This window comes from Aphelocoma coerulescens, chromosome 4, assembly GCF_041296385.1.
Source record: "Aphelocoma coerulescens isolate FSJ_1873_10779 chromosome 4, UR_Acoe_1.0, whole genome shotgun sequence".
NCBI classification, from domain to species: domain Eukaryota; kingdom Metazoa; phylum Chordata; class Aves; order Passeriformes; family Corvidae; genus Aphelocoma; species Aphelocoma coerulescens.
In genome coordinates, this window is record NC_091017.1 from 67,846,699 (window position 1) to 69,000,131 (window position 1,153,433).

A 1,153,433-nucleotide genomic window follows, 5' to 3' on the forward strand; every position below is an offset into this window, starting at 1 on the left:
TAGGTGACTTAGCTACAGGAGTTTGAATGCATTAATGGGAGTTATATAATGAAACTTCCTTTCCAGTTTTGTGAACCTTAGCACTCTCATCCAATCTGCTCAATACTCATATTTTGAAACTCTACTGTCATTAAGTGTGCACCACAGTGAAATAATGCCATATGGGTATTGTTTCTACAGCATTCCTAGTCTAGAGACACATTTTATTACTGTGAATTACTGATATATTAAATATGCATTATTTATTAGACTGTAATATTCAGTAAGTGAGTATTAATGTGGTTGATGTAAAACCAGCTTCAACAGCCATTGAAGAAATGTCCAAGCAAAAGCCTTTCACTAAGTGGGAGAGACAAGAAATGGTGCAAAGATTTTTATAGTGTTGTCCACACATCTGTCTTGGTTATGATAATCTCTAAAGAAGGGAAAATGGAGAAGTTGCTTTGGGTTCCATTATATCCTTGACCTCTTAAAAGCCTGATACTAAGGGATTCAATTAGTGACAAGTACAGTTGTAGGTTGAGTGATTCATCCCCATGTACTCAAGTCTCACAATTCATACATAAGAATTACATCAATTTCTGTCAGCTTTAGCATTCTTTAGGTGAAATGTTTCATTAACTTACCTAAGAATAAAAGGCCTGATTAGTCCTTGTCAGTGAGTGATTCATTGGGCTGTGTATCTGTCCATCCACCTTGGTCAGAGTCTTCTGTACAGAAAATGTCTGTAAGACAATTTCAACTAAATTGTCAAACTGGGGGTGATCACAAAAATAAATGGCAAGTTTTGTGATTGGACAGACAAGGAGAACTTTATTAGTGGGTTTGCTAGGGTCCTGTGAAAATAATGGAAAAGATATTCTGACAGTGGGGAAAGACTAGAGCAGACCTTGAGTGGACCATAAGGTGCAAAGCTGGAGGAAACCAGGCTTCATTACTTCTGCAGCAAATGCTTGGTTTTCTTTTCCTTTTTAAGTCATGTTATGGGAAATGTCAGCAACTGACAGATATAGAGAGCTTGACTCTTAGGAATGTGGATGTTACCATCTCTTTGCTGCTGCTTATGGGAGCCCAAGCTGTCAAACACAGTGGTGAATGCAAAATGGATGAGCATGACAAAGTCCAGCCGTATTTATACAGATGAAGTATTAGGTTTTGCATGCCAGTTTTAACATGTAGGTGCTTGGGCCCTTCCATCTCTTCTGAATACTTTTAGGTTATTCTACAAACTGTGGGTAATGATCACAATTACACAGGAGATAGGCCATGATGTAAGAATCAAAATTATTGTATTCCTAATAATGGGCAAATGACCCCTTCATGTCGGTTGATACAATTGTGGCTGGTCAGTGTTTTCTTAACAATTTGGCATTGTGCTTTCCTCTTGTTCCTCTTTGTGCAGAGGTGCAAAAGATGGAAGGTGACTCGCTTAGTATGAAACTGTTATTCTGACAGGAATGACTTTCTGCTTGTGTGTCTTCTGTGAACTGTTGAATCTCTGCCCAAACAGCAGTGATTCAAACAAGTGTTTGACCCCACTTGTCGTTGAGACCAGTTTACTAGAGTCAAGAGGGTTTGTCTGGAAAATTAACTTTCTGCTCACTTAAACCCAGGTCTTTTTTGCCTTACAAGGGTAATGTTTCAGAGAGATAAGACGCCATGAGAAAACTAAATGGATGCAAAGTCAGTCTCGTCTCACGCTCCTGTTTCATCTCCCTTAGACAATTCCTTATAGCTACTCCTAGGCTTGCTGAGCTTTTGGTACTGTCTCCAGAAATCAAGGTCTGAGACGAAAAATTAACTTGGTCTTTATACAAGATGTACTTCAGGAATGAATTTAATACATGGCCCCTTCAAGAGTCCCAGAGGCAACTACTGGTGACCTGGGTCATGCAGTGCTGCCTGCCTGAGTTTCTATCACTGCCTGGGCTCCTGTTGGCAGGGTGTTTGGGACAGAATCTCCATAACTGGCATCTGGAGACTCCTAGATAAGGGACAATATCTTCTTTTAGTTCAGACGCTGTACCAAAGGAACAAGGGGGAAGGCTGCACAGAGATTGTTTTGAGATTGTGGGGCTATGCTTAGAACTCTGAAAGAGGACTTTATTGGGAGCTGCAGAAAGAGTACATGTGATTTTTTAAAAGTAATATTTAAATTTTTATTCTGTATTTCTTTTGAAATTGAGAGTCATCCTGAATTTGAAACTGCCTTCTAATTTGAGCTATTACAGTAATGACAGGGCAGGTTACCATAGGTCTCCTAGCACTGAAGGTGTACAGCTAATATGTAATCATGTAAGTTGCTGAAAGTAATTTTTACATGAACTTGGTATAACCAGATCACTTTAGGTCACTGTGGTAGTCATCACAGGCCTGTAAATGGTACAGTAAAACCAGTGGATACTATTTTTTTCTATTAATCTTCCTAGAAAAGCTTTCGTAATCCGAATTTTCTAGGCCATTAGGGTAAAGGCAGATTACAACTAAAGCTGGTTTATTAACTTTACTCACCTTGTGTTTACCCAGCCCAGATCTCTTCTGTTAGGTGCCTATACTTGGAGTCATTACTTTCCTCAATGGTCTTTCAAACTTGTTTTCTTGCATTTAGGCCTGAGTATCCTGATCTTACTGTGAAGTTAGATTCAGCTTCAGAGTTGGCCCTGGGTTGAGCAGCAGGTTGAACCAGGAGTTCTCCAGAGGTCCCTGCCAACCTTAGTTATTCTGGGTTTCTAACTTGTGGCCTTTTCATAGCATTTGAGGCAAATTGCTTCCCAAGCTCCACAAAGCACACTGCAGTGAAGCAAGAAGAGCACCCAGTCTGTGGTGGCTGAATCTTCTTCCACCGCTTCACCTGTCAGTTGAGTGATGCCACCTTGCACAGCCCCAGTCATCGCCCCTGCTGGCTGTGATCACACCAGTAGAGCATTTCTTGGGGCTGCCATAGATCAATCCCAAATTACAAGCCACCCTTCTGCACAGTGGGCAACAATGGATTAGCAATTGGATCTGGACAATGCAGGTGACGAGCCTGGTGCCTCCTAGGAGCTGGGGGGCAGAAGAACGGACAGGGTCCCTTTCCCCACGGAAACACTTGTCTTAATGACAGAAATCGTATTTTTGCACCTGCTTCATTTGTTCTTCGGCTCTCAGCTGCTGACCACAGACCTCTTCTGACCGTTTCACTGCAGCCTCCTGGAACGGACGGCCAACCAAGGCCATCCCTCGTGTCCAAAGAGGCAGCGGTGGGTGCTCGCCCCCAGCGCCCCTCGGGCTGCAGCGCACACACCCCGAGAGGCTGCGTGAATCTTTCTCGGCCTCTCTCGGAGAGCCTCTCCCTGGAGCTCTGCGTGAAAGTTCACAAGCGGCGGGCTCTGCTGCCACCGAGAGACCCGTCCCCGCCGCGGCTCCCGCGGGGCGCGATGCCCGTGTCCGTGAGTGCCGGAGCCCGCCCGGCGTTTCGGCGCGGACCAGCAGATGGCGGCGCCGCCCCGGCTGGGCGCGCAGCCCCGCGCACGGCGCTGCCGCTGAGCCCCGCTCCGGTTACAGCCCTCCCCCGCCCCCGCCCTCCGCCGCGGTGTCTCCCTCCCTCCCCGCCACCTCCCCGCCTGTCACTACCACGCCGGAGAGCCACCATGGCGCACGGCGGGCCACGCGTGTCCGCCGCTGCCGCTCCGCGCGGGGCTGCCCGGCTGCCGCCGCCGCCGCTGCTGCTGCTGCTGCTTCTGCTGCCGCCGCTGCTGGGCACCGCCGCCGCGCCGCGCTGCGCGGAGCCCTGCGGCCGCCCGCGCCCGATAGCTCTGACCCGCGGGGCGCGCAGCCCCCCGGACCCGCGGCGCGGTGGCGGGGCGGCGGCGGGGAGCAGCCGCTCCAGGAGAGCATCCTTGGCGGCCGGCCGGGAGCAGGTCTCCCTCATCAGCACCTCCTTCGTGCTGAAAGGGGACGCGTCTCACAACCAGGCGATGGTGCACTGGACGGGCGAGAACAGCAGCGTGAGTGCGAGGGGCAGTGCGGGCGGGGTTTGGGGTCCCTGCCCTTGCCATTGCTTTGCTCTTCCAACTTGCGGGGCGGAACCTGCGCTCCGCCGGCCTCGGTGCGGCCGGAGCGCGCTGCTCCCGCCTCCCGCTGGCCGGCCCGGGGCGCGGGAGTCCCCGCGGGCAGCGCTCGGGGTGCTGCGGACGGTGAGGTGCCGCCGGGTGGCGAAGCTCCGCCGTGGTCGGGCCGGCCCCGCGTACCCCTCTCCACTTCCCCAGAAGTTTGGAAAGTTTGCGAGCGCGCATCTTGCAGAGGCGCCGGGTGCGCGGTGTGCGCCGCGCCGCGCTGCGAGGAGGAGGAGGAGGGCGGCTTGGCTCCGGACCGGCGAGGCGGCGTCCCTGTGCGGTCGGTGTGCCCCCGGGTCTGTGCCAGGGTATCCGGGTAAAGGAGAGGCAGGGACGAACTGCGGTGCGGGGATTATCTCCTCCAGCCCCGCATGAAGTCCCAGATTAAATTGTCGAGGCTTAATCGATTCACCGCGATTCAGTCATCCCCGTGTAATCCGCGCGGCGCTCTGCCTCCTCAAGCTCCAGGGAAAGAAAAACCCGAAAAAAACCCAGAAAATGAAATAAAACGCAGCTCTGGGCTTGAGGTGATGTGAGCAGCAGGGGTGAGAGAGCGGGACGGCCCCGCCGGGCGCCGCAGGAGCTTAAGGGCGTCCCGCAAAGGTCCGGAATAGCAGCAGCTCTCCGAGGGGGCTTTTACAGCCACATCGGGGGATAAAAATCGTACGCTGGGACCAGTGATACTTCATTAGAGCATCAGTGTTCACAACTTTACACAGTTAAAACAGTGTGGCTTGCCTTTATTGTTTATCTAGTTTAGGCAGCAACTCTCACGGTGAGTGCCCCTAATATTTTTTTAACTAATTTTCAATATCAGCTAGTCTTCACTTCTTTATGTATTGATCCATTAATGGCTGTGTATTCGCACGGGTGGTTTCAGAGATTTGCTGCTTCTAATTTATTCTTCACTGAAACATTATATCATAATAGTGGGCGTCATGGGTAAATATTACATAGCACCTTGCACTGTTTGTGTAACTTCATAGTCAGGAAAATATCGTTATGAAGGCTTAAGATGAACTTTCTCCTGGAGGATTTTAGTGTTTCTGGAAAACTGAGCATTTTTACAACAGTTCAGCTAAGCTCTGAGTCTGCTTGAACTTTGTGAATTTAGTATAAAGTTTACTTAAACTTGGCTCAGTTCAGAGTGTGCGTATATGTGTTATAATTCTCATAAGTATGTGAATTATCATCCTTTTTCTAGGACCTGAAGTCCTGAGTTTTTGCCTGTTTTGCTAGGGAGTCAGCCAGCATGTGGATCTGCTAAGGCTTCACTTATGAGGATGCAGTGATTCCCTGGAGCATGCTGAGCGCTTATGTTAATGCTCTTGTATAATCAGGTGTCAGAGTTGAAGTCAGCGTCATAAAGCTTGACACTTTCAAAGGCAGTTTTTGATTTGCTCAGGAAGGAAGTGTAAGATGATGGTCATTTTCTGTGAAAAGAAAGTGTTGCAAATCAGCAGCATCAGCTATTCTGATTCTGTCCTTCCTCCATTTCTCTGCTATTAGACTGCTGCCGTTTTTTTGTGGACAGTGCTCGCAGGCTGTTAGGACAGCTTCCTTGAAAAATTCAGTATTAAAAAGTTGGCATAAGTTCATTTTTTGACATAGAAGGCAAGTAACAGCTTTCATGCACAGCATTCTGCACTCTAAAACGAATACAGTAGAACCTTGCTAATCCACAGTTATGACTAGCGGTCTCGCCTTGCCTCTCTGCAAAGATTTAATAACAGATGCTGCAGTGAGGGCTTGTATTGCTAAAATGTTATTATTTTTTCACAGTATGCTACAGCTCACTTACTAGAATACTACCACGTAGTCTCTTCAAAAGCAAAGATAAATGGCAACTGTCAGAAGAAATGAAAGTGGTTATAGTCTTTGCTGCAACTTAGTTCTTTTTTTGTTTGCTTAGTTGCTATCTACTAATTCATTATTGCAGGATGACGCACTCTTCATGAATGCCTGCGGATGTTCTCTACATTATTTATACATTCAATAAAAAATACTTTTGCAGAGTTACTTATAAAGTATGATGCTCACTCTGCCTGCCATCGGGTGATTACTGTCAACTAAGACTGTATTTGAACAAGTGACCTGGTAATGAAGGACTCTTTGCTGCCTTAACGCAAATTAAAGCAGCCAGTCTTTGCACAGGATGTTTTACAGTATGACTGTCAGCATTTTTTTCAGCATCTTTTCTTTTTAGTTAGCTTTGTTTTATTGCATGGTTCCAGAAGAAGAGCTGATTTTAACAAAGGCTTCCAGAGAAAAATGATTTGTAAAGACAGTTTGTAGAATCTTTTTTTTTTTGTTTTCTTTTTCTTTCTTTTTTTAAGGCGTGGAAGAAATGCATTAAGCTTAAAGGAAACAGGATGGGCTCAAGGGGATTGGAGAGAATTTTTCTGCATGCTTGTATATTATATTAAAACAATTGAAAATGAGCACCTGATCCCAAACATATTTAAGGTACTTTTGAATGTCTATTTGTTTAAGTAGATATGTATGCATTTATTTATGTTACTCTGGGTTGTTTGGAGGTAGGAACGCTAACATCCACTGCTTCTCAAAACTGCCACCTTATTCTGTGTTCTTAAATCTATGGCAAGTTTTTCCTTGCCTTGGAAGTACAGGCTTGAGTCGTGAATCTCTGTTCTGTCCCAGGTGCATTGCAGCCAAGGGGAGGGCTGTCCTTCCTACAGTGGGGTTTTGCATCAGGCCCTGAGAACCTCAGGAGGCACTCAGCAATCTTAAAGTGTCACCACACACATTTGGCACCTCATTGGAGGTACTCAGCACTTTGTAAACCAAGGAGCTAAACTAGTTTCTTTACCCTTTACAGCTGTGTGGCTGAAAATCTGACAGTGATGAGCTCCAGATGACCACATATCCTCCTAAACACCTCACCTAGTAAAATAAATGAAGAAGAAATATGCAATAAGATTATTCCTTTGAGCTCCATGATGAAGAGACAACCAAAAAAGCGGAGGGGGCAGCTGCATCTCTCAGGGATGTTCACCTGCATGAATAGTTCATTGAAAGTGCTACCATGGAGTGTGGATCAAGGGCAAATACATCAATGTGAGAGGGGCAGAGGTTAGGTTGATATGCACATAGAGTTTTAAAAAAAATAATTTGCACCATGTAAATCATCCTGTGCTGCATTGCTAAGTGCATGAGATTTTTGGTTGCATGAGATGTCCTGAAAGAAACTAGGGAGGCTATAAATTAAACTGATCCTCTCTCCTCCCTCTTCTTTTCTGTACTGTAGATGTCTGATGTTTACTTATTATCCTCTTCTAATGCTGTTAGTTTTTTGAGTTAGAGAAATGGTGGCTTTGATGGCAAAGCAGAGGATGTGGTTGCATGGATTGTAAAGTGGCCTTGAATCACTGGGAAGATCAGGGTACAATTCCTTGCTTTGTCAAGAGAGAACTGTACCAGGAGGGATGCAAATTGCTTCCTGCTTTGTGTCCTCATTACTTTATTTTGTACTCTAATAATTATTTACAAATCCTATAAACGAGAAGCATGTCTCCAACCTTTCTTGGCAGTGGGATTTATAGTCAAAACTGTCACTGGTGATGCAGGTCTTGCAAAGCCAGTACTTGTCACAGCAAGAGTGTGGCTGGTTAGTGAATTCCTGCAATTAGTATTTCCGCTCTCCGTCCCCTCCGCCCACAGAAATCTGTTGTGAGGTCTTACTTTCAAACAAAGGCTCATGCAAGTGGAACTAATTTTCCTACCAGTCTTAAAATATCATAAACTGAAGGCATGACAGGTGGGTGGTGCAACACACCATTTACTGTGGGAAGGGCAAGTAATTGACATCCATGTAACTGATAAATAACATTGAGAATTGCCCTTAGTGTGTTAAGCTAAAATATGCATGTGCCCAGATGTACTAAAAATATGCTAGCCTTTCTGATTTGGGGGAAAAATAGTCAATTCATGACAGTTTTTAAAAATCCTACTTTTCCTTAGGAGAGACCTTAGTCATTCCAGGAGCATTTTTTTGGTGCTAGATAAACAACTTTGTTTACAAAACTATATTCTTTTTGACCCTCTTGAAGAATTCCCATTCTGCATTAATACTAGCCAATTAAAAAAAAAAAAAAAATCCAAGCCAAAGCAGAAATAGAGGGAGAATGACACTCGTATTCGCAATTGATTTTGATTCAGGGGCTGCTCTTCATGCTGTGTGCAGACTGCTAGAGTGTTGTGAGCAGGACTTTGGCCAGCTACTTCCAGGTCTGAAGTTTCGTGGCACCAGTATTTCCTTATTTTTTTTTGTTGTCAAAATATTAAATTCATGCAGGTGCTTATTTGTCCAGTAACTTGATGTCATGATCCCCCATAAACATGTAGCTCTTTGTTAAGGAAAATAAATGTAAATATACACACCATTTTTTTCCAAGTCTTAAATATTTAGCAGCAACTTACCAGAAAGGAAGATTTACTGCACGTCTACAGATATTGCTACACACAAAAACTTCAGCTGATCCAGACTTGTCTATATTTGATATACAGATACTTTGTTTAATTTAGAAACTATTACTCTTTTTGATACAGTTTCACCATATATGATTTGCAGAGCCTAGTGATCACTACATGTATTCTTTTGACAGATATTTTATTTAATTGGTTTTCTGTTTTGTTCAGTTTGCCATAAATTGTGAGGAAAACTATAAAAAACATTGACTTCAATATTACTGTAGCATTACCTGTAATGATAAATGTAGTTATCTATGCAAACTGGGCAAAAGTCCATTTGTGGTAAGGTTTGGGTGGTGTTTCTGCAGAGTAGTCAGACTATGTTTTATGAAACTAAAGGGAGCATGAGGTCAAAAATCCTGACAGCTCAGACCTTTGATAAATGGCATATATATCACAAAGTGAAAAGTAGATTTCCCATAGGGAGCGTTTTTCTTAAAATTCCTTGAGATGATAGTGTGATTATAAAAACATGGAAACCAAACCCAATAATCATATTTGAATGGAACAGCAGAATCCCACATGGAAAGCAGAATGATTTTAATCTGATTAAAGTAACTCAGGACTTTAACAATTGTTTTTCCTTTTTCTTTTTTAATGGTATAAAGTTTCTGGCTTATTTCATCTATTTGCTTCTACCACTGTTTCCCCTCTCTACCAGCCTTACATCTTGCTGTAAGTCATATTGCTGCCTGCAAGCTTTCTCCACATTTCGGCAAATTCCCACTGCTAAAGGAAAGAGAGAACCTCTTCTCATCCCCTAACCAGACATTTAAAATGGATACATTAATTAGTAAATGTGTACTTCAAACATGCTTCAAAGTCCTCCACCACGAACAGCCCTCCACACCTGCAGCCATACCTGGTTTTGCCTGGTTTGCTGGTTTAACTGGCATTACCCGGTTTGCTTAGGAGCAAGCTATTATAGCAATACTACTGTGCTAATGTTGGGACAAGCTCACTTTAAATCTAGGAGGGAAATTTAGCAATGTACACTCAAGAGAGACACCAGATTGAAATCCTTGCTGATGTATTACATGTGTGTGATAAACCAAACAATCATTAGGGATGTGTTTAGGCTGGGGATAGCAGTTCACATATGACAGTGGGAACAAAATGCATTCTTCCCAAGCTCGATGGTCTTAGAAATCTACTGATAAAGATCTTTGGAGAAAGAAATGAAGACATCCCTTTTGACTTTATTAAAATTCAATAGATTAGTAGATCCTTTTTGAAAGAACAGAAGGGGAAAATGATGAGCTTTTCATAAAATTAGTAATTGTTCCGCTAAAATGGGAAGCTCTGTAAGGTATGTACCACTTTATGAATTTAAAACATAAAACTGCCTAGATTACACAAGCTTTTATGCCAAGCCTTTTGCCTGTCCAAATATAATATTTTATGGTTGTGTCAGTTACGACCAAAGGTTGTTCCCATAAAGGAGAGAGAATCTGCAGTACAGTCAAGTGGGATCTTTCAATGTTCTGAAAACTCAACTTCATTTATGCAAATGTGGAAAGTATAGGTTGAAAGTATTCTGCAGTATACGATTCCTTGCTGTAGCTCAGAATTCAACTTGATGACCTGCAACATTCCTTCAGCATTTTTATTCTCAAAGTCTCACATTCCTTACCAAACATTCCCATCCCCAACCTCTGTCCAGGTAATAATCATTTAAAACTCTAACAAATCACCAATTACAAAACCACTTTTAAAGAAATAATGGATGGGATCCTTTGCCGTGCCTTACTTCTTTAGGAAGGAGAAAATTCTCCACTGCAAGGGTGGCAAGACACTTGAAAAAGTTGCCTGGAGAAGTTGTGGGTGCCCCATCCCTGGAGCTGGCAGGATGGGGCTTTGAGATACCTGGTCTAGTGGAAGGTTTCCTGCCTGTGGCAGGGAGGTTGGAACTAGATGAACTTTATGGTGCTTTCCAAACCAAACCATTCTGTGATTCTATTATTCAGCCATTAAGTCTAAGCTTGGACTTCTGCAGTAGGAAGGAGATAGGGATGGTCTCTGCCAATCTTAACAGGCATGCTTGACAAAGTTTGGCACATCTGCTGGACTTGCTGACTTTCGTGTGATGTGTAGAGAAGTGTTTTGCTTATGAATCCTATTGGATGTCGTCAGCCCTGGATGAGGCTGTTGTGGAAAGAGGAGAGATGCCGAGGTGCTGCTGTCTTGCAGGACTGAGAGCCCTCGGCAGAGCTGGTGATGCTCTGCGCAGCCCCGTCACCACGTCTGCGAGCTGTGAGCAGAGTTGAGGTGGTCATGGTGATGCCTGGGGGAAATTTAATGCTTGGCCAGAGACAGAGCATGAGGTTCCAAATGAACAGCTGCTGGATTAAATTGAAGCTGAATAGTAGTGCCAAAGAACTTTGCCTGTTATCTCACCAGTATCTTCTGAAATACCACTTGCCTTACATAGGTGATATTGCAGTTTGCCACCTGCAAGGTGAGAATAATAATACTTCTCTATCTTTTAGGATGGCTTTTGACTAAAAATTAGCTTTGCACTTTGATATTAAAGTAATGGTTATCACCATAACACCTAAAAGAGACAGGACTATAGAAAATCACATATGTGGTTTCTTTGTTCCTTTGACTGTTTCACAGTACAGCCCGGGAATGAGAGAAGAAAAGACTGTCACAGGTCATGCAAACTGGTCTGCTTGTTCTGATGTTTGTTTTGATCAGGGCTCCTTTTAATATGTAGTCCAGTTTAATTTAAATGCCTAGACTCTGGCACTTCAAGATCATTGAACGATCTTAAGATTATGTGACTAAAAACAGTATCAGTGAAATCTAACCTGTATTAAATATGATTTTTCTGTCTTTTTTTAGCAGTATAATGAAACAACTATGCTTCTTTCTCAGTGCTTTTACTTTTTCTACTCCTGTAGACTAATAACTATTTTGCTGAATAACGTTTATTTTGACCTTATAACTTTTCTTTTATAGCTCATTTTTGCTAGTTCTTTAATTGCACCACCTGGATAGGACAGTACCTAGATATAATAGTACCTGTCTATTGTGTATCTGACAGGCACATATTTAGAAATGTACTTACAGAGATTATTGTTCATTTCTCACATCCTTCTAATTGTTCTAATATCCTTGTGATTATCTGTTTTCCTGGAAAGAAAATCACAGCACAGTAAATAGGTTTGGTTTTTTTCTAAAGGGAAGTCATAAAACCAAATAATTTGGTCATTAGCAAAAAAGATATTTTTTGTGGTTTCTGTGCAGTAACATTGTTAAAAGGTTGTTCTAGTAGATGAAGTAGTGTATTTAATGTTTTTTTTCCCCCCATTCACTTTATGAACTTCGTTTCTTTATCACTGGAGGCACATTAAACTCCATGAGTGTTGCAGCAGCGTATCTGGAAGCACAAACCCCTGTGATGTGTCCTTACTCCTGTGGAACAGTAGGCCCATGTTTACTAGCCAGTGTGTTCAGTTTTAGCAGATGGCAAGCTACACTGTGAAAACACCTTTTTTTTTTAGTGTTACTGTTTCTTGTCTGGCCCCTGGGCTGAAAGTGCAACAGGGAAAGAGCAGTCTTCCCCTGCATGTGTATGAGCAAGATGTGTACTGGGGCTCAGCTCTGAGTTGGTAGCATTAAGGTGCTGTGTAATACCAATAAATAATGATGATGGTGATTGAGAATTGAGCTGTTCCACCTGTAAATTTTATCAGTGCTCAGCTTGGCCTTCCTAACTGAGCTGTGGTGGAGAAACATTGCTTTCCTCAGGTGTTGAAGAAGAGCCTGTTTACAATTAATGCATTCCCATGCTTCCCTCCACCAAAAATTGTCACTGCAAGACAGATGCCCAAGGGGATGGAGCTGCAGGGTGAGAGGAGTATGTTGGAATCACTCTTTGGGCTTTCAGCACTGTTTCACAGTGGTAAATGTGACTGATTCTGAAGAAATAGTTGTTTCTTCATTGAAAACACAATTGTATCGGGGTAGTAGGTTGCCATAAAATCCTCAAGGGGTACAATAAGATATTTTTCCTGTGTTTGCTAGCAGAAAGATACCTTGTAACTTGGTCTTTTCAGAGGATTGGAGCTGTCTGTGAGTCTTACACATCTAAATCTGCAGCAGCACTTGTTAAATCTTGCAATTTATGAAGAGCAGAATACACTTCTCTCAGCCCTTGTTTTATGCTCCCAGGTATTGTTTTGGGGGTTCAGCCTAAGTAGGCACCAGTGTTAACATAGGCAGAGATAAGAGTATAACCCTGAGGGATCTCATGAACCCCTTTAGTATGGGCTGCTCTATTTTATGCACTGTTTTTGAAGGGCTCCACAGATGAGATATAAAAACAGAAATAAACCAGACAAAAGCAGCATGTGCCAGGAACAGGTGGATTAGTGGATTACTTTCTGGGTGCACAGAGATCTTTACTGTCAATTACCACCACCAGTCAATGGGCATCCAAACAGCTGTAGTGCACATATGCCTGTTGCAGAGCTCATGAGGTGAATTCCAGGGAGATTTGTAGCAGCAAATGCCTGGAGATGTTCACGGAGATGGCTGGTGATGCTGAAGTGCATGCAGTTGGATGTCATAGAAACACTAGTGCTCTTTTGCCCACCTCACCTCAACCTGCAGTGATTTCCCTGGTGGAAAAGGAAGTCAAAATCGGATTATTAGGATCTGCTCTGCATTTGTCTTTGTAGTTACAGGCTCCAATCTTGATGATTCTTAACTAAAGAAACTCCAGTATCCTACTCCATGGCAGGTTGGAATCAGTAAACTTCTGCCTCTAACTTCCCAGCTGGTTTTGGGAGGGATCCCTCTGTGCTCTTTCTGAACTTTTTGGGGCCCTGTTGAGAGTAGTAAGCATTCACATTAGATGTGGCTGCACATGTGCTAAGTGAACTTCATTCCTTCTGGTGTCTCTCATTTTAGTCTTGTAACCTGCACTAGTTTAATTGCTGTGCATAGGGCTTTTGAATCATCACTATTGTAGTATTTCATGAGGTTAGAGCATAGAAAAATTTCTTCTCCCAAGCACAGATGCCTCCACACAGGCAGTAGGACTTCATCAAAGTTGCAGCTTTTGATGTAAAAGGCCATTTCTTTTTTTGCTAATTTGTTTGGCTTTTAATCAGTGGTTTCCTGTGTTTCCCTGCCTGTTACCCAACCACAAAATGGCAAACATGTTAAAAGGTCTCAGCTTTCTTGAGAGCAGTCTCGAAATATGCTCTTTGCCCTGAGTGAGAAGTACAAGCTGAACAGAAACAATGCAAAACATTTATGCTGGGAGTAGGGTGGCTTCAGAGTGAGAGCTGTGTCCTGAGCACCAGTGACAGACTACAGACTGAACTCTCTGGTTGCTCTTCACTGTACTGGTGCTCGGTGTAGAAAATTGGGAAGCCACCACTATTAGTGGTTCTGAGCTTTTCTTTCTCCCTGGATGAGGGAGGCCAATACTGGCAGAGTCATCTGAGCTCTGATCCTCTTCTTTTTGAAGTTTCCCGGCCTGATAGGAAAAACAAATATGAAAGAATACAGAGCTTCTTCTTTCCTCATTTGTATGTGACATCCACTGAGGTGCTACTGAGCACATGCAGGAGGGAAGAGGATATGTGGATAGAGCAAAAGTGTCCATATTTTTGGAGCAAGCAGCCCACTATCAATTTACTAAATTTCTCTTGGGTCACAGATACTATTGCTTAACACTGTCTAAAACCACTGTAAAGAAGAGAAGCAAAAAAATGTGTTGCACATCACTTGAACAGCATTTTTGTAGCTCTGTGAAACCCACTTTCTGATCCACTGATAAAGTTATTGGCTCCTATCAGCTTCTGTGAAGGAAGATGCAGAAGAAACATTCCCTGCATATAAGCTGAATCAGGCACCTTTGCTTAAAAATGGTAGGATGTAGCTCAGTGAACAATTTTCAGTTCATAATGAAATACATATGTTCATGCAGAATCTCTCAAGGGCCACTGGGCAGAGCTCTGAGGTCCACTAACAAGGTCTTCTTTTCCTTCCTTCCTTTCTTCCTCATCTTCCAACTGCTTTAAACCAGATGTTTTTTTATAAAGTGGGCTTCATTTAGAAGGCTTTGAACCTTTAATAATCCTGGAGAACCCTAAGAGAGAATTTTTAAATTTTATTATATAAGCACTTTGTGCTCTGTGTTCCATTTCTTGATTTAAAAACCCTTGGGAGGGAGATGACTGATATCAGACTACCACATATAATCCATGTGAGAACTGGGTTGTTAGCTGGTAAATTATCAATATAATTTTTTTTGGTGGTTTAGTCAACTGCAGAAAGGCACTTCTTAAACTGGCATGAACTACTACAACATAAGAATTGAATGAAAGACAAGCTTCTTCATCAGTGCGTGGACTTGGTTTAGTTTGATCAGTCTGCAAGCACACAGGAATGTTCAGGCTGCTTTTGTGTGTGTTTCTGAGGCTAGAAATGCTTTATGAACACTGGAGCTGCATGAAAAGAAGAGCCTCCACTTCCTGTTTGAATCACTGTCCATATTATTGTGAGGGATTACATCTTGGCTCTAATGTTCATGACTGTGAAGAGACTGTTCCTGAAGATGGGAATCTAAAGCTACAGAAGGATGTAATTTTTATCTTGTTTGCAGAAACTGCCAGCAAGTCTGGTTATTGCATTGCTGTACTTTGTGAAGTACATCAAGGCTTCCCTGAGGGAGCAGAGCTCAGCCCAGTGTGATGTTTCACAGGGATTGGTAGCTCAGGAGTTGAGCCCATTGAGCTGAGAGCACTGAAATTCACATTTAGGCATAGACTCTGTGCCAGGGAATAATATAAAGAGTTCATAGTCTTTGATCCACAGTCTGTTGTATGTGGATGGTTTGCACAAAATATGCATGCTTTTTATTTTTTGTAGCCCCTAAATAGACTTGTATTTATTAAGTGAACCTAATTGTCACAGTCCCTATCAGGCAGTCAGAAACTCTGCTGCCCTTTAGGCAAGTTCTGCAGCTGTCCTTTGTTTTTGTTACTTTCCCCGTCTGCTTTTTTGTATGTCTCATTCCTCCTTCCTCCTTCCTTTGTCTCTGTGTTTCTCCTTTGTTATTCTCCCTTCATTTCCTTCTCTGTATTGAATCACCTTTCTCACCCCTGAGGGCTTGAATAGCATCATCTTCCCCATTCCGTCTGAAAAAAAAGATCTTGAAAGACACTGTAATGACACTGACATGTCATCAGTTTGGGATTTGCCATTCCAGTGAAAATAGATGTTCACACTTGATCACATATTGTGTGTAGAATTGGACAGACTGCATGGCATTGCTTAAGGAAATCTTGTGTTCATGGCAGGATCTCTAGCTCTAGAGCATAGCAATAGCAGATGTTTAAAAAACAATTGTCCCCAAAATACATCATCTTAGTTGAAACTGGCCCAGGAGCAGTGTATTTCACCTAATGCCCCAAATCAACTGTTTGAAGAGATCTCTTAAACCTACCTAGGGTTCATTTTGGATTGGGCACATACTACAAAATACACTGCTTCCGTGTTAAGCTTCCAGGTGAGTTTAATAATCATAATTAGAAATGAAATACTCAAAATTCCATTTCCAGTTCTGTAATCTGCACATGACATCTAATAAGAATTTGAAATGACTTGGCTGCTCACCCAGGTTTAATTGAAAAATAATCATAATCTATTCAGTGTTAGATTTAGTGTATAGAAGAGGTACTGTGAGCAAAACAGAGCTTCTGAAATGTCTATTACTGTGGATTTTATTGTCTGGATTAAGTTCAGATATTAGTGCATGTCATTCTCATACTTGGGTGATGTCATTCTGAGGTGTGACTTTGCCAAGTATGCCTCATTATTACTTTTTGCAATGGATAGACAATGAATTCTTTTTCCTTTAAATGAAATTAAATATTTACAAGCTGTTACTTATTGCAGGAATTTAAATGAATGAAGCTTCTTTTGAAAACAAATGCAAGCTGAGGAAAGCAGAGACAGCAAATGAGTTTGAAGCTGTCACAGGAGGAAACTTTGCATCTCATGTATCCAAGCTCTGTGGCTTTATCAGAGCCCTGAAAACATGGAAGTCAAAAGCAGAAATGCGTAAGGTCTTGGTTTCTGGCATATCTTATTTCTCTAATGCAAGTGCACTTGCTGTGTAGTCACTGCAGTTCATGGACTGAAAGAAGATGAACAGATTTAGAGTGCTTTTATCTAACACGAAATTGATACTGTCTTATGGGAATGACTTCTAAGAAGAACACGAGAATGTCTGTACTAGACTAGACCTGTGGATATTTAGGGAAGAACATCAGACTCAGATGAAAATTTTGTGATCCTTCACCAGACAGCTTTTCTGGCCAACAGCAATTTGTGGCTCAGGGGTAACTGTAAAAGCTTCTCAGGTGCAGGAAACACCTTGTTTGTAAACATGAAATGAGAGGGAAGATGAGCTAATGTACTTGATAGTACTGGGTTTCTATTATCCTTTCCATAAAGCTAAATGAGTTCAAATTTTGGGGTATGTTCTCTAAGTGATTTAAATTTTGTGGCTTTGTCTCTACAATTTAGAATTTTAAAACCATTTATTGATTCTGTATTGATTTAAATAGTATTTAAATTCAGACAAATTATATAAAGTAAGAAGTAGATCTATCAACACAATTTACAAATTAGGGTTCTTTTTTCTATTGTAAGTTTCTCAACAATTTGGGTAGTTTAAAGAGTGTTATTCACTTGAGTGAATGTTGTTTCTGGAAAGAAAGATGCTTGGCAAAAGCGGTATTAGACGTCTTTTTGTTTCCATGGAATTTATTAAAGCATCTTTTTAGATGTGTGGATGATGGTGCTGTCATATGCAAAAAGTACAAAGTATCCTGAAAGTTTTCCTTGGTTATTTGAAGTTGAATAAATGTTCATTAAATGGACAATGTCATCTAAGCCAGGATTAATTTTAAATTCAAGACATTATTCTTTTGGTACATAACCAATACAGTGTATGTTCTTATCAACAAGTGAGTCTCATTTTTAATTTATGGCAGTTTACCTGAGAGTATTCAAGTGTCTCACCCTTTCCATGTATAAAAATATGCCTTTGATGTCTCAGCGTTTGACTTGAAAACAGCTGATCTTCTGATGTGCTGTATAATAAAGTTGTTTTGATACCTACAAGAAATTCTGTTTGTTTGTTCCAAATTTGCATGGCATAGTTAAGCTAGGTTTTTGTTCAGTAAAAAATGGTGATTCTTTTGAAAAGGAAATCCATAATTTTCTCTTAAATAGCTTAAAAGGCTTATTAAACAGGCATGATCAAATTTCCTAGATTTTAAGAAGTGCTAAAGGTGAGTTTTGAAAATCTTGCTCATTCTTATTTACAAATAGTTAATGATTTTTAAATGGAGATTTCTAGTGTTCTCTTTCCCTTTAAAATATTGTATTGAAGGACACCAGTAAAACATTAAATTATAGTGATCTATCTATAGACTCCCTGGGAACCCAAGCTATGATTGTATTTCTCAGCTAGAGTAAAGCAGCACCATTTCATTGACTTAAATTTTGTCCATTATGGTAGGATCCTTGGCTTTCATTTATCTCACAGGTAGCAGAATGTTAACAGTAATGGAAAGGAAGAGGTGCGAGAGCCTACAAAATGGAGAAAAGTAAACAGAAACAAGTAATAACCCAAGAACTGTATTTTAATTGTTGAATTCAATGCTGTTCTTTCTTACTGTTCTTCTTCTTCATTTTATTTTTTCTAAAATTCTATATTATTGCATTTATCTAGAAGAAACAAGCCTCTTAGCATGAGCAGAAGGTTGTTGGTTTTTGCCTTTGTTTTCTTACTCTCTCTTAGTCCTCTACCTTCCTTTCTATGGATTGGTTAATTTAATCTTTCTAGCTGCTGTGTTCAACACCACTAGGGTCAGCATATTATATATGGAAGGCACATCAGCTGAAGGAAACTAATATCCCAATCAACTTATCACCAGTGCAGATAGAGGGAAACCAGCTGGCATGAGTGAATTGATTTCTGCATCAGTCTCTTCACACAGGCAATCAGTTCAGCAGAGAGAAACGAGACCTGAGTCCTCATCACTTCCCTGTAGCAGAACCCTGTAGTGGAGTTTCAGCCTCCTGAGCTCACTGCTGCACTCATCAAGCTGTGAGAGTAGGGGTTCTCCATATGGTGTCACTGAGCCCAAAGCCTGTAAAAGGCCACAGCAGCTTCAGTGTATTTTGGGTCAGATCCTTGGGCTAATGCTGCAACCATACTAGTCACCATGTTAGTTAACAGGTATTTAAGCCCCAAAAGCATTAGGAGGCTCTCATCTCTCACTGGTAACAGCACGAGGCTCATCCGGATAACAAAAGCAGCACCAATCCTATTTGTAATTTTTGGTAGTTTCTGAATCACATGCATGCTAATAATTCTGAGGAATGACACACAAGTAGGCATCATTATTATATCTATATGGGGAAAACCCATGGTTTTCTTCCCTCACTTTTTTTGATGAAGTAACAGTGGTGCAGCAAACCAAGTCTGTTTAGTACTAAAAATTTTCAGGGCATTATACTGTGTAACTTAGGCAATTGCTTAAATAGTAAAGTTAAAGAGAAAATAATTAGAAGGCTAATTTGGATTCATCCTTCCCTATTACCACTTAAAGATGTTGACTGTAGAGTTCTGTTACTGCTTCATTTAGCTTGACTATTGCAATGACCTAACTCCTTGCATTTCAGACTGTCCTTGTTCATAGGTGAGGTAGGGGATTTGTGTTGCTGGATCAGAGCATGTAGCACTTGTGGCATTCTTAGTAACACAGAATTAGGAGCAAATAAGATGACATTGGCTTACACAAGGGAACAGACTTGCTCTGCTTTGGTCCCAAAGGTGTCATTGATTCTATTTGCAGTACATGGTCAAATCCTTGTCTATGGTATCAAAGAGTTTAACAAAAGGTTGTCATAGGGCAGTGTTTGTCACAAATAGTGACATTTACTTGTTGATAGGATAGTATAATGTCAGCATGTCGTGGTGCAAATGTCATCATTTTGTGATGTGACAAATTATCCCCAAGGACAGACTTTTTAAGAGATCCTAACAGATGTTGAAAAAATGAGTATGTTAGATTGATTATATTTGTGTCATATTCAGGAACAATCAGAAGTTTAGAAAGCAAAGCTTGCAGCAATTTGTATCACTTTTCATTCTTGAAGGGTCTTTGCTAATGTCACAAACTTCAGTCATTATATACGTGATGCTTCCTTAGCAGGCAAATTTGTTGATGCATCATGCTTCAAGGCAGCTCCAGAGATGACAATTTTTCAGTAATAAATGTGTTTAATTGGACTGTTCTCCATTTGCAGCAGACTGGATTTTCCTATTTTAACCACAAAATAGTAGGAGAATTTGGACAATTTCCAGTCTGTCAAAATTTAAGTGCAATAGGAAGTAAGATAATTTTGTTTGTATTTGTTCTGTCCTTCATTCAAACCTTGTTAGAGGCAACTGTGAAGCATACTAAGCAGTGCTGCTTATACTTTATCTACAAGGCAAATTCAGCTGGGATGGCTGTGCTGTGTTAACACACACCTAACCACACTTATGTTTGGTATTGCAATGTATTCCTGGGCCATTCCTGTGTATGCTTGATACATACTGTAAGAAATTGAAAGGGAGGATGTTCAGTAGTTTCCAGATGACATTTTAAATAAAATTAAGACATGCAACTTGCACTGAAATCAGGGCCTTCGAGAATGTTGATTTGTTTTCTTAAATATGAAGGAGATATTGTGGTGAGAATGGAAGGCCACAGCTTTTTCTGTGGAAATAGTAGATTTCCTATTCTGTAGAAATAGACTATGTGGAAAACTTGTCCAAGCACAGAATAATTGAATCATAGATTTCTGGATTCCATAGTGGAATATAGTCTTAGACAGGCCTAGTCATTCTTCAGGGTGGTGGCAGCATTCAAGGCGGATTCTGTCAAACATGGATCATAAAAGCAACATGAACAGTGTTAGCAGGCTGTCTCCTGGCCCCTCTTCCTGAAGAGTTTGTGCTCATTCTAAACTGGACTTCAGATAAGTGATCTTGTATGAAACTACTTTCCCGTACGTCCTGGTTCCAGCCAGGACAGGGTTAGACAGGAGGGGGCATGGCTAGGACACAGAAGTTATTCTGTACCACCTCACCTCATTGCCAGGGGTGGGGGAAAGGGAATCCTTTCTGGGGAGAAGGGGTTCCTTCTGGTCAAGAAAACATGGTGGAGGGATCAATCTGATATTGTCTATTATCGAGAGGTTTTCTGTGTGAATAATTTCTTTTCTTCTACCTTTTGTTGTTAATATTGTTGCTGTTAATATTAATTTTCTAATTTTTTTTCTCAATGTTATTTCCAGTAAATTGTTCTTACCTCAACTTGTGCCTCCAATTGGATGGGGGGGGGGGGGAGTGGCATGTGGTTTTAGAGGGAGTACTAAATTGGAGAATACCATTCCTAAACCCCAACAGCCTTATTTGGCACCAAAAAGGACTGTCATGGTTTCATGGGGCTGGCAACCAACCCCTACGCAACCCTCACTTACTCGCCCACAAGCAGGATCAGGGAGAGAACTGGAACGGTAAAAGCTAGAAAACTCGTGGGTTGAGATAAAGACAGTTTAATAGGAAAAGGAAAAGCTACACACACAAGCAAAGAAAAACAAAAAATTAATACCCTGCTTGCCATGTGCAGGCGGGTGTTCAGCCATCTCCAGGACAGCAGGACCCATCATGGTAATGGTGACTTGGGAAGACAAATGCCACCACTCCAAATGTCCCCCGCAGCCCCACTTCCTCCTTCTTCGCCTCACTTTATATTATGAGGATGATGTGACATGGTCTGGAATATCCCATTGGTCAGTTTGGGCCACTTGTCCTGGCTGTGTGTCCTCCCAGCCTCCCATTCACCTCTGAATTCCTTGCCAGCATGGCCGTATGGAAAGCAGGAAAGGCCCTGGCTCTGTGTAAGCCCTGCTCAGCAATAACAAAAGCATCTCTATACTATCAACCCCGTGTTCAGCACAATTCCAAAACACAACCCCATACCAGCCCCTGTGAAGAAAATTACCCTAGCCCAAACCAGCACACCGTAGATATGAAAGATCTGTTGAAATTTGTGCTTTCCAAGTCTGTATGTTCTCAACTTTCTTTTCACACAGAAATTCCGTTTTGTGTTAAGCACTTACTCTGCCTATATAGTTTGTAGATTTAAAGTTTTAGCTGTTGTTCTTTGAAAACACAGATTGATATAAATAAAGCATAGTATATTCTCTAAATGAGGCCAGGGTGGGCTGTCCTTGGACAACTCCCCAGGAGCTGGGGAAGCCTGTCCACTCATGTTGGCTTCACCTGTGACACTGCTGTCAAAGAGAACTGTGCTCCTATGAACTTTCCCTGCTGTACTTGGCCAATACTGAGCTAATTCTCTGTGATTACACCCACAGGAAGCTGTAACTTCCTGCTGAGGAAGAGAAATTGAATAAAAAAAACAACATAGTGTTTGATGCATATGAATAGTGTTGAACAAACTTTAAACAGCTTTCTAATCAAGATATTTGGGCATTGGGCTCTTTTTTCAAACTGCTTGGTCCAGATCTGACCCACAGCCAATCTTTCTCCTCAGTAACTTCCTGAAGTAGGAAATTGTTGCTCAGACTGCCAACAGTGTAAGCCTCCATTTCCATAGTTTCTGTCTCAAAAATAGACTTCAGGGGAGTTGTGATTTCTCTACAGAGGGCTGCCTGGTTGCACCTTGATGTGTTCCTGCAGAAATGGCAAACAAGGTGGGTCCAGTCATTTTTTAATCTCTTGGGCTTCAGGAACCACTTTTGATTTGCAGGGCTGCCAGAGGCTTTCTGTTCAACCTTCAGCAGGTAACTTGAATCTTTCTATATCTGAATGTCAAATATGGAAGTCTCGTTCCACCTCTTTGGTTATAAGGGCAACATCAAAGATCATCAAGTTGTTGGACTCTGGAAATTTATGTGATCACGTTACCATAGGTAAACAGAAGGGAAAGAGTGGCAATCTACACAGGAAAGTTATTTTTCTGATGTTAGTCTGATATAAGGGAATCTCATTTTACAGTCCCTTATCCAGAGCTTTCATGTGGCTTTACATCTTCTGTGGTATTGCTTTTTAAATGCTGTACTGTACAAACAGTAAAGCATTGTGGATGGTTTTTCATTTTCATGTATTTTTAATGTCTTATACTTGCATTAGGGAAAATTCCTTCTTATTAAGCCACTTTTAATTTTGATATATATTATTTTCTTTCATAATAGCATCTATTTTAAAAATCCTTGGGAAATTTTAACTTCCTTAAGGGATGTTTGGTATTTTTAAGATTATTTTTCTCAGCTATATGTTTTTTTAAATTTTAGTTTGGTAAGAGTTATAAATTTCTTAGAATCATAGCATACATAATAATTTGAAATGTGTCTGGCATTAGTTCTGTAAAAACAATCTGGATGTTCTCTGATCTGGATCTACAGAGTCATAAAATATATATGGCACTGTATTAAGTTTTATAATGCTCATTACTTCACTGTTGTACCTGTTGGGTAGAAAATCACTGAAGCGAATGAAGAGTATTTCTCTTTGGGCAGCAGAAATATTGGAAGTGCTTTTACATGGCCCCTTCTAGAGATGAGTTTCACTGCAGTGTTCAGCAAAGAAATAATTAGTATTTAAACAGTTTGCAAAGGAATATGACTTCTTCTCCTTACAAGAAGAATTACAAATCAGTGAAGCACTGCAGAAGTTTTATTTGGGCTAAAAAAATTGCCACATGAGGTCTTCGAGTTATAATGAGGGATATCTGTGGTCTAGGAGAGTGAGCTTATAACTCAATATAGTAGGACCTTGTTTTGATTCCTGAATCTTTCACCTGACTGTCATTGCAATTTGGGGCAACACTCTTTGTTTCCGCTTGTTAGACCTGTATTACCAATGTAATCTATGTGTCTTTAATATTGACTGGGCCTTCATATTTAGTTACTTTCAGGGTCAATTGCTAAGCTACTTAGACAACAAATTTAATCTACCTGCTTTGTAATCACTGTAACTGTGTTCTGGAAGGCCTGAGGGCCTACATGTGTTGTACAACATTGACCATTGTACTCTAGCGATGAGCTCTAAAAGGTTAAATATTTAGATAATGCTAGCCAACCTTCTGCTTATAACTATAGCCCTAATAAACCCCAATATTTGTCTTGATGTCTTTCTATTTTTGAAAGGGATTTTAATTTATGTTCTGTAGTAGATGTATTTATTTAATGTGGATTGTGTTAGCATTGCTAATGGTCATAATAGGTTTAGTTTCAAAAAATACTTGCTTTGAAATTTACTGCAAAATAGTGTAAGTGCAACCATTTACTTGGGAGTGTCTAGGAGAAAGTAATGTTTTTGTTTTAATTTTAGAATAGGTCATTGTAGCATTCCACTTTCATTACTGAAGAGCCAGTTAGTTGTTCTCAGGAGAGTTGTATAGGCCATGAAACAGTCCAGTAAGCACGGTGGTGCAAAGCCATAAGAAAACATGTGAGTTTGTGGTGAGTGTATAATCCCAGTGCAGTTTTATGTGATGAGAGCTTGTAGTCTAGATCTCATGTAAGCAGTTCCTGAGTGTCAAGTGGGGGCATGCAAGCCCCATTTATGTACGTGGCTGAGGTTCACCTGTCTATTGGTGGGTTTAGATGCTTTGCAGTATGTTGAGTTTGCATTCTCCCAGGTTTTAGCCCTCTTAAACTGTCCAAACCCAAGGTTGTTTTTAAGTGTACTGCTGCTTGGTGCAGCTCTGCAGCCACTGTGCTGATGCAACTGAGATAGATTGCACACAGGCAAGGGGCTGAGAAAAAGTGGCCAGAGCAGTACAGAAACATGAGCATTGGGAAGCAGCTTCACTGCTGAGCAGTGTTGTGAAACAGATTCCTTAATGTACAGTTTGCTACCTGTTTGTCTGGGTAGCAGTGCTGCTACAGAGTTTTTCCAGACTTCTACAAACACTCCCAGCTGGTTTCACTGTAGTTGTTTGTGGAGAACTGAACTGGAGAGGATTTATTGTGATAACAGGAGCCTGGACAGATGTGTTAGACTATTTTCTTCAATATTTGATTTAAATCTGTTTTCCTTCAGTTTACTTCTTTCCCTATCCACTCCATATGGAGAAAAGTTTATTTCCTGTCTGTTTTCATCAAGCTTTAATATCTCTGAAAGCCTTTATTAGACTTCTCCTATGTCTTTAGATTTAATAACCTTAACTTTGTCATCCTTTCCTTGTTGCTCTCTTGGTGCTGCTTTTCTAGACCACTCATCATTTTTATGGTGCTCTTCCAGGCTCTTTCCAATTAATCAGCATTAGTCCTGTGATGCTCTGGCAGGAACACACTTTTCCAACTGTGGTCTTCTAGGTACTTTTGTTCATTTTATTGGTAAACTCCATGAATTTAATTCTTTTTCTTGCTGACTAAAATAATGTATAAGGAGATTAATCTTTTAGAAAAATAGGAATTTTTGTATTTCTGTGTTTTTTGCTTCTCATGGCAAACTCTGCTTTGAATTAGTGTATCTACTTCAAGTCTTGCATAGTGGCATTGGGTTTTGCATGCCATTTTCTGGATATTCTTCCTTTCTGGCATATAGGCACACAGCATATGTCCTCCAACATCCCCTTTCACCTCCACTTCACTTTTACTGCTGGGCAGTCTCCTGGTCTCCTGTAATCTGTTTTTTTCTTTTTTTCTTCTATTTAATCTCCTGGCACTGTTGGAATTTTTTAATCTCCCTCTGCATCCTTATTTATTCAACCTATATGAGCTTCATTATACATTTCTGGATTATAGACATTTATAAAGTACACAAGTAAAAACAAGTTCTGTTAAAATTAGAAGCTCTTGTGTGTGTATATATACTCATTTATGCCTCACTTGAAACACTTTGTAGGTTAACCTCTCCTTTCTTTTCTCCACAGAATATCCTTGAAATGTTTACAAATAATGACCTCTGTGGCCTTGGTTGAATGTTTCCTTTTCTCTATTGCTTTTCCCATGTGGCCAGTGTGAAATCTGTGCTTCTGAAACAGTACCTTGTATGTCCCTTAGGTTTTGGTTTTGGAGCAGGGCATATAGGTGCTACGGTAAAGCAGGTAATAATATTCAGCAGATGTTAATGCATTAAACATAGGCTTCTCACTTTTATTATTATTACTGCACAGCTTTTAAGTGTCCCTGCATCTTCCTAGGCAGGTATCTGGAATTTATTGAGTGAAGTAAATTCCTTCTGGGTGTTTACAGGAAAAATGGACAAATGTGATTTGATAACACTGATGATTACACAATTCCCTTTCTGCTGATGAATTCAAAACATCTGAGAGCTATATGAAATTAAGTGTTATCAAGACCAAACACTGAATTAAGGTAAAAACCAAACATTGGTTTTCTCAGAACTGCAGAATTTTTTGCAGAGACACTCAGAGAACAGAAGAAAAAATAACAGAATATTAAGGAGCTTTATATCTATAAGAATTAAACTGATTTTTCAGATAAATAGAAGTGCATAGCTTGCTGAACAGAACAAAGAAGCATGGCTAGTGCTTCTAGCAAGCCGTTGCTACTGACAGTGCGAAGAAATTGTTGAAGAAAGGCTATTGAAGAATAACCAGTGAAACATGGGGCACCAGTGAGCAGAGTGTGTCTGCTCTGCAGACAGGAGTGCTGTGGTAACTTCACACAACATTAGGTGAAGTTTCTGGTGCAGTTCATGTGTAGCAAAATGCCTCACTGTCTTGCATGCTCTACATTGCAAGCTGAGTAGGTTTCACAGACTGCCACTGGTAGGAAAAGACTGAAAACTACAGGGCTTGCCGTGAATAATGAGAAAACTGAAATGCTGAAGGCATGGAACTGTGTATTTCCCAAGTATTTTTTCAGAGGTCAGTGAAGCTTTATCAGCAGTTGTGTATGCTGTCCTGGGGGACTTGTGTTGTAAAGAAGCACTCTGAGTTGTAATATGAGAATTACCACTGATAGGGTCCAAGACTTTGTTAGCTAAGGACAGTACAAAGCCAGAGTGCTAAAGGAAGGCTAAGCACTTTAGCACCAGAAGCAAGAGGTCTCGGATCTTCAAAAGACATCATAAAAGATTTGGCATTTAGGTAGTTTCACTGAATATTAAAGATTGCTCTGGATTTGACATTTTTACTGCTTGGACTGTTTTTAATGCAGTCAAGAAGTTTTTGGAGCTGATGGTGTTCTTGTTGTAGGAAGAAACAAAGGTGAAATTTATAAATATATAACAGAGACTCTGAAAATAATTTGGGACCTGGAAACAAATAGCAGAGGACTTTGGGCCAGTGGGAGCTGCTGCTGTGATTTAAAGTCTGCCACCTCTCTTGAGAGTCAGGAAGTTTAGCTCTGAGATAGTGTGGGGTCCTGTTGAATGTGGAGGTATATTTAGAGATGTGTGAGATTTTTGTGATGGGGAATAGTGATACTGTGGTCATCAGGCTCAGTTTCCCACTTTGGCTTTACTATGACCAGGTTGGATTTTTGAACAAGTTCTGAAAACAGTCTCTTCCTTGACTTGGATAACCTACATTTTATTTTCATTTTGATGCTTTTAATCTCTCCAGATAAAACTTCAGGGAAAAGACAGTTTCTTATCATGCATTTCTGTGGCACAAAGTGCAGAGGAATCCCAAATTTGAACAGTTTTGAAGTTCTATAATGTGGAAAGAGGAGTTCACCAAAAGCAGAGTTGATGCTTGTTATTTTGCCTGCAGGGCTGTAGCAGATCTTTACAAAAAGTTTACAGAGAGAGCATTGGCTCCACTTGTCTAATAATCTATGCTTCAGTAGTTTGTGATCCCGCATATGTTCTGCTTCAGGCTAGATAATTAGTGTTGCCAGTGGTTATCTCTTTCTGTGCAATAACTCATATCTGTCCTGGACTGGAGGATGATAAGCTTTTGTTGCATCTAAGGGGTTGCTGTGCATCCTCATGCCACTGTATATACAGTATTTAATCAGTAATAGTCTCTCTGGATTTTCTTGCTCTTGCTTTTTGTTCCAGTGAGCATCTTTCAGGGTTTGAGAGAGAGTGAGTGGGTGATAAGTTTCACTGGGGAATGAGAACTGTTAAGAGCAGGTCAGCTATGTCATGCTATGGTATTTTGTTAACTTGGGCAGACAAGACTTCCTTTCACCAGGGATCATATTTTAAACTCCCAGGGTGAGAAAAAATGCTTGTGACTTTGCTTCCTGAGTGAGAGACATGTCGTACAGGGCCATGCAGTGTGTAGAACTTAACAGGAATATTTAGCCATTGGTCTGTATCAGCACACAGGGGATCAGCCCGTAGAGTTTCTGGTAGTGATGGCAGCTTGCAGAGAGCTTGTGTGAAGATGGTGCTCTCTATGTCTGGACAGCACCAATGGCTTGGGGTGGGCACAGGTTTGAATCTATGTTCCCAGTTTTCTTGGGAGAAATGTCACAGCATCCAGTTGTGACTAGGGAGTAGAGAAAAGAAGCGGGGAGCAGGAGACCATTGCCACAATTTCTAATTGTAAATACTCCTTCAGTTTGTCTTTACTTTGTACTGAATCTAAGTCAATAAGGAATAAGCAATGAGGAATAGACAGAAGTTACAGTGAGATGTACAGTGTAACTGAGTCCAAAAATGTTTACAAGATCACACTTTGATTTTTAAACAATTGCTTAAACAGATAGTTTATTGATAGAAGGATATTTCTTGCATTTGAAAATGATTTATGGTTTATACAGTAATTGAAGTGGCAGTCACTTCATCACACTTAAGTTTATTGATTCCATTAGCACATTGACCTTCTTTCTGCTGAATCACCAGCTTGAATGTCTGTGCTGTGGGATAAATTAAAAGGAAAAGATGTCATTTTTCCTAACTATGCAGGATCCAGTTTTCTGCAATAAATAAAGACATGAAAACCAGGAAACTAGTGGAAAATTAAACATTGCAGGAGAAACAATGTTTTGAATCTCTCTAATATTTAATGGATATTTCAAAGTAACTTTGTGTCTATCACAGGATGTCTTTTCTGCAGATCAGTCGTGAGTGCTGAGTTATCTTGCTCTGTTACAGTGGCCAGCATCTGTATTCTGGCAGTTTGACTACACAGAATTCCAGAAGAATATGGAAACTATCATATGAATGGGACAACAAGGCCAGCTGGAAAATTATTTCTGTGTGATTCCACTTTGTATATTCTACATGTTAAATAACAGTTTCCACACTTTTATTTTTCTGCAGAAAGACTGCTCATAGTTGAGTGACGCTTAAAGCTGCAGAAATAAAAATGGAGAGCATGTGAGCTGAAAGACAGAAATCACAGAAAGATAGAAATTGCAGAAAGGCAGAAATCCCTCTTTGCTTGTGTTCTGCTGGGGCAGCAACTCCCTCCTCCTCTGGCCTCTTTATGAGTGAGCTGCCTTCTGCACTCTTACTCAATCTTATCTCTCCTTTGGGAAGATAGTGGTTTTCTGCACCAAACTGCCTGTAAGAGCAGGAACTGCTACCTTGCCAGAAGCAAGGGATTCTTTGTCTGCCCTCCCTGAGTTCCTGGCATCGTTCAGCTTGTGGCAGTTCCCTGGGACAGTGTGGTGTGAAAGCTGCTGGTGTGCCATGACACTGAGTGCTCATCCAGCCTGAGCACAGCACTAAGGAGTGAGCATTTTGGCTTGTGCTGTGTGTCCCTTAGATTTGATAGGTTTTCTCTTTCTCCTCTTAGTCACTGATGAAAGTCAGCCAGACTGAAAGGACATGTTTTGCTCTTTGTAGCTGGGAAACAGAACAAAACAAGGTAAAGATTTGGCCCTTGGGATAACTGAAATGAGAATAACCCATCATTCTGTGTCTGTTGGAAGGATAGGTAATATTTTTACCATTTATAGTATATGCTAGGCTAATGGATTTAAAGCTTCAAAAGCTCCTGTAGGATATTTGGGCCATTTAATAATGCAATTCTGAAAAATAAAAGACTTTGATTACAACCAAGGCTCCATATAACCCTATCAAGCTAACATTCAAGGTCTCTTAGTGGTACTTAGTTAGTGGTAGAAGAGGTATTTAGCAAAGTCATCTTAGGAGCACAGTATTTTTAAGAGCATGGTTTGTGTCTGGCTTACCACAAAGTGAGTTTTGACATGATTCCAGGAGCACCTTTTCATTGGATTTCACCCAGGCATTCTGTGCTTTCACTGGAATAAGCCTGGAAAAGCTAAAGGGGAGAAAAAGAAATTAGGAGTTGTCATGCTCTTTCCAAAAGTTTTTTTCAAGCAGATTTGTTTTCATCCTATTGTATCCTACTGCAAGAGGAAAACTTTTGGATGCAGAGTCTGATTCAAAGGGATCACATAGTCTTACCTTTATTAAATTGTGATGTGAGTTGGGCCATATGGCACAGAAGTGGAACAGGGAGACTATGAAGGGTTTTCTCCAGGGATCCAACTCTCTTTCTGTGACTACAGTAGAGTTATTGCTGTTCTATGGAACAGGCATGCTCAGGTGCTGTGCTGAGAAGTGCAGTACAGTAATCTGAACTGGACTGAATTAATTTCCTCTATATGACAACAAAGTCTCTGGCCATATTTTGAGGTTGTTTATATTGGTATTGCTGCTCAGAAGTTTAAAAGCTTTCTAACAGCCAAGTGGAAAGGGCATTTCTCATTACTGTACTGATGCATGAGACATTAAATACTTGATGTTGTGTTCACAAATGAGTGTACAGGTTTTTGGCAAAACCTAAGAGTCAGATTCAGTCATGCAGATTAAGGTCATATTACAGTATATCCAAAGGGGTTATATACACCCAAGCTGAACCACTGGGTCTTTCATGTGAAATAAGGAGTAGGTTTTTGCTAAATGATACAATTGGCATAATATTTTATCAGCCCATTCTCTTTTTTTTTTTTTTAATCCATTTCATTAAAGAAGAAAACAGGATCTAATTTAATTTCTCTTCCTGCTCCCTGTAAAAATCTGTTTTACTGGCAAATTAGAATTTCTGAAAATTTTATCAAGAAAATACTTTCCATCTGACAAGGCTGAAACGACAAAGTTGCCAGGAAACCAAAAATCTATGAGACGTTAATTAGAGAAGATGGTCTGGCTTTTGCTTTTGCCATCTAACTCCATTTTTCTACCCTTGCCTCATTTCACAAAGTCCAATAACTATTTTAGGTTCAGTAGCCAGCTGATTGTCTTTTCTTTAATATTTCATAGCATGAATGAAAAAAGAATTTATTTGTAGAAGTATCATGAAATATTTGTCTGTGCTACCTATGAAAATACAATGCATTTTTCAGATTTTATGTGGCCTGTATTTAAATGAGAAAAGGTGGAATGGTAGCCAAAAGTGTCTAAGCCTATAGGAATTTCAAGAAAAGCCTTCTACAAGCTCACTGTTTATTTTACTAGAATGATGATTAGGAACCAGTATGAATACTTTGAATACAGAAAGTTTGTGCTTCCCACCTCCTGATTTAAGGAGATGCATAAGAATGAAATTAAAGCAAATATGCCAGTAATTTACTGTGTTGTGTGCATTCAGCATACTTGCTCTTTGACAAGTATCCAGCTCCATTCAGTGCCAGCTATTTCCTCATCATGTAATAGATGAAGCTGGAAGGAGCTGCTCAGCATATTCTGGTTGAGTTTTGCTGCTAGGTAAAGAGGTTTGAGGGGGCCAGATGCAGAATAAGCAAGATGAGGCAGGATGCTATAGGAGCATGGATGCTGGTTCAGCTGCTTGTTGTAGGCTTTATTTGTACTTTTTTTTCTTGAAGGATCATTGGTTAAAGTGCATAATAGGTGATTAAAGCAGTGGATTTATTGTCTACAGTTGTTGTGTTGATACTTGTGTCAAATGAAGTGCTCCACTATCTCCCTGGCAGGACTTTCTAGAAGAGGTGATTTTGGATAGATCCATCTTGTCTTTGTTGTTAACCTGAATATTAGTTACCTTTTTTGACATTTAGCTTTCATTACATTGGCCTCTCACCTTGTGAAATTTATAAACACCTGCTGTCAAAAATCCCAAACAACAAATTAAGAAGTAAATACGAATTTAAGCTGAAGCTTCTTTAGTACTGGGATCACAGGGACTGAGCACATTAATTGATGCACAGTGTGGATGTATTAGGACTGCATCTTCTTCAAGGAGACTTAAACCACATATTAGGGATGAGTTTTTACCATCCTGTGGAAATACTGCAGAATAGTGTGAGCTTAGACTGTGCCATAAAGTGTGTCCATTTTTCCTGGAAGTATTTATATGTAATTTTTTGAGAATTTTGGTTAGAAGCTTGACTTGAATGGAATCCTTTAAGTCACAGTAATAGAGATTCCTTTGCATTTGATGCTGGATGTCATAGTCTCAGATCAACAGAAGCCAGATCAAAGTGGCCAGTCCCTGGGATCTTGAGCTTCTGCTTTGGATCTGTAAAGTGGGAACAGTGATGTTTCCTTATATACGTACAGTTACCCTGAAAATTAATTTATTAATATCCAGTTGCTGCTGGTGGTGGTGTTGGTATTGAGTATAGTTACATGCACACTATATCTGTGGAATTCACAGTAATATTTTTGAGGTTTTCTAAAGTTTGGTACATTGTAGTACACTGAGATGAGGTCAAAAGTGGAATCTGAAGTTCTTGTTTTTCTTGAAGACTACTCAGTTCATGTGACTCTTCCTTTGGAACCTGAGATTCTGTTCTTTCCAATCATGGTCCTAGCTAAAACAAAAGCAAAATAATGTTTTACATTGTCTTCCAATAGGCATTGGACATGCACTGGATATGTGCATGTGCCTCAATTATGTTATAAAATCATGTAACAACAATAGCTCTGGTTTGTGTTACAGAGCTCAGTTTTGCAGTGTGCTAGACACTCCTGCCAGTTCTCACTGCCCTTGCCTTGGAGTGTTCAACGTGCCCCTTAGGACTCTGTAACCAAGCAGAAACACACTGCATCCACAGTATTTATATTTTCATTCTACTGTTTTTCTTTCTCTTTTAACTGTTCTCTTTGTCAGGCTTTGGGCTCTGAATATTCTCAGTTCCATAGATTGTTAACAAAGTTTTCCACTACCTGTCTACTTCGTATTCCCTAATGGGAACCCTTCTATGTAAAAGTAGAAACCTTCAATCTGTGAAGATCTGGTAAGCCAAGAAGACGTTTTGGAGCCAAATTAATTTTTAACGGTGTATTGATTCAGTGTCTAGCAGCTTATGTGTCAGAGTGTATGAAAGTCACCCTTTGTCCCATCACTCATGCATTTCCTTTGAGCAGTCACTCTTTGCGCATCTTTTTGGTTTTCATTTTTTTAATTCACGACCCTGAAATGCTCTGGTGCTGCTTTGTTACCTTTTGTTTAGTAAGAGTGGGTTGTGTTGGGGATCAGCGAAGCTGGTGAGTGCTGACGCTTCAGTGAAGCTCCACACACCCCTGGTGTGCTGTCCCACGCACGATGCTGCTGCTCTCCCTGCTGACACACACCAAAGCAGAGGCAGTGTTAACACTGCACCATACCTAACTGAACTTTCACACTTAGTGTGGTATAACATAAAGCAGTCTATCATGGAGGAGGAGCTGGCACTCCTGGGTTTGGCAGATTGGTGAGAAGCTGGGAGTGCAGGCTTTGGGATGCTGGTTGTTCTGTTGACTTGTTATTGCTGTTCTGTACCAGAGTGTCTAAGCATCCCGGCCAGGGAGCTGAACATCTTTGTTCTATGTGTTCAGTTCACATAGCACAAAATGGGCTTTGGAGAACTATACAAATTTGTATGAATAAAATTAAATCTCTAAAATTTATGCTCCTAGTATGTAGATGAACTTGGCTGTTGGTTTGCTTCCAGAAGAGATATGCTGCTTTTTCACTCTTCCAAGGACCAAGGGCCTAGCTCTTCAAGTAACAAAAATACAATAGCAAAACCAAGTGTTTTAGAAGTGGATATAATGATATATTTACAGCTATTTGATTATTTCAAATATATAAGATATTTGGATACCCATTTTGAGTTTTTTTTTTTAAAAGGATCATTTGAAAGGACTGAGAGCACAATACTTTCTGAAAATCAGATCTAGTTAAGGTTGCTTAAAGTGGAGATGAGTGCGAGTCAGTTCACCAGTCATTTTTGAAAATCGACATCTATATAATGTTGAGGAGTCTAATTTAAGGTTCCTGTTTGGAAACAATGATGCCTTTTTTTTTCCTAGCTTCATTTAATCCCTCTGTGCAGGAGACTAAAGAGATGCACTTCATCATATTGTTGTCAGAATTAATACTTTTGAAAGACTCCGAATGCATCACAAATTACACCTCTTGAGTATTACTTTATATATTGTTGTGGCTCCTGGTGGACACATACTTTGCCTATCTTTATCTCCCTAAAATTATCACATTGGCATTATTTGGTATTAATATATTTTTCCTGTGGAGAACGGAAACCAGTTGAGGGAGATAGGGAATTTTCATGAGCTCCCCCTTTGCAGGTTTTGAAGTTTAAGGGTTCCCTGTGCCACACTGCTAGTCCCTTAAGCTGAAATTTTAAGCTATTTCCATATCTCGTTTTGATGCCTACTTTGTAAAATATTCCTATTAACATCGTATTTGTGTCCTGCATTGTATCTGGTGCTGCTGTGTAGCTGAGAGATGCAGACATTTCAACCCAGAGTGAGTTTGTGGCCTGTATTCATATTCAAATTTTGGTATCATCTATCTATGAAATTATTCATCAGATTTCTGTGTGAATGCTTTTAATGGTTTAATGTGTTCAGCTGATAACAAACTGCATGCTCAAACCTAATGTTGCTCTTTTTAGACTTGATTAGACTCTATCCTTGATTGTGATTTAATGGCTGTTCACAAGCTTGTTCGCTCTTGCTGTTGCATATTAAGTACCAAAGTATCCAGCCAGGTCTGCCAAAGTCTTTCAAGAGACCATGGTTTCTCAAGGAGATGAAAAGCCCTAAGTAGGCTAACGTTTTGATTCAGGATTTGGATTGTTCTTGATCACCAAAGATTTTGTCCATAAATCCCTCTGGAAATGTTTAAAATGTTCAAAGACCTGTCTCAGTGCTTAATTTTACTCTCCTAAAATGCTATTTCATAATCAAACAAAATCCTTTTAAAAGCAATTAGCACAAGCAATACCAGTCAAAGCAACCCCAAATATAAGTTTTATTTACCTCCTTTTCTTTTTCCAAATGCCTATCTGAGCTATTGTGCCAGAAAAAGCAGTGTATGATTAGAAGTCAGCTACTTCTCATATGCTTTGTGGATCATCTCTTAACATCTCATAGTTGTGTATCATGGGTACTTGCATGGCCCTGGTTACCAGAATCCTTGCTTTTTAGCAACTCAGGTGTTTAATGTACTGACCTGGTGCCACTTTGGCTGTCTAAAAGCACCACATCCTATTAATATTATAATGGTATTGGCCTAATACTGGACCTGGGGAAAAAATACATGCCTTTTTTAGATCAGCCAGGTGTGGTACACTAAGGCATCTGAAATTGCACTAAGTACTTATTTTAATTCCTGTTTAAATGCCTGGAACTCCACTGGCTCCACCTATGGACAGTTAGCTCACAGCTGGCTGCACACCTGTGCCTGGAAAAGATACCAAGCCACTAGTCTTTCATTAAGCAGAGGTATATACTTAGAAATTAAATGCAAAATGTTGTACATGAAGGAAGGATTTTGCAGTAATAAGTAATGTGGTAAATAGCAGTTATCTGGGAAAAGCCATAGGAAAGATGCAATTTCAACCCCTGGTGAGGTGCTATTGACTTTTGAGATTAATCTTACAAGGAGGCAAGTTCTTGTATCCTGCTTTAAAACATGTGCAAAGAGTAAATCCTTCAACATGCCTGTTCCCATCCAAGTGGTTCTTTTATGCTTGTATTCAATCCCATGCCTTCATCACTGCCTACTAAAAGTCCTTCATTTTTCTGTGGGGAAATAATCACCAGCTGAAGTGGATCAAGAATTACTTTTATGTGGATCACATTTAGCAACAAGTTTAATTACAGTTGAAGTGGAAGATATTCCCCTTGTGACGCATCCTCCCTTTACTGGCACCAGAAGAAACACTTAGCAGTGGAAGAATTTCTGACTTCCAGGAGATTATTGTGCATTTCTGCTGCTCAGACCAGGTAGCTCTTACATTAGCCCAGCTGCCCATTTCAACTTCCTTTCAGGAGAGAAGCAATATATATCTTGTGTTTTAATGTATACCCAGCACAAAGATAGGATATAGAATTTTAAAATCAGCAAAATATTCTTCATACTTAAATTGCATTATAGTATTTTATTAATGCAGCAACTCTGAATTTTGCTTAGATGTAGTGTAGACATTTGAATTTCATATTAACCAAATCCCAGATATGTCAGGAACATGATTTAGTTCCTACTTAATAATCCACTAAATGCAAATATTGGAACTCTTTAAAAAGTGAAATATTTTTTCACTTGAGCTTGATGAAGCTGATTAAGAAATACCTGCAATAGGTTGTTTTAGTTTTAGTGTAAACTATTGGTTTAATAAAATAAATTACCACCTCATAGGAGTGTAAAGAGAAACACTGGAACATACTAAGGGCAAGGTTTTCAGAAGGCACTTTGTAGTGGCTTAACTGCTCTGTGAATTTTATCCTTCACTTCAAGCAGAGGAAGGTGAGGGAAGTACCCAGTGTCCATCTTGCACAGAGTATGCATAAACATTTTTCCTCTGTGTTCTTTCTAAAATGTTTGTTCAGCATTGCTATGAAATTCTAGTTGTCTTGCTAAAATCAAAAGTCTTCTGCCAAAGGCAAGGACAGGTTAAACTAAGTGAGCTGAAAAACATCTGTTAAACACACTGGCAGTACTTTATTGTCTGTGTCTTGTTAGCTTTTTGTTGGATTTGGCTCAGTTCCTTGAGAAACAATCCCATCTCTTGAAGAAATAAACCTCATGTTACCACCTTAAAATAATACGAAAAGTACTTGATTCTTCTTGCTAAATGCCTCCCATCTTCTCTTTTTAAAGCTGTGTTGTTTGACCTTTTTAATGTCAGACCCTTTCAGTACTGAATCCGATACCTGTAGTATTTTACATTGCCCTATTCCCTAAAAACTCAAGCATATCAGAGAGCTTGCCAGAAGCCATTCAAGCAAAATATTACCTGATTATGAAATACTTTTAATTAACATGCACATACTTATGAGAAATAGGCAGTATTAAAGACTGTTCAGCCAAACTAAGCATTTTGCTGTTGTTTTAATCCACAGATCTTCCTTCCTTTCCCTGAATCTCTGTTGAATGATAGCATTAAACTGCAGGTCCTTCAGAGGTTGATGGATTTGGGTAGTTTGCCAGGGGGCTGGGCCCCACCCTCCACCCTACCTTCGGGAGCCTGGGAAATATTAGACCATGCTAGGGAAACAATGTGGATCCAATTCGAAGTCCGAGAAGTGAGGATGTTCTGTGGCATATCAGAAATGCATGGCTTTTAACCCACTTTCTCAGGCCTGCTCTTGCCAATGTCTTTGAGAGCACAGTGATCCAACATGACACACAACACACACTACCTCAGCTAAACACACTGGAGTGGGGACGGGCAGAGCTATGGCCGTAACTTTGAATTTTCCATGGTTTGGCAATAGATGGAGCATAGCTCAGTGTGGGTGCTGATTTGCACATGCATATTGTGCATTCCTAAAGGGAAGGCATCAGGGCTTCCCTGATACTTCAGGTGGCTCTGGCCTGCTGGAGAGCAGGACAGGGCCGTCAGGCAGCAGCACTTTAAAAACTTATGAACTAGCAGCTGTTCACAGCCACCTCTTCTGCAGAGCACCCAGATCGCAGGTTTATTAGTTGTTGTTAATTGTCCTTCTGGATGTTGATGAAATACAGAGTGAAAAATATACTAAGCAGTAACTGCAGTTTCTTTTCTCTTGGATGCTGGAGGTGGATGCATCTTATAATGTAAGTTGCATATTGTAGGAGTGTGTGGTGAGTAAAGTGTCCACTGAAAGTTCATTGCTGGAGAAACTGGATGTAATTGGCTTTGGGAAGTGGATGTATTCATTTCAGGACCCTGCTTGTTAAGCTTCCGTAGACAAGGAATGAGAGCTTTCTGTGCATGATTGTTTTCACACAGATTGTGAACACCTCTCTACAGCTGTTTGCCTTTTCTTTTAGTTCTGTGCTAGAAGCTCACAGATAACTGCATTTGCAGTCTGAGAAGGCTTTGGTTAGGCAGAGGCCTAAGTGAGGTCTTCTGGTTCCATGTCCAGTCCTTAAGCCTGACTGTCTTTGCAGCCTTAGATAAATCAGTTAGGCCAACATTTTTTGACATGTTGATGTCTGAAGTTAGACATCCAAATTTGTAGTTAAGCATGTAAGTAGGACTGCTCTGATTTTTATAGACGCTGACTCCCACTGTGTCTTTATGTGCTATATTGTGTGGGGGTTTGCAGCATTACTGAAAAACTAAATGAGAATTTAGGAGTATAACGCAAGTCAGCCAAGTTTGAGAATGTCAGCCTTGACTTACACACTGTAATTTTTTGCTCCTCTGTTCAGCTAACCCAGTAAGGCTTACCTTGCTGAAGAGGAATGCAGAAGGACTAACGGACAGTGTGTTTTGATCAATGAGAAATTGATATTTTCCAGTTTATGAATAAAGACAGTAATTATTAAAATATAAGGAGGGAGATTTCTTCAGACCCATTGCCCAAACATAATGCAGTTGTCATGTGCAAATGTAGCAATCTAATACATTTCTGAATAACAAGACTATGCTGTTAAACACAGCCTGGTTTGATCCACCCTCTACCAAAGCAGATGAACTGCTGTTTCTTAACGAGTGGTTAGACAGCTTCTTAGAGACATGTGCAATATCATACTGATGAGATAAAGGCTCCTTTGTGGTACTCTGGATTCATAAGCATGCTGGCTCGATGGGCTGGAGCAGAATGTTGGAGCATTTTATTACAAAAACATAATTTCCACTGTTTTGGTAAAGTTTTGGGGCCACATTCCAGTCTCGTTTTCATGACATAACTCTGGCACAGAGAGCAGAAGAGCTTACAGCGACACTGGGATCTAACTTCTTTTTCATCACGTGGGGACCAAAATGTAGAACTCTCCTTTTAAATTCCTCTGGTCAGGGTTTACAGTGGCAAAGCCACATTAATTTTGCTTCATAATATATAGGGAGTGAGTTCTGTGGCACACTTTAAAGGATTATGATGGTAGCAAGTACAGTTGCAGCTTTCAGCTTGTTACAGTTACGCTCCAGAGTGTGCATGTTAAAATAGAAGTTCCCAGTGAATATAGTATTGTTTGCAGGCAGAAGTGTCTTCAATTCTAGTATCCCTCTCCCTTCCGTTTTGTGAGGGCTGTCACAACTCTGCCCCTTTTGGGGACAGACCAAAGTCTGATGCCAGTTTGTGTGGAACGTGTATCAAAGCCTACTTTTGTCTTGCTGAATTCAATGGGAATTTTGTCTTTAAATGTAGTGTCAGCCTTGCTGGATTTCTTCTGTTATAATTTATTCTTTAGGGAGTTTATGTCCAAAAGTACTGACTGCCTCTTGCTTCCAGTGACTTAAACATGAGCTGACTGCTCACTATTCTTGGAAGGTGCGGTTCTTCACTGCAGAAGATTCCAGTTTAAACAAACAGACATAATTGCTCAGAAAGAAATTTTCCCTGGACTCCTGAGAAGACTGTGTTAAATCAGGCTTGCTTTGATTTGCTTTGATGCAGAGGTGTGACAGTGCTTTTCCCGTAGTGGGGTTAAACCTGAAAGTTTTGTCTATTTTAATTATCATGGTGCAGTTTTTCTTTTAACGGGTGAAGAACAAACACAGAGACAGTTTAATTTTGATTGCCAGAAAAATATTCTTCAAGTAAATGGTTTTATCACATACTTGATCAATCTTTCAAAATCCAGCTGTTGAGCAGAGTCAGCAGAGACAATTGTGTTTTCTGTGGTTTTAAATAATGTATCAAAAAGGACCTTGATTGTTTAGAAATGCACTGCCTATGTTGTTTTTTCATTCTGCAGCAATGAAGCTGCTTTGCTCCAATTTGGATTCAAGTGTCTTGTGCAGCACAGGGCTGTGTGCAGTACACAACTGCTGGAATTGTTTCTTTTTTTAACTAAGTGATTGGCAGCCACTTTGATGAGTCACAATCATGAGCCTAATTTTAGCTGGTGTGTATGTATTGGGAGAATCTACCAGAGACAGTTGCATTTGAAGGGTTGAGAGAGGTGAAGTCAATTAAGTTTTGGGGCTTCTTAGAAATCAGCTTTTGTGTCTGAATTCTGTTTCTTCTCTTTTGGTTTTGTACAGTCATATTATACGACCTCTCTGGTGGAATACACCTTATTCCTTCACCTTCAAAGAGTTTATCAGAAGGAGACAATCTAGAGTGACAACATCAATACTTTGATTGATGCTTGTTTGGTATGTGTTTGACTTGTGTTTGTGTTTTGAACATAATGAAGTGCAGGGTTTAAGCTGCCTGTAGTGTCCCATTTGTTACTTTGTCCATATGCAGCCTCTGCTGGTTTCCTCCAGCTGACCTGGGAAATAGCATCCAGGCAGGTGTGTTAGTATGGAGTTTGAGAGGAGTTTAGTATAGGCAGTCAGAGCCCTCCAGTCATGCAGGCTGCATAATCTGGCTGCCAGCACTAATACCACTGTTTAACAGCTGCTGCTATTAGTTTAAGGCAGTAGAGGTGTTCTGTTGAATTCTGCATTTTGCTCTTTTGGTCCACCTGTATCAAAGTAATGCAGCTTCTGGCAGGGGCTGGTTCCTATTGTGGCAGCTGGTCAGGAAAGCAATGTGCACATCGGTGCCTGCCTTTAAGTGCTGTGTATGTGAAAAAGGTGTGTGCTTTTCATGGCATCTTGCTGTTTCCTAATGCGTTATTCCTGTTTACTGTGAGGCAAAAGTGTCAGACTGGATTGTGCAAGGAGATGGAAGACAAGTTGTCATTTACTGCCTGCGTTCTGAAAGCAGCCATTAGTAGTACCTAAGTCCCTTTGTGTTGTGCTCAGCCTCTGTGTGTGTGTCTAGGTAGTAAACTACCGTATGTTGTTTATAGAGACTGCAGAGGCAGTGTATCGTTTTCCACTTAATCAGGGTGTTCCTAATCGGGAAATTGCCCAGAGAACTAATAAAGCCAAATACACTCAATAGCTACTGTTTAAGAGACACAGTAATTCTGCTTAGCAGGAACATCCTCAGGTGATTTACAGGTACCTGGGCCACGTCCCATTTTTAACCTGAACGTGACCTGATTTCTCCTAGGAGAGCTTTTAACGTTTGTCTGAGTTATGATGCAGGGAGTGTCTGTACAAACAACTTCTCTCACTGATCGGTGTTGAAACTTTATCTTTTCTAAACCCGGTAAGCAGTGTCCTCACAGTTGGTGCTGTGGCTGGGTGGCAAGCTGGGCTCTTGCTCTGGGCAGAGACACTTCTTCCATTGCTCTGAGGAGTCTCAGGCTGTGGGCTGGTGTTAGTGATGTGAAGGTCCTGCTTAAGCTTTGCTTATGCTGAGCATAAACATGTTCTTGCCCTGGACACGTGTTCCTGATTTGTGCTGCTTCTTGTGTGTAGTCGTGGCAAACTATTTGTTCAGCTGTGCAGCAGCTAAATCTGCAGCACAGCTAAATCTGCATACAGATCTGGCTGAAAAATAACTTACAGAAAAGGGGGAGGAAAGAAGAGAGGTGTCTCATCCAAATGGTTTTCTAGCCTGTTTCACGATGTGGCTACACAAACAGCTGTACAAGCACAAAGAAGGGAGTGGTGGGAATAAGTGGGTGAGGTCAGGGAGAAAGGAGGCTATTTAAGCCAGTACTGCTGCCAAAACATACTTGCCAAATTACTTTTCAGCTCCTCTGTTTTCTTGAACATTTCCTCACATCTGTTCTGTCATAGTAAACTCTTATGGATGTTACTGCTTCTGCATAATAACAGCTGTACTGGTTCAGACAAAGACTTCATCTAACCCAATATCCTGTCTCCAACAGTGGCCACAGTAAGCAGACCCAGGGGTAAGAAAGGGACAAGCCTGTCTGATGTTTCCATGTCTCAGCCTCAGACAATATTTAGCTCAGGGGATTTCGTGAACTTGATATGTTTCATTTACACAGTAACTGTCAACGGATCTCTTACGTACCTGTCCAATTCAAGTTGAACACCATGTAAAATCATGGTATTCATGACATCTTTTGGCAAGGAGTTCCACAGGTTTCGCACCTGGAAGTGTGATCATGAAGTCTATAGGCAGGACAGACCTATCATTTTTATTACTATGTCTTACAACTAATGTTGATTCACCTATACAACAGATAAAAATACTCAAGAAAACACTTCCCTGAAAAATTGGAAGAATCATGGAGTTAGCAACACCTGTTAAGTTCTGCTCAGTGATGGTGAAATATTTTGGTTGTCTCAGTCCAGTATGGGAAAGAAAGATGTGAAAGGGTGCTTTCCATAAGCCAGTGAAGGGTAATTAAGTTCTTGGTGTGCTAAGCCAAAACCAAAATGACTGGAAAGGAGTATCAAGATGTGCATTACTGCTCTCTTTTGCTCTGAGATGAATGAGCTGAGTTTATATCTAAAAACACACCAGTCAATGGAAAAACCTGTAGTCTGCATCAATTCTGTGGGCAAATGAAATTTTATAACATCCTGATGCTTGTCTAATTCCATTTAGATTCATGATAGATTATAAACTGGATAACTCTGAATGCCATCCTTCTCTGTGCACATCTGTGCTTTGTGACCAAGTCAGTGGATTACAGTGCTGCTTGAGAAGGGTGGAACCACTGAGAGAAGGCTGTGCTGATAAACTAGGGTAAATTTTATATGTTTGTTTGGTGATGTGTTTGCTGGAGATTATAATTGGTTCTAGATGTGCATACCCATTTACCAGGATGAGAGGGAAAATTATCCATCTCTTTTCCCTGATGTTCATCATGTTTCTCACAGTGACCAGGCCAGGGATGCAGTCCTGGTTGCTGCAGTGCTGCCTGAGCCACCTGAGTTGCTTTGTCAATGAGGAACACAGGGACAGAGAATGAAATTACCTGGTATCTACTTGCACAATAAAATCTTTTTATAAATGGAATGTACATTCCTTTCTCCTGCCCCCTTGGGATGTGGTTCCCCCTTTGTAAGGTGTTCACCATTTATGTAAATGACTGTGATTGCCAAACTAATCAAACCAAGGACAAAAGCTATCACAGGCACTCATCGAGCATCCAGCCTCCACATTAGCTCCTACTTCATTAAAATATATATGACCCAATTCAAGAGCTAATTTGGACGAAACCATTAGGATTCCGTCCTCATCACTGGTAGAAGTCTGATGTTCATTTTCACACATGAGTGAGCAGTTGCAGCTTTAAGATGCATGAAGGTTATTGCCGTGTATGTGATGCATATGAACGGGAAAGCAGCAGACAGGGGATGCACTCTATTTCTGTGACTGCATCATTTTATAAGGTCTTATTTGTGCTCCACCTGTGGAATGCTAGACAGGATATAAAAATATATGGGCAAGTTAAACACAGGAAAGGAAAACTGAGCTCTGAGAAGGGAGAGTGACAGGATGCTCATATTGCATTGTAACTCTTGGGTACCTGATACAAAAATTGGTTGTGATCTCAATGGAGTCCCTGGTGGATGATGTCTGGTTGAATCTCCAGAGGTGTTTGGACCAGGTACAGAGAATTTCTACACACTCTGCAAAGTTGTTTGGTTTGGTTTGGATTTTTCCAACGTTTTTTTTTTTTTTCTTTTTTTTTTTCATTAAGTAGGTGTTTTAAACGCCTTCACTTAAAAGAAGCCCTTAGCAGAGAGAGTTTGCAAAAATACTTTGAAAGTCCACAGATTCAGAATCTCATGATATTTTTAATCCAGCAAATCCAAGTAATTTATCCCCATAATATCCCAGTTTTGGGAAGGATGCCATGACTAGATTGCATCACTAATACCTTCCGGCATGTGTGGCTGGCAGGGGTTGCTTTCCTGGAGCCACTATCTGGGGTATCAAGTTACTCTCCAGACTGATGGATGAGTCACCAGAATCTCTGTTTTGTTTGTGGGTTTTATCAGAGCTCATCAGGTAGCCGTCAGTGTGATTGACTAACTCTGCGCCAAGTGTCAGGCAAAAGGAGCTGAAGTGAAGTAACACAAGTGACAGCTGAAGAATAAGCAACAATCTGTCTTTTCAAATGAGTTGTTCTGTTGGCAATTTGACAAATTGTACGGTGTAACTAAAAGTTCTAGCTAAGGTGTTGCATTACTTTATTTCAAAATATTCTGTTATGAATTGCTTACATTTAAATTCTGGCAGATAGAATGCTTAATGAAATCAGTACAAATACAGTAAAACTGACATAAAAATACTGAGAAAGTGCAAGTCTTCTGAGATTTATTCCTAAATATACTTGCAAAGTCCTGCTTCAGCATTTTTTAAAATAATTTGACATTTTTGTCTTCTACCAAATAAAATGTAATGGGAGAGTTCTCACTATAAATGGACAGGAGAGAGAAAGGGTGGGATTGGAAACAATATGTTTCCCTGTAGAAAACCTCCTGCAAACTTTTGCTCAGCAGATTTATTTGGGTGCCACACAACTGTTTGATCTAGTTTATCTGCCTTGCATGGGTAAGTCACGTTTTTCCCATTCTAAAAAACATTTGACTTCTTTTTTTTTTTTATAGTTTCATCAAAATTGCTCTGATTCCATGATATTGGATGGAATTTTAATGGGACATGTAAATAAGGAGCATCTTCATGAAATCAAATTTTGTCATACAAATATGCCAGGAATGTTAAAAGAATTTTCTCCCAAACCTTGTTTTTCCTGTCTGGTAATGCCTTGGGAAAGCTCACAGCTCTTGTGAATGTTGTTTACCCATGGTTTTTTTTTTAAATTACTCTCATTGTGTAAGCAAGTGTGAATCATGGTGGATTGAGCACTGGCTGCATTACGACCATGTTTCAAGGTCTTATAATTTGTTTCTCACAGGCTGTCCAGTCAGTGTTGTTTTTACATGGCCAGCTTGTAAAAAGCTTTACTGGAAAAATTTAAGTGTGATTTTAAACAATTCCAGATTTATTGGTATATGTCCCTATGGGGATATCTATAGTCTACAGTGATTTTTTTTTATTCCTTTTTTTTTTCCTAGACTGACAAACCAAATTTGTGACTAAATTGAAATATTCCCCTCTGATTCCAGAGGAAGCATCCCCACATGAAGAGCTGCTAGCAAGCAATCAAGTGGTCATATATTAAAAACTTGCTGTGAAGGTACTTTATGTCTTTATTTTGTATTGCAAAGGACTAGGAGTGTACATTGTCAGCTACCATGCTCGACTGAGAGTGCTGAATCAATCACTTGATCATTGAAAATGTCCATTAAATTGCTGATACTCTGTTTTGGGCTAAGATTGTTTGGAGGTTTGCAGCAGTTTGCAGTATCTGGGTGCTTTAGGTTTCCTGTCATGCTTGTTAGTCTGATACAATGTGAAAACACACTGCTTCTGTTGGCAGGTTGCAGCTTAAGCACCGTTTGTATGCAGCACATTTCTGGTTTGTCTTCCTCACTGCTACCTGCTTGTGCTGTGGTGAAGATTTACCCAGGAGTCTCCACAAGAACAAGAACAGACAGCAGGAAAGGGTTTTAGTAACTATCACTTCTTACAGAGACCTTGCAAACAGCAAAATTATTTTTTTGCACACAGCATTGCCCAAGTTTTAATCTCACCCCTCCTGATAACTGCATGGGAAGGAGCAGACTGCAGCTATCATCCATCATTATGTTGAGGCTTGGGGCTAACACAGAAGACAATGGAAAGCTATTTCCGAGTTCCTCTGCTGAAAGCAAGGCAGCATCTTCTCAGTGTCACTCTGGTGGGGCTGATATTCTCCCTGCTGATGCAAAGGCTCTCCCTAATGGTATGATTTAAGCACCATTGATATCATAATGTGTGACTCTCTTCTAGGGTAGCTAGATGACAAGTTTCTTCCTCAAAATGTGTGATACTGGAATTCAGATAGTGGCTAGGTGGTCATGGCCTAACATGGATGAGAAGGAGCAGAGACCTTTTAAGCAGATTACCAGCAAGTTATTCCAGAGAATATAACCACTACTTGCCCTGAAGATATTTATCTCCTCTCTAATAGCTGTATTTGCAATGACATTTTAGTGCCTGTGGCAGCTAGAGCCACAAGAACCTTTTCTTTCAGATACTGGCTTTGTATCTCAGCCTTTAAAGGCAGAAGCTGGTGCAGTGTGTGCTGGAAGCAGCCAGGCTGAGCTAACTTTGGCAGCCCCTGCTGCAGCTGCAGCCAGGCTGGTCAGTGCCTGCATGACCGGTGGCCCCTCACTGCCTCCTCTGCCTTGGGACTCCCTGCTCTGCATGTGGGGAGGTGATTTCAGAGAGGAGAGGAAGGGAAGGGAGAGCTCTAAAACTCTTCCCTCTCCCCTACCCTCCAGTCAGCCTGCTTCTGTGCAGAGTTCTCCACTGATGAAAGGATGGGGTTTTTTGGAGGGCATATTCCTTCTGGCATCATTCCAGAAAGTGTAAGACATAACAATGCTTTTGAAATCCATCATGGAGAGATGTAGGTGGAATCTCTTGGCAAGATTTTAAAAAAGTAAAAAAGACAATTGTACTAACCTTGCTTCTCTATCCCAGTTTAAAAGAACTTGGATGTTGGCATTTTCTCTTCCATTTTCACAAGGATGAACACTAACCCAGAGGTAATGATGGTAATGGTTGATGGGTTTACCTTTTATGTACTGAGTGTTGTATTATCCTTTTGTTCTGTGACTTATGATTAAAAGTAAAACTGCTGACAGTTCTGAGAGTGCAGGGGAGGTTTGGCTAACATACATATCAAACTTTAAAAACATTAGTCTGAAATAAAATTACTCTTTAATAAAATAATTATAATTATAAAAAAAAAAAAATAAAAATTATTCTTTAATAGTGAGAATATTTGTTTCAGCCTAGTTTTTCCAAGGCAGATAATAAAATTATGTTATCTAAATTAAAACAACTATATTTAAAATATTTTATTACTTTGTTGGCTACCTTTTTTATTCTATATCCCCAGACTTTTGAAACACAGAGGTCATCATCTTAAAGAATCCCACCATTGCCTTAGTTTGAAAATTAGCTCCTTGAAATATCAGCTCTACATATCTTGCATTTAATAAATTAATGTATTAAAGAAGCAAGAAATTGATTATTCAATTACTGTGAATCAGGCACCAAACATCCTAGTATGTTAGATGAAGCATCAATAAAAATCTATTTCATCAGCATTTCTTAGCAGTGAACTAGCTGCTTGGGAGCAAAGGAGAGCACACACATGCAAACCCCTCTCTCTAAATGCTTTCAAATGATATGACTGAAACACAAATGTCCTGTGCAGTAAGTCTGTGTATAATCATGGAATTTGTTGTGTGTGAAATGCAATTTGCATTTCATTCCTGGAAAAAAAAGTTATATACATTTGTTTGTATTATGTATGTCTGAGTGAGAGATATGGATCCCACAAGTAACGAACACATTGTAAAATCTACATGCAGAGAAAAAAAAGTGTATCTAAACATTAAAACTGTGCTGAGCACTGGCAACAGTCCAGAATCAAAACTGTCATGGTTTGTATCTGTCTGCCTGTTTCCTTCTTCTTAAAGATTCTTGAATCTTTGCTTGAGAGCAGGCTCTTCCAGATAGTTCATAGAGCGTGCTGCCAAACACTTCTCATACAGAAGCCACACAAAGCAAAACAAGTCTTTTCACTGGGAATTTATGTGCAGAGCGGTTGCTGAACACTTTGCCTACCTTTTCTGGGGGGGTGTGTGTTAAAAATATTCCTGTTGCAGTTGATGATCATGTCTTACTATGTCTTACTGCATGAGAATGACAATATATGTTTATTTTGAGATGTAGACAATAGAATATAATGAGCTTGTCACCTTTAGCTTTGTGTTGCTCCGTTGGATTTTAAGCATGCAAGCACCAGGCCATTTCTTACCATTGTAAATATCTACAAAATAATGATTCTGCTGGGCAGTAGTGTCATTATTGTACCTTTGTTGGCATATTTGTTTAATAATCTGCAATTTGAACTCTCCAGGCCAAGTTCTGCGTTCTTCTAGATAAGTTTCAGACCTCTGATCTTTGGCAAATGTTGACTGTGGTTTATGTAGAGTACTGAGATTAAGGTCGTGACAGTGCTCTTTTTCTAGTGGCTTCAGTAGAGTTCCTTTCCATTTACACTTCAGTAACTAAGATTAGAATCAGGTAATTGGTGTTTGGAGCCTTATTTTTATTTCTTTCTTTACTAAAATCCATCTAACGGTATTCATCTGCTTGACAAATTTTGAGGAAACCAAAGTAAATATTGCTTGGTGGTATGGGAGACTTTCCTATATTTGAGAAGTTTTATTTTGAAAATAAAACCATGCTAATATTAATTCATTTTGCAAAACTCTGTTTGTGATGTATGCTTTGTGTTACTGGTATACTCTCTTCTAGCCCGAGATCCCCCACATAGTCCTGGGAGATGTTATAAAAGTAGAAGAATCTCTATTCCTCTTTCTATGAATCTGTAAAAACTATTACCACCACCACAAATCTACACAGATGAAGGAAGCAAAGCAAGTTAAACTTAAGGCAGATTTATGTCCCTCTTCAGCCAAGTATTTCAGCACGCATTTGACTACAGACATGCTTTAATCCATTTTTAGTCAACAAGTCACTTTAGCACATGACTAAGTCCCACTGCATTGCCATGAGAGGTGAGCGTGGGTGTGCGTTCTTTGCTGGCTTGGAATCTATTCCAGTGTAACTGCAGGAGTCTGATGGTGTCGTGTGTGTGACGTTTGTGCCATGGTAGTTAGGTAGAAGGCCACAGACTAAGCGTGAATCATCAACATCACCACAGCAACAAATTTCTTAATACTCAAAACCTTTCTGTCTTGTGAGACACAATCTCTTGCTACACAACCTTGGTGGAGCAGTAAAGAGATTTTTATTTGAACAAACTTAGCAGGAGGATTGCATGTGTTGAAGTTCAATCACCAACCCTACTTTGCCTTCCACACGATGTCTCAGTAACTTCAAGTCCTGTAGTTGCCTTCTGGACATTGCCCCAGCACTCTCAAGCACTTGTGGACAGCTCGGGTCATCCCCATGCTGATGGATGTTCAAGGACGGGCACTGGAGACGCTGCTGCTCCCTGTACTGCTTCTGCCTGCAATCCAGAAAGGGTCAGACTTGGTTAAACTGACAAAGAGTTGTGTATCAGTGAAAAGTACATCTAACTGCACCATGTAGGGCCATCCATGAAACTGAATTATTTGATATACCAGATTCTCAACTGGTGAGATGCAGTGCCTGAATTAATTACAACAATGTAAACATGCCAAAGAGAGTACCCATGCTTCTTCCATTCAGAGAATTTGCTCACTGAAGCAGACATCTGAAGTGTTTGTTTGTTTTTTTAATAGAAGCATAAATTGATTATTTTGAGAGAATGCAAATGTTCAGAATGAACCATGTTTTACCTATTTTGGGATCTGAATGATTGTACCAGAAACTGAGGCTGGTATCTGTTCCAGTCTCCAGCAGGATGAGGAACTTTGTAGAATGAATTTGGTGTTCTGTTCTCACAAGCAGGGATACAAATGTTTCCATGAGGACTCAAAGAGAAAAGATACCTTTTCAATTTTTGCATCTGTTTTTCAACTTGATGCTTTAAAATGATTTAATAACCATGCATAGTCAAATGTTTTATAAGGGTTTTTGGCTTCAGCATGCTTTTCTTGATATGGATGAAGGCACTTGAAGCTGAACTCAGCACAAAAGTCAGAAGAATGTCTACAATGAGGTAACCATCATGGGAATCCTTTTTTGCCCCCATAGTATTTATTTTGGTAAAAAAGCTCTTGATGGTGGCAGAGATTTGTGTCTGCTTGTGAGCAGAAAGGCATTGCAGGTGTAGCGGTCTTGGGTACCCATTTGAAGAGCTGGCCAATGTTTCATTTGTTGTGATAGTTAGAGGTTTTTTGTCTTCCTGAAAAACAGCAGAAGGCAGAGAATACTACAAACTATACTGAAAAGACAGAATTATAGAACTATAGAATGGTTTGGGTTGGAAGGGATCTTAAAGACCATCTCTTGTTAACCCTCCTCCTATGGACAGGGACATCTTCCACGAGACCAGATTGCCCAAAGCACTATCCAGCCTGGCCTGGAACGCTTCCAGGGATCAGGCATCCATATCTTCTCTGGGCAACCTGTGCCTGAGCCTCACCACCCTCATGGTAAAGAATTTCTTTTCACTTTAAAGTAATTCTCCCTTGTCCTATCCCTCCATGCCCTTGTCAAAAGTCCCTCTGCAGCTCTTCTGCAGGCCTCCTTGAAGTACCACAGTGACTACTCCCCAGTTGCTGGCTCTTGCATCTGTGTGAGTTATACTGTTCTCTACCTCAAAAAGTTTATTTGGAAGTAGTAGAGACACCTAAATTAAAAAACACAACAAAATAAACCACCAGAAGAATTTGTTGTTCAATGTGGAAGAGAGAACAGAAATGTCTGGCCGGCTCATATCTGTCCTAATGACAATCCTTGTCCTGGAGGTTGTCTTGTAGATCTGACTATACTTGTTTCCCAAAATTTATATCCCTCTCTAACTGGAAGTTAATGTGGTAGAGTAATTCCAGTCCTGCTTCTGTGCTCTGTCTCTGAATTAAATTAATTGAGACAATTTGAGGTGAATAGGGAAAGTGCTATCCAGGAGTTGAAGCCTCCATCTTTCAGGAAATAAGAGCTATTTTGTGGGCATTCCCATCAAGAATAAGAAGTTTCCTTCCCAGATGAATATAGTTCAGTTTAATGATTTATGTTTACACCAGTATCTGTTAAACTAGGATTTTGTGCTAGATGAGTGTCAACTGGGGCTGAAAAGCCTTTTCAGATGCTCTGCCCATCTCGTCCAAACGTGGATTGTTTTTAATATGACACCATCTGTGGAGTTCACTGACTTAAAGGTGTCATCTGACTTTGGCCTGGCAGTACTTGTATAGTGTGTTAAGCACAGATCAGGTCTGAGTTTTAGTTCTGGGAATTCTTAAAGTTTGCTTACTGACTATATTTATAGTTGACGTTTTGAATTTCTAAATGCTACACTGGATGTGTTACACTGTGTCGTTGCTCACTATGACTTAATATTTGTAAAATTTGCTATCATACTTATTTTTTATCAGTTAAAAAAACCCCCACTTTCATTCCTGAGAACACTTTGTTCTGCATTAATGGATGTGATAAAAAGGGTAGAAAAGACTGTATGGTATGAATCTGTTAATACACAAATGCACAAGAGATTTAGAGAACATGTAAGAGGACATTTTCCCCAGGTAATATGTACCCTGTAATATGTACCTTTTTGCACTGCAAAGCAGGTGATGTGTTAAGTGTACAGCTCAAGAGACACATTTCCAGTGTAGTTTTTGATCATTTAAACTAGTCAAGACCCTTATGACTCATCAGTCTTGAAGGAATAGGTTACTTTTTTTGTCTTGAATTAACCATTACATTTGTAATTCAGCAATATTTAAATACTACATAAACTTTTAGAGCTTTCATTTCTCTTTTAATGTACAGATTATAGTCATTTTTGGAGACAGTAGTCCTTTCCAATCACAATATAAGAGTTGCTGATTAGTTCACATTAATTCCTGAAATGCTTACATTTCTAGGTATATTCCTGGAGAGGAGGCGAATGTATCATAACATTATGGTTTTCTTTTCAGTCCACATGATTAATTTTTTTCTCATGATATGGATACAACCTAAGATTTATCAGTTTCAATTTATCAGATCATAATGGCCTTCTTTCCAGATGTAATATATTGAGCTCAACAGACAGCAGCCTTTTAAAGTTTCTGTCTTTTAAATTGCTATTTATGTGGAGAAGATGAGTCAGTGGAATCAGCTGGATTCACATTTTCCCAAGTCTTCAGAATGGAAGACACTGGGGGAACATAAACTTCTGAGTGCTTCTGGGTCTAACTGGTAGAGGTTGGTTATTCTCTGCCTACACTAATATATCATGAGTTATTATTTGCTGTCCACAAGCTAATAAATTGTACTGTGTGCTAGCAGGCAGTGTAAAATATGAGCTCAAGAATTTGATATCCTTCTATATTGAGGGATAGATAAGACATGAATTCTTTATTTACCATGAAGATTCAGAAATAGTTTCATATTCAATGGCGGCTATTGATTTAGTAGGGTTTGGAAAGAGGAGTGCTTTTGCTCATGCATGAAGTCACAGCAAACAAAATTTTCATATCCCAGACACATCTAAAGGTAAATTGCTAAATCAGCATAAAATAATTGTTAGTCTTTGGATTACTTGTATTGCTCTCTTTCCCAGAGAGGAATTGGAGGAGATGGGGATTAGCTCCTGCTGTACATGGAAAGGCACTCAGATGTGTTACTCCTGCATCAGCCTGGCCCATGAAAAGCCTCCTGACCCTAAATCTGGGATGTGTAGCCTATCTCATATATGAGATTTTATCACTCCCTCTTAAATAACCAAGTGACCTGATCTATATCACTGCTAAGTACTCGTACCTTCTAATAACTTTAATAAGTTTCATGGTGTTCATCATTTGGAAACAAGTTACTTTGATAAATGTTTTCCAGCATTAGGGAGTAGTTTTCAGTATTTTAGCCTTTATTTTAATGATTTGATCATAGGCTTCAGTGCTGTTTTCTGGAATAGTCTTTTAGATGCATCATCTCTTTGGCTGCTCTTATCTTCCCTCCTTCCTTCTCCTATCCCTCTCATCTGCTATCCCCTGAGCAGTTACAGCTGCTGATCTTGCACTGCTCTGGGTCAGCTGTTGTGAATACTGCTGAGTAAACACATAACCATCATTCCATCCCACCATGATATTATCCATTCTCTCATTACCCATTCTCTCATCTACGGGCATCTCAGCTGCCTCAACGAGCAGGGACAATCTGAACAGCCACGTGTAGGTGCAGTTACAAGTGTCTGTCAGTGTTTTCCAAGTTCTGGCAGCTCCAGGCTGTTGTGGCTCTGCCTGTATCCAGAGGCTGAAGACATTATATTGCAGTAATGCTCATTTTGCAGCTTCACAATGCAGCCATGTCTTTGCTGGATGCTTCTGCTCATGACCATGTTGATTGCTTGTGTGACAACAGTACTTTGGATCCTCTGGAGATTTCTGCTTGCAAGGACACCTTTCCATAGACAACCTCACTTATTCAGTCCTAAAGCAGTGAGCACAGGCTTTTTATATGTAAATTTTCTAATGAGAAATATATATTGTACAAGTAATAGTGCAGTGATTCATTGAAGTAGGAGATTTTATGTGGTTTTTGTATGTGCTAATGTTATTTAATGTTTTCTTCCTTGTCTTTTTATACATCCATATTGAAGGTGAAAAATATGAATTGATATAAAATATTAAGTGTTTGAACAAGTAATTTAGAGGACTAACTCATTCCCAAGAAAGGAATATTTCAAATACATTAAAAAAATTCTGTGCAAACTTTGCAAAACAAATAGTTGAATTTCTTTCAGTGAGTGTTGCTGGTTTTCTCTAGCTTTGCTTAAGGCATTGAAAGGATCTGCTTGGTGATATACCTGAACTCTATAAACCTCACTGGGAATTTAGTCCTCTCATGAAAGACATTTGTATTTATTAGGTAGCCTCGTGTATTCTTAGAAAGAAAACCTCAAGATGTCTGTGAAGGATTTGGAATGTATTGAATGAATACATGATTTGTATACTGCAGAAGGGGAAGAACTGATTTGTCTTGTGATCTCTTGCACTATGTTAACAAATTTGGGATATTGTTGCTAGCACGTACTGGAGGAAAGCCAAGGTCTGCTCCTATTTGGCTTCAATTTTAGTAAGCAATTTTTGATGATTTCAATTAAAATTTCTGTTCATGTAATTCCATCATGCCTTGATAACACAGAGGCCTGCGCTGCACACCTGCAATGTCAACTTCACATAATAGCTACTATTTGGGAGGAACATAATAGAAAGTAGTAGAAAACAAAAAAGTATAAATTTGCTGGTTTCACCTGTTGGTTACTCCAGGAGTTTTACAGCATTGTTGTTCTCTAATACATTTCTCATGTATTATAACATTTTTGAAGAATAAATGCTCGATTTCTGCTAAAATAGCTCTTTGGGAAATCTTGTATTGTCTGGTTCCATACTGGGGTGCTGGCCAAACTTGATGCAAGGCTGTAGCTGTTTCCCACAGCATTTCTAGCTGTTCCCACAGCATTTCAGGTCCATGGTTTGTGGCATTTGGGATCTGGTACCTTCCAAATGCAAAGGCACATGGCTAATGATGAAACAATATTAGTAATACTAATTTCAGAGCATAAGCATGAGTTTTCTTTTTGTTTGGCAACATTGAGGTTTCTCAGTGGTGCCTGTTCATTCAGCACAGCCCTTTTCTTCAATGGACAGAATTCTGTAATTACCATAATGCCCCTGCTGGGTTTGCTGACAGGGCTGGTGTATCTGTAAGGGCTGTGGCTGGAATTGCAGCTGCTTGTCTTGGGCAAAGAAGAAAGAAAATGTACTTTTTAGTGGAGATACTGCATAGCTGTTCTTTAAAGGGGGAATTTCTTAGTGAGTGAGCCATAGATATTAATGTAGATACTGGGTTCTGATAGGGGGCTACACAACCAGACAACCAGGCTGTTGCTTTCTAAGCTTAAGATATGTGCATTGTTGGACTGTAAATATAAAGCTGTAATCAATAGGATGATCAGTTTTCTGCAAGCAAAGGAAGCAATAGCATATGCATATGCAATAATCACTTTTTGTATATGTACCCTGTTGAAGTGATTAGAAAAACGATGGCATCAGCCTTTTTATTACAGCAGTTGGATTAGTTAAGGCTTTGGTTTGTAGTATTATCTCAGAGATAGCAAGCAGATAAAGCAGCTGTTAGGGAAGCTTTGCTTGTTCCCATTTACAAGGAGCTTGCACCTGTACTTGTTTGTTTTCCAGTGTGTGGGAAAAAGTGCTGGGAGCATAAAGCCACTAAGTGGCCAGAAATGATACCAGTCCGTTACAATTTTCATGGTTCATATTTTTTACTGTGCTATATGTAATTAATCCAAGCCACTCATGGAAACACACATAAACCATGTGCCTCTCCTATAAAAGAGTATGGAAATACTACTGTTTGCCTTATTCTCTTGTGATATATTCATCCTGATTGTGTAGGCTTCTTCCATATTGAACAGTCCTTCCTTAATTGTAATCCCGGCTCAGCAGGACTCTCTCTGGAAGTACAGCTTTGTGTGTGGTAGAAGTTGCCAAGTCAGGCTGTGATTTCTGTTTTAACTTCCCAGGTGCATGGATTTCTACTTCTTATTGATCAAAGGCAGTAGAAATAAATATACATATGCCAGGATTAAGACATACAGACATCATGCAACCCTTCCTTTCTTTGGTCATATATGATTTGAAAGGTAGGTTTTCAAGTTTGTTTGGTTTTGAGGTGGGTGGGGTTTTTTCAAAATTACTGCTCAAATCCTCTCTGGGCTTTGAAGTACTCTGATTTTCAAAGCACTGAAAACTGAATCGCCTGACATCAGACACTAAGTACTTTCAAAGATTTATAGATGAAGATTTAGAAATCCAATTTAGCTTCCACTGAGGTATGAATCTCAATATGTTTATTAAGCTTTAATTTTTAAAAAATAAGACTATCAGAATGTATTCCCATTAAGACCGTTATTTCTCTGCATTCACAAGGATATTAATGAAACATGTTTTTTTCTCCTTGTGGTGATGATTTTTATCAATGCTGCACCTAGAAAAAGGTTTCTCCAAAATGTAGTTTGTTTGGAATTAAATATCAGTCTTTGGCAAATTTCTTTTGACAAGGACTTTAATATTTGGCATCCAGCCATTGAAAATACGTGGTCCTTGCTGCTTCACTCAAAGCTGCATTGTTTCTCGAGAGCAGAGCTATCCTGCAAGACCATGGAAAATGAGGGGATTGTAGAGGCAGCTTGGTTAAGGGATTTGCAAATTTAAGACAAGGCTTTAAAATATTTTTGAAATTAAATAGAAGCATTCATGTACTGCAGAGATGTGTTTGTGTAGGCTCCTGTTTGCCATGTGTGTCATCATAGTCACCTCCCTTGCACTAAACATAGACAGATAGAACTGTATCAGATCCATACAGAAACAATAGGCCACTGTTAAATTTGCTTCAATAAAAATGTCCTGCTGTTGACATTATTAATTAAAACTAGGAGGCTTTCTTTAACACAGCACTCTGAGGAAGAAAGGTGATCTTAAAAATAGCTTGGACCTATTTAACATAGCTCAGCATCAACATCCTGAGCTGTATTAGGCTTAACAGGGCAGACCTATGGTCTGAAAAATTGTGTTCCTTGCAGATAGCTGCTTTCTCCATTGCTTGCAACTCTTAAGCGATCCACAACTGCTCCATGTAAAAATCAATACAGTAATCCAGTCTGGAGGTCCCTAGGTGTAACAGCAGTGGCAATTATGTTTTGACAATAGACTCCTTGTGTGTGTGGTGGCTTCATTACAGTGAGTAACTTTAAATATACTGCCAGGTTTCTGATGCTACTCTGATCGGGGATGAACTGAAGGGGAGATCTTAAATCAAGACAGCTGCTCTATCTAAGCAGTCCAAGCAAAGGAGTATTAATGGTGGCAGCTAGTATGGTATTGAAAATCTGTTTGCTTGGTGTAGCACCTATTGCTTGGTGTAGCAGAGCTTTGGATACCACAAAAGTTTGTCTTCAGATGAGCGGGGGCATTACGATTTATTTAAGGCAGCCAGGACAGATGGTTAAAGAAAATTACCCACCCTGTATTTCAGGGGAACAGGAAGATTTCAGATTACTTTGTGCTGCCTTTGTTGCAGTTTTTTTATTGTAGACATTTACAAAGATTACTTTGAACATGTACATAACTATAAAGAAACTTGTAATTTATGCAAACTAGGAGTCTAACTTGCACATTTCTCTGAGAGACAGAAGATATTTAAAGTCATTAAGGAAATGAAAACTTAATGATAGAAATAAGCCCATATGGATATTAAATTATTGTATTTGGTCTTCTGCCATTTACAGCCTTTGAAATTGTAGTGTTTTGCTGTCTTTAATATAGAGATGTGGCCACTGACTCAGGTGGGCAGAGATGGAAGTTACTTAAATCAGAACTCAGTATTGCCTGTTGAGACTTGCAGTTGTAGGGAACTGTACTTTCATTGATCAGATCAAGATGGATGGCTGCAAAATTGGATCTCCAGCCTCACTGAACCACAGTGGAGTATGAAGGATGCAGGCAGAGGAATTATGCTCTGGCTTGGCCGTACAGCTCCAGCTGTAGCCTCAGGGCTGCTGCTGCCGCTGTTCCAGCAGTGTCTCTTTTGGCCAAATCCTAACTGCCCCAATCCTTGAGGAGTTTAAGATAAAGGAATGTGTGTTCTAGTATTAAGAAAAAAAAGTTGTTTCTCGCTGTCAGTACAGTGTGTTTAGCAGGCCTTTTCTGCTCTAACTTCAGGTTCATATGGGAATTAAAAAGGTCAATCTCCTGCAAAGTAACTGACAAGATGAGGTTAAGTTGCTCAAACAGATACCCCTCTGCTTCTCTGAAGTGCAATCTATCAATCATTTCTCAGCCTCTTTCTTTGCTGTCATGAGATGATTGCAAATTAATTGTGTCTGAACATCAAACTTTTAAGTGCATCTGTGTGCTCCTCTGCAAAAATATGTTTCAAATGGCTTGGCAATTATAATTCTAGTGAGCACTGTCCTTCACCTTTCACCCATAATGTTTTGAGTCTTTAGACAGTCATGAAGAAGAATTTAACCTGGTTTTAAAAATCAGTTTTTAAAAATTAATGATTATTAACAGAGAAGGATGGCTCCTAAGTGGTCTTATCTGCAAAAAATGCAACCATCTCCCTAAGAACCCAAATCTCTTTGTTCAGATTTCTCTAGCAAGCTGTCCTTATCAATGGCGGGGGGGGGGGGGGGGGGAATTTTCTATGGAATTGATTCCCTTAACAGTGTAGCAGGAGTGCTTAAAATAAGTCAAAATACAGTATTGCTCTCCATTTTTGAGAGGGCAGCAGTCTCCTGTGAGCTTGTGTGCCTCACTACAGCAAATGGGCATTTTGGCTGCCTGTGCATGTGCTGTAGGACTGACCTACAGAGCCACGTGAAAGGGTATGGCTGTAGTTTCATGGGAAAGTGAGCCTTTATTGCTTAAACTGATTAGAAAGACCAGCACCTTTTGCAGGGCTTTTTGTAAATCCTAGTTCTGTTAAGATAAATATCTAGGTCAGAAGCTAGAGGTGCCGTCACCTGTTTTTTCAAAGCCATGGCATGTTTGAAAACTCTTTAATAAAGTTGGATTGCTATAAGGAATCCAGTGGGTTTCTAAAGCATTCATTGAATTTAACCTGTAAAACTCGACTTCCAGCAGGTTAGCTGAGGATTGTCAGCTGGTGCTTTCATCTTGGCTTAGCCTGACATGAAAACTTTGAGGAAAAGCAAAGAAAAATTCAGTGTTCTCTTTATCCTATTCACATGCCTTTAGAGCTCTTCTCATTTACTTCACTTCCTTCATTATGTTGCAAAATCGAGCTTACCTGTCTGTCATGAAGCAGCACAGGGCACTTGGCCGTGTGGCCCCATTCTGCTGCTAATGAGGGTATCGAGTGAGCGCCGTGCTGACGAGGCTGTGGCTGCTGGGGCATTGCTGGCACTGGGGACAGCCAGCAGAGCAGGAGCTGCCAGCATGGCCAGAAGTTGTGTTAACTCCATGAAGCTGAGCCTGGATACAGCGGCTCTGCATGGGTTGTGCAGAAACAGGACACCCAGTGTGTGCTTGTTAGGGCAGAAGACCTGTCGTTCTGAAATGAGCACCTTTGTCCTCCAGGACTTTTTGGGACTGTATGTACTTTGCTGGTGAAAGTAGATTTTTTTTTTGCTATTATGAAGTGATACTTGTTACTTTGGAAGTCAATTTAGAGAATCAGCTGACTGTGACCTCTTCAGAAGATGCATCCTGCTGATATCCAAACACATGAATTCTTGTTTAGATGTTTTTTTCTCTGACTTCAAGAAAATAAGCTTTTTAAGAGCATGTAGTTACTTAAATATTCAGGCAGAGGCCTTATGAAATTTTAAAAACAAACCTGTTTTTAGCCTTCAGTTACTACAGGTGCTTAAATGCCTTCAAAATCTGCCCTGTGGCTTCTCTACTCTAGATATTCCTTCAGTAAAATGAAAATATAACCAGGATTAATTCACTAATGGAAAGTGTGTGGCAGCTGGACAGAGTGCTGAGGACAAAAAGTAATTCTAACAATCCAAGATATCCAAGAAATGTGAAATCCTCACAATGTCTTTATAAGACCAAAATGAAATAACAGGTCTGACATGGTGGAGGTAGTAAGGAAGAAGAGATTTTTTCACATACACTCTTAAGAAACAACACCCTTTAATGGCAGAACTCTGGGGTCCTTTTCAGAAAGCAGACTGACAGCATTTGTAGGTTAAATGAAATGAATTAGCAAACAAGTAATTATATTTGCAAATAACTTTGTTAGGATAATATCCTGTCCATCTTAAACCTGTCATATTAGACATATTTAATCTTTGTGATACATGGAGTAGTATATTGTGTTTGACACCTTCTAAAGGAAGAAGGACGAGAGCCTGTAATTGGAATGCTGCCATTGGATAATAATGATGAGCACTTCTCATCTTCAAAGGGCTTTCAGCCTCCCTAGCTAATCCACATATCTGCTGAGTTAGGAAGGTCCCTGTTTTACAGATGTGGAAGCTAAGATGGAAGGAGTCACTGCATTAGAACTTGAAGTGCTTAGGTGCTAGTCATCCTGTGTAAAATCAAAATTAATTTTATTTGTGAACTCAAATGAAGTAAATGCGTTGTTTAGATTTGGATTACATGGCTGACATTGATCATCCTGTCATTTGACCCTTCAAAAATAAAGTCAGTCTCGTGCTATGCCAATGTAACAAGTGTTCTCTAGTAATAATATTACTGTTGAATTCAAGAACCTTTACAAGTAAAATGTGCAGAGTTTCTGAATGTTTGCACTTGAAAGTGAAGATCTGATCCTGAAAGCTTTCTGGATATAAAATTTGTTTTTTAGTTCTGGAACTTCAGACTCTGAAAACTGTGAGAATATTACCCATTGCACTGGAAAAGCTCTCACTAGAGTGAAGAGCTTCCTGAGCAATTTTGGTTGTTGGATTGACATGTTAAGGCAATTTGAGTTTACCGGTTATTCAAACGGTAAAACTAACTCAGTTGCTGAAGTGGACATCTTCCTTTCCCAAAGTGATTGCTTTTGGTGTTAAACCACTAGTGGTTTAAAAGCAACATTTTCTTTTTAAGTCTTTAACTTACATGTAGAGTTACTTATGGTAACCTAAACTGGAAAATGTTTTAAATTAATTTTGCCTACTACTGTTCATGCTTTGTATTAGAATTTCTTTTATATAAAAAGAGGTAGGTCAATTATCACATATATTATTTGCCTCTGGCATGTTCAGTTGTCCCAACAGCTAGTGAGCTTGAAGTAAACATTAGAGATATTTACAGAAAGTCTTTCATGAAAAAATGAATACTAAACTATTTTCTCCTCATTTTCAATTTAATAAAGCTTCCCTAATTTTAAAGTACAGATGAGCCATAAACAAAACCATACTATTGTCCCTTATTGGAATGCAGTGAATGAACTTTATGCAGCTGGTGAACAGAAATGAAAATAGTCTGACTGATGACATTTGTAATTACTATCTATAATATATACAAAAACCACAAGCAAAATTTGCAACATTTAAAAAACTCATTAATAAAACCAGAAACACTGCCTTTTCCTTTTTCTGATCATCCCTCTTCATGCGGACATCCCTTTTATTTTCTTTCCCTTATTTCTGCAGAAATTCCTACAGGCACTTGTTAGTTCCCAAATAAAAGAAAACATTTTAGTCTTTACCTGAGTTCTATTGGCTGAAATGACAACGCTGTTAAAAATCAATGTGTAGAAAGCTGGATCATTACTGAGGTTTCCCCTTGAACACTTCATAGACACAGCAAACTCAGGAAAACAGCCTGAGTACACTGCATCGTGATTGATTTCAAGTACGTCTGATGGAGTATAATTGTCTACCCATTCATTTATCTTCATTCTCCTCTCTACATGCTTCCTCTTTTGGGATCAGATAATCAGTAGCAATAATAAAAAGCAGTAAGAATAAAACAAAAAAAGAAAATACATAGTAACGATCACCCCTAAGGTTTGGCTGCAAAACTAAATGGCAGTAGCTTTATATTTAATGTATTAATTCCCATATTCCACTATAATATCATCAGAATCTTTGGGAAAGCCCTGACTCCACTTTATGTTAACTTAATAAAAATACACACTTGGGTTTATATTAATGGTTATTCTGTTAATAGCATTGAGTCTAAATTTTCAAGCATGTCAACATCACCATCAACATCGTCTCCCTCTTCATTTCTTTTATAATGTGGCAAGAGAATCAATACTTGGAGGAGTTGGGTTCCTAACATTTCTTTGTGGTTTTTTTTGTTTGTTTGTTTTGTTTTCCTGTTTTTTTTTTCTTAATTTTATCATTTATGAAAACATTTATGGCCCTAAAAATGGAGACTCCAGTTCCAGTTCAGAATGTATGACTCTCAACTGGCCTATTTGGACAGAGTATTAATTGTGGAATATGCTCTGACACCTACTTGATATAAAACCAGATTATTGAAGTTATATTGAACTTCCTTCAATAGGAGTCCAATGAAAAGAATTTGAGATTTTTCTCATATTCTTAACCTTGTAAATTTACATCATCTCAAATTTTACTGGAAACTTCTTCATATGAGAAGAAATTTTTCTTCTATGATTATCTACCATGGGCCATAAATCTGTTTAAAAAAATCATACTCTGCTTAAAATATTATTCCAGAAATTATTTATAGATTGGTATTTTTGGTTTCAGGCACAAAAAAACACCTTAAGGCAAATTTTTGGTTTTCTAAAAATATATATAATAATACTGTCATTTTACTTATGTATAGGTATAACATACCTGAAAATTGCTGTTACTGCACTGAAAGGACCTGTTGTCATGAGTGCAGACCTTTTTGGTTCCTCATATACTCCTTGCTGTAACTGCTTTCATATCATTGAGGATATTGTATGAGCACTGTGATTTCTTGATGCTGTTTGCGCTAATGTTGTATGTTACTTTTGAGTTTGGTTTAGTTCTAAATTGCTCTCTCAAATAATGCCTTTGTTGGTTCTATAGTTGCAACTTGTCAATATTTAAAGTATCAAGTTTACCAGTGAAAAACTGCTTTTTTTTTTTTTTCTGCCAGACTTATCTCCAGTAAGAGATAAGCTGCTTGTGGCAGAAGGTTCATTGACTGTCATCAGACAAGAAATATCTGCTTTTTTTTAGATTATGTCTTCAGTGACCTCATTCACTGAAGGTGATGGAGCTGTGCAGTGAGAACAAGGTTATGAGGAATGAAAGTAATAATATTTTGTTCTGTTCAGGTATCTTACAAGGAGCAGATGCTGTGGAAAAGAAGGTGTCATTCTATTTTGAAGCTCTTCAGAACAGAACAATACTTTCAAGTATCTAAAGAGTCACGTCTGCTGTCATTTTTACAGGGAGATCATTATACACTTTCTAGCTATTCAAATGGTTTCTCCTTTTGCGCTAAATTTTGGGTGTACCTAAACCCTTTCCTCTTTACTTTTCACCTAGTTAATTCCATCTCTTTTCTGCAGCTCATAGGTTTTTCTTCCTTTGCTGTTTCATTGTAGGTGAGCCCCTCCAGCACTGAGGACATTTTGTTACCCTCTGTGAGAGCTCTTCAGTTTAAAACATCTTCCAAATATTACTATGCATAGGAGTGCTGGTTGGGCAACCAGAACTGTGTTAATACAGCCTGTTAAGAAGTGATTTAAATGTTTCCAGCTGTGTTAATATGTTGATACAGGTAAATTTAATCAGTACAATATTGGCAAATACAGTTCTGTATTACACAAACTTTTCTACATTCTCTTCCTATTTCATCTGTGATTTTAGGGAGTGCTATTTACTCCTGCCATATATCTGTTTATAAAAAGCATAAGATGACTTTATGGTAGAGAAGGCCCTATCCACACTAAGACCTTCACAGATAGTGACGTTTTAGAGAAAACAGCAATGACATATTTTCTGATGAGAATGAATATTGCATTAATTAATTAATTAATTGTATTAATTTTAGAATAAAAGCTGATATTGTGGGTCTTTTCATTGTCTCAAAATGTGTTTTCATTAATTAAGCAAGATAACATAAGGCATAACTCATCTCCAGTTTAAAATAAAGGAAAATATTTGAGTGTGATACATGTAGATTGTGTGAGTTTGATATCTGCCATCTTCTTGTATTCCCTTGCTTGTATTTCAGGGAAGTTCCTATGTTTTGGTATAGTCCATGAAAAATGTTCAGCAAGGAAAATCTGTGGAATTTGACTCTGAATTCATGATAAAATTCCACACACAATTCTATTCCTATATTTAGTGAGATTCCAGCCTATTTTTATTTTATTTTATTAGTTATTACTAAAGTATAGATGATTAATCTCCTTGTTTTAGCTTACTAAAAAAAAAAAAAAAAAAAAAAAAGGCCAAACCAAAAACCTCACCGTATGTCAGAAATAAACCTGGCATTGGAGAAGAGACTTTGAGGTGTGGTTCTCAAAGTCAAAATTTTGGGCCATGATAAACCCCTTTAGCTACATATCCATAATCAAACAGCCAGTTGAAATCTGGGGAGAAAGATTATTATAACAAATATAACAGCTGATGCTGCATTGTGTGTGACTAATACACTGGTCTGTTCCAATTGCATATTAAAGCACAGGAACACACACTTCTGATTTCATCTGTTTCCAAGCACAAAATTACACACTGTTCCTCATTAATAATATTCTTTTTAAAATAGTACAAGGATGAAGACAAAGCCTGCACTATCTCTAATAATGATATCCTGGAGCATTAGAGATTCTACAAACTTCTGATCTTGATGTGGAAATAGTGAGCAAATGAAAAATGTCTGTGTACCAAGAAGGCAGTGAAGTCTTCCTGAATACTCTCATGTACTTTTTCTTTATTTTAGTGGATTTGGATCTATACCACTGTGGTTTAACTCTTGTCCAACATAATACATTAGTTTGTAATTACATTGCTCTTCAAACCAATATAGTTCTTCAGGCTGTTTTTAGAGGTGATGGTTTAATATATTAAAACAGATTATGACTCACAATAGTTGTTACTGAAAATACAGAAGCTGTGCTGTTCATAGAGAGGGAAGACTGCCTATGAAACTTGAGAGACTGAGACAATTTCTTTATCTTTCACAGATTTCCTGTGCAATTATGGGCAAGCCTTTTAGCCTCATAAAAGGACTTGGGTCCTAGTATTTACTTTTTGTGCTGCTTATTTTCCCTCTTGCCATTATTTTTTTTTTTCTTTTTGAGTTGTAAATACCCAAATAAATAAATACCCAAATAGAAGTGTTGGAAAGTATCTCTGTTCCAATCTTTCTAACGGTCTGGTTCGCAGAAGACCTTCTATCAAAGCAAGAGATGCTTGTTTCACTGTAGGACCAGAATCTACTGGATAAGTGTTTCCCCCTTTGTATTAATAAATAGAATTGTGACTAACTGAGAGTTGTGAATGCAAGTAAAAACCTGTCAATAATGAATGCAAGTACGTGCATAACTGAATTCAGAATTAACTCCTTTGCCAGGAAGCTTTGCATTTTCCTTGTTGCTTTCAGTTATTTCAATTTCCCAGATAAAACTTGTTCTGTGCAACTTCTAGTGAAAAGAGGAAGAGGAACTGGTTTGAACAAAAGTCTGTGCCATTGGGATGAAGTGTTCTCAGAATCCTTGGGAAAAGAGCTTTGGTAAATCTACCTTTTGATAGAGCCAAAAGAAACCATAGAGGGGTCATACAAACAATGATAATACTGGAAGCAAACAGCAAGACATTTTTTGAAAGTAATGCAGGAGGACTGAAGAGTAAGATACTGGGACAACCTGATAGAAGAATCATTCTCTTGCTGCCATTATGATTGTGTGTACTAGACAGAGGTGAAAGAGTAAAACTGAGTCACCTGTGAGGAAGACAAAAAGGGGCAAATCTCTCTGGCAGGGACATCATCGTTGATATTTCTAAATTTATGCTTTCAGCTCTGAATACTGCAGAGCTTTCAGAGCAGTTGGCTAGGCTGGGACTAGCAAGATAGATCTTTGTATGAGAAATATGTGTGGTTCTTATAATTGGGAAACTGCTACTAAGAGAAATGCTTTCAAAAAAGAGGCATCCCTGCTGCAAAGCCACTATGCTTGTCACCAGTTTTAAAGACTGCTCAAAACTCCTGGATTTCCTCTTCAGCTCCTTTTTCAGTGCTTTGTTTTTTCCCCTCTCTCTACCAAGGTTGTTTACATTTCATTGCTGTGTCTGGCTTGTAGGCTATTTAGTCTCTATAAACGACCTGTACCAGAAAAAGGTCTAATAATGTGAAATGCTCAGTTCTTGTTAGTGCAGCTGCCAGTGGTGCTAAGGGAATTCTGCATGGGTGGCTGTAGGTGCGAATTGAAAAAAATGGGGAGGTGTTGAAGAAATCGAAGGTGTTGTGAATGTGAATGGAAAAATTGGATTGTTGAACATTTCTTGTCCTGCAGTAAAACCAATTATTGATGGAAGTTTTACTCTGAAAAAAATCTGTTTTGAGCTTTGTGTGCCTGAGTGTTTCTGTTTGGGGTGCAGATTTAAATGATGTGGAGAATGCCGTCTCTTTTAGAAAGTATCTGCTAATGATAAGGGCACTAACCCTTGTTAGAATTTGTTTCTATTTCCTGTGAGTTTGGCAGAACTGGCTAGAAAAGCACTGAGCATCCTTTGCTATTCTCACAAGGAAGAAGGCTGATCTTTTGCACTGTGCTTTGGGTTCCTCCGACTTCGCCGAATAGATTATCTGTTGCTTTTTCAGGAAGAAGTTACAATAATTGTATTGATTGTCTTTCATTTGACTCTTGACTGAGAGGAATAAAAAGCTTCACGATTATTGATTTACTTTGCACTCAAGTATGTTACTTTTGTTTTCACTTCCCATAGGACCTAATCCCAAGGCCATTTATGCAGTTGTGTAAGGCCTTAATGCAGTAGAGGTAATGCAGCCTGGCTGTACAGAAGCCTGAATCAGCAGACATCCCGTGTGCCTATCTCCTTGCTCAGACATTTATATCATCTCAAAATATACCTATAATAGATTAAGACAAGTTGAAACAAATGGATTTGTTTATTCTTTTTATGAACTAGTCTTTTCTCTTATGCACCCAAATGACTTCTAGGTAGATCTTTGTTGTATCTACCCGTCAGTACCAGAGGGGCAGGAACTCAGGGCTAAAGATTTTCAAGTGCCAACCACACCCTGATCTTGTTGCTTGTAAAATGCTGTATCTGTCATAGTAGAAATGGTCAGTGCATTGTGCTGTGGAACATGCACTATCAGGACTTGAGCAATGTTATCACAGTCAGCAATCGCATTTTAGTGTTTAAATATTATTTTCTTCTCCTTACACCCTATTCTGCATCCTCAAACAGAGAAGAGCTTAGAAAATACTGATCCCAATAATTCTGTAGGAAAGGCTGTTGAACTCCACGTGAGCTAGAGAGGTGATGCCCAGCTCAGAGGCTGGAACTAAGAATCCTTTTTTCAGTCTCTCAGTGCTTCAGTGTTTGTGTAAGATTGTCTCATGTAAATATGTTGAATTCTATGCTTAATGCCAATTTCTCCAATTCTTTTATTTGGAAAAATAAACCTATAAATATAAGCAAATTTTGGTTGGGCAGAAATATTTAGGCACAAAACACAGTAAAGCAAAAAAATAGTACAAGGTAAGCACAGAAATATGCCATTAAATACAAGTAAAATTCATCTCATGGGTTAGGGTCTGTTGAACTTAAAGGCCTTGTGATTAAAAGACCTCAGAGAGAATCAACACAACTTCTTTATCTGGCAGCTTATGCCCTATGCCTATATATGTAGTGCCAGTATGTGCATTATTGAAATCACACAATCCCTTAATGACTCAAGTTTGTCTTAGATTTCTTGGACGCCTTTTTTCCATCACTTTCAAACTTTTTCACAGGAGTTACATTGGTGCTATATCCCTCTGCCACCTCATTTTCTTGATGTTGCAAGTAAGGTATCTTAAACACTAGGAAATCCTTTGGGGCAAAAAGGTGTGTGTGTTTAAAATTGTTTTATTATATTAATTCAGCTTCCACTGCAATCTGAAATCCTGCCTTATGCACATCAGAATTTTAGTCCAAGTCAGGTATGGTCACAATTCACAGAAAGAACAAAGTTCTTTCTCCTAGGATGGTTGGTACCTAATAACAGAGTCAGGTTCTCTAGTCTTAGTTTTCACTCAGTGGATGGCCTTGGCAAATCTTTTCTGTCTTGTCCTCATTTGTAGATAAGGAGGCAGAGATCCATTGCACAATGCTTTGTCATCTCTTAATTTAAAAAGCCATTTCATTTCCAAGTTTTTGTTGTTTTTGTTATCATCCAAGTATAGTCGTTAGTATTGTGTTTCCTTGAGAAAATTAAGCCCTCTCCAACTTGCACAGTTTTTCTTCAAAAAAAATGGTGTATTATCTACTTTGTGTCCAGGAACCTCCTGGTATTTCAGAAAGATTGGGGGATAGAATTTTCTCTGTTTACAGGTATAACAGTGAGGAAGCTGTAAAGAACAAGATTCTTCTTGGATAATATACATCTTGCTCGGTGGTCCAGGTTCCTGTCTCCCAGCAGCTTTAATCGCTAGACAACTTTGCTACCCTTTGCAAGAGAGAGAGGGAGAGGAAAAAGCCCATCTGCTGCTCGTGGTTGCTAGGGAGTCACATGCTGCCCTCAGGTTAGACTGAGCCACTTTGTCTCGCATTTGTATTGGTTTGGGCCACTGCTCTCTACCAAGCTGAAGTTAATTTAGCTCTTGGTTTTTAACTCCCCTGCCCAGTAGTATGGCAGCTGGACAATTCAAGGTGGGCTGCATGAATTTAAACATATAAACTCTTAATACACTCATGCAGAAAGGGAAAGCAAATGTAGATTTTGTAGTGTTGCTCTTCTACTTGCTTGTTGTCTGAGATATGCAGCATGGATGAGGAAGCAAACTGCTTTTACTGAAGAATACTCTCACCCGAGACACTGGCAGAATACTGAGGTTTATAGAAATCTTTTCATTATGGCTCTGTGGGGAATTTCCAAATGTATTAGCATCTTTAGGACCTCTTATCAGCACTTCAAAGATAAAGTGGTGTGAGATGAACGCTTCTCCCTTTGCGTGCCAGGTTTTACATACACTGTGCACCCAAAATAGGTAGGAAAATCTAAAAGGGATTTATAAGCAGATGTTAAAAAATGTGGTGAATGATTTTTCGGATGGTTTTTAATTATGGTTTGTCAGATGGCTTCTCACAGGAGCATAATCACAAGGCACATATTCACTGATGATTTATTTAAAGAAAAAAGAAGAGAAGGAAAGGCAGGGTGGTTAGCGTTTTTGTGAGCTACTGCTGTTGGGGGCCCTGTGTCTCTCCGTAATGCTTATCTCCCTGCTCACTGTCGTCATGGAAGCTTGGAGCCAACTGGAAGATCCTGCCCTGCACGGGACTGGATTACTGACCCTAACACATGGAAAATTGAATGTATTAAGAAGCAGCCGCATTTTCAACCCTAAGGACTTCACAAGGAATTTGAAACAAAAGGCCAGAGACCTCTGAGGAGATTTTCATCCCAGGGGGGAGTCTCATTTTTAAAAAACAAATTAGCATCACCATAGAAAAGCAGCTTCCAATGATCAAAAATTAGAATACAAAATGGAAGATTTTTTCATTCTCCTCGGTGCTGTTTTCCATCTTTTTTTGCCAGCCGAAGGAGCTCTCTTGTCTTAAATGTAGCTGAGGTGAGCTAAGCTCTGACCTCAATGCAGTTAGTTGCACTCACATTGGAAGTGGGAAAACTAGTGACATCAGAATGTCTTTGCCAATCCATGGGTGAAAGATAAAAGAGACTCATTCTTTTATAGAGGGTTAACAATGGCGCTCTCTTTATTTATATGTATATAAACTCACTAAAGTCCATGAAAGAAGAAATATACAGGAATTAATCTAGCAGGGACAGATAGGTGGGTATTTTTCCTCCTTTTCCTCCTGTCGGCAAATATTACAGATGTCTAACAAAAGACAGAATTCTGAAAAGATCTGTGAAAGAGAGCTCATGAGCTGTAAAAGCTTGGCTTGCATGTACTAGCAAGAGGAAAATGTGGATATCCTTCAGAACAGGGATAGCCAGGAGCTTTGGGAAAAGGGCTTAAAGGTTTGCCTTTGGAAGTGCAAAGGATGGAATTGCCAGATGTAAGGCATAGCTGATGACCATGCATCTCCTTAACTCCAGTTTGCTGCTCTGTTGCACAGATTTGTGTTGCAAGAACTGGCTGTTGAGGTGCATGGAGAGGTTAATGGCAGATCTGTGTCTGTGCGTGTGAAATGGAGGGCACAGGACAAGCCTGCAAGGCTTGTTTTGCCATTTTGCCCCCTGGGATGGTGTCAGGATAGCTTCTGCCATGGAATTCTGTGGGGACTGTGTGCTGAATTAATGCACAATGTGTTTCACCTACCTTTTGCTATGACAGATGCTGTCCCCTGAGTTGACGGTATATGTTCTGAACTCCTCTAAGGAGCTGTTTTAGCCTTGTTGTAAATGGTAGGAGATTTATAAGCTAACAAGCTTATACTGATGAGTATTTTCACCTTAGGCCAGGCTATCCAAATGTAATAATACTCTGCAGATTTTTCCCTGAAGGGTGCCTGTGTAGCCTGTCACTTTAGAGGATATGCATTAAGCCTGAAACAACACAAAGAATAGGCAGATTTTAATGATAGCTGTTGTCATATGAGATTTTGCAAGTGAAGCATGAATTTTTGGTGCAACCAAACCAAGACCAGACCCAGCAGTAGTCACTGTTTTTTGATTCTTTTCTGTAAAAAAATACAAAAAATATCTACAGCTATTGGTTTTTATATGCAAAACACTTTATAATTATTAAACAACTAGTCCTCACAAAGTATATACTCAAAGCCAAATTTGTCAGAAGGCCTCTCCTCAACTTTCAGGTTGTTTCTCAGTTTCTGTCATCCTAGAGTTATACATGCAGTGGTCTGTGTTGATTTGGTTTTGACGGGATAGTACTGTAGTATAGTAATGAAATAGGTAACTACATAATTTACTTTAAAATATTTGTGTACAAGTCTATATGTGGGCATGTGTCTCCACACAATTAGCAATACTAAATCAGCAGTTTCACCACCAAAAGCTCTAGGTTCGGACACTCTGTAAGACATAAGAGAAATCTTTTTTTGTAAAGGTGGCAGCAAAATATCCTGTTTTGGCTCTGTACACTGAACACTTAAAGGTCACACTTGTCAGGAACAGCAACTTTATTTCGGCAACACAAGTGAAGAGTTTTGTCCTGGTTTATGCATTTTACTCTGAGGAGTGAGTTGTGGTGCTTGTAATGTGACTTTGCACTGTTCAAATTCAGTAAGCGTTCGGTGACACACACTACACCCAATGGGGGCTCAGACAGAGAAACACGAAACACTCTGGCGTGATTTTGATAAAGACAGATGCTGAATCATTGTCTACACTGAAGAAATGTCCTCCAGCAACACAGTTAAGATAAAAGGACAGTAACTTCTCAACTGGGACACTTTTCTTAGTATTTATCACTATAAGCATGCACTAATGGTGGGAAGTGGCATAACCAAAACATTACACAGGGTAAGAGAATAAAGGTAAATCATGATAGGGGAGAAAATGGAACAGAGATCTTTTCTCCACTGCCAAAGCTATATGGGAACATGGCAGGGGGGAGGGGGTGAGGAGGGACATCCCCCCAAAAAAACCCCAAAACCCCACGGTGTGATTACATGGAAAAAAGCAGAGATGCCTGTGTGTGAGTGAAGACAGTTGTGACAAATGGACACACGACAGCCCCCCCCAGACATTTGCAGCTGATTAGAAGCACGACAGACGAGCAGCTGTCATGCCAATGAAATACTACAGAATGGAAATGAACTTACAGCTGGTTGGGGTGACACCCCTGGTATACTTTACTTTTATCACTACAGCTCCAGACTCCTACCCTTTATCCAGTCAATGAGTCTCTCTACCTCCCTGCATGCATCCCATTTAATTAGGTTCACTTTAAATCAAAACGGGGATCAATTCCTTCAAATATGTATTTTATAAGGTGGTGAGGTGTGGAGTAGACTCAAATGGTTCTTCTCAAGCACAGCTGAGATTGGGTAGGTTATCACTGGTACAAGAGTGATGCTAATCAGCTAATAGCTGTGAAAGTTTGGAGACCACTAGCTTGTAAAAAAAGCTGGCATCACTCTGCTTTCTGCTCTTCATTTATCTTGCCCTTCTTTTCCATGTTTTTTTCCTCTAGCACTGTACAGAAAGCTTGTTAATATTTTGTTCAGCTACCAGCTAACAGAATGAGGCTGCAAGTAAGAGAAATACTTATGAAGTAGCTGTATCCTTAAAAGTACGTGCCTGTATGCTGAACTTTGGTATAACATGTGTAAAATATATTTGCAGATCATTTAGTTCAAACCACGGTGTGAAAGGTAATTCTAGTTGACTGCTGGGAAATAGGAAGTGTAGCCTCTCATTTTCTGCTTTCAGTGCTGAGCTATTCATGGAATCTGCAACATTTTTTTTATCTTTTCAGTATCTATTATTTTCCATTTTTCTCTAGATTTAGCAGCTTCTAAATCCAAAGGAATACTCTGGATTTTAAATATTGCCTCCAGGAACAGAAAGTCTGTTTTCCTGTAGGATGGATGTTTTGCTCTTGAGTCTATTAATTATGGCCTTTTCTTTCAACAGGAATAATTGTGTTATTAATAGTCTTTTCATGAACAGAAGAAAGGTCTCTTTGGAAGGAGAATGCTTTTGCTTCACAAAAGGTTTCTGATAGCCTTAAGGTGGATTTATCTGGTGGAGCCTTGGCTAACGTTCATATTAAACAGACAGAAACAGTTTAGGGAATTTGGGGATGTGAAGCAAATTAGAAAATAAATTAAAAGCATTATAGCTCAATAGTATAAATTAATGCACTGCTGTAAGCTTCATCCTGAGAGAGTTGTCAATATCTGCAAAGCTCCTGCTATGGGGGAGAAAATTAATGTGTATTTTAACATTTGTGTTTTGCCCCACAAGAACCAATTTGAAAGAGTCCCCTGTAGCTTTGATGGCTTTCCTTATCTTAACTCCTTCCACACCAGTGCCACCTGGGTATCCCAGGGGACTGCAGAGGGAAGGGACTAATACCCCATCCTAGGCAAAGCATGTTGCGAATAAAAGCTGTGCAAAACAGCTGCTGATGGCACCACTGATGCCCAGGCTTCCCTCTGCAGATGCTTCTCTGGGCTCCCGGCTGCGCAGGTTGTGGCAGGCTTGGTCCAGCAATTTCAATGTCTTGTAAATGAATATTTATTGAGTCTGATGATTCTGCAGAGTAAAAATCTCTTCTGCTAAGGTTTCATTAGTGTTGGGGGGAGAAGAACAATAACCTCCCTCCCCCCCCCGTATCCCAGCCCTCTGCAGTGCCATTCCCTCTGCAGTAACTCTTTGTGTCAGCTCTTCCCAATGGAGATTTTACTGTTGTCTCTTTCCTCCCCGACTCCTGAGGACACCTGGGTGGAGGTTCTACCAAGACATCAGGCAGGGCAGTGCTGTGCCTTTTTTTACTTATGGAACAGAATGATGAGTGCTGGTCATCCTAAGCCTACGTGAGACAAACCTCCCAAAGCAGAAAGGAGTAAGACAACAGGAATTCTGTTTTCAGCATGGATGGAGTCATTCAGGGTGGTTACATGAGAGCTGAGCAGAACAGAAAAAACATGCTCAATTGCTGATTATAAAGAAGACTTGTATGGCGTTTATTTTCTCTGGTACTCTTAATAGGAACAGGAACTGAAAACTGTTCCTCTGGTTGTATTTATATTCTAGCTGTACAGGGCACTCTTAGTCAGATCTGGTCCATGGTGCTCCAAGAACTATGCAGACACATAGTAGTAAATGAGAAATTATGTTTCAGGGAGCTTGTGATTTTTTCAAAATAAGATATTTCAAAACTCATGAAGGGATGAAAAGTTGTGATGACAACCATGACGTGGCCTGACGCTTGTGGCAGTGTTTAGCCCAGATAGTGTCTCTGCCACTGAGTCTTCCCCGAGTGTCCCTCCCCGTCAGGGACACCAGGGTGGTGCTGTGCACACCCACAGACAAGCACACCCACACTGCATGTGGTGGCAGCACACAGCCAAACACACACGCAGATAGGAGTCCAAAAGAGCAGACCAGGAACGAAGAGGCGGGAGGGGTCTTCTGTATGGAGTTCCAAAGGGTAGGTTTATTGGAGGGATCCAGGGACAAAAGACACAAGGAACTGAGGGTTCCAAGGTTATACAGGGGGAGGTACCATGGCTGGGCAAAGCATTCTTAACCAATAAGGTGAGGGCCAAGGGGAGGAGCGGACACAAACTGACAGGGTTGGAGCCAATAGGGAAGGAAAGGGGTGGGACTGGGGAACCAGAAACCAATAGGGCTTGGAATAACGTGGAAGGTTCTAGCAAACATGAATATTCAATAAAGAACATACGTAATGAAAGGAAAAGGAGAGGGTGGCCAATGGACCAACTGGCTGACATTACTCTACATAGCACAGCAAAGATCTATGGGATCTCACCATAGCCAAGGGGGAGATTCTAAACTTTGGTACCGGTCCACCAACGATCCTGGACTGACTCAGAGCTCTGCAACTCTCCAACAGGTCCCGTTGTGCCCTCAACTGCTGCAACAGTGGCCCATTGTTGGCTAGGTAAAAATCAGTCCCTAAGGGTAAACAGAAGGAGATAGTGTCTGGCTGCAATTAATTGCTAAGCTCTAAGAGAAATAGATTTGACAGAGGAACCTTTTCAGCTGGTCCTGAGGCAGCATTTCTGGGGCTGGATGTGTCAAGAGTTGTAGGTGACAGGACAGAAGGCTGAGGTTGCAGTTACTGGTGTGTTCAAGCATACTGGGGTGAGACATGCAGTGGAAACGTAGGCTGTGCAAAGGCTTGCTGCAGAGGCCAAGGGAGATGTCCTTGAGTGAAAGCCAGTGGAGGGAGTTCAGTGATAAGAGTGATGTGTCAGAGCTTTATGATGGTCCCTGTGGAGACGAGCTCAGTGCTTTGAAAATGGTGAGTATACATGCTGGGTGCATACTCCTCCTCTGTCATGAGGAGGAGGAGGACTGGATCTGTGGCAGAATATGTCAGCAGCAGATCTGGAGAAAATTAGTTAGATTTATCTAATTTGCTGATATCTATGAGGAGATATCCTAGAAAGACCACATTCCATGGTTGTAGATAACATAGAAGATGTTTTTCTGAATTTTAGCTTGCTGGCTCTTTTTAGGGGTTTTTGTGTCCCTTAATTTTTAATAAAAAGAATGCCTTGCTGTCTTTAATACATGCTATTACTCTTTAAATTCTAATCCTAGCACTGTGAAATAGATTATAGCATGCTTCTGGCAGAACATGACTTACTTCCAGAGCAAACAAGGAAACTCATAATCTTGAAAATCCAACCTTTGCTTAATTTTTTCTTACTTGTTCTCAGTATGTGTTTCTCCTGTAATTTTCACTTTATTTAAACTATGAGAAAGTAGGAATATTGGCTTTGTTTTCCTGCCTTCTTTAAGGTACTCAGTGAACTTTAGATGCCTTGTAATTATCTGTGTAAGGAGAAGGATGTGTGCAAGGAAGACAGGGGATTGCACATATGCAGAGAAAGATGGAACAGAGTATTTGGAACTAGGCTGGACTGAAAAATTCATATTAAATGAAAGCTCACCTAGGCATCTGGTATATAGCCTGAATTTCTCACAGCCTCTGCTGCAAAACTAGAGAAATGCTATCTGGGCGATCTGTGTGAGCTCCAAACAGTATGAATAGAGTAAGGAAGCCTCACACGTGATAGCAGGTGCTAATATCTTTATTCTGCTGCACCTGAGACCCTGACATCCCCCCTCTAATGCTTCTAAAAATGCAGGTCAATTAATAGGAGCATAGTTCTCATTTTTGATCCTGTATTTAATTCCCTGAAGCTATTACTGCCTTGAGGGAGTGGGGGAAAAGTGGAGAAGATAATTATACTTGACCTTGTGCTATGGACTTGTGCAAACTCTTGGATTAGCAATGAACACTGTCAAAGCTTGGTTAGGAAGCAGTGGGGGACACGACACTTTATAAAGCATGTTGCTGAATATGCAAGTGACCAAAATTGAAATGGAAAGGACAAGAGAGAAGCAGAAAACAAATATTAAGGCCAACTCTGTAAGTGCAATGCTGTCAGAGTTAATGCCTTTTTCTTTCTTGTTGTCAGAACATCAGTGATAATCAGAAAAAATGGTACTTACTGTAGAGAAACAATTAAGTTGGGCTTTCACATCCCAAATGATTTTAAAAAATAGGAATTACACTACAGGAATGTGTTAGAACAGAACTTGTGATGGCTAAGCAGCAGCCATACATCAAATAGATGGAGCAGAGAACTGATTCTGATCAGCTTTGCTTTTCTTTACCATTTCCCACTGCACTTTCTCTCACATTATCCTACTATTAGCATTACCAGCTTCCATTTTGGTAAGGATTGCAATGTCTTGAATAAGCCTTTTTTGGGAACCATCTGGCCTGTGATGTCAAAGAACAGCTGTAGATAGAACTGGCTTCTAATGTAGCTAAAGTTCTCATCGCTCTGTAAAATAAAACAGAGCAGTGCCCACATTGATGCTGACATAGCAACACTGAGCCTTTGGGGAGTTCACTTTCTCCTTTTGGTTTTCTTTGCCTTCAGCCTCTTCCCCCACCAGGGATTCTGAGTCAAATCCTGTTCACCTTGCTCGTATGAAAATAGTTTTTGTTATCAGTAGAATTATTCACTCTCATTTTTAGACCACACAGTCTGTGTCCTAAATGTAGACATTGTTTATCAAATAAGGATGAAAGGAAAAGGAGATGATATGAAACCCCACATAGATTTAGAAATTTTGCTACAATTTAAATTTTGCTAAATACTTTTTTTGGTTTGTGTGTGTCTTTGTGGTACTGGAAATCCAAAATCAAAAGCAGTCCAGCAAAACGTAACACACCAGAAAATACTTCAAAGAGTGAAACTATAGGGCTGGATTCTGCTCTCATTTCTGGTGGTGTAAATCTGGTGCAATGTGGACATCTTACAGATTTATGTAGCTGTCACAAACTGTACCCAACCTAGGAAATGAAAGTTTGTTTTTTTCACGACTGGACTGAGTGCAGGAGAGAGAATTTGAGAACTTGACATGATTTATGAAAATGTAGTAATTTTCTGAATTCCTAGGACTTAGTAATAGCATTACAGCTCACCTGGAGCTTAACGTGAAGTTAGAAAATTTCAAAGGCATCATTAACAGCCAGACTGCTTCCAAGAATGGGCACGTGGTTGTTGCATTCCCTGTGTGTGGGTCCACAGAATGGAGAGCAGTGCCATGACCCTTTCCTTTCTTTCCTGCCCTGGGGGCTTGGCACAGTGAGCGATGCTGATCTGACCCAACCCACTGTACAGAGGAGCAGAGCAGTACATAGAAAGATGTGTTGTCCTTGTACCCTCTTCTGGCTTTTGAGAATCCAAATAGAACCTGGGAATGACCTGGCTTGCTGATCATCCCTTTCTAGTTCCATTTCTGTAAGTGAAAGTACCTGTGACTCCTGTGTACTGTGGAACAAGCAGAATTGTATTTGTGTTATTGCTTTAATAATGGGATGTGCTGTCAAAACAGAGCAAATGGGGAATGAGCAATGAGAGAGGAAAGTAATCCCCTGTTTATACCAAATCATTTTCCATAGCCCTCTCTGAAAGGAACAAAGAGAAAGTAAAGTCAAAGGAAGAAGGTGCTGCAAAAACATGTTTTGATTGCTTTATGAAGAAGTATCTGTTAACATTTGTCTTTAAAATTGGCTAAGCTTCATTGATTAACACTACACTTAACATGGGCAGTGCAGCTACGTTACCTTAGACCTGACCTCTTTCCTTTGTTTGTTCTTTTATTTTTGGAGTGAATTTTTAGTAATGAATTGCAAAACAAAATGTGATTCACTGTTGTAAGTGTTCTCTTTACTTTTCTGTATTCTTTAGCCATTGAAGTAATTGCTTGTAGGAGACAAATATGTTCATGTTATGAAAACCACTCCCTGTAAGTATAGTGTATATCCAAACTCATGTCCTTATCCTGATCAGATTTATTTTTAAACTAAAATGCCCTTGCATATAGTCTCACATTTAACAAAGTGCCTTGACCTGTAAATATTCCAGTGAAAATTAAATTAAATAGGTATGGGGCAGGATGAGTTTTAATATTTTGTACTTCCTCCATGGGGTCCCTGAAATTTAATCCAAACCCTGCTTCCCTTGGGCTGTCAAGTAATGAGCAGAAAAAAATGGGGAAAAAAAGAAAAAAGTCTCCAGCAAACTGCAGGGTAAAAGGCTATTACAGGATGAATGGTATACTAAAAGAAGAGGTTAAAAATATCTGCCCAGCCACACTTCAGGTTTACACCAGGATTACCTAATGAAAGCACGAGAGGAGTATATATGATGCATGTGTGATGTAAATGTAAATTATATGATTATCATCCTACATCAAAGAATGTAACAGTGCTTTAGATTAAAGTTTATATACAATGTATATTTTGATTAAATACTGCATAAGTGAATTATCTGAATTGCAGGGGGCTTGGGTGATGTGCTGTAGCTACTGGGCCAGTTGCAGAGCTGAGATTAACTTTGAGTAACCTCAGAGCAAGGGACTGTGGTGTCTTGCAGATCCAAGAGCAGAGCTGGGATTGGAGTTTCCCTACATGAAATGTCCATCAGGATAAAACTGCAGATCACACATAATGTTCTGGTCAATTAAGGTTCAAAATAATCTTCAGCTGTTGAGGATTTTTTCACTCTTTTCTGTTTCAGTTGTTCTGGCATCTCTCCGAGGACTTTCTCTTGCTGTGAGATCTCTCTGCATGTCTGTGGCCCTGTGGTTAGACAGCAGTCAGTATTCAAGACAGCAGCCAGTATTTAAGATGTGTTCATGAGCTAACTTGATCCTGAGAAGCCAGGTTTCACACTTGTTCACCTCTTTCAAAAAGGAACAGGTTGTGATTCTGAATTACCTTCTGTAAGCTTTTCTCTTCTGGAGATTTTGTCATACATATATGTATTTAAAATAGATTTGTTTCCCCAGGCCATAGTTTGCTTTGTGAATATCTCTCCAGGAGCCCTGTGTCAAGACCAGGGAAGGATAGGTACTGCCTTAGCTATGTCTTGTTCTTTTGCTGGTATCTAACCAATGACTTTCTGGATTTGGGCTTTCTGGGAATTGAGTCTCATTTTTCTTTGCATCGTAGTTCTTCAGAGGACTCAAACTCACCACAGGTATTGTTGTTTAACCAGTTACTGTAAATCAGCTCAGCCAGGGTGACTTCCTGTGAGTGCTTGTTCATGAGGCTCATCCCTTAAGTGTGTCCTGATTGCTCACAGAGATCTCCAGTGAGATGTCAGTGATTTGGCTGGCTGTACTAGCTTGCTATCTGCTCTTCTTGTTTTTCAATGATGTATTAGTAATCCTAAATCAGAAAAGTGATTGAAGTTTCAGTTCAGTTGCTAGTACTTAAGAAAGCTTCTTTTTTATTCATCTTAAAATTTCGTTTACTGTCTTCTTTTTTTCTCCCTTCTTTTAAATCAGGATGTGTATTACTTGATAATTTGATCAACTCTGCAGCAACAAAGGCCAGCCAGTGCCTCATTGCCTGTTGTGCCCTCTGGTTTGAATAATAACAGCACATTTTCATGCTGAGTTTAGATGAATTGGCTCCTGCCTGTGTGTGCTGGGTAATGTCCTTTCATATTCTTGGCCTTGGTAATGAATAGGATTTTGAACACCGCTTGTAGATGTTAAGGCTTATTGTAGGAAAAATGCTCACAAAAGCTCTAAGCTTCTAATAAGTGCCTAAAAGCCAAAGAGAGTATCAGAATTAAGGTGCTAATTCAGTTGCTATTGGTTGCTTACTTGATGTCTAATTGCCTGTACCAGGACTTAAACTCATTTGCTCCTAGGTGACTTCACAGTTCTCAGAGTATTTTTCCTGTCCTTTTGCCCATGCATAAGAGAACTTTGCTGATCTGTTTTCTTTTAGGTCTGCATTCATCTTTTAAATCCCAAATATCTTCTTGAACATTAGTAGTAGTCTGCCATCTTAATTAAGATAAAAGTTTGACGTGTTTTTTCTGCCTGAAATAAAAAAAAAGAAGCTCTGTTACTGATACCATGTTTTGCAATAGGGTAAAAACCCCATCAACAACCCAAAACAAAACCTGAAAAAAACCCCAAGACCTACTAAAATGCCATTTGCCTGAAGATGGTCAGAGTATTTGCCACCTTGTGATTTATTGTTTGCAAAACCAGAAACTGTCAAAACTGTCCCCTTCTTATTTTAGCAGAGTGTATTTCTGAATAGCAACACAAATTATAGACGTCTTATGAATAAAAAAATCTTAATTTTTGAGGAATTACTCTGATTTGGAGATCCTATTTGATTTTACAGCAGAGTAGTGCTATTGAAAAGCTAGATTTAACACAGTAAAGAGGGATTCTGCATGTTGAGGAGTTTTTTTTATTTTGGGTTTGGTTTTTTTTTTTTTTCCAGGAGAGATGTTTATTTCAGCTGTGGATTTAATCCTTCCTTCAAAGAGAACTGGAGGATAAAGTGAGTGCCGGTGCAGCACTGTGGGTTGCTACTGTACTTTTGTTCTTTGCTACTGCAGTGCTAAACAAGTTTTTGTTAATGTGGTGGTGCAGGTGAAAATGCTGGAACTTCATTAACAGTCCTGCTGATGAAGTGTGAGCCAGAATAAAATCCAGTTCCTCCTCTGTTCACTGAGTTAGATTTGCAGGATGAGCAGAAGCAGAAGGCAGCATGCCCTGCTCATGTTATTCCACTGAACAGATTTCACTGAGACTCTATAGGAGCAGTAGAGTAAAAGAAAAATAGCAATAAAAATGTGAAATCTTTATGCAGTCACATTTCTGATTAAAACCAAACATCTGAGACCTTCCGAGTGAGACTTTGCAGGCAAATTACAATGGGTCATCTGTGCTGGAGCCAAAAGGTACTTAAAAAATAACTGGAGAATGACACATTAACAAGGAGAAGGTAAGGAAATGAACACATAGTTTTACCTTGAAGTCTGTGCAATTCAGCGCAGTGTCAGAGAAGGAGCTCAGGCTCTGACACAGGCATCTGTGGTTCTACTGGTGCCTGATTTGCTACCTCCTTAACTCCAGCATGCATAAAATGGATGGTCTTGTGGCCAAAAACCTCTCTAGGTCTTAGGAGTAAATCTGAATGAATAATAAGGATTTTTCCAGTTTCATAGTTAGAATTAATTTAAAAAATTGGAAACCAAATAAAATGTTTTAAACTAGTTTAAAACCACTGATTTTTTTTCCCTGCCAATTGTTCCCCAACTCTCATGTGAGAGTAAATTCACTGCTATGTAGGTACTGTTGCAATGGATGGTTTTAACATCTGGCAGTGACAAGGAAGTGCTGTCCAGTTAAAAAGGTAGCCAGCTCACTGATGAATTACAGTAGATGCTAAAGAAAAACTTGGTTTTGTTCTGCCTTTCCTAATCTCTGGAAGAGCCTTTTCTAAACAATGTTTTACATAAAACAATTTAACTCATGTTAAAGACTGCCTCAGCATGTTTTTAAGAGACATAAACAAATAAAACCTTTTTTAACAATGGGAGTGCATCTAACAATTCACTCTTCTTAAGTATCACAATACAGAGGAAAATGAAAAATAGAAAATCACAGTCAGGTAAAGATGGTAACAACAGAATTTCTTTAAAAACCAGTGCTTCTGGTCTCTTGGTAATGCAATCAATATATTCTCTAAAAGATTTAAGGCAGTAAGAGTTTCTTTAAATAGTAGAGTAGCTTTGAAATTCCCTTTTATACCTGGATAGAGGAACATTAAATCAAGAGGCAGTGATCTTGCTAGCTGCAAGTCATTTGTGACAAAAATCAGATTTTGCATCCCTATTACCTTCCTTGGGAGATCTTTGTATTTCTAACCAGTGCTTTGCCTTTCTCCCTACAAATCACCACAATCTTTACTGTTTTTCACTCAGCTGTGTATGCTGGAGACTTTGCTTATTTCCCAGGGCACACTTCAGATGATGCCTAAAACTTAGGTCATGAACGTTGCTGGTAAGTAAGATCCACGGTATGTATGTTCTAGGTTGTTAACTCTGATATCTGGGCAAAATTCCAGCTTGGGTAATTGTGTGCTGTCTCACTGACTTCTGTCATCAGCTGCCACTGAGTAAGGTATTGCATTCAAGTCCTGTCCTACATGAGTGTAATATTATTGTGTTGGTTGATAAGAACCTCAGCATAAGCCAGCCATGTGAACTCACAGCCCAGAAAGCCAAAGCTGTCCCGGGCCCTGGGCTGCATCCGAAGCAGTGTGGCCCCAGGACAAGGGAGGAGATTCTGCCCCTCTGCTCTTCTCTCCTGAGGCCCCACCTGCAGTGCTGCATCCAGCTCTGGGGCTTCCAGCACAGGAAGGACATGGACCTGCTGGAGCACGTCCAGAGGAGGCAACAAGGAGGCTGGAGCATCTCTGCTATGTAGACAGGCTGAAAGTTGGGGTTGTTCAGCCTGGAGAAGAGAAGGCTCCAGGAAGACCATCCAGCACCTTCCAGTACCTAAAGGGGGCTACAGGAGAGGTGTAGAAGGACTTTTGCCGTGGGCATGTAGAGACAGGACAAGGGGAAATGGCTTTTAACTGAAAGAGGGCAGGTTTAGGTTAGATATTAGGAAGAAATTCTTTGCAGTGAGGGTGATGAGACACTGGAGCAGGTTGCTCAGAGAAATTGTTGATGCCCCATCCCTGATAGTGTTCAGGACCAGGCTAGATGGGGCTTTGAGCAACCTGCTTTACTGGAAGGTGCCCCTGCCCATGATAGCGGAGTGGAACTAGATGATCTTGAAGGTCCCTTCCAGCCCAAACTATTCTATGATTTTGTGATTTTATTGGTTGCTCAGTCTTCTGGGCATGTGTTCTAGGAACAATTTTGCCCTTTGCAAAATCACTAGTGACTTTATGTGTCTATCTTTTTGCCTCATAAAAACATCCAGTTCTGAGAGACCACATTCTCAACACTTACTGGAAGTCAAGTCCTTTCAGTATTCCTTGTGAAATTAAGCATCACCAGTTATTTTGGAAAAAATAAGCTTTCATCAGAAATTCCACGATTTCTGAGCAGGTTTTGTTCACTTCTTTTTTTTTCCCCAAATATCCCCTCCTCTCTCCCCAGTAACATTGAATTTGACTGACAATACATGTATCTTTGTGCCAGAGAAGAGTAAAGGAGAACTGCAGTTCATGCTGTCTTTATCAAAAAGAAGTCAATTAGTAGAAGAGAATTCTTGTTGCTATTATCTTAATGTATTTGTGTATTTATAAATATTGACATTATGTTCCACTGTGTTGTTTGAATGTTAGTTGAAAGCTTTTGAATGTCTAAATCATTAATACTGTAACAGATTCTAGTTCAAGGGAAATTATGCCACTTTTTATTCCATCAAATGCTTTTTGAGAATTTTGTTTTGTCTTGTTCATGCTCTGCTGGCAATTACTGCTAAGTAGCAAATTCCTGAAGATATTGGAGGCGTAGTTCTAACAACATCTTATGCTGCTTAGAACAGAGGGCTAAATATAGCTCTGGTCATTTTTATTTTTAAAGTTGAGTTTTATCATAAGAATACACTTCAGTAAAGTATCCCAAAGGACTACTGTGATGAAGTTAATATAGCAGAGATTTTGTGTTTGATAGCATCACCTGCAGCAAACTGTGCTGTCACCAAAAACATTCTGCCATTATGGAAATAACCTCCTCAGGCATAAGTTCTGTGGTATTTTGAATAACAGGAATGGAACTCCAGAATGAAAATTTCCAAAAAAATCAAAGACTAGATATTAGTGGGATTTTATCTATATATCTATGTGTCTATATATATATCTATATATCTGTATATCTCATGCCTCAGAGAATATGATACCCACAGACAGTCTCACCATCTGTAAGTCTGATGCTGGGACTGTTGACTGCTTACACAGACTTTCCTTTCTGGTGTTGGGGAGAATCATAGCAGTTAGTGTCATGGATTCTGAGATGTCAAAAAAGCAGATTTTTTCCTTTTTTCTGCTGCATATTTTCCTCTTAAAGAGGAGATAAAAATGGAGAGAATACAATATGTCATCAGATGTGATCAGAAAGTCTCTTTCCTTTTGAGGTGGGACTAGCATCAGTTCAGGAAAATTTTTGATCCTTTGCTGCTATAAAGAACATAAAAATAAAAACCCTAGTAAAAACTTTTTCACCATGAAAGTCATTGGTGGTTAAGCATTACAGCAGGTGACCAGAAAAGTTGTGGTATCCTCACTGTTTGGCTTGGTACAACCGCCAACAGCCTGCTCTGACTTCAAAGTTGACCCTGAATTCATCAGGGCATTGGATTTTATGACCTCCAGAAGTACTTTCCCTTATATTTTATGATTCTAAATATGCATCTGGATATTTGGAAGTGAATTTATCACTTGTTTTTCCATTAGCTTCACTAAATTCTATCTAAAGGATCTGTCCATGTGCCATTACAGCTGGTGGAGATGTTAATTTTGACTTCAGTTGGAATTAATACATGTTCCAAATCTTGATAGTCTGGTTCTAGTGCCCATTAAATCAGACCTTATGACTCTTACTCATTTCTCTAATTTCTCTAATCCATTTATATATGTGACATGTTTAATAGTGTGTGGGAGGCAGTTCCACAGTATTACTGTATGAAAGAAGCACTATTTTGTAGCCTAAAAGTTTAGCAACAGTTTTATTTGCATTCTTTCCCATTGCCTTGCCTCTGCGACTTGATACGAGTTTGTCAGGCCATTTATATGAAGCAGAAACAGTAAGAAAAACATCTTGAATAAAAGAGTTTAGTACATAACACTGGATTGGAAACTGTCAACCATGACAGAAGATGAAAGTGTTGAAATTTAAATAAGCATTCTGGGCTGTGTATTTCTACCTCATCCTCAACACTAGTATGCTGTGGCTGTGATGGTGAGACATTCTGCCTGCAGAAGTTACAGCTTCTTCTCAGAGTAGGATTGGTGTGCAATGGATTATTTCTGAAAACTTGCTGACTAGCAGCGAGGGCTCGACTGGTTTAAGAGCATCCTTCCACACAGCTGAGGAGCAGCCTGGCAGTGTCGTTGCTTCTGAGAGGAGCCAGATTTGAGCTTGTGACCCAGAGGTGAAAAGCTCTGTATCCCATTAGCTTTTTTCTCTGGGAGATGTTCAGTCTTTCCATTTTTGAGTGTTTAAGGTTTGCTGGATTTTCTCAGATGGCTGCATTTGGCAGCAGTGAACCGTTGATAAGAAATGAGATCAGACCCGTTCCCCTGAGGTTTCCTCCCTCACCCTCTCCACTTGAAGCTCGACAGTTTGGATAGTGAAGAAATCAGTTATTTACCAACATTGTACAGTAGTGGAGCAGAAAAATGTCCCCACATCTCTCTAATAGAGTCTTTAGCTCCAAATCATGCAAGACACTGCTTGAAATGGCTGGAAATATGCATGACTGCAGCAAGAAAAAAATGGTAATGGCTTTGTATTCAAGACAAGCCAGGGATTGGAGCCTTCTCAAACTTGCCTGTAAGGCAATTTGCTGGTGGGAATGGGATCCATCATGTTTGTAGCTACTTCCCAGACTGCTCTTTAAAGCACCTAGCCAATGGCAGGACCTCCCTGGGAGATAGGACAATGTGGCATCTCTGTGTCTGTGCAGGAGACAATTTGTTTCAATAAAAATGTTGGCTGTAGTGAGCAAATATGGACTTTCCCATGAGCTTGTTTATTCCTGGAGGGTTTATAGTATAGGAAATTACTTTAATTTCAGACATTTCTGTCTTGAATGATGTGTGAAAATGGGTGATCCTAGTTGAAAGAACATAAGATAAAAATGAACAGTGAAATTGCTACTTTTTTAATAAACCAGCTGGGTTAAATTTTTCTCAGGTAGAGCTTCTCAGTACAGCCATATTCAGCAGTGTGTTATAAAGAAACTAGGGAAGACGTCTCTTGCTATGTATGGAAAATCGATTTAAGCAGGTAGCTTGGAATGTGGGAGTCTGCCACTACAGCCGATATGCCACCAGTGAAGCTGGATGACATTCCTTGTGGAGCCTGACAGGATGCCTCGGTGCAGTGTAGCTCTGCCAGCTGTCTCTCTTCCATGAAGCATAGCACAGTCCATTTAGATTCAATTTTGTTTTTATTCTTTGATGAGTGTTTAATAACCATTTCCAAATCTCTGCACAGCTGGGAAGTGACATTGTCAAGAACAGGTGCAGTCAGCTGAAATTATGTGGTAATGCTTGTTGTAACAGCCCTGGGAAGATGTAAAACGGAAAAGTTTTATTTCCATCAGGGCAGAGTTAGCTAAATGGAATTGAGTTATCCCAGGATAAAATAATTACCCTCTTGGTTTTGTTTCACTTTCCATCGTGAGAAGAATAGGATGGGATTTTTGGTTAGGGATAAGAAGTCATATATTCTCCTCCCAGCTTTGAGATCAACTTGCTGGATGACATTTGAAAAGGCACATGGACAAAATTTTGAGTTTATTTCTTCTACAACCAGGTGCTTGTATAAGCCACCTAGTTTCTTAATGTAAACCCACAACTCTGCTTTTCATTCTGGACACGCAACATTCCCAGTGCTTGCTATTTCTGTAATTAACTGTATATTCATACAGACTGAATGTTTCAGCGTTATGTTTGCTGTAGGAACTCTCTGGGTTGCCAGGAAAATTAGTAGAAGCTTCTTCGTAATAATTCTTTTACTTCTTAGTTTCTTTCTGGTTAAATTGGAGGCAATAATTCATATGTCATCACATTGTTTTGAGGCTTTTAATCAATTAGAGTTGGGTCCTGCAAGATTCTGAACATCGTTGGCTCTGATGGATATTAATAGCTGATCATGCAGAGCACCTGGTGCAAGAAGGAATCTTAATATTTGCAATTGCTCTGAGATCTTTGCTTTGAGATGCTTTTCAAGTGCTCAGGCTTATTCATCTCTATCTAATGGACCACACTGCTCTGTCAGTGGGGATGAGCTGGTTGTGGCAATGTTCTTTTATTCACTATATGTTTTACTGTTTTTTCTCTGATCTTTTCCACTGACTGCTTCATATAAATGTTTTGGCGAACTCTGTGAGTGCTTAAAAGCCTCCCTTCTTGCAACACTCCACTCTCCCTTTCTCTGTTTTCTTTTTCTGATACTCCACCTTTTTGCTTTGCTTCTTCAGTGTAGCAAAACAGCAGGCACAGAAATCTCTGTCCTTAAGAACGAAAGGATTACAGGGGTTAGATATTGCAAAAGTTTACATGGAATGAATAATTCCCATTAGAAAATCAGTTTGTTGACTAAGGGAAAGTAGCTGGGGAGGAAGAGAAGAGAAGAAAAAGATTTACTTAAAATTATAGTTCCCTGTTAAATCTTTGTTAGTGTGAACAGCTGATATCTGTGGGAATTCTCTAAACTCCTTGCCTTAACCATGAATCCCCTCTTCATTGCTTTAACTCCCTGTTTGCCAATAGATGGGTTGCCTCAGTAGATGGCAGTCTCTTTCCTCAGTCAGTGCAGAGGCTGTGAGCTGGAGCTGCAGGGTGGTCCTGCACTTGCCCTCTTTGGGAGAAGACACAAAGCCCACATCCTGGTGAACTGGGCTCAGTCAGGATTGTGCGCAGATTCCATGGAAGTACGTGTGTTCCACCCCAGTGGGCTATAGCTCTCATTAATTACATCTCATCTTTCCAAGTTAACAGCTGCTATTTTTTATTGTACCATAAAGTTTGGAAGCAACAGAGACATGAGATCCAAGCTCTGTCTCACTAACAGTAGCTTTACATGGCTTTTGAGCCTTGGAGCTGCTATTCATTCACGCAGTGGAAATGGAAGATCTGTCAATCCCAACATACTGTCTTTAGTAAGGTGTTTGTCCAAAAATATGGGAAAAAGCCCAAGGAGGTAAGTAATACGGGTGAAACCCTAAGGACAAATGATATATGAGGAGGTGTACTGCTCCCAAGCAAAGCTCCCACAGAGACAGATTTCCTCATGGAAGAGAAGCTCTTTTTTATTTCATTCACATTATGATAGCTGCAACAAAAAATGGTACTGTTTTTGGTATAACACAAGAAATAATTTACTATGTATTTTGTGACTAATAGTTAATTAAATGTTAATATTTTATTAAAATATTTTAGAAAGAAATGAAATCTGGTATGCATTTCTTGTTAAAATATTTTAAAACTTTCAGTCCTAAATTAATGAAGTAGTTTTAAAAAATCGTTCATGAGACTTGAAAAGAATACAAAATGTATTTTGAATACAAAATGTCTTTTTGGCTTCTGAGAGAGATTCTGCATGATTTTACTTAAATCCCGGAGAAGCTGGTGTGATTTTAAACAAAGCTTTTGGTTTTCTTCATTTTTGCTTGATGAGGCAAGTGAACTTCCAGTCCCAGACACCAAAATATGATGGCAGAAACTCAATCTCGGAGTGTCCAGTTGATGGTCAAATAGTAGGATAGATTTGAAGATAAAAACTCTGGTGATTTTTTTTTAACTTTACTCTCATCAGCAAGTACCGTGTCCAGAGCATCAATGTGTCTGTGAGACAGCAAACCCCTTGCTAATTGGGCAGCTGCCTGTTACACCAGCTGGAGTCTGTTAGACCTCTCCAGTTTTCAGTCCCATGCACTGTGTGCTGCAGCAGTCAGGCTTTGGGGGCACAAATATATGAATGATCCTTGTCTCTCTTCCATTAGTACAGAAGGACACACAGGCCTGAACGGATTACAGAGTTCACTCCAAAATGCCCTAGCTTATTATAATTTTTGCCCTTTGAGCTTGAAAAAGAATTTAAAAGCTTTAACTATTAATACTTCTAATTTTGGAGCCTCTGAATACATTTTAGTTAAGTATTTTGCACCCTGCATTTTGACATACTGTATTCTGTCATAGTGTTACTACAGCACCTGCTTCGAATTCTTCTCTCTCCTACCTGTCAGTGCATCATTTCATGCTCCACTAAGTGGTGCGAATAGCAAACCCATCTGTTCATTACTCATGTAGCCATTGTGAGAAATACGAATGAAACATCTCATGTCTGAAAGAGTCCCTGTCAGCTGAGTCCAACTAGTTTGCCTGTATTCTGCCCAAAATCCAGAGTCCAGTTGCTTCCTTCAGTTGTACTTAGTCTCAGCTCAGTACTATTCAAGCAAATGTCTAATCCGTTACTCAAAATCCTCAGTTCATTCACTTTCTCCCCCTTGAAATGAACTTTGGGGTTGAGATCCTTGCTAGGACATTAATTGCAGCATAAGGTCCTTCTTTGATTTTATCTTTGTAGGCGCAGATAAGTGAGTAAAATATGTGTGTATACTTACAAGTGAGGGAAAAAGATGAACTTGTTATGTACTACAGGAAGTTAATGAATGTTTTAAATAACCTGTTTTTCCTCCCACACTATCTTTACTGAAAAAACTTCCATTTCCATCAAAAGTTTTCTCGACCAGCTCTAGAGTTCCATTTCCATCAAAGTTATTTGTACCATTCAATGGTTCAGCAAGAAGAATTGTTCCTTGGGAAGCCATCATTGTCAGTACTACAGATCAGATGGCAATGGCTTCTAAAATAGCAGGTTAATATCCCTGTCTGACAGGATTAAATGCTTAACAGTGATTCTTGCTTTTACAGCTATCAGGGTAAGTGATGCCATATGCAATGATAAAGATGTGACATTGTTCAGCTTGTCTTTTGGAGAATGATTAAATGACATGCTTAAATCCTTTGTGGCCTCACAGTCTACAGTGGAACAGAACAGCTAAACTGTAAGTGAGGAACAATGGCTAAGTTACCTACCTAAAATTTATTTTGTACTTAAAAGTTGCAGGCAGAAAGAGCAGCACACACTATTTTCATTTATGGCTCAACTAACTGATCTGTTGTAAAATCTGTCTCTGGTGCAAAGTTCCCCACACTCCTCGAGAAGGCACTCCTTTCCTTGGGGTGGGAAAGTTTGGCTGACAATGCATTCAGTAAACCCTGACCCTGTATTATCCCTCTAGAACTTTGGGTAAGATTCTGTTTTTGAATTTAAATATCTGAATACATTTGTCTACACATGAAGGAAGCGGGAGGAAAAACTTTTTACCAAATCAGTAAAGATCTCATTGTAAGAATCTAAAGTTATCCAGCTTGTAAAGTAACACAGTCTAGGGCTGTTCAGCATTGTGTGCTGGTTGCTGACATCATATTTAAAAGCAGTGTTTGGAGTGGTAGTTTGGTCTGCTTCCATATTTTTTTGTTGCTGGCATAGAATTCAATAGTTGTCTTGTATGGTATTAGTCATTCATAATAGGATATTGCAGAAGATAGTGCTGGGAAAGAAAGGTCTCTAGTGCTAAAATGGTCATCAAAACTCCAAAGTCAGGATTAGCTGTACCAGTATATTTGGAGAAATCCTTGGAAGGGTAGACTACTGCTGGTAGATGCTTGGGAGCCTCATCCACCACTGACATGCTGATAATCCCATTGATCTGGATTCTGTTTCAGGTGTTTAAGGAGCTTCTCTTCATGTTAAAGTTTTTCTCCAGTATGGAAGTAGGAAAAAAGTACTTTAACTTTGGTGTCTTTTGGCTGTTAATCTGTAGTTCCTTAGAGTTCTTCTTTTGAGAATCACATATTATTTCACATATAGAAATGACATCATTAACAAAAAATATTAGGAATTTGAGAATTCTTTAACTAAATTTTAATATAAGATTATGTGTTCCTTTTAGAATGAGAAGTAGCTGTCTGGCATAAACCTTCTTTATCAAGAGCAAAATCTGTGATTCTTCAGTCTCTATTGTGTAGCTTTAAGAGATCTCCCTAATGGTGAATTAACCCTTATATAACCAGGCAGCTAATGATTTACGGTAGGATAAAATGTAACCTGCAGGGTTGCATTATGTGCAGTTTCCAGGCTTGTAGGACATGAGCAGTTTTGGGTCAGCCATAATGTTAAAAAATGACTCAAAGTTCAGAAAGCTGGAAAGGTGATGGTGTTTGCTTTGCTTAATAAAGCAAACTGTAAGTCAAACATTTAATCACAGCACTCTGTGATTAACAGGGTAACAGGGGGCCTGTTTTAATACAGCTCTTTTATTGGCCTCTTTGTACTTCAGAAATAATAAAGGCGAGCCTGACGGATAAGGTGTTTTCAATGCAAGTCTCACGTGGAACTTTTATTTTCAGACACAGGCCTTGTATAACAACATGAATCACCGATGTGAGAGCTGTTCTGATCTATGGTGGTTTTTCCAGTAGGGAAATAACCTGCTGAATTTATTAATGTTTGTCTAATTTACATCATTAGAGTCATTTTTTAAATAGCCCTGTCTGTTTGCTTTATTGCCAGCACGTGTATAGGGAGGAGGGATGCCAGAGTGTGAGGCTGCTCATTTCTGAGTGGGGCAGAAAGCTGAGCCTCACATCTTCCTGGGTGCTCCCTGAGCAGAGAAAGTCTTTGAGGGTTCAAGCTCTGAAGGCCTGCACACCCCCGCAGGTGTTCTTGTTTCAGTGTGGTTTTACTGATTCTTTAACAGACCTTTGTGGGAGCGGAGGAAGAGCAGGGGCAGGGGAGGCAGGAGAATGGGGCTTGTGTGCTCAGCAGGGAGACAGCACCTGTTTGAGTTTCAAGATTTTAAAGGGGAGTGGGTGACATTCCTCTCACCGATGTTGAACATATCAGCTGGCAAAGGGGGATTTTTGCTGCTTTTTGTGTGCTGGGCATTTGGCAGACCTCAGTGGGATTGTTCTTCACTGCTGGTGGTGGAGAGGGGGCTCAGCAGGAGCCCTGGGGAATGCTATGGTGTTTCTGAAAGGCTTGCCCAGCTCCCACCCTCTCCTCTTGGGTGGATTGCAGGAGACAGTACCATGTCTGTTACTAAAACTGTTAGCAGTAATGCAAGTGAAACTTTTTAGCTGAAAAGACTGATTTGCAGCTCAGACTGAAATTCTGTTGTTATTTTTTTTTCTCTCCTTGTTCATTCTCAAAGGAGAATAAAGGAAAGGAAGAGGTAATAGTACAGTTGGAATCTAGCAGACTGAGTTTTCATCTTTGTTATTCTTTATCAGTGAAAATCTGGAATCTCTCTTTGGTTTGCTGGGTTTACTACAATGAGAGCAGAATTTGATGAAGTTGCTGTAATTTTTGTGAACTGTTTGTAATTGGTATCTATCTGTCTGTCTACACATACATAGGCAATATGTGGACAGTTGTCTGTATTTCACTAAAATTGTACTTCATTGTTGTAGTGGCAGAACTAATTCAGTTCAAAGTTTCTGTGACTAAATCCTTTTTACCTGAGTGGGAAAACTTCCATGAATTCTCCAGTCTGAGCTGTAATGCCTGTCGAGTTTGCCCCCAAGAAACAGTGAGGGACTCCATCCCATAGTGCATCCAGCCAGGCAGGTGAAGCGGAAGCTGGGAGTCAGAAAAACCCTGATCATTTCTGTTTCTGATTTTATATTAAGTTTCTGAGTTAAATTTAACTCTCTCACTAACACAGTGTTAGACAGATTGCTTGAAGATTTGTGTTTGAATGACTGATTCTCTTTGTGTAAATACATGCAGAATTTAAGGTTTTGAGGTTATTTGGATTTTGGATAAAAAGGAACTCTGAAGGAGCTGTTTAGTCAGGTACAGTGGCTGTACTTAGTTCTGTATTTGTAGACTGCAGGGAAGAAGGTACAGGCAACATATTTTCTTCTTTTTCCTGGGTAGGAAATTTTTTTCTTTACTTTGTGTGGACAGCTGCTCAGCTGCAGGTAAAAAATGTTATAGTTTATGGGACTGCCAGCTGGAGCCAATTAAAATCTAATGGACCAGAGTTGGCACTAAAATATCTTATTCTGCCCTAGCAATGTAGAGGTTTGTTCTGCTGCTTATACGTGATTTAAAAGGTTTACAATGTTGTTAAGGAACAAATTTGCTTACCATTTTGCAAACAAAACTGTGTTTGAATTTAAAATCTGACACAGAAATATTGTCATTTCGGCTCCTTAATGAGGTCATGGTTCTACTGAACATGAAGAGTTGTGATGGAGGGACTGTCCTTGCCTGACGTCCTCTTCTAAATATACGAGATGGAAGCAGAGAGCTGAAAGACTTGCTTTGGTCACACCAAGGATCTGCTACATACCTATGAAAAAATGTGGTTCTTAAAATAATCTTTCTTAGTTCTGACTGCCTCAAGCAAAAGAAACCTAGGGAAAGATGAGGAGCTTGAGTTACAGTATTGGAGAGTGAAAATCATCATTACTGAGAGTAACATGGGCGAAGGGAGATGTGGACCAAGTGTGCCAGAGGGACAGAATAGAGAGTAAGAGCTCAGCAAAAAGAATTGAGTTTTTGAAAAAGAATTCAGTTCATTTGAACTGGAAGGAGCTGTTGTTTGTTCTTGAGAGGTATGATTCAGACTGGTTCTTTGTGCAAACCTAAAGGCTTAAAAGGCATTTTTTGCCTTTTCAAAATGAAGTATTTTCAAAGACTGAATTGAAACTTTTTCACTTATTTTTGAAGGTGGGGAAATTTTTTTTTTTCCCAAAACATACAAAATGTGTGAAAAATGGTTAATGTAGGCAATCTTTCTGTCTCAGAAACCTTTCCATTTCTTTACTTAGTGGTAGTTTACATTAATTTAATTTCATCTTTCAGTGAGAACATTTCATCCAAGGTTTGTGTGATAAGCAGGAACTCAACTGCATGTGATTGTTTCTTCATGTTCCAAAAGATTGTTCAGGGCACAAAAGATACCCTGATAACAAGAACATAAGTAATCCTGTAGATGCATGAAAAAGGAAAGAGATTATTCTTGAGGCCTAATCCTGGAGCATATTGTCATGGTGTCTACAAACAAACAGGCTGTGCATTTGAAAGAATGAGAAATGTGAATAGTGGGCATTTGAAAGTATCCAATTTCTCTGTTTTGCTATTCATGGGACAGATCTAAGCTGCTTTTAGGCATTTTGTCACTTATTCAAAGATTCATGTATTCAAAGATTGGTCAACCGTTGCCAGTTTTAATCCTGAACTAACCATTTTTAACCCAGAAATGGGTTATTCCATGCCTGCGTTCTTATGTGCCGCAGGTGGACAAGCTGCTCTAGAGGTCAAAGAGAAAAGAGGATTGGGAGGACAATAAAAGAGCATGAGAAAAAATTGAGTTTAGAGATAATTGTATGGAACAGATTATAAAATGCCTGAAAAACCTGTCTTTAGATGAAGTGCTCCAAAATGTCCAAGGAGAGTCACAAAACCTGGAGTGCATCTAGTATAAGTATCTACAAACAGTTGCTGTTTGTCTTGCTGAAACTTGTCACAGTGTTTCACTGCTTCCTGGGTGACCAGGCTGCATATTGATGAAATACTTTCTACTCCTGTTGGGATACAGGCAGTTACTTGATGTCTTGATGGAATGCCAGGCTTGGATGGGTTTGTGTTGAGGAGCATTTATTGTTAGACCACTCTGAGTTGAAGATGTGGAGCTCAGAGAAAACTGTCCTCAGAGGAATGAGACGGGGGCTAGGCCCAATTCAATCTTAATTTTCATTTTTTCCATAGTTTTCCTTTTTTTCTTTGAGAACCATTTCTATCTATTTTTGAGACAACAAGTTAATTAAAGCACAAGTAATTTCTTTGAGCTTTACACAGTTAAAACTAGGTAGTTCTCCTTTTGATACATTTGGCTCCCCTCAATACTGAAACCAAGGATTACAACAGAACTGGAGATCGCACAGTTACAGTTTGGTTCTCAGGGGCAGCACTGAGATGCTCTCATGAAACCACTGAAAATACTCCATAGTACTTGTCAAAGCCAGGGCACTTCTTTCTCTGAAATTGTCAATGTGTCACTTAAAATAGACATTAATTTTAATATTTGCACAGACATACAACTTCATAACATTAATAACAGCTTCAGAATGTTAAAGAGAAATATATAACCTAATTGGGAAAGGAATGTAGAATTTTTTGACTGCTCTTCAGGGATGAGATTTATTAGAAACACTGTAGTATTCTAATTCCTAACTTACCTTCCCTCAGTTTAAAGTAAGGTTCTCTGCCTCTCTCTCTTGAAATCGAATCTTTTTAGGTACCATTTTTTAGAGAATATTGTGGAGGAAAAGCAAAAGGAAACCAATCCAAACCAGAATATGGATGATTCATAGTAAGAACTATTAAGACTGTAAAAAACCCTGGTAGGAATTCTGACGAGTTGGCATATCTCCTTCCACACCGATAAATTTGTCACTGGTGAAACTGTTTATTCCTTCACAGTATGATTTATGCTGGACCTTTTGTACTGCTTATGTGGACCTATAGCTCATCCTCAAACAGCAGAAGATGAACTCTGACTAATAGATCCCAGTGACTGTCCTACAATTTATGCAGGATCAGTGTTTTAAAAGGGTAGTAGGCATGATTTAAGTAGGATTTTAGTATATAGCCATGGTTTGTCCTTTGCTGTCAGCAAAGCCATCCTAAGTTCATTTCTTTAAAGAAGCTCCAGGCCAAATGTCAGGAAAAATTAAGTCAAGCAGTGATGTAGTCCCATAGGGAAAATATATTTCAATTGTGAGGTATTCATGGGTATAATATGTCATCCTGTAGTCTGTGACTGTTGGGTGCACTTATAGGCAATGTGGCTTGGTAATTGCTATTTGTTAAGAAATTTGGGTATGAAAAAAAATGACCTGCCAGGGAGAGAGACAGTTTTGTTAATTTTATTTATGAGACTTTCATCAAAATTGGAATGATGTGTGTATGTAGCAGAAAATCCTTTTTGTAACAGCATCTTTTATTCAAGAACATAGTTTTTGTCTTCCACAAAGGAGATAATGTAATGTTTTAGAGCTTTGGTTTCTGCAGTCTGAGGAACAAGTTGGACATAAGCTCCTAATTTTGCTCAACCAACATTCTGATACATAATTTGTCCTTCCTGAGGGCAAGTGTAAGGAAATTTTCCATCTTCCCAACTGACGTGGGACACAGCTAGGCTTGTTGGATCAGCCTGAATCCAAACCTGGAAAGAATTAATTCTATCTTCTGTAGTTTTGTTTTTGTAGAGAGTTCCTTCTTTTACCTGGCATATTCTAAATAAACCAAAGCAGACCCTACAGTTCAGATTATTCTTTATGTGGATACCTGACCCAGGAGGAAGATGGAGGAGATCATAGTTGGAGGCCTGGTGAGCTGAGATGGAGCCACAAGCTTCCTGTCCATGAGACACTTCCCTGCCCATGCAGTTGTATTAGCTTATTCTCTCAGCTTCTCTGGGGGCGTAGGGGCTTGCAATGGTTTTCTTTAATTCAAATAGGTACCTCTGTGGTATCAGTAGCCATAACCACTCGTGTAGCATTGAAGCATCCGTGTCATTCTTAGCCCTGTTATTTGATTACTGTGAAGCATTGCACATGGAGCACACTTATAATTTAGGAAGAGGATCTTTTCAGATGCAAATGGACGTTTAAATCAGAAGAAGCTGATGCACATTTGATAGCAGCATCCTTCCAGAATGGAAAGTTTTATCACCTATTAGATCCTTACAGAACAATAGACCTGATCTCTCAGCTGGACAAAATCATCATATTGCTTTGGGCTTTAGCAACTCTCTGACATTAATGATCTAACTCAGTATTGCTCCTATATCTAAGGAAAAGGGTGATGAAGCCATATTTCATAGATTTATTTTAAGGCTGTGAGAAGTAGAAGAGACCAGATTTTGCTTCAGCTTGTGTTACCCTAAGTCCAGAAGAGGTGAATTAAAAACCCAAAGAGATTTTAAGCAGAGCACTCTTGTTATTCCACAGTAACACTTTCCTAGCCAGCAGCCTAAAACCAGTGACAGAAAACGAATGAATCACAAGAATTTCTGAATAGTTTCATTGTGCTCTAACACAGTGCACGAGATGTTCTGGGTAAGGAAATAGGTTGCATAGATTTTTGAATAGGAAAAAAACTCATGTACTTAACCCTTTAGAATCTGCTGCAGGCAGGGAAATTAAGGATGAGCTGTCATCACAGTTTCATCTGGCCCTCGCATGTCCTGCAAGTCAGTCCTTTTGGGGAACATTTTATTATTCATGACCTATTTTCACATCAGATTAGGCTTTATCACTTGTATTTTTGGTGTGGATTTGTTGAATTTAAAAACCCATCTAAAGGAAGACAAAGTTTTTGTTGCATTCTTTAGTATTCATTCTTCTGTGTTTTAGAAGAATCATGAATTACTCAAGTTATCTTAGAACTAAAGTACTTCAGGATACAGGTAACCAATGCCTCTTCACTGGAAAGGAACTTGGTTCATGGATCAAAGTGCATCTTTCCCATAATAGTGAGCAAAAGATTTTAATCAAGCTGCCCATATGACCATAAAGAGACCACCTCTTTTCCTGAGGAGTCAAGGCTGATTGTGATTTCATTGAATCTTTCCAAAGTGCATTTCATTACAGTGGCTTTCCTTTGTTGTATTGCTGGAATTTGTTGTATTGGTTGGATTTAGGACTTTTTCCCAGGTTGTTTCAGTGTCCAGCCTCAGTGATTCTGTGCCACCCACAGACATCTGTTTTAACTATTTAGATTTCTAATAAAGGGGTTACATAAACCATAGATTACTAACAGGATGGAAGCAGGATGTTTGTTGATTAATTTCTTATATAAATCCTTTACATATTTCTTATATAAATACTTTCCTAAACATTGGCACGGTCTGTATAGACCAATACCTACTGTTCACAGCTCTTGGGTTGAGTAAGCATTCATTCCCATCCTTTCTTCCCCAGGGTTTCCTTTGTTTGGTTTCAAAGCAGTTTTCCTGTCTTTGATATTGCTGCTTGCAGTATCTTTCTCCTTTGTTTTGTCACCTTTCCAGTTATTTCCCCCTTCCTTCACTTCCATATTACTAATTTTTTTTCTAGATAATTGATTTTCTCAACTTTTTTCCTAGTTCCCTCTTTTTACTTTTTTTAATATGTTCTCTCTGTTTTTGTTTATGGAGATGTTCTTGCCTCCATGTTAATTATATTTTATGCAGGTAGTTAAAAGATATTTCCCCCTTCTACTTTCATTATATTGGACATGAGATTGTGCTCATAGTAGCTGTTACCTCTTGCACAATTGATCAGCAATACCTGCAGATATTTCCTTCCTTTTCAGAGACTCCTTCATTGCCTACTGACCCTGGCTTAGGCTCCTGAGAGGTGGAAGCTCTCACTGAAGCGATGAGAAAAGGTTTGTTAAGAAGCAAAGACAGAATATTCTGTTATTGGTAAATGAAGCACTCTTTGCTGAAGAAGATTGAAGACAGTACAGTTGTTAGTAATTGTGATTCCTAACTGTTCTCCTTTAACAAAGCAATTTATGTAGATGTTACCAGATGATGTTCTAGTGAGGAGAGCACAGCCCAGAGCCCACCTGTGCTGCAGATGTCAGTGGGGACTTAACCAGCTCCTCTCATATCACAGAGACTGAGCTGTCCAGGCCTGCAGCTTTCTATTTTTTTGCATTTAGCCTCTGAAAAGTGTGGTTAAATTTTTCAGACTCATTGATGTAGTTTGGTGCATAATGATAGATGTGCTTTTTTACAGAAGCCATTTGTAACACAATGGTTGTGTTGCACTGTTACTTCTAAAGACTTCAGGGATTCTTTTCGGGCCATATGACTCACAACTTTGAAGTCACTGAGCAAAGGGTCAAGCCCTTCTTCACTCAATAGATGCTTTCAGCTCCAAGTGCTACTAGTACATTCAGGGCTAAAACTCTTGTTATTGAAACAGCTGTAGCTTCAAAATGTCGTGAAGCTGCACTAATGCTTCATTTCCTGCAGTGAATCATTTTACTTATGAAAGTATAAAAGCCAGGGACATTTAGGAAAAATAAAAGACAGAAATAGAAAGAAATAAACCTTCTGTGCTCTGAAATGGATCTTTTTTTTTCTCCCCATTGGATAAATTTATCCTATCACAGCAGTAAAATGCAATGATATGGAATAATTATGTACTCCTAAGCTTTTCCAATTGATCTACTGTTGTGAAAATATATTCAGTAAATTCACCTGAGTGACTTTGGGCAGCAAAACACAAGGACATTATGAATAAGAGAAACACTAATTTGGTTGTTACAATGGAGTATTGTGACCACAGGAACATCATTGTCAACCTCTATTCTAGATTAGAGTAGGTTTGTTGTCAGAAAAATCAGTGTGTTCAGAAGGTGACCTCAGCGATTATTTGTGGGCTTTCATATTTATTCCCTCCCTCTGCTTTCTGTTCTTAAAATTTTATTTTGGATTGGAAAACCAAGCTCACTTCTTCCTGTTACTGATAGCAGGAAAGTGATTTAATTAATTAATTAATTTATTTATTTATTTATTTATTTTTTTGGCAAATTTTCTCGGTGACAAAACAGGAGAAATAAAGCCTAGATTTCTTTTCCTGATTGGCTTTCTGATACTGCTCATATTTAAAGTATAATTTACTTTTAAAAATACTCAGATTTAACGGAGTAGATATTTGGAAAAAAAAAAGTTCCATTATTAGTGATTTGCATCTATCAGTAACTGCATTTTGAAGCAGCACTGTATTAGCACAGTGAACAATGAAAGCAGAAAAATGCAATGTCATAGATAAGAAGTATACTCATTACTATTCCCCTGTTTTCCTGGAAGTATTCATCTTCTGCATTTGTCAGCCATACTTTAAAATATGAGGTAAAAATTGTTTAAGTGTTTGTCAAATGGGGATGTAGGAGTTAGGAAATGCTGTAATGAGAAGTTATTTCAATACATGGGATAATATATATGCTTTGTAAGATACACAGAGTTTGATATTATTAAGACATTACTGCAGAATTAACAGATTTCAAAGGACACTATGTAACAGCCAATGAATATAATATATTGCAAATAAGGTCATCTTGTTATACAGCTAGAAGTAATAAATTTATAGTGCTCATGATTGTTTTTCTGTATACATTTATCCTTCAGTGGCATTTGAATGTTTTTCTTTGTGTCTTAAAACAGCAGAAGAACTTACAGTCAAAGATCAGAAACAATGAAAATAGAAGGAAAATTAAGAAAAGAAAGCTGGGAAAGTGCATTTCAGAGGCTGGGTAATAGAGGAGAATATGCCTTCAAAAATATATGTTTATGTATTTTAATTTCAAAAGTATAATTTAAATGAGGGACTGTAACTTGCCCAGTTACAGGGCTGCTTTAACAAAGAGAAAGGCAACCTTTTCATGCTTTGAGTTCTTGTACTATTAAAAGTTTGAAAATTTCAAGAGAAAGTTTTAAATTTTGTGGGTTTATGATTGTTTGAATTTTAAATGCCATTTTCATCTGTCTGCCTCCTGCTTTTTGATCTCACTACAAGAAATGAGAGGATGTGGGAAAAGAAGGAAAAAACTCAGCTACAGAAAAAAGAAAAAAAGGAGACCATAAGTTTTGTCAAAGAAATTAAACAAAATCTTCAAACCTCTCTTCCAAAATGTTGAGTGTTTTCCCCCCTGTTTTTAATATGGAGAAGCCAATTTTTATCTACAAACACCTACTCTGAAAAAGCAAAACCTGACTAGTTTTGTTTGTTAAATTATTATGGTAGAAGTGAGCATTTAGAAGGTTTTTGAATGGTGTGACAACTATAATTACCCACACAGGGAATAATTTTTGAGGGTAGAGGGATCTTCAATCCCATTGTCAAAAACATGGCAAGAACATTTGGCTGGAAACTGAAGCGAGACAAATTCAAGCAGAAGGTAAAAGCACAGGTTTTTAACTTTTGTGCGTGTGTGTGCGTCTTTGTATGAACTTTTGCAGAGCTAATATTTGGAGTGCCTGAAGAAGTAGGAGATGGCAGAAGAATTTTGCTTACTTTTTCTTGGTTCTATATCATTTTGCATGCAGTGACAAGAACCAGGGTAGTGTTACAGATTTGTAGACTAGTATATGTAGTTCCCATTCATTAAATAACACAGATCATGGTCATCCAGAGAATGAAGCAAAGTAATTTTAGCCTCACAGTGTAAAGGGGGGAGATTGAGACAACAATATTTGACCAAGACAGGAGCCTGTTTCATGCCAGGGTCAGCTGCAGTTGGCTCCAGCTCCTGGTTTGCCCAAACTTGTACCTGGGTGATGGAGCAGCTGGGGCAACATGCTGTCTGCTGGGTTCCAGGCCTTCCCAAAGACAGGGGAAGGGCTGTTGGGTAGAGCTGAGACTGTGACTGTGCCTGCTCAAGCCTTGCTCTTGGGAGGAGACAGGAGACTGTTTAGTCAATTTTTGCAATCCCAGTGGATTAGCAGAAAGTAGTATCAGGTTAACTTGCATGCTCCAAAAGAATTCATGAGTTGCATCTTGATAGATCAGAGGGTTTGTGCAGGATTAGTCATTTATAGTACTGGGGCAATAGGAGTTAAATTGTTTTCCCAGAGTCTCAGAAAGTAGTGGAATGGAAGCCAGCACTTGAAGCCAGGATTTGAAGCCAGGTCCTGTGAATGGACAATGAAGTTTGGCTCCCTTTTCATGGGGTACAGAGCAGCTGGGTAGAAACATTTGTAATACATGAATTCCAAATATCTGCTACAATTTAATTGTGCATCGATCCTTCAGCAGTTGCATTTAAGACCTCTGTGGACTAAGGGAGTCAGACTTTAGTAGATTTTATGTTTTCTAAATTGATATCGTAATCATGTTTTCACTATTTAAAATTTTTCCCCTGAAATACCAACATTTGATATTCTTCCTCCATCTGTCTCTGTCCAGATTTGAATGGTTTGTGAGGTAAATTTAATCTCTGTTGCATCATTAGATTCAACAGCTTCTCAGAATTTCCATGCTGAGCCGTTTTACGGAGGTCTTTGTAACTCATCCATGTACTAGTGAAATTTGGACTTAAATGACTAAGATGTGAGTGGTTTCCCCCCTTGTTGCTTATGGGTAATTAAAATAAATTGGTATGGAATGTATTTTTAAGTTTGAGGAAGACCTAATGTTTGGACAGGGAATTGCTTAGGAAGTTGTTATTTTGCTGCTTACACTTAGATAACGCCTGCCTCATTAGCGCAGATTGCAGTTACTGTTAATTAGTCCATGCAAAACAAACCAAGGAGATTGCCTAATTCTTTTCTAAATCTCACCTTTTTAAAACTGGTGTTATTCCAGCTTCTGTTATAGAATTACTGTAGATTTACACTTAATGAGGACCATGACATCCTGAATAATGCTCTCCAAGTGAAGTGTGTTTCTTGTTTGGTAAAACCTGAGCTCTCTGATCTTCAGCTGCACTGAGTAGTATCTCAGGTTAAACAAAGGTATAGCTCATTCCCCCTGTGTGCTTCGGGCACCTCTGTTTTACTCCAGGTATTTACTGCTGTAAGCACTCTATGCCCAGAGGGTGCAAATTTACACAGCTGTGTGCCCTCTTAGATGCAATTCATTTAAGCTATTTGCTGCACCGACACATGGAGAGGTAAAGTGTTGACCCAGGGCTTGTGGCAGCATGATGTTTGAACTCTGGCTGGCACCTAACTCAAGATAGCCGTACTTGGAATAATTTCCAACTATGATTGACTTTATTTGTTCCATCTCATCAGTCTTTTGAAATCTAGGTATGCACAGTGTGTACCTTAAGGGCATTAAATCAGCTTTTTAAGTCACAGCTTAGCAATCCTGCCTGTGTGTTCCGTGTGTTCCTTGGCATTATTAGCCCCATGCTCTAACCAGCTGAGCTAGTTCACCACAAATTAGTAGAACAGAGCTAAAGCATATGAAGACAAACAAGTATGATAATTTAAAATGTTTTGAAATAAATTGCTTCCTGCACTAGGTATGTCTGGGCGAGAACTGTGGTGTGCTGAGATGGGCAGAGCCTGGACACATGGATGCAGATTGCACAGTATCTTTTACTGTGCCTGACATCCAGGAGACAATGAAGGACCATTAGAAATTAAAATCAGAAATATAAAGTATAAGTCTTTTTCTGCTTCCATTCACAATGTAGAAGGAAGACACCTAAAGGGAAATCTACTTCTTTTTACCAGAATGATTTTAAATGAGAGTAGCAGTAATAAGGAATGAACCCCAAACATTTGTTGTGTTCAAGTGGGAGCCATCCTGTAGCATTGGTGCCATTCTGCTGCAGCCAGTGTCTCTATTTCTTACCACTCTGGAGGATCCTGCAGGCTCAGGAGGTCGATTGTCAGCAGTCATATTCTCAAGCTGCATTTCTTCAGTTGGTTTGTGCTAATTGATGTTTGCTTACAAAATAAATCTCCCACATTCAATGTTGGGTGAAGTGTTGGCTCATCTGAAATCATTGTAGCCAGCATTTGACACCAGGTCTTTCCAGTGCTCATGATTTCTTCTGCTCTGGGAAGGATTAGGGATACTTCCAAGCCTCTGTACAAGACCTGAAGATGAGCCCTTCCTTTCCACTCCAATTCCATGTGATGGTTATTCAGGAATAGTCCTGATATTGTCAGAAATATTTACTGTATATGATTTTGATCTTATGCAAGCATAAGTAATATTTTTTTTGTTTTTTCAGTTGTCAGTCAGTTGTGTGCACATAGTGTAATCCAATACACAGAGAAGTAGGAAATCTCCAAAGTGCTTTTGGGTTGTCAAGAATTTTAAGCTTTGCAAATAAAGTAACTTTTGGCAGATTTCTAGTATGAAGGGTCTGAGTAGAAAATAACAATCATTATTAATCTGCTGTCATAGTTTCTGTGTTTGTTCAGAGCTTGGCAGTAAGTAATGTTCTGGTTTGGTTTTTTGGGTGTATTTTTTTGTTTATTTTTTATGTTATAGTACAGGCAAGAGTTGCAAAAGCACAATTGTTTGTTTCAGGTTTCAGAGGAGAGGTAGGAAAGGATACTTGTTGAAATAAGAAATTAAACAAGTGTATAGGCTGGGACCACAAACCCAGTCCTCTTCTTCCTTAGACTGGTCCAGCCATTGCCTTGAGTGACTTGTAAGCACATGCACATCTATTGGATCCATGACATTGCACTTGTGTACAAAACTGGAAAAGAAAAAGGGCTGCTGCCTTTGGTGGTGGTCTTCTGGTTTGCTGAGGTATTGATAAGTTTGCTGAGGTATTGATGAGTTTGCTTGCCAGAGCCCTTTTATTGAACTCACTGAATTAACATGCAGAATGCAACGGGCTACATAGTTGCTTTGTGCTTGACTCGGTCTGTTTTGTGAGGGAATGAAAACTAGTGGCTGAATTAAAACAACCAAACCTCTGAAGAGGTATTCAGTATCTTCAGTTAAAATCAGTGATTTTGTAGTGCAGGCCTGCCTTATGCTGTATATATTTTCAGTCACATGAGTGGCATCTTTGCGCAATATTTAACAGGTAGAGTTGTGTGAAAGAAGATGCTTCATTAAAGCATGAAGCAGAAAAGTAGAAAACTGTATTGGTGGTGATGTATCAGTTCAGCTGTGGTCTCTCCCTACAGACAGAAATGTTCTTATGGGACCTCTTTGTGAAAGCAGTTATCATTAAAATAGTTAAATTCAATATGGCTCAAATCAAGATAGAGATTTTATGCAATAGACAGGGTCTTTGCTGCTGCTGTTGTTATAAATGTTAGTGACTAAATAGCTTTATATTTTAGATGAAAACAAATCCAACTGTTCAGATAAAAAAAAAAAGATAGAAACACAAAAACTATGGATATGATGTATTAAAAGTGACCAATGTCTTATATTTAAGAAACTCAAATACAGCTTGCATGTGTGTGGAACAGACTGGTGCCAAAGAATCCAAAGCTGCCCAAGTTTATCTTAGTTTCTTTCTTGAATTGTTTTCCCTGTTTATCTTGAAAGCTGACATATTTTTGTCATTGACATCTCTGTATTACCAAAATATTTTAGATAACAAGTTCTAACTTAATTTGTGGAACTTGACTGTATTTCTTGGTTTTGCCACTTTGTGTGAAGCTTAAATTGCAGACAGCTCAAAAATGAATGAAAGAGTATTAACTGTCCCTTAATATTAACCCTGCATATGGATATTACTCAGGAGTCCAGTGACAGCTGTGGCTCTGGGGATTTTTGGTGAAATAGGAAATTGAAACCAAGAGATTCTGTAATTTGGTTTAGCCTAAGGCAGAAAGCAGTAATATTTCTGAGGTCTGCTGGATTGCCACAGGAAATTGGAACTGGGCTCGGTGCAGCATTGAAGGTGACGGGTGTCATTGTCAAAATCTTTCTTGCACTCTTAGGAGAGGTTTGAAAGAACTCAGAGACTTGGTGAAGGACATGCCAATGGGGCAGTGATGGGAAGATGTTGCCTTCTTTGTACGCACTTTTAATTTGTCCTATGTCATTTGTTGGTATCACTATTTTGCATTTGATATGGTGGAGCAACTCTTTTCAGCTTTATTCAACTTTTTCCAGGCATCTTATTTCCAAACATGTGCTTTCTGTCTGTGACAAGTGCCACAAGTTGGCAGCCTAAAGGAAGAGGTAGCAGGAGGCAGGGGAGTTTGGTAAAGAAAATACAAGAATTTGACTGCAGTGTGGAAAGAAACACCCATAATATCTTGATAATTGCATTTTTGCAACTGATTTGACACAGATCATTGGTGACTAGAGCCTACTAAAGCAATGTGATCACTTCACACAGATGATCAATATATAATGCAAGACAGACAAGACAGGCATGGTTTTCTTGACTACTTGGCTATTTCTTGACAAGTGCAATGTATAGTGGTCTGTGAGTGCCCTCCTTGCCATTTTCTCAGTGTGTGTGTATGGGTGAATGATACTGAGAGGTGAAGACAAACTGTTTCATTCTCCTCCCTACACACTTTCTTCTTTCTCTCTTTCTTTCTCATCTATTTTTCTTTTATTAATTCTCCTTTCACTGTTATATAACATCAAGGAATGGCATGCATATTGAAGGATTTTGGGAATTTGGTTAAAAAGGTAGGGAGTTTGACAAGGGGACTATGCAGGCAGAAGATGTGTGTGGCAGATGTTTTCTTCTGCCGGTGAGCTTGGCTCCTGAACTTTTGTATATATCAGAAATATAAACTCAGATCTGACTGAGCCCCTAGCTCTTGAGCAGCTGACTTGAAACCTCAGGACAGAAATCTGCCCGGTTTCCTATCAGCTACAGCTTTGAAATGTAAATTAGTTCATATTGATTTTGTGTATTTGTGTGAATGTGTTCATACCTACATACTTCCTTCCACCCCTCACCCCTTGACCCCCTCCCCCCCAAATATTTTAGAATTCTCTTTTCTGTAATTTTCCTTTCTTTCTGCTTTGTCCAAAGCTTTACTGTCCTTCAGTATATACAGGATGTTATGGAATAAAAATCTATGTAGAGGTAACACCTTAAACCAGCAGTCAGCCCTTTGCTGGCTGTGTGCACAGACGTGCAGACCATTTGAAGGCCCTCTAGTTTGAAGAGAAAGCCACCTTCAGAGGAAAGATAATGTTTGAGAAATAAAACTCAACTTTCAAGGACACAGGTTAGATGCCATCTGGATTTTTCTTCATCTTATCCTTTCTAAAATTTTCCAGTTTTAGGTCAAAACCATGTTTCTTGCAGAAATCCAGCAACTTCAAAGTCATTCTGCTGACAAAAGTTTCACAGCTTGGGCTGAAGTTACTGATATGATGGAAACTGCTGTGGGCTTTGAGACCTCATGGGGTGTTCTAGCCAAAATGCTCTTGTTCATTAAAAATTGAAGTTAAGAGCTGAAAGCAAACCATAGGAAAGAATATGTAATGTTTTTAGAAGAAAAAAGTTTTAAAATTAATGTATTTTATTCTGTTTTCTCAATGTTAAAAAATGTCATGCAGCATTCAGAACAATCCATTTTATTATTTTTGTAATTATATTTTTTTATGCTGGTGACATCTACCTGTTCCACCATCAGTTAGTACCTTGTCTGTTACAGAAATGAACCAAGAAGCCATTGTGATTGAATGGATTTGCAGTCTAAATGTACAAGTATTAGCAGTAGATGAAAGAAACATCAGTATCTCCTTTTTGTAAATGAGGCATATGCAGAGGGAAATTCAGTAATCTGAGTTTACATAATCTGCATCTGCTCAAGATCTGGATCCCTAGGAACAGAGCCCACACTTTCCAAAATCTCTGAAAATATGAATCTGTTGTGTATGGCTGGGTGTGCCATTGAACAGGTCAGACTTATTTCAGAATCACATAGAAGGTGGCCTCCCCATGTAAGTCTCCTCACAATGTAATTTAACTGTTGGTATTCTAAGCCCCATTTCACTGAAAGAGAACTTATAGAGAAGTGGAGCAAGTTTTCTATGGCATCCCCAAGCCAGATATCCCAAAGAGGGGTTATAAGGCTAATGTAGGATTTCCCTTGTTTTCACAGTAGTTCACCCACTCGACTTTCACCACTGAGATATGAGCAGCATCACAGTCTTCATTACTAAATGCCACTGATTAGTGAAAAGGAAGGTATGTGAAAGAGTGGTACTATATGCTTATATGTGATCAAAGCAACTATAAAATTCCACCACTATGCTATAATAAAAAAAAAATTAAAAAGAGGTTGTATCTGTTACTACTGAGTTTGTCCAGGTCCAGGCTTTAAAAAAATTGAAGCTTGGGTCCTATCTAGCCTTGTAGTCCTATGTAGAACTAAACCATATAGCATTGTGATATGATAAATACAGCATTATTTTACCTTGTGATTTAATTTTTTAAAATTTTAATCTGCTTGCAAAAATCAATCCTTTTTTTATTGTGAGCTCTGTTAATTGATCTCAGATTTTTATACAATATCTTCTGCTTCCTAATATTTCACTGAGTTGGTTTTGAGACAAATTAAATTTACCTGTTTGAGAGCAGTTTTCCTTTTTAGTTAATCATCTTTGACTATATAGCAGGAATTGTCTGAATGCTGCTTTTTGCACTAAATGTTTAGTTCATTTAATTTTTTATTATAAAAGCACTTTCTGTAACAGGATTGGCATTTATTTCAACAGTACAAAAATGTTCTGTATGATTATCAAAGTAACCACCTGGAGTGCTGTAAGTAATGCACATACATGGAACAAAACTGCACTTTATTACAGATTTTCAAATGCAAAGTAGCTGCATGTCAACTTAAAATAACTTTTAACTTCAATAGAGTTTCTCAAGATTTATACATGTGTAATTGAGAACAAAATGCAGCTTCATGTATACACCTAATAATGCACCAGCATTGCAGGAGAGGTAAATCTAAACTTTATTGCTGTCTAATAAATTATCTGGTAAGCACTATAATTAAACTACAAACCAGTTCATTAGTTGCAGGCAGCATCACTAAATTGGGTCTAATAGAAGCTATGTAGTTGCAGAATGTGAGTGTCTGATTGTGAATATTATTGCTGTGACAGCAACAGTTAATTCAAATAATGATGGAACTTTAATGAATGAGGTTGTGTGACAGAATTAGCAAGAGCAGATTTGCTGAATAATTGGTTCTTTCTTGGTACAGTAAGTCATTGATTTCTATTCTCTTCCTTTTCCTCCTTCCTCTTACAGTTGTAATCATCAATCTGGTCATATGTGCACAATGTCCTGAGACCTCAGTTACAGCTGCTGTAGCAGTCTGGTGCCTATCAGAACAGAGCAGGCCTGGCAGAAGAAATGCCACACCAAATCCAGCACCAAGCCCACAGACATGTGGTCCCAGGGGCGCAGGTTGTGAAAGAAAGAGGGGGAAAGCTCTCAGTGGTGAGGAACAACCCCCCTCCGCTGTGCTGCAGCCAGAGCTGGGACAGCAGTTGGGGTTCTGCTGCAAAGCTCTTCCACCTGCTCCTCATTGTTTCCAGAAATGAAGTTGCAGCCTAATGTAGTGCTTTCCAAGTGTAAAGTGGTGTGTCTGCACTGCAGATCTGATGTATTTGTTTTCTTATTCACTTTTCCTTGATGTGATCTGTTGCTATTTTGCTCACAGATCAAACACATTGTCCTTTTCTCTTACAGTGTGAATACTCATCCATTTATATATACATGAGCCACGGCAGAGTGTGTGCTTGCATAGGAGCTCAGGAATGTATACATCTATATATAGCTCATGCTACAGTGTTTGCAAAGCTATAATATCACAGTTTCCCAGCAAATGCTTTCTGGGTGTGTAGCATCATCTAGTATGTAATCCTATTTAATATAATTTTATAATAGCACTGGAATATGGCTTGTACTGCCAGATTTAAATTGAAAGTAGTTATTGTAATAGCCACATTAAGGAGAAATGAAAAATATGAACTAAACCACTGGAGACAGTTGGTTAAGATGTGGCTTGATAGGCAGGTGTCCAAAGATCAGATGTAGCTCTAGACTCTGTATTAGGATAAGTCAATTTTCTTGCACATTTCATTTTATCTTAACATTTCTCAGAAAGTTTAGATTTGGAGCTATATTTAGTCCCTCAAGGGCCCTGCTTTGATTTTGTTTTCGCATGCTGAAAGCTTTGATTGGACCTGCATGTTAACTTGCCATCACTTCAAGGAAGTGTTACATAGATTCATCAGTACTCATTTTCCCGTGCCCTGACTCCCTGACGTGTTCTGCAGCAGGCGGGTGGAATGACAGCTCCCTGCTGCTGATGCCACTGCAGCCTGTGCACTCCTCTCACACACAGATTCTGGTTTTTAATGATACATAACTGCATTTAAATGTTCAGAAATTTGGGACATCTACTTTGCAATCTCTGACAGTGCCAAAACAAGGCTCCTGAATAATTTGTAAAAATAAAATTTTTCATAGGTCTCCATACACTGGAGTGACAGGTACAGGCTGTGCAGTCACAAAGAAAGCTGTTCCTTTTCTACGTGCTTTGTGTCATATCCTCACCAATATTATATGTTCTGGAATCACAGATGATTCCACATGGATTCTAGAATTTCTCTAATTTCAGGTTAACCTTTTGGGTTCTAATTTCATAGAATAATGAAATATTGACCCAAACAAGGGATGTAAGTGCCCACAGAGCTGGAGGAGAGATAGAAATGATTTAGGTAATACACACATTTTGTTTCCTCTTTTACTAGCATGCAAAATTTTTATTGGATTCTGGAGAGTTGAGAAAGTCAGGCTTTTTAATCTGCAGTCTGTAGGATTCTTGCAGATGCTTTGCAAATACTTTCGTACTCCAAGAACTCTGGACTGATCTTCTGCCAAAATCCAGGAGGTGTTCTCCTGCTTTTTCTGATAAAGCAGGCAGTCTTTGCTTGGTATCCTGTCAACCAGGATCTAGAGTAGCATAATAAAATATGTGCTGCTTTATTGTAATCTTAAGTGATTAGATAACACATAAAATAATTTCCAAATGGTAAACTTAGTTGTGGTTCCTCATTATAGCCCCTAAAGAAACAAGATTAGGTACAACAGATTAAAGGCTCAAAACCTTGTTTAAATATTATAAAATCTGAAGAATTTATCAATCTGTAACTTTATGTCTTGATTCTGAAAATAATTTGGCATATATTATTTATATTGTGTGCAGACTTCTGTCATTCTTTCTTTCCACCTGAGTACGGTTTTTTTAAATGACACTGATTTTTGTTTTGTAATAATTTGTAATATACTAAAGAAAACCTGACATTTACCCTTTGGCAGTATTTGGATGCTACTAGAGAGCTTCAGCTTTGACTCTGGACATTTGTGTTATTCAGTTGCTGTTTAAACAGGTGCTCAATAGAAAACAGTTTTCAACTACTTATGGACCTTTTCTTGCCAGTGCTCACTGCAGCATCCTGTTGAGGAGTGCTGCCAGGAACCACTGACTCTGTATTTTGATAGTTCTCATACAAGCATTAGACAGTTCTTCACACCAAATTCTCTTCATGTTTCTGGTGTTGCAGCTAATAAAAGCTGCAAATGAGCAGATGTTCCCATTTCTTTTGAAAGTCATGGATTTGCCTACATTTGCTTGAAGTTTAGTCTTCTAAGTTTAGTCTTCTGGAACAATGTAGATGTAAATTCACTAACAAGAAGATACCTGAAGGAGGTTTTAGCTAGGTGGGGATTGGTCCATTCTCCCAAATAACAAGTGAGATGATGAGAGGAAATGGCCTAAAGTTGCACAAGGGGAAGTTTAGGTTAGATACTAGGAAAAGCTTCTTTACAAAAGAGTTGTCAAGCATTGGGACAGGGAGCCCAAATAAGTGGTGAAATCACTATACCTGGAGGGATTTAAGAAACGTGCAGATGTGGTACTTTGGGACATAGTTTAGTGATTAGTTGGCACCTGGATTAATTGCTGGACTTGATAATACGAGAAGTCTTTTCTAATCTAAATGATTCTGTGATTCTATGAAATAATGGAATGGCATATTATATGCAAACCTTACAGCAAATCACTAAAAGGCAGTTCCTGAAGGATTTTTAAATATAATTCATCATTTCCTTGCTGGATTAGCTTTCATCTCCTAAATCAGTATAATGAAGGTTTACCTGTAAAGTTGTATATAAAATAATATCATATAAAGAATTATGTGTATAGTTGCTGTTTGACTCTTTGATAGTTATTATCAATGGTAATCCTTAAAGATCCAAAAAGCTTTGTGAAACAGGTATTTTAGAGCTCTGCTGTGTTTATCCAACATACTCTAAATATATTCTAAAATTTACTTTATTTAAGGATGAATAAAAAGACACAGATATGTTTAAATTGATTAATATTCTTCCATGCACAACCGTATATTTCTTAAAAGACATTGCATCAGTTTAATTTGCATTTGAATGTTTGCTTATGGAAATTAAGCCTATCTGAGTCAGATACATTTTTTAAGGGCAACTGTGTGGTGTTCAATGATGCAGTTTGAAATGCATTGTATATGGTACAAACACAACTGAGTGTGGAATGACTAACTGGAAGTTAAATTGATTTAAACCACCTCCAGGGATGCTTCATATAAGTATCCACACAGAATGGTTGGTAACTTCTTAAGTGATTGTAACTCCATGACTCTCAGTGAGTGCTGGTATCTTCAGGAGAAACTTAGGGCTCAGACTTGTAATCAGTTTATTAAAGCTTAATAACTGACCTTGCATCAGCTGAGGTACAATAGTGAAAGCCCAGCAACATAATCTACCTTAAATCTCAGTGTAAGAAGTTTGAGCTCCATGGGATTACCTGCCTGTGGGCTGAGAGTGTGCATAAGGATAACAAAGTTGTGGTAACGTGAATTTGAGATGATAATGAAGTGTGTTGGGATAAGTGTTTGTGTTTTTCCTGGTGCATTAAAAAACCTCAGTGGATTACAGCCACAAGTATGTAAAGGAAGCACCTGTAGTAAAATTCTTCCAGTGGTACTGCCCAAAGCCTGTAAATTAATTACATAGGTATTTATTAGAATTTTCTTTGCAAATTCCAGTAAGCTTGTGTTAAGATGTTTAAATTATATGCCTTATTGTTTTTAAAAAATGTTGAACTTTGAAATTATTGCAAGTTGCTAAAGGTTCAACACTTTTAAAAAACAAGCCACATGTTTAGGCTCTTAATAAAATAGGAGAGTCCGGTTTGAGCACCCTCAGGATATGATCCATAGTCTATTACATTAATAAGAAGCCTTCAATTTATCTTAAAGATATTAACTCAATCTGTAATCGATTCTGAGCTATTACTGCATATTTTAAAATAATTTATTTTAAAGAATACCTCACTCTGCAATGAATGGACTTCTGGAGAGGTATTCACGTGCAGTGATCACATCTGCGTAGCTGTGAAAAACAAACCAGTGACTCTGCTTAGAAAGAATTGTTCAGGGACTGAAGTCTGTACAATACAGGTCAGCAGGTGAAAATGCAGACTCTCTGTAATTGGTAGTGGTTTTGTTATTCACAGGTGTAATGTTTCCTCTGAACTGTTCTAGAAGATAAAAGATGTTGAAAACCAATATTTTGACTCGGGCTCCTCTCTGTGATGTGAAACAATGCTCCAAGCTCACCTGCTTCCCAGCAGTGTCAGCAAGTAGTCTAAAGTATGTTCCTTCACTAGTGCTTGATTTAAAAAAGGAAAATAAATCAGGATGTCAGGACTGTGGGCATTGTCCCATTGACTTGAATCCAGTCATTTCAGTAAATACAACCCAAGCTGGTGTAGAGTGCTGGTATTTCACCCATTGGATGGGTGGTAGGAAGTAAGCATTAAGACCTTAGTATAATCCTTGCACGGGCATTTATCTTTCCTTAAAAAGATGTGGCAATGATGCTGCACCAGCTGCAGGAGCTAAACCAAACTCTCTTCTGTTGAAGACCCTTCAGGTGAGTTCAGAGGGTTGTGGTTGTGGTTGGGCATGCTGGACCTCATGCTGGACCAGCTGTTTTGATAGCCTGAGGACGGCAGGCTGTCACTCTGTCATCTCTGTCCATCTGGATCTCTGGAGTACTGAGCACTGTCTGAGTGTTTGAGGAAGCAAGTAAGTAGAAATCTAAAGTACTTTTTTGAGGCTTCAGTAATTTAGGGCGACACTCAGGTTTTCTGTTTCTTTGATTAAACTTCTTTTCAAGTTTAAGAAATATGTGTTTTTAAAATTAAGATATATAAAATCAAGATGAAGTAGTAAGCTGGAATACTTTTTGAGAAAATTAAGTTAGAATCTTACTGTCATCTAGTACAATATTTTTTATTAATGCATTTAAAGTATCAAACTTGGATATGATCAATTAATGGGATTGCATTTGATGCAAATTTCAGTTCATTGTTACTGTCATCATGTTCATATACATTGTAATAACATCTGTGTACTGAGCTAGTTCAAAAGGATAGCTCTGCCATGGAATGCATTCATGAGCATGCACAGTTGGGAAGTTTTGGAATGAGTCAGAATTTTGTGTTTAATACTGAAAGATTTCTGTGGTACTGTAGTGAGCTGTAAACATTGAGTTTGAAACAGTAGCTCATTACTGCAAACCTCACTGACTTATGAGCAACAGTTTAGATAACAACCCCATACTGGATAAAGGATAGGTTTTGATTTCATTCTTTATTTCTTTCCAGATTTCCCTTTCTTCTTGTAATTATTGAACAGAAATATTAGACTGAGAAAACTTCATTGTACCTTTTCCAGAGGCAGATATAATCGCAGGAAAAGGAATACACATAAACAGTATAATACATTTCTTATTCTGTGGTTAAAAAATAAGGAAAAGATGACAGAATATTAAAGAACTAGTAGTTTCTTATCAATCCCTTACTCAGTTTTTTTTCTCTTTTCAGTTATACAAATAATTTTTACTTGAGGAGCCTCTATATGTAAAAATGGAGCCTCCATTTTTACCATGAGGAGCCTCCTCCCTTCTAGCTCATATCTTCTCTGGCCTTAATTTAGAAGACAAAAATGTGCTTGAATTTTCTTTCTGGTGTAACCAGTTTTTCTCCTCATTCAAGGGATATGTTTTATATTAGCATTACAGACTGTAGGAGAAAGGGTCCAAAACACTACCTGAAAGCACAGGTTAAAGTTTGTGCTGCAAATGTCATTATGTGACTCTGTTTGTTGATAGACAGTCTCTTTGTCATTCTTCCAAAAGGCTGATGGGCTTATTTGGATATTATTTGAAACTAAATTGAGGTAGGAGAAAACCCCATGGAAGTGCTTATATTGGAAATGTAAAGGAACCCTTTCAGGACACCATCTATGAATAAAGGTGTCAGCAATGGAAAGAGAAATAGGACTGCTCCCGATGTGTTTCCTTTCACCATTTATTGTCCCAGTTTTTCAGCAGCAAACTAGAGGCTGGAAGCTGTTCAGTGGTACCGTACAGTGCTGTGGCTCTCCTGATGAGCCTTTCCCAATGTTATCCAGGTATGAAAAAGCCTTTGAACCCTTTCATAGATGTGGCTGAATGTGACTTTTTCTGGTAACTCTTTTCCATGTTTTCTTACTCAGAAAGAGGGGCAACTGCCGCTTTTCTAGAAGCCAAGATCTGAAAGTGGGTAGCTTTAGTAGCTGTCTTTCATCATTGTGCTTGGAGGAAGAGGTCAGGCCACTTCACAACGATGAAGAGTGATGTATCACAGACAGGGTCAGAAGCAGAATTTGCTTTATTCTCCTAGAATTACATTAACTCTTAAAGAGCTGGATTTTGCTCCAATTTACATTCTGTAGGCAATATCTTCATTGACTTTTGTGGAAAAGTTTATTGATAAAGCACCTACTGTCAACCTGAAGAGATCATCTTAATCACTGCTTATATAAATCTGTTTTTTCCCATCTACCATCACTTTGTGAACAACTGTCTTTCATTTTCCTTCTTCAGAGCTTTAGTTGTCTCTTCAGTCTGCTTTAATCACCGAGTTGCATAAAATGTCCTTGTAGCCAAGGTAGGAATTATCATAAAATTCCAGTGCATAAACTTTCCTACATTGAATAATGTGTCCATTTATATTGGCAAATTCAGCTGTGTGAAATACATGGCATGGAGTCTGTTCTAAATCCTTCACTGGTGGGAGGTTTGTGAACAGGCCCTTCTTGAATCCTTGGTAGAGAGAAGGTCAGGATCACATAGTGACTGTGGTGGAACAAATGGTTGGCTGAGCCTGGATTTTGCTAGGAATTGTCAGAGTTTCAGAAGATTAGTGCCATAACTAAGCAGTGACCTATCTTACTGCTTAGTTTTTGCATGCCAAGTCCCTTTGCAGCCAGTGTCTTGAAGAGCTATAGCCTATAATGCCCCTATGCAAGACCAGGTTGAAACATATTGCTGCTCTAAATACAGAAAGGCTGGCATTGCTACAGCTTTCTCTAGCAGTGCCATGGCTGTTGAGACACTGTTGGTCTTTAATGTCATTAATGTGTCATGATTAATAAAAGTAACTCCTTCTGCTCTGATTTAATATCTTGACCCAGATCTGACAATCTGAGAATCATCTATCACACAGGAGTTTCCCCTCTCCTCCTCTTGACAGGTTATGTACTTTTGTTTCAGAGTTAATCTCTCCTCTGATGCAAATGTACAGCCACTTTCCAGACAGTATCTCTATCTCATGAAAAAGATTTATTAATTCCAGAAGTCCCTTTCCTTAGTGACTCTCTTAAACAATTTGTAATAGCACCATCTTTCTTATCCATTTCCTTCTGGAAAGGTTAATAACCTAGCAGTGTAGTTAACAGTGAATTGGCAATGAATGCATAGAAAGGTCAGTCCATGCAGGTCCAGAAGGTCCTAATAGTGGCACAATGTTCTTGTTGCAAAGATTTTGTTGTTGTTGAAATCCAGTAAATTGAAACTGGAGCTTTCAAACTGAATGTGGCTCTTATATAGAACAGTTTAATCCTTTGTTTCCTCTAATAGGATAACGAAAGAGTATTGAAAGTTCACTTGCCATGATCATACTCAGTTCATAATGAACCACAGTGCCGCAAAATTCGGAGGTCCATCTGAGGTGGTAATGTTCATGACTTCTGATCATGTTTTTATTGAAGATTCTCTCCCAGGGATTCAGAAGTTGTTCTTAATTCCTATATACGTAGGATTACATTTTCAAAACTGTCTAATATAGTCTGCTTCTGCTGGTTGCAGTCAAAGGCAGTTTTACTTCTGACTTCAGTGATAGAATTATGTGCCTACTCTACATGCTTTTAACAGTCAAGTTCCCTAGTTGTTTTAAATTGCCTGACAATTGTACTTTGCTTAATAAAATGCCTTATGGACTTGGTTCTTGACCATATCCCATGACCAGTATAACCTTTCTAATAAGGAATTATAAACTTGTAGGTGGTTTCATCTGACCTAACTTTCCATGGCAGTGCTTTTATACACTCACTTTTACTATTTGATAATCATTTTGTCTTCCTTGAGCAAAGACTTTGAAACATTTCAAGTCTTAAAGGAAATTCAGTGTCAAGGGATTTGAAAAAGGTTTCTTCTTGAACATCCCATTATCCAAAGAATACATGAAAGGAGTAGTTATGGTACCATGAGGCTTCATATAAGAGTAATTGATTGGAAGGTAGTATTTTAATCTTGAGATTAGTGCTCTATAAGAAACTTAACTGAGAATCGCCTTGTATTGAATACACCAGTAGGTGAGATCATCATTTAGGTGGTCAGAGAAATGACTGGGAGTATCTGTCTGTTTCCTTTTTATTCTGTCCTTCATTCTCTGCCATTCTTTTCCTCTAGGTCTTCCCATTCAAGTTCACCATGCAGAACAGCTGCCCTGGGCCAGCTCCTGCTGAGCCAGGCTGATGGGAGAGCACAGATTTGTGTTGCTCTTCTGTGCTAGGTTGTGGGTGGGTGTTGCACATAATGAACCCAGACAAAAAAAAAAAAAGAAAAAAGAAAAAAAAAAAAAAAGAAAAGCACTAAAACCAAAACAGAGCCTGAGCACTTTTGTGGAGGGTGGGATGATGTTCTGGGAAAATGCAATTGCTGTGTATTCCATCTGTGCCGGCATCTGAGAGGAACAGTTATTAGAGCAGGACCCAGAGCATCACACCTGCAGTCCAGTCTCTGTGGGATCAGTAATTACATGTTAATTAACAAGTCTGGAATGAGTGAGAGTTTGCATGTCAGCAGATAATCTGTATAGTGACTAATAAACTGCAGAATGTTTTCAATTAGCAGGCTTGAAAAGGAAATCCCAGTGAGTGTTTTGCTTGGTTGGGAAAGGATGGAATGAATGCACTCTGTTGTTAGTTACCCTCCAAATAGGAAAGTGGCAGATTTAAAAACTACATCGTAAAGATTAAGATCTGAAAACACATATGCTAAAGTTACTTGCTACTACTGTGCATTGATGAAATCATACAGAGTAAACTTCAGTTAAATGAAATTTTTCACTTGATTAAATAAGAGCAAACATGGTAAAAATCCATTCTTGCATAGATACTTTCAGGCTTTAAAGTCTAAAATGTATTTTTATTGCAAGTTTTTTAATAGACTGAAGTAGGGACAACTCCAGAACCTATTTGCCAGGGAAACAAATGTTGCATTCTTTCTTTGGCCCAAATTCTGGGAATCATTGACTATATTCCACCTCTCTGAGGCTTTTCACTGTGATCTTCAGGTGTTAGATTCCCTCCATTATATGTTTACATAGTAATGTAAGGAGAACTTATTTCTCAGTGATCTAACTTGTCTGTTTTAACTTGACTTTATTTCTGTTCTGTCCACGTTTGCACTCAGAGGCAGCTTTTGAATAGGTAGTTTCCAAAAGTATTGGAGCAATTTTATAATTTTAATTTTTTTTCCCCTTGGGATAATATTACAAGAGCAGGCAATCTGAGATCCTGCTTTTTAATTAGCTAAAAATAAGGAGAGCTTATACAGTGGAAGACTGCTGAAAAAATGTTTAGTATTTACAATTTATAGAAGTGAACTATAAAACTTTTGCATTAAGAGCTTCAAGACATGTAGTACATAATTTTGAACAACTTTCAAGCACTGCAGATGGATCAGAACCATTCAAATCAACCTGAAGTCATAGTTTTCAAGGTAATTCTTGAAAAGTGAGTTGTATTCAAAATTAGAGTCAGAAGATGTATATTGTGATGGCCATGAGGTATTTAGAATTACTGTTATGGAGACACACTCAAAATATGGATGATTTTCAGCCTGTAAATATCCAGAACTACCTGTTTCTGGCTCCATGTTGTGCAGCTGCTTTTAATGTTTTGTCCCAGAGAGGATGCTTTGGGAAAGGAAAACTGATACAGACCTGCTTTGTACACTCTTCATCTGCATGGCTCATCTTCAGCTCTTCTCAAGCAGTACTGGAGCTGTGTGGAGCCCTGGCTGGGCTGAGCTATGGAAGGAGGACTATAAACTCCCCTCCTGAGCTATTGACACATCATACAGGTCTGATAATGAACATTTTGCAGCAAGAGATTTTTTTTTTTAATCTTGGAACAAGTGCAGCTTGGATATCAATAATGTCAACAATTGTACCTTTTGTTGTTGATAATCATCAGTCTTCAGGCTGGCAGAGAGCTGTTGGCCTGTCTGAAGTACAGACTGTAGAATCCCCTGGGTGGTACATCTTAGGCCATTTAGCCACTGAACTAGTTGTGTTCAAGGCATGAGTTGCCCTCTTTGGACCTTCTGTCAACATCAATCTCTGTCCCTCACCCCCATCCCTCACATTGTTGCTGCCATGTCATAGGTTAGCATGGGAAGCTAGGCAAAGGCACATGGGAAGGTGCTAGATCATTCCCACATGGTGAGATGTAGCAGAGTTGGGCCAGTCACTTGAAAAGTCCAGATTCTGTGAGAAGTTTTCGCCGATTTCTCTTCTATGTTTTCCTGCAGATCCCTTCCTGGCTGCTACGCTGAACTGATATTGGATACAAGAGATCTTGATACAATATAAGGCATCATCTCCTTCATGGAGCTAAAATTTTTATTACCTTGTAATTAGTTTGTAAGGTTCTCTGTAGCACCTGTTAGGAAATTAAATTGGATGTACAGATTTGGCCAAGCCCCTTCTAGGGAAGGCAGGCAGATTTTCTGCCATTTCAGATAAACCATGATCCTTGACTTCAACACTTTTCAGTTCTTGTGGGGGTTTATCAGTGCTCACCTCCATCAAGCGCATGATGGTAGGTTATCCTTAATTAAATTAATCTAGTTCAAGATCTTCCCCTCCTCCCTTCCTCTTTCCCCCTCCTTCCCCTCCTATATTTCTGAAGGATACCTGACCTTGCATCTCACTTCACATCAGCTTGCAGATTTTTTTAGTCTTCTCTTGTCATGTTAAATCCAGGATTGGTGGGAGCCCAAGAAATGGGTTATGTTTTTCACTCTGAAGACAGCATGCATCTAGAATTATGTCCTCACAGGTAATTGAAGTTGCAGCTGTTGTACCAGCCACCTCTTTTCACACTGTCAGGGAAGGAGACACTGTGGAAGATGACTAGCACCTCAAATCAGCAGCTGGTGTTTCTAACACATGCAGACCTTCACATGTATTAATGTGAAGATTTATATTTACAAACACTGAGGTTAAAATTAGAGGTTTCTTTGGATAAAAAATGTTATTGTGGTCATCTTGTGTTGATCCTTCGGGTTTTCCACCAGTCTGACAGCTGTCCATAACTTACTGCTCAGAATGTTTGTCAAGGAATAGCAAGTTATATTTTTCCTCCCTTACATGACTTGTTCCAGATCTAATTGATCTAATTTAATTATTTTTAAAGTAATTTCTCTCCTAATTTTGGTTACACGTAGAAATGATCTAATTACTTGTGACTCCTCTTAGAAATTTGCAATTCGACAGGTTATGCTATACAAAATGCTAAAATAAAAATATCAGTGGAACATAACATCAGGACAGGACTTTTAAACTGCTATGAAATAAAACAACGTGGAAATGGAGTGTTTTCAGATGTTCAGCCAACCTCATGGAAGTCATTTAACTCATCTGTACCTGTTTGTCTTGTTTGCCATCCCCCATGTGATTTACAGTTTCTAGAAATTCCTCTCACAAGTGTCTCTAAAATGCTCTGAGACATCTGGATGACAAAGAACTATAAATATTAGGAAATAATCTTCCGTTCATATTGCTGTCTGAGCTGGGGTCACCACCATAGCTTTAAAAACAGGCTTTCAAACCATGCAGTCTCAAATTAGAAGTAGTTTCAAAAAGCTGATGCTTTTCCCAAGGTCTATAAAATCAGCTAATCCCAAAGAAAAGCTGATGTCCTTAATTCATCTTGCTTTAATTTCTGCAATGTTAATGCCTCTTGTCCAGGCTGTCAGTGTGGCTCTGCAGTGAATCCCTCTGTATCCTGTTTGCAGGGGCTGCTTGAAATGATGTGGGATTCCTGAGCTGAGGTGCCTGGCCAAAATCCTGTCCTACTGTCTGCTGTGTGAGAGTGCCTTACCCCACCAGGCAGGGGGCCATGCTGAACCTGCTGGGTTTTTAACTAGGCATCATGAGTCAGACACTTTACTGTTAAAAGTGCAGGGTTTGGGCTATTTAATTATTTGTTAGCTGTAAGAATCTGAGGACTCACGAACTGTCTCTTTTGAGGAATGCAATGATTTCATCAGATAAATGTTTAAAGCAGGGCTAAGATAGCAGCCAACCACAGCAGAAAAATATTTTTTCCTTTGAGATAACCTCTTAAATATATACATATTTAAAACCATTTTATCTTTTCTGTCTGATTTTAAGCACCCCTTCTGTCAGCAGCAGACAGAATTAAAAAGAGAGAACCCTCAGTGGATGCCTTTCCTTTTTTTTTGTGAAATGTGTCAGATGATAAGCAAAACGTAACTGGGTATTTATTCTACTTTTCATGTGCCCTGCAAACTATGGAAGGCAGCAAGAGATAGATAGAGCAGCAACAGCCTGATAAGCCTGGCTTTTCCCTTTTTGCTGGCTTTCTGTTTACTTCCTTTGAGGGAACACTGGGCTAGGGACCAAATGTCTTTACTCACCTGGGAGATTTTAGAGCTGCTGGGAATAGACTGGTGCGAAAAGCAACTCCTTGATTACAAGATTTGTAGGTAAATGTTACCCTTGCAATAATCACCATTTCCCCTCCATCTCCTCCACAGCACATTCTGTTCCAACAGTCCTTAACAAACAATAATAGCAAAAATAAGGCGTATTTTTTTTACACTGGTTATTTTCTCTCTCCTTGCTGAAAAGGACACATAATGGAATGAATCTGGCTTCCCATCTGTTGCTAGGTGCAATTCAAAGTGGCAGTTTTGACCTATAAAGATTTGGCTGTTTTGCGTCATGCTTACCCTAGAGACAGCCTCTCCCCTTTAATTTCTTTGTGTCTCCATTTTCCATCTGTGAAAAATCATGATAACACTACTTTTCTACTTCACAGGGATTTTACAAGGACACATTTATTAACAGGCACAAAGCACAGGCTCTGCATTAGACATCACACAAATATATATGTCTAAAAACTTGCTGCCACCCTCAGTCCCACAGAGTCCGAGTTGATTGACCTTCATTATGTGACAGGAGGTGATTTGTTGTCCTAGGCTGTATTAGGGATGTCCAGCTCTGAATCTTGCCATTTTAAAACACATTCATAATAGGATACTTGCAAGTCATCCAGCTGAATTTGGTGTTTCCTATTAAATAGTTTGGGACATCCCAGGGGTATGAAATTGACCTATCATTAGGTGTGTTTACATGTTGCACTCGTGGGGGCCAGTGGGAACCACAAACTATTGGACTGGAGGAGGTGTGTGTGAGATACCTATTTGGGAATGGTTTCCTCAGAGCATGTATCTCCAGAGTTGTGGTTGCCTGTTGTATTAGAAGGGAAGTAGTTCTTTAGTTAGCTCCATAAATCAGTAGTTCTCAGGTGCATTTTTGCAGTCACATGCAGGTCAGGTTTAAGCAGTTCAACATGCCTGTTTGAGAGAAGACATCTCCGGGGCATGTTGGTTGATCAAAGTGATATTTTAGACTTGTACTAAATTATGGACTTAGTCCTGCAAGAGTTCAGGGGATGGGCAGGGGTGTTTTGAAGAGCTGTGGCTGTACAGCAGCAATCCTTCAGTGCAGACTCAGGGTATTTCATACCTCTCCTATTTCCGATGAGATTGTTGGAATGACAAAATTCAAGCTCAGCAGTGATAGTAGTTCTGTGACTGAACAGGGCACAGCAGCATTCCTTGTGGATGATTGCAAGACATGGTCCATCAGCTAGATGGATTGACTTGCTCATTGATGTGGGCTCTGTGCCTACCAGCTCTTTATAACCCTTAGTAAAATCTTTGGAGTCTTATTTCCAGGCTGTGCTAAGCATGGCTGGCGCATATGATGTTAGACCCCAGTGGGGATATTGGTAGCTATTCCCAGTCTCACAGAGACAGAAAAGATGCAGGCTGTGCCAAAGTAGCACATGGGAAACTGTTATAAGGTCTATTAAAGATCATTGCAGTGTTTTAGGTTTTTCACCATATTACTTCCAAATATTCTATTTTTTTCATAATATTATCTTTGTAACTGTAATGAAAATTGACCTTGTTTAACAAGAAACTGTTCTATTAAAACTCCATTGCATTATGTGAGTATGCATACACAGGCTTTGCAGAAGATGCAAAGTTTTCTGCTGAGAGCTCTACCAGCTTAAAAATGGGTAAATTGGAGCTGCCACTTTGCCTCTCTAACTCCCCCTTAATTCTACTCTTTGTGGTTGTAATAAATGTAGGATTTTATCCCTTTTCAGGTTTAGCTATCTTTTAAGAATCTGGTGGAAAGAAATTAGAATAGATAAAAGGAACTGCAGCAGAGCTTTCTTCAACCCGTGTTTAGGAACATGTTACCGTAACTGCAAATAAGTGGTTAATTAAAATTTAGCTTCAGATGTATTCACTTTAGTTAACTAAACAAAACAGAAGCCCCTTCATTTGAGCATCAATGATATGGAAGCTGAAGTTTTGAGGTTTGGCTTTTGAGAACTGGAATGGAGTATCAGAGAAAGACAGAGACAGGGCCTCATCCTGCAAAGCTTTACTGATTTGATAGATCTTCTTATTTCCTTAGGGCATGTTTGCCTGTAGCACTGCATTCCAGTGCAAAGACTCTTAATTTTGCTCAAAGGATGGGGTCGGGAGGAGGTGACATCTCCCTGCCTGTGAGGGAGCGGGCAGGTCGAGCTGCGCTGAGCCTCCTCCCGCTCCTCCTGCTGAGGCGAGGGGCAGCACTTCGGCAGGACCATGTGAGCTATCTCACAGCACCTCGTTAGCATGGGATGATGGCTTTATTGGAGGAGCGAGTCATAAAAAAGCTTCCTTTGGTTAAAAATGAGCAGTTTTATTTTAGTGTGATGACAGCCTGATACTGAGAATTGAATTTTTGTGTTGCAGCTAGTTTTGTGTGTATGCAGGCAAGGGAAGGGAGCTGTGGACATACAAAGCTAGAAAGCAGCTGCTGCAGGGGATGAAATCCAAAGAAGGAAAACCTGCTGTGATTTTTTTACTTTTATTTTTTAAACTTCTGAGGTTTTCATGGTCCTGTCAGCTGAATGAATGCCTCTTTGAGTAGCAAACTGCTTCTGTGGAAGTCCTGGCTCTGAATCTCACTTAAAAGTTATCATATGCAACTATGGGTGAGCTAACTACCAAGGATGAAGGTTTCAGATGGAGTTTTTTTACTGCTAGTCGTAAAGCAAACATTTAATTAAGGTATTGCACAGTTCTGTATCTTGTCATCATGGAAACACAGACTACAGAAAGATTCAGTGTTACCTGTTCCAGGGAAAAAAGCAACTGTAGAAAAATGTGTCAAAAAACCTCCCACATAATGTAGTACCAGTGTTTAAAAATCCATGCTCACCTTTCATGTGAACATCCCAAAGTGTTTTTCAGATGGAGGAACTGGAACCCAGATTAATGACACAGTACTTCTGGCACCCTATTACAAAATATTTATCTCATCTTTCTTTTGTACGTCATTACCTAGGAAGGCCAAGCCTGGTTTTTGTTAACGGTTCACACCAGAGAAGTGTCTCCACCCTGCCCTGCTCTGGAGGTCTCCAGGTGCTACTGCAGTGTAAATAATGCACGTCAGCAGTCACCTGCATGGGGCAGGGGCACAGCCAACAGAACCCAGGCTCCAGGGCAAGTTTACCTGGCCGCTAGACCAGACTGCCTCCCTAGTGTTGGTTTTCATCACTAATATTATACTGAAGTCCAAGAAAAATGCGACAGAGAAGGAGCCATGTATTTGCTGAAAACAGGGTCAGCACGATTGTTAAACTTAGAAGCGTAGTACATGCACAGCTCACCCCAAAATACACCTGAATATCTGCTGTCTGTCCCAAGCTAACATACCTGTCACTGGATAACCTCAGGTGTGCAACTTGACGATTATCGCAGCTCTTCAATGAGAAGAGGACCGGCCTCTCCACCTGCCAGGGCGGCGCGGAGCTGGGCAGGGAGCTGGGCCGGGAGCTGAGCCGGGAGCTGGGCCGGGAGCTGGGCCGGGAGCTGGGCCGGGAGCTGAGCCGGGAGCTGGGCCGGGAGCTGGGCCGGGAGCTGGGCCGGCCTCCAGCAGCGCCTCGTTGTTCGCGCGCGGCGCCAGCAGAGGGCGCCGGGAGATGCGGCCGGGTTCGGCGCTTTCCCAGAGCCCCAAGGACCCCGCGCCCATCCCAAAGGAACCCGCGCCCATCCCAAAGGAACCCGCGCCCAATCCCAAAGGAACCCGCGCCCATCCCAAAGGAACCCCCGAGTCCCGATCGCGGGACTCGACGCCAGCAGTGTGCTGCTTTTCCTGCCACAGTGCTTCACCCACCAAGCGCTTAGGGCTGCTTGAGCTACTAGCAGGCAGATTCAGTTCTTCAGCACGTACTGGAGACCTCGTGCTCCAGGTCAGGAGGTCTTCATCTAACTCCATTGGCAAGCAGAGCGATAGAGGATTTTCTGCTGAAATAGCAAATAACATATCCAGATAATGAGTTGGGATGTGCATGCATCTGTAATTCGGGTATCAATATGTAATATCCATATTTAGAGAGTAGGTGGGGAAGGGGAAAGAGTGTTACAGATCTTGTATTGTTCAGCCACCTTGACTGGAGATGAACCTAACTGGAAATACTCTACTTCTGTCATCATTGATTAAGGTTTTAGGTGCAGCTCTGTGACATCCCTACTTGCCTGGATGGTGTGATGTACAGCTAACGTACAGATCTACTACCTGCAAAGGAGGAACTAATTTAAAAAGGAACTTATTTAAAAGAGGTGTTTAGTGTTCTGGGCAGATCAGTAAATAAATTGATCAACTGTATGGACTCAAATTCTCATGTGAGATGCTGTGACCCTGGGGTTCTGGCCCATTCTGTATCTATATCTACCTATATATTTAACATATTTTTCCATGTGATGGCTCCATTTAGCTCCCATTCTTTGTAAAATAATTAACACAGTAGTGCCCAGGTTATTATCATGTCATACTATACCCAGAGGCCCTGGGTATTATCATGTCATAAATAACAGTAATGTCATTTCCACCTTGAAAGCCTGGCCTGACCGCATCATGTCCTTCTATAAATATTGATCTTTTAAATGGTGTTCATTGTCACTCTTCATAAAAACTGCACGAGGACCATCAGTTTGCCATGAAGAATATTGAATCCTAGAGCAAACAGATCAGTTATGACCATTTTGGGGTGTTTTGGTGCCTTTGTATTCTTCAGGTTAAAGTGCTATTTATTCTTAGTGCTGTTGACCTGATTTTAATCCTAGCTAATGTCTTGCAGCCATTGAATGGAATATATTGAGTAGAATAATAAATTCAGTCTTACAGAATGATGCTATAAGAGCAGTTTAAAAAAGGTCAGAGATGGAATTTATTTTCTCTGTGTTGTTGGAACTCCTGTGTTTGAGTGTTTAGAAACTTGATATGCCTTTCTAGCAAGTGAATAAATCAGAGAGAAGCAAGAACCTTTTATTGGCAGTCCCTGGGTAGCTTCTCTTTGGAGGTAAATCAGTGAGAGGTAAAAGGTGTTGAATGTCTTCAGCTATTTGTGGATATAGAACAGCTCAGAGTAGGATAGAATAGAATCCATCCATGAATTAAGCCACCACAAATGATTTTCAGTCAACACACAGTTTTTGCACATACTAGAGTAATAAAGAACAGGGGGTGGCTGTATCAGAGGTCATAAGGAAAAGCTGAAGTGTGTTAAATGTTCACATCTGTCAATCCTGTTCTTTTTAGGAGGGATGGAAAATAGCTGAAGAAATCATGATGACTGTCTCAAATTACTCTATACATGCTATGGGAAATCTCTAGGGATGGTATTTGATTCTGAACACACTATCTTTTCTCATCAGTTATCAAACTGGCATTGCAGGCTGTTATCAACCTATTACCCAGGTTTTTGTGAAACACACAGAATCTTCTCAACAATATAAAACTCTGGGTGCAAATCTCTGCAGCTCACAACAAACACTTCTTGAACAAAGCAAAATTCATACTCTGTTTTTTTTCTGATGATCTGAGCCCTATACATTTAATACACAAACATATCAGCAGCTGTAATCAAAATGAGAGTAAAATAGAGAGCCTAAAGACATGAAAATACTTCATGAAACCTACTCATGAAAGTGAGGATTTTGTAGATTGCTCCCTGGAACAGTAAGATCCACTTACATGTAAGCACTTAAATGTGATTCCTGTAACTTGACAGGGCATGTGAAGCTGCTCTTACAGAAGGGAAAAGGCTTTCTAGCTGATACAGTATAATTTCTTAAAAGGATAATTGGTGATTATAATAGTTTTTTGACAAGTGCTTTTGACTGTACAAAAGTACTTAATTATTTGTGGATTTAAACAAAATGCTGATGACTGAAGATAAGTATTTTTATTATCTTGCAGACTGTAAAGACTATAAGCTTAGTACTACTGGACAGATTTCCATTGACTATGCTGGTATAGGACCAGAAAATGTTTCTCTGTTTAAAGGGGAAACCACTTTGGCTTTTTCTCTAGTGCTTATGATATTTAACTTACTAGACATACATTTGTTTTTTTTGGTTTGTAGAGGTATATTGTTTATCTTGTGCTGTTTTTAGATCAAACTAAATAGACTTTTAGTTTTATCTGCTCTTCTCTTGAAGTGAAAGAGAAAACTTATTTTAAATACGGTATTTTTAATGGAATCTTAAAAAAAAAGCATCAAAAAAGAAGTATCAGAAATACTTAACTTACATTTTTAGAAAACATTTGTTCTTTATTTTTAAAATACTATGTATGCATTTCAAAATTATGGCACTCATCCCTTTTGAATATAGACATAGACAACATAGACACAGGGAAACACAGACAAGGAAGACAGAGAAATGATTCCATGTATTCATTTAATTTTTACACTGAAATATGTGATTCTTCTGGTGTTCAGTTTTCTACAGATGGTTTAGAGCATATATTAATGTACAGTGGAGGCACATGTATGTAAACCCTCAACATTTGGAAACAAACTTTCTTATAATCTGTACAGAGTTTTTAAAAAAAGACCAAATTCTCTTCCTTGCTGTTCAGCAGAAGGGGCTGTTTGCAGCAGGACAACAGCATTTCTAGCAGAACTTTGCCAGATGTGTAGTAATGCCTTTGTTTCAATTTGGGAAGGTTTTAAAAGTGGCTTTTCTAATTCAAGATATTTTGATATTCAGTAAATAATTTAAAAGATTCTGGATTAGGATGAATGCCTTTCATAAATGTATTTTAAATTAAATAGGATTAATTTTTTTTTTTTTCCCTAGCTCCAAGTTGCTGATCAAGTCATATTTTTGGTTAGCCCCAGATTCTTCCTTATGTAAAGTCACAGGGGTCAGCAGAGTTAATATAGGCAAACGTTTTTCCCAATGTCATTTTTGGTAGAGTACATAACTTACTTTGGTACACTGTACGTAACTTAATTTATGCTTAATTGCTCCAGATGATTACAAAGAGTACTTTAGTGGTAGTTTATGAGAAATAATCTCAATGAACCATTGCTAACACCATGGCTCCACAAATGAAACATCTCATCACAGTCTGCTAGTTCTGGTACCAGTTTCTGTGTTAAATAAATGAAAGGTGATAGGAATAGCTCAGTCTGTGAAAAAGAATAGTTTCCCCCATACCACATGAAGATTTCTTGCTCCTTATATAATTTCCCTGCCCTGAGTGTAATGGGATTCTGTATAAGCCATCTCTACAGCTGAAGAGTACCTTGTCAATTAGGCTGGTGTATTTCTGCTTGGTATCTCTGGGTTATGGATGGGTTATAATAATGACACAGTGCTGGGTTCAGGTATACAATTGTACTGGAGAGTCTGCAGCTTACAGGTAGCATTTGTCCAGTGCTTGTGTCCCAGGGGGCTGTGTGTTTTAACTTCGGAAACAGCATCTATTACAAAAGATTAGGTTGACTTAAATTGATACTGCAATTGAGAACACTAAGGAGAATGACACCTCCAGCAGCTGTGGAGTAACTCACACCTATTTTATAGTTATCTATAAATATGTCTGTCTATTAGTATATAAACTTGCAGTAGATTTGTATTCCATTTTCTTCATCTAGTCACAATATTTTCCTTTTTTTTTTCTGTATTGCATGAAGATTTCCAAGGTTTCTTTCAAGCTATTTCCTTAAATACTTGATTTCATTAGTTTTGTGTAAATACTAGCAATCTAGGGCAAGATTCTGGTCTGCTTTCATTTGCCAAGGTGTGGAGTAACTGCTCTGCTGAACTATTCTAGACTTGTGTGGCAAGGGAGGTCACCGTCTGGTCCCTACCAGAAAACGTGAATTGTAGTCTCCCACTTGATTCGTGTGCATTGTTCCCATTATCCTTAATGGATGTTGCAGACACGTTAGGAGAGTAGGCCCTATTAGGAACTGTCTAAGGAGTGGAATGAAAATGATAATCACTTTGTCTTGGATGAGGTATTGTATTTATTCTATGGGATTTTAAAGGCTTATTTTAGTGTTTAAATTATCTGGTGCATTAGAGAATGGTTTAGATAGACTTTGGTTGATTGACAGTGGTGGGTATGTTTTAGAAAATTATTATACACATTGGGACTTCAATTTTGCTGTGAATTATATTATTTTTGGAGAAGTAAATTGCACTCCTCCCAGGAGACAGAAATAATGTGCTGCTTATTTGATTTTTAGCAATAATTAAAGTGATGTGTTAAATTAGGCCCAGGCATTGTTATGAAACAGGACAAACCTACTTGTGTGGGGGAGTTCAGAATCCTTGACAAAGCCATGACTTTTTTGTAGTAAAATAAACTGTGTACCTTGTGGTTTGTGTCCTAGAAATCATCCTTCTCCATGTATATCATCACGTAAGAAGGCCAAGTAGTCTGGCAGAGAGACAAGGCAACAGAGCTGTTCACTGAGATGGAGGGTGGATGCACTCCAAATGGGAATTAAACTAATTGAAGTGGACTGGAGCTATTGCTTTGCCTTACACTTAGCTGACACAGAAGACTGTAATTTTGAATGCTGTTGATCCTTTAATTTACATCCCTTGCCATTCAGATCAGATGAGGCTGTGACTGAAGCAGTAAGTACCTACATAAGGGCTTCAAGGGAGGATTCACTGCCAGCTGCATGGTGCAGAAATTTGCAGGTTACATCTCACTTCTCAGATCACCAGGCTTTGTGGTAGGGCTGTAGGGGGGAACAAGGTTAAAAGAAAAGTAATTTGGTGTGTTTGTTATTTGGAGTTCATGGCTTCCTACCTGTAGCCCCAATTTAGTTAAGGTTGTTTTTTCTCCCCTAGAGTAGAGGAATAAGTAACATTTGTTACAGCTGATGGGAAGCAAATTGAGTGCAGTGGAGTGGGTGATCTTTATTGAGAACTAGGTGGCAATGTCACATATCACCCTGTGTGCAGAACCTGCAAGCGTAAAGATCCTCTTCCCTTCCTAACCAGAGCTGGGGCCTCATGCTACGTGGATGGAGCGAAAGTGTGAGGACTTGGAGAGTTCTTTTTTGCTGTAATTGGGAAGAATCTTAGATAAAGTGGTAATCTCCAAGGGACAGCAAAGAAAGTTTTATCAGCCAGTTGACAGCTTTGTTAAGAAAAAGAAAAAGACTTAGTGTGAGTACTATCAATGCAGAGTAAGTTGTTTCTAAATAGGGCTGTGTTTGTGTGCACCTCCTGAAATGCTCTAAGCACAAGGTGTTTGTCTGAAGCACAGGTGTGGGATTTGGAATAACATTCACATAATTTCCTAAATTTCAGCAAAGACAAACCTACCATATCAGGGATCTATGGAGTTAAGACTTAAATTACTTTCTGTTGTACAGCACTGTCTGCAGATGCTCTATGTATAGTGAAATGCTTTGCAGTTTAACCATGCCACTTCTTAATGAAGTCATCCAGTGCTTTGAGACCACTTACTACTAAGATACTGGAAGGAGCACCAAGAATGCTTCTGATTTTTTTTCCATCTTTGTCCTGGACCTTAGCACAGAAGGCTTTTATTTAACTTTAATTGCAAATCACTTATGTATTCTTTAAATCTGTAAGTGACAGTGTGTACTTATAATTTAAGATGTTAAAATTCAGCTGTGGTAGGAACCTACAGTCTCTGGAGTCTCACATTATATTTCTCAGTATTTGTGAAGTGTAAGTAAAAGTTAGTAATGTGGTGTTCAAATTCTGTGGAATTAAGGACCATCAAGTTAGGCATCCCTCTAGGCAAATTCTGAATGTAACTGTCAACCAAACACAGGGAGAATGCAAAACACGCAGTGTTGCATCAAAAGAACTGTGTGACTCCTATAGTCTCTACTGCTAGGAAGTACTTGATTTTTCCAAAGACAGGGATAGAAAATGGCCAGTAATATGTAACTGCCAAATAGATATAAATTTCAGCATTACTGAGGCTTGCCATATGCAAACTGAAAAAAAAATTAGCATTATGTCCAAAATATTATTTATAACATTAGTTTGTGTATTGATTGGATATTCTCTCAACCATTGTTTTTATTGACTTTATGTTCATAGCTGTTCATCATAGTACTTATTCCTTCCCTCGTTCCTTTCCTTTTTCATACTTAAAGGCAAAAATGTCATTTCATCTCAATAACAATAGGACTTGATGGTTTTCACATTCAAAAAAATAAAAAAGCTGGAGAGGTTCCCCAAATCTTCCACATTCTCAGTTCGTATTTTTCTCTATCACTTTTCCCAGCTTCCTGTGCTCTCATCTTGATGACCACTTCCTTGGAAAATCAAAAAGTCTTCTTGCTGTCAGAGAACTCGTTATTTCTTCTATTCTTTGGAAGAGTTTTTTCATATCTCTCCAGCTCATCAATTCATGTTATTGACGATCCTGTGTGCTTCACATTTTGTCTAAGAGTATATCTTTCTCCCTTGTCTCTGTATCTTCATTTCTGTGTCATTCTGCTCTGTCCTGGTATTGCAGTCACTAATATATATTTTCAAGGTTAAAAAAAAAGAAAAAAAGGGTACATTTATTTGAAAAACTCAAAGTAAGATGAAATCGTATAATATTTGCTCTTTTCTGTTAATTCCCGAGACTGCTCTCTCCCTGCAAAAATGTTCTGGAAATGTTCCCTTTCAGTTTCCAGCTCTGTCATGCAAAGTTGCATCTTGACATTGGTTTATCTGTGTTGTTTATGGCTGTGTAGAAAAGGACGAGCAGCATTATTTTTCTACTGTTTCTGCTAGACCTAATGAGAATCATTCCTTCTCAAAACCACAGGCAAAGATTATGCAGCCATTTGCCGTGTAGCACATGTAAGGAAAAGCCATCAGAGGAAAATACCTTGATGATGAAATATTGATACTGTTTTTCTAGAGCTGAAACTGTAAGACAGAATCACAGAATCATTTAGTTTGGAATAAACCTCTGAGATCATAGAGTCCAACCTTTGACTGATCACCACCTTGCCACGTGTGTGTCACATCTGGTTGTTTCTTGAACACCCCCAGGGATAGTGACTCCACCACCTCCCTGGACAGTCCATTCCAATATTTAGCAACCCTTTCCATGAAGAAATTCCTTCTGATATCCAGTCTGAACCTCTCCTGGCACAGCTTGAGGCTATGCCCTCTTGTCCTGTAAGTAGTTGCCTGGGAGAGGAGACCAATCCTCACCTGGCAACAGCCTCCTTTCAGGTAGCTGTAAAGAGCAATAAGGTCTCCCCTGAGCCTCTTTTTCTCCAGACTAAACACCCCCAGCTCACTCAGCACTCCTTGTAGGACCTGTGTTTCAGACCCTTCACCAGCTCCGTTGCCCTTCTCTGGACTCACTCCAGCACCTCAGTGTCTTTCTGGTAGTGAGAGGCCCAGAACTGACACACCATTTGAGATGTGGCCTCACCACTGCAGAGTACAAGGGTAGAATGACTTCCCTGGTCCTGCTGGACACACTATTCCAGATCCAAGCCAGAATGTTGCTGGCCTTCTTGGCCACCTGGGCACACACTGGCTCATGTTCAGCTGCTGTCAACCAGCACACCCAGGTCCTTTTCCACCAGGCAGCTTTCCAGCCACTCTGCCCCAGCCTGTAGCGCTGCCTGGGGTTGTTGTGACCCAAGGGCAGGACCTGACACTGGGCCTTGTTGAACCTCCTGCCATTGGCCCCAGCCCATCAATCCAGCCTGTCCAGATCCCCCTGCAGAGCCTTCCTACACTCCAGCAGATCAACACTTCCTGCCCAACTTGGTACAGTCCACGAATTTGCTAAGGGTACACTCGATCCCCTCAACCAGTTAATCAGTAAAGACATTGAACAGGACTGGCCTGACACTGATCCCTGGGGAACACAACTAGTGATAGGATGCTCACTGGATGTTTTGTGGAAAGAGCAAATATAGAGCTGAAGGGGAATGTGAGCTGGAATAAACTCTGTGGACGAAAACATGTTTTTACCATGTTGAGAAATGTTTTGTACAGTACAACAGTAACAGCCAAAGTGGCCAAAGTGGCCAAAGAGACCAGGGTCTGCCTCAACCACACCTGAGCCTGCTTTGTCTGTTAGCACCCTCATCTGTCCTAACTGCTCTGTAAACAAGAGCATTACTCATTTGTCACCTCAAATGGCTTTGTGTTAAGGAGCTGTGCCGTCCAGGGCAGGCTGCATTTCAGACAGTCTTGGCACACAGGAGCTGTCTGGTCTTGGGGAGTGATGTTTTCCTCTGCTTTTGAGTGTATCATATGTTTTTCACAAATGAATTTTTCAGTCTGAATATGATGCCATGGCACGTGGATCAATAGTGTTCCTCTGTGGCAAGGTGTACTGAATGCCAAACATCTTTGGCCGTCTGTTATTCTAAGACAACTTAGCAGAGCCAAGAAGCCTGCACCACCACTTTCATTAGGGGTAATTATCCTTGAGCAGCTGGGATAGGAGCCGGAGCCTGAATGGTAATTAGCTGCCATTGCTAGGAGATGCATTTTCAGGTTTCTGTACCATTTTACCCTCTGTTTAAAGAACAGACAGGGAATTGTGATAAATCCTCAGTCCTTGCTGTTGGAGAAGAGCTGCCTGCCTACAGATCAGCTTAAATTAGGATGTTCTTTGCATGTCCATCCACGTGGTCTTACTGCAGTGAGAAATCATCCTGCACTTGGATGGTTTGGGTCTTTGCAGCAGCATGAACATTTTCCTGTATGTTTTCTCAACAGATGTGTTGCTTTATTGTCTTTTTTTATGTTGCAATAAAGTAACAACTACTGCAAACCTGTTTCAGTTTTGTTATAGAGGCAGAGATACGTCTGCATGTCACCCGTGAACAGAATTAACACACTGGTAGAACCAAACACAAACCTCAGTCCAATATATGATTGATGTGTTTCTATCCATCAGTATTTTCAAAACATACACTTTCAGTAGAAATTTTGTGCTGGACTTAAATAGAAGAAAAACTTTTTATTTTTAAAACATTTTCTTCCCCACAACCATATTTGGTATTATGTTTTGGTACCAGTAAATGGCATTGAGCTTGACAAATAGTATATCCTTCCTGCAACATCTTTTCATGATTTGGGAGAATTTTTAGAGAGATGGGAAAAAATTTGTAAAGTTTTTATCATGCAGAATAAATCTACGCAGCACTTGGTGACCCCTGCTTTTTTCTTGGATAGTAACAGTCATCACTATCTACTAATGTTCATCTTCAAAACTTTTTACAAGTATTAGTTAATGAACTTTTGGAGCACTATTTAACAAATAAAAAGAGGTGCACGATGGAAAACTGAAGTAAAGATATTAGGCAACATATACTTGTCCTGTATCGTATTTCTGTGTAGGCCACACTTCTTGTTAGATTGGAAGGAAAGAAAGCAATCGAAGGATTGCTTCTGTGCTTCGCTAAGGACCCCAGAAGAATTGTGTCAGTGAGAACAAAGGCATTCAGCATGACACTGCTAGATGCTGGGTCTGGTAGGATTTGTCCTGAATGTACAGTTGCATTTTCTGGTTGCCAAATTAAATTTCCCATGGCTGGCATTTTTAGTGTACTTTGTAATTATTGATTTCTGCCCACATTGCATATGAGAATAAACAATAACAATCTCTATTACAGATTTGTCCATATACCCTTGGAAATACCTTTTATCCTGCAACTTCAAACATTTGAATTATGGTTTTCCTTCTCTCTGTGGGAAAACTAAGGCAAGGTTCATTTCCTCCTCCAGTTATAGCAGAATTTCAATATATGGTATTTATGTACGGTATTGAGAATCATTGATGCATTGCATTGGTGGGAGTGGAGAGGACTTCATCAGAGCCTGAAGTGTTTGAGGGGATAGAGACAGGTTTGATTTTTGCTCTATGCCTTGAGGTGTGTTTTTCAACTTTCTGAAAGCCTTTGTGGAAGTCTGCTGATTTCTGGAAGGGAGGCTGCACTTGTCTATAAGTTAATCAGTAGTTAATCAGCAGTTTTGATTGCCAGGTACATTTCTTCCTTTGGTATTTTTGCTCTGCAAACCACAATGTCCAGCAGTTCACGTTCTGCTGTAAATGTGCATTGTTAGTGCTGGTATTGCTTTGGCTGCTGCCTTTTTGTATAGAAAAGAATGTGGTGTGAAGGCTTGGTTATAGTAAAGCCTAAGAGAGAAGAGTTCAGAGGATGGAGTAGAGATGTCCTGATTTTAAAATTATGATCCGTTTATGAATAACAAAATCTCTCCAAATCCCTTCCCTTGCAGCAAATCTCCCTTCCTTCTTCCCTTTTTGGCTCATCTTTGTGTCCAGCAGCTTATTGCTTGTAGGTTGTGTGAAGTTACAACTTAATAATTGAATTTTCCTATTTGTCGGCTATATATAGGCCCCCTGGTGCCTTGTTAAGTGCTCTGTTACCAGTGAATGTTCTTAATTATGTTCAGGAAGATGTTGTTCAAGTCACAAGTCATTTACTCAAGGTTTGGGCTCAGCAGGTTATACATTTTCAAATTAATGTAGGTTGCTAAACAGAAACAACTTAGATCTCCTGAATGCTGATAACTTGCACTTTCTACTGAATTCTGTGGCAGAAGAGATTATTTTCTGCATTTTAAAATCAGGCTAATTGATGGTTAAATGACAGGATAGGCTGGTTCTAGTCTCCCACGTTAGAATATGCTGAATATGATTTTGATAGAGAGAGGTGTCTATAAAGTCTCTGATTTACATATTTAGAAGGGACATTAATTATGTGCTAATGAAAACAGTCACCTCTAACGTTCTAGGAACAACTTCTGATCATAGATGACTAAACATGAAGACTTGTTGTTCCCTATCTTACTAGTTTTACTTAAAGTAAAACAGTAAAGCTGTCTTAACAATCTCTGTCATTCCTTTGTGCATGCAGATATGTACTATAGCAAATGCTCTAAGCATTGTAGATACTGAAGGTGTTTCTAGGTAAATTTTTTTTTAGATCATTATGTCTAAGAACATATCTGTTTTTATGGATCTTCACTTATATGTAATTTTTTCCCCTTTCATTGGAAGTCATAGACTCTTTCTAATTTCTTTGATGTCATTAGCATCATCAGCTTTGTCCTCTGCCCTTATTAATCAATTAATGACAGCCACCTGAAACCAATACTCAGAAAAATTGATACAGGACTGTGTGTAGCAAGAAGGGCAGGGCTGCACTGCTGATAGACAAGGAGCTTTGCAACAGCAGACTTGTATCTGGCTAAAACTAGATGCTGACAAATAACAGGGGAAAATGTTCCCCCGCCTCCTATATCCAGTTGTAAATAAATCAATAAATAATGCTAGCAAACAAGTAAAAGAAAAGCCTCTGAACAGATATAGATCTCCTTTAGCCAAGCTTAAATAATTTAATGAATTTTTAGTGAGGAGAGCATGACCGTGTCCTGCTGACCCAAAAGGAAATGTAAGGTTGGGAGTTTTGTCATGAGCATGGGCTCAGTTTATGATGAAGACATGCATCAATTATGATTATGCCTGAATTTCCATAATCATAATTTCAACAGGTTTTGTTAGCAGAAGCACAGTTTGTAGTAAATGTTGTCATGGGTTTATGTAGCAAACTTCAGGCTGGGCATGCTATTTTTGTACCTGGGACTGGGGATTCCTGTTACTGTATCTTGAAGTACATGCAGTTTTGTTTTTTATTCAGTCTTGCTGTTGATAACCTATCCACCTTTGGGAGAACATGTTAGCTGTTTTAATCTGAGCTAGTAATGGTGTATATCAATACTTTTCAGTGCTATACTTCAGTTTCCATCTGTGACTTTGTTAGTATAGAACTTCTGACTTCCAGCAAAGTGATCTTAATCATAGGAAGCATTGAGCTTGCAGAAAAACTGTCAGCCATAGAATTTAATTTTATGAAGAGCTGTAATGCTATACTTGTTAAGCTTACTTTGGGAAAATATCACTTCAACACACATCCTCATCCCCCCACAGTAAAAAAGATTATGGTTTTTTTTAGCTAGGTAAAGCCAAAAAATTACTGTCAAATACTATTCAGGTTGTTCTGTCTGGGTTTATGAAGTAAAATCTATCTATATGTAAGTGAATTTATAATAAAAATTTGGATTTTCATCAGTGAATCTTGCTCAAAATATTGTACATGTAGGGAAGGGATGGGAGACATCAGACCCTGCGAAGTGTACAAGAGATACAGCCCCTGACTGACCTCTCCTGCAAACAAGTGGGAGAGCTTAGAGGCATCTGACAGGAAAGCTGTATGTGGATGGGGTACTTAGTCACCGGGATGTGGGTGGCACTAAAAATGGGTTTGTGAGACTGAATGTGTGCATTGAGATCATACAGGTTGTGTGGGTATTTGACAGCTGGGCGTTGGTGGAAACACAGGGGCTCCAATTGGAAGAAAAATAATGGGGATTTGGGCTACTTTGGACCAAAAATAAGTGCTTAGATAAAAGGGGTACTGGGTGCTTGAGGAGTGTATGGTACAGATGGACTTGGAAGAACATGAGACTACCAAGTCAGCAGTAGGCCCTTGACATGATGGTTGTTCTGCCACATCCCTGTGGTCTGCTAATAAGTACAAGGCAGCTGGAGGGGAGGTCTCTGACTGCCCTTTCTCTGGAGAAAGGCTTGAAGCTCTGGCTGTGCAATTGCTGTGTTCAGCAGGACTTGAGCTATGGGTCAGAATTGGTCTGAGGTGTGGTGAGGACCTCTCTTCTGGTGAGTGGGCAGCCCACCACATTTCCCAAAGTAAGTGAGCCAGAAATACAGTGGTCCTGCTTCAGTACCTATAGGCACTTGGATACATGGTTAAAATGAAAAAATACCTCAGTAGAGCTGGCAGGAAAGGCAAAAGCTGCAGACATTGTGGATGTAGAGGTTAAAACAGTTATCAAGGTGGCAACTGATTGCTTGATCCTTGTAATAGGGACTTCAGCCTCTTAATTTTTACATATGGGACACTCTCTTTAGTTCCCTGAGAACAGAGAGATAATGTACCTCAGTCAGGTTCTTCTGCCCTGCCTTCCTCCCAGGTCAATATAGATAAGAACTTCTTTCCCAGTCACTGCTGAAATCTGTGTTATAAATGGTTCCCAAAATTTTTCCTTCCACCTGAAGTTCTGTTTGCTTCTGAGCACCCTCCCATAATGTAGCTATCCCTGTGTGCCAGATGCCTTCCTCAGTTGTTTTGTCCCCCATGAATTGCCACTCTTCTCTGTTGCTGGGGATGTGAGGTTGTGCCTCTGCCTTTCCTAAGTGACCTAGATGAAAAGGGACAGAGTTAACAAGAGTTATGGTAGCTCCCTCTGCAGTGTATTTGTCCTATTTGCCTGCTGATCTACACATGGTTTCCTCTTTTGCCAGTCTTTTTCGTCACTTCAGTGGGACAGTGTCTCCTATAATATTCATACATTGATATCCAAGGGTTTATTGGAATTCAAGAAGCAGCAGTTGCTGCTATGTATGAGCAGTAATTAACACTCTTTAACTCCTCATACATAACAATACAACATCGAAGACCTTGAAGATAAAGGAGCAGTAGCATCTAATGGTGCAGAGACTTTTCACCAGTTCATATATCTGCATTTTTAAGTTAGCATTTGAAAGCAAAATGAGAAGTTCTATTATTTTTATTACTTAGAGGGATCCAACTACTTTAGCCCATCACACCTGCAGAAGGTGTGTATATCTGCCCACCTGTATGAGGAAGAGCAAAGAGATCATGGTTAGATTGCAAAAAACTTCTTGAAGACTTCCACAAGTTGAGGCTCTGGGTTTATGCTGCCAGTTCTTCACATCTGATACCTCACTGCTGTGAATGAAACATGCTGGGGAGTTACCATACTTTCCTCCCTGTGTCTCTGTATGATGGTTCATCTTCCTTTCAGAGAATCCAGAGATGGTTTTTGATGTATGAAGTCCTCCATGTTTTTAATCACTAAGAATAATCTAACTACCTTTACAGAACAATAACACACGCTTGGTAACCATTACCTGAATAACTGGAGATACTGAGATCTGCACTGTATCTGCATGGTGTGCTCCCCCAAAAAACGCTCTACCGTGTTGTGGAAACTTCCCTGGACTGGGGTGACCTTACTGAGAACGCAGTCCAGCAAAACCTGCAAACAGAAACAAAATTGTTAACTAGATCAGTAGGCTGAACTGCCATTGAAATACTCCAGGCTCAGCAGCATTACTTTCCTTTGGTAGATATATTGATGAGCCAACACTATTTCCTCAGGCTGTTTATGCTTCATGTTGTCAGAAGACCATCTAATGCTTTTCACTCCCTTCTGGAGGCTGAGAGAATACTAAACTGCACTTTTCTTTCCAAGTTAGTATTACACTGAAAGACAAGTATTCAGCTGGTTTCAGCTGCTCTCCTTATGTTGCAATCTCCCCAGCTGTCCTTACTGATCACTTGCACTAGTTTCCCTTACTCAGCCTTTATCTTTGTCCACCTGGCATAAAAAGTTTATAGAAAGAGCAGTGTCAGCTGGAGCATTTTAGCTTAAAATTGTGCTTCTGGGTTTATTGCAATAATATACTGAGGAACACGACTTGATTAGGCTACATGGAGCTTGTGTGAACCACCAAAGAAAGCAACTGATCACTTAGTAAGTAAGCTAAAAAGCCTGAGAATGAAAGGTGACTCCTTTGGAGGGACATCTGGTGGGACCACCTTCAACATCACCCAACAGTAAGTTTGCTCTGTTAATATGCTATGGAGTCTTATGATGTTGTCATCAAGGGGTGCACCTTGTTTTTAGTACAGCAATATTGGAAATACTGCTCTTTCTTCACTGTGAAGGCTGGTGACGAATTATGACTATTCTTTAATTTTTGGATAAGTTAAAGGAAAAAAATCTTCACTCATAGTTCAGGAGTTTTACCTCCAGCATAGATTTGCTTCAGGGCCTTGTATCAGACCACACTGTGGTTCTACAGCATCTCAGAATGCTCAGCATCTCCCTGTGTCTATATACCAGATACCAACAGGTATCAGGGCAGCATCTTGTAGGCTGCTGTACTAATTGCTGCTGGTTACTCTTCTGTATCAGCCCCTTCGCAGTTCCCTGGCACAACTTGATTCTGCAGTTCAATTTCTGGTGTTCTTTGACTTCATATTATTGTTACATGTCAGTTGGTTGGGGACTTGCCTTGTAAATGATCTTTCTCATCTGATCCTTGTGATACCAGTAACTAACTTGCATATGTACCTTTTCAATTTTTTTTATCTGGTTCCCTAGCAGTTGTTCCTTGAATTTTTACATCTGGTGTGAAGTAGTTGCCCTAAGGCTAGGAATTAGAGCTGGTGTCTTTAGGAAAACCCTAGATTTGGCATCTACTTTATAGGTCTGCACATGACGTGGTCTGTAGGTTTGTGCAGTGTTTGCATTGCTCACCAGTGCATTTGGAAGCTCCATTAGGAATTGTTCGCAAACTGACTTTCCACAGATGATGTCTTATGTTTTACATCTGGGCACAGAACTCTGGCTGGGATGCCCTTGCCAGGCTTGGCACAGCTGGCTTCACTTCATTTGAGCTGTCTCTTAAGACACTGGCACGAGGAAAAGTGCACGAACGTATTTGCAGTGCATACAAATAGGCATTCAGAATTACTCCTTCCGTCTGCCTTCTGGCTTGCCATCCCTTTCAGTGTTTCAGAAAGCCAGTGTTTAATGCCTTCTCTCCTGCCTGGAAGAGCTGCAAGCTTGCACTGCTATCTCTAAGAGCCACTGAGAAACCACAAGCAAGAGGTTTTGGTATTGCTATTGAAAATTCTGCTAGACACAGCGCAGCTTTTTCTTCAGCATTTTTGTATGCAGAAAGCAACAACTCCAAAATTCAAGCACAGAGATGCTTGCTTTGATCAATATGATCAGTAAGTTTACTCTCACATGAAAATGCTTTTACCATCTAAATCTGTTGGCAGCAGTTATGATTATTTTGAAAGATCAGAATTTTGGAACACAAAAATCTACAATTTCAGCAGACATACTTATCATGCAAGTATTTGCCATCTACTGTAATAGATAAGCACTGTCTTGTTATCCAGCTTTAATGCTAAGATGCAGATCTGGAAGGTTTTTTGGCTGGGTAGGTATGGTTTTACTTGGCAAATGCAGCTGGCTTGGCTTGCTGTTCTAGTTCACCCAGAAGTGATGCAGCAGATGATACTGGTTGTCACAGCCAATACAACAGGGAAAAGGTAAAGAATTTCAGAATCTAAAAGGAGTAAGAGGGAAGAAGAGTAATTTTTAAAAAATGTTGCTGTTTACTTAAAAATGTGATCTGTATGTATTACAAGGGTGAAAAGGCAAAGGGCCAAATCATCCTGGTGCTCGTGGTAGTACAATTCTGTGATAGAATGAGTATTTCCTTATTATATGAGGAGGTCACAACCCAGTTGCATCCTTGTTATACTATTTATAACCATATAGAATTGCACTTTAGGTTCAGCAATAAGCAAAATAAATAAGCCAGGAAAGGCAACAACAGAAATCTGTGTGTTGGTGGTAACTGTATCATTAGCAGTAATCCCAATTGCCCAGGCCAGTTCTCATGTCAGGCAGATGAGATGCATAAAGCAGTTTTGTAACAAGAGACACATCACCTTTTACACTCCTAAAAACAAACTAGCCATGGATGGAGTGTTGCAGGGTAAAATTGCACCATATGCTCGTGGGTTGTACTGAACCCCAGTGCAGGAAACTAGAAAATCAGAAGTGTTTCTGCACCTCAGCTAAGGCAAAGTAGGTGTTTGGAGAGAAGGCTGATGCAGGTAACAAAATCACTGCAGTATTCTGTCAGGTGCCATCCTAATGCAGCTTGATGCCAAGCTTGAACGAGCTTCCTGGCCCCATGTCCCCATGCATAACTGTGGCTCCTGCTGCTTAAGGACCCAGCTTGTCTGCACAGCCTGCCAGCATCTCCTCAGTGCAGCAGTGGGCAGAGGCTGGCAGACAGAGGCTTCCCACAAAACAATTTAGCCTTGAAAAGCTTCATCCTGCCTGCAGTAATTCAGCTTTGGAGAGCAGAAGGTCTCACTGGTTCAGGATGCATTGCCAGTGCACATGGCCTTGGACTTAGCTTAACTTTCCTGTTTGTGAGGAAAGCATCCTGCAAACCTCATATATTCAGAGAAAATAAAAACCCAAATATGAGCATGGTTTCAACAGTGCACATCTTGATGCAATCCATCTTCTAAGCTCAGAAGCTGGTCCCACTTTGTGGGGTTAGCACTGGGGGAAATGTGGGCAGTAGGAATTAGCAGAGGCACAAACCACACCAATGGCATAAAAACTCTCTCTTGACGTAGTTTGCCAAAATCTTCCCAAGGGGACCTGGCTCATATGTTGAGAAAAAACGCATTGTTGTCCATACCCAGTGATTAACAGTCTCTTGAAATGTTCTCCTTGAACAAATTTTTCATGCATACAGAGGCCAGTGACTTGAAGCTGTCACAAGGTATGGGAGCATGGGACAGGGGTCCAGAGAGCCTGCTTGTTTACAGACACAAAGGAGCTGTTCAGGATTTTTTATTTTTGGCTGGTTGTTTTTGTTATTTTTAAACTCATCACATGCTATAGGTCCTAAATATATTTTTATTCCTTAGAACAATAGACTTAAACACATTTCTTAGTAATGCATTGCCTGGAGCTCTTAGATACTCTTACAGTGTAATTAGGTAGTTAAGACACTTAAAGGATGTGTAGAATTGAAAGAAGTTTTTTTTTTCTTTTTACTTGTAAGGCTTTATATATATGTGTGTGTATGTATATACACACACAGAGGAACAATCACTTAAAATTTCTGATTGCATTTTGTTGATATGGAACTGTAATATTTGCAAGAACTTAGATGAAATGGGAAGTAGAGATGAGAGCTTTGAGGGCGTTTTTTGAAGTCTAAAGAGAGCTGCTGTTCTTTCTCACTGGTTGGCTGAACAGTGTTTTCTTCAGATGCTATGAGACCTCCTCCTACTGTTGATTTTATTTTAGGCACCGAGTGCTCTCAGCATCTACACAGGGGATGGAGATCTTGACCCCTTTGAATGAGAAGTATTGAAAACATACAAACAGATTGTACACATTGATCACTCCTATCATCCCAATTGACCATGATCAAATCTTTTTCCCAGGGAGACAGCTTTTCCTGCTGGCCTTCAGTGCTTCTCATTTCAGCTGTGAATTAAGATGCTCTGATGGGAATATCTCTAATGCAAGTTCCTCTCAAGTCCTTATCAACAGGAATCAAGGTTATTGGCATCCACTGCCTTTGAGGTAGAAAACAAATCTCATGATCTAGAACTCAAAGGAAATGTTTCTTGGTTTTCTCTTGAGAGCACTAGTCCATATGTTTAATTGGGAGGCAAAACTTTAACAGGAGGATTTTATTAGGCATCATGTTCCATGAAGTAAGAGCAATTTGCACAGCAATAGCTTTTGTTTGAAATGGGCATAAAGGTTGAATAGAGATCCATTTCAAGTGTATTAAACATCTTTTATGAAAATGTTGCTGTGATGCTGTGTTGTTGGTTTTGTGGTTTTTTTGTGGTTTTTTTTTTGTGTTTGTTTGGGGGTTTTTTTGTGTGTGTGGTTTTTTTGTTGTTGTTGGAGGGTTTTGGTGTTTTTGTTTTGTTTTTAATGCACCTATTCTTGAAAGAAAAAAAAGAAATATACCTGATATAGTATGTATTAGGGTTATTTATTCCCTTTTTCTGTCTTTTTCACATTTTTATTTAAATCCATAGAGCTTTCATATTCAGAGTGTTTCTGGAGAAATTGCCATGCAGAATTTTTTCTTATATGGAGGACCCACAGCTCTTGAGGATTTTCATGGGCAAAGAAGTTCAGTTGCTGGAAATGAAAGATAGCCATTACAAGGACAAACCAGAGTAACTTCGTCATCTTACAGCAGAGGTGAACACTCTATTTTGGTTTGGGTTATTCTTGATCTGCAGGCTGGAAGAGTTGACATGAACTTCTCAGAGTCCATGATGTCAATAAGTATCCTGCTAATGCTGGCCTTGTTTTCCCCAGTTCCCTTCTAAATGCAGTTGTAGTGGATTCTTAGCTTTAGAGCTTGCAGTCTTTCTGCCAAAATTGTTGCATAGGTGGTGAGCTTCCAGCTGTGAAATTCTGAATGGGGGGTATTGCAGAGACACAAAACCCTAAGTTAATTGCCCCTCACTTTTTTTCTCCTCATGAAAAAAAGGGATGAAAATCTTATCTCATATTTCTAATGAGTTGTCCAGATTCTGCATCTCGCACTACACCTTGCAATACAGAGTAAGCAGCTGGGACTGATTTTACTGTAATAGGGCATATCTGTGTTTCCAGGGGAAAGGAGAAGCTTGAATTTACCTAAATTCCTTAGGAGCTCTAGTCAAGTAATTTGAGACCTAGCATGAGCCGTGTCGATCTGATGGCTGAACCATGTATCAGAGAAACACAATTAAATGTAATAAAATGTAGATTTGAATCACAGTTTGGCCTGAATGTAACCCTGAAGTAAGTGCCTTATATTAATATTTACAGTAGATATCAATCATTGCAATTAGTAATAAAACTAACGAGACAGAAGCAAAATAGTGACCTTACTAAAATTCTCATTTCAGTAATGAAATGTGACCAGACATTTGAAGTGAAAATGGATGCACACTGATAACATTCTTATTGCTTGATTGGCCACTAAGGTTTGGGGTTGCCTATAATGAAAATGCAGAGTTCTCTTAAAGAAAATGGAAGTCATCCCTGGAAATGTTCAAGGTCAGTCTGGATGGGGCTCTGGCCAACCTGGTGTAGTGGAAGGGGAGTTGGAATGAGATGATCTTTAAGCCTTCCAGCCCAAACCAGTCTGTGATTCTGTGATCAGGAGAAAGAATAGCTTGAAGGTCTAGTCTTGCAGCAGGTTCCTGCTGGAACAGCTTTGATTATCATTTATCTCTGGGGTTATGTGTCTTGCAAGTTAAATACCATTTTGCATAACCTAAAGTTCTTAGGGATTAGCAATATTTATGGGAACCATAAAACATGTGATCATGCTACCAGATGTATTCATAGCATCAGATGTGGTAAATACGTAGTGATCAAAATACGGAGTTTTCAGTTACTTATCTTGTTTTTATAATCAAAACAGCACTATAATATTGAAACAATTTCTTACTTCTCTTATGAATTTTCTTCTAACACAGACAGTAAAAGGACAAATCCTTCTCACCACATATTAGCCAAGAAATGTGTATTTTAAAATGGATTCTGGGTATTTTCTGCAGCTTTCTGTGTTCTCCTGCCAGGAGTCCTGGGTTCTGATACTGATTATTATCAAGTGCAGTCATGTTAGTTGTAAGGATAACAAAAGATACTCGGTGCTCTAAGAAAACACCATAAGTAAGATAGTAGAAAATTATTTCAGTGCTGTGTTGTGCTTTGCAAGCTTAACAGTGTGACCTGTCTCATAGCTGCATTTTTTGCAAAAACACTTTTTATCACAGATTCTTTCCCAGCTTTTGATCTTAGAGAGTCTCTCCATCTTCTTTTTGTCTCTTCATTTCAGGCTTTCTTAATTGCTACAGAACCTAGCTCACAAAAGTCTCATCTGAATGCATCATGCAGAATCTTCTTGGCTGTAGCTAAAATGTCTGTCCTGGTTTTGGGGGTTTTGTTTGTTTGTTTATTTTTAAACTCCTACTACAGTAATTAAAGGCTTCCTTCTGCTAGTATTATAAGGGTTGCATACAAAGAAATTAATCAGCTTCTGTCTGTCAGTTGTAAACCTGTCTTTTCTCTTATTAAAAACATTTTCTGTAGCAGGAAATGATGCTGCTGCCTGATCCTGTCAGCTTTCTATATTTGGTAAGCATGGAGAAGTATGGTTGGCAAAATTCTAGGTAAACTGGAATTTTTGAATCACTTCCTTTTGGTCTTTACTATGAAGAATCTCCATTATTCCTTGATTTTGGTGAGATTCTCCCTCCACCTTCCCATTCTGGTGTTTAGAGTCATAGAGAATTACTTTTTTTTCTTCAGTTCTGTGCTTTTCTTGGCTGGTCAAAATTCTGAGAAGGTCTGGTGAATGCTGCTTTTTCATGACACATCTGGGCACAATATTTGATTCTGAGATTAGTCTTCTCAAAGGGTGTTTTGTTTTGTTCAGACCATTAGCATGCTGGAAAATTGCTTATGGAATGAGGAAGAAGCCTGTCATCAATCTTTGGGCTCTCCTGTCTCATTTTGCCAACTGGATCCATGGATGTTCCCTATTCTCCATGTGGATATACAGGTGGTGGCTTCCCTGGGCCCATGAATGCAGTGAGCAAGATCTGCTGTGCCTTTGGTGCTTTTTTCATAGCCAGTATGGAAAGACTGGCTTGGCATTTCAGCAGAAGTTGCTGTGTCTGATAAAGGGCATTATTTTGACTAAGCAAAGACTGAGTAATCCAAAGTTATTTCTGTATATGTGAAATGAATTTCCTTTCCATGCCGCCTCAGTTCATGGGTTAGGCCCTCTGGCTCTAGGATCCTCTAGTATTGTTAAATCTGCTGTATTTACACTTTATATGGTCTTATTTAGACTTTTAAGTTCTTTGGGGTGGGGCTCTCTTGGGCTTGGTGTTTGTGCAGCATCTAGCACTCTGGGTTTAATAAGAGACCTATTGTGTAGTATCCTCATGAAAGCTAATGGTCTGATGAAGCTCAGGGGACAACTTAAACCAAGTTTGTACCACACTTTAGTAGGTTCACTCTCTTCTTGGGAAATCTTTGCCTTTCAATAGTTTCAGATAAATCAAAAGCAGAATATACAGAACAACTACAGAGGAGACACAGGTGTCCATACTACTCACCAGACTAACCTTGCTGACTGTCTTCCCTGGCATTCCTATTTATTTTTGCATGCTCTCAGAATGCTTTCATCCTTTCCCAAAAATTTGAAAAACAGTTATTTCCCTTTATTTTGTCACAACACTTCTGAACTCCGAGCATATTGTTAGAAGCTTGTCATTGTTTTCTTGGGTTCAGGGCCATTTTCCTTAAAGTTAATGGGACTTCCATTGCTAACTGGGAATTTGGCTGACAGGAGAAATTGCAATCATTTTCTTGCCTCTCTTGCCAGTGGTTTGGAAGAGAAATTCCCAATACATTGCGCAAGGCTCATGTATATGCCTCTGACACATGCAAAGGGGTGTTTTCCTTGATCCTTAGTGTGGGGAGATTTCTTCAGTTCTTAGTGTTTGATTTGTCAGTGCCCCAGGAAAGCCAAGACCCTTATGCCTGACCAGTCTGTTGGCATCCCATTATGGAGCCCTTTCACTGAGCAGTGCTGCTGGATCAGAGGGGGGTTTGACTGACTTGGGGACACTCCAACAGTGTAAGGGAGACCCCTTGGTGGGTCTGACAACTTATTTGACTGTTATGCACTGCTGGCGACTACTGGTGCCCAGGAAGGACTCACACCAACGGTTTACGGAATAACACTTTATAAATATAAAATTGTGACAGGTTAAGTTTCAAGGATTGATGGTGATAATACCTGACTGCAAAAACTTATTCAAAGCAATACACAGACAAACTCTAATCGCCAGTAAAAGTATTCAGTGTGCACATAATAGATGTCCCTAGAAGGGAGAAGGGATTCAGCCCTTCAGCTGATCCCAGAGTTATGAAAGAGTCTTCCCTGACTTTTCCCCATTCTTGACTTAGTTTTATACTATTTCTTTGTTTAGGTGGAGCTTGAGTGACTCTTGTCATACATACCTTTGTTACTGATTGGTATAAAGTTCTCTCACTTTGCTTCTGCTGTCAATAGTCAGTAAAATAGAGTGCGTGCTTAGTGAGAGGTGGTTTTTACCTTGGAGGTGGGTAACTTAGGGGTGTAACAGTATTACAATTAGGTTTTAATAAACCAAGTTCATCTGAGGAAAGCAATTTCACCACAGTTGCTAGCTCAGCAGCAGGACGTCTTCCCTCATCTCCCCTGGCTATGTGGTTTATCTGCTGCAAAGTGCCATTGAGTTCCCCTCCCTGTGAGGATTTCAACAGAGCCTGGCAGTGGTGCTTCGGCTCTACTCCACCCTCCACTCCTCCCCCTTAGGAGGTGCTATGGTTGCAGGTTCTGTGTATGGGGAAGCATCATGGCAGAGGTTTCAAGCTGCCAACTCCATTCCATCCAGGGAGCAGCAGCTGCATTTTATCCTGTAATTTCCATAGTGTTGTAACTTTTGTGAGCATGTGAATATAACTTCCCAGTTTCCTCTGATTTTACCCCAAGCCATCTTTCCACGCTCTCCTACTGGAGTTCCATATAAATTTGGTGTGATTACTGCAAGTTTTTGTTTCTTGATAGCTCCTGCAAGTCATTCCCTCCTGGGAGATATTCTGGCACTTTAAATTTTATTTACATCTGGATGTTGTGCCTGCAGACCTACCAAAGTAAGATGCTGACTGATTAGAAGTGGTCTTTTTGTATTCATGTTAAAGAATTCACCATCTGTGATCTGTAATCAGACTTCTTGCTAATTAGATGTAAAAAAACTGCATAATGCCAAGTTGGAGGAAAAATTTATTAGAAATACAATGTAACATATGACTGGGGTTTTTTTAAGTGCTTAACTGTAAATAAAATATTCCTCTAATGTCCCAAACATCCATAGTTTCCCAACTCTCTAGCCTTAAAAAATTCCTTTCAGCCATTCATGATACTATGTTGGTTGTTATAGTGATACCAATTTCCTGTCTCAAATTATTGTACTTCAGAGGTACATGAGGCCTTTTAATCTTCTTTCCACATTTCACTCTTTGATTTTACAGATGCTCTTACTCAAGGACTGGAATTCCTATACTGTTGGTCTGTTTTTTCCACTACATGATGGAAACCAGAATAAAAGTGTGCCTTTCCCCCACAGGACTAATGAAGATTCCTGCTGCCTTATTGGTACCCTCACTGAATACTACTCTAAATCAAAGCCTTACAAAATTTATATTTTGGTTTTTTATGGGTCACTAAGCTAGAGAAGCACAGGCTGTTCACCTTGACCAAATCAAGAACAGTTGCACCCAATCAAATGAAATGTAAACACATTCAGGAAAAGCAGTTTGTCAGCCACAATACTACTGAAAACTTGTTTGGGAAGTCCAGTTGGGCCAAGCCTCCATATTGTGATTTAATGGGGACTGAACCCTGACTGAGACAGTTTGCTGTTTCTGTGATACATGTAATAGAAAGAAATCATAAAACAATATTAGCTGATTAATATTCCCTTTATCTACCTATGACAAAGTTTGTGTGATGGTTGAATTTTATGTAAAGTGTAAGGTCTCTTTGAGGGGTTGTCACTGTGCTGCTCTATATTGCTTCCACTTCTTACTGTACGTCCCTGTGAGCTCTGCTCAGATCAGAGATGGGTGTGCATTTGGCCTGTTAGTCTTTTGATGTAACATTCTTGTTGATTAGGTCTAAGTCCCTCTGAATTTTGTTCTTCCCACAGTATGCCATGGCCACTGTAACCTTGATCATCAGCATATGTAGAATTTGGTATGTTTTGTGAGATGTGTAGCCCCAAGTAGCCTCAGTTCAAAGGTCTGTATTGCTAAATTCCTTTCTGTTCAGGAATCACTTGTACAGATGAAGGATGCTGTCTCTGATATAAATCACATCCTGAAAAATCTGTGGGATCAGGTAGACTGCTAGAGCTTCCAAGCAGCAGGAAAAAAAATCATTATTGAATAGATTCCAAGTGGGATTACTGGATATCCAAATGGACAAAAACTGTGTGGGGAAGGTGTGCATAGAAAGCATTCAGGGAAGTCAGGAAGAGATCTATGTGGCTGGGAAGTAAGTGATGTGTTTGTATTTTAGGAGGTAATACATGCTAAAACTGAAGGAGAAAGAGGAAGTGAAGAAGATGGATGTGTGTGGATCCTAGGATGAATTACAATCGCACAGAATTATACATGAATTAGGATGGTTGGCAATGGTGATTCTATAACTGAGAAAGAATGTATAATATGCTCTTTATGAATGTCTTTCTCATTTATATATATGCTATTCTAGCCCATTTTCTTTCTAATTTAGGCTCTCTTCTGATTTTTGTCCCTTGAGTGGCTCTCTAGTATGGTGGATTTATGCTGTTTGTTCAGCAACATTCCTACTCTTCTGAATTCTGTCCCATGTGCATTTAACATAATCTTCGTTTGCATTTCCACTTGCCTGCTTGTTTAGCTTTTTCTCTCAGGCCATTAGTTCAGTTTTATTTTCTTGTGGGGAAAAAATTTTCTTTCTGTGGTAGAAGTATTTAAGTCTCATATGCTAAAACCATCTTCTCCAGGATACTCCAGATTTACTCTATTATCTTTCCCTTGAAATCCATATATAATGTTTTGGACTGGTGGTAGAAAAGCTTGGCTTCTCCTGCTCATTTTCCTTATGATGGAAGTTTCTGTGGCTGAGCTGGTTGGCAGCAGGGGGGTCCCAAAGCAATACCATTAACAGCTACTTGCTGTGGCTCCAGAAGCTTAGCCTGTGGTGTTGTCTTCTTATTTGTGCTGCAGTTCTTGGTTAGCAGCTGCTCGCATCACTCTCTGTTTTCAGCTGCCTGGGTGTGGGAATAAACCCATACAAGGATCACTGTCCTGTGGTTGTAATAGCAGAAAATAGATGTATTTTCATCTCTCAAAAGATCTTTAGATCTTTTCAAAGAGAAGTGAACTGTGATTGTGCAGGGTGAAAAGGGTCTTGTGCTTTTTAACTTCTATATGATGACACAAGGGACAACTGCATTTCTTTCTTCTTTTTCTGTTCTTTTTATTGATGCTGGGAATTCAAGGTTTGTTTGGCTCAGGGGAATCCACAGGATTTATCTTTTCTCTCTCTTTTGTACTTACTTGACTTTTTGCCAATGATTGGTTTAAAAGTATTTCTATTAGCTTTTTAACATTAATTGAATGATCATGCTATCTCTCCACCTCAGCTGCCAGTATGGGCTATAACCACCTCTCTGAAACTGGAAGAATATTGTAAAACAAGGTATAAAGAGCAGGTCAACCAGGGTCTGAAAATTTGTAAACTTTTATTTTTTTCTTGCTTTTTAAGTTTGATCTGTGAATAGCAAAACTGGATTAAAAATTATGTAGAACGAGCATATCCCTACTTGCAGGAAATGTATCAAGTCAGGTCCAATGTCAAGCCAGGAGATCCAAGTAATGGTTCAGGAACACCAGGGCCTGAGATGGGGGACAGGCACACCTGTGACATAGCTCAGGCCTGGACCCTGTGGCAGAGCTGAAATAAAGACAGCGGGCTCTGCTCAAGGGAGTGCATGGGTTGGGGTCTGAGGTGAGACCGACCAGGGCAAATAAAGCCTATTGGTGCTTTCAAGACTGACAAATGTAACTTGCTAAAAGCATTTACTGGGAGAATCTTATGGCCAAAGTCACTGTGACAAATTTAAAGTGCCCAGTAGAGCTGAAGGGTGGATGATGCTGACTGTGTTGAGAATGAGCATGAGAATCTCATGATGAGTGAATGCTGGCTTTCAAATGGAGAAATTATGAGGAAAGATGTGGAGGAGATAATATCATTGCAACATCAGGCTGGATGAAGCCCCCAGAGACCTGTGATTCCAGTCCATGCTCTTTTGTAACAAGACCTCTTCTACAGTAGAGGAAGAGGGAAGAGGACAATTATATTTCTTAGAACAGATTAAAAAGATTATAATTATAACTGATTTACTCTGAAAATAATCAATGGACTTAGATGACATACTGCAAAAGCCTATCTTTCAAAAATCTTTTTGTGCTTTTGATCTGTGAAAGGATCTGCAGGGGATACTCAGGTCATGTTCATATCAAAATACCTGGTTTCAGACAAAAATCAAATACTTAAAATAATAAATTATTCAGGTTGTGGTAGTATCATTTCCATAAAAGATATGGATGCAAAATAGATGACAGTGGAGAACCAAGGTCAAAAATCAGACTCTTAATATTATCTGACTAATATTTGGTTTCCCAAGGCATTTGTCTTTTAAACAGAAGACTCTTGTGGTAGGGGTATTTTCTACACAATGCACTTGGCCTTCTGCCAACAGATGAGTGCTCCAGATTGATACTAATGAAAGAAATATTAATGCACCGTAGCATGTCAATTATCTTGAAAAGGTCTCCAGCAACCATTTATCACTTAAATTTCACATCTTATAGCTTGGGACCAAATTGTGTTACATGTTAGAATAGTTCTGCCAAATTTGATCCATCATTAACTTTCATTTGTTGATAATTCGAACATGAATTTTTATTTAAGTTATGCATCTTTGTCAACTTGATGGAAACATCCAGAGTTATCATGTTGTCATAGATGAGTGATGCTGTTTCTCAGTTGAGATTTGGCTGTATTCTGAAAGGACTTCAAGGGTTTAACCCCCTGGCAAAAATCCTGAGGCCAGGGACTTTTTGTGGTATCTGAGGGAGAGGGGGTAGAGAGGGAAGGAAAAAGAAAAGCAAGAAAAAAGGGGAAAAATAATTTTAAGACCTAAGTTGGATTCTCAGTTGCTGAATCATGCCCTGAGTTTTTGGTTTGTTTTTTTTTTTTAACTTATCAGAATGGTGGCTTTCATTGCTAGGGTTACCAAGCTTCCAAGCAAAACAGAGTAGTTATAAAGCAGAAAGATAACACCAGGGTAAACATTATTTTTCTAGGTGGGTTTCAGTGGATTGGGTGATGTATCTCAGGTGCAAGAAAGCAAATGAACCCATTGTAGAAGATGTGATGCAGTCATGAGTTTAAGCAATAAGGACTATAAACATCACTAGTCTCTGACTTAAAATGAAGGCAGCAACCCAGAGGGTCAACACAGAAGCATCTCTCCCCATTACATGGGGGAAAATCCTTTGGCTGAAGGAGAATGTTGGACCTGTGCAGTATGAGATGACTACTCCTACTTTCTAGTATGGGATAGCACGTGGTAGGCTGTGGACGTTTGTTTATTTCTGTGCAATATAGAGCACTGCAAAACTCATCAACTTCTTTTGCCTGGACCAGGCACTCTTCATCTGCTTGCCTTTTAAAAAGCAAACACTGAACAGGTTAGATTTGTGCTGTTTTATTAAAGCTCTCAAAATTATTGGTGGCATGCTGAATTCTGGCCAGAGAAATCTTGGGGAAGGTTACATAGCAGTTTTTAATTACTGTTTAGTAATACTTCTGTAATGTGCTCAGATACTGTTTTCAGGAGTGTGGCCTCTGTTGAATAAATAGAATGGAAATCAAAGAAAAAGTGCTTAATCAGCCAGTAAATAATTTAACAAGCTCAGGTGACACCATCAGATGATGTAAATTAAAATCAGCAAGAAAGGGATGACAGAGGGTTAAACCCAGACTGTAGCTGTATGCAGCACCTTGGAAAAGGAAGCAAAGCATTGGCTTTGGGAATAAACATGTTTTTATTTATCGAATTGCTGTGTCTGATCATGAATGTTGCCTGTGTCTGAATGGATAATAGAAATGAATACTTTGTGCAAACCTCAAGATTGCTGCATGTGTTGTATTTGGCCTGTGTTTAATCTAATTTTCTCTTCTGAGAATCTGTAGCAGTGTAAAGGCCTCAGGTGGCCTCTCTCATCACTTGGTGTAGTGATTAGATCCTTGCGTTGTAAGTCAAGAGATCATAGTTGTAGTCATTTCTCTATTATCCAGGGTATCGGGAGGTTGGTGTAGGCTTTGGATAATATGTGTCATCCAGAATATGCTTGGACTGCAATTTAAAGACCCTTGAATCACTGTTCTGAGCCCCTAGGGTTTTGGAAAGGCTAATTAGCTCAAGTTGTGAACATGAAATACCTCTGCTCTGCTTCTAGACAAAACCTGGGCAAGAAGTCGCAAAAATGAGTTGTTGCTGCACCTGAGCTAATAAACCTTAATGTGCTCTGTGTGGAGCTGCATCCATAACCCTGGACAGTTAATTGGCATCTTAAATAATCTGACCATGTCTGGGCACAAGTGACAGTTGCCAGCATTTTGCACCTTTGTCACGTTGACCCAACTTTACAGTGACCAGCAGCTAGTTGTCACTGTATGAATTGTTCTGCGTTCTCTGCAGCAGCCCTTGTGAGTAGGGTTGGGTTTTGCTTCAGTGTGTAAAGTCCTGGTGTCTATCAAAAGCCATTGTGCTGGGTAGAGAGTAGAGAAGTTATATTTCTCAGGCACCAGACTGAATGAAAATCTGTTTTTGTGAGGGTTATGGTGATGTCTCTTTAGGGAATTGTGGTACTTCATGGGGGAGTTCTTCTCTGCTTCCCTTAACTTCTAAAGCAGAAGGCAGTGTTGTTAGGGCAGTCTGGGTTCAGAGGGAGCACTGCTGAGACACAGGGTCAGTTATGTGTCTGTCACAAATGCACCAGTGTCAGGTCCCCTGCATCACCTGGTGCTAACATCCCTAAACACTTAATACATCTGTTTTTAATTTTATATTGCTTTAAAAGCACCATGATTCCTTAGTGGTACATGAAGAAAATCACCCCAATTTGCTTGTTTTGCAGCAAGTTGAATAGTGCTCTGACAGTGAGAACACTTTGTCTAACAGTAAGTCAAAGATATGATACATGTCTTTCTTAGTATAAGAAAAGCTTTCAAATTTTCTTAATAGTTTGTTATTTTCTGGTTAGTGTCTACATTATTCTAGAACTTGTCTTATGATTTTTTAATGTATTTTGCACATATTTGGTACATCTTTTTGGGTCTCTTGATATTTATAGTTTATTACTTCTTAGCGTTAGTATCTCATCTACTTAATCACTTAATCTTATCTACATAGTAGCATTTAGAGTTGTGCTTCTTGTTTAGGCCTGTTGGGAAAAAAACCTCAGCATCAGCCATCAGAAGAATAGCAACACACCACCCCCGGTAAAAAGATTTCTCCCCGCTCATTGAAAGAATTAAAAAGAAAAAAAAAAAAGCATCAGACTGTGTATTAGAGGGCTCTGCAACCGTGCATATTGTATAAAGAATGGAGATGCTCCTTTTGTTCATGTATGTCTCTGAAACAGGGAGGATTTGAGTCTGGCAGTCACAAGAAACAGCTTGAGGATTTTTTCTCTTGGTGATGCATATATTTCATTTCAAGTAAGTAGGGAAGATTTTGGTGAAGCTTATTTACTTGCTAGCAAAAAACTGTCAAGTCCTAACGTGGAAAACTCCAAAGTAGGAGTAAGACTGTCTTTATATTAACAAGCTGCTTAGCTCATCACTGCATTAAGTGATGTGACTCGGTCACCCTCATTCTTGCTGTACCATGGAAACCAGGTGGATGCAGAAAGTTGTTGTTGGATGACAAGTCATGGGCAGTCACCTTAGCAGTGAGACATAGGGGAATTGTTGTGGAATTGATTTTATGCAAAATACTCTGTAAAAAGAAATAACTTAAATTTCAGTTGTTATAAACTTTCTGCTTGTTGCTAATGTCAATAAATTTTGCATTGGAATTGGTCATCAGGGAAAGCAAGAGTGACAACAATCATCATTACACCAAACTTTTGCTTCCTATATGCCCCATGGAGGTTCTTTTCTCTCCCATTACATGCATTCATGGTTCACATAAGTTTGTTATTGACTCAGCATTGCTTTTCTTGCCTACGAGACTTTTAGAAAAAAGAAATTTAAATGTTGGGGATCTTTGTTATCAGCTTGTAATACTATTAAATTGGATTCAGTAATGAGGTCCCAGACTTGACAGTGTCTCGATGTTTTCCACTGAATGGCAAATAACCTGGATGGCTTCTGAAACACGTCTGCCTCTTGTAGCACTGTGGGGTCCAGACTGCTCTGATCAGAAATACACCTGTACACCTCTGCTCAGCCAAGGATGGCAGGGGAGCGAATTCACCCACGTATGGGGCTCTGGGTTGTGGATCAGTTGCTGTGAGGCTCTTTCTCTGCCCCCGTGTCCACTTCAGGTAAGAGAAATCTGACTGCTGGAGCAGCACAGCAGCGAATGGGCTCTGACAGCCTTCGGATCCTTGTGACTGAGGTTGTGTTGGTGCACGGTTGTGGGGGAAGGTTTTCCTGCGTGCTCTGGGCATGGCTGTGTGTGTTCTCTTCCCTTTGGTCCCTGGGCTGTGCAATCCCACAGGCAGGAAGGTGCTGGCTCTATTGCTGTTCCTCTGTCCTCCCCAGGAGACTCTTGCTTTTCCCAGGCTGGTGTGAATCAAAAATAAGAGTCCAGCTCTGTGATTGTTAATCCCAGACCAGGCGCTCCTTTATCATCCAGCAGACCAAGTGTGATCTGGAGCACTGCTGTCAAATTAGCCAGGCAGCACAGCGTGAAATCCGTGCTGGCTCTGTGCCTGATGCTGGGAGACAGATGTTACCTGATCCATAGGGGTGATTGGAGTGGTGCAGGCGGATAATACCTGAGCCAACATAAAGCTTGACAATAGCAAATTAACTTTTCAGCATTTGCTTGTCAGATTTGAACTGTCAGGCTGAGTTAATACTGAAGCACTGCTTTGGTGTTTTTTTAGGAGCCCGAGGGGTAGCTCTGCCATAGTGTCAAACAACAGCCTAACTCCAATTGAACAGCTATTTATGTAAAGCCGCTGGTGAAATGTTGAGAGAAAATGAGTGGTTGTATGTCTTTAACTGCTTTGGAAAACTTACTGTGAGAGAGGTTTGAACGCAGTGAGTGCCACAGCTCTTCCTAACCACCAATCAGATTCTGCTCATCTTAATTTAGATGTAAAATAAGCAGTCTGAGCCTGGCTACCCATGTGCTGCCTGCATGCAATGGCACTAAATGAAACCAACTGCAGATGAAGCACAACTTAGGCATAGTGCTGAATACTTTTTCGTTCTTAGCGCTAACATTTTAAGGAACTTTTACTATTATTTTGGATTCTACCTATATTTTTTTTTCCACAGCAGGAGAAGGGGATTACAGCAAAATGAGCTTTTCCTTCACAAAATCAGCAACATGGTTTGCTGTTTTAAAGGCGATTTTGTAGTCTAGCAGTGTGTTAGATATATTATATAGGTTTTTATATGTTTCTGTGAAAGAAAGGAATGCTTTGAAATAAGTCTTTCCACCAAAAGAAAAAAGTATCAGAAGTGCATAATATACTGATTTATGAGGAAAATCTGGCTGTAAATTCATGCAACTTATTTGTGCAATTTTAGGAGCTGTTTAATAGTTTACAGCTAGTTAATACTCTCACTTTAAAATCCTGATCAGCTGCAATGAACCATCATTTCAACAGATGATAATTTTGGATTCTGAAGAAGTTGCTGAAAAGTCTCTGTGAGGTAGTGTTGCTGTGACCCAGCCCACTGCAGGGCTGGGGCAGCGAGATGCCAGTCAATCCCAGCCCATCCCCTGGATGGAGTTTCCCGAAGAGTCAGACTCAGGGGGCGGCTCACAAGCCTAAGCTGCACCCCCTGGGCAGTGCCCGGGTCCAAGCCGCCTCCCCCGGTTCGGGAAAATTCCCGGTTACTCGGTTGTTCATTGGTTCTCTGTTATAACTTCTGCCTCTGGGTTTTCCCAGTGGTTCTTGTTAAATTGTATCCTCCCCCTGGCTTGTAACTCATTGGTTGCTTTCCCCTTTCACCGGGGTTTTCAAATTCCCTATAAAACTGAGGACAAGGCTCTGGCGAGCCATCCCATTATCATCCCATCGCATCCCATCATTCCCGTGACATCAGATTCCAGCTTGTTTGGGTTGTGAAACTTCTAACAATAAACCTGTCAGGAGTCAGACCAGAACAGCCTCTCTCTTCCTGTGTCTCCGAGCTAACATGAGCCATCCCATCGGCTCCTGCCTTGTTCCCTCTGCCAAGAAGCCAGCCAGCCAGCCCAGCCAGCAGCTCTTTTCCTGATGCCGAAGTCGCTTCAGCGACGCGCAGAAGTAACACAGCTGGACTCTGTCTGACCTGGGGCACGCCAGAGCTCGTGCCTCGAGCACCAAGAACTGCAGTAAGATAGATGTTCTAAGCAGGATCTTACTGGTGCAGATAATTTGTGTAAATTTGAAGACTTATTCTTTGCAAAATTAGTTCATTTTCCAGGATGAAGGTACTCCAACTATAAGAGCATTGTCTTAAGGAAATAAATTGGTCTTAAAGGATGAGTAGAGGAAGGCTTCCTTTTCATGGTGCTGTGTACTATTGCGAAGTTATCTTAAAGGAAATGCATCTTTAACGAGGTAGATGGTTTTTTATATATTCATGTAGGATCTACTGGTCCTTACTCCAGTGTATCACAATGGACTGTATAAGTGATCACATTCACGTAACAGGGGATATTCATATAACATTGACTGAATCTGTAGAGAATGGTAAAAATAAGAATCGGACCAGACAAGTTTGATTTTGTGGGAAGAATTTTTTCCTAACTGCAAGTCTTATCTTTCCCACTGACACATTCTTAAAAGCAGAAATTCATTGGTTGTGAACATACAGTCATCCTTGTGGCATGAGAATTAGAAGCTGAAATTAAGTGTTTGGTTTTATTGTTGTTTTTTTATTTGATTTTTTAAAAATACAAGTCCATGACACCACTGATGTTTACAGAACAATATCACAGCTTATCCAATTACATGTTTGTACTATAAATAGATTTGAAATATTAGAGACTTCCAAGGTGCTACAAGTACATAGGAGATGATAATAAAAATTCTTGTGTGTTGTACGAAACAAATCTTACTCCAGCATCAATAGAATGGCACTATTCTTTACTACAGTAAAATTCAGTCACATTCAAAGAATTGAGTCTTACAGGAGAAATATCAGAATTAAATTAAACTAATAAAACCCCCACTTCTTGCAATGCATTTTTTCTTTAATTCTAAACTGCAGCTGATCAATGACATTCTCTGTCCCGTTGTATGAATGGAATAAAAGTTGGTTTGGGACAAATTGCTGCTTTCTAGGCCAGCAACACAGTTGTCCTTTAGAAAATGAGCATTAGGAGTTGAGGCCTAATTCAATGAACACTTGGTATGTGCCTGGGTGCATTGCTGAATCATGGTTTCTGTGCTGGAAGTACAGGCTTGGCTCCTCCTAATTGAGTCCCCTTTGGGCTGTCTCAGAGTGGTGGCTGGCAGGGATTCAGGTTCTGGGAATCCTGCACACTTGGAGCTTTTTTAGTTGAGGGAACATCTTGTGCAGCAGAGAGCTATGTGAACTTGTCTCTTCTGTGGGACAACTAATATATTAAACTCCTCTTGTTAAATAGAAGTCTGTGTTTCTGTGCTTCCTAAGGTCATGATTTCTGTCCCTTTCGAGCACCCTGCACAGGGTGGTGGGGAAGGGTAATTTTAAGTTTATGATGAGTATTTGAGAAAGTCACCATTCAGGCTTGGAAAATGTTGCTCACACAACTGAACAAGTCCATGCTTGTTGCAGTGAGCTGTGGCCACTTTCTGCAGCTGCACTGCTCTTAATTTTTTTTCCTTAAGCTATGGGTCTTTTTGCTCTGAAAGGTTCTGAGTTCTTTTCTGTGTGTTTGTGTGCAGTTTAACAAGAAAAAATACTTTTGCGATGGCTTTTAATTTTTTTTTTTTTATTGGCAGCGTTGATTAAGACAGCAATTCATGACAATTTGGCCATCAGCCTCCATTGTGGTTTTCACAATACACCACTATTTTCTTTCTCCTTCGTAGTGGGCTACTAGCCCAGAATCCTTCCACTTCTACTGCAGTAACAGGATGGGTCTAATAGAAATCTATGGGCTCAAGAAAAAAAAGAGACTTGTCTCCCCTTGCTCATCTGCTCATGTACATCTTTTTAAAAAGAAGTTTGTGTAATCATTTTGTTACTAAAGTCAGGTAGAGATTCAGTCTTGTCTTCACAGTCTCTTAAATTTTTCACTGAAACAAACATGTTCAAAAGAGTTAAATGTTATCTTAGAGGCAAGTGAGTGCTCAGGGCAGATCCTGCTCACTCAGAGCAGCCCTGCTGCCTGTTCCAGCTGCTGCACCTCATTGCAGGAGGAGATGTGAAAGACATGCTTTGCAGCTACAGCCCTGGTCGCTCTGGGAAACCAGGCACCCTAGCTAAAAATAGGCTCCTCTAAGTTAGCAGCTTTGCTTGTGAATGCACAGCCTTGAGAAGCTGATTCGGGTAATAAGTGATTTCCTTGGACTGGGAACCAGGGCTAGCTGGGAAGAGACAAGCAGGAGAAAGAGTTGACAAAATGTAGTAGTTTTAATCCTAGCTTTGGCTATCTACAGAGTACTTGACGTTTCACCTTTTAATTTTGCTAACCACTGTGTATTTCCCTAAGATCTCAGTCAACATCAGAGTTTCATCCTGCTGAATGCTTTACTCATATGAGAGAAAGTGTTTGTCTTGGAGACTGACAAGTTTTAGCAAATCAAGGACTGTGTGAGGCAAACAAAGAATTATTGTATCCATTCTCTGGTCATGGGGAGTTAAAGTGAAGGAGACTTCCTTGAGGCTGAAAATTCACCATTGGAGGAACTTGATCTGAATTGTCTGTGTTCAGGATGTGAGCCACCAGACTAGTTTCTCTCTTCACCATATTCGTGTTTGGCTTGGCTTCACCCCTCCCTCTGCAAAGCTGTCTGTAATCCCACTTCTTTTCAGTTGTGCAGCTGAACTGAACTTGTCCTGCTGCCAGGGGTGATTCCTCTGCTGCGGGGTGAAGCTGTACACTTCAGTGTTTCATTTGCTGGTGTAAAGGGCTCGTTTTATCAGCTAGGGAAGATTTTCAACTAGCTAGTTTGTGGTACAAGGATGAAAGTTAAAATGGGGGTTGGGAAATGCAATAGATAAATTCTTAAGTGGTCACAATTTAAATCTTAAATTGTCAATTGCATGACTGGCTAGGAAAGGAAATGTGAACAGAGAAAGAAGGCAGTAAACATGATGATTAAGTGGATCTTACTCAGAGTAAATTATAGCATTCCCAAATGAAAGTCTTCTCCTTTACAGAGAAATCATTAAATGTTAAACTCACACTATTATTTGCATTTCATTGGGTAGACTTGCATGTGCAGAAATATCCGTTTTAATTAGTGTTGGAAAGAAGTCTGGTGTACAGAGCACTGCCTGGTAGGTATTTTTATACTCTCTCTCAGTGAACTCATTTTATATGATGATGATTTCTTCTAATTTTTAATTAACATGTCTAAGTTAGAGTTGGGGAAAATGATCAGTGTTTCATTAACTGCCTCACACTTGGAGATCTATGCAAACCTAATTTGATGTGGTTGCTACAGGGTACTTTGTCAAAATGAGCCACCCTGCCACTACATTTCTCCCCTTGCTTTTCAGTTCTGTGAATTTGAGTGAAAGGCATACACCATATAGTTTTACCTCCAAACTGACAGCATATGATGTGGTGTTGTATTTCAGTGCAGTGTTTCACCAAGAATATATTGAAACATTTTATAGAATGTGTATTGGAAGATCTTTTGTGTATCACTGGTATATAGTGCCCCCCCTTTGCAAAGAGTGTACATAGCAGTGTTTTGGAAAAGCAGTGAGAGTTTTTCTTGTTCCTTCTTAGGGGAAATTATTGGCTCAACTCTGAGCATTGCAATTTAAAATATACTTGCTAGTGTATAACAAATACCCCATAATTCATAATGTTTATTATCACAAAATATTAAAGCTTATTTTTGCTATTTATTGATTTATTTAGCCATATAGACAAATGAGTTATAGTACCTCACTGGAAAAAAACTTCGAGATGTGTGAAGGCTGCATGGTCTAGTGGTAAAGGGGGTGTCCTTGGCTCTGGTCCCAGCTCTGCCACCAACCTGTCCAATGACTGGCACCAAATCACAGAATCTCAGAAGGGGTAAGGTTGGAAGGGATCCCGGTGGGATCATCTGATCCAACCTCAGCTGAGTACAGCTATTGGCATACTGGAGAAAAGAATTTTTTTGGAGGCAGAGACTGTTATTAATCATACTCGTTAGGATGCGTGTATATTTGTACTAAGTGTTATTCAATGGGTTTAGGTTATTGTAACTGTAGTGTTTCTGTTGCCGTACTGTGATAATGAGAAAGGATAGGAAAACAGCAAAGGTAAAGAAGAGCTGAAGCTCAGTAATGTACTCTGTACTCTGACCACAAATTATGTCTTGAAACAGAGTTAGAGATTGTAAAGTCTAAGTAGCAATGCTATGCCTGAACTTGCTTTATCGAAGAAAACCAATACTTTTTACTGTGGGCTTATCATAGTGATAACAGCTAGCCACAACAGCAGGGAGAGAGTTGGTAAGTTATAAATTATTCAGATTTTTTTTTAATGAAGCCATTATTAGAAGGATAGAAAAAATTGTTTTCGTTATAAAGTGGTGAAAATGGTTACGATATTAAAATATACTTGGTTTCCTATAAAGTTTTGGACTTAGAAATTTGATCATCTGATCTTTTGTTTTAAAATACGATATTCACATACGATATTAAGGCACATGAGGTTAATTTAAGCCATCCATGTGACATGAAATTGCAGAGTAATTGAGGTTGGAAGAAACATCTGGAGGTCATCTGGCCCACCTCCCTGCTCAAAGTAGGGCTCATATCAAAAGTGAAATGAAGATGTTAAGGGTCTGTCTGGTTCAGGTATAATTTGAGAACATCAAGGTTAGATTCCTCAGCCTCACTGGGTGACCTGTCCTAGTACCTAACTACTCTCAGGATGAAATTACTTCTCTTTTTATATCCCACTGGAATTTACCCTCTAGCTTGTGCCTTTATTTCTCTTGTCCTCAGTCCCTGGGAAGAGTTTGCCTCTCTCTTCTCTTTAGATAGTGGAAGGTGCTGCCTCAGTCTTCTTTTCACTGGACAAATGGAGCCACCTTACTTTTCCTTATCTGACACATGCTTCAGTTCACTAACCATGATCCTCTCCTGGAGTCGCTCCAGGCTGTCAGTCTTTGTTGCAGCAGGATCCCAAAGATGGACACAGTATTCTAGATGGTGTATGTTGCTGTTGTAGGGAATTGCTGAATGATAAATATCAGTGAGAGGATCCCCACACCTACCTGGATGTAAGGGGACATAGTTAATATGCTAAACCAGTCATGAGAAGCTGAATGCAACCAGGAAACGTGAGTTACATAGATTTTTCTCTTTGCACATTGTATTCCAATTCTAAAGCTTCATTTTCCTGGAGAGGTGACAAGAAGCAAGCTGTGGAGAGATGAGTGAGAGTGTCTTTTGGTACATTGCTCACTGAAACACTGGAGCCACTTTAGTGCTAAGCATGATGTAATGCAGGGAACAGTTTCCGTTTTTAACTGTTTCCAGTTCTGCAATTAGGAATGTAACCCACTGCCTTTATGAGAATAAAATTTATTTTTCCTGGTAGGCTTTTTAGTGTTGGGTAAATATGACAGTTGAAACACATGGTGTTTCCTTAAAAGCTGTGAATTCAAATGATGGCTTAGTGTTGAAAAAAGGATATTGGGTGTTTACGATCCAAGGCAGGTCTGTCAGCTACAGAAGTCAGAGCATGTTTTCCACAAGCTGGAATAGTCCATTTGGGGCAAGTGCCAGGAAAAAGGAAAAATCTCCCTTGGGGAAGCAGTGGGGTCGTACTTAATGATTTTGTGAAAACTCATTAACTTAGTTTCTAGGCATTAATTCTGAATCCAGTGCTAGTCAGTATTTTCATATTTTCAATCACCAATATGTTTACTGACATGAATTTGCTGATAAGTTTGTAGATAGCACAAAAATTGCTAAAATAATGTTGTTGTAAGCGTAATCTGAGATTGTTGATTAGATGAAAATTCAAAAATTCACTTTTATACAGACAGCTGGAGAGCTGTACATACAAAGATATAAGGCTTTCAGGATGGGAGGATGGAAGGTTGCTTTGGGAATTAGCAACCCTGAAGTCAATGTAAGGTTTTTGGGGGGTAGCTTCCTCAACGAGTCAACTGAATTGGGATGGGAAAGAGCTCAAGAGGTTTGTTCTTGATGCTGGTATTCTCCTATATATCTATTTGTGAACTGAACCTTGCTTTCATTTTTTTTTCTCCTTGTCTCCAGCTGCAGACTTTTTCTTGACAAAGTTGCTTGCTCTTCTGCAGAAAATTAGTTGAATTCTGCTGGCAATTAGCCCAGGGAAGCAGAGACTAGTTAGAATAATTATTGCTGGAGGTGTAGGTGTAGGTCTACAAAGCCTAAGGCTAAACAAGAGGAGACAGATTAAAACCAGCTCTTTGGAGTCTGAAAGATGAATGATGTCTGGGCTTAGAAAGTTCTGAAATTCTTGGGGAGAACCTGGTGGAGTGGCTGAAAAAATGCTGATTATTTTTATATGTATATGCATTCATTTAGTCCCTCCTCTGCATGGCCTGATTTTATTAGGCATACTTGCCAAGTGATCTTTCAGTTTTAGGGAAAGAAGAACAAAATGTTTTAACTTAGTTTTCCAATAGCAGCACTGTGCTGGCTTATCCCAGAATCTCTATTCCTGGAAACCTGTGGTGAGGTTCCTGTAAGCTGTTTGTGGGCTGCCCATAAAGGGTATATCAAGAACAAGTTAGAAAATTAACTTGGCTTTGCCTTTGGTAGCTGCTGCTTCTCAAATCTGGTGTCCTCACCTCAGAAATGTCCTAAATTCTGGAGAATATATTCTGAAGAAAAGGGGTGAGGGGTAGGGAGAGGACCCAAAAAAATGATCCAGATGCTGAAAAATCAGCTTTATGAGGCGAATTGTAGGGAGGCCACTCATCAAACTTATCAAAGCGAAAAGGTCAAAACCCAATGGGATTACTGTGTATAAGTACTTATTTATGGAGAATATATTTGTCAGCAGAGGTCTTTTAATCTTCTGTAGAAGCACATGACAAGATCCCATAGCTAAAGATTGAAGGTAGATAAATTTACTCAAGAATTAAGTCATCATTACTTGCTTGGCTGCATAAATAAATACTGGAACTCTTTGCTAGAGGAAGAGGTAGGAGCAGTATATTGTTTTGAAGTGTAGATAGCTGCGTTTTGAGCAATGTGCTTTAAGTATGTTTCTGAGTTACATGGATTTGAGTCTGGGAGTGTAGAGGAGAGGAAAGTGGACAGAGAGGACTAGGTGATCCTTTCTAGCTTTGAATTTAGTATCTGAGATGCCTTCAGTTTACTTTTTTCACTGGAGGGTCATTTGTGTCTATAATGGCTGCAAATCTAAAGCAACATGATAATTATCTGACACCACAGAATACCAGTCAACAGGAGGTCACGAAAGATCCCTTTTTCTCCTGGACATGTTCTTGGCTCCAGTTGCAGTCCCACCTGCCCACATGCACCCCTCAACAAACTCACATTCCTTCAGGAAACTGAGGACAGCCACAGCCTGGGACCAGACAGTGCCTGAGGAAATGCACACAAAGATTTAGATCTTTGGCTTACCACCTCTTTATAAAGGGAGCCTTTTTAGAAAATGTGATAGTGTTTTGTGCTTTATGAGGGCCATTTCCACTCTTCAGAATTGTTCCTGCCTCATTGCTTTATTGAGAGACCATCTTCTCTTTATGCCTGTGTCACGGCAATTTTGTCCCTGTCTTCCCATCCCAATATAAGAGAAAAATATCAAATGAATCAGTTAGAATAAATCAGAATGTTTCTGACACATAAACGTTCAGGAACAATCACAGGATCTTACACAAAATACAAACAATATTAGGGTGAGTTAGACTACAGGACATCTTAGGAGCTAGAACTTACAGTTTAGAGAATCTAAAAGCTAGACTAAAAAATGCCTTACAAGCTGTCTGAAATGCCTAAGTACAGAAATAATTCACTTTACAGTAAAAAGGAACCACTGCCAGGAAGCAAAAATACTTTTTTAGTTCAGGAAAGAATTACTTTGTCTGCCACCCTAATAAACACTTACTTTGTAGCCTTTATCATCTTGGATTCATTATGAATTTAGCCAGAAAACATTTGGCTTTGTGATCATTATCTGCCATTACCTGCTATGAGGACTGTTACATTTCACTGTATTGAACACTATGGGAATTAAGGTTGTAGTTGCAATTTCTTTAAGAAATATCTGTTTCCATAGATTTGCAGCTCAATTCTAAGCATTCTGAGTAGGAAACATTTGGCTCCAGGCAGTTATTTAATTTTTTATTTGCGTCATTTTCCTTTGGTGTTGAAAATAAAATTTTCATAATCTTTGAAACTAAAATGAATGAACTGTAATGGAAGCTTGCTGATTCCCACCTTTCCCCCCACACCTTTTACTTTTGTCCATCCTCCTACCTCTCTTCTATTTGCAGTGGGATGGACCCTTTTCTCTGGTCTATCAGTGTGAAATACCCATGAGAGTCACTACAGAGCTGAATGGTAATTAATTAAAGACAAATCCAGAGAAATGTGTCTATAATGCATTGATTTATGGGGGGAGGAGTATGCAAGTTGCTTTTTCTTCTTTTAAGGAAAAGAAAGAATTAGCAACTAGTCTTGGTTTTGGACACAAATCCATTTTACCAGTCATGCACAGTCACAGACTTAGTATTCTTTGCTCTGAGGAAATAAAAAAAAAGGAAGGGAAGGAGGGACAACCCTATGTACCAGGATGCTAAAACCAAAACAAAGACTCGCCTGAGCTGTCTTTGAGACCCTGAGTATTTCTCTAAGCTATTTTTCTTAAGACACCAATGAGTAAAAATTTCTTAGGGACTGACAGATCTCCAAATAGCTTATCCCACTGAGAAAATAGACACTGCTCTGGTTAAGATAGAAACCAAGAAACTGAGCTGATGTGTTTGAGTATCTGTTGCCCCCTTCCTGGCTGATGCATTTCTCTGGTAGCACATTTACTGCCTTTTTATTTTATTCATGGAGAACTTGCATTATTTCCAGGTATTGGATAATTTCTACTTCTTCACTATAGTCCCCTGACCTTTATATCCATACTCTGGATCTTTCCTTTATTTTCTTCAAGAATTATTTGATTTTCATCTGTTGGTACCTTAGTTAATAAGCAAAATTGATTAAGAGCTGTATGTGATATGTCTCTTTCCTGAAAAATGCATTTCAGGCTGCTTATGTTGTGATTTGGGGAAGGGATAGAGAAGCTACAAAAAATACCATTTCAGGTATTTGCTGTCAGTTTGTTCTCACAGAGATTAAAGAATGCTTTCTCCTTCTCTGGACCAGGGAATATGGAGGGGACTTGACTTCTTCCTCTGCTGATATAGAATCAATGCCCCTGAAACTGCTTAGGTTTCTGTGGGTAGTGCTCTGAGCTGGGCAGTTTGTGAACACAGGTAGAAAGTCCCTGGACTGAGTTAAAATCTCCAGCACTGAACTTCAGCATTTATAATTTCTTTCTTCACATAGCAGTAATAAGGACGCTGTATTAATTAACTAATGTGGTGATGTGTTATCCTTGCTCATTTTAAGTCTCAGAAAGAAAGCCTGAGCCATTTTGCTCTGTATTCTTCCTATATCACACACAAACATTTTCATTCGGTTACCATTCATACAACTGACTACTAAAAGTCAAATTTTAGTTGAAATAAAGTTTAGTTTCCTTATTTTTTAAAACTGTGTTTCTTGAAGAAATGTCATTGGTCTTCTATTGGGAAAAAGTTCATTGAAGAATTGGCAGGGAGGATAGAAGTTTTTTATTTATTTACTTATTTTTTTTCCTAAAACTTGGCCAGTTTTGACATGCTTCTGTCTTCAGGAGGTGGCTGAGTAGACCTGAATGGATATTTTATTCATTTTACTGTGTCTACAAAATAATCTTTTACAGCTATTTATTGGGTTGCACTGAAAGCTTCTTTTTCCTTCTACTTGTTTTTGAAAAATAACGGCCTACTGCCCTATCTAAGAAGATGATGGGCTTGGGAAAGGTTGGAATATTATTTCTGTGCTGATGAAAAGACATATCTTGTTCCGAAGTGGGGAAATTAAAGGAACTGAATGTTGTTTTAAACATATGGGTGATGCATTTTTCCTGTGGCCTCTAATCTTGTAAAATTCTTGCAAAAATACAATATTTAAAAAAACAAAAAACGTATGTAGTTGATCAGGGACTGACATAATAGGTCTGAGGTAACTACCAGTAGTTACATCTGCTTACCTTCTCTTGTACATTGTAAATGAACTTTACTTAAGAAATGTCTATTTAGAGATACCTTCAGCAGTGTAAGTTCATGCTGTATGATGAAAAAGCTTGCATCATTAAGGTTAACTCTAGCTATTCTCTTTCAGTAGTCTCATGTCCATTATAACTTGACATTTAAAGTTACAAGTTTGTAAAATTACATGCATTTTGTGGAAAATACAACATGGTTGTTTTCCTGTGCACAGAATTTGTGAGACTTGCAAATACTGATTTAATCAAAATTGGATCCTTCTCTTCATGTAGCAAATTTTGAGATCTGATTTACTTTTTCTGTGTTTAGAATGGGCTTGATCCAGATTCCCATTGATTTAGACTTTGGATCAGACTCCAAGTGAATGCATGGGTATGGAAGGGTGAAGAGGGAGCAACGAAAACATCAGTTTGCTAGACAGCATTGAGCTGAAAAGCTGCCATTGGGCTTGGGCTGTGGCTTCTGTGCTCTGCATATTACTGTCTTTCTGTCATGGCATCAGTTAAGCCCCTAACTTGAGAAAAACAATTTGCAAGAATTAAAAGGTTCAGATTTTTTTCTTTGTTTTGGGATAAGTTAATTTCCGTAAGCAAAAGACTGTTGACTGGTAAACAGAGAAGACTATTCTCTAAGTTTCAGAAATAAAATATAAATAGAGAGAGGCATTTACAATTCAAATATAGAACAAACTCATTAGGAAAAAGATTGGAAAATAAATAGCAGTTCCAGAGAGATGCTTAATATAATGGAGGACAACAGTAAATGTCATGTACACTGTACAGAAGTTGTAAGTGTCTGATAGTATAAAGTTCTGTTGTAAAGCACCTTGGTATGAAGCATATCATAGTCATACCTACCATTTTGAAGAAATGAAATGTGGGTTTTTTTTAGTTGTTACAAAATTTAGTCCGCTCAACCTTCTGAGATGATATATATCATTGTACAATTTTCTTCAACTCTTTCCTTACTTTTTCATTTATTCCTTGGTGGAAAGGGAGGTAAGGAAAAAAATAAATTTTTCCCCTACTGAAGATGTTGCCTCTTTGGCACAGTTTCTGTTACATGTCAGGACATTGGTGGTACACAAGCACATAACTACTGCAGACTTCCTGGCTCCACAGTGTGAGTGTGTTGCTGTATGTTGTGGGTAGCAGTGATAGGGAAAGGGTCTTGGGACCCTGAAAGGTCTTGGGAGGGTGTGGGATTTGGGTCTGGGGGCATCATGGATTGGAAAATAAGATCCTTGGGGTTGGCATATGGAATTTAGACATGTCTGTTGATCCTGCTCCTCAGTTTGTTCCCACTTTATATGTTGTTATCTGCTCTGCCTGGACTTCTGCAGCTCTTTTAGATAGGGATTCATCCAGTCTTTCTGGGAGGGTCAAGCTGGAAGTGTAGGTCCTCAGTATGATAAATCAGTAGGAAACAAAGTACTTCCAAAGGACTGTTCACATCTGGATGGGCAAAACTGATCTCTAGAGATATCTCTCTCTTTTCCTATCCTAAAGTTGGGATAAACTACAGTGATACGTCTCTGCCTCCATTTCTTAACTGTAAAATAGACATTACGGTAAGGGGCTGCAAGAAGACTGAAATTACTGCATTTCTACAGAAAAGAGCCATGAGAAGGTGTAAGTGTAGAGAGAACAGTTCAGAAGAGTTCTAGGCATGAATTAAAAATAGTTTTCTTCCACTTCTTATGCTGCTTAACTGTTGCACCTATCCTTAAATCCATGAAGACAGAAAAGAGTAGTGCTCATGACATGAAGAAAGAAGTACTTATCATATTTCTAAAACAATCTGTGATCACAGGAGAGAGACCAACCATTAAAAACATCAGCCTTAAGGGGGAGAATTTCACATTAAGAGTTTGTTACTGAAACTGCTTTGCAGCTCTAGCTACAGCTGATTAAATGCTGACATGCAAAAACTGTTGCCAAAGAAACTGTTGAATACTTAAGTCTTTACTGGAGTAAAATAAAGGAATATAGATCTCATGTATCAGGGCCTACAATCTTTTCCTGCTTGTACCTACTTGATCTGAGGGTCATTTAAAATGTATTAGAGGTTTAAGATTGGAATGCGAGGCTAATTTGAAACCTGGCTCTAAGATGATGGATTATGTTATTATACTTCATACTGGTTAAACGAAAGCATAGTGTCTGTATGACAACAGGGATCCGAAATGACGTGGCATTGCCTGGTGAAATAGCTGCTCCTTTTCACAGATAACGCTATATAATTCCGCTTAGCTTTTTTATGTCCTCATGGCTCTTAAAGTAATGGAGACCTAGGGCAGAGGCTGGGTGAGGAAACACAAAAAGCTGGCAAAAACTCAGTGCTCACAGATTGGAAATCTCCTGGTTTGGCTTCAGACTGAATGTGGAGAACTTTCCAGCGCTCCCTCAGTTGCTTCCAATGTTTTCTTTGACGTATTTGGCCCCTGACCAATTTTCCCAACTGCTCCCAAGCCCTTTCTAATAGTCTCCTAACCCACTTGGATGTTCCCTCAGCTCCTTTACGCCTTTTCCATTGGCATGGATGTGAAGTTCTGCTGCTTCAGGAATAATGCTGAAGATAAATGTGCTTTCATCCTTCTTCTCAAAGGGGTTCATTCCCAGTATTTTACAGTAGCTGAATTCTGTTAATGTCATTTGAGATGTTCCAAATTTATTCTGAATGGGGCCATGGGGAGTGGGCAGGCTTGGCATTCGAGTGGGAATGGTTCCCTCTCACATCACGCTAGCGGCAGTGTGATGGTACTTCTGAAATTAATTATTTTAGCAAGATGAGTAGAGATGAAACAGTTAAAATGAAAGGCAGTCATAGAGAGACCAACTCCCACGCAGGAGAAGTGGGTGGTGTTGAGCCTTGTCTGTCCCTGTGCGAAACTGCAGAGAGAATGGTCCTTGTTTGGAGAGGCATCCGGGCACCCCTCACTGGGAGGGTGATCGAGCTGGGGGACTAAAGGACTTTTTCTAGACAGCACCTGGAGTATCAGCCCCACAACTGTTTTGGGTTATTCCTGTTGTACTAGGCAACCTGACTTTTTTTTTTTTTTTTTGACTTTTTTTGGTCTTTTTTTTTTTTTTTTTTTTTCCGGTAATCCCCTTCACTCTCTTTTTGTGTCATTGTCCAGGCCTGCTTTTGACTTTGGAACAAGCAAAGTTAAAGTATCCCTGACCACTTAAATGCTGATTAGTGCAACACACATTCCATATCACAAAAGATGTGAAACGAGTGTTGCATCTGCCTCTGTTTTGTCTCTGGTCTTGTGACTGAAATATTAATCAGCATCACTCTGTCACTGTAATAGAACTGCTTCGGTCTTTAGTGCGTTTGTCCTGGCAGAACTCCCTTCAGGTAGGAGTGTGCCCATGTGCCACTCTGTACACCATGTTCCCATGTTTATCTTTCTCATTCATAGAGAACAACTTCAGGCACCTACAATATTCAGGTAATATAAATTTCAGTGCTAATTAATGATAAAGAAGGATAGTAAACAGTGTGGCTCTTTAACTGGTCTTGATGAAGCATTAAAGTCCTTGCTTACATGTGCAGTCTTTATAAAGACAGGCAATTAGGTCTCACTTGAACACCATTAGCCATTTCAGAGATAATTACATGTTATTTTGAGGTCACTGTAGGTTGATGAAACCTCTGATAAATATGATGTTATTTGGTACAATGATATTTAATCCTGTGGTTCTGGTGAAGACAGAGCAGCTGTGAGGGAGAGTAACCAATGTCAACATGTCTGCCAACAGCCCTGCGTCAAAGGAATGCTCTGCCCAGCTTTTGGTATCCTCCTCTATAGCTATTTCCATATGTCTTGCATAATAATTTCATTTTTGAAATAAAAGACATAGAAGCATAGTTATTTTTATATGTAAATGTTTTTATTTTTTTAAAAAAGCTCTGGCCCTGAGAAAGGATTTAGTGATGCGGATTAGAAGCTCACTTTCAAGTTTTATATTTTACTATTGGGCAGTAACACTCCATAAGAGACCAGGAATATTTCACAAACTGCACTTAAAATCTGAATTTTTTTTTCTGGTAGTGAATAGCTATATAATAGTGATGACCAAAGTAAACAGCTTATCCATAATATTGGATTCCTGAAATATTTGGAAGAGACTAAAGGTGTTTTACATATGCCATCCTTCAATGTTAGCTCTGCTTCCTCTTGAATTTTCATGGGAATGAAAAAGAATATTCACATAATAAGTTTGGTTCTGCAGGAAGGATTGTTAATTCAATTTAGAATACATTACTAGGGAAGATAAGTAAAGCTAGTCTGTATTTAAAAAAAATACAATTAGGAGACTAGAGAGAATAAGGAAAAAAATATTCTTGCTTCATGATTTAGAAATTTATTCTCTTGGCATGTTTGCAAATGTGGTTTTAAGAACTTATCAAATGCTATGTTAAATATTTAACCTAAAAACTGCTCTGGTTGTGTAGTAAAAGGCAATGACAGAAAACTGGAGATTTTTGTGTCAGAACTGACATTGTTTTGGGCTGTTTGAAAAAGAATGGGAACTTTAATTGAATAAGTAGTTAAAATGTTAGACAGTTTCCAAAACTGCAGGTTTAAGTCTAGTAATTCTGTGGCCTTCAAACTGAGATCCTCTTTGCTTGAGCGAACTCTGCATCTGCAGCATGCCCAGAAATCTTGGACCTGCATCTAATGGTTCTAGAAAGGAGCAGCAACATGAATATGTTCAAGTAGCAGCAGTCCATGTTGGCTGACCAGTTCTACATATGCTTTGATTTTTGGGGGCTGACCATTTACAGTTACATAACAATAGTCTCTGTTCTGGTGAGGATGGGTCAGGCAGTACCACATAGAAGCCTGTGCTTATCCAAGTAGCCAACTGCTAAAAACTGCAGTGGCAGCCCAGCTGCCTGAGTTGCAAATTACTGAAGATAGGAAAGTATATTTGGGAGGAATCTTTATTTATATGCCTTCCCCATTCTTATAATTTTTGTACTTATTTGTTTATTGCTGTTATAGATGGGTCTGTACCATGGACTTGTGGTACCATGGTCTGTACCATGGACTGATATGGCTCCTTCAGCCATATGGCTATCTACTTCCTTGTTAAATACAATTGAAATCAGTTAGTGGATTTAGAATTAAAAGGTAGAGATGAGGAGCCAAAACCGTATATATACAGCCTCATATATATGGAGTGTCATCACGTAAACATAATTTTCTTAGGAGCTTGCGTTGAAAATCTGGCATGAGTTGGTGATGGTATTGAAGACTTCTTGTGTTCCGAACTTGAACTGTAGGCTCCTGAAGGCAGTAGGTTGTCTACTTGTTTTGTGTTTGTACAGAGCTAACAGAATATAATCCTGGTCTGTGCTAGATAGTGGATTAAATGTATTTGATATCCTAAAGTTACTCTTCTGTATGAATGTTTTCAGGGTCAATGTGTGAAGTACTGGGTTTAAAATGGTTTTGAATCTGGAAGCAATCACAACCTGCTTTCAAGACTATGCACTTATCCAGCTCTTGGGGATGGAAATACCTCTTAGAGAATAGGATTTGAGCCATTACTGTGTCTTACTTTGAATTTTGAATTAATTCACTGTACGGAATTATTACTAATGTTGAAGATAAGTGCACTGGTATAGTCAGTGACTTCATACACTGTAAGTCTTCTTGTCTCCCAATTCAATTCAGTTGGAAGAAATAGAAATCTAATTATTTAAGTATTTTATATTAAATCATGTATTGCTTTTGTGAACTTTATTACCAGAGAGGAGAAGAAGCTTACACTGTGAATTCTTAATACCTTAAATAATGGTTCAAATGTTTGCTTTTTCACCTTTCCTCATAATGCTGCGTCAGAATAAACCTAAATGCTCTTTTTCTGTGTAGTTTTCCCAGCATAATCAAATTATGATGTAGTTATTAATAGTAGTATGGTAGTTTATCCATATAATAGCCTTGTAGTAATGTACCTTCATATTAATAATCTCCTGAATTTTATTTTTCTCATAAGAGTCTTTGTTTTAAATAAGAAATGTGAAAATTAACATTGCCCTTAGCATGATGATTGAAGAGCCTGCTGCTGCAAAAATGGAAATGGCTTGAGGGATTGGAGCAGTAGGTGGTTGCCTATAATTTGTTAGGGAGCTTTTTGATTATTAGTTGTCAGAAAAGGTCTGGAGTTACAGGGGGTGGTGATGACAAATTAATAGGCTGTGCCTAGAACATCTGCATCTCCCCAGAATAGTTGTGGTGTACAGTGGAAGAGTTAAATAGCTGAAAAGGTAAGTGAGGCTGTGTTCTTGAGCAAAACAGCAGGTTATGTTCCAGTCATACAGAGTATTAAGTGCTGGTTCAAGTGACTCTCATAAACACTTCTTTGGATTTCAGTGGGTTCATTCACATGAATTAAATTAACCAGATGCTAAAAAGTTTGCAGAAACTTGAATCTGTCTGAGGAGTTTATTTTCCTGGTAGCCCTGGCTGCCCAGAAGTATTTACAGCATTCTCTCACTTTCTAAAATGTTGAGAAAAAACAAAAACTGAAAAGTATGAGATTTTCGCTATTAAATTTCTGAATAGATGCAAAAAAAACCCCAAAACAACCAAAAACTTAAAATCACAATTGCAGGGGTGAAATAAAACTTTTTCTATCTACATGCAGATTCTTACAGATAAAGAGAGATCTTTATTAAGAAAGGTCCATGTAAAAAAGAATCATGGAGGGAGCATGGGGAATAAATAAAATAGTTTTCCAAAAGTTGATGTTTATTAAAAAGAGAAGGATCTTAGCAAATACTCCACAGAAAGATAAAATATAAACACCAGGAAAAGTGATTGATCTAGAATTCATTCCTTTTTCCTTTCTTAGCCCTCTTAGCTGACATGGTAATGAAAAGAGAGGATTAAAACAGGCATCTTAAAGCCAAAATTTTATTAGGAAATTATTAAAAGCACATTGTGTCTTGTAAAGTGAAGTTGTGTTTTTTTCAGTCCAGCTTTGCTGCAAAGCATTTTCAGAGGAGAGCAACAGAAAAGGAGAGGGGATAAACATAGATCATTCAAACTTTCATTATTCACAGGTAATAATATCTGTGGAATTTTCCATTTGTTTTCCTGGTCTGTCATTCACTGAAAACCCAGTGCACTCCTGAAGACAGGTCTATATCCAGAAAGGATTTGGGATCCAAACTGCTTCAACTCCTTTGTTTGGAGAAGAGTTTTGACCTGTGACTACTGTAACAGTGAAAATCCACACAGGCAGGAACTGAGTTATGGAAGCAGAGGACTGACATGGGGGAATCAGAATTCTACTTGTGCCTCCCCCCCAAAAAAAAAAAAAAAATAGGGAAGGGAAGAGAATGAGGTAGAGAAATTTATAGGGAGGGGAAGAGAATGAGGTAGAGAAATTTATAGGGAGGGGAAGAGAATGAGGTAGAGAAATTTGACTGGAGCTAGTTATTTCTTCCATGGAAAACTTCTAATGTACATTGCATTTGATTTTTAGAATCCTAGGGGATTTATCTTCCATACTGTGGCGCATAGGGAGAAACACTGGCTTTATGGAGAAGCCTTTACCAAAGGCTTTGGTAAAGAAGCAGGTAATAGAGTACCAATTTTGTGATAAAAGCTGAAAGTTTTCACTTTCTTTTTTCTTTTTCAGTATTTTTGTCCAGAAGCACCATCAGGTGTTCATATGTCCCTAGCACACAACAGTAGTCACTGTTGTCACCTCCATTGTCATACTCTGGGAGAGAACTCAAAGAATTGTGGGTGAATTTAAGATAAAATGATTTTAAATGATTTCACAAGTCTCTGGAAGTCTGGATGGAGATTTCTATATAATCCTGTAAATACATCTTTAAGTAAAAAATCTGGTAAATCTAATTCTCCATCATTGCCTAAATTTATTTTAGCTGTAAAATAATAACAGAAAAAGGTTAAGTTTATTTTAGCTGTCCATGACTGATGGTAGTATGAGCTGGTTAAGAATCATAGCCTTGATCATTGCTCACTTGCTGCTGTGCCTCTCCCCAGCCACAGGCCACCCAGACACTTTAACTAGGAGAACCATGTGTATGAACCAGTGGCTTCAATCCAGCCTGTAAAATGCTCGTAATTAGAGTCTCATTAAAATGAAATCAGTGAAACAGGCTTCTGCTCTTAAAAATGATGGGTAGAATCCAGAGATCCTGAAGACCTTTATGCTTTCATTGTGAAATAATTCCTTCTGTTCTTTGGATCTATCTATTAATTTAGAAAAAGTACCATTATGGTTAGCAGGATTGCCTGAAAAGGTGCCCACAATCTAGAGGATGATGCTGTAAAATCTGTTAAATAGCTGACCTCCATTTTTCAGATACTGGGATGAAATCCAGTGGCATAGTTGAAAGGATGGTCAGCCCCTCAGCAGCTTCATACTTCTTTAGTTGTGACAGGACTCTGCTGCTAATGGTGTTCAGGAATTCAAAGATGGCTCATTATGGCTTTGTTTTTCCTACTGAGTCATTCTCTGTACTCCAAAGTGCAAAATAAGGTATTTTAATTTTTACATGAATTTACCAGTCAAATTGGAAAGTACTGACATCTATTTTTCAGAGCTCTGCCTCAGTTTAAATCACCAATCCTGCAGTGTCAAGTTTTACTGCTTATGGCTGCAGTTTGCAGTTACCTGAAAGCTATTCAGTTGAAGTGTGTGGAACAGCAGTGGCTTTCTGGTTTGGTGTGTGCATCCCCAGATGAACTGCTGCTAGCCAGCAGTACTGTGAGCCTGAAAGTCTTTAACACTTCCAGCAGGTGCTGAGTTACAGCAATGGCTTATCTGGAAGGTTCTTTGTTGATGCATCCATACAGGTTATGCTCAAAGCAGGTGGTCTGAGGGTGACCCAAGAGGATTTTCTCTGTGTGATTTTAATCAGTTTAATTCAGGAATGAAACAGCAGGCTTAGCCTGTGGCAGGATGGTTCCAGCACACTTTCCAAAAATTACCTGAATTTGCAAAGTTGTAATTGTAAGATGTACAGAGATGAAAAAAGTTGGCTCACTAAGTTCAGGATTCAGTCTTCATTTCTGCATAAATGGGAGGAAACAAAGTATAATCTCTTGTATTTTTAGGTATTTTTTCTTTTATTTTCATGTACCAAATATGCACTCTTGTATTTCTTAAAAAAAAAATTCCAGATTAGATTTTGTGATTTAAGAGGAATTACACTTGTTTGGAAAAGCACAGCCTGAAACTTTTTCCTTAATAATTGGAGCCAATAGGTGCTCCCAGTAGGGAAGTTTCTTTCTTTTTCTTCTTAATTGCAAGCACTAGAAAAAGCTGTAGTTAAGACACTGACAATACAATGAATAGCTGACCTGGTGGAATGTGCTTGGGCTGTAGCCAGGAATCTCATCCACAGATACACTCTCCTCTGGGAAATGGTTTCTTTCTCTTTGCTTTGTAAGTCCTGTAGTAACCTATTAATTTTTTTTTTTTTTCTTTCTTTTAAGACAAACCTTTATTTTTATAAATAATCAAATTCCAAAAACGTCGTCTGGTAGATTGTGACTTTTTTGAGAATAGGAGGGAATAATACTACTTATGAATTATGTATTGTTTCCGCTTTTGCTTATATCAATATACATCCAGGAATATGTGTTGCAAATTTATGAGGTTTGGCTAACCCTGAGTGAGACTGGTATTATACCCCGGTTCTGTAAAACACTGCATTATTTCCAAAGTACCATGTAATAACACACGGTCTGGAATTCTGTTCTCTCACAAGTTCCAGCATACAAGGAGTACAGGATAAATGTATCATTGGCATATTAATTATCTGTATAATTGAAGTGAATGCCTACAGTTGCTGTTTGCTGGAGATTTCATCTGGTGGGCAGGAACAGAGCAGTGCCAGTTAAATAATAGCTTGCTCCAAACTGTTGGAGACGTGTTCACCCCACATTAAAGAAAGCCTCCAGCTGAGCAGGGAACCAGCCTGTTCCACCTCTCTGGGGTTGCCATGGGCACATGGCTCTAAGAGTCACTAATATGGACTGACAGCAAGTGAAAGAAATCTGTAAAATATCTAAACATAAACCATAGCATTCAGCTTGATACAGTGGTTGTGGACTAGTGCTTTGCATTATTTGACCAGTGAATTTGTCACGTGTTGAGCAGATGGAAAGCATTTCTTGCTGACCCTTTTCATAGGGTGAAGATGTTTTGTGGATGAAATTTGCTTGTGTATTTTCTTGGCTGTTGGTGATGTAGATGAATAATTTACTGAGCACGGAGCTGGGTTGTGAAGGGGAAAAAGTGATACTTCAAGAAATGAGAAGTGATAGCCATGGAAGTTGCATTGCTGATCTTGTAAGGAAGATCAGAGCTCATTTTTTTCCTGATTTTTTAATATAGATAATCAAAGTTAATCACCATTGTTTAACACTTAGGATTAAAAAAATAATTGTGTCTGTAGAGCTGCCTGCTAAATTTAAACTAGCAATCAGATTGGTTTTTCCTAATCAGAAAGTCATAAAGATTGCTTAGGGGATGTCATGTGGTGGTGGTATTTATGTGACAATTCCAACTCCACTGCTTATGTGAAATAGGCAGTCTTTCACAGTCATCAGGTTTGCAGAAAACTTCAAGTGCTGAAATCACTCTTCCCAGAAAGAGAAATGAAAAAGCCAGGCTAAAAAGCAAAACTATTAAGAGTTAAAAATGAGGTGAAGTGCTGTTCAGATTTTCATAAGCCTCACTTTTGTATTTTCCAAAATAATGCTGCTCATGATCTGTTTCTATTTGTTACATCAGTTTACATATTTATATCTATTTATGTTCATTTTCTTTTAGGTGATCCTGATCCTTACCAAGTATTATCATACTGACATGGGGAAGGTTCTGGAGAGCTCTTTGTGGAGGTAAGTTCTCCGCTTTTTCTGTAACCTTCCCCCCTGCTGTTCTTGGAATAGATCCATCACTTCCCTTTCCAGACTGCTGCTGAGTTGAGTTGGTAGCTGATGCTATTGTACTAAGATTATCCAGATTGTCATCAGCTTTTACTCCCTCTTTCTTGAATGCAGTTCCTGTAGTTGAATTAGAGTTTGTAAGGAGTTTTAACAGTAGAGACAAAGAATGATAGAGAATGTAAGGTACTTCCTTGATGCCACTTTGCAAGTTGCCATGCTTTTCCTTTTCCTAGAAATTTTGCATCAAATTTACTTTAAAAGTTTGAAAGTCTTACTGTGTTGGGATGTGTCTTTTGGGATTTCTTGCTGCTTGAGTAGTGTACTGAGGTTAGTAAATAATCCTGCTCTGAAAGTAGTTATGATTGTCTGGATGAAATATACCAGCAGTGTAGGTTATATTGTGTTTTACGACATCTGGGAATAAACAGTAATCCAAATAAATTTCTAAACTGATTCTTATTCTCATAATATTTGTGAATTAAGATACCAATATGCTTGTTGCCTGTGTGTGCAAAGATTGCATACTCAGGTGTACATCAGCACAAAAGCAGGGCTAAGGTAAGTCTATGTTATACTAGTCACACTGGTTATTTTTTCAGGTCTTGCTTGTGTTTTGCTAAGGGGACTTGTTGTGCTCTAATACTTTTTTGTGTGTGTGTGTGTGTCTCTGTATAAATTTTCCACAACAAATTCTTTCTAGACCCATCATGTACATTTGAAAAGTGAAAGTATGTCACTGTTATCGATAAATATGATACTGTGCCAGTATTTGCTCTGCTAGTTTTGCTGGTTATCTCTAGCAGTAGAAATAAATGACAGGAGATTTAAGCAGTCATATGTCAAAGTCAAATGTAGCTCATAAGCTTCAGGTCTAGAAACAAAGAGTTTATCTAAAACTTTGTGGCTTAGGTAGTTGTAAACTTCATGCTGTCCCAAGAGCATGTATGGAGACTCGACCTTCAGCTGTGTGTGCAAGGACCTTTGCAGAGACAATCCAAGAAAAGGACTGGGTAAGGAAATAGGGAGTGGGAAAAGTCTGTGTCCAGGACATGCTGCAAAACAGCCTTGTTACTTATTTTGAAAGAGGTGGCATTGCTTTAACCTTGTGGGGTTTCTCAGTGACAATGCTTCTGCAATACCTTGTTGTCATACCAGTGTCTGAATAGTGATCAGTCTGCCCGGGGGCAGTGGTCCATGCAGAATAAGGGTATTTTCGGGTAAAAATCAAACTTCTAGTCTTAAAAAGGAGGTATTCAGGAAAGAGAGTAAGATCAAATGGAGACTGCTTAGCATTGACTCAAGACTGGCCTTTTTAGGGCTATGGTATTTCATTTGTAACTATGCTCTCAACTTACAAGATACAAAATTATTTGCACATTTGTTTCTGTTTTAATTTTTGTCCAACATCTTGTGCAAATAAGACAGCCAAATGACAGTTTGGATACTCCCAACTGCGTAAGCACACACTGCTTGCCTATTATTTGCCAGTGGCCCCTACAACATGTGCAATGCATTTCAAGTTTTGCAATCCATACTTCAGGGTATCTATCATAGTCTTTTAAACATTTTCAGTTGGACTCTTCAAAATAAACTCTTTGCTCTTTTAAAATAAACATAAACCAGGCTTCAGATAATGTTTCTTTCTTTTGAGAACATAAACACTTAAAACAAGGTCATTCAGACCTTGCTGACAGCTGGTGTAAAGAACCGGTGTGAACTGCATTCAAATAAAATTGATACTAACGTGCATCATCTGGAAATCGTGCCTTTTACTTACAAGTAACAGATGTACCAGATGCTTTGGTACTGGCACAGGTCATGGTACTGCCGCAAGGGCTGGGCATAGATGTCCTCAGGTCTCTCAGTGGTGTCAGGCTTTGGGGATGTGCCAGGTGCCCATGGCTCCATGGGACACTTCAGTGGGGCACAGATTGGGCCTTGGGGAACTCTCCTTGGGTATATCCTGCAATTTCACAGGGCACAGCCCAGCCAGGGTCTGGACATCAGGATGCCTTGGGCTGCCCACTTTGTCAAAAGAGCCCCTGGGAGCTCACTTCTTGATGTGATGATACCCAGAAGCTCCTGGCTGGGGGTGGGGATGAAGGCTGGGGCTTGTTGACCAGACAGGATGGATGGGTTCTGAGTCACCTGGTCCAGTGGAAGGTTCCCTGCCCATGGCAGTGGGGTTGGAACTAGACGGTCCCTTCCAACCCACCCCAACCCATTCTATGATTCTATGGTTTCCAAACCCAGGATGGAAAAGCTGAAAGGAAGAGAGTGAATAAGATTAGCCCTTGGGCCAGGGGCTGCTACCTAGCTGATCCATGCTTGGATATGTTCTGGGCTCACCTCCTTCCTTCACCTCTGCCCACTGTGATGTACAAGAGAGGTATACAGCTGTCAGCCTGGAAGAGTTACAAAGTGCTTGGATCTGGAAAAGTGCAAATCAGACCAACTACTACAAAAGTATAGAATAGTGTCCTCTCTGTTGAGATGTAGCTCACTATTTGTACTGAACAAAGCTGCCTTTGTGGTCAGGGGACTTCTGTGTTTTTCCCTGGGTAGAATGGTTGGGGCTTCACCAGTTTTCACCCACGTTTGCTGATGGAACTGGGGTGTTGTATTCACATTGGCAGCCTGCCCCGAATGCATATACATTTTTGAACTTTTTTGTTTGATTCTCTTTTGCATTCTTCTCATTTGTATCATACAAATATGCAGTAAAACAGGTGTGAAAAAGATACAAGATTTTTTTTGTCAGTAGAGAAATGCCATTCATTTGTTTCTGTGCCCTAGTGGAAATAGACACTCTCCAGTTATTTCCTGAATTGGTCCAATGTTTTTGTTCCTATCTTGCCTGGCTAGATAATACCAGACATGATATTTTCTAAGTCGCTAAGTGACTTAGTCATTAAGTGAAAGTAAGCTAGTTTTATAAACAGATCAATTCTGACCAGGGTAGCTTTTTAATGTTAATATCGCAATTTCTCTTTCTGGTCAGTAAATATTAACCTACCTTGGTGTTTATCAGTTATTTTGTTCCTTGAAACTGTGTCTTTCATCTTCTAAAACTTACTTCCACCTCATCTCTTTCCTTTTCTCCCATCACTCAGAAGAACTTTTTTCTCCTTGTTTAGTGGAACAAAGAATGAGAAAGGATGGTCTAGTGATACTTGTTTGTTCCTAGTTACCTGGAGCTGCAGTCAGACTTTTAAGAGTAATGCAAATGGTGGTGAAAAACACCAGTCAGAGGTACATGCCTGGGCGGGGGGCGAAGATGATTTGTGGGTGGGTCTTAGTGACACATTTTTGTGCCTTTGCAGAGCATTGTCAGTTTGTGTAGGTAACTTATGTCTGCCCACGCAAGTCAGGTTACAGGCTTGGGAGGCCTAAATTTGAATTACCTTGCAATTTTTCATTGTTGAATAAATAGGGAAAATAGTGCTGTGTAACAGAAGTTGTAACAAGTTTTTTACTAGTAACAGCCATGTCTGGTTACACTGAAGAGGTGAAGACAAAATCTTGTTAAAAAATACAAGTTAAATTAAAAAATACCAGACTGGCTTTTTTAGTCAGCTAACTTTCCTAAGTTGCTTATTAAGTAGTTGTCAAGGTGTAAATTGTTTAATTATTTGACTCAAAATAAGGTAGGGAAATAAATAGAGATGACGTTGGTTGACTCTTGAATATAACTAACATAACTTTTGGAGAAGGAACAGAAGATTGTTTTCAGGTCTACTTTTAGAGTTTCTAAACTGTGGTACATATTGGGAATACAGGTTGGTTGTCATGTAAGAGCTCATTAGCATAATGAAAAAACTGAGAATTCAAGTACTAAAGTTATTATCACAAGTTGTGCATACATAGAAGTTACTTTACATACTACAGCTGTTCCTGTCAGAGCTCACACACATATTTATCCAGCACATTTACAGTAGGAAGGAGCTCCATCCAACTGACCATTTAGGTTGAGTATGTTTTCATACACTTTTTGGACCCATTTGTGCACAAATATATAGGTGCACATATTTTATAACCTCAGGTACCTGCTTGCATATGTTGAATGCCTGCAACCTTAGATGTAAGTATTTGAATTTTATAATCAAATAGTTTAACTTTGAATTAGCGATCACTAAGAAATTATTCTAACTTATCTGAGTTAATTATTCCTAATAATGTCTATTGGAAATATAGATTATTATTATTCCATTTTATACATGGGACAACTGAGATGGTGCTATTACTGAAGGCTATGCAGTGGTGACTCAGGACTGTATGGCCATGGAATTACCTTCCAACCCTGTGCTTAGACTGGCTCAGAGTCCTGTTACTGGTAGGCATGCAGCCTTCCCTTTCTTAGCTTGATCTAAGCAATGAATAATAGATGTTGCTGCTGATTGCTAATAAAGTTTTGATTGCAAATTATCAAGCTGTAATGATACAGTAGTGCTAAAGTGGCTTGCTGTGTAATTGCCATTGTTCCCAATGGCATCACCATGTTGTTATTGCCTCACCACAGCAAAACAAACGGCATTACTTGATGTTAACTGCACTGTTGGATCCTCTTAGCATTGCCTGCTGAATGCTAGGTAGGCCTAAGTTCAGAGATGTTGGGTTGTTTTGCCCCACGTTATCAGTAAAGAAATGCTAAATGAAGAAACAGACTTCCCCACCTCCTTAAATATTTTTGGATATCCCAGCTGAACTTTCTGGGACTCCTTACTCTAGATGCAGCCGGAGGGGGGAGCAAAGTTGGAGCGCTGTCGGAGGAGGTTGTAAGGCCAGATCAGTGGCTGGGCAGGTGGACGTGAGAGCAGTTGGGAGAGCCTCACAGACAGCATCATGCCTGCCAAATCTCAAGGAGTCAGGAATATCCTGTCTTTGGTGGTCCAGCTCTTTCTATCTGCACCCACAACAAGCCACCTGTTCAAGGACAAGACTCACTTGTGCAAGCCCACTGGCCATCAGGAGCGATCAGGGCACAGCGACTGCAGGGGGCTTTGGGCATTTACAGAGTGCAGACCTACACTAAGGCTAAAATCCAGACTACAAAGAGCTGGAGATTCTTTTAAGATGGATACAGTGGACAACATATGACTCAGGAAAGTAAAATTTCCAGGTGGCTCACAGAATGTGTGAAAATGAATATGGACATTTGTTTTAAAAATCTTTGGACTTTTAGTTGAAACTCATTTCACCTGTTTCCTGAAATTAATTTAAAGAGGAAAACAAAAACCCTCAATGTACAGTTCAGTGCCCCAGTGAAATTTTTCATATGAAGTACCGCTTAATAAATGAGCAACTGTATTCTGCAACAATGTGCACTTCCAGATGGCCTTACATTGTGGCTCTGCTTTGAAAAGTGACTTTGTAGAAATGGCCCCAAGGGATGGACTTATTGAGCCTATGATTTTCATATCAAATTTTCTCTTTCCAAGTTAGAAAAGAAAAAGAAATGGCTTTCTAATTATTAGCCCAGTGAACTCAGCTTGGGATCTAATGTCTAGCTGTGCTTTCTCTAGCTAATGCATCATCCTGAGTAATGCAAGTTCTGCAATCAAAACAGGCTGTCCTCAATTATGATGTGCAGCTCTTTTGTGCTCCTATAATATCCTTATTTACACCAGTTCCACTGAGCAAAGGTTTTGGGCTGTAGTGTTGAAAAAGCAGTCCCACAATTAGAATTTTATTTCTGTTACTGGACAACAGATTTTTTATGCTCTCTTTGATCATATTTCCATATTCTAATAGTATTGCAAAGACTTTCATTGTCTTGCTAAAACTCAAAAGTGCACCATTATGAGTTGAATTGTGCAGGAAAGTCTTTTTTTTAAATTTATTTTGGACATTTAAAATGAGCTGTAAAACAGTAGTTAAAATGTGGATGTAGTGGGTTGCAGCATGTCAGCAATGTTTTATTATGGATTTCAGGTAGAAAAAATATGTAGAAGATAAAGGAAAGTAAATAAACATATCTTGTCAAACCTTGGAATGTGCGAGGTATTGAAGAGGTGGTTATTGATATTTTTAATGGGTAGTGGAATTGATTCAGGAGCACAGAGGGTGCTGATGTTGCAGCGTGTGCTCTAATGGACACACGACCTACCATCGACTTTCTGAGACCAAGGCCCAGCACACTGGCTTGGCAGTAACCTTGCTCTTACCTTGCTGTTGCACTCATCCTGCCACATGTTTTGGCTGTAGCTTTTGGCTTTTAAACAGAGGAATGAAATTTGGCCATGGATACCTGGGACTATTCTCTGAGTTGTGACCTGTAGACTCCTCTGAAAGAGATGTCTTTTAAAAGGCTCTCCAGTGCATGGGATTTAGCTTAAGCAGGTACTTTTATGTCTGTGTTGCCATAATAACATTTAAAGATTATTTGGATGTCTTAGTATGTATGAAGGTCTGAACTGAAAAAAAAAAAAAAAAATCCTGCAAGCAAGTAAAAGCTACCAAAAAAGTCTATCCAAATTTCTTTACTGAATATCTGTTGGTCATAGATGAGAGTGCTGTGTCATAACTTCTTTTCCATGTCTTCAACAACTTGGAATAGTGATGATGATTTTGAATGTTAACATGTTTCTACACTAGCTTATGATCACATAAAGAATATATGACATGAGGATTAAGATCCAGTTAGAAAGCTGTGATTTATGTAGTTAGGAAAGGGCTCTTGCTGTACATTTGTGTTTATTAAAGCTGATTGCAGCATGGCTGCTGAACATGTTAAATACATCTTGGAGCTTGGGAATTTTGCTGCTTTACAGGTTATTTTTTTTTCCCCTTAATCCTCCTTCTGGAAAATGAATTAAGTCATTGCAAGATATAACTCATAATGAGTGAGCCAATTTATTGAGAAAGAATAACCATTTATTTTAAATGGCTTAAGGATCCTTTCCTATTGTTTGAGTAACTTGAGCCTAAGTAATAGAAATTCTGATTGCTGTAACTAGTGCTGCAGACTTAGTGGGAATTATACCACAGGTTCTTGTCTTTTAAGTAGACTCTGTTTGGCCTGGACTGATGGTAACAGAATTGATCTTTCCTTCCCAACACCCATGCAGGCTGGTAGCAGTAGGATGTTTAGGAAAGTTGCTTCACTGGTGTTTCCTCAGGTTTGTCATGGTATCTTATTGAATAAGCCTCCCTACAAGAAATGATCCTCTTTCTTGCCATCCTCAGCAGTCAAGTTTAAGGTGAGAAACAGGAAATGCTGTCTTTCTATGCATTAGTCATCCATGGGGCTTGTGATTTGCTTTTCCCCTCCATACCCTGCATAAAAGAGGGAAATTTTGCCTATGAACCACTTCTGTGTGAGCAAACTGAGAACTGCAATGTTGGAGCTTTTATTGTAGCATGATTCCTCTGTACTAAATTCATATGAAAACAGTTGAGCCATCAGTTTTTTTTGGTAATTGGAGGTACTTTGCTGCATTGTTATCCATTAACTCCCACTGTCAGCAGGCTGGCACAGCAGGGAGGTGCAGGGCCCAGAACCTGGGGCAGATGGACTGACACCATATATATATATATATAACAATGTTTCCTTTGCCACTCTGTGAAATGAAATAAATAAGCAACCATAATCAAAGCAGCTAGTTTCATTGCTCATCACATTTTCATGATGATGAATGAGGTATAAAAACTGGGATAGGATATTTAGTGATGCTGCTGGTTCCACCTTCAGCATACTATGTGGCCTTTTTTGAGAACCTGCCATTACTGTGCTTTCCTCACTTGGTCTTTGACCTGTTAGTTTCTTTGGAATTTGGAGAACTGGTTGTGGGATCCCCCATCAGTGCTGGGGCTGTAATACTGCATTAATACAAATAATAGGAGGGAGCTGTAATGTTTATGGATGTTTAATGTTTGTGTCCCTAAAGTATTTCTCAGGCTTGAGCCTGAGAAGGACAGGAGTCCGTCAGAGAGCACTGACACACCATAAGACTCACCTGAAAACACCCATATTTTTCCTACAAGGCAGCTGATGGCGCAGTGCATTTTTGTAGCTGATGTTTTAAAAATGCCATTTTGCAACCCCCTGTTGCATCTCTTAGAGTTGAGCACCTTGTGCACTGATGTGGTGTGTGGAACGTGAGCAGCTTCACTTGCTTCTGCAGTACGTGCAGTCTGCTCCAGAGCATCCACTGTGAACTGATTGCAAATTAATTTGGTTGTTGGGACTGAATGAATGAACAGCTGCATGGTTAATTATGCAGAATGGTATAGAAAAATGTAGTGTTAATGTTTTATACCCTCATTATCCCTGCAGTATGGAATATATTTTTCAGTGTGAAGATAACAAAGGCAATATTTCCCACATAACTTATTTATTAAGATCGTCGTATTGTTAGGCTGCTTTCTCTGCTTTAATTTGGTAAGAATTGGGACAGTTAAAAACTCCATACAGGCCAGTTTTTAAAATGTAAATAGTCTTATATGCTGAAGAATTTAGGGGTGTGGGCAGCTGACAAAAAATGAAATGCATTTTACAGTAAGATTTAAATGTCTTGGGGTTTTTTTTTTGCCTTCTGAAATACAGAATGTTAGTTGAGGGCTTTTCCTCCCTCTCCCTGCAGCCTCTCATTGAAAAGATGACTGATAATATGTCAGTCAACTGAGTCTCTGTTTCAGCTAATTTTTTAAAAATTATTTTGGGGGGGTTAATGTTGAGTTGTTAATAATGAGTAAAGTTGAGTTTGTCCCTTCCTGCTTCTGCTCTACCTGTTTCTCCTTTGGTGTATTTTCCTTCTATTGCACATAGTACAGGGTTATTTTGTTTCAACAAATACCTATTCTTAATCTAACTTTCAAAAAGGATATTTTACTTTCTCACTGATTTTCTCTCCTAGTGGCCTTTTTTTGCTAGCTGTTACCCTCCCTCTTTCATAGGACAGGTTTGTCTCCTCCGGGCCTGACTGCTTCAGTCCAGACTGGAAAAGCTGCTTTTCAGATGAGGTGTTAAGTGTCTAAGTTTTTGTATTTTGGCTTAACATATCAGCTCCAAACCTGATTTTTGAAGCTGTTCCAGAGCTGATGTCCTTCTGATGGCAGACCTTTCTCCTCATAGTTGCTTTGACAGACTGTAGATATTTTAATGACCTGTGAATTTTATCCCAACTTTCTATCATAGGATCTGAAATTGTCATTTTGAACAAGAGTGGGGCAATACTTGTTATCACGTATTTGTTGAAAAGCATCTGTGTCAGTTAATTTGATTTTTTTTTTTAAATCTAGTATGTACTTTCTTTACCAAATGGATATAATTCTTCTTGAAGAGTGTGCATGCAGTTCAAATTACACCCCTTGATAAAAAGACATCCCAGTATCAGTGAAATACAACCACGCCTGGGCAAAAGCCAGGGAAACAAGTAAAGAGACACGTGGTAAAATGTGCTTTCTTAATATCAAAATCTTAACAATTGAGTTCAAAAGCATCTACATCATTCCACCTTTTGATAGCCTGGCTTTCAAGATTTCCTTTCTGGCAGGAAGGGGATGTATGGTTCTGCTTTCTGTATGATTTAGAATAGTTTTCTGTAATGCTGATCCTTCCTTAGGATTGTTGGCTGTTCTGAAGACTTCAACGTAAAATTATTTAAAATTTTACTCTCCTCCAAGAATTTGGAAACTTATCATTGTTTTATCTTAATTCTTACCATATGCTGTACAGTCCTTAATTTGGCAATGTCTCTTTGGGATAGAATGTAAAAATCAAGTTGTGCTGTTCTGAAGTACACTGACTACAGTCTGAGATTTCTCTCCCTTTACCATACCCCTATGCAGTTTCTATGCTAAATACTGGTCTCTCAGGTTGCAGTAACTTTTAAATTGCTTTTTCTTCAGCCTGACATGTAAAATTAGAAAAATAATAGTATTTTACTTTTTTATCCTCATTTAAAAATATTTGGAAGCAAAATATACATGTGATGGAGTTTTGTACGTATGATGATTTCAGGTGCATAATACTTAAGCTTTTGATGCTGTTTTGGTGCAGTTTTCAGCATAGTTCAGAGTGCTCAGTATTAATGGGTAGGATGCTCCAGTAAAAGATGAAGCCTCTGCACTGTGAATGTACAGCACATTCTGGCAAAGTGTGGAAGCCTAGAGTGAAAACTCCCATGCCTCAGCTTTCCATGTGGCCTCAGGTGAATATATGAATCTGTCAGTATTCCAGAGTGAAAAGCATCTAAGAATCACCTTTAAATAAAATTAAAAAAGGAAAGAAAGTTAATTACTTAAAGACCAGAAAAATATGTTACAAATATGCTTCATAAAACACCGTGACCTATCCCAGCATTACCTTAACAGGTCACAGTTAGAGGAAATCTCTTAACGTACCCTGGTATGTGAAAAGCAGGGTTGGAGTTCCAAGATCTTCAAAGTGATAATAGGACTTAGCTTCTAAAAAGACCTGTAAACATTTCTAAAGTACATCAGTAAGTAAATATGAGTGAATAATTCAGTATCGAATTCTATTTGATTTCCATGCTAACTGGAAACATGCTAACTTGGTACATCCAAATGCTTGAATTCTTACAAATTTTTTTTTTTTTATTTCTGGTTGGGAATAGATACACAATGCTATTATTATAATAAACATTATTATTTATTTTTTCTTTAGCATGTTTTTTAGGGCTGGAAATAGGACAAGTTCTCTGACACCCAGTTGGTCACTTATGTCACTGCTTTACTGGCAGTTTTCTACTATATTGCATCCATGCAGAGAATGATTTTGGTTGCATGTGAGCACAATGGACATCAAGTACAACCCGTGCTCAAAGCAGGAGTTGCTGCAGAGGTTAATCAGGTCACTCATGGCCTCATCCTGCCTAGTTCTGAAAAACTTCCAGGTCGGAGATCTCACAGATTTGCTGGCAATGCTTTCCAGCTGTCGTTGCGAGGGGTTAGATCAGCTGGCATCTTGCAGCTTGTGCTTGCCATCTATTGCCTTTTCACTGCCTACCCTGACCCTGTCTTATTTAAAACTTATCTTTAGATGCTGAAAGAGTGAAATGAGATTTTCCAGTAGCCTCATTTCCTAGAATGACCTAAATCAGCTCCCCCAGCCATTCCTTGTACATCGTGTGCTCCGGTTCCCAGCATCTTAGTGACCCTCCACTGGACTGGCTTCACATTGCTGATCTCTTTCCTCTGTGAAGTGACACAGATTTTTTTTTTTTTTTTTTATATTTGACTTGTAGAACTGGGGTTATCTGTTTTCTGGAGGTTCCTCTCTGCTGCTCTCCCAGTATAAAATAGACTGTTATATGCTGAATTGTTTAGAATAGTTACATTATTTATCTGAATGCAAAAATAAGTGTGAAATACTGAAATCATTAACATGGGAAATTCAGTTCTTTAGAAATTGCTTAGACACCCAAGTCACTTCATTACCTGTACAGAAAGATAACATTGGTCTTGTTTTCACTGAACTGCTCAGTGTAAGAACAGTGGGGATGCCAGCATTAACTTTTTGTCCTCACTTTTGTTATGCAGTATGAATTCTTGATAGGTTTTGATTTAGTTGCTGGTACATTATTTATGACATCTCTTGGCTGTAGCTGCTGTAATCCACAAACCAAAGCCAAGCCTATTATTTCTAGTAATAGAATTGTATTTTGTTGTAGAGCAACTCCCAGGTAATTAGGCAGGATGTGTTGTAATTGGTTGTAACATAGGCTCTTCTAAATAAGGCATTAGTCAGACTGAATGGCAGATGAAAGTATAGTTTTTTTCTTTTGAAGATTTGTCTACCACAGGTAAACATTAGTGTGACCACAAACATTAGGAAGATTAATTTTGCTAGGAAAGAAAGGAGAATTTTTGTTTTAATGATCCTTCACTTAGAAGAGTGCTCTTTTAAGTGAGAATACTGAAGTGTGCAAAGCAGAGTTTTTTGAGGGCAAGAATTCGCATACTAATCCTGGGAGTGGGTACAGCTAAAGTCTTATTCAAAGAGTGGACTTCATACAGCAGGTTTTTTTACTACTGAATTTGGGTTTTGGACAATTTTGAATCATCTTTAGCTTGACCTATACTTTTGTATATGTATACTATTAATTGACAGGGTTTTGAGGGTCAGTGTAGACACCTGAAATCTCCAGAGTAGAATCTGCTGATTGCTTTAAAAAGTGATTATAAACTGAGAAAGAATTAAGAGGTGCAGTTTGGTGGATTTCTTGTCTCTTGGCATCTTCCCATCAAAGCTGGATTCTTTTGTGGATTATGTGATGAATACAAGTTAATTGGAAATAATTCAAAGGAAATGGAGTGAAATTCAATATTAACTTTAAAGTCCAAGTATACAGTAGCCACCTCAGAACCTTTGAGAAGCTGATGGATTTGCTTCAAATCATGCAGCAAAACAGTGAAACAGTCTTTGTCATGAAAAAAATTCAGAACAGGGGATGGGAAACAAAGGGGGGTCAGGTTGCACTTGTTCTGTAGAAAGTTGTTCCCTTGAACATGTTGTTTTGCCATAGTGTTTTGTTAGGAGAGAAATAAAAGGGCAAAGGGTCAAAACTTTTATGTGTTACGATGTTGCTATGACCCAGCCCACTGCGGGGCTGGGGCAGCGAGATGCCAGTCAGTCCCAGCCCATCCCCTGGATGGAGTTTCCCGAGGAGGCAGACTCAGAGGGTGGGTCGATGGGCGGCTCAGAAGCCTAAGCTGCACCCCCTGGGCAGTGCCCGGGTCCAAGCCGCCTCCCCCGGTTCGGGAAAATTCCCGGTTCCTCGATTGTTCATGGGTTTTCTGTTATAACTCCCGCCTCCCAGTTTCCCCCGTTGGTTCTTGTTGAATTGTATCCTCCCCCTGGCTTGTAACTCATTGGTTGTTTTCCCCTTTCACCGTGGTTTTCAAACCCCCTATAAAACTGAGGACAAGTCTCGGGGGAGGAGCCCATTGCATTCCATCCCTTCCGAGCTTGTTCGGGTTGCGAAACTTCTAACAATAAACCTGTCAGGAGTCAGACCAGAACAGCCTCTCTCTTCCTGTGTCTCCGAGCTAACATGAGCCATCCCATCGGCTCCTGCCGTGTTCCCTCTGCCAAGAAGCCAGCCAGCCAGCCCAGCCAGCAGCTCTTTTCCTGATGCCGAAGTTGCTTCTGTGACGTGCAGAAGTAACACAGCTGGACTCTCTCTGACCTGGGGCACGCCAGAGCTCGTGCCTCGAGCACAAGAACTGTGTTATTATGATTCTGTCTTTTTTTCAATCTGTATGTTTCATTTGGCTGGCTAATGGGAAATGGTGTTTATGGAAAGGTTCTAGTCTGTTCTCTTGCGGGTAGTGAAGCAAAGTGAATTACTGTGTAACGCATTACAAAGAAAATGTTGGGATGACACTGAGGCAGAGTCTAGACCACACAAGGTTTGTTCCAGTTTTTATTTTGGAACTCTACAGAGTGTTACATATTCACAGTTTAATTTTCCTTTGCTCCCTCTCTGTAAAATTCCCATGAGAAATAGCAGCTGTTGGTGCTGCTGTGCACAGAGTGAGCAGGATTTCCCCTTCAGCAAGTCACAGGTTGATTACCAGGAAACAGCCACTCCAGAAGAAGTGAACTTTGTGGTCTTACCCTTGGGGCCAAGCTAACCTGCGTGGCCCTGCATCTTCTCTCCTGGGAAACAAACTGTATTTTAGGGCACAAATGCATGGGGGACATGAGAATAAAGTGCCTGAATTGGCCTAAAGCACTCCAGCACCTTTGGAAGCACTGGGGCTCTAATGATTTGTATGGGTTACAAGTCAGGTCCTAAAATTAACGATAGATTTCAACTAAAGTTTGTACCAATTGTGGATTCTTTAGACTGAACGTTTATGCAGCACACTTCTTATGTTATTTCTTATGAAAATATAAGGATCACCTGTTCCCATTCCTTTTCCCCTCTGCTTGTTGGCCTCTGAGGAGGCATTTGTTAGATCACTGGAGTATGTGTTCCACAGATGAAGTCCTGCAGCAGAAAAGGGGTTAAACTCAAGCCTAACAGAAGGAATTTTCTCATCTTGACTGTTTGTTCAGCAATTTTGGTCTTTTGCATCGTAAAGAATTTTCAACTAGGCAGAAATTGGGTGATTTTCCTTGGGGTGGGAGGAAGGCAATATTGAATATGTATAGGTTAGATTAATCTGAGTAAAAACTGTAGACTTTAAAGGCCTTGGGCTTCCTCTATGCATCTGACAATGATTGTGTTTGTTTGGACATTAAAATGGAGAGAAATAGTGTGTTAGAACTGAGTCTGCCGATCCACTTATTCTCATCTCCCTTATCTGTTCTTTGCTCTGTCACATGCAAAGATCTTTGTGGAGCCTTATCCCTTATTACTCATTTTGTCACTTGGTGTAATGGGCAGAAGGTTTCAAGGAGGCACACTGGAGGCCAAGTGGCTTGAGTAGATTCTTGGCTCCTGGTTTCCTTTTGCATTTGATAGCAAATGGCAAGAGTCCCAGTGTTGAACTGAGTCCCTCTCCCCCATTAAGTTAACCAGGCTTAACTCAGTCCTACCTGGACAGCTGAATGGCAGTGAGACAGCTGGCTGCAGAAAGGCAATAATTTCTTTCACAGCTTGCTCACAACACCTGGCTTAGCTCCATATTGAAAACAAGCAAATGGATCAGTCCCACCTCTGCAGAAAGATGTGAATATCAAAATGTAAATGTAAGAAAACTGGTTGCCTCCAGCTGTGTGGGGCCACTGCTCAGAATTGGGTCAGTGGTAGGGTGCCCATGAGGTGTGGCTTCTGGTGCTCTCATTTTATTTTCGAATCAGCTTGTGCCTCACCCAGAGTATTGTAAGACTCACCAAAGCTGTTAGCGTGTGCATTCAATTGGTCACTGTTCAAATAAATAAATTAGCTAAATATTTCCATAAATGACAAGTACATCAGAGGCTCTTGTCCATACATTCAGATGCATGTAGAAAAGGGGGATAGAGTCATGGCAGCATTTAGAAGCTGGAGAAAATGGCCTGCTGTGAGAGATGCACAGCCTTCAAACATTCAGCTTATCAAAGGGAAGTAAAGGGCTGTTTAAATCTAGGGTTCAGTTTACAAAAGGGCTTGATGTTTGCTCTGCTCAACTCTGGGTGACCCTTGCTGTAGCCAGTAGGCTTCAGCAAAGCGATGGATGTGTCTATTCATTTGTTTTCTCTTTCTGATATTCCCCATCTTACCTGGTTTGACCAAAAATACCTTTCTGACTTCTTACTCCTTAGCCAGATTTCTCTGTAAATTATTTTTTGGTGAGTTTCTTTAAAAAAGAAAGGGAGGAAGTAAGTGCTCAGTTGGATGGGCATGTTCGTTCCCCAGTTGTTTTTCTACCGGTCAGGTAGAGGGAAGGTTGGTAAAATAGTAAAGCAAGTAAGAAAATAAGTACATGGAAGAAGTTATCACAGTTCTTTATAAAAAGCTTTAGGTTATAAATTTCATCCCACTTATAAATTAACAGAACATAGCACCAACTGTGCATTGGGAGAGTTGGTAATCTCCATCTGATTGCTTACAGCCAAGTTCTTAAAGTCGTTAGGAACCCCAAGAAAGTCAATGATGATTTATGTTCATGTAGGCAGCTGCAGCAGAAGGACCAGGAAACTGAAAGAAATGCAGCTGTGAAATATGCTCTTCTCTTGGGATGTGGATGATTCAGGCTGGAGCTTTGGCCGTCAGTACAATGTTCGGTTTTATCTTAAATGTTTAGTGTCATTAAGTTTTGAAACTGTGAAATATTGTTAGTCAATTCTTTTAAAGACTGTGTGAAGTCAGAAGGTACCCCTACCTTTGTGCAATGGGGAGTGAGGAAGGCATCCGGACTCATGCCTGGCTGTTCACTCAGAGCCTGATTAACTCAGGTGTCTTAGCAAAGTACAGTGTGTACAGACCAGGGCTTTGTGCCTTTGGGTGCCTATGCACTCTCAGGCTTTGGCATTTCCTTCTGAGAGCAGAGGCAAGGATATTACTCCTCTTTTTTTTGCTTCTCATCCACGTATTCTGTCACTTTGAATGGGAATGTTTTCCCCAGCGAGCATTAATTAAAAGGAAACAAGGTAGTTCAGATTGAAAGGTTATCAGCAAATGCTGCATGAATGAAATCGTTCAATGAGTGAATCTTTTGCATGTCTTCTGTGTCAGTTCTGCTTAGAGGAACAATTCTGAAAAAGAGACAGAATACCCAATGTCTTAGATTGGTGGCATTTAACAATTTGAAATACTCAAATTACCCATGTACTCATTAGGAAGAAGGGTCAGTACTCAGAGGGAGAATGGATGACTTACTAATTTATAGTGCTACTGAATCGTGTAAATGAGGGTTTTGTTTAGCTTTAAATGGGGATGTTATGCAATGATGTTAGACAGCTTGGGTGTGGGGCATTTCTCTCAGCGAAGATTGTATGGTTTTGGTAGATTTTAAGGGTCAATTTGCGTAGCATCCGTGCTGGGTAAGCAGTCTTATATAATGTGAAAAATCATTCAAGTTTTGTTCTGAATTGCTCTGTTAAATTTAGATGGATGGAATATTATTATAATTTAAAGTAAATGGGTTGGAAGGGGAAAAATACATCAAGATGAAATCTCAGTTGGAGAATATGGTTTTGAAAACCCCTACTATAAATACCTTGTACATGCAGAGGAAGCTATTTAGGAGATTATTGTCTTAGGAACTTCTTTTACATATTCCCTTCCTTGCCATTAATTTTTTTCCTCCTTTTTTTTCCTATCAGATGAGAAGTGGGGGAAAGTGACAATAAACTCATTGAGTATGGTAAGAGTCAGAATGATGTAGTGCAGAGCAATATTAAAGTTCTCAGCTGCCCATTCATCATTTTCTGCCCTGTATTCTTTGGTTTGGGATAAGAAGCCATTGGGTTCTTTTGAGTCAGTTCCAAGCACCTTCTCCTTTAGAAGGAAGATTAGGAGTAAAAATAGATTCTTCAAACAACATAACCTCCATTTATATCCTGTGGAAGTTATATTAAAAGGAGAATCTCTCTCTGGAAAGCTTTTGCAATGTGAGAATTGAATTTAACAGGCTAAGCTTTCCGTGATAATAATTGCACAGCTAAGGATGATGCAAATTTAATGGCTCTAATCAGATGAGGTGAAAGAAAGCAAATATTAGGTTTATGCTTTAATTTGTGATTTGCTCTACTGTTGATTCTTCCATGCAAGAAAAAAGTTGTGTGTGCTGTTCTTTTTTTTTTTCCTTTTTTTTCTTTATTTTTTCTCTTTTCTCTCTTTTCTCTTTTTTTTTTTTTTCTTTTAACCTTTGGAAAATATTAGTCACATTGAGTACTCTTCATGAACATAAATTTATTCCATCTTAAAATGATACATTTTACGTATTTTAAACAAAAACAGTTTACTGAAAATTATCATCCAGAAAATGGGAATGACCATAGGTCACAACAGAGTACTGAGCTGGGCAGTCCTTTGTCTCTGCCAGTTGCTCGTAGCAAATTGAACTGACAGAAAAGGACAGAAGTCTGTAGTGGAGTTTCACAGAATCACATAATGATTGAGAGTGGAGGGAACCTCTCAAGATGATCTAGTCCAAGGCCCTTGCTCAAAGCACTGTCAACCCAGGACCATGCTCAGCTGAGTTTTTAATAATTTCAAGGTTGGATAGTCTAAACCTCTCTGTGCAGCCTGTGCCTGTGTTTGAACCTCTTCACATTCAAAGGTCATTTTTAAGATATGTACATGGCATTTCCTGTGTTTCGCTACCCTTTAACTGTTGTCCCATCATTGGGCACCACAGAAAAAAGTCTGTCTCAGTTTCCTTAAACTCCCCCATCACATATTTTTGCACATGAATAAGGGGCCCCTAGTATTTTCTTCATCATGGATGAACACTCACAGCTCTCTGTGTCTCAGTCAGGGGTAAAGGTGAGGTAGAGATGCTCATAGCTCCCCTGTTCTTGCTTTTAGCCTTCCTTGAAGATGGGGGGACATTCCGTCTTGCATGAACACTCTCCCTACCTCCCTGGGAATTCTGAAAAATGTTCGGGCACATTTTTCAGATTTTTTCCCCCCACAACTATGGGTTATGAGGAAACATCTCCTCCACTTTATCTTGTAACCTTTAGATTTTGTGGACACTACAGTTTCTGATCCTTGAAGAGTAGTAGTTTCATTTCTTTGCTTGCCCTTGTTTGTCTTAGGTGTATTTCCTATGCTTTCCTTGTGTCCTTGTTTGAAGTAAATACAGCAGTGTTAAAGGTAAGGGCACAGTGAAGGGGCTAATACAGTGCTATAGTGGCATTTTCTGTTTTATTCTGTTACTATTCTAAAAATTTCTGAGTTTGTGTTTTTTGAATCACTGCTGAATGGCCCCCTGGTGTCTTCATGGTACCCTGTATAATATCACTCGAGTATCTTTATGGTTTGTTCAAAATCCTTAATTTTGTATGTAATGTCAGAGCTTCCCTTTTGACTTATGTACTGTGAATGTATTTTGCCATTTTAATGACCAGTCACTCAGCATCATGCAATTCATCCACAAACTTTCATATTTACTATCTTGATATTTACTTGTCTTCGTTTTACTCCTTTGAAAGACATACTGTTATCAGCATACTTTTGTCCCCATCTGCCCCATTTCTATAATTATGATGCATTAAATAGAACTGATGAAGAACCTTTTGGGACTCCTTTGAAGACTTTTCTCAATATCAAAAATTAATCAAACCTAATGTTTCCTGATTTTAGAATAATTATTCCTCTAAATAAAGGCCTGTCCTCCTATCCTCTAGCAATACAGCTTCTTGAGCACATTTTGTGGGGGATCTTTTTGAAAGACTTTTAGAAAGTAAAATTTAACCAAATAGTCTTCTCTATATGTTCATTGATTCTGTCAAAAAATGAGGACATTAATGAGTCATGTATCCTTTCCCATATTCGTGTGGACTCTTACTCAGTACCTTTTATTTCTCTGTGTGTCAAATTACAGAGCTGGAAAAATGTCTACTGTTTTGCCTACTGCTGACATCAAACTCTAGTGCCCTGAAGTGCCTCTCTGAATTGCTCTTGGAGACCTTTAAAAAACTAGAATCCATATTTGCAACGTTCATTTCTCTAATGCAAACATTATTTTAAATGAGAAGATACTGTCTGCAATTAATGGCTTAGTGATTTCATCCTTGAGTTCCTTGGGAACATTTGGATGAATACCATCTGGTCTGGGCAGATGAGTAGCATTGATTTGTGTAACATTTCTTGCACTGACACTTTAATATAAGACATTTCTTATTACAATGACAGTGAAGAAGAGCTCTGACATGGAACCTTTCAAAGCAACTTTGGGATGAACAGAGACACAAAGCATTAGTTTGCTTTCTCTGCTGTGGCTTTGTCTCTGGATGCTCTTTTCTCACCTTGCTCATGTATTGGTTCCACAGATTGCTGTGGCAGACTTTGCATCTTTTGGGAGTTTGACAGAATATTTATTATTACAGTGTAAACTTTCTTGAGTTGTGTTTCAAAGGCTTTTATTTTGGCCTATTGTATTATAGTGTTATCCTTCCGAGGATGTTTTTGTCCCTGTTATCTTCAGCAGGTCAAAATTCAGCTTGTTATAGCTGTGTGTCTTTCTTTGAGTCATGTTTCTTTTCAATCTTGCCTTTTTTTCCTTTGGTCCACTTTAGGTAGTATACACTTGCACTGAAATTCAATCTCATGCCTTTAAAAAGACATTTCCAATATTTTACCTATTGCATTCCTTCTTTTAGGGTTTTTTTCTTTTTTTTTTTAACCAAGCTTCCTCTTTTTTGCACAAGAATCCTGCTGAACCCACTCCCCTTGTGGATATTTTGGCTTCCTTACTTCTGCACAGATGTTGAATCTACGTCCATGCTGCCCACAGTTGCAGAGTGACTCACTGACAGCCCTGCTGAGACCCAGTGAAGAGTTGCTTCCCCTCAGAGTTTCCTGGATAGCTGCTCATGAAGCAGGCTCTGAAAATTTGCTCTTGGCGCTGTGCCCCGATATAACATTCAAGCAATCTACATGGGGTCGTTGAAATCTCCCATTACTTCTGTGTTTCCTGATCCTGGGTTCGTTGAGCTTGTGAAGCAAATCTCACTGCTCCCATCCAGGCCAGCCCAGTGGGGATATGTTAAATGCTGCATGCTGTGCTCCCAGCCCTCCGTGGGATGAACTTCTAGTCCATGGGGGTTCCATGTTACTTCCTACACTTATTTATTAGATTTAGCTTTCAGATTTTTCTGATGGATAGTACCCTACTAGCTCTTCAGGTTGATTTCTTTTCTGTATTTCCCCTAACATTTACATATAGTAGGACATTGACTTTATTTATCCTTTGGTATGCTTTTCTACCTTTTTTCAAGCTTGTTTAAATGAGACTTTTTTATCTGTCTGCTTACAATGATCTGTAGTTTCAGATTTACCAATCTCTCTCCTGTTTGCTTAACAGTACAGTTTGCCTCCCTTCTCCAAAAGTTGCATTGTACCAAAATGTCAGTCCTTCTGTGCCTTTGAATGTTCTTTTTCTATACATCCTAATTTGCTGTCTCATTATGTGGCTATCAATGTTTTTGACTTCAAATGTAAGAAAGTAAGTAGAAAGATGAGAGGAAAAAAGTCAGCATTATTTTTTCTGTTAAAAAACAAAGAAAGCAAGTGATGCTAAATACTATCACACATATACAATGTTTTTGCAATCAATATATTTTTAGGCAGTTCTTTTATTTTCTTCTTTTCCTGTGACTGTGAGTTTACACACTGGAGATGCCAAAAATGAGGCAGGCCTATGTTTCTTTTTAGGGAAGAGGGTCATTAACTCAAAAGAATTCCTGCTTTTCTCCCTCACTCCAGTGTCTTCCCTGGGAAAACTCACTCTAAAGAGTGAGGAAGCCTTTGTAAAATCCTTGGCCATGTGTTTTGTGTATATTTGTCATCTGGCCTTTTTTTTTTTTTTTTTTAAGTTATACATATTTGTATAAAACCAAGTTGAAACTAACCAGCATGCAGAAGCTTTGACTTTTCTGGTGAATCAAAACAGAGATAATACACGTGAATACAACAAACTTTGCATGTCTGCAGCAGCTTCCCACACTGTTCCATCAGCAGCCAACATTTTCCACTGGCTTTACAATTAAAGATTTATGTATTGGCCACCATTTGCGTCATTTAAAATAAAACTGCTGTTTAATGCTTCATGGACATTACCTCCAGAACATCATTATTTGTTAATTTTAGTGGCTAGAAACAGTTTAGTCATCTGGATTGTAGTTTCTCTCACTATTGCTTGTGCCTGTAGTTGATCCTGCCTGTCAGGGATTTGAGCAGTGATGTTTGGGAGTCCCTTCTTTGCTGTCTGTGCCTCTTGCTTCTGCCTCCCCCTTTACAGAGAGACATCTTTTATGTTCTTTCACCTGAGAAGATATCTTTCTTCATCCTCTGCCACCCATTTTTTATAGTGTTTTAAAATATAAGCAGAAAATTTATAACAGGAGATCAGCATTTCTAAGAAAAATGATCAAGAATTGTATTTATTAAGAAGGTAATTGTGGATCATATTTCCTAGGAATTTTGTAAGGTTTCCAAGCCCTGCCAAATATGATTTCATATATTTTTAAGATAAAGGCTTTTGTTTGTTTTTACAGTAGTAAGACTGACTATGACCTTCCTGTACAACAGGGTCCTTTTCTTGCTAAATAGCCTGTTGCAAGAACAAGTCTTTGTATCAGAGCTGTCAAGAAAAGAAAAGAAAAGGAGAAAGCCTTGTCCTCTTGTCCCTGCATTTCTTTCATGTGGTCTATTCTGTGTCTGAGGAAGAGGAGAGGATAGTAGGAGGGGAAAACATAAGAAAAAGATGTGGGAGAAACTCCTAGGAGACTATTTCATACTTTCTCTCTTTCTTTGCAGAAAATACTAATGTGCAAATAAATGCCATCTAAAACTATTAATGCTTCTGTCATCATTAGTTTGTCAGCCTGTGTATATCAACTTGACTGTGTGTATTTAGGAGTATATCATTGCAGTGGAGGCTTAATCCTGGCACAGTCAAAACTGTAGCTAAGTGGAGTAGGGAGAAGGAAGTGGGCATCGAGTAACTCATACTGCTTGAAAGATGAAAATTTAGGCCAGTGCTATTTCTTTGATAAGGTGCTAAATAAAATCATTAACTTTTGTTATTAGCAAACCAGTCTTTATAAAAAGAGAGGACTTAACTCTGTTATCCTGGACACATTTCAACTGCTACGTGCACATTTTTAGACTTTGTAGAGGTGTTGATCTCAGGAAATGGGGATGTGATACTCTGTATTTGTGTTTCTGTATGCAGATATATAGCTCATTTAGAAGAAATCCAGTGTCTTCTCATGCAGAGGAAATGGCAAGTACTGGAGAGCTCTAAACTCTGACAAGAAAAAGGCACAAATAAAAGCAATGGCTGGGAATTGAAGCAAGACAAATTCAAATTAGAAATCAGGCACACATTTTTAATTAGAAGCATAATTGTATACTGAAACGAATCAGAATAAGTGATAGATTCTTCTAGGACAGGGTGGCTTTCAGAAAGATGTGCGTTGATCAGAGGAGTTGCTGTCCTCTCACATAGCGGTACTTGAGCAAAATGTTCTGTCCAGTTTTGTGCAGCAGGTCAGGTTCTAATGCTTCTTTCCAGATTAAAACCAAGTGAATCTAAATACTTGCAGTATTTCTTTGAGGCAAATGCATTTAAAACTGGAAAACAGCAAACTTAGTAAAATATAGAGGGGAACATGTTTAAGGAAGGCACATGCTAAATTCCTAGTTTAAATTTCTAATTTCTAGATCTGTATTATGATTTTTTTTCCCTTCTCATGGTCATGTTCTTTACATCTATTGACAAAAAACTGAATGTAGAAAAGCTTTACAAGTTAGGATTGAACTGGATTTCTCGATGCACTTTTGTCATTGGTTTGATTGGGGGATACTAAGATGCTTTCATTTTCCAGTGAAGAGGAAAGAGCAGCAATTTAAAGTAGAATTTTCATTCCTGTTTTTGGCACAATTAACCCTTTTTAACATGTAAAAATAATTTTCTCAGTGCTTTTGCTGTGTGACTTTATTCTTCTATTTATTCTTAATTTGTGGCTTCTATGTCAATTAGAAATGTGGAGTGAAAAATTGGACATTGTATATGAGAAAGTTCCAGTGGTCTTGCACTGGAGAAGGCAGTTTATCCCTTTCCTACATGGGCTGCTCCATCAGCCTGAATGTCAGAAGGAAGGAGGAGGTGCTAGAAAAGCTGTGTCAGGGAATGCTGGAAGAACTGAACTATACCAGCCTTTGAGGAAATTGATTGTCCTTGCATTCTGTCAAACTCTGACTCTGTGTGTTTGGGGGGTATGAAGAGAAGTAGGGTTGAAGCAGGCATTTTAAACTGTTTTTCTGCTCCTTCTTGTACCACTCACTTGTGTGCCTGACAGTATATTGGCAGCCACTGGAATGCCCTGGAGAAGGAGGAGAAATCCTGCCTTGATGTTAGGTGGATATGATCAACTTTGAGCAGTTGCAGGATCTCAGCCACCCAAAGCTGCTGTTGCCGTCCATCTTCTTAGTTTCAAAGATTTTCTTTTGAGTGCATTTCTTTAAAGCTATAGGAAGACATTATATAGCTCTTACAATAGTTTGCAAGAATTATAGATGTGGTCCTCTAGGAGACTAAGAAATGTATAGGATCTCTTGGGAAGCAATTGTCTGTTTTTGTCTCTTTTTTCATTTTCTTCTTCTTTTAAAAGTTTTTTTCCTGTGGTGTGCAAATTAAACAGGAAGTAAAAACACTCATCCAGCTGTTTTCCCAAGTTTTAAATAGGTTTGGATCTTCCTATGAAGTCATCAGTCACCTAGTTACTACACGTAAATGTGTTCCTAAATGTAACAGGTTTCAGATTTCTGGCTGAATTCCTCTTTGCCTGTGTCAGAAAAGCCCCACAAACTACAGACAGCTGAAGCTAAATAGAAATAATCATTCCATGGAAGTTCCTTTACTGTGTTTGGCAAGCAGACCACAGTTACTTAAATGCTTTTTAGGTTTGTCTGTGTGTTTTTGTCAAGACTATACACAATATTAAGGAGGTTATAAATTTTAAATTGCTCTTTTTGCTACTTTTCTTACAGTCATGAGTAATTTGGAGTTGAGGAACTTATTAGTAAGGGCTTGAATCCATTTCTCCTGCCAAGCAGAAACTATCTAAAATTTTCAGCAGTGCTACCAGAAACAAAGGAAAACAAGGAAAATAAAGATACTTAAGTTTTAATGAGCAGAATTGTAACTAACTCCATTTCCCTCTTTTCCTTGTAAGTTCTATTTTTTAAAGGAAGAGCTCTTCTAAATTCATCAAGTGACTGTGGGCCCCAGATATTCCTATTAACTTAAATGCCTAAATTAAGTAGGTAGTTGCCTGAGGACATATGTGTAGCTAATGGAGATGAGTACAGGGCCCCGGAGGGTGATTGGGAAGATAGGGGTGGTGACCTGACCATGGCAGTTGCCTTTCTCTGTCCACTGATTTCTGTAAGGTGAATGTTAAGTGGGATGAATCTGTATCATGAGAGTCCCTCTGAGAAAGGAGGAGGAGTCCGTTGGTACCAGCTCTCTCCAGTTCTCTTGTTTTGGATCTAAGATACATTTAGGGGAAAAGAGGCAACAAAAATACCACACAAACAGTTCTGGGTAAGTGGGATTGGTGAAGTTCAACTTGGTGCCTTGTTAAGCAGGAGACAGTAATGAAGGTGGGAGGAATACAGTAGGAGAATGACTGAGTCACAGAGTGTGGAAAACACGAGCAGATTGAAATTGATCTTTTCCAAACACCGTTCAGATGATGCTTGTGTCTGGTTCACTCCCATCACTTGGTCCATTCAGGACACTTCTGGAGCAGTGAAAGATTTGCTGATTGCATGTTGTATACTCAGAGTTCTTCCTAGGTAGGTGATGATAACCATAATTTTAGTTTTTTTGATGGAATAGGGACGTTGCTGCCATCGCTTCCTGACTTGTTCAGTGAGTTGCTAGACTTTTCCTTCTGAGAAGAAATATCCAAAAGAAATGAACACTACAGTCCTCCTCAACTAATTCCTGGCTGGCTTGGGAGGGAGATGGGCCAGGAGACTTTCTTTTCTTATGTAAATAAACAGCTTAGTGTGGCCCCTTCATCTGCTGGTTGAACAGATTGGCAGCAGGGGTATCAGAATTGATTTCAGAAAAAAGAATTAACACACTGGAAAATATAAGTAGGAAGGTAGTGTAACATACACTTTAACCCTTCCTGGAAAATGAAATTTAATCAGCAAGAGATGAAAAATTACAGCCATCCCTTGGATGATTTAAATAATCTTTTATATTTTCATGGCAGGGATATAATTACATTGATTAATTGCATAAGATATTACTGTGGAATATAACTTGGCTGTTACAGGCATATCATTATATTTATACTACTGAAAATATGATTAAATACACATCTTTACTTGGAGAAAGCATCATTATTTGTTCTAAAATTCAACCTTGTGTAAATCAATTAATTATATAAACTGTATATTTTACAAACCTTGTGTTTAGTTTCTGACAAGGTGGTTGATAATTTCCTTGTTATCCTTAGGGTGTAAAATGACTGAATTGCTAATTAAAATGTTAATTCCACCTGAAAAAATCTATTACCTAAGTAGCTCTAGTAAATGTGTTCTATACAGAGCAGAAGGAAGTTTTCATTTTTAAACTGTTGGTTGTTTAAGTACTCCCTTACTGTTGCTAAACTTCATCATTTGGATTATGCATGGAAGAGGAACTTAGGAAATGTATTTTCCTTTTGAGACTTTACTAGATAAAATGAGTAGCATGCTGAGAACCTTCAGGGCGAAGGGATTTCTTCTGTGTCCTAATAATGGAGGTGCACATTCAAGTCTTTCCTGAGGCAAATTAGAAACCTTAAGAAGGGTAAAGGTGAGCTCTATCAGCTGACGAGTTTTCTTGGCAGGTTGACTTAAATAGTGTCTTAATGAAGTCCTGATCTGTAACTTTGAAATTCGATCATTAAAAGGTGCATATTTACATATTTTTAATTCATGTGTGTATATTGCAACTATGTTTCTGAAGTTTAACATTTGGACTTTCAGCATAATATTGTAGTCTTGTTGTTTCTGTGCTGTTGTTTTCATGTATAGGGAAAGCAAAAAAAAAAAAAAAAATCCCAAAACCAAAAAAACCCAACCAGCCAACCAAAAAACTTCTTCTATCTTTCCTTATTTCCTGGGAATATGATTACCTTTATATACCTTGATATTGATATATCTCTTTATTTAAATATGTTGTTTTGGATGTGTGCGTGTGCATGTGATTACAAAGAGAGGCTGAGAGAGGCATGAATTTCTGAGCTGTGCATTTCAATAGAAAGAAAACCAAAGTGATACAAGAGCAATTACTGTCAACGTCTCATGTCTCTATTTAGAGTCATAGTTTTGCATCTGGATATCATAGTGACTTTTTGATGGGAAAACCAGTGTGACTTAATCTTTTCTGAATTCCTTGATTTGAAAGCACTGAGATTCCTGTGGGTTTCAAATGCAAGCAACATATATTAACCACAGAGCTGAGGACAGAATAGAATTAATTTTCGTTTTTTTACTAGAGAGCTAAATTAAAAAATAAGTCAGAACAATACTGTGTGAGTATTTTAGCATTTTGGAAAACACTTGAGGTAGAGGCCACGCTTGCTAACTAAGTAATAAGCAAATAAAAAATTAATTCTGGTAGGTATAAATTCAAAATAAACCTTGTGTTTTGCTTTATGTTCCTCCTCTTCTAGAGTGGCAGACAATATCCTTAGCATTATATAATTGCAGCATGCAACATTAATAGTTTGGCATTACATTTCCTTATTACATGAAAATTTTGCAAAGTGTTCGGATTTGAAATCACTGATGCTTAGTTTTCAATGTATTGCCCTTGAGTAGATCTTCCAAAAGCAGCAGGATATGGGAAGGAATTGGTGTAAACCCGATCAGCTACTCATTTCTTAAGAGTTGTTTATCATTAAAGTTCCTTTCTCCAATCTTTGCTAGTCTGTAAAGTGTGACTGGCAAAAATATAAATTTAGTATCAGAAGGAATTGCACTTCTCATGAAGTCTCCTACAGATTATTGTCTGATATGCATCCTGTTACTCCACTTGAGTTTCTTTCCTGTGAGAGCAGATAGTTTTGCTGCCATGACTATTATTTTCTCTCAGCAAACACAATTAAGAACATTTCTGTCTTTAAAAAAATCAGCCCAAATAGAGTTTGAATAACCATTAGGAGCTGTGAAACATTTCCATTTTGTCCTATTAGAATATGCAGTACATAGTCTGACACTGCAGGCAGGAGAGTATAATAATACATAAATGCACTTTGAAGAGTAATACCAGTCAAAGTCAAACTTCTCTTTTCAAAGAGAAGTTGATTGTATATTCCCTGATAACATACCACGATGAAGAACTTCAAAACCTGTTATTTGTTGCTGCCTGGATTGGTGAGATATATTTTCGGAATGGTAAAGTCCATGAATGTTAGGTCAATGGGCCTATTAGTGGGGTTTTGTACTAGTTCCCGCTTCAGAGACACTCACTGGTATTCCTTCTTCAGCCTTGCTTACAGGAAACTTAATTTAAAAATGAGAGCTTGTTGTATTGCTTCAAGATTTCAAATCCAAAGAGCAGAAAATATACTCGAAGGGATCTGAAAGGATATGCTGATATGTCTCCCACAGAAATGTCTGGGTTTGATGTCTTCCCTGAAAAGTAAAATTCATTCTTGCAATACCCCTCAGGCTTTTGAACTCTTAAGCCATTCTTCAAGATGAGATTATTCGAACAAATGACCCATATCTCTCTAGGTCCTTCCTATAAGGGTGATAACACTGGAGATTTTTATTGCTTTGTCTTGGATTTGTTTCAAGTTAAGATATAGAGCTCTGGTGGTCTAAAATAGATTCACTGTATTTCATGTACGATATACTGGGTGCTTTTTGTGAACCCTTCTGAAAGGGAAGACCTAGCCCAAATCAGGATTGCAGCTGGAATTGCCCACTTGCATAGAATCTGATGTCACCTTGGCTGAGCAGGCCAGAGGTAGGATTCCCAGCTTTGGGAACAGTGTTTAGAATGAATCCTGAGCTCTGAGAATGAGAAGTCACCAGAGGATAACTGTGTTGCGGAGCTGATGTATATAGAGGAGTGAAATTTCTGAATTTCTTTCTCTGTTCAATACCATAACTGTATGGACAATTCTCAAATTTCTCTTCTTATTGCTGCCTTTCCTTGGAAAGACTTGTCCTTGAAGAAGCATGTTTGAAACTCTTGGTGTTACATTTTTAGCCTGGGCATCTTGGGGACCTGGACCACCTACCAGATGAGAGAGTGACTTCTCTGTCCACATGCCAAGGAGTACAGTGGAGGCAGCAGGGGCCAGGATGAAGCTGAGTCAAAGGCCCAGTGTAGGTGGTTTATGGGTAGATGACATGGCACAGAAGTTTGACATCAGATGAATGTGAATTCCCTTTGTAAGCAGTAGAAACAGGTTTTTTTGTTTGTGGTCTAGTCTCTGAGGCTTGTTTACCCACAGTTTAAAGCTCATAGGAAGAGGGTAAGTGAGCTCTAGAAACAGGATCATAGAATCACAAGAGTGTTGGCTGGAAGTGACTATTGGAGATTGTGTGCTGCAGCCTCCTGTGATCTTTGCATTGGGCAATTTCACCATCAGCAACTGTGCAAACTCAAGTGAGGGATTATTGCTGATGCATCTGTGGGGCTGGGTAGTTACTGTACACGTATACATATGTAGTAACAATTACTTATTTTGGTACTGTTTCTTCTCTTTGTAATAAAGGTAACCCTTATAAAGTGCTTATGAGAGGGATCAAACAACTGAAGTGTACTCATATAACTTAAGAACTATTGGGTGTTTGCATCCTTCCACTTTAGTTGCTTACAATAGTGCCCTAAACTGGAATTTCAGAACTTGGATCTAAACATTTGATGGATTAATCTGGATTTTGGGAGAGGTTTGTTTTTGGACATTGGCAAAATTTCATTAACATGTTAGGTGAAGACAGGCTGGTTTCAGTTTGGCCATAGAAGTGCATATATGAAGTGATAAGGGAAACAATATTGAAGTGCAAATCAGATTTGCATATTCATTGGGCACTCCAGAATTTATTAATTTCTTACACATATATCCCTTACTGTTATTTTTAAGATTATAGCTGAGAACTCTATCTTACCATGTTTCAGAAATATCTTCTGGTATCTAAAGGATAAATAAGAAACACCTTATGCTTTTGAAATATGAATCAGAGTGTTGGGAAGTAAAGGCCACCTTCTATCTTCAGAACGGGTTCAGTGAAGGTGATGGTAGGAGCGGTTTCTCAGCTCAATGCTGTGGGAAGGTCCATCTCTAGCAGAGGCAGCAGCCTCCATGGCTCTTGCCAGTTGAACCACCTAGTGTGTGATTGACAATTAGTGCTAATTTGCTAATTGTGTCTGTAGCTTTTGTGAGTCTAACTAACTTTTTCAAGCCGTTCGTATTGCTTTCCTGGATCTTGCTGGATTATTTAATGTTACCCACAGTCTGTGAGGAGACTTGTTGCATTGGTGCCGAATTGGATGGTTCAGTATTTCTACCTTGTTCAAAAGTAATGTGACTTAGGAATACCTGGGTGAAAATAAACACTGACAGCATCAAGGAATAATTTTTCTTCAAGGAATAAGTTTTCTCATTTTCAGTTGTGGGCTTTTGCACACAGATGAGACACACAGATATTAATAAGCCCATCTGCTTTTCCAGCATTTGCCCACTAACTCAAATAACCCAATGCTATAAGCCAGTTGAGTCCATGTATTTGAAGATGTGTCTGCCACCATCAGCTCTGATAAGTTTTACTTTAATTTCTGTTTTCTAAGGGTTCGTCTGGGCATGGTGTAAGGGAGGTGTCTGATTTTTTGTACTTACTTAGGGACTAGGGCTGAGAAGTTAAAGGATATAAAACTGAGATCCCAGGGTAGAGGGTGCCAGCTGTTAGTCTTCTGCTTCTTAACATAGTTCAAGATTTTTCCTGAGTATTGGAGGGACCCCCACACTGACAGGACCACTCAGCTGAGTGCTCTGGCATGTTGCCATTTGCTGACTTTCATGTTAGTCTTATCTGCAAAGTATTTCTCAAGTCAATGTTTTAAAGCTACAGGATGTTCTCACACTGAAAGAAACCCCAGGGAATCATCCATTTCCTCTTTCCTGCTATAGCAGAGGAGATTATTTCTGCCTCTTTCTTTCCATAGTATTTTTTCCAACAGTACCTCTTGTCCCAAGCCAGGCAGTAACCTCGGTATCTGGCACTGCCAGTCAAAAGTGACCCAGGAACTCAGTGTGCAAGTTGTAAGCAGAATGACATATTTCCTACCCTTTATTTAGCTATACAGTAGTGGATGGAAAGAAAAATGCTTTGCTTTAGGAAGCTGAATTTTTATGCTCCATAGATTAACTTGCTGTGTATTCAGAAATTGATATATTCTGGCTTTATGTCCTTTACAGAATGAAGTGTAAAATTCTTGTTCCATAAAAAGTTGTTACATTAAGGAGTGAATAGCCTGTTTAGTTGATCATTGAGAAAAGATATCATAGAAATATACTTACCCGTTGGTGTTTTACATATGTACAATTTAAAAATTAATTAAGGAACTAGAAAGCCTATGAAGTTTTTTGTTAGAACATGTTTTTAATAGAAGTTCCTGTAGTGCTTGTTTTTTCTGAGTAGTGATCTATCCAAGATGAAGAATTAATCCAGGTTTCAAATGCAATTTATGAGCATCCTTTCTTACTCCTAAAAGTCAGTGACCTGATATCATGACCTTAAAAACGTGGTGTTTAAGAACTGAGGAATGTTCAGAACATGAGCTTGAACCCAGAGAAGTACTCTTCTATTGTCAGATTTGAAAACCTCTAAAAATTCTGGGGTTTTGCCTTGGTCAAGTCTTCTGTTTCTTTGACTTGAATACTGCTTTTGTGTCAGGGCAAAAGAGAGTTAAAGGAAATTTATTGCTGAAATAAGGGAAGAAAATGAAATTCTGCTGGCTGCCACTAAAAAGTTAAAGATGGAGAACACACAGACAATAATTACTTTTAAAGCCTCTCTGGAAAATATTAAATCTCTTGCTATTAGCTAAACTGCCTTTAAAACTAAAGAAGTCATATGCAGGGCCTGTGCAATTTCTTTGTGTGTGTCCATGTGTGATTCTTTGAAGATTTTTCATTTCAAGTCTGCATTTGCAATATTCTCCACTTCTTTCCTTTTATTCCATTAAAGAACTCCTAATGCCTGTTTTGACACAGAGAACCCAGAATTCCACTATCTAGTTTGTTTATTATTTGCCTGACTATTATGTTTTATTATGGAATTGCATGGGCATCTTGGTTAGCTAAATATATGTCTTAACTGATAAATTTACAGCTGGAGCATGTGTCCTAATACAGGCAGATCTTCCTTTGCAGAGACTTTTCTGGTCACTTGCAGTCTATTTGTACTTTCCTTGGTTATATTTCCCAGAGATGGGATTTGAGGAAGGAAATGGAGCAAATCTAGATTCAGACTTTACTTTTGGATCTCCTCTCTCTAGAGGATCAGAACAAATCAGTTAATTTAATCATGCACTCAAATGTGACGAAAATTTGGATATTAGTCATCAGTGGGAACCAGTGTTCCATGCTCATGAAATAGCAAATTTTGGTGAGTGCTTCCCATTCCCTTATGAGTTACCAGAACTGCAGGTATACACCAAGTAATGTCAGGTCATAATGCAAATTTTCTTGGAAGCAGAGCACTGCATATTGTATTAGTTATCAATGAAACCTCAGATTCCACTTTTACTCATGTAACTTTAACATCATAAATATGTAAAATTGCTTTATCATATGCAGTACAGGATTCTCTTAACTTTTGGAAGTCTGGACTGTTTAGAAAGACCAGTTGTTAGAGTCAACATGAGAATTAGATTGAGAATCACATTTCAAGAGTGGAGAATAATAATTCAAGTGGCATTAGAAATAAAGAAATCTTCTGACTCACTAGCGAAGTATATATTTTTTAAATTAATTATAGTTGCATAAAATAATAGAACACGACCTAAATATTTGGGGTCATAGAGGACTTTAGGCAATGTCAATCTTGTACATTCAGAATTCAGAAACAGGCTTGAGTTAATAAATTTTGAATTATTTTTGCTTGTCTTCTGGTGTTTTTTGCCTTTAGGCCTGGTATTTTTGAGGGTTTTTTTCTACTTTCACAATTAACACATATTTTCTTTTGCAATGCTTTAAAGTAAAGGAAAAAAAACCTGGGATTTTTCGGTGATTATCTATCTGAAAAGAAAGGCCATTTAAAGGAAAAAAATTTTCTTAAGTCTCAGGATGATACTCAGATTTGTCATAAGATTTCACAGTATGAAAAAACAGGAAATTCCCATGGCTAGACCTGTATCTTGCCTGTTCCTAGAACAGCGTCCCCTCCTCTCTGTAATGCCTCACAGCTGGGGCAGCCAAGGTATATTGAGTTCTGGTGTAGGTATTTCCAATTCTGATGGGTTCTTTTGCAGCAGGGCTGTAGGGAGACACCTGCAATCCAGCTACAGCTCATGCTCCAGGTTGCTTTACCTGCTGCCATCCTACTTCCTGACCCCAAACAGGCCTTGCACCATGTGCTGGTACGGGGCTGTCACACAGATGGAGACAGCACTTGCAAGTTTTAAACCACGAGGGCTCCCATGGGTCGTGTCACTGAGTGGTTCTGTGGTAATGCAGTGTCGATGTGAGGCCTCTTCCACCATGCAGGATGTCAGAGCTTCTCATACGCTGCAGGGGCATGTGCAGTTCCCCTGCAGTTAATGTTTGGTTCACACTATAGGAAGCAAATGCCTGCTTGAAAAATGCTTCAAGATCCCTGTGTAGCATCAGAAGGAAATAAACCAAACAACAAAAGAAAAACCTGAGGGGTTTTAGGGCAATCGATGTAGAGCACTTAGGAGCAAAGCAAATCCTAAAGTGAGTTTAAATTGTCTTTTCTCAAACCACTTTAAATATGGAAAAGGAGCATCCATACAAACCCATAAGAATGAAACTGTGTAACACCTGAAAGGATTGCGTGCCAGAGGTAAAGCTGCATTTTTAGAATAGAAGTATGAATTCACAAATACGAATGTTTTAAAACATGAAAAAATCCCTAAACTGAGAAGCAGTTGAATTCATGCTGCTGGATTCCCTGAAAACTTTAAGTATCCCATGGGTAGGGGTTTGCTCAAGCCAGTCTGGGGCAGAATCTTGTTTTTCTTCATCTGCCTGGCAAGTCTGATGTTCTAGGCTCATAACAGTGCACTTCCCTGTGACAGCTGGTGAGTTGCACACAGCTACCACCTGCAGTCCCAAATCCAAAAAAATTATAAAACCCATTTTTTTCAGACATATTCCCATTTACAGTGTAAGTCCATGTTTATAAAGGTGAATTGTTCCAAATGTTGAAAAAAGTCAAGTTAATACAGCATATGCCAGTTTTAGTACTTATTCTTTACCAGCTAATATTACTTCAAAACAGATTTTATATGTGTATGTTATATGTAAGTTCTTTTTCTGTTCATAGAACAAAAATTAAGTTTAATATTAATTATTTATTTAAAGAAAAAATACCATGTTTGTACTTAATTGTGTATTAGAACATCATGTATTAATACAATGTATGTTATTAATTAAAAATGATGCCTCAGAAGCGATTTTAACTTCTCATTTGTTACTGATCTTATGCAGTGGTGCTTGAATATTCTTACTTCCCAATCCTGAATGGGAAGAGGAGGAATGGAATAGCTTTAATTCACTAGCGTCACTTTCTAATTGTTTGCATCTTTTGGCTCTTTTGATTTAAAAAAGCAATGCATGTGGTGGAAATATTCGATATATTTTTATGTTTGTCATGGGTGATGAGCAGCTCTCCTTCCAAGACTGGTCCAGGCTTGCAAAACTGTCTATACATTCTTGTATTAATTAATGTAATATTAGATTTTATGCAGTCTGCTTAACAAAATCCAAATGGGAGTAGGCTATTCAAGATATCCTTCTAAATCCTGTTCTCTTGTGCAGTTTCCTACTGATCTATGTAATTATTAAATGCAATCACTTGCTCAGTTTGCATTCTCCCTAAATGCCATCTTTCTGTTTGCTTGGGTGGTAGGCAGGGGAGGGCTTGGGGAGACTGTGGCCTTATATATTCTAACCCTATAATAACACATTTTAGTTTGCCTGTGTACATCAGCAAATGTATGCTCCACCCTTAAAAGGAAGATATGAAACCTCTTTTTCTAGTGGAGTTGTTTTAGTTGAGTCTAGATTTAAAAACTGAGATCATCTGCCCTGTAAACCCATTTGTCTGTAATTTACTCACTACAAAAGACTATTATTTTCTTGTCCTTCCTGTCCTGACTGACTGGCTTGAATTTCAAGAGTAAATTTGTGAGCAATGGTTTGTACCATTCTGGCTTTAAGGCTTAATGAGACTGTAATGCATCCAGGCTGAGGTTTCTGTTTGATCTCATAATAGTAGGAAATGGACAAGTAGATTGCACTAATCATTAGAGATTGCCCATGCATTTGTTTCTCCCTGTTCTGACAGAATGGCCATCGAAGGCATGGGTTGGAGTTGGGCACATGGAAAAACCAGAAGGGTTCCATTGTCTATCTTAGGTAATGTCACTGGCAAAAAATACACAGCTGGTTACAGAGAAGGCTGGGCATCTTCCATGTCTCCTGTAGGAGCTGAAGATGGAAGAGTCAGTGCTGTTTGAAGGAGCAGGATGATATTATTGGGAACTTCCTTCTCCTGTGACCTGCTCTGCTGGTGTGACAGCTGATCCTAATGCCAGTCAGGAAGTTGGACACTTGCAATCATGCCCCCATGGGAATTAATAGTCCAGAGCATGGTGGTGGAACTGGTGGCAAAATTGTGTTGCAAAAGAGTTCACCTTTAGTGTAGTGGCTCTGGTGCTCTCTGAATTCATTCCTGAGACTCAGGCCTTTTGTTCTCTCACAGGTGTTGGAGTGAATTAGCTGTCCTGAAAGAAAAGCCTGAAAGGAACTTCCTTTAGGAAAATTGCAAAATTAAATTAAACTTTAAGGAAACCACAGAATGCCTTTTGAATATTTAACTTAAACCTTGACCTTTTTTTTTCCTTCCTCTCACTTGGTCTACCTTGGGATAGAATCAGAAATGAGGGCTGGAAATGCAGGGTGGGAGAGCAGCCCTGAGGTAGAAGTTGGGTTTTTGGATGGTGGCCCATCTTTGGAGAAAGCCAAACTGGAAAAATTGCAGAGGTGCTAAAGGCTCTGAACCCACTAAGCTTGAAAAAACTGCTGACCTGAAAAGGTAATGCAAAATGTGTTGTAAAACTTCTGGATGATGAAATAACATATGCTGTGAAATGGGTAACAATGTTGGACTTTTCAGAAACATCTGGATAGTCTGAGGGTTTTTTGTTGGTTTATTTTCTTTTTTCCCTTAGTGTTAAATAGGACTTAAAGAATCTGCAATGTATGGGAGCTGCAAATTCTCACCATGTGTTGCTGCTAAGTATAAGGATATATGGTATGTGCAAAAAATTCTGTTTATTTATTTATTTAGCGAAGTATTTGTGTGAATTGGCTGCTTGCTTTGATTTTCCTTCTACTTCAGTGAGTGAAGACTGTCAGTTTGTGGCAGGAGAGCAATTAAAGCCATTGCAGATGGCATGATGATCTGGAGATGGACCCAGAACCTGCCTGAAACAGACCCCAGGAGCCTAAAGTTTCCAGCCTAATTTTCCTGACCAGTTTACTTTCAACAGCCCCTGTCAGCAACACTTAACTGTGGTGCTGATAAGTACTGTAAAATGTCAGGGATGTTGCCTAAACCCAAATCCACATGGTGTTACATCAGATTTGATCTTGGGAATATACATTCTCTTAGAAACCGTTCTGGTATTAAAAATAATCTTTCTTGCACCAACAATTGGTTGGCAGCTCTATAGACGCTTTCCAGTAACAGCACAGATGACTTTATTTGCTTTTGGAAGGTTTTGCTGCCTGAGTTCATGCTCCTTCCCTGCCTTTCCCCACTTGATTTTTTTCCTAAAACAACTGGATCGAGGCCCAATGACTTTTGCAAGAAACCTTATGTTTTTTGGTGACAAAACAGATAAGGAAGTCAAGTGTCTTTTCCTGCCATACAAACATTTATTGACTGAAAGAAACTGTGTGTGAGGCATATTCAAACACTAGGAGAGAGAAGAATGGCCGTGGCAGCTGGGTTGTGTTTTCTTACTGTGATAAAGACAAAATCATTCTGGTGCTTTTTTGAACCTAAGAAAATTATTTACTTGAGGAAAAGAAAGACATATTCCAGTGTAAACGAAGGAAGCCACATGCATGCTACACTTAAATTCTAGTGCAATGATTTCAGCAAGTTGAGGAGCTGGGACTGTTTTCCTTGCTACACGATGTTTCCCAGGGACACGTGGAGCAGGGCCTCGCAGCCCAGGGAGGCTGTAGGAGGCTCTTGGGGATCCTTATGCCTTGTGATGCCCTTTTTTAAAGGGCACTCAAGCTTACGTGGTCTGCTTTTCAGGAGTAAGTACTCAGCAATAGGCTACCATCTTTCTTTGAAGCTTTTTGGTGTTTGAAACACTGGGATTACTTCATAGTTCAGACTGTGTTATGCACATCTTGGTGGCATGGTGAAAATATTAGAAGATGCCAGATGGGTGATATGATACTGTGAGCAGATGACAGACTAAGACTTGTGGACATCCAGTCATAATGGAGACCATCAATAACAGATGCTGTATGATGTTTTGTTTTTTTTATTAGAGTATGTAATGTATAATGTGCAATTGCAATGAAAAGTATCTCCCTGTAATTCAGAGCATTAGCATCCTGTTGAGTAAGCAGATGGTTGTGGAAGCCATCAAATAAAGATACTAGCTACCTGTTGTATATGTGACTCTTGCTCATAATAATGGTTTGTTAATCTTAGAAACAAGGCACAAATTTTCTTTGTTGTTTCTTTTGAAAGATTTCTCTGCATGTGATAACTAAGATTTTCTTTGCCTGGAATTTTCATTGAGGTTTTGTTTCGTGGTTTTTTTTGTTTGTTTGTTTTGATTTTTTCTTTCTTTTCCTTTGATTCTCTTTGCTAGTGTTTTGTTTTTTTTTGTTTTTTTTCCCCTACTGTTTTAAAAGAGACTAAAGATTGGTAAATAGCTTGCAAAAATAGTCTGCTAAGTTAAGAGGTGTATCACGGGATTGTGCCGAGCCCTGAATAGCGAAGACTAATTAGGTAAGAACAAAATACAGTCTTTGTGCCATGCATTCTGGAACACAGAAGAGATGGACAATCTAGCAGAGGCATAAATCCTGGGTTTAGCTCTGCTATAAGGCTCATGTATGATGCTCTCAGAGATTTTTCTGGGAGCTTTTTCAAGGCATCTACAGAGAATCTTGGTGACAGGTTTTGTGCATTTAGGAAACATGAGACTTCAGGGTCAGTTGTGGCCCTGGGAATGTGATTCCCTGGTTTGAGTACTCAGCTTGTTTCATTAACAGACACAGATACTGTGTTTCTCAAATCCCATGCAAAGTGCTCACTGCAATCCTATCTTTCTGGATGTTGATTCTCTGTTTATAATTGTTATGATCTCCACCAGGGCTACTCATTACCTATTTTCACCTTATATCTTGGCATGCTGACAATCACTATGGAATCACTGTGGAAGGTGCAGGCTGTACTTCACAGGGCTTCAGGCCCAAAGGAACCACTAGAGAATTTAGCTCTTATTTTCTTTAGAGAAAATAATAGAATTTGTTTTTTTGAACTCAAATACCCCTTTATTCAGATTAAAGCACTTTTGTCTTCTGGAGACTATTCCAGGGAGCAGGAGAGATAACAAAACCTCTGAATATGTGATACTCTTGGAATGACAGGGAATTTATTAGGTATGATTACATGAGTTCATCAGAAAAGCTCATAGCACCATTTTTCTAGTTTTAGGTTTTGATTGCATTTAATCTATAATAAAGTAGAATAAGCTAAATAGAGATTTTTTTTTCTTCTGCCTTTGGAGTAAGTCTAGTTAGCTGCATGAAAGGGAGAAGGTGGTGTTTCTGACCTCAGTGGGTGATTTTGGAAGCCCTAGAATATGGGATTTCAGTAAAATTATCTTCTTAATGGAGAAGATATCTGACTCTTAGGGGAGAAAGGAAACTCTATGAATGAAGGCAAGAACTTGTGAATGAAGAGAAATGAACAGGCAGAGGGTTTGGAGTCTTATTTTTATAGTCTTTCTGCCCCTGAAAGTCAAAGCATGATCTTCCTTGTTCAGTCCAAAGCATGCTAACTGCAGATAATTTTTTCAGGGGAAAAAAAAAAAAGAAAAAGGAGAGAAATATATTCTAAAAGGATGGCATAATTTTTTTTTAAAGACTTCAAGCAATGCAGAATCCCCTGGTAAAATATTTCAATTTGATTTTCCCAGCTGTGAAAGTAATCAAAAGCTTCTTTCAAGGTTTAACTTGCTAATGAGATCCAGTGGCTGGAAGTTAGTTATGCCATTGTCTGCATGATTAACTATTTCCATCCTGTTATCAGATAGCTTTTATGTGTGAAAATACCTGTGTGTGGTGATGAAGTCAGCTTATAACCTTCTCTTTGATGATCTGAGTATGTTGCACTTCTTAAGTCTCAGATCATAAATCATGTTTTCTAGACTGGAGTAATTTTTGTGGCCCTCCTTTTAATGTTTTCCAGTATTTCCACATGTTTCTTAAATTTTGGATGTTTTGCTGGTATTCTGTCAGAGGGTTCACGAATTATATAAAATGGGGATGATTTCTGTTAGTCTAAGCTTTATATAATTATTTTTTCCCCTCAAGAATGTAATAGATGATTTTCACTAAGAAAGTATTCCAAGAGCTTTTTCCTGAAGTTTGCATTCTCCTTTTTCCTTCGGCTTCAATATTTTTTTCAATCTCACTTCCACTGAAGCTGTTCTCCAAGTTCCCAAAGTGGGAGGCTCTCATGGCAGTGACCACCTGGTAACCTTCAGCCATGCAATTCTGGAAGTGTCTATTTATTTTCTGTAATTCTGTAGGAAACATAGGCTCTTTTTTTAAAAACTTTGACAAACATCCAAACTAAATTCCTTAAGTAGGCAAGACAAGTACACTTCTGGACTTCCCATTCAGCACATAAAAACTCTAGTGTGAATTCCCCTTGTGCTGCCTTGCATTTGTTTCCATTAAAATAAATTTTGTTAGCTTGTCCTCATAGACAGGAACTCAGTTTATTTCTCAGGTACCCCATTTTCTTCCCTAACCCTAAGAAGCTGTCTCACCTACCACTGTGACCACAACAGATTTTACAGTTTTTTATAAAAATAGCTTCAGATGAAGAATGAATTCCTTGTCGTTCCACTAAACGAGGAGTTGTCAGTATCAAGAATATTTTGAGACCTGTGAGTATACTACAATTGAATCCAGCAGAAGTACATTCTGTTAATTCCACATCATCATTTTTTAATTGAGTTGTCATGTTGTACTAAGTCAAATGCCATGGAGAAATCAAGTGCACTATAGCATACAATTGCCTTTGTCAAGCAGACCTGTTATCTCTTCACAAAAAGACAATAGGTTTGTTTTACAAGACCAGCCTTCCATTAAACTAACTGATTGACATTAATTAGATTTTTAGCCTCTAATTCTTTGTTGATGAAATTTCAAATTAATCACTCCTTTTACTGAATGCTAAATAACTATTCTAGAGGTCTGTGGCCCATCTCTTTTATCCTTGTTCAAATATTAGATCTCCTTTGGCAGTTCTTTTTCTTTGGAATTTCTCCATTTTTCAAAGGTTTGTGAAAAAATAGTATTAGCAATTCTGGGAAGCTCCTCAGCAGGCCCTTTTAGCACTCAGGGGTATGTGTTATCCAGGCTTCTGATTTGAACATTGTTTAATTTTAGCAGATATTGCTTAACATCCTTCTTTATTGCATATGGCAGACTTCCTAGTCCATCCACAACTTTGCATGAAGTGAATACATCCTCCTGCTTCATTCTGAATACAGAAAAGGAAAAAAATATGGAGCATTTCTGTGTACTTTATGTACTTTACATAATCCTTTGCAGTTTTGCCACTCACCTCTCGCAGATCTGCTGTACCTTTCTTGCCAGTATTATCTTCTATGCTGTCTTTCACTTACCTTTCTTCAGCCTTATACATCGACAAGCTCACTTCTATTCTCATATGTATTTTATATGTTCTAGTTTCTCTGCTGTTTTCATTGCTAATTCCACGTCTCATTTTAAGCATGATACCTTCATGGCCTGTTTTTTGTCCATCTGAGTAATGGCGATTTCTTGGGAATTTAGAAGCTTTTACTTGTAAAGAGACCCTCATATTTTCTTAGAACTTACAACTTAATATTTTTGTTTGTTTGTTTTCAGTTTTAATGCCAACTATTGTTTTAAATTTTGGAGAAATGATTCTTCAGAATTTCCAAATTTCCTGTATCATATGTGCTTGAGATTTTAAATAGAATTTTGTTTTATGAAGATGTTTTGCTCAAGGTAAGCACAATGAAGTCATTATCATGAATATTGCTTTCTGATGCTGAGCATATTTTTTTGAACAGTGTTTCTCATTCAGATATGTGAAACAGATTGTGGGTGATGAACCTGAAGGTTTTGAGGTTCTGATGTGTTGATTTTGTGAATGTATGAAGTCCAATATTTGTCTTTGCTAGAATTTTCTTTACTTTTCTCAGTGGAGCTGAACAACTCGGCTGGTGCAGAGCCCATGGAAAGCTGTGCTGCTGTGCCAGCACGGAGACTCAGTGCCATCAGCAAATTCCAGCAGCCAGTATCTGCAAATATGACATACTTTTAACAATACTCAGTGGTATTTGCACAGTAATACAGTGAAAACTGTTCATTCGGGCCCTCTGGTGTGTGAGCCACGTGCTACATGTCCTGCTCTGTGCTGCAACTGCCGTGGTATTATTATGACTCCCTACTCTCCCAGTGTTTGAGGAGGTGTGGTTTTGGGTTTTATTAAACTGTATTGGCTACCTATTGCATCTTCCATGTGCTGCTCTGGCACCCTCTCCTCCCTGAACAGTGTTTGGTGTTTTGGCAGCAAAGAGCTCTGTATCCCCAACGATTTAGACTTACATTCAGGAAATTCTGCAGAGGGAAAGCAACCACCCAGAAGTGGTTGATGCCTGCTGTGAACCCCAGACAGATGGCGGGACTTGTTCATGATGGGTCTTCTTTCCATCGCCTCTATTGTTCAGTGAGCTCAGGGAGGCTCAGGATGCTGCTGTGGTACAAAGGGTTGTGGGCAGGAGGTTTTGTGAGGCTGATGAGGAAATCTCCTCAGATGAAGGACATCTGTTGAGATTTTTTTAAGAAGCAGAGAGGAGTGTAAGAACAGGGGCTGATAGTTGAAGGTAGAGGGCACAGGGTAGCTCATGTGCACATGACAGCTCATCTTGCAAATACTCCTGTAACTCCAACAAGGTTGTTTCCAGTATCTAAGTACATATCTTTAATACCTATTTCAAGTAGAAGTGTCTCACATAGCTGTATGTTGCTCTTAGCCCCAAGAGAGGGATTGGGGATAAAATCTGGAATTTGAAACACAGAAACTTAAGACATTGCAGGCTTGATGTCCTGACCATAATTGCATCCTTCAAAATCTGACGTGTTTACCACAGTACTTTCTATACATCTCATGCACCTCTTCAGATTTTGACTCTGAGTCCTGTGCTTTGTTCCCTTGCTCATTAGTACTCTGCAGATCTCGGAGCATCCTCAGCTGCTGCAGTAAAGATAACTTTATTATGAATATAATTAAGAATGTTCTTTATGGTTTATTTGACCCTGTTTAATCACTTTAATCACTTTGCTGGCTGCTTTGTTTTGTAGCTGCCACTGAATGTGTGAAGACTAAATAACCTTGTACTTCAATCACATCTTCAATGTTTGTGTCTTTAATAGAAAAGTGATCAACTAATTGATTAAACTGGGCTAGGAATTCCCTAAACTGCTTGTTGGCACCAAAGAGGCGAGGAAAAAAAATGGAAAACCTATTTATTCTTATAAACTCAGTAAAAAACAATTTTAGGAAACAATGCCTGCCTCAGCAGTGTGGAAACCTACAGATATAGGCAAAACAGCTCTGTATAGTGTTTCTCACTTTATTAAGAGTGAGTTTATGATTTGCCAGAGAGGGTCAATTTGTAGCATTTTTGCTATACAAGTAAGGCAGAAGAAAAAAATTAAAACTAGGTTCCTGGAAGCTTGAATGTAAAATTTACTCACCAGTGGTCTTTGTTCTTGCAGCCCCAAGCACAGAATATCTCCTGTGCTGTTTCGTTTCTTTCCTCAATGCATATATTTGAAGTAAGTCTGAGACTCAAAGTCAGTGATAAAATTCAGCACCTGAGACATGGGAATAAAATGGATAGGAGCTGCAAGACATCAGCTGCATGATTCTAAATCTCATTGATTTTTATCTCCTTCCTTGTATGTTAGAGTTCAGGAGAAGCTTTTGCCCCTGCCTCCTGCATTCTCCATGAAAATGACAAAAGGGTTGTGTTGGCCTGTAAGTGCTTTGGTATTGGAGTGCACGTGCATGGACAGATAATTGAGTCACTTTCTGCAACTCCTTGTGCAACTCTTAATTTGCTGCATTTTATTCCTTGGGTTAAATCTAGTCCTGTGGCTAAGCTTTTCTAAAGAAAAGCTCAAAACAAAGCACTACCACTATCACCAAGGAACACAAACCCCCCTAAATCTAACAACAGCAACAAAGAAACCTGAAACAAATCAAGCTCCTCTTTCTTCAGTAATTTCTTTTAGTTGTTAGAAGTGCAAACCAGCAACTCTTTGCTTGTCTGGTTTTAAAAGCCTGACTGCAAGAATAGTCATTAAGGGATGTAAATATTTATTTCACTGAGATGCCAAAATTTGAAAAAAATCAAATTATACCGGTGTGGATACCAGCTCTTTGAAGTTTAGTTAATTGTTTCATTGCCTAGATTAGGCAGTGGAATAATTAACTAAATAATATGCTTGATTTTCAAACTCAGATGGCTTCCTCATGTACTTAAACCTTGCAGTATTTCCTCTCCATCTGTCACATTTTTTGCTTTCCCTATAGCCTTTCCTGACAGGATTCATAATGTCCTCCTCCATTTTTAGTGCAAAACTTTATCCATGCTGCTATTCACATCTTCAAAGCCATCCAAGTTAATAAAATATATTATAAAACAAAATATGGAAGTAAATGCAGACCAAATAATTTTAGTTCGCTGTAAATTTTTATTTTTCTTTGTGCTACAAGACTTCTCATAAATTGCAGTAAATGCCTGACTCTTATCTTTGAATTGAGGCCTTTCTCCCACAGCAGGTGGTGCTTGCATGGAGGAAGGTTCTTCCCCATGTGCAGGGCAGGAGTGGGCAGCAATGGACACTCACAAACTTGAGTTGCCATTCTGTTCTACCCTAAACAAGACTTTTATCTCACTGTGGCTTCTTTAGCAGATGTACTTTATAGATCAGATTTAAAAGATATAACTTTGAGGGGAGTGTGGGACATCTTCTTCCCAAAAATCTCTGATTCCTCCTCTCCTTTATGAACAGTAGCTGCTGCTGTTACTGCCAGTGCTGCATTGAGTGGCAAAGAAGGTCATTCAATACAGCTGCTGCCCATCTGAAAATGCTTTCATGGCTCTCTGGGCTGCTTTGGAAATGCCTAGCTATTGGAAAACCAGGAGTGATGTACTGCTTTGATGGATCTTTATTTAAGAAAAGAGGAAATTTTTTTTTTAAATTCAAAAGAAAATTATTTTTACTAAACTGCTTTGAATTTTCTACAAGATGCGTTACTATATTTTATACCTATATTAAAAGTATGAAAAAAGATTAGATTTAGTACAAAAAGACTGTGATCTCTTCAAAGAGTTTGCCTCATTATGCTTCTGTGTACCATGAGTTATATATTGTCAAGTGAGTATATTGTGTTAGGGGAGTTACAAGTTCAGTTCAGGATGCCTTAGCTCAAATTGCTGCAAACTGGATAGTTCTGGTTCAAGGATCTAATAAGCTCCTCAAGTCTGAATGTTCTAGCTCAAGATATTTATATCCCCTGCCTGTATGAAGGCCAGGGTGGTTTGTTTGTTCTGCAAAAAGAACAGCTTGAGAGAGCTTTTATCCTTTTCTATTTACTCCATAATGTGCTAGTGGTTTTTGGTTTTTTTAAATTGTAATTATTTCTCTAGGTTTTTCTTACTTTAAGCACTCAAAATACTGTTAAATAAGCAAGTCACACACTCGTGACTTCAGTTCAGTATGGGTGGAAAAAATATACACAAACATCAAGAAGCTTAAACTAATTGAATATCCAACTCTAATTTGACCCAAGTTGTCTCTGCAGTAAGATAATGTGTTGCTTTGTAGCATTGACTGCTTAGCATATAATTAAATCCATAGTAATTCTAAATTAATTCTAAATCGATAGCTGTAGGTAGTTAAGATTGTCAGATACATCATACATTTGTCACAGGCTTTGAGAGCAATATAAATACTAGTCAGTTTGTGAAATGTTTATATTCTTTAAAGTTACATACTGCAGCCTTTTAAAATAGCATTCATTTCTTACAACTGAAAACCTGACCGATATGAATATTTAATGTAGGAAATTATATTTGATGTTTGGAATACATTATGAAATACTGATTATTTTAAGAAGAAAATTTCAAGCGATGTTCAGGTTAACCTTGGAGAGTTGGTGTGATGTGTGGACAGTCAAGTGAAAGCCAGTACTCTGTGGGATGTGAGATGGGAGCTCCTGCCCTGAGTTCAGAGTGTTGGCAGCTCAGAGACCTTTAACTCCTGGTGCAGAAACCTTTGTCCAAATACAGCACCCAAAGAAAATGTCCTTTTCTTGGAAAGACCTTTGTAAGGCAGCAGTAATGGTGAAAGAGGGAAATGCTCTTCTGTATGAACACTTTTGCCTCGAGGAAATCCTTGTCAAAAGTATGTCTTCTACAGCTCAGCATTTTCTACCTTATTTGGGCATTTTGTGGAGCATTATTTATATGTGTTCATGTAATTAAGTTTACTGAATAAAGCTGACACATTTTCTTTCTTATTAGCTTTCTGATACTGCTTTCCCTTCTTCCTCCCTATTCCATTAATAAAAATAAATAAATTTTCTTGAGATTCAGACCCTAAAGGATGAAGTCAGTGTCATATCCTTTCACATTATCATTATGTATGCCCATATATAGATATAGATTTTTATTATGACTCAATCTTTCTGATGTTCCAGAATTGTCACTGAAAGATTTTGCTTAAAAAGGAAAGAAAAGTAAAGGTGAAAATAGAAAGACAAAAGTTAGGCTTTGTCCTTTGATGTCTTACAAATAGGAAGAATGTATCTGGAAAATGACTGCCTTCTGAGACCTCCCTCTGATACAACTAATCTTTTAAAATTGATGCTGATACTCACTTTTGTTCAAACCTGAGAATAAAGCCTGTTCAAACAATGACCTATGATCTGCTTCTGTTTTTCTCTGCTCTTTTCTCTGCCTCCTCCCCTTCACATAAAGCCTGCTTGTAGTGAAAAAAAGGTCAATATGCTACACACAGCTAGTTTTGAAAAAAAAGTAGCCGTGTAAAAATGAGTTCACTTTGAGCAAACCTGCTCAAGTTTCTCTATTTCTCCATTAATGCCATGCCAACAACTTAGTTGCAAGTCCCTGTGTCGCTGAGGGTCATACATTACTTTTTATCTTAGGTTTATGGGTTGGAAGCATATGTGTGATCTAGTGAATTCACACATATTATCTGTAACAAAATATGAATTGGACACAGATTAAGTGGAAGCTTGTGTATCTGAATTCTAGACAGAATTCTGCAGTGTACACAATTGTGTGTGAAAATGAGCTCCAAGTGGTGTGCTATGTATTTTGATTTTTTTGAGGTTTGGCTACATGGTTTTACAACATTTCAGGTGACAAAGTTAGTTGGTGTTTAATCTAGTTGATGAAGGGATCAGCATTATTCCTTCAGTATGTGTCTTCATCATGGCAAATAGACCAAGAACTAAATAATACAAGGCAACATGGCAACATACAAGGACTAAATATACCCTTCAGTATATTCCACAACCTGCATGTGTGTGCTGGTGAATAATTTCCTTCTACTGGATTAAGTGTAAACAATCTTCTATAAGTAAGCCAAGCATTTGATGGAAAATGTTGCATTTTAATGTACAGACAAGGCAGAAATGATGTTTTGCATTTAACAGAATTTAACACCACCTATTCTCCAAACATTCTGCTCATTTAACTCTTAGTATGTCAACCCTGTTTCTATTTGAGCAGGGAGTCCTGAAGGAGGCCCATGAGTAGTGTGAGCATGGTGGCCTTGCACAGCAAATGTGCTGGAGCTTGTGGAGCTGTTTTCCTTTCCACCACTTACAGTTATGAGTACAGTGGCTACTTGAGCAACGCAGACAGACTGTGCAATTCCTTAATGGATCAGTCTAGGAGACAATACTGAGCTAACTCATGGTCTGTGAAATTGCTTTCTATGAAGGCAGAGCACGAACGTTGAGGTGGCTGGGTGTTGGTGGCGGGGTGCATCCCTGGGAGTGGAAGATGAAATTCTGTAGCGCACTTCACAGTGCGGTAGGCTCCCACTCGTAGCCTTCCACCAAAACAAATCAATCAAACAAACAAACAAAAAACCAACAAAAAACCCCCCAAAAACCAAAAAATGTGTACTTTGCATAGCTTAGACATAGCTGCCATAGCTGTTGAAGCAAGCAGAGCATGAGGGAGATGGGAAGGTGGTGGTGATGAATTCCAGGCGGGGATTGCCTACGAGTGGAGCTGGGCATGTGAGAGCACAGGATCAGCTGTGTTGGGAATAGACACTTTTACGTCTCCTAGCTTTGCATAAATGGTTTTGTTTCAGAGGTACCCATGCATGCTGTCAGCTCTGCAGGGAGGCAGAGTTCAGTTAGTAAATTCAGCCAGATGTTAAGTTGAACAAAGTCAGATGATGACATTGAAAACTTGTTTTTTTGGATATTTTGGCTTATTATTTAGTGTCTTTGTACAAACACACAGCACTTAGCATCATAACATCTTCATTTCCCAACAGTTAAGACTTATATGCCACAGTCCTCATGCAGATAATGATAACCATGGAACAAATACTTTCTGTGCTCCAGAAATTGCTGTTGACTCTCAAGGTAACCTTTTCCTAGGAAAAAGGAATTTCAAAATCAGGGCATGTGTCTCTCAGAGTCATTTACCATAGTTACACTTGCAGAAGGTAATACTGAATAATTTTGATCTGAAAAGGTGTCTTAAAGTTATTCTCAGCATTCTTCTGGATCATATTCTTGTTCCTCATAACAGAATTTTTGTCCTCATGATACTGTCCCTAGCTGGTCATAATACCTAAATGGGATTATATAGCAGAAATTGAGATGGGTGAAGTTTTGTGCCAGCAGTGTACAAGAGAATTACAATCTTTGTTTGAATCATGCCTATTTTCGTAGGAAGATTATTTTTACCAAACTAAGGCACAACAATTATAAGTGATTGAAGAAACCTAAATCCTTGTCAAAACTGGAAAATGTTCAGCACATGGTTTTTTTGAAGCCTGATGTCTTCTCTTAGCCAGGACATAGGATGCTTAGGACAGAGTATGAAAACACACACAGATTAGAGATTCAGAGATGCCTCCTGCCTCTGCTAGCAAAGTTTCAGATTTATGGAACCACAGGCTGCATCAGGATTACTGCAGCCATTCATGAATTCTCCTCTGCTGATGAAATACTGAGGAAGATGACCTGCAAAGAACCAGTAAGGTCTGTTCTATGCACATCCAGGATTACTCACTGGCAAGGGAATCTGCTGCCCCTGCTATGAGTATATCTTTTGGAAAACTGTCCACCTTTTCTTTGTAACCTACTTTGTTATCATCCTCTTCTCTGCATATGAATTCTGCTATACTACCTTGGTGAAACCTCATCTTCCAAATCACGTTTTTCAAGAGGATTTGTCTTTTCTTTAAAGACAAAGGCTTGGCTCATACAGTTGTGTCCCAAGTACTTCATTCCCAACTATGCCAATTATTTGCTTTGATTTAAGGCAAGACTCTTTATCCATTTTGTGGAAGCAGAGGTAATATTTTTCTCTAGAGAGGAGTTTAAAGTTTTTTAATATTTAAAGGTACTGCACTACTAGGTCCACACTATATCATAATATTTTATTCATGAACTAGACAAGTGAATGCAGCCTATAGTACAGTGAGATCATGAGATATTGCTTGGGAGACAGCTTAAATTTACCTAGTGCTGAAAATTTGGTGTACAGCTGAATATCTCTGTCTGGCCTTTCAGAAATATACATCTGAAATACACTGAGCTTCTTCCTTAAACAACACTTCATCAAAGACTTTTTTTAGTAGAAATAAGGACAAGTTCTTTACATTCTATCGGTACATGCAATGACCTTGATTCCTATGGAATAGTGGTTAAATATTCTCTGAAATTTCCTTTGAGATGTCAACCCCCTTTTTCCAGTCTCACATTCTTAAAATGTAAAAAGACCTTTGGTTCCACCAGCCTTCATGGTCCATATTTGGCTGCTTACCCAACCTGGCACGCCAAAGCCATTTTGCTGATTCCAGCTCTTCTAGAAATTGGTGAAAGAGCCAAGCTGTATTTTTTGCCTTAGAACATGTCTGGGAAATAGTGATTTATTGCCTTTATTTGTAAGTTGAAGTACAGTGCAACAGGCTTGTTTTCATCATGTTTTCTTCTGGTCTAAAGCACACACTAAAATGGGTGTGTGCTTGCACTGCAGAGAGAAAATTATTCCCATTAAGTGGCGTGAGTGGCTGCTTGCTTGTGGGTGACGCTGAGCAAATGCTCCTGAAATTAACTGCTGAAATGTAACAAGGAAAACCACTGTCGTGCCATAAGGTTCCTGTAGGAATCCATTCTCCCTGATCTGAATTGTGGAAAGAATGTTATCGCTCTATAGCCATTGCTGCTTCTACCTCATGGAGTGTTTCTCTTTTTTGATGAAAGCATTTTTTGAAGATTGTGAAAATATAGGATCAGAAAGGAAGGTCACTTGCTTGTCTGGATATTTTTAAAGGGATATTTATCCTCTGTTGTGGTGTAAATTAACTGAAAAACAACTGTGCTATAAATAAGTAGACTGCTGTGGTGAATTAGTCAAGAAATATGTTGTTCTCTAGGCATTACTCTAAATGATGTGTTCTATCCAATCCTATCCTGTCCTATTCTATTCCATTTTCTTTTTTTTTTTTTTTAAATAATACTACATTCCTTAAATGATAATAGTGAGTTTAAATGCAGCAAACAATGCAGTCAGGAATAGTGCAAAGCTGCTGCTGGGCCAGTTTCTCTGTGCCAACTCAGGGCTGAACTACTCTGAACTGAACACCCTCTGTTTTCAAGTTCTCCATGAACAAAACTGAGAAATGTTTTATTGTTGACCCTCAGAGTGAAAAAGCTGGTCCATTAATGTATAATGTCTCCTGCTATACTGTGATTATTGATTCATGGGGCTAGAAGTGCGGATAATAACGAACTGATGTGCTTTAACGGCAAATTACTATAATAATCATGATTGTTCGATGGCATCCCTTCCCCTTTTCATTCTCTTCTGCAGCACTGTCTTATCTTCTGTACTACTGCCGGATTGTTGATCATCTGTCCTCCTTTCTGGTGCATAATGCCAAGTTTTAATTCCTCATTAAACAATCAAAGAATTTTGTGTGCACCAGGACAAACCAGGTTTTCATAGCGGTGTATTTGCAGTTCTCCTCTGGGTCAAGTTCAATAGAAAAACAAAATACCTCCTGGATGCCTCATTTTAGAAGTTTTGTATCTTCAAAGTAGTGCAAATACTGTTGGTCTAAGAAATGAAGAGCTGGTGTAGACTGACTTGTATGTATGTTAAACTGCCTCTCTTTTATTTGCATCTTTGCTCCTGATTTTGGTCTTGGCAGGTTCAGAGCTCTGCAGGGACAACTTCATAAATGTTCTACAAATCTTTAGTAAATTAGGCTGTAAGGAACATCAAAGTAGCATTCGATCTCATTATCTAGAAAAGGCATGGCTTGCTGCAGAATTTAATGGTGATTGTTGAATTAGATAATGGGTTTTATGCTGGCAACTATAATCTCTGGTGATGTAGATGGATAAGACATTCAACATGCAGTTTATAGAAATAGAGAGTAGATAGCTCAAACTTGGATAGGAAGTGCTGAGATATTTGAGAGGGAGAGGGGAAAGAAGCTATTGATCAGTGAATACTTCTGTTTGATGCATTTAATCCTTCTCATAATTTACATGGTATTAAATAGATCTTGCAGGTTCTATTTTTTAGGTAAAATGTTTGAACAGGAGAATGCCTAGTTCATTTGAGAATGAGTGGTCTAAACTCCAGCTAACAGGATGTACAAATGCAAATGAACTAAAACCTTGAAAACAAACACATTGTGACAGGGAGTGACTGCAGCTGCTGGAGGTGACTTAAGCTACAATAGAAAGCTGCTGTCATTGTTTGTATTGATAATTTCTATTAGTTTTTGACTTTTTACAACTGCTGATCAAACTAAGTTTTAAGGGTAGTTTTTTCCCACTGTGGACAAATTCTTTGTCTGGATTTGAAGCCAAGGTACTGGAGTGTCCTCTTTATCAATAATATGAAAAAACCACAAATTAGTCCCTTCATTCCCTGCCCTCTACAAAAAAAGATGAGGCAAAAACCTTCTGCAGGTATGATAAGTTAGAGTAGACCTGTAAAGTAACTGAAAAGGTGATTTACTTCCAGTTTCAAAGAAAACATGACTTTCTATATATGTGGCTTTTAGGCAAAATTTGATGTGCGATTTTGAAAACAGAACGTATCATGGTAGGCTAAAGAAGAATTTAATTCAGACAGTAAGGAATGAATCTGACTTTGAATTATCAAATTTCTGGCTGATTATTCCAGCATTATACACTAGGTTTCTCTGAAGCTCTGCAGTGCAGAGAATGAAACCAGCATGTCTTGTTCAAGTATGACCATTCATTACTTCTGGTGCACGTGGTTGAGGTCAGGCTCTGGAACACATAGATGCTGTCGTGTGCCCATGGAGATGGATAATAAAGCTATCCAGAGGTGAAATGTGTTCTATCACCTGCTGGGCTCTAGTGAAATCTCATTAGCACAATATGGATTATATTTCTAGCGCTGTGTGTAGCATGATTATGAATTGATTTATCATGCACCTGTGTCACTTCTTGGTTTCAATATATCACTCCAGATACAAAGATGGTCTGATATGGCTTCTGGATCTTTTTTTTTGCAATTATTTTATTGGCTTTTGAGTTATGCCGTGCCTTGGAGATGATCTTCATTTTCCATGCATTACTGCAAAAGAAGATAATATTTTAGGACAACTGAACTACCTGTAAAATTCCTTGACTGAAGATGTAAAGTAGTTATGCAGTCAGCAGAGAAGAAAGTTCTACTTATGGTTGCAAAGTATTTATGTTCCAATTCCTCCTTTTAAAGGCTTACTCGACTAAGGCTGTAATTGTCTGTGCTTGGTCTCTGCCCAAAAGAGTGAGGGTTTTGTTGGTGTGAGGGAGATTTTTATCTACTTTTCTTTTTAAACACAAGCCAAAATGGTTTAGTCATTATACAGAAACATGAGAAAATTTAACAATTCAATTGACCCTGCTGGCATTACGCAGAATTAAAAAAAAATTGAAAAGGCTAAATAAAAAATGAGTGAAATCTAGAATTTAGGGTTGAAAAATCCTTCCCTTGGAAGAATAGTGGTGTTTTTAATTATGTTCAGCAGTGGGAAAATGCACATTTTTGTGTTGACTGATACAACTGGTTTTAACCTCATATGTCAATGTTCCTCATGAAATCTGGCATGTACGCGTGCTTGACTTGCATTCTCTGTGAGATGTTGTGGATGTTTGATGATGTATTTACTCCTGGTCATATTTTTTTTGTGCATATAGAGGGTGTTTTTCTGAGACCAGGGGGAAGAAAAATTAAAATGAAAACCTTTGCTTGGCTGTTTGCCTGAGTATAGGGCAATCACCAACAGTGTGTCATGTTTTCCATGTCTTTTGTTCAGGGTTGTGCTCAGGTGAACTTAGAAATATTCTTCTTCGTGGTCCTGTGGCAACAGGATTTCATCAGCATAAGGGTGGTCCTTGAAGATCAGGGTAGAAGTGGGCTCTGAAACATCTCCTCTTCTGTAGAGTCTAAAGAAGGGACTATCCAGGGAGATTTAAATAACCTCTTAAGGACTTTAAGACATTGTCTGAAGACTGCCTCTAGTGTGACAGGCTTCTGGAGCTTTTCAGAATATCCAAAACGTAGCGGGATTTTACAGTTAGTTCACTAAGGGCAACCATCTTCTGATTTCCTCACTGATTTGCCTAGTGCACAAAATTGATACTGAAAAATATTCAGAAGAACATCAAAACCAACAAATGCTTTGCATTAGCCCAGTATGTCTTTTTCTAATACGAAGTTTTGATTTTCATGGAGGTCTGGGACGTTGTTTCCTCCAATTCCCCAATTTCAGCTTAGTTTGAGGTCAGTTATTGACTTAATGTTTGAGAGAATTTAAACTTGGAGCAACTTAGAAAGCCAACTGATCATAAATGATAGTTACCTAGTTTCTTCAAGCTATTCACAAAACTCTTTTAAAGATGTAATTGAAATCTTCATGATATTATCCTTGTTCTCAAAATAATAATAACTTCCATTTATAGTGCTAGCATGCAATTGTTACACTATAACACTACACTCCAGGTAGTATTTATTAAATGTTTTTAATTGGAAGAACTCAGAGCATTTCACAAAGCATTAATAATCCCTGTAATTGCCCTCCTAAAAGAAGTATTCATAGCCCCAGTTTTCATATAAAAGAAGATGGAGACGTTGAGTCATTTGCCCTAGGTTACAGACAAGCCAGTGGCAGAGTGAAAGTGTAACCTGTGGGTCCTGACCTCTGAGAACTGAAATCAATGTAACGCAGGCAAATGTTTTTCACTTCATGGGAATTCCTTTATATGAGCAAGGGGAATAGGATAGATGGGTGGTTTTTATGAGTGAGTGCTTGTGGAATTATGTACTAATTTTCTTTGACTTTTTCTCATAACTTTTTTTTGTGTTTCTTTTTGGAAGAATAGAAGTCATAGTTGCAACAGTGCTAAGTAAGAATGCTTGTCTTCAGTATGGTATTTTTCATTATGGTATTACAAAAAATAAAAGTACATGCAGTGCTTTTGTGAGCATTTGAGTTGTAGATTAGTTTTTAGCTGTTCAGTTGCAATGGTATCAAGCACTACCAAACAGGGCTGACACAAGTGATATGGAAATAGAGAATGAAATTTTTGCACCTCTGAGGAGATTCAAATCATTAGACTGTGTAGAAGAAAGCATATTTGAGCAGATATCAGCCATATGAGAATAGACACTTTTAATTGAGTCAAGCTTATTCCTTGAATATAAAAATTCTTTGTTTACACAACCAAAATTATGCTACTATAGCCTTTTTTCTATGAGAAATTATCTGTATTTAGAGCTATAAAAATATGAAAGTTTAAATTACTGTTATGATTTAAGTAATTAGCATTTTGTTGTAAATCAAGTGTATAGCTTAGTTTGATGTCTTTATATCAGTTTCTTAAGAAATAACAGCTTATACATTAAGCATCATATCAGAAGAGTCTGTATTAAAAGGAAATAGCTATAATTAAGAGTTTATGTGTCTGAAGTTTCCTTTTTCATTTAGTACAGGCCATCTTCTTCTCAGTTTTTACTCAGATAAGGAGATACAATCCTTCCCATGGTCTGTGCTATATTAAAATAATATTGATGGCTTTTTGCATTTTGGAAGGTAACCTCACTGGTTGTAGGATCTTCTGCCTTGGCTGTTGTAGGAAGGGAGTCTGATGTTGTTTTGGTTTCTAACATAAATCCTTCACAAGTTCATTGCATTACATTTTATAGTGTTATAGCAGGAAACAAAGACTATTTTATAGCCCCTGTAGAGAAAATAGCCTACTCTGGTCTTCAGGTCCTCAGACCTGTGCTAGCACTAGTCTTTTTTCTGCTGTTAGTGATTTTGGAAAAATTCTATTACTTTGCACTACTGTGATGCTTTGTAAAAGCAAAAATACTGAATTTTAAAACTAAATGCAATAATAAAAATATACTCAGTGATGACTTTGGTCTTTTAATGTGGGGTTGGGCACCTTACTGAAAAGAATCTATTAAACATACTGTAAGTGGTTTTGAGCTGACTTGATCTGGTGAGAAATGAGTTGTTGGTATTAGGATTTTCAAAATCAGTATTCCATCTGCAGTGCTGCATGAAATTTTATAGATTGAATGTATTCAGAGTAAAGCTGTCAGATCTACTTCAGGAGAAGTAATTAATGCTAGTTGCAAGGCATGCTGTTGTCATGACAAAATCCAAACATCCAGTTGAACATACCTGTCCTCCTGACCGCTGATCTTTGCATCTCATTTGGAGACTGTTGTACGTTTGTGGCCCACGTCTGAATAGCAGCTGTTCTTTAATGGGAAAAAGAACAAAACATTAAAAAAAAGAAAAAAAAAAAAATCACTTTTAGACATATACCTGGGAAGTAAAGTCAAATATTTAAGAGCATCAGATAAAGCCTGTGGATAAGCAGAAGAAGAGAATGTAAAAGGGCAAATTTTTCAACAGTGCAGTTATACTGTCAGGTAACCAAATTACTTTGTCTTGCTGATATAAGAGAATCTGTATGTTGATCTTCAAGCAGCACATAGTTACTAGGGGACCAATGATGCAGTTAGTCCAGTGTATAACATCTGAGTACCAAATGCTTAAAGGAAAGTGCAGAACAGGTCAAGAGGTTTCTTTGGTATCTGAACTGGTTGAGACACTGAAGAATTGGGTTCAATAAGGTTTTCAAAATGTGATGGAAAACTTGCCAGCAACTCTAGAAATTCCTATTTCTCTAAATATCATTCCATGAGCTAAATATCATTCTTCTCTACTTGATTTCTTTACGATGTGACAGGGAAGTCCATGCATCGGTTGCTCAAGAAAGATTGTTTTGCTTGATCAGGTTTGATTTGATACATTCTTTGTTTCATTCAGAATACCTTTGTCATGGTACTGCATTAAATAAAAAAGTGTTACATCAGCCCTCTGTAGCATGTGCTTTTGTTATACAGCATGCTGGTCATTTTTCCTCAAATTTTGTCTTTGTAAAGTAAGCTTGCAGCCTCTTAAATCACTCTCTTTGAGGGAATACTGGTATTGCTCTATACTTCCCTCCCTGAACCCCTTTTAGCTCTTTAATAAATGGATTTAGCCCTTTGGATTAAGCATAAAGCAGACTAATTCAGCTAGAAATGGAGTTAAACTTGCACTTTTATGTTTTGCTGAACCTTGGCCTAAAAGAATACATTGTTTAATTCAGAAGTCTTTGTTAAGTAGGATGAAGACACTGGTGAATGAATATTAATTTCTTATTAGAAATTAATATTATCTTATTAGCTATTTTTAGATTAGGTTAATAAAATTACTGAGCATTTAATGAAGGACACTGTTTTTAATATTTTTATTTTTGTGCACTGCTATATAAGTGTGTGAAGATTTGTTTGGATCCTAAGTTTTCCTTTGCTCTATACTGGATCTACACCACATTTCAGAATACACTTGCATATACTGTAGGACCCAAATAATACAGTGCTAAATTTTGGCATGTAAAGGGTTCACCAAAATAAATCCTCCACTTAACAAAGCCTAGAAAATAAACCTTGATTGACCGTTACCTTTAATGTCATAATCGTGACTATATAGCATAGAACACCATATAGGATTTCAGGTGTAATCACTGAATTTATTTTAAAACAGTTATAGGACATTGGAACAAATCTGTTCCCTTTGATTCCAACAAGCCACATGCTGTAGCAGCTTTGTTAATCTTCCAATATATGTAAGGCACACCACAGTTTAAATCTTTGTGAGGGATAGGTACACATACACAAACAATAAAATGATTGTATGAATTAGGTGAAAAAATTTTATAACGTGGATTTGTTAGGATTAACTTCTTTCAAGGCCTGAGCTGTGGGAGTGCAGTTGGAAACGTAATACGGTTTTGCTGATGAGTCTCCTTCTCTCCCCCACCCCCTGCCCTTTTTCTTCAGTTTCCAGCCCGAAACCTGAAGCTTTCCCAAATCCACGTCCAATCCACAGGGATAAGTTGCTGGAAGTCGGTTAGCCTTCCAGTGAAATGTGGCTGGTCTGGGGCACTGACATCTGCGGCCGTGACCTTCCCCTGAACCCTCCAGCGAGTCCATTGCTGTTTTTCTGCATTTCATTCAATGCACAGGGCAAAGATTCGCTAATTGCATTTACTGGGCTATGCACCTTTAAAACATTGCTTTTACAATGTCCTTTTCCCTCAGTCACTGGGGTTTTTTTCCACTTTTCTGCAGTATCTGGAGAATATCAAACTGATAGTTGCAAACAGAATATGAGCTTTTGAAGTCCAGATATTTGGAATATTTCTCAGCTTTAATGGTGAGAATAAGTATATTACTGAGAAATATTAAAGACAACTGGAGTCCTAATGATGACAAGCCTGAAAAAAAAGATTATTCTATCAGTAGAACATTTAATTTCCAAAAATTAAATTATGCATAATTTCCAGATTTGTAATAAAATAATTAATGCCTGCATTTTCTCATTATTGACTGATTGCTCCAATTTCTTTGTATGAAAGGGGCTTTGTCATTGAGTGAGGAGTCATAATATAGTCAAGTTTTACACATTTTATGGTCTTGACTTCAGCTCCAAGAATTACATGTGTACTTGGGAAATGAATTCACAGTACCACAGAGGCTGGCAAGCTGCCACATTTTAATTGCTTACCAGTGAGGCTCAGGGCAGACTGTTCTTCCTTGGCTGGGAAAATGAAAAATAAACAAACCTCAGTTGTGCTAAAGAAAATGAGAATTACCTTCTTGAGAAGACTACTCACTGATATGTAAAAAAAGAACTGCATTGTAGTTATCATTGCATATTGGGCTCTGTGGCTGAATTAACAGAATTGGAAAACTAGGGAAAGTTGGAGCTGTCATGGTATTTAGCCAAGTCCTACTTTTTTTTGTAACTAACATCCTTCAAGCAGACTGACGTAGCTGACAGGAAAAAGAGACTTTAGATCAAAATGCATGGGAAATGTTGACAGGAAGGATGGGCTGAAAAGCTCAGTTTTAGCAAAGCAAAGAAATACCCTGAGCATGTCAGCTGCTATGTAAAGGTACTGCACGAGGAGGTCAAGTGATGAGATCCTGTTACTGAAAACCAACAAATCTGGATTTTGGTCTCTGGCTCCACAAGAGGCTCCACTCAAGACCTTGTTTCTGGTGTGCTCTGTTTGCAAGAGGGTATAGTTTTTCACCTTTTGCCTAAAGATCTCTTCCTCTCTCTTTTTCAAAGAAGCATTTTCCATTGCATAACTTCATGTCGTTGCTCTCATATCTCCATCTTGTAAGTGCAACCATCATGATGCCAAAAAACTACTGAGAATAACACAGTGAAGGAGTGATGAAGGGTAAATATCTGAAGTCAAATAGTAACTATAAGTGTAATAAGATCTTTGCAATTTATTGCCGTCAAGCTGTCTAGATATTATCTATAGATGTTATCTGCTTAATACAGCTTCAAAAGGAGCTTTGAGAAGGAGAAGGGTGTGTTTCACTTGCTGGCATTAGAGCAGCACCTATGTAAGACTGCAAAAGGGAAAAAAGAAGAAAAGATGACACTGTTGGATAGGCTCAAGCCTGGGCTCTTCTAGGACTGATTCTGATGTGAAGTGAGTTTTGTGTTTGCTCCAAAAGTGGGTAGAGAACTAGTGGAACTCTACTAGGAAGAATCTTTATTGCACTGTGCATGAATAGATGAAAAATAACATGCTTGAATTTGGATATGAGAAGCTTGGGATACTGTAGAGGAGGTGATGTGGTAATCAACAGCTGTGGGCGAGCCTGGTGGTTGGCTTGGTGTGGCTGTGCGGGTGCATGTCTTTGTTCCAGTATTGTTTACTTGGGGCATGGACAGCCTGACCTTCGATTGTCTTCTAATGGGCCTTTGAGTCTCAGCTTCATTGCTTCTCCTAAGCTTTCCTTTCCTAACTACTAAAATTTGAGCATCCCCTGTATTTTTCATTGTTCTTTCTGTTGCCAGGCTGGTAAATGACAGGAATGAGATCAGTTCAGTTTAGCTGCAGGAAAACCATTTCCATGCATTACAACATGGACTCTAAAATATATTCACCAAGCAAGAAGAAACTGCTTAAATGAGTTAAGATCTCTTTATCTGTCAACAATTACATGCTCCAATAGATCTTGTTTAATCTCAAGATACTAATAATATGCATGCTAGAAAGAGTTTTAGTTAAATTTGTCAGATCTGAAACTTTATAAGCCTTGCTATTCATTCACTAATGTTCACGTTCACCAATGTTCATGCTCGTTAAATGTAACACTCATTAAAAATATATAATCCATATTCATCATTTTAGTTATCCATCACTAAATCAGATTAATAGATCACCATGCAATTTTACATTCCTTTTACAACTTAATGGAAATGATCCGTTATTCAAATATTGAGCATTGCCCATCTGCGCTCTTTGTATTTCTTTCCTCCAGTTGAGTCTCCCATTAATGAGTGAGAAAAAGCAAAAGGTTGACAAGTGAGTTTGGATATCTTCAAGTTGTTGTTGCCAAGACCCCTTGTAGGGTTTGGTCAGTCTTCTGAGTCATTACTCTCTGCTTCTGGCTTTTTGTGCATCCTCCTGTGGGGCACTCCTGTTTTGGCAATGCCTCTCTGAAAGATGGCATCTCTGATTGGATTAATGGGTTTGCTTATTATGTTTGATGACTTTTCATATTTCTCATTTTAACCCATTTTTTTAAAAAATGGACTCATGTCTTGGTAGTTTCTTTACCACAACAGGAGGTCTGTTTTAATCAGAACACTTATATAAAAGGGATTTTTCTGGTAAATGTTGCATTTGTTTTGTCAATACTGCCATCTAAACATATGGCAGCTGGTGAGGGGTCAGAGGTTCTGACCGAGGAAGCTGTGACTGGTCTGGAGAGATGGTCCCAAAAGGAATTGTCTTCCCGAGGCCCGGTGTCTTCCCTCAGCTGCTGGCTGGAGGGACCGTGCAGGAGCTGTCAGCTCTTTAGTGATTGTCAGCTCGTGATTCCAGCTCAGCTCTGCAGGGCAGCCTCCAGGCCAGACCAGAGAGAGACGAGAGGCTCGTGTAGCTGTTCTGCACGAGGCAGCTTTATTGGCAGCTTTATTGGTCCGTGCTCCGGCGAAGGGGAGCCAGGGACGAGCTCTCTCTGCCCTCGCAGGGGCAGGGGGCTTTATAGGGATACAGGGGTGGGTGCCAGAGGGTAAAGGCCAATGGGTTACAAAGGATCTGCATAGGGTCTCCCAGAGGATTCTGGCTCTGTCTTCTTGCCATAACTGCAAAGTGGTTGCCTTTCCAGGGGAGTTCTGCTGGGAGATTGAGCAATCTCCTTATCTCAGCAGACATCCCTCCAGGGCAGTGGCTGGGCATACCCTACATAAACACATGTATCATTGTCATGCATTTTAAAATTCTGTGTGTCTGGGATAGTCAGGACATTTTGTATCTTTCTATTCCAGTCTGTGGTTCCTAAGTACACTAAGGAGGCAAAAGATAATGACATCATACTTAACTTCAATATTAATCATGACAATACTAATTACAAGCACATCCCTCACTGACATGTTTCATCTGGATTTAGCTCAAGCAAGGCCTCCACTTTAAGATATTTCTCCTTCAGGATTTCCCTACCTGTCTCTGTTATTAATTCTAATCGGGTTTGTCTTGAGCACCACCTCCAGAGGAGGTGGTTTCTGAAAACCAGTGTGTAGCAGTTGGTCCTGAGACAGCAGCCTCTGTGTCTCAGACCACTCACCATGAGGCTTGTGAATAGGGGTTGAAAGCTTCTGAAAGTGTAAGCAGCTTCTTGGCCTCTGTCAGTGCTAAATGATGCAATTGTAGGAGAAACCCTTGGCAATATGTTCTCCTATTCAAAGCCAACAGTCAGCTAGCAGATATACATTGTGCCTCAGTTTCTGGACAGTTCATGTCACTCAGTACACAGAGATGAGTGCTACTAACCAGGCTTAAGAGTTTCATGAGAATTGCTAAGGGAGAGGAGTGAAAAAGGGGTAGAGGAGAGGTAAAGCTGTTTCTGGTCATTGCAGAAAAAAATTATTTTCCAGCAGCTGTGGAAGCTTGTACAGTTCATGAGTTTCTCTCTGTAATATTTTTTATGTGCGTATGTAATTTCTTTGGACAGGGACTGAGAGTTAGAACACATGATATATTCTTTTAAAAAATAAAGTTTAGTAAATCCAGCACATTACCTTTTGTCTTCCTTTCTCCTTAATTTTGCCTCTGTAATTCATTCTGTTTGAGCTTACCAAAGAGCTGCTAGTTGAGGCTGCAGCTGGTAGGAATGCTGAGCAGGTTATATACTGGGGGAACAGTGGGAACACCTTTTGTTTCTGGCCTTCCCTGACTCAGCCAGTGCCCAGGAGCACTCCCAGAAGCAGTGTGGTGCTTTCTTGAACCTGTTTCCCACTGGGCTGGTGGCCTTGAAAGGCTGTGTACCGAGCCAGGTCTTTTCTGAACCTGCTCTTTTCCTCCCTGTTTTCCTTTTTCTTTCTTACCTTGTTTTCCATGTCTGCTCTCTGCCTTTTCTCCCAAGCTGCCTCCTGAGGTCTGCTGTTAAGGGGTGTGGGTATAAGCTGGGCTTACTCTCTGTGAAGTGTTTTCAGAGAGGAACCTTGTAAGAGGCTAAAAAGTGAGAATTGTTTTCTTTTTCCTCCATAAACACTTGAAAAAGGCAGCTTTGGCAATGAAATAAACCTTCAGAAGTGATGCTAGAAGTAAAAGTGAAATTTTTTCACAGTGTAGAAAACATACTGTGCAATGTGTGTTTTAATTACAGGAAAACAATCAAAGAAACCTGTGAAGTCTGCAGTTTTTGTGATTTGATAATAGCAGCTTTGTGAATTGCTGAGAGAGAAGTGTTGCAATGCTGTGAAATCATCAGATTCCCCCATGCTTGCCCTCTATCTGTAAGGCAAAACAAACTCCACTTTATGTGTTTATCTAAAGCTTACTTGCTGCTGCTATAAGCTTCTTCACAAACCAAGACTGGATCTGAGTTGCTAATCACTGAAGAGATGGGTACTTTAATAAAATAAAAATAAAGAAAACAATGGTAGATCCTATATCAATATTTTAAACAGTAAGCAAATGTGCTCCATACACATCATTTCCTAGTCATGCATTTCACAGAAAAGGGTTCTGCATATAGGTCCACTGATGCAGTTTGTTCACATGTTGTACAACAGCATTTGATTTCACCTGTGCGTTTCCAGCTCAGGAAAAGTGACCAGATAACCTGAACAGATAGGATGTGAGCTTTGTCCTACAGCTAAAACCTGATGAACCAATTTGTACTGACCTTTCGAAGTATTTGGATAGACTCTTGGATTATGAACATTTTCTTCTAACGTTCAGTGGTTTGCTAAGATTACTGTTTTCATTTCTTGTTCTCATCTCTCCACCTGCTCTTTGTATTTCCTACCCAAATACACTTTTTCTGTATGTCCTTGTGTCTTTTTCTGTATTTTTTTCTTGTCCTTTCTAACTTGAATTCCTTAACTTTATGCTTCTCTAAAGCATTTCAGGGGCAGTCCTCCTCCAAGATCCCCTAAAGTTAGAAATGAAACAAAACAACAGAAAAAAGAGCCCAACTTAATGCATGTTCCTACATTTCAGTATTTAGCCCATGTGTTTTGTTGAGGCTGTGTGCTTTGTTCATACAGTAGAGAAGCTTACTTAGAGAACTTAAAGGCTGAAAAGTACCACTGGAGAAAGCAGTTGGTTAAAGGGTTTGCTATCACATGCAAGCACAATATGTTGGGCAAAAAGAAAAAAAACTACTAGAAAAGAAAGTTGATTTGTTTGGGGGTTTTTAAAATATAGTGTAAATGCCAGTAGGGGGTCTTCAGGAGGCATGTGAGCAATGAGAAATCTGTAGATGAATCATTTGCTCTCATGTGTAAAAGGGGCACTGGAAGGAGGAGCGGGAAGTCACACTGTTGGTGGAGGAAGGAGGCAGGGGAGCAACTTTATGAGAGATCAGGACAGTTTTGTGGACTGTGTGCTTCAAGTTCAATGGAGCTTCAAACTGGAACAAAGAGTTTTGGATGACAATCTGGCCTTTTCAAAAGATGAAGGGGTTGTATCCTCCTTAAATATTTAAAGAACACTGCGAGCACTTTGAAAAGACTAAAGCGTCAAACTAGGCAATTAAAAGAGAGAAGACTGCTGAGACCTTGTTTCTGAAGATGTGCTGAAGAGGTACAAAAGCAGTCCAAATGCTTAGTACACAAAAGACAGCAGGCAGTAATTGCTTAAGCGAATGTGTGCTGAAAAAATAAAAAAGTGTGCAATGCAAAGAAGGTCAGTGTTCCCAACATGCTGATGAGAACCTGAGCACGACTGTGCATGTTTGCAGTAGAAATCCATGCACTTGCATGGCAGTGTTAAATACCCCTCTGTGCTGCTGAAATTAGGAGCCTTCCAGCATTACCCATCCCCAGAAGATTTCAAGGCTAGGCTGGCTGGGGCTTTGAGCAGCCTGGTGGAATGGAAGGTGTCCCTTCCCAGGGCAGGGGGTTTGGAACTGGATGTTCCTTAAGGACCCTTTCAACCAATACCATTCTATCACTCTATGATCCTGCTACTTGGATAGTTCTTTTGTTCAGCCTCTGCCCGTCCTGTCATTGAGAACAGATACAGATCGTTTTGTATGTATTTGAAAAATCATGGATTTTTCATGGCTGAAAATCTCTCCAAATAATTTAATTGTAAGGTTTATCAATTAGCAAGAACCTCACCACCCCCAATCCCTGCTGCCACAAGGAATTTACTCCTGAATTAGAGGAATCTTTGATATTACTAGTAGCACCTGTAATGTGCTTTAGAGAAGCATAAATGGGAAAGGCATAGGTCATTCCATAGTGGGTATTCAAAATTGAAAGAATCCTAGGAAAATAATTGGCTTCAGAAGACTTTTGATTTGTGATTAATTATTCAAAGCATAATTTCTCTAGCCTGTCTTAATCTTATACTTTAATCTCTTCAATTTGTCTGGCTTTCATTGGTTTTATTTGTAAGTTCATTAAAATTAATATTTGTGAAAAAGAAGTCTGACTTTGAATATAATGTTGCTTGTGCAATTCATGTGGGCATTTTGCTTTGTTATATGCACATGTACTTTATGGAGCGGCATATGAAAGGGTGGTCATGTGGGTTAGATGAATGTGCAATCAGTTGTCTCTGAGCATAATATGTCACACAGCTTCTATTCTAGAGGACAGAGCATCTGTGTGGACATGTGCCACACAGCAGCACTGCCTTCACACTGCTGTATGTTTTTTGAAAAAGATAAAAAACCACCACTATGAATGGCTTGAAATTTTTTGTAAGTGGACAGCAAGTGCAAACTTTGGGGTATTGTGGTTGTTGCTGGATTGGGTTTCTTAGTCCTCATTATGTCCAACATGTATCTTAAGGCTGGAGTTGCACAGGCAATTTAATGATCAGAAATTGCTCTGGTATAGAAAGGGGCAGCTCCTTTCCCCCTCCTCCCCCAGGTACAGGCCACCCGTCCCCGTGTCATCCCCCATGCAGGGGACGATGTTTGTGTGGCTGCAGAGAGAGCGGGCAGGGCATGGGCTGGCTGACAGCCTTGGGCACAGCAGCAGGTGCCAGCCAGGTGTTTTTGCAGCAGTTTCTCCCTCTAACTCACTCCTCTTGCCTGGGGTTTTGGTATGAATGTGGGAGCTGTGGCCTGTGGCAGGGGAGAAAGGCTAGGGACAGCCTGTGAGCCTACTGAAGGCATCAGCAAGCTGTGTTATAGAGAAGTAGGACAGCACTGCAGTTTATCAAAGGCAGATGTAAGGGTGGAGAAACAACTGTGTTTGGGACAGCATTTGTGCTGATCAAGTTAGGTACTCATTAAGATTGGTGTGTGATTTGCTAGAGCCTGATCAAGTTAGGTACTCATTAAGATTGGTGTGTGATTTGCTAGAGCCTGATCAAGTTAGGTACTCATTAAGATTGGTGTGTGATTTGCTAGAGCAGTATTTTAATATATGGGTTGACAGAAAAAAAGTGAAATAATGCTTTGCCAAATTTGATAATCTTGTTCCTACATCATCTCTGGTGTATTTGACTGTAAAGTGGCATAGGATCCCCTCTTATTTGGGTCTCTGTTATATAGCTATTTGTTTGAATTTCATGTGCCTTCTTTTGATCTCTTTAGAAGTATTCTGTACCCCTCAGCAGATACCTTCTTGATCAGGTAGTAGTGTTTCATCTGAGCTTTTTTCAAATTTATAATGATGCTCTGCTAGTTCATATTCCAGAAGGAGTAAGTATCACTTTGCTTTAGTTATGAAATTATTACTTGGATTTTGTCCTCTGTATAGGTTTTAAACATGCTTTATGGCTCAGCTGAATATAGTTGAATTTGCTTAGCCCTCTTTTGTGAAAAAATAATAAGCCTGAATTAATATTTCTTAATTAGCAGTGCCTAGTCTTTGCTGATAAAAGTCACTTTGAAAATGAATCCAACCCAGGTTGCTATAGTGCTGGAGATACTCATTAGGTATTTCTGCCCATAAGACTGTTCCAGATGTTCCCCTGGATTTTACTGCTGCTATTTGGAATGATTGGTAGCGGATGGGAGGAGTTTGGGGAGTAAGTCCTCAAAATAGCAGATCTCCAATTTTGCAGTTGGCCAGTTTGGACCAGAAGATAGTGAAAATAGAGTTTAAGTGCCATTTAAATCTGAGCTGAGGTTTGAGACTTTTTCCCAGAAGGGCTGTTCATTAATTTTTGCTGATAAATAGCACTTGGAGCTTTACATGCAGAAAGTAGCACATACTTTCCTCTTCTTCCTGAAGTTAGTGTCAAAGTTTGTAGCACTGAGAGGCTAGGGAGGAAACCCAAGCCTTAAACCCTCTAGAATTAGCCTAGTATCTAACTCAATATTAATTCTTTGTAATTGCAAATACCACCACAATCATATGGGACTACAGGTTAATCCTAACATCTTTTTAATTTTAGATTTTGATTTGATTGCTTAAATACTGACTGTATTGGGAACACTGGCAGATTATTCCTAGTATTTTGCTCTAGCAAGAGTAGAGTTATTAGCTTTTTTCAGAGGTTTGGCTTAAGTCTTAGCTTTTTAGCTCCCAAAAGCTTTGCTGAGTTTAAGGTTCAGAAAAGAGATGCTGCTATCAGGCAGTGAATTGGTTTGTTAAAAAATATAGTTATCAGTTCAGCAATTTACATATTATAAATGTAGTGTTAAGTAAATATTTAACTTCAGTCATACTTGCTTTGACAACTTCCTAAATGGACAAAATTTTAAGCTGGTATATGCAGAATTTCACAAATTTAAGGGGTTTTAATTTTTGTGGGTTTTTTGTGGATATATGTCAGACTGGAGATTGCTTTAGAAGACCACAGTAGCATGGGTCTAGACAGCTAAACCTGCTTTGTGTGTGAATATGTTTGCAGCATTTCCTTACAATGGCATGTTTGAAAAAAGCTAGATACTGGAAATTCTTGACTGTGCATACATTAATTTTGCTGTCACTTTGGCCTTTAGGTAGTGGGTGGTAGAAGAATGATAGCTGTTACTTTTCTGGTTGATGGCTTTGTCTCCACAAACACATTGCATGTGAATTGCTTCTCACCATGTGTCCCAACCAATCCAGCCAGTATCATCTCCTTCCAAATGGGCTGAAATTGGGCAGTCAAATGGAAACTCCTATTCACTGTTTGTGATGGAAAAACTAATGAAATGCTCCATTAATCATTTACTTTGCCCTTCCTTCCCACTGCAATGAAGACTGAGAGGTAACATTAGCCCATCTGAAAGGCTTAAGCATTTAAGATTGATCTTGAATGGGATAAGACCATCAGTGATATGATACAGGATTACTAAAGGCTTAAATAAATAACTCATGTCTTATAGTTGTGTTAACGTAGCAATCAGTCATACATAGTACTTCTAGGTATTGTATTTAAATTTTTTTATTGAAATGCCTCACTGCTGGGAGTTTTGTGTGCTTGCTGAGAAACTCAGTAAGGCTGCTTATTTTGGCTATTCAGGATTTTATTTCATTTCTTATAATGCTGTGAACGTTAATAGTGCTAAGTGAGGCAGGAATTATTTTTTAATACCTGTAAAATAAAAATGCTGCTGCTTTGTGCAGAGATTCCTCAGTGTTAGAAGCAGTCTCCTCCTTATGCCAGATGATCCCAGATGGAAATCCCACTTAGATGCATGGAGATCAATTGTCTCAACATCTTTACATGGGGTCTGGTGTTTTGTGTGAGATGTTGAGCCATATCCATGCTTGAAGTGCAAATTCTGAAATTACAGGCATGATATATGGAAACTGTAGAGGAATTTAGAATACAGTGTAATTTTTTTTTTTTTTCTTTTGTAATACTTTTTTTACAACCCTTAAAATTAGAAGAGAGCACCTATAGAAACAAGTGCTGGTATTCAAAGGAGTTTCCATTATAAGTGTCTCCATTAAGTCAATAAATGTAGGAGTCATAGCAAAGCAATTTGTTGTTTAGCTGTATAAAGCACCAGTGATTTGTGCTTATTGAATTTTAAAACAGTGCAAAAAAGTTAGAGCGAAATTTAGGAAATAGCTATGCAGTTCTTGTTCACAAGAAGTTCTTGTTACAAAAAGTTGAGTGATGCATACAAATAGCACTAATTAATTTTTCAGTAGGGATCCAGCACTTTGTGCATACTGATTTTTCCAACACTGGCATGAAATTGGTTACTCTACTGCTGTACTGGGAACAAGTGGCGCTGCTGCCGGGGATTATATTGTGTGTAGAAAGGTGTTATCCAATCGGCACTGCTTGGATCCATGGTCTCATTGACTGAAAGCATTACAACTGGAAAAATGTATCATTCTGGTTTTACCAGTTACTTACTTTGAAAATGGATGAAATTGAAAAGCAATTTTCTGATTTTTTACTTTAGGTAAATTAGGCTATGATCAGTCTGTAACAAATGGAAGGATTACCGTGGTGCTTGAGTCAGGGTTGATGGCAAGCTCTAGGCAACACTAGTCTTTAAATGAGCTGAACGTGTTCCTTGTCAAGAAATATTTGTCAGTAGAGCAGGTTTAATGTGAGACTTTTAATAACAATAAGACTTTGTGGATTTGTGGAACGCTGTTTAAAGATCTGTGGAGTTTCTTTTGTTTTATTAATGAACAAGGCCAAATATATTTTTTTCTTTTATCAGGTTGCAATATTCAAGGTAATAAGCCTCTAAAAAATCTGAAAGGCTGCAGATGTTAGTGCTACTTCTTTGCGTTCAACTTTTGCATGTGCAGTGAAAAGAAACATTTGTGAAATTTCTGTACAGTGGGAAGCTGAATGGGGAGAGTAGGAATAGGGAGAGTAAATTCTCTGGAATGTTTTTAAAACAGAAAAATGTGTTAGAATAATAAATGAGTCATGATAGCTGAAACTTCAGGTCATTGAGGCAATGACCTGAAGTCATTGCATATCCATACAGTCTTAGCCCATTTTCAGTTTTGGATGAAGAAGCACAAGAAGGTGGAAACACACTGTTAGTGTCAGAGCACAGAGAATAAACTGTTGGTGCAGGGCTTCTCATCGCCACAGTTACTTTGCACTTCCCTTTGATACGGCTCTGCATGCCTTTCCTGGGGCAAAAGTACAGAACGGCAGATGCTGTTCCTGCCTTGCACCAAAGAAAATATTTCAGTAGCTCTTGTATTGAAAAACTGAACCAGTTTAGAGTGGGCATGTTTGTGGCTTTATGAATTGACCATATCATGCTTAAGTCTTTGCAAAATGTCTAAATTGTAGTCCATGGCTTGGCTGCAGTCTCTGGGATGACCAGTCCAGACCTCAAACAACTAGAAAGCTGGATTTTTTCCCCTGCCTGTGTCAGAGTCCTTTACTCTCAAAATGTAACTCATGTTTCATGGAACGGGGTGACTTGCTGTTGGTCTATACCACAGCAATTTGGCTCAAAGACTTGAAGCTATTGAACAGTTCAATCACAGAATGCAACAGCAGCGCTGTAAAATTTTGGGTATGGGATAATTTTTATGAATTTCACTGAACACAAGCAATATTAGAAATTTAGACCACGATACAAATGCCAATGTTAACATTTTTACCAGTCTCTAGAAAAATAGTGATTTCTAGCTCCCAGCCTTTCTCTATGTCTTCTTTAGAAAGTTCCCTTAACCAGCTGATACAGAATGGTTTGGAATATTTTGAAAATTTCTTTTGTAATTGTCTCTGGCAATAGCGATTCATCCTGCCAGGCAAAGGGCTTGAACATTGTCACCAGGCTGATATATTTGGAACATTTGTAAGTACAATGCTTCTGTGAAGCTCTGGAAGCCTCAGGGTATTTCATTTCACAGCTCTGGTGCTCTAATGCGTATCTGGGGCCATTTTAATAGGGAAAGACCTTTCTCCAACTGGAAAATTTGAGCCAATCTGAGGGTTATCTAAGTGTTTCTAATGATTTTTCAGCCCTACTTCCTTTGTAAAAAAACACCCAACTAAATGACTTACTGTATAATATTACATTTCTTGTTCTGCTCTAGGAGATTTTGAGTGCATTACATGACTAAATGACTCATTCATTCTTTACACTATTCAGAGTGCAAACTGTAAACTTCTTTGTGCTGGTGAGGCAGTTTCTCCTGATGTAAATAAAGGTTGGGGGAAGAGCAAGATTCTAGTCCCACCTTGAAGAGACAACAAAACATTATCATTGCTTTTTGATTGGACTGTTTTATTATTAGAATGATACAAACTCAGTGTAGCACAATTTTTACCTGAAAGAGGAAAGGGAAAGCACTCCAGACAACCCAAATAAAAATTCATTGTCAGATGATAAGGATGGGATAAGGTAATACTGTTGAAAGTGATATTTTATTGTTAATGCTAGAGCTTTAATAGAAGTATTGAACTTAAAGTAATCTCAAGAATTCATATATGTTTTATAAATACAATTTTATTTTCTCCCAGAGCTTTTGCTGAAAATAATTATTATAGTCAGATAAAGGGAGGTACCATTTAGGAGAGAGAGGCAGGTTTTGTCATTTCTCACTAGAACAGCCATGAAAGTGTGCAGAACAAAAGATTCATTACAAAAGAAGTGAATTTGTGGCCTGGTGGTTTCCCCGCTTCCTGTGCCTCCCTGATTGAGCTGTATTGGTATTTTTATGCCCCAGTACATTTTCCTATACTATGTTTTACACCTCCCCCATCCATGAAATCCTGCTGCTACCTGACGGTGTGTTCTACATGCTGCACAGACGAGTCTTTGTGTAGGATGAATCCCTCTAATGCCTTTTGTGGCCAGCTTTTCCCCTCCCTTCACAACATGTCTCCTTTTATTGAGGATGGCACTGACTCAGACTGTCTGATCTGTTCCTTTCAGACTTTTGTCACTTAGATTCTTCTCCCCAGTGTCTTGTGGCAGATGATTACTAAGGTTATTCTTACTTTTTTTTTTTTTCTTTTTAATTGTAACATAGGCTTTGTAGCTTGAATTTCTCTGTGGAGTGCAGTAGAATATCTGAAATACGTTTCTCACAATATCTGTGTATTTCTAAGTCATTAACAATTTTATTATTGCTTCTGTTTCTCTTAACTTTAGGTTATATTATATATTATCAGTAATTTTTAAAAAATCTTTAGCTTTCTTCTGAGGCTTTAATATTGACCATTTTTAGTTTCAAGCTACCACTCCTTTTAGGTGTCTCTTCCCCATTGCAAATAATCCCTTGCCAGAAAGAATTATTCTTGAAAAGTGTATTCTCACCTTTCCTGCCAGGTATAAACTAAGCATTCTCACTCCTTCTCCTCTGGGCTTTATCTTTACAACACATTCATTGTTTTCCTTGCCTACTTCAGATTTTCTCTAATTTATTAATGCCCTTTTTGTAATAAGTGCCCAAACTGGCATGCAGTACTTTAAAGCACAGATGTTAAATAATTTATTTTCTATTAATAATTCAGTCTGTACTGTGTTAATGAACGATCCTGCCTCCACAGAAGCATCCATTGTTCATAAGTATGTGCCAAATTGTTTGTGCAAACAAATGTCAGGTGATGTGATCTTGAATAGTTCAGCTATTTGGTTTTGGTGGTATAAGACTGTTAACATAAGGTCTTGACTTAGCACAGTCTTCCTTAATTAAATGGGCGCAAAGGGCATAAATCTTAAGAAGATTTTAACCTACTCCCTCTCATCAGCTCATTTCATCAATGGAATCTATGCTCTTAGTCCGTCACAAATGTGAGATGAGATTTTTGTCTCCCTTTTAGATAAGTTTTTGCCAAGGCCCTGAGTACAGCTGTTAGTGCTCACAAGTTTGCAGCACATATATCTGCATTCTTGCTTGCGTGTCTAAACTTAATTTACCTTCAGTGTGTTCCTACGCAGCTTCAGCTAAATTGAAATAAATACATGGCTTAAGCAGAAATGAGAGCAGATACAAACACCTTGCAGAATTGCAATGCAATTCTGCAATCCAGTCCTGTCCATGTGCCTGGATTCCAAGGGTGAAATTTGTCAGCGTAAGAAAATATAATTATAGAGTGCCATTCAGTTCAAAGAAACCAAGTTAGGCCTGCTAAAACAGGCAAATACAGGTTAATACCAGCATCCTTCATCTCTTCCAATACTCGAGCACAAGTAACATGTAACAACATAAACACAGTCTTTCACAGAATGTCAAAAGTAAAATTTGGAGTGGTTTCATTCATGATTTTATCATTTTTTTAATACAAGATTTAAAAAAATTATGTATCTGAGACCTCATCATTTGTCAGTGAAGGATAACAATGAAGGATAACAGTGCATTACGCTTTCAGTTATTAATCTGCTTGCCACAGTCTGTAGGACTGGAGACATGGAATTTTGACAGGGGCATTGAATCTTGTTACAAGAATATTCTAGGAAAGTATCACTTAAAATGATTTAATGAGCAATATGTTATTTTGACTTCATGTTCAATAGCATAGTTGCCTACACTGTAAGGCATTGTGTCAAGACCTTCATCCTCTTCTCTGCTCTGCTATCTGCCTCAGGTTGGGGGACACAGATAATGTAGTGATACAGATGCACAGTCATATTGACATTCCATATTAGTTTAGCTCTATGTTTGTATTTTTTAAATTCAGCCACTCTTTACAGATTTAAACATTAACCTAAACACTTAAAACAGGCTCACAGCTTGTAACATATCTGACTTTAGAGATAAAGTATCTCTACTACTATATTCTGATGGGAAAAGGCAGTGGACTTTGGTCCTGAATGTTAGATTAATCTAGGCAAACCACTTGTAATTCTTCTATCTGCAAATTGAAGCGTCATTCTGGTCTTGGTTGCTACCTCTGATTTTAGGGTTTCTCAACTAAGGAGCCTATCTCATAATGGATTTCAAAAGTAGCAGAAAAATTCTACCCCGTCCCTCATGAACTGTTATAGGAAATGGTATTTCTTTGACTGATGGGCTGATTTTGACTTCTAATAAAAAAAATGGACTGCAGCCATAACTATGAACTCTCTATTTCGAATTCCCATAAGTGCTCTTCATTGTATATTAAGGACATGAAATCTGAAAGAAGATTTAGGAAGGAGGGCTATAATTCAGAATTACCAGAATATCTGGAGTTATATCAAGGTATTTGATTGGCTAGTGTACAACATTACTTCTTAAGAGTTCATTTAAAACACATTGCTTCAAATACCATATGTCCATCACATTTAATTTTTTTTATGACAGCAATAAAGTGAGTACAAATAATTTTTGTGGAATCAATTGTCAGCAAAGGTTAAACATCTCAACAAGTACCTTGTGTCTCAATTATTGTGCCTGAAAGAGGTGTGGATAGCTTAAAACTTTTAAAAAGTGTTGACAAGTACACAAAAGTCTGCTCTCAGCCATAAAGAAGTGGGATGGAGTATAAAAAGCTATTCACATTTGGAACAAGGAATAACAGAGCTGTTCTACAAATAGTTCCTGGGAAACTTTAGGTGGATGTAATGAAGAGCGAGCACGTCAACACTGAATTTTAGCACAAAAATGTATCTTGGCTTTATGATGATTTGGCAAGTAGAGAAAAGCACAGAAAGCTGCACAAGAAAAAAGGTGAAGCTTTAAAAGATTCAGAGATGTCAGAAGTAAAACAGAGAGCAACATAAAAAACCCCCAAAAGAACACTTCAAAGATTTGCTTTAGCATATATGTGGTGGCATGCAGGTCCCAGCACACCAGAATTCAGCTCTTTTTCTGTTAATTCTTTTTGTTTGGTGATGATAAAAATAGTTACTGTTAATGCATTGATTTGTGAAGAGGATTATTTGGCAAACTGATACAAGTAGGTGACAGCAAACTGGCTGATGTAGTGAAATTATTTTCTACTTTTCTGCCATTCTGTAGTCCCTGTGGAGTGTGGTTCAGTGTCATTTGGAGAATCTTTCAAGGGCAGTTGAACATGGACTTTCAAATGTGAAATGGCATTAATGCAAGATTTTTCCTCTGATTAAAGAAAGTATTTACCTAATACCCCATGATTATCTTTTAAAGGCCTATGGACATGAGGGTTATTTTCAGAACAAAGTCTTTGAAATTTGTACCGATTATGTTAAGTAATAATGAATTGACAATAACAAATAGTAGTATATTCTGTAGGAAAACACATATATCCTTTTTTTTCCCCTGAAAAATAATATATTCTAAAAGCAAAATGAATCCTCCAGCTTAGATGGATTTTAAGAAAACAGCTCAGGAAAGCATTCAGAAGAGTTTAAGCATGATCTCCTTAGTTTTCGGTGTTTTTAAAGTCAAACTAACAACAAAACCCATTCAATCCTCGTAGAATTGTGTGCCCTGAAGGCACCAACAGGCTTTGTTGGCCATGACCAAGCTCTTTGGGGATCGTCATGGCCTGAGCCATACCATGGGGGTCTGTCTCCAGCTCTGCCACCACACCACGTGCGCCTGTCCGATCATGTGCTCGATGGTCTGCACTCCGACACGAGCCGGACTTGTTGGCTGGAGCTCAGACCCGGCTCATCACCAGGACATTGCCTTATCCTCTGGACTCATGGCTGGACCAGGCCACCATCTCCAGCCTGCCCAGCTCACTTCACTTGATATGCTGTAGCTGAACACTAGTCAGTGAGGTTCTTGTCCTGCTGAGAGACCCTTGGCCTTTAGAGACCAGTCACCCCTTGTTGCACCTTGACAAATTAGGGATAATTCAATCTGTTTTACAACAGGAAAAATTACCTCTGCATGAATTCAAACACCACAACCCAGTGTTTCAGTAGTTGCTTTAGGTTCATTCCATTATAAATCCTGGTGAGGGAGGAAAAGAGAAAAAATACACAAACCATATGCTCTGTTACCTGCTTCTGAAAAACAATTTAAAGGGAATGTCCTGTCTGACAAGCCACTTTTCCTTATACTGGTAATTAACTTCCTGCTGGGAAAAGTGGTGTGTGTCCTGTTGATTTTTGGAACACAAATGTGAGACCAAGGAGAGATCAGCCTATCCAGGGAGAGAGACAACACTGGGTTGAAGACTTTCAGAAGATCATAGGCACAGACTTATTTTCCAATATTGAAACTGCAGTAAGTACAAAATTGTATCTGTTATGGATACACACTGCCATCAATAGTTGAACTTTTCTCTTTACAGGGTATTTTGCCTCTAAAAACTATCTGCATGGATGAAGGGAGAGGAGTGGATAATGTGTACCTTGACTTCAATAAGGCTTTTGACACTGTCTCTTGTGAAGTCCTTATAAGCAAACTAAGGAAGTATGGGTTTGGTGGCTGGACAGTGGGATGGATTGAAAACTGTCTGAATGGCAAATCCCAAAGGGTTGTGATCAGTGGCACAGGGTCTAGATGTCCTCCATGGTTCTATACTGGGCCCGGTATTTTTAACTTGTTTGTCAATGACTTGGCTGAAGGCGCAGATGCTTCCTCAGCAAGTTTGCTGATGACACAAGGCTGGAAGGAGTGGCCAGTACCCCAGAGAGCTGTGCAGCCCTTCAGAGGGACCTTGACAGGTTGGAGAGATGGGCAGAGAAGAACCTTCTGGAATTCAGATCCTGCACCTGGGGAGGAATAACCCAGGCACCAGCACAGACTGGAGGCTGACCTGCTGGAAAGCAGCTCTGCCAAGAAGGACCTGGGGTTCATGGTGCACAACAAGTTGTTCATGAATCAGAAGTGCCCTTGTGTCCAAGAAGACCAATGGAATCCTTGTTTTTACTCTTAATTTTTATATTCATGTTAAAAAAAAAAAAAGGGATATTGGGCACCCAGGACACTGGCACAAGATGTGGTAGAGCTTTTTAGGGAGATGTGGCAACTCTTCCTGGATGGATGTAGCTGCTGAACAACCTTGTGGTAGCAGCATAACTTAGTGTCTTCTCTCAGCTGTCTCCTTGATTCTCAGTGTGTGCTGCCACAGCCCTAGTAATAACAATCACTGTTATTTTTCTAACAGAATTGTTTTACACTTAGACCAGTTTTCCTTTTTTTAGTCATGAGATGGGCACGCAAACACCTTCTCAAGCACAGTACTGCCTGCCATGCAAGGGCAGGAATAAGTGGCTGGGACTGAGGAAGATTAGTTAAGCTGCTGTAGTTAGTACTGCTGGTGAGTGTGTAATTGCAGGCTAGCTTCCATTGACTTTCAGCACCTGTCAGTTGTGCTTATAGAAATCTGAATCACTGTGTACAGCTCAGGAATAATTCCTATTGTAGACTTCCAGAATATTTGATCTGACTACTTGGCATTTTAAACTGAAGTTCCTGACCTCTTTTTGGTTTATCTGTTTTTAAGTGACCCCCTGAGTCGACAATGACTTATTTCCTCTACAATGTGAGGACTGAGATGCATCTGTAATTACTGGCTCACACAAACATTTTGGAGGATCTGAGCTGTTGTAAACAATTGCAATAGATGAGCACTTTCCCTGCATGTGAAACCATGTGCAGTCACTTATCACAGCCTGCTCTCATTTCTCCACCGTGGAAGAACTGAGTTCTTACAGATTACTGCTGCCTAACAATTCTCAGTCTTCTTTTAGCCCCTTTGTCCCTGCTCCAGAGGGGCCATGATCCATAGTGTAAGATTACATTCACATTCATGAACTGAATGTATGAAGTGTGTAACTCAAAGTGAAATTGAAAAGAGGAATATGAATTTTGGAAAAGGGGGAAAAAGCCTTTCACAGTCATTTAATCTCTTTTTGAACTTCACCATTATAAGAGAATACCTAGAAGAATACGTTTCTTTTATTAACCTGAAAGCTATGTTACTTGAACCTTATATTAAAGGTCATCTTCTTGCTTTCACTGGGGCTATTTAAGGGATTATTTAAGAGAGTAACACGAGTCAGTATAATGTTGTTCATATATTGCTGTATGTAATATTTTAAATTGTATTTCCAAGGTGTTTTCTTTTGCATCTGACTTGGACTGCCTTATTAACATACTCTTATTTTTTTTAATGATAAATAAACATTTAATGTGGTTTTCTGAAGCAGCTATGGAAGCTTGTCATGTGTCTATGACTGACCCATAAGCAGGCTCAAGACCACAGTCTGAAAGCCTATGAGAGTATGTAAATAACTTTCCGTGTTTTGTTCGGAAACTCAAGGTGGGGTTGCTTATAGTAAATATCCGAGATTGTTGTTCTGTGGTTTGCTTTATGATCTGAGAAAGTTAAGAAGCGATAGCTCAGATATCTTCACCAAAGAAAAAATGCATTTATAGTCTTAAGTGAGTTCAGAGTTTGTTTGTTAATACGGAGGGAGTTTTTCCCTCACTTGCTCTCTGCCTAGTGTGGGCAGAGGCTCTATCATCCAGTAAGAATTAGCTCTTGACTTTGCTAATTCAGTGTATTTGTATTTCGAGCTGGATAATGCTTTTCTCCTTTTGCAATTTCTTTTAATTGTAAAAATCAGATGGAATAAACTTGTTCAAGAGATGTCTGGGCTTTAAGGGATCCAGCCAGTTCTTCATTATTACATGCTCTTACATTACACTTTTTGCCAAAGAAATACATCTGTCAAGGCTTATCTTTCATTCTCTTTTAAATATACAGTTACACTTTGAAACACAGAGAGTTTCTCATGAGTCTGATCAGAGTGTGATGGCTCCCTGTTGACTCATGCAGGAGATGGTAATGGAAATCTTCACACTTTCGTCTTGAGCTTGGGCCAGGGCATTCAGCCATAGCAGCCATGGACTGAGGCAGTGCATACTGCCCAGTGGGTTAAACAAGCACTTTAAAACTAAATAAGACTCTTTCCAAGACTTAATAAAGTCTGGACTCGATCCTAAATAAACATTAAAAATTTTGAAAGGGATATAGTCCCAGGATGTACTTCATGTTTATGAGCCACAGATTTTCATATGGGCCAGAAATAGATTTTGATTAAAGAAATGACAGTAGTTCAGCTGGTGGTGCTAAGAAATACATTGGTGGCATGTAAGCAAATAAATATGATTACTATGTGGTTTAGTTGCTACAGTGCCCTTCAAGGCTTTACATCAGTTATTGACAGAAATTTTTCATGCCTCCAGTGTATTTTATCCTTCAGTTGGAAATATATTTATTTGCCATCTAGTAATTAGGTATGCTGAAGTTGTCACATATATTTTGTCATTTTGAGAGGACATAATGTATGTGTGAAGGAAACCACTTGTTATGTTGTAGTAGAGAAGTAGATGAGTTCTTTAACTCTTATTTCTATAAAAATATTTTATGGGCCTTACAGCTGAAAGCCAGTCTCCACTGCTACTATGGAGTGATAGTTGCTCTGTAATAAACTTATGATGCTGTCACAGGATGAAATAGATGTGGGCACACTACTTGTGTTATAGATATTTGATTTGTGTTTTTTCAAAGACTCACAGCTTGAATTGCAGGCTTTGTTGAATTTCTTTGCAGATTGTATGAGAGTAAGTTGATTCCACATTGTACAAAAAAAATACCTTTGGAGGAGAAAAGAGAGAGACTGAATATCAAGCACAGAAAGGTTTATAGCAAACAGTAAAAGGAAGACAAGCAAGAAAAGAAAAAAATTAAGATAGGGAGCTTGTAAGAGTCACTCCATCAAACACTAAACCAGACTTGTTCTTCTCCAGCATGCCCTCTCAGTCTATGCTGTTTCAGGCTGCTGAATCCTGTACTCTGTCAAACTCCCGAGGTCTTTGGTTTGTCTGTTCGTTATTTTTGTTGCCATTCACAGCAAAGAAATCTTCTCCAGAGGGCCAGTGTGATAAATGAATAAAAACAAGGGCATCCATCTTAGTTATAATTATGACCTTGCAACTTTTAAGGAGTATTGGAGGGATTCCTTGCCCTCAAAATTCCACAGGTACTGCTTGTTCATAGTAACAGTGTTACAAATGAAAGTGGCAATGAACTGTTTATAACAGAAAGTCAGAGAATCATCTAATGATAATTAGGTTGTGGAAAACAGTATTCTCTAATATAGATGATGTTAGCATCTTATTAGCTTGTATTTGGAAACATGGCAATGAATGCCCAACATCTTCTGTGGATTATCATTTAACTTCAATACATGGGGAAAAAAAGTCTCTCATATTTCTGTGTTTGTATTAGTCATGGTTAATAGTGTCACCCAACACTGGAAGGTTGATTAGGCCTGTGCAATATTGAAAGACACTGCGTCCCTTTATAGTGCCTGGGGGTGCAGAAAATCTTGCTTTAGAATTGTGTGGTACCATGTCTACAGCAGGAAGCATTTGTACAGGCACGTTACATCCTTCTTGCTGTGCAGGAGCAGCCTTGAGGCCAGACTTGAGGCCAGCTTCATCACCAGTACACTTCAGTTTGCCCAGTGCCTTCAGGGTTGCCTCTGATGCAACCCAGCAGTGTTTCTGGGAACTCCCATTTCAGTGCACACTCTAGTGTGTGTTTATTCGTGTGCAGCCTGGCAGTCTCCTGTGGCTCTGGCACACATGCAACAGACATTCCTGCAGTACTGCTTAAATGACCACCAGGTTTATTTGCCAAAGATGTAGATGGTTTTCAATGGTAGCAGGGATTCGGGATGTCCATATAGAAAATGTGGGTGGATGATGCAAGCCTAACAACAGGAATGGCCAGAGCACCTCTAGTGGGGCCAGAGGCTTTGATGAAATAGGATCAACAATAATAAAGAAGGAATTGGTCCAGGCCTTGGAATATAGAGGAAATACAAAAAGGTTCAAGCTAGGCTATTGATTCTCATTCCTCTTTTTTCTTTTTTTTTTTTTTTTTTAATTTTCAACATGACTCCTGTGGATTTCCACATCTACCATCTCTCTGCCTTTGTAGAGTCTCCCCAGGTGTATTGTCTCCAGTAGTTTTGCTCTGTATGCTTTAGTGTAGTTTTCCTTGCTACCTCTATTATTTGAACTAGTTCTGATCAAATACATTCGTCCAGATAAGGTAATTACTTCATGCCTCAAACCCTAAAGTAGTAATAAAAAAGGAGTACTGGAGAGGGAAATCAATCTTTTCCCTTACTCATCATATCTGCTAATGCTTTTCTGAGCCATCTTTTCTTTGTAGGCATAGCCCTACATTGGAGTGACTGCCAGCAAGAAAGAGAAAGGAAAGCAATGAATTAAAAAATCCAAACAACCCACAAAACCTTCTTGTTACTGATAAAATTGTCTCCAACTATATGGCATGTGTCTGCCTAAACAATATCAATATAGGTAGTAGCACAAGAGTGAGAAAGCAAAATGTGGCAGCAGCTGTATCTTGCACTGAAACAACCAGGGGTCACATCACCTACCTTCCCTACAATCATTCCAATAGCAGTAGGGCTGGCTTGGCTAGTCTGGCAGCTGTCCTTAAGCGTGCAAGGATACAAGGACAGAGAGGAGAAACTTGCTAAGGAAACACATCTCTTAATTGAGCTGGGACTGAAAGTAAAGGAGTTCTTATGAAAAAACCTTTTGTTATCTCTCTGCATCAGGTACAAGAAGTGACCTGGAGCGCTATGTGTTAGAAATATTTTCCACTGTTAGCATAAGCAAAGCAAGCAACAGCACAGAAGTCAGGATGCAAATGTGCATTGGCAGTATATGTAAATGCTCTAAAAAGAGGTTTCCATGTATTTATATACACTGCCATCAGTGTGGTGGAAATTGAAACTAATAACGTCTCAGTTGTTTAGCTGTTTTCTGGATAAATGAAAAACATCACATGTAGGAACTTGATAATATATTTATTAGATTTTTAGATGGGGCAGTTTAAAATTAGTTTTAGGTCTTCTATTCTAGAAAGTGCTTTGCCGCTGAGGACACTTGCTCTGTTCTCTGAAGAATTGCCACGCTAAACGAGGCTCTGTTTATTGAGATGTTATCATTTTTCTGCTGGAATATGGGGCGTTCCTTTTCCAGGTACTTGAAAGCTTTTTCTCTAAGGAAGGGTGTCCATTACTCAGGCTAGTTGTCCCATTTCCAGCATCGTTTTCTTAATCCGAGAACAAGTCTTGAATTTTTAGGACAGAAAAAAAGAAGGATTGATGCAGCTCAAGCAAGACAAGAAGGAATTAAAGGTTGGCTGCTTTGAAAGATGGATGCCTCACAGCCGGAGCTCAGAGAAGAACTGCCTGTAAGAATAGAAAGTGGGGACAGGTTGCTGGGAAACGGATTAATGAGCTGGAAGATAAATTGAGAGGAGAAATTAAACAGCAGATAGACCCTGCTTTTGGTGTCACAAAGACTGATGTCCAGTTCCATGTAAGAGAAGAAGCTGTGAGTAAAACTGCCATGTTAAGCCCTCATGCTCTGGTTTCCAGACCAAAATGTTTCTGTAATCCCCTCTGTGGTGAGGCAAGCTGGGGTCTGTTGCCCTGCATGTGTGTACTGTTGGCTGCTCACAGTGCAGTGCCTTCAAGACCTGCTGTATTGCCTGGGCAATGATTCTGATAATGTTACATGGGAGAAAGGCCAAATTTGGCCCTAAAATGAGAAGAGTTGCCAAGTGTGCTCTGTTAAATCACATCTACGTGCATGGACCTTACTTCTCTTGAGCAGAGGAGAAACTGTAATGTTTTCTGATATGTTTTTGAGGAGGGAAAAATGCTTTCTTACTTGATTTAATAGTTTGTCTTTAAAAATGAACAGAATACCAAAGTGATTGTCTTTAAAAACAGATTATTAAGGTGCATTATGTACATTCATTGGTACAGAATCAATTTATCATCATTTTACAGTCTACACATTTGCATCTAAGGCTGAGTCAGCCTTTGATCACTAGGGACACCTTTGACTGTCACAAAAATCCTTTGTATTTGGTAGAATAATGGTGCTGGTATGTCATTATGAGTGAGCCAGTGATGGAACTTGTAAGCCAGAAGGAACATTTTGGATATGCATGAGAGACCTGCTGGAGATTCTCAGAGAAAAGAAGACCGTATCCCATTTGGAGAGACAACAGTGGAAAGAGCAGATTATGGAAATGGGTCATGCTCTGCAACAATATGTAATGCCTGAGGGAGTGTCCAAGAAGCGTCCAAGAGCTGGAAATATAATGACATGGTTATGGATGAAGCAGCTCTGCTCATCCATTGGGGCAGAAAGCAAATGCATCACTTTTCCAGAACAAGCGAAGACAGATGCAACAAGAACTGAAAGGAATTACAAGTTACACACTGTGCAAGGCTCTCTCTTCTGTGCTAAGACCTTAGAGTTGAGTCAATTTCCCAAAATATAAATTGAATGGATTTTTTGGGTAAAATCTTAAATGTCTGGATTATGCTTTCGGTTAACCTGATGCAAATTTAGCCTCATCCTGTTTAGTTTAGTCGAGTAACTTGCCGTTTCTAATAAGGCAACTGAAGCAAAGTCTGGCCTCGGTGGATTTTACACATTTGAACGCAGGAGAGAGCAGTGGTGTTAAATGATGCTCTTGTCAGAGCATGAGAAGAATGTTAACAGGAAGGAGGTTGTCCTTCTAAGTTTATAAAATTGCATTAGATTACATTTTCTAAAATTTTGGCCTTTAAACCAAAGACTAGCACAGGACTGAATTTTACAGGCAACCCATCTGAAAACAGGCTGAGATGACTGCGTACAGAATACTCTTACTGGGTTTTGACCTAAACTGGATCACGTTGATCTCACTGTTTCAGTGTTTAGGCTACAGGAGGCTAGAGGTAGAAATATTTTGAAAAGTTTGAGCAACAGCTAAGTTACCAAGTATTTAGGCCATATGGATCTAGTAGGCAAAGTAAAAATCAACGGAGGGAAGCAACAACTGAAGTATAGCATTTTTAGACAACATGGAATATTTTACTGCTCTATTTGCACATCTTCTAGGTGAGAGAAGGAGGGAAAATATGGGGTGTTTTTTTTATTTAATGATCCTACACATATAAAAAGTAATTTTAGGTTTTTGTGCTGCTTTGCCACTTGTCAAGATCTGTAGATGAGTCCTACTTGTTCTCCTTGTCCTGATGGTTCATTTACTACAGCAACTGCAACCAGAGGTGGGTGGTGCAAAAAAGATTGGCTTTGAAATTATAAAGGCAAAAACATCTTTGGTTTCAGCTCCTGCAGCCTCTTTCTGGAGTCCAGCAAAAGACCGGAGACAGCATCAACTTTTACAGGGTGCTCTCAGATTTTTACTTTCTCATAATGTCAGCTAAGTTATGACAGTCATATGCCTGGCAAAGCATCTGGTTAATCTTTAATTCTGTAGTGAATAAATTCTCCTGCCTTTAGCACTGATGTGAAATAATGGATCTGACCTTTAATTTCAGACCCTGGTCTTGTGGGATAAAGTGAAGCATAAAGCTTTTTTCACAGCTCCAGGAGGTTCCCAGTTTAATATTGGCAGATGTACAATAGGATCTCATGTCTCCTTATCACTGGCCAGTTTTAGGGATTTTAGTAGAAGTATTTAGAACAATAACAGGAGATGCCCTTTGCAGAAAGTTGTGTGTAAAATCCTGATTAAACTTTTCAACAGAGACTTCCTATAAAGTGTCTCAAGGCCTGTTATTAGGAAGGTACCTGTCTCAAGTCTGGTAACTGCACCACTTTTTCTTCACTATATCATATGTAAAAGTCCAAAGAACCCATCTTTCTCTTCAACTGTTTCTGGGGTTTTTTTGGTTGTTTTTTTTCACTATGGTCCTATGATGAATAAAATATTCACCTTGAATCAGACGTAAAAAATGAAGTTAAAATAAATGTAAATTTACAGACATAATTCAGAGTTCTGAATTCTCAGATCTTTTATTATGAAGATGAAATTCCCCCAGTTCAGACTTAGGAAGTGTGGTACTAGGAATAACTTGAAGAATATGAGAGAAATGCTCAAAGGAGTATCGCTTTATTTGGATAGTAAGAGGAAACACTATCAAAGGATAAGAAACACAGCCTATAAACTTGCTTTTGAACCTGTAATTATCCTAACAAGCATCAAAAATGTGAGGTGTTTGGAAATTTTTTCAAAAATTTCAAACCGCAGAAAACTTAAATATAAACTCCTTGTGTCTCCATTGTACTGTCAGGCAAGAAAGCTTCCAGTCCTACTAATCTGTATAGGTAGAATTTTTTTTTTATTTTCTCTTCACACGATTCACATTTTCACATTCACTGTTTCACATTTTTACTATTGTGTAGGTTATTACCTTTTAAAAAACACAGTCATTTTCAGTAATGCCAATACTGGTAATGTAAATCTCAAGTGTAACCTAATGTACTGATAAAATATCTTCATCTCTACATCTCTGCTGTTAAGAAGTCACATTGCAATTATGTCTGTACCTTCTAGTGTTTGCGGAGGTTTCTTTTGTTTTCTGAAATACACTACTAGGCATGAAATTAAAGAAGAAATAGCACTACCCAACTCTGATGGCTCTGTCCTCTGCATTACAAACACGGTTATGTGAAAAGACCACTTTCTTTCATTTGTATTTTTTAGAGATTACTTCACTTATTTTCATGTCATATGTTACAAAATATACCCTTCAATTAATTTTACTTAGTTTTATTCAGTTTGATAGATATATGAAAAATACAACTAAGTTTTATCTATCTGTCTGTCTATCTATCTATCTATCTATCTATCTATCTATCTATCTATCTATCTATCTATCTTTTCCTATTCTACTTGGAGTTTGCTGTAGAAGGTGATGGTAATTGCAAAAGTCCCATTGCTTTCAAGGAGGCCAAAATTTCATGTTTGTGGAAGTATATGGAAGCCAACAGAGAAAGTTGTCTCAAAATATTTTGTTTCCTTTTCTTGTTTTAAATGTCTGTTAAATAGAATTTTGAGTTTCCACTTTAAGAAAATGTGGGAGAAGGGGAAATTTGTGAAGAAAAAAAAACCTTAGAGGATTTCTTCCCTGAAAACCAGTTTTAGTATCTGTAATCCAAGAGCATGGATAGAGGTGTATGGCCCCCCTTCATAATCCCCCAAATGTTCATTATGAACAGAAGTTTAAAGACCATGCCTATAATAATTTAGTAAGAAACACTGATATTTCCCATTAATCTGAATGTAATTTCAAAAGAGTTTCTATTAGTTGGTGCAATACTAAGGCTTTTATAATTGATAATTTGTTTTCAGTTAGACTTATTCTCATTTCTGGACGTTCCCATTTGTTTGACTGCCAAAACTGTGGGACATGCAGTTCTTAAAATGCCTTGAAGTCCATAATATATCTGTCATTTTTAGAAGCCTAAATGAGATTCCTCATTAGTTTCAATAGGAATCAGGTTGATGCAAAAATTAGTTTGCTTTAAGGCTAATTTCTACTTTCTTTTAAGCAGCACATATCATGATCTGTACATTTTCATATTTCTCTCTCATTAAAAACCCCACACTGTTTGGAGAGAGAAGCTCTAATCACTGTGCGGCTAGAAGACAGGAATTCTGCTTTTCAGCTCTTAGTCAGAAAAATTTCTGTCTGAAGAGACTAATTTGTCACCTATGATGACATTTCAACTTTGTCACATTCAACAATTTCAGTTAATATTGTTCATTCTATTGAATTTGTATTTCTTTTCAAGAAAGGAAGGATAACCATGGGATGCATAAAATTACGAGCTGAGAAGACAGCTGTAGAGTGTTAGGGGAGGACTGGGGTGGACATGTAGAATTTTGGGTCCTTTTTAAAATATATAAACACATTACTGATTTCTGACTTTATAGTTCTGAATGGAAAAACAATTGTTCTCCACAGGAGTCTGCTTGCCCTAATCTAATCTGCATGAGTTTAGAGTCACAACACCCGAGTTTCAAATGAATACATAAATTGATTTAAAATCATATCTGTCTTTTAAACAATGAAAGTATAAATCACATTCATTCTGCCTTGGAGAGAAGGGAAAAGTCAATGAAATGTGGGTGGTCAAAAGTCTGTGCAACAGACAAGAGCTCTAATTTATACAGGGGTCATGATTTTAAGGGATAAATGTTTATAATCTAGATGGGAAAAGGTCTTAGAAAATAATTTTACAGTCAGGGGATTGCCACTCAGAGAAGAATTACTTTCTTATGGACATATCTTCAGTTATAATTCAGTTAAATATGTGTATGTACACTAGTAATAATTTAACAAATTCCTTCTGTTATGTCTCACTATGATGAAGAAAGGCTTTAATTCATCAGTGAACTCTCTGTCTGTCTGTTTTCCCACCTCCATTGGTTCTTCCAGATGTCTGCTGTAGATGCCATAAAATGATAAAAGGATTAAGGTTTTAAGCCATCTGTTGATGTAAGTCTTGCTAGAATTAGAAGCTGTAATTACACATCTCAGTGTAATACACATTTTCAAGGCTCTCTTTATTCCATTGTCAATGTCCTCCTTGTATGATCTTTTAAGACATAGTTTTACTATTTTATCCATTTGAGAGATCAAGAAAGAATTCAGTACCTTGGTTATTTGTCAACCAAATATATAGTGTTTTCACTGACATTTCCTTAAAAATAGTGGAATATTTCTCCTATCTTTTCAATTTTAGTTGCAAAGCATATTTATTTAAGTTTATTTCATATTTTGGATTCATTAACACCATTTTAGGTAATCTGCCTTTTTACTAAAACATCTAAGGTTCTGAATTTTTAACTGCATGCCTTTGAGGATCTCAGCATGATTCACTGCAATGTCCATAGAGCTTGTGGAATACAGTGTGATGGAAATGAAATGAGAGTTAAGCTTCTTACACTGCACTTTGTACAGTTGCTTTAATAAGCCAAATGCTCTCAGCGTAACTGAAGCAGGCAGCTCACAAGTGGCTGAGAATTGTAATTGTAAAATTATCCAGTCCTTCAACATGGATCTTCAATGCAACAGCTTCTGAGAGAAAAAGTGCCTGTGGATGGACCCTGGAGAGCTTGTGAACGTGTACCGTGTTCCTATGGCTCACTGTCAACACCAGGCAACAGCTCCCACGTGACGTTCAGAATGGTAAAATATCTCATGGATTGTGGTGGTGTAGAAAGACATTGCAAGCACAGGAAGTTTCTAAACATGAAATGTTCGAAGTTATTCAAGGCCATGTTTTCATATTTTTTACTCCAGCTAATTAATTTAAATAAGTAGGAATTAGCTGACAATATTGGCCAAAAGCTGCTTTTTGGCAGAGTAGTATTGCCCTACGATACTTCATGATCGAATCTAAATGTCAGTTATGTAGATGTCCATGTTCTTGGTCTGGATTTCTGTTCATTTGTGTCTGTATAAAGATTGTCTGTCATTAGCATCCTAAAGCAGCTTTCCAAACCAAAGCCATTGTACACCTGTTTGCCCTCATTGGTGGCAATGCCAGCCCAGGTCACTTTCTCAGATGGTGTCAGTCACATTGTAGAGGTGTAATGTTTGGCAAGGTAAGCCCCACCATAGGCATGGCAAAGTCAGGAACCCCAAAACCTTACTTGATTGCTGATTTCAGTATGCAAGCTCACTTCTCAGCTCAGAAGGCCAAACAATATAATTGTGAAGTAATTTATTACAGTGATACATGAACTTTCTTTGAAATTAGCTGTATCTCATAATGTGTTTTAAGAAGAGAAACTTTGAATTCAGTTATTAAGGCTGGTTCCAGCAGGAAGCTAGGGCTGTGCAGGAATTCATCAAAGCACCTACACTCTGAGAATCTCTGACCATAGTGCAACACAAGCAAGAGCCTCTTACACTCATTTCCACAAGGACCATTACCTGTAGCAAATCAAGGAAAGCTGTCAAAACTCTAAGTAAAAGGAAAACATGAACAGTTAAACTCTCCTTTTGGAAATGCTGGTCATACCCATTCATAACAGAAATGGGATTGACCTGCATGAAATTCAACTGCAGCTGGAATTTCTAAAGTTAAGAACAATGTTGTGGGTAAAATCCAGATGCAGAGGAGCTTCCGGAGGACCTTTATAAAAGAAATTACTGATAGGTTTTCCTTGCTCTACTACAGCCAGTGCATCATGTAATGTCAACTGCTTTATTCTACACCTCAGCTTCATCTGACTTTTTCTTAAAACTGATAAAGTCCTAACCTGAGGCATCTGAAGTCAGCCAACAGTGAATTTTTCATCCTTTCTTTTTAAATTCAAGTGAAATCATTATCCTGTTAGACACATGAAATTCTTTCCACCTGTATTAATGAACTTCAGCCATATTTTTGTTTTTGGAAACCTGGCTTTTTCTCACCTAGTTGTTCTCGTCTGTTCAATATCTTTTTCTACCATTGGGATTTTAATCAGAAGCCTCTATTTTAATTTTTGCCTTTAGAATATAATTAATTCCAAAAGACACAGGATATCTCATTGCTGTAATTAGGAAAACTGGGTTTGGGGCTCGGATTTACATGCATCCCCACGTGACTGTCAAAAACAATCCATAGCTTTTGTAATCGCTTTCCTTTGGGAAGGGGAGAAAAGTTTAAAGCACCCCTGCTCAACTCTTCAAGAGTAAGACTTCAGGAGTTTCTCTAGATTTAACAGCAGTGATCCCAAAATGGAAGGGATGGACCTGCATAGGGTCTGTTAATAGTATGAGCTTAATATAGCACTAAAGTATTGGAAAACGCATTTCAGAAAGCCATATTGGAAATGTGAATGACCTTTTAATTTGTGTATCTTTTCATTTTCTAGCTCAGCTGATTCTGTGCCCTCTACTGTTTGTTTCTCAAGCTCCCTTTTATAGCTGGAGAATTTGTGTCCATTCATTAGCAGTAAACTGGGATAGGATTTGGTGTCTATTTTCTTGGCCTCAAGTTTGCTTTTCTTTTGAATAACTCTATTTTTTAAAGATTTGCACATGATCTGATCCATTTCAGTAAATTGCAAGAACACTGGCAAGGGCATTGGCCACATCCTCTGTCTCCTCCTAGTAAATCTGGAGTTTAACAAACTCTAAGCAGCCTTTCTCTTCAAAATGTGTCTTCTTTTTCCTTTTCTCAGGATGTCCTGATTTTGCCCAAGGAAGAACAGAACAACTGCTGCTGTGATCAGGGCAAGGGTCTTGACAGGCCAGTTTCTTTTCTTCAGGAAAGATCAGTACCTTATGGACAAATAGAAAAGATGTGACATTGAAAAAATCTTTAGAATAGATTAATTTGTTGAATTTATTCTGGCCATTGATCCAACCAATATAATTCTCCCTTAGCAAATAGTACTCTCATATACCAAATAGACTTTTCCACGGTTTTAGCAGCCTTACACAGTCAGTAACTGTTTTATGTTCAACCATAATAGGTACTTCCTAATAATTTTCTCTCTAGACGTATATGAATTTCTGTATGAGATAGAAAATTTTCATAAAAATGCAAATATAGTACCTACACACTCCTCTGTTCATGGTTTTTAATTTATTATGCCCATGTACAATAAATCTTAATCTACTCTGTGTGCTACATACAGAAAATATTCTCCAGCTGTTGAAAACAAGTGTAAATAATGTCAGAGAAAGCAGAAGCTGACATGGATTAAGTGACCTTTCTAATAAAAGGAGCAATAATTGTAAATTAAAGTTTCAGTTACCCAGCATACCTATGGATCAATATTTACAGATGTGTCTCATGTTGAGGCAATAAATACTGAGGGAAAGGACCTGTATACAAAAAGAGTTTCTTTTTAAGTAACTTCCTTCAGCCTCTGGGATTTTTTTAAACTGTAATTTCTTGTATAAAATTGTCTTTCTGTCCCCCAGACTAGAACTCCTTTTCCTTATTTTCATTTCTGTGAATGCACCCTTGGCCTCTCTGGTTTTTTATCCCTCCTCCTGCCCTCCCCACTGCTCACTTTCTTTTTCCCTGGATCTCTTTGCAGGCAAAACTAATGTAATCCATTTATATGCTGCTCTCTGATGCTGTTTACATTTTTTATTTTCTCGCCTTCTATTTCCTTAGCATCCTCTTCATTCAATCATTTATTTTTTGTTTGGTTTGGTTTTTTTTCCAGTCTGAACTTTGATCTCTTATTTACACTTGGAAGATTTTCTCCATTCAATGGGGAAATAAGCTCTCTTCCTTACATACCCTTTTCTGAGAATTCATCTCCTATGTGTGATTGATACTGATAGGTCATGCAGATGATTTTAGGTCTCTTAAAATGATTTACAGTTTAAGATAAAGTTGTCTTCAGCTCTGCAATGTCTTATGTGTCTGTCTTGTGTGCGATTATAGCTGCCTTGAGGCAGGATTCCTGTCTTCTTTCTTTTGCATGCAGCTCTGAGCATACTCCTGTCACTAAACGACTCCTGTTATTATTGACTAATAAATGGGGTGTTTCACTTCTCTGTTTTCTTAATTTGAACCTGCGTGAAACATTATCCCCCCTTTTTAACCATTTAAAACCTACCTTACAGCTACTTTTATTCTCAGCCCTATTGAAACAAACAAGGTATTTTCTCAGCAGAAGCATTTAAGGTAAAATATACTGTTGGGACAACTCCTAAATCTTCATTTAGAAGATTTTAGAACATACATTTTGAATGATTTATAAATGAAATGCAGGACTGATGTGTTGTGTTTGCTTCAGAGATTGACTGACATGTAATCTAAAATTTCTTCACAGTTGTCTAGTTACTACTTTTGACTTTAATGGGAAGTTCAAGTCTCCACTATCAATTTGATTAATGGGGTAATACAACTTGTGGCATTAAAAAAAGTTAAATGTTGATAAAGATAGTAGTTTCCTAGGAAGTTGAAAATATATTCCAGTTGTTGCTGAAGAGTACAACATCTGGTCACTTGAAAATATTATCATGATTTTAAATGTTATAACTTTAAATAATACTTGTCCTGTGAATATTTGTGCAGTTCTCCATTCCATTAAGACTTTATGTGGAAATATTAATCTCTGCAGGGATGAAAAACTTTGTTACATAAACTAATTGGTTTTGAAAAAAGGAAAAGAGCATAAACTGACACATGAATAAGGAGGAATGCCACTCTTTGTAATCCACTAAGTAGAACAATTCTCAAAAAATTATATCTGCAACAAGAATATGCAAAAAAGCATGCTGGCCTTTTTAATAGTTCATTTTCTTTTTGTGTAATATTTCAATATGTAATATTTTTATTATATTTAACTAGTGTGGTAACACAAAATACTGTCCATTTATAATCAAGCACACAATTTTCTGTACAGGTAAAGTAAGAGAATGCAATTACAGAGGGAGAGAGTAGTGGCCCTATGTAATTAATTAATTTAATATTCTTTTGGTTTTGTAATAGAGTACAACTATAACCTGAGAAAAATAGTTTTGTTAGCTGTGAAAAAAATGTTGATTCCCACGTGCCAAGTCAATGCCTGTTAGTTAAAATTTTCTTGGTGTACATTGACCTGAAGTGCTTGTCCGTGGGAGATGGAGTCCTCTCTGCCACTGTCTGTAGGTGTGTGCAAGTATTGTGTTTGTGTCTGTGTGCAACTCTGATTTTGTGTTCTCATCTGGCAAGAGGAGTTTTGTTTTGTTTAGGAAAAAACAAAATTTTGCCCCCATTTACAGCTGAAAAGCTGGAGAATGGAGAAATTAAGCAATTTGGACACAGAACTATGCTCTAGTGACAGAACTAGGACCTTCTGAGCCCATAACTTTCCTCCATAGCAGGAGTGTTATTGATGTCATTCTTCCAGCTCTCCACTTGTAGACGACTAATCTTGTCCATGAGACACACTACAGGATTAAGATTCATATCACAAAATACTTTAGCTTTTAGGAAACACCATTGTCCTCAGTGCTACCATCTTGCCTCCCATCTCTTCAAGGACTTGATTAATCTAAGCTTGTCTTTAAGATTGGTATTCCTTACAGATTTTGTGTTTTTAATTACCCTTGGTTTAGGGAAGATTGGCTTGTTCAGTAATCATGTAAATTCTTAATGGAAAATAAGGAGCCTCAAATGGCATAGATTAAATGTTTTATCATCAGCTTTCTTCAAATAAATTGACAGTTTTTACAGCCCTAGTCTCAGTTAAGACTATGAGCAGGCCCAAAGGGATTCATGACTATTTTTGAATAATAAGATACTGCACAGAGTGAATGAAAACAGCAAATGTAAGCCCTACACTCTTATTAAAATACTGAGGCACCAGAGACATACAAAGTTCTGGCTAAAAAAGGGCTTCGAGAGAAAAGGAGGATTGGAACAACTGTGAACGAAGCTTTAAAAGGAGAAAAAGGGTAACCTGAAATGAGAGTAAATTTCATCCTTCCTCTTCTCCCCACTGGTATTCTGCTCACATGCTTTTAGAAATAAGCAGTAGCAACTTATCGCTTTACACTAATTAATATTTTCTCTGTAGAAGACTTTAAAGTTTCTGCATTCTTGAAGAAATCTAATTTGCATGGTAAAATATTAAAATGGTGTTTTTAAATTCTGTCATCATCTTATGACAAATGAGAACCCATTTCCTTCTGTATTTTCACTCATTTCAGTGGTTGCCACAATATTGACTCTCAGTTCTCAGGCCTGGTAAACTTAGAGGGCTTTCATGTGATGTTTTGAATATGGACTAGTTATATCAGGCCCTAAATCCAAAATATTTTCCAAGGTTGAAGCAAAGATGTTGCATTCATTTCATTGTTTTGGTTTTTTTTTCTGTCTGTACAACCACAATTCATGAGGTGGATTCCCATCTTCTCCGTCCTGTATAAGAATTTCTCTGAGACCACTGAGTCTACTATCTGTCCCCAGACAAAATCCAGTTTTCAGAGAAGCTGTGAGTGAGCTGATGCCTTGTGTATGTTCATTTGCACATGCTCTATGTACTTATTCCCTGAAATACAAAAGTTTTCTTTATTATACAGATAAAATCAGGAGCAGAGATATGTGGAAGTATATTGCTTTTCTTGGTGTATATTATTCTAGTATAATTAATCTTTATTTTTGAGTTCATTTTACTAGCAGCTAGTGATTAAAAAGCAAAAAATAAGTTGAGCACAAGTACATTTTAATGCAGCAGTGAATCAGGTTTTACTACTGTATCTTTGTATCTAAATGATTTCTTCTTCCTATTTCTGTTTTTGATGTTCTGCATTTTAATGTCCAGATGAACCAGCTTTATGGTTGAGAGGTTATTTTCTAAAGCAAATGATGAATGTGGCTTTACACAAGAATTTTAATGCAACAGATGCATTCACTTATAGAAGAACCTCAAAGACTCTTTGACAGCAAATGAAAATATATTAGTTTGTCATTAAAGGAATTTTGAATTTCTTACTAACTTAGATAAATGCAGCAGAATATATTTTTGACATCTCATTAGTTAAGTTGATTCCAATGGAGTCGTACATTGTTAAACATGATAAAACATAACATTAAGACCCTTGACTGGAAAATACCTTACAGAACAAACAGGAATTGATTTAATTTTTGTTTTTTTCTACACCTTCATTTTACATATGGTCTCCAAGAACCAGGGAATTTGAGTGTTGATTTTAAAGAGGTGGTCTGTTAACAAGGATGGTAATACCAAATCTTTGTCTGAAAGACAAGAAATAATAAGATAAGCACTTTTAGCAGGAACAAAAGACCAGTGGGAATGACTAGCCTGTCCCAGAACCCCATTTATTCACATACTGCATTTTTGAACTAATGAATTAGAACATTTATTTTACCTTCATCTATTACTGTGTTCTTGAAACAATTTTACATCTGTGCATGTGATTTGGACTTGCACCCTTCTGTAACTGTCTCCAGTCAGTCCTCTGTCTAATCAGTAGTTTCATCAGAAGGATCAAAGAAGAATTAGGGTTTCTTGGGGTCTCCTTGCAAAAGATGTGGAGGGTTTATTCTGAGACTGGTACATCCATATATTTCATGCCAATTTCTGTTCATAAATATAGAGGTCCACAGTTTGAACTGATCTATGTGAATGTATGAACACACTGACAATATGTGGCTTTTAATATCTTACATCTTAGCCTTTTGCCAAAAGCAAAATGAGAATAGGTCCAGCTCCAGCTCCAGACAACACTGCTTGTACTTCTAAAAATATTCTGTTGTTCATCTGATGATTAGATATCCCTATGTTCTTTTTTGTTTTAAATCACAAGACACCCAATATTTATTATTCCTCTGTCACCCTTAATAATTGCTGGTAATGTCGTCCCCTGAACATCTTTTCCTTTATTCATTAAAAATAGTTAGGGAAGAGGTTGGCACATTATCTCTTTCCTAGGTTGCCCATGCCACTGGGGATGATTGCTTGAATATACAGTGTCCTTAAGAGCTGGCAGGCACCCAGTGATGGGTGTTATCTCCTGGGAACTAGATTTCTTCAGGGACTGCTCAGGACAATCAAAGTTTAGGACTTCAGGAACACATTGCACAAATATATCTATTGCATCTATACTTTTTGTGTTTTTGGAGAGGGGGATCACTACAGGACATGATAAATGGTCATGACACCTGACGTCAAACTGATGCTGTGCAGTCTGTCACCAGCTTGGTCAAAGATGGATTGGAAACTCCACCTCAGTCCTGATCATACTGACCAGAAGAATCCCTTGTGTCTGCCCCACATCCCTGACCTGGAGCCTTTGAAAGGGCTTCTTCCTGCATTTTATAAGCCCTTCCTTTGTGATGCATGAGCCAAATGTCATGAAGCTGATACTTATCCAGGTCCTTTGTGAGTGTTTCTGCATTCATCCCTGTGCTCCCATTTCTGGGAGGATTTTCATTTGCTCACTGTTATGATACTGTGCCTATGCTAATGTAATGCAAACACCTGAGCCACCTGAGCTGGCTTCCTACAGACAGGTGCATTTATTACAGGAACAAATCAAACCTCCCAAAGTGTCTGATTATTTGGGGCCTTGCCCTTTTGGTGAGTGTGCCAGCCCCCTTCTTTGCCTTAGATGATAATTGACTCATTGAAAGGATCTACTATCATGATAGACTAGGGACTCTTTCAGAGGTGATAAAAGCAATTACTGATGCTGGCATTGAATTTTTTTTCATATTTTCCATTACAACCTTGAGAGATGTGGAATGTGGCTAAGGAACAGTTTTGTGTGTGTATTTACATTTTCCTTTCATTAAGAATGTATGGGGGACAAATTACAAAAGATGGTGTTGAAATGTTATTTGATAGGCTTCAGTCTTTCCAATGCAGTCAAGACTGTATGCTGCTCCAAGTATGTTGTTGAATCTTCCCAAGATGACATACATAATGTTCAAGTAGTCTTACTCATTATGTGTAAAATCAGAAAATGTGCAGAATTACTGAAATGTCCACTGCTGAATTATAAAGCCTAATTCAGGGACATGATTAAAATGCAGATCAGTCCAAACTATGTAAAAGTACTAAATTTATTTTTATTCCTATACAGTGAACCCTCAGTATAGTTAACAGTGTGTGCAGGAGCATGGATGCAATTCCCTATAATACAATTCAATAATTGTATAGCTGATGTTATCCTTTTAAATATATATATAAATGTTTCTAGAAGGAAGAAAAATGAAGAAATTTAAAATGGCTTGGTCAACAAATTGGCCAAAAGAAAGAAATCAAGCAAAGTAGAGATACATAAGGCTGCAGAAAGGATGGACACCACTAGAGCAGTGACAAGTTTATGGCAAGAGAGATAATGAGGCAGCTAAATGGATAAGGTGGGGAAAAGTAGATGTGGAAAGACTGATGCAAAAAAAGTATGGTGTTTGGTAAGAGAGGAATTACATGATGGTCTGTGAAATTAGAGAGTAAAGAAAGATAAGATGAAGTGAAATTGGATTTAATGAGGTAGAAGAAAGGTGATTAGGGACAGAAGAAAAATAGAATTTAGTGATGAGAAAATCCTATTAAATTATCCAATAAATCTTCTTTCCACTCAAGGATTTCCCTTTCTCCTCCTTCTCTCCAGAATAATTTCCAGGATGGTTGTATCAATATCTAACCATAGAGTAAATGCCCTTTTCACCATTTCTCCACAGAACCAGGGAAATTATATAAGTGTACTCCTGGCATGTAGTCATAGCACCCAGGCTTGTAGTCTACATAGTGTGTTAGCTCTTTTCCAAGACTATGTTTAAGAAACTGGTATCACTTTTTCAAGGGCTCTTTTGTTTAGGGTGTTTTATGTTGGGCATTATATCCATTCATTGTATGGGATACTATGTATGAAATAACCATCTTTCCCTTTTTGTCAGAATCTCTACTGCATTGTTAAATCTCTGGAATTTGTGCCATTTGCTTATTTTTAATATTGTTTAGTTCTCTTTCACAGCTTGTTTAAATCCAAGTAAAGTAGATAGGAACAATGATACGCAGTGCTCATGTGTCACGGTTTAACCCAGGCAGCAGCCAAGTACCACACTGCTGATTCCTCAGACATTCCACCTTTCCCTCCCATGGAAGGATGGCCCCTACAGGTTGGGTGTTCTGGCTATGCTCCCTGCTGGCTTCTGGTGCAGCTCCTCACTGGCAGACCACGAGCTACTGGAAAGTCCTTGACTTAGGTTTGCAGGGGGGGTCCCAAGTGCAGAAGAGCCGGCCAGAGTAACAACACGAACACTGATACGATTTGAGCATCCTTCTCCTTTATTGCTTACTTACACCAACTTATATCTACTTTACAAAGCTTCACACCCTATTCCCACGAGACAGCCTCCAAGGAGCGGGGGAGCTGACCAGTGTGTAACTTTGCCAAGGATTTTCAAGGCTGCCTGCTGCCAGGGGTCTTCCAGGCCTGCCTGCAGCCTGGGGCCAGTTCAGGGGTTCTTCCTCAGCAACCCCGGGTTGGCCAGTCTTTCCTGGGGTATCATATGCCCCTGTTCCACAAGGAATCCCTCTACAACTTAGGGTGGGAACTTCTGAGCAACAGCCAAAACATCAGCATGTTATCAACATTATTCTCATCCTGAATCCAAAACACAGTGCTGTGCCAGCTTCTAAGGAGAAAATTGACACAACCCCAGCCAAAACCAGGACAATACAGCAGATAGTTTTCCATTAATTTATCTGAATTGTGCTCAGAAGGTAAAGTTCACAGATTTTGGGCAGTTTCCTTGGTGTTTTTTTTTGGTGTTTTTTTTTGGTGTTTTTTTTTTTTGTTTTTTTTTTTTTTTTTTTTTAAGGATAAAGAGGAAAATTCAACACTTCATGAGACAATCCATCAGAACAACAATTGCCACTATTGCATTCTTAATGTGTCACCTTTCTGCCTTGATGTCATGTCACTGGGACCTTGTTTGGGAAGGATTTGCCTATAGGTTATGATTCGGTCTCTTAGGACAGTAGGATGGAAATGACAGCAAAATTACTTATTTTCCACAAAGTGGTTTTAACAAAGCAACCTTGGATGATTCACACTTCACTGTTCTGAAAAGAGGCTCTTTTCAAGTCAGTGAACTAGTAGAGATGGAGGACTGCTCTGAAATAGCAGAACAACAAAACTGCAAAGTAATTAAAAAGTAGTTTAACTTGCACATAGAAAGCCTTCCTGTGCAGTTACGGTAGATCTGATGCACCACCTAAGCTTCAGTCTTTAAATGGTGTGTTTTACAGAGTGGAAGGCAACCAAATTGACCACGACTTTTGGAGATCTAATATTTTAGTGATGACTAGTCACCTGTTCTTAAGGTTTTTGCTTTTTCCTTATTTTTGAAGACTATTTTACAGAAAAAAGAAATCCAGGATCTAAAGTTAATGTGGCTGTCATAAAAAACCCAAAATTAGTTTAGTCAAATCATAAAACTACGGGAAGTGCACTGTTATACTTTTCCTACAAACTGGGAATACTGAATAGAAATAAATGTGTACTAACCAAGTCTTCCACCTCTGTGTCCTTCATGGGGGAACATTTTGAGTGCTTCAGTTTCACAAGTCTATTTGTTCAGCTTGATGTACATTTCAAAACTGTTCTGGTCAATTAGATAAGCCTGATGTTGCTCAGCAAAGTTCTTAATTTTTAGTGCTGTAAAGGAAGTTCCCTTAAGTGGTAGTCCCCTTGACATGGAAGGTGCTGAAATCCAACCTGAGCAAGCTGATTTCCTTTCCTGTAGTCTCTGGCAGATCACCCTGTCTCCAGGAATTTGTGTTACTCACCCGTTGTCAGCTGAAGGTGCAATTGGCAGTATTTTAGTGAAATAGAATTCTTAACCTCTTTTAAGAGGAGAAGCAATATCCAAACAAAGCCTGTGTACCAGGATTTTGGAAATCTGTGTAAATATGAAAGAAAGAGCATTCCTAATGACTGTGAAAAATAGAATGCTGAATCACAAAATTTAAGGAGAGAAGTAAGTGTATACTTTTAGCTCTGTGCTGTATCTATTTCTTAAATACTTGTTATTAACAGTAAGGACTCTTCATATTAATCCTAAAACCTCTCTTCCCGGGGGGGATGATTCACACAGCTGTTTTTCCAGCCATATCAGTACAGTCTGTGTTTTAGTGATGGACCAAACACCCATTCTTTTACTGGTGATTCTTGCATCAGGCTCTGAGCAGGTTCCTGCTGTGTGCACCAGAGTCAAATTGTTTGTGAAGTGAAATTTGAAAGGAAGACAGCACGAAGGAATTTCATAAGGAATATAAAATAAAACAAGATAGCTGTTGAAAGCTACAGGAAGCTTGAACTGGCAAGAAGTGAGGAAGTATTCTAAATTTATAATGAAAATTAATTATGCATTCATTGCATTTGAAGAGGTCAGACATGATGAATTTAAATAGTACATGAGAATGAAGACCGTCTTTTATATTAAAGGCATTACAACAGGGTGATGTGAGGAGAGGCAAAGAAATAAAAGAAGCAAATGGGAAAAATTGCAAGACTGAGACAGTAAGGAACAAGAACATTTAATCAAACAGATCTGCTTTGTGACTAAATTGATTCATGATTTTCAGACAATTCAAAATAATGATAATTTATTAGCCATAAAATTGTACTTAAAAAATGCTTAAAGCTGCTGAGAAAGTTAATAAAATAAGACATTTCAAAGTGGGTTGCCACCAGCTTGCAACAACCTTTAAAACTTACACAGAGTGGAGTAATTTTTTCTTAAAATTTTATTCCTTTCTTGCATATAGTTGCTATATATGCTTCTTGGTCTTATGGGGGGAATACTAATTTTTTTTCTGTTTTTTGCTATCTCCTGTCACATCTGTCGTGTTTTCACTACCCCATTTCATTTGGGAATGTAGTATCCAAGCAAAGGGATTGAACACACGCCTGAGTAAATGCCGTATGGGATAACTAGCTGTAGGGCCAAAGCAGAGTATGTTGCTCCACTTTCTGGGTTACTGGAGCAGAGAGTTACTCTTAGCAGGGATAGACTATACTGAATAACACTGGAAGAAATACAGCAGTTTCTGCTTAACACTGTTTAATATATGTGTTCTGGCACGTATGAAGAAACCACATTGCTTGGCCACCTTTCTGTTAGAGCTGGGGACCCTATAATCTTCATGTGAACTTGGACAATATTTATATTGATAGCTAAACACTGCCATCAGACCCAATAGTTTAGTTCGAGCAAGGTATTGCTATGGAGCTTGAGCATACATAAATAGTTTGTGTTTTGGAGTGTGACTGGGAAGTCAGAAACTTGCTCGTATTTTCCCAGCAAAGGCATACCTTTAATCATGGAAATTCCATGTGAAATTAGTCCTTCAAGAGTTTAATTTCTATAGCCCTGAGCTAAGCATCATTAATGGCAAATGAAATCAGACAGGCTTAGTGGCTAAGAAGGGTGAAAAAAAAATTGGAACAGAAAATAGTAAATCGTCATCTCAGTCTTTTGCATAACAATATATTAGAGAAATAAAGAGTTTTTTCCAGAGGGTGGTTTCATGTACCTTGTCCATGGGGTGCCAGGTTACCAGAGCAGGAAAGTGTTCTGGATAATTCCCTTATGGCAGTTGTTATGATTCACTGGTTTTAATAGTATCCCCAGCTTCACTTGAGGGAATTCTCCAGGCAAGCTTCTAAAGCATCATGTGGAACCTAATAGCATTATTGTTTTTATTTTTTTATCACAGACCTATTCTTCATTTACTTATTGTCTGCACTGAAAATGGCACCATAATTCCTCTAGCCACAAGTAGATAACCACAGTTAGGTTTAATCAATACTAATTCTTCCTAAGAATATTATACTGATTCGATGGAGTATATCTCTGTCCTGACAAATACAATTGCCCCAGGAACAGCAGCCTAAAGTCCCCCTAATTAATGTAATTGGTTATTTCCAATTAAATATTTAACATATATGTGCTCTCCTCATAATTTAGAGTCCTAGGAGTTCAGCATGATTATCTATTAATGACTAGTTATTGCACTGTGTTTGGTGAAAATCCTAACAAGTTTAACAGCCAAGAGAGTTGGTGGTGGGCTTTTAGTGCATGGGATTTTTGACACCTTTTAAGGAGTCCGGTTTTTCATGTTGTATTTCCTTTTCCCTTGTGTTTTCCTTATTCTTCACCCTAGAAATGAGTGTAGTTGTATGATACTTTTATGATATTTCTTCTTATCCCCACCAAAGTACTTGAGGTTACTGTGTACTTGCCCCATGAACAAAGTCCAGGGCACTGTGTAACCAAATGGAGATAATTCTCTATCTTCTCCATGGAACTCAAAAGTATTAGATAATTCTGGGAAAAGCAGTTGTAGATGTCCATGAAAAAGACATACTAACAAGACTATGGTGTGCTGTCAGCAGAACAAATCAAGCAGAGATTTGTTTCTTGGAGGAGCAATAGATAAAATAGGACAATCATCTCCTGTTTTCAAATTGCCATTTTAATGATCTCCAAGGGCTTAATTCAGTTCCAATAATGACTTAAAATTTGCTTTAAATTTTCATTTAAAATTAAAATTTTATCATTTTAAAACTTCTTTGGAATATTAAAGTGTTTCAGTATAATTTATCTCATTTCAATACCTCTGTCCTGAACCAGATTTTTTTCTTTTAAAAGAGGCACAGCAGGGAAAAATCCTTCCCTGTAGGATCCAGTCAAATTTTCCTCATCAGTTAGGTTGACAGCAGGTTTAGTGCATTTATTAATTATGATTGCAATTTGTTAGAACAAACAAGATTCCAACCCTTTAGGAGGCCTACCTAGATTATAAATAAATAAAAACCTTTGAAAAATTCTTCAAGGCAAGAGCTAAGCAAAGAAGGGATTCTACGTTGACACAAGGCCAGTTAAGTCAAGAGTACTTTCTTTTGAAAAATTATTCCAGGTAAGTTAGCAATATGTTAATGGTCTACAAGTGTGTATATATATATTTTGGCTTTCTAGAGATTCATCAAAACAAAACATGTCATGAACTTGTATAGGAATCTCCTTGTGGAAATCTGTCTTCAGGACTGGCAGTTGTTCTCTCCTCTTTCTTGTGAGTCTGATTGTATTTCTGGCTTTGGGGCACCTGGTTTTAGCTGCTACTCAGCAGATAAAATTCTGCAAGAACAATGATTACTGTGCATTGTGGGTTGGCACATGCTCCTCTTCTTTTTCAAGAGAATGGATGCTTGCTAGGTCCTTAAAGGGATCTCTGGAGGTCATCAGTCTAGAAAAACTCCCTACTCAAGAAATGGAACCACCATCTTCAAAATTACCGTCCAACAAAATCAGCCAAAAGGGAAGGTTAATTTTCAGACACCATTTTCCATATGGTCTTTGTTACCTAGCGGACTACTTCTTGAGCAGAACCCAAATACTAATCGTGGGGGCATAGTTGTCATAAATTACTACAGAGCTGCTCTTTGTGTGACAACAGATACAAGAGATTCAGATGATTATCAGCTGTCATGGTCAACTACCATATTTAGAAAATTGAAACTGTTTTGTGTTAAAGGCAGGCAGTGTGTCAATTTAGTTGGGTAGCACTAAGATTATTGATTTCAGATTTTGAGAGGCTTGTTAAATATATAATGGAGGGATTTTGAGAGGCTTGTTAAATATATAATGGAGGCCAGTATTCATTCATTTATTTTTTTGAATGGCCATCAGCACTGCAAACTTGAAAGTTGAGTGAACAGTAGTGATATGAATAAACCTCATGTTAATGTCTTCAAAAGAAGCAAATAGCTGTTTATAACAAGCAAAGTCATATTTCCTGTGCTGACCTGGCTTGTGTCTCCCTATTTATCAACACTTATGATTTTCATGATTTCCAATTTTCTATACCTCATCCTGTGAACAGGGCTGTAGCCACTCCATTCCTTGGTACAGAACCAGTACAAGTAGTTGTGTCTTGTCTCACAGTCTTGGGATTAATATTTCTGAATTTTCTTCTATGGAAGGCATTTGATCCAATAGTTTAAATGCCTCTATCCCTTGTTGTACATTCTTCTATGAGAAGCAGAAAATAATGTAATGCAATCATATAATCTGCTCATCCCTGGCACTAGAACTTCAGACATGAAAAAATGTTTTTTCATAACTAACCTGGATGACCCTTTCACAAGGAAGTGTAAGAGCTCTTGTGCTGTGAACTGGACTCACCTCTTTGTTACACTGATGATAAAAAGGATTTTGTGGTTGCATTTCTGGGGCAGTTCCAATGAAAATCAGGGATCTAGTCCAGCTACACAAATTGTAAAACAGAGCTGAATTTGAGTAATTAACATGTTTTTCTTCAGATGTAAGATTTGGTTTCACCTATGTGCTGCTGTACTGGGTTGCTTTTTGTCAGTACATTCATCTTTTGAAGTTGCAAATATGACAAAGACGTGCTGTCAGGTAGGTCAGATGAACAGAGGTGTATGAGACAGGAGAAGGATATTGTGGGCTGTGAGAGTGTCTGTGACCCAGAAAGTAGCACAGAAGTGCATTTACTCTGTGTGCTGATGACATACTCACTGTTTTTTCAAGATCTCAGTTACTCATTTTTCTACTCTATTATGTTTATTGGACAAGTTCCACATAGTTCATGATGAGCAGAAAATTGAGGTCACACCATTAACATTTTTTGGCATTCATAGCTAGACATTTTTCCCCATTTAGCAGAACACAACTTTGAAATAAATAAACTTTAAAACCTGCAAGCTAATTGTACCTCGTACCTTGCAGGTCAACAAGCTGGTTTTCCAAAAACTGGTGCTGCCTGACAATACCTGTTGGCAAATTCTCAGTCATTCTGAAAATAAAAGCATTTGCATAGGTACATGAATGTAAATGCCACTGTCTGACTTAAGTATTCTGTGTTACTTGGCTGGATTTTTTTCCACAATTTTTAAGTGGCTTGTAGTGCCTTTTCCTTGACAAAGAAGTTAACAGCCAAAGAAAACAGAATTGAAAGAGGCTCAGATTGCGGATGTTTAATATCTGAGCTGTTCATCTTTGTACATCTGTGAAGTTGGTGCTTTGATCCAAAGGTCTGTGGGATCAGCTGAAAGGCTGAAACTTATGTCACTGTTTTAAGAAAGCCCTAAACGCTTTGTGCAGCCACTCCTGATTTTTCAGTAAGATGTATTCTCTTTCTGAATATTTCTATCAAAATTCCTGAGGGACCAGATAGTACAGAATTCGCTTCATGATTGACTTTTAGGCTGAGCCTGGACTTTATAATTTGGGATTTCAATTCTAGATTAGCTGTGACTGTGTATGGCTTTATCCCACCCTCGGTTTCTCCCATGACCTCTTCTTGCTTTCCCAGTGACTTGTAATGACTTGAATTGGGAAGGAGGTTGTTCCAGAGTTGGGTGATTGCAGCGTTTATTTTGGGTGTGCAGGCGAGGTGTGACCCCTTCCAGCTACAAATGATTGTTCCCTTCTGTCACCAACCCCACATGTGGGCTGTGCTTTGAGACGTGCCTCAGTCTGTACCAGGAGCTGCTTGCTTTCACTACCTTTTCACTCATTATGCCTCAAAACAGAAAAGCATCATTTCAGCTGCTGTCTGCTCCTGGGCTTCAGACACTATGGAACAATGAAGATTTTGCAGTATTTGTCTGTGGACAGCTGTATTTAATGAAGATCTCCTGAGGATTTTTGAACAACACTGTATTTAAAATTACCAAAATTCAGTCTTTACAAATGCTTTTGTGAACATTTCATAGCCATGCCCAAACTGTTCTCCATGTTTTGTGCAGACAAGGAGAAATTATTTCAAAGGAAACATTGTATGCCTTTCTGGATGACATCCTGCTGCTTCCCAACCATTTTTTTGTTTGCCTTTTTTTTCTTCCTGCTCCATCATATATTAATTCCGTCTCTTCCTCCTTCAGAGACAGATGGTGAGCTGGTGGTACTAATGAGATCCCTGCTGCCCAGGGAAGGCAGATTGAAATGCTTTGTGTTCTCAGAACTAACAGGCTGAGCACCCTCACTGAGGATGTAACACATGTGATGAAAGTTTTGATGCACAAATACTGTAGCAGACTTTTTTTCACAGGCACCTATGAACCGTGTTTCCCCAAGAGAAAAACTTCCCAAAACAGCCTTCCTAATAGTCCGATCCTTACTGTGTTTATTGGAGTATGGCTCTGATTGGTACAATAATCTCTCTCTTTTATGGAGATGGAGAGAGCATTAGGTTGTGGACACATGGCAATTGAATGCCCTGCTTCTCTGGCATGAGCACACTGAGAAATAAAAACAAAGAGCACCTGCTGTTCCTCGGAATGAGTCTTTGAACATTTAAAAAACTTTCTTGGCAGAAAGCCATTCTCTTCTGGGCTGACTTTAAAAGGCATGCAATTAATTATAGGAGCCACAGACCTCTAAGGTAACAAAGTGTAATTATCCAGGGATTCATGATGGATTTTCTTACGTCTTGTTTAAAATGTAACAGAATTGTCAAAAGTGACTTGTAGTGCGGATGCAATTAAAGACAGATCCACTTGGCTGGGAAGTCTAATGGCTGCAGTCGTGTGACCAATTCAAGGCTGCCTACAAATTTCGGAGTGGTAGTTATGTGGATTCAGCATGTTCATGACGAGTGTTTAAAAACCGAATGCACTGATTAAGATTCTGAGAACTTTTGTAATGGATTCATTAAATGTGCTCTCTCCAGCAGAGTCCACAAAGATGTATCCCTTTCTCCGTACTCAGCAGAAAGACTTCAGTGAGACAGGATTTCTAATTGAGTGAATGTGAAACATTCCGGTTTTTGTGTTTACAAGCAAATAAATACTTATATCAGAATATCTGTCTTTTAGTATGAGATGTCTTCTTAAGAGAGACTATTTTGCCACTAAAATGGAGAACATTAAAAAAATCAAGGCTTTGTTTTAAATTACTACATAAAGATATATCACATACCTTTAGGGGATGGATAGTAAATCTAGCTCTAACTGGAGCAACTATTATAGCTGATAAAGAGGTGTGCGACTCTTATCAAAGCAGGTGCTTTGATATCTGTTGATTCAGGATAGTACCCAGTCCACATTTAAGTTAATTACTGTATACTAGCAAGTAACAGATGTGCTACAGATGGCTAGGGTGATTAAAATAAAAAAGCTCATAAATAAAGATTTTACAGGTTTGGAAGCTAACAATAAATATATGAATTAAAAAGGAGTATATTAAAACTCAAATGTTTTAGTAATTGAACTAAAAAGATATTTATTTATTTATTATCAGTCAGTTGCTGTGAATAGGATTAAAACAGAGTATTGAGTCACACTCTCATTCCCATTTGACTTTATTTCTACTCTGCCAACAGTCACTGTGGGATAACGTGTGAGTACTCTCTTCTTGGTTCTGTGCTTTCACCAGCTTTCATTAAGAGCATAAAATGAGGGTCAGTCTGAAAGTGGCTGGTGGTCTTTTATTTTTTTAGTATGTACATTTACATTTATGGAAATAAAGCTTTTTACAGAACTGTACTTGTTCCTAAAGAATCCTTTAACCACCATTTCTAGTTTTTGACTGGAAATTCTGTGCTGAAGGGAGAGGGAGCCACACAGACAAACACACACCTATCTCAGAAAAAACAATGTGGTCCTGTACGCAATGCAGGATCAAGAAGTTGAACCAGGGGTTCCCACAGGCCCAGTGGATATCTTGATAAAAGGCTTTTGTTTGGTTGTTCTTTTACCCTTATTTTCATCCTAAGTCAAACCATACCAATACGGAGTCTCAAAAATTTTATATGACAAAGAAATGGTTTCTTGCCCAGCTGTGAAGGGCATCGTTGTAAGGTGAGAAAGATTATGGAATGCTAGTAAATGAAATGATACAATCTCAGTAATATAAGTGTGTAGGGATAGGCTTACCCAAATTCTCAATTAATAATAAAAATTTAGATGACCACATGCATGTTTATGTGTGTTTAGATATATATATGATATTTTATTTGCCAAAAAGTCTTGATCTGAGCATTGTTGTGTCATGTGAGAAGATCAGCACAAGATGCACTGCCTTTCTCTCATGTATTAAATTTGGTTCGTATTAATGTTTTCTATTAGTTTGGATTTTTGGATATGGTGGAATATTATCAAGTATAATGCAATACTGTTCAGACATGTTTTAGGTTTGCTTTTTCACAGACACACCCTTAAAGAATTAGACAGGAAGAAAAAATGTTGCCTTTACCTGGATTTGCACCTGGATGAAGCACCTTCTTAGAAATCACTTTAAAATTTCTATCATGTCATATGAAAAAGTCCTTTATTTCCCTTTGGTTGTGAGACAAATACCCCACTCCTCACCCAGATCTACAGATGTTAGTTGAAGAAGTATGTAGCATTGATTAAACTTTCTCATTTCAGCGTATGCTGCTGGCACTGGGAAGACCTGGGAAATCCTCTCGCAGTAAAGGGAGAGGAGATGCCTTTTCAGTGCTGAATAAACCACATGTGCTTTAAGCATGGAGAAGTGTGTTTATTTTGCATTAATGAAACCTAAACATGTCAATATTGGAGGCTGTTTCCTTTTGATAAACAGTTGTCATATTATACTGGCTGTCGTTGTATTTGCTCTGCCAAAATCCTCTGCAACTCATTGTTTCCCAAGCTATATGGGGATTCAGCTTTTCAGGTCTGTCTTCATATTAGGTTTAGGATAAACTATATCTGCTCTCTTTTATTTTTTAAAAATGTCTTGCTATTTCTTCTTTTACCCATCCTACAGGCATTGATATAGACAAAGAATTGTGAATAATTATTTTGAATAAAGTCAGCACAAGAAAAGTGATATATTGTGAGTAGTGAGCAGTGGAAGTTTAGCACAAGTAGATACTCTACTGCATCCAGATCATATTCAAAAGTGGCTTCTGCATGTCCAACACTACAATTCTTTTGGCTGGGGCACAGGGCTGTCATGCATATGGAACTGGATTTCTCTGCAGTCCCGAACCTGAAATCTCCTGAGTTTGCACTATAAGGGATTATACTTGTTACAAATGACAACTCTATAATCTGCTATCAGATTTCTCCACCAAACATAGTTCTAGTCACAAGGCCTACTCAAGTTAGTGTCTAGAAAACATATTTTCTCCACAGCTGCTGTAGTTTTTAATTTTTCTTTCTGTGGGCAGCATGCAAGGACTACAGTAAATTATCTTCTTTGTGTTGTATACCACATCTCACTTGTAAGTATAGTGCCAGAATTATGATGTGAATTGTTAATGTTCCAATGCTGAGTACTAAAGTTGATGAAAATCTGGCATGTAGGACGATGGGATTATCAGTATGAGTTCAGTAAAAGGCATATATATGTTATTGCTTTAATCAGTTGTTTTCTGTGAAGTAATTTTAGAGTATCCAGTTCTTCATCTTTGTCCAAAGATTTTGATGGCCTCATGAAAAGCAAACCAGCATCTAGAGGTGAATAATTGAGTGAAGCTGCTATAGAGAAGGTGGAGAGCTAGTTTAAAGACTTTCTTGCAGTCAGATTCACTGGAAAAACAGAACGGTGAGATGAATGAGATTCTCTAGAAAACTCTGCATTTGGGGTCAATCAATTTTTATTAGTGATCTGGTTGATGGACTAGACTGTATATATATCTTAAATTTGTATATATGTTGGAATCTGAAAGGTTTCTAAGCATTGTTGGAAGACAAAACTGGAATTCAAAATTATTTTGGCAAACTGAGGAAATTACGGGAAAACCAAAGGAGATTAATTAATAGGTCTAAGGTCAAACTCTTGCACTTCTGCAGGAATTGACAGCTTCACAGCTACTGATTAAGTGGAAATTTTACAGAAATAAAACTTTGAGTTTTAAAATTAACCATAAACTGAACTTCAGTCCTGTCTTTGTGATGCAGAAAAGTCAAACCTCAAACTGGAATTTATGTATATCTGAATTTATGTGTAAAAGATACAGATTAGTCCTTCTGGTCAATTTGGCTTTGTACGGCATCAGATGGGAGTGAGCCTAAAGAGCATCAGGGGTGAAGAGGGTCTAACATGTGACTGGTGACAAAGACCAGAAAAATGTGGGGATTTTATTTTAGAGAATAGCAGTCAGTGGGCAATGTGTTAAGAGTCATCAAATATAATAAAAAATACCAGCAAAGAAGGTACAGACTCTAAATGCATAATGCTAGATGCTGAATAGCAGGCTTATATGTCAGCAAACAAAACACAAGTTAGAAAACAGGGAAAACTTTATAGCAATACACTATTTGGATTATTTGCCTGAGCAAGTTTTAAAATCTTCATTACTGGAGGTTAATAAATGTATAAACAAACATCTGTTATGAATAAGATTTAATTTACCTGCCTTGGCAGTGATGGAAATGAAGTAGGCGTCTTTTGAAGAAACTTGCAGCCCTGATGTCTGGATTTCTGTGTGGGTTTGTTCATTTGTTTGTTATGATTCTAATGGAAAATTGATATTATCAGAAAAGAAATTTTGGGCTTTAGGACTACTTATTGCTTTGTGTACTTAAAGCCTGAAAAAATTTACACCTACAGGTAATATTGCTTAAATTTATGTGATAAGAGTTTCTTAAGTTAGGCAGATCAATACTGCTATGTTGATCGATAATTATTTAATGTATCTGTGGTAGGGTAAATCAGATGTTCTTATCCTTTCAGTATGTGGTAAATTGTGTCTTCCTTCTGAAAAGCTTCTTTTATGACCGTGCCTAAACTGAAAATTTTCATCTGCTCTGACGTCTTGGTGGTAAATAAAACATATTGTTAGTATTTTCGCTTTTTTAAAAAGTATCAGAGTTATTCTGATAACTCTTGTGACCTTCTAAAAGTGGTAATTTGGAAAGCAATTTAAGAAAGTTAATAGTCTCCACTGGCACATAGGCCTGTGTGGTGTTAGAGTTTGTTACCCGCTTCCACAGTAATTTGTGCAATAATGCAATATTTGTCTCCATGCCTTCAATCTCATTGCTACTGATGTTCTGTTCCATGGGGCATGATGCTGTCATGTAAAGTGGCATAAACTCAGATTGAAAAGTAGTGTGACATTTTTATCACAGAGAGGAATAACTTACAGCAGTAGCTGATGGGAATTGGAGAGAGGCAAAGGATTCAGTTTCTTGTATCCCTGTAACTGCCTTTGCTGGGCTGGAGATGGGCATGGCAGAGCAGGCAGGGTGCTCTGGGTGTTTGAGGTGGATGGGACACCTGAAGAAATCCTCTCTAGAGATGAGTGGTTCACCAGTAATCCAACAGTAAGCATCTATTCTGCCTGCCCCCAGGATGTTTCATTTTTCATAGAGAAAACATATTTTTTCATCCTGAGACGTGCTTCGTGCTATGGATTACAGGTATGCTGGAAATATGTATTTAGATCCACTGTTCAGTAATGGAAGGATAGAGGACTGAAACACTTTTGCAGTAGTTGTATAGAAAAATACATTATTGTATAGAAAAATTTAATTCTTTAGGCACTGGGACAGGAAATTGGAATCTTGACTGCTAATTATGATTTATGCTCAAAACAAGAAGGTTACTTTAGATTTTTCATGCTTTGCATATGTTCACCCTAATGCATTTTCAGTTCTCTTTGTTACATGAAATATCTTTCAGATCTGGAAGGAGGAACAATTTCTACCAGGCTTGTTTGTTCCAAGTTGCAGCATTACCTCATGGGTTTATGCTATCAAATACAGAAAACATTTAGCTCTGTTAGCTCTCATGGATCCTCATGAAAACTTCATAGAATCATAGAATGGCTTGGGTTAGAAGGGATCTTAAAAGTCATCTAGTTCCCATCCCTCTGCCATGGGCCAAGTTGTAAATGAATTTGATATTGTACACAGATGTCAGCTCCATTATAAAGGCAGAACACTGATATCAGATCCTGTTATTGTTGAGCTCAACATCCATTTTTAAAGAAAGAAAACCCATTGATGTCTTTGCTATTTACAGTAGCTATTTACAGGTTACTGGAGGATGTGGGCATCATGCATGGCAATACCTGGAGGGCCTTAGCAGGGGGTTTATATGACTGTTAAGTGGTACTGCCTTTTCCACCTGAAAATATTTTCAGACAAATATGAACACTCATCAAATGTATGTGAAGAAGAAGAAGAGGTAAGAAATGTTTGTGGAATTGACTGATGGCATTTCTAATTTTCCACAGTGAAATCAAATCTTTATGAAAGCTGAAGTATTCCAAAATGCCTTAGACCAAGTAATTCCAAGGTTAATATTGAAAGTGGGATGTTTTCTAGTGCCAAAACATTGTAAAAAAGGCGTAAGTGCAGACCAGCTAAAGAAGCACTTGTTCTCTGAATAGGTTTGTGGGATAGGTCTAGTGACAGTTCTGCATCTCCATGCAGCAGACATCACTTTTGTTTTACAGTTCTGTTCAGTCAAATTACCTCTTATACTTCTGTTCCATCACTATTAGTTCCTAAGAGAGGAGCAGTGTGTTTGGGGAGAGCTTAGGCAAGAGAGTATGCATTATTGAAGGCATATACAGTACACAAAGATTAATTGAGAGACTTGTTAAAGGGTAGAATGTTCTGTTAAAAGTGGTTCATGAAGTGAACTAAAAAAACTCTTGAACTGCTTCCCCTGCACACTTCTGTTGAGATGGACTCAAGTTGGGGAGGAGAAGCAGTGATTTTTGATTATGTAAATAACTTTTTGCTGTGGATGGGAACATGTTCTCATTTGAAATTATTTTTAACCACTTGGATAAGAAGATTTCAGGATGAAATTGTGTATTTATAAATGCTTGTCAGTAGTGAATGACAGTAGGAAATTAACATTTACATTATGAAGGATTCTTTAGAGAATGAATTGTTAGGTTAGAAAGTATTGTTTTGCATCAGCAGGGATAGTGGCAGAGAAGTGGAAGGATAACGCTGGAATATTTACTCGTCTCTGGATGAGCAAGTGGTTTTCCTCTGGAGCACAAAGCTCTGGCTCCTGTGATAAACCTCCATGACTGAGGAGGGCTGCTCTCATTAGATCTTGTCTTCTGCAAGTTCTGCCAAGCTCCTAGGTTTATTTGGGAGTCTCAGTGTGGCATATAAACAGAATCAGCCCTGATAGTAATTGTTACCATGTACTTTATGGCATGTAGACCCAATTCCATTTTTCACATAACTCTTTTTTTAAGCCAGCTGTTGTCTAGGAGCAGCCTGGACTCTGTTGGTCCTCTGCTTCTGTCTGCAGGTGCTTATTCTGAGGTTAGGAGCTGGCATTGTTTTGTTCTATGGGGGGTGTAATTTGATGGACAGTATGGTAACATTACTCCCACAGTGAGGATTAACTGAAAAGCCAAATGATACCATCATGGAATCAGTGAAGGTGCAACCCAGGGATGATTGTGGCAATTCATTTTCCCTCAGAAGTCTTCTCTGTATTTGAGTGTGTTTGAGATTGCAGTTGAGTTTGGTTTCAAACAGGAAGCATATGGCAGTAAGCTGGGGAGCCAAGTCTTATGCTGGGACACAGGACATCAAAGAAGCCACATGCATGATTGGATCTCTTGTTCTGCTTGAGTCAAGCAACAGAATGTTTTTCTGTGAATATTAGCTCATATTTGAGAATTAATTTATTTCAGTCCTGTCTAGACATGTCTTTTGTTCATCTTCCACAAATAGACTTCAGCAAATGGCAAAAGGATTTTCCAAATCAATAGATTTTAACTATGCATTACAGAACTCTTGAGGATGGCAGTTGGAATTTATAATCACAAACACCTAGGACAGACGTCTGATTCTCCAAGTCACAAGTTGATCGGGCAAAACTAAACTTACCTGAGCTCTGACACGGCATAAGGGAATATCTCATTTTATACCAAACAAGATACAGGTCATGAATTACTTTAAAAATATTATGAGGCAACTATTGTGGATACTTTGCAAACAGTAGAGTAATTTGTCTGAATAACATAATACAGTGTTCTGTGATATACTGTATTGAGATGAATTTAGTGTTAATATACATGGAAATCACAGAGCTTGATTCCAAGTGATTAAGTTAGGTAGGTGCCTTTTTATTGGGGGTCTTAAAAGATGGACTGTTTTCTGGCTCTTAGCATCTCTTCCCTTACTGTATACATCTTTGCAGAATATTTACTATTTTCAGGAAATGCAATGTGTCTCACCATTCTCAGTCTCACCTTTTCCTAATTATAATGGAAACTAGGGTGAGGGTGGTAAGTGAGGTCTGCAAGCCCATGGGCCAGTGCTTCACAGCTGAGCTGTGGAACTGCATTGCAGGTGTGTTGTTTTCAATTGGCAGTATATAGTGATATTTGAAATATTCTGACAGAGATCCCCTTATTTAACATTTTTGGAACCAGTTTCCTGCAGACAGCATACCTGATATTTAAGGAATTTTTCTTCTCTTTTCTGAGACAGGACAGTAAATTGTCACCAAGTGCTCTCATGCTAAAAGAGAAGATAATAGAAAATTCCAAAGCAAATGCAAATAGGCCTTCTCGACTGTGTCCAAGGATGCCTGACATTGCTATCAGTACTGTGAGTGATGCTGTATTGGCAATTTAGATTAAATCTGTGCCTAGCATGTCCAGTTTTCAAAGTAAGGACTAATGCATTTCTCTCTCCTTGCTGTGCTACACACAGAGTCTTGTGTAATCACTACCAAAAGATAAGAATGAAATGGGAAGAAAAAACAGCAAAAAACAATGCTGTTCTGATGGGAAAAGCAAAGAAAAGCTAGGTAGAAAAGAACGATTGTATGTGCAATTGGTGCTGCGATAATAATTGGAAATGCAGTTACTAAAGGTCAGCCATCTCCAAAGGCAAATTTTGCTTTCCTGCTCATAGACTTTGAAGTGGTGGGGGAGAAGCTTGGGGGAAGTAACAAGTAGGGATAGGGTGGGCAGCAGAGGATAACAGATCATGTTTCCCTCCTCAGGACCTTAGGTCTTCTAATGTTGAAGTCACATACATCTCTAGTGATTGTATGCCTTCCAGTATTGCCTATTCACTACAAGGCATGGAAGATGCTGCTCTCATCCTATTTAATTATACCCTGCCTTTGTGTATCTGCTGCTCAAGGGATTGAAGAAAAGCAGAACTAATTCTCTCCCCCATTTTTCCCTGCCATTTGACACATTTACTAAAAAAGACAAGGTATTTTTCCCCCAAAATCTGTACCTAAGGGTTTGAAGAGACAACTGTAAAGCATAAAACTAAAGCCTGGAAAATCTACCTGCTATATGCATAACCCAAGCTGCATTTTCTTGAAGACATCTCATTGAAAATATGACATAAATGTTCTTCTTTTATTTCCTTTTATACTTGACAGTATGTGTGTAAAGATGTGAGAGCCTGAACATGGTGTTACTTATTGTTGTTGTTATTTAGTAAAGCCACAGAGCTGAAATGATAAGTAATTCAAACCTCATAATAATAAGTAGGCATGACTCACGGATTACTCCTAAAGTATTTGTTCCATTAATCCAACTCTACTGTGTGGTTTGAAAGTAATTACATTTTGAATATCAGTGTGAATAACTTAAAGGTTTGGGATCACTTGAAGTTTCTTATCAATCATCAGCTAATATCCCTTATAATTTGCATTCTTAACAGAATAAGTGACTGAAAGCTACTTCTTATTTTGCTTCTTTTTATAATTATTTACATCTTCCTTTGATTGTATGGTAATACCCTTCACATTTACATCCTTTAGTGTCTTAGAGGCTACATGTATCAAATTCGTTCTGACGCCTTTTCCTGGTCTTAAAATCAAGAGTCAAACACAGTTAGAAGGGAAAAAGGGATTTTGCCTTGGTATTTATTTTAAGGATCTTAAGGTGCACATGTCCAGGTCGAATGCACCGAAATGCACACCACAATGCACCCCAAAAGATCTGGTATAACATTATAGGTCTTACTAAGTAGCATACCTATCAAAGATTCCCTAATGAGAGGCTTAAATGAGCCCCTCTCCCCAAGGAACCTTCCCCTGGATGGTTCTATCTTATTTTACAGAATGTGTTCTGGAGAGGACCTTGGGCTCTGGGGCACACTGACCCTTACCTACGAAACCTCTAAAATGTTTAATCCTCTAGCTGAACAAACAAGTCCAAGAATGTAGGCAAAAAGCACTAAGTCTACAGAAGTTGTAAAAAGGTATAACAGGGGTATAAAAGAAAAGGCAAAAAATCTTCATGGCATCAGTCCTATTTTAATGCTTTATGGAGACAAATCCAGAAGTTTCTCTGACCTTTTGCAATATTTGGGGGAATATGAAGCATCTGAAGCTCAGTTGTGTTGAATGCATATTTATTTATCTGTGTAAAATATGCAAAATATTAGGAGAATCTGAGACAGATCCAAAAGCTATGACAAAGAAAATAATTACAAACTTTAAGTGCTAATCAAAATGCTATCCACACTTAGCTGCTGAATAGCCCATATGTGGCCAATGCAAATAGGGATGTGATGTGACTGTTCCTTGTTATGCTAGATTAGTCAGTTCCTGAAGACACAGACTGATACGGAGGACAATTTCTATGGGATTTGATGGGTCATCTGATTATCATATTTCGCATTATTCTCACTAATCTCATGCAGTAGAATAGATGGATCTGTGAGCAGGTAAATAAAGAGAGTGCAACTATATTCACATCCAGAACATTCTCATTCGGAAGGGGGCCTAAAGGATCATCGAGTTCAACGCTTAAGTGAATGGTCCATACATGGGGTCAAAGCCACAACCTTGGCATCATTAGCACTCTGTCCTAACTTGGAACAAAACATCACTTTTTCTTCTGAGACAGTTATGCAGCAATGCAAATGTTTAGCAAACACAAAAGAAAATTAGTGCCATATGTAATTTTTTAATAATGCTAATGAAGGAAGGAAAGTATTACCACTGGAAAATACTTCCATCCTCCATCACACTCCTTAAGTCTAGCTGTCTCATTCTTGTGAATCTGAAGTGCAGGAATGCAGGCTCCATGTTAATGACAGAGAGAAAAAATTCAGTTCTATACATAGTACATCATGATGAAAGAGCAAACGAGCTTTGAGGCTGCTTCTGAAACTTGCCCAGAGCTTGCTCAGTAAAAGGTAAGAAAAGCTTTTTAGATTCTGTAACTGTTTCTGGAAAGTGTTTTGCATCTGTCAAGTCCTTTATTTGTCAGTATAACTCTTTTCTTGATCTCCTGTAATGTGGTCTGTCTGGGTCTCAAAAACTAATGTTCCTCAGTCAAAAAAAAAAAGAAAGAAAGAAAGAAATGTGGTTTAAGAATTGTTTTACTTGTCTTTAACTATAAAGCGGAAGAATGAAATTTGTCTCTCTTTCTTAAAGTACGTTACAGATGATCCTACTGTCCAAACTCATTTACTATTATTAGATCTTTTTGAACCTGAGATGTGCTGACATCCTGTCTTTAATGCTCTTGTAAATTTTGAAGTAAATAGATTTCAAAGACACTTGACTGTTAGTGTGAAGACAAGGTCAAAGAGTTGAATGACACATCTTCCTTGTACAGTAAGACTACCTATCAATCAGTTTTACTAGCAAATTCTTAATGAAGGACAGAGATCGGAACATGACAAATATATATCTTGGAAAATACATGTGCAGGATGTCCATTCTGGTATCCTTGGACTAGTAGTTAATGATGAACAACCATTACATATGACCTGGAAATATGGTTGTCTCCTGTAGGAGAACCTCTTTTAAACTTCTGAAAATTAGAAACAGAAAAAATCTATTATGTCAAAGTGTTCTGAACAACATACATTTAAGTAACTAAAATAAGCAAGATGGTTAAATTAAATTTAAGTATGGTATTGATAATTCAAGGATGGTCATTTAAAGTCATAAAAAAGATTATTTCAGTTATTTCAAACTTCACTCACAATGCATTTGGCAAATATATGCTCAGAAGTTAGGTCATTTTCCTCCTTCAATATGCTGAAAGATTTTGGCATTTTTTAGCATGCCCTGTGGTGTCACTATGTTTTATTTCCTTAGATTTTCTGTAGCATTTTTTCTGCAGGGTTAGATGTTACAGACAGGTTAATAAATTGTAATGTTAAATACAGCCAGTCTCCCACTTTAATAGTAGGACACAGTCTGAATGGCTCTGGAAGAAGGAATTCCTGTTACCTACTAAGTAAATATATAGAAACAACAAAATTTGACTTGACTATCTCATTGGTATTAGCAAAGATATTAAAAAAATCAGAGAAAATATAAAATGCCTGCATGATAAAGGACTTCTGGTGCATTCAACAATCAAGGAACAATATGTATCTTTAAGATACATGCTGAAGGTTTTCATTTAGTCATTATCTCATGATTAAAATGAGAGTTTGTCTCGGTAAAAAGAAAAAAAATCAGTTCATACCTGGTGATCCAGTCTGATCAAGTCTGCACACAATATACATTTACATATAAATTTACACATATTTATATTGCATATAAATGTATACATATTTATATATGTAAATATCCCTTGTGTGGTGAATTTGGCAGTGCTTGGTTAATGGTTAAACTTGATAATCTTAGAGGTCTTTTCCAACCTAATTGATTCTATGATTTTACGAGGAGAGCAGATTGCAGTCTGTGGTTTTCCATGGGATTTTCCACAAATGTAAGACAATAGGCATTGAGTGACACTCCCGACCACCTTACTATTGCTTTCCCCAGTGATAGCTGGAGTCTGGATTTCACAGAAAAAACTGCCCTGGAGTGGATGTGACTTGGAAGTAAGAACAGCAAATGTACCTTGGTCTTTTCCCAAATGCTGGCATGTTGGGCTTCAATTTATTGGTGTAAGATCAAGCTGGATTCCAAGTCACGTATAAAAGGTACTTAATAAAACATGTCTGGTGGGACTAGTGGCTAGAATTTGGGATCTGTGCATTTATTTGCAGAGTGGTGGTGTCATGCTGAACTTTCTCTGTGAACTGGAGGCTTGACCGCATATACCAAAATATTTGCCAAAGCTTTCATAGTTAAATTCTCCAAAGTGGAGGTCTAGAGTGGAAACAACAACAGCAGAAAAGGAAAAAAAGCTTTCCTTGGGCAAATCCTTTTTTTTTTTTTTTTCTTTTCATTTAAGCTTGACTGCTTTGAGCCGTTGAATAAGCCTGAGCTATGGCTGCAAAATGACATTTAGATAAAATGCTTTTGTGCCACTTTTCAGACTGCAAATGTAGAGTTTGGGATACAACTATAATTTCAGACTTCACATCCAAAGATTGTGCAGGCTCTATGTTAAGCACTTTTCTTATCAGTAAATGTGAAGGTTTCTTTTGTTGCCTTAACCAACAGTGCTGCCAGTTAGGAACTTCTTTGGAACAAGCGAACTCCAAGCAGAGTTCAATTCTGCTGAACTTAAAGACAAAGCAAAATAACAAAGCTTTTGGTTTTAGTTTGTGAAGTTGTGGATTTCTGAGCAAATACGCAATGAAGTTCCTTTTATGACTTGGTGATGCTTTAACTGTGTTGGCTGTCTACAGAAAATTAATTTTGGTGCACAGTATCTTCCACAAAGTCAAATTATGTAATGTAATTTTCAGTAACTGCAGAATCACAAGTGGAGTGAGGTTGGAAGGGAAATCTTTGACATAATTTAATCCAGCCCCCTTGATCAAAGGGGATGATCAAAGCATGGTGATATAGATCTTGTCCATTTGACATTTGAGTATCTCCAAGGATGGAGATACCACAAGTAACCTGGACAACCTGTTCCACTGTTCAGCCACCCTCATGGTAAAAAAAAAAATTTCTTATGTTTAAATGGAGTTCAATATATTAACAATTAGTTGTTTAATGTATTTGTGCCCATTGCCTCTTGGCTTCTGAGCACTGCCAAGAAAAGTCTGGCTCCATCTTCACTCACTCACATAAATTATTTATATACATTGATAATATCTACCCTGAGCCTTCTCATTTCTGGGCTGACCTGTCCCAGCTCTCTGAGCCTTGCCCTCTGTTACAGATGCTCCAGTCTCTAATCATCTTTGTGGCTCTTTGCTGGGTGTACTCCATTATGTCCATGCCTCTCATTCTGAGGGGCCACATTGCTGCAGTTGTATCTCAGCAGTGCTGAGTGGGAAGGATTCACCTCCCTCGCCCTGCTGGAAATGCTCTTCCTGATCCAGCTCGAGACACCGTTGGCTGCCTTTGCTATGAGGACACTTTGTTAGCTTAGGTTTGATTTGCTGCCCACCAGGACCCCCACAGACTTTTCTGCCAAGCTGATTTCCAGCCTGCTGGCCTCCAGTATGTACTGGTGCATGGGGTTATTTCTTCCCAGGTGCAGGACTTTTTACCTTGCTTTGTTGAGCTTTATGAGATTCCCGTTTACCTGTATCTCCATATGATGTGTTACTGATACATCAGCCCCTCCTCACAGTTTTATATAATCTATAAACTTACTGCCATCATCCCATGGATCTCTCCCATCCTCTTGGCTGCTGTGAAATTTGATGATGTCCATCTGCAGCTGTTCTCATGGTGACCTTCAACCACCACAAGGCTCTTGCAAGGAAGGAGTGCATCTCCTGTTTTCCCAGCCTCAATGAGAGAGCCCAGACACCCCAATAGCCTCAGAGCTACATCCTGTACAGGCAGCTCTATCCCAGCTTCAGTAGTGGATGATAGGGGAAGCAGAAGAACAGGTAATAACCTTCATTTCTACAAAAGAACTCCTTTTTAGACACTGAGTCACTTTTTTCTCTTCCTAGTCTCCTTTAATGTCAGACAAGAATGTGATTGAAGTTTTCAGCTCCTTCAGTGCTTTGAGTTATTTCGAATGCAGAGAACTATTTTTGTTCTGTGGGGGTTGTTTTAACTTGCATTTAAAATTACATGCCAATAATTTATAGTGGACCAAGCTTCTGTTAGGGGCAGTTAGTCATCATCAAGTGAATGGATGTATCAGCATGTCACTGTGGTATATATCAACCTCCTCTTCCATAAAGCACAGTGGCAGCTGTGAATACACTCTTAGTACAGCTTTCTTTTAAGAAAATAGATCCAGCAAGGCATGTATTCAGAAGATCCCTTCTTCCAAGGATCATTGCCTTACTGCTTTATTTTTGGAATGTTCATTAACATGGCGTGGAGGCACCACAGACCCATGTGGAGGTGTTAACGGCCATAAAATTGGCTGCTTCCTGTACTTGTTGCTATGAAGCATGATCTTAGTTTGGAAACTCCTGTGTAAATGCTTGTATTTGTCTTAGGATTCTGTTTCCTAGCAAACCGTGACACAGTGCAAAATGTGCTGCATTTGCTGTGGCTGGCCCTCTTAACCTGTCAGCATAATTTATGGGAACACTTCGCAACACCTTCTGCTGCTAATGGTCTCTCAGAGTCCTGCAGAAAAGGCTAGTTCTGCCTCCTAATTTTAAGAGCCATGATGGTGGCACTGTTTGTCTCTTTTCTGGATCTATTTTGGATTTATGTCTGGCCAAGGATTTGAAAGAGCTGCTATTAAAGCAGAAACATCTGCTGGGGCTTTATGTGCTGCTAGCTTGCCAAGTTCAACAGCACGCTAAACTACAGCTGATGGGCTCAGCCCTCCACAGGTGTCACTGCAGTTACAGGAGAATGACTGTAAGGGAAATTGGGCTCCTGAAAGCTCTAAACAAAATAAATAAATAAGTAAATAAAACCCCTTCAGCAACTGTAGGAGGCTATTAGGAGATTATGGCTGGGGTCATTAGCAAATAACAGAAACAAATCCTGCTGAAGTGGTTATGAGTATCTGAATTCCCCCTTGTCCCTGGTTGCTGCAGCATCCTGAGATGTGCCTCCTCCTATTCCTACCTGCAGGCTTCCCATTGTGTTCTGCGTGCTGCCAGCTCAGGCAGCACCGACACTCAGTGATTTTAAATGCTGTTAGGAAAACTTGATTTTGTTTAACCATCTGAATTTTTCATGATTCAGACACATCATGGCAACCTCGTTTGTGGGCAGACATGGGTGAGGCAGATGATGGTTTTGACATGGACTGTGAACTTTTTTTGAAGGAGAGGAATTCAAGATAATGCTTTAAAATTCCTTGTAAAGGTTTTGTTCCTGAGGCAATTGTAGTAACTTGAAATAATCACTCCTTTGATACTGGGGACATGGGAACTGATATCTTGGATGAACTTGAACGGCATCTAAGCACTGCCCAGCCTCCATCCTGGATGTGTACTTGCAGTTTCAGAGAAGCATGCCAAAAAACTCACAACAGACAGCAGTGGGTCTCTAATACATTTCCAGAGTCTATATTTCTGTATAAACTTATTGTTCAGGATTTTTTTCTTTTTAAAAATGTCCAGTTACTCTCTTAGTTTTGCCAAGCATTTGGCTTCAGGTGCAGAATACCACAGTCAAATTACTGACGAAACATTGACTTCATTTACCTTTTTATAAAGTGCTACAACCTGGCCATATAGTTCATTTTCCTTCTCACCTCCCCCACAGCAATCATAAAATGGAGGTCAGCACTTCAGCAGCAAAAGCTAGAACTGCTCCAATTGGAGTAAAAGAAGAGTTCTGCTTACAGAAGAGTGAGTAGAAGACTGTTATAGTTGGCAGAGCCCATTGCTAGAGGAATAGATAATTGCATGTGAATGTGCATATTCAATTTATTAAATTATTATCAGTTCTTTTTAAATTTTGTAAATGTTCCCATTCCAACCAGTTTTATCCAGTGATTACAAGAAATTTGCTGTTCTGGTCAGAAAGCACAAGGCCAAATTCTCTCATATATCCCAACATGTTTCTTGCCTTCCAAGAAGCTGCCTGACTGAGAATAAAGTTGTTTCAGAAATATTTCAGCTGTGTTTAGTGGTTTAAATAAAAAGCCTGGGCTATGGGAAATGCCTAGCATTTTTCCATGGTGGAAAATTTTAATGTTCCTTTCAAACCTCAAGAAAATATTCTTGAACCATCTCCTTTCCCCAAAGAACAGAAGTATGTGAGATAAGAAATAATTCCTTTGTAATTACTCATTTCCCCTCAGAACACTCATAAAAGAGAAATCATACTGGAAGTGATATATGTATGTTTCCACTTCTGGCAATATAGTTAGTAAGCATAGTTTTGGAAAATTGCATTTTAGCAACAGACTTCTTTTTCCTAAGCTAAAAAAAAGCCCAAACAAAAACAACTCCACCAAAACTAAACCCAACCTTTTTTTCCAAAGGTGGTTGTCTAAATAGGTGAAAGGAAGTTAGTATTACATAGGAGGTATTAATTTGTTTTGTAGGTAGTAATTGAATAGTTAATTAAATAGTTAAGTCTCTCAATGGCAAACCTCCCAAATACTCCACGATACACTCCATTCCTTGCTGAGAGCTACTAATGCAGTGCTGCATTTGCAGCTGCTGAAACTAAATCTACACAGGGCTGTTTCTTGGGATAAATGCTTGCATACTAACTGTTAGTTACAAAATACGTTGAATTCAATGAAGAAAGCGTGGTAAGAAATTGATCTTTCCCTGTTTCCCACAATTTCATTCTTGTTTTTTTCTCCCTCATGTAGGTCACCAGAACTGTTTGTGGGAAGGGATTGTAAACAGCATTAGTGAAATGATCCGAAAGCAAGACTTCTAAATCTTTAATTTGACTGTGAATAATTTAAAGAATTTTGTTTTTAACAGGAAAAAATGGCTGGGTTGAATGATTGTGGGAAATTTTTAATTTGCCCTCAGGCACCTTAAGGTGCCCCTGTGTCCTTTGAGGGCAGCATGATCCAGTGTATGCCCCAGCTCTTCCATGGCTGTAAAGCTAAGAAGGAAGAAATTACCCAGCACTTTTACTTTCTTGCAAAAGTAAGACATAACCCTGTGTTCCTGGTGGTGTCTTGTCTGCCTTGTCACTGTGACACTGCTTGTTTCATGGTTGAGTGGATTCATCACTAGTATCCGTGTACTGCAAGTGTGGCTACAGGCTGTACCTTCCAAGACGTTCTGTCAGCAAGTGCTGTGTGTTGGTGATGGAATTAATGCACCAAGGCAGTAGTTTCAGAATAGGTGTCTAACCTAAACTAACAGTTTCTGAGAGGAAAGGAAATGGCTGCAGCTAATAGAAGCTAATGTGATGTTTTGTCAGCCTGTAGAATATAAAGGCTGATTGTTGGAGCTGTGCAGCAAAGTAATGAGGAGCTTGAAAATGCAACTGATAAGCAGAGTGATTATAGGCTAATGAGCAGGATGTTTATGGTATATTGAAGGACTAATGAAGGGCTGCAAAAGATAACTGTGATGGTATACAGCAAGATTATGCAGACTAGGCATATTTAAATACAGCACAGAAAGATATATAGTAAATACTAAAGACATAGTGCTGCTAACTGTTGGAGTTTGAGCATGTGTGTGTGTTCATTGTGCAGACTAAGTAATTAACCAAAGCCAGTACTCAATAAATGCATGACAGAACATACTAATAAGGGAAAAAATGATACAGTGCATAAGTATGTATTATATAATTCACGTATCTCCATCAAGTAACACCCCCATCTGTACAAACAGCTCTGTTTATCACCTTACATGTTCTCTCATAAGAAAACGTGAATGGTTGCTGTACTGTGCAAAGCATTGGGCCCAGACAGCTCTCAGACAGGACAGTTCCTGGAAAACGTGGACTTCGAAACACTTTCTTCAAAGGGAATTGCAACATCAGGGTAGAAGATTGTATGCCAGTCTGGGTCCCTGTCTGGCTTGGTAGTGTCAGGGGACCCGGCTGTGTGCATTGCAACATAAGGTCATGTCTTCATCACTGTGACATTAGCAGCCGTAGCTCCTGAGGAGAGATCTGACTCCTTGAAGTCACCTGGCATGGTAATCCTGGCTTTTATTATTGGCTACAGAGGACTGGTTTTCTCTCTCACTGTGGCCAGTTGAATTGGATATGTTTAATGCTTTGAATAAAAGCCCAGTTCTAGAATATGTGGCTTATGAACCTCCGTGCGTCTTCACTAAATACAAATGCAGGTTTTTGGTTTCATTTTATTTTTTTCCTGTGGACTTTTTTAGGTCAGCAATTTCAATCAAATATATATAGACATTAATACCTGTAAATGTTGGAAGGAGTCTCTATAACTGTATGAAAACAAAGTTGCACCATGTCCTGTTCAGAGCAGAGCATTACAGAACAGGTCACTTCAGCTAAAAAGGCAGTTGGGATTACCAAGAGCTCTTAAAAATATCCATGCTATCAGATATGTGGTCAATATATGATATCAATAACAGATTGATAAGTGAAAATGGGACATGTTCATCTCTATAGTGTTTTTGGGAAAAGAAGGTAAACTCTCTGTCGGAGTTTGACACTGGCTAATTGCCAGGCACCCATGAAAATCTATCCACTTGTTTTCCTCTGCTATAGCTGAGCGGAGGAGGGGAAATTAACACAAAAACTACATGAGTTGAGATAAGGATTAGGGGAAAAACATTTCAAGGCAAAACAGGTTCAAAACTTAAACAGTATAAAGAAAATTTATTATTAATAGAATTAAAAATAAAAAGGGCAATGAGAACTAAAATAAACCTTTAGAACACCTTTCTTTCCAGTCCCTCCCTCTTTCCACCAACCACACAAGGAGACAAAAACATGGGGTTTTGGTTAGTGTTTCACTTACTAAAATCTTTCTTCAGTACACTTAAGGAAAAAAAAGTTTCTTTTTTCTGCTGTGCTGTGGGATCCTTCCCGTGGCAGATAGTTCTCTGCGGACTTTTCCACCATGGTTTCAACTTTCACATATAGCAGTCCTGCCCAAACTTGCTGTAACATGAGTCCCTTCCACAGGCCAAGCAGTCTTCCCACAACTGCCCAGAGTGGGTCATTTTAGTTAGTGGGGTTTAGTCTTTTAAGGATAAGCTGTTCTCGTCTGGAAGCAAGGGTTCTCTATCTCTGGGAGCAAGGGTCCTCTCTCTCTGCTCGAGTTTCTCACCAGATCACAGCTTTTTAGCATCCACGCGATCCAGCATGAGCACTGTTCCTCATGGGCTGCTCATGGATCTCCACATCCCCCCATGCACTTATGAATTACAGGGAAACAGTCTGTTGTATCATAGTCCTCACCACAGCTTGCAAAAGAATCTCATCTCCAGTGCTTGGAGCACTTCTTCCCTCTCCTTTTCACTGACCTTGGTGCTGCTGTGTTGGTTCTCTTCACATGTCCTCACTTTTCCCTTTTCTCTGACTCAGAAGAAAGTGTCTGTAGGTTCATTTGTTCTCAAGTTCCATTGATTGAAAGTTCTTCTAGAGCTTCACTGCATTGAAAAGGTTGATGTTGTCTGGGCTCCATATTGGGGAATTGTTTGCCGTGCTTTCATCACTGGCCACATGGTCTCTGCTGGCACCGCACAGGCGGCCCCGGACGCATGGTTCAGGCCTTGGCAAGGCCCCGGCCACACGGTCCCGGCCTTGGGAAGGCCCCGGCCACATGGTCCCGGCCTTGGGAAGGTCCCGGCCTTGGGAAGGCCCCGGCCACATGGTCCCGGCCTTGGGAAGGCCCCGGCCACACGATCCCGGCCTTGGGAAGGCCCCGGCCACACGGTCCCGGCCTTGGGAAGGCCGCAGCTGCGCAGTCCCCAGCAGCCCCTGCCGGGATGGGTCCCAGTGGCTGCCTCACCACCCCTCTGGAGAAGAAAAGAGAGCTTCCCACGGTTTTTCCTTTCTTAAATATGTCATCACAGAGGCGTTAGCAACTTCTCTATATGGGCTAGTAACCTGCCCATTGTCAGAGCCTTCAGCAATTGGCTTTGTGCCAGTCATAGTAGAAACTTCAAGCAGGTTTCTCCTGCCCACCAAAAACTAGACTGTTTTTGAACTAGCACACCCTCTATTGCCTAATTATGAAGTTGCTAAAATATTTATATGCTACCTCTTGCCTACACCATCACTTCTTTAGTGTAAAACTGGATTAAGGAAGAAGCATTTCTATATTTTTGATTTTGGGAGGAAAAATGTGTAATTTCTAAAAGGTTCAATTTTCTGGAAAGCAGAGAGAAAGATGTTTCTAGAAAGTTCTCCATCAAAGCTGATAGCCGATTAGTGATCTGTTAATTGGATTCCTGGATGTTAATTGGATTGCTAGGAGTCCTACTCTTTTACAGCCTTTGAAGACACTTTAATCTGCATAAATTCCTCAATATATGAGTTGGGTGTTGGAATCCAATGTTACAATGTGTTTGTACTCTGAAGAAAGGCTTTGGGGTTTTGGAGGTTTTTGGTTCTGTTTGAAAGGATTTTATGAGGTTAACCAAAATCTCTGCAATTTCCCTATTGGACACGTAAAAGCCCTTCAAGTCTTCTGTGCTGTTTAAGTGAAGAAGTTAGTTTTCCACTTCTTTAATGATGTTCCGCTGGTTTCTTCCCTTATAGTGGGTTTGTCCTGGCATTTATTGTTGGAACTTCTGGTGTATCTGTTTTAGATACTCCACCAGCCAGTTCTTCAATACTCTGCTGTAGATATCTATTTTCCTTACAGACATTTGAGGTATGGTTGACAGTGTTGTCTCTATTATTCAGGTGAGGGACCAGAGTACAAGGGAAATCCTCCTGTTAGGTGTAAGTCTGAGATAGAGCAAGAACCTAAAATTAAATTTCTCCTGAATTTTAAAGTTCATGCGGTCAATCTTAGACTGTTCTGCTGACTGAAAGAAGGCGAAGGTGTGAAAACACTTGCAATACAGTCTGGAGAAAATGAAGTGGGAAGCAGTTGAGTGAGTTTTATGTACAGATCCACTCTTCCTTGATTCGCTAACGTGCATATCAGTTAAATCTTTTTTCCCAACAACTTACCAATGATCTAAACCAGCAGATCTTTTGTATTTTTCCTTTCAAAGACTTTATTTTTTGTTTCACCAGTTAAGTAATCCATGAGTCATTTGAAATCGCTTCATTGTTGTCTTCCAGGATTTTAAGTTAATGGAGCTTGTACAATATGGCTCATTTGACTAGAATGGAGCTTGAGTTAGTCTTCAAGAAGAAACAGTAGAGGAAATCTGATGAACATGTGTGTAAAGTGTTCTGACCATTCTCTTTCTAGTGTGTCTCTTCAATTCATTTCAAAGAAAAAGGAAAGGAAGCATTTTTTTTGCAGTTCATGTGTTCTTTGAGTATTACAGTCGACTTAGGAATGCAATTTTCATCTCTAAGACTCTTCATTAACATTTTACTATATTCATTTTAATATTTCTTATATATTTTAAAATATCTACTTTTAAATATAACCTGGAAAAACAACTAACAATGAGCAATGTTGGATCATAGGTGTGAGTCACCAGGGAGAGCTGTATAATGATAGTGAAGTTCAGACAGGCAAACATTTGGTTAATGTTTCTTTTGGTATCTCCTAAATTTCTTCTCATTTCTCAAGATTTCTGTTGGAACATGTCCACATCCAGTGTTTAGGTACAGTTCCAAATTTTGTTAGACATAGATTTATTTTAGGTCAAATATGAAAAAGTTACATTTTTGGGGGTGACACCCAAATTTACACAGAGCTTAGGGGCTTTGGGAGTTTTATTTCATCAGGGTACATTTCTCTACCACTTGGAAGTTTTCCCAACTATTTTTTTGGGCTCACAATATTAAGCTAAAAACTCCTGATTATGTCTGTGCTGTAATACCATTGTATGATTTTGAGGACTGTTATCTGAACATGCTGTTCTTACAGTGACAATTGGTTTTTCCATGAAAACACACACACACACACACACACACACAAAAAAAAAAAAAAAAAGAAGACTAGCACATATTTCACATATTTCAGCAGAAGTACACACTTCCAAAGAAGCTCTTACCCAGGCCCAAGCTCTGTCAGACTCACATTGTGTGATGTCTGCATCACTACGTGAATAATCATGTTGTTCCACCATCCAGTGATTCTAGCACCTGAGTACTGGAAGATGTGTTTCCTGTGAACCCTCCATTGAGTTTTGTGCTATGAAGAAACATCCTTGTAATCTGTAGCCTGTAGCACACAGGTGGGTACACTGCAGCAGGAAGCAGCCTGTTTATAGCTTGCTGTATGCCCTGCAATGTCTCACAAAAAGCCAAAATTCTAATTAACTGTATCCAGATCACTTAGAACTGCAGGTCAGGCCCATCTTTACAAAGGCAGTCTGTACGCTTCTTGCACTGCTTTATGGAGTTCTGCTGTTGTGCTGCCACTGCAAATAAACCATGCTACAGGAGGAAGTTTTCTTATTAGGTATATGTGTATCCTCTTTCTATTATAATTTGAAATATCTTTTCATGATTTTTTAGGGAGGAAAGAGGATATGTTTCTCCTGGTAAAAACAGGTGACTCGTGGGGTTTTTCCATCTTCTTAACACTCTTGACACAGCATGAGTTTGGTTCCTAACCAAAAAAAAAAAAAAAAAAAAAAAAATCTCACTAAGACTGGAAAATCATAAAGGGCTACTCCTCTCCTTAATTTGGTACGAAGTACATTTGGTAATATATTGAAATAGGCATGCACTGGGATCCTAGAATTCATCCTCCCCAACCCTGTCTGTAGCTCAGTAGTGCAACTACAGAGTTTTCTGTTCTAGCTGCATGCTACAAAATGTTAGTTCTTTATGTATGCAGAGTCAGGAACTTGGAAGTTGTATCTTAAGTGAAAAAGTCAGGGTGACCTGTTTTCTCTGGATTATAGTAGATTTGGAAAACCAATTATTTTGTACAGTGCTCCCCTTGAATGATGTCATTGAACTATGTCCTCTTGTGAGTGAATGTCTCAAAGAATAGCTGACATTCCTGGTCTCTCTCAAGTGTGGGCTGTAGTAAAAAAGATTTGGAAGTCTGAATAGATTTCTCCATAGATCCACAGAACTTCATCCAATCATGGTCTTCCTGCTTAGGCATGGTGTACTTTTCGGGAGATACAGTAGCCTATTTTCTCAGGCTGGAATTGGATTTTTTTTCTCTTGAGATTGCTAATTTGTACCAGAAAAAAAAAAAAGAAAAATTTTTGACTGCATAGTTTTATTACATTTGTCTGAAAATACCGTAGTTAATGCACTCTTTATCTTAAAACCTCATTCTTTTTTTGCAGTACTTTCTATAAGTCATGAGAATTAGAAGGGAAAGTTTTGGACTGGAACTTTCTATCTTGGAACTTACTTATCTTTTTTGGGCTTCCTGCCTGTACTCTCTACACACCTTGACAGAGTTGCCACAGTGTCCCGTACACAGTGTCACCCTCCAGTGGTCCTATTGTATTAATCCTGGAACTGCCTCTTCAAAGTAAATTGAATCATCTTTAAGGTTCAGGGAATTATTTCAGGATGTTATTACTGGGCTAGCAACTGACCTGATATTCTTCCCTCAAAGAGAATAGACTGGGTTATGTTTCCATCATACATACTTGATCTGCATGATTTCACTACATCTGGCTGAAGTTGGTATTTTAAGTCTTTGCTTTAATTTCTTTTCTGTCAAGTACCGCTGGCAAATTAGGTTTAGCACTGTCCATACTATACCCCTTGGAATTTTAATTGGCTCTGTGCTGAACACCCAGTACACTGCAGTTGTATGTGTTTGATATCTACATTTTTATTTGTCAAAATTGTATTGCTATAATTCTGTTTATTCTCTAACGCATTGCTGTATATCTGCAGGCAAAGCAATATTGTGGGAGGAAAAACCCAGATCAAATCTATTCAGATAACACTATAAAATGGTTAAACTCTCAACTTTAGGCTGTGAGCATGATCTATATGTCACAGTCTTATGACCAGTTGGGTTTTTTAACTGGTGGAGAAGGAAGAACAAGGTAAACATGAACCTTTCTTTACTTGGTATACCTTAGGACCTGTACCAGGCATATCATTGTCTGCCCACTCTGCTTGGTGATGCCAAAGACATAGAAAGCTGCTCCATGACAGAAGCTGAAAGTTCCTGTATTGTGGAAATCTGGATTGGTGAAGGCACAGGTGATTCATAGGGAGGCACCTCGGGATTCATACAACATGCCCTCCAACTTCAGTGACATTCTGGGTGGCACTGGGACATAGGTGGGATGCTCATGGCAGCCTCCTGTGGGCACCAGCCCCTCAGGGACTAACCTGCCTCACATGGCTTGGAGGAGACCTCAGGCAGTGACTACCTCTCAACATATACACACTCCACCAGGGATTTGGTTTTTCACTTTTCTCTCCCATTGTACTCAGTCATGCTCCTACAAACTTCAGCAGTGACTGCTGTGGGTGAGGAGCGTGAGGTAGCAGAGCCTGCTGGGGAGCAGTAAACATAGTAGAAAGGGGCTGTAGGGTGGAAATCACTGCACAGGCTGTGCAGTGTTACACTGGGAGGGACAGGGTCTTGTCTTGGTTCTCTTGGACATGGGAGCTTTTGAATGCTCCCAGTTGTTTGAATGATGAAGAGTTCCTGGGCAGGGTACCTTCAGCCACGTTTGTTATTCCATGGAGAGAAAAGGATGTATTGAGTGGAAGTCCTCACACCAACTCTCTGTCCTAGGGAGTGCTTCTTGGTGTGAAGAAGGGGCAAGTGCCTTAGATGTGTCTGAGTCCCTTTTCAAATGCAAAATGAATAACTGTAAATATAAAGAGAGCGTAAGGTACAATTTGATCCTAAGTAGAACAAGCAAGGTTTCATCTAAAGAGATTTAAATTTGGATGTCACTTGTTTTGAATTTCACTAACTAACTTCATCTTAACATTTTACTTGTCTGTTCTTTTTATAATTGACATTGGCAGTACAACTGCAAAGCACAGATGCCATTTTTCACTGCTGGCTTTTCAGAAATATGGAACAAGTTGTGCAGAGTGCCCACATTTGAAATACTCGTGGAGATGTGTGTGTGATATGCTGATGGCCAAGTACTGACTTTTGTTTTATTCATTCAAAATTTAGTGATCCTCTGAAAAAGAGATGGAGGAGTGGATGGGATAAGTTTATCAAGTACTAATTCTGCTAGAGGTCTAATGCAAGTCTTCCAGATCTCAGGCCAAATTCTTTTATGCAACAGTAAGCTCTGAAGTGAACTCTTCTTTTTCTGCTTAGCTGAGGAGGTGCTGTTAGTACTTGCCAATGAGCCCGTGCTCTTCATAGCTCTTTTTTTCCACCTTGTGGGTGGTGATGGAAAGGTGTACATGTCAGGCTTCTGTCACTGCACAGAAAAAATAAACTAGCACTGCAGAGAACTGCAAAGTACAGACAGAAGTATCCAGGTCTTTTTCAAAACCTAGAATAGTTTTCTTAATAGTGGTGGGTTTCTTGTAGTAGCTAATGAGCACTGAAAAGAACAAAAGGATGGCAGAGAAGCATTGGAAATGGACAGCTGGTGCACAGAATGGGGTTTCTTTGCAGAGTTTCAATGCTGAAGCCTTTAGAAGAGAGCACTTACAGATGTTTGATTTCTTTCAGGTCTTCAGATTTTGGGACATTATACACAAAGTTGAATCTACAGCCTGGGATTGCCACTGTTATTGACAATTTCTACATTTGTTCCACCAACAAAAAGAAGGTATGTGGCAAAAAACCATTTTTGTAGTGCAGGTGAGATTTTGCAACTATGTGAAGTGTGTTTTACAGGTTTTCAAAATATAGGGAACTGGTTTTCATAATGGTGAAGATCACCTTTGGTGCATTTGTGACATACAGAAGTGGGATATTTACTGTTCCTGAGTAATACCAAGAGAAAAAAATACCTTGATGGACACCGAAAGCTTCTGAGGTTACTGACTCCTGGAAATCAGGGTTTCATAGTGTTTCCCATGCAAATGAAAAAGGAAATTCTGTAGGTTTTCACATATCCCAACAGAGTCTGGGACTAACATTCAACCTCTTCATCCTTTATGCACAAGGTTCTTTGCATGTTCCTTAATGCAAAGTATAGGGATTGGGCAGGCTGTCATTGATAATCATGTTTATCCTGTGTAAAACCTTAATTAAATAAATTTAAAACTCCTTTTCTTGAAGCTTTCTTAAGAAATGTTCCTGCATCATTACCAAAACAAAATGCTTTTCCTGGAACCTGCGAAGATTAAGTGGACTTTATAAGTGGAGCAAAATGACCCACTGAGTGTATTTACAATGGATGTTATATTAGAAGCAACAGGAAGAATGATTATGAGAAAAAACCACAGTAACAGCCTTTCTATGTCTTCAAAGTGCCTGTGATTTAAATGGCAAGAATTGTGAAGTACAATGTGAAACACAAGCACAGTAGGTCTTTCATGAAATATGAATTTTCTCTTGATAAGGGCCTTTTAACTCCAGTGTAATACAGAAACACTGATTTCAGGTAGAGGCCACTGATGGGAAAAGCAATGTTTGTTGTGTTTGTCTGTTTTGCTTAATCAAAAATCAGTGGAACCAGTGAGGCTGCCTCAATGATTAAGTACATATTGTGTTTCTCTTGAAATTGTCCCTGGAGTTTTTGTTCCCAAGCCATGCTGTGTTTGAGTCTGGTAATTTGCAGCAAATTAAAAATATTTTTAATTTGCTGCAAAACCAGAAATTATATTTTTGTTTCTTGAAGTGGAGCTGCCAACAAGAACGAAGTTTCTTCAGATTGTGTATCTCAGATATATGATCTACTGGTGGTCTCAAGTCCAAAAGAATAAAACTAAAAATCTTTACCCATCTCAGTTTCTGGAATAGAAGTTAGAAGGGTGAGGTGGATGAGAACCCCATGGAGGATCTTTCCCAGCTCAATCAGCTACAGTATCAAAGCATGCCCAAGCACAGAGGTTCAATGATAAGTGGTTGTACCAGTTGTGTGACAAAATAAACAGCAGTAATATCACTGCTAAATTTCAAGCCTGAACAACACACTAGTGTTCACAAGAATCCTCATGTTATCCTGTCGTAGAAAAACCTATATTCTGCTGAATTTCACAAGTTGAAGTTGTTAGAGATGCAAACCCTGCTTAGTAAACTAATATCATATTAAAATCCATAATACAGAAAGTCCCTTTGAGTCAATATAAATATGCTGTTTTCATGTGGATATTGCTTCTATATAGATGTTTTTTATTAGTATACAAGCAACAGAAAGGATTTCTAGGGCCTGTAAATGATGCCAAAGGGAGATATATTAATACAGGCAAATATACATACATGCATATGTGGTACAAAAATGAGAAAACAGTGGGGTTGCATGCTTTAGCCAACGGCTTCAGACTCATCTTGGAAGTTTTGCAGTTACATGTGGAAGGTAGGAGGGCAGTCTTCATGTTGTAAGAACTTTGTCTGTTGGAATGGGAAATTTTAGGTGCTGGACCTTTGATTAGGGCACTAAGACTAAGACAAAGTTGATCTCACACAGGTTGTTTAGGATGATGGAGGGACTCGACTCCCTGTCTGTCTATTTCAGCACGGTTGCACTAGGGTGGAATAGAATATTTAGAACTCTGACTCCTTTTTCTGAGCTGAACAGCAGTCTGAGGGTTTCACTTGATGTTACCAGACTTCAGATCATTACAGTGTGGGTTTTCTTCATCCACTTCACATCTTTTAAAATGTGCTGAAAATGGAAACTGGAGTGCTGACTGTGTGTACTGGAACTGAGCATGCACTTTAAATTTAAAGCATAAGTAGTTCTATGCTACCACTTAGCATTTAGTGACTGGGAAAATACATGAAAGCAAAGATAAAAGACATTTATGGGGATTTTTAATACTTTGCATATTAAAAAGTGTTCTATGCTTACATTTCATTTAGCCATTGTAGTCCTTATCTGTGGAAAAACAGATACTGCACATTTAAAGCTCATCATTCCCACCTCAGTGTCATCAGAGCATAAACTACACCTGATTTAAGTTCTGTAGAATTTAGGTATCTGGTCAAGCTCTCTCCCTCTACAATGTGGGTATCTCCAGGCAGCTCATACTGTTAAAATCATAGTTCTTTGTTCGTATGAGAATAAGGGTGAATAATCTTGTGGAGGTCTCTGTAACTGACTTAGTGACTATTGTGGGTCTGAACAGAATCAAACTATGGCTTCCTACAGAGACATAAAAAGAGATGGGTCATGGTTTAACCCCAGCTGGCAATTAAGTACCACGCTGCCATTGGCTCACTTCCTCTGCCAGTTCACTCAGGGCCTGTGGATTCCTCTCAGCAAGTCCCATGGACTTGTGCACCTTCAGGTTCCTTAGAGGGTCTCAAACCTGTTCTCCTCCTACCATGGCAAGTTCTTCAGTCTCCCAGTCCCAACCTTTGCCTTCTTTGATTTGGGTGGTGTGACTAGAGCTCTCGCAGGTCAAGAAACACACATGAAGTGGGTGATTATTTGTTTGTTGTTTTGAAATGCAATTAAATGAAGTATCTGCTAGAAGGCTCCAGTCTAGTTCTTAGGCTCACATAATTTTTATGGTTCATAGCTTCTGGTATACCAGCTCCTGGAGTGGCTTAGACTTCCACTCAACTTGTCTCCACTCTGTGAGCTGCAATTATATCAGACAGACCAATGGACTTCTAAGTGAGCTTTATACAGTAAATGTGAAATTGTACTAGAAATTTTCAGTGAATTATTCTAGTTTGCATTTTTTTAAGATGTATTGAAAATAATGTAGTTGATTGGAACTGCATTAGCAGATGCAGAGAGTACAACAGCATTCTTTTCACATAGTGCTATATGGAAAACGGATTACATAAAACCCCCACAAAATTATAAGATAAAATATAGGAATGTTGGGGACTGAATTAGCTGGAGGGAGTATAGAAATAATTTAGAAAACACACTACATTAATTTAAAAAGTGGCACATTCCATTTCTCTCTTAGCTTTCTATGAACAAGTTGTGATGAGTACTGTTCGTAGGCCTAAGATAAGAATTGGGAAGGAGTTGTATCAAGGTCATGTCCACACAATCTTTTGACAGTTGAGGTAAATTCACTCACTCTGTGTCTTTTTCTGGCTGAAGGCAGCAGAACTCTAATGCAGAAATTGTGTTGTTGCAGTTACCGCAGGACTCAAGCTATGAAACCCAGTTTTGACAAGAAATGATGGCAAATCTCTGAGGGTAGAGCTTTGGAGGGCTTTGTTGGTTGCTCTGAATAAACCTTTCTGATGAAGTCATGGGATGGAGGTGTGAACTATGGCTGTATTGTTTGTGAATCAGAGCTGAATTGCAGTCAGCCAGCTGAGCAAGCAGGAAACATTTTCACCTACCTGCAAATGACCACATAGGATCGTAGATCATCACCCTAAATGCTATGAAACAGCAGAGTAATAGGCAAGGTCACACTCTAATTGAGAGTTCACGCTTCCTAAGGATGCAGTCATATCTGCTTTGTGTTCTGTCTGGTTTTAGTGTAGTATAAACCAGCAACTAAAGACACTGATATGGTTTTGGAAATCTGCAGAATAGTGAAGGGGGTCCTGCTATGTAAGCTCTCTGATGCTAACTTCTCCATTTGAAGCACTTTTTCATTGATCTGTGTCATAAAGTAGCCTTTCCCTATGCAGCCTTGAAGTGTTGTGCAGTGATAAGGGATGTCCTGCACTTTAAACAACAGAATTTTTGTAATTATCTCCTTTTCAGTAATTAACACATGCTGATAGCATCAAATTTAGTAGGAAACCAATCACATACCATGTGCAGGAAATAATTTGCTTTGAGTTCCCTGTTTTCCAAACCAGCATTGTAATTGTGACTTGGAAGTGTGATGTGCATGTTTTATAGAGTATGGGATTAGGGTTTCCATAGCGTCAATCTGGACACTGGTGAACAAAGTAAATTCTTTCTATAGAAGAAAAAAGTTAGCAGGACTCAGTTTCACTAAGCTAAGTTATCAATAAAATATTTAACATTTTTTAGGGCATATATGCTGTTGGATATAGAAATCACATATTTGATTGTATGTCGTGTTGCTGGGGAGGAGTTGAATGAACACAGTGATTTTTTCTCTGACCTTCAGTGCATATTTTAATTTTAATTCATACTAATGCAATTGGTGCATTCATCCTTCTGTTTATATGCTTTTGGAAAACAGGCAGCTAAGCAGTTTATATTCAGGCTTTTGATATTAAGAGAAAATAAATGTTGGTTGTGTATACATGAACTTATTAGTTAAATTGGTTGAACACTTACATTTCCCAGCTGTCACAATAACCAATAGCAGCATGTTTTTTCCAAACTAAAAGGCAAGGTGACAAACATGTATCCTTGCTTGTCAAACAAGGCAGTCCACTTAAGATAGTAATAAGGATATAGGCTTTCTTATACACTATTTTAACTCCTGATAATTTAAAGAGTATGAATTACACTTTGCAAAAGAGTATTTTCCAGAGCTATAAAGCATTTCCCAAGATGCAAATTGGCTTGAGCAATGTTTGTAAGCAATTACAGGTAAATACAGTCCTACATCATTTTGACATTTGTCTTTCAGAGCAGAACAATTGATTGTGGAATTTGTCAAAATGCAGTATGACTACATTTACTTGTAAGGAATAATTCTACTCCAGTACCAGTTTCCTTAGAGGCCATGCCAGAACATCTGCAAATAAAGAGAGCAGAATTATCTTATACTTTTACTGGTAGTCAGCTAAGGAATATTCCTTTAAATAAGGTGAGTAGTTGCTTCAGGAAATGTTTCACTGTGAAATTACAGGATATGAGTCTGTATGTTGAGATCTCTACCATGATGTGTTCTTTCCTTATAAGCAGTGTCACCATTCAGTTTTATTCCAGTGATGCACCATCAGAGCACTAATGTGACCTGACTGCATCATTTTGCTTAAGACTTCTGTCCAGGGCTGTTCAGTTTGTCTTCAGATTTTCCAAATACTACCAGAAATATGTCCAATAATTGACCCTTTTTTTTTTCCCCCTGCCCATACTCTGCTTGTTGGTAGATTGCTGTGAGAGGCAGTCCTGGGCAGAAATCCCAGATTTTGTTCACACACAACTGATGAGCAGTGGCTTCATTGACAACCAGGAAGCTCCTCAATGCAAGTAGAACTCAATAGGTTAAAACATGCAGAGCTTTCATTGAGCTGTTTGCTGGAGTCACAGTCCACAGCAGAGGTTCATCCAGCACCACCAAACCTATGACATACATGGGGAGGATCTGATGATGCTATTTGATGGGGTGTTACTACATATATGTGGAAAAAAATAGCTAAAGCTTTGAGAAACAGAGTGGAACTGTTGAAAATTAAAGCTGTGGATGAAAAAATGGCTTGAGATCTGGCTATTAGAGAAGTATTTGAGTTATTTACTGGCTAAATGGAGGTTAGGAACCACAGCTTTCCAGCTGGACTGATTTCTGCTACAGTTGAGAAACCACGGCTATTTCACACTTTGTATGTAAACAGGACTCCACAAAAAATGTTTAACTCCTATGTCATTGTCATATTCTAACTCCTTGTCACCCTTTCAATAAGTGGAAGGTAGGAGAATGTTACTGTTCTATTTGAGAATACCCTGTCTCCTAACCACTAGATTATGAATGTGTTTTCCTACGTAGTGTGACAGAGAAAGGTTTGGTTTGGTTTTGTTTCCATCAAAACACTTCCTGTGCATCCCATTCTTGTATGTGCAGAGCTAAAAAGGAATCCCCAGCTCTCATTGATCATGACAGGTTTGTCTTTGAATACCTTTTTGAATGCATGTCTGACACTGTACCGTGCCATAAATCAAGTCCCTCCGGATGGGAGAGAATTTACTGAAAGTCCTTGCAAGGAGTTTCAAAGATAAACCGAGACTTTTCCTTGAGTTTCAATGCTTCCAGATAGTTGTTTATTAAGTCTTGTCAGAGGAACAGAGCCACTAGTATGACCCAGGTACAGCATAGAGCACAGAAAAGCAGGAGTGAGTGCTAATTATCAAGATTTACACAGCCTTTTAAAGATATTTTAACCAATAGTTACTAAAAATGTACATTATTTTCACTTTCCTACCAATTATTCAGTAACACGACTAGGAACTGCGGAGTTTTCTATCCAATCATTCCAAACTACTTTTACTGCAGAATATGGAGTAGTAGAAGGAGAAGAAGGTTTGTTTAGAGAACAACAACAATCCTCCATTTTGATATTTTTTACTCTTATTTCTTTACTACAAAGAGAAGCCCAAAACCTCTAAATTTTCACCCTGTGACAATCTTACATAGTAGTCTATAACCTAATTCACACCACTGTATTTTCTAGTTCTTGTCTGACTGTTGGTAATTTTTTCCAAGGTTTGAAGCTAAAACAGTGTTGTTCAGGGGGGTAAGAACCCTTAAAAACAGGCAGAGAAATATTCTTGGCACTCTGGGTTCCTACACATGTCTACTAAAACATTGAACCATTAAAGCTGAAGCTGCCTCTGAAACTTTTTGTGTCAATTCTTCTCTCTTGGAACCAGTAAGTATTCTATAGTCCAGCACCTGAAGTACACTGTCATTAAAAGCTGCACTTCATATTAAAAAAAAAGAAAGAAAAGTACCCAGATACAAAAACCAGCCAAGCCAACAAACCTGACTAACAATACAAGTGCACAGTCGAATGCCATGACCAGCATGTAAGTTTCCCATAGTATGTAGGATAATTGCTCATCAAGGTAGAAGGTGTATGAGCTAGATGGCTGCATGCTTGAACAGACATTCTGTGTTATTATTCCATCCTAGAATTCATTTGGTGCTTAGAGATCTCAATTGAAGTTTTTGAGACTGACCTTCCACTGTGATTTTGTAGCCTAATGTGCAACTTTTGCATTCTTTTGTGCTCAGGCATACAATTATTCTTAGGAAAAATAGGACTGTCTTTACTGTATGCTCATTATAGATGCTTTTGTTCAGTTTTTATGAATGTCCTGTCTAAAACTCATTAGTCATAAAAGCAGACCAACAACTACCAAAAAGATGTAATGTTAAATTAAGTTTACGGTAGTGAAGCCAAAAATAAAATGACTAGTTGTGGGAGTACAACATAAAAAAGATTTATGTGAAAATGGAAAAGACCTCCAAGCAACTGTTAAGAGACCATTGTGCATATGATTCTGCACTTGAGAGACATCTATTTCCCCCCCAGTAATTCTGGGAAGAGAGTGAATCCAAGCATCGTATTTTCAGCAAGGTTTTATTTCCTATTATGATGAGCAGGGGTCATTGCTTGGAGAAATAGGAGTAGTCAATCAAGAGCATGCAGCAGAAAGCAGGTCTGAAGCTGCCCTCAGCACCTGGGGGAGGGTGTGCTGCTAAGGGGGTGGCTGGTCAGAGGGAATGGGAATGCCCAGTGTTCCACACCAGGAGGGGTTTAAGATCTGGGATTTTGATTTTCTGTGTCTGAAAATAAGGGTAATTTTGCAAAATTTAGACCAGGTTGTCATTTCAAAGCTCATTATTTTAAAATATAGATTCTTGTACTTAGGCCCAATTCTAGATTTGAGCCATATGCCAGAGAAGAATATAGAGGGGGTGGGAGTATGTGCTGTGCAGGACACCAGGCAAATCATGTGTTTCCCTTGTCCAGTCTGCCCATGTGCTCATTGACCTGAAAGTGCTTCTGAAATCCTTCTCTGCATGAGATAACAACTAAGGGGGAAAAAAAGCTCAATTAATCAACCACAATTGCCTGCAGTAGGTCTCTAGACCTGAATGAGACCTGGATGAGGCTTTTCTCCAGCATGGCAGAGAATTTCTTGTGTCCTAGCAAAAGCTACAACTGTCTTCTAATCAATAGTTATGAGGATCATGCACATCTTTTTTTTAAGGCTATACAGTTCCAGGTGAATATCATCCTGGAAGATTTTCTGATGCAATATGGAACTTGCAGAATTAAATATAATAGGGAGGCAAATCATAATGTATGGGATAGTGTCCAAAGGAGAAGGTGTCCATATGAAGAGTGAATAGTATATGAGTATATGAATACTCAATCTGCATGAATTCTGTCACAGATAAAACCAGAAAGGAAGATGTGGTTGCATTAGTGGTGCTGAATCTTTTTAAAGGAAACAGGATAAAAGAGAGAAAAGATAATTGAAAAGAGGAAATAGTAAAGGATTGGTAACAAGCCTCTTACTGTACTCAATAAGTATTTAATTGGTTGCCAAGTCTGCTCGGTTGAAATGGGTGCAGGTAAGTATAGAACAGAGTCAGGTTTCTGTTGAACTGGCATAGGCAAGATGAAGAGTTTTTGTGATTAATTTAGGTTATTTATATCAATTTCAATTATCCTGTATGTTGAGATTACATTTGTCTAATTATTTACTGAACATCACAGCATGCCAAGAGACTGTATCAAGGTTCCTCATGTTGCAGAAGGGAGGAAACGGGGAACTCTTTTATCTTAGCTCAGAGTCTAATGGCAGGAGCAACTAACCAGTAGGTCCATGTTAAGGAGATTATAGGAAAACTTCTAAACTGTATTTGACAAGAGATGAGTACTGTTCAGGAGGTCTGCAAGGACGGTGTACAGTAGGTGTACTCCTCGGACAGCCCCAAGAAAATAATGGAGTAGTGTGTTTGAAACGTATTCATCATGCCTGCTGATGGATCCTCTGCATCTCCTGAGACCTGTGTGTTTCCTTCTCATTTCCCCAATGATGGAATGGTGGAGGAATACCAGCTTCCACACTTCACACTATGCTAGCATTTTGCAATCTACTGATGTGTCAAATTCTGCTTTTCTTCACTGCAGCTGTTCAACTTCACTCGTGCTGACCACACAGGCTTCTCTGGCTCTCTCAGTAGGAGACATGCAGCAGGACTTGTTTCCCCAGAGCTGGCATGGAAGCACAGTGGAAATGAGCAGGGTTTAACTGGTTGCTGTGGCCATTTTGCAGGGCTGGCAGTGTGCTCACCCCCCTGAGAATCCCTGGGGCTGCTGCCCCCGTGCTCAAGAGTAACACTGATGTTAAACCAGTCAACTTCTGCCTGTCATGGCACAAGCATTTATATAGGACTCCTAAATTATTGCGGCAATTAGGTATTCCAGTGACTTTTATTCCGCTCTCTTTGTGGCATTTGCTACAAGGGATGAATGTAACTGTTGCTTACCTGTTTGTAATTCTGAACTGAGCCCTGATTCCCAGTAGCACCAGTATCCTGCAGCAGCAGCAATCTTCTACTAAAAAAGCAGGACCTGTGTGGCAAATATTTTCTAACACAGTCTTCACCCATGTGTTTGAATACAGTCAGCAAAAATTCAAGCAAAGATAAAACAGGATTTTAATTTTGGTGGGTTTTTTTCACACTCTGTGTTTCTGTCAGAGAAAGATTCTTCCTCCTGGAAACTGGAATCTCTTATGTTCAACCAAGCCACCTCTGAAGCCTTCTTGATGTGGTCTCTTTGGGGCTTGAGCTAGAGACAGATTTTTTCCATCTGTGGGAGTAATGAACTAGGTTGCTGCCATCCCTTCATAGCAGAAGATTGCTATGAAATGAATGGTGAATTCTCCTTAATATTGCTGGTTTGGTTTTGAGGAGAGATCTTCTGCAAGCCTGTTTAAGTTTGTGTCTTCACTTGTTTTTTTCATTCTTTTTTGAAACCTTTCATCACCTCTTTCTGCCCTTCCATCTCCTAATGTCTTTCCAACACTGTATTTCTGCTTTTCTTTCCTGCATTTTTGAGAATTTCTTCCTCCTTCACCTTACAAGTAGATTCTGGACCAAATCAGAACTTTTTCTTTCATGGTTACAATTACTAAAGAATTACTAAATATTATTTAGAAGAATGTAGCTAATGGTCTGTGTTTCCATTAAAAAAACCACAATATTCTTGAGATAATAATAAATCTGCTGACACATCCTTAACTATCTATCATTCATAAAACAAATCTCTTCAGCAATGGTGGTAGGATGATTCAATCAGGAAGCTGTTAGCCAGGAGACTTGACATCAGTTTCTATAACCTTGAGCAAGCCTGAGCCTCCCTGGAGCCTGACTTCCTATTGCCTCATACCTTGTAATATCATTTGCTTGGTGCAAAAACACTGTGACGTGACAGGATTTGACAGCCTACCTTGAGATCAGATTGCAAAAAGTACAGTATTAGTCTGGCTTAGTTTCCTTGTTTATAGACTTAAGACCATAATACTGAAGTCTCTAGATCACCTCTGATCCCTAAATAGGTGCTAAGTATTTTTATGAACCCATTTCAAGACAAATGCACATTTATTGGGTATTTTTTTGTGTCGCACACCTGCAATATTTAACAGCATTTTAAGATTTCCAGCATGCTGAAAATAATTGTTATAAATGTGTTCCTGTATTTTTAAAGATTGTTTAGCATTTATCATTCATGGCTGGTTCAGTACATAGGTAATAATTTGAATATGATGGTAACACTTGTATTCTCACTTTAATGAGGGAAGTCAGCTATTTGCCCCAAACAGAACAGGATTGATTTTTGCTGCAATTGGTGAATCTACAATTTACAGATACGTGACTTTATTCTCAGTCCTCTAAACAAAATTAGCAGTCTGGCCCTTGAAATGGCTTTCAGGTGTGACTAAGATACTCTCACTCTTTTCTAGAAGGCACAAGTCTGTGGAAGGAGATGTGGTGGAAAGGTCTGGGATGGAGGTGCATCAGGTGGCACTAAGGGGTTGCAGGTGTTTATCTTGTAAAACTTGGTGCCAAAAATGGACGACTGCAAGTTGCATAAAAGCTGTGCTTTCAGTGTAACTATGACTACAGGAATCAGCCTGGGATCCATGGGAATAATCAAACATCTCTTATCAATTTATTATATGCACTAGAGTAGTTTTTTGTGCTAATATATGTCCTGGTTTTTTCCTTCAGCCATTCCCGTGAACTAATTTTTTTACAGATTGCATCACTTTATGTTTAAATGCTTTTACATTTTGTTTGGGATGCAGTGCTGGCAAGCATAAATTAGTGGGGTTTCACTAAATGTTCCAGTCTGTCCATGAGAATAATAGTGTTTCACAGTTCTTCCTGTGGGCTCCAGCAAAGACAATGGTTCTCTTACCTGCTGCTACTGAGGATATCAGAAATGCTTCTCTGCTCTGCAAAGTGCTGTAGAACAGGAGCAGGAGGTCTTGGCTTCTTCCTTTTACATATTCACTATGTAAGTCTCAGGGATACAGGGTTTCTGCTGTGCTTTGGGATTGCAAAGCAAAGGCTCCTCAGAAACTCTCACATGCTGTATATTATTGCAAGGTCCAGCTGTAACTTTTCACTTGACTTAGGCTGACAAAGTCTATAAAACTGTCCTTTCTGGACTAAAATTCCATTCAGGAGGTACTAAAGTATTGCTTGGTATATTGCAAGACCATATTAAAACCACTTGTGGGCTGTACTCTGTCATGAGATTTTAGAATTTTATGTGCATATGGATGACTTGGCGTCTCCAGTTAATAACTTTGGGGATTCTGGAGAGGTTATAAGATTTCCCTTTCACAGATGTGGAAACAGAAAGATGTAAATTACTTGCATGGGAAAGAAATTAGAGAAATTTAACAATATGCCACACATCTAAGCCAGTCTCTGAGCTTGAAGACTATTCTTGCAAACTAGTCTTTTCCATCACAACAAAATATTAGATGAATTAAATAGAATGCATTACCACCAGTTTACAGGGGAGTTTGGGCTTGTGGAAGATCTATCAATACCTTAAATATCAGTAGTCAAATATATGAAAGTATATTTTGATGAAAAAAAAATCAGAATGGTTATTATTTCCAGAATCAAAGACTAAAATTTAGGACATATTTTCAATGGTAAGATCATAATTAGCTTTAAGGGAGATGAAGTAGATTTTTACACTTTGTGTTGGCTTTTTTTAAGATTAAACAGGTGAATACACATAATTTGATAAAATAGTGATCTAAGATGTTATCTAAGATAAAATATCTCTAAGACTAAAGATGTGACTCCTGAGCCAAATTTCTTAAATTTGTAGAAAGCTAATCTGTGAAGATAATGAAAGTTTAAAAGCTTTTCTAAAGTGTTTGAGGCAATTTGAACTACATCTTTAAAAATTATACTCAGAAATGAAGAAGAGAGTTGAATTCACACCTAGGACCTTAATTTTAGATACTTGGTTAGAAAACATTGCCCCTATGTTTCTGGACAATTCACAGAATTCACTTTTTATTAACACTTATCTACTATAAACCATTTATCATGTAAAGTACCACTACCACATGGCTGTGTTAGGATAAGATCAGAAATTTTTACCAACACTCTGAAAAATTCTGACGAAAAAATATATCCTAACTTCCAAATTAAAATAAAAAGGCTTGGAAAAGTGTTGGTGGAACTAAGATAAGGAAAACGAGTGAGATAAAGTGGAATATTTTGTTTAGGTTGTCACTCTTTTAAATGTAGTGCTTTAAAATTATGTCAAGGTTTACTTAAAAAAATAATAAATACTCCTAATTAAAATTAATATTTGGCTTGGGAGACTTATCACAATTCAAGTGTGCATTGAAAACATTGCCACTTCAGCATTATCTGGCCAAAATTTATTTTTTCTGAAAGTACCCTGACATTTTAATAGCCTGGTAAGTGCCAGAACCTTATATTTTTTTACTCTGATAGCTGGTAAATTTTTGACTTACATAATATTTATGACTCTGAGTTTATCTCCAAGCTATAAGGATACTTCTTTACTTACGTATTTTTCAAATTTTTTGATTCATTAGTAAGGGCATTATCCTATTCCCCCCATTTTTTTTAACTAAGATCTTAAGAGGCAAATTCATTAGGCTGATGCTCGCAGTCTACAGGTGGCACTGCTCTGTTTTTCTATCTTCTTGAGTTCAGTGGTCCATGATTTAGGCAATTGCCATATATTTATCTTTTAAACATTTTGATAGCACTCTGTGTTTTGTGATGGTTTTTTTTACCACCTCTCTTGTCTGCTCTCTGGCTAAAGAAACTACTGCAACTTGTCAGTGTTTGAGCTTGGGCACTTAGCTGTTCCTTAACACCACTGTGTCACCTGCCACACCATTTAAGCCATGTTCAGGAATGTAAGCTAAATATCACCCAGGAAGAAACAGAGAAAGTCTAAGTCTCTAAGTGTTTATGATAGAAAATAATTTTATTTAAAAGTCAGCAAATGATATAATGGCAGAATGCAAGATTCCTTCTTTCTGCCTTCCTGCAGCTTCAGCTAACGAAATTACTCCAGAGAACACTGCAGCTGTAATCTGGCAGTGACCTCTACTGTGGCTTTTACCAGAAATCTCAAAAAAAGGTCTATTCTCAAGGCTGTAGGCATTTTTAGTATCTCTTAGAAAAATTAAGAATAATGTAGGAATGCACAGTAAATTTTCCATTTACTTTTTAGTCCAGTAAATATATGTTGATTGCTGCACACTAAGATGCTATTGTACTTCCCCCTTGAAGAGTCTGAGTTTCCATCTTATTATCATTTCTTAAGGAACCATAAATACGAGGAGGAAACCTCCAATTTAGGCTTGCCCAGCTCTGTTGTGATATATTATATGGTAATCAGAGGTACTCCAGTTTGATGACCTTTCATCTAGGGTTGTTGTTTAGTAGTGCACAGTGCTACAATCTGGCCTTTCATGTGTTTTAAGTATTGATTTTTCAGATAGCAAGAACTGGAATAGTAACTTGGGGAGGTCTGGCATCGCTGTGACCTGGTTTGCTTTTATTCCTTGTGACTCTAGTCAGCTTCTGGGAGTGGTGGGCTGATGGAAATGGCTTGTCTCTCCCCACTTTGCTTTTGTGAAAGCTCAAAAAAATAGTGTAGTGTTTCCCCAGTATCTCTTCCTCTAGCTTTCCATTCCAGTTTATTTCCCTTCCACTTCTCTTTTTGTCCTCCCACCCTTCCAGTTGCTGGTCGACCTGGAGGGGGCTTTTCCCAACACCCTCAGCCAGGAGCAGCAGCAGCATTCAGCTCAGCCTGTATGGCTGGGCAGCCTTGCATGGTCACTGCTAATGACTGCAGAACTGGAAGCTGAGGGAGTTGTACTTTGGATGAAAAATTGCACATCCAATGCAGTTTTGGTCAAGAATCACCTCAAACTAATGCTCTTCTTTCATAGTATATTATCTCTTTCCTTTGGACAAAGAAATGTCCTGGCATTACTTTGTTCAAACCTCTATGTAAACCCCTTCTTTTTCTGAAGCTCCAGGGTATGAATCCCCAGGTCACACTGGGGTACCATAAAATCACAGAACTGTTTATGTTGGAAAAGACTTTTAAGATTATCAAGACCGACTATAAGCCTAACACTGCCAGTGCCACCACTAACCCATATCCCTAAGTGCCGGGGACACATCCTACATGCAGGGGTCATGAGGGCAGGACCTGACACTTTTGCCTTGTTGAACCTCATAGCATTGACCTTGGCCCATTGATCCAGCCTGTCCAGATCCCTCTGCAGAGCCTTCCAGCCCTCCAGCAGATCAACATTCCTGCCGAGCTTGGTGTCATCTGTGAACTTACTAAAAGTGCACTCTGCCAAGACTTATTGGGCCAGATGATTCTAGAGATCCCTTCCAACCTGGTATTCTATGATTCTAAGACCCCCTCATGCAGATCATTGATAAAGATGTTAATAATCTGGTTGAGGGGATTGAGTGCATCATGCTGATGGGTGGCTTCCAAATACAGTAAGTGTGATGATGGTGGCTCTGAGACTTGTTCTGTGTGAAGAACTCATAATCTGGATGAAATGCTCTTCATGCCTAGGGAGCGAGAGTACGAGCAGTAGTGCCACATGGTGTTGAGCTGGTGGCTGATGCCAGTACTCCAAGTTTCTAAAACAATGTCACCAGACATCTTTGTAATTTTGGATGTACTTACTCAATCTAAAAATCTCTTCCTAAATGGAGATCTCTCATGGGAATGAGCTTATTTACTGACTAATTCAGAATATAGTCTATTGTCAATGCTTGTCCATCACATATAATGGTGGCTATGCAATATTTATAGTCTTTCCATAAGGTTTGCTGTTGGGAATAGCAGAGTCACAACTGATTACCTCTGCTGCTTACAAAAGCCATCTGAATTATCATACCTTGGTTGGAATAATCTAGCCCCATGTTAGAAGTATATTACCCAGTAAACACGATGCAGTTGATGTCTGTTTGCAGAGACCTCACTCATTTCAAAAGTCTCAGGAGACAAAATAATTTATTTCTGTGGCTGAATCACTGAACAAAAGAGAAGCCGTTTGTTATCTGAAGTAACAGGACAGCATATGTTTCACTGCAGTGCGGCTGGCAGCCTGGAGCCTTGAAAAATATGTTCCTGTCTTCAGGGGAGCATAGACATCAACTCTGTGCATCTCAAGAGGTGTTAAAACAACGTCTGATGAGTCAAGTTGCAATCAAATGAGCCTTGCTGGGGAAGAGCAAGCAATGTAGTCAAGGTTTTGGCAACTGCCATTTTACCGTTGCCTTTTATAATCAGAGAAAATCTACTGTGATTTCTTACAAATTTTCTTGAGCTTTACAATAAAGAAAGATGTCCTGAGCTATTATCTGTCTCACGCAACTATTTTGAAACTTTAACCTCAGAAGTGAAAACAGAGTAGAGTTTGCATTTTAGCTTCTATTCCCTTACCTATTAAAAATTACTGAATCTGTCATCTAAGACTTCCTGTGTTAGTCACCTGTGGAAACTGTCTTTATTCTGGAAGCATAAATTGTGAATTTTCATTTTTATCATTTTTGAGAACACTTTGATTGCCAAACAAATATCTTGAAGTGTACCATTTTGCAGATTTATGTAGTACTAAATTTTTTATGTGTGTGTTCAGATATGTCATTCCATCTGTCTTCATGATAAGGTAGATGACCATTTGGGCACTTTAAAGTTTGTATTTTCTGGTAGAAGACATCAATGATGCCCACAGTTTTAGCACCCTCACACTAGTAAACAAGGAAAAGATGGTAATCATTAAAGGCTTTTTACACCCAACAGCTTGCAAAGCCTTTGAAAAATAGTCCTTGTACAAGATAAAGATGAAAGGTGTGTGAAAAGTTTTTCAAAGTCGGTATGTTTCTAGAAGGTCAAGCAATTTCATCACCAGTCCTAGGCAAAGATGAGGGACTTCATTTGCTGCTGATGAAAACAGCCCCAACAAAAGAGGTAACAGTCAAGTTTGTGGAGGAGTTATGTGCTTTGGTTGTATCTGTAATTCCATTATACTGAATAAAAGGTATGTGGCAAAGGAGTCTCACAGAAGAGGTTGAAGCACTGATACTTCTCTGAAAGAACAGGAAAAGAGAAACCATGTTCTGCCCAAATTTGCCTGGCTGAAGTTGGAAGCAAAGGGTGGTTCCACAACATGTAACTATGGATGATTGACTCAAAGACCCTCAGCTGGGACCATGACATATAAATCAGAGAAATCCATGACCATATCAGAAGTCATGGTACCAACCAATCCTTACCATGGTGCCATGCAGTATTCTTGGACATCCACATAGAAACAATTGCAGCAAAAGGGTAGATAACTTGGAGACCTAATATTTTCATTTTGCTTGTTCTCAGTCAAAACTGTTGCGCTTAGTTTCCTACCCTATCCTTTGCATTAATTTAGAATTATTGGTTCTATTTGCTGAACAGGCTGTAGGCAAATGAAAGATGCCATGGGTGTAAGGTCTCTCATTTCTGTTTATTTTTTATCTCAGAATTCTTCTTTACTCACAGAAATCATGTTTATAATGGAAATTAGAAAGGATCTAAGGAAATCCTTTCATCATCTCTCTGCTTGCTGTGTTGAGGAATTATCACCAAAAGTAGAAACACTGACCTTCTCCTCATTCAGAAATAATAGAGAAAATCAACTCAACCAGTAAAGATTATTTCAGTACATGTAGGACAAAACTACTTAGTTGTGGCATTCCTATTACATCCTAGGGAAATTGTCACATTAGAATGGCTATTAATTGCCTTGCTGAATGATCGTCTATTTTGTTGGCAAACCTCATGCTGTTGCATGTTTATTGCAAGGGAACAGAGAGGTTAATTCACATGACATTGAATTCTTTTGCCATCTTTATATTAATACCTGATCATGTTCTCAGGAGCAGTGGTTTGACTGGTTCATGGGTGACAGTGAGTAGGTAAAACAGCATAAGCAAATCTTTTGAATATTTTTATTTATTTTTTTTTATTTCTCCATGGCTTTGAGCAACACGAAAGAGCATCACAGGCAGTGTGTTGCTCCCAGTGCTGCTACAGGATCTAACCTAAGTTTGATAAGATATAAATTAGCTGAGTTTACTCTTGAGTATGTAAGCAAAGGGGTATTTATCAAAACAGTGTACAAAACTTCTGCTATGTTTGCTTGTGCCACTTCATTTTTCATCAACCTTCTTGAAGCATCAACCTTTAGTCTGGCATTAGAACTGGAGTGTTGAAAATAGTTTCTTAATTGTTCTATGCACTATGAGTTGCTTTATTACCAGATTATATCCTTATGATTCAGATTATAGTTGGAGGTATATGATATACAATAAAAATATGATAAGAAGTGTCACTACAGCTCATCATTGATTAAGATTTTATTTTACTCTCCTCTTAACTAGGATTGACTAGATCACAGGCCATTTCATTTAAGAGGCTGTATGTGAGAGCTTTGTTGATTTTTAATTTTCCTCCATTGATTTTCAGCATCCAGAGAGCACTTGTTCTCTAATGGCTCTCTGTGTTGGTGTTTGCTTGCAAACTGAAGTAAAAGATAAATGGCTTTCAGGGTAATACCTCTCCAAGGGCTTCTGCTTGAGGGTTGGTGGCTGTTAGCAGTGCTGCATTATGTTTAGAAAAGTTCTGTGCTCAAACAAAAGCATTCTTGAGCCTCTTAAGTGTGGTAAAATTGTTTTAGGTGTGGTGTGATAACAGTCTCTAGCTGATATATAAATCTTTGCAAAGAATAGCCCATTTGTCCACAATTTTCTATGAAAGTAAAATTCTGTGCACTTTTTTGTAGGAATTTAAATGTATTCCTTGCTCATGTTTTTTTCCACAGCAAACAATTGATTTTTCACTTAAAAAAAAAATAAGATTTGCTGGTATTCAGTTAGTTTTTAACAAGTATTTGTGCTAAAATGCAGTGCTAAATTGAAAGTTTTGGCCTGTGTATAGGAAAACAATATTTTTGAAATAGCTATAAATTCAATTTTCAAAATCTTTGCTTGCTTAGGAATGTTAACCTCATCTATAGTGTAAGCTTCTTTATATTTGTATATTTCAAGCCTTCTTGTTCACTGTTGCTCTGGTGTACCATTGCAAAGAGTAATAATGTTCTGTCTTATAACCACTGCTAATGAAAGGGTCCTACTTAACACCCCTTGCTCATTGCTTACTCAGACCAGGCTTTATTATTTAGAAAAGACATATCCTTATTCTAGGGTTGAGAAAGCCATGGAAAAAGAAGTGTGAGGCTCTAGGAGCTCCAGAGAGATGATCCAATGGCAGCATTTCCTCCCATCATCTTCACTGGAAATGCTATTCATTGCCTCAGAAGGTCCTATTTTGGTGTCAGGTAGCTTAATACAGCTTGTACATAGAGTCTGCAGTATGTATTGTCATTCAAATTTAAAAATTGGGGTAATAAAAAATTTTAAGAGAGTTCAGTTGTTAAACATACACTGCTTATGTATGCATCCATGTATGCATGCATGTATGTATGCTTATGTATGTATCCATGCATGTCTTTTTTTAATTAGGGTTTCAGCTCTTCAAGTGTCCTGTAAAATCAGTAAAAACTTGGCTTAAGGGACCAGTGATACATTTTTGTTACTCCATGTTTTTCATGCTACTTGTCAAGCTTAATTCAAGCAGCTTCAGCAAAGATCTAAAGATTCGTATTCAAATGTCTTGATCAGGTGTGAAACAGCTTACAAACTACCCCATTAGCATATATGTCTGAGAAATTAAAGACTCAGTCTGAAATGAAGAGAAGCTAAAAATCCTGGGCTCCTTTCTCTGCTCTGCTGCTGTGACATTTTGTACCTCCAAGATGAGCATTGGAACAGCCTCAACAGTCCTTGTCCCCTCACCCTGCAGAGTGCAGCTCTGCAGAGTTTCATCAAATCTGAAAATTAAACCCTGGATTTCAGATTGGTTTCTGTGTTCTGCGCCAGTAGTTTAAACTGGTCATGTTGGCACTAAGCAAGTGGATGATGCTATTGACTTCAGTTCAGTGCTTAAGGTTAAGCATTTGCACAATTGCATTTGAGAACTGGGGAATAAAATGAAAGGTACAAAAATTAGTCTTTAGCAGAGGACTGGGACAGGAACCTCTCCATATCTTAATTTACAAATGAGAAGAGTAGCTTTTTCTTTTTTTCCCAAGCAAATCCTGTCACTGTCTTATAATGCAATATATCTGAAATGCAATATATCTGAAGCCTTCCCTTAGCTCTTTTTAAAAAGTTATGCATGGCTGATGGCTGTGTGTGTCACAGGGCACATGGAAATCTTTTGCTGGAGGCTTTGTTTCAAGCTTGTGGGGCTTTTCCTTCTCAGTGGTCAGGCATATTACATCAGATGGGCTTTTGTTTTGTTTCTTCAATGCAACTTTCAGGGTGACCTCTGCTGAGATAAAAGGACTAAAGCCACTGTGATTTTTCCTGAAGCAACATCTCCAGCAGAAATGGGCAGTTCATTGCTCTGACAGCAATTGCACACTTCCAAAAAGAAACCAAACCAGACCAGAGCAGACCTGGCAGAGCCATTGCCTTTCTGTTCCCTCTTTTAATTGCTTGTGAATCGGAGCTATGTTAGGTCTTGACATACAGTAGTATATGCAATAACCATAGTAATGATTGAGAAAAAGCACTGTATTTTTTTCCTCTCGGAATTAAAGGAGTATCATAATGTTACATTCCTGGTTGGCTGTTCATTGAAGGCTCTTCTGGAAGAGCTTGAAATTTAGGCTATAACTTCACTGCATGGTTCAGTGCTGTTTAAACTCAGGCAAATGTAGTGTGAAGGGGTTTGAAATTCTGCCAATAGTAAGAGTTGGATTTAAGCTACTGTTATGGAAAGCACCACCAAAATAGGGAAGATGTCCAGGTTTAGACCACACAGAGGTGACACCGCAGCTGGTCTGTATTGGAGGGATATGTTTGTGCTGGGGATATGTCCCAGAGCCTCATTTTCCAGTAAGTAAGTTTAAATATGATTTTAGGCCAGCACAGAGCTCCAGAGAAGGATCTTCTCCCTCTCCCTCCCTCCTAAAAAGGGAGTGCAGCAGGTTGGCCTTGAAGGAGCTCTTCTTGCAAAGATATAATCCTCAAATGATTGAAGGGGAAAGACAACCAAGGAGTTTAAGTGAAATGAGTCCTGATGTTTTTTCTGGCTGGCTTTCAAACAGAGTCTGGTGCAGCAGCCTCCCTGCAGGAGAGGCTTGTCACCCAGGATGCTGTGGAGAAGGCTGGCTGCTCTGCTTATGCTCTAGGTGCTCTGTAGGGATGCAGCAGTTTTTGGTGAGAGTGTAGTGTTTACCTTTGTGTAGCTGTGAATGGCTAATTTGAAAGTCAGGGAGAGGAGATATGAAACCTCCATCTCTTGTGGAAGTGGCAAATAATAGTCTTTGTTGTGGAGGTGACTCCGTTTCCTCTCACTGCAATAGAAGGTAGGAGATTTTATCATGTAAGTGATATTAGACCATATCACAATCCATAAATCAACCATGTTCTTTGAAATGGAATGTGGGATGTGAGGTGTGTGTGTGTTTATCAGCAATGGATGCCCTAGAGCATTTCATGGGAAACAGCTAAGGATGATATCAGAGAATAGTCCTGGAATAAGATTCAAATGAATAAAATTGTGTATATTTTTCATAATACTTGTTTTTAATCAGATGCCTAGCAAGGGAGTTGTAGGAGGGCACTTGAGTGGTTTGAAGCTGAAAATCAAGCATTTTTATGGAAATAGATTCATTAAAACTGCCTGTTATAGAAGGGCAACTGTTTTTCTGTGAACATGATATTTGTTCAATAATTGAAATATGTTTCTTAAAAAGAACTATACTTTTCAGTTTTCTTTTTTTTCTTTTTTTTTAGTTATGCAGTTCATGAATGCTATTTATAAGTAGACTAGATACCTTGCCCCAGAATACCTGGAACATATCTACCTGCTTTTTACTGATCTGGTAATGTAACCAACCTGCAAAATAGTTTTATTTCATTACCTACAGGTAAATTAGTAATTTGGATCAGTAAGTAGAGAAGTGGTTCTGCATCTTGGCATGCATTGTCTGATGTTGATGAAGCAAACTCTAGTCGCTTGAAGTTACTTGTATTATTTAAAATACTTTATATGATCTAGTACCTTTTTTTGCAATATGTTTTAAAAATATTTTTAAAGCAGTTCTTGCACTTTGAATCCTGTCTTAGACTTGAAACAATAGACCTTGTTATTGCCTTTGCACACAGGTTTGGGGAAGCCACTTGATTACTTATCATAGTTATGCTGTCATCTTTTTAACCTTCCTATTAATTCTTAAATTCTACAGAGTGCTGTTTAGTTTTTATTTTCAGCACAGAGAGTGACAGCTTTGGCTTAAAGAAATCTATTCAATTTATTCCAGCTTCAGTATTTGATGTCAGAGGGTGCAATGTGGGGCAGCTGCTCCCTGTGGGATGGGGAGCTCAGAGCCAAGGTGAACCCTGTGGCAAGTGAGGCAGGGATTGCCAGGTGCATGACAGTGATGAGGCTGCAGCTGGGGAGAGGGGTGAGCCTTGACTGTGGTTTCCTCACAGTGTATCTATGAGCATCTTCTTCCTTCCCACCCCAAAATTTTTCACAAGTATTTTCAACCCAAGTTAGCTGTTCTGCTAATCTCGTAATTCAGCCCCTGGGCTGGTCAGCTTGAGCGGGGGGCCGGAGTGGAGACATCCTGAGGTCTGCTGGGCTTCTGGGGTGACTGCATGCCCCACACATTCAGAATTCAGCTTCATGGGTCTTCCAGACAGGGAGTATGATTTACTTAATGTGTGTTTGTTTTACATATCCAGTTGTTTAACTTAAATTCAAAACTGCATAAGACTCTTTTTCATATAAGGTGAGTGGTGTGAGTCAGCCCATTTATGTATATAATCTGATTTTATATTGCAGAGTCAAAGGCACCACGAGGAAGGAAAATGCTGTGAAACCTGCAGTATAAATCCTTAAAATAGATCCTCTGAGTCTTGAAGTCACCAATTTCACACTGCTCACTGTACAAAAATGTGTTGGTTCAATCCTCCAGTTGGCCAGAGTCCCTGTTTTAAACATTTATTTGTAATTTCTTTGGCATTCTTTCCCTTTTGTAAGTATCTGAACTAGACCTTTCAAGGCTAGCATTTCCTCCACTCTCCTTCTCTGATGGGACAAAAAGATTGCTCCTGTCGTGCCCCTGGAGCCTGAGTGAGACAAGAACTGGTGCCTTGTTAGCCTGAGAGCATCCTGATTTCTCCAGGGATGGAAAGCGATGCTGTTGTAAGCAAGATGACCCAAGTTCACTTGGTTTGGTTGCATTATGTATATTGATATTGGTTCTTTTGTCACTTGGCTGACTTGTCACTTAACAACCCTCCTGTTTTGAAGTCTAGCAGCATGCTGGACACCAGCTAAACCTGAGAGGCACTGGTGATCTATTGTGTGGGAGTTAAGGGTGTCTGAAGTTGTGGTTTGCAATTCAGTGAATGCACATCGGTTCCTGTGGCAGATGCCATTAGTTATGGTTTCCCTTTAGGCAAAAGGTTTGCAAGCTCCTTTTGTAGGAAGTTCACTGGTAAAAGAGAAAGGCGTAGTGTGCACATGGAGTATTCTCCCCGCTCCAGAGCCACCCACTCTTCTGCAGTTTTTTTTCTTTTTCTATACATTGCATAATTTGCTGTTTATTGATGGGAGGGTATTTTCACCTTTTCCATCTAATTTTGTTTACAGTATGACTGTGTGGGTAAACTGGTTTATACTTTTCAGCTGAAGTTAGACAAATTTGTGTAACTCATGGCAAAACTGAGCGTGACGTGCTGGAATGAAACTTCATGGAAAAAGAGACAGAGAGAGGTAGACACCATCAAGGTGGGTCACACTTTCTGTGTGACAGCATCAGGGATTGCTTGCAGAGCGCTGCTTGCAAGCTAATTAACAGACACTCTTCTCAACACGTAGTTTCTTATATGCTTATAGAGCATATATCCTCACTGTTAGTACATGAGCTGCTGGATGTTTGGCTGTGTACGCAGGGTGTTGATGGTAGAATTTTATAGGACTTTTTTTTTCATAGTCTTTTTAAAACAGACAAGCTGTGAGAATCAGCACCATACCATGGTGACAAAGTACATTCTGTACAGAACATCTGGTGACCCCTTTCAGCTTTCCCCATAAACCATAGAGCACCTATTGATGACCTTTGTGTCGGCATTTTCATCAGGTTGCTGAAGAGGCAACATTGCTGGTTTGATCAATACAACTCAGTTAGATTTACTGATTCCCGAGATAAACAGCAAGTTTGTAATTACTCAGTGTACTTTATTTTCTAGCAGCTATGTCCAACCACACCTGTCAGTTTGCACATGTCACAGGATTCAGATCATTTCAGATCTCTTTTGTTTCCCACAGTGTTGTGAGCTGGTGGACTTTCTCCAGCAGAAAAGGAAAAACATGATTTTTAGGATTTGAGCCCGTCACTGCAGTCTTCAGAGCAGTGACCATAATGTGAAACAAATATTCTGAGATTTTAAGAGGGCACATTCTTAAAGCAGAGTGTGCTACTTGAAAAAAGAGATAGACTGTCTCAACGTACCATACTAAACCTACAAATCAATAACAAATGAAATTATCATAGTGTGTCTAACTGACCGACTATCACTGATTTTAGTTTTATTTCTGAATACAAATATAATTTTTGTTGTTTCCAAGACTATGCTTGGAACTGGGAGTTCTATTATGTGTTATTACCTCTATATCTGTGTACCTGCTCTTTTCTTGTACATTGACAGACACGTCAGTCTCAAGTTTCAGGAGTTTTAAGTCTCCAGTGCATGTTAAAACTCTAGGCTCAATGTGAGTGTTGGGTCTCTTGAGCAAACTATATGCCAGTCAATAAGAAGCAGTAGTTAATCAAGCCTATCTGGATATCTGCAAACCTCTGTGCTCCATGTTAATGGACAAGTCTCTCAAAATGCCTTTTTCTCCCTGGGGTTGGTAAAGCAGTTATTTTTCTCTTTGAAAATGCAGGTCTTCTACTTCTTGGAAAATATGTGCTAAATAACACAAAATAGTTAGATGAGACCTACCATTCCTATAATCACATTTTCCCCAGAATTGCTCTTGCTTTTTAGTAATCTATTTACTGTTGTAAGAATGCTGCAATTACTGGACCCAGGCATACTTAGTGAAGGACTTGCTAAGTGGCTCTGTTAGAGATATGTTATTCTTCAATTTGGCTGCCTGTTAAGGAATTACAGCCATTCCCTCCCTGTTTCTTTTCTTCTGGTACACAGATTCTCTACTGATATGAACAGGCAAAGTTTCATTGATAACAACACTTGATTTTGAGCCCTCTTTTCTCTATGCCCTCTCCCATACTTTAGGTGGTATTGCTGCAAGGAACTCTTCTTATCAGCTTGCATAATTTATTTTAGTAAATATAATGGTTTGATCATCCCTTTTGCTGGGGGTACAAGCCTGATATCAATGGACAATCCATGCAAAAAGAAGAGAAGGATTCAGTGAGGCCCAACAGATGGAACTGACTTCTATTTTTTTTTCTAAATAATTTTGATACTCAGGGGTTTGAGTGTCTGTTGTCCTGAAACCCATTTACTGACTTCTGAAACTGTGAGAAGAAGCTGCAAGCACACAACTACTGTGGCCATGTAAAATGGAGGCAGCAAGGAAACAGGGCTGGATTTACACAGCAAGCAGAAAGGATTTGAGGAACTTAATACAAGGGTTAATAAGTGCTCTCAAAGGTAGGAGCAGCCTGAGTTTCCTAACGAGTATTTTATTGTATTTCAGGCAACTGTTTCTCCAAAAATTATCATCTTTGTTTTCTTTGAAACAAGACTGATCCGCAGTTGAACTGTGCTGAGACACAGCTTTAACAGAATTATACGAGCTGTTAATAGTTAGAAAAACCCTGTGCTAGACTCACAGCTTGTATAAACTGTTGCAATTACATTGTGTTCAGGGGAGTTCTGCTTGTCACATCAGCCTGAGGGTCTGGTGCTCGGGCACCAGGCTGAGGCTGATGGGCAGCATGTGACTGCTGTTTTCCCTACCTGCTGTGCCGTTTTGCTTACTGTGGGGTAGGGAAAATATCTAGGTTTAGAGATTCCTTGCTTGGACTTTGAAGAGATCTTTTGCCACCTCTAATGCTTCAAAGTTCTCAAAGGGTGCAGCATGCCAAGGTTTTCCTAGCTGGGATCAGCCTTCTCTGCTATAGAACCTCCCTAATGGAGGCAGAAATAAGTGTGAGACTTCATTTCACAGCATAGTGCAAAAGTGCTTTAAAGGAGGTCCAACTTTCAAGGAGAAACTGTATTGTTGAAGGTATTCTCATGCAAGCAGTATCTGCGTTGCGGTCTTTGCACTGGTTTGCAAAGAGGTGGATGGGAAAGAAACTGGTGGGCTCATCCTTTCCTCGTTGTCTGCTCCTTAGGAAAACTGTAACTAAGGACAACTATAATTAAAGTTTTCTACTTTATACAGATTCATCTCCTCTAGAAGTTGATTGGTTGTTTTTAATATAGGATAAAAGTTTAAATTGATAGCCTAATCTCTTAATCTCTTCCTGTAGCTCTCTTGTAGTGCTCTTAAATTATAAAATTCCTATAAGACTGGTGCTATTTAAGTCCAGAGGAACCTGAAAAATGCTAAGCTGGTTTTGTGCAGAGCTGCATTTTTTGGTAATTGTCTACAGTAATGCAATGTCTGTGATAAGATGAGGTTTTTCCCTTGTAATTTTGACACCATGATGTAATAGCTCTACGATATACATGCTGTTTAGTAGTCCTTGCTTACTCCTATGTCTTCAAAACAAGTAAAGGTAAATAAATATATGGTGAAGACATTTTTAAAATCTTTACTTTTTTGGATGTCTAAACAGAGACTTTTTTCCAGATGATTACTGCTTGCCATTTTCCAAAGCAAGGGATTGTCTCCAAGTAAGTGTGCTGGAATGCGATATCAAATCCACTGTGTCTTTGCTCCCTAGGTAGCCTGTTATAGCTAGAGGGAAGGGCAGCCAAGTGTTAAATTACATGTCTCAGGCCACAGATACTAATTTCAGAGATGGCATTGAAATAGTGAAAACAATTAGCACCCTTCCTTGGACTGATATCTTTCAGTGGGGAAAATAACCACACCCCAAAAAACCCCAATAATTCTCCCCCATTGTAAATCTTCTATTTTCTTTTTCCTTGTTCCACCTTTAAATCCATAATGGCCTAAGTTAATTCTCTCTCCCTCTATAAAGTACCTCTTATGACCAAAGAGAGCTATTCCTTATGTGTAAGATAGGTGGGTATGAATTTCTAGTCTATTTTAATATGGTTTAGCAGGTGGAAGAGGGAGTAGAATTACTTTCAGGTGGCCAGGTACTCCTTGGTGTAGCAGCAGCAGGTGAACTGCTGGCCCCTAGTGGTAAATGGGAAATAATTGGACAGTCTGAGTATCCCTTGCTCAGAGATGATGTTTTCTGATGTTATGTCATGTTAGTTACACCAAGATTCGATGTATAACTGAGACCATGGCTGTGATTTAGTTTCAGTTACATGAATTATTCATTATGATTCAGATAATCTTGAAATTAAATACTCTTCGTTTTAACTAAATGAAAGAAAGCTCAAGCTGTGTGTGAGCACTGGGAGAATAAAATTTGTGCATTAAGGGCTAAGGGTAGAGTAATTTTAAGGGAACAAGCAGCAGTATTTTATAATTTCTGTAAAGAGGAAAAGCTTCTGTCAGGCTGGTTGTGAGAGACAGATGTCATTATAAAACATGTAATCCTCTGAAGGTACTTATTTCTTTTCCAAGTGAATCCATAAAGAGCTACAGCTCTGGGATATATGGGCAGTTAATGAGGGAAATAATACAAGGGCCAGTTTGGTGTCCCACAGGTAAGTGCTGTGTTTCAGGGCTCGCTTGGGACAGCAGAATCCAAAGAGGAGACAAGCTGCAACATTCTCATTTTTAATGCATCACCAAACTGTGCTCCAGCCCAGCAAGCATTGCAGTGGTGCTGTCTTGGGGTGACCTTATGATGTGTATCCCATATCGCTGCCTATGCCCAGAAATTAATTCCTGTGCCTTTCTATGCCTCTAATCTGAGCCTGAGAGGGGGAAGGAAAAAACTGAGCAAAACTTTTTCAAAGCGTTTGCAGCTTGTTCAAGGTCACACACAGATAGCAATTGGTTTTCCCCACTGCAGCAGGGGAGGGAGGAAGCACCCGGCTTGCTGCGCCCAGAACAGTTTTTTGGCCAGTGGTTCAGCTGCTTTGTTCTCCGGAGAGAGACTGAGAGTTGAACTTTTCCTTCTCTGGAATTTCGGATTTTCTCCCTTTTCTACTGGACTGCTTGATTGCTGTAACATCAGAGCACATCGGGAGGACTTTCCACCGGGCACAGAGGGCCTGGCCCTGGGCCAAGCCCCAGCTCCGAGGAGACCAAAGGGAGGACTCGAACGCCTCCCCATGTTTTTCCTCTACAGCGAAAGATTTTACCATTTAACATTATTTTCCTTTCCCGTGTGTTTGTTAAATAAATCTTCTTCACTTTCCTTCAAGGAAAATTTATTTTTTCCTGAACCTGGTGGGGGAGGGATGGTTGTGCCTTCTCTCAGAGGATGTATTTCTAAATTTGGCCAAACCGGTACATGTGATGAAATTCAGTAGTTGTCATATGGAAATCGTAGCCAAAACATGTTGAATCTATCCAGAAGTTTCCAGGAGAAATGTTCATTATAGCAGTACCTTGGAGGAATTCAAAGAAGGGAGGAAAATGCAAACCTTTCAGGACAGTTGAGAGGAGAAAAGCCTCCTTTATCAAGCCAAGAAACAATTACTGTGAGAAGTGAGACATTTAATCTTACTAATTTGTGTGTTGCCAGATGCTTTTACATTGCTTTGTTTTCTTTGATTAATGTGTCTGAATTAAAACTTACCCATTGCTCAACTTGTATTTATACTAGACATAGTTACTCTCAGCTTAGTGCAGTCCTTTTTTTAAAGGCCAAAAATAATGGCCCTGAGTCCTAATCACAGAAGCTGGTGTAATTCAGAGGTTGAAGCAAAAGATCTGTGCCAAGATAAAACGAGAATGGAATTTGATTTCCTTGCTCTGAATGGGGAGGGACTTTGGCATTGTGGTTGAGCTACTGTTTTCTGGTTAGCTCAGACTAACAGCCGTTTCTGCACAGATATTCCCTTCTGTAAGATCTCCTTCATCCTCACCCCTTTTTCCTCTGAAGTGACAGAAAGGATCTGCTTACGCTTATGTGCACCTCAATAACAGTATTTCCCAAATGTTCTCTGGCAGGAATTTTTTAGTGACTAATAGCTTCTCTTTGTGTATCCATTTGCTCCCTTTACACCCCCATCCCCCTGTCCCTCCCCAAGACCAAGGGCTGTAGAGAGCAGCTTCTTCTTGCCTGCCTGACTTCGGGCTGGCTGGTGGTATGGGGGTTGTTAGGACCTGAATGAAGGAAGTGGCAAAAGCAAATTTAAAAAGCCATAAATTGCAAGAAGCAGAACAGCCAGCTGTTGTTTCAGTATAGCCTCCATGAAGTTCTTAGTACTGTAGAGATTTTCATGTTTAAGATTTGTCTCTGAAAGTGTCAATATTTCAGCAGTTCCAGAGTCTTTTGGAACTTTTCCCTGGTTGTCCCCGCCTTGGAAGAATGTATGGCTTTACTGTAACTGCTGGAAATCAGGCTTTGTGTTTGGTTCTTAGTGCTGTTCCCCTTATTCACAGGGAGCAGTGGCTTGGAAAAAAAGACTGATGCCCCTTCTGGCATTCATGATAGGATTTCATTCCATTTACAGGGCCTTAACATTACTTACTCAGCTGTGCAGGGGTTGATGTCAGTGAATAGCTGCCTGAGTCATTTTTGAGTTATTTAACATGTTGAAAATAAGCCTGAGGCTGTCAGACAAGTAACATCTACATAGGCTTTTTCTAGCTGCAGCCACTCTCAATTTCTGTGCTATATTAAAGCTAAGCTAATAATAGTACTTTGGGTGATACTTTGATGGGAAGCTTTGTTAATGCACTTGTGAGGACTAAAGAGACCAGTTAAGTCAGTGCCAGAAGTGTGAGAGAGGCAATGATGCTAGACTAGAGATTGAGTGAATAGATGGAGCAGCTAGTTGTTTTGCTAAAGCAGACAAAATATGTGTGTAGGTCTTCGCAGCACATTAACTACAGAGTAGGAACAATAGCTACATTATCATAGCTGGAGCTTCTTTCCTTCTTTAAGATGAAATTGTTTGTTAAAAGTAAGGCTAATTTTATAAATATGAGTACAGGTATTCAGATCCTTGATACATATTGGTAGTCATTCCCACACTGAATCATTTTTTCTGCAGTAGCCTACAATTTAGCCCGAGTTAATTAGGAAGAAGGTGAATGTTACATCTTTGCTGAGCTGTCAGCAGATGACGTACAGAAGGCAACCATGTCTGCAGTACTGTGCAGCAAAGTGGGGCCATCTGCAAGATCATTTGGTGACTTGAAGGTCAAGAGAAGGGTGGTGGCAATGAGAACTGCATCTGAGAAGAGCAGGGGATGCTGGTGAGTTGTACTGGAGAGCTTAATAAAGCCACTGTTGTGGCAGAGTTTTGTGTCAAACACATCTGTGTCTGGCGGGCCAGACCACTTTTTGGTAGCATTGGTGGAATCAGTGGAGCTTGCTGACTTGCTGCCTTTGAGATTTTTGTCTCAAGTGACACTTCTATGGGCTTAGAGGTGTGGATTAGCTGACATCCAACACTGCCTATTCTGAGTAAGACATCCTTGTTAGGGAATTAAGATTAGGATATCTAATAATAAACACAATGGTCACTGCAAGACTAACCCTATAGAAATAATTGATTTTTTTCTATTTAAATTAAGTTCAGAAAAACTTACGCCGTCTTAAAATTAATAGTTTTATAATTTTTTCAATAAGCTGGTGATAAATACTGTATAATATATGTTTACTTTGCTGGCTGTGTGTTTCCTTCTGTGTGGGAGGAGCTGTAGGGTGAGATCTAAGCATATCCTGACAGAGTTATTTTGTTTACTTTCTTGGTTTGCCTTACCGTTTTGTCTCTATGGAATAACTATAATGTATTAGATAAATTCTGCTCATTCTATAAAATTGTATAGGTAAGATTGAAAACTATTTTGAAAAAAAAATACAGATTCTGTGTATTGGGTTTTATTTCCTTGTTCATATTGAATAAGGCTCTAGAGGAAGAATTATATGGCATATGGTATTGTTTGGTGTTAGTAATAGTGGCAGAAGACAGCTTTATACATTTGAGTACTATTTCCTTATCTAAATCTGTGAAAGCATTAAGGGCAGCACAAAGAAACAGGACAGGGTAAGAGTAGGAAACAAATATGCTGGAAAAGGTGGTGAAACATGCAAATACGTTAGTGTAAAGACACTAAGCTTGGGACAGCCTTTGGCTGCTTTCTCCGTAGATGCTCACCTTTAAGAGGTAAGCCAGCATGTGAAGTCCTGTGGCAGGAAAACCATTGCACATGTACTTGTTGCTGATTGCCACTGTCAGCTTAGCTTTGTTACTTCCCAGCAGAGAATTTTGGTACAATTTTCAAACATTATATAGAGAAACTGCCAGCCAGCCAGGTTCACAGGCTCATCTGGGGCTGTCCAGGGATGGAAGGAGGATGCAGAACACAGCTTGCGGGAGGCTTTCTTCTGTCTTCCCCTGCATAGCTCAACGTGGCAGCTCTGTGGTGGAAACTACAGCACCTTTGCCTTTCAGTTGAATATGTTCTTTTGATTGCAGAAAACTGGTCAGTGTAGGGTCACAAAAAGTCCTGTAAATTACCTCCATGGAGAGTTGTGGAGGCTGCTGGTGCATGTTACCCTGTGGGAGATAGAGTCTGTCATCTATATGCAATATACAAAGGAAGAAGGGCCAGATCTTCCCACCTAGGAATGACAGTTTTCTGTCCAGATTGACCCCTGTTCTGGATGTGAGGAAGATGATGGGGTCAATGCTCCATATTTCATTTATCCCCCTTCTCTCCAAGCATACGTAAGCAGATATGCTCCTCTCTTGTATTCCCTTTGTGATTTCCTGGCGTGCTTTTTTCCCCTGCTTCTTCGTACATGGACCAAGTGATAAACCTTGAAAGCAAATGTGCAAGAATAAGGAGATTGTCCACTCTCTGTACCCCTTACAGGCAGACTTTGGAATGCTTTTTGTTTCAGCTAGAAATGTCAAAATAATCAAAGGCTGCAAAGCTACTGCTTTGCATTAAGGGAAAATGTTGACACCGTTTTCACTTGCATCAAGGCCCTTAATGAGCAACTGTTAAGGAGGAGAGGACCAGCACAAGTAACTGTATTTCTCTTTGGGATTACCCTGTCAGCTGCAGTTCTCCTTTTCAGAAAAGCAGAATAGTATTCTTATGCTAATTAGAAATGTAATATATATTGAGGACTGAGACTCTCTTTTTACACCTGGAATATGAAGCTTCCAATCATCCTAAAAAATTGAATAACCATTTCTGCCACTGTGTGTTGAGAGCAGGCTTGCAGATGGAATGTGGGGCCGTTAATGAGTCAATGGTAGATCATTGTCCTAACCTTGTCTTGGCCTCTGTATCATTCATGGATAAAGTGTGAATATCTTTGGATGGTGTAATTGATAGGAGGCCTCTTCATGAGATTTCTAAAACTCACTTAGTCTCTTGCCTGGTACAGATATGCTTGCACAGACAATGGAACAGGGACATTTTTAGCAGTTAAAGCACTGAGAAATGGAAACTAAGGGAAGTAGTCCCGCTTTGTGGGATTTAAGCATGCAAAATCTATTAATACTTTTAAATTCTGCTAGTATTCAAATGTAAAAAAATATGCAAGTTAATGTAAAATATGCATCTTTTTTAGGCAGGATTGTCTGAAAACTGACATATTGATGTTCTAGACTTTACTGAAATGGCTTTTGTTTTTATGAAGAAATAGAGCAATCACAAGCTTTACTAAGTGGATGTCATCACTCACTGATTTCTGTACTGTGCAGCTGTGATGCTTTTTGATTTCTCTGGTGATTCCATTGTCACTGTTCCAGGCACAAAGGCTGTTCATGTGGGATCTGTACACAATATGAGGTATTTATTTTAATACTCAGACCTTTATAAGACAGCTCTGTGCAAGGATTGGTTTAATACTGGGCCAAAGACAAGATAACGCCAAAGTCCAAATTCAGGTTCCTAAAGACTGCAAAATTCGCAGGAGAACTAGCTTAAAGATCTCTTTATTCCCCTGACAAAAAAAAAAAAAAAAAATTGTGTCCTAAGTATTTAGAAGTAACATTTGTTGTTGTTATGATGGGGGTTTTTTTTGTCATTGTTAGTATAGAAGCAGATTTTTGTGTTCAACCGGTGCTGATCTTTTAAGCAACAAAAGGAAGGGGCTGGATTAAAACCCCCAAATATTACTTTCTCTGTACTCTCTTGTTACTCTTCATCTGCTTCCTAAATGATACTTCCAACTTATATGATGATTTTAAAGAACTGGCAACTTGGCAAAGTGTGAAAATTTCATTTGCTTATACACATCTGGAATATTTACTTTTTTTATTGTTCAGGATTTTGGATTTATTTTGCTTTTTGATTATAATGTTGCTGAAGGCCTAATTCTAATAGCTATCATTTTAACGGGGTTTATATTTTCATTGGAGCCTCACCTCTAAAAATTTGATTTAGACCTCGTATTAGATTTAAACCTCATGCTGGCAATAAGGACTGGTTTGTTTGCTCCTTAATGCTTTGATTTTATGTCCTCATCTCTAGAAGGTTACAAGTTCTGGCTGTCCCTCAGTTTTCAAACAAAATGAGATCCATTAGATGCATTTTGTGCTTCAGCCTAACAATATTTGGTTATGTACTTAATGAAAAAGATTGCTGGTGGATGCTCTTCTGCTGCTTTGAGTTGTTATCTGTGCTCATTGATCCATGACAGCAGTTTAATTACATGAAAAATGAATGTCGATGGATGTGGAAAGAAATAAATCTTTTCAATCTGTGCAGCATAGTTCACTGAAATTACTGAGTTTACTACACTTTCTCACTACCTTTAAGAAAGGTTAAAATGGAGCTATAATGTACTGTGTGTCTGCATCCTTCAGCACTGTGTCTCACTGCTTTTAAAAAGAAGACCTGGAACAATAAGCTGATTTATAGAAGAGAGCTTTGTAGACTCCAGGTGATCTGTCTTTATGTGATATCTCATGTTTATATTGGGTTGATTTGCTGTGGATTTATTTTAGCCACAGTTAGAATGGCAAGAATCAACTATGAAAGGGTAGGAAGCAGGCTTAACTCTTACCCGAATAACATATCAAAAAGAGTTATTGACTAAGCTTAGCTTTGTCTCTTAGCTGTCAAAGTGGCAACATTTTGGTTGAATGGAAAATATAGACTTCATTCTGTTTTGCTGCAAGGAAGTGCATTCTGGAGAATTTCTTTGAATATAACATATTGTTCAGCCATCACCAGCTGTGTTTTCCATATTGTGGGATTCAAGATCCTCGTATATCTGTGAGGCAGAAGAGTGATTGGCCTTTAGGTCAGTATGTTTTAATGCTCTCTGAAAATAACACAGTAGTTGTGTGAACTGGTTGGTGCTAATCTCTGTTCCCAGTCTAAAAATTGTTTTAGATTTTTGGCTGCATTTTCTAGAAGTCTGCTGAATTGCTAGGTGAAAATACAGTAATTTAGAACTACTCACGTCTTTAACTCTTTTTTGTAAGTGAATTTCCCAAAGGGTTTGATAAAGCCTTTAATTACAGAGTAGCCATGGAATAAATATCCATAGGACAATGCAGGTACCGTTTAAAGCTCAGCTATATCGCCTTTATGGCAATCATGCTTAATGTCAACTAATGAGCGTGGAGCTCATGAGAGAGTAGATATTGGCAGGGTAACACACACGTTGCTGCAACTACAAAAGGTCATTGGATTTTTAAGCTTTCAGCTAGCAAACAGCTACTTCAATGGGCAGGAAGCAGGACTGATATTTCAGCCATAGTCACAGTAAAGTCACTTAAATACATAAGTACAAGCAGTGAAAATCTGACAGCTTCTACCTCCATGGCAGTAGGGAGAAAGGAAACCTGACCTTGGTGGCTCTTACCTTCCCTGCATTGAGTGCAAGGCAAGCACCAATCCAAGTGGTTCATGTTCGTCCCCCACCCATGCACTCACCAACTTCAGACATTGACTCACAGGTTCAACTGTCCCTTCACTTCAAACAAAACCCCAAACCTTTCTATTAAGTATTAGTCAAACCATTTTAGAGACTTTTTTTTTTTGCCTCCCTCTCTTAATGTTATGGTATTCACTTTTGAAACTGAGACTGACTGAAGTGATTTCCCTGAAATCAGGCAGAGGCTAGGATGTGGAAAAAGAAATTATAATTTGGGTCTCCTGGCACTGGTTTGATATTTTGTCTCTTGGGACGTGCATTCTATACCGGCTGTTCATGGCCGGTGTTTCCAGCTTGCTTCTGTATTTGATTTTATAGTCACAGTAACGAGTGTTGTGCATCTTGTTTCCTGCTAGGCCACTTATTGTATTAAAATCTGTGTGCTGCGTTATCCTCAAGTTGAACCCAAGGGTTGGTATATAATAACCCAGTGTTTATGGTTCATTTCATATTGCAGTTTTTAAACATTTTTTCATATTCTTTTGTGCTTTATTCAGAATTGCTGCAAGGACTGAGTGGTCCTGACTGAGTGGGTCTATTGCACAAAGAAGTAGCTTGCAAAATATTAAGGGAAAAATGTATGTGGAAAAGGGAAAAGTTGTTAAACTGTGCTTCTAATTCCCCATTTAGGAAAAGGAGACATTCTTCAGATGCATATAATTTCTTTTTTAAAGAATGGCATTTTCCCTCTTATAATTTTTCAGTCCTGTGGCTTGTAAAAAAGAAAACATAAAAGTACTGCTGCTGTAGTTCTATAGTCTTGCACAGTGTAGGCCAGATCTGGAAGTGATACAAATGTCAATATTAATTACTAGTAGTCTAGTAGGGAGGAGGGTCTTGCTTCCTTTCACTGTAGTAATCTAAAAACTTAGGCATTTAGTACATTTTAGTTGTCAAAATTAATGAAAAGCCATGACATCTCACTGTGAGAAATCAGAATTGGAGTGATACATGAAACATATCGTTGATATGAGTATGACCAGCTTTGTCTAGAGACTGAGGGGATCTACAGTGAGAGGCACGTTTTTATAAATAACCAGCGAAGAAGATTTAGAATTTTGCCTTTCATTGTCATTATTGACTTGCTCTTTGCATGTGTTTGCTGTTAAAACCTTAAGCATCTAATCCTGCCTTAAGTTTACATTTCTAAATTAATAATAGTAAAGGAAACTTTTGCTTGCAGAGTTTTTTCTATTTCTGACATGACAAATGAAAACTATTAATGAGGAATTCCTAATTTCTGTCTGCATTTCTACCATGCATTATAAAATTACTTGAAACAATAGATAGATGTTATTGGTTGCTCAGTTGTTCATGTCTTCTGGTATGAATTGCTGTTATTTTCAACTCTTAAGAATATGGTAGGTCGGTGACTGGGTGTCTGTTGCTGTTGCTGCCCCTCTTTGCACAAAGGAGATTGGTGAGCACCTCCCAAAGCAATAAAATGTGACTTCTGAACCTGGGGAGCTGTGATGCAGACTGTGAATTGGTGTTATGGGAGTGCAGCAGTACAGAAAAAATAGGTGAACTAGAGGAGTACTTTCTGCAAGATCACAGGAGATGAACATAGTGAGCAATCTGTTCTAACTGAGTTTGTTAATAGCTGATCTCCTCACAATCAAGGTCTTTTGTCTTTGGAAAAACTATGTTCTTTCTGAATTGTGTGTGCATTGTTAACCTTCAGGAAGAAATTACCTGAAAAAAATTCAGAATAATATGCACACATGACAGATTTGAGCTCCATCTCTGCTGAAGTGTCTTTTCACTCCTACTAATAATAAGATGGTTGGGGTTATTTTGGAAAATGTAATAGAAAATATGCAACTAGATATGTGACACCATTTTAAATGCTCTTCAATGTCCGTGGCCATTTCCTGTTGGTTACTTGGGCATAAAAGTGTTTGCTGTGTTTCCCCAGATGGTCTCTACTGAAGTACAATAGGTATCTTTTTCAAGGCAACAGATGTTTTAATATTAAGCAGGTTTTCCTGCAGACATGGGAAATACGGGACAGTACCAGTTTTGTGTCTAATGTTGCTCAAATAGAGGTGCTAAAAATGAGCAGGCAGGGGTCTCTCCTGAAATAGGTGACACTGTATCTGTAGATCAAAACTACTTGCAGGTCATTTTGAGCTAGGTAACAATTTGCAGTGGGCATTGTTTTAGTAGGGTATAATGAGCAAGGTGGTAGTTCTGACAGGAAACTACGATCAATAAGGTATGATTGAAATAATTAAATTCTTTTAGAATTAACCTTGAATGAAAGTCTCAGTGTGATTAATGAAGAAAGGAAATATTTGTAAAGTTTTTATGTTAATATTATTAATGCTTAGGATGTATTGAAAATTACTTGTGTATTTGTAGAACTTGAGTGTCTTCCTCAGTAGCATGCCAATACATGCTTTCTGAACTATATAATCAGTGGACTATTTCAGTGTGGTACCAGTCAGATTTGGCAGCAGGTGTGACTATCATGTCCCTTCTGAAGCCAGTTAATTGTCATTCATTCAATTTAACACAGGTATTTTCTGCTGAAGGGGAAATATCAGTGCCTGCTTGATGAGGATATTTAGATTCCATGGCTCTTTTACTAAAGGTGGAATTTTTTTGGTATTCATTGAGAATGTGACCTGCTGAAATCTGTAATTGTTAGGCACATTCTTTAGTTGTCAGCTGTCACCCTGTTGCAGAAGCTTCACTGGCACTGTATGTGACTCAGAAGCCTTCTGGGGTGAGTGGAAGTGCTGTGTTAAAGTATTACTAATAAAAATATAAATACCAAAAGACACATTATCCAGGGAAATTCAGATCTGCAGAATGTGCAGATCTACATGGTCAACCTTTGTGAGGAGCAGTGGCAATAGAAATTTGGGTATCGAGACAAGCAATGGTGGCTTTTGACTCTTCAAAGTGTCACAGATGGCAGGGAGGCAAATTAACAATTCTTTGAGAAAACATTTGTGTGTGTTACCAGGCTTTTGACAGATGGGTTTCTGCAGTAAGACCTGCAAGCTATAGTTTCCACTGCTGCTGTTGACTTATGAATTCAGGGGAGTTAGCTTTGGATCAACAGGGATTTCAGAAGCCTTCAAGGCTTATACTGGGAGGTGAGTGAGTGATATCCTTGGATATTCAAGACATTACTTGGTAATGTCAGGCAAAGGTATGAATTTCTACAACAACAGTGATATGAAAGAATGAACTTTTTAACTTGAAAGATATTAATTTTACTCTCTTCAAGAAATGTGCATATGACTGAAATTCAAGTTTGTTAAGTTTGGTAGCTGGCTCAGCAATTTCCATGGTAGAGCCTGACCACTGGACATGCTGATTATAAAAGCATAGTTCTGTTATTCCTCCTGACAGCCTCAAATGAAATCCTTTTGTTGCAGTTTTCTTTGAGGTGGCTGAGCCTATCAGTGATGCCCATCTGGGGCTGTGGGAGCAGCACCTCATGGATCTGCCCTGTATCCATCCTGTGACACAAATTTTGAACCACCTGAGCTCCTTGAGTGGGGAAGGAGTAAAGGCCTTGAAAAGTAGACACAAATTGCTGTTGACTGTTTACAAAAGAAATCAGAAGGGATCCAAATCTAAATAGTTGATAAAAACTAGTCAGACCAGGGCAGGGTCTTTGCTATATGCATGGTTGCAAACCAGCTCCTCTTACAGGAAGAGAAGATAGGTGTATACGGATATTGTAATGTCTTAAGTTTCTTTTCTCAGATATGTTCAAGCATCTTCTAAAAGGAAAAAAAAAAAGGGCTGGATTAAACTGACCTCAGATCTGGTACACAAAGTCATATTTAACATAGAGGGAAAGCAGCTCTTAAAGAGAATGAAGAGTGTTTATGGTTGTACAAATTCTTGTCATTTTGGATAAGAGCCAACATGCAGAAATGAAGAATTAGGAAGCAAGGAAAAGGCCTAGTGTAAATAAGCTTCACCCAGAGGGTGGCTGGGCACTGGAACAGGCTCCTCAGGGTGGTGGTCGCAGCACCAAGGATGACAGAGTTCAGTAAGTGTTTGGACAATACTTTTGGGCACATGGAGTGACTCTTGGGGATGGTGCTGTGCAGAGCCAGGACTCAATGATCCTTGTGAGTCTCTTCCTACTCAGGATATTCTATCAGTCTATGAGAAAAAACACTAGGATTTATTGGCATCAGAGATTTCAGTAAAAGGCATGTGTCACTTCAGGAGGCATGGAGGGAATTCCATGATGGTTTTAGGTGTTTCCTCTTGGATTAAAAGTTGTAGAAAAAATACAAGCCAACCTATAGAAGTTCCATGCGAAGAAAAAAAAAATTAAAATCCTTTTGCTGAGGTAACAAGAGCAAATGAGGGGCACAGCAAAGCTGTGGGGTCAGTGTACCAGCATAGCTGTCCATGGTCTGTGGCAAGTACCACAATATCCCTTTCCTAGATCCCCTGTAAGTGGCCAGAATCTCCCACTTCTCAAATTAGTAGCCCAACATTACCCTTTGAAAAATCTTCCTCAAAGTCTCAGTAGCACAAGATGGGAAGGCAGATCTATTGGAAAGCAGTGATTTTGCATATTAGTGCATGACTGTGTTGAATTTGGGAGTCCCCAATGTCAAATTTTAACTGAACCCTAATTGCATCTGCACCACTATATAAATCTGCTTCAAAATACAAATTCATTAATTCTACTCTCAATAAAAGCAGCAGCTGCAGATGGCATTAAGATCTTTAGGAAAAAAAGGCTTAAATAATCACTGAAGGTGAATTTTCATATTTTAAAATTATTGAATTTTTAAGTAAGTTTCCAAAGATTTGTAATTCTTCTTATTGCACTGGATCATTCAGCAGAATGTTTAATGCCAGGGAAGGAATGCTTCACACTGACAGGCTAAAGGAGTGAGGAGAAACTTAAAATTCCTTCAGACTAAGAAGAAAGACAATTCATTGCTGATGGTACTTTAGGAAATGTTAGGAAGAGCCTGTCAGGTGCATGGGTGAAAGCATTTTCTTGGCATACTCATAGACAAGGCTAATAAAGCCAGGGCTCAAGAACATGAAAGAGAGTGTTTGGCAGCAAGCAATAAGCAAAATATTAATCTCTGTATTTAAAAATGAGTAGAATTACAATTGAAAGGAGGTGGAAAAAAGCAAGGCTAGATGTGTAAGGAGCAGAACCAAAGTACTGATGCTATTGGCACAGGAAACTGAGGCTGGTGAGCTGGGGTAAGATTCTGTCCCAGTCCTAAATCTCATGTGAACATGGATGAGACAAAACCATGAACTTAAAACATGGTTTATTTTCACTGTCACAATATCAGGTCTTTTTATTTCTGCTTTCAGCTGTCATATCCTAACATACATACTGCATTGAAATTGAGCATGTCTCTTTCATTGAATCTTTTCCTTGTTTAAGTATGAACATTTTGCTCTTGCTGAACAGATTGAGCTTGGAGACCTTACATGGTAAAACTGGCTTTTCATTTCTTAGAAAAACTGGCTTTTCATTTCTTAGAGCATTTCTATGGCTTTATTTTTTTCCATACAGCTTTGTGGCGTTATAAAATTTTACATTTGAGCAAATTTATTTGCTAACTATACCCTACCCTACCTGCCTAATATTCTGTATTGGCTTTTTGTCGCCTAAAATCTGTATGATCCTTGATGGTGACAAATTTCTGGGAGATAAAGAACCCTGAATTCCGCTTCACTTATTATATAAGCTCTAACTGGAGCACCTGGCTATTTCTTGAGTCCCTTACAAAATATGTAATTGTAATTGTGGGTGAGGTTGGCTATTCGAAGACTGTTTTGCTGGCCTCCTGCTGGAGGTCACAGCATACTTCACTTCTTAGCCTGTGGGAGCAAAGTTAGGCAATGAGAGCTTTAGAAAATCCCTCCCTATGATTACAACCAAAAATAATTTTCTAGCAAGTGGTTGTCACTGCTTGCTTATTTTAAAAGCTGAGCCACCTGCTGGGTGTTTGATTCTCTAGGACTCCGATGATGATTTGAGGGCGGGCAGAATTCAACCTAAAAATTATTTAGAGGAGCTCTTTGATGCCTCAACAAAGATACAGTTGTAGTCCTGTCATTTCTGGACCTCCAGGACTAAGAAATAAGTGTTGGATACTTTGGAAATTGAGTATTTGTGTCTTAGCATGTGCCTGTATACTCTGCCTGTGTTCAAGGAAAATCAGAAACTTTGTCAATTTTTGCCCTTCTCAGGTTGATTTAGAAATGTGTATTGAAGAATCTGGATTACTCTCTTTTCAACATCCTTACTACCTTATTTTTAAAGATGTAGTACACACAGGACTACAGTTCTTTAAGACTATTGTTAGCTAAGTTGTTGAAAATCTTTGTTACAATTTATAAAATAGTGAGACTATTGGCATTAGCAAATGAATCGCTTTCAGCAGAACTGCAGAAAAGCTGGATTTTCAGAAGGACTCTGAGGTGCTGCTTTGTAAATAGAGCAGTAGGCATGGGACCCTGTTGTGCTCAGCACTTACACCAGAGTCAATCCTGACCAACTCCTCTAAAGTAACCAAATCCATGCTAACTTCATGGTGAGAGCAGAATGTAAACTATAGTGTCCCCTGGTTTGCTTTACTCCTGGGTGGATTACCAAGGTTCAGCACTCAGGCTGTTGCTGTCTTGCGACTCCCAGCAGTGCATCTCACTGGCTGGAGCATTGCAGGAAGCTGATGAAAATGTCACTTGGGAAGCAGGTACCCAAGTTCCTGTGATGTAAAGATTTTTTTCCTCCCAGGAGACTGTGTCATTTGCTGGTTGCTTTCCATTTTCAGAGTCTATCTGAAAGTGTGCAGAAAAGGTTTTTTTTATGTATTTGATGTAAAGGATTTGGGAATACAGTCTTTTGGCTTTTCAGGGTGGGTGTTTGTTGGTCCTGCAGTGAAAATGCATGGGGATGTCTGCAATGCTCTGCTGCTGTTTTGCTGGAAAAGTAAATTGAAAACCAGAAACATTGCTGATCCTTTTTAAGTTCTTCCACAATGAGTTAATATTCCCTCATTTGTTCTGAAGTGTGATTTTACATTTATTTTACTTTGAGCCTTCAGTGACACCCATCAAGTCCAATTATACAAAAGGTTTGCAGTCAGGCACTGCTCAAGAAGAAGGAGGGATATAAACACTGCTGCTTGCTTCATAAAGAAACATATTAATCTCACTCTGCCAGGCCCTTGTAAACCTTTGCAGTGGATAAATGATACTATAATTCTTCAAGCATGTAGGGAAGGGAAAGCTAGTTACTTGTGCTGTCAGCTATCATTGGAAACATAAAGTCTGTGTTTCTACAACTGCTGTCAGTTTGTAGAAGTAGTGAACAAAAATATGCAGTTTTAGTCAAATTGTGCTGCCTAACCACAATATGGTGTTAGCCTGGTATCCTATTTTTGGGTGAAATATAATATATTTGATTGAATAATTCTATTGTGAGTATAATACTTCATATTTCTGTCTGTATCTTCAAGGCTATAAATAAATTCATGAGATCATTTAGACACTGTCTTAAAAAAATATCTATGGTAATTCCTGGATAAGAGATAAGAATTGATTTGTTGTTTTGATCAATCTATACTTACATGTATTCATTGTTACTGCAATATAATATTTTAGTCACCTTATAAAAAACTTATAATTGTGCTTTAACACTATAATTCCAAGACATGTCCTTTGTGGTAGTCAGTGCTGACTGGTGCTTTGAAAGGTAGATTTAGAAAGGATTCTATTATAAATAGAATCATAAATATACCATAATAATGCAAACTCTAATTCATATTTCTGTGTAATTATAGAAAACAGAGGTGATTATTTGTCCTCTGTAATTTTCTGGCTGTATTTCTTGTAAATGCCAGCTCCACCATTTTTCTATATATTTTCATTTTGTTAGCTGAAGGAAAATGTCATTTCCCAGTAGACAGAATCAGAATCCTCTGTAAATAAAGTAAAATCAGAAATGTAAAATGTCAGCAACTCTTTTCTTTTAAAGAGGCCATTTTTTTCTGTGTGTTTGCATGCAGTGAATAGGGAAAAGAAGTTGCTGTTTTTTTCCCCCAGTATTGCCAGTAAAGATGATATTTCAAGCAGCATTTTTAATTTGTCCTTCTCCAGGGGCTGACAATGAATTATTAACAGTTTTTAACAGTGATGCCACCAGTTCACAGTGTGTCTGTAATCCAAGGTTGAGTCCTATCCTCCTTGAAGGAATAATACATTGTTCTGTGAATTCAATGCAATTTCAGCTGGGGTCAGATGGCCTTCAAGTAGTGGGCTGAGATGGTATCACCCATGAATTGTTGGACCCTTGCATTGGAGGTTTTGCTGGAAGACCTCTGAGGTAGCAGAACAAATCATCCAAGTGCTTTTCAGCATCTTTTGTGCAAAATAACTATGTTTGTTTAATCACAGCTCACTAGCTACCCAAGTCAAGCCATCCAAGTCTGTGCTGAAGAAGAGGAGGGTTCCTTATACAATTCCTCAGTCAACAGCAGGAGGGGTGAATTCAGCCAAAGAATTAGCCAAGAGCTTATATGTGGAAAAGGCTTACACCTGTAGAAACATTGAGCCATTGGAACTGCCAGCTTTCAGATTTTTTCGGTTTATTTTAATCATGGAGAAAAAAGTTGGGGAGGGTGAGATTAGTACATTGGGATCCATCTTAATTCCAAAACCTGCATAGTTATCTTTGATTTACCTTCCTAACCTCCATCTTAGTCTTGCCCTTTGGAGGGTGCATTTTCCTTCCATCTAGGATGTGAATAGCACTGTGTGAGTATGAGTCTTTTCACTCATTGTAGAAGGACCACAAACCACAAGGTTGAATATTACCCTTGGATGTCTACGGCTGGAAGGGATGAATTTGATGTTAAAGCCTCAAACGCACAATCACATATTGCCTCTGACAAAGTCACGTAAGTTATCTTTAACAACCCCTCACTGATTATCAAGCTGTAGTGCATTCATTTGTGTTTATTGTGGTCTAAGACTGCATACACTGATGGGCCAGGTAATATTTGTTAGCTGAATAAACTATAACAACTGGATTTGGAATATAATCCCTGGCTGAATGTATGCATGAACTATTTTATTACTGAACTTCTTTATTATAGTATTCGTGTGCCAAGAAGCCAACATTAATAGATGGGAATCTAAGGTAGATAGATATGATCTGCTTAGTTTAATATCCTGTCTCAAAGAGAAATTTGTTTAGAATAAAAATATCTCATAACAAGGAGTAAAGAGGAAAGAGTTAATGTTTCCTTTTTTTTTTAAAGTATACCACTAGTCACTTTTGTGGAATGACTTTACTGTCATAAGGCAGAGAGCTAAAGTTCCCTCTCAATATAACTCATTATTTTTGATACATTAATTATGAACCTTCTTCTTTATTTCCCTTCTGGGATAAACGCTATCAATGTTTTCAAATCCAGCTTCAAAGGAAGAAGCTCTGTTTACAAAAATAAAAATATGGCTAATCTTAAAAGTATGTTCCAAATACAAACTCTTTGTTATCATAGTAATGTTACATTTATTAAAGCAGCCTAAAGAAGGATGGAATCAGAAAATAATGCCCTCTTCTGTCCACTGACCTGGCACTATTGCCTTTACCCTGAAGATAGCTGGAGCTACTAAGAGAAAATCTGTCTTGTTATGTTTTGGAGGATGGGGACAATACAACATATTTCTTATAAAATCTGCAAGTTGTGTATTTGAGGTTTTGAATGAAAGTGCTGCCAAATTCCACAGCAGTGCCTTTGAAATGGGTAACAAGGGAAGCATGAACCGGGCAGTGCAGTCACGAGAGGAACAAAGATAATCTACATATTTATGTGAATAAATAAGAGCCACTACTTCTTTTTGCTGTCTCAGTTGCTTCTTCCAATTATAGCATCCCTTTTTATCCATCTTAGTCTTTTTCTTAATTAATACTGGTAAAGTCATACTCATCTATGTTGTCCAGACGTTTTTTATATGTAAACATATTAATTATTAAAAAAAATTATGTTTCTTATGACCCTGGCACACTCTGAGATGGCCTGAATACCCCTAGTAAAGTTTGGCTGAGGCTGTATTTTGCAAACTGAAGACCTGTAAAGGTAGGTATAAGTTCAAGCATTGGAATGAACCACTCAGGGTACAGGTGACGTTTAGGAAACTTTCCTATCCAACCATCCAGGAGCCACTCTGGCAGTCACACCTGCACCACCTGAGCTGAGGCCACTTCACAGCTACACTCCCCACACTCACACAGCCAGACCAGGATTCCTATTGCACAGTCTCAGATGTCTCAATTGTTAAAATAATTTAATCTTGGTGCAATAACAAAATAATAGCTCAAGATGGTGCCTCCAAGGAGGGACCTCAAACAAAGACCCCTCACAGTCTAAGCACAAAATGTTTGTGAGTCTTTGGCTCTCGCCCTAGGTGTCCAGTCCCCTGGGTGGTGCCACAGGTCCCCAGGCCTTTTGTTTTGCAGACAGTGGCATTTCATGGCCTCTTGCCTGGGGCTTCACCTGCAGCTCCCATGGTAGCTGCTCACCAAGCTACCTGCACTGAATGTGTTCCTCAGCAGTGGAATCACCATCCCTGGAGGGGTTCAAGAAAGGACTGGATGTGACACGTAGGGCCATGGTCTTGTTGACGAGGTGGTGATCAGTCAAAAGTTCTACTCAATGGTTTTGGAGGTCTTTTCCAACCTTAATTATTCTGTGATACTATGAATTGGAGGACTGGAGTTAGAACCCAAGTCTTCTACATAATGAGCAGTGAGAGTTATGTGACCTTGACTGTAGATGAGGGGGAGTTGTGTGTCTACATATATAATTAAAACACAAAAGTGTTTCCTCTGTAAAAACCTCAGACTTTTTCACATCTCAAAGCTTTAACATTTCAATTGGAACTCTCTTATGCCAATGGCAGCCTTTCAGATAAGTTTTTTATTTACTTGAGCACTGACTCTCAATTTATTATTTCAGATGACAAAGAATATTCAGGAGCATTAAAATGCATGTCAGGATGTTCTTTAAACCATAAGATTTGTTTAATTTGCTGTTGCACAGGCACAATGATATTCTGAATGGACCAAGACATTAGAGTAATTTTAAATTAGGTTTTACAGCTTCAAATATTTCTTGCGTAGTGATAGATAACTTTTTTTACAATACAAATAAAGTATTTTGAATTAGTTGAGTGGTATAAAGTTAAATATAAACTTGCTGATTCCTTGCAGAATTTTAGCCTAACAATTATTACATCCTGGAAAATTATTAGACGTAAGTACATTTCAAAACTTGTTTTTCAGTTTGGGAGATAGATCTGAGCTGTCTAAGTACTTGATGAAGCATATTTTACATAAAAATTGAAAAAACAGGTTTGATGGGATCAGGTTTTTTCCATGTATCAGCTTTCATTAAGAAAAAATAAAAAAGGCCTTTTGATTGTCAAATTCTGTGCAATGAAATCTTAGTCAAAATGTGGTAGCTATTACAAAAAGGTCAGAAAGAGGCAACTCAGGCCTAGCCCAGGGGCAAGTCAAAAGTTATTAGTACATCTGCCTATATACGGCTTAACTGTTGTTTTTCAAGGAGTCAGAAGATGTTACAAGGGGGATATCTTCCATAGCTGATGTTTCTGCTGCCACACCATAACTGCATGCAGCAGCATACCTTGTCTGAGGAGTCTTTACATAGTAAAGAGAGCAAAGGACTCAATCTTTACCGTGTCTTTGAGTATAAACTCCCACCTTAATGAGCAATGGTTTGCTTTTGCTGCTGTAGAGTAACAGTAGAGGTTGCTTGAATTTTTTATTAGGTCAGGGAAATTCAGGTTAAATGGGTGCAAATTAGACCGTGTTCAAACTTATGTTCTGTAAATATAATTCAACTTTTAATATGCATTTTGCAGCCTTTTCATCATGGTTATATTTATTAGTATTATCTTGCTGGAAGAAAATAATTCTTGAAGGATTACTACAGGGCTTTCTCTTCTGGCAGTGAAAATAAAAACATATTCAAAATAAGTTTGATGTGAAAACACAAAATATGTGTCCTTCATTTTATATATAAAGGCTGAATAAATGCCAATTTTGCATGTTCCCTAATTAACTTCAATTTAAAAAATATTCATTTACAAAATCATGCACTTCCTTCCTTATTGATATTGTTAATAGGTGTGTGAAATATGTATTTTATTCAGTACACACCGTTGTACAGTTAATTTAGTCCATAGTCATTATGCAGTGGTCCATTTTTTGGGAAAGAAGCCATGGCAGTCTGCATCCATATGAGTTCCCATGTTTGGGCCCAGGACTTGGGCATAGGTGATGTCTGGCTACCATTTAAATTGAAGGATCAGTGTTCCATTTCTGCCACTTAAATATGAGCAACAATTGCTATGAAAATCCCAAGGATAACAAAAGAGCTTTTCAAGGGTAGTATCTCCTGTTAGTGTTGGAGAAATCATTGCAACTTCAAAGGTTTCCCAAGATTGTCTGAGATTTTGTAACAGTTCTTCTCACAATTTCTCATTTACTTAGTGTTTTTAAAGATACTAAAGCTGTATGGAAATGCTTATTAAATTAAGTAACACTGATAGACTAATAGTAGGAGATTTTAGTTTTAAGTTTTTTAATAAAGAAGAATGTATTTGACATACTTCAGCATGATAGCAGTTAAGATATCTAAGGATGTAATTCTCAATTATATATTTTCTTTTAAATTATTTTTTCCCTAAGACTTCTCCACTGTTAACCAGCAACTACAAGAATTGAAATCTCGGTATATAATTTTGCAATTTTCATAGAGGGAGGAAACAATTTTTTGTTTTGGTTTGGGGTTTTTGGGTTTTGTTTTTGTTTTTGGGGGTTTTTTGTGGTTTTTTTTGGTTGTTTTTTTTTTTGTTTATTTGTTTGTTGTTGGGGTTTTTTTGTGTGTGTGTGCGTGTGGTTTTTGGTTTTTTTTTAAGAAAAAGAAGAAAGTCAACAGCAATTAGTTTAGCTTGGAGCACTCTCCTCCATGGCTAGTCAGTTTTAAAGTGGCTGAATCAGTTTCTTTTGCAGAGGCGAGATGAAGAGAGACCAGATCAACAGCGCAATTTGAGTATGAAAAGCCTAAACCTCGTTTAAGCAGACCATACTTGGTAACCCCACAACAGGTTGCTGTTTTCTGTTACTCTACTCACGTATCTCGTGTGTATATGAAGTATTGATTCCTTCATCAAAATTCTCTGTAAGAAGAGCAAACACCCTTAAATCTTGATAATATTTGGCTACTGGTGTTTCTCCTTTCTGTATTTTTACATTTCCATTTTCGTTGCATTAGCTTATACTTGCGATGATGAGCTGATGCACTTGAAGGCCTTCCTTCTGCTGAACTTGGTCAAAAAGATATTTGAGATTGCAGTAGATGTTGTATTTGAGTGCTGAGGGAGTAAGAAGCGATGCAGAGTCCCCAGGTGGGTGAAAAAGGAAGCCCTTTTTTGCCAAAAATCAGGCCTTTGAAAGTAATTAGGCCTTTATCAGTTGCATATTTTCACAGGACAACAAATATAATTCAACCAGCCACCATAAACCACGATGTGAGCATGTGATGGTTATATAACTTGTTTTCCACAGTTATGTAACTTGTTTTCTACCTCTAGTCCAGCTCAGTCATTCCCAGAATCCTTTTCTACTTAGCTGAAGTACAGGGAGTCAGCCACGATTTTGCAAAGGCAACAAGGCCCTTATCCTGTAAGGCTTTGCCTCTCTGTAACAGGAATGCATTTTGCTGACCATTCTACTCTAGAAGTAAATGCAGGCATGGTTCCCTGAAAACACTATTTGGCAGCAAGGGCTAATGACAGGACCAACCTCCCAACCAAATCTTCTAAGCATCTCCTTGCTGATGGCTGATGCAGACCTGTGAGTTAGAAAAGAGCTGTGTCTGTTGTGAGAAGTGTTTGACTGAAGGTTGGCTTTTAGAACTGGGAGTGTGCTGCCTTCTGCTTTCACATATCCAAAGGTGTTACATCACAGACCATAAATGTGACCATTGACTGTACATCATGATTATGTCATATAAGTGCAGCTGGAAGAACATTTGTCTGGCATTAAACCAAACAGCTCAACTCTTTCAGACAGCAGCACACACATAACAGTTTCAGATCGTTCATCCGTCTAGTTTTTGATATACTGTGAAAAGAAATGCCAGAATTTATGCACATGGCCATGCTCCTGACAGATTCCTCAGGATACTTTGAAGAAATCTGACAGCTCCAATTTAAGTTTACTAATGTGATAAAGTGTTTTTTAAAGGGTATAAACATTTTATATGGGAAGCTGCAGTCTTGCCAGTGAAAGTGTTAGGCTTTACAAAAACATAAAGAAAACAAGCGCCCCTCCATAAAATAACATGGCTTTACAGTAATATTGTTAGAGAAATTTATATAGTTAAATCTGCTGAAGGAAGTAAAGGATTCCATAGGCCATTGGATTTCTGGGGCAAAATCTTGAAAGTCCAGAAATGTTTTAATAGAAGTAAAGCTAAATTGTGAGATTAAAAACCCCAAACAAATAACTTCCAGTTTTGTTTTTTTTTTTTTTTTTTTTTTTTTAATTTGATCCTCTAATTAGACTTCATTCTTTATGGAAACACCTTTACAAAAGTCAAATCCAGTTGTTTAATCTTTTTTAATAGTACTCCTTGGTTGATATGAAAGTTTGTTTTCCATCCCTCAAAGCTAGCAAAGTGTCCAGATGAAGCCACTTGTTTCAGGATTGTCTCCAGTTTTAAATCTGAGTAACAGGTTTAAAGATTTTCTTCAATCCTCTTGAATATATAGAACAAAACTAAGAGCAGTTAGTGTAATGGGTTTATCCAAACATATGGAGGAAGTAGCAGTTCAGGAGAGAAAGCTGCTATGTATCTCTGGTTGTTGTAGTGTCCCCTATATGCCTCAGCAGCATGAAATAGGAAATTGATCTCCTTTACCATTCAGATTAGACCAATTTCCTTAATGCTTTTAACCTAGCGTGGATGAAATAGATTTTTTACTTGAGCTTGTGAAAAACTTAATGGCTGTTCAGGATAATTGCTTGTTTTCTGCTGTACTGTACTGCATAATGTCCTTTTTGCAGTAAAATCACATCTTAGAGTGAGAACACTTAAATAACAATTACTCTGACTTTATAACCATCAAAGGAAGGTAAGCATCTTGTTGTTCTCCACTTCAGAGATGCCCAGTGAAGATAATCAATTGGTTTGATTGTGTCAGGCATAAATTTGAAACAGACAATGGAATAGACTTCTACTGTCTGCACTGAGTCAAGGGGTCCTCCTCCTACCATCATTCTTGTTCACAGGGAACATCTGAAGTGACAATAGAGGAGATATTAAAATAAATTTCAAGAAGGTGATGGTAATTACTCAGGAGGGGAAAGGAATTTAAGGATGAAATAGCGCTGCCTTGTACCAGCTGCTGAAATCTGATGTGCCACCAGAGTACTAGAAAATGTGCAATATACCTCAAAGTGGAGGGGAAGGCAAGGGAAGACATGTGATTTGTTAAACTACGCAGTAAGCCCAAGATTCACCACTAAGTATTAGAAACAACTTTAAACAATAAAAATATTAAATAAAATTTATATTGAAGGATTCTGAATATTGGAAGTATGTCAGAGGTTTTTGAGGAACCAGCTAATACTGGAAAGAGAAGGATTTCTTTGATAATCTATCTGGATTTTCTGGTGGTCCTCCTTTCCTTCTTCTACAGCTGCTTTGTGTGTTTCACTGTTGGCACAAGAGTGTGGATGCCAAACATTTGCAATGGTTTAAAAATGGATTAAGACATTCATGAAAGAAAAGTGCACTTATGCTCTTAAACACAAAGCTGCCTTTTGTTTTGAAAACTGCCTCTTGTTTTGAAAACTACTGAACTGTGAATTGGTGGAAAATGGCAGTGTAGAAAAACTGTAGGGCAAAAAGTGTGGAGCAGAGATTTACTTTTCTATTGTAGTTTTTCTCAGAATTTATTCCTCTCCTGTCATGGAGAAAAGACATTGATGTAATCCCTCTGTCATCACCAGTGTGGTTAATCTCATGAATATCTGAAGATCATAAAATTGCAGAAGCCCTCCTAGGCATCAGCATCTTTCTCTGGCCAGTGCTTCCTGTGACTATATTATTTTTTTTAATATTAAATGATAACTTCATCCAATGTATTTTGAAGTTTAATGTTGTTCTCTGAATAGATTATTATTGAATGTTTGTTCTTCTATAACTGAATATTCTTAATTAAAAACTGCTTCAGTAGTATGATAGATGTATCACACAGTAAACGATCCTGTTCAGAAGGAGATGTACAAGAATACATCTGGATGCTCCTAGAATGATTCAACATACTCTTTCTCAGCCTTTGAATGGAATTCCCTTATAGCTTTTTCATGGGATGTTTGCTATATATTGTCTTTGTTAAGTGATGGATTCAATGGATGAACATGATACTGCGTGCTAAACTTTCTCATCACTTTCTAAATCTTCCCATTTCTTTCAGCAGATAGGTATGGATACACTCTTTGCAAATGTGACTCCCATCTCTCGCCAGTTACTCATTTCTTTGTTGCCTCTCACAGCACACTCCTCATTTTCACTTAAGCCTAGCTCAAAATTTAGTGTCTAAATACAATTTTGATGGAATCGAAGTGCAGGAGAATAATCCTGAGCATCTCACTGAGTGAGTTGCAAACCCTGGAAGTCCATCTCTTTTCACTAGTGGAGTTACTGCCATGAAAGCCCAGGGTGGCTCAGTCTCAGCTGAGCTGAGTGTCTTGGCTCCTGCCTGGTGCTGAGGCTGTGTGCGGATCACGCAGCTGCGTCTCGCTGCTCACCCCCACAAGCAAATACTGCAGCAGGTGTCTAACGTGTCCTGACAGTGCTGCAAAGCTGGGGCTGCTGTGGCTGCTACAAATGGGGGCTATTCCTGTATACCCGTGGGTGAGTCATAAGTGTCCAGGCAATGTAAAACCAGGATCATAGAACTGCTTTAGCTAGAGGGAATCCAAGCCACAGCTTGTGATTTTCAGAGAAATCTCCATTCTCCTAGGAGGGTTTCTAGTTTATACTCAGTGATCAGTGGATATAAAGGTACTTTTGAAAGGCTGGACCAAATCCAGGACTTTGCCTTCCCAGATGATTCATGAAAGAGGGGACCTAGAGACAGGTCCTGCCGCTGCCCCTTCTTGCCTCTCTAAATCTCTTCTTGTTGACTCAGTGGACAAGCATTAGTGCATGTCCTTGTCCAGTCTGGCTTTAAGCTGGTAGATGTCATGCTCTTTAACCTAGTGTATAGCTGATCATATAGTGCAGTAAATAACAATTCCTACACTCCTTCCTCCAACTTAAAAAAACCCTAAAACAACATATGTCCCTTATGTCCATACAAAGGGAAATACTTAATTTGAGGGGAAGCTGACAATCCCAGCCTTCTTTCAGTATCAAGATGGAGGCTTTTGCTCAGTGTACAATCTCTAGGAGGAGGTGGTATTTTCTACCATTTTCTGTCACTTACATTAGGTGCACTCCTGATCCTCTGCCCTTTTCAGCTTACCAAAAGGAGCTGAATGCCACTCTATATGCCTCAATTTTTACTTTCAAAATAGGGAGTGGATTAAAAGAAGAAATAATAATAACAATAATTAAAAAGTACAAAAAATTTAACACAGACCCAAGAGAAACAAAATATATGCAAGTTTGCCTTTTTTGCCCCTGCAATGTGGCATGTCTGTGCTGGCATGATTGGTAAGAGTGTCTTTTCATCATGCTTCTGCTTACAGGCATGGCTCAGGAAGCCCTGTCAGGGCAGTTGGTTAGACAAACTTTTATGCTTCTAGAAAGTGAGGTTGTTTATTCTGCTTTGGCAAGTAGGTGTCTTGACTTCCCTTTTGGATGTGACTAAAGGAGCGTGTTGATAATCATGCTGAAATTCAATACAGGTTTTCATCCCCTTCTGCATTTCTAGTGTATTCCTGAGCCTTTTCTATAAGGAAACTAAATTCAGCTGTGGAAGTTTTAGAAGTAATTACATTGAAAATGCCATATAGTGGGAAGAAGATTTGAAAACATGGTTCAATATTTTGTTTTAAATGGATTTGTAATTACATATGGGAATTCTTTGCTTCCACAGTCCTGAATGGGACAGGAGGAGAAGAATGACAGCATGCGTGGGAGTATTGATTTTAAATAACTAGACTATTAAATGATAGCAAAAAATGTATCACTCGGTAGATACCTCTAAGGATGATATCACTTTCATCTGTCACTGTGGAATGGAAATAAGTTTTAGACTTCAGCTTTTGATATAGATTTTATGGACTTTTTTTGCCTTTATAATTGGATTAGAATTGCTGCACTTGTAACCTTTTTAGTGACTCTCATTCAAGTATTGACACACGTTGTGTGTTTTATCAGTATCACCCTTGTGGCTCAAAGGCTTGGTCTACAAAAAAAGGAGTATCTGGCTTTCCAGACATGTCTCTCAATTACTGCAAACTTCTAGAAAACATGTAATTTATAATAATATTGATTTTCACTTTTTTCCCCTAACTTGAATTTAGCAACATCTCTTCAGGCTGACAGTGCTGGCTATAAAAACCCTCTGTTCGAGTTCAGATAGAACCATAGTTCAAAGAGTCTTCCTGGATGATACTTAAATCATGTTAGTCTCTCTGCAAAGTATTTTATGATGTTATTAGAGTTGGGAGGCATTAAGTTGCCTGTAATGGTTGTAGCCAGTGAAGAATGCAGAAATTTGCTTAATAAAGCTACTTTTAAATTTATGTTGAATTAATATTATTACATAAGAGGTTGAAAAAAATGGTTATGATATTGTGAGGTATTGGCTTTTTAAATTTAATTTTATTTTTAATGAGAAAGAGGGAAGATGCATTGGGGAAGTGATTTTATTAAGGACAGTTTATAATCCTTTTTTTTTACTTTAAATATTTGAAAATAAAGGAAACTTGTTCTTAGAACCTTTTTGTTCACCAGCTTCTAAATCTCTCTAATTTAGAGATTCAGTAATTCATGGTTAGGAATAGCATCACAAAGATACAAAGCACATTGGAACTGGAGAGCAGACATATTTCATCTGGAAATATGATGACAGTCTGAATTTTCATGTGGATACAGTACATATTTGAGTTGGTAAAGAGGCAAAAACGTTCTCAAAAGCAAAAGCAAACCTTTTATCCAAAATGCTTAACTGATATGAGAGTAATGTTGATCCAAAGGTGGCCTTCATGATCTTGGAGTAATTTCTTTTAGTATCTCTGCACAAAATATAATAATCTGATTTTTTTTTCTTTGATGTGCAGAAAACCATATAGCTGTCCTGTATTATAACATCAGGATTTAGATTGTGCACAATGCCACCAATATGGAAGTGTTAGCTTAAAGAATGACTTATATTTTAATTTAAAATAAAACCTGCTTCCCAGCAACAGTTTGTTCTTTATGTTTTGCTGAAAATACCTGAGCTCAGCTGGGAAAACCCTATGTGTTCTTAAGCAGTCCTGTTAACATCAATGTTTGGGGCTAATTGTGCTACAGAATAACTGAACAGTGGTGCAGGCTCGTTCTCAGGGGTTTTTTAGGGGTGGGAAGCACTTTTTGGTTTTCCCCTCTTCACTCCATCCTCTGCCATTTCCAGTGGCTTTTGTTGGTTGTTTGGTTTGGGGTGGGAAGAGACAGTTGTCAGCCTTCCTTTAAGCTCTAAATATGTTTCCTTTTACATAAATGGAACTTTACACACATGAATAATCTTTTTTAATTCAGTGGGGACTACCTGTGATTTTAAACTGCAGATCACCCTCATTCTCTGGGGCAGGGATTACTTCTTATGAAGTGCAGAGCATATTGTCAACACTCTAAACAAGTAAACTACAGATAAAATATGAGGCTTAGATTGATGAGTGTGCAGAAAAGTACAGTTTTTTTTTTTTTTTTTTAATGAAAGAAACCCCTGCTTTCTCCCTTATACTTGAATACTCAAAACAGGCTAAGTAAACTTGTCTTAAACTTTCCAAAGTATTCTCTTTTTCTTTTTGGAGGGAAGACCAGGCAGGCTAAAGATCACACCACATTTATGCTTTGAGGAGGTATACATGATGGAAAAGACACAGTTAGAAGTAAAAGAAATGCTATTCCAACTTGACCTTTAATATCCATCTCCAGATGCTGCTCTGTGAACAGCTCTAGTGGTTTTCCCTTTGAAAATCTTGGTTTTCCCTTGTTCCTGGCATGCTGAGGCTCTCTGCCTCCTTCTCCTTCTGGCTGATACATTTCTGATAAAACAGGCTTTGGATAGATGTATGCTGGTAGAAATTCTGGTGGTGGTGGTAGTGATCTGTATTTGCAGTGGGGAGAGTCAGGTTGTGCTTGTTTAGTGGAGAGAGTGGAGGTCATTCACCTGGGAAACGTGGATGAAATGGGACTGCATTTTTCCTTTTGTCTGTTTGTGTTCCTGATGTACTGCAAGTGTCTTTCCATCAGCATTTCTAAGGTGTGCATCTCTCTCACAGGACTCTATCCATGCTCCACACAAACCAGAAATGAACTCTCACTGAATCAAAGGCAGGCTATCTCCAGAATAATCACAATCTTTATACCCTAAAAATGCTTTTTTGAAACAAGTCAGGTAGGCAATAAACAGATGTTTTCTGGATCCTGATGTGTTGTCATTCCTGCCCTCCTCTCCGTGAGGTGCTGGGTGTAATCAGGTGGAGGTTTAGTGTCATCACCTTTCAGCTGCTGCTTTGGGGCTGTGCAGATACCAAGTTGGATTTCTTAGAGTGTGTGGTCATGGTGGGAACAAGCACCACCAACCTCTCTTTCCCTCTCCTTCCTGCTAGCATTACTATATTATATACAACTGCAAACTTGGCAGCATTGGCTGAAGAAACTCAGGCTTAATCATTTAGGACATTCATGGGATTTTTTTTTTAACCTTTCTGTAAGGTTTGTTTTCAGGTTACAGAATTTTGCAGCAAGAGGCAGATTGGGAGTTCAGTAGCAGATGATGCCTGCTGCAACAGGGCTGAGGACATTAAATGGGGATAAAGAAAAAAATAAGCTGCAAGTCCCTTTTGAAAACTTTTCAAGCCATAATCCATCTGTACTGTAGGTTTTTGTGGTGTTTAGAAACCCATGTCAAGGCAGCTTTTTCAGGTTTGGATACTGGTGATGGCATAAGGCTAAATAAAAAAAAAAAACCTGTGATGTTGTAGTAACTCTAGTAGCAGAAAAGAAACCACAGGGATGAACAACAGCTAACATATCAAAGTGTAAAGTATGTTTTATCTCAGTTCTTGGTCCTTGTGTAAGTTATTAATGGTTTATTTGAAATGCAAATGAGAAAGAATGAAATTTTATTGCAAAACTGTATTCCACATCAAACTTTGATGTCTGATTATACAGAAAGAGCTTCTAAATTTTTTTGTAGTTTTTAAAATCAGCTCAACTAATTCTTAAAGGGCCTGTATTTAAGATAAAAGACTTGGTAAGCAAACAGCCATTGCTGTTTTAAGTGCACATTCCTATTCTCCAAAGCATCAAGCAGTGGAATCATTAAGTCTCCTTTGTTTAAATGGAGTTGAAGGAGAGGGCGGAAGGTGAGTAAAGACATTGTGGTTATTTTCTCAGAGACTATTTTATACAGCCCTTTTGTACCACCTGACTGGGAATCAATAGTACTTTACTGGAAAACAAGCAAGCAAAATGAAAACCCAGGACAGCACCTGAGCACAGCTGCTGTCATTGCCATTAGGAAACAAAATCTTCCTCTATATTTCAACATTTACACAAAAGGACAATGATGCAGTTGGAGTTTTACTTTAAATTTGACTTTTTTTCAGGACTTTTCTAAGATGTTGTTTTGGTTTTATTTTTTTTTACAGTAAGCATTGCCTGCTGATTTTGTGGAATATTAATCCCATATTCTTGTATGTGCTGTACCAGTAGAGTAACTTCTACTGGGAAAGAATTAACTTCTCTTTTCTTTTTTTTTCTTTTTGTCTTTAAGTCAGCTCTGTGTTCTTGCTTCCTTCCCTCTTTTCTTCCTCTGCTTCCATCCCCAACTTCAGTTCTTTACAATGACATAAATAACAATGAAATTTCAAAGAAGTGGAGAAAGGAATTCTTAACTGATGTTGTCTCAGAGAAACTCTTGATCAATTTGGTTTGCACATTGAGTGTCTTATTTGTGTGCCCTCCTGAAATCTGACCATGGAACCAACTCAACAAAGTAGCAGAGAATTCAAAGCTGTAATTCAAGCTGGAAGTTGTCAGAAGAAATGGAAGCTTTGTTCCTAAGAAAAAAAAAAAATGTTTGACAATTCTTCAGAAAAATGTGATAAAGCTGTGAGAATTGTGAATGGAACAACATTGATTTTGAAATATTGTCATCAAGATAAACATTGTTGACCCATTCTGGTAATCCTCTTTTTCTTTGGTTTGGTAATGATCACTTTACAAAACTGACTTCAAGCCTGGGAGGAAAATCTCCTAAAATTATTATTGTTCTTTTTTTCTTTCTCATGCTTTTTTATTACTTTTTTTTCTTTATATATTCAGAAATATGGATGGATGGATGGATTGTAAAAATTAATTGAATAGGATTCCTCAGACCTAAGGTGTAGGTGTAAATATCTCTGTTAATGTAATTGGTGGAAGAAACTGCATTTTTAGGATGCAATTCAATTAATAGAATGCATGTCTGTATTTGTGCCTTAAAGTGCCTATTCCTCTTCATTACATAGAGAAGCTTGGGTAACTATTTCAGGTCTAGATATTCATGCAGATGTTTAAATTTAGAAATTAATTTTATGCTCTAACTTGACAGCATGCAGTCAAAAATAGACCTTGGCATCAGTGTAGACAGCCAAATTCAGGGCTCTGTGTACTGTGCAACAGCTGCCAAGGAATAAATGAATGTTCAAAAGTTATAAGAATGAGGGAGTGAAAAATGCTGAGATGGCTATGATTTTATTAAAAACCCAAGAAAAATCAGTGCTTTGTCCTCACCTGAGATTCTGTGTTTGGTTCCAATGGCTGCATCAGAAAGACACTGGAGAGAGACTGAGAGGGAGAGAGACAGGGAGGGCTTGAGAAGGAAGACGAGAATGAGATGTTTATGGAGAAGATATATCATATGAAGAGCCTGAAACACCTTGGACTATTTAAGGAGAGATGAATAAGAGGGAAACAGTAAAATTAGCCAAAGTACTGATTACAGTGAAGAAAAGCAGGATGTGAATTTGTATTTTATTTTTAGAGCTTGAATAGAAGAACAAGGAAACACTGATTGAAACTGGAAGGGGGAAATAAAAAACTGGTGGAAGAAAAGACTTTATTCATACATTGATTGCATAATTAACCCATGTAGTCATTTCCCTAAGATGGTATTGAGGCTAGTGTTTCACCAGCCTTGGAAAAAGGGACTGGAAATATATATATATGGGAACAAGTGAAGCATCAACAGCTATGATAATGTGCAACATCCCCCCTCAAAAACAAGGGAGTAGCTTTGAGTGTTTTCAAAGTAATTTCAGAACTCCTGGAATAGCCTGACTTTGGGATGATTTCAGATCTCACCACTTTTGAACCAAGTATAAAGTAAATGGTTTTGAGGAATTTTTTTTCAAAAGTTAATTTATTTATGCAAAATAGATGTACTGTTTGAAACCATGAGGTTGGATATTGCTTGGTTATCATCTGCTCTCATTTATTCAACTTTATGCAAAATCCATTGTGGCCCTCTGTCAGAATGAAGGCATATTTTTGTTTGTGATATATTAAGAGCGAAATAGCAGTGATATTTCAAAAAGAGTGGGGTAAATCAGTTTTAGTATATTGTCTGCCTGGGAGATGAGCTCAAAGGAATCTCAAAGCAATTCAAGCAGGTTGTAGCCTTTAAATGCTAATTGGGTTTGTCTGCAATGTTATTGATAGAGCCTCTAAGGAAGAGAATGAGAATTCATTATTCTTTTACGAATAACCAAAGGAAGAGGAAGTGAATTAAAGGGAGATGTACTTTTTCTTCCTAAATTCCAGATCTGTCAAACCTATTTCACTCACTTCAATCTTGTGTCTAGTGGCCAATGTAATGCTTTAGATTTAGTTCTGTTTATAGGCCATTAAATATCTGTTGCAAATATCAGCAACTGTTTTTACTTAAGCAGCTAGCAAATATGTGAGCTCCTGCTATTGCTCCAGTTGTGGGATGAAATGTAGCAATGCAATCTTCTTCTATGTCCTCTTTGGTCTGTTACACAGGGTTTAGAATAGGTATTAAGGGGAAAAATCATGGAAAGGTTTGTAAAGCATTGGAACTGACTGCCATGGGGGAGTGGTGGAGTCACTGTTCCTGAAAGTGCTAATAAAGCATGTGGATATGCCATCTGAGAACTCTGTTTAAGGGTGAATGGTGGTGTTGCTACATTGATGCCTGGACTTGATGATCTGAAAGGTCTTTTCTAACCATAACAATTCTGTGATTCTATGATTGTAAGAAGTTCTGTTTCTCTGAGTTAAAAACTAAGTTTTCTGAAAGCCCAAGGATCGTTTCAACGAGGACGTGCAATTGAGGGGCTCCTTGAACCCTCTCAAGTGCCTCCATGTTTTTTTTTTACCAAGGATATCTGGAATTCTTGTCCCTGCCTCATTGCCCCTTCCTCTTGGTGGCATTGCATTCTGCTGTGTGATTCCCTAATTCTCACTTAAGCTAGGATTGGATTTGGACTGTAGATGATTGGTGTGAGAAGGCAACAGAGCAGCTTTCTTACATTCATTTTGTGGTTCATGGGGAAAAAGGATGCAGAGACCATTTCCAGATGGGTCTGACAAATATGTGTGAGGTAGAACTCTGATTGGAGGTGGTGGGAAGCAGAAAGAAAGGAACTGCCTGGAATTAAACCATGAGGTTTTTGCTTCCTAATCAGGAGTGACATTCTGACTGTGTGCACGTCTCTCCCCTTTCTCAGTACAGTTTACTGTGGTCCAACCCTTAACATTGTTACCAACTGGAAATTTCCAAGAAGCTGCTGCTGCTGTGAGTGTCAAATTGGGTTAGAATGGGGCTTAGAATGAGCAAGAGAGAGTTTAAAACTGGGAGCCATGGGCTTTATTCATTGATGCATACTAATGAATGCATTTGCCGTGAAGGGTATAAAAACACCATCAAATCAGGAGATTAAACTGTTTATGGCTGCTTTCTCTTACTTTCAAAGAGACTGCCATACTGGTGAATCCCTGTAATTTTGAGACTGGATTGAAAAAAGGCCATTCATCTTTTAGATTTATTTTGTTAAACCCTGGGAAAATGGATGTCCTTGAGGGGACTGTTATTTTTCACAGACTTTCAGTAAAATCTGGAGAACACCTGTAAAATCTGTGTTAGATACTGCATATACATACTGTGCCCCAAGCATCTTAGGAACCATTTGCTGAAATTAATTTTGTCCCCCCTCCCCCTAATTTAAGTAAAGATCTTTCTATTCACTTATTTTTTTTCATAAAACAGATTTAAAGCAGAGACTGCAAATTATCAGATACTCACTGATGAAGTGTGCTAATTTTTTTAGCATTCTTTTTTTTACTGAGGGATTGGAATAAGAAATATCACTGTGCTCTCCTAAACCAACCCGAAGAGGATCTTCTTGTGGCTGGGCAAAATTTAGTGACCTTCTCCACGGCACTGCAGACCAGAGCCCATATGTATTTCTTGGCACACTCTCTTCATCTTAAATTTAAAGCAGAAGAAGAACAGAAAAAATTGTAGTAGTACAGATTTGTTTTCCTGAGTGATTCTGGTTTCCTGCTTGTCACAGCCCCCCCCCAGCTGCTTTTCTGGGGTCTCTCCAGCCGTTCTGGCCATATTTCTTGCTTGTATATTTTCATACTATTGATAAAAGGCATAATGATGCCTGCCATTGAAAAACTATCCAGCACAATAGCTCTTTATCTCTGCGCATTACAAACCTGTCATTTGGGGCCTTGTGCTAAATTCCTTAAATTCTTTTGTGGGGTGGACACACAGCAAATAAAGCCTGGATTTGCAAGGGTCCTGAAGAGGTCTTGTTTCTTAAGACTTGCATGGGATGTAATGCTGGTTATCTCCCCTGAAAATCAGTCCTTGTCTTTCCAGGCCATAATGCATATGCGTTAAACTTAGTGGGAACTTCTGCACTTCTGCATGAAGTTTTTAAACCTTCTTTCCACCAGATGCATAATTTCTAAGGTAATAATAATAATAATAATAATAATAATAATAATAATATAATAATAATAACAACAATAATAATAATAATTTTCTCTTACCTTATCCATTCTCACAGGAATATGTATTTAATGTACTTTTGTCTCTTATGCTCCATTATTAAGTACTAAACCTATGTCATTATTAAGTGAAGAATGATAATGTAAGTTAACAAAATGCAAAAAATTGTAAGTATTGTAAGCATTCACATCCCAAGTGATGGATATTTAAATATAATTGCTGTGTAAGATGTTATATTTATTTGGTAGCTGACAAGTGAAAGAAGAGTGGACACATGTTTAAACTGTGCTTGGTTTGAATTCTGCAAGCATGAGCACAAACAGCCAGATTCGTTGCAGCTCTTCGTGTTACAGTTTCTGAGGAGAAAGTGTGCTTAGATGAAGGAGGAGAGAAAAAGGGTTATAGGGTAGGGTTACAACTCTGTATGGAACCAAACTCTGTAACTAATGAGGATACTTGACCAGGTTTTTCCTGTACTAAAGTATATGCATGTATTAATCATAGTAGATCAATTCTGTCTAACAGGTGATGGTAAGTCATCTATAATCAGTGTGTGAGTGTGTTTGTATGTATATAAATCAACGAAAGATTTAAAATTTACATCTGTACCAGAAGAAATGTTTCAAAATGAAGAATTAGGGCACATATCTTTAAAAACAAAAGTTGTGTTAAAGTGGACTAAAAGAATGACCCCATGTAATAACCTGTGCTTTGCTGTAGGTGTGCTGCAAGTGTGCTGTGGCAAATGTTAAGGATTAGGAGATGATGAGTATCCTGGTGATCTTAAATTGTTAGTGCTCCTCTTTGTATCGTAGTGACCAGCAGGCCCCAGAGCATGGCTGCTTGGTCTTTACAGCCAGCAAAACATCTGCTTCTCTTTTTTCAAATTCTTGTTACCAATTGCTGCTGAACTGAACCCTGGCATAGAATTTTTCAGGATTTTTTTTTGGCCCACTTAATATTGAAGCTTTTGGATACTATCTATGTGCCTGCTTCATGGATATGTTTTAGTGTTCCTTTGGTCCTGTTCACCAGCCAGTGGACTTATGGAGCAGACAAAGTGCATTTCTTTTTTTTTTTTTTTTTTGACACTATTTTAAAATGTAAATGGTATTAATGAAAATTCAATGAGAAAGCAGAATATTACTGTATCTGTGTGTGCCCAGTGTGCCAAGTGGGGCAAACTGAATGCAAGTCTCCTTTAAAGTGAACCTAAAGTAAAATGAAGCATATTTCACCAGTGGAGTACTAGTGATTATAGCTCTAAACGTGTATTAATTTCCTTTTAAAAATAATAACAGGAACAACAATATATATTTTTTAAAATAATTCATCTTGGGAATGAAAATATCATAAAACCCCTTTGCTTTCTTTAATGGTTAAGTCTCAAGAATCAGCAGAAATAATTACAGATGTGTTCATGGTGGCATTCATGAAAATTTCAAAATTGTTTACTCTCTTTGAAATAAATGACCAAAGCTTTCCTTTACCACCTTTGGTTTTATCTGCAAGGGAGATAATTTTTTTTTCATTTTTTTCCAAAGGGAGACATTAAAAACTGGCAACATTAGGAGAGAGGTTCATTAAATGAGAATATGATGGTGTTTCAAGGCATTCAGAATTAGCTGTACACGCATAAAGTGACTATCTGCTCTCCGTTATAAACCATATACTGCAATTGATTGTGTGGCCTTTGAGGATATTTTCAGCCATCTGGATGTCTACAAAATGGTGGAAGAGCTTTATATCTTCAGGTTAAAAAAATAAAAGGTAAACTTGATCTTAATATCAATTAGGACTTTAACATCTGTTTCTAGAACTAATAGTCCATAAACATCGGAATTCTCAATATCAGATGTTAAAGGCTGGAACATTTCTGGCTTGCTGTTGGCAGTATAAATGTTATGCATCCTGTCCTAAAATAATTGTCTAAGATGACTGGTAAAAGTTGCCCTTTCAAAGTGTCTGCCTCTGTGCCACAACATTAGAGAGAAACGAGAGTTTTTTGTCTTTTTAGATTGCCTGGGTGAAATCAGATTAGTTCCAATGTAACTACCAAATTGCCGTTTATTAAAAAAAAAAAAAAAAGGCAAAGAAATAAAAGGTAGTGTGAAGTGACAATAGATATCTCATAGCAGGTATAAGTCAAGCAGAAATCTTTTAAATCACCCTGGCTGTGGAATTAGTGCTGCACAGGGAAGGGGCAGAGGAAAAGGTGTTTGGAAGTAGTTAAATCAGACAAATTGTTATAATTGGAATGCTACATTCTTAGGTATGTTTGGTTTCTTTCACTGGTTCCATTTAGGTCTGGACCCCAGTGAGCCATGCAGTAGGGACTGTCTTGGCTGTTTAAGTTGAACCAGTTTTTAGACTGATTTTTTTACAGCTCCTCAAGTGTAGATGCTGATGATTCTATGCTGCAAAGATAATTACCACTTTCTCACCTTAAGAGAACTTTCTCTAAATAAATTAGAACAATTCTATATCCATGCTTCTTTCTCAGTGATTTACCATATCCCCAGTGTATTTGAATTGTTTATTAACCAGATGCTACCTAGATTAGAAAGGAAAAGGTAATCTACCATGCAACATGACCCAATACTACCTTAAAAATGAACTAAATTCATTCCAAACCGTGGCAAACAAAATACGCTTGTCCCTTGGGCTTTGCACAGAAAGTTTCACACAGAGTTTATAAATGTCCATTGCTGTGTCTCTTTGTACACATGCTGTTTCGTATAATGAGGTGTCTTGTCAATCTTGGACAGAGTTGAGATAATGTTGTAGGGACAAATCACAACAATTTCCTTCCTTTTTTTTCTTTTTTTTGTTGTTTTCATGGCATTCATGGGGAATCAAATAAATAGTTCAATAGAAATTCTGCAAAAAGATCTGGCTCCCTTCTGCATAGATCTCTTATGTGTTTAAGATTTCACGAAGCTTTAAGGTCATGTGAATAAAACTGAAGACCCTGATTAAGGTTCATAAAGAAATTAAGGGACCAGAGGAAGCAGGCAGACTTCTTGTAGAATTTGCGTAAATGTTTAAACAACTCGGTGATTAAAACTGTAGTTTAGCTAAACCATTTTGGGCACTGCTGGAGCTCATTCTGAGCACATATTTGTATTTGAGTGCTTTCAGTATCTTCATAAATCTGACTACAAGAGCTAAAACCTGCAATAAATGTATAATTTTTGGGATTTTTATATTAAATTATTTTCCTTTACAGTCCATAGGTTCATGCAGACAACTGGAAATGCTTAGGAAAGATTGATTGCTAGGTCAGCAGCCATGGCTCACATGTTCACTTGTGTTAGAATTTAAAATTCCTATGGTACCGTACAAAGTATTTCAACTTTATGCCATAGAAGCTATAGGAAAAAACCCAGTCCCCACCTGATTAATGTGCAACACATCAAAAAAAAATGCAAATGAAATATAACTACTATAGGTTTTGTGTGATGACGGTACTGGTAGTTACATGGTAGTAACATAATTCAGACTCAAGACACCCTCTTGGCATTTGTGTGCTATTAAAAAAAAAATGTTTGTATCCTCTCTGCCTATATTGTTTTAAACCTTGCTACAAGAAATGAACTTAATTTTTATTCTTATTGCCCAGTGTTACTTCTAATGTTTCAGATATTCCTTTTGATCATTCCTCTCTTACAAAGCATGTATAGTGTTGCAATGTTCAAGATCAAACTAACACGATGGAGAGGGTTCAGATTTCATGAGGAGCATTCACTTGTTTTCAACAAAGATAGAAAATCTGATCATAATCATTAATTTTGAAACTGCTGTATATATATCAGAAAGGCTGAATTGTTCTGTGATTTTATGAATATTAAGTATTATAAAGCAATGCTTTTCTTCCTGGTGAAGTTCTAATGTCAGCATGCTTTTGTGATGTTATATGCTTGTGTTTTTTCTGTGGAAGGACTAACAGATGGGTTTATTTTCAATTTTTTTATTCACAAAAGTGTTCAATTATTTATATGCTACTTTGTTTCCCATCATAAAGCTGCTCAATGAACAGATTATGAAGGCTGTTGAGTTTGTGGAATTCTGTTCAGTTTTTCTGTTCTTTTATGTCAAGCCTTTCTCGTTTCATCTATCCTTACTACTGCTGCTTCTTCTATGTGGTGCTCATACATTTCTGGCCATCATCTTCTGTTCTCTGCTATTTCTTCTCTATTCTGTCTGTAGAAGTTCTCCTAACCTTCCATTGCCTAATCATAGTTTTCACATTTTATTTTGATTCGTGAATTTACAGAAAAATGGCAAATTTTCACCCACAAAAATGGAGGCAGGTAAAAGTAAAATTCTTGTTCTCCACTTAAAACATTTATGAATATTCATTCCCTCTTGACCCATCTGTTGAGCAGCTGGATATTCAGTTGTATTTTCTCTTTAGAACTGGTGTTTCTTTGCTGCTTGTAGCTTTAAGCAAAGTTTCTTTATCTTGTTAGCAGAATTGTCCAGCATGAAATAATGCCATTAGAGACAAAAAAGTAAACGATTCATATATTTCTGTATTATTTATTTTCTTTCTGCAGTTTGACAAACTAGCTCTCAAGAATTTCCAATGAAGAAATTAAATGTCTTTGAAGGCTCTGCTGACCTCAGAATTAATGAAGTAAAACCATTGATTTTACTGGGGATAGTGCCATGCCAATTAACAAACAAATTACTTTGTTATATAGATAATCTGAGGACAGTGAGAAGAGCTGAAAAAACTCCTCAAGTTGGTGATTTCTTTCTCAAGTCAGGGTGTATAGCAGTACCCACTAATAAGCACAAGAAATTTTTCTCCTACTGCAGTGCATTGATGCAGACACTGTTGAAATATTTATAAATGTGACTTAATTTTTGGTAAAATACAAAAATCAGGAAGGTTCTATTTGTGGCTATCTAGAATCTATGTGATATTGATATTTAGAATCTATTTGACTCTAAAGTGTATGCACTCACTAATGAAAATTCCCTTTTAAATGTGTTCAGCACACGAGGCCCTCTATCTAAGAGTGTGAGAGATAATTTCAATACAGTGCCATTAATATTCTGTTGGCTTTTACTAGTAATCCATAGAAAAGGTTGGCAGCAACATCACATAGTAGCATATGGCTTTACTTTGGTTTTTCTTGCATTGAGAAAACCAGTAGTTCACATTTTGATCTAAAACCCATAAATTGTTGACAAGTTTTCCCTGTTCTTATGGCAGAAAATTAATCAAGACAACTCTTGTCAGACCAGTGTTACCAGTTAGGATATCTTCTGGGTGTGATGGTTTGTTGGGCTTTTTCCCCAAAGACGTTTGCAAAAGAAGATTGACTAGCTGGAACTGGGAGCAGATTTCTCAGCAGTCACAGAATGGTGAAAGTTGAGCTAAAGGTAGGAAAAAGGAATCTACAATAATAGTTTAACAATATATTGAGCAGAATTGAATAATATGAGAGTTATATCTTAGATTTGACACACAGTGCCTGCAAAATGCAGATGCAGGATAGAAAGGTGCCTTCGAGGAAAGCTGGGTCTGAACCAGGATAAACCAGTGCCATCTTCTCCTAATGCAGAAGCTCTAAATCTGCTGAATTTGGAATTTTATTTAATAAAAAAGATATTTTACTAAATAAACCTCTTACTTAAGTGAGAGTTTAGTTGGGTTTAGCATGTATACAGTTGAGATTTAGAACAAATTAATGAGAACAATTTAAAATTGATTCAAGTTAAACCGGTTCAATTTCTCATGAAGACTGAATTTCAGATGGGTCAACTACTGGAACAAGAGATTAGGACAAGGTTTTTACACAAAGAGAATTTCCAGATAGTTGGCAGTTAGGAAAATTAAGCTTCATATTGGTGGTTAAACCAGAGGTACAAACTTTGTTCTCTTTTTCTCTCTTCATCTTAGTGACTTGCCCAGGGTCATTCTGTGAGTCAGTGTCTGAGTTGGAAATAAAACTGAAGAATTATTACTCCCAGTCACAGGCACTAACCACAAGACAATCTTTCTCCTCATTTCCCTTTTAATGGACTACACTTGCATTGAGCATTCCACACCAGTCAACAGGGGAAAATTATTGGCTACAGTTAGACAAGCGTACTAAAGAGTACCTTGGAGTTTATGGATGAAAACAGCTATAAAAATGCTCAGTTTTATTATTATTATTTATTGTTTGCAAACATGGAGATTCAATAAAAGTTTACAGATAAAGGAGGCCCAGTGCAGGACTTAAGTTTTCCATTATTTCTCTTTTGTTCCAAAAGCAATATGCATTAAAATATTTAGGAGAAAGACATTGTTGCCAACATTTTTTTTTTACAATTATTCTTGGAAAAATATATTAAATGTGGAAGAACTCATTATGAAAAATTGTCTTAAATTATCCTGTTTCCATTCTTAGCTTCTCTTCTTCACCTAGTAATTGTTACATGGTTCTCTGCTAAGAATATAAAACAGGACCTATTAGTGAAATTAAGAGTACTTTTAGTCCTGAGTCATCTGTGAAGGGTTTTCTTTCATTTCCAGATAATTTTCTTTTGTCTGAATGCCAGATCAGTTCCCCACACTGAGGTCAGTTCTCCAGTTTTGTAGTTGATTTGCCTTTCTGTTGTTGCCAGTCAGTAGGAGTGAATGGTGCAAATGAGCTGTATTATCAAGTACCACTCAACATGGGCAACCCATAAAAAGTAATAGCCATGTGTTTCTTTTGGGGATTCCATTAATTTAAATGTGAATCATATTTGACAGCAAACATTTACACTTGAGTTGAAATTATTGGGAATGGAGGTGAAAAGCTAAGGTTAGTAGATTATGAAACCTCAGACAGTCTTACTGCACAAGTTTAGCAAGGCTATCACAACATGGCCAGCACACTGGGCACACACACAATGGGCAAGGCAGGAGAGAACTGTCTACTTGAAGACATAGTCACAAAATAAAAGAAATGGATCTGCATACCTGGCAGAACCTGGCAGAGGTTTGTAGGGCTGCAGCAAAAGCAGATGAACACCAGTCAGCAAAGCAGTGTTTGGTTTGCATATCAACTGCCAGTCCTGCAAAGGAGCTGCAGGGGTGTGCCATGCAGCTCACCATGAGGAGAGGAGAGGAGAGGAGAGGAGAGGAGAGGAGAGGAGAGGAGAGGAGAGGAGAGGAGAGGAGAGGAGAGGAGAGGAGAGGAGAGGAGAGGAGAGGAGAGGAGAGGAGAGGAGAGGAGAGGAGAGGAGAGGAGAGGAGAGGAGAGGAGAGGAGAGGAGAGGAGAGGAGAGGAGAGGAGAGGAGAGGAGAGGAGAGGAGGAGAGGAGAGGAGAGGAGAGGAGAGGAGGTGTTTGATGATGAGGCTTGAGGACAGCCCTTCATCCTTCATCATGCTCAGGATATACAAATGACTTCCATGAGGAGGGGCCGTACCCCCATGCATTCAGGGTGCTAGAAGAGCACAGAAGTGATTAGAGAAGTGTCAGAGAACATCTATTTAGTTGCAAAACAAGGTGGCAGTGGTATAAAATACTAATTGATTCTTTCAAGGGCCACATGCCCTGCAGAAGCCAGTGTGTATCTTTTAATTCAGAATTTCAGTACCTTTTGTGGAAGCATCTATGAATGAGCCCAGGGTGGTGAAAAGAGGCATTGGTGCAGATAATAGATAAGAAGCTAATGTTGCTAAGGTAAATAAATTTGCAGGAGCAAGCAGTCCAGCAGTGGCACTGCAAAAATGAGACAGGTACTGTTGAAAGCTCTGCTATGCTATTCCTGCAAAATGGGGCCAAAATTGCAGTTTTGTGAGGAACTGTACACAAGTGCTGTGCCTGGAACTATGTGGAACTTCTTGTCATCTGTCATGTCCACCCTCTGTTTTTTCAACTTAAAGGACTGTCTTCTCTTTCTGTTTATTTATTTATTACAAAAGGATTGAGAGTATAATTGACCTCAGTTGGCCAAGAAACAGCAATTTTAAAGCCTTTTACTCCTGGGTCATTAATGTGACTCATACACTTAAGTTTTGTTTATTCTTAAATGCTAAATCCCAGTGGAATGAGGAAAAAAGCAAGCAAGCCTAAGAACCTAACACAAACTAAAGACAACAAGTAGCAGAACCCAGTAGCAAATTTCAGGCTTCACTTGAGTACAAATTAATTCTGCATTCTAACTCTGCTCTCTGGTTCATTAACATTCCAGTTTCTTTTGTGTTTTCTGAGCATTGCATTTAACTCTAACACATCCCTGTTTCTTTCTGCATAACCTCATTCCACCACAACATTCCAGTAACAGGCACCAGGCTTAGAAAAATGCAGCTTTTTTCTCCCTTTTATTGCCTCCCCTCCAATATTTTTCTCATCAAAGGAGCAAAGGAGTTTTGCCATCAGCTTCCATAAGGTAGTATTTCACCAAGCATGCATTAAAAATAATGATAAAGAGTGTAAGTACATCAGTAAAAAATAGCTTTTTCCCCCCCTTCCCCCCATTTTTAAAAATTTAATTTAATTTTATTTGCAAGCCATTTGATTCTTTCTCTTAAAAGTCATTAGTATTGTTGTGGTACGCTCTAGTCTCAGTAAAGAGATAACCTATTAAATCGACATGAGGGATGGGGGGAATCCTTCAGGATAGAAGCAAAACCAAGCTTGTTTTGCAAGATTCACCCTTTCTACCCCTTAGAAGGGTGTAATTTGTAATAAGTAATCTGAAAATAACATGAAGAATATTTTTAATGTGAAAATGAGTATAATGAAATTTATTGAATGTGAGATTATCATGCACACTTTAGAGTAAAATTATGTAAAATGTTGAGCTTTGGGTTTGCAAGCTGCTCAACTGGAGTTACAGAAATCTCCTAATCTCCAGGTGCATGAGGCTTTATGCATCCCTCTAAAGATCACAGCTGGAAACAGATGAGGATGATCTGTGGCACTTTGTGTAACAATTCCCAAAAAAAATGCATTTAACATTTGCAGCTATGAGATGAGTGCATTTATTTAATAGATTTCTGCTTTTTCCTTGGACACATGGTGTTCCACAAATGAAATGTTTGTCAGATTGCAATACAAAGTGTGAGCCAGGTTTTGTGTGTGGAAAAGGTTTTTTGGTTATCCTTTAATAAAAGGTAAGGGCTGCAGTGGAATTCTTTCTCTGTTCTGCTTCATGCATCTCAGTCACAAATGTGTAATGGGAGCGTGGTGTGACTTGAGTCTCCTTTGCAAGCTGCTCCATAGCCAAATGCCAGGGGACTCAGACCTGACTCCAGACTCTGCTCTGGAGATTTTCTGTTTTTCATTGGGTAATGTACAATGCATAAACTAAGCAGGGTGCATAACCTGGTTTCTCCCTTTTCCCACTGAGTACTCTGAGTATGAGGCCACAGAAACTGCTCACTCTGCCTGCAAATACTCTGTCCTCTAATGTGCAGCCATGAAATGCATTTTTGCCAGACTCTCCTGTAGGCTGTGGACAGGCACTCTGACTTGTACTCTGCCCACTAAATTCTGCATACTTAATTGAAATGCCCTAAGGTGCTCAGGATCTTACCTTAATAATGAATGGAAAGAGAGAAGCAGTCGTTTGTCAAACATATTTACAGATAATTTGCCCGTGGGATGTACATACACATGTATTCTCTCTCAACCTGGAGAGATATGCAGCAAATTTTCTCCAAGTTTAGGAAACCACCTGGAATTCAATGGAAGAAGACTTGCCTTTCTGAGGTGCCTGACAGGTGGATTGAATTTTCTTCTACCCAAAGGAAAATCCTGACCCCACTTCCACTCTTGGCTATATATGTTAACCTACAGGGCACAGTGTAAGTGGTTCTTGTCACCCACAGCTGGACGTGACTTTTAGATGCAAGTCTTGTCTGTGGCATCAGGATCTCAAGTGGAGGGAGCCACAAAGCCCTTACTCAGATGCCTTTGCCTCAGAACATGGCAGGAATTTATAGACAACCCTCTTGTCCAGCTGTAAGTTTCTCCTTGTTAACTTTGGAGCTTCCTAGGTAGTTCTTTGGAAGAATTTGATGCTGGTATTTTTAACTATTTATTTTTATGTGGGGATACAGGGTTCTTGGTTAACAGAAAACAGGTGTATGTTACTGCCTCTGTCTCTGAACTGCTTTATGTCACAGCCTTTGCTGGACTAGGCAGGTTTCTGACACATCCCAGACTCTTTCAGGTCTTTGGCTCTCTCCAGCTGTGCTCTCTCCTACTCTGCAGGATAAGGGGTAATACTCTTCACTCCTCCTTCCTGTTTTGGATGAAGGGAGTGTGAGCAGGGCTGACTGCACCCACAAGAGATTACTAAGCACTTCTGGCAGCTTGGTATTAATATACCCATCACAGCATCAAATCCTCGTGCTGTGAAAAGGAAATGCATCTTAAAGTGCTTAGCCTGGAAAACACAATTTAGTTGCGAATAGGGATATTTCTGCTAAAAATATAATCTCCTTTGCCCGGTTTTACACTGAAGATAGTCACCTATCAGCTTTTATTTACAGTTGTAAGTCTGTAGTAAGCTGTGTGACTTAAGCATGTTATGTATCAATTCAATACATAAATCATGGTCAACAGAAAATTAGCCACATCTTTGCATATATAAAAATGTTACTCAAGTGAACAGAAAAGTCATGTATGCTTGATCTTTTTGTCTCACAGTGTTGGGATTGAAGACTAAGTGAAATGCCAGTTCTGGATAAAGAATTATGCCGTTTAACAGTGTTAAAATTTACAGGGTCAGTCTAATTGAGCAAGTTCTCCAGAATTATTTTTTTCTTCACCCTGAAGATGTGATAGTATTGTAACATGAAAAGAAGTTGCAGCAGGATTTTGGTCAATGTAGTATGAGATGCCTTGCAGTAAATCGCAGTAGAGTGTGTGTTAAATACTCTCTGTGAAGCAGGCAAGGAGATTTTAAGGTAGGAAATTGGAAACTGTCTGTTCCCTCTCGTGATGTCCCTAGTTTTGTTTCTTAAACATGTAAGGAATGGGTGGTTTGGGTGTTTTGCTTTGTTTTTAAGTAATGTGGAAGAAGTGAACTGCCTCACCATACTCTGTAGTAACAAATTTCTGCTGACATTTGTTTTGTACAGCCTATTTGCAGATCTTGTAAGTAAAGCAAGGTGAGCATTGTCTCTCTCTTAAGGGGTTACAGCTGATGCAAAACATCACCTGAGCTGCTTCTTACCTCTATTCAAAGCCATGGTGTGAAAACAGCCATGTTTTCTGCTGGGGTCTGCTGTAGGGCAGAAAATACATGTGATCTCCCTTGTCCTTTGTATTAGTGCTTCAAAGACTGTCCTGAGTTTTGTAAAAATTGCAATAATATAAAACTCAGGAAAATCAATCCATTAATAAATTCAAAAATTATCAGCTACAGAATTCTAATACCTGTGTCACTGAGCATTGGGTAGGTTTTTGAGTGTTATGTTTTTATTATGCTTAAATAAGTGAAATATTTGAATAAGGTCATTTTCTCCCAACTCTTGAAATGTCACAATGGTATTTCTAAGAAGAAAATGTTCTGGTATTGAAAAGTCTAAGTATTTTAGGTTGGATGAAATTTGAATCAACTAAGCTTTTAAAAGTGTTACTTATTTTAAATTAATAGCTGTTCTACACAGGACTTCAGCAATTCAGTGAGATTTTTAACATACTTTACTTCAATTACTGGAAAAATACTGAAGAAGTCATTCAAAGTACCTGTAAGCACCTATAAAAATAAAGGAGATAAGGGATGATAAACATACATTTACCAAGAACAAAATGTGTCAAACCAATTTAATGTTCATCTCATGTAGAATAACAGGCCTTGTGGGTAAAGAACAGGCAGTAGGTGTCATATTTTGACTTCAGCAGAAAAAATTATTGTAGTTGGATAAAAAACTGTTGAAAAAGCTATAATAGGGGAATGTTATTAATATTTCACTGTCAAAAAAGAAGGCCTTTGTGGCAAGAATGTGCTTATTAAATCCGTAGATGACACCAACCTGAAGAGTACTGTAAGCACTTGAAAAATAGTGAAGCAGAAGATCAGGAAAAAAGCTTATAATGTGATTACATGGGGAGAGGTACCTGGAAAATATAATGATGTTGCAATGAGTGGGGAATGCCTCAGTTTTGCTGAAGTTTAAAAGAAATTGTGTCTGAATGCAAACCATGGCATTTGCTGTTTTTCTTGATGATTGCACTGGAAAAAGATTTTATTTTCAGGGTCCATTTTATCCCCTGAGGTGTGATATTTCTGTCTAATGTGTTGGGTGAAAAAGTCCATGCAAATGAAAAGGCAAATAATATCTGTTTCAGAAAATTGCAAATATTTTATATTAAACTTTAAAGTTTTTTCATATCACAGCTGCCTAAAACTTATATTTCAGCATTGCAGCTGCTCTACCCAACTAAAAGCTTTTTCTTATATTAAGTTATGTTTTATCATTTAAGTGGGAAAACTATAATTTATTTGATCATTTGAAAATATCAGAATAGAAATTCTGTCATGAGGCAATTTTTACCTCTGTGTAGCAATCAGAAAACAAATATTCTTGGTAGAATTAGTTTAGCATCTTATTTGAACATTGTTGTTAAAAGGATGTTGTCCCTCTTGTTCCTTTGTTTTTATTATATTGCTTCTGATAGAAGTATTTAACATCTGTATGTGCATTCTAATGCACTACCTTGACATACATCCTATGTGCATGTTAATTTTACTTGAGAGCCCTACATATTACAAAATCTTTTCCTTAAACCCTCTTATAGGAAACTACTATTAGTTTAAGAAAATAATTTACTTACATTCACGAAAGAAATATGGGACTGGCACTCGAATCCCAGTTCCCTTAATAGCATAGTGTTAACTTCATTAAAGAAATTGTATTTAGTGTAGGAGCACTGTGGAGTTAAGCAAAGGATTGCCAAACAATTTCTTTATGTCATATCAAAATTACTGGTCTTAAGTTATCAAGTGTCAGAAAAATAAATGCTTTCAAAATTAGTTTAACTTGAAAATAGCTATGGAGGATATTTTTTAATCGTTTAGTTATCATGTGAGCATTTAATTTGTGGTGTTTCTACACAATATGTTTTTAAGATTATTCCATTATTATGTTTTAATATCTATTTCTTATTTTATCTTCACTGAAATCATTATATTTTCTATAATAAGATGAACATTTGATGTGCTCTTGGCATGAATTAATTTTTAACAAACCATTAATAAGTCAGATCTGTATGGATTTCTTTCCCTTGAAAGTCAAGTCTCTTCTAGCAACAAGTTTTTAATAGATCCTGACATTTGAATTTATTGTAGTTTTTTAAACATTATTCATAATAAGAAAAAGGGAAAAATTCTGGTCAGTCAGACTGTAGATAATACGTTTTTTCCCCATTTGATGCACTTATGAGACAGTGTAAAATTTCTGTTACTAGAGAAGCTGGGATATTATACTATGTGTTCTAATTTCCCAGCAGAAATTAGTAAAATGGGACATTTCATCTGTTTATCTACCTGTCAAAATGTTTGTGTTATACTCAAGCACAGATTCACTCTTTAACTGGTTGATGAGTTACAGTGATAGTTTTTGCATTGATGTTTCAAAGATCTGAGTTGCAGAACTGACATGGTCCATGTATGGAAACAGGAATTCTACTTAAAACTTGAAAACCTACCTTGGTAAACCACAGCCTTAGGCTTCTGTCTGTGCTGTCCAAGACTTAAAAAGGAGGCAAATGTATTGGCAATTGATCAATATTTTGTTGCACTGACCATAAAGCTGGGAAAAGGCAGGCAAGCTTTTGGGCTGTTCAGTTCCAAACAGAACTGGTAAACTTGAAAAAGCATGTTTTGTTAATGTTTAGTTGTATTGATACTGGTTATACCATTTGGGAGAAGGTAGTCTGGTGCTTGTGAATGGAATGGAAAAGGCTGAGAGGTTCTCTCCAAGTAGAAAGAGGTTGAAACTGTAGGAATGTAAAACCTTTCAAAAGAAAGGTAATTCTATGCTAATTTCAGGAAATCTGACAGTGAGTTTTATCTGCTCACAAGTACTCAACACTTGTACCAGAGACATTTAGTTGTTCTCCAGGGGGTTACTGCCTTTAACTGAAGTCAGTGACTTTCCACATTCAGTGGGAGTTGTAGCTCTGTAACCTCTTGCACATAATCTGTTGTATCTCCTCCTTTCTGAGAGGAGAACATAAAGTCCTTGACTGGAAGGCTTCTTTTGGATCATTTTGTGCAGCTGGAGTTCTGTTTCAATACGAAGTTGGTGCACAACTTGTAGGTGTTTGCTTAAAACTTTTGGAAGAATCTGTTTGCTTTGAATTTTAGACTCTGATGAGTTTTATACTGGAAGGAGACAAGTGGGTATAAAACCATTGAGTCAAGATCTACCTAAGAGAAGAGCTACCATTGGTTCTGCTTGTACATAATTAATTTGAATGACATTTGAGAGGCACTAAGGCTTCCCTCTGGCATAGCATTGAGTCATCAGCTCGACTCCAGCTGTGCCCCCAGTTCCTGTGAGTTAAATGGGGCCACTGCCAGCCTTCTACCTGGAGCCCTGAGCATGCCCCACAGCATCAGCCTATCCATAAACAAGGGTTTATCTACTTTTCTATTCCCAAGATCTCATTTTCCCCACAAATAGCTGTGTATTATTAATGAAATGATGGTGAACCTGACATAACTTCAGCATTTTAAACAAACTTCAGCATTTTAGGGGAACTGCAGTGTAGGCATTTCTGTTTTCTGAAAAACAGATGTAATAATTTCTTCTTTATTCAATTATGGAGACAATGTTTTTCTTAGGTTTAGGCCTTTTTCTGTGATCAGAGGGGTTGCTCTGTGCCTGAGTTTCAGAACAAGACATGTTCCTATGTAACTGTTCACTTTGGTTATGTGTTGGAGGTGTTGTCAGCCTAAGACATTAATTTAAGAGGAAAATTTATTTTTGTTAAATTGGAGCCAGAAGTTTTTTAGAGTAGACTTCCAAGAGGAATGGATAAAACAGCCTGAAGACCGTATAATTGTCCTGGGTTTATAGACTGTGTAGCTATTTCTATATTGTGGTGGCTTCCAAAAAACTTGTCAGCTTTTTGCTTCAATAGTTGACAGTTTTTACTGTGATACTGCTTAAATAAGCCTGCAAACATGCATATGCAATCCAAGATAACCTCTTGCTGACACTAAAAAACAATTGATCAGTTGGAATGACAAAGGAGGCCATGCATAGCTAAACCAAAGTCTGGAGAGGATTCTTATTGCTTCATTTTCTTTGCTACTAAATCCCACAGGTATAAAGGCATTCTCATGTCATAAGGTTCTGTAATAATAATAATAGTAATAATAGTAATAGTAATAATAATAATAATAATGTCTTTTGTAAGCATCTTTTCTAAACATTTGCTGATGCTTTGTACCTTATAATAAAGTAGTTTCTATTATTTTTTAACTTAGCTACAGTACATTTCTGTGTTTATGTTGCCTACGTTCCTTGCTTTACCTGTACTGTTTATCTCCATCCTAAAGTAAGGAATAATGAGTAGCTTCCCTAGACTTTTGTTTTGGTATGTATAATCTTCTAAGTTTGGTTGTGGTGCTGTTTTGTTTGGTTGGTGGGGTTTTTTTGGTTCTTTTTGTTTGGTTGGTTGGGTTTTTTTTCTTTTAGCATTTCAAGCAATCCGGCATAGAGGATGATTATGGTAATCAGAAATTTGTGATATGTTAAATGTAATTAAATGTGTTATGTAAATGTGTTTTTGTCACTGTTATGAAGCAAAATAAAAGTATGATCAAAAAATACCATTAAAAGATATTTATGCTGGGGGGAGGGATTGTATGCTTTTTTTGACATTTAACTACTTCTCAGGCTATGCTTTCTGAATGTGATCACTGCTTTGTATGTATGGGTGCATTGAGATAGGTATTTTTATGTATTAGTAAATTAATATAGTATTTTTCTTATAGTAAATCTAAGGAGTGAGTAAGCATTCCTGCAGTGATGTTTTCAGGCACACAGACTGTCAGTACTTCTAAGTGCATGGCCTCAATCAGTGTTTTTCTAGCAAGGTGATTTCAGTTTTGCTGATGTAAATGAATTCAATACACTGGGGTGAAACAGAAAATACTGTTTTAAAGGGATTAGCTAAGTATTAGCATTGACTTTTAGAATATCTATGTCTAATGATTGATACACTTAAATATTGTCAATTATAGTAATTCAGAACCTTATTAGATACCCACACTATAGGAAGATGGCAGTAGTTTTAAATATAGTTTGGTGGGGATTTATAAAGCTATTAATGTCCTATGTTTGTGGAACATTTACTTAGCAGGTGAAAGAGACCTGTTCTGTGCTGTCATCAGCATGATGGGCTCTGACTGTCCTGTGCTGCTGAAACTGTTCCCTTGTGCCCTGTAAGGCACAAGAAGTGAGAGAGGAAGACTACAGAGGGGTGATATGAATCCTTGTGACTCAGCTTCTGTAATAAGCAAAGACTGTCTGCTTTAAAGTGCAAGAACGGTGTTTTAAGAAGGGCTGCAAGGCTCCATAATCCCTGTTCCTCCCTGCTGCATCCTCTGAGAGGTAATTTCATACCTAGAGCTGCTTTCATAGGAAACATGTATCTGAAACCTTCCAGGTAGAGGAAAACATTGAACTTCAAACTTCTACTCTGTCACTGCTGCATTTTGTGCAGGTCTTTATGGTGGTGGTAAATGTTACTTGTACTTTGAGAACCCCTACCAGACTGAGGCTCCATAGGCATATAGGCAAGAAATACTCTGGGTTTTTTTGATAGTATTCAAGCAAAACCTGAGTGAAAAGGTCAAACATAATGCCATCTGTAAAAGAAGGGAAGGAGGAAGAATCTTGGCATTACAAGGTTGTCAATTTAACTAATATTTTTAGAAAACCATTGGAACAAATAAATAATTTTTTTGTAAGCAACTAGAAGATTATAATTATATGTAATAACTGTAATCAAGAAACCAAGGTAAATCAAGAAAAAAAAAGTGTCATAAATTCATTTCTCTATTGTGACAGCTTAACGGTTCAGGTAGATAGAAGAGAAGCTGTAGATGTCTATATACTTATACATTAGAAAATCTATCAGAACGGACAGATACATCAAATGGGACTTTTCAGGAGCCCAATTGCTATTCTATATTTTCATTAGATACTTTGAATGAAGGACAGAGACTGCTTATTCAGTCTTCAGGTCACGACAAAAACATAAAACATACAAGGATGTTTAGAAGACAAAGTCTGAATTCTGTGAATATAAAATCATTCTAGCCATTCTGTTGCTGAAACACTATGGGAAAAATAAAATAAGTTTAACTGGGTTGCTATGTAGAAAGGACAGATTTAAGCTTCTATATTTAGATCAAAATAATTAACTGTACAAGCAGAGGATGGGTAATGACTCCTTAGACATCAGTCATACAAGAAAAAGTGTACCCTAATAGTCAATTTTAACTTGAACTTAGGTAAACAATCTCTTGTCAGTGGTGTCAAACACCATCTGGAGTGTCTGACAGGAACACAGGAATATTGTGTTAAACATCAGAAGGAATTCTTTAGCCCTCCTTGATTCTCCTATGGTCAAAAAGGATATGGACCAATTTAGGAGAGCTCAGCAAAAAACCAAGAGTCCTCAGAAATCTGTTAAAAAAAAAAAGAAACCAAAAAACCAAATAAGAAAGGGTTGAAGGAACTGAATTTTTAATATTTTTTTTTTAATACAGAGAAGGTAGGACTAAGGTGTCATGAAAACAGCTTTCAAATATATAAAAGGCTGTTGCAAAGAGGTGATGAATGCATTCATGGTCTTTTACAGGTGGATCAGTGAGAAACAGGCTTGAATTGCAGCGAGGATGATTTAGGTTACACATCAGAAAAAAACTTCTGACAATAAGGAGTGTGAAGCCTTGAAACAGGTAGCCTAGAGATAATGTGAGGCTTCCACTCTTTGAGGTTTCAAGAACAAGTATCTGTACTTGGTACAGGGGAAATACAGCAGGAGCAGGGAGAGCTCCTAGGGTAATAGATGCTTATGATGCATTTATTAATGTCTATTATCTTTATGTTGGATTCTTGGAAACAACATGTTTTTAATTGAATATTTGTTGTATGTTACTGGTACATGAAAGTGCTAGGATGTAACGTAGTTAAATAGGCATTGAACTTGGAAGAGGGGCAAACAGTCCCTGGCTCTCTCTCTTATGAGCAAAAGCATTTCTACCTTCTAGTCTTTCAAAGGTGAAATAGAGAACAAATTTTCTTCCAGATTATTTTCCTCCTAAAATGCTGTTTCAGCTCTCAGCAGCTCAGAGCACAACACTTCCACTGGGGAGTTGTAGTTCAGTCCTAATGCCGTCTTAATGGCCCCGCTGGGCCCCTGCTTCTTGGCCAGGGCTTGTTACTGACTTGAATTTTGCAGACCTGACAGCAAAGGTCCTGCAAATTTCAGCCTTATTGCCTTGTTTTTATTTCTCATAATTTCTTCAGTGTTCTTCAGCTTCCTTTTTTATTTTAATTTTTTGTATTTCTTTACCCGCTCTTGCTAATGTAAGCCTGGTTGGGATGGTATCAAATGCTGGTCTTAAACATCAGGTCCAAAGCCATCTCTGCTTTGTCCTGCTGTTGTTGGGAAAACAGATGTTTTCTGGCTTTGTTTTTAAACAGCAAAGTGCTTTTCTTCAGGTCAGACTGTTTATCTGAAAGGCACTTCACAGATAAAAAGAAGAATTGCTGTATTTATCTTGCAGTAACAGCTGCCGTCTCCCTTGGCTCCGGTGCCTGGGACACAGACAAACCCACTATAGAAAGCAGTCCGTGTTGCTACAGACTCTCAATTTAAGCACTGTCTATTAAAGAACATCTACATGGCCAAGTTCTTCTGGTTTTCTTCCCTTAGGAGGAAAAAAGGCTGGTTTTCAGTGACAAAGGTTCTCAGTCCCAACAGATGGAAGAGCTGTCATCTTTCTTCTCCTGAAGTGGAAAAAGGACATTCATCAGCTCTTGGAACTGGGTGCAATAATCAATAGCTCCTATGTTGTTAAGGCCATTCAAAGATGTAGTTTCAGCATATTTGTAAAACAGCTTAAAGCAGTGAATAAAAAAGAAAAAGGCATCACGGTAGGAAAATCTCACTAATTTCAGTATTAGTGAGAATATTTGGTATTAGCCTACTTAAATATTAGTATAGAACCAGACTCAGGTTTTTTTCTTCTAATCCAAAACAGACTTAATTTTAAAATCCAGAAAGAACTTCTCACATTTCTTATCTTCTAAATACATACTTACTTCAAAATTCAATTTGTCACTAGCTTTAGCTAGTGCTGTGTGCATTGTAAGCTGTGAGGGAATTGCTGGTACAGCCTGGGTTGTTTAGAAGTGACTTGAAGGCAAGAAAGAGCTGAATGGGGGCTGCTTCACTGACTTTCTGATTTTGAACAGATTTATAGTATTTCATTGAGTCTATACTGCAGTATCCTCCAGTGGTGACATTTCAAGGTACTGGAATTAGTCCAGGATAAATACACCAAGACTTTGGCAAATACAAACTTTGTTTGCTCAGGCAAGGTGAGAGCACTTGGTCACACTCAGCAAGAAGGTCTGTCCTGATGTTCAGAGGAAACCTCCCGTGTCTCAGTGTGTGCTCACTGCCCCTGGTTATGTCACTGGGCACCACTGTAAATATCCTGGCTCATCTTCTTTGCACCATCCATTGATAAGGTCTCCCTGAGCCTTCTCACCTCCAGGCTAAACTGCCCCATTTATAACATCACTTTATCATACTAAATTTTACCATATTTATGAAAACTCGTTAATGTTTCTATGTCAGATTATTCACTAACCTGAAAGCAGTTGCTTTTTATAAAAATCCTTTGAAAGCAGTTGTTTTGTCATCTTAGTAAAGTCAGGGTTGAGTCCTATGTGTTTGAATAAATATAAAATTATTTAATATGGGAAGCTGTATTTCTGGTTAAGACAAACTTCTAAGTAGTTCAGCTTGACTTTGCTATCCCATATTGAGTTTGGAGTGAAGGACCAGTAAACAGCTCTGAAAAATCTCTGAAGGAGAATGTCTTCTACTATGAAATTTTGCAGTCATATTTATAATGCAAATTTCACTAAATTTGTGTACTTCAGGATGAGCAGGGATGATCTTCGTTCAGAGAGGTTTATCCTATGCTACAGGGAAATCCCTTTATCTTATCACAGGTTTTCTTTGCGGTAACAAGGTATTATCACTCTCATTACAGTGACATCTGATTTTGTTTTCTACTGGAGAACAAATGCAGTTGCAGTAGCAGATCTCATTCAGTGCATTGTTTCAAAGCAAAGCCTTGAGGTATCCTTCTTGTAATGAGAAACCTGGAATCCTTAGATCTCATTATCGCTTAGGTTTAGGGGAAGTTGTGTTAAGATTCAATTGTGTTAATAAAAATGGTCAATTGGTTAAAGAATTCACTCTTGTGGCTATAACATCTCTAAAATGGCACCATTTTGCTTGTGACTTTAAAGGTGACTTATGGGGTTGTTAGAAATGGATTTCCCAGAAAGCTTTGAAGAAAATCCTGTTCCACTATTCAAAGACACAAAGATGTCATTCTTTTTTTGATGAAGTCCATCACTGTGAGATTTGACACGCAAGTCCCTGTTGTATTCTGTACATGCATGATGGATTTCTGATAGTATGTGCTGCTTTCTCATCTGACTCTATGTGTGTTTACCTGTGCATATTTTAGAGGATATTATGACATCTCTATCCATTCTTGCTGTCAGTGTTCTCAGGATAAATAATAGAAGGTCTCCTAAAAGTTTTATTGTATAAATTAAATTCTAGATAAAGATGATTTTGGTGGCTTTTTACTTGAGAAAAATGTATGTTTTTTAATTGACTGTAGTATTTAGAAATATCTATCCATAGTCTTTTCAGAATTTTATGAATTTAGATTTTCCTCTCTTCTTTAACACGTTTTAGTAAACATGCAGAATTCAGTTTTGAGTACTTGATATGTGGCAGTTAAACATAAAAATTACGTAAATGTAGCTTAGTTAGATTCCTCATAAGATCATTAAGAATTTTTTTCTGCAGAGTGGACAAAATCTGATAATGCTTATCGTGACTTTGCCTTACGTTAGCAGTGCTGCTGGTGGGAAGATGCAATCTCTTCAGCTGAGGAATTTTTTACTGAGACTCCTGCATCTTGTTCCTTTTAAAAAATGAAAAAGTAAGTTTAAAAAGGCAGTTCTCTGAGACCAGTGTAGGTTAAATGATCCTTTTGTGGCATGTACTTAACAAAAATGCTGGAGTGTGGTCTTGCGCTTATGGCTTATATTAATGTTTTCTTCTTTCAGACATATTGACAGGTATTTTATTTCCTCTTCTCTCTTAGCAACTCTTTCCTACTGGCAGAAGGTACAGCTTCAATTAAAAGGAGTGTGCTGGAGAGAAATCAAAGGAGTTACAATTCCTTATGTGTGTGGAATATCACAGCTTGTATGACGTCACATCTGCAAAAGATATGCAGGAATTTGGATGTTATGTGATTTGATTTCTTGGAGCCTGGATCCATGACGATAGGTTAATATATCAGGTTAATATCTTGATATTAACCCTTTTATCTTCAGCTGGGTTCAAGGCATATCACACTGAACACTGACTGTTTATACAGATGGATTAGAAGAATGGAAAAATGTATCACTATGCTAGAGGGATATTTTTACACTTGGCTGTTGATAGATTTTCTGTGGGGCATTTGTTAAGGGAAGAGGGGTGAGAGAGAAGACAGATGGGAACAGCAGGAAGAATCAGAACCTGAGTGTAGCCAAATCATTTATCAAGAAAATAAGAACTGATTAGGCAACTGGGCCGTCGGTATGTGACAGCTGCAGCTCTGAGGCTGTGGGAGCTGCGGAGAGGAGGAAAGGTGCTAGAGAGGTGCCACATGTATGCTTGGAACCTCCAATGCCAGTTAAGAAGGTGGTTGAGGAGGAAGGCTTCAGTCCTGTCAGCTTAACACTTTCCAGTGTATTTTCAAGTGGATTCTGTGAGTTGTTATTGGGATTTCTAAGCATATGCTCTCATTCACAGATGCGGTTATCCATCCTGGTGATGGCTTTTCAGCAAATACCAGTGCTCTAAAACCTTATCAGCTTTTAATGCCAGCAATTGAAGGTTGTACCCAATATGCCCTTCTGCTCAAATCAAATCAATTCCTTTTTTTTTTTCTTTGGCATCCAGGAGAGATTTTCACATCTTTGTTTCATTTGACTAAGAAAGTGAGATAAGAGAGGTACCTAGATTGAACGACAGCATTTTTTTATTTTTTAACTGTAGAGGTCATCCTCTCAAATGAGTAAAAATCACTAGTAATGTCCAGGAATATTTAATAGATTTGTCATTTAGATGACAGTTTTCAGTTACCTGTGGTTCACCTTACAGCTCATGAGTTCATGCAGGGCTGGATCCTTTTGCAGCATAGTAAAGAAATCCAAATTGTTACAAATTAGGTGACTCTTTTACTGAAAGCTGCATATTTGGGGGAGTTTCACATATATATTTTTAAAAGAATTTTAAGTAGTGCAGTCTCATTAGTTTTCAAAAGAAATACTAAGATATCATATGACTGTGGTATGACTACAGCTTATGAATATGGTAAGAGGAGGTAGTTTTTCAGAAATGCTAAAGACAGGCAATTTAAACTTCATACTGCATGCAAATTTTAATGGGCTGTGACTTTCACCTCTTGAAGTTCCTGTCTTGAAACTATTGATTTATCTCTAATGTAAAAAATACTATATACAAATACTAGCTAAACTTGTGAACACTAAGTGGTATTGCATAGTTTTTACTGTGCTGATTCCAGGCTAGGAGTTGTGATTATCCTTTCCATTAGAAGCCTGTGAGTCAGTGACTCCCCCAGTAATAAAAAAAGCTCTGGGAAAACTAAGTTAATGTTGATGTCTCAAACTCCTATTAAAATTAAATTGGCAAAGTTAGACCAAAAAATGACAGTAAACTTTGTTAGCAGAATGAAAACCTTGTTCAGTAGATGTGGAAAAATAGAGAACTTGAAAATCGTAAACTTTTCTTGATATCTTGGCAGTTACATCTGGCTTGTCCTATGTTTTGCATCTGAAACTGAATAAGCAGTTGGAACATGATCTTTGTTCCAGTCATTTGAAGATGTCTGTGTCATCATTATTGGACTTTTCCCCAACTTTGTGTCAAGTTCTTTAGAACTGACTGAACGTTGTGTTTTCAGTTTCAGTTTTCTAGTTCTAACAGTGGATTCTCTCTTACTCTTCGTTTTCTCTCAATTTTTACCAACTCTGAATTAAATGGATAGCTGAGAATTTGTCTGAATTACTGCGTTTAGAAAGTATCTTCTTCTGGATCTTTTCTGAGCTAACGATAATGTTAAGACTTGATTGTGTAGTAGCATGGCTGTCACTCTTACCCCTAGATGTTGGACCTGATCTCTTCCTCTGGGTTTAACTTTCTTTTTTCTTTCCTTATTCTAGAATAGGCCTGTCATTCCATCAAGTCTTGGTCATTTTCTGCCATTCATTGGTGTTTCTTCATATTGATCACCCAAAGCAGGGATATTTCTCCTGCATACTATTGTATTACTATTGTGATTTATTAGTTGCCTGCTAATTTGTGAATAGTATTGAACACGTCTTTACTGTCATCCCAATCTAATGCCTTTCACACCATGGGGAAGATTTTTTTCATTTGTAAAGGTTAAGAAAAGTGATATTAAGTTAGTGGTAAGAGCAGACATCCCAGGAGAAAACAGACATAAAGGAAATTTCATAAGAAAATGCTTATGTCCAACAGAAAAAGCAATCCAAGGAATGAAATTAAGTAACATCCACTCAATAAAGACTTCAAGAGAAAGGAAGGAGGGTTGCCTACCATTTTCATGCTGTGTATTAAAAAAAAAAAAAAAGAATATACTTATAAAGTGGGACAGAGCTGTCTCTTCTTTTTTTGGAGGAAGACAGATCTTGACCACTAGAATTCACCAAGTTGTCAAGTCAAACTCAAACCATTTTGGGGTAGAGGGAGTTATTTATGATTAGTGAAGAGCATGAGACCTAGAATCATAGGATTATAGAATCATTAGAGTTGGAAAAGACCTCTAAGATCATCTGTAAACCATCCATAAACCTACCTTTATCCAGCCATAAACCTACCACTGCCAGGTTCAGCACTAAACCGTGTCCATCAGCATCACATCTACACACTGTTTGAGTGCTTCCAGAGACAGTGATTCCCCCACTTCCCTGGGCAACCTGTTCCAATACTAGATAACCTTTACAGTGACGAAAATTTTCCTAATATCCAATCTAAACCTTCCCTTGTAGGAACCCAGAGTGCCGAGAATATTTCTCTGCCTGTTTTTAAGGGTTCTTACCCCCCTGAACAACACTATTTTAGCCTCAAACCTTGGAAAAAATTACCAACAGTCAGACAAGAACTAGAAAATATAGTGGTGTGAATTAGGTGATAGACTATTATGTAAGATTGTCATATAGTGAAAAATTTAGAGGTTTTAGGCTTCTCTTTATAGTAAATAGATAAGAAATATCAAAATGGAGGATTGTTGTTGTTCTCTAGACCTTCTTCTCCTTCTCTTACCACTCCATATTTTGCAGTAAAAGTAGTTTGGATTGATTGGATAGAAAATTCCGCAGTTCCTAGTCATGTTACTGAATAATTGGTAAGAAAGTAAAAATAATGTACGTTTTTAGTAACTATTGGTTAAAATATCTTTAAAAGGCTGTGTAAATCTTGATAATGAGGCTTTCTTGCTCTCACTCCTACTTTCCCTCTTTCCATGCTGTACCTGGCTCACGCTATTGGATCAGTTTCTCTGATTAGACTTAATAAACAACTATCTGGAAGCATTGAAACTACAGAAGACGTCTCGCTTTATCTTTTAAACTCCTTGCAAGGGCTTTCAACAAATCCTCTCCCATGAGGAGACACTCAGTTTATGGCACAATAAAGTGTCATTCCCTGGTGCATCTTGAGGTGGTTGCCTCTTGTCCTGTCCCTTGTTACCTGGGGGAAGAGACTGATGATCACTGCCGTGGTCTTGCTGGCCACACTATTTCTGATCCAGCCAGGTGCCATTGGCCTTCTCGGTGAGCTGGGCACACCTGGCTCATGTTCAGCTGCTGTCAACCAGCACGCCCAGGTCCTTTTCTGCTGGGTCACTTTCCAGCCACTCTGCTCACAGCCTGTAACTCTGCCTGGGGTGGTTGTGACCCAAAGGCGGGACCCAACATTTGGCCTTGTTGAACCTCATAAAATTGGCCTTGGCCCATCGGTCCAGATCTCTCAAACTTGAATCAGTTTGTGAGTGAGATGCAACTGCTGTTCTGCTGCTTTGTAAGGGAAGTGCATAAATTAATAAATATTGGGCCTGAAGGCCTTGAACTTCTTTGTAGAATACAGATCACAGAATGTCATCAGTGTGATGAGCTGAAGAGAGCTTGTCTGAAGTCTATAAGGAAAGCAGTTTTTTTGCAAGATGCTTTGCGTGTTACTAAAATTTTAGATTATTAAATCAGAAATTTTTTACTAAAATATTCTGATTTATGAGGCATATAACATCTAAAATGTAGAAGTACTTTGGATAGTATATATAAGGATTATATGACATCTGCTATAGCATGAAACAATAATAATAGTTATTCTTCAGTAAGGGACATTTCCTGCTCATTGCAGGCATTTTGTTTAGATTTTAAAATAACTTACTTTAATGTTTAATTTTATTATAGAGATTTCTGTAACTCAGCATATCTATAATTTTAATGGAAAAAAATAAGTCCGTGATAACCAAACAAGAAAGTACTTATTAAAGTGATTTCCTGGTACTGCTAGGCTATTCTGTCTGGAAATTGCCTATTTTGGGACAAAATCAAGTACCAACTATACATCTGTACCAAAATCTTTTGTGTTTTGTTTGTTTGCTTTTTTAAATTCAAATTGAATCAGTGCTGCTCCCTCTCAGTGCCTGACAACTTCTCATTTTTTGTTTTTTTTCCCCTCATCATTGCAGTGCACAGCACTGAGACTTCTTTAAAGGAGTGCAGCCTGTGACTTTATCCAAAAGCTTTCTATCTACCTGCTTGTCACTGTTGACAAGGCTGAGGAGTCTTTTCTAGCTAATTGCGGTTGGTTTTAGGAATAATCTCTGTCTTTTTTACACAACAGTAGAACCTAAAATATCTTCATGTTGTGAATTATCTTGGTAAATTAAGACAAACGGATGAATTGTGAAGGTGTGTTGCTGTGTACTTGCCAGTGAGATATTCTAAAATACAACTCAGAAATAGTCCCTTTGCAACTCTGTTGTGCTTTAAGGGGAAATATTTCTATGGGAAACACTGTCAATATGTTTGCTAAACTATATCATTCCTGATTCCTAAGTTCCTATTTTCAGCTGGGCTCATGTTTTTATTCATCATAACTCACTTGGTAGGTTTAAATAATCATAGGCTCATCTCCCTTTCCTCCCACCCGTCCCGTCTGGCCCTTTTCTCCGACTAATCAGTGACTGAGATGTTTTTATTTCCTTGAATTTTGTCATCATGGTGACTCCTCTGGAGAGTGTGCTGAGTTCAGATAATCCATTTCAATTCTGAGCTCCAGACAAGTGCAGAGGAAGACAGCAGGGAGTGATAGAAAATGGCATTTGGAGGAATAGAAAATAAGCAATAAATTTTTAAAACCCAATTGATGTAGAAGTGGGGAACACACAGGAAAAGAAATAACAGCAAAAATATTTCCAGAAATAGGACACCTTTTCAAGTCCTGGACTGAGAAATAGTGGGTCATATTATGATGTCCTAAATTCTTGCTGCACCTTTTAAAGACACATTGCACACATGGCTTCAAAAAAGGCACTGCAGTGTTAGGTGGGTAATTTCTTAATTAGATTGATTTATTTTTGATAAGCAAAAACCACTGCTACCATATTAGTCATGTTTCACTGGCAAGCTCATGAATTCATTATAATCAAAGCTGCAAACTAGGATATTTTCCTGTACCCAACTTTTTAGTACACCATAGTTTACACTAATTGAAATTTTCACAGCGATTTTTAAGTTCAGAATGTAAGTTTAAAGAAATATAGTGATTTAGACAGTTGGCATTTCTGATTTCCCAGGATTGCACTTGTATCTTCTAGCAGTGTACAGCACACATAATTTATAAAACCAAAATTTCAGGAACGTGCTCAGCCCCGTGGTAGGATGGTTTTGCAAGGTAAGCTCAGATGACGTCACCACCAATTTTCTGCAAGATCTGAGATTTTTTACACAGTTCAGGGTGGGGGTTTTTTGTGGTTGTTTTTTTTTGTTCGGGTTTTTTTCTTGGTCTTTGTTGTGTTTTGGTTTATTTTTTTGAGTCTGGGTTTTCTTGGGGGGGGGGAATAAGGTTTGGTGGTTTTGTTTTATTTTTATTTCCCCAGATTAATTGGATGAATCACAAGGAAAAGTTGTCTAAGGTCACCCAACAAAGTTCATAGCTCAGTGTCTAATTTTCCCTAGGCTTTTTATCCTCTGCTTTAAGTATCTGATTGCATGGTGGTAAGAACATATAGAAATCCCATATGAAAAAGCTGCTGCAATTTGGAAAGTTACACTGGCCAAATGGTAACTTTTAACAATAAACAGAGGTTCAGGGGCTTTCCAACACTTTTATTTCAGGAGGATGTAACTGGTAATCCAGAAAAGATTGCTCAGTACTCAAAGTGATAAAAGCAGTTGTAAGATATAGCTAAGTGCCTTTCAAGCAGTGACATAGTGAGGATCTGTGAAATACAGCCTCTGCCTCCCCACTTGGATTATCATTACAGGGCCTCGAAGAAAGGAAAAATTGATTATCATGTTTTGATTTTAAACTGAAGAAGTTACTTAGTGGTAGGTACATTAACAGTGCTTAATACATAAACACAGTGGACGTATATAAATATTTCCAACCGTAAAAACTCAACTATGACAGCCTTTGTACTGAAGCCTTCAGAAAGCATGAAAATAATTAAAAGTAAAGGATATCTTCTGGTAATTGAGGTGGTGGGACGGCTTTATTACCTTCTCTGTAGTAAATCAAGCATGAAGAGTGGCAGTGCTGGGAAAGGCAAAAAGCCCTGCAAAGCTTTCAGTTTGAACCAGGCACTCAGTGAGCAGAGTGGATTTCCAAAAGCCTAGAGAGGGGTGGATTGTTGCATATTTGCTTCTCATGAGTCAATAATCCAGATTATCAGACAGTAAATTCTGCTAATATGCAAATGAATTATGTTCTTATCAGTTTCTTCTTCTGAGATTTCAGAACAATTCCATAATCCCATGGTTTTGGGTGTTTTATGTACTTGTGAAATAACATGGAAATAGCCTATGCTTCCTTCCAGTTTCTTTTTTGGCACAGAGACTTTACTCTTTGCTGTAGCTGTTTTTTCTTTGTACTGGGAGGGGCAACAAATGTGTTTGTTTGAGGGAGGCCTGATCCACCACTGTTGAGGTCAACAGCAAATAGCCTGCTCAAAGAAACTCTTGTCATTACAGTTCCTCCTACTGGCTGCTGTGAATTTTGGACCAGCCCAGTGAAAATGGGAGCAGGTCCCCAGCAGAAGAAAAGCAAAAAGAGCAGAAAAGCTATTTTCATTTTAACTTAAACAAGTTTGAATCCCCTAAAGGGACAGTGAGGCATCCTCACCTTGATTCTCTCAAAGCCTATTGTATCACCCAGCACGTCTGAAGGTGACCTGGGAGAGGACTTGCAACACTGCTGAACATCATCTCAGCTGTTGAATATCCAGCTCCAGGAATGGAGCCCACAGTCCCACCTTCCAGCATGTGCTCTTTATGAAACGGATGGGGGCAGTCAGGTGTGCAAGATGTGAACTGTGCTGGACTGTCTGGGCCAGCTCAAAGCAGGAGCCAGTTGCCTGGGGCTGCAGGAGGTAATGCAGAGGTGTAGCAGCAACTGCAGACTGTCAGCAGTGTCATGAGGAAATAAGGGGAGAGAGTGAGATGCCAGAAGGAATATGGTTTGGGGGAAGAGAAAGAAAGATATCTTCATCCATCTGCAGCTTAAATAGCTATGATCCCTGGTCCCTCAAAGCCAGTTCCTCCAAGTCAGGCAGATCCCAGTACCCCCATCCTGCTGTTAGCCTTTTACAGACAAGCCCCTCCAGCCACTGTTGCCCTTGAAATGCTGATAACCTGCTCCTGCCCCTTTTGCAGTTCCCAACCCTTGGTGCTGCTGCTACAAATCTGAATTGTGCTTAATGCTATTGAAGCCTGTAATTGCCTTTGAGCCATTTGTCAGGAAAATGTGAACAAAGACAGCGTGCAAAAATGTGTCTGTGGCCTGGCTGGAGTGTTGCTGGGGTAGCCATTTGTCTGTCAGGAGAGAGCGCAGCTCAGAAATCATGCTGCAGCTTCTGTCTGACTCTGCTTTATGCTTTTTATGTTCTTATTCTTCTACAATAATAAATAAATAGTTTTCAGGTGAAGATGTAGAATCAGGTCTTGCACTTCCCAGGCAGAGTGCCCCACCATCTCATGCTATTAGGAAAATGTGAGCAGTGCTGCTGTCTGCTCTCAGTTTTCCTTCTTTTTGAGCTTCTTTTTGTCCATGCTTGTGGGCATGGGCTAAGTACATCTTCCAGATTAGTAGAAACAAATTTTAGACCCATAGATGCCTGAATTTGTGAGCCTTAGCTGGAGCTGGCATGCATTTATAGACAACTGAGGTAAGTCAGCAAATGTACAACAGCAAACTCAAAACATGACAGGATTTTTTTTTTCCAGGAGAAAACAGAAGTTCTCAAGGATCATTAGACATGGGAGGTGTTACAGGGAAAATTATTTAGTAGAAGCCATGTGTGGACTCTGCTTAATTTTGCCTAATTTGAATTTTGGATGCCTGAGTGCTTTTTTACCTCCCTAAATATGGACAGATGAAGTATATCTGTGGAAAATTGAGGAACACATCATTAGTACTTTTTTTCATTGCAATAGAATATTTTATATTAGAAATTCCTTCTCATATCTACAAGGGGATTGGGTTTTTTACTTTCCTTTTCATTAATAGTGTATTAGGATCCAAAGGACTTAATGATCTAAAGGTGTAATGGGCACTGAATTTTGAAAATTAGTGACTATACAAATTCAATTTTTTAAGAAAGAAAAGATAATGCAACTCAAAATGTGTTTTAGTTCTTTATTTGACAAATGTAGATTAATTTTGAATTAAAGGCTTCCTGGACTGCTAATAAATATTATTTGATAAATTTAAATAATGCTTGAGACTCATACGGTAGTGTAAAATTACAAATACAATAAATTGTAAATCTCATTATGTTGGTCTTTAGAAATCCTTTCTGAGAAAAAAGTAGGTGATGATTATAATGCAAATTGTGGAATGCAAACTAAATATTATCTAGTAAGGTGCTATTCTGTTTAGATTTTATGATTCTTGTTTTCTCAGATAGATAGGTCTACTGCATTCATTTTAAAAATAAATAGTGTTATTGAGTTTCGTGCCTATTGTACATTAGGTTAAAAAGCTAATTCTTTTGCTTGCTTGTTTGTTTTTAATTTGTTGTTTAATATGTTACCATTTATATGTGGAAATGCAAGAGAGTGCTATCCTGCACTCTTTCCTCCTGCTTTGTAATTTTTATTTTCTGCAGTGGTTGCTTACTCTGGAGAAGTGGAAGGAAGGGTGATTGGAACTGGTGTGACGTGGCTTTCTGGGTTCCCTGGCACCTCTTGTGGCCTTAATTTCTTTAGATTGGTCATGACTTTCCTCTTGAGCTGTCATCCCATCTCTCACCAAGATGCTGATGCTCACAACTGCTTTGACACCCTTTCGTGACAGCACAGTCATATGCTCCTTGGCATATGCAGCACATAATGAAACTGTCTTCATGTCCAGGGTGGATTCCCATGGCAACAGCAATGCATTCATGGGAAGGTTAATCACAGTCACATTGGTAAATGAAGAGCTCCAGGAGCTGTGTGGTGACTAATCCCATCTACCTGTGCCTGTCAATGAGGCGGTGCTTGGTTTAGGAGAGTATATAATTCCCTATGTTTTTGAATTATGCAGCCCATGAAACAACACTTTTTACAACAATCAGGGCAGAGGAAATTTTATTAGTGTTATTTCAGTCAGATTCAGACTAAGGACACAGTACAGGGTGCTGCCCCACTGCCTCTGGTCTACAGGTCAGGGGGCAGCAACGCCCTTGAAGCACCTCATGGGGTATTTTCCTTGGCCAGCTTGGGAACATGACAGCAAAAGTTTTTCAGTTCTCACTTGATATTTATTGTGAAGGTTTTCTCTGATTTCATTAGTGCAACAATTTAATGTCAAAATTCATACCTGTTCTTGAAAATGGATAAACAGGGAGGTAACAGCCTGAGGTTTATGAACAACTGATAGCATTATCCCTTTCTCCCTGCTTGACCCCATCACCAAGAGGCTGTAAGGAACTGGTACACAGAGTGAAAAGTTTCAGACCAAATCCTTACAGACTTACTAGCATCCATTTTATTGGTATCTGACAACAGATATGACAAAGTGTAATCTTTGTATCAGCCCTGCAAAGGTATCAGTGCATGATGAATATGTTGAGAGAAAACTCTGAAAGCACTTGGAGGGAAATCTACAGCTGTCATCTTCAAGTTGTAACTAAACTTTTCAAGGACAAAAGGGATTGAATTGTCAGGTGAAGTTTAATAAATGCACCTTTCAGTTAGTTACTTTTCCCATTTTCACTTGTCGAGTCTCTTGGAATGTCTGGAGTTGAAATGGATCCATGAGGATTGTCGAATCCAACTCCTTGCTCCTTGCACTGCCTGTATCCAAAGACTTTGTTACATTGTTCATCATAGTGAATGTCTACAATTCTTTCTTGGGAGCAAAAACTGATTCAGTGATTTTTTTTTTTTGCTTTTATTGTGTAAAATGTAGGTAAAATCCTTAGTCAGAACAGAAGGGTTTTTGAGGCAAGAGGCAGCCTGGGAATGTATTCAGGTAAGGCACTGGGATACTATTGCACCATTTAGTCTCAGCATGGATGATACCAGACAGGAGTGTATATTGCTGGGTTTGTACACAATGTTGCCCACCTTTTATCAGGCTGTGACTTTATTTAGAAAGAAATGTGGAAGGAAAAGCAAATACAGTTGAGACAACAAAGTGTGTACTGAGCTTGGGAATGCTTTTCTCTCTTTTTATTTCTTTACCTACTTTGATTTTATGCCTTTCAGAATACCATCTATCTGTCTGTAGGAAGTGCATTGCTGTTTCTTTCTGACACTGTGCAAGTGATAAATACTAATAATATTTCCCCTGATCTGCAGTGAGAGTCAGGAACATTTAGAGAAATTTACTCAGCAAAGCAGAAGAGGCCTCATATGATGATTGAAATTTTAGGCTTTGGACGACTGTAATCACAATTTGCAAATGCATTTGCAAACTTCCTTGTGAAATAATTGAAAAGATGCAGAATGTTAAAATGGATGTACAGAAATGTTTGATTTTCTTTTTTGGTTTCTGCATTTTGTTTTGGTTTGGTATTTTTACAAGGAAATTTGTTTTACAGAGATCTTCTTTTAAATATATTTATTATTAAATGGGATGTTGTGGTGGTTATTTCTTAGTCCAAGCTTAGATTGATGCCATGAAGATTTTTGCCCTTTCCTTTATACCCCTGTTATACCTTTTTACAACTTCTGTATTCCTAGTGCTTTTTTGCCTACATTCTTGGACTTGTTTGTTAAGCTAAGAGACAAAACATTTTAGAAGCTTCGTAGCCAGAGATCAGTGTGCCCCAGACCCCAAGGTCCTCTCCAGAACACATTCTGTAAACCAAGATAGAACCATCCAGGGGAGAGTTCCTTGGGGAAGGGGGCTCACTTGAGCCTCTTATTGGGGAATCTTTGATAGATATGCTAATTAGTAAAACCTATAATGCTATACCCAATGTTGGGGGGGGGGGAGAGGTGTGGAGACAGAAGACGAAGACAGAGATAGACTCGGTGGGGTACATCTCGATGTATATGACCTGGACGTGTACACCTAAGGATCCTTAAAATAAATCCCAAGGTAAAATCCCTTTTCCCCTTCTAACCGTGTGTGACTCCTGATTTTAAGACCAGGAAAAGGCATCAAGATCATTCCAGGGATGGTTGCAGAATTGTTAGATATCCTGTTTCTAGTGTGATGGAGCCTTGTGAGATGTGATAGCTGTTCATCAGCAGGGATAGCCTGCAAAGTGTTTGAAGGACATGACAGAGGTCACTTTCTAAAAAATCTGTCTACATTTTGTCAACATTTTTGTGTATCCACTTAGTTTATACTGCAGCATTTGACTTTGCTTAGTCTAAAAAAATATCTTGAAATAAAAAAAGGGAAAAAAGGCATAGAATTAATAAGAGGTAGATGCAGGGATTTTTTCCTAATTTTATTTTATTTTCCCGATAGTATATTCCCTCGCACAGAACAGAACAAGTTCAGACAGAAGAGTAGAAGATCACAGAAATATCCAGGAACTGGATGGGCAGTTACTATCATCAGTAATTGTCACTGCAATAATCTGCATCGGTCTCATTGTTGATAAGCGTCTTGGCAGGTTGCTCTCATCTCTTGTGAATGGAGTCAGTCAGATCTTTGAGGGGACAAGGAGGTGAACAGTATAAATACAGCTTCTGCATGTTAATAAAATGTATCAATGCAATAGTACCATTCCCCAGCTTAAGTTTGGTATCTGGAGAACAAATGTAAATGCTGTGTTGAAACAGTCTGGGCAGGGCATGCCATGCGTTACTGCTTTGTGTGGATAACATAGATGCAGTGTTGAAGTAATGCTTTTGGACAGCTAAACCAGTATGTAAAAAAATTGTGTATGGTCTGTCTAACAATAATTTTATTTCCAAAAGCCTTGAAAGTTTGCTTGGGGGGACAGGAGATGCCCAGTGGGGAAAAAAGCACTATAGCTGTATGCTGTTATGATAATAGGGAATGACTTCAAAGGCAGGGACCCTCGTCAGTAGGTTTTGGCCGAAAGCTCCACTTGCCCTTCGTAAGGTTTAGTCTCCAGACTTACATGTAAAGGCTAGAAAAGCACATATGTTTATGCAAAAGATGTGAACATTGGCTGCTAAGTGTCTGGCCTGCTGCCATCTTTGGGAAATCTACTACAATAGCGTATGGTGGTGAGAAAACATGTTTATGTAAATGACCAATTTGTCGACAAGGAATGCTGAGTGGGATTTGTCTCATCTGAGCATGCCTGAGGTTAGAAGACTGGAGGATTAGCCTCGTCAATAGTAATTACTCTGTCCTCTTCCAGCCCTTGCAGGGAAAGAATGATACCCTGAGCTCTTTGCTGCTCACTACCTGCTGCCATGTGATAATTGCTTTGGCTCAATCAAACCTTAATTAAAATGTTATTGATAATTTGTCTGGAAAAGCAACACTTGCTCACATTTCCTAATGGGAGGTCAAATCATGTCATCCCTTACCTTAATCAGTTAAAACTTCATTAGAAATAAATTAAAATTTATTGTGGTCTTTTTGCTTTCCTGTGGAAGTGTTGGTCAGTAACAAGGGGTACAGGATGATATGCAAGGACACGCAGGGATGGCATGGAAAGAAGACAGGTATGTATACAGATAACACTTTACTAGTAGGATAGCATAACAATTGCTTAGCAACTATAGCTGAGCTGAGCCAGCTCAGTGATTTCAGTTCTTCTACATCACTTTAATGAATTCCTCTTAGTTTTTGGTTCTGAAGTGTAAAAATAAACAATTTTCATGTAGTGTTCCAGTAGGAAAAGAAGCCTCATAGATCCATATAGTAAAACTCAAAACTGCTCAACTTAGGTAAGTTTGCATGAAATGCATATTTCAAGGGATTTTAAAGAAAAATCACTGAGGTTGACTTCATTAAGGTCACTTCATGAGCAAAGATTTTCTAAATCCTAGCATGTTTCTAATGTATCATCCTCTATTTGGAACTTAAAACACATACAGTTAATTAAATAATATGTTTCAGGTTCATTTGATTTGCTGAAAATTATAGATAGATTTTGTGTTTGCAAAGCAGATAAATTTTATATGATTTCAAATTTGGTTGCCATGTTAGACCTTAACAACTATTTGCATGTTTTTAAATCAGTAGTAGATGCATGCAGATGTTATAGATTCAAGTATTAGTAGAAATCCTGCTGCTTTCCTCTCTGGCAACTCAGAGTCCCATGTCAGAGAACATCACCATTTGAGCCAGGTCTGTACCTGAATGGAATATACCTTGGCAAAAAGATCAGTGTGTGCAATGGTGCCAGTGTAAAACAAGGTTTTTGTAATAGCTATTGTTATTTTATGTATTTTTTTTTGATTTCTGGTTGAAAAAACCCATTGTAGAAAATGTCATTGGCAAGCTCAGTCTGGCTTTTGTGCAATCTTTCCACAAAAGGGTCATCAACTGTCTTTGCTGGGTATGTTTTGGTAAACTGTGACTAGTTTTTGTCCAGCATGTGTGGGTCTTTCTTTGAATAAGCATCCTGCAAGTGTATAGGATGTCTGCACCTGCTTTTTCTGTGGGTTTTCTCATTACCTCGTAGGTAATTTGTGTATTTCTGTATTGTGCTATTTTTGTTCTGAAGCTAAAAAGAAACGTCTTTTTTTAAGTAGCCAAGAAAGAGCAGTAGCTTGACTATGACCTTGATGGAACTGGTGGGTTTGATTCTGTAAAAAGTGATAAAGTAATATCTGACTAGGAAAAGTATTGATGCTGCAAGAAAATATTATATAGCACACTCTTAAATTTCTTCCAGTACTCGTACATGAAGGACTGATTCAGTTAACCACAGTTGTTCACAGGTATATCCTTATGTATATAATTTCTTTTGGAAAAAAAAGGGCAAACTAGTACATTAACTTCAAATTAAGTTTATTCAGAGCATATAAGCACTTTCAAAGGCTAAACGATTGTGCACAGGAAAAGGGTTCTAGGTTTTGGTCTGAGATACCATTATCAATCATTCATACTGTATTGATTTTAGAAACTTTTCCAGCTGTTATTTTAGAAGGCACAGTTTTTAATTCGTGGAGTGATTTTCCTCTTAAGCCTCCATCTTCACATCAAAGTCTTAACATTCTCCTTGATTTTATGATTGAGGCAAATCTCTCTGGGAAATTTATCCCAGTATATATCTATCAGATAGGGTGGGGATTTTCTTTGCTCTCATAAGTAGATTATATAAAAGGCCTAAATTGAGTCTCATTAGTGGTGGGTATTGGAAGGCCAGTTTCCTCATTCTCTCTCCACCAATAATTAGCAAAAAATGTTACTGCAATCTCCACTATGCTTTTGTGATCTATTTTTTGTAGCTGACATAACTGAAATACACTTTACACTTAAATGTTGCTCCCCATTATCAGCATGTCGTACAAATCATTAACATCCCTTGTAATTTCCCTTTATTTTTGTGATTAGAAAGGTGGTATTATCATCATCATCATCATCATCATCATCATCATCATCATCATCATCATCATCATCTTTACAGAAAAGTGTAATAGGGAAATGAAGAGGCTTCTTCATTGTGATTCACTGGCAGAGAGTCAGCCCCAGATAATGACAGTGCCCAGAGTAGGATGGGTGGTCACTGGGGTACAGTTTGTATGGCTGAAATGTGCTGCCTTGTTGGGAAGAGAGGGAAGAAAGGGTTCAATAAGAATTGCTCAGTGGTCAGAGGCAGCTGCTTTAGGAAATGAGGCAGTATTTATTGTGAGGTAGCTGTTGTAGCATGTAGCTGTTTTGCTTTCTTGCCAAGGAAGTGAAAGCATAAACATTCAGCCAAATATCTATTTATTTGTATGCACTTAAGGGGGAGTATCCAAACTGTTTGGGGCTAAGTCTGTGAGAACAGAATGGCCATTTTTGGTTGCAAGATGACTTCCTTCTCCTATTCTGTAGTCCTATGCAGGGTATGTGTCAAGCATAGCTATCATAGTTCTGTAATTCCTCATTGCCTAGGCCTGATTTTCCTGCTTTGAATCCGCCTAGTAGGTGACCAGTTTCCAGACAGATTTTTTTGGACGTGGTTTTCTTTCTATAGTGAGACCCCCTTTTTAAGTAGGAAATCTGTTTACATGTCAAACGTATTTTGTGATCCCAGTGAAGTCCTGCTTCAGCATTTCTTCCAGTATACGCTTCAGTATTATTACTGATATTTGAAGAAATAAAGAACTGAAGACCAATGATATCTCAAAATCAAGCACTAGAAGTTGGGTTAAAGATTAAACATTTGTTTTTTGCTCTTCCTGTAATCTGCATTTTGGATATAGTGCATTTTGCTTTTTAGTGAGTAACTTTTATTGTCTCACTAATATATAACAATTACTCCTCTTTGAAAGCAGCGCCATTCCATCTTCTCCTTAACTCTTCTGAGGACTGCAGCCTTAGTAGCTCATGTTCATTTGCTCTCGTCTATTTTCTTGTTTGTTTTCAGACTTAAGCCCACTTAAGCCCACCTAGCCAGTTTGCAAAAGTTTTTCCTCATTAGTTTTATGATCTAAATGCTTTAACATTTGAAATGTGAAGCACATGTAGTGCGCCTTGGGCTCATCTGGTGTAATTTGTGTTTCTTTGTGATTTTCTTTTTCCAGCTAAAACCAGATGAGGAAAAACCTCAATGACGTGTATGTCATTGAACAGGAAAGTGAAGATGGAATCCAGAACTGATGTCCTTTTTTTAATTTAAGCACAAATCAAGCTCAGGCTAAGATAAAAATGACCAACTCTGAAGGGTTGGGGTTTTGCCATTAATATAGTATCCTATTTTGTATCGACTACAGTAGTTATAAAGAAAAAATATATTACTTAAATAATAGCTTAGCATAAATGCTTTCCATTTAGCCTGTTACTTTGAGATTCTGTATTATTAGTCTGACATGTTTGTGTCTCATCATAGTTTGACCAATGTGACATAAAAGTTTTAGCAAATTTCTTGAAGCTGCATAATGTATTTTTCTGTAAAAGATAAGCCTTTCAAGCATATACCAAAGTAATAGAGAAGATCAGAAGGAGAATATAAAGTTGTGCATGGTATTTTGGATTCTAGTAGATGAAAAATCCTAAGGACTTTGTATAGTGAAATTTTATACTCAAAAAAATTATCCAGCTGAAATTCTTCGCAATGCCACATGCACCATGTGGGAGCAGTTGTCAGATAATACAGAAACCACCTAGTTCACTCCTTGACAAGCTTGGATGCATGTGAAAAGTCAAAATAAAGGAAATGAGATCAAGTAGAACCTCCTACCCTGTGGGGTTCCATAATTCTGTAGTCTGAAGTCAAAACTCTTGCTTAAAAGAGTTTGTGCCAGGACAGCATCTCACACTGTGAGTCAAGGTCATTCTATCTGCCAAGGTTTTTTTATAGTCAAATTAACAATTTTCTTCATGACATTTTGTGAGAATAAAATCTTTAACCAGGATTTGCAGGGGGTCACAAATATATTTATTCAAGTACTAATCATATTGTTTTTACCAGCTGCTCAGGATTGGAAGTTGCCTTTATTCATATTTGTGATTCAGTGTTTAGCTTGCAGATGATGTATATAAGTTTTTCAATAACTCCTATTATACTTTAAAGTCAGCTTTTTGTGCTACTTCTAATAGGCATGTTCTTTCCAATGAGTCAGAAATACAGATCTTCCAATAGAAGGATTTTTACAGCAGTGTTCTCCTGCTTAAGCCCCTTACCTGTTGTACAACTGACTACAGAAGAAATTTCAAAATTTCCCAAAACAGTCATCACTGAAAGAGAAGGGAATTAAATATTGTTGAAATAAAAGAGAATAGTAGAAAGAGTGTGCAGAAACAGACAAGTTTTTATTTTGCTGCTCTTGTAAAGGTGTTTTATGTTCCTCCAAATACTTGTTTCTTTTTCAAACCTGGCCTCTAGTTGAAAATTTGTTTTACATAATTGATTTTTTGGCAGGGAAACCCAAGATAACATGGCTTATGTTTACTGGAGAACCCTGTTTGATAGTAAGTCCTGCTAGAACATTTTAAAGCATTTTGACTACCAGGTGGGTGGAAGAGTTTTCAAGAGAACCTTTTTTTTTGAACCTGGACTCAGGTTCTCTCAGTCTTATTGTTCTGCTTCATGAATTCTAAAAAAAGCTTTGGGAAGGGTACACAAGGACAATACTACTTTAATGCAAATACTAATTGAAGTTTTCCTTTTTATATTTACTAATATTTAAAGGAAAGAGTCACAGTGGTCCACTTCATGATTTTTGATGTTTTGGGAAATTAATGCTGAATTTTCAAACTGATCCTGAAGAATTTAACTATACTTGGCATGAAGTGATGTGCCTTAGCAAGCAGAATTAATGTATCTCTTTGTGCCCTTTAAGTAAAGGCTGTGGTTTAACTGGGTTTTTAAGTTTTCTTTCTATGTTAAGGATTTCTGCCATTGGTTGTTTGCAAAAAACCACAAATCCAAACCCAAAATATCAACACCAAATATCTCAGTAATATAAGAAGTTTTCTGAAAGTTTGATCTTAGAATTATAGAATGATTTGGGTTAGAAGGGACTTTTCAGATCATCTAATTTCAACCCCTCTATCATAGGCAGGGACACCTTCCAGTAGACCAGGTGGCTCAAAGACCCATTCAACCTCACCTTGAACACTTCCAGATATGTTATGCCTTTTATAAGTAATTAACTTATCATAGCTTTAAAGAAAAATGTCTTTATATTAAGACTTAATTGATTTAATATTAGGTTCTTTTTGGGTTTTAAAAACTTCATTAAGTAATCACAGTAGAAATAACACTGAGTCACACTGTTTGATTTTCTATTGCTCATCTTAATTAACCATAAGTAGGAGAATTTTTAAGGTGACTAAATGACTTGCAAGAATATGTAGCAGTGGAAAAAGTATGCTTAGATACCTTAGAAGAATATTATGTTCTGTGTTTACTGTAATCTGTGACAAAAACAAACTTTAGAAATGCATAGGGTAAAACATGCTGCAATCAAACCAAGCATTCTGGTCCATTCAGTAATGATTTAGATAAAATCATTTTTCAAGCATAAGCATTGCTTTAAAAATATTAAAAATGGTCAGATGAAACCGCAAGGAGTCTTGAACATTTTGTCCTCTCTCTGAGATTTGCTGTAACACCCTGTCTGTTGTAAGCAGAACCAGAAGTAACAGGAATGTTTTAAACAGCCAGAGAAGTTGGAACATCCGTAAACAATTGAGAGGACGAAACTGACCTTGACTGAAGTTTGGGCTGTTGTGTGGTCTTAAGTTAAACAGAATCCTATGTTTTGCTTTATTTATATGTGAGCCTGATTCAAAGCTGAATCTTCCCATGTCCTCCACTGGAATTCGAACAGGTTTCAGATGAATCTCCCATGGCTATTATGAAGGTTAATAAGTTAATGTTTGTGCAGTGCATAGAAAATTTGAGGTAATCCCTACTTGGTGAATATTTTGAATTTAGAAGGAGCTGTAGTCCAAGTATAGATGGTCAGAAGGGAGCGAGAAAGGTTGAGGCAAGTTACATATCTACACAATGATGACCCTTTCTGACAGTGATTGAAACACACGGACCAGGCATGGATGATGCAAAGATGTTTATTGAAAAGAGGCACAGATATTTCCACTGTTTAAGCTTCTGCATAAAAATTTCTATTTGTTCTATGTGTTAGCTAATGCATAGCAAGCTATAATGTTACTTTTGCTGACTTGCTTATCTTGCTGCAGGATGTTCTGCAATCTTCACCAGTGTGTCCTGTTCTATGCAAAAGGATGTGATTTTTGCAGGTTCTTCTATCTGCATCTTTCTCATAGCTCCTGCTGTACAATTTTTAACAAGTTAGCCATGCTGTTCATGTTTAACCCATTCTGTTCTGCAACACCTGTCATATGAAGCACAAATATATACTACTGTATCTAGTGATAATTGAGAAGCAATAGCCTCTTTAATCTTCCTTATCCAACAAATCTATCTTGTCTGAAATAACCCTTCCAGAAAATTTAATGAGCAGTAGCCTCTAAGTAGACAATTGTTTCATGCTCCTTGTACCTCATGAGTATGGTCTTTTGTTCCTTAATAAGAATGAACTGTATCTTTGGTAAAGAAGTTGCTCTCTTTGAAAAAATATATAGGTAAGATATTGTTGGATTATGCCAAATATTAAGGATTCGAGGTGAATGCATCCATTTTGGGGCTTTTTTACCTGCATCTAAGCTTACTAATGATGCTACCATGTGGATTTTGTCTTACCTAAGCTATTCTAGACTTGCAAAAAATTGATTATTTGTCAAAAGACCAGCTGTAAGAATAAGGGCACATCATGGAATAGGAGAGATACTTTTGGGTTAGTTATTGTAAAAGGCAGTTTATTCACCAAGTGAAATAAATGCAACCCCATTGCATTTGGGTTCCCAGTCATAATACACCAGCTTTGAATCTAAAGGATTCCCTTTGGGGGAGGAAGCCAAGAAGGAAGGATAATGAAGATGGGAGAGAGCTGGACTTAGAGAATATTCAGAGGAAACATGTTCTTTCCCATGGTGATTTTGTGTTTAAAATAGCGAATCCTGTTAGTATTCTTGGCTGATAGAACAGCCCTCTTGGGTATGTTAAAAGAGGAAAAAAGCTTTGCATTAATTTTCACTTAGTGAATACCTTTAAAGATGTTTGGCTTCTTGCTTTCTCTGACCCTTCCATGTAGAGAGTACCTTAAGAACCTGTATCATCAGAAAAATTCATTGTTTAAATAAATTATTAGTATGCTTTTGCCTGGAAGCAGATGTACTGTTAAATTTTGCACTAAGCCCCCAAGTCCTTCCTTTTTGTTGTGGATTTTTTTTTTTAAAGAGAATATTGTTTCCAAAAGGTTGTTACCTTGTTTTATTACCTGACATTTCTTGGCCTCAGTTTTTCAGCGAAGTTACAATTGAGATCAAGGAGGGTAGTGAACTTTAGAAGTAAAAATCAGGGACAGCTGCAAGGCATGCTTTACAGCCAAAGAGGATCACTCATCATCTCTGCTTCTAAAAGCCATGGGGTAGCTCCTGTCCTATACATGTCTTTGAAGAAAAATTTAAAGATAGACAAAGATGCTGGGAAGCATTCTTTTAGTCCTGCCTCTTCTACCAGCGATTGAACAGAAGAGCTTAGGGAATGTACTTAAGTGCTGTAATAAATAAACATATTTGGCAGTGGATAAAGTCGACTGGACACATCTCTCATCAGAGATTAATAATACAGCCCTGTGTGGCAGCCAAAGGGGCCAGTTAAGAGTGATCTGAGCGGTTTGGAGCCCCCAGAAGATATTAACAATTGCATTTAATGCTTATATAGCAATTTCCCAATGTCTAACTGGATTAGTGAAGGCTAATAGTGACCAGGAGGCTTCTGGTGACTTAAAACACAAGAATAGCTGAGATCCATTAAAATAAAAAATGCCCACGAAGCAGCACAGTGTTCCCTGCCTAAGCCTCCAGCTCTGCATCAAGAACATGACAAAGAGCAAATATAACCAGAAGGCAGAAACCTCTTCCTCCCTTTGTACACATCTTAGGGCAAGAGGACTCAAACGGGAGCAAAAGAAGAAATAGGTCTTCTCAAACTTCAGCTTCACCAAATGTGAATCTTATTGTGTACAGAGTGTCCAACAGGTCATATACTAAGCAATAAAAAAACCCCCAGAGATGACATCATATTGACAGCAATGGTAGTTAAAGGACTTTTTAAACATGATAATACATTAAACTCCAATTATTTTTATTCAAAATGCAATCTGACTCTAACATGTTTGTTAAAAGGGCCAATAGGGAAGACATAAAATAAGGCTGAAAGAAAGCCAGTCTATGTTAAAGGAGAAATAGGTCATAGTCTGTAAAGTTGGAAGAGCAGCCAAAAATTTACTTTTCTGTTAAGTGGAAGGGAAGAAGTTGGTAAAGGATTTTGGTGGTACAAAGTAAGAATCCTCTGCCTGGGTTCTCTGCAGGCTTATGGAGCTAAGAATTGTCTAGTACAAAACACTGAGCTACAGATCCTAAATAAACCTCCTGCTAATATGAGGTACGGACAAGATAGCAGGGTTTTGAAGTAAATCATATCAGACATCTTTCGTTACACATTAATGGCAGTGCATTATTGCCAGCAGATACCATGGCAATAGAAAATAAAATGCATAGATAGCAAAACTATGAGATTGTGCTGTGTGTGTTGTCAAAGGGATGATCCAAGTATTTGTGATTGTCATTAAAGTTCCCTAGTATTTCCTAATGTGGGACTTTTTAGTTGCTTATAGTTCTGTCTGGCTTTAGGTAAAATTTAGACTGAATTTTTATGTTCTGTATCTGATACTTGATTGTTTTAATGTTAGGCAGTAAATGGTCTTTAAAGATTAAGTATGGATCTTTTGCCAGGGAATGAAGGAGGTATGTGGGACTGTATGCAAGAAGGAAGGGAACACATGCTCAAACGGTAATTTGTAATGAATACTTGAGATGCTGAGCCAAGATTGCACAAGCAACTTCACTGTAAGTTTTGGCAATTACAGCTCCAGCATTTCTGGTCTGTATCTCTGGGCAGGAGTGCTGGATTATTAGGAGCTGAATAAACACATCTGTGAAAACGAGTGTGGTTTTATTGTGAACAAATGACATGTTGGAACCCCGTTTCAGTGTCTTGTCGTGTACATCAGAATTTAGCTCCAGGAGTAAACCCACTGGATTTATTGGATCTGCTCATAGAGCAAGAGGTCTCTCACTGTGAGTAAATGTAGAAAAGTGGTTCTTAGCACTAGACCAGACAGAAGATCTGGCAATAAGAAAAATTAATATTTTCATGATTTCTTTCCAAATTTGGCTTCCAGCAAGTTCTGCTGTCGACAGTAGGAATTCATAGAAATATGGAGGGAATAAATACTGAGGTAGCATCTCAAGATTTGGTTTCTTTTGGTAACGTGATGTATTGTTATGCTGAGAGCACACTGCAAATACAGCAACACACAAACCATGTGAGCAGGTGTGTGCATGGCTGACCAAACAAATAGAATTGTGCTCGGTCAACCTGATTAAATGGTGACACATTCTGCATTTCTTTCCAGTGTGTCATGATGTATAGTTTCATCATACCATATTACATGGGCTGGTAATCAACCTAGAAGTGCTTTAGGTAGAGGAAATCAAGAGGTTCTGTTGTAAAAACTAAGGAAAAATATGGTACCTGTATTTCTTCTTGATATTTGTACATCTATTTTTCTGTCAGGTGAAATATGCTACATTTATAAACATCAACTCAGTATCCAATCAAATGTGCGTTGAAATTTCATCTTAATCATAGCCTATTCTATGCTATGTGACTTGATGTTTTAGCTTTTCTTCCAAACATGAAACCAGACAACTCTACTTTGTTTTCAGCAACAGTCTTCAGTGACTTTATTCGTGTATTTGGAATGTGTATGTATAAAAGTGTATAGATCTCTGTGAGCACAGAACTCTAGCCTACGTCCATAGTGATGATGAAAATTCAGTGGTTGATTCAGTAGACATGTACAGGAGATGCTGTTCCATATCTGTGTCTACTTGCAAGTGTAATTATGCATGCAACTTTTTAAAAATTAAGTCATTCATTATGGTTGCTCTGTCACTGACAAAATGGTCATTCATCTTAATGTTTCAAGAGCCTGCTTGACAGTATGTCCATTAGCATAATGGAGTTAACAATTTTATGATTACAAAAATTCTTTATTCCCCAGGTAGTTGGGAGAGCTGATAAATTGTAGATAGTGCAGGCAATACTTCGGAAGCATGAGCACCTGAGTCTTTCCGGGCTGAAATCAGCTGTTGGAAGCTTATCTGTCCTTTGGAGAACTGTCATTTGCTTAGTTTTGGGGTTTGGAGGGTCTTTTACGTGAAAAAAGTCCAGGAAAATAACATTTCCATGCCACAGACCATAATCAAACTGAGAAAAAAGGCAAGAATACTCTTGTTTTTTCTTTATTAGAGGAATTTTATTAAAAGGCTTAAGATGACCAATATTTTCTAAGAGTCTTTTTTTACTGAAAAACTTTCCTATGCTATAAATCAGCAATCTCCAAAACTTGCATTTTCCTAATTTTCTAAGCAGACTAATTTGGCTCAAACATCATACGGAGATATTTTCACACTGCTAAGAGAAACTCATAATGTAATTTTTGTGATTTGAATCATACTATCCCTCCAAGCTGCAAATATTCTTCTTTTTTTCTAATGTATATAGGGTACTGAGTTCAATGTTGAAGTTCCTCATATTGAAAATATTCATAATAGTGTTATGATTAAGTTCCTTACAATCAGGTAAGGATTAGTTGCTTCTCTGTATTGCTGCTGTGTATCAGAATAATAGGCTGCAGATTTATTTTTTCAGTGATTTTTCAGTCTGTTTATGGATATGCTGAAGCATTTTACATGCTATGCAGTCAAATTGCTTACTATTTATTATACAAATCCAATGTGAAGTTCACTCTATGCAAGATTTTTGAATTGATGCTATTTCGCAGCTTGTTCGGTGTCAGATACTTTACTGAGTGTGGTCTTTGCAGAAAACTATTTTACAACATAATTAGAAATTAAAAAGAGAAACAAAAATTGTACAAATGCCCAGTAACTTAGTTGAGGGTGTGCCAAAGTTATACTTTCCTATTAAAAGTTTCTATTCAATGGTGGAACCTCATAGCAGATCTCACTGAGAAGTGGTTGGTGTCTTAATTTTCATCATCCACACAAGTCTTTCATATTGTACTGTGAGTCTGAGAGGTATCTTGCCCACTGCAAATTCCTTTTTCTCTTGCTACTATAAAATGGTGTTAAAGTGAAGGATGTTCTCAGTAGACTGCAGGTTGATCTCATACCCTACATGGAGCTTATCAAATGATGATTTTTACTCTGGAATTTTGATGGAAAAAAATTCGGTTTAAAAGTTTTAAATCTATTTCTCAAACAGGCTTCAGGGAAACTTCATGCTACTCTTCCATCCTCTTAATACTGCTTAATGCTGAGATGGAACTTTATTTTTATTTCTTCAGTGAGTTTTTTCCTGCAACCTTGATTAAAACTGTGAAATAGCAATGAATTCTCCCAGAATGTATCTGCACAATGTTTGGTAGTAATGATGTAATCTGTCTGATTCCACAGGCTGATTACAAAAGCAGGTGTTCAGACTGATTACATGAAACAGCTTCCCTTCTGCAAATAACTGTCATTAAGGAGCAAATTGTGCAAACTGTGCTCCATGCTAGTTTAATTCCAAAGTCATTCCATTAAAATTAATGGAAACTCTTTGGATTTCAACCAAGATAAGTTGTTTAGTGAACAGTTCAGATAGAAAACTGACAGCCATACGTATCTGTGATCTTACTGTAATTTTTTTTCCCCAGCTGTTCTCCTAAAGCCAGAGAGAATGTTTCGGGTGTGTAGAATTCATTTTCTGAGATACAAACTAAAGAGAGGAGCCATGTAAAGTGGAATTTTTGTTTGTTTATTTTAAAGAGTGGGTATTTCAAGTCTGGTATAAACAAAGCATTTCACTTTGTTGATGTAATTGATGGCACTGAAGAACTGCTTGAAAATAGGCTTTGGGCAAAAATTACAGCGTATTTCTGAGCCCCATTTATTTGCCACTGCTGCCTCTGCAATTCCTAATATGGTTAATGCTCTTCCATGACAGTTGATGACCTTTCTTCAGCTGAAATATGATTCCATTAATGTAGAGATAAATGGAGGCTATTTGGATATTAATGGTGTCCCAATATCTTCTAAGACCTGAAGTATTCATACTTCAGGATTTGTTTGCTATGATGTTGAGTAGGGTGGTGTTAGTATGACTCTTACCAGCCCCTCTTGATCTTTGGATTGTTCTCCTTTTTGAGATGAACTACATTTTACAGCAAAAGAGGACATGTGTAGTGAACCCTACTGAGGAAATAAACTTGCCCCATTTTAAAGGTTTAGATCACAGTGGTTTTTATATGACAGGTATAGGCAGCATAATATTAAAGAGGTAATTAGCAATGATCTGGGGAAAAATCAGCAACCCAGCAAAATTATGCCAGTGTGAAAATGATGTTAGAAATTTACAGTAGTATCACATGCAGTTTCAGCAGTGTTGCTCTCATGAGAGACTCTTGTAGTGGCTTTTTCTAGACTTAAAAGGTATGAAACTGTGAGGCTTTTATAGGTAGGAAAAATGCAGCAATTGCTCTGCATTTTTATGATAAATGAGTGCTTCTTAAAATTGTTTGGTGTCAATAGTTTAATGCATAACTGACTGAGCTGTTTACATATGTGCTGCAGGTTGCCTTCTAGATCAATTCCTCCAACAAATGAAAGCCTCATAATTGATATATGTGGGGACTGTCAGGTGCTCAGAGTTAATATTAAGATGCACAGCAAAACATTTCATAATTTTTTTAATAGGGTTTCATTGTATTTTTTTATGTCACAGAGAGATAAAAGGTTTTTCAGTTACCTGGCCTTCTGAAGCATGCCCTGCATTTGAACAGGAGTACAGCTTAATGCTATCACATTGCAACCCCAGTTCACTGCACTGAGACCAACACTGTCATGCTTTGAGCACAGCTGAGTGGGCTCTGTTGTCTAATCTGTAAGTTCACAACCTGCTGTACAAGTGATGGCTTATCAAAACTTGATTAAGAGGTAGAAGCTGGGGAGGCAGGATAGGAATCTCAAATGTTACAGCTTTTGCACTCTCGCTTGAAACCCCTGGTAGCAAATATCTGATAGCAGAGGGTCGCTGTCACAAAGCCTTGGACAGGCCCAGTAAAGGGCAGTGGTGCACACTGTCAGCTGTGTATCAGTAGTGATACCTGCCTCTCAATTAAACTTATCTCTGAAGTTTCATAAGTACACACCACCTTCATAAAGCTCACTAAGCTAGAACATGCCATGCATGGAGCTCAGTAAAAAGTTGACTGTCTTGTGTGATGCTGTGTTGGAAAGTTACTGATGGAGGATCTGTAAAGGGGGGGGGGGGTGAAGAAGGGAAGAGAAAAACACTTTAATAAATCTGCTTGACTCTAATGAATGTTGATTGACTGTGTAACTTTTAGGTAGGTTTGAGTTGGAGTAAATGTCAAATATAATTCAGTTCACACAGCAATGTGAAAAGAACTGTTACTTTCCTTGGAGAAAACCTGACAGCCCAACTTTTTTAAAGGGCTTTTCTGTCTTACTCATTTGTTCTCTGTTTTTAATGAAGCCTTTCACAGTTGACACTTCCCTAACAAAAGGTAACACAGGTCGTTCTATTAAACAGAATATTCTTCCATCAGCGACATCACAGCTGTAATCTGAGATCAGAAACTATTATTTCTTTTTCGTCTGATGGAAAGGATGAGCTGTTACTCATAAGAATAGTGTGGTGTTCTGAAGTAATGTCTCTATACTGTAAGTGCTTGGTATTAATGGCATATGTTGAGAACAGGCATTTAGCTGCCATAAAATATATACATATAAGAAACTAAGAAATATGTGGTATTAAGTTCTTGAGTGAAACAGAAAATGCACTGCAACCAATACCCAGCTCTGCAACAGTTATAGAATCCTTTTGGGAACAGATTTGGGGGATGGTAAGTGAGGAGAGAAAGGATCAAAATTGCTTAGTGCCTAAGATTAAGACCAGATTTTCAAGGGCTTAGAGTAACAAGTTTTGATATAATTGGAAAATTCATGGTGTCAAAAAAAGGAATTGCTTTATTGTCAATGTTTTTCAAAGCCATGTCTTTGTTTACATGCTCTAGTAGAAGGTAAGAGGTTTTTTTAAAGCTGATCTTTGTTTTTCTCCATCAGTTCATAAAAAGGAGAGCAATGGTAGTACTTTTCCTTTGTCCTTCAGTCTATTTGCTTTTTTACATTAGAAATTACAGTCAGAATCTCTTTCCTTCTCTGTGTTCCCATTTCTAAGCTGGTGTGGTTTGTAAAGAGTTACAGAAGTATTCAGAAGTCCTTCAGGTACATCTGTTGTATTTTAGCCTTCTGGGAAAGGATCACAGAAACATATATGAGTGAGATTGGAAGGCACCACTATGGGGTATGACCACAGTGGGTCATCTGGTCCAACCTCCCTGCTCAGGCAGGGTCATCCTACAGCACATGGCACAGGTTTGTGTCCAGGCAGTTATTACATATCTCCAGTGAGGGAGATTTCATGCCCTCTCTGGACAACCTGTTCCAGTATTTGGTCACCCACAAAGTAAAGAAGTTCTTCCTGTTATTCAGGTGGAATTTCTTATGCATCAGTTTCTCCCATTGCCTCTTGACCTAGTGGTTGGCACCACTGAGCAGAGCCTGGCTCCATCCTCCTGACACCTTCCCTTTAGATACTTATATACAGGATCACACTGCTTTTAATTGTGGATATTTCTGAGCAGACAGCAGATATGTGTGCCAGTCAAAGTTAGAAGGAGCAGGAGTGTTAGGTTTGTTCTTAACAGAGGAAGGACCAAGACAAGCGGGACTGAAAAAAGATGAGTATCCCTCCAGGGCAAATCAAGACTGATACAAGAGCAGGGAGAGAAAGGAAGAGCAGCAGCAGAAAGTTATAGGAGCTGGAAATTGCTTTTGACAAGGAAGACTTTTTGATTCCGGAAGCAATGTCATGTCAATAGTTTAGTCGTGTTGGATCAAGGCACCTAAAGTGCTGTTCCTTGTTGAATGTTGGGAAATGTGTTAATTCAGCACTGTAATGAGAATAAAAAAATAAATGTGTCCAGATAGCAGGGAGCTAGGTTGAATTGCTAAAAGCCACTATTGAAATGTAAAATGGTTTGTCCCTGTAAAATGTAGCAAGTTCTGCTGCAGATGTAATTAAATATAGCAAGACTGAGAGTAAAGAGATGATGAACAAGGAAAAATGTACCTGTATTATTCTCATGTAAGTATACATGACTGTATCTATAATTATTACTGAAAGCAAGGCAAATATAAGTCCAGTTTGGTGAAAATGCAGTTATTTGTATCTAGAGTATGAACTGGGAAGAAACATTTTGTCTGTTACTGGCACAGTCTTTTTTTATGCATCTCTTGAGGTGATAAAAAAATAATTTTGGTAGCCCAGTACGAAGATACATTTTGACATTTTCCAGTCCTTCCTTAATTACAGCTGTTTGTGACTTGGGAGTAGCTAGTGATGTGGTGTGAGTAATGCTGGTATTTCCTGTGATTATTCAGAAGGCAGCATGACTTTTAAGATTTCCTGCAGTTTTTGTCTACATGAATTGTACAAATGCCACATTTTAATGGCTTTTTAATATTTTCAAGCAGCCAGATACTGTTCTTCAAAGGTTTGTAAAATTACTCTAGTAAATACATTTGCTATGTAGATGGAAAGAAAGTAATTTAAATCATAGAATTATTTTACATGTTTCTCTGCAATGATGTGTATTGGAACACACTAGAACTGCTTTGATGCAAGACTCCTACTTGATTTTCCTTCATTTTATCCATTTGTCTTTTTAGAAGATGAAAATTTCAGGTGGGAATCTATGGTACATACTTATTGTTTTCCAGATTGCTATTCAGAATTTAAAGGATATTGGGAAGAAAAATATCCTGATAATTCAGCAATATTTGTAAATTACATATTTATTTATTTTATTTTTTTGCAGTGAGGCTCCATGAATATTGAAGTTCTGCTTTGTCCTTTTAACCCCTAACTCAGTGAGGAAGCCTGTCCTTGCAGAATAAAAATCTTTCTTGGGATGTGGTCGAAGGCAATGCTAACAACTGCCAGCAACCTCTAAGTCTTCTCTTCCATCTGCAAGGGGTACTCACGGTCTTGTATTCTCCAGACTACAGAAGTCTGTATATTTAATAAAACATCAGATCAAGACTGTGCACAAATGTTTCCTTGAAAAATATTTTTACAAATCTTTCTGTGATCAGACTGTATCGAGTCTGTATTCTGTTAATTCCAATAAACTGACACAGAACTCAGCATCCAGAAGTACTGGTAGCTCTCAGTGCTGATGGAGTGACCTTTTTCCTGAGCCAAAGAAAGGTTTATACCAACTTATAGTCAGCATGATTTGACATAACTTTTGTTTCCTTTTTATTGAGTATTTCAAGTCAAGTTCGTTCATATTTTTTACTATAATGGTGAGTGCTATGATTCAGGTCTTTCTTCAGAGTGATGAGACTGCAGGTGATAATTACTAGATCCAAAAATAGGTATATTGGCTAACTTTTGGATCAGAACAGGTAGGATGGGGGGAAATGGAGTGCTAGTACAAGTGTTAACTTCTTGCACTGAATTGAGTACTCGATAATATGAAAGTCACAGACTACTGGTGTTCTGTGGAAGATAAACCAGCTCCAAGGCCTGAACTCTTACACCTCTGAAAAGCAAGACACTCTGTGTCTTGTAAAAAATTTTGTTGTAAAACAAAATTGTTTTACTTAAACAGATGGTCACGGAAAACCTGATTCTGCAGCCTCCTTGTACATAAGGAGTGATTCATTATTTCACTAAAGCACCTCCTATTTTAAAATGTAGAAGGACTGTATAGACCTCCAACTCTGTTTTTTTGTAAGGTCAGAATACATCTGGACTTCATTGTTTTAGCCACAATTTTTACACTGGCAAATGTGATTAAAACAGATATTATAGCAAGAGATTTTATTTCTCAGGGTAAAGATTTGCATCTGTTAGACTGAGCTTCAGCGGATTTAATGGTCTTCATATTTGGCTCTGTCATTTCTACAGGGAGCTATGAATTTGAATGAGTAGAAGATTCACTTACTTTATGGAAAATCTGCTTTTGAGACTCCTTTGGACAGTACAGATGGGTTTTTTTTATTCACAGTACTTTTTGTTTTCTTGTTCAGTGGTTACTATTTTGATCTACACTATGCCCATTGCAACAACAGTCTTACATTAAATGGTCAACATGCCAGCAGAGAAAAAGAGGATGAAACCTGTGTGGTTGTTTTTTTTTTGAGAAGGGTAGGTAGGGATGTTCTGGAGTACTTACAGCAAAGGACAGTTTAATATTAAGGCATATTTTTATTCCATCACATTAATCCTGCAATGCACATAAGCATTTACCTACATTATGTTGATGGGTATTATAAGGCACAGAGCGGTGAGGTAAACGCTCCCCCAAGTCCTATAGTGAATTGCTGAGAGAATATCAAATACTGCCTGGGATCTCAAATGCCTGGTTTTGCTGCCTGTCCATCACAGCACATCTTTGTTGGGCTCCAAGAATCATATCCTGGTGAATTGTGTTTAAACTACCAATAAAGCAGTTTCTCATAATGTTCTGGTCTATGACCAGAGCAGTCCTTCTTGCTGGTCCTTTTCTAGATTGTAGCCTTCAGCAGAGAGGTTGCAGGGACTTATCTCAACAGTTGGCATAGCTTTAGGGTCTTGTGTTGAGAGGGAAGGCTTTGTGAGCATGTAATTTTATTACAAATCTTCTGTTGAGGAAAAGCTGTGTGTTTTTTGCAGCCATGATCTGTGTTTGCAGAGTGCCGTGTGCTTTAGGAAACAGTTATTGTACCTTGTCAGTTCGCATTATGTTACAGCATCCACAGCAAATTGTTTTTTTACCATCACTACATTGAAAAAAGTACCCTGCATCAAACTTTTGAAGGTGTTTTTTCCCCTTAGGTTTAGCATAGTGAGTATGGATTAATAAAGGTCACAGTTGACTGTTTTGACTAAAAATAGCAGTGGATTTGGGAATAGATTAAAGGAAATTAGTAAGTCCTTCCTTAATTCTGAAGGCAGGTGTAGACAGAATATTGACAGAAAGCCAAACCATTTTTATGGGAAGTTACAATATCACAGGATCACCCACTGCTATCGAGCTACATAATGGGAACTATAGACCATCAAATACTTCCCTGGGAGGCCCAGATGTGCTAAAGATACAGAGCAGCAAGAAATCACTGTAACTGCAACTTTTGATGGAGATGTATATTTAAATTACCTGTAACCCACACTGCTCCTCCTCCTTCTTCTCCTTCTCCTTCAGTGATAGTTTGTAAACTTGCATTTCCACTTAGACCTGAATAATAGAGAGAAGTCAAAAGATGTACCTGGGGGTTGGAGGAAGAAGATATATAAATTCCCAGCCTGAGCACAATAAATCTTGGACACTAGTGACAACACAAACTTGAAATGCATGTTGTAACATGATCTGTATCTCATGAATGTTTCAAAGCCTTGCAGACAGGTAAAGTTCATTTTACTGGTAGAAGCCACAAATAACCAACCTCTGGTTAATTAGTTATAATGGGGACATGGGGGTAGATTGCAAATTTTAGCTTTTGCCTGTTTCTGTAAAATGTCTCAATATAAGGCAGACTTTTTCAGTAGGATTGCTTTATTGTAGAACAAGTTTTAGTTGGAACACAAATATGGCCTATGTTGAACCTTTATGGTCCCAGTTCCCTGCAAAGTGTTTATCTGCAGTAGATGTAGGTTCCATACTCTGTAAGAAGCTGTGGCCTAAATCTGAATTCACAAACTCAAAACTGAAAGGCTAATTGTACTCCCTCACATTAAATTTGAATGTGGATAAGAAGGAAGTCAACAATTATTTTGTACTAGAAAAATATTGGCATTATGCTGTAGCTGCCCCACCTGGTTGGATTTTTGTAGAACCCTGTGCCCTTTTCAGCAGGGGGACCTGACAGTCCCTCGCTGTCACTGGGAGAGAGAGAGATGGGAACCAGAAGAACACGTCTTACCTGAGGTTTGACAGGTTGGGCGTGTTGTTGTTGAGAGTTTGCAAGGATTTAACATTCCTCAGAAATTATATAGGCCATTCCACAAACATAACTTCAACATCTTGTTTCATCCTGTTTCAACTAGCTGTTGGCAATCTGATATTTCTCAGTCACATCATGTTTTCCAGGAGAACAGTTCAGCTTCCCAATTGCTTGCAGTGTTTATTGTCTGTTAGCATGGTACCACTTCAGGTTGTCGGGGCATGAACCTGTGTTGCACTTTTTTACTCTCTTTCCCCTTGTCTGCAGCTGCTCTAACAGCCCAAATCACAGCCAGCCTTTCATTAATACCCACGGCCATGGTTATTTGTAAAGTCACATTCATAGCTCCAGGATACTGAAAACTCTTCCTAGAGATAAACCTTGGAAAAGATACTCAGAATAGGAGGCTAAGCAGACCCAGGCTTCTCTGTAGATTGACATTCTCTAAAAACTGTGGAAAGCATTAAAAGATGCTGCAGTTGGGAATTTCTGATGCTGAGCAGTTTGCAAATCACGCCACTAATGTATCAGCAGTAGCACAGTGAAGGAAATTAGTGGAGGTGCTTTCTGAATATCACAGCAGAAATGAGGGCAGTGTGTAGCTCATTTGAATTAATTTGCCATAAATAATTGTTGTGTCTTTAAAAATCACCAAGTTCTCATTTGGGGTTAAAAAGAAAAAAAAATAGTTCAAAAAACACTCAGCTGCTCTTAGTGCTGGGTGTGACCAGCCTGGTTTTTGCAGCTGTATTTATTTACTTTTGTCGTTATTTCACCTACAGGCAAAGGTATGATTGAGCTCGGCACTGTCCAGATGGGAAGCAGGGAGAGAGTCTTGCCCTGGGCAACTTGTAATCAGGCTGACAGAGAAATGGATGTGCTGAAGCCCTTTGAAAATCCAGCTAGGACTACAGGCATGCTGAGCACATTTTAGATGGTGGGATCTTCTTGCTGCTTTGTTTATGAATCCTAACATCAGTATTATTTCTGGTCTTATACAGCTAAAACTCAGAGAAATTTTTGTTATTCTTCCTGAAACATTTTTATTTAGGGTCCTTTGTATAAATATACAATATATTGTTTAGTTATCAAAGGCAAACTATTTCACAGACCATGAAGGTCTGTTTGGAGGCAATTTGGGAAAACTAGCCAGCCACCTGGGCAATCTTTCTTCTTGAATGAGGGTTATCTTTTCCCTTGGTTTTTGGGGGAGGTTGGTTGGGTGGGTGGGTTTTTTTTGTTTCATTTTTTTGGGGGGCTTTTTTGGTTCTTTTCTGTGTGTTTTTTTTTTTTTTTTTTAATATGTGTTCTTTGATACCTTTTGAGTTCTATTAGCCCTTTTGTTTTCAACAACAATAAATAAGTTATAGTCTATTTCTCTACAAACTTTTTATTGTCTGCTTATTAATTCTCTCAAAGAAATGCCTAGGAGCAAGCTGATGAAGCGAGGTAGATTTGAGTGTGAGACACGGTCAGGCAAGAGAATAAGTAAGGGGGTTTTTTTGCCTTTTTTTTCCCTGCCTGTCACTGAACTGTTTAACTTGCAATAAATTATCAAGAACTCTTAGTAAATTAGTATGCCTTAGGGACAGGCTGTTGATTATTGTGTGATTTCTATTTACTTTTCTGGAATGGGCTGCAGTCTCAGATGAGTGCTTCTTTCAGGGAACTCACTTGAAGAAATGACAAAAGGCCATTTTTTTCTGGATATAGATTATAGTGAGAGTTTTTAATTAACTTTTAATTATGTGAAAGAGGCTCTTTATATATCCCAGTGTTTCATTTTTTTTGTCTCATCCTTTATGGCTAGCTCACGCTGGCCTCCACCCAATTAGTTGTGTTGTGTTATGGTGGTTTGATGGTGCTTGCAAGTTTTTAGGAGCATTATCTCAAATACAATCAATAAAAAGTCCATAAGTATTCTTACATTTTTTATCAGTGGCTAGCTGTGGTCCAAGGCTGCAGTGGATTAAAGCATAAGAGGTGAAGAACAAGATGTCCTGGACAGCTATACTGGAAAGGATTTTACAAACGTAAGAAAGTACAGTATCATTTACAGGGCTAATGCCAACAGGAAAAAAACCAACAACCACAACAAAAAGGCCCCAAACAAAACAAAAAAAACCCTCAACCCAAAACACATATAAAAAGGCACCAAAACCAAACAATCATATTTTTTGTCTTTTATGGCATTAGCCAGATTAAGTTCTAGCTGAACTTTGGCCCTTCTGATTTTTCTCCCTGCATAGTTTCATGACGTCCTTGTTGTCTTCCTGAGTTGACTGCCCCTTCTTCCAAGGGACGACCCTCTTCCAAATGCCATAAATGCGTCTCCAAGAACAGCAAACTTACTATGTTGTAATCACAGCAGTCTTTCTCTGTTCCTAAAGAAGGAGGTCCAGCAGGGCACCTTCCCTAGTTGTCTCCCTCACCAGCTGTGTTGGGAAGCTATTTTCCACACCCTGCAGGAACCTGCCTTTTAACACACTCAAAGGACACATATTTTTATTGCCATCTTGTTGGTATTGATGGGAAATGTAGAGAAACTGTGATAAATGTAAAGTCTCATAAGACATTCATGTTACAGCCTCAAGAACCACTGCAAAATCTTGTAAGTGCCAAAGCAGTGATAAGGCTGATGTTTTGTTCAGATTCTGCTTTAGATGGCATCAGTCCCACAGTCTACAAAATGGTCAGTTTGCAGAGCTCCCTCTGACCGGGATCAGAACTGGAACTCCAAGACTAACCTTGGTCTCATGTACATCTCTGTGTAGTTGCTTGTCTTAGAAAGTAAAATAACAATATTGCCTGGATTTTCTTTTTCTGTATTGGCTGTAATTTGTAGCTGAATCTCTAGCAATGTTCTTGGCAAGAGAGGAAGCTCCTGAAATCTTCCTAGCTTCTTTCTGTCTCTAAATACACTGCCAGGAACCAAGCTCCTCAACTTCCCGTTTACAGTAAAATATTATGTTAAAAACAAAAATAAAAAAAAAAACCAAATGCCTGGTGTAACTACAAACTTTTAAGGAGGATTAAATGTTAGTAAAAGAGAGAAAAGGGTATTAGTAGAAACATTTGTATTCACTTTTCAACTATTCATTAAGAAGTACTGGAAAAGAGTCAAAATAGCATTCTCAAGAATAAATATAGAAACAATAACACTTGTCCCTAAATTTTCCAATGTAGCAAATGAGCAAGAGCACGTTATTTCTATTTCTGAGCTGGTTTGGGTGATGTGCAGCCTTTTCTCTCTCATATATGTGAGAATATGTACAGATTTGCCTAAGGTTTAGTAATAACAGGATTCAACTGGGAAGAGACCAGGACTTTTTCCTGCAATGATGTGTATGAGTGCTCTAACAACTAATGAACAAAGACAGTATCTCTGCCCCAACAAATGTTTTTTATCTATGTGCATAAGAAGGAGCATCCTCAGAGGGAACTCACCTCTCCCCCTAGCTCCTTCATGGGCCCTCGGAATCATGCTGGTAAATCTGATGTAAGTTTTCAGCAACACATTTCAGTTATGGAAAAAATTATCCTTTTAAATAGAAAAAATATTTTAGACATCCTCTTCCAAAAGCAGCAATCAACACCACTCCCAAGTACACCCAGAGAAAACTAGGACAATGACTACCAGCTATGTGTATTTACTGAAACCCTACCTCAATATCAAATGGGTACTTTACAACTGCAAAAATCTAAGCCCCAATGGAGAAAGGTTTATTATCTGCAGTGCTGCTAAAATGAGGCACAAGAGTACTGTATGCTTCTGAATATAAAAGCTCTATTCTTCAGTGAAGTCCTTTTTCTATTAATGAGATTCACCCTAATGGGACCAAAAATTACTTTAAAAGACATTTTCTTTCTGCTTTTCAAGGTTTTTTTTTTCCACTCCATTTGAACTGGATATCAAAGATAAGGGGAAATATTTCAATAGCAAGAACTTTTATAATTAAGCTTTGTAGCCTACATAATGGAGATATGGCCAAATTCAAGTGAAAAATAATTACTGTTTTTCCAGCACTTGCCTCTGCTGCTTTGTCTTCCTTTTTTCTCTGTCTTCCATTTTCTCCTTCAAAACCACACAATCTGTTGTGACTTAAGTATGAAAGACTTGCTCAGTACAGCTCTCAGATTTGTGTTTTCTCCTGTGGTCTAGGAGAGAAGACCTGCTCAATCTTTAACTATACCCAGACCTCCTTTCAGGAGTGTGCCTACACTTCTCAAAAGGAGTCAGGGGCTTCCTGAAGGATAAGGACTTTAACAGCTGGTAGTGCCAGCTACCCCTTTAGATATGGAAATGGACAAAAGCAAAATACATGTGAGACGCGAGACACATCTGAAACACTTTGTAGATGATGCTAAGGTAGGCATGATATTTATTGTTTTTCAGTATTCAGGAACTTCTCCCAATCACTGAGCCTCTCAAAGCTCTCACTGATTAGAGTCAGCAGCTTCAGCAACTTTGGAGGTCACCCATCTGATTGCTTGACCTTATATGTATTTGCAAATGTGTATATACACACATATACACACACACTTCCCACCTACAAGTTTGGAAAAATGCTACTTATACTTCATAACTTGTAACAGTCATTAAATACATTAATCTGTATAAGAAGTGCTCTATAAAATGGGGAGAGAGAGGAATAGATGTGCTTGAAGTTGATGCCTCAACCAGTGTTAGACGTATCTTGGGAACATAATGGGAAGGCCTTTGCCTGTGAAAACACCTGATGTGCATTTGGGATTGGGGGGTAAAAATTTTGCAAAGTGAGATTCCCCAGAGTAATGTTTTGAGAGCTTGTTTTTGTAGTCTTCCCAGAAAATTCTTATAAAGCCGTATAACAGAACAGAGATTTGTAATAAAGGACCAAAAGGCATACCTTTAATATTTTTAAGACAGAAGATTACACAAGATGATGTGTTACAGTGGGGATACTGCAACATGTGTATCAGACAATGAGGCCCATGGAAAAGAAATATATATGGTCTGATTCTTGATAGACATTTCAGAGATGTTTATTTCTCCAGCCGCGTGGCCGGGGCTCTGCCGAGGAACTGCTGCAATCACGGGACCTGAGGGTCCTTCTCCACACAGGGGAACACAAACCAACCAACGGGGAACGAGGCTGACCAGGGGCAGGGAAACCCCGTGCCTCCCCTCAGGGCCCCTCTCCCAGGGCTACATGGCGGGGGGGAAGGGACCCCGACATTTCACCTGTTTATTTTTAACAAAAAGAGATTTAAAACTTAACATTGGAAACAACTGGATAAACATGAGATAACAAGGACAGTTTCAAAACAAAACAACCCACCCTCCTGAGTCTTTAAATGTCCAAACAGATTCTCTGGAACATCTTAAGGCTGACAGAAGGGAGACAGGACTCTCTGAGCATGCTTTGTGGGAAAACTGAGGCAGGAGAGGGTTTCTTCCATTTGTACCTGTTGGAACTCTAAACAACAATAGTTAAATTCTTCCCTCCCCCTCTTCATCCCCCAGTCGGCATCGGAAAGGGGTTTTTTGGGGAAACAATTGGGAAAGGTATGGTTTTGTGAGGGAAACCATGGGTGCAAAAACAGATTGGGAATACACTGGGGGTAATAGGATATAGGGTAAAAGGGAAAGGAGGGATTAGGAAAGGGAAACTGTAGGGACTATTTATAATGTGGATATTGTCTAACATGACTATGATTTTTAGCATATATACTGCCTTTCACAAAAACAGCATGAAGCCCAGTGACCTCTGCTGCTTGTAACCCTTTTCTACCTTGCACAATTTTGAACTCTACCACCTCTCCATCTCCCAAACTTGGGATGTATTTTTCAGGGTTATTCTTTTTTATAGCAATTCTATGAATGAGTATGTCTTTTTGCTGGTTGTCACATCTTGTTATAAAACCATAATTTTGTTTAACATTATACCATTTTACTATTCCTAAAACCTTAGCTACGGTGAATTTTTTCCTTTTTTTGAGTGGCTGCTGTTTTCTTTCTCGCTGTGTTTTTGCTTTCTCTTTCGCTTTCACTCTCTCCCACGTTGGAGCTGTCAGGGCTGCTGGGGCCGTCAGGGCTGCTGGGGCCTGCCGGCTCTTAACAAGGCATCCCTGCCCAGGAGTGCCTTCAGCTCCACAGCTACTGGGGCCAAGGAGAGCTTGTCAGGCATGGGGACACCATCCAGGTGACCCAGGTGACTCATGAGAACCACAGACTTGGCCCCATGGTCCAAGCAGTGCTTGATGGTAGGAACAGCTGCCTTGATCTTCACACTCTCAGGGCCGCAGTAACTTCACAAGGACACAGCTGACATTGTTCAACAGTCTCAGTAATTAAATAATATTAACGAAAATATTCTTCCATCGGCATATATTTTGACTCAGAAATTAACTGTGTCTAAACGGTCTTCCAAAAGTCTTTGCTAAGAATCAAATCCCAAGAAACGTAGAAAAAGTTCTTAAACAACCATGCCAGGAAGTGTTTCAGTTCTTTTTGAGCTTGAATTAAGCCTAAAATTTACAAATTGTTGTTCAAGAATCTTTTCAAGTTTAAGATAAATGTCCATATGCGGCTCAGAGAGCAAAGAGTCTTTCCACAGTTCCTCCATAATTTAGAGATGGAACAGCAAAACAAAGCAAGAAGAGAAATCCAGAGTTTACTCACAAACCAGTCGCTGTCCTTAGGGATCGGGGATCATTCTGCCCGCATTACCCACCATTTGTTACAGTGGGGATACTGCAACACGTGTATCAATCAACGAGGCCCGTGGAAAAGAAATAGATATGGACTGATTCTTGGTAGATGTTTCAGAGATCTTTATTTCTCCAGCCGCATGGCCGGGATCTGCCGAGGAACTGCTCAATCACGGGACCTGAGGGTCCTTGCCCACGCAGGGGAACACAAAACAACCAATGGGGAACGAGGCTGACCAGGGGCAGGGAAACACCGTGCCTCCCCCCCAGGGCCCCTCTCCCAGGGCCACATGGCAGGGGGGGAAGGGACCCCGACAATGATGAGGTTGTGATCAATCCTATATGAGTGATAATTTTAGCCACCACAACTGTTCGTCTTTCCTTCATGTTTTCTCCCTGTCACTAATTGCCATCCATGTAATTTCTCTTTGAGCTTAGCACAGATTTTGCTGTTGACAAATTAATGGCTGGTGGCTAGGAACTGTTTGAGCTGTTTCTTCATTAATTTAGATCAAATCACATATGCAGTCATTTTTTGTGCATTCATTATCCTGTTTGGAAAGCATTGTTTTGTATTTTTGCTCTGTGATGTCTTCAGGCAGAAAATATTTGCCATTTAGTTGGAGGTCTACAAAATAACTTCTTGAATTAGATTTGTCTGTGAATGTCTAAACTAAAAAGATCAGTGTGTGCCTGTTTTGTCCAGTAAATACAAATGCTTGTGGAAATATTGGTGGGAAAGGGTGAAATTTGGCCATTTCTGCTTTTAATACAACTCCTTTTTTTTTTTTTTCTCTGAAACACAGAAAATGTTCTTATTTTATGGGCAATATAAAACCAGGTCAGGGAACGTTCCCCTGCCGTGACAAAATTTGGCGCTATGCCTTCCCCAGTGCTATTCCCCACTCAAACTGCTGATTTAGAGCATACTGGAAAATACCATTTGATTTAGTTCTTGGTATACTGGAGTGCATAGATTTAAACCAAAACATTTGAATATATGAACAAACCAATACGAGACCACACCTCAAATCATCTCAACATTAAATTTCGCTCACTTTGGATGTAGGACTATACAAAGGATACATTAAATGATCACTTTTGTGGAAGAATTAGCAGTAGCCAGGCTAACATTGGATCTTGCAAGAAGATCAAAGGACTCTTCTGTTTTTACTGTGACCTTTGGCATTTTCATGCCTTGCTCAGTAATCCCTAATTTGCAGGAATTCCTAATTTGCTTAAAGCATGCCAGTTTTTTAGAATTCTCAGGCTGGCAGCATGAGTTACTGCTCTGAAATGTTTTTGAAGAAAGCATTTCTCATGAAAATTTGCCCTGTCATGGTAGTCAAGTGGCAATTATGTTTTGATTCTAGCAGGTTATAGATGCATGAAGTTTGTTCCTGTGGAGGAATTTGTAAATGATCAGCTTGTGTATCCTACCCATCTGATGAACTGAGGTGCAACTGGTATCCCCCTAGAGACTTGGCATCATCAGCCCCTTTGAGGTGTTCAGTTCAAAAAGATCTGGCTGATTTAGCTAGATACAGGTTGCCAACAGGGCAGAATTTTCAGTCTGTTCGTCACCATCAGTCAGAACATCCATAGCTGTTTCTCTGTGGGCATTCATTATGATGATAATAATAATAAAAACTTGATTTCACTATAGTGAATGCCCTAAAGGAAAGCAAACTATTTCAAAACTACTTACTTTTATGATCTGATTATATTATTTCAGGCTTGCCTAGGTGCAGTGTAAGCCAACTGTGCTCTGTCCAGTTGCTCTGAACACATTTTGCTGTTAAGGTGCTAACTCTGAAGTTCAGTATGTCTTATGTGTTGCTGACTACCAGTTGCTAACCAGCTTATTTTAAGATCCTGACCTCTAAATATTCATTCCACATCCCAAAGTGCCTAATATGTTGCTGGTACTAGATAAAAAAAATTGCACCTTCAGTTGTGATATTCCAGATGATTAATGAGCTGACCACAACACAGGAGAGAAGAAACGGTGATACACGCTTTCCATTAGCTCCACCAGGATTGCTTCAGATGGCCTTTGATTGTGTCCTGGGATTATGTGATCAGTGTAGTAAATAATTCTCAGGAATCATCCTTAGTATTCCCATTTCCCCTTCCCTTACAGTGGTTCTCCTAGAGACTAGTTTCTATTTTGAAATGCTTCTATGTGACAGCTTAAAAGGGACTCTTCAAGAGAAAGTAAGAATTCTAGAGGAAACTGTGAATGCTTAACATAAAAAGTAACATACTGTTCTGGGGTGCATGTAAATTCCTTTCTGTATGTATTCCACGCAATTCAGTTGGACACAGAAGCTGACTTATTAGATCTACTTATAACTTAAAATTTGTGAGGAGTGATTTTGTAATGCAACTTCCAGGGAAAATCTACAAGATTAAACTGCTATCTGGGAGACATTTTATTTTACTCTCTGCTTGGAATTACCTTGGGTTGATTCTTTAGATATTGTTTTTCATCACTCTGAGAGTAAAGGGACTATATTTCACTCTCACTTAGCTGCTCTTGAGTTATCAGGTCTCTCATACCATCCAAGATAAAAATCATAACCCTTTGCAGTCCAGTTTGTGTGTTTTATGAATGCTGCCTGAGGAGCAGCATCTCATTTACAAGTGGGACCAGGAGCTTTAGTAATCTCTGTGTCAGACAAGTGTATCTAATAACACATGAATAACATAAATTGTAAACCCAAGAAAAATAGGTGAGTTACTTAGTCTGAAAAATGTTGAGGGTGTGACTGCAGTGCTGTGAAGCTCTGTGAATACTGCCCTGAGGTTGGCAGTACTGGCACAAAGACCATTTCCCTTCAGAAATGGGTAGGCACAGAGGTTTCTGTGATGGTATCACCAGGTGATGCCCTGCGCCCAGCATCCTTGTCTCCAGTTTAGCTAAGAACCTTCACCTAGGCATTAGCACTTCCTCTTCTTAATGGCTTTAAGGTGAAGGAGGGTAGATTTAGATTGGATATTAGGAAGAAATTCTTTACTGTGAGGGTGGTGAGATGCTGGAAAGATTGTTACTCAGAGAAGTTGTTGATGAGCCCTCCTTGGAAGTGTTCTATGAAATTATTTGACCTCAGTGGGGATGGGTCATAAGTTCACATCGTTAAGGTTTTTTCCCTGGAGTGAGTCCAGAATGTTTTAGGATTATATCCCCAGAGCTGAATCCTCTATGTCCAGTGTGAGTTCAGCCTACTGGAGGTGGCTGAGGAAGTATAGGTTCTTCCTGGCCATGCTTGACTTCTCAGTGCATGTCTGCTGTGTGCCTAAATGAAGAGTTTCTATATTATTTTCATTTTTTTCTCTGCCCAAAGAAGGTTTCTTCCTTCAGGGCCAGTATAGAGTGCTGAGGAGTGTGTTGATTTCTGACCTTATGGAGGATTATAGAATTAAAAAATAGTGTGTCTCATCTCTCTCACCACTTACTGCAGAAATCTCCTTTAGCAAGTCAGATGCTGTGAGTGTAAAAATTTATTCATCATGGACATTTTTACTTTTTTATTTTCTCCTTTTTAATACTAGGGAAATAGAAAGGAAAATAAAAGCTACAATTAAAATTAAGATCAGTTGCTGAAGCTGAAAGAGACAGCACAATTGTAATATGTTAGAAAATTGCCTTGTTTTAGAGAAAGTGCTGATTAGGATCAAATTTGTCTTGAGTTTAAATTTTGATTGGACCTAAACTGAGGGGAAGGGGGTTATATTTCAGACACAGTGCAAATGATGCATGTTAATATCCTCTGTTTATTGCCACTTGAAATTGCAGCATAGCTTTGAATTGCTGCCAAATCTACAGTTAAGACTCCCGAGTAATCACTATGATTAGTCCAAATCTTCATGGTAACAGTGGAAGAAAAAGTCTGATACGCAGAGTACTGTAGCCTAAGCCATCAGAGTCTTTTCATCCTTTGAGGCTCAGATTGTGATTCCACTCATAGCAGGAATGGTTAGACATGCATATTGGCCAATCAGTCTTGAAAGAGAGATTAAACAAATGGATTTAATTATGTTATTTTCAGATTTATTTGGTTTTTCTATTAACTCCTGCCTCACTAACTTTTCCTGAAATGAGGCAAAGCATGGCTTTTCTTTAGTTTTGGAATGGTTTAATTCATATATTAGCATGGTGTAGTATTTTTCAATTTTATCAGTTTGTTGTTTTTTTTTTTCCTTTTGTTCATCTATAACAGATACTATTTGTATTCTTTTTCTTTCCAATCCATTGCATTGTTTATCTCCTTGAAATATTTTTTTTTTACCTCTGTGTAGCTACTGGAAGTTGTAGACTTATATTTGATCTGAATGTATACATGTTATTGTGGTTTATTTAGCTAGATGGAAATTAAGTAGTGAGATCTGAGATAGACAGCATAATATAAAGTTACAATTTGCTTAAAAAATATTAGAAGAATCTCACAGGAGTGAGAAATTATATGTAAAATGTTTAAAAGGAGCTCAAATTTATCTGTGTTTAAGATCTGTTCTGGTTTTTTAATACATAGTTATTCAAGGAAGTAGTCTATTTTGAGTTAAATCCCTCAGCCATCACTGCTAGGTTGCTCTCCAGATAGTATATCCCAGTTGCATCTCTTCATCAGTTGCTTGCAGGAGGGTTTTGCTACTTGTTCCGCTTACAAAGTAAATAAAACTTGTTATGGAAAGCATTTAATATGGGTACAATATTTACTCTGGAGCATTTTCCTAAATAACTAGTGTTAGCCAGCAGGCAAGTCTGAGCGCCCGGTGTATTAGCTGTGGGAAGGAAATCTGTATGTCTGGCACATAATGATCAGTTTAAACTATTGAAATAAAAATCACAACACTGACTGAAATTCAAAAATATTTATTTAAATTAATTGTGATGTGTGTGTGAATAAAAGAATAGTTAGGGACCCTGCCATATGTACTTAGAAGTCTACAGTCTTTAGGCTATTTTTCTTTATAGATTTAACACTAAAAGATACATAATATTTTTGAAGGACAGCATTTGCAAATATCACAGTGTGTTTGCATTTCATTATAACAAGCATTTTTCTTATGATTTCAGTGCTGTTGAGTCCACATTATGAAACTTGGACATGACTATATTTAAGCCTCATTAACAGTGAAAACCACTCCCTATTTTATAAATCTCATTCCTTTATTAATTTGAAGCCATAATTTTGATATTTTTGGAAGTGTAATATTTATAGGATCGGGGAAAAAAGACAATATTGCTGTAGTCCAGGCATTACTGTTCTGTACAAGTGCATTCGTGCCTTTTCTGGGGATGAGGGCCTTCTCTCTGTGTTCTGGTCACGAACCAACAGGAATGAGCACTATATACCTCTCTCAGCAGGAAAATAGTTTGAATTTATTTATTTCCAAGAGAAAATAGATTTTTTAAGCCTAAGTTGCAGATGGGGGTCTGGCAAGGAAAGTACCAATCTCTGTGATAGGCATAAGCACTTTTTCACTCCCCCTTGTGATGCAGGCACAGGGACAGGGCAGCACATGACAGCCACATTCAGTTTTAGGCTCAAGCCATGCCAGCTGCAGAAAACCTAATAAATGAGTCTGTTACAAGAATCTTTGAATGCTGTATCTAGGCCACCAGCAGCTACTGGTGGAGTGTAGATAGTAATAAATTAAACAGACACTATTTGAAGCACTTCCCAAGAGGCAGAAAGCCATTGGATACAGTAGAAATAGGAGAAGGCATTTGTGAAGGTGTCATTTATTGACGCTTTTAAATAAAAATGTCAGTTTCCTGCTCTTGGGTAAATTATATCATTAAAAAATACCAGATTATAGCAACGTAATGGGTTATTATTTTGCTCTTTCTACTGAACTAGTCACACAGCTAATGGAAGTAGATTTGCCTTAATATATGCTTTAGTGTGGGATTTCAGCGCTGGACCATGAACCCTGAAGTATCTGCAATTCTCTCTCTTGTTCAACAATGTACTTCAATAAGTGCACCATTTGAGGCCTATGAAAGCCCTTGAAATTAGTGCAACTCTGTATGTGCTTCAAGGACAAGTGCACATGCTTAAGTTACTTGTCACATTGGAGCATCTATAAATGTTGAATTTATAGTTTTTCCCCCAAGACCAATTGCAGTAAAAGCTCAGTCCAGCTGTCATATTTGTATAATTCATCAGAAGTTTCAAACTTTAACTTCAGCTCTACTCTAAAATAGTGACTACATAAAAAATTATACTATGTTTGTTAATCTCTTTCCTTCTCTGTGTTCACATTATTGTAGTTGTTTGCATAACTCATTGCTATTTATCTCTGTAAGCAATTTACAATCACTTTATCACAGTGATCAGTATTCTGTGGTGTTTTCTGCACCATTTGCTGAATATTTTAAATACATTTTGAATTCAGGAGTTTTGAGTTTTTTTAATTGTTTTTGAAGTGTGAGCTAGAGAGCCCAGCTGGACTTTGAAAATCCAGTTTGTTTGCAGGCTATCAGTTGATAAAGGCAGCTTTTTGAATGCCAACTGGACCCTTTTGATCTGGAAAGACAATCAAAATGGATCCTCACACTGGCAGTTTTAGAACCGTGCTATAACATCCTAACCAACTGCAAAAGGTGAAGGAGTTGAAAAGAGAGAAATTCTGACTAAATTTTGTGGGGAGAATTTCTTTGTTACTGAAAGCTTGACATAAAGGTCACATAAGCAGACAGCTCAAGATATTATCTCGAGTCAAGGCATTGTTTGGACCTGAGAAGGAAATGCAAATAATTTACTGGCATATTTTTCTGCATCAAAGTGAATTGCCTCATTATTCAAAATAAAGGAAGAGGAGAATGGTGAAACAATGGAGAGATATAAAGTTCTTTCTCCCAGGTCATTCTTCTGCTATGGCAGTGATTCTTTTTACATTTAGTAGCCTCACTAGATAAAGAGATGTATTTATATGGACATGTTAAAATAAATCATTACTAGTATTAATTTTTTTGTTGTTAGTCTGGAGATTTTATCATGTGGCCTCATGAAACTTGTACAAGCACCAAAACCCAAGGCAGCCATTCTGAGCAGAGATGAGGAGCATGATCAGTTTGGTGTGGATTGTAAGAGAAGTTATAAAATGTAATATTCACAGATTGGGTCAGGGAAGATTAATAAGATTTTGCAATCCTTATCTCTTAGATGATTTGAGTTTCTTGTCCGCAGAATTTTGATACATAAGATAAGGTGTGTACAAAACGTGACATTTGCACGAAGAAAATAAGGTTGTGTTGTCTGTTATAGAGAAAACAGCCTTCTGAAGATATGTTATTGTTTTTGTCTTTTAGATAATTCTTGTAAGTTCTTCCCATAATGACCGTGACCAAAGCCTTTTCATAAGCACAGATGAAGGAGCCACTTTCCAGAAACAACCCATTGCTTTCTTTGTGGAAACTCTCCTTTTTCACCCAAAAGAAGAAGATAAAGTACTTGCTTACACCAAGGAGGGCAAGGTAAGTCTTGAAGATACTGAATTTCTTTGAAATTTAGGAATTACTTTTTTAAGAAGATATAGAGCAATTCTGATATGCTGATTAGTGCTGGTTTTTGTGAAATACCAATTGCCCAGAAGGGAATCATATAGTGGTTTTGAGATTTATTTAAATATTCATTTTATTAATGTCCAAATCTTTGTGTTTATGGTAATTTGAATCCTGGCATTTCAGTTGGTATGGATACTGGGAATATTTATTCTTCTGCATAATACAGTTAAATAATACTGAAACATGCTCCTCCCTAGAAAGTGACCATAGACAATTTATAGTACAGTAGAAAGTCAAGGAAGTTGAAATATTGCCTCCAGAGGCTGTTCACAGGATGTAAAATAAACTCATACAAAACAAACTGCACACTCGTACAGCAGAATAGGATTTGTGGAATCAGTGACTCTGTGGAAATGTAGAATAATTATCTCCCTTATGAAGGATTTATACCACTTTCAGAAGTTGCTCATGTTTGTACACTTTTACCCTCTTTCATATTTCTTCAGGTTAAGCTGTAAAGTCATTTTGCTGGCTAGATTGGGCTAAGCACTGATGAGTGTGCACACCATCTTTGAGTGTGTAGCTCATCTCTTTTTCACAGTGCCAAAACTGAAGCTGCAAACTCACTGTCATTCTGGTCTCGGTAGCAGCCTTGACTCATCCCTACTATTACTCCTGTTTTAAACTCCTGTAAACTCCTGTCCATATTAATCCCATCAAACTTCACAGAAAGTGTATATTTAGATGGTGAGATAGGTCAGAGAAGTTGCACATACTGCAGCCAAATACTGCTCTGATTTCAGTGATGTTATATCAAGTCACACTTTGGGATATGTTTTTGGATATATAAGTTAACAGCTGATCCCAAACCAATTCGTGTTTACAGGCATTTGCAAATAAGGATAGAACTAGAATAAAAAACATAGCAAGCCAACTAAGTCACAAATTACACTAAATATTTTATTTAGCTTTGATTTGAAATCATAACACAATTACAAATAATTTGAATGTATGTTATGGAAATAAAATACTTCAGGGAAGCCTGAAGTAATGAAAAGCCTTTGTTATGAAAATATCTTTTTTGGTTTGATTTTGTTTCTGACAGTAGATATAATTACTGAATTCTTTATAGTTACAGAGTGGCAGGTTCTTGAGGTGTAAGAGGGTAAAGTATACTGAACAAGTTGTCCAGCCCACAACAAGTGGGTAGACGTATTTGTCAGGAGAGAGCAGGAGGTATAAGTACAAAGTCAAGCATGTGGTTTGTGTTTTGATGAATTAAGCATGCTAGGAAGATTGTCAGGCATTTTATACTTGGATAATCTCCCAAAAGGAGTGATGCTACTATTTCCCATGCTTAAAATGTGACTGGACAAACAAAACTATAAAAAAATATTCAGTAAGGAATAGTTCTGTAGGAGGAACAGGAGGGGTTAGGCAATATGATGGAGTTTTCTCAGGCTTTCAATGACACTAAAAAGAGTCAACCATAAAGACTTGACAAGTCCTACATCTTTGCCTACGACGTGTAGGAATGAAGGATGCCTTTGACTACAACTGGGTCAGTAACCTGCTTATGTTTTGTATGAAATCTGATATATTTGGCCAAGAAGGGAGAGGCAGATAAATTGATGTTGGCAGAGAAGGAGTTAAAAATCAAAATTGCAACTTGACACAAGAAAAGGTCACTGTACTAAAATCAATGATCTTGAGAGATAATGTTGAACTGAAATTGCCCTGAGGAAACAGTACACTCTAGGTTTTTGGGTTAAGTAACTTCAGCTTCCCTAAAAGTAGTATCAGAATGTAACACAATATAAAACTCAGGAGAAACCATTAGTTCCTTTTAATCAAATGATTTCTTAAAAAGGCACTTTGGAGACTGCAAGGAATACAGGATCAGGTCCATCATAAATAGCAGCCAGCAAGGCTTCTTTGTCTACTGGAGCATCATGGCCTTTTTCACAACTTTGGATTCGATTTAGGGCTTATTTCATATTGCAAAATATGCACTGTTCTTTCATTCAGAACCCTAGATTCTGTTTAAATAAAGCTCTAGCCTCTAGCTGACACGATAAATGAATGCAAATCCAGTCAATGTGGTTGGATTAATCCATTTACTGTATCAAATCTATATGCTCTTTTTCTGGCTACCCCTCAGTTATAATGAATAACAATTCGCTGAGCCTACATAAATGCTTCAAAATTTTTTTTAAAAATTGGCAAGGATGCAATAGGTTTTAATTGTTCCTTTGGAAGCAGAAAGGATGAAATAATGGCAAAACAGAAAAGTATTTTCAATATATTTTTAAAAAGTTTTTCCACACATTTATTGCACAAGTGAGAATGAATAAAATTATAAGACCTATTAGATATGTTTGCTGCAGCCAGAGATTTTACCTGTCCACTAAAATAACTGTTTTCACTTCATATCTAATCTCATTGAATAGTTTTATCATATGTACCTGTTTAAAAACAGAATACATGTGGGTCGCTTGGGTTTTTTATTACAGGAAGTTCAATGTGTGTGTAAGTTAGTTACATGCTATTTTTTATTTATTTCAAATAATGTGTCAGTTAAAATTTCATTTCAGTTTGAATGTGCTTTATTAGTCCTACTTCACTTTCCCTTACAGTAAGATTGCAAGGGCTTCCCCCTGCAGAAAGTCAAACTGTTCACTCATTATTTCAGCTGGAGGGGGGGTCCGTGGCTCTGACCCAGGAAGAGGTGACTGGTCCGGGGAGATGGTCCCGAAAGGGATCGCCTTCCCGAGGCCCAGTGTCTTCCTCTCAGCTGCTGGCAAAGGAGGGCCCTTGCAGAGGCTATCAGCTCTTTAGTGATTGTCAGCTCATGATTCCAGCTCAGCTCTGCAGGGCATCCTCCAGGCCAAACCAGACCAGAGAGAGACGAGAAGGCCCGTGTGGCTGGTTCCGCACAGAGGTAGCTTTATTGTTGGTTCCCTCCGGCGAAGGGGAAATCCAGGGACGAGCTCTCTCCCCCGCACAGAGCTAGGTGGCTTTCTTTTATAGGGATACAGGGGATCAGCGGGGGACCAATGGGTTACAGAGGGTCTGGGACAGACCAATGGGTTACAGAGGGTCTGGGACGGACCAATGGGTTACAGAAAGATCTGCATAGTGTCTCTCAAAGGATTGTGGGTCCACTTTTCCTCGCCATGACCCAAGAAGCGGCTGCCCCTTTCAGGGAGTCCTGCTGGGCGATTGCAAAATCTCTTGTCTCAGCAGAGATCCCTCCAGGGCAAGGGCTGGGCATATCCCACAACTCATAAGCTCCCAGACTTTGATTTTAAATGTGTGTGCAAGGAGGTAGTTTGGGTTTGGGGGAGAAGGGGTGGATTTGGTTTGGCCTTTGGCTTCTCCTGTAAAGGCATCACTGTTCAAAGGGTGAGAATCTTTCATTGTCTTCTGAAATTCATTGATGACAAAAATGTATCCCTTTGTTTATGTGCCAGTGTTGTCCTTATCCTAAATAGTTCTCTTCCCTCTTGCCAGGAGCTTCTGAATGCTTGGCTTTCTTTTCAGCTTAGACAACAAACAGGGTTAGGATAGTGCATTAAATGATCATCTCTCCCAGATTTAAGCAGTCTGCTGAGGGAAGTAACTCAGTGAGCAGGGACTTTTTAGAAAAGTGGTAAACCCAATAGCTATCTTTTCTGTAATGCCTGTGATGACAAGTGTTTGAAGAAGTAAGCAGCTTAGGTTCTTCCCCTGCACAGTTCAGTCCATTTACAGACACATCCATCCCCCCCAGGAGGTTGCTCAGAGCAGGATGTTACAAAATACCCTGGTTGCAGCAAATCCTAAGCCACAAAAAATTAATATCAGAAATGTAGCAGGCAAATCAGGAGCCTGGCTCTTCAGCCCCATCATTTAGCTCTGAGGATGAAGAATTTTTGGTCCCTGATCATTTCTGTCTGTGCATTGACTGGGTCAGTACTTCTTACCTTGTGGCCTATTTACTTTAATCAAGTGTGTGATGGAAGAAAGCCATTGTGAAGTGCAGAGTAACTGGGAAATTCTCCTCTGCCTCTAATTCAAACTTCAGTAGATTTACTTGTAGAGTTTATGCTATGTTATCTCAACCTTTATCTCTACATATGAATATTGTTATTTTTCTGTAGTAGAACATAATACATAATTGTGGGGTTTTTTTATCTTCTGTCATTGTATCTGTCATTTTACAACAAAAACATTCCTTACTACTCCTTATAAGATACTTTCCCTCAGAACAATCAGTTAGTGAATTGGTGACTTCTACATCAGAGAAGAACAGTTTTACTTGCCTTTTTCCCCCTTATTAGAGATATCAAGAGACAACCCATCTTATGTAAATTGGATGAAATAAGAAATTCATGCAGACAGCAGGGGGCTTTAAATCTGTCATCTTAGAAGTCTGATATAAACTTCCTATTTTAACTAGAGGGAACAGATTTGGAAGGCAAATACTAAAGGGAAGAGATTTTTTAATAGTTATTTTAGATCCCACATTATTCTGGGGGAAAACATCTTTCATCTGCATCCTTGATATCCATCCATATCATTAGCATTTGTTTTTTTACCAGAGGGGAACTGTTCATGGAGAAGGTGGAGCTGGAATCCTTCTCCTCCAGTCCACCTTCTGCCTCTCTGCTGAGGGACCAGTTCTCATGGGTCACAAATCAGTGTCTGTGGAGCAAGCCCATAAGTGCATCTCTCATCAAATCTCTTAAGCATTTCTGTAATACATTTGGTCCTATTTTATCAGTTTTAAATACATTGACTTACTGGTTTAAGTATTTTTGATGGCATGAAGGCTTGAAGCATAAAGGATACGTTTTTGCTTGTTTGGTTAATGAATGGGAAGGAGAAGAGAATTGCCATTTTACCATCCCTCTTGTGTAACCATGCTGAAATAAAAAAGAATGTGACCCCAAATGAACTGTGGGTTGTTTTCATGGTAAAAAGAAGCTATTGTTGCAGAATTTTCTTTATTATAGATGTTAAAGAATTTCTCTATGAAAGGCTGTTACTCTGAAAGAAAAGGTACTGAGCTCCTAGTAATGTGATTTTGGGTTTGTCTGGTTTTTTTCTTTTAATTTGTGTTCAGTCTGTCTTTCTAATAGTGATATGGGGTCTGCCTTTGAAGATGTACAGTATTATCAGTTTCCTATCATCTAATTTTTCACCTTTTTTCCCATTTTCTAGATTTATGTATCTACTGACTTGGGGAAAAAATGGAACCTTCTTCAGGAAAGAGTTTCTAAAGATCATTTTTTTTGGTAAGAAGTCTGTTATTTTCCAAATAATAAAATGAGCAGTGAAAGTATTTAATTCTAATCAAGGAACACGTTTGCAGAGGTACGGAGAGGGACTGCATGAGCCTTGGCATCTTTTGCAGGTGATGGCAGTGTTTCTGTGTCCTCTATTGCAAAGACATACTCATGCCAGTGATCATACTGAGTATCAGCACATGGAAGGCTTATAGGTCTGGATCTATGGAGCCCAAGACTTAAAGAAAGCTGCAATGTTGAATGAAATTACTCTCCATTTTACTGGTGAAATTGATCTTTAGAAAGGAGAGGAGTCTTTTTGCAGAGAAAGATCTATAAAAATTTTTTAAGATAGGCTGGATTATACCTACTAACAGGAGTCATATATACATTTGAACTACTAAGGAAACTGGTGAAAAATATTACTTTATTGAGGACACATATAAAATTATTTTATTTTCAGCTCAAGTATTGTGCAGGTATCTCACATTGTGTATGTGTCTCACAAAGTATTTAAGAAGTGATTTAAACAGGTTGACAAAATGTTTGAAAAGTAAGTTAATGCCCTTATTTTAACAAATAAAATTATTTTGAAAAATTTTTAGCTTCTTTAATAACAAAATTAAACTTTTGATAGTATTTTAATTAATTTTATTTTTTTAATTGGTCAGTTTCAAACTCACTTGTGCCTTTCACATTTAATTTCAACGTGTAAGTATGTATTTTTTATTACAGGTTTAAGTCATACTACACTAGATGCTTGTGTTCCCTAAATGGCTTTTAACTTCTATATGGACTCTGATCCTTGTCAGTTGAGCAAAGTATAATTTTCCATATGTCTATGGAGCCATATCTGGCTTTCAGTGATACTTTGTGGTTTACTGGGGGTGGTGCCAGTATTGAAATAGATACTTGGTCTTGGTTGCAAGATTGTATTTGGCTTTCATGCTGTGATCCTCCTACTTCTTCAGACAGTTGTTTCACTCTGTGTTGAAATAGATACTCATCCTGCCCATACTTGGGTTAAACAAAGCAACAAAACAAAACCTGCCAAAACTTCTGGTTACTAAGCACACAGAGGTGTTATGGTATCTACAGATACATTGGCCACAGCCCAAAGCATTATTTGGTGAGTCCAAGGGCGTGCTGGCACCTCTGCTGCTGCTGCTGCTGCTGAAGCTGGGCAGGGGGAAGCCTGTGATCCGGGCCAGAGACACACGGACAATTCAAACCGTGTTTGAAAGAGCTGGGAGCACAAGACCTACTCTGCCCTGCTGCCGTGTTGGTCTAATTAACCTTGGGCACAACAGAAAAGCTTTTTCACACTTCCAAGTGCCTCATTTTCAATCTGCAACCTACTTACTGCCCATAATTTTAGAAAACCATCTTCTGGTTAGCTTGTAGAACACTCATCTGATTTACTCCAGTTTGCCTCAACTTTTTCTGCTGAAATAGTTGAGCAGAGACTTTCTGCTTACTTGCTCCTGGAAAGTATAGTTTTGAACAGCTATTGAACAGCTTATTTCTGCACAGAAGGTGGAGTTTCATAGGCCATGCACTTTGCAGATACCCTGTGGAAAGGTATAATTGTTTAGAAGTAGCGCTGTGTGTCAGATATGTCATGTCTGTCTTATAACCAATTCTTCCCTAGCAACATTATATGGGATGTAAATCATGAGGGCATGTGGTTATCTGTCTTCAATAACTATATTTTAAAATGTGTTAAGTCTGAAAACCATCCAAGTCACTACCAGGTAAGAAATAAGAGTGGCAGCTTCTCTCTCAGACTTTTGTATTGGATTTTTTTCTCATCTGACACTCAGCACACTTAAATAATGAAAAATACGGAAAACCACAGAAATGTGTGTCAGTTTTGCTCCAAGCCAAATAATCTGTCACTGTTTTCTGTATGTAAGGATTAAAGCCAACAAGGGCATGTTTAATATTTAAACTCTGTATTTTGTTGTGTTTCAGAATCCTTATGTTTCCTCATATCACTTGATAGGAATAACTCCAATGTAGTACTTCAAAGTCATGGTTGTTCATAAATGTCACATTCCTCACAAATAAGAATTATAAATTTCAAGAGTCTGTACATTTATAACCAGTAGAAATATTTTCTAGGGGGTTGTTTTCCTCTTTTCTATGCATAGACCTGAGTGATTTCTCTCAAAAACTGTATCAGCCAGAAACAGCAAGGGTTTGGAAGCAGATGTTTACTGCATCACTACCAAATATTCTTTCTCATAAACTTACATAGACTGAAGATATATATTTTAGTTTATCTCATTTGGAAATTTGCAATATGTAAAGCTTCTGCTGTGAGTGGAGGCTTGGACATGATGGGTTTCAGTGAGAGTTTGTCAATCATGTGAGACTTTCCAGTATTTTACGGCCTTTGTCACCCAAATTATCTGAGTGCTAGATAGAAACAAGTGTTTGTGTTGTTTTCAACAGATGTAAGAATTGGGCTTTGTCATAGTTTGACTGTAAGGACACCAAGTCTAGTATTGTTTTCCTGACAGTGTACATCTGATGTGTTAAAAATATTGTGTCAAACTAATTGTACATCTCATGATAAGTGAGGGCATGCCTCTTGCTGATCGTGGCTGGTTGTGCCAAGAACATTTCACTGGGCAGATCTTTAGCAGATGTTTCCTCTTTGATTTCAGTTTGAGCTTTGCCACTGAGGTTAATAATATAGCCTAAGATTTTTATTTCAGTCTGGTAACTACAAATATTATCACTCATAATATTTTCGTGTGCTTTGTAAAAACAATATTTTCCTGTGCCTCCAGAAGCAGCCAGATCTTCATGCATTTCCTGAAGAAGCATTTTTTTGTTTTGCACAATGAAAATCTAAATACAATTAATTTAATGGAATGTGTTAGGTATTTATATTAAGGGAAGGTCAGCAGACACTGAGTATTTTAAATATTTATGTTCAGATATGTATTATAGATTTATAAGCAATACATTAATATAATCTTCTAGGGTTTATTTGTTTTTCAAGTGTTCTTGATCCTTCCTTAAATATCTTTTTAGATTTAATGTGTGGAATTTGATCTTTCATGATAGTGGAACTAATGAAAATATTATTGGCATCAGTGGAAAGTGTATACAACCATCTCTAATTTAGGAGCACAGAGTATTTTCTTTCTTCTGTGATAGTGTGCTCTTTTCTTACACCACTCTGGCTGATTTTCCTCTGTTTCATTTATTCTTTTGGAAAAGAAAGCTGACTAAGCCCTCATAAGAGTTTGTCTTCTCTTAACATTTTAGGAGGCAAATCAGGCTTCCCAGAGAGATGGTTGATGCCCCAGGCCTGTCACTGTTTAAGAGGCATTTGGGCAATGCCATCAACACTTGCTTCAGCTTTTGGTCAGGGATAAGTAGGTCAGGCTGTGGGACTGGAAGGTTGCTGGTGGTGCCTTCCAACTGAAATAGTTTATCCTATCCTATCCTATTCTAAAACCAAAAGAGCATAAAGCAAAATCATGAAAGGTAGATTTTAAACTAACAATAAAATAAAATACTAAGTCACACTGTAATGAAAAAAAATTTAGTGTAAACATTTAGAAAATAAATATTTTCTTTTCAGTGTAAATACTAATTAACCTTTTTTATTTTTTTTTTTTTTATTTTGAGCAACTTCTTATTCTGTAAAATTCAGAAACTTCATTTGTTGTGACCAGTTTTACTTCTGACTACAAACTGTGTTGGCCCCAGTGTGATGATTTCTGTTTAAGATATGTTATAGCACCTCTCCTTTATAAGTGCTTTTTTCAGTTCTTGGCGTATTTGTAGCATGGAATGCAAAGATATATGAGTTATACCATATATATATATATATATATATATATATATATATATATATACACACCAATAAACACCCACCCATTGCATATATATAGCAGATATATATCTGCTTTTGTGTATGAAGCCCATTTTAAAAAGTGCTGTATTATGACATAATTCTTGAGAAGAAGAAAGAGTAGTGGAGTTTGGGATTCCTCTAGGTCTGCTGCTGTTCTTCTCAGTCCCCAAGGCTTATGCAGCATTGAGAAATCTTTTTGATTTCTCAAAATAGGTCTTAATAATACATAAGCAAAGAATAGATTGTGAATCAGCTGTCTACACCAGCACAAATATACCCTGGGACAGTAAGAAATGAATTGATAATTACCAGAGAACTAGGCCCAACACATTTATTTTATGACTATCTAGAGCCTTAGGAATTCTTTATCCTTGACTCACTTGGATACGTGGATCCTATGCTATGGGTATCTGTTGCTCTTATTTTTAGCTACAGGTTTTCCATTTTCATGAGAGGTAAGAACATAAAAATAAAAAATGATGAGTTTATTTTGGTAAATCAGTTGTTCTCAGGGGAAAAGTTCTGTTCTTATCATGAAATTCCATACAGATACTCAATCACAGCTGTACTCATTTACATCAAGTGTAGTGGATGCCTGGCTATTCAAGTGTCAGGTGAAAGAGAGGATTTCAGCAATGTTATGTTCTGAAGGAGAAAAATGCAGAGAGGATTTCATTGAACCTTTGTCATTGAATTTTTTATTTGTGTGGAAAGCCAAGAGTCTGTATGGGCAGTTATTCTTATGTTTGACTTAATCACTTGGAAAAAGTTTTGTTTCCATTTCTGTGTGATGATGTGTGTGACTGTATTTGGTTTATGTGGCAAGGTTTGGTAGCAGGAGCATTCAGGGTTTCTGTGGGATGAGACCAGGAGCTGCCCCCATGTCGGACAGAGCCAGTTCTAGCCAGCTCCAAGGCAAGCCCTCTACTGGCCAAACTGAGCCTATGAGTGATGCTGGTGATGCCTCTGTGGTAACAGATTAAAGAAAGGGTAAAAAGTGCACAACAGGTGTGGGAGAAAGGGGTGAGAAGATGTGAGAGGAATAGCCCTGCAGACACTAAGGTCAGTGCATAGGGAGCGGGAAGAGGTGCTCCACATGCCAGGGCAGAGACGTCCCTGCAGCCCGTGGTGAAGGCCATGGTGAGGCATTATCCTACTCTGTTATTTATTAGCAATAAATTAAATTACTCTTCCCCAAGTCAAGTCTGTTTCACCTGTATCAGTAATTCGTGAGTGATCTCCCTGTCTTTATCTCCACTCTTGGACTTTTCATTTTATTTTCTCCCGCTGTCCTGCTAAGATGGGGCAGTGAGAGAGCAGCTTGTGAGCACCCGGTGGCCAGCTAAGGTGAACCCAAGGGAGGGAAAAACCAGTAGAGCTCTTCTGTTTGGACAAACATGGCAGGAAAAACGTTTTTGTTAAAAAAGCATTTGGGCATAGGGAGTAAACAGATAACAGCACACATTGGCTGTGTAAGGCATTGACTGAATCATTCAACGTGCATCTTTTGAAGTGGATGTGAAGACAGCAGGACCTGAAACACAGATCAGTCATAATGAGATGTATTTTTATGTTGTATGAATCAAATCATAGTTTTGTCTTCCTGAGTAACCAGTTTGCCAAGAGTCAATGCCATTTTAAACTACTCATTGAAAACATTTGCAAGCTTTTGACCTGTTTCCTAAGCAAGGCAGTGCCCTTAAGCCAATTGCTAGAAAACAGTCAGTATAAATGGGGAAGATGTTACTTTTTGGACAAACTTCATATTCCAAGATTATGAGGGGGGCAGATTGAGGAACCTGGCAAGTTTTCAGATTGGCTTTGATTGGAGGCTCCTGCACATCAGCAAGCAGGCTTGTCTTGATTTTTTTTTTGTTTTCAGATGTCCTGTTTGAAGTTGTCTTTTAATTAATATGCACTCAAATGAACTGCATCAAATGTTTAACAATGAAGGGACCCACTGGAGGTAGGGAAGACATGTCCATAGCAGACTGTACATGATTAGTGTTTACAGACAACTGCTCCTGTACAAAATAAGCCTGGACTACTGGAAACAAAAAAGGGTTTCCTGCTGGGAGTAAAATTGAATTGTAGTTATCATAGAAGGGACTGATGCTTATGATTCACATTTTGAGATGTGTACTGTTACATGTCAGTGGTAATTAATTGAGTCGTGGTATTCATGGTAATAATCATGAATATTACATAACTGTGACATTTCAGGTGAGTGACGGTGTTTTTCTAATGCTGCACTCAATTAGAGGAAGAAAATATTGAGGCATTAAGGCAAAAAGAGAGGTAGCTGTAGAAAAGAAAAATTTTTATTAAAATAATACCAAGGGTCTCCCATAAAAATTTTTGCAGAAAATTCTGAATTCTTAGAATTTCAGTATGGTTACATTCAAAACTACAAAATATCTAATGGTTATATCATGAAATATACATTTATACACCTACAAAGACAAATGAAAAGGGCTTTTCAATCACCTCTGTTGCACTATTTTCATGCTGATGTAATGCTGTTAAGGTCAGTGAAACTACCTGGTGAAGTACTAATACAAAAATCATGAAGAATTAGGTCATACAGCAGCTAATCTTTCAGGAGAATTTCTGTAAAATGTAAGAACTCATATGCATAAGAAAACTAATCCCTCAAAATATTCCAAAATTATGTTCTGCAGAGCTGTTTTTCCCTCACTATGGTGTCAGACAAGCACAAGGGAGATAATGGCAACTTGTGTTCAGAGGAAAGGCAAGAAGCATATTGAGGCTGCTTGTATTTATGCCACCCCCCAGTCAAACTGGACTATTATAGTTCTGAAGTGTTGTAACCACCCTGTTATGTGACCTGAAGTGTTGGTGTGTTGCACTTGCTTTATCCAGCACAGTACACTTGGTCAAGAAATATTTTTTTTCCTAGAGGAAGACATGTCTGATCTGAAAGTTAGTCTGAATTTCATTGGAAAACTCAGTGGCTGAATGTAAAACATTAAAAAGTCAACCAGAAAACCCTGAATTCACCTAAGTAAAACATAAACAAATGGTCCCAGATTGCTGAGGTGTGAACATTTTAATTGCAAAGTACTCTGAGAAAAGTGGTGGAATTTTAATCAAAGCAAAAAACAACCACTACTGAAATTGAGACAAATAGATAGTTCCTAAGAAAGTGGTTGTTCTATTGGGGGGAATAATATTAAAATTTATTCCAAAATGTTAACCAAAAAGGAAGAAGCTGTCAGACTATCAGGGTCCATTGCATCTGTGCTTTATAAGACAGAAGAAGTTCTATCCTAAAGCCAGCTGGGGACCAGTAAACTGTCTTTGTGAATGGATGTGTGGATGCAATGCTCACACTGGTATAATGCACTTATGTTGTGGTAGTAAAAAGTTTTTAAATGAAAATGCAAAAAAAAAAAAAACAAACATAGTCTTGCCATTCTCCCTCAATATTAAAAAGTATGCAACTGAGCTTTCCTTTTCAGAGGACCACATACCATTTGTGTTCCTGTATGCACCTTGTTTGTCTGTTATTTTAAGAAGCTGGACAGAGGGCCCTGGTCTGTGTTCAGCCTGCAGTATCACATGACTTTTCCTCTGGTTCATGATTTAAGCACAAGTGAAATAACAGTATTATCTTTTAAGTACTGTTGGCAGAGGAGTCCACTGAAATGAGATTAGTTTATTCTTCAGGGAATAGCTTCAACTTCTCTGTATTATTTATGCTCTCTTCTGGAGATTTTCTTAGCAGCTGCAAGAGAGTTGGTCTTTTTTCAACAAAAGAAGAAAGGATTATTCCTAAGTGTGTGTAAAGCTGGGTAAAGGGACTTTGGAGTTCAGAAACTCTTCTCTGTAGCTGGCATTTAAAAGTAGACTTTGAGGATGCAACATCTTCATAGAGTAAATAGTGTCTGCTGTTAGAGTTCATCTGCACAATTAGAGTAATGAAAAACACAAATCACATTTTTGAAATATTCTGCTTAATTCATAATTAATTAAATAATTATAATTAATAAAAGTATAAAGAAGAAAATTAAGCTGGGTAAGAAAGTTTCATTCTTCAGTGTTCATTAAAACAGATCAGTTACATCTTCTTGCACTAAAAAATTACACTGGAAACAAGATTAGAGTCTACATGTGTCAGCTGCCACTGTTAGGAGGAGCATGGTAGAAATGAGATCATGGTAATTCTGAGCTGTTGAAAGAAAGATGAGAAAGGTAAAGATATTGACAAATACCTCAAACTCTGCTTATGAAATCATGTGTGATAAATTATAGAAGTACCCAAAAACTTTCTTTGCATTATTGATGCTTATTAGCATGACAGGTTCAGCCTCAGAAAATTCAACCCAAAAGTTTCTTGGGTTCATCTGCCTGAGGTCTAACACTAAAAGTAAAATATTCAACAAACATTTTCTTCCCTCAAATTGCTGACTACAGAGTTATAGCAGGTTTGATTTTGTATTGTGGCTATCTCGAAACATAGATAACAGCACACACAGCAAAAAATTTCACAGATCCCTTCCCTCTGCTCATATATATATTCTTGTCAGAGCTCAGTGGATCTAAAATCTTCTCCAACCTAATGTGTACCCTCCAAAATGCTAAAATAGTTTGTGTTTGAGAGACCAAATTCTTAATAAATACAAGATTTTTCCACGCATTTGCTAAAACAATAAAAAGTTCCCACTATAAGTTTCTCTGACATCTTATGGCTTGGAGGGGACTCATCCCTCCCCCTCCCCTTCCTCCTTTGGACTGATCATTTATCTTATTAGGGAAAAACAGCATATGTGATTATTTCTGTTTGTTATGTAGCAGTGGAAATCATCCAGTTTGTTCCCCCTGGCCTGTGTTCCCGAGGAGGCACCAATTACTGAGTCTGAGTTTTAACCGCTCCTCATAAATCACTGCGACTAAAATCATTAAACAATGATGTAATTTCAATCCAAAGTATAGTTTTATTGCATTTGATTGTTAATAATTGTATTAAAATTATCATTTTCTCTTAAGTACCTCTAAATGGACCTTTTTAATATCTGCATCCAGCTGCACTTTATCACTCAATGTATCTCCTTTGCGTGTCTTCAGCTCACATTTGCTGACTCGATGGACTCTTGCCCTGCCAGTGAAGGGCCTTGAGAAAAGTGATGTGTCTGTGGGAGTGGGGCCAGATTCGGCTTCACTTTGTGACAGCACAACTGTCAGCTCAAAGCTTTCCCTGCAGAATCTGCCTGACTAATGACAATAGAAGGGCCAGAAAAAAACACAACTGAGCCTGCCATTCCCAGGCTGGGATGGAAGCCCTGAGGGTAGAAAACTCATCTTTTTGCTGAGCATATTTGACATGAGAGATATTAGGAGAAAATCATCCTGTATTCCCATTACACCTTTACAAAGTTAAACTGTACCCTGATCAACTCTGACTGAATTTCCTTCTCAGGATATTTTTCTCAAAATTATTCTTCACTTTCTTTGTCAAAGCAGAACCTACTCTTCTCTTGAATATGCTAACCAAAGATATATCAATTTGTTATGGAAACCATGTGTCAAGTTTAAGATATTTCTAATAAGAAAGGAATCTAACCCTTTTTTAGCATTAAATCTGCCTTGAAGTCTGAAATGTTAAACGTAATTGTAAAAAGATGCTATAGCGCTTGCCAGTGCATGTGTGTGTGCATATCTCTGTGTGTATATATATCAATTTATGATTATGAAGGGTTTTTTTCCAATTTCATGCTTATTTCTATTCTTTTTTTTTCAATTTATTCTGTTTGTATGCATATTTTAGTAGAAGAGATATTAAAGAAATTTAAGAAAAACATAATGTAAAGTAGAGAGAAAATAATTTCCTTATAGATGTAAGTAATAGGACATTATAAATGGGGTTTCTTTTATTCCCAGATAGAATTCTAAAGCTGGTTAATATGAAATCCTCTCTTTTCTTCCATCCACATAATTACTATTCTGTAGCTGGCTCTACATAACTTGATTATATTATGTTCTCAGGGCTGTTGCTGGAGTTGACGGAGACCTTGATTTAGTTCATATGGAAATCCAGGACCCCAGTGGAGGTATGCAAATGAAAATGTTATCAATTGATACCCTAGTATATAGTCATTTCTCTTTGGTTTAGAGGTACTTTTTGGATTGTTTTTAAAACTAGTCAGAAGAGAAAGTGTGCAAGTCAGATTCTTTCTCTGTTTATTTGTAGTCAGCAAAACTGTCCTGTTATATAAAAATATAGTGTAATTTAAAATCTACTTGTTTTTCACTTTAGGACAATATGACGTCAAGATGCTATGCTCTGTTGATAATGTCCATTAATAGTGCAATTTTTCCTGGCATTTAAACATTGAACAGTTTTTCCTGATTTGCAAATAAAACTGGTAATGCAGTGTTAGTGCTGGCTGAGTGTTAAAGTGAATCATTGCATGTGTCAGGTCTAGTGCACCAACCACCATCTCAGAATTTCCTCATGTTACAGTATCCACTATACTTTGAAACTTCGAAAGGAAAATAAATGGAAGGGCAGACTAGTAGTCAGAATGTGCTTAATGAGTCATCATGATTCCAAAAGCTTGTATAGTTTCTTGTTACCAATCATACTCTTGAAAGATAATTTGATTCCTTGAATCAGATCATCTAAGTTCCTGTGCATCTTAAAAGTGAGTCATTAAGAATGTACAGTTTGACTTGCCCTGTTCCCATAGCTTTTCTTCATTTCAGCCCTATTAGAAAATCAAAGTTACCATATTGAAAGCTGGATAAAAAAAAGTCTAAATCTTTTAGCAGTGAGATTTATGAGACATGGTAACAGCTCCATCAGCTGCTTTGTTAGAGACAAAGTAAGAAGATTCAGGACCTGAATGCAAAGGGGGTTTTTTGTTGGTGGCAGATTTTGGGGTTTTTTTTTGGTTCATTTTGGTTTGGGGTGTGTTTTTGGAGGGGGGTGTGGTTGGTTGGTTGGTTGGTTGGTTGGTTGGGTTTTTTGGTTTGTTTTGGTTTTGGTGGGTTTTTTGTTTTCTTTTTTAGAATTTTTTTTTGTGGTGTGGGTTTTTTTTTATTTTATTTTTAGTATTTAACAGAAACAGCAGACAAAGAAAAACTCTCATGAAGTATCTCCTGACTAGATTTTCAACAAACTGATTTTATGCAATTATGGTCAGTACAAGGATAACCATTGATTTAGCGGAAACAACATCTTTGCTCTACCCACTACGAAGAACTGTAATTTTTTTGATGTGAATTGTGAACACCTGCAGGACTTTAGATGGTCCATTGCTGCACCAAATGTCCTTGTGGTGATGACTTGGACATAAGCAGGAGAAGTTGGATTGACTGTAACTGCCTCTTAAACAGATCCAGATTTTAAAACAAATGATTGTATCCAGTACACTGGTTTGTCCTTCTCTAATTAAAAGTCATAAAATGTGGGATGCATTTCCCATCATACTGCAAAAGTAATGAAGGACATGGGGGTCATTATTTGCTCTCTCATGCTGTACCTGAAGCGTGAGTAGCATCAGTGATCTAGGCACAAGTTTGTGTAAATAACGTTTTCCTCACTGTGCTTGGGAAAGTCACTCAAGTACTTTGTGCTCAGAAGCTTGTGATGAAGGGTGAGCTGTACAAAAGCTTGGGGAAGGTCTTTAAGAGTCTCAGGGAAGGTCTTTGAGCCACAGCTGGTATAAGATAATGATAGTTGGCTCTGCTCTCTCTGATAAGAGCAGATTGTATCAAAGATGCAGTGGTGCTGTTCTAAGAACCCAGGGAGAGAGGATAGACCTTGCTAACTGGAAAGGAAGACAAAGGCCATAGCTTCCTCTGGTTATAAATCAGTCCAGGCTTTTTCAGCAAGGTATTAACTCTGAATATAGAAATCCTGCCCCAACAGACCAGTTCCAATAGTGTGCTAATAGTGTGTCTGAACATTCTTACAGAGCTTTGAAAATAGGCTTTAAAATTCTGCACGCTGTCTACTAAATGGGGTCTGATTCTTTTCTCATTCATCACAATTTTATACTGGGGTTGATCTATTGATTTCAGTTATGTTGTGTCAGGCTGCCATTTCTCCAAGTGAATAATTCAGCTCTGTGCATAGGTTAAGTGAGAAAAGAGGCTCCTTCTATTATCCCCACCCATGAATGGCTCATTCATCTAACCCCTAATCTCTCTGGACCAGCAAAATTTGGATGATAACAGGCTGCCTCCAGGGAATGATCTGAACTGTAAGCAGTTAATATATTCTCAGTATATTGGAGATTGAAAAAGTCTGGTATGAGACTTTAATATAATAATTCTACAACTAACTCACCTGGCAAAGGCAGCATTTTTCCTACATGAATAGCATTTAATACTGCTTGCTTCTTTTTCCCTTGATAGCCCTGTCATATGTTTCTGTCTCTCTTCCCTCAGGTTATCGCTACATCACTTGCCAGATTCAAAATTGTTCTGATAAGACAATGACAGTCCCATTTGCTGGCAGCACTGATCGGGATTCCCTGACTGTGCAGGATGACTACATATTTCTTCAGGTACTGCCATTTTTGGGAGACACAGCTCATTTTCAAATTCAAAAATAAAGTTCTAAACAGCAACACTGTAAGGAGCAGGGAGGAATTCATGAATGATGATTTATGAATTTTTACATGGAAAAAAGCATTCCTTTATCATCCAAACAAAAAGGAAATAAAAAAGGCGTCTTTAGTTTGTGCAACCAGTTGCCCTTTAACTATATGAAAATTTTCAAGTGGATTGTGTTACTTTTTATAAATACTCTTGTGTGTTAGGTGAAATGCAAACCTTGTGTTCTTGTGATTACAAACTCTTATGAGTCCTTTCCAGAGAAAGGTTCCCTGAGAAAAGCATCCAAGGACAACCACTGACAGAGTAGTTGCACAGCTTCTTCATATGGATTCTCCTCTGAAGAGCTTTTGCCAGGAAAGAACTACTAATATGGCTGTGCTTAGGAAGCAAAAGGGTGAAATGGCCATAGCTGGGGAGCTTGGAGCAAATTAGTATGGAATCATAGAATGACTTAAGTTGGAAAAGACCCTTAAAATTGAGTCCAGCCCTAAACCTAACACTGCCAAGTCCATCACTAAACCATGTCCCCAGGCGCCACATCTACAACTCATGGTGGTCCGATTTACATTGGGTTATTTCCCTAACTACAAGACCTGCCTGCAGAAATATGGGCTGGAACTTATCAGCCATATTGCACCAGTACAGCTCAGGCACACTTGTAAGTATTGCTTTGTGTGCTTGGCACTGGTTGTGGTTTGAATCTATCAGAGCTGCAAAATTCTCAAGGAGTGGTTATGTCCTCTTTGTTTTATTAGATTTTACTAGGGAAGTTGCTTGTGCTTTCCTTAGTGCTTGGCTATCATTTTTCCCTTACTTTGATGGGATTTGTTTGCAGCAAGACTTATCTATTTATTGAGTTTTACAGGAAAGCTAAATCATGGCAATGGATATGCCTCCCCACCACTGCCTCAGTGTGCATCAGATTGGCTCCTTTCCAGCTTTCCCCCCTTGGGCTTGTTTCTTCTGCAAGGACCTATAAATTAGTAGGGACACAAAGGATCTGTTCTCCTCTTGTTTGGTATAGGGGTTTCAAGGACCCACATGGCTTAGAAGAATTAACACTAAAAACAACAAAAAAAAAGGAAAAAACTCCAACCAAAAAAATAAAAAAATAACCAAAAAAACCACACACCAACCAAAAAAAAAAAAAAAGTAGGCATTTTTCAGATCAGATATGGCACTCATGGCACTCATTTTGCTCAAATCTATTATCATCTCTGGCTCCCCCCAGGCACAGTTTAAAATCCATTTCATGGTGTGTAGATGCTGAGAACTGCTTCTCACCATGCGAACTTCCAGACTGCTGTGCTCAGTAAAACACTGGCTGCTTCCTCATCAAGCATTTTTCTTTGTTGGATGTCTTGTACAACTGCATCCTGAGCTGTTATTCCATTTTGTGACAGACATGAGCAGATGCAAAATGGAAGTATAAGGTGGAAATGTACACCTAAGTAATAGACAGTTGCTACCCAATGATGCCTTTGGTAATTTGGTCTCTGTAGGTCTGAGACATGGCAGTGCCAGTAGTTGAGATGTTCATGTGTTCCACATAAAGGGGAAACATCTCTAGTCTTTTTGTTTTGGACTTTTCTGCAGTAAACCACAGTATATAATGTATATCTTATTGCTAAATTGGTTTGCAGTTAGCCATATCTGTGTTACTGGAGGATAGAAGATGCCTCTGGAATCCTATAGTCACATCTGAAGCACAGCCACCCCAGAGGTGTGAGGCAAGACAGCATTTACGTGTTCCAGTGAAACCACACAGCAGCTGCACATCTGAGAAACAGCATACTTTCAAAACCACCTGGAAATTATTTTATCAATACACTACAGTATTGCTGTATAATTTATAATCATATCAGGGACTCCTCATGATATCACAGCAATGCCTGTCAGAAAGAGGATGGAACAGAATCCTCTGTGCAAAAAGAGAGGAGAGTTTGAGGCTGTCTTCCTGCCCCTGGCATTGCTCATATTTCCTGAGCTGTGCAGATGTGAATCAGAGTATTGCAGGTCTGCACTGCTAATCCTGGCCCAAATCTATTTTGGAGATTTTTACCATCTTAGAGGAAGATCTCAACCACAATTCTTTAGTGTGTATATAGACACAAAGATCAGAAACTTTCTAATACTAATTTTTTTCCCAGTTTGCACTGACAGTCAGTTTCAGAGGTGATTTTAGTAGGATGATTAAAGTTTCAAGACTGTTCTTAAGCACAGACCAGCCTTTAATGCCAGTGAGGCTTGACACAACTAGGTGCTTAAACTCCAATTCTCCTCTGCCTTGCATCATCTCCAGTTATTTGAAATGAATGATGTTAAAACTTGCATTTAAACAAAACCTGTGAGCAGATGGGTAAGACTGCCATTTAGCACTAGTTAAAAAATTGTGAGGTTTTTGGTTTATCTGTCATTTAATAAATCACATTCCTAAAGGCATCACATTCTTTATACCACAAAAAATGCATACAGTATTAAATACTTTGTTATCTTTAAAATATTCAGGCAGGTGGACCTGCTGTCATACATCAACTTTATTTTTACCAAGCCAAATCAAGTTTTTGGGCTTCAAGAAAGGCTGTCTTTCAAATCAGGTTCCCTTTTAAAAGACAAAAATTTAGGAGAAAAATAGTGGGATTGGGGTGGGATTTTAAATGGATTTCTCAAGTCAGAGAAAGAAGATGAGTCTGAATGTTAAAAAAAAGTCAAATATTATTTACCAAAGGCTATTTTTTATTTACAGATATCATCTGGTGGTGCTTAAAGGCTTTGTTGGAATTATGCCAATTTATATGCGGGCATATTGGTGTTACATTTCTGATTAGAAAATCCAGGGGAGGTTTTGAGTTGAGTATTTTCACTGGTGTTTATTTGGAATATTCCTTTCAGTGCTTTGGAACATTGCATTAAAAGTAATGACTACGTATTTCAGTTACAGGTTAAAAGCAAAACAGTCTTCCATCTCGGGTTATTTGGATTTAACATAAGCTGTCACAGGGTTCTGTTTTTCCTTTGTATAGAGCACATCAGCAAATCGGACCAAGTATTACGTGTCCTACCGTCGAAATGGCTTTGTACAGATGAAGTTGCCAAAATATGCACTGCCAAAAGTAAGTGTACATGCTTTTCTTTCTCTTTTTGCATTTGTCATCTTCTCTTTCTACCTAAACTAGTTTTGTTCTGCTCTTTTTCAAACTTCCTTATCCTGAGTTCACAATTTCTCCTTGTAAGGATTTTTGAATCCCATTTGTGGTATATTCTTACCCTACTATTTTTATTTGTACTCTATTAATGTAGTACTCATAAACCATAGGGGGGGAATAACATACAACAGCTTATTTGACGTCAGTTACTGCAATGGTTTTTGAGCTTTGCTTCCATGAGGCAGTGCTACACACCCAATGGCAATGGAATGATACAGAGCAAGTGTTCTTTCAGTAATCAGTTACATTTTAATTCCACATGGCGTTTTCTGCTATAAGCATGAACACTAATATAAGAGAATTTTGCTACTTGATGGTGCTCTATTTCATTAAAGAATCCCAGGATGGACTTTGATTGCTCAATGAAATTGTAAGACTTGGTAAGAGGTTTCTTCAGTCTACCCCATCTTCCCAGTGATAGGGTTTCTATATTTGCCCAGTAAGTCAGCAATTCAGCACAGATATTTAAATATGGTCTAACTGATGCAGTTGAATTTTTTTGTGCTGCACACAGTATATTTCCTAAATTTACAGTTAGAAGGCTTCTGCAGTCCTGAAGAAAAATAACTTGGAGGTTTGAAAGGCCCAGCTGGATAAAACCCTCAGTAACCAGCTCTGGCCTTACAGCTTACCCTGCTCCCAGCAGGAGGCTGATCTGGAGGTTCTCATGAGGTTCCTGCTTTTTCATGTGATTCTCTGTGATTCTATCACTTACTTAGCAGACAACTTGTTTTCTTTGCATGCCTTGAATTGCACTGGTTTAATTCATTGCTCATCTAATGAAGGACATTAGAGTACAATTTATTTCCTTTTGCTGTTATTGTTATAAAGCAAACATGCTAATATCAGGATTTTTTCATCTTAGATTTTTTTCTTTTTTTATGTCAGTATAAATGGTTGTCTGAAGACTTCTTGTTTTAAATGTACAACATATTAAAAGAATCTCACATCAAATCCTCAGGTATTAGTTGAACAAGAATTTGAAAGTTTGATATGCTTCTAGTAGCACTACAGAAATAGCTATCTATCTATCTATCTATCTATCTATCTATCTATCTAATCTATCTTTGTCAAGAAATGTGTAGTCAAAGACAGGTATATAAAATTTATTCCACAAAATTATTTCCATATTTTTCAGGCCTTCAAGGTAGCCTTTATGCTTTCTTGGGGGAAATTGTAGTCAGGAAAACAGGAGAATTTCCAGTTTTGAATGTTAAAATATGTCAAATATGGACACCTCAAGGGACTGCAGCCCATTGAGCCTTGCACTGGCCCACAAGAAAGCAATTAAGGAGCAAGGCAAGGAAGCAGAGTGTAAACAAGGAGTTTCTGACAAATTCAGAAAGTGTTAGTCACAATTCCCTGGTATTTCTCTCATGTGGAGTCTGGATTGTTTGAAATAGTACTGCATGCATGCTCAATTTTTGCCTTGGAAAATATGGGTTTTGTTTATTTTTCTTTTTTTTTTTTCTTGCTAAGTGGATTACTCCAGGCTTGACTGAAGAAATAAATTAGAAGTTAGTGGTTTCAGTTTGGGTAGAGTCAATAGCTACCTAGGAACAGGGTGACTATGTCTTTTTGACAGGGATGTTTTTGTGCTCTTCCTCGTTCAGGCAATATCTAATGAGTGGAATGAAGGAAATTTTATCTCTTCTGCATTTTGACAATGCTTCCAGGAGAAGTTTCCTTGGTATCAGCACAAAACAAAGTTCAGAATTTCACTAAGATGGCCTGAAAGCCAGACATAGCTTCAGAACATTAGAATAGTGGTGAATATGAATGATTATAACCTTTTCTGAGAAAGATACTTTTTTTTTTTTTTAAGTGATTTGGTACCTTCACATTACAACAAAAACTTTAGATGCTGAAGTAAATACGAACACAGCTCTGAAATTTTTCACAGTGCTGTATTTCAGTGAGAATCATCCAAGTGCAGTGGAAATGGATTGTCCAGTCCAATTTGAACAGAAGGGAAAAGACTCATATGAGCAAATTACTGATAGACCTTAGCAAAGAAGCAGGATATCAGCAAAGACACTGGCACATTAAAAGTATATCTAGAACATATGACTGTGGAGTTTCTTCTTTTATGGCAGTAGGAGATAAACAGAATGGATGAATTTACAAAGGATGTTTTTTTAAGATTGATTAAAACCAATAGCTTTTGAAAAATCTGAGTTTCAGAGGGTTTTAAGTATTAGATTCTGCCTAACCAGGAGATGAAGCATGACTGTAATAGGCTATATTTAATTTTTCTCAAAAGCATGAAATGAGATGTCAAAAAAAATCTCTTTCCAGGTGATCTCTGGACAGAATTTTTGATCAGTGATTGCATACAGGGAAGTAAAACTGTAGCCAAGTCAGAAGACCCTATGGACTGGTCAAGGATGTGTCTAAAAACTTTAAGAGAGCTGTGCCAAAATGCAGCCTCTAGCCTAAGGGAACAGGGCTGGGCTCTTCAGATGTTATTCTTTTGCTGCATAGATGCCTTTCATGATGATTTTGCATATGGAGACAGAATGAGCAGTTTCAGACTGAATAATTAGAAAATGTTTTTGATGTCTCATTTTACTTTCAATATGAAAAGGTTGGAAATCTACAAAAAAGTTATTCAGTGTTTTATATTGATGTCATTTGCATTTGTGTTTGTATTTGTCTCCAAATACAAACTAGGTATTCCAAGAGAAACCTAGAAAAGAATATTGTGTCTCTGGGCATATCTAGAGTCCTCCTTACTTGCGAATGAAAGGCTGCTAAAGGCAGCTTCCAGCCAAGTTTTACCTCTGTTAAGTGTCTGGGCTCCAGCTCCACAGTGCCATTGAGGTCACCTTTTTGTAACACATCATAGCTCTGTGTGTACAGACAGCAGAGCCATTGGGGGCCATCAGGATTCAGGTAATTTTTTAAAACTTTTTTCTGTGCTATTAAGAATTTTTTTTTTCTTTTTTCTCTTTTCTTTTCTTTTTTTTTTCTTTTTCTTTTTTCTTTTTTCTTTTTTCTTTTTTCTTTTTTCTTTTTTCTTTTTTCTTTTTTCTTTTTTCTTTTTTCTTTTTTCTTTTTTCTTTTTTCTTTTTTCTTTTTTCTTTTTTTCCTTTTTCCTTTTTTCTTTTTTCTTTTTTCTCCTTTTTCCTTTTTTACTTTTTTCTTTTTCCTTTTTTTCTTTTTTCTTTTTTCTTTTTTCTTTTTTCTTTTTTCTTTTTTCTTTTTTCATTGCATGGAATCACACAGCTGTCTCCTGCATTTGACAAGTGCTGGCTTCTGCCAGAAGGGGTGGTAGCAAAGGCTGGTGAGACCATATCAAAGGTTGCCTGTATGCTCCCCAAAACATGAAGAGGAATTTCCAAACTGTTGTTTTAAAAATGAACTGGTTTTTATACTGTATTCCACTTTATCAAGATTGCTTGCTCTGTGCTGCTAAAACTAGATCAGAAGTTAGGAGCTTGTAGGAAGGGAATACCAAAATCAAGCCAAGAGCAGCAGGATTGTGTTTGTTGACTTGGCTGGTTAGGCATTCAGGAGTGTTCCAGGGGGATCCAGCAATCCCCCTCGGGCTATTTTCAGCCTTGAGCAGAGGTTCAGCTGCCACTGCTGGGAGGGTAAGTCTGCCCAGGGGGCACAGGCTAAAGCCCCGTCCAGACTGCCAGCACATTTGTATTGCACAAACATTCCTGCAGCTCTCATTGCCCTTGCCTTGAGAAGTGCAGTATGGAGAGGGAGAGAGGGAGGAGTACATTGGCTCTGGTCCTTAATCAGTTATTTAAGTCATGCTCTAATGTGGTTAACAATAAAACTGGGAACTAGTTCCTTCTGAGAGCTTAAGCAAAAGAAATTAACAAAATTGTTGACCAAGCTAACAAAAATGCTACAAATTATGACAATTTTACTATTGAAATTTGGAATAATTTAGTTATTCAGAGTCCTCTTCCCATCTCTCTTAAATAAACTCCATTGATAATGATCTCCTTTTAAGAACTGATACAAGGCAGGCATTGATTGATCCTGAATTCATTCATGCCACCTACAAAATCTTAATGATGCAAGAGCTCTGTTGTCTGTTGTATCCTACTGCAATTCAGAATGTTGAGTTCTGGAAAGGTATGGTGTGGAAAAAGCTTCTTTCATCTTTTTCAATCTCTGTATGTATTTTCAATTTTATGAAATAGGCAATAATGTAAAATTTTTCAGGTAACCAGCTTAAATGGAAGTGTAGGGGAAGAGTGAACAAAACCAAAAGAAGAAAAAATCCTATTGCCTTAGAAATAGGTTGAAGTCTCTAGTTTATTCATGGTAATATGAATCTCCTGTCGATACCTTTTATCAGATCTATCTCTTCTTTTTATTTGATTATCACCTAGTCACCTCAAAGCAGGCCCACTTCTTCCTTGCCTCAGTCTGAATACACATCACTGTTTTAACCATAAACTTACTCTGAAATTGTCTGTATCATTCAGTAATAGATGCAAGACTCTCCTTGAATGAGCCTATCCATTAACAGCAGAAATGGTAGAAGATTCCTGGAGCCCTTTGGTCAGTGATGTTCTCTTAGAGGATTTGGCTGCCTGATGGTTGGACTACAGACTACGGAGTCTATGACAGCTCATTTAGTGAGGCTCTTAGTCTCCTGGTAATTTTTGTTCCGCTTGGGAAGCCCCTTCACCCTCACCACCCTGGGAGGCTTTGGCTAAGGTTACCCTGTGCCAGGCAGAAGAGCAGTTTGCAGCTGCAACTCCATTCTTCTGAAAGTCCACTGGAATGGCTGTTGAGCAAAGAAAAAAGGGAACAAAGTAGAAATGCAGGTAGCAGTATCATTTGATGCAGGGGAAGTGTTCCTTTCCCAGGCAGTGTCAGCGCAGTAGCCAGTGAACCTGAGCTACAGCAGCTGTCTGACTTGCTGGTTGTACAAATCCATCTGAGGAGGATTCAAGGAACTGTTCTTTTCTTCAAAGTGCAACTTGTCATTGATTTCTCTCCCTGAACTTTTTTACTTGGTCAGGCAAGGAAGATTAGGAGGATTATCTCTGGGATATGTGCCATCCAGTTACCTTGATTGTGCTTGAGAGATTACAGGGGTATAAATGTGGTACATCTGAAGGTCAAGACTGAGACTACAGAGCCTTGAGTGCTTACATCTGTTCCACTACTGATACATTTGCTTCTCACCATTCTCTGTTTCATACATTGCTTATCATGTTAACATTTTGCTCTACCACAGCATTAAAAGATTGCAAAGGGGCAGAATTCTGACATCTGACCAAAAATTATAAGATTTAAAACCCGAGAGTTTTGAGGTTTCTCTTTTTTTTGTCTTATTGACTGAAGCACCACAGTCCTGCCTGTGTAGCATTATACTGGCCTACAGTATTTTCACTTAATGATATTTTCTATGTCACCAGCATATTGTAGACAAAGGAGCACTGTCTGGCTGTACAATTTTTGTCATCTTTTATATCCTTCTGTCTTCAGGCAGTAATTGTACTTATTTGTGTTGTAGAGTTTCTTATCACAGTGAGTAATATGGTAAACCGTACTGAGCATTTCTTGAATATAAAATTCTATAAAGTATTTACAGACTTATAGGCTGGTCAGTTACTGAAAGTAGATGGTATGTGACTGTATACAATGAAAACAATGCATTTCTCTTCCCTTCCTCCTTTAAACCTCTTTCCTTCTTTCCTGCTATCCACGACTCCCCCATATCCCAACTCTGTTTAATAACTTTGGGCTTTTTGGACCGACTTTTCATTGGGTGTTCATTCAGCTTTATGTGATAACAGACTTGACTACATTAAAAGCAGGTAATTGTGGAAAGACTGATCATGTTGTTACCTCTGTGTTAGAAGTAAAAAAATAATTCTTAAGCAGTGAGTGTTTTCAAGAAGAAATATTTGATTGTGTCACTGTACTTGCTGGAGGAGTTCTTGGATGCCTGTGCACCAGGTCATGGCTGAACATGCTCAGTTCTTTCAGTGCCTTGTGTACACCCTCAGACTCATTTATTTGGCAGACCATGTCTATCCATTTGATATGAAAATTCTTTGAAGTGGTGCTTATCTTTTGGTATGAGTTGGCCTTCTGTACATGCCTAATTATTTTCAGTATCACTTTGACACTGCCTTTGTGTTATTTGTTAATTATGTTTTCTGCTGCTGATGTAGTACAAACATAGCAGCTTACAAGTCCCTGAGAGGGCAGAGTGACATGACCTGTCACTGGATGCCTAAATTAATCGTGCCAAATTTTAATATGAAGTCTTTGATCAGGATTCATTTAGCATTTTTTATAGAAAAGTAATTCTGATTCAACAGATCTCCAGCTGTCCTTAATTCTAATTCCATGGGCTGGTTCACTGCCTTGCACCTATGAGTAGTTTCGCAGATTTTTAGTGATAAATATGCAGATTTCTGTGCTTAGTGTGGTGTAACATCTCCCAGTGAAGAGGGAAAGATGAAGGAAACATTGTAACAAAGGAGTTTGCAAAATGCAGTGCACAAGAAGCACCTTAAACAAAACAGAGAAATCTCATGGGAGCTTAGAGGTTCAAAAAAAGGTTTTTGGATAATGCAACTTGTAGAACCTCACAACTGTGCAAAACTTACAACATAAGAAGAGGAGATAAAGGGAGAATACTGGTATTTGGGAATCACAGTCTATGGCTGATACCAACTGACATCAGTGAGATTTGCAAAAACAGAGAAAGAGAGAAGTGAAAATGGCAAGAGCATGGATGCGTGGGTCAGCCAGACATAGAGCAGAGCAGGCATGGCAGACTTGAGAGGGCAAAAGTAAAGTAGTAGAGATGAGAGAAGGGCTGTCCATGGAGAAATGAGCATGCCACAGAGGAAACAGCGTGGTTGCCACGGCAGATTGGGAAAACGATTCTGCCTTGGGACATCTGGAAGGGCATGGACTCTCATTACAGCATGGAAGTGAAAGAAAACCACAAGATTGTAAGTACTGAATGTATATGAGAATGCAGCCTGGAGATACCAAAAATCTGAAGAGAGACAATAAGAAATGTTCCAAACCCCGAAGACCTCTAACATCAGTAAAGAAGGTCTTTATAAGTGAATTTCAATAGATTGTGTGTGAATAGCATAATTACAGAAAAATGAGATGATCAGTGACACTTTGAGTAGCTTGCAGAATGTGGAGAGAGAGAAAGCAAGAAGGCAATTGCAGAAGTCCAAGCATGAAATCATAAAAGAATAAACACTTTCCTTATAGGATCTGCTGAGGTTACAGCCTAAGGTTGTATCTGTGTCCATGAATTAAATAAAGCAATAAAAACTTGCATTCCCTCTATCAATTTTTTTTTTTTTCTCAGACATCCTTTCTAGTTAACTCTTAGGTGACAGTAGGTTCTGTCTAGCAATATTTGGTGATGTCCCCTTTCCATGTGCTTCTCACCTCTTGAGGTGTGGGTAGCTTGGATGAAGGGATGGACTTGGCACACTGACAACCCATCCTCTGTATTTTTCAAACAATTTCTTCTTTTTAAATTCACCTTTCAGTATAGGAATAGTACAAGAGTAGCATGACAATTTACCTTTATTTTAACTAGATTTTCAGCAGTTTGTGTCATCCAGGATTTTGAAAGATGAGTTGAAGAATTGGGTATGAAATTTGCAGTTTTCCTCACATTGTCAATTACTTTTCCCAGAGGATTATAACAGAAAGCAGGGAAAGCAGCCACAGACTGATTCCTGGGCAGGAAGTGCTGCACAGGACTGTTGCAAGGTAGTATAACTGAAGGACTGCTTTGTTTCTTGAAGGAAAAGAAATCACTGTGAAAGGAAAATAGCTGTAAGGCTGAACTGGAAATCGGAAAGCATAAATTTTGAAAGGAAGGAACAAAGTTCAAGGCAGTACAAGGGTAATTTCACTTGCTAAGACCAGGATCTGTTAAGCTCTTACCTCAGCAAAGTTGGCAACCAGCGATCTGAGCAGACAAACATCTTTATTAGTAACAGTTACTGCCAAGAGAAAAGTGAACTCTCCTTTGCTGAGTAAACTTTTGCTGTCCAACTGCTCTTTCCTTCACCTGACCCCTACAGTCTGCCCAAAATTAATCCCCCGTCCTTGTGCACTGCACGCTTTGGCTCTTTGCATGTTGCTTCTTATGGCTCAGCTGGTCCTACCCCACCCTGGGATGGGAGACCCAGAGGTGAGCCTGTCCCCCAGCTCTCACCTCTGCCACCAAGGGCCACACATGCAACCACTGCCACCTCACAATGGAGAGCATGGAGTGGGAAAGAACTGAGGCACGGAAAGTGCCTTGCCTACATTCTCTGGAGTTTTGCATTTGTCTATGGCACTGTATAAATGTTTTACTGTAATAATGTAGATGATAATTTTGCAGAAAGCTCCTGGCTTTACAGGAGATTAAGGGTTTTCTAGAAGTTTTCACATTAAAGAATTCTTTCTTTATTCCTTTTGACTCTGCTTCACTTCCATCCTTATTATCAGATAGGCATGCGAACTTTCCATGTGGCATAATGTGGGCTACCAAGCCTCATGTTGCCCTGATTTAAGGCAGGAGGTGAAACATTCTGTACATTAAAGAGGCTTTTAAAAGAACCTATTGTGATCGGTTGCTGTGTTTTGCTGGCAATTCTGCCAGCCTCTCTGCTTTGGAGTAATTTTTCAGTACCAAAAAAAAAAAAAAGAGAACTATTCATGGGATGCTAAACAAAAATCTACTTTACTACATAGTTTAAATGAAAGTCTTGGAAAACAGCATTGAGCTGTCATGGATAGGGAGCTTCACTTGGATTCTTTTGTGTTGAGATGTGTCACATGTACAAAAATACTTTAAATTTAACTAAACTATTACTATTTAATAACCCTCCTCTGTTCATATTAAAAATCTTTCCATTGCATTATCTTACTTCTATTCATGCATTTTTTTAATCTAAGTGCCACAGTCACGTTGTGCATATTACCTAAAATGTGACTGCCATGATGAGTACTGAGTCTTGCTTTGTTACTGACACTTTCTTCAGTCTTTACTGGATTCTTATGAATTTGGTTTATTTGACTCCTTGAGTTCTACAAAGTTGTTTTCTTGATTTTCTTTTTTTTCTTTTTTAAGACAATTCACCCCAAATTCATATTTTCTTGACATTTTGGTAGCTTTATTTTATATTCACTGTAATACCTTAGTATTTTTCCAGTAATAAGGTGACCAGAACTGGATACAGTATCCCAGTTAAGTACCAAGGTCATGAAGAGTTTACAAGCTTTCAGTCTCCGTGACTTGATGTCATTTCTTACATAGCCCCAACATGTCTTTGTGCTGCCATATCTTATTACAAACTCATGTCCCTTTATTCTCTTTCCTAAGCTTAGTTCAGTGTTGCTACTTCCTGATTTATTTCTTCGGTTTAGTATTAGTGTTAAATTATTTTCCCCAGCTGTGCATTTTTTTTTTTTCTGAGACATTTGGAGTGAAGAAGCTGGGAAAACTGAAAGCAAGCTGTAGCAATATCCATGCCTGAAATTCTTGGGAAATGAATGCAGAATGTTGATTCTCATGTTATTACTGTTGAATATTTAAGTGGTTCTGTAGGCATGGATAGACAAATTAATATAATCTACTATAATACACATGAGCTGTGTGCATGATAGGCACTAATTCCTATGTGAAATGCTGTAAATTATATCTGATCCTCTTTGTGTTAAGCTATTTTTTACCTAATTTTCATTTCTCTATTACTTGTAGATTATTTTTTAGATTAGCTTTGTTAATGTTGTTTCTGTCTTCCTTTGACTCTTATCCAGATCTTGGAAAATCAGTCACTTCTTTTTTTTTCCTTTCCCTTTTTTTCCTTTCAAGAAGTCATTTCCTGATAAAGTCAAAGCAGATTCCAGCTATTGCACATTCAGGATTTTTTTCTCCACTAAGCTGGTTTGCACTGCAGTCAGAAGGCAGTGAGAAACCCACCTTGGAGCAGTGGGATACAGCATGCTGATTAGTATTACGTTGGGAGATTATTGCTATTAAACATTCAGATGTTCCCCTCCCCCCAGTATTAAACTATCCTGAATAACTTATTGTTTGTAAAATAGAAATTATGTAAAAAATTAATCATTGTGTATCTTATTTTCATACAGGATTTACAGATAATCAGTACAGATGAAAACCAGGTGTTTGTGGCTGTCCAGGAGTGGTACCAGACAGACACATACAACCTGTACCAGTCTGACCCACAAGGTGTTTACTACTCCATCTTGCTGGAGAATGTCCGGAGCACAAAGCAGCCAGAAGAGAATGTCCTGATAGATATTCTGGAGGTAGATCTTTACCTTTGCCTTTGTGTGGAGGGTTTTTATGATTATGGGTATAATTCATTTTAAACAAATTTATTTTCACAGTTATATTTAATGTAAAAAATCTAGGATTTCTGTCTTATTTATAGCACATTGTTCCTACTTACATGTTTCCCTCTTGCCCTACTAATGTGCTGTGTACTCTAACTAGATTCTTGGGATGGGGTTCTATGGATGTGCAAATCCAAAACTTGCTAAGGTTTTTTTTAAGATGTTGAAAAGTGAAGCTGGCAGCACAATTTATTATTGAAGTAAGAAGTTATGCAGCTGTCTATGCACAGCTTTTTTCTTCTAGGTGACTCAGTGGTGCATTTCCTGACTTAGAGCAGGACATCTTTTAGCCAGTAGGGTTTTAAATATAATCCTGCAAGCCTTGTGCTAGGTTGTGTCAGCTCTGAAAGGCAAAGAGCCAACAAAATTAGATATTGGACAGCAAATCCACTTGCTTTCAATATGGGTCTTGTGCCAGCAGCATTTTTTGTGAGACAAACTCTCCTGTAAACAAATCTGTCTTGTATTTTAACATCAGTGCACTTGGCAAAATAAAAGGCTATAGTGTTTTGGAAGAGTATCACAGACTGTTATCAATTCCATTCCTGTTTAGGGAATGGCATTTCAATATAATGAATTTCAATGTAATAAGGTGTACATTTGCTCTGGTCCTGCTCTTTCTGGCCATTATCACAACATTAAACTGACAGAGCTTTGGTCTGACTCAGTTTGTCCCATTACACTGTAATTTGCTTGGTGTTAATTTAAAAAAAAACCTAAAACTTTAAAGGTGCACCAGACTTCTTTGGCAAAGGTAATTCTGGATACAAGGCACACAGTGACAGAGCTCTTAAATGGCTGTAATTAGACTTTTCTTGGTGGGGGAAAATGATAGTGTTTTCTTCCTCCTTATCTCCTCCATCTTTCTTTCGCTTTTTCTTTCTAAATGGCTCTAGTAAAACAGAAAGGTCTCTCATTACCAGTGATTATTTTCTAGACTCTACCTTTTTAGAAATGAGGCTTCCTAATGAGTGAAGCTACACATTGTGTGTAGACACGTTCCCACAGGGTGATTTAGTGACAGCATTAGTTTGCAGCGTTTTACTCTTGGTCACCCCTGTGGGATGCAAAGCTAAAAGGCAGTCAGGTGCAATCTCTACTCCTTGCATCACCTGTAGCATGTAAATTCAGGTAAGTTGTACAGAGATGCTACCCCTGGCTGTCCTTTTGTCTACAAGAATTATTAACTTTATTCAGTTACACTGATTGTTTCATAATTTCCCAATGTTACTGAGGGCATATTAGATAATGCAATCCTAGTTTATTGTGTGCTAGATCAATTTGTAGGGTTACATTAAAAAGGAAATGTAGGCATGATAAGGACAATACACATGGAGCCATACAATTCAATTTTTTCAGCTATTTTTGAAATTGAGTTGCTTTATAGGAGAGCACTGACAGCTTCCAGATAGCTTGCACCATAAATAGTGTTCATCTTGTTTACTAGAATGGGACCAAGTGCTCATAATGTGTGGGTTGTTTACTCAGTATAAAATTGCTAATAAATAAAACACATATTCCAGGCCTCAAGGATGGGATTTTTTTTGGTCTAATCTGGGGGGTTTTTTTGGGGCATTTTAATGCAAGTATCCCATCTTGGGAAGGGGAACCTTCAGTGCAGCACATAGACAGTCCTCAGTAGTGGAAAATTTTTCTTTCCCCCAGTGTATCATTCTGCTTAAAATTTGTACTGTTCATCTTCATTATCTTCTGCTGACTCCACTTCATCTTTTACTTGTACTTCTGCTATAAATTCTTTAAAAGGTGTCTGCCTGTCTGTATTCATTTTATTTTATATGCTTTATCTTTTTCTGTATTTCTTCTCATGTTGCACATGTAAAAGGGAATAATTTCCAAATACTTGTTTAAAGAAGGGAAGAAAAAAAAAATAAAAAAGGTTAAGTACTAAATGGCTGTCCAAAAGGAGCATGCCCTTGAATTATGTGACAAGGAGCATGTCCCTGAAATTGTATCAAGTGCTGCCAGTGTGAAGGAGTCACAAATTTGACATAGGTGTATTTGCAGAATAGGCATACTAATGTAATCCTTCTACATTGGTTCCTGCTGTGACTCCTTATGTAGATAATAGCTACACAAGTTGCAATACACTTTCTTCATGCCTTTTTTCCCCAAACAAAAAATTATAGATATTTAAATTTCAGTCACAAACATGTATTACACAGCAGTAATTTCTGCATTTCAATGACTGCTGCTAATAAACACTGTGGGACCATCTGAACTGTGCTTCTTGCTACCAGCTAAACAGAATATTGTTGGGATGGAAAATCAGAAATGTAACAATTAGCAATTAATATGTCACAGCAGAAAATCTCAGAAAATAAGTTTATAAGGTACAAAGTGCTTTTCTAAGAGTACTGGGGAACAACCATCCCCTGAACTGTCTAAGAAAATAGGTACTCTGAGAACTAAGCTAGAAGTTCAAAGAAAATCAACAGAAAGGTTCTTTGAATTTACTCATGTTCAGCTGTCTTGAGTGGCTGCTGGACTGTTCATCAGAGTAACTGAGCACTGCACAATGCTGAAAAGTCTTCTTTTCCATAGCAACTTATTGTTAATGTGAATCTTTTCCCTTCTTGATAGAAAGATACTTACCTCGCAATTTTAGATTGGGGAACTAAGTTAAGGAGTAGAATGTGCAGAAGAATTTGGGGTGCCTTGGCATCACAGTCTAATCCAGAAGGTAGATTTGACACACTTCATTTCCAGTATTTACAGAGTCAGGTGTGTGTAGGCTATGGGAAAATGAAATGGAAAATGCTACAGCGGGGGTGGGATGTTTTATAGATGCCATTTTTTGCACACCATAATTTTGTATTAGTTACTGGGTTTTAGGCTAATGCACCACTCAAAACACGATATTTCTGAACTTGCTCTGAAGATAGATGCCTGAAACCTATTTATTATTTCAAGCAGGGTTTATGCCTTTCATTCAAAATACAACTGCTGTGAAGTGCTGGTCGGCTTTTATCTTTTAAAGCAGCAGTGAGAGAAGTTAACTGAAACACTGGAAGAAATGTTTTCATAACCTTTCAATGTTTGATAGATTCAAACACTTATGTCCCATATTCTAGAGAGGAGAAGTGACCCTAGAGCTTGGTTAGATTAGAGATGGGAATGGAAAAAAGTTTTATCTTGACTCCCATTTGATGATTATATATGGAATGATTAAATATTCATTAAAAGAGGAGGTGGGGAGGAAAAAGAGAGGAGAAACAAAAATATTCATGATGCAGCACTGGTTTTGCCATCTGCAAATGAAGAGGGAAACCTCAGTTGCAGTCCCTGATCTAATTATTGTTTAAATATTTAATATTGTGTTCACTGGAAGAAAGACATGCACACAAATTTTACCCCAAGTCTGCCTTCCCACGTAAATATTTGAAGTGCCAGACTTTTCATGGCTGAGCTGTCTCTCGAAGGTAGAATATGTAAAAAAGCCCCAGCAATATTAAAATGCTTTGAAAGTGAAGAAAGCAGGCTCATCATTTCTTCCTGTCCTTTCCTTTTCTCACCTGCACTGCAAAGTAGTTGACTTTTATGGTATCTTTGACTTGGAGGTTGTTCTGAGCTTTCAGCATCCTGGATAAGTAACCCAACCACATACACATAGGATTTAAGAAGAAAGGAGCTTGTGAGAGAGCAGGGCATTTAAATGTCCACACGGAATTTTTTTATATAAACTTAAATATATTTTGAAGTTCTAGGCTGTTACCATAACCAGAAGAACATTCTTATTCTCTGTAGATTTGGATCAGTTCCTTCCCATAATTATAAACAGTGAGTATCCAACCTGTAGCCTGATGGTAGGGATGCTTTCTTTTTACCTTCAATGCAGATTTTGCTAAATGAATGTTAAATGGAGTTAATAACTGGCAGTTGGAAAAAGAAGGGAACAGTAAATATTTCGAATGAAAAATAAAAGTTCAGAAATGCATCATGTTATCAGGAGGCAAATCTTCCTGATCGTTCAAAGAGCTGGCTGTCTTGTGCATTTATTTGTAATGCACGGTTCAGTTTAGTTAAGTGTCAGGACCCAAGGAGATGTGCAAGCTATACTGTGCTGGAAATGTGTATCCGTTTATATATATTGTCCAGAATTTTTCAAAAATTCAGGGAGTCTCATAAATGATGGAAGGGAAACAACAGCACTCTTAAGGAAACCTTTGCTTTTAACAGAAGATCTTTTCTCATGCCCTTGGGTGGAATATATGTTAATATGTTAATAACATAAATGTTAGGGCTAGAACTAAACATATTAAGGTATAATTACTGTCAGCTTGCTTCTAAAATTATACCCATTAGCACTTTGAGTTGTAATAATTTTCTAATACGGATTTTTTTGAAAAAAATAACAGCCCAAGAGAAGAGGATCTTTTTCTTATTATTTTTTTCTCCAGAGTTCAAACAGATGAAGGGTGGCTAACTGGAGTGTGGAAGCATTTCAGATGCTTCAGAGGGTCATTCAGCCCTCAATGTTTCTTCCTCAGATGATCTGCCTGTATTTATTTCCTGCAAAGGAAAACTGTGCTTCCCAATTCAGTGTTATTTTAAAGGACATGATACTGTGTTGTGTTATTGTAACCTGTTTGTGTGATATTTATATGATATTGGCACAGAACTTCAGTGTAAAAGTTAGATGGTTGTTAAAAATTGCTTACAGCATTTGTAGAATAGCATCTTAAAGATGTCCATATTTAAAGAAAATGCAGAGCTGTAATTTTAATGGTGAGGCCATGCTAGCATAATTTTACATTTTTCTATAAAAACTATTGTGTTTTGCTATATTAAACATGTAATTTGATTAGCCTTCTGACATGGAGAAAGCTGTATGTCCTTTTTAAATACATTTAGTAATAAAAATCAGTTTTTAATTGTCCTCGCCTTCCCCCTTTCTCCCTTTCCTCTTACCTTTTTGCCTTTGTCATATTTTTTTTAAGGTATCATTCACTTACCTTTCAGTTTCCAGGAGAAAATACCTGAGATACACAGTTCAGAGCCACAGAAGAGCAGCTAATCAGGGATAATCCTTGGTGAAAAAAATGTGTATGTGCTGGATATTAACTTTTCTTCTCTATGCTTCAGGTCAGAGGTGTAAAAGGAGTCTTTTTGGCCAACCAGAAAATTGATGGGAAAGTTACGACCCTGATAACCTACAACAAAGGCCGTGACTGGGATTTTCTAAACCCTCCAGACTTCGATATGAATGGAAAACCGACCAACTGCAAACCTGTAAGTGGCTCTTTTTGGTGCCTCCTCACCCTAAAGTGTACAAACATTATCTGTATGGTGGGATGTGCAGTACTTCCAACGGCCTGGGAGCTTTGTGCTGAGTTTGCCAGCCAAACTAGCAGGCAAATCTAGCATTGCATGAGCTGTGGTTTCACAGGCTGTTAGTCCAGTCATCATGTAGAGTGAGTAGTCAGGGCTTTCTGTTGCACTGCATTTCATATTTGAGATCACTTTGACACAAAGAGGACACATTTCTTGTGTGTCAACCACAATACCCAGTTCAGAATAATCATGACAACAGTTATTTGTGTCTGGATATATGGGGCACATTGTGAGTCAAATAGAGATTAACAATAATTTTTCTCTTTCCATCTTTCATATTTTTATTTCATATTAAACCAAGTTAACCCTCTGTTCCCTGTTAAAGGGAACCTGACAGTTACTTGAGAATAAATACCACAGTAATTTGCATAAAAAATTCCTTTCTTTTCGTAAGGTGATGTCATTTCTGTTTGTTTAGATGTTCCAAGTGCCCATAGTATTTTGTTTGCAAGGCTGTACTGAAAACTGTGCGTTTTTCTCAGTGGCTGTCTGCTCCTGGGGACTCAGAGCTCTGCGTTGGTGGGCAGAATAAATGCTTGTAGTTCTGCCACTGCCAGAGCTTTACTCCCTCTTCACACAGCAGAAGTGGAGGGCTGGAGCTGCTGGTTCCCTTTTGCAGCGTTCAAGACTGTGCAGCAAGGCTCCAGCCTGCAGGGGCTGGTGCAGATCAATCTGAGATGAGTGGAACGATTGCAGTGGCAGCAGCTGCTGGGGGTGCTGGCAGCTCCTGGTAAAGCTCCTGGTCACATTGCTGTGAGCAATATGACCTTTGAGTGCCGCTGCACAAAGGGCAAGAAGCAGTAAGTTGTTTAGCAAGGAGACCTGATGTGTCCAAAAGTCATTATGCTATTTTTCATACCACATTTTTACTAAAAAAGACATTTAAGTCCAAACAGGTTTTTTTAATCATAATTTTACCGTTTACTGGGACAAACAAACGTGCAATACTTGTTGCTGTTAGTTAACATTTTTAAGCAATTATTCTGTCAGAAGTGGGGTTTATATAATAATGATGACTTCTTTGAGTCTGGAAATCTTTTTCTTGAGACAGTGGCACACTATGCAGTCATCACCAGAGGTTTAGTTCCATGGGAAACAGCCATTTTTTTTCTTTATGAAGACATACATTGCTTTAGCTGCTCCCTGTCTGGGCTTTCAATTATTGTAGGAGCATAACTGGTAGCAGTGATTTTTAAAATCTGTTCTCTTCTCCTTCCCCCACAAGCCTGATTGTTACCTTCACCTCCATCTCCGGTGGGCAGACAATCCCTATGTGTCAGGCACAGTGCACACCAAGGACACTGCACCAGGGCTCATAATGGGGGCAGGTAAGCACATGACATTATTTTTTAAGACCTGAAATGTGGCAGGTGTTCTTTGTAGATCTAGTATTTGGATTTGTAAGAACACCATGCTACCAACATGGCCAAAATAAGGCTTTCCTGCAGAATAATCCTTTATGGAACCTTTTGATCAAACAATTCAATATAAGTTAATTGAAGGCCCAGGGTTGTGTCTTCTCAGGCAGATCTATATCTGTCACCTGGATCCATCATGGTTTTCTGTGTTGTGCATTAGTGTTCCCCATTAGTGTGGTGTGGAGGTCTGCTGGTGACTGAAGAACGTGTCCTGCATCCTTTTTCTCTGCAAGTGATGTATAGGCCTCCCAGCATCATGAATAACTCAGAAAAACTGGTGGAAACTCAGCAAAACTGGTGGAAACAGTGGTCTTTAAGCCTGGATACAGATAATTAGTCTTGTAATTTTTATTAATTCCTTTCTGCCTAAAGAGATGAATTGAAAGAGGCAAATGTGTCTCTGTGTTGGGAACAATGCTGGTTGTGGCTTCTCCATTGTAACACACATATGGAGTCATGTCACTATGAAGTGGAATTTAATAAAGGAAATTCCATTGCAGTGTTGAGCACTCATCAAGAAAAATATTCACATAACTCAATTTTGCTTTGTAACTTTGCAATCCATCTATTAATTTAATTTAATCTTCTGTTTCTTTCAAATTTGTCTGAATGTAAACTATTCTAAGAGCTTTTTAAAATTGTATTGTTTTATTCTTATGGATAATGTTTAGGTGAAATGCACACATGTATGCTTCTCTTTTCATAAAAGTGTATCTCTTTTTAATGAATAATGGCTTCTACTTTATCTTACACTAGTCTCTGACAAACAGCTTATTAAGTTGGAATTTTTTCTCTTATTTCCTGAGAATGTCAAGGGGAGAATTATTGGTGTTTAAAGAGAATGACAGCTGCCAGTACTGGCAATCTTCAATATAACTGAAGACTTCAAGTTTCTCCGTAGTGCAAAGGGAATTTAAAGCATTTTACTGGAGACAAACCTACTTGGTGAAGTGCTGCTATGTTTTTATTGATACAAATGAGACTTAGAATTTATGCAGTGCCCTTGTAGATAGATTTCTAATATGTGTTCAGGTCAAACTTTATGAATTCAAATGTTTCAAAAAATATCTTCCATTTCAGATGTCTTTTTTTTACATAAAAGCATTCCAAATGTAGGTTCTTAATTTTAGCTTTGTCATATCATGCCTGAATGGCTTCCAGTAACAAATTAAGCAGTGAGATTTAATTAGTCCATTATTCCTATTTCATTTTTCTTTATCTTTGCACTATAATCTGATATGTTGAACAGATATTTGTTCAGATGTTGGGTTCTTTTCTTTTGATTGGCGTTTGTAGATGTTTTTTCAATGCACTATTCTCTGAGATGACATTAGAGAGGGCAGGTTGTAGAAGAGTATTTTGCTTTTAATTCCTTTCTAGAATGGGGTGGCATTTTATAACCATGACACTGTCTTACTCTGCCAGGTAGAGAACCTGTCAGCAGCTTTCCTCAGCATGGTCAGGAGGGGGTGGTTTTGATAACATCCAGACATCAAGAAGAGCTGAACTGATATGTTAAATTTGACTTGCTTGTGGAGCAACCAATAATGTAACAGGAGTGGTAGAAGGCACCCTTGCTCAGTCACAAGCCACTTTGCTTTTAGCTGCCTAAAGAGCTGGGAGGGATGGTGTGAAAGTGAGAGAAATTTTCCCACGAGTATTGCAGTGTGTCCTTTTTCTGGTAGAAGGTCATGTAGCTGAAAACAGGGCAAAGGGATCTGGTTTGGAGCCTGAAAAATCTTATAGAGCAACTGCATCCCCTTGCCAACAGATGACCTGAATCAACTCTGACTTTGACTTGCATTTACATTATTTGGAAGCCCAGGTCATCTGGATTCAGTGCATGTTGAGTCTTCTCTGGCAAACCTGATACCCTCGTAAACTTACATTTCTTATCAGAAATACTTTACATAGAATGAGCTTGAGTTTCCTTTGGCCTGATCCTTGAAACTGATAATCCTATACAAATCAACATAAGTAGTACATACAGGAATCAGATTATTTGGGCCACATCACACAGTATTGGAATTTTACTGTTAGATTTAGGGAGAGCACATCTTCTGGAAATGACTGAAGGTGATAAAGATCCGTGAATGTCATTTGATCACAGCATGTCTAGGAACCATCAGTGCCTTGTGCTGTAAAAAGCAAAATCCTTCTGAGGGTGAAATAGGTAAATAATTGCCAACAGAGAAAGGGAAATATTAATACTCTGGCAAAATGATGAACAGTGACATTAATAATAAGACTGTGTACAATTCTGATAATCAATTTTCAGGACCAGTGAGCATGTGCTAAGAAGGCCTCCTTGGCAGTTGATGGAAAGAGAGAATATTTACAAGAAAATCCCCATTAGCTAAAAAAAATAAAGGACAGTAAAGAATATGATTTTTTTTCCTGCAAGTGTAACCACGGGGTGGAAACAAGTGATGCAAACAAGTGGATAAGGACTGGAAATATGATTTTTAAGAATAAGAACCCTATTGATCAAAAAGCAAAACCCAATCCCTTTAATGTGGATTTTGGCTTCTTTCTAGGAAGTTTGTACAACACAGCTGCTTGTGGTAATGGAAAAGCTATTCTGTGACTTAAGTACAGTTTTGATATGGAAAATGCTGGAAAAATCAGAGATCAGACACTACTTAATACTGTTTTAATTTTAAAAAAAGGAATCATTAAATGGTGAACAGCATTGACACTTAGAAAACTGGGAAAATACAGTAATAGGATGCTAAAATTGCATCTTTTTAAACTCATATTTACAAATAAAAATTCCACTCTGTTGAAGTTGCATAAATTGATCTCAGGAATGCATATTTTTAGCTTATGTCTATATATAAATTGTTCAGACAGAATATTAAATTTTATAGCTGCATACAAAAATGGTATTTTAAATAACTGCTTTGCTCTCTTTAAGAAATGCAGTAGGACTTTACATTTACATTTGATTTTTGTGCATTTTAATCTTGGCAACAACTTCTATTTCTCACAACATCAGCTATGAAATGTGTGTCAATTGATGTGTAAATTTTTACTATAAACTTGCTAAGGACTTTTCTATGAAAAATGTTTAGAGATGTGTAGCTTTTTCAGGTGCTAGTTTACAATAATTGCCTGCTTAGCTTCCAATCCAGGTGGCAAATCAAGCAAGCAGTAAATTCTGCACATTCACACAAATTGAGGAAGCACTGGAAAAGTTCTGTTTACTTTTCTTCATATCAGGGCCAAATATAATTGCATACATTGTGATGAATTTCTGTCATTTTTCACAGAAGTAGCATGCTAGGATGCCTCTATAAAAAAGGATAAGGGAATGGGGAGATGGTTGAGCATTTCCCAGTACATTTTGGAGTGAACATCCTGAAATTCCTTTAAATTTTTCTCATGTTCCTCAATTCTGATTCCCCATTCCCTCATCTGAACACATCTTCAGCTTGCCAGTCAAAAACTGTGTGTCAGGGAGATTTAAATACAAATTTAAATATGTAAGTTTGATCTACGTTGTGACTACAAGCTTACAAACCATGACATTTTAACTTATTGTGCATGGCCTGAAACCATGTTACAGCTGTATTAATTACCAGTAATCCAGGCAAGGCACTTCTCTCTTTTTGGAATAGATAAAATGCCTGTATGGTAAATTTAAGTGACTGAAAAAGATTTTCCGTATTAGAAGGATTATCTAAGTGTTGCACATGGGGCTTATTTCTTCTTACTGTAAACATGTCCAAAGCCACATACAAAAATATGGCTTAACACAGCAATAAGTAGCACTTAGAACACGTAAATTGACAGTAAATTTTAAATGAAGTAATCTTTCATACTTGTTGTGACCCAGTAAGAACCTACCAAAATGCCTGACTCTTGAGATCTGTATTGAGAGCTGTGTTTTTCATAGCTTTACCACCTTTCACGAGAACTTGGCTGGCCACCAGACATCACTGAAATACGTTGCTTTCTTTCACATCCCTGGGCTACCAGCTGCTAAACTGTCATGTGCAGAGGTACAGAAAGCTTGGAGAACTATGCTGAACAGTATAGTGCCTCTGTATTCTAGTTTTTGGTACTGCCACCCCTGCAAGGAACATGTGATTTTATGCAGTTACTTAAAATCAGCCTTTACTCAGGACAAGTGAAAAGGCAAAAGAGGATTTAGTGTATCCCAAAATACGGTTTGAAAAGGTTTCTAAGAATGCAAGTTACAGAAATGAAAAATGACTGTCCTTAATCAAAAACTCAAAAATGCAGGCCAAAAGGTTTCCTTTTGCTTCCTGAATAGAAGCAGTGTGAAAACCTGACAGCAGAGTCATACTGACTCAGGCTGACAGTCCATCTAGCACAATATCCTGTCTATATTGGTGACAAAAAGCTTTGGGGGAGTGCTTAAGGACAATTCAGGTGTATATGGTCCCCCAGGCATTGGTTTGGAGAAGACACACACATGAGAGTCATTTAGGTACCAAAAGAATATAAAATATTGCTAATTTTTTCCAACAAAATATTGTAAGACAAACTTGAGAAGCTTTTGTATTACAAACAAAACTTCATGAAACTGGGTGGCAAACAGTCATGTGTCAGAGGAGTTTTCGATCAAAAGTCATGTTAGGCTTGTATAAATGGTACAAGTCATGTACCATTTATAGCTCTGGCAAATATAGCCTTGGCATGGTTTAAGTCGAGCCATCACCTAAGCAGTACACAGCTGCTTGCTCACTTCCCATCCAGGAGGATGAGGGGAAGGGAATTGGGAGGGTCAAGGTGAAGAAACTCATGGATTGAGGTAAGAGCAGCTTAATAATGGAAATAAAAAAATAATAATAAATAGTAATTAAAAGGAAAAGGACAAAGAGAGAGAAATCCCAAGAAAGAGAAGTGATGCAAATGAAAACAGTTGCTCAACTCCAATCACCTGGTGCCCAGCCTGTCCCTGAGCAGTGGCCCTGTACCAACGTCTCCCCCAGTTTATTGCTGAGCATGGTGACATATGGCCTGGAATATCTCCACATCAGCTGGGGTCAGCTGTCTCAGCTGTGCCCATTTCCACTTCCTTGTGGACCCCCAGCCTCCTCTCTGGTGGTGAGGGGTGAGGAGCAGAAAAGGCCTTGACTCTGTGTAAGCACTGCCCAGCAGTAATCAAAACATCCTTGCATTATCATCGACACCCTTTTCAGTACAAGTGCAGAACACAGCCCTGTACCAGGTGCTGTGAAGAAAATTAACTCTGCCACAGCCCAAACCAGCACATGCCTGCAGCTGATTACCCATTCCAGCTGCAGTAACTTTTTCAGTATGAACCCTTCAGTATGAGCTGCCTTCAGTGTACTGCATTACATTTACTTGTTCCCCCAGATGGATCTAACACAGAGCCACTAAAATGGTAGAAAAGTTTCTGTGCTGTAGTGGCACACCTGAGGAGTTACTGCAGATATTTACAGCTGTAATAAGAAGCACAGATTTTGGTGTGGCCCACCAGGCAAAGAGCACACTGCTATTTGGGGGCTGTGGTCCAGTCCAAACACTTCAGGATGTGGTGGGAATGGTACTTAAATATTTTTGGCTTCCAGTCTTGGGCTGAGCATAATTGTTTATTTCTCACCTTCTTGTGTCACTTGATCACAGTGCCAGCTGTGCTCATATGTGATTGGCTGCCACACTTACCACAAATATGTTTTATAATTCTCCTCAGATATGTCATCGAAAGGTTCAGGACATCTCAGTTCTACTTTGAGTGCTGCTGTGGCTTTGCAGTTGTTTGTTTGCAGTGTTATTAATGTCAGGATTTTTTGCATTTGATGTGATGCAAATGGGAGCTGTTGTAAAGGGGGTTGTGGGGTGCCGTTACATGCATGTGTTTAGTTATCTGGCTTATCCAGTAACACAACACACTGCAAGGTAGCTAGAGCCTAAAATTATGCAATTTATTTTAAATCTCAAAAAGAACAAAATGCTCCAAATTTTTGAAGTTATTTTTTTATTAACCTATTGAAAATCAAAATTAAAACAATGTAACTTTTTAACTAAAGAAAACATGACTCTTGCATGACACGTGTTAAATAGAAAGGTTTGCTAATAAAAGTGTGGGGAGTTGTGGGTGTTGTTCACTTAGATCTTTGAAGGACTTGGTTTTATTCCAGTTCTACTTTTTTCAAGCTAACAGCTTTCAGAGTGGCTTATCTGTGACTTATGAAACTCATCATGCATCTCTATGTGTTCCTGTGGAAATTTCCATCTGCCTGTCGCCTCTCAGATTTGGCTGCACGGGTACTTCCCACTGCACTTTGCAGGAGCCTGCCTGTCTCCCCTTTCCTTCTTTTGGCCTCACCTCCTTTTCCTTCTGAATCCACCTAAGCTGTTTTTCAGCCAGCCATGGTCTGCAGTACCCACAGAGCAAACTCCAACTGCACTGAAAAGTTTTATCCTTCCTTACAGAAAGGTGTTTACTTTTTTTGTCTGCTTGAAGACTTGATTTTACAAAGTTTGTGAATTTATGTCATATAATTGTGTGTTACATAAAATCTGGAAGTAATGAAAATTACAGCCTTCATTAATGACACAATTAAACATTGTGTCAGCCATCAGCAGGTCCTGCATGCACCACTTCTGGGCTTCCACCCTTGGCCCATGGACGGACAATTTTCAAAGGTCAAACATCACTGAAGTCCTTTTTCCAAAGCAGTGTCCCAGATTCTGTTCCTGTTGGCATCAGTTGTGGTTTAGGCAGAATGACAAGTCTCTGGAATTTTAACTGAGCCCATCAACTCCTTTTTCTCTTTTATGAAGAAAAGACAGTAAAGGTAAAATCAAAAGTAGGAGGTCATGTCTTTCTTTTAACAGAGCTGCAATTACAATACTGTTGCTAATATCGTTACCATATCAGCTGGATAGAAAAGGTCTTTTAATGAAGCACAAGTAGATGCTGTTTAGTTCACAGACTAATTTTCCATTAGCAAGGCAATTTACCACTGAATTCTTTAAAGGGCAGATCCCTAGCAATGCTCAAAATAAAGACCTACTTATGCAAGCAGATTTCAGTAAGTGGTGAAAAGAGGTAGAATAAACAGCATTTATCCAGCAGCAAAACTAACACTGCATTTGTTAAAGTTATCTGCGTAAAGAAGGGTGTAGACTGACAGCAGTATGTTAGATTCTAGCAAGCAAATAAATATTTCTGTTCTCAGCTGTCCCATAGAAAACTTTCTGTGATTAACTGCAGAAGCACAAGAATATGCCCATTTGCAGATGATATACCAGTGAAAACTATAACAGACGAAAGTAGGGATAGCAAAATAAATGTAATTTGTATAATCACTGAATCAAATCTTCCTTGCCTTCCTTCAGCCTTGAGGGGGTGATTTCTCATTCATATCTCTTTCTAGTGATCAGATTACTTTTAAACCTGTATTTGGGGAGAAAATATAACTGAATTAATGTGTTAAGCTTTCCTTTTGGAACTATCTCATTGGATAATATTCACTGAAGGTGTAGGTTATATTTCAGGAAAAGGTTTTTCAGCCAGAGGGTGATTGAGCTTTGGAACAGGCTCCCCAAGGAAGGGGTCACAGCACCAAGCCTGTCTGAGTTCAGGAAGTATTTGGAAAATGCTCTCAGACACCTGGTGTGGTCCTTGGGGTGTCCTGTGCAGGGCCAGGAGTTGGACTCAATGATCCTGATGGATGCCTTCCAACTCGACATATTCTGTGATTCTACGACCAGCTAAATCTGTGCTGAATTATCTGATAAATGAGAGAGTGTGCAGTGAGTTGTAAAGATGAAAACCGAAGAAAAGGCCAAGAATGGGAAGTGGCATCTTCTGAAATGTTAGTTGCAATTGAAAGGAATTAACTGACTCCTATAAATTCCCTGATTCAATATAAATATCCCAATCCTGTCCAGGATGAAGTTAGGTTTAAATGATATAGAGTTATTATCCTATTAGAGTGGAGCACATGCAACCTTGGTGGTCTAAATGGAGTGGGTGCTTTGGGCAGTGGGCCCTGTCATTCCTCTTGGGAGCCTTTCAGCACTAGTAAGCACACTCTGCATAAGCAGATCTGGTTTAGTGGTTAAAAACCAGCTATTTATATAACACACAAGTGAAATTTTATAGTGCCATCCTAATCTCAAGTGTTTTTTTCATTGTCGCTTCTGTTTAAGAGGATCTGATAATTTTCATCTTATTTCTACTGTAAAAACATGCAAAGCATACATTTGAGTCAAAATCCCCTGGAGGATATAATTTAGACAGAATATTGTGCCATGATTGATTCTCCCCTAGAACGCTGTAATCTGCCTGGTGGTTTAATAGTTTGCTGTTTGAAATACTGCATGTTAAAAGATGGAGATCTCTGTATTTGGGACTGCATCTGCTGTCATCTTCCCCAAGTTTAACACTTCTGTTAGTTTTGCAGGAATCTGAATTCTCCTCAGTACTTTTTGTCAAAATATTCAGGGGCTTCCTTGTCAATATTTAGGTAAATCAAGTAATTCTCCTTTCAATTCTTTTGCATTTTTCAGAAGCCCTGCCCCCTTTCTTCATGTTGCATATTTCACCAGAACCTAGATCTAGCTACCACTTCATCAAGTCTTAAAGATAAAATATTTCATTTAACAGTTTCGGTTCAATGTGAATAACTTTACAGAATGTGATTAAGGTTAAGGTTAAAGTTTCTGAGTTTATGGATGTTTCATACTTACATCTTAAATACATGTTGTTTTATAATAATTTTTCAGCATGCAGCAACAAAACTAAAATGTTGGTCTGACTTCTGCATTTCAGTATTAGAATCAAGCCTCATTGCTTCCACTTATGGACAATATAGCAGTGGAAAGGAAGACTTTGAAATTGTACAAATGTGCAAATATATGTTTTTAAAGGATTTTGCTGGTTCTACCAGAAATGAAGTAAGCCTGTTCATCTGAGTTTAGTTCTTGCTCTGACCTGGAAACTTCTTACTCAGACTGGCATCAGGATTAGATCCAATCTCTCTTGCTCATGTGGATGCAACCCTTGTTTTCTCCTCTTTTGTGACAGGTAACCTGGGGTCCCAGCTGGTTGAGTATAAAGAAGAGATGTACATAACATCTGACTGTGGGAACACGTGGCGTCAGGTAGGAAGCATAAATCATCAAAGGAACCTGGAAATAATTTTGATGTACCAAATGTGATGAATTATGTAATGCCTAACTAATCTTTAGATACTCACTCTTTTGAAGGAGATGGTATTATCATCTCCAGTTTGCTTAGAAACTAAGAGATTAAGAAGGTGATTTGCAAAGACTCAAATTGATCAGGCTGTCAGGTTCTGCTGAAGTTAAAATATTTTGGTCTCTTTAAAGATCTATAAGTATCTTATGCAAAAAACATAATGTCTGTTTAGGTTTTTAATAATTTAAGTAATCTTCCTATGCTAATGATGAAGTGGACTTGGGCTAGATCTTGCAGTACAAACATGCCAAGCTAAAAGACATGGCTTAGGTACAAAGGCAAAAATTCTCTGCTTCATAGTCTGAAAGCTGTTACTTAGCATAAACTTTTTTCTTCGCTGAAACTGAGAAAGTGAAAAAAGATTTTAAAAAAAATAAACTTTTTAAAGTCTTTTAGCATGATTTAATAAATTCAGGGTCTAGAAATACCAAAATATTAAAAAGAGAACAATGATGTAGTAATGCTATTTGAATTTTGGATGTCTTTTTCTTCCACTGACTAGTGTCAGTTAAAGCATATCACCTTTATGATGTATTGTTTCCTAACTTGCTCTGTCTCAGTGGGGTGGGTTTGCCCTGGCTTGACGCCAGGTGCCCACCGATCTCTCTCTTCCCTCCTCAGCTGGACAGGGGAGAGAGAATATAACAAAGAGCTCATGGGTTGAGATAAGGACAGGGGGAAATTGATCACCAGCTACCATCACAGGCAAAACAGACCTGACTTGGGGGAGATTAATTTGAATAACAGACTAGGATAGTGAGAAATAAACCCAAATCTTAGAACATGTTCCCCCTACCTCACCCTTCATCCTGGGCTTAACTTTACTCACTAATTCTCTACCTCCTCACCCTGAGTCACACAGGGGAATGTGGAATGGGGTCTGCAGTCGGTTCACCACATGTTGTCTCTGCTGCTCTTTCCTCCTCAAGGGGAGGACTCTTCACACTCTTTCCCTGCCTCAGTGTGGTGTCCCTCCCAAAGAAGACAGCTTTCAATCAACTTCTCCAACATGAGTCCTTTCCATGGGCTCTAGTTCTCCATGAGTTCTGCAGAGTGAGTTCTTCCCCTGGGCTGCAGCCCATCAGGATCAGTGTGCTCCAGCATGGGTCCCCTGTGGGGTTGCAGCCTCCTTCAGACATCCATCTGCTCTGTGTGGGGTCCTCCAGGGGCTGCAGGTGGGTCTCTGCTCCAGCATGGACCTCCATGGGCTGCAGGGCACAGCTGTGTCACCATGGGCTGCACTGGGGGCTGCAGGGGAATCTGTGCTCTGGCACTGGAAGCACCTCCCACCCCTCCTTCTGCACTGACCTTGGTGTCTGCAGGGCTGTTTCTCTCTCATATTCTCAGCTCTTCACTCCTGCTGCAGTTGCTGTTGTTCACTTCTTGAATACATAATCCCAAATGTGCTGCTGCTGTCACTGATTGACTCTACCTTGAGCAGTGGTGTGTCCACCTTGAAGCTGGCTGGTGTTGGCTGTCCAATGTGGGAAAGCTTCTCCAGAAAAGTCTCAAAGAAGCCACCTCTGTAGACTAACCTGCTACCCAAACCTTGTCGTGCAAACCCAATACACTCAGCAAAGGGATATTTTCTTTCTCTATATATGTATATATCAACAATTCACAGTATCATATAGATTCTACTTATAATATATATCCAGGATAAAAAAAAGCACCCTCAATTTTTTTTTTTCAAAAAAATAATACAATTTCAGTTAAAATGGTGTTGTAGTGTTCAGCTGAAATAAATTTTTTTTATTTTCTGAGAACCATTAAATGTGAAAATGTTCTCAGTAGTGTTACTGAGCTTGGGGAATTTGAGATTAAAAGAGAAAAATACAGACAGTTTCTTATATTGCTATGGTAGGGTGCCATTAGTAGTCCACAGAGTACTTTAAAAAGAAATGGATTATTTTTGTAATGAAAATGTCCTTTGATTTTTAAAAGATAAAATTTTATACCAAATACCTTCTTGAAACCTAGCATACAATAAATAGGTGTTTAAATGCAAGAGCCTTCCAGGATTTACAGTGGGTACTGTGTTGTTTAATACTTGTTTAATACTTCTTAGAGGCCTCTCATAATTTGTTGTCGGCATTTGCCAAAGTTTTATAGTTTTTCTGGGGTGAAAAATAAGAAGAAATGAGTGAATGAGATCAAATTAATATTTTCAATGGTTTTTATTTGTAGAGACACTCAGGTAAATGATATGTGTTGAAACTTGACCCTAAGGTGCCTAATTATGCTGTAAAATCAACCACAAACTGATCCCTCATTGTGACAGTCAAAATGGCAAACAACATCACTAGTTTTATTTTAATTAAAACTGCTCTGAAGCCTTGGAAAGAGCTTACTCAATTCTAATATTTGTGATCAGAATGAAACTGTAGATTATTTTTTGTATTTTATGGCCTCACTCTTCACGATCATTTCTTCCAGAGGACAGCAGCACATTTCCTTCGTCTGCTGGAATTCATACAACAAAAGAAAAGGCTTCAGTCAGGTGATAAAGGAATTTAGATAATTCAGTAAATTGCAGGTCTTGTGAACTGGTGAAATCCCATGCTTTGGCACAACTCTTTGTCTGAGTTTAAGTTTCTGCCTTGGAGACTTTGTGGTTGTCATTAACGAGGGCCTGGCACCTTTCTCACACACTCACATGATATTGCAGAGCTCTTTACAGAGGAGAAAAGGAGCAGTGTGTGCTTGTGTATAGAGACAGAGAATGCAGAAAAGCAAATGTAAGAGACTTAGGAGAAAATGTACTGCAAGAAATTAAATAAACCTTTCTTGAAATAATAGCAGTGTTGGTTCAAAGGATTATAGGACTGTGGGGAAGGTCAAAGATCCTGTAATTCAACGGTGTGCTCTGAGGCAGCATCAAACATACAAGGAACATCTCTACAGGAGGTTTCCCAGAACTATTTGTTAATCCTTCCCTGTAGGAGATTCTGGCTTCATGGTGCTTCACCATTCTTCATAGATTTTTCTGAATATTTGACATAAGCTGACTGTTCCTTTTGCTCCTGTTCTTGAAGTTTCACAAATTCTACAAGTTTTCCTCTTTCCTTTTGAGAGGAGTGGTTTCCTGTCACCTTTGAATAACTATTTAGATGTTGAAAGGTGATTATCAAGTCTACACTGAATATAGGGATTTTCCCCTTGGAAACAGCAAACTCAAATCCACTGATTTTCCTAATGAACCAAATTTCTGAAGTGTTTTTTTTTTTTTTTTTTTGCTCATTGATTGGACTGTCTAATATGGCATTCTTCTCCTGATGCATGATAAGACTGAATGCAAAATTACAAACTTTATCAGTACTTAAAATAATGAAATAACTGTCCTTTATGTCTTGACATTACTGGCACCCCATTTGGGAAGATTTCTTTACATTAGCATGACGTGATTGACAGTTTCTGATTCTTAACTGGGACCTGAGTCTGCAATCCATTCTCACTTTAACAACAATCTGCTGATCATTTTTTTCCCATAATTTTTGACCATCTGTATATACTTAAATAATTTTAAGGCTTGTGAGGGTCCTTATTGCTCTTTACAATTGCCTGAAAGGAGGTCAGGGGATAGATAGGTGGGGTTTGGTCTCATATCCCAGGTAACGAGTGACAGGACAAGAGGAAATGGACTTGAGTTGCAGAAGGGAAGGTTTAGATTGGATATTAGGAAAAATGCTGAAAATATGGTCAGGCATTGGAACAGGCTGCCCAGGGAAGTGGTTGAGTTGCCATCTCTAGAAATGTTCAGATAATGTGTTAATATGGCACTTGGGAACATGGTTAAGTGACAGACTTGGCAGTGCTCAGGGTTCATGGCTGGACTCGATGGTCCTAGAAGTCTTTTCCAAATTTACTGATGCTATGATTGATTTCAACTGAACCCCTATTTCCATAGCTTGCATTTGATGTGGTCATATAAGGGTTCAGGAAGACTTACCTATAAACAGAGGCCGTGTTCATAGGTAGAAACGAATGCCTAAATGAGAGTTTTGTGAAATTAAGTAAATTCTGGTGATAAATGGAAATGTTTGAGAAAATAACAGAAGTTTACCAGCAGAAGGTTGGTAAGGAAGATTGAAAACACAGCCAAGTGACATGCAGCTCAGGTGTCAAAACCCACATATATCACACTAGTAGATATTTGGCCTTCTGTGTTGGACAAGTCAAACATCTGTGTTTAGATAACATAGGGCTGTGATAGAGGCACAGTATCAAACATGCTTGAGATCCCTGCCCTGCTTCAGCAAAGACCAAAGCAGAGTGGTAAATTACACCTGTGCAAACCCCTGAAATACAGCTGAAAGCAGCAGGCTGGGGGATCCTCCAGCATGGACTGAGCTCTGCAGTGTCTTCATCCCCACTTGTGTGTCTGCCCAGGTGCTGCTTCAGAGCTCTCCTGGTTGGCCAGGTAATGAGAATAAATTTATTATTGAATTTCATCTGTGGTTTTGTGGTTGTTCCTGTGTCCTGCCTGTGCCAGCTCACACAAAAAATAAAAACAAGGTTTGTGGTTATAAGTAACCACAATACCACTTGGGTTGGTTCCAGTTGTTCTTCTGCCTTTCATGGCTGAGCTGATTGTTGATATATCTTGAAACCACCACTCTTTTCTTAAGAAAAAAAATTAAATTTGGAGCTATGTACTCTACAATATTGCACTGTAAATAGCAGTAGTTTAGGAGGTGATTGGCAAGTAACTTAAACATCCATGCCGTGAACTGACTGTAGAAGAAGGAGATCTCACCTTGGCATCATCATGAACTATGCAGGCTTAGAATCATAGAATCATTTAGGTTGGAAAAGACCCTTAAGATCATTAGGTCCAACTGTTAACTTAAGTGCCAGGTGGACCATGAAGATGTAGCTTAAGGTGAGCTCACGTTTATTTGAAAGATTTCTCTATTACACCAGGAAAACAATATCAAAAAATGTGTTAATGAGCATGAACTCTTAGGATACTCTGTTAAGTGCTAAGGATTACCTTGTGTATACACGTGAGGTTTTTTATTATTTTTTTAATACTGATTTCTGTTCACAGTTGTGGTTGCCTCTGCTATTTCAACAGCATCTGTTACAACACTGTACTTGAAATACAGCAAAGAGAGCAAAAGAAAAGTCTGGCTTTCAAAAGAAATGGCATAAATAAAAGGAAAAAGTCAGCAACAATAAACCTTTCACATTTGATCTGCTACCAAAGTAGCTCTTGCAGCAACAAAATGCTCAGTTAAGCTAATGAGGTTACACAGAAAGCCTTTTGGATGCCTAAGAACTAAATCTAGATCTCTGGAGCTTTAGTCTGATGCTTTTTTTTTGTTGGAATATTATTTATCTGTGTCAAATCCTTGTGTATCAAAGCAACTTGGAAAACCTTTGGTTAAGTGAGAATACATGTTTTCCTGCAGGCATCTTAGGAGATAGATGGTAACACTTCTAAGCACAACATAAAAGGATGTAATTACAGCCTTTCAACCCTGAGAAGGTCCAACTGGCTCATTCTGTGTAGAAAAGCTTCTGTTTCCAGATTTGAATTTAGTAATGGATATCACTTGATGAAAGAAAAAAGTAATCTCAGGAAATTCTGTTTATTTTTTTGAACTTCTGTATTGCAAAGCAAATTGTATGGCATATATTTCTCTAGGATCACTTAAACATACTCTCATTGATTTCATGGAGCTGTCCCAATTTCTTCCAATGGATATTCTGACCTGGAATAGCTGCTGAAGTTGTTGGGACAGACATAGAAAAAAAAGCATTTAGACCAGAAGGAAGAGGACAGAATAGAAGCCGACATTGTGATTATAAAGCACAGAACGTGCACAAAAAATTACAGAAATAGGTTCTAAAAATCTTGTTCAGTAGTGACTGGCTACTAGTAAGGATCTGAATAGATTTACTGCCTGCTTTAGTTAGTGAGAGATGTATATCAGAATTCGTGGCCTGTTGTGAACTCACATATCTCATCTTCTTGGGTCTGAACTTCATCTCTCACGGGACCACCTTTCCCTTGATCCTTTGCAAACTGTTTGTCTTGGTTTTGTTTCCAAAAGTAGAGATAAATATTTACTTTTGTGATGAACTGGCATGAAACTGCTAATTCTTTTCAATGTATTGAAGATGAAGAATTGTTTTCATATGGCTTTCATACATTTTGTTTATAAAAAGTTTGAAGTGTGTGCAAGAAGAGCATGCTATAACAATGTCATTAATATGCCCATAATGTGTCCTCTGTGCTTTATAGTGCACTAAAGCAGGGTGTTAAAATGGTACATGAGGAATTGCCATGGTGCTTTTCTGGGAAGGGCTAATTTGTATAAAGTGGTGCAGATATCAGCTTCCTTTTTCTTCACCATGATGGTGAAGCTTTGGGAGACTTGGTGTCCCAGCACATACTGTTGCAGTTTGGTTTGAGGGAAAGTTCAAACCAAGTTTAGAGGAGGATCGAAACTCTGCTTGCTTATCTGTCTCCAGCTCATCTCATCCTTTTGAAGTGCATCTAAAATTAATGTCTGTCCTTTACTGAATTCTCTCCTAAAATGCACAGCTGGGTGAATAAGTAGATAGGACTATAAATGCCTCATGTCAGGGTTTTGCCTGTAAATTGGCAACATTGAAAAACCGATCAGACGCTTGAAGCCCTAGGATTCCCATAAAATATATTCTTAACAGATGAGAGGAAGACTGAGTTCTCAACCCAAATTAAATGCTTCCTATTTTTGAAATAATGGTGAGTGTGCTGTAAGATATTTTCACCCCAGCTCTGGTTCAGTCTTGCTGAGAAATCCTCTAAATGTAGCATTTAGTTTTGCCAAAAAAAGAAAATGTGGTATTGTCAGTATTTTTTCATTCACAAAGCAAAGTAAAGCTAACCTTTATGGTTTTCACCTTTGCTTTGTCAAGGCACATAGAAGACTGCATGCTTGTCTATAAATGCTAAGTGTGTGTGATAATTCTCATGTATCACTTGCTTCTTTGTTAAATGAACTTTCACAGGTTAATAAAATGAGTAAATTCTGTCTTAAAACAGATTTGAGATGTAAAACAGGAGACCTGTGCTTTTATTTTAGTACTGCTGATGACCTCTAGAAAAGGAATTGAAATAATTTAGGAATTTTTTAATCCTTTATACCATTAAATCAATAGTACATGTATTTTGGTCCAAATTCAGAATGGCCTCCATGGTACATCACATAATATTTTAACTTAAACTCACTGACACTGGAAATGAGGAAAACATCCTTGCACCACTTATTTCACATTCTGTAGGTTCTCGAGAGTATGTGAGAAAGTCACAGACAGCAGTTCTTCTCCTTTTTTTCTTAGAATTAAACTACAAAGCATTTTATTCTTCAGGATACACAGAATATGGCAAACACCAAAGAAAGGTGATGGGTCACTTGGTGATATATAACGGGAAGGAATGCAGAATGCATACTATGAGAAATATAAGCTTGGGCTAAAATCACTTTAGGCAGTTTAATCTGACTGTGATTTGAACCTGAACATTTTCTGATTCACCTGCTTAACTTTCTTTTCTTTTACAGCTGGGAGAAATATAAGAGTTAACCTGACTTTTATGTCCTTTTCAGTTTGAAGTGTGGATGTTATAAAACATAAGTCTCTTAATTCTTTTTTGCTTGTTCATTTTATTTCAGCTGTTTTGTACATTTGCTTAGCTGGCCTTTCTTTGTCTGACTTGTAGGTCTTTGAAGAAGAGCACCACATCTTGTACTTGGACCATGGTGGAGTTATTGTGGCTATCAAAGACACCTCCATCCCTCTGAAAATACTCAAGTAATCCTACAGTCAATTAGAGTAGAGCTGTTGTGTATTCAAGACCTCAGGCAAAGTTCAGAGTTTAAGATAAGCATTTCAATGTGATCATGTATGAATCACAGGTGGGGTCATCTTAATTTAACATTCATTAAGTCAACAAAATGCAGTTGGATGTTTACTTAAGATTGCTTCATGGTGCTGTAGGTACCATGGCATAATGCATTAATCATAAGAAAATTTTCTTGCATCAGTGTAGGCATTTTTTGCCTTCTGGAACTCTACAGTACAAGCTGTGTTCAGCATGATTGTTAACTGCTCCTGGGTGGCACCAGCAGTACATGTCAATGATGCTCAGCCTGTGCATATGTGGCTTACTTGTGCAGTCAGGAGAATTCATTGATACTGTAATAAGTCTCTGTCCTCTCCAAGGGCCACGGGGAAATTGGAGAATAGCCCTGAGTTTCTCTGGCAAGAGCAATATAATGTAGAGCTTGGGAGCCAACAGGCAAAGGACTTTTTTGCACTTATGTACCACGTAATTTGGTGTGCCAGTATCACAGCTCATCTGAGATATTCATGCACAAATTAACTGCAGTCTGCATAGATCCTGTCATATGGTGGACAATGCAGCAACTGGCCTTCTTAGCTCTTTTGGCAGGAGAAGCTTGTTGCAAAGCATTTTGTTATAAAATACCGAGTTTTAGACTGCACAATAGTGCAGCAAAACATGGTAACCTTGTGTAATGGCACACAGAACTATAATCTTCAGCATAAAAAACTGTAAGACATCTTCATCACTTGTGAATTGTTTGTTTTCGCAGAATTGTGTTATATACACGAGTAGGAACTAAGCTCTGTACCTGGTTTTCTGGAATGAAAGCCATTGTTAGCCTACTATCCAAAACACCTGGAGGAAATGTACAGGAGAAAGAGACTTTGACTCATAAATTTTGGATGCACATTTGAAATACGTTTTGAAATATGTTTTGCTGATTCATCAGTATGTTTTGCAAATGTTTAAGTGGATGGTAGCAGCCGAGAGGGGCCCTCATCATCTTGGTGCCTGGAGTTACTGCACCTCCCATGTTTTCTCAGTTGGCCTCTCGTGTTTCACTGGCCTCTGCTGAACAGGTCTATAGCTTAGAGACTACTAGAAAGAATGAAATGTGAATTAACTTGCTTTTGAATACTCAAGGTAGCAAGATAGTTTGTTGACAGAGCTCAGTTTTTAATCGGGCTGAGAAATTTTATTGTTGTGGAGCATTTATTAAACCTTCTCATAAAAATGGGAATCCCTGGATAAGTTGCTGAGAAGAAGATCACATTAATGTCATGCACTGTCTAGGCATACTGTATTTTTTGATCAAAAATCCTAAGCTTTAGTAGTGAGGGGATTTTTTAAAGTGCATTCTGTTTGTATAGCAATAGTTGTAAATGAAAGCCATTTCTGCTTTTTTACAGGTTCAGCATAGATGAAGGCCAGACCTGGAGCACACATAATTTTACCAGCACTTCTGTCTTTGTAGATGGATTACTTAGTGAACCTGGAGATGAGACACTGGTCATGACGTAAGGTTTTAGTTTCACCTCTGTTTTCAGGGCTCTCTCTATGCACTTGCACAGATTTTCAGCTGCACATGTATGAGATAGTCCTTGAGTCGGTGGCTTTTGCTTCTCGCAGTCACATGGACATTTACACTAATGTCTGATCCTCCCTGGTATGTAACCTGTCTTTGAAATTATCTGACTGCAATATTTCGGATTGTAAAGAGGTATTATGCTCATATGAAATCTTGCAAAGTTACCACCAGGGTAATAGGACTGTAATAATAGGACAGTAATAATAGGACTGCAATACAAATCTGAAAGATGTAAGGAAAAAAAATAACTATTTCCTCTTGGGGGTATTTTGTTTTCTACAGATTTTTAGACAGACATCAGAAGTGTTAAACATCTATTGTCTTCGCAGCGCAAATAACTATAGTGTTGTCTTAGTAAATAGTACTGCAGTACTTGGTGTAACCAAGCACTGTGCTAACAAATATTTGTTTTTATTCTGTGCAGTGACAGAGGCAGATGCTGTGAATAGAGCTAAAAATAACCAAATTCTGCAACTCAAGCTCCTGTTTATCTGTCTTTTTCCAAAGGAGCAGGGACATCTGGATCTGAGCTGCACATTTTGCTCCATCTCTGGGACAAATTCTAGTATTTTAGAAGTGTCTGAGAGTAAAAAACACCTGTCCAGTCAGGGAGAAAGGCACGTGCTGTCTGCAGCTGGAAAGGGAAATGCACTCAGGGCAGAGCATGCAGGTTGTTGTGTGTGCTCCTATTGCAACAGTTTGTGTGATCCTTTATATTGGAGCTTAGTGTGCTTGTGACAAGCTTTTTCTCCCAGGAGTTACAAATCGAGCTGCTTTTGACATGTACCAGTAGCATTTTCCCCAGGGAAAAATAAATTAATAGCCCAATATATAAAGGACCCTCAGCAAAACAGAAATCCTACCCAATGTACTTAAAAGTGTTGTGCCAAGTTCATAACACTATGCTGTGCAGAGGTGGATTTGGTCTGTTGGTTATTTTTCTCTGCTGCCCCATTTATCCTCCATTATACATCTATGACCTGAGAAGAACAGTATTACCCCATCATCTTCCACTTCCCTCAAATACAGGTTTATTTATGATATAATATATGCCACATGAAGACACTTATGCCTCTGAATGAGGGATTTCCATTGATTTCAGTAAAAGCAGACAGATCAAAAGCTTACCCCAAGATGTACTTACTGGCAGATAAAATGATGTGTGATGACTATATGCACTGGGCTTGGGTTTTTTCTTAGTAAGTATCAGTAAAAACCATGATTCTGTGAAGATGTGTTTAAATATCTGCCTGAATGGGCTAAAGAGCTCTTGTAAAACATGATGCCTTTTTAAAATCATCTATCTGAAATATATAGAACTGTAGCTAGATTTGGTACATGAGCCCAAATTGGCAACAAAAGCATCATGTGACTTGTGTATATCTAAAGGCACAGCAAGAGTCTGACCCCAATACGTAATGCCAGGCTTGCAGGATCTTACTTTTTAGCTAGTTTTACTGATCATGGAGGACATAATATCACAGATTGGACCTGAAGACACGTGCAAATTTCCTACTGGATTCTAAAGATAATGAGAAGAAGAAACCTGCAGTGTGTGATTCGTTGTTGCCGTTGTATCAGCTTCCTTGTTTCTCCTGCTGCTTTTGACTTCAGGGTGATGCTGCCAGCCCAGTGATGCTCTGTCTGACTTTATGTCAAGACCTTTTGTTGTTCTCTCTGGCTTAATTCATTTTTTCTGGAAACTTATTCTCCTACTAAGTTGTGTTTGACTTAATCTACAGTGATTTGTTTCTTTTGAGTAAGACACAGTCCCTGGAAAAAAACAGAAGTCAACTATGCCATCTTTTCCATTTTATTAGATAAAATTTTCTTTCAAGTAGAACATAGTCAGATGAGTTTGTGTATGGTAGTGGAAATAAATTACTAGTGTCTTTCACCTTAAGGAATCCCCAAATCCATTGACAAGGACCTAGTCTGATATTTTTACTAGTACAGGAACTGAACTAGTACAGTATTTTTACTAGTACAAGAACTTGATTTTCTTCCTTTGGTATGGAGTGTGTTTGAATAAAGACTTTGAATAAAGAGTACAATGTCAAAATCCACATAAAATAGGAGAGAGAGCATAATTCTGAAGTGGGAAGGTGATAAAAAATGTGTAGCAAAATTGAGGAACAGACAGTATTTCATTTAAAGCTTCTAGAATAAACTCACGAAAGAGTCAGAGAATATTTTACTTGTACTGAAAGTGACTGCTACAGCAAAATCCTGGTTCCACTGAAGTCAGTCTGTCTGTAAGAGAGATTTCTCATTCTCCAGCATGGTGTCTGGGATATTGACCTGACTTGTAAGTGATTTGCATTTGAATTCCAGTTCTGTCATAATTTATCCAAAATCACAGAATGGTTTGGTTGGAAGGGATCTTAAAGACCATCTGGTTCAAACCCCCCTTTCATAGGCAGGGACACCTTCTACTAGACCAAGTTGCTCAAAGCCCCATCCAACCTGACCTTGAACACTTCCAGGGATGAGACATCCACAGATTCTCTGGGCAACTTGTGCCAGTGTCTCACCACCCTCACAGTAAAGAATTTTTTCTGTAAATCTAATCTAAACCTAGCTTGCTTCAACTTAAGGCCATTCCCCCTTGTCCTATCACTGCATGCTCTTGTAAAAAAATCTCTCCTCATGTCTCTTGTAGGTCCCTTTCAGGTACTGGAAGGTGCTGTAAGGTCTCCCTGGAGTCCTCTCCAGGCTGAACAACCTCTCTTCTCTCAGCCTGTCTTCATAGCAGAGGTACTCCAGCCCTCTCACTGCACTCCTCTGGACTTGCTCCAACACCTCCACATCCTTCTTATGTTGGGGACCCCAGAGCTGGATGCAGCACTGTGGGTGAGGTCTCATGAGAGCGGACAGAGGGGCAGAATCCTCTCCCTTGTCCTGCTGCCTACTGTGCTTTGGATGCAGCCCAGGACAGATTTGGCTTTCTGGGCTGTGAGCACGCACTACTGGCTCGTGTTGGATTTCTTGTCAACCAACACCCCCCAGTCCTTCTCCTCAGGGCTGTTTTTAACTCATTCTTCCACCCAGCCTGTATTTGTGCTTGGGATTGACCCAAACCAGGTTCAGGACCTTGCACTTGGCCTTATTGAACTTCATGAAGTTCACACAGGCCCACCTCTCAAGCCTGTCGAGGTCCCTCTGGATGGTATCCCTTCCCTCTGGTTGTCAACCACACCACAGAGTTTGGAGTCATTGGCAGATTTTCTGAGGGAGCACTTGATCCCACCATCCATGTCACTGACAAAGGTGTTAAACAGTGCTAGTCCCAATGCTGACCCCTGAGGAATGTCACTCAGGACTGTTTTCCATTCCCAGATGAAGTGGTCTAGTAAGCTTTACTGAAGAAACAGAAAAATGTGAACCTGGTTGCCTCAAATCTTCATTTTAGAAGTTTTGTGTTTTCCCCAAAGCAGAGGAAAACTAAATGTTGACTTGTCAAAAGTTGTCATAGAACTCAGTTGTCATCTGTCAGTCAGCATTAATGTAAATCATTCATTGAAGTCCCCTGCAGTATTCAAGATATGTACACACAAATGCCAAGGAAAATATATTGTATTCCATTGTGCTCTGCAAAAGACCTAATTAAGATTTTTAGGAGTTTTAGTGGTAAAGTATTCAAAAACTTTAGGAAACTCATTCTGTATAAAAATCCATTTCTAAAGAGTCCTAGTTAGGAGTTTAGGAAAGATAAGCAATAAAATATTCATAAATTTTAGGAAACTTGATCTGTGTAAAAATCTACTTCTAAATGAGGAGCTCAAATCCAGTATTTATTGCTAAATGAATAAGTAAGGTTTGCTAAGAAATTTTCTCAAGTAATATATTTTTCATCAAAATAATGCATGGACTAGTAGGTTTTATTTTGTTCTAAATTCTGTAAGAACAAAAGTTACTGCAACCCAGTGTTATACTTAACAATATTTGGGAAAATTCACTTGCTAATGCTGGATTGAATAATGGCCTAACTCAGTGCAAAAAGAAGAATTTTTGTGTGTCTGAAATATTGGTGTTCCTCTTCAGAGGAAATACTTAATGTAGTGTAAGTTTCAAACCTGTTAAAATTGCTTGTAAATCACATTTCAGCTTCTGAGAGTGTTTCCCAAACCAGGTTATTTAGATTACAGTGTAAACCCAGTAGGCACAATAACCATGGTACCACAGACCTTAGCCCCTTTTAAAAGGCCAATAAGTGGTTACATAAAAGCACTGCTTTTATTTATGTCAGGTAGAATCAAAATCTTCCTTGTGGGTAATTGTATTTTTTCCAAAGGGCTATTTTTTTGTAATGTCTTATAGAATAACAACTTTGGATGCTGCTGGGAACTTTATGACATCTCCAAACTGCAGAACTCCTGCATACATGTTTTGCTGTCTTGAATGCCCATTGTTGTGTTCCTTTTGGCTTCCTGGGTGATGATGGAAACAGGAAGATAGTCTAATTTAAGCTTACTCGAAACCAGGTGAATATTAACAGGTGTTAGATATTAGGTAGAGCCATCTGGATTTTTGTAACTGTTGATTCTGCTAGGAATGTCAACCTCACCTTTAACAACATCAGTAACAGTCAACATTACGTGTACTTTGTGGAGCTTGTTGTGTCACACACAGCAGCACACTCCTGTTCCTGTTCTCTTTGAGTATCTTATTGGGTGGAGGTACTTCTCTGTGCTTTGAATTCTTATCTACTGACTTTCTCTTACTACAACACTTATAAAAGGTAGGTAAAACGTCTTTATGTAGGAGAATAGCTGATTTCTGAAGGCAAATTCTACGTTTTCTTTTTTTGGTTGTTCTGCTCTCTGCCTGAGAAAGAAAATGCCTGAGATTAAATGGAGGAAACATGGTGATAAAGCATTGGAAAAGCAAACTCCTTCTATTCCAATCTAATTTAGATATCAGCTAATCTAGATGTACACATTACAGTAGCAGATGTAGCTTTTGCTGTCATCTCTGTGGACACAGATGTTAGCAGAGCAAGTCAAAGCATTGCAGTGTCACTGCTAACCTGTGACCTTGGAGTCAAGACCTGGTACTGCCCTGATCTCTCCCTCTGAAGTTTAGTGGGTGAAGTTTGTTTTTTAAATTTCTTTTCTTACAGTTTCCTATTGTAGTCCAAAGCACAGGAACAGGATGCTTTCAGTGTCACTCTAAAGCCCATATTTAATACATTTTTAGGACAGATCTATTAATATAATTGGATAAGAGGAGCTGAAGGGTTAGGAATCCATGTTTTGTAAGAATCTGTTATCACCTTGTCCATATTTACAGGAGGAGAAGACAGAAAAAGGTTGATGTGACTTTTTCATTCAGAATAGACTTTGTGTCATTTTGAGCCCTTGTCACAGAGTGAGTGCCTGAAGCTTTGGTACTCTAACTATGCTTCCATTTCAGTTTCTATTTCAAATAAATAAGCATTACAAACTTAGCCAACAACTGAGATTTTTAAACACTTTATTTAATTTTGGTTGGAGCCTTGAACTGTATTTTGCTATATAATTCTCTCAAAATGTGGGAGCCACAGTTAAGGTAGCATAGGCTATTAACTTTAGCTCTGCTAAGTGAAGTCTGAATGAAGAATTTCTAATTGTGACAAGAGAGACCTGCTTTTTAAATATGTGAGTAGGAAAGAGAGTATTAGCTAAAGAATTATAAAATTTTGCAAGTATCCCAGATTAATTTGACCTTTAATTAAGATGACAATAAAGAGTTGAATGATGTAAAAGCTATCCTCTACAGTGTCATATGTTTTTCTTTAAACAATTCTGTTCACTGTCCACTGTCCTTGTATTTGCTTCTGCATAAGACATCAGGCTAGGCACTAAATTTGCAATGTTTTCCAAACAGCATGCATGTTAAAAGATTGTTCTTAGACAGGAATTTATCAAATAGATGGGAAAAAATGTTGGATGTAATTCACAAATATCATGGAGCCACTGAACTTCAGGATAAAGAGGAAACACCCTCATTCTGCTCCTCCCTAGCACTTCTCAGAACCTAAGCATTCATTTCCATTCTTGTTCCCCAAAAGAGCTAAAACCAAGATGTTTTGGCATTAAAGAATGAATGGCAAATATTAGCTTATGGGAGCAGGAAACAATGAAAAAATATATTTTGGTTCAATTTCAACTAAATTGTTTCCTCCCTTCATTTTTCACTTTGGCAGCCAAAAAAAGAAAAACCAAAAAAACCCAAAACCAAAAAACCCAGCCCAACCAAGAAACCCTACTCTTCTCTTTAGTGCATTAAGTATATGCATGTGTTTGCAGTTTAAGGCACTTAAATCATAAATGTCTCAGCGTATTTGCACATGATCTCCTGTACACACAAGCATTTTTTATGTGCAGTTGCTTTATGTAGGCAGGTGTCTACTTCTGCACATGGAAACATTCATCATTTCTGTAGTTGCAATTTAGGAAGGCCACTGAAATGTGACCTCTGTTATGTTCTTTCGGGGAATTAGAAAAATATGCTGAATTATAATCTTGATGTGTAACAGACTGCAACTTGAATCTCACATTACTTTCATCCATTTTACCAGAAGGAACCCTCTGACTAATCTAGATTTTTGTTGATTTTACAGTGGTATAAAGGGAACAAAGACAACTATTGGAAGGAAAGTGCATCTAATAATGATTCACTTGTCATTTTCTCTTTTGAAAATAGTAAACTTTAAATATCACTGTAGTACATAGTCATGGCTAACTGTCTTTGCCAACCCATATCCCCTAGGAAAATCTTTCATTAATAACATTATTCCTGTGAGTTAAGGAGAGCACTTCCTGTTGGCAGTGGCTGCAGTAAAGTACATCCTTCCATGCCACGATCTCATCATTTTGCTCCTCAGCTAAGTAATTTCTGCACAGATTTTGGCATGTGTCTTGCTGTATGTTCAAAGACACTGTAATGATATCAACTACAACAGGCAGAACAAAAATAAGATTGTCACATTTATTTGGTTTTCAGGGATATTGTCATTTGTAGTGAAGGTCTAGGTGAAGCAAAGGACTCACCTCTTCAAACTCACCATAAATTGACAAGAGACTTCTAACTAATCCTGTTATGTAGAAGACAACAGATAAAGATGATGGTTTTTTAATGTAAATGGCCTTTGATATCTAGTGAACTGTAAGGTAGATTAAATATTTAATCTGAAATTGCAATTGTATTATAAAAATTAGCAGAGAGGTCTGAGAGTTAAAAAATATTTTAACAATACAGTAAGTTCACTGATCATTGTATTTCCTTCTAATATGATTTACTAATGGAAAGGAGGCCTCATATGGAACAAGGTATAAATATCATTTTTTGACAAAGCTCTGTGACTGCTTCCATTTAAAAGAATAGGAGACAGAAAGAATTGTTAAAATAATTAAGTAGCATCTCTGATAGTGTGGTTTCCTTTCCCAGCTTGATCATATACTCACTGTTAGCTATTGAGGCTTAGATCTGTAAAGAATTTCAGGTACATGCTTGAACAGCTTTGCTTAGGTGCTATCCAGAGGAATTTGGACATATTAGCTGAGACAGAGCCCTTGAGATTGCCCATAGCACCTGTATGTGGGGCCCTCAATTGACCCTGATTCAAATCCTAGGTTCTACTGTCGGTAGCTCTATACTTTTGAAGTCACTTTCAAAAAATCTAGAGGCTCTGCTCCACCCCAAAGTGGTGTATGAAGTTAGCAGAATGTGCCAACAGGGCAGTACAGCACTGTGCAGACAGTCTGCTACAGTGTCCTGTTTTGAACATCACAGTTGATGGCAAACTCATATAGAGGAGAGCAAAAGCCAGTGCAGCACATTGAAGGCTAGGGCAGTGAGTCTAGAATGAAAGAGGCTTCTGATTTCAAACAAAAGTAACTTTGCATCACACCATTGTCATCGCTAGTCCTCAGCACAACGGCAAAACTTGCACAGTTTTAGTTGCTACATTAAACATCTGAATAAATTCCTCGTGTGACCTTTGTGACCTTGGTGGGAAAATACTGTAGGATCACTCCTACCACTCTCAGGTCTTTGAGTGTTCTCAGGTATTCATGAGTAAAGCCAAACACACAGACAGGAGATGACACAGCTACTACTGCTCATCTGAGCAAGGAGAATCTATTGAATAGGTGCTCTTGTCTATTGAACAGAATTTACTGGAAAAGATTATCATTGCATATAATTTCTGTTAAATTAACTCTGCCTGATTATGAGCTTTATCAGGAACAGAAATAACCAGAAATCCTCTAGCAAATAGTTTAAATGAGTTAGCTTTAAAATGGCATTAAACTGTCTTATCTATCAAATGATGCAATCAAATTAAAAAATTATGTGCTCATAAATGATCTAGGAACAAATGTAGAAAGTTGTTATGGCAACTGAAACACTGAAGTTAAAATTATGGATCCTAAATTCTTGCAAATAAAAGTAAATTAATTTCCAAGGTAATTGGAATTTCTTCCAAAAATTATTTATCACAGCATCATCTTTTATAGTTTCAACTGAATTGATTTGATGGCTTTCTAATGAAATATAGTTAATCAAGAGGAAGATTTTAGTAGCTTATGAATTTCTATCATCTTGATATATAACTTCTAGTCATCAGTTACACTGGCTGCACCATTCCAGTTTTTTCATTCATATGATTTTATTCATCGTATATATTATATATTTTGCACCTGAGCAATTATATTGTGATTGCTGTTATGCATTGCTTTATTGTAGCCCATATTTTTGTCTAATCCATTGAATCCTACTTAATACATGCCTTTGTTACTTTGAAAAAATACTTCTTTTTTATTCTAGTGATTTTTAGCAGTACATTTAAATGTGCTCATCCAAGGTGTCTGAAACACGTGCTACTGCAGCAACAGCATTAATAATCATTAAGCCTTTTTTTCAAACAGTTTGCTAAAGTGGATGCATGCAGGTGCTGGATTCCTAGGGAAATTTACCCTAGGAATTAAAAAGCTTTATGGCTGCATTTTTAATGGGGTTTGTGACTGTACTGGAACATTTTCTTGAATCTTTGGGATTTTAGTTAAACCAGAGAATGTTGGGATCACTGGTGTCATTACTGTGCTCTGTGAGAACATGGTCTTCCGTCTGTAGAATCAGAACAGCCATAATGGAAATGAGATTTTTGGGGTTTTTTGTTGGTTTCTTTATTTATTTTTTCCAAGAGGCTGGACCAACATGCAGAAAAGTTATTTTGGTCTTCTGCTGAAATCCACTGAAGAGAATGTTACAGTTCACCCCTTGAAGCAGTGATTTTTCTGTATGCACATATGGTTTGTACCTAGCTTCCATATTATCCTACTAGATTTTGCATGATTTCTAGAGTAATTTCTATACTTTTTCTGTCATTATAGGGTGTGGAACTGGGCAATATTTATCTAATCTCTATCTATAATCCTGATATTTTCTAATTTCTCACTCTAGTGAAGGAGAATAAACAACTTCAATATCTTTTGTCATTATTTTTATAGAATTCTAGAATGATAAAATTTTTGAGGTCAGAAGTGACCTCTGTAGGGGATCTGGTCAAACCCCTTTGCTCATACAGACCCACCCAGAGCCAACTACACAGAGCTGTTCCCAGATGGCTTTTGAATATAGCCAAGGGTAGAGACTCACAACCTCTCTGGGCACCTGTATGAGTGCACCCTCACAGCAGAAATGTTGATTCCTGATGTTCAGAGAAAACTTCCTGTGTTTCATATTGAGTCTGTTGCCTCTGCTCCTGTCCTGGGCACCACTGAAGACCTGTCTCCAATCCTAGCAAAGAATCTTCTTTGTACCTTCCCTTCAGGTATTTATAGAAATCGAAAGTTCCCCCTGAGCCTTCTCTTCTCCAGACAGAACAGTCCCACTTCTCTCAAACACTCCTCTTATGAGAGGAGCCCTTTCATCACCTTCACAGCCTTTTGCTGGACTCCCTCCAGTCTTTCCATCTCTCTTGTATTGGGGAGCCCAGAACTGGATCCACTACTTCACATGTAGACTCGCCAGTACTGAGGAGAAGGAATTAGAGAATAGTGTGGCTGTATCTTTTAAGTTTATCCTGGTTCTTCCTCTTTCTTGCCCTTCCTCCAGGTCTCTTTGAAGACAGCTCTTTACAAGACTCTAAAAACATTTTTTTTGTGCTTCTCAGCTTTATCTTTTCCAGCAAAAAACCCAATTCTTTCAATCTTTCTTCATTGGTTACATTTTCTAAGCAGCTTATGAGTCATTTTGCCCTTCTTCAAATTAATTTTTAGTGGGTCTGTAAATATGCATATAACATCCAAAATTAGACACAATATTCTTCCAGAGGCTTCACCAGTGTCAAGTTTATCAAAATTATTACCTCTGTGTCTTCTGTTTTCCAGTTCTAAATACAACCTAGAATGTCTTTCTTATTTTGCAGCAGCACTGCATTCTTTTTCTAATTCCACAGAATGCCCTGTCTTTTATTTGATATCTGAAAGTTATCTTCCATTTTGGTTTTCCACCTTTGTTGTGGGTTTGGTTTGTTTGTTTGTTTTTTTTTCCCAAGGGGTACTTTTTGCACTTGGTTCTGGAGTATTTTGTCATATTGATTTCTGAACCTTGCTTCCACCAGTCAATGTCCACTACCTCCCTGATGTGTTATCTGCAAATTTTTTTGTCATTCTTATTTGAGCATGAGTGTTAATGAAAATATTGACTGTGGAGCCATCATATCTCAAAATAATCTTTATTTGATAACTACCTTTTGAAAATGGATTCTTCTAATTCAATATGTATTCACATTCCTCTTCACAGTAATTTTATCGGTACTGATATTTTCTTTTTTACTTTGAGACAATGTCAGCTAGAAATGTGTAACAGTTTTAACAAAGGTCAAAATATGCTAGATTTTTCCTTTCCTTTATCCACTAAGCCAGTTACCCTGTAAAAGCAGAAAATTACATTAGTTTGGCATGATTTGGTTTTGATAAATCTGTAGTAGCTGTTTGTTATCATTTTAATTATCTCCAAGGTGCTTAGAAGTGGATAGCTCAATAATTTGTTTGGTATCTTTGTGGATATCAAAATTAATTCTCTAACTCTCTGAGCTCTGTTTTGCTGTTTTATATCTCTGGTTATATATACACACATAAATGTGTATGTGTGGTTGTGTGTGCATATTTATATATATAAGCAACATGTTTCCCTTGCCATAGTTATTTGGAATCACCCTCATGAGGTTTCAAAGATCATTAATAATAGTTCAGAGATTATGTTTTCAGGAGAATGTCATCATTCTGTTCTACCTTGAACTCAAAACACCATCTCCTTTCTTCCTCTTTCCTTGACTGAGATAGCTAACATGAATGGAGAAATTTTCATTTGTTCTGTAGAAAATACTTTTCTTGAGGCAGGAGTGAAGCTTTAACAGGACTTGGCTACTTGCACTTGAATATATTTTTTTATAAAGGAGTTAATAAAAGCAATGTAGTAAATTTGTAAAGTTTTGTGATGTCCAGAGAAGCATTCACTGAGGTAGGTAGTTGCATAAACACATGGTGAAGTCTGCCTTATGTTAGTGCCTTGTATGGAGAAACAAAGACTTTAGAAAAGAGGTACAGGTATTTCGCATGTAAAAGACACTTCATGTCTGTCAGCAAACCCAGTCATACTGAAACAGGCATTGTGGAAAAAGCAAGAGACCACCTAAGCAGTCACTTTATTGAGTATGTAACTACCAGTGAATAAGATTATATGGTGACAGCAGCTCTCAGGATCCAGCTGAACCAGAAAAAGGAACCAAACCCTGAGGCTCAATGAGAGAAGTGGGACCACACACCTATATGCACATACAGCCAGTGGATTGAGCCACATTTTTTAGTTTGTGTGTGTTGCTTCTACTTCTGAGCCGTGGGTACATTTAGAAGCAAAGGAATTAGATGATCCAAGTCCTTTAATCTCGGAGCCTTACAAGAAAACAATAAGACATAAAAAATAAATGCATGTGTTTCTGTTTAATTAAGTACACTGCTGCTGGTGTGGTTTCCTGTGAGCATGGGTTGTTCAGTCCTTATAATGTGAGCAGTGTGGGCAATAACCTCTTGATAACTAAATCTCTCTGTTGTGGAGAGAAGCAAAGACACCAGAAAGGAAAGGGGGAAATCACTGTACATCTTTAGTCCCTGTGAACTATTTTTCAGCCTCTTTGGTAGATTTTAGAGCACTAAGCCATTTTCCAGTGAAGATGCTTAGTGTGATGGTGTTGCCTCTGTGCTGTAGAGAATCAACCACTTCTGGTCTACCCCACTTCCATGCTGAACCTGGTATTCAGGACAAGAGAAATGACGGGGAACAGCAGAATGCTTTTAGTAAAACTGTGCCATTCCTGCTGTGTCTGGATTTGAACAAAAACTGAGGGCAAAACAAAAGGAACAAATTTGGAGAATGATACTAAAGCTTGGAATATGACCTCTGTGCAGTATGAACTGCACAGAAATTGTTGGCTTCAGAATTAACCTTAAATTCTTTGGCAAGTAAGTCACATGAGTGTGATACAAACCACAAATACATTTTACTTTTGCCCAAATAGAGTCTTTATCCTTTCTAATTTGTTGCTGGATGTCATACTCACCCATTTTGTTTTGGAAATAAAGATTCTGACTTAGAAAATGTTGGCTGCTTTGAAACTGCAGCCTGGTTTTTAAAGCAATGAGATTTCCTTTTTTTTTTTTCTCCCTCTACAAAAACTGTATGGTTTGTGACTGGTTTCTGTTATACACTGAACTATCTGAAATGAAGAAGAGACTCTGAGTTCTCCAGCACAATGTGTAGATGTAGTGTATTCCTTAGAAATTAATGCAGTATCATGATAATGCGGTGAGTTTAACAATAGCACATTGCTATCTGAAGACTGTAGAAATTAACACAAAGTCCCACAACAAAAACAACTGAAGAAATTGCAAGTCTTAAGGAATGAGTGACAGAGCTGGAAACTGACTCTGGTGGTCCTGGATTCTGCTCCCTGATCCTAACTTCCTGTCAAAATCTGAGGGCTCTGTCTGTTTCACATAGCAAGATAATAGACAAAAAATTTTGATTCCAAATTAGAAAATATTATTTCCAGTAACATTTCTGGATAGTTTTCTAGAAAAAAAAAAATCTTTAATATATGAGTTATATCTCTTCATTGTACAGTTTCATGCAATTGACAAATGTTTCCTAACTTGACTCGTTGTACATAAAAGAGCAATAAAAGTGAAAGAAAAATTGACCTGGGACCTTTTAGCAGAGAACTATGACTGTAGATAGGAAAAGATAGGACTGAAATTTTGAATCTCAGATGTATGGTATTTCTTTGCAGTAAGAGTTTACTTTGGCCTTTTGTTCAGAGTCTTTGGACATATCAGCTACCGTTCGGACTGGGAACTGGTGAAGGTGGACTTCAGACCATCCTTCCCTAGGGAGTGCACTGATGAAGACTATGAGTCTTGGGAGCTCACAAATCTACAGGTATTCATGGTTTTATGCTAATTGACAAATCTTTTCCATAGCTTTCAGATTCATATGGAGCTGTGTACTGAGAAAATATTTCCAAATTGAATTTGGATGCTACATCCCCAGCTTAGTCTCCTTATGCTGTTTTCACAAGAATTTAAAGTGAGAGAGGATTTTGTGTTCCCTTTGGTTGTGTGATCTGTGTCCCAAAAAGGCAGAAGTATATCTGGGGGTCTGCCATAATAATAGGTGGTCCTGCTGGATTGGGAAGCATGTTCCATAAACTGAAGTGTGTAATATTGATTGAAACAATTTCAACATGCAATCGTGTTCTGCCAACTTCCTGACCACATACCATACTCATATATAAATTGTCATAAGTAAAGTCCATTCCAGAAGTAATTTAGGATCTCAGTGGACCAATCACATAATGGAGTCCAGTTGTTTTGGGTAATACCCTTTCTGCAGTAATGTACTAAGGCTGTCTAATCCTGATGCTCTATCCAAATCCACTTTTGGGAAGCTAAATTCTCTGTACAATGTACTGATTAAAGAGACCAATATGAGGTGGTTTTTTTATTAAATGGAATGCGTCATATTTATTCATAATCATTCTGATTATTATGTTCTGCTTCTTCCAGCAGGGTTGGTTTATTTTTTGCATATGACTCAATGTTACTCCAGCCTTCATTTGCTAGTTCTCATGCCTAATTTTACACCTCTTGTCTGGGACTGCTGTGTGCTTACAAAGAATGTTATGCATATCTGAGCCTAAAGAGTAATAGTATCTTGGGATATTGGCATTGAAATGTCTTTCAGAAATTAGAAACTACTAAAGTGACTTTGACAGAGTACTTGCAGCTGCCCAATTACCAGTGGAGTGTGTATGGAGAGAGTTCATTCTGTGTCTGCATGGTGCTTCAGGTGGACAGCTGACACGAGATATGATAATTTAGAGAAATTCCACTATCTGCAGCCAGATGAAATTTTTAAATGGCCATTTGGAATTTTGTACACAGGTTGGGCACACAGGAAACATAAATTGCACTTGAATTTTCATGTGCATCTTCAGATTGGTGTCCTGGAAATATAGCCTATGTTACAACTCTGTAATGACCTGTTAGTGGACAGCAGTGGATATGAGGGCTTTCTATACCTATATATCTGAGTATCAGAGAATTGATAAAGTTTGTAGTCTTGGCAGTAAGAGAAGCTGTTCTTGGGACAACACAAGGCCTGTGTGGTGGAGGTTCTGTTGCAATAAGTCCAGTGCTTTGATATTCAGGGTGATCGTTGCATCATGGGCCAGCAGAGAAGCTTTCGAAAGAGGAAGATCTCATCATGGTGCATTAAAGGGAAAAGTTTCACATCAGCTCTCACATCCAAAGTTTGTGAATGTGTGAACACTGATTTCTTATGGTGAGTCTGTTTGTGGGCCTTTTGACTTATTGCTAATAAATGGTTACTTAGAGTTTGAGATGGATTTATTTTCTGCCTTTTGCCCCTTTTCCTACATAGCCTTATGAGCAAATAGGCAATCTGTTATTGAATAGCAGGTTTCTCTTGCATTTGCATTTGTTTAAAAACGTTGCCATGTTTAAGTATTTGTTTCACTTGACTGAACAAATCCTGGTGTTTTTCTCTATTGATCAAGACTTGAAAAATGACCATTGAATTAATTTTAAAGGCAAGCAAACCCTTTCTACTAAAAAAAAAAAAAAAAAAAAAAAAAAAGAAAGAAAAGAAATGTTTGGTCTGAGTGCCAAAGGAAACCTTTAAAAAATCTAAGTTACCAAGGGAGATAATTTTGCAGAATTGACAAAGTAATTGCAACCAGTTTTCCCTCCAAGTATACAGAACTCCCGTTGAAATTAGAACAGAATTGGCTTCGTCAACTTGTATGTTCATCTGGTAGAATAACACTGAAAAAATATATTGACTTTCAAAAATGTAGTCTCATTCACCCCAAATTGGACTGCAGAGTGAAGTGGCAATAGTAACACATTTGGTGTTGATGTTTTTCAGTGATTATGGGTTTGAGCGCTCTGCACCTCTGAAGTCAGAGTCGAGCAAATGCTTTGCTGACTTTTGGTTTAACCCAGAAGCACCTCCTGAAGACTGTGTGTTGGGGCAGGCATACACCAGCAGCACTGGGTAAGCTCATTTTGCATTTCAGTGGCTTGATGAGGTTTCCAGAGAGGGGGAGAATATTTCAACCAGCAGCCTCAAAAGTGGTTTGAAAGAAATTCACATTTGAGCACTTAAATGAAGTCTACAAGAGAGCTGGAGAGGAACTTTTCACAAGGGAACATAGTGATAGGACAAGAGGGAATGTCCTTAAACTGAAGGAGGGAAGGTTTAGATTAGATATTAGGAAAAAATTCTTTGCTGTGACAGTGGTGAGACACTGGCACAGGTTGCCCAGAGAAGCCATGGATTCCCCATCTCTGGGAGTGCTCAAGGCCAGGTTGGATGGGGCTTTGAGAAACCTGGTTTAGTGGAAGGTGTCCCTGTCCATGACAGGGGGATTGGAAACAGATGATTTTTAAGGTCCCTTCCAACCCAAACCAGTCTATGATTCCATGAAACGTAAATAAGACAAACTGTAACAACTGGGAAATGGAAAAGTTCTGATTCTGACTTAGAGCATGAGCAGAAGCTTCCTACAGACTAATGAAAGAAAAATATTACTTTGCGTGTTCACAGTGATTCAAAACCTAATCCATTTGAGAAGAGGGGGAGCTGTCTTTTCAGAATTTTAATTTTTTTTGTAATATTTTGTATCTATTATTACACTTCTGATAGGAATGTTCATTCAGAGCCTTTTCTTTTAGCTCATTGCTTGAGTTCAGAGTAATTTTCAGTTTGGATCCAATGAATTAATCTGAGGAACTGGCAGCATCTCACAGAATTTCCAAGTTTCTCACTTCCATAAGGGTAAGGAGTTCTGTGGAGAATAGATTCTTTTCCTGACCATATGGGACACTAAGAATCAAAGGAAAGCTTTAGTAACTATAAACAATACTGCATAGAATATGCACTACAATGTAGTCTGATGTCTGTGCTGAGAATAACTTGCAGCTGGCATCTATTCTGGCTTATCATAACACCATCACAGTCAGTTGTGGATATGAGAACCAAATGCTGAAACGTCCAATCTGGCAGTAGAATCACAGTCTCTGTGTATATTTAGCTAACTGAGGAAAATGCTGCCTTTTAGGTTTTGGCTGACAGCTGTGGTATAAGTAATATATATAGGTACTTATAAGATATACAGAATGGGAATTCAAAAGACTGAAATATGACTCTGATATTAAAGGATGTTTAAAAAGAACATACCTGTGTGAAAGTGATCTGTAAACAATTACTGTACACATCCAACTATTTCATTATTAGCACTGTAAAAGTGTTAGTCCTGTCACTCTTTTATATTGTTATATTAAACAAATGCTTTAAGTGTTTTAAGAAATGAACAGATTTGAAAGCAGCAGTTAAGCAATTGGTTGTGGGTTAATGCAGAAAATGTTTGGTCTAATTTCTTCCTGATCTTTGGGGTTTGAACCAAGATTTCTAGAGCATTGAAGACTCGAATGCTAGAAAAGGGGATGGCAGAGAAGACAGCAGACTGTCTAGCTCCTGGAGGGCTATTCAGGCATGTTTCTAAGTTGGAAAACACAGACTTCAAGGGCATGCAAGTGAAATTCTCATCATGCTCCACACCCTTTCTTCAGCAGGTTTCCCCTAGTAAAGGCAAAGTTCCCAGTCAAAGTACTTGCATTGTGAGTTGGCCTTGATCATTTGCAATCTTCTCTGTTTGTGAACCCAAGGAAAATGCAGTAGCTGCAATCAGACATGCATTTGGTGCCTTTGCTGCAATTCACTGTGTCCACTGCTTACTGTTTTTGCAGGTACAGGAAAGTTGTTTCTAATGTGTGTGAAGGTGGAGTAGACCTGCAGCAGAACTTAGCACACCATATGTGTCCATTGATTGCTCCCAAGGGACTTCAGATCAGCATCAGAGAAGAAAGTCTGGCTGTTAGGCCTGGGGAAGACATCACCTTCATTGTCCGACAAGAGCAGGTAGTAATGAACGTTGGCTACATGGAAGTTGAATCACTGATTTTAGGGTTAGTTTCATTCCTACCTGCTTTGCTGCTGAATGAAGATTAATTTGTGCTTAAGACAAAGATTAATAGCTTTCTAAATACTGCAACTTGCTTTCACGTGAATAAGATAAACCAGGAAACTCAGTGAACCTCCAAATTCTACCTGCAGAACAGGATTTGTCTCCTCAGCAGAAAAAGCACTGGCTGCTTGGAAAGTCAGAGTAACTGGATTACCAAAGTCCTCTTGGACTGAAAATTTCAACTGCTGTATCAGAGAAGAACAGAAATGCAGAGAACATTTAATATTCAGGTTTAAGTGTTTTTGAAAATCAGCCTTTCAGAAAGGAATGAGGAAAAGCCTTACAGAAATCAGCAAATAGCACAGCATAAGAATATTTATCATATATTAGTTGTGTTGCCAAAGACATGAGTTTTTTTCTGTTTATGAGAGACAATGCCCTAAGGCCCTGACCAACAGCAGTGAGTAACTTTTGGAGGAATTGTTTGCCTTGGGTTTGCTTTTTAGCATTAGGCTGTAACTGCTCTGCTCAGGTTACTGGAGTATCGTTCATCCTGACTAACCCCGCTGGTTTGCAAGAACTAGAAGAAAGTTCACACATTTTGGCAAACCTGTGCTATATAAATTGAGCACTTGGGATTTATTTCTGTAATAGAAACAAGAAGGTTACATGCAGAAGACTGGGCTGCTTAATACTTCACAGGCTCTGTGTCCCAGTGCATGTAGTGCCCCAACATTTGTGTGGCAAGTTCTACTGCCTTCCCTTTTTAGAGTTTGTTTGGAAATGTTTACTGTAAGCCTAGAGCATTTGGTTACAATTTGGACTCTAATGATTTTGATTGGCAGTTTGACTTTTTTCCTACTGAAGCATTCATGTATCTCTGTGGCAATATGAAAAACATTTTAAATTATTCACAAATTTTCAGAAGTAAGGGATCTTGAAGAGAATCCTGTGCTGTGTTTTTTGGTGAAGTCTTTGCTCCATACATCAAAGAGGAAGACAGATTTAGAAGAAATGTAGCAGTTTGGTGCCCTCTATGGCTAAGAATAATATTTAAACTCAAATGTCCTGAGCATTGCTTAGGACTTAATCTGTAGGACAAAATCTATTGAGAATTCATAACAGTTACTGAGTTTAAGAAACAGCTCTACTACAACAAACCAAAACATACCACTTTCTTTGGTGAACAGAATTAATTTACTAGTTTCTGTGAACACATGTTATTAGGTGCAGGAATACCAGACATTAGGGAGTAAAGGAAGCAGGCTTCTGATATGTTTGGGCAGTTTTCAGCTGTCCTTAGAAAGAATAATAAATAAATACATCATCATGATCATCATTTTCCCCAAATTCTGTTGACTGAATATATGAATAAATAATGTCATTGCAATCTCCTATTTTTTATGGAAGTGGAAGCCCCAATTCCTTATAGATTTAGCTGCCTTTTCCCTTTGTCACTGTTTCACTATCATTCCATTCTCTCTGTTGTTACTGGTCAGGAACTAGAAATACCTTGGTGTTTTGAAGACAGCACTCTCATCTTTACAGTGGGGAAGCTATTAGAATAAAACATTAAGAGAACCTTCCCCTACAGTCTTTCAATGTTAGTTTCTGTCTCACCTGGAAAAAAATATGCATGTATATTTGTTAGCATAAGAAAGTGTGTACAAGAACTGTATGCAAGCTAATGTCGTCTAAAGAGATTCCACTTACTAACACATTGCTGGCAAGGAGATATCTCTTTTGCTTAAAACTTTAATAACATGTTATCTCCTCTGCTAAATTCTACTCTTCTGTTGTCAAAAGAAAGGTGTTATTTAAAAAAAAAAAAGCTATTCACAGTGAAGAGGCTTTCACAGTCCTTTATGTGTCTTGAAATATAGTGCTTAGGTATTTGATAATCCTACAGGTCCCTTATTATGGGTATTTTTTACATTATAAGCAATGTTCTTTCATATGATAAAAAGTGGAAGAAAATCATCCACACTGCAAAATGGTAAAAGGAGGGAATAATAGTATGTTTTCCTTCCTTTTGTAATGGCAGGATACATAAATTCTAGGCATTATACCTACTGTGATTTTCAAATAATCATAGAAATGTAGACTGACATGTTGGAAGGGACCTCAAGGATCATCTGGTCCAACATGTCTTGGCAAAAGCACAGGCTAGATAAGATGCCCAGCACCTGTCCTGCTGAATCTTAGAAGTGTCCAGCTCTGGGTCATTTGCCAGTTTCCTGGGGAGATTATTGCAATCACTGATTGTTGGCATTGTGAAAAGAATTACATTAGTGCTGCCTTTTAGAATTAAATTTTGAAATAAAGCAATTTCTGAGTGGCTTTTGGAGAAATTGAGTGGCTTTTGAATACTTTAGTGTCAATCCTTTTCTGCTTTGATGGTCTTTCATGTCGCTTGACCAGTATATGGGTGTATGCATTCCTTTCCTAGAGGCAAGGAAGTTTTTAAAATCAATACCTGTGTTTTCACAACAAAGACGTTTTTCTACAAAGCCTGGCCCTGTGGCCTGTCTGAATTGCATGGCTGTGATGGCCATGTGCTCTGGCAAGCAAGCAGGAACATCCACACTACTGGAGACCAAAGAAGAAGGGCCTCTCACTCAGGCAGTGCTGCCAGTAGTACTGAGAAAGTGTTGCTGCTCGCAGCTAAAACGCATTTTCCTTTGACTGCATCCAAGTCACTAGTCCATGTGGCACAGGCCTGATTGGTCTCTAGAGCAGCCACACCATGACAACACCAGCAATGGGCATGTTTGTCCTCTGACAGTGGTATCGGTCTTGTGGTACTTTAGGCCTGAATTTAGGAACACTGTCATTTAAAGGAGCACTTAGCAGAAGTGTGATGAATTATAAATTCCATGAGATGTTTGACATGGCAGAATTATTTGGCTGGACTTTTAAACCATTTCCCAAACTCATCTCACTGATCTGCTTCATTAAGCATGCATCTAATTTTGCTTTAGAGCATGTTAGTTCTTGGCATGCTGGTAGCTCAGTGTAACACTCTACAACTCTGTGTGAGGATCCTAGCTTGGGTCTTAAAGGCCATATGGTCGACACTCAGGAGGTGTGGCTGGAAGGTGCTGGGAAGAATGTCTAAGCCAATTAATTTTATTTTAGAATTGCAAAGGCTAGAAGCGTGTGGGATGAGTAGTAAACGCTAAAATAGCAATCTTCAGTTGCTTATAATCACAGGAGCATCACCTTTGAACCTGGGGCTGCCCAGTAACATTATGTTACATAATGTCCAACGGCATTAAGGGAAGAGTGATGGTTTCTGTGCCATATGACTTGGTTAGTGGTCTGGGGTATCTAATTTTAGGGTAGAATCTTGTTGTGTAAACTTGATATTATCTCTATTAGTGCACACAGCATCTGTTGCACTAACATCTTTGCCATGGCTGTAGTGGTTTTACTGCAGCTGTTGTGACTGGGTCAAGATGTCTGGCTGGGGCTGAAAATGCTGTTGTGATTCTATAAAAGGTTATAAACATGTGTCCTGTCTATTTTGGTTCTGGCCATTTAAAATATTTTTGATGTGTTTTCCTTTTAGGGTGATGTATTGAGTACCAAATACCAGGTAGATCTTGGAGATGGCTTTAAGGCGATATATGTGAACCTTACAATGACTGGAGAGCCCATCCGTCACCGCTATGAGAATCCTGGGATTTACCGCGTGTCAGTGAAGGCTGAAAATGTGGCTGGGCATGACGAGGCTGTGGTGTTCATCCAAGTCAACTGTAAATCAGCTCTTTGGTTTTCTTACTTTTGCCGCTGTGTAAAAACCTCATGTCAGCTATGAAGTAGGAAAGAAAATTACTAGTCGCAATTAGGAAAAAAATTTTTAGGATATTTTTCAATATCCTCATGCACCCTTGGAGTGTTGTGTGTTGTTAATGCAGAGGCTTGTAAACCAAATGCAGTAGGAGGTCAGAATTAGTTTTGTTTGGATTTGGCAGGAGGATGGTTTATTAATCTTTTAAATAACAAGCATGCCTCAGTACAAATTTCAGATTTGATCTATCTTCCTGATTCAACACCTGTTGTCAGCCTTAGCAGCTAAAGTTTAATACTTTAAGTTATGTCTTTTTAAAGCTTCTAGGTGCAGTGTAAAGTAAGTTAACAAATGTGTTGGGAAACATATGAGCACTTGGATAATTTTAAAAAATAGTCAAAATCTCAGTGGTTCTAAATCTAAATTTTAGGGAGTTAATTCTCACAGAGTTTTAAATGGTGCTTGGATATAACTTCATGCTTGCAGGCAATATGACTTGACTTATAATTCTCTTCCTCTCCTTAATTAAGACCAAAAAACCTCAATACAACAGATATAAAATAAAGAATAGCATGGCCCTGGGAATATCATGCACCATTGCAAGCTTAATGTACCTCAGGCATCTCATAACTGAAATGAAGAGGAAAACTCAAAAGTGAAACTGATTTTTCCTCTTCGAGATTCAAGACAGCTATTGCCTGTTTTCAAATGTGTCAAAAATTCAGAAACGAGTAACATCAAAGGAAAAGATACTCATCTTGTGTTCTCCAGGTGTCTGTTTCCCTCTGTTGTGAGTGGTGTGTCTTCCATGTTAATCCCAAAGCAATGGAAATCACTGGAGCCATATACCAGGCTGTGCACAGATCCATGCACTTTATGTCAGCTTGTCTAGTGGCTGCTGCTATTTATGTATTTTGCTAGTCAGCATCCTTGAGTTCAGAGTTTCCAGTTCTACTTTGATTAGCAGATGAAGCCAAACACATTCATACTAAAGACTAATCTCCTGTAAGTATCAAGCAGAGAGAATCAGAATCAAATTTTACACCTCTGTTTCATTATCTGTTTCTTTGTTGTGTTTGTTTTTTAAATCATTTGACAGCTCTAGAGAGCTCAGATAAATTACTTAGGGCTTCACTATTATTTTTTAGAAGCTTCTAGTTGCTGAGAAGTAGAGTAGGCAGAGAAATAGTAGATCTGTACAAGGCAATGAACAGGAAAACCTCTGTGTGACATTCTTCTCTCCAAGAATAACTTCTAACCCCTCAGAGAATGACAAGCAGTAGCAAGCCCTGATGGAAAGCAGAAGACTTTCTCAAATTGTGCTTTTAATATGGCCTATGTTAGGATAAACAGTAAAACTAAAAGATGTTGATTTTCTTATATGCAGCAGATTATAAAATTGCAGAAATCAGAGTTATTTTACACAAGTAAATGACTGGTGCATTAAAGGGCCTTTGGTGCCGAAGTACAGAGGCAGCAGGGCACTGAGGCAGATGTGATCCCTTCCTGGGCCTGCCCCCAGATGCTGCATGGGGACTAGAAGACTCATGGAACTGTGTTACACAGCCTGCTTGAGTAAATGCTTTCCATGTGATTTGTTCTCTTTAATTTTTTAGGTAAATTACAAGATTTGAGGAAATTAGTTGACACTAATTAAACTGCAATTTCTACATTTTAGTGAAACACTAATAGCTATTAAGGGACATTTTTCACTGTGGAATACCATGAAAGCAGGAATCTCTGTAGAATCCTGCTTTCAGGAGTCAGCAGTCTCCAACTGATGTATTATGCCTGGGGAATTTTTTCAGAGACCAATGGTAGAGGAAATATTTTTCACTTCTGCCAGCTTACTATGGGATACTCTGTAATGCAGGACAATTACAAGAATTTTGGCCTGTCATCCATATCATGCTTTCTGATCCAGATTAAACAATCTACAACTTTTTAATGAACTACAAGAGAAATTAGAGCAATCTGATAGCATAAATGTGAGTAGGCAACTGTAGAGGCCCAAGAATTCAGAATAAAAAAAAAAAACTGAAGAAGAGCTACATACATTAATATATAGGCTGCGTACATTTTATTTTTCATGGAACTATGACCTTTGTAGTGTGGAACTTCAGAAGATACTGAAATTTTAACTTAAATAGAAATCATGTAAGCCAAATTCAATCTTAATTGTGCACACTTAAGGGTGCTATGAAGCTTGTTCAAATGCATTATGGAATTATATGACACAGGCAAGCAGAAGAATTTGCAGTAATTATTCTCAGCTCTTTAATATATAGAAACAGCAAACTTGAAATAACAGTTGTCATTCAAGTACTAAACAACTTGTCCTCTAAAACTTTTGGAAAAGAAATTAATCTTCTTCAGGAACAAAACCATATCTCAAAGTGATCAGTTTCCTCTGTGAAAACACAAATTTATGGCAAAAGCAAAAAAGTTTCGCAGCTCCCTCCAGAAGGAAAATCTGTTTCTAAGAGGAACAAATTTAATTAATTTCTGACTTTTCTTCAAGACACCGGCAACAGGAGAAGCATTTTTACTCCCCTGGAAGCTAAAGAAGGAATTTTTTAAAGCATGCAACATGTCTTGAATTCATATAGGTGGTTAAAGAGTTATTGGGGAAAATGCAGAGTGAAAGTAGAGCCTTACGTACAGATGAAGCAGCACACAGACCAGGTGAAGTGAGGTGGAAAAGGAGGTTGGACAACTTGTTCTCAGAAGTTCAGTCAGTTTAGTCAAAGTGAATTAGAAGTGAACAGGCAATGACTCAATTCCTGATACAGAATAAGAGAAATACTTTAGAACAGTGTTAATTACCTTTAAGTTTGCACTGAGATGAAAAGCCTTTGAATGAGTTAAAAGATATTTAGAATGGACCAAAAATGGGTGGGTTAGTATTCATTCTGTGCAATGAATGAATGTTGGGCTATATGGTGGTTTCGTATCCTGGGTAGTTGGTGCAGGTGAAGAAGTTAAGAAATTCTAGTTATCACATTGTACTGTTGAAAAGCTTTTACCTTCAGACATTCTGATAAAGATATACTGGGAAACCTCTGAGGGAAAGGTTTTCTTTCAACATAGTTATTGTGCTGTGAAACAGCACAACACTAATAAACACAACACTTACAAGCAGATAAAACTGTTGTAATGATGCATTTCTTTTAAACAAATAATAACATTTATGGCTTTGGTAGTTCAGAAAGGAATAAACTTACTCTAAGGCACATTTTGGAGTACAGAGGTTATCTATTTTGATTTGCAAATAAATGCTCCCCTGATGTACACATCTATTTTAAAGCATGCATTAATGAGATTTTTTGTGTGGTGTGAGCCTAACAGCTGATATTTTATAATGAAAATGAGTAGTCAGCAGCATTCTTTTTCAGTTTTCTGCTTTTCCCATAGCAATTTGAGATGTTAGATTTCTATTCATTTGATCTTTTGTTACTAAGTTAAAAAAAAAAAGCTGAGATTGCCATTTCCACTTTTTAACTGGAATATTTGCTTATGTGTTCTAGAATTGGACAGGAATGAAAAGAATGGGCATGAGAGAAGTGCATTTTGTTGATCTGTCTTATTGCTTTAAGATTTTGTTTGAGGGGTTTTGCGCTGATCTGGGGGATGTTTTTTGCTTGAAATGAGGCCTTTCCAATTATGTCCATAGCTTTTAACATGGATGAAAAAGAGGGAGAAAGGGAGGGAAAAATAAATTCAGGACGTTATGGTGAACAGATGAGAGGCTTTTGGGGAGAGAGGTGTTATTGAATTGATGGATTCTTATTCAGTGATATTTTTGGAACTTTGTCCAGCTCCACTCCAGGCTTTAAATTTAGAAGTGGTTCCAGTCATTGGGAGAAACCAGGAGGTGAACCTGACAGCCATCATACTGCCTAAGAACCCTAATTTGACAGTTTTCTACTGGTGGATAGGAAACAATCTTCAGGTACACAAATGATTTTGACTGAGATTATTTTAAATCTTTTTCCAATAAGGGTTGTCCCTTTCTTTCAATTTCTAAACTATTTTCTTTGTGTGGGGGGGGAACAACAATTTATTCTACTTCATTACCTGTGGAAAAAAAACAACTTGTAGAGGGGGATGGATTTGGGATCATAACTTGTAAATGATGCAACTTGGATCTATGCACTTCCAAGCTAATAAAGAGTGATATAAATTATAGTGCTGTACAGATATATATATATGTGTGTGTGTGTGTGTATTTTTTTTTCATTGTATAGATAAGTATTTTCTGGGAGTCAAAAATAACATCATATCAAAAATTAATAGGATATCTTAAAGGATATCAAAACATTGCGAGCGCTCAAACAATCTAGTGTTTTTCATTTGGGGATCAAAGTCTATATAAACAGGTCCTAGAGCATTAAATATCCGAGTATTTCTATTGGGAATATTTATTGTGTAGCTGGGTTAATATCTTTTAAGGCAATTCTTTCAATAATAGATAAGTAAAATATTTTCTTTATGAGGCAGACTGAGTGTGACAGAGGAATGCTTCAAATAAGTGCAGTGAACTTTCTTCTTGTGAATGTGCTGTCTCCCATAATCCCAGCCTGTATCTGTTCATCATTTTTGACTTTGCCATTGCTGGTACAGGCATTGCAGGTCTTGTGAAGGGTTTTATAATTCATAAGGAAATGGTCAGGGAACAGAGTATCTCAGCTCCACCTTAGAGGTTACTGTTGGCTGGTGCTCTAAGTTGACAGCATTAATCCTTTTGACCCTGACATACCCTCCATTCTTTGAGGCAAATGACTTGCTTTATATAATCTTGTAGAGATTGTTGAGTCTCCCTCAGACTCCATTAACTTCAGTGGAATCTGACTGAAAACCTAATATGCAACCGATTACTCTAAAAGAAATATTTTCCTCATCTGGCTGCTATTCTGTTTATAAAGGATCCTTTTAGGGAAAGAAAATTATATACTGAAAATTGTAATTGATCAATTTGATGAAGCATTGGTACATTTAAAATTGATGTGAAAATTTTTTGGTGATATTTTTCACAACAGGTTCTTCAGGCACTGTTCTCATGGTTCTTGTTGAAATTCTGTTTTTAACTGTTCTTTGTTTTTTTAAAGCCACTGCTTACATTGGAGAGTTTTCTGGTGACAAAGTTTGCCGAGACAGGCGATGTCAGAGTTACGGTGCAAGTCTCCTGTGGGAGCTCTATGCTTCAGGACTCAAAAGTTGTCCATGTTTTTGGTGAGACCTTAGTCTTTTTCATTTTTTTGTTTAATATGTATTAATTATTGGACATCTAAAACCAGCCCTGGTGCAGCTGAACCTACTGTAAAATTATATCTAATGCCAGACTTAATTCTTAAAATTAGAGGCATGAACTGTCACTAAATAACCACAAAGCTGAAAAGTGGGATTGTATGGGAGGCTTAATCTCAAACACTTTGTTTCCTTTGCTTATTTTAAATGTTACTGTCGTTTCCAAATGCTATATATAAAATGTTTCAGTAGTATTTTCGCCTCTGACTAGAAAGTTTCCCAGAATTTCTAAGTAGTCTAAATACCTCTGGAAAAAAAAGAACATTTAGTTGTGTGTATGCTGTCTGCATTGAAAACAATGTCAAATAATTGCCTTTAATCACAATATGTCACTGTTACCTTGATGTTTATCTGAGATTTTGGATCAAATATAGTTCTGCTGTAATTATGAAATAACCCTTCAGCTCTTGTTCCGCACTGTGCCCTGGTGTGGCTTTTTTGTGTTTTATAATGTGGTGACAAGGCATAATATACTGTGGAAATGTAGTGCTGGCAAATTATTTGCATTTGTATTTGTGCTGTCACATGTGGGAATTGTGATAAGTATAAAAGCTTTTATTTCAATGCAGAGCTAAAAGCCTTTGGATATCATGCAATACAAGATGTGATACATCTCTATTGTCTGAAGAAGATTCTGTTATTTTTGCTTTTAGTATACTAATTAATTTAAAATAATGGTAAAAGCACCACTTATGCTAAATGGAGCTTTTATGAACCTTCTCCTTTTCTGAGATAAATGGGTATAACATTTATGCTACCACTTATAAATGCATCAGCTTTTTTAGAAGTATTCAGAAGTATAACACTCCTAGTGTGACTACATCAATGGCTTTATCATTCCAGTGCTCCTTTTGCCAATCCTAATATCAAGATCATGAAAGTACTGGCCATCAGGAACATAAAGAAACTTTTGAAAAAGCAAGCCACATTAAAATATAATTCTGTTGGAAATACTGGGGGGAGGCAGGTTTGTCTCGTGTGTTCCAGAGGTTCTCTACCTCTGCTTTGCATTAAGTTCCCCAGGTTTTCGTCAAAGGAGCCTGTAGGTAGAAAGGGAAGATGTTAGAGACTACTTTCTGAGGTTCAACCCATTTCTAGTATTTCAGATATTTTTGACAAATCCAGAGAAATATTGTGGGTGTACCTTTGTTTTATTTTTTTTTTCAAAGAGGGCAGTAGTTAGCCTTTGTAATATCATTTCTGTTCTTATTTCATATCTAATTTATGAAGTAAAGTATTCATTTTATATGGAAAACAGAAACGTGCAGTGGACAAACCCCCACATGCTTATAGTAAAATCCTTTGGTACATTCTCATTTCAAATAAAAGAAACCAATGACTTCTGTGTAATACTCCCTTATTGACCTAAGGGAAAATTATTGGGAACATTATGACCCCAAAGCATGTATGTAGATCTGCTTTGTTTATTTCTTTTTCTTCCTCCTTTTTTAGTCTTTAAGCACAAATTTGATGATGTTGATGAAAATACAGAAATTGAATGCCTGGCAACAGAGAGCAGTGGGGGTCCTAGATACTGCAGTGCTGCACAGCAAAAAGTGCTAAATATAGAATTTTAGCTTTTAATTCTACCAAACCCCTTTTGCAATCTAGTTTATTTCTTGCTGTTTCTTTTTGTTTTTCCAGATCATTTTCATGTTCTTCCTCTGAAGTTTACTAAGCACCTGGACATGTACAACCCCGACATACCGGAGTGGAGGGAAGACATAGGGCGGGTAGTGACGCGACTCCTTGCAAAGGTGCTCTTTCAGATGGGTCGTAAAATGTTCCCTTGCCAGTCATAAAGCTTGAAGGTTAAGGTAATACCTTCTCATTTAGAAGGTATTTAGAAATGGAGGCAGAGCAAAATAATAAAATGAACCTCATGAGCCACATTTCAAGCAAGTTTGTGCCTAGTGTCACTTTTAAGTGCAAGCTGTAGACAGTGATATTGTAACTTAGACAGTTTAGGTCTAACACGGTCTAATTGGCAATTATGCTAAATATTGCTCTCTGGGATTAGGGATAGACATATTAGCAAATACTACTGACTGCAAAGCAGGAAGAGTTAAGTAGCTTAAATGTGATAGATTTAGAAGCTAAGGAATGTGTAATATAAAAGACATCATCTTTGTGTAAAAACAAAGCAAAAAGAAGGAATTAACTATGATAGCTCTGTACCTTTGAAAATTATATATAACCTATAGGCACACAGTTTGTACCACTGGTTTTTAGAGCACGTTCACAAAAGAAACGTGGTTTGGGAACAGCTGAATCCTATAGGTTAAATCAAATTTAAAACTATGCTGTAGTACTGTGGAATTAGATCACCTCACAGAAACTTTGAGCTCGAGAGCTGTGCTCTTCAGGTACACACCCTGCCAGCAACCGAGGGTGCACACACTGGTGCACACACTTTTGTGAGAGCAGTAGCACTGAGGAAAATGTTGATATTGTTTATAAAATATTTGCATTTTAAATCCATTTACTTTTCCTGGATTTATAATTGTGCAAATCAGGTTCTAAACTTTTTGACTTCATATAGTTTCCTACCTTTTTTTTTTTTTGTTTGAGATTCTTATCAAATGTTAAATGAATTGCTTTTATCAACTTAAACTCATTCTATAAGCAGTGTCAGTCAAAAAACATTTTATTCCCTTATAAAATAGTTCTTGCATTTTAATAATTACTAAAACATTTGCCAAAGTATATGAACAATTTAATGGAGTTTCAGAATCTGTTTGAGGAAGGCTAAGGAAAGTGCCCAGGGTATGGTCATTAGAATTGTGTGGCTGCATTATACAAAACATGGAGAAATTTGGGACTAAAAGCCAAATTTGCACAAACTATTTTACAAAAGGATGTATTTGACTTTCAACAGGGGAATGAAGGTATTTATTACAATTTCAGGAACTGAACCCCTCAATGTTCTTAGTCTCACATTGGATGATTTCCCTCTGTCCATTAAGCACCTTCCAAAGTAACCTACTGAAGCTAAAGTTAGCTGTAATGACTATGCACTTCTAAGTGTACACTGTGTCTGAATGGCTCACAAAAGATCCTAAATCCCTTGGTTTTTTTTTTTATGTTACCTTTGAAAATCTCAGCCATTGCAGAGTTTTGACAAAACCTGAAAACCTCTTCATTTTGCTTCTTTTCTTGATGCCACTGAATTACTTTAATGTGATAACAACACTTAGCTCTTCCAATCTTCAAAGAGCAACTCACATTTCCATTTATTTATGTTTGACTTTGTTCATGTTTCACCTTCTAGTGGAATCCTCTTTAAATATTAAGGATCTGAACACTGAAGACTAGAAACTGTATGTGGAGTTACTTGAGTATTTTATATAAAACACAAAGTGTGTTTTCCTGTGATTTGCCAGATGCCTTTGTTGTCTTCACAGGAGACCAGTATACCTGAAGAAACTCTCATGACAGTTGTGAAGCCTGGTCTGCCCACAGCTGCTGACTTGCATGTGCTACTACCAGCAAATCAACCAAAAAAGAAGAGAAGCATAACTAGTGATAAGGTAACCAGAACAATGCACATCTGCCTAGGACAGTCTTCATCCTGTTTTGCAATAAGTGGCTGTACTCTCATTGTCTTTATATGAAATTAAGAGATGATCCCTACCTATATAAAGATCTCACTCCCACCTGACAAGATACACATGAATGCTACAGCAGGTATATTTGCTGTGTTTGACAGTGCACAGACCAGCAGCTGCCTACATTTCTGTTTATATTATTGCTAATGGACATTGCTTTAGATATTGATATGTGCATATAAATTTGTTGATTTAGACTTGAATGGCACAAATTCCTATAAAGTGTGTTCTATCAGAATTGATTGTGACTCAAGAAATATCCTGAAAATATACCCTATGTAAATGACCTTAGAAGCAATAGCAATAGGAAAATACTCATGTTGTCATATGTTTAAAGATTCCTTGCATTCTCTTCTGTTACTAGGAGAAAATCTTGAAGGTTTTTATTATGAGTCAGTGGAAGGATGTGCTTTGTCACACTGCTCGTGCCAGTTCTCAAAATCAGTGTTGTGACACTTTTGTGAGGACTCAGCAATGCAGAATGTTTTCTGCACATTGGGAGGAGGCGTCCCAGAAACCCTTAACATAGACATAGTTAAAAAAATTCTTCCCTTAAAGAGAACCTCTTTGTTCTCAGTTGAAAACCATTTAGATTTGGGAATATTACATTATTTCAGAAAGATTAAAGGCAATAATTTCTCGTTCAGGCAGAGAACACCTGCTTGCTGGAGTTTTTATTGGTGCCTTACATTAAGTGTTGGGATGTAGTACTGTTTATTAAGTTAGCCATATAGAGTAGGAATCATTACTGATAGAAGTAGCCATCAATAACAAAGATGGTAAGTAAGTTGTCAGTGTAGTAGGAGGAGCCCTTTGGAAAATTCTGAAATTTGGTCCCACTCTGACAAGAGCCCTTTTTGTTTCAAATACATGCATGAAGAAATAAGAGCTGACTATGATTTAACCTGCTTTAAGAACACAGAAATTTCAAAAGTATTCCATTCTAATTATTGACTCCAGAGAAGACTTGGTTGCTTAATTTATGCACATCTATTACATTTCTAATGTCAGGTGGGATGAGTCCAGGTGAAAGAGTCAATTAAAGTACAATTAAACTAAAATCTGGAAAACAGGGGCTCTGAGGAAGATTTCCATCCAGACAAAATAATTTTCATAAAAATTCCCAGTGGGTTGCTTTGGCAAAAAGGGAAAGTGAGAACCCAAGATGTATAAGTGGGTAAGAGTTTGAATGGTGTCATTATTTTTCATTCTTTTACATTCTTATAATGCAGGAGCCATTGTGTTCACATGTTCAAATATTGTCATTGTAAATAACGTTGAAAAAGAAGATGGAAAATTCAAATGCTGGTATAAGAACCTTAACTTAGGAAGTCTATAGAGGAGCTCCAAAGACTGCATTTGTTTTTTAAGATGTTGGAGAGGTGGCACCACCATGCTCAGTAAATACCTTGGAGCAGAAAAATAAAAACCCACAAGCACTGAAGAAAACATCAGTCTACCAGTGAAATAACTAAGCCAGAACCTTTGGATGGATTCACATGAGATTCAAATTTTTGACCTGAGGACATGTTGTTCATATAGATTTGGGTGGGAACCCAGCAGTGGGGAGTTAAATAACGAACAAGTCTTAATCAGTTAAGCAAAAACCACGGCAAATGTTGGGTTCCTTAGGAACCTGCCAGGAAAATATGAGGAGTCAAAAGTTATGGAGCTCAGAAATTTCGTTTACTGGCTGTAAGTCGGATTGACCTAAAGTAGTTGTCCCTCTTGCACTATATGCCATGAACACATGAATGAACCTGGATTGATATGAAGAAACTTTATTTCATTGGTAGCAGCATCACTTTAAAGCTTCCTAGTCAGTAGAGTTGTCATATCCGTTATCTTTTCAGGCTTTGGGCAACAAGATAAATACTTAGGAACAATCTGCTGTAATTGTCTTGTCAAATAACTGAAGCCATGCTCACTTCACCCTTATGTTGAGTCATTCCCACATAAAAGAATGTAATAAAGTCAGTGGAATGGCTTCAGAAGTTAGATATTTCTCAAAAAGAATTATGATATTTGAACTTTGGTATAGTGTCTGTCCTTAATATGAGAGGGACTACAGGGATTTTTATCCGTTATACTTCAAAAGCTTGTCAAAGATGAGCATAATTGATAATATCATACAAGAAGTTACTTGTGAATGTTTCATGGATATAAAGCAAATTTCTAATTTGGCATCCTCTGGGAGGTTGTGTCCCAAATTATAAGGCATAGAGTATGAAGCTAGATTTGATCTTTTAGAAGATTGACCATGTTGAAGACACAAGCAAGTAGAAGATAAAATTCAGACAATTTGTCATCTGGGGTTAGGATCTGATGGTATATTTAATGGTTCTGCTCCATAAAAATGTGAGAGACCATAAGTCACTATACTCTGTCCACTGGGGCAAATGGGAGGAATACCGATTTTTTTTCCCACATGGATGAATGTATATATTTCTGTGGGATATTGTTAAAAATTAGCTATAAATGGAATTCATTCCATTACAGGTAAGGCGATAAGGTAAATTATGGCATGCATTTCATTATTAAATAGTAGTTACTTTTTATAGCAACAAATCCAAAGTGACATCACAGGTTTTCTTCTGATAAGTTAGAAGAATGGGGAGTTTTTAATATGGATTATGCATTGTGTGAGTTATGACCCAGGTAAACCCAATAGCGGGTGCAAATTACTTGCTGTCTGTCACATACTGGGTAAACATAAAGACTTGGGTAATCAAAAAGGTTTGGCTATAAAATTTTGACATTTTCAGCTTTTATGTCTTCTGGAGTTTTGCTTAATTTTTAAATATTGAATTTCTTGTAGATTTCAGCTCATCAGTGACAAGTGCTTTCACCATTTAAAGAACCAGAGGTTTTCCTTTTTAAAACATTGAGTGCCTCAAAGTGGAACAGAGCACAAGACATCTGACATTCTCTCTATTGTATTTTCAGAGAATAGCAGCTATAAAGCAGGCCCTGAATGCACACAACATCAGTTTCTTTCTGAGGGGAGGATACTGGGTCTTAGTGACTTTAGCTGACTCCGGTTCAGGTAAATATTTAAAAGAAGCTATCAACAGACCAACCTTTGGATGCCTGTTTGAGTTCTAATAATTTAAGGAGAAAATCTTCATGTCAATATATATGTGTATGTATAACACATGTATATACTTACTTGGTACTTGTTACGTATAAATAAACACACATATATATGAGAGTGTGTGTGTGTATATATGTTAATGTATATACATACACGTATATATGTATACATTTTCATTTGGTCATTGTTAACGACCAAATTTTTTTTATGTTTCCGTTTTTTCATACCTCGTGATTTGTATCACAAGCTTTTTTCCTTTTTCTGTGTAACCACAACAAAAAGTAAATACTGATATTGTACAAAATAGTGCCCTGAAGGAAGAGCCAACCAGGCTTCAAAAAACTCATCTGGTGATCTAAAGGCCTTTTAGGCTGCACTGGCTGCTAAGAAAGCAGAGCTTCTTTGCCCTTATATCAACCATTAACTCTGCTCCTGTAACTACACGGGTCTAACACAGGCTTGCTGCATCTCTGCCATGTATCTCTGATCTTTGAATCAACTAATGGGAAGATTGCTGTAAGGGCTCCACATTGCTAATTCTGTCCTGAGATAAATTATGTTTTTTCTCTGTTTAAAACAAATGGAAATGGGGCAGAGGCAGGAGGAGTTGTGTGCCTTTCCTGCCTTCCTGGATTCACTCTTGATGGAAACTGGCTGAAGAGAGTATGTGTGCATACATGTTTGTATTTTGAACAGAGAGATGTTAAAATGATGTTTTAACCAGAAAGTTCAGCTTTGACTTGAATCTTTTATTAGAATGTCCTATAATTTTTGCTTGTGTATTATCTTCCATAATATATCCTTCTTTATTAATTTCAGTGTGTTTTGGGAGAACAGATTTAGCCAGTCACAATCAATTTATGTAAATGCTGGTGTGATGTTTTTTCTGTCAGCTCTCTGTAGAAGACAAAGCTCTTTTATCTAGTTGCTAATGTAGAATTGTGCTACAGTCTCACTGTGGTACCTTGTCTTGTGTAAAGGGCTGACATTCGTTTGCCAGCACAAAAGGGATTGAAAGAAGCCCATGTTCATTCCAGCCGTTACCAATATATGACCTTGATGAGTTTATTTGTTGTTCAGAGCCTTAGTTTCTCCATCTGTGAAATTAATGCAGCTCTGCTTTTGCAAAGCTTGTACTTAGGGTGTGTGATAATTTACTATGATAACTTCAGATTCCCATTAAAAAAACCCAAACAACCACTGAGTATGCAAATAATTGAATCATCAGAATCTTGGGTTTTCCTGTTTGTTGCTTTCTTTTTTTAAAATGGGTCCTCTGTCCTTCAGAAACAAGTAACCAATTAATTCTGTGGTTTTGTCTTTCTGAAGAAGCCACAGATATAGTGAAAAGAAGAGGTTGCAAAAATAACAACCAATGTTTTTGACCTGACAGTTAAATAGAAAAGAAGGCTCAAGAATATGAATGATGTGGAAGGCAACATGCAAAACTGTTCTTTTATTTTGTGTTTCAGACTCTCAGAGGATTGGAGGAGGCAGTGGCTACTGGGCAATTGTGGTTCTCTTTGTTATTTGTCTAGTCGCAGTCGGGGCTTTCATCCTCTACAAGTTCAAAAGGCAAGTGAACTTTAACCAATATATGCATTTTAAGAATTAGATTTATCCATAGATTAGCAAGACAGAGTATGTTATTTGAAAAGAAGATTTCGTGAAGTATTGCAAGAAGTATGCCACTTTGAAAATCATGTTTTTCTGAACTTTACAGACATCAAGGTACTACACTGATGCTTGTTTCACTTGCCGTGTTCCAAGATAAATATCAACAATATGGAAACTATGGAGAGTTTGTTCATTTTGTCTAAATAATACCATCAAGAATCAACTGAACTAAAATATTTTTTCCTGATTAATTCCCTTCTCATTACTTGTAACAGCTATGAATAAGCTAAAACGATTGGGACAGGGAGTGCATCTGCAATGCTGATTTGCTTAAAATGTAGTTTTATCAAAGCACGTAATGCTCTGGGGCTTCTCTTTGCACACATTACATTTTAATTGCTGAGGCAATGCTATGGAGAATGACTGACAGAAAGAGACTGGCGTTAATTTGGCACTAGAGTGTGTGGAGGGAAAAAATATTTCTGCAAGCAGCCTTTATGTGGAGCATATTCTCAAAACTGAGCCATGCCAGCCTTGGACAGTCCAATATATCTTTAATCTGTAATTGGTTTTAATCCGAGCTGCTGTGCAATTTAAATAATTTGTTCTTGTTCATGGGACAGTATCACTGTCTATCCTACTGGTATTCTGTATCTCTGGGGCATTCAGAAGTTGTTGGGTTTCAGTATACTGGAAACAGGCCTTCATCATCATCATCAGCTCCTGTTGTCCTTCCTCAGAGAGGATTCATACTGATTTGCCTCATTTTTTAATGGGTGATTTTTATTTAAAATAAATATAAATTTATAGAACTAGGAGCAACCTTAAGTTTGTGGCAGCAGTAAATGTAGCTAGCATTAAGTAAGGGTTTGTTTAGCTAAAGTATTTTTATGTCAATAGAGAAAAGCCCCTTTTTTCTCAAGCATCTAAATTTTTTAGAGTTCGTAGTGACTGATTGCTTTAAAGGACAAAGCCCAGATTACTGTATCAGACTGTCTACAATGGAATAAAAATCCATTTTTCTATTTTAGGTGCCTGAAGAGAGGAAAGACATAAAAATGGTTGATGTGATGTAATTATATTATTTTAATAGCAATACAATGGAGGATTTTCTGTTTGTGTTTGGATCATAGAACCTCCTTGTGATATCTTTTAAAAGCTATCTGATTTATATCTTTTATTAGCTCTTAAATGAGAGCAATTAAATAACAGACACAATTACTGCATGGTAGAAGAAGTATAAAATATTCAGGAAAGGAATAAAAACAGTTCCTTGAGTTCTTTCTAAAATGCCCAATGAACCATCACTTTTATTAAGGAGGAAAATATAGTACAATTTCCAAATTGTGAGCTTTAATGTCTCTCACACTTCGGTATGTAATTTGTGAAAATCATTTGCATTTACATTTTTGGGGGGTAATTTAGATGCAAGTGAGGACTATTGTTAGATATATTCAAAAGTTTGTCGGTAGCCTAAAAACTGCTGTTGGCATTGATGAATGAACATGCAGTAGTATTCAATTTTAGTCTGTATCTTATCTGTTTCTGAGATATTTGAAAGAATTATTTTTAAATATTCCTGCTAAGCTTTTCAAAAATGACAATTTTTTTTGGTTGCATCCTTCATTTGAAATTTCTTCTTCAAAGAATATTGAGCACCTAATCAGTGACTGCTACGTTTCAAAAATCACTTTTTCCCCATGGGCTCCCTGTGAACTCCTGTCCCACCCGAATCTTTAATCCCTTTTGAAAAGTCTTTCCTTTGTTTATGGAGATGGTTGGTGCATTGCTGGATCCTCATGGAGTACTTTTTGGGAGTACAGCCCCTTTAAAGTCAGTACAGTGAGTACATAAGTTTACAAACTGGTCCACAGGGACTGAGGCTATGAAATGAGTGTGCTTTATAGATATAAAAGTTGCAAGTTATAATGCACAAAGGCAGCTTCTCAATATTATATGGCTGGGTATTAAAAATTAATTTGCTGAAAGAATGCCATAGGCAACAAAAAATGTTCAATTCTAGGTGATAATTTCAGAGTTACTGTGGCCTACGGTAACTCAGATAACTTGGGGAAATAAAAATATTATTTAATTCCACAGAGAAATTACAGATTTGTAAAGTGTTGAAATGATAATACTGTCCATAATTATGATGTATGATTTAAAAAACTATGGAGGAGATGGAAGACATTTGGTGGTGCTTTCCCTTCATTCATGTAGATTAATAGAAGGGCTAAAACTCCTTTTTCCCTACATCAGTGAAATTTTTATTGATCCTAGTTTTATCACTAGACTGGTTGGGTCTACAGGACCTGCAGCTGGCATTGGAGCACATGCAAAGCAGGTGGTTTGCAAGAGACTGTATGACCATGTCTTGGGCTGCTGTCTCTCTCTCTCTTCACTGGCTCAAAGTTAAGTTTGATACCTGCAAAGATGCAAGATAGAAAAACTGGCTTGCAAAATAAGAGTGTGACTGGTTTGGCAGGGAGGTTGCAGCTTCATATGATGGAGCATGTCTATCTATTTGCAATGACAGAGATCATGACTTGTGATGAAAAAGGGAGAGAAAATAGCAGGCTTTTGTGTAGACCTACAGCTTTGATAGAAAATGCGAAATATGCCCAAACTGCCCCAAGGTTTCTAAATGCTGAGGCTCCTTGTCCCCAAGCATGATCACCTGCCCAAATTATTCCTGAAGTTCATGTCATAAGAACTTGGGTCTTAATTTACACTAATTCTGAGCTGGGAAATGAAAGATGGTGTTGACAAGACATCAGAGACCAATCCAACACCTCTTTTTTTACTAATCTTTTGTAAGTAATGAAACTTGCTGCTCCTGTTTAAAAAAAAAATTATCATTTTTTGAAAACTGCAATATTCAGTACTAAAAATTGGTGTCCCTGACAAGAAGTAAATCTAACAAAATTAGTTTGGGTGAGAGCAGTGATCTAAAAATAACAATCCTGCATAAGTCTGACGCTTCATATGCAGAAAAAGGAAAGAGTGTTTCTTCTAATTAGGTAGGGGGGTAGGGGAAAAGCAGAGGCAGATTCATATAGAGGTAGTGGGATTTTGGCTGATTAGTTACATGCATAGTACAAACCAATGCCTCCTCCTCGTTCCTCAAGGGATGCCCATTAAATAGAAAAGATGTAAATTTTATAATTTCCCACTGCTCTAATCAAGTCTAAAATTTTATGATCTGCTGGATAACCAGAGCTGTCATGGCTGTCTAGGTAATGATTAGGTGACTGTAGGTCACATCTGTTCTGAGATGCCCTAATCCCAAATACTTAAGCATTGACTAGGAAGACTGCTTCCCTCTGTTTTTACATGCTGTAAAATTGCAAGCATTTATCATTTCATGTCCTCATTCATGGACCTCACCCACCCCCCCTTTATCTGATGGTTGTTTTGTGCAAAACAGGTGCTGGAGTCCCCAGAGCTCATGAAGTGACTCCTGGCAATCCCAAGCGTAGTTTGTTGCTTTAGATAAAGGAAAAAAATAAAAAACACCAAAATGTTTTGAGAAACACAGGGGTTCGATCCTTTGTTATCAGAGTAGATAAGGACTTCTGATGAGGGCTACTTTTACTCTGTAAATGGCAAGTAAATTTTAAATGATAAATGTGATTGATTTTTAAAAACTAATTGTAATGGTGTCTGACAAATGAGCTGTTTGATTTATCTGAGCTATTGGTTTAGATAGTTTAGGGGAGGAATTTTGAGCATGGCAGCAAGGAGCAAGGGCTCATTCCTCACTGGTGAACCAGTCATGGCTGTGCAGGATGGGGCAGTGCTGTCAGCAGACGGGGGTGGTGGGCAAGCCACGAGGAAAGCGCCTTTGCTCTGCTCTGCTCTCACTTCCCGAGTATGGAAATCACCGAGTGGATGCCTTGAGCAAACAACATGTTGCAATACTCACTAGTATGCTCCAGTTGTTTAAGCATCCAGGTAAAATGGACTGCAGCTGCTTCTTTTGCCCACAACAATATGAAGCAGCTGGAAAATATTTTTGAAAAATCCAGGGCTATTTCTTAATGCGAGTCTGGGATCTGCGTGTATTTTTTCTATACCATACCATCTTTACTTTGGTTCAGTACAAACACACTTCTTCCATTGCCTTTGAAACAGTGTTTGTATTTTTTTGTGGTTTTCAAGCTTCCATCCAGAAAAGATTTCTTCATCCTCTCAAAAGAAGCTTTGTGGTGTGGGGTCCTGGGCAACAGTATAGAGAAGGGAAATAGACTGTCTGCACCAGGCAAAGTGGAGGAAAGGAAAATTATATTTTAGCCACATCAAAGCTGCTATGTAATCATCATGTTACTAGCGGAAGATCTGAAATCATCCTTTTCTTATTTTTCATTTCTGCATAACAGCAGGATATTAGAGTAGCCAAACTAGAGCAAATAGTTGTCTTTTGTACTTATGTATTTTACCTGGTTAATTGCAGCAAATTCTATTCTCTGAAAGAGTATGAAAATCTTCATCTTTTAATTTGTATGAAAACTACTACTGATGTACTGAAAGCTGCATACATTGTTTTCACAAATCAGTGTGAATCCTCTTCATCCAGATTTATACAATTTTGTATGTATTCCTTTTCTGCCTGCTACTATCAAGTACCAATTTTGGTAAATGAACCCCCTCCTGGGTCATTTCCACAATCTGGAGAAGAACTGTGTTATCTTTCTGCCTCATTGACTTACTATCTCATTTTTGGTCTCTGAAGAAAAGCTATCTCTTTTCCCCACCTTGCTTATACTGCTTTTATGTTCCATGAGAGCAAGCTTAGTCCCAATCCATGCCTTTTAGTGATAAAAAAACAACCACTAATTTATTGTTCCATAATATTTTATAAAAACTTCCTCAGAAATCAAAGTAATAACATGCAGAAAAGATTTCTGAAATGAAAGAGGCAAGTATATCAGGAGTGCCTTAAAGCACAAAGTCAGTCATCTGAACATTAATCCAAATACAATAAAGTCAACACCACAATAAAGTATTCTATTTAATGGATTATTATTGTTGTTATTTTTATTTAAGTTCCAAGACAGTGCTACATTATTCCATATTCTTTGCCATGTAAATATGTTCTTTTTTTTATACTGAACAGAATTTTAATCAAGCCTCTGGAAAATGAATGAAGTTGCATAAAGGAGAATAAATACTTTTTTCCATAAAGAAGGAATTGAAAGCCAAATAAACTAGAGATTAAATGAGTAGGAATCAATATGTCATCCCCCTCCTGCTGTTCCTTCCTGCTGAACATTTTTAAGTGCAAACAGTTTGGGGTATGAACTGATTAGAATTTGTGAATATAAGAAGGGAAAAATAAGTACTTTCTGGAATATCTTCTAAAAGGTGTGGCGCCTGTAGAGCTTGGTGAAAACCATGTGCTGTGATGTTCTTTAGTAGTGCTGTGCAGAATTACGTCTCTAGCTCCTATTTTTATGGTCCTCAAAGCAGGCATAATATTTCTTCTTTTTCGTGATTGAAATAAAATGCTACAGGGAAAACAAAAGAAACTAAAAATATAAACCATGGAGTGCTGCTCAGCAGAGGTAATTGTCTCCAGTGATGGATGTGAAGCACATGCATTTTGCAGATGAAGAGTAAACCCCCCAAAGAAACTATTGCATAATCTTCTTGTCTGTTTTCTAAATGTGCTTTCAATTTTCATATTGCTGATACAAATCTCTTGGGTCAAATTTTGTGTCTTGTCATGTTTTCACAGTAGTCTTTTATGTAGACCCAAGCATTTCAGCTCTGCCTGCTTCAAACAGTTACATTGGACCCAACATTAACTCCTTCTTGAAGAAGAGCAAAGCACATCAGGGTACACAAGAGTTTTTTTATGTATAAGTAGGGGTAGCAGCCTCCTTTCTGCATTTTACAGCAGTGAGAAGCACTGGAAAATTGTCAGAATCAGGCCCATCTTTAGTGAGGATCCAGTATCCACATCCTATGTCATCCCACAATGTGGCTGAGTCTTGTAAACAGAACATCCGGCACATGTGTTAAAAATGCCTCTTGAAAAGGCTTGGACTGTCCTTTTCTTCAGGGTGGTTGAGGGAGTTCCTTGTAAAACGGAACCAATATGAAACACAGAGAGATCTCTGTAGTGTGTAAAAGGTCTAATGCCTACAGTACGTCTCCTCAAGACTTGTGATATTCTCCTTCCTCCAGTCCACATTCAATGTTACAGGCTTTCCCATGTAAGTGTGAGGAGCAAAGGAAAGCATGGAAGTATGAGTACCTCTGCTTTATACCTTCCCCAAAGGATCTGTACTTAGTAGGATTGGGGCCAATAAGCCAAGTGAGAAATAACAGCTCATACCTTTTCTCATTTTATTCTCAAACCATAAGGAAATGCTCCTAGCCACGATACATTTAATGATTATTTGTGAACTTGAGAGGTTTCCTCATTCTTCCTGAATATGTTTACTAGTATGTGTTGTGCTCATGGTTATCTCTAACTAGTAAGCTGTGCAGGGGCCATGAGTTGAAGCCTCAGGATTTACACCAAAGGACACACTTTGTTGACCTGGTTTCATACAGGTCCCAGGCAGCAGTCACACTAGCAGCTCTTCTCCTTTTACTTAACTGCAGAGGTCTGATGTGCCATATGGGTTTGAGATGTTTAACATTTTTTATTATGTCAAAATTGTTTTGATAATGCCATTGATACTACTACAGTCTGTCAGAAATAAGGGAACCTTCTGAGAAGGTTATTATAATTATTGTAGAAACATATGTGCTAATTCTGTAGATGTGTTACAAAGACATTCTTCTGGGTTTTGTCTCCCTTAGGCATTTGATGGTGGGCTGAAAGTGAGCAGTTTGACAGGTTTGATGCAGGTCTGATTAAGAGAATACTGTTTTCCACATGACCAGTTTCATTACCAGACACATTAGAAGCAGTTATGGGCCCTAGAGAAAAAAAAGCAAAATTAATTACCTAATGTATTTGTTTTGGTAATGAGGAATGTCCTTTCCTCTTTCAAAATGGCTTTTTTAATCCATGTAATGAAAGGAGAGTGATGCAGGGCTTGGCTTTATGTGTATGTTTTTGTTGGAAGAGCGCTCAGACCTGTTAAAGTGATCATAATAGCACAGCATTGTGTCATCAGACCTTCTTTCCATCCTTGTCCTTTCCATTTGGTTTTGTACTGCTTATAAATAATGGGATAAAATACCTAACTTTTAGAGATATAAGTTAGTGTGTGCGTGTATACATATGCCTATACAGATATGTGTGTTTGTGTAGATATATAGGACTCAATTTATCTTTTGGATAGTTCAGATTAAAGGGAGATTATCTTCAGTCATCTTTCATTTCTTAGTAACTTCCATTTATTCTTATTACTTTGATGCAGTGAATTTGCTTTTCAGAATAGTTTGCTACAGTAACTTTTTATCTCAAACCAAAATGGTGCCCCTTGCTAAAGATACCTTCTTGTGAGATGACATTTAAAACAGATCTTCAAAAGCCTTGAGAAAACAGAGTAATCTGTGTATTTATCCAGCTTTCAAACTGCTGCTGTAATGTGGAGCAGCTTTGTGGTTGCTTTTAGAGAGATGCCTAATAATTAGTGTCACTTTTTCTATTTTCTCACTGTCTAAAGGGGCTCAGCAGAAACCACAGCTGTTCAACCCTGTTTTCTCTTTTCTTCTTGTTGTCTGCCCATTGCAATAATCTGGGTTTAAGCACAGCCTCTGACAGCCATGATCTGCTGTCATGCTGATCAAGCTGTCAAGCAGCTTCTGGCACTGTAGGAAATGGAGCCTAGAGCCTGCAGCTCCCTAATCTGAAGTGTCTGCTTGGTGCTTGGGAAAGGATGTCCTTATGTGCCTAGGCAGACTGCAGGTGAACACAGCTACAGTGCAAAGGGTATGGCTCTTGAGAAATGTTTAAACCATAAAATCTGCTGCAAAGCTACAAGTCCCTGATTTTTCCCTTTCAGTTTACAAAGCCTAATTTAAATTAATCTAGTTAAGAACCCTGTATCAATATTAAGTGTCAAGCCTCCCAGTCTCAGCCATGGTGCTAATTGTTTATTGAGGCATTTAATAAGGTGCTTTTTGTTTCTCTAGATTCCAGTCAGAGTGAGTGAATTATTGTCTCTTGTAGAGAGGTCTTCTAATTCATCTGTTCCCAGTGCAGACTTTATACTCTGTCTCCTTCAGTGCTGCCTGCTTAACTTAACCAACCTCCCCAGTCTTGTGCCCTTATGAATGCCTGTTTACCTTCTTACTCCTTACCCCTTGGTCCTGGCCTCTTGGCTCTGCTCCTTTCCATTCCCTGTCTCCTGGACTTCTGACTTTTTCTCCTTGACTCTGATTGACTATGAGTGCCATCTGATGCCATCACACTTCAATGTCAGCCCGTCTCCTCAGGGAGACATGATGGTGATTGCAACCCTTCATGTATGTGAAAACACCTGGGACCAAGAATGAACACCCACTGTGCCCTTTTATTGCTCGAATTCTTAAAATAGTTTTTCTATGGCTCTAGTAATTTTTTTCAACATTGTCCATTGTCTGTCAATCCTAGAAACTGATGCTTAAATATTATCTTAGTATGAACATCATGATAAGGCAGTTACATAAAACTGAGAACAAAGAGTTGGTAAATTTAGGTTGTGATCACAAAATTAAGGAAGAGTGGCATTGGTGATGATTTTTTATTCTGGAATGACTTTGCTCTGCTGGAGCTCTGCTCTGATGCCAGTGTGTGTGTGACACAAAAGAACTCCATCCCAAAATTTTTTCTTTTCTTTAGGAAACTGCCAGGCAGAAATGTCTACGCCCAGATGCACAATGAAAAAGAGCAGGAGATGACAAGCCCTGTTAATCACAGTGAGGACACCCAGAACATCATCCAGGGTGAGGAGTTTATTGATGATGATCTGGACTCTCAAACACTAGGTAACGCAAGAGGTAACTTTGCTTTTAGTTTATAAATTTTCATAAGAAGTTGATTTTTAATTGATGTTTGTTTTCATTTTAGTTCTTTTTCTGTTCAGTCTTGAAAAGATGTTACAAATGGTAACACCAGTAACAAGGGGTTACCTCAATCACCTTCTTTTGGCTTGCTTGAGCTACAGCCTAATGTATGGATGATGTGCTATATAGAGCATGAGTACAGAGATGGTAGTTTAATGTCAGGAGACTGACTTGGACAATTTTAGAGATAAATTATATTTGGTAGAATGGGATATAATCTGCAACAGTCGAATTCACTCAATAATCCCCTCAATTAGTGGAAAATTGAGTTTAGGCCGGAAGGATTTGTGGAGTCAATGCTTCTGTGATTTCAGATGGATTGTATGGAGATCCATTGCTTTATTTGCCTTCATATTCCAATGGCATTTAAAGTTTTTGTGATCAGAAACATTAAATTTATTCATGTATAAAAAGTATCATAAGTCTTCCTTAATTTAGATGTTGATTTTCTAGTATTCATAAGGTAGTTATAAAGAACCCATGAGGGAAATTTCTGTGAGTATCTCTCAGTGCAAATTATTTCAGTGTCAGGTGGACGTGTGTGTCCTAGCACCCTGTGGTTAGTTTTAATGCAACATGGAGTGCTGATCTTTAATACATTGTCTTCAGGCTGCTTTCAGGTCACAGTCTGAAAAGTGTAGGACAATGTAAGAAACACCCAGTTCCATTTTGGCTCATTTTGTGAAAATAAATCAGATGATCCAAAGCCTTTGGGATTTGTAGCAGTAGATTGATGGTGTGAAAGGCAACTGTAATGTCTTCATGAACCCCAAGGAAGAAGATGTGTCTTAGCTGCACTCAAGGTACCGTGGGGAAGACAGAACCTGGTCAGAGGAGAGATTTCTTTTTCTTGGGCTTCTTTCACCCTTTTGTTTGTTGTCAATGTCTTTATTTCCATTTGCTGAACTGTGTGCTGCTTCTAGGTTCTTGGAGGTGTTAGCTTTGAACACAAGGGAAGAATCCAGCCTCTTGCTTTGCTTTGTGTATTTCTATCTCTTCTTTGACAACTTTGTGTATGAGTATCACTGTGTTTTCATTCTGATTTTGCAAGACAACTGTAACTGCCCTCCTGACTTTACCGGAGTTAGTTCCAAAAAAAAACCTGGAAAAACAAAATCTGTGTTAAAATTGTTTGGTCAGCTCATCTCCAGGGTCTTTAGAGGAGAAGCTGAATGCTAACAAAGTCCTTGCAGACATGCCTATTAAAGTGGAGCATTCAAACACCTCTAGTAAGGTACAAAGGCATAACTTCTTTTAATGGTAGAAAATCCCTTATGGTTTATTTAAAAGAAGGCAGCTTGGGATGCTCTAATAAAGAAATGCTGCCCTGATTTGTAACATATTTAGAATTAATCTCTGCTTGCCCTGCACTCTTTACTCAGAGAAAAAAAAATCTTCCATATGAGCAGAGAATTATTTTAGGGTTAAAGGGTGCAAGATCATGATGTTTTGATGACACAAGACACAAATGTGATCTCAAGGTTATTTGTCCTTCTGCCAGCTTGTCTGCAGCAGCAGACTTTCCAGGAGAGCGTAAAAAGCTCGAATTTGTGGATCATAATCATCCATATTTGTCAGCTACAGTACAGCTTTTAGACAGAAGATGTTATTTAATACATAAAACTATACTCCTGCTCACTCTACTGTTTTGTTATTTGCAATACTTTCCACTAGCTCCAGTATTGCTCAGTACTGCCAAGAAAATATTCCTGTTAATGATACTCTATTTTATCTGGCTTAGACTATAAAACATGTTATAATCCCTGCTTTATATTAAATTCTGGTTTACGACATTATTTGCAGAAGGTTCCTATGCTATGGAGTTCCCTTCTAGTTCTGGTGAGCTTTCTCCCTCCTTCTTGGGAGATGTCAGTAGCCGCCTCCACTCCATGCACAGCAGGGAGTTACAGGCCTGGGTTTCTGTTGTTCTCTCTTCTCATAACTTTTGAATTTCCACAGTACAGTATTTCCAGACTCACCCATCCACTTTTTTTGTTTTCTATATATTTTATGTTGCCTACTTTATCGCAACCCCCACCTTGGGACTCCTCAACACCATTACCTTGCAGTGACTCCTTCTGGGAGAAGTGGCAACTTGAACAGCTACAGAGTTCCCTTATTGCTGATGCCGGTCAGTGTCCAGTCCCAGGTCAGTGGCATGTCGAATGGACGCCTCAGGTTCCATTCTCCTCCCTCACCTGCACCCCTCAAGACAACTACACCTTTATAAGCCACAAAGAGAACCAACTTATGCTGTCACTGGGATAGAAACCCTAGGAATTCACCACAAATCCACCACCATGAGCAAAAGCATTGTGCAAAAGTGTGCTGTAGGTACATGGAGCTGTTGCACCAACCTTCACCTGACCTGTTGTTTGATAAAGCCACTCTCTTATGCAATTGACTTGTCCCTGCAATAAAAGGGGGATTTATTGTGGAGTACCTGAAATACACTAATGTTGGCCTTTTGTTTCTATGTTTTCCTAGGCAATCACTCAGGCGTGGTTTTGAGCATCAACTCCAGAGAGATGCACAGTTACCTGGTTAGCTGATATTTGCAGCTGAACACAAAACCCAAAAGACTCTTCTCTGTACCGTTTTATTTTTCCCTAGAGATGTCCCAAAATTGCAGATATGGCTGTAAATGCTGATGGAGAGGAAGTTTCTTATTGGTCCTGTGGAAAAAAGCGTCCATCATCAGTTACCAAGGGCGAAGGACAATATGTCTTGTGTTCACTCTGTGGCCTGGGAACTCATTACAATTGAAACTCAAACTATGGTAGCAAATTTGTAGCCCTAGGCACCTTCAATGCCACCTTATTTCTTTTCTGTATATGCTCTATTTCTTTATGTTTATTTTTAGAATGATTGACTGTAACTTTTTAATTATATTTTTAGTTGAGGTATTCAGCGGAAGGCTGGGAGTCTTCAGCCCAAAAAAGGTGATTTTTACACTAGTGACTAGACCAGAACAGATGGTTGTTTGATCACAATGACAAGTTTTTTAGGAGGCCAAGTGTTTCTGTATGGGAAAGGACTGAGGGAGAGAAAAATGCACTCCTAGTTGAGACAAGCTCTTAACTTAAACATACGTGAGACAATCTAACAAGTTTAGGCTTAGGTCCTTCTGAGGATTAAAGGAAGTAAAATGTTAATTAGTATATCTCATAATATACAATAATGCTCTTGTAAGTGTAGCAAGTCCTGACAAGCTATCAGCACCAGTATCTCCCCCCAGTCCCATCACATGTGAAAGAAAAACACCAGCTTGATGCTATTTCCAGACCAGGTGCCTTCACTTGCGGACAGTCATTTTAGTTGCTCTTTTCTCCTGAGTGAGCCCCCCTAGGGTGATGGCAGCTGCCAGATGAGTTGTCCTGTTAAACCCTAGGCAGGTGGCCTGTCTCTTCTTAAATTTCCAGAGAGTGTAAATACCTCTTTTACGTAGCTTTCTTTTTATTGTTATTTTTTAAAAACTTCCTCTAAGGGCAGCTGTGCGGGGTGGGTCAGAGCTCTCCTCTGGGAAGGGCTGGGTAGCACCACCATCCCCTTCCCATGCCATCCCTGTTTGGAATTTCCTCTGGCTCTTTTCCCTTGCTGGTGGGAGTGGGCAAACCCTAGCCTGACCTTTTCCTCTTGGGTAGGTTTGACAATCCAAAGGGTCACGGGGATGATGGGAAGGGATTTAGAGCTTCCTGTTTCCTTCCCATCTCCACAGGGTGTCTCAGTCCACTGCCCCCTTTTTCTGCAGGGAGGGCAGGGGAAGGGCTTCTGGAGGAGCTGCCTGCAGAATGGCTTGTGAGCTGGGCCCTTGTTTCCTAATTCCAGTTTTGTAAGTTGAGTCAGAGTTTTCTAGTCTTGACCTCTGTATCCCCAGGGAATGGCAACGCAGTGAATCCACACTCCTCTTGTCTTTTCTCTTTGGTTTATTTTAGCCATGTAGAAAAACAAGTGTGGTGTGGTGAGTTCAAATGTCTGGCATCCTGTGTGTCACAGCTGCCTGGGATTAGGATGCTTCTCTCAGAAACCTATATAATCCCTTCACTTTTTGCCTTTGATAGAGAATAAATAACTTGTACTCACTGAATGTTATACTGATGGTAGTGACAAGCTCGCACACACCTTGTTTAAGAAGGATACAGATAGCATATCATCCAGAATATGCAAACAGAAAAGAATGAGTGCTAGTCAAATAGAAAAGAACTGTCTTAAAATCGGTGTATGCATTGGAATCATTCTTCCATGTAGCTGTGAATATATTATCATCAAATGCAACAGTTTGAAATACAGTAATTCAGTGTAGTACTGTAGGCTCTCACAAACCCCATATGATGTATGTAAAGCACAAGAAAATCTAGATTATAAACTTACTGTAAGGAATTAGGTGGAAAAGTTAGAGTGAAGATTCTGAAACGCACTTGCAAACTGCTCAGGAAAATAATCACAAAAATTCTAAAATTTCTGCCTATTTAGTTGTATAGTGCCATGTAAACTTATTAACAGAGAAGCAATGCCCTAGCTGACTGTTGTATGCCAGACTGTGGAAATCCAAGGTCTTAAATGTATCTATCTGAGTCTGGGTTTCTTGAAGAGAAGTGCATATACAAAATGTGCTGTGAATTGGAAACTCTTGGGATCATTGCACCAGTGGCTTTCCCTCCTCACCAGCTCCTCTTGCTTTTTCTAGTGGAAATAAGCTGGAGCAGAGAATAAAATAGCATTGCAAACATCTTACTTGTTCCTGTGAAATAAATCTGAAATAAGTTGTTTGTATAGGACAGGTGAGTGGCAAACCAGCTTCATGGACAAGGAATGGGATGGAAGCTCCAGCTTGGAGTTGTTCTCGCATGGTTAGTCTGATTGGCAAAGGGCTCTGTTGGAACTGGGTCACACATCTAACTTATGCTTTAACAGCTACTTTTATACATTTAATTCAGGGTGATTTGTGTCTCTGATCACAGAAGTCTTTTGGAACACGGTAGAATATTTAACTGCTTGGTACTCTAATTAACACTTAGCACAATTTAGTGCCTGGAACAATTTTTTCTGATGCTTACTAATTTGATTCATGCAGCACTCATGTGAGGTTGGTTTGTCATATCTTAAAAACACAGTTTTCTAAAGACATGTTGGTATTGCCATAACTGTATTAATAATACCCAGCAGATAATAAAGGAAGCCTTTGATTTCCTCACAAGAATAACTTTAAAATGAATTATTTTAAAACTGAGAAAGTACTGTTACCATTTTTTCATTCATGGTGTCTTGGTTTATCTGTAAACGAAAAGACTCACTAGTGCTAGTTCTCAAATTTCTTGAACTACATCCATGATATCTTAACTTTTTATCCTTTATATGTATCTAAAATCCTGATACATCAGTATTCAGAAACACAGAGTTTCTTCTATGCACAAGTGCTAGTCACACACGTGTGCACACACACATGCAGTATTTGTACATATTTTAGTTATTTTTTTCGTGGGGAAGGGTAATGTGGTGGCCAAGAAGCAGAAGATGACTGTCAGATACCTGGATTCTGTACCCAGACATTGAGCAAGTTACTTGCCCCAGTTTCCCCACCTATAAGATAGGGCTGATAGTAATTACCTACCTCACACAGGTATTGTGAGGCTAAGTTAATTACTGTTTGTTCAGGATCATCAGAGTGAAAGACTTTTGTGAGCATAAATTATTAATGGTTTATTTTTCTTTGTTTTACTTGTAATTATCACTGTTCTTAAAAGTACTCTACTGAAACCAGCTGCAATTATGTATAAATGTAAAAAATGCATAATCCAAAAAAGGTGCATCACTGGTAAAAAAAGAAAAAAAGGTAATTTTATTTAAACACTGCTATTGGAACATACTGTTATGTGGTAGCACTGCAACATTGGCTGCGATTTTGCTGTTCCACACTAGTATTGTCAACTCCTCTGCATTGTTATTTGATCAAAAACCTTATAAAAATGGGTACAGTGATATTTATCAGCACTGATATCGAACTGGCAGTGTATTGGCCTCATTGGCCTCTTTTGGCCTTCTTAAAATCTGGTGTATTTGCAATTTCAAAAACACCCTGTACTTTTCAGAGTGCTCCAAGCAGTATGATCTGAAGCATTCTAACAGACCCATCAAGATTTACAGCTGTTATCTTTGCTTTCTCTTTCAACATTGAATGTTTTATATGTCTTTGGATAAGCCTGTCCATATAAAGTACTCAGAAATGCTCAGAGGACATTTAGGGAAAATGCACACAGTGTTAATTAATTTTTCAATAATATAAGCAATATAAACCAGTGCATATTTTTATACTCTGTAGAAGACAGTGGTGGAAATGGCTGTGAAGAAAAAGAAGGTACCAGCCTGAGGCGAGATGTTGTTATCTATAATTCACGTCCAATTTCTTGGAACTCTTTTAAGATATTCTCATTGAATTATATCCTTCTTGATGAGTTTTTTTCTTTCAATGACCAGTGTAATGAGGAGTTAGCTGTTTACTTATATAAAGTAGATGATTTGTTAGCTAACTGTCCTACAGAAAAAGACAAATCAGTGCTTTGCCATTAGTAGTTCCTAGTGCAAAGAAAGTTTCAGCTGACATGATTATCTGTGTTTTCAGACCAATGAGACATCCCTTTAGTGGGGAGACTCTACTGCTGTCTGCTGTATCTTCAATAGAGGTCAATAGAATGAAACTGCAGTAGTTTCCATCCTCCTTACACAAAGACATGCTCAAAGAAATGTGTGGGAAAAAGAAAATCTTTATAATAAATTAAATACATGCATTTGGTTGCAGTAGCTTTTTGATGATGAACCAGAGGTTCTGATAAGTTTTGAATTTCTAGTGTTATTTCAAGTCAATGTTTCTAAGTAGATAGAATCGATGACAATTTCAGTCATAGATTTTTCCTATGTTTCCTATTAAAAAGTTGGTAATTTTTCATTAATGAGACTTCAGGGGAAAAGAGAGACTAAAAATTTTATTTCGTTTCACAGCCCCTGCCAGCTGGAGTTATTATAGTTGTTTTATTGTATATTGATTGATACCACTGTATTGTTTCCATCTTCATTTTTATTTCAGCATTTTAGATGCAAGTAAGTGTCCATTTATCTCAAAATATTGGCTTTCCACCAGGAAGAAATTTATAAGCATTTACCTTTATAAATCTTGATTTTTGAGATGCAAAATTCTGTTTTGTCTTTTAAGTCCATCCAAAAAGCTGCTCCCTGGCTCATTTTCTCTGTTTTAGTTCCAGTTGCATATTGCTTCTACAACTTTCTTGGAGACTGGCCCGTAGCCACTACTAGTCTGAGAAAATCTAAAACTTTCGTTAGAATGGGATTTAATTGACTATAAGTAAGGTCTGCTCAGATCATTTTCTTAATGTTAAGTTTGAATTTTCATGTTCCATATTTCCTTTCAGTATCTTAGCATTTGCCCTCTCTTTGATATTTAAATGTATTTTTATTCCTGTGATGTTTTTGACTTATTTTTTGACTATAATCATCAAAGTGACAAATAACTCAGACCCCCAGTTAGCTTTTGCAATTAATAGCCTAACCCTGCAGTCTCTGGGAAATGTCAAGCTGTGCCCTCTCAATTTTTTAATCTTCTATCCCAAGCTGTCCCTTCTACCCGACCGATCACCTCAGCTGCATTGGCTCCAGTTTTCTGTGCACCCTCGGACTGGACAGGGTGCAGAAGGGTTGCTCCATGTTGAGATGGCCCAGAGCTGCCCATTTTCCAAATCTGGATGGGAATGTCATGGAGACAAAGTTTTTATTTGTTCTTGCTTTTCAAGTGTGTTGCATAAGCAGAGAGGATCCATCATCGTGGAAAGAAGAACCTGTAATGATACTTCAGGCTGCTCTGGAGGCTAAAGAATGCAGCCTCTTGGAATATTTTTCTATTGAAATTGATACGTACAGCAAGTTAGTTTCATGATTTTAATATGTGAGGTCTCATTTCTGTAAGTCTTCAGTCCCAGCTTTTTTCCTCCTGTTAAATGGAGTAGCAAATTACTTAAGCTATGAATTGTGGAGCCATGTATGACTTCCATTCTTTTCATCCCTTTCTTTTCCTTATGTGAAGCTTGTCAGCATTACTGTTTCCAGCTAATTTACATGCTGGTAGCTGAGATGATCTGTAAGACAGTATCTAACATAAGAAATACTGGAAGGCTTAGAAATATGTACTCTGAAATGCAACGACAGAGCTGTGGGAAAAAATCCTTATCAGAGAGCTGTTATGGTTTGCATTAAATACTTTTTAATAGCATCTCTAGAAATACATATTCTTAATTGCCAACTCTTTGCCTTTCTCTCCTTCCAGATTGATTTTCTTTCAGAAGCGACATTTACTAGCCCTGAAAGGAAGTGCATTCTTTCCCTTACACGAGTAATTTTGCTCGATATTATTTCCTTGCAACACTTGCATTTCGCACAAAATTCACCTGTATTGATCAGCCTTGATTTCTGTGTTTCTGTAGAATTTGCATCTTTACACTGATTACTTGCAATACAGTGGACATAAAGCCCGGTTGAGCAGCAATAATACAAGCAGCAGTACGTGGTACTGCTTAAATAATATGCCTTTTTTGCACGTATTTTTAATGGTATCATGAGTGTGTTAATCACCAGGAAGGCCAGGTGTTCAAAATAACTTCCTTAGCATGTTTTATAATTCTATGTTACTTGTTGCTAATTTTAGCCATATTTGGATACTTATATTTAGTTCTTACTGACAGTGTCTGCTCTTGCAGATCAAAGCAAAAGAATTGGCTTATTCACTTTTTAAAAGAAGTATTAATTCACACTGCTTATTGATTAAAACAGTTTAAAACGGAAATCTTTCTGAAATGGTGGAAGTGATACTTTTTAATGAGGACAGCTCTAATAGGAAAACAGCAGGTTTATATCCATGTGTCTTTTGAGATATTCTTGTTATGGATTCTGAATAGAAAGGACTGTGCAGAAAAAGCGTAACCCCAAACATCAGTAATATGCACTGTTTGCAAATGGTAAAACTAGTCCAAAGGAGAATATTTTAATACACCACCTCCATGTCTCATATTCACATCAGGACCTTTAAATGGTTAAAATGACAGAATATCTTCACAAACAAGATGCCCAGGGAATTGCCAAATTCACTGGCTTCATTTACTTGTGAATACACTCCTCTCTTTGAGGATAATCTTTTGAGATACTGAAGTAGCAAAGTAATTGTTCAGGAAGTCAACTGCATTTTTTAGCACTTCCAAATAGTTAGTGAAACTTTACAGAAAAAGAGCACCCGAATTTCCACTCTTTTCTGTATTTTCTTCTTCCCTGCCCTCCCCCCCCCCCCCCTGCTTTTTTTTTGTTATCTTTTTGTTCTCTTTCACTATTGCTGCTGTTTGTGGCTCTGCTTTGCCTGGCTTCTCCATATATATGTTCTCTGCAGTCCACTTTTTCTCCCTTGCTTTTTGTTTTATGTTCCTGTCTGTGTTTTTATTTGGATATGCACCCTACCATGTCCTGACCGATAGCAAGAAGAATCACAATCTCTTCCCCATTCCTGCCTCTCCACTAAGCTCTGCTGTACTATCTTGGTCTATGATGTTCCCTGTGCTTTGTGCCACTGCAGTCCTTACTTCCTGTTTCTTTCCCACTTTAGTATCTTTTAATCCTTTCAGCTTTAATTTTGGCTCTCATTTCCTCTAAATCTTCCTGGAACTCTTACCTTTTGCCTTTCAAGAACTTCCCTCAGATGTTCATCCCAGAGAACACATGCTCCTAGTTTGAGATGTGGATGAGTACTGTACTCCCTGAAAGAATGAAAACCAGCATTTCCTCTCTCACCAGTGTATATATTGATTTTGCCATTGGTCTGTAGTGAAATTATATATCTAATTGGCAGAGCTCAATCTGTTATCTCCCAAATATCTTCCTTTGCCTCCTTTTGGGTTACAGTCTGGGACAAGGTGCTCCCATGAGTTTTCTGGAGCACAGCAAGGGCTGGCTTGCTTTGCCAGCCTTGCAGTCTGGAAGGTACAGAATTGCAGCAAAGTTGGATAGAGACACTTTGCCAGACCATTGGGCTGCATTTTTATTTCAGTATGGGAAATGCTGAGACCCAACCTCAGACACAGCCTTTTAGAGAAATTGTTACAAACTAAAGCTGAAGAATAGGTGAAGTAAAGAGAATCCTTTGTTAATAGAGGGTTGGGAGCAATTGAAGTTGACAGGTTTATGGAATGGGTCTGTATGAAACCTTTTCTAGAGGCCAGGGAAAATGGCTTGGATTCAAGTTCCATAAAACACAAACTTAAGCAAAGTCACCAGATAGATTTGGCAGAATCGTCATGCTGGAGGAGCTTGGAGGATTTCGTGGGAATAAGATCACTGAAAAGCTCAGCGGTATCTTTGAAGGGATGCCTGTGTTAGGGAGTGTATGTGAGAGAGATGTGGGAGGGAGGGGACAACAAGACTAAACAGGACAAGGAAAAGCAGGGAGAAAGTCAGTGTTACCAGTGTGTATGATTTTACCACACATTGTTGATTTTATTTTGCTTAAGCCTTGAAGCTTACTTTAATTTGTAATGGCAACTATTTTTAATTTAGTTGGTTGCACAGAGACTTTAAACCATGAGTCTAAATTGATGCAGCATGAGGAACATGCAAAATTATCCCCATCTCTACCCATAATTTAAGACAGATCTGACTCACAGCAGCATTCCACCTGAGGTGCGTGGAAAAGATGTTGCTTTTAGAGCCAAGATGCCTATATGTGTGCTCCAGGTGACTGTGGGTCATTTGCTAATGGTGTTCCTACCTAGCACAGCACTGAGCTAGGAGACAAGGGAGAAGAATTATTTTATAGTCTGTGTCTTGCATTTATACTGTTTAAATGTAATTTGCTAGAATGCCTCTATGAACTGTAGTTTTATAATGTTTAAAGAAGATGAATGGAGTTGGTGTAGCATTCCTGAGGGTAAACACCAGTGACTGGAGTTTACTGAACATGTGACTAGAAATTTTAATTTTAGGAACAGAGAGTTCCTCCATTTCATATACACACCAGGCCTTTGAGTACAGATCCTTTTTTTCATTTGTCACTGACAGGCTGTGATTGATTTCCTCATGGGTGTAAAGTCATGGTTTGCACTTGCTGCAGTGCAGAAGGCCCTGGAAGGAAAACAATCAAATGGAGAAGTATACTTGAATTCTCCTCTCTTGATCCCAGTCTTGTCTAAGTTGCTTTTCTCTGATTGTCATTCTGCCAATAAACTGGGCTGATGTCAAAAGGTGATTAACTAATTTTCATCCTCTTCCGTGTGGTTGAGAAAAAATAAATACAAGAAGTTTGCAGAGGAATAGTGGATTGGAAGAGGGTGGGGAACTTAATAATCTGTCAGAGTACTTTGGGAAACTTCCACTTTTTATGTTTTACTTGCCACTTATTTTTACAACTATGTACAGCTCCTGTGATTTACCCTTCTGTTAAACTTTGATAGGTTTCTTTGCAGAAGGTACTTTTAAAGAATACCACCCTAGTGCATTGCAACTGTGGGTTTAGGAGGCATCAGATGTTGCCCTTCCTCACCTAAATTAAATTAACCTAGTATAATTGCTCTGTACTTATGAAGCAGCACTAGGAATATTGCTTCATCCTAGACTGGAAGAATATTTGGAGAGATGAGAATTGGAATGAGAGAATTTTCCTTTTTAAGAGTAAAGGATGGAATTACAGTGCATCCGTGGCTGCGCCAGCACAGGTGGTTGCAAAATCTCTCAGTCCAGATTCAGACAGCTAAATATAGATTGTGCTGGCATTACTCATGAAAACAAAAGGAGAAAAACATGGTAATTTAACCAAGCCTAAATCATATTTAGTGGCTAATTAGAGCTGCAGCTCTTGGTAGGTATATGAAAGCCAATAAAATATAAACTAGACTTGACATATGTCTTCTGAAGATTCACAAAGCATTTCTCGCTACCCTGTTGTTTATGTGGAACATCATTTATTTGGCATTGCAGGGCCAAATTCTACCCTAGTAGAATTTATTTGGCCATGCAGTTCCACAGATACTATCGGCTCAGCTTTGTGTTACAGAAGAATTTCATCCACAATGAATTTGAAAAGCAACTGCAAGTTAAAATCAGTCTTCTCAACTGCACCTGTTCTTACACAGGTTACTGACTGATTTCCATGGTAATTTTTATTCCCATGGTTAGCTTGAGAGTTCTTTGGACTTGTAAGCTAATTACAACCAAGGTAGAACTGAATTTTTTAACTACTTGTGACCGCTTTGTCAGCAAATGCTTAGCACTGTATCCAACCAGATTTTTCACCCAGGGGTTATTCCACTCCATGGGAAGGCTCTTAGCAGTCATCAGTATGCTATAACCCCTGCCTTTAACATACATGACTACACAGTCCTCTCCTTCTGCCTTTGCACACTGTAGTAGTTTTGAAAACAGAACATGCCTTCTCCTAATTTTGTTTCAGGTGACCTTGGCTTTAAGCAGGTTTCTTTGTATACAGTAACAGGGCTCAAGTGAAGAATGAAATAAATCCATAACTGGTGCATTGTCATAAATGGGGAAAAGTGTTATTTGTATATTTTTGTAAATATGTAACATTTAATGGCAGTTTTGTAGTGACGTGCTGTTTTTGAGAAAAAGAAACAAATATATGTTTGAATATGCTTGACGTAACACTTAACTGTGATTCAATTGCACAAGTAATAGCTTAATCAAAAAGTCTTGTGCAATATGTAGTGCACACACATAACCAAGTATCTGTTAGTGATCCACAAGCAAGTTTTTGGCAACTTTTAACAATGGTGATGAACTGTGCAGTACAGATTATCACGGTCTCTTTCAGCTTCCAAACATGTAGCAGGCAAACTACTGTATACGTACCTGTGTACTCCACTGCATCCAAAGGTATGCATTTGTCCTGAGAACCTGCACTCCAGGTTTTTCTTTAATAAAATTTGGTTCTAAACTATCGATTGCTTTGTTTTTCTTTTGAAGCCTTTCATGGGGTTTGTGGAGGGGAAATAGTTTAACCAGTCCCCAAGAGTTTGTGTGTGTTCTGTCAGTAGTTAGCAGCAAACTACTCAACTCAGCAACACTGAGCTCAAAGGCTGCAGCAAACCTTCCTCCTCCTCCTCTTTAGCCACTCCACTTCATCCTCCTACACTGCAGCTCGACTCCATTCCTGGGGAAAAAGGGAAAAGTCCTTTCTCTTTTTCGCTGGGAGTGGAGTTGCTCCACTAGTGGAGGGTGACACCCTGTGGTGAGACTGAAGCCATGCAACTGCTCTTCTAGAAGTCACTGAATCACAGGCTGAATATTTTTGTCTAGCTAATGAATTCGTAGATTTCAGCCTTGATCTCCCTGTAATAGAGCGCCATCAACAGAAAAAAGCTATATGTGTTTTGCCCTTAACATGCCTTTATTCCAGTCTCTTCCATTTACATTGGCTTCACACAGTACTTACTCCTTGTTTAGATTTTTTTTTTTAATTAATTGTCCTTCCTTTATCCCACTTTCTTCCTAAGGAGTTGCCTGTGCTGTAGAAGCTGCATTATTTTTGAAAAATTGAGGGGTCTGCAAGTCAAAATTAGCCCTTAAGTTGGCTGTAGCTGTGTGCAAGGATCAGGCCCTGACTCAGAATAAAACTGAGCTACGAAATATATTTAATCATACACAAAGCCAGCAAAACAAAAATCTTCAGAATTATGCCCACTAGACATGCCCAGCTAATACACACAATATTTGTTTCACTCTGCCTACAGTCTTTGGAAATGAAATGCAAAATTATGTAGTGTATTTCTAAAAAGTCTTGGCCCTAATGTCCTAAGGATTTTCTCCTGTTGGTCCTGCCATTCTGTCTTTGCAAAGGTCACTGAATTGCTAGTCAGAATATGCCTTGCATCCCTACAGACTGGGCATTCCTTTCCTGCTTCAAAATTTTGAGATGAGCTGCTACTGGTGTAGCTTATATTTTGGGTTGGAATAGAGTTTATGGTCTGCTGAGAGGTGGTGGCTGCTGTGTAGCTTGGTACCTTCCCATGGAAAGCCTGACACTGGAAGAATAAAAACTTGATGGTTTTTTTCACTGTCTGTTGCCCTCAACAGGGAAGAACAGAGGTGTTGCTAATTGTTGTGGTTGTGGATGTGCAATGTGAAGTCTTATTAGACCTCATACCAGGACAAAGCAGCAGCATGAATTATTATCTACCAATTTTTTAAAATGCCTATAGAAATTTTATAGACTACAATGAAGTTTTAATAGGATAAAAAATGGATTATTTATTCACAGAGTGGCTGTATTTTGAGGATCTGAAGATGGATAATTAAAAGGAAAAAGAATTCAAACAAGATTAAACTGAATTTTCTCAGCCTGCCCCAGTTCAGCACTTTCTCATAGTGCCTGCTGAAGGACCTGGCAGCTGGAGGAACACTGTGGTGTGGGCTGTCTGACCCTACCCTGTGGCTCACCAGGATAAATGTGAGGCTGGGTTCAGGAATGAAGCTTGAGGCTTCCCCTCCTCGTGTAGCTCAGCTAGGAAACATTGCAATTTGTTTGTCATTTTAGGTTCTCTAATCCTGTATTGGGGCTAGCTGAGACTTTAAACTGCAATTTATCTCTAGAAAAGCAGACGAATCTCAAGTGACATCTCATTTTCCAAATTTAGTCTCTGATATAAATAAAAGCAAAACTCAAAGAAATTTTAGTCTCCTATTTTTAATGATGCTCCAATAGTTCTTACCAAGGAAAGCTCCTGATTTGGAAGGTCAGGAGTGAGAACAGACACAGCCAAGCTGTTCCCATAAATGAGATGCCAAATAAAATTTGCTAATACTTAACCTACTGTACTTAAGGGCTACTGTACTTCAGAAACTGATTTCCATGGGAAAAAAAAATAATTTCTTCACTTCTGTTTCCTTTGCTGTCCTCATCAAAGTCATATTCATTCCTATACTATTTTGAAGCTTAACTGGTACCAACATCATATAAGTCATGTCTCTATAATGGAACTTCTGAGGCATAAACAGCAGCCAATGTTTTTTCCTGTTTTCCATTAAGACACTGATTTCTTTTCAATGTTTTTGTGTTTTATGCTTTAAAAGATGTTTTGCTTTCTTACGGATTCAGCTGCTGGAGAAAATATTGCTGTACTGTGACCCTCTTGGTTTTCAAAAGCTGAAGCAGAGTACTGCAAATGCTGCTCATGTATTTTGAAAGTGATAAAAGGATCCACTCTTGCCATTAAAGCATCATACCAAAAGCTGATCTCAAAAAAATTCAAAATCATCAGTTACATGCTAAAAAGCTAAAAAAGTAAAAGTTCTAAGGAATAATTCAGTGACAGCAATTAACACTCTATTAAAAAATTTAGCAATTAAGCCAGGAATTAAGCTTATGTTCAACTCAGGACCATGGAGCTGTAACTTTACTGGTTCTACAAAATCTCACAGGAAAATTATTCCTTTGTAATCAGATTACTGAAAAGGAATATCCTTGATATTTTTTGCAGATATCTAATTAATTGAAAAGGAATAATTTTGCATTGCCTTGATCTTAAGACAGATGCTTGCTTTAGAAGTCAAATCGAAAAGAATGTGATACATTATAGAAGGGAATGTTTTTGTAACTGCTGGGGTGAAAAAAAATACTTTTCTGTGAAAGAAAACAGCTTCATTTATCAGTAGCAATATGTCAAGGGAGCAGGGGGAAGCACACAAAACACTTAGAGCACATTTCTAGCCTCCCTGGAGCTGGACTTCATTGCTTTGAAGCAGGGAGCTTTGTGTTCGATAGCTTTAATTACTTTTTGCCACAAATTTTGTTTATTGTTTATGGACCCATATAAGCCTTTAGCATCAATAAAATTCTGTGACAAGTTTTGTAGCTGAATTGGGCAGTGAGTGCAAGCACCTGTGAGCAGTTGTTTTGCACCTGCTCATTAATTTTGATACCCTCAGTATTTGTACTGTTAGTGGCAGGGACTATTTGTTTCCCCATTTTTATAACCCGTTAATACAGTTCCCTCCTCAAGATTATATTTTTTTTCACACTGGAATGACCTTATCTTTGTTTTTCCCTTGAACTTCACTGTAATATGAATAGTATTTTTCCTTGTCTGAAGGGGTTGCTGTACCATAACCCAGCGAGTTTATCTATTTATGGCAGTCAGTGGCCAGACTTCAGAAAATGTTGTATAGGTACAAAAGCAGATGATTGAGGTACCAGCAATGCAGGAGGTCGTCTTTTTTTTTGCCATTTGCTTTTGCAAGTTGTGTGAATCAGACAGAGCCTAGAGATAGTTGCTGCATTTTAGACCACAGGATTATTGCATGGTTATTTTTTTATTTTTCCTGTTGTGTTTTTATTTTAATTTTTGTTTATTTTTTGTCTTGAATTGTTGTTACTATGCACACATGGACCTGTTATAACTCCACTACAGAAAGGAAACCAATTAACTACTTTAGAATATTGCTTCCCTCAGTTTGGGAAAATGAAATGTATATTCTGTTTTAGCTTTCTACTTCTTAAATTTGGTAATAATTATGGTGTAATAGGAGCAAGAGCAAAATCTAAGAAAAGCAGCAAGGAGTAATTACAGCTTAACACTTCTCAATCTCATCTGTCAGTCATCTATAAGGAATTGCTACATTCATCTTTAAGTAGCCTGATAATCAGCTCAGTTTAATTTTAATCCACTTTCAATTCTTAGAGGTAATTTGTAATGTTTTACGTATTGCATAATTTATTAGTGGAGTTGACATCAAAGCAAACTGGTGCAGATGCAACAGGCAAGCAGGAAGTGCTGCTATGAGCTCTAAATACATTGAATTCCATATTCCATTGCCAGGAGAGTCCTTAGGCTGTATTTAAGTTGCAGAAGGTCATCACTTAGTTAAATGGGGATACAACCAAAAAATACTCATGATAATGTCCAAGCATTTTTCAACTGGCTGGCACAGGAGAATGGCTCTCAGCTGAGGCTGACTATTGCCAGAGGCCTGCTAAGGGGCCACCAACTTCTTGAACTGACAAACACCAAGAAACAACAATGCAAAGCCTTTTTTTGACAGGTAACTTTATTAATAATGGTCTTGGATCTGTCGCACCTACCAGGTGCCAGTCTTTTTTCACACTTTGCAAGACTTTCTGAAGAATAAACTAGAAAGGCAGAAAGTTAGTTGAAGCTACTAAGACACACATTTGAAAGTGGGTCTATTTTGGACTTTTTTTTTTTTTTTTAACAGAAGTTTCAATGAATGTGTGTCAAAAAAACTTAAATACACTGAGAAATACAGTAGAAAGGCTATATTTACAGTCAATTATAATGGGCACTGCCAACATATCCAATAACAAAAATAAAACAAAACCTTTTTTTCATGTTTCTATCATGCTTTTTTTCACAGAGATTTTTTTTTAAATATGATTTTGTTTTTTAAAAAATACAATAAGGAAATAATTACATTCTTAATATGAGAACATTATCATACAACATACACCCTGGGCCAATTAATTTGAAAGTGTCTAACAAAACTTGATACTAAATTAATATTCTCCATTTGAAAAATCAAATTGCCACAATCATCTCATTTAAAAAAAACCACCGTTGATCCCCCAAAGTTATGATCTGGGGTTTTTTTTATTAAAAAAGCATCACCCATTAAAAAGAAGAAAACCAAACAAACAATTTTTAAAAAGCACCTGGTACAGTAACAGGCATTTGGTGAGGAAGAACAAGTGTAACATTTTCTTAAAAGACATAGAAATGGTTCAAAATATGAGAGTTTTCCTTTAAAACAAAAGTCATGTTGCTCTATGGCTGAGTTTGCCTGGTGATCCTGAAATCTAAAAACAGTGAAAATAGAAGCTCTGTCGCTCTTTATAAAAAATTGTGCAGCAATAGCGCTATTCAAGGCAACAGAGCACATTTCACAGCACCAGCTGTGGTGTACAGAGAGGTTATTTCCCAAGCTTTTTGGTTTTCCCCCTTTCAAAACCTTGGCCATTATGTAGAATAGACTGATGGTGGTGGCTCTGTGGAGCCTTTGCTGGAGGAAGAGTGAAAGATGTTTAGTTTATGGGGCAGCCCCTGTGCAGCAGGCACTACAGGGGCTCAGGGTGCTACAGGTGCTGAGGGAGATCTGCACCTACAGCAGAGCTCAAGGAAGGCTGCACCACCAGGGCTGGGGCTCCGTGCACAACCCCAGCACCACACAGTTTCTGTTTGCCTGGGCACAAATGTGCACACATCTACCTCAGGCATAGATTAAAACCTGTCCTTGCCAAGGAATTTTTCTTTTTTTTTTTTTTTTTTTTTTTTTTTTTTTTTTTTACCATGGGATAAGGGGGTGGAAAGAGACAATGGACAATGCCAATATTGGGTAAACACCACAAGTGATTTGGCTTTTGACTACTCTGCATTACTTGATGTGGGACCACTTCTTAATGGCAACTGTTACATCATTGCAAATGTTGACTAGAAGCCTAATTTGCATTATAAATATGTACAGATATAAATTAAATATTTATTGAAATATACAAATAAATAACTTAATTTGAAATAAAAAGCCTAAATGAACTTACTTTTGCTTCAAATTTGTTTCTGCTATTATTTATGGGAATTTGATGCTGTGTAGTCCATAGTCATACAGTATAGATTGTGCCCTCTAGTTAGAGAGTTAATAAGTAAGTAGATGACCTAAACTAACATTTAAAAAGTGTGTTTTCAATGAAAACCACACTGACACTTGCTTTCCTATTATATCTGCATTCCTGTGGCACTTTGTACCAAGTACAGTCACAAGAAGCAAAGAGCCTTTTCTCATGCTGGGCCCCATTTCTACACTGCTAAGGTCAGAGGGATCCCTGGCCCTAAATGCATTTGGAAACAGGACACAGCCCTGTCTCCTGTCAGCTATCAGGTTTTTGATAGCTCTGTGCCTTCAAATCCCACAAGCTCCTGCAGGAAGCTCTCTGGCATCCAGCTCAGCTGAGAATCCCAGTGTACCCTCCAGGAGTTGCACACACCCATTCCTAAAGGTAAGAGATAATCAGAGATAATCTACAGGCTTGGCCATAAAGGGATGTGATCCTTGATAACTGCTGTCTTGCCAATTCCTGTGATTTTAATTGCAGTCTTAACTAATTATCAAGGCTCCAGCCCTAACATCTGTGATTATCTCAAAATATGTGTAGTATTTTTTTTTAATTAATTTTCTACTCCTCACAGTTGAGGAGGAAAAAAATCTTGAGAGTATGATTGAAAGCTCTCCAAATGCTTAAAAAAAATACCGAGAAAAACTTAAAAGAAGCCATCTTATTATACGTCCCCCCCCATCCCCTCCTGATTTTTTAAAACCAATCTTGATATTTTGAAGGGCTTCAGTGGCAATTTACTGCATATAATTTCTCATGAGTGACATGAATGGAGACAAAGAAAAAGAGATTTTTATAATTTTACAGACTAAAATGCAAGATGCTGTTTCCTAGTAAACAGAAATGGACTCCTGTTTGAGAAAATCTCCAATTATTTGTTAAACTGTTTATAAAAGAGTCTGAAAATTATCACGTTTTCAGTCCATCTTCCTCAAAAATAATAGCTGAGGTCTGAAAAGACAAAGGAAACAAAGTACAGCAGTGTTCTATACCTCAAGTTTAACAATACTATATTATAAAAAACAAAACAAGACTGACTGCATAAGTTATTCTGAGTTGCCATTATCTGTTGACGACTAATTTCAGGTATGTTTTCTTTTTCTTCTTCAAAATGTATAGAAAAGAAGCAGTATCTAAAAATAACCTGTTTGCCTTTTAAAAAAATCAGGAACAAGTCATAGTTCAAGAACATGACCTTTGAAAATGACTGGTGCTTCAGAACAGCAATAAAGAGAACATACAAAAACGCATTTGTCTCGAAGTTTGGCAGCTTTTTATCTCCCAATGACAAAAGCATCTGTCTAAAAAGTATCCAAAAAACGCTTCACCTATGAGTCGTTGTCGTCCCACGGAGGGCGGCGGCACTGCAGAGCTCCTGGGCTGAGCAGGCCTTGCTGCTTCTGTGAGCACATTTCTTCAGTTTTCTTCTGCCATGTGAGCAGCTACCAGCCAAGCCTCTGCTCATGAGTTAGCCCTGCTCTGTGGCAGAGCTCAGAAGGCAGTTTTACCCTCTAAGAGTCAAGGTTTCACACCAGTCTTCAGCAGTGTTCAGGCCATCTGATGCACTATAGTTAACGTGCTGGTTCTGTGCTATTTCAGCAAAGTAAACTTTCAACTGTGACTTTATGCTCCTTTTTAATTCCTATGGTTGGGTTTTTTTGGTTTTCATTTTCTTTACCAGTGAAGTTGGAAACAAGGAGTTACAGCTAATAAAAAGGGGCACACGTAGTTACACAGCAATACAGTAGAGGGAATACACAGGCAAATTAGCGCCAAGCTACCATTAACTTAACAGAGTTATAAAAACTTCTTATGTTTTATCACTTGATGTGACCTTTCAGGTGAGTCCTTTGCAGCCTATGTCTTGGTCTGTCGTAGGTAAGGCCTTCATGGAAAGTGAGTGGTTTTGGTATGTTTATGTTCCATTTTTCATCTCCCATTCCTGGAAAAGGGGGGGGGGGGAGGGTGGGCAGGAAACAGATAAAGAAACTGTTAAAGAAATCAGGATATTTCACTGATGTCATCGTATCTGCTAAGCCACAGCTGGGGTCAATAACAGTTTTTCCATTAACTTTGCTGGATTCAGCCCACAAATTAGTTAGGGAATACTAACAAGTGTGTTCTGATAGTCTGTCAGCATCCACCCCTCCAAAACTATATACAGCAACTTATTTTCTAGCGCAGTGCAAGTAACCCATGTTTGTTTTCTGCAAAGGGGACTTCTGAAGCAATTCACTCCCCACAGCTGGTGTAAAGCACTCAGCTCTCCCTGAGTAAGGGAGAGGCTGATTTAAGCACACTCTCTAAATGACTTGTGTGAGACAGCAGGAAGCCCTCAATATCTCTCAGAGCTGACAAGTGATTGCTTTACTGCTCTTCAATTTTTTTTTTATTATAAGACTCATGGCAGACACATAACTTGATGGCTAAAAAGAGCAACTTAGCAGAGAGACTAACATGCAGGGTTAAGAAAAACAAGTCAATTTGCATTGCATTTGTTTCCCTTATATATAATCCAAATTAAGCTGTTGCTTGGCAAGTTAAAGAATTGCTTTGCCTTTCTGTGCCTTAGTTTCCCCACCTGTTAGATGAGGACAAGGACACCATGCACACCAAAACATGTAATCGATAATGCTTTTGTTCATATGTCTCAGACAAGGTATTGCCATTTCTTGTGCCACATAGGTGAAAATCATGAGATTGCTACAGCTGAACACCCAGTTCAATAAAACTTGCAGCTATTGAATGACACCTACAGCATTTCCTAACAGTACAGAGGAGCAGAAAAGCTGAAGCAAGATGGGCTCACCTTAGGACATCCACACTATACTACTCCCTGAATCACACCCTTACAGCCATCAGGAACTACTGAACATCCACAGAAGATGGCTTCTGGCTCCAGCAATCCCCTTGGAGGAACCTCCCAGCTGTTCTTCGCCAGGCACTGGGGGCTGCAGATTCCTCTCTGACCCATCTAGTCTGCAGGCAGCCTCCTGACTTGGCTCCCAACCTGAATTCCTGAATTTAACACTCATTCCACAACATTTAAGAGCTCTGACTGAAAAACCATTACTTATGCACGTAAATAGCTGGTTTTTTATGCATGTAAATAGCTGTTTCTGCTGCTGAAAGCAGCAAGAGCATTAGTTTGGCTGGACAGCTGTATGGCCATGACACCTCTTCAACTGCTGTAAAACAACAGTAAAGGTCACAATTGGTGGCTGCTTTAGTAATATAAGGAAGAAAAACCCTTGGGTTTAAAGGTAGACAATAACTTACTTTGTTTCTAAACTGGTTAGGGTTTTTTATTTGTTTTTGGGAGGGTTTTTTTTTGTTTTTTGTTTCTTTCATTTAAATGGTGCTTTTATTAAAACTAAGTGTATTTTAAATATTCCATTTTACTCTTCAAATTATGGTAACTATAAACTTAAAACACAGTACTGGTAAAAATTAGATTACTTTAAAAACTTTCTTAAGTGTATATTCTCTATGTATATGCTACCAAAGTCTAAAAGAAGTCCTTGACTAAGCAACTGGGAGGAGAATTTTTGAAGTGTTAAATAAGCCTTGAAAGAATAAACTTCTTTTGCAGGTGCAAAAGGAACTTTTTCTTTGCTTCCATTGCTCCAGCAGGTTAACACCAAGGAAAGAACGTTTAAGTCAATACTGACAGCTTGACTGGGAGCTGGGAAACCAGGACAGCTCCTTTTCTTCTCCAGTCTTTGAACACAAGGAAAATATAAGCTGCTGACATTCACCAGCCCACTAGTTTTAAAAAAAAAAATCAGAAATAATAATTTCAGTTTCCTTGCTGCACATAACAATTTGGTTTTAGAAACTAATTTGATATTTAAATGAGTATGTGAAATGTTTAAATAATACAGCAAGGATATTTGAATCTTTTTACTTCTCGAGGACTACTAACGCAGAATATTGTTTTCCATATTTTAATTACAGTCTCCATTTCTAGCCAAGTACAGATTAGACAAAATTGCAATTAAAATGCCTTCTGGCTTCTTAAAAGTACGCATAATTACCTTCTAAAAAAAAAAGTAAAGATACTTGCAAACAGAAAAGTTTAAAGATTCAAATATATGTGTGCATATATGTATGTATGTACAGTGTATGTCCTGAACAGCCAATCCCCAAATTGCTGTTCGTTAACACTAGATCTGTCTTACTGCTTCTCTCTGTACTTCCTTCTAATGTTAGTGTATCTGAGAGGAGAAAGCTTTTGGCAGCCCAGCTTCCCAAACTGCCGTCCCAGGTGCCTGACGTCCCCTCCCAGGCTGGGCTGTGCAGGGCACAGAGGCACAGAGCAGCAGCAGCTGCCCCAGCACACGCACAGTGCTGCTGGCTGGTGAGCACGGCCGTGACACGAGGGTGGCTGCAAACACAAGGCTGGCAGGTGACAGGCTCAGCATCCTCCGTGCAGGGAAAGGGAAAGAAGGGAGGTATTCAGTGCATTCAAATACATACCAGGGGGAAAAAAAATGTATTCTGACATTTTGAATGTTTCTACAACTCCCTCATAGCATCGGGAGATCTGCCAGCTGCTGGAGATGCAAGCGCAAGCACAGGCGTGGAATCTGTTTCACTCCCACAAACTGCACTGACATCCATGCGTGGAGAGCCAAGTTCTGCTCTGGGATACTCACGTGTGACGCCCTTTCCTGAGCCACATCTACAAGGCCTGGGCTCACTCGCAACTGCAAAAGGCCAAAAGAATTGAGAGCCAAATTCCACCCCCGCACATGTACAGCAACCCCCGAGCGTGGGGCGTGCTGCAGATGTGCACCTGATGGCAGCTGTGGCTGCCAATGGGCTGAGAACAGATTGGGTTGCACTATCTAATTCAGCAAAATTTCACTCTTAATATTTAGTGCATGAGGTTTTAGGAAAAAGCTGTTAAAGCTGAATTGGATACTTTGAGTTATTTTTCTCAGCATGGGAAAAACAGGCTTAGTTGCTCCATATCCTTTTTGATTAGCCTAATCCTATGTCCAAGATTCCTCTGCTAAAAAGCTTGACCAGCTTATTGTGCCATCCAAAACACACCGACACCAAAAAACACAGCTGGGTTTTTCCTGTATGGTATATGCTGGGCATAAGAATGTCCTATAGCTGGAAGGTATTCTTTACACCAAAAATGTTTATGTTTTTACAGTGCCCTGGTTTCTCCAGCTGTAACAATTAGACAGCTGGATTTAATGTGCCTGTCCAGCACAAATCCATTTGCAAGGACTGTCCTCTGCTATTCCCTGAGTATTGCTGAGCTAACATCCACATCTCAGACAAAGAGTACAGTTAGAGATGATATCATTATGGGACAAATTAGGGTATAATTGGAATACGCAGATAAGCTTTAGAGCACATAAATCCTTCTTCAGGTTTGCAACATAAGCTGCAAACATCAAAGTTGATTAGAACTGAAACCTATTAGGCCGAGTGTAATTATTCTTAGTTGGATTTAAAAGAATCAGGCTAACTGGCAAGAAAAAGCAGTTGATGTCCACAGAAAGGGGGTAGAAGAAGGGTGAGAAAGCTCTCACAAAAGGTATAGCAAGAGAAAAAATTCCATTATGATAATTTAATAATAAAATAATTTTTTGAGATGCTGATTTTTCAGTACTACATTTAGGCTCCAAGCTCATGCTCAGACACTGGAAATGCATATAATCACTGAATACATGTAACAAAAGTTACTTGAAGAAATCCTGATACAGAAGACATCAATGAAAAAAGGAAATCGCCTGCATGAAAGACAAGTGTTTATGATTATTACCATTTATAATTACAACTAGCAGTGAACTACTAAATAAACAAAAGCTTGAGCCCAACACTAATACTGTCACCCTTGCTTATGTGTTGCCCACATGCTTATGCTGCCAGCAAATTTAGCCCAGAAGAATGGTCATACAAATCCCGTTTAAACTAAACCACAAAAATCAGAAAACTGTAACAATACAAGAGGATGGCAAACTTCAGCCTGGTACTTGCAAGACTAAATTAAAATAATTCAACTTTTACTTTTAATGTACATTGAGTGGATACTTGCACAACACATTGTTATTTATTATAATGTACATCTATTCCATCCTTGCACTGGCTGGAAAAGATCAGACCCAATCTTGTGCCATTTCTAATCACTTACTATAACAGTGCTCTTTTAACCATTTCTCTGCTACACAGAGTAGTGGACACATGGACTGTCTACACCACAGACCACTTACCTTGCAAATTAAATCTATAAAGCAACAAAGAAAAACATGGAATGAGAGTCAAATCTGTCTCCCAAACTACTTACCAATTCTTCTGCAAAAGGTTCCCCAAACCAGCAGTATTTATGTAGTAATACAAATAATTTAGTTATTCTCTCCTTAAGGCTAAATAAGACTTTGTAAGAAAGTATGAAAAAGCACAGAAAAAGAAAATTAGATATCAGTTCTCTCACCTTTGCCTTTCGAAGGACATGGCCTCGACATGGAGAATTGTTTGATGAAGGAGGTCGCTTCAGAGCTGCTGCACTGTTCACAGGGATGGAGCATTCAGTATCACTGGTATCACAGCTGGAGATTGGAGAGTTTTCCAAAGTTCGGTGCTTGAAAATTGGAGACTAATGAAGAGTGAAAAGCCTGTGTTGAGTTTCCTCCAAGTAGTCACACGTGCAGTACTTTCTAGTTTAGATTCAGAACTACAGATCTTTTTTTAAACGAAACTATATTCACAATAATGATGGATAAATGAAAAACTGATTAGGACAAAAGAAAAAAACCAATGTGCATGACTGCTATGTGATGAAAATGGAAGTTTCTTTTCTGTTAAACAGCAGTGGGTCTGATTAAACGACTATGGATAATCCAGAGGAACTGATGTATCCCTCTCTTATGTGATGGCTGCTTCACACACAGATCTATAGCACAAGCTGGGACTGCCAAGCTCCACCGTGAATGTGGGAGATGTAGCCCTGGCAAAGTGTGACAGCAGCTGATAAGGGACCAGCACAAGCAGGTCTCCATCACTGCATGATGACTTGGTGCATTTAAATCTCCCTGGGCTGGAGCAGTAGCTCGGTTCCTGCACTTCTATAACCACCAAGGACAACAAGATGTTGGCTTTTGCATGTTATCCCAACACTTACTGCCTGTGATTCCCATGTCTACCTGATCCCTGCTGTTGTAGAAAATGTAAATAACACAGAAAGGCATTTAATACTGCTCTTATTTCTTGGGTGTAATAAACCATTATAAAACTCTCATTCCTATTCATTTTTGCTGGAGCTGAGAAGGCTGAGCACTCCATGAGCACAGCCCATGGTACTGGGATTTGCAAGTTTAATGGCTTTGCCTACCTGTGGACTTGATGTTCCTGATTTGGGTTCAATGGCCAAGCCCAGTGTGATGCCACCAGCCAAGGCTTTCTTAAGGCTCTCCTTCACCTCAGTCAGTTCTAGCTCCAGGTTTACACGCTCAGCCTCCTTCTGCTTACATTCTTCTTCCAACTTCTTTAACTTGTCTTCAAGAATCACTTGGGTCTTCCTGCCTGTCATTCAGAGCAATTTTATTATTTCAATAAAAAGGTTAAATTGACACTTAAAGAAATTATTTTCTTTCTAAAAAGTAAGGAAACAAGGCCTCTAAATATCAGTGACATGAAACAAAAATTAGGTACTTTACACAGAACACTTTTTTCATGTAAAAAAGCTTAGCAACATAAATCAAATGCCTTCTATCAAGTGTCATTCCTAGATAACTAATCTGGTTTCAAATCAGTGTTGTTTTTTTTATTTTTCTGTATCATAAAAATATAATTAGCTAGTCACAAAAAAATTATTCCCATGTTCTGCTTATCTGAAATTCTCATCAGTGTAATTCCTTACATGTGTATACATACATGCACATATATAAAATAAGTATACACACTGACACAATATGTATTTTTATCTTACACATTTTGTGTCTATATAGAAAGCAAATTCAGACATTACACAGTATTGCTCAGCATCAAAACCACACCTTGTTTAGGGTGACATGTCTTCAGCACAGAATACAAAGCTGTTTGGATAATTAAGCCTAATTCTCAGGTGAGAATTCAGCACAAAAAAGCACCTCATACCAGCATTGACTTCAATGGCAGCACGCAGATCTTTTCTCTCTTTCCGGAGCTGGGCCAGCCTATTCCGAAGGGCTTCTTTTTTCTTTAGCAGCTCCTCCTCTTTGCTTTGTAATCTCTTTGCATCTGCCTCCACACGATTCTTGCCGTATTTGTACTGCTCTGCATCTGCATGTGTTAGATTGTTTCTTAAATTAGGGTTTAAACTAACAGTACAATGCTGAACTATTCCCTGAAAATAAACATGACATGAAGCATGTTATGGTTCCCCATGGCAGGGTTGTTGGAACTAGATGATCTTCAAGGCTCCCTTCCAACCCAAACCATTCTATAGTTCTATGGTTTGAGAAAAAGGTTTGCCATTCCTCTTCCACTGGCTCTTTCTCAAGGTCCATGATTTCTGCCAAGTTCAGCAGTGTTGCTGCACAGCTACAACAATGATATGGGAGAGAGTTTGTTCTCTATATTTACATGAGGAAGATGAGAAATACCAGTTACCTTACAGAACACTGGTTCTGAAAAATAGCCTTGCCTTTCTCTGTAGTTCAGACGATGGAAAAGAGGCTCCTCTCCGGCTACAAACCCTTCATTTTTAATTGGAAGGGTCAGAGGAAAAACTACCTGCTTGGCCTTTTGGCTGGCTTTCATTCCTACTTCAAGTGCACATCTTTTCTGACCTAAGAGATACAAAGATGTTCACACTTCTTTGATTCTTGACAGCTTTCTTTTTCTTTTTTAATTTCCCGTACAAATGCTTTCATTTCATGGCTTACATTTGTGGTCTATTTCATATCACAGTGCCCTCTATACCTTTGCTCCAGTTGCAGGCTCAAAGAAGATAGGTCAGCTAAGTGATCTCACTTTGTCTGTTGCATATCTAAAGGCAAACTCTATGATATGAAATCATTCCTGACAAAGAGTTGTTAAGCCAGTTTTAGTCAGTTAGAAGCTACTTTTATCCTAAAGTCTAGCACAAATTTTTCTTATTACCATTAAATCCACAACCTCTTAAGTAAGACTTCATTAGTAAGTCCACTTTTGAATAACACAGTGTTCTTATGTCTACACCGGCTTCTCATCCTCATTTTCCAACAGGAAGACACAATTCCTCTCTGCCCCAAATGTGAAGTCAGTATTCCCTTTTGTTCCCTGCTGTCCTCATGACTTTGCAGCCATGAGTCCACATTTCATATTTATCATTCTCCCATATGACACCCTTTTCTTGTGTGGTGTGGCTGGAGTTAAGCGACCAATCTATCTCCTATTCAAAGTCTTGGTGGCATCTCCTCCTCAGCCTCTCAGCCCCACAAGAACCACAGGGGTTCTTTACCTTGTCTACTAAGACAAGAGGTCTTTTGGCTACCCTCCTGACTCCACTCCCAAGTGAGGCAGCAGTGAGGACAGATACTTACTGGATGCAGTGCGTTTCACACAGGAAACTGTTTCAGGTTTCTTCGGCTGGCTATTTAAAGTTCTTGCTTTTCCGGCGATCCCATTAGTAGTCACAGGAGGCTTCTTGCCTTTAAACTGTTTGAAAACAAAAGTACAAATGGGCTCCAGCTATTCCTGTGCCACTGGCATTACTTTCACCCTTTCATCAAGGGCAGATCTTGACAGAAAGCCGCTTGCTCCGAGAGTCTTAATAGAGCACATTGATTGAGCTGGAGACGGCGCTTCCTCCAGAGGTGCCTCTGGGAGCTGCCTGCTCAGTGGGAGCCGTGCCAGCAATCACAGGATAACAGGGGGATGAACTCCCCGTCTCTGGCAGCATCATGGTTTCCAAGGTGTTTGGATCTCAATATTAAGAAAGCTATTGCAAGGCAGAAAAAAATGTACCTTTGAAAAATTTTTTCAGTTAGGATTCTTGACAAGTTTGTCAGAGATAATTTCATACAGAAAATCCACCAGGGTTTGCCAAACAAAAATTCAACACTTTCCTATTTACTATATGTCCTTGCCATCCTTGTGGTGGATTTATTTTTTTTTTTTAAACAATATAATTATGACATGTTTTTAAGTGCTAGGGGTTAACATATTGTTTACCCCTTATACAATTTCTAGCTACTAATTAAAAGCTTTTCTTACTTAAAAAACCCTCTCATAATGGCCAGACAGTCTCACAAGTTTACCAGGAACAGAACATTTCATGTTCAAGGGGTTTCCATTTAGATGGCTCACTGCAATGAATTGAACCCAGGGAAGACAACCCTGTCCTGACTAATCATGGTGTTTCCATGGAGTATGCTCCAGCCAAGCACAGGGCATATGTGTGCCATGCTCTGTTCTCCTGCTTCCAAAAGTTTGTGAGGACTGAATTGAGAGTGCACTGAGAAGCTTGCTGCTGCAGTAATTTATTGCTCATGTCCACCTCCAATTCTGCAACTTCACTGAATTCTAATATTCCAATATGAGGTTTCTGTAAGGGTTAAGTGAGTTAATGCACAGTATGACAGGTACCTTATACAAGGGAAACACTTATCTAACTGTTCCTTGTCAGATTAGATTGAAAACCACCCATCACTGTGATATATTCACAGGTTTATGTCAATGACCAGCTTTCAGAGACCAGCTAAAGGCTCTGAGAGGTTCCTGGCATAGCTGTGAGCAAGACTTGCTTTGCTCCCCTGCTGGGTTGTGCCCATCTGCTACAAGGCTGAGCACACAGGACTTTGTAGGTTCATGTTCAAGCTAAGGTACTAAAGCCTGAAGCCACCCTCAGAAAGCAGCAGACAGAGGCTTATTTTTTTTTTTATGGGGAAGAAAATAACAGGCAGTAATATAAAGATAGTATATATGAATATAAACAACATAATTTACTAAATATATAACATCAAGTTATTATATATATGCATACTCACAAAATATATAACCATAATATATAGGATATATAGATTAGTATAATTCTAAAGAGCCAAATTTGCTGTCACAGTCAGGTCATATTTCACCTATCTTTTTTTTGAAGACATCTCTGCCTGAGGAGCCAGAAGGTAGCTAGACATTCATTCAGGTTAAGTGCGGAAGGTCTCATTTATTTTTTTCTTATTATTCACAATTGATAAATCATCAAGAACATGTGGGGAAAGCCTTTCCCAAGTACCACTACTTCCACACTGGAATTTACAATTTTGCAAACCTCCTTCATTTGCAGTGGGCTCATAACTAAACTCCAGGCACTTCAGTGCTAACACTAAGGGAATTTAATAGTCCCTTCAGATAACAACCAGACAAACAGAACAGCCAACAAATAAAAAGCTTTGTTAAGTATTAAATAGTACAGTACCTGCGAGCCAGATCCCCTCCCCACAGCAGAGGTATTAGTGACAGACTGAGCAGAAGACAGATTGGATGAGACAGGGTATTTGTAATGGTTAGAGGAGAGTTTGTCAGTAGATAACCTATTGGGTTTCCTGTCAGCTGGCGGATAGCGCGCAAAGATTTTTGGAGACGGCAAATTATCGTACAGGCCTGCGTTATCATAAAGCATTTCTTCTCCAATGTTCCTGCTACGAGAAGAAGGAAAGCCATCTTCTGGTTCCCACTGCAACACACACACCTCAGCAGTTAGTGAACAATACGCCATGCAGAACCTCCTAAGTGAAATTAAAACATTAGTGATGCTTTGGACTGTAGCAAGCCCCTAGTGCTTAGCAAGCATACAATTACTACCTGCACTTAAATTATTTAGGAAGTGGGGGTATTTATTTCCAGTGTGGAAAGCAAGCATTGCATTCCATGGCTCACAGCCTCAGCCCTGAGCATGTTCCATAGTATAAGCACACCTACTACCCTCGCTGTTCCATGGACTGCACCTTCAGCTGGTAGCTCTAGCACCAAGGGGGCACAGGCAGACTGTGTTAACAGGGATACTCACAGTTTACACAGATGAATCCATGGGATTATATCTGGTACATGAGTTGTTAAAAGTAATATGGCCTACCAGCTATCAGAAACCAAGAGGGTTTTTTCTAGTTTGTTTTTCTAATTTCTTCAGGCTGCATGTCTTTCCCATGAATATCAGCTGCTGGTATGCTAGCACTACATTTTATTTGATGGAGATTTATTATTCTGAGCTACAAGAACTAAAATAGCTCTTTTTTTTTTTTTTTTTTTTTTTTTTTTTTAGAAAAATGCAAAGTTCAACAATAGTACTCCAGTGATTCAGCTGATTAACCTTAAAAAAAAACCAACCTGGGTTGCTAAATATCCTTCCTTAACCCATCCTGGCCATGGCAGTACACTGGTGAGCACATCCAAGAAGTACACAGAGACTGCTCTCCACACGAGTGATCATGCACTGTTCCCAAGAGGGGATTTCTAACTTCTAACTTCTTTCTGACATTACTGACATATTGGAGGACTGAATGTCCAGTCCATTTCACACTTTGAAACTCTTAATTTCTCTTGAGTTTGCCCTTAGTGAGGCCTTTATGCAACAGCACGAATTAAGAGCTGACATGGGCTTAACTCCCCTGTAAATGTTCCTGAGGACCATATATTGCTATTGGGTAGCATCCACTAAATGTTAAATCCTATTACACATCTGCCTATGATCAGCTCTGCAATTTATGAAGATGGAAATGACCACCGTGGTTCTTCTTTGGGACAAGCAGCACCTGCAGTCCTCAGGAACACAGCCACAGGGACTGAGAAGTTTTTTCAACAGACATCAAAAATTAACTGAGTCCCTAATTTTGCCCGTTCCAGTGTGATGTAAAAAATACCTCCTTGAGAGAGTATTATATTCAAGGACTTGGCAACAAATCATCAATAGGTAACTGCTTTCCAAATGCACATTGGCTCACATGCAGGTTAATGTAAACAATATGTCCCATGCCCATATATTCTATAGGTGTGAGAGGAGTTTGCAACCCCCAATCAAAAACATATGAGTTCATCTGGAAACTGCCCAGTGAGGATCTTTAGATAATACAATTTTCAGATGTCCACGCATTCAACACATGCAAACCATTTGTTCTGTGCACATTCAATTCTTACCGATCCATTTATGCAGGGAACATCATCATAATGAAGTGCCATTCCACTTGGACAGGCGTAGCCGTTGGCAGTGCTTCCCCGGTACGGATTTGTAGATATAACTCGCCTGTTCATGAAACTGAAAAATGCAAAGTAAAAATAATAAAAACCAGCACTTACACTTAGGCCTAAATGGTGATTCAGTGGTATATTCCCCATGCCTGATTATGTAGCCTGGAAGCACAGAGCTTCTCACTTTCTTCAGGGCAGTTTTTCTTTGCTACTCACACATTGCTGGTACAGCCAATAACACAACATATGTTCCTGTTCTCCATTCTTACAGTGGGGATACGACTGCCTGAAGGCCAGGAGGGCAACAGCTGTAACTGCTCAGTGGCATGTTTACATGGGAACCTGCTGATCTCTGTTATACACCAGCCTGCCAGGGTCCCAGAAACATTCCCTTGTCTGCACTGAGGAGAAGCAGGTGTTTCTGTGTGCATGTATGCTCAGGAGGATGCAAACTTAGGAAATGAGATAACCAAGAATCAAATCCAGCAAAAATTTGAAAAAAACCCACGGAATTTCAATGAAATCTAACTTATATCTATCAAAATTTCCTGAATAATTACTTCCTCAAAACCTGGGAATTTTTCTTTTCTATATCAGATATTTTGGCTGGCTATGGCACTATGCTTCCCAACTCTCCCTGGGTAACTGTGCATGCAAATACTCTATATGCTCATTCTTGCTCTGTAACACATGGTGGACCTGAGTCCTCTGGAAATTTCAAAAGGGATATACATATATATATAATATATTTTAATTTCTTTCCCTTTATCATGTCCCAATCAAGACTGTTGCTTATTTTACTGGAATTCTGCACAGCACATGAGATATCAAGAACTAAATCAGGTTTGCAAGGATCTAACAATGCAGAAAAAAGCAGAGTCATGCCTGACAGCAATAATGACCCCAAGGGTGAGTTTTCCTTTGTAGCAACTGCTGGAATTGAATAAGGTATAGAGTGAGATCCCAAATAATTCCTTTCCTGTAGTTTCAGGTGTACGTGAATGGGAAAACAATGTTTTCCATCCCAAACAATGGCACTATTCAGAGTCTGTGCTGACATTCATAAAATATGATAAAGCACTGCTAAAGCAGAGAGGGTCTTCTGTAGCACTGGCAGCAGCTCAGGAATGCTGTGGTTTTAACAGTTGCTTTCTTTTGGCTTTGGAATAACATGGAGTCCATTGAATTTCTCATTCAAGAGGGAGAACTGAGGCTCACCTGAGCCACGGGAGACCTGGGCTCACAGGAGGGACGAACCTGCCCAGCTCTGTGTGAACCTTTCAGGGCAGTGTGAGGGGTGGAAAAATCATTAGAGAGAAGCTTTTCTTACTTCAAACAAACTAACCTCAAAAAGCCCAAGGAAAATTCCATGATAAAAATGTTTTCAACTTTACCGTAACTTATACCTTACTAGACATTATTAAAGGTCTGCATTTGTTTACTGTTCTTAAGGAAGAGCATTGCTCAAGTGTTTCTGGTTGGCCTGAAGAACTGTGTTTGGAGTTGTTGCTGTATTTTTTTCTAGCTAAGAGGCTCCAATTACAGTGATACACAATAACCATGTCTGAAAGCTGGGATATTCATTAGTGGCATCTCATGCACCTGTAGTAACTATTTCCACCACCAAAGGAAGGTAAGATTTATCTAAGTAGCTAGAAACAATTCATGATCATTATTTCAGTAATCCTCATTAATCATGTTTTTGGATGCATCCACACAAGTTAATTGTATTTGGAAATTTCCAGAAGGAAAATGGAGAAACTTGCCTGGAAGCACTTCAGCTTTTCCTAGATATCTAATGATTTAGACGAAGGAAATTGATGGGGCTATTAATGAGGAGCAGATAGTTTTGAAAAGCATCAATCTTAGGAAGTGAATAACCAATAATCTAAAGTGACTTACAAACTAAGCTTTAATGATAACTGCATCTAATTTGGAATAGTGATATTCATTCTATAAAGGGCAAATGTAGTATTTCATTAACATTTAAGTATCACTGTAATTTCTCCTCATTTTCTAGCAGTAGCTGAAAATCAGCAGACAGCTACTCTGTTGCTTATCAGCAAGCCCTTACAGGCTCTTAAAGACACCCAATGAATTTTAACTATTTCTTAACAGGGAAATTCTGCTATTTTGCAAGTTGTTTGATGTTCCTTTCTAACATGTGGTCTAGTTGCATATGTTTTTTCACTTGGCTCCAATTAGTACCACATTTGTGCAGAAAAGGAAAGCCATGCAGAATTCAGGGGGAAAAGGTTACCACTCTACTCTTAAATGTGGTTATTGCTAGATACTGACTGAAGCAAAAATATATGTCAACACAGGATAAACCTTTTGAGCCCTATTAACTTTTAAACAAATATTAACGTAAGTCTGCATGCTAAGTGCATTTTAATTCTACCAAAATTTGGTTTTCACAAAACTGGGCTTGTGGTAACACTGAACCACTTTGATTTCTATCAGAAGACATTCAGACCAGACTCTGATTGAAGCTGGGCATTTTCCCGTGTTAACTTCTCTTGGCACCTAGCTAATGGCCCTAGGAACTTCTTCTGGAAAACTCCAAAACTTTTTTCTTTTTTTTTTTTCTTCATTTTCTATTTGTTTAAAGTCATGACGGGCAGATGGAGTGTGATTCTCTAATGTATTAAGTCACACAAATTCCAAATTAGTCTGGGGAGTGTCATCTTGCAGCAGGATGAGGGATGATGCCTTTGCCAGCTGTCTTCTTAGGCCACCCACTTTCTGACCACAGGGAACAACTGCAGCAGGGCAACCCCCCTGTCCCAACTGTTTCTTCACTCCCATTTCTAAAAATTCATCTAACCAAGGAAAAATGATGGTCTTTTCCAAACAAAGACTTATTTAATGCCTAAAATGATTTGAACATGTAAATCACTGTTTATGCTAAGTATGCATTACTCCTTTTAGCACAGGATCAGTAATGGGGAATTCACTGTACTGATTTGCAATTTAAGCAGCTTCCATGCTGCACCCTTGAGACACCTTTCCCAATTTCCACCTCCTGTATTAAACACCAGAAATTACCTGGACTGAGGTGAGCTTGATAAAATTTTTAATTAATCAGAACTTGAGAAGGAAACACTGATTATGTGTCTATGCAAGATTCATATTTGCTATACACTGTGAGTGTGCAGCATATATTGATCAATAATATGCTGTATATTTCCCTATATGTACAGCAAATGCAGCCAATAAATGTGAATTACATAGCTGCATATTTCAGAATATTTGTTGTCTTCCAGGGATGGTTCTAAGATTTTAAGCAAAATAAAATATTATAATACAGCATTTGGTAATGGCACTTACTGAAAAAATTGGTAAAGATTTGAGTAAAGTTGCATAGTGCCTTGCATCTTTTACAGAACTTAGCAGGATTCCAGCACAATAATCATGAACACATCTAACATGCTGCAATGCTGAAACACTTCAGGAGTTCAATATCTGGCAAAGGGGGAGGCGGATTTTGATAAGCTGTGCTGGCAGTGGAGCTAATATATGGATAGAAATTGTCAGAGCACTGGAAACAGCCGGGGAGCTGAACACCTCTCACCAGAAGGTCTGTTTCGCAGCCTGGATGACGCTCGCCGTCATTTCCACGTCGATGTAGTCGTAGTGCAGAGCTCCAGGATCTGTTGAAGACCCCGTTTCTGCCAGTAAAATTCCTATCCATCTGCCCATGTCTTCAGAGGAGGAGGCCTGCGAGGAGAGGGTAAGAACATGGGTCAGGTCTTTGCTCTGCCACTGGGCTGAGCATTATTGCAAAAACATGCATTCTTCTTGGTTGACAAATTGCTACCACATTGTACAAGAGGCTCTGGTTTCACTCTGCTGAACTCCTAAAAACCCCAGGATTTCATATTAAATCTGCTTTGCTAGAAGGAGGGCACTTTAAGTAAGCTATGTGTTCATCAGTTATGATGTAACACAAAGTGGGCAATCCACAAAAAAGAAGAAAAAAATAATCGTTTAAGGCTAGTGGATTTAGGTTCAAGTAATGCTTGTTTTAGACTTCAGAATATTGAAAGCTTTAACATAATTATTTTCCTATGTTAGGCTGGGGGATTTTTAGATAGCATGACTCCCGAGAAGAAAGTGTTACTGCTAAACAGGAATAAGAGGGAAGAGGGAATGAAATAGTGAGGAGATTTTAACATTACTTTTTGAAAAATTTTACTACATTTGTCTAGATGATGGTATTCATTTTCCTGATGACACAAGTAAAAGCATTAATAACATTAAAATAATTATTAATTGCTTCAAGTCACCAATTCAAAAGTGACAAGTAGCAAAACAAATAATGGATAAAAGTAGCAGGGGAAAGACAACAATTTGTCAGTTCTTTGATATTTTTTCTGGATTTTCAAGTTCTTTGAACTGCTATCATATAACAGGTATGGTTACAAGGACAGGAGATACAACCTGTAGTCAGAAACCCAAAGCAGTCAAAGTGCCTGTCCTACCACTGAAAGCAAAAGGTTGCCTCCTGCTATATCCTCATTATAGTTGGCTTTAAGTGTCTTCTCATTTCAGGTTTTAAAATATGATGAATAAATAAATATGATGAATATCCTGACCCACTTAACACAGAGGAAGATGTGTGCCTGTGAGGAGCGTCAAGAGAACACCAGGCTGCTGGCACACTGCATTTTCTTAACTGCACACTTGTATTAATACAGACACAGACTGAGCAAAGGGAGTTCACATAAAGAGCAGACAAATGAAAGTTAAGAGTTTTAGAACTCCCATCTACAGTAATCCATTATTTAATTATTGCAAAGTTATTTACCCAAAGTACTTATATCCCTGATAAAAAAGTGTGCCTAGAGAAGGAGCAGGGATATTTTAATACCAAGGCAACACGAACATCAGTGCAGAGAAAAGTATTTTACTGAGAAGATTTCTGAACTACATTTAATCTCAGTTCTTTCTTTGTCTACAACATTTTTCTTTTCTCCTTCCAATATTTTTCAGCTCTAAAGATTTTTCCAAAGATTTTTTTTTTTTTGAATGGACAGACACAGGTTGTATGCAAGTGCTTCTCTAAGTCAGCTTGTGGGAGTTCCTACAAGTCACAGCTATTGTACCTCAAGCACAGCGACCTCCTGCCCATTCCGGAGCAGGCGGAAGGTCAGGGGATGCTTCGAATCCAGTCCCAAGATGACTTCGCAGCCACGGAGAGGGATAGAAACAATGTGTGTCTTCAGATCTGTCCTGTCCTTGTGGAAAATGAGTTTATTGTCTTTCACTCTGCACCAGCGCTCACGCCAGCGGTTATTAGAGAGCACGTTGAGATATCCTGCAATAAAATGAAATGTGAGATATTTTACTCCTGACTTCTTCTGAAAATGAAAAAAAAAAAGAAATTTACTGCTCAGTGTAATGCTAGCCTTTACATAACTTGTTCCTCTTCTAATAGAAAGTCCAGATGGATTTTAGGAAGAGAAGTAAATGACCCTGTCCCACTTCTTCTAATGAAAACTTTCACCATGCCAATAACCTAGAAAAAGTATATAAATATGTGATCCAGTTTATGTGCAAATGGCTGTTCTGTGTCAGTCCCTGCAGCAGCTGGATGTGCAGGAGCACACAGGGCCCCAGGACTTCAGTAAGAATGGGAGAGGGACACTGAAAACAACCAGTACATACACAGCTAATGTGCTCACTCTGCCTCTCTGTGGGTAATGACTGACAACTGTGGCTGACCAAATTTTTCCGGGAAAATCGCAGCTCAATATTAATATAATTAGGCATTGAAATATCTTCTGTAACATCCAAAAGCAGTGTTTAAAAGACCTACTAAGTTTTGATGCTCTATGTTATAATCTCACTTAGAAAGAAGAATGGTTTGCAACACTTGTAAACCAGAACTGAAAAGAAGGCAACCTTTGTTACCTATCCAACTAAAACCAAAAATTTTTAAAATCCAAGAAGTAAATACGATACAGTACCCTACATATTAAAAAGCCATTAACAGATTGTCTTTTAAAACCACCCACTTTTCTTACCATGCTCTATATCGATATAGTGTCTAGGCATATGACATGATTAACCACACAGTGTTTTGTGGTTTTCCTTCTCTGTGCCAGAGGAACAATCATTCCAGACTCAAACCTTACAATCAAAGCAACGCCCATTTTTCCTCCCTCAGTACAGTTTGGGAATTGAAAAAAAAAACAACCCAAAACCCTTTACTTTTTGCTTCCATGTTACAAATGGTACATGAATTCAGCATGTTGCTGCTTCCAAACAGGCTATGAGGAGGGAAAGAAATGATATCTTGCAAAAGCCAGAAGTGAGGTTAAAAAATCGTCTTCTATCTCAGACATGATTTTCATTTAATCCTGTTGGAGAGATCTGTCTTTGGTTTTCATTAAAACTATGACTTATTATTCATTTTTCTGGGTTTTCCTTCCAACATTATGGTTCCAATGTCAGAGTGTGATCCAACAGGATGTAGCAGATCAGAATTGTGCACATCTTGGAAGGTGCTATAAAAAATGAGGATGTGCTTAATCCTCTGGTTTTGGCTCCTTGTGATAATCACACTCTTCAGCTCTTCTCCCTCCTCCTGTAACAAAACCCTGTTATCACTGTGCATTACATTACAATCCCTAGAAATGAAAAAAAAACTTCCCATGCAAGCCAGATATGGCTTGTTTTGGAGTGAGAGTCCTTTACTTCAGACAGTTTTTCCCCTCTGCTCCCAGTGCACCTCTCAGAAAAGTTCTTCCAGAATTTTCTGCTTCAGAGTCGAACTACACAGGATCCCACTTCTCCCTCCACATATCTCTACTTAAACCTTCACAACCTGACATGACCAAAATGCCTCGAGTGAGTCCCCTGCTAATGCAGGGCATTAGCACTGCACCTCAGTCCAGGCAGTTTAGGACCAGTGATGTTGTAGGGAAGAGCTTTGCCATGACTCCAAGCACAGGTGGGTTTTAGTTTCCACTCTAGCTGGGTGACACCTGCAGCCCTGCTGGTATTTTCTCTTTGTACATGGGAGGTAGAGGCTTCTAAAGTGTAAAAACCTTCAACTATGGAGCAGCCTCCCAGAGGGCACTGAACTGAGCCAAATTTCTGGTGGTGAGAAACTGCTTCTGCAAAGATTTCCTGCAATGACCAAAGCCTAGACATTATATTTTCCTTTAAAATCTGCAAGTGGTGTTGAGTAGAGCCAAATGCAGGCAAATAGTAATGGCTGTCTCTGTATTTATGTCCATATCCAAACTAATGCTAGAAATATGAGGAATTAGATTGTACAGCTGTGGTTGACTTCCCATATTATATGGAGTAATCAGTGGAGTATGAGAGCCCGGAAGTTTGAGCCCTTATGGAGGCCAGATGCTTCAGACAATGCTAGCTGGACACAGCTTTTCCCAGCTGTTCTTTTGGTCAATAAATCACATCTGTACTTAGCTGATGTATAGACACATATACATACACTTATTTAATCAAAGTTTGCTTATGTGAACGATTCCTAAAGTGTGGCTTGAAAGCCACCTGTGATCTATGAAATTCTCTCTGGTGGTCCATGGATCTGCTTCCATCACCTCAGGCAGGCATCTATCACACTTCATGGTCCTATGAGTTCTGTCAAGTGCTCCCTAATCACAGACTTCTGGGTTTCCCTAAGTTTTCCTAGTCAATTAAAAAGTCAAATCCAAACTCGGAATCTGGTGCAACTGCTTCAAAGCTTTCTAAGGAACTGGTTTCTTTTTAAGGGATTGGGTGAAGAGTGGGTTCAATCTTATTCGCGTATGGAAGTGTTACTTAATACTGAAGCACCAAAAGACAAGTTGGAGATGTAACTATATTGCATTGTTTTAAAATAGCAGAGCTGTGAGGACATCAGCTAAGTGCATTGCACAAAGTCTCAAACTGTGAGCAAATCCTAAGAGCTAAGATACAAAACCCAAATATTTAATGCATGCCTTTTTATACACTTCCTTGGTGCAGCCAAGCACTATAGCCATCATATGGAATGATCAAAATTAAGAGTTAAAACAGCTTACTAGAGATTTGTTACTTCATTTTGTCCAATATGTATCCCTTTAGGAACCCATAATTAAACTCAAATCACTTTTGTTGAGGCCAGTTGACTGCTGTCTGCTATTCCATGAAACCTTAACCACAATCTACTACAAAAGACCTGATCACGTTCCAAGAACCTTCTTCTACTTTGTAGCCTGAAATTATTTCATAGTTCAGCCTATATTCATTTTATAACCATTTGTTTGAGAACAGCTCATTTCTTTATGCATCTTTTTCACACTTCTCTTCCTCCTCACTTCTGCATAGAGCAGTGATACCTGAGCCTGTGTTACCATTTTATTTAAAAAGTCAAATTATTTTAGTCTATTTGCAAATGACAAGCTCTTGAATACCCCTCTTGCAATCTGGATCCATCCTTCTGATATTGGGGGAGGAATTATTGCAGTAAAAGCAATTTTAGACAAATTCCTAGGCTAGAATGCTATAAAGTTTTAATAGCAATCCAGATGTAAGACTCAAGGAGAAAAGTCACTTACCACATGTTGGAACATCTTCTTCAGCTGATGAGGTCTGTTCATCTGTTGATGGCTTTTTCTTTCCTAAACCAATGATCTTCGTTATTTTTTTCCCTGTTACTTTAGTCACAGTGCCCTTGGCTTCCGTTTTTGAACTTTTTTTCCTCTTCACTATTAAGAAAGCAGAAGTGTGTATTTAGTAGTGTGTGCACACCAACCAATAGAGAGAACCTGAATAAAAACAGAAGTTCAGACAAAAATATACTGTGCAAGACAAACATTTGTACAAAAGTTGCAGAGTTCAATGAGGCAAATATCATATGTCCTCTCTAATAACCTCTGTGTTATAAAAATCATGGCATTTTGAAAATGATTTCTTTTTGAATAAAAATCAAGCTTGCAAATTTATTTAATCTAATCAAGCTTCAAGTCTCTTTCCACAGCAGTCATCACCTAATTTATCAGTCTGACTGAAGTACCTGCATATAAATTTAGCTCATATACACAATAAAAATCCAGTCAGACATTTCTTCACTGTTTTCTTCAACGTTCCTGAACACTTCTCTCAAAATACTTCAATAATTAAGTACACAAAAGAGACAGAATATGCTTGCTTAGCAAAAATACTTCTGCTATGTGCAATTAGGTTAAGAGATCTTATCACAATGGATATTTTAGACAAGACTTATGAATTAACTACTAAGAAATCAGTGGTATCAGTATGAATATTTGATGGCTGTAAGTTGGCCATTTCTGTGACCATTGGAAAGAAAAAGCTGCTGAAAAGAGGTATTTTGCTAAAATCCAGACTGTGCTTCCACTAACTTCATTTGATACTAGTAGTATTACAGCCCTGAGAACTGAGGCATGTTCAGCTGTTGAATGAAATATGACAAGGACTATGAATATAGTTTTTTAAAGTGCCTACCTGATTAAAATCCTAACACATTTTTTTTTGAAAAAAGAGTTTCTAAGATTAAACAGATTCAGAAAAAAACAGGCCTTTTATTTGCAAAACAGAACAAACAACATAAACTTCAGAAATTGCATTCAGTGCCCTAAACTGGATTCTGGCAACAGAGGAAAAATTCTTTGCCAACTGACAGGGCAGTGAAAATGTCCATCAACTGGCCCTGATATTTGATTTTGATGAACAATACATTTAAAATAGTTACTAACTGAGCTGCTCTATCTTTATCCCTGACGTATCAATTCCTTTTGCAACAGGGAACACTTAGTGGTTATGGACTTGCACAAACTGAGGGAAAAAATGGACAAAACATTCATATGAGAAATGACTGTATGAACTGATGAGCTGGGAAGAAGAATGCACGGAAAATAGAGAAGCAGTTTGGGACTCACCATGGGATAATTTATCATATTTAGCTTAATTGTTAGCAATCATGGAACATTATTTAGAAATTGTATCTGTAGCCAAGACTGTACAAATCTGCCAGTGCTGAGGGCAGCTCTGCAAGTGCCAATAGCTGCCCCCAAGCCAACTCCAACACATCCAGGTCTAATTATCTTTTTCAAGGGAAGGATGTCCACAACTTATACTGTGCTCTCCAAACATGCAACAGACTTCCTCGCTGGAGGGAGGAAGGCCACCCATCCAATCTGCTCAGAGACCCCTGCCTGGGGGGCACAGCACCTGCACTCAAATGGGTTTCTATCCCACACAGAAGAAGCCAAAGGCCAACTGTAGCTCTTGAGGGGCAGAAGATGAAAAACACTAAAAAAGCCAGAGACTGAGAAAATCTTATTTCTGTGAGACAGAAGCCCAGAGAAATCATTCCCATGAGCAGGAACAGAAAGTGGAATAAGCCCATTTTAGTGTTTGTTGTCCTGTCTTCCCACTACATAGCTGTTTTTTTTCCTGCAGAACTGAGAGGCAGCAGAAATAAGGTCTTCATCACTTATCTTTCTGAATCTAAAGAATATACTGATTGCCCAATTGCCAGTGATTTTTTTCACAAAAGCCTTTTATTCTCATTTCCCTCCCCATAGCAAAGCAAGCAGCTGGTAAGAGCAGAGCAGAGGCTGGCAGTCGGTGCCAGCTGGAGATGATCATTCTCTGAAGCCTCCCTTCCCATGTACTCTCTTAAATGCTTCCTATCCATTATTTTAAAAATGCATAGCATAACTTCATCAAGGACATTTCAGTCTTCTTGCAGTCATTAACACCTATTATTTTTACTACTATGTACCAAAGGTCAATTTTCAAAAGCCACTGGTATTTGAAATGACCGTCCTTGAGGCACCTAAGCTGGGCTGCTTTTCCAGCTGCATCATCACACCTTCTGCAGGGTACCTGAGCCACCAGGTACTTCTGGATATCGTGATCAACACAGGTTTTGGGTCACAGATGATTCTCCACAGGTTTCAGTTTATGAAATCTTAATAGAAGATTTTAAAATGTGAAATCTAAAAATGTACCACAGCTTTCCGAAAACCACAAACCCCGATATTGTCCCACACCATTGGGTATGTCAGAGATCTGTATAGCCAGGAAATGCTGGAAAATGAACCAGAGAGAAGATAAGGGAAATGAGTCAGTCAAAAGGAGAGACAGCACTGGCACCAAGGCCAGTATTGACATTGTGCTCACTGCAGCTCACGTTACCCTTCACTTAACAGCAGCAGAAAAATGTCTTATCTAAGCCACACCACTGCTACATGGCAAGTTAAGGAAGCCACAGAATTTCTTCTGCTTTGTGGAAGAAGGCAGGGGATGGGAAAGAGAGCATAAGTGTTGAGTGTATTAGATATAACTCAGCCAGAACTCCCTCTGGATTTCAGATTTACCTTTGTTGGAGAATAAGGACTACAGAATGTGCATGGCTCCAAAATAACATATGCAAAATAATACACATATGTACTCAAAAACTCACTGATATTGCATGACTATATATATTTTATTATGTTAGTATAAATAATCATATGTAATATGATAGTTTATGTATGAAGGTATCTGTGCATACACATACATATAAAAAAATATATATATATAAATAAGCATGATTCTTTCCTTCTAGTATTTAATGATAGATTTGAAGCTTTACACCACTCTTTATATTGCACTAGAGAGTTACGAAAAAGCCTGTTACTTGCCTGTAGTGGTCGCCAAAGTTCTGAAAAACTGTACTTTTGAACACAGAAAAGGCCAAATCAAAATTTCTATATTCTGTTTGGTTATACTAATTATACAGATTTTACCTGCACAATAACATCAAATGCCAAAATTTAAGGAATCCTTCTTGATATAGTTCAGTTTTCAAGTTAAATTGAATCTAATAAAACCATCCAAAAATTTAGTGCCTTTTTTGAAAAGATAAAAGTGAGGTATTTCCTTTCTCTATGCACACATTCCTTTCACCAGACATACCTTGTTCTTTACCATTGCACACAGTAGTGATGCCATTTTCCACAGTACCTTCCCCATCTGAGCTCGGCCTCTCGAACGACAGCTTCTGCAGGGTCAAAGAGATTAGCTGACATACAGTGTTTGCACCTTCATCAAATAAGTGTCATTAGTCCCTTTAAAAATATGCTTTCTATGAAATAAAACACCCTTTCAAGCTCTCATCCACTTGAAGAGAATTAGGAGATAGTAAAAACTTCCATTTTAGACACTTTAGAAAATCGCAGAAACAACAAAATAGTATATATTTGAATGTGTATTAAAAACAGTGAAATATTCATAATTCACAATATTTTAAATCTATTTCTAGACACTAAATGTTGCAATAAGGAATTAGATTGATAAGATACGAATAAGGTAAAAGCTGTATCTTTAAAGAATACTTCATATATGCATATGCAATTACAACTTATCAGAAAATAATGCATTTCTATGAGGTGCTTCAGTACTTTCAATATGTGCAAAAAAATAAGACTTTTGAAATAAATTTTTAGCACTGATTATTCTGTAATGGTTGTGCATGAGGTCTGGGATGAAGCAGATAGAGCTTATGACAGCACAGCTTTGGTGACCACATTACTCAGAAGTGGCAAAGCCATGAAGATTTGCAGATCATCATAAAAAGGAATGAATGACAAGATAAATTACACCTTTTCATGGCATGTATTTCCGAAAAAACCTTTTTTACAACTCTGTAAGCTACTTGGTCAATACTGTGTAGGTGTGTGCAAACATACAAACACAACAGCTTTTGCCCATGAAACCAGGAAGTCTGGGCTGTCCTGGAACAGTTCCCAGGATAAAGCAATGTAACCCTGCTGGCAGTGGTGCACTTCCACCAGAGGGGTGACACTTGCCATTTGGAGTCGGTTGATGAAACCTCTGTCAGTGGGATTTTTAAGCAGGGGCTGCAGAGAGATTTGCTCACATGGATGCCTTAACAGAGCAGGGGCTTAAACTGGTGCTGGTAATGCACCAATCATTCACTGCAAAGCTGCTCACTTTCCCAATTCGTGCTCTCACATCCTGCTGAGTCAAGGCAGTGAAGACAACCACATGTGAGTAGCCAAGTTTCTCTATTGAGACACGAGTGCTTGAAAGGGTCTGCCAAAACAGTGACCTCAGCATGCCCAGGGAGGTCCTCAAGGACTAAATTCCCCAAAATAAGAGACTTTCCCTTAAAATCTTGGTATAATCTTCATCTATTCTTCCCCAAGAGTGATACCCCTGCTTGCTCTTTGCATTTGTTGGAGACCATCTCTGCATCTCAGCACAAGTATCAGACCCATTAATCTGCACCCTTCTATGGCTGAAGAGAAGCTGGACCCGAGCCAGCTTGCTGGTTGGTCGTGGCCAAACTGACATGGCAGAAGCCTCAACTCTGCAGGATGTGTGCACATATCCAAACAAACCAACACAATACAGGGACTGTGTGCTTGGAACAGTAACACAAGGCAGCAAGGATTTACATCCAGTGCCTACCAGTGTCTATTTGAGTAATCATAAGGAATTTTGCATTCATCATTTTGATGATTTTACCTTTTCCAGCTCCACTTTATGTACTGGAGAACTAGACAATGGCCCATCAGAGTCTACAGCTCCTGTACAGTTGCTGCACACATCTTTTATAACCTTAGAAGACAAGGCAAAACTTATTAATTATTCATAAAATACAAATCAGAGAAATTATATATGGCTGTGAAAGCAGGTGGGAAGGAGAATCACACATTTGCTAGGTTGGCAGGTGTCAGGCAGGCTGACACTACAACAACTTTTCCATGCCCCTTCCCTAAGTCATTTCATGTATGACCTGAAGGAGACATAATGTCTAGAGGTGGAAGGTTTCAGTTTCTAGACAAACTAAGCTCTAAGGCTCTCCTCAGTGAAGAAACCAGTATCACTGCTGATTTCCATGTGCTAATTTTGCAATATGAACTTAGCAGACACCACCAAACTGATTTCATTACAACGATGAAAAAATGGATTAAATCCAAGGTCCCTCAAGACAATGGACAAGAGCTTTGTATAATACACCACACAGATGCTCTTTTTTTCCTATCAGAGAACTAATGAAGTGCTGATCGATTCAGAGTTAATACTGCATAGGGGTGTTTCATGGCATTTTTGTATTATAATTGCACGTTAACTTAAAGGTCAAACTAATTGTAAATATGTTTGTAGAAAATGGAAATGGCACTTTCTGTTCCTAAAAAGTTAAAGAAAAATCTTCAACCAGGAATTTACTGATATTTTGATGGAATTTGAAGAACTTAAAAATCTGAAACTATATAAATGTCAAAATACACAGTGAGCAAAGATGTTTGATGATTCCCCATGGCCATAGCTAAGGTCTTTATCTCTTGTGAGGTTACCACCAGCCCATTATTAGCCTGAAATTGCTTGTGCTGATGAGAATAGGCTCTCGATCCAAACTCATGCTGAGTTTCAAACAGAACAATTTTGATGTGGAAATATTAAAAAGCAAAGGATGGCACCAAACAGTCCTTTCTCAGCAGTTAAGTTCCCTTTAAGGGTGAAGCTAAAACAAATCAAATGTTTATGGGCTTACAAAGACCCTTCTGCTACTCAGGAGCACATCATAAATTACAGGCATTATGGGCTGTAAAGAAAGGAAGAGCACCAGCCCCATTTTACAGAGGGAGAACCCAGGAACAAAAGAATGATGAAATCACTCATTCAATGACACATAAAAAAATCTAACCAAAGCTGGGGAATGAACCTACACTTTTATTTCTGAGCTAGAATCTCAAAACACTTCAGCGTTCTTTCCTGACTGTCTAGCCTTCCCTATATTTTGTTCCAGAAAAAAAGACCAGCATTTCATGGCACTTGATGTCCTTTGTAACAGAAAATGTAGATATATCTGTGACAGAGCATTTGCACCTCAGAGTTAAACAAAGCCCTGAATTTCCCAAAATCATAAGAAGTTTTTTAATGTGTCTTGTTTTTTTTTTAATCGTTGGTCCTCTGTATGGTGTAAATACACTGCTGTTTTCTTCCTGTGAAATGTGACTGTAAAGTTTCTGGAAACATTCATTTCTGTCTCCTGCATGACCCTGATTCAATGGCTTATGTTTTCAGCATCTGCTCACACCACACAGTTAGTTAATTTTGGCAAAGGAAGATTGTAATGGGAGTTACAGACAGAACAGAGGGAAATGATTTGGCAGCACTAACTCAATAGCATGTGCAAAGTCATGCACTCAAGTGAATCCAGTTCTTATCGTACCCCACATATTTAATGAGAAGCTGAAGTGTTTAATTGGGTTGCAATTAAATTTTCATTTAAAAAATGACACATTGTCAAAAGGGAGTTAGTGGCAGGATCTGAAGTAAATGCATATTCAAGGATCCAACACCTCGTGGGTTCAAAAGGTTCACTGGCAAAGACTTGCTCATCACCTTCTATGTGCAATATAATTGTGCTCAATGCACAGCATAAAACTCACTCTTCTCCAGCTCACCAGGATAAAATGTCTTTAATATATAATGGTTGCCTGGATGCACTCTCTATAATTACGTTTGCAGACAGCCGCCATTATAAATCTGGTTTTTACATGCATATAGCTTTAGCTCAAAATTTTAAGGATAAAACATTCCACCAGTATTGCCAACTTGCATAATTTCAATCACAAGACTCAAAAGTTCTTGTCATTTTTTTTCTATGTTCCATCTTCTGGAGCCATATGAAAACAAAAGATCACTATTTTCATTAAAAAGTGTGTGAGAGTGAGGAATGGAGTTCAGCAAACTTTTATCCATTGCAATGAAATGTGTAAAAATATGAATAAATGTATCTCAATAGCTGCAAAACTAGAAAGGAAAAAAAAAAGGAATCCCCAAATGAGTTATTTTTAATAAAATGGCATCATGTAGAAGACTGCACTGAGAATACCTTGTGATGGCAAATATTCCATTAATAGCTTAATCAATTATCTCACACATTAGAGAAAGGAAATAATTCTCTTTTTCTCACCACAAATGCCTTTGTACATTACATATACGCACACACAGGGTGATCTGCCAGGAAAATCAAACTGAGACCATAAATAGACTATCTATTCCAATATTTAAAGTGTATGAGCAAATGTAATCAGAGAACTGAAGACCTTGTACTTCTTTGGATAGCCTCAAAACTATATATGTTTAAAATATGTTTAAAATAATCTTTTATTATTCCATTGCAAGAACCTTAAGTACCACAATTACCATTACAATGTTACAATTAGCAGACTTCAGAACCGCCACTTTCAAATGCAGAAAATGCAGTAAATGCAGACCTGGAAAAAGCTTCTGCAACCTGAACTGTATTATTATTCCTTATTCATAGTCTTGTAGAATCATTTAGTTGGAAAAGACCCCAAAGATTGAGTCCAACTGTTGACCCAGCACTGCCAAGTCACCACTAAACCATGTCTCTAAGTGCCACATCTACACAGTCTTTTAAATATCTCCAGGGACTGACTCCACCACTTTCCTTGGCAGCCTCTTCCTTTCAGTGAAGAAATTTTTTTCTAATATCCAATCTAAACCTCCCCTGGTGAAGCTTGAGACTGTCTTCTCTTGTCCTGTTACATGTAACCTGCAAGAAGAGACCGACCTCCACCTGGCTACGACCTCCTTTCAGGGAGTTGTAGAGAGTGATAAGGTCCCCCTTGAACCTCCTTTTGTCCAGGCTAAACACCCCCAGCTCCCTCAGCCACTTCTCATCAGACCTGGCTTTAGATCTTGAATCCCCAGGTGGATCAGGATATATATCAGAGTATGGCATGGTGACATAAAGTACAGAGGGGAAATATTTGCAGGTAGAAGCTGGAAAGATTCCCTGCCCCGAGCCATGGCTGAAGTCACTGGAATGTCTGCCACATGGTGTGTCTGGAATATTTCTCTCTTTAAAACTATCTTACTACAGAGGCACTAACATTTACTATAAAAACTTCCTACCTGCATTCACCCACAAATTTCTTTAATTCTTGTATCTTATTTTAAAAGACACACCAAGACTGGAGGCAAAATGCTTGCCCTACATTTATTCTTTATAAATGCAAAGTCAGAAAAAGTAAATTAGATTCTTCTGGCTACTTTAAAGTTCCAAGCTCCAGATAAAAAGCACGGGCTCTGTAGTAAAACCAGAAAGCCAGCTGCTTGCCAGCCAGCCCCTGCTGAAAAGAAACCAAACAAATCCTGAGTAAAAGTATATTTATAGATAGTTCTTTGTGGCTGACCTCTTTGGAACCTGATAAGGAGTAGGACTAAAAGTTGTCCTGTGCTCAAGGAGCTTGCAGACCTCTCCCCTGGTGGATACCATGGATGAGCTCAAGCTACAGATTGTCCCTAAAACAGGGATGTGATTACAGCATTTTGTTTTGTCTTGCATTCTCGTGGAACTCACATGAGAAGCTCACACTTTTAATATGATCGAGTTTAAGACAGAAAGCTGACAGCCTGACTGCACATTTGCTTTACTTTACATAACCAGGCCAGAAATCCATCCAGCCACCCACCCACTTGTTCTGCTCTGTTCAAATGTTTTACAAATACTGGAATTGCTAGAAATGGGATGGGCTGTATCCTTTGGCTCTGCCACTTAACTCTGGAAATAGGAATATGGCAAAGCTGAAATCTGCTTAAGTACAACACAGCAGAGGGAAAAGGGTTTGGCTCCACACGTAAGTCAGTATTTCTCATGCCTGAAACACTGCTTTTTCACCGCTGGAAGAATACTGACTTTTTGGGACTCTCTGTCATTTTGGCATGACTAAATCCTCCTTTTCTCTCTCTTGTGGACTTTTTCATACAACATATGTTAGTGTCAATACCCTCCTCCTTAGGAAAGCAGCAAAACTCTCTCAGTGTTTTGCAGAGAAGAAATGCCCCAAGGAGTATACATAGAGGAAAATTTAGGCAGCAAAGGCAGAAATTATTCCCATCATAGCCTATGCTTCAATTCTCAAAAAGAAACCCCCTGTACCTTCTGTACTGGAAAACATTATTCTCAAGCATCCCTTAGCCTGAAAAGATTAATCTTTCTGCCTTACTGCCATTTGTATGAGCAAAGCGAGGACGAGATTCTGGCAGACTAGCAGACAGCGAGCCTGTCTTTAGTGCCTGTACATCCTCTTAAAAATACTTTTCTGACTTACTCAACCAAGACAACCCCTGTATATCAATTCTCCAGCATTATTTCCATGAAGTCCATTGCCATATATGGCCACTGAATCCGACAGAGCCCAGGAAGGAGGCTGAGGAGGGTGGCAGGAGGCACTGCTGCCCCAAGGGCAGAGGTTCCCTGTGCCAAGGGAGCTGCATCCCCAGCCTGGGAGGTGGGGAGATGCACATCTCACTTTGGGCTTAAGTCTGAGCTAGGTGTGATTTAAATAATTTTCCACCCAAAGATGCAAGTAGGAGAGAAGAGGAATAGTATCTAGTGGTGAAAATCCCAGCCTTCCTGTGTTCTGCTCTGACTGCTACAGCTTGGATTTGTGATTTTAGCCAGGAAACCCAAAGAAAAATTATCATTGAGAAAACAAGTAAATAGGATGTTTGTGGTTCTGTATTCATGGGTGGTTTGGTTGGGTTTTTTTAATTTACATATACATCTGGTTTTTTTAAGTAATGTATTTTCCATGGTACCGGACACACACACACACACACAAACACACACACCCACACCCACACCCACACCCACACCCACACCACACACTTTGGTTCACAGCCAAGCTGGGATCCTCTGGCTCTGCCCACTGGCAGAGTCCTGCAGACTAGTCAAAACTCCCACATGCAGCTTGGTTCATCCCCTCTGCAGGTGAGGCCCTAAATAGCTCTTATGCAAACTCATTGACCTTGCTATTACTTGAACTGAGGTATTTCAAACCATCTGTTGGAGACAACAGAGGCATAATTCCTGGGAGGTTTCATTTAGTTTGCACAGCCTTTGTTGCTGGTGATGATGGGCAGTGGAGAAAGAACCTGGACTGACTATCTTGGGTCATAGTATATTCTTTAAGTTTCTTATAAATTAACAAACACTGCATGGAAATCACTGGTACTGAGTATGCATCCCCAAACACACTTTTTCTAGTTAGTTTTAAGGCTTGACCATTCATCACTTGACTCTACTCATCTACAAAATGGAGATAATAACCTCTTTGGGGAGCATTACACAAGCCAAGAAAGCAATGTTTGAAGTGTTGTAGATCTCTAGCTGGAAATTCCCATAGAAAGCAAAAGCAGCCACACAATGTTTACAGTTACAAGCTCAATTTTATGCCGATGTAAACTGGCTACAGAAAGTTCTGTCAGTAGTTTACTCTTCAGTGAAACTGTCCACATTAAGATTGGAGATCAGAAGTTACTTGACTCCCCTCACTAAGCTCAGGGCAATGAAAAAAAGAGATGTTTTCAAAGACTTTTATGAGAGACAACATGCAGTTAATCAGAGAGAAAAACTGGGTAGGCCGACCAGGTAAACAGCCCTATGAGGAATGCTGCAGGGTCTTTGCATGACTGCATACAGCCCCAACCATGATTTTATTCTCTCTTTAGGGCAAAACATCCCCTTATTACAACAAGTTCAGAACTGACTGAGCACTGTCAAAATGATAGATGAAGAAATATCTTCTTACAGCTGGAAGATTCGCTGCTCAATTACAGACCCTCAGCTGAAGAGATTGCTGCACAGTGGTGGAGCACCATAAAATGAAGTTAACAAAGGGTGCCTAACATCAGGGAAAAGTGAAAATCAAGGCCAGTACTCCAGAATGATAGATTACCTCTCATGCAGGAGAAATCTGAAATACATTTTTGCAGGAGAAATGTTAGGAGGAAGAGAAGGCCTTGGGACCAGTCACCATGACCCTTTCCTTCTTCTACCAGTCTTCTACAACAAGTTACTTCAGAAATTAATTTCTTTGGCATCCATGCATTTTTAATATTGAGTGCAGTTTTCTGTGGCCTAGTCTGAGGGTTCTGCACACAGAGCACATTCATTGGTACAAGCGAAGCCACCGATCAAGCATCTTCTTGTAAGGCCATGTTCTTACTAGTCCATTTATTTTTAATGCAGCATTTCCCAGGGATGCTGACAAATAAGCAAAGTTTCACCAGTCTGTTGGATGTGCTGAGACAAACAGGAAAATGTCAGAACTTACTTGACCACAAAAGCACACACAGATGCACATATACTCAAGCACACAAGGAAAAAGATCATTCTTGGGTCCGAGTGTGTAACTGCACACATTTTTTTATGTACATTTTTGTGGGAACATTATAGGACTCACGTCTGGAAAATTCCACCACTTTTTGTTGCCCACCATATTACCAAGATGATCTCAGCTCTAGCCTGAATATGTACTAGCTTTGCTCCTTCCTCTGAAATCTTGACAGGCTCTTTGGTGACATCAGCTATCTTTTTTCATCAAGCATTTGTTAGCTGGTAAATCTGAAACTCCCTTTGTGGTTTCCAGTCTAGACTTCAATTTGCACTAGGTTTATCAGCTGGGGCTTTTTTGGCGTCATCTTTACAAAAAAAAAGTTTAAAGTATTCTGCATTGATTTAGAATTTGTCTTCCAATAGATTTAGAATTTGTCTTCCAATAGATATTTTAAAATTATTTAGTTAATAAACATATTCCATACTGATTACATAATATGAATTGAAAAAAAAATAATTTGCTTTAGCTTTCAAAGGACAATCTGGCCTCAAAAGCCATTTTGAGCTTTTTAATATCAAGAGTAAAGCCTTAATGTGACACTAAACACTTATATTCATGAGAACCCCTTGCTCTTGGGTGATCACCTGCCTCAAGGGGCACATACTGGTGTAGTACCTTTGACCAAGAAGACATCTTATGCTTTAAAAATGTGGTTGCAGAGTCCTTTCTCTATGGCAGTCTCTGGATCTGCCTGTTTTATTAACTACAGAATCACATGTAAGAGACAGAGCACTGGGAAGGACCCTGACCCTCTGAGGGCAGGCAGGGAATGCCAAAATCTCCCAAGATGAAGCCGTGACCTCTTTCTCAGTATAAGAATGTCCTACACAAAGCCACACATGATTTACAGAAGCTAATGTTGAGTAGGGTTTGATGACCAAAGCACAATTACTTAAAATAATAACTTAAAAATCCTTAAATTTTGGTGTGTTTTTAAAAATACAGAAAGCAATGTTTATTTTACTTCTCCAAAGGCCATACTTCTTCTGGAAAACATTGAAGCTGCTGCAAGAGCTGCACAGATCGTTTCTGGTTAGCTGTGGGACGGGCAACTTGTACTGCAGAAGCAAAGGGCTGAAGCAGCACTGAAGACTTGGAAGTCGAGTGCAGTAACACTGCCATGTACTTGAAAGATTTTATTAATAGAGAGCTTTGCAGCATGAAGGAGCTAAAGAAAGTGCTGTCAGACTGTCTCCAAATGCTTTGCAGACACACAGAATACACAACTGTGTGAACATGCAACTGCACAAGATCTCTCTTTTTTTTCCATTTTGAAGTAGCAGGAATGCATCTGGGATATGGAAAAATCTAGTACTGCTCTGTCTGCCTGTGTGGGGATGCTTTATATACAACTTAAAAAAATAAAACGATTTTTATGAAAGAGCGTCTGATAGATGCCAATGAATTCAGTATTACTAACCCCGAATTTAGAACAACACAGGAAATAAGAGTGCAGTTACTATGATCTAATTACAGCGGAATTCCCTTGGAAGGCAATATGACTTATGAACTTCTTTTCATTCCAATCAGTGGTTTTGAAATGCTAGCTGAACTAGTGGGACACTTGTATGCTGCTTGACTTTAAAACTTAGACCAAGATACTGCTGTTAGAAGAAGCCTAACAAATACATGGCTGTGATTAGTTGCTATTAAACTGACAATAGAGAGAGCATTTTCTAAGCTAGGATACAAAGTCACAGTCAAAATCAACCACACATAAACCACAAACCCCCAAAAGGTATATTCAAATATTGCAAAATAGGAAATTACGGATTAATTTTCCATTTAGTACATTAACCCACAGCAGAATTTATACCTCTTAAGCTGCATTTTATGTCTCCCTCTTCTGCAGAAAAACTATCTGCCTTCAGGAAATTCCTATGTGTTTAATTCAATTGTATTTGGAAAAATACAATTTATTCTTAGAGAAATAAGTACCATATAAGGTTAGATCAGAGCACAGCATGGAGAATGCCTGATGAGTCTGATGCATTCAGACTCATACATGTATTTAAAAGGCTGGATTTCAAGGTCTTAAAACAGTTGCTACTGCAACTGCAGTGATAGTTTCCCACACTACTTCACTGACCTCCACCTCTGAGACTGGCAAAGTCCAACATAAATACTAGTAATCTGGTTAGGATCTGAAACTGCAGCCCTTGCCTTGGGATTTTCCATGTTTGCAGACATTGAACAGAGAGGAGTGGAAGATGACAAAATCCCATTTTCTCAGAAGTCTGCATTCCCAGGACAAACGATAACAGATGGTATGTTGCTGAACCAGAATTAGTAACTTGAATGGCCTTCAGGACGCTGAAGGATTTGTCTCCATCCAGATCAATTCAAAAACATATCTCCTCAGAGAACCTTCTTTTTAAAAAGTTGACACTGTGCCAAAAATAATATGGGTGCCAGCTGCCTTCACCTGAGGGAATTTAAACCTTCCACTCACTACCAAGGTGCCCTAACCACCAAATCTTTATGGAAAATAAGCTGGAGAAGAAGATGGAAGGGAATTTGCCACCTGTCCTCTCTGTGCCAGATTATTGTGTCATTGGCAGTGCAAACCATCACAGCAGCAGCACTGGGGTAACCCTGAGGAATTGCTTCACGGCCTGAACTTAAAATCTGTATTTCTCCTGTCCCAAATTAGATGGGATTTAACTGGTCTGGATTTGCATGGAAGTTGCTGTCTGTGTCTCAATTTTTAACAGCAACTGAGCAATGTGAGTACTTCGTGGGTAGGAAAACTGTTGGTCAGAAATCCCCCCCTTACCTTTAGCCACTGTTCTGCCTGCTCTTTGCTCTGCACTGCCAGAACCAGGGCATCTGCTCCTTGATGAGAGATTTTCAGCTCATGCTTCTTCTTTTTGCTGTCTTTGGGAATATAGGTGATACTGCAGTCATTCAGGAGCAGCTCCATCTGGGGCTGCTGGTCCTTGGAGCTTTTGTAACACTAAATAAACATAAGGAAAGTTCCAGAGTTAGATATTACCTTTCTGAACCTTGGGGGAAAGCTCTTATTATGTAGAAATGCTGTATTTTTAATTTTTAAAATTTTGAATATATTTTACACATCCCTTTGCCACATGCCACAGAGTTCAGCCAGAGCCAACTCATCCACTCTGTAAAGCAAAATTACTTCCAGACTAATAATAATAGACATCTCTTATTGGTCAGGACAGGTACAACACATGGAGAGCATTAAGTGTCTCTGCATTATCCTTATGATTCAACCTTGACCTTGATCAGGTAGGAAGAGGGTGATTTAGGATATCTGTTCACATGTAGCAGCAGAATAAACTTGTAACCTTAACAACCTTAAAGCCCAGATGTTTACCTTGCCCTCCAGCGACAGACCAGATATGCAGGCAAATCTACATCAGCGCCTACACACTGCAGTTTCAAAGACACTGGCACATAACATACTTATCTGTTCTTTTTCTTGAGATAAGTAAAACAAAATTCATGGAAAGTGGGTAAAATCACACTTTTTCAGTTAATACAGTCTAATAGTCCCTGCACAAAACTGCATAAAATTCCATGTTACCTTATTTTGTAATCTCCTGGCTACAACTTAAGTTGAAACTGAGGTAACTTATGTTTTTTCCCCCATAAGTAAATGCTGTCAAGGAACGGCCATTTCATGCTGGATCACTGATGAGCTGCTCTGTGTTGGAACTGGTGATCTGAAGACAAAGGGTTCCTCTTTACATCACCTGTCCTACAGACCCAGTCTCTATTCCCACCTTCCAGCACATTGGTACAGCTGAGGCTCCCAAAGCTGTTGCAGTGCCAGATTGCAGAACAATGTTTAACTCCCTATATGAATGTTCAGCTATTTTACATACTTATGTAAATCATGCTTCCACTCATACAAATAAGCACTAAGGCTAAAAAGATATCTGATAATAAAGGGGTCTCTGACAATCAATAAGGCTAACTAGTATCTGCATACAAAGAATAGCTGAGCATTTATGTGAATAGAGAAAAACACATGAACTTTTGCACGTCTGCAGCAATATTCATGCCATGATGCAACTGTCAGGAAGACAGTAGCTGACAGAAGTATCTTATAAACACTACAAGTTAGGCTGAGCAAATACAGCCAACTCTAAATCAGCCTCTGCAGATCACTGACAATCCTTCCCTCTCCAAAGCCCATTATACCACAGTTTCTCCAATTTGGTCACAGATTTTAGGTTTGCAACATGTAAAAACCACTAAGTTTTCAAGCTATGAAATCTTGAAGATATACAATATTAGTCACTTTAAGAACCTATAAACAGCATATAATTCCTTTTATATTAATCTAAATATTTTATTTATAAGTATAAATTGCTAAAACTGAAGTATGTATATATTGAAAGACTGTAAGTGAAAAATGATTCCCTAAAGGACTTTATGTGAAAAACAATTCCATACTAAAAGTTATTTCTAATGTCTAATTCTAATTAAAATATTTTTGGTTTATGATGACAGCTGCATTTATGACACAAGCAATTACTAATCCCTTAGAACATGTATTTGTTTTACTTGCATATCTCATAAGTTAACTGTCCAAGTCCTCCTTCAAACAATAAACCAATCTTGTGTAACTTGGTCATTAGAGTCCTATTGTAATTTTTATTTTCTTAATCCCCATTATAGAATTACTGAAAGATGACCACTGTAAGGGGAAAAAAAAGCTTTTCTGGACCACACATGTGGCTAAAGGAAATGAAAATATAAAAAATAACATATTTTTATATGGAACAATAAATGTAACTGTAGAAGAAATGCTGTGTGACTTCAGGGAAAAATCTGTTTCTCTGTCTCTTGCCTTCTTTTCTTCAAGCTGTTATCAGATGGTCCTGAAATCTGATATGATACTGATACATGGTGATAAAAATGTGCACTAAGGATAACGGCATTATAAGAATATAATAAAAGCTGAATCAGAATGAACATTTTTTTTCAACATTTAAATACAGGAGGATAAAAAAAATTAAAGCTACTGCAAACTAGCAAATTTATTTCAATTATATTTTCAGAAACCTCTTACCTCCATTTCATAACCACCTATGTTCCATACTGCCATAAGCACAAATGTACTTGGAAAGTCAACGAGCTTAAGCTACATTGTACCACCACAGATGGAGAGGTGCTACAGAAAATGTTCCATCACCTGTTAATCAGCTTTTAACATTTGGGATATTGCAGTAACTGTTAGTTACATAATTAGGTACAATAGCTGGCAGCACCGTATCGGAAGGCAGGAGAGCCTAAGACCCCAACTTATTGATTAATATAAGCATTAGTTTGCTCATAATGACACACAGTAAGTGTTTCCCCCAATTAAGCTCTCTTTTCAGAAAACAAAAAGACATATATGAGCAGATAATGCATGGAATCTTTCACTGGTGCCTCCCACCAGAAAGAAGCATAACAGATTTGCTTAAGGAATAAATACATCCACTTGTTTCTATCCTTTCTATAATGCAGCTGTGCATCACGTGAATACTGCATCTGTAATTACTGCAGAACAGCTGGCAAAGGTTTAGTTTAAAGTGTATACATTACCACAGCATATGCTGCCAAGTGAATTCTCAGTCCAACAAGGGACTTTTCTCTCCAGCAGTCTGATCCAACAGTTCACACACAAAGCTCCCTATGAGATTTTTTGTCCACAGGGAATGAAAGATTGGATTTACAGTTTCAGCAACTTTTTTTTTCCCAAATTAAATATTTTATAAGATAACGGGCCAGAGATTTTTTCCAGTATCAGAGAACTGCTGGGATTCAAGCTTGAGTGAAATAAAAATCAAAGTTTTAAGTGGCTAAATGATACACTTGTAATTTCAGTGCTTTTCCGCTTCTTGGGTAAATCATGACTGAATTCTTTGGTAAGGTTACTGCAGACTTGGCCACGGTTTGCAGAACATATTCCAAAAATTAGATTCCTGTAAAAATAAATACATCATCTAAAAGGTACAAAGAAAATATAGCTAGCTAAAAATAAAAATTACCAGTAGTTTGTTTTCTTTGATAACACACAGTAGTTTGGTCCATTGCCCAAAACGTTTCTTTCTAAGAAGGAAGGCACAGATTTTGGCATCCTTCACCAGATCCATAGAGGCTTCCTCAGAAGGCCACTGATGTCTCATTTTCTTCCCCTTTCCATCCTCCTCCTCTTCATCATAGGATTCGTAAGAGCTGCTCATAGCATCTGAGTCATAATCTTTAATAAAAGTGTAAAAGTGTTAGGTTAAAACACTTAGCCATGAAGCACATTGAAATAATTGAAAACCTCAAGAAGGCTCATTTCAAGTTAAAGCTTTTGAAAGTCAGCCATGAACAGGTTACTATTTCTGTTTCAGTGCTTAGTAGTATCAATACCTTACGTTAATTAGAAAAGAGCTGCTTTGCTGTTATGAAACTCCACAGAAAACCCATAGGGACACCTTGTGAATTTTAATGAAAGAATAAACTGGGAATGCATAGCTAGAATTTCATGTAGTGTTTCATTATCTTCAAAATATTATATGACAGGTATCCTCATTTTTTGTAATTCTTTCACAGAGAAACATCTTCATCTTGTCTTAGTACATCACATCAAGAAACACCACTCCATATGGCAAAGGTCGTAAGAATACATTATGGGGCAGTATCTACCCATCATAACATTTCATATAATTCCCAAATACATGGTAATTATATACCCATGTATGGCTACAATTAGCACTCAGTAGACAATGCTGTCCCTTGAACTACAGATTCTGATGGAGGCAAAAGCATTGTGCAAAAAATATTTTGTTCTGTGCTTAGCCTAAGATACTTAATGCTGCTTAATACTGATGGTGATACTTAATACTCAATCACCAAGTTTGGGGATGGAATGGCAAGCTTCCATTTGAATCAAACACTCTTCCTTCAGGCCTTTCATTTTCAACAATGCAGATAGATCTAGCAGTACTCCTCAACTACCAAACTATTTTTCTATTATCAAAGAACCCTCTCTTCTGCCATCCATACTAATTTGTTTATGTGGGTATATGTATGTAAAGCCCTTCAGATAATAACACCTGAAGGCTTGTTATCCACTGCCACATGTTCACATGGAACAAAACTGACTGGAATATTTTTAAGAGCTGAAATTTCATCTAAATATTTCAGGTAGACTTTGATATATTTTTAGGCCAGCAGGTGGAAGAAAACCTCTCATTTGCTTTAGCTAGGTAATTAGGACACAGCTGGGATGTAGGAAGGAGAATTGGAAAGACTGGGAAGAGGACAAGAGAGTGGATTGCTGGAAAGCTCATTCTGCATCAGTTCCTCCCTATGTGCACAGTCAGAATGGGACATACTCAGATATCACATTTCTTAAAATTAGATATTCTGATCCAATTTGTGTTTTCATAAAAGTCTATGAAACAGTATTTCTTCATCCCAAAGCAAAACAAAAATAAATATTAAAGCCCTGAAAGCTTTTCTTTTTCTTTTTTTCGATTGAATTGCCATCTTCTGGTCCATTCTGCTGCAAAGTGTTTGGTTTGGGGCAGCTCCATATGAGCAAGTGGTAAATGCCTGAGATGATTATCAGTGGGAAAACTGCAATTTTTCACTTGTTTTAGAAAAATCAAGAGGAGGATGGAAAAATTTAGGGCAAATATTTAAACTGACAGATTTGGAAACATTTATTCCAGAATATTTATTTTTGCATATTTATTTAAAAGAATATATAAGATCTAGTAAACTTGCTGCTTCACCCTTCCTCCCCTTGAAGAAAGAAAAAAGCCTAAACAAAACACCCCCAAAACCAGAACCAAAACATTCTCACTGCTCCAACTTCTTTCAGAGCAGTCTTCCACAAACTTTCACACAGAAACATCAGGAAATGCTTGAGAGATCAGTGACCAGTCACAATCATGCAGCAGCATGCCAGCCTGCTGGGTGCAGAGACTGAATGATTCACGTGGAGCTACCAAATACAAAGATGCAAGCTCTAATCAATAAACAGCTTCTTCAAGAAGATCTTCTCCCAAAGGCACAAGCTGTGGGACAAGCTGCCATAAACTAAAGTTGCCATCTCTCTGGGAACTTCTTCTTCAGCTCCTGGCTTCCCCTTTTCAAAAAAGTAATTAGTGCCTATAACCTCCTCATTCTTTCTTCATATTTAGTCGTGATCTTTGTTGCAGCTATGCCACTGTCCCAGTGCTCACGTTTGGCCCCTTTCTACAATACTGTTTTACTTCATTTGTGATTTTGCTTTGGTTTTGGCAAAAATATTATTCTGAAATCTTTTTTTTTTTTTTTTTTTTTAGGTAAGAAGCAGAAGTAAGAATTCACTGCTCATATGTTGAGATATGGATACACTATTACACTATTCTGGTGGAACTTTTCTGTATCATTACTAGCAAGACTTTTCCATTAAAAAACTAGCTTTTGAATTTTAAGAGTGTCTGGAGCTTAAATTTTACCAGATGAACTTAAAACTTAGCTGTACAGAAGGGACAATCTTCAAGTATATTCTTCCCAAGAGAGTGGAGCTGGGTCATTTTTCTACACTCTGAAGATGAGAAGTTTGCATGACAAAGACTCTTCTATCAGAGGACTGCATTTTTAAGTGCCTCAATTAAAAGGATGAAGAAATGGAATCTCTTTTAGCACATTGTTTTTCCTTCTTTGTAAGAACATGATTTAACTTTTTCATATTGCAGAAAAGAATGTTTCACCTTGGATAAAATTACAGGTCATCCCTTTGCCCTATATCAAAAAGTTGATTTTCTTCTGACTATAAGTCCCATGCAACAATCTTGCCTTACTACTAGCATTGTTTACTGGGTTAAATCATTGCTTTTTCCTCACAACATTGAAGCCTATGATTTATTTTCTTACAGCAAGTTCCACCAGTTTCAAGAAAAAAATAATTGTAGAAAGTGCTGATTGGGACTTCACAGTAGAAACAGAAATTCTGCATGTTTAATACCCTACAGGTATTTCCTGTGTGGCTCACAAGCATTCCAAGTGCAGATTTCCTGTTAGCCATAACCTGTATGCTCAGCACAGGGACTCTGCTGGCACTGCAGTTGCAGGTTCATCCAAATCTCTGTTTCTAGGAGGATGAAAGCCAACAGGAGCTTCTGAGACTCCCATCCTGACCCAGGCTAATGGGATCTCTGGGCGCCTGTTGCCATATCCTGCCCATTAAATACTCCTCATGTCTCTCTTCTTGGTTTGTGGGACTGCTGGCCAGACAAAGAGCTTGTTGTGTGACTCACACCAGGAAGGATGCCCACCCTGGAGTGCTTGTATCATCCCTATGAAACTTGGCTCCCCTTTACGGCATCCTGCTTCTACTGCTTGTTCTCCAAACTGCTCTATCACATCCAAAACAAGGTTTCCAGGCTCTGAGGTACAAACTAGCATGTGTAGAAAAATATCTCTCCATAACTAAGTGCATTTATTAAGTCTACTATAATCTCAGAAGGTAAGGATGCACTGATACATGTCCCAGTGCTGCTAATCTACTGGTGTTTGCACCTTTTGCACTTTCTGATTAATCTGGCTTCTTTTGACATTGGCTTTTCACCTTCATCTTCACAAAAATTTTCCACTGTTACGGGGTGAAAATCAAAGTAGAGGTTCATGTTATTTGCAATAGTGTATTCCTAAAACTAGTCTGTATTAATTTAGGCATATTGTACAGATCAGCAGCTTTTAATACAGAGGCAGTTATCAGACAAGTCATACAAACTCTTGCTTTCATCTACATGCAAGCATTTATTTACAAACCAATTAGAGGGACTTGGGGAAGTTATGGATATTTCATTTTCATGACCATATTCTGCAATTTTCTTCAGTGCTTGTTTACTTTCACAGGTGAGACACATGGCATGTAAGTCTCCTCGCTATTAATGGCATTACAAAAATATTCCATAGGAACGTTTACTTAAAATAATTATATCTATCCCAACAGCTGCATTCTTGCACTTCTAGTACTTTTTTTCTATTGTCTTCTCCATCTCACATAGTCTGAACAGCTAAGGTTGTATCTTTTAATACACTTTGGTAGCTGATTTTAATTACCACACAACTGGATTTAGTGGAAGTTTTGCATGAGCGAATACATATTACTAACTGCACATTGAATTTAAAAGCAACTACTTCATTACCAGTGAAGAGAGGAATTCTTTTAACACAAACTTAAAGATATGATAAAGTTCAGAACATAAGAAAAGATAACAAAATCTCAGCACGTGAGATACTAAGTCACACTAACAGAGCTTTAAATGTCTGGAGATAGATATATATATATATGTGTGTGTGTGTGAGTGTACACTTAAATGATAGAATTATTAATTCACTTTTAAGGCCGATATCCTAATTTTTTTAATGCATTTGAATGGTTAAGTACAATAAGAAATCAGCTCCATACTTTGTCCTGTTTTTCCCTAGGCGATCCTTTAGCAGTGCTATTAATAATTGCACTATTAATACTGCCTGAGCATGGCTTTTGTTTAATGACAAAATCCAAATCAGAAGGTCACTGGGTTACAAAGTGTAGCAGGACCACCCTGCAGCATTTCAAGGGAGAAAATGGAGAGAAGAGTGATCCTGATGCTCTTCTAAGTTCTTATGTTCTTTCATTTGCTTTCCAGTACATGAAACCCTTTATTACCTTGAATTTCTTGGGTTAATTAAAAGCTGCTAGATAACATCAGTTTGTTCAGTGAACAGATGAATAGTATTCTAGTTTTAAGGTGACTCCTATTCATGTTTTAAGAACAGAGGGATAGTTTTAAATAATTAAAATGGTTATAAAATATGAGAAGATATGCCTTTAATCTTCGGATCATAGAAAATAATGATTAGTGATAAATCAGCCCTACACAAATAATAAATTACCCCAGCCAATAAAAAAGCAGCAAAAAGATGGTACATAACATGCTGTTGACTGACCCTGTGTAAAGGTCACAGCAGCCATTTCAGTATTTCGTCAGGGTGCTCTCAGCACAGCTCCACTGAAGTGCACAAGTCTTGGGGTAAGTATTTGGATGTGAAAAAGTGCATTTGGGTGTTGCAGAGCAATGTTCTGGTGAACAGCTGGCAGCAGCCCTCTGCCTGCTGCCCTGAACGAGTCACAAATGTACTGCAATGTGCACCACATTTGGCTTGTGGGAGATGCTGGGACCAATTCATCCCTTTCCACAGTGTGTCATCAGAAATGCTGCAAATCACATCTTCCTAATAATTCCTTTTTTCTTTTTATTTGTCTATTTCAGCAAGCAATTCAGTGCAATAGAGGCACAGCAGGTAGATGTGCAGATCAGTACCAGTTTCTGAGACCTCTACATTCACAGTATGATCAGTTTAGAGGGGTTTACTCTGGACAATATTTAACTCTGGACTCCTGGTCCAATGCCCCCATCTTTTGTGTTTCAAAGCAGTCCAAAAGCTTAATGGCTAATTTGGACCCTCTGTCTCCAATAGCTGCTGAAATCTGTTTACGTGCACTGCACCTGAGCTCCAGGTTTTTTTTGTCTAAAAGGAGCCAGGTTTGAGCACACCAAAACAGTTCTGCAAACCAAACCAATGAATGGCCAGCAAGGATAACCAGAACTGGCCCCAAACAGTCAAAGCAACACTTATGACACATCACCACAGCACCAATAGAGATGGAGTTCTCAAATACTAAAAAAGTCAAAGGACACTGGAATTACCAATTGCTCAGAAACTGCTCTGGAAATATCTTACTCACTGGAAGTGATGTACTCAGGAGCCTTCCCAGGACTGAGTGGCACTGCCTCCTCATAATAGCCTTCAGGAAGGGAAGATGTTGGCAGTGGTGGAGGCCCATTATCTGGTGGCTAAATGAACAAAAAAAGAAAAAGTGATTACAGACCAACAAGATGTTAAATTAAACATGGGCAGAACATCTCCTCATGACCAGTGCCAATGCAACCAGCTTCATAAACCCTGCTCTTGTGGCTATTTCTTATGTTAACTGTCTCTAAAGGCAAGGCTCTGGAGGGCTAAATTAGATGTTCTGCAAGGTAGCATCTTCTAGATGAGAAGCAAACCTAATTCTCAAGCTCCTCATATGTTGTTGTAATTAAACAATAATAAGTCCAGGTTGAGACTTGAAACAATAAAGTTACTTAACTATGTTTGTAACATGCTGATACATTTTTAAATGCATCATTATCATCCAGACCTGTACCTCTACTCATGGTAAGGAAACAGAACCTTCTTGTATGTCCTGCAACTTAGTCCTTTGGAGATAATAAACACTGTAGAATCCTACTTGGCATTGCTAAGGATGGCATTGCTAAGGAGCTACATTAGAAGAATTTTTCTCTATAACAATATTAAGTGGTAAAAATGCTGAAAAGATACAGTTCTTTATTTAGGAACTGGAAATCTAATGGGTCTATGTAGGAAAGAGATTTCTATCCACAGACCACTTTACAGTGTTAAGGCTTATTTATTAGTATTTTACACTTAAAATAATTCACATTACAGCAGCAAACAAAAGTTTGGTTGGATAGTTTACAAAAGTTAAATAGCCTGGGCTGGCAGAGACTAAGAACAGAAAATTTAACAATATTTTCATAGTAAGTGTTTTTTCAATGGCAAATCAATTATATATATATATATAAATAAATGTCTAAAATGCTATTGCTACATAGTCAAAACTGAGCTACAAACAAGGAAAAGATTGAAACATCAAGAAATTATTACATGATAAAATAAATATGTCCAATAACAGGTCAAATTCTAAAATGCTTCTTTTCGAAATATAAACCTGTTTTAAATTTAAAACTGACCAACTGCTGGTATGTTGATACAGTAACAAAGTAAATTTAGTACTCTGTGACTTCTTCCATATGACTTTACTGTTCTATTTCCTTAACAAGTACCAAAGCAACTGTATTTTACAGAACCCATTCATATTTACCACAGATTTTTAGTTTCATATTTATGTGTTAGAGAAAATACTGGAGCCTTTTTTCAGCACCAATGGTTTATTGCATGATTACAAAAATTTAACTTGCAAGCAGAGTCTCATTTCTGCAGCAACACTTTTTCAATACATCTTTCTCTTTTTTTTTTTCTCTTTTCATGTAATGACAGAGATGCAACGGTGTTTGTCTGCACTGGACTAATCCAGTCTAGACTAAGGGAAAGAACAGCAATACTGAAGTGAGAAGCTGGTTAGATACAGACACTTTTGGAGTGTACCTCAGGTGGGCTGACCAGTCTAGCAGAGCCTTCTTCCACATCACACAGATGAGGCCACAGGGACTATGCTCCTCTTTTGCTACAGACCTGAAGTTACCTGGGAGGAACCTGAGCTTTAATAACATGTGCCATTAACTGTACTGAAATTACTTCTGTGGGTACTTTCAGGGCTGGATTCATCTTTGAATATTTCAAAGGTAGACATCTCCAAATCTCATTGCTGATTACACACCTACGCCACACACCTAATTCTTAACACCATCGCTAAGACAAGTCCCACCCTTAGTGTGCTCTGTAGTTAAATTCATATCAGGTAGGTTATTCCACCTTGCAGGTCAGTGCTTGTGTATTCCCAGTGTGCAGGAAGGCAAGGAGCTAGTGACTAACCCTGCCCTTCAGCTCATCCAGCATGGACTTACCTTTGCATACCAAGTAAAATCAGAAACTTTTTCATGAACAATGAACTGATTCATGACTGAACACAGAAATTCCTGGTCAGATTGAAATTTACACTAATACTACTTCTATATCAAATGATACAGCCAACTTGTTATGTCACAATCAATTACAAATTACAGTTGGCAATTACTGTTACCTACAATGTGAACTAAATGAGATTTCCTCACAGACCAGCTTTGCTAGAGAAATTATCTGTCAAAGAAGCAAAATAAAGAAAAAATATGACTTTTAGTGTAGTGACCATGTAATTTTGCTGAAAAAAATCAAATTGACAACCTGCACATCATGACAAAATAAATGAGTCTTTCAAGGTTAGCTGCTGCTGCACAACAGGCATACAGGACATTAAAAATTATTACATGTTCATTACTGTTGGAAAATTGACAGCAGTTATGAATTGCTCTACACATATCACCTCTGTGTGGCCTGAAGTGCTAGACACAAGGAGGGGGAACTGCCTCCAAAGAGTTCATTTTCTCCCTTCACGCAAGTGGGTAGAACCTTGTTCTTGTGAGTTGGTGTCACAGTTTGCTCCTGGAGCATTATAAATTCATACCACCTTTCTCATTAGACAAATTAATTTCTCAGTCTAGCCTTAAACCTTTTCCCCATCAGGTGTACATACAAGATATGAAATTCCTATCAGTATTAAACCTCATTCACCCAGGAAATACCTGCCCTGAGTCATTCCAATTTTGACTCGACACAGCACCAAGGTTTCAAAGCTGTATTTTATCCAGGAACAAATGAGAGGTTCCAATAAAGATCAGGGGGGAAAAAAAATCCTTGTTTTTAGACAAAATGTTATTCAGAATGAAAGAAAAAAGGAAATGAAACACAAATGGTGCTTGTCTGAATTCGACCCTGCTGGAGCACCAGTTACTTCATACAGCTGGGGCGGGCTGGGCTGTGCAGCCAACATCAACACAGATGGAATCCATTGCTGAATTAACTGGGCCCTCCTCTCTGCAATGCATTTTGCAGTGCTTGCCATAACAAAGTTGAAAACAATTATAAAAAAGATTTTTCTTTTTTTAAGAAGGGAGAAACAGAAACATCCAACATTAAGTACTTTCTGATAAAAGCAGGGCTGTTTTAATATCAAAAAACCCTGACTGGTTAAAAAAAAATAAAAATGCCTCACTCAGATCTGTACAATAAACAGCTACATCTTTTGGGAGCTACAGAGTACACAAGTTTGAGCACCAAGATACATAAAACGTACACGTGTGCATTCTGGTATTAGTTACTAATATTTATAGTGCTTTAAAGTTTTTATTATTGCTAGTTGTATTGTTTAATTCTTTCCACTCGGCATTTTTAGTGGAAGAATTTTGATGAAGTTATGAATTATGATCTAAGTCTTTATTCAATAACTTTTCAATAATTTACTTAAAAAAATAAAAAGGCCATAAAACCCACAAAACTATTCACATATTCTGTAAAAGGATTAAATCTTAAAAAACACTAGAACATGTGTCACTTAAGTGGTATCAGGATGAGAGACCTGGCAACCTGCAAGGAAGGCATTAGCATGAATTTCTACTTTTTTTTTTTTTTTTTTTCTTTTTAATGGCAGGCAGCAGAGAAGAAACCTAGAGAAAGAATGCTGCCTCTCAAGATAAACCACCTCTCTCAGCCACAGAAATAAGAACTGGGAAAATAAATGGACATTACTTTTATCTCCTTGGAGGGAAAGGGACAAAGATGAGTATTATGTTGTTGTCCAGAATAATAACAGTAATAATGAAACAGTACTGATGATGTTTGTCAAGTCCTGGGTTTGAGACCAACCGAGAGATGCTTTAATTGAAACCAAGAAGCAGATGAAGTGATCATTACACTACAGAGTTGAGATCTCTGATGAATTAGAAACTGGATTGTGCATGTGCCAATTCCAACTTACAGAATGGATTGTTGAAAGAAAGAAACAAAATTGTAACATTCATTACCCTACTGAAACAGATTTATATGGACACATTAATTTAATGGTATTTTAAGGTCTTCCCCACCACCTGCCCATCTGTATTCTACAGACCACTAATAAACTCTTTCTTCCTTTATCCTAAGAGATACACTACTTTATTTCTCCCCTTCTGTCAAGGGTACTGAGCAAGATAGACAGTAACTTTTATTTTAGGGATAGTCTATCTGATAACCTGGTGAAAATATGGAAAGCAGTCTGAAAGACAAAGAAAAATAAATGCCAATGTATAGAGGCCGGAGGATGTAAAATCACTTTATATCCCAATGAACTTCCCACTCTGTAGGAAAGAGAAAGAAATACCTTCCTTTATGCAATGATTTAGGGTGTGGAGATTTCCAGTGCAAAGCAGTGAGTTTAGCAGAGCCTATCCGTAACCTGTGCTGCAGGCAAAGGCTGCCAGCAACTCAAGTGCCACATTCACATGTGTTATTAGATCGACCACCAGTTTGGATCCAGCTGGACTGTGGAGATGGCTGATACATAACCCCTCAATGCTGAAGGCAGCAACACGAAAATGGAAAAGTGGTCACACACTGGTGATGTCTAAGAAAGCTTTTTGGGAGCCAGCAGGCAAATGGGGGCTGTCAAGAAGAAACTTTGACACGGGCACGTCATTTGCTCTGGAGCAAGCTTAGACCAGACCTCTGCTCAACCCCACTGCATCTTCAGCCTGGAAGGGGAAGAGTACACACATATTTGTGATCCCTAACTCCACATGTGAAAAAATGGATGTCCCAAAAGCAAGATGAAACCACAAACTGAGTAAAATACAATTCACAAAATTACTGAGCATATATTTCAATCAGGCTTTTTTTGTAACACTGTAAGGGTTGGAAACTGGGCATTAGTACTTGCCACTTGGTATGACAATCCTTAAATAAATTCAAAATTGTGCTAAAGAGAAATCACTATTTATTGCCAGCAGCTGAGAACCTGGATGGATCTTGAATTTATTCAGGACAAAAGTGCTGACTTTGTGGGATACTAAGACCATATTGAGCTGTGCTATATTATCCTGAGTGTACACAAGGAGAAGCTGAGAAATAGTCTTCATTTGACCTCAGCTTCATATTCTAAGGTTATTATTTCTGAGCTTGTCAGCTAGAGCCCACAAAACCAGGAGCCAAATAATGTGAAGGAAGTCTAACAACTTATCTTCCCAGCTTCTGAGTGCAAAAGACAGCAAAACCATCCAGACAGCCACAGAGCTCAACTTTTTGGAATGGAGCATACCTGTCAGTCCCACCAGAAGGAAGGTAACAGGGCCACATGATTGGCTGGTGTAGTCCCACCTGACTGTCTCTGAGTGTACATGCAATTACAGCACACACCTCTACCGTGCCAGTGCTGCCAGGAAAAAATCAAAAGGAATTCCCTGAGGAATGAACAACCAGAGTTTGACATGATGGGAGGCCCAGCAATATGAATCTCATGAATAGCAGAACTGGTCACCCACTGGCTCCTGCAGTGCTAACAGATGAGGGCAAGGGGGAAAGTAGTGGAAGTGATTACCAGGTGGAGGGAGGATGAGTGTAAGCACAAATGGAGCTTTTTCTTAGGGGGTGATCCTGAACAGGGACTTGAGCAGGTTTAAGGTTAAGAACAGAAGGCACACACTTGGCACACTGCTCTCCAGGGAGTGGAGGAACATCTGACGCAGTCTGCGAGCGTGTCTGCTGACTCAGGGGTGAATGCCTAATTAAAGGTATCACTGGAAAAGTGATTAGTATGTACAGTGACTACAAACAGATCACAGCCTCAGAAAGCACAGCCTAATGATGGGAAAGAGATCTGAACACGCTTGCATTAAAGAATGAATCAGGGCATCCTATGGCTCCACAGTTTGATATGAAGATTGTCTGGAGAGCATTTACACAGGAACCTCACCAGGAGCTGAGTTACTTTTTCACAAGACACAACACATCTGCTCATATACCTGAACAACCCCTTTACCTAAGAAACAGGAAGGCAAAGATGGCAATGAAGAGGGCCAGATAGAAACAGTAACAGAACAACATAGTATATTGACCAAGTAGAAAATGCAGTTGGTTCTTGCATCTCTGATGGCACTGTCAGTCTGTGTCCAGACATAAATGGTCTCAGTTCTTTCTACTGTATGTAATTACATTTGAGATATTAAATAAAACCAAAAAGACTGGAGCATGGAATGCACCACTGAAAGGACAGGTAGCTGGAAGGAGTTACACCCAAACTCTGTGGAAGACTGGAGTGAAAATAAACTCCAGACTCAGTGGAAGGAACAGAAGATCTAACAAAATAATTAAAAGTGAAAGAGAATGAGCCAGAAAAAAAACAAGGCATTTCTGTATCATTCAGAATTTATAATAAAAGATTATTACATAGCCAGTTGGAAGCATCACTCAAACAAAACAATAGACCTGAGTCATGTCAAGCAAAGGGTCTGTGTGTACCAAGAAATGAAATGGGCTTTAATTAATGCTAGGGAACACTTTCATACATATTACATGAGAAAGATTAATCTGAATTTTAAGCAGCATGGGGCTCTCAGTCAGAGTTGTTTACTGTGACTGTGCTCAAAGAAGTGTCTGTATTCCCCAGCAAAAACAAAATCACCTTTCTCTTACAGGAGTTAATAAACTCATCCAAATATGTGACATGGCAGTGAGGACATGACAGTACAGTGAGAGAGGTGTAGGCAACGCCATTTCTACTGGAACAATATTGTCTAAGGGCCTGAGCACTGCATCAAATTAAAACAAGAGGAGACTTGGTACTTACTAGCCTAATTCCTTCTCCATGTATTTGTGCACAGAACATTAATGAGCATGATCATAAAAGCAAAAAATCTGGTCACTAACTATCAACACAGGGAGGGTGCTCTATGGACAGGTATAGCACAGAAACAAGAAATTAAAAACCTGAGGTCAGGAGTGTGAGCATGCTAAGAAAAATGGTGGGACAATATCCTATAAAATCTGTGGCATTAGTAATTTAATAATTTTCTAGTACCAGTATCTAGTTAAAAAAAGACAAAAGGGCAAACAGCTTCACAATGATCATAAAAAGAATTTGGTAAAGAAGTTCAGTTCTACTCTAACTCATTCAGTTTAAGTGTAAATTCCAGTTAAAGGCAGCTGAGAACAGCTCATTCTGGCAGCTTAGACATGAGGAAAGTTTTGAAATATGATGATGTGTATTGCTATAAAGCGATACTATAAATTAATTGAGAAGGTAATTGCTTTCACTAAAACTTTTCTGTGGTACCATTTTTAAATGTGAAATAAATCATCAACAATAATTCACCAACCTCAGCCATGGAAAACAGGAATGACAACTAGTGTCCTGCAAGACATGGCTAACACAAAAAAGAGGTGGTATACATTTCTTTATCCTTATTCCTTATTCAATCACATATTATGGGCAAAACTATTCCACAATCACAGGAATTAACCTGTGCCCAGGTGGCCAAGAAGGCCAATGGCACTGGCCTGGATCAGCAGTGGTGTGGCCAACAGGACCAGGGCAGTGATTGTACCCCTGTACTCAGCACTGGTGAGGTCACACCTCAAATACTTTGTCCAGTTTTGGGTCCCCCACACCCAGAAAGACACTGAAGTGCTGAAGTGAGTCCAGAGAAGGGCAACAGAGCTGGGTCTGGAAAGGGTCTGGAGTGCAAGTCTTATAAAGGGAGGCTGAGGGAGCTGGGGATGTTTAGCCTGGAGAAAAGGAGTCTCAGGAGGGACACTATTGCTCACCTGAAAGCAGGTTGCAGCCAGGTGGGGTCAGTCTCTTCTCCCAATTAACAAGCAACAGGACAAATGTAACAGTCTCAAGTCATGCCAGGGGAGGTTTAGATATTAGGAGAAGTGTATTAACCAGAAGGGTTGTCAAGCACTGAAAGAGGCTACCCAGGGAAGTGGTGAAGTCACCACCACTGGAGCTATATAGAGACATGTAGATGTGGCACCTGGGGGCACAGCTTCGTGGTATCTTTAGGCAAACAGTTGGACTCAATGATCTTAAGGGTCTTTTCCAACCTAAATGATTCTGATTCTATGTCCAGAAGACTGCTGTTCTGGTCACTTATGATCAAAGTACATGATCCTTACAGCAGATGCTCAGGAGAGATACTGATATTGTTCATTAGCAGTAACCCATAGCTCAAAAGGAAACTGATAGAGCCTTTCTTATACACAGCAGAATGAAATGAAACCTGAGAGGAATATGATCGGGATTACAAAGGATATCTGAAGCACAGGTACCATGGTGAGGGGAAAATAACCTACTTAAACACAATGACAAAGACTGGCAATGAACACTGGGATGGTGGAACTACTTTCAAATTGAAATAGTGGGCTAAACAAACCTAAATGCTAGTAAATAGATTTTGGTAGGTTTCTGAAAGGGTTAATATTTTATCATTGCCTGCAATAAGAGTAACTGCACTGATAAATCAAAAAGGTCTCTTTACTTGTTCCTTCATTATGTAAGAACTTGTGCAGACCTGTTCAAGATGAAGGTATAGCCAGCTCTGAACGAAACAAATGAATATTTGTTGAATTCATTTTTGTGGCTTTTGAAACTTCTTTAAGAAAACAACTTGAAAATTAATACTGTCTTAAGATCATCTTTAAAGAGGAATAGAGAATAAAAACTGCTTTTCAGTGTTAGAAGAAAAAGGTAGATGAAACAGAGATTCCCAATTACCCACCTGGCACATGGACCCCTTGCTTTTGTTATGGTACTTTTCTCATTGTACACTTTAGAGAACGATCTAAAGCTGGCACTTTTTTGGTTGCTGTGAAAAGAATGATTGGTGATATATCACCTCAAGTATCCTTTTGATTTCCAGGTGATTTTTCTTCTTCTTCTCCAAGGACACTGTCTCCTTTCAACATTTTCTAATAAATATCTAAGAGTTTACCTGACAGGCAGCCAGATAAAGAGAGGTGGTCAAATCATTTCTCCACAGTAGGAAACCCATTTATATGAAGCACTCCTACAGAGACTGTATTGTGCAGGAAGGGATTGGAGGAAGATGACCCATCCTTTTGATTCATATCTGCAGGGTTCTGGAATTCTGATCAACATTTGTTGCAATTAAATAATTATTAAATTGTCAATATTCCAAGAAAAACAAAACATACACTCGATTTTACTGTGAAAATCATGCAGAATAGCTAAGTGTGCTGTTTGTGTTTGATTTTGTTGGACAGCACAGTGCAATGAAATCACCAACTGTCAGATGTAATATGACAACCAAATGCTTGGAAGCTAGAAGTATTCTGTCACTGTCATGCTGTGGATAGTTTATGCCAGTAATCCCTCAGGCATATCGGAGCAGCAGGACACACCAGATATTATCCTACTGCTTCAGTGGAAAATGTACTTCAAGGCAACTTGGTGATAGTGCAACAACGGGATCCCAGGTGTTAAACCCCTGGCAGCACTTTGAAGCATTCTCAGAGCTCTGTTATTCCTCCAAACCCATCATCTAGCACTGCTTTGTGCCTGTCAAGAGCAGGGGAAAGCCATAAAAGTAGCTGCTGATGTAGAGGTGGATGAGGCAGGCTGAAGACAAGCCCCAGCAGTAAGCAGGTCCAGGAGGGGAGAACAGACAGGACTCTTTTCAAACACAGTGATCTCTAGCTCTGCTGCTGACCCAAACAAAGCTTCAGAGCTGCTGGCACGGTATCCCTGCCAGCAACCTCATAGTAATGCACCCAGACAAGTGTTGTGTCAGCTTTGTAAAGGGACTCAGCATTGCCCTTAGGCTTCACATCCTTTATCTGCAGCATTTACTTTGCCAGCCACCTCAAAGAGCTGCTTGCTAAAGCAAGAGGGGATTTGGGCTTTCTATGCTTGACAGAAAGTCTGCTAGACCAGATGTAGCCAAGGAAATGTATACAAAAGAGAACTGCTAAGAGACTGTGTGCTTAGTGATTTTCTTGATTCAAGTATACCTAAAGGCCCAACTTTGTCCCTCAATTTTAAGACCTGATTCAAAGTCCACTGAGTCTAGGAAAACTCTCAAGGCTCTAATATGTTTTAATAACTGAAGACTTCCTTGACACTATTAACAGTATGTCTCTTAATAAAATGAATTTTATACTCTTTGTTCGTGGGCTGATGAAAAACAAAACTGATACAAGATTCGACCTGAGCAAATATGCAGGTCTATTTACAGATTTACAAAGGAAACCTTGCACAGCACCTGCCCACACATAATTCTGGCTCCTGGCACTACTTTAAGGAGTATTTAATTCCTTCCCACCCACACATCTTTACATAAGTTGAAGCTTAAACACCAATTCAGACTAAACATTTTTGAATGCAGAAATCCTTGAGTGACATAAAGAGAAACAGTGGTGTGAATGAACCTTTAATTTTCATCACTTTCAATAACTGATGGACTAAACCCAGAGATTTAAACCGGTGTATAGTTTATTTGAAGTTATTGATTCCCACTTCCAGTAAATTCCTATGCTCCATTAGCACACTGTGTTTTCATTGGAGGCTAAGACCATCACAAAATGTTACTTAGCAAGTGGAAAAAGCTTTCTGTCCTGAATAGCTGCCAAAAAGTAGTGCCATACAGAACGACTTCCAACTTGCCATGTGAAGAAGGGCAATCTGGAGCAGGATATCCCAGCCTCTGGTGGGCCCAGGAAATTTTTTCCACTCAGCTTTTAAGACAGTCTAGGAAAAATGGCTAGGAAAGGTAGCTCAGTATTTGTGTCAGTGCAGATATATACAGTTTTCATAGAGATTGGCATCAGCTACAAATTTTTAGGACTCTATTGATTCAAGGTGTCTTGAAATTCACCATGCAGGAGCAGCAATGGAAGGGAGAATTAGATCTTGGCCACTGTCACTAATGTCCTGTGATGAAAAGAAAGATAACATGATGGTCTCTGAATATATCGAACAATAATGAGGGTTTAACAAAGAGACATCCAATAGAGAAAGGTTTCCAAAAAACAGTTAAGGATCAATTCCTATAATGAATTCAATGTGACTTCAGGAGAAGAATTCACAGAGTCAGAATGGGGTTTGAGCTTGCCTTCAAAGGACAAAAAGCTGATGGTTTTGTCTTTCCCTTCTGATTCCACCTGGTCTTTTGCAGGTCAGCAGCAGTCTGCCATCTTTCTCACAAATCACAATGTGCTACCATCTTAAATATCACCACTTGTAACCTGTATTTGGATGCTGCAAAACAATGAGAGGCTTGGGACATCTCCTGGCTCATCTCATCGTGGCAGCAACACCAGAAAGGGAGGTGAAATCCACCACTGCCTGACAGCAACAACAGAATTGCAGAAAAACGGGCAAAAATCAGCTTCTAACACTATGGAAAAACTTGATGAATTTGCTGAGGTGAAAACATCCTCAGTGCTACAGGCAGATCACAAGGGAGGACCATGTTCAAACTCCACTTTGCCAGGCTCAACATGGGAACACCACACTGCAGACCAGCCAGCTCTGTGTCAACTTCCACAGTAATTCCCACAGTATCTCAGAGAAATATTTTTGTTACTAAAAAATCCAAAATGAACTACGGCAAAAACCAGTGTTGACCTCCTGGACCCAGTTCATACTTCACACCATTTCACTTGCTGCAGCTGTACCAACTTTAGGGGAATTTACACATTAGTGTATGAGAAAGGAAAAGGAGATGGATCTTACTAAGAAAAACAACTTGAACCTTCAGAGCCAAACTGAACGTACACAAATATGAAAGAATGAGGATCTCAGTTGGTTTCAGTTTATGAAGGTGGTACCTGTCTACATTTCAAAGGCATGTGCACTTTGCATAATTCCTGCCTGTCCTGAACCCTTTCCCTTGTAATTTATGCTGTATGTATTTTGAATTAAAGAAAAATAATCAGTTTCTGGCACTGTTAACCATGAAATGGATTCTCTAAGTTACACTGCATATTAATAAGACTACTTTTGCATCCAGTAAACATATGCATAATTAATTTACAGTCACAAACTTAAAGCTGGCATTGCTTAGGGAGAAACTAAGATTAAGGTATTCCATACAATACATGTTTGTAGTGGTTTTTTTACTTTTTTCTGCAGTACATAGCATTTTACAAAAGGCTGGCCAGGAGTTCGAGCTGACAAATTACTGATAGATTTGCTCTTATATTCATAAGATGCTACTGGCTTATATACCTCTTAGGACCAGGGACAAATGTGAAAACAAAATAGGACACTAAAATGAGGCAGAACATCAGCCATCCAGTTATTCTGGCCCTGTAAGAATCTGTTCTTCCTGATTCAATGAATGTGGGTCTCCATGGATTGCCCTTATCATTGTGCACAAAATTTTTCACACAAGAATAAAGAGAAAGAGATGGATACTTTATCAGTATCAGCTCAACTTTCAACAGGCTAAACCATGATATGCTTATGCTTCTCTAAAAAAAATGTTGAAAATGTTTTCTTCCTCATATCTACTGTAAAGTCAGTAAGAGAGAAGCATTGAAACTTGTTTACAGTTTTTTCTGTAACAAGACAGCTGCTCCCAACTGGAGGACTGAATTACAGACCTCAATGAGTATCTTTGCTATAAACACCTCTAAGAATCAGTGCATCTACTTGATCTGAAGGGAATTTCCTATCCAGAGACCGAGCAGGAAAGCCACTAAAGACTTTATTCAAAAAAAGAAAGTATTCTTCCTTCATTTTAAAACACTGCCCCTTCATTTCTCAGCTATCAAAAGGAGACTTCTCATGAGGCTTGCTCCAGGAAATGTTACCAATAAAAGTGTTAGAAACTGTCTGAGACCTGTGGGCTTGGCCAGGCCAACCTCCAATATAGGACAGGCCAAACTTTGAAATTAAGGCTATGCTGCTCAGACTTTTGTCATGTGAATTTTGAAAATATCCAAGGATTACCATTCCACAGCCTTTGCAGTGACCTATTCCCAGACTTATTTTACCACACGGAATTTTTTGACATCCCTCCTGCAGACTGAACCGAATTCCCTCAACCAAAGCAGGGGTGAGAGGAATAAATACTTCCCTGGACCTGCAGGCTCTTTTCCCATGTAACCATTTCTGCTAGGACTTACCACAAATACATTCTCTCTTGTATATATTTATATAATTAAATATAACACTCACCAGCCACTGCTGAGGTATTTCTGGCAGAGGCATTTGAGGAGGCGCCGGCAAACTGTTGGCAACTTCTTGCTTCTGGACATGTTCTTTTATTTCTAAACCTGTGGAAGAGCAACAAACATCACTTAATACCCTGGTGGATGCAAATGAGATATTTTTTCCACAGGTGGATCCCATGTCTGACTGTCACACACTGAAATCTGGCATGCAGTTCTGATCACAGCCCACCTCCCAAGTGCAGTTACTGAGGCAGGCCTGGAAGAATGCTGGGAATTCAGGAATTTAATCAAGCAGAACAAACACATACTTACTCTATATGATAATGACATATATGCTGTTTGGATCAACAAATACCAGACATTGAAAAAAATTACAGGAAATCATTCTGAACTGCCCATCCATCTCAAACTGAAAGACTTAAACAACATTCAAACACTCTGCCAGGTGCCTGCCATATAGATAAAAACATTTATTGGGTGAATATACCACAGTTAAAAACATCCCAGTGGCAGCATACAGTGAATAAAACACAGTCACCCTGTGGGCAGTACATGATCAGCTATCTTTTTTCAATGGAGATGAACAACAGCTGCTCCCATGGCACATTTTGTTTGGGCAAGGCTATCACGCAGAAACAAGCCCCAAACCATCTTTCATGACAAAAGAATGTGAAGAGGGTAGAAGAAGAGCCCCCACCTGCCTGCTCTCCTGGTAGTGATGGTGACAGCTCTTAGGCCAAGACCACAGTGCCCACATTCCGTGGGCCCCCTGTTACCACCACCATCTCTGATCATGGAGCTGCGGTGTGAGTCTGCCCAAGTCCCACTGGATGCAGGATGCTGTGCCACCCCAGCCTGGAGCACTGCTGAGAGACACTGCCCTAACCAATTCACCATTAAACAGAACTGCACACTGAGCATATTTTCCCACCATTTCCTTCTTATGAATTTTTTATTTTAATAACCCCCTCGTTTTCCAGGTGAATTTGAAAAAGAAAAAGTATCTGAATGTAAAAGCTGCTTTGAGGGTCCTTTGTGTCATTGTTGCATGTCTCTCACAGGACAAAAGAGGAATGGACAGCTCATTCTGTGTTTTTGGCACAATAATTTAAATCACAGTTGAATTCACTTCATAGAAACAGGATATTGTTTATTTTTCTAAATATCAAAGGAAGATTAGGGTGCATCTCCTCAATGTTCTGGCAAAAATTCAGTCCATGGACTGTACCCTGCTTAACCCTACACTGAATTTAGTTCCTAGTGTTTAGTTGCATTTTTAAAGTATGTATTTATATAGTCAAATGGATGCCTTTTGGTCAAAATCATATAATTCTCAAGGATGTAATTGATGAAACATTTCTTGTCCTAATATCCCAATCCCACTTGCTGTGAAGTCATGGGTTGAAAAACAACACTGATAAATTAAATTACCTCTAAAGATTACAGATTCTTCTTTCTTCCTACAAATCAAGAGAGTGATTAATCTTGGGAAACATTCCTTTTTTTCTTTTTCTTCCAGTATAAATTTCACTCGTTGCTCTTTACATAGGATGAGTCCATATCATGACTGCTATCCATATTCAAGTCTCCCATGGTTTCCATAACAACCAGAAGTCATATGTAAAGTTTTTTACTGAAAAAAACCCAAACTATTCCAAGTGAATATATTGACTCTGTGAAACTATTTTCCCCCAGTTTTCATCTATGTGTGTTTTAAGCAAGAACCTGCTCTAACATTTAATTCCTTCTACCAACTTACACTGCAGAAGGAGTACTACAGGTTTAGGACATCAGGTCCCTTTAAGGAAAACAGGCAATGTTGACAGTCATATTAAATGACTAAATCCAGCAACAGTTCTTACTCCAAAATAAACTCTTTGTGTTTTTGTTTTTTAGAAGAAAGTCTGAGTTTTAGAAGGAAATGCCAAGTGTTTTTTCACCTACAATCCATTGGGCATGCCAAGGCTCAGGAAGAAAAATAAGGTTTATAGTTTTGCCAGCTCTTCAGAGTAACCACTGGTTTGGATGCAGGGCAGGTTGAGGCCAGGCAGCTATGACCTGAAGAATACATCTGCCTGGCCCAGTTCTCTCTGCTTGATAGATATTAGTTGAAGAAAACAGTGTGCATTTGGGGGAGATGGAACAAAACAAGGTAGAAGATTTCTAAAGAATTCCCCAAGTAAGAACTCACTCAGTTTGAAGTGTTTTACTAAAACTCAACCAGCCCATCACAATAATTTCCACACCTTTACAAAGAAAAACATAACTTTTCATTTACAGATGTTCTAAAGAAGCCAGCCAGTTCCCAGTTCCCCAGATCCTTCATTACCATTCCCCATTGATCTTACATGGTTTTCTACAGCAATCAAAAAGTTCTTTTGGATTCACCCTGTTAATTTTTGCAAATGCAACTAAAGAGCTTGAACTCAGCATAGTCCTCAAGCCTCTTAAACTGTACTAGCAACCCAAGAGCTCTCGTGGAGTTGTGTGGGTGGAGTAAAACAACAATTTGAAAAACAGGCTCCAAATGATAGTTCGTCTTAGTTACAGAGTACTGTGGGTTTATGCATCTTTTATTGCTTTTAATCTTAATGAAGAGATGAATAGTTTCAAAGGGATGGGAGTACTGAATGTTATAACTGATTAAAAAAGCAGCAGGGTCAGCTCCAGTAAAGTACATGACTCCCTGGGTAGTTTCACACATGCTCAAAGCCAGGACATGATGGCAGAGCTCCCAAGGAGGCAGTTCCTCTCCTTCCCTGCCTTGTTCCTGTCCCTGCACCAACCTTTTCTTTGAGCCAGCATAAGCATGTGTGTGGCCTTCGGTTGAACCAGACCAGGGAAGTGACACTGGTTAGGACTAAACCAGCAAAAAAAAACCCCAAATAATGTTTGTGCTAGCAGAAAGGAAGAAGCAATACATGAGTACCCTGGGGAGAGAAACTGGATGCTTTTTTAGAGGACATGCTGGCTTAAATTCTATTCTATTTAATTCCATAAACTAGTGTTTATAGACATATAAAGCATAGTCCTATGATCTCTTATTTAACTGAACTATGGGGTTTCCTCAATTCTAGTTTAAACTGGAGCATATCTTTTGGAAAAATATTCCATCTTGATAAGATGCCAGCAATGGCATGCAGAACTTGCTAAGTTCTTCCATTAGTTCATAACTTCAGTGCTCAAAACATGCTTTATTTCCATTTTGAAATAAACATTCAGTCATTGCATTTACTGTTGTGTAAGTCTAGGAGCTTGTTCTCATTCATTCCTTTTCTACATAAAGATTAATTATGACACCCCATTTTGCATAATTTGAAGGCATATTTCTGGATCCTTTAATCACTTTTACAACCTTCCTTTGAAATGTCTACATTTTATTTCCTTGAATGAAGGCACTAGAGGTGAGTAAAATGTTCCAGTAACAACTGCACTGAGCAAAGCCCTACCACTTAATACAGGGATCTCGTATGGATTTTGGTGATTGATGGATCCTGTAATTGAATGAAATGGATCTTGTTACAGAGCCTGCAATAGGCTTTAAAACTTAACTGGTAGGTGCTGAATAGTGGAAAGCTATGGCTCTGGGGTCTTTTTGTCTGTCACCACATGTAGAGACATAAACTGAACACACCTAAGAAGGTGTGCTGGCACAGAGAAATTGATATTCACACAGTTAAGACCTCTCACCCTCAAACTGATTTTGAACTGTCTATAGGGAGCAAATCTTTACCCGAGATAACTCCCACATACATCATGCCTAGGAACTGATGGAGGAGACAAGTCAGCTCAGGCCAAACCAATGCAAGGATCACTCCACAATTTAACAGCACAAATAGTTGAGCTCTAGAGTCCAGAAACATACTCAGCGCTGTGAGGTGGAGGGTTTTTCATCCTGGAGCACCATCCAGAATCCCAAAAGAAAGAATATGACAACGTTTCCCTGTGTTTTCAAAGCTGGCAACAGAATGACACCTGACTTCTTGAAAAAGTCAGATTTTTTTTTTAATAAATCTAGTCATAAAGATTGAAGGAAGAACATGCAGTGTCAGCTCAGCATTGCTGAGGTTATTTTAAACCTCACTAAAATACAGCTGTTTATAAACACATCAAATTGCAGGTTCACACCTGTAGATTTTGGTTTTGGGGAGTTTGGTTTGGTGTATTTTGATGAGCTTTTGAAGCATGAAGACTCCTTCCACAATATGAGAAATTGGTGTCTGCCTCTATCTCTCAGTATGAAGTAGAAATAGCAGTGGGTCTTTAAGAATGTCAAAATGGAAAAGAGGACAATCATTACTTTATAGTTGATCTCCTTGGACTTGAATCCCGTGACAAAAACTATTTCTTTAGTAAATGGGGGGAAACACTGCATCAAACAAGACCATATTTTTCTAGCACCAGAGAAGAAACAAATCAGAAATACAGCTGCTCACAATGTGGCATTTTTCTTCAACAAACTCTGGTATTTATCAAAAATCTAAACTGGAGGTTTACACTGGCAGTATTTCTGTCAAATGTAGTGGAGACAGAGGTCTTATAGCCCAGAGGTCATTTCATACAGAAAGGTGAGGTAAATATAAGAGTACTGTTAGAAAAAACAGTGAGGAATGTTCTTCACACAAGCTCTGTGGAAAGGTTCCTGTACACAGTGAATCACTTATGCTGCACTCAGTTCCATAATCTTGATGGAGACAAGCAATTGTGCAATAAAAATCATTTTAGATAGGAAAAAAATGAGAAAGTGAGTCTAATTGCAAAATGCAAGCCAAACATTGTGACAGCCATTTCCTATCTCTGGCTTGACACTCCTGTATCAGCTATGCACCAGACTCCACCTCAGTATCGAGCCTTTTGATGGATTTGGGTCATTTGACACAGATGAAACGGTGCTGTGGCCAGCACTCCCTGACATCAAAACTCACAAACAGCATTACTGGCACAAATAAAATGAAGTAATCACTCTGCCAGCAGAAATGAAAACATTCTACCTAGGAAACAATTCCGTGGCTGGATTCACCCATGTGCACCCAAGATACTTCTAAGTGGGCCTTTTGCTATATTTTACTGCTGGACATAAAGGAAAACATTCAGGTAAATTACACTTTGGCTTCACCCCGTCTTTCTGTCTTGCTTCAATTTAGGGATTGTCTTCAGCTCTTAAAGTTATTTCACTGAGCACAGACTTATTCTGTGCATTCTGCAAGCGAGAAAACACACCCCAGCACTGACCTTTTGATGACTGTATCCTCAGGAGAATGTTAGTTATTACTGCCTTCTTCTCCCTGACAGTGGAAGTTAGATATTCATGGTCCAGAAGTTCAAGAAACAGGCGCAGCTCAACTATTAACTCTTCCATGGCTGAAAGACAAAAAAATAGAATTACTTTTTCTGAAAAGTCCCATCGGGAAAAAAGATAAGAGTTAATTCTCATTTATCCAAATTCATAGTTATTTTCTAGTATTTCTTAAAAATGTATGGTACTCCCTGATGGAAAGAGACTTTAACATTATTAAATATTAGTAGATCTAACAGAATAATCCATCAGTGAGTTTTGCTGGCATTTATAACATTTATTTCCAAACTGAAAGATGTATCTTTTCACATGCCACATGATGAAACCAGCACCAGACAAGTTACATGTAGGAATGGTGGCCCCTGGCTTTTCTACCACTGCCACCCTGGTTCCCCTCCCACTAACAAAGTGCAAAATTTCTAACTGCACAACAAATTTAAGACTTGGTAAAGCTTCTAGACACCACTGATATCTTAATGAATCTTTCTCTTTCCTTCATATTTTTTCTTCTGTTTGCTGTGGTAAGAATGAGCAGTTATTCTTTTTCTTCACAGTGATTTTTCTTTTTTATGATCTCCAAAGACAAGGTCCCAAACTCTCACATATTTTCTTATCACTCCTCAGATGTATAATACTTCCAGGTGATATATTTCACATTTCATCCTATTCTATTATTCCAGATCTCAAAGCTCTTCAACTTTCTCTAGAAGAAATTACATTCCTTTTCTCTATTCTCAGTGCTTCTCAATTTTTTATCAATGAACTTTATACACGCAGTTCTACTTTTTTCCTTTCAAATTATCCCTAAAGTCCCATTGTCCTAATTACTGCAGTAGCTCAGACCATACAAACACCTTTGTTACAGCCTGATCATATGATATCTCTTCAGCAGGTTCATGAGGAAACCCATGGTATTGAACCATATTTTCGTGCTTCAGCTCTCTCACAATTCTGAGATTCTCTGGTCCCTTCGCTTAAGGGGATGTACTATTTATAGTTTCGTATCCTCATTCCAAAATGCCTCCACTTAAATTTTTCTCTACTTAATCACATTTATTTTTATAGTCTTTTCAAGGCCTAACTGGGCAACTGCTGCTAAGCCTCTTCAGACCTCTAAAAGGTACATTCTTTGCTGCTTACTCCCTTACCAGCTCTTCCCTACTCCTAAAACCTTTCTGATACAATTGTTTACCCAAGTGAACCTGGAATTCTTTCTTCCATCTCTGAGAATGTGTCTGGATGTTTAAACAACCCTTGACAACACCACAGTGCAGGGAAGCCTGCAGATGTCAGCTACACTCCTGCAAGGGGCTGTTGGCCTATTCTTGTCTCCAAGAAATGCAGATTCTCCCATGCATTTGGAGACTACCTGAGCTCTGACTGCTCTGGCAAACCCAACAAACTACTAGCAGGCACAGAAGATGTACCAGGGCATGAAAACATCTTAACAAAGAAATCTCTGAAGAAGTACGCGTGGGCAAGTATTTTCATAGAATCATTTTGGTTGTAAAAGACTTTTAAGATCATCAAGTCCAATGACAGCACTGTCAAGTCCACCACTAAACCATGTCCCTAAGCACCACATCCATGTGTTTATCAAGGACAGTGGCTTCACCACTTTCCTGTGCAGCCTGGTCCAATGCTTGACCATCCTTTCACAGAAGAAATTTTTCATAATATCCAATCTAAACGTCCCCTGGTGCTAATTGAATCCATTTCCTTTCATCCTGTTACTTGTTACTTGGGGGAAAACACTGACACCCACCTCCCTACAACCTCCTTTCAGGTAGTTGTAGAAAGTGTCCACCCTGATTCCCATTTTCTCTAGTCTAAACAATCCCAGCTCCCTTCAATACTCCTCATTAAGACTTTTGCTCCAGACCCTTAAATCTTAATTTTCTCAAATACACTATTAATTTGTACAGATAATTCCAGCCTGCCCAAGTTTTTCTTGGTGACTACGTCCTTCTATTCAACTAAGCAGTATAAACTGTCCACATTTTCAGGAACTATGTTTCTCAAAGATTTTCACAATATATTGGCAGAAAGAAGGTATTTAAAATGACAAGAAAACTGTCTGCTCACTTCACGATGTAACTTATGAAAAATATCCCATGGCTACAATGGTAATTTATTTTGCCTTTACATTTGTAGCTAAGTTCTCTAGAAGCCTGTCAGAAATCCAAAGTATTTCACAACAACTCTATTATTTCCAGAGTCGTTCAAATAATGAGACAACAACATATCTACGGCATACAGCTTTCTGAAGCACAAAGGCAGAAGCTCAGATTTGCAAAGTGGAAAGTGATCATGAGACTCGAGGAGAAATAAAAAGGCCCTGTAACCAAAAAAAGTAATACCCAAGCAATCAGCTCTTATTTTTTTTTCAAATTACACAGTTTAGAGATAAGATGTATATTCCATTCTGTATAGTGGTCTCTTGCTTTTAAGTATGCTTTGAATATAAAATGCACTCATATTGTTCATTTTAATTACAGAATATATAAATATTTTAATAGTTACTTGTTACAGTACATGCCTTTCAAAAGCTATCATTACCATAGAATCTAGGCAATCATTGTGAAACCTAATCAGTATGCAGTACAAGGAATGTATATTTTTCATGTAGTTCTACAGCCATATAAATTACTGTTAGTAATTGCATATATTAGTGCACTAGAAGTTCTTTGCAATGCCATGTGGCCTAATTTCTTTAAGGCAAGGGATTGTAAATACGCTGAAAGGGAGCTCTCCCTTCTCCTCTTCACTAAAAAATACCATATGCCACAGTCACCTCATTTCTTTGCTGAGATCCTTCACTTCTAGGAAGGGAAAAAAGGATGAAAGGATCAGATACCTTTGATATGCAAAGTGTACATAACTGTGTTCAGTTATTAAAAATTATCAGATCCTTGTTCTCAGGATCTTCTTATATAAACAGATGGATTGCACAATGAGAAATTAGAGCAAGAGGGAGTTACAAGGCAAGGAGACAAGGAAGCAAGAGGAGAGGAGATAGGGAACCGTTGCTGGAGAGACTTCTGGCAGGTGGCACCAGCCCAAATCTCTTCTGATTGTACCATAAATGTGTGGCCTTCCTCTATGTCTTTGGATGAAATCTGCATTGCAGTCCCTGGTGACCCCTTCCCATTGACCTACAATGACCAGCCCACCTAAGGTACTGGAAGCAATTTAACTGCCCCAGCAGAGGATTTCAAAATCCTAAGCTTTGGCTAGGACAGATAAGAGGATGGTAAGATGGACCCGATACCAGTGAGGCAATGCTTAAAACATGCCAAAACCGCTGCCTTAGCAACACATTCACACTCACTGCATGTGCCCTTGGCCTGGTGTGCAGCACTGTGGTTCAAAGGTTGAGTAGAGCATCACCAAGGAATACAGAGCATGACAAGACTTGCTCCTCCAGCCTTTGTAAGCTCACAGGTGTGTGACATTGACTTCAAGCAAGCAGCCATAAATGCTAATTCCCAATTTTAGTGCAACAACAGAATGAAATTGTTAGCAGCTGTTAAAAAATGCTAGACATGAACACTTGGACATTGTTTCTACCAGGACTGAATTAGGGATGCATTTTCTTTTGCGGGAGTTAATAGCATCAGAAATATCAAAGTGTGAAGAAAGGAAGTTCTGAATTTCACTTTATATATGCATTGATGTCAAACATCCAAAAAGAAAGAAGGGAAACGCTGTTCCCAGCTAGCAAGAAACACCCTTTCCACATATCTTAAAAGCATACTTTCCTTTGTTAGTACTTTTGCTGCTTAAGGAAAGAGTAGAAATACTGCCATGAAGTGTATTGAAATAAAGTATTGAAAACTTTTTTCCAAGATGGCAACAAATAAATTTATATGTTCTGGGGAAAAAACAAGTTTCCCTGTTGTCAATCCTTGGCTGATTTTCTGGATTGAAGAACCTTATTTTTTCCTTCCTAGAAATGTGATGATGTGCTCACAAAAAAGGTAACGGAACTGAATAACAGAAAATCTACATATTTTCAGTAAGCAATCATTGTTTCTTAAACGGAGACTCAAAAGGAGCGGGTGGTGCAAGTCCCAAAGAAAAACATATTCCTACAGTGAGAGATTACCCTTGGAAATCTGACATCACCACAAAGAAAGAATAATAATCAGAAGAAGGCTCTCAAAAAGGGGCCAATTTATTTGACAGCTTTGGCTGTATTCTCATTGCCAAAGGAATTACTTGTAAGTGGCAGGTGGTGAAAGGCAGGGTGGAGCTCAGGGATGGTAATCACACAGTAAGCTGATTTTAGCTTGACTGAGGAACAAAATCACATTCCATATTAAATGATGAGAAGTCCATTCTATGCTCAATAGGAATTATAGGCCCCTAATGGACTGCTGTAATTGCCATGCACAAATAAAAAAACAGTGATAAATCCAGAAGGGTTTCCAAGACCGGCTCTCAGGAGCTTTAAAGTTTTTCAAATGGCAGCACATAAAAACTATATACACAAGCCAGCAACAGAATACACCAAGGTAAAAATAATAAGAGGAAGGCAATTACATCACACTGCAGATTTTGTTCCAAACCAGAACTAAAACCAACTGGGGCTGAAAAAGCATGATGATGCAATTATTCCAAATCTATGTTTACGGGTACTAGCCTACAACCGTTTCTTAAAAGAATGTATTTTTCACTTCCAGTTGATTAGAAAAAAATGGTAGGAGCAGAACTATATCCCACACATGATTTCAAGGTTGCTTTAACCAGAGGAAACTACAAGGATGAGCTCATTAGAAAAATGGTCAGATTGTTTTTTGTCAGTCCTAGCAGTTACAGTATTTCTTAACCTTTCCATAGAGCAAATGACCTGAAAGTGTTTTTCAGCTGACTAACACACACTGATGAACTTTTAAAGAAAAAGAAATGCAAGTCCAGGAAGGAGGACAGGAAGTATGTTTATTAATTGTTGTCTGGTCCATACAGCACAAACCTTCCACACAAAGTAACTTCACTTCCATGCTTGCATGTCTATTATAAATGCATGTATGAAAATACATGAATATACAAATCTACCACAGAAATATGATTTTAAATTGAGCTTCAATTTTTTAGAACATGCTATTGATCAGTTCCTTGAACATTGCTGAATCAAATCTCTCTGTGCTTACGTTTTCTGTTCTCTGTTTAGTTTGTCATTTGCAGATGTTGAAGGCTAGAACAGAGACCCACTACAAGAAATCACCAAATCTGACTTTCTATACAATACAGGCCAGAGACTCTCACCTTGCTACCCCTCTGTTTGTAGAGAGATGTGCATTTACCTGAAGGACTTCTACCAGGAAAGTCAAAAATCTATGTCAGCATTTTGAGCCCTAGTTTCATGGTGGGGGTGATCCCACTTGACTTCCCCAAACAAATTTGTATTGAGGCTAATCTTCTATATATATATTATATATAATCTTATATATATATATGTTATATATATATATAAGCTTCTTGAAACATAGAGACCCTTACAATCTTTAAAAAAACCCTCATTGGTATTTAGGCACGCAAGCAACACTGCAGAAACCAGACATATGATCTCATTTAAAATAAAAAGCAGAATATGAACTTCATGTTTATACCCATTTCTCTTAAAATAGTGTCACCATCCTTAGTTTTGGATGCCTAATCTGAATATTTTATTAAAAAGCTCATAACAGACTACTGCTGAGGAAACCATGGCTGTATTTTATAAAGCTATAAATATCAGGGACACTACAATGAATGTAGAGGCACAAGACAAAAATCTTTATGAAGAAAAACACAAAATCACTTTGACTCACTTCCACTCAATCCTATAATGCAGTTACAAATATCCTGAAACCAGCAATTAATAAAAAAGTACCTTTCATGACTATTTTATCATTATCCAAGAAAAGAATTCACATAGAAGCACAAAAAATCTGAAAGCAGGCAGTGAGAGCATATTTAGCAGTAGGAAAAATTTTTAATTTTTTCAATAATGCTACCAGAAACTATTTGACATACTTGAAAACTGTATTGAAATCCTCTCCCCCAAGAAATGACAAGGCTTGCTGCTTGAGGAACACCCTGTGAGGAGACAAGACTTCTCACTTGGAGAGTTTTCTCTTGGTTGCACTGGTCCTTCTCTGCTGCCCTGATAACCACAGTGTAGCAGGTGTGATGGATTCTACCTGATAAATATGCTAAATCCTGCTTCAGAAAGTGAAGATGATCAATTTGGGGATACATGGCATTAGAGGAAAGAATAGTAGTGTGTTAAAAAGGGGTGAACCCTAAATAGTAAGTGAAGCCCTGTGGATGAAGAACTAGTATGAAGCAAGTAAAACATATACAAGGATTTCCATTAGAGTGTTTTAGCACAAAAATAATTACACTTCTCTAAAAACTGTCAACAATCATCTTTTGTTTAAAATTTGGAGCTGCTCGGCCTTTCACAAAGTCTCTTTCCAGACAGTTTGGGGCAAGAGCGGCAAAACACATCTACTAAAAACTTTCCTGTTTCATGCATATTTATGATCAACTTCAATGACTGTCAAGGGATCACTTCAGCCACAACCCACATATATTCCTCTTTTTCTTCTTCCTTCGGCTTCAGTTTCGCAGGAATTGGCTTTTACAAAACCAGCTGTCCAAAACAGCTATCAGAGCTCCAAATGCTACTGTTACAATACCTGGGTGATAAAACAAGAGGTGGGAGGGCATTAAGGAATGTTTGGACAAGAAACAAGTTGCCAAAAATCCTACTCCACCAGTGAATCCTACAGCCATGCCAAAAATCCTACAGCCATGCAATGAGTGACAGCAGTGCTGGGGTGTAATCCATTAGCATGGATAAAACGTTTATTTCTTAAAGTACAGACCAGTGTTTAAGCAATGCCACAGAGTTTGGAGAGGAATGTCTGGTTTTAAGCAAGTTCACAGACTCATAGGAAAAAAAATAAAGAAAAAAAAACAAAGAAGGAAAATAAGAAAGAAGGAGAAATTAAAAAGAAAAAAAGAAAGAAGAAACAGAAGAAGAACCAAAAAAGAAGAAAATATAATTAGTGTTAAAGGCATTTAATTTTATTTAAGTACCAATTATCTACATGGAACTCATAATATGCCAGCCAAAAAGAAAAAAAAGTGCTGATAACTAACTAAAGAAACTTACAGTGGACTTTATAAAGTTGTTCAAAGTTTTATCTAAAGTATGTTTTCCATATGAGATTTCTTTTGTTCCCAAAATAAATGTAACATACATTGTAAAGCACATGAACACGGATTTCATCCTCACTGGATTCCCAGCAGGCTAAGTCTCACCCTCCTGCCTCTCGGTACTGTTGGCCTTCAGGCTGAGTTTCTCTTTGGACTCCTATTACCCTTCTACAGCAGAAAATTGAAATTTCTTGCATTTAACCATCTCCAAATGTATCAGCTGACATCATTCCACCAGGACAAGATATTCCAGGTCCTGTCTCCTGGCTCCTGCATTAGCTCACCTCCTCTCTTCCTCCAAACCACAGAAGATAAGTGGTCACTACAGAATTAATGAACAGACTCCAATTCCACAAAAGAAAAGCAGTTCCCTCTGATGATGCAAGAAGAAGAAAGATAATCTGTGGTAGGAGGTGAAAGTCTGTGCCTGTCTCCAAATCCCAGGGGAAATGGGGATCAGAAAAGGCTGAGACACACAGAAACAAGTGCCCCTTGGCAGTAAAAACAAAGAGAAGCACTGCAGTGCCCCTTGGGAGTTCTTCACTCGGGTCCTCAGCTGAACACCCTTTTTAGGGTAGAATGTCTTTAAAAGTTATGAATAATGACATATCCAGCAGAAGTGTGAGACAGTAAATTAAGGAAGTTAATGGAATGGAGAAACAGAATAGCAGAACAATGAGAAAGAAATACAAATATGGCAACAGCAGGAACTGCACATTATATTTTGGTGGTTTTGTATTGAGCAACACAATTTTATTATCCACGTCAAATAGCAAACTTGAAAACTGTTCAAGTCCAGAGTCTGATCATGTCATCCATATGAGCAGTACAATTGAAGAATAGTTTTCATTTTGTGGATCTGGAGCTCCAGGCTTCCAGTGTGCAGCTATTTTAGAGCCAGAAATGAGATAATATTGCTTTTTATAAGCATAGATCCAGAAGACCTCACATTTGTATGTGAAGATGGAAAAAATCCCTTTTTTTTCTGTCCTACAACACTCTTTTATACTACAGTTCTCACTGCTGAGTTCATTATGCAATGAGTAACTTCTGCCATACATTGATTATTGTCTGATGCTTTCCCCAAGGAGAGAAGCATGTTCTGCTTTTTCTGTCAGGCTTTTGAAATATTCTATTAATAGATACAGATGACATGCATGATCCATAAATGTATGAAATATAATCTCTATTGAAAACAGCAATATATGCCTTTCAACAGTGGATTCAGCTAGCTGTGATGAAGTAGGAAAGCTGTAATTCTAAAATGGGGATTTTCAATTCCCTCTTCCTCTCAAGTTAATTCTCTAAAATATATCAATGTCTCTCTGATTTCTCCTCCTTCTGGTTCTCCTTCATGATTACTATGAAGAAAGGAAAATTAAATAAACTTTTAATTTTATAATTTCTGAAAATAAATTTAAAAAACAAAAAATTGAGCTCAGCCAGCCTGAGGCAAATTATTCCTTTCGGCTCCTTCACTCAGCACATCTCTGCAGTATGCCAAACGAGACAGACCAAGGGTCCCTATGTAACCCTCCCATGGCACGCAAAGAGAGTGCTGGAAGCCTGGATTTGATGCAGGTGCCTCTGGGCTTGGACAGAGGCTGCTACAAAGGAGGGCAGCAGCAAACACCCTGACCGCAGGGAAGAGATCAGCCAAGAGTGGGATCCACACTTGCTAAAGGAGCTCCACATAGCAAACTTCTCCATGTGTTAATAAGTGATCAAAGGTTACACTTTCTCTCTAAAAGAAGATAAAGTCAGAAACTACATTTCAGAAAACAATGAAAACCTAGGCCTCTGAAACTAAGTTATATTTTCTTACAATAGGAGAATTAGAAGTCAAACAAGTTCACTTTCATATATTTTTTTAGAAAAGAAGCGGCGCTAAAGATTATACTAATAAATTGGTCCAGTAAGTCAACTGAAATTTTGCCACTTGAGCTATGGACTGAACTGGAATTCAAAATGCTATTTTGTCACAGAATCTTATTTTCCCACCTTTAAAAATATACAGAAACCTCATCATTTAAATATTCTAGCATGGAATGCTGGAATTAATGGTGAGAGTTTTAAAGAATGGCTACAGTATGCATGAGAGGCTCACTGCCCTGGCAGGACCTGGGCAATACTACCATGATGGGACCTGAAACTGAGCATGCTGAAGAGAGGAGCACAAAAGCTCTGGCACAATTTTCGTGACGGGATTTAGACCCCACAAATCTCATGTAAGAAGCTGGCACCATGTCACCAACGTAACATCTGAAATACGATAATTGTAAAGCTGAATTATTTTCAATATCCATAGTATTGATGGATGGTGATTTTCATCTGCAGTACTGATCAGCCAGAAAACAAGACATCTTCAGAAGACACAAAATAAATAAAAATTATTTCCCCTCATGACATAAAAAGAAAATACTTATTCAAAATTTTGGGTCTTTATCTGGCGTACTTTGCAGTTTCACTGATGCCCAACTAATTCACTGCAACCTTGGACATGCAGCACATACTTGTATGGTACAGAGATTTCATTTTAATTACGGATGTGCCCTGAATTTATCATGAAAGCAGAAAACATATGTTTAAGATACAGTAATAAACTGCTGTCAACATCTTTCTCTCAGGCTGCTCCAGCCACCTTTCCTCCTCTATCCAATCAGCCTCGCACCTCTTTGGAATACAGACTGTGCTAGACAGACTTACCTAAAAGATCGCAGAGAAAATCTCCCTCCATGGCTTGCACTCCCCTTGCATCATTTTCTGTTTTCTGGACATTATCTAGATTTTTTACATCTGGTCACCTTGCCCCATATGTTTGGAACAGCCTCCCTTTTCCCTGCCAAGCAGCCTCCCTCTCTTCCATGAAATCCCTCTTTCTTTCAGCCTTCCCTTCAGCAATAACCCTCACATTCCCCCTTGACCAACAATTGCGCCATGTCTTGTCATGCAGCTGGTTTTTTTATCTACTTTCAGTTCAGATCCTGCAAATGTTTTCCCATGGTAAAAAAACCCTTCCAATCCTTCCGATCAGTTTCACTAACCACAGCAGCAGGATGAGCTCAGAGAGAGAAAAAAGATGTGTTTTAGTTATTAACATCTAAAAGGCACTAACTTCATTCCTATGCAAAAGGAGCAGAGCAGACAAACAGACGGATGTCTGTTCCTCCTGCCAGCAGTGGGAGAATGCAGCTCTGAGGATGGGAGACCAGGGCAGCTGCCAGAACATATCCTGGCACCAGCTCGGGCACTGCCTGGCCAGCTGTGCCAGCTCTGTCCTCCCCCTCACACCTGGCCCTTTCCAACAGAGAGGTGGTATTTAAAAAAAAAAAAAATTATTCCATATTCCAAGAATATTTCTAAGCTCTGAGGACATATGTCCAAAATGTTACCATTACCAGTAGCTCTCACTCACCCTGAGCCTGGCTGCATTTCTTCAGGTCAAGGACATAATTTATTGTTTGTAAAAAGTGCTGCCATGGGACTGAACAGCACAAGCAACACCAGCTCCCCACTGTTACAGCATCTAAAAACTTCCTATCAGGCCACAGGAGAGAAAAAGGAAAGCACTTTACCTACATCCTCAGCATATTCTCTCCATGACTGCCCACTTGTGTCAACTGATGGATACCACAAAGATACAAATGGACCATTGGGTTCAGAACAAAACCCTATATTCAAATTACACAGTGAGCACAAATTACCTCTGAGCACACTTCAGCAGTATCACCTGGGGAGGGAAGCCACATTTTATGACTAAGAGGATCACTGCATGTCCATTTGTCCTCACCAAACTTCTGTCACAGCTGAGGGAATGCCCTGACCAACATGAGCTTCACCAGGGGTTGGGTGTGCCATCAATCCAATGCTCTGCATGGCTGGATGAGATCCTGGATGGTTTGTTTAACCACATTTGCCAAAATGTGTTCCCCAGTTTTTCCCATATTCCTGAGTAACAAAGAATAGTCACTGCCAAATATCCTCCCACTGAGATCACAAAGGCAAAAACCCAGCATCCTCCCTCAAGAAAAAAGCAGAACAGCAACAATTAGAGTTTATAGCAAGTTTGCACATTTTCCTGAGTTTATGCGCTTTGTTTTTCACAGACTCATAACCTAACTAGGAAACCACAGACTGATGCATCTGTTGGTCTCAGTTATTATCAAAAATGTGCTGACTCTCTATAAAAGTTATCCCATTGCATCATAGCACAAACACCCCGTGTCAGGCCGTGTCTGGCAGCTGAGCCCGGTGAGGATCCCTCGAAGCCGGGCTGGGACAGAGCAGCTGGGGCTGTGGCGGGGCCCTGCCAGCTCCGCCCAGCACCAGCCACAGCCACCTCACAAAGATAAAAGCTGTCCATGGCAAACATTTGCATCCTTGCCTCATCTCACCATCTGCTGCTGCTGCTGCTCACTTGAAAATTAATACAGTGGCTGCTTGAACCAGAAGCTAATGCTACATCTGTCCTCCTTAGATCATTATTAGGCTACACATGCAACCCTTTTTGCAACTCATATGGGGCAACAGTGGCCTCTAATCTGACAGCATCTGTCCTCCATCAAGAGGGACCAAATTGTAGACCCTGAAACAAATTGGACTGAATCTTCCTCCTAGTCTGTGCTCCCTTACTTTCCCCTTCTTCTTCCCCCATAAACTTTCATTAGAGTTAAAAGGTAAATTAATAAAGCGTACATCTCTTTCAAAGAACATAAAAAGGTCTTTCACAAGCAAAAAGGTACAGAAAACTCAGGACTGGTCTTGCTTGTATAAATTACATCTCCCAGTCCAGTTTCTAGGGGCTGTTCATGGCTGTTAAGGAAACAAGTGAAATTGCTTTTTATCATCTTGATAATTTATTCCTAATAGTTTCCTGTTTGCATCTGATTTGCACGGCATGAAAAAAAGCAAAAATGTGAGAATAATCAAGCACATATATTGAGGTTACATATCTCATACAAATCTTAATTCTGTGGCCTTTAATCCAGAGAAAGTCTCAAAAAGGCATTCCCTATACATAGATTGCAACATACTGATTTTAGAGAAGGACTAATTTCACAGGCTTCAGGGGAAATAATCTGAGATAGAAACCGATTCTCTTCTTTTTCATGGAAGACACACTAGAAACTTCTTGTAGGAACATCATCAAATTGAGCATTTTTAAAAGCCTCTTAGTAAAATATATTTTACCCTACATGTATTTTTCATCATTCAACTTAGAAATTATTTACAATAAGAAACTGAGCAGTCAAATCCACTTAGGGGAATTCTAGCAAAATGTATGTATCTACAAAAAACCAAAGCCCAAACCATTTTCCTCCTGTTCAAAGCACTTTGAAATGAAGTGAAAAAACTGCTAAGACAAATGTTTGCAACATTTTTTTTCTTAAGCTACAGTTTGAGAACCATGGCTATAGCTAATAAAACTTCTAAAACTAAAAAGAAAAAGTAAAAGGAAAAACAAAACCAAAAAAAACCACCAACCAAACCCAAAGAACATTAGAACAGATAAAATACTCAGTCATGTCCTAGTCCTTTCTAGATCTGTCCCCATAGTTGTAGGGGATCAGGACAGATACATGTACTAGCAATAAAATAATGCTAGGTGACCTCCTTCACCTCCTAGAAGCAAGAAATGGAAAGACAATTGGCAAAAGGCAGAAAATACCAGTAGAGAAATAGGAACTATTTAAATTAGCCCTTGTTTTGGAGCATTTGAGAATGGCAGAAAGGTGCTTCAAAAAGGCCAGGTGGTCCTGATGAAAAGGAAAGAACATGAGAAGATAAACAAGAGAAAGATCGGTCATTCACAGTCCATGAACCTTAACAGCATTCCTTGGAGAAAAACAGAAAGATTTATCTCAGTTAAATAGCTTGTTTATAGGAAAGATGCAAATGTGTTCTTGGGGTAAGGCTTTTTGTCTTCTTCGCCTCTTTAATCTGTTTTCTCATGATTACACTTTTTTTTACCCACAATTTTCCTTAAGAGAAATACAAAGAAAGGCAAAATCAGCTTACACATTCTTTTCATTCCAGATGGCAAAGTGACGAAAACTGACTAAAGCTAAATCAAGAAATTTTTATGATGAAGGCATGCATTCTAAAAAAAGCTTTTGCAATTTTTCAAGTGACAGAATCAGGAGAGCAATGATCTCCTAACTTTTAGAAAGCAGTGCTCATTCTCAGGCACTGGAGACTACTCCATTTTCTTACCATCCTTTTGGGTTACAAAGCAGCACTCTGTGGTTTACAGATGGGAAACTGAGGCAGGCTTAGTACCACAGAGACTGTCATGGATCATAACTTGGCACTGCCACCAAAAGAAGCAGCCATGGGCACCTTTCCCAAACCTCAGCCTTTCCCAAACCCAGGCTGGCTGTCCTTTCTGCCTCTTCTCTGGGCTGGAATGTGTGCCTGTGCACCCACAGGATGGACTGAAGCAGGGGACAGATACCCACTCATGCTGGAGTAACTTTATGGTAGAACATGACCATAGACATACTTGTACCTAAATTAATACTCTGTGAAGCTCGTGGGGCAGCAGTCACAAACTCAGGCTGGTTTGAATTTCCTTTTATGCTAGGATCAGGCAATACTGGGATAAAGAAAGAATCATGTGGTCCTCTGTGTCCTATTTCCTGACATTTCACAAGGAGTGACAGGACACATCGAGGGCTGGAGTCCCAACCACACTGCATGCTGGGGCAGTTCTATGCACATCCTGGGATTTCCCTCACAGGGACACCAGTGAAAAATGGGAAAAGTTTCCTGTTCTGCAACTCTCTAAGTCCACAAATTTGGTGTCAATTTAATTCCTGTGCTGTAACACCAAATTAGCCCTACAGACCAAATATACACATGTTGAATTCTAACACTGAATGTTTGAGACGAAATCTCAGATGCAAAAACCATCTGTCTAATGATTTCCATTAATGGTAAAGTTCTCCCAGTGTCGATGCCTGCTGAGTTATCTAACTCTTAGCACATCTGAAAATCCAAATCAAGCTGTGGCCCTCTCAAGATAAAGTGACTAATTTTAACCTTTTATGACAGTGTTGTCTATTTTTGTCTTTGGCTTTGTAATGAAAACGTGGATCTAAATCATGTTACCTGAAAGCAGTGGAAAGTTCTTATTGAGCTGTTGAAGAAGAGAAATGTTTTGTTAATCTTAAAAAAACCCCAAATACCTATATAGCAAATTACTAGATATTTGCATTAGAAAATTATTAAAAAAACATTGTTCAAACCATGTAGAGCTTACCATTATGCTATTAATAACTTTAATAACATTAAATTCTATTAAGAAGTTTCTACACAACTGTTCAGGTTTCCCTGACTTTGCAGGACTGTCCCAGTCCTGTGAATGGAGGCAGATCCCACCAGCAGGAGCTGCCTCCACACAAGCCACAGCATGGCCTGACCAGATGTGCAGATGTTAATAAATAATAATGACGATGATGATGATGGCAGAACCATGTAAGCATTCATGATTTTCTAGTTTCCAGCCTCTCCTCGATCTACAATGCCAAACTTCCTCAGATGGCTGGCGAGAAGTCAGGGGCTGACAGCCATCCTGGCAGAGCTCTTGGCCCCTGGGGCCCCTCACCTAATTATCCTGACATGGAGCAGAAGGATGCTGAGCTGCTGCCAAGCAGGAGGTGTGGGCTCAGAGGGAACCCAATCTCCCCGACCCAAGGAGTCTGGCCTGGAAGGACAATCACAGGTCACCGTGGGCCCCCAGGCCTACATTCCTGGCTTGCACTAGCCTGCAGGGAAATGGATTACCTAGGTCCAGGAGTAGGGAGGAAGAAGACTGGATTGCAAGCCAAACTAGAGATTATTTGCAGCATGGATTAATTAAAACTAGTCACATTTCATGTTTTAACCTCTCATACTGAGAAAGAATAAATGCTTCAGAATAAAAATACTCAACCAAGCCAACACATCACCCCCACCGGTCTGGTGGCCGCACGTGCCAGGGCACAGCCTGGCCATATGTGGCTGGTGTCACCCTCTGACATGATGACACCAGCAAAAAACTACATCACAGGCTACAGTGAAACTGTATCCACTGTAACAGCTCATTCTAAAAGCCTGAAACAAGAAGAACATGGAGAAATAAAACGAGAGGTAAAAATTATCATCATATTCAAGCAAACTGCATGCACAACTCTGAAATGTTCATTATAAAATTCCAGTAGTCTCAGTTCCACAGCATTGAGACTTTATATTGAAATAATAGAAGAGCAAGGGTGGAAGGGGGCTTGGAATAAAAGTCAGCAAGTGTAATTATTATTTGGAAAATTCTTAGGTACTTACTCTTCAGAGCACTGCATGAATATTCATTAAGCCTCCTAGCTTAGGAGGCTTCAGGTTTGAGTGTTGGTATCTTCCCTTTATGGATTAGAAAAACAAGGTGTAAAAGCCCAGTTTCAGGCATCTAAGTGGAACTTGAGGGTTGCTCTTTCTCCATAGTCTCATCAAGTCTCTCACCAATTGTCTTTCTCTAAGGTAAAAAGAACAACAGCTAAGTGACTGTGGAGAAAAGCAATGGCCCAAGACCACTACAAAAATAAATGGCAAAAACAGAGATGAATTCAGAACTCTGAAAACTCAGACCAGTACCCTGCTCCTTTGGGAGCACTACTTAAGTGTAGCAAATCGTGAGCTAATAATATCACTCTTTGGAGCTCTGGTAACAGTTTCCCAAAGCTTGCTCTGTGAGGCCACAGTTCAGTGATCCATGTAGCCGATCAATGGAGCAGTGCTGTCAGCAGAGCTTCAAATTAAAAGCTAAAAGAAAAGGGTTCATTGAGCTCTTGACATAAATTTTAGGTTCAGCAACAGTGCCTTAAAAACATTGCTCTTTGGCAATCACCACAGTCAGATGGCATTTTTCAGAATATATCTCAACTTTGGAAAATTATATTTTGTCAGGGAGTGTCTTGCAAGCCCAATATGTTCTGATTTGCAGCTGAGGACCACCACAGCAAACACCTCCCAGCATGTAAGTTAGACATGGGCACCTATTCAAGTGCAAGCTAGAGAAGCCTTAGCCACACTCCAGGGCAACAGTTTTGCCTCAAGAAGCTTCAATACCATCTCAGAAACCTATTTGGAGAATAAACAATCTACAAAGTCTGTATGGAAACCCTAGGAAGCAGACATATAACACGCTGTGCCCTAACACCTTTGCTCCTCCAAAATTAGAAGACTAAAAGAGAGATACCAGAGGACAAAGCAGACATCTTTCTGGCTCTTCATGGACCCATGAGATGCACTGAAGGAAATGATATCTTCTCTGGGGCTTTTTATCTCCTTGTCATTGGAGATAAAAATAATAGTTTTTATGTTTCTTAAAATACATATATGAAAGCAACATAAGAATTCTTGTGTATGCCATCCAACTGTTTAATGGTCTTGCAGCTATAGAAATCTGAAAGCATGACAAGAAGTAAAAGTGCTGCAAATGTAGCTAAGCAGAGTATGATCCCAAAGGTCTGCCAGCAAGCAATCCAACCTGTCTTATTTGCTCTTATTTGTTTCCCTGCATAAGACAAAAAAGGAATTGTTATTCATCCTAATTTACAGTACATTCCTTTCAGCAAAGGACACAAGACAGGTCACTGGTACCTTGGCAGGGTTTAATCTTCTAGGTGGTCTAAGTAATGGCATAATTTTCCAAATGAACAAATAAATATGCATCCTCTAGCCTTCCCCATTTAGCTAAGGGGCATAAGAACTTTAAAGAGAGTAAACACAATTCAAAGAAAACAACTAAGGTGATATGAATGGTAGAAACTTGAAAAATGCAAGTGAAAGGTATAAATGTAAAATATCAGCAAGGATACAAAGAATGTATCTTTTGCCAATAATTCTGGACCACTGGGTAGGACAAAGACCAGACAGGGTTTTGTTTCTCAGAGTTTAAATAAGAAACTTCCCAGAAGTCTGGTTATGTCAAGGTGACCAAAACGATGGGATAAGGCATCCTCTTTTTGTGCATTTGTTAGAAAGCTGCATCTCTGGCAACAGTGCACCCAGACATGGGAAGACAGGAGAAAAGGGTTGCATCTGCTTTGGCAGGATCTTAGCAATATTTGAATCCATCATCACAAATTATCACTGTTTCTGCCCCTACACTGGAGAATGTCTTGGTGCCAGTGAATCAGCAGAAAAGACAAGGGTAAAGCTGAGTTTAAGGAAGAGTCTGGGTCATAGTTTATTTGCTTATTATTTTGGGTTTCACTTAATTCTATGAAATTCTTTTCTGATTCACATGTTTTCCAAGGGCATTGCCTCTTCATGTTTTCTTATAGGTTCAGCACCTCATAGTAAGCCTCTCTGCAGCCTTTTGGCTTTGGACAGGCTGAAGCCTTACCTCTCTTCTCAAAATTTTATTTATTCTCTTTGCAAAACCTTATTTATTGTTAGACACTGGTGGTGAGATCAGCCTCCTTAGAACACAAGTGTGTATATACAGTCCAAACCCCTGTAGAGTTTACAATCCAAACATTCACAGCAGAAAATCCTCATTAGCTCTGTTTCATCCCTGTCTCCTAGCCCCTATTTATTTTGGCATTGTCTAAGAATATGCTGTATTCCTGAAAACAGAAGTCTCCTTTAGAGTAGGATTTAGGTACATTAAAGCAGGCAAAGTATAATTTTGATGAACATTAACGTAGTAGTCTGGTGGGAGTACAGCTGTTCAGCTGTGCTTTTCACAAAAAGATGCTGAACTGTGTGCCAGAGCCACCAGCTTCACCATGGCAGCAAGAGGGGTGGAAACAAAAGAGTTCCCATCCCTGAAATGTGACATTTCCCTGTTTGTAACACCACATTCCTGTTAACTGAGCAGTTGTGAGAGCCTCCAGTGAAAGGCAGTTTATAAGAATACACATATCAGATCACTGCCAAGGGTCAGCTCTGATGGAGTTATGTCTTGGTGTACTCCTGCTAGAAGGAGGACATTGTGAAGGGTTAAGTGGCCATTTCCTCAGCAAGAATCAAATGCTATGATGAAGAGCCAGTGCTCTTCTGCACCTCCTCAACCATTCTTCTCTCTTCTCCTCGAGACCATGAGAAACTGCCACACCAAGAGGTGAGATCTGCAATATGCCAAGCACAAATATCATGTGGGGTGGCAAGAGACCCCCTCTGAGAACCAAGGACCTGGTCAGAAGTCTTCTGTCAAGTGAAAATATGAGTGTCCCACCAAGCTGAGGTACTGAGATGGAATCAGAAGGTCCTCTCATTTATAGCCAATGCTTCATAGCCATTTTTTTAATGCTTTGAAAGCACAAGAACATTTTATTGCACCTCAGAATAACACAGTTATATGTTAGAAAATGATGCTCTGGAAACTTACCATGAAAATTACCGGCAAATATCCACTTCTTGGCAGCCTTGTGTATTTGGAGAGGTCTTTTATTTAGTTAAAAAAAAAATAAATTACTAAATAAACATACACGTTATTACTCACATCCAGGAGGAAGTGTGACTTTTCAGGAAAAATGAACTTTCTGCTCAGGCAGTTTCCAATAAGAGCTCAGAACAATGAGTATACTACAAGTCAGATTTATTAGAAATAAATTAAAATCATCTGTCATAGAAAACATCTTTTTTTCTTCTCTAAACTTTTGTTCTGAAGAAGAAATAAATTCCAATTGTATTCAAAACAAAGTAGATAAAAGCTTTTGTAACTTGTGCTATCTCCTCAATTGTATTATTTATGATGAACACAAGCTATTTATTTTTGGAGGGTAACAAATGAACATTTTGCTATTATTTTAGGCTGTTTGGTGCCTTTTTAACACCCATGCATTTCATTCTTTTCAAATGCCTATTCATTTTTGGCATTAGAATTCCCTAAAGTAATTTTGTAAAGAGATAGACACTAAGTCTGTGTCTTTACATCATTATTTTACATATGTTTCTAAACATGAATTCTATTGATTCATTTTGAAACTCCCCAAAAGTTCAAAGTTTTCAGCACTTTTGAGAACTGGCCCCTATTATCAGTTAAAATATCATTATATATTAACCTGCGTGGAAACCAGAGCCTCTCCACTTAATCGTAAACACTACAGCTACAATCTGACCTAAGTAACCTGCCAAATGCTGTGCAGGAGCTGGTGCCAGTTAGGAAGATAATCTAATTTTCTCTGTTTCCAGAGCTGGAAAAAATTGTCCCCTGGATTTTATCCAGGGGACAACTTTTTGTTGGGTTATATTTTTTCTAAACTAATTTAGGGCATTTTGCCTTTGGCTTGGAACATTTTCTAAATAATACAAAAACATCAGTTTGGACACAGTGTCAATGCCATAAGACACTACTTTTATATGGTTTCACATGAAAAAAAAAAATCCCCGTTACATCAGAGACAATTGTAATAAAAGAAACAGCCCTAAAACGCCTTCTTGCTTTCAGGCATGTGGGAAATGTCATTGAACAGACCTGCAGAACCTATACCAAGCCCAAAAGTTAACTTGAACCCTTTTCCTATGGCACCTCTGACTAGAAATGCAATTCCTTGTTCCTACCCCAGTGTGATTGCAGGTTGTTGGGAAAGGATGGAGCTGCTCTATCCCCCCTTTCTGCTGTGGGTTTCTGGCTTTTCCCTCTGTCAAAGACTAGACTCAGCAGTTGCAGTGCACCTCGACTGAGTGCAAAGGAAGGATTCCTTTTCCTTGAATAAGAGCCATCTCACCCTATAGCTGCACAACTGTTAGTTCTGGTGCACTCATCATGAATCCAACCAAATCCCTGGTAAAGCAATCTGGTCAGGTGCTGTAATCTTCAGGGCTGCTGACTTTAATTTTAAAATTACTCTGGAGCTACTCAATTTCCAACTGCTTTTTGTTCTTCTTGCTAATGTCTTACTGTGAGGTCGAAAATGCAATCTTTTGATAGTCGGTTTAATCACAAAATCTATTTATATTTAAAAGCACACTCCTCCAATATTTATTCAGTTGCACTGTCCTGAGTTTTGTTGGATAATTTATGATAGAGAACAGTTAAATTTTGTGCCAGAAGCAGTTAAACAAGTCACTCTTATTTTAAGAGAATGCTTTGCTAACATTAAGATATAGAAAATTAAGAGCTATCTTCATGGAAATGACTTCTAGATTTTCATTAAATACCTCCTGCTAGTGGTTTTATATCAGGCCACTGTCTCTTGGAACTAAAGACCTGATGCTGGTGCAGGTTGCATTTCCTGAAGTACAAAACAACTCTGCTGGAAGCTCTCTCCTACAGACCCTTCTGAGCACTTCATGCACAAAGACAGAGCCATGCCTTGGAACCACCCTGGTGCTGCAGGGCCAGTGCTCACTTTTTTTTTTTAAGTGATGAAGTTGCTAAGGAAAATAAAGAAAAAAGATTTCTCAAACTGAAAAGCATAGTTTCAAAGTAGTAATAGAATTAGACCTGAGATGTTTTGGGAGAGACTCACTGGAAGGTAGATGACAGCTGGGGAACCTTCCTTAGCAGCTGTTAAGGTTTGCTCCTACAAGCTATTAAGCAAAATACACCAGTCACAGCCAAAATTATATGAAATCATGTGACTAGTCACTTTTTTCAGAACATATTCCTTCTGGACTCAGCTACTCAGAGATTCAGCCCTTCTTCTGGGTCCTCAGAAGGCTGGTACATGCTCTGGCACAAAGGCATTCTTTCATCCAAGAGAAGCAGGACATACAGATTCACTCCCATTCTTTTTTGTAATCACCCTGTCTGCTCCTTCTCAGTCAAGGAGGCAGAGCTTGATGTTCTGCATGAAGGTTTTCCCCATCTCCTCTAGTCTTAGTGGCTGAAAAGTGACGTGAAACTCTCACGTCCTTCTGTCACAGGATCACGGGATGGTTGGAATTGGAAGGGACCTCTGGAGATCACCTAGTCCAACTCCCCTGCTCAAGCAGCTTCACCTAAGAGCAGGTTGCACAGGATTGCATCCAGGCAGGTTGTGCATATCTCCAGAGAAGGAGACCTGAGCCTGTTCCAGTCCTCTGTCAACCTCAGTGTAAAGAAGATTTTCCTCATATTTAGATGGAACTTCCTGTGTTTCAGTTTGTGCCTGTTGCCCCTACCCTGTCTCTGGGCACCACTGAAAAGAGCCTGACCCCATCACAATGACACCTGCCTGTAAGGTATTTGTATGCACCTCTAAGATGTCTCACACCTCTAAGTGTCCTCAAGGCTGAACAGGCCCAGATCCCTCAGCCTTTCCTCAAAGCAGAGATGCTCCATGCTCCAGGGAGATGCTCTATGGCTGTAAAAGGTCCCACCCTGTTAACCAGCTTAAATTTCTAAAGACATTTAATTCTACCTTTTTTTTTTTGCGAATGCAATGGCAAATGTGTGGAGCGTTTTTAAGTTTAATACATTTAACTGAATTTTAAACAGAGATCTTTCTGCAGAAGGCCCATGTCTGCAGAACAAGCTTTTTGATGACAGCTATAACATATTGACAACACTTTTACTATTTTCATTATACTGGTACCCAGAAGATTGCAAAAGAGTGTGGAATGAACTGAGGTTTTACTATAGCTACAAAGACAGTGCCACTGCTTGCAGAACTAGATGCTCAGGTTGGTTTTTCCACGTATAATCTCATCTGCCTCTAGCATTTATCTTAATGTTAGGAGAGACTCACTTCTTACATCCCTTCCATTCTGGATCAAGGCTACATTCATCTCAAGGTTTCATCCACACACAGACATTGTAATTACACTGAAGGTTATTCTACCATGTCTGAAATACATGTTAGCCATAAAAACTGAAGTCTTATTTCTAAAAGCCCAGCAGGCATAGCACAATAATGCAAGGGAAAACTCCAAAAGATACTCCATGAGCAGATCTCAAACATGATACAGAGAAAAAATTTTCAAGGTGAAAAACTTTTTATATCCTAGGAAGTTACATTATTTGTTATTTATATACTTAATTATGCCCACTACAGATATATTTTCTGCACCAGTTATAGCAAAAGCATTTTACTATAGATGACTATCAATAACTGGATGAGACTTCCAGCTCATTTCACACTAGCTAAAAATGGCCTCAGCCATGGTAATGATTTTGAGTTTGGCTGGATTTCAACTAATAACCTAAAGATGAATAGACCTATGTATCCAGTTACTGAGTCCCTTCAAATGTACACTAACAGAATACTTATCTTTGTCTTCAGAGAGGAAAAGGAAAAAAAAATTAGCCAGATTAGCAGAAACCATTTTTTCGGCAATTGTCTGAACTAAATGGATTTATTAGTTTAAAGAATACTCTAAAAATTAGAATTGCCATGACATCAAACACACATAAAATTGTAATCCAATTCCAAATTTCTACTATAATCTTTGAAATTAGATGCTTGACTCAACTGTCAAATTTTAGAAGTCCAGGAAAGGTTTGGTGGCCAATCAAAAAGATATTTAGTAAAAGCAAGCTGTTATACAGGATAATAATCCTAACAGATGCCAGTGGTGACTGTGTGGTCCAACTTCCCTTTCTTTTTCTTCAGCATCTACTGAAACAGTACACAGACTATCTCACATTCTGTTTTGAAACAAGTAAACCATTTGTGAGCAAACGGCTTTAAAAGAAAAAAAAGTATTTGATAACTATGAACTGCAACAATGAAAAACCTGCAAAGGTTGTTAATGATGTGGCTGCCAGTTAAAATAACTGCAGATTTTATGGCACCAAAAGTGGAGAAATCAAACCTAAATATACAACAAAAAAGAAGAGATTACTAATCTACTAATATATATTTTAAATTACAAATTTTGAAGTAAATACAGCTTTCTTTAAACACTAACAGATAGTCTAACATTGCTTGCTCTTCTGTTTTCCCTAACTTGTTCCAACTATATGGAAGTCTTGCTATTACCAGACCTATTCCCTTCTCAATGCTCCAGTGAGAAACATGCTTCCTATCCTACGTGAAGATACAGAAGAGTACAAAATGGTGAATAATTAATAATTTATCATCATAACTGGATTAAAGGAATTAACAATTTATGACAAAATATGATTAACCTGTGCTAACACTTTTCCCTAGAGTTCTGTTAATTTTAAAAAACACAAATGAGGAACCAGTTCTCTGTATTGCATAGTTGTACCCATGCACATTCACTGCTCATGAAACCCAAGTCCCTGCTGTCTCTGCTGTCCCTGGCAGATGGGACAGCTGCTCTGCAGACCAGTGTAACGAGTGTATTTTAATCACAGTAGCACACAGGAAGGTATATTAAACCCCAAAGGAATCCTATATGTGTCCCAGTGGCACACATATCAGGCAGATAACATTTAACAAGAAAATCAAAATCTCAAGGTTTTTGTTCAATCTCAAGGACTAACAGAGCCAAAGAAGGATCATTTCTCTTGTGGTAGCCAAGGAGTGACCCTCAGTGACAAGGACTCAGTGTAACTCCAGCTCTGTAAGCTGATCTAAAGATGGGATAATCCTGTTGTGTTCCTGGTGGTTTCCAAGCTTCATTCCTCTGTAAATCAGAAACCAGTGGCTTCAGTGATCAGATAGAGGAGGCTGGAAATTTAGATTGCAACATTTTAGTCTCAGGTTCTTCACGTTCTTCCAGTACAGCCTATGTTGACTTTATTTAAGGTCTCTGACAACTGTAACACATTGACACCTTCTTTTCACAAGTGTTGCAATACGCTGAAGTCCTCTGATTAGTGATGGAAGCGGTCAGACTGCCAATGTGCCTCTTCCAACCATCAAATCAAACACTTTACACAGCCTGCTTCTCAGGAGAAACACCAGAGCCAAACCACTAACAATGTAACTTCTGCACAAACAAAATGATCCAACAATTCCTGTACAAATAGGCCCTCGTGTGCCACGTTAGCTGACATAATGGACTAAACACACCAACACTTTTAAGACACTGATTTTAACCACGTAGTATCCTGTTAACTTTCATGCATTTACTCCTTACTTTAGTCTCATTTACAAAAAGATCCTAAAAGAAGATTCCTAAAATACTTAGCACAATACTGTGGCAGCAAGAAACCAGTTCCTTATCCCTTTGCAGTTGTGTGATCTTTCATTCCTCGTCTCTGTGCTTCTGGAAAAGTGCAGCACCAGTGACAAGACTCTGTTTGTCAGGAATTGTTAATGTTTACTGCCAAAACACACACACATATTTTGCTAGGCAGCAAACTTAATAGAAAAAACATCATGTCATTTATGCCAGAATCATGTAGGCCCCATTAAACACTTTGACATGGTGGTTCACATTGACATTTAAATATTTAAGAAAGAGGGGTGAGATTTTTTTGATGTTATTAGACTCTCATACTTTCCAGGGAACACTAGGTACCTTCTTTACCCTTATGTTAAAAATAAAACCTCTATCCTACATTGTCTTCTGTTACTTCCCTGAAAAACTCAGCTTGATACTAGAAAAGCAATATGTAATTATAACTGTTTTTTGTAATTTTATAAGTAAAGAGACCACAAATTTTTGCAATTATTTCTGAACAAGTTTATCTAAACAAAGCTATAACAAAACAGGGCAGTCAGTCCATCTCTTCATATCAAATCAAAATATCCATCTCCATGTAAATATAGGAAAAAGTCAGAAGGTTCCCCATGGACTCCTCTTTCCTTACAGAGCATCTATCATTTGAAAGGCAAAAACTACAGAAATCTCCTAGAGAGTGAGTATCCTCTAACTATTCAAATAAAAATTAGAATCCTACTTTTTGCAACAAAGAAAAATTTATTACTCTTACCTCATTATTACTAAGACATTAGTATGGCTTTTTCAAAACATTCCAGTGGCCTTCCAAACTGCAAAACCTGCCAAATTCTTTGACTCAGTTGCCATAAGACATTTCTAAATTGCTGGAACCAGATCCAAATTTTGTTTTATAAAAGTATAAAAAGGATATGAATAAAACCATGGGTTGATTCATTGAGAATGTAACATATGTTAAAGGGTTTCCGGGTCCTGTTACTCATTATGAGAAAATAGCGATCCAGATACGCAGATATATTATGGTGGCTCCACAGATTTAGTCTCATCCTATTGTTTTTGGTGGCTTTCCCTTTCATCTAATCATCTGCATCTGGATTTTCCCTAAGTAAAGCCACGTATTCCAAAACCAAGTAAATGAAAGCAGTGCCATCAATAAAAGTGTGTACTTTCTCTAGTAATATTAACCACACACTTTTCTCTTTGTCAACAGAGCAAATTGGACCACAGAGAAAACAAACTTTTGGGATTCTCACCAATTCTGCTGTATTACTATGAAATTTAGAGTATTTTTATTATTTGAGAAGACAATAATGTAATTTACAATTGACTTTACACCCAGGTTGTACAAAGAGCTGGAAAATATCCTCAATTTTTTTTTTTTATCTTATTCAGAATGTTTCAGTTTTCTGTGAGTTTTACAGTTTAGCAAATCTTTACAGGCTGTTCAGTAGTTAATACCTTCCATATAATCAACCAAGCAATCATGATACTCATACTCAAATATCTGATAAAACATGTCTTTTGCTGCAGGAACATCTGCAACACCACTCAGCGGACTAACCCAGCTCAGGTGTGGGATTTCTATCATGTACACATAAGATAACTCCTGCCTTTCCAGATGGGCTTTGCAAGCGCTTCTGGGAGCATAGGTTCACTGTCAGCCTTCAGGCACATGTGGGAAATTCTGGGAATGCACAGGTAGAGTAACAACTCCTCTGTAGCTCAGCCCCATCCTTGACAGGAATCAGCAAGAGCAGCAGCCTTCATCAATGACCCCACTCATCTCTTCCCTTATCTGCTCATGTTGAGATGCTTGTCTACCCTGAAAGTAGCTCTAAGCCCTGTTCAGAGGGTTTTGGGAAGTGTGTTTGGGAAGTGAACTAGACAACATCTGGGCAAGTGTAGGAGTGAAGCCTGCAAAAGAATCAGCAGCTAACTCATGTTCATCTGCCCTTCCTGGAGTCTCAGCAGACCCAGAGCTGAAGCTTAATGGAAAGTAACATAAGGCTTAATATTTCTGTTTGGCTCAGTTTTGGGTTTTTTTGTTTAAACTAAAGGCTAGAATTACAGACGAGTATAAAACAAGTTGAATTCTTATTACTTGTGATGCTCATGCAAAGTACAACTGCATTTTCTGAATTTCAGGAAGAGTCTTTCAGAGAGTTCAAGTTTGGGTAGTGCTGGGGGAGGGAGAGCTATTTTGACCCCATTTGTAAGGAAAAGCATTTCCATGCTTTTAGTGACAGGTTTCAAAAAAGCACAGGGTGGACTTTTTTTGTTGTTGTTAGTATTTTTAAATTTCAAACAAAGCCAAAAATGATCCATTGCTTTGGAGGACTGTGTGGGAGGGAGGTGTTGTTAAAAATATCCCAAAATCCTCTTCAAAATAAACCCTGCAATCTCTTCTGCCCCACCACTTGTGGCTTTGTTCTTGCAAGCACACTGATTTTTTTTAATGATTTTTAGTCTCTTTTTTTCTATTTGACTGTAATGTAGAACAAATATTTACTCTCAAACAGCAACACAAAACCAATGCATTCTCTGAATTGTTTTGCTGACTCTGTTTCTTCCACAACATATTTTGGATTTTAATGCTCACCACCCATATCAAGCTGCTTTTAGGCAGCAGCACAAGGAACTTCAGGATTTCACTTAATATTCAGTATTCCTCTCCCAAAGGAATGGTGGTGTCATATTTCAGCTTTTGCTTTGTATTTCCCACTGCCATGTGTCTCTGTGTGTTTTTTAAGACACAATTTAGGCAGAATATATTTCTGTGAGGCTCAGAGCGGGAAAAATGTGTTTTTAGCAAAGAGAAGGAGGATGACAATAGGGAAAAATGAATGAAAGAACCAAAAAGAGAAAAATACTAGCAAGCAGGGTGTGATTGTCACTCCAAACCCTCATTTTCAGTCTAAAATGTCTATAAAAAGTGGAATCTTAGTAATTATATCTGGGTGTTTTTGTTTTTGTAGCTAAGTGATTATATTTGACACAGCTTGAAGGCAGTTATGTTTATACAAGTGCGTGGGTTCAAGATGGAGAATCGAAGTTTGCCAAAAGCAATTGAACCGTAAAAGTCACTGTAAGTTTTTGTATTACACCAGAAGAGGAGAAACACAGATACTGGTGCTGTGTTCTAACCAGACAGCTGAAAAAGAAAGCTAGGATCTTGCTTGTCATATTTTCTTAGAAATGGTATTTCCACAATACTTCAAAGAAAACCGTTTTTGTACTAAAGCCACTTCTAAAGCAGCTGCCATCAGAGGAAGCAGGATGAGACAACAGAAGCAGGGGGCAGGAAGGACAGACCACAACGCCAGAAGGAGATGTCTGCTCAGTCCGAGCCTCTCCAACATTCCCTTCTTTAAACACTGAGTTGGATATGTTCCTCCTAAAGATTTAGGCTTTAATAAGCACAGACCTCTACACCAGTCTGAGTGGACTGAGTCTTGCAAGTTGTGTCTCTCACAGGCTGGGTCTCGGGAGGCTGTGTGTGGAGCTGACTCAGGACAGTGATGTGCTCTCATCAGGGAGCTAAAAGTCCCAGCAACTGAAAACTGAAAGAGAACAGTAAGCACGTCCCAGCCTGACAGCAGATGGTTTTCAAATTCTGGACATTTGAGAGGCAAAGGGGAGGGAGAGAAAGGGAAGGTATTGCTGTTGTGAAGAGGTGACAAAGCAACCAATCCTGCAGCTGCTTTCAAAGGTGAATAGGTGAAGTACATGTCAATTTTGCTAAGACTGTGGGATTGAATTTCAACACAATAAAAGAAGAAAAGAAAAAAAAAAAACCAAAAAAAAACCAGAATAATTCCAAAGATAAATGTCTATGGAAAAGCAGCTTTGGATGAACGTGAAACTGTGATCTGAGAACTATGAGTATGGTAAGTGAAGCAATGGTATTTAGCACTTAAAGCTTCTTCCAAGATGTCAAAACTATTTTTCATTAGGTAGTTACTGTGTGACCATCATACTTTACTTAAGTTGGGGAAACAGAAGCTGTCAGGTCACTGAAGAGAGCGGCCAGGAAATCAAAGCTACCCTCATGAAAAACATCCTTTATTATGTTTATTTTGTTTAGACATCATTAAGCATTAGCATGAGGAAAGATCAATCTTTTGCATGGGAAAGGGTTAGAAAAATATGAGAATGCACACAACGTAAATACTTCATGTTCAATAAAAGAATATGGCTATCAAAGAAATCAAAGAAAGTAACACTGAGGAAGTGATGCTGTTCATCATTCTCATCCTAAGTGACACCATCTCATTCCTCATGGAAATCAGTCCAACCTTCACCTCCACTGGCAATCAAACCCAACCTTCAAACTGTTAACCTAAGAAAGAGTGTTCCTAACGTGAATTACCAATCTTCTTTGCTGAGTCTTAAGCCTGTTTTCTCTGGTTCTGTCCACAGAAGATATGGGGAACACACATTGCCCTTCTCTTCATAGCAGCCTTAACGTATCTGAAGATTATTATGATGCCTCTCCTCATTTTTCTCTCTGCTAAACAACTGAAATCCAATCCCCAATCTCTCACAGGCTGCATCTTCAGAACTTCTAAATATTCCTTTTGCTTTTTTCTGAAATCTCTTCTATGGTCCATATTGTGTCTCAAGTACAGGGCCCCACATGAGACACTGCTCTAGATGAGGCCCTCTCAAGGTTATTTGGGGCCTGGGGATTATTTGACATCTATTCCACACAACACTCCCAGTAATGTGTTTGCCTGTTTTCCTGGCAAAGATTTGCCATCAGTCCTTCAGCCTTGGCCAAGATGTGGCTGCCACATCTCATACCTTAGAGTGTATACAGTTGTTTCATTCTTGCTGTAGGTAATGCAACAGCATGAAAAGTAACACCTTACCTTAAATTGTTTCTATTACTTAAACACAGGGAAGGGAAGGCAGGGATGAGGTTTTAGAATGTTACTGGCCTTCAGCCTCTGCATAAGCAAAAAATAACCATAAAAAACTCTTCAGGGCTTCATCACCAAATTTATCATACCAAAGATGAAAAACAAGAGGGGAACATTCACCCTAATTGCCTAGAATAATAAACCTTTTTGTCATCTGGGCATGAGACACGATGACAAAAAAGCTGCAAACATCCCAGCTGGTAGCACTCTGAAGAAACCACTTTGCTCCAGGTTGAGAGACCCCTTCCCACATGCCAAGATTTTGAAGAAAGCTTGCCAACTCCTCCCCCATGTTCTAAAAGTCAGTTTTATGAGAAGCAGAATGATGGAAAGAGGAAAGATTTGCAAGTGGATGATACAAATGATGTGCTTGGGAGTCCAGGAACAACCTTCAGCCTGGACTTGCTATACTTCTGCTCAAGCACTGTTTGAGTAACAGTGTCAGCACAGGCAGAAAGAACATGACATAATCCAACACCTCCTGATATTATTGCACATCATTGTAATCAGAGAAATAGCTCTATGTCTGCCTGAAGTATTAGCGGTGACAATATGCATAGAGTTCAGCTGACCTTATCCTTTCATGATAAAAAAAGTTGTGATGAGGAAACACTGCTTCACTAATATGACAAATTAGGTGAAGAAGTGGACACATGACAAAACCTAATTATGGAGCAGAAATAATGGGTTATTGCCTCATTTCTGTCAGTCCTGAATTGTTACACAAGTTCAGGCAAGAGAAAAAAAGACAGAAGGAAGAGACACTATACAGAGCCTTCACAATCAGCTCATCTCAACAGAATAATGTGGATCTCTTAGGGTTTGGACATACCTTGGCAGAGTTGCCAAGGATATCCCTCTCCCTCCTCCCCATGCATGGAAGCTGAACCAGTCTTATTTCATACACTGAGGCATTGTGGCTGGAAGAGTCAGGTTAACGCAAAAGATCCCTATTTCTTGTTAGTATTTAAATGCCAAGAAGTTCAGCAGTTGAATCATAAGCAGTTCAGCCAGGCATGGGTAGAATTAACTTCAGCTGGCCAAGATGGGTACAGCAGAGCTCTTAACCAGGCAAGGCTTGACAGGCTCAGCAGTAAAGAAGCCTGTGCAGAGCTAGTCCTGTCCTAAGATCCTCCTTTTCTTCTTAGCTTATCACAATCTATTTAAGTGAGAAGAAATCAAATTCTTAAAGAATCTGTTTGATGCTTGTCAAAGAGCAGCAGTTTAACTTAGAGAGTAGCTGTAAATATCATCCAAATAATAAAAAACCTGGAAAAGTCAGGACAAAAAGCAATTCTTGCATTGTTAAGATTAAATTTAAATTCCAAAGGTATTCCTCTACTTCTTTTTAGGCTGAGAGGCATGAGATAAATCATATACTCTCTGAGAGGACAAGATGTACAGTTGAACATAAATAAAAAACTCCTGTTGATGCTCTCTCTACTTCCTCCCTTCCCTTCCAAGATGCTCACAGGGTGCTTTCATCTTAACTATTTCCTGATTAGAGAACTTGCAATCCCCTAGGCCAGGCTGGATGTTCTCCTTTAAATGAGTCACCAACACTCTGAGAAAACAATAACTGGACAGTCACTTTCTGAGATACTGAGATGACTTTCAGCACAGTCTGTACAAGTGAAAGAAGCACATACAAGTGTGCATCTAATTTCAAATTAGATGGTTATTTCTGAATATTTTTCATCCCTGCCTTTGCTGAGAGCTGTGGTTTTACAAAAAGTTAAAGCTAACCCAGACTGCTGCTGAGAGGGACTGATGTCATCCCTGATTTCTTATTTCCATGCCTTCCTTTGGGCCAAGATTAGCATTCCTGGGCCATGGGTGAGCCAGAGGAGGGCATGGAGCCAGCTCACCACGTGCCAGTGAGAGCTTCTGTTGGTGTCTCTGCAGGGCAAGAGCAAGGAAGGGAGGATGAGCTGGATCGTATCTTGTAGTAGCAGCCTACATTTAGATTTAAAGTCAGTGTGAAACAGCAGTCTCTGGTGCAGATACCACACAATGGTTAACATTGGAAGGGACCTCTGCACACGGTCCGGTCCTACACCTGTGTGTGTATAAAGATGTCCATACATATGTATTTCCACACAGCTATACATGTACATATGTGACTATCCTCGTGTTGCTGCAGGTGGAAGCACAACAGTTATCAGGAGACATGTGGTGGGAGAGAACATCTCCATCTCCTGGATCAGGCACTCAGGGTATGGGAGGAAGGCTGCAGCTCACCCCCAGTTCCTCAGAGAACAGCCCCTATTCCTGTGGGCTTTTTATCTGCAGGACTCAGTAGCTATGTGGGAGCAAACACAAGGCTGTTTTTATGATGCAGTATGCTCAGCTTCTTGGAGGATGCATGATTCGGACAGAGAAATTTGGGGCTGCATAGAACATATTGTAATAAAACACCTGAAGGAAAAAATGATAATTATTAAAAACACATGCAAGATACTTCTGGGTATTCCATGTGAAACACACTCAGATGCTCTAACCTGCTGGAATTACCAGAGGCAATTTCACCAACAGCCTAAATGTTATAATTATTTTCAAATGAAAGCAAAAGCTGCAAGTAGGCTCACCTTTAGCTTTTTCCTCCCTGGGGCAGTGCATTCCTGGCAGGGGTGTTATCCTGCATGCCTGTGGAAAGCATTATCTTCTCTGATAACAATGGAGCACTCTGCTTTTAAAGACTACAAGGCAACCATGCAAAGAGTGGGAAAGTTCATTGGGAATAATTCTGTGAGAATTAAACAGTCCTGTAGTCTTCCATGTTTTACATTAAGGACATTGTTTATTTTGCCTTCTGAAATTTGGTTTAAGGTCAAGAAATACAACATCAGTAGTGAGTATATTTTTTTACATAAATAATGAACTAGTGGGCTATCATAACTACCCTTTGTTTTTTATATTTTTTGATTTGTGCTCCTACCTGATAATTAAATAGAAGAGAGTGCAACTGGATAAGCAAAAGTTGTAACAGAAGAATGCACACAGTTATCCACATCTCACATTTCAAGGGGACTTATTTAATTTTTTGATGTATTTTAACCCCCAAGACATTGTTCCCCAGGTGAAATTGAATACATTACAGTTCCTACTACAGTTTGATTTCCTAGAAATAAGATTCAAGCATATTATTCAACCCTTACAGAAGCAGGCTACATATATACCCTTACACCGTAAGATGAATTTAATAAAGCTGTTTATTGGAAAAATTGTTGACAAGGATTTTGATTTGTGCTGACATGCAACAAGCAAGAGGAGAGACCAATCTTAAAAATACCTTCTGGCAAGGTTTTTAAATCCACAAGCACCAAGGCAAATGAAAGCATTAAATGAAAAAAAAACCCAAAACAAAACAAAACCAAAACCCCACCATCACCAAAAAGAAAAAAACCCAAAACAATAAACCCAAAGACTCAAAGAGAAGGAACCCATACCCTTTAAGGATGGAGTATGGAAGGGCAGAAAGTTTTGTTGTTTCCAGTATATGAGAAAAATGGAAACGCATCTGGAGTGATAGGAAAAAATCTCTCCTGGAGGCTTTTAGAATTCCCCTGCAATGGGTTACACATATTGTATTTCTAGCTGCTTATCTATGGGCATCCAAAATGCAGTAAAAATACATGCAGCAGTGTCAATACAAGAGGCTACACACACAAGTGCATCCATATTGAAGACCTGCTGTCTGTGACACTGTTTAAGTACCTGTGTCTTTTCTACCCCACAACTCACGCTCAGCTAAACCAATTTGGCAGCTGGAAGCACTACTTAGTTTACCTAGTGCTTCTGTTCCTATATCAAAATCCAACAGCTCAGGAAAAGCTGAAAATCCTCACCAGGACTCAGGAAAATTGGGCAAGCTTCCCTAAATTAAGCAGAGAAGCATCCCAGGGGTGTATGTCACCCAGGAGTCCCAGTGCCAGGGATGAGGCAATACAGGCAGACATAGATTTGAGTGTCCTTTCACAGCATGGCTTCTCTCAGATATCCTCCACTGACCCAAGAAGAACACCTGGTGTACACTTTTATATATATATATATACATAGCCAGATAGCGAGATAGATAAATACAAGCACATTCTGTAGAATATCAGAATAGCAACAGAAGGGCTAGGAGCGATGGGCATCAGCTAGTCATCTTTAAAGAGGCTGGGGCCAATTCTCCCCAGATATATTTGTGGTCAGCAAATGAGGTTTCTTGAAGTAAAAATTTAAGAAGTTTGCACCATTTTGCAACTGAGAGCTTCTCACAATGTAGGCTTGTTGAATAGGAGGAGGTTTTATTCCAGAACTACACCTCTAGTGCATTTTACCTCCCTACTTTGCAGGGGAGAAGACTAGTTACAAATTAGTTTTAAGTCAAGAAATGCTATCCAATGTTTTATTTATTAATATCCTTGTGAAGTGAAGAGGTATAAGCACCAATGTGCTACATGGTTGCAAGTACAAACCAATTTCTTCTAAATCAAGGTCAAGAGTGACAGGGAGGCATCTCCAGAGGGTTGGTTGTTCCTTGCACTTAAAATCCTTAATACCTGCCCAGTCCTTTACATTTTGTTGCATTTAAGGTCTTTATCTGCCAGAAAGATCAGCAGTTCTCTGGACAGAAAGGTAAGGAGAGGTGTGTAAATAGATCTACAACAGATGTCTTCCTACCAACACCTGCAGCACCTTGTGGTATTTTGCTGGGGATCTCAAATACAGTTTTGAGGAAAGCACAGAAATATTACTAAGGCCTAATGCTCTCATTTAGCTCTATCTTGCCTTTCTAGTTAATATAGAAAGTTAACATAAACTCCAGCTGCTCAGTGTATCACAAGCCCTTGTAAAGAACACATAAATGGACACATGCCTAAATTAAACAGCAACCACGTGGTGGTCTGCACTGAGTGCATGTGATGTGTTTATGAACAACACTTTCTAAAGTACACTGTACCCCTCCAACTTTTAATAATATTTAACTTACCTCATTCTTTCAACAAAAACTATTTAGGTAAAACAATACAGGAATAATCATCACATTCCAAACACTAATGAATCTTTCTGGGAGGTCACCTGCTATACAAGCAACATGTAGCCACAGAGCAATTATACAGCCTGCAGCAGTGATAAAGAACTACATTCCTTACAAAAATAGTTTAAGCTATTATTAAGTCTTGGAACTATTTTTAAGACTTAAACAGCAACAAGAAGTCAGACAAAGGCTGATACCAGTAAACAATAACAAGAAAGAAATAGTGAACACGGGGACACTGTCTTCCTTCGGGGCGAATGAAGGAGCTTCACAAGGTTCTCTGCATCTTCAGAGGACTGCAGTTTCACTGGGACTTTTGGCATGGTAATAGACATATTTAAGTCTCTGAACTTTTCCATTGGATTCAATGCAAACACACATGTGTGACGAACTTTGCTTGATTGCATCTCATGGGTAAACTAATTTTTATAGGTGTTCACTTCCCACTGGAGTCATTTGAGTGCTGTTGCATTTAGAGTTTCCAGCCATCTCTATAAAATCTCTATATTCCATGCAAATTATTGCTCTATTAAACTACCTCAGAATGATAAATATATAAATGTATTCAATATGTAATATGATATAGCATATAATAACAAAACAAGTGAGTTTGATTGAAAAGCAGCCTTTAAGAGACCACCTTACAATACAATATTTCACATATGGATTTCAGCTGAAGACAGGCATATTTCTCAATTATCTGTATCTATACTTCCTGTCCAAATCTGAAGTATACTTATAAAAGAATCAGGTTTTGGAAATAAATCCAAGCCACTGGTCCTCCCTGGTCTTCCTATCAAAATCCCAAATCCCTGATATTGCTCAAATGTAGGATTCGTCTTTAAATGTATCAGCAAATTATTGGTTAAACCCAGATACTTCAAATTCCCAGAAATTACAATTTCTAGTGTGCACCTTTTTAAAGGACACATGCAAAAAAATTTTCCCAAATTCTATCTGTTGTTTCCCATGTGATGGTTTCCAAGTCACTACACAATCAGTTTCTTTTTCAGCTTTCCTGTCTTCAGAACATGTAGTTTTGTATTTTGATGGGACTGTTTTTGTTGTTTTTAAATTTTAAACAGTGGCAATAAAACTAATTATTTTTTGTTTATTGACGATTAAGAACCTCAGTTACCCAAATGCAAGACATCTTAATTAGTTAGGCGCTGAGAGCAGCAGCCTAAGAAAAAATCTCACAGCTGAATGAACTCACATTTGGTATGCAAATAATTTTATATGAGACCAATATAGCAAACTACTCATAAATCACAAAACTAAAATTATACAGCAATACCCAGAAGTACACCACTAAGAATTTTGTATCATAAACCTCATTTACTGAGAATCTCTGTCATCCTTCCTGCATTTCCAGTCTCTTTCCAAAGACATTTTCACTGAATACCATAAACCATAAAGCCCTGAAATAGCCATGCAAAGATGTTGTGACAGACCTTTTTGTAAGCACTGAGTAAACCCAAAGTAGGAGTACACATATATGCAAATGCAAAGAATGATCATCTTGTTTTAAGCCTCCTGAATAAATTCCTTTAATTCAGAAGAATTACTCATTTTATGGGGTTGAAAGCTGAGGCAGGCCATTTGAGCTTTAGCAGTGACATTGCTCTGACTAAATGGCAGCGCTCACAATGCACTCATCTGTATCTCAGCTAGTTGCCCTAGGCTCAATGCACAGTCAATGGAGAAATTTAGGCTTCCTAAAATAGATGTCTCGAACAGATCAGATTAATTACATCCTAGAGAAGCCAATTTGTATCCCCTGATTGTACTGAAGGTCTGCTGGGAAGGAGCTCAGCTGTAGACCTGCTCTCCCATGTGTGGCTCAAGTCAGGCAGAATGAATCCCACTCTTAAGTGCCTATCAGCTTTCACATGCCTTTCATTTGGAAATCTGATCCCATGTTTAGTAAAATGAAAGTGAAAAAGAGCTTTCTTGTTACGGTAAGATATTTAAATATAGTTAGAAAGTTGTTTAGTGACATGTTATATTCACATATATTTAATTGTGCTATTATTATTTATCATTTTCATGTCATCTTTTAACTGTGCTTAACCAGTTCTGCTGAGAACAGAAGTAAGAGAAATATCTAGATTTGCATTTTCTGAAGAACTTATTAACTGGCACCACAGAGAGCCACAGTGGAGATCCCATGGAGCCTCCTCAGTTTCAGATTCCCTCAGCATTCACATGAGGCTGCTGCTACAAGCACCAGGGACAGGCAGGACTTGGGAACATATGATGGCACTTAGTTTCATATTCCCATTTTTTCAACAGATGGTCTGAGTGCTTTCCTTAGTGCCTTGCAAGTACCAATAGTTGAGTCCTATTTTAGATGTGAATAGATTAAAACAAACTGTTTACCCTCAGTTAAGAAGCACATTTCCAAATGCTAAGCTTCAAAATTGGTAAATGTAACAGAACTTCATAAAAATACATTCTCATTTCACTTTGGCTTCCTTCTGTCACAGACTCACCACGGTCTTTATCTCCATGCCTTAAAACTGGTGTGAAAAACATAACAGATGTGATGGATAAATGAAAGATTTCATCCCACTGTCCTAAGAAAAGGGAGGAGGGAAAGAAAGCGCTTTTGGCTGGTAGCTGACACCCATCTATCAAGAACAGTGAACGTGACAGGCCACCACATACAGAATTAAATGGTTTTAACAAACAGCACACTTGTTCCCTCAAGTCCCACACATAAGCAGGGCTTGCACTGCACTCAGTACCTTTGCTTTTCCTAACCTACCAACACCAGTTCAGCCATGGCAATTTAGTTACAGCCCCAGAGTACACTGAATAATGCAGTTAAATAGCCCATTACTACCCCTCTGGATCTCACTACTGCTCTTTTACACCTGATTTAGATAAGCACCAATGCACTTATTTCACGAATCTTATTACAATTTGCAATCATTCTTATCTTTAATCAATGTCCAAGCTGGTTGCCTTCTGCTTCGCTTTGCCTTTGGCTGCACATCAGGTTTCATTCTGTCGCTGAAGGACAGTAATTGAAAGTAATCTGAAATGAAATCCCCTACAGAATTTCTATCCATGGTCTTCTGATAAGAAAGCAGACCCAAACAAGTTCCCATCAGCAAGCTTCTTTATTGAAGGACTGAAACTCTCCATGATGGAGCACCTTGGTCTCATTTCTTACAATGGAGACACTTGCTCACCATTTGTCTTCTAAAGCAATTTGTCAGGACAGTGACCCTATCCTAAACTCATCACACATGAAAATTAACAACAGACATGGATACTCAATCAAACACAGAGTAAGGCAAGGCTGAAAAAAAAAGGAGTGGCAAAAATTCATACATAGAGGATAGGGTACCATTCAGATGTGAATGGATGCCAAATCCAAAAGACCTCCAGTGGGGGGCAGAAGGTTGCTTAAGAACAAGCATAAGCATAAACAATAACTAATATTGTTGTTTTGGGATAGGATATTTACAAGTGAAGTGTACAACAAACCAGTTTAATGTTTTTCAAGTCCAGCAGATATATTGTCATGTTTCGACTTTCAGCTAGATTGAGGTCATCCTATGTTGCTGAGTGTCCTGTATGAGCAGATGCTGACAGATGATCATTTGGAAAAGCAGCTGTCAGTCACAATCAGTACACCACTCTCAATTTTCTCTTCAGAAGGTACTATTTGTAATCTGGAAACTGACAGCAATCTGACCTAGCAAGTAAAAATCCTACAATAACTACACAGCAAAAGAGTGATGACCCATTATTTATCCAGAATACACAGTTCTTGCTTTGAGAGATTCTGAAAATGGTTGCATGTATGAAAAATGTAGGAAAAAAAAACCTCTCAGAAGAAAAAGAAGCTAGAGTAATAGGAAACTACCCAAATTAATCCACTTGCTAGTCTTAATACATATTTTACAGTTGTTTTGCTGGCTTAATAATCTATTTCTTAGCCCTCACACTTCAAGCAGATGGGATGCAGCCCTCTGATCCTTAAATTAAAAACCATGCAACTTTATGATGACAAAATCTTTAATCATCCAGGACACAAAGTCTACCACTGTCAGAATTTGAATTCAGTGACATAATTCCATAGTGTGATCAGATAAAGAAAGGAAAATAATGGGATTTTCAAGAGCCCAGATTCTAGTAATCTTTTTTACTAGTAACAAGCTGGCAGACAAGCAGAATGTAAAACAAGACAACGGCGGCAGCAGACAATGAAAATTCTCAATTCTCTCCACTCAAAGGGCTCTCTGCTGGTGCTCAGTGATTTCCCAGCAGTCCTATTATTAGGGTCTCAAGTCCCTGATCTTTCTGGTATTAGTCAATGATAAAAATTCACTTGCTGACAGGCAGAGAAAGAGTTATTGTAGGCAAGAACGCTATTTCTTAAGCACAGGAAGGAAGAGGCATCACCTGGTTATAATGCCAGATTAAAAACTGAATAAAATTATTTAATTCTGTATTTGGTTTACTACAGTATAAATAATAATTCCATAAGAAAATGCACTTTACATGCGAAATCAGCAACCAATAAACATTTCTTTTTCCAGGTGGCTTTTATTAATTCTGTTCCTTACAGTTTGAAATGGCATTTTCCCCTCCTGCTTTGGACAGCTTCCACTGGTGTATGTGAAGTTTTCTCCTTACAAAAATCTCACCAGGAAGAAATTCTCACTTTAATAAAGAAACAACGGCAAAAGGAATTAAATATTTTCCTAGGCTTAGTTCAGATGGTCCAAAAACTACCATTTTGGAGAATGATGCCACTAATAATGAATTCTCCAATCCAAGCAAAATACTTCTTGCCATGCCCTTTGTCTGCTTTCATGTAGTTACACCCTGGCAACTCTCATCACACTGTACAGTTGCTCAATATTACTTTTATATTACTGAACTATACAAAAATGTTCTTTACTACTGATTGTAACAAAACAACCCTGTGAAGCACTATGGTACACACAGAGCCATGCCTCACCCCTCCTAGAGCTGGTAAGAGCCTTCTGGAATTATACACATACTTTTTGTTGCTTCATTGCACTGGGTACAGCTGAAATGAAGAGGAAAAGGATTATTTTGGCACGAAGTGAACTGATCCAGGATGGTCAGCACTTACAGCTGACCCTGGGTGAAGGCAATCAAAGAAAAGTGCACGTTACATGTGGAGGGTCTCAGCACGTCCCACATCAGTGAGAAAACCTGCACAGGGAGAAGGGCACAGTCTAATTTCAATAGCAAATAGTAGAGCACTGAGTGGCACCACTCATGTGAGGAGGGCAGGGCTGTAAAACAGCAGGTGAGATGTTTGCTCCAGACTGCTCGGCACAAGGGGCAGGTGAGGTAATCCCTGCAAACCGCAGTTCAAACGTGCTGCGGCAAAAGGTCTTGGCATTACATCAAAAAGGTTTCCAGGTGAAGCAGATAAAAGCTTGTTTATCCCAGAGTTTAGGAGTGTTCCTAAACTCACTAGCATTGCAGGAGTTAAGATGAAAGTTTAAAAAGCAGGGGTGGCAACATGAATAAATGGAAAAGATGCTAAAGGATTCTTACATGCTTCTCTCCCTTCTTTGCACTTCGTTAAAGAGAAGATTGTGGGTTTTTACTGAAATCTCAGGAGTGCTGAGGCACCAGCAGGGCTGATGAGAGAGGTGAGCAGTGTACCAAAATCCTTAAAACTTTATTATGCATTTCTTTCAAGCATTCAGGCAGCCTGTCAGCTCCCTCCTTCCCTCTGCACCCTGAACATCTGCCATTTCCAGTTCCTACTGCTTGTCCCATGTCATGAAGTCATTTGATTTTTATGAGTTACTAACATATAGAGAGCTGCTCTAAGGTACCAAGTGCTTTATAAGTCGCTGCTGACAACTTGCTAGAGGGGCCATGCTACTTTTGCTCTCTATACCTAGCTCAAACTATAGCTTGAGCAAGGGCACATTGCTGCTGTGTTGTGTCCGGGCACATTTGGTCCTGGCTCAGGATGGGCCATCCAGCTGATGCCTCCTAGCCAAGAACTACTCCACAATCACACCTTGGAAAGCTGCATAGCTTCACTTCATGTATCTTTACTCTCACATTATTGACACGCAGCTCTTGCTCCGGGTTGTTCAGATCCTGTCTCCCAGAGGGAAGCACTTAGCAAGAAACAGCCCTTCCCTACAGCAATGTGTAGGGAAAGGGCTGGACTCCTTCACAAACACTGCTTCCAAGTTACCTCCCTGAAGCAAAAGAAGAACTTAACCAGTGTAAATGCAAAGACTGAAACTACTTAAAGCACACTCAAACCAAACTAAGGTTTGATCCCTATTTAGTAGAGTACTTTCTTTTTTATTTGGATGTTTTTCTTTAAAGCTAGCAGAAAACCCCAGAACAGCTGGGTTTTTTGTAAGAGCTGGTATGTCAGGAAACCTAGCCCAAATGACCCCAAGTCTCAAAGATGGATTTCACCCTTTGCTCCCATAAAGTACAATAAACTTCAGGGCAATCTGAGTTTGCATTTATATCCTGGAGCCTGTAGATGTGCTGACCATAAACCAGACAGGAATCCCAAGTGCAAGAACAGCAGAGCTCATCCCATAATGCTTTAAAAGATGTTACTGTGGTAGAAAAAAAAAGAAATTGACGGATTTAAAAAGGGTTGAAGAACTCCATAAATCCCCAAACATCATACCTCTTCAAGACAACTTCTGCTTTCCTTGGAATCTAAAATCAGTATTCTAGTTGTTTCTTTGGGACAGTCAGTCATATGGGCCTTCTACACATACATCTGCTTGCCCTTGGGTTGTAGAGAGAGCTACTGTTTACAGACAAGACTGCACTACAACTTATTTTTCACACTCAGACCACTTTTAAAAGTTACATAGTCGAACTATAACAAGAGGACAGAAAAATGAGAGATCTGAAAAAAATGAGGTCAAAGTGGGGGACAGCTCTCAGCAAGATTTTCCACATATGCAAAATCTAAACTCAGTGTTTTGCAAACAACAACAAAGAGGAAGATCCAAAGGGATGTGAAGGAAATTGCAGTGTTCAGGGGCTGTGAGGCTCAGTCATTGCAGACAGACAGAAAGGAACAGGAGTCAATGGGAGACTAATGGAAACTTGAGTCAGATTAAAATTAGCTGTTGCATATTTGGGGCTTGTTGAATACAGTTTGCTCCAGATTAGCTCTGGAATAATGCTCAGGATGTGGCTGTCACAAGCAGGAAGGTGTCTTGATGGCCACAAGCTGCAGGAGTAGAGGCTGGTGGGTGCTGAGTTGCACTCAATCCAACTGTCCATGTCACTGGCAAAAATGTTAAACAAGACTGGTCCCAAAACCAACCTCTGAGGAACAGTACTCGTCATTCATTTACTTAAAGTTTAGTGCTTGCATAAACACTTTTCTGGGCGCCAGGGAAAGAAGACCAAGAAGCTGAAACAAGCAAACCAAGGACAGCAGAAAGTCCCAGAGAAGATGAAAAGTTCACAAGCCACAGGAACAGACAAATTTTCCCAGAGAGAGAATAACTCTTCCTTTCCCCAGAAAGTGTCCCCAGAGGACACTTGTTTTGTTTATCTGAGGTTTTTGGTGTGTGCTTTCAGCTGTCTGCATGTTTGGGGGTTTGTTTTCACTAATTTCTGAAGTGAGAGACTTTTAGATTTTTTGATTTGGGTTTGTTTTTTTAAGGTCTCCAACTGGGTTTTTTTTCCCTTTTAAATGAAACCTTACTTGTTAAATATCCCTTTTTTTCAGTAGAAACAGCTAACCTTGGAAATAGGATTGTTTTTGTAACCAGGTGGGGTCCCACCCATCTGCACTCAGCATTATTCATACTGGCCCTCATCCAGAATTTTCCCCAAGACTCTTCAGGGTGGATTTCATTCCTGTTAAGCTCAAAACAAAATGCTGTGGCCTGACCTAGCCTCTTGTCTACTCTCAGCTCTCCTGGTTCTTCCTGAAGGACCCACCATGCACCCATCATTCTCTCTCTAAGGAGACTCACAGCTTTTCCTGGTCCTAATGACAAACATATGATGCAGACAGAGGGCTCAGGCGAGGAGAAGAGTTCTGTATATTCTTAGAAGACCTTCAGCTGGAATACTTTTTCCCCCTTCCAAGAATCAGATCTTTTCATTTTCCAAAGGGTATTCTTTTTATAATGCTATGTATTAACAGAGCTGAAAATCACTGAGCTTCTTAGCATTTTCAGGTATTTACTTTCTTCAGCCTGGTCTCTTATGAACAGTGACAAATCTGATACTTCACTCAATTCCCTAGAAGGACTTCATTACATGAATAAATCCACTCTTCACAGGGGCAATTCCTTTCTGTTTGATCTATGCAGCAGCAGAACAGCATCAGAGTGGCCCCTCCACAGCTCAGCTCCCAGCCACCACTGCCCTCGTGTCACTCGGCAGCCCTGCTCCTGAACTCATCCCTCTGCCTTTTTCATTATCTCTCCTGTTTTCAACTCCTGCCATTTTATTATTTCCTCATTAGAGCCCACCTTGTTTTCAGGGCTGAAACCACATCTTTTTGTTTGGTCTGACTCGCAGCAGGCAGCCAGGTGGTTTGCTGCACCCTCATGAAGCAGGAGCCCCCAGACCATGATGCAGGACTCAGCTCCTCAGACCAACTCCTACTGGCAGCTTTCCCTCTCCTCCTCATCCTGCTGCTCCAATGGGACTGCTTATGGCTTTGGCCTCTTATAAGGCCAAAGGTTGTTGACCAAACAACCTCTACCAAGTGTTTGTGCAGTCATGGGTGCCTGGCTGCTGGAACCAGAAGAAGATGGACAGCAGGCAGTGCAGTTTTGAGCAGGCTTCTTGTCGCTCAGGTTTGCTGGTCTGTGGGGCAGGGACTGAGCACTGCAACCACTGCCCTGCCTAGTGCCAGTGCAGCAGATGGGACTATAAAACCTGTCAAACTCACACAGCACACACTGAGGGAAACCACAAAAATAATTATTTCCATCATCAGCTAGCCAGTTCACATGATTTTTTTTTTTTCCTGACAGAGCAGATAACCTTTTGCTAAATGTATTTCACATTGTATGCACGTTTTCATTGCACCTGCTATTGCTCATTTCATGTGGCATTTCAGACTTCCTTGCTCAGATCTGGTACCAAGATGGCTTCTGCCAAGAATTGGCTGGTTAAAAACCACAGAAATTACAGATCACACCCTGCAGTTGGCCATCAATATTAACAGTTTGATGGTCAAGGCCTTAATTTTTTACTTGAAAGTATGATGGTACATTTATTTTTTTATTAGCAATTAGCCATTGTTCTCAGAAAACCTGTGTGACAAAGGCAGCTCTTACATATCACCTACACATATACACACTCTTTATTCATCTATCTATATCTACATATTCATTTGTATCCATCATACATAGACACAAACATATCACCATGATGGCAGACAGAATTACGCAGTAGCAATTCTGCCTGTCCCCATTGCTTCTTGCTCTCCCATCTACCTGTCAGCAAGGACTGTGCCTGCAAGGAAGTCAGGCACGAAGTGGCAAGCTGTCAAACTGTCACTGTACTGAGCCCAGGAAAGGAAAGCAAGAAAGCTTTATCTATTGTAGATGGAAAAAAAAGAAGAGCAAAGGAATTTGAAAATGACAGTGAACTTGGTGTAACAATGAAAAATGTAAGAACACAAAATGTTTTAAATTTTAGTAAAACTCCACAACCAGACCAAAGTCAATAGGGAAAACCAACCAACCAAACAGAAAACAAACCCACAACTTACAGGGTGTTAATAATGTTTTGCGTGCTGAAAAGGGAGATGTTGCAGCTGATCAGCTGATCTTGGCTGCTACAGTATGAACTTTCCTCTGGAAGAGACCTGGAGTAGCCTGCAAAGGCACACGTGTTCCCAGAAAAAAAAAAAAAAAAACAACAAAAAACCAGCAAACTACTTCATCTGAGAAAGCTATGTTATTTCATACAAGATTCAGAGCAATCTGAAAACACTCATTTATTCCCTAACATTTAATTGTGTAGAAAACACCTGACTTATTCTAACTGCATAAATTCCTTAGTAAAAATAATGCTGAGGATTAGAATGGGACTGGAGAGCATCGCCTGAGAAAGGCTGAAGTTGCAAGGCTTGTGAATGAGTTGCCAGTGCCATTGAGATGTAGTGAAAGTCTCTTCCACTGCTTTACAATCATCATCTTTTATTAATCAGCCCAACAGCACACGGCAAAAATAGAAATCTGCCTACAAAGCTGGCACATATGGGAAAAGCTCACTCCTGGTTGTTTTATTTTAAACAAACCCTACAGTAGCTCCCATTGTTTGTTTGTTTTTCCCCCCAGACTAGACAGCATGTGGCTTATGAGCCACACTGATAGATGTGATAAAGCTCCTGCCAGATCTGATTGATGACGGCACGAGGAAGTGCTGTGAAGGTCACAGTGTAATTCTCTTTGCAGCTGCTCCCGGCAAAAAATGGTACAGGAAAATAAAATCTGGATCTGCTAATTGCTAATAACAGAGAAATTCTGTCCTTACCTTGCCTTCTCCTCTCTTCCAATTTCCAACAGGAATGCCATAAGCATGTGTAACTGATGAGAGACCAGATAAGTTTCAAAGGAATACTCAAACATCCTTTAATGGATAAAAAAAAAAATCCATCCACAGCAACTGGTCAAATATTGAGCCTTCATACTTTGAAGACAGCACAGAGTAGTTTAGCCTGAAAGCTGCATATGAAAGAGCTTTTACTATTTGCTCTTCTGTAAAACTGAGATAACATACCACTGCATATTCCCTGTGAAGGAGTGATATCTCTGATAATGCGAACACATGAACTAAGCTCCTTTCCCAAAGTCTATTCATTTTAAATGAACAAGGCAAGCATGCTTACTAGAAGTGGCTACTAGCAAGCCAGAGCATCAGTCAGTTAAGTAGGACACCAAAATCCTCTTTTCCATAAATGTTGAAATGTGATGAGGACACTGATAAGAGACTTTGGGGAATTCACAAACATGATATAATGACAGTCCCCTAATGAATAATATATATTCAGTGCAACTCATAGCAATTACCTCACATACACAGTGTTATATTTCTTGGGGGTAAGATGTTATTATCTTTGAGACATCAGCTACATTACAGATTAAATTTGAAACCATTTGTGTACTCTTTTCTGGCACTCACTATTAATGGATGGAAATATTTTTATTCAGCATTTTGTACTCATAAAGATTTTGGCACAATAAGGCCATTACCAACATCTGTCTTAGAGAAAGATAGCCTTTATCACTCAGCTCAAAACTACATAATGGCAGAGAGATGCTGGCAGCAGAAATCCCCCACATAGTCAAAAAATCCACCATTATGTCACCATAAAAGGAATAATACACTGATTTTTTTTTCCCTTTTTTCAGGTTATGAAAGAGATTTAGAGAAGACAGACCTATCAGTTTGGTCCTTTTACGGCCATACACCATCAATTTTAAAAATACCAATACATGTATAGAGCAGTAACTATATAAGATCCAACTGATAAAAAAATCATCTTAGGAGTTTCTTTCCTACATTTCTTGATGAACACTGGCAAAATATACAACAGAGATTGATTCATCCTTTTCACAGCCTCCTGTATTCTCCAGAGGACACTCTAAGAGAGGTAACCACCATCAGCTCATTTGGACATTGCTGTGTTAAGGGCGCTCAGCACCTTTAGCAGTCAAACCTTGCTTTAGTCATGACTAAACCTAAGTCATAACTGACTTTTTGCTAAGGTGGCAAAGGGGTAACTGATGGCAGTTCTCCCATTCAGGTTTTAATTTCTTGCCATATCTCTGGAAAATAGAGATTATGTCCCAAAAGACTGTTACCTGTAAAGAGATATCCCCCGCTGCACAAACTCAAGTTATGTTCCTGCAATACTATTCATTAGCATTACTCACATCAGCATGTCTTTCATGACCCAGAGTCAGGAGTTAACTTCTGATCATAAAGTATCATAGAATGGTTTGGGTTGGGAGGGACCTTAAAGATCATCTAGTAGAGTAAGAGCAATTTAATCTACACAGAGTGTTTTAGAGCACATACACTATAAATGGCAGATCTTCATGTGTGCATGGGTGGGCTGGTGCAGTGAGACAGTCATGCTGGTGTAACCCCTGCAGTCTCAGCTCAGGGTCACCCCTGTGCCACTGCAGCTACGTGTTTTCCTACCTGCTCATACCGTGTTGACAGACTGTTCTCAGTATTGCTTCATGCAGACACTCCCCAAAAAGACATCTGGTATGGTCTTGAAAACTCAAATCGCTCTAAAGTTGGCTTAGGATGCTTCATAGTAGGAAAACTAATTCCTCCTAGACAGCCTTTATAGATGTAGGAGTACATTCCAGACCTGGCTTTTCCAGTCCTTCACTAAAAGCTCAGAGTTCACAGTACCTGCAGTCCTCTGGTTGACTTCCACATTTCTATTACTCTTGTTGGGTTTGACTGCTAAGAGTTCAACTGTGAGCCTGAGGGCACTTTACATTAGAAGTATATTAATCTGGGATAATACCTACTGAGTGAGTAACACACTCACCTGCCCAGCCCAGACAGACAGTTTTTGTGTCAGATGAAACACTATTTGTCAATGAACTGATGAATCAGGGAAGTCAGAACCATACCAGTAGCTAGGTGTCATTCACATCTAAAACCAGTTGAACTGCATAGCTGGAAGGGATGCATAAATTTTTTGAAAAATTGCCACAGTAGGCTTTACTGTGACTAACCCATAATAGCATTGACTGAAATAAACTGTATGGGAGTTTGAAGGTGCAAGTCCTTGCATCCCACCCTTCCACTTCAGCAGGAGATCTCTTGCAAATGAATATAAAGTACATCCCTTCCTCCTCCTCGACCCTCCTCACGAAACAAAGAGCACAGCTTTGAACAAAGCAGTAAACCAGGCAGGCTCCTGGATACCACATTCCCACTGACTGACCTATCAGACACAAAACTTTGGAAAATGGATGGAAATTAAATCGGTCCACTCCAGATTGCATCAACCAGCCCAGAACTGCTGGCTCTTTGTCCTGAGGCAATGTCACAAGGGAGATGGAAGCAAGCAGCAGGGAAAGACAATTCCTGATCTTACAGCAAGTTGTCTTTGCACCACTGAACGGAATAGCACAATTAGTCATATGTGAACCAAATGCAGCCTGTCCCCATTGAGACTTCAATATTTGATTTTGGGCTTTATGTCTCAGACAGTACCCCTTCAACTCTGAGCTTTAGGAGAGGAAAAGAAAAACCTCTTTCACTAATACTGTACGATTTTAAAATAGTGTGAGTGGTTGATCTATTGAAGTGTTACATTTTACCCCCTCCTTGTTAGCACTGTTTCAATACTGCAGTTTCAACCCCACAGACCTTCCAAATCCATTCATCTAAAAATCTACCCAAGACCCAGGAACACAACACAACACTTTGACTTTTGCTGACAAATTTCCTAGGAAACGTCGAACAGTGCCACATATCACCAAAGACAGTGAGTATCTGGTCATTGTTCTGTTTGCAGGCTTGTCACTGCAATCACTGGCTGACACACAAAGAAAACTGTAGATGCTTCTTTTTCTAATTCATTTCAAATTCATCTTAAACTCATCTAGTGCCCTATAGCCCCAGAAAGACAGGATGCTCTCCCTCTGCCTCTAATGTAGCATTTGCTCTCCTTCCACACCAGTTCCAAAAGGAAAAATGGTTTGTTTAAAAGAAGAAAGTAATTGTGCAGTTCTTCCCATGGAAACCACCAGGAGGCATAAGGGATGACGGAAGAGCACCAAGTGCCCATCCAGGACAGCACTGATGGATAGATCCATCTGGCTGCCAAGCTGTTCCCTTGTGCCCCTGCACTGACCATTCTCAGAAAGGCAGACAAAAAAAGCTTCATAATACTGTTATTTTCATGAATGAAAAGAGTGGCCCTGTAACACTTGGAGCAAACAGTGGCAGAGCACCTGCAAGGGTGAGACACTATTTATGGAATAATCACTAATTGTTATGGATACCTCTGAGAACTGAACCAAGATGTGTCGTGACATTGTTTCCCCATGGAACAAAACAAAGAACTGCACAAAGAACAGCAGAATCTGTCATCTTAGGAAGACCTGGACTGAAGTACATTATTTAATTGTATCTCTCTGGCTTTGAGATTTATCATTTCATAGTTGGATCTCAGCCACAAAGTTCAGTCATATGATAAACAGAACAGGCACAGGCACACCAAGTGCTTGCATCAAACTGATCATATAGGATACAGAGGGGGGATAAGCTAAATACTTCTCTGTTCCTGACATGTGCCTTGTCTTGCCTTTCAGAGTGTGCATTTACTCATTTGCACTGTGCTTTAGGGCAGGTGAATGCCTGGGTTGCCGAGGGATGCTTGCCTGAATCCACTCACCTCCTGCCACTCCAGAGCTTTCAGGTTATAAAGCGACCCCTGCTTATGGCCATTTATCTGGCTCTTTTGCCGCCCATTATTTTTCTACCGCCTAAATCTTTGGCAAGTTTCCTCTACCCACCCCCCCACTCCCCCCCCCAAGACACATACCGCCCGTAGAACGGACAAACTTGAGTTTCCAAAAAACCTCTCAGTGGAACAAATCGAACCACGTCGCTGTGACCTGTCCCCCCCAGCCTCCAATGGCAGGCTGCTCCTCAGCTCGAACCTCCGTTCAACAGGAAATCAAGAAGGGGGTCGGCCCGGGAAGCCAACGGGATGGATCTGGAAAGATGGTTCTGTTCGCCTTTGCCCTGACTGACTCCGGGACTGTAACATGATGCAATCTCTCGGCTATGATGAAACAGGATCAAATAGCCAAGCCTGTACGGAGACCACCTCTGCCCACCCCAAAAGGGAGAAAATAAGGAAGCTCGCCGCGGTACGAAGCAGCAGCGCGGCCGCCTGGCCGGTGCCTTTCCCGGGAAGGGATGCGAATTTCGGGATGGCGGACAGAGCGCTTCGTTCAGGAGGATCTCGGCCGGGTTTCTGCTCTTTCAAAGCCCGGGCAGGGGCCGCCCCGCGCGGGCTGCCGGGGAAGCCGCCGCCGCCCGATAACCGGGCTCCCTCCCAGCTTTTTCCATGGGCTGCTCCTGGCCAAGAAAACGTGTGAGACTTTTTTTTTTTTTTTTTTTTTTTTTTCATTTTTTAGGCTTTTTTTTTTTCCCCCCCCCAGTAGGCTCACAGCTTTCCTAGCACGGGGCTGCCTGGAGCAGCAGAGGAGCAGCGGCTGAAAAAGCCCATTTCTGAATCCAGCCCTTCCCCTCCCTCTTTTTCTCTCCTGTGCTCCCTCTCCGGCCGCGGAGCTCGGCAGGGATGCTGCCCAGGGCGGGCGGGGAGCGAGCGGGGCCGGAGCCCTCCTACCTTTGCGGCCGTCCTGCGGCGGCTGCCGGCACAAAGCGGCCGAGCGCGGCTCCTCCCGCGGCTCCTCCCGCAGCCCCGCTCTGCCGCGGAGCGCAGCCAGCGCCGCGCCGGGAGGGGACAGCGGGGAGGGGACAGCGGGGAGGGGACAGCGGGGAGGGGACAGCGGGGAGGGGACAGCGGGGCGGGAGCAGCGCCCGCTCCCACCGCCCCCGGGCCCGGGCCCGCCCCGCGGGGAGGGGACGGCGCCGGGGCGGAGCCAGCGGAACAAAGGCCGGGGGGCCCCCGCAGCACCCCCTGGGTGCAGGGCAGGATGGGGCAGGTGTGCGCAGCAGCTCCCGGGCAGGGCCAGGTGAGCCGAAGTGCTCCTCGCGAGGCAGGTGCTGGCAGATCAAACCTGGGCTTCTTTCCCCGGAGTAAAGCCTCCCTGGAGTCGGAGTTGTTCCCTGAGTCAATGCTGGAATACTGCGATATCGCAGCGGGAGCCTCAGTGCAGCCCGTGCCCTCCCTATTCCTGCGCAGGAGTGACCTGGGCACTGAACAGTGGAGAAGTAACGTGGATTTGGGGATAATAAGCATGTCGGCATTTATCTAAAATTTAAGCTCTTTTGTTAAAATGGTGTGAAAGCATGCACAGACTCGACACCAGGTTCAATCATCTTAGTTTAGCTTGATACAAGCCATATTTAAATCAAGGTGAGATTAAGGTTTATATTGATTAAACTTGCAGGCTTCAGTTTGTAACAAAATTGCTGAACCAGGGCAAGCTTGTATATGAGCAACCTGGGTAAACATCTTCCAACTTCAATTCATTTATTTTCCTCCCTGTCCATATAGAAACTGGAAAGCTGAGGTCAAAGAAGAATGTCACTAAAGGAAGAACATTAGTTAAGACAACAATATTTAGTCCAGCTGGGTGTCAGAACTCCTATTCTTGTTACTTCAACTCCAATAGTTGGATGCACAAGTGTGCTCTTGTGCAGAATATTTGGGGAACATGGTACATGCAAGTACATAATTCTGTACAAGCTTGTAGCTTATTTTGTACCTTAGAGTATGCAACTTCTTAAGCACCTTAAATTTTGATGAATAAAATTTAGGTTCTTCTGGCCAGATGTGCTCTTCTGTCCTGTTTCATCATCCTCAGTCATTCCAACATGGTGATACCCAAAGTAACAGGTTTAACCAGGGAAAATTCTATTTAGTCAGCGTGTCAGTGGCCACTTAGGATATGCATGAGATCTCTGTACCCTAAAACAAGAGAGCTGAATTCACAGCCCAACCTTTTCAACAAATATTACTTCGCCTAAAATCTCACTTTCAGCTGTTCTCTTTCTTGTATGCCTTTGGGTATGGGCAGGGAAGGACTTGCCTACTGGATGAGCTATTACAGCAGCAGCCTGCTCCTACCTGCCCTTTTGTATTCTGCATGTTGGGAGTTGGCTTTGGAGTACTGGTTTTTTTTTAGTGGTTTTTCAGGCAATAATAAAGTGCTTAGCCGGTCTTGAAAAAATTAAGCTGTAGCACCTCTTCTCCACAGCTCAACTGCTTGCAGCTATTGCTCTCTTTGAGCTACTTAACTTGCATCATGACCTGTAAAATATGATCTCTAGGGAGAACAATCCAGAACTTAGGTGTTAAAGCACAGCCCTTGGCTGCTGCGCTGCATGCAGTGCAATGTGCACAGTACCACTGATTTGTGTGCTTGCAGTGAGCACTTCCAGGATTTGCTGCCTTGACTGCCGCTAGCTTTTCGGGTTTTTTTTTAATTTTAATGCACACATCACATTATGTAACACTTCAGCCTCTGCCTGCCCCAAGATGTGCTGTGGTCTGTAAACAGGGTGCTTGGTTCTAGCAACACTTCAGAGTATTTCTTCCACAGAAATGTCATGAAGAAGTTAGGAAGCTGATCAGCAAAGAAACACAGATGAGAGAGAGTCATCACAAGACCAGCAAGGAAATAAGCACTTTATGCCCTCTGTCAGATATGAAAGTGAGATAACTAAAGGGTTTGTCCTTAGGCTGTTGGAGAGATTGGTAAAGACTTCATGTCTTGTGGTGGTAACTCCATAGGGACTAAATAATGGGCATCTATCATGGAGATGATCATCAGACAGCACAAGCTGTTCCTCATGGACAAGCTCTCTCATAAGTTGAAGGGCTCAAAAGGACTTTTTTCTTATTTGAATTCCTAGTTTCCACAATGCTACACTTTAAAATGGCATTACTCCCCCACTTTTTAGTTTGGCCATATGCATTCCATAAGCTACTTCAGCTGCAAAATACAACTTAGTGATTCATTGGATTTCTTTCCCATGAGTCTTTAATGACACTACTTAAATACAAATTCTATTTTACAGAATTAAAAAGAGCAGCATATAACTCACCTAGAACACAATATCATCAAAATAAATCAAGTGATTCCTAAGGAATTTCTTGCATGGAAACTGAAGTCACATCATTAATAGGAAATCTGTGGTCCACAGTAACTGTACGTCATACTTTGCACCCAATAAACTTCTTAAACTAATCATCTTTTAACACAAAGTAGCAGAAAGCAAATCTGTGTAAATGTCCCTATTTGAAATACATGTCCTTCAGCTTGAAAAAGCACTTTTTAGCTGTAAGACCAAATTTTCATGCAGTGCTCCAAACTGTCTTTATTCTCAATAGTTCACTATAGAGTTCCACTCTATGAAGGGTAATTTTATTACTGTAGAAATAGTCTTCACAAGCTTTAGGTAGGACTTGGTGAAGCTTAGTCATAGGGATCACTTATCTTCCTGTAATCTTCTTAGCACTGGTTATCACAAAAAGAAAAGAAAATAATCAGAGCAAAGAAAAATAAAATAATCAAGGAGTCCCAGCAGTAAGGTATCTAAATATAGTTGTTTACAAGACTGGGACTTTAACCATCAGATAATCTGTAGTGTGTTGAAATAGAAAAGTCATGACAATGACAGACCATGTTTATTATGTTTAGAATGTGCTTAAAAGAGTTTATTATGCATATTTTAAGATATTTCTTCCCTTGGAAAATCAACATTGGATGAAATCTGAGAAACACAGGCATGAGAAAAAAAAATCTCCACCCATTTGTTGTGATTTATGTCTTGTAAGGTACTCCAAGCAATTTGGATTTGGCTCACTTAACTAATGTAAAAAGGCAGGAAAACAGTACTTTAGGCATTTAGAAGTATGGGTCAGTTTTTAAAGATACACTCAATTCCACTTCAAATCTGCCTTGGACTGAGTCCATAACCTGACAACTCACTAGTTTAAGAGGCCCCAAAACCTCAGCAACATCCTGTTGAGGAAACAAGTGTAAGAAAACCTATTGGATGCTGTATGTGATGACTGGTATTCCCTGAAAGTCTTCTCAATACTTTTCAGAAAGACCTTTCAAGATGCCTATACAAAAGTATGTTCTTTTTTTTCAGTAACTAGAAGGGAAATCATAGCCGTAAGAAAAAGCCTGTATGTTCTTGTTATTTGGTATCAGAAAGACTGTAAAACAATTTGCCTATTTGGGTTGTTTTTGGGTTTTTTACTTTGTAAGGGGGGTTGAGCAGAAAAAAAAAGCCTACAATTCACAAAATGTTGACTTAATGTGAGCTTCCACAGAGCCCTGTGACACTGGTGTCAGTGTGAGGCTCCCTGAAGCAAGCCTTGCTGCAGCTGCCTCCTGACGTGTCCCACCTCCTGCCCTCACATTGTCTTGCCATGGGGGAATGGATGGTCTCAGGGAAGAGTGAAAAGCAGGAAAAATTCTGTGCAATCTGTCAGGAGATGGGCTGACATTACAGCAATTGCCACTCTCTTCAGTAAAACATACTGATGATTGGATTTCAAAAGCAGCAGGCAAGTTATGGCTTTTTAGAACAGAAATCTTCTGTTACTTTGAAACAATAATTTTTCAGTAAGGAAAACATCAGTGTTTCTGCAGTTGTCTCAGGCACTCAAGGAATTTACAGACTAGGAATAAATGTATTTTACAAACAGAAAAAAGCTCTTGATATTGATGGGGTCTTTTTCCCTTTCTTCTCATATATTGTGATCCTGTTACAGCAGAATCTATTGTTATTAAGAACCTAATACTCAGCATCTTTTTGATTTTTTTTTTAAAGAGTATCTTGTTGAAGTATCTTTTCAATGAATTATTTCTTCTTGGGTCCCACATAATTTCCAGGTCCACTGGGGAAAGAAGTAATTATATTTTAGATACACTTGTAAAATTTGTTTCATGAACCTTACAGTGCTGAGTACATACATGTCCCAAAAGGACTTCTTATACAGCAGAAATGCCTTTCTGCAGAAAGCAAATTTGAAAAAGTGTGCATTGTAGAAACTTCAAGAGGAGGGATTATGCTGCTTCTCAACAATGCACAGGCCTCTCCTTACTCTCCACACAGATAGGTCTCCTGTGTAACAAAACTATCTGCAACTAAATTCACAGAGATATAAGTACCTTGAATTAGGTTCTTGATTTTGAATCAGGGCAAAGGAGGGAATATATCCCAGAGGACAATATACATTTTATAGAATCTTAATGTGCAGGTAAAAATAGTTACTTCCCACTTATATACTTCTGTTTGAACTAAACATAAGCAAACAGTCCTTCCTTCTGATTCCAGTTTTGGAAGAAATTCTGTATAACCTGACCTTTGTGCTTTAGTGCACGTACAAATGCCAGCGATTTCAGTGGGATTAGCATTTAGTTACTGACATTTTCAAAATACTATGCTAACATCCTTTTATTAAATGCATATCAAACCCTCAGAATCATTGAAAAGTAGCTCTGCCTTTGGGTATTACTAATTTGAAAAAAAATCCTATTCTTGTAAATTTAATTCTTGTAAATTTAAATTTTGTATTAAATTTGAAATCAATGGGGGAAGATTTCCTCTAAGTCTTGCCTCCTTGTCCCTGCTTTCTTTGAATTCAAACAAGATTGGGCCAAAAATGGAAGCTTATTGAAAGATAAATTTAAGCTTCTATTCTGTATTTATATTGTCTCCTGTGCCATTTAAGTCATTTAATGAGTAAATTATTTTAGTACTTTGGCTATGATATTATTTTTATTGCACTATAAAAATAATCAGTTATCATACTGAAAAAAAGGGATTAAGACAAAAAAATGAAATTTGAAGAATTTGATGCTTATACAGCAACTCATACAGTCCTCCAGGCACTTCCATTTGTCAAAAACTAATTGTTAGATGAAAAAATATAAAATTGGGAAAAAATGGGGAGCTCAAAGTGTTTATGCTCCACCTCTGTAACTTGAGAGAATTCATTTTTTAAAGTCTGACTAGCAAAATGTCAAGTGACATGAAGAGTTTTAACCCTGTTTCTCAAGTGAATTATTCCAGGTCAGAGAACTGAAAGGAAATTCAGACAGACCATTAACAACCTCACTTGTTTAATTTGCTATCAATCATGAAGGCTTCTTAATTATCAGTTAATCGAAAAAAATATTATAGTAGTAGTGTGAGAAATAATAATGACTCTTATGTCAGAGTTCAGAATCATGTCCACTTGGATGGAAAAAAACCCCAGCACTTTGCAAGAGTGAGGTTAGGTTAAGCAAGGCATCAGCATAATGTAGATTTGTAATAAAAAAGTCAAAGACATTCTTAGCTTTCTTCTTCCCCACTCCCCCCCCCCAAAAAAAAAAAAAAAGAAAAAAAGTTATAGTTCTTGACATAACATGGCCAAAGGAAGCCTTTATTCTGTCAGACCAGTCCTGAACATAAGGTACAATGGGCTGAGAGAAATTTGCAATAGAGTTATCAAGGGCAAAGAAAGGTTTTAATCTTGAAAGAGATAAAAACCATTGCAATTTTTAGTGGAGAGACGAGGTAGAGGATGTAATAAAAGAATGTATCTTAGCAAATGGAGAAAACAGGTCAACTGCAAATCATCCATGACACAAATGTAACAAGATTTAAAAACACAAACCAATGGTACCCGGACTTGTAACAAAAGGCAAATATGTAATAGCTGGGACAGTAATGCCCAAATTATGATACATTTACCTGTGTGGGACACATTGCTTTTGCCTGGTTTTGGTTTCCTCCCCATTGCTCTGGAGCTGCTGCTTGTCCAGCCCGGCAGGGAAGGACTGGCTGGTCCCCCCTGCTTGGGTGCTGCAGATGTGTGTCCAACCATTACAAACACATGGAACCTACCTACTTAAAAACACTTGTGTGCCCAGATGTCAAACACCAAGGGGAAGGAAGAAAATGTCCTAAATAATGAAAAGTAGCAGCATTTAGAACTCACTTCTCTGAGCTGTAAGTCACAGAGATGGTGGTTGTGGGGGGGGAGTAACAACCTGCTGCAATAACCCAACAAACTGCAGTTTGCTGTGGGTGCTTCATTTCCTGGGAAGTAAACTACTGAGATCTTGCATTTCAAGGCCATGAACTTTTACTGAGTACCACCTTTTCTAACATGGCTTTTCACATACTAGAAACAGTGAGAAGGGATTCAAAGACTCAAAAAGCCTGAGCCAGCATCTCCTATGAGCCTTTAAGGATTTACCCATACCTCAGAAGCAGCTTGGATATGAAGAAGGGATGCAAGCCTTCAGTATAAAATTACATGTACAAGAGAGTTGCATCTGTCATTGCAATATTAAAAGCAGTCACCTTTTTTTCAGATACTCAAGATATCTGAAAACTGGTAGCTACAACCATGACCCATCAAGGATTCACACTGATCAAAGGTCAGGTGAGGTCTTAGGAAGCTTATAAAATGACCCTGTCCTTTTCCTCAAACACAAATCAAAGGGGCAAGAGAATATGAATGTAAGGACATGCTGAAGTTCCTGCACCAGACAGACAGAAGTGCCTGGGATCTCATCCAGCTCATCTGAAAATAGTAAAACAGCGTTTTCATACATATATGTGAAAAGGTTAGTAAAATTAATGGTCTGTTTTGGTCACACTTGGGAAATGTTAAATAGATGGCTCCTCGAAATCAAAATGTGGAATGTAAGAGCAGGCATCTCTGTCTGAATATATCTTTTTTGCCCATGTAAATTTAGCCTTGTCTCAGAGGGTTATTAGATTCCAGGTACTGTCTCACAACTATGTATTTTCTTGTTTCTGCAATTACAGGTTTCAGAGTTCTCCCCTGAACCACAAAGAAAAGAAATAGAAGAAGGTCAGACAAAAATGTTCAGCCTTCTCAGACAGCTGTAATGGTAACCTGGCATGCCTGGCTTCCTATCTGGAATTGTTGGTCAGATATTCCTTCAGCAACCACAAAAAACCATGTATTCCTTTGTCTCAAAGACTATGATGATGAAATGCTGGCTCTTTCATTGCTGAGTTTGAGACATGTCTTCTTTAAAATACATGAGGTGAGAATTAGGTCATACATAGGTCATACAAGCAGCTGAGACATACAGCTCAGATCCAAGAATGAAAATGAAATCTCTGACAGAATTCCCCTGCCTCTTGTATACATATCAAAATAAGTTTCTCTGAGACCTATATTGATCCTTTTGAGCTGCATAGCCACATCCATACTTACCAAAATGCTGAAAGGCAGCATGTCCTTGAAAAAAAAGACTATAGAACAGTAACTTAATAACTCTAAAGAGCATTATCTGAAAAACAGACGATAATTTCTCGAGAGTCAGTTTTTTACTGCCAACACCAGACCACACTATCAGATGGAATATTCTGGCAAAGTCTTATCTCATTACTCTGAAATGCCTTTTCCATTTCATAATACTATATAAGATTAGCATATGGAACCCTATTAAAATAAACCTGAATATTTACTATGCACATGTAAGTGTATTCACATTTAATTAGACACTCAAACTTCCTGAAAGAAAACTACATGACTGAAATTCCAATTTGCAATTTTTAAATGGGGAAAACATGACAGATTTGAGAAACAGAAATCTTGTAGTCTCTGGTATACCATGGTCTGGTTTATGGAGTTTAGGTGATGTACAGACAATTTAGCAGTGAAGTAAATTACAATGCTACTCACTTTATGGACCTTTTACACTGGTATATTTGGCTGGTGCCAAATCCAGCACACAGTATCATACTGTAAACGTGAATTTAATTAGGCTAGAGAGCATAACTAAATAGGTCACTGCACCATATGACAGTAGATGCTTTAAATATAGAGTGATACACTGGCACGTATCATGTGAGAAAACAAACATCTTACCAAGCTGTGCCACCTTTGCACAGAAGAGATGTCTACAGACCATTTCAAACTTTCAGGGAAATGAAATAAGGACACACAAGAGTACTTGTTCATCTAAAGTCAGCAAAGGTTTTGGGTATGGAAGCCAAAATTCCTTTTTGGTTTTGGCTGGTAGTAGGATCGCAAGCTGATAAACTGACTGTCCTCTAAAACATTTTTGTGTGTTTGGCATTGAATATGTGCCTGTTTAGTGAATAGTATAGTGAGCACAAAAAAATTACTGTGTTAGGGCATTTTGTGAGATCTGTGCAACTCAAAGTACTTTCCTGATTGCTTGAAAGTGATTTGGTAACATGGTCTAGGAACTGCCAGTAGTTTTAAGACTGGTATTCCACCAGCTTGGTAAAAACTGGCTTATTTTCCCCAATAGACTGTAGGCATAGAATTAATTTCATCCAAGATTAGACAGCCTGCAATGCATACCTCAGCAGTGGGATTGCCTTTCTTCATATTCAGTGGACAGGAATGTGATAGGGGCAATTCATCTCACATTTTGAACATTAGGATGTGAATGAAGAGCTTTTTACTCTTCACTGACCATAAAAGGGAGCACAGAATGACAAAGGAACTTGAGAGGAAATATAGAAAGAGGGTGGGGTACAACTCCTTATACAGTCGAGCATCGTGATAAGAACTGATGCTTGTGAGCTAAAAAGTCTAGATGGGGATATGTAAAACAAGAGTTGTACCAGACTTAGCTCAAGTAGGACAAGGACCTTCAAGAGATACTTTTAAGATGAACTGTCTCAAAGTAGTGTAAATGGGTCAAACAGCTCACATGAGCTCACCATCCTTACTTGTCATTAGCCACACATCTGCTGCTGTGTAAAAGAGTAGAGCAGCACAGAGCTGTTGACTGCCTGTGGTGCTTAGTAATGCACTTTTTCCTTATAGCATAGGTTGAATCCCACACCAGTACAACAGGTGCTGGGGTTAAGAAATTTTCAAATTATTTATGAAAATCCATACTGAACCTGATCTGCACTGACACATGGATTTCTTTGATCAACCTGCAATTTTTTTTAGTCACTGAGAAGATGCCTGGAACCAATACGATGCACCAGGAATGTGTGGACGAGTAGAGTGGTTGTCACCAACGTAAAACTTCCTCATAATCTTTCTCCAACCAACTATTCTCCTGGATTTAGATTTTTGTAGTAGCAATGGACCCTGCTGGTCACATTCAGGACTGGCCCATTTCAGTGGGCTGCCAGTTTTCATTAAAAAATGTAACAAGCTCTTCTGAGGTCGAAGAGCATTATGGATGTGGTCTACATGTGATCAGGGGCTCTCATTTGAAACTGGCTGACAGTTCTCTACCCAAGCTAATGGTTCTGTACATCACCAGTGAAGCAACTTTTGCTTGGTGAGATGTGACATTTGCTTGATGGATTGTTTAAATCATGACAGACTTTACAGTAACTTGTCATTCAGAGGTACACTCAATGCTCTCCTCAGTGGGCAGATTTAATGCAAACTATCGTGGGAAGACCCTATCCAGAGCAGCAATACGATCTAAAAATTACACACACATTAGCAAAGTCATTCAGTTATGTCTTTGTTTTAATGAATTTTTTTAAACATTTGTATCATCAGACAAAACATTTAGGTCATGAGAAAATATTTATTTCCAACAGCATGGACTTTGAAAGTTAGTTGGAAGAAGGCATGTTCAATGCTATGATTTTTCCAACGCTGGGTCAATTGAAATAGTGTGTTGTAGTGCATATATTAACCAGTTACCTTAGGGAAATGCGAAAAGACATCGTGAAGAAGGAGGTGAGTACAAACATTCAAGGCAGTAAAAATGCAGAATACTGACACATGGCTGAAAAATGTACTTTTTGTAATGCTCATTTAGTATCACACAAAACTAGCAACTCACTTTAAAACATTCTTTGTCAGCAACCATACCTCTGACCATATGAAACTATTAAATTTAATACAGTCTTTCAGCTGGAAGAGATATTAAGGTCTAACACATATCAAATGCTTAGATTTTGTTAGCTTTGCCTGTTATTTAAGATAGTTTCAAGGTACTGCACCAGTATCACATAGGTTTGTTTTTTTTTCAAATTTACTTGTACAGAAACATGCGAATAGTAATGCATGAAGGTTTTATATATTTGATTATAATTGTCTGTATTATTGATAGAGCACACCAAGCTTTTTTTGTTACATTTTATGCTGAACTGTTCCATTTCCACATCTACCAAATGCCATCACAGTTCTCATGGCTTATTGTGTAAAGCTGGAAAGTTGAGAAAGTAAGAATGTCTTCACTTAGGACATATATTAATGAAAATAATTCTTTTATAGATAGATATATCTATCTACATAGTAATTAAGATTACATGGTATTTTTATCAGCATGAAATGTAAAAAAAACCATTCTTCAAACACTCCAAACTAGTAGGAAAACACAGTCAACTGGCACAATACACTCTTAAACCAGTTTTGTATAAGGCTTCAGTTTTCCTGATGAATGGGACTAAATCTTTAAGTAGGTCTGTATACATTTTAGTAATTATAACTGTTTTATGTCACAATATATTCTTAATAAAATAAAAACTCTGGTGTTGTAATTAAAGATAGCTAGTTACCTTCTAGACAAATATGATCTTTTAAAGAGTATGCTGTGTTTAAATATAACAAGTAGAATTAAGGTGCTTCCATATTTCTGCTTTCATTCTTAAAAAGTACCAGAGATAAACAATTGCAACCATTGCTTGTGGATATGCTTTTCTTTGGCTTTTACCACATTTTTAACAGCATGTGATCCCCCGCTGGAAAACTTCTATATGAATTACTTACTTGATTTTGTAAAAATTGCATTATAAAACTTAATGGAACAAAATGTTCAATGCATTTCCTGTGTCACAGCTACACTCTTTTCTCTTCCTTTAAGAATTTCCATTTGCATCAAGCAACAAATGCAAGCAACAATAAATTTAAAGCTAGATTTTTTGCACATTGTAAACTGGGTAGAACCAGGAGTTACTGACAAAACCAGCTGGAAATGCAAAATTACCAAATTCTCTGTATCCCAATACATTACCATCTAATCTGTCTTGTTTCCCCGACACATACTAACACAATGAAGCTGGACAATGGTTCAACAGCAAGTGCATGTGATAGTTCTGGCAAGACTATTTTTGTTTTGATTAAGCACATATTTTATCCGGGAGGGCTTAGAAAAGCAGGGCCTTTTTCTTCAGGTCATTCCGCTTCCAAAGTGCCAGACGATCAAATTCCTCAATACTCATTTTGAAGACTTCCTGGAACTCTTCAGGGGACAAATGCCTCTTGAAAATGAAAATACAAAAGATATCATTAAGCTTGTCTGTGCACAGGAATATTTCTGCCCTTCCTAAGTTTTAAAACACACCACAAAATAATGCATTAGGGTTTGCATTTAAATTCCAAAACTGTTTCTGGAAAAGACTGCATCAAAACCAAATGAGCTCAGAGTAGCTGGGAAATGAAATTATTGATGGCAGTAGTGACTTTTGAAAAAAAATAGTCTTTTCAATATAGTTCCAACTGAGCAGAAGCTATGGTTTTTGGGAAAAAATATGTGCTTATCCAGGGTGCCTGATGACAGAGCACACTGAGACAAATTTAAGTTATTCCAGGACTTTAAAGAGATTGATAACAATGTAATTTTAGAGTTGGATTTGTTCTGCCTTGATCTTTAATGAGAGCAGTGGATACCACACTGGCCCACTAATAGCAACTTTGTAACTAAGGAGAGAGCATACTGCTAAATTCTGAAATCCAAAATGTGCTCATCCATGGGGAGAGACTCTAGTAAGAAGTTCAAGCTGGATAAAGTAGGGGCTTTTTAAATGTCAAGAAATACACTTCTATTTAATGTTTTCCTGATTTAATATTTAAAAAAAAGAAAAAAGAGATTGAGAAAAAGGGGAGAAATCCAACATAAAGAATTGGAAGGAGGTAGGATAGCAATTCCCTAGCAATTACTAGCATCCACACAGAAAAGGTGGAAAAGGTAAATGTGTGAATGAGAAATTAATTTGCAAAATTCATCCAATAATTGTGGACTAATGCTTGCTCAAGTATTTCAGCAGTATCAGTTACGCTTCTCTGTTTCTGATGAGTTAAGCACACACCATCTAAAAGGGACAGATTCAGTGCAATGAAAATTAAAAATTGCAATTGTTAAACATGGACTCTTCCACGAAGGTGTCCTTGAAGCCTGTGACGACTCCTGTGATCTAACCCTCTGCTCCCCAGCCAAGCTCTTGAAGCTCATCAGACACAGTTCTCCTCCCACGCTCACCCAGGCAGCCCCAGCCTCAGCATCTCAGTGCCTGCTTTAGTACTGCATCCAAAAACCAGGCCCCCAAAAGCTGCTAAGCACAAGAAATGCTTGGACACGCCTCATACAGCAGAATCAAACTCTTCACACATTAGACAACTGTGTTATTTCAAGAGAAGGATATCGGCCCTTTTCTTCCATCCCACTGCCTCCTGGTTGCAGGACTTCCCAGGAGGTGAGAAACCTTGGTTCAAAGTCCTCAACACTCGGAGGAGGCTCAGAAACACCATCTACTCTACACTACTCACTCTTAAGACACACTGGCAGGGTAATGTTAAAGGACATACGGTGCTCATGGATGTGAATAATGAACCAGCTTCCAGCAAACACTGAGGGCAAGGTGCTGAAGGGAGGGGGGAGCACAGCACGCCCAGGGGAAGGGGAGCCACGGGGTCCTTTGGACCCTGTACTGGCAATTCAAATAGGCCAAGGTTGTCTAGCATTTCAAGCAGATCCTTGCATCATCTGGAAGAGTGCTAGCCTCTATTAGCCACAATTGTGGCGGGGAACATGATAACATGTCCTGGCAATCCCATGATGGTTTACCTGACCAGGATGAACCCAGCCTCATTGGCCCTACCTTACAAAACTATTTTTTTTGACAGGTCTGGAAGTAAAATTTTACTTTCCACTTAACTAACAACGACTTCATCTTTGTAATGGAATTTACTCAAGAAAACTAAAAAATTGCTTGTAAGAAGTCATTATATATAATTACTTTAAACGTTCATCATGGGTCCTTGTTGTTTCTTAAAAAAGGACAGCCTTGGTTTTTTTCCCTTGAGATTCCACATATTCAGAACAACAGTGACTAAGATCTTGGAACTGAGCCTTCATTTTTCATTTGACAAATGGCAGCAACTCACCATAAGCGCTGCTCATAGCATGGAACAAACACACCATGCATATTTGGCAAAGGAGATCACTTCTCGCATGAAAATGAGCAACATCTGACAATGTATTTTAGAAACAACCTCTTGCTGACAGAATTTAATTCTACAGGGCTCAGAAACAAAAAGTAACTTCTCTCACATTGGTTTTTTAAGAATATTTTCTAGGTAATCCAGTGGACAAATTAGAGTAAGTTTAGGTTTAATAATTTCTCACTGCAAGGACCATGTTTGTAGGTTGTAGGATTGAAAAAGAAGTCTGGATGAACAAAGTGTATAATATTGTATTTTATTTTACTTTATAGATTGTGGGTAAGACTTGAGCCATCTCACTCAGGAGAAAGCAGTGGCAAACTGTAGTTCATACTCGAACTAAGAAGAAAATGAGAAAGCCTATGCCCTTGCAGGTAAAATTACCTTGCCAATCTTCTAAAACCATAGAAAATTGCATAAAACTTTAAAAGGACTGTGTTTTCACCATTTCTTTTTTCCTGAGGTAATTTACACCACGTATTATAAGAAACTGCTGCAGTCTCATCAGATCTGTTCCAGTATTGAAGGAAATGGAGGAAAGCTCAACGAGCCCTACATCATCCCTTTCCTCCAGGATGCCAAACATTTGCTACATCTTCACCTCTTAATGAAGCTTGCCACCCATCTCAGTACAAGACGTGCAATTCGCCCTTCCCTCTCCAATTTCGTACTTTGCCATTTATCCTTCTGCTTTGCCCTCAGGCTTAGTGAGCTTTTGCTCCACATGCAGCTAGCCATGAATGAATTACTTGTGCACTGTGTCCAGATGACACCACCTTCATTCTTTGCATATATTAATTTTTTAATTCTTATACCGAAGTTTTGTTTTATAACAGCACCATTTTTTTTTCCTCCTCACAGAAGGTCACATTTGGCGCTGCCTGGTCCAAAAGCAGTAGACAGTTTCTAGCCCAGGGACAAAGTGACTGAGATGGGGAAAGCACAAGTTCACTTATTTCCACATCCATTCCATTAGAGAGTTTCTTTGCTTTTATTTTTCCTTCACATATGCCCTCCTCTCAAGGACTAACAAACTGACTGCAATATTAGCAGTTTCTTACTCCATCAATGCATTATCCACATGCAAAATAATTCTGGTAGAAGGAAACATTTTCCCTTTGGTCTGAACTCTCTCTGAGAACACCAGTCTGTGCCCAGTGTAACATGTTTTCCCTGCACCTTAGAAGCTTTCACCATACCCTTCTTAAGCACCATGGGCTCTAGATTTGGGACTGATCCTAGAAGCAACAATGACTTTTGTCTTCAAATTTTGGAATAAAACCTTGATCCCAGAAAGATGTCATCAAACTGGCAAAGCTTTGGATAAAAGCAATGGAAGTAATCATGGGTTGCAATTTGATTTATGAGGAAAGACTTAAAAGGCCTAAGTATGCCTAAGCTCAGCCAAATGATAACTAAGGTAAAACATGGTAAATGTCTACAAGTATTTGAAGGGTCTATACACCAGGGGAATACACCAGTGTGAGAAGTTTATGTTCACACTTTTCTATGTATACGTGATGCTAAATTTTGTCTGCACTATTGTTGGGACTTTCCTAATAGCTTTCCTCAAAGCTTTAAAACCTAGAGCTCTTCCCAAACCTAAAGGCAGAAAAAATGTATCTGTAAGAAATCTTGGACTGATTTATCTTTCTTCTCAGCCATTGGAATATTAATTAGTCTTAACTGAAGCGTTACCTTCTCTCATTAGTCAAACAAAAGAAGGGAAATTGAAAACTATGAGCAGGGAATATGACAGATATTCATCTTGAGGTATGAGAGAATATGTGTGAAGCTATGCTTTACAAAGCCAAGAACATGATTTCCTTTTCTTTTTTTTCAGTAATTTATCAGCCTAAAATATCCAGCTATGTTAATAATGCATCACTGGGCCATTAAAGGAAGGAATGGCCAAACTTATTAGTAAAAGCAACATTCATTCCTTTTTTTACTAGAGTTGGCCTTGTTTACATAGGAAGTCTGGGTGTTTTACAGTGTGCTAGTAAGTGATTCCTAACTCCCTCTGTGACAGTTTGGCCATACTCAGGCAGCTTAACTCAATCTCCTTCTCTGCTCTGCATCAACAGCAAGGCTGGGCACATTGCAGATGCTGAGGAAAGTAGAGAGGACCTATCAAGGTCCTGTTCTGCTCACACTCTGAACTGACTGTATGTAAGTGAGGTCATTTTGGAAGCTACATAATGATGTTAACATGATGCTACCTGAAAACCTTGCTAGAAGATAAGGTCAACAGTTTAAAGATGATTCTTCACTAAAGAAGACTGCTATACTGGAACTCACAGGATCAGAATATCAGCATTTGTGACATAGTTAAGTGTGATATTGCTACAATAGAAAGGACTATGGCATCATGTTGTTTTGATGAAGTTGTATTAATCTGAGGCTTTTATTAAGACATACAGAACTAAGCAAGGGCTGAGCTAACCCTCTCTACTGCATTGCAACCACTAGAACAGAAAATCCTCATCCTCTATGAAACATGAACATGAAAATGAGCAGTACAGACACATCCTCATTTATCACTCTCTCAGAACAGAAGTAATTAATTGCACATTCAAATAGTTGTTCCACGGTGTTATCTCAGAAAGAAGTGGTGCTTCTCACGATAAATTAATGAGGCTCGTCTCTATTTCTGTGGTCTGCTAAAAAGCCAGTAATAATTCTAAATAGAGTTATAATCTTTAATTCAATGAGATTTCTTTTCCCCAAGAATAATTGAGTTTTTAATGAAATTCAGAGATGCTCAAAACTAATACACAGTGTCATGGTTTCACCCCAGCTGGCAACCAAGCCCCACACAGCCATTCTTTCACTCCCCCACCAGTGGGATCAGGGAGAGAATGAGGAGGATGAAAGCTGGAAACTCATGGGTTGAGATAAAGACAGTTTAATAGGGAGTGCAAAAGCCACACACACAAGGAAAGCAAACCAAGGAATTAATTCACTGCTTCCCATGGGCAGGCAGGTGCTCAGCCATCTCCTGGAGAGCAGGGCCCATCAAGCATAGCAGTTACTTAGGAACACAAAATCTCCAAGTGTTCCCCCCACTTTGTGTACTGAGCATGATGCCACATGGTCTGGAATATCCCTTTGGTCACTTTGGGTCACCTCTCCTGGCTGTGTCTCCTCCCAACTTCCCATGCACCCCCCACTTCCCAGTCAGAGTGGCCATACCAAAAGCAGAAGAGACCCTGGCTCTGTGTAAGCCCTGCTCAACAATAATAGAAACATCTCTGTATTATCAGCACAAATTCAAAACACAGCCCCATACCAGCCACTGTGAAGAAAATTATCCCAGCCAAAACCAACACATTAGGAACATGACATTAGTATGAATAAGTCACAGGAAGAGAAAATTACAATTCACCTGCAGCACAAGGTGACCAGGGGGAGCTTCACAAGCATCTCTACTCTGTGTCAGTAACTGGATGGGAGTTCTCATGTGAAAACCTGCTGAGGTAGGAAGCTCAGAGGATATCCTACCTCCTCATGAGTCAATATTGAACTCAGTGGATGGCAGGAGGTGATGGGTTGAAGACTAGAAAAATCAAGGTCCTAATTCCTAGAGCAATTTAAAACCTCAGGTTTGTTTCTCTTTTGCTTTTTTTTGCTATATTCATGGGAAATGACAGCTGAGCACTACACTGCCTTTGCCTGAATCTGTAGTGAATCTTTCAGCCAGTCTCTCTCTGACGCACTTCTGTGCACTCTATTTTATAGAGTGTAATTTTAAGTAGTTGTCTACTTCAATTCATTTTTATTCAACGTCCTTGCAACACTTCCAACTTCTGATTCACAAAATCCAGAAATAAATGCTACAGGATCTTCTCCAGAGATTTCAACATGAGAAATACTGAGACTAAACTGGGATTTATTGGGAAAGGTTTATTCACAGGTAAGTGAGCATCCATGTAAATAACCAAGTCTTAGCTCTTCAAGTTGGTGCAGAAGCTTTGCTGCTAAGACACAGTCTTTTCCTATAGTAAGATTCAGGATTGTAGAAGTATCTCAACATTTAGATAATAATAGCTTCCTCCCCTCTCCAGTTTTTCTCTTCTTCACTGCCCTTCCACTCCCTTCTCTCATGCCTCTCAAGGTTAGCCCAAATAATACTCTCAGATGCCCAGTCAAATTTACTGGAAAATTTTCTCATTTTTCTATTGAATTTTGAATCCTCATTTTGCTTTCACAAGGTTTGCACTCTTCACCCTTCTTTCTGTTGCACTGCTGGGGCTTAGCAGGCTTTTCAGATGTTTCTTCTAAGCCTGCTGCATGGCTAATTACAAAGCTGTAATTAGCCATGTGCCACATTCCCAAGGGAGTATTGAATATTATGCTCATCTACAGCCTAATAAAGCTTCATGCTCAATAAATATTTGAAACTATTAAGTAATTATGGGATTGGTGAGCAAAAGTTAAGAAACAGCATGAATTGCCACCTAATGAACTTCAAAAGGTATCAAAAGATCACTAGGGCAGCTCTGTTGATCAGAGGATAAGGCAGCAGGCACCTGCAGTTACCCTAGATGAGGGCAATTAGTCACAACACAAATAGAGCCCTTATGCAGTCAAACCTTGCAGGAGCTGTAGATCCCCCTCCACACAGCAATGCAGGTCCCCAGAAAGGTTCCCAGGGAAAGCAGTGAAATAGAAGCAGTGAGGAAAGGAGTCTGAGACCCTTCCCCATGCCCATATCACCCCAAGCACCTCTTCAAGGCTCCTGGATCTGTGGATGTTCTCATTTAGTACTTCAGGGTACCATGAAGTCTCACAGAGAAGCTGCATTCCACTCAGCACTACCACTTCCAATCTAACCTCTTGGGAAATATCACAAGGCAGACAGAAAATATCCTGTAGGAGCATTGTATAGGCAGTATTTTTCCCAGCTGAGTCATCCATAAACATACAAAGAGCTGAAAAGATGTAAGTATTTCTCTCAGGTATATGAATATATTAGCTAAACAGCATACACATAGAACATTTCTGATGATAATCTATGCCACCATCCTGTCATTCAATCAAATGAGCTTTTTCATTACTGACATTGACATAAGTCATTGCCTCCAGCTGACGGCTGGTAAAAAATTCTGTATAATTAAGAAAATAATTCATAAATAAAACCAAGCCTTGGAATCCATAATAAATTATGAAAATATAAAGAAGATAACAAGTTTCAAAAATTTCATTTGATTTAGGCAAAAAATACTTTATTCTTAAAGCAGATTTTCCAGTTTCCTTTAGGTTGGATTTTAGTGAATCTGTAATATGAATGTTCCACCTCTAATCTCTGTTCACTCCTACAGTGTTTCCACTGACACAGAAATTACTTTTCACATCATATCACATCAATTCTAATGTGTATTTTCATTTTATAATGGCTCCTTTTGTGAAGTCTTTGAAATCTGATATAAACATGCATCACTGATCACAACACAAGCACATGCCTAGAATAACAAACAACACACATATATTTTTCAAGCTAAACACTGTGAAGCAGTTCTACTGAAGTCAGTGACCCACTCTTTTTCACCCCAAATTATGAGCTTTATTGTGAAGTGAGCCCATAACCTCACACCCAGCCCCAAACTACAAACTGTAAACCACACAGCATTCCAGTTTTGCTCTCGTTTTCCCCATCTGAGCTCCAAAAGAGGTGGGACACACAATGTTACTTGTACGAATGACATCCAGGAGCTTGGGCTCTTAAAAATTCAGGCTCCATTACTGGAAACAAGTCCTAAAATGGTTGAAGCCCAAATGGCTGGAACCCAGGGTGATTGTTGAATGAAAACTAGTGGAAAAAATGTTATCCCTGAAGCAAATCCAGACAAGCAGTTCCAGGAGGAAAAGCATGTTTGACTTAATGTGAGTGCTCTGTTCAAATAAAACTGCACCCATGTTTAAATCTCTCATTTCTGTTTATAAGAGAACAAGGTAGCAAATGAAAGTTTGCTACTTGACATTCCAGAGTACTTTCTCCGTAGCAATTGTCTCAGTGTATCCTTGTTAAACAACTATGAACAGGCTGAAACAAAAAGTGGAATAATTTACTTTCTACTGCATTTGATAGGCATGAATGGATAATGCTTTTAAGCCTTGAATTCAAAAGAAACAGCTAAAAATCCTAAGATACATTAAGATAAGGAAATCAAATGAAAACACTAAAAGATGGCTTCCAAAGGGAAGATTCTAACTATATTGTCTTTCAAAACTACCAGCTTGTGACCACAAAAGAAATCTTACACTCTGTGATAAGAGCAACTGCAGGAGGAAAAAAAATATAAATCTATGCAGTTGGGCATGAACTATCAATGTGCAAACACTGAACCACACTGTTGTGACTGAAAAACAGGCAAACAATATCCAATCTAAGATAAAAGTATCAAATGTGTGCTTTTAGGAGTCCAAAGCTCAAATGATAAAGGTATTCAAGTACTTAAAAGAGGTATCAAAATTTTCAAAAGTGTCTGTAAGCTCAACTTCCTTTGAAAACCAGCAGGTAAGGAATGTACCAATGTGTACCATCCAAAGGTGAAGTCTTAGTCCTGAAAACTCAGGATTCACGTTATCCAAGATGGGGAAGTTTGGTCCAGGACACTTATATTTTAACACTTGCATTAGAAAAAAAAAAAAACCCAAAAAAATTGATAACAAGTTCTGACATATACCAAATTGCATTTTCTCAAATGCTATTGCAGCAAGTTCACCAAACAATCATGTTTTGTAATTATACTATGTCTCCACAGAATATACCAATCTAAGCAAATTAGGGACTTACAGAGGTCTTCAAAGCAGGGCCAACTTTAAAATCAGACCATGTTCCCCAAGGCCATGTCCAGCTGTGTTTTGCATGCCTTCAGAGGTACCACAGCCTCTTGGGCAACCTGTTCAGTGCACTACCCTTCCAGCGAGGAACTTTCCCCTTGTATCCTATTGTAATTTATTTTCCTGCAACTGTAATATGAATGTTCCACCTCTAATCTCTGTTCACTCCTACAGTGTTTCCACTCACACAGGCAACTTGTGACTGGCTTTCCAGTGCCTGCTTCTGGGAAGGGTATGTTTTGCCCTATAACCCCTTTACTACAAAGGTGAGCTGCTGACTCATGTTCAGTGTGTTTTCCATCAGCATCTTCAGGTACTTTTCTGCAGAGCTGCTCCCCCCATCTTGTTCTGATGAACAATGTTACTCGGTCACAAGTGCAAGAACGTGGATTTATCTTCACTGAACTTCCTGAAGTCTCTGTCAACCATCCCTACAGCCTGAACAGAGGCTCTGCTCACCTAAGCATCAACTGCTGTTCCCTCAAGTTCGTGTCATCTGCAGACACAGTGAGGGTGTAACTCCTCTTCACCCAGGCTGTATAATCCATCCCTGTGCTACTGCTTTGTTGTTCTGCAACATTATCTGAATGAACTTGTTCTTTGCCATTTCCTGTTGGAATAGCTCACGGGAATGCTGCTCTGTTCACCTAACGTTACAATAAACAGCACTGTGGTAGAGAGAAACTTCGAAAAAAATTACTTGGCCAAATCCTTATCTCCTGTAAATTCCTTGCATTTCTAATCAGCTTATACAAAAGTGAGATCCAGGCTATTTACTCAAAAACCGAAGTGCCAGCAAAGTATTTAAAAATCAGCAGGCTGCTCATTATAACCAGTTCTCAGTGCTGCATTAGTTCACTGTTGGCATAAACATCTCCTTGGAAGAGCACAAGGAACCGGGTACTTCTGTCTCACTGCTGAGTTAAGACAAGCAAACAAAAACATGCTGAGTGTTTTTATGCTTAGATACATCCACTTTTGAGGAAAGAATGACTATTATTTGAATGCATTTATTACCAGTTGAGCCTTCCTAATCTCTAGATACCTCTTGGGCTTAGAAAAATATGCATTTTTGCAAGAAAATATTTTTTATAATCCTTAAAATAAATTTCTTGCACAACAGTATAATCTAAAAAATATTCATAATGGGAGCAAAGTTAGGAAAACACTACCACCCATTAAACACCCACCCTCCTGTGGTCCTTGAACATCAGCCAAGGTTTCATTGTAGCCTCCCTTAATTTGACCCCAGGAGCTAATACCATTGACTTGAGTTCACTTTTCATGATAGGAACACTCACTATAGGAGACTTTCTTTGGAGGAGTGAATCATATACAAACGATAGTGCCCCTTCCATGACATCTATGATGGATCATTCAAAGTTCACAATGAACTGTTTCACAAAGAGGAGGCTGCTTCAAGTCAACTTGTGAGATGGCTGTTAAATAAATCTACCTCACGAAAAGTTAGTTAACCTTATTGCTCCTAAGTAGACCAAGAAGTCAGAAACATCATGTGTGAAATATTCTGCTGATACCAGACACAGTAAGACTGCTCTCAGGTTTGACAGCTGATATGAAACTATCAAACAGAAGCCCTTGGTCTCTTTTCACTGACACCACCTGTACCCTGGCCACAGCCAGGAGCTTGCTCTGATTTGCAGCAGCAACAGCAAGGTGAGGCTTTGGCCCACACAACTAATCAGAATAAAACTGGTGTATTAGAACATGGATTTTTTCTTAGAAGATTTTCCTAGACATATCTCTATCATAATGGTATAACTCTACAGTTTGCATAATACATGGACTTAGCACTGCTATGTCCATCAGCATTTCTGTAGGCAAAATCCAGCCCTTTCACAAGTGACATTGGCTGTGCAGGATGAAAACAGAACATCATCTGGCAACCAATTCAGATTTGAAAGAGAACTTGACTCTTAGAGGTCCCAAGCATTGAATCACACCCTCTACGGGGTGTGAAAGGTACCTCAAGAAAGGGTGAAATATTACCTTAGTACCTGCTTTCAGTATTCCCAGTGCTGTCCTCAAAAGTGTGAAGATGCCAAGATAAGTGGGCCCTCTACTAACAGCCAGTGTGTGTCTGTATCCACATTTCTAAGCCTGGTCTGCTTCTGTGCAAACCTATAAACCCATATAGTCCTGGGCTCTCTGGGTCCTGGGTCTTGCCCAAGCCTGAAATCTGCTGAATGCATAAGTCAATAATTAAGTTACTATCTTCTTCTTTTTCTGCCACAAGAGGAAATAATGATAAGCTGCTTTTATATGCAAATCTACTTATTTCCAGCAATTCTGTAACACAGAAGAAAGGGTGAGGAAAGAGGGGAAGAGGCTGGCAGGGAAAGCAATGGATTGTGCCTGTCACTCAACTCTGCATCTGGTTTGAATGTGTAGATGAGCAACTGCCTCTGTTTTTCCAGTAGTTAGAGTGCTATTAAAACTCTGCTAATTTAATTGTTTTAAAAGCTACCAATCCCTATTAAACATAAGACAGTCTACAAAGGAGTTCTTCCTGCAGACACACATGTTTAGCATAGTGCAGCAATCAGCAGGATTGGTCTGGTCCCCTCACTGCTTTCTGGTGCAGGTTTGAAGCAGATCTTGTTTATTGTTCTTTTTTGCAAACCTCTGTGAGATCTTTGAAGTGGCTGGGCTCCTTGAGCCAACAGGCCCTGTGCTGCACCTGGTGTGAGGCAGACTGAGCAACTCCAAAGCTAAACAAACAGCAATCCCAGCTGAGGACAGTGTATGAGTTACAGATAATGGCAGCCAGGGCAGGCATGATCCATCCAAAGCAAACTATATGTTGTCTTAAAAAAGCAATTTAGAGCTGCATTTGCTCTTCAGACCAGTCTGATGTGTTTAAACAAAGACTATTCTTTAACACACACATACACACGTGTGTGTATGTATATGTATGAAAGAACCCCTTACAGGATATGTCCATATGAGCATCCCTCCACCTCCCTGCTCCTTCTTCCCGAGTCATCATGCTTTTTAGTACTGCTATCATGCCTGGCTATAAACCACGCTTAAAGCAGCACACAACTGAGGCTCTCTTTTCCTTACAATCAAATCAACACCACTTGTTGGGTAAGCAAGAGACAAGCACGTATAAGTATTCAAGAACACAACACCAATTTGAAAACATACTATATGTATGAAAATCTGGTAAACTAATTGTTTTTAAAAACTGATCTTTAACAAGGAACTTTCTGCTTCTTCAAAGTTTTTCTTCTTTTTTACTTTAAAAAGAATTTGTCTTTCTTCTTTTCTTGTCATATTATTAAGTTCAAAATACAGTAAATTTATTAAAATATGAATCTCCCCAAAAGTCCAATATTTTATCACATATTTTTTACTGAGGTATCTCTTCTTAATAGTAGTTCACAGAAAGATACATTAGTTTAGGTGAGTTTTTATTCAATCCTGTTACTGACTGTTATTTATTCAGTCCTGTTATTTGACTAGCTCAGTAAAAAAAATCAACCTCAGGAATTTTGCTTGAACATCAACTTCAGGATTTGACCTTTGGAAACTTAGCTTTCTGTTATGATAAATTGTATCTGCATTTCTCTATCTTAAGTGAGACATGGCTGCTACAGCAAAGCTGTAGTACATGACCACAGATCACACAGTCAAAGGAGAGGCTGAACAAGACAACGGACCAAGCACAGGTCCATGTATTTTCAGGATAAACTGAGCCTTTCTGTAATATCTAGGTTATTCTATGAGGTTGTTTTTTATAGGAACTAAAAATAAAACAAATTCCAAGTTTCAACACTCCCCACCCAAACTCCCAATAGCATGTAAAATCATCCAAAACTCATGGGTTTCATCAGTATCTTTGTAAAATATCATTTGGTAAGACATTTGCCAGGTTTTAAGCAAATTTTTCATTAAATTGCCTACATACTAATTTTTTTTGAAATAAAATATAATGCATAATGTTATTTCTCTCTTCTTTGTTGCTATTACTGAGGCACAGGAATATGCAGCATAGCATATGCTTGCAGAAATGCTTGCAGAAATGCTTGCAAAACTGTCAGTCAAATATCATTCCTACCTCCAGCCTGGTCCTGTCCACATCCTTAGGCAATTTCACACGAACTCGGTTTGTTACAATAAGAGTTTCATAAGGATAAATCTGTTAAAAAGACAAGAGCATATGAACTCCAGCTGAATCTAATTCTGAGGCATGGAAATGGTGGTGTGGGGAACTTACTAAGAAATGGTACATACTTGCATCCTGATTTGACAAATATTTCACTGGGACAAAAATTAACAAAATAAAATAAAAGAAAGGAACCCATGTAACCTTGCTAGGAAGTGCTGAATCTGATTGTTCTTCCAGTGTTGGAAAAGCCCTTCTTACCTTGTATTCTGCAAAAGAATGAGAACAGGTTCAGTTTAGAATTTATAGCCTTCTTTTGGTGTCACCACAATGAACATTTAGGTACATCACAAATGTGCTATGCTACTACATTTCTCTCTTCTCAGCAGTTGTTGGATAACTGCATGCATAATAAGAATATGACCCCCGTGCCCTGAATGCCTATAACACTGTCTATTACCAAATCAATAGTCCTTGAAATCAAAGGCTTATTACAGAAAATCCATCTTGATGCCACTGGGTTACACGGTGAGCATGTCTGGCAAAATTGGGTATTTCTTTTTACAGGAGGCTTTTGTGCAGAGTTAAGTCAGTCTGTCATCCAAAAGTCCTGCCCTTATTGTTCTTTACTGAAAATAGTTAAAATAAATGGATTATTAAAGGCATGTCAGTTTGGGAACACATATGAAAACCACTGAGATAATACGATATTACAAGATGCCAACACCCTGCACTTGGGCTGACTGCAGTGGGAATAACAATAGGGAAGAAAAGATGATTTGGGGGTGTGGCAACAATGATTCCTGGATCTACAGTAGCACAAGGGAATCTAGTTAGGTCAGTGTATGACTATATATGATATGACTACCACAATGTTATCTATTCACAACGGTGATTAAATGCGACCAGGACAGCCAAAATGCTTTCACAGACCTTTTTATGGTCTGAAATGAAATCAGAGATTAAGTCTACTTTTCAAAACATGTACTTTAACCCATTCAAACATGAGACAAAGATTTTTATCAACACAGAGTTGTGAAGTGAAGCATTAGAGTAAGATTATTAAAATGAGTTAAAGTGTCTTGGAAATAAAATTTTTCAGCTCCCTTGAAAATTCCAACCCAAGTTCCATATTAAGTGCATAGTCCACTGCAATAAAAGAAAATAATGCAAATAAATTCTACTTTTTGAGCTCTGCACATTTTAACCACACTGTAGCACAAATAAGAAGCACAATGGACTTTTTCCAATTAGACTCGAAGGAGTGATTATCTTAAATTTCCTCCTGTCTTTGACAGGAGACCAACACTACAAGGCAATGTTGCCACATATCGAGGACCCGGATATTGACTCAGCCTGGCTGCACCACCTGATGATGCAAGACTTCTGTCAGGCCTTTACATTGGGCTAAGTAAAAAGAAGATTCTCTGTGGTAAACATGATACTGAGCTGTGTCTCTGACTAGTCATTATTCTGTGAACTACAGGAAGAGCTCAGAATAGCAGCCTTTGTGGCAATATGTTAACGAACATCCTCAAAGGGAGAAAACACAAAAGGGAGTGGAAATGATATTGCAATGTACCTTTCATCCCCCAGCTCGCCTCCTGGTCCGTCTCATATTGGCCCATAGTTTCAGGCTGACAGAGAAAGAGAGAAGCAATGTAGCAGCAAAATACACCAAAAAAACCACTCTGAACATTGTTGAGAGGAAAAAGAAAGCCAGCTGGTACCATAGAACCAAAATACAGATCCTTGCATGAGAGAAAGAGAAATAAGTCTCATTCAAATTTGACCTAATTGCTCAAGTAAGCAAAGTAACACAGAAACTGTCACTTTTCTGTGGTGCAGATGTGTTACTGCCATCCTCACAAATCACTTCTGCTGCACTGTAATTTTTTTCCTTCTGCTTTCTGCTTCACACTGCTGATGCTGCTGACCAGGGAGAACTGTATATGTGCCGTATATGTGCTTTGTTTGAACCACTGTCCTCTTCCTTTCTGGCAAATGCTAACATGAAAATCAGTACAGGAACCAGAAAAGCGCTATCATATGATCTTTTTCTTCCAGGTTTCATTTTTGCCTGTTGGGATACCAATGGTGTGCACAGCTATGCCCACAATAACCCACAAGGCTCCTTGCTGTTTGCTTTTGGGGTTTCTTTATGCAACACTAGGATGGCTGATTAAAAATAACAAACCACAAAAGCTGGCATGAACCGACAATCCAAAGAGAGGACATCAATTCTGAGAGGAATTTTGGCCTCAAGGATTTGACCATGAGCAACCTTTTAACACAGGTTTGGTACTCTTTACGTGGGACAGATGCTGCCATCTGCTGCTTTCCCATCACACTGCAAGGCTGGCTTCCTGAGTGCTTTGGCCTCATCTCTGGGAAGCCTTGCGATGGCCAGTGCAGTGCCTGGGCACAAGTCAGTTTCCCTTGCTTGCTTCAGGTTACTGGCAACACCTATTCTGGAAAGTCAGAAAAAACCCTCCTGACTCATAGGTGGGATTAGGTTTATGTGGACCCTTTCAAATTCCTAAATATTATTCGATCAAGCAACCAGGTATTGAGGCAACACAGGCATAATTATTCCTGTAGTATTAACTCAAAGGGATGGACATTTCAGCAGCTACCAAAAAATCCATTTAGCTACTCCTTGATAATGTCTTTCTTGTAGCTCCTTCCAATGAATCTCAGTTTGACTCTTATCACTGGGTAAGTTTAATGCTCCTCATGTGCTTTTGCAGGTTTCACATCTTCTTTTGGAGAAAGAAGGGAATTTGAACGAGGTCCTCTCCAGGCAGTTTGGACACAAGTCAATCTTCAAAATGTAGGTGCACATGCATCTATGTTTTGACAGCTGATTACTATAAACCATAATGGTTTTTCACCTAATAATACAAGCCATGAACGGAGAACTCCTAATGCTAGATGCTAGAGAGAAAGAGAGGCCCCATTGTCAAAGCTGCCTTTTTAATAAAGACCAATAAAAGTTGCAAAAAACGATTTAAAAAAGAATTCATAGTCTGTTCTCATCATAATTTTGTCAGGCATTTTTCTTTCTAGATTGCTGCTTGTCATTCCATCTGCATTGTTCCCTCCCTGCCTTAAAAGTGCAATGACTGTGTGTGAATACACACGCCACACACAGACACACCAATACTAGGAAAAACAGATGGTTCAAGGAATGCCATGGATATGGGCTGTTCCACCTTTGCTCTGAGATCATTACTTGCCTAATTATAGGCCTGACTGTCTCCATCATTAATTCAAGGTATTCTATGATTAATATGTGCAGTCTGTACATTTTAGATCTTTATTTGTTTTGGGAGGAGAATCAAGATTCCCAATGCTCATGATGCACAGAATTAAAAGGAGAAGCCTCAGTCAGTCTTACTCTTGCAGAGAGACAAACTGTAACCCACATAGGGAATGAATCTGTCAGACAGGGCTGGCATCCAAAACACCTCTGAAGTGTCATTACTGTGTAGATTTTCAGCTAGTTACTGAGCTGTCTATTTATGAGACCTTATTTCCTGAAGAATGCATTTAAATGTGTACTTACCTGATGTAAGCCATTCTTTCCATAGCCAGGTAGAGAAGCAGACTTAGAATATGGAAATCCTGTAAAAGACATAACATATAGCTAAATTTTTTGCCAATCTTTTACAGCCTATTAAAACAGGGAATCCAAGAACACATCCAGAAAAAGCAATTACAATCAACATGGATATTCTATCAATGAGATGAAATATAACTGAGTGATGCTCATCTTTTCTCATTATTTCATGCACATGAACATGTGTAACAATGTCTAGAAATAGCAGCATGCCAGTGGCAGGATGTGGAGGGAGTTGTGGGGCTCATGTCATGGAAGCCTCATGCACCTGTGTGATGCAAAGCTTGTGATTTGAGAGCTTGTGAAATCTCTGCCCTGCAACTTGGTGTTAAATCATGACTTGAAATTGGGATTAAAGGTATCATCATTTTATATCAGCACTTCTGAATATGCTGTATGTGGTCTGGGTTTTGGTTTTGTGTCTTAAAAAACATGAATTGATACCCTACCACTTAAAAAAATAACTTTCTTTTTTCTGTAAAACTTCTCTTGTAAAAAAGCAAAAATGAAGATATAGCAACAGATAAAGTAAATCAGCGAGTGTATACACACCCAACTGAAAGAAAGTTTTAAGATGGATAAAATTGGCAAAGTGGTGTTACCATGAATAAATGATGTAACAGTGATGTGGTCATTATGAGACAACTGAAACTCCTTACTTTGAGTATTAAGACACTAACAAGAAAGTTTAAATGTTAAACAGTAGAAGAACAAACACGTGTAATAAAAATTCCTGATTCCAGTTTAGGAAATTATGTAAAACTGATGCAAAGTGTTACAGAAGTCAGACAGCTCAAAGAACTGAATGTGCAACACTTCGTTCTGCCAAAATTGTTAGAAGCTGTGTCCAAAGAGGAATGCAGGAAGGGAAACCAGACCCCACTGGATTAATAAATACCCTAAGGAGATTATTAGAAATAAGCATACAGAAAGAAAAAACAAAAGATGGATCAGCAGAGAGCTCACAATGTGCTGAGATAAAGTGAAAACTGCCAGAAGTCAAGCTGAGTTTAACACTGAAAATTATATTAAAACAAATAGCAGAAGTTTCTCCAGCTATCCAAATAAAAAGAGAACAAAGAAAGAAGAAATGGGATCACTGTTGCACTATGTCAGCACTCAGCAAAGGTGGAAGATAACTCAGGTAGGGCTCGAGCACTGAAGAAGTATTTCATCCATGGAACAGAAAGTGGAGTACTGAGCAAGGATGAAAAGCTAATGGAATAAGGGTAGGCCAGTGAATTGCAGTCATGATAGAAAAAAATTCAAAGCACTTAATGTTCTTAAACAGGGAGCAATAAGCTCACATTGAATTGCAAGCCAAATACCTCGTACCATTAGATAAGGGCAACTACAGTTTTATATTTAAGAGGGGGAAAAAATAATGAAACAAAAAACTTATAAGTGCCTGTTATGGGAACGGTAGTGCCAGCAGAGAGCACAGAGTATAATACCTGTGTGACAGAATGCCTGCATCTGCAACAAAGCTCTCATCTCTGCTCCTGCCTGGAAAAAGCTGCTGCTGGACATCACTGTGGAGTTAACTCTCTCGGCCGTTTGGCTACAGAGAGGGTGGGTGAGCAGGTTTGTTCTATCGCTAAATAATACCCAGCCACCGAGGAACAATGCCCCGAGGCAAAGACGCGTTTGAAGCAGAGCCCAGCCCGTGCGGCACCGGCGACACCGTGCGGCCGCCGGGCAGAACCGGAGCGAACTGAGCCGAAAGGGCCGAAATCGCAGCAGCGAGACCCGTGACTCCAGCAATCCTTCTCCCGAACTAGACACTGTCTGAACACCAGCTGCCCTCTGCAGCGATACGGCTCCTGCCTGGTCCAGTATGACAGTCACTGCAGTCTGGGTATTCTGAAGTTGTCTCTCAGCACATCAGGGACATGTGAACAGCAAGGGTTACACACCTTGCTAGATGTCTGCTTTCCTAAATAAACAACACTTAAAACCATGAATTATTTTAAATTATTAACTATTACACATCTACACATATAGAAACAAGACCCATTTACACAGGTGGATGTAAAGAGATACAAGGTCCACTCTTGCCTGCTGATGGCACAAGTCTCACACTGATGTGCTTTGCTGTTAGATGTGCTCTTCTGGGCATTCAAGTAATCTAATGTGGCAAAATGTCTTCTAGAGCAAAACAACCCTTTTCTGGTTTGCTCAGAGACTGGACTGTTTGCTCAATATATCTGGAAACATCACTATCAATTCACAGCCTGCTAACTCCCTCCACTCTGCATGTAACCACGTGGCAACAAACCTATACCTAAAAAGTTTATTTTCTCTGATAGTCACTGACTATGCCACAGAGATGGGGCTGAAAGTCAAGAGTTCTCAAGCACAAGTGCAAGAGGTAGAGATGCTACTTTTCTGTGGCCAATATGACAGACTATATATATTAAGAACTACGTAGGAAAACACCGAATAGAGAAGGAACTACTTAGGATGTCCATGGGTATTAAAAGAGTCAGGTAAGTGAATAAAAGCCTAAAGAAAGGAAAAGAAACCTTCCTCAATGTCATTTCTGCATAGCTGCAAATTGGGTAATGGGGCCAACTTTCATGAGGGACAGAGACATGCTGATAAAAAGCAATGGAAAATGAATTACAGAACCTATATTGGCACAAAGGTGATAATGACCCTGACATAGAGGTGTGAACTATCTATTGCATTTCTAGTTTTAACAGCTCCACATTCACAAGGTAATCAAAAATATGAAAGAAATGCTAGTATAGAAGAGTGACAGGTATAGAAACATTCTCAGGGAAAAAATGAACACCATATGGTGTTCCTGTATAACACAGTTCTTGGTGTTCTATGTACTTCTCCCTGCTTAAAATCTGGACTTATGGACTATTCTCTCAAAATGTGTAGAAGAGCATCAGATTCCAGACGTACCCAATGTGTGTATGACAATGAAAGGTTTAAGTGTTTGTTCCTGGGTAATGATTTTCAGATGTTAAGTGTGTGAGGTCATCAGACTTGATTTTCCCTGCACAGGGAATCCTGCAGAACACCCTGTGCACATGTTTGTGATCTCTGGTGAGGATTAAGTTATCATATCCCTTCAAGCTAGACCAGTGAGACCGATGATCTAAAATAAGTTTTCTTCTTTATCTTGTTACAGCCTTGTGACTGACTCTGTAGCATCTGTTTTCCCCCTTCCTTGCGTAGCTAAGCCATAATTTCCTTAATATAAGTTGATGGAGCCAACTATCACATTACCAAAATGCCCACAAGACTGACATCCTAGTCCTGCTGCCAGACATGCTTCACATTGGATGCATTCTTTTAGAAAACTGCTTCCCCAACTTGTTTACCCCAGATGACCTGCTACTGCTGCATGGTGTAAAGCACAGGAGGCAGGGAGAGGAATGTCCCAGTTGTCTCTTAAAATTCATTAAACTTACTTTTTGTCATTTATGTAATCTAAAAGTAAAATTCAGACCAAATTCTGATGCTTCTGACTTGCTGAACTGTGGAATAAGAAATGTGTAGAACATGTTTTTGGTACTGACCGCTAGCACAGGCATATGGTCCCCAGACCAGTATTCAGTTACAAAATTCTCCCTTTCCCACCTTTAATATTTCTGTGACCTTATAATTGTGAGTGATAAAAAAAAAAAACAACCTTAAATTAATCTCTGCAGTGATGTATTCTTTATGCTTATCATGAAAAAGAAGAAATGGCTCCATCGATACTCAAACTACATGGTTTGTGTCAAGGACTAATTAGCAAAAATGAAAAATCTGCCTGATACTGCCATCCTGTCTACTGAAAATAGGTATCATAAAATAAATGGGCACTTTTATCAGGGGTGGGTTTTTGTGGTAAGGAACCTCTGCTCTCCAAAGAGACAACAGTTCACTTACACAGGCAATGCTGCTTCTTTCACTAATAAGAAACTATAAATAATTTCATTATCAAAGTCTGGAGGCACTGAACGCTTACAAGCCACGGCAGAACAAACTGACAAATAGGTGTAATTATGGCAGAGAGGAAGCACAAAAGCAGCCAGAGAGCTGTGTGGGTGGGGCTGCAGCAGGGCCACCTTCCTTTGCCACCCTTGTGCCCTGCAGTGCCGGGGGTGGGTGCAGCACTCACGGGAGTAGCCGGCGGTCGTGCCCTCCTGCGCCCTGTCGCTTCCGGCAGTAAGGGACAGCGACCGCGTGTCCGAATCCGGGGAATTGGTTCTGGTGTCCATGTCCCCTTTCAGAATAAGCCAACTGCTCTTCAGCTGCAGAGAGGAAAAGCCTGTTACAAGATACAGGATTTAACACCTGAAGGCAGTTCTCCTACCTCAGCTGTCTCAGACACCTTGGGAACTGCTTGTCTGTGCATGCTCGCTGCAGCTTGTACCATCCTTTATCAAATTATAAAAGCTGACTATATGATGACTTAGACATCACAGCTACCAGAAACTTTTAATTTTTAGCTGAGCTGAGGACAGTTTCTCTCTTCATGAAGCTGCCCACTATGCCCCACTTTGGAAGATGCACTATGTCATTTTCTTGTAATTAATCTGCTCTTGACATTTTTCTTCTACGTTTATATGCACCCTAAGTAAAAGGCTGCAGGATCAGCTGAATCACCAATGGAGATATTGAGACCATGTGAAAATCCATGAGTTTACTGCTCTTGATCTCAATCTCCCTACTTCTCCTTACTGTAGAATGTACATTCCAAACCCTTTGGGTGAGAGATTAAGCTTTTCTATGTCTTTTTGAAAAACCTAAAAGTAGAAATGATTAGTTCAATTATTTGAAAGAATACCTTTATATATGAATGTGTTTTAAAACTGGTTGCTTCAAGAAAGCTCAATACCTCCTTTTGTTCTTTCTGATCATTACCTTCTTACTGTCCTGATCCAAGCTTCCATCCTCCCCTTCTGATCTTCTTGCTGCTGTAAGATTAAGGTAATTTTAAAAATTTGAACAGAATTAATCTTATTTTTAGTCTTCTGTTTTGACTGTAGTTATGTTCCAAATATTTTTAAGAGGGGGAGAAAATCAATTAAAAAATCAAATTTGACAGAAAATTTGATGTGTAGAGCTATGTTTTCACAGAATTAATTAAAGTAATCTTGAAATTATTACAGTAATACTCATCCTTCATGTATACAGTGAATTTAGAGAATCTATTCCTGCTGCATTCTGAACCTTTCTTTTTAGGAAGAAACTACTTTTGGGGAATGACTGGTGGGAAAAAAAATTGTACATCATAACTCAGGGACAAATTTCTATGGTCACTGAACACAGGGAAGCCATTTCCTCCTTCTGTGTTACAATGACCATGGAAGTACAACCAGTCATGCAGATATTTTGTGGTCAGCACACCTGGATCTGCTGGGTTCCCCAAAGAGGGTAGACAATCACGGTAAAGAAAATTATGAACAAACTTGGCATTACCTCTTTATCAAATCTACAAGAGAGACTGTGTCAGACTCTGAAATGCAATATTCTTGACCAACCAATTTTTATGACTCTTCTGCCCATACTGTCCTCTTAAAGAGTGTTTTCCGAAAAAAATCCTGATATTTTACCATTGAGTTACTTTCTTGTAGCTTTCCAACTTACTGAGAAGAAAACTGAAAACCTCAAAGCTCTTCATTAGATAGTTCCCAACCCTCAAATATGTTTTTCCTTGTCTTTTATGTCCCAGAGCATTGTTCCAGATACTGAGTTACAGTTGAGAATCTTACAAAAAGTTTTGTGCCAAATTTCACATAATTTCAGGTAAGTTCTTAAAATTTGAGCCCTACTTGCCTTTGTATCACTCTAAGTAGTTTGGGGGAAGTTTTAATGGTGCAAAACTGGAATAATATAAGGACATAGCACAACTTTAAGCCCATGAGAAGTGAGTCTAACAAGGGGGTTGTCTGCAATGCCTGAGAAAAATGGCCCTGTGTAATGCGATATAGACAGAAAACATATTTATTAATAATAGAAAGAGTATGATTATACAAAAGCTAAGGCTCAGATGAGATTCTTAGAGACAGAGATGGAGAGGAGACTAAATTGCACCATTAAAAGTGCTGCAACACTCCCAACAAGTTGGGAAAAACTCTGCCCTCTCCAGTTCCCCAGCCTTCATGTCTGCAGAGGATCTGCCCTGCATCTAAACAACACAGGCAGAAGGCCACCACCAAAAGCATTTCAGTGCTATTCTCTTGCAGTTTCTGGTGCCACCACACAGCTCACATCCAGACCTTAACTGGTTTTGCTGAGGAGGTGGTGCTTAAAAAATGAAAACTTGCCATAAGGAAAATATCTGTGGGTTAGAGGTGAAAATCTGTAACTGTAAAGGGTTTGCTCCCCCCCCCCCCCCCCCTCAATTTAGTGTGGGGGAAAAAAAAAAAAGCTGGGTCAGAAAATATAAACAGCATTATGAAAAAACACAAGGTTTTCACAGTTATCTAATAGCATCCTGTCAAGGGTACTTTCTCAAGATGGCAAGCTGCTTCTCTGAGGAATAAATAGGAAGGAATATTCATATATGACAGATAAGGAATAAAGACCCTACATTGCAAGAAGGACCTAAACCTGGTTCACAGATATTTTGGGAGCACCCCCTAAATCACGAGTCAACAAGATATTCCAGGGTATGTGTATGGATCTTGCTCTCATTAAATCAGAAATCCATATAGAGAATCTGACGCATTTTTGGAAATTTTATTTTTGTTTCAAGACACTGATGTTTTCAAAGAAAAAGCCCCCATGCTTAATTCAAGATTTCTATTCAGAAATTTCAAAGGTTCCACAAGATCTTGAGAGCATCTAATCTCAAAGAAATGCAGAGGATTTATAACCAAAATCAGTGGGAGCCATGAAGGCCAGCCCCTCCCAAGTTCCCAAGAAGGCTTTGTGGAACACAAATAAATCCAAGTGCTCTGAATTTCATCAGTACTGAGCATTAGCTTCACTGATACAAGGGATACCCAGTTCTGCCATGAATCCCAATGTGAGTTCAAAACTTTTTTAGTAACTTTGAATGATGTTCAAATATTTCTAAAACACAAACACACACATATGCACATACAACCATGCAGGCTCCTGCACTCTTCACTTTGCAAACCCAGCTCTGAGTCTGATCTCTTGCATGTCTCACTTTTCCACCACCTATATTCCATTCTGAAGTTGATTGTTTATAAAACAAACACAGAAGCTGTAGCTACAGCAAATCTGTTGGGTGCTGATGTAACTAAAACCTTTTAAAGCCAAATGTTTTGGAAGAGCTTCTTGCAGTTCTTGTTTTAAAGAACATTTTTGTGCTTGTTTGTTCAAACTTGGTCTCTTAAACAAAGGAATGTTCTCTGGCTCCTTTTCAGCATGAATTAGTTCAGTGTCCCATTAGCTTGAGGGACTGAATCATCAGCTGCTCATGTGTTCATGCTTTAGGCGGGATTCCTTCCAGAACAAAAAGATAAATTTATTTAAATTTTATTTTACTTTATACTCCTTTTATTGGAAGGAAATTTTATTGATTTTTGTTGTTGTCGTTGTTTCCGGATTTTATGGTTTTGGGGTTTACATATTTTTAGTTAGAGTAAATTACGTTTTGCCCTCTGGTAGGAAAAAAAAAAACATGTATATCCAACACAATCTTTCAAAACATCTATTATCTAGAAAAGAAAGTTTAAAACATATATTCTTGTAAACCTATTGAGATTGCTGACTCACTACTTTAATTCTCTGCTTGCTCCAGTGATTATGAGGACAACTCCATACAGCAGTGCAAAACTGACATAATCCAGACTTCAACAGACAGCAAACTGATACAGAAATGCCCAGCCTGCAAAAATATAGCTGCTGCTTAGAATCCTCTTTGCAAACCAAAAGTATCTATAACATTAAATGACACAGTCAGGATACAGGGTATCAGAATCCTCTCATCAGTGAAGCTATGCTGACTTACATAGATGAGTGTTACTCTGCATTTGTTCACGATCTTTCCAAACACCACTGCAATATTCAACTCTTTCTGCTGTCGGCTTTTTTTTTTTCTTTTTTTTTTTTTCTCAGCCTGAGAACTTCCCTCTAGTGATTTATATAAGGAGCAGGCAAAGAGGGGCAGGACAGGGCAAGTGGGCGTGGCACAGCAGTGAGTGCATAGCACAGAGGTTTGTGTGGTGCTTATTATCAGCTCTGAATTATCAAAACAAATTAAAATACCATTATCCCAGTTTTGGAGAACTTACTGTATCCTTGGACATCATGTTATACAAAATGCTATTTAATTTTCATGTTACTCTTTCTCCTTTTCTGTTTGAGATTATAGGGACGTAAGAAAAGCAAAGACTACAGCAAAGGAATTTGGGGGTCAATATACACTTTTTTGCAAAGACACGTAGATAAAACTGCCACAGAGAAAAGTAGACTGTACCATGCTGTTTGTAGATAGGAGGTTTCCTATAGATGTTATCTTTTACGCCAGTGTCTGAGGAAGAGGAAAGAGAAAGGAAAGAATGAAAGAGTAAGCAAGCAGTTGAAACCATGCTGTTCTTGCCTCCTCTCAGCAACAATAACAATGTAAAAACTTCAGCAAAGACTATGCATTCATTCACTGGTTTGTCATTTACTGGTTATTAAAAGAGAACAAAAATTTATCCATCATATTCTGAAAACATTTAGACCTACCTATGCAACGTAATCCCCCCAAAGTCCCTCAAAATACTTTAAGACAACTTGAATGGCATCCATTTGGTGATATGTAGGTGGCTTCATCTGCACTACCACTATATACTTCATAGACAGCAAAAAGAAACTGGCTACACTTGCCACTATTTAAAATTCATATATAAGTACAACAGACTACTGCAACTGTCACACTTGGAAAAGGATTTTCTCCATTAATTACAAATAAAGTCTATACGTTCACATGTAAATGTTTATACTGGAAATACAAACTACTATTTAGGAAATCCGATAATCTGTCTTAATTTTGAATTGTATGGCTAACTTGGCCTTCCAGGAATTTTCTGGGAGCCCTCAGAGCCACAGTCTAGGGTTCCCATATCACACTGTACGGACATCAGATTTACTCAGTACTATGGACCTGAGCAGATACAATTCCTAATTGTGGTCTGTTTACAGAAACATTAACCACAGAAGCTAAACGTGAATAAACAAACTATTACAGTGAGGAGGTAGATGTGTAGATGTAAGTTTAATGTGCTTGTTGGCTGAACTTGAAAACAGTGGAGTACATATGCAGAGACAGGCACAGTGAGCCTCCTTCAGTTCTCAAGTCTTCCAGCTTCTTTCAAAATTTATGTTAATATTACTTAAATTCAGATAGTAGACTGATAAGGAAAAATAATTAAACAACAAAAACCCCTTCAGTCATTCCTCCTGCACACAAATTCAATACATCTATGCAGTTATGGCAATATCGACCATAGGATCTTAGAATCATTAAGGCTGAAAAAACCTCTAAGATCATCAAGTTCAGCCACTAAGCCAGAACTGCTGTAACTTTGTACTCTTGGTAACATTTTTTTATTCTGTGCCTCCTGTAAAGCAGTTTTTTTAAAAAATATAGGCACATGAGCACACAGCTCTCTTTTATTTTTGAGATGAAGTTTAACAACAGTTATTCACTTACTAGACATTTTCTTGTTCTGCACTTTGAAATTCACAAATTAATGCCAAAAGGAAAAAAAAAAATACATTCAGAGAAGGATAAACAGGTGCCAGATATTGAAGGTCAAAAGCTAAGCAGTTAATGCCTACCTGGAATATGGAAATGCCTAGGAGCCTGCTGATAGACAGAAGGCGAAGATTTGCTGTCAGAGTACATGGATAAGCTTGGAGTGCTCCGACCACTTTCACTGCCTCCAAGGGGAAGAGCAAAGAAAGCAGATAAAAGAAAAATGGAAAGCAAAGTAGAGTATTTCAAGCATAAAAGCTTGTTCAGAATGACTTGTTAATCCAACAGTTTTAAATATATGTTTTTGTAAAACCCATTATTTTTCAGCATAGTACATTGGCTCAGACTCCGAACACCTCATCAAAAATTACTCTCTGATAAATATCAGATTAAGATGCCCTACTTTGAAATGAAAACTTCTCTTTTAATGACACTTTAAAAAAGAAAATCAAAGGATAAGAACATCCAAAATCTTGCAATGTGTTTTGCATAGCCTTAACTGAATAATCTACTGATCACGTGTTTTAAAAGTTTAATGCTATGGCTCGTAGCCTGTCCCTGAAACCAGTAGTAAATAATTAAGTAATGTTTAAATTATCTCAAAGCAGGACTAGACCAAAATATAAACGTTATGGTCAAGTCAAATAATCCTGCATATATCAGTGACAAAAAGAGATGTTGAAATTTGGCTTTCAATTGCAAACTTTTCCCACAGGTAACATACCACAGCATTTTTATGCAAACAAGGTTGGATTATCAAGTCATGAATCTATAATGCCATAGTCACTTCACCAAATTTCAAGATATAAATAGGACTTTTCCATATTCATTTCTCCACTTGTTTTGTCAAATGCTTATTAGGTGCCATTCATCTCCTCTTGGTTTATTTCCCTGAAGCACACTCTATGGCATTATAGTGCTGCTTGGCAAACAAAAAAGTAAAGCTCTACTTTTTTGGGACTTGTAAAATCCTTTTAGTTCACAGCACTGTTAAGCAACTGGAAGCAAACATGACATTTATTCTTACATCAAATGATTGTTAATTTTCTGTTATTCTTTTAGTGTGGATGAAGCACAGATTTAATGGCTAGTAATGATGAAGTTGTAGCAAGTTTCTCTGGGGTAAGAAAAGTGCAGCAGCTCAGGGCATTAGATCTGCAACTGAGCTCTGCCTTCATGAAGGGGACGTTTTATAACCACAGAGCCACTGGGCTACCAGAGCTGTCGAGGCCATGCCCATGGAGGTGGTCTCTGCTGACAAGCAGTGGGTGCATGGCCATCTGACTGTCACCAAAGCCAGCCTTGCCATGCACCACTGAGGTCAAGGGGACAGTGCCACTGAGCTCAGCAGGAGCAGAGACAGGACAGATGAGGTCAGAAGAGCGTGCTGTTTTATCTCATGACAATACACTAACTAATCCATCCTAAATTCTGTGTCTGTAGCGTTCACAGTAGACAAAAAATTAAAACTCAAAAGCTATTCAGCTGCAACACAACAGAGATTTCTTGTTAAAAAAGTGTAATCTTGGATATTGAGAAACTGAAATCCCAACTGCAGGTGCTGATAGCCCATGGTCCTTCCAAAATGTAAAGGGAAAATTATGGAATCACTAAGAATTCAGTGTTTCACCATGAGCTTGCAGGCAAGTAGTCCTCAGACAAGAAACCAGACAGTTATTCAGTTTCCGGATTCCCACTTTGCTCTTGGAAGAAAAGAAATGGTGATAGGTTTTCACTCCACATTTATGAATTCCCTCTTTCTTTGCTGCTTGCTGCCCCAAATTTCTGCCCATCCCTATTAAAAGAAGAAGCCTCAGTGTCACTGGTAGACACATATTAAGCTCCCTTATACCTTCAAAATTCTTAAAAATATTGTCATGTCCTTCACTCAAATAAGATACTGTTATTGGAGTTTTCTAATTTAAACAGAAAGCAATTTCCACAGTGTATTAATTCCTCATTTATTTACTTAAAAATTAGCATATTAATAAAATGTCTATTCATATATGATCTGCATGAGTAATAACTTCACTGAGCAGTGACCCAAGGTGTTGGTATCATACACACACAGAAAGTCATTCTTCAGTGATAGGACAGAGTGTCAGCAAGGAATCAGGAGGAAGCATTAATTAAGGAACACAGGGTATAAGTGCAAGTACTGGGGGACAGGGAATCTAAAAATTGCTCAGTGCAAGGATCATCTGTGTGGAGCAGTTTGCAAAGCCATAACCTCTAATTTACTCAAAATGGAAGAACTAAGGATGAAATGATGGAAAAGGTTCTTCTTGCACCCCACTCATACAAACTGATACACATTTGAACTTTAATTCTGCCACTGATTTGGACAAACATGAGTAGTTGTATTTCACATTTTGAATACAGAGGTAAGTGTTCACTAATAAAGCAAACTGAAGATCCATGTAAAGAAAGTTAATGTGTAGGAACCATAGACAGCTGCTCAGTCTAGGCTATAGTTTAAATCTCTATAATGAGACTTTGCTAATACATTATCTCTTTCAAGGTTTGCCTAGTACAGACTAAAGAAGAACTTCAAGTAAGTTCTCAGAGAAAAGATAACTACCAGAGAGAGCAGTTTTTTCAAACTTTTGGGCTTGCCTTCTGCCACAAGCAGCCACAGGCTGTGATCTTCTCTACTGATCAGTGAAGAGCAAAAACCCAGAATCCTGAACTCTTCCCTGGATGTTGTTTAACTTGGAAAGAATCTGGGAAGGCTTACTTTGAACTTGAGTGTAAACCACAAAAACTTCCTTGTGCCTTCTGGCTGCTGACAGGGCAGGCTGTACTTTTAACCCTGTGTGTGTAGAGCCAACTGACCAGGGCTCAGACCATGCTCCCTTTTTAAGGGACTGTCAGGAAAAGTACAATATTGCTTATACCTCCTTCTTAGTCAGCTTTTATCTTAGCTGTGAGGATGGGAAAGTTGGTAACAAGCTACAGTAAGAGCTGTCTAAGTTCAGGACTGAAGAACAAACAGATGTCACTGGTCTAATGAGGGAACTGTCCAAGCCTACTCACAAAACTGGACCCTTTAATATCTCTGCCCATGGTGCACTAAATTAGAAAAAGTTTTTTGAAGTTTGATGACTAATTCTTTTCAAATTTTCAAAGCCAAAGAAAAAGATCTTTGGAAGCTGTGCTCCTGCACTAGAAAGGCAAGATAATTTCCACCATGTTTTAAGCAAACATTTTTTTTAGCAGTGCTCAGCACTCTCAAAGACTCCATCACTTCAAGAAGAACTGCTACACCAAGCATAGGTGCTACAAGTATCACACCTATGACTTGCAAGAGCATGAACTGAGAAACTTTCTTGAAGTGAGGTTCTCACAGGACTTATTTTGAAGACAAAAATCCTTAAAAGAGCACAACCAAATCATTTGTCTTCATGATAAATAACAGGTCATCCTATTACACTTCATGGGAGCTAGACTGCAGTACACTGACAGAACAGGAACTTAGTAATATTTGTCACTGGAAAAATTATGAAATCTGTCATTCTCAGGAAGAATATGATGCAGCCTCAGTGAAATCAAAAGGAAGATTTTCCTTGTCTTAATTTCCCTAGTGATGTATCTGTCTACTGGAAGCTTAAAGAAATTATGACATATGTGGAGTGCTGGTTTTACAAAGATTACTTCTAGTATAATAAAGCAGAGTATAATTTATGGATTTTTTTTTTTTTAATAAGCATTATTTCACTTTCTTAAAACTGAAGTGGCAACATTAAGGTTGATCTGGACACAAAACAACTGTTGTTACAATCCTACTCTTCCCACACTAACCACTTTGAAGAGAAAAAAAGAGCATACCTACACCATAAAAAGGCTCTTCCAGATAAGGAAAAAAACACATTCTAGAACTCAGAATTCAGAGACCTTGAGGAGGATGAGGCAAATCTTCTGACTCATTCTGGACAGAAACATTAACTCAGTGAAAAACAGTGAATAATCTATTCAACCTTGGCAGGGCTCAGGACTACCTACTAAGGAAAATTATAGACAGGATCACCTGCCTCACAGGAACACTGTGAGGCACCGTAAGGTACAGCCTGCAAAATATTTTAGCTCCTCAATAAAACAGTGCTGCAGAATTGCAAAATATTATAATTTCGATCACATTACTAATAATTATTTGGGCACAAGAACCTACCACTTGATGATTCCTTCATCCAAACAGGAGCACTTAATAATTGCTGCTGCTCTGAGAAACAGCAGGTAGCACTGAGCAGAAACTCATTTGCACAGGAGTGCTGCCAAGCAACTGCCAGCGGGACTTCGAGAAAGAGCTTTCCATACAGTGAAATCGTGTGCTACAGCACACCAAAGAAGTTTCTCTTACTCAGTACATCAGGTTGGATAATACCATCCAAAATTAGAGGACAGATAAAAAAAACAGTTAAAGCAGTGCCTCAGAATACCAGGGATTGTGCCAGTCTTTCAAGAAATGTGTGGGAGGCTGACTGCTTCTGGTTGTGGAAGGAGCTTTGCAGGTAGACTCTGAAACAGCAACAAACAGTTTAATCTCATCAGCTTTTTCCCCCTAAGTTTTCTCTCAAGGATCATATTTGGATGTCTCGAACCTGATTCTGTTCCTGTTTATCCCACTGAAATTCAGCTGCCTTTGGGCAGCATCAGGGCCCAATGAAGATGCATTAGTTATTACTCCAAAGGCAACGAGTACCTGCTATTCACCTGCATGTGCAAGTCTGGCTCCTGCAGAGGGTCATTCCCTTTTCTTTACTGGTTACAACCTCAAGAACAACAGTTTTACTTAATTAAATCAAAGAGTACATGAGAGTCAAGGAACAGGCATTGAAAGTGTTTGCCATTCATGTCTCCTCACAGTTCTTATTGTTACTATAGAAGAGACTCAGGGGAAGACAAATGCAGCAGCTGAATGTCTCCTCTCTCGGACATTTAACCAACTACCTAAAAAAAACCCCTTTGTCTCAAAGGTTCCTGGCATTCCTTAGTGCTGTCTCACATCCAGCATGGAAGTCATCAGAAGTTAATATCCACTGCAAAAAAACTAATGGCAAGGAGAACAGATTCTGTCACTATGTTTTATAAGCTATGGCACAGCTTAACTGACAGTGCAACTGCACTGATGTAACCAGCTGTCATAATTTTTTGCAATGCTACAAATAATATGAAGAATATCTAAATGTAGGTTGGAAGGTTAGATAACTGATCATCCTATGTTGTATCAAATGTATAAGCTTATTATACTATTTACCATCACTATTTAGGGCATTTTAAAACAAACAGACTTTTAAATAATTCCCTTCCTCAGTTTTATTAGAAAAGCTAATTCTTTCCATCTACCCTTTGAAAGACACTTTACACTCACTGAAAAAAAGCAAAAATAAAACACCTCATACCCACTCAGTTTGTAAAACTTACACAGTACATCAAGGAAGCACTTGCACAAAATTAAGACAAATTTTATCCAGGTGGAAGCCATGCTTGCACAGACATAAAAGTGAAACACAGCTGAATAAATCTACATTATCACAGCACGGTTTTGCATTCCTGGACCTTACCTTTGAAGAAAGGGATGTAATGATGTCTGAATGTAGATGTAAGGCTTGGGTGTTGGGGCAGGGAGATGCAGCTACTGGTACCAAGACTGTGAGTACCAGCTGGGGGCAACAGAGAGTAAGTGAAAATAAACTATTTAGTTCACTTACTGAAAGCCACAAATTACAATGCCATCCTTTTTTTCAGGAACATTTTCCTCCTGATGCTTAGAAAACATATAGCTTATATTTAAAACTCCATCTTTCTCTGGTTATTGCTAAAAACATGACAGTGGCCATACTTTGGGGTCAGCCAAGGGACAGGGGCTTTCTGCAGACAGAAAGGGCATCACCCAAAATGCTGTAACTGTAACGCATCAGAAAATATTCCAGAAAAGGCACCACAAAAAGCATGGCTGCACTCAGGGGAAAACCTGCATATTAAAAAGCTGCAAGAGGGAATGATAAATGCTCATAATGGATCTAATGAAATGAAATGGGAAGAGCCTTGTCTCTGCAGAAAACTGTGCCCCGAGTGGGTCCAGTTCTCACTGTCGGCGGTGCACACTGGTAGGATTTAGTTCACCATGCACCAGGGCATACCAGTGCATGGCTAATTTAAGTATTTGAAGAAACATTCTGAAGTTATTTGAGCTCTGAAAGTTAGACATGTGATTAACTACCTTGAAATATATTCTCAAGTCATCTTTGTTTGCTTTGCTGCAATAATGTCCTGATAACACAGTTTGGAAGACTAGTGGCAGTTATTAAAAATGGTGATTATGAAGATTATCTTCTAAATTTTAAGGCATTAGAATTTATTTGGAATTCATTTTGTCTTTCCTCCTTGCTTTAACAATGTGCTGCTAAGATTAGGCATGACAGCTACCAGACCTTCAGCAGAGATTAATGTCTCTAATAGATTTTTTTATGCTCCGTCTCATTTCCACTTTGACAAAGACTTTATGTAGTATAAATATTCAATTCCTGTAAAAACTGTTCCTGTTACCCATAAAATCTTCATTTCCCCTGGAAAGATTAAAAACTCACAGATTTCAAAACTAGTTTAGAATTATAATGTATCCCCAATGAAATTAAAAAGACAACAAAAAAGTAATAAAAATACTCTGTGTTCTTCACCTGAATGATGGAGAAAAAATAAAATTAATTTTGAGCAATTTCACTGATTATTCCCAAGGATAAAACTCTGTACAAAACCCAAATATGAATGGGGTTTTGTAAGGCATTCCCATGCAAAGGTGAAAAGGAGATGATCCCTCCTGTCGGTGTGACAAGAGCACCAACACAGCTGCTACTACAGCCCAAAGCCGCAAAAAACACTGTAAACTTCTCGACTAAAGCAACTTGGCCTTCAAAATCCAGCCATCAGAACCAGTCATTCCTCCAGCTCTTGCACTGTGGACAGGGGACATGACCATGACCCTGTGTACAAGAACCTACACAAAGTCACTCGATGACCCTCTTGGCTTTGTGCATATTCACTGATACTGTGCCACACCTTGAAAGAGCTGTGGATTGAGTATGTATCTTCAGGCAGGATGAGACCAGGATTAAGTTCTTTAAACTCTTCTATCTTGTGTCTACCTAAAATCAATTTTTCTTAAATGCCTATTTTTGTTTTCTTGGATGCATGTTCCTGAAGCACTTGCTTCCTTTCTCCCCATGGGACTCTCTGTTCACTGTAAATAAATCACTGCAATAAACTGCTATTCCACCTTAAAGCCCTGTCTACTGGAGTCAATTCTACTTACAACATAACACAAAGTAATGGAAAAATCTAGAGAATAAGTAAGGCTGCTTTTCAATTACCTGGTCTGCTGTAATGCTGAGGAGAATGGGAGGTGGGGGTGTACCGACCATAGCCCAGGGAGCCAGCAGAGCTGGGACTTGATGTCCTGTACTGCTTGAAAGATCTGTCATCTTGGTCACCCTTAGAGGAAGAGAAGAAATACATGTCATTAGGGAAGAGAAGTAACTGCAGAAACAGGCAGAATATGCCATCTTGTGTGTTTCTGTGCTGTGTAGGTGGGAGTCAATGCTGCCCTAAGATTCCATGCAATCCTAATGAAATGAGGTGGTTTTCAGCACCTCCACCAGCAGTGTGACTGAAAGAGCTCTGCCAAGTACCAGAGAACGGTCATGTTGCCAGGAAAGCCAGCACAGACATAAATTTAAAATTACAATATAATTTGAAAAGAACACAACAGTGTAAAAGTGTTGTTTCAGGACAGTGTAATTCCCTGAACAAACAAAAGTGGGTGGAAGATGAGCTCAGGTTAGCATGATAGCATTATGGTCACTTTGTACCCATATGAATGGATGCGTAATGGTTACAGACAACACAAAAATCAGCATTTGTTGGTTTCACTACATCATGAAACTGACTGTGTATAAACTGCCCAGTGCACCATACTGTAACATGGTCATTACTCTAAGAATCCAATATAAACACTCGTGTAGCATTAGCATTAATACTGCAGCACTGTGCAGAGCCAGTCATACAATCCAATTCCCACTAAACCCTTGGCTTCAACCTGTTAAAACCATGTGCACACACTCCAAGCCTCTGATTTTGTACAGCTAGTTAACCTGCAACTGCAATTTGCAAGTAGGGTCTTCTTAACAGTAAAAGCACTACTGAGTGGAATAGATGTGGAAATGACTTTGTGTAAATGAGCTATAAAAGCAAATTCAAATTTCCTTCTTTTTAAGACAAATGAGAATTGGCTTGAGTTAACTCCAAATGAGAACAAATCAATGTAACCTGCAGATGCTCCACTAGGGAAAGTCATACTCCAAAAAATCCTTCCCCTCTCCTACTCCGGTAGAAAAGAAGGAAAATAGGCTATACCATAGCAAGTATCAGTCACTTATCACGAATATGGGGATGCCTTTAGGCATCTGTGTAATTACCACTGGATCATTCATCTTTTATACACTCAGTAGATACTACTTAGTCCCACCATCTTCTCCCAGATTCCTATCAGAACAACTTAATCATGTCCATACATTCATCTTTAGATGAATTTGCCTTCTCTGGGACTATACTTGACTCTACAGAGATGTACAATATTCTGACATCACCAGATTTTTTCCTAGGGTCAAGGTATACTCCATCCCTTCAATGTCACCCCAGACCCACCAGGTGCATTTCTGAAAGTGGAAGATCAGTTTAGTATAGTGGCTAGCAGCATTATTGCTTTAATATCAAGTTCATAAGTAATTATAAAAAAAGCAAAGAACAACTGATGCCTTCCCAAGTGTGCAGTGTTCTGTAGGCATCCTGCCACCAACTCCTCTATGTTCAGCTCAAGATGTTTCCCTCCCAAAGTACCTATGTTGTGTAATACTAACTCTAACCTTTGTGGAGAGAATTACAAGCAGTATTGCAATGGCTTTACAAAGCCTTGTGATGATATTTAAATATCAGATGAGTGTCAGCTAGTGGTCTGTGATGTGTCCAATTGTATGATACAGTGGAACATTCCTCTAATAAAAATCCCTGCAACAAAACCAGTGACAAGTTTCCAGATGATGATGCCCGAGCACCTGATCATAGACTCCTTAAAGAGAGACAGCAAGCACAGAGAAGCTGGATAACATGGGAGTATACACAAGTCATGGCAGTCCCAACCTCCACATCAGTATCACTTTTGAAACCAATATTGGCAGTTTGATAACTGAATTTAAAGGAAATTATTATAATTTTCCAAATCATCAAGTTTTCATATTGCTTCAGACCTTACCTTTGTGTACCTTGTGTCTCTGTAAGGAACAGTCAATCTAGTTCATGTAACCAAATATTAAATACAGCATTAATTTATTTGTAAATTATCAAATAAATTACATCTCTGCTGGTTAACTTCTCTCTTAATTCTCAGTCCTTAATTCTCCATGATTACCAAAATTTTGCAGTACATAAAATTGGGATAATGGAGAAATTAGCCAGACCCATGATACGTAATTGGGTTACTATCTGGGAAAATATATTAAATGCATTCACTGCTCCCAAAATGATGTTTCTTGAAACAAAGACTAGCTTAATTAATGCACATCAAAATACACAGACCTAGAAGTTCAGGTATGTGTAAATGATTTATAAGTAGGTGTACACAAATAGTATAAGTAGTTTAACTATTTGTGAAATAAAAAAATGAGAAGAAAAAAAGAAGAGAAAGATATGCTGAGCATTAATTTAAATCAGCTCACGCTCACAGCTTTAAATGTGAACATAAATCATATTTCCCGACATAATTTATTTAGTAGAGCTTGAAGAAGTGACCACCATACAACCTTTATTTAGGAAAGCAGAAACATGGATGACAGTGGAGACAGATGCATACAGATGACAATCCAGAAGCAGAGCACATATTGAACACAAGTAACACTCTGAAAATCATAAACCCCATGCACTGTAGAGGCAAGGGGCGAACCCCACATTTCAGACGCTGCTGCTTATCAATATGACCAGGTTTATGCATCACAAAATGGGTCAGAATAGGAAAACAAAGGCATTGGGGATTACCTCAGTAGGTGTTGGAGAGAGCAACTGAGGTGACTGCAAACAGCAACACACAACAAATTAGTGATACAAATTCATGCATGATGTTACTCGTGAGAAGAATTACTCTTAAAATATCACTCTCCATGTATAATACATGATACAGTTAGGAAAAACACCTGTCAATTAAGTTAGGGCAATTTTTCTTATTATCTGTTTGTAATTAGGCATGTAAGGACTAATATATAAATAATTTCATATTGATCTTTTAGTGGTTTCTCTGTTACAAAGTCCTGGGGTTTGGTGAGGCCGGTCCTGTGCCACAGAGAAGGGCAGGAGGGACCTCCCATTTAAGGCAACTGCCTGAAACTACACACAAGCCCTAATTAAATCTGCATTGAAGGACCTCCAAAATCGGGACTAGAACTTACTGTTTTAAGGGAAAGCAGAAGTCTGCATTATTTAATTTTCAATTAAACATCATGTAATCTGACAATCTGCTGTTCATTTTCCTATCCAAATCAAATGCTATGTTTGCGTAGTTGAGCAAATCGACTGAAAGTACTGCAGCTGCAGGTAAGAAGCCAGGATGCTGAAATTTGGAAGACAGGGTTTTTTTTTTCCCCCCTGGCAATATCATCCTGGAGCACCAGGAAAATATGCATGTTGGACTGCAAATACAGTCCATGTTTGGTCTGTGCACAGCTTGGTCTGTGCACCTCTGCCAAGCCTGGATGTCACCAGGCACTTGAGGAGGGCCACAATCATCATCAGCACCAACAAATTTTGACATAGAAAAGAAGTGCTTACGTTCCACAGGTTCAGGGTTAGGCAGAAGTTTTCAATTTTGTGAAATCAGAAACCTAAATACCATTTCAACCTTTACCACATACAATTTTAATTCTTTTTGGATACCTTAAAATGGAGCTAACATGGTTCAGCACTGTGCAGAGAGGGCTTGGAAGAAAGTCTGTAAAACCTAACATATGCACTGCACTTCACCTGACAGCAGTACTGAGACCTTAGTGGTACTAATTAAGTGTAAAAGGTGTAAGTGAAGGGGTAGAAATAAATGCTATAATTAATATCCAAGATATTTATAATATCCCTAGTCGTGTTATCACTTAAGAGAGAACAAAGCAGACTTCCACATTCTGTAAATACCTTGCTCATACCTAGTATATTGAAGAGGTTTGATTTGTAAAAATGTAGATAAAATTAGAAAAGAAATCAGGAAGTCAAATGAAAGGTAAGCATGTTCAGAGAAGAAAAGCTAACTTGCATGACAGGAGTTATATACAAGTATGTTTCACAAAGAATTAGTATTAGCCATTAGTATGTTAGTATTATATTAAATTAGATTTCATTAGCACAAACTGTATCATATCAGCTCTGCATATGAAAAGGCTGAAGTGCATGCATGACGTGAGGATGAAGTTAATAAGGGACAGTTGAGCAAAATTTGTACACAGGAGAGTGATACCATTGTTGTGTTACCAAAATAACATGGTAGACTTTGTTAAAAAAAAAAATCATGGAAGATATTTGTCTTTGCTTCTCATTTTTGCATTATAATTAGCAATGGCTCCTGTTATGGCTCCTGTTTCCTACCACATGCAGAACTACTCCCATGGAAAAACATTTTAATTATATGTCATCTCTTTAAAAAATGATCACAGAAAGCAATATTTTAATTTCCACAAACTAAAAAATGAAATTAACATCTTGGGTTTGGTTGTTTTTTGGTTTAGTTTTTTTTTTTGTTTTTTTTTTTTTTTTTTTTTTTTGGAAGGTGCTGTGAATGAATGGATGATGTGACTCAATTAACTGAAGCTATAAAAGTTATATTTTTTACAAAAAAGTTATGCACATGTTTAAGAGTTTTTGGCAACATGTTCAATGACGCAAATAAAACCTGAAACTCATAGTAAAAAAATACCCATGTTTCAGTACCTCCCCGTAACTATGCCTGTCATCTGAAGAGTAACTGATATATGGAGAATAGGAGATCATATCTGGGCGGTCAATGTTATAGATGGCTTTATTTTTAGGAAGAGCAGCCAAGTCCCTGTAGTCAAGAATTTCATCTCCAAGCTTTGCCTAAGGAAAGGAGGAAAGAAAGTAGTGAGAATAAGAAAGAATATGAGCAGGATGCAACCAGACAAGGATAGATAAATGTAGGTAGAAAAGTCATAATCATAATAAACCACTTTTTGTGTTTGTGAACATTTAAATCTCTTGTATTTACTATACAATGCTGTTTTCTTTTATATACTGTTGCTTTCTACCTTGTCACTGGCATTTGGCTAACAGGAGTAGCATGGCATCATTCCAATCCCCTGGTTATATCCCACTTACTTCTGGCTGCACAAACAGAATTTTTGTTTATAGGAGACAGATATTGTAGTCTTTTCAGGCAAAACACACTCAATTTTGAAGTGGTTTCAGAGTGCAGAATTCCCCTGCTGTAAGCAGTAGTGAATAATGATATATGTATTTCCAACATAAACTCTCCAGATGCTGAAAAGCATTAGTCAGTTCTTTCATCTTTCCCATTCAGTCGTGTCCCACAGCTTCACCTCCTTTCCTGACTATGTCTAAACAGCCCTTAATTACGGGTCACAAACCAGCAGATGATGGATTTGCACCACGGTGGAAGATCACAGATGCCACTCAAGTAAAGTTCAAATCCTCTCATGAGACTTACACAACCAACAGAGGGGAAGGGCTGTGCTGTTCCCTGTTCTCCTCTTATTACACATATTCCAAAAGTGTAACTTATTATCAAGTTGCTACATTTTCACAGATTATCCTTAGGATAATTGCACCAAAACTGTATCCAGCACATACTATGCTGTAGATACGATGACAAGTTGGCCAAATTGAAAGTGGAGAAATGGGCAGCATAATTGTCTCATTCCCATTTCAAGTTTTGCAGAATGATAAGCTCTTTGTTGGCAAAAAAATGAGTGAATCTTGCTGTGCTCTGAAAACCTCAGTATGATCAGCTATAAAACTGAAATAATGCTTTCCACATGCAAAAATACAAAAGTATCCAGGATTAATGTGTGCAGTAATTCTACTTTTTCTTAGTATGAGCTAAGAAAAGTTCAATAGATTTTCCAGGGAAGTTTTCTATCAGGTTAATAATCCAGGAAGAAGTTAGTCTGACTAACTTTCAGTTATCCCTTTTTCTAAAACAATGTATGAATTTGTGCAAACATAAACTACGTGAAAAGAAGAAAGATTACTCTTGACTAAGAAAGTAGAACCAAGCTGCCATAACCATTACATATTTCCATCCTCAAAACTTATGAAAAAACGTGTTTTAACAAAGTATGTGATTCTTCAGCAATCTACAGATCTCACTTTCTTTGCAGCCCCTTGAAGAAGCTAAAGAGCAATGAAACAGCCCCTTCACAAAAATCAGTCCCTCCCTACTGAGAAGCCAGTGGAGAGCTTTGATGCAGAGACAGGTAATGCAAAGGTAAGGAATCTGTCTATCCCATCTGTTCCAGAAATACTTTGGGCAGCACTACACCTACAAGGAAGGCCAAAGAGGCTGTGATCTCACTTAAGGTATCCAGGCTTTTGAGAATTATTCTAGTGAATCCAAAGTAGTTCAGAAGTGGGAATATTTAAACGTGAATTACAATCATTTTGGCCACTACCTCTCCATGCAGATGTACAACTTCCCATTGGATTTCACAACTGTCAAGAGTAAAACTTATCTAGTTGTGCAATTCCTTTCAGTTTAGATATAAAAAATGTGGGCAAATTTGGATGAAGAAAAACCTTAGGGATACGGTTGCCTTTGAAACATTCAATTCTCCAAACATTCAGTCTACACAGGTGTTTTTTTTTTTTATTTTATTGGTTTCACCTACATTCAATTATGTGAATGGAGTTCAAATCTGCTCCGGAAGGCTCAAATTACAGCTGAGAGGCTTTAAGCCATTTATTCAGTAGTTTGGTATTTTGGATTCTGGTAAAACCATGCTCTAAGTATAGAGTATCTATTTCATCTGGAATATGTAATTTTGCAATCGTATAATTGTAAATAAAATTTGTATAAAAATATAGTGTTATGTCTATCCCTTGCATGAGAGCACATATAACACAGCTTTGTAAACTAATGTAAGCCTTCCAGTTGGATATGTTAGGTTGAAGCACCTAATTCTCTCAATAAAATTTAGCAAAGTATAAAACAAGACTTTTATTTAAACCTTATTTAATGTCATAATTTAGAAATCAACTCATTTTTAATTAGGGACTCTGACAGGTTGTCAGCACTAGGGCCAATTTCAGTCTGGATATAATGAAGTCATCTCTAAAGATCATGAAAGATGCCCAGCACCTTCCAAAGGCACTGGCCTGTGCCCTCTCTCAGTGCAAGAAGACACCAAAGTCTGTTATCAGCAGATGAAGAAAAAGTGTCATGGTTTTAATAAATCATCTGTATGAAGCACATTCAGGTTTATGTCAAAACATGCTTCCTTCACCCTTCCCTATCAGACCACATGGCCATGGCCCAGAACCACACCTGCCCTGCAATGGGGTGGTGTTCAGGATGATGTTAGCATTGCTCTGACTTCATGACTTTGGAAGTGTGAGCACCATGAACTCATGGTTCCTAAGATTTAACTGTTTACTCTAAAATCTTTTGTCCATGAAATAGCTCACACCAGCTGGTAAGGTACAGTTTTACTACAGGTTTTAATGATCTGAATCCATGCTACTGCTGAAAGTTGCTGCCCTGCATGCACCATCCCACCCTGTTCTGCCTTCTCCATCAGCATTAGAAGTCATGTAGACAGCAGGGGCTTTTTTTTGCCTCTTTGGTTGTCTGGAGGTTTTTCCTGGGTTATTGTTTAGCTCAGTCTGGTCTCAAATTTGAGTGCGTGTCTCTGAGTACACACTAGTATTAGCAATGAAGATGAGATGGGAAGACATGGCCAGAGAGGGACAGGGCCACATGTGAGTGGGACCCTCCTTTCAGTGGCAGCAAGAATTTAGGTTTGGCAAAACCAACCACAAAAGCACACAAGACAAGTCTTGAGCATGTCTGTATGTCACAACACTCCTGTAATAGAAAACACATGTAAAAAAAGATAGCCAAGGACCATTTTGATAATATAGAAGTCAGTAACATGTTTTTAATTCTTTTTACTTCCCTGTTTGTGAAAGCCAAAATAGGATTTAATCAATCAATCAAAATCAAGTTTTTACAATTAAGCAGTGAGAGATGGGACAGATAGAATAAAAACTTGTACTCCTCTGGGGAATCTTTTTTTCTAACTGACTCATATTTGCTAGACAACTTTATTCTTTCACAGTTCCAGCTGTACATTACAGTGACAAACATTAGTTATGTGCTGATTTAATGACGGCCTTTAAAACAAGCAAACAAAAAAATAGAAAAGGAGAATGGAGGTTTGTCCTTGACTTTTAACAGCCCATGAAGTATATTTAAAGTTGTTACCACAAACATCAATAAAAACAGTACCATCCTGCAGTTAGATAGGTGTCTCTAAAAACATACACACCTTAGCAGCATTCTCATGCTTAAAAACACAATGAGATGGTGCATGCCTGAAGAAATAGAGCTCATCTGGCCAAAGAAAGTGGTAATATGCTCCCAGCCATGATAATAGGCTCCCAGCACAATGACTGTCTTCACAATGACATTTCTTTACTGGTAATATACCACTGGTATTCACCAGCACTCAGTGTCACTGAAAAGCATTTACAGAAGGGGCACTTGTTCCACTGCAAGTTCAGTCTTACTCAGATAAACGGTATATTGTATTCAAAATAACTTCTGTTTGAAGAAAAAAGACAAGTGTGGATCCAAAGCACTCTTTTGCTTGTCTCAGTGTAGTAGGTAAGAGGTTAATGTTTGTATAATAACCTCTCTGGAAGACAACTGCATCTCCAACAATTTTCTCACTACATGGTTCTAACTGATGAGGATGACCTGCCTACCTGAGGGATACCTGACCAGGACAAAGAAAAGCCCAGGAAATGCTGAAGCCCTGCAAGAGATATTTGTATGGATCACACCACACTTGAATTTTTTACCTATTGCTGGCAGCCTTGAGAATTTGGCCATGAACACAACACTGCAGCAATTTTGATCTTGTCTTGAAAAAAAAAAAATATAAAATTTTAGCATACTTGTTATTTTAAATTCTCCCTATGAGCTTTCCAGAGCACTCCTTAAACCATACACATCAAAGGTCCTCTGAGCAAGGGACTGGCATTTGGCAAGGCCAGAGTCCTGCAATCACACTCTTGAGTGTTTCCATAAGCAATCAGATGCAGGCTCAGGAGCTCAATTTAGACAAGTTAAGTTCAAATCTAAGCTTGTAATCTACCTGTGGGCTGTACTGTTTACTTAGACTTTTCTTTTCAGAAAGCACTGTGGTATTCTGCATGCTTTGGTATAAGCCAGCTCTAGTTGTAGTGTAAGTGCTATAAATACTCCACAAAAGTGAGAGGGAAATGCCAGAATTCTGTTATGGTAAATGCAGTATTCAAACATTTTAAACTCGAGAATGGAGGAATCACCAACCACAGTGGTTTGGAGACACTAACTTTCCATAAAATGTGCTAAATTGTAGGAGGAAGCACAAGGTTCTCCCCAGCCCACAGAACAAATTTCACTGTGAAATACTCACATAGATCACACGGCTTGGGGAACCTGATGTACTTGAAGCAGGTACAGAAATAATACTCTCAGAAGAAATCCTTGTTTCCTGTAGCAGGAGAAGCGAAATAGATAGGAAATACAGGAGAGTCAAAGATAATGTAACTGTTATTTCAAAACAAGCATACAAGACATTTAATTTAATTCAATCTTTACCACTCAAAAATGACGTATTATAGAGAGCTCAAAACATACAGGCATGGAGTTAAAAATAAAAGAACACGTTCAGACAATCAATTCAACCTTTTAAAAATGCAAAAATAGTTTTACACATGGCTTTCTTTTCCATGTTCTTCAGAACAAAATAACCCAGAGCACTTCTGGGGGGCCAGAACAGCCTTTGGGCACTATCAGAGACAGGTCAAGTTACAAGATGATACAGTGGCAACATTTTTACTCCAAGGTTATACCATCAAACCATTCTACAAGTCTGGAACTTGTCACGCTGCCACACCATTCACTCACAGTGAACACGACAGAGAAAGGGACATGGGCGATGATCATTTAACACAGACAATCTAATTAAACACCTTGTCTGCACAGATAAAGCACTTTTCAGTTTTCCAGAACTTGTGTAAATGACATGAAAGCATCACCAATGCACTGATGTCATGTAAAAACCATATTTTCTCTTTCATGATGTCCCTACAGGACACACAAAGCAGAAGAGAAAAATAACATTAGAAAACTGCACTATTCCAATGTTTTGAACCCAGTTAAGATCAAACGACAGTTTTGGATTAAGCTCAGGATTCCCAGAAAAAGCTTCAGAGGTTATTTCTGTGTTCTGTGTCCATGGCCATGGGCATCTGGCTCTAGGCAGCAATGCTTGAGCAGAGGGGTTGGACAAGATGACCTGCAGAGGTCCCCTCCAAGCTCTGGGTCTTTCCAAGGGCAGACAAGGGGTCAGTCCTTTCCTGAGAGCCCTTGGAAGAGCACAGTCAGGGCATTTCGCTGGCACCAGGAGGTTCCTGGAGCTCCCAGCATGAGCCTTGCACATTTCCAGTAACCTCTTTGAACTGCCCAAGTGGAAACCAGAAATGACGGGTGTCCTTCAAGGGTCCATACTGGGACCAGTAATGCTTAATACCTTCATCCGTGACACAGACAGTGGGATTGAGTGCATCCTTGGCAAACCTACAGATGACACCCGGCCATGTGGTAGGGACAACATGCTGGAGGGAAGGGATGCCATCCAGAGGGATCCTGATAGGCTTGGGAAGTGGGGCCATGCAAACCTCATGAAATTAAACAAGGCCAAGCACAAGGTCCTGCACCTGGGTGAGGGCACTCTCCAATACTACCTCCACAAACTGGGTGGTGAAGGTAGAAGTACTTGGAGGATACTGGTGGCTAAAGAATTGGATATGAGACATCCCACATCTCACACATTTTCTTTATTCTCTTCATGATCCATTACCTCTTTTAGCATCCCCATCCACACCTGCTGCACATCATCTCCCAGCTTTTTCAATAAAACCTCACACCTTTGCTGACTCTATTGCCTCTGTACGTTCATTCTCTGTACTACACATTTTTCTTCTTCTTCCACCTACCTCTTTTCCCTGCATGCCTTTTTATAAACCTTAATTTCTCTTGCTGCTTTGATTACTCCTGTCTTTTCCAGCTTTCTCCCTTCTGCTTAAAATCTCACTCTCCCATCATCTTTCTTTATGCTGTCAGTCTCTTTCACAACTTCTTTCTCCCTTCCACTCCATCTCCAAAGTTTTGGAGCATGCTGCCACTTTCTCCTTTTGCCTTTGTCACCTACTTTAATTACATGCTGTTCATATATCTATATATAGGAAGATTACTTAAAAACAACAAATTGCAAGGTCGAACAGCCAATTTCTCAAGCAGTAGATCCCATTCCAAACTTTACAAGTTATGTTGAAAAGTTCATTATTACTCTCTTTGAAAAGGCATCCTTCCTTCTGGTTTTATTTTTTCAATAATGAGAATAAAGATAAGAAAATAGGAAAAAATCTAAGAAAAAGAAAAACTGCAAGGCTTTGGAAAATTATATGATATTCAGAGCTTGTCATAAAGAAAACTAGAGCAATCACTTCCCAAACACATGGGTACAAAATCTACAGCCAAGATACTTTAGGGTAAAGCCCAAACAAATTTTTTTTCAAACTAATTTAGTCAAAGTTGGACTTTCCACCACACCAGATTTAACAATCTTTTTACGGCTGCTGCCTGCTGTTCTAACTTGTCCCATTGCCTTTCTCCAAGCCTTGAACCAAAGCAGAGCTTTTTTTGAACAAGGATACCCAGGGTACCACTTGGAGCACCAGAGAACATCAGAAGTGAAAAACCCACACTTGGCCTCTACATTAAGTGAGATAGTTGTAACTCATTCCCACCACTTCAGAAGGATCATGTGCTAGGGACAGCTTATTCATCTGCTCATCTTGTAATTATTCAGGTTGCCAGAATTCCCCCCTTTCCCCCTTGCACACAGAGAGGTGCACAAATCATCTAATTTAAGGAGATACTTAAAGCCAGAGATGAAATTAAATTGTGGCTGGCTTGCCAACATTTTATAAACAAATAATAAAAAAGAAACTCCAAGGAGACTTTTTTTTTGTAAAAACTAAGTGAAAGTCCCTTTATCTTTTAAGTTCAGAGCCACATGAAAAGAGAAGAGGTCATGAACTGATCACATCATAATCAGACAGAAGTTAAAAATTAACTTCTTTTTTCTTATTCATATTTTCACATTTTTCCTTATTCCGTTTATATATATAACTCTTAGGTCAGCATTCTCCTGAAGTTATAGCTTTAATCACTGATTAAAAGCAGAATATTTATATTACATGATTACATTTCATTATCCAACTAGATTCCCGTCATTTAAAATTTAAAATTACAGTGGTGAAAAATTTCCAAACCCTTCCCTCCATGCCTGCTGCAAAAAAAAAAAAAAAAGGATCAAGAATAGTATGTCAATCAAATAACACTGCATAAAAACACAGTCTTTTTACCTTGTTTTTTTCTTCAGCCTTTGCAGCCTGTCTACAAACTGGATGCCAAATGGATGTTCCTGTAAAGTAAATTTAAAGTTCTGCTTAATTCATTTCCATGATAAGAACCTTAAAAAGTTCAAAATAAGAACCTTATTAAATTTTCCTATAAGGTTTTAAACGACAGCTGATTGACTACTTCCCCTGCTAGTGCATGGATGTTTTCAAAGTTCAACCTGACAACCTCTCAATACCAGTAAGCCTGATCACAAAACATTTAAAAGATTTCAGAAAGATCCATGTACTTCAATATGGGAGATCAACATCAAAATCTGAGTCCTAAGAAGTGTGCTATGGGATCTCTGGAGCCCCTCCAGTCCAGCCTCCTGCTCAGGGCAGGTCCCATAACAGCAGGCAGGGCGATGTCTGGCTGGGCTCTGCCTGTCTCCAAGGAGGGAGAACCTACAGCATCTCTGAGCAACCTGTTTCACTCTTATGGTAATTTTTTTCTTTATATATAGTTGGAATTTCCTGCACTCTTATAATACATATTCTTGTAATAGTCTGGCTCGAGTCATACACAGTAGCACACTGTGGTGGGATGGAATAGCACTGTGCCATGTAACCCCAGCTGAAAATCCAGTCTGTCTATGACTTATTCACTGTTCTGTTCTTGCACTTCCTGTTTGTCTCTTGTAAGTCAAATACTAAGGAACTGCATAAATTCAGGGGAATATCCATCCTGGAAGAAGCAGGAGATACAGAATGAGTCAATTCTCTATTGCATACAGGTATTGAAACAAGGATCTTGAAGATACGTAAGCAAACAATGAGTGTGAGATAGAAACTTGAATAGTTTTGTGCTAGTCACAAAGGAAAAAGTATTTTAAAATAAGTTGAACATGAAGTTCGAAATAGCATTCAGTGGAAGTGGAATGTGTATAGTGATATAAAATAAAATAATTATTTTTAAGTTTTAATAGTAACCTTTATGTGTATTCCAGTCTGAACTCAGACAAGCCACAAATTAAAGCTCCCCACAGTTAAATAATATGAGTGCACTGCAACTTCTGCCTGACTAAATGGGAAGTTGAGAACCTTTGCGTAATAAATATTTAATGTTTATACTGGGTGGAGAGCACCAAGAAGAATAATTGGAAATGCTTTGTTTTCACAGCAGTTTGGTAGTTTTCTAACTTGTGGATTTTGGAAACAAGATAGAAACAGAAAGTCTATTTCCCAGAAGACAGATGGAGATCATTAGAATTTATTTCACAAAAATAACCCAGATGAGCCCAGACTCTTGCAGTAAAAGAGTACCTATAAGTACAGACCAGATAAATTATGTTTACTAAGTTACTGGGTTTTTTTGTTACTGAACAACTAAGAATCATTTTTATAGCACCTTTAAATTTAATGCTAAGTTATCTTCTACTCACAAGTGGGTCTGAGCTTGCCCCACTTGTCTCATTAATTGCTGTAAATTATCCCAGTTGATTTAAGAAGTATTTAGATCACTTTTTTTTTTTTTTTTTTTTTTTTTAACTACTCCTGTCTATAGCCAAGCATCACTGGCTGGGAAACTTTTTCACACAGAAGAAAAGAAGCCCTTTCCCAAAACTTGTCTGTTGGATGATCACTGAAAATTTCTGCTAAGGAACATGCAACACCTAAAGGAACTTTACAGTAGTTTATTAAGAGGATGAAGAACACATTATAAAAGCCTGGGCTCTGACATTTTTTATTATCTAACAGGTTAGGCAGTCCAAATCACAGATCTTTCATGGCAATAACACCAGCTTCAAATGGAAACTGCTCTCCATGTGAAGATAAAAAGGGCATGCCAGTAAGCTGGTATGAACATTCCATGTGTCAGAAAATACAGTAAGATGGATCCAAATTAATAGAACCTGAGCATACCTTGCTATTATTTGAACTAATAACCAGAACAAACCATAACAAATAGCTACCCTTACAACAAATGGAACTGAAGAGAAGATTGACTTGCAAATGAGTTTCAGAGGGTTTGAAATCTAGAAACGTTTTTGTAGTCTGATATACTTTGTTCAAAGCATTGATTTCACATGGGATTTTAGTACTGCTAAGATCCTTCTCAATTGGAAGAATAACAGCATTTTCTGGCTCCTGAGGGAGAATTCATGAGCCCAGACAAGTATCACTATGTCTTTTAATGAGCTAGTTCTTGTTGCAAACCAAAGTGACAATAAAATAGTCATTTTAAATAAAGTACTAAACCATAATTAGATCTTACTGAGACCACTGTTGTGTTTTAGAGTCTAACTTTTCCAGCTTAAGGAAAAATTTCAAAGTACGCTTCTAGAAAACCATGGACAATTGCAAAGCTGTAAACACAGATCTGGGCATGCACGAGATTTTAGGATAATACACCAGCCTTGCAGTTCCCACATCCCACTAAGCTTCTCTTTTCCGTTTTCCTTTGAAAAGATACTGCCAGTAAAACACATATGCAAAAGCCTTCATTTTCTCTGGTGTTTGCCCCTGTATTTAACTGCACAGGCAGTTTTCTTAGATCAGTTTAATAGAGCTAAAAGTTGCTACATATGAAGGATTTCAGCTCATATCTATGTTAAATGACATTTTTTCCCACTGCATACTGTATTGCACAAATCCTTCTGTAACGCTGAATTTCTCCTGTGCAAGCCTATGGTGTGGGCAAGCAGGTGTGGGCAAGAGAGCCAAGTGGAACTGTTTTATTTTTTGTTTGATTTACCTTGAAGATACATTTCTTCTCCTTCTGCAAACATCTGATTGCACCTGACACATCGTGCGCAGGTTGGGTGATAATGCTTTTCTCCTGCCTGTTTGGAAAGAAGGTACAGATGATTAAGCATATTAATCAGTTGAGCTGTTTTTCTTCCATTCTCTTGAACATGATTAATTTAATTAGTTAATGGCAATTAGTTCAACACTCTCCTATAACCACAGTGTCAACTTTTCATTCTAGACAATTCATCATTTAAAATGTAATTATGGTCCTGCCTACACAAAACAAAACAAAGTTGATGTGCAATAGTTAAGTGTCTGAATTTACAGGATAGAAACAAATTTACGCAATGAACACATTTTTCCTGTAAACCAAGTGCAGGGTAGCTTAGGACTTACCTGCACAAGGAATTTGGGAGGTCATAAACTTGAGCACGGATTGCAACTAAACCATATGTTCATCATGCTTCAACTGAATACATAATGCTCAGCAAGAACCATGCTGTGCAAGGAGTGTTTGTAGCTGCTTTGAAAGTGTCTTGCAGGTAACTTGTACTAAAGAGCTTCCATGAGGAATGTGTGTAGCCTGCCTATAGGAATGTAAGTTCAGAGCAGGCAGTTTTGGGTACTGTGCAATGACACAGACAGGCCAGGAGTTTTGCCATCTGTTCAGAGATGAATCCACATAGTTTAATACCGCCATTTTCATTGACTGCAATGAGAACAGAACTGAGACCTCAATTTGCTCAGCACTACTTAGTAACTTAACAATTTTCATATATTTAAATTCTCAATTACCTGCAATATTGGCTTGAGCCAGTGACAAAAGTAGCACTCAGGGAGTTGTGCTCCGCTGAGTGAACAACATGGGCCAGTCCCTCCAAGCTGCACTTCCACCCCATCTTTCAGATGGCACTCACAGAACAGAGTCTGGCATCCTAAAGACGGCGCTTGTACATGCTCCCAGCACTCCTCACCCTTCAAAATCCTTACAGAATTGAAAGCCAAATCTTGCCATCTCCTTTTTCCTTTTTGACCCCACACTCTTCCATGCTAGACAGAATTGCCCACAGTTTAAATGACTTGAGGTCAGTGCCATTTCCACTGGGAACAAAAGCCAGGAGACCAAGTAACTCTACAGCTTAGAGCTAAAGTAAACTAGGTTTAACTTAAGCTAAGCCTGACTTCAGTAGAAATTCCCCTGAAGTTAAAAATATGCAAACTGTGGTCCATGTAGAATGTCTCATAACCTGCTTATCTGAAAAATATTGAAAGTGCTACTAGGATTGTGTGTGCCTTTAAGAAGCTACTATCAAGCATTGCCCCACTGACTTCAGCACATAAATAGGTTCTCACAGCACTGCACTGTAAATCCCCCTGCTATCAATCTAGAAATTTATCCCTGGTACTACAAGGGTGACTTTTCTAACTCCTTCTCATTCCCTAAATTTCAAAGCTTTCAGACGTATTTATATTAAAGAATGTCATCTGTGTATGGGGGCTCTTTTGTCATCCACAATAACAATCATACAAATGCAGTAAATCCAGGTTAAAGAATCTCTGGTTTTACTCCATCAGTGTTAACTTGATTCACTCCTGAAAACCTGCTGCAGCATTTTAGATTGGCAATAAAGAAGAGCAACATATCACATCAGAACTGCCATTTTGCAAGCAGCTATGCTTCAGTTTACTCTTTTTCTGGTGTCATTTGTGCAGATTTCAGAGTGATTTTTGCAACTTCAGAAGATGGTCACTACTATCTGTGATGACACCTTTAAAGTTCCAGACCACAAAGTATCAGTATTGAGCTCAAACTTCAGGTTTAAAATTGCCTGCCTTAGTGCAGGCGTTTAAGCACAGAAGCGTATTTAATTATCAACAGATAAACTTATGTTTGGCATATCAAACTGAAAAGAAGTATCATTTCCCTTGGAAGGTTTGTACTGCACCAGTGTTGCTAATGGAATGCATAGCCTCAATAACTCAACTGATTTAGCACAACTGATACAATTCCCAGGCTAACATTCCCTAAGGGAATGCAATGACTTCTTTGCTAAAATAAACTGCCAGGACAAATTCTCAGATAACCTGGATGCATCACAGAATAAAGTCTATTTCCCCAAATTTAACAGTACAAGCAAATATGTAATTTTACTTCACTTTGCATAGTCAGTAATATCAGCCAGGTATAGAATGGCACAGAGAGACCTCTTTTATAATTAGACACAACTATAACAGAAAAATTAGGGGAGAAAAGTGTAGTGATCCTTTTGCTGATGATCACACCAGGAGAACTCCAATGGATTTTGCATAATTATCTCTGAATTCAAATGGGACAAACTCAAACATTTTCATATAAGTCTAAGTGCTGACAGTAGCTTTTGTCACCCCTTTTCATTTTTTTTTGTTCTTCTAATCAAAGCACAGAAGACAAGACATAGCATTCTCTTCATCACTTGGAAGTAGTTAAAACAGACCACACCATGTTTCTAAATGAGAAGTGCCATCTGAATCTGAGGCTAGGCAGCTGATGCAGGAATTAACTAACACTATTTATTGATATGTATATGCAGTTACCCTGAGCAGATATCATAAATTATATTCAAACCTCGGACCTGAGTCTCAATCATGGAATCCCTTGGGTAAATGCCAAGGAGGCTTTCACCACTGCCCCTTTGTCCTGTCCCTTCAATTTCAGGGTCTCACCGATTTCTTGGTCTCACCGATGAATAATTGGTTCCAGCAGAACCCAGATATTTTATAAGCTTAGGGAAGCAAATATTGTATGGTTTTGGCTTAGTTGTAATAAAGGTCTCACCATTTTTTTGCTTCTTGCTTATATTGATGTGAGGTAGTTCAATGCAGCAAACAAATTCCTAACCATATGGTTACAAAATTCTTTGTACAGTTTGAAAGCTTAGTTTGACAGATTGTTGTCTCAGTGTTTAATAAAATACCAATACACACACAGCACAGAAGAAGTGACATTAATTTCTGAGAGATCTCTTATGGTTCAAGTGGTACATTGTAAAAAACCTCCTCAATGTCCTACATTTGCTTCAAGACTGCACCAGGTCTTTGTGCGCAGGCATCCAGATGTGAAGATAGTATTACTGTAAAGATCAATTTGAAGACTAATTTTCAGCAGAGATTACCTCAAACCTGAATAGCAAAGCATGTCCTTAGTAATACACAACATTAGCAACAATTTAATTTCTCTTCAAGTGACTATGCACCAGCTTTCCATGACCACCAAGTCACACTCTTAGTGTGTAATTTAAAGTGGAGTCAAAAGAGTCCTCAACACTCTGAGACAAAGCATTATGAGCTACTTCTTTGAATGAAAAGTCTCCTCTGCAGAGAAGGAAGAGCCTTCTGGGCTAACCAACATGAGGAATGTTTTACCAGGGGAGCCAAGGACCTCCTGCAATCCTTGCCCTGAGCACAGGGACCATCGCAGTGTTGCTACCTGTCCCACAGCACACCAACAGACAAACCCACGCTTCACTCAAAACAGGACCAGAAAGCTCTGCAACAAAGTGCATACAACCACCTTTTCTCATTTCTCATAACCTGAGGGCTTGAACTAGGTAAAAGAGTAATAAACCTGATGTGACTAATGTGAACTGCATCCTTCAAAGTACAATTTGAAGACAGTAAGGGGTGTTACTGGAAAGTCTTCAGAGCAGTATGATCACCAGGCCTTGAAAACATGCAAAGCTAGCAAAACTAGAGTAAATCATGCCAAAAGGAATAACCTTAACTAGTTAAGTTGGAGTTTTAAATTAGATGTCATCACTCAGGAAAAATATATTACATTATTGCAGACAGCTCAGCAAAAAACTCTGCTTGTTTTCTGGCTATGGCTGCAATAAATGATGAAGTGGTAGAATATATAAAAGATGATATGTACAATAATTGTAACTCTATCACAATGACATTGGTTGTCTAGCTTCTCATGCTGTTTCTAGAAGTGTGATTGATATAATTTTTTACTGCAGTTGATGAGCAACAACTGCTTGTGGATTGACACATGAGAGATTGAGCAGCCTAAAGCTCAGAGCGTGAGCTGAGTCCTGGAATGAAGACTCAAGATTTCTGATGTCTGATTCATCACTGAAGCCTAAGTACATCCTATCTCACTGCATTACTCAATGAAGTAATTTGTAAAGGCAAGACAGATAGTACAGAAAATAGTTTAATATATTAGATAAACATATAACTATCTGATTCTTTTCCTGAGAATTAAAAGCTATCAGTAAATTTTCTCCTGTAAAAATAAAAAATAATAACAATTAAAAAAATCTATCTTGTTATCAAAATGCATAGTGATAATTGCCATCTTTTATTGCTGGGAGTAAAGAGTTTGTGGAAGTGACAAAAGGTTAGATTGCTGCAATGATTCAATCATATCAAAGCATATTTTCCATTTTAAGTGCATAATACAATATAGTTGCTATAATAGTTCCTCATCACCGTTAAGTGTTATCTAATGAGGTAGATCCTGCTAACCTCATACTCTAATCTCTACATCAATTCCTAACTGTATCTTACCCTGAAAAGAAATAATGAAAAACAGCCCACAAAACACTGAGCTGGTGGGTATGCCAAGGCATGGTGCAGCTGCCTGACCCACAAACAAAGCCCACAGAAGACTGGTATAAAGCATTCTTAGTTAAAAGCTTTTCACACGGAACAAATTTGTTGGAGAGTTGCGTCATCACCAGACAACCACCTGTCCAAGCAAAGGGAAACAGAATAAAGCACAAAACCACCAACAGTCAATAAGCCTTTCCATCAGGCAGCTTCTCAACCTGAAATGAAGGATTAAGGACCTTATAAAAGACATATGACTTGACTACTGTTGCTTTTCAAGTGGAGGGAAGGTACTATTTGTATGGAATGGGAAGGTGAAAAGTACTTAGGCAGTGTAGGGATGGGTGAAAGTGTAAAACTTGGATTAGACAATAAATTATTCTTTTTCCTATATTTTGTCTCCATTTCCTGAGTAATTTCTATTCATGTGGACATTCCCATTTGTTCATTAAAGGCCACTGAGATTCCTTCAGGTAAACTTCATAGTACAGCCAACAGAAATAGAATTCATTTTAAAGCCAGGAAGTAAGTGACCACATAATGACAGAATAATTCAGGTTGGGAAGGACCTCAGGAAGTCATCTAATCCAACCTCCTGCTCAAAGCAGCGTTGATGCTCAATTCAGATCAGTCTGCTCAGGAATTTCTTCAGCTGAATACTGAAAACCTCTGAGAATATTCCTCCAGTGGTTAGTTCTTCTTAGTGATTTTTTTTTTTCCTTTTTATCCAGTCAGAACCTCCCTTCTTTAAATTTATGACAGGTGTCTCCTGCCCTCCCACCATGTGCCCCAGGAAGGTGCTTGTCTCCACATCCTCTAGGGCCTCCTCATAGGTATGGCAACACTACTGTTAGGTCCCACTAAAGCTGTCACTTTCCTACGCTGAACAAGTTCAGCTCCCTGAGCATCTACTCAGGATACCTGCTCCAGCCTGTCAACTATCATGGCAGTCCTCCACCAAACTCCCCTTGCTAGTTCTAGCACTTTGGGGAAGATTTCCTTAGAGATCTGCTGGCTCTGTTCTGCTCCCATTACCTATCATTTCATATCTGCTTCATTATCTATAATTTTAAACTCAACATTAAGGAGCATGTGCTTTCACTGGGAATACTTTTTTTCCTGAGTATATAAATAAACTCCTTCAGTGGCTATTTAATTCATCCTGTTTATACTTCTCCATTCATCCCCCAAATGATTATTTTTACCGAGATATTAAGCCATTATATGAATGAATTGTACATTTTCTTAGGTGCCAGAAATGTACAGGAAACTGATAAGGAAGCAAAAGTATAAAAAAGAACTCCATTTTTTTTTAATTTAATAAGGTTTTTGAATGAGATACAGCATCTTGTTGTTAAATAGCCCAATCAGTCACTGCATTGGTTTGTGAAAGCAAAATCACAATTTCTGTAAGTAAATGCATTTCCCTGACTTGGCTGAGTTAAGGTTTTAATTCCTGCTCCCAGCACTACATTACATACTATCTAATAACTCTCTGACCTAACAGCACAGAACAGGCTTAGAAAATTTTCCTATCAAGTTATTCCACCAATTAGGCAAACCCAATAAGGGGTTGTTCTTGCTTATTCTCACATGTTAATACAACCCTCCTGCTCTTGGCCAGCACTTCAACCCACATTGCACAGCATACATTTAATCCAAAAGGCTGTGTACAATCTAGGGCTCAGATGTTTGTCTGTCTTTCTCTCAGGAATTCCATGAAAAAGGTGCAAAGCACTGCACCATCAAGTGCTATCAATGGATGCACACACTGATAACTGCCACTACATCCACATAGTGACATATTACAAGCACAATATTGGCCTCCATAAACTGAATTCGAAGGAGTATTTTCAAATTAGAGTGATGCTATTCAGAAAATAACCTTTGTGTTTGGAATAGAACACTGTGCTCAGTTACCAGCTTTAAGAGGAGTAACATAAAATCTCCATTCACATTTCTAGCAAAGCCAGAGTTTTGCATATGCAACAGAAGGGCCCGAAGAATTATGCAGTAATAGTTGCATACAGTAATGGTTAAGTTAGTAAACAGCTGTCATATCATCTACTGGGTGTGAAGGGACAGGCAACATTGTCAAGGCAGAGGTATTTGGCAAAATATCTACTGTTTATGCCATACAACAGTGTTGAGAAGAAAAAAGTGTGACAGCCAGAAGTTAAAGACAGAATTCTGTGGAGAAAAACTCTTACTAATTCTCTTAGTCACAGTGGACCTGACTCACCACTGAGTCACTTCAACAGCATGCCAGGGCAAATGAACTGTTTTCATCAGGATTTACACCACTGTAAATGCAGTGTAATGTTTTGTATCAATCATTCTCCTCACCTTCTCCTTACTGGATTCATTTATGATCCTACTGGATGCCAAGAAACAGTCACATGAAACGTTCACTACATGCACCTGCAGCATTACTTACAGCTTTAGCAATCTCACATGTACAGTTATTTCATGTTTTCTTGGTTCTGGTTCATCCTGCTTTGCTTTGCAGAGCCTTGAGAATTCCCACCCACATTTGAGTCATTTTAAATGCTTCCCACATGCTCTTTATTCTTCCAGGTATAAGGTGCAGATCAAATGCACCAACAGGAGCATTTATCTCAGAATGATAACAACTTACTATAATACTGGACTCTCAGAAGAAGAAGCTTCTAATGGTTGTGGGAGAAAATAAAACAGAAGTAATTAAAAAACCGTAAATTGAGCAAAAAGAAATAATAGAAGGAAAAATAGCACTATTACAACTGTAATCTCGTTCTGTGGCATCTGCAAACAAGTTCTGGCTCAGAAGCAAATTCAGCCCTGCCACAATCAGGTAAAATCTGGAAAAGGACAACAGTGCATTTTTTTCTACAGAATCTGGTAAATGTTCTTGTAAACCAAAATGGTCTGTCATACCTAAAACCACTGATATTGCACTCAGTTGTTTTTGTTATGGAGTGAGTGATCTGCTTCTTTTGTCTTTTTCTTCTCAGCTTTTCAATTTTTCTTGCCACCTACTGAGACTGGAAGAGGCTTCTGTTTTCCATTTGCTCAATGAATCTCCTTTATTTCTTTTCCACTTTCCTCTCCCATTCCTTAAAGCCCACCTAGCAGCCAAGACAAGCTGCAGCTGGCTCTCACTTATGCCAACTCTTAATCGGGGAGAGGGAGTGAAGAAGGAGAAAGATGATTTGCAGACATACTCCCTTTAATTTTCAACTTTGCAGCTGTGCATTTAGCCCACCCATTTCAGATGGGAAGAATGAAGCTCAACCAACATGGAACAGCCCTGGAGAAACAGCATGATTTATCAGATGAAGCCAGCACAGCTCTTTTTCATTCTGAACATGGTGATCTGGGCTGTAAACATCTAAGAACAGAAGCTGTCTCTCATTCTGTGTCTGAATAAGGATTGCTCTTCTGGATCACTAGATTTAGCTGGGACTAGAAATGCTGCTGTCACATGCAGAACTGATATTAACAATCCTTCCTGAAAGTAGGAAGTTTCTACTTTCAGACTTAATCCACGTATTTCCAGTTCAATGTACCATTCAGAAGTCCTAACTTTGGGGGGAAAAAAAGAAACCTGAAAAAGTACAAAAAATGCTTAACATTAGTAGGATGAAAAAATCTTAAGGCTACAAGCAATGAGTCACAGGCTGCTCTCCTGCTATCAGCAGACATGCTGAACTGTTTTCACATGGGCCAGAGCCTCCTGGAGATACTTTATCAACAAAGGCAATTGTCACTGAGCACACTTACTGCTGCACCACTGCCATGGTTACAGGAGAGAGCTGGAGGCAGGTGCTTGTGCTGCTGACTGGGCCAGGGGAGGTCCGGGGCTGTGCAGAGCTGTGCGACAGCAGCGTTCCCCCGACGTGGGTCAGAGGACCACCAGGAATGAAAGAATACTCAAAGTAATTGGATGAGGGACTGAAGACATCCATGAAGTGCAATGTTTCACACTGTCAGAACACTCAAATGCTGGCAAGTAGCACTGGATATTAATGCATCACCACAGCAACACATGGCTTTAGAGAGGCAGTGTAACTGGCAGACTGTGTGCTGCTGGGGTCTGAGGCTCAGGAGGTATCAGGGTGACTACTGGAATCACTCCTTTGATCCTTTAATAAGTTCAGATAATTTAAGATAGTTAACTGGTACTACATTTTTGCATAATAAGGAAAAGCAGTGGACACCACAAGTGTCTGCCAGACTCAAAAGTCAAACTATGCACTAAAACTTGCATATACAAACCTACACAAGCACAAATGCACAGCAGCACTACTGAGGACTTCTCCCATACATGTGGGAGGAATTCTCAACAGAAAGGCAAGTAAGCAGCTGAGAAAAGAAATAAAAAAACTCCCAGAAAACCTGCAATAGTCATTCTTTCTTCTCTATCAACCACTTTCCCTCAAATCCTGAACTTTTCTCTGTTATTCAGAAATAGTTTGCAGAATCCCTTACTTTGGTAAAAATTTAACAGTCTTCAGCTATCATCAAATGGTACTAAGTGCTCTTCAATAAACCTAACAAATTATTTACAGGAACAAAGCTATGCAAAGAGTTTGGTCTAATGTATAGTTTTCTCCTGACATTAACAATTTGTGAGATTTTAGCCATTCAGATAATAAATACAGATAGGTGTAGCCCCGTATTTCCGAAGGGAAGAGGTGGCTAAAAAAGGGAAAGGCTGAAAGTGGGAGAAAGATGAGGTGAATTCATCTAAACCAATATAACTGGGCTACAGAAAAGGCTAAAAGCTACGGGAAAAAAGCATCTGCATTTCTATTTATTTGCTTGCTGACAGCATTTTTAATGATGCCTGCTTTAAAGCAGAAAGTCTAGGTCAACTGTCAACACTTACCCAGCCAAATTCAGATACAATGCACTGATGACTAACCTGCCTTTGCAAGCCAGCAGCCCCAGATAAATGCAAGTGGCATCAAACAAGAGACCATTCCCAAGCTGCAAAATGCCTTGCATCTCAGCAAACATTATTTATTGAAAGGGCTAGTTAACATTTCCTACCTTAGATGGTCTCCTTTTGCAAAAGCTAATGCTGATTTATTTAGATGTGTCTTTCCAACAGTTTTCTTTCTTCTCTGTTGAAGGGAGAAAACTGGCGCAGAGAGCAGTTTCTAACGAAGATAGCACTGACACTTGGATCCTTCTGCTGCTCTGACAGCCTTCCCGAAGCTGCCCATGCCACAGGGAAGCCTTCGCTGGTACAGACAGAGCCGCCTTTATTGTGTGTTTCCCTATTAATGCCTACATAATAAGGTGCTCAAGCACCTTTCACACATCAGTAGGTCCTGTTGTTAATGAAAGAGCAGGGTAACAGACATTGCAGAATGAACCATTCTTCCACACTGCAGGCAGAAATTTGTACTCCCTGCTGCAAGGAATTAGTATCGTCTCTGCTATCCTGAGACTTTTGCAAAGGGAAAGGCAATCGATTTACAAAGTAGATGTGGCTGCGAACAAGATCACCTCAGCCCTAGGGCAAAGCAAAAAACAAACTACAAAAAATAGGATTCATGCTTTAATTAATAAGTCACTGAGGTATAAGTGACATTTAATTGACATATAAATTACTGACACTTCTAGTCTCATTTCTGCCCAGCGCCTACTGCATTTGTTTCCTTATTTCAAAAGAACGTATGGTTATAATTAATAGACTTTAAAAACATATATTGATTATTTTTTTCTAGACATCTACACATACATGTAAACTAGTAAAATGTTAACCCTTTCTTCCCCCACATAAACTGAGTGCCGTGCCGCCGTGTTAGGATGTCAGATACCAAATAAAAAGATGGTTCCAACTGCTGTAAGGGATTTTCAACAGCACTTGTAAGACACCTTTACACCACAGTCACGTAGCTGTGAATCATGGGACAGCTGTAGATAAAAGTCAAGTGCTGAAAACACCCCTGAGGGGTATTTTGGCCACCGATGGGATGAAGTCACCTATCCAAGCAATTGTGACCCCCTCACAGCCTATGTTGTGTTTACCATTAAAACATCCCCAGAAGGTTATCTTTGGATATGGAGGCTTCCTCTAACAATGCTGGAAACCACCAGCTGAAACAGAGGTGAAGAGAACCACCCTCCAAGTAGTATCTCGCTATGGGCTGTCAATGTTAAAGAACTCAGAGAAAAAAAATCGCACCAGTGTGAGATATACCAGGAAAGGACTTTCTTTAGAAAGGAAGGGGTTACAATCACTGCACAAGATAGTGGTAAGGTGCTATGTGGAGTACAGTGTTCATCCATACTGAGGGAAAGCAGTTTCAGTTAGGAATCCACAGTGAGGAGGTCCACCAGCATCACCAGAAAAGCCTGGAGCTGACTTTATGAGCAGGGGAGAACTGGGTTCACCCAGTTTTGCAAAATAAAAGTTGAGAGGAACTAAGACTACTCTCTACAAATTCTCCTTAGAATTCATCAATTAAAGGGGAGAAGATTTTTAAAAACCTAAAAATCAGTCTGTATCCAAAGAAGTTTTAACTGCACATGTACCACATTAAAATAGAGAGGTGCTGGAATTGAGATGAAATTTCTAAGGATCAGATGTAAAGGAAACCCAGACATGCCTCCCAGGAGAGGATGAGGAGGAGTCATTGGCTGTCACACAGCTTTGCCATGCACCTCAACAGCTTTCCAAACCTTTTACACAACCTGCTGTGTGGGAAGGACCGGGAGATAGACAACACATCTCTGCCTCCCCCAGGAAAACGCAGCTAGAAGACTGATTAAAAATGAGGAAACAAATGGAAAGTGTTTTCTTGAATGAAAGAGGTTTGCAACAGGCTCTGAATTGCTGTAAGAAATATACTATATTTTTTTAAAAAAAGACAATTACACTTTTTTCTTTAGGATATGTTCATTAGCACAAGTTGAAATTTTAATTAATAAATTACTGCTTGTAATTGAAAAAAAGGAGAAAAATATTTTTAGTGCTAAGTGTACAGAAATAGATTGTGACACGACAAAAGGGAAATGGCTGGTCATAAAAATCAATGGCTTGTTATTTTTAAATGTGTGTTATTGCATGATCATAACTATTGCAGGATTGGCAGCAGAGATACAGCACAAGCAGTGAAATAAACCCTTTCTCTCCCTAGAGGTTTTCAGTCACACTTCATTTTAAGTCAAACTACTAAAGTAAACTCCAGCAACCTCTTGCTCTTCACTTAAGGTGGCAGGTTTATAAATATATATGGTCAGAGATAAAATAAAATAACTTCTAGGAGAGGGCTGATTTGCATTTAAGAGTGCTCTGTATGCTTCACAAACAAAGCAAATCTTGCCCATAAATGCACTGGTGGGTAGGGTTGTTTTGTTTTTTTTTAAAACAACAGCAAAACTACTGCTTTTAAAAGCAATCAAAGAATTTATCATCTTCATAAATGAACTACTCAGCCCCTTTCATAGCTTTTCCAGTACAAGTTCCCTGGGAGAGTGGGTGCAAGCCAAAGTGGACTGGACGGAAGAAAGAAACAAGAAAGGAATTATAAACAAAGCTATCCTGTGTTTAAGCCCATTTACTACATGGAATGAATCTGGCCCTCAGAAAATGGGCTGAGAGAAGAATTTAAGTATCTAAATCATTGTATTTGGCTGACAACCTACAAAAACAGCCATATTTTTATAACTTATCAGTAACTCACACTAGTTGACTCTCCCTTCCTTTCTGCTGAATAAACAGTTAAAATGAACAAGTGTTGGAAAGGGAGACAATATTATAAAATCTGGGCACAGAATAATTGTAGAAGCAGCTGTCCTCCTGACATTAACACAGAAATCAGAGATGGAAAAAATCCTATTAGGTCATATATTCCCTCCCTTTGTCATTGAAGGACTGTTCCCTAAGGAAGATTTTCCAGTGCCTTGTCCAATCTTGTTACAAGACTTTCTAAGTGATAGTTTCCAGCAGCTCCCTTGGGAGAGTATTCCTCTGCCTAGTAAGTATTGCTGTCAAGATTTCCCCTCACTTTAAGAGCAATTCTCCCTATTATTTCTGTGTTTCTCCAGATAATATTCAAGATGGTAAAAAGAAATACTATCATTTTGAAAAATGTGCCAGGATTCCAGACAATTCCACAAAAAGCATGTCCTACAACAAAAGAGCAGGCATGATTGCTTTGTATTTTTTCTGTCCTCCTGACCAGGAGATATACAAACATATAAATGAGCCTGGCGGTGACAAACACACATCGAGTTCAATACCAAGACCAGAGGGAGAGAAAAGATCAGTCCCAGTTCCAAGCTTTTTGAACAAGTCCATCTGCTGCACACAAACAACAAATGCTTTAACCACGTTAGCTACAGACACGGTCTCCATGTCCCTTCAAATCTGTTTGCTCAGGCCATGACTTTTTGTTTAGCTTCCTACTGAAATGAGGCGTGTGCTTTACATCCTCATCCAGCTGCTCTCCACAGTGACACCGAAACTCAGAGGCTGTTTGAAGTGATCCCTCACAGAGTTCCAAAGACTCATGGAAATCCCAGGCGGATCGCCATGGAGGAAGGCTCCCAGTGTGAGTCACCACTTGTGAACAGGTGGTGAGAATGCAAAGAAAGCTCTTGGGATACGTAATGGGAAAACAGAGGGGATGGGAGCAGATATCTTGGGAGGTGTCATGAGGAACAGGACCTACAGTGACAGCAGAATGCACATGTGACATGCACCCATACTCAAGCTTCATTAGCTTTGCTGCACACAAAACAGCACATTGTTTTGTATAGTCCTATAGAAAAAAGTTTTCACATTATAAAATTTCCAGGTTGTTATAACAAGTCTCCAGAGATATTTAATATCATTGTAACCATTCAAATCCAATTCCTGCTCCATCCTAACTTCATCCTATCTTTCCTGTTTCACATTGATACTGACATTCCTGTGTTTTTACAGATTGTGACACTCCTTTCTCCTCATCTATTTTTTTTCAACGGTTTCAGAATCTTGCATCAGTATTTTTTCCACAGTTAAGTGCCACAGACCAATGAAAGTAGCTTCCAGCGTGAACCAATACCAAAGTAAGATGAGAATCAGTGCTACAGAGCTGCCCAACACTAGGGAATGGAGAGGAGAGGGGCACACACATGAAATCATCATATGCAATCTCTCATAGTAGAATTCCTTTAATACCTTTAAAAAATTAACTTTTCCCAAGTTTGTTACTGGCCCATCTACAATAAAAACAAGGAACTGTCTTCTATTCAGTACACTCTCACCAAGCAGTCAGAAGAATCAACTACAGTCACATGTGCTCCCAGGTCCCACAAATCAAACTTGGTACTGTTACGATGCAGATCTCTAAAATTTTTTTTTTTTTTATTACCCATAGAGACAGGAAGGACCCAGTTCTTAACCACATCACACCGCATGCCATTGTTTAACCATACTGCAGGTAAAATATTACCTAATAAAAAGAGCATTTTTGCACATATTTCAAGGCAAGAACCAGGACAGAAAAACACAGTATTGTGCAGCCAAGAGTCAGTACAGAAACTGGAGCTTCTGTTCTTCTCCTATCTCAGTATTAATCATTGCATGTAAACGTCTCTAAATGCATTCCAAATTTGCCACAGCTTTAACTCTTCTTTCTGCATTCATCTGTCCCTTAATTACCTTTACTTTCAAATCCCACCCCCTCCTATTCCCTTTCATTCAGTGTCAAAGGTTAACACCTCTGAAAACATGTAACAGCTTTCACTGGTCACCTTTTACATTTTTTACGGTTTTAAGATGTTTTGTTTTGCCTCTCCCAGTTGAGACAATAGTGTGCAAAAAAATGAGAAAGCTTTCTTTATATTCTTTCAAATTCCCTTCTAGAAATCTCTTTTTGAAGAGGTCCGTAAAAACAGTTTTTAATGGAAAAGCCTCTCACGCCTAACATTAGCACCATATCATCCCATCCAATAGAGATTCTCATCTAGTATGGACAATTGCTCATCAGTTCCTAACAAGCTGTAATTGTCCACCACTTGGACAGTTAAGTCTTTGTGTGACTCAAGCACATCTTCCTCTGGTGGAAGTCCTTTGGGACTTCTCCAGGCCTTCTTAGCTGATGCAAAGAGTGAACTGAGTAACTCTTCCTAATGCCAGTACTGCTTGGACTTGGCAAGATACAGGGAAAAGCAGAAAGAAAAAGCAGATAATCAATGACATTGATGGGATAACAGTACACAAGGATAAGGACAAATTCTATTCAGATCCAAGGAATATATTCATTTCTGACACTGGGTCAGTTATAAGGAAATTTTTGCATAATGCATAAACATGCACCTACACTAAACAACCTCCTGCTTCTTAGAACAACAAGCACAAAAAATCTCTGCCACACAGCTCATTTCTGGGTGCAAAAACACAGTTCAAATCATTCATTTTACTTTTCAACAGCTTCATCCTATGTTTGGGGAACATAAAAGAGAATCAAAAAGCAGAAATTACAAGTTAATTTAGCACAAGTTTTAAAATATGCCTGATAACACATTCATTAATTACTTTTGCTGCTTGAACATTTTCCAGTACCATAACTATCCATTTAGGGACTCTGCTTATTACCAAATCATTAACAGAAGAAACAAAGAACCCAATTACAGAAAAAGTTCCAGGTATTTAATAATAGTAACATTAAACTGTTGCATTAACACTCATTTGTGAGCATAGGACTAAACTCAATAGAGCTACTCTTTTTGTACACTTCAAGATGTGCTTCAATGACAGCTTCTCCCTACCTCAAGCACTCGTCCTGTGATGTACTTTTCACAATTGTCACATCTGATACCAAACTTTGCATGATAGTCCGTTTCGCAGTATGGAACACCATCCCTAGGGAAGAACAACAGGTCATACAGATGCTGCTTTATGTAAGCTCACCATTCACTAGATTATGCATCTAAAATTTGTCAATGATTCAACAGTTCATAGGGTATTTATGGGTATTCCTGCCTCCCAAGTACCTCATATTTATTAATATTGTAAAAAACTGAATAGTTAATGAACTATTTTGGACCACTTTTCTGCTTTGCTGCTAAACGTGCAACAACACTCCGTCTCTGAGACCCTCATACCATCTGTTTAATCATGTTACCCATTAACTGATTCCACATGTCTCCCCCTCTGTGGAAAAACCAGTTATTTCTGTGTATTAGTCTTCCCCTCTTATCATCTTATTCATTCAATTTATGTATCATCCAATGTATGTGTTACTTAATCCTTTAGCTGAGACTGCGGAGAGAAATTTCTCAAATATCTTGTCTGTAAACCAAGTTTTGATAAACATTTAAATCTGACATTCTTGACTGGACTTGCTTAAAGACAGCCAGGGATCAAACATCTTGGGAATGTGCTGCACAGAAGCCAGCAATGACTACAAGAATTCAGCCTGAGCAGCAGTGTGTTCATGCATGATGTGACCAGCTATTTCAACACCACAAGTGAAAATTTAGAGATATGAAGAATAAAAACCAGTCTCAGCTTTTATTGTAAAGCATCAGGACCAGAACACTTGGACTACTGCCCTGACAAGAACCTGTTAATTTTACATTTTACAGTTTTATGAAGCTGTACATGTAGACCATTAAACTGATGAATGAAAACAAATTGTTCGAAGAAGAAACTGAAGATTCTTCTCATGTTTCAAAGTGCAAGTTAAACATAGTTAAATATGTTTTGTTTGTTATGTTAAACCAGCCCCTGATCAGATAGATTTATTAGCAGAGCCATAATTTTATCAGACATTTCCCTAGAGAAACATAGAAATTAATTTTATAGCATGCAAGTTGGATTTCTTAGAGACTAACCTATAAGTTATTACAATAATTAATTGAATTAATTAAAGCCAGGATGTTTCTTCTCTTGAGTTATTTTGTTTGGCATTTAGCCTTTTTAAAAGGAGGATTTCACAATAACTATATCTTTACAATTTATGGGAGGTTTATATTAAATAACAAGAAAAAAAAAGCACTGTACTAAAATACAGCAGAGTAGCACAACATTGAGACAATGCAAAACCTTATTTAAGAACACCCTTTTTATATTGTTTCTCCAGCACAAGTTGTGAAATTAAATATTACACTTGTGGTAATCGAAATCCAAAGAATTGTTGAAAGTCAGTGAACTTTCAAAAGTAGGCTCTGAACCTCCATCATCTCTGGGCACTGGTGACTGAGTTACTTCACTGCTTAAGAAAATCTCAGAGTAACACACTCATCTGAAGCAGAAATTAATCCCAGGTGCCTTGGCCAGTGAAAGCCCTGTATGTCACTGGCCCGATTAAAGTGCTGACATGGGACTTGGTGTGTGCGTGCTTTGTGCTGTTTCTCAGTGCTGTCATCACGTTCAGTCCAAATCTGACAGCACAAAGGTCTGGAGCAGCACAAAAGCATGATATGTACATCCTTAATGAACTTCTGGTGAACATTTCTGCTCATATAGTACATACAGAAAGAACAGTATCTGCTTGCTCATATTACAGCATCACAGAGAGAAAAACCATAGGTAACTAAGGGCATAACTTTGGGTCTTTGAAACATATTCCACCCACTGACTCTCTGTAGCATAGCTGCTTTGTAAAGTCCCTTTCCAGGTAAATGGACAAATGTGACTTCTACTTCCCTCCATTTCTATTTCTATAATACAATTTAGATAATAATTCAGACAACAATCTCTAATATCTTATATCTCTCCAAAAATATATAAACAAAAAATAAAGGGTCTGCAACGATTAATTAATTATTTGGCATTAAAAGAATGCTGAAAAGAGGTGAAAATACTCCCCTACTTACTTGCTGATATACTCTGCATTCAGTAGCTTGCCACAAGTATTGCACTTAAAACAGCCCAAATGCCAGTGTTTGTCCAAGGCGACCAAGGACTGACCATTTTTTATTTCTGAACCACAACCCCCACAATCTGCAAGAGAAAAATCCAGTATGAGTGAACCATATTCTTTAGGTGGTCATGCAACAGTTGGTTACTGCAGTACAAGGATCCATCCCCGTAACAGCTCACGAGGGCTCCATAGCTCACTCCTGGCTGCTCACTGATAGATGACAAGTGTTGCTGCCCTTAGAATGCTCTGACATTGTTACAAGACATGCATCATTCAAAGAAAAAAGCTGATGACTTTAGTTTCCTAGTGACTTAGACTTTATTTTAATTCATTTATATCGTGTTTAAAAAATACGAAGTTTTGCTGATTAATTTTTCAAGCATCGCAAATCAGCCTGAGAAAAGAAATAAGACAAAGAGTAAAACAAATAACTGATTCTATTAGACTTTGTATCTGCAAGCTCTACTTATTTCAAAATTCTTTGTGAAAACATGAAAAAAATCCAAGAAGAAATTCTGATATGAAATTTCCTGTAACCAGGAAAAACACACCAATACTTAAGAGGCATTAGTGACATTTCAATATGTGAAAGTGATGGCTGTCAATGTATTTATTCTTTGTAGAAATTCACTTATATTAAAGCTCCAGGAGGTGCTAACAAAAAATACATGTAAAACATGTAATAACTGGGTAACAGAGGTTAGTCTATGTTGGTTAAACAGGCTGAAGGTTAACTAGCTATACTTCCCAGGGAGAGTAATTGAGAACAAGACTTTCTAGGTGTTTGGTTGCCTTGTTTTTAACAATAGAATATTTTGCCTAAGCTACTAAAAGCCAAATCTACACTCAGTTTCCACACAAAGAGTCCACCTGCGAGTGCCCTCTTTAGAGATGTTACATAGACATGGGATTTGGATCTGGTTCTCCAAATCAAAAATGAACCCTCTAGTACCCTACAACGACAATCTCTCATTCACTCTTTACTCTACAGATTTCCTGTCTATGTATGATTTTCTTACTAAATGTTAAAATAGTCAGAATATGTGGAAAAATAGGGATAAATGTCAGTGATAAATTGATTCTAATACCAATATCTCAGTAATCCTTCTAATCCTCCATAATATATCTTCCATCTCATGTGGAAAAATACATAGTATTTTTAGGAATTCTTCAGGTATACCAACAATTTCCTAGAGAAAAGACAAAACCTGAAAGACACTTAATCATTCAGAGATGCCAGGAGAGGAAAAAAGCCCACAACAGTGTCTTAGCTGGAAGAGAAAGCTTTGCAAAAGCATTAAAAAGATTTCTCTAGTTATTAAGAAAGAACTCTAAACCTAGGGTCTCATTAAAACATTTAAACAGTCCTCTTAAAACCTTTTTGATTTAAGATTGTATTTAGTTGGTTACATGACCCTAACGAGACAGTGTAAGTGAAATTGTAAATGTTTCACTTCTGAGCACACAACAATAAAGCATAGTTTGTATTTTCCTTTAGTGGATTTGGAATGTATTGAGGGAGCAATAATGTACCTCTTTAATGTTACCCTCTAGAGTGCCAATACGTGGAAACAAGCCTAGGACAAAAGCATGTGCACTACAGATCAGAACATTTGAGTTTAGCTCATAAAAAAGAACATTTGGGTGTGTGTCTGGCTTTAGCCTCTGCAGTATTTTACAGTATCTATTGTTTAACTGCAATCAGAAATTTGTTTGTGATCTCCCCTCTACTGGGGATTCATCTGGTAATCTAATTTAACCTCACTGCTTGAGGGCTTATTTCACAAACTGAATACAACATCATGTGCTCAGATGTCATTCACCTTTCATCTGGTTTAAGCTTGGGTGGGCAGAAATGCAGCATTTTGTGAGCTCCCTTTTTTATTCCCAACGGCTGCTTTCTCTGTAAAGTGCCAGATAATTACAAACAAATATTGTGGTTGCTATGCCAACAGTGCCTACTGATGCAGCGTCCTTGTCTTCCCATCTTGGATCCAGCATCCTTTGGTGACTCAACTAATTTCAACCAACAATTCTGCAGAACACATCAATTTGCTGCTACATGTTGATATTCTTCCTTGAGTACTCTCTCAACATCAACAGTGTCATAAGAGACTTTCAGAGCTATTGTTTTATAAAACAAAACAAAACAGAGATTATATTATTATACTTCTATAATAACAAAAAATTCAAGGACTTGGGCAGAAAGCAAGTATTTTGCATTCTTCATTTCTTCCAAATGGAATGCATGAAGGAGGTCAGAAGCAAAAAGGGAGGATGAAAATAGAAGGGCTTGTCAGGAGGGGGCAGTGATGTTGGGAGCTCAGTGAGTCCCCAAGAGATATTCTGAAAGCACTGCTGAGATAAACAGGCTGCTGAACAGCACACATGGTACACATCAGACAGTTCTGAGACAGGAACAAACCCAGTGTTAACAGTGGGTCAATGCACTACTTGTTCCTTGATGAAGTTTGCCTGAAGTTGCACGTTTTTGCGCACTACTAAAAAGAATCGTTGGTTTAAAGCATTAAGGTCTCTTCCAAGAAAGCCGTTGTTAGGAGATACACCATCCACTGCTCTATGGAATATGTAGCACAGCTACAGCCAGCCACAAGGGATTTTCAGTTCTCCAGTTCAACCAGGATGTCTCTGACAATGCTTATTTATTCCTGAAACACCGGTTCTAGCCTAAGGATTATGTGCTTGGAAAACAGCTGATATTACATACTGCTTTTCACATCTCACATATTAATCTGAATGCTTCCCAAATTCTTTAGTATCTTTTTAGACATTTAGCTAAATTTCTGTGTATTGCCACTGGTCAGACTCTTACATATCCTGTTACATGTACAGGCACACACCTCCATGAACTTGTGCTGCAGTGCTTCCTATTGACCCATCAAATTCCCCACACCGAGGAGGGATTATACATTGCTATCCAATTTCCTGAGTCCCATGAGCTTCCCAGCTCTGGGGTCAGCTGTGAGCTACATGTCACCATGAGATCAGGAGATGGTGGCCTGTAGCTGCACTGCAAGGCACTTGGGGAAATGGGAGTAAGGAAGGGATAAGAAAGGATACAATCTACACAGGCAAAGGATGATATTTATCTGGGATCTTGGCAACACCATGGCTCAATTTACTTGCAGGCCAAGTATGCCCTTTGAGAAGTCATTATACCTAGCAGCTCACCTCCCTCAGCACGTGGTTTGAAAAGCAGAGCTGGTTCATCTCAGGGGAATTCTTTCAAAAAGACAGTCTAAAGTGTGGCAGATATCATCCAAGTTTGAATCAAGACTCTCAAACAATTCCACCCTATGGAAGGACTTCATCCATTTCTAATGAGATTTAAAAGAGAGATGTATTTGAGGCTTAAACAAACCTGTTTGAGATTTAATTTGGGAGAAAGTTAAACTTTTACTTTCGAAGGTCAGGTTTTGCCACAAAGATGTGCTTCCAGTGCTGTTTCCCTCTGAGGCAAGTGGTTTGCTGAGGTTTGCAGGTGCCTGTGCTCTGGGAAGAGTCAGTGCAGTGGCCCAAGAGAGCAAGGGAAGTGCAATGACAAGAAAAACTCTCCATGGGGTGTGTGTCTGTGCACACAGAGAAAGGGAATGTAAATACATTAAAGGATTCTGTATCACAGATAATCAAATGAACTTGTTCTGACAGTACTCAACCAGGCAAGTAATGTCCATTACAGGCAAAGGCACTTTTCACATATGACAAGGACACAGCAAAGACGGCCAAGGATGATCCATTTCTGCAATAAATGACAAGAGAAAGCACCTAACAGAGAGGGCTATCCTATCCCCAAAAGAGAATGGCATTAGCAAGAGGAATCAGTAGAGCATCTCACAGAGCATTCACACAGCAGCTTTGGCTGATGAACTGTAGAAAGTAGATGGTGAAAACTTCTGTGAAGAAATGTGAGGGAAAAAAGAAAACAGGATAAAAAAGGAGAGGTTTCTCCCAGAAGTGGGCCAGATTCCATATGCAGGAAGACGAGCAATCCACGGGGCCCTTCCTCAGCCATGCTGAATCCAGCTTGATGTGACAGTCAATAAAAATATTTTTGTTTCTGCTGTTTAATTGAATTGCTGCTGCTTTTTAATTACATAAAGGTGGTAGTGGACTCTTAAAGCATGGAAGCACTTCATGAGCAAAACAGCAGAGGAACGGAGTTCAGAGCAACACCACCTCTCTATGATCTACTGCAAAAAAAGTTGGTGTGAAAAGACCACATTTCTTCCCTGTAGTGTTTGTACCTTCTGATAGTGCACAATAGTCTTGAGGTCAAGGTGAATGTCCCCCAGCGACATTTCACATATTAAACCCCTTACTGTGTAATATTTAGCCATGCAGTCTGGTCACCAATATTTTCTGAAGCAATACTGGAACACTTAAAAATCATTAAATCTCACATTGGATTTTATTTCAGCTGGACTTGGACTAAATCTTCAAAAATATTAACATCTATATTATATTTTTCTCCAAATAATTTGATTTAGTTCTTTTTAATCATATCTTTGAGGGGTTCTGTGTATTGTTAATCCTATAATGGCACCATCTGTGTTTCTTTTTAATAACAGACTTCCTTGAAAAACCACCCTATACTTTTTCACAAGGCTACATTGTATTTCATGACACCTCATATGCAGCACAGTGGTAGAAGTTCCAGTTACACATACTGGTGTAAAATTCTGTCCTTTAAACCTGTGCAGACTAAGAAATACTGACTGGAAAAGCAGAAATCCGTACTTACTTCGCAGGTTCTGTACAGGGAAAGAGCCAGCGCTGCTGGAGGGGGGCAGGGAACATTTCTGGCAGATGCACTCCTTCCCGTTAAAAGTCACCCGGTCACCCGCAGGGAAAGGCAATCTACAACAGCAGAAACAAAAGCAAACCTCTTACAGCCTCACGCCTTTACTGAAATTAAATATCTCTCCATAAAGGAACTGATTATTCTCTGGCTTCTTTTCCTCTGCCTGCCCGGTTCCCATTCAGTTTTCCAGCCACTTAGAGGCTTAAGTATCAAAGGGACATATCAAACAGCTTCAAATGCAGATGGTTACAGCTTCTTAGGGAAAAAAAAATCTAAAGATATGAAAACACAGTGAGCACTCAAGTCCAAATTGTTGTGTATCTAAGAAATGTACTATCAGCCAGGGTTCATCACTGACAGGATCAGTTACAGAATGAAAATAAAATTGGCATTACAGGGAGTAAAGTGGAGGCAAATGCAGCTGCTTTTATGTTGTTAAATAGATGCACAAGAGTGATGACTTTTATACATTAAAAACCAGCACTTGTCCTCACAACTTTTACCACATCAAAGTCCTTCTCTTAATCTATGTGCTCAGAAAGCACATGTTAGTGAACTCTCAAAGGAAAAAACCTATCCCAGTTATAAAACCCACAGTGTCTACATTACTTGTTTTCCCTACTCAACAAAAGCTCTTCTTACACTTAATTAAATCATTCTTTTTTATCAATGTCCTTAAAACAAAAAGCTCTCTGCTGTGCACTTCTTCGTCTGGGCACAGAAAGCACTGAGGCTTTTTCTCTAAGGGAACCAGATGGACAAATCACTTCATATGCAGCAAAGGATGGTGAGGATTTAGAAGTACATTTCACTCCACCCAAAGCTCATGTCCAACTAAATCCCTATCCAAGCTATCAAAATATGGCTTAAGTGGGGCACAAACATAACACATACCTTCTGCCTCATGGTGAAGTCCATCTGATCAGTCCATCTGATTAAAATTTCATTAAAACTCTCCATAGCATTTCCCCACAAATGCTATCAAATTCATACCAATTGTGAGGTTGTCTTCACTACAAAAGCTACACAGATACTTTGTGCTAAACTTAAACATTATTTTCCTCCCTAAACTGCCTAAGAGAAACTTATTCTACATTTGAATGACATTTAAAATAATTTTATTACTTAGAAAAAGAACAAAAGCAATGCTGTCCTTTGCTTCTATAAAATTATACTAAAACATATTTGAAACCACATAAGTGTTCAACACTGCCATCCATTTTGGACCATTGGTGATAATTTAAAAAATCATGAGCACACATGGAGTTTAAATATTATTATCTTTTTTGATATCTGGTAAAGATTTCTGCTTTTCACTTTTTTTTTCTCTTCTACAATGACTTTATACTCCAAAAAATTCCTACTTTCTTGCTTATCTAAATTTAAGATAAGGAAAAATACTTTATGGAAATAGCCTTTAAAATTGCTCTTTGACCCAACTAAATGATCTGTGTGTGATTCTGGTACAACGAGGTCCAACACCATGTTAGTACAGATCCAGGAGGCCTAAATTTCCACCTGTTTCAAAGAGGATTTGTACCATGAATTTTACTCAGCAACCTAACCAGAAGACAATACTGTCTCTAGTGTGACAGACAGGATGTGATGGAGCTGCACTCCAGTGAGCAAATCTGTCCTGTCCTGCAGCAATGCAGCAGCAGCAAGCTTCTGTGTCATATATTCAAAAAAACCCTCCAAAACCAACTTTTTAGGCCATAGCTGTTGTCTGCAACAGATTTTGATATTTTTTAAATCAGAGAGACTTCTAATACATGGAATAATAAAAGTTTTATGAACTCACAGAAGAGTTGTGATTGGAAAGGACCTCTGAAGGTCATCTGGCCCAACTCAAATTGTATTCAAATGAACATACATATATTTGAATAAAAATTAGTAAATGTGATACACTTCTATACAGATAATATAAATTCATGACTAAGTACCAAAAACTGTCTCGAAAATGGAGTGATATAATTCAAATGCTGTCCTAATTTTCTACTGCCAATGTGAAAATAAACATTTAAACATGTTTTCACTTTAACAAAATATTACAAAATCAAGTCTATTGACTTAGCACTACTAACTGACCTGGAAAGAAACGAGCCAAGGGAAGTCAGCTGTTCCAGAACTGAGACAAGAACTTGTAATCGATCTCCTATGTGTTTTCAGGAAGACATCTGATCTTGATTGACAGATACATACAGACTTCTTACAACCATTGGTAGTCTGCTCCAAATTAAAACCCCACAAAACCAGCACCCTGCTCCACTGATACCATCACACAACCACACTCACTGCCATACAACTACGCTGCCATCTTTTATTCCTATGTACAGTTGCATGCCCTGGGCAGGGCAATACCTTCAACTGCGTTTTGCCACAGTCTCCATGGGAACCAAGGCTGGGTTCAGCTCAGGACCCAGCTGGGCTCTCATGAGATGTCTCAGTAAAACAGCAGGCTTTGCACCACTAATAATCCTGGGGATGGTGATGTGCTGGAAGCTGTGAGCACTTCACTGCTCTGAACAATCTGAACAAAATGTCACTACTGAACAATCTTATATGCAATATATTAGGAGCAGTAGGGAGAGGTAAGGTTAGTTTATCTTCCTGACTCAGGGATATACCCAATAAAGATCCAGCTGAACTTCTGATGAGCACAGAAGCCCACCTCAAACAGATACACCAAGCAGCAGGTAAAGTAGAAGCAGGGACCAACCACTTCGAATTGGCTCATCTCATCATTGTCTAAGCAATTAGCCAATCTAAAAGGAAGTAAGTTAAAATTAGAAGAGAAGAATAGGATAATTGATCTCCTATGGCACAAAGACAGAACCAGGCTGATGACACCTAAAAATATGCCAAAGCTCACATGCACCACAGCATGTCACAGAGCCTCCTCAGATGGGAGGGCAGGAAGGGGGTTTCCTAGCCCATAAAAATATCGTACTTGGCTTCTTTTCTAAGAGTTCAGTAGTTAATCCATCCAATGGGAGAGGGCAACAATTTTTGATTCTTTATTGTTCTCCAAATGTGCAAGACACCTTGCTCTAAAACATCCCCAGAAAAACATTCCTTGGCGCTGTCCACCCCAAGGTACAGACAGACGTTTCCTTCCCTCACAGGTCTTCTAAACCCATAAATAGGCCTCAAAGTTTGTTTCACTGTTTTGTTCACTGGAAATTCACACCCAACACATTTGTCAGTTTTTCTGTACCAGCTGACCTCTCCCTTTCACAAGCAGCTCTGCTCAAGCATTTCAATGCCAGTATGAGTGAAGGCACAACAGAAGGTGGTAACAGTCACTTAACAAGGTTTCAGTTTCTGAGCTCTGTAAGTTGTGAGCAAGACTATATATAGAATTTTAGGCTAAGAGCAGCATATCTGCCTTCAAATACAATGATATCTCACCACCAGTCACCCACTGAACACTGCTAGGTATTGCAGAAAGCAGGACAGGATTTTAATTAGCTACTTATCCTTTAATAAATATTCAGTGAGATTTTCACATTTGGATAATCTATTTTTAAAATGAGAATTAAGAGCATTTTTAAAGCAGCTTTCTCAAATGACTTGTAGAATTTTAATACATGTATGATTCATTTCCCAACAAATTTTGTTTTATCCACTTGCCTAAAATATTTGCAAACCCAGAAAAAAATCTGGAGGTGACCAACAGAACTATATTGTAAAACATCAAATCACCATCAGCCTAATCCAGGGTAACTGTGTGCTGATACCAAAAGGTCAGGTCCTGGTCTTGTCTTTCTCTGCACCACGCCTCAATCTATGCAGCTGTGGGAAAGTCAGTCAAGCTTTCTAGGAGGGACTAAAGAAAATATTCTCTTTTTTTTCAGAGCAGATCGATGGCTATCTATTCTTTAAATTGCTGATCTAACTCTGTGGCTGAACAGTCAACTAAATTTGATATATGAAAATTAACAGAAGCCTGAGGTTGGGTTGTGGAGAGAGCAAAGCTATTCATTTCAGTAGCTGGCTGCAGTTAAACCAGGTCAGGTGTAATGTCAGACTGCAACCTAAGGACCAACAGGATCAAATTCTGCTCTAGTTTGTACCTGGAACTATCACATCCCTCAAGGTGCTCCATAGGGATGAATCTGACCCCGTGGATTAAAATGGTGATACAAAGTGGACATTGTGTGCTATCTACCATCTCCATGAATTTCAGAAAGGGCAAATGCTACATCCTGTAAGCAGGGAGGAACAACCCCATGCACCAGTACACCACAGGGGTTAATCAGATGGAAAGCATAAGAAGATGAGGGGGTCCCAGTGGACACCATGTTGGACACGAGTCAGCAGAGCGTCCCCATGGCAAAGAAGGCTATCAACATCCTGGGAGGCATTAGTGTAGCCATCAGGTCCAGGGATGTGGTCTTCCCTGATGTTCATAATTTAAGAGACTGCAGCAGGCACAATCTTGGGCTCCTCAGGACAAGATTTACTGGAGGGAGATGATGGAAGGTAGCCAGGTTCAGAGCTGCAGCACAGGACACATGGGCAGGCAGGGGCTGCAGGAGATGTACCTGCTCAGGAGAGGTCATATTGCTGTCTAAAACTGCCTGATGACACGTACATGAAATTGGAGCCACGTTCTTCTCAGAGGTAAAGAGTGAAAGGACTGGAGGTGGAAGACACAAGCCGGAACATGGGAAATGTTAACTCAGTATAAGGAAAAAAAATTACCATGAGCTTGTTGAATGCTGGAACACACTGTTCAGGGAGTCTGTGGATCTCCATCCTTAGAAATATGTTAAAGGAATTCCATCAGCTGTCTGCTCAAACTGGACTTGCTTTGAGCCAGGGGCTGGACCACAGGACCCCCACAGATCCCTTCCATCTTGCATTATCCTAGGGCTATAGGGATGCTCCATATAGAATCAGAAAACTCTAAAATCACTAAGGTTGCAAAAGACCTCCAAGATCATCAAGTCCAATCTTTGGCCAAACATCACCAGGCTCATATCATCGCATAGTGCCACGTCTACTCATTCTGTGAACACTGCCAGGGATGGTGACCCCATCACTTCCCTGGGCACCCTGTTCCAATGTTTAGCTCCCTTTTCAGCAAAGAAACTTTTCCTAATATCCAATCTGAACCTCCTTTGGTGCAGCTTAGAGACATTTCCCCTTGTCCTATCACTGGTTGCCTAGGAGAAGAAACCAACTCCCACCTCACTACAGCCTCCTTTCAGGCAGCTGTAGAAAGCAGTAAGCACCCCCTGAGCCTCCTTTGCTCCAAACAAACAAATCCAGGTTTGCTGCTCAGCTGCTCCTCACAAGACTTGTGCTCCAGACCCTTCCCCTGAAGAGCAGCAGAACTAAATTTCAAGAGCAGCACAACACCACCCCTTTATTCAGGAAGAAGCATATATTGATAAATATATTTGGTTTAGAATCAAAATACCAAGAACACTCAGGCTGATTTCAAGTGGAAACAAAACCCTTTCGAAATTCAGCAGCACTAAAGAAAGTGAGCAAATAAAAAGGTGTAGCATATTCAGAAAGTCTGACATGATTGCTGAGTTTAAGAAAAAACTGAATTTGAACTTCTAATTTTCAGTAGTACCCTACTTCTTAAGACATACATACACAAAAGATCTCAGTTCTTTCTAGAAGTAGCATACTTCTGTTACATATGTAGGACTACGCAATCTTCTGCTGAAAAAAGGAAAGGATTTCAGCTTTCTGATTTTTTATATTCAACTGCCTGGCCAAAGTGAATTACTTTCTTGAAGACTGTAAAAATACAAATGGGTTGAAAGAGGTTTTATATCTGGGTTTGGCACACAATCCCTTGAAGAATCTGTATCTGCCTCTTTCCCCCCCACATACTATTCACCTGTACATGGCACATATTCAGCTTCTGCCAAGATACTGTTTTAAAAGAAAACTTCCTGAACTCAGAAGAAGTTAGATATCTAAATTCTGTAAAGCAAATGTGAACCTGTTTCCTTATTAATCTGGGATGCATGTGCTTATCTATCCTCCAGTTAAGGGCCAAGTTGTTCTCTCTTTATCATTCACATGTCACAATTTTTTGTCAACTTTTAAGTACAAGAATACTGAAACTAAAGGGGTAACTATTACATACACTCCTCCAAATGGGTATGTAAACACCAATCCCCCCAACTTTACTAATTACAGTAACACCCATAAAAGCAAATCCCAGTTTTTTGATATCCAGTGAACACATAGCCCATCAGTAACAGAAATCATGCTCTAGGTACAACATTATACAGACCATTATATATGCTTAATGAATCTATATAACTTATTAACACACTAAGACATCTCCTGAAAATTCAATTTTCAGAGTATTATCACAGGTATGAAACCCATTTCTTTCTGAAAGACTCAATGTCCTGCCCTTTCCCACCCTACGTAAGAGCCACACTGTCCTGTCTACAACAGCCATGTAAGAAGAATGTGCAAAATTTTAATAAAACTAAGCTTCTATTGCTACAGCCAGGCTCAATTTTCTCCCTCTATTTTACTTTTACAAACACATGAAGCTTTTGAAGGTAATGTCTTTGGCAGCCTTCTGGAGAATGCAGCTCCCTCCAATTAATGAAGCTGTAGGAAGACTTTCAGCCACTTCCTGGGAATTCAGAGTAAGCATTTAATCTGCAACAGTTTTCAATCTATGTCGTTATTCTTCCACTCATTCCTAGTTTTAGGCGTTATCATCACAAAACACAACAGCAGAAAAAGGTTTCACTAGACTATGAACAGCACAGGAAGAAGAAGGGATTAAACCCTCAATCTTTACTCCAGCAGAGCAAACATGCAATTAAAAGCTGCATTTTTTTAAGAGCCACTTGGTTAACACAAGATAGAAACAATCAAATAGGATGGCACAATATCTTGTACTTTTAATAGTGTTTTTTCTCTGAATACCAATTCATTTTTTTCAGACTTTAGCCTGTGGCAGCCCTAGGCAGTAGCACCTGACTCCCAAGAGATGCCCAGAGATGAGCTGGATTTCTGACACAGCAGCTTTTCCAGAGGAGGGCAGCAGGTTACGACTGCAGCGCAGAGGGTACAAGGAATACAGCTCCCTGTGACACTGGGCCATGTGGCATCCAACAGTAGTAACATCAGGAGACAACTGGGCTTGGACTGCTGGCTTTTTCCCACTGCTCCCTCTAGCTAGATTTTCTCACTGATGCTACCATACACTTCCCACATGTTTCTATTCAAACCTTCTCTTCTCTGAAAATAAGGAAAAAAAAAAAGGACTTGCTACTGACACTGGTTTACTATTCAATGTAGAAACAGTTTAAAAGTGTTACTTCAGCAGCTACAGAAATAGGGGTTGCAGAAGTGCTCATTCTGGAGAAATGTGTCATGAGTGCAAAATGCCTTCTGCTACCAGTGTTTCCATGCTGAAGATGGTAAGAGCCTGGCTTGGTTTCCATGAGAGCAGGATCAGCCCCACTGGCAGGCAGTCACCACCTCTCAAATTCACACCATCCTGGAAGTCAGATTTCTAACACAGCACCCACATTAAAGTCTGGCTGTAAAAGGTAATGCCAAATGCAGTTGGCATCATCTGCTAACTGCTACTGACAGTGTGCTTTGGCCCAGTATTTAAGGTTTCTGCCCATCTGTAAGAAATGAGGCCACAAATGGTTCTCCTGACTCTTCCCACCATGGAACATGTCAAGGTAGATGGTTTTACACTTTTTTTTCCCCCCTCTTTTTATTATTACTGTTTCTTAAATGAACAAACAAGTTCCTTCTTTTGGCTTAAACAACACATCTTTATAGTCTCCCAACCTTACTTTTACTGAGGATATCATTCAATAACATAAATACTGATGATGTTTAGACAGGACACTCTTCCCCATAAAAAACACAGGTTATGTCTGGCTTGCAGTGACAGGGGTAATTGAGGCTGATTTAAAGCATATAAACACATGACAGGATTCTTCTGCTGCTCTGCATCACAAATCAGTGTTACAACCCCCCTGGGAGACACTAATTGAATCCTGCTAGTCAGCAAGGCATTAGCTGGCTCTGACGAAGACAATAAGAACTTGTGTGTCCTTCTAAGAAAAGCAACAGAAGCAAATCTGGATCTCTCTATTGAACAATTAGAAACAGTGAAATAGCATTTAATACAACTATTTAGTTATACAGAAGGCTAGGGAACATCACTGATTTTCTTTTTATATGACATATTATTGTATCAGGAACTTAATTTTTAAAAGCTTTATCACATCTTCACCACACATGATATTTGTAGCATGAATAATTTCACAGTGCTGCAGTTTAACTCACCTGAATTGTTAGGTACTTAAAAATAAATATTTTAGTCACAAGGAAAATTATTCCAAATTTCCAGGGAGACAAAATAAACAAAATACCACCAAGCTCTAAACTATCAGCTAAAGGACTAACTAAATACAGCAAGAGTTGGTATAAACAACAGGCTGAAACCCAGGTTAGGTACCAAGCTGATAAGTGCAGTAACAAACATTTAAAAAAAAAATCTGCTAAACTCTAGTGGTGTGACTGAGAATACAAGCACGTTTAGCAGGAAAAATGGAATCAACCAGTTTTTTGATTTCTCTTAAATAAAGAAGCACCTCACTGTACAGAAGGTACTAGTGCTAAGAATAAAGGTACCAGGAATTAGCTCTGCTCATCTCTAGAAGAGTTGTAATACTGCCAGGCTGCAGGCCAAGAGCATGTGCAGCCAGCAGTTAACTCAAGAGATCCATCTGAAATAATTTTCTCTACTATTAAAAGAAAAAAATAAGAAAAAGACTCTAGGATTTTTCCTTATCTTTACTCTTCATGTTTGTTTAAAGTATCCAAAAGGAAAAATGTCCTATGGAACAGAGCAAAACTTAGATAGATTTTAATATAATAAAGGCTTGTCCATCTCAGAGCCTTCCCCTTATCAGGGCTATTATTATTATTTGTTCAGTTGCTTTATTTAATTGAGATCCTGCCATGAGCCACAGCTGCTCTGGAATTTGAAGTCCTGCTCCTGCATCAGCACAGGAGGATATCTGAGCTCAGCAGCTCCATGGGCTGGGCAGGCTGGGCTGGCAGATGGGCACAGTGCCATGGACATGCTGGTTTGGGACTGCACAGTCACCTGCATGAGGCACCAGCACACAGAGCATCTCAACTGTGCTGCACCAGTGTCTCCGTGGGCTTTCCCTTTGAAAGTCAGGTTGCTTTTCTTGTACTCCTAAAAGCTCAAGTTTAGCCAGAGAAACTATGGCAGCATTTCCATTTGCTCCACATTGCTGTAACAGTGCATTTCCTGAAGGTTTAGTGGACTTCAAGCTTCTTCATGAAGCCTTCAATAGATTTTTTGGTGATACTTCTACACAAGAGGATTGAGATGCAGGTCAAAATGACATCAATCCTTGCATTGTTGAGTCTGGGACCCATGCAGGAAATTATCCCACTGAACTACATTGGGCTTTAGTAGGGGAAAAGCTTGTGTGCTGTGTCACTTGTCACACCCTTGTCTAACGGAGATCCTCCGTGAAATCAAATGTCTTTAATAGTCCAGGACCTTTCTGTCCTATTTGAAATGGCTATTGAAGTTTCTGAGAAGAAGCACTGTGAAAATTCTGTTTAAATCTATTAATACAATATCCAGATGGCCTATTGAGGACTCAGCCACTGACATTGGAATCCTTTGTGATTTCAGTCAACAAATGACAAAACAGCAGACACAACAGAAATAAAGCAACATTTTGGGCAAAACATCTTACAGTGAAGACAGCGGCAGTTTCTAAAGTACTTTGAAAACCTCACACATAAGATAACATAAACCAGAAAAACACATTTGGAAAAAGGGAGGCACTCAAAATTTGCAATTTCTTTTTTCTTTTTAATTCTGCAATTTTTAAAGAAGTGAATAACAGAAAACCCTGTCTCTAGGCTATAGGTGATGCCTGGCATCAGTCTTTCAAAATCTAGCTTTTAAAGGAAACACAGCTTCATGTAGAAAACCTACCTGCAGACAGCACACACAAAACAGTCTGGGTGATAGGTTTTGCCCAGTGCTGAGACCACTTCCCCCTCAATGAATTCATCACAACTGAAGCATCGTGTGCCATAGAGTCTCTGGTAGTCCAAAGTACAGATGTAGTCTCCCTGTCTCACAAAAAATCCTCCTTGAGCCAGGTCACATCCACAAGCTGCAGAAAGAGAAAAGGCACACTCAGAAGGCAGGAAATGAAAACTCATGCTCTAAGTTGAGGCTGTGATCTGAATGGTTCCTAGTGGAGTATTTAAGCACTTCAATGTATGGGCTTATGATCACAGAACAGATGTGCATCTGAAAAACACTTCTCTTCCAGTAAATTACATCAGTCATGTATTCTGTACACTAATGGCCTGGACTTATTTAATGCAAAAATGTCAACCTCAGTGCAGAAGCTGTGAGTGCAAAGTTAAAGTCTGTAGGAGTTGAGTTCAGGATTAGCACATACAACACCCAACACATTTAACAGGTTAAAATAAGTGTATAAAGGATATAAGCCTTTAAAATCTAAAGCACCAGTGTTACCAAGAAACAACTCTAACAGATTAGAAGTGTCTGATATTCCTCCTGAACACAAAATTTTAAATACTGCTCTCTCTAAACACAGGGGCTGATGCACATGGAAACTGCTGCAAGCTTTCACAAGTTAAATCAGTTTAAATCAAATGGTGTTTACCTGAGAAACATCACTCACCAAGTACGAACTGGAGGCATCTCCAGATTCATCTGCTCCTGGCAAAAGTAAGGTTTTAGTCCTACATGTCAATTTCTATTTTTTAAAATAAACCTGTAGGAAAGGGTTAAAGTTCATTAACCAAGGGCTTGTGGGACTGTTCAGGGGCTTTTCCCATTGCATCAGGGATGAAGCTAGGCTGGAATTTTGAGAACATATAAGACAGGAAGGAGAGATACAACAGTCTGGTGAAGTCATACAGAAAGAGCAGACATGTAGAAGATGACCATCATCCACATTGATCAGGATCTTTGAAAACAGACTGGATTTCATTTATAAGGAGAACTGGACTTCAAAATGGTGATTCTACTGCTGTGTTGACTGCTTCTTTACTGCAAGTCACAGCACCACACTTGTTACTACGTACTCCTGCTCCTGGGGATGTTCATGCTGGAATGTGTCCCCATCACCACGCGGTGTATACAGTCAAACGAAGCTGAACCACAGCAGCGTCACTACTCACATACAGCCCACAGAAGAAGAGTGGGAAAGTTGCTTATTAAATTTGGATTGCACGTACAAAACATTGCAGAGTTGCTCAGTGTCTTGATCCCAAAATAGCAGAAGTATACACACTTCTAAAATTCAAGACTGAGATTTACACTGAGGTACCTGAGAGTCCACAGGCACTTTGGTTTCCAAATGTAAAGGCTGCCAACTCACACCCAAGTCTGTCTGCAGTGTCAGAATAAGTCATCTTGCACCTAAGCTATGAGAAATGAGTCCAACAGAGGTGCTCAAAGCACAAAGTAACACAAGCAACACAGAAACCCCGAAAAAACATAGGATCCTGATCATTCATTCAAAATTACACCAAATCACTCTCCCTTTTTTTTACAGTCTTTGTTAACTGTAGCACAGGAGGGCTGGGCTCAAGGCCCTCTTCAAACCCTACATGGGCATTTAAGTTCTCCTCATTCTCCCTGGAGATGGCCCTGACTGCTAAGAAAATAACAATCATGCTAGAACTATATTAGTGCATGGTCAAGAACTGAAGAACTACAGGTTAATTAATCTTGCTTATAATTCAAAAGACTTCCAATTATATTGCATGTGTCATGGACAACAAGGATTAGATTAATTACATTGCAATACATTGCTCATATCCTCTGTCTCAGAGGCTTAATACATTTGCTTTTAACATTTCTCTTTCTCACCCATGCTCTCATTTTCATGAAGGACAGGCTTTTTGAAAAGACTTTCCAAAAATCTTGGATATCATGAGTTTCTTTCAGCCTATATATTTCAGCTACATACCGGTGTCACAGAAGCAGAGACCAGCTGTGGCTTTAAGATGATGCTGAGCAGCATGATGAGCTGATACTGATGCCCTAGAGCAGCTCTAAATTGCATCATACAGTGTTTGAACTTGCAGAATGGATCATAAGACAAAAAAGTTAAAAGGACATAACTGCATTTCTGAAAAGAGAAGGGAAGAATTACGTCCCTAGATACATTTCTTACGTTTTGCACAAGCAAGTCTGTATTTATTGTCTAAATGGAAGCCAGGCAGGCTCTGTCTCACTGCAGCTGAGAGCTCTGGTGCAAGGTTTGGGGTATGCAGGGTCAGCAGCAGTTCAGCCACTGGCATTTGGTGGCACTCTGTCTCACCCTGAGGGTATTTGCCTTTCTCTGTGCTGTCACTAATGTTACAACTACTCCAAAGTTGTGTACAACTCCAAAACAGTTTGCACTAATGCACTTAATCCTGGCTTCTCAGGAAACCCTGTAGTGAAACTGCTCACCCAAAGAGAGACAGAAACACAAGGTATTAGGACTTCAAAATAAAAGTGAGTTTGGCATCCTTTCACCAGGCCCCTTTCTGCATCACCACCACTTCAGCCTCCCTATGTGCAAGGAGTGGCTGAATGAACATCATTGCACCACCAGCTCTGCTCCACAGGCCATAACTTGAGTCACAAACCCTTGCCTGATCCTGCACTCTTTGAGCCATCTGATCCAATTTCACTTGTCACCCAGCTGACCAGAGAAGAACACAGGGATTCCAGTTAAACACTGGCCTGGATATCAAAATAGTCACAGTTTAAAGCTGAGAAGAGCAACTCTGAAAAGAGACCCAATGGCCCTCCTCAGGTGAGATGCTGTGCCCCTTGCCTGCTACTTACATGGACAGAGACACTGCCCATCTGAGATGATCCTGCACACCTGCAGAGACAAGAAACCAGGAAAGGAAAGCTGGAGGAAGTCTAGGGAGAATGTCTGAAGGCAGCTACCAGATCTTACTCTCCTAGGACAGGAAATCAGCATTATGTCACATCCACTCCTATCCAGCACTTGCCTTCCACAAGGAGTCTGAAGGTAGGATTATTTATAACCTAGAAACAATTTTCAAAGTTTCTGGAGTTCATCTTGGTGAAAAAAGAAAAGCACTGCAAACATAGAAATTCTATTAATGAAGAGACTAACACAGAGTAACTCATCTTCTTGTCTTGGTATTACCCTGCATACAAGGCAATGCCTTTTCCTGAGCAGTTACAATCTTTAGGAGTAATTTTTAAGTAGTGAATAAGTAAGTGTTTCTCTCTTCTTATGGTATTTAGTAGTAAGCCAGTACCTGGATGTGCTATGGGATTTGAGAGGGATGACATCCACACCACTTTTAGGGAGGGTATCTCAGGGTGGCTTCTCTTACAGCTGCATAATTCCACTCTTCAAGACAGTTTGCAGTTACCTCACACCAAAGTACTTCATATATAGATCTGGGGGCACCTCTACTGGTTTAGAAACAGACTATGTTTTTCCCTAGCATGGTGTCTGTAACAGCACCTGAAGCACTAGAATTCATGCAGTGTGTAATGGCTATGGTTTTAAACTAAAAGAGGTGCAATTTAGACAGGATATATGAAAGAAATTTTTTTAAGTGAGGCTGGTGAGGCACTGGAACAGGTTGTCCAGAGAGATGGCCCATCTCTGGAAACATTTAAAGTCAGCTTGGACAGAGCCCTGAGCAATCTGATTTAGTCAAAGATGTCACTGCTCATTCCATGGAGGTTTGGACTAGATGACCTTTAAATGTCCCTTCCATTACTCTGTGATCTTATAAAAATTATTCTATGATTTTATAAAAATAAATATCAGCAAATCAATTAATCAATGCACTTTAAGCATGTTGCTACTCCACTACTGCATGTCATCAGTATTCCATTTGCAGTGTACAAATATAAAATGCATCTATTTTCTGAGCTGGCAAATGAGCCTACTGAAACTAGATTAATTTCTTGGCTGCATGCTGGGCCTAAAAACCAGCTGTGTCCTGAGCTGCCTGGGGGATGCTACGCTCGCTGTGCTGCTGCACATTACAGCAGGCTGCAGCAGCAGCATGCACTGCTGCTCCTGTCATCCCAACAGTGCTGTTCTGCTCTCAACATGCCAGACAGTCAAGTAGTTTGCTTACATGCAACTGCACATACAAGTCTATATTTTTCCTTCCCATTTGTTGCCTGATGTAAGTTAAACACATTTTTTTCTTCCTCAGCACTGTGATTTAATGTCCAGTTCTGGTATTTTCCTCCATCCATGAGATGGATGCTGCTGGCTGACTAAGATCCCAAGAATGACACGTAGTACACTGCTGATATAACTCTCTTTTGACAGCTAAATTGTACATCTTCATACACCACTGACATATGAAGTCTGGGATCCCATTCTCCAAAAGCCCATGATTATATGTGGAACATTTCTCCTGGCCACTATGCCTGTGAGAAGGAATCACAACCACCTGGCAAACTTCCACCACTACAGCTTTGACTTAAGTTCAAACTGAACTGCAATCAATCTGAAGCAGTCTAAACCCACTTTCAGCAGATGCCTGTGACTGTGATACTCCTTCTTGCATGGTCTGGTGTGGTAAGTCCAGATAAGCTTTCCACAAAGCTTTTGGGGAAGTCTTTCCCAGCTCCAAGTTTGCTGGCCATACAATATTGGCATGGGAATATCATCTCTTAGTTAATTCACACCTGAAACTTCGGTCTATAAGTGAGCAGCAGTAAGACAAGAAGGAACCTTGCAATGGGGTATATAAACCATATAATCCAATCACTCTTCCTATGCATGAGTGATCCTATCTGCTGTCTTTCCAAAGACATCTGTGAACTCAAGAATACTCAAATCTGTCAGTCATTGGCAGTGTATCAGCAGTATTATCTGAAATACCAGCTACAATCTCAAGGACTTGAATGACACCTCATTTTCTTACTACCCAGGGCAAAAAAAAACAGCATGCAGCCCCAGAAAAGTCTTGGACACACGAGCTGGCCTCTTCTCCAGCTTCCAACCAAGAAATGCAGGAAGGCAGACAGGTCTGATGGAAGAAAACCAGAACCTTTCAGGAGTAGAAAAGATACCAAAAACTTAGGGGATATATCATATCCTGCAACACTTCACCATGCATATAGGACTGATAAAGCTATAAAGGATACAGAGTACAATGCACTACACAAGCTCCGAGGCTACACTGGCCATGATGCCCATAATTTAATTTGTGGAGGAAACACTTCAGTGCAGGAAAAGCCTTTGAGATTCAGAATGCTCTTATGAGATCAACAAAACATTAGAGCATGCCAATTAAAATGAAGGAGAGTTTGGGAAATTTCCTGTGCACTATGTATCTTGACTCCTATAATAAATGGGAACTACACATCAAGTAATTTTTCCTTAGGAAGTATATTTCCATTTTTCTTCTGGAAAGCATAGTTTCCCAATAGCTTAGAGACAGTGTTGCTGCCCTATAAAAGCTCTCCCATAGTCTTAGAGGTGAGCAAGATCCTCACAGCATTAGGTATGCAGTTGTTTCAAAGTACCAAAATAATCCCCAGGAAAACTGGAACAGTTGTCTCATTTATACTGATTTCTTGTTTTAAGGACTCAATCTGGTTACCTAAAATTTACAAGTATGCTAAAGAAATTCAAGAAACAGTAATGTGCTTAAACCCATTTTCAACCTAATAGCATCTTAAGTGTTTATGGTAAAATATTGCTGTCATTTGCCAGACTAATTAAAACAGGTTTTTAAAAACAATAAAATACAATAAAATAAAATCTACAACCCAAAAAAACCCAACACACAAAGCAACAACACCAAATATTTTCCAATTTTTTTTAACAGTGCTTTGGGTGCCAGTTCCAGGTTTGCAAATTAAGTTCCTGCTCTATTCACAGATACAGCAGATGGTCTGGTGTTAATGAGTTTCAGGAAGTGGGAGGTGGAATAACACCACTGTGGCAGTGATGAATTTTATGCAACAACTCTCTCTGGGTCTCCATGCAGGCATCACATCACCTTAGTGCACTGAAATGCCCTGTAGCTACTCCAGAGTGCTGCTGTATCCCTGTTGTGTCCTCAAGGGAAAGAGCATCACATAGACTGGAAGGCCCCTGCATAAAGGCATCCCTGCACTTTTTTTTTCAGGGTGAAAAATCTTACCCCAAGAAGAGAACTTGAGTAATTAAAAAGACTTACAGGCTTTTTAAAATAACAATAATTCTGTGACATTATCTAATGCGGGCTGAAACTATGTATGCTCAAAATTTCTTTATATGAATAGTATCCTTACTGCCTGCAAAGCTTATATAGATTTGAAAATCCTATCATCTAATGAGCACTTAGCTTTCTACTATAACTTCTCATCCTATGGATTAGAAGGATGCAAATAAGGAGAAAATAAGTTGGAAAACAGAAATAACAGAGGTTTGGCTTCCTGTGGTGAATAGTTAGCTATCTTTCAATGAACCTAATTAAGATATTCCTTTACCAGTACTCGTAACCATGATTCCTGTCCATTTCACCATGCTTTATTAATATTATATATTCATTAAATTCTTGAAAGATAGTCTTAAAAAAAGATTCATCAGACTTTAGTTGAAATACATGCCATGAAATAAAAGGTTTTGCTAGAGTGCTGATGTGATGGGTATACGGCCAGGACATGAGGGGCTGCAGAAAGTTCTTAATGAATGCAAAGACAGGTTGCAACAAGAACATGATTAAAACAAAGAGAAAATTATCCATTACTTTGTGATAGTGCAAGATCACTAACTGACCAAAATTTAATTATTGAGTTGTTTTTAGAAATTTAGTGATTAAAAATTTTAAAGTTCAGGTTTTAAAACTACAACATAGAACCATTTGCTGCTACATTAAATTACTTTTGCACAGGCAAAAGTGATCGTTATTATCATCATCATAATTTCAGTAAAATAAAAATAATAAGTTAACATGACATTGGTAAGGCAGCCCTAAACCTACCACACTCTGCAAGCCTGACTTGGTGAGCATTACATTGGAAGCAGTTTTTCCTGTTATACTGAGCTAATATGATCTGGGATTGCAAACTCCTGGAGGACTCAGGAAGTGCTGGACACATTGCTGGGAGTGCCTGATGAATAAGAGCCCCTGCACTAATCTCCAGTGCCCATGACACCACAAATATCAGGAACTGCTACTGCCTGGCAAAAATCTGGGACTGGGAACTCTTACAAATGGGCTTCCCGCAAATGACTCCCATTTTGAAATGTGAAACCCTGTAGCTATGTTCAGATGCGAGTCCCTCAGATTACTCAGTGCAGCTTTGAACATATTTATATCCTAGCAGATGCATTTGATCTAACAAACAAATTAACTCCTACCGCCAAGTTATTCCATGTTTTTAAAATTTTCACTGAATATTCTGTCTCAGCCCTTCTCATTAATAGGACTTCCCAATAAATGATATAACTCTGGGTTCTGTTGCATTTTCTACTGAGAAAATGGTATAGAAGGGATCTATCCAGACCTGGGCTTTTTCACAATTCCCAGGACACTGCAGTGCCACAGAAACACTAATCCCCAGAACCACATACCCTATTCTAAACTGAAGATGTGATAAATTCTAACAGATTAATTTAAAAAAACCAATGAAAATTAATGGGGGAAAAAGTACACTTGCAACTGCTAGCTGTGTTAGCGTGGAAGACTGTGTGTACTGCACCCATAGCAAGAAGCAATCAGGAGAATTTTGATTGGGGGTAAAACAAAATACACATGAGATAGATACAATGATGCAGGTATAGCACAAAGGTCATGTTTTTACCTCTATGCTTCAGACTGGAAGTTTACTTCCTTTCATCAAGACAAACCAGGAAAGGACACAGATGTGAGTGACAGTTCTTCTCACATATGTACAAAGAACACTCTTCAGCAGGATGGTATGGATTCTCCCATTTAAATTGGTTGCTGCCACTTTGGAAATCCCAGGATACTATCACAGCACAGAAAATGAAATACTTGACAATCACTCCTAAAACAAGGTAGTTTCTAGCCTTATTAAAGATCTGAGAGGCTACCCAAGATAATATAATCACAGCACCTACACCTCTCCTATCTACAATTCTAGGTTAATGTGTCTCTTTACTGGGTCTACTAGATCACACTGCTGTAAAGAAGCTCCAAGTTAGTATTTGTCTAATACCATCCACTCCATTAAATGCCATCCTGACATGACAGACACCCTCTGAATAGTTTATAGTCACCACATTTTTTTAATTTGACAGTCTGAGTCATTAATATTTTATCACTTTAGTAATTTTCCTTGGTGCTTTTATTACAGCGGTAACAAATAAAAAAAGAATTAGCAAACATGGGAACCAAAGCCCTTGAAGTCTAATGAAACCTAATGAAACTTTGCTTTACTATGTCAAAGGCAAGTCCTTCATTGTAACAGTACTTGTATAAAACCTGATTAAAATGGGATATACTTTAAACTAAAAATTAAATAAAAATTTGAAGTGAGACTAGATGGCATGTTCCCTACAGCATTTTATTAGCAGATTAGAGGTGCATCTAAACAAGAAATAACATATACAACCAGACATGATTATAAACATTATATATAATGCCTATTTACCTCCCTAGGTCCTATTAAACTTTGACACTGAGCAAAACTAGCAGATGCTCCCAGTACTGCTATTATATTTTTTAATCTGGATGTATCTCTTAGTCTTGAATAACAAAAGAGTTGCTTACCTTTTAAAAACTTTCAATTGTTTAGAATCATTATCTGGGGAATGTAAGAAGAACTGCATGGGAATGAAAGAAGAACTGCATGGGAATTAGTAACTTTATACTAACCTTCCCTGGTTATGTAATTTAATTTTAATACAAAAGGCATCTATACAGTTGCTGTTACCGTTCTGAAACTCACAGTCCCCCATAAGGTTGTCCCAGTGTCCAAGGCTGGATGGGGCTTTGAGCAACCTGGTCTAGTTGAAGGTGTCCTTCCTCATGGCAGAGGGGTTGGAATGAGATGATCTTTAAGGTTCTTTCCAACCCAAACCATTCTATGAATAATCAGACAGCAGTATGGCAATACACAAAACTACCTTTCTACCCTTAAAAAAAAAAAAAAAAAAAAAAAGGGAACAATTCAATGTATTTGACCCCCTGAAACCTCATAATTTATCCAACACTATCAAAGAAACAGCTTCACATTTCACACATATTCAAAAAGGTATGTCTTCTTCCAGTGCAATATCATTTGTCACTGATGAGATCATTCAAACAGACCCCAAATACCTCTAGACACCATGCAAGGCACAGTCATTTGTCATTCTTATTCATGGGCTCTTTCTCAGTTTGCATTCTCCATCACTATACAGCTGTAACTTCTATGAGAGGGACCAAAATTTCCTGCAGCTTTATAAATATTAAATATTTTCTGATGCAGGCTACAAGATGATTTACTACAGAGGCAGTCAACCAAGCAGGCAGGCATCTTAGCAGGGCAATGCAGCCAGCACGTACATGGGATTATCTGTCCTGGACAGTCCTGCAGCTGCACTGGGTGCTGGACACACAGCCTCTTTCCACATGCTGTCTTTGGTGGATGAGGTGAGACAGGACATACTGCATTGCTGAGTAGCATCAAAATAAATGCGCCAGAGGAATCAACTCTGAGATAAATACCTTCCCAGAATCATCACCCTGCCCGTGCACAGCACAAAACTCTCCTCCCAGGCTGAAAGCAGGTTAACTGGTCAGAACTGAACACCATTTTTTTTGCTAAATCCTAACACATGGACTGTATTCTTTCATCCATTAATTTAAAAACTAAGTCACATTTGCCTAACCTGATTTTTTTCCTTTTATGCTAGCTTGTGAAATGTACATTCAGTGCACTGTTCTGTTCCAAAGCTCTTCTCATGTAACAACGTGGCAAATCCATATTACAAAGCAACTTATGCTTCTTAAGTAACAAATAAAACCCAGAAATGAAACAAAAACAGATACCAGAAGAATGCCAGAAAATTGATGGAAACCCCTGAAAGGTGATAAAAGAAATTACAGCATTTAAATAATGAGGGAAAACCCTCAAACCAACCATGTGTGCAAACTTAGCACTTAGAAAAATGGTTAGTAAGGAGGAGTCTAAGTCCTCCAAGAGCCCTGACACCAAGCAGCCGTTTAACCACACATCTCTGACACTTTCTCCTGTGCCAGCTGAGAGACTGACAGGTGGCTGACAGATGCTACCCTGCTACCTTGTTAACATTGTGATTTTTTCTCTCATTTTATCCAAGATCTGCCTGAAGGGAACAAACTCCTTCTTATCTCTTACAGACAGGTAGGGGCAATGCAGCTTCTACAGTACATTCATCATTTTCCTCTGCATGGGGGTGGGAAAAAAACCCTCTGCACTGCCTAAATTTGGGACCAGTGGATCGATTCAGTAACCACATGCTGCATTTGCTGGTGACCTGGCATCATCTAAATGGAGATGGCCTATGAAATGAAAAATTTGATGCACAATTCTGTCCTGTTCCCTCTGAAGGATTTGTCTTTTCTCATGGCAAATCTGTAAAACAGAAAGGGGGCTTGGATTCCATGAAGATAAGAATACAGAGTAAATACCAGAATGTTCCTGAGGCTCCATGCAGACAAGACTCCTGAATAACAAATCAGCTGCTCTTTTCCTGAGTTAGGTCTGAAAAACTGATTTGATAATGAAATTTCCCATAAGAACACATGGTTTAAAGAGCTTAAAAGATGCATTTATGGGACACGTTCTGCTTTAAATACCAACCTCTTCTGAATAGATGACCAAAATATTTTTGCTGTTTAGGAAAGTGCACTATGCTTATTTTGCTTGCTGTGCAATTTTGCAAAGAACACAATTATTGAGCTGAACATTTAGTCCTGCCTGTCTAACTCATTAAAGATTGCCTCAGTTACTTAATAGTATGCACTTAATCCCATGGGATTTTTAAAAATATCGCTATAGCTAACAGATAGTGACAGCCTTCTTCCTAGTATTTCCTCTAAATAGGAATGGAAATAGTTACAGTGACACATCTGGAACCAAAGACATGCTCACGTTTCTAGACTGAGCTACAAGGATTAATAAATGTCATTTGAAGTACTGGTTAATAATGGAGTAAGCAGATTGTTCAGTAAACATGAGCTAACATTTATGTACTTGGACACTCAAAACAAATTAGATCGTTGCAACTTTCACATTAAGTTTTCAAATACGCAAATACTTACAGAAGGGGTGTTGTATCAGTTAATTCCCTTTTCCTGTGACCATCCTTCTGCTATTCATGTGACAATATTAGATCACCAGGCACCAACCTGGAGCAAACCAAGTCGCTCCCCCCAGACAATGGAAAAGCACAGAGGGTCACATTGGAATTCAAAGATCAGAGTCCAACACCAGAGAACCTGAACAGATGTGGCCATGACCCACCCTATGCATTCATTAGAGAGTGGGAAAAGAGATAACCTCTGAGTTTCTTTGAAAATGTTAATTCTCTCCTAGCCCTGCATTGTTCTCCGAAACTGACATCCCAACTCTATAGTAAACTCCAACATGGATATAAACAGCTTTACATCCCTTGAAAACATACTCCAGTTTTGGGACTTAGGCTGTTTAAAATCTTACAGCAAGCAGTCAGAGAGTTCACAGTAAATCCTTTCAGGCATGTATTGGATTGTAAAATATGCTTGTGATGTTTCCAGGGTCATTAAGTCACACACACCATTGCTAATGCCCTACTCATAGAAGCAGCAGTCACAAACACTTACCTTTGCAAACAAAGCATTTAATATGGAAATATTTGCTCTGAACTCTCAAAACTTCTCCTTTGCATGGTTTTCCACAGGTATTGCAGAGAATTGCAGTACTTGATGGCTTCTCCAGCTGGCTATGTACAGCCTGTGATTGTGAAACTGCAAGGGAAAACAAAAGGTAGAGCATTTTAAAGGCCATCAGATGCATCTTCTGTAAGACCTACAAGTAATGACAATTAACACCTGGGACAAGTCAAGCAGATAAAAGTTTTAACTTCTGGGATTGGCCAGCACAGTAGAAAAGATCTGCCAAAAGGAGCTGAGCCCAGCCAACCCTGTCATTTCATAACTTTGAAAGCTTTTGACTGAACACACTTCAAACATAAATCAGAACTCCTTACAGAAGAAAGAATCCATATGATCAAGTCTTGAGAGCCTCCACCTGAATTTCAAGAAATGCTTTGTCATATTTTTTCTTCAAGAAATCAAAGACTATAGATAAAAGCTAAAGACTATAGATAAAATCTATTGGTTTTATTCAAAATATCTTTAATGGCACTTGGTAACCCTTACATCATGAGCTACTGATCTTTAAAGTTCATGGTAAATGCCTTTTTTACTGATTTTAAAGCAGAAATATAGTTCTGTAGACGTTTTAAGTACTTCTGAAACATTGACATCCCTATAAATACCACATATATCTGATCATAAAACAAAGTTTTCTGTCATTTTGTAAGGAAATCAGGTTTTCAAGAGGTTGGGTTAATCTAGGTTAGTGAAAATTAAGTGAGTTAAAAATTTGCTGCCATCTTGTGATGTAAATTGGAATTGCATTTATTGTGCTGTTGGAAACGAGAAGTTGGCATCTCAATGTATTGTGTGGAACAGGTGAGAGATGACCTTGTTCTTGCAATCCTGCTGCAGCACTTGCATCAATTTTTTATCACAGTGTACTTAGGAGTCAAGAGAGGAAACATCAAGACAATTAATTATAAAAGAGCTGAACTGTAAGTCAACAGATTAGGCTTTTTCCCTGGGTGAAGAACTAATAAAAGGAAAGCATATAAAGCATTTTAAGTAAATGACATTTTTCTTCTGTAATGTGGCATGCTTACTCCAAGGCTGGATTGCTTATCTCAAAGTGATTGAGTTTGTTTAAATTCTAGCTACAAAATAAACTTACCAACCAACCAACCAACCAACCAGTCAAGATGGAGCAACCTCCCATAAGCCAGTAGGTTTAAGAGAAAAAGGCCTTTCCACATCCACTGAGTTGAAGGAGTCAGTATTTCAGTGGCACGCTAAGCTTCCCCTCCCACACAGTCTTCCAGGAGACTTGCTGCAAGTTTTACCCAAAACAGCACTTTCTAGTCCTGTAACTAAAGTGGTTTGGGGTTTTCTTTACCCAGAAGATACATGGGACTGAGCTCCTCATGGCATTATTCACCATCCATTAGCACTTTGCCTTGTCTGCTAAAATTACATGCTCTGTGATGGTCAAAAAAGTCCTGCTCAAGGCAATGTGAACTTTGGAGCAGTTACTGAAGGCCTGGTTATAATTAAGGACATCTCCAATAAAAACAACACGAGCACAACAGGCAACTGGAAGTTTATAGAAAGGCAGATGCCCAAACTTACACAGAGCAAACAGTACACATTGTTCAGGCTACTATGAGGGTCTGATTTATTCCTCAAATAAAAACAGAAGAAACTCTGAACTTTGCAATACTTTACTTTTGACACAAGAATCTCTCTGTACTGTAACCTGCCCAAAACAAACTACCCACCCTGCTAAAGAATCAAGCCTGTAAGAAACCAAAACAAAGTATTTTCCCGAGTTAGTTACTAGAATAGCTGCTAAAAGTTTGCAACTATAAATAAAGGTTTGCTCTCTCCAGACTTGCTAACAAGCATCAAATTTGTAGTACCTAATTCAGGAAAGACTTGACTTAAAGGGAGCTGACCACAGCCAGAACATTTTGGCCTAAACAGTTGCATTTGAAATATAAAATTCTGATTGGAACAATTAAACAATCGACTTTTCTTCACACTCAACTATTCCCATGTTTCAGCCTTTCAGAACAGCATCTCTCTAGAGGCATCCATGCCTGGCCAGTGTAGAGAGCTGCCAGCTCATGCTGTGGTGTGTCCCACAGGCCAGAGGAACCTGGCTCAGGAATTCCAGCTGCAGTGCAGAGTACACCCAGGAGGAGCCCAGGAGCACTGCCAGTGAGCCCGAGGGCAGCCCACCCCACCAAACACACCCCCCTTCCCTAAAGTGACAATAGCCTCACATTTCCAGAGAAAACATGCTTTTCTATTTGGTTTCTTGTCCCTGGGAGTCCAAAGCACCAGAACACTGAAAATTGTTGCAAAGCTGGGTTTTTTGTTTTCTGGAAATTGTTGCAAACTAAAAACGTGGCAGAAAACAGAAAGATTTGTTTTCCACAATGTATTTGGTACTCAGTGTGCAGAGCTATGGGGCAGGACAACTTCACACATTTCCTTCTCCTTGGGTCTCTAAATCAAGGTTCAGAATCAAAAAAACCCCAGCAATTCAGCTATAAAATAAGGGAAAAAGGGAAATATTTAGTATTTTTGTTAAATTCTTCTTTGGGATTTCTTTTGGAATTTTCCCATTAATCCTGAAGTAACAAAAAGCATATTTAAAATATATACCACAGACAAAGGAATAATTATTTTTCTTTTCTCTCAGTTCAGAACTAAGCTACTCAGTATTTCACACAAAACCCCAGTGGGAATACAGTGCCTCTGAGATCAGTACAAAGCGGTCCTTCTGAACACAGTTTAAAACACTTGCTCTTCCATCTAGCACAACAAAATCATATAATTAATCACATATTAGTTTATATTTTAAAACACTGACACTTAATATGATTTATGTGGAAATTTCAACTGCTGAAAATTCTGAGAAACTAATTCTATTAGGGAACTTCACATTTTAACTTGCCTTTCAAATCATATTTAAGGAGATATGTTTACATGGCAGTATTCAGCATTCTACCTTTATGACTTGATGTATCAAAATCACTCTTCAAAGCAGCAGATGAAACAATAAACACATTTAATGAGTGAAATAATTAATTACTGATGGAATGTAATGATGTGAGACTACTCATCAGATTTTAACTAAGAGTTCATTAAAAATTAAATGCTTACATTATAACCTGATATGCAGAAATTTCTTTCTTAACTTTAAATTACTTTTTCTAAACCAAAATACAACTGAATACCTGATTCTCTAAGTTCCCCTTTCTCCCAGACTACATTCTGCCCCAGCAGAGGTATCCTCATGAAGCCTTAAACCCTAAAAGGATCTGACTGCACTCACTTTTTGACAAGGACAAAAACTGGCAAGGAATGAACGAGCAATTTCCACAGCACTTCTTTGTGCAAGACTTGTCTGCTGGGGACATCACTGCCAATATCCTTGCCAACAGTCCAGTGCTCACACATCTCTGATGTCAAGACTCAGTCTGTCTCCACCAGGCTATGCAGCAGATAATTCTGCAGTTCTGGACCAAGTAGGGCACATTAACCAGCAACAGTTTGCTAAAAATTGTCAAATAAGATAAACTGCTCAGACTTAGTTCTACACTGCTGAGTCCAGACATGCACTTGCTGCACGCACCACCGGGAAGGGGGACGGTGGCACTGCTTATTATTGAAGCTGCATTACACACCTTATGGCCACTGTCAAGTGATGTTTCCAGTGTGCTTATAACTTCTGCAGATTCACAGAATATCCTGAGTTGGAAGGGACTGGCAGGGACCATCAGGTCCAACTCTTGGCCCTGCACAGGACCATCCCCAAGAATCACAATATTTGCCTAAGAGCTTTGCCAAACTTTAACCACTTACATGAACATTACTCGCATTTGCTGTTCTCAAACTCACTTCCTCAGGGAAAATTTCAGACAAAAATTTAAGCTTTTTATAAAGGTGAAAAAAGGATAGTATACAATATATTGGTTTTCAACATTAAAAAGAAAGCAGAGCACAATGCTTCTGGAAGTATTTGGAGTAAAGGCTGCAGCCTGACACTGGTGAACACTGTGACAGGTACACTGGCTCCATGAAAATCCACCATGAAAATCGTGGTAAAAAAACCATCCCTTTGACTAAGCCCAGCTCCTTTGGCATTGCTACACTGAGCAGGATTTAACGTCCCTGTGGACCGGGATCAGGTGCCAGAGGTAAGGAAAAGATTTGGCTGAGACAGCAATGCTTTGGAAGCAGAACAAGACAACTTGATGGTGGTGACAGAAGGGAGAGGATTCGCGAGTCCCTGGTCATGCTCTGCTCAGGAGCCTGGGATAGAAAATGTCACCTTCTCTCTGCTGCGAGCAAACTGCTGAGGGAAATCAAACTCTTGGCAAAAGATCCAGTCTAGGACTGGTCTATGCAGAGGATGACAAACCCCTTTGCTGTCAGGCTCTCCAACAGCTAAACAAGAAATCTTCATGGTAGATTACAGACCTGATGAAGAAACATGTCCAGAAACTGCAGAATTCAACACAGCCCTAATGCTGTTTCCAGTTTGGTATGTTTTAACTCTGCAGAGGAACCCTACAGAAGTCATTTCTGAGCTTGGAAATCAAGTATTGAAAATTAAGAAGTTTCATACTTAAGAATGTACATTTAATCTGGAATCAAACCTCAACTGTAAAGTTTAATAATAAAGACTTCCGCCTTCTTTGTTTACTACACAGACATAACTAAGGCTTCATAACTCATTTGTGCCACATTATTTAACTCTGTTCTAAAAAACCAGTTTAATATATTTACTGCTCTTGCTGATTAAAGAAGCCCAAAATGATAAAGGGCCAAATGACACAATTTGATATTCTAATCTCAGAATCCTTGAATGATTTGGGTTGGAAGAGACTTTAAAGGTCACCTAGTTCCAATCCTCCTGCATAGGCACGGACACCTTCCTCTACACTATGTTTCTCAAAGCCCCATCCAACCTGTCCTTCTGTGATATAGACATTTTAAAGAGTACTGTGATCTAAAGAAAGGTATAATTTAAGTGGAGAGACAACAGTCATGTGAAAAGAAATTTTATTCCTAATACTTGTAATCCCCCCAATTACCTCTCAATGCAGAGAAAATGGTAATTCCTCACCAAGGTTCCTGGAAGGATAGTGCAAAACCAGAGCCTAAAGGCAACAATGAAAGGAAAACCAAAGGGCCTGGGGGGGGGCACCTCCCCTGTCCTCTCTGTGGGTTGTTCTGGGTTTTCTTTATTGTCTTCTGGAGGTCGTGTTAAAAAAGTGCAGGCCTTTCATTTCAGGCTCATACAAATACAGTATCATTTGCCTGCAACAGCAACTCTCCCTCAGCAGAAAAGCTACATCAATTTTCTTTAGCAACTATCAGCACTACAGGCTCCTCTATAAATCAACAACCTTTTGCTTCATGAGATGAAAACATCTTTTTGAGGTGAAAAAATACTAGACATCAATATTTAAAATTATAATTATCAGCTCTCTAGTTCATAATAATGTTAAGCTTTTTCAACAAAGGCAAAGGCCACATTCCAACTCTGAACCAAAAATGCACAGCCCTGCTAAGGGATATTATTTTGCATGATGGAATTACCAGCAAATTATCTTTGTGCTGACACTGAAACGTTTCATCTCTATATCTAGAGGTGGTTACTGAAAATCAAAATAAACTAATATGAGACCCAAATGCCATTTACTCATTAAGTATTTGAGAAACAGGACAGAATTATTGATTACTGACATGCTGTATCAAGTGATTTGGGGAGGGTGAGGTTCACAGCAGCCCAGAGGGGAATTAAATTTGCAATCTTCCTGGAGCAGGATTAAAGGAGAAGCAGACAAGTAAAGCAACACCAGGCTGGAATTAGAGACTGGAGTTTAAGTTGTTGTTTTAACAAACCCTCCTCAGTGTCAACTGAGTCAAAACACTCGGGGATGAATTTAAAAACATCCAGATGAAAACAAAGGAAAGAAGCATTTAAGTGCCTGTAAATATCCCAGTAAAGCATTATTCATGCTGTATAGCTGGCCCCTGTTCTCTCCCTGCCTTGTGTCTGTGTTTAAAACCCAGTGATGAGGAGTTGTACTGGTGTGAGGCTAAGGATAACACAGAAATACATAATATGGTAATACATGCAGTGATCAGAGAACTACATGGGTGTCACCTGTAAATTTAATTTAGATAAGGGGGTTGGTTTTTTTTTCCTAAGAGCCAGTGATTCGTTATGGAGCCTTGTGGGGGCCTGAGACCCTGTTGGTCCTTTCCATCTAGAAAGGATGAGGAAAAGAGTAATTGTGTAATGGGAACTCCAGAAGCTCTTCCCATCCATCCTGCCAACGCCACTTGGCAGTGGGGAAGAGCAATTCCCTGCCCTCAGCCCTGCCTAAGGAGCAGACGTGTTAGATGTTCTGGAACAGCATATTAAATGACTTGTGGTAACCTGGTTTACCCTATTCCTCAATTAGCACCTTGTGTTAAATGACTTTACAAATGTGTTTCCCTGCTTTATTGTGCCTTCTCCTGGTAACACAATGCCCTGTTCTTCTGTGTATCTCGCAAGAAATCAGGAGATCACAAGGATAAAGGGAAAGAATTTTTGCTGTCAATGTCCATGTTACGTGGTCCCTTGAGCCCTCCAGCTGGCCACACAGAGGGATGAGGTGTCCCCAGGCCAGCCCATGAATTCAGTCCCTCTCCCAACAGTACTCTTCTGCTCTGAGAGGGTCTGGGCACCCCCCTAGAAGTGCTCACTGCTCTTTCCAAGACCTCTGTGGTGGCTCCTACAGCAAAGCGCTGTTACTTCTCTCCTTAGTTCCTGTGTTATAAGAGAAAATATTCACCAAATTCAATAATCTCTATGTCAATAGGTTTCAATTCAATTCTTTCACATTGTCCAAAAGTACAAAAAAAAAAATGCTTCAAGAATTGTGTTCCTTTTTGAAATGCATACCTGCCCCTAACACAAATAAACAACCACTCCTACAGTGCCTTTCCAAGGCATGCCTTTTCCAGCACTTCCTACACATCATTATCAAAACAGAAACCCACAGCTGATACAGGGCAGCAGGCACACAGCACAACCGAGGTAAGCGCTGCTTTTACCTCCAATTACAGAGTTTATGGGACCAGAAGCAAAAGAGAGCTGTTATCCAGCATGATGTGAATAAACCATGCACAAAAAATACGACACAGCTCGAGTATTCACACAAGAGCTTCAAATCTCACCATATGCTCAGTGCTAAATTCACATCACATAAACAAACTAAGCACAAGCTAACCTCCTGCCCTCGTTATGATAATAGAATATTTACCGAATTCAAACACAGTTAGTAAAAATCTCTGCTGAATTTGAGTAACTACTACTGCAGCATTGTAAAGGCTACTTTTGCACAGGTTTAGCTAAATTGCAATGAGAAAGGATATAGAAAGAACACTCCAAGACATATGCATAAAGAAATAGGGCCTTTTTTCCCCTTACAGCCTAATATAAACTCTGAAATCAATTTAAATTAAAAAAAACAAGTGAAGTTTTCAAATTGATCTGTCAGCTAACTACCAGAATCATTATAATTTCCAAATCATCACTCATATAATTAAAAGAACACAAAAGCATAATTTACAATAAATGTTTAACCATCTTTCCCCACTGCTGTGTTTCCACACAAACACAGAGTTGTTATTCTTGTGACAGCATCGGTGACTTAGCTACCACAGCCCCAGAAGAAAAACAAGTCATTTCAGGTCTAGGCTGTCCAAAACGTGGAGCCATCACACTGTACCTGTATCTTCTGGCATTCCTGCATGAATTCCCTTCCAGAGGGGAAATGCCACCCGAAGCCCTGCTGTTATGTGGCCGCTGCTGCGGGGAGCGGGATCCGCAGCGTGCGCTGCCACAGCCCCCACTCCGACCCCAACACGCCCAGGGTCAGATGACTCCTGCAGCACCCACGCACAGGCGGGAGCTGAGCCAACACCTCGCCGTCACCACCGTGTAAAAATAGCGCCCTACAGAAGCCGAAATATTGTCACGTCCATGGGAGGTGGCACCGCTGGCAGGGTCCTGGAGGGACCAGATGGAGGACGTTGCCAGCAAGGGGTGTCTTTGCATCAGGTGATACCACAGCCGCTTCAGGGTGGTGCTGGGCACCTGGGGAGAAAGGCTAAAAGAACTAAAACGCTCAAACTCCTTGTCATAAATTCAGGCTGAGACAGCAGGGGAACCCTTTAGACATCCCCCAAACACAGCAGTCCCTTCCCCCTGGTGCAGGAGAGCACAGCACTGATGTCCAAAGGAGACGATGTAAGCAGTGAGATGCTCTCACTGTGAGATACCTGGCAGCCAAAAATCTCCTCCCGATTGCTCATATGGAGTTGAAACGTGTATCACTGGAATAGCAGTGATGTGTTGAGCTATTTAAAGCACTACATGGGAACAGAATGAGCATTTCTATAAGGACTCTAACTTCAGAAATCTATATGGTGAGTACACCACTGCCCTGGGCCATGCCAGACATGGTCTGTAACTTTAAATAGCCCTCAGCTGACATGGCCTGACACCCAGAGCACAGATCTGAAGATCCCAGGTTCTATACACTGAATCAAAACTATGAACTACTCAATTTAAAAAAAAAAAAAATCTTATATATGCATTATCTTGCAGCAACTGCCTTTTGACACAAAACTCTTATGGGAGCATTTTATTTTGTTCAATATTGTTGTGCTGCCTGTGTGAAGCCAAATCCATCCTCACACTTTTGGATCACCATCAGCCACCCTGGCCGAGCTCTCCAGACATTTGCAGATTTGGCCTACTTAGTTTTTCCCAGCAGCTACTTCAGCTTGGCAGAAACACAAAAGGCACTCTGCTAAATGGCAACACTCTGAAGGCACGTAAATTAACAGGCAGGAAAAGTGAAAGGGCTTTCACTCTAACATAGCCTTTCCCTTTGCTTGCCAGGCTTCCAAGGCTAAATGCTTGGTAACTTGCATTTTAACGTTGTATGATCATAACGTAGCCACACAGTGCACTAATTTGTATTTACAATTTGAGGTGTGATCCCTGAGCCTCCACTGAAGTCTCACCAGTTGCCTACAGCAAAGGAGAAATCACACTCAAGGAGCTCAGAGGGTTTTCATGGTGTTTCTGAGAAACTCCATCACCACTCATGGGCTTCACAGGCACAAAGCACGAGGCCATTGCCCTTCATTAGCATGATGGGCTGACTCGGGGGAGCGTGACGAGGGGCAGCAGTGACAGCAGCACAGGCGAGAGATCAGAGACCTCCTGCTGCAAATGATCCAGAAAACTGTGTAGCTTTAACCTGATTTCTCAAATCAACACAGGCCAAACACCTGTAACTCCACTGTTTTAACAGGAATAACAGCACACTGCCCTTGCTACGGAAAAGGACAAGACACTTGGCTCCTCTTAAAATCTCAAGTGAAGTCCTGGTAGCCACAGCAGTGCTCATCCTCTGTTTCATGTTTGCTTTCTTCCAGGGTTACATTACCCAGGTCAACGCCTTCATCAAAATCTTTGCAAACAGCAACCAGGCAGCAACAAATTTAGGCCACTCCGAAATGGATTAGTTGGCTGCAAAATCTTTATAACCTGTGGTACCACGAGTTATAAATGACATTTTAAAAATATTTCAGACCTGTTCCAAATTAACTCATGCTTTTTTCCTGTACTCACTGTCCTCTTTCCCAGGGTAAGCTAAAGTGACTGTCAGCAGTAACTGGACTGGTTATAGTTAAGTTTTAAGTCGTTCCTGCAAGGAACAAGGAGTTAGACTTGATGATCGTTGTCCCTTTCAACTTGAGATATTCCAATAGGATTCTAAGATTCTACGAAGATGACAGTATATAGTTGAATCCTGTTCCTGTTCTTCCACATTCACAGCACTTCACTAGGCCCGTCTGGAACTTTTTCCACCGCCTGTCTCCGAAAATGTTTTGGAACGATTATTTTACTAGATGTAGAATAATGTAGAACTTTTTCCTCACTACGAAATATGGAAGTATTTCCTAACTAAGAATTTTTTAAAAAAATCAAGAGTTATGTAGATGCTAAAAAAAGCTAGCAGAGAAATTTTCCAGCTTTTTGCAGCCTCCTGTGAAAGTCTCCGTTCTCATGCAAGCTAGCTGAGAAATGGTTTGTTATCTTGTAAACTCACAGGTGTAAGTTGTTGTGGAAGTTGTTTTGGTTCATTGAGAATAATATTTTGAGAATGGGAACTATTCTGCTCAGCCAATCACTTTGGTGGTTAGCTGACCAATGGGCCAATCATGTCATTTCTCTATTGCGAGGATATAAGCCTCAGCCATCTTCCCTGACCTGGATTTATGTCGTGATTATTCACCATTCTCGGCACAACAGCGACAGAGTTATAACACCACCTGAGATTCAGGGACTTTGCAGTATACAACAGGTATGTACCTGTTTGCTTGCAGCAACTCTTATGCTGCTTGGGATTGGCATCTTGGTTTAAATTTTAGGTTGCCCTGCGTGGAGTCAGGAGCTGGACTCAACAATCCCCATGGGTGCCTTCCAACTCAGGAGCCTTTATGATTTTATAAAACAATGTCCCTGGATTTCAAGGCACTCATCAGGTTTCTACCCAATTGTATATATGTCTGTTTATAGCGAATGGAGACTACAGAGTCCAGTCTCAATACAGATTAAGATACTAACTTTTCATAAATAATATATAATTAATGAATTTTACTTTGAAAAGGCTGGAAAATACAAGAAATCATCACAGTTCACAGATATTCTCAGTACATTTTAAGATGTATTTCCTTTTAAGTTGTAAAAACTGGTTGCAGTGCTGCTTCATGTTATTTTTGCTTTTGGATAGTTTTGACCCAGGTTAGTGCTAATTTTGATTTTCTATTGGGGATCAATACGATCACAAAGAGAGGCACTGCTCTCTTCTCTGCGGTGACCAGAGACGGGACCTCAGGGAATGGCCTGAAGTTGTGTCAGAGGAGGTTTAAGCTGGAGAGCAGGAAAAGGTTCTTCACCCAGAGGGTGGCTGGACACTGGAACAGGCTCCCCAGGGAAGTGGTCACAGCACCAACCCTGACAGAGTTCAAAGATGCTCTCAGGCACCTGGTGTGACTTCTGGGGATGCAGGGCTACAACTTGGAACTTTGATGATCCTTGTGCATCCTTTCCAACTCAGGATATTCTATTATATGAAAAATACAGTAAAATTAAACATATATCTAGATATAATGATTCTGGTAACACTTTATAACTAGGACAAAAATAAAATTAAATAATAGGTTATTTCCTTTTAACTATCACAATTTATTAATTGAACTGATGTATTCCTTGCAGTCAGTCATGTTCAAAGTTGGAACTACTGCTGAATGGCCCATGTCCTCAAGCATTCATGATAGAAACAAAAACGGACAAACCCATGGAAGAAGTGAAAATGAGCAGGAAAAGGGTAAATGACTTGGGTAAATGGTGCCTCTACAACTAAAATCATGCCTTTCAACTTTCTGCCCAGCCTCTCTTGCATAAATCCTATATCTGCTGTGAATGGACTTGCAAAGCCACCCGACCCTGCTCTCAGCGACCTGTCCTGCTCAGAAACAGCCTGAGTTTAAACTTCTGGCTCTCAAACACCTCCACCCTCAAAGCTATGCATGAGATAACACTTCTCATTAACTGCTCAGCAATGAGCCACGTGCATGGTCATCTTTAACCAAAACACATACAAGCAGGTCAGAGACAGTGGGCTCTCATACAAGGCACTGAAGTAAAGAACCTGCTTCAGCAGGAAGGCTGGACTAGATGAACTCCAGAGGTCCCTTCCAACCTCAACCACTCTGTGGTTCTGTGCCAATCCTGCATATTTATGAAGCAGAAGTCAGGCTGAGGATCCCCGCTGAGCTCTGCATGACAGGGAGCAGGCAGTTGTTTGCTTCAGAGGTAACTGGGTCATGAGTCCTGCTCTGCTCCTTGCTATCTCTTGGGAATAAAGAGCTTCCTTCAGCCCTGAAACCCATGATGATAGCCCTCAACTGCTGGCCAGCAAGTCAGGTGAATGAAAACAGAACTTCTCCCACTCCCAGCTCCTTTCTCCAAGGGGGACCTTTCTGCAGCAGACCTAGATCCAGACCAAAGCTGGCATTAGCTCCATGTGCTCCCCCAACTACAATGAAAGCACCATCTAATATTCTTCAGCAAACTGTGCACCCAAAATACTGAGCAGAAATCACACATAAACCCTACAAAGCCTTTAGCAGACGTTTTTATAATGGGAAAAAGAGGTATATCAAACCTAAAAACAGGGTGCAAGAAAATGCTTAGAGAACTGAAAAAACCAAACACAGGCCCATAGTGAGGTGAGAGCATGTCCAGAATGCAGCTGGCAGAGTGACACAGGTCAGAGGATAAAGGGATGGGGTCTGGTTAGCAGCAAAGAGATAATGAGAGCCACAGCGACGGCCCTGCAGGTCACACACCTTCAGGAATGAACCTGGCACACAGGGACTCTGCTGACCTTATGAAACTGATAGGGATTGCCAGTAAAATGGAGCAGACATCAGATAAGGAAAGATCTGCTTAAGTAGAGGTCACAGACTACAATTTAGCTCAGAAAAAAACCTGTCATGCAATAAGGATAAGGCAAGCAATTAACAAAAGGTATTAGTTTCTAAAAGGTCAGGCACTACAAGGGACTTTTCAGAGAAAGGACTTCGGAAAGCAAGAGGGAAACTGTATACCCAGTGGTGAGCTAGAATAATGGGATGTATTGTATTAAGGGAAGGCATCCTGCCTGCAACAGAAAAGGTACTGTAACAAGAACCACCCAGAAAAAAATTAGAATCCAAGCCCAACATTTTATGGGAGGGAAATCAAAGAAGCAGAATGAGGCAATAAATGTCAGTTGGTGTGGCCAAAAATTTCATGTGGTAGGCATGAGAGTTAGAAAAACTCATTTATATCTTTGAATACAGGAGGATTTAAACTACAATGTGAATTTGGCATTTAGGGGCTCGTGAGTGGTGCAAGAAAGATGACAGGCACTGCAAAGGTGCCAAGAAAATTTTCGGGTACTTCTTCTGGGAGTAAATGAATGCATGGAGCAGGATTTTTCTGTGTGGGCTGATGCCACATGCATACAAAGAGAGAGATTACTAAATTTTAGTTTATCATTGTTTTATATATAAAATTACCATTTAAATTGTCTGGATTTTTAATCAATGGAAATTTCAAGTGCTTACATAGAGAATAAACAGAAGTATTACCTAAAGAATTAGACTTCAAGGACCTTCATTGCATTGCTCTCTTCTGAAAAGTTACACAGACATTGCCATAATTCTGCAATCACCAGCTACCTATCATACAAAATCATCAAATGATGATGTGGGTTGGGTGCTATTCAGAAAAAAACCATTCAACCTCTCAAGTGTTTTAATTAGAATCAATAAATTTAACTTTGAAGGTTTCTTAAAAAAAGAGAATTAAAAAATGCACACACCCCACCCCCATCATCCCCACCAAATTGGTAGATTTTGAGAGTTAAGAGGCCTGGGTCTAGGTCTAAGGGAATACTCATGTGCCTGAAATGCCACCCATATAAGTCCAAACTGCAAGGCTGGAAACCCCTCCTCACACCTGCTCCTCAACACATCCAAAGGCAGAGCAAGCTGATTTTTCATTTCCCATTTTGCAGCTGTCCATGGCTGACTGTGGGAAAGCACCTTTGGCTTCCACACGCAGTGGAAACAGACGTGGGTGCTTGTTTGCAGCTCGTGTCTTTTGTGAGTGTGGGGTGCCAAGTGCTGTACTCGCTGTCACCCAGCAGACCTGAGAAGTCTCCATTTGAAGAGTTACCTTCCTTTTTTCCAGGAAACAATGACTCTGTGACCATAGGGACCTTTCTGAATCCTTGCCACATTTGTTGGATACACTCATCCCACATGCCCAGCTGCCTTTCTGCAAACCCTGCAGCTCAGCCCAGCTATGGCACATGGCACTACCAGAACAGTAAAGAGATGGCCAAACACACATGTAGAGACCATCCTCTGCAAGAAAAGCTATCATCTTCAGATTGGGGCCATCTGAACAAGTGGCAAGGTGAGTTTTACACTGACAGATCCAATAGGGAATGGGTTCAAATCCAATGGGTGCAAATTCCTTTTCCTCAGAGGCTCAGGAAGCTGCAAGCCCAACCCTGGCATTTGCATAGATAGCTCTGCTTGGGTTTGCAAAGGAGAGAGATGCTGAAAATCACGTTTACAACCTGGACTGTGAATCCCAAGTGAAAAGACCTGAACAAGAAATCTGTCCCAGAGGGGAGTGGGGATTTCAGACACATCCTCATCTGCAGCACTCTGCGTCCTGCACACACATGCACAAATTCCCAGCACTTTAATCCTTGCCTTTAGCCCACAGTGACCATGCCAGAGAACATTTTTCTGCCTGCTTTCCAAATCCCATTCTCTGTAAAGGGATGTAGCTGCAAAGCAGCCAGGTCAGATCCAAATCCTACTTAAATACATTCATTTTGGTTGATGATCACTGAGGAATTTGTCAACAACATGGAATGCTGTTTTGAAAGTAAAAACGAAGTCATCCTTGGAAATGTGAAACCGTTACACTTACCCCTGTTCCCAGTAAAGTCCACCAATAAAACTATTATTGATCTGGGTCAAAGACTTTCATCAGCATTCATTTCCGAATTCTGCCAAATTTTTATCTTAGCAACCAGCTCATCACAACCAGAAAGTTCAGACTTTCCCCTGCTTGCCTGAGGTTACAATTTCCCATCAGTAACATCTGAAATGCAATTATGTCTCTTTAATACCAAGAAACAAAGCAGATTTTTTTTTTCTTGGCGTGTGTCTAAATTAATTGATGCTCTTTACTGCTCAGTTCCACCATAAGAAGCTCCAAAATCTTAAGAATCAACTTAAAAAAAAGTCACTGCACTCTATATCTGTTACTGTTCTGCACCTCCCTGGCTGCCTGATGATCACTTCTAGCACCTCCATCAGTTACTCGAACCATATTCCTGCCATCTCCTGCCATTCCTCATCTTCAGGATATTCTTTTTTGGAGAGCCATGACCCAATACCAGAAACTGTCATTGTGGTGCTATTTCCTCCCTCCAGGCCTGTAGCACTTGCTGGGTGCACCCCTGCCCAGCATCACTCTTCACGCTGGTATCTGCTCCATCTGTGTCCTCGCATGGGGGAGGGGAACAAGCACATTCCCTGGCTTGGAAATGAGCAAATGTTTGCAACTGGGGAAAAACAGTGTAGAAGGAATTTCCATGGCTCATTTGTCTTTCCATTCCCTGGTACAAACAGAGTAATAATAACAACAGTGATGCCTGTTTGTTACAGCAACACCAAAAGCCAAAGCAAGATAAAATAATATAGAAAGCAATGGTCCATTTTGCTAGCCACAATATATCACACCCAATCATTAATTAACATAATCTACTAACTTGCCACTAATGCTATACGAAAGATGTTTCTAAAAGGATTACAAACAATAATTTAAGAACCTTTGCAAAGGCTCTTTCCTCTTTATCTTGTAGTCTACAGCATATAAAAATGTCTAAAATGATTACTCTGAAGTATAAAACTGAACTGCTTTTATTTGCTCTGCTTAATTTAGCATTAGAAAGGGATTAGCTCTTGTTTTATTGCAATCAGAGTTACTTCAAATATATATAGATATTGATGTTACTGAAGTTCTGGTGCTAAAGTCACACTTCCTCACACAGTGAAAATTAGTTATCTTTGCCGAATTTGTCAAAGTGTAAAAATTTCTTATTAGATTCAGTTATACCCATACAAATCTAATTCTGCTTCATCCCCATCAGGCACACCAGCACGCTGCCTCCCTTTTCACATTCAGGCTACACAATTTCTGCAATCAATTATCTTTCAACACCACATTCATAGCAGAAATGTGTTATATTCACACAAACATGACCCAAGAGCCTTCAGCTACAGTGCTACTTCTTGCACAGTTCTGCATCGAACAGTTCTATTACCAACAGGAACATTTTTGACATATCTACACAACATGCTTTTTGACCAAGTTTTGAGTTGCTTAATTTGCAAACCACCATCTTATTCAGACAGCAAATGAGTTTTAGTTCAAACTAAATATTTTGTTCTGAAGCTTTATATTCACGTTTTACGGACAGAAGGGGAAGCAGCAACATCATCTGATAAAATCATGTCTTATTTATAAAAAGAAAGATACTGCACAGCATTTTTCCCAGGTAATGTACAGAAATGCAATTCAGTGAAGGACAGAAGAAAATCCCATGCCAAATTCCACACTAACCTCACTCCCCTGATTTCAAGAGGGTTGAAACACAAAGTGTCTTTATTGTGTCAAGTGAACAGTGTGTGGTCAGGAGATCCTGAAGCCCACTATTCCCCATCCAGCCGCTGAACCTGGTTAATTCCTTACATTCTACACAAAACATACAATTAATCTAAAATTGTAGCCAAGTCCTGGCGAACACCAAGAACCTTTTATTTTCTCCTGTCTCAAGAGAAGCCTTTATCTCTGTCCCTAACAGAGAAAAGCCTAGCAAGTCACTGCAAGGTGGAGCTTGACAGCCCCCTGGGCAGATGTAGGTCACTCCTCCTCCTCCTCACAAGGGCAAGGAAACCAGGAGTTTCATCTGGCTGCAAGCTGCTCCAATTGCCAATAATCCTACCAATTCCAGTCTTTAATAACAACCTACTAAGACGGCGATGACGCAGGATGCTGTCCCTTGACCTACATGCTGCCGAAGCGAGACGTGGGCTGTTGGGCCAATACAGACACAGCTGTTCAAGGACCCAGCTCGTGCCATGACACATCCTACCACATCCCCTTCTTGCTTTATGCATGGCTCTGAGGCTGTTTGCACTCACAGTTCTCCCTCCTTAAGCACATCAGGCTCCCTTCCACTACCCCACACGAGACGGTCGCTTACATATGGGTTTGGTCTTTGCACCGATGGCTGCTCTTTGGGCAGTTGGCATTATATAGAAACAGGATAAATTATGCATAGCCAAATCTGGGGGACCATGGGGTGCAGGGATGTGTCCCACACACAGCCAGCAAGGTGCCCAATAAGCACATGGAGCCCCACCAAACGCACACACAGTTTAAGAACAGAGGACAGGCTATGACCATGAAGTGCTGGGCTCATTCAGAACAGGACAATACCCGATAGCCAACCTACTTGCAACTAGGTCCATTTATTCCTAATTTAGCTCTATTTTTCCACAAATGCTTCTCCCTGATCCCCCTTAATGTCTCCTTTCCCCAGTTTCAATCCTTCTCCTGGGCACACAGTTTCTTCACATGTTCGTTCCACCATGCTGCTGAAGAAGAGAGTCTCCCTTACTGTTTCCCAGGGGTGCAACACATGGGAGCTCTGTTCACCCTTCCCCACTGCTCACCATGTACCAAAGGAGCACCAGAGCAGTCTGGCTCTGCTCTGCTCCCAGAGCATCACAGAAAAATAACAGTCTTAATTAAAGAGAAGCCCAACTTTAGCTTAATGCAACACACAGGAAAAACAAGTGATCCATGCTACCACAGCATGTTTCCAGAGTTTATTTCCAAAACAGAATATAAACAAAGATAAATCTCCTCCCAGTCCAAATACTCCTAAAGTAAATGATGACTCAGATGGTAAATACCCTTTCTATCACATCCCACTTCTCTATCATTTGGAGTGACAGCCCTGCTCTCACTGAATTAAAGAAGGACAATTCTGCTTTGTAATGAATGAAATCAACATTCTCTCCTGTATGACTTGTTTTTCTGCACTGCTAAGCACTGTCATTATCTGGACCTTAAACCTTTTTCATTTTAATAGTGTTTCTGTAGGAACAGGCCTGAAATTTAAAAAGTTATTTTGCTTTTCTAGGTACTCTCTTAAAACAGAAATGTGATTGTAGCACTGAGCGAGGTACCTACGAAAAACATAGTCTAATAAAGTTAAACTGATGGAGCTGGAAGCAGTGAGTATTAATTTCATATTCAAAGCATGATATGCAACTCCATGAAAAGACTGATGGGGTCCTCAGGGTATGAAAAATTGTATGATGCAATTGAATTATCTCAGCAATACAGTTTCTTACATAAGAGCTAGAAAAGGACATAGTAAGAGCTAATGTGTTAAAAAAGCAGAGAACTAGGAACAATTCCTTAATGCAATCCAATCCTTACTCTGTAATAATTTTAGCTACAACTATCACTGGGGCTGTGCAAAATGAGATCTTGTAGAAGTGCTTCTCTCTACTGACAACCAACTAGCTCACTCAACCAAGGAGACCTCAGGTGTCGAAAGCAGAAAACTCTGAATTAGCCACCATGACTTGCAGAAACCCTTAATTTGACCTACCTTCCAGACTCAGTCATTCTAACAACATTTTTCATACTGTCAATCACAAATCAGTCCCAACTCTTTTAAGTAATTCTATTAGTAGGATTTTATGTATCACTAAGCATTAGAAATTCTGCTATCTCAATTTTAGTCCCTCTTCCAACACTGAGCTGAAACAGAGTTGAAAACTCTGGTTTGAATTTCAGTCTGGCACAGAACAATGACTTCCACTCATGCTCCAAGCCATACAAGCTTGATGACCCCATCATGTCACAGGTTCCCTGTCCGACACCCCACTAGAGCCCAGGGCAGACAGGTTTAACTGCCTTGCATTGTACCACCGAGTTCACAACAACGATGCTTTTGGGCACCTTCTCATTTCCACAGCACTATGAGTAAGACTAACATGGCATTTTCTCCAGTGGCAGCTGTAATCTCCAAAGGAACAAGCTTTCAGTTCTTCCCTCTGTGCAAACATGAGCTTTATACAAATACAGAGATCAGGTAAAACTTCAGCCTTCCATTGTTTGCTAGAGTTTCCTGAAATGCTACTGCCAATAGCAGTGCAAATTTCATCAGAAGAGTTACTAATTCCCAAACAAAATCACTCAGTGAGAACACTGTATATGGAACAATGTGCAAATATATTTTATTCAAAGCAGAGATAAAATATTTAATGGTTTAAGCATTTCTCTTGGGCAAAAATTAACAACGTGTGGTATTGCATAATAAAAATGAAACATCTTTAATCTCTCAGCTTTAAAATTAGGCACTGGAAGAAGAAATTCTCTGAGTAGTTTCACAGTGTTACAAACTCTTACTTCCAGGTGCTGATTACACAAGTTCAGGATATAACCAAATATTAAATAAACGTGTAAACTGTATTTTTAATATAGACTAATATAAAAACTTTACAGACTAAGTGAAAAACAAAGAAAAAGTAACAAAGCTGCCTCTCTAGGGGAAGATTTGTAAAACAATACAAAACCCCTGCATACAAATACCTGGGAATTGCTGGCCAACACAGATGTGGTACTGAAGAAAGAAAAGGACCAGGGGAAAGGCAAACCCCATCAAATAGTATTTTCAATAGTAAGAGAACAACAACAGGTTCTCTAGAGTGGAGAAACAGCAGGAGACGTCTACCTGTTCTTGGGCCCTGTTATTCACAAAAAATAGGCCTTTCTGAATGTTATTTTCTTGAGAAAATGTAATTTTGCAAGGAATACCTGCATTTGTTGTCAGTTCTTCCTCTTCACCAAAACAATAAAAAAAAAGAGTAATACTGTGCCATTTTACAATTATTATCTAAAAATATAGGATTTTTTTTGATAAATATTCTTTTGCCAAGATAGTGCCATGGAGGTTTTCCATACACACCGCAATAATATTATCTTGATTTAGAAATACACCACTAATACAAGGCCATTCAGCATGGCTCCTGAGAAAGCAGCAGAATCCCTGCACCTCTAGTTCAAGATTATTTTCTGCTGTACTTCACAATTTGCTTCTTTTAAACCTCCATTTAACTTTCTTTCCAGCTGCAGGTCAAATCTGCCACCTAATTCCACCTTCAGCCCCATTGCTGACAGCCTGCTAGGGTGGTTATATCCATACAGCTGTAATCAACACTTATTTACAAATTGATTAGGTCAATTACAGTTGTGAGTTCCACTTAGCACCAGGTAAAGGAAAACTGCTGGAAGTTCTCTCTTTGTCCTCTAGACAGGCAGCCTAAGTGTCCAACTCTACAGCATAGAGTTGGACACTCTACAGCATAGAGCATCTCTATAACATAGGTCCCCAAAGAAGCTCCAGCAGACTGACAGATTTCCCACTGCCCTATTTGGTCTGCTAGCAATTACCAGAAACTGGGAAAAGACAGAAAATAAACTCATTATTATCACCTGGAAACCTACTGAGATGGAGATTTCCATTCATTTCGTATGCTCTCTTTTCAACCAGTGAGATTACATTTGTACAAAGGTAGAATTATAACAATCATTTTAAAGTTTATTATTCTACTCACGCAGTAAGATTTAATTAATTTTATTTAAAGCACTGATTCAAAACCTTTCAAACACACTCAGACATACTCAAAAGCCTTAATACTTATATACTAAACCTCAACTTTGGCAAATATAAATCCTTTTATTAGTTGTATGATTAGGTATGGACATAATTAGAAAATGTAACAAAATAAAGTCTCCTTTTTAAAACTTGAAATTGCTCTATCTTTAAATAAAAGCTCCTTTTCCTCAGTATGTTTTGCTATCATTTTAGAGACAGTTTATACTACTGAGATTCTACCTCTCCTATCTAGGAATTCCTTATATATTTTACATTCCGTCAAAAAGAAAATAAAGGTCCCAAGATTCAACTTTAAATCAAGACACTATCTCAAAGTTGGCCTAGCTGTAGTAACAACATATGAAATTATAAATGAGAAGATGTATACTCTGCTGTGCAGCAAATCCACAGACTATTAGAAATTTATTCTCAGGTCAGCTGTACAAGAGATTAGATCTTTTAATTATCTGTCACAGAATGGGAGTTGGGAGCCTTGAATCCATTCAGCTGTTCAGTTTGTGACCCGTAGAAATAAATCTGACCTCTTACAAAGCACATGTAAGCACCACACACACTCCGAGACATAGCTGTGGTTTTAAAATCACCGAGTAACTCTCTGGTGTAACACTGCTTCAGAATAACTGAGCTTCCACTGGCAATGTACGTGTGCCTGTGTTTTTGGAAGTGCTGCACAAGAGTCCCAGAAGCATTGTCTTGCTGTCCTGCTTTAGCTTTAAATGTAATTTTAATCATGTCGAAGTCAAGTTTAGCACTCCCACACGCTATATTTAGAACTAGAATAATTTAGGTTGGAAGGCACCTCTGGAAGTCATTTATGCCAGCCTCCTCCTCAGCACAGATCCCACTAGATCAGGTTGCCCAGGGCCTCAACCCATCCAAATCTCAAACCTCCAAGTATGTAAGGCTGCCGCTTTCCCTGCTCCAGTGCTTTACAATCTTCTTGGGAATTTTGTTTCCTCTTATACCTAATCAGAACTTGCCATGTTGCAAGCTGACATGGGGTTGACTCCTGTCCTTCTGTCACACACTCTGCGCAGAGCCTGGGTCCATCCTCTCTCCAACCCCGCAGTGGGACATGAAGACATTGATGTTCTCCCTCAGCCTCCCAAAGGAGCCTGGCTCCTGCAGACTCTCCTCGTACATCCAGCCTCTGCCCATCCAGGCAGCCTGTCCACAGACCAGTTCCACTTCTTCCCAGCACCATGACCCCGGCATGACAGCAAAACAGATCTCTGTAAAATCCCTCTCTAACACGAACACCATCACAGGTGAGTGAGGACACACCATTTAAAGCAGGGTGATTAAAATTAGCCTTCCAAACCCGTATTTTGCATCCTTTGAAAGCTGGCCCAGCTCAAAGGTGCTGAACACCTTTAACTCACAGCATCTTGCCCATCCAGATTTTTTTTACACAGCACCTTCCATCACAGTATCATATATCATAAGTAACAAAGCAAAACTCTTCTGTCTGGATCTGCCATAAAGGAACTTGGAATGCCCTGAGGGGGGTGTCAACATTTCTCATCTGAACATGTAGCTTTGGACCACTGGAGTCTAAAAGAATTTAAACTTATGTTTAAATGGCTAAATGAATGCCTTTTTTTTTAGATATAAATGTCATAATTAATTTATTGTCCCACAGTATTATCAGTCACAACAAATATGTAGATTTGCAGCAGCCTGACCCAAGGATTGACCCTACAAACCAAATATGAGATACAGTGACCTTGGTGATCCCACCACCAAAAATTCACAGCAGAAATAGATCAGCCAAACTGTTTTTAAATCTATGCACACACCAAACATACAAAGAAACCAAGGCGGCTTGCAAAGTTACACATTTGACATTGCAATTTGCCTTAGAAGCAGAGATTTTGTTGAGACAGTAAATACCAATCCCACCTAACAATATATCCTCAGGATCACAGGTATTACTGCACAGGTATCCAGTTTCCAGCCTCTACACCCTGCCCAGGTTCCTTGCAATTTAAAGAACAGGCAATGTGACTAACACTGCTAATCTGGCTGCACTGTGAATTTTGGCTGACTCTTCCATATGGGAGCTCTGGGAGTTTTGACTGAAATACAAGAAGTATTGTTAAGCCTCAAAGTTCTATCACAGCCTTGAAATACTTGTTGTTTTAAATTAAGTACCATCCCTCAGAGATATGTGACTGTGCAGCAATCTGTTCTTTAGGTTTTTTTTATTATATTAATTTGATTCTAGTTGTCATAGTTTCAGAAAAAGGTTAAAAGTTTTTAACATTCTAGAAAGTCTTCTCATCCCTTTCCACTATGAACAACATAAACAAAATGCAAATGGTAAAAAAGAGGCTCCGATTTCTGTTCCAACTTAGGATTATGGATGCCACTGCTTGTGATTTTCCCCTTAATGTTCTTGTGTACATACATGGCCTAATTTATAGATCTCAGTCATACACATAACGTTTTGGCTTCTGCTTGTAAAATGATGATATTATAGTATCTTTTTTATATAAAAGGTATATTTATTTATTTAAAGTGCTAGAGATACACTATAACACCTTGCTTTGGAGAAAGAACACCAATCACATGAGTTTTGGTCTGAAGAGACCTTCCCAGGGTGTTGGGAAGAGCTGACACGGCGGTTCCACTCACCAGTGTAGCCCCAAGGAATGGAAAAAATATTCAGGAAAAAAGAAAAGAAAAAAAATACTTCCACAGCAAGTGATATTCCTCTTGGAAACAACAGAAATGGCCTCCTTGTTCCACTCACCGATTTTACTGCCACTGCTGTCGTGGGGGAAATAGGACAGTGGTGACAATGCCCACAGCTGAGCATCTTGTGCCAACCAAGGCAGGGGCCAAAAGCATCTCACCAATATGGCTGGTACCAAGGGACCCAGAACTGGCCCTCTATCACTTGGAGCAAATCCTGAGCCACTGGATCCATCTGTGTATCTTTTGCCATAATGCTTCATTTTCCAGCCTGTAGGCAACTGACAAAGCAGATGTCACTGAAATGACTTAATGTATTAAGCTGCTATTTGTTTAATTCTGATGTGGAAAATGTGTCACACTTGAAATAGTTTAGTATGTTAATGTACCACTGCAGCAACCTACCGCAATCTTTAAGCATTTTATTTTAGACTTATTTGCTTATTTTACTTTGTCATAATTAAAACCTGTTTTCTTGCTTCCTTTTAATAGTGCTCTTAACTTTACCTCCAGTTTCCTCAAGCTGAATAAACAGAACTATTATCACAAATAAACATTTAACGTCCTAATGTATTTTATCTACAATTTATTTGCATTAAATTACATAAGACAGATGCAGATAAAACTTCCAGTATAATGTATTCCGTTAACAATCTGCAGCACAATAATTCATAAATGAAGGGCTCTGGGGGTTTACCTTCAAGGAATAACAGTTTAATGTCTGTTTCTACATAAGAAAGCTGACCAAAGCTATATTTGGAATGGGTCTCTGAGTAACAGTATTGAAAAAAAATCTGAAATATAAATAGTCTTATTTGAATCAAACTTTTTCAAAAAATATTCTTCAAAATTCCAATTCTAAGGTAAGAGCAGGTTTTTAATAACTATGGAATGAACTTTTATTTCTTATATAAATACATAGTTCCTTATGCTGTAATGGGATTATACATGACAGTACAGCTAGTCTTGAACCTGAAGATCATTCATCTCAAAAACTTTTGTGGAATCAATTTTAGAACAATTTTTACAACGTTATGATGAGCACTACAAATGAGGAATTCCAAGCTGTAAAGATGAATGCTGCACATTTCCAACTGAAGGAGCAATATGAAGTCTGAACTTCATCCACTGAACCTTTCTGTGGATTCACAAGAGATGTTGCAGAGCCTTATTAGCCTGACAAACTCTAAGCATGTATTAGTAAAATTAATCCTCTTGCTCGTAGCTGCAGCCCTTTGATAAGTTAGCATCCCTTGCATTAGCACTTCTGGTTTCTTGAGACTCTGGGCACGCATAAGACACATTCAATTTGCCAGTGCCTTACCCTGATGATCTGGGTAAGGCATTGTACTGTGACAGGCCTTTCCTACAGGGACTGCAGGGCTGGCTGCTGCTTCACCAGTGGGCTCATGTCAACAGCTCTGCAAATAACCCTCATGAACTTCTTAAACTGCAATATAAAATCAAAATTTTGGAGTGCACTTTTAAAAACACAGCTTCTGAAACATGCTTCTGTGTTTGTAAACCTGGTTAAAGGATGATGTTTCATGATATTGAGGAATTCCTCCAAAGAAATACCTGTCTGTGTTTTGCTTTACAGCAGGTTCATCTGACTGGATGGTGGGCAAACAGCCATTCCTCACTGAGACTGCAATGGCCCATTGACAACAGGTGCAGGCACAACCCACTGCGAGCCACCTCTGGAACAAAGGCCAGATGCCATCAAAAGGCTTCTAACAACAAAAAAGCTGGAAGGAGTGTGTGCAGCAACACAGTTCTTGATAACCACCCTGTGCTGGTGCCCAGCAGACACCCCCAACGTGGCCTGTCTGCTCCAACTCTCCTTGGAATAGTTCTCATTATGCATATGCTCTTCCCCCAACAATTAAATTATACCAGCAGTGACACTCTTCTGGAATGATGAAACGATCAAAACCTTGTGGCAAAGAAATGAACACAGGAATCTGATGCATCCAAACAGAGAGCAATGGGACACAATCAGCACGGTGCACTTGGGTCAGGTTTTTTTAAGATGGACTTGGTTGTTTCAATGTCTTTTAAAGAGGAGTGCCATGTGTGGCTAGGAGCTGGTTCCCTTTACCTAGACAAACGTACTCAGTAAAGAAGCTTGACTCAGTATCAGCCCTCAGAACTGAAGTGATCTTCACCCCAACAACTCAGCTTTCAGGTCACTGGGGGATACAAAAGCTGACATGTCCTATCTGTGTGACCTGGAATGGATCATAAATATTTTGTAAATTACCTAGCGAATCTATGTGATTGTAACTGATGAAAGCTGCACGAATTGAAAAATTGGAAAGTTGCCTGAAACCCCAGCCTCCCCACCCAGCTGCCAAAGGGAGATGGGTGAGCAGAGAGAAACCCGGAGCTTTTCCACTTCGCTGCACTTATCTGTAACCCTGGCCTTTGGGGAAATATTAACTTAAGCCTGTCTCGAGAGGAAAAAGCTGCACGTTATCTCTTTGCCACGTTATGCCACCTTTAAAGAGCTTTAAAGAACTGGCAAGTGACAGTGACAGCTGCTGGCAGGGGTCTGCTGAGACAGGCGTCACTGTGGGCTGCACAGATTCCTTGGTGGGGCTGCACGCTCCCAGCCTGGGTGCCAGCACATGCTGCCTTTTCCTACCACGTAAAAAAAAAAAATAAAAAAAAACCCCAAACATTTTCCAGGGTTAGGTTCTAGGATTTTTTTTTTTTTAAAGTATTTTACATGTGCAGTTTTATCTGATGGGTGACATCAGTTGCAGTCTTGGTTTCTTTTTGAAATGAAATCTTCTCATGGATATGATCCAGAGAGAAACAAAAATCAAGGGGCAGGAATATTTAGGCTATCAGGGACATGGAGCTAGCAGTGGGAAACTGGCTTTGTTGCAGCTGGTTTTTGAAAGCCCAACTCTTCCCTCCCTCCCTCCGTCCCTCCTCGAGCTGCTGGATAAGCTAAGGACCAAATATTATTTTCAAAACTTAGGGGAAGATGGCAAACAAATTAACCTTTAATTTTCCTTTCTTACACCTGCACACAAACGTCAGCCACTCGTGCCAATGCCAAAAATAACCCAAAATGTATTAAGTCTTACACATGTAAAGTCAGAGTGACCGAACAGAAGGAACATTCAATTCAGACTTTGGTATTTCAGATTCTTCTTCACTTTACTAATCCTACCCAACACAAGTCACAAATCTCTCTCAGTTCTGTGTGCACAAGCGAATCCCATTCTCTTGTGAGAGCTTTGCAGTCAATTGACCAAAAATACTATTAGAAAGCTAAATATATTTTCAAAAATATGCAGCACGAGTACTGTAAAGAAATTCTACCAAAAAGAAGCCCTGACATCAGAGAACATAAATGTGATCAATCCTGCCAAAAAAGGAAGGGTTTCCTGCAAAATATGGCAAAATTTTCCTAAAGATAAGATTTTATCTTTTAGTTTGTAATTAAAAATAGTACAACTGTTTATCTATGGCACAAAGCCAGGGACAGGATCTCCTCTCAATGGTTTACAAACAATATAAACTGCAGTCAGAAAACATACAGGGAATATTAATATAACAGCAATTATCGCAATAATTACATTATTTGTATTTAAAGGTTTTCCAGTCATTTATTGCATTAATGCTTTCTTTAAGCCATAGCATTTCAGGATGCTTACACAGAAGTATGTAACAAAAAGCTGAAATACATTGATAAAAAGAGCTTTTAACACTGACAGTGAGATTCAAGGGCCATGTTGGAAGCAGCCTAGAGACAGGAAGGAGTGGAACGCGTAGGGTGACTTGTTTATGGGTCAGTACAATGACTTTTGTGGATGTGCAGCTCCTACTGCCCACCCAAAATGCTCCCTCCCCACTGCTCCAGTGCTACACAGAGCTGCCAAGGTGAAATACCAGGTAGCCTGTGACCAATCTAGGTACTTTGGTAACTGTTAATGCTTCATGGTACCATAATATCAATGCAATGGAAATAATGTCCACATAATATCTTTTTTGCACAGCACAGTCACAATGATTTCCCTAGAAAATTCAGAGGGGCTATCTAAACTTCAGTCATTTGCCTTCCAGCACAAGAGACATGATCTGCCTTCCAGATCCACAGCACGGAGCCACAAGGCAAGCTAAGGGTAGGAATCTTCCTTTAAAATGTCAAGGTTTGTTGTTTACCCACTGCTAAGGTCTCTCTAAGCAACAATGGATGTGCAACTCCTTAAAACGGGTTCACAGGTTCACTAAGGGAAAACACATTCAATAAGGGAAAAAAACTATTTTTTAATTACAAAAACATAAACCAGTACAGCATTTTCTAAGCACGCAGTGTAACAAGCACAGAAATGGACTATCAGGAGAAGTGATAGGTTCAGTACCTTTTATTGTCTTGAAAGAAGACACTTCTGCTTTTGCAAGCTACTCAGTATTGGGATATATGAGTGAAATCAACCATTTATACAGAGGAGAGGATTTAATAACTGAATTTGACCCATAACTTCGGCAGTGTCTCAAAAATAGTTTACACAAGTAACTAGAATTAAAGATGAAATTCAGAGCTGAAATATTTGTGCTTTTTGAAGCCCACAGTGCAAACAGCTATACTGAAAGCATCCACCACTCTAATAAATACATAATTACTGATCATACAAAGCAAAGCACAGGTATTATAGTAAAATTACTGGGATGGAAGCTGGGTTTGCCTCCAATATACAGGATTTCTTTATGCTTCCAAAAATATTAATTGCCCTTGTATTCAGAAAGGCTCTGAGAAGCTTCATCTTTCTAATTCTTAGCAGGACAGGTAAATCAAGTATCCAACCAACATTGCGGCAGTTTCTGACAGCTTTAGCTTAACAGCCAGGCTTCTTCTGCCAACTTAAATTTGCAGCTCGTGCTGTTTGCTGCTTTCTAAAATAGGCATGACTATGGCATGCTTCTAGATCTACGTAGACCTTATGTGCTTCAGAGACAAGACACAGAAAGCTCAGCCGAGCATTTCCGCAGAGCTGGCAGCACTCCCCTAACGCCAATCTCATAAACTTCACAGGACACAGCCTGAGTCGTTCCCATCAAAAGTCAGCTTTGACCTTGGAAAAAAACTCAGGCATATCACAAGTTAGAATTATAGATCTATGGACAGAAATGCAAAACACGCCCATCGCTTCGGCAGTTTTTCTGAAAATGTACCATCAGACTTCAGCCCAGAAATATATTTAACCCCAAGTTTAGAAGTAACAGAAGTTAAGGGTTCTCAGCACAACCTAGGCTTTATTCTTAGGTCAAATCCTATTAATAATATAGACAATCAAATCAACAGCAATGTCACTGGGTAGCTCTCTTAAGTCATGAAACTCTATTAAGATATAAATAGAACTTTGTTAGGCTGGCTTTCTGCATTCAATGAAATTTCGGCCACACTACCAAAAAGAAGGTAAAATTCATCATCTGAGGTGATGATCCCTTAGTACTATCTTGAAAAACACACAAGACCAAGATGGACACGAGCCATTGTCATTGTTAGTTCCCAGGTCAGGACAATGGGCACAGCTGGAAACATGCTACTGGGCCACACAGGCATTCAATCCCAGTTAGTACAGTGTAATGATCTGAAATCATGACAATATGTCAGCAAATTGAAACACAATCTATCGTGTTCTATAATCACAAAAGGTCTCATGGCTGATACACACAGAAGCCTTGAAGAAGATGCTAGAAAAGCTTTGGCTATGCTCTCCCTGACAACACATTAAGGCAATCTGCGAGATGCTTGTTACCACAGTTTGGTACCATGAAAACCTGTGGCTATTAGAACAAAGATGCTAAAATGTTTGCACCTAATTCTGTACAAAGGCACATAAATAAATGTCCTGGTTTCAAAGCTATTAAAAAAACACAGCAGTTCACAGTGATTTCACCCATAGGTGATGATACATAGAACTTCTTAAAGTCTCAGCAGTGCAGGAGTCAGATTTTCACACCAAAATCTCTGTCCCATTTGAGGAGGGGCTCTGCAGCTGCACATATGTAACCCACAGGACAGGTCTGCATCTTCAGGCAATTGTCCAACAGATTTGTGATACATAAACCCTGTTTCTCCACAGGGAAAGCTTACCAATGTTCATACATGCAGCAGACACTAGTTTTCCTCCAATTTTCCAAGACAGGAATGAACCATCAAAACATGTCCAGGAAGACTGATTGGTAAACGGCCACACAAAACATTTAAGATTAATTTGCCAGTAGATCTCTGTAGCAGCACAGCAGATACTCTGCAGTCACGGTTAAGGACAGTTTCAAATACCCACAGAAAACTTTGGACCAGATGCCCAGAGATCCAGCTGACTGCAGGTCAATCTTCAGTTTGGCAAATGCTGAAGCAACCTGGCCTATTAAATTTTGAAAATCTCAGAGGCTGGAGATTTCACAGCCCCTCTGCTACCCTCCTTGGTTCAAGCTCTTTCACTGGGATTTCACTTTTCCTTAAAACCACCATGAACTTCTCCTGCTACCCCTTCTGAATGTTGCTTCTTGCCCTTTTTCTATGCCTTTGTGAGAGGAGCTTGGCTCCATCTCCACTTTACCCACCCATCAAGTGGTTGAAAAACACAATTCAATTCCCAGGTGGATCAAGAGCAGACCTCTCCATCCCCTCTGCCTGCATGCCACACTCTCAAGAGAAGCACACAGCAGCTTCCCCCATCACGCTCACTGCATGAATCCTGGTAGATCCACTCTGTTGACCAAGTGGGTTGGGAACATCACACCTGAGTTAAACTGTGAGTCATGGAAAGGTCAGTGCAAAACAACTCTCCTCCCTTATCACCACTACTCACCCATCACCTGCACCCAGGAATGCTTTGTCACTGCCCAAAGCCAGCGGCAGAGCACGGCGTTGTGTTTAGTCTGAGCAGGGCAGGAGCTGCCGAGCAAACCGAGGCTCACAGCACAGGCAGAAACCCTGCAGTTGGCACTCCTTGAGCCTGACTTGCAGCCAGGTTAACAGACAGCAGAACAGAGAGCATATGTGTGAGTCACAGGGGTGAGGTGCCGGAGCCACTGCCAGACACTCGCGGTACAGGCATACGCAGCCCCAGCTGTTCCTTGTGTCCCGGCTAAGGCACTTGGCTGCAAACCCTTTTCCATTCCTATCTTCCTCTCATCAAGGGTAATAATGGCAACACAGCCATTTCTATGGTTTCCTTTGGTATCAGTGCACAATTATATGTGACCTTAAAGATTAGATCCCCTCTATCTGTGCTGCATCTAAAACTGTAACTGAGCGATTGCCTTCATGCTGCTGGCATTGCAAAGCCAAAGGAAGGACCACAGCAAACGCTACAAGACTCCATGAAGCCAAACTTTCCAGCTGAACTCAATCAAAAATCCTCAGTGGGCTCTCACAAGGTAAAGAACAGAAAAATCTGTTTGACTTGCAGGTCCCAGCTGAGTTTGCAATACCGAGAACACCAACAGGAAAAGAGCGGGAAAGAACTTGTAAACAGAGCAAAGCAAACGAAGGTAACTGAGACAAAAACAAAAAGGAAACTCTATAAATATTTTTCACTACTTCTAGAGCATTCACATGATTTTAAACTGCAAAATTTACAGCAATCTGGGATTTATAAATGTACCTCAATAAGCTCTCTTGACAGAGGTAAAAATAACTCAAGAAAAAAACAAAGTGGTCTCTGACCAAGAACTCTCCAAATGAATCCCTGCATACAAGGCTGCCTATTCATTCAGTCCCACTCAGAGTTGCTCAGCAGAGAAGATCTCAGTATATATTTAGACATCAACTAGTAAACTTCTGAAAGCCTTGTGAATCACTTCTGAAACTCCCTTTATCCTAAGTCATATACTCTATGTCATATAATCTCTAAGTCATATACTTAGGAGGAGAAGGAAGTATATGACCTATTTTTTAAAGTGACAAGAGCTCTTGCCTGACACTTAAGCAGAACAGGTTCTGTGGCTTGTTCTTCATATGATATGCATCAAACTTTAACTCTTACTTCACCATAAATTTTACCATACAAGCAGTATCGGAGCAACGCAATCTTATTTTGCCACTGCCTGAAATAGACTTGAAGGAACACAACTACTGTATGCTTAGTGCTCCCCTTCTGCACAGCATATCCAGCTATTTCACTCCATAAACCAATACAGGTGAGGGATTTTTTTTTTTTTCCCCACTGAAGCTCAGAGGAACTTGGCAAAAGGGAAATGGAAGAATCGTATTTCATCTTCCTCTGAAGTATCATAGTGCCTCATGCTAGAAATGAACTGACAGAAGGGGTACTTGAAAACTTCCCAAGGAACTGGATGCTGTATTCGTGAGCAGCTAGTATGCAGTAACAACCAAGATTACACACTAGTTCTTCATATCCACCATGAGGAGCAACTGCAATCTGTTACTGTTTTACAATGACAGCATTACCTAAACCTAAAATAACAGTTTCTGAGTAGCAAAAAAATACCCCTGTAATTAAAAACATTGAAGTATTTTCAAAACATCACTAGTGATCTCTTGCAATTCAGGAATGTGTATTTTTCATGGCCACCTGCCTTTAGACTTTGTTTTCCTTCATCTACAGATCAAGAAACTCGTCCTGTAAGACCAGGAGAATCCTCAAAATATAGTTAATGATCAATTTGACTAATGTCAGTAGAAGGATTTCATTTTACAGAGAAAAGGGGAAAAATGGCTCCTAAAGCAGACAGAAATATTCACTGAACAAAGTTTTTATTCATTTCACATTTCTTGTCTGAAATGGAAAAATAAATAACCGTGCTTCATGCAAAACAATACTCCATCTAGATTTCAGAGCACAAACATCAACTAGTAAGCTGTGAAAAAAAACATTCCAACGTTTCAGATAGTAACAGTTATGGACCTTGACACGCTGCTAATGGATCTTGACACAGGGAATAATCTAAATTCAGAAATGTTTGCCTTAAGGTTATATTTAAGGATGCAGAGAGCAAGCCAGCAAATTGTCCTGTGATCTCCAAGGCCCATGTGCTGCCCTCCATCTGATGCTGGCCTTGCAGAGACCCAGCTCTGCTGGCTGGGCCCCCCTTTAATCCTGGCCCTTCCAGAGCACTGCTTCTAAAAGCCCCATGCAGCACAAGCCCTTTTAACACAAATATGTTTAATTTATTATCGTGAGTGCTGGATGCTTGGTTGGAGAACCCAAGGTCCAAAGTTGACTTAATGGCACCAGCAAACCCCTACAGGACTGGAAAATGCAGCAGTGAGCTTACAATTAACAGTATTCAGGAAAGAGGCATTTCATTGCTGAAGTCTGAATTTGTGTAGTGTAGAGGAGGAACTGTCTGTCATATTGGACAAAACTAAAACCAGGATTTCTTCACTTCTCCTTGAATGTTGGCCAGCCCATTGCATAGAAGAAGAGACAGAAAAGTTACCTCAGTAGCCATGCTTTTATTTGTCAATTTTCTTCACATTTCTTAGCCCTCTATGTTTTTATGTCAAAGATAATTACTGGAGATTAAGTACTTAAGCATTAATGTCCTGAGAAGCAAAACTGAAAGCATACTACCTGTACATCGTACTGCAGTGGCAGTCAGATGTGAACAGATACCTGGGCAGGTGCTGCACTGCAAACAGGGAAGTCAGCAAGAAGGAGACCTCACTCAGAAAGCCAAATATCTGGGTTTTGTTAAGCAGAACTAGCCACCTTTCCAGAGATGTGCTGCAGCACTCGGGCAGCACGTGAAGGCCACTAGAATGGAGACAGGAGACAGGGTGTCCTGCAGCCTGGAGTTACCAGCTGATGTGACATCACCTGAGACTCTCTTGTGACCTATTTCATCCTCTCCTGACTGTGCTGTATGTCTCCACCACCCAGGAACACGCTGCCATTTAAAAGATAGATACACTGAGCTGAAACCGTTTTCCTAAGAGCTGTAAAGAATCCCCCAAAACCTTAATGAATCCCAAGATACAGCTTCCTGTTTTTTACAGTCTAAGAAATTAAATAGAGTCTATGCAATTCAACTCAGAGGAAGAAAATACCATCAGGAAATATATATTGTTTTTTATTTTTTCAGGGAAACTGGGCTTAAATGACAATGAAATGAAGTAGCTCTGCTTTTGTTTAATGATGAAATGTGTAGGATTGTATCTTATAAGGTGAACACATTCATTAGCTGGCAAACTCCAAAGCAAGCTGACCTCCTGGTGCTCCTATCTAGTAATTCAATGCTCTTTTACCAGTGCTCAGAATGAAGGGCTGAAAGTAAAATGCTGTAACTGAGTATAAAATATAGCACAGTTGGAAACAACCATAACTATTGTCTCTAGGGAGGATTCTTATCAGCATACTTGCATGGGAAATTTGAAAAGGAATTAATCATCTGCAAGCAGAGCTGGACCCTGTGTGACCAATCTGAGTAACCTCTTTTGTAACTAGAGCCACCACATTCCTGCTCCATTTGGGCTGTGACACTCGATTAGCAGTTCTCTGATCCATGCAATCAAATTGTCCCTTTAATATAATAGTTTAAAGACTAAATAGCTGTGTGAATTTGTGTCATGACATTTAATTTAATCTAATCTAAGATGATTCACCTAGTATGTAATTAGCTCTGTGATTCCCTTTTTGCACTTAAATAGTAGACATCATGTTAACCTATTTCTGGGAATTGAGGAGAACCTCATTTTCAGTCTCAAATATTTAACCTACTCTGTTCTTGCTATGATTTCAAGATGGCAAAGAACTGAATTGTTAGACTGAAAACGGTATTATAAACTCTTAGAACTACCTTTAGTATCCTAAAAGCACAACCATTTCATGTAAATCTCCCAGGTACAAAAAGCAGTGAATAGGCTCTTTCTTAGAAATAGTTCCAGCCAAGATCAGTGGTAAGAATGTAAGAGGCAACTGAGGAAAATCATATGTGGAAAAATCTAATTACAACACATGTAATAATGCATCTGAGCTGTGTCTTACTATACCAGATGATCATATGCTTTCTAGATTTAAAATTATAGCATGAGTCTGCAGTCCATTCATCAGAACAATGGTTCAATGCATGTACTACTGACCACTTTAAATTACATTACCTATATTAATATATTACAAGCTACATCACGTTTACCAAATATAAGCCCTTCTATATCTAATGCCAAATCCTACAGTTAAAGTGGCAAGGCAGTGTCACAGCACAGTGATACAGACAGTGAATCATGTGTTGCCTTAGTGCAAGAGGGGACAGACTGAACAAAAGTTTCTGGAGTAATAAGGCAGATCTGCAATGGTTTGCTCCATCTCAAGAGTAAAAGAAATATTGGGGATTTCTCTTAGATTACCAAACCATGTGAAAATTCGTTGAATCTTGTGTGGGGCTGATTTTAACAGCCCACTTCACCTCTATTTTTTTTTTTTTTTTTGCAGAACCAGAAAGTTACAGTAAACAGCAAACTTTGAATTAAAGCCTTTCCATAGTAATTTTGGTGGAAATCTTCTGGGAACAGTGATTTTAGACAAACTGTGGCATTGAATTTGTTGTACAATACTTGCCCCATCAATGTTAATGGAAAATTCCCATTGATTTTACTGAGTAGATATGGGCTCCTCACATTTAATTTATCAAGAGAATTGATTGCAAGTTGTTTACATAGCCCACACAGACATGCAAAATCAAAATCTGGAAACATCAAAGCTAACCCTATACTTAAAACCAAAACTCCTAAAACTGCCAGTTATTCTTTCAAATGAGACCTAAGAACTCTCAGGGGGTTTTTCCACTCTCTTTTTTGGCAGGATGTTATTTTTATCTTGGCACTGTTCATTTCTGCTATTTCATTTACAACACGTTTGGAGCAATTACTGAGATAGAATTGTGTCAAGTCTCCTCTGCACCAACTTTTCTACTAGATTTATAACTTTAGAATCTATTTAATTGACATTTAAAATATTACAGAGATAAAAATTTGGACTGCAATATTTCCTCCACCAAGCTTGGTTCTATCATGACAGAATTTAAACATTTTTCAGTATTTCATATTCTTCAGTTCAAAATTATAGCCAGGCAACCAAGGAAAGGATTCTGTGCTGGCATTTCATCAGTGCCAAAGGAGATGTTACTATCCCTGTTAACCATCTCAATGCTCTTTAAACACAGGGAACAAATTTGGGATTTCTAGAGTAGTTTAAACACGCTACAACACGTGCTTACTTTGCTCTCACCTGCACACCTGCCTCAACCTGGGCACTTCCACAGAGAGGACCGGCATGCTGGCAGTACATGTTTCACTCACGGACCATGTGAGAACGTGGACAATCAGCACACATGAAAGCACTTATGCCATCAACAAACATGAGGAAATGCCAGACTAGGTTTTCAGCTGAAATCTGCAGCAGGTGCCTGACCCCAGGTCACTCAGTGTCTAACCACGAGCTCGTTCTCCTCTCTGTTTGCACCAGGCTCCCTCCCACTTGGCTCGGTGCGAGGATGTGTATGATTAAGCATGTTGACATACAGAGTCCTCACATAATTGTAGCTATTCAGCCTCTCCCTGTTGTTGTGGTAGAGAGTATATTTAGCAGCCACAGTTACCCTCAGAAACGAAATACACAACCAACTCCCAAAGCCTCCCCGCTCCTCTGTGCACAAGCCTGCATTTGCCTTAAGGACTGTAATATTTTGCGATCAGCTGTGCTCTGAAGTAACCACCCCCCGCCGACACACAACGCAGATGAATGCTGAATCGCTGAAAAATACGGTTCCAAGTCAGTTCTCAAATCCTGCATGTATTACAGGATAAATTACTTTTGTATTGCCCTGGGCAACTGGATTCCTTCGGGCGGCAATCCTAGCTTGGGCTCCGCGGCACATCCTCAATATCCACCTTCTCTATCACCACAGCATCTCGGCCAGCAGAAAAGGCCGGGCTTTTACCCCAAATATCACCGTCTGAAAGGCTGTGTGCTCCCACTCGGGATGCTGGGCGGGCAGGGGCACCAGCTGATGCCACCCTCACCGCACCTCGGCCGCGGGGCCGCGGCGAGACCCCCGAGCCGCAGGGTACCAGCGGGAGGATGGACACACGGCGGCCCCTCCGCGCCCGGTCCAGCCCGTCCAGCTGGGCTCCGGCCGGGGGTGCGGGGGACGCCCGGGGTGGGGGCGGCTCCGCCGGAGCCCCCGCGCAGGGTCCCGCCGCCCGCAGCGCGGCGGATCCGCAGCCCCTCCCGCCCGACAGCGCCCGAGGCTGCGGCAGCTCCCCCCGCGACAGGCGCACACCCAGATTCTCGTATTTTCGGGTGGTTTTAGGTAAGCAATTTTTATCCGGCTGCCGCTGCCCGTGCCGTGCCGTGCCGTGCCTCGCCGCCCGAGCGGGGCAGCGGCGAATGTCCCTCCCGCAACACCGGGGGTCTCGGCCGCCCCCCCTCCCGCCTACCTGTGCCGGTGCTCATGGCGCACAGGAGGGGCCGCTCCCGCCGCTGCCGCCGCCGCCGCCGCCGCCCGTCACCGCGCCCGCGCAGGCGGCTCCATCCCCGCCCGCCGCCGCGCAGCGGGGCCGCGCTCCGCCCCCGCCGCCAGGTGCCGGCGCCCGCAGTCCCGGCACGGCACGGCACGGCACGGCTCGGCACGGCACGGCTCGGCTCGGCTCGGCACGGCACGGCTCGGCTCGGCTCGGCTCGGCACGGCAGGGAACGGCAGGGAACGGCAGGGCACGGCACGGCAGGGAACGGCAGGGCACGGCAGGGAACGGCACGGCTCGGCTCAGCTCAGCACGGCACGGCTCGGCACGGCACGGCACGGCACGGCACGGCACGGCTCGGCTCGGCTCGGCTCGGCACGGCACGGCGGCACCTTGGGAAGTGTAGGCAGCCCCGCGCCGCCGGCCGCGGACTACATCCCCCTCCGTGCCTTGCTGCGGCCGGGGGTGGCTCCGGCCCCGCCGCCTCTGCGGGCAGAGCTGCTGCAGCATCCCCCGCCCGCCGAAACTTGCCCCCCGGTCTCGCTGCAGCCGCAGCCCGCTCCCACCTGCCGGCCGCCACCGCTCCGTCCGGCCTGCCTCGCCCTGCGGGTGAGATCCCCCTCTGCATTTTCCTGTCCCACTTGGGCTCGGCTCGTGTGATGCCTGAGCAAAGCAGTGAGGTGCACAGGTGCTCCGGCACGGCCCCGAAGCGCCCGGGCAGGGACGATGAGGATGCTTGCGCTGTTCCTCAGCGCAGCCCAGGCTCCAGGCAGCGCTGCAGCACCGCACGGAAGGTGTTGGCAGCAAGTCTGGGCGTTCAGGAGAAGAAGGCAGTACTTTCTGGATCAGGTGAACTTTCACTTGGGTCCTTTGGATTTGAAAGTACAAGGGCACACAATTATTATTAAAGCCATTTGTTTATTAAATACCATTACATATTCAGTATTTCATCAATTTGAAAATCTATTTTATTTCTTCAAGAATTAATTTTTTCTTACAAAAAACAAACATCTGTTTTAACAAATGCAAAAGCAGCCAGTGTGGTTGCATAAGCATGCTGTACTGCACAGCTGCTCTGATGCTCATTTCAGACTGGGCTCAGGGCAGCTTGGGGTTGCAGTAACAGCGTGAGGAAATAGGGGTGTGAAGACTTGCTTTGTATTAATATCAGTCTGCTGATTACTCTCTGTTCCACTGACAGTTGTCTAAAAGTTATAACCTAATTAGTAATTGTAAGCATAAAACCTACACAGCTTTCCCAACCTACACCTGAAACTGAAGCGAGATGAGCTCTGCAGCAGTGCTTACATGTCACAATTTTATAGGGAATCACGGTCCTTGGCCCTGTGTAAGTGTAGCAGTACCTTATGGCTCTTATGTCATTTGTCTGATGTGAATCGGGAGCCCCTGGACATAATCACTGCCATTGGGAAGAATGTGGACCTGCAATCCAAGCAGCCACAGGATCAGAAGAGACAAACAAGTCTCCCATTCCTGACAGCCACCATCAGTGGGTATCTGCAGAGGGGATTTCCTGAGCCAGATGTGTGTTCCTTGTTTTGAAGAATCTTCTATGGATTTTCTTGTGTTGTCTTGCCCAGTTGTAGCTTGAACCCATGCACGCTTCAAAAAACTACAGCATCCTGTGCAGGGAATTTCACAGCCGAACTGTGTGGTGTGAAGAACTATCTGCTGTTGTTTTGAACCCGCTGTTTGCTATTTTACTTGATACCTGCTCGTTCTTGTAGTAAAAGAGATAGCAAACATATAATTCCCTGTTCACTTTCTCTGTGTCACTTGTGAATTTACACTGTTCTATCAGACTCCACCCTTTACTCCTACTCTAGTTCGTCATTCCTTAAAATGGGTGACTTGTAACTTCAGCACCATGCTGCTATCTATCACTTTCTGTAATTTGTTCTGGAGTTTTCTTGTTTGATCATCAATTTTGGTTTTAATCATGAAGTGCCTTTGCATATAATAATCATCATGCGTTCAAGGTAATCTCTGAGTTATGTTAGTAACCCTGTGGCTACACATAAGTGTTGCTTTAAAAGCTAAATTAGACAGAGCTTTTGTCTTGAACATGGTGGGTGTGCAATCCATATCGGAGGTAATGAAGAGGAAACTGCCTTGGGCTTGAAGGCTGCTGAAAGACAGTTTGACCCTTCTGCTGGGTGGCAGTGCAAAAGGAGAATACATGCTAAAGCATATCATAATTCATGAAAACCAGTGAGAACCCCAGGGCCACAAGAGGTTTTTGGAAGTTTTTCCTACAAGTCACAGAGACAACTGAAAGGTCCAGGTGACTACACAAATGCTCAAAGTGCCTACATGGTGCCAGATCTTAGGGGACACTGTGAGAAACAGGCCGTGGACTTCCAATTTCTCCTTGTTTAGGGTAATGCCACCTGCCCCAAGCTTGATTAAGAGCTCCCATGACCCAATGGAAAAGTCATAGTCTGCTACTGGTAAGACTCCATTACTCCAATCAATGAACCAGGGAGTAATCACCACTTTAAAGGTCTACTGTCAAAAAAGGTCTTCTTCAAGCTTATCCAGGAAAAGCCCTGCCTCAATGGCTTTTGAAGATAGTTCAGTATCATGGATGATACAGATGACACAAGCATTACTTGGGAAGATGTCACAGTTCAGTTCATGAGCGGTCTATGGCAAAAGTAGTTGCCAGAGTTTATTCTGAATTCTTCTGGATTTGAGTTATCCTTGCTCCCCAGAAAGACAATGTCTCTTTCTCTGAGAAGCTGGCCTTTAAAAGGTTGATAGCAAAAGTGTGGGGGAATTGTTGGCTTCATGGTCAAAGTGAAACCATCCAGAAAGAGTTGGCAAGAAGGCTTACACTAAACAGTTTAAACTGAGCACCCAGTCTCACAGAGGAAATAAATCTTTCAGGACAATTATCCATCCTGATAATGGGCATTTACACTCTTTGGGGCACTGTAATATTCAGTCTCTTGTTACCAATCTCAGGCTAGTGGGCAGTCATCTCTTGATTTTAATTTTTGAAAGCAATCAGCTTGTTCAGCTACTGCAAAGAAGGCTGAAAAGTCAGCCTTTGACCTGTCAGCACTTTGCACCACTTCGGTCATTACTGGGAATTGAACTGGCACTTGGCAAACCTGATGGTCCTGTTTCTTCCTTCACGTCCTCAGTGTCATCCTGAATTCTTTTAAGAGCATTGATACTTTTTTGGAGGAGGAGGAGCTTAAACCAGGACAATAAAATTATTACTTTTATTTGATTATTTGTCTGCAAAGTTTTTTGCCGTATGAGAGGGGTCAGTGTCTCAATGATGGAGGGTCCAGCAAGAGGAACTGGAACTTCTGCACTGGGAATGAAGCAGAACCTTTGCCTCTTCCAAAAAAAACCAAACCAAAACAACCCAAACAAACAAACAAACAAAACCAACCAAAACCCAAAAAACAACAACAAACAAACAAACCAAAACAAAAAACTGTGAAAAAAAGCATCATCCATCCAGTTGCCAGAAGTGATTTACATGCTAACCCAGACTATAGAAGACTAAAAATCCAAGCAGCTGCTTAAATTGGTGAAGTTTTCCCTTGGCTTCATGTTCAAAGCTGCCACAGTATCACAAGATTTTCAGGTCAAATAGCAACTTGGAGTGAAAATTAAAAGAACATTTAGTTTGTGCCAGCTGTGCTATTAGTTGTTAAAATCCTTCTGAAAATGTCCTAAATAGATATCTCACGGAAAAAAAAATTCAGAAAAAATCGCATAAATTAGACCTGCTTTTGTAAATCTTACTGTGCAGCTCTGTATTTCATGCCATTAAGTTCTACTGTATAGTCCTGAAAATTGATTTTAAGCTCCTAAGAATCTTCGGTAATTTTTACTTTTTAACCTGAAATCTACTTGATAGGCTGATTTTCACTCTAAGCTGCTGTCTTTTCACAGCCATTTTATCTTCCGGAAGACAAAAGAAATCTTGCAATTTATAGTAATATATTTTGAAGTGCTTATGTTTTAAATGACAAATTATCCTTCAAAAGCGTTCTATAAATTTACAGAAATATATGATTTTCCTATTAATTCAAAAATAGAAATTCTTTTGTGTCACAGAAGATTAAGAACCTGACCTGACATGCTGTCATGACCCCTCTTTTGCTTTTTACTGATTCTCTTTTGTGTGAAGAAAGCCCCCTAAACATCTGTGTTCTAAAGACGTTTCTACTTTTATTTTTCTGGTCTCATATATCTCTTAAGAATTCACGCTGGGCTACTTTGCCTGGGTTACAGTCCTGTAACTAGACTTGAACTTCTCTAGTTTTATGACTAATTCCATATCAAGTTATGAGCTTTTTGACATTAAAACTACTATATCACAGAATTACTGGTACTGGGGCAGTTGCCAAAATAAGCCACACTTGTGTTTGCAACCAGTGACAGCAGTTACCTCTCCAGCACCTTACTGTGTTTGTTGTATTAGAATGACATTGATAGTAAATAAAATATAAGGCAAGTCTGAAGTCCCAGAAGAGTAACAGACTATCTTAAAATGAGATTCTGGATATGGGAATAAACTGCCAGCTACTCACTGAGCCAGAAGCACGTGTTTATAAATAATGAATTAGTGTGAAGCAGCCATAATGAAATAATAGCATAGCACTATATTAAGATGTCTGAGTTGCACTATCAAGATGTCAGTATTAACTTTTATACAAAGCTCCTCTCACACCGTGGGAAGAATATAAACACTGCTTCAGCAGCTATAACTTAGACATCCATTACCCATTACAAACCTAAATGCATTATGATCACTAGGTCAAATAAAACTCCCAGGCACACTTTGAAAACAGAAAGCGTGAAATAACATCAAAGGGAACAATGGCTGAGGATGAAAGAAATCTTTGTTACAGTGAGACAATCAAGGACTGTTCTCTCATGTCAGCAGTCAGCTTTTGGAAAGTTGGTCAGGACAAATAAATTTTAGTATTGCAGGCTGCTGCACATGATAGGAAGTCTAGCACGTAATGATGAGCATCTGTATAGAATTCATACACAAAGATGACAAACTCTGAGGTTACAGCAGGGAAGTGTGCAGAAATACAAATGCAGAGGAGGCTTTGGGAAGAGCCAAGACAAAGCATGAATAATATAAAAGTCACTACACTTACAAAAAACATTGGCAAAAATGTAATTTTTATTTGGGAATGGCAGGTGAAGCTTGCAAGGATTTCAGTGCAATGCTACACAGTCTGGATAACCACAGATATCAGTACTTATGACAGTAAAGATGTAAATAATGTTGTGCTTTCTGTAGTAAGAAGCAGCATAGTATGGTCCCTTTTGTTGCAGAGAGGTTAACGCTTATTAAGCACATTGTGATCCCATGCAAATGTGACTCCTTGGAAAACTACTCTTTATGTGGAGCTACAGCTTCTCCCTTGAAGTCGATGATACTACAATCCATTGGCCCTGAGTCAATTTAACTCTGTTTTGCAGCCCAGGCTGATGTGTGCTGATTTCCCATTCTTTATCCTACACTGCATATCTTACACTGTTCTTATGTAAAAAAACCCATACAACACAGCCTCATGCCAGCAGAATATAAAATCTTCTGAGGTGATAAAATTCTCATGTGGTACTGTCTGTAAGTGAGGAACACGAAGATGTGTGACAGTTTACAGGAACTTCCACCCCCCTCTGGCAGTGAACATTCCTGAGACATCAGGCCCTTGGAAAATGCAGCTGTGACTGATACTGCTCTCTGTGTCCTCAGCCACGTCAAAGCTGTCCAGTACTATTGGTGTTGCTTTCCAGGCTTCACTAGGGGAAGGTCCCAGTCTGTATGAAAAGGCCTGGACCAAGCCTACCTAAAAGAGAACTTAAAAGTTTACGCGGGGATTGTGGATAGCATATGCACAGATGTCAACTAGAAAGAAGGAAAAGGAATAGAAGCATAATTCTTTTTTTTCAAACACGGGAAAAAGTGGAAAAAAATATCACTGAATATAATTAATGGACATGACACATGCTGTGCATTTATTTAATGGAGTCCAGAATGTGTTAATGCTTATCAGAAGTTTTGGGTTTAGCTGCATAGCCTTAAACTTTTTATAGCATGCCCCCACACATTCACACCTTAACATCATTATTCTGTGGGGGCCAGTGCAAGTGCAGTTGACTTAATCAAAGGTCCATAGATGGAATTGTAAGATGGTTCCAAGGCCAAACTTCAGACAGGAAGCATCTAGAGTTTTCAGGGTTTTCAGATCCATATTGACAAAAGTTCGTCTGTGTCTCAGATTTTCGCTGATAAATAAAAAATCTTTCCTCATATTTCTCAAGACTGAGGGTTGCACTCTGCCTTTTAAAGATTTTATTCTTCTTCTAAGAAATACTGTCTCAAGCATACAAGGCTGGTTACTTAAGCAGAAAGTGTTGTGCTTGTTATGTTTATAAACACCTTTTAATATATTTAGCTCTGGTACCTGTGGCCAAATGGTCTAAAAAGATGAATGTGAAAGGAAAGTTGTTACTAGAAATTATAACCTAGGTCTATAGATAAAGCTGCCAAAAAAAAAAAAAAAAAAAAGGACCCGGGAACCCTTCTTCAGGTCTCAACTAGAGGGCAGCAGTAATTTGGAAAAATTCCAATTATTTTGCTAGTTTTATATGAAAGCAGATTTTATAGTTTTTTGTTGAAGCCAAAATTATCACTACAGGATTTTCTCTACTGTAGACATTTTGGTGGCTGGAGATGCTAATCCTGAACTATAGGAAGATACTATTTTGGGCTACCTTGACCAAAGGGAAAACTACTGACACTAAACCAAGCGGCACCTAGCGAATGGAACAAAGCTTATAGGATGATAAATTGAAATTCTATGAGCATTTCTATCCTGGTGGCTGTCTACTGGTTTTGGTCTTCCAGATATTCCTTCAGGCATGTTCTTCCATAGAGCATCACGAGAGGCAAAAGCAAGCTTTAATTTCTACTGAATCCATATTGAAATATCTTTTCTCCAATTTTTGAATGCCTGAGGAAGTAAAAATTTAGTTTCTCAATGCCAACACGAGTTAAGGAGATATCTGTATTCCACATATAATCAAGCTCCCATAAATAAATTTCCATGGCCCTGCACTTTCTAGTACTAAGCAAAATCACCAAACAGATGGGTAAAATTTCAGTTCTGCAAATTAAGTGTTTCAGTGTATGGCTAAGGATTCTAAGTGCTTCTTTCTTGAAAGTCTTTTTATCCATCCCAGAAGTGTTCTGGCATGCTAGTAAAGAAAGGAGTTTGAATATGTATATAGAAATATAAAAATACATTTCAAATAGTACACATTTATGCAAATCCTCAGAAGGGAGAAGGAATTGAAGCAGCACTAAATATTCATTGCTTCTGCTCCTCCCCCTTCTTTTTTAAGACCAAGGAGCGGTGGCTTTCTACTCCACTCCTCAGAATAAACAGTTTTAGATATACTGACATAGTTTTCTCTGCTTTAAAAGACAGCAGAAAAGCTGTGACAACCTCAGTGAGAAATCTCATTCCGGGAAAAAACCTTGAGTGGTGCCCTTTTCTAAATGTTTAACGTGGGACTGGATATTCTTGAAGGTCTCTTCCGACCTTGATGGGCATGTGACGCTGTAAAAAGAGTCCTCTGAAGGAAAAGAGGTAGCAAATCTATTTGAACAACATAATACATAATCTCTACTCAATATATGATTACATAATTATTTCCTGGCTACCTATAAGAAGATTTCCTTAAGAATAAACTCTTATTTTTACCTGCAAACTAGAAACAGCTGAAAATTGTTAACCTTTAATTAAAAATCAGTTCACCTAATTATAAAAGGAAGTACCTAGTTTTCCTTTAATTCCCCTACAATGCAGCAAAAGGTGGGGATTTAGCCTGCCAAGGGTAAAAAAAAAAAAAGATTTTTTTTTTTTAAAAAAAGATGTTCTGTGGGAGCTTAAGTGTGGAATATAGATTTTATTTTTCTCCTTTTAATAGTTGGTGGTTTGGAGAGGAACAGAATTATTGTTTCCATGTCAACACATATTTTCTAATTTCTTGATACTTGGGTATTTTAGAGGCTCTATTTGCCAAGTGTGTTGTTAATTCCAGTAGATAAGAGGAATTTAATTCCACTTGCAAGATGAAAGAAGAATAGGGAAAGCTCATTTCCTTTGCTGAAGCTCGTGAATACAAACTGTCTCAGTGTATTTGGTTTGGGTGATTGAGAAATAAAAGCTTTCTCTGCTGTATGGAAGTCCAAAGTTTGTGCTTGATTTGGGGAGGCTGTTATCTGTGTGGGGCAGAAAATAAATCCTGCTGAGTCAGAAAGTACAGGAATGAAATGATTAATCTAAGTATTAGTGATTCTGAGTGGTAAGTGATAACTGCAGTTTTTATTCTGAGCTAATGAGACTCTTCTAGAAGCTTTCTCTTTCTCTGCTGTGGGAAGGCCTATGATCCATGTCATGGCTGGGATGGAATTGTGAATCCAGTCATGACTGGATCCCTTTTTGCCTGCTGAGATTTGAATATGGGCTTCCTTGGTAGGAGCATGTTGGCTTTTTGGTCTGCAGCTAAAAGGGGCTCTTTGGCTCTTGGAAGCTGCTAAGCTTGGGAGGAAGCTCTGCCCGGTGGGTACCATGGTCTTGCTTGTTCTCGGGAACAACAAGCTCAGTAACATCTATTATTAGCATTTGGTAATTGTCAGCAAACTTAGCCATTATGTAGTGGGCTGTGTAAAGAGCTTAGGAACTGAGAAGTGGTGTAACAGCTGGATGTTTTGACTCAGCATTTTCCTGCAGACTCCAAGGCGACAGCATTTCCGTACAGATGGATGGCAGTACGTTTTTCTTTTCATGTTTTCTGTTTTTCCTTTCTGAACCCAGCCATGGAGCTGGGGTGCTGTTTTTTCAAGACCTGTGGGGAAGTAAAGCTATCTGGGTTTCGAGCAAACAAATGCAAAGATGTCAGGAGACCAGAAGAAAGCACTTCAGCTAGTTCTGTATGCAGTTGCTGTGGAGAGATAACATGCTAATCAAAAGGAAACATATGGTTGAACCTATTTCTGTGGAAGTTGTGTGTAATCATATGAAAATAACAGAACTAATATCCATGCATGCTGATAATCTGGCTAGAATTAATATAATTGGGTAAGTTTGCTAAAATGTTACTTCTGTGAGTTAGGACTTCAAGCTGAATGTTTTTCACATCTAGGGGCTCAATTGGTATTTCTTTGTGAACTTTGCAGTACAGATTGTATTACATTACATTTCTTTTTAAGTGGGTGTACCTCAATGACTAGATGAAAGAGGAACCAATAGAGACCAATTTAGCCAATAAAGCAGTCAGTATCTTGTGTGATTTCAAACTTGTTGTGCTAGGTGTAAATAGTGGAGAATGCTAATTTCAGCAAAACATGGAACAAAGAGGATCTTTTTATGATTGGTTCCAGCTAGAAGAAATAAGCTTGTTAACGTTTATTGGACTTGGGATGAAAGAGATCAGACAGGAATTTAGTAAAATGTGTAGAAAGACCCTGTCTCACCTAAAACTGGTATTTCTATCAGTTACCAATGAATAATCAAATGAGTCATGCTTCAATATTTTTGCAAGTTACAGTTAGTCCCTGTGGCAGTGGACTGTTCCTTCATAGGCGTTTCCCCAGCTGTGATGGAATAATAGTTACACGGGAAGGTATAAGTCAGCCTTTATATTAAATGTGTTGTTTTCCCTAAAACGAGCTGCTGAAGTGAAAAATGGTTAGACAAACATGCAGCTGCAGAAGGGCAGACAAACAGGATGATGAAAAGCAGTGCCTGAGAGCGACAATTAGAGGAAGTGTCTTGTATCCACACCCAGTGTCCTCCCCAGCCTCCTGTCAGCTTCTTTTAGTAATTCTGAAGAGATCGAGGACAACCAAACATAAACAGGGCCATTAAGTCTTCATGTAATTTTATTGGTTAAAGAATTGACTAGAAGAAACGACTCAGAAGCCTATTTTTAGCAAAAGGAAACCTGAAAGAGGTAGCACGATTCATAGTAATTAAAATGTAGTATAAGGGATGTGATTACTAATATGGAAACCAATCTGTGCTACCTCTGTTTTTTTCCTGTTTGCTGCAATATATTGGTCTCTTGAATTATTTCATGAGTGCAGCTATCCAATAAGGTTATTCACTTAGATTTTTGTAATGCAGATTAGTACTGTTCCAATAAGACAACAGGAGATCCAGGGCCAATTTTTGTTGTCATTACCTTAAAGCTGAAAATTTCCTTGTTTCTGCCTAAACTACATGTCCCAATACACCACCAAGAGTTGAAGTTCTGGGTGTGGTGTGATGAAATACTATGGAGCATTACTTCAGAGTAAAATCCTAGAGGAAGCTGAAGATTTCTGGTCTAGTTGAGGATTGCAGGGAGGAGTTGGATTAGATGACTTTTAAAGGTCCCTCACAATCCAAACTATTTTATGATCCTAAGCAGGTATGGAAAACGGAGTTAAAGAGCCCGGAGTTCAGCTGGTGCTATTTTGTTACATGTTTATTGAAGTGAGTTGCAGCTCTCCTAATTTCAGTGCTCTAAAATAAAAATTAGTTGTATCTTTTGAGATTTTAGGGACATACCAACCAGCGGTAGATTCTACAATGATTGGGACCCAGAAATAGAGACTGAAAGATTGTTGTCCATTGGGAAAAATATAGGCTTAGATGACTCTTCGGTGGTTTTTTCAAAACTTGGAATCACATAAAAAAAAGAGGAATACCAGTGAAGAAATGATGTTATAAAATGTAACTAAATATTATCTTTAAATATATATATATAAAAAATAAATGTAATGAAAAGACTTAGACATTTATGAAACTCATGGAAAATTAGTAGAGTGGTGAGAGAAATGTGGTATTTCATGCTGTTGGCATAGTTACTTCATAAAGTAATTACTCCTGAAGTGGTATGTTTTGTGTACTGCATTATAACACAATATCAAATTAATTCCCTCTGGGATGATTGGTTGGTTGTGATTTACACAATCACTTGAGTACCTTCCAACACCATAATTTCTGGGAAGATGGAGAGTTCTCAAGCATGCTGCAGGAGCAGATTGGCTGATCAGTGTGAAGTAGCATTTATAATTCACGTTTACATGGTGTGATGGAATGAAGTAAGGTAAATGAGAGTATGGTTTATAATTAATACCTAATTTCTAATGTTTAAAAACAACCCTGAAGTACATGTTCCTTGAGATGGATTGGCAGGAGTCATAACTAAGGTCTAAAAGGTATCTGAAGGCTCTGGTTGGTACTCCTGCTGGCAAGAGCTGTAGGAGGGCAGCAGTGCAGTGGGGACAGCCCATCACCTGAAACCCCACCGGTTTTGTGGGTCATTTAGGATATGGCACGTGGATCAGTCGTGTTACACAGAAGATAAACTCTGTGTGCATTCCACAGCAGTCTTGTTCAACTCCCCAAACTGATATTTAATGCTTCATAGTGCGTGATAGATCTCCTAAATAACACACTTCTGCAATTTAAACCTGAGCATATTAGTGTAAATTTTTTGTCAAACGATTTTTCATCAGTGTTTTTGGCAGCTGAAATGATAACAAGAAATCTAATTTTGCAATGAAAAGCAAAGGGGTGACAAAGCCCTATACTATATCTGGAGGACTGTTTGTTACTTTTTTCTGAACAATGCTTTTTGAACACAATGGCCTGGATGTGTCCCTCGGAGCCCTTTAGCCACCAATGCAAAATGCCACAATGAATTATTGCTTTGAAAAGCTAGAGTGGGTGAATGAACCTTCCAGCACACTTGATACATTTCTGCTTTGCATAATGAACTTTAGTAGCTGAACTCCATGCTCAGGAATGTTTCTTTCTTTAAAAAAAAACCAAGAACAAAAACAACAAACTATAGAAGTCTTGGAATTAACAGTATTGGTTAATAGACAACTTTTTGTACTTGCCACATCCAAGCCAGGCTGTGCAATCAACAGGAAAGATAAGAAGGTCAAACAGGAAGAGCTGTGCTGGAGCCAGTTTTGATCAGAGCTGAGGAAGGCAGGGATCTGCCAGCTCTTTTCCAGCATGTTATAGTGGATCAGACCTGGAAAAGGTAGGAGAAGTCCTGTGCTCTACATCTACATCTCCCTCTTTTGCTCTATTTAAGGTACCTGTGGCTGGTATTCAACAGTTGTAGGTTTATTGTCAGTGTGTTAGAATTGCAGCCAGCTAAACAAGGCTAATTTCGGTATTGTTCTGTTCTTTGGTGTGTGCATAATGAAATGACTGTAAAATATGTGTAAATGTGATCTGTCACAGTTATGAGAACCTGCTGGGATTTTCTGTGCTGCTCTGTTTCCCTCTTCTAGGTAGTGTTGTGTGAGCTGAGCTGCTATTCAGTAGCAACAGCTCCTACTTTATTCCTCTGCATTAGCTGCCACAGGCCAAATTCTGTCACATCTAGCTCTCAGAATGAAGTACTGAGATTCACAGATGCCTTTTATAGTTTTCTAACAGTGATATGGTTTTTGTTTTAAAGCACCCCTAGAGTTTATGCTTATTTTTAAGCAGTTATGAGACTGGATTTTTGTCTCCAATTTTCCATATCTAAACTTAGAAATTTTGGACTTACGGTGCTTTCAGAGCTGTGTTGAGGATGGAAAATATATTTTGGGGCTACTGAGACATAAAGAAACTTAATCATAGCAGTGGGTTAAAGCTTTTAAGGGAGTATATTGCATCTCTGAAGCTTGCTGGGGCTTTTTTGTTTGTAGACCAGTTGTGGACAATGATACTGCTTGCAACACTGCTGAGAATTGCTGACTAACCTAAAGTTACTTCAGTGATAAAGGAGTCAATCTTCCATTTTTGGAAAGTACTTAGGTTCCTAAGTTTGTTTACCATGATTATAGATTTGCTTTACCTTTCTGTGTAATACATAAAAATTAAGTGTTGCCTCTACAGAGCCTAATACGGATTTCTTTTTCCTCTTATATTCATGCCTGTGACTGAATTTCATAGAGATCAGGACTGTGATTTACTCTCTGAGGATAAAGTTTATAATGATCTTGGCTTTAAGATGTTTGTAGCCTAATACCTAAAATGTGAAATGTTGATTGAAACTGGGAAGAAGGGATAAAATAACTACTCTAGTATCAGTTTGGGGAACTGACCTAGAATCACTTAGGACAGTATAGTTGCAAGACTAGTCTTTAGTAAGTCATTAGAACATTGTCCTGAGGCTCCTAGAGGGAAGATGATGAATGAAAGAAATATTGTATTGCATACAGGTTTTAGGAAATTAGTTTGAATAAGGCCCATTTTTATATACTGGGTCCTAGAAATATACCTTTAGAGGGAGAGAGAATCTGGTTCAGTAAATGTTATTGGTTTTCTTCTTCAACACCCTTTAAATGAGAATGCATTGGTGAGAGAGAGTGTTTGTGTCATCCACTACACCTCTTGAAATAATAGCAAAAGGCAGGGGAGAAAAAACAACCCTCAGCCTACATGGAAAATCTCAAGCTATATGGTTTTTTTCTGCTTAGCTGGGCTTTGGAAACACTCAGTAAAAGGGAAGCAGCTACACACAGAAAAGCAGGATAAAGGAATTATTCTATTTAACTTCCAGAAGGAAAAAGTGTCTCATTTCTACCTGATGTTCAACAGCTGTTCCTGCCTGCTGTGCCCTGAGAAGGAACAGGGAAGGTGCAGTGACCTTTTGAGCCTCACAAGCCTGGACAGGGATGTGGGGCAGCACACAGAGCCATTGGACACACTCCCAGTGTCCAGAGAGCCCGGGCCACAGGGAGGGAGGACACCAGTGCACCCAGCAGCGCTCAAGGTGTTGAGCTGTCCAGTGTCTGCCTCTCACTCTCTCTGCTGCCTCAGAAAATGAGCCCCCCCTGAGCAGTGGGGAGTGCCACATACTGCCTGCATGGCTTTTATTTTGAGTAGAGGTTGGCTCTGGGTTCAGAAAAACAGGAAGATCATTAAGTTTTATGGCCAACATCCTGCACCAAATAGGATTTTTTTGGTCGAGCCTCAAAGAGCATGAGAAAAATAATTTTACCTAAATGAAAAATAAAATGCTTAGTCAGTACACATAATCTACACATAAATGTAGATTGTAAGAACTAGTTAGAGAAGACAAACTTTTCATGGTGAGTAAGACATCTTTAATTTTGAGGATCTTAATCTTGTATTTGTTGCTATCAACAAATAGTTAGTTGCTAACTTACCATGATACTTACTAGCATTATAGGTTTATGAAAAAATCTCTAATAATGAGAGTGACTCAGGCACTGCAGTTCAATATTCTCTAAAGCTTTTCTCTAAAGATTTTCTCTGGTTTTCTACCATTAAATTTGCTTTAATTTGTGCTGGAACAGTTTAATAATTGAGAAAGTACCAGCATAATAAATAGGATAATTATACTGTAGTACTGCTTATGTGTTAGAGTTTTACTTCTTGGGGTACTTACATGATAGTTAAAGGCAAATAATAAAAGTACAGAGATGTAAGCTTCTATGAAATCTTTGCCATTTAGGACCCAATTTGTGTTACTTAGGATACATTTAGATGCCAGATAAACATTCAAAAGGCCTAGGTAGACAAGGGGCCTAGCTATTGGAAAGTTTACTATCTTGTTCTCAGTACTTACACAAAGTCACATTTGGTAGCTAAGGCAAACATTGAAAATGCAAGAGGAATCTGTAGAGGAGAACATGACTGAAAATAACATAAAAATGAACATAAAAATGTTTGAGATTTGAGGTTTTCTTCTGTGCATCTTGGAAGAACCAAGAGAAAACATACATAAGAATGTACCTGTTTTGCTTTTCTTTCACTCATTCTGATTTTTTCCCCTTGGTTTAGGCTATGGGATAATATGGCTGAATCTTCTTAAACAGATTATATCCATTTTGATTTGTTCAGATGTCCTACTTGCTCTATCAGCCCCAAGCTTTCTAAGTTCAATCACAGACCTGAATTTATGTTACCCTTACCAGCATAAAATGATGAAGAAGACATGAAAAATTTATCAGTATCTCATCTCCAATTCAACTGAATTCTAATAATTCAAGTCAGAGTATATTTGTTTTCCTAAATTTTGTGCAGGATGATATTTTTGCATGTGGATAGAAGCTTATGGAAAAATTAATCTGAACATTGAATTTCATTTCTGGGATTAAGGGTAATCCTGAGTTAAAAATAACAACTGGCTTTGGATTCATAGAACAATGTAATTTAAACAACCACCTTTGGAATTAAATTATCATCAATACCAAAATATCTACACCTTTTTCAATAGGAGATACTAATATTTACAAAATATATGCAGAAAAGTATTGAATTTTTAAGTGTGAAAGTTGGAATGCATTACATATAATCCTGGTACAGTAATGAAAAGGATGGTGTCAGGTACTGTCATTACTTCAAGGAAAAGATCAGATTATATAGATGGAAAAACAGATGCCTGGCTAAGTGATATGGCCTCTGGTAGGCCTGTATTTTTAGTCATTTATAACTATGTCATCAAGTCTGATAGGCAGTTTTTCAGTGTCAACCAGACATGTTAGTGAAAATGTTCTTTCGTGAGAGAAGGCATAAAAATTACTTGTGTTTGAGTTAACCTGTGTTTCATAGGTGTATATATGAATTTTTACACATAGTTTTATATGGAGAACTGTGATGCAGCACCAAAAGCATCTTTTGAAAATCAGCCTCAGAGCTCTGATAGGCACTTTTGAATAAATGGCAAAATAAGGCAATGAAAACATTAAAGCAAAATCCAGCCTAGATTTCTTCATACTTCATTAACTTGTGGTAGATAGGGTTATGATTTAATTCTCTGAGCTGGTCATGCAACCTGTAACTATACCTCATTAATTTTCTATAATTGCTTAACTTGCCTCTGTCTGTATACAGTTTACTGTTTTTTCAAGAAATTCTCATTAGGGGTAAAGGTTTCAATGACTGTAAAAGAGTATGAAAGTTGTGCAGGCAGATCCTGCCTTGTTCTATGTACCTCCTACCCACCCTGGCAGGCTGCTGGCAGCTGTTGTGCTGTTCACATTGGTACTTGGTTTTCTCAGGTTTACAGATCTATGATGTGAAGCTTGGAGGGCAAGAAGTGTTGGAAGGCAGGATTGTGAAGAAAAAAGCCAGAACCATGTGCTTTGGGGCAGCCCACTGCATGGTAAACGGAGAAGCAAGACATTTCTTGACCAGACTAAAGACAGATGATAAGAGGATACTAGGTGACCAGGGACTAGTCTGAGGCTTTAGCAGAGCAGAAGTACATCTTTCATATACAGCTTCAGATTTAACCAGTTTCTGCTGGAAAACAAATGAGAGATGAAATTGCATGAAGATTGCAAGCTTGCATACTCATCATGAATATAGCTCGTGAATGAGTATGGCCGGAGTAAACACAGAGGAATTCAGATTAAATCCAAATGACAGGACTAAAGCAAAATCTATCCTGTGGCTTTGAGGAATCCCTCAGAAACATGTGAAAGCCCACTGAGGAAAAGGGTGTCAATATCAGTGGGCATGTGCTGGCTCTGTGAGGCATGTCCTTTGTGGATGCTTTGGCTGGTGGTCTGGCTGCATCTTTCTGACGCTGAAGTAGCTTATGCCCAAGAAGTGGGATTGCAGGATGTCTCACCTCAGTGACTGGAGGGAGCAGTGAAGCTTGCAACTATTTGTGCTCTACTTCCATTTCTATTCCTTCTTCCTGATCATGCCAAATGGGGTCTTGCTGCCAGACTCAGCCTCTAGCTTCAGTAGAGCTTAATTTTTCTGCTTTGCTGCAAAGTAATACTTGGATCCTTGCATGCCACTCTTCCTGCACGGTGGGTTCCTGTGGAGGATTCATTTTTTAGCTGAATTTATATAAACCTTCTTTGCTGAATTCAGCATGCAGTACTCATTCCATTCTTGTCACCTTTAGAAAATGATGTTTTTCCCCTGCAATTCCTCTGTTAATGTGAATGATGTTATCCCTTGGAGGCTCTGCTTTATAGCTGGCCAAGAATGGATAATTTCACTTCAGGCCTTGGATTGTTTCTGTTAGCCAAGTCTATTGCTTTGTTGCTAAGGCAGTGATGCCACCTCATTGCAGGAGCTTTTTCTGGGATAAATTTGGTGTTATACAACAGTTCCTCTGAAAGAAGCCTATAGCAAATTCTTTAATCCATATTACAATTAAAAATAACTCCTGCAGGAGAGGGACAGCTCTTGAATGTGTTCATCTTTTCTGATGCTTTTTAAAAATAAAATATTGATTTTTTTTTTTTTCTTCTCCTCCAGGTTGCTGATGATGTGTTAATTGCATCACTGTGAGGAACTTCAAATTATGGAGAGTTTGGCAGGGGCAGGTGGCACATCCATGCTCAGCACTAACACCATCATTCCTGCTCTGGAGGGAGAGCAAGACAAGAACTTGGGGAGGGAAGAAGCAGAGCAGGGAATGTGCAGGTGTGACTGCAAACCTGTGGAGAGCCGTGCTGCCATCAGCACAGTCAGGGATGGAGTCGGGATGGACACATTGCAAGAACAAATGGGTAAGACCTCAAACAGTGCATCCTGGTGCCTCTGCTCCCAGCTTCTCTTTGTGCCTGAATTACTGTTCTTAAAATGGTGCATAGGCTGAGAACTGTCATGTGTTTTTCACAGAATCCAGATGGGCTTTTCTTGCAATACAACAAGCAGCTATTTTTCGTCCATAGAAACACTGCATAGATTGGACTACTGAACAATCTACACTGAAGTCCACTTAGGGCAGACAAATGGATTATCTTTTAGTAAGATAAAAGGAGATGAAAATTGCTAGAACACAAGAGCCAGAGTACTGAAATATAAGTTCTTTGTCTAGCACTTTTTGCTATATCTGTAAGGTTCATAAGCCAAGTTAAATTGCATGTTTCTATTTTAATATTTTTTGTTCCTTTTTTTTTATCAGAGGTGTAGTAATATCTTTTTACAAATGAAAATGTACTTCATGCAGTAAAGTCATGCAAGTCAGAGGTACCTTTTGGGTGGAGGGACATAGGAAGGTGGCTTTGTCCAGGCTCTTACTTTACACTAGGCTCAAGAGCTTTCTGGACATGAAAATACTTCAGTCATGGACAAAAACTATTTTATTTAAAAGTACATGTCCTGTGACCTGCACAATGTCTTTCTGTTCACAACTGAAACACTTCTGACATCAAAGACCAGGTACAAGCATCCCAGGGCAGTATAAAGTTGCTTTTTAGCTTTCCAGGAAGTATGCAAGCCATTCCACTAAGTAGGAGTTCATATTAATTTTTGAACCTACTTATAGTTCTTTAAGCAGTTTAAATATATTTAAAATGTATTTATAGTAACTCTTATCCTTTTACTCAAATTTAACAACAAACTATTATTTTAAATTAAACTCTAAGTAATTAAAATGCTAGCTCATAGCCTTTGCCTTTTCCTAAAAGTCACAGAAATGGATGTTAATGTCTTGATAACTACTTTTCAAGGAAAGTTATAGCTGGTAATATCAAAATAATAGTGATGGCAAGTTCCTATATCAAAAACACATGCTAATTTATTGTCCTTGTCAACTACTAAGTGATTATCAAAGTGATTGATAACATGTTGTCAAAGTTTTGACAACTTCTGTGTTTGTAATCCTGTCTAAAACCAGAAAAAGCAGAACTACAGTCAAGTATGTTCCCATAAGCTCTGGGGAACTTAAATTTAGAATGTTTCCTAAACACAGTCAGCCTGCGCTGCAGTGAGCTTACTATCAAATTTCTATTTAAAAACAAACATCATATAGTCCATGTCAAGAAAACAATAAAACCCCAACCCCAGTGCTTCTGTCAAACACCCAGCCAAAACCCTACAAAACTAAAGTGTTTGGGGATTTCAATTTCTAATTTGAATATATGCTAGAAATAAACCTTAAAGACAAAGTTTTTACTGCTTGATTCCTTTCTTTGGGAGGTGGGAAAACTCTGTTTTATGTATCCTTATTTATTTGCATGACTTTGTTTATGTAACATTCATAGATGGACTTGAGGGAACATGCAAAAAACTTGGAAAATACCATGCCCTGCTATATTGCAGGGTTTTTTTCTTAAAAGCAGAGCTTCATAGGATAATGTCTTGGGATACATGAAAATTGCCTCAGAAATTTTCTTCTAAAAATGAAAGATCTAGTTCTCCCACTTTTACTCCTAGAAATATGAAGCCTTATCTTCACTGGTATTTGCCCAGGGAGCCTTGAGAAAATGGAAGTGGTTGCAGTGGGTGTTTTATCAGCATGAAAAGATATCATTCCCAAAAGGACAGGAAGAAATATGGGCTAAAAGAAAAAAGCAGATTACTATTAATATAAAACATACCTTATTTGTTATTTTTCTGAAACTTCAAATAACTTGATTTTTCAGTACCCCCTCCCAAGTATTACACATGTAACAAATAAAGAGAGGGGTTACTTTTTTTTTTTATTTTCACCATGATTTGGTACAAGGCACAGCAGTTTATACCACTGAAGCATTAGTGGGGGCCATTTTTAGTAGAGGTGCAAGGGAAGAGAAAATGAAGTCTGACCCTTGCTCCCTCTCAAATGAGAATTCTGTTTCCTGAGAACCTGTCTTTCTACCAATTCTCCATCATCTTGAAATTTCACATCAAAGTGATGAAATCAAGGTTTAACTTCCCCCTCCAGCCCAGGAGGAAAGAAATGTTCTGTAGGTACTTTTTGTGGGATTTGGGGATTGTATAGCAGGAAGGGGAGAAAATAGTTATTTTCTCTTAGTAATTATCTGCTGCATTAAATGCTTTGAAAGCATGGAGTATTTTTTTGGGCTTTTTTCAGTGTGATTTATATGACTCAGAAAAGGCACATAACTGTTCTTTTCATTTATTGCAGTAGAGTGTTCTCCAAGTGAAAAATGCATGAATGTGTGTTCAAGGACCCTTCCCAGTCAGGCAGAGAATTTTCCAACTGGTAAGACATTTTTTCCCATCCTATTTTTATAATATACTGCTTTTCTCATTGCTTACTTTTCTTTTTTAAATTGAGACAATTATGTCAATATTTGCAGTCATCACTCCTGTAAAGTTTATAATGTATTTCATGGCAGCTGTGAAGTGACCAACTTGTACATAAGATTTCTTGAGAATTTCTCATAAAAAGTGGGAGCAACTGCTATAAAAGCCAGAAATAATTTATGTACTATATTGTAATGGCTAAGAAAAAAAAAAAGAGAAGCAAGTAAAATTCATCACTTATTTTTCATATACATTTCAATCCTTCAAATGTCTTATTTGTTAAAGGTTGTGACCTTTCCAAGTATCTGTTTTTATTGTTTTTAATGCTGTATTTTCAGTGATGTGTCAACTGAGTGCAGTTCTGCAGGAAGTGGGTTCAGTAGGCTTCACCTCTGGAGGGCTCATGGCAGGCTCTGTGCATTTGAGGGTCCCGGCACATTTCCCTTTTCCTGCCATCAAAACCAACACTGAGCTGTTCCCTGCTCTCTGACCTGACAAATCACATCAGTGGCAGAGAGTCTTCCCCAGGCCTATGGTTATTTCTGGTTAAATTATTTGTGCTTTATGTACGTGATTGTCCTGCTTTGTACAGAATTTGGCTTCTTTGTAGCTGGGGGTATGGGTCAGGGCTCACAGAAGCAGACAGGAGGTTATAATGGGGTTTGAAACCATATTTCATCTCTATAAGGCATTATTATAGGGAGGTTTTGACAGAAGCAGCTATATTTCTGTTTTAATTCAATGTAATTATTATTTCTGTAACATTAACTCTCTATAAAAGATTGTGTGTCTACTGTTATGTATTTACCTCAGAACCAATCTGATTATGTAAAATGAACATATAAATTTTTAAGTAATAGTCATCTCTTGTGCCAGTATGTTTCATATTTTTAGATAAAATGAAAAGGTCAATAATTCTGTTCCCTAGCAGTGATCTGAACAACATTCAGAGACTCCAGTTTGTGTTCTTTCTACTAACAATTGATTATATGACCACAGCTTAGAGAGAGAGGTCTTGTAATTCAGTAACACAGGTTTATACTTCTGAGCCACCCTTCTTGACCTTAAAGTAATGAGTAATTTAGGTGCAAGTCATGGTAAAACTCCTGGGAACATGCATAGGAAGCCCTCTGAAAACAGATCAAGATACAGCATATTAGACTAGAATGTGAAAAACATCTATTTTACCGGATTAAAATGTGAAACTCAGAGGAAGTGGAATATTTTAGTACACACAACAGTCCCATATTTCTGGAAGTGTGACCTATTTACATACTTTGCAATTGGAATTCTTCCTGACTGGGTATTATTGGTTTATATGTGCCCATCTGGGCACTTAATCATAAACTTATGATTTACTGTTATTGAGCCAAATTAATGAATTAATGCAGAATGAAGCAGGTTTATCAAAGATCCTCTTTATCTGAGAGAAGCTGGCTGGAGCTGTACCATTAGCTGCAGTAAAAGCTTCTCATAAACAGATGCCAAGAGCTTGGGAATAGGTATCCAGCTGCTTTCAGATGTGCTGGGAAAATAATGTAAGTGAGCTTTTAGTTGGGCTGTTTAACTTGATTGGCACTGCTCAGCCAGGTCAGTTGAGAAACAACTTTTACAATATTCAATTTATAAAAGCCTTCTGAAGCGTTGGGGGTGACATGTCAGATAGCTATGAATTTGATTAGTATGAAGGGTTGTAGCATGCTGAACTATCTGTGGGGTTTGTTGTCCAGGGTTTGTTTTTTTTTTTGTGATGCCAGTATCTATTTGCTTTGATTTTGAATATGCATGGAATATTTGGAAATCTGGGCATGTTTGCAATGCCCAGAGCTGTCTAATTTGACAAATTACCAATCTGCTTTTTTTTTTATTCTTTTTTTTTTTCTTTTCCATCCATAATTATCAGTTGTCTCCCAAAATTGTTTCATGCTAGGCTCCTATGTCTACAGGATAATAAAAATGTAAAAGAAACATGCAGTAGATCAATCTTCTGTATGCCTCTCTATGAAGCTGAAAAAATAGAACTTAATGTGTATTCTATGATTTTGAGGGATTTTCTGGTTCTCCAAAGCTGGTTCACAAATATTATAGTACTGAAAATGGATATCTTCCTCCAGATATCTCCTTGAAGTTAACAATGGTAAAAAGAAAGAGTGGCTATCCTGATTCCAGGCTCCAAAGACAGCTCAGAGGGCAGCTCCGTCTTCTGGAAAATGACAGCAAGGAGGTGGTGACAGTTTTCAGTGTAAGTCAGTTCTGTGGAAATTGGTTTATTTATTCAGATAATGCACCCTGTGCTGCTGAAATAAATTTGCTGCAAGATATTTGGGTCCTATTTGCATCTACATGCTGGGTCCTTGAATTTGAGTGACCAGTTTCCTGGGGCCCAAAAACATTTTGGGACTTTAGAAATACTGAATCATTGAGAAAGACTGGAACATCAAATTGATGTAAAAGAAATAAACCCAGCTTAATAAGACATTGAATGGGGTTTATTTTAAATATTTTCTGCTTTGATTTACATCAAAATAAATAATGGGTTTTGATTTATTTTAATTTTCCCTTGTATTGACTCATCACTTCAGTTTCTAGACACCTGGAGTCATTTGGCATGCTGATTTCCTGGGAAGCTCACTGCTAAGCCAAAGAGGAAGTCTGAAGGAGAACAGCCTAAATAATGGACTTCCTAGGGCTAAATGGCCATAACTTTAAATAACATACAAGTGTTGTCCAAATTTTATTACCATTTTTAATTTGTTTGTATATGGGAAACCTGTCCTCTACAGCCAGTGAGATTTGTTTTGAATAGAGGTTAGTCTTTTCCTCCCTCCTGAAAAAAAAAAAAAACCAAACCAGAATTATATCATTTGACCTCTGATGTCTCCTTTTTTTTTTTTCGTCTGTGCCATGGGTTCCAGCCTCCTTCACTGGCAACCCAAAGTACTGAAATCTTAATTAGTGATGGCTTTGACTGCCTTGGACACGTATTTTTCTACACCATTGTCCTTTCATGTGTTGTGACCACCCCACCACCAGGCTGCTGACTTTGTGGCTGTGCAAACAGTCTGTACTCCTCCTGCTCTGCTCTGGATTGTGTTCAGAGGGAAATGGGGGAAGGATGATGGGATCAGGAGGCAAAGGAAAGGAGCAAACAAATAGACTAGATCTGTGGCCTTGTTAGAAACAGACTGGAAAAGACTTTGAAGGAAACAAGACTGATAATGATAAGTTTCCTTACAATGTTGTTTTGATATTCAGCAGTGCATGAAGCCCCTGAGGCTGACATACTTTAGCATGTGTTGGCAATTTATTAATAGATTTTAGGCTCTCATTAATATGTAATCTAGTGTAGAAAGGTGCATGCAGAAGATCAAAGCAGTGATGAGATGTGCCTGCTGAAGAAGCCTAGGTTGGACTTCTATATTTTTATGTGTTCAGATTGTGTGAATTGAAAATGTGGAAGTTAAACAGAAATAATTCAGAGATATTTTTAAATTGTGCTGTAACACTCATAAACAGTGGATCAGCTCCACTTACTCAGATTAGAGAAAAAGTTTGAGGGACAATTTTCTCCCTGCTGCCTTGAGTTAGAATCAGTTTCTTGATCAGTCCTTCTGTTGTTTCAAGCTGCATTTCAATTTTGATGCGATGGAAGCAAGGGTACAATGCTGGGAAATGATACAGTAGCATTATACCTGTTTGACACTGATCCTGCCAGAACTATGCCCCTCCTCGTGGGAGAGATCTTTAAAGTCCTTGCCAGGAGTTTGAGAAACAAATGGGACTCTCAGCCTTCGCTGCTTCTAGACAGTTGTTTATTAAGTCTTATCAGAGAAAGAGTCTCTAGTGTGATCCAGACATAGCACAAAGCAGAGAATGCAGGAGAAAGCCAAATTATCAAGATTTCACAGCCTTTTTAAAGGTAAATCAACCAATGGTTACCAAAAAGGTATATTATTTTTACTTTTCTACCAATTATTTGGTAACACAGCCAGGAACTGTAGAATTCTTTGTCCCGTCATCCCAAACTACTTTTACTGCAGAGTATGGAGTAGTAGTAGAAGAAGAAGAAGGTTTGGAGAACAACAACAATCCTCCATTTTGATGTTTTTTGCTTTTATCTATTTACTACATTAACAAACCCAAAACCTCTAAATTTTTCACCCTGTGACAATCTTACATAGTAGTCTATTACCTAATTTACACCAATGTAGTTTTTAGTTCTTCTCTAAGAGGAGGCAATTTTTTCCAAGGATGGAGGTCAAAAACAGTGTTGTTCAGGGGGGTAAAATTCTTCAAAATGGGCAGAGAAATATTCTCTGCAGTCTGGGTTCCCACACCTGTTAGCTTTATATTTGATTTATTCTCTGAGATTGTGATTCAGGTACTTGTCTCATAAATTACCACAGTTCTTTGTATTTCCCTGAAAGGCAACAGCCAGCATCATTGGAGAGAGCCCTGTTTTTAAGCTACAAACTGGAGTGCAACCAGGCTGTATATTACCCCTCTCTGTCTAGAATCCACCAAAATGTGGGGGTTTTTTCCACTTATGTGCAGGTTTATGTAGTTGTTCCTTTTAGCATTTCTGGAATTACTTAAAATCCATCATTACAACTTAGTGTGATCATTGCTTATCTTTGCTAAAAAGTGTAATTTAATGCTATTCTAGCAATGTAAACCAGTACAAATGAGGATAAAAAGATCTTACTGCATCTTTAAAAATAGAAAAGTAGTATATCAGTATATTTTTTTAACCAAAAAATGGTGAACTTGGAAATAACTTCAATATCTCTTCTGGATAAAGACTGACAATAGCAGGAAGCAGGTTCAAAGTTGCATCACAGGAGCTGCATTTTTGTGTGTGTACAGAGCTCTGAGGGTAATCTACACCAGGAGGTTGTAGAACCAAAAAATTTACAGTGATCAAGTGAGAAATTTCAAGTAAAAAAAAAAAAAACCAAACTAGCTCCTTTCCACTATTTAATATTAATGCCCACACATCTGGCAAAGGCAGTTCCCAAGCTGTAAACCACTCTGTGTGGAGGATATTCTTCAGATATGCTGGCCTATATATATACAGCTGACTATATGATTATACATATGGCTATACATAGACATTTCTGAGCTAGACAAACTTTTAGTCTCAGTGCAGTCTTTATTTCCTCTGTAAATTAACCTCACTGAAACTGCTGAAACAGTTGCTAATAAAAAAGGTTAAAACTTGGCTCCCTGTATGTTAAAGAATAGGTATCTCATACAGATAAAATCCTGGAATTTTTTTAATCCTTCTTAATGCATAGTATTTTAGCCTAAGTGTTACCTAAGGAGAAATTGTGCTTAAGTCTCGTATGATTGTAATTAAAGTATTGGTTTTGATTTTTAGGAGCTTTCTGCCAGACTCCTGTCTATTCACAGTGATCAAGATCTAATAGTGGTGACATTTAAAACTTTTGAAGAAATATGGAAGTTTCTAACCTACCACTCACTGGGTAAAGTTGTTTCACCGTACAACAGTTCAGTATGGTATTTTGTATTCAATTGCACACAATTTCTGGGACCTTGTTGAACCCCATTTTGTGATTTATACACTCTGCATTAAGTATTAATGGAGCATTCTCTAACTCTCTGAAAGTTTATATTTTTGTGTAATACTGTAAAATTGCAAAGAAAGCAAATTGGATTTTCTTTTCCCTAGGTTTTATAAACCATTGCATGGAGAATTTATTCCTAGATCACTCTTTCTGGCTATATTCCCAAGAGGAGGAAGACACAGGCATTGAAGTCTGTATAAATGAAAAATCATTAAATTTGATGTACAGAAGTCTGCTAGTACAGGAAGGTAAGTAAGGCTGTACATGCCAAGGCTAAGTTCGGGGAAGCACCTTTCTTTAAAACCTCCAAATCAGATATTAAGACCTATGCAAATACTTAAGTTGAAGTTTAAATTTACTCACTCCAAATGCACATTGTAAAGAGAAAAGAACAAATACAGATTAGATTCAGTGAGATCATGAAGGGATTGAAGAAATTCATGTGCAGCTGGTGCATAAATGGATACCAAAAGGATTAGCGAGTGATGTACATTCCAACTTGCTTAATATTACTGCAGATGCTGGAGATGTGCAGGAGAAGGATTATAAATAGTGGCCAGGCTCATGTGCTTCTCCTAAACAGCATAACCTTCTTGTACTGCCAGAGACAGGATGACAGGATAGATGGATCATTTATTGCTGCAATAGGAGTATGCAGAATTGCAGCAGAGGGCTCTGTGTTTCATTTAAGACCTCATCTCTGCAGCTTTTTTTACTGAAAGAGACACTAGACAGAAAAATATGACACTAGACAAAAAAAATAGACCTATTCATATATGAATATATGACAATTGGCAAGAAAATTCTTGAAAAATATGGATTTTCAATTTCTAAATGAAAATTGCTAATGCTCTTGAAGCCAGTTTAGAGCTTATATGACACTAAAACATTACGTAAAATGACATCGGCTTAACTGCTTTTGTTTTAGGATCTTTTTTTGTTTTATGTCCTGACAATATGATAAGAAAGATGATGGTTACAGACAATGAAATAACTTTTTTTGAGACTGGGGCTTTTACTGAAGATGTAACAGGTGCATCTGTGGATAGTGACATGTCCATGTTGTCTAATGCTTCTCTGGAGCCTTTGGAGCCTTTCCATCAGTAGGTACCTGACTTTCCCTTCCTATTTCTTATGCATCTGATTCACATATGCACACGTTCTGCTTCGAGATGCCTCTACAGGGTAACCTGTTATGGAACATCCATCTTAACTGACACTCATAAAAATACACTCTAATTCCTTTCACACAACTGAAATTAATCCAGATACCTGCAGAGCTTCATTTAGAGTTGGTTTGCCATCTTGTGAGTTATGTATTGTTTTTTCTTTTCCTGAGTCTGACATAAAATCTATTAACATTTTTAGAGTAGCACAAAGTAAAAATTTTTAATTTTCAGGATGCTTGGAAATATGGGTAGTAACAGATGAGATGCTTATAAATGTTGTTCATAGCAGGCTAGCTATGTTTTTAGTGAACATTATTGACAGGACCCATCCACCTTCTCAATGTAGTTTCTCAAGTTCATGTCCAAGCTCACAACCAAAATTATATCAAAAGACTCACTTCAGGAATCACCAGAAAATCGTTAGTTCTTGGTGCTCTTAGTACTCTTAGTACTTAAAACTAGGAGGTTTTTTGTTTTTTTTTCTGTTGACCTGTGGTAAGGTCAAATAGCATGACTTTCTCAGTTCAGTTTGTTTTCCTGAAATAGCAGATCAGAAAAACTTTTACTCGTAATATTAATCAAGACATAACTGTGTCTGAGGTGTATGAACAGTGCCAAAATTGAAAACTAATTGTGGGAGGGATTAATCAGTTTTCATATGCATTTTAAATATCATTTTTATTGTCACAACATTTACTGAAGTGTTCTGTACACTAACTTCTTTTTCTGCTTTCAGATGGTTTCTTAAAGGGTATCCTAATCCTGTTGATTTTTCATTTAAAAATGAATCTAAATCCATCAGAAAAGTTGGTAAGAAACTCCATTTAAACATCAATGTTAGAATAACCTTAAACTTACTCTATGCTATTGCTAGAACAGACTCTAAAGGGTTCAATAATTTTTTCCATTTTATTAGAATGGGAAAACAGCTTTCAAAATTAGTTTGCAGTAAAATTAGTGGGAGTATAAATTTGTCTAAGGTTAAGCTCTAAAGAGTCAAATTCTAAAGTCTTGCCTTTCCCTTTTTCCTCCTAAATGCTACACAAGGTAGTACAGAGTAATGGAGTTGAGGATGCCTCTGTAGTTGTGATGACAATCTTTCAAATAAGAAAATGCAACATGTGATTGTGGATCTTTCACGTGTGTACTGCTTTATCTCATACTGCCAGAGAAATAAAACTTACACAGAAGGTTTGATGTTAGAGAGCAAATATGGCTTATTTTCTTCTATGATGTCAGTTTTAATACTGTACTGACTGATATATAGCCTTATTTATCCCATAGGGATTGTTTCAACTGGTTCAAAACTGGTTCAAGTGTTTTACTCTGGCCCAAGTTCAGAGCCCTTTTTAAGAGGGAAAGTAAGGACTTAAACCATTTCTTTTTGCTTCTCCGTGATGGAATTTGCTAGAATTGTGAAAACATTCTAGGCTTTGCTTTCTAAAGGCTGGGAAATGAGGATTTTAATGCTCTTTACAATTCTAATCATCAAACCAATGAGGTTTGGATGCTTTAAATCTTGTCACAGCAGATATTCAACTCACATGTTCCAGGAACGTCTTTTGCTAAATATATTCTGCTGAGTTGCTATTCTATTAAGTGTGTTTCTATTGTTAAATTGCTTTATCTGCAAATATTATCTCCTTATTACACAGCAGTGGGATCCTGTCTCGCTGTGATGAATTATGAAAGTATTGTGTCGGAAGAGCTGAGTTTTCAGGAAGGGGACAAAATTGAGATCATTGGCTACTTCATTGAATGCATGGAATGGTTTCTTGGAAAACATGTGCTTACTGACCAAGTGGGTTTTGTAAAGACAAGTCATGTTAAACTGGACTTATCTAGAAATAAGTGAGTGATATATATAGCTCATAAACAAAAAGAACCTAGTCTCTTAAGCTTTAAAATGCTGAATATTAAATTCAGGGTGTGGGGGTTTTTTGGGTTTTTTTAATATGTTTTGGGATTTTTGCGGGGTTTGGGGTTTTTTTGGTTTTTTGTTTGTTTGGTTGGGGTTTTTTTGTTGTTTTTTTGGTTTTTTGTTTGGGGATCTTGGTTGGTTGGTTTTTGTTTGGGTTTTTGTTTTGGGGTTTTGTTGTTGTTTTAATGTGAATTGTCATCGCTTGTATCAGTCAAAACTGCAAAGGATTCGGAATATGAAGTCTGCTTAAATGTTGCAAAATACTATTAGTCTGTAGCCGAGTTTCTTCCTGGACAAAGAGGTTTCTGGAGTTATTATATTGGTTTAATTTCTATGCTTTGTCTCACAAGATCCAAGCAGCTTTACCCTTGGAGAAGACTCTCTTGCTCTCCCAAGATCTATGTTAAAGCATCCAAGTTCTGGTTTTTTTCCTAGTACCCTCAGTTATAAACCTTAACTTGCCTCTAATAGGACCTCTGCAAATAGTTGCTAATAATGGAGACTGAAACCTCTAAAAAGGGTGCATTTCATCATGCATTGGCACCATGTAAATAGGCTGCTCTTATTAATATGCCTGAACTGTTTGCATGCTGAAAAAAGGAGTTCTTCAATACTGCTTGCAGGTCCATTTAATATGTAACCTTAGGCTTATATTAGAAAATCAATACCATAAAGTCCTTCAAGACTTGTGCTTCTAATAAATACTCTTATAAAATGCTATACCATGACACTGACAGAAAACTTACTCTGATATGGCAGAAACTGTCAGCTGTAAGCATGTTTGCTATCAGTTTATATGCAAATTTTATAAATTGACTGAAAATAATTTTGAACACAACACAACCTATAATGTAAAGATTGTGTTAGTTTCTCCAACAGGTTCATATTTGACTGATGCAGTGAGCTCCTTAAGCCAAATCTGCTTTCAGGCATCTTCAAAGTTATTCCTTTCCTTGCTAGACAACAAGATCTGGATTTTCTTGAAGCAGAAGAGCTATCTTTTTTTTCAAAAGAAAAAAATTTGGAAGAAGTAGTACATTTGTTGAAACAAACCTCCATCACAGATGTTTGCTCTGTGTACAGAATAGGTAAGTATGAGTTCTACTCCTTTTCACTGCACAATATACATGTGTAGTTCCTATATCCCTAATATAATATTTTTTCAATGAGATTCCATAATTTGCACCTATTTTGAAATACTGTGGTATTCAATTGGATCTTTGATATGGCATGTAAAAATTCTTTATATTATCTTTGTTATTTTTCTGCTGTTTCAAGACTTTTCCCAGAAAAGCATTTGCAAATCTTCTTTTGTCCTTTTTTTTTTTTTTTCCTGAGTGAATTTAAACAGCAGGCTTTTAAAAACTCTGAGCTGAACAGATCTGCAAGCTTTTACATGACTGAATTATAATTTCACATGGTTGCATTGTAAAAGGCAGTATGTTCACCCAAACACTGCTGGATTTCCATCTTGGGAAAGTAGCACAGCATAATAATTATTGACAGCTAATGCAAACACACACCTCTTCATGTTTGATTTAATTTTCAAAGGTATAGAAAAATAGCAAAATCTATTCATATAAACATAATTTCTGATAGAGATGTTATTTCTCTGTGCTTTGCATAAGCAATTGGGATAACTGGGGTTTCACCTTTATAGACTTACTGTAAGGCAGAGTAATGCAATAGTCTTGCTGAACTGAACAGAGGTAGCAACTTCTTACTCCACCACAGGCTGTTGATGATGCAGGTGCTTGTCAAATGTCTAACAAAGTTTTATCTCCATTAGTGCCATCCTGAGAGCCAGGCCTGTAGGCTCCAGTTTGTAGGAGCCAGTGTGTAGGTTTGAGTTGGGTGTGTTGGTTTAATTCTGCAGATCTGTGTGTATGTGTGAGCAATAACTAAGGCATGTCAGACCTGCCCTGGCAGTGTGCAAAATGCCTCCCCATCTCACCTCCTGCACTCAAATGAAAAACCTGGGAACAAAAGCTCAAACCTCTAAGGTACTAAAGCAGTGCCATGGGCTTAATGGATGTACTGCTATTTTTGCTGTTGTGCATTTTTCACCACATCTCCTCCCTAATCTTTTTAAGTACCACCTTCTTTTATGTCCTCCCCAGCTCATAGTACCATCTTTACCACTTTTCTCTTGAACAGCTCAATTGATCCACATAACTTATCCAGAGGAAGCATTTTCAGTATTCACTTAATACTTTGTTGTATGATCTGAGTAAATGGATTTTCAATTCCTTCCTTCTACATTAATCTACTGAGAAGTATTTACTTATAACCACTTCCCTGATTAGATATTCAGAGAATTAAGTTACAACTACTGTAAACATCTGTGGCTTTCATCCACCAAAGTCAGGAAAGCATTTATAAAAAGGGGATCCAGAAGTAAACAGTCAGTGAGAGGTCATTCTCAAAGGCTAGCAAAGTAGCTTTCCATCAGCTTAAATAGGTCTGTGAGCCTCTGCTTTTGTATATATCCTTCATACCCTCAGTACCACTTCTGTTGCATCAAGTGTATGAAAGATGGTGAAAATATTCCTGAAATGCAGCATGACAGCTGAAATACCTTGACAAATATCTGCTACACAAAATAGTAATTCTTAAATGCTCTACAGATGTGCAGTGTTTAAATGTAAAGCCAGATCTGTAGTTATAATGTCTACAGAATTAAGAGCAATCTCTTAAAATCAGACTGATATTTTTTCACCCACCTGCTATTGGAATGGCCACAAAAGTCTGGCACTTATCTACACAAGCAACCCTAAATAATTTCCCTTCCCACCCCCTCCCCATTACCCTGGGAGTGACACTAAAAATATTAAGGGCTCCTTGTTATCTCATTTTATGAGCTGGTTGGAGAATGATCATCTTTGCTGCCCACTTGCATTTTAATGCAGCAGAAATGCCACCCTCATGTAGGACAGGTTGGCTTTAATTCTGACTCTGATATGTTCCCCACCTTACTGAGCAGAGGTAGCTGCATGATGATAGTCATGTAGAAGCAGTGAATTGTGTCAGCAGGAGGGTAAGTCCCTGTTAGTTTTGGGTCAAACTTAGAATATTTATTTTCTTCCAAATTTCTGGGACATCTTAAGTTCTTCTGACATAAAGAATTATCAACTAAATATAGCCTAATTTTAGGAGATTTAAAACTGAAAAATAATCAAGACACTATAGCTAACATGATTTTTTCTTTCCTACAGATGCATTAGAAGAACCTGAATTTCATAAAGCTCATGAATGTGGTAATACTTCATACACATACAATTTTTACATAAAATTAATGAGACTTCTGGTATTTTTTGGTGTATTTGCCAGCTATTCTCCTTCTAATGTCTCTTCCACTGCCAATTTTCTTTTCCCATTGTTTGCTTTCTGAGATTTTGCTTTAACCCTTTTTCAGTAGGTTTTCAGTAGGACATTGTGGGTTTTCACTGGTATCAGATGCCTTTCTCAGAACTTACTATCCAACTGCAAATTTTAAGACTTTTACTGATGTGACACACACATGCACCACCTCCCAGCCCCTCCACATTGTTAATCAAGGCAAAATACTGTTTATGGGGCACGTGGCAACTGCTGAGTTTGAATTCCTGCAGATTTTTTTGTGTCTGCTTGAAAACTTCGTCCCAGAAATAGATTTCCCAAAGGAGATATTTTGTTGAGGATGCAGAATTATTTCCCTTTGGCATTTTGTTGCTAAGCTGTCACTATCATTATTCATATTGTATTACATTTTCCTAAACAACATTTTTTATATTTATGATTCTGCTGCAGTTTCAGAAATGAGATTCTAAGGGAATTGAGCTCTAAATCTGTAGCTTCAACAAGCTCCTGTTGATCTGCAGCTGTAAGTTTAAGAACTGACTGACTGTATACTCCATCCCTAATCCCCGTCCTATTAACTGGGCTGGAAAACAGTGGGAGGACTAAGAATTGATGGAGTATCTGTCTTTACTATATTTGAGAGGTATTCAACGATGTTGTCTCTAGGAGAATTTAGATCAATGGCCCCATCAGTTGCCACAAATTGGTAATTTTGTGAAAGATAATCTGTGCCTGCAGAGAATCAAGGCTGATACTTGATTGATAGAAAAAATCCTAATAAACAATACACAGGCCTGTCTGGCTGTACCTGGACAGAACAGAACCTTTGCAGACAGCCCCAAGCACCCATGTGAGACTTCACCAGCCCAAGTAGCACAGTCTTACTCCCTGCCCTGGCTAACCTGCCTTAGCATGCTGTCAGGGCCCAGGCATACCCTTACTCTACTCGAGTGGTTGAATTCCTGTTTCCTTCACACCTTATGTCCAACCAGCATCCATGTCCTGATTTTGGGCCCTTTATCCAGCCTCCACTTCAGACCTTGGGTCGTCCTTGATTTTCTTCTGCTTACTAGCTAGTCTGAATTGTATTTCTGTGGCAGGTCTCTTGCTCATGTACACATGGTGAGAACAGAGAATATACACTGAGTGTACTTTCTGAGTATACACAGACAAAATGAAGTTTGAATTAATCCTGGACTTCAGCTGGATCAGCCCTGGGCCTGGCTAGACAAGTGTACTGATCACTAACCTGCTTACATGTGGCAAGTTTATTCTCACTCCTCCAGTCTCCCACACTTCATCCTTCCTGATATCTTTTTACACCTTTGGCTTGTCTCCTACACATACTGTTAAGAAATCACAGTATATTTACATAATGTTTTTGTAACTTTTGTGATCTTCACTGACAAATTTTGTAGTTGGTCTATCAAAGACCTTTGTGTGCATTCATACAGGAAGTTGTGATCTGTAATTTATTTTTAAATTTCAGACATCCCGTGCTCACCTTCTAGCACGGGATCCACTAGCAAGAATGGCAAGATACAAGAATTGCTGAAGAACTTCAAGAATTTGGAGGCCTCTCAAGCTGAAGAGCCAGCTGCTGAAGGGAAGGAATCTGCTGGCTCTTCAAAGACTGAAATATTTCTTCTACCTGAAGGGCCTTGTTTCCACATATGTCAAGATGATGTTCAAGCATCTGACATCTTTGAGCCATTGTTACTCTTCTTAAATAGGAAAGAGTATGAGAGCAACTTCCAAAGCCTGTATGATTTCTCTTATTCATTTACCAATTGCATGTTTTATGGATTTTCAGAAGAAGAAGACCTGGTTAGTTTTTTAAGGTTAGCAAGGGAAGCAGCAAAGAAAGCAGGCCTGTCCTGGGCACTAGCAAGGCTGTGCTTTCTCTTAGGCAGGCTCAGTGTTAAAAAGCTGAAGTTTTCCCAAGCTCGAGTGTATTTTGAGGAGGCATTGAGAGCAGTAGCTGGAGAGTTTAATGATTTGTATTTTGTGATGGCTCTTTATACAAATCTAACAGTCATCTACTTGACCCAGAAGAACAAAGAGAAGTGTACTCATGTTTTTGACAAGGCTGCATCTCTTCTCATGGGAATTCCCAACTACATTTGCAGTGCTGACCTGGAGGCAGATATACTGAAGTATGCTCTGAAGAGGACAATTTTGAGCCAGAACAAACATGCAGAGGCAAGGGCATGCTTTCTACTGGCAAAACATTACAGTGCACGCAAACAACACCAAGAAGCACTGCCGTTCTTGGAAAGATTTCAGCTGTTGCTCAATGACCTGGGCTTACAAAACACTTTATCCAACAACTGTTACTTCAAACTAGCGGAGTCCTACCACGAAAAATGTTTGCCACACATCGTATTAAGTTGTATAAAAGTTACCTCTCACCAGAGCACCAGTAACTTAATGGATTCCCTGAAAAGGATTGATTTAGTCATCAAAAATGCTCCCAAACTAGATGGCCTGAGAAAACTCAGGCAAATACTCCCATCCCAAATTGCACCTTACCTCATACAAGCACTTTCTTCTGTGTTTACAAATGAGCAGGAAGGACTGTGCAGCACTCTCTATCTTAGCTTAGCAAAGCTGTACAGCCACCACAAACAGTATGGAAAAGCCATTGCTTACATGATGAAAGCACTGGACTCTGCCTCTGCTAAGCCAGAGGAAACTATTAACTATTTGGTTTCGCTTGCTTGGCTGTACATTCTTTACAAGCAATATGATGTGGCTTTAGCCATTTTAAATGCTGTTGTAGGCTCTGCATGGAGCAATCCCCAGCAACTCGGCATTGCTTATAACATGCTGGCCATTGCTTTGAAGAGGACAAACAGCACAAAAGAAGCTGCTGAGAGCTACTACAAAGCACTGTGTCTTTCAGAAGAGACTGAGGTGACCCACAACCAAGCCATAGCCCTGGCTAATTTTGGGGCACTCTGCCTGCATGCAGCAGCCAGCAAGCTGGCAGAACATTATTTCATCAGGGCAGTTAAGCTATTCTCCAAGCTTCCAATTATGGACTGTGGTCAAGACTTTATCCAAGTCCTCCTTCAGCTGGGATATTATTATGTTGGTGGAACTGAAAAAGAGAAAGGAAGGTTTTATTATGAATGGGCTTTTTTAGTTGCCATGGAGATGAGTCATCTGGAGAGTAAGTATATCTTTTATAAGTTACAAAATGTACCCTGTTTGAGAATGTTGCTGATATAGGTATATTAGATCTGTATTTAGAAGCTGAATATCTTACTTTGTTATTCTTCCTACCATGATTAAGGCAGCTTTTGCAGGTAAGGTGGCTCTGTTACTGTTTTCTTTTGGAAATGAAGTTTGAAGTAACCTCTAGCCTTTGTTAATTTAGGGTTGAACAAAATGGCAATGGGATATTCTTTTTATGATTTCTATATTTTTCATTGTCTCTGCTGTAATTTGTGAAACAGTGAGAATGAATAATTTTAAAATTAATTAACTTTCATTTTAAAACAGAGATTCATGTTCGTATTTCCAATCTATTATCCTAGGCCAACTACAAGCAATTAAACTGCTGTGTCAGTTCTACACTACAGTTGTTCCCAATGAGACTCAATGTGTCATCTACAATGAATATCAACTATCTTTAGCTAGAAAGATGTCCAACAAAGTTCTGGAGGGACAAATTTTGGAAACCATTAGTCAGCTCTATTTGTCTTTAGGAACAGAGAGGTAAGATGCTGAATGACTTCTATTTTCATTCTGATTTTAACTTTTCCATCTTGCAAAGGATCTCAATTTGTGCAAAAGCTGTCTATGACCGATTTTTTTGTTTGTTTTTCCCCCTCTGCTTTGGTAATACGCTTTATCAGAGTTGAAGACTCCAGTGCTAATGGAGAATTTTCTTGTTTCTTTTTAAGTAACTGTAATCTCTAAAGGGAGACAAGATGTTCTGGAGGGATTAGCACCACTTCAAGAACCAATTTATTTTTAAAATCTATGTAAATACATTTTAAACCTATTATATGTTATACAGCTCTTGATGATTGCTACATCAGGTGATTCATTTGCAATGATTTGTCCAAGACTTTTTTTTTTTTTTAAAGACACCAAAGGACATATTCCAAACAGTTCAAGCATTAAATTGCCTCTATGTAAGTGTTGCTTTTCGAGGAAAGGCTTTTTTTTTCCAAACTTACATAAGTACGAAGCCAATGTTCAAACCTGCATAGTGTTACTCTTCAGTAATTCCTATATTGCTCTTATTTTCCAAATAACAATTTTTTTGCTCCAATCTGTTGAAATAACAGACTGCACAAGTTAAATTATAGTAGCAAGTGCTGAGGAGACTTAGTTTTCTCTAAGAGTATTTGAAGTGTTTTTTAAGGCTGTTTTGTCTGATTTTTTTCTTGCTGTACTTCAAGAAGTTATTTAGATTCAGATATTTTCAAGCATGCCTCAGTAAGGATGCAAAAAATATTCTCAGTGATGGAAAGAGAAGAGATGCCTATTCTAACATCTAGCATCTAGTGGCTGTAGTCTGAGTATCTAACATGCTTAGTAGGTCGCCCAATTTATTTTGCTTTGTTACTGCTTTTTAATGATATAGTTGGTGACTGTCCTTTGGAGAGATTGAAGACAAAGAAATTGGCTAAGATTTCAGGCTGCCTGGAATTTGCAGAAAGATTTCACTAGCTGGAGAAGCTAGTGTGCTTGTAGTACATGGAATTTGTATATCCCAGGAGCCTGGCTCCCAGATGTTGACTGTGTAACCTTAGCATGCTACCAGATAATAGCACAGTATCACAGTATTCTGTGATTTTTTTTTTTTCCCCCCTCTGATGAGATCTTGTAAACAACTAAAATCTTGATAGTTTGAAATAAAAAGTGGGGTATTACTTTTAGATTTGTTTTGGTTCTCTTTGGAGGCCTAAGTAGCTGTTCTGAAGTTGCACTGTGTAAGGGTTCACTGTGATGGTCACGTTATATTTTGTTTGTGTCTTGTGCTCAGAAGAAAATGCATTGGGTCAAGGTGATGGGAGTCCAGCATAAGATGGAGAAAGATTTAATGAGTCTGGGGTTTCTATGTCTGGTATAAAGCACCATAACATCAATAAATCTGATAATTTAAGCATTGCTAGAACTGATCATGACATGTCCATTCTCCTCTGCCCTACCACTCTCCTCCCAGTTTCTCCTGCTTCTTTCAATAATTGCTGATTAGTCTGAATTGCACTTAAGTCAGATGCATAGATGATTAAAAAAAATATTAGATGCAATTTCTTTCTGAAGTTTTTAGGAAAAATCCATAAATGGTAGAAGAGTTAAAGATGAGGAAAGACTTTTCTACTTCTCACAAGTTGGAGGTAGAGGAAGGACACGTCTAAACTATCTTGAAATAATATACAATATAACATGATAAATTGTATGGATAACATAACTACATATATATAATATGTTGTTAGATATATAACATTTTTGTAATATATAATAATATAATAGCTAACAATCTAACAGGAAACATAGATTAAAAAAAGAGGAAAAAGATGGAGTTCTCTAGTTACCAGTGTAATATAGCTGAAAAATTATAATTGTGCACTAAATAGGGGAAACAGAATGTGTCTCATATTAACATAAGGCTTTTCTCACTGAAGAAAACCATTTGCAATTCTGGACGACCCCTCTGTGGTTAGCACTTTTCCCTGTTTCAGGGCCTACAGGTCAGCTCTGGAATATACCAAAAGAAGCCTTGGAATATTTATAGATCTCCAGAAAAAAGAGAAGGAGGCATATGCTTGGCTACGGGCAGGAAAGATATATTATGTTCTGAGGCAGAATGAGCTGGTGGATCTTTATATTCAGGTATGTTGTCAACCCTTCCAGGCATGCACATGGTGTTAGTGTTGTGCAGGTGGCATGGTAAGAGTAAGTAATTAGATATAAAAATTCCATAGACTTTGCCAGTTGATGTTCTGAACATACAGTGACATCATTCATGTAATGCTCAGCAGCTGATAGGAAAGTCTCAGCATTTTCCACTGGTGCTCCATTTTAATCTCTTGCTTGACTCTGGAAGGACTTTGGGCAGTGACCTTTCTTACTGCCTGTTAATTCTGTATGTTTCTTCATCACCACTTACCAGCTCTACAGCACTACAGGGTTGCCTTAGGGGTGTCTTTTCAGCTGTGAGAGCAGACCCGTGTCTTGCACACCTCTGTGCTTAAGTAGAAAGAAGGATTTGTATTAATTGAATGCAATTTGAAAACCAAGGAAGACAAAGCCAGAGCAAGATGCTTAACCTGCACTTATGTAAAAGGCACATTTTCATGACTATTTTTTCTATCAATAACTGAGAATCCTGGTATTCTTGCTTTGCACGCTTTTTTATTAAATCCTTTTTGCTAACAAGGCATGTACTTATCCATGAGAATAGAATAGTAGACCTGCATTTATTTACAGAAATCAGTTCACAGGCTTTTAAATCTGCAGTTAGCAATATCCAACTTGCACTTTGAATGTATTTCTATGATATGTTTGATCTAATTCAAATTTAGTATGTGGTAGCTATCAAATACACGATTGTTTTCAGGGTGTCATGCGCTGACAAAGGTAGCAAGATACTATTGCCAGAAAAAGGGAAGCCTGGATTTTTTCTTCTTCAGCTACTGCCACTGGCTTAAAGACAGGGTACCAAAAAAGAGCATGTTCGCATCAAATATAGCCTTTCTTGTCATTATAATAGGAGAGATCTTTTTTCAATTGCTGATATTTTCAATTGCTAATTTTTTTTTTACTGTGGAATAACCAAGATTCAGTTTCTTTCTTTCCTTCCCCATTCCTTGTTTTCAGGTTGCTCAGGATGCTGCTCTTTGCACTGGAGATCCAAATTTAGGAATGGAATTGTTTGAAGCTGCTGGAGACATATTTTTCAATGGTACTTGGGAAAAGGAGAAAGCAGTGACTTTCTACAGGGTTTGTGCAGTTTTTCTGCTGCATTGATAATTATGTACCTCCCACCATAGCAGGTATTTTACAAATGCTGAACCAAAAGCTGAACCTCTCAGCAAACTGTTTATAACCTGTTGCAGCTGCTTACTTGTCATGGTTTTAGTAGATACCACCTCTTTCAAATCCTCTTCTGGTTCCAAGAACCATTCTAAGCAAAGAGCAAAATGAAACCAGAAATTACTTGATTTGACATAAATGAGATCCTGTCAGTGCACATCTTGGGGTTCAGCCATACCTAAGCTGATGTTGTGTGTTTCAGGACAGGGCTCTCCCACTTGCTGTTCAGACTGGCAATGAAACCACTGAACTCAGATTATGCAATAAATTGGTGGAATTGCTGATGAATCTGAAGCTTTATGAGGAAAGTCTGGAATATGCAAGAGTAGCTCTCGTCCTCAGTGTAAATTTAGGTAAGAACAATTTCCATTATAGCTGAGTATGAGCAATACCTCTAAAAGCACAGCAGAACTCTAAAGTTTTCTTCTGTTGCATCTAGTCAGTTCTTGCCAGGATTTCATAGCACTACTATAATTAGTGTTTTTTTCCTCTATTCAAGAATGAGCAATTTATTACTTCCTCTTCTAATTTAGGATCAAATGGAAAACCTTTGGTAGAGCATAGAATTAAACCTGGAATTTAATGTCCAAACTGAGGGTGCTTCTAACAGCTAAGATACAATACTCATGAATAATATTGTCCTAAGAGGCTTTTGAGTGTGCCAAATACTTTCAGATTTGCTCCTAGCATTGATAGTGAACCAACATAAGATGGAAAAATCAAAATGATAGGTCTAGTTTCAAAATTACTATTCTTCAAGTTTGGGAGCTGTTCAACTGATTAGCAACCTTCCTACCGCTCTGTAAAAGCACAGATAGGTCATTTTGAGCAGTCTGAAAATAAACTTTTTTTCATAATGTTTCATGTAAAATACATATTGGGATGGACAAGGGAGTCGTTATTCCCATTAACTTTCTTTCTTTAAGTTCTTTCATAATAATCTCTTTGTAAGTATGCAGTATGTGTGTATATATATTTTATTATATATATGTATTCACACACACATGAGAGATGAATGTAGTTATTTCTTAAAATCCCAGACACTTTCAAATCCTACAGCAGGAAATTCAGAAATTCCATAGGATTTTTCTTGCAGGGCAGATTTTAACCATGTATCTCTTAAGCAAAATTGATTTTATTCAATAAAAGCTCAGCAAATTCAATATAGAAATTTTTTGAAAGTAGCATAGATTTGAGTATTTTGTCTCTTTGTTTTTATCCTGACTCATATGTTATCTCATTAGGAAATCAGCTAAATGAAAGAATAGCTTACCATCGTCTGGCAGCCATCCATCACCATTTGGGTCACTGTGAACTAGCTGAACACTTCTATTTAAAGGCCTTGTCCCTCTGCTCCTCTCCTCTGGAGTTTGAGGAGGAAACACTCTATTACGTCAAGGTGTACTCAATCTTAGGAGATATTATATTCTATGACCTTAAGGTAAGAAATGTTAATAACTTCTGTAGCAAAATTTTATACCAAGTAATATTTCATAGAATCAGATTTTGCCATGTTCTGGTTCTGTGTGTTTGGAATGTAAACAGTGAAGTGGGCAAACTGAAGCTCAGAATCTGTATCATTCTTGTTAGATACTTACAAACCTGAGCTCTGCTGTCCTCTTGCACTGGCTGTACTAGATTTGAGCCTCTTATTTCAGGACCCCTTTGATGCAGCTGGCTATTACCACTTGGCACTTGCTGCTGCCATGGACCTGGGCCATAAAAAAGCTCAGCTGAAGATTTACACCAGGCTTGCTGTGATCTACCATAACTTCCTTGTGGATCGGGAAATGTCTCTCTTCTGTTACCAAAAGGCAAGAACCTTTGCAACAGAGCTGAATGTTAGGAGAATAAATTTAGCTCCTGATCAGTGTTACAAGAGTTCATAACCATTTTTGGAAAAGGCAGACTAACTACTACAGAAGTACCTGAAGAAATACTGCACTGGCTTTGTAGGAGGATGCAGACTGCATTCAATGACTCATTATCTGTGTGCTGTAAGCTGGAGCTCATCATCCCAGACTAAATTACCAGTTTATATGACAGTGAACTACATTTCATTGTCTTTAAGATACATAATCTTGTACTTGTTGTTTAAGGATCAGTCTGTAAATCAAAACTCAACAGTCTTTTTTTTTACATTTTTCTCTGCTGTATCTTTCTGCCTTGCTGCATATTGGAAAATGATTAATGCATAGATGTAATGAAAAATATTTAATAAAGTATTACAGAAGAAATCCCATTCAACATGAATTGTGGCTTCCTTTGCTTGACCTAGCTTTATTACTTTTTTTGACATCAAGTAAATGCATCTGCACAAGCATGTTAGGTAGGGTTGAGAAATGGTTTTACCCAGTTCCCCAGACATTGCCCCCATTTTCTGTCAAATGCACCTACTGCATTACTTATGGGGACCATTTAAGCTTTATAATTCAAGAAAACTCACATACATATTGTAATAATAACTAACTGGTTTTTAGAACTGTAAAACTGAAGCTGTCAGAATATGTGAGTAGCAGTTTTGTGGATTTTGGTGGTTGTGTGAAGGCTCTCCTTCCCTGTTTTTGAAGACAATTTGTTTAACTGCCCTTTCCAGAACTGTCCGTATTGTCTGCAATGACTTATTACAGTGTTTCCTACTTGTTTCATAGAGATAAATATTTTTCAGAAAAATGTATTATTTCACTTTAGTTACAAAAAAATCCAGATTGTTTATTTTGATAATTCTGAATCTTTGTGTCTCAAAACATTTTCTTACCAAAGTTATGATCGAAATGACAGATCATACTCAGATTCACTTTAAGATTATGCCTTTTCGTTCTCTTAAGAACTCTCTACAGAAAGTGCTGGTTTATTTTATTTTTAAGGGATATTGCAAAGAATGGAAATATGGAAGTGTTTCTGGAAGTTGCACATACAGTCTCAGAAACCAGATGGGGCTGTTGCCTACATAGTATGTTTGTTTATACTGTCAAGCCTGGGGAAAGGTGAAAAACATACCTTTGGTTTTTTTTTTCCTGATCTCTGTATCCATGTAATCTCATTGCCTTGTTTTTTTGCCTAAGAATCTGGTTTTTGCCTAGAATTTGTTACTCAGAGCATGCTCTGAATTCTTTCTATTTATATATTCAGGTATTTGATTTTTGTCATCTTTTTGACCTTGTGAATTCTTTGTCAGCTTTTTTACTTCTTTCCTACAGGGAGAGAGGATATACATATATGTATGTACATATATGTGTATTACATCTATATTGCATATATTTGTGTGTATATATACATATCATATAAATGAGAGAAGCTGAAACTGAAGATACTCTCCAGGGAAGTGGGAAGTGCATCTTTTCCCTTGGTCTCCCCATGGTCTATATAACAGATAATTGCCACTATCATGATAACTGGGACCTTTTAGTTACCTTGAAGAGGTGTGATGACTTAGGTAGACAAGGTAACTCTCTATGGTCCTACTCTTAGATCAAGGTCCAGAAAGTGAAGTGGCATTTCAGTGCTGTACCTTTGGGATTAAACACTTTGTATTTGCTATTTCTAGAAGGCTCTCTGCACAATAAGCATTTTGTTTGCTTGTTTTCTCTTTTGACACTGTAAAGCTGAAAATTTTAATGTAATGGTGTCTTAGTAATGACTTGACTCAGATTCATACTGGTGTCATATTGTCCCACTAAGCATGGGAAATTAATTATCCCATATGATCTTAATTGTCTTGACCTGAAAACTCAACAAAAGTCCTGTATGATCTCTGCAGAGCTGCGAAAATTGTGGATGTTGCTCTCTGTTCATTAACTCGCTTTTCAGTGTTTGACATTCTACTTTCCATTTCATTTGGTTTTCAGACTAGCTAAATTTATAACCTCTTGCTGACTCTGATTGCTGTAATCATAGCCTGTCTCTATATTCTGGGAAGGGAAGCTGACTTTATCTGGAATTCAATTCTGCTGATAAGGCCTATCTTCTTTCTTGCATAGCTACTTCATCTTTTTGCTTTGATTCCACAGAATTTTTGCTTTCATAGCAATCTAGTTCTATATTATTAATTCACCCTTTAGTGTTAAACTGTGCTTGAGCAGTGTATAGTACATGGAATTTCTTGACCATTCCCTTGAAGCCAGTACATCAGTATATAAAAATGTATCTGGTTTTTGAAAAGGCAGGATGTGAATTATCTCCCTGCCCTGGTTACATGTGAAGTCTGTTTTGCTACTCCATGCGGTTAAAGTGCATCATAGGCAGAGAATTTCAAAGAACTGCATTCCTATTATGTATATAAATGGCATGTTTTATTTTTAAAACCTGCTCCAAAACCTGTTATCTTTAAATACATCTTTTCCTCCAGGGAGCGCAACAACATTTTATGATTCTGAAATAACAAATGCAATCAATGCACTTGAACAGCAAATTTGGAATTTACCGGTTCTGGGAGGAACTGAATTTGGGTAAAAGATTACGCAGTTAAGTTCTGTTCATCCAATCAGCAGTGGTAGGATTCATCTTCCCTTGGAGACACCTGTTTGGTGGCTGTAGTCTCTTTAGCATCAGAGAATGGTCAACTGCCTGCAATGTAGAATTCCACAGGTGCGTGAGATGAATCCTATCTGGTGAGCTTCCTGGTGCAAGTCTTTATTGAATGGAAATCTGATTATTCTAAAACTCTCTTTTCCCACAGCTGTTATGATCAGGTAAATGATAAATTTTGGCCAGATAACTGGTAGAACATTCTTCCAGCTTAATGAAGCATAAAGGCTGAACAGCATGGAGTCTAGATGCCTCTTAGACAGGGTATAAAAAACATACCTCTGCAGAGTTTGTTTGTTAGAAAAGACAGTGAGGGATAGGATGTCTAAATGATAAATGAAAAGCAGACAGAGGAAGCACATGAAGATTCAGAGGGCTTCTACCCAGAATGAGTTATGTAGTTGATCAGTAGCAAATTTTGATACTCTTAATGAGCCAAAAAGCCCTGCTGAGCTGTTAAAAGCTGTGTCAGTTCCTGCACTGTAGGTAGTTCTGCTTGATTTGAAATAACAAGGTTCTGCTTCCAGGAAGGCATGCACTGGTGCCTGTGAGCAGCTCCATGTCTAGAACCATGTCAGATACAGAGCCAGATACTTGTGATGCTTTCTCATCTAGGAATGACATGTTCCCAAGGGTCACCCCTTCATTTTTAAAATGGGATTGTAGAGAAGGAAATTGTAGTGATGGTATAATGGTATAGAATACTTAATTCCTGGAAAGAATGCCCTCCTGTAGAAGCTCATGCTTCCAAAAAGGAAAATACAGAGTACTGTACTCATGCAGTTAGGGGCCTTCCTCTCCATCTCTCCTGGTTCAACAAAAAACCACTCCAAACTCTGCATGGTCTGTGTGTGTCTGGGCAAGGGAGGGCAGCCCTGTTCCCTCTGATAGATAAAGCAGCTCACTTTGGAGTAAGAGATGGTAGGGCTACATCTCCCACTGTCTGACAGCCTTGCATCTTGCACCTCTGCCTTACATAGTGTCTTGTTACAGCATCCCCACTGTAACAGTGTCTGCCGTGGAAATTGGTGCATAGGATTCCTGGTTGTATGGTGTCCATTGGCGTCTTCAGTGGTGTAAGAGCTTCGCTGCTTCCTCGTGTCCCCATTTTTGCAACGTTGGCCTGCTTGGAGAAGTTGATCCCCCTTCGTGCTGGCTTTTCCAGGACCCTGATCCTCTAATTCGGTCTGAACACTGCCAAGTTTTGCGGGCCCAGCTTCAGTGTTGGTCAGCCGAGGGGCTCTGGCCACGGGGTGGCAATGTCTAGCTTTGCATCAGTGCCTTCCCGCCCGCCGGCTTAATAAAGGAATCCGGGAACGTGGAAAAGTAGCTCACTTTCTCCATTACCCTTCCTATCCAGGTAAAAATATCTTAAAACAAACCAAAACACAACCCTTAGAACCCCACGACCCACTCAAATAAACCCCCTAAAAACGGATGAGCTAAAACTCTTCAAGCCCCTTTACAGGGGCACGCAAAACAGAGCTTTCCCCAGTCAGCATGTATTGCAAAGGAAATATGCTCCAGGAAAGCAACAGAGCATTTCCAGGGAGGAAAAAGAATTGAAGATAATCATTCTAAGCTACTTTGAAATGCCTTTACCTGACTTGTCCACAAAAATAACTTAGAGAAAGTTGGCTGCTCTGAGGTACTATGCAGCTTTATTTTTTAGCAGGAAAGCTGCTGTGCAAGCACAGAGGACGGTGGTACAGAAGAAACCTAGTGACTGAGGTTGGATGCAGGCACATGCTGAAAGCTCTTGGTATTATTTTTAACTGGTCAGCTTTTGATGTCTACTTCTTTTGCCAAGAGAAATGCCCCATGAATTCTTTGAATGAGCCTGGTGCTACTGTATTCCAGGCAGTGACATTCAAAACACTTAACCTAAGGAACCAAGAACTTCTTCTGAAGATGTACCAAAGATATTAGCAGAATTAGCAGCTGTTTTCCTACTTAATGTAAATTGCCTGGTTGGTGTTATTCTCTGCTGAATGTTAAGGAAAAGTTCCTCTAAATATTTTGCTCCTGTTTTTCTGCATTCATTTGGCCATGTCAGATAATAAAGGTAAGAAAAAATGTTTAATTTCACAGAATATCTATCTCACTCTGGCACTTTAATCACTGGGTGGCAGGTTATGTTGCCTTTGCACTGACATACTAAATGGATTGTATCTTTCCATGAAAAGGCTAATTTAACACAATTACTCTGACTTAAAATATTATGAAACTTGTATGCCACTTAGATGCTGAATTACTTTAGAGAGTTATGTGCTGGGAAACTCTCAAAAATCATCAGCAGGTGTTTTTCCTGATGTAGCAGATGTACAAAATCTGTTCAAAGTAGCCTTTCTTTGCCAAGTCAACAGAAGGGAATTTCACCATTGCATGGAAAATATCTAATTTTTTGGAATTTGGAATGAGCATAATAAATGGAGCATTTTTGCTTTTCTAAAAATAACACTGGTTCTTTCTGAATCTTTCCTGAAGGATATTTAACACTGTGGGCTGATGTTAGATACTTGTGTTCTATCAGTCAGGTTATACATTGAGGGAGTGAAACTTCTCAGGATCAAATCCATTCCTAAGCTGGGGAAAGAGTTTACAAAAATCATGGACCATTGTCCTGTTTGTACTTTACTTAGGATGAAGATACGTTTTTGTGTGCCTGCCTTTGCTAATATATGCCATGGCTGTATGTTTAAGATGCAACACAGCTGTTTCTTTCTCTCCGTCAAGAAGATGATTTATCCCAATTCCAGTGTAACTCTGTGCTCTTTGTAAGATCAGAAAGCAAGAGCATGTGGGTATTAGGAGGTACTGAGAAGTGGCTGAATCTGACTGTGAACCCTAACATTGGCTCCTTTTTTGGAGTTCTTGTACGTTTTGACCTTTGACCATGAATAGGTGGGGGCGAGGGTGCTTTTAGGAAAACTGGGGACTTAGGTCTAGTGATATACCAACCCCCCAAGTTATTTTCTGCATTTTTCTATAATTTCTCTTTAATAATTCCTAACCATTTAATAACATACAAAACCTTCCAAATCCAGATCCACTGTTCTTCAGTGCCAATGCAGCAAAGCATCTATATTTCCTTGAAATTCAAGTGTAAATAAATTACTTTTAGTCTACATTCCTTTAAAAAAATATCTTCAGCCTTGAACAACCTATTGTTTATTGAGACAGTTTTATGCCCAATTCACAGAATCACAGATTTGGTAGCGTTGGAAGGGAACTCTGGAGATCATCCAGTCCAACCCCCTGCCAAGGCAGGGTCACCTAGGGTAGGTTACACAGGAACATGTCCAGGTTTTGAATGTCTATGGAGAGGGGAGACTCCATGACCTCCCTGGGCAGCTGTTCCAGAGCTCTGCCAACCTCAGTGTAAAGAAGTTCTTCCTCATGTTGAGGAGGAACTTCCTGTGTTGTAGTTTATGTCCCTTGTTCCTCGTCCTGGTGCTGGGCACCACTGAAAAGAGTCTGGCTCCATCCTCTTGGCACCTGCCTTTCAGATATTGGTGTGTATTGATCAGATCTCCTCTCAGTTTTCCCTTCTTAATTTAGACTTAAATTTCTGAGCATAAATGTAAAATGTGTTCAGGATTTCTCTTATGTTTTCAGAGTTGATTTTCACATAATCACAGAATGGGTCAGGTTGGGCATGGGGCATCTGGCCCAACCTCTCTGCACAAGCAGAGTCAACTAAGGATTGTGTCCATCATTGCACAGGATTGTGTCCAGACGGTTCTTGAATATCTCCAGGAAGGGAGACTCCACACCCTCCCCAAGCAACCTATTCCAGTGCTCTGTCACCTCTACAGTAAAGCAGTTTCTCCTCATATTCAGGTGGAACTTCTGGTAAAATTAGTACTAACTATGCAGAAACATCCAAATTATAAAGACACAGGGTAGTGAAATAAATGCATACACTCTATCTATGAAGCTATTCCCCAGAAATTATTTCTTCTTGAATTTTTAAATCTTGGCATCAATCTGTAGCTATTTCCTTGGTAGATTAAAGTAGTATGCACTGCAATTTTCTTTAAATCTTTAATCTTTGTCTCATATTCATCAAGAATTAGGTGGTATAAAGACATGGTTACAAATCAAGCATTCTGAATTGAGCTCAAGAGAAAACACTTGTAAATTGCTTACTAAGTAATCTGAAAACTGTTTTTCTTCTATGCTCTGCTGTAGGTCTGTCAATAATACACTGTAGAAAGGTTCTTTTTTCTGTTCTTCCTGCATACCAGAGATAACAGCAGTCTTACATGCAAACATACAGCTGAGTAAATAAGTTGTTCAGCGTGAAATAATGTTAATTACATGACTATTGTTCTTTATTATCTGAGATGTCCCATTTTTTTAACTTATTGATAACTACAGGTTTATTAAAAGCTTGGAATATTTGCAACTACAGGAAATTTCCAAAAAATTGAGATGTGTGTCAAAAAGTATCTTAGCTTAAAAATCTGTCCTTTACTAACAAATTTTAATTGATGTCTTTTTTTCTTACATTTTTTTTCTTCTTTCACAGCGGACTTTTTGTGTAGAATCACTTTGCTATTACATATTTCCTTTTTCTGCCTACCAGTTGATCAATGTGTATAAAATTGCATCTATGACTTTCTGGGTCATTAAAAAGATGACATACTTTCTTATTAAATCAGAGAAAAGTTGTCCTTATTGCATCATTTGCCAATTATGTTTGCTCTATTGCTTTCCTTTTTTAGACATCATTTTTACTTTTATGTGTGCCAGGCTTTTCATCACCCTTGCTGGTTCCTGGGTGTCTGCCACATACCAGTTAATGTTGGAAAAAAATCAATCCTATTTCTAAGAATGAGTCTAGAGAAAAGTGTACTAATTGGCCAATGTTTATTTTAGACCAAATGAAGTCTGGTTACCTGTTCACTATTAAGCTTTAGTGACCAGGAACACTGATTTGCCAGAAAAGCGGGGTTTTTTTTAACAATGTGTTTTCTCCTATCAAAAGTTATTCCTGTCATCAGCTTTTAAAAATTTTAACTTGCGTAGGAAAGGTGTTTTGAAGCATGTTTCCAAAAGTCTGTGCCTACTGAGCAAGCTTCATCTACTTGCATCTTGTGGGGGTGGCACATCTTGCCATGTTTACACTCCATGCTCTGACAAGGGTGAAGCAAAGAAACCTACAAGACCTCCAAGAGAAAGTAAGAGAAAAGCTGTGAGAAGTATGAACAGGGTTTATCCTCTGCTCAAAATGAGGAAAAATGCCATGGGAGCTACTTTTGAAGATGCTGCTATATCATGTCCAGTCTCCCACACTCACAGCAATCATATGGATTCAGAATTCTCTGCTGCTTTTTGTTAAACACATCCTTTGTAATTGGCAAGGGGTAAAATTTAAAAGCAGTGCACTGAGAGTGTTTCTCTATGGTTTTATTCTTTGTTAATGTGCAAATATCTGCAGTTTTGCAAGCTGCTTTTTTAGTGCTTATCAACTTTACTTTAAAATCTATACCTGGATCGCCCAAATGTATTCGTTGATCTTGTCTGAGCTGTGTTCTATTTTAAAATTATTTTTTATAAACTAATCCTGTATTAAATATGCTGGATATGATTTATAGCAATTTAAATCTAATATAAACGTTGAGCATTTAAAAATATTTATATTGCTGCCTTTGGACCTCTGTGTTCGCAAGTCAAGGTTTTATTTTACTCAGTTGCTGAGACATGGAATTCTGATTTGGACAACACGCCACATTCTCAGTTCACATAAATCAGCCATTAAAATAAAGCCCTAGATCTGGGTCAAATTAAGATTTTGAGATTTGGCTAAAGGTCTATATCTAGCACAACATTCCCTTGCCATGGGAGATAAAAGCTGAATGCTGAGGTTCTGCAGAAAGGCTCAAGTTGAATGGAATCATGGAAACAGTGAATGTGGGCTGGGAGACTGAATCTTCCTCCCATCTGGGAGCAGCTCTGGTGTGTGTTTTCCCGTGTGAGAGTCTGGAGAAGTGGGTTACGTGGGCAGGGATGAACTGGAGAGATTTCCTCATTGTTGTGTTTGCACTAAACCGTGAGGAGCACTTCTCCACAGGATGTAGAAGTTTTGGCATATTCCTACATATCCTTCTTGTTTGTCCTTTCAGTGACCTTCCCCTCTCCTTTACTGCTCTACAAAATACTAAAGGTTCTACTGGAAAGTGGGCTGCAGAGTGGGACACATTTTACAGGATTTGGTTTATAAGACCCGTTAGAGAGGTCTGATTTTGGAAGAAGATCACAAGTGCATGCTCTAAAACCAGTCTCTCACTTTCCCCATAGTTCAAGACCTTACATTTTTTTTTCTCTTCTGAAAAAATCCATTATCCTTTATTGGCTGATTCAGATTTCTGTAATTAGAGTCTTCTCCCATTCCACAATTCCTAAGCCAAGTTACTGTCTGCTTTGCTTACCCTTTCAGGAAGTTAATATTTGGATGATTTTACTGGAATATGAGTTTGACAATTTCTGCTTGGATTCTTCCTTACTTTTGTCATCTTATGCAGAAACCTTCCACAGTGAGTCTATCAGATAGGCTGCATGAGAAACTATCAGTGAGGGGATAATTTTATTCCTCATTTAATTTTCAATACTGGGGAGTCAGGAAATTGTAAAACTGAGCCTTCAATTCTCCTGAAATACGGGAAAATATAAGGGAAACTGTGAATGATTTTTATTTCTCAAAAGTTGTATAAAGACATATTTTCCCTCATTCTTTTGTAATTTCAGAAATTGTAACTTAAAGCTGAAACACCTTAATGGAAAGGTTCTGATTAAGCAAGCACATGTATTTTCAATATCACTCAGCTAATTTAAAATACTCTTGAAACATCTAACTAAATATGCATCTAGGCTTTTATTAAAGTAACAATGCATGTGGGATATCCTACAGTGGTTTTCCACCATGGTCAAAGTAGTTTAGAAAATTCCAACATAGCAAAACCAGCCTCACGACACTTGTAGATCCTCTTTTTTTATTATTATTTTTTATCTAATACAGTGCTACACTGCTTTTAATGACTTTATTTCTACTCTGCAAAAAAACCAACCATAACCTCTAGAATAAATTATTCAAAGAGCTCTTTCAGAGAACAACAAAAAAAATTAAATCTGTGCATTGGACAAGCACAGGACAGCAATGAATTTTTAATATCTTCATTGCATCTTCAAAAGTAGTATATTTTTTTGTCATGGTATTGATTATTTTTGCCACAGCAACTAAAGATAAAATCATTAAACTCACTTCTGAGCTACCAGTAACACAGTTTAAGCAGAGAGATTCAAATTGGTAACTGAAGAATGGGCATGCCAATAAGATTCAAGAATTCATTACCTATATTCCCATAGGAAGTTTTTGGTAAAAATTACATGTATCAAAAAAGTAAAAAATGTACAAGAAAAAGTACCAAAAGAATTACAAAAAGATAGATGATTGAAGAATTAAAATTTAGCATAATATGCCTATTTTTTTTATCTTAGGTACTTTTATTACTTTACTGCAGATCAGAAATTGTTCAAGTTTTTATTTTTTTTTGCAAAAAAAAATCATGTTAAGATTTTAGCCCTATTTTTATTTTGCTTCAATTGACTGAAGTATTTATTTTCATACAATACAAGAAGGATTGGGACTATACATGAAACAAAGATAATTAATTGTTAGACCTCATGGAATAAAGTACTAAAGTTACAACCTTTGAGTTCCCCAGATCCATAGGCTTCATAGAGCCGAGTATAAATGTCTCAAATATGTTCACTATCTTGGCCAATGTCTGAATTTAGGCATAAGAAAGAAGAATCTGTTAATTTTTACAGTCATGTTTAGTTTCTGTGTCCTGTATTACAGGGTATGGTGGAATATCAATGTCTGAAATAATCCATATCCTGAGGCAACACTTCTGAGTAAATGGTGGGAAACAAACTGGATTAAATTTATCGAACTTTAGAAAACATCTGAAATAACTTTAAGCTATTTTCCTCCTTTCAAATTCTCAATCTACTAAGGGGAGTTTTAGCTCTCTGCTAGGTGGAGTAAAGTATCACTTTTCATTTGGTCCATACTCTTCTGCACATTAAAATCATGTTCATTCTTTAAATTCATCATTCATGAATGAAAACAAACTAATAAAATCTCTGGAATAAATCACCATGCAAATAAATTTTCATTCTTGTAGAGGCTTAAATCATGACTTAGAAGTAGGTTTATGTGTTTATAACTGAACTTATTAAAATAAAAGATCTTGTAAAAAAATTATTTCGCACATCCTTTTCCAAAGAACTTAAAAATTTGGTTCAATCCCAAGAGCCTACTCATGGATGGAATTCTTTATTATTTTGAAGAGTCCAGAAGAAAAGCACAAGGTCTCTGCAGTTTAGATTTGACAACAACATTGCAATTCTTGGATTACCACTGTCCTTATACTTTGAGAAACCTGTAGCAGTCATTTAGGTAATCACCTTTCCTCTGGAACCCCAGGGATCTCAGAAGCAGGATTCAATAAAAGAAACCCATAATACGTGCCACTGGCATAAAATTGGTAGTAGGGAGTATCAAGATGATGGTAAATTGTCTTTGCACGTCAGAGTTTTCCAGGATAAGTGCTTTAATGGGGCAGTGGATAAGGTGAAGTAATAAATGACAAATTTTGTAAAACAGTGTCCCTCCATACATCCTCTTGTACAGGAATACATGATGTAAATGAGATTTATAAAGAATTTGAAAACAAGCAGGTGGGACTTCACACTATCAAGATGAAAAAGATTTCAAACATTGACCTTCTTTTGTAGAAATCTACATATCTATGATTTGCCTTCAATGGCAATTTGGAAGGGGCTATATGCACTATTGAGACCAGGATCAGAATTCAAATCTCTGAGAAATGAAACTTGTGTTAAAGGCCTGAGTTATGAAAAATAGATGTGGAATGGGGAATAGCTGACTAGGTAACAGAGGCGGATGGGGGATTGTAATGGGTAACTAGACAGATATTAATAAACATTTTGGCTGTAGAACAAAAATGGAAAGCTTCAAATCAGTAGAAGTGTCATGGACAACAGAGAGAAATTTATTCCCTGTCTATTGAGACCTTGGGACTGTATCCAGTTTAGGCACAACTCAACACAAGAAACATGTTGACAAATTAGAGTACAAAGAGGAACAATAAAACCGATAAGAAGTTTAGAAAATATGAACTTTGTGGAAGAGTTGAAGGAGCAATGTTTGTTTAGTCTAGAACAGACTGAGGGCAGATATAACAGGCTTGACAATGTAAAAGCCTTTTACAAAGAGGATGGCTCTTCTCATCTGCAGGGGAAAGGAAAACAATTTATACTGTATATTTTTGTAATAGAAGGAGTACTTCATTAAAGTACCAAGATCTATCACATACGGAGGGTATCATTCATTGCAACTTTTTAAAAACAAATTAGATAAATACTTTTTTTAATATTTGGTGTCCTGGCTGAAGGTATTTTTGCCTCAGGGCACCAGGGCTGCACTAGATCCCTAGGGATCCTTCTGATCTTTTGCATTTGCATGCTTTCAGGATTTAGTTTGACAAAATAGAACAGCTTTAGATGGAGGGATCAAAAGACTTCCATCTGTAAATGTCCCAGACTATAGTGGAGAGAAGCCAAAGGAGATGGTGATTCAGACTCTTTCATGTCTAGCTGTACAACCACTAACTAAAAAGGCATTATTTCACTCAGTTGTGCTCTGTAGGGATAAACCATGCTTACATCACTAGAGCAAGAGATAGGGGAAACCTGTTTTCTTTCAGATTTTTAAGGGTATAGCTATATCTTTGGCACTGTCAGTGCTAATGTGCTTGTGACCAGTGACAAAGCAGTAAGTGTCATGGGATTTAATCAGGTTGAAGAGTTCAGGAGAGATTTTGAATGGTGGTTATACCAAAACACTGGATAGATGCTTAGTAAGGAATGACGTATCCTACAGTGACTGAATGGGCTTTGGTACACCCAAGCCAAACAATAAAAATCTTTTTGGAAGATTTAGCTTTTTCATCGTATTATTCTTGTGCTCAGACAAGCTTAGTGCTTGTGAATGAAAGTAGATATGACAGCAAAAGAGACAGACATAATTTCTTTATCTGTACAGGCACAGCACAGGCACAGCATGAAATACATGATGCTAAAAGGCTTTCTCAGTTTATGGGAGGATAGTTTAGTCTCCAGGCTGATGCAGAAACAATTACTTACTGAGACTGATGATTCTGCTATGGGTGCCTGTCCCCTGGGAAAGGAGATTGAGAGACGAGTGTAGGCTAATGAACAGCTTTCACTAATGTCTTGGACTATAAACCCATAATTTAGAACAGAAATGTTACATCAGTTGCATGTTACTGGTTTGCTCAGAAATTCATTTCCACTGCTAAAACATTTTTACAGGCAGAATTGTTTCATATGCACATTTTTATTTCAGCTGAATATAGGACTCCCTAATGGTAACTGAAAAATGAAGCGACTTGCAAAATTTACAATATTTATCAGGAAGAATCAGATGTAATAGTGGGTGAAGCATGACACAATCTTTTCCAGTAATTTTTCTTGTTATTTGTTTCTTCTGGCTTACATCTTTTTTCTATCCAACACCCTCAATGAAAATACTTCAGAGTACTATTGTGTGAACTAGACAGATGAATGGTCAGATATTCAGCATTGGACACCAAAGCTCCAGATCTCCAAAATCATGCTTATCAGCTGCTTAAAGCAATCTGAAGCCCACAGACACTTATAATTTTGGCCATTGCATTCTCTTGACTGATGTTCTTCCTGTGATATAACTTTAGTTTCTATATCATGACTAGCTCAAAACTCAAATCTAAGTGCCATCAGAATCTGCTAACAAGATATTCCTTTGTTTATTTTGATTGGCATCTCAATCCAGAAAGCAGTTTCAAACTTCCTTAATGAACTAGTATTTTAAGAAGAGTAACAGCAACAGGTTGCCCTCCCTAATCATCAGGCACTGTTAATTTTGTGGAAGAGGTAATAGAAAATGGAGGAAGTTCTATCAATATGTTCCAAACAGGTCAATAAGACTGTGAAATCACACAGGGCCTCTCTGGCTTTGTGGTTTCCCATAAACTGTTGGACACCAATACTGAGTATCTTAGTATTTATCCAAAGGTCCCAGATAATCATATGTGGGCTTTGCACTTCTAAAAGCAGGTTCTTATTGGAATAAAAGTTTTCTTTTGGAAGAGGAAGTCCCACCTGTAAAATGGGCAATTTCTGTGTGCCTACTTTTGCTGGGTCTCAGTTGTATGTGACGTACAATAATCCCAGTATTGGAAACTTCCATTACACATCCAGTTGACTTTGTTGATTGTCCTATATTGGCCTTTCAGCTTTGGGCACTGTGGTTTGAAGTTGATGAAATCTCAGGCAAGCACCCCGAAGACTAAAAGACAACTGCTTTTTCAATGACTACAGTATTTCTCCAGTAACACTGAAAAGGTGTTACAAAGGTGCACTCAACCATTCCATGATATCAAATCAGTAATATGTGCAAGAAATTATTTGTATTACTCCATAACTCCAAAAATCTAGATTAATGAGAGCCTCCTTGTGCTTAATTGGCGGAGTTCATGCTACTGTGCTAATTTTGTCACCTGAGAGATTTGTTGGAATTGACTTTGGTGTCCTATTTCAGGTATAAACCAAGAAATATACCCTAGAAAGTACACCATTTTTAGCCACTGGGTTTATCACTTTCATTGCCAAGGATAATATTTTCAAAATTGAAAAACATGCAGGCTTTCTTTTCATACTTGCTGAAAAAAAATTTCCACTGCTACAAAAACATAAACACACCAGTGAGCACAAATCCTCAGTGAGGTAATGGCAAAGCTCAGAAGCAAGTCTGCAAGAACTAAGATTTGCTTATGTGAAGAAAAAATGTTAAATTTATAGGCTGGGTGCTGACGGCTGTCTTCCACAGGTGCTAGACATAATTTAGCAATAGAAATTTGTTTAATGACGGCATACATTTTTTATTTCTGTTTGCTGTTGTTTTTAGAATATGCCTTTCACAAGACCTTGATCCTAATTACTATCTTCTGATTAGTCTTACTGAGCTACTTTAATTGTAATGGATATCCATATTTGTGCTTGAGGCTAGGGGACTGAAAAGGCAACACTAAGGCTGTGGTTTCCAACCATCATGTTTGCCCTTATATGCCATAAGGGATGATGTGGTCCTGGTTCTGTTTTTAAGAATAACCAGCCAATTACCATAAGCAGTACAAATGGGACATTATTTTAAAATATCTTTCTAAAATTAAAAATTAAAAATTACTTTCCTTTTGGTGAAAAAGTGAAGAATATAAAATACTCGGAATATAAAATATTTAGTATAATTTTTGAGAAATGTGCAGAATTCTTCCTCTTTCTATAGGACTGGTGACTTAGTGAGAACAGAAGAGTGAGATCAATAAATTATGTTTTTATTAAATTTAAAATTGAAAACTCAGTAATTCCAAATGCACCTTGAGGCAAAATGGCTATTACCACGCATATGAAAGGAGATGACTTCAAGAATATTTTGTCTGTGGGTTTCATAAAAATAAATTTCTGAGGTAAATTTTATCTCTCACAAATGGAAATTTTCTGTGGATTTATGAGCCATTTTCAATTATGAAATTATACCAGTGCTGATTGTATTTGTCCATGGAAAATCTTGACCTACATCATGAGACCTAAGGGAAAGCAAAACAAATCCCATTTTTTCTGTAGGAGAGAACTATGAAGCTGGTTGAGAGAATAATAGCTTGTGTAAATGAGTTTCTAACCTCTCACATAAACAGCTTCTGGGATCTCTACTCAGACTATAACAGAGCAGACACCACAGAGAACAAATGTCCTCAAAGACTGCAAAGAGAACCAAAAATTGCCCCCAGCAGGTCTGAAAAGAAATTCCTTCACACGTATGTCTATATACTCTCGTGTGTGTACACAAAATTATTTCTATAAAATGAAGACCATAATCCTCTTCCCTAAAATGTTATAGTCTAATAGAAAAGATGACAGAACTACTAAGAATTAGAAACAATACCTAATGATAGATATGGGCCACAGAAAACGTCACACCATGCTGGAGCTTCTAAATGAAGAAAGAACACATAATTAAAAAAACAAACAAACAAAAAACCTAAACAAACCCAAAACCATCAACCCTCCCCCAAGAAAACCAAAGCAAAACAAAACCCCATAAAATGAGCATCACAACTACCAGAGCATGGAGTGCAGAAATCACTAATCACAGAAATTTTCTGTCCACAGAATTTCAGATCTTTGTTCTGTCTTTCCATTCAACAATCTGGACATCTTTGACCCAAGTTATGCATAAGCATTTTTTTCAGGAGCTCTTTGGGAAGAAAGCCACGTGCAGTCTCTTTCCCTGAGACCTTACACAGCTGACATCCTAAAAATGCTTTCTGTGAACAAAGTTGTTACCTCTGATGGTTCTTTGGGAAATGACACTTCCTACAGAGTAGGAGTCTGGGGTGTATTGCCATGTAACTATGTCTGATCGGTTTTCCATCTGCAGGAAAACAAGATATATTGACTTAGATATGTGTTGAATTAAAGGTAACACACTCCCAAGCCCAGATGAGCGCTGCTTTATCAGGCTCTGAGAAATGAAGAACATGTTGCCAGTGAGTTAAGGATAATGTAGTTCAAAATTTTTTTAAGATAATCTCTGCCTTCCTATAAAATCTATAGTGATAGCACTGGAGTAAGGGATAATAAGACTAATACGAAAAAAAAATAGAAAGCATACTGAAAACCAGCTGCTTGAACTTATTTAAAAGTATGTATACAATCAAAAATGGTCACAATTTATCTGTCTATAGCATGTCAGATAATTTCTAGGTCAAAACCAAAATGAAAGACCAGAACTCCTACTACAGCAAAATATCTGCTATGCTGTACTGTAGCATGGTAATTTCTTTGAATTATTATTGCATAGAATATTCTCCTATCAGGGTTTCAAACTCATCGTTGAAGAGGCCTGATCCAATGCCAAATGGAAGCAGTGTAAAAACTACAACCCACTTGAGTGAGAGTTAAAACAGCTCTTGAAAAAAGGAAGCTTGCTGTGAATAAAGTTTCTTCCTTATGATATGGATTCCCTTGAATGGAAGCATATTTCCACAATTAGAAGCTTTCATTACCTGTTACCGGCCTTAATGAAGCAGACAAGCTGAAGGCCCTATATTACCTTCTTTGCTCCTTGGCATAATCAGGGCACTAAATCTCACATAATCTACTGATATCTAATCCTGAAGGACTTTTAGTAACATTCTTGAAAGAAATAGTGACAAAAGAAACAACAAATATTTAGAATTAAAATGTGTATAAATGGATATCACACTCGGGGTATTAAAGAGAAAATTGGCAAAAAAAATTGCAAATCTTGCTGGTGTTTTCTATAGGAGAGATATTAGAACAGTTCAAGGTCCTTAATTTCATACACATACACTGAAATAATTTTAGGTTCTTACTTTCTGAAATGATAATTTCTTCCATCCCACAATCTGATTGGTATCATCAATTTAGTGCTGGTGCAGTGGTATGGAATTGATGACACAGAAGGACCCTTGCCCAACCCAAATGAGTCTATGTAATCAATTTTTAGCTAACACAGATTTTTCTGCCTCTCTGCTAATCCTTGCTATGCAGGATATGTTCCTTTCTAAAGGGAAGGGATTTTCCTTACATTTTAAAAAACACAACCCTTTGAATGCAAATAAAATGACTAATGCTTCTTAAGCTCATGGTGGTTCCATGCAGTAACTTAAATGAGAGGCTGGTAGTTCATCTGTGACTGAAAACCAAAACCAGACAGATTAGCTTGTTAAAGTTCTCACAACACATAGCTATGAGTTATGATCATGGTGGGGAATATATTTCTTTTTCAGTTGCCTTCTTTTAAGCTTCTCTTTCAGCTGTTTCATTATATTGGGATTTTAGAAAATGGGTGCATCTAATCTCTTTTTAAAAAGTCTCACTGAGAAAGAGGGAAAGAGCAGATGTTATTTTCAAAAGTGAAAATCTAGCTAAAAAGATGAAACACAAGTTTGCTAGTGACAATTCATAAACCTCACACGTTCTTCTACTCTGCTGTCAATGGAAAGCCAGGTTTGAAAAACAGTTACAACAGGAAAAAGAGATATTGGTCTCCTTCTGAAAGCATATTCCTCAAGTCTTTGCATGAATTTAGGATAAATGAATTAATGTAAGATGTCTGCTGGTCACTGTTCTCTGTGTGTACATGAAATGCCTAGTTAAACAAACTCATCAAAAGAATTTGGCATAAAGATACCAAGAGTGTGGATGGTAATGGGCTTTATTAGGAACAGGCAGCTCGATATCCAGCTTGGTCAGGACAGGACCACTGTATGCAAGCCAAGAAGCAAAGCTTTATATGTGTAAGGAAGTTTTCACGGGAAAATGACATGTATTGCATTTCAACACATAAATGCACTGGTTTTTGTTCTGAAGAGCTTCTGCTCTGAGAGTTCTGGCAGCAGAAGTGTGCTTTGAGTCCCTGTCTGGTTGATGCTGGAGTCAGTGGGAACACCTCCACTGCTGTGACAGAGTGGATATGCTGGAGTGTCCAGCATGCTTTAGGAATGCTCTAGACCCCCCTCCAGTTTCTTTGAATCTGATGAGCAGTGTGGATGCTCAGTGCCTGACAGAAATTCCTGCTCATCAGGACCCATCGTACCAACATCTTTGCACTGTACAATATTCCTCCACTGTTACTGCTGTGGTGACTGCCCTGCCTCAACCCCCAGCTGTCAGGCAATTGCCAGACCTGCTTTGCCTTTACTTGGGCTACTGAGAGTAGAAAGTAACTTCCCTCTGCAGAACTCTGGAGCTCACAAGCTGACCAAACTTCACTGGCTGTATTATAAAATCTGGGTCTTGGATACATATGTAGTATCGATTTCACTGGTTTGATCAGGGATGTAGATATCTATCTACATGACTGAGATAGAAACCAGCCATTAGATGAGCGTAAGTTTTGATTCTGACCAGCTTTGCTTTTATTTGAAATGAAATAATGCAGTGTGGATAGTGTCAGTTTGGAGGGCTATCCTGTCTCCCAAGCTGTTAGCTTTACTTGGTAGAGCGGATCTGATTCCCATCAAAACCCAGGGAAAGATTTATGGTGTCTTCTGTGAAAGATGAACTAAGTCCTTTTCAAGCTCTCAAATGAAACAAGACACAATGCATGTGATTCTTCTTCCCTAACTTCAAGGTCTGAATTCAACTGCCTAAGTATCAGTGCAGATTGTGATTTTTAGTCCTTTAATATTTTCAAGACGTTTGCAAGGGTGCCAGGAAAAATGGGGTATATGAGAGAGCTATGCTTTTCTGGAGTGCCAGTGCTCTTTTGCAGGCCAGATAGAATGCAGCTCAGATGGCAATAGATCCATATGTGTGCAACTGGATTGAGTAGTAGTAGTAGTAGTAGTAGTAGTAGTAGTAGTAGTAGTAGTAGTAGTAGTAGTAGTCATAAGTAGTTGCAGACGACATGTCTACATGTAACTCAAGTGCCCAGGCTAATCTGAGTCTTAATGGAGTTAATATATCAGTAAAATACATAGAATTATTTCTCTAATCTGAAAGTAGACACCCACATTTGATGACATTAATTGCACCTGGATTCAATGGATGATATTCATGAAATGAACTGAATGTTGTGCTTGTCTTGAACTAAAGATTCTGCTCTTCTATAACCCAAATTTCATAACAATAAAAAAGTTAAAGAGCCTTTGTCTTGTGTTTGATAACCAATACTGAGCTGAAGTTTTCATTTTTCAGCCACTGCTTCCAGTTTGATACGTAAGGATTTTCTCTCCTCAGAGAACTGTAATGGCTCTCCAGATCATACAATTTTCTATATCTCCTGCAAATTGTGTAAAACTGTTTCATTGTAACCATAGACTTAGGTATCTAAGAGGGAGCTTTCAGACCAAAGGGACAGACTTTCTAATGACATGTAACTTCCCTACACATTTTTATCCTTTTCACTAGCTAACTCAGTTTGATCTTTCTAGTTGTGTCTTGTATTTGTATTCTGGAAGTTGTATATATTTTCGAAATTTTAGCCTGCCTGCATAGTAAAGAACCTAGTTATCAGCCATTGATTTAAAGGTTTCTTAAATTGTGAGGCGCTTTCAGCTCAGACACCATTCAAACTTAGGTTATCACCTCTCCAGATTTTGTACAGCAATGCAGGCTCAGAGTGGCTAAAATCTGGATGGCAGCTGTGATCTCAAAGGACTGCTGGATGCTGCAGTGAAAGGGTGGTAGTGACTCAGAAGACAACAGTCTTCCCTCCAAGTGCCCGAGGTGCTTCAAAGAGGCCCTGCACTGCTGAGAAAGATAAACCTGACTCTTGGTGGCCTGTGGTCATTCAAAGATCTTATTGAGCATTTCACAAGGGAAAAGACACTGACCTCAGTGTCCTGGACAGATTATATAACATTAGTAAAACCAAGTCCAGAACATTTTGGGTCTAGTTTTGCATTCCTCAGTGTTGGGTGCCAGGATTTCTCCTGGTGCACTCTGGATTCAAATGAGCTCTACAAACCAAAAGCTACATTGGACTTGGCCCTGGGTTCAGCTCCCTTCTAAATCTGCTGTCAGCTGTGCATTGGGAAATTCACCCACAGCAGATGGGCTTTTGTTCTGGTTTGGTTTTGATGCTGTCAGGTGAGTGGGAGTTATTTGAACACCAAAGACTGAAGTGGAAATCAAAAAGCAACCAAAATCCCAAGTGATCCTGTCCACAAGCAGATGTTTTTAGACCATGGCCATTAAAAAGCCTGTATAAGAAAACATTAACTACAATAGAAAAACAGATTGTTCGCAATTAGTGCTCTTCAAGAAAAGAGCATTAAAAAAATGGGGGAAAAACATTTTGGTGTTGCTAAATCATACTTATTTACTAAATATTGATACCAGATGACTTCCCATTTGTTGATAAAAACATTTCAACATGATAAATGCTTTCATCTAAAAGGTTTTTTTGAAACATATTATAAGATGGGGAATATTTAACAGGAGAAAAACAATAGGAAGGGCAGGATGTTTCACATAAGAACAAGAAAAACTTTTGAAAATATCTTGAGCATGATATGTAGGGACAAACATCATCAAAATTAACTGGGTTGGTTACACCCTGTGGATACATCAGACAAACTTCACTGCAGTCCCAATCCAAATACAGGCTGGAAGGAGAATGGATTGAGAGCAGCTCTGGGGGAAAAGATTTGGGGGTGTTGGTGGATGAAAAGGGACCTATATAACTTGATAAATTACATAATTTATGCGAGTGAAGTTCATCACATCCAAATCAGATGTCTGGGATAAGAGTCATGTCTTTAAATGCAGGGGGTGAATGAGGCAGGGGGCGAATGGAGGAAATGAGGAGATTCTTCAAGAAGCTGGATGAGAGGACAAAGGTAACATTAAACAAAGTATTTCTGCTGAGACAACCTCTCAAGAACAAGGAGAAGTTGCTACTGACAGGTTAGATGGAGAGCCAGGAGGGGCTCCTCTTGCCCTCTGGGTAAGAATGGCACACAATTCTTTTCCTTGCTTTCAGGATGAGTTCTCCAATCCTTATACCGCTATATAAAATATGACTAAATCTTCATCTCCTTCAGATCTTCTGAAGAGAAGATTTAGGCAAATATATGGTCAGGAATGATACCCAGATGCCTCAGTGCAGAAGCTATTTCAGTCCTGGGTTTGTTTCACTGCAGTGACTTCCAGCTGGCAATATCACACTTGGCCTGTTTCTAGGATTTTCAGCTACCTGGTTCTGAGGAATTCCATCCCCTCTCAATTGTCCATGTTTTTGTAGCACCATGAAACACCAAACACCTCATCTACTGCCTTTGAAAACGGAAGCTCACCCTAATCCTACTAAGAGTGCAGTGCCTTCTTCCTTCTCTAAGGATAGCAGGAAGGGCTGGGGAAAGTGGGACTGGAAACTTGCGGCTCTTTGACCTGACTGAAGGGCAGTCCAGTGGAGAAAAGTGCATTCCATTTGGGACCTGAGTGGTTCACTGCTGCTGTTCCTGAACACCATGAAACTGGCAGAACCATAAAAGAACTGTCCTTGCAACTCAACCTGCCAAAAATGTCCAGCGTTAAAAGGTTTGTCTGTGGAAAAGCTTTATGAGTCTGTGCACCACTAGAGAGGGAATTTTTGAAACCCTGTTCTCCCTTGCAACAACAAACATCACATTACTTGTTTATTTTCAGATTTAATCTCAACTGCAAATACTGATATATTCGTCTTGTTCTCTTCCATATGTAGTCACTGCTCTTTCCTAACAACTCTGAAATGCAGCTGCTCCATGACAAGTAAAGGATGAGGAAACAGGCATGCATGACTCCTTGACTAGTAAAATTTTCCAAAGACTGGGCCAGGAGCACACAGAAGTCCTGGGGATAGCAGTAAATATACATTCCCTTGGGTCCTTTGGAGTGGAGAGAAGACAAGTATCTCCTCTTTTTCCTCCCTCACATAAAAAAATACCTTTAAAATATGTACATTTCCAAACACATTTTATGCTCCAATTTCACTGTAGCAATATGATTCAGTAATTTCATTATGCAAATTCCTCTCATTTAGAGCGCCTATTATTTATTCTTCTTTTACCCAGTCATCACCAAAAAAAGCCATGATGGTTTTTAACTTATTTGGATAAAGCATGCTGATAAAAGAATTTGGTGAGAATACTGATTAAACCCATTTTTTTTTCAGCATGAAATGCTGTGGGAGATTTCCTATACAAGGCAGTCCTTGGCCCCAAATGGAAGAGGAGTGTGAAGCAGACATGAAAGTGGTACAGCTCCCATCTGTCTTTCAGTGTGGCTTTGATAACAATTCACAGAATTTCAAGAGGACTCTATGTGGAGGGGGTGGCAAGCAGAAAGCCTTGTCGTGAGCACTGGTGAGTTTTCACAGATAGTCATCTGTGGAAACAAACCAGAGAAAAGTGATTAATGAGCTGGAATAATACGATCTTGAGGAGTACTATAGTTTGTGCTACAACGTTTCTTCACACTGCACACATCTGTCACAAACAGGCTCATGAAATCATTTGCTGTTTGCTTTATCTGCAGAAACATTCTTTGTGTGCTGACATCACACCAAACGTGCCAGGGTAAGCAAATGCAGCACTGTGGCAAACAGCTCGGACTAACAGTAACACCTGTCTTCTTAACTTGCTCTGGCCAATTATTTCCCAGGGCTAAGCTAATAAAAATGCCCACAGCTTGGGTGAGAAGGTGTAACAACCACCTCTGTGGTCCAGCCCTTTCGCTCTGAGCTATTCTGAGTCACAGGGTTGGGCTGAGAGCTCCAGTTTAAAACAGTAATGGTGGCAGGATGTGAGCAAACTTCTGCTTCCACATCAGCAGCACCAACTACCATGGCAAGTGTCACTTTCTTCACTTTTTCCCAAGGATCTGTTTTAAGACACCATAAATGAGAGGACACTGGCGCTTTGGACTGACCTTATCTTTTCCACACTTGTCCCCGTATTCTCCTCTTTATGGTTTCCCTCATCCTGTCCACCTCCCTACTCTGGCTTTTGAGATCTGCTAGCTCCTTCCTTCTGCCATCATTCAGTCTTCACAGGGAAAATTGAGGCTGCTTTATAATCTTCCTCTTTGTGCTTATGCTGCCTTTTCTTTAATTCCTCAGAAGTAGTCCTACTTACCTTTAAGTTTTAGGCCTCTAACTTAACCCAAAATTTCCACCTCTTATAATTTTATGGCAAACCTTGAAAATGGGGTATTTTTCTTCAGACATGAACTATTGCAGTAATTTGAGACTTTCCATTCCATAATAAAACAAATTTCCAGTCCTCATTTCACAGAAGGAAGTTCAAAAACACAACTCCCAAAGAAGACCATAAACACACACCCCCCAAATATAGGTTATTCATTTTTAAATTCATAACCAGGAAAATGCTCAGGAGTTTTAAAAATTGAGGTTGGAAAGACTCCTAAAACCACCTTTCTTCAGCAATCTTTCTTTGGACTGATTGTTTAATTAGAAAAATTTGATGAGAAAAGCATCATATACTCTAGGCAAACACCATTTTTATGGTAAATCCCCTAACTGTTTCCAAGTTTAATTGAACAACTCGTCCTTTCGTGAATTAAACAGAAGAAAGGTTTCTTCATAAATTTTAACTTTTAGGTTTGATTTCTAGAATTAATTCTATATTTGTTTCTGTAATTAATTCTACGGTTCTGTTTCAGTCTTCCAATCCCCATCCCTCTTGGCACCCACTGTGCAGACCCTCTCAAAGAAAGATTGGCAGATATCCAGTGACATCCACACCATCCTTCCACAAAGCCAAGCCACCATAAAAAGATTCATAAAATCTGCAGGCCCCTGGACCTTGTTACTCTGCCAACAAGGAAAAAACCAGTCACATTAAATGGGATGGTATCACGAAAATAAAAAAAAAATAGGGAAGAGATGGAAAACAGAAGGAGGTTGATTTTGGGATGTTTTAGAAAGTATGCATAGTTATATACTGAATACAGAGTGATACCAATAATGATAGCACAAAGGGAGCAAGTTGGGTTAATACATGGAATCTGCACTTCTAAAAGAATAACTAATTTACAAGAAGTCTTTCTTACTTGCTGAATAGAATTTAATATAACACAGTTAGTATAGCTCTATTCATGGTATATCCTCATCTTGGCAAGATTCTCTAATCTTGCCAATCCTTCCAGGAGATAATACATGCCATCTGGAGGAAATGTTTCTATTTCTCCCACCCTCCCATCTGTTATATATTTCTCTTTGATTCCCCCACTCTCAGCACTTTATCCTCTGATCATCTCTAGACCTCAGACTCTAGCTCAGACAACCATTTTCACTTTCAGTCTCACTGAATTTCTCTTTGGGTTTTGCCTTGTGGTTTTATCACACTACTGAAACTACTGGTCTGCAATAGTCTCAGCTGAATCTGTCTTCGTCTCTAATCCCAATCCATCTCTTTAATTCTTTTATCTTGAAATTCTGAGTGGGCTTCCTGAACTCATTTAAGGACTTCTGCTATCCAATCATATACTCTTTAATCAGGCTGATTGTCTGCATTAGAGTGACACAATCAGAAATAAAGTAGGAAGGGAGTTCAAGATCCTACCTATCCAAGACAGGATCTGTTCTTTCTCGAGTAATTTCTGAACAATAACTATGTAAGCTTTCTTATAAACAAGGTCTTTAAAAACAGAGATTCCACATATTGTCCACAAACTCAGTTCCAGTCCTTTGCTATCTATATATTTGAAAATACCAGTCCCTTTACACTGAAGATGATCTTTGTAATACCAGCCATAAAGTTCCCTAAGAGCATTTTGAGTCTTTTTCTTCTCAAGCTACCCCAGTGAACATGGATAACAGCTTGTTAATCTCTTTCAGCAACCTTTTACATATTTGAATACTCTTATCATGTCCCTTTTCTGTTTTTTTTTTGTCCTAGACCAAACAATTTCAGGTCTTTAAAGCTTAGCTTTAAGTCATATTTTGAAAGCTCCAATGATGTTACACTCTTGTAGATTCTCTCCAACTGATTAATGTACTACTTTTTAAGCAGTAAATGCAAATCTGGGCACTGAATTCCAAATGAGACCTTACAAGCAGTGAGGAAAGAGGAAACATGAGAGGTGAGGTGGTGGGGTCTCTCATAAGCTTGAAAACTTATATGGGGAAATGTACTGAGCCAGTCAGTCCCTGTTTCACTACCGGATTGCTCATTACTTTTGTCAAAGTGTAGCACTCTGCAGTTGTTCTTACTGAATTGCATCTTATTTACTGGGAAAACTTCTCCATTTAAAGAAATAATTTTAAATTTCAATTTTTCTATTCTTTTGTCTTGCGCTCAGCTGCAGAAACCATAACAACAGTGCTGGACAAAAGATATGTTCCTATGGAAACATCCAACATAATTTCTGATGGACTTTGAAAGACTGACGAATTTTTGGACAGCAGGATTTCAAGAAGTTGTGCATTGTGAAGTTTCACACAGATTGTAATTTCAATTTTTGCTTATAAAAATATTATCAAAGATTTTAGTAGTATCGGTATGTAGTTATATGACACCCACAGCTTTTTACACAGTCTACAAGACCTACTATTCTATTGTAGATGAAATTAGGCTTGTGAGACAAGGTACATTCTTAATCATAATGTCTGTTTATTACTTTATGGTTTTCTGAAGGCTAATAAGCTGACTTTATTTTCACTCTACTGTGAACTAACCTTCTAGGTTGATTCTGGCATTCATTAAGAGTGTCCTAAGGTGAAATGCAACCAAGTACAAAACATCTTAAAGTGACTCCTTTAACTCATTCCATGTAAATTAATTCCTCTTTAATGTACTGTCCTTGTTGATGAGCAGGATGTTGCAGGATATGTATATTCACAGGGATACATCAGCTGAGATTAAGCTATTTGAAGTTCTAGGCAGTTGTTCAACAGCAAAGCAGCACATGGAGCGGAAAGAAGCAAAATCCCATTTACATTTGTATGTTTTTTCCTCCGATTCACTGTAGCTATTTATGACTAGAATAAGGAGTTTCTATGACTCACAACCACTTCCATGTGATTGCTGGTTCCACAAATTCAAATCACACACACACAAATCTATGAGCTAGAGCAGATGCAGCGTGGGCCTGTCTTGTCTGAAGAACCCACAAAAGTGTGGATTGACTTGAAGGAGATTCCTCTTTCTTTCAGATAGCCCTACACATACTGAACTGATAATAGCTGTGGTCACTGCTCTCTCTTTGGAGGCCAGCAGGAGGTAAGGATCAGTAGATCAGTATTTTTAGAGAACTGCAGACTTTGGTATTCTGCTGAGCAGTGGCTCCGCCTTAGCTCTGCCGAGCCCTCCCAAGCTCCCTCAGAAGCCACCTGAGCTTGCCCAGTGCAGCAAGGTGAGGGGGCTGCAAAGCAGGAAACCTGCACCCCTAGGTGGGTTTGATCTTTCCTGCCTTTTTTCTCCTGCAAAAAACCAAAAGCTTCTAATACTATATAAGAAAACTGGATTTTGCAGTGTAGATAGAATATTTACCTACAACACAAAAACATCAAAGCCTAATCCTGTTCTTTATCACAAAGATCAGAGAATTGGAATTGTCTCCTACAGCTCAGGAAGAAAGCCTGAAATTTTACTCCTTGGATTTCATGTAGGAAAAAAACAAAGGAGCCTTTTCTTTCCTTCTTTCCTTCTCTGTTCTTCCCTCTTCAAACATGTATTTTGACTTACCCTTGTCTCCTTTTAAACACCATCACACATCGAACAGCTCTTCAAAACACAAGTCATCTTGCTTTGTTCCTCTGGACAACTTTCATTTTTATGAATCAGTATTTTCCAATAAAAAAAGAAATTCTTATTGTGTTCCCAAACACCTGCTCAAATATACACTTATCTTTTGACTGCAGAATAACTTAACGATAAAATCTGAGATACAATTCCCCCTTCCACAACTAGAAAAAGCCTGTTAAGACTGTGGCAAAATTTATAGCATATGATTTCTAGGCCAGTTCTGTTATTAACAGTCTCAATTTCCTCTCCTTAAACATACTAACACAAACTGTTCTTTTGGCTGGAAAGGGAGTGAAGAACAGAGCAGGCTGTGGCATTTCCTTCAGATCATCCTGTCTCTGTGCCAACAGCCTACCTTTTTTCTCCTGTGCCAAATACAATGAGTTCAGAATAGCTGAATACATGTTAGAGGAGAAAAAGCTCTGGATTTTTAAATTTGCTTTTAGTGTACTTTCAGAGCATTTATTGAATAGACGTTTGGATTCATTAACATTTCCAAAGATTATTTACTGGCATCAGTTTCAGCAGCACAAAAAAGAAAAATAACTTCTGTTTTTCAATTACTATTAGGGGATGGAGGAAAGAGAAAGAAATTGTCCTTAAAAGTCTATTTCTAGGGCACAGCTTGCCTGGCTTATGAAGACAGCTGAGAAAGTTCTCACTTTGTTTGAACTGATGTGTGAAAGTCTTATTTCTCCTCCCACCTCTTCTTTTCTTCTGCAGTGTCCAGTCTTGAAAACAAGCTGACAGATGTTCTCTTGGATCAGCTAGTGAGACTTGCAATGTCAGGAGTGCAAACAGACTTTAGCTGTTTAGTTCAGGAAATGAGATGAAAACAATCTGATAAATAAACAGTGTTTATTACTCCAGTTTAAAGTACACATTGGATTTCTTTTCAAAATACTCCTACGAGGAACTGAGGATGAATATTAAACATGTGCTCTGAATTTATATTAATGGCAAGGTCAGAAGGTCTTTAACTTACACAATTTGTATAGTTAGGTTATAACAGCAGTGGGTGTTTCTAATATTTAACCACACTAATGAAACAACAAGAAATTTGAATTGCATAGAAATCCACTCCAAAGAAACTTATAAGACCTATGAATACACCAAGATGAATTAGAACAGGATTTAGGACCGTGTGTGAATTAGAATGCTTTGCAACTTTAACTAAGAGACACACAGAGATTTAAAGAGCTGTCACATAATCACCCAGTATGGATTGGGACAAGACAGAGTGGAAAATATTCTTCTGTTCAAGCAATCAAGTATGTATTCTAATGGTTATGGGCCCATAAATTTAGATTTAGATATCATTTAAATGGCACTTCCTTTATCAGCAGCATCTAGATCCCCAGAACAACATTAAAGCATCATTTAACTTTTAATTCTGTGTAGTGTCATGTGCCATCCTATTTCTCTGCCACAGCTATGTGGCCTACACAGTACAGAAGAGCCCAGCATCCATGGCTCCATGGCACACATGCAGCCAGGCACAAGTAGGAACAGCCAGGGACCTGCCCTGCATGTATGCCAGGAGATGCAAACAAGCAAGCAGAAAAGGACAATTAACTTCATAAAAAGGCAACAAGAACTTCTTTCCTATTGTGAGAAAGAAAATAAGAGGGTTTAGATTTCAGTAGGTGAGTTTTGGAGCTAACTCCTGATATTCTCTTAAGGTCATGGTGACTGCATGCTCTGCTGTCCTTTGGGACTTGCATAAAAACACAGTTTGGCCCTCAAGAGAGAAAACAGAGATCCACTGAGTCACCAGTAACATTTGCTGCACTGCTTTGGATTTGTCTTGAGGCACCTCCCTTCCAGCTCTGCAGTAAAGCATCATTTCCACCAGACGGAGGTGATTCAGAACCCACGAACGGTCATTTTTCCAAGCAGTGGAGGACTGTTACGGAATGAGTTAGCATTTAAACAGCTTCTAGTGCCACAATCGAATTCTGAGTGGATTCAAATTCTAGTGTAAGGTGTTCAGCAAGTATCATTGAGCCAAGAAACTTTACTCACTGTACCCAAGAGGAACACACCCAATACTTGTTGTGACTTTCGTTTTTATTCCTAACCTTACTCTCTGCATCACTCTCTTTTTTGGAATAATGAGTTTTGGGGGGAAAAGTATCCCATACTATACCTATGCTTCTCTGAGAGAAATTATTTCATGTGTTATATTTTGGCTACAAGACAGCAGTTAGCAGAAAACGCCTTTCAGATTTATTTATTTTATATTTTTAATCCTAAATGAACAAGATGCAGACTGATAAGCCAATTAGGAAAGATTCTGTGAAAATCCTTACACTCCTCCATGATGACAAACTCTCTCCAGCTAAGGTGGCTGTATTTATCTGTTGATATTTGCCCTGTTTTCCTATATTGTGTTTGAAGTCTCCAAGTGTGACTACAGAGATAACAATAGGAACCCAACAGAACTATGAAATAGTCTGTAGTCCAACACTAGTAACAGCTTCACAGATTATTTTGTATTTACTATTTACTACTTCGTAACTTGAAACATTTTTCCCAACCTCTTCATTGTAACTGATATTGTAAATAACAAAAATATTTACCTTACCTACATACAGTGCTCTTGTTTCCTTCTGATCCATGTTTCAGGCCAAACACTTTGCACTTTTATTAGTCTCCTGTTCCCTTAAAGGGCAAGTTTATATCAAAACACTGATATTTTTCATATTTTAGATATTGCACTCTAAAGTCAATTAGTAAATCTTACCTTTTCAAAATGTGGCAAAATGCGTGCTACAGAAAAATCTTACAGTTTTCTTATCACAAGACGTGCCATGTCTTTAGCTACCATGTAGACCTTTTTTTTGTCATAAATGAGACTGCTGCTGCATGGAAAATCCAGTCTTGGACCAACTCTGCCCCTATAACAGAGGAGTAACAAAACACTAACTGTAGTGGGGGATTCTGGTTGCTGCCTACTGCAGTCAAGAGGTCCTTAATTAGAAAACAGCACTGTGATTTCAACCTTTTTACAACCCTATAGCCTGATGCAGCTGCTCACTAAATTGTGCCTACTTAAACCTAGTTCACAGGATCCCATCAGGAGAAGGCCTGAGGTAGTACCTTGCAGGACTACATGAGTTTTATCCCTTGCATGAAAAAGAGGGAAAGGAGAACTGCAGGCAGAAGTCAAGGTTGGATGTGTCACATGAGGCAAATAAGACTTCCAAAGTTTGGTATAGTCTCTGGGTGAGCTATGTCAGAACTCTTTTTTCTGAAGTCAGCTTAATTTTTCTGGAAGACAGGTCAACCCATACATGGGTTAATTCATTTGAAAGTTATTTCTAGTGAAAGGTATGATTACCTTAGAGCAAAAGTGAGTACTTTCTTAATAAAGATGGCATGCACAGGCAAGAGTCACTCTGCATGTTATGAAGACTGTGGGGGTGACTAGGTGACAGAGCTCGACAGATGCACTCTTCCACCTGACAGTCTTACTGAATACATTGTGATTAATAACAGGTTAAAAAAAAACCCCAAAGCTCAAATATTAAGGCTTTGGCAATAGTTTCAACTACTGTTATAGAGAAGCTGCCAAATCTTTTGTTGAAGCAAATGATAGTGGGGAGCCCAGTAGATCCCTTTCAGCAGTTGGAAAGTGTCTCGTACATCGTTCCACGATGCCGTGCAGAACAAGTGGCTACAAGGACTATGTTTTGCTACTTGTGTCTCTGCTTTGTCTGTACCTGTAAAGGATTTGTGTCCAATAGCATGTTTCGAGGGATTCGAATGCAATGTGTGTTTAACATTACAACACAGGCCAAACTTCGATTACTCCTTGGCGGCTGTGGCGACAAATGCCCTTATTAACGCTGACATTAAAGACGAGCATGAGAGCAAGCAAAGCGGCTGCCGGCTTTCTGCCCCTGCATTCACAGAGGTCACAACCGCTCACATGTAACACATTCGCATTTGTTTGTGCCACGTCGGGCACCCACAGCCCCTGGTGTCCAGCGGATGGCCGCAGCCCGCCTCACGCCGGGGCTCTCCCCGCTCGGGGCGGTGATTTACCAGCAGCCAGGCGGCTCTGCCCTGCAGCGCCCAGATGAGAGGAGCGGACCCTCCCCGCTCGGTGTCTGTCTGTCCGTCCGTCCGTCCGTCCCGCCCGGGGTGGAGTCTGCCCGCCCTTCCCGTCCGGGGCTGCCGGTGCTGCTGGAGGCGGCACCGTCCCACATAAAACCGTCGGCACCTTCCCGCTGAGTCCTGCGGCTGCCTGCCCTCGGCGCTCCCTGCCATGGCTCGGCGCCTCAGCCCCGCCAGCTGAGCCCCCGCGTCCTGCAGGGACCGAGCCGGCCGTGACTCCGCGGGCCTGTACCCCGGCCTGCCGCCCTCCGCCTGCTGCGCCATCCCGCTCCGCCGTCCCGCTCCGCCCGCAGAAGCGCTGCCCGGGGCAGAAGCCGCTGTCCTGCCCGTCTGTGCACAAAGCCCGCCTTCCCCTTCCCTCGCCGCGATCGCACCTTCCCGCCTCCTGCCCCGGGGCCGGGCGGGCTCGCACGCCGTGCTCCGCCGCCGCTGTCCCCGCCGAGGATGCGGGTGTCGCTGCTGAGCCCGCTGCTCCTGCTGTCCCTCAGCGCCGGCCCGCACGCCGCGGAGCTCCCGCTCGCCCGCGCCAAGTGCCCGGCCCGCTGCGATGTCTCCAAGTGCCCCAGCCCCAGCTGCCCCAGCGGGTACGTCCCCGACCGCTGCGGCTGCTGCCTTATCTGCGCCGCGGGCGAGGGGGACTCCTGCGGCCGCAAGGAGGACCCGCCCTGCGGGGACAGCCTCGACTGCCGCTACCCCATGGGCAAACGCTTCGCCAAGGGCGTCTGCCAGTGCAAGCTCAGCGCCCAGGTGTGCGGCAGCGACGGCCGGACCTACGACAACATCTGCCAGCTGAAGGCGGTGAGCCGCAAGGCGCTGCAGCACGGGCTGCCCGCCGTCGCCCAGGTCCAGAAAGGAGCCTGTGAATCGGGTAGGAGCATGGTGGGACCTGCCGCGGGGCGCGGGCTAGGAGAGCTGGCTTCCAGGGTAAAGGAAGTCATGATTTTCAGTGGCCTGGGAAGACTGGGTGGCTGTAGGGACTCTGAAACCCTCCAAGGGCATGGCACCTAACCCAGCTGCTAATGACACCTGTGGTGTGCGGAATGGATGCTCAGGTCCTTTCTAAACAGCAAAATTCCTTCTCCTCGATGCTCAGTGTGGGCTTGGGCTGGGCTTTGGGAAGGTTTCCCCCCGGTAGCATGGCTGTGGATGCCTCGGTGAGGTGCAGGCTGCTGCCGCAGGGCTCCTGGGACAAGAGACGGACGCACTTGCCAGCTGGCAGCGAGGTGGGTGGAAGTCGCTCGGCTGCCAGGGCAGGGCAGGGGCCACGTTTTCAGCCGTGGCCTTTTCTGGAGGCAGGACAGCGGTACAAGCCTGCACCCGTCCTGCCAGTGCCACCTTCGCTCGCCATATGGCCAGTGACGGCCGCGGTGTTGGGTGGCATCACCCGTGCAGGTCGCACAGCAGAGCCGCAGCAGCACAGCCCGCACAAACAGAGCGGGACCCGGGAACACCTGTGCTGCGGGACCGTCCCTGGGCGGGTTTGGGGTGTTAGGCAGATTCACCTGACAGGCAAATCAGGAAACGCCTCTAAAAGCCCATCAGGGCAGAAAAAGCACTGAGTATTAGATAAACTATCTAGAACATAATCTTTTGACTGGATTGCTTTCTTTGCCAAAGGGTTTTGTAGTCTTGTAGAGCCTTAAGTAGGGAAAAAAGCCTCAGAATCTCCTTTATAGTGTAAAATATTGGCACTCATGCTGTCAAATGGTCTTCTGGTTGTTGCAAAGTATTGAGGCCTTTGCTCAGCTCCTTTGATATGCTACGACAACTTCAGGCTTGATGATTTAACTTTGGAAAGTTTAGTAATCTCTTAAGCTAATAATTTCCTTTTAATATTAAAATGTGTCTCTTTATGGTAGTGTTAATGCTGGCAATATCTTTCCACATAGTTACTGATACATTATTTTAAGGGTTTGCGTCTGCTACCTTCCCCATAGAGTTCCTGGAAAGAGAAGTGCTATGCTTAATGGAGTTTTAAAACGTGCATTAGTGTTTTCATTATGTCAGGTGAGCCACTAACTATCCTGTTTATTCATAGCAAACTGGCCAAAATAATTGGGAGGGTTCAGAAGGAGAAGGGCTACTGTTGTAGCCTTTCTGTGAATAGGAGATCTTTCATGTGTATCCTGCTCTTGTGAAAGGCTAAACCAGTTCAGGGAGGTATATTCCTGGAGCTCCTTTCCAAGTGTCTTGTCAGAGCCAAGAATTACTCCAGATGCCAGCCTGAAGTTGCAGTGATCAACCTCACCAGTATTTTGTCATTATAAATTGTTTTTTTGCCTGTTCCTTTTCACATCATCATCTATTAGCTTTAGTACTCCTAAAACGTTGTTGGAACTGATCCATGTGAAATAATCAGAATGTTTAACCAAAATGAGTGGGCTAGCCTGCATCTGAGAGCTCGCTGAGTGCTTGGCATTTGGTATATATGACATTTTCTTTAAGGAATCCTCCTGAATCTAATGTTAAAAGGCCTAGGAATTTGGAGCTGTGAGGCAGAGAACTTTATTTTTTTCCAAGCAACTATTTTAGTGTTCACTTTATTTTGGCTTTAGTTTTTGTCTCAGAAAACCTCAGCTTAGATGAAGCATCTGGTTCTCTGTTAAGATTTAAATTTTTTTATTCAGTTCTACAGCTGCACAAACTGACACTCAAAGAAACCAAGTATCTTGCCCAAGGTCAGACCGAGTTGGTAGTTAAGCCAGGAATAGAACTCAATTACAGTATTTTTTGGTTTGTTTTTGTTTTTTTAAACAATAACATGCAATGGCTGTAATGAGAGGCTTGGAAGAAAGTTGACAGTGTAAAATTGCTGTCAAATTTCTCTTTTCCATGTTCTTGCCTGGCCTCAGATGACTCAAATTTTGAAGGGATAAGCTAGTTATGAAGTAAATGTAGTTTTACTTAACCATACATATATTAAAACAGCCTCAAATAACAGAAGCTTCACATAGTATGACTTGGGCCCTATTTAGAATATGCATGGCCTCTGAGGAGTGGCTCCTGAAATGTCTACTCCTGTCCTTTTCCAGTTGCTTATGTTGATGCTGACTTGGAGTCTGGCTGTGATAAACCAAGACGGGCTGAGAAACTTAGCTGTGGTTTCCTAGTGACAGCAGTCTGGTGAACAGGGATGCATGACAAATGGGTAGGAAAGGATGCAGGAAGGAAGGGAGGAAAGAGGTGGCATGGGTTACTGAGTGATAATTGAAAAATTAACAGAATTTAAAATTGCTCTTTCCTTGTTGAAGTCCTGGATTAGCTTGAAGAGCACCATGCCAAATTGCAAGTTCTCTACACAGTGTACTAAATAGGATGTGTACTGCATGGAGGTCCAGGAACTCTGTAACTCACGTTCTACAATGTGTGTGTGCCCAGGGGCTTCTCAGAGATACTAATAGGAACAGTCTGCAGAACTCCTGAGCAAAGTTACACTCCCTGCTACAAATACTGTGTTTTTTAAAACTTTTTCAACACTAAATACATCTATGTATAGGAATATATTCTGAAGCTATTCCTGCCTTCTGTCACCTACTGTGATAAAGACAAGCTATTAAAAGCCAATATGTAAGCAATGGCATAAATACTTGTGGAGGACAGCCTCTGTAATGAAAGACCTGCTGTTACAGAGCCCTGCTTCTCAGGGCAGCAAGTGTAAGTTTTAACAACGCCACATATTTATCTAATAAGATGTCAAACATCTCACTCAAAGGATTCACTTGGTCATCTGCAATCTACAGTCAATCTGCTTGTTCCTTGAACAAAGGACTGGTTTTGATCTCTCAATACAACTTAGTAGAGTTAAATTCCCTGCAATGTTATTTTGCAAATAGTTTCTGTGAAGAGAACTTAAAGCAAAAAAAAATATTTTTTTTTTAACTACAGGTGCTCTTTTGTCAATGGAACAAGGAAAATTAAAAGCTTGATTAGAAAATGTTTGAGGATGGATTTGACACTAACCATTTGCTGTCCTCTGCACTGTTAACCTGAAGTCACTCTCAGAAAGGGGTCATGATGTAAAGCCTCACCTGTCAGTCAAATGTTTGCAAGATATGAGCCTAAAATTTCATTTTTCGAAGAGAATGTTTGAAGCACAGTTAATGCCTAAGCAGAGTCACTGCACACAGTTCTCCACTGGGTGCTTGGACTGTGCCTGTACGTAACCTTGAAGATACAAAGGAACAACTGAGTGTGTGGTCACTCGCATTTCTGACAACTTGGCCCAGTAAGAGATACTGAAGTCTCCTGCTGGTGTTATTGTCATCAAAGCCTTAAAGCTGCCTGCAGCTGTATTTAGAGAAATGTACTGCAGGGTATTACTGGAAACCCAAACTCTGGTCACATTCTGCTACTGCTTGTTTTCCTTATGCCTGAGCTGGTTTGAGTTACTGCAGGTGAGGGTGGATATTGTACAGTATTTGGTATTTGATTCAGAGTACAGCACTTCACTGCTTTGTAAAGGATAGGTAACAGGAAAGGGATATTCTCATTGCATCCCCTCATGAGGGTCACTTGGAAGGGAGGAATAACCAGCAGACAAACACTGTTAAGTCAGTGAGGTGCCTGTGCTAGAAGGCTTGTGCCAGTCTGTCTCTGTCTGGCCCTTGTGATTGCTGCATTGCACAAGAAAGCCACTTTGGTGTTGGTTCACCAAATTGTTTTCATCTGTGCACGTTAGATATCCATTGTATAAACAAGTTGCCTGAACCATAATGTGGCATTAAACTCACCAAGGCTTTATGGTCAGTGCACAGCTATGCAACTTGATCTTAATGCTGAATTCATCAGAAAAGCTGCCCATGAACCTATGTTTTCAGCAGATGTTTCTGTTTTTTAAGCAGAGACATTATAATCTTTTATTTGTCTTTCATTTCTTTCCATGAAAGCACAGTAGGGACAGTGTTTATCCCTGGTGATCAGATCTGCCAGGTTGCAGTCCTCCCTTAGACATAATAATTTTGCTGAATGCACAGATCTTTTCTGAAGCTGGTTTTAAAAGGGGGATGGGGAAACAGCCTTAAAAGAATGAGTTTCCCAGGCTCACAAATTCTTAATGAATATAAAATTGTGGATTTTAATACAATGTATTGTCTTTAAGAAAGCAGTGAATGTGATTTGATTTAATTCTACAGGGACTAAGCTGGCAGATATTCAGAAATGTTCAGTCTTTTGAAAATGTAAACTGGTCTGGTTTTGTTGTCTTCAGTGGGATTATAATGATTATTTCTGCTGATTTTTTTTTCCAGTTCTCTTCATACTAAGTTCACTCTACAGATTTGTTGGTGTTGTTCCAGATTTACATCAGTGTTAATGATATTGGAGTGGGTCTATTGCCTCTGTAAGAGAGTAAATAAACCACTATTAAATGAACCCATATCCTGTAGATAACATCACTATCCAGGAAAAGTCTTAAACTGATAATAAGGCTGCTCCTACATGACAGGCACTTAGCTTTAGCCATTCAAATTCAGTGTAGGTGGAGCCCATAAAATTGGAAACATAAGATCACATTTTAGAAAATAGGCTGAAAATTTGTAGCTCCAGTTTATGCACTTACATTGAAATCTGGATTTTGGGTGTTGTGTGAGAGGAGCTGGAGACCTGAAGATCTAATCACTTAGTTGAAATGATAGGATTGAAGTTCATGTCTGCTGAAAATCTGGTTGATTCTTGGCTATGGAGCAGATTGGGGAAATCTAGCATTTTGACTAAGAAATGCATAGATAGTTAAGGACTCATACAGCATAAATTTGGTTTTGTTTCAAATACCTGGTTGCAGCATGTTTGAAGTCTTGGTTATACAACAGATTGCTAATTGGATTAAATTATGTCTTTTTGCCAAGACAAACTAGATTTCATTAGTGTGAGATTATTTTGAACATTCAGTACTAACATGGAAAATAATGCACATTATTGAGAGACCTTTGAAAAACTATGTGGCAAATCTCAGAAGGTCAATGGGTCAAAATCCACAAAGCTGTGAGCTCAGAGCTGTTACATGCTCAGGACAGCAGAGATCTGAGGGCTGTGTGGGGCTCCACAAGGCAGCAGGAGTATGGTGGGGGGAGATACATATTTAGTTTTCTCCTTTTAGTAAGGACAGTAGCAGCAGCTAGTGTCTGCCAACTAATGAAAGTTAAAGGATAGAGTCTACCTCTACAGTTATAACACTGGTATTCAGGGTGACCTTATGCAATATACTCAGTGTTGGATGTTGCTTCCTTCTTCAGTTTCCCGGGCTTCAATTCCTGCCTTTTGAAGTATATTGAGAACTTCTGATGGAAACCATCAGTTTAATAATTATGCACTAAAATGCTGTTAATAATAACCAACACTTCAGTTCCCTTGAGTAGTGCTGTATGTGTGAGAGTAAATGTGAAGTTATGTCTTCCATGTCCATAGTCTGAGTTCCTGGCACATCATATAATGTGTTTAAAGGTTTTCATTACTGCCAGCTTGCAGAAAATGATTCACGAAAGATCAGATTCTCTGAAGGCCTCTCAACTTTGTAAGTCAGTTTTCACCAGTGTTTGGTCCCCCTCAGACAAGAGTAAGAACAGCTCATCTCTGATCATCCCAGTAGATCTTCAGCCACATCTTTCGTACAAAGCCTGAGTGTTATGCTTGATCCTCCTTTGTTTCAGATTTCCCTTTAATATTGGTGCAGATTTGGATTTTCTTTCAGGTTTGAGCATTCTTGTCTTCTGACCCCAGCAGGGAGGTTTCAGGCTTCTGCTCAGAGAAATGTTTTTGCTGTGGTATGACAAGAAGACAAGCATTGTTTCAGTTTTAGCCTCTTCTCTGTATTGCTGCATTTTCTTTTTTCATGTTTCATCCACTCTTTCAGATGTTTTCTCTCTGCCTCCCCCAAATCCTACCTGGAAAGCCACTGCCACCCATGATGTTTGCCTGGTGGCTAGTCAGGAGTGGTCCAAACCTGAGGTTTTTGGCAGGCATCTTCCTTTTGGCCATGTACAGTGCTGTAACCATTTGGCCTGGGCAGAACAGTTGATCACTCAGAAGATGCAAAGGGATTTAGTTGCCCTGACTCACATAGAGCTAAACTGATCTACATCAACTGAAAGGCTGCATTCATCACTGTTTTCCCCCAGTTCTGGGCTAGTTTCTCAGCTGCCTTTCACTGATGCACGATCATGTCTATTAGATAAGTGATGGCAATGTTATATCCTGTCAGTGAACACTTGCTGTATAGGCAAGTGTTCAAAGTCATGTTAGCAGACTTCAAAGGATACACTGCATAATCAGGCAAGCTGCTTGGGAACTGAAGGTAAGATAAATCTTCAGTGGCCTAGTAAGCAAAATAAATAACAGTATATTGTGCTTATATTTGACTGTCCTCTGTGATTCCTGTTTGCGCTGTCTCTTTTAAACTAAGCACTAAAACAATCATATTCAAATGGCTGGAGGGATTTTTCAGAGTGCATGAGAATGTACATAGAAATAATAGACTGCATCTAGTCCTGCCAAGTTGTTCCTTTTGTTTATTCGGTATCACATCAATCTAGCTTGCTAAATGTAAGCAGGTTTTCTTTTCATTCAGAAGTAAATCCTGTGTCCAATAACAGGATGAACAACTCAGATTTCTATGAAGAAATTCCTAATGTTCTGGTTTCTTCAACTTATTTGCTCCCTTTGGTAGGTCCCATAGTTAATTTTAAAGCAGCAGGCTGTGAACATGAAAGATTGCTATTTGAGTGTGGTGATACGACCCCTATCATATGCTTTACATGTGTGGTGATATGTCTCTGTGTATTAGGGACTGCAGAGAATATGACATTTAGTACAAGCAGTGTTATTACCTTGGGATGTTGTGATGCTAGAGTCCAGGATGTTGTGGCATTAGAAGCCAGGATTCTGTGGGCTTTCCCCCCCCCTTTTAAAGTCTTCATTTCACATAATTATATTTACTCTTAATAAATGCTGTGTATAGTGTTGTTCAATGTAGTACCATACTGACTTTTTCAGACCTTTTAGTAATCTATTGTTAGGCCCAGCTTCATGTGACAGCTTAAATGTGATTTTGGAAAAATTTTTAGGTGCAAAGGTTGTAATTTAAAGCAGGTTTCTAATGTGTCTACTTAAAAAAATTAGAACTTAAGTTCTAACTATGGCTCCCAAATTCTTCAGCTGTGTTACTCAGCACTTGTTAGACCACATCTAGAATACTGCATCCAGTTTTGGATCCCTCAGTACAAGGAAGGCATTGACAAACTGCAGTGAGTTCAGGAGAAGATCATGAGAATGGCTGGGGGGAACTGGACTTATCTCCTGTGAGGAGAAATGGAGGGTCCTGGGCTTGTTCAGCCTCGAGAAGAGAGAGCTTCAGGAGGAGCTGAGAGCAGCCTCCCTGTATGCGAGGCTCTGCACAGAGGTGCGTAATGGGGGGGTGAGAGATAATGGGCATGAGTTGGAACATGAGTCTCAACAAGTTCAGACTTGATGAAAAAAAATAACTTTTACATCATGGGGGACAGTGAAATAGTGGGAAAAGTTTCCCAGGCAGTTTCTGGAGTGTCTGTCCTTGGAGTTTTGTATGTCCCAGCTTGGTTTCCCTTAGTAGCAGATGCAGCTTTGAGCAGGGTGTAGAACTAGAGACCTCCTCAGGTTCTTTCCAGCCCAACCTATCTTCTGACCCTATGTGTTTTGGATAACAATTAGTGGTTGTCCTGAGAAAAATGCTCGAGACAGGGCTTGTAGACTCCAAAATAAACCCTCACAGCTAAGTGATGCTGATGTTTAATTTTCTCAGGATCCAGAAAAATGCTAGTTAAGTTTTGAACAATCTTAATGACTTTGATTCCTTTTCAAATACTGTTTGGAAGCTGTTATAGTAGGAGCAACAGACCAGTTCAAGGGAGGTTCATGTTGCCTACTTGCTTAAAAAGGGTATTGTCCTATTAACACATCCAATTCTTTCTGCTAGTATAGGTCACCTACAGTTCAGCAGCCCAAGATACAAATTCAACTTCATAGCAGATGTGGTTGAAAAGATTGCACCTGCAGTTGTACACATTGAACTTTTCCTCAGGTAAGGTTTTCAATTCTTTCTTTTAGTTACATTGTTTAACAAATGTCTACAAAAATTTTTCCAGCATTGTAACTTTCCCTTTGAACTCGTGAAGTTCACTAATAGTCTAAATACTCTAAAACATTACAGCAGACTCATTTCTTGAGAGAATCACACATTTGTGTGTTTTGTTTCTGTTCAGCAGATCTATTCTAATGGGCTTACAGTACTATACAATATATACTGTCTACCCTAAAATGAGTCTATCTCATCTTTGGAGGTCTCTTCAGCCTTCACTAAAATGTATTGCTTGTTGGATTGTATTTCTTATCTCAGTTTAAATCCAAATATATCTATCCAGACGATAAGCTGGAAAAAAATGGCTTGTTGTTGCTTTTTCTACTTTCAAGGAGAGGTGATTTTATTTTGGCAGGAAGAGCATTAAGAGGTACAATGTTAAGCAGATGTAACCTATCTAAACATAGAAATGACTTCTGATAGGAAAGAAAGGTACTAAAGCTGCTGACCAGAACAATACCAATATTCAGGGTGCTGAGGCTGGAAATGAGGTGGCAAGTTCAACACTGAATGCTCAAAACAACCTGGGAGGCAGGTTGAAATAGGAGTGGTCAGAACAACCTGCTGTCAGAACAAATGACTGCAAATATTGCATGTACTCCATTATGTTAATACCTTTCTTCCTGGAGTCCTCTCATTTTCCACAGACCTAAGAATTTCTTGGAGAATTTTTGTAGGCTTTTTTAAGATGCAAAATCAAGATAATCAGGTATATCAGGAGACAGCTTTATGCACATGGTGATTGGTCCTTTGAGAGAATGTTACAGCTGAAGATGCTTGAGATCTTTGCACATGTAGTTAAGACTGTTTGTTCTTTCCCTATAAGTAAATGTTTGCCCAGCAGCCCACTGGGTGCTAATTTTAATACTGGTTTTTCTCTACTGCTAAATAGCCCAGAACTTTCAAATGATATCCTAACCAGGACCATGTCTTGGAAGAAAGACCCACAAATTCTTTCTTGTCTTCTGCTCTGCAGGCACTTTCTGTTCTCCTAACAAATCTAAGGTCACTACAGCAGTTGTTCACAGAGAAAATTCATAATACTTTGAACAGTTTGTAAAATCTTTTACTTGTCTTTATTGCAGCACATGTTGTTTTCCACTAAGTTTTACCCATTGCTAGTGTTTTTCATTTTTTTCTTTCACATTCTTAGTCATTTTGGTTTCCAGACATGCTTTTTCCACCCAGTCTGCACTTGGGCTTTGTGATTCCTCTTAGACCTTACCTCTTCCTTTATGCCTCTGTCCAGCTGCAAGTTTCCTTCTTCCCCTTTTCCCATTAGAGGATCAGTTCATTTTTCAGCCCTTTTATTTCCTGTCATTGTTCTCTTCCAGTACAGAATCAATAACTAGTGGGATCAGATGGGTTCCTTCTCTTTCCTTTTTTGTCACCTAGACTCTGTGAAAGAAGTCTATAAAGACAGAATTAGAAACCAAAGAAAAGCACCTTGATGGTTGTCTGTAAACCTCAGTTCCTACCTCCCTGACTGACTAAAACCAGTCACAATTTTCAGGAAGGGATCATTTCTTTGTAATTTTTTTAAAATTTACTTTTTCTTAGGACTGTAAAATTTGTCATCAAATGCTTTGTTATTTCTCAGGGTGAAAGGTGGTAAATGATGTCCAATATAATCTTAAGTTGGTTTCCCTTATGACACAGAATTGCTTGCTTTTTATACAGGCACCCTCTCTTTGGTCGAAATGTCCCCCTTTCCAGTGGATCTGGGTTTATTATGTCTGATTCTGGTCTAATTGTGACCAATGCCCACGTGGTGTCAAGCACAAATGCAATATCAGGGAGACAACAACTGAAGGTACAGCTCCAGAATGGAGATACCTATGAAGCAACCATCAAAGACATTGACAAGAAATCTGACATTGCAACAATAAAGATTCACCCTAAGGTGAGTGGCATAAACAGAAGAATGACTTCATTTGGGAACTCTTTCAGTTTCACTTAGTACAAAGTGATTGACTAGAATATATGTTTAAGGATTCCTTAGAAATATCTGCAGAAAACAGTGTACTGAAATACAGACCTGGAAATTTTTCATATCTTGGAATTAAATTACTTTGTCTTCTGTCCTAGAAACTGTTAAAAATGAAGAAGAAGAAAAAAATTGCAGCTCATTTAATATGTTAATATTTAATATTAAATTCTGCTATCTTTACCTAAAGACCCAGGCTAACCTTTCTAAGCTTTGTGCAGTATGCATGGATACAAGGTGGGGCATAATGCAGAGAGAATGGCAGGCTGGTCTGCAGTTGGTTTGTATGCTGTTTTTTAGGAGGAGGGAACAATCTGCTGGAAAACAGGGAAATTGTTGATGCCCTCTTTTTCCAGGTGAAATTGCAAGGAACTACTGATAGCTGTTTGTTTTTGAAGACAGTTTAAAGCAGTGACCCTCCTGGCATAAGTTTTGGTTGTATGATAGTGGGTGGCTCTTTCCTTAATGTAATGGAAAGTTGTATGTTCCTAACTTGTTGCTCATTATTGATCTTTGCAATCAGGTTTTTTTCAAGTATGAACTAATGCTTATTTCTTTCTCTCTGTGTTTACTTAAGAAAAAACTACCAGTATTGTTACTGGGACACTCTGCTGATCTGAGGCCAGGAGAATTTGTGGTGGCAATTGGAAGTCCGTTTGCCTTACAGAACACTGTGACAACAGGAATTGTCAGCACTGCTCAGCGGGACGGCAAAGAACTGGGCCTGCGGGACTCGGACATGGATTACATTCAGACAGATGCTATTATTAATGTAAGTATGAGGTGTGTGATGAGCTTCACTTCACAGTCCTTCCCCACCTATGCAGAATGGAAGTGCCTGCTCTGAAAGATGAATTCACTAAATAAAAGCAGCTTTGTTTAAATTCAGTGAAACTCTTCTTTTATAAAAGTCTTTGCAGTGTCTGTAAGTTGTGTTCAGATGTGTTATGAAGGTTATGATAAATAAAAGTTCTCCCTTTGAGGTTGTCTTTGAGGATGCTGCATAAGTCAGACCCTTTTAATTCTGTAAATCTCATGCAGTAACACATGGTTGTGTCAACCAGCAGTAAATCAAAACATTTCTCTCTCTGCTTGCTGTGCTGCTCTGGTCAAGGAAGCTGTAGAATAGAGCCAAAGTTTTTCATCTCCATCCATTGGAACCAGATGGCTTATTGAAATTTAGAGTATGTACTTCAGTGTAATGACAGGAAACCCAGGTAAGAACATAAGGAGAGTTCTGGGGGTTTTTTCCCTTTTGCACATTACATACTCAGAACAAGAATCAAGATGTAAAATAACAAAGTCTGAGGTACAATTTGGAGCTCAGGGTCCTAGCATTGCATGTTCTGTAGAAATAGATTGAAATAATGTTCCTTCAGAGCAGCTTGGAGGGATCCAGAGAGCTTAAGTGAAGTCCTTGGGTGTGTGATTAGCTTGTACTGTTTTTAAAAAGAGCACTGCTCACATATCTGAGGTGGAAAATGGCCTAAAACTTTATAGCTTAAATCTGTTATACATTGAAAAGAAAATATTTTCAGGATTTATTTGTTGGACCTCAATGTCAAATTTGACATAACAAGTAATAAGACTGAGTGTTTTACAAACACAAAGTGCTTCCCAAATGGTTATTGTCACAGACTTGTCGAGAGAGATTGTGGGGGAGGAAAAAAATGAAGGTAATTATCTTTTGTACTAAGATATGACATAAAAGTGAGCTTTTTCAAAAAGCTTCTGTATGATCCCAGGAGCTGAACCTCTCCATACATTTAATTGTAATTACTCTCTTCAGCTGTGCAAGTAGAAGAGCAAAACTTAGGCAAGATGGGTTGCTTGGAAGCACACACTGAATTGGTGGCAGGGACAGAATTAGAATATGGGATTCTTGACTTCTTGCCTATACACATTTTTCAAGCTCAGACTCCTTCCTTGTGTATATACTTAAGACATTTGCTGTCCTCCAAAGCTATTGAGGAGGTTTAGACAAGGATAGTAGAGTGTGTCAGATAATTCTAGACCAAAGGAAGAGTGATAGCAGATGAGATGAGGAAAATGACAATAAGTTTGAATTGCTTTGCCATCTGAGACCACAAAATATGAAGAAGGTCCCTGGCATAAGGATGCTTTCTGCTTAGCTAATGCACTTATTTTCTCCTGAGAATGGGAGGAGCTTGAGAGCTGGTCTGTTCAGAGCATTCCTGTGGCTTAGCCAAGACTTTCCTGCAGGAATGTGCCTGCAGCTGCCTTTTGAGAAATGCTGGGACAGCAGTAACATAGGGCAGGAGAAAACAGGGCAGTAAGGTCCTAAATGCAGCTGTGTTGCATATGCTGAAGGTTTTTCACATCCTTCAAGCAGAAGACAATTGAATGAAAGATGATGTGCTGAGGAAGGCTGAAAAATTATTATCTTGGTTTTGTTGTGTCAGTCAGACATAAAAATCAAGTGTGCAGCCTCTGGTCACTGGAGAGATACAATATCAGGAACTAATCTATTTGTTTAAATTTGAACTTTGAAGCTGTTTTATAAGCTTTAATGTCTGTTTTATTCTCCTAAGAATCTATAAGGTTTGTCCAATCCTATCTAAGTGTAAACAGTTTGTGTCTCACTTTTCTGTCATACATCACTTAGCTTTTGTTTCTTTTGAGTGGAAAGTTGCTGCTCTTGGCTGTTTTGCAAACGTACTCGAAAACTCTGGCCTCACTCAAAAACAAACTTGTTGAGCCAACATGAAGATGGACAAGCAGCTTTCCCAACTCTCATTTCCTGTGGTCCTGTTGCATGTTTCCTTTAAAGGCCATTAGGTATTAGGTAATTTTGGGCTGCTCAGAGCTGCTATATGCCCTCCTTAGGGAGGGATATGTGGTTATTAAATCAATCCTTATGTAGTAGCTACCTCATAGCAATATGCTGTGATTAAATACATAAAACACTGTATTCTGCTCCAGTGGAGAATGAGAGACTGACAGTGTTACAAACCAACTGATGAATAAAACAAAAACTGTATAAGCATCTCACTGAAATATAACTTTAAATAGCAATTAATTATTTCAAAACCTTTTTCTGACAGTCTTTAGAAGAATCATAATACTAGTTTTAACTATTTAATAAGTCTTACACTTAGGGTCTATCTATCTGGAGTGGCTCCTAACTTAGAGCCTATTTCTGAAAAGAAAAAAATTTTGAGAGCAGTGAAGGGGTAGGACAAGACCTACTTGTAATCTTCTGTGATTGATATTGTGTCTGTCAGTGCTGCCTAAGAAATTACCTCCTCTCATTTAAATATAAACAAAGTACTGTTGGAAATGAGAATTGCATTTCCTACAGTGAAGTATTAATATTCCCTTATGTAATTTTTTTACAGTATGGCAACTCTGGAGGACCTCTAGTTAACCTGGTAAGTCCATGTGACTTGGTTTTTTTTGTTGGTTGTTTTGTTTCAAGAGCTAGTTTGAAGTTAGTGGGAGAATGTTCTTTTGGAAAGATTCATTAAGCTAATAATAGGCAGATAACATGAAGCTAATGCAGAATATACAAATTAGGTGTCAGTTCACATGAAAACATTTCCCCATTGAGCACAGAAAATTTTACATAGCAGTGAGGAATAAGGGATCTGGTAGGAGCAGTTATGCTCATTCACACTGTGAAACCTGGCATGCACAACAAAGATGGGACCTGGTTGACCCACACAAGTATTTCAAAGTAGATTCCTTTAAATCAGCACTGGTTTTACAGGTCAGTGACCTGTGGCTGTAGTGGTAGTAGTGACTCCACTGCCCGCTTGGCAGAGGGAATCTCTTGCTGGGAGAGGTGGGATGGACCTTGGATGAACACACTGTACTGCAATCTCTCTGGCCATCACAGTTAAATGTGAAATGGATTATGAATCAAAGCCCAGATCCTCCCTTATAAGTAATGTTTATTTCTTGAGTGATTACAACACTCTAAAATTTCTTACACCAGCTTTTAACATGAAATGCTCGGCAGGGAGCTGAATCCTGTACTTATGAACAACTTTAATTGGGTGTTCTCTGTCAACAGGATGGTGAAGTGATTGGGATTAACACCTTGAAGGTCACAGCTGGAATTTCTTTTGCTATTCCTTCAGACCGTATCACTCAGTTTCTCACAGAGTCACACGACAAACAAAGTAAAGGTAAGGTCTGCAAGAAACAGTGACATCTTCCAGTTACTATCCTGATCCAGGAGAAGTGCCAAAAGACATGGGTCTGGGATCCTATTACTGAAAGGAGCAGCATCATTTTACAGTATAGAGCATCACAGACTTGGAAATAGAAAACAATCTCACAGAAGTAGGAGAGGCTTTTTATTACTCACACCCCCAAAGAGCAGACAGTATCTGTATAAAGATGGGAAATAGGGCCTCTGAGAATAGTGAGGACACAGATGAATCATCACTGTCTCAAATGATCTTGAGAACAGATGATCACTTGTTTAAGGAGTCTTATTCTCCTCTTTTCCTTTCTTGTCCAAGCAAAAAGAAGATTAAGGTGTACTGTAGAAAATAATGTAAACAACTTTTTTAAGCACCTGTCCACAGGTGTGTGCATTTTCCATAGAACCCAACCTATATTTTATCATGGTCATGCATGTCAGGGCTATATAATAAGATATTGTGGTAGATCCTCAGACCCTGGTGGAAGAAGGGCTGTTACTAATTCAAGAAGAAATACATAGGAAGATGGGAGAGAGGCAGAAAGAAAGAAAGGCCTCTGCCCCAGAGAGCATATAAATCTAAGTTTATTGGCAATGACAACTGCAGTGCTTTAGACTTTTTTTTACATGCCTGCACCGTATCTGTCACCCTGTTCTAGATGTCATACTGCAGGCTGCACAGCCAAAGCTAATCTAGCAATGCTGCATCCAGGCCAAACCTTTCTTAGTCTTTTGCTTGCCAATTTATCTGTCCACACCCTACTACTCATCTTTTATCATGAGTGTTGGCTGCTGCTGCTTCTTGTCTTGAATCTTTTTGTTATTAATCTTGTCTTCTCCTGAGTTCATCCAGTTCCTGATGCCAGGGTTGTTTCCCTACACCACTGTCCTCTCAGATAGTGCTATTTCAGAAACTTCCCTTAGTCAGCTGTTTTAAAGTGATGCATCTGCTTGTATATATGAGAGGCTCACAATCCTGATGGGTCCTCTCATCTGTGTTTGGCTGAATTCCACAAATTATATTGTTTTCACTGTTGATTTGGGGGGAGGGAAAGGAGTTGGATGCAAAAAAGTTGTTAATTTTATGCTGAGAAATACATTTTGAAATAGCTGACAATTTTGTTTCAGTCAACAAGTCAAAAAACTTATTTATTTGCCCTAGTTACTAACTGAGGGTTGGTTTCTGAAACAAGCAGGAGTCTCATTAGTGATGCTACTCTTCAGAACCAAACTGCTGCTCCCAAGCCAGGGAGGAGCAATGGCTCACCCTGCAGGCCTGGCCTAGAGGAATGAACTCAAGCCTTGTGCAAAGCCCACCATCTCCTGGTAGCTGGGGCTGGAAAATCAGTGAAAGTTAGAGATGTCATGACTGAAATCAGCCACCTTGCTCCTTCAGGCATCTTTGCCTGCACAGAATGATGAGCCCAGCTAAGGGCCCAGAGACAGCTTTGCCCATGGAACCTTAAAAAAAAAACAACATTGTAAAAGATTCAAGTTTATACAGTGATGGTAACATATAGATCTTTTTCTTATCATGTCACATTATCCCCTAATCAAAAGGATTCACACTTTCTCTTAGTGTCATTGTGACTGTCACTGCTTCAAATATCCTGGGCACAGACAATTTTAATATTTATTATATTTTCTTTTTCAATTTTTTTTTTTTGCTTTTGCTTCTCTGAAATACTTCTTGTAATTTTGCAATGGCAGAACAATCAGTTAGAGCCCTTAATGCATAGAGAAAGCTTCTAGGAGATATTTTCACTGTATATTTGAGACATAGTTTGCATTTTTTAGGCCTTTAGTAATAGTTTTAAGGTTTATTGTATAGTCATTATTTCTTGGCAAAATGAATTTATGTGAGAAGAATTTTAGGGATGTTTTTGTCATGTTTTCTTTTCTTCCAGTTATGTTTCAGTAGTTTCAGTGGGATCCTCCCTTATGGTACAATTAGGTCATAGAAAGACGTTTAAGGGTATTACCATTTTGCTCTTAATATCATATTGTCTGAAGATGATAACACTCCCTGAGGATACCACTCTTTCCAGATTTATTCTGGCATAGTAGATACTCAATTGTTTAATAAGCTTGACCTTGGTCTTTTGAGTCTCAGTTGATCAGATAACTGTTTTCTGTAGAAGGCATATATTTTTTAAATCTCATCCATTATATATAACTGCAAATATCTGATCTCTTAAAGAACAGGAGTGGAGAGGGGTAAAAAAGGAGAGGATATCATTTGGATGAAGAATTGGCACTGATTATTGTTATTTATACAGTCTATATTACCTAATGCATGGGTAATATATAATAGCACCTAATGTATTTTTGACCAAAGATTTGCCACAGTCCTCATAGAGATGTTTGTCTGTTGAATGGTCAAAGCCTTTGCTAATTTTGGGGTTACCAGTTAACTTCCTTTTATAGTTAGAAGGGCTTGAACTGCTGCATGAAGTTAAGTGTCTCCATCTGTACCTCAGTTTTAACCAGCTGTGTTTTCTATGTTTACTTCTGGAAGTTAACTACATACTTAAGTGTTTAGACATAGATCCTTTAAAATGGAAGACAGTAAGTTAGCAATTTAACAAAACATTAAAGAAAAAATATATCCTAAAAAGTCAACTTGGCTTCTCTTGAGGTGGCTTTCTTGTATGTAGATACAGGAATAAACCTTGTTTCAGATGGGCAAGGGGAAATGGGGGAGTTCTGCATTGGCCACACCCAACAACTCATTTACACAAATCCTCATTTTACATCCCCAGAACATTGTATTAGTTGTGTTGAAACAGTATTCTTACCTTTGTATTTGAAAAATTATTACTCATAATAATTACCACTAATCATGAGGGTTGGTTAGGTTTGCTGAGTATAGATTCAGGCCACTGATTAAATTCAGCTATGCAGTTTATATGAAAGGGACACTGCACACAGTCCAGCATTATAGGCTTGAGCTGTTTTCACATTTTCTGTTTGGCAGTGGAATATCTTTCTTAAATGCTTTCAGGGCTTCTCCTGTAATCTGCAAGCTTAGGTGCAAAAGTAATTAGCAAAGAAGTAGGAGTTTTGCCTTACACTTGAATAAGAAGTGCAGGATCCATTTCTTCACTTGGAGATCCTGGTGGTGTCCTGGCCCACTGAAATCAGCTCCTGTGGGTATAGTTTTGTACCAGAGTTACTCAAGCCAATAAGAGTTTGAGTACATGATTCCTTAATTTGGATTTATCAGTTCTTTTTGCTACAGTTTATAGGTCATAAACATTTCTGCCTTCAACTGGTGTTTATCTGTCTGGTTTGTATCTCTATTGTTGCAAGCATCAATACATAAAGTTTAACAGTAAGGCAAGTGCTGTGCAACAGAGGTCTCTGTAAATAGTGAACTGCTTCTGGATACTTGGGGTCAGCTACTTGTGACTTTCTATTAACACTAAACAGATTTAAGTTTAAACTCATGGTTGAGGTTGGTTTGATTGACTTTTTACCTATGGGAATCAGTGTTTAATCTGGCCTGTTGTTTACAAAAGTGAAATGAGATTTGAGTCTCTCTCTTCTGTGCTGTGCTCCAGCTTTAAGCCACCATGGTTTCACATTTGCTAAACCTGATTGTTCTAACACATGAACCTTTTTTTAGCTACTGCTGGGACTGCACCCTTGTGATGTACTCCTTAGATTTATGACATCACTTTATTCCAGTTCTTCTAATTATTTTTTCTTTTGCCTTATGATTGCACAGATTGCCAGAATGACAGGTTTTGAGACTTTTTATTTACAGAGCAGTTGTAATATGACAGTGGTAGTTCCAGGTGTGCATACTGTTCTGCTGATGTGACTTAGCCCCAACATCACCATGCCTATGCTCTGGGACTGATAAAATGCTACAGCTGGTTGTCTGTGCCTGTTCAGTCTCTGCTGAAACTTCAAATAAGATGGGCAATTATATTCCCTTTAATCATTGTTGATGGAAACTTTGGTTTTTGTGGTAGGTGTTTGACTTGGGTTAAATCGAGTGGAATGGACTTTTATGAAACAAAGCATTTATTTATTTTTACTTCTATTCTGACAAACAAAATGTCTGGACAGGGGAAAGAGAGGAGTCTTTACTCTGCTGCTAAAGTAACTCATGGCTCATAGTTTTTAGTTTTACTTTATACAATAGCCTACTATTTTGTAGCATGAATTGCTATTTGCAGTGTGGCAAACTTACTGCAGAGAGAGGGCAGAAGGCCTTTTTGAATTTCAGTGCATGAACAGGAGTGAAATAATAACCCCAACCTGCCTGAAGTTGAAGGTAGAATTAGAATTTTGGTTAGGAATGAGTCTGTAGTTACAAGATCTATTTTTTTTCCTAAAGCTTGATGTTGACATTTATCATTAGCCACTGGGGAAATAATTCCCTTTATCACCAGTGTCATTTCTCCTGTGGTATTTCATTCTTGCTGTTTTGTTTCTCTCCAGTCAATTTCTTTTGTCCCTTCTTTCATTTTGATTTTTCACTCAGGTGAACATTCCTAACTCAGGCTCCAGAGTATCTTTGTGCTTCTGCAAATTTCTGCCTCACACAGGTGATGGCCAGCAGCAATTGTTTAATGCAAACAGAAAACTGTCACCTGAGAGTCTGTCACTAATGTGTCTTATGAAGGGAATTTAATTATTAAACTGTCCACATTGCATGGACAAGGGGATTATGTTCAGGGGGGAGAATTATCATGTCTGAATATTTTTAAAAAGTGAAAAACTACATTTCTGCTATGCAGACTGGAGGAGCACTATGAGCTAGTTCATGTTTATGCTCATGCTCTTCAGACTTCAGATTTGAGCAATTGAACTTCTTGACACTCTTACTATAGCTGATTTTGGCCTTATTAGTTTTACTTTAAAATAGGGGAGAGCCAAACATTTCAGGGCAAAGCAGGGGTGACAGTTTTGGATGCAAGATTGTTCAGTGTAGTAAATCCAATGTTTAGTAGTCACCATTTTCAGTGACCCCAATGGGAATATTGGACATGCATAAGATTCAGAACTAAATTCTTTACTCAGGAGCATTTTTCTTGGAAAGAATAAGAGCTAGAGAAGACTGTGTACATCTCCTTTTCCCTCATATGAGAACCTGGAGAAGCTCAGAGATCTTGCAAAGTAGTTGTGCTGGAACAAGTAAGGGGAAATATTGTTTCATGCCGGATGTAACTGAGTACTGCAGCACTCACTTCAGGAAGTCATCAAACTGCATTTTTTCATAAGACAGCTGTGCAATGTCATGACTTACTAAAAGCCAACTGCAGAAATGTGGTGTTCTTCCTAAAGGAGTGACTTCTCACCATTTAAAATTCAAGAGAGTCCTGGCGAATCATAGAATTACAGAATAGTTTCTATTGGAAGGGACCTTTAAAGGTTATCTAGTCCAACCCCCCTGCACTGACCAGAGACACCTTTCACTACATCAGGTTGGTCACAGCACCATCCAGCCTGAACTTGAGTGCTGAGAGTTGGGGCATCTACCACTTCTCTGGGCAGCAGGTTCCAATGTTTTACCACTCTCATAATAAGAAATTCTTTCTGATACCTACTGTCCTCTTTTAGTTTAAAATCATTACCCTTTGTCCTGTCTTATAAGCCCCCTTTAAAATACTGAAAGATTTCATTAAGGTGTCCCTGGAGTCTTTTCTATTCCAGGCTGAACAACCCCAGCTCCCTCAGCCCATCTTCATAGCAGAAGGTGCTCCAGCACTGAGTACTTTTGTGATCATTTTGGCAAAGGTCTACAGATTTTGGGTTTGTTTTTAAACTTGCTTTTTATTCTTTGGGGTAGAAATAACAAACCACTTGCATGACAATCTGTGAGTCTTTTGATTGCCCTTTCTCTGAAAGGTGGAAATGAAAATTTATTTAGATCCCATTTCTACATTTTAATGAGAACATCATATGATTAAATTGTCTTGACCAGTCTCAGATTAAATAGTAGCTGATTATGAAATTTTCCATTTATTGAATTCATGTGATACTAGATGACAGGAATTTCCTGAAGGAAAAACTCTTATGGAGTGTAAATGAGCTTTCTCTCTTACCCTTAGTTGCAGGGAGAGGGATTGCTATTCTGTACACCAAGGCTAATCAAAATTTAAAAAATAGCCTCAGTGTAGATCTGTATGATTTTGTTCAGTTTATTAAAATGTGATACATTCTGTTTTAATTTTCAGGTGTTTTGGGTCATCAGAGCAGTTATTTTTGTCAGTGTTTGCCTAAATTTCATAAACATCCTCTGTGTTCCTTTCAGATGGGAAGAAACGTTTCATTGGCATCAGAATGCTGACAATAACACCAGCGTAAGTATCTTGGGAAGGTAATTGTATCATCATGCACACAAGATATGGTCAGTAGTGGTTCAGAACTTGTAGCTTTCACTACCAATCTCCAGAGATCCAGAAATGGCATTGGCTTCTAGGAAATCTGCAGGCATTTTAATGATATTGGTGAAATCTATGTTCTGAGACCTGGAAATGCTCTAAATACTGATAGTGGAGGATGTCCTCCTGATAGCTGAGGGAAATAAGGAAGAGCCTGAACAGAGATTTTGGTTCTTGACAAGGACATCTGGAGTTACACCAGGTTTTAGGTAACATTTAAAGAGAATGCTGCTTTCACGTGACTCTGAGTGCCAATGACAGATCAGCTGATGGAGGGTTTGGTGGTGCTTTTATCAGTGCCAGTGGAGGTCATCTGATGTGAGAATTGGTGCCTAACCATTAGCTAGAAAGAGAGGCTAAAGTGCCAAACTAAAGCTTTGTGCCTCCATGTTAACAAAGCCAGAATATGGACACAGTCCTCTGGCTCTTTACTGCCTTTTCCCTCTTACATTGCTTTGTGTCTTGCTGTTACCCAGATATATTCTTGGATAATAAATGAGGGCTCTTATGCTGATGCTCTTTCCCAGCAGTAGGCATGTTTCCAATGTGGCAGTAGACTGCAAAATTAAACAAGACGATTTCCAGCTGGGGTTGTAGTAAAGCCATCATTTTTTTATTGAGTTACACTCTTGCAGTCCTCCCTGAAGGGTCAGATCCTCAGCTGGAATGAATCAGTGTAATGGCATTAACATCACTGATGGAGAGAAACTCAGGATGTTTCTCTGAATAATTGTGAACACAATGTGAGATTTTCCTGCTTTTGTAGCATCTAATAAAGCCATGTAAGATACCTGCAGGCCTGTTTTCAGAAGAAGACCACTTCCTTGGTGTGTTTACTTTAATTATTCAATTGTTAGTTTCCTCTGTACAAAATCAAATTAAGGGAATGTGTGCAGCCATTTTGGCTTGTTTTCCTTCTGTGGGACCCCTGTTCTTCATGGCAGATAGCCAAGTAATTCATCCTTGGTTTGCTTTCTAGAAATGGGTTCTAACCCACACTGTACACAGACCTGAAATGAGGTCATCACCTCTGAAACGAGCAGATGTTTGTAGAGCCTCTATTTTGCAGTGGGTTCTTGTCTTCTTTCTTTAGGAAGTGATGCACAAACAATACCTGAAACAAACCTGAGGAAACTGAAGTTTCCAATTCTGCTCTATCTGCTGGCTGAAGTCATCAAAAGCTCTATTGTTCTAGATAAAGACAAGTTAAGAATGATTTGCAAAAAAAAAAAAAAAAACCAAACTAAAAAAGTTTGCAAATTCTGTCCTGTCACCAGCGCTTATTCTTTGGGCAGAAATGTCTTTTTCCCCTGGGACAGAGAGTGCTCCTGCCCTTGTGCTTGTGTACAGGGCCCTCTGAGCTACTGCTACACAGAGCCAAAGTCAGATTCTTGCAGGAGATGTACAAGACCATTAAGTTTAGCATGCTTTGCACAGGGAAGTAGTTTTGCCTCTCTTAAAACCTATGTAACTTGTTTTAGTCCGAGTTCAAACCCTGCTTTTTCATCACAGAACAACAGGGAAACAATTAATTGTTAATTCTTTTACTTTTTTGTCACAAAAAGTTTAAATAAATAAAAATATTTGAATGCTTCTGCTTTTGTAGTGCAATCAAATTCTGTATAACTTTGTTCTTCTTTTAGCTTGGTGGAAGAACTGAAACACAATAATGCTGATTTTCCTGATGTCAGAAGTGGAATTTACGTACACGAGGTTGTTCCAAACTCCCCTTCTCACAGGTAGGTAGAGCATGTTATTTTCTTCACCACAAATAAATCTCCAAAGAAGTACTAGTAGGTAATATTTCTTTTTATATTCAAGTAATTTCTCAGACCAGGCTTCATTTGTAGACAATTAAAAATTGTGCCTTTAGGTTTAAAATGTTTGTGCTGAAGGTCTGTTCACATCTATAAAAATGAAGCATTTCAATATCAGAACTATTTAAATCATGGAATCATTTAGGTTGGAAATGACCCTTAAGGGCATCAAGTCCAGTCATTAACTCAGCTCTGCCAAGGCCACCGATGAACCCTGTCCCTAAGTGCCACTTCTACCCATCTTTTAAATGGTGACACCACCTCTTTGCTGGGCAACCTCTTCCAGTGTTTGAAAACCCTTTCTAAGAAGGAATTTTTCCCTTTATCCTATCTAAATTGTTCCTTGTACAACTTAAGGCCATTTCTTCTTGTCTGTCACTTGTTACTTGGTAAAAGAGGCTGCCACCCACCTCACTACAACCTCCTTTAATGACATTATGAAACACTGAGAGTGTGCAAATATAAAGAACACCCCAAATACAGTGAACAAATTCGAGGGGTTTTGTGAAGTATGTTGACTATTAATAAACAGAAATTTGTATTAAGTTTAAACAGGAAACAGGATAGGATTCACATAAGGCACTGTCAGAGCTTTTATCTGAGACAGCGCTTAATCTAACAGGAAAAGGCTATTTTATGGAACAGTTGCAAAATAAATAAAATATTTCTGAAAATGATTTTAGGAAAATCAAAAACAAAAGTGGTAAAAGCAGCTATTCTGGATTACATTTGAATAGCAAGAGAGAAATAATTTCCCAATACTTTACCTGGTGTGTTTTACCTGTCTTGAAATTTTGGGAAGGGTTTCATTTCCAACACCTGAAATACATATTGGCGACATAAAAACATGACCTTTCAAATGGATGGAGTGAAGTGAGTCAACACTGGATAAAAGTGTTTCTTGTTTCCCATTTGCTGTAGTTTTGTAGAAGACAAAGAGCAATCTAGACTCACTGTTTTTGCTTTTTATGAAGAAAATCCTCAGTGAAAAAACCCAAGCCTTATTTTGCATTTAGTGAGTTGTACCTGTTACTCTTTCACAGTCAGAAAGGTGGAATTTCCCGTCAGTGCAGACTAAAACAATTTAAAATTCATCACATCTGCAAAAGAGGTGGTGAATAGCCTTTGTGCTTTTCCTCTGCATAGAATGCATCCTTACTGCCATTTTCTTGTCTTTGCAGAGGAGGGATCCAAGATGGAGATATTATTGTGAAAGTCAATGGGCGTCCTTTGATGACTTCCAGTGACCTGCAAGAGGCTGTGATGAATGAATCACCTCTACTACTTGAAGTTCGAAGAGGAAATGATGACTTGCTATTTAACATTGAGCCTGAAGTTGTCATGTAAATAGAATTGAGGAAGCTCTCACCATAATTAAACTCACTTATTCTGGAACACTAGATACCTCCTTTACAGCTACAGTAATTATACTTCCTGTTGACTAATGACAAGGTGGACTAACTTAATTGCCTGAGCCATTTCTGTACATAGTAGCTAGAATGACTTCAAAAATGCCATTTATGGAAGATTTAAATTTCAAAGAAACTTAAGAACTGTGTTCTGGGGAGGAGGAGAAAAACAAATTTTGGGTAGCTGGTAGGAATGGGTCCCACTTCCTGTACCTGCAGATTCAGAGCAGCCTCAGTTCTGCATTTTGAAAGATCGAAGTACTGCTGGAAGTGAGCACCCCAAATACAATGAACAAATTTGAGGGAAGTCTATGAAAGGGGGAATTATTCTTAAACTACAGTCATGGCTGCAGCAGACCCAAGCTATTGCAATGCAAAATTGAGCTGCTTTTTTGTTTTTTTTTTTTTTTTGTAACTTTTTCAATGTGAACCTATTATTGGCAAAGCTTGTATTTGTTCTTAGTGCTTCTGTGCTCCATGTCTATGCAGTTAGATTAAATCTGTAAATATTGAAAGGAACAAAAATGGTATCAGGCTATAGAGTGTTACACCTAGGTCATGCGATTTTTGGAATATAGTAAATGATTCTTATAGAATTAATGCCTTATATATAAATCAAAAAGATGTGCTGAACAAAGTTAAGTTTGAGAAAGTGCACAGTTTTTTAAGAATTTGATACAAACTTGTTTTGCATTTTTACTGGTAAGCTTTGCTGTAAAATTGTTACACTACTTATGGCTTTGACTGGGTATGTTTCTACTGTAAGGAGATTAAAGTTTACACAAATAATGTATTGATGTAAACCTCTTTTTAAACAAGAATGTCTTCCCTGCTTCTTCTGTCTGACTGGAATAGGCTCTCCCAAGAGAAAATTTTCTTACAGAAAATTGGGCCCTGATGTTATGAAAACCCTTTGCATTCCTATGATATAATTATTCCACCCTTATTTAGATTATGTTCAGAAAGGCTTTGCACACAAGTTATTTATTTACTTTTTTTTTCCATATTTGTGAATTTTGCTTTGATGTCACTTAGAAAGTACTGTTTTGGGATCATGTTGTCCTCAGTTCTCCCTGTACATGATGAGAAGCAGAAAGGAAGCACCAGTAACCCTGTTTTACAGCTAGGGCATGTGAGACTTCTGTGTAAGAAACCCAGGAGAGGAACTGCTAAGAGCTAAATCCAGATCTCCTATGTACCCTAAACCGAACAAGTATCTTCTCCCTTAGTGAATATTGCTTCAGTTTCCAGGGAGGCAGAGGAGCATTTCTACCTGGAGCATTTTCCACAGCAAGCTCTACTTTCTAGACCTGTTTCTCGTGTCTTTGTTACACTGATGCAAAAAGGAATTAACCTTTGGAGCAGTTCCCTTGAGCTTACCATCATGCCTAGACTTTCTGGTTATACCAACTCACTTATGTGTGACAAGCCTTGCATCTTTGGGTTTGTACAACACCAGACATGCAGAAAAGAGCACTCTGTTCCCTTCTTGCTGGCTGACTGGGACTGCAGCTATACAGTTCAGAGGTGGATGGGGTATCTTCCTCTTAAAAATGAATAGTGTTTCTTTCCATCACAGAATGTGACGTGCCTATACTGATGGCTTTGCCCCCCTGCTGTCACTAAAGAGCTCTTTTCACTCCACCAACAAAAGATGCTTAGGTTGTACCTGATCAACATTCCAATTCCTTTATATTAAGATACAGCCTTAGCATCCAGGCTTGCAAAAAGCATACTTGTGTTCTGAACTTAGGGTAGCTGTGGCATGCAGAATGATGCTCTCATGGCTAACATCAAGCCTATCCATCCATATGTCCCATGCTAGCACCCACATCTTACAGTTTGTATGGTATCTGTTTGTAAGCATTGATTAACACTGAAGAAATTAAAGTATTTCTGTGTTTGTTGCTAACTTTTCAGGTTTTGGCCAAGACATTGTTTGGTAAAAAGACTCAGATAGTTATTAGCTTCTTTTACTGTAAGAGAAGCTTTTTATCTTCCAGTTAACAAATTGCTGATTTTGAAATAAATTGCATAAAAACTCCTAGTACAGCAATATTGCATACATACTGGGAGTGACACAGTAGTATTAAAAATTTAAAACGCTGTTGTTGGTCCTTGCCAAAGGCCTTGGCCTTTTAATCAAGTCTCTGTGTGTGGGGAGAAAGGCTATTTCCTTGTTCATCAAAAACTGTTGCATTCTACCAGCAGTTCCTAGTTTTTATGAACTGTCTCCAACAACCTTGATGAACTCGCACATCACATCCAATGGCCGGCAAGTGCTGCTGCACTGTAGCAGATTTCCCTCTGAGGTAACAAAGGTCAGCTGAGGTTCCTTTAGAAAGAAAGCACTGTCATTCCCTTTGGTGGCAGGAGCATCTGTGTCATTTCAGCTGTTGTGTGACCCTTGTCTGCTGAGATAGGAGTAGACTTTATTATTTTCCACTTGTGCTCCTGACAGTGGCCAGAGCTGCAAAGGGTAATTACTCAGACAGTGTCTCCTGATGCCAGCAGTCAGCATTAAGTTTATGACCCAAACTTGTTATCTGTGTTTCTTGGATAACAGAAAGTCAAATGGCAGTTGGTGTCTCTTTAAAACAAAATATTCTGGCAGCCTCTCTGGTATAAGCAGTTACTGGTTGTGTCTCTTAGGAAAAAAAAAAAAAGTTTGATCTTGATTTTTCAAAAGAACTGGACTGGCAGCTACAGCTTTTTCAAGTCAAAGTGGTTATTGACCTCGCTATTTCTGCAAGGCCTAATCAGCAAAATAAGGAAAGAGAGAGACTACCAGTGACAATGAGAAAGACATGAGTATTTCAGGATACTTCCATGCTGCAGTCCAGCAAGGTCAGCAGTGGTTGCTGCTCTGCCCTACCCAAACTAAGCCCTGGGGGGGAGCTCCCTCTCACCTGTCCTGCTCACCTGTGCCTGCTGTGAAGATGAGCAAAGTAATGACAACTTTCCAGGCTGAGTGTTCCATGCAAAACAGGAATGAGAACACACCATGCATAATAAAATACCATTCACAAACAGAGATTGTGGCTGTTAGGCAGACAAGGTATGGGTAGAGTAGGAAACAAGAAAACAACACAAAATAGAAAACAACCATATACTTAGGAAAAAAAGAAAAGAACACACACTTTGTCATCACTCCTGAGCCCCACAGAGCTGCTCCTGCAGCTGATTATTTGTAGCTCTCTGCTCCCCCACTATAGGAGTGCTCTAAACACATTTGTACCTCTGATACCAGCTAAAAAAAACATCATGAGAAGAGAGAGAGAGGAACTTTCTATTTGCAAAGAAGGGAATGCCTTCCCTTACAGGGTGTCCAGTACCTGTGAAGGAACTGGGCGTGACACAAGAAGTGCATGAGCCTTGGGGTGTGCCAAGCTTTTACACCTGCTTAGGTGTAACAGCAAGCTCGTGATTTGCAGGCTGTGGCTGCTGTGTTATCCAGAGCACTCTCATGGTCCAGCAGTTGTATCTGCTGCAGCTCCAAGAATTTCAGCCTGTGGAGATCTGAAAAGGCTTGAAAAGGCAGCAGAAATATGAATTACTGGGGAACCTCAGTGTTCACACAGAAAATCACTGCAAGGCAGCTCTTCTGCACCACCCTCTATCTGCTTGCTGCTGTGTAGATTCTGCACAACCACACACCAGCCAACAGTCCCTTCTTCCTGTACATGTCCTGGGACTGGCTCTGCATCAGTTATTCTGTGCAAAGCTCTTACCTACAGTGTCTGCCACAGGGGCTTTTCACACCTCTGCATTTTGCCCTCTGCATCAGCTGCTCTGTTTGCCCTTCTCCAATGGCTTTGACCAGCTATTCCATACCTCCATATATCCCAGACAATGGTCTCACACTCTTTTAAGTTTGTTTTGACTGCTTTTTTCTTGCCTGGGGCTTTGTTGTTTTAGCAGAAATGAGGAAGAAGGAGGAATTTTTATTTCTTTTTTCCCAAGCTCTGAAGTCTGGAGTGCTGTGCTGAGCATTTCAAGTCCATAGCAAAATACTAAGTCACTGGGTTGATGAGAAGTTTATTTAACCACAAGACACTGCAGGATATAGAAGGTGATGTGGCCTCTGTTTAGGCACCACCAGCCAGGAACTGGTGTTTGTGGACATACAGGCCTGAGGGCTTATCCCAGGGGTGTGCACAGACAGTATGGGTGTGCTTTCTGTGCCCACATACAGAGCTAAAGTCTGAGGACTGCTTTGAAGTAGGAAGAAGACTTAAAAGGGAAGGAAAATGGTGTTTAGCATGTTTATTTTATTTTATTCCCCTTATTTATTTGGCTATCTGTAATCTTCATTTAACTGGACGTGCCCAGGGAAAGCCTCCAGGTCTGTGTTTATTCTGATCCTTATTCCAACAGTGGCAGATTATTTTTGCAACTTTGGTGTTCTGCAAATAGTAATTTGGTCTTCTATCCAATCCTTCCCAGTGCTAGTGTCAATAGAACAGCTTGGTGGAACTTTGCTGTAGAAGAACTTTGCAGGTGATGCCATGGGCTGTAAAACAAGGCAGAAAGAAGAACCCACTGTCAGTTAAGGCAGAGTTACTTAGGAGACCTTGTTGGCCGGTCCAATTCTCTATCTTCTGTCAAACATTAGAGAAAATGTTCTCTTGCATTTTTATACTCAAAAATGCAGATTATATTTACTAGCAGTTAACTAATGCTCAGGGAGGACAGAACATAGATACAGGAGAGGAACTTCAGCCTACAACAGTCACAAACCAAAAAAAAGAAGAAAACATATATTTGGGTTTTTTCTCTTTTGATCTTTATCCTCTGGGGAGAAAGGTCAGACAGTGCCCCCCCATCCCCTTCCTCTTTCCCTCCCTTTCTGTCAAAAAGCTCCCCCAGAGACTGTGAGAATATGTCAATATTAAACAGCATTTTCCCTATAAAGATCTCTGGAGAATAATAGAAGCAACTTCTTGCTCTTTCTTTCTTCAACAAACACTGGCCAGGCCTTCACAAGCAGCCAACTGAGGCATAGTCAGGAAAAAACAAGTTCTTAAAGGAAGCAGTCGCCAAGGAAAATAATTGGGCAGCATGAAGGGTTTGGTGACGCAGCTGCACAGCTGCTGAGTTCAATGACTCTCAATTGCCTCCATCTGAAGTTGTGCTCCACTCTTGAAATGATTTTTACCTCCATTACTATAAATAGCAGGGCATGATGATTTGCTGCTTGCAGTCCCAGAGGCAGCTTGGGAAAAAACAAAAAACACAACCAAACCCTAACAACTGAACCAATACATGACAAGAAAACAGAAAGCCTTCGAATGTCTTCTCAGTAGGATCCTAAATGTCAAAGAGAGATCATGAAGTTAGAGAGTATAGTGCTAATGCTTTTGATGATGATTTTCTGACATCTTTGTTGGTCAAGAAAGTGTGCAGTACTACAAGTAGTGCCGACTGCTCTGTCCTCCTTCTATAGGAAGAAGTCCCCCTCAGGGTTGGTGTCACATAGACTTGCTGGTCATTTCATCTGATCTACCTGTCTAGATGCCCATCAGCGTTAAGAGAAAGAAACATTAGCTTTCATTTTCTCAGTAAGGAGAGGTTCAAAACAAGTCCAAAAGGTTGTATCTTAAAAATATTTACTATAAAGCCTCCTTCCTCTGAAGAGGCCTCAGATAACCCGAAATGATGTACATGACTGCACTGTACAAATCCCAAGAGCATGGTGTAGGTTTTTCAGTTGAAGGTAGCAAAATGTTGGCTCCTGACTTGTTCAGGTGTTAAGCTCACTCCCCCATGACACATCCACCACAGCCACCTACCTAAAGTTATTTGTTCAGTGTTTGAAGTGTATTAATTACACTTGCCTTCCTAGCTGTTTTACTGCCAAAGCTGCTTCTTTCCTGTCTATAAATCCAGATGCAAGGAAAAAAGGAAAATACACCTCAACCAGCAGAAATGCTCCAAAACACCTTTTTATGTACATAGAAATACCTGAGCTTGGAAGTCCATCATGTTGGTAGTCCTTGTGTTTAGACACCAGTGCTCTGTTTGCCTCTGCATGTTACACGTGTCACCTACTGCCAGCTGTACACCCCTCTGGAAAACGAGCTATTGCTCTCATTAAGGGCATAAAGCTGCCAGCTGTGCCTCTGCAGAAGGACTTCAACATCTGAAATATGTTACTCCTCTGGAGTTAAATATTGCCATGCTGGCCCATAAATCTTACAGTGAAATTCCCCTTTTAGGGAAAAGCAGAGAAATTTTTGCAGCAGGATAAGGGAGTTCTGATGTTTTGAGAAACCCTTTGCAGTTTCTCAGCGGTTTGGGATGTCAGATGTTATATGAAGAGGAAAATCAGTGGGCAAAATCTGAGAAAGTGATGAGAGGTGCAATGATTAATATATACCATTGTTTTGCATGTTTTTCCCCCAAAATGTCTGTACATATGGTCTCCGTTTCTGTTGGGTTTATTTTTGAAATAAATTTTCTGAGTGCTTCTGAGATTTTTTAAGGAAAAGTCATGACCTCTTGCTGATCAATATCTTTAGTCTTATTGGTATGAGGCAAAGCAACCAAAACCAGAAACTGGACATGGCATGAGGGAGCTGCAATGTTTTTGGGGAGGGTTTGATTGTTTTGTTTTGGGTTGGGGTTTTTTGTGTGTTTTGTTTGTTTGTTGGTTTGCTTGCTTCACATCTGTAGTAACAGCTGCAGAAAAGGACACATGAGTAAATTCTGGCAAATTGAAAAAAAGCAGCCTCTGAAGGCAGTCTGGCAAACTTCTCTATATCACCACTACCTTTTAGAATAAAGCAAACTTTTCTACAGCTTATTTAAGCCATTTAAGCAATTTAATATTTGTGTTGAAAATAAAACTAGTAATCTTTATACATTTTGAACTGGTTAGCATTAAAAATTATCCTTTAATTGAACAATATTTGAAAAACTTACTTTTGAGACTATTTTATTCCAAAATGTGGTAGGTAATTAAATAAAATCAGTATTTTCTTAAGAGAAAGGTGAACCTTGTCTAAGACAACTTTTTAAGTGGGCAGTGTTTTCATAACACAACATTTATTTTACACATTACCAAAGAAATTTCACCCGACCAAGAGAATTGCTAATGCTGCCAACACTAGTGGTATGGAGTCAGGTTCTGCAATGAAAGACTAAGACATAGAGACGCTGTAAAAGACACCTGAAAGTTACCTTGCCAGCTAACAAAGGCCTCCCATGGAATTTGTGTAGATTTCTGTAATTCTGCTGACTGCTGCAGGCCAGGCATACGTTTGTCTCTTTATGTAACTGTGAAGGCTGAGAGAGTTTGCAGCAATTGCTATTAATTACAACAGCTGGGCAGAAGTTATATTCCCCAGCTGGCTGATATCCACCTCCATCTGCTTGAGAACATAATTCTGCAGGTGATAAATCAGCATAAAATATAGTTGTCTTTTCTCCTGAAAACAGATTCCTGTTTACATTTTACTTCTAACATTCAAAAAAATTGCTACAGTTATCATCTCGTTTAGGTCCATGAGGTTTGGGGGGATAAATGCAAAGAGATGCTTAAACTGCAGGTGGTCAGTGAGTAGTAAGTAGTTAAAAAAATCTCAGATTCTAAACAACTCTTGGCACATTTTCATTTTGCATGTGCAGCGTGGCCTTACAGTCACAGATGTAGACTGTGAAATCAAGCCTCTGTGGTCGTTTTTACTTTTAGAGAAAAAAAAGCAAGTCAAAGAGTGAAAAATGAGCTCCCTACCATCCTGCTTTCATTATTAGCATGGAGGAAAATGAAGGAGAAGAGAAAAGCAATCGTGGCCAGAAGCTCTGCTTGCTCGTCCTGTGGTTCAGAGTGGTCGGATAATGCAAGGTTTATTTAACTGTCTGTGTCTTTACACAGTCCCATTCCCATGGCATTTGAGGTCCAGATTCTCTGGAAGATGTAGGTGGTATTTCATGAATACCTTATAGATTACATGATTCACTGTGTGTGGTACTATATTTCCTAGAGATGGCCATAAGGCAAAATTTATATGTGTGTGGCAGTATCTAACACCACAGCACTGGTTTGTGTCCTGATTTAGGGGAGAAAACATCAGAATGTAAACATCTTTCTTGGAGCAAAAACTTCCCTCAAGTTCATCCCAATGCTTCAAATTACAGAGGCACATTTTGAGATTCATTTATTTCCCTACAAACACATAGCAGCTCAGACAGAAAGAAAACAAAATAATTTACATTACAGGGCACATAGAGTACCCAGAAGGTAAGAAGAAGGAAATTTTTTTTAATTTTTAATGGCAGGTATATATTAAAAATTTTAAAAATGTGGGTTTGCTCCATATTAAGCATCTTAAGATAAAATCACACCATTTTGAGAAACTACTTAATGTCCAGCTTTTCAATTTATGCAAAATAGGAAAGGTCTGCATGAAATTAAGGCTAATTGCTTAGTGATGTGTAGCAGAATTCTTTCTGCTGTTAGAACCAAAAAAATACTCAGCTCATTCTCACTGATAATTCCCCACCTCTGATTGTGCCAACTTTAACAAATAGAAAGTCATATTGATTGCTATGTACTACACAGGATAGGTTTGGTTTAGATTGAAATGTTCCCCTAAAAGCAGAAAAGAAAAGAAAAACCCAGTCACTGCAGGTCATTTAACTTTCTTTTGTGTGTGTGCAGAGATTAGGAGAATTAGAGAAGGAGGTCTTAGTGGCAGAGAGGATGCTCTGGGCTAAACCCAAGACCAAAACCCATGACTGTAGCAATAGTATTTTGAAAAATCATTTTTCAGCTGCTATGGTAAATGTTTCTAAAAATAGAGAAGTTTATAGTTTATAGTTACAACAATGAATCAAAATAACTCTGCTCATTTTCCAAGCTAAGTCTCCAGAGCCTTGGAAAACACCGTGTTGGCTCATTCGAAACAGGAGAATGATTGACAATGTAAGGTAACTAAAATCCTGAAAGAGAAAACAGGTAGATTAAATGTCCATGAAATTAATAATTATCTGCTCCTCAGTTCCAGGCATGGGCGCTGTGTCTGTTTAACAAATAATCTGTCTGTGGGTCCAGCACAAGTACACCATAGAAACCTAGGGCCTGATCCTAAAATCTGGGAAAGAAAACATACACTTGAAGTTGAGCACATGATTAATATATTGGTGAGCACTGAAATCTGGTCCATGCTGGAATTCTCATGTTTCAAATATTAAAAAGTCCCTTCAAATCTCTGCAAGTGAGTAATCACAATTTGCCAGTCCAACATTTATTTCCTCTGCCATTTGTAGCAATTCCAGAGCAGCCCCGATCTTATGAGAGATGAAGACACAGCACACACTTCTAATGAGCCCCAGGTTATAGACACCATAAAATATACAGGATGCATTCATGTTGTGTGTGCATTTGCAGTCTATACAAATATAAGATGCAAAAATTAGAAATTAATATAAAAGAGAACATAAAAATTGTAGAAATATTCACCAGGGAAATCACAGATTAATTTTGTGGCTAGCAGACATTATAAAAAAATCTGACCAGGAATGAGAATCTCACAGGAATGAGATTCACATAGCAGGAAGAGGGCGAGAGAGGAGGTGGCTGTGGTAAATAAGCCCCGGCTTTATACGGATAACAAGTTTTCTGCATCTTACTTGAAAAGTAGGGGGGTTGCAGTTTAAATCTATTCCAGACTATGATTAATGATGGACTGGTTGTTTAACTCCTCCTCTACTTCAGTTCCTGCATCTATTAAATGTAACCAGTAGCAATGCTAACACAAAGCATTCTGAAAGCTCAGGAAAATAAGATTATGCTATCAAATTGCAAATACTGCCTCTGTGTGGTTTAAAACAACACGACTCAATGAGCCTATGTGGTCTGCAAGAAGTCAGATGTCTAAATGGACACTGGCTCCTCTCTGATATTCAGTCTCTTCACTGAAACCTTAGCTCAAGGCTGTCAATATGTACTTTTATAGATATTTGAATTCAGTGTCTCAGCAGGGTAAAGACAACATGCCCAATTAGTCAGGGTGTTGTCTCTAAGCATCTGAAAGTTTAATTTAATTAAGGCTGATTTTCCAGCTGACAGTTCATATTTTAATTATTTTTTAATCCTGATAAGTCACCTTCTATTCCCCAACATGTTTTGTTTTTCTGGGTTAAAATCAAACTGTGTTTCCCCATTATCAGAAAGAGTTTGTGCTAGTGGTTTGGTTTTGTTGGGTTTTTTTTTCATTTTGTATGTTTTCTGTGTGTTTCAAGTCTCAACTAGAACACTCTCTTAGGATATTAAGGTTCTTATAATTTAAAGACAGAATAGTAAACATAAAATTAAAGTATCCCTCAGACAATTTCTTCTTTATCCTTCATAAGTTAGGGCGATACTTCATATCATAGGAAAAACTCAAAGCTACTATGTCAAACAAGATAAATCCCACCTTGCCAGAAGATCTTCCTCCTGCTTTTACCTTCTGAGAGGAAATGGCTGGTGCTTGAGTCAAAACTCAGAGAAGTTAAAGCACAAGGATGCTCTTCAATTTTTATAGGAATTGGAGGAAAAAACCCCAAATGCAGAAATTGTGCCTGTGTTGACAGATCTTACCTGCACAACCACAGCAAACATTTGTCTGAAAGGGTCAGGTTTTTTTGAAGACTGCCTCCATTATCAACCAGCTACAAAGTAACTCAACATTACAACAACCAGGAACGGGAAGAATCCCCATGAACATCTTTGTGCCTTAAAGACAGTGTTTGGTTCTGGAAGGTCTGAAATATCTGGGAGCTGTTGGGGTGTGTGAATATGAAAAGCAGCTGAGGGCTTTAAGGTGTGCTGGAAGTGGCTAACTACATGTTACCTGTCAGCCTCTTTGTAAATCTGCTAGAAAGCAAAAGATGCACAGAACGGCTGCTATCCTCTGTTTTTCTACATGGAATAATGTAGCAGCAGGTGATTTTAACAGAAGGCAAGTAATTTTTACACTTTATACAGTACAAACTCATCAGGCAGCTATTTTGATACTGGCAAGGCTTCTGAGCAAGCCAGTTTTGAGGGGGAAAATAGAAGACAGGATTTATTCCATTTTCTTTGATACCCCAAGATGTAAGAAAGCATCCAGCCTTTCTGCTATTAAAGACTTCAGAAGACCCTTTAGGGATCATAGTAGTGCTGTGTGTTTTGTGCTTCACCACAAAGGTCAGGTTGGCAAATTAAATAACCTCTAGCTTTGTTATCCCTATCTTTCCACTCCAACACTTTCCTTTTTTCCAAATTGACTTTTCCAAATAAAGGCAGCTGACAAGCTTGGGGAAGCATCAGGCAAAGAAAGGTAAGATTTATGAACAGAAAAATCTAAGAAATTCTAAATTTTTAGCAAGAATACCTTCACTGTTATTACCTATATTAAATATTGTAAATCACAGAAGGGAGATGTAGTGAGGCAAGATTTATTAATTAGATTACCATGAAATGTAGGTAAATAAGAAAACTTCTTTATAGGATGGAAAACAATATTTTCCTAAAAATAAACTTTTTTTTTTTTTAGTGAAAAAAACCCCTGTTATCTGATAAATGCTGGTGGACTTTTTTTTTCAGTCATGACACTGAGAAGCAATATGAAAAAGACAAGGAGTAAATCCAGACACCAGTCAATCCCTTCCATATTTGTTGCAAGTACAGACAAGGTACTAGTCTTTGTGGTAAGTTACAAGCTGTTGAGATCTGGTCTAAGACCAACAGTCTTTTTGCATCTGTCATGAAATACCTATAATTTTATGTGAAGGAGTGACCTGGATTTGAGCCAAGTGGCCAGCTGGAAAATATACTGCCAGTTTTAGGTTCTGTATAAATTATTATGTTGACTCCTTCCGAAGAAACAAAGCTAGAAGTGTTCAGATCCCTTTGAAACTTTGCAAGAATCAAATTACAGGTACATCAAACCAAATGGAGAACAATCTAGTTCTGGCCTTGCCTGGCCTGGCTTGGCCTATCCTATTCAATGCTATCCTATTCTATTTTATGTCTTTTTTCGTTCTGTCCTTACCTGACTTCACCTTATTGTGGTAATAAATAAAAATGTGACCATGCAGTCACTGGGTGTTACTCCCTAATGCTCTTCTCAAGGAATGCATGCAGTTGGTAAAAATAACAGGATTATGTAATGGTCTGTACTTTTTAGTGAAATAAAACAGAGTAAGTTTAACGTCTAAGAAAATGTTGTCCTCAAATCAGAGTTTTGCCCGGATCAGGATGAATTTTAGGACAGCTTAGGTGCATCCTGAGTTTTAATCATAGAATCAAAGAATCACTAAGTTTGGAAAAGTCCTCCAAGGTCACTGAGTCAGACCACTAACCCAGCACTGCCAAGGCCATGAGTGTCACATCTGCATTTTTTTTAAATACCTCTGGGGATGGTGACTCCACCACTTCCCTGGGCAGCCTGTTCCAGTGCTTGATAACCCTTTCGATAATGAAATTTTTCCTAATATACCATCTAAACGCCCCCTGGCATGACTTAAGGCTGCTTCCTCTTGTCCTGTAACTGGTTATGTGGGAGAAGGGGCTGAACCTTCCTGGCTACAACCTCCTTTCAGATGGTTGTAGCGAGTGGTAAGGTCCCTCCTGAGCCTCCTTTTCTCCAGGCTGAACATCCCCAGCTCCCTCAGCGGCTCCTCATCAGACTCGTGCTCCAGACCCTTCCCCAGCTCCATTGCCCTTCTCTGGGCTTGCTACAGCCCCTCAGTGTCTTTCTTGTTGTGAGGAGCCCAACACTGAACATAGAATTTGAGGTGTGACCTCACCAGCGCTGAGCACAGGGGGATTGGCATTTACTAAATGGTGAGGGCTTTTAGATTAAATAGAGGGCCAATGCTGCTGTTGAAGTGAGAAATATAAAGTCACAAGTAACTGCAATTACTTGAAAGAGAAAACAGAGCACACAGTCCCACAGAAACAGCCTAGATGTCATATTACTCTTTTCTTAGGTTAATGGAGGGGTATCTCAAGAATCAAAATAATAACCTTCAATTCAAAATACCAGATCTAATGTATAATTAGAATAAGATGCAATAGAAAAATCTTGTCCCAGTCTCTAATATTGTGCGAGTTTGTCAGTCTACCTCTGATGTATGTATATAGAACTAACAAAATCATATTTTCAATACTGATGCAGCAGTAAGATAAAGTTTAATCACACCAAAGCCAGTTTCATAACATTTATTTTGGAGCTGGGTGTACTGATAGAAACATTCAACTTCAGTGTTGCCCCTTGCCTCATACCCTGGAGACACATTTTTGATACACAATGAAATTATTCTTATGGCATCTCTTGCAATACTATCTTATTGTTCAAACAGGAATTGAATATGAAACAGATATCTCTTTTTAACTCTACAAATTGTGGCAATTGTTTTGTTAGAGCATATATTTTTTTCCTCTGGGAGAATCTCCCAATTAGTGGTGGCCTTTTATAAGAATGCTTTTTAAAATCTTTGGCTGAAAACTGAAAAAGTAACCCATAACATCATAGCCTTGAATCTTGAGCCTGTACTTACTTCTGCAATTAGATCAGATCTTTTTCCAGTTACTTTTCTAAATCCATTTATGGTGACACAGAAGGTAGTATGACCAATAATGGAAGTTTAAGAAGACTCCAATAGAATAGCTTTAATCCATCTTCAATAGCAAGTAATAAAATTCTATCCTTTAGTAAAGAGTTATCAGATCTCAGAAAATAACCTTTACAACCCTACTTTCCACTTCCAAATAAAGTGGACATAGTTCTGATAAGACTATTATTAGGATTTTCCTTTCTGGGGCATAAATGAATTCAAAGTCCCTTTAGAAAACTAAACGTGTACTGCTGCATGTACCACAGTGAGTTGGGTCTCCTTTCCTACTGTGGAATGGAACTGCTTCACTGCAACAACTGACTCTTCTCTCTGTGTGCACAGCCTCTGCTGAACTCTAAATAAATACATTGACTCACACACTCTGACTTGGCCTGGGTTTGTGGTTTGATAGATTTCCCAAAAGCTTTGAGAATTTAGTCCGAGTTTTTTTGCCTGCCTGGCATATGGCTGAAAGCAAGAGTGTGGGAATATGCATTTTTTTACTACTTCTCCCTCATCAATAGTAAAAGACTTCATCTGTGAAATTTTCTAACAGGCCTGAGTGCAACAGTGGAGCCACAGAAGAAGCCAGTGAACGTGGGTAGTCATGGACTGAGCAATTCTGGGGTCAGCCCTATGGCTTGCATGGAAACCCTCATCTCCACCTCAGCTCCCTTGATTTGTTGAAGGCCTTATCCCAGTGTGGGCTCTGAGCAGTGTCTGTCAGACTATCCCATCCAGCAGATGTGCTGCACTCAGCCATGTGCTTACTCATTAAGAGGAAGAAGGGACAGCAATTGCTTCACTTTTGTACTTACTGGAACTTGAACACCATGGAAAGGTTCAGGTTTTTTTGGTTGGTTGGTTGGTTGTTTTTTTCCATATCTTCTATTTCTTCCTTTCCACACAGGAGAATTTAGTTCCATTCAGACCAGTTGACCTTTAAGCTCTGAACAGATCCCTCTCCTGAATGACAACAAATACATTACCTAATTGCACTGGAAATAAGAATTGGGAAAACTGGCTTTTCTTACTCAGTGTCCTGTGAGCTCTGTATGATTCCTGCCCCACGGGAAAAACCCAAAAACTAGATTGGATTATGAGAACTGGTGTCTAAGAAGCTATCTGAAATAAATCTTAACTGATATTAGATACTGGGGGCCTGTATTGCAATATTGAAATTCTTCACCTCAAGTGCCATCAATCCTGAGAAACATCCAAACTTCAATCTACATCTCCATCTCTGCATATATTCAATGTCCATGCAGCTGTGGTAAGACTAGGACAAAAGGTCCCTGTGTTATTGTCAGCTTTAGAGCTCTTTTCCTTCCACTCTACTTTCTTTTTATTTGTCCTTAGTCACTGGCTGTTTTTAGAGAGCTTTCACTAAGAGCAGAGCAAGTGATCCCTGAATGGAAGAAAGTCTTAAATCAATGTGAAATGCTTTCAGAAAGAGGTGGTGTATACACATCCTTTCTTCTTTGTGGGTGGCTCCAGAGAATAATGAGCCTACTTTTTATACAGAGGCAAAAGGGCAAGACAGGGGAAAAAGTTTGACCCAACCATAAGTATCACTGTAAGCAGCTCAGGGGGAGGAGGGTAATGCAAACACAGCTCCATATGATAGAAGTCACTTTATTGAAAGCAGCTGGCAAGCAGAGAAATAGGATATTTTGGCACCATCAGAAACTTTATCAAGACTTAGCCATGTAAGGTTGCATTGATTGTTATTTATAGCATCAGCTTAGAGGGGGTATGGAAATTACACCAGGAACCTCATTAGTATCAGCATGAGAGCTGTGTCCAATCTTTCTGCTCTAGTGATTGTATTCATTCCACAGCACAGATAGAGCAGGCAGCCAGGGAGAAATCTTCTCAGTGGCTTTCAGCCTTATTATGGAGGAAAAATGTTAAAATGGAGAGCAACTGCAATACTGAACAGGCAAGACCTTGCTTTTCCTGTCTTTTCTAGAGTCCCATATGTACTCTGCCATCCCACCTTCCTTCTTCTCCAATGGAAAGCAGGTTTCTGTTTCCCTCACAAGTTAAACTAATGGAAAGAGAAATTTTCTAGAGATACAGCTTTAAAAATCTGTTCTTATTTTTATCAGAAGAGAGTGTATAATAAACTGAAACTGTCAAGGAATGACATATGCCATTAGTAGGTATGCAAGTTACCTGCTGTGTGGCAAAATCTGCCATGAATTGATTTGAAGTGTAAACCTCTTATCAATTTGAGAAGTTGTCAGTCTTGCATTTTCTTTAACTAGGTCACCTAATAGTGAGCCAAGCCAAAGAGATGGCTGATTGATTATTTAAACCAAGACACTGCCAATTGCTAATACTGCCTATATAATACAAATACCATTACAGGTGTCACGGCCCTGATTTATCCCTAATTTTTAGGCGGTCTGTATGTGCTGCAGTCTCATTTTGAATATTTGCTATATTCATATATTTTGCTCCAAAAAGCCCTTTGTCAGGTCTGAGCAGCTGGTGTGTCCAACTAGTTCTTGTCAAGGGAAAAGCTGAAAGAGGCTTGGCTTTCAAACGGTTTGAAGGACTGGTACGAGTATTTGAGGGCTTTAGTACTTAGCCTGTTTGCAGACTGTATCGTCAGAGAATTGCAGAAGGGGCAGATGGAACTTGAGGAGTCTCAGTTTATATAAAGAGCAGAGCTGCAACAATGTTATTGAAAAGAAAAATCATGAGTTGAAGTGTAGAATTTTCCCCATGTGCTTACTACTGCTTACTGTCTGCATTTAATCACATATCCAGATTTTTAAGTTTCGAACTCATTTGCAATCTGCCTTTATTCTACTAGTTTTATATCAGGTAGATCAAATGGAAAAAGACATGCAACAGCACTGTATTTTGAAATTCTGCGTTCCTGTGGGAGTCTGTTAATTTTCAAACACTGCAGTTCAGGCTCTAACTGAACAACTGGGATAGAAGTTAACAGTTTGATACTTTTCAGTATTAAGCCTTACTGAATTGGATTTAAAGTTGCTGGGTTTCTTTAATAAAAGTTTTTTTTGCATTCTGTGTTTTCCTTAATAATTTCATTTACTTACTGATAGCAAACCGAGTGATAAAGCACACGTGAAACACAGCCATGTCAGTAATTGAAACATCTGATTTACCTCGTCTCTCCAATTTGGTGCAGGCATTCCTAATTGCTTTACCTCTGAATTCTTCTTCTCTGTGAATTAATTACTCAGGAAAACTTATCCTGACAGCCTCACTCATATCTGGAGTTCTATTATGTTCAACCAGTGCATCCATCCAATTTTTTTCTCTTGGACTGAATGACATTTTAGTACATTTTCTTGCCTTATGCTTTGCATATTACAGGAAAACCTAGAATGTCTGGGCCTTGAATATGTTATTCTCAGGTGAGACCTTTGTATGCAAATTTGTTTTCTCCTTCTGGTTAACATCCAGATCTGATCTACCCTTTGCAACTGTTCCCTTCAAGTCTTTGTAATGGCTAATTTGATCTACTACAACATATGTACATCTGAACTGGTACTTTAAATTTATTCTTCTTAATCCTTTCCCGTTATTGTTAAAAATCAGATGGAGTAAGATCATATATTTTCAAATGGTATCTCTTTTCTCATTGTCACTGCAGAGATCCTTCTGCATCATTTATCTCCAACATTACTTCCTCTCCTGGACATTATTACATTTGCAGACAAAGTTGAGGATTCCTAGTAGGCACTTTTATTGAGAAATTACCTGCAATGTGCATTTGTCTGTAACTCTGAAAGAATGTCTTTTATTCCCTAGTAGTGTTTTATGGTGTTTCATTTAAGATTGGGCTTCTGCAATCAGAAACTTCCAACCCCACAAAGACCTTTTAAACTTACTTTCTTGTAAGCTGTCAGTAGGTGACTGAAGTAATTTAATCTTGCATTTTCTGGACATCAACTGTTGAAAGGGGAATCATTCTGCTATTTCAAATGAGCTATTAAATAATGATAGAGGATTGCATGGTTTCTGGTGACTGCAGTAGAAGTGTAGCAGACAGACATTAAACATCCTGTGCTTCCCATTTGCATAAACATTGGTTTGGAAATCACTAGGGTCAGTGGTCTTCAAAATACTCAGTAACCACCTGGCTACCATTAGGAATTAAACATGCAAGGCCAGCTTCAGGGCTTGAGTGAGATGTGGGTTCAAGATCATGCCCAGGCTATGACCAACACCTGCTCATCACACAGCGCTGGATAAGGGCAGAGGGAGGGGAGAAGAACATCAAAAGGAGAAATAACACAGATCAACAGCAGTCTTTTTATGCCCTGCAAGTTGTCACTCCTCCTAGTTCCTCAAAAATTTAGATGGAACACAGAACTATAAAAGAGAGGTTTCTGCTTTCCTAGAAGTAAATTATGTTTCCTACATGAATGCTTCTAAAGCCTCTGTGTCACACATTTAGGATTGTTTAAGGATATTCCCTATGCTGAGTACCTGTACCAAAGTTAGAAAAAGCAGCATTCTCCACTGACTGAAATGAGAGCTTGCTAAGAAAGATTCCAATGGCTGAGATATGAATATCTCCCTTTGTAACTGTTGTTGGGTACCCATTCAAGTGTGACCAGGGAGAGAGCAGCATTATGCATTAGAGTTCTGAAGTAGGAGTTGGGGATATGAAATAATTTTAAATATTTGTAGAGATTCCAACAGAGATAATGACAAGGAGAGAATTTGATAAAGTAGGAAGGGGAGAAAATGCTATTAGGCAAATTGGAAATCCAGGGTAATGTGGTGAAAAGAAACAGTCTGAAGAATAGAGGAGTGTCTGGCAAATGTTATATAACTGAAATTATTCTGGCCAGCTTTGGGTAGAGAAGAGCCAAAACCCAGAGTAGGGTCTGGTAAGGACTGCCCAGAATGAAGAATTGGAATAGAAAAAAACTTGTGAAGCACTTTCCAACCGCCCCAAATTCCTTTGTCAGTAATGTGAAGTGCTCTTTACGAATTGCCTTGGATGGGGTTGGAGGTGGTGAGGTAGTGTCTAAGCTGTAGCATGTACCTTGCAGTTTCTGTGCACGCACAAGCTGAATTGCAGGAGAGGAAAGCTGAGTTCCTCAATGTTTCTGCAGAGGGAAGAAAGGAATTCTATTTAATTGCTGACTTTTTCCTAGTTTGCCTACCAGCACTAAGTCATTGTTAGAAGAGTCAGCTCATTGTCTCCAGAAAAGATGTTACCAGCAGAGCAGCTGGGGTGTTTCAGTGAAGTATCTAAAATTAAATCACATGAAGCCATCAAATTTCTTATTTTCCCATTCAAGTAAAGTCTGTTTTCCAGTTCAAAAACATCTTGAGTGCCCTCAGCTTTTTATGACCTACATTCCATGCATTAGATAGTCTCGCCCTGCCCCCCCACAAGTGTCAGACACCCAAGGACAAAATATCAGTAATATTTTCCCAGAAATAGTGATGATGCATGTCTGAGTCAGGGAGAGAGAAACCAATGGGTGTATAAACAACACAAGCACAGAAAGATGAAAATGATGCAAGAGAATCTGAAAGATTTTGTTGTGTTCATAGTTTTTCATAAACACTCAGTATATTCAGAACTGAAGTGGTGTTATTTGCCTTTAGAAGTATTGAAGGTGAAATAATTGTTGTGTCACCATTTGAAAGGTATTAGACACCTTTTTTTCTCTCCCTGTAATTATCTATTGTGTAAAAGGGCAATTGTTTCTAACTTGTATAACTCAAATGTGTGATGATGCAATTCTAATTTTTTACCTGGATACTTATTAATGGCATCTATTAGCATGACATACATTAGATACAAATTCTTGAAATATGTCTGAGTGGTGTTACTGAAGTTTTGAAGTGGAGGTTTGAAGCACAGAGAGATTTGAAGACAACCCAGAACAACTAACAATGTAGTAGCTGACGACAGCCCCAAGATATGTAGACTTCTTAAATGTCTAAGCCTCCTTTTCTTACTTGTTCCATATGATTAAGATTTCACACTTTGGAACATGTAACTGCCTTGATAGTATGAGATTAAAGATTGTGATACGTGTGGATTTGGTGGCAGTGGGTATCTGTTGGTTTTTAGAACAGAAAGCCAGATCATAGAATGAATCATAGAATGACTTGAGTTGGAAGGGACCGTAAAGATCATGTGTTTCCAACACCCCTGCCACAGACAGTGATGGCCTTTCACTAGACTAGGTTGCTGAAAGCTCCATTGAAACACTTCCAGGAGTGGTGCATACACGACTTCTCTGGGCAATGTGTTCCAGTGTCTCACCACCCTCACAGTGAGGATTCTTCCAAACATATATACTTAACCTACTCTCCTGCAGCTTAAAGCCATTATCCCTGGTCCTGTCACTACAAACTCCTGTAAAAAATCTCTCTCAATCTTCCTTGCAGGCTCCCTTCAGATAATGGAAGGCCACAACTAGGTCTCCTGAAGCCTTCTCTTCTCCAGGCTGAACAATTCAAAATATTTTAGCATTTCCTCATAGCCAACAGGTCAATAACAGACTTTAGATGGCACAGAAAGAGCAAAGGTCTTTTTAGCAAAGCATTCCGCACTTTTGAGTAGCCAGTAACATCTTAAATAGGGTAGGAAAAGGGCAAATAATCAGTAATATGTAATCCTTGTACTATTCTACGAGCAAAACATTCCCCTATGACTTAGGGAATTTGAGATTAACATTATATCCTTTTATCATTCAGTGATAACTGATGTGGTTGAGGAAATCCTAATAGAAATTTCGTTTCTTGTGATAAGGCATTTGCAACACTTAGGACAATAACTGGAATAGGTTGATGTGTGTGACAGTACTTGTCTCTGTAATCCCATTCACACTAAGGAGAAGTGAGTATAGATTGAGCTGGTTCTTCCACTTGTATTGGCAAATCAGTTGCACAGATTTCATCAGAGTATGCTGGGTGGCTTCAGTGGCTGGATGAAAGAGTATTAATTTGGAATCACAAAGTGCAATGCTCCAGCCAGTGGTTTGCTGTGACTGCTATAAAGGCCTTTATGTGTCCATTTCTGTATCCAAAAAAATCGATGTTTTGATTCTGTAATATGTTTTATAAACATTCTGCTTGTCACACTATAAACTGTTTTTGTATTTTGAGGGTAAGTTTTTGGTCTCTGGATGTTTTAAATAAGCCAAGTAAATTGAGATACCGAATTTTGTTACACACACAGACAAGAAATTCAATGATGTGGATGTAGCCCATAACTGGTTTTCCTTAGAGAACTTTGATGCACCAGCATTTTAATTCATTGACCCTCTGAGTGCAAAGAATAACTGTGTATGAAAGTACATAGGCTCCTTTGAAGAGCAGGGGGAGGATTGGACATCTTGCAAAATACATAACACATGTATTAAGCAAGGAGAAGCTTAATGCTAACCAATAGGAAAAACTAAGAATGGGGTTTTTATGTGTTATAAATACTACCCCTCTCCAGAGCATAGACTCTGGATTCAAGCCTACAGAATGATGTATCCATACATTTTAGAGTTTAGAGGGTCTTCTGTGGCTAGACGTTTACATCTGGTTTTTGAAAGAACTATGCTTAATGCTTTTCTTTAAAAACAGTACTCCTCAAGACAAAAGTGGTTCCCTTGTTTCATGAGTCTTATGCTTTAAGCTCTTACCAGGGAAGGAGCTGGTCCAGACAGGCACTGAATGAGGGGCATTCAGCCGTGCTGCTCATGCCAGAGACCAGTGCTCTGGCCTCCTGGGCTGGGCTGGGGAGAACTGGAGCTCTCCCTCTCCACTAAGCCAACAGGAATCCAAGGTCCAACAGGGAACAAAGCCAGAAGGAGTACACAACTTGTGGCCGGTGTGGAGGAGGGAGTCTTGTGTTTTGGTCCATTCTAACACAGATAAAATCTGCACTGAAAAGTCTTTGAAGAGCATATGGGAGGACAACTTATACTACATACACAAAGTGTATTCTGTCTTCTTGAAGATTAGGAATCTCTAAAGTGGACCTCTTGGGCAAAGCTGTAGGAATGGCTTCTGCCTTTATCCCAGATAGGCACAGGGCAGGAAGCATCTAGCCTGAGACATTTGGGCATTGGTACCTTTGTTCTATCAAAGTCCTTTGTTCATGGTCTAAGTTCCTCTCTGTCTGTAGCTGTCAGTGACTTGCCTAAATCTACACTATTTAAACCAAGGACTGAATCCAGATCTCCTCGATCTGGCCTACAGCTTTACTGCAAAACCACTGCCCCTCAGATACACAGTAATGCTTTAAGATGCAGCCTGAGGACTTCCAAGTTTGTGAACCATTTCCTCCTCTGAAAATTGATCTCCTCAGATTTCCTCCATTTCAGAAAGATAAAAAGATTTTCTAAGAAAATCCTAAACCAACAGTGCTTGATCTGAATTCCAGCAAGTCACGTTTCTATCAAACGTTGCAGTAGGAAGCTTTGGAGAGCAAAGGCAAAATATTCCCTTCTTTAGCTCAACAAGCAAGCTTCAACCATTCTGCTGTAAGCAAGAGGAAGAATTTAATTCCATGGAGCTGAGTTTTTGGTGTTTGATGCTGAACAAAAAGGAAAGCTCCACTGGCACTGGTGTGGCACAGAGTGACTGTACAAACTCAGAGGCCAAGCCAAACTGTGGAAAAACAGTGACTGACTCTTCCTAACCTCAACTGTAGGTGAAATAGCACTGAAATAGCAGCTTAGGTTTTTCCAACCACAAAAAAAAAAATCTGTGGTTCTTTGGTTTAGTATACAAAATTCAGAAAAAGTACCCAGAATGGTTTGTAATTTTCTACTTCGGTTTCAAAAATAAAGAACTGAACACTGAACTGAACTATGAGCCATATAAATTCTAGCATCCAGTATAAAATTTCTTAGGTCGGGAACTAAAATAAGGAAATCTAGTGTAATGAAAAAAATTACATACAAGGAACATGTCATATTTTAGTGAGTTGAATGTGTCATCACATGCAGGGTCTTCTAAAACATCACTGGCAAACTGAGAGACTAAAATCAGGCACTGAGATCTTAAGAAACAACTCTTTGAGCACAAGCATTTTCCTTCCATTGATATCAACCAGCATTTTCCACAAGCCCACTGTATCATCATAGCACCAAATAAATTAACAAAGGCCTCCCTATTTATCATTTTCCTACTGAATAATGATTTTTAGGCTATGAAGTATTCAAATTCTTTCATTGTATTTTAGGCCATGTCCTAGCTGGAGATTGCTGTAATTATGAGTTAGGTGACTGGATTGTGTGAATGCTCCTTGTCATGTAAGTGCAACATAGGTCAGGTCTGAGCCTTTTCCACCAAAACATCACCAGAATTCCAATTAATATAGTAGAGACATTTTTAGGCGCTGCATTTAGGGATGATGGAGCCATTGGTACAGTTAAAGCCACCAGAGGAAATCAAATTTCTGGCTTAGAGGGCAGTGTCATCCTAAACCACAGTTCCCATTTGTGACCAGGCCTGATTTCCTATTTCTTGTAAAAGAAATAGAGGTATTTCATCATATATCATTGCTGAGCACAGCAGGGTGCTGTCAAGCAGTTAAATAATTTATAGCAGAAATAAATTGACATAATTTATAGAGACCAGCTGTGAAGAAGAAAACTGCATTATAGATCACCAATGGGTTTCACAGCTACTATCTGGCAACAGCAAAGGATGAAGCTTAGGAAGCTGGGTATCAATTGCAGGCTAAAAAAAGTATGTTATAACTCTCAACTTGTCACTTCATGTCTCACCTTCTCCAACAGGTTCCTATGACTGCACTGATTCTTCTGGGCCTCCTAATCCAAGCAATTAATCTAGGCCCACTTTCCATCCTCCAGCAAAGACTTAAATCTTCCTTCACTCATTTTCAGAGTGCCATTCCCTTCACTGGTCTGTCTTTGCCCTCTCTCCAATTCTTAGCAGACCATTTCTCCTCTATGCTTCCTCCCATCCAAGTTAATGTTTCAGCTTATTTTTTATTGCCTAGATTCTATACCAAAAATTCTGTCCCCAAAGAGAGGGAATCTGGAAGGTGCCCTATTTCCAACTCTGAAAGACCAGCACTACAGGAGATGTGAGAAGATTAAGACTGTTCAGTGAGGACAGAACTGGTGCTGTCTAGCTCTTAAAACAGAAGCTGTTCCTGCTGAGCCCATTTACTCTATGATGTCATAGAAGTTTATCTCGTAAAACTTTGTCTAGATTTGGTGGAAAGCAGTGAAGCATGTTTCATGGAGGAAAGTATAATTTTCACTGTGTTTCCAATATGCCTTGTAGCATAGGCTTGCAGCTTCTCCAAGAAAATGTCTGTGTACTTTTAACATTGCAAAAAATATTTAATTTTCTCAGTTTTGTTCTTGAAGAAAGCGGAACAGTTGCGCAATTTTGGCTGACACTTGCCAGTAAAATTTAGCCTAAGGCTATATTTACTGAGCAACATGTAAAATTGCAGCCCAAACCATTCAGGTCTGGCAAAGCTATAAGCTGTTAAATACAGAGCCTTGTAAGTGGAAGTGTTAGTAATGTTTAATAGTAGGCAGTGCTACCAACTCCACCTATAGGATATCTTAAATCTGCTATTAGGTCTATAAATAAGACCATGCTAAAACCAATATTAAAACAGTAACAAACATGTTTTTATCAAACTTGAAGCATCATGAAAGGCTTTACAGCCTTAAGCTGATACATAAATGTAGGTTCTGATCTCACAGTATATCCTAAGCAGAGGGAGAAGTCAACACTTTTCAGCTGTGGTGTCAGTATTCCCACAAGAGTGTGTTGGCGGGGCTTCACTACCTTGATCTGCTACATAAAATTTCCGTGGGAGTTCCTGTGCTCTGCAGTTCGTGACCTGAAATCTCTGCTCCCACTGAAGTCAAGTTTCCCTGAGAGAGTATTGAGCAATAACTAGATAAGGACCTCTGTGTGTAGAAATATTTTTACTGTAATGCTACCCGTGTAATGTAGTTTGTCGTGTTTTTATGATGAAGGAGAACAGGATCAGGGTGTGTGTATGGAGGGGGGAGCAGGCGAGCAGAGTAATAATTAACATCTAGCAGACCTAAATTCTTTCTCAGTTGCTGGAAAGCAGCTGTTAAAGGGATTAAAACAAAGAAGAAAGAGCACAGTTGTTTCAGACAAATAGGTGCACTAATGTCTTCCAAAGTTTATGTTGAATTTCTGGTAGGCAAGAAAATGGAGAATGAAATGTCAGGGATCAAAATGGGTTTTGTGGGCAGAGAAAGTTGGTTCTTTCTGTCTCCTTCTTTCTTTACATCTAGAATTTTCATTAAAAAAAAACCCAAAACAACCAAAAAACATGGAGCAAAGGGAATTAAATGTCTTGAAATACCCATAATTGTAACCCAACTCTCATAGCTACCATGACTTCCTCTTTACACTTCATTATCAGCCAAGATACCCTTCCACCTCTCCTTTCCCATGCCCAAAAAACCCATAAAAAGTTGTTTTACCAATGTTAGCTAATACCCAACGCTCTCAGGAATTCCTAATGTCTTGTCTTCTCTCATGTACACCTTTCCTCTCCACCTTATGTTTTTGTGTAACAATTTTGGTTGCTTTATAAGAATTTGTCTGCCTCAGGCTCCTATATTGCTTCTGTAATCTTACATCACAGGGACAGCTGTAAGCACCAGCTAAAAGGTCACAGGAGAAGCATCAGTTTATTGGATCAGAGTGTGTCTGACGAGATTTTGAGCTTGAGATGCCCTGGAGGGAGATGGAAGCTAGGGGTTAGCAACCGAGACTGCTGCTCTTTACTTCTTGCCAGAGTTGGGGGTTTATTCTGCCGAACCAGAGTTAGAAAAACTCTCCAACCCCCACATTTGCTGATAATTGTTTTCCTTCCTGAAGAAGTTGTAGACTGTATTTTACACCACCTAAGAGTCTGTCACTGTGCTTATCCTGTGCAACAATGCTGACAGGAACAGAGGGAAGAAGAAATTAATACCATTAAATAAAAGGTTTTCTAGATAATTTATTGTTACTCTTACTTATATTCCTTATTATCTTTAAGAAATTATGAGAGATTTCTAATTGCATTTGATGGAAATAATTTCTGCCCCTCCAATACTCTTCAAATGTTCTTTTGTGGGGTAATGGGTTGTTTGCCCCACTGCACAGGAGGCTTTTCCTTACCTAGATTCAGAATTTCTGCCTGTAGGAATCAGATTTTCAGATACCCCCACTCCTCTTATCAATAAAGACAAAGGTGGAAAGAAATCAAGGAAAAAGAATTTTCAGCAATGGAGAAGCTTAACTACCTGATGATTACAGAGTGACACTTCTGAGAACAAACACTATTTTAAAAAAACTTCTGAAAAAGAGCAGGTTTTAGTCCTTAGAATACAATAGAACTGTATTGAATACATCAAGGATGATCATACTAAACTGATTCCCCCTCAGAATGCCAACTTTCCTGGGGGTATTTAGAAGACAAATAAAAATAGAAATGAGCAATTTTTCTAATAATGCAGATGAATGGCGCCCACGCTTATGAATGCTTGAAGAAAATGAATAAAGACAATTTCATGCTGGCTCCTTGGCATAAAGATAAAACAGAAGGTTTGTACTGCTGTACTGAGAAGGGGTATGACTGTTCCTTAAATCCAGTCATCTCTTCAACCTGTCAGACCTATTTTCCCTATTCTTGCTGTGCTGGGAATGCTCTTTCTTAACACTCCTTGGGCTTTGTGTTCTCTTCAAAGTGACAGCTATGGTAGAATGGAGTGGCAGGATTAATGCACAATAGGAATTTGGAATATTTGCTGAATCTGGACTTTATAATAGCATGGCATGGAGTCTCATTTCAGAAATGAATTAAAAAGGAGTAGGATAACTACACTTTCAAGTAGGCTGGCAAGCAGACAGGGGACCATAAATCAAGGTTAATGATAATGGCAATGTTCCAGTTTGGAAGGGAAGATGAACATAAGGAGTATTACAAGAATTGGTGCTAGGTCCAGCTTTACTAAAAGCCATTATTTATTATGTTACTGGAAACTAAAGAACACTGAAGTCAGACTAGTTGCCAAAATCTACAGAAGATGGAGAAAACATCATGCCTAGCTTCAGCTATCTGAGTCGTACTGAGAACATTTTAGTTTTCTAAATTTTCTTGAAAAAAAAGAATGTAAAATGTACCTCAAAAAGTGACAAGGCTAAGAGGAAGGACGTACTGTCTAGAAGCACCTTTCTGCAGATTTAGAAAAAGTCCAGAAGAGTATAGCAGTCACATCACTGAAGTACTTTCAGGAAGAATAAATTATATTAAATATGGAAAAAGGTGTTCTCCGCCAGATTTTCTTTGGAATGAGATATATAGATGGAGAAAGATATTTTGAAATCCTGGTGTCAATGAAGAAGTTTTAACACAGATCAAGAAGTAAAAATTAGCTTTTAACATTAAATAGTTCCAGAATCAAGTGTTTTTGTGCTTCATTTGAAAAGTTCAGATACATATTAAATAATTCAGTTACAATAAAGAAATGTATGTTGAATTTGAAGAGTAACAGTATTGAATGAGAAGTTAATGAGTTAGTTTAACAAAGCATTGCAAGTTAAAAAAAAATCTTTTGCCAAATTATGACTAAGAGGGAGAAGAAAACTTGCTAGAAGTATTTATTAAAGATGAAAACAGCAAGAGGAGTGATAACCCAAGAGGCGTGAGTAAGGAGGATGAACTCAGTGTAACTTTAAGCTGAACATTAAAGTTATTGCTTGATACTAAATTTCTTCAGACTCTGAATTTGGTTTTGCCAGAAAGAAAATGGAAGCCAAATTAACATCAGTTTTGTGCTTTTGAAGTTTTTGGTTTGGTTATTTTTAACTGGTTTTGCAAAACAATGAGGGCACACTGTGGAGTGTGCTCTTATGCTACTGATGTGGGCAAATCAGAAGTGAAGTGAAATACAGATGTGGCCCACTAAAGTCAAAGTAAGATTTTCTATCCATGGTACTATTAAGTTTTGATCACCCCAAGGAAAAATGAGAGAGAAGAAGCAATGAAATCAACACTGATTTAGTGGTTGGTCATTTCCCTGAAAGATGCAAAGTCTTCTAATTTTTGTGCATTTAGGAGTTTTGCATCCTATTTCTACAGTATCCATAGTACGTGGACAAGATATTTAAACAGGTCTTACAGCAAGGACTGGAACATGAGTCTGCTCTCATAAAGTAATACTTTAAACTGAAGAAAGAAGGATTATCTCTTGGCCTAGTGAATCTTTTATAACTCCAGGGAAAGCTGGCTGTCTAGAAGGGTGCATGAAGTCATCCTCCAACTGTCCAATGTTTAGATCCCATTCCTAGGACATGTGAATTTCATACTCCTTAGGCTAAGAAAACTGGAAATAGGTGTTTCACAGGCTGCATGAGTGCTCTGCCCACTTTGTTAACAGATGACAAAACAACACTGCAACTGCCAAAACTTTTGCTGGCATTTCCATGAAGAATCTTACTCAGTAGACATGCTGAAAAAACCTGTAATATATAAGAGAGGTAGGAGAATAGTTATAGTCTTCTGCTGTAACTGATGTGCCAGGCTTTTCTGTGTTGTCAGTGCTAGAGCTGTTGGGTGCATAAGTTACTGGTGAAAATGGACACATTGAGGGGCTACCATTTTGCAGTTACACAGCCTGTGTCACAAATCTGACTTTTTACTGGTGATTCTGAAAAATGTAATGTGCTGACAGCAGCATCTGCCTGGGAATTCGCTGGAAAAGAATGGTCACACAGACAATAAAATCTCCAGAGCTGATTTTCAGGAAGCAGGAGTGGAGCACTGGTGTCTCTGCAGGGTCCTTATTTGCACTACATCACCTGTGTTATTAATCCTGAAAACCTTGACACTGTCTGGAAACTATTTGCTTTGACTATATTCAAGAGTTCCCAGCCCCATTTCTACCTGGCCTAAAGCAATTCCCTACACTGCAGGTAGTCCATTAAACAACACACAATTCCTGTTTAGGGTTTAAAAAAAAATAGTCTTTTGCTTTTTGCAGCTCTATTTGGATTTTTATTGACTGACTGTAGTAGACTATTATGTCACTTGCCCTGTAAAAATGCACAAGCCGTGAATAATACCAGTGTCAGAGATAAAAAGGAAGGCCAAGGTCTGCAAAGGAGCTTAAGGTACTTAAATCCAAAACATAGATCCTTGGATTTTTTCATACTTTTCAAAGAAATGGAATTCCCATCAGTGAACATGTCTAGATGTCTACATTTCTGGTGTTGGAAATATGGATTTCTTTCAAAACCCTTATAGCAGATCAGTATCTAAGTCCTCTCAGGGTTCCTAAACTCCACACTTTTTGTCAGTCTTTCTCATGACATCCCTGTCCCCTAGGGCATGGTCTCAGGACGTGTTTCAGTTCTGCCTGGAGAAAAGCTGGGAGAAGGAGATAAAATCTCTAGTCTTTGACAATGCAATGATGAAGACACTCTATGCATGAAAATTTCTCCAGTGTCTAGTTTGGCCCAAATGTTTTTGCTGAGACCATTTTTTCACATAGGTCAGTGAAGCCTCTCCTGCCTGTAGCTCCCCTCAGTCTTTAGTGAACACCTTCCAAAGAAGAATAAGTGCATGTCTAAGTGCCCACCAGTCTGTCAGGAGGGGATCCAAACCATGGCGTTGTTGGTGGATAGACTGACTTTTGTTCTCTTGAGGTTTCTCAATGGATAATTTCACTGTGCAGAAGCTGTTGAATAATCACTGGGATGTGGAGGAAAGTGGTGAAAGTCTCTCTTATCACTGATAAGGCTCTGTGCCCCCTTTATGGACAACACAAACCTGGCTCCTTTGCCTACATGAGCTCTGCAATTGTGTAGATGTTTGGTGATGAGGGAGATTTGCATCTTCGCTTTGTGAGAAAACTACTGGGCTAAGCTGGGGCCTCATTCAAGGCAAAAGACCTCCTGGGTCCTAAGAAATGGTATCAAGCCCTTGAATTTTCAGGGATGTGACAAGCAATCCATAGGATAGTGGTGGAATGGAAAGCAGAAGATCTGGTCTAGGTTATCTAAAATTTGGGAAGTTCCCGATCATGGGACTGAGCAGGAGCCCCCAACCACCAGTAGAGGTGCTACGCTAGGCTGAGTTAAAGTACCCACACAGTATCTTGTGATGCAGAAAAATATCGAGTCTCTCAGCAGACACAAGGAGGCCATGGCTTTTAAGGATCTGGGAAAATGGATGCCTGGGTGGCAAACACATGAAAACCATCTGGAACACCATCAAAAAGGTCTTCTTGTTTCTTAACTACGTATATTATTAACTCTATCATAGGTCAGTCCAAGATGGATGTTTAAAAAGCTCTTGTGCAGGCTCAGATTGCACTTGATAGCTTCAAACACTGCAAGCAGCCCTCTCATTGTCTGCAGGGGGAGTTGAAAGGGAGGCCAAAGAAGCGGGAATCGAAACAGCATTCTTGGGGTGGGTGGATCCCTTGTCACCAGCTTTTGGCAGGGTAGGTGCTGTGCCTGCCTTCAAGTCTGCATTTTGAGACACTGTGTCCTCGTCTCAGATCTTCAGATATCCCTGAAGTTTCATGTCATTACTAATGGTAAAAAATATCTCTGTCTTTTATTTCTATTAAAGACCTGCTGTCTAGCTCAAACCAGATCCCTGAGTTTTTGAACACTCGCTAGTATCTACCTGGACTACTGCTAAAATAAAAATCCATTTGCTTCTCTTTAAGTAATGCACTCAAATATGGTCTCTGCAAAATGTAATTTCCATCTAATGCTTGAACTAGACCCCATGAAATAAGATTCTGAGAAAGATTTACGAGTCACTGAAGCTCAAGCTAATGTGCTGATAGCTGTGGAATTTCAGATGTTTAAATAAAAGTACTCACAGCTGCAGCAGGAATTTCCTAATTTGCCAAAAGCCCTTAGAAAATAACCATCCAAAATGGAAAGTAAAGGTTTAGACTATGTATGCGCACTTGATTTTTATACAGTTTTAAATAGTCCTTGCAAACAATTCAAAATAATTATGGAATCAACTTCATTCGCAAAAATTCTCTTGAGAGTGGAACAAGCAAGCAAGAGTGAGATGGACCTTTCTGTCTGCTCTGCCCCTGGGAATTCTCCTAGATACATACACCTGATGGCACCTACTCTGCAGAATAGCTGCTAAAACCTCCAAAGTCCTCTGGGAAGTCTCTTACTGACTTTCCTTCAATTGAGACTTTCCTTGGCTTCTAAGTACAGCATAAAGAGCAAAACAGACCAGCTCCTGCCTTGAATAATCATTTGAAAGATTCAGTGACCTTAAGTGAATGCTTTACTTAGCTAAAGCTGCAACACCAATTTCATTATTAAAAATAATGGAGGATTTGATGCAATGGAAAGCTGATTTACAAATATGTCACATGCCAAATCCAACTTGCAGGTTTCTTGGTTCGCTTAATGTTATTTCAAGATGTCAAATGGACCATACACTATGTTGTATTCTGCAGGAAAGATTGCAATCCACTTTTATATGTTTCATCCTTATAGTAAGTGCTCAGAAGAAGGATAAAAAGCCATTTGAGAAGACAGGCAGTACTTACAATCATGTAGCTGGGATTGTTTAGGAGTATTATTATTTTTCCAGTGTATATATGCTGGCATAATACTGCTTTGGATACCGTTATGAATGTATATTAATAAAAACTTTTTTACCAGTATAATTTCTTCCCTGGCCAAAATCAGCTACACAAGTATAAGCATATGTATGTAAGCACAACTATGTTTATACCATTACCAGCTGCAGTTGAAGCCTCTTGTATAGGCAAACCCAAACCCTTCAGATCTTCAGAATACACCAAAATGGCACCAGCCTTAATGTTTAGAGATTTGACCCTCTTTTGTGAACAAATTATAAATCACTTTACTCCTCTGTGTTTGGGGAATAGTCCTTAAGTGAACATGTTTAAAGAGATGTCGTGCTTCCAACTGAGGCACTGGAAACATTCAATTTTTTTTTGCAGTGTCTTTCAAAAACCAGTTGTGTCAAGCGTGCCAAGTGTTTGATGTTGGTTTTCTGTCAGGAGAACTTAGAAATGCATTGTTTGGGCTGATTTTGGATAACACAAATGTTTCCATGCTTTGATGAATCCTTGATGTTGTAGTGCTTTAGAGGAAAGATGACAACAACATCAAACTTCAGTCAAGGCCCTTCTATTATATTTCAGTTATATATAGTCAGAAATCTAGCTGCAACAAAATCATAGAATCCTAGAATGGTTTGGGTTTGGAAGGCACTTTAAAGACCGTCTCCTTCCAATCCCCCTGCCATGGGCAGGGACACCTACCAGATCAGGTTATTCAGAGCTCCATCCAGCCTGGTCTTGAACATATCCAGCGACAGGGAGTCCACAACCTCTCTGGGCAACCAGTCCCAGTGTCTCACCACCCTCACTCACAGCGAAGAATTTCTTCCTTTTTTCCAGTCCAATCCAATCCAATCCAATCCAATCCAATCCAGTCCAATCCCGTCTTTCAGTTTAAAGCCATCCCTATTCGTCCTATCCCTACATGCCCTTATCAAAAGCCCCTCTCTAGCTCTCTTGTATCCCCTTTAGGCACTGGAAGGTGCTCTAAGGTTTCCCTGGAACCTTCTCTTCTCTGGGCTGAACAACCCCAACTCTCTCAGACTCTTCATAGCAGAGGTGCTCCAGCCCTCTCATCACAACCTGGACTGGCTACCTCACACCCGGGCTTCTTGGTGAGCATCATCCTATAACAGAGCATTGTTAACCCAGTAGTACTTCTGTACTAATACATGGAGTTAATTTAGGACCAGAAGTGACAGTTTCATGTCCAAATTATTAAAGATACGCAGGGAAGAGATGAAACATAGAGACATTTCTGGACAATCTGTTGATTGGGCTGGTTGCCTGTCCACCCATGGCATTACTCTCAACTCAGATGGTTCACTAACAGTTAGGGGAAGTTTGCTGTGAATGTGTTTACTGGTGAAGAAATACCTTTTCTAAAGCAGTGGGAATTTTACTCTTAATATAGAAAATGATCCTACCTCTGTTCTCAGAAGTGGACACAAGTTAGATGTAAATCAAATTAATTGTTTTTTTAATTTGTTGGTCGTTGAAGAAGACAAAAAGGCAGTACTTTTCAAGGCCTGACCCAAAGTTCATTGAAGTCTGTAGATGCTTCTCTGCTGTTTTTCACGGTCTGTTTCTCCAGCCTCTTAGTAAGTCTGTATTTGCAATGCCTCTGCTTCCATGAATCATTATATTGCTCAAACTTCACACTCTGAGATGGAATGAATGTGTGATATCAGTTTAAGGAGAATAAAAATCACTAGAGAATTGTTCCAAGGACATTTGGGACCACCTAGCATTAAATGAGGTTATGTATTTTCAGTTCATCTTACTGCAGCCAGTCAGTACGTGTCATTCCGAGAAGACGCAGCTGAGTTAGGATGATTTCCAGGTCACTGTAGGTTTTTGGGAATTTGCTGCAACAAATGAATACTCAGTTTCCCCTAGGAGGAGAAGGAGCCTACCAGACATCACTGGGTGTGTGAAATAAATATCTTCCAAGGGATCAGCAACATCAGATGCTATTTGAACCCTGATAAAACAAGACAAAGGCAGTTCACAACGGGCAGTAAATTTTATACTTTGCAAAACAAATGTCTTTGCAAGTGCAAATTCAGCATTTAATCAAAGCTTGTGGTCACAAGAAAGTTGTCAATTTTGTTTTCCCTTGTTCCTTCTTTTTTCTTGTGAGTTGCTTTTATTAAAATAGTCCTTGATTTTTCCTAGAAACTCTTCTCATTTTCTTGCTATTTTTAAGAGATATGCTGCTGCAAAAGTATTGCTGTGCAAAGACATCTCCTGCAGTGTCAAGCTTCTCTTTGTTTTCAATGTTTTAAAAATAGTTCTGTAGTTAAATATTCTCTAGCATTTTCTGAGCCATTTTCTTTATGGTTCATATTGAATCCTATGTATGTGACACAGTGCTGTATAGGACTTAATATTTTATTCATTAATTTAGTTTGAGAGAGTAGCTGTTTGAGGTGCAGCTATTTCAAGCCAATTCTGCTTTCTAAAATCCTTCTAATCAAATTTGATAACCTCCTGATATAAATATTTAATTTAAAAAATCCTCACACTTATGATAATTTTTATTCTGTATTGTAACTTTCAAACTGTTCTTCCATGCAGGAAGAATGTGACGTTGCTCTCATATAAACAAGAAGACATTAACATTTATCTTCTACCTTCTAGTCAGCTTGTGTGAATATGCTTCAGTATAATTAACTAGTTTAATATTTGGGACTGGGTTTGGACATATGACAGTGCTGTGTCTGCTCCTGTCTGTAGCTCGGAGTAGCTAAATTGAGGCTGAAATTGCACACTTCCTAATGAATTTACCAAACTTTGGCCATAGCAAAGAGGGAAGTGTGGCATTGCCTGTCTCTGAGGGACTGGAATCCAGCCTCTGGGGATGCTGGCTGTGCAGGCATCACCCTGTTAGCTCAACACCCTTGTGCCCAGGCCAGGGCTGGAGATGGCGAGTGTTGGGCTGGCACCACAGAGGGGGCTCATGGTGGGTGCCACAGGCAGGCACTGGCAATCACCGAGCACTGGATCCTCACACACAGCCTTTCCTGGAAGCTGCACCAAGGCCACTGGGAACAGAGCTGTCATCCCTTTCAGGTGCATCATCTGGACTTGTGTCCTGAGCACAGACACTCAAAGGCTCAACTCAGAGATGACATTTAAAGAATAGTTGGAGGGAAAGAAGGTTGAGGTAAAAGTAGCCTTTTAGGCCATATCCTAATGATTACAAATTGGGCTAGGAAATGAGAAGAATCTGGTGTTTTTCTCCTTTTTTTCTTTGTTTTTTTTTTCTTTTTAAAAATTTTGCTTGGTGATTTTCAATTATTCCTGCAGCCTAAGAGGGTTCCTGGCTGGGCTTTGCCTCATGCCGTTGTGTTGAGGCAAGCATGGATGTGCAAGTGGGAGGCTTTACACAGAAAGTGAGCAACCAGTAAAACTTAGCTACTTCTGGGATTAACAGCAGCTGAATGAGAGTTTTCTATATCACACCTAAAACTTAGATTACTAGGCAATTATAGCTGACTTTTTTTGAGTTAGCCTTTAACCCCTCTGCCTGCCTTTTTCTCTCTGTTGAGGATATATACCTCCCTCCTTGTACCTCAAAGAGGGGTTTAATATCTATCTTATATTACCTCATCCCTTCCATCTTCCCACCAGTAGATGATTGCTCCTGGGAGAAATACTTAGGATTTTGTGTGGTCCAGTTTTGAAAGACTTTGGACACAAGAAAAAGCCTCTTTCCTTATGGCACGGCTTCACATCCTACTTCGTTCAAGTGGTGGAAATTGTGTTCCAGTTTAAATTTTCCTTTTTTGTAACTTTGTCCTGTGAGAGCCCATTTAATTATACCAGGCAACTAAGCCAGTTCTCATTCAGCCAAATTGGCACTGGCAAAGTCTAACTTGCCTGAGCTTGGAAAAGCACCCTGCACGTGACAGAGTGGTAAAGCAAAGACGTTCCCCTAATAGCGTCCAGTGGGTTTGTTGAGACCTGACCCCTCACACCTTGGCACAAGCCTGAGGGAAAGCAGACAGCCTGGGCCCACATCTCCACTATCCATCCAGAATTTCCATCAATTTTTTTTCTTTTCCTGCAACCTGCTAAAAATATTGATTTTTCTATTTAAAATAAAATAAGCCCCTCTATTTTCCATCCCATTGTTATCTACCACAAGTGGAACTGAATCATGTTTCTGCATTTCCCCTGCCTGTTTCACTTCCTGAATCCAGGTTACAGGCAAATTTGAAATGCTCTGTAGCAGACAGCAGGGCACATGCAACATATGCTGAACATTTTGACGGGATTCTGGAAAGAAATGTAGTTTATTAGAAGATGGAAACACTTTTGTTTCTAATGTGCAGTTAGGGAATTGCAAATCTTTCAAGAAAATCCAAATAGTCAGGATAAAAAATTCCAATGGCCTAATACCCCTAGTAACATCCAGGCCTGGCATTTAAATTAAACATCTCTCTCTTTCAAGGTGTGATCCTTTTTGTTCTCACCTTCATGGCCCCAAAGCAACATTTAATGTCATTTGCACACTTACAAAATCCACTCCTGCTCTATCAAGGATTTGTTTACCCTTTTCTCCTGCCCTTCCCAAAAGGAGGGAAAGGGTTGCTTAAGAACTGACACTTGTCTTTGTAAGGGAAGTTGTTTAACAGGAGCTGGGCAAGTTTGGATTTTTTCCAGAGCGACTCCTAGTGCAGCAGCTGTGAGGGTCCTGTCAAAGCACCAGCCTGAATCATTTACTTGCTGTCCTTTGCCATTCCTTTATCTGTGAGCAATCTAAAAATAGAGATGAATTATGGGGCTCCAAGTAACTACCCTGAGTGTAGCATTTGAAATGATGGTGTGTATTTAACAAGAACTGTTTTATAATTGAAACAGAAATAGTACGATCTAAATATAGACTTTTAAATTCATTTGGACTCCAGAGTTGGCAGTTTTGTCTTTATGGTATTTGTATGATTCCCTTATTTGAACCAACATCCAACATGAAGTGCTTTTATTTTTTTTTTCAGACTGCAAACATTTCAACGATCCAACATTTTTGGTACACATCAGCATGGAATATCTGGCAAGTACAAGTCAAATTTTAAAATCAGATTTTTTCCCCTTAGACAAAGTTCCTGTGAAGAAATCAAACTGGGCAGTAATGAACCCTCAAAGGGTGATAGAGGAAATAATGATTTTTTGCCAAATCTATTATTTTTGTTTAATTTTGATTAACAGGTCTGGGGTAGTGATACTTTCACTCTGGTTGTAGAGATATCTGAGTTAATTCCTCCCACACTGATCCCAAGCCAGAAGTGCTCAGAGACAACTGAGTCTGCTGGGCACTTTTAATTGCTGCCATGCCAAGTTAGAAAGTCCTCTTCTGTGATCTCCCCCTTGAAAAGCTCCCTCAGATATTGCTGCACCACACTTGCCCAGACATTGTGGGTGTCCTCTAAATTCTCCTTGGCAAGTGGGAATCGGTCTCCTTTCCTGTAGGGCAGATGTTGGCTAGTCAATAAAATGCAAAAGCACGTTGGGTTGTCATTGCCCTTGGCTGTTGTGGGCAGTACAGGGTGTGGGAGGAAAGAAACCAGGGTAATAAAAAGCAAACCACCAAGGTTTCTTAGCCCTTAAATTGCCCAGTAAATGGGCAGTAAAACATCATGAGTAGTCCTCTCACCTCACTGTAGCTGTCTATAACACAAGAGTTGGGTCTCAGCTCATTGCCTCCCTCTAAGACTGGGGAGAAAGAGGATTCATCCCATCATAACACAGGATTAGTACTGCCCAATGGAAATGTGCCACTCTAGCAGACATTGAAAAAGCCTGGATGCCAGTTCAGAGTCATAGAACCCTATTCTAAGAACAGAATTACCCAGAAAAACTCCAATGTGGGCAAATAAATAACTTGAAAGTGTCCCTGTAGAAGAGATTTTATACAAGTTTTTCTTTCCAATACAAATAATTTGGCTAAAGATACCAACACTGCTTCAGTTCAATCTCAGTAGCAATAAACAAAAAAATATTTTTCATTAAAAACAGCAATTACTGAATAACAGGATATAACTTTCCACCACATCCTATTTCTAGCTGCAGGCCTTTTGAAAATGCACCAGCATCCCAGTGGCAGAAGTGGCATTGTTGACTGACCTCTCTGGTGACAGAGCTTTCCAATAACAGCAAGTCTCATCTTCACCTCTCCATCAGGTCTGCCAGGGGGTGAGTTCAGAATTAAGTCAGGAGGGGCAAAGACATCACTGCATCATCTTTCAGCCCTTCGAAAAAAACAAAGAGCACATACTTGGCAGCACTTTAATTTCTATGGTTACTTGTGAATAACAGCACAGCTGGGGAACTGTTGCTACAACCCACTAGCAGAGATCATTTAAGAGGTCACACTTAAGCAGATCCATTAAAAAAAGCACTGTTTTTTTCAGAGCTAATAAAACTGAGGACTGTAGGTTGTACTCTTTATGTTACTATCAAGTGGACTATCCTGCTGGTCATAAATTTGCCCTCATTGTTTAGAAAGCAATAGGAGGAAGGATGACTCTTTATTTAAGACACCACCCAGGACTGATGATTTCTGGACAAAATCTTGACTAGGAACATGATTCACTTGGATTTTGTCAGTCACAGATGTTGATGTCCCCTATGTTAATGCAGGCCAGTGCTTCATGCAGCTTAAAGAGACTTTCTGGCCAGGGAGACCTGCACCAAGGCTTCGCTTTCTACCAAGGGGACAGTAACACCATTTTCCAGCTGAGTCCAGAAAAATAATTGAGTAACCCTGAATCAAAATGATTTGGGGTCTCTGACACAGACTTCCTGTACAGCCTGGGCGAAACAGCTGGTTTGTACTTTCAGTTTTGATCTTTATTTCATTACTTAGTTATCAGGGCACCAGTAACGAAGCCTTGGTAACTTAACTGCAATACAATATATCTTTAATTGATGGCCTTTTGGCCAAGGAAAGCTTGTGTTTTAAAGTGCCCTATTCAGGAGGGAAGTGAAGGCAAAATTCACTCTTCTTCTTGTCTGCCATGCACTTACTGTGGTCGCCTCTGAAGCAAATTCATTCCTGAACAGCCAAGAATAAAGACTTTAAGTACTTATTTTACTTTTACAAATTCAAAAAGGTAGCATGTCATCAGGGAGTGGAAAAATTGTTATTTTACATGTTTATGGGTAGAATTGTAAAGGAAATTATTAAAAATATAATTACTAAACTTAGAATCACAGAATCATAAATCATAGAATGCTTTCAGTTGGGAGGGACCTTAAAGATCATCTTGTCCTAACCCCCCCTGCCATGGGCAGGATGTCACCCACTAGATCAGGTTTCTGCATGAATGCACTGAGCCTGTGAGTCGCCCACAGAAATGCACTGCTGCGTCAATGCAAAGGTTGTGTTTTGACATTTTATTCAATGTAATGCAGGATTAGCATCAGAAAAGACAAATGAAATCCATGTAAGTCCTTTTTCAAGACTGTCTACATACTGTCCCTACACACACTGGAATAAGCACATCATCCCAAATAAAGCCATTGACATCAGTGAAGTTTCACCTGGGACAGATTTGGCTTACTTTTGCTAATTGCATCACTACCCTCAAGCTACACTGAACAACTCATTAGTGGCAGACAGCTGAATTTCTGAAAGTGTGTGTAACCTAACTCTAACCAACAACACAGTAGAAACTACTCTCAGTAGCTCCTCTGGGCAACCAAGGACACCATGAAATTGAATAGATAAATATAAACAAAGAATGTTTTTCTATTTGCTTCCCATCTGCAGTACTGGCTATTTTTCCAGCTCTTAAACTGAGGCACCTTTGCACTCTATTGAAGACAATCCTCTGTACCTTTTTCCATCTCTGATGACCCCAGTCAATTAAGAGCATTTCTAGAGATTAGAGATTTATCTTCTCAGCACTTCTAAAGAATAAGCCTATATGCCATGGGTTGCTAAATTTTTGAAAATTCCTGCTTAAATCTTTTTTTGTTGTTGTCTAAGGGAAAGGTTAAAGTATGATTTTAATTTTTATTCATTCTTCCTGAATTTTTCTCACCTATTTTCACCTACCAGTTAAATTCCTACAAATAATGAGGCATTGCTGGGCATGGCCCCAGCTGAGTGGGGCTGAGCTGTCAGAGCAGTGGCTGGGCTGGGGTGACAGGGACAGCCAGCTCTCCCCTGCAGCTCCCAGGGCCATTCCCCGTGGTGGTGTCCTCATGCTGCTGCCCTGTCGTGGAGGAGAGGCGAGCTCGGTGGCAGACAGGGCTTGCCCTGTGCCTGCTGGCCTGAGTGCCTGACAGCCTTTCTGAACCTGCTGAATTTACCAACAGCAGCTCAACTTCAGTCTGCTGAGGCACCTTTCACTGGCAGGTACATGCCCATGGTCCTTCTTCATCTCTGTCTCTAACACCACTTAAGGAGGAATGGTATTGCTTCATCCCTCTTGTGTTAGACTCTGGATAAACAGGATGTTTCCTACAGAACTTGCAGTTTGACTGATGTGTCTAACAACCAGTGTAGGACTTAAATAAATATCCCCCACCCAAACAATCTTAGTTGTTGGCTAAAGTTTTATTTTTTGAGACACAATCTGAAATGTTATGGTTCTCGTCCTCTTTCTCTCTCCCTTACACATGGTCATACTTTCTCTCAGTAACAGTGTTTCAGGAGAAGAGGGACCATCACTCCATCAGTGGGATACTCTTCCTTCTCCCCATGATGGCTGGAAATGGCAGAGGCTGTATGTAGATACTCACAGGCTTGTTTCTGGATCTTGCAAGAGCTGGCTGGGTGCAAGGCAGCACATGTGAAATAGACCTACAGGTATGTGCCTTAACAAATATTCCAGTCTGGAAATGAGTAACTTTTTAGTGTCTGCAGAAAATGTGGTTCGTCTCACCCCACCACAGACATCTGAAAGAGCTGTTATGAACTGTACCCTGCAAGAGCCTGTTTCTATTCAGTGGTTATAAAGGCATTCTAGATGATCACACTGGCTGCACCATTCAGTAGGTATCTAAGGCCAGGAGAGGCTGGTTCAGACACCAATCCCCTGCTGAATGTAGGTCTAGGTGGGGGGCTGCTCATCTCACAGCTTGATGAGGTATCGCAGATTGGGATTTTCTCACACAGATACTGTCTGCAGAGCAAAAATCTGAGATCAAATCTTCTGTTTCTCTTCTACAAGTCTCTCTCAACCCCAATGTATTCAACGCCCTTTGGCCAATGTCCAGCTTGCAGACTGAGCCCAAGTTTTCCTTCCAGCCCACCTGACTTGTACTTGAGGAAGACCTACATATTCCAGTCCCAGAATCAGCATTTTCAAGTTTTTCAAGAGCTGGGGTTGTGCCCAGAGAAGCACACTGGGGACTGCATTTGTGAATATTCCTGGTAGATGCTGACTAACATGCACCTGCTGCTCAAACAGGTCCCAGTCAATATCCTGGTTGTGGTCTGGGTTTTCTGTTGTCTCAGAAGTGCTGACTAATCAGAGCCTCTCCTGTTATATGCTGGAGCAGTCTCCTCCTTTCTCCTGGAACTTCTCCAGACCTTATCATCTCTAATAGCACAGGGTTCCCAGGAAAACAAATCATCCTTCATGAATGACCTCATAAGACAAGCATTTAATTGTCCTCCACCTCTGCTGATCTACAAAAGTTCTGTGTAAATAAAGGAGCTGAATCATCTTTTTTGCAAATGTTTAACTTGACCCAGTCTATAAAAAGGATAAAAGAAGAAAAAGATTTTTATAAACATACTGTACCTGTCCAATTTGTCCTGCTTTAGCAAAGTGTAGCCAAAACCTAGAAAGGTGTTGACCAGTACTTGGTAGAAAAATTGTTCCATCCATCTATCTATCTATCTATCTATCTATCTATCTATCTATCTATCTATCTATCTATCTATCTATCTATCCCTTCATGCTTTCTTTATATCTATAAGGCTGGTCAAGTAATGAAATTTGGGGATAAAGAAAAGTCCACTAAGGCCTAAATTAAGGAGACAGGAGCCTAAAATTTAGTTGAGACCATGAGCAAGTAAGTTTGAAGGCAGCTACTGCCCAGCCAAGTGCTGTAAATCCCTAGCAAAAATCCTCTCTGTGGTGTAGCAAAAAAACTCTGTGGTGCAGCTTTATCACCAAATTTTATGCCTTCATTTAATTAGTGGAGTAAATTACAAGTAAAGGTTTATTGACTTTTCATTTCTTTACTTCTTTATCTCTATTTCTTTAACTCTCTAAAGAATAAAATTGCTTGTGCAAAAGAAACAACTGCAGTGGCAGTTTCTCACTTGCTCTGATTCCAGGAATAAAGACAAAAAAACTTCTGATGCTTCACCTCCTGTCTGTCCATTCAAAACAGCTGCTGCAAGTCAAGTCACTTTAATACTTCTCTGCCTTTAATACCTCTTTGCTAATTTTTAAGCTCTCAAGCAGTGATGAAGGTGAATAATGAAATGGACAACCCAATATCAGACTTTCCTTTTAAATGCAGAAAGCATCCAGTGTGGTGAATACAAACTGACAGCACTTTCAGTTGCAGTAACTGGTGGAGGCCCTGGTCAGAAGCCCTGGTCACTGAAGATGTGGTGCAATTGTGCAGTTGACCACACTCCTCAGCTTCAGCCAAGGACATCACAGAAGGTTTTGTGCTTTGGGCTTTGTGCAGCACAGATGGAGCTGGGACCCACATAACAAGTCTAAACTTTTACTGTTGAGCTGTAGCTTTGCTCCTGACACCTTGGGATGCATCCAGGCCTGGTTTCAACTTGCTTCAGTCAGAAGCAAGTGGTGAAGGTGCTTCCCAGGAAAGTGGAGGTGATGCTAAGTAAGGAGGGAGGTGGGTGCTGTCCTTGCCTTCCCTGAATCAGTCGCCTCCGTGCTGGCAGCATGGTTATAAAGGCTCAGCCTTACCCACAGAGTGGGGCTGTGGGCTCTGCACTCTCCTGGGTGTTCATCACCATCCTGAATTTCACTCTGTAGCTGCAGAGAGGAGCAGGGCTTTAGATGCACCTGTCTGCAGGGTGCCTCCTATAACCAAGTCCTGCAGCTCTCTTGCTCACAATATATACACCTGCTCATGCTTGTGCTCTTGCATTTTCCACCCATAGTTATGCCATGCAGCTTTGAGTAATGTGGTTACAGTGAGTTAATTTAGCACTTCAAAAATAAAGTAAAAATGAATATTGGTACTTTTAAAAGATGCATGGGACAGTTTAGATTGGGACAGCAAACTGTTGTCCCACTTAAAGCAGATTCCTTGTTATAACTATTTTATAGAAATAAGTTTAATTTGTTGTGCAAAATGGCTGAAAGATTTTAGGGACCATTAATAGTTATGTACAGTCCAAGCAGATAAGTAGAACAGAAACTGAGCTTTTCAAAACTCAAGGAATCATAGCATGCAGCAATGGTAATTTGACACAGAGCTTACACAATAGATTTCATTTTTTCTTAACAGAAAAATAATTGAAAACTGACTTAGCCCCTTAAATAAACCAGTGACAGCTGGGAAAATCGGCAGATTGGCCCTTTGTGCCTTTTTATAGTAGATTTTGGCAGCAAGATAGTTGATATGGTCTCTATAGGACGCAGCTATTATATCTTCCACATGTGCTTGACCTTTATCTTGGATAAAAAAGCATCGTGCCATAGAAACTATCAATTTATATACTCTTAGCCCAAGTCATCAGCTCCTTTAAGATGCTGAAAAACTCCTCTTGTGATGGTAGTGCTTCCACTGCCATTCAGTACAGACACCTAACTTGTGAGTGCTTAGATTTTTCAAATGTGAGTACAGAATTTATCTCAATGTGCCTCTAGAACTTCTAACATGAGGAAGATCTGTAACAGGATAAGGGTTGTTCAGTGCTTGCCCAGGGAGGGCCTGGGAGGTCCTTCGTAAGAGTTGCCTAGATACTCACAGTGGGTGGAAGTAGAAAGAAAAATGGCAATGGGTTCTTCTGTGGTTACATCATTATTTATGTGTACAGGCTGGTGCTACTGTTGTCTTTGGCTCTTTGGGCAAGCATTATCAAACACAGTGCCCAGGGAAGAGTTAAGCTGCAGACAGCTTAGTGCTCCCCTGTCAGGCAGGGGAGAAGGGCACAGGCCACCTCACACCCTCTGACTTAAGGGGACAATGGCACAGCTGTGTCAATGTAAATTGTTCCACTGGCAAAACCCCAGAGCCAGGAAAGCAAAAAAAGGAGCCTCTGGCTGTAAATGCACTTGAGTCAAAGGAGGATTTTCAGTATGTTAATTTGACTGTGTCAAAAATGACAGCAGCACTCAGAGTGGCACAAGAGTGAATGTCAGACACCAATGTTTATGGGGAGGAGAAGAGGGGACATAGCGGAGCAGAGGGCAAAAGGGGAAACAGGTAGAGTTCTGTGAGATGAGAGGAGACCTGTGGGCACCCTGGGCTTGGCTTGGAAGTACAGAGGAGAAGCTGAGAATATCAGCTTGAAGAAAGGATTTTTTTTGATAGAAAGAAAAGAAAGACAAGATGTCAAGTGTCTTGTACTGCTGTCACAAACTCAAGCCTCTGGGCCAGCAGCTGAAGAGTGTGGCTGCCTGCCTCCCAATGGTTTTGTGGCATCTGTGCAGTTTGATTAACCCTATGGCAACCGAATTTCTTACTTTTTTTTTTCATGTAGGTCAGTCGTGAAAACTCCAGGAACAGAAAACAGGTCTGAACACCCTCAGAGAGATCTGTGTCCTGGTCAGTGCATCTCAGACAACCTCAGTGCAGCACTGCAGGTGTTCTGTGACCTCCTTTCATCATCACATGAACCAGTATTTCTTGGTCCCTTGTGCCCAGGCAGGCTCATAGGTGTGCTTGTCACCTGCTCTGAGGCACAGTGCTCCCACAGGGCCATCTCATTATGTGACTTTGCATACAGATGCCTCGTGTTGGGAATTTAAAGGGTTGAAGGGGTGTGACAGGGTGGATTAAGGTTACAGCAGAAAAAACCTTGTGGAAAGAAAGAGCCAAGCTGCATGAGGCTGTGGTCCCACTGACAATGATGGATACAACTCTGCCCTCTATGTTGCTGTAGGACAGGAAGATGAGCTCACAGAAAGATGGGAGTATAAAAGTGATGAAGGGAAGAGAGAAAAAAGGGGCTGAAAAACATTCTCTCATGTCCACATTTCACCTAGATGTCAAACCTTTGAGATCCTGTGACACAACAGTAAGGCAGTTTCAAAGGAGTAGGAGGATTCTGGAATAGTTTCTGGAATAGCATGTAGCACTGTTTCTGCAGCTGATTTTCTGAGGAATTGTTTGTGGGAAATTAAAAAGGAAACAAACCCTCAGTAACTGCTCAAATTGGACCTAAATTGCATACAAACAAAAAATCTTGATTTTTAGCCTTTGTGTGTGTCTTCTGGCTCTTCTACTGAGTCAGAAATGCCAGCTGGCAACACATGCATGGTGCTTTCTGAGATGTTGTTTCCCGGAGATAGGAATATTTTTAAGAGAGCTGATAGGCAAGGCAGGACTTTGCCTCATCATACAGAGCCTCTGGTGTAATGTTGTTGGACATTACTTAGTTTTGCAGAGCAGCAGCTCTAAACAGAGCTTTCTTCCTGTGTTCTGCAGAACTTCCTGAAAAGGACAAATTCTGTCTATAAATCCCTGTTTCTTTCACTGTTGAGGAGGATGTAATGGTACACATGCCAATTAATCCATATTTGGGACTTAAGTCATTGCACAGGATCTTTAAATCTTGAGGCAAAACAGGGAAGGCAGTAAAGCAATATGTTAAAATGTATTTCATCAAAATGATCAAATGTTGTAATAGCAAAAAGAAAAAAAAGGCATTTGACAAGTGGGAGGAGGAAACTGCGTCAGTAGTTACTTTGCTGTGTAAACAATTTAATGCAATTATAAATCTGCTTCTGGTCACAATGTGCTGTAAATAAAAAGGTTTTTCACATACGCTCTTACTCTGCTTTCAGTGGAAGTCCTGCTCTTGAATCACAGGCTGTCTGGGAAGTTTGGTGGTGCATGATAAGCTGTTTGTGGAGTAACACAGATGTTTCAGCCTGAGCCTCTGCAGATGCTCTGCTTGTCTGCATGGCTGGGGATGGGCAGGTGCTGTCAAACCACAGGGCTGGAGAGCTGGGTTCAGGCTGTGCCTTACACTTAGGCTTAGTGCCACAGCTCATCTTCTCAGTGCTCCCCTCTTGACTCTGGCAAAATGCTGCTCTGGTTTGACCTACACCTGGGATCTTTGACAGAATTAACCAGTTTTACTCAGATACCTCATGACATTTCAAGACAAAGCAACAAGACATTTCCCAAACTGTAAGGCCAAGTGACTCACCAGCATGGCCTGTCCTATGCTATGGCCCAGCTAGAGGACACTTTGATGGAGCTGTTGCCCTGGGTCTTCTACCCACAGGTTTCTGTGGCACTGGGTCAGCCAGTGCACGACAGGGCCTGGAGGTCTGGCCACGGTCCCATCCACACTATGGCAGCCACACACCCACAAGTAAAGCAGGCTTGTAATAAATAGTTAAAAGTTTTTTTTGGGGTTGAGAAGAAGTTAAAAGTTGGTTGTTAAAAGATTGGGGATATACAGTTAATGAGCTAATTATTATTGCGACTGTACGGGTGTAATGTTGCTATGTGCCCACTAGATGGTGACACCAATGGGGGAAAGTAATGGGTCTATAGAAAGGAGAATGTTCTCGAATGTTCTTAAGATGACTTAATAATTATGATGTAAACATTTTGAGGCATTATTGGTTAGGGGGCAAACCAATCACTCGACGCCCCAGAGACTGATGGAACTGAACACCAATGAGGACCCTAGCAATGAGCCATCACAGGGAGGATCTGAGCTGCACCAATCACAACATCAAGAGCGACTATAAAAACTGCCCCGGGGCTCAGCTGCTGGGGTCTTCCTGAGGAATGTGAGTCTGAGGGAATGCCCTCTGCGTTGCACTGTTTGTTTTTTTTTCTGGGTTGTTGAGTGGGACTTGGGCTTACCTCGATTCTCCGCTTCTGGTTTTCTTTTTAATAAACGAGCAGACTTTTACTCCACCCAAAAAGTCCAAGCCTCGTTTATAACAGGCTGATGGAGCTGGGCTCCTCACCCGAGGGAGCTTCCCTCTAAGCTGGTCAAGTAAGCGTGCAGTAGCAAAGAAGTAAAGAGAGGGGGCTCTCCGTATGTGTTCCACACAGGTTCACTCCTATGAAATGACAGGGACAAAGAGCCAAAGCGGGAGGAGGGTCCAGGCTTTTTATATTGAGTGCAGATGGGTGGGGAGAGGGATCGCAGCCAATGGGATAGACACAAGCAGGTGGGATTGACAGCAAGGGAACTAATGGGAACAACATATAGGAGGGACTTAGGGAAGGATCCAATGGGGCGTCGAGGAACGAAGAACTTTCTAGAACTGATACATATTAAAGAAGGAAAATGAATATACATAACTTCATACATAAAACAGGGCGGGGAAAACATTAACCAATCAGGGAAAAACATGCAAAAGACAGAACAAGGGCGTCATGGGTTTTCCCCATGACTGGAAGTTACCTGCTGAACTTGGGTTGCTGACCAGCTCAGCTGGTTGTGGGAGTTCTCCTCAGGAGACACAGTGGCTGGAGCCACCTGCACCGCCACAAGTGCACAGCCCTGGTTCTGTGGAGGCAGCTTCCTACGCATGGGGTGCTGCCTGCTGCTTCTTTTTTCAGCTTCATGAGCCAAAATCATTTGGCTCAGAGACCACTGCTTACTGTAGACTATTCATTATTAGTTTGGGGTTTTTTGGTGTGGTTTAATCCCTGATTTGCTTGCTGTCCCATAGACATACACCATAACCTGCATGAGACATGGCAGAGTTTGCATAGGTGCACAAATTCAAGGCATGGGTTTAGACAGCGTTTGCCTTTGAAGTGTGGAAACAGTACAATGAAATAATTTAAAACACACTGCCTAGTAATCAGAGAGGGTGTATGTGTTGAAATGGAGTTTGCATGAAACCTTCAAGCTTTTCAAACCATTTATAGTTTACATAGCTATATGTTAATCCACAGACAATCTATAGTTCTCAATAGCCTCATAGCAACCACAGATCAACAAATCGTTTCCCTGGGCTCTTAGGCATACCACAGCCATTAGGTCCTCTGATTTTTAATTAAGAGGAAATGTCTCTAAACATCTTGAGGTAATTAAAGTGGTAATATCTTCTGTAAGATTTGTTAAAATAAGAGCAGTTCCCCTATGAGACTCAAAAATATAACTGCAACTTCGTTACAAAAATTAGATTTATCAAATTATTTTTTTACGATCTTAAAATGTAAAGTATGCTCACAGTTCTGCTGTAATTCTTGAATGTAATAAGAGAATTTCCTGTCCCAGAATTTACAGTGTAACTCTTGATATAACAATCTTATTAACTTTTATTATGTTTCTAATTAATATACCATATTACAAATAACTCCGTATTATCTCTTTGCCATTCATAACGCTTTCATAAGGAGATGATTACTGTGATAATGTTAAAAAACTGTTAAAAAAATATACATGCTAACCTAACTTTAGACATTTATTTCTGGCTGAATTCTGACAGAAAGAAGTAGGAATCAGAAAGAGAATGATTTGAATAAGCCTGCTTAAAAATTGCTTATTTTTGCTTCTGAGAACATATGCATGGGTTGAGTTTTGTAAATAAGTGGGTGTCTGTGTGTGTAAGAAAGCTGACTATGGAAATGTTGCAACATATTGCAGTGAACCACCGGATTTTAGAAGTTTTTAGAAAATAATATTATTCCAGGTGTTGCCTAGATACATATGGAAGCAAAAACTAACTGAACAAAAATTTTAACAGATGTAATTTCTTAAAGCAGTAGTTTAAAGAGAGACTTCCAGTGTGGATGACAGCTCACCATCAGCCAGTCTCATTCTTATGTCCAAACTATCTCTAAACTTTAAAACTCCTTTGAATTCTCCGTAAAAACTATTGACTTCCCTCTCAAACAGTAAAATGTACTTATAGAAGTATGTACCCAATATTTCCTTTTCTCTTGGAAAATGCATCTCTGTCCTTATCATTTCCATGCCAAATACAAGACATTATCTGCAGTTTCTCTTAGCACAGGACTTGGCACTGTCCCCTACTTTCTTTGTCTCTCCACTGACTTCATTCCTACATTAAATGTAAACTCTTGGTCTTCACTCTCAGGACTCATCATAGTGTAATCCTAAGTTTGAAATATTTTATTCACTGAAAGGATGTTTATTTCAGCCTACAGGATGCCACCCTATAGGCTGAGTACTGACTACCATTTTTTGTGTAAGCTTCTTTTCCAAATTAGGAAGGCCTCAGAAAATTTTGGCTAAAAATGGCAAATGGAGCATTGAGATTGCTGCACATAATGCTAGCTAGAACTGACATATTGCTTTGCTCAAAGTGCATGATTTCTTGTCTTCTCTTTAAATTCCAGTGTGTTAGAGATCTATTTGTGAGAGTACACTTGTGTACAGCACCTAGGATGGTGGGACCCTAGGCTGTGATTTCCTGCCTCATGCATTACAAGCCCTCCCCCACTTTTCACCAAGAATCTACAAAAACGTGATGAAAATATACTATATTTCTAAAACAAGATCTATGCCTGCCTGTTCCAGTATGTTAATTACAATTTAACATTGGATCTGTATTGAAGAAAAGGTGAGATTTCAGGACTAACCCAGTTACTGTCAATCTTGTCTTGAAGAACAGCATTTGACCAGATGACACTTGAGTCACCTCAGCTCCTATGATGTGGGAACATCTGTGAGCGACTCTGTATTGGACCTCCTAATTGTTTAACTTGGTTTTACCCCTGAGTGGGAATTTGAATACACTTGAGAGAATCACTCTGCTAGTTCAGAGGTGAAATGATGGTTCTGAGAACTGGTGAGACACGCCTCACTACTAATGATGATGCCACCATATTCCTCCCCACTAAAACAAGCTGTAATCAGTCATGTTGCAGATTGAACTTCTAAGGAATGTGCCTTTCTGTAGAAGTTTTTTTGCTCTCTACCCAATTGAAGCAAAATACAGCATGAGCCTTTAGACTCTGAGCTTTCTTAGGTCAAAATAAAAAAAAAAAAAAAAAAAAAATTCTTTAAACATCTAAAATCCTGTCTTGTGAGATTAGCGGGTGAATCAAGTTTTGAATAATATTATTATGGGAGAAGTCAAGCAAACAGAAAGATGACTCAAACAGTTTACTGCCAGGACTGTTTCTTAACACAGAGGAAAATCATATCTGGTTGCATATGGAATCCTCCCACAATGAACAGGGAGCCTGGCAACAGAAATAAAACTGTAAATGCTCCAACTTTTGCTGTTGAACTGTCCTCACAGCTGAAATGTAATGAGAAGACACCAGAAATTTGGATACTGAGGAGGAGAAGCCATAAAATAGCTAAGAAATTCCATGCCTTCCTTATTGTCAAAACAGACAACCTGCTCATTGGAAAGGTAAAATTTTCTTTTATTCTCCCTCCCCACCAAAAGAACCTAAATGAAACCCAAAGCAAAAAGTGAGCCAAAAACATAGAGGGAAAATCCCTGAAGATGTGCTCTTGCTGTAACCACGATGGGCTGTGCAGGCTAAGAACCTGCTCCTTCTGCTCCAGTGGAGTGGAGCAGGACAGCCCTGCAGCACCTCCAGGGCATCACCTGGTGACTGTCACAGGGCCACCCGGGAACAGAGCCCAGCAGTGACAGCAAAGAGTGGCTCTGGCTGGATCTGTGCCCATGGGCTGTGCCTTGGATGAACAACACTGAGTGCAGCTGATGGCTGTGAAAAAAATACATGGTTTTAATCTGCCGTAGAGCATAATTCAACCATGCAAATATTTATGTATTGAGCAAAGAACTGGGCTGCTGCTTGCTGAGTGTCTGAGGCACTTGTGTGTTTGTCCCAGTGCCCCACACTTCTGGCTGAGGGACTCACCCACAGATTTAGTACTGGAACAGGATATGCAGTTCTGCAGAGCTGGAAGACATCCCTTTAATAAGACTTTGTAAAGAGATCAAAACAAGCACAGAAACCTAATTCCATCCTATATGTGTCAAAAATAAATTTACAACTGGGAATACTCCCCAGGAGATATGTTTTTCCTGGCTTCTCCCTCACACTAGTGAAACACAGCCAGTGCTGAGTTCTGGACTTTGCAAACACTCATCATTGATAAACTAGATGGAAGAAGCCAAGTGTTTGTGTGGGCTTAGAAAAAATCATTATTTAATGACACTCAGACAAGTATGTTTTTGGAGGGCAGTTCATATGGCACCAGCTGTTCAATTTAAAGGATGTTGGTACAGCATGTAACAAAACCATAGACCATGGTTTGGTCCTCTCAAATGATGTGTATATGCACAAACCTTCCTTCAAAGTAAACCATATCCTTAAATCTCTCCCCAGTGATCAGATACAAATTATATTTGTTTTGACGTACAACATTTTAGTACAACATTTTAGTACAACATTTTTGGAGAAGCCTATAATACTGAAATTGCTTCATATTTTAAACTTCTCTTTGACATGCTAAACATTTAGTTTTTTCACTTTCCTGTTGTACCACACTTCCCTGGCTTTGAATTCAATATTTTTGCTCATTTCTGTTAATCTGTGCCCTGTAAGGAAAGCAGGAGTTTGGCATATGATTTCTGCAAACACAGATGAATATTCATCCACAGTGTCCATTTTCTAGGCAGGCTGGCATTTGGATGTGGCTTTTTTAACAGTAGGACTGGACAAGAATCAATTCTCTGATCATATTAAGGTTATAATGATCTTGCATTTTCTTACTCTTCCTGTGACACTCCTGTAGCATTTAGAAAAATTTCAATTTTCTCCCAAATACATCAGTGGAGATCAGTCTTTAATGAGAGCAACCAGCCAGTGTGGAGGGAAAAGCATTCACCTTCCCTCAGCTCTGGCTGACCTAGGATGATAAAATCTCTCTTTACCCCTACATTTTTTGAAGATGTTGCATACTTGGGTCAGCAAAACCAGTCTGGTTTAAATTTATTAATAATTTCAGATTATGTCTGTTCTCACCTAATTTACCAGTCCACCAATTCTGCACATTTTAATAAAGAGATTTTAAAATAATTTCCAGGTTGCTGAGGAAAATAATAAGCAGTAGCAGGTCTAGGATTATCCTTAAGAACATCCCTAAAGCACACAGACTGATTTCTCCACTGATGGCTTCCTGAGATCCTGTCAGTCATGAAGCTCCTAACCCAATTCAAGTGTTTGCTGACAGAGAGAATGCTGATTTTTTTCATCTCAGTGTCATGTGACACTTCCTATGGTGTGTTAGAGGTAAATGTCTATGTTGCACATCATATGCAAAAACCAGAGTTTGAGAATACCTGGGATGAAATCAGGTTTGTCTGACACATTGTATTTTCTGTAAAAATGTATTACTATATGACAATTATTTTATTAGTTGAATCCCCCTTCAGGTTTCCATTAGTTTGTTTGTCATAGAATCAAGTTCACCACTTTTCTTTTAAAATATTGGTAGAACAGCAAGCTCTAATCTGGTGGAATTTCTTTGATACTCTTAAATATAAGAGAAATGAGTATACTTAAGCCAGTCAAGTCTTCCTAGTAAAGCCTTCACCATCTTTTGTTATATAGATCTGCTGATTTTAGTGTTTACCATAGTATGTATTGCTTAACAGCTTCCTGGGTTGCTAAGGGATTGAAAAGTGTTTTATCACATCCCAGTGATAAGAGCATGTAAATACAGAGCAGAACCACTTGCTGAATACTTCTTCTGCCTCTTTATAAACAATTTTGTCATCGAAGCTCATATTTTTGCCATAGGAAATTATGTCTGTCTATAGATTTTTGTTTTGATTCTTACCTTTTACAAAAAGAGCACATCACAGTGTTGAAAGACATTTCATTCTCAGTCCCACTGCTTGTGGACAGGCTGCCCCAAAAAACCCTGTGGAGGTGGTAAGGAAGTGGTAAGTGCAGTATATGCTGTACATCACAGTGGCAGAGTGGTGGCTTTCCTCTGGATGCTCTGGAACCTGTCCTGGCCCATGGATCACACATGGAAAGCATGAATCACAGTCATGGGACAAACACCTGATCCATGTTGGTCCTTCTACAGGTTGTTTTCTAACTCCTGGTTATCTCTCCATGGCAAATATGCTGCAGGCAACTGCCCTTCTAAACAAAACTGACATTATGAATTGAGGCATTTTTTCTATCCAAGAACATACAATCTAAAAATATCCTTTGCTTAAAAGGAGGAATAACAATGATATTTTATAATTTGGCAAAAATGAGTATTTAGCAAAGCTCTGAGCAGAGACAAGTGAAATGAGTCAGGAAGGGCAGGAGGACGGAAGAACATGGGCAGGTGAAGGTACCAAATGCCCAATGACAGTGGCTCTTTGGAGACTGCTGCAAATCTCAGCAGATGCTGGATACTAAAGCTGACCAAAAAAAAAATGTAAAAATGTGTAAATTGTCTTCAGGAAATACACTGGGAATTTTTCTAGCCACACAGTTACTAGTCTATTGTTTGACAAACACTGTGAAGGAATTCCTGATGGAATTTGAATTTATTCAAGAGAGATTCATGCTGTGGGATTACCGAACAAACGCAACCAGGCTGCAAACACTGGAGAAAAAAACAAGGCAAGATAGTCAGCAGAACTGCTGTTCTCAGCATTTACCCCTCTCTTTGCCTTGAAAGGAACTGATGTGAAATGCTCTGCTTGTATTTCATAAACCTGTGACTTGACTTGCTTGGAGAAGAACGAAGCTTTCTGCTTCTGTTGCCACTGACAGTGCTGTGGGCAGCCTGCTGTGATCCAGCTGACCCCCACTTGGCTGGAGCGTGTGGCTCAGATTATGCCATCACATGGATGTCTCATGCAGAGAGCTCCCCTTTGCCTATGCTGCTCCTTGGGCCATTGAACCGAGTTAACATTATCTTACTCTGATCTCAGGCTAATGAGAAGTGGGCATAACAAAACACTTGAGGCCTGTGGAGGTATGGTGCTACCAGAGGACACACAGGCCTCTCTGATGTCCATATGGCTGAGGGAGAGACTGGTCATGCTGGTAGCATGTGCTGGTATGAAATCACCACTCGTGTTTGAAAACACATTAAGTCAGTAAAGAAAATATATGAACAAAAGCAAACAGAAGAGGAAATTGCAACCCTGAAGAATGCATGATAAATCATTTATTACAGTGGAAAGGAGGCTTTCAGATAGAAACAGCAGCATATGAGTGTACTTATTCCAGCAGAAAACAAGCACCTCTGAATCCACATCCACAGAACTGCAGCTGTAAAGGATGGCAGGGCTTCTACCAGACCCATAAAGCGTTTCTCCTGAAACTATCAATCCTAAAAAGGTGATGTGTAATATTCATGTATTTATCTTGACACATCAGCAAGGGAGGTGTGTGCACTCAGGGTTCTAATGCACATAAACAATTTAATTCTTTCTGTTAGAAACTTTTTGCTTTGAGTCACATCAGCAGAAGTATCTTACCATAGAAGAAATACCTGGTTTGAAATACCCTGGGCAGGTAGGTGGTTTGACAGTCACAAAGCAGAAAACTGCCATTCTCCAGGAGAGAAGCAGGGCACAGGGCACTAGGGAAGCAGTGTTAGGGCTCTTTCAGGCCTACTTGGATTCAACTTTCTGGTGCCTTCACACAGCAGCTTAAAAGGACAGATTCCTGTGGCCAAATTGTTTTGGACCGAAGCTATTTGACTGACTTTGACCCAGCTCCGCAACCAAGATAAAATGACACATCCAACTTTATTTGGCATTTGAAGTGGAGGGAAATGACTTCTCTGTTCTGCCAGAGGCCTTTTATTTAGTGTTCTACAAAGAGGAAGAAACTGCATATAATAATGACATCTTGTGGTAGTTGTTGAATTATTGCCCTATGATTTAGTAGATAATAGGATGCCAAATTTCATGACATCTCTTTCTTTCCATGCTGCAGCTCTGCAAGTTCAAACTTACAAATTCTCCTGCTCTGAGAAGCTGGATGTAGAAGACCTCTGGAACCTTTGGCTGTTGACTTCAGAGGAAAAGGATATTTTGCTCATTTGATTACACAGGTCTGGCTAAAAATACAGGTCAGAAATTCACAGTCATACTCAATTAAAGAATCTGATCACAGTTATCCAGGTATTCATACAGAAAATACTACTTTTGATAATGTTGAGTGCAGAGTGGCTCTGGTCCATAGAATGAGCCTGCCTTTGCTGCCCCATGGCTTTGTACTGGGTGTGAGAGTAAAGAATGACAGCCTTTGCTGCAGCATGTAAAGCCTGACAGCTGCTGAACACCTGTACTGAGCTTGCAAACAGCCCTGGTGAGCAGCCACCAGCACTCCATGGCTGGGGATTTTTTGAAGAGTAAATCCCCAAGGCCTCACAGTGTATCTACTTATTTCAGCTTTGGTGCTCAGGTCTGTGACTCCTGCCATTAACCAGGGATCCAAGGGTCCCATGAAGCTCCAAGCTTACTGCAGGCTGTCTGACATTCCATATTTAGGGTCCATAACCGTGCTATTAAACTGAGCATCCCATTTTGTCTGCCCATAATCATGTCCTTCCTGGTGCAGCCTCTGCAGTGCTTGCTTTAGTTGAAGTTAGAAGCTTTTCAGAACAAACAGCACTTTTCCCTGCCAGTTTGTACAGTCCTTATCAGCAGAGGGACTCAGCTTTCATCAGGGAGTTTGGCTATTGCCAGAATAGTCATAAAAAATAAGATTAGCAGAAACAGCTTAGGGATATATTTTTACAGGGTGTCTGTTTATCTTGTCATGTGTTTGGTGAGTATCCTTGTGGTTCACCAGGTCTTCAGGTCTGTGCTACTGTGACACAGTTTTGCTGAGGTTTTATTGGGATGAAGGTGGCTTAAGCTATATGCCAAATACCTTTGTGTTTTCTTCTGGGCTAACAAGGCTTCATAAACAGACTTACAGTTTATATGCAAGATTTACACACAGCTGTTTCCCAGCTGTGAGGAAGGAGGCAAGACAAGACCGTATCACTTATGAAGAGCTCAGAAGTGATGGTGAAATCATAGACATGTATGACAGTGAAATAATGATGCTGATCAGCATTGATAGTACAGAATGTGGAGTGACAGATCAATGCTACTACATTTCATGTAGCATGGCTTCTCTTCTCCATTTGCCTTTTTCACTGCCAAAGTTCCTGGTGTTCACACTGGATTTGGGCATAATGAGCTCTGCCTGTTTCCTTCAGACCTGCAAAAATCCAGGTAGGAGACACTTGTTGGATTCCCTATTGATATGGAAAATTCCTAAAGATAATTATGAGACGCCATGATTCCATAATATCTAATGATAAGTGTTTAGCTGTATTGATCTATTTTTTTCCATAGGATGATGCCACCTATTAGACTTTATAGAGGCAAAACAGTTCAAAGAAAATAAATACTTTATGCTGAGGTTTGGGGTTTTTTTTTAGCAAAGAAGGTTAAGCTTTCTTACAGTTCAGTAGCAAGAAAAAGAGCTCCTATTGGGACATCCTGAATTCTGGTACCTCACTAGAAAAGAAGAAAGAATGGAGGTAAAGTTTAACAAGACTTTTTTAAATCCACTTTTCCAAGGAACTCTAAACAACAGTTACAGAATTTCAAGCTTTTTCTTTACTTTTTTTTTTTTTTTAACTGAAGTGTGTTGAGAGTGATCATTTTTAGTTGACCTTGAACTTGTGGTGGAAAACTGCTCTCAGTCTAGCTAGGAAATTATCTTTACTAAAAGAACATTCCTTTCAGCTAAAAGCTAATAGTGTGATTGTTTCCAACTTCCCACTTCTGAGCTAAGACAACACAGGGTGCCACTAATCAGAGCCATCTTTTGATACTGCCACGTTACTCACTGTTTGGTTCCTTAGAACTGGGGCAGTTAGCAAGCTCCCAAAGGCATCCTGTGCCTCCAGGGATGAATACCTGGCTTTGTTAACACTGAAATGATTGCTTCTCCTTATCTCTTCTTTTTTTTGAGAGGTGATATAGGTTGGTTCTCTGCAAGCTGCTCCCCAAATTTTCTCTCACTATGATCACTGTTAATACAGGTTTTTTTCCAAAATTTGTCCTAAATTTTTTTTTGCTTTTATCAGCTTATTCATAATCCCTAGTGGCAAATGTTTTTTAATTATTTACCTTCTATAATATGAAAGTAACGACAAGAGACTGATTGGAAAATTTCTTTATATAAACTTTGCAAAGAAGCAATCATAATGAATCTTCATTTTTTACATTTAATTGAGTAAATATGTATAGTGTGCAACGTGTTGCTCTTGCTCTTGTCATTATTATGTTAACAGTCCCTGACATCAAGTTGGACTTGATTTCAAAGTTATTTTAAAACTTGGCACCTCTCATGAAAATCTCTTCCATTTTCAGTGTTTGACATATGGTCTCGTTTCCTCCTGATGTTTGAAATGAGGTATCCATCTCAGGCCCATCCAGACTCTTACAAGTTGTTTGGTTTACAATCTTGACCTCAGCCTGCCTATAACAGGCTTATTAATACAAAATTCTGCCCACCATGAAGGTCTGTTCAGAGCTTTGTTGCCTTGAAGGATCTCTCCCCACATATTTTTATATAACTGCAAAATAATAATAAAAAGGGATTAATGCCTTTGAAGAAACAAAGAAAACTTCTGCAAGATAAATTATTTAACTTATTGATTGAAATGAGATTTTGATTGAATTTCTAGATAACAAATGTGAATAATTATGTACAGGCAAGAATAAACATAATGATAGCAATGAATAGAGGATTAAATATAGACAGCCAGGAGACAAGGATCTTTATTAAGTATTTTCTTAGAGTGAGAGATTGGCAGCCTTTATCAAATTTCAGTTGAAAATATTTACACAAGTTGAAAACCACAGACTTACAGGCAGTTCAGAAAACCTTCCTGAACTCTACAGAACATGGATTGAATAGCACTGATTGAAATTATTTTCTCAATGATTTAATGAATTTATAAAAAATTAAGTACATGAGGAAGTGTTTAAGGTTCCTATGTGCATTTCTCAGATATTATACTCCTAATATTAATAAGTCTCTGTGGCTTCTGCATTTGCAAGAGCTAAGAGCTACCCAATGAGGAGCCAGCCAAATCCATCACATGACAGCTTTATCAGCTGCTGATAGGAAACCTCCAGGTGACTGCTAGAATACTATTAGGATACTATTCTAGGAACGGATCACTGTGAACTTGTACCATATTTTATATTTCTGCCTGCAGCATTTGCTCACTTCTGCTAGAGACAGAAAAATGTGTTAAAATGGGCTTTTAGCCAATACAGATACTCTTAACATTCATACAAACTATGTTCCTTAACTGAAGAGTTACCTTTAGAGCTTCCCTCCCATGACCTCTTGCATTAATTTCACCTCAAAAACCTATACAAATGGAAACAAAGTTTCCAGTGATGATTACAGACCTATAGGAGATGGCTGGATAGGTAGAGCCAGACTTCCCTGTCTCATTTGCAAAGACTGTGTTAACAAAGTAATCATTGTGTTAGGTCAGCTTAGAAACATCTGTTCTGCCTTCTGTATTGCTTGATCACCATGGGAACAATGGGCAGCTTTAGACAAGAAGTCACAGGGAGTACTGAAAACCACGGAGTCTGTTTGATGCAGCATTCCAGTCAAACACCCTGGCAGTGGACCCAGGCTCCAGGGACTGTCTACAGTGTCCACCCAAACTACTGTACTGTGACACTGGTCTCTACCGAACAGTTATCCCACAGCTTGGCCCCGAAGAGCAGGTTTGGCCCAAGAATTTTGGTTTGCTGAGACTTTGGAATAAAATGCAGATCTCGAACTATGTCAAAAAAAGGCAGGGAAGGACCAGGAGTTGTAGCCAACTCCATGGTGCACCCACATTCTGAGTCCTGCTTGTAAGTCTGGTTATGCCAGTTCAGAAAGGATATGGTAGAAGCAGAAAATACACAGAGAAGGAAAACAAGATCTGTCAGAGCAATGAAAAGGCTCTCACAGACAGTAAATAGATATGGACTGGGACTAGGAAGTATTTTCTCACAATACTCATAATTAAATTGTAGAAATGATGGTGTGATATAAGCCAAATGACAGCTGAATTTGAAAATGGATGGAAAAAATGGAGAATAGACACATCTGTGGCTACTACACAGAATGACACAAACAGAACCTATGGCATGAGACATCTCTTAAACTGCCAACAGCTGAGACATCAGGGAAAGAACACCTCACTGTTTCATCTGTTTAGCAGCATTCTCTTTGGCCATCCATCTCTGTCAGTCACAGAGTATTCCGTGAACTGAATCCAGTATGGCCATTCCTATGCTCTTAACTCTTGCTTTGTGTAACTACACCAAAAAATTTCTTTCAGCCCTTTTTTGGTTCAGTGCACAGATGCCCACAACAGCAAACTACAGCAATACTGCACAAGTTTCCCAGTGAAGCTTATCTCCAGTAACTGCAAAAACTCATTTTCTGCTGACATCAATTTAACTCTGGTAGTATTTTCCACTGAAAAAGTGTCTTTCTTTTCTTTTGTACTTGTGAAATGTCTTGAATACGTTAAGGCTATTTACAGGCAATAATCTTAATGACAAAACTTACAAATTTTACAATGGGTTTGCTTACCTCTCCACTTGCTTTACCTATGGGAGAATTGAGAATGAAGTCAGGAGGAGCAAAGACATCAACGAGGGCAACTGCATCATCTTTCAACTGTTTAAAACCAAAAGACATACTTTTGACAACTTCTCTAGTTGTCTATGGCTCAACTACAGAGCAGCATAAAAATTATTTTCATAAAGTACCAGTTTCAATAATTTAAGAGAAATCCACAATAAATAGCCTAGTTTTATTTTGATTTTTTTCACTCCCAGGGTAAGTGCCAAAAGAGACTGTACTTTAAATGTTTTCCTCTTTTACTTAGGGGGGTTTAAACACATTTTAACCAATATACTCCTGTTTACACATATAAACACATATATCTTTGGACTTTAAAAACATAATGACCAGATTCTTCTTTGAAATTTTGCTAACCTGCAAAGAATATGTTACAGTTTGGAAAGCTTTTGTGCTAAGAAGAAAAAGTCACAAACTAACTCAATAATGAAATAAAAAGAACTGGATTGAAATATTTCACTGGCTTTCCACTGAAGATTGCAAGGCCACAAATGATATGGTGTTATTTTGTAGGACATACTGTTTTCCATTTACTGGTAAATAAATTAAGACTACATTCATGGTCAATGAGTTGCTAAAGTTTACAGAAAATTATTCAGAAACCATTAACATAATATCCTGCTAATTTACCCCTTGAAGTACAGAATAATCTGATGACTATAAACCACGTATCTCTTTTTTAGTATTTATCTACTATATTATTATTTAATCACAATAAACGGGCTTACCCTGTAGCAGAGCTCCAGAATAGCATTCTGAATAAATCTCCCAGGTTGTTCACCTGAAGCATAGCCACCTTAAAAACATTCACAGATAAGCTTATACCAGTTAAGATTACACTGATACAAATTTTTTGTGAATTTCATGAGTTCAGTAGTCAAGACTAAGTAGCTACACCTGTGTAACTGAACTGACATTATTTCATTAATGAGCTGACTGCAAAATTGTTCATCTCAGCTACGCAGAGCCTTTTGCAGTGACAAGCTATGCTACAGCATCGTGCTGCCTACGCCTCATCCTCTCACACAAGCACTGGATCACAGCAAAACTTGTAATCTCCCCATTATCTCTGAGCTAAAATAGAGCCTTTTGGGTTAATTTTTCACTGCAGATTCCTGCTCCTGAAAATTTGGTGGAGAAGGATTGTTTTATATTAAACAAGCAGTAAGAAAACGTTCTAGCAGAAATCATCCCTAGGATTCCCTGCCCTGGCCAAATCAGTTTTATAAAAGTGACATGCACAGCGTATTCAGGGAGCTGATCTCACCTTGGTAGAGCACAGCCAGGTGTTTACTCAAGGACCAGAGCCCATAGAGAGCACTGAGGCTCCTAAGCACTGGCTGCAGAGCCACCGGGACGCTGGTATCGTGAGTGTAGTCGTGGTACCGCTGTAAGACTGTTTGCTCAATAAAAGCAATCGCCAGAGAGCGACAGTAGTACACCTCAGGAGACAGGGAAGAAGGACACTCAGTAACAAAATACAAAGAACCAGTCCTCAGCCTGTGCAGAATGGCATTGGTCTGAACTTAGTGGAGTTCTGTTGATTTAGGTGTGATGATCTAGCTTGAGAAATTCAAAGAAACAGCAGGAGAAAACACTTTCCACAATGTCTATGCAAAGGTTAGTTATGAAATGTTTCATGAAATGCCTCTTAGAAATAAGATTTCACGCCTATTACCAGTGTAATTTGGCAATTGCACCCAGGCTTTATGGGATTAAGAAACTACAGCAGAAAGAAGACAATGTAAAGTAATGTTTGCTGATTTTAGAATTGTTAATAAACCTATATAACTCTAAGAAGTAAAAGGTAGATTTATATTTACTTAATATGATCCAGAGTTTTATAAAGAGGATAAAATATTCCTATTGAAAAATTATTACAGTCCCTTCAAATAATAGACAAAAATCTGATCATGTCAGCATGAGTGAATTCTGTTGATGGATTGAAACAAATTGCAGTATGTTTTGAAGGAACTATGCAACTAGTCCTTGCCAACTATCTGATGAGAAAGACAAGTCACTAGTTACTGTTAATGCAGAGTATAAAACCTTAAGTGATTGTATGTACTTACATAGGAACACTTGTCTACATTTACATACTGCACCTTTGCTATATGTACTACCATGAAATAGATCTCTGACTGACATTCTAGCTGGTGAACAGCAGGGGAATGTGATGCCATTGCTGTCCTGGCTGGCTTGTTGCAATAATGGAACTCTTGTTTGGGTTTAGCTCACTTGTTAAGGGTTAGGTGGTTGTGTTTTTTCATGTAGAATTAGTTGATCAGTTTTATTTTTTTCTTTTAAATACTTGAATTATCCTTGCATTTAAATCCACTGCAGCATGTAAAAAAGGCATATTCCAAAGATCACTGTCTCTCTCAACAGCTGCCCTGTGGCACACTTATGTCCAAGCTCTGATGCACATATGAACAGCAAAATACACATTTCATCTCTGCAGGATTACAGAGGACTGCCCACTTACTAGATGGAGTTTTTGAGATATGAATGTTAACTCCCTAGTCAGAATGAAATAAGTCTTAACAAATGAAACATTATTTTCCGGTTATTCTCCCCTATAATTTTATTTTCCTCTTTACCTTTGCTTGCACTTCTGTATTGTTTCTATCAAGTTGCCCCCAAACCAAAATAACCTAGGCCTAGGCTAGGAATCTCTTCCAGATCCCCCATAGCATGAACAACTATTTTGTATTAGTCAACTACTGGGCTGACAGAAAAGTGTTTCTTCATGCCCAGAAAGTTTTAAATCAAATATGTACATCTCTTCAAAGCACAGCTTGTAAATCATTTTCAGATGTTTTTGAGGCATGACATTAAAATAAAAAGTCCTCCTATCCTGAGGATGAATTGCAGGGAGAAAAGAAAAACTAATAAAGTATATCAAAGCCTGTTTCAAAAGCAGTTGTGTGCCTGAGTATCTTTGAATTTTAAATATAATAGAGAAGAAAATCTTTGTACTTCTGAGCACATCACTCTCTCTAATGCACTGGCCCCAGCACCAGCTTCACCAAAATCTGGCCAGCTGACAGGCAATCAGACTGGAATTTCTGGCAGCTCCCATTCTGGAGTCGACCCTGAAGAGTTTCTTTAATAAGCTGCTTCTAGGGTTAAAACAGGAAAGATTTTCTCCACTCTACCAGTGGTTTCAAACAGATCATCCCCTGTTGAAGACAGGCTGGCTCTTTCTAGGTGCAGAGTTAAATGTTAAATATCCCTTCCTGCTGTTTTTTAATGAGCTTTGCAGATAAGGTAAATGACACTGACCATCTTCAGGGAACTGATCTTTCTTGGTGACAAATAACAAGTGTTCATTCTTTGGATGTGAGCCAGTTTTTCTCATGGAGGTAGCAGAGTAATCTGGTGAGTTTGGGGATATATACTGAAATTTGGAGTTAAGCCATTCCTAGCTGCTAAAACTCTCTGGTGAGATTGTGGATCTGCTATATGTAAATTGTCAATGTTTCCTTTTCAGGTTCCAATGCTGTCAGTCTGGTATCTTTCACAAGTACTTTGCACTATAGGAATCAGAGATGAAAAAGATTTATTAGGTCATCTAGTTTACCCACCTGCCAGAGCAAGATTCCTTCCTACAGTATGTATTTGGCCACAAGCACAGATGGAGAAGTAACAATCAGATGCTGCAGTGTATTTAATACTCACAGATTTAGTCTTCAGAAGTTGTGCTATCAAAGTTGCCAACATCACACAGCACATGCCTGCAACATTTCTGAGGGTACATATATCCTGGAAGACTTTTGCTAATGGTAACTGTCCTGCTGTCATGTTCTATGCAATGCACATGGTCAGCTATTAAGTTTTATTAGTTACTTGACTTACTGCTTTATGGTTCAGGAAATTGTACTTTATGACACAAGAAGGTAAAACTGACAGGAGCTGACAGACTTGGATGAAAATAAATAAATAAGAAAGATTAGTAAGTATTACCTGACAGTTGTTTTTTGCCTCAAAATCACTTCGTCCAGCCTGCTTCTCCTTATTCATTTTTAGGCCACTTTCTCGGAGCAGGTAGCAAACCAGCCACTTGTAAGCTGCTAAAGGAACTATGAAAAAGAGAAAAGCAAAATTCTTAACATCCACATTTATGATGCAAGAAGTCACACGAAAATTCTACTGCAGTCCCAGATTTTGTTACTTGAGATAAAAAGTGAAAGCATTAGTTAATCAATCTATTGACATGACACACTGTCCATTTATGTAGATACAATAAGTATCAGGGGAGGACATTCAGATTGTGAGTGTACAGTGAACACATTAATATGTCTGGCCATACACTGCTTCAAACTGACCCCAAACTGGAAGACAATGTACATCCACAGCTCAGTTTAGACTTCTCACTTGAATAAATTTTTTAGATTGCTGGTTTTTTGCCACATTAAGATTTAGGCCTGCAAGGTGTGAAATCTCTTCTGAGAATACAAGAAGAGAAGACAGTCCACAATTAGTGGACTTCCAACATTTTTTTCACTGGTGGCTGAATGTAATCACATTTAAATTACTAGCTTTGTACATAATTGTGTCATATTTCTAAGAGCAGCCTAGAACTATTAAGTTAAAAAGTTATTCAGCATAAAGTCCTTGCATGAACCCTACTTGCTTGTTTCTTAGCTGAAGATTTAATGTAGAGTATACCTTAGGGTATTGGGAGTGTTTACATGCTGCTGAAATTCAGGCATCTAAATTAACAGTCTGGTTTCTAACAGAATGGATCAATAAACAGATTCAGATATTTTTTAAAACTGTGGTCTGGTTCAGTTCTATTACCTGAGAGGAGAGAACATGTGCTGTTGCTCTCTCATTATGTGTTTGTATTCCTTCTAATTTTTGCCTCCAAGGGCCAATCTGGGCTCACAGTGATACACAAATGGGAACAGCATCTAATGTCATACTTGACTCAATTACAGCAGAGTAAAGCAGGGAAACTGTAGGGAACTCTTTTTCCACCATTAGTCATTTTTCTCTATACAACCAAAAGCAACTGTCAAAAGCAGGCAAACTTCATGCCTTTTCAACATATTTGTCAATCCCTTGTACAGTTTTCTAAAGGAAGATATTTTAGTGATAGAAGGTAGTGGCAATCAATCCCCTTAGAACTGGAAAACAGCAATACAGTGGCAAAAAACCCTAACTCAGAGATGTTATTTTAGAGGAACGAAAGAGAAAGAAAAATATCTGATGCTATCCTCCATTCCAGAAATGAAGTTGGGGAAAATAGAATGTATTTTGAAATGCAAACTATGTTCTTAGTAAATTAAAATGCAATGTAATACAAAAAATGTCAGCAAATATGACAAATATCTAAAAAGTAGCAGAGGTTGAATTTCAAATTTGTGGGTCCTTTCCTTTGGAAAGGAATTTAAAATTCTAGAATCAGTTTAATAAAAGCAGAAGCCTACCTGAGGAGTCCATGCAATCTTCAACACTAATGGCTGTGAATTTCCAGCCAAGGATATGATGGTAGTCTTGCAAAAAGTTTATTGTTCCCAAAGGGGATTCAAAAGGAGCTTTATCTGAAATACCAGAGAAAATAAAAATGATTTATGAGAAAAGAAATCAGACTTTTTGGAACTAAAAGCCTATTACAAAGCCATGCATACACTTGACAGGCCAGATGCAATTAGGCCATAATATTTATTATGGCCTAGTCCAGCCAAAAGAGGACTGGTGGACAAGTGTGGAAAAAACTGACATCACTGCCTATAATTATCCCCTGTAAGATTTCAACTCCAACTGCTGAGTTTTCCAGCTCTGTAAGACGCTAGTGAAACTCACTGCTGGAAAACTGAAACAAAATCTAGAGAACTACAAGACGTGATGATGGATATTGCTACCAAGTCAGGTGATAGGAACTGTCCCAAGTACAATAAGCAGACTTATGATGACTTTACCAACACAGAATCATAGAATCATAGAATGGTTTGGGCTGGAAGGGACCTTAAATGTCATCTTGTTCCAACCCTCCCATCCTGGACAGGGACATCTTCCACTAAACTATGTTGCTCCAAGCCCTATCCAGCCTGGCCTTCAAGAGTTCCAGGGATGGGGCATCCACAACTTCTCCAGGCAACCTGTGCCAGTGTCTCATCACCCTTGCAGAGAAGAATTTCTTCCTAACATCTAATCTGAATCTCTCATCTTTTAATTTAAAACTATTCCCCTTTGGCCCATGACTATCTGCCCATGTAAAAATAGCTCTCCCTCTTTTTTATAAGTACTGGAGGGCCATAATGAACCAATGGACCTTCTCTTCTCTAGGCTGAACATAATCAACTCTCTCAGCCTGTCTTCACAGCAGAGCTGTTCCAGGCCTCTGAGCATCTTGGTGGCCTCCTCTGGACCCTCTCTAACAATTCCCCATCTTTCTTGTGCTTAGGACCCCAGACCTGGATGCTGTGCTGAGGTAATTCCATTGAACTAAACTGCCCTTCTCAGGGAGTAAGATATGACTTAACCTGAGCAGGGATGGCAAAACATCTAGCTAGCTTCTGCAAGACAGAAGAAAGAATACTTCTTGCAGCAAATATTTCTGTATTGTGAATGTACCATATGAGGGAGTCTGAAGCACATTATTTATGCTCCACAAAATTATTAAATGGCTGTCAATTGCTTTCAGTATGAAATTACCTCCTAATTCCATTAGCTACGCACTGTTGGGTCCAGCATAAGCTTCCACAATGAAAACATACCTCTTATGCAATTCATCCAGCTCATTAAGTAGTTGCTGGTTTGCTGAAGCAGGACGTTGTTATCCCCCTCATATGTGCAGTTTGGATCATTGTCATTTCGGATTTCACCCAGACGATTCACTTAATAAGAGCAAGTGCGTGGTTTAATATATTGCAATGTATTAGTAGAAGCTAAGAGAGAGTAAATAATTATTCTGTGACAAATTGCAAGAGATCTGTCTATTCTTGTACGTAGAACTATTGTTACAAACAGATGAGCTTGAAAATTCACTGATTACCTGGTACATTAAAGATTTTGGAAAAGTGTGGCTTTTAACTTATATGAGGAATTTTCATCTATAAAGTCTGCATCTTTTTTTTTGAAACTGAGACTGAATTACTCATAGAGTCTGCCCAAACGCAAGTGCAGATCCTGAATGGGTTTAGTGGGGTTTTTTTGTGACTTCAGGTATTAAATAAAATTTAAAAATATGGATATGAGGATAAAATACTTTCTAAATACATTGCTAAAATTCAGACATCATGGCACAACAGCAATCAAAGAACACATCAAAACAACCAGTCTCCTTCCGATCAGTGCATGCAGTGGTCTGTTGCTTACTGGCAAGGTAACCATGTCCTCCACAAGCTTCTCGGCACTCCTGGGCTGCCTGCTGAGCAGTCCAAGATGCCAGCGGTTTGCTGGCAGCAGATAAAGCATGAATCTCACGTCCCAAATCCACCTTTGTGAAAGGAAAGATTTGTAACTTTGTGAAAAAAAAGTTACAAATGAGGAATAACTTTTACAGAAAGTAAGTTGGTGACCAGCTAAAGCTATAGATACGTGTACTGCTTTATAATGAACAGAACTGGTAATACAGGCATAAAATTTTCTGAGATCTATGTAAGTGCAAAGCATATTCTTTGGTGCCACAGAAAAACCCTGCCACAACGCAGGAACCTTCAGTACCAACTTTCTTTTATGTGACAGCAATAATTTGTGTCAGGTAATGGGCACATGGGTGCATCTTAGCTCAGATGTACCAGCTGGCACAGCATTGAGTGAGATAGTTTACCACCTGCCAAGCTTTCCCTCCCAAAAATGGAGAGGCAGGTGGTTGAGGGTGTCCTGTCCAGGAAAAGCTTCCATCCCTTCTGTGACATAAGCAGTATCTCTCTTCCCAGACAGCAATAGGATATTTATAATATTTATTGCCTTACATAGTTTTCACTGATCTTTTAAGCATCAGTTTTGCAAAGAGCAGGAAAACTTATATATACACCCTCAGAGATTCCAGGGAATCACAATAGCCTGCATTTACACTAACTCTGTTGACTTTCCTTCGAAAATGCGTTTGGAATTCTGGTTTCTGGAGATAGGGGCATGATACAATCAAAGCTTGTTTAAGAGCACCTCCCTGGTTGGTGTCATTTGTTTCAAGATCTCCTGTAGAACACAAGAAATCCATAAGGATTACATTCTTAAAATTTTCAACAAGGAGATTCTTTCCTATCATGATTTTTTTTCCTGATAGCCACTGTTTTCCCTAAGATTAGTGACTGCACTGAAGATCTCCAGAGATGAAGTATCAGGAAAAAAAAAATCAAATAGATTCTTCTGTGGTTTGTGCTAAGAGGAGAAATTAAAATACCCTGCCATTAGTACAAAAGTATTTAATGAGCTTTACTTTAGCTGAAAAAAGCTTGAGGATTTAAGTAAGACCTGAGCAATACACAGCCAGTTTGTAGGCCCTAAAACTTTTTATTGCCAAATATTATAAAGCTAAATAAAATTTATATGCTCTAAAAACACAATACTGCAGTTAATTTGATTAAATCAAATTTTTGATAAATTAATCAGTCTTTGCACAGAGGCTGATAGGTTAAACTATTTCCTCTGTAAAGGGATGACTTCCAGTGGGCTGATTGTGGATGAAAAATTCAGTGTTAAAACTCAAAAGTCAACTTTTTTCTGTAAAAATATTTATTTTAATGCATGAATTTGAATTGCAAACTCAAGCCAGACTCACAGAGTCTGTGCAGGAATTAAGATAAGTATATTTTCAGAAAATCTTTGATATATGCTCCCTGCAGAATCATTTACAACAGTTATAAGCTGAATTTACACCATCATAATATATTTATGATAAAAAATTCTGCAAGAGAACATAACCTTCAATCCCACAGAAATCAATAAAACTTTAATCACTCTGTCAAAACTAATTTGAATGCTTTTCTAAATGCAACTTTAATTAGTATTTTGTATGCCCCATATTTCTGAGACATTGGTCTATCACTCTTGATCATAAGGGAGCCTAAGACTTCTAAACAGATCCTCCATCTAACATTTTACAGTTTATTATAGTAAGAACTCAGTGAAGAAGAAATATGTAAATATCTCACCTGTCTCTGACTCCTTTGCTTTGTCAATACACCTGCAAAAAACTCTACAAAGTTCCCATACAGGGACTTTGAGAAATAATCTAAGGCATATGCAGCAGCCAGATAAGGAAAAAGACGCCATTGCTGGAATAAAAGAATTAAATTGATCACAAATTGATATATATATATTTTTAATAGTCATTATATTGAACCAACCTATTAATTTTTACTGTGTTCAAAATGGAAAACTGCTTAATGGAGAAGAGAAAAATAACCACCTATAACATAATTTAATTACATTTAGTTATGTTATAAGTGGTTATTGTTCTCTTTATACAAGTTATGGTTATAGTATTTTAGTTCTCACATTTCATGAATTTGTGATAAGCATTCCGTAAACCAGGGAAAAAGTTCACTGAAGCTTTGGGGACCAAAGACGTATTTTTGCCATGTGTTTATAAAATGTCTGGCATGCCAGGGTCAGTCAGGACTCATACATTTCTTCAGCATGAACATGACAGAGGTGGTAAGTATTTCATGGGGTTCATGAAGGAAAAGAAAAACTGCTTGAAAGTCTTTGTGGAAAGGAAGAAGGGAATGAGAGTTTCACCAAGCAGAACCCATAGAACAAGCCAAAACTGGGAAAAATTGAGAGATTTAAAGAATAGTGGAAAGCAGGCCCTGGCTTATTCAGAAATGGTGGAAGGAAGGCACCTTACACCAGTTTGTAGAAACCCATGAAATCTTTCAACATTGCAAGGTAAATGTCAACCTGGAAAAAGGCACCCACACTGCAAGGACAAACTGGGCAGGTTTGTTTTCAGCACTTCTTATATATTAACCTTTGTCATTCAGCAGATCTGAGTTTTCCCTTTTTCCCAGTTACTTTACATATACTTTTTCTATTTTTTTCATCTGCATATTCCACAGGTAAACCTTGGTTATAATCCTCTTCAAATCAGTATTAGCTTGAGACTTCACAATGAATGCCATTGAGTTCTATACTTTTAAAGCATACAGGCTACAAATGAGAAAATAAGTGTAGCAGCAAAAGAAGCACTGATATTTTGAAGCAAATGCTAGTTTCTACATCTGCAGTACTTTCACATGTGCATGTAAGACAGTCTTTCTCTGAAAAGGTTACTATTTTAGAAGACAAATGTTTGTACGTACTTCAGAGGAACATGAATTGTTTTGGTTTTGCTATTCCAAGAATTTATGTTAAAAGCCTGGTCATGCCAGGAGAAGGTTTTGAGTTGGAATGAACCCCCACAGCTGAACTAGAATGATGCTTCAGGTGACACAGACAACTTTAATTCCACTAACTTCACAGTCACTATTGTGACCTGCAGTAGCTCTGAATGTGAGTTTCATTATACAAAAATGTTTAGGTTGAATTCCAAAATATTTACCTGTGTTTGGTATTCAAGGACAGGTATTTCTTCATCCTCAGTTGGTCCAAACTGATGGCGAGCTGCTGAGAAGCGAATGGCTATTGCCAAGGCAAGCTTTAAATTGGTCATGCAAATTCCAGTGATCATAATTCTGCCAGTGGACAAGGATCCCACAGTTGCACTGAAACGCTCTTTAGCATCCTGAACGAATAGAAGACACAGAATGAATGCTGAGGCTAACATTTCATTTTACCCCCATGAAGATGCAACTTGGTAGCATGATCAGAAGCAATTTTGCCAATTTTGTTTCCTGACTCTTTCAGATGAGGTATTCAGGCAAGACTCAGAATAGTCTTGCCTGAACATAGTCACACTCTAAACTCTTTGGGATTAGTAGGGTCATGCAAAGAGCACGAATTTCAGTAAAGTCAGCAAGGTGAGTTGAGATATCTCTGAAATGCAATTAAAAAAATGACATTCATACCTCATGTGAAATTGTCAACAGTTCAGGTATCCACTACTTCCCAACATAAGAGGCCCATTGCTCTGTCTCTTAACCTACTTATACCTTTGTATATTTAATGAAACAAGGCCTTGTTTCATACCTTGACTAAACTTGAGTACTTCCCCTCAGCTGTGACATCTCCAGCTATGTTCAGTATATTTTCTTTTGGTATCCTGACATTGTGGAACATGGCAAATCTGTTTAAACAAATACACAAACAGATCTAAATCTAAGATGTCTACATAGTCTGAGGTGTTTATATTACAGAATAAAGGTCGCAAGAAAGACGGGATTGCAAAATTATCTCAGGCATGTCAGTGAACCAAAAACAGCGTCCTTCTAGCCAGGCAGGCAATTTTAGGGAAGTATGCCTGGGACAACAAAGACTTTCAGAGTAGCACAATAAATTCAAGATGGGAAATTATTTGTTATAACTCTTCTGATTTTTGTTTTTTTGAATTAAAAAGATGATGTTTACAAAACCAAAAAAACCCACTTCTTTAACTCTGGGAGACCATTTCAGCAGCTTTGTAAGGAAAGAAGTCAAAAAGAAATGGAAGGATGAGCAATATATTCTGGTTGAGGGAAGGGACAAGTAAAGTTACTTATTAGAGACCTTTTACACAGGCAGTTTGACAGGTACTTTCACTGACACTTCAGAAAGCTGAACTGAATTCTCAGGCTGCATGACTTAAGTTCCCTAAGCTGGTATCTCAGCTGTAAAAAGCTTGGGAAGATGAACAACTTCCTTCTCCCACCTAGAATGTGACTGGGCCATTCTCATTCCAAATTCCCTGCCCCAACCAATTCTGCCCCAACTATATTCTTTACTGAGGTGTTGTTTAGTCCAGTCTGGAGACTGCTTTGGGATAGAGACACAATATATTTTTATGAGTCTAGAATATAGATCTGTAAGGATCACTCATTCTACTGCAGTACAAATAAGGACATAGCTGAAATAGTGCCCTGAGAAGGAACCAAAAGGAAAACTTTCCTTTGTTTAAACTCAAATTAGGAATTCTGTTCTGTGAAATGTGGCATCTTAAAAAAGGAAGAGCAGGATAACACTTTCTAAATTGCAGCACCCTAGCAGCAATAAAGAGGGAAGTTCTTAAGATAGGGAGAATGTCCTGAGTATTCGTATTCTTCAGGAAGAAAGTGATTGAACTGTTTCACCCAAATGGGCAACACAATTTGGCACAATAGCAGCAGTATCAACCCCACTCACGAATATCTCACTATCTAATAGCGCTTGAAAAGCTGTATTTGTAATCAAAGAAAATTCCTTTTTCCTGCCAATAAAGGCTGATCTATTTAATATGGCTCACGAGAGCCAGGTCTTTCACATTAATAAATTACATAAGGGCTGCATTGCTGCTTGTGTTTTTAAATTATGAGTTGTTTCCAAGGAAACGTATCTGAATACTGAATTTATTCAGCCTTAGAGATACACATTATTTTCGGACTTAAACACAGAGAAAGGCATGCTATCCTAACCAAGAACCAGCTGCCTCAAAAATGCTAATAAGTGCTTTGTTAAATGCCAGTTTCAGTGAGACAACACTACTTTGTAATAGAAGCAAATTCAGAATTTCCAACAATCTGATTTCCATCTATATTAATATTTTTTTCATATCACTGAAAATAAAAAATCTCATTCAAGAAAGATCTTTTGGCTAAATTCACATTCTCTGCTCCCTATATCCCAAACAGAATCACAACTCAACCTGTACAACAACCAATATTCTTAAGTAATAGCATGCATCCTAGAAAGAACTTGAGCTTTTTAATTATTATTACTCATTACTTTAATTACAGAAGAGTGTGTGTGGCAAGGTTTAGGTTTCTAGTTTAGCATGCTTTTTTTCACAGTTGCTGTACATCCATAGAATTCCAAGAAGGTGCTTCCTCCTAGAACTTACAATGCAAGCATAAGGCAGGAAGCTACAAATATGTTCAAATGGTGAAGCAGACACTAATTGCTGAAGAATATTTTCCTGACAGGATGCCTGTCAGTCACAGCACACCAGCAGCTAATCAATGCTATTTTTTTACAAGCCATTAGAGCAAATGAGAATTTTAGGAAGGAATCAGAGTGATGAAAGTAAGGGAGCTCCATGGATGTTTATAAGGATCCCTCCCAAGCAGGAAGGGATGCACAGAAGAAAGCAATTAAATATTATTTTAAAAAGCTATTGAATGGGTGATTAAAACTGGAATTATAAACCAGACTAAAGGAAGAGCTGACCTAACAGAGAGATGATACAATCTTTGGGGCATAGATTAGGATGATATTTCAAAGGTCTCCAGTTCTTGGGCCTTCTATCTGCAAATACGTATCTGGAACATGCTTAGCCTCGTATGTGATGAATGGTAAGATTCATGGCAGAATTCCCAGAGTCATTAAGGCTGGAAAACACTTCCAATATCAGAGTCCAACCATTATAGCAGCAGCACCGTGTTCACCACTAAACCATGTTCCCAGGTACAACATCCACACATCTTCTGAACCCTTCCAGGGATGATGATTCCACCCCTTTTCCCTGGGCAGCCTGTCTCAATGTCTAAACACTCTTTCAGCGAAGAAAGTTTTCCCATTATCTAACCTAAACCTCCCCTGGTACAACCTGGGGACATTCCCTTTTGGTCTGTCATTTGTTACCTGGGAGATAATGACAATGAATAAAACGGCAAATTATCCCTATTATGTGTTGTGTTTTACACTGTAGTGATTAGTTCAATTCACTAAGCAAAGTTGTGCAGTTGTAGAAAATTTTTATATTGACCTGTGCCTGAGACTCAAGTGTTTCTAAAAAGCAAATTCAAAGCTACTACTTTATAAATCTATATACTAATTACATACTTTTAGGAATTCCAAGCCTACTCATAAGGAATATGTGACAGATGTGTGCTGAACAAAACAGCTCCCAGAATGACCTAAACAGTTTTACCCACTTTCCTTTGCTGTGATACAATCCCAAACAGTTAAATCTAAGGGAAGGCTTCGGTTGGAAAGAGTGAGAAATCTTCAAGAAAGTTTTATTATAATCTGACACAAATACAAGGAAGCTAATTCTATACCACATAAAAGATGACCTAGAACTATTATGATTAAAAACTACATGCACACCCTTCTTTAATAACTTCTTTCACAGCTACTGAACCAGAATACTGAATTTCCTATCATTATATGATAACCTATTTTCTTAAAATCAAAATGAATTCAAGTAACAGGTTTTGAAAGTTTAGATTTTTTCCCTTGATATTATCCATTACAGATACATTATATATGTTGCTATGCATATCAGATGGAAAAGACTTTAAGAAGCAAAGCAGAGTGGGAGAACTAGCAATTAAAAATTCAACAGAAAATTTCCATATGTGAAGAAATAAGATATGCCTGTAAGCACCAGTGTTGAAAATAAAAGCAGAACCTCACAGGACTGGTGGGTTAAGTGACCTTGTGAGATTGCTGCCAACTGCTGTTATGCTCCTTCTCCAAGAACTTTGCTGTTGGGAATTGTTAGACATACTGGCCAATTGGAACTTGATATTGGAACATATTAAAAATAAATAGTAAGATTTAATGAAGTCAACGATCACATTTTTAATGGTTATTAGCCTAGAAAGCGTAGACTTGGCCCACATCTGTCAACGCATTTAGGGGAAAAATCTCTTTAAAGAATTGAAGAGATATCTTACAATAATGGAACTGTATACACAGTCATGGGGATATCATGTACCAGCAAGTTTGGAAAATGGCTAAATTTCACATGGTGATGACAAGACCAGAGGGTTGAAAGCTGCCCTACTTAGGGCCTCTTCAGCACAGCAAATAGCGTGACTGAGATTAAGACCTCTCAGCAAGACAGACCGACAGCTGTCACTTTAAATAGATATCACAGGGCTCTACAGCAATCTGCAATTTTGCATCATGTAGACACATTTTTTACCACAGATAAAAAGCCACTGTATCACACAGATTTCTACCAAGAGCAGCTGAGCAGAATGAAGTGCCATTCCAATAGTAGTATTCTTGTTTGGGTTCTTTGGCCGCTAGTTGAGGGAACGTTTCAAACTAAGTTAATCTCACTGACTTTAAATCATGCAATAGTAATTCATCTGGTGTGCAGTGATGCTGATAAAAGAGGAGCAGCTGGAAAAGCTATGAGCTCCTTTTGCCAGTACTAAAGTAATAAACTGTTACCTATAGTACAAATAGCTCAAACATTCTTTGGTAATCTTGAGACTCACTAAAATGCCTTTTCTGCCAGCTTTTGTTACTGACTACATTAGAGATGGTGCAATGACACCAGCCATACTTTCAGCCAGAAACAGAAAGCAGGTGAATGGTATAGGAAGGCTGTTCATGGGATACAGTAAACCTTGGGAAGAGTAATATTTCAGAGGTTTGATGAAAAACTTGCAGAAGGAAAGAAAATTGCCACATATTCTAGACTGAAGCTCACAGAAAGGTTAGAGCTGAAAAGAGTTACAGAGAAACTTGGGAAAACTGCATGGCAGTATTTTAGCTTTATTTTCTACAATCAAGGCTCTAATCTAAGACTAAGATCTAACCCAGACTACCATTCTGGGTCCTCAGTGAACAGCATATTTCAAAGATTGCCAGAGCACTAACAACAGGTGGATATTTTAATATTATAAAATAAAGACTGAAGCATTTGCACCCCCTGGTGGCAGTCTGATTTAATTTTGGTAACAAAACACAAAACCAGTCAAAACTCTGCATAAGAAAAAACAGAGTTCTATTTTACCCCTTTATGCAATGATTACACAAATTGTTGTAAATTTCCTAGGGAAAAGAAAATATTTTAAAATATTTTACAGTTTTTTTGTCTTTTTTTGTCAGGGCAGCTAAAGTTACAAAGACCTGCAAACACCACATGATTTTTGGACATTCAAATTATGAAAGCACGAGAATTATTTGTAAAGATAACTTTAGAAATGGATTTACACAGCAAAAATTCCTACATTAGTTCTGAAATTCCTTCTCTAACTAAAACAATTATACTCTGCATTAGCAGGAAACCAGCTTTCAGCCAAACAACCCAAGAGACTAATTGTTTTTCAAAGCCAGAATGGAAAACTACAATCAACCACTCTGTTTTCTTACATAGCATAAATCAATAGCATTTTCCAAGGAGGATCTGGAATTTCTTCCCCATGACCTTCATTAGTGTTCAGGAAATTAACACTCTGTATCCATACTGAAAATTATTAGCATAAATCTCTTGAAGCAGAGGAACAAAATCAAACATCTCTGTAAGAGATCTGAGACTCTGATCCTCACCGTGACCACATATCCTGAGTGTAACTACATGGAAATAGACCTGATTTACTAAGTGTTCATGGTAGTTGAACCAGACTTCACACACACATTCAAAAAAACCTGGCAATGCATCCAGTAGAGACTAATACTTGCAGTCACAGCATAAGGGAAGGTTTTCTCCTCTCCACATACAAGTCCGTGCTTCCTCTGGGATAAACTAGGATGTAAGATTGCTAAATGGCCAAGGAGAACACCTTGACAAGGCAGTATCTGGTGAAATATCTCTCTGTGGATCCTGGCATTTTGCAGATCATGCAACCAAGAGTCCATTTTCTAGGGTGGCATGGCTTGTTGTCTCTGCAAACAAATGCAGAACTTCCTCTCTAGTCCCCATCCAGACCTTTGTGTACCTCTGAGAGCCAACATCTACAAGCCCTGACACTTCTCAGTGTGAGCAGGAAGGTTACAGAACAAAACTTGGTTCCCTGGTTTGTGAGAACAATGTTGGCCTGCCTCTAACCTTAGACCTCTCCAAAAAAAAATTAGCTGAGGTAGTTCAGGAACACAGGCCCCTGGAGTTTTTAGCTAAATGAAGGGTATCTATTGGTAACCTTGGGCTCCCTCACCCTTCTGCCTTAATCTGCAAGAGCTGTCTTAATATTTCTAATGCACAGACTGTCTTGATGCATACTTAAGAGATCTAGATCCGTGACTGGGGCTCTTTGGGCACTACTGTTCGAACACAATAATAAATTTTTAAAAACAACACATACAAATTAAACAGGAATGCCCTATGACTGCGTTAAATGACACATGATGTCAACTAAGATAAGGGACTCCATCTGACATTAAGGTAGGAAGTCACTGGTATCTCATTTGCACTGTATTTTATGGATTATAATTTCAAATTATTCAGTTATTACCAGCATTTTAAGAAATACTCTATTTTTTCCCAGTAGATAATAGAGAAATGGATCTAAAATTATGTACATTTTAAAGTCACATAACAAGCAGACTCTTCTTTTCCGAGATGCACGTAAAACTGTGTTTCAATATAAAAATGAACAGCAGAATTTGAACACTTCTACAGAAGTATGACGTTGAATAACATTTACTCAGGTCCATGCTGCTGTGCCATCTGGTGGCTACAAGTCTGTAATGCATAAGCAAGAAAAAATACCCACCAAACCTTAAACATCCCTCTTTTCCAAGTCTTTCTCACAGTTTTCCCCTATAAATTAATTTTGGGTTGTTTTGGTTTATTTACATTTATTTCTTTGGTGCCTTCAGAAAACAGAGAATCAGTGGTAATGAGTTACATAACCATAAAATTCCTACAACCTTCTGGAAAGACGGTCAAAGCCATTATATTTGAAAACAGGTACTTTAAGATGTCTATACTGTGTTTACTGCAATGACATGTTTTGAAGGACAATACATTATCTGTAACAAACTGAATCAATAGAAAGAAGTAAATTTGAGGCAGAAAGAATGAAATCCTTGTTTACCATTTTAAGTTTCTGTCTTTATACAGAGCTACGTAAGTAATACAACAGTTTAAATAATTTTTACATAATGATGTTTTAATGCAGAAATCTACCTCTGTTTCCTCTCTGTATCTCCTCCCCATCAAACACCTTTGGATAGTAAAGTAGACACAGTAAGGCCACTGGAGTCCATGACTAAGAAATGGAGCCAGCTTCTTTTTTATTTCAACTGAACACACATAACACAGAAAAAAAAAACTAGCCTTCTCTTTCTTGTCTGTAGTCTAGAAATCCCATGCTTTAAACAAGATACATCATTTCTCTCTTGGGTCTCATTAATCTTACATCTTTACTAAAAATAAAGCTTGTCTGTGGACCACCACTACCCTTCCTGTGGGCTAGAAATCAACAGAGAAAATAATTAAAGGCTTACACCCAGACGGGTGCAGAGGTTGATGAAGTTCTTTACTCAGAACCTAATGCATTTTTTTTCCATTATTATTGTTGCAGAGTCTATAACTGCAAGACTGTCTGGGGATATTCACAGAATACCAGGAGCACTTCACATTTTAAAAAGTGAGGAAGGCTGAAAGACTGTTTCTTCAGATAGAAAATACTGAAATCCAAGATCTTTCAGTCTGGGGTTTTTTTAGAAATATCAAAAATTTAAATTCACTAGTGAACACTTCAGGAATAAAGACAGAACTGATACAGGGGGATCTTTGCACCATTACATTTTGAATGTAATTAGAATATTTTCTCTTTCAAATGTATTGACTTACCCATTATCCAACCCATTCTGCCCAAGTTTCTTTCCTATGTCACCTACCATCACACCTGGCATTGGTAGGAGAGTTTTTGTATCTCGAATCTGTAGAGAAGTGAAACACAATATTCCAGTAGTGGAACAATGTAAGTTATTGGCTAAATTTTTCAAAGGTTGAAAATATTCCCATCTTGTACCCGTTATTAATGATAAAGAGATGTCTCTGTTTCTTTCAAGCACATAATCCTGGATATAACTTGTACTTATGCATCCTCTCATTCAGGACATAGATGCTTTAATGAAAATCCCATTGAAAGATGACACTAATCACATCACTGTGTTAAATATCCCTTAACACTGATGACTGCTCTCATCACATTAGCACTGAAACCTCCTTCAGGTGTACACAGACACAGCAGGAACCAATGGAATTTTTATGTAAAAATCAGCTTTGAGATATTCCCTGATTCTGTAATAAACTCTGTTCAGTCTGCAACTAGTTCATTTTACTATGTACCAGTTTTCTATTGCACTGACATATTTTATGATGCCTTTAATCTTCTAAAATGATTTCTGTGGTAGAAGTTTGCAGATTTCATGCAGATCAGCCTGCAGCATTGGCAGACATAAATCATCTTAAGCCCCATGCAAGACTTTCAGGACTTCATATAACACAGATGAGTTCTAAGTGAGTACCATGATCACCTGGAGACTTTTCAGCTCTTTTGTATTTTGAGAACTTTTTGCAGAAAACTGACAGTATAAAACTAGCTCTACAACCTTCACAAAATCAGTGACTATTAAAAAAAAGTACACTGGTTACAACTGCAATGAACTGTGAAGGCATTAAATAAGGAATCTGCTGGTCGGGTATAACTAACAGCATAATGAAGTTTGTAATTTGAACCTACTCCTCCCCAAAAGAAAAAAAGGATTAGCAATATTTCCACCCTACCTGTACAATAAAGGAATGTAACCCTTGGCACTGTCCATCAGGAGTATAGAGCTGGGCATACAAAACTGCATGAGTAGCATGTTTCCCCATATTACCAACCCAGAACTTTGCAGCTTCAAAGTCAGGTGTATTGATGACAAATTCCTGTAGCCAGGAAAGAAAATTATATAAATAATAAAAATCAGGTCACAGCTTTTCTTTTTTGTTACCCTGGTAATGTTTTGAAAACATTCATTAACTGCCAGGATTTTATTCTGTACTGCATTCTAACACCTAAGATCTCTCTTACTGTGTTCAACTTTGGAGAGAACACATGTAGTAAGGAAAAAAATTCAGAGTTCAAAAATCTCATTACTTCATTTACCACTGTAAAGCCTGAAACTCAGCTTTTTTAATTGCTCATTTAAGCAGTTAAAAAAAAAAAAAAGTAAAGCAGACCAATGGATTGGGAAGCATTTCCTAGATCTTAGGTTAAACTGAGCTGTGAGTTCAAGTAAAGAACTGAGTGGGCTGTTTCAGCTGTGAGAGCTGAAGCCTAGGCAGGGACCAACTCCTTCTCACACAGTTTTGTATGGAAAGGAAGCCTGGTTGACAGTGTGCATTAAGGACTGACCTGAGTGCTAGGATCAAACGTGGCCGTAGTCCGTATGCCTTTGGTGTTAGTTCCATGGCTGAGTTCAGTCAGAGCAAAACATCCAAAAATCTAAATAAGGAGATACACTGCACAGTTCAAGACCACTTTCTGACATTAATTAAAACTGCAAGACTTTCAAATGATTGCAAATGCAGCTATTGGAAAGTAAATTGGCAAAAAAAAACCCCAAAACAGGAAGTGATAAAGAGCAACAAAAGAAGCACAAAGCTCAGTTTAGGTGCACTCAGAATATTTATCTTGCAAAATCAAAGAGGGTCTGGGCAGCCAGTGAATGCTGCCCACATGGCCTAGAGAGGAGAAACTGTTTAGGATTGACCTTCTGTATCAGGCAGGCTGCACTTATTCTGCAGAGTACTTGGTCCTGAGTCTCCACTGAACTCCATGTGGTGTTTCTCCGCATTAAGACATTATTATTTCCCGTTTTATAGCATTAGAATGGAATTTTTATGGCAACACATCAAGGTTAAGAGTATCCTAGTAGGATACTCTTAAATGACTCTGGACAGAGCTTAAACTGGTGTAGTGTCATCTATATTGCCTTTTGGTAAAAGTTCCTAAATGTTGTCTGTATGTTAACTTGGACAGTTTAAAGCATATCCAGGAAGTAGTTTATGAGCTAGCAGTGAGGACAGTCAGAGCTCAGTGCTTGAATCTGCTCCATGGTCTTTTCCTTTGCCATTTAGAAGTACCTAGGTATGTAAAGAGATCAGAAATAACACAAAAGTGCAAATAGTGATGCAGTTCTGGTAGTGTCCATTTCTCACAAATTATTAAAAAAAATTACCTCCATGCTATAAATTTGTTTCACAATGTGTGCAAACCTCTTAGAAGCACTTATAACTGGTCCTGCAAATACCTGTAAAAACAGAATTATGAAAGAAATCAGTGTCCTGTGATGAAAAGCACAAATTGCACATGATTTTTAATAGTGATGTCCAGTAAAGAGACCAGGGAAAGTGGGCTGCACAGTAAACTATCATTAGACTGTGCCTGGGGGAGGTAAGTCAGGATTTGATCTTGTCAAGGCCCCTTTACAGATGACTGAACTTGTCCCAGCTCTAACCTGCTCAAGCCTTCATTGCAAACGCTTAAAAATACTTTCCACTTGACCTTAGTGATGTTCCCTTGAGCAAAGGAAAACTTAAAGACTATTTTAGTTCATTTTACTGCAAATGGATTGGGAACTGAAGGTAGCTGCTTCAGGATCAAACAAGAATGCTGATTTGAAATGCTACCTTCAGTTTTCCTACGAGGATATTCACCCAGCAAAACTCTTAATTCCTAGACGCTCCCCAGCCATGTGAATAGTAATAATTAATTAATTCAACTGATATTATTTGACCAGCTATGCTGAGTATTCTTTGTGAGAGACCCATCTGGGAAGCAACTGATTAACAGAATACAGCCACTGATGTCAGTGAGAAATTTTATACTGGTTTCCATTCCTTCTGGATTCTGCCCTTAATTAAGACACTGGGGCTTAGGCAGGTAAGTTTCTGATACCTGCAAATCTTTAGCAAATACACAGCCACCAACAACCAAGTTCTTGGGCTGCTACTGCCCTAGAGAGGAGGCAGAGTAGACAAAAGATTTTCTGTGTATCTGTCTGTACTGTTTCACCTTTACTTTCCAGGTGAGATTCCAGTGGAAACAGGGGTTTAACAACAAAGATTACCCACAGCTCTCTGATTCTTCTAAACAGTTAAAACTTAGTTCCATTTTTGGAAAGAAAGGATGAGGAAAAGATCTACTTTTAATAAAATATGCATAAAGCAACAGAATTATGGTATTAGAAGTTACTTAAATTCAAACACATACCACTATAGCCCTTGAACTGTACTTACAACACAATGTAAGGCAAGCTGGAGAGATGGACACCAATCATACATTCCTATACAGAGAATCATAATAAAACTCCTTAATGGGTTCTCTATGATCTCTTGCTGAGTAAGAAATTCATACTCAAAGAGCCTTTTACAGCGCAGGAATGTCAGCTCCTGATATTTCTCCCGGCACAAATCTTCTCCAGGATGATGTGCAAAGAGAGGATCATTTTCCAGAGCAGAGAAGATTCTGTTCTTGAAGGGGAAAAACTGACATGAGAATGTTAACCTAAAAGCATTAACAAAAACAGTTAACTTTCTTCTAGAGCAAAACTGGGTCTCAAACTACAATTGTTTGCTGGGAGGTATAAACTTATAAAGCAAGAATTTCAGAGAATAAGAAAATATATTTAAAGGGTCTGTCATTATATATACAATACATGCAGCTAAATTTTATGAAATCTCCTTCACCATGAAGTGATTCCCTGATTCAGTCTGAATGTACAAGAACAGTATGGTAAAACTTACTTGCTTTGTATAGCAGCTTCATTATCTCAATATATGAAGCTATAGCCAGAATCTAATAGGCAAAAGTCCCTCAGTCTGAGGATAAAACTCCAGGGGTCACATTCAGTTAGAAATATGCCATGATGGTAAAGCTGTTAAGCTACCACAACTACTCTGTTCCCAGATGAAAGTTAAAAAAGGCTCCATTTAATGGAACCATCATATGCAGCCCTTCAATGTGGGGATGTACATCTTTTAATGTTTTAATTTGGATCCTTTTAGTATTAGATAATATATTAGGGCATTTTTTTATCTCAGAGCTGTGTCTTCAAGATATCCACATCTTGTCTTTCACGTGAGAAGGAAGAAACCCAGACTTCCTGTGCTTTCCTTTGAAAGGCAGTCATTCCCTCTCTGTGTTAACAACACTACATGCCCACACAGCTTTGAAATTCCTTCAGACACAGAGCACTTGTGGTTTTTTCTGTACTCTAACACACACCAGTCAGATGCAGAACCAGGCCTTTTTGATTTCTCTGATCTACCTGACAGGATTTTTATAGTTATGGTGAAGATTCAAGATTAGCTTAAATCCATGTATATTTACACCACCTTCAGAAAGCTAGTTCTTTTTCCTCCTACACCTCCAAGTCATGCATTTCCACACCATCTCTTGTGCTGCAGTTAATCTCTTCTCTTGGTAGGGTTAGCTTTCAGTGAGGTACACATGCTCATCTCCAATTGCAGTGCCACATAAGCATTAACACAAGCACAGAAGATTGTAGGAAATTAGGTCAGAGAGAAATACTGTTTGACAGTGGCTTGAACTTAGCTCCCCTTAAGTGCCTTGCAAGACCATGGGGTGTATGATTTAATGCAAACAGTAAAGAAATATGGTAGTATGTAGTTCTTTCTCAGTTTGAAATGAGCACTCAAGCTCTGAAAAGCACCACCTGCTGGTCTCCCCTGTACTGATGTTCAGTAATTAAATGAGTCTTATGAGACAGCAGAGTAGATTGCTTAAAAGTTCAGGTCTGTTCTGAAAATTGGCTGTGCAAATCAAATTTCTTCATGCTCCATATTTACAGAGTATCATTAACCATACTCCCTTTAAAAAAACCATACTTACTTCCACAGATATCTCCACAATTAAAACATGCTTACAATTTTTGCGAAGTTTACCTTCAGCTGGATGATATCTTCACCATCTATGAACACTGCCATCTCCTTCCAGTTGAAGGAAGCTTTCTTACGATATCTGGAAAGCGGGCCTTTAGGGAAATCTGGTAGCAAGCTATCCCATAAATTTTGGTGGCTAGTCATTTCTTTCTGATTCAGTGTGGATGCCATTGTTAGCTAAACTGAAGCAAACAAGAAAAGATAAAACACAAACTGAAGCACCACAGATGTCTGCTTTTTAATAATAAAAATAAATTTAAAGAGTTGTTAATTAAATCCATGGACTTGTTTAAATGTATGAGTACAGAAGTGCAGAGCCAACTAAAAGCTTGCCCTTCCGTTTGTCTAATTCAAGTGGCTGGATACAAAGTAAGAAAAAAATGTGTTTGATCCAATGTAAATGAATTACATGGCCGTTGTTATTAAAATATGAACTAAATATGAAACAGGGACACCACAGGTTATCACCATATCATGTAATAAGAAAGGGAGAGATGAAAGACTCAGGCAAGAAAATACCACGTCTTAAGCAACAAACGGAGTAAGGTCCCATGAAGTCTGCTGGCAACTTGTTGTGTTCATCTAGGGGTCAGGCAAGAGCACTACAAAACTGCACAGACCCTGCAGGATTTCCTTGTCAGTAGGTACAAATACACTGGTACAGGAGAGAAGGAGAATCTTGCTTTTCATTAGAACCTGGCCCAAAGAAGCAGAAGCTGGTGTTGGAGGGCCCTCTGCTGCTCACGGCACACCCAGCGATCCCTGCCCACACACAGACGGCAGGAATCTCTGCTATGCTTGGAAGGTGCAAAAACCATCGGGCAGGGCAGAAGAATCTGGCCACGATTTAACACGACTGGCTGAAAGAAGCAACTCAAAGGTATAGGTAGGACATCCTGGCCCAGGGCTGACCAAGTGCTCAGTATAGACTTTGAACATAATGAAGTACAGAAACTACTACTACTTCAGCAGTCTGCTTTTACCACCTTTTTTTTTTTTTCCCCTCATCAGCTTGATGTATCTCCTTGCTACCTCTCTTTTCTTTCAACCTTATCCTTTTATGGAGGTCGTCCTCTAGTTCTGAACAGTACAAACATAGTAGAAATGAACAGCAGGACATGCACATTTCTGCATGTGACTTCCAAATCAGTTCTAGGAAGATGCAGCTCCAGTACTGAGCAACAAGTTTGGAAAGAGAGAGGAAAAAAAAAAAAGACATTGAGAAAGTGTTTCAACCTCCAGCCAAATAAATATATACTACACTTCTAACTGGAAAATAGGTAAATCAAGCAGCAGTTGGAGGCTTTTTACTCATAAAAGAGAAAAAAAATTACATTGTAATATTGCATCTAACTTTATTTACATTGCAAATCAGTGATATTACCCAAATGAGGAAACCTAAGAGTTCATATAAAAAGCATTCTGTACTTAAAACACATTACAAATTCTCTGACTTCGTGTAATGATTTGATTTGGCTCCAAGTCAACAGTTTCAAATCTAATAAAGACATCAAAACAGGTAGTAACAATAGGAAAGAACAATGGGCTGCCCTAAAAAATAACTTCAGTGTTAATTTCAGCCTTGCTCTGGAATTTTGAAACGTGTGTGAAGGTGGCAGTAAAAACCACGTTACTTTAAATTTGCGAAGAACTGCTGCGGTTTCACTGCGAAATGTTGAGTTGGAAACCCTTTTTTTCCGTGGAAAGTGCTCCTGGTAGTAATTCAAATTCATACCCGGACACCAAAACCGGGTCACAAATCACGAGGGCAAAGGTCAGTTTGCAGGGTACTATCGTCAATGATCTTGCGTAACAATGACACAGCTCAGACACTTGGTAGCCGTCAAGAATAATGATACCGTGCCTTTACTCTGTGAGATGACATAACCAGTGTTTTGGTTTATTCCATGTTCTAGCGGTTCTGCATTTCCGAGCAATCTGCTGCTGGCAGTCGCCCGGAGCAGGACAACCCCGGGCAGGGTAAAGGCAGGGGACGGAGCCCTTCTGCAGGAGCCCTGTGAGGGTTCATCGCACGACCGCTGTTCGAGCGGCCCAAATTCATGGCGGGGCCTCGCTTCTGCTCAGACAGGGCAAAAAGAGACTACATAATGTACTGTTATTTGCTAAAAAAAATATACCGAGACGTCTCCCTGATGGGCCGGGCTGACTGTCAGCCAGCCGTCCCGGTCTAGAGTTTGCTCTCAGGAGGCGTTTTCACGCCGCCGGTCCGCACTCGCTGTCACAGCGGCACAGACCTTCCCCAAACAGAGCTGCGCATCCGCTGACGGCCCTCCAGCCTCACCCCCTGCTGGGAGCTGGCGGCTCCCCGTGTTTTCAGCCGCAGGACAGCACCGCAGCGGTCTCTTGCGGCACTTGGGGCCTCAGAGCCGCAGGCCGGGGCGAGGGGACCCAGTACGTACCTGCGGCGGCCGCCGCCGTCTCCGCCTCAGGAACTGACGTGAGCAGCCTGCGACGCGCTCCGCCTCTTGGCGCGGCGGCAGCGGGCGGTGGATGGGGCTGGTGGGGACGGCGGCCGTGCGGGACCCCGGCGGCGCCGCGCTGCCCCGCGGCTTCTGGGCGGCAGTTCGCGTGTGGCTGGAGAAGCCGCAGGTGGCCAACAGGCGGCTGAGCGGCGCCGCTGTCCAGGCGGAGGGGACGGTGCCGCTCGGTCAGGGTGGGGAGATATCTCCATCCTTGGCCTCCGGGAGGGCTGGCGCGGGCGGCGGCGGGCAGGAGGGGCGAGCCGCGGGGCCCGCGGAGCTGAGCCGGCTCTGGAGGGAGGTGCAGGGGCAGCTGCCTCTGCCGCCGCCCCTCACGGGCTGGGGCGGGCCCGGCGAGCTCCGCGCCGTGCTGAGGACGCTGCTGCCCCGGGGCCGCCCCGCCGCGCCCCCGGCCCTGGAGCTGGCGGTGCAAGGTGAGCGGAGACGGGCGGGAGGCCGGGGCCGCAGCGCTCCGTGTGAGGGGCCGGGGCTGTCGCAGACCTGTCCCCTCAGAGATTGTCTCGCAGAGAGAAATGCCGCTTTTTTCTCCCGTATTTGTGGGAACGAATTTTGTCCTGATCGTGTACTTTTCGTTGTTGCGTTAGGAAGCATTGAAGTTTCAGCAGTTGAAATACAAATTACAGAGGTCAAATTCCTGTGGTACTCAGGAGCTCCTGTCATGAGTAAGCTGCCCGCACACAAACGCTGCTCGTAGGCAGACCTAATGACGGGCTTGTAAGGAGTGGCTATAGTGTTTGGAAATGCAGAATTACTGTAAATAGGCAGCTATGGCACCTGCCTGGCCTAGCGGAAGTGTTTGTATCGACTTTCTTAAGAAAGAAGCTCGACTTGTTTTGTTGGATTTTTGTTTTTTGTTCTTGTTTTGGGGTGGTTTCTTTTACATTGTATGATGATAATACACTGCAGTAAATCCTGCTAATATAAAGAAACTTACATAGGGTAGAACTTGACACCATTTTCAAGATAAATTTTGGAAAAAAAATGTTGATACGGATTAAATTCTAGTAGGAATTAATTAATTAATTAATTTTTTTACAATTAAAACATGTTAGCGGTGGAATTTCTAAGGATGGGACAAGACAGCATGACTTAACATTTGCTCTACTGCTAATTATTCTTTCTTGTCTCAGGAAATTTTGGAGTCCATTGAAAATTGATTATATAGCCAGTACAGCATTTTTAGTTGCAAGAATGTTTGTTTTGATGGTAATTGAAAAACCATTTTCAAAACTGAGAAGTTAGTAAGTTATTCTGAAGAAATTGCCCAGGGGTACACAATAGGTAAAAAGATTTTTAAATTTTTGCATGAAGTAATACTGCATACACACCTGCTTCCCAGGACTCTGGATTTTCTGTGGGATATTGAAAAGCAGCAGTCATATGCTAGGAAAATCTTATTGTTTAGTTTTTAATTTATTAAAATAGTTAGATTTGGTGAAAAGGAATGCTCCTGGTCAGCCTTAGATATTTCAGAAAAATCATGCAATAGAATGCTAAATTTTGAGAACTTAAATGATCCAGTAGTTTGAGTAGTTTGGTGTCAGGAACACCAAGAAGCAGGTATGTTCCTAGCATTGTGGTTCTTCCTCGGTTGTCTTCAATCTCGCCTTGCTGGTTTGTGGGCAGAAGTTAATTTTGTTGCTAACCAGGCTGGGCTGCACCATGGAATAATAATCTCCTGTTTGCATATCTTTTCAGATGCTTACAATGGAACTGTGACCTTTCTGCCTTTGGAGGAAAACAGTGAAGGAAAATACCTGGTTAAAAAGTGCAATATTTATCAAATTCAACTTAAACACATAAAAGATGAGGAATGGTAAGTGTGGGAGTGAGAGAGGAAGCGAACAGTAAGTTATTGCAAGAGTCACACAATGGTTTAGTATTGGTATGTAGGCAATTTAGATTTTATAATTTTTTGCTTGATTAGTAAATTACAGTAGTGGTATAATATGAGTGCATAGTGTTCTCTAAAAATAAACATCTACAATACCCAGAATAATGTAAAACAAACCTGTTTCACCTTTGAATGTATACATTGACTGTACCTGACTGTACCCGTGTGTGGTCTAGAAAAAATATGCCTCTTGTGATCACGAGGATGTAGCAGTGCCTGTGAGAAAGGTTCTGTGGGTGTTAATAAGGGTGAGGGTCAAACTGGAGTTGCTCTAAACTCACTGAGCTTCAGTCACTGAAATGTAGATCATTCACTTTGGTCCTGAGCATCTGGGGATGTAGCTCTAATAAAATCCGAATACAGTTAGAGATTATGAAATAATGAGTTGTGACAATGGATATATTTTTCTCTGAAATTTTCCTGTTATTTTTCAGGAATTTCATAACTTGACTTATGCCGTTTAGTGTTTGGCTATCTTGTGAAATCAGGTTGCTCATCCTATATGAGTCCTCATTCATTGTGTTAAATGCAGCATGGACTCTTATGTACAGTGTTTGAATTGAGAGATAATGAGCTAGCAAATTCAGGGGAGACTGTTTCATGATTCAGTAACTTCACTGATTCATTTTCCTTTTGTTTCTCTACATATTTACTCATTTTCCTTAGTTTTATATCTCCGATCTGCTGATTTTCTCCATTTAATCCTTGTTTTCTCTGTCCTTGAGATGGCTGAAATAGTGAAATACTATATTTATACAGTACTGTATATATAAGTTATTTGTTTGTTTGTTTTTAAGGTCCATATCTGTTGTAGCTCCATTTCCAGAAGATTGGTTTTCAGATGGAATTGTGTACCCCAAACTAGCATGGCTTGGAAACGAACTTTTGTTGAAACTGGCTAAATGGTGCGTGGAGCAAAAGCCCAGTGAGTTCAAAAGTACACTCTCACTCATTTCAGTAGCAAAATACAGCAAGGTTTATCAGGACCTCAAAGAAAAGTACAAAGTGATGGTAAAGGTAAGTTTAGCAGTAAATGCAGTAATATTATCCTTCCATTTTTGTTTACTTTGTGTAATGAAGCTGCTTCTTTCAATATTTTTTTTTTTATAATAAAAGAAGCAATTGAATTATATGTTTTTTGGTTTCATGTTTTGCTGGTTGTTTTTTTTTTGTATATATGGAGAATAAAGCAGTTTAGTACTTGGAACAACTTAATTGGAAAAGCAGGATTTAGAGCCAAATTCACTATAAATGTTTGGAGGAGTTAGGCATTTTTCAGGATGTATCACTTGTGATAAAAAGGAAGGAGTAGGTCAGTGGTATAAATAGAAGGCACAAATAAAACACCTCTTTCTCCAAAACCTTTGGATACTATATTACTATGTGTTTGAGTTAGAAGAGCAGTGTTGCAATGTTTTCTTTCTTATCCCGGAGATCCTGAAGAGCAACAGAGTGCTGTGTGAAGTAATGTCTGTGTTATTGCAAACTTGGCTCTAGGTGCAAGCAAAAAAATTGGTAAATGCTGTTGTAAAACATAAAATGAAAATGGTAAAAGGTTTTACTGTTAATATTTCTGTAGTAACAGGAAGATACATAGGAGAGGAGAATTAGACTTTTGGGTAGAGCAGTGATTCAGTCTTTAGTTCTGCAGTAGAATTGGTGGTGTTGAGCCTTTCAGTCTTTGTTTCTTTATTTACAAAGTAACACTTGGGAATAATACTTGCGCTTTCTGTCTTCTTACTTCAGGTTTTGATTCTTCATGTTCTCTTGTGCCAGGATAATTCTAGGTCTGTTCCCTTGTGAAAAGAAATTTTCAAATGTTCATGTTGTCAATGTTGCACAGGTATAAGATACAAATTTTTCTTGTGAGAAAGTTAAGCAAAAGATCCATGGTTGTTACAGAACAGAGGCAGCAGTTTACTTGTAACCTGCACATGTGGAGCCAGAATGTTCTTAGAAACTTTATTGTTTGATCAAAGCAGACATTGTTTACACCATCATTCTTTTGTGTGACTCACAAAACCAATGAGTCTTTATATTCTCTGTGTATATTTTAATGAGGTTAAAATGCAAAATCTGTGAAATCCAGAAACCTACTGAAGTGAATAAGTATCCAAATTGCTATGTCTGAGCTTTTTTGAGGTTATTTCAGATGATATAGAAAATAAATTTGTATCTATTTTTTAAATCTTTTTTTTTTTTTCCTGAAGGTGTGGCCTGAAGTGACAGATCCTGAGAAATTTGTTTATGAAGATGTTGCCATTGCCACTTACTTGCTGGTAGGGAACTGCTTTACCTAATTAGTAATTTACCACTAATTACTAATGCTGTAAGGTTCTATTTCCTAATAATAGGACCTCTCTAAAGAAGATCATTTTATAAGTAAACAAAAACTTTTTTGTGAAGATATGATGAAGATTTGCAGTGTTCTCACAGAAAATTTATCATCTACGTAGACAAGATTTATTTATTTCTAGGTGAGAAAGCCAAAAGCGCTGGGGTAGAAGTGGTAAAATGGATCAATTGGAGATTAGGATTGATTATTTTGTAATTTTTTCTATTGCTTGTTCATTTTATACTAAAGGTTTTTCACTGCTCTGCCTTTCCCTGATAAAATTTCAGCTCAAATCCCATCTTCAAATGTAATAAGGCCAGCTGTAGATGCTAGGAATGCAGATAAATGCTTGGTGCAGTTTTCTCTGGCATCTACCTACTTAAGATTCTATGAAACTTCTGCCACCTGCAGTTCCTAGAAACTTTAGGTTTTTAAAAGGCATTAAAATATAGTGTCACTACGTAGGCACAGAAATTTTTTTTTATGCCATCCAGGGTGTGGTAAGAGCATGTCTACCTTGAAACTATACTTGTAGCATCTTACCTAAATCAGTATTTGTAAGTAAGTTAGCTCATTTACAGTACTCATTGAGGACTAATTTGTTTTGATAATTAAGTGTTTAACCCCTTAGAACCTTAGATACTGGCATGTGGAAAGATCTATGTAATAGATTCATCTTTACCATTTTTACCACTGTCTTAATATTTGATGTTGAAAATTCGGAATTCAGTTGTAGCCACAAGAAAATTCTGGAGTGATAGCATTTTTGTACATGTGAATGTTGGTTTACAGTGATTATGTGTTAGCTAATATATCTAGTTTTCAGAAAGTTATTCAAGTCATTCAATATACAGTTTACATAAATGAGAACTTAAAGTATGGTATTAATAACCTAACCTGCTGCAAAATGTTCAGGTATCTCTATGATGGTGTATGAAACTCATTGTTTAGCAGTACATTACACAAGTGGTTAAGAGCAGGCAGGTTCAACGTTAAGTTATTATGGATTTGTGGCATCTACATGTGACCTAATTTTATTCTGCAGTCATATTGAGGCCACCCACTGTCCAGGGGCATCCCCAGGGAAGTAGCTGTTGAGTTTGTGTTGCAAAAAACTGCAGGAATTGGAGGATAGGTATGATCTGTAAAGGAGGTAATTAGGGATTTCTAGGGTACTGCCTAGTGTGCCCACATGCAATGATTGGTAAATCTAAAACCATATTCCGTAAAATTATCAGGCTATGTTTATCTTCAGCTTCTTTCCCTCTAGCAAAACTGATATTCAAAAATGACAATGTTACAAATACTAATTTTCATAGTTAAATACTCTTCAGGGTTTTTGGTAGTCATAGTAAAAAACCAGAGTGCAGAGTTATGAATGTGTGGTCTCTAACTTCTCACTGAAGGAAAAAAGAGTTGGAAAGTGATAGAGATTAATCCATGCTCTGCAGAGAAACATCCACTTGTTAATTATGAATTAGGTATCTGTGTAAAAGTAGCTACTTATGTACAGATCAGGGACTAGAATTTGGCTAAAAGCTTTGGGGTCCCTTAGCTGATGTAGAATTTGGGGGAGTTAACTTGCTGAGTAACACTGTTGCTTTGTTCGATAAGAAGGGATGTTACATGTACCAGTATATCACCGAGTGATTAAAAGAATATTTATTTTCAGCTCTGCCATCAATGCTTTCTTTAATGCAGTGGATATAAATGCATCTGTGGTGTTACTTGCAGAGACACTTTTGAAGTTTACTTGATACTTCTCTTGCACTGTTCTCCTCTTGCACCCATTGTTTTAGTAACTTATTTTACATTTATGCTCATTTTAGCCCTGAGTGGTAAAGCCATGATTAATTTCAACACCCAGTGACTCGACAGGGAGGGGAGGATGTGCTTAGCAGTTAGAAACTTACTGATATTTTGCAACATAAATCTTTTCCCACTCCATAAACAGTGGCTGTTTGGTTTTGGTTTTTCTTTTTTTTTTTTCTCTAAAGTTGTTTTACCTGTGAGTGCAGTGAATGTTTTCTGTCACATCTGCATTTCTCATCTCCAATAACCTTTGATGCTTTCTAATAGGGAAACTTGAGAGCAGAAGTCTAATATGTTTTGTTTTCTTGTCTTAGATTCTTTGGGAAGAAGAGAGAAAGGAAAAAGGGTTGACCAAGAAACAGTCCTTTGTAGATCTTGGATGTGGAAATGGTCTGCTGGTTCATATTCTAAACAATGAAGGGGTAAATAGAATGCTTTTTAAAATAATGATTAAAAACTTTATGCTTTCCTATTATCTGGCATGCAAATAGCCAAAAATAAAATAATTCATGCTTCTGAAATAGGATTTTGTCACTCTAATTACTAACAGAAAATTGTACCAGAGCACTAGAAACCTTTCATTTATTTATCTATTTTTATTAGAGCATTTTATTAAAATTCAAGGCTATTTTCTCTGAGGTAAGAAACTAAGAGGAAGAAGTAATGGTGTATTTTAGTTATGCAAAAAGGAATGTGGCAACTTGACATAGATTCTCTCTCACAAGATGCGTTCATGAACTTATTTTTATACAGTCTGAATTCTTCTTTTGATGTCCTGAAAATGTTTTTCTGCATCTGTGAAAGCAATCCTTTCAAAGATATATAAGATTTCTTAATTGAAAATGCCTAACAACATACTGTACTTTTGGGAGTGAAAATGTGGCAACAGCATAGTTCAGTTTCTTGAGGCATAGCTTCTGAAATAGCAACGAAAAAAAAGTGAGACTAAACAAAACCCATTGAAGTTGGGTCTGTCTGTTCCAGAAAATTGGATTTTCCACTTTCAGGAGAACATGGGAAAATTTATAGAGAAAAAGAAGATCTCTTATTAGATAAATAGATGTCATTGGGGGCATAGGGAAATGTTCCAAGTTCTCCTAACACAAGGTTTCTATTCTTGCGTGGCCAGAAAAATTCTGTCTAATAAAAACTGTTGGTTTCCCTGTGGACTTTTCATTCATTCAGTACTGACAAACATGGACTGTCAAAAAAATAATGTGTGAGAGTTTTATGAGCCTTTTTTTAGTAATCGATTTTGCTTAGTTCTGCACAAGGTTCTTGAATTTCAAATACTACATATTCTTCATTTCTTGCTTTAATTTCCAGTCTATTTCCTTTTCCCTTTACTTCAAACAGGGGAAAAAGTATTTGGGCTTCAGTGGTTAAAAGGTGGTTCTCCACTACGGACTGCTTAGGGTAGCATTCTTCTTTGAGCCCTGTGGGCGCTGCAGTAGTACTCACCTTTTGAAAGGTTTTCATACTTTAAAAACAAACAAACAAACCAAAAATCAATACCTCTGCTTTTACATTTGTAGAGATACAGATTTTCAAGAGCAGTCTCCGTAGGTGTGCCCAGAAAATATTTTGAACCAGATATATTCTTAAGGTTTCCTTGTAATTCCTGTCATATTTCAAAAGGAAGAAAGGAATTAGAAGTATTCAGGTTCTGCCTGAAATGGCAAAGTTGGTTTTTGTTATGAGTCTAAATTTTAGCATAAATGAAATAATCAATGTTAATATGTACATTTACTGAGCCTGTTTGAAAATCTCTGCTAAAAGTCGTATTTCAATTGACTTTTTGTTGTTCAAATATTTCAGCATGCAGGCAGAGGAATTGATGTGAGGAGAAGAAAAATATGGGACATGTATGGACCAGAGACACATTTAGAGGTATTATGGAAATATATGTCAGTCTTACTGATACGTACATTTATTCATTTGTTCGTTGTTTCAGGTTGCATTGATGCAAGTGTAAGGAAGCATACTGGGTTACAGACAGTTGTCTAAAGTGACCCATGGATTTGGTGTGATGCCACCCATATCCCCTGGGGGTCTGTAAAGTACGTTGTAATGGGAATTATGAGAAAAATACTGTATCGTACCCTTGCATATATATTTGCAACTTGCTTATTTTTCAGCCAAGAACCACTGGCATGATTTCTTACTGCATGTACAGACATGCACACCATGAAACAAGCTTTCTTTTTAAAGGAGCATCAATATTAAGCAGCTTTGTTTGCATCACTAGTTCATAAAAGATAATGAAGCCACTCATAATTTTGGGTATTTTCTTGAAAGTAATTCTGACCTTCTAGTGCTATGTTCTGTTTTGGGGACAAAATTGTTGTTGAACCTCAAAGGAGCCAACCTAAATAATTGCAATAATAGCTTTGAAAAATGAACAGGAGAATTAGTCTGAAAAAGGGATTATATTTCAAGTTCCATGTTATCATTTTTATGAATAATTTGAGCACAGAAACATTCACTTTGATTCCAGGCATTCTTAATCTGATACTCATTAAAGCATGGTGCCAATGAACAGTTGCCTTTTGGAGATGAGGTGTTCCTGGCTTCTTGTTCTTCAGAGTCTAAAATTTCTCACTATGTTCTCTCAAAACTTGTCAGCTCCCATATAGTAAAATAATTTTCCACCTGTAGTTATTCTCTAGTAGTATTGTTTAAAGTTCATTCAACATATCTTTGAATGCTAACACTTACATTAATGAAAGAACATCAGTTTTTGCAGATGGGAGGTGAAGAGTTCAGTGTTGTGTAGCCTTCTCTTTGCCACCCTGCCATTTTGGGTACAGGTTGCCAAAACTGCCATATTCCTTTGCTCCAGTCTGCAAGCAGTTCTTACTGAAAACCTTCAACAAACAACCCAAACCATCAAGCTCTGGTGCTCCTTCATTCCTGTTGTACTGCATTAGGTCACATCTGATCATGCTGAACAGCATTGTCTCTTTATCTTTGTGTTACGTGGGCCTGGTTTTGCCCAGAGAGAAACAATAAAATTATATAAAAATATGCATATGGGGAAAGTGATGATTTATGTTGGAGGGAACTAGACAGTGAACAGGAAGGGTGAAATGATTTTGCAAGGCTCCTATAGCCATAGGAGCCACAGAAGGAAAAAGCACCTGCTCATAGCCTGTTGTTACCCCTGAAGCTAATTTTGTTTTGATCTTTACTTACAGCGTGAGTTGCAGGGTGGATGTTGCCATCTGTGATGTTCAGTACAATGCTAACAATGTAAATGGATGTAACAGGTGGCACTCTGTATCTCCAAACTGCTGTCAGACATGGTGAAGACAAATTTGATTATGGGTGACTGTCAAAATGGGCAGTGTGGCACTGATAATTCATGCTATGCCTAAATTGAATGATCAAACCTGAAAGGTAAAGTATGAGTAACGTGTTCAATCAACCTCAAGAAAACACTTACCAAAGACTTGGTGATTTAACATCTAGTAATCTACCAAAAAGAAACTTGTTACATTCATTATCTAGAAATGTATATACATGTCTAAAAATTATATGTAGTATTTAAAGTGAACAATTTTAAGTGAATGATAATATTGATCCTTAAGAGGGATTTGGAATGTAACTGAGATAGTCTGACTTCCCTAATAAGTGGTTTTGTTTTGTTTTATTCTTTATCCTATATAGATACTGCTTTGCATATATATGTGAATTTTAAGCTCTTAGAACATACATTTTCTATACAAAAAGAGATTATGGGCATCATTGTCAGAACTTTTCCTGAGGGTCTGTGGAAATTCAAATCTAAAACTTTTTTCAAATTTGCCCAATAATTCTTTTAATGTTCATACACATTTTCAGGGAGGAGTGTCTGCTTGCATGGTATCAACATCTTTCAGTACTTTGCTGAACTTAGTTCAAAGTGAGAAAACATATTAGTGAGGCACAAACATTACAGGCACTCCATACTTTTGAATTTAGCCTGGATGAAGAATTCATCCTGTTTGTTTTATTTGGCAGGTTTTTTTTGTTTGTTTGTTATTATTTGTTTTATTATATGTGAATGATGGTGTGTGAAGAGTGGTGTTCTGTGTACTAGGATTTGATTTGGGCAGCATCTGTGAAGGAGGAGAAAATAACAATGAAGCTGTGTTCTGATGAATTGCTATGTGAGTCCTACAGGCTGCAAGACAGCAAATTAAGTGACTTTCTGAAAAACTGAGTTTAGGCATACAAGTGGCAGAAGGAGATTGGCAAGAAATCACAGTTCAGTGTATGATATTTGTTTATATATATTGAAATGCTAGATACCTTAATCAGAGTTGTTATTCCACTTCTTTTCTGACCAACGTTTTGTGCGTGTTTGTTGCTAAATTACTTCTCTGTAGCTATAAAAATTGCTACCTGAGGAAAACATTGTTGGTGTCTGTGGTGCTCATTCACCTTGTATTTGTAAAATCCATTAAAGAAACCTGTGATAGGATTAACTTACTGTGTTGCTTTGTTTTCTAGGAAGCTACAATCATTCCAGGTGACAGTCATCTCTTCCCAGATACTGACTGGCTCATAGGAAACCATTCAGATGAATTAACACCATGGATACCTGTAATTGCAGCTAGGTATTTTTGCAGAGGTGGGGGAGTGGGATGGAAGGAATTAAAAAAATGAAACAAACCCCCTATAATTACCTATGTGTGCTTGGTAAAAACTGACAATTTTGGTTCCACAGCTGTTGTGCTTGTAAGAGTGGCAACTTTTGTTGCAATTTAATTATTTTTACAAAGTGTTTCTGTGGAGAAGCACAGATGCCGTATTTACTTTCTCATAGAATTCAGTGCAGCATTTTGCTTTTGAAGTTGAAAAACCAGAACTGTATTTTAATTCCTTATACATTAAACAGTTGCTTGTTTTTTTGTTGTGTTTTTGTTCTTGTAAATAAAAGCTTATGGTTCTGCCTTCCCTTGAGCTGTTGCCCTCTTTACAACCAGCAACAGTAATTTAGAGATTTACTTCTGCAAACTAAGTTGGCAAAGTAGTTTCCTACAGCAAATACTTTGTGAAATGGTATTTTTGATTAAACTAATAGTTCTACTGAAAGAGGAAGTTATAAATATTATTGCATGAGGCTTTGCTGCGTAATAAAAAATTCCCATTATTGCTTTTATTTGATAGGTTATTTGTTAATTTTTTTGTGTTTTCTGAAATAACTTACTGTTCAGCAGTTTTTTATCCTTCTTGTAGGTCTTCCTATTCATGTTGCTACTTTGTGCTGCCATGCTGCTTCTTTGATTTCCATGGAAAATATAGCCGAAGACAAAGCAAGAAGACTCAATACAGAGAATATCTTGATTTTGTTGCCCAAGTGGGATTTGTATGTGGCTTTCACGTGGAAGAAGATTGCCTTAGAATTCCATCAACAAAAAGGGTAATTTTGGCCTGTGTGGGATTTTGTCTTTTTTTTTAATCTGCTCTGTTTGAAGCATATGGATGTTTGTTCATTGCTGTTGTTGTAAGGTAAGACCATAGTAAGCTTCATTACTTGATACAGTATGCTCTGAAAAGAGACTAAAAATACTTATTGTTTTCTTGGGAATTCTACTCCTAATGTTATAGGTACAGTAGTCCTAAAACAGAAAAGAATGAAAGGTTTCATGATTTTCTCTTATGCCACTATATATGATGGAAAACTTAAAAAACCTTATTTTTTGCCTTAAATTTTCTAGCTGCCTGTCTTGCTTTTTTGTACTTAATTTTGCTGGTTTTCATGTCCAATGAAATTCAAAGTGAAATGTTCTCAGAGTAGGAAAAGGTGTTCAGCTTTAAATAATCCGAGGGTCAGGAACAATATTTTTGCTGTATAACATTGTATAACATGATGGATTCTGATTTGTTTCCTGGATATCTTCTGGTGCACCAATATTCAAAAACTAGAATTAAAAACCCCTCAAATGTTACCGAGCATTCAGTTGGTGTTGAATTGTCCTATAAGTAGTGAGAAGCCTGCCTAAACATGTGGAGGTTGTGGGGCTGGGTGTAAGTATGGGACTCTAATAGAGATTTACCTGTTTCTGCTAAAATAGGTCAGCTTTATTGGGAAAAGCAGAACCTATCCACCTGCAGAACATGCTCTGATTGACAACCAGATTACACAGTTTATTAACAGTCGTCGGACCCGCGCTGTGACCACGTGTGACAAGCAGGTTGGATTTAGGCATGAGGATCACTGTGATAGTCTGTGTGAAGTAGGCTCAGAACCTCCTGAAGATGAGACTGAGACAGCTGGTACAATCTGGATGCCTGGATTTCAACCCAGAGAAAAAGTAGAACAAATCAGAAATTGTGCTTCCCTCCCTCGGGATTTTGTAGATGAAGTGGTTCTCAACGTGGCCAAGTTGCTGTTAAATGCAGCCCCCCAAAAATCATGTTCTAATATGCAGGGTGGAAATATGAATACCTGGAATCAAGGAGGTGAGGTTATCTCTCCTTTACATTATCTTTAGCTGGTAGAACATGTCTTTTCCAGCAAATTAACATGTTTGTGAATAGATTTTTAGGAAACCCTGAGAATAGTACAGTTGCAATCAAAGGTGGTATTTTTCCTACTGTGTTTTGTTGCACATAGAATATTTTGAAATTGGTGTGAGGTTTTTTCCTGGTTTACACTTAAATACTATTACAGAATCCATTTTTATTAAACCAAACCAAACTAAACCCACAACTCTATATTACCCTATTTGGGGACAATATTGTGGTTTAGAATATTAACAGAATAAATAGCTATAATTCTGTAAGAGTTGTGTAAGAAGTGCTTCAAAGTGCCATTAGGTTACAACATGATTAGGAATTTTTAGTTTAGTCTTAGGAACAAAAAGAATGTTAAGTTGCTGTTAATTGTAGAAGCAGTCAGTTCTCACTACTACCATCTTTCCATTTTTCTTTATCTGTTTTTATTATTTACTCAGTGTAGTTTGTCATATGTTACTGACTAAGTCTTCTAACTACATGCTTATAAACAGTGCTTATTGCAATTTACATGCTATTGTAAAAAAAGCAGAGCAAATAAAAAGTGTGTCTTATGGTGGACATTCTGACCTGAGTCCTGTAAAATGAAAGCTGCTGTTTTACAGACAATATACATATAAATTATATCATACATCATACTGTGAGAAAAAAGTTGCTGTGGTACTGGTAGATAATTCAGACATTCTGCTCCTAATCATTACCTTATATAGAAACTTATATAGAAGTTGAATCTTCTTATATAGAAGTTAAGGTTTTATATACAAAAGTTTTAATAACTCTAGGTTTTTTTATTCCAGAAAGCCTTTCCTTGAGAGAAGTGGCAGAACACTTAAATAAGGAGACTTTAAAAAAGCTGAAAAGTGAATATGGAGGCCTGCAGACACTTCTCAAGAGCAATCATCAAGTATTTGAAGGTAAAGGAGTTTTGAATTTTGTTTTCCTTAATCATTTATTTTATCTCCTCTATATGCAGTTAAACTTAACTGAAAAATTACCATTGTGGTGGTTTTTTAACTGCTTTATGTACCTTTGTGCAAAGCTGAATATTCTTTATGTGCCCATTGCTCCAAGATATGTTAGTAAAGCTCTTAGGAATGAGATTGGTAAAGCATCTATCAGCAAAATGTTCTGCACTGACTGTATCTAAACAGACAAACCTTTAGTTTAAGTGGCTTTTTTTTGCTTTTCCTATGAAGTACTGATGGTTTTGAGGCTGTCAAATACAGAGCAATTTTACTAAAGCATTTAACTGAGGCTTAGCATTTAACTGGGGCTTACCAAGTCCCAAAGTGTAAATGCTGACATAAAATTAGCTTCCATAAGAACCTATAATTGTGAGGCTTGATGTGTTTATGTAGCTTGTGGTAGCACGGCAGAAAGAACTCAGTAGCAGGTCTTTGTGTCTGGCTGGGTTTCTGATAGCAGTTTTTTGGGTTTGGGTTTTTTTTTTCCCCTGTTGTACTGTGTGGTGACAGTGTGTTTTGTGTAATTGGTTTTTTGTCAGTGTGAAGTTTTGCAAAACTAAAATGTGGCTTTGCAGTAATACAAGATCTTCAAGGTTTTATCAGTATTAAAGCTGCTTCAAATTTCGAAGTGTTTTATGTCCTAATAGTTCTGTGTCTCCTGTAAAATGCTGATCAACTAATCCATGGCAAGTAATTCTGCATATGCAACCTGTTTGTTGCCAGGGGTTAAGTTAAGCAAGTTTAGCATCCACTAAAGATTTCTGTACACCGGGCTTATAAAATCCTTTTGAATTGCCATCCATTAAAAAGAGTTGGTCACATGGAGTTTATTGTGTGTCTGAATTTGGTTCCCTATCATTAGGAATTGGTGAAAGAGGTTTTGCAATGTGTTACACTGTAAATGGAATGAGCATTTTAAATCGGCTTAGAGGCCGTGTGCACATTACCTATGAAGAAAGGTCTGACTTCATCCTAGTCTTTCTCAGTAATTTATGTCACATGGATGCTCCCCAGGGCTTCAGGAGAGACCCTTTGATTCTCCCTTAGTAGCATATCACCATAACAAGAAACTTCTGATGTTCTGGAAGGACATTGCTCGTGCCCAGGAGGACAGAGAAGAACATGGCAACAGCTCTTTTGTCATCTTGACTGATTTGTTTTTCTTTTAAAACATGGGAAACAGATGGATGTATGTACACACACACACACACACACCCCCCCACACACCCACCCTCCCCCTCCCCAAACAAAAAGTGAATCTCAAAATAACTGATTAATGGCAGTTTCTTTTGATCAGTTATCTTGTCCAATACAAGACTGATTTCCTAGGGAAAAATTATGCTTGATCATAAATAGCTGCTAATTTTTCTTCATCTTTTGAGAGGGATTTTAAAGCTCAGCTGAAATTGCTTCTTGTTTGGCTTAGTATGAGTTCAGATCTGTCTGTGTATCACAAGGAAACCTGGAGACATTAATTCATCCAGTTCAGACTGTGTGATATTCAGCTTTCACTGGACTTGTTACTTTTTGAATAGCAATTATCATAATGCAGAATGGCATTGGTTAACTATCCCAAGCTACAAGTGTGTCATACAGAAGGTGTGTTTGAAGCAGAATATGAAAATAGAGCATGGCAACTTAAAAGTGGCAAATTCTTCCCTCTTCATTTTCACTGTTGTTTGTCATCTGTTTTTTTCTTACACTCTGGCTAACTTCCTTTTATCTATTTTGTTTATACATTTAAGAAATTGACGGAGGTTCACAAATGTAGGCATGTGCAGTTTATGATCCTAACACAACAAATTAGTTTTAAAAACCCAAAGTGCCGAATCCTTATTAGCCAATGATAATTCAGTGTTGGTTCACATGAAGGATTAGACTTGTCATCTCTTCAGTGCAGTATGTTTTTGGGTCAGTGAACTGTGAAAGTAGTAGAAGGCACTTGCTAGTAATCACATTTTAAATGTGGAATCATAAAGTTATGAACAGGGGAAGAATTACAGTTCTTGAAGTTGAAACTTCTTTTGTCAGAACTTGCAATCTAAGTTCAGATGATTTTAGTCTAAATGATCCCGTTTATATTTAAAATGAACTAACAAACTTTTAAAAAGATGATGCGAAAGTGCCTCAAACTATTCAGCATCCCAGTAAAACATCTCTTAGGGAAATCAATCAAACCTTCTTTATACTGTGTCTACGTTGTCTTAGTTTGTTGTTACTTCTTTGTTACTTCTTTCTATTTCTGTACAAAATCTGGTTTTGCTTGAGTGATCCATTTGTAGAATGTTTTTAATCCACAGAATGTCACTGCAATTTTTTCCAGTATAATTGCCATGGTTGTCTATTAACAGCTGCATTTTTGTTTGTTTTTAAATCTTAGTTCTAAATGGGAGAGTTCATATTCGTGACTGGAGAAAGGAGAAACCACCAAGTAAAACTAAACCTGAAGTGAAACGGCGCCTTTCAGCTGAAGCATTTAAAACACGCCTCTGTTGGTTTTTCATTCATCATCCTGATGGTTGTTCTTTACCTTCTGAAGCTTGCCCATATGCTCATGGGACTGAGGAGCTAAGGCAGTCTCAGATAATTAAAAAGAAAAAACATATACAGTAATAAAATGTTGCCACTTGTGTTTAGGCTTGTGTGCATAACAGAATCTATGATTGAGTGTGGGACTGCCTAGTGCGTGAACATCTGTACAATATGGAGAGATTTTCCTCATTTCTGTGTATCATATTTTGTAGTTAGTTTACAAGTTCTCCTGTATTTCCAATTCTTTATTTTTTTATTAACAGGGAATAGGCATAGTAAAGTATGTATATATTTTTGAATTTGTTATGACTTGTCTAGCATGCATTTGTATACATAGAAAAGTTTAAAAACTTAATTTCCTGCAAAACTCCTCATGATCCTTAATCAGATCGAAAGTACATGATGCAGCATTTTCAAACCCTGAAAATTAGCCTGTTCTGTTCCACATTTTCAAGGAGTGTTAGGGAAACTGTCCAGACATCCAGGTGCCACTCTGGCAGCCACACCCGCAACACCTGAGCTTGGACTGAAGCTCCTTCACAGTAAGCAGCTCCAGTGGGCCCACGGTTGCCCTGCTTGACTCCCTACACACCCCACACTCACACAGTCAGACAAGATTCCTTTACTCCCTGGGCCCAAGATTCCCATAGCACAGTCTCACATGTTTCAATCCTTAAAATAATTTAAACTTGGTGCAACAACAAACTTAACAGCTTGAGCTGCTGCCTCTGATGAGGGACCTTGAAGAAAGGAACCCCTGGGCTTTTAAACCCTCACAGGCTCAGCACACAAAGTCTGGGGGTCCTTGGCTCCTGTCTCATCTCTGAGTGTCCGGTGGTACCACAGGTCCCCGGGTCCTTTCCTATGCAAAGGGTTGCATTTCTCAGCCCCTTGCCTGCCTCAGCCTCTGGAGCTGCCACCACCCAGTGCTCAACCTGCAGCTCACACAGCAGCTGCTCACCTTGCTACCTGCACTGAATGTGTTCCTCTACAGGAGGATTTATGGTTTCCTGTGACTCATAGTGGCTCTTGGGAGTAAGAAATGAGAGAGATTTCACTCTCTTCCTGGCCTGACAGCTTCCTTTCCATGTTACTATGTAGCAATACTATATAATACACTTCATAGTTCTTTCCTTGCTTTTTATGTTGATTCAAAGGAATTAGTTTGCAAGAGCAACTTTCTGGGAAATTATTGTGGAAAACTTCAGATATAGGTGTAGGTTTTTAGGGGTTTGTAGGGTACACTGTCATAGATTCATAGAATGAGTTGTGTTGGAAGCAATCTTGAAGATCATCTAGTTCCCACTCCCCTGCCATGGGCAGGGACACCTTCCACTAGATCAGGTTGCTCAAAGCCTCATCCAACCTGGCCTTTCCTTTTTTCTTTTCAAAGTAAGGTGTAAAAGTAGAAAACATGTTTAATAATATTGGGGTGATGGGGTTTCTGTGTATCAGATAACAAAGGAAAGTTTAGCACCTTGAGCAGGTTATGATTTTCTTTGGTAGACTATTATTTTCTTTAAAAGGTTTAACTTTTAAAGTTAAATGCACATCCTAAGAAGAATAATGAACCTGGTGAAGGGTCTAGAGAATATGTCCTGTGGAGGGGCAACTCAGGGAATGGGGGCTTTTTAGCCTGAAGAAAATGAGGCTCAGGGGGACCTAATTACTCTACAACCTGAAAGAAGCTTGTAGTCAGGTGGAGTTCAGTCTCTTCTCTGAAGTAATAAGTGACAGGTTAAAGGAAAATGGCCTGAAGTTACACCAGGGGAGGTTTGGATTTGATATTGGAAAAATTTCTTCACCAAAGGGCTTGTGAAACATTGGAGCAGGCTGCCCAGGGAAAGGGTAGAATCGCTCCATCATCCCTGGAGGTGTTTAAAAGACAAGTAGGTGTGCCATCTAGGGACAGGGTTTTGTGGTGAACTTGTCAGTGCTGGGTAGATGGTTGGATTTGATCTTAAAGTTCTTTTCTAATCTAAACAAATTCTATGATTCTATGAACTTAGCAGTGAATCTAATTATTACACAGCAACAATAATTGAACTGGTGTCGTAGTTCATATCTGTTAAGTACTTCTAAAGTTCAGTATGTGCTGTACAAGGTTTGTGACAAGGAATTGTTTTCTGGCCCAGTTTGTACATTGATAGTATGGAAACTCTGCTCTGGTCTACTGAGACAAGACTTTGATTCCAAAACCTACTGAAGAAAAGGCAAGGTTAAAGTTACAGAAAAAAGTTACAGAGGAAGTTAAAGAGGAAATGTTGAGGTGGGAGCAATGACAGAGAAAGTGATTGCAGGGGAGATCTAGGGGTGAGAGTGAATAAACCATGTGAGAACTCTGTAAAAGCTCAGGGAATCTGAAGAAGAAAGGAAGGAAATAATTGAATACAAAGCAGAGGAAAAATGAAAGATGACACTGGAAACCCTTCTCAAAACAGTTCCAAAGCCACTTTTCTTGCACCCTAACTTTGAGCAACAGGATGCAGTCCATTGCATGAAGATGAAACAGGGTCTAAATCTATTGGCAGGATGGGAGCGAAGAACTGACTGAAGTGTTGCATGTTCTCCCTTCTTCCTTTACATTTTGCTTCTGATCCTGAAAGAAGCAGCACTTGCTAGATCACCTTGACCTTGATAATTGCAGCAGCATCTTGCTTATGGATCATGTACCCCATTATCCAATATGCTAAGCAGTACAGGTACCTGGCCTATCACTGCCTGGAGCTGTGGTGGGCTCTGAGCCTTTCCTGTGGCTGTGGTCTCCAGGTTGTGTTGTGTATCACATGCTGAGTTCAGCTCTAATCAGTGCTGTGTTACAGACAGTTCAGAATTTGTGCATTTCAAAAAAAAAAAAAAAGTGCCCTGAGGTGAATTACCTACTAAGGGGCATGTTGGATGTAGTTCAGTGAAGGTCATTGGACTAAGGGAAAGAATAAAATAAGTCATGAAGCAGGACAGGACAGAAAGGGAACACAGCTGATAAAGTAGTTACTGTTGTAAGAATCAGAAAAACATTTTGCTTATTGAGAGGGCAAGATATACGGGTATGTTTGATGAGGAGGAGGCCCCTCTAAAATTAGGTTCATACTGTCTCCAGATAGAGATTATTTCCAAATGGTGCTAAGAGGAAAAAAAAAATTTCAATTATTCTCCAGTCATTGGTGTCTACCCTGATAATTCACCTTTGGATAGGATGTGTTTGACTTGAAAAGAGTGATTTCCTGAGTTCACCTGTGGAGCCTTTTAGGTGGGTGTCATGGGTTAGCAAGCATAGTCCCAGAAGTGATGTTCTTGCAAAGGGGTCCTTACAGCTTCCTCTGTGACCTGACAGAACCTATCAGCTGGCCAGTTTGAATATGGACAATTCTTTGAGCCACTTAAAATTGTGACTGCCTCTGTGATCCACTCTTAATAGACAAACCCCAGGCAGAGCTCTGTCTGGTTTCCGGTGCTGGGACAGGTGGCTGCAGGCCCCGTGCGGGGGCCAGCGGGCCCAGCCCAGGCCCTGCTCGGGCCAGGCCATCCTGGAGCCGACGGGCCCTGTTCCACCCATCCTGGAGCCATGGGCCTGTTCCACCCATCCTGGAGCCATGGCCCTGTTCCACCCATCCTGGAGCCATGGGCCTGTTCCACCCATCCTGGAGCCATGGGCCTGTTCCACCCACAGAACCCCCCCAGCCCTGCTGTGGGCAGCCAGAGCAGCCCGGCTCCCCCTCTCCAGTGCGGCCAAGATTCAGCTGAAGCTGCCCCGCTGTCCGGCAAAGGATCGTGTGACCAACAGCGATAAGCGACATTCCAGCTGCAAGGCCTGGGTGACATTAACCCTTTTAGTGCTGTGAAGAGCTGAAAACCTGAGGGAGAATAAAGAGGAGATGCTTAAAGCTGAAATTCTGTTGTGAAGCTATGATATACCAGAGTATCCCGGTGTAATTTCATGAAGGCATGGGGGGGGTGGAGTGTTCAACTTGTGAGCAAAAGCACCTGCGCTGAGCTAGGCAGATGCTGACGCAGCTGTAATTTGAGAAGTTTGAACAGGGAGAGACGGAAGTGATGAGGACCTTTGCTCCAAATGGAAAAGGAGAAGACCTCAGTTCCTAGAGATGCTCCCAGAGATAGTCCTAGAGATGAAGATGAGGAAGACCCTTTGCTCCCAGGGAAGGAGAAGGGCCTCTGTTCTTAGAGATGAAATGCTCCCAGAGATGGGTGAAGGAGAACTTTTGTTTCTGAATGGCTCAACCTTAAAATTGTACCCCAGTAATTCAAGAGTGGACCCTCAAAAGCAGTTGTGGGAAAAGCTGCAAGTTGGGGGAAGAGACTCACATGCGAGCAGAGAACCAACCCGGGCGGCTGTCTTGTTGTGGTAATTTCTCCATAGTATGAGCAAGAGAGACTCCTCTTCCCAAATGAACTGAACAAGGTTATTATGGAAGTGATAAACAGACTGAACATCTCAAGGGTTGTCTTTTTACATTGTCAGTGGGAAAAGGGAGAAAGGTGGGGGGAGGAGAAGAGTTCTGAAGGTGTGGTATGATTTTTTTTTCTCTTCTTTTAGGTCTGTTAATAAATTTCTTTATATTCTTTCAAGTTCGGTGCCTGCTTTGCATTTCTCCTAATTCTTATCTCACAGAGGGTAAATAGTAATGAGTGTTTTGGACCAAACCACTACACTAAATTGGTGTTTCTGCCCGGTTACAAACCAAACCCGCTACAGCGGGCTTGGACAAAATCAGGGTCAAGAAGCTGGAAGAAAGTTGGTTTTGAGGCTTTTTTTTCTCCTTTCCAATAAAAGGGGAATGAAATATGTGCTTGACTCATTGAAGTTGCAAATGTACACATGATAAGACTAGTGAATTCGTTTTAAAACTATTTTTTTATTATTTGTGCAATGCTATGATAACTAGAATAGCTACTGTTACTATAGCACACTGCCTCCTCTGTATAGGCTTTGTTTCTGAACTCACCAGCATTCAGCTCTGTCACAGATGGCTGTTCCCCTCCACGTATGGCATCCCTGCAGGTGGCGAGCCAGCCAGCAAATCTGGAATTACAGAAACTTCCCTGTTGTTTGCAGAAGTGGTAAGAGAACATTTTTGCATCCAAATGCCAACCTTATATAATTCCACATTTGTATGTGAAGGTAACTGCTGAAGGCATAAAATGGCTCTATTTTATGTAAATTCTCTATCTTGTTGCTTCCTATGTGATCCACAGCCTTGAAATGGCATTAATTCAGCTTTGGCAAGGGATGAAATACTATGCATCAGCTCAGTATGATCAGTAAGAATCAGCTCAACTCGATGAAAAAGCTCTTGATCCACAAGGAATTCAAGCACAAAGTCTCAATTGTTCACGTGATGCTGTCATTATACTCCTTTAGGTTTTTACCATCACTAGTTACCATCATTAGTTAATATAGCTTTATTTGAAGCCTATTTTATAGAGGCTAAATACTTGCTGTGTAGACATCTGATGCAAGTGAGAGTATAAAGAGAAGTTAGGTGTCAGATTGCAATCAAAAATTCTGTCTTCCCATCTGTAGATTAGCTACAGTTTCATCTGTAAAAAGATTCTAAATTAAATAACAAAGATATATGTGTTTGCCTTCTCCCTTAAGCATCAGTAAAGGATTGTATTTATTAGCTCATCCCTAAACTGACAGCAAATTGCAAGACTTACAGAATATATATGTATAGCCTCAGAAGAGTTGATTTTTTTATACATCTCAAACCAGAAAATTTTCTCTGTGTGTATTATTTGGATTGTCTGTTTACAATATTACTGCCAGTACTTCAATTATTAGCCCAGATTTAGAGCAATTTCTAGATGTGCTTTGCTATAAAATTAGGCTGCTTCTTACAGGTTTTGGGGCTTGTTTGTTCAGATTTAAAGTTTTAAATGATAGTTTGAATAGTTTGTGCTTGTTGAACTTCTTAAGGTTTGCACAGGCTCAACTCTCTTGCCTGGTAAGGTACATCCCCCTTAACTCTTTATCTTTGGAGATCTTACCACGTTTTTATGAGCTGGAACTTAGCTTTATTTATATAAAATAGGCAAGAGTGAGCAATCAATAGCTTTCCTTAGGACATAGTAATGGTAGATATTTGAGAATCAGCAGACATGAAATATAAAATCTAGCCATCCTACCAAGTGAGAGCTAAAACAAATACTGAGCCAGGTGTTCACTAAAATGTCAAAACTCTTGTTATCAACTGATGTCAGACAATATGTTTTGTTGTTTCTGGTTACTTCTGTTTGTATCACTGAAAGTGTAAAAACTTGCAGTTAATTGGTAATTCACACAGAGTATAATGCTGACGCGTTACCACAAGGAATAGTTTTCACAGTGAAGATTTTCTGCTGTTGTGTTGTGCTGGAGCTGTGAGTAGAATCTTATGATTTTTCTCTGAGGCGTTGGCACATTTCTCGTGTGGGAGCCTGGTGCAGCAGCACTGTGTTTACATGGCACTGGTTTCATGACTGGGCTTTGTGTTCTGGGAGCAGGTTTCAGTGAACACTGTTATTTGAACCTGGGTGTATGTGTTAGTGCTCATTTACCGTCTCATAAACACTGCTTTAGGCCAGTTCTAACTGGGTGCTATTACAATACTACCAAATGAAAACTGCTTAGCAATTGCAGCACAGCTCCTCTCTTCCCTCTGCAATCTTACTGTAACAGCTCTAAATAGGTGCGTGTGGCCTCGGTTGCCTTTGTGGCAGGAGTATGGTGGCAAATTTTTGTTCAGAGACCAGTGGACCCACCGGCATTAATTTCTCTGTGAGCCCTCCTGTGCTTGGCTCACAGCTGTGTATCCAGCCTTTCTCAGGTAGAGGGTGCTGTGGATGGATGCCCAAGGAGCAGCACTTGGCTGCTGAAGCTGGATGCACCTGCCCCACTGTGAGAACAGCTTCGTTCAAGCTGCCCGTCAGTCTTGTTGTCTGACAGCTGGCCAGACACTGCAAACAAAATCCAAACAGTCTTCTCCTGGAAAGCCTGCCCTGAATTTGGAATACTTTGGTGTTTGGTTCGCTGCAGTAGCAATAAGGAAAGTGCTGTCACTATTTATATTATGAGTGGGGTGTACACAGAGATGCAACTGCTGTGAGATTAGAGCCCTTTTGCTTTTTTGTTTTTGTTTGCTTTGCCTTTTTGTTTTGCATTAGTAGTTTTTAATCCAGTCTTAAAAAATAGAGCTGGGAGAGGAAGGGAAAATTGCTTGCCCTTTTCTGAGGTACAAAATATTGAGACAGCAGAGATTTTTAAAGTTGTCTGTCTTTTGCCAGTACATCATGCCTTTTTCTTTCCTTTGACTGTGTAGCCTTCCTAGGAGCAACGCTTTTACGTTCACCACCATGGCATATCTTTACTGGCCTTTGGTGCATTGTGAGGAAATCCATCTGGTACAGACATTGTTATCCTTATCTCTGGTATGCTATGGAACATTATAGACATAATAATTTTAAGGGGGTTTTTTTGGTTTTTTTTTTGTTTATTTGTTTGGAGTTTTTGTTTTGTTTTTTATTTAATGTTTGTTTTGGCAGATTATTTCAGCGACTTTGAATCCCATAGTGAACACATCACCTGTTATGATCTGCAATGATCAGCTATGATCTGACAGTGCTGTGAACATAATTACTGAGTTTAGCCCAGCAGCCGTATTCCTTCTTGTATCTGGAATCGAAGGAGATGGGGAATGTTTTCAAGTGAACAAGTGAAAGAAGTCTCTTTTCTGAAAAGATTTAATGATCAGGTATTTTGCACTTTTCTCATGGGTTTTGGGTTTTTTTGTTTATTTTTTTTTTTTACTGGAATGTCTCATCAGGGATTCTACTCTCAATTTTAACAGTAAAAAAAATAGCAGAACAATTTTATTAGTGGCCCACGGAAGTACCTGGGTGTGAGTACAGAATCTCTTGAATTGGGTTATTTTCCTATCACAGAGTACGTTGGTGCTGTGCTGCTTTCCGGTGTGACCAGCAGGTGGGGAAAGGGACAAGGCAGCAGAGACAGTTCTGCAGCAGCAGCTGTGAACGCCGAGTTCAGCAGCTCCTGGTGCTGCTTCTCCGGCTGGGAAAATGGGGCTGGTTGGCTGCGTTGCGTTTCTTTAGATGTTGTAGACAACTGGGTCTTGAATCTTTCTTTCAAAGTCTTCCTGTGTTTCTCCCTTTAAAAGATAACCTGCATCTACTTTTCTCTCTAGGATCTTCCTTCTGTATAAACATGAGTAACTGAAGTATTTTACTAAGTAACTGAAGTATGCTACAAGTAAGTGGCGTTATTTTGATAATTGCCCTAATTACATGAAAGAGACTAGATTATTTCAAGTAATTTTTCTGCAAGCTGAAATAAAATTATTATTAAGAAGGTGGGTATTTAATGTTGCTTTTTTTTTTTTTTTTTTGAAAAAAGTCTGAAACATTGCTTTGCTTTTTAAAAATGCCTGTGGTGTTCTAGGTGTTGCAATAGATGGGAAAAGAATGGTGCCTTTTGCCAGCCCTCCTCTTCTGGTGAGCTTGTAAGTCCTGAATGCCTCCTGATAAGCAGAGAGCTGTCAAAATCTTTATTTTTAAAGGCTTCTTGGAATCTCTTTGACTGTAGTGGCCAAAACAACAAATCACAGAAATGCTTCACAGTGGTACAAATTAGTGTCCTCAGCGGTCCCTATGTGGAGAAGCGTCTACAGTGCAGTTAAGTGTCTTTGTGAACTCTTTTTTTTTTTTGTTTGTTTGTTTCCTTGCTCTGTCAGATTTTGGAGGTAAAATGATCATTATGATGGGAAACAGTGTTTTAAAGATATTTATGAACTTTGTACCATCAAAAGAATACTATAAAACTAAATGAGTAGCTAACTCCAAGTGTCTCTGTAAAAATAATGGATGTGTCAGTTTGCTTATGGATGTTGAACAAGAGAGGGTGATCAGCAAGATGCTGGTTGTTACCTTCTTAAAATGTGTCTCAGGCATGTAATTACTCGTAGCTCAAGTTCCCAAATAAAAGAGCTTGTCATCTTTCTCACTCTTTGCCACCAAATATTTAACATCAATTTGCATCTGTCACAGGGCTTGTAAAGCTGATTTGCGTGGGTCTCAGTTACTGAAACACTCTGTTTAAAGATTGATGCTTTCCTCAGAAAATATTTATTCTTTGGATTAAGGGAGGTCCTTCAGTTTGTACTACCATGGGTTTTTTTATTTCTTTGATGATACTGTGTCATATTGCAATGGTGTTAAAGCTTTGGAAATGTCCATAAAAAGACTCAGCAGCATTACTGTGATGGGGAAAGTGGAAGAAAATGGGTAGTGTTGGTGTTGGCTACTGTAGCCAACTAAGAAGTAGGAACACCCATCCTGGGCAAATGGGGAAGGAACTTCCCTGGACAGCAATTTAGCAAAGGGTAGAGAGATTCTAACTTTAATGATAGGAAGGAATAACATTGAGCTGTATAAATGGCACTTGATGGTTGTGAAAGAAAGTTGTGGTGCTGATCTATCACACCTCTGTCAACCTGGAAGCAGTTCCATTGAGCCATGCTTCAGTTCATCACAGCTGGACTCTGCCACTTTGATCACAGGGCAGAGCTACCTCTGCAGCTGGACAGGAAGCCCCACCACTCCCATGCCTCATTTATTTACAACCAGATTCTGGTGTTATGGGAAAAGGGAAAATCACCTCTTTTCTCCTCTGTTCCAAAAGAAAAAAAAAAAAAGATCCTTTATTAAGGCCCTGGAAAGGTCATGAGTTATTTTCTGTTAACTTCTATGAGATACAGGATGAAGCCTTGATGCAGGTTCAAGTTCCTTTGAACACCTTTGCTGCCATTACTCATCTATCACAGCACCTCTGTACTGAGTGGAATATGGGCTTAATTTTGGAAAATCCAGATTTATTTTATAATTTTGTTGACAGGCAATCAGCTTTGGCTGCAAATACTATTCTTAAATGTGTGCCTTGATGGGAGATGGCTTTTTATGTGTGTTTCCTCCTTTGATTTCCTTGTCAAAGTTTAATCAGTGGTCGATTCTGATGAATAGGGCACTGGTGTTTCTGGTGAAAGAAACAAGTTATGCTACAGCTGCTTCTTTGAAATACTTTACTCTCTGGATCATTGTCAGACCTTCTGTAGGGTCAGGAGAAGTTTGCTGCTCTTTGCACAGTAACTAACTTCTGCCAAGCACTGTGACGTTTTACAGCTAGCAATGTTTACATCTGTGGAGAGTCAAATGGTGAATCAGCTGTATGTTCTTGACAGACAAACCTATACATTGGGTGTCTTTCTCCAAGTGGGTGTTGAAGAGAAAGGGAGACAAGATAAATCCCAGTAGGTGAGCACAACCAGTGGTTTTTAGAGAGGATGTAAAGCAGGATAGCACTTGTATTCCTTGGATGCTTCTGGAAGAAATAATTGCTGCCTTGACTGCATATATGTCCACAGGATTAGTTCTGATTGCTGGCTGTCTGACACTGAAAATAGACTGTACCTTTTGTTACTGAGTGTGTCAACTATTTCTGCATTTTGCCTGAATAAGTGGAAGGTGTTTAGGCAGAGGTGAGATCTGTATGTGCTCAGTTCTTTTTAAGGTTTTTTTTTTCTTAGCATAAGCAGGTTTGAACAGTTCTTTGACTCATTAGCTGTTAAAAACAAATGGAAGGCATAAAACTGTTTCTTTCAGAAAAGAGAAGTGTAGCTGCAATATAATCTTCCTCCATATGGAAGCATCCTTCACATGAATCCAGGCTTATGCATAAGCAAGCACTGACACATTGCATGACATATTCACCTCGAGTCCTCGGGTCAGTTTTGGGCACCATAATACAAGAAAGACATTAAACTATTAGAGAATGTCGAAAGGAGGGCAACAAAGATGCTGAAGGGCCTTGAGGGGAAGCCGTGTGAGGAGTGGCTGAGGGCACTTGGTCTGTTCAGCCTGGAGGAGACTGAGGGGAGACCTCATTGCAGTTCCAGCTTCCTTGTGAGGGGAAGAGGAGGGGCAAGTACTGATCTCTGCTCTGTGGTGACAGTGACAGGACTCGAGGAAATGGCATGAAGATGTGTCAGGGGAGGTTTAGGTTGGATATTAGGGAAAGGTTTTTTGCCCAGAGGGTGGTTGGGCACTGGAACAGGCTCCCCAGGGAAGTGGTCACAGCACCAAGCCTGACAGAGTTCAAGAAGAGTTTGGACAATGCTTTCAGGCACATGGTGTGACTCTTGGGGATGGAGCTGTGCAGAGCCAGGAGTAAGACTTGGTGATCCCTATGGGTCCCTTCCAACTAAGATTATTCTGTGATTCTGTGATATTTATAATAAGACAGGAAAAATATATAAAGAATAATTCATTTGTGTAAACATGATGTGCTTTGCTGGTTTCAGCTGGGGTAATTTTTAATTTAATTGTAAAAGACATTTGAGATCATCCAATCCAACCATGCTAAATAATAAAACATATTATGTAGTGGGTTTATAATACACAATGCAGTGATATGTATATTATGAAAGAAGAAACTAAATCTTAAAATCTCTGGGTTTGAGCTTTTGTATAGCAAGTCCTAAGGTGGCTCTATAACCAGCAGTATGCCAGTGTTGTGCTACTTGTTACATTGCTTGAATGAAATTATTTTGATGCAGAGCTGAGTTTGGAGCAAAAAAAGACAGTCCCTGGCTGGCAGGAGGCAGTTCTTGGAGGAAAAATGAAAGGGAGAGACACAATTACAATTCAAAATTGTCTTGATTAGTTGCATAAGTGATTTGAAATCAGTGAGATGAAATTTAGTAAATTCAGGTGCTCAATACATGGGGAGAGATGTGTGTTTGTAGGCAGGCAGGGAGCATTAAAAATACAACATACGGAGTTACTGACTGGGTGATGATCTTATAATGGATCACAAACTAAATAAGGATCTGCAAAAGAGGGATAAATCTAATTCTGGGATTTATGAACAAGAAAATGAGGCATAGGAAGTAGGAGGTGAGGCCACAGGTGAAGTAGAAGGTCTGGTTCTGTACACCATGATTTAAAAAAGAAGGCTGCAGGAGATCCATAAAAATTATTAGATATTTAAAGATCTTCAGGTGATATAAATCACTTCAGGCTCAAAACCTCCCAAAGAACTGAACTGATTCACACCAGCTGAGAAGCTGATTAAATTACTTATTTTTTAAATTTTCTTTCTAATCTAACCTTAACAGTAGCAATTTACATTAAGTTCTCAGTGACATCAGGTTTCCCCCAGGGCTTACAGGAAAGAATTATTTGAGTGTCATAATTTAGCTCTCTCTCTCTCTTCTTTCATTTTTATTTTAAACTGTGCTATAGATTTTTTTCAGTTTCTATTTTAGCATTATTTAAAAATGAACACAGTTAAAATGGAAAAAGGAAGTAATTTTTAAATACAAGGCATAATTAACCTCTGAACCCTACTGTCTCTTGATATCATTTCTGCCAAAAGCTTAATAGCATCAAAAAGTGGGTAATAATGAGAACATCGCCTGATGTATCAGAGGTGATTAAAATAAAAAAGACTGTAAAAAAAAAAAAGTACAAAAAGCTACACACTTTAAGGAAGAAGACAGCTTTCATATATCTGGATGGAGGAAGCTGGTTTCCCAAAGCTCTTGTTGTTCTGTGGTTGACCTTAGTGGGCTTGTCTGTCTTTGAAACATCTCCTGTTACCCCTTGTCAGATGGAGGATATTGAAGCAGATGAACTCAGCTCTCAATGAGCCTGGCAATGGTGCATTTTCCTAATTTGGATTCTGTGCTCCTGCAGCTAACACCTGTAAAGGTGACTTGAAAGGGCTATTTAAAAAAACAGCAAAGGCAAGCTTCTATTTTTGTCTGTATGTTCTTGTCAGTCTGCTACACATTCTGTTGTTTCAACATTCTTTATGTAGCTATGTGTTTAATTTCCCTTGGAGGTTGGATTGAGGAAAGGTTTCTCCAAGGTTTGATCTGGAAAAGGTAAACATCAATAAAGAAAACAACAGAAGAAGAATGCAAAAGCATTGCTTGGGTACTTAGGTACAAAATTATAAATGACAAAGCCCAGCTATGGCTAAAGCCAGCAGGGAACACTAAAGGTGGTAAGAATAGATTCAAAAAATATTCCAGCTACTGATGGAAATTTAGGAAAAGAGTGTTGGTGAACAAGAGCCTAATGATAGAAAGTAAGTAGGAAACTGAAATTCTCATGACTCTTTTTGTGCACTATTCACAGGCAAACTTGCTCCCAGGCTTCTCCGTGTACTGCCACAGTTTGCCATAAGGAGATGGCAACCAAGAGGGGGGAGCAACAGGTTAGAGACTGCTCAGAAAGGCTGATTTTCTACAAGTCTGTGAAGGTTTTTGGGATTCACCTGAGGGTGCTGGTGTGATGACTATGAGGCTGCTGTCTGTCATTTATCAAGACTCAGTCAGGGAAAGCAAGACGGTCAAGGATATATGATTGGGAACCACTGCCCTGCATTTGTAATGGATGGCTTTCTCAGCAAGGTTGTGCACTAGTCTGCTTGTGCGGATCCTCAACTGAGCTGATTTAATACCATGATTAAATTTTTGTAGTTCTTTTTTCCCCCAAGCTTACATGTTGCTCTTTGGAATTGCCAGTGACTCATTTCTAATAGCCTGATGCTGTTGGAGCAACATCCTAGTGACAAGATACGTGAGCTTCAGCTGATTTCTCCTAGGAAATGTTATCTTCTGAAGGGAGAGACTAGTGTTTCACTCTTACTGCCTCTTTACAGTGATCCTCCTTATATCCTTCCTTGGAATAAACAAATTATGTAAGAATTAAATAGAGCAAAATGGAATGCTGAGAAGATATTTTACTTCAGTTTTTTAAGGTGCAAGTTAAACATCAGAGGTGGAATGTTTCTGATGTAATCTCAGCTTTATAGAAGTGAGAAGCAGTAAACTCAGATTGTTTGGGTAAATTTATAGATGCACATTTTAAAACTTTTTGTAGCTTCTTTCACGCTTTCTAACCCAGAAAGCCTTTCCAAGCCACTTGAGCAGCTTCACAAAATATTTTTGAATCATCTTCCAATTATTTGAACAATATGTTCATGCTTCTTCTAGGTTATATGAAAATCATGTCTGTCAAAACCCTGCTTTCGGGAAGTTCCCCCTTTCCTGTGAGACTGAGCCAAAAAAAAAGTGATTTCAATGATTTATGCTAATAGAGGATCTGGCCTAATCTATTTTTGTTATACTCTGAGTAGAGTCTGTGTGTGATTTATGCTGTGGTCCGATAGCAGTCTTTCCTTAAAGCTCTTTGCAAATAAGGGCCCCAAAGCAGGGAAAAGAATGGGTTGAGCTGAAGGGAACTGTCTGTTTTAATTTCAAGTGCTACTTTAAAGGTTAAAAAACTTTTTAAATGTCACAGTTTTCTTTTTGTGGTCCTTAGCTCAATGGGAGATGTCTTCAGATGACAATGAACTTCAAGCTGGTTTCCTATTACTTTTGACAGGTTGCTCATTGAGCTATAATAAATTGGTAGAACCAAGGGCTGTAAAAGGTCTGCGACTTTCTTCCAAAGAGGTACTCTGTCTTCATTTTAAGGTCTTGGTGCTTCATCACTCTTGCAGCTGAAAATTAGTTGAGTTTCCAATTTGAATATGTTCAACTTGACCTGTATTCCACTGCTTCTAGGTTTTCCTGCAATGACTCAGCATCCTTGTAGGTCTCTTCTTGAAAAGTTAGGCAATATAACTTTAATTTGTTCATGTTTATCTCTTCAGTTTTGTGCCATGGCTTTCCAAATGTAGGCACCAGAACTGAAAGCATCATTTCCATTTCAGTGCTATCAAAAAACTGCACTGAAGTTCTCACAGGTTCATATACTGAAGGAATATAATAACCTTCCTTGTGTCTTTATAGCACTGAGACTAATGATAATTCTGTTTATCATTTGTTTGTCCATTTGTCTCGGTTTGAGACAAATATAGGGGGAAAACGTCCCTGTGTTAGAGGGCAGATTTCAGCAGCCCCTCCCCCACGAGGTTCAGGAAAAAAGATTCCTCAGAGAAAAGTGAAAAAAACCTATTTATTTAACAAGCAAAGTTCATATAGGCACAGAAAAAAGAATGTATAGTGTTAAATAATAAAACCTCTCTCTGTGGAGAAGAAACCTGGGTAGATTTTAGAGTTATTTGTAGGTGTGTCTCTCTCCTCTCCGGAGCTGGGGCTTGGCATGGGCCCCTTTGGGCCACAGTGTAGGGCCTGATGGTGATGTTGTGGTGTTGCTGAACAGTCCAGAAGAGAAGAAGAAGAAGCCAAAGCCCCAGGAAACTCCTTGCTTTAGCTAATGAACAAAAAGCTAGCTAAAAAGCAAAAGGAATGTAACTCTTCCCTGCTGCAGAAGCCGAGAGCTGAGAAGCAAATGAACAAGGAATCTGTGTTTTTGAGCACAACACCGAAGGAATCCCACTGCCTTCCCTCCCATCCCTCCTCGGGTCTGCCTTAAAGACACAGAAAGGCGCAGGATTCATGTCTGGGCATAGAGCAGGCGATAGGGGATGCAGCATCATTAAGTCACCCCAAGACACCATTTAAACTCTAGATTCATTTTAAGTCACTGCTTTGCCAATACACCCTCCACTCTGTAGGCATGAATTTGCACTTTTCTTTCTATGGGTAGAATGTAAATGTGATCTTATTAAAATATTTTGTGGGCTTAACTGTTTCATTTGCTGAATTACTTCAGATCATTCTATATAACTCTTCCACCTTTGCTCTTTATCATCCTGCCTGTTTTTGTCAGCTGTAATTGTTCTAAGATTGCATTAGCTTTATTTCAAAATTGTTTATGAAAATGTTATATATTCCAAAATCCAGTGCCAACCCTGAGGGATCATATTAAAATTACTTGAGTTCCATGGTGTTTTCCCTTTCATTACTATTCTAGGGGTTTGTGGGCCACTTTTTAGTTCACTTATTATGTGCTTTATTAATAAAACATACTGTTAATATTTAGATCAGATGATCAGATAGTTATGAATAAGTAAAATGCCTTATAAAAGTCCAAATATATCCTCACAGATATATTTTTTAAAGAAAATTTTGATGTTATCAATTAATTAAATAAGATTCGGTCCGTAAAATCTGCTTTCTATAAAATCATTATCCCTAGCTCTAATTATATTCCAGCACTTCTATTTTAATTTATAAACTGATAGAGAATTTAACTGAGAATTTGTCCATGTTAAATTAACTGGCTTGTAGTCATGCTGACTGTCTTACCTGCTTTTCTTGAAGGTATGGACACCAATTAGCAGTCTTTTGAATTTGTTAAAAATATACAGCAGAGGCAGTTACCTCGTTAGGAAGCTGTAGCCTGTCACTGAAGTGCAAGATAAATTTTGAGCATGTTGTCAAAATATTTTATCATTGAAAAGGGCTAATCTGGAGAAATTATTTGTTTCACATAAGACCTTTTTTACTTTAATACTGTTTTCAATGGAAGGAAAAAATTAAATGAAGTGCTATTAGTTAATAGTTAATGTGTTTCCTTAATATGAGCTTAACCAAAGTATCTCCTCTTCTCAATTAAATCCTTTGTCTCATATAACTAAAGCAAATTAAATATAATTTACACCAAATCACTAGTTAAAGCACCATGCCAAAACAGGAAGCAGGATGATGATATAATTACTGGTTTTGTCTACATTTTCATGCCCCTTAGAAGTCAAATCAACATGTTTATGATTGAAATTCAGAGCATGTGTCCTTGGTTCAAGGAGAGATGAGGGTGGTAGGCTCATTCTTTGTATTGGCAGAAAACATAGCTGAATCTACTTTAACCTGAAAGAGGCAGGGAAATTCAACAGCTTCGGGCTGAGAAGAGAGAGACAGAAGGGAGGCATCGTCAGAGGTGGCTGAGAGGCAGCCTGGAACTGAGGGGAAATGCAGAGTCCCCACAGACAGTATTTGTGCTGCAGCTGTCACACAGGTGAAGGAATTATCTAAACCAAGAGATTTGGTGCCTTATCAAGATAACAAAGAGCACCAATGGGAAATCCTTAAACAAACATGAGAAGAGGCAAAGGAAGAGCATGGCAGAAGCATGCATGGGGGAACATGAAACCAGAGCTCCTGCAGATATGGAAAAGGAAAATGACACTTTGGGTAGAGTATGAATCACAGGTTTCATTTTGCGGTAACACAAAATTAATCTGGCTAAAATTCTTCATGGAAGCCTCCCAGCAGAAAGAGAAACAGTCATAATCAGGTCACCTGTGTTCACCAGAACAAGGAGAAAGCTCTGGTGGTGGTGGGCTGTGTACTTTGAATGCCAGGGTATGGGCATGTGTATGCAGCTGTCACGTTGGCATCAGGAAATGGTGTTCTCCAAGACAGAGCCCTCAGCAGCCCAGTCCTAAGAACCCACAGCAAATAAGGAATGATCAAAGTCCGTGCTATGTAATACTGCTGCACATTTTACTTTATCTTATGTGTTGTTCTATGTTCCAGAAGCAAGCAGACATATTGCTGTATGCCAATATGATGTTTATGATGATAAATTCTTCAAGAATAGCCTCCTTCAACTTGAGAAATACATACAATTTTTAATGATTTATTAAAATATCCTGTTCCACTCATATGCACCTGTTTATTCTCTTTCTGGAACAATGTAGTGTAGAAGCAATCTTTAGAACTGTTGTGGCAGTAAGGGGGTACCTTAATTTATTGCTGGGCAAGGCTGGCAGATAACTCCTCTTCACAGGGAGCAAGGGGAAAAGAGGGAAGGATGTGCATTTAGATGCTTCCAGAGCTAATCTTCTAAAACTTGAAGCATTAAGGCAATTAAACTCATTTCTGTCTTGTTTGATCATAATTGAAATAACTGTGAAATAATTAAAAGGAACATATTTTTTTTAACCTTAAGCATCAATAATCCTGTACTTAAAAAAGAAAGCGCATCAAGCAGAGGATGTGAGCAGCAGTATCAGAGTCAGAACAAGGTATTTTTTCCTCAGAATTTTGTTCTATTTTCTCTACACTGCTTATTAGATGGCTGTGAATATGTTATAAAGGTTATCATGGTATCCATGTGCACTATTACTATCTGAATGTTTGATCTTATTTAATTGCCATCAGATGACATTGTATCTAGAACTGCTTCACAGTTAATTTTGCAGAGTGAGATGATGTCACAAATATCTAGAAAGGTCAAATACCCCCCCAATCTACAAAGATCAGTAAAGCTCTGTGAGCAGATTCTAGTTGACATTTTTGTACTATTATTTCATTGCAAAATGAGCCCATATACTATATTATATTTGCCTAGTTAACAACAGGAGAGAAAAAGTCAGCACTATGCAATATACTTGTGCAACTAAGGTAGTGGAAAAAGGGAAAATAATATTTGTCTCTAATTTACTTTAAGCCAAAATTTATTTTGTTTCCTGATGTTTTCAGCTTTCATTGTGAATTCAAGTAACACAAATCATGCAGGAGCAATAAGCTTTGTGAATCAGAAATCTAAAATAATATTTTAAGTCATAAATGAAGTTTCAAACAAACATTTGAAACTAATTTTGTTTTGTGCTCTTAGTTCTGCCTTACCAATTTGGGACACAAGACAGAGGCCCTTTGAAGTCCATTTCAAAATAAGATTTGCAGTGCTTAGTTTGGTATCTAAGAGTCATCGGCTTTGATAGAAGACCCAGCTTCAACATGTGACATTTGATGTGCTAAATAAATTATGTACTTTCATTATTTACAGAATTTCTGTCCTTAAATTCTTTGAACATATGTGCTGATAAATTTAATGTATTACTTCCTAGAAGCTTTGGATATTCTTATGTAATGAAATAATTTCAACAGATGGTTAGTGTATACCCCTGAATTCCAGTGGATGTCAGCAAGATGTGCTTGACTAGGTTTATCCGTGGCTTAGATCCATTGAATCAGATCTTGCCAGGTAAGAAATAGATTTGTGTACTCTACCCACTTCTGGCATTCCTCTCAACAGTTTATGTATGTCCAGGATTCCTACGCAGTACCAGAAATATTTTGAGTCATTGTTATATTGCGAATTGAGTTAATTTTTTCACTGGAAATTACTATTTTATATGTTCCTCTTCAAGGACACGTGCTTCTATCCTGCATTTTTATTTTACAAATAAAAAGGAAATCTGCAACGTTAATGATATTTGCAGATAACATGAAATTTGAAAGAGAGAAACAGTCAAACAGGAAAATGAGAGCAATTCAGAATGCCTGCAGAAGACAGACAAGAATTGATTCTATATGGTCAAATGCAAGAGGAAAAATAAATAGACCAAACTATGGAAAACTTGGTTTTAAGGAGAAATTTTATACCAAACACTGAATGGCAGAGTACCAAGTTATTTTATGATTAAATTTCTATTATGGTTTTTGTATCAGTACTCATTCAAATTCAAAACAGTAGAGAAATTATCCTCACAATACATTGTGTTATAGCACCATGACATTACTTTATAGATTTTACAGCTGAGAAGCTGGTACACATGTAGATGTATCCTTCATAGAGCAGAGAATTCTCAAGAGAAGCAATTTTCTGGCTTAAACCAGACAAACTCTTCTGAGAGTATTCATCAAGTGAGGCCATGGCAGTTCTTCCAAACTGAAGCCAGAGAGGTCCTCCTGGCACATCAGGAAAGGAGTTGTGTTACTTTAGTGCTGATATGAATTTTAACACTAGAACTGTTCCATCTCTCTAAAAAAAAAAAAAAAAAAAAAAAAAAAAACCAAAAACAAAAATGGAGTTTACAGTGAATTATGTGCAGAAAGGCCTTTTTACATGTGTCCACTAGTAAAACATGAGGCTATTTACCCTTGGATAGAGAAGATATGCCTGCTTTTTTGTTACTTTTTGGGACCAGAATACTTTGGGTTTCAGTTCTGAACATCACAATATCAAAAATAGGCAGACTGTTTTTTAGTACCTAAAGCAAAAAAACCCCAAAGGTCTGAAATCAACAGAAGAGATGAAAAATATGCTAAGAAGATTTTGTGATAATTGACACCTAAATGAAAGATAGGTTTCAAATTGTTAAACACCCAGCATCTCCTATGAAATGTTGGTTTATATGTGTCAAATAACACTCTATCACTAATGTTATTCAGTTTCAGTAGAGGAATTGCAATAGCCTTCAAGGTAGCCAAGATTTCTGCTGCAAAGTTGGCAGGAAAAGGCATTTACCTGTGGAGGAGGCAGTGGCTTTTTGGCTAGAGCACCTTTTGGGTTACTGGATGTGACCTGACCTGGTATGCTCAATCTGCAGCAGAAACTTGAATAGAAATTTGCTTTGTTCTGTAAGTAGGGTGTCTGAGTCATCTTTCTTCAGGTAATCTTTCAGTCCTTCTTCTTGGCATTTTTCTACTTTATATTAAAAATGTATAATTAATTTTCAATATTGTTTTACCGCTAAAGAATAGAAAGGAAATAACCTACTGTCCTTTTTTCCTCCACAAGATCTAAATTTGATTTTCTCTATTTTAGATCTACTTGTCAGAAATCTCACGAAAGAGTGTTTAAAACTTAAAAAAAAAAAAAAAATCTGACTGCTGATTAATATCTTAATATTCATTCCCACTTTCTTCTGCATGCTGGGACCATTTTGTCACAGCAGAGGGCAGGATCTACTACTTACCTGTCATGCCACGCTCTCCCTTGCTCCCTCCCCTTTCCAAGAGCATTGAGCTGAGCTTCAGCTCGTGGTTTAGGACTAGACCATTGCTATGCCTCATAGTGATATGCAGAGAAACGTGTGAAACGAGCAGTGTTGTGCCCCCAGCACTGTTCAGGAACACAAACTGCACTACCCCAAAGCAGCCCCCGAGCATATCTTTCCTCCCCAGAAGCTGATCCCTCACCTCCAGAAACCTGTCTCAGCAAGGAGAGTCCTGGGCAGTGCTTCTGCAAGCAGTGCTTGCATTGTGCAGGGACAGTGATTATTGTCTGTTTGCTCTTTCAGTCAGCATTTCAAAATCTTTTGTTGCTTTAAAGACAGGCAAAGGAATGGGATAAAAATCTTCACCAGATGGCAGCCTCACAGATGAGAAGGTGCTGCCTTTTCTCACTTTGTGATTTGTTGAAGCTTCCTACTCTTGCCATGTTTTAATTTCGTTTTGTTGGCGTGTTCCCAGTGAACCTGTTTTCCCCATATGTGAATATTCATTTTTTCTAATCCAAGGTGACACTGCTGGCAAATGTCCTTGGATGTAAAGTGCTCCTTCTTTCTTTCTTGTGATCAATAGTACTTGTTTTTTTCTGTCAAACATATCTTTGTATGTGGTCTAACAAAAGGGCAACATAAAAACATCATGTTATTTGACCACTTTTTCTTGTGTCTAAATAAATGGTTGAGGATTTTTCTTTGCATCTAAGGCAAATGTTAAGTTTAGGTCACCTCTCTTGGGTTTCCAAGACCTCAAGATGATGTATTCCCATATTCCTGAGATTAATTTTTCTCCTTTTTTTCTACACAGCTTGGCTATTGCCACATGATGGGTATGCATCACAGTGTGCAGTCTGCCTGTCTATACAAATAAAGGGAAAAAGAATTGAAGTTTATCCCATTATATGTAGAATAAGAGAAAACCGAGAAAGTAAACACTGGTTTGCTGCAGGTATTTATCTTTTGCAGGACTGAACTTCTAGATCACCTCTTGCCTAGTAAAGAGGGACTAGTACAGTGAAAAGTACCTAAGGAGAGACAGGCTGGCTATGCTTGTTTTAGCAAACAAGTATGCAAGGGCCTTGATAGTGGCTTTGATGGAAAATGACTCCCTGGAGTGGCCTCACCTATTTCACAACCTGGACATTTTCTGGGAGATTTGTAGTTAGCATAAGACAAAGCTGCACTAGAGAAGCCAAAGGTTTAGTTATATCAGCAATCATGGCAAACTTGGTCTGTCTTTTATTTTTTTGTTGTTACAGGTGTAGTCTCAAAGCCAACTGAATTAACTTAGACCAGATGGAGTGTGGTTTAAAAGCACTTAAGATGTCCAGACAGAAACCAATAGATTCATTCACATTTTAACTTGGCTGGAGTCTTGCTTAAGTTCTTCTGCTTAAGAAGAACTTAAATTCTTCTCCTTCCATAAGGAGAAAAGAAAAGGCCTCTTAGAATAGCTATTAACCCTCCCCTTGGGGAAATTCCCAGAAGTGTAAGTCTGGGTCCAGCTTCTTCCTGGACTGACTAACTTGAAAGGAATATTTTAATTCACATCTGCTTCCAGTTTGGAGTAAGGAGATGAATCCTTTGAAGGTCATGGTTTGGAGCCATTCTACTTTGTTTTAAACAATCATCCATTGACCCAGAGAAGGTGAGAAAATAAGAGAACAGACAAATAGTATTTGCAAACAGAGTGGTGAGGCTGCTTAGTGTGGATCTGCAGCTGATACACGGTGACTGAGCCTGCCTGTGTTTGCAGTCATTTGTGATGCATAGCAAATCAATAATAAAGATGATTTGTGCCCCTCCTTTTGCTGAAGTACCATCCTAAAAGATGTGAGTTTGGGAGCTTACAGCTGGGTGATTGTGGAACTGGTTGTCAACATGAATGTTCATCTCTTCTTCAGTAGAAATGGATGTGAGAAATGGAACCGTTCCTGAAGCTGTGTCCTGTTGATACTGGTGCCTTGTGATCAGGAGCTTGTTTTGCTGGGTCACTGTGCACATCTGTCTGAATCCTCATCCAGAGAAATATATATCTATGTCTCCATGTTATATATATAAATAATCATGGAATAGATTTTCTGACTTCACAGGCCTCTGCACATTAACCAATATTTCTGAAAAGATTCTGTCTTTTATTTCATTTAAACAACTTCTGTAGACATTTCGTGTTAAGAAAATAAGGAGGTTGAGAGATGTGTTTTCTTTTTCTCATTAATTCTGTTAGACATATAAAGACTGTAGAGTAATTAACATTGATTTAGAGTAAATATAAATTAGCCTCATAATTTCTCACGTGAAAGCTTGGGGAATAAAAGCTTGATAATAGTGCTAGAAAAATGTTTTGATTTTCCATGGATGTAAATTTTATGGTCAAGGAATGGGAAAGAAAGGAGGGTTATACATCAAGCACTGACATTCTCTTTCATCGAACAGATTTCATCTTTCTAGCTTTCAACATCAAGAGCTAAAGACAGCCCCTAATGACTGTGATTAAGATATGCTCTCTTACAGCAGGGCTGAAAGTCGTGCCTGGTTATTTGAAAGGGAATAATAAAAACCACATAGCTGTATTTTACCTGGCTAGAGCTCTCCTTGTATTAACCAACATACTGCAGAAAAGTTATGGGATAATGAAATTTTATATGAGGACTTTTAAACATAAAACGAGTGTAAATTACTGAAAATTTATGAGTCATTTATTCAACTACTGTAATGTTATTCTGGCTAGATCAAACATTTGGCTAGTGGACTAAATTTTTTTTTTTTAGATGAAAGAAATCAATAAGAATTAGTATTGTCCTCAGGCCTGTACTCAGCATGATCTCTGTCTCTTGTACATTCTTCTGTTCAGCTATAAAAGGGTCATGGGGCTAGATTCTGAGCCTACAGAAAATCTATTTGCTCCAGTGCAATCAAGAAGGAACAGTAATATTTTACTAGTGTATTTAATCACCTTGTTTTAATTAAAATGAGACTTAAAGGGACTTATACCTGGAAGTTTAGATCATAAAATCCAGTCTCTAAACACTTAAATATTTAAAACATCTCAGTCAAAGCTGCAGTTAGGATGGGATTCTCTTGGTGAAAAAATGCTCAGCCTTGTTCATTGGAGATTTCTAGCATCTAAGTATCTTTTCAAGATGACAGTCTGAGAATGTAACAGTGCTAACTAATTAACAGATCTTTTGATCAGAATTTAAAAGGGACAAATTGAGTATCAAACTAAAGAACTGTCTAGCTCAGACTGTGGTTCTAATGGATGCTTGGGGAAGGAGAGCAGTAAACAAGGCAGGTATTTCCCTGTTCTGGCTTGCATCTTGCACACACCCTAACATGTCCCAAAGCCATGTATTTCTAGCAGTTAGTAGATTTATCCACTAACTGTAGTGGATACAGAATTATGGAGATTACAAATGCCTTCGTGTGGATTTAAAGCAAAAAAAACCCGCAATCTTTGTTTCTGTTTCTCTTGCTTCAAGGAAAGATGTTGTATTTCTTTTCTTGCTTCACTCTCTCAGCACCTGCCACCTTCCTCATTAGATATTCAGGTGAAGTGATGGGAAAGGCTTTGGCTTAGATCTTCCTGCTTCCCTCTGCCAGGAAGAAATTCACTGAATCACGTCCCAGATCGGGTTGAATTTGAATATCACCCGTAAAAGACAGATGAACAGAGTCTTATTGCAACACATCCTCCTGACTGGGGTGATGATGAGGTGATGGGACTATGACAGGGAATCTTCTGGGACTGCATTATCCAGGTGCAGAGCGTTCATGTGTCCTAAGTGCTGAAGTGTGATGGAATGAAAACTTGAGAGGGGATTTGTATTGCAGATTGTGTAAACTGGCAATTCCGAGGCCATAAAAAATAAAATTATCTATGGTACAGCACTTGGAGACTTAAACCCTAGGGTACAGCTTGTACCTATCCACTTTAAAACTTCTCATGTACTTCAGAGAGTCAAGAAAGTGAATGTGCTCAAGTGCATGCAGATGCAGCCACGTAAATCTCTGCCCTCATAGACAAAACTGTAGTCCTGCAGTCCAAGCTAAAGCCATATATCTAAAATAAGGGAAGGTGCTCTTCCTGTTCTAGCTTTTTGCCTGATACACTTCAGTGATGTTAAATACAGCTCTGTAGCCAAATGAAATAAATTTTTGGTGAGAGTGAATAAGGATGTATGGAGAGAAAAATATTTTTATTTGTCTATTCAAGTCTTGTATAAACTCTCCTAAAAGTTGAATTTGATTAAATGTCAAAGCTAATTCACTTGGGATCAGAAGCTCTACATTTTGAAGGAAGTTCCTGTCAGGATAAACCTCCTTTCAAAATATTGTTACAAGCCTAGTACAAAGGTTCAAGTTGATTCCCCTTCTCTGGGACTTAGGCCAGCTTGAATGAACAGGACCTGGTGGCTGCTCTCTAACTACTCCCAGGCAGTCTTTCCTAGCAGGGGAACACTGTGAAAATGTCACAGGTAATCATAATATTTGAAATCACTGGCACTATTAAACATGCAGTGTTTATTAAGGAACATTAAAGAACAGCAATAAATGGCTTTTGAGCAGTTTGAGATCTGGCTGTACCAGAAAGAAAATATTTATCACATCAAGAGCTTTTAATGACTGAATATATACTAGAAGTAAACATGCCTTATGCAAATAATTTGTTGGTCAGATATGAAAGCTGGGGCTAGCATTAGGTCTGGTGACTGCTGGAGATCAGGGTCTTTCAGTGCTTCTTTGCCTTCTCCTCCCTGCTCAGACTCTTTTCCAGGCTGTTTTCCCAAGGTCTGCCAGAGCAGCCCTCACCTGTGTGCTCTTAAATGGCCTTTTGTGCATCTTTGCTGCTGGATTCCTCCCCAGACAGTAACGTGATGGAAATGTTGATGCTGTGTTGTGTAAAGGTGGCTCTCCAAGCCCATCCTGTGGGGCACAGCTTGAAGCACAGTGGCAAACTGGCTGCCCTGATGGTGCTGGCTCCTTCTCACTTCTACCCACTGCTGAGAGGCCAAAAAGCAGCTCAGAGTATGTTGCTAAGAGCAGTTTTCTATTGCTTCACAAGAACCTAATGAAAATGGGTAACCAGGTTCATTAAACTTGACAGCAGTTCTAGGGATTCACCATGGTTAATTGCTGTTTATAATGATTAGCATAAGAGTTAGCTCCCCTAAATTCCTTTTGTAAGGAATGGGGAGCAGTAAACACTTCAAATGGAGGGTTCTGCAGTCTGGTTAAGCTGTCTGCTACAGTATGAAAGGAAATGTGCCTTCCAGAAGTGCCTGATTTTCTCCATTGTCTCTGAATGAATCATATGGTGTCTAGCTCAGCTGTTGCTCTATCACAGGAGATAGCAGACCCTGCCTCTATATCTTCTTTAGAGAAACAACTAACACAGATTTCTTCCCTGGAGGTTCCCTATTTCCTATTATTGAATAAGAAAAGAAGCTAAAAATCACTTAGGACAAAAGTGAGTGATGTTCTCATGCAATGAAAATGTTTGCAAGGTCCTCTTCACACTCACCAATATCACCAACATCTATTCAGTTTAAGTTGTGTAAACAAAAGGACTGAATGTAGCAAAAATTAGTCATAACACTGTTTTTTTTCTTGATATGTATTCTATAAAAGTCTCAGCAGTTTTAGAATCCAAACACTCTTTTTATTAAAATACAGTCTTAAACCCACTAGTGCATCTTTAACTCCTGCACAGAGCAAGCATTTCATCATGAGACATTGTACAAAAAGGACTGCTAATTTTTGCAAGTTACAGCAAGCTACCCACTAATGTGATCTGTGATGAGTCCCCAATGCATTTTGGATTAGGAGGTAATACTGAGATCTATTTTCAGGAGATACCTGTATTTTTCCATGCAGCAGGGAGCATGGCTTTTTGAATAGCCTTTTTCCTTTAAGCAACTCAAAAACACATAAAGGAACTATCCAGCTTGTGAGAAGTGCTTCATTTTTTCTTTTAACTAGCATAAATATTTACAGAAGGTTTTTCTCCTTGCATATTATAAATACTGATCAAGTAAACACTTGATCAGTAATACATCTGAAAATCCTACAAATAAAAGTCTCAAAGGTATAATATATGAATTATACACTTACTGATTATTAGCTCTGTGTGATTTTTCAAGTTAATATCTGAAAACAGGTTAGTTTGTTACACAGGCTGTTAATAATGCATAGTTTTCTTGGCATTATATATATGTGTGTGTGACTATTTATATGTGTGTGTAGGTATGTGTAGTTAGAAATACATTGTAAATTAGTTATTCTTAACTTCCCTGTAGCTACTGGCTGACTTTCAATCACAGGACAATCCATCATAAAAATTCTTGATTTATATTCTGATTATAGAAGCATCTATGCCATTTGAATATATTTGCAGTATGCATTATGTATATAGATCTATGCGTACTATGAAATACATTTATCTATTTTCTCTACTTGTGATATTTTTTGCATGCTAGTCCAGGTTTCTGTATGCAGCATTTCAAGGGAAAGTTTTGAGCACCCAAATGAAATTAATCTAATTTTATCTTTTGATTGGTGCTGAGCAGAGATCAAGGTATTTGCTGTGAGCCTTGTGAGGTGACTTTTCAACAGACTAGATGTTTACCAGTGTTAGACTACTGTAGCTGTCCAGGAGCAAAGTCATTACCAGCAGCCCATTACCTGCTGCACCAGAAGTGAAGCTCTTTGGGGAGCTACAGCATTTCAGCAGTGGGGCCCTTCTACCACAGCTGGTGTGAAGTTTGTGCATGGGCTGCTCTCACAGAACAGGGAACCCCTCTTTCTCTGGGGCTTTGCTAAGGCCTGGGGAAAGCAATATGGATATTGAAATGAAAGCATAGCCATCTCTTCCCTTCCACCTCCCCCCCGCAAGAAAACATGAGGCACAAAGAGTTTGTGTTCTGCACCTCTTACAGAGAGTTTACGCAAGCACAAAGTTTCTGTAAAATTCTATTTTCTGCGGTGGAAGGGTCTGACACGTGTTTGCTCTGTTTCACTGGTGTGTGATGTCAGGCCATGAACCATCATATTCAAAAATATACTTGTGCAGCGTGAACCACCTCCTGTCTCACATAATAGAGAAGCCAGTGCACAGGCAGAAGGTAGGAACACGGTGTCCATGCTGTGAAAGCAGTCTGAACAGAAGAAAATCAGTTGAAAATAGGATCTTTTATCAGCTGCAGGCTGTTGTCATGAGTGACAAAAGCAAATATGCCTGGCTCCTGTGTCTGGCTGGGAGCAAACAACACTGCAGCCCGACAGAAGCATTAAGAATTGCTGCTTCCCTCAGCATGGGAAAGATGTGGCTGGTATTGATGTGAGCTGGTACCCACAGCTGGACCTGAAAAGCCTGGGATGTTCCTGCAAGTTACTTGCAATGCTGGTGCAACCTCAGAGCAGGGATGTGTTAAAGCTACAGAGAAGTGAAAGTTGGGCCCGTAGAGGGGGGGAAATCTGTTCATCTGCCTTCAAAAATACACTGCAGAAGTGAGATTGAACCAGTTACAGACTAGTGCTGATGGAGGGAGCCCTGGCTTGCCACTTAATTTTTATCTTTTCAGTCCTATAGCACTAAGAAATGTAATCTGACAGCGCAATACAGAGTTCTCAGAGGCTTAATGTGTTAGTGTCAAATGAAACAAAACCTGAGATTAGCTTTTTAAAGTATTTTGTATGCTACAGATAGGAACTGAAAGGCTTTTATAAATCAACTCTGTTGCTTTGGGGAAGTAAAGGAGGAGATAAGCATCAAGGAGGAATAGTGATGGAACAATTAAATGGATTAATGGATAGCAACCATAAAAGGTACATAATTAGTACCTGCTTGGGTTTTGGAAACCCAAGGTAATTGACTGAGGCTGCAGATCATGCTGTAAGCTGAGAAGGATAAAAAACATTCCTAAGACCTAGAAAAACTTGAAACTGTGACAATAATTATTAAATTCTAGGTTTGCTGGTTCCTTTGTTTCCACTTTTTTAGCTGTGTCACTTAATGATGTATAAATGAATATTCATTTAGCCAGAAAAAAGTATATTCTCATATAGAAAAAATCTTTTGATTGATGTGATGGAGAGGTGCTGAGTGTTGACTGACTGTGCCTGTTAAGTAAAACAGTCCCTGTAAGGAGGAAGGAAAGTAGGAAAAGCTCATGCAGAGGAGCTGGGTGGCTGGGCTTGCATCTTTGAACACAGGAGGTGGCAGCTCTGCTTCAGTCTGGGATGGAGGTCTTGGCTGTTGCCAGTAACCTTCAGCTGCATGCTGCTGATGCCTGAAGTCTCCTGCCCAAGACATTTGTGGAGCTGCTGCCTTTTAATTTTAATGAAAGAGAAGAAAATTATTTGAATAGCAGTTTTGCAGATTTAGTTTTCAGTGACCCCATCACACAAGTGGCTCAGCTGGCAGAGGTGAGCACAGAGCTTCCTGGAGCAGCAGGGCAGCAGCGACACCCTGGGGCACAAACCTCCATCCAGCATGCCTGACCTAGGAGACAACTCATTCCTACTACCTTGCAATGAGGACCATGATTCAAATCAAGGAAGAACCTCAGAAGAGCAGGGAAAATGTTCATCTGTTCTGACCCAAGATAGATGTTCATGTCACAGGACTATTCATGAGCTGTTCTAGAGCAAAGGAAACATCTGTTGGTGAGGCTGTTCCTGTTCAATTGATGGTCATGTTTCAGTGAGTAGCTTGGCTTTTGACAAGCGGATTTCTTCCAAGCCAACACTGTTTTCTTAAAAAATCCCCAGGCAGTCATAATAGTGACAGCACACCCTGAATTACTTACTCTGGGTATCTCCTGTGGCGTGCTGTAGCAACCTTCTGATGAGCAGCTGGTGGTTTCACCGAGGTGTGTGCCCTGGCATGGGCTTGACAAGTCACCCTATGGGGAAATTGATATTTCATAAAGGCTTCTACATCTTGGTGCCTGATTATAACATAGCACAAGCCTGTTCTGAGCAGATGGCTTTCCAGTACTCTGATTTGAAGAGCTGAGCCTGTCTTTCTGGAGGATGCACTCTTCAGCAGTATTTATATGGTTTGAGAAAACATCAGGGAAACTTTTCAATGATACTATTGCTTCTAAAGTACTTATGTACTTCCAAAAATGCCAACTGCGCTGGTAACTTCCACCTAAGTCCATTTCTCTGGCTGCATGCCAATAATACTTGTGGGAGAAAATTCCATTTCATTTCAGTATCAGTCCATTTTTCATAGTTCTTCTGGTAAAATTTTGTAGAATTTTGTTAGGATATTCTGTAGAGGTTGTTATCTGGCTTAAGTAGTTAACAGATGATGCCATTTACGAAATTCACAAAAGCTTAACCTGGGAAAATACCACAATGAATAAAACCCCCCTTTATTGCATTTAATTTTCATTTGATATTTACTTTTCTTTCTTTAACCTTTATTTATCCTGAAGTCCAGGGCTTCATGGCTGGTTTACACCTAATTAAATACTTAAGCAGAAATCAGTATGAGGGTGTCTCACAAATCTGGTTCTCACATAACTTTGTTAACTCTCAATGTGAAATGTTTTAATAGAACACCATAATTTAGCAGATAACATGAGGGAGTTAAGCTAGCACATGCAGCTTGCTTTTTCTTATGTGTACTTGCATGTGATGATTTCTGAGGGCTTGTTAGCAGCAGACCCCCAGCCTCCACTGGCAATTAATACTGATTAAATTAAAAAGCATTTAGTCCTTCTGTGAACACCTACATTCAGAATTAAAGTAGCCTTTGGTCAGCTTACCAGGAATGTTAATTATGCTAAATTGAAATAACATTTTAATCCCAATTAAAACGCAGGGTTCCTGCCCCAGGAGTTTAATGTGTGATCACTTTCCTACCGTAGGTGTGTGCTGTATCCAGATGTTACTGCTGGGTAGGGTGGAATTAAAAAACCAGAGGCAGCTGTTTCTGTGCACACCCTAAGAGATAAACAGTAAAAGGCATAAATTATCTTCCATTTTCTGGGGGGCAGAAAGATGCACAAGCACAGCTGCAAGAGTTGTTGAAGTTCGGCTCTAAATTCACAGCATCTCAGCCCTTGTATCTCACCTGTGTGTTCAGAGCCTTCACTAATTCAGACTGACTTTCTTTACTGCTCTCAAATAGATGAGCTTTCAGTCTTGTCACTCTCATTGTCTGTTAATTTGTTTGTTTTCTTTGTAAGAAAATGTTATTTAAAATACCTCCTGTTGGTTATTTCCCCTAACAAGCAACTGTCATTTGACAGCTGAAACAGACAGGCTGTCCCAGGAGAATGCAGCTCCCCTTGAATTCCTGTATTCAGACTTCAGTCTACACTGTCACTGAGGGAGCCTGGAACTGCCTGGGAGGTGAATTTGGAGAGAAGCAGTCCCAAAACAGAGCAGTGGAGCTGGCACCCATCTCTACTGACAACAGTTGAACTACCAGCTCCATTTTTAGCATAGCAGAAGCCCCATCTGTTTCCAAAATTAAAGTATACACAGATAAAGTGCTGTTCTAGAAAATTTGATGTAAAGATGGTGTGGCCACAGTTTGCAAATATAAATTTCTTTAGCAAGACTGACAAAAATTGTATTTTGGAACATGAGCACTCCACAAGTCCCTGTTTTAGTTCTGGAACTTCATGTTGCTGTATGTCATGGTCACTTTTTATTTGAGTCCCCATATGTGTCATGGTAGCTGTGAAATGAGCAGGCACCTTATTCTTTCAAGGCTATTCAGATGGTGCAGTAAAACCTTTCAAGTCTCTTTAGCAAATAGATTTTTTAAAGAGCATCTCTGTAAGTTACGTCTTTTTTTTATCAAACGACAAAATATTTTAACTCCACAATGGCAAACAAGGGGTAACCACAGCTGGCTTCTGATGTCACCACAAAATGAGATCAACGGCAATGTCTTCTGCTAAATCTAGAGAACATTTCATCCTCATTCCTTCACTCCCATGCTGGATGAATTGGTGCTACCTTAGTTAAAGGTAGTGGAGTTACAGCAGCAGAAAATGATTTTAAGGTGGTGATGGAGTGCAGAAGTATATATATATATATATATATATATATAAACATATATTATGTTTTGCTTGAGATGCAATGGAGAAAGACACTAATTCATATAGTTGTCTCATCCGTGAAAACTATTTCCATAAATCAGCTAATTGCTTCCTATCTTATCAAGCTTTCTGTCTTTTACTCTAGAACAGAACTGTGTATAGTTTAAGCTTCTCAGGTGTAAGTGGAGAAACACAGCTATTTTTCAGAGGATTCTTATGTTATAGAGCACCTGACTTGCACAGAATATAGTTGTTTACTTGCAACTAGTCGGAAATACACAGAATACTGAAAGCTGACAGAAAAAAAAAAAAGCAACAGCAATGATAAAAGTACAATGTGCCAACATAAACCAAGCAGTTAAAGGAACAACAGGAACATAGAGAAACAGAAAGGAGCCATAACAACCCAGAAACAAAGCTGGAGAGACAAATAAGACGTTAGCAAAGTTGTAAATGGCTTGAAAGTTGAGATGAATTTTAGGAGTGTATGTAAATAAATTTTACTGGTCTCTTCTTGTTTTTCCTTTCTTTCTGTAGGCAACACTTTCACTAGATGCACTGGCTAATGCCTTGTCTTTACTGGGCAGTATATTTGTCTGGCATGATACACAGACATCCCATGCAAAATGTAAGTGCAGAGTTTTGCAGCTGCTCAGGCCATTGCACTGTCCATCACTGGGACTGCACATGCACACAGAAAACACTAGAGCTGGCTTCCCCACTGGGTTATTCCCTTCAGCTGACCTGCTTGTAGCATGGTTGAACTCAACCATCTTCACCAATATTGTTCTGAGGAGTCTGGGCTGTTTCAGAGGTGGTGAAACTCCAGCCAGGGAGAGGTGCAGGCTCTGAGAATGCTCTTTGTCCTTGTGGAAGGCAAAAGTGAACAAGCAGTACTGGGCTAATCTGGTTTTCCTGTTCAACATAAGGTCCACTGTGCTTTGGATCAGCTCTAGAACTTGATCTCAGGAAGGCAATAATTTTTCTAGTCCATGATATTAAATTTCAAGTTTAAACTCCAGTAATAAATGTTTTCTCTTTTGTCTCACGCCGCCTTTTTTTTTTTTTTTTTTCTTGGCAGTCTCATGAGATCTCCTTCTTCTGTATCTGAATCTCACAACACAAAAAACACCAAGGACTTTCTGGGGCATTGGAGTGTAATGAAAGGGATTATTATGGGCTGCTGCTGTTGTTTCTCTGTTAATAAAGAATTAGCTATTTGGAGCAAAGGACATTGTCTGGAGCTCTACTATGCAACAAAGTTATCAAGGAGAAATAAAGTAGCAGACAATGATTATTTCATAACTCATACAGAAAGCTATGATTAAATCTCATGATATGATTTATTGAATTTTGAGAAGAAAAAAGCTAAGGCAAGATAGGAGAATAAGAAGTACTGAATGGACGATGGTTTACAGACAATAAGAAACTGCATCTGTCCTTCTGCCTCAGGTGTCAGACTTGGTCATCTCACAGATATGCACTCTTCAGTGCCATTACAGGGAAAATTAGAACTCATTTCCATTTTTTTCAGGATGGTGGCACTGCATTTAAAGACGCTTATGACTCACGCTGTGTTTACTTCATCAGGGAACCTGACATTTAGAAGGATGTATTTAGTAAGAGTGGTTGTATAGGGGAAGAAAATTAGTTTCTCTTAACTACACTTATATGTTAAGCACCAGCAATATGTTTAGATCTACATTAGAGATGAGGCCTAATTTTCTTCTCAGTCATGCCTCTGTTAATTAGCAGTAATTCCAGTGCAGCAGCAAAGTGACTTGGTAAAGTGACAGGAGTATGAGCTTTCCCTTCATATGTTGTTGCTGCTATTGGCAACAGATGGATTTTGATACATTTATTTACATTAAACAGAATCCTAGTGCATTAGACATACCAATGAGATGTTTTGCACTGGAGAATTATAGTTTTTGTGCTAATTTTTCATTTATTATAAAACCAAAGTAAACATCTGTGGAGACACTAACTAGAAAACACAATTTCAGTCACTTTTTTGAGGCTTGGCAATAAGCATTGCTAACCTTGACTTTTTCAGTTGCACATCAGGCTGACATTTTCCTACAACAAAGGGGACGTTTTCTTTTCCTTTTTAAAGATTTAGCTTGTACTTTTCTCAGGAATTATTCTTCTTTTATTATTACAACAAGCAGTGAGGGCTGCACAACCAATTTGTTTCAGAAGCTTAAAAATCCCTGTTTATGCAGCAGAGACACATCTTCTCAGCAGAGAAGGGCTATGAGTGCCAAAGTGGGAATGGACAAAGCCTACTTTTCTGAGAGTATCATGTTTTCCCGTTTGTCACGTCTTGCAAAAGGAAGCAAACGTTTTCCCCCTGACTTAGCTGTGTAATTTATTATACTTTCAGCTCTTGTAGCAATTTTTTAGCTGCTCTTCTTAGTGATTCTGAGAGGTTCTTTACTCACACAGGGGAAGGAAATCTCCAGAATGCCTTCTGCTGCCTGGAGTAAGACCAAACTGTTGATGAGAAGAGCTGTATTTGTGGGATCTCTAAATGCAAGTGCAGGTTTTGGCGCTGCAGTAAGACCCAAGGCTAAGCCACACCCACTTCATAACAGAGGCACATGAAATGTTTGCTATTCATTTTTTCCCTTTTTTGTTGTTGTTGGGTTTTTTTGTGAAATTTTCTACTTTCTGAAGAAAATGTGGATTTTTTTTCCCCCATAATGGAAAAGAAACCATATACTTTAACCAGCTTGGGTTCAATTTACTGGTAGATCAAAGTGTATCTTTCTACCACACAGGAGAAACATAGGTGCTATTGGAAAGTTGATGCAAAATAATAGGCATGTCAAAAGAAACAGCAGCCCAACAGAAACCTTTTGCAGCACTAGTTGCTTTCTTTTCGTGCAGCCACAGGTTCTAGAAACCCAAAACTGAGAGGATTACTTGGTGGTACTTCCCACACAACCTTTGTAAACCTGCTTACCTCTTTCAAACTTCTATCTTCAGGCCTCAGAAAATATCTTCAGGAAAACTACAGAGTCCTGCCCACATTGTTAGCTCCTAATAGATTCATTGGCTCAGAAGGAAGGAGAATCCTCCAAATTATTCACAAGAATTGTTTTTAGTGACCTAGTTAAACAAAAAGAAACAATGCTCTGAAGTGCTGCTCCTTTGCTGAAACTTTGATGACCCCACATTTTAACTCAGTTTTGTACAAAGAGTTATTAAAGAGTCATTTTGATTCTGGGCTTCCCAGTAATGTTTCTTTACATTATGAGATCATAGTTCCTTCAGGCTCTGTTTGCAATTTCTTAATATGCACAAAGATAGCAGGGTCCTTCTCATTTGGATAAATTAAATAAATAAAAGAATGTTTCATACCATCCCTACTGTACTGAGATGGCTGCTCTAAGAGTGGCTTGAAGCTGGGGACAGTCTGCAGTGCAGCCCAAGTAGCTGTGTTGACTTTGTAAGCCTGAACCTGGTTGCTTTTTGCTTTTTAGGTTCTGTCTGGAATAATAGTTAGTCAAGAATAAAACTGTTGTCACCTGACATATAACAAAGAAACTGAAAAGAAATAGTCAAACTCTGGAAAACTTCATGGAGTGGAGTTGGAGCCTTAATACAGCTGAGAGAGGTACATGGGAGAGTAGGTGGATTAGTTTGATGGTAAAAATTTAACACTGGAATTAAGGATGAAGGAGAATGGAGTTTTGAACTAGCTGGAAACTGCCTTGGTACATGAAGACATATTTCAAAAATTGAGAGCAGACTGAAGTTTGTGTGCTTGTGACAGCTTGTGAATCTGACTGCACGCCTGCTTTTCCTACATGGTGTAGATGAAGCCATGGTGTCTGCACGAGAGGTTATTCCAGGATAGCTATTCAGAGACTCAGAAATACCTCCATGCATTTATTCTGTGCAGATCCAGCTTTGGAAGTATGTCTTGCTTTAACTATATTTTTCAGGATTTTTTTTTCCAGTGGAATGTGTTCTGCCTGCTCACTCAGTGCTGGCAGCATTTCTTGTTTCTTTGCTCTGCCATATCGTGGTTCCAGGAGAAGAAAAAAGCTCTACAAAAGTTAGCAGTAGCAAATAGCTCAGTAATGGAATGGCAAGTATGAGAGCCATTCCCTTTTGGGCTGTCAATCACAGAATATGGATCACACAGCTAAGCATTTGCTATTTCTATAGCTATTTTGCAGTGTAAATCAGAGAATCACGTTTACCTGGCAAAATTAATGACTTAATTAGAAAAGCATGCCCCATTGCTATTTTGGGTTAAATTGCAAGGAAACCTACAGCAAAGATTTAAGTCTGATTCCTCCTTTCTGGGGCTAGCAGCTAAATAAATGCAGCCTAGCCTGACAATATTGAGGAGTTACTGAGAGAAGTGGAGGTGGTAAAGGCGAATCTGTGAGATACAGAGAAAATAACCCAGGCTGAACAAGATTTGTTAGCTAGTAGTGGGAGGACAGCTGTTGGACACTGCCTTTGGTTGTGTTAAGGTGTTTTTAATGGGAATGTAACATCAGATCAGTCTGCAAATACACAAAATGCAAATTTAAAAATGTGTTTTACTAAATAAAATATAACTATTGACAGGGACTGCAAAACCAGGGAAAAGTACAAAGTCATAACTCTTACTAAATAGCTTTCACTTTTAAAGATTTAGGGATATCTTATCTTGTCCTTGAATTTCAGGGAGATAATTCATTCCCTTCCCTAAATCCCTTTCCTCTGGGTTTGCATGATAACTATAGTCCTTTTCTTCTTTACCACCTCAACATACCAGTTACCTTACAGACAGAAATAGCTGTTAGAGTTCTGACCAGGCTGCCTTATAAATAGTCACTGCATCTTCAGTATTAGGCTTAAAATCCCTTTTTGTGGGTGAAGAGAAAAGAAAACCCTTATATGGAAAGAATGTACTGCTAGTGTTCTTGAAATCTGAGCAGTCTGTAAAACCTTTCAGATTTCTTATTGAGGAGGCTGTGTTTGGCCAGTTCAAGAAGTGGAAAAGCCCATTACCCTAAACACCAGCTGAAAGAAAGGCTTCCTAGAGCAGTCTGGGTTAGAAGAGGAACTGCAGCTCTGCTGAAGCAGTGACAGGTTTGGGTGAGGGTCTCCAGCAGCCACCCATCTTTGCCTACAAGGGTACTTGTTCCAGCTCTTGACCAGAAGACATACTTCTCCCTGTATTTCTATTTTCAGCTGGTTTCTTTCTTTCACTGTACTGCATTAAAAAACCCCTCAGCAATTACTGGTATTTAAAAAAGCCCCAAACCATCAGTTGAAGTGGGAGCTCTGAGGAGCTGGTGGCCTCTGGTAGGAAGGTGGGCTGAAACCGTGGAAGGGGCTGGGGTTGGCGACTCCCTGGCCTGGGCGGGTGCTTTTGATTTTGGTCGAACTGAACCTGATGGGTTTGACTGAATCAGGTTAGGGAGCCGCCGGCTGAGCAGTTTGCTGTGAGTGATTTGGAAGTGTGCCAGTGTTTCCCGGGGAGGTGGTGGTGAGAAGCTATTGCTGAGCTGGGGGATGTAACCTTTTCACCCAGCTGAGCTCCAGCCAGGGCAGGGGGTAACCAGATCCTCCAGCAGAAGTAAAACTTCACAGACATCTATCATAGATCGCTGGGAAGAGAGGGTGAGAAAACACAGATTTAGTATGAAAGGCTAAAATTTAAGCATAGTCAAATTTGAAAGTGAGTGGGGATTTAATAGCACAAAGATTTTTGTACCAATCTGTTTCTGGGGATGATTGAAAAACAGTTTTTTTCCAAGCCTCTCTAAACCAGCACTGGGCAGGCTTCCAGCCAGAATCCTCTTCTCTCTGCATTTTACTTCATTCAGCCCCTGGGTGCTCCTGCCCCACTCTGAGCCATTTGTCAGCCACCAGTGCTGGAGCCTCCTCAGCAGGACATCATTTCCCTGTGTTAGGGGGTGTTTTGCTCCTTCCTTGCGAAGAGGCCACACCACAGCAAGGGTTAAGCTGCAGTCTCTGTCATCCACTCAGGTGGGCTGAGAGCAATGCACATCATCAGAATTGAAGTCAGAAACAATCTGAAGAGCAAGGAGTGTGTTCAAATAATTTCTTCTTTTAAGATGTTCACCCATTTTTCTTGGGCTGATTTATTGCTTTTCAACCCATTGAACCATGCTGAGACCTAAATTCAGCGTGAATTTATGAGGATGGGAATATACTTGCTTCAGTTTTCAAGTTTTTAAACACCAGGACCTCCGTATTTTGTAATATAAATACACTGTATAATATAGTATATCTATGTATAATATAACTATATAACATAGTTGAAATATATTCTACTTTTTAATTTGCTTTAAAATTATTCTTTAATTTTTTGTACAAAAATTAATTCCATACATATGTAAACTGAGATAATTGCTTCAAATTATTAAATTAGCTTTCAAGAGGTAAGCTTTTATTTATGCTTTCATCATAATTGCATTAAAGTGTCAACATGAACTAGTTTGAATTAAAAATCTTAGATCATTATTGAAGTAATATTTTTCTTTGTTTTTTCAGAGAAAGCTATGAGAGGTGATATATGTTATCTCAACATGCAGCAAGAGGTGAGGACTAAATTTCAGGTGTTTTATTAGATTTAAAAAAAAAAAAAGGTTATTTCCTATTTTGATTGCAAATGTTCTTTATGTTACCTGGAAAAGCCACATGATAAGAATTGCACTAGAAGGAAGATGCTGTCCCATTAATGTTTGCAAAATGTTTCATGGTATTCTTAAACAACTTCGATAGTTATATTGACAGTGTAAAACACACATTTAAATGCATTTCCATTAAGCACAAGTAGAGTCATAGTTTGACTGAAATTTACCACTTCTAATGAATAAAGCTGGGAAACTTTCTCTGCTTCTTGACCAACCTTTGTTGTAGTCAGGGTCTCCTGTTATCTTTATGACAGAGGTAATAGGTTGTGACTGCCAGGATAATGTACAACTAAACCATATTTTTCAGCTCCTGATAAAGTGCATGTTTGATGGGTATATGAAGGGTCAGGGGAACCAGCTCTGTCTGGCACAGCAAGCAGCACGTGTTGGCTTTACCAGCCCAGCCAATTATCTGCATTTAGGGCACACCTGCCCTGCTTCTGCCGTCGGAGCCAGTGCCTGTCCGGGGCTGTCACTGGCCAGAAACCTGGGCACCCCGGGCAGCCCCAGCCTCCCTGCTCACTCAGTGCAGGGCCCTTTGTCTGCACTGAATGTGTCAGCAGAGCTGAGCTGGGGATAAATTAGTGCTTCTGCTCTGACAAATTGTTAAAAGCATTTCACTCGCACACGTACAGTCACGTGTGCTTTAGAGAACTGTGCTGACAGTTTTGGGGTTAGCAGTTAATGAATTAAGGGGCAAGAAATAAAAAGAGTCCCTGTTCACAGCCCCTGGGATGCCCTGCTAGCATGGTCTTTTTTCCAATATTACACTCTGATGTAGTAACTACTCTTATGGCAGTTATTTTTATTTGTAAGGTATCTAAAGTGCGAGGTATTTTAGGACCACAAAATAATATTAGCTAAACATTATCAAGCTGAACTTCTGATACATTATCTTACTTTTATTTTCCCCTGAACCCAATTCTGCAGTGTTATTTCAACAGTCCAATACTTGAGTCAGGCTCCTCTTTTTTTTTTTCAAGTGGTACCTTTCTGATACTGTGACAAGCAATCTGTGGAAAATGTGGAACTGATAAAATAAAAGGAGATTGTTTACAGGTATGCCTGCTTCATGCTTGCTGTTTTATCAGAACAAACAAAATTGCTTTGTGAGCTTGAGCAAGAACGTATGTTTTTTAGTTCCTGAAAAATAAATATAAAACAAAGTAGGACTCGCTGAAATAAGCTCACATTGCCACAAGAGAAATGGGATATGTACTATACTGTTATACAGCTCTTCGTTAGCAGCAACAGTTAATTAATCCCTCAGAGCCAAGGAGCCTGATGAAGACCTTTGGATTTGGCATGTTGCTAATAAGAATGGCACAACACATGTCTGTGTTCCATGGTTTGGTTCCAAATTTCCTGTCCTGGTCTGCTGCCTGGATAGCTTCCCAAATCTTCCTTTTCCAGCCAAATTTAGGAAAAATAATTAACAAGCAATATTTCACATAATCTAAATTTTTAAATGTTCAGACGTTTCCAATCCATCTGCTAATCCAGGTCCTTTTACAGAACGAGTGTGAACAGTTTAAGAAAAATTGTCCTTAGCTTGTGCCTTCTGGAGGTAACTGTCTCAAGGCTGAGCCACACAGGCCACATATTTTTTCACCACTTCTGTGCAAAGACAGCCCAGATAAAAAAGCCCTGAAATGGTTTGGATTAGCTCAGGTCCCTGTGCACAGGAGATGAATAGCAATTAAAGGACCCATTAATATATTTGGATTGCAATTAAAATCACACTTGACTATGACTGTGTGGCTGTGTCTTAAAAACTAACTAGCAGAGCTTAGCTTACGTAGCTGAGTGCTTAGATGCTTTGGTGGTGATGTAGTTTTCTGGATCTGGTAGAGACATTAGTGTTGCAGCTGGACATTGGAAAAGCTGTCATTTCTTGTCAAGTTGTGTCCCATCCACGTTCATCCCCTGCTGCCTGCTGGGTCCTCACATTTCTAAGGACATCTTGGACAAAAATTATAACTTTTTACCTTCTTCTTGGGGCAGTGGAAATTACAATCTATTGCTTAGGATTCGTGTCTATAGGGCATGACAGGCTCGTACAGAGCTGAAAAAACACTGCCCCTAATGATGCACTGATGCTCATGTGTCATTGGAGGTAGCATTTCTTCCAGGCCCATATCTTACCCTGTGACTTCCCACCACAAGCATCCTTTGTTTACCAGGCAAGCAGCTCCCAGGGTTCCAAACCCCGGTGACGTCTTGTTTTCATTTTATCTGCTGCTTTGTACTTCTGAATCTCTTCAGGGACTGATGTGAGTTGTCACAGCAAAGGCTGCCTTATTTTTGATCCTCTGTTGCATAAATGTCAGTGAGGAGAACCCTTACTGGAGAATCCTGTGCCTGCTGGAGAATTTAGCAGGGATCTGCATCAGGAGCTTGCTGCGAGCTGGAGTGGCTGGCCCAGGGCAGGACCTGGCAAAGGAACACTGCCAGACATGGCTACTCTTAGGCTGACACATATTGTTTTACCCAAGACACCATAGGAAGATCATTTCTATGGCTTTTTTTTTGTTTGTTTCCTTTAGCTGATTTATTCTAGAAATTTGATCCATTCAAAAGAAAAAAAGAAGACAAAAAGAATTTCTTTGAAGCTAACCAGTGGTATTCAAGTTTTAACAAAAAAATGAGTGTTTGGTGGACCGTTGACAGCAAATAATTTATTCATTGAATTTAGTGCTTTCATGTTTCCTAGTTGCCAGCAAACAGATGATGACAATAAAATCCAGAAATATGTATGTTGCTCATATGCAAATCAGTAGAAGAGTATTTTGTGTGGATAAAAAACAACTTGAATATTAATCTGACCATTATAGTGCAAGTCTGTGTGTATGTTTTATAGCCTCAATTATTGTGATTTGTACTACAGAGATAGGTACCTCACACTATTTTCATGAAGGGATAAGAGTTTTAGAAGGACCAATAAAACTTAGCTGCTAGAAAAATATGCTGAAAACCCAGAAATTGCTAAAAAAACATTCACGTCAAGATTGCTTTTTGAACTAAGTCTAAAATAATGTGCATCATTTAAGTTTCAAGTGATTTGGAGTATTAAATGCTTAGCTTCTATCAAAATTACTTCAGCACGTGGTATAACTGCAGTGTTTAACACTGCTGTTAACAATCAGAGAAGTGTGTTGTTACTGGTGGTACAGTTGATGGGGCTTCTATCAATGACACTTTTTTAAGAACTGTTGGGATAAAAGCCTGTGGGGAATGATTTAAATATGGATGATCTTGCCTTAGCCCAGAGGGATGGACTTTGGAGGTCTCTGTTTTCTGGGAGTCCCTCTGCAGACAGTAGATTTGTATACAGTGGGTCAAGTGATGGACAGCCTGGAAGTGATGGTCCAAGCAAACCATGTTGAAATTATTAGTAGCTAAATCAGCCTGGAGGGTCCAGTTTGGCATAGGATCTGCAGGATGACTGCAGATTATTCAGCCAGAACAAAAGCTAGGCCCCATTCCAGGGAGTTCAGTCTTATTCTCAGACTTTTTGCAAAGCTCTTGATGAACAATTCGTTCCTTAAAAAAAAAATCAACTTGACCAATAAAATAGGAATAGGATGGGTTTTGCACGTAAGTAATAACTAATTTTACATGACTCTCTGAAGGCAAACTGCTATCAAATAAATGACTACTGCTCTTTTAATAACTATTTTTCTTATGCTGCTATTATGTACATTTAATACCAATCTATTATGCTATGAAATATGCATATGGAACTAAATATGTTGACCAGGATTTCTCAAAAGAGCAATTTTCTACAGAGTACTTCAAAAATTCAGCCTGAAACCATTTTTCTGCTCCTGGCTTGGAAGAAGGTACAGACGTTTTATTTCATAGAAGATTAATGTGTAGTCAGAAGGAAGAGAGTGCTTATATTTGGATCATTCTTCACCAGCAAAAGGCTGAGTTTGTTTCACCGTGATTGCCTTTGTTTGATAAATAGTTTGTGGTTGAAATGGAATACGTAAACATTTAGGGACATAAATAACTCAGTCATGGTAATGACTTGTAGACAGTGATATATCAATGCCATTATGGAAATTTGTGTTCAGCATCATAAACAAAAGCTAAACCATATAAAATGGGAGGATGTTTCTGTATAAGGATTCCAGGAAGCAAAAGTTTTTTCTGTGTATGCTGCAGACTCGCCCAGATTTTCCAAAGTGAGGTATAATGAACAAAACTGGTTCTGCGAATATGTGTAGTCAGTTTGCCCAGACCTGGCCTAAGGCTGCTCTGAGTATTGCTGCACGAGTACAGAATAGGGATAAGTCTTTAATATATAAGTAATATCAGACTGGCAAAGAACTGCCCCAGGTAAAGACGGCAACAGGTGGTATCAGCTTAGTGGAAAGCTTGAGCATCTCGTGCTTTGAACTGACCTGGGCTGGCTTTGTGCAGGTGAAGCAAAACTATGGGCAAAACTAATGCAGAGATGGACTCAGGTATCTACCAAAGAATGGGGCTGCTCTCAGGCTGGGGAGGTGGGAAGGAGCTGGAACTCCTTTGTGAAGAATGTGCTGCCAGCTAGAGATGACACTGGTGACCCTGCCTTTTCACATCTGTTAACTTCTGGTCCTTGATTTTGTAATACATTTTAGCATGGGTTGTGTTTATTTGTTTATATTGTGGGTGGAAATTTATGTAATATCTTTAAACGTGTGTTACCATCTGGAAGCAGGGATAAGAGCCAAAATCCACAGCCAGCTCTCTTAAAAACTCCACCCAGGGCTTTTCAAATTGCATCAAGACTTACTGATTTATGGGATATGCAATTGCTGAATATTGTGAAGCACATGGAGCCTGAGGAATGATGAACTTTAGAGGAGATTTTATAGGTTCTCTGGGGACTCTGAAAATAAAATGGCCCTCTACCCTGTTCAGCTATGGCATGCACTGGGTTCAGACAAGTATTGCTGACTGACTGTGACTTTCAAAGGTTATTGTTATGCTTGGGAAGTACTTTCACATTTTCAAGAGCTGCTGAGGGCTCTTTTTCTTGTCAACAAAACTTCTCCACTTCTCAATCAAAAATTAACAGGGAACCTTACTGACATAAACATCCTCCTGAAGAAAGAATTTCCCCCTTCTTGTCTGAGAATGCTTTTGTCAGAGTATATGAAGCACCTCAAGAAAACATCACAACTTTTTTATTAAAAAACTAAAAGACAGTAGGAAGAAAGAACCATTTATTTCAGCTTCTCTTAAAAATAATGTCTGCATTGTTCACCAGATAGTGTATACGTTGTTTAGAGCATCCAAAAGCCAAAGAAAAGATAAAGAATATATTTTAGAATAGTGTATTGCTAGAATAACACTGCCTGAAATGAGTCACTTTGGTGGCTTTTGACATACCAGAGCTCAAGCAGTTTAGGTAGAAGACTAGATCTCTTCAGGTTCATAGGTCTATTTAGGTGTGAAGCAAAGGAATATGTCTTTACTTTTCTGTAAAGTGTCAGCCAGAGAAAGCACACCACAGGGATGGGGACTGGGATGTGACATCTCTTGGTGGAAATATATGTTACACAAAAATTTACCATCCTTCAGATGGCATCCCTGTCAAATGGCAGCCTCTGTTTTCTTCTAGAATTCATGCCAAAGCCTGTGCAGCAGCATAGCCTGAGCTAGGTGAACACGAATGTGAACAGTCATGACAGAGATGGGAGGGCAAAGTCACAGCACTCCTACCATGGCTGGGGTTCCACACCTCAGGGTTTAGAGACAACTGATTCTCAGCCAGCTACAAAATCAAATATAAACCCCTAAATGGCCCTGAGATTAGTTTAGCTGGTTTGAGCATGAAGGCAATGGGTCACAATGCATGAAGGTCATGATGCCAAGGTCATGGGTTTAATCCCTGCACAGGCCAATTGTTTAAGAGTTGGACTCGAAGATCCTTGTGGGTCCTGTCCAAATCAGAATATTCTATGATTCTGTGAATTTTCAATGCCTGCACCTGAATCAGGCTTGACAGTATTTAAATGCAATTTTACTTATATTAGTAAATATGATTTTTTCATTAACCATATTTATATTTCCATATGAATTGAGTATATAAAAATTTTCAATGTGGCAAGCCTTACAAGACCTCACAGAAGATGCCAATTTATTTTTATGATACAGCTGGACAGTCAAAGCCAAGAGGCTGCTTGTCCCAGGTGACAGAGGATGCCTGTGTGGTCTTTCACAGCCATCAAGGAGTAAGTTTATTCAACCATCTGGATGCAAGGTAGCTCAGATTAGAAATGCTGTATTATCCAGGAGGATTTAGCCTTTCAGCAAGAGGGAGCCTTTTCAGCACAACACCAGGCTGGCATCTTCAGCTGAGTTAGAGCATGAGCTGTGCTGGTGTGCAGGACCCCTCTGTTGTCATAGTTAAATGTTTCTATGCCCAGACTCTGAAAATCTGTGTAATCTCAGGCTCCTCCAGATCCCAGCTGTGGAATTAACCTTAATCACCTTGAGAAGCTGTTCCTTCATCTTCATAACTGACTGTCTGTGTCTCCCGTGGTTGAAAATGCAGGTAGTGCAGAGCTGGGGCAGTCTTGTTCTGTGCACTGCAAACACAAGGAAGCCCAGCCTCACCAGGGGACTCTCAGAGCTACTGTGCTGGATGGACAAGGCACAGATGCTGGACCTCTTGGCACAACACACAACTCAGAGAGGGAGACAAAAATCTACATTTTTCAGATTATTTTTCAGGAGTGAGAGGTGACACATTCTGAGCAAAGAAAGCCATCATTTTCTAGGGCAACTCCCTTTTGGTTTCCAAGGAGAATGAGGCTTAACACTCAATGATACAGGAAGGCCTTAGGGAAGGAAAGGAGGAACTGTAACAAAAGAAAAGTGGTGAGGAGAAAACAAAGAGAAGCCTACCAGTCCTCAGCTAAATATTTAAATATAAGCTCCAACATGCTGCCAAGAGATGATATGCAGCAGACCACTGCACAGAAGAACTCTGCTAAATGAAATGACACAGTGCAGCAGTCAAAGCAGACTTGGGGTGAGTGCTGAGCAGAAGTGAAAGTGATTTTCCCCTGTATTTGTTGCCCATGATGGAGATTATTGCTGCATGTAACCACATGTGGGCAACTGAGCAACAAGGGCCGCATCTCCTGTGGAAGGGACACGGAGTAATTTTGAAAACTGTCTTTCTTCTTCAGCAGCAGTCTCTGCCAAAGGGACATTCTGCTCCAGGATGAAGAACAGACCTTCACTCATTGTCCAGGGAAGTGGCAAAGAGCCCAGCAGGGAGTTAACACCACTGTCCCTGCTTTTGGAGCAGTCCCATCTATCAGCTCCAAGCTTGTTCTTAGTCAAAAAACTCCATGTCCATTCACAGGAAGGTCCAATACAAATACTCTAGGTTGCTGTTCCCCTGCTTTTACTCTTTGTCCTCTTGCGTATAGGGGTTTATTTCTGGGGTTAATGACAACTGATGGTGAGATTTCAATGCATGCAAAGGCAGCAGCTAGTGCTGATTTAGGTGGTGAGGATACTGACGGCTGTGCAACCACAGCAGCATGGCTGTGAGGATGCTGTCCAAAGAAGGAGGTGATTTTGAAGAAGCCTATTATATTAATGTTTTCTGTCAAGTGACATCTATCTACCCTTGGTATATCTAGAAATGCTATGTTGTTACACAGCCTTTCTGTGTTTCCCTTTGCTGCTTTGCCTTTTTCAGACCTAGAATGACCAGCCATTTTCTAAAAGTAGTCTGAGCACCACAAGCAGAGAGACATGAGTTGTGCAGGGAAGGGAGGATGAGGAACAGTACTGAAAAGTGTCTGAAATTTTTCTCCATAGGATAATTACAGGTTTTAAAGATTCCTTGTTCCCAAGAATGACAGCTTCTGTATAAAAATGTGTTTGCATTCGTGCTTTTCTTTCTCTGAAAATGTCATGAAATTTAATTACATCCCATTTGCTCTAATCATTTATATAGAGAAAACAACCATTGTGTCTCACCTGTCAAGACAAGGTGCTTGATATTGCTTTCTTTGGCCCACAGGAAGTTTGGGGTTTTTTTCCCCATTGCCCTTGCTGCAGAGATCTGACCATATTCCTGATGGATTTAAACTAGCAGGTGTGTGGTTTGGTTGTTCAATTCACACTCTGGTATTTATAGTTTCTGTTAGATTAATAATGAATCTTTGAAGAAGCCCATCTGTTAAGCTGCACAGCCACAACTTTGAAGACTTTAATTTCTCTTGAATTGCAGTATTCTCAGCTGCACAATGAAAGTCGTCTTTTGATCCGTCCACATCATTATAAGCTCTGTCAAGCTTATTGTACTTACAAATGTTCTAATTCATATGCTTGTGGTGCTTAGGACCTGCATTACAGAGTAACCAGTGTGGAAGCATCTCAGACTCACATTCAAGTTACAAACAGGTGAAAGAGGATGGATGAAAGTCTCCTCTGGTGCTTAGGCTATCGCCTCAGCCAGCTGGCAGGAGTGGCACTTGATAAATTTTTGCTAAGCCTGAGGAAAATGTGACATGAAAAGTTTCATGAGGATGTGAAAACTTGTCAGCACAAAAAATTACAGAATTGCTGAGGCTGGAAGGGTGAGGATGCCTTGCTGGCTTGTGGTCAACTTGGTGCCCACTGGCCCCTCCGCTCAGACCCTTTTTTGCACAGCTTTTTCCTCTGGCTGGCCTCCAGCCCTCTTTGGTGCATGGGGTTATTTCTCCCCAGGTAGAGAACTTTTTATTTCTCTTTATTAAATGTATGAGATTTCTTCTGGCACATTTCTTCAGCCCCTTGAGGTTCCTTTGAATGGAAGCACAAACCAAATCACTTGGACCCACGTTCCCACCAGGCTTGTACCCCACAGGACTCTGACAAGCAGGACCCTGAATGGGTCAAAATGAGGACCAGTTGCTCGTCTTTCTTCTAGATATACAACGTCTTTGTTGCATGAGAAGTTTAGATTCAGCACTAGTTAGAAGTTCCCAAAAGGCAACACAGCAGCTCCAGGCAGTATCAATCACAACTCTCCTGACAGAGATCTCAAGAAAGGAATTTCGTTACTGTTGTCATTGGATCTTCTTCTACAGTCATGACTGGTTTTTACTGTCTCTTTTCAAGCAACTGCCAAACAATTCAATGTGTGAAGAACTTCTGACTCATGAGGTGAAGTCTGACTTCGGGCCAGGAGAAGAAACTGGGGAAAGTCTTACGTGGGAGTCTGTGCTTCCTTTCCTGGAGGAAAATTTGGGTTATTTTGCACTATGTTGTAAAAGTGGAATCACAAAATAGGAAAATGGGCTTAGTTAGCATTGTAAGAGCCTAATAATAAGAGAAAGACTCCAAAAAGTGCTTTGCTGTTATGATTGCTCAACACCTGAAAGGCTTCAAAAGTGCTATGTCATTATGACTGCACAAAACCTGAAAAGCTCCAAAAATGCCTCGTCATTTTGTCTGGTTATGATAATATGGGCAGTTTGGACTGTGGGTAGCCCACCTTGAGGCTCATAAGAAGGAAGGTGAAACAGGTGCACGTCAGAGGGAAAAGCGAGGGGCAGAGTCCCTGGCCTTGGCCTTTCCCCCCACCACCATCGCCTGCTGTGAGACACTCTGAGGCCTCCTGGAGCCGACGCCGCCCGCCTGAGGAGAACCCCCCAAACCTGCACCCCTGGACCGGAACCACGAGTGAGTTGTGGAACCCCTGCCCTGCTCCTGTGTCCCATGGTGAGAGCACTGTGAGTGGGCCAAGGCTCAGCTGCAGGACCAGGCACCGCGCCTGCGACTCGGAGGATGGGCAGCCACATTCCAGCCAAACTGCTCCAGAGGCCGGAAAAGGCAGAAGTGACGCTTCAAACAACAGAAAAAAAGGGCAAAGACTGCTTTGTTCCCCCCACCCCATCTTGGCAGCACTAAAGGTAGCACAGTGTGGTGGTCACCTATCCTATGCTTTTCTTTTTAAGTAACCTTGGCTTTTTCTAACTTTCCTCTACTTTTTTCTTTCCTTCTCTTTGCCTCTTTTACTATTAAATAAAATACATCAATTTTTTGGCATCAACATCTAACCACGTTTGGTTTTAATCTCATTTCTGGGCATATTTAGAACCTTCTAAGTTCTTTCTGATTTATGCTCAGAGACTTAGCTTGCTTTGCTTTTCTGAGTTTAAACTGGATCGTAACAAACATTCACATTGCTTTGACTATGCAGAGGTAAAGAGCAGGAAAAAATTTACTTGAGCACTTAGAGTAAGTCCATACATTTCCACATGACATTTGTTTTTATATTTTCCTAAATAAATTAAAGGAAGAATAAGCCCCAAGTAAACGAGATGGAAACATTTTGGTGTAGTCTACATTAGCTGTCTTAGTTTGAGCAAGGTATTTATAGTTGTTTTACTAAAAAAAAAAATCACTTGTTTTAACTTTTTTGTTGTGTTTTGTTTGTTTTTATTTACATAGCAATCCCAAAAATCAATTATTTCTAAGCTTCTCACTTTTCTTCAAAAGCTGGAGATGGCTGGAAAGAGAATCAGATATTTATGAAAATATCACAGTGATTTACTTTGTTTTTCTTGGAAATATTAAAAAGCTCATATGATATAGATCTAACTCACTTTAGGAGGGCTTAAATTTTATTGTGATGAGCTCTATGAAAATCCAGGACTTGTAAGGACAAAAGATAAGGATAAAACTTGTTATATTTCTAGTACAACTGAAGAGGACATGCAAGATGTGTGTTAGCTGCTGAGTGTGATGGCTCTGCTAAAGAAAACTGGCAAGCAAAGCACAGGAGTGACAGCAGCAGAGCTGGAAAAGAGATTGCTTCTCTGCTGTGCTCTGTGCCAGTACAGAAGTGCTGGATTTCACTTTCAGACCGTTTAGTGTATTTTACAGTCTATTTTGTACTGAATATTCTTTTGCTTCTTTTGGGAGACTGACAGACTGACTAATGCCCATGTCGCCATGACTTTTTTCTGAAAAGTAATCTCTATGTTTGTCTTCTTCTGTTACTTATGGTTGTATCATCAATGATTCATCTCCTTTGTTTAGATAGCTTAAGTCAACCCCACTTTGCAGAGCCATTTATTTAGGGAGTTCTGCTTTATCAAATGGGTTAAGCGTGGGTCAGCAGGTGATCCTTTTCACTGGTGTGAATTAGGGAAATCCTGCAAATCCCTCAGATTTCATCTCTGCCAAGTTTAATGCTAGCATTTTTCTTTCTTATTATTTCAAAATTCCTTTTCAAACAGCTCATTTGAAAAATAATTTGAAATGTAGGATTTCCTATGTGCACATGAAAGGCGTAATCTGTCCAGACAATACCCACATAAAAAGTTACACAAGGTTATACAAGTTTCTGGAACTGTATTTTTTATAAAAGTTTATCCAAAATACTCCAGAAACACAAAGTAACTTTGCATACTTTTATTGTATTTTTTTATTCTTTATAAGCGCTTTCAAAATGATACTTCTGCAAGTCTTTCCCCATAATAATGTACATCAATACATATATTTTTATCTTTCTAACCCTTTCAAATACTCTCTTTTCTCTCCCTTATGTTTTCATTCACCTTTTGATATATAAACTGACTTCCACAGATATTTGGATGCACATACACTGCTGAAAATCTACCAGCCCAGCACCTTTTCTTATTCTGATACTAGTAATCTTATTGTTATGTTGTGATATTCTCCTTTCCTTATTTTCTATCCTATCTGTTGCAGTCATTTTCCCTTATCTACCAAGTATGAGGGATTTCTATTTGGCTTATCTTTTATTAACTCGAATTACTTGTTGTACTCTGTATCCTGGTGGGAGGGCAGGGATTGGATATTTGATAGCTGAGATTCCCTGACTTTTGCTCTAAGAGAAAAGAAACAGAGAAACCAATACGGAACCCAGCAACCAGAGCCTTAAATCAGCTCTTTAGATAGGTGGGTCAAATTCTTGTTAAAGAATATCTGGCCAGGAACTCAACCCACCAGAGACTTAGTTACCACTCAGGCTGAAAAATGAAGGTTTTGGGAGTCTCTGTGCCTCCCATTGCAGAGCACTTGGCCCTGGGGTAACAGGTAACTTTGTGAGGAATGATGGAAAGCCTGGGGCTCTCAGAACACTGTCCAATGCACGTATGGGGGTATGAGCTCTGGGGCTCAAGGTCCCAATGCTGCAGGAAGGAGAGATCAGCAGGCGCTTATACACCCTCCAGTCTCTGGTCTGGACAGGTCCTGCAAGGTAAGCAAAGAGTCTTCATCCTGTTATTTATTGCTCTCAGAGATGCAATGGTTCTCCTAGAAGTATTTTAAATATCTTTAGGATATAATTTGCCTGGTTCCATTACTCAGTTTAGACAACAAAAAAGAAAATTGTAAAATATTTGCTGAGAACAAGCTGTCACTAAGTGTCACAACAGAAATGCAGCGATGTGCTTTAGCAGAGCTTGTACTACAATCTCACCTCAAAGACAGACTTGAAGGCCAGCCTTACAGTTTTCTCAAGATCATGGAAAATACAAGTTAAGAACAGATGGGGTCATTTTCAAAGAGGATCTGCTTCTCTGGGCTGTTTTTAGCCATAGTTCTCACTTCCAGAGAATTATCTTCTTTATGAAATGGGCTGCCCTCAGCAATGTACAGCATGTATCTGTTGAGGCTGTGCTCTGATCCACATAGACAGTGAGAACTGCCCTGGCTCTTTGGTGTGGATTGTCAGCTGATGAGAGACCAACTTGGATCTCTGCTCTGAATTTCCACAGGTGTTTAAGAGAACCGGGACATCAATGCTCAAAATCAACATGAAGTTCTCATAAAACATGAAACTAAGTCTCAGATGCAAAAGTTGTGCTCCTCTGCCACCACAATTTAAGGGTTTCTTTTGGAGGGTTATTCTTGTATGGATAATAAATATTTCTATGTATAGTGTTGCTATCAGCCATTCAGCCTTTTCTTCTTCCCAGAAAATAGCATCTCAGGTCTGAGGACTAAATGAATGGATGGACTGAAATGATTTAATTAAATCTCTTTCAGACATTGGTGTTTGAAACTCTGCAGCATTCTGCAACTAAACCATTAATATTATAATGTTTATAATTGATTGGGCATCAAAAGTGTCTTTGGTAACATAAAAGGAGCAAAAGCCATGTGGTTTATGTACCTGAAAGTTTGTAATTGGATCCAGTCAGACACAGAGTACACCTGTGACTACAAAAAAAACAAAACAAAGAGCAACAGCCAGGTCTTAGGATGGCAGAAGTCAGTGCAATTTCATAAAACCATCAATTACAATCTTTCCCTGAGAACCTGACTCATTTTTACCTTCAGTCAATGTCAAGGGACAAGGCTGTAGCAAAGCAAAAGGAACTTTCTGCCTTGATAACTTTTGTTTCCAATTGACTGAAGTTTTCATATTGTCAGGCAATATTTTTTTTGAAAATAGTCCAAAATTCAGCAAATGTGAAACTCATTTAAGCTCCACCACCTTCATTGGGAAAAGGCAAAGATCAAATTGATAGTGATGAAGGATTGAATCTAGGCAACCACTATGAAATTGTAATTTGGAAAGTGGGCAATCTCTTGCAATGAATTGTGCTTTATTTCTCTTGTATAAATTTAATGAATAAGATGAAATCATTAGTTGCATATTTTTTGCCAGCTTCCTTTAGTTCCCTTTTAGTAGCATTTAAGGAACTACTCTTTCAAGACGGTTTTCTGCCTACTTAGTAAAATTTGTTTTAAACCTTAACTTGTGCTGGGATATTCCTGTTTGCAGTTAAACCTAATTCCACCACCCCGTGAAAAAGGCTGTAACCTGGGTGTTTGCTAACACACCAAATAGTGAAAAAGGCTGTAACCTGGATGTTTGCTAACACACCGAATCCAGGAGAGTTAGCTGAAAACCTTCAATTAACATAACAACATACAGATGGCCTTCAGTAAAGAGCAATGAAAGGGTTTGTGGTTCAAAAGCAATTTATGTCTGAAACTGTTGTCCTTGGCAACACACCTACACACTTTGTCTGTGGAATGTGCTACTGTTTTGTCTGCCGGAAGGAAAAAAAGAATATTTAATGAAAACAGAAGACAAAATATACTATTATAAATGGGAAGGGGAAGAATCTAGATTAACACAGCACTTCACTATTTTCATTAATCCCGATCAAGACTTATCACAGAAGGATATGCTGTGTTAACTCTGTATAGATGTTCTATCCTGAGAAAAGAGGATAAAAAATGGGTCTTTAAATAACATCCTCACAGAAACATGCCTTGAGGTGTTTCTAGACATCCTTTACCTCTTTTAAGATGGAAATTTAGAGCCGCTTTCCTCAGTTTATAATTGTGTAGCTGTCAATTTTCCTTTACAAACCAGAGGACAAAACATTGAAAGTCATATAAAAATTCATGAAAGAAAAAAAATCATGAGCACAATGGTGGCTGGGAAAGGTTATTACTGGAGCTGTTTGATAAGGATGTGCTCACTGCATTTTTTTACCTGGAAATGCCACTGCTTCTAGACTGGCACATCCATAAATATTTACCATGTGCTCGGGGCAGCCATGCAATAGTTCTGTCTTGAAGCCTGACTCCATTACCCACACTCTGCACACAAACTAGATCTGCTTCTAGGATTTTAAAATGCCTCGAAAACTTTCCAGCAGCCCCAAAACAGAAAGATAAGTAGAAGCTGTCTTTGTATTCTGTTTTTTCCCTCTCCCTTCCCCACCACCCTCCTTGTTGTCTTTTCTCCCACCTGAGCAATTTCAGAGGTTTGAGGCTCACATTTCTGACTGGCTTTCTACAAGCATTTCTTTCTGGGCATGCAAAACTCAGTGAACACGTGAATCCCATGACCTAGGGCATTCCTTGAGGATCTCCAGACACACACTATCCTGCAGCAGCAGAGGGATTTCTCTCACTGGACCTCCAGATGCCTGGGAGGCCAGGGGAGATTTTCCTTTTCTTACTAGGCACAGCTTGGGAGCAGAGAGCAGGACCTACATGGAAACCCCATGGAGTGGTTGCTTTGTAGAGAGCACTCCTGTAACCTCTGAAAATAAAGTTCAGCCACTTGGCAGTAACAGGAGAAATACTTGTCTATGATGTGGGAGGCATCATAGAGTCCCACCATCTTTAGAACTAAAATTTTTCTTCTGGGCCTGGACAATACTTTTAAGAAGACCCTAAGTAAGACACATGGTTTAAGGTGCTTTCTGAAATTGCCTTTTTTTGGGACTGAAAATGCAAGAGAACCAGGAAAAGGAAATCACATCACCGACTCCATTCCTACAGTCATACCATGTAATTACTCTTAGGCATTTGTGTGTATATTGTGCTACAATTACATATTTCTTACATATTTTTATTACATTTTCTAACAATTTCATTTTATAACATATAGACATTATTCTGCACCTATTCTATCCTCAAATTAATTTGGATCTTGTTCTTTTTGCACTGATCAGACCATACCCTCCATGCTCTAGCACTTAGGAAATTTCATCTTATTTCCAGCATAAATGTGTTCACAATCTATTAATAGTATTTTTTTACCTGTTTATTCCTCTGTCAGTTATTAGCCTTCAATAGAAACAGTTCTCCTCCTATATTTTTATCAAGAGGATGCTCACATCCACTTTTCACCTTTTATGTTTTGAGAGTGCGCACATCTCGGTGGTGTCCTTTCATGACTCTCTTCATTCCTGACCCTTTTAGTAGCCTGTTTTCACACTAGTCCAGGTTAACAGAGGAACAACAGTCACACTTGTAAGTACTGTGTGGAATGGTAGTCTTGAACATTTGACTGCTTAAATTCTGGTATAAAATGTAAGAAGAAACAGTGGTTGAAAAATGCTGTACTACCAAAGAGCTCAAACACAGAGGGACCCCCTTTAATTTATACTGGGAAGTATAGAGGAGCAGCAGATCAGAAAGTTTGGAAACCTCTCTAAAAAAGACAGTTGTGGAAAATGCATGCCTTGATTATGTTTTGAGCAATTTTACAGTCTAGTTAAAGAATTTTTAAAGCAAGTATTGTAGAATTCACTTTTAATCAACCAATCAATCAAAAAAGTAGTCAACATTCGGAAGTCTTAGGAAACTGTCATCATCAAATAAGTGCTGAAAATTTAGAAAGGGACAAATAACAACTAAAGATTAAGGAAATATTACATCCAAACTGCATGGTTAATCAGAAGAAAATTGAGTAAAATTTTATTCAAAACTTTTTAAATGCTTTAGAAATGATGCAACTCTTTTCACTTAAAGTGAATTTTCACTAAAATTAAGATTAAGGCCAAACTACAGAAGAATTAAGTTTTCAGGTCTCATTTTAGATTTTGTTTTTTCCTGTCCCCTCTCTGAATAACATGTTTAAATTTCCCTATTACAATGAAGAGAGTTAAAAGAGAAAAAGAAGACTGGAAGTAAAAATCTTTCATCCCTTCTGCCTCCAAATTTGGGACTGAAGGTTATTGATCAGAAGCTATGAAAAATCTGGGGCTTTTTTTATTAATTCATTAACTTCATTTAAGCTTGTGAATTATCTACAGTTATTATTGTAAGGAGTTGTAGCAAGAAGGAGCAAATAATTCAACTTTTTGTTTCCAGCATATTTGAGCAAAAAAGTAATGCATATAATAGGTCAACTTCACAAGTCACACATTAATGACCATTTCTAATTTAATTTTAGCTTATTTTTTCTTTTAATTAGTTTTCATTGAAATTTCCAGAAGCTCAATCTTTCATTTCCTCATGAAAACCAAGACAGTATGAAATTTTTCTGTCTTCTGGGAGCTCAAGTAAAAGCATTTTTATCACTATGAAATTTTAACCAAACCTAGCCATGAAAGATTATTCTTAAAGAAGTCCTCCTCATTTTCCTAAACAGCACTCCTATGAGATAATAATCTCTAGGAAAAGGTTCTCAGAAGATGCCCCATCATGTTTCTTCCATATATGTTATCAAATACAAATGCAGTGGAAGCAGGGGAGACAGTCTGGCCTGGATCAGCTGCCTCTCTGTGAGTGCAGGGTGCTCCAGAAAATCACAAGAATACACAGCAACCTAGACCAGGCATTAACTGGCTCTCACAAAGGGCAAGTCCTTACTTTAAACCCTTAAGGAGCTCACCAAATGCCCACACCTCATTAAATTTCTTTAACAAAGATCTAGGATAAGAAGCATATTTCTTCATTATCTTGCACGAATTTGGAATAAACTGCTCCTGTTTGCCAGGGGGTTAGGACTCCTGCAGGCCACCCCTCCCCCAAAAAACTCTATCCCTCCGTGTGGTACGAAATATTTTGATTCTCTAGTGGGACATATAAAATGTAGAACATTTTTGGAGATAAACAAGTGAAAGTACTTCACAGGTTAGGGAAAAAAGAGACACTCATTTCTGCAGGTGATATAAACTCTCAGAGTGAGAAAGAAAATTATTTTTTACAGAGTTTCTCTCTGGGGTGGCCACAGGAACAGAGCCAGGACGTGAAGCATTTGGACAGAAATGGGTGTCGCCCTGGGAGAAGCAAACCATTGCCTGTGCAGTGGGAGCCACTCGGAGCACTTTCAGTGAGGGTCCTTGGGAAAGGAAGCTCAGGCTTTTCAGCATCTGCATCAGGGGCGTGGACAGCCTGTCCTGGCAGAGCTGAGCCTTTGAGATTGTCTTCAGAGGCTCTCAGATCCATCCTCTGGAGCCAATGTCACTCTAAACTCTGAGGCTGGAGCAGGACCTCTGGGAGAGAACCTGGGGGAGCTGGAAGTGGATGGGGTCTCCCAGGGGTGATCCCTAAACCAGCCTTGGTCACGACAGCATCTTCCCCTCTCTCTTTGAAGACAGGCTGTAGCTGTCTGTGCTTTAAGCCTGGGATGGCTGAAATACAAGTGCTCATTGAAAATTCTCTTTTGCTGAATTTTTGTTGCCACAGCTGCTTTGTCTTTGTTGCCCATCTAGCACCTGCTTGCTGTTTGGGAGAGAAGAGAGACTATTTTTGATCTCAGTCTCCCAGTGCACATACCCCTAAGGCTGACAATGCTGCAATAATGTCTGCTAATATCCTCCATGGTTTTGTTTTAAAAACATCTGTATTTTTCTCTTGCTCTGTGTCATTCTGCATCTCCTTCATTGCCTCTTGAACATTTCCTCTGCTAATCCCTGCTTACAGCTGTAGGTATAGTCTGTATTACTCATTATAACAGAAATCACAGAATCTCAGAATCAATCCTTATTGCTCTGTCATTTGGCAGTGGTAACTGTAGCAGCACAGGAACATTTCCAGAGCATCTTTTTGGTGGTCCAACACTTCAGAGATTCAGGTCTCAATAAAAACCCAGCTCTGCAAGCTCCTTCAAGAAAAGCGGAAATAGCCTTGATTGTTTTGTACTGAGAAAATGAATTATTTTGTAGGAGGAGTATTTTAATTCAGGTGTCAGTAAGGTCTCACGCTGATTCCCTTTTTCTCTTCTTTGGTAGCATTTTTAAGACTATAAAATGATCTTCAGTATGGCTTTCTTTCAGAAATGTGATTCTTATCTCTTTTATTATATTTTTTAGAGACGTCAAAATTATTTTAACTCTGATATTTTTTCCTTCCATGTTAGAATAAGTCACCTGTTCTGCTAACAAAAAATGAGACAAATGATTTTTGAAGTACCATGCCCACATTTGCCAGTGGGAGGTGCAAAATGTCAAAAGCTTTCAAAAGCATTTGAAATTTATAATTCAAAGACTACACTCTACTTACTTACCAAGAGCCTGACTAGAAGCTCTCAGTCGTTGCCATCACCCTCAACTCAGTGACACAGTGGTACAAACTGACCTAATCCCCATTTGGATCCAGAGTCAACCTTAACTACTTGGAGGTGAGTTATTCATATATAATTCAAGTCTGTTGGACTAAAGGAAAGCTGCCCACTTAAAAAACACTGAAATCCACATAAAAAGAAAGTTTTAGTGTGATAACACCCTTTTGGGGCTTTTGAAATGTTTAAACTTTCCCTCTGTTGGAGTGAGTAGTCTCTCCTGACCAGCTACCCTTATAAAAGCAAGCAAAGTCAGTTTGTAGCTGTAAAGTAACACCTACTGGTAAGTAATGAAAAACAAATTCAGTATAGCAAATGAACCTCTGTTATTTACCTGAAGTGGCTTGGTACAAGCTGTTGATAATGATTTTTAGATCTAAGTCAAGTCCCAAGGCACTTTCAGAATATTTTAAATGCTCTTATTTCACCTGGGTGGTGTTTTCTGCTCATGATTTCCAAATGCAAAGGAGAGCGTGAGCTGTATCAGTTTCAGTTTAAGTAACATGCTTATCAAATGTCACTCATGTCTTTGTATTACTTTTAGCTATTGCACTGCATCTGATATTAGAAATGCAATGATGTAAAATCTCCCCCTCCTATTTCCTGCGAGTCATAGAATTTTTTTAATTATCTGAATAAATGCATTTATTAGGACTCTTAACCTTTAAATAAAACTTCCATAACTGCCATCAGTCATCTGCTGGGCTTTCCTAGTCCACTTAAGCTCATTACCTGTTCCTCCATCTTTCATATCATCCTCCTTCTATGTGGAGAACTGAAAACCCAACACTGCACCCGGGGCTCAGCCAGCAGAGGTTGCCTGGGCAACCAAGATATAGGAATTGGATATGTGGATAGTGAGAGGAGGAAAAGAAAACCTCTAAAAGGAAGAAAAAATAATGCAGAATACTCTTATGAATACTTTTTCATTTGTAAGAATGTTGTAAATATTCCAGGGTAGCTCTGTACCAGTGCTTGAGGAGTTAGTCTCATCTCCCTTTAGTGAGAGTCTGCAAGAGCTCAGGCAGCAGTTTAGCAAAGAGATGGTTCATATGATCACAGCCTAGAATTACCCAGAGAGAAAGAAATATTCCTGATACAATAGGACTTTCTAATTTAGAAGAAAAGTTATAACAGTATCTGACAGCCAGATCTAGCTGAAATTAAATACATTCAGACAAGAAATAATGTATGCGTCTTTAATCAGGATAACAGTTAAACTTAGAAGAAGCTCACCTCAGGATTTGTCTTGATGCCTTTCCCTGGTCTTAAAATCAAGAATCAAACACAGTTAGAAGGGAAAAAGGGATTTTACCTTGGTATTTAAGGATCCTTAGGTGGACTATGCACACCCCAATGCACCCCCACAATAGATCTGGTATAACATTATAGGTCTTACTAATTAACAGATCTGTCAAAGATTCCCCAATGAGCAGCTCGAGTGCCCCCCTCCCCAAGGAACCTTCCCCTGGATGGCTCTATCTTAGTTTACAGAATGTGTTCTGGAGAGGGCCTTGGGGTCTGGGGCTTTCTAACTTTCCCTAACTATGAGGCTTCTAAGATGTTTAGTCTCCTAGCTTGGCAAATAAGTCTAAGAATGTAGGCTAAAAACCATTAAGAATACAGAAGTTTAAAAAAGGTATAAAAGAAAAGGCAAAAAATAATCATGGCATCAGTCTATCTCTCCAACTTAATAATTGTCTCTTTCTAAAAGATATTCTTCAGCTTCTAGATAAACTATGGATTTCACAAATGTATCCCTCAGTATAAGTCATTAGACTGCTGTCTTCTCCAGCTCAAATTGTTTGCAATGGATTAAAGTCTATAGGAAGGCAACAGAGAAAAATAAAGTGTAATTAAAAAAGCTACAGCTTATTTGTTATGATGAATAAATACTAACATGTTGGATCAGGCGAGTACTCAAGCCAGCCTAACAGTTTTCATTCTATACGTCCAGAAGGAGATTTTTCATAATGATATTTCAGATTTTTCTGGTGACAGCCCAAGCTGCAGCAGGGCTGGTGCTGTGGTTAGCCTGGAATGGGTGTCTCCTGGTGGTCAGGGAGGTGACACATGGACAGCCTGAGGGTGAGCCTGGGCACTCACCTCCCATGCAGGGTGGCAGGGGCTGCTCAGGATGATAGGGAAGGCCACTCCTTTTGTTAATTCTCCTGTTACAGCCAGATATGACAGAGATATTGCCAAACCATGGCACACACCTGTCCCCTCCCTCTTTGGCCACTCCAAGGGACAACTGCCAATGCACTGTTGGGCAGATAAGACAAATCCAGCCTATATTGTCATGGCTTAACTGGGAGATGGATGCTCCTCTGAGGACACTGGAGCTCCACACCCTCTTTCCCTGGGTGCCACACAAGCTCCTGGCAACAACCCTGGCAATGAGGAACCACATCACAGCGGGCAAAGCATTTGTGGTGGTGTCCCCAGCCATGGTTGGCCCAGGCTGGCTGTCAGGAAGATAAGAGATGAACACTCTTAGTGTGATTCTGGGGAGTCCAGGGAGGCAGGAGCTTCAGGGGGTTGATTTTCCCATTTGTTTTCACCTCAGCTCTTGACCAGAATAAACGGAGTTCCCACTACAGACTGTTCCCTGCCACTGGGGTGGGGAGTGTCATCACTTCCTCCATGGACACTTCCCTAAGGACTACAGAAAGACACAGCCTTGGCTGAAGTGAGCTCTGCAGCACCCACCTTCTCTGTACCACGTCATGATCCTACCGGCAGCTGGATGGTCCCTGCAGTCTCATGCAAAGTTCACTCCACACGACTCCCCTTCTCTGTGTAAAGTTTATCTCAAAATAAATTTTCTGATTTGTGATCCCATTGGCTGCTTCATGCTATCTTTTTTGGAAAGTCTTCTGGGACTAGTACATCAGGATTGCATCAGCCTCAATTTCTTAGGAATTTGTGCAAAAAAAAATTCACTGCATATTAAGCAGCATATCTAAGATTAAAGACTGCAGGCATGCGTATGTGAACCACTCTCTCCCTTATTTGAGCAATGTAGCAAATTTATATGAGAAAGGAAAGAGCAGGTATTTCATCTGAACCCAAATGGCTTGTGCAAGCTTATGAGAATATGTAAACTCCAAAGGTCTTATGATGAGCTCTCAAGAATGCAGGAATGAACAAATCTTATGTTTAGCATCAGAAGACAGTCTTTGAGCACAGCAGAAAAGCTGAAGGACTTGCTTTGATTTATGGACATCAAGTGTCACCCTTGATAATGAATTTCACTGATAGGGCTGAGATCAGTGACTCCTTAACACAACACTGTCAGAAAAACTCTCAGGTGAAACGGTTGAAAATGCCCTCATTATGAGTTTGCAATACTTAGACTGAAGAATTTTTTGTTACCATGCTGGTAGGACTGCTAACGTCACAAGCAGCTGAACCACTTGTTACTCTAGCAAAATAAGCTTTTTTTTTTAAAGGACAGGCAAATGCAATGCACAGTCAACTTGTGTGTGAGGACCCATGCTCTAAATGATAACAAACATACTGCATGGCAGCCAGCTGACCTACATTTACAGCTGAAGATGTAAGGCTGGCCCAGAGGGAGCTGTGTCTAACCTACAAACAGATGGTGTGCTAGTCAAAGGGAGCATTCATTTAAAATTGTAAACTCTTGCAGCAGCACGGGGATGGGTTTCCTGCTGCCCTGTGTAAGGAACAAACCGGATCAACAGAGCATGATGAGCCAGTGCTGGCAGGGCAACACAACTCAGTGACTCCTATCTCCTCAGCACACACAGGAAAGCAGCCTCTGGGTATGCAGAGACAAACCCAGCCTCAGTGGCAGCAGCACCTGGGATGGCAGTGTGGGCTGAGCTGGACAAGCCAGGGGAGCTCAGGGGCTCTGGTGCAAGCAACAAGGCTGCAGCAATGCCAGTGCCACTGTGCACTTGCCACCAAGGCTGTGGTATCACAGCTCCCACAGTGAGTGACACCCAGCCATAAATCCAGCCTTCCCCCTCAGCATGGATAACCTTCAACAAAAACAGAGGGAGTGCATTGTAGGGTCACTGGGCTGTAAAGAGAGGAGAGTAGGAGACAAAACAACCTTTCTCAGGCACAGTGGTGATAATTGCATTAGCACCAGGAGAGAATCACACACACTTGGGTCCAGATTTTTAGCCCCACCAAACCAAATGGCTGTGTTGAGATTAGCACAGTACTGCTCCACACTGTATGAGGATCTGCCTGTTGGCATAAATCAGCCTTAAAAAACAGGCTCCTGGGTATTTTGCTGAGTCTCTCAAATACATTGGTTGTTGTTGAGCACAGCCTTCCTCGTCCCTCTGTGGAGGTGCCTGTTTGTATGACAGGTAATAAGCACATGAGCAATTACAGCTACAGTGGCAAAGGAAAGGAAAATTGAAAGTTGCTACAAAACAAAAATGCTTATCCTAAACCCACCTATTAAAGATAAAGCATAAGCATAATTAAGCCACCTTGCTTTTAGATAAATTGTTTCACACCAGTGTTACATGGTTTTCTAAGACAAAACCAGAACAAGGAAAATAGCTCTGCTGTGCTCAGTAAATATATGCAAATAACCACAGCACTGAAGTGCTATTAATAAAGACCAGTTAGAGAGATATCTCCCAGAGTCCCCAGAGTCCCCAGAGTCCCCAGATTCCTGAGTCCTACTTTTCTTTTTTTTTTTATTCCTCTTTTGGTGTTCAGAAAATTGTTTTTCAAAACTCCACACATACAAGACTTTTCCTGGGATCAGCTGGTGTGTTTCCACAGCATTCAGGCAAAACCTGAAACAAACATTGGTGTACATGCAGGGTCTTCGTGGCATTTCTGTGACCCTGATGATAAGTGTGATACCTGTGTGTTCAAGCTGACATACAACAGAAACTTGAAAACAAAAGTTATGGTTTCATGTATCATCTTTGTCCTTCCACCCACATACAGACTTATATCACAAAAGGACAGTAAGAAGCTGACTAAATATTTCATTCCTTAAATTAATCTTTGATCACCAACATATTAAATAATGGCAAGAAGGATGAGGTTTGGTTTGCAGCCCAGGCAAGAATATTTAATATAAACCCCTAATCTGCTGTGATGGAACTGCTTGAGGAAATTCCTGTTACTGGCACAGATTCTGGAAGAAGGAAAAATAATTCATGTGTTCACTGCTTCTTTCCTGAGACCAGAGAATTTTCCTTCATACTTTGTTTCAAACTTAATCACTCATAAAGGTCAGAGCATTTGCCTATTACCATCCATTCTCAGTTCAGCAAGCTGCTTCCAAGTCTTACTCCTCATAGACAACATTTCAGCAACACTTTGTGGCCAAAGATAAGCACTTTTTTACTTCTAGTAAATAAATAAAGACTTTTCTATTAATTCAAGGAAGTTAGACTAGAGAAACTTTTGACAGGTGATTACCAGACTTAAAAGCTTCAACTTCTGTCTAAGCCACTTCTTAAAAGTAGCTTTTAAGGTGCTCTGGACAAATTTTAACATTTTACCCTGATTTTCACCTGCAGTGATTTATAAGAATCTGAGAAGATGACAGAACAACTCCCACAGACCCAAACAGTCTGTCAGACATCATTTTTCTCAGCAGCATCTTGGAAGTCTACCATTTCTTCTAAGAATATATTCCCTGTGCCAAGTTACAACTTCCCTAGGACCTGTACTGGTCATCCAGATTTATGGAACATGGCAGAAGTCTCGGAAGGGAAACTAAGGCACCAAGTGCATAATCCCTCTGTAACCTAGCCTGAAAACATAACACCAGATGGAATATTTGTTCAAAAATATTTCCTAAAAAGTCAGCTGATAGGAGCACTTGAGTGTGTTGGAAGCATTTTACATATTAGCACTAGATTTTTGGCCGTAATATCATAAAACTCTTTGTTTTCATAGAGTTTTAAGTGCCTTCTATTAAAGATCCATGAAGTATCAACTTAAATGATTGCACAATCTTTCCAAGGTATTTTTCCTCTGTTTTAGTTACAGGTGTGGAGGACAATTTTTTAAAGTATGTGCCTTGCACTAATGCTCCATGTGAGAGCTTATTCTAGCCTAGACTGCCACCAATTCCTACATTTTAAGGATTTCTTTATCAAAAGAGCAACCTCCAACTAATCACCCTTAGCTGGCCAAGTGTCTTCACCCGATGAAACCATGATGGTAGGGAAAAGCACCACTTGCTTTGGGTTTTATGTGATCATTCTGTACCTGTTATTTGCTAAAGGCTGAGGGGGCACAAATCAGAGCTTATGTGTAGCAATGAGTTATTCTGTGCACTCTGGCCATTTGCTACTCTCAGAGCAGAAGCCCAAACTGCCCTGGGGTCTGACAGCTTTGCAGCAGGTTATGAGCAGCTGTAGGCTGCTGTTCTTACAGAAGATGCTTGCCCAGAGAAGGACCGAAAGACTTTCCCTTCTCTCCTTCCCTGCTTCCTTCCTGCATCTCCTTACCCTCCTAATGATCAGAAAAAAAAGCAATCTGTGTGGGAGGCAACCTTGTGTTTTTCTCTTGTATGCAGGAAACCAGAAGTATGCACACAGGCATGCTTTGTAACCTAAGATTACATCAGAGATATGAGCTATGTGTCATTAGTATCATTTTATGACAGAAACACCCTAGGAAGGTCCCAAACACTGGCTGCCCACTCAGATCAGGGTGGCTACAATAGCTATGCTGGAGGGGAGGACAGGATCTGCTCTGGAGAGATCCTATCACCCATCTAGCTGTTGTGATGGTGGGTGTGGAAAGCAGGGACACCAAGCACAGTGCCATTCACTCTGCGTAGAAATGGGATACACAGAAAGCTTTATTTAAAATAGATCTCATGAAGTAACATTAGGAGAGTCTAACTTTTGTTTGCCATCAACTAAAAATGTCAAATTTCTGGTTTTATTTAAGTAATGAAATGTAGCTTGGAAAGATTTTTGGATTGTTTGACCTGAAGAGCACATCCCATATCTTCTAATAAACCACCACCACAACAAGCTGGCCTCCACATACATGAACACACAGTGTGCTGCTGCAGTTTGCTTAGAGTTGAAGCTCTTTGGAGTGTATATCTCAGGTACAAGTACACTCCAAAGATGTATGTATACTCTGTGAACCTCCCCCTGAAATCGATTCTCCTTTATGCCAGAGATAAAGTGAAACAAAACACAATGAAAAATGCTTGTTTTCAAAAATATCAGTTGTTGGACAGCTTGGTTGCTGTTCTGCTAGGAGAGATAACCCTTTCCTTCCCAATTTGGTTAGCAGGAGCAATCCCATTATGAAAGAATGAAAAAGTTGAGTTATTAGTAGCAGCTTTTCCTTAGAAACTACTTTCTTTCCCACTTCCTGTCCTCTTTTGTTATCTCAAGCATTTTCAATCCAGCAAGGCAGCAATCATACTCCTCCCTTTCCACATCCACTAACTGGAAGGATGCCTTTGTTATTTGGTTTCAGCAAGTTCGGTTCTGCCCTGTGAAATTTTCAGGGAAATTACTAAAAGAAAAAGTGAGAACACCCATGGGGTTTCTTTTTCCTTTCCCTTCTGATGAGAGCTCTCAGTACTAAAGAATTTGCTTTTAACTAAGCCTGATGAATCAGCATTCAGGTGGCTGTAAAATGCTGCCACTTTCCTCTCCCCTTTCTAAGTCTTTGGAAAGACAAACTGCTTTTGATGCAAGGTTTATCATGTTCCCTTTCCATTCCAGGATACCTGGGGCTGGGACAATGTCATCCCCACAGTTACTCATGATTCAATGAGAAAAATCTTTTCCTCTTCTGAAAAAGTTCAGCCAAGAGGGACATTGGCCAAAGAATGGAAAATTTGTACTAAAATCTAGTTAATTTTTTTATGGACAGATCTAGATAGATCCAGGGGGAAAAAAAATGTAAACTTAGAGAATTCAAACATGATGAAAAAAATTTGCCAATTTACTACAACCTAAAAAGCAGAAAAATTATACATCATCCAGATCTTTCAAAAAAAAACGTAAATCACCTGTATTTTATAAAAGTAAAGTGGTTATTTCATCAGAAAATAAGTCTGAAAGAGGAAAAATACATAAGGGAGGGAGGAAGCTGCAAAAGAGGGAGGGAAAAATCTGCACAGGAGGGAGGGAAAAAGCTGAAAAGGAGGGGGGGACAAACAAAGAAAAAGGGAAGATGAAATGTATTACAAAGGAAAGATCAAAAGTATTATGAAGGAAAAGGGAGGAAAGAAAGAGAGAGGAGAATGACAAAAGCTGAATATCCAGCACATCTATTTTCGAGACAGAAATGACAACTGCTGAGGAGAGCAGAGGAAAATAGATGGAGCGAGGAAAGTAAAATTAAACCAAGTAGAGATAAGGATAAGTAATATAAAAATTGCATTTCATTCTTACCACCTAAATTAATGGGTTTAGGAGCAGCCTCGCTGTACAAATGCTCTATTCCTTGCCATAATCATTTATTGATGTTGACCTGCTGCACAGCAATTGACGAGACACAACCCCGCTCCCTGTCTACCCCCTCTCCTTGTTAAGGTACTTTTAATATTGATGGACTGTGTATTCTGTTAGATTAATGAAGTCCACATAGGAAGTGTATATTAATTTGACAGGCTACTCAGACTCATCACAAGTCAATGGGAAGGCAGCCTTTGTAAGACAAAAATGTAATTCTCAGTCCTGTAGCCTTGTATTTTTTACTGAACCTTTTAAAATGAGAAGGCTTGTTGAACTCAAATTCCATTTACCAACTTTGAAAACTTTTTAATATTCTTAGAAGCAGCAAGGTACTCTAAAAATGTTCCACAGTTAGATACATCCCTAAAAGTATTTTGAAGAAGGTAACTGTTATATAATGTGAGGTCTTAATAGCATTCCTTTGTTCATGAAACTTTAATTCAAAGAAGCCATCTTGTTAACCTTAATAAGTATGTTTGAAAGGCTCACCAGCTTCAGTTGGAGGTACATTAATCCTGTTGTAAGCATCTAGAAGAGCACATCAGGTACATCATATACTCAAATAAATGGTCAGAGGAACATTATGTAGATAGTGGAGTCAAACACTCAGCAGAACAAAATTGCCTGTGCATCCTCAGTTCAGGTCTTGGTGAATAGGTTTTCTTTTATGAGTGTTAGTCAGATAAAACACATAAAGATGATTTTACCCCAGATTCCTTCTTGAATCTGGACAGAAGACAATTAGTGCTCAGTCAGTAAGCTTCAGCTTTTCTGCATCATTAATAACTTGTGGGTCCCTTCCAACTCAGCATATCCTGTGATTCTATAACTGAATCTGCATTGGGAAGTAAAAGAAGCATTTTGAAAAAAAACCCAAACCCAAAAAACCAACAAAAACCCCCAAACCATTGTTTACTTGTACATCTCCTGCAGTAACGTCATCATCTTATTTCCCAATTTTGTGATTGACTTGTTCAGCATATCTAAGAGCAACTGCTGTGGACGAGTTTACTTTCCTGGCTTTCCCTTAGCTGTATTTTGGTCAAAAGAATAACATTTCTGTCATGCCTTTCACCATCTAACAAATGAGCAGAGCAGTAGAGAAGAGTCAGTAGAAATGACCCATCTATGTGCTTGATGGAGCATGATGTAGGTAAAAAGATGATTTGTTTAATCATGTTAATTATCCATGTATAATAAACCACGGACTCATGGGATGAAGATAACCAGAATAAGTGGCAGAGCAAATTAAGTGCTGGATTTTCATAACCATAGAATACTTTGCATCATTCTATTTTAACAGAGGCTGGGTTTTGTTCTTTAAAAAAAAAAAAAAAAAAGATGAAAATTTAAAAAGATGAAATTGCCCTTCACCTCAGTCATCACAAATTGCAATCTATACAATTACTGCTCTGCTCTTTGTCACTTGAGAGTGGTGATTTGGTAGCTTATCTGGGGACCATCTCTGGAGAGACAATATGACACACCACTAGACCTGACAACAAAGTGAGAAGAGATAAGAAGCCTTCAGACTTTGAGAGAGAGAGGGCATAGTTTCACAGCCCAGATTTTACTCATGCCTGAGCTTCTGTTGAGTGTTCCAGCCTTATCTCTGCATTCTACCATTAGTCCTGCTTCCCTCCCTGGGGGCAGTTTGCACATCAAACTCCATTCTTTAGTTTTTAGCTGTAGTGTAGGGGGTTTTTTAAACTCCTCTTTTGATTTGGTGACATTATATGTCATCTTTCTTTCATGGATTTTGACATCCCCTCTGAGTTCAAGTCCTACTTTCTCATTTGGGATTTCCACATGGCATCACTTACCTTTTTTCCCAGGTTTACTATCCAGTCACATCAGTTCTTCGTCAACTCCTGAGCTGTACCCTCATCCTTTGGTGTCTTGCTGCTAAAGTACCAAGAGTAGGAATGGCCCTTAATGCCCCTGACCAGCCTCACCTAGGACCTCTCCCCACCCCCTGACCATGACCCCAGGAATCTCATTTTGGCTTAGACTTGGCCCTGACCTGAGTTATGCTGTAGGTGTATCTGTCCTTAGTCCTAGGTTTGGCCCTATCTCCAGGATCGCACACAGACCTATGTTGACAATTTGGGTCCAGCTCTAGCCCTGCTGCTCTCAAATATTCCACAGAAGCTCTTATACTGTGGACAAATTCCCTCCTGGTTGCACTTCTGCTGCAGCAGCAATGACCTAGAAACTGTGGGGAGTCAAATAATTGAGTGAGTGCAGTGAATGGGTTACAACCAAATGGCAGAAATGAGCTTTCACAGCTGCTAAAAGCTGAATTCACATGCAAGTCAAGTATTAAATCACATTTCAATTGCTTGTAGTGAAATCCATTATGAAATTCCCTGACTTTTTCATATAGCTAGAACAAAATACTCTTTTTTTTAATGTATTGGGCTCTGACTAACAGGGACTTATTTGATATTAATCTAGCAGTATCAAAGTGCTTAGACTTAGTTACGAGAGTTGTAGTGTTTCATTATATTTCTGAAAGAATAGTTTAAACCCCCCAGATTTAACGAGTTGATGAATGTGTTATTGATTTCTAAAGCACTTTACAAACAATTAATATTTAGCCTAGAGACAATTCATTTCTATAATTGCCAAAATACTATCTGAGCAGGTCTATATGGTTGTCAGTTTTCAGACCAGGTTGACTTGTCAGCTTCAAGATTTTCCTGGTTTGGGTCAGTAATTGGGTCATGTGAATTTTTAAGTTGTCTTTCTTGTTTTTAACTAGCCTGTGCCAAAAGACTGCCAACACTGTGAAAAATTAGAAGCATATAAAGCCATTTTGAGGAAGCTAATGTTATGAGTGAGCATAGAGAAATTAAAATATAACTGGTCACAATAAACTGTGCAGCACTAGAATGTGAGTAGATCATAATGACTGTCAGATTAACAAGAGCCTTCTTCAAGTGATGATGTCCTGACAGCTACTATTTTAGAAGAAAGTCAAGGAGTCAGGAAAGAGGCTTAAAGCAGAAGGGTGATGTGACATATAAGTTTTTTCTTAGCTATAGGATCCAATTCTTTCTTTCAGTTTTAGCTACTGTATTGCTGCACTTTTGTTCCTTAATCTATTTTGCTGAAAAATACTGAACATAAATTTTATCCCTTCATTAAATCAGTACTTCTTGTATGCTCATTTCCATTAATAGGAACTTTAAGAGCTTCAACTAATTTCCAAAACCTCTGCATATAGGTAGGGAAGCTAACAAACCATGCAAAATTCACTCCTGAAATCAATGATAAAGCTAGAGAAAGACATGGAGGTTGTTTTGTTGCTATGACTTCCAGCTGAATAGTAACTGCCACCTCTAATTCAGCAACACTTTTAATGATGTGATATTGGCTTTTGTTGACAAAGGCTTTAATCCATAAGTCACTATATAGAGTATGACTGTCTTTTCTTGTGGCTGGCAGGTTTTGGCTGTTATGCTCTTCAAGACTTATTAAAGAGCATAAAACAATCGTTGTTAATCTAATGTAGCAGAGTTTGTAATAGCTACAAAATTTTGAATCACGAACCATATCTTTATATAATTTTGAACAATAAATACTATAACATGGTTCTTCAATTTGACCATAGGTGCAGCTAATGTTCCATCCCTGCTTGGGGCTAATACTGAATGCACAGCATCTGCAGCAGATCCTGGTTTAACAAGTAACAAAAAATGCTGGCACTATTCATCTAAACAATTAACAATGCTGCACTATTTCTGAGTAGAAAAAGTACAATCAAGGAATGAAAGCTCTAAGTCATCTGGAGAAACAAACTCCGAGTCTTACAGTCAAGCTCAAACAGTGCTTTGGGAAGTGATTGAGCTACCTATTGTTTGGAAGATACTTAATTATTTGCACTGTAATTCCTATATGTCTATAAAGCACTCTTCTTTCTGGCTACTATGAGTAAAAACATAAAAGAAAAATTGTCTCCTAATTAGCTGTTCTCTTGTTGCCTCTTTAGGTAAAAGTTTATTTTAAAACATCTTGAGTTTTTCATAAGGTGAAGAATAATATTTTGTACACATTGATATATGTACTAGGACTTCAAAAGGCACCAAGAAGCATGTGTTTGTATGATTGCCAGCAGTTGGAGTGGTGGACTTGGCACCTGGAATACTAATTTGGTTTCTGTAGTGATAAACTCACTACACCCCCAAACACCCATCAGGGTTTTCTTGAGGCTAGAATTACTCCATTAGGCTGTGAGTCGTGCTTGAGCCCCATTTGCCTTGCAAGGCAACATGGTGTGAGAGGTGGCTGAAGGATGTGTGGGAATAGGCAAGAGCCTGGAGTGGGCATGAGAGCAGCTGGATGCAATTGAAATCCCCTCTTCCAAAGACTATAATTTGCACCTGAAGAGGAGCAGGTCATTAAAGCCCAGGACTGGCGAGCATAACATGCTCTGCAAATTCTCTGTTTGGAGATCAAGAAGCCACAGTGCAAATTCAGGAGTAAAAGAACAAAAGCCCAACCAACCATTTGTTGTTTTTCTACATATCTGCTGACACAGAGGAGTGTGATACAGAAAACTGCAAAGCGCTTTGGCAAAAGGGACAGAATGATGAGTGGGTGTCCCTAGCTTTGTCTATGCTTGGATGCTTAGGTATCTCTCTTTTCTGAATTAGTGGTTAAGGTTTATATATACTAAATATACTGTAAATCTGCCTTTTTGACTGCTTAGTGAATTGTTTAGACCGCATGAAGTGATTAGCTAAATACGGGGGTATGAGAATTTGTACATAACCTGGATGTAAAGTGGATAAATTAACCAAGCAGGGTTGAGAATGCCTTGTTCTGAGAAAGATCCCTCTGAACATGAGGGATGCTCATCAGGATGAGAGAGCAGAGAAAAAGGTCTCCCTGATGCAGCCTGAAACCCAGCTGTGCTAGCGTGAGACCAGCCTCTTTGCAAAGAGGTGGCGTGGTTTTTGTGGTTGTGACAATGTCATTCTAAAATGCTTTCCCCTACAAGACACCCTGTAGATTTTTCCCCCAGGGTAAAAGATAGAGATGAAATTTAAGTGGCCTGATGATGGATTATTTGTCTCGCCTGAGCGCCTGGCTGTGCCAGTGAGATAAGTGCTTCTACCACTTGCCATGGGAACAGCACGGAACATAAGGATCAGCAAAGGATGTTTCATATAGACACATTGGAATGATCATTTTGATCACTGCATGCCTGCTTGAAGTGAATTTTCTCATGGTGGCTGATAAATGCTTCCTGCAGCACTGTTTTTGGGGAAGTTTGCTTTTGTTTTGCTGGATTTGTGATATGCTGAGCTCTTGTCTCTGCACTGGAGCAGTAGGAAGCTTCCACAGCTGAGTCCTACCACCCTCAGCTTCTGCTGATATTTTTGGGGCATAGATGTCTTGAACACAGTGCTGGAAGGAACTGCACTCTCTCCATTAGGAAGGTGTAGTTATTAATTAATTATCTGAGAGGAAAAAAAGTTAGGAGGTTGAAGTCCACCAGTTGGCAAGAGGTTTGCATACAAATCTTCTTCTTCCCTCAGAAACAATTAAATGAAATCAGTTATATTTGCATATAAAATAGCTTATTTTTCCCTCTCATCTGAAAATAAGTATTATGAGACTCTTTTTCCTCACAAGAATTCACATGAGAATTTTTTAATTTGAAATGTTAAATCTACTTTTGCTAATACCAAATATAAAATGAGATTTTAAAATAATGTTTATATATGGGAACTTGAATAGCTTGGTAATCTGCAAAGAAGTTGTATTTAATACTTTAATGAATTGATAATGCTTCAGGAGGTTTGTGTTCATTAACTCAAAAACGAGTTTCAGTGTTTTAAAGGAATTTTATCAACTAGTCAGACAAATGATAAAGAGATCCTACTGCAGAAGCATGGCCAGTTTTCCAAACTCTTAGATTCCTGAGAATTTGTCATGACTTCAATATACTTTTTTGTTGAATATGTATCTCCAGATTACTTTAATAATTTAAGATTCAATTTTCAGATGATCCATAAAAAAACAATAAATAAATGTCCTCAAAATACTTGCTAGTTATGTACAAGTAGTTTCATGCCTGTTTCTGTATACCCTGATCATGCATAAGAGCAGGTCTGTTTCACCTCACCTGCATTGCACATCACTTCTACCTGGAGTAGCATTTGAAGTCTCTTTTTAATGATGATACCCAGGAATGACTCCAGAGGTCCTGAGATTAACATGTATTGTAGTCAATGGGTTTTTTACACTTTGATTAGTGGATCTGTGATGATGAGCCATTGGCCAAAGGAGTATTTACTAGATCAGGAATTTTCAGGACTAAAAATATGACCTGCTACTGAGAGCTGAACTCTACAGCAGGAAATCCATGTGTTTTGTTATCCATGTGGCATGAGGTTACTTTAAAGCATTTTCATTATAATGGGGGGTTTGCCCATGAGTAGGAGGACTGCTGGGTATTTCAGTAGGCTGTGTGAGAGGGGCAGGAAAGCCTTGAACCCCACTGTTTTATCAGTCAAATTCTGCCTTTGGCCTTGGGGTCCTGCTGGGCTCATCCCTACCTATTTCCCTGCAGGATCCTCTTCTGGCACTAGGAACTGCATGTGGCATTTTGGCAGCTCCCTACTTACAAACTGTGGTCCTGGCATTCTCAAAGGCCCCTGTGTATCTCAGGGGCACCAAAGTTGGAACAAAATAGATGCCCCAAGTTGTACTTTCTCACAGTGCTGCTCTGGAACAGTTCTTTTACACCTTTACTAATAAAAGTTGCTTTGCCCAAAGTATAGTTTTTATCATCACTATTTGAATTTTAAAGTTAAAGACCATATGTCAGAATTTTTGAATGCAGACAACTGCTTTTTTTTCCACTTGTGAAGTTATGGTACAGCTTTGCTTTTGGGCTTGGTAGAGCTTTATTTTATTTTATTTCCTTGTAAAAACAGAGGAGAAGCTGTAATTAAAAGAGCAGCTGGAGATATATTTTGTCCTTGTCTTTACTTGCATCAAACCTGACGTTATGAAAGAAAGCAATGGCTGCCTCTGCTCAAGAAATACTTTAGTACATGATTAATTCACTGCCAGATAGATTTTTGATGTCTCTTTGCCATATGTGAGTGACCAGTTGAAATGTATGTTTTTCTAATCTAAGCAGGAGTTCACCATTTGAAGTGCAGCTTGTGCAGAACTCGGCAGCATTAAGACCCATAAGCCCTTTACTCAAAATGATTACTGCAGAGGGAGAACAAGGTCGAGGAACAGAGCAGCAGGAGTAGCAGGCCAATGCCTGAACTTCTGCTCAGAAATGTTATACAGACAGACATCCCACTTCTAGCTTCCGAAAGCCTGGCATTTTATTAAGGTTGTGCATAATGTGTGGATTTCTCCCCATGCTTCTCTTGACTTTATTAAAGAAAGAGAAGATACCCACATGCTATCTCAGAAATTTCTCTCTTTTAGCAATGATACTCTCAACTCATTGGTTAGCTCCAATCAAATCTGATAGAAGGGTGGGAAAGTCAAAGATTTCTTTTCAGGTCTGCCTGATGAGCCCTCCCTGGGCAGACCTGAGGCTGTTGGCTCCATGTTCACCAGGCATGCCAGCAGTGGCCAGCTGGCCCAGAGCACACCTCTGGCTCCAGTGGCACAGGCGTGTGCCTGAGCCTTCCTGCAGAGGCAGCTGAGGATGTGGAGGGGAACTGAGGTTACTGCAGGGGAGGAGGGAGGAGTGGGTATGGAGCTGGGGAATTGTACTGCAGCTTCAAGAAATCAGTCTTCATTAGTCCTGCTGCAAAGACTTGGAGTGATTCTTCTCTGTCTCTCAGGAGATAATCATCTGGGACAGAGGCATTCAGTGTCTTTCTCCTGATTGCCCCTCCAGAGGCTGTTCCTTTTGACTGGTAATCCACTAATCAGTATAGAAACACCAGGAACTTGCTAGAGAATATTAGGAGAATGCACCATCCATAGCTCTTTGGCCCACTGAATATTGAAATATTTTATACCTACTTTCAAAAGGAAAAAGGCACTTCTTAAGTGATAACAGTTCAGCACTGGTGGTGAATAACTCAGAGTCACAGAAGGGTTTGTGTTGGCACCTTAATGACCATCTCATTCCAACTCTCTGCCGTGTACAGGGGCACCTTCCACTAGAACAGGTTGCTCCATGCCACGTACGAGCTAGCTTTGAACACTTCCAGGGATGGAGCATCCACAGAAACTTGTTACAGTGCCTCATCACCCTCACAGTAAAGAATTTCATCCTAATACCTAATCTCAATCTACCTTCTTTCAGGGTATTACTCCTTGTCCTTTGATTATTCGCCCTTGCAAAAAGTCCTTCCCCTTAAAAAAAATCACTCTTCATGAAGCTGTCTCTGCTTTTATGTTACAAGCTGCGTGCTTTTAAAACAAAGTTAGCAGGAAGGCAAGCGAATTTAGGGGGAAAAAAGAGAAAAATAATCTTTTCCACTCAGGAAAGAAAGTCTGAAACGATGCCAGGGGGATATTTTGGATCAGTGTTGAATGACAGCTATCCTAGGCCCATTGTTTGGACAAACATTTGGGTACTCTGAAGAACACCCTAGGCATTGTTAATTTCTCTAGTGCTGCAAATCTTGGAAGAATGGCTCAGCAAGGCATCCCTGCTAAAAACTGCTCAACTTTTTGTTGGTTTTTCTGCTTTGGTTTTGTCAAAAACAGGCTTTCTTACAAGGATAATTTGATCCTTCAAAAATCAAGGGATCTCACTGAAACAGTATGTTGTTAGCATATTATCAGTCAAATGCAGATTTCATCAGGTTTCTACAAAATGCTGTTGTCAAGCCCAACAGTCTTTTCATTCTTATTTGAAATTAATTAGAGCCTCTGCCTTCTTTGATTTTCTAAAAGGCTGCAGCAGGGGAAATTTAGTTACCCTCACAGCTCTTGCCCTATAAAAACATCCTTATTGTGATAGTAGGTGTCTAGATGTAAAATGTCTATTTTGTGTAGTGTTTATATACAATATAGTAAGACATTTGTCAGTTTTAAGCCAATAAACACTTGGTTCTTTGTGTGCAGATAAACTCATATTAATTCCAAGAGAGTAGAACAGAATTAATATTCTGGTAATTATCTATTTCCAATTAAAATATTATTGTGCAATGAATAATAATAGAAAAAAGCCAAGACTTTTCAAATGTTTGAGGTTGAGTGCCTTGAATTAATATTTATGAGAAAAAAATATGTTCTGACTTTGTAGGAGTGCTGTGCACTCAGCAGCATCTTCTGCAAATCAACATGGATGCAGCACAGAGTAAATTGTCTCTTCTGCATTTTGATTAAGGACAGACCTTGCTCCCTTGTTAAGTGCACAAGGCTGCAGCTCTTGGGTCAGCTGTGAGGCAAAATTTCCTTGGTCAATCATGACAGTTTACAGTAATAACCGGTCTCAAGAGGCAGATGTCCTTAGCACTCAGCAGCTTCTCCTGAAATCCTAGTGTATGACATAGACACCACTTATCTAGTTTAGGTTTGGTGGTTTTTTGTTTGGTTTTGGTTTGGTTTTGGTTTTTTTTTTGGCGGGGGGTGGGGGGGGGTGGTTTGCTTTTTTAGTTGCCCGTCTGTGAGGTTGACTTGTCTGGGAGTTAAGGCTTTGTTTTGAACTCTATGATGGGTGATGGTTTTGCCTGTCTGAAGATTGTGTGAGTACAAAAAAAAAGGCCTCAAATTGCTGTCATCCCTTTCCCTTAAAATGATTTGACTTTACCTCTCCCAAGGGCTGTGAGTTATCTTTTTGCACTTGAATGCAGTTGTTCTTTAAAGAGATACAAATTCTTCCATCTGCTTCCAAGCACCTTCCTGGGAACTTGCTTAACCACTACATTTTTGGAAGCACAAGAGAAGACAGTGGTGCTGTTATGTGCTGCATCCAGATTTGTAGCACTGCCCTCATAAATGGTGTCTAGCTGGTGGGGGATGCAGCAGAGCAAATTGCGAGGAGCTTGATGCTGCTCACTGAAGTTCCTGGCTTTTTTCAGAACATGGTCCTCTGATGCCTGGGAAGATACTCGCATCAGTTGATAGATATTGAGGGCTGGCTCTTCAGTTTTTCTGTTTAGTGCTGTCACCTGTAGCCCTTTTCTACCTGCAGATGTGTTCCTCAATGCCATTCTCAGCTTAGAAAAACTTCCCGGTTTTGGCCATTTTCCTATTGCAGTTGTAGGTGCTCCTCTTATAAACAATGAAGTAAAAAAATTCTATATCTTGTCTATTAACAACTAATAAAAGTGTATTTCAACAATGGCTAATCAAGCCCTCTATTTTACACCCTTCAGAGTTGCCAGTTAGAGAAAGTGCCAAACCAGAATCAGGGCCCCTCTCTCCCCCTGTACCATTTATCTCCTCCCTGGGACTCTCAGCTTTGTTCACTGTAATCCCACAGTGATGAGATAAAGATGTTTTATAGTATCCAGAAAGGTGTGGTTTGCATTTTTTATCCACTCTTAGCTGTGAATGTCTACCAAGTAATAAAATAAATCTTTATATGGAAAGATGAGTCATGATATCGGCTGCAATTAAATTTGGAGGGAGGGTTTACTAGTACAAGTGGTCAATACATATCAACATTTTCTGACTTTTAGTCATTATTCCCTGACCTTAATTCCTTCTTAGATTTGTTAAATAACATTCTCCTTTTCACAGGAATTGCAGAGCTGATTGTACCCAAGGGACATGTAATCTAACAGTCAGATGGAGGCAGTATCAGCTATTTCAGTAGAAGGTGTAATACTCAGCCATTTGTAGACAACAGGTAAAGATATGTCATTTTAGCTCTCATATCTAACAGAGATTGGTTTATAGGCTTATGTATGCCATTTCAGTCACTCAATTCACTTGGGATAATTCTGAGAAGTGTTGTTATAATACACGTCCAAATCTTTCTGGTAAAAATAAATTTTGGCCTGCCTGTGGTTTGGCTCTTCCCTGCAAGGAGCATTTTGTGCCAGACAGATGAGAAGTGACCTTTCCTTAAAGGAAATTATCTGTTTTCTCTTGGATCAAAACTTTACTTTCTCCCTCTCCACATTAATTTCTCAGATATATCTGAAATAGTGATTTGAAAAAAATGGGAGCAACCTCTTCCACCCACCCAGTTGTCAGGAGTCAGCAAAAATCAGCCCCTAGCATCCCTGGTGGGCCAGGGAGAGTTTCAGGAAAGCTGGAAAAGTTCAGCAATTTAGCACTGGTGAAAATTACTCTGTATTTCAACATCTCTGTTCATAGTTGGTGCCAATTTTCAGGAATATAGATTTCTCTGCTGATTGCAAGAGCAGGTTTTTGTTTGACCAACAGGGAAAATTCTTTAAAAGTCTCCCAAAATATTGCCAGGTTTAAAGTCTGATGCAAGACTTGATCTGCTCCATTAATTGATTTCCAGAACTCCACTTTCTTTCAGAAATGCTCTGCTTCCTCAGCTCTCTGTCCCTATCCTTCCTGAGCCCATCATGGGCGCCGATGACACTGAGCTGTGTGGTGCAGTCAACGCTGGAGGGAAGGGATGCCATCCTGAGCGACCCGGGCAGGCTTGGAGGTGGGCCTGGGTGAACCTCATGGAGTTCAACAAGGCCAAGTGCAAGATCCTGCATCTGGATCAGGGCAATCCCAAGCACAAATACAGGCTGGGCAGAGAAATGATCAGGAGTAGCCCTGAGAAGAAGGAATTGGGGGTGTTGGTGGACAAGAAGTTCAACTTGAGCTGACCATGTGTACTTGCAGCCCAAAAACGCAAACGTCTCCTGGGCTGTATCCAGTGTCACTAGCAGGACAAAGGTATTTCTGCCCCTCTACTCCACTCTTGTGACACCCCACCTGTAGTGCTGCATCCTGCTCTGGGGTCCCCAGCACAGGAAAGGCATGGACCTGCTAGAGAGAGTCCAGAGGAGGGCTGCAAAGATGCTCCAAGGGCATTGAAATTGGAGGGGGAAGTTCCCCTTTCAATAAAATCTTCAACTCACACTTAATAAAAAGTAATTGTCTTATGCCTGACAAGGATTGCAAATTGGTCACAGGTTTCCTGAATCACACTTAGTGCCACCTCAACATTTTACTGGGGAAGTGAATTTCCTAGTCTTCTGAATTGCATAGTCTGTTGGGATGTGAATCTCTGGATGGACAAAGACCAGAGACAGCCCTGGACTATGTGCATATTTCTCTTTGTTTTGAAATGTCATGTGCGTGAAAAGTATTTGATTACTGATGGGTTTTAAAACTTTTATGGCTTCTGCTCCATGGTCTAAGGTATGCTTTTTTCTCTTTCCAACTTGTCATATTGAGATATTCCTGAAGAGATCAAAGGCAAACCTTAAATTTATTTCCTTATTTCCTATTCTATTTTTATTATAAAGGTTTCATTACTGTGTTCCATTTAACAGCACCCTGTCCAGGTAGATCTTAGAATCATGGAACCATTTAGGTTAGAAAGGATCTTTAAGATCATTGAGTCCAGTCATTAACCCAGCGCTGCCAAGTCCACCACTAAACCTTGTCCCCAGGTGACACATCTACATATGTAAATCCTTCCAGGAATGGTGACTCAACCACTTTCCTGGGCAGCTTGTTCCAATCTTTGACAACCCTTTCCATGAAGAAATTTTTCCTAATATCGAACCTAAACCTCCCCTGGCACAGCTTAGGGCCATTTCCTTTTATCCTATTGCTAGTTACCTGGGAGAAGGGCCCAAGACTGAACACACTATTTGAGGTGTGGACTCACCAGTTCCCAGTGTAGGGGGACAATCACTGCCCTGGTCCTGCTGGACACACTATTGATGTTCCAGGCCAGGTGCCTTTGGCCTTCTTGGCCACCTGGGCACACACTGGCTCATGTTCAGCTGCTGTTGACCAGCACCCCTAGATGATTTTCTGCTGGGCAACTTTCCAGCCATGCTGCCCCAGCCTGTAGCAGTGCCTGGGGTTGTTGTGACCCAAGGGTAGGACCCTTTGCTTCACATTGTTGTACCTCATAACCTCATGGCATCCTTGTTGTCCTCCTAAGTTACCACTGCTTTCAAAAGTGATAAACTTTTTTTCATGAGTTCCAGCCGAAGCTCTGTTCAGCCAGGCTGGTCATCCTCCCTGCTGGTTCATTGTTTAGGACATGGGAACAGCCTGTTGCTGTAGGTTTAGGGTTCCCTTCTCCTAGAATGTTCAGCCTTCCAACTCTTGCCTGCTCATCTCAGCAGCAGTGCACGTTCATGTAGGCTTAATGGGAAGACCTTACCTCAAGAACTGCAGTTTAGCAGCTGTATGTTGATGCCATATGATTTCCCTCCTTTTCTATCTTAAACAGCTCCAAATCTTGCTCTCCTACTTCTGTGATGTTGGCTTTTGGGGCCCTTCACAAAGAGACAGAGAGGGGTAGAGGGACCTGCAGCCTGAGTCAGATGAGTGCTGTGACCTGCGGAATGAGCAGTGTCACCTGAAAGTCTGCAGTTTAACATTTAGTGCTACAGTTGAATTTGGGGGAATGAAACAAAAACATGGAGGAAAACTTATATAAAGTGGTAAGAACAGTCTGCAAATTTCACTGCTCAGACCTCACAGCCTGATAGCTTATGCCACATGTAAATGTACAACAAACAATTATATTGTAGCATATTAGTGTGTTCACCTATTTCAGCTTGATTAAATTATTTGATTTTTTTTTTCAATGCCTGCACATTATTAGTTAAATGGGAAGTTCAGCTGGATTTCATCACCAGCATCCTGGTGGAGGTACTATAACTGAATATCCACTTATAGCTTAGTCATACAATCAACAAGGCTATACCAAATTTTGACATAGAGCCAAAAAGTGTCATTTGTGTCAAGCTATTACTGATTAATTTATTGATCTGTTTTTATTCAGATCTTTATATGTAGGTATATGACTGTCTGAGTAGCTGAGGCCTTACCCTGGGGCCACACTGAGCTATAGATGTTCCTGTGTGGAGATGCCTCCCTACAGAGCTGCACTACAGCTAGGTTGTTGGTGTTCTGCAATTGGTTTACCTGTTCACTAAGCTGTGACAGAATGAGACCTGCTGTCTCTAGAACTGGTGGTTTTCATGCTGTGTACCTATGGCAAACCTAGAGAGCCAAACCATGAGCTACAGTCAATTGTCCAACTTCTTGTCAGTGAGAAAGTCTATTTTGTGAAAAAAACTCCAAACATATATTAATAATGGAGAGAAAAGTGGAAGAAATATTGGTGTTCATTGGATAAAAGCATAATGGGAATGCCTAGGCACTGACAGGAAAGTTCATGCTGTTTTCACAGAGCGACGGGATGAACTGGAGTCCCTACAAGCATTGGAAATACTGCTTTGGTGTTGAGTAGTTAGGCTTTCTGAAACATAGTTTTGCTTGGGGTATTTCCCTAAATTAAAAATCTTCACAAAGCAAATCTTTGTCTCTTAAAAAAAGCCTAAAGCCATAAGCCCTGTTTTCTCTTACATAAATGAAATGAAAAATTAGGGAAGACTGAATATTTTCCATTGAAACTATTTTATCTGTCCTAGATTTGCTCCAGGATATAAAAACAGCATTGTGCTCTGCATGGTCTCTCCTTGCACCACATAACTAGGCTTCAGTCTTTCTTAGAGAAATAACATCCTGACCATGCAGTAGTTTCTAGGCTGTCAGGATAACTACACTGGTTAGTGAAAACCATATCTGAGGGCTAGTGTCACTTGGAGTTTAGGTGTTTCCTGCTAAAATGCACTGTTCTATCTTAATGTGGTTGGGTACACATTGATATTTTGTCAAGTACTGACTATTCTGATGCATCTGGTTGAGGTGAAAGTAACATGGAGAGACTGTTGGAGCCATGGACTCTCAGAGTGCTGGCTCAGTCAGGATAAGTGGTTAAAGTGATCTGGCTGATGGTGCAGTTTCTCTGCGCATGTCAGTCACAAACAAGGAGGGATATTGCAGTCTGAATGCAGAGTCTCAAGGGAGAACCCCAGTAGGAGCTATTCACATCAACTTCGTTTCTGAAACCAGTGTCCTGTGAAGCTGCCTTTGGATAAACACGACACAGCGTCCTTGGGCATGACCGTAACACATCTTCATGTGTAAGTTGCAGCACACGTAGGATGGAACTGCAAAATCCTACTGGGTCTGAAGAGTGGTGGTTTATGCCTGTTTTTTTTGTGGAGGTTGATGACCAAAAGCAATGGGAGAGGACCGTGCTGGGGAGGTATCCCACACTGACTGAAACTTCTTCACGTTGCCCTATTTCCAGCGGTTCAGCTGCTAATGAACTGTTTTCATTAAACACTTATGCAAAATCTATCTTGTCCTTAGAATCATTAAGGTTGAAAATGACCTCTAAGACCATTGAGACCATAAAAAGACAGCAAAGGAGCCATGCCAAGACTGCAGCATAATCATTGCTCATCTCACTCCTCCTGCATGGAGCAGATCAAGCAACAAAGTCCCACTGCTTTTTGTGGCTGAAGTTTGCTACTTTCAGCTGTTGCTATGCAGGGGTGGATGTCACACTTGCCTCAGGTTAGAAAGGAGGGTTCTCTGACTGTTGGTGGTAAGGGCTTCAGGCAGCTTAAGGCTCTCATGCTTTGTGAGTCACTACTAAAGGCTGTAAGTAGGAAATAATATAAAGTGTATGTGTATAATGTATATGAATCTTACAAACCACAAAGGGTAGGGATAGTATGACTCAGTCCAGTCCCCCCACTCTGAATTTTATAATTTCTCTTATCTCTGTATCATATTTGAGCTCTGAAACACTGGGGACAAGCCAGGGTCTGATGCATTGTTGAGGGTTCTTGTTTCTCAAGACATATTATTTATAATGTAAAGTGGGAAAAGGTCAGACCGAAATGGCTGGTGGAAAAACATGATAAAAACAGATGTAAAAGTTAGATGGCAATAGAGAAAAAGGGGTGAGGGGAGGAGTGCGGAATGTTTATGTTACAGATACCTCAAGATTTTAAGTGAATCCAGAATTCCTGAGTAGGAAAGGAGAGTGAAATGCATCTCATTTTCGTGTTTGCAGCTGTGGATCTCTACTCACTGATATCTAGGAGGAAGGAAAAAAAGGAGCAGCAGATTTCAGGATGTTTGCATCTTGACCAACCTGAGATACAAACAGTGAGTGATGATGGGTGCGAAGGGACCATCCTGTACAGGAAAGCCCAGGAAGTGCAGAGTGTGCTGGGAGCCATCAGCAGCAGAACTGCGTGGTGTCAGTCATCGAGTGGGACTATGTTTGAGATGAACTTGCAGTAATTTGGTCTTGTGATTTTTTTGTGGGGTGGGTTTTTTTTTATGTCAGCTTGGTTGGGCTTTTAAAATTGTTATTGTTTTGTTTGGATACTTTGTTTATTTTGGGGAGGAGGAGCTGGTCTCTCTAGTTCTTTGTTGGTTCATATTCAAATGCTTAGCTTTGAATTTTGCTAGATATCTGACAGTAAACCTTGCCCCAAATGTCCCATTCCTCTGGAAACAGAAGATATTTGGAAGGGCGCAAGTATCTTTTGAAGATTCTTTCTTGCATCCCATGTGTTGTGCTGGAAACCCTTTATACCACTCTAAATGTGACAGTGCCTGGTTAGATGGAAGTGTTGATGGAGAAGCCTGAGTAGACCCAGAATTTAGTGAAACTTTAGTATTTTGAAGAGCTTTCTAACAAAAAGCCACAAACACTGAGCTGTTTTTTATTATGTTGTATTACAAATAAAGCAGTCTTTCATGTGGCCATCCATATGGACTGCAAATAGAAGAAACTTTGGATACTGAACAAAAGATATTCCCCCAAAAATATTTTCCACTACTCTTCTATAAGGTGTCCTCAGCTGGATGAAAAGGTGAAAGGTGTGAAGGAGGGCATGATGTGGACTCTGCCAGAGGAGAGATCAGGGCTCGGGAGGAAAGGATGCTAAACCTGGATTCGCACACAAGTCAGTGGTGGAATCCTGGCTGAATTTTTGCTAACTGCCAATTTCTGAACTTTCACAGGAAAGGTAAGATAATTTAGCAGTAAAAAAAGCTGCTGCCAAATTCTAATGAGTTTCTTATTTTTTCCCATATGGCAATAACTCTGAACAATATGGATAAGTTTAACCTGGTACAGTGCCAATAAAATGAACAGAGTTACCCTGGGACAAGTTCATCCTTGGCATGACTACTCAGTGAACTGCTTTTGCACCAGGGATTGGTTTTACTCAGCCTTCTTTTAAGTTACTTTCTGAAATATAACAAGTTGAGACATCTAAATAAAATAATAATTTTACATCAAAAATATTAATAAAGTAGATATTTCAGATACTTCACTTGCAAATAATTCATTGCACTAAATTAGTTTTTTCTAATCAATTAGGAGTCTGACAGGTACCAGCAAATGGTAAATTAACAGCAGGGACAATTTTATGTATTTTTAGAGAAGATGAGAGAGTAGAACCAATTTATTAAAAATTGGTCCTCCAACCCACAGGTCCCAGTCTGAACACTTCCCTTCAAAGACACAAAGACTTTTTTTTCACAAGTTTTCCTATTTGGAACAAGGATGTATTGCCTTAGTGCTACTCTGGTGGAGCAGCAAGCAAAATATACCATTATATGATTTATGAGTCTCAAGGACAAACTGAAAATCTGCAAAGACATATGAGTGCATCTGTCACTGGCACGTGGTTTAACAGGGTGGTACAGACCTCTTTTACAATCAGTACAGAGACACAGTGGACCAGAGCGACCCAGAATGGCCACATGGTGATCCCTTCTGTGCCCTTCTATAGGCACATGCAGTCCTTGATAAATGCTGCTTGTTGCTGTCCAGTGGATGATTCTTTGGTCTAACCCAATTTGTTTGTTCTCATAAGCTCAGGCCTGCCTACAAGTAGCTCACAGAAAGTGCTCGGTACAAATTATACCTGAACTCTCACTACTCTCTGCTATTTGGATACTTAATGTTGTGTTCTTTCACCAATGTAGAATACAAGTAGAACAGATGCTAGTTTGTGTCATTTCTGGTAGTGGAGTTGGGGCTGGTCACTTTTTGCCTGATGAAGTTGCAGTTCAAAAATCTTTCCATGAGGGGGAGGATTACAGCTGTGCCTGATCACCAGGCTGTAGGCTGGATTTGTGCAGTGATGACATTCCTCTTCAGCCTGCCCTTGGGAATGCAGCAGGGAGCAGCAGGGGAAGCCTGGCTGCAATGCTGGGTAGCAGGACAGTCACTTCTGACTTAATGGAAGCATCTGAAGGGTTATGCAGACAAATTTGTAACTAGGATGTCATGCCTTGGTGTGGTGTGTTTTTGCCATGATCCTATCTGAATATCATGTTAAGAATCACCTTTTAGTGTCTAAACCCTGAAACCAAAAACCTGTTGTGACTTCATGACAAATGTAAAAGGATCCTCTCACAGTCCTCTCTACCCATTATTGGGTGCATGCTGGAGACAACGAGATTGGATGCTGGAAACCACAAAATACACCCCTGACTCTGGTAGTTGCACTGCCAAGGGCTTTGGTTTTCTTTCCCTGGATGTTCTGGCCAAGGTCCTGTTCCAGCTGCATGTTGGTTCACAGTGTGGCAGCCCAAGTATATGCTTTGACAGCCCAATAGGGAAACCAAAAGGCAAATGCTTCTGCCTTGGCACTCCCATCACAGAATGCAAAGCCCCACGGAGGCTGGCAAAGCCCATGCAGCCTTCGGTAGATTAAAGGGACATGTCTCAAAAGAAAAAGGCATTTAACCTCAGGCAAAGGCAAATATGTGCCGTGCAATTGTCATTACTGCTTTTCAGCATGATTGCAAAAAATTGAACAGCTTGAGGTTGTCACATTTAGTGCCCTAATTGGTTCCACATTTCCCTGGGTATGATCTGAAATACTCCTGTTCTATGGAGTTCAAGATTTCTCTGTAACTGCTTCCACAAACTCTGCACTGGTTTTGCTCTCCAGTTGCAGTTTGGTGTGCACAGCTGGCTGTCTCAAGTCAGCATTAAGGGGAATGACTGAGGTGCAGCTTCTGAAGAGAGACAGCCCATGCCTGAGGCGAGCCTGTTTCCTTCCATGGGAAACTTCATCAAAGTCTGTCAGGGAAAGAGAGGGCTGCCTTTCTCTTTTGTTTTAAGTTAAACCAACAAAGTGATTTCTGAAAATGCATTGTTCTAATAGTTCCTCTCATACTTAAGAAATAATTGGCTATACAGGCTAATATTAGTACTGTTTGGTATTATATATGAGTACTATATATTCAGTACCTTTTGGTGCCAAATACACACTAAGTACTACACAAAGCTTCAAAACAAAGACAGCCTCTAGTCTAGTCCAAAGGCATTGTATAGCAAATTTCCTGTTAACAATACACACATTTTCTCACTAATTTAACTGAAACAACTGACATGCATGAAGTTGAAGCAAAAGCAGGAGTGTTTTGCAGGTCAAGGCTTTGAGGATTTTTAAGGGCATGGATCAAGGTCCAGGAAAATCTGTGGGAGGCTCCAACAAACCAATATTTTAGAAGTCAGGTTGTAAAGACAGTAAATTAGCAAAAAGATCCTTGAAATTGTGGCTGAGAATTGACATTTTTAAGATATTTCATTACCTGTACACCTGGAAAAACAAGACTTTTTCTTGGAGTCCCAGAGAGTGCTCTGCAAGGTGCTGAAGACAAAACTGTTCCCAGAACACTGCTCAGGGATGCTCTCTCCAGTGTTGCCCTTCCTTTCATGCTGAGTTAATTTATTTCTGTGATGTGTTACATAGAACTGAAAATTGGGAGCATGTTGTGGGTAATTTGTTTGTTTGTTTTAACACACAGAAGAAGGAGTGCAGGTGAGTGTGTCGTGGTTTCCTGGGCAGCCCTTCTCTCCTCTTCCCCTCGGGGTGGAATAACCTGCCCGGCAGTTTCTCATCCACCTACCGAGTCCCTCTAGTGGTGCCATCCCGAAAATTTTCCTCCTTCATTCCCAAATTAACGAACAGTAAAAGCAAATCTAACCGAACAAATATTTTAATGCAGCCTTCCACTAGTGAAAATACCACAGCGTTGAGAAATGCACACGTGTTTGGTCTAAACAGCACCACGCTGCTGGAAAATCGTGTACCAGGGTAATTGCTGTGCCTTCTCTTTAACAGGAGTTGAAGCTGTTTTCAGTGACAGCTGAGCCGGGTCCTCAATTTTCAAGCAAACATGAAACGAGCTAGAAATACAATATGTTTTTCAACATGTAAATTTTTTTCCTTGGCTCTTTTCAGAAAGATAATTTAAGGACTTTTTTTGAGTAAATTAAATATATTTCTATGGTGACCTTGTGAGGGACAAGCTCAGTATTATCTGTGCAAATTGCAAGTAGGGAATTAGAGTTGGGGCCATCGTGTTCACAAAAAGGGAAATGATATTTCTGCTTTATGAAAAAATAAAATGTTGGGAAGAAAATAACAGTGAATGGTTGGAAATAAAATTAAAGCTCCTGAAAGTGAAATTAAAGTACTGAGAAATGCAGAATGGTCCTTGAAGCAAGCACACCTGCATGTGAAATGCTCAATATAGCATTGTTTTCATTGTATTTCTTTGTGGGTTTGAGGTGAGGTTTCTTGTTGTTGTTTTGTTGGATTTTTTTTTAAAGCCGTTTATATAGGTAAATAGGAGAAACCACATTTGTTTGTAGAGACTTTTCAAGCTTTCAGGGTTCAGAGCAATCAGAGTAGATCTGCAAAATGCTTTGGCTGACTCCGAGCCCTGGAGTGGTGAAACACCGTGCGGAGGCAGCAGCAATCAGGCTGTGACCTGAATGGCAGGGGACAGATGATGGCTGTCCTGACCACCTGAGTGGCCAGAAGCCCCCCTCAGCACTGCACACACGCTGATGGAATGCTGCTCACAGCCAGGAAAAGCCAAGACTGGTCGCAAGGGGTGTAGCAGGAGCACAGCACTGCTGCTGCTGCAGCAGCCAGGGCTGTGCTGGAAATGCAGTGAGCAGGAGCAGTGTAGCTACAGGTAAATGTGGGTGATACCAGTTTGTCCACTCCCCATTTGAGCCAGAGAGGGATTATGTACTCTGTACTGCTCTGCCTGGATCATCAGGCACCTGAGTTGATGTGCTCTGTTTCCATTTCCCACATTGCCAAGGAGCCACTGGGTAAAAGCACCTGATATTTCTCTTGGGTTAGGCACTTATTTGATCAAAATTTAGCTTTATCTGGGAATACATTACCTCAGTTAGTCTTAGGAATTGAGAGATTCATGTGGAGAAATCAAATTAATTTCCTTTCTTCCACCAGACTGTCAGTCAAGGTATGAGAAGGAAAATGGTATCATTTTTCACTTTTTTTTCCCAATACCTTGAGGTTAGTTGAGATTAAATATGCTGTAATACTGCACCCCCATGCAATTCTCTTCAGAGATACTTGACCAAAGTCTGGTGAACGGCAAGTAAGTGAATCTGCAGAGAAGTTTGACTTTTAATAGATTTTTTCTAATCATGTACTGCTTTCAAGAGAGACTCTATTTGGGAAGCCTAGAAAGGCAGTGGGCTAGAATAATAACCAAAATGAGATCTGGATTCACAAATTATTCTTTTTATTTCAAAACATAAAGTGGAAAGCCATGATTGCCTGATGTTTGTCTTCATGCCTCTCCATGCAGAAGCGTGCTGACCAGGGATGGAACCTTAGGGAATCAATACTGAGCACTGAAGTAGCTTTTAGATGCTCAGCTCCTGCTGTTCTTGGTCTAATTTGCAGTTAGTTTTAATCCCATTTTAAATGGTGCTGGAGGAGCCTGCTTTATCTCAGCAAGAAATCCAGGGAAGCTAGTAGTTGAAAATAATGGATCACCAGGAAATAAATGTGGGGATAATGTGTGCAGGGAAAACTTCAGCCATGAAACTTGTTTTGGAGGAGTGCAAGCCCACATCTCTGCTCATTGTTTACAGTTAGAAATGAAATCCAGAACTTACAGGAAATCATTCATGACAGTGCAGTGGCTCAGGTTTTTTAGGCTGAAATCCCCCAAAGAACTACTATTAATTTGCTCTAGCTGGCAGATAAACATTCATGCCCAAACTTTCTGAAATGGTCATTTGGGGAAAGTCATGCTTCTCCCCTACGTGCTGGATCTCACCTTTCACAGCACTTTGAGAATTCAGCCCAGCTGAGTTGTGTAAGTATAAAACATTCCTAGTCCATGCCAAAAACCCACAGCAGTTACTGCGTGTTCCTTTGGCAAACTGATGCTTGCAACAAAATGCAGCAAAAACCATTTTGGGCAGGAATCCCAGAGGGTGAGGAATAGCCCTCAGCCTTCGCAGAGGAGAAGGTTTTGGTCAGTGAAACCTCCCCGCACTCTGTTCCTTGGCAGCCCTGTTTTATAGAGATGCAGCAAAGACCAGGAAACTTGTCAGCCAGTTAAATGGAGAAGTAAACTTAGAAAGCTCGTGCAGCCTGACTCCATTCATTGCTATAGCAATAATTCCCCATGAAAGCGGAGCAAAGAAATGTTTTAGATGATAATGCACTTTTAAAATGCAATACTCCTAGCAAAAAAACCCTCTCTCATTTTAACCCACGGATCTGTAAAATCCTTTATTGACATTGATAAGCTTCTTTGGCTTCCTAAAGGATTTCTCAAGTGGGAATGAATTTAGCAACTCCTACCTTGAATTTACTGGTAAGAATCTAGATGTATGAGTCCTTAAACAATAGAAGTTCTAAGCACATGTCATACTTTGATATGAGTGAGTCCTCTGTCTTCTCTTATTTCTTCAGATTTCCAACACCCATCAAAAAGGTAGAGCTGCAAATGCAACCAAAAGTTGCTGGCTGTCCTTTGGGTGTTAATTCCCTTTTGCACTTTTCAAGGTCCACTCCAAAGTGTTAAGGCAGGAGAAGCATTCCCACAGGACTTATCCCAGCCAGAGCTATCCTACGTCAGGGCAGGGTAAAAACGAGAGATTTCCTGAAATACATTTTTTTCTATTGGCAGAGTGCAGCTAACTTTTTACAATAGACAATGCCTTATCTCCATATATCCATCTCCAGCCAATCCATCTTCTCTACTTCTCCATAAAGAGAGGGCATAACAGCTCTTTCCTACCTTGTGAAGGCACTGGGGGGGTTACATGCTGTGAGGTCCTTGTGTGTGGCACAGGCTGAGGAGGAAGAGAGAGGTTTGGTTGGATTATGCCTCTCTGACCCATCCAGAAAGAGTCCCTGGAGGCACAGCAAGGGCTGCCTGCCTCTCCTCTGCATCTGCAAGGCTGTAGTACTTCCATGCATTTTCTTCTACATTTTTGGAAAACACAGTCCAAGGAATCAGTGGGTTATTTGGCTTGTAAGTACATTTTTTGTGTGACTCGTTGAGGTATTAACCATACCTTCTGTATTTACAAACCTGGCAACTAACAATGTAGGTTTTATTTAAATTACTTTTGACTAGGAGAATACAGGTACATTGTAAAAGGAAAAACATGAAACAACTCTGTTATAGGCTGGTATTTTGGTATTACCTTGCTTTTTAAAAAGTAATTAAACAGAAACTAAGAAAGTATTTAATTTTAAACTACATTAATTTGCTCTAAGGCTTTCGAGTAGCCTTATTTCTGCACCTACTTCATCTAAAAAAAAATAGAAAATTCAGTTTTACCCAACCCAAGTTGAGCTAGTTTTAGATTTAGATAGGTTTTGCCTATCAGTGTGTGAATGTGGTTTGTATTTTGTTGCAAGGGAAAAATCTAGGGCTTTTAGATGCTTCATAGAACACAATAGAAAAGAAATTATTTTAATTGCTCTGGCCAACTAGAAGAGAACTGGGAGAATAATTCCCTTTAGTTTAAAATTGAAAGTTGGAGGGATTTTCTTTTCTTCTATTCAAAATGGGGAAAAATGTTAAGTAAAGTGGCCAAGTAAAAGTTTAGTTCCCCTGAAATAATGCCTTGATTTATTTTGGGAAAATTCTTGTTATTATTTCTTAATATAGCTGCACGATAGAATAATTTTGAAAGTAAATGTTGAAAATATATTTGAGTTTTCCCCTGGCTTTTCCTTTGAACTGAAACTAATCGCCTAATCTAATCCAAATGCTCAAAGTGTTTCATTCCTCTTGAGTCAGAATTTCTCAGGGAAGGAGCTGTCTGGGAAAAGCCTTCCTGAAGCCCAAGAAAATGGGAATTCTTAGGGACAATGCCCACCTGGAGGCTGCCAGGAAGGACCATGGGTGTCCCCTGGGTGTGACAAAGTACAAAGGTCCCATGGCACAGGGAGCCTGGGAGAAGAAATCTGGAAGTAGGGAGATATTTTCTTGAAATCAAAAGATCCAACATTATAGGATATCCTATATAATATGATTCTTATAATACTATATAATAGGCTAGGATATATAATAAGAAATCCAATAAAAAAAAGATTATTCCTATAATATAGGATATCTGATATCAGGATGCTTCCATCCCGGGGAATATGAAGCTATGGATTGAAGAGTAATGAAAAAATTATTTCCAGACCTCTGGTAGCTTGTCATCATCTCTTTTTCTACACTGTCAGTACTGGGATTTGCAAGGAGTATAAAGAGAGTGTGAGAGATTGCAACATCTGAGTCGGATCAGCTCAGGCACAGCAACGTGATCCAGCCAGAAAGAGCAAAGCTAAAGGTCACCTGTACCCTTCTGCATGTTCAGCTCTTCAGGTTTTTGCCCATGTGAGTCATTGTCTTTTCCAGACTTCAGACTTAATAAAGCAAAATCATGACGTGAGCTACCAGTTTGAACAGACCAGTTTCCTGAATGAGGGAAATATTCTTCCTAAATGGACAAAACAAGTGTCTCACCATGGACAAGGACAGGTTTTTACAAAGTGAGGGAGGGGAGAGAGGTAGCAAAAAAATTGTCAGCTTAGCACACAGATGTATTAGCTGTCAGAATAGCCTGCATCCTGCAGGAGCCCCTTCCTTTCACTGATTGTGGCCCTCGGGATGAAAGCCCAACAGGCTGCACGCTTGGAGATGGTATTCCAACTGGAAGAGGTTATCACTCTTAGTCAGGCATGATCATCACCCAGTGCAGGCTCAGACAGATGTTTTCCTTACTGCAGAAATACTTAAAGATGAGGAAGGCAAGTGCAAGCATGAAAACCCATTAAAACATCTAGTGGCACCAAGCCTGTCAGTAGTGGACTGTGCACGCTGTGTCCTGTTGATGTCCAGCACCAGGGTCCATGAAACAGAATGGAGCAGCTCCTAGAAACAGCTGACACACCAGAATCTCTCCAGAACAGACAATTCACGGTAGCTATGTCAAATGACACACACCTTCCCATGGCTGTGGGCTGCAGAGAAAAGAGAGGCACTTGGGATCAGTGCATACCCAGAAGAGCTCTGTTGCTGCGGCTCCTAGAGCATCTCCTTGAACTCCCTGAGTAATGCAAGTGTTGAGTGGGATAAGCCCCTTCCCTTCATGGCAGGACCTTCCCCCTAAGGTGTGACTTACACCTGCAAGCCAAGGGAAGGGAATCAAGCAGGTAAAGCCATGAGATTTACACACCTTGCCCCCCAGAGCGCTCTCAAGATGAAGGTCACCATCCATTAGGAGACCCCAGCCACCATGTGTGTGCATGAGCAGTCTTGACAGTTCTTTCATGTTTTTGGGTGGTTTAGTACCACAGCAGGAGAGGCCAGGTGAGCTGTTTGAGGGCTGTATGTAATGCTCTTAATCTGTGCTGGAAGTGGGACTATTGGATGAACTGCTTTAGAATGCTTTCTATTAAGTATGTAGCCAGCCTTTACAAGTAGGGCATACACTGTCCATATTTCCAGCCATCTAATTAATCAGTGCAATGAATGCAATTTAGACAGGTAATGAAAAGTCCTATATTCAACCTTAAAGTGGCACATAATTTTACCTGTCAACAATCTGTGCTACAGAAGGTTGTTTCTGAAATTCCTGGCTCTAAAAGGTACTGAGCTACTTACGAAAATGTTCTTAACAGCCAGTGAGTCAGCATTCAGAGGTCTGAAACTCATTTCCAGGAATTATGTGATTTACAAGGCTTGACTTTCAGACTTGGCTACTGACATAGCAAGAGAAGGAGTAAAAATGTTCTGAAATAAAACCCCCACATGCCTTTAAAATACAAAGCACAGTAAGAAAACTGTCAGTCTCTTGAGATATATCTGCACCTATCATTTAAAATTAGAGGGTAGTGGAGAAATACCCTTTTCTCAGTAATTTTCTCTTTGGAGTCAGAGTTTCCTGACTGATGTCAAGTCCAAAGATAACACTGAAACAGAAAAAGGAAGCATTCTCTAAATTTCATAGTACAAATAAAGACAATTCCTGTTCTTTTGGATCCCTTAAATGTGGAATGACAGTGTTTGCTATATTACCAGCATCATAACAGCTGATGGTATCTGCTTCAGGCAGTGCTGTTTGAGCAGAGAAGAGATAACGGACTCCTGGCAGCAAAAGTTTCACTATTATTATTTAATGCTGATATTCCAGTGGAGCTCAGGAAAACTGACCAGACCTATTTCCAAAGATGATTTCCAAATATTACCAGTGTTTTTCAGGTAGAATTAAGAAATTTTGCAGGTTCTATTTAGGGAATGAGATGAATTCATTTAGAGGGTTAAGACAAGGGAAGTGACCATTCCTAGGGGACCATCAACCACTAAGCAGGATTGGTAGCAATCTCTTAGGCAGAATAACTTTTGCTCCTGGCAGTGCCATCAGAAGCTCTTAGAAATAAGTTGCTGTCTCATTTTCTTAATTTCCTGGCTCTGTGTCCTACTTTTCAGACAGATGACTTTCCTTTTCATTAGGGATGCTATGGTAAAGGTGTAATTCTTACTTCTAGGAGCTAAAGCAGTCACAGAGTTATTAATCATGGAGCCAATGTAACCTTATAAGACCCCAGAGCTGGGAGTCCATTCTCCTCACTAAAAGACAAGTCAAGGCAGAGGCTGGTGGCTGCAGTTTGCTGGGAGACAGAGCATCCACCCCTTGCACCAGAGCCTTGGCTAACCAAATGGTATTGTTCCCCTTAGTGTGGTATGTTTCTAATTGGAGTGAGGCACATGCCAGCAAAGAATCAAACAAATTTGTGGTGAGCCTTGTATTGTTTCTTTTGGGTTTTTTTTAAGAGTGGCATTTAGTACTTTTATTTGCTATCTAACTCCTCTTTTGCTGCAGAAGTTACTGTCCCCTTAACTGTAACTGATAATTGCTACTGAAGAATATGAAAATACATAGACAGCATTAGTAGCTCTCATATGTGTTAACTTTTCCTCTTGTTTGTGGAAAAATTCATTACTGGGAAAATTCCCAGTGTCACAGTATGCAGTACCTTGTATTGCTATCCGTCCATTTTCAGACCTGGCTATGCCATGGGAACAACCTGACTTTATCTTGTTAGAGCAGATGATGTCTTCAAGTTTGTGGATACAGGTAAAACCCCAATAATGACTATCCGAAACGCTTAACAAATTTTATTTACTTATGTAATTTTTAGACTGGTATATGTGATTTGCATAGGCTTGAATATTTACCTGAAAACAGATTTTTTTTTTAATGTCTTTAACAGAAATCTGAGGTTTGCAGTGAGAAAGTTGTGATTCTCCCTAAGATCTATCTATTCTTTGGTCCCATCATGTTCATAAATTCCTTTCATATTTCTTTTGTTTATTCAATACAAACTCAATTATATTTGGACAAATTAAAAGCCCTGTCTGTGCAAGGTACGAGAACATACGAAATAATTTGGAACAACTTGCTTGGGCTTTATCAGAAGAGGAGAGGAGTTGTTTTCCAAGGCTGATGCCAGGCCAATAAATAAAGAGAAATAGTTCAACGCTCTCATGGTAGTATGCCACTGGAGCTTTTATCTTAAACTGCAATATCCTAAGGCAAACATTTATGTTCCATCTTGAAGCCAACAGGTGATCTGCCTAGGTTTTTCTGCACAGATGGTCTAAGACTCTCTAAGTGTTTTATGGGTGGGTAAAAAGAGAACCTTATCATGTAGAAATTAGGCAATTCTCAAAGCAAGAAAATTGTATATATTGTGGTAGCAACATCCTAACTGAGGTAAAAAGAGTTTAGAAATGTTCATGGGCACTACTCTATGGGAATAGTGTGGCATCAGCCAGAGGTCTGACAGTGCTCTGTGTTTGCTTTTTATCCAAAGCAAAATTGGTATTGGTATTTCACCATCATCAGTTTGAGTTACATGACTTCTAGGGCATTTCCTGGGATGAGGTAAGAGGCGAAGAAAAAGGCATTTGAAATGAACAAGTATTAAAAGTTAGTTAGTCTGAACTCAATGTACAGATGGGTGCTAGGTATGAAGGATCCCTATTTTTCTATGATAGTTTTCTGATTCTCCACTTAGTTCTCAACAGTGTGGTGCAAAGAGTGGGCTACTTAGAAGTAACAGAATGAAATACCACATAGAAAAAAGTGGTGAAAATATTATCTCTCTGAAAAATATTGTATTGGAAATACACCCAAATAGGCAAAGAAAATACTCTTGCATGTGAGAAGACAAATGTATACACATATGTAACATGATCTTTATCACATATAAAACAACAATGTTCTTAAAATCCCAAATAATCAAATGATAATCAGCAAAAAGCCCCAGCCTGCTGTATCAGTCCTCTGTGCCTTTACACATTTGGAGGAAAGCATGTTATTTCAATAGACATTGCATACAGTTAATAGAGCACTTGAAAAAGGCAGCTGTAAGTTATTTCTTCTCATGGCCTCAATAGACTATTTGTGTTTTATCAGGAGATGAGAATTTGAGTAGATGTGATTACTTGAGTTCAAATAAGAAAACATTTTAACCAGGACACCTTTCCATCTCCACTTTTGTTTTGGTGAGGGTTATTTCTGTTCTTATGAAATCATCTAAGAGCAATCAAGTGAGGAAAGACAGGAGGGTAAACAAGCTGAAAGTTAAACCAGAAAGCATTAAGAAAGATATCCATATTGTGTTTTGGAGGCTGCAGCATTTGGCTTTAACAGTGCAGCAGGGTGGGAGAGACTTACCTATACAAAATCAGAGTCCAGCTGACTTCACTGGAGTCTGCATAGGCAGCCACTGAGCCACACACCTTCAATCCTGACGAGAAGAAAAAAGGTGAAAAATCCTAGGTGAGAACTACTCCACCAGGGACCCTGGGAGCTCTGGATTGAAGCAATGTCACTGCATGGAGGTATTGCCATGGCTTTGCTCCTGGGCTGGGGGGAGAGAGGTGCAGTTACAGTGCTTGTTCCTTGGTTTTCTTTTTCATTTTAGAATTTTTCCAGTGAGAGATTGTCCCATCTTCTCACCTAAAAAAGGGCCTTAGTAAATGAGCAATATTTTTAAATAATGCTCTGAGATGATACATGGCACCCTTTTGTTTTATTTAAGTCTTATTGTTGGATATTTTGGTGTAGCTTGGCCTTTTTTCCCCCAGCATGTCTACCCAATGTATAAATAACTTCCCATGGTACAGCAGCAGTCTTGTTAACAATGGATCATATGGAATATGAGTTAAACACCAGTACAAATGATTATGTATTTTAGCAATTCTGCAGGGCTGCTTGTTTCTAATCTTCTCCCGTTACATTATGGGCCTTACTGTTACAACAAATCATCTGAATTGGTCTTGTGATGGGACTGGTAGCCATCAACCAGATGCTCAATTGCACACCAGAGAGTTACTGAGGAACAGGCCCAAAAGCTACAACAGCTCGAAGAGGTGACTCTACTCTCAGATCTAAGGCAAACCACTGTGGCTGCAAACTGCTGCAATACTAAAAAACAATTAAAAGCCTTTGTATAAAAAAGATTTTTAAAAACATTAAATAATTGTGTTGAGTTCTTGATATAAAAAAGGAAAAATTAAGAAACCACCAAAACCGCCTCAAAATACAGTTTTTTGGGACTGTCCCAGTTGTCTCTTATAAATATTATGATCCCTTTTCTCAATTTTTATGCTCACTGGGGTCCTCAAGAGACCAGTGAGCAACAGGCCATTTTGGAATTGCCATCATCAAGGGCATGCATTGCTTAAGTCCTAAAACAAAGATGTTGCATAGCGTGATCTAAATGTCACTGCTGCCACTTAGAAAATGAGGTGATTTGCATTCCTTTTAATAAATTAGGTATTTAATTACATTATAAATGTAACCTCTAATTGAAGCACCTGCTCCCAGTGGGCATAACACTATGATGATTTTGCACGAGCTGCCTAGAAGTAGATGCATGCTGCTGCAGGAGTGGGTATCTCACTAATTGGCACTTAAACATTATTCTTGAGTATTTTTGCATCTTAATGGATCTTCCCCCAGGATATCTCTTAGGACGATATTTGTTTTGCTGTAGTGTGTTGCTTTTTGTTCTTGTCCTCCACTTGTGGACATAGGTGTGTCTGCACTTTTCTCTTTGAGAGATTTTATTTTGCATGCCCAGATACCTACTGCTATCTCACAGATATAAAGGTGGATGCAAGTCCCAGTCCATGGGTATTTCATGCCAATGGTAGTACTGTCTGGTTGTAAACCTATTTAGCTGTCTAGATACTGTACAGATTTTTTTAATATCTATAATGTTACTGAAGCTATTACTTGAGCTCTGTGTAGTAACTTATGAACCAAATGTAGAAGAGCACTTCTCTGCTGAGGATGCCACATAAAACTTAATTGTAAGTTGAAGTCCCATATCATTCTGACTGTTAAACCTTTAACAGTTTTAAATATATTTATTTACCATAGCCTCTTGGCTAAGGTCTAGTCTAAGCATTTATTTTCTTCTTATCTGTGATTTGTTTTCACATCAGTAAGAAATTTTATTTTTTGTTATTTTCCTTATGGTACTTCATACTGTTTCTGGTCAATTTAATTCTCAAAGTGGCTGAATCAATGCATCCAAATAACACCTGCCTGTGTTTCATACATCTAGAGAATGTTGTGAAATCACTGTATTTAACTGCTGTTACTGTTTGATTGCAGATCATCAAGGTGTTGGGCAGACTAGATACAAATGACAATAATTTGTGCCAAGTGATTGAAGAGTAGATTTAAACTTTCCTTCCCTGATTCATGTTTCCAAGACTGCCCCTGGATTTGCCTCTATGTTTGTGACCAGTTTCCCTGTCAGCTTCCAAGGGAAGATGCAAACCTGTTGCTCAAACTTGAACAAACGAGGCACACTCGCAGCAGTTGGGAATTTTGGCCCAATCCCTGCAACAGCAGAGCAGTTTGCTTGCTGAAGAAGTCACAAAAGCCCTGAGGAACAGCCAAAGACATTAAGAATTGTTCAGATCCCAAGCAGTTTTAAAGGCTCACTCTGCTGCTCTCAAATACTACAAGAATTTCAGCAGCACATTAAATTCTGGTGCCTATTCACTATAGTAACTTACTCCTGTCCATACGCAGTACCAGGCACCAGAGACAGAGGGCCCAGGAAGCAAAAGACAAAAAGACCATTTGTGGATTGCTTACAGTTTAGTTTCTTTCCAACTCCCTCAGAAATTTCTCTTTTTATATTTATGGAACTCTCACTTCATTACTAATGTAAGCTTTCTGCATGCTTTTGTACTTGGTCTTTGTTCTACCTGACACTGCCTAATACACAGTATTTGGGACATATTCCTTTGGCTTTAATTTACTCTCACCATGCTTCTTCTGTTTTGCATATTAGAAGAAAGATGATCAGCCATTTGACATCTAAAAAAGTCTGATATTTAAATTCAAAACGATGCAGTTTGCAGGATTAGGACAGATAATGTAAATTAGAACTGTGTGACCTTAGAAAAATCCTATCTCTCATAGAGAACTTGAGCTAAGTCCTGTTAAAGAAGTACAAGTTATAATAATTTCTGGTTACTCTCTGTATTCTATAGACAGCATGAGAACCTTCTCAGTTTCTCTGGGAGACATCCAGAGATTAATTCTGACACTTATATATATATATAGCTGATAGACCATAATATTCTTCCCTCCTCAAACCTCTCATTTTGAAAGATGAAGCCTGAATTTCATATCTGAGATAAGCAGCCTATTTAATTAGTTTAGAACTCTACTATATGGGTAGATGAATTCTATTTGTTTTGCTGAAATACGACAGCTCCTTTTCACATAAGCTGGGAATGCAATGTCATTAATTTTTCTTTCTATAAATTGTGTCACTAAATACCTCGTTAAGTTCATTAGGAGAATAAATGAAGATGTACAGGAATACCTTTTCTGGAGGAGAAACTGCAGCAAAACAGTCTGGCTGCAAAATGTATGTTTGTAAACTCTGGATCACATTCTCAACTGCGCAGTTTCATTGACTTTGATTAATAAAGATCTGGTCTATTGGTTTATCTCTGATAAACATAAATGTACTCTTCCTTTTGTCTCAAAAGGGCTCTCCCCAATACCAAATGCAGAGAAGAGGACAGCTGAATCAAGGCTTCCTGGCTAAGACTTCTAATGGAGACTGTGGTACTTTCAAAAATATTAAAGAATAAACTGTGGATGTGGGGCTGTGAAAGACAGGCAGCTATCTTCATGTGGGGAATTACACAATAACCTTGGGTTGACAGTAGCCGTCTCCAAACTTGTGGGATTTGCTAGAGATGTGGGCAGAACCTGCTGCAGGGCTCTGGAATAGCACAGTAAATTCTTTCTCACTTCTTATCTGCTACTACTAACTACTTAACTTTGTCTTGACAAAATAACCCCAGTATTGTTGGATCAAGAGAAGAGCTTGCTTTTTGGGTGTGCCTGCTGTAGAGGTTTTGGTAGCTTTTTCTTGATGGTCCCTGTGAACATTCAGTGGAAAGCAAATTTCTCCTCTTCGTCACCACCAGCCCACGTCAGCATTGTAGGTGTTGCTGCTCTTAGCACCCATTTCATCTGTCAGACATTGCATATCTCTGCCTATCCACATTACATTTTCTGTTAAACCCCTGTGCTGACAGAGAATAGCATTACAGAATTTAGCACAGCTGTGAGGTCATGGTGTAAGGTGCATTTGGAAGACAGACGTGACTGCAAGGTAGGAAGCTCCCAATAAATACTGCAGGGATAAATAAGCAATCTGTGCATCTGTAGTGGGAAAGGAGAAACTATCACCATGGGAAGCTCAGGGATAGCCATGGTAGTTCAGGCTGCTGGCAGGATGCCTTCTCTCATCTGATTTCCCCCTAAAGCATCTGGCAGGGGCACCTTCTGCTTTTTGTGGGGTTAAAAAAAACAAAAACCAAAAAAACCTAAATCTTCATGGTCTACTTGACTCCCTATGTGTGTTCCATGTGTTTTTTCTACATTACATATGGCTTTATTATGAGACTCACCTTCAGTTTGGGAAGTGTCTTTTTACTGCCTGGGACTTGTTTCATGCCCCCCTGCCATCTGGATCTGTGACAGTTAAAATCATGCTGGCTTGGACTATGTTCAGTGTTTTTTGGTGAAAAACCTCAGAGCTGAAGTTGGTATATTTTATCAGTAAAAGCCAAATTAAATGTTCATAGGGGAGAGGTTAGTTACTGCTTTGCTGAGCAGTCACAGTGGTTTCCTCATGATAATTTTTTTTTCACAAAAAATAAGAATCTTCAAAGCTGTGTGACTTGTGTTACACCTGATTTCCATGAAGACTAATTGAATGCACTGTGCCTTTCCTAAAGAAGTTTTGATAGACTTCTCTTTGTTCTCCACTTTAATTCAAATGAAAAAAAGGCATTTACTTGTGCTAATTAATTTATTTGTGTTAATGAATTTTACTGACTCATCCTTTCATATTGCACTGAAATTTGAGGTGTGCTGCAAATCAGGCATGGTTTAGCACACCAACAAAGCAAAAGTATTTGGGGGCTGTGGGTTGGTTATATGTCTACCATCAATAAGGGCACTTAGAAAACTGAAAGCATTGCCTGAAGACCCCTGTTAGAGAAAAGCCCTTGTTTTCAGCCTGAGATGTGGCTCAGCTGTGTTTGTGGCACTGGCTATTTACAGCCACTTAAACTGAAAAACAGATTTATAAATAGTTTACAGAAATATTGCTTCAGTTGAACAAAGCAATTTTTATTTTTTCCAGAAGTGATTTTATAAGCCACTGAAGACTGGGAAAGTTGTTGATAAAATGTCAGAAAGAAAGAATGCAGGAAAACCATCTCTGTCTGCAGCAGAAAGTCATCCATGAGGAGATGAATGTAGGGCCATCCAGCCAGGATGTGGATTTTGGTTGCCCTTGAGGATCTGTTAGACTAGATCAGCAGGACAACCACCTCTCCTTGATTCAGGAGGTCAGAAGAAGGACAACAGAGGTGTTTGGATGTCCTGGGGGGAAAACAATTTTGTTGGGCCTTCCCCAAATCTCCTCCCACTGGCAGAAGAGTTTTTGAGCGTGGCTGAGCCAAAATGCCCAAGATGGGCATGAAAAGATTGAGCTTGCCAGGAACATCATCAGTTCCTTCTCATCTAGATGGGAGACAGCTTAAAGGGCTGCAAGAGGGTTTGGTGGGCTCTTCACTTTTCTACCTCTCTCAGGTACCAAGTCATAGGTTAATGCTGTCCATGTTATTAATTGTTGTCTTCCCTCAGGGGGGAGACGTTCAGATTTTTGCCAGGAGAAAAAAAGGAGGCGAATGGGACTTCATGCTTCTCAGTCTCCAGATAAGTGTTTATTAATTCTTATCTAAGGAGTACAAGCCACTGGTGTGGCCTAGACATAGCACAGAGCAGAGAATGCAGCAAGAAGACTTATCAAGATTTCACAGGCTTTTTAAAGGTAAATCAACCAATGGTTACTAAAAACGTACATTATTTTTACTTTTCTACCAATTATTTATTAACACAGCCAGAACTGCGGAATTCTTTGTCCAATCATCCCAAACTACTTTTACTGCAGAATATGGAGTAGTAGAAGAAGAAGAAGAAGAAGGTTTGGAGAACAACAACAATCCTCCATTTTTATGCTTTTTGCTTTTATCTATTTACTATGCAAATAGACCTAAAAACTCTAAATTTTTCACCCTGTGATAATCTCACATAGTATTCTATCACTTAATTCACACCATTGTAGATTCAAATTCTTCCCAGAGGCTAGGCAAGTTTTCCCGTGGACAAAGGCCAAAAACAGTGTTGTTCAGGGGGGTAAAATCCCTTCAAAACAGGCAGAGAAATATTTTCTGCTGTCTGGGTTCCTACAATAGGTAAATGGTATTTCCTTGAAGATCCAGTCAATGCAGACCTGGGTCTTGTGCAGTTGATGAGAAAAAAAAAAACCAACAAAACAGTTACTGCTCTCAGTTAGCATTTATATTGGTAATTTTTTACCTTTTTTTGCTCACATGTCTTGGTACCAGACCACAAAAATCCCTCCTTGCTCCTAGCAGGTGTCTGCAGTGATTGGATGGAGGCTGTAGCTCGGTGCTGGGACCAGCAACTCTCCTGCAGGTGGCAAGTAACAGTGGGCAGCTTTCCTGTACCTTTCCTCCAGGTGCACTGCATAACTGAAGAATGAGGAAGGATTAGGATATGTGAAAAAGGGGAAAATGTGCATGTGAAGGGAAGGAGGAGCCACACAAGGACCAGAGGATGGAATCTGTCTATGGAGGTTTCTGTTGGTTATTGCCTCCTGATGTTCTGCTGTCCTGGGAGGGGAAATACCACAGTGAGAAAAGACAGACATGGTGATGTCTGTCAGGATGTCCATCTTGAGAAGAACAAAAAACCCTCAAACATTGGCAGTCTAGGAGAATACTTTCTTTCCCTTCCCACCTTCAACATGAGGGAGGCTGAGAAAATGTGAGTAGTAGCATAAGCCTGCAAAACCGTGCCAGATGTACAGCAGAGTTTAAACCCAACTGTCGACAACAAAGCCAAACAGTACAAACCAAATGATGCTTGCTAGCATCCTACACTCTGGGCAGATTTCCAAGCTGGGTGGGAAATGAGCTGGAAAATTGCCAGGCAAGTACAAAGTGCAGACGTGCTGACACGAACCTCGGTGCTTTACTTTGCAAAGAACTTAGCAGGGTCTCAAACAGGCACTCAGGAGCTGCTGTACTCACCAGCTGCTACAGAAAACTTCACTCTGTGCACACACTCACATTTAGGCAGAAAATAATGGTTTCCTTCTGCTGTGGGTGACCAAACAGGCAGTTCTGATCTCTCCACTTTGTGGCAGGATCCCAAAGTGAATTCCCTCCTGTGTCCTTTCTAGGTTACATGCCCAGAACAGGAGAATTCTTTGTCCTTTCTGACAAAGGAAGTCCTGCTTTGTGATATTTGCCCTTCTAAAAATGGATTAAAATACTTTGCGGAGGTGGGTTTTCTCAGGTGGAAAGGGCTTCTCTCTCCATCAGGTAGTTTGGTTAAATGGAACATCGTTGTTTGGGTGAATCTGCCTGAATGCTCACTTGGGGATGTAAACCAGCAGCTTTTGTTTCCAAATTGCTTTATATTTTGTGGAATTACTTCCATCTGTGAGGCTTTCAAATAACATCAAATTTAAATGGTGGCATTTTGCATTTATTTTGTCCAAATATAAACGTTTAAGCTGTTAGGCAGCAAAGTCAGGTCCAGAATGAAACTTTTAATACTTATCTCTTATTGAAAAAAATCCCCTAAGGTAATAGAGTCATAATTTTATCTGGATCTAAAATTTTCACTTTCTCTTTAATCATATTTCTTGTAAACTTCCTATCTTTTCCCCAAAATTAGTATGTTCTTGGGTTTTATTCCCTCCCCCAGTTACTTCAGTAGAAAAATTGGCAAAAAAAACTGTGTTTGGATGAATCTGTTGCAGGAAAAGGAATCAGTCTGTTACTACCTCTAGAAATCAAGTCATGCTGGGTTATCTTCTGCATACACCTGGCAGTATTTCAAACTTTTTCTCGCCAGGAGCTGTAGTATTTGAACTTACTCATTTCTGGGAGTGTCACTTTTCCCTTGTACTCTGCAAAGCATGCGAATGCATTCCTATTTATGGAACAAATTAGTAGTTTGCTTGACTATTGATTAGCTAACTTTAGAATTTGCTTTAGGGAGGTAAAATGTGCTGTCAGCACTTGAGGTTCAACAGTGTAATTAATAAATATTTAGGTTTTGCCTGATTTTTGAAATCACCTTATTCGTTTGAATATTTAGTTAATTGCTAAGGTTTTGTTTGCATAAATTCTTCAGAGAAATGCTTATGATGCTTCAAATTGTATAAACAAAGGCTTACTGAATCTTTTCTTCTTAGAAGCAGCTCAAAACCTTTGATATATCTGCTTTATGACTTGAAGGCTTGATTGCATTTAATTGCCTTTAGTGCCCCATAGCTTTTGGGTTGTCAGCATGGAACTGTTTTCATTTAATTGTTATATTAAAGGATATGGAAATGAAGGCTGAAACTAGCACTTCAACTCCACACTTCTGTTTTTTTCCAGATTTTTTCATATGGAAAAAGGGAAAGTTAGTATATTTCCAGGACATAAACTTGGAGCTTAGGAAGCAAAACCAGCAATGGGACTGCTGTATACATATTCTGTGTATGTTTGAGCCATGCAGGGATTGAATGAGTCAGTTCACAGTCACTGTGGGACTACTTCATGGCTTTTTGCTCAGACAACCATGCACTGTAAAAAGGAATTGTTACTGATATTTGGAAAGGTGAGAACTTGTGTTCATGTGTTGGTAGCTACTTGCACAGGTGTGAATCCCAACTGCTTCTATCATATGAGAAATTTAAACATTTATCCCAGGACAAACTCAATTTAAAATTACCCAGAGTTTAATTATGAGCTTAAGATCTATTAGAACTTGTTCTCTGAACGAAGACGTGGTTGTTTCCCAATTAAAATATAACTTTCATCTGTAGGAATATAAGGGTATGATTTTGCTTATGTGTCATTAGATCTTCACACTGGAGGAAATACAGCTGTTCATTGTGGTAGTAAACACAGTCATGGCTTATATACAGAATAGGATGGGCAGGCTGGTTTGAAAATAAAAAGGATTATGTAAAAATTGCCATTAGTTGAGGTGGCCTGGTTTTTATCAGTCTGAAAATATTAGGAGCTAAATTACTGCAACAACAGAGCCTCATTTTGCTTGCACAGGTGGCTGAGAAACAGTTGGATCATGGCCTGGTATGTACAAGTTAATCAGCTAGGACGGGGGGTTTATCACTCCCTTCCAAAAAGAGAGATCTGTATCATCGGTGGTCTGTTGGAGATTGCTATCAAACATCATGTGCTAGCAAAGTCATTAGGCTGTTCAAACTCGATCAGTGCTTGGCTGCTGCACTCCTTCTTTTAATCAGAGAGGCATAATTGTAGCTTCTCCATGGGCAGAAGGAAATCTGGGCTCTGAAGTTTCATTCTGTGTGTTTGCATTTATCTCATGCTCTTCTAGTTCTTGTTGATGGAGATATGGTAGTGGAGAACCAGTGGGTTGAAAAGTTCAAAAACATTTCAGCACAGCTTAAGGTACCTCTTCCTAGCTGTGTTGAAGATATGGTGCCCTGGACATAAAAGAAAGAAAATAGCCTAAATCTCTTTCAGTAGTCATTAAACAAAAGATACCTTCACCTCTATTGATGTAAATATCTGCTCTGCAAGGATGTTGGATTAAATACAAAGCAACAAAACCCGGGGTTTTGTGAGGTTTTCTAAGCACACAAACTAAGGTTATTGCTAAATCCTCTCTATCAAGGAGAAATGACAGGTGCCCCTACGTCATGTCTAGGACATTAAAGTGCAAGAACAGTGACATGCAAGCAGTTAATGCTCTTTAGATACCAAGTATGTTTACATAAGTGTAAAAATTTGGCAAGCAGATGGAAACATTGAATTTCGGTAGGAGTCGTATCTTCAAAACCACTGTTTGTTACCAGATTGCCCTTGAGGGGTGGATTATAGTGGCTGTTAGATGTCTCTGTGAGGAACCCCTTGTTCAAGCTGGCAGACAGGTGCTCACCTAAATAGCTGCAATGATTTCAGTGTGCAGGCTTTCTCCTCAGTGCAAGGTGAGTGTGTAACCTGGTCCAAATCATTAGTTATAAATCAATGCACAGGTAAGCGATATTTTCTCTGAGGACTGGCAGATGAAAAGAGTTTATCCACAATTGAATGCATGTGCTTAGCCCATGATTAGAGAAGGGTAATACAAACTGGCAATGAACTCTATTGAGATTGTACTCTGTTTGAAACAAACTAAAAACATGTACATGTAAAGCTACCACAGCCCAGCTGATGCATGGTAAGTCTTTAACCTTTTCTTGGCGTGAAAAAGTCTTTTTTAATAGGAAAATCCATCCTCAGAAGGTGGAGGAATCTCAGGTGGAAAAGCACAGAGTGTGGTACAATAAATAGCTTCAGAGTGGGAGGATATTTAAGAAGTGTGCCTGGGATGCAAAAAGACATCTAGAAACCAGGAGAAATCCTTTCAAGAGCTGTTGGGAAAGAACAGGAGAAAGTCCAAGTGGTTTAGGGTTATCACAAACTACAGCAGTGCTATTTTCCCAGTACCTGAAACACACAACATGCTCTGAAAAATCTTGTGTATTGTGTGTCACTGTTGAAGGGCAGAGTGCAACTGAGAACTGAGAAGTGGTTTTTATTAGCCTAGCTAAAGTTTGGTTCTGTCTTTTTTTCAAGCCAAGGTTTTTCATATATTCAGGTATTTTTTTAACTCCTTTCATGGTGACTTACATGAAAGTGAACAGAGAAAAAATCTATCCATGTGAGGGGCTTATGCAAGGGTCTCTCAGGTCCCTCTGTTCTGTAAGAGTTTGAGATTCCATTGGACAAAACTTAAAGCATGAAGAAACTGCAAACCATTCATGTAAGAGATGGTTATTTTAAAACCTCTGAATGCTATCTAGGCCTTGGAAACAGTTATTATGCAGTGAATGCTCAAAACTCTTTTGGAGGAATGTCAAAGGAAACATCTGTAGAAAACAAAAACATCAGTCTGAGATGCTGTGGAACTTTTCACAGCCCTATATTTTGCCTATATTTTTTCTGGGTTATATTTTTCTTTTTCTCTCTTTTTCTTCTTCATTTCTTAGGAAGACCTTGGCTATTTCTGGTACTCCTGAACTCACTGTTGTTCCAGCCAAAGCTTACTGCAGATGATTCATTTTCTGGAGGGTTGTGCATTCACTGCTTTGCAGACATTGACACTGGCACAACTCTGTGAAGCAGCTTCCACGGATAAATGCACAATAAGTAGTGGGAGAGGAAGGGAAGAGCAGGTTAACAAGGTGATATGGCTAAAAAGTTTTGAAACAATTTGGAATAACATTTTGGAGATAGCCTCAGGCCTCCAGCAATCCCTTAAACACATTCAGAGTTGATAGCTCTTTCTCTCAACTCTTACTCTTGGACATGACTCCTCCTTAAGGCTCATCTGAGGATTTAACAAAGCAAAATGATGATAGTAATGATCAAGCTCTTTGACATTCTTGCTAGGACTTGATGAAATCACAGGAATTTTAGGTTTACTTTTAAAAACTTGTTGTTTCATGCCCCTATTTCCATTTTCAGTAAGGTTGTGGTGGATGCATGCATATGCATGTACCTTTGTATTCTCCTTCATGCTCCTTACATGAAAGGTGTTGGCTTCATTAACAGTGATTGCTTTCTACAAGGAAGACTTATGTTTCTCATTTTTTTCCAAAACAGAGATCTCAAAGAACACTTAAAACACAAAGGTCAGATACACAGAATCACACAAATCCCACAATAATTTAGGTGAGAAGGGACCCATGCAGTTGTCTACTCCAACATCCTGCTCAGAGGAGAAGGCTGGCTTCAGAGGTCGGTGAGCTAATGGTTTCATACAGCTGAGTTTTGAATATATCCAAGGCTGGATATTCCACAGTCCCAGTGCTTGTTTTCACACTTTATCTCCTTCCTTGGAAGTTTTCTCTCCAAGCATCTAGCTGGAGTTTCCCTTTTGGTTTTTCCACCTTGTCATAGCTGCCTCCTGTGTTGCTGTTATGGATCTTGGGAAGAGCCTGGCTCTGTCTTCTCCTTACCTCCTTATGAAATAGTTGAACCCAGCAACCAGGAGTGCTCCTGATCAATGCCAAATAGACAGCAATGACAAATTGTTTCTTTTAAGATTGTTGCATGACCCAAAACATGATTCCATAAACAAATAAACAAACAAATGGAAATCCTTTTAATTACTTTTTGAACAAAACATACACATGAAGGTTTCTAAGGAAGAAAATTATGTGGCTTTATTTACTGGCTTCCAAAGTTTGTTTTGCCACAATAATCCTTATTTCTTAACAGGTGCAAGGTATTCTGTGATTAAAAAATAATTAGAAGTGGAGATTGTGATCAAAATCGTTTAGGATTTGTACTTTACCAGCAAAATGCAACAAATTGAACACTGAAGTAGGAAGCATAGCAATGGATGTGGAAGAAAGGTAAGTTTGCATGCTTGGCATTATTGCTGATATGACATCATGGTCTTTCCTAAATTCAGGCATCTGTGAAATGTACATAGAAGTAGGTGGGGTTTTTGCTGACTTTTAATCATGGGAATATTATGGTTTACTGCTTATATTTTCCACCAAGGGCTAATGTAACCATTAACACTTTCAATTACCAGCCTTTATGAGCAAACTGCTGGTCAGTGTAAGGATCAGAGCCACTTTTTAAGGGCTGTCAGTTGATTGCCTCCCTTCAGTGAGGTAGAAGTGAGGATATGTCCAGGAGTTGTCACCTGTGACTGTTCCTGGATCCTTCTAATGATAGTAAATCTCACCAGCCTCCTGCTGTCCAACATTTCAAATTTGGAAGCCTAAAACTAGGCATGTAATTACAAAGGCATGAGATCTGAAACTGCAGGAAAGAGTCAGTGGAGTAAATATCATAGCCACAGCTGTCAGTGTTGATTGATGGGATTGCCTGGGATCCAGCTGTCCCTATTAAAAGAGATGTTATTAAAGAATATGGGCTAATTAAAGGCATATTAATTTAAGCTTCCCAGAGAGTCATCATGTGTGCTGAGGGGGAAATTCAGTGCAGCACAATAGGTCTGCAAATCTCTATGTGCCTTCAGTGCAGCACTGTTCTGGTCTTCTATTGCAGCACTTACCTTTTCTCCTCTATGTTTCCCAGTGCTTTTACAGATACTTTAAACCTTATGCCATTGCACAGGTGTAGAGAGGCTGAATGCTGCACCCCAGGACTCACAGGAAAGGATTTCTGGGCAAATCATGTGACTGGCAGAAATACATCTCTGCTGCACTTGCTGCTCCTGTGGAGTACATTGCAAAGCCTGTAGGTACAATGCAAAGTTGTGTAAGCTTCTGCTTTGATCCTCACATATCAGGAAAAAATTAAATGTGAGAAGAAATTTACTGTGATAAAAATGGTTTCAATTTTTTTAACAAAAGAAGAAAGTTCATGAGGGAAGATCCAAATACAAATTAATTTAAATGTGATCATGAAAGACTGATGGAGGGCTTCTCATCTCTCAGGGTTGGTCCAGGGGAAAGGCATGGCAGAGTCACCATCTTGTTTTCATGTTTGGTTTGAGAGGCATCACTGGAAATTACCCTCGTCAGTCTGATAGGATTCCTGTGGCTAACAAAAAGGGGAACAATTCAATACTATAAAGTATTTATACATCCCCGAGGCACATTTACAAATGTCCTTGGCAACATCAATTTCCAGCCTGTTAATAGCTTTAAAAGCTAAAAGCAAAACTGTAGACCTTTTCTAGGCACTAAAAAGCAGAAAATGCTGACAGACAAGTAGTGAGTAGGCAGATCCCTCCCTGCCCACCTCTGATAACAATCAAGGTGCTGTATTGTGCATTAGCTTCAGGGAATGGATTAGCCCTTTTGGCAGCCCACTATAAAGCACTTTGCTGTAATCTCATTTTGAGATCTCAAAGGCATGAATCATCCAGGTCAAGTTTAAATAGAGCTTTGAGGGCCAGATTCCTATCTTGCTTATGCCGCGGTGAATAGAGAGCTATTGCTGTTAGAGCCAGTGTTGCTACACAAATGTTATCATCAGTGTGCAGGTAATCAGAACTGCACCCTAAAGGTGAAAAATTGGTATGCTAATACAAATTAGCTGAGGCAGGAAGTGTGGCTTTCTATATATAACAGTAAAGAAACAACTCCTTCTAACACCGAATGAGGAAATTTGTTATAATAAAGTTAATGGTCCAATTTCAACTAATTATTTAAGGCCTTTAATGGAGAGGTTTCTACTTCTCCACTGAGTTCACTGGGCCTCTTGTCCAACCAAAATGCAAGCATTTCACCAGCAGACATGAACACATGCATTCTCCCATCACATAAATCCATGCACACCTGGCTTGGGATGAGGTCTCACTTCTGCCCCCTTCTTGTTAGTACGAGAAAGAGGTGGCAGACAGTGGGTGGCTAAATTGCTTTATCCAGCCAATGTCCTGCTCTCAACTTGCATCTGAGGGACCCCAGAAAGGGTTGAAGTGGCTCTTGGGAGCTGTTCTGGGGGGGCCATATTGGCCTTGGTACTTTCCTCATTTGTCAGCTCTGTGAGTACACTGCAGGCTGCATCTTCGGGAGGCATACATTTTTCAGTTTTGCATCATTTAAACAAGATCTGTTACCACTGAGCTGCTTCTCAGGCAGGAAAATTTAGGGTGAAAGACCTGAGTACTTCAGCCTACTCAGACCTGCTCTAAGTGGCAGGACACAGGTTAATACATTTTTGAGGCAGCTGACCCTGTGGCTTCTCTCTCTTCTCATCTCTGCCTTTCCATTTAAATTGTTTACATTTTCCCCATTTGTAGGTACCTGGCAAGTAGAACAGACTTATTCCACTGCTAATGCAAGGATTTCCAGAAGAGTTGCACACAGCTTTTCCTCTGAAAACTGCTCACTTAACCTGTCCATACTTTTCTGAAGGTTTGCTTTGGAAAGAATGTGCTTAAAATCTGCTTGGATCTCAAGAGCTTCAAATACATAGGATGTACCCAGCATCCAGAAATCTGAAATGGAACCAGACACTGCTCTGTCCAGTGACCTGGAAAAAAATCAGCATGGCTCAGAGGAGCTTGCAGGGGTCAGGTAGTCTATGCCCTCCCTTTCAGCAAGCTGAGTTCTTCCCATAACATTTCTGACAAATGTGAGTCTACCCTATTCTCAAAAAATCTTCTGTGGGGGAGATCCCTCTACCTCCTGAAGCAAACAGCTCTTGTATGTGCTTGTTGTTCTCAGGTGCCAGCTGATAGGTAACAGCCCTGAAAAGTTGGACAGGTCTGAACCCATAGGATCCCCAATGTGACTTATCTGTTTCCATGAAGATGATTTTTGGCTACACTGGAATACTCTTTTTGGAAGATCTTTGGGTCTGGCTTCAAATGTCAGGTATATCCCTTGAATTTGACAGCAATATGAAGAGGGTCCCCAGTGACTCTGAGCCCAAAATACTTGCACAGCTAACTTATGGTAGGCGAATTTCTGCAACTACCAGTCAAGCTCAGACTTCTAGGATTGCTAGACATCTGGCTGCCCAGTGGGGAACCTGTCAGTCCTGTAAAATGCATCTTCTAGGCTCTGCCATGGGTAGTGCAGGCAAGGTGGTGGAAGGGCAGGGGCATTTTCCTTGCAAGACTGAATTAAACTGGTGTGTTCCTGCTAAATATGCAAATTATTGAATTGGCATATTTATAGAATCCTTAAGGTTGGAAAAGACTTCCAAGTTCATCAAGCTCAAACTTCATGCAGAGGGAAAAAGGTCTTATTAGAAATTGCTAACCAGCCTTTGAGGAAACTGCCCTCCTATCATGTGTTTGTCAGATGTGCTAATCCTTTCCCCTCAAACAGTCTGACAGGTGCTTTTGCATGGATTTGCTGGGCCACAGCACAGATGCCAGATTCTTTTAGGTCATTCTACAAGAGCATTTCTGTTTGTGTTTTCTTGTAGCAGGCCTCTGTGTGGACCAACACCCACCAGACAGATTTCCAGGAGAGAGCCTTTCTGCAAATGGGTTTTTTAGGAAGTGATGGGGGAAGAAATGAGGGAAAGTACTGATCTTTGTATGTGTGTACAGTTTTGTGATAGCATACCCCTTATTGCCTGCAATATAATCGGCTTTCATGATGATTAATACTGTTCTGCCGAAGAAAGGAGCTGCCTACACACAGACATTCAGGGGAGCAGCTCATCCAGTGGGTTCACAGCCCTCGGGTTCACTCCCCAAGAACTTCAGAGAAGTTAGGCCTTTTCACTTTGTCTGTTTTACAGCCACAACACAAATATTTACATTCTACACATTCTCTGATGCTTCTGTTAATGTCTTCATAGTGACTGACAATGTTTTTTGCAAAAGTTAAAAGGAGAGCTGTAGCAAAAGCTTTTGCCTCTGGTAATAAACACTGCTGCAGGCAGCACTGCTACTCAGCTGCCATTCAAGCCCAGGGTTATGAGGAGTGTTTGCAGAGAAATGCACCCGGAATGCAAAAGCACTTTCTTTTCTGCTTACATTTTGTTCTCTCTCTCAACACTTGGAATTTAAATGTTTCAGTCAGAGGTTCCTCTTTGTTTTGCTGGAAAATTTTAATCTTCCCCCAAGAAGCCTACACCATCTACAAAACCACAAGTGCTTTCTTTACAAAAGATGGAAGGCAAAGCTACTCTGTCTGATGCTTGGGCAAGAGGAAGAACAAACAAATGCTGCTCAATTGCACAAAGTGAATTGAATGTGAAGGCAGGAGACATCTTAACAGAGTGCAGACAACTCAGGATGGAGACACGACTCTCTTTACTATGCAATTGTCACAAGATGTTCCCTCTCCACAGATGTGGAAAGAGACAGACTGTCAGACAGACTCCTCTTCCTCCTCACTACCTTCATCCCCAGCACCAGAAAACATGCCCTTAAAATATACACATACACCAGTTCTTCAGCAAAGAGAGCCTGTTTGTGTTCATTTATTTAAGATCTCTTTTAAGTAATTAATCTCCTTTATGGAGGATCTCAAAGGTCGCTACTCCAGCATCTCACAAAGCACCAGCAAGGAGTACCTGGGTGATGGTTGTTGGCTTTTCATATGAAATTTTGTACCCATGAAAGGGGCAGAGAAGCAAATGGATCAGGAGAAAATACTGAGAAGGTAAGATGAAGAAAACATCAAGAGGAACAGGTATGGGTGGACCATGAAAATGATTGCAAGCATGCAGGGTATATTTCAGAACCCCAGCTAAATAAATCACTGACAAGTTGGAGTCTCTGTCTGAATGAGGTGTTTAAAAGCCTGTTAAGTTAATGGAGGTGAGAGGGCTGCACATCTGGACAGACACAGGTGTTGAGGGAAAGCATTTGCCCTGGAGCTTCTCTGCTGTAAAAAGGCTGGTGGGTCTCAGTCTGAGCCACCGCAGCTGGTAGCTGAATTCTTGCCATGGATTTCATTCTCCTTTTCTTCTCCTTCTCTGTTTTCATCCAATGTGGTTTAATAAGTACATAGCTGAAATGGATTGGAGGCCTACAAAGACAGCTTCTGACATCAGTTGACTACACTGCTACACCACCAACCTTCAAGAGTTTGCAGATTATGTGTCCTCTTTAATTACAATCTGTGAGTCATGTTGAGAGGCAAAGATGTTTTCCATATACAGCATTCCACTGGAAGAATTTGCTTTTCCCCAGCCTGTTTGATTGCTTGCCTGTAACTGAGCATGTATTTTCTCAGTGACTGTACATCACCTTTCAATGTGACCCATAATGAGAAACACTGCTTAGGGTGAGGAGAATGGATCCACTCCATACCTAAAATTAGGCCTATATTAAGTGAATACTTTGTGCTTACCAGAAAGAAAGCGTTACAGAGTCCTGGAAGATGTGTTCCTCACCAGGAAATGCTCTCAAAGTAATTGCAAGGGCCTTTTATGCATCCTGAGATTGTTGTTTCCTCTCAATCTTCTCTTGCCTAAACAACTGCATTTCTTTCAACTGCCCCTGACAAGCCACGTTTCCTTGGGCTCTGATTGTCCTTGTCACTCTCTTATTTGTATGCCAATGCTTCCATCTTCCTCTAATTATTGTATTCTGGATGAGAGGCAGGATTACTGCTGAGACCATGCCAAAGCTGGAGGGAAGGTGAGGATTGCTTCACGTCTTGCATAAAACCCACCTGCTTCTAAATGCCAGAAGGAGGCAGGTAGAAACAGTGCAGCTGTGTGACACTGAAAACTCTTCAATTTGCAGATCTGAATGTTTTCTCCCAAACTTAATTTCATCCAGTGGTTTTCCATCTTCTGTTTGTGCAGCTAACTATTCATACCTTTTCACCTGTCCTTGCTGAATTGCATGCTATTTGTTTCAGAATGCTCCTCCAGCTGATGAATTTTAATTCTACACCTGTAGAGCTTGAAACTCACATTAAACTTCAGATTGTATACAAATTTCATAAGGACCACTCCCAGCTCATGTATGAGTCATTAGTGGAAATACTGAGAAATGCCAGAAATGGGATGGATTTTTGCAGGAAGCCAGAGGACAGCCTTCTAGTTTGACAGGGAAAACTGATAGCTCTTGGCATTAGGTTTTCAGGCAGTTGTATATAGCTTCTAACAATTTCAGCTAGAGCAGTCATTTAGAAAAAAACCTCTGGGAGAGTATTCAAGCTACTTCAAAACCCTTACTGTTAGAGAGCAAAATGCCTCCTATTTACCTGAATGCCTCTCAGAAGAGCAGTCAGGGACTTTTTGCTATTAGTGGCAGTACTAGCTTAGGAAACTGAGACTGGGAAACCCCATCTACAGGACATTCCTCAAGCTTATTTAAAAAAAAGTCAATTAATAGGTTTTCATGGTCTTTAAAGTAAAAATACAGCATATGACATCTATTTCTTTTGAGTGTTTTGGATTAATTTTAGCATAAAATGCATTATTTGACATCAGTTGGCCTTGAGAAATTCTTGCCAGATTTTTAGGGGTTTGTAAAATAAATTTTTGTTTCAGTTTCTTGAGTGTTAGAGCTAGCCTGACAAGGTTAATGTTCTGGCATTTCTGCCTTCCTACTCCCCCCATTTTTTAAAAAGAATGGATATGCCACATCTCCTTTCCAGGGTTTCTGTTTTCACCTGTCCCCCATAATTCTCAAAAGCAGTACTTGTGAACTGCTTGAGATTGCACCACTCAGTTCTTGATGCATGTCAGAGTGAGTTCCGCTGGGTCAGTCTGAGCCAGGAAATGCTATTTAGAGAAATGTAGTATAATTTAGGCAGCAAAGAAATTCTGGAGTTCATCTGTTGCAATCCCAGCTCACAGGGACAAACAACTCACCTAAGTATTTTCTGCCTTTTTTTTTTTTTTTCTCCCGTATTTTTATCTGTCTTATTCAAGCTTAAACTCACTCCTTTTTATTGCTAAGGTTAATAGTTGTAGTTATTTGATTACAGGGAAGACTAAACAAGACAGAATACCAGAAAGCTGTGCATTAGCTTTCCAGTCTCATGGAGTGATGAACCAGGTCCTTTCATCTTCTTTTGAAGATTGTGTTCATTGCATATTTCCCTGTTTCTGTCTGCATATTTGTCAAAGAAGGAAACCAAGTAGCTTTTGGGTTTGTATTAGGTTTTTATGGCCAGGTTTTGGTAGCAGGGGAGCTACAGGCTTCTGTGAGAAGCTGCCAGCAGCTTCCCCCATGTCCAACATAGCCAAAGCCAGCCATCTCCGAGGTGGAAGAGTGACCCACATTGCAGCAGTCCATGGAGGACTGTTGCCCGGGTGATGGACTCATGCTGGAGAAGTTTGTGGAATACTGTCTCCCATGGGAGGGACCCCAGGGTGGAGCAGGGGAACAACCCCTCTCCTTCAGCAGCAGAAGGAACAACGTGTGAGGAACTGACCATAACCCCCAGTCCCTGTCTCCTGTACTTCTGGGGGAGCAGGTAGAGCTGGGAATGAGGGAGGGTTGAGGGGAAGTTTTTTTAAGGTTTTATTTTTCATTATTGTGCTCTGAGTTTGTTTGTAATAAATTCAATTAACATCACTAATTCAAGTCTGGTCTGCCTGTGATGGTATTTGGTGAGTGATCTCTCCAGTCCTTATCTCAACCCATGAACCTTTCATTATATTTTCTCTCCCCCACAGGGTTGCAGAGGGGAGAGATAGAGTGACTTTGGTGGGTGCCTGGAATCCAGCCAGGGTTAACCCACTACATATCTACATAATCCAGTAACTATCTCACATTCCTCCTGACTAATTTGAACTAGAAAAATAATCTTTTCATGACATTCACAGATTAAAATTGTTTAGAAGTGCAGCTAAACTATTTTTAAGAGTGGTCATTCCTATTTCACTGCATATTTGTTTCTTGAAGGAAAAATTATTGAACAATTCACATTCTCTTCGATGCAAAGACAGCTGCCACTTCCCTTACATACTTCATTAGGAACCTTACTGCTTGTTCTTGCTAATTTTTCCCTTTCTACATTGTTACTCAATGCAGTCCCAAAACACGTGTCAAGGGCATGCCTCTCAAAAAAAGTTGGGCCATAAAACTCAAGTGATTTTTAACAGGGGTAGCTTTAAAACTAGAAGTGGTTTTCAATATTTATCTATATTTGGTTTTGCTGCACTGCTGGCTCTTAATCTGTTTAAATCTACAGTGTAGAGGTCATTTTCCCAGAATTACTGAAAACAAAAAAATCGTGTTTCTCCCTTTCATCAGACAAGAGTTATTTTCAGGCCTATAACCTTCTGACACAGACACTGTAATAGCAAATCCTATTTGTATTAATCTCTTGAATATGGTAGAAAAGAGTGTTACACTGTAGAGTTTGGAAGCTCTTTCTCAGGTTTATTCTCTTTCAGAAAGAAATCAATATAATTCCTAATGATTTGATTTTGAATGAAGTCTCTGGACATTATCTTTATTAATGGAACCTATTACCACTTGCATTGATTTCTCTCTGGGAAAGAAGGCTGGCACACAACCTGCACTGCTCTGGGTGTCTCCTGGGAATGGCACCACTCTGATCTGAAAGCAGCTGATGCACACAGCCAGAGGAGCTGGTTAACACTTCTGCTGGCATGGGGCTGAACTGGTTGACACGAGCCATTGGCAAAAGTCTCAGAGCTGGATTTTAAAGAGCATTTAGGTGTCTTAGGTTTGTGCAAATGTTGATATTTTCTTGGTTGGAGTTTCTAGACCCCAAAGAATATGTCTAGAATAATCACTGTGATGTGCAAGTGAGTTTAAAGTAAAAGAGCGTGCAAAGACAGGATTTTGAGTCCTGAAAGTAATAGAGCTGTGTTAGAATTGCACTACACTGGGCTAAATAATACTATTTCTCTACAAGGCAGTTTCCCTGGTGTGAGTCTTTGCTGACAGGGTTGTGGCTGCTGAAGCTGTAGGTGGCTGAGAGTTGGGCTGAATTCTCTGCTGTGCTCTGCTGCCCACTGTGAGCTCATGGAATCACTGGGGTCAGATCATGATCATGGATATTTCAATTTATGAAAACTGGGGACTTTCAACATAGCTCTTGATGAAAACACATAGATGCTTTCTGCTTTTTGTCAGTGAGGCTTCACTTGTAGCTAAATGCTTCTTTAAAAGTGTTGCTTCTTTGGGAGTATTACTAAAAAGAACATGAATTGGGACTTGAAACACCTCTGAAATATTGAATGTTTAAAAATGCATAAAAGAACCCCACCCATTCAGGAGACGTGGCATGTTTGTGTGCTTCAAATACCTCTTTACTTCAGCATAATCACGTGTTCAGTGATAAAATTTCATGTCTCACAGAAAAAACACAAAAGCTTTTCCATTTAAACAAATCACTTTCTATTACATGGGCATTCAAAGTAATTTACCTGTACATCTATAAAGCAAGTGCAATAAATACATTTGTCTTGTATTTGGATTCTGCTCTACAGAATTATTTTCCCTTTTCAGCTAAGCAAAAATATGAAAGATGACTAAAAGTGAATGTTGCAATATTGCTTTGTGCCGAATTCATTCAATTCAATTTTCTAAGGGAAAATATTGTGACATCAATTTAACTCCATGCCTTGGAGTGCTAGCCTTGGAGTGCTATTCTATACAAGGCATGTATAGAATTGTATTTTTTTCCTGTAAGAGATGAAAATGCAGCTGCATTCAAATCTTAATAATTATTCATGAAACTACTTTTTCCTTCTTCTTTCTCCTTTTCCCTTATTTCTTTCTTCCTTCATCTTTCTCTTTTATCCCTTTTCCTCTCTCATATCTTTTTTCTTTTATTTTTCTTAAACAGAATGTAAACAGGAACGTGATAACTGCCAGCAAAACATGGAATAAAGGGAAGAAAATTCACAGAAAATGTCATTGTCAAATGGTAGTGTATGTCAAAGACCAACAGGGAAGATTTCATTTTAGAAAAAACACACAGAGACAGCAGAGCAAGTGGGTGGCTTTAAAGTGATGACACTTTGCTTGTGAAATAAATGCACAAAATTGTGCATAGATTTAAACAAGTAAAAGCCTCATGTATTTGTTCTATATTGCATGGCTGTTTTTTCCCTACTCACTCACTGCTTCCTAGTAGTCAAAAGAGACAATTTTTTTACTACAAGGCTTCACACACTCTAATTTTAAATGTTAATAAAAGCATCAAACAAAGTTGCATGAAACAAGTCTTAAAGCATTAAACCCCAATATTAGAGTTGAAGAAACCTCAGTTACAGACATCCATAGCTGAGTGAACACACCTGAATGCACTGTCATGGTCATGCTTGTGCAATGAGCACTCAATGCAACTGCATGCAAATGAATCCAATGTTTTACTCAGAACTCTGCAAATCATATCAGTTGATGTAGGTTATCCCCCAAATTTCTGCAAATATGGTCCAGTTTGGAATAAGCAACTGTAACAATTTTAAAGCTTCAGGAACTAAGTTGGAGTGCCATGTTCTTATCAAACATATAATTAGAGAAGTAAAGTTGAATCTTTGCAAAAATATCTTACAAACTGTATTGGGGCTGTGGCAAAAAAATACTGACTCTGTCAGATATTTTGACTATGAGGAAAGTGGGCCAATTTCTGCAGCTGAAGAAGCCTTCAGAAAGCCCTTTAAAAATGAGGCCAAATCCTTCAGCTACAAAACAGGTGCAACACTAACTGATTTTAGAGTGCTGCTCGTTGTACAGTCGAAGCAGAAAGTGCCATGAACTGTGGATGGTATCTTTTCAGCTTTATACCGGCTAGCGCTTGTATTTCAATGCCTTAGAAAGCCTCGAGCAGCCCAGAGAGGCAGCACAGGCGATCTAGCACCTTAATAGCTCTAAAATCGGTACCTGTATCAGCTGCAGAGCAAATACCATCAGCAGAAGCAAAGAGGGAGAAATATAGCTCCCTGCCCGCTCAATTTCCTGCAGTTAGAAGCCTTAAGAAAGAGAGAGACAACCACAGATGTTCACAGGAAGATAGCTGAGCTGAGAGAGGGTGGAGCCTCCCCTCGACTATCCTTTATTCGGAGAAGAGGGAAGGGGAGGACCTGGGGTGAGTGGCCAATCAGACACTGCTGAAGAGTTTGAGTTACATTTGGTTTTGCCCGCGCTTCGAACAAAGGAGCTCGGAGCACGTGGCCGGAGCACGTGTCTTTGGGAGGGGGGGAGGGGAAGTTCAGAACAGGCAGCAACAATTCCCTATTTTTTTTTCTTTAAAGCTGGGTTGTAACTCTTAGTAACTTAAAGTGCATAGAACAGTAACAGAACAACAGTGCAAAACATAACTGGAATCTATCGTCCCTACAACTTCGATAGTACCTAGGATGCCTTTAAACTAGTTCCCCAGCAAAACTCAGGGGGTTAGTTAGGACATCTATGGTATGGAGTATCAGGACGAAGACTTACAGAGTACAGTGCAAAACCTGAGTGCAAAACAGTGCAACTTAACTCAAGGGATTAACATCAAAATCTGCAGCAAAGGGTTTACATGAGGGTGCAAAATTAGGATCCTTTTTACGGCGTCTCTTCCAGGAGGCAGTTTTAACCTCCTTAATTTTTGAGGAAGTGACATAAGGCTTTACCCATTTCCCTGGGATCCATCTCAGTCCTTGAGGGGTAGATACACTGGCATACCCACGTCCCCAAGTTACAAGTTTGTATGGTCCTTGGATTTTCTGAGTCTCTGGGTCCCGGATCAGGACTTCTGGATTCTCCTTCAGTTTCTGTCTCCCGGTGTTCTGGAAATGACGATAGATGGGAGGGTTTGGATCCTCAAAGGTGCCATTCAGGAAGTTTATGGTAAACAGTGCTTTGCTGAGTCTGAGGACAGGTGAATTGAGTTTGGTGGTCCCTGATTGTTGTAGCAGCATTCGCTTGAGGGTTTGATGGGCACGTTCAACAATGCCTTGTCCGGTTGGGGAGTGAGGAATACCTGTAACATGTCGAAATCCCCACTGCTGACGGAAGTTTTTAAACTCCTGAGAGGTGTAGGCAGGTCCATTATCAGTTTTTATCTCCTCAGGTATACCGAGCACAGCAAAAGCTTGGACAAGATGTTTTTCAACGTCCCTAGCTTTTTCGCCTGCATGTGCAGAGGCATACATAGCACCAGAGAAGGTATCAATAGAAACATGAACGTATTTTAATCTCCCAAATTCAGGGAAATGTGTGACGTCCATCTGCCACACTTCACCGCTATTAATGCCTCTGGGATTGACTCCCATGCCCAGTGATGGAAGCTGTAGCTTCTGGCAGTTGGGACATGTTGCCACTATTGCTTTTGCCTGCGTCCGCGACAGATGGAACATGCGGATGAGAGCAGGAATATTTTGATGGTACATAGCATGGCTCAGTTTTGCCTGTTCGAAAACTTGGGGGAGCTTTGGTAAGTCGGCTGATAGAACTATGTCTGCTGGCATAGCCAGAGCATCAGCTCTACGATTACCTTCCGCAATAAATCCTGGCAGGTTTGTATGTGACCTCACATGCATGACAAAATAGGGATGCTCTCTGTGGGAAACCAGATAAATTAATTTTGAGAGTAAATCATAAATTTTTTTGTTTGAGATTTCTTTTAGGAGAGCATGCTCAGCTCTAACAGTTACTCCAGCTACATATGCTGAGTCTGTGACCAAATTAAAGGGTTCTTTGAACCTCTCAAATGCTCTAATGACAGCTGCTAATTCAGCTACTTGTGGTGATCCTTGGATTACCTTTATGTCAGATTCCCACTTTTGTGTCTTTGAATTTCTCCACGTGACCACGGACTTCTTACTTTTCCCTGATGCATCAGTAAAAACAGTAATCGCATCGAGGGGTTTTCTGCTTTGAATCTCTCGAGGGATGAAAGAGAATGCCAGATTAAACAGGTCATGCTTTGGATAATGATTTGAGATTTGGCCTGAGTAACTATCTAATGCAAATTGTAAATTTATATTATTTTGGAGTAGGTGATCTAATGTGTCTGTTGTTACCGGTAAGTAGATGCATGCAAAGTCACATCCTGCCAGGGTGCGGAGCCTTGCTCTACCCTTCATGATAATTTTTGCTATTAATTCTTGTGGCTGTGTGATGGTTTTAGGAGGCTGGAGTGGAAGGAAAACCCATTCAATTATGATGAGGTGGTCCTTCTGCTCTTTGTCCCACTGAAATATGAGGCCGTGAAAGCGTGGTGCCTTCCCTAGAATGACAAGCTTAAAGGGTAGGGAGGGCTGATACCTGTGTGCTTGCCTGGTGGAAATGAGCTCTTGTATCTTTCTGAGAGACTGCCTTGCCTCTTCTGTCAGGGATCTGGGGGATGCTGGACCGCCTTCCCCTTTTACTAGGTTTGCAATAGGAGCTACATCCTCTGTGGTGAGTCCTAACCAGCGCCTTAAATACTTCAGTGTCCCACAGATCTGTTGCACTTCCTCTAATGTTTTTGGGTTATTATTAATGGTGACGGGTGTTGGGGTGATAGAGGTTTCTGTGATTTTGAGTCCGAGGTATTTCCAAGGGCTTGTTCTCTGCATTTTTTCAGGTTGTAATTCAAAGCCCTTGGCCTCTAGGGCCTCAATCACCATGTTAAGTGTCTGCTCAAGATACTGATTATTGGGAGCACACACCAGCACATCATCCATGTAATGTAGGATGATGGCTTTCTCTGCTTTGGCGCGGATGGGAGATAGAATTTTAGCAATGTACTCTTGGCAGAGAGTTGGGGAATTTTTCATACCTTGGGGAAGCACAAGCCAATGGTAACGTTCCATGGGGGTTTCATGATTAAGAGAGGGTACAGAAAATGCAAATCGAGGGGCATCTGCAGGATGGAGTGGAATATGAAAAAAGCAATCTTTAATGTCAAGAACAGCTAAATGCCAATGTTGTGGGAGCATTGAAGGTGATGGCATACCTGGTTGAAGGGGTCCCATGTCTTCAATAACTTTATTAACTTCTCTAAGATCTTGGAGTAGCCTATATTTGTTCTTTCCCGGTTTTTTTATTACAAACACGGGTGTGTTCCATGGGCTGTTAGTTGGAACTATATTTCCTTTAGCCAATTGTTCAGCTACTAATGTTTTGAGTGCCTCTAAGTTTTCTTTTTTTAAAGACCACTGTTTAACTTGCACGGGTTCATCTGTTTTCCAAGTTAATTTTTGTGGATGGCACTCTGCTTCAGTGGCCTGCAAGAGAAAATTTTGATATCTAGGGCTGATATCAATTTTTGTTCCCCACTGAGACATGGCATCCCTTCCCCACAGGGTGAATTTGGTGTCCAGGACATACGGACGAAGAGTTGCTATTTGTCCTTCAGGACCTTCAATTTGGATGGTGTATTTGGATTGCTTTGCAATTTGGGTACCTCCAATCCCTTGTATGATGCCCTGAGATTGCAATTCCCATTGCTCAGGCCACTTATCAACTGGAATGACAGTCACATCAGCACCTGTGTCTATCATTCCCATTATACTGATTTTATGTGATTTATGACGGAGCTTACATTCTATTATAGGTTTGTTATTTCCCAAAACCTCAGTCCAACAGATGGCTGGGATATGACCATCTGTGGACAGGTATTTGGGCAGTGGAATGGCCTGTGCAATGACTTGACCCTTTTGCATAAAGTACGGCGGATATATACATTGTACCATTAGGTTAGAACACCCATTCTGATCCACTTTCATGAGTGTGGGTGTAACCTCTATCCCAGCAGGTGTTACCCGAGTGTCCCCAATAACAAAAAGGTATGTAAAGTCTTGCATGTGGTCCACATTCTGGAATGAGATAGGTATTGCAGTCTGTTTGTTGTTGTTGAAATGGTGTGTTTCGGCACAGGTTACCTTAAACCTTAGTCCAGAAGTCCAAGTTGCTTTGTCTGCAGCTCTATTTTTGTCTGAACGCGGAGCTGTTAGGACGCGTTGAGTTGCTGGTTTCCCTGCTGTTGACCTGGGGAAACAGTCTTTGGAGAGTTTTTATCAGCAGTTATAATGGCTCTGCAATTGCGAGCTACATGTCCCTTTTTCTGACAACGATAGCATATAAGGTTACCACGCGATTGAGTTTCTCCTGTACCCATAGCATTCTCCACAACTTCCCCAACCATCCCCACTTTTTTTAAAAGGGGAGCAGCTGTGTTCAGCTGCACCTTCTTTGTACAGACTTCGAGGATGGATTCAACAGTAGGAGGAGGATGAAGAGGGAGAGTGAGGATGACTTGTTTGCAAGCATCATTGGTATTCACTTGGAGAAGTTCGAGTAGGAGCGCTTGTCGGAGGTCAGGATTAGGGACCTGAGAAGAGACAGCTTCGCACAAACGGTTATAAAAGTGAATAATATTTTCATGTGGCAATTGCTTGATGGTGGTATAATGAGAGTTAGGAGTTTGAGATGGTAATAATGTTAAGGCCTTTTCAGCAGCACGTGTGATTTCAGTAAGAACTGGACGAGGGATAAGCATTGCTTGTTTTTGAGGATTTGCCATATTATTGTCACCAGATAAAAGGTCTAATGTGATATAATTATTCTCAAGGTCCAGGTAATTATCTGGAGTTTGCCACAAAATTTTTAGTAAATCAGATAAAATTATTTTCCATTGCTTTTTCCACATCATAAAATCACCAGCTGTTAGAAGAGTTTGCATCAATGTTAGTAAATCATGAGGTACTAGTAAGTGAGTTGCAAAAGTAGCACTTAAAAGGCTCTTAAAATAATTACTATGCATTCCAAACTCCTTAATGGCCTTGCACAAATCCTTAATATTAGAGTAAGGTAAGGGTTTCCAGTCAGGGTTTGCTACATTGCTAGTAGGAGAGAGTGTAGTAGAAGCAGTTGGAGTTACTTCCTGGTAGCCATGGGTTCCCGGATTTAAAGAGGTATTTACAGGATTGTGGAAACCAGGGACGGGACAAGAGGAAGCAGGGGCGGGGAGTGGAGGCGCAGGGGCGGGGAGTGGAGGCAGGGACGCGGCCGGAGGAGGGGAGGGGTTGGGGGCGGGGTTGTGGGAGGCAGGGGCGGTACTTGAGCCATGGGCGGGCACAGAGGGAGGGGTGAAACACGACGCTGTGGGGGCGCGGTTAGGGGCGGGGTCAGGTTGTGACGCGGGAGTGGGAGGGGATGGGGACAAGAAGGGGTTTGTGGGGTGGGGGAGAAAGGGATTGTGGGAGGTGTAGTTTGGAGAGGAAGGAACATCGCGGCCGCCATTATTGGAGACGAACAAACTCGAAGAAAATGGGTTGGGGGGAGGGGTTTTTCCCCGGGCTGCGAGCACATGGCAATGGCTCTCCCTGGGAACAAAGAGATCAGGGGAGAAGGGGTTTTTTCGCGCGCTTGAAACATGAGGGCTAGAAACTGGGGACAAGGGAGTGGAGAAAAGGGGTTGGGAAGGTCCTGGGACGGGCTCCGGATTCCCGTCCGAGGCAGGGTGCTGAGGAAACACGGGTGAGCCAGGAGGACGATAGCTCTCCTGTGCTAAAAAGCAGTCTGCTCGAGCTGTGTTTACCAGCGTAGGGGAAGAGGGGTCCGGGACAAAGGGGTTGGAAGAGGGTATAAGGGAATTAACAGGGGTATTTTGCAGAGGCTTTTCATGTACTGCCTTTTTCTCAGGCAAAGTATAACTTAGTAACAGGAGAGGAAAGAATTTTGAAACTGTTTCATCTCCTGCACGCCTAAGAGAGGAAAGTTTTCTGCCCACCTTATCCCAAAATTCAGGAGACCTTATGTCTTCGGAGGTAAGATTAGGAAAGTACTGAAAAAGCCATCCTACAAAAGATTGAACTAGATTTTTAGGGTATTTATGCCCAGTTAAGGAAAGGTAGCTTTGAACTTGGTGGTATATTTCTCTATGGTGTGCAGAAACTTCAGATCCCATTATGAAAGCAACACCACAAACCTCAACCCAACTCGCCCAAAGGAGAAAAAAAAGAGAAAGTTTGAACCGGCACCAGCTTAAGACAGGAGCCCCTAAACCAGCAGGGAAATACTCACCAGAAATCTGGATTTTACCACAGGAAAGCAGGTCCGGAGAAAAAAAACATGCGAGAAGGGTCTTCTGCTTTCCAGCCGTTCCCTCGCCACGTGGTGTGGGGGAGGTACAGGCTGAGCCTCTGGGCTCACTGTTACGCAAAAAGTAACAGCTCGCTACACAGAGCTGGCACAGCACGACGTGCAGAGCTAACTCCAGCAGACACACAGCTGCCGGGACACCCTAAAAGTCTCTCAGAACCGGAGTTCAGAGATAGCACGTTGGGCGCCAAATGTGGATGGTATCTTTTCAGCTTTATACCGGCTAGCGCTTGTATTTCAATGCCTTAGAAAGCCTCGAGCAGCCCAGAGAGGCAGCACAGGCGATCTAGCACCTTAATAGCTCTAAAATCGGTACCTGTATCAGCTGCAGAGCAAATACCATCAGCAGAAGCAAAGAGGGAGAAATATAGCTCCCTGCCCGCTCAATTTCCTGCAGTTAGAAGCCTTAAGAAAGAGAGAGACAACCACAGATGTTCACAGGAAGATAGCTGAGCTGAGAGAGGGTGGAGCCTCCCCTCGACTATCCTTTATTCGGAGAAGAGGGAAGGGGAGGACCTGGGGTGAGTGGCCAATCAGACACTGCTGAAGAGTTTGAGTTACATTTGGTTTTGCCCGCGCTTCGAACAAAGGAGCTCGGAGCACGTGGCCGGAGCACGTGTCTTTGGGAGGGGGGGAGGGGAAGTTCAGAACAGGCAGCAACAATGAACAAAATAAAAAAGAAATAGATTAGTTTTTTTGCCTAATAGTACTGGAACTTCAACTGGTGCTCATGTGTGGGTGTACAATGATGCAAACTTTTAAGCTATTTAAGTGGTTATTCAATATAACTTTTAATACTGTTCAGTGTGCAATTTCAGACTTCAGCTTTGTGCCTTATGCTGTGCCGTGCCTCAAGTTTCATAGGGCTGGAAATGAAGTTTTGGAGGAAGAGGAATCTAGCTCTTTGATTTCAGCTTCTGCTTTCCAAAACATAGCAGTTTTGTGCCTTGGAATAAGGTAAAGGTACACGGTATCTGAGCAAAGATTTCCAACTTTTTCTAAAGAAACTCTTACATGTTTTCAGAAGTCAGATTTTAATGATGGAATATGATGCTGAATTTGTGTGAAATGTTTCCTATTCCACGTGGTTGTAATGTAGATTGTGTATGTTACCATTCAGGGCATATACTCATCCTTATTCTGAAAGAATGGACAGCTCAAGCATTTCCTTCCTCTGAGGAGTACGAGGCTTTTCATTACTGTTTGGATTTGCATATTAGTCCTAAAGCCTTTTCCTAGCCAATAGTCTCCTGGAGTTTCTAATCTGTTGTTGGGTTGCTGAGATATTTTTTATTTACCTGTGTCAGAATCTTCTCATTTGAATAGCTTGTCTGCAGTCAGCTCTGGTTGCTGGCACTAGTGACATCCTTGATGAGTGCTGAGAATGTCACTGTCTACATAAAAACATTTTGGAAAAATTGACAGACATGAAAAGCAGACATTTTAGTAGTTTTATAGAATAAAAATTTAAAGATTTTTTAATTTAAAACCAAAACAAACTAACCAAACACCTACTCACCCCCCCAAAAAACCCCAAAGCCAAAACCAAATAATTAAATTGGAATAGGTGCATTAATGCATTTTAATATAATAGTTTGATAAATAAACTGAAATGTGTAGTTATTTGTTTTCCAATATACATATAAAAAAAAGTTTTCTTCAGAGGCATTGATATTGGTCATTACAAATGAGATGCTGAGAGAAGTCCCAATCAGATAAATTTACCAGGCAGGTAAAGTGTCCATCTCCTATGCTGCTGAGATTCAATGTCATGCTCCCCTATTTATCTCTCACCTACATAAGCTGATATTTAGGAATAGCTATTGCCTTTTAAATTAATGAAATTTTTCTTTGTTAGCAGCTATCAAGTTTAAGCAAGTCCTTGTTAATCACATCAAGCTTTCCACTTATCAATGTGTAACAATAACTCACACAAAAGCTACACCAGAACAAGATTAAATGTAGCAGATACAAGCTCAGGTATTTCTGAATCACAGAACATGTTGTATTAGGTCTGTTTTAAAATACACCAGCAGCAGGTAAGTGCATGCCCCAGTCCTGATATAGTTTATCTCCTCAGCAGTCTGGCCTGATACTCACATCTGATCTTTACATTTGTTTTTTGTAAGAGTTTACCTCCAGTCCAAGGTCTTGCCCTTACCTTCAAGAGACTCCAGGCAGGATTCATCAGACCAGCTGTAGACTCCTACATCTGAGTGAGTCATCACAGGCTCACTGTACTGTCAGAGAAGAGAAATAGGTGCTTGGTGACAGAAATCTCATCCTGAGGTCAGTGCCTAAAATAGAGCAGAAAAATCTTGCCCAGCAGTGCTTATTTCTTTCTGTGGACTATATTTGGGTAAGATGAATTCCACCCACGCACAACTGAACTTCTGCAGCGAAGGGAAAAAGTGGTCTGCAGACTCTAAACGCTAGCTGGATTATTACAGAAGACACCCTACTGCAAATATTTCCCCTGCTGGGACTGACTAAGTGAACAGATAAGTGATGAACGTGTTACAAGGCCTAATGAATGCTGGAGGAGGTGCTGGCTACAGGGGAGCTGGATGTGAATGTACAGGACATGGCAATGCAGAGGGAGACAGGAACCCAACTGCTTTTCCCAATTTGGTAATCTGCCACACAGCTCTTACTTTATCTAAGCATGAATGTACTCCTGTTCAATGTAAAGGCTATATTTAATAAGCCTGTGACATCAGCATCCTACTCCTTTTCTTGGAACAATTAAAATATTTCATATTAAATCAGTGGATATGTTGTTCCTGGTTATGTCTGAGATCATTTAGTACTCCATATGATCTGAAAATAAGTGCTTGGGACATTGCAACTGCTGATTTTCATCAGAGTCCTGCTGGAGATAGAGAATTTTCACATGAAATCTCTTGCTTTTAGAATTTGGTTTTCTATCAAGCTAGAAAAGAGTGTTTTCTGACTTCTGTGGCAATGAAAATTTTCTTAGTGATTATTTTTCTCTGTCACTTTTCAAGAAGAGATGGATATTTCTGGGTCTCCTGAGAGGAATATTAAAAGCCAGTACATAGGGAATTTCCTTCCTTTACCTAAATAGCTTCTGGCTACAAAATAGTGGATTACTATACTTTGCACATTAGCTAGGAGCCTTTTGTAACAGTATGCTGCTGTTTAAGAAAACATGTCTGTCAATTTAATAATTAGGCAGAAACCAGCTTTCATTCAGTGGATCAGAAATAATGTACCAATTATCTAATGCTATATTGTTTTGCAGGCTGATTGAAACACTGTAGTTGACTCCAAACTTTCTGATTTCATTATCATTAATGCAATTTTCTGTTCAGTTTTGGTTTTTTTTTAACAGCTACTGGTGCTTAGAGGTTTATTATCATTGTTGTGCAATCTATGCCAATGCTAGGATTTCCATAACTTTTTACCATCGCACCAGTCTGCGTGGTTTTGGATGAATGAGAGTCATGAGAATTAGTAGATTGTTAATAGATATTGTTATTAATAAGGTTTTCAGTGATTTAACTATTCTCTTCTAATTTACAATGGCAACACTGGACATAGATTTGACTGACTTAAAGAAGTTATTATGACCTCTGTTGCAAATGACTGATTTCGGCCACTTAAAGAATCAACATCAAAGAGATTAACAAAAAATAGGTTTTAATTATGAAAGTACAACCTTAACAGACCTCGATGACAAGGTTCACTCTGTTTCTCTACATAGATGAGGCATGGATAGGAAAATCAGATTGGAATCAATTTTTTATTGTTTACATTGAGACCGGGGATGGGAAAGGATAGGAGTGCAAAGGATACAGATACATAAAGATAAGGGTGTAAAAGAGTCAGAGATGTATAAATCTTTATTTGTGCATAAAGGTACCTATCAAAAACTCACCTCAAGTTCAGTGACAGACATCAAATCCCTTTGTGTTTCTCATCAGGCATGGGTTGCACTTTGAGGAATGTCCTGTGGGGTATCATCCTAAGGCTTGTCATCAGCAATGGTCTTTCAAATATTGCCAGCTGAAGGGTTTGTGAAGTCCAAGAGGTGTCCCACTCAGAGGGAGGTGCTGGTGCAGCCTGTGGTCCAGAAGAGCTCAAAAGACAGCTGTTTATAGGGTCTCAAGAAGATTGGTTTAGTCATCTGTAAAACTCTGTCCTCAGGCTGGTAATTACTGGAGTTTACAATAGGTTTGGAATTTGTTTCCAAAACTCCAGCAACAATGGTAAAATGGATAAAAAAGCCTGGGCACTAGAGCAAACCAAGCAGCAAAATCTCACTTCCACTTCTTCACAAAAGAATTTCCTAGGCTTGCCAGTGTAAGGCCAACATTTTTATGGGAGAAGGGCCATTGCAGAGCAGGCACTCAGCATTTGTTGAAATTTCACTTGCATGGATCTCTTGGTCTACCATTCCCTCTTCTAAGCCCATCTTGGGTTGATGACCATTCTGAATACTATTTTAGGACATCTCATGTCTCCACATAGAGTTCAGCTACCTGACTCCACGCTCAGCTCTTTTCTCAGGAACTTCTCTTGTGGGTGCCTGACTAGTTATAGTAGTCTCAGCAAAATTAGTGGCTTATAAGACAGTCAACTGTTTCCATATAGGAAAGATAGTTGCATCACTGTGGTGTCTTCACCCTATGAAGTCTTTATTTGTGAAGATACAGAATGGCAGAATCTACTCAGATAAAATTTGCAAGTTTTCTTTCTGGAGAACAACAGAAGTTTTCACATTTTTTTCTAAATTTCAGTGAGCATGCAAACTTCCATCAGCTGCATCTCTTCTTACTGCTGAACTTCAATCAAACACATTCTGGATGTCCAACAATCAAAGCATTAAGCCAAGCTTAATGTCTAATTGGAGAGAATTTTCTTTTCAAGTACAAAGGGGCACTGCCTTCAGTCATGTTAGCTTTCAATAATGGAGACAGGTAAACTAATCCTTTCTTTCCAACCAGACTACTCTGAAAATAGGCCAGGTCCCACTGGGAACATAGATGCTCCTAGGAAAGTCTGTAATTAGACAACTTCAGCTGCTCTACACAAATGTCTCATTAAAGTTCCACTATGATCAAGCCTGCTGATGCATAAGACATACATAAACACCTCAGCTGAAAGCTGTATTTTCTGATTCACTCTCTGAAGCAAATATTTCAGAGACTGATTATCTCTTTAATCCAAACATATAGCCATTGTTCTTCACTCAGTCAAATGCCTATTGTAGCTAACAGAATGTTTTCCAATAATTTTGAAGGATCCAATAATTTGGATCAGGCCCTGAGAAAGTCTTATGCTGCACCTGCAAAAAAACTCTTCATAACACTTAGTTCATTCATCTGAGTTGTAGGCACAGATTGCAGCTGGGCCTGGTCACTGACTCAGAGTCAGTGCCAATTAGATTTTTGCTCGAAGTTTATATTTATATGCTGATGTTAAGTCTGATATTTCAAAAAATAAGGTCAGAGTGATGAAGCATGGGAGAAAGAAGATCAAACATGGTAATTTGGCTAATTTATTTTCTAATTTATTCCCAGAGTTCTGAATTGTCTGCCTTTTTGCAATACAGCTGTCTTCAACTGAAAGTCAAATTATCTCTTCTGAAATGAAGATTACAGTGATTAAGTACTAAAATCTTAATTTTTGACGCTGATTCCTGATTTTACACTTCCCATCCTGCAAAAAACCTGTCCAGTGAAAGCAATAATGGTTTCAAGTGGGCACAAACCACAAGGTAGCCCTGGTTAGCTTGCTGCTTCTGTGTGATTCACTGTGAGATTGCAAAATCAATTTTCCCCTTTTAAGACTGATGGTGTCAACTCCTGCCAGTAGCTCATATTTAGAGTGTGTTTCTTTCAGCAGTAAAAGGGAGGCAGAATGGTGATCTGCCTCCCTGCATTTTGGCTAAATAATCAGCAATGCTAGAGAAAGTTATTTTTCAATAGAGAAGTCCTTGAAGGTCAATCACAAGCAGTTAAGTGAGATACGACTTGCTCTTGCTCATACTATACATTTTTTTCTAACTGATTCAGCACCTCTTTGGAAAGAATCTTGACCTTATTGAAATGAACTGGGGGAAATGGGAGAGAAAAGTAAAGCCTGTAGCTGAAAATCTGAAGTTTTACTTTAAGATATTCACAGAGAAAACATGTGATTTTGATGTCACTTAAGATAATCAAAAGAAATTTTGAGAGAAGAGTTTGCATCTGCAGTGGAAGACTAACAGAGAAAGGGTCATGCTTGTGCAACTTCATTTTACATAGGAAACAAGTCTATATTTTATTTTTAATACAGTTATTTCTACACTATCTCTAGGCTTTTTCTTCTAGGGATTTACCAGAGAGTTTTGATGTTCAAGGCTTGTTTTGAAGCTCTCTGTGCTTCAGTTTTCTGTTACAGATCCTGGGGACTGACAGATGCTCTGATTCTTCTTGGTGCAGTGCCAGCAGTGGCAGCAGGTAGTGAACTACCCTGCGTGCTGCCAGCCCAGATGGCATGTCCACACATTAATTGGTTCTCAAGAGTCAGTCCTCCTGAGTCCACCCATTTGTTGCTTTCATAGACTACTGCCTTGTCTCATTAATCAGTGTTTGCTTCTGCAAACTTCTGTAAAGATGGTTTGCAGGCCTGTAGCAAGTAAAACTAGAAATATGGCTTTGTGTAGTTCAAAACTTATTGGTCTGCAAAATAAGGATGACTTCCTAACTTTTACAGTTAGCACACTGGAGACTGAACTGCTGTCTCAGAAAATGATCATAGAGCATTGAGGCACTGGAACCTGAATAACTGATAGAAAGATTTGAGTTTCTCCTCCCAGACCTGTTCTCCGTCTCCATCCTCACTGGGCAGTGCCATAACATCGTAATTTGAAGTTGGGAAACATGTCCCTTTTCTCTATATGGGTGGAGTACTGGTCATTTCACTCTCTTCAGACAAAAGTGGGAAGAGACACGAAAAAAAATCAATTAGATTTATCAGTTCCTTTTCAGTGACTTTTTCTGCTTTAAATGCATTCAATTAGAATGCAATTCCTATTATCTGCTTTAAAATGCAAAGCAGCTACTAGAAGCCTTTCACATAATCTGGGCTTTTATTTTTCTTGAAGCTCATTGATTATCTCAAGACTCCCTCAGTTTTTCTTATATATTTCTAAATAAGCCATTTTTAGGCTTGCAAATATTGATCCTGGATGACAGCAGATAGGGATACACCTAGGAGGGGGATGAATGGAAACAGGCTCTCCCTCCCCTGCAAGATCCAGCTGCTGCACTGCTGTGAGGGCAGTAAGAATGCACAGTGCAGCACCATGGTTTCTCTTTGGCTCCCTTGCCCTAGAAGGTCCCTCTCCCACAAGACTGTTTCTCCTGCCACAGTGCCCATCTGCTGTGCTGCTCCTTCTGTGACTGTGAGGTCTGGGAAAAATCACTTGAATTCCCATCACTGTTAGTAATCACTTGATCTAGATTACTTTCCCTATTGACTCCAGGTTTTGTACATGCTTTCCTGTGTTGGACGAGAGTTGTGTGGAAGGAATTGATCACTGTGAAGGCTCTTGTGTTTGGGGTGTTGTAAGAAAGGTTACAGCACTGAATAAAAGGATGCTGACTGCTGGTACCTTGGTTGTGGAGTCTTCCCTCCACCTTCCATTCTTAAAAATTGTTTTTATCTTCTCAGAAGAAAAAAAAGAGATGGGGACAAGAGGGGTCTTTTGCCAAGTCATCACAGTTCTGCTGGTGAACTTTCTTCCTATCAAAAATTATTTTTCTATGAATCCATAGAGCATCTATTCTTCTTTCAAGAACATTACCCTGACGGAAGTGCTGTATGCCAATAGCTCTTCAGAGAGCTCTTCACATATCTCTTGAAAATTTATCCCTGAGAATTCACTTTGATATTACACCTTCAAAGATGCCTGCTGTGGTCTCAAGGTTTGCTTGAATTTCTAAAAACATGGAGCAGAGAAGAGTGTTTGTTCTAGCTAAATCCAGAGGAGACCCCATCAGTCCATCAGTGATGTTTCCACAACACCAGTGTGATATATCACCATGTGAACAGTGGGTGTTTGCTATCAAGTACCATACTACAGGCTCAGCTCTGTCTCAGCCCAGTTACTTCCAGACCAGGGCTGGGTCATATCCAGTGAACTTTGGTCCCCAGGGAGGTGTACCACATCTGTACCCACCAAAGTTGTCCACCTTTATACCTGAATTGATCAGAGATAATAATTCAAATGGAATCTGCTTTGTGTAAAATAACATTTTTGAACCTCAGGTATCTTCTGCACAACTAATACCTGAGCTAAGTGTGATGACTGTATCACCTGGGAAAGCCAGTTCTGGAGAGGAGGCATCTGAGGTTTGCACAGGTCAGAGAGGTCCTTTCTTCTTCTCTCAATGCCAAAAGGCCAGGTGAGGTGAGAGGGCGAGACATATGTCCAGAGTAGCCCTGAGCCATTCTGACCCTCAGTTGCAGTTTGGCCCCTTGTTTTTGGTCATGGGAGTTAGAGCAGCATTTGAGAGCTCTGAGCTGAAAATGAGAGCAGATCTAATAAGGAACACAGAAACCAACCCAGTCTACTGAGGTTACAGGGCCTTCTGGGCAGAGCCATTTAAACCCAATGTATTGCTCTGTAAACTTCATTTCGTGAATGGATATGCCTTAAATGTTTAGGTTGCTGGCTGCCTTAAACCTACTCCCTCCCCTCCAAGTTATGACCTCAGTATTTAAAATCTTTTAATACAAAGGTCTCTCAGGTACATCTATCCCCTCTGACACAAAGACGAACGCTTGTTAAAAACTAATGGAAGACCTTACTTCAGTAAAGGAAATTGGGATTTTGTCTCTTTGAGCTGTGCTTGGGCAAACTCACCAACATGGCACACCTTGGAGAGCCTTTCAGCAAGAAAGGACCTTGTCTGCAGCTCAGAGCCCTGTGGGAGCCTGAGACGGCTTCTGCTTGTGTCCAGCTCAACAAACTTAAGACTCTGCAGATGCAGCATAGGCTCTGTGTGTTGTGGTGACTATTCTTATGTCATGTGTTCATGTATAGCCTGCTGAAAATGTATATCCAATAAAAGTAAAATTGTTATACAGCAGAATGAGAAAGTCTTATGGTATCAGGATATACAAGAGCCAAAATACTTCCATAATCAATTAAAAATGAAGTAAAATCAGGTACAGAGCACAATTCTTTTTGTCACTCTGAATTTCAATACTCATTACCTTTCTTGAATGGGAAAGTTTTGCCCACATAATGCAGAATTTCAGATAATGTATTTTCTCCTGTCCTAATGTATCCACATTCTTGTTTAGCTCTGGGCAAGTGTTGGTAGACATTTTAAGAGAAACCCTGGAAAGTTATTCACGTTAGCATCAAAAAAAGGATTTTCTACCTCCACAGTTTCTCTGTCCTCCAGAATTTCCTTTTGCTGGAAATTAAGGGACATCTTCTGTAGTTCTCAAAGATGTAGCATAGACTCCCTGGAGGTAGAACTTAGGAAATAAAAAAAAAAAAACCACAGAGGAGATCATGGGACAGAAAGGGCGAAAGTGGAGTGGAAGAGGGAGAAAACTTACCAGCAAGACCATACATCTGCTCAGCTGGAACAAGTGCAGGGTTGAATGAAGCAGGTCTGAGAGAGAAAAGAAATTACTGTCAAGGTAAATATGTTTTTTGATGTTTTGCCAAATGAGTGGGTGGTCAAAACAGACTAAGGAGAGTGTAAGCGATTTTGTAGGTGGTCCTAGGAAATGAAAGAGAGCCATGGGATGGTGGTGAGAGGAGTGGATGCGCAGGAGGTTTGAGACTTTATTGCAGTCTGGGTAAACGAGCAGAAATCTGAACATGAATTTAGATCTGCTCAGACTTCTTAAGGATAAGTCCCACTTGTTACTGTGGTGGAAGGCAACATGATAGAAAAGTCTTTGGAGACTCATTGGAAGGAAGGAAGTACCTGAATGTTTTTGCAAAGTAAAGAGACCAGAAATAAAAGCCAGTTGAGGGATTGAGAATTTCCAGTCCTGTGTGGATTTTTTTTTTTAATTGGTAATTAATCTCACTTGAAAATCTCAAATCCTCATTTCTGCCTTGAGTTTTTCAAACTTAACTTTCAGCTGCCAGCCACTGAATTATACTGTGCTTTTAGCTGATGCCTTACAGATCTTACAAGTACCATTACATGGTCTTGGGTGATTTTTTTTTGTTTGGTTGGTGTGGTTTGGTTTCGATATATTAGTCTCATGCTGTGGACATAAAAAAATATTTCCTTTCTCAGTTCATTTGTGTGTGTTTTCGGAGGCATTTGGACTATCTTTTACACCTAAAAAAGCTCCCTAAACACTTTTGTATTTCTTGAAGGTGGACAGATCCTTGGTATAAAATGAGGTGAGGTAAAGGGAAACTGATTATTGTTTCTTATTGTAACTCTTGAGAGCAGGTGCTGTAAAAACTGGGGCTGTTTGGCCCATTCACACTCTTTTGCTTCTCCCCTCTCCTTCTAAAACCTGCACCTGATATGAGATACATAACATAATTTTGAATAAATAAGAGTTCCCTTCTCATCTCATATTATGGTTCATGAACAAAATATAGATCACAGTGCGAAAATGAAAACTCTTAGAATCCTGATTTAATGTGGATAGCTTTTGTACTTCAGGACAAAGCTTGGCAAGTTGAGTGTATTTATTTGCTGAAAGCCATCTGCTGAAAAAGATTGTATGCTGAACAGTAATTTTAGGTTATTACTGCAATTCTGCAAAGGAAGGAAGTGGGAATTGACTACTTATTTTTCAGCTCCTCTAGACTAAATGAGAATGACAAGCACTGGGAAAAGAAACATGATTTCAAACATTGGGTGCTCTCTCATGGGAAAGAAGCAGAAATAATTGATGTCTACAAGTGAAGCACTCATTATGATGGACATGTGTATTAGGGAACCTATGGCTGAACAACAGGATTGACTTTAGGTAGAACTTTTTCTCTCAGTGCATAAAAATATCAGCAGTGAACAAAATAGATCTGCAGTGAAGGCAACACCACAGACACAATTTTCTACACAAGTTTTCTTGAGAACTAGACCATGGCAAGTTGCCAGAGCTATTTCTGTGGTCCCTGGCTTGTCCTTCACTGGGACAAGACTGTTCACAGAGGTGAAGGTAGGGGTAAAATCCTCTTTAGCCATGCAGCATTGTGCTGTTTGTTTAAGTGCAGCTGTGTCTCTGACTATTGCTCTGAGCCTGCCTTGGTTACCTTTCATGTTCTTTTGTATTGCCTAAGCCTTCAAACTCTCTGAGGGTAAACATAACTTAATGGGCAGTGTGGTTACTGCTCCACTGCAGAGCAAGGCATGCTATCCAGCTATTTACAGGGCAGAAAATAAGTATACATGTTTACATAAATGTACAGATCCTCTTACTTAACACCGTGAGGGATTGCATAGGCTGGGAACCAGGACAGACCCCCCCTTTACAGGCTGCAGTGGCCCCAAGCTGGCCCAAACCCTGGCAGCCAAACCCCAGCAAGAGATGGGTGCCCTCCATGCCTTCACAACATCTTTCCAAATGATGACAAGGCACACCATCATCCTGATGGCAAGCTAGTAAAACCAGCTTCAAAGCAGGAGCTTTATTCCTGCTTTACATCAAGGACACAAGGACAAAAAAGTCAAAATTAATAGGGCCCTTGGCTGCAGATCCAGAGGTGCAGCTCTTGGCACACAGAGACTTCCTCAACACAGCAGCATCGTGGTTTGTAAACCACAGAATCTGGTGATTGATGCCCAAAATAAAATCAGACTATCTCTTACCCCATCTCCCCATAAAGCTGCTTTTTCAGTCATTTCCCACCAAGGAAAACAACCCAGTAATTTACTCAATTTATTTTCCAGTCCTTCCTATGAACCAGAGAAGAGGCCATAGGAAGGGCTCATAGGGAGAGCACTGACTTTGACACGTCTGCTCTGCACCCAGAAGGCAGGTGTGTTACCTTACCTGTGCACACACAGCCCAGTACTGCTCTGCTCTGTTATGCCAAGCCTCTGTGGCTACTGATAAACCCAGATAAGGAAAGTGGCTTTTTCTGCTGCTACAGCCATGCCATGCCCTGGCACCCACACCACTGTGGGCTCTTAAAAAGGAGAGCACCTAACTGCAGCCCAGACCAGAAACCTGAGATCACAACAGGCAGCATCAACGAAGTGTTGAGCACACTTATACTCTTGCCTGTCTGAGAAAGGAGTTAAAGCACCTCTTTCATGGGCACAAGCTAAAACCCACATAACATCGGATTTAAGCTGACTTTTTTTGAGCAGAACCATGTCTACAAATATCTGAATTTAAAAATGGCACACAAGTAGCCTTTTCAATGTCTTTGCTGCCTTCCCACTCATGCATGCATTTTTGAAATCCAGGGAAAAAACTTAATCATGTAGCTCAGTCAGTATAGGTACAAACTGGAACTTTATATTTTAAAAACTGCCATAAATACATTATGCAGGTGTATGAATAAGCACTCTTACAGAGCCATGATTGCTTATTAAGTCTTCCAAGGAGTTTATTTCTGCAGAAACATGGCAATTCCTTCACCTCAGTCTCTGTTGGTCTTTAATTTCAGTAATCATTATAATCAGATTTATTTTTGATCTTTTTCTGATTTAGGTGACTAAGCAGCAGGTACATAGCGTGTATTGCTATTAACTAGAGTTCTGGAACCCTTTTTAAGACTATAACTTTTACACATAAAGTTAGAGCATACATTCTTTGTGGACAAGACCATCAAATGGGGAAATCTCCCTGTCATTTCCCTGGACCAGTGACACCAGAAACCACTGCATTTTCTAAGCTGTTGTGAGTGAGGATGTTAATAATAGCTCTATTTAACTGAATTTCTGTTTTGTAGGAAATTCTGACATTTAGAAACTTGTTCTTATTCCGAACCAGAATGATTTTCAATGTCTTTGGAAATCATGAAAAGGTCTGGGCCATTTTAAAAAGCATCATTCCCCATTTCTAGGAAATCTTGTATTGCATAGTTAAAATAAAGTAATTTCAACATCAAAGTGTCATTAACTTTTTGGTAATGCTTTTTCTATGCAAATTGCTGCTGAAAAGGGTAAACATCCTAGAGTCATGCTGAATGTCTTCTCTTTAACTTTCTTTTCTTATGGTCCCAGAGGGGAGCTGTGGTGTGTAGGGGAAAAGTGAGCATGGCAGAAGCTGCCGGTTTTCCTCCCACAAAATGTTTTAGCACAGAGCTGGAGAAGTGCTGGCTTTTCCCATGATAATAAGACACTTTTTTATTCTCTGCTACTAGCAAAGTGATTCTGTGCCACTGAAGCAGGTGTCACATGGGTTCAAAGCTCTTGAGGAGCAGGGCACGACACTGGAGGAGGGAGGGAAATCACAGTCTGCAGTAACAGATCCCAGATACGGAAGCTGACAGTGAGAAATGAAGAGCACATAGGTACGACATCTCAAAGAAAGAAAGAAGCTCCTGTCACCAAAAAAAAAAAGAAAATAAAAACCAAACAACAACAAAAACTAACAAACAAACAAACAATAAAAAAACCAAAAAGAAAAAAGGTAAAAAAGGAAAAGAAGAGTTTTAGTTAATGTTAGTTTGAGGACATTTCTTGGAAGTAGTAAATCGTTTCCTTCCTTTCAGGGAGCCTGAGCATTTCCATTACTCTCTTACTGCAGGGGAAGAAGCTGAATTGTCCAGAATTATTGTCACACTCCAAAGTGATGACTACTGAACTTGATCTTGTAGTCTCCTACAGAAACAGCCTCTCTGAGATATCTGTCCTCTTGTCAAGAACATGTTAAAAGCAGTGGCTGATTTCATCCTGATTTGGTGTTTCAAACGGAACAGAATTCCAGCAATTTTTGTACAAGTGAGAAACCAGAGAGGAGGAGAGAACTGGGGTAACAGAAATTCTCAAGTTTACTCATATAAATTCTGATCATTATTCTCATGTAACTCCTCATTCTCTGGTCTTGTTCTTCTTCAGCAGGGTGACTTTGCAAAGCACATTACCTTTGCTTCCAAATGAGGCAAAGCCATGAAAAGCAAAGAGTCTTTCAGTGAAGACTTCAAGAAAGGACTGTCAATCCCATCCTCTGCCCCCTACACTGCCCCAGTGGCTGGACTGAAACTAGAAGGTGTTGTAAAGCAATTTATGATGGATGTTGAAAACACAGAAATTATACTTTGGCATATCCTTTGTGGTGTCTCTGTATCTGATGTGGGCTGAGTGTGTCAAGAGGATCATGGCAGGTGAATGGAAGAAACTGCACAACATCTCAGCTTCTACCTGTCATGCAAAGCAGAGCTGCTGCACAACCTCTCTGGGTATGGAGAGGACAGCAGGCATGTCTGACTGTTCTCCTCCATTACATCCACCTCTGCCCATAGTGATAGCTCCCCTTTTACTGACTTGCTGCCTCCAATGATAGAAAACCCTGCTTCCTGTGCTCAAAAGTGTTGAAGTGCTTTTTACCAGCCCTGATTTAACTACCTCTGTTTGCAGCTATATTTTTTTCCACAGCCAGCCCCCCCTGTCCACATCTGCTTCTAACTACAGAGTGGGGTGGCTTCTTGTGCTGAATTTGAAAACAGGTTAGCCTGTCACCTACTTATTTCATCTGAGACTTGGGTTTTAGACTCTTCTGATGTCAGGAATCAGCACCTTCCAGTACAGCATCCTCCATGGACACTTGCTTTCTTGTTTTCTCTATTCATCTTTAAATAAGCATGGCTGATAATTAATGCTAAAAGTGCATTTTAGCCTTGTTTTCAGTTCACCTGTAGACAAAAAATTCAGTAATTATTTCCAAAAATATTTTAATCTAATATCAAAAATTACTCTTTAAGACATTAGAATAAACCCAAGCATATCTCACACTGTAATCCACTTATGTTGGCATTTTTCTCTCTGTATTTTTTTTTCAGGTTTACCTGAAAAATTTTTAAGTTATTTTTCTTGCACTTGTGCAACTAAGTCATGTCAGGCTCATGCCTTGAAAACTGGTACTGAAAGTATTGCTTTTTAAAGAGAACCCTCATTCATTTATCATGATGACATCTCATATTAACTAGTTAATGTATAAAGGCCTTTGGGCACTTATGAACCTGTCACTTCAGAAGATCTAAAATGCAGCAATAGCTTTTCAGGCAACCAAAGAAAAATTCACCAAGGGCAAAATTTAACATTATGCAACTGTTCCAAAAATATTCATTCTATACATGGAACAATACACTTTTTAGAAGTAAAAATCAAAACACACCGGAGAATTTACATATGAAAGCCTGGCTGCTTTCTAGGCAGAATGTCAGTTCTGTATTGAATCCTTATCATCCTGAAGGTGTCTTTCTTGAAATCAAAGAGCCCTTTAAAAAAAGTAGGAAAATATGCTTGTTAAATTTCTCAGGTGCTTTTTTAAGGTAATGTATATGTATATTCAATTTATAGCAGAGCAATAAATCATACGAATGACTCTAACACTTTTATGATAATCTGAGTGATACCTTACTGAACAAGTAGTCCCACAGATTTTTAAGGGGTTTTGTGATATTTAATTTGAGTAAATTTTGTGATCTGAATGATTATTACTAGCCTGTAAACATAATAAATCAGTTTTTGAATCTCATGTGAAGTTTGTCACTATCATTAGAAAAAAATTCCTTCTGATACATTCAATATACAAATACAACAAAAGGTGTGAAAATATCCTTTGTCACCAAAGAAGGCACTTATACGGGGAAAAGGATGTATTGGAAAATTGTGATAAATTGTTTGAAAATATTCAAGTGAGATGGAAGCACAGAATGTCCAAAGGAAGACGAAAATCAGTGAAGGAAAAAAAATAAGCTAGAAGTGTGACCTGAGATGCGACCTGGCATCATCTCATCATCTCATTCCACGAGCAAGTCCTGTTGTTAAATTATTTTTCGGACATATACAAAGCATTTAGTCACTACTTTTTTTTTTTTTTTTTTTTTTTTTTTAAGGAAAAATACCTATTTTGAACAAGTTTTCAGGTAACTGTGCAATAGCAGTGCTTCAGAAATGAGCCTGTGATCTCCAAACCAGGTCACCTGCATGCAGGTGTGCAGCAGTTGCTCTGTGCCTCTGCTGTAATTTCTGTGCAGTCTCTGATACTTGTCCAGGTGCATGATAAAGAGTTCAGTATGGTATCACAAGTCTAATCAATTATTTAGTCTGTGTGAGTCTTGAATTCATTACCTTGTATCTCCACGGAGCACAGGGGTATGGCTACATAAATAAATTAGTGAGATAAGATAGGCTGTGCACTTAAAAACTCTCAGCTTGGTCCATGGAACTTGTCCACTTGCACACCTATACTCTTGAAGAATACAAAGAGATTTGGCATAACTTGCTTCTCAAAGTTAATGGCTGGACCTGGTGGTCTTAAGAGTCTTTTCTAACCTAAATGAGTTCATGATTCTATGATTCAAATGTGGGAACTACTTTGCAGGAGAGGTCCCCGGAGTGGTTATCCTGAGGCAGCTGACATGCTCTAGATCCAAAGTGGTCTTGATGTTTTTATAACCCTACAATGACTCCCAAAATGTGGGAATGAGAACTGTACACTATTCTTACCCCAGTGAATGATATTTTACTTGATTCACAGCTGTCCATCAAAAAACTGATTACTTAAGAGTAGAACATTTTCTGGCAAATACTCAGGTTATTCACAATTTAAACAATAGCTAACACAGTTGAAAATTACATGTGAAGCTTATTTAATCAATTCCCTACCTAAAGACAGGACCAACAATACATTTACCATCCTTCACAGAAGTTTGCTTAACTTTTAAAATTACCTACAGTGTGGAAAATATGTGTTTGTTTAAGAGTTTCTTTCCCTTTTCTCTGTGAGTTGAAAATCCTTGCAAGTCAGCGTTGTAATTAGCAACTTTTCCTGGTGTCTGAATATTCTTTGTCCTATATGCCACACACATGAATAATACAATCTGTTGTTCCCAACCCTGCCCACCCTATCACTCTTTTTATCTTTAGACCCTTGTACTTGATGAATTTCACACACATTGAATTTCATCCTAGTTTTGGACCACTGCATTTGTCAGGATCATTATTAAGTTGTTATCCCCTCCTACAGCCTATGCACAGCCATTTCTAGCTTTGTATTATCTGCACTTTTAAAGGGCTTACTGAACATTCATCATCCAGATTATAAAGTGAAGCATTGTGCAGACTTCTGGAGAACCCTGCTCAACAAGTCTTTCCATTCTGTCAGTGAATCCAATTAATAACTCTCTGGAAATGAGTAGCCAAACTCTTTTTTAGCATTTTCATTTAGAACATTGAGAGTCTGTCCTAAGTCAAAATTAATAGACTTGAAAAACTTAGATATGTGGTTCCTTCTTTGTCTTTCCATCCACAAAGAGTGATGATCCTGTTATACAAGGGAATTTTTTTTTTATTTGGTAGAATAAAAAAGATTATACTTAACAACTCTGTGTTATATGCTCCTTGTTTCCTTGCTAAGAAAGAGTTGGCTAATCAATACCTTCTTTATAGCTCTTCTTTTTAAAGATAGACATGTTCTTTGGTTTTATAGAGTGTTTTGGTGCTATAGCTATTGCTGCTGAGTCTTATAAGCATCACTAGTTGTTCTGAAATTCCAGCCAAATCCAGCCAACAGGATGTTGTTCTGTGCATTGGAGAATGAAGTGCTCAACTTCTGTGTTCCACTCAGCAGCTCAGTGAACAGGAACACTGAAAATTAATCTCTTCCTCTTGATTTACATTGAAGAACCTGGAAACACAAAACCTGTTCCTATCTGGATGTTGCCTTCTCTCTGCTGATAAGAAAGCGTTACATAAGTGATAAGAAAAGCATTATTCATTTTCAAGATGATACTGAGATCAAATTAAAAAGTAAAATCTCTTCTGCCCTTTCCAGGATGGTTCTTTCTGTGCCAATGTGCTCCTTTCCCGGCCACGATTAATTGCTTTTATTCATTAGTTACAGACTATTTTAGTGCATTTCTTTCATACACACACAGACAAAAAGTCAATCCCCCATCAGTATGTTGACTAGAATCTAGTCCACAGCTTACTGCCTTAACCTGTGGTAGAGCTGGAAACACGGAGGTAGGACACTTATAATCCCTGATTCTCACAGCTATCCACAGCTAAAAGTCAACTTAGATCCCTGGTGGGCTTTCTCTATAATGATCTATTAATATAGAGGTTTTGTGTCTCTGCTCAGTGACTAGGCTTACATGGCACTCTTGTTCAGAAACTACAGACCATAAAACCAAGACTTGATTGGGGCATATTTGGGTCACTTCAGAGGTCAGTCAATTTTGGCAACTGAATTCTCTGAGGGAAATCTAAATCTATTAAATAAGGGCCTCTTTTGCATTATTGTTAGTTGCAGCACTGTAACATAACAAAATGTCTGATCTTAAACCTTTTTTTGTTCCTTTAATTTGGTCAATACATTATACTTTTGCCTTATTTATTCTTTTATATGTCTGTAATCAGACTAAGTCAAAAGACATTACTGCATTCCCCATGTCATCAAAATTCTTGTTAGTTTCTCAATTTTTCATCTTCCCTCCTCCATGTGCCTCAACCTCTGAAACCCTCAAGTGGTTCCTTCAACATATTTTGGTCCATACAGCCACCCTGCAAGTCTTTTGTTCTTTCATGGTATATTGCTTGATTTCCCCTGGGTTTGAGTGCTGAATGTACTTACCTTTGATCAGTCCCCTGGTCTGAACTGCATCAGAATTTCTCATAAAGCTGGTTCCTCTACATATGTTTTAAAATGCTGACTGCCCTCTCTCCAAGGGCTGTCTCACATGGCCCTCCTTACAGGTAGTCCTCTATCTTTACACTCTATCTTTACACTTTAGGGGCTATTTTATTTACAGAGCTGAATGAATGCACTAGGAAATACCACTAAACCCATGGTATGGTCTAAAAGGTGTTACATTCCAGTTTAATTCCTGCTGGTTTGAAGGTGAATGAAAACAGAGGCCATTATACAACCAGACAGAAGGGCTCATAAGGCTTTGGGGACCAGTTTAATTTTAAAGGGTGTTTCAAATGTGTCTCGTGCAGATATTCTGTCTCTATGGACAGCACAAGCCTTTCAGACCTCCCTGGAGTTGTGTTCTGCTGCAGAAAAGCACAAGTCTCTTCCCACAGCTGAAGGTCATGAAAACAGGGTCTGCTCCTCTCAATGTCTTCCATTATGGGTTGTGACTGTAATAACCTCACTTGCATGCCATGAATGCCTATGTATGATTATGTTACTTTAGATCATTCTTCTTCAAACAGAGGCCTTCAGCTGATATTTCATGGAACCACAGAATCCTAGAATGGTTTGGTTTGGAAGGGACCTTAAATATGACCTAGTCCCAATCCCCCTGCCATGGGCAGGGACATCTTCCATTAGATCAAGCTGCTCAAAGCCCCAGCCAGCCTGGCCCTATACACTTTCAGGAATGGGGTAGTGTAAAACTACTTTATGACTCAAGGCCCTCATTTATCTATCCAACAATATGAGTATGTAAAGATTAAAAGATTACATTATTGCCTTCTATAAATACATTAAGGAGAGATATGCAGCCCTTATAAGCAGTAAGTGGCAGTTGTGTGAAGGAAATACTATTTAAGCTGAAGGCAATGAAGGTATTAATGTGTTGATGAGGTCAATTATTGCATTAATAGTTTTAAGTGTGACTCTGGAGTGACTTGCCCGCAGAAATACTGGAGACACGAACCAAACTGGATTGCAAATGGAACCTGAGACACTTCTGAAGCTGTTTATGTGGGGGTTTTTTGCAGTGGTTGGAAAACAGTTGTTTTGAGCAAGAATGTTTTTCCCAGGTTTGTGTTTTTCATTCCTGACTCCTTAGTGACACCAGAGACTGCAGTGTATTCAGGAAACAGCGGGGCAGTGCCCTACACTGCTGAAAGTTTGAATTTAGCTCAGTTTTGAGAAGGAGTCAATCTACATTTCTGGAAAACCTTTAAAGCCTTTTTCTTTCTGTGTTTCTACATTTTTCTCTTTACAAGAGAAAAATAAATAAGAAAGTTTTTTAAGGGTACTGAGAATTTTTTCTCTGCTTTTTTCCCCCAAAACCAGGAGCTAGTTTTATGCAGTTTTTTGAGCCGGTGCCCTTTAAAGAATAGCATTGCAGGCAGGGGCAAGAGTTCACTG

The 1,153,433-nt window shown here is 39.0% G+C and overlaps 7 protein-coding genes, 6 long non-coding RNA genes and 1 pseudogene across 41 annotated transcripts; 7 read left to right on the plus strand and 7 right to left on the minus strand.

Annotated features, from left to right (window-relative positions):
- Positions 1–3,632: 3,632 nt before the first annotated feature.
- On the plus strand, positions 3,633–542,983 carry SORCS2 (sortilin related VPS10 domain containing receptor 2). Of its 9 annotated transcripts, XM_069014506.1 has the most exons (30): positions 139,147–139,299; positions 142,744–142,885; positions 143,356–143,524; positions 178,516–178,583; positions 308,210–308,309; positions 437,317–437,481; positions 442,717–442,790; positions 452,665–452,729; positions 455,074–455,192; positions 458,268–458,357; positions 468,564–468,743; positions 473,934–474,080; positions 475,408–475,510; positions 484,632–484,708; positions 492,517–492,608; positions 494,052–494,159; positions 507,595–507,715; positions 508,986–509,119; positions 509,726–509,854; positions 511,609–511,780; positions 515,398–515,584; positions 519,438–519,571; positions 520,728–520,851; positions 522,571–522,683; positions 524,331–524,456; positions 527,481–527,580; positions 529,101–529,203; positions 538,031–538,188; positions 540,324–540,403; positions 540,742–542,983. In XM_069014506.1, exons 4-30 carry the CDS (start codon positions 178,552–178,554, stop codon positions 540,763–540,765), a joined length of 3,057 nt encoding a protein of 1,018 aa, XP_068870607.1. In that variant the 5' UTR covers positions 139,147–139,299; positions 142,744–142,885; positions 143,356–143,524; positions 178,516–178,551; the 3' UTR covers positions 540,766–542,983. The 9 variants fall into 9 exon arrangements, with proteins under 9 accessions (XP_068870601.1, XP_068870602.1, XP_068870605.1 ...); XM_069014507.1 differs by lacking the exon at positions 142,744–142,885; XM_069014500.1 differs by lacking the exons at positions 139,147–139,299; positions 142,744–142,885; positions 143,356–143,524 and adding an exon at positions 3,633–3,989.
- Positions 71,306–99,476, plus strand: LOC138109988 (uncharacterized). The gene is made up of 3 exons (XR_011150755.1): positions 71,306–71,481; positions 97,412–97,486; positions 99,276–99,476. It is a non-coding gene; the product is annotated as an uncharacterized lncRNA (long non-coding RNA).
- LOC138109989 (uncharacterized) lies at positions 136,463–138,714 on the minus strand. The gene is made up of 2 exons (XR_011150756.1): positions 138,591–138,714; positions 136,463–137,857 (listed from the first exon to the last, which is right to left on the minus strand). It is a non-coding gene; the product is annotated as an uncharacterized lncRNA (long non-coding RNA).
- A 12,365-nt stretch (positions 542,984–555,348) lies between the features above and the next one.
- Positions 555,349–669,995, minus strand: AFAP1 (actin filament associated protein 1). 8 transcript variants are annotated; one of them, XM_069014511.1, is made up of 19 exons: positions 669,888–669,995; positions 620,296–620,424; positions 615,068–615,165; positions 602,021–602,129; positions 596,289–596,500; positions 593,057–593,236; positions 583,586–583,678; positions 582,011–582,095; positions 578,644–578,793; positions 575,197–575,408; positions 573,663–573,808; positions 570,038–570,155; positions 568,323–568,580; positions 566,455–566,569; positions 565,046–565,210; positions 564,282–564,472; positions 563,385–563,546; positions 561,589–561,639; positions 555,349–558,872 (listed from the first exon to the last, which is right to left on the minus strand). In XM_069014511.1, exons 2-19 carry the CDS (start codon positions 620,420–620,422, stop codon positions 558,846–558,848), a joined length of 2,499 nt encoding a protein of 832 aa, XP_068870612.1. In that variant the 5' UTR covers positions 620,423–620,424; positions 669,888–669,995; the 3' UTR covers positions 555,349–558,845. The 8 variants fall into 8 exon arrangements, with proteins under 8 accessions (XP_068870612.1, XP_068870611.1, XP_068870613.1 ...); XM_069014510.1 differs by lacking the exon at positions 669,888–669,995 and adding an exon at positions 626,378–626,472; XM_069014512.1 differs by lacking the exon at positions 669,888–669,995 and adding an exon at positions 623,691–623,711.
- Positions 669,996–679,670: 9,675 nt separating this feature from the next.
- On the minus strand, positions 679,671–810,946 carry ABLIM2 (actin binding LIM protein family member 2). 7 transcript variants are annotated; one of them, XM_069014519.1, is made up of 21 exons: positions 810,867–810,946; positions 774,258–774,401; positions 762,418–762,601; positions 752,349–752,464; positions 747,540–747,666; positions 745,488–745,581; positions 730,147–730,234; positions 727,416–727,474; positions 724,397–724,474; positions 719,670–719,816; positions 715,025–715,145; positions 713,219–713,317; positions 707,741–707,842; positions 706,392–706,445; positions 702,860–702,912; positions 702,114–702,246; positions 697,937–697,995; positions 695,951–696,005; positions 694,573–694,637; positions 694,321–694,401; positions 679,671–681,430 (listed from the first exon to the last, which is right to left on the minus strand). In XM_069014519.1, the coding sequence occupies exons 1-21, from the start codon at positions 810,880–810,882 to the stop codon at positions 681,317–681,319; spliced, it is 1,989 nt and encodes a 662-aa protein (XP_068870620.1). In that variant the 5' UTR covers positions 810,883–810,946; the 3' UTR covers positions 679,671–681,316. The 7 variants fall into 7 exon arrangements, with proteins under 7 accessions (XP_068870620.1, XP_068870621.1, XP_068870623.1 ...); XM_069014520.1 differs by lacking the exon at positions 810,867–810,946 and adding an exon at positions 782,054–782,171; XM_069014522.1 differs by lacking the exon at positions 719,670–719,816.
- Positions 810,947–811,073: 127 nt separating this feature from the next.
- On the minus strand, positions 811,074–811,889 carry LOC138110152 (uncharacterized; annotated as a pseudogene).
- A 6,867-nt stretch (positions 811,890–818,756) lies between these two features.
- SH3TC1 (SH3 domain and tetratricopeptide repeats 1) lies at positions 818,757–852,252 on the plus strand. 5 transcript variants are annotated; one of them, XM_069014528.1, is made up of 18 exons: positions 818,757–818,776; positions 828,212–828,465; positions 830,811–830,888; positions 833,047–833,174; positions 836,313–836,418; positions 836,625–836,768; positions 837,449–837,623; positions 838,426–838,499; positions 839,345–839,540; positions 840,571–840,698; positions 842,826–842,867; positions 844,439–846,124; positions 846,492–846,672; positions 848,652–848,802; positions 849,790–849,912; positions 850,208–850,358; positions 851,250–851,446; positions 851,664–852,252. In XM_069014528.1, exons 2-18 carry the CDS (start codon positions 828,258–828,260, stop codon positions 851,892–851,894), a joined length of 3,999 nt encoding a protein of 1,332 aa, XP_068870629.1. In that variant the 5' UTR covers positions 818,757–818,776; positions 828,212–828,257; the 3' UTR covers positions 851,895–852,252. The 5 variants fall into 5 exon arrangements, with proteins under 5 accessions (XP_068870629.1, XP_068870628.1, XP_068870631.1 ...); XM_069014527.1 differs by lacking the exon at positions 818,757–818,776 and adding an exon at positions 822,931–823,007; XM_069014530.1 differs by lacking the exon at positions 818,757–818,776 and adding an exon at positions 822,931–823,007 and having other exon boundaries at positions 842,826–842,864.
- Positions 852,253–879,048: 26,796 nt separating this feature from the next.
- LOC138109145 (uncharacterized) lies at positions 879,049–881,949 on the minus strand. Its single transcript, XR_011150306.1, has 3 exons — positions 881,710–881,949; positions 881,551–881,627; positions 879,049–879,771 (listed from the first exon to the last, which is right to left on the minus strand). It is a non-coding gene; the product is annotated as an uncharacterized lncRNA (long non-coding RNA).
- Positions 881,950–883,214: 1,265 nt separating this feature from the next.
- Positions 883,215–908,762, plus strand: HTRA3 (HtrA serine peptidase 3). Its single transcript, XM_069014532.1, has 9 exons — positions 883,215–883,953; positions 892,035–892,134; positions 893,872–894,094; positions 894,756–894,950; positions 897,538–897,570; positions 898,215–898,329; positions 904,618–904,666; positions 906,391–906,486; positions 907,746–908,762. Exons 1-9 carry the CDS (start codon positions 883,530–883,532, stop codon positions 907,909–907,911), a joined length of 1,401 nt encoding a protein of 466 aa, XP_068870633.1. The 5' UTR covers positions 883,215–883,529; the 3' UTR covers positions 907,912–908,762.
- Positions 908,763–964,408: 55,646 nt separating this feature from the next.
- On the minus strand, positions 964,409–993,009 carry ACOX3 (acyl-CoA oxidase 3, pristanoyl). Of its 2 annotated transcripts, none has more exons than XM_069014535.1 (18): positions 992,984–993,009; positions 990,567–990,745; positions 988,899–989,132; positions 987,839–987,910; positions 987,013–987,102; positions 986,400–986,543; positions 985,461–985,549; positions 978,002–978,098; positions 977,415–977,597; positions 976,024–976,146; positions 974,243–974,363; positions 973,642–973,761; positions 972,352–972,465; positions 970,883–970,998; positions 968,184–968,358; positions 967,645–967,712; positions 966,866–966,882; positions 964,409–964,826 (listed from the first exon to the last, which is right to left on the minus strand). In XM_069014535.1, the coding sequence occupies exons 2-18, from the start codon at positions 990,732–990,734 to the stop codon at positions 964,778–964,780; spliced, it is 1,980 nt and encodes a 659-aa protein (XP_068870636.1). In that variant the 5' UTR covers positions 990,735–990,745; positions 992,984–993,009; the 3' UTR covers positions 964,409–964,777. The 2 variants fall into 2 exon arrangements, with proteins under 2 accessions (XP_068870636.1, XP_068870634.1); XM_069014533.1 differs by having other exon boundaries at positions 966,866–966,952.
- A 26-nt stretch (positions 993,010–993,035) lies between these two features.
- TRMT44 (tRNA methyltransferase 44 homolog) lies at positions 993,036–1,009,405 on the plus strand. Of its 2 annotated transcripts, none has more exons than XM_069014536.1 (11): positions 993,036–993,477; positions 994,763–994,880; positions 995,756–995,975; positions 997,169–997,237; positions 999,420–999,527; positions 1,000,924–1,000,995; positions 1,003,600–1,003,706; positions 1,004,329–1,004,512; positions 1,005,168–1,005,555; positions 1,006,407–1,006,523; positions 1,008,955–1,009,405. In XM_069014536.1, exons 1-11 carry the CDS (start codon positions 993,075–993,077, stop codon positions 1,009,185–1,009,187), a joined length of 2,019 nt encoding a protein of 672 aa, XP_068870637.1. In that variant the 5' UTR covers positions 993,036–993,074; the 3' UTR covers positions 1,009,188–1,009,405. The 2 variants fall into 2 exon arrangements, with proteins under 2 accessions (XP_068870637.1, XP_068870638.1); XM_069014537.1 differs by lacking the exon at positions 993,036–993,477 and adding an exon at positions 993,676–993,726.
- A 69,773-nt stretch (positions 1,009,406–1,079,178) lies between these two features.
- On the plus strand, positions 1,079,179–1,106,972 carry LOC138109146 (uncharacterized). 2 transcript variants are annotated; one of them, XR_011150307.1, is made up of 3 exons: positions 1,079,179–1,079,390; positions 1,090,800–1,091,766; positions 1,105,743–1,106,972. It is a non-coding gene; the product is annotated as an uncharacterized lncRNA (long non-coding RNA). The 2 variants fall into 2 exon arrangements; XR_011150308.1 differs by lacking the exon at positions 1,105,743–1,106,972 and having other exon boundaries at positions 1,090,800–1,090,894; positions 1,091,589–1,092,004.
- LOC138109996 (uncharacterized) lies at positions 1,103,272–1,111,367 on the minus strand. The gene is made up of 3 exons (XR_011150757.1): positions 1,110,057–1,111,367; positions 1,103,793–1,103,865; positions 1,103,272–1,103,692 (listed from the first exon to the last, which is right to left on the minus strand). It is a non-coding gene; the product is annotated as an uncharacterized lncRNA (long non-coding RNA).
- A 4,034-nt stretch (positions 1,111,368–1,115,401) lies between these two features.
- LOC138109148 (uncharacterized) lies at positions 1,115,402–1,118,783 on the plus strand. Its single transcript, XR_011150309.1, has 4 exons — positions 1,115,402–1,115,530; positions 1,116,014–1,116,150; positions 1,116,848–1,117,009; positions 1,118,520–1,118,783. It is a non-coding gene; the product is annotated as an uncharacterized lncRNA (long non-coding RNA).
- The last annotated feature ends 34,650 nt before the right edge of the window (positions 1,118,784–1,153,433 follow it).

Bases quoted from the DNA above. Each gene is read 5' to 3' on its own strand.
- AFAP1 (XM_069014511.1), bottom strand. From the start codon at position 620,422: ATGGAAGAGTTAATAGTTGAGCTGCGCCTGTTTCTTGAACTTCTGGAC. The intron at 602,130-615,067 runs GTGAGTGTTATA...TTGTTCATTTAG, and splicing joins AAATACCTCAGCAGTGGCTG to CCACCAGATAATGGGCCTCC. The intron at 575,409-578,643 runs GTAAGTGACTTT...ATTTTATTGCAG, and splicing joins AGAAGATGTTCCAACATGTG to GATATCTCAACGTGCTCTCT.
- TRMT44 (XM_069014536.1), top strand. From the start codon at position 993,075: ATGGGGCTGGTGGGGACGGCGGCCGTGCGGGACCCCGGCGGCGCCGCG. The intron at 1,000,996-1,003,599 runs GTATTATGGAAA...TTTGTTTTCTAG, and splicing joins GACCAGAGACACATTTAGAG to GAAGCTACAATCATTCCAGG. The intron at 1,003,707-1,004,328 runs GTATTTTTGCAG...TCCTTCTTGTAG, and splicing joins ATACCTGTAATTGCAGCTAG to GTCTTCCTATTCATGTTGCT.
- SH3TC1 (XM_069014528.1), top strand. From the start codon at position 828,258: ATGGAGAGTTTGGCAGGGGCAGGTGGCACATCCATGCTCAGCACTAAC. The intron at 836,769-837,448 runs GTAAGTAAGGCT...CTTTTGTTTTAG, and splicing joins AAGTCTGCTAGTACAGGAAG to GATCTTTTTTTGTTTTATGT. The intron at 837,624-838,425 runs GTAGGTACCTGA...TTCTGCTTTCAG, and splicing joins CCTTTGGAGCCTTTCCATCA to ATGGTTTCTTAAAGGGTATC.
- ABLIM2 (XM_069014519.1), bottom strand. The intron at 730,235-745,487 runs GTAGGGAGAAGC...CTTTCCAAACAG, and splicing joins TCACAGGACGAGTGCTTGAG to GCAGGAGAAAAGCATTATCA. The intron at 694,638-695,950 runs GTACATTGCAAT...ATTCTTTTGCAG, and splicing joins GGCGAGCTGGGGGATGAAAG to AATACAAGGTAAGAAGGGCT.
- HTRA3 (XM_069014532.1), top strand. From the start codon at position 883,530: ATGCGGGTGTCGCTGCTGAGCCCGCTGCTCCTGCTGTCCCTCAGCGCC. The intron at 892,135-893,871 runs GTAAGGTTTTCA...CTTTTTATACAG, and splicing joins CACATTGAACTTTTCCTCAG to GCACCCTCTCTTTGGTCGAA. The intron at 906,487-907,745 runs GTAGGTAGAGCA...TTGTCTTTGCAG, and splicing joins CCAAACTCCCCTTCTCACAG to AGGAGGGATCCAAGATGGAG.
- SORCS2 (XM_069014500.1), top strand. From the start codon at position 3,633: ATGGCGCACGGCGGGCCACGCGTGTCCGCCGCTGCCGCTCCGCGCGGG. The intron at 308,310-437,316 runs GTATGTGGCAAA...TTTGTCTTTTAG, and splicing joins GTTCCACCAACAAAAAGAAG to ATAATTCTTGTAAGTTCTTC. The intron at 509,120-509,725 runs GTGAGTCTGTTT...GATGTTTTTCAG, and splicing joins GTGAACACTGATTTCTTATG to TGATTATGGGTTTGAGCGCT.
- ACOX3 (XM_069014533.1), bottom strand. From the start codon at position 990,734: ATGGCATCCACACTGAATCAGAAAGAAATGACTAGCCACCAAAATTTA. The intron at 976,147-977,414 runs GTAAATATTTTG...CTTTTATTCCAG, and splicing joins TCCTTGAATACCAAACACAG to CAATGGCGTCTTTTTCCTTA. The intron at 972,466-973,641 runs GTATGTTTTCAT...CTGGTATTTCAG, and splicing joins CTGGATGAATTGCATAAGAG to ATAAAGCTCCTTTTGAATCC.